This window comes from Motacilla alba, chromosome 17 (genome assembly GCF_015832195.1).
Source record: "Motacilla alba alba isolate MOTALB_02 chromosome 17, Motacilla_alba_V1.0_pri, whole genome shotgun sequence".
In the NCBI taxonomy this organism is placed as follows: Eukaryota; Metazoa; Chordata; class Aves; order Passeriformes; family Motacillidae; genus Motacilla; species Motacilla alba.
The window spans coordinates 446536-1265493 of NC_052032.1; the positions used below are offsets into that span (position 1 = coordinate 446536).

General features: G+C 51.5%; 17 protein-coding genes, 1 long non-coding RNA gene and 1 other non-coding gene across 62 annotated transcripts; 9 read left to right on the plus strand and 10 right to left on the minus strand.

Moving 5' to 3' along the window:
* Positions 1-211: 211 nt before the first annotated feature.
* On the minus strand, positions 212-53173 carry RABL6 (RAB, member RAS oncogene family like 6). Of its 2 annotated transcripts, XM_038156215.1 has the most exons (16): positions 52695-53173; positions 46084-46218; positions 41192-41239; positions 39264-39293; positions 35298-35350; positions 34132-34223; positions 33147-33287; positions 32001-32106; positions 27516-27619; positions 17697-18043; positions 15312-15477; positions 7993-8211; positions 7068-7416; positions 4816-4987; positions 3063-3112; positions 212-2413 (listed from the first exon to the last, which is right to left on the minus strand). In XM_038156215.1, exons 1-16 carry the CDS (start codon positions 52822-52824, stop codon positions 2210-2212), a joined length of 2346 nt encoding a protein of 781 aa, XP_038012143.1. In that variant the 5' UTR covers positions 52825-53173; the 3' UTR covers positions 212-2209. The 2 variants fall into 2 exon arrangements, with proteins under 2 accessions (XP_038012143.1, XP_038012144.1); XM_038156216.1 differs by lacking the exon at positions 39264-39293 and having other exon boundaries at positions 52695-53172.
* An 878-nt stretch (positions 53174-54051) lies between these two features.
* On the minus strand, positions 54052-59922 carry LOC119709221 (alpha-1-microglobulin/bikunin precursor). Its single transcript, XM_038156687.1, has 10 exons — positions 59735-59922; positions 58990-59132; positions 58619-58695; positions 58048-58161; positions 57330-57431; positions 56620-56657; positions 55724-55802; positions 55469-55636; positions 55138-55314; positions 54052-54199 (listed from the first exon to the last, which is right to left on the minus strand). Exons 1-10 carry the CDS (start codon positions 59843-59845, stop codon positions 54168-54170), a joined length of 1041 nt encoding a protein of 346 aa, XP_038012615.1. The 5' UTR covers positions 59846-59922; the 3' UTR covers positions 54052-54167.
* Positions 59923-70699: 10777 nt separating this feature from the next.
* Positions 70700-74063, minus strand: LOC119709197 (NOTCH regulated ankyrin repeat protein). The gene has a single exon (XM_038156631.1). It carries the CDS (start codon positions 73933-73935, stop codon positions 73582-73584), a length of 354 nt encoding a protein of 117 aa, XP_038012559.1. The 5' UTR covers positions 73936-74063; the 3' UTR covers positions 70700-73581.
* An 8136-nt stretch (positions 74064-82199) lies between these two features.
* On the minus strand, positions 82200-336309 carry EXD3 (exonuclease 3'-5' domain containing 3). Of its 10 annotated transcripts, XR_005259297.1 has the most exons (24): positions 336195-336309; positions 330389-330454; positions 279676-279788; positions 259447-259511; positions 254882-255049; positions 253501-253668; positions 244123-244200; positions 243013-243066; positions 242447-242586; positions 241522-241622; positions 235411-235484; positions 234177-234215; positions 216482-216648; positions 214844-214982; positions 214291-214504; positions 213215-213324; positions 211903-212098; positions 210623-210789; positions 208195-208365; positions 200620-200673; positions 198446-198577; positions 108285-108608; positions 91579-91672; positions 82720-82764 (listed from the first exon to the last, which is right to left on the minus strand). XR_005259297.1 is itself a non-coding variant. In XM_038156649.1 (23 exons), exons 3-23 carry the CDS (start codon positions 279710-279712, stop codon positions 82448-82450), a joined length of 2628 nt encoding a protein of 875 aa, XP_038012577.1. In that variant the 5' UTR covers positions 279713-279788; positions 330389-330454; positions 336195-336309; the 3' UTR covers positions 82200-82447. The 10 variants fall into 10 exon arrangements, 9 of the variants coding, with proteins under 9 accessions (XP_038012577.1, XP_038012574.1, XP_038012578.1 ...); XM_038156649.1 differs by lacking the exon at positions 108285-108608 and having other exon boundaries at positions 82200-82764; positions 208195-208308; XM_038156646.1 differs by lacking the exon at positions 108285-108608 and having other exon boundaries at positions 82200-82764.
* Positions 336310-337025: 716 nt separating this feature from the next.
* NOXA1 (NADPH oxidase activator 1) lies at positions 337026-353222 on the plus strand. Of its 4 annotated transcripts, none has more exons than XM_038156592.1 (15): positions 337026-337201; positions 338898-338980; positions 340298-340406; positions 343004-343138; positions 344211-344318; positions 345015-345074; positions 345644-345681; positions 346380-346521; positions 348289-348342; positions 349048-349120; positions 349252-349310; positions 350447-350616; positions 351627-351732; positions 351819-351942; positions 352160-353222. In XM_038156592.1, exons 1-15 carry the CDS (start codon positions 337028-337030, stop codon positions 352255-352257), a joined length of 1533 nt encoding a protein of 510 aa, XP_038012520.1. In that variant the 5' UTR covers positions 337026-337027; the 3' UTR covers positions 352258-353222. The 4 variants fall into 4 exon arrangements, with proteins under 4 accessions (XP_038012520.1, XP_038012522.1, XP_038012524.1 ...); XM_038156594.1 differs by having other exon boundaries at positions 349051-349120; XM_038156596.1 differs by lacking the exon at positions 351627-351732.
* A 279-nt stretch (positions 353223-353501) lies between these two features.
* ENTPD8 (ectonucleoside triphosphate diphosphohydrolase 8) lies at positions 353502-362421 on the minus strand. Of its 2 annotated transcripts, none has more exons than XM_038156558.1 (10): positions 362277-362421; positions 359493-359624; positions 358961-359078; positions 357816-357966; positions 357171-357330; positions 356421-356651; positions 355834-355923; positions 355145-355255; positions 354856-354990; positions 353502-353966 (listed from the first exon to the last, which is right to left on the minus strand). In XM_038156558.1, exons 2-10 carry the CDS (start codon positions 359610-359612, stop codon positions 353775-353777), a joined length of 1308 nt encoding a protein of 435 aa, XP_038012486.1. In that variant the 5' UTR covers positions 359613-359624; positions 362277-362421; the 3' UTR covers positions 353502-353774. The 2 variants fall into 2 exon arrangements, with proteins under 2 accessions (XP_038012486.1, XP_038012485.1); XM_038156557.1 differs by having other exon boundaries at positions 355663-355923; positions 362277-362411.
* A 494-nt stretch (positions 362422-362915) lies between these two features.
* On the plus strand, positions 362916-369365 carry LOC119709152 (ectonucleoside triphosphate diphosphohydrolase 8-like). Its single transcript, XM_038156556.1, has 10 exons — positions 362916-363419; positions 363941-364085; positions 364733-364850; positions 365480-365630; positions 366116-366275; positions 366795-367025; positions 367523-367783; positions 368136-368246; positions 368503-368640; positions 368975-369365. Exons 1-10 carry the CDS (start codon positions 362944-362946, stop codon positions 369182-369184), a joined length of 2001 nt encoding a protein of 666 aa, XP_038012484.1. The 5' UTR covers positions 362916-362943; the 3' UTR covers positions 369185-369365.
* Positions 369366-370843: 1478 nt separating this feature from the next.
* On the minus strand, positions 370844-379810 carry LOC119709154 (ectonucleoside triphosphate diphosphohydrolase 8-like). 2 transcript variants are annotated; one of them, XM_038156560.1, is made up of 10 exons: positions 379201-379810; positions 378577-378713; positions 377628-377745; positions 377028-377178; positions 375906-376065; positions 374929-375162; positions 373482-373754; positions 372769-372879; positions 371795-371932; positions 370844-371304 (listed from the first exon to the last, which is right to left on the minus strand). In XM_038156560.1, the coding sequence occupies exons 2-10, from the start codon at positions 378697-378699 to the stop codon at positions 371122-371124; spliced, it is 1491 nt and encodes a 496-aa protein (XP_038012488.1). In that variant the 5' UTR covers positions 378700-378713; positions 379201-379810; the 3' UTR covers positions 370844-371121. The 2 variants fall into 2 exon arrangements, with proteins under 2 accessions (XP_038012488.1, XP_038012489.1); XM_038156561.1 differs by having other exon boundaries at positions 379243-379256.
* A 5000-nt stretch (positions 379811-384810) lies between these two features.
* Positions 384811-385494, minus strand: TMEM203 (transmembrane protein 203). Its single transcript, XM_038156349.1, has one exon. It carries the CDS (start codon positions 385454-385456, stop codon positions 385046-385048), a length of 411 nt encoding a protein of 136 aa, XP_038012277.1. The 5' UTR covers positions 385457-385494; the 3' UTR covers positions 384811-385045.
* Positions 385495-385769: 275 nt separating this feature from the next.
* NDOR1 (NADPH dependent diflavin oxidoreductase 1) lies at positions 385770-399828 on the plus strand. Its single transcript, XM_038156580.1, has 15 exons — positions 385770-385906; positions 386891-387025; positions 387600-387677; positions 387944-388041; positions 388736-388834; positions 389417-389518; positions 390016-390222; positions 390505-390626; positions 391551-391771; positions 392134-392241; positions 392916-393030; positions 393881-394027; positions 394542-394660; positions 396907-397001; positions 399629-399828. Exons 1-15 carry the CDS (start codon positions 385787-385789, stop codon positions 399771-399773), a joined length of 1911 nt encoding a protein of 636 aa, XP_038012508.1. The 5' UTR covers positions 385770-385786; the 3' UTR covers positions 399774-399828.
* Positions 399829-407755: 7927 nt separating this feature from the next.
* Positions 407756-412901, minus strand: RNF208 (ring finger protein 208). 2 transcript variants are annotated; one of them, XM_038156610.1, is made up of 2 exons: positions 412228-412901; positions 407756-410786 (listed from the first exon to the last, which is right to left on the minus strand). In XM_038156610.1, the coding sequence occupies exon 2, from the start codon at positions 410087-410089 to the stop codon at positions 409292-409294; it is 798 nt and encodes a 265-aa protein (XP_038012538.1). In that variant the 5' UTR covers positions 410090-410786; positions 412228-412901; the 3' UTR covers positions 407756-409291. The 2 variants fall into 2 exon arrangements, with proteins under 2 accessions (XP_038012538.1, XP_038012539.1); XM_038156611.1 differs by lacking the exon at positions 412228-412901 and adding an exon at positions 411791-411929.
* Positions 412902-427230: 14329 nt separating this feature from the next.
* Positions 427231-429668, plus strand: LOC119709052 (cysteine-rich tail protein 1-like). The gene is made up of 2 exons (XM_038156335.1): positions 427231-427434; positions 427983-429668. Exon 2 carries the CDS (start codon positions 428030-428032, stop codon positions 428411-428413), a length of 384 nt encoding a protein of 127 aa, XP_038012263.1. The 5' UTR covers positions 427231-427434; positions 427983-428029; the 3' UTR covers positions 428414-429668.
* Positions 429669-434155: 4487 nt separating this feature from the next.
* Positions 434156-434662, plus strand: LOC119709241 (RING finger protein 224-like). Its single transcript, XM_038156718.1, has one exon. It carries the CDS (start codon positions 434156-434158, stop codon positions 434660-434662), a length of 507 nt encoding a protein of 168 aa, XP_038012646.1.
* A 3668-nt stretch (positions 434663-438330) lies between these two features.
* LRRC26 (leucine rich repeat containing 26) lies at positions 438331-441714 on the plus strand. Its single transcript, XM_038156400.1, has 2 exons — positions 438331-439084; positions 439937-441714. Exons 1-2 carry the CDS (start codon positions 438382-438384, stop codon positions 440194-440196), a joined length of 963 nt encoding a protein of 320 aa, XP_038012328.1. The 5' UTR covers positions 438331-438381; the 3' UTR covers positions 440197-441714.
* Positions 441715-442640: 926 nt separating this feature from the next.
* Positions 442641-481046, minus strand: GRIN1 (glutamate ionotropic receptor NMDA type subunit 1). 18 transcript variants are annotated; one of them, XM_038156383.1, is made up of 22 exons: positions 480780-481037; positions 477123-477257; positions 469751-469927; positions 465424-465486; positions 464526-464626; positions 463908-464029; positions 463328-463502; positions 461818-461962; positions 461640-461723; positions 460329-460464; positions 459365-459492; positions 459021-459185; positions 458654-458772; positions 457853-457965; positions 457216-457364; positions 456341-456498; positions 455805-455966; positions 454066-454175; positions 452915-453060; positions 451052-451303; positions 450204-450314; positions 442641-444269 (listed from the first exon to the last, which is right to left on the minus strand). In XM_038156383.1, the coding sequence occupies exons 1-22, from the start codon at positions 481035-481037 to the stop codon at positions 444204-444206; spliced, it is 3075 nt and encodes a 1024-aa protein (XP_038012311.1). In that variant the 3' UTR covers positions 442641-444203. The 18 variants fall into 18 exon arrangements, with proteins under 18 accessions (XP_038012311.1, XP_038012310.1, XP_038012319.1 ...); XM_038156382.1 differs by having other exon boundaries at positions 442641-444272; XM_038156380.1 differs by lacking the exon at positions 442641-444269 and adding an exon at positions 446210-447406.
* An 18443-nt stretch (positions 481047-499489) lies between these two features.
* ZNF618 (zinc finger protein 618) lies at positions 499490-646711 on the minus strand. 11 transcript variants are annotated; one of them, XM_038156721.1, is made up of 18 exons: positions 646226-646711; positions 583765-583808; positions 569230-569486; positions 564928-565023; positions 561828-561905; positions 554438-554476; positions 543988-544071; positions 538786-538875; positions 537399-537434; positions 536572-536646; positions 535493-535582; positions 529648-529806; positions 526867-526950; positions 525731-525787; positions 519329-519373; positions 514418-514495; positions 509069-509173; positions 499490-508303 (listed from the first exon to the last, which is right to left on the minus strand). In XM_038156721.1, the coding sequence occupies exons 1-18, from the start codon at positions 646265-646267 to the stop codon at positions 506790-506792; spliced, it is 2973 nt and encodes a 990-aa protein (XP_038012649.1). In that variant the 5' UTR covers positions 646268-646711; the 3' UTR covers positions 499490-506789. The 11 variants fall into 11 exon arrangements, with proteins under 11 accessions (XP_038012649.1, XP_038012647.1, XP_038012648.1 ...); XM_038156719.1 differs by having other exon boundaries at positions 529648-529836; positions 646226-646710; XM_038156720.1 differs by having other exon boundaries at positions 526867-526947; positions 529648-529836; positions 646226-646709.
* LOC119709234 (proline-rich protein HaeIII subfamily 1-like) lies at positions 646266-646916 on the plus strand. The gene has a single exon (XM_038156711.1). The coding sequence runs from the start codon at positions 646266-646268 to the stop codon at positions 646914-646916; it is 651 nt and encodes a 216-aa protein (XP_038012639.1).
* A 100432-nt stretch (positions 646917-747348) lies between these two features.
* TRNAT-AGU lies at positions 747349-747421 on the plus strand. The gene has a single exon. It is a non-coding gene; the product is annotated as a tRNA-Thr (tRNA).
* A 23709-nt stretch (positions 747422-771130) lies between these two features.
* Positions 771131-776200, plus strand: LOC119709135. Its single transcript, XR_005259283.1, has 3 exons — positions 771131-771250; positions 774019-774136; positions 775587-776200. It is a non-coding gene; the product is annotated as an uncharacterized LOC119709135 (long non-coding RNA).
* The last annotated feature ends 42758 nt before the right edge of the window (positions 776201-818958 follow it).

Below are 818958 nucleotides of genomic sequence, written 5' to 3' on the forward strand. Positions count from 1 at the left end.
TTGTGCTGACAAGCTACAGGGAATGTGGAGGCTCCTATGGCAGCAAACCTGGCACAGGAGCCAGACACCGAGGCCAGCACCTGTGTCAGCAGGGACCGGCCACCAGTACAGCCCCTATACCCACAGCTGAGCAGAACCCCCGCCCCCTCCACGCTGTGGGAAGCAACAGCTCCCTCAGGGCAGAAGTCAGTTCTGGAGAAAGAACTCATGGTTTTTATGTTCAGCTCCTTTTTTTTTGAATGGATTTTAATTCAGCACCTCATCCTGTGAGGTGTGGGAGCACAGCAGCACAAGGAGGGACACACAGCTCCCCAGCCCAGGCACAGGAGCTCTGGGGTAGAAGAAGATGTGCAGAGACAAGTGTACAACAGAGCTTTATAGTCAGAATGGACTGTACCAGGGTTTTTCAACACAAAAATGGAACATGACCCAAAATCCTGATGGAACAGAAGCACTTTCAGGACTGTGGCAGATGAGGCTTGAGCTTCCATGTGCCTTTGCACAGAAGGGCCGCAAACGGGTCCTGTCTCAATCTTTGTTTTCAGTTTGAACTGTCCCATGCAATTTCCCTACAGTGCCACGGGGAATGCTCAGAGGCAAATGCTAATGGCAGACAGACCTGAACAGCACACTGCTCATGCAGCAAGAAACCAGTTTGTTTTATAGGGAAATGATTACAAGTGCATTTTGGGTGCAAGAAAAAGAAAAATGGAGCAGGAAATGCCTGCTGGTCAAGACAGCTCTGGAGTGGTTAATGGATCACAAGAACATTGCTTTATAGAGATGCAGAAGGAAACTCCAGTTTGGATTTCATGGCTGACGTTTTACAACAGAAAGGGGTGAGGGAGAACAAAACCAAACCTCAAATCAACTTACAAGGAAGAGGGGAATGTAATGCACAGAACCTGGAGGAAGCTTCACCATCTGAGCTGAGCAAGGGACCCCAGACCCAAACCAGGGGGGGTACAGAGAACTGACCAGCTCCATCAAACACAGGGACTGCTGACTGAGACACAGGCGAGTGCCAAGGGGTGGCCGTAGTGCCCATCCAACGGCTGCTGAGCAGGTACTAATCCATAAGTTTACGTTCAAAGCAAAAACTAAAAGACTTCCCAAACTCATGGGACACAGGAGGCTCTCTGCTTGGGGCAGGAAAGGCAGCACACTGGCTGGCTGCAGGATGGACAGAGGCTGGAGCAGGATGGACGCTGCTGAGCTGCAGTGCTGCTCCCTCTCAGCACAGAGCAGCAGCCAGGGTTTACAGCCTGACTGCAAGTGCCTGAGAAGCAAGTGCCTTGCCATGCCAACACTGCCCTGTAGCCAATTCTGAAGCTCTGAATATCTTCATTTCCACATGGAGTCATGTCCCTGAGAGGTCGCAGCAGCAGGGGATTCTGGAATATGCAAATTCAAGGGTGGGAAATGCAGAAAAGCACTGATGTTTCTCTCTCTTTCAGGTTAGCTTAGCACTTTTCATTGTTTTCCCAAACTGCATAGCAGCTTACATGTAGTGTCTGAGACACTGGGGCCACGGAAATCAATGGGCTTCATGAATTCCAACAGCAGCACCAGTGAGGGCTAATTAAGCTGCTGTGCAGAAAGGTCCTGTTCAAAGGACTTCAACAATCACACTCTCTCTCATACTGTCCCTGCGCCTGCTGCTTTAGAGAGCTGTACCATAGCATGATCTGCTTGACTTAAAGCTCATCAACTGCTGGGTGAAGCAATGGCCAATATAATCTCTCTCCTTAAAAAAACAGGAAGGATAAGAAGTTAAAGACTTGAGACAGTCAAGCATGATGTGTTCATGCAGCATGTTTTGTTGCACTCCTCTTAACAAGACAGGAATTTCAGGTGTGCAGGAGTGGAATGCAGCAGGGACGGAGCAGGAGGCAGGTCCCTTTGCCCCACAGCCTGCCAGTGACCTGATGGGGCATCTCTGCAAGGAGAAAAACTGACATCCTGGCAGCAGGCCTGGGTGCCACGCCCTGAACCTTCCCCTGGCTCACGTACATCTCAGCTTGGTTTTCTTTGTGTAACGATGCACCAGAGCAGCACACACAGATGTAAAGCTTTTGTCTTGCTCATTCTGGTTTGAGAGACCGACCATACAGTGAAGGGCCAAAGCTTTACACATCTGTGCCTGTCCTGGGGTGACCCATCAGAGAAGATGGAGACAGCCATGGTGCAGAGTCCACTTGAAGCCAAACTACAGCTCCTCGTAGTCCCCCCCGCCCTGTGGTTTGCTCATGCCAGCTCCTCCTCCGCCAAGAAAAGCCTCAAGTTCATCTATCTCGCTGCTTTTCTCCTTGCTCTTCTTTTTCTTTTTCTTTTTCTCTTTTTCCTCTTTGCTCTCCTCCTTCTCTTTGCTCTTCTTGTGTTTGCTCTTCTTTTTCACTGACTTGTCCTCTTCCTGCAAAATGAGAACATTTTTATTAGCAAATGCTCTGACAGTGCCAGTGACCCAGGATGTACTGCCCTGACACCTGACTCTGAAGAATGGTTTGGGCTGGAAAGCACCTAGTCCAACCCCTGTGCCATGGGCAGGGATGTCTTCAACTGAATTAGGATTCTTACTCAGGTTGAAGCACCAAAGACCCTTCTGTAAGTTTGGACAGAAAAGCAGACAGACCATTTGGGTTATACAGGGCACTGGTCTTTCCGACAGTTTGTGCCCAGCAATACCACAGTACTGGACAGGCTTAAATGGCACAGACAAAGCCTCCTGCAGGCTTCCCTCACTATCCACGAGATGTATGTTGTGGGCACCCCTCTGCCTGAAAATCATGGTGCTATGAACTCACAGTCCAGCAGAGAGGCACTGCTCCTCCTCACCCTGTATTTTACAAACTCACACATTCCCTTTCCAAAATTCAACTGCTCTACAAGCTTGTTTTGAAGTTCACTGGTCTGCAAAGCCTAGGAGGCACAGATCAGAGGTGCAGGATGTGAGCATAAAAGGGAGTTCACCAAGTCCCTTTCCCAAGGAGGAAACCATGGAAGGTCATGTCTGTTCTTGGCAGGTAGGTAACATGGCAGATCTGTTTAATTAACAGAAGTACCTCTTTGCTTTTCTTTTTCTTCTTTTTTTTCTCCTTAGATGCTTGTTTATCTGTTAAAACAAACAAACGAACAACAACAAAAAACAACAAAACCCAGAAACATTGTATTTAATTTAAACGGTAAGAGCTGTAATTCTGCCCTGGCCCCATTTCTGAGAACAAAATGCTCCATCCTGGGCATCCATGGGCAAAGGCAAGGCCAGCATTCCAGGCCAAACTGTGCCCCTTTGGGAACCAACAGAGGCCCCAGCACTCAAACCCTGACTCAACCATATCTGTCTCGTTTAATTATGAGCATTCGATGATCTGTGTGATCAACAATGACCTAGCATTTACTGTGTCACAGCTACTAAGAAACACCTCTAGAGACTAGCTCTACAAACTGGTCCAAAGGCCAAATTTGGGACTGGATTGTTGTTTCCAGAAATGACAAAGAGCTCTTGGGAACAGTTCCACTCTGATGGAAATCCTCCCAGGAATCTTCTCTGAGGATGACTGAGGACATGGTATCAGCAGATGGGACACCCTGGCAGGCCAACACTCACTGCTGCTCACACCGTGTATGGAAATTACATTTCCAAAGCATCCCTGCTGCAGCCCTGCTCTACAGGGGTGAATACTTTCACACGACCAAACGAGTCTCAGAGTCCATCCCTGTCACATGTCTCAGATATGACTATGGCTGATGACTTGGTTGCTGAGTGTCCACTGCCTTTGCACAAAACCTCATTGAACAGGGGAGTACCTGCTTAGCTGCTTCACAAGAGGCTTCACAACAGCACCACTTTTCACATGTGCTGTTTGACTGTCACTCTTACCTACACATGCCTTTTTCCTCAGCTGACGTGTAAATGCAGCCATGGAGAAGCCTAATTGCCAGTCAAGCTGCAATCACTGATGACTGAGAGATGGTTTTATATTTATCACCAAAAGAGGAGACAGGAGGAACCCACATTTAATTATTTAAGAATCTAAATTGAAGTTAATTTATTGACCTGGGCCTCTGCAGATGCACTTACAGCTATTTCAAGCTCTGCTGTTCAGCAGCTCAGAGTGACAAGCTGATGGAACCATGGAAGCCTGTGACACCTTCCTCACACTTTTGGAACAGCTGTTCAAGGAGTGCTCTCTGGTGCTGCTCACAGCTTTTTTCCTTCCTTAAATCTTTAACTTCCCATCTTTCATGCTGACATCGGGGCAAGTCTACAGGAAGTCACTTTGCAGTAATGCCTAGACAGCACAAATTATTTACATGAATAGGATTTGTTCCCTCAGGGAATGGGGGGGTGGCAAAAAATAAAGCCTGAGGAATGCTTAGGTTGTGATTAGGATCCCACCCCATCTTTCTCAGAAACAGAAGAGGAAATTGGCAGGGTATGTCAGAGCATTTTGTTCAAGTTGATCCAAATTCTGGAGGGGTGATCACTGCAATGCAATGCTGAACACCACTTCCCAAGTACATAGGGCTAAGCAGGAAGGCTTACACAGCAGCAGCCTGTGAAAGATGTGCTTCTGCTTGCAGCTGGGACAAAAATAACCCATGGCTGGTGCCAGGGACAAGCCAAGTTCTCATCCTCATGGGGAAAAACTTAAAAGCTATTTATGCTGTGTTAAACCAGATTACAGACTCACACAGGGCATGAAGTTAGAGGGTATGTTATTTAGTGCAAATTGGTTTGCTGGAAAGACTTTGGAAAAACCAGATGACTGACAAAAAAAAGCAGCAAGAGTGGAAATAAGGTGTGAGCTTTACCTTCCTCGCTGCTCTCCTTGGGACCAGCTTCTTCCAAACCCAAGCCAAAGAGATCTGAGTCATTTTTCAGTTTAAAGGAAGGGACTGTTGATTTCACAGGTTGGGGTAGCTTTGCCAGTGAGGTATCATCATCAGATATTTCAGAGAGATCTTCCCGCACTGGGAATTCATTCTAGAGAGAAGCAAAGGCAGACAACACTGACAAACGCTTCAACCAAAATCTCTAACCATTTTGCATACAGAAATGTCAGATGTCAGCAGGTGGGGCGGAGGGAAGGAAATGCCAGCTGAACTGAGCTGTTATTGCCTGGAAATCAATGTCCTGGATCTCATGAGCTCTAATTTTTGCCTTGGTAGCATGTCTCAGTTGCACTGGTACTGACAAGGGTGTTCTGAGAACTTTGCACTGGGGCTGCTGAAATCAAATTCCCAATATAAAGGGATTAAATGAGACCTTCAACTCTGATAGCTCACCAGCATCAGCTTCCTCCTGCCCTGGGGAGGCACCTCTGTTCTGGGAAAATCCAATCAAATAGACTGAAAACTCCCCTCCTGCCCTGACCAACAAATGCTTTCTGCTGTGCAGCTCTTTGGGTCTCAGGTACCAGAGGCAGCAGTGCTGAGGAAGCAGAGTGTGTCTGCAGAATAATTCCCTTCATCAAGCCAAAAGGGAATGTGCTCCCAGGGCAAATCTGCCCCTTCAGCATGAGCTAAAACCCAGGATGCTGCAGAGCCTGGAAATTACCCCAAAATCCTTCATCTCTGCATGATGGGAATGGAAAATCAGTTTAATGATCTTCTGATACCTGCCAACTCATCCTCTTCAGAATCTGTGATCCAACCTTTCCTTGTATCTTTGTACACGGATGGAAAACGGCCCTGCTGTGCTGCTGGTCAGGCAGTGCCTCCACCCTGTTAGTGGTGATGGCTGTACTGGTTTGCCTGACCAGTACGCCCTGCAGTGGGAGAGCATTCACATGCTATGGAGCATTCCCTGGGTCAGGCATTCGTGACACTGCTGCTTTCTCATCAATCCCTTCTCACTGGAGCATGCAAGAGATAGAAACTTGCTCCAAATACTTTTGGTTTCATATTAAATTGTCAAGAAAAGCAGGAAGTTAAGATGCAAAATGAATAGAAAATTACTTAATAAACAGCATGACACATGAGTAAGATCAAAGAAACTGGGACAACAGCCCTTTCAACAGGACCCCAGAATGATGCCAACAGAGGGAAACCCCCTGAACACCAGCAAACCCAGACATCAGGACATCCCTGAACAGCCACTGCCCATCCCAAATCACTGCTAGCTGTTTCCAAAGATTGCTCTGCAGGTTGTGAGAAGTGAAGAAGGTCAACAAACTCAGGGATATCTCAAGCCATGCAGCAACTTCTGACAGTTCAGAGAAGAGGTGCAGAACAAGTGTCTTCTCCACCTGTAATACAGGGTAGGTGTGAGGGGACCCCTGGCATATTTGTTTTAGCAGACACCTGCTGGCACGTGCTGAATGTCACAGACCTTACAGCTACCTCTGCTGTCCTGGAAAGTCCTTCCCAAGCAGACCTTCCTTCTTCCCTTTAAGCTTTGCCAAGCAAATTTTGTGATGGCCTTTTTATTGCTGGATTGACTGCAAGGAGCTCACTCTTTCTGGCAGAGACAGACACCCTTCTGCATGTTAAAGTTCACGTGAAAAGGCAGTAGCTTTGCATTTCATACCTCCCACACTGCTGGACTGGCTAAAAGTAAACAGCACAGTAAACACCCAAGCACAAATCTTGTTTGCGTTTGTAAACACAAACTTCATGTCAGGGAAGCTCTAGGCTGCATATTAGGAAAAGGTTCTTCCCCCAGAGGGTGCTGGCACTGCCCAGGCTCCCCAGGGAATGGGCACGGCCCCGAGGCTGCCAGAGCTCCAGGAGCCTTTGGTCAGCGCTGCCAGGGATGCCCAGGGTGGGGTTGCTGGGGGGTCTGGGCAGGGACAGGAGCTGTTCTCAATGATTCTTCTGGGTCCCTTTCAACTCAGGGTATTCTGTGGATCTGTGAATCTATGGGGTTCTTGCTGCCAGGTGGCTTTCATTCTCAGAGCATTACTGGGTTTGTGCTCACATCAAACTCTGCAGGTTGATTAGTACCGCCTTGCTGCAACTGCTGCTGAGGGAGGGGAGATCAGATGAAGGCTCTGCTCAGGGCAATGCCTCAACCCTTCCAGCTCAGCTTGGCACAGCTCACAGCAACATGGGCTGTTATTTACCATCTTTTTCTTCTGGCTGTCAGAATCTTCACTTTCAAAGTCTGGGTCATCCATAACGAATGAGAGCATCTGAGTAGCTATTGGTCCCTCTTGATCACTGTCAGACTCCTCAGGCTTCTCCTCTTTGACCACTTTCTGCTTGGAAGCAAGTCCTTTGCTTTGGGCAGTGGCCTTTGAGGCCTGGGCTGCTGCTGTGGGGGCAGCAGCAGGAGCTGCCAGGCTTGTGTTGCCCTTGCTGCTGTTGTTTCGTTCAGACCCAGAACGGGGAGGTAAACTGCCAGGAGGCGTCGGGTCAGTTGCTTTGGTCAAAATTGCTTCACTCTGGGATTTCAGAGAATTTCTGGAAGAACTGAGAAGAAACAAGTTGTCAGAGCCTGTCCACCCTATTCTGTGGAGCAAGGCACAGTTATAACAGCTGAGCCTGCCTGAAGGCTGCACCATGCATCCCACTGGTAAAGGCAGTGCATCCTATAGCAGTGTGGGGTCAAATGTACCACTCAGGCTGAGGATAACTCTCGTGTTCCTAATCCTAACCCTCACTCCACAGGATGTGGTATGTGAAGAACATCATCATTCCCCAGCACAGGGTGTGGTGAGTGACTCCACTCCCTTCATCCAAGACTTGACTCCTCTCTCCTCCCCACACCACCACAAACAGCCACTCTGGTGCTCAGTTCCAGGCTCTTGTTCAAATTTTAGGACAAGCATGCAGAACCACCCCACTGGCACAGGAGCGCAGTGCTCCAAGGCACGGGGTAGGACACACCACACACAGCAGTTACACCTACAGTAACTACAGGCCCAGCTCACAGCTGAAGAACAGGCAGACAGAGACACCAAGGCTTCCCAGAGGCCACACACAGTCAGTGGCAAGATGGAGGAGAGATCCAGGTTTGCCAGCACAACCCCACACTGTGCTCTGTACCTTTTTATTTCCTGTTCTGTGTTTTTGTCTCCATCAGATATGAGGATGACCTTAGAGTCCTTCACCTCTTCCTCTTCCTCCTCCTCACTGGAGAGGGTGATGTTTTTACTCGGCACCCGTTCTGCTGCTAGCATTGGTCTGCTGGGGATTTTGTCATCCAGATCCAGGTCATCTTGGAAACCTGCCACCATGGGGTTCCCTCCAGGCGCCTCTCCATCACTGCAACACAGAGAGCGATCAGACACAGCACCCCAGGAGGTGCTGGACAGACCTGCCTCCCCCTGCATGAAGACTGAGACCGGCCTGGCTTGTACAGCCAGCTTCCGGGGACACGTCCCCAGCCTGGGGCAGCTGATGATTAAAGGGCTGGAGCACCTCTGCTTTGGGGACAGGCTGAAAACGGGGATAGTCAGGCCTGGAGAAGAGAAGGCTCCAGGGAGGTGTGAGAGCCCGTTCCAGTGCCTAAAGGGGCTCCCATAGAGCTGGAAAGGGACTGACAAGGGTCAGGAGGGACAGGATGAGGAGAACGGCTTTAAGCTGAAGGAGGGCAGGGTTAGACAGGATATTGGGAAGGAATTATTCCCTGTGAAGGTTGGGAGGCCCTGGCACAGGGTGCCCAGAGAAGCTGTGGTTGCCCCTGGATCCCTGGTAGTGTCCAAGCCCAGGCAGGACAGAGCTTGGAGTAACCTGGGATAGTGGGAGGTGTCCCTGCCCATGGCAGGGGCTGGAATGGGATAGGCTTTAAGGTCCCTTCCAACACAAACCAGCTGGTGATTTTGTGATTCTGTGTGCTGCCAGCCTTCCCTTGCCACTGCCCAGCTCAGGCTGGACCTGCTCCCTGCAGGCTGCAGCAGTAGCATGAGCCCCGCACCAAAAGGGCCACAGCAGGATGTCATAGAGCAGCTGCTGCCCCTCAAGCTGGAAATGAGTGGCTGGAGAAGATGAGCCTCAGAGGTACACAGAAGCCTGTTGCCACAGCTTCATCAGAACATGGAGCTCCATCCACCATGCAAGGATCAGTCAGTCAAACCATGGGAGCTGACTGTCTTCATCCCCATATCCTGTAATTAAACCTGATCATAACACTGTCACTGCTATGGGAGTTCACTGCAGCTATTAGCTTCCTGGAACCATTTCTATTTCTGCAGTGCTCCCTGAAGCAGGCAGATACACAGACACCAGAGCCAAGCTTTAACATTGCCCAAATTAAATTAACCTAAGGACACACTGCCAGAACAGGGAGTCTGTCAGCCTCCCTGGATGTAGCACAGTTCTGTGTTCAAAGGCAGCTTGAGAGAGCTTTGCAGCTGAAATTGAGGATTCTTGCCTGAATGTCCCTAGGACTCAATTTTAACACTTTCTGAAAAATGTGCTCATGTCAGGAATATAGATATTTTCCCCAGGCTCAGCTGATGAGCCTCTGCCATCACCTTTCCTTGTTCTATTTGTTTCATCCACAAGAGATAACCAGCTCCTTCCTGATAACCCCAGACGCAAGTCTCTGCCCTTTTAATGATCCCACCTGGATGGTATAAGCACAACCTTCTTTTCATACAGAGACAAAAAGCATATTATAACTTGGAACAGATTGTACAGACATAAACAAAACCCTAAAATCCTTTAAGTGGAAGTAAGTGGTGTTCCCAGCACAGGACAAGGACTGGAAGACAGTGGAGTATGGTGTGCTGGTGAGATGAGAAATACCCTAAACACAGTTGGGATGATGGCAACTGCTCACTCTGGCTCCTCTACATGGCTGGGTACTGCTTGACAAGATAGTTTTAAAGAGTTAATACATCTGCCAACAGACAATGGAGTTGTTTGTAACAATGGGATGCCAGTGATCACAACCAGTGCTTGTCTGGGCTGGAGTGCTAAGACCAGGACCAGGCCCTCCCTCTGCTCTTGGCATGGATCCTTCTGCTCTCAGGACCTGCTCTCAGTGCCCTGCTGAGCAGGGGCAGGCTGCTGAAGAGCCCTTTCATCACTAACACTGCTGCTTTCACACCATGCCAGGTTGGAGGCACACAGCCCAGCCACACAAAGGAGAGGAAAACTGGTGCCCAAGCAGCCCCCAAAACTGGAGGAATGACAAGTGAGTGATTCCTGAGTTTTTCAAAGCACTGGCAGGGTTTTCTCTTGAAATGCACTGAAAAGAAAATGGAGTTGCATCCTAAAAATGGCAGGATATTATTCTGAACGAGACACACTGTCTTTCCTCAATACATCACTGTTCTATTAGGCACAGGGGCTCTTAAAAGATTCCTGCCACTGTCCTTCCACACTCCACACAGACCTGCAGCATTTCCAGCTTTCCCAGTCTGAATGGGTGCATACCCCCATGTGTACATCCCCTCACCAAAGTGGGTCACGTCCTTCCTCAGTGAGAACCCTGCCTCCATCTCCAGCCAACACAGATCACTGAGTGACAGTGTAAGAGCAGAGCAGTGGAGTGAATATACATCAGGAAAATCACTGCTTTGGTATAAACAGGCTCCGACAAGGCAAAACTAAGATCAGCTTGTGGTCCTGAGCTTCCAGCTGGAAGGAAGGCAAAGCATGCAAACCCAAGCACATTGCACTGCTCCCTGCAGCCCTTGAAGCACTGCCAGCTGGCATGAGCACTGAGCTAGCGTGTCTGCAGGTGCAGGTACCCCCCAAAAATGATGCTGCACACTGATGTGTGCTCTGAGCTAGTGACCACAGAGCCTGCTGGGGTGTCCTCTGTGAGTCTCCAGTGTGTTACAAATTGGCTGCTGGGAAGGAAACAAACCCTGATGTAACCTGAGCTCACAGCCTCAAACCTGGCTGGGCCGTGTTCCCACAGCCCCAGGAGCTCAAGGGCTCTTCTCACATGGGGGGCTAATGAAAGAGAAAAAACCCAAGCTCTAATAAAGCGGGTAAACTGAGGGAATCCCAGGCTGCAGGATGAGCCTGCATGGCTGTTCTAGGAGATGCTGGTAGTCTACTGTGAACCTTCCCTTCCTTGGGCTAGCACAGCTGGGCATCATGGAATCCATAACAGATCCATAAAAGCAAAGAACGACTTCAAAGCCCTTCAGATGTAAAGACACAGATGTCTAATCCATGTTTAAGATAAATGTCTAAGGATGCAGAAAAGAAAGATCAGGAACACTGTCAGGTAAAGCATAAACTGGCTTTCAGACACCTTCAGCCCCCCCAGGGACCCAGGCTGCCTGACCTAGCAGGAGCCAAGGGCAAGATGCTTTGGAACCAGATTAGGTCCTCTGGTGCACTCATATCCATGCTGGCTCAGGGCATCAGGTTAAAGAGCAGCAAATTAATTTCTGAAACAGCAGATTGGGAGATTGAAATACCTTCCTAATTAACTGGTAAAGAAACTGATTCTGGGAGTTCTCTACTGCAAGTCAGAGAACCACAACATGCCATTGAACAAAACCCAGGATGTCACTGCAGGCCTGGGGCATGCCAAGCTGAACAAGGTGCCCCTGCTGCCAAGAAGGCCAATGGTGTCCAGGTCTTCATGAGGCAAAGCACTGCCAACAGGTCAGGGAGGTGATGCTGCCCCTCTGCTCTGCAGTGGTGAGGTTACAGCTGGAGTCCAGTGCACAGCAAAGAGAGAGTGAATCCAGTGAAGGGCCATGAGGATGATTAACTGACTGGAGCATTGCTCACATGAGGAAGGGCTCTCCTACGTGAAAGCCATGACTGCTTAGGCTGGAAAAGGCTTGAGGAGACCTTATGAAGGTATTTAAACAGCTGAAGGAGGTACAAAGAAGATAGAAACAGGCTCTTTTCAGTGCTGCCCAGTGCCAGGACAAAAGGCAAGGGACACAAACTGTAACTCAGGAGGTTCCCCATGAACATAAGCAAACACTTTTTCCAATGAGAGCATGCCTGAGCACTGGCATGGGTTGCCAGAGAGGTTATGGATTCTCTGGAGATATTAAAAACCCATCTGGAAATGGTTCTGGGAAACCAGTTCTGAGTGGCCCAGGAGGAGGGGGAGGTTGAACTGGATGGCCCCCAAGCTGCCTTCCAACCCTGTGAATGTATCCCCAGTACACTGAGGAGTTCTCAGAGCTCCCTGCAGGACTCCTGCTCACAGTCACCAAGGCAATTCCCCTTGGGTAGGGGAAGTAATTTCACAAATTCTCAAATATGGCCCATTGTTCTGCCACATCTTCAAAGACACTTCAGTCCTGGAGCTTACCCTTGGCTACAGCACACCCAGGCATGCTAGTGAGCTGTGTAAACTCAACTCAGGTATCTGCTTCAAAATGAGCATGAGACCTGAATGCATCTTACTGGGACATCTCAGGCCTTGTTCCTCACTCAGATACAGGGGAAAAGCAGCTTTCAGGATTCCATTTTTTAAAACCAATAAAATCTCCTCAAGGTTTGAGTGATTCCACAGATCTGCTGTGTTCTTTAGGTCAGGGAAAAATTTCTGCAGTGGATTTTATGGGAATTACAACCACCTCCTCACTGCAGCAGAAGCTGATTATCAAGGAGATTGCTTACAGAACTGGAATGTTGTTCCTAGCTACTGTGGGGCTGTAACTGACATCCTGACAGAAATCAGTTATTGCAGGTGATGGTCAGGACCACATCTGCATCTCTGAATTTCTGCACATCTGGCTTATTCTAGTAGGCCATTTTTGGCAAGAAACAGAATGGAAAATTGCCAGACCACTGAGAAAACTGCGTGATATATAGAAGAAACCAGAGCAAGCCATGGATACCAGGTTGCAGAGGAGTAATAAGTGTGTGAATTTGCAGGGACGTGCTGCAATGTCTTTACCCAGGGAGACAGAGCTGTTGTGACTGCACTGGGTATCACTGTGAGCAAAAGATGAACTCTAAACAAAGGAGCAGGGCTCTAGCACCCCTGTCTGACACGTTTGACTTTTTATACAGTTTAACACTTATTTGCTTCCACTGACTGACACTGTGGAGCAGAGGAGCCTTTGTGAAGGATCAGCCTCCCACCCACAGAAGAACTGCAGCTCCAGAGCTCTGAGGGCACCTCAGGACCCAGTCCCTCAGAAGGTCAGGCTTGGCTCTTCTGATAATTCCTTGTTAAACCCAGTAAAATATCTCAGCTCTGCCACAGCCATGAGCAAGACACTTTGTAGGCCAGCATGCTGCCAGTAACCACCACTTTTTTCTTGCCTTTTTTCTTTAAGTTTTAATAAAACATCCACGTGTTCTGCCATCACAAGGGATGATGATTCAGGCTGACCCGCATTACACAGGCATCGAGCCTCACAAACAGCACTGATTTAAGGTTGCTGTGGTTGAAGTAGAGAACACTGGGTCTTGACAAGGATGTCAAAAGAGGCAGAATTCACAGATGAGCAGTGTCCATGCTTAATTAGTCTCCTGGTTAATCCAGCATTGATGACAAGAGGCAGCAGGCAAGGAATATTCTGAGCAAAGGGATACAGAGCCTGAGAGTATGCTTAGGTCACCTCTTAAGAGACAGTCTGCTTTCAGACAGCTCGCTGCACATCCTCTTGTCTAAGCAGCTCAGTATACACAATCCCCTTTTTTTTTTTTTTTTTTTTTTTATTTTGGTTAAAAAACATCAAAGCCAGGAAAAGAAACAAAGGGGAAAAAAAGAGAAAATACAGCTTATGGCATAAGCACAGCTCTGCCATTTTGAGGAGATAATTATAGAGTCACAGACTGGTTTGCTTTGGAAGGGGCCTTAAAGCTCAGCTTGTTCCAACCCCCTGCATTGAGCAGGGACATTTTCAACTGGATCAGCTGCTCAGAGCCCCATCCAGCCAGACTGGGAAAGTTTCCAGGGATGAGGCATCCACCATTTCCCTGGGCAACCTGTGCCAGGGCCTCACCACTCTTGTTGTAAAATCCTTCTTCCTTATACCTAGTCTAAATCTCCCCTCTTTTAGCTTAAAACCACCATTTCTTGTCCTACTGCAACAGGCCCTGCTAAAAACTCTGTCCTCATCCTCCCTTAAATATTGAAAGGCAGCAATAACATCTCCCCAGAGCCTTGTCTTCTCCAGGTGAACACCCCCAGCTCCCCCAGCATGGCTCCAGAGCAGAGGGGTTCCAGACCTTGGAGCATCTCCATGGCCTCCTCTGGACTCTCTACAGCAGCTCTACATCCTCCTGATGTAGCCCCCTCAGGGCTAGAGGCAGCTCTGCAGGAGGGGTCTCACCTGAGCAGGGCAGAACTCCCTCTTCCCTGCTGTCCATGCTGGGGATCAGCCCAGGGCATGCGGGGTTTCAGGGCTGGGGCAGGTCCGGCTCTCACCCACCAGCATCCCTAAGTCCTTCTCCCCAGGGCTGCACTCAATCCCTTCACCCTCCAGCCTGGATTGATCCCAGAGTTTGCCCCAACCCAGGTACAGCAACTTGAGCTTGGCCTTGGCGAACCTCATGAGGTTCCCATGAGCCACTTCTCATGTTTTCCAGGTTCTGGATGACATCCCGTTATTCAGGAGTGTCACCCACACTACTCAGCTTGGTGTTATTGATAAACCTGATGCAGGTGTCCTCAATTCCCCTGTTTCATGGATGAAGTCCATGTCTCAGTACAGATCCTGAGGGACACCACCCATCTTCAACTGGACATTGAGCCATAGATCACTACTCTCTGGATGTGAATATGCAACCCGTTCCCTATCATCCATCAAATCTGTGGCTCTCCAATTTAGTGAAAAATTCTGGGAAGAAACACTAGACACAGAGAAAAAGAAAGGCACTCCCTAAGAGTTTTTTTGATTCTGCAGGCAACCATGCAGTGACACTCCCAAAGGAGCATGATTTTCTCCATCCTTCCTTCCAGAATCCCACAGAGCTATAGAGTGCTCCCAAGTGTCCTCCACCAAGCCCCAAACCTCTTTATAGTGCCTTAGGAATAAGATTACCAAGTCGCAGAGGAGTTTGGCCACACTTTGTGCCTCTGCAGAAGTAAAATATTCATTAAGCAAAACATAGTATCCCTGCAAAGTGCACTATGTTCCAGAAGGAAAATATCTCAAATGATTTGGTGTGTTCGTCCAGAAGGAAAATTCCTTCCTGACCCAAAGGGCCCAGTGGTTTAACTTGAGCACAAAGCAAGACAGCAGCACCAGGAAGGTGATAATCGGCTTTTTGTGATGTTCCTCCTTCCTGGGGAGCAGTGTGTGTCACTAAATGGGAAACAGTGAATGCTACGACTGACCATAGCACAGCCAGAAAGCCTCTGGGGCAGCTAACTGCCCTGGAATCACGGAACGGTTGCACCACGTTAGCCAGGCTGCACATCCAGGAGTGTCCCTGCTGGGGACCTGCCCTCCCTGCTGCCACTCTCCTTTCCTTACCTTTCACTATCCACACGGTGTTTGGCCTGTGGTTTCCCTTTGTCCTTCTGTGGCACTGGGTCTTCCAGAAAGCTGTGGTCCAGGCTGTCCTCGGGAACAAAGTCCTCCACGCTCTGTACCTTGGCAGGGGCTGCAGGGTTGGGGGGAGGAGTGGCAGCAGCAGGATCTGCATTAGTGACAGGAGTTGTAAAACACTGGTGTCACTACAAGCAAGACAGAAATTGGCTTTTTCCAGATCTGTGCTGCCCTGGGTGGCAGCAGCCATGAGGCAGGACCCTGGCTCCACAGCGAGGGAAGAGGAAGGTTATGAACAGGATATAAAACAGCCCAGAGTCTGACATGAAGGCATTCACAGATCATGGCTGCTGTGGTTTAGAATGCACCAGGCTCATCCAGGCTTTTAGATGGACTGAAAATCTCCCTGGCAAGGGCTGGCTCTGCTCTCCAGGGAAAGCTATGTATGACTGACTGTACCATAAGTTTTATTACACCTGTGCTATGTGCACTGCTCCTGGGGGATGTCCCTTCACTATTCTCTTACCTTTTCCAGACTGTTCAGTTCACCCTCTCCTACCCTCTTGCTTTTTTCAGCTGTAACTGTCCAAGGCAGAACTGTTTACATTGTGCTTTTAGATGTTTTGTGTAAACAAAAGCTCAAGAGCTACTTCAAATAGAGAGTGACTTTAACACAGTTCATTTGTAGAAACACCTTTACCCATCTTCAAGGTATCAGGATGAAAGCTCATTAAATTAGCGTGACTAAGAAGCCTGAAGTGATTAACCTTTCCAGAATTTGCAATACTCAATGTTTTTCCTCTGCTCATGCTGCACTTCACATCTAGACTTTTCTTTTGGGTAAAACAAGACTTGTACCTTTTTTTCCCTAGATTTCACTCTCCTTAGCACAACTTTCAGATCACTCCTGCACACCAACAGTACCACTAATGCCACAGAGTAGCACTGGTGCAAGCTAAACCACAGCCAAAAGAATTACTACTTAAAGACTTCAAGAGAAATCTTAAATAGTAGCTCCCAGAAAAACCAAGTATTACTTGGTAACAATGATTTTTTAGCTGCCTTCCAGTGAATTTGTGCCTGGGTACATTCCAGTGGAGGTGCAGGTCCTTGGCACACCACTGAAACCTTGCAACACTGACACATCAGCTCTTCCTGGCTGCCTTTTGCAACTTGCCCCTAAGCATTCCGAGATATCAGGGCTGAAAGTCCAAAGCCCAAAACAGCTGTCAAGCTAAGAAGGAGTTAAAAAAAGAGAAGAAAAAGAAAAACCCCAAACCCAATCACTGTAACACCAGTAGTAGACCACTTGTCTTTTTTTTCTACAGATCAAAATGATAAAGGGTTTTTTTATCGACAAGGAATTTCTAACATCTCCTCCCCTCTTTGGTTTTTGTTTTGTTTTCTCTGGGAAGGAAGAGTCATAAACAAACCAAAATGGGTGCATTGTGTCATATCTGGGAAGAGGCACAGGATGCAGAACATTGTGTGCAGATCTAAAACCAGACCATTTCAACATCTGAAATTGCAACCCATGTCCCCAGCACCTCCTCCTTTCTCTCTGTGGGTGTCTCAGGAGCACTGTGAGCCAGTGTGAGAAGGAAGGTATTTCCAAAGGGTGAATCAAACCATGTCATGATTTTTAGGCAGTGCCAGCTCTGCAGCTCCAGTTAGCTCTGCAAACAAAGTGAATGTGACAGGCAAATTATGGTCCAGATCAGTAAAATTACATGCAACAAACCCTTGATGCCTCTGCCTGGCACTCTGTCCGGCAGGCTCTGGACTGAGGGCTGAGCTGCTCCAGCGGGTACCAGTGCTGAGGCAGCAGCTGAGGGCTCCCTCCTCCCAGACCTGCTCTGAAGGAGCAGATTTCCCCAGAGGGGGATCTGCTGTGGAGCCTGGACCTACGTGACCATTTCTGGCTGAATAACCTTTAAACCCAGTGCTCCGCTTCTCTCTGTTATGCACAGGAACCCCTCCAGACTCCCACACGTGTGCAAGGATGGCACTTCAAATAGCTTCTCTAGTCATTTTTTTGCTATTCAAGAGGTATTTTTGCTCCTGGTAAGAACCTGACGTTTTACTTATTTTATTAGTGTCTCCTGTGTGTTCAGGATCTTCCTCTCAAGCATGCTACAGCCACCACCCAGATAGCTGGGCACAGTCCCTATCCAGAACAGAGACAAACCAAAATGCTGATCAGGACAAAATAGAGAATGACAGCCCAAGTCTCCCTGGACACCCGCTGCACAAGCATGGCGCCTGTGGCCTTTGCACACCTGTCCGCTCAGCCTCTCGCAGGTAAAAAATTAAATGAAAACCGGAAGGCCTATGGGTCACATCCTGCCAGGACAGGGCACCAGCACCTACCTGGCTGGGGAGGGGTGGGATCGGCCGCAGGGGATGTCCCAAAGAGCCGCGCGATGATGCCACGCTTGGGCGGGGGGGCTGGAGGGGCCACGGGAGCTGCAGAAGGCATGGGGGGCTGTGGGGCCTCAGGGGCAGGCGCTGGTGAGAAGGATGAGGCGGGGTCAGGAGAGATGGCGGCGCTTGTGGCAAGTGGCAGCGGCGGCTGGGGGGTGCTGGGGCTGGAGCTGCCTGTTGATGCGGAGCTTGGAGGTACGATGGGTGACTGGGAGCCTGAGGAGGGGCTCTGCCCGTTTGTTGCTAGTGGTGATGTGTGTCCTTGGCTTCGGGCTTCCATCATTTCCAGGAACCTGTGGGGAAGATAAATTACAAATATAAGAAATGGTGAATCTCAGAATCCCGGATTGGTTTGGGTTGGGAGGGACCTTAAACCTCATCTCATTCCAACCCCTGCCATGGGCAGGGACACCTTCCACTAGGCCAGGCTTCTCCAAGTCCAACCTGGCCTTGGACATTTCCAGGAATCCAGGGACAGCCACAGCTGCTCTGGGCACCCTATGCCAGGACCTCCCCATCCCCACAGGGAAGAATTTCTTCCCATCCAACCCTGCCCTCTGCCAGTTTAAAACCATTGCCCCTTGTCCTGTAACTACCTGCCCATATAAAAAGTCATTCTCCTTCCTTTATATAAGCCCTTTTCATCTGGCTGTGTGCTGAGCTGGGAGAGTATGGGTCTGCTTCCAGCTGGGCGTGGGAGGGTATGGATCTGCTTCACAGTGACACTGTGACTCCATGGGTCACAATAAATCTGGTTTACCCACATGAACGGAACTCACTCCATCTAGATTGATGTGTGGAGAACCCCAACCTGCTCTGCACTACAGGATGAAACTTATATTTGCAACAGTACTGGAAACTCCCTGAATAGACAGACTATGACAACATGCCAGGGCTTGAAATGCAACCTGAAGTCAGTTGCTGGACGTGCCTCTAAAGGAGTTAAGTGCTGCAGGAATGGCATGTTTTTACATTCTGCAGAACAAATCACAGTACTTAAGAAAACTGCTGTAATAACCTCTTTATCCACCAAGAATGGATTTGAGAGGAGAATCCTTGAATATCCAAAGAGCAGAGCTGTCCTGAGGGCTCAGAAAAGACTGACTGCCATTACCCTTCTCACAGGGTGCAGATCCACATGCAGGCTCTCCCCTGCACACAATCCCCCTCTGTGTGAGAGGCCCTGGAGCCAAGCAGCAGGAGCACTGGAGCAGGTTGTGGTCCTGGCTGGGTTCCCGACTGGAAGAACATTAAAGCCTGTACCACTGTGGAGAGTGAAAAGCTCTTTCCTTTTCCAAAAGAAACCTAAGCCTAACCCAAGCCTCCCTCTGCAGCTTGCAGGGTCAGCAGCCTGGTTCACACACTGTGTGCAGAGAAATGTGGACAGAGACAAGTTTTTGCCATTAAATGGTCTGAAAAACAGATCTGCCACATGCTGCACAGCTGAGAGAGGACACCCAAAGTGAAGCATCCTGTGTAATATCCAGCACATCCCAGTCTCGCCTCTCATTTCATTAAGCTTAATGAATTTGTGCATAGAGGCTCTGGATTCAGCTGGTTCTGCAAGACAGACTTTGGTTGTGCTCCAGGCAATGAGAGCGTAAAGGGAGAGCCTCCTCTTGCACACAGACCATGACCTTGTCCTTCAGGGACCTGAGCCAGCCAGAACCTTCCCTGGACTGACTGCTGAGCAGAACACAAACAGCGGGGGCTAAGAGACTCTAAGCCTTGAGATATGATTTCTTATTTTAAGGCAGTAACCTGATATACTTTTAAGGAACAAAATAATATACTTTGTGACCAGCAGTGTCTGGAGCCCTAGGGAACAATAGCCTCAGGAAGCTGTTACTTGAATTGGAAAACCAGCAGTCCTTCCTAACTAAGTAACTGGGTAAAGTGGAGATCAAGGGCAGCACTAAAAAGCAGAATTAGTGAGGCAACATAAACAGACAGGGACAAGATACAGATAGAACTGGATGATCCCAAGTAACAGAAGTAGGAAGAAATTCAACAGTACAAACAAAATTGTCATCTACTCAAGGGTGAGGAGAAGTGTTCTTGCTGCCAGTGAGGAAAAGTGTTCTTGCTGCCAGTTCTCCACATGAGAATGGATGGGAAAGACTTGCCTCACTCATTCCAGAAGTCTGGACTAAGGACTGTAATCCCAGCCATGCCAGAGCCTGGGTGCCACATGCTGTCCATTGATATCCAACCCATACCTGCCCTGATGAAAGCTCCAGCCATCCCCTGGGTCCTGTCCCTGATCACAGAGAGCAGAGATTGGTGCTGCACCTCCACTGTCCCTTATGAGGAAGCTGCAGACTGTCAAGGCACCTACATCAGTGCCATGCTGTGGTGTTCTCACTGATGCTTCCACCAGGATCCAGGCCAAGACTACGAGCCTATTCCACCTGAACACTGGCTACACCAACATAAACTCCCGGCAGAGCTGAGCTCAGAGTATGTGATGCAGCATCCAGTCCCCATCCTCCCTCTCCTGGGGCGAGCTGCACAACAACATGTTCCACTGAAAATGATGCATGGATTTGTCATGCACCAGAGAAAAAAACATAAAGGAGTTTAACTCCTGCACTGAGCTCTGTGGAGACTGCATCAGGTTGGTTTGGAAGGTGCACAGTACATCACACATGCTGCAAGAATATGATAGTGTGTGCCCAATACCTCTCCATCACTGTGCTCCCTTCCTGAGGAGGGGGGCTATGGCTCCGCATCCTCCAAGCAGGGTATGCACGGCATCTGTGGGGTGGGAAAGACAAACCCCGAGGCCCTGCAATTCAGCCCCGCTCCAACAAAGCTAAGGCTCTTCATCCCCAAACCATGTGAATTGCCATGGCCCGCAAAGCTGCTTGTGAGCTTTGCCTGCATACAATGTGCAACTCCTTGGCTCCACATCACATGTGCTGAGTGCTGAATTCTGCCATTCCTCCTCTCTCAGCTTTGATCTAGGCGTTCTGGTGAGCCAAAGACAGGAGAGCTGAACAGCTCTGCTTTGTGGTACTCCTCCTCCTCCCAAGACCCACTCAGCATTAAAAGAGTCCTGCCTCCCAGCTGTGAGGACAGATTAATCCCAGATGATTTACACACACCCCTGTTCCTGTTTATAGCAACAGCAATCCTGGATGGAAGCCTGCAAGCCTGGGCACTGCTGCAGCCAGCAGCCAAGGTACTGCTGCCAGCAGTGTTCGCTCTCCTGACTGTCTGTGGGAACACCTAAATCACCAACACGGATTGAAACCAGAATGAACAACCTCTGAGCTTCAAGTTGCTGAGTCCCACCATCGAGGCAACTGGCTGAGTCAGGCAGGATAAGATGATTGTACACTGAAGATTTGGACACAAGGAGACACAAAGAATGTATAGAGTCACATCAGTATACAGAATATGAAGCTCAAAGAATAGTTAAAGCTGGACTCAACAAAGCACAGGAAACTCTTAACAATACCTGAGTATTTCAAGATTTACTGTACGTGGCTCTGCCAAAGCTGCTCATTTTGGAAACAACCTGCTTTGTTCTGGGAAAGTAGCCAGCTCCAGAGGGAGGGAAGGCTGCGACTACCACCTGTTTTTCCTCCAGAAACACATGAAATTTAAGAGCTAGTTGGAGGAAAAAAACCCTGCTACATAACTGAAGTACAAAGAGTGTCATCCTTCCCTCCAGCACAACCAAACTGGGGCATTGTCTGCAGGCTTTGTCTGCACCTGTGCTCCTGTACCTTTGTCACCTGTGGTGTGTGAAGGGCATAAAAACAGGAGACAGCAAGTTCTTTAGTACGAAGATACAAATGGTTATTTGGGGACAGCACAACACAGACTTTTGCCCCAGCACAGCACTGAGGACTGCTGTGACACGTGTGCTTCATGTCACCTTGACCAGCTCCAACTAGACACGTGGGCCAAGCCTTGTGCTGTGACTCTGGGGAAATCAGGGTGGTCTGACACTGGTTCTATCTACACAGGCTGCATAAACCAGCACTGCTGAGTTCTTGTAGACAGATCTTCTGTGAGGGAGGTGGGTGGAAAACCAGCACACATTAAATGCTGCCAGCAAGCTTGCAGTAATTTCCAGGATGGAGGTGTCTAAGCATCCTCCACACTTTGAAAATACTACATAATGCATGAATGCTTTCTCTGGCTTTACACACACTCCTCAGAGGCACAAGTGTGGCTGTTTTGGGAACACACCAGGCCAAACCTGCCATGTGTCTGTTTTTTCTCAGATTCTACACAATCTGTCCATTCCTTGTTCTATCCATCAGTCCTTTGGAAAAGGACTCACTCAAAACCTTACTGTGGAATAAGCAGCTTTGTGCCCACTCTGGAGGTAGAAGACCAGGTCCTACTGAAGCACAAGATGAACTCACACCCGAGCACCTTTTTTCTGTTGGGATACAGAGACTGCAAATACACCGTGCATGTCCAGGTGGGTCATCTGTCCTCACTCACAGGGGCTCCTTATTTGCCTTTCAATCCTTACATTACAGACCAAGTAACAAGTCCAAAACACCCTCAAACTCCTGAATAATTCACTGGTGGTTGGACCTGCTCGCAAGAGGAGACTTTTATGCAATTTTAAAGATGAGCACGCTCTGTGGGAACAAAAATTCATCAGGGCCTGAGGTTACCGCTGCTCTGCCCCCAGGGCAAACACAAGAAACACAAAAGGACTTGTTAGCCTCACAATTCCTAAAATTGTTAGTGCTTGTGTTCTTTTAATACTGAAGGTGAGAGCAGCCTAAAGCTTTTTGGCTCCTGGTTCTAACATGCTGTGATAAATTGTTCATGTGGTAAGAAAGGCTTTGGGTTATTTTATTAATTGTGAAAATCAGGATTAATTGGCTGGATGACATAACTTTAACTCGGGTTAGCAAGGGTTAGGTTTTCACATATTTGTTTTGGGCCCAGGTCCCTGAATGTAGAATCAACGGCCAAGCAGGTTTAATTCCTGCTGTCATCTTGTTTTCCACCCGACAAAATGGATGCAGCAGGATTAACTCCCTGCTCCACAAAATACAGGACCTGCTCCATGTCCGCACTTCTCAAGCAAGATTGACTGATGACAGGCTTAGATGCACTTAATTCTTAATGCAGCATCCCCAAAAAATATGACCTAGATAAAGTCTCATTCCAGTTCAAGCTGGCTCCTGACCTGTCTGATGACCACAAGGATTCACAGCAAGTGGAGAAGATAAAAGTGGGGCAAGGGGAAGAGAAAGCAGGAGTGGGTTTACTTTCCCATCTGGTAATTCAGCCTGTGGCTGGTGTCACTCCGGACCTGTATTTACATACAGTGGAGGATGCCAGAGAACAGCTCCAACAGCAGCTCCTCCTGCCACTGTGTGTGTGTTACTCAGCGCCACAGTCTTCCTGAAATTATGAGCTATGCTCAATGTGGAAAAAAAGCAAATAAAACCCCAACCCCCCAGCCAATGATTCTGCATTGACTACAGCTGTCTCTTTGGGGAATGTGTCTCCCCAAAGCAGAGTCCTTAGCAAGAGAGCCCAAATGCCTGTCTGCAGTCACTGGTCTGGCACCCACATGGTGAGAGGAGACAGCCTCAAGCTGTGCCAGGGGAAGTTTAGGTTGAGTATCGGGGAAAATTTCTTCACTAAAAGGGCTGTCCAGCCCTGTCACCCTTCTGTGGGAGAATGGGCACATTGAACATTTACAAGTTTTCCTTGAAAACAGAATATAAGCTGGGTACAATTAAAAATGGAGAAATTGAGCAAATTAGGTACAAATTCAGAACATCATAAAAGTCATTACTGTTAGCTTAATAAGAATTCAAGAATTCAAAAAGGGCTGAAATGTTCTTTTAGCAGCATTGAAAATGTAAATTCTGAAAGCACAGGGACAGTACCAGAGCCAGAGGTGTGTCAGGCAGTGAGGAGCCTAAATACACGGGAAGAACTGGAAGCAGACTGTGTCTCCCACAGGCACATCCAGGCAGTGGCTGCCCAGGCTGGCTTACGTAAGGTAGAAGAGGCAGTGTCGTGTGCCACCTCGTGTTGTCTCTGGGATCCACATTTTGGATCAGTTTTGTCCTCAGGCTCCCCCCTCACTGCAGCAGGAGGAAGAATTCTTGTTCTCTTTCAGTTCTCACTGAGCCAAATTTAGCACTGGTCACTGTAATAGAGTAGCTACCAGACGGACATAGGGGCAAATAACCGAGATGTCCTAGTGCTGTCACCTTGCTGTGCTCTGTGCCCTGATTTTATAGCAGGAGAGCAGGAATGGCCTCTGAGGAAGTGCTGCAGGCACACCACGGCCTGTGGCCTCAAATACCTGCAGTCATCTCCCCTTACTGTGCAGTTTGGGTGACCCATAGCAGAACTCCCAGTGCTGTCTGAACTGAAGCAACTGACATAAAGGCTTCGTGACAGGAGGTATATGACAGGTGGGGTCTTGTGACAGGAGGTGTGACAGGTGAGGGTCAGGCTCCTCTACCAAGCAATAAAAAGGAAAAAGCAAACGAGGCCTCAAGTTGCACCAGAGGAGGTTCAGGCTGGATACCAGGGAAACTTTCTTCACAAAAAGGGCAGCCAGACTTTGGAACAGACTGCCCCGATAGTGGTGGAGCTATCATCCCTGGAGTGTTTGAAAAACGTGGATGTGGCCCTTGGGGACATGGTTGGGTGGTGGCTTTGGCAGTGCTTGGCTGACAACTGGACTTGATAATCTTAGAGGGTTTTTCCAATCCTAAGGATTCCACAATTCTGTAATCTGTCAAGGGTCACCAACTCACACTGCACCAACACACATACTGTACACAACAGGGCGAATGGCAGCAGACAATGTACCAGGTGCTCACTTGGACATTCACTGATGCAGCATATTAAACCTGGTGTCTTAAGTTGGAAAATGCAAGATCTGGCTGGGGCTGTGTATTCTTTTGCCGTCTGTTAGGCGTGGGGAAGTTATCTTCTGTTAATTTGGCCACCTGTTAGAACCAGGTGGAACAGTTTTCTTTATCTCTTCCACAACCAATCCTCCCTATAGAAAATATCTTCTGTTCATGGCCAGTGAGTGTCCCTGCATGGCTGATAAAATTCCATCATCCCATGGAGAGATGCTGAGGCCAGGGGAGGAGCCAAGCATTCCTACCTGGATACAATCTGAGCCTGGAACAGCACAGCAGCCTCTGCCCCCTGCATTCCCAGAGGAGCAGCTTTCTTCTCCCTGCATTCCCAGAGCAAGAGCAGGCCCACTTACACCAGCACTGGACCTTCAGAGGAAAACTCCAGCCTTGCCCAGGATCCCTGCTCCAGCAGAACCACAGCTGGCACTGCAGGAGGGCTGCAGCCACCATGGAATGGCACTGCTGCCACCACCCTGACCCACAGGGGGTCAGGTTGGATCCTGACGCTGTCAGTGTTGTTTTGCATTACTGCATTTTAATTTTTATTTTAATTTTTTTCCTAATAAAGAACTGTTACTCCTACTCCCATATCTTTGCCTGAGAGCCCCTTAATTCAAAATTATAACAATTCAGAGGGAGGGCATTTGCATTTTCCATTTCAAGGGAGGCTCCTGCCTTCTTTAGCAGACACCTGTCTTTTCAAACCAAGACACCTGGTAATCCCAACATGACAGGCATCTGACAAGCATGGATGCAAGGACCTTCCCAAACTCTAATAATGAGCACTGCAGACCTGCCTCACCGCTGCAAGCTCTGATTGCCATCACACACTGTTGTGTCCACATGTACTCTGTTTCCCAGCCCAAACTGTTTACTAAGGTTGAGACTTTACCCAAACCTGGGTTCTCTGACATATGAATGTATTTCTTTAAATTAGGTCTTTGGCTATAAAGCAGGAGCTTTATAGCCAAAGACCACCTGCAGGGATAAGAATGTAAGAGTGTAAGAAGTGCATATCTTTCAACTCCGGGGCTGAAATAACACCTTTGCAGCTCATCTGTCCATCAGAGGTGCCATTTAAACAAACAGACTCTCTGTTTCTACCTGGGGTACAGAGAAATACCTTAAAAACCCTAAAATAGCTCTCTTTAGTCAGTGTAATCAAAGTACTGACACATGACACTCCCTAAAGCTTTTCTTTTGGGATCTGTGTCTCTAGCCAGGAAGCATCCAGGGGCATTTTAAAGCCCTTTCTCTAAAGAAGCGTTATTTTCTGAGAGTGAAGAACTTTGGCTTCAGTACAGATATGAACATGCAGGAGCTAGCCAACTGCATAATGATGTCACTTTATTTGCTAAACCAGAATCCTAGAGAAAAGTCTTGCTTTTAAATATTTCATCAACTTCTCCTTTGTCAGGCTCTGATATTTCTGAGGCCATGTTAAGCTAATCTGCAATCTGACAGTGCCAACAGCCTCCCAGCAGGGCAGTGTGGTCACACTGGGTGGGATTATCCAGTCTAATACCTGTTGCTGGAAGTAGGAGGTCTGGCCACGCCTCCACCACTACCACACTGCTGCTGCTGCCTTTAAGATCTAAGATCTCTTCTCAGAGCCAGCCCAACACAGACTAACCCTGAGGTAGATATAGCAAAGATAGATTTTACAGTCACAGAGTCTCAGACTAGTTTGGGTTGGATGGGACCTTAAAGCTCATCTCATTCCATGCCCTTGCCCCAGGCAGGGACAGCTTTCACTGGACCAGGCTGCTCCAAGCCCCATCCAACCTGCTTTTCTGCTGGATTTGTGAGCTGAAGTGACACCTATGGAGACCCACCACACGCTTCAGCTGCTGGAAGGGCAAGAGGTGACAAAACAGCAAGATCTTGTGCTGTGAGTTTGAAACAGCTCTGCCAACTCCTGATTCTATTAAGTATCCTCCCATTACTGAAGCAGTACAAACAAAAGCATGGAAAACCATCTGACAAGCACAGCCCACGCAGCCCAGTCCTTTGAGTAGGGACATCAAGAGAAGTGCTGAAGGCATGAGGTGACTAACTAGTCCTTCAGGAGTAGAATGAGGTGAATGCTCTGAAAACAGCATTGCTTTATGTGAATTGGGGTGTTTCAATGCCCTCCAAGGAAAACATGCTGAACAAGGTCATAGAACTTGAAACTTGGTCTGGAAAATGCTTGTCCAAAAGCCTGTGCATGAATATTTCATAATCATTGATTCCAATTTCCAAACAAAAGCTGCCTGTAAATAATATTTTTTTGATACATTCTGAGGCTGACATTTCTGGCTTGCACACCACTGCAATAAAGGCCTTGTCATGGGAACTCACAGAACATGGATTCTTGTTCACTGTGCTACAGGTGTATTGGCTTTATGGGGCTAAAGCAGGTAAACACCATTACAAGCAGCCAGGGTGCAGAACAGACACAGAAATACACCAAAGAGTTCAGAAGTGCTCAAAGAGAACAAAAGATAGCAGTGTTGTTGCTATTACTTTCTGCTGTCATAAGACACAAAATACACAGGAGTGCAACAGCCAGGAGAGGAACCAACTTGTGCGCTGAGTAGCCGAGAGATGGAAAATATCCCCTTCCAGCACTTTATCTACTTCAGCATGTGCTGGCTCCAGGTGTGCTGCTCAGCCCCACCTGCCTGCCCTCCCCAGTCACATGCCTGTAGGAACCAGACAGTTTCACAGGCATCCCCAGGTGCATGCTTTTCTTCAGGTGATGCCATTCAAAAGCAACGTTTCATCCAAAGGATCCCTAAATGTTACTCGCTAGATCCTTCAACCTGGCCACATGCCACAGCTGGGGCTGCCCAACATTCATGTGACACCCAAAGCAGTTAGAAAAGACAGCTTAGTGACATACAGTTCGTAGTTTTGGTCTTCAGTCTCTTGCTGCACTGACAGCTCCTCCAGAGTTGCATCAATATCCAGCTGATTTGTCTCCAGCTGCCGTAGCAACGTCTCTCTCTGAGGAAAGGAAAACAAGCTGGGTCTGAGCAGAAGGGTCACTGTAACAGATCTCTGTGCACTGAGATCCTGTGTCACCACTTTACCACAGCATCGTGTGCAACAGGAGCCCTGGCCCTGATCATGGTGTCCATTTAAATACAGAGCACAAAGGGAAGGTGAAAAAAAAGTAGATAATCCATAAAGTCTGTGTGTAAGAAGCACCTTGTTCTATGAGCTATTCTCAGCCATAAATCAATAATGTGTTATTTCAGACACCACAGCATCAGTCACATTTGGAGAAAGGATTCAGACCCTGCAGAGATCAGTTGTGCAACTCATTCACTCAGGCTTTTTGATTTTCCCTGTGCTAGATCAGCCCCTCTGGGAGCAGGACCCAGCTGAATGCAAAGCCTCCCAATAATTTTTTTTTGCTGTTGAGGTAGATGAGGGAGCACAACCTATCAACTCAGTGACATTTCAGAAGCCCTTGCCCCTCTGTCCCCAGCTGCTGTTCCATAGATAGGGGACAGACACTCTAGCCCACTTTCAAAGGGCAATAAAGTGAGTTGACTGCACTAATGTAATCCAGGACTGCCCCACTCAGTCCTTCCGTTCCCACATTTCCCACAGAACTCAAACAAAAACCTCAGCTGAGGGGAAAGGCTCCCTCTTCCCAACGTCCAGATGATAGGAAGGAGAGATCAATATCCACAGGCACAGCCAGCTCTCTCAAGGGCTGCAGCCCTCCCGGGCTGACATAGCATCCACTCCTGCAGAAAGATCATTCCAGATCCCCTGGACTAGAGCTTGTCAGTGGTGCAAATCCTGCCCCACAGCCCCATCCCCTCTGCTCAGGCACAGCTGGCTGGCACACAGCTGGGCACTGGCCCTGCCCATCAGCTCACCTCCCAAATTTTGGAGTCAAAAGCCACATGTTTGTGCCTGAGGGCATCAATCCTCCCTCTCCCACTGCCTATGTACTGGGTGGCACAGGAGCAGGGCCAGCTTGTGCTGAGTTGGGCTGGTGACTCCCAGCCCTGCTCAGTTCCCGTTACAGCAGGGCTGTGGTGCCACAGGCTGCATCCCTGCCTGGGCAGGAGGACATACAAGAGAAACCCCAGGCTTCCTCCAAACTGCCAAGATTTTTGCTTTGATAACTGCCTTATCCTCCAAGTACATTTCAGCTTTGCTCTGACAAATATTTTTGAAGGCTAGCATCAACAACCATGGTGAATTCTTAATTCCCTGACAACACTTAAATTCACTGCAGAAAGATCCTATCAGATTAGAAGCCCAAAAGGAAATCTATTACATAATTCCCATAATAATATCCATCTGAGAAGACAAACATTTGCATGAAGTGATGGTGTTCAGTCTCTACATGCACATGCTGCTGGCGTTATGGTTTCACAGATGTGATAACTTTGAAGCTATCAAGCCACTGCACAGGTTTGAAGAGTAATTAACTCATCTGGCTCACACAAACCACACCAAGTGCTGTTCTCTGGAGAATGATCACAGCACAGCCTGAGCCCTCCATGGAGCAACTGATTTATGTCAAATTCTACTATGACTGAAATCAGCAAAAAAGTTTAAGTCACTTTTATTTTGTACTGTTAGACCAGGTGACTCATCACAGCTGATAACCCTAATTTATTGGAAGACATAGCCCTTCTTGAAATGTAAGGGTTTCTGTGATCATTTAAGCTAATTTACAGCTTCCAAGGCATATAGAGTCTTCATGTTTATCTTTGCCATTGTGTTAAGAGCTTGGAGCAATCCCTCTTTTCTTTGCTGAGTAATTTTTATTCATCATATTCAAGTGCTCTCTGTAGATGGAAACTTGACTTTAAATAACATGCTTGCATGGAATTACGAAGTCATTACTTAATGCCAATTCCTTTATTGTCATTTACAGACAAGAAAGATTCAGCAAAATATGCTATTCATATTTAAAGTTGCTACCCTGATCAGAAGTACTAATGAGGACTTTAGAATTAAAATTCTAAATTTCAGAATTCAAGAAAATCAAGATCTCAGAAGCAGTAGATATCATCATTTCATATTATTCATGAAGTATAAGCAAAAAATGAGACAAAAAAGGGCAAGTCTGCAGCTTCTTTGTCCCCAGTTTCCTAAGACAGGTGAAATACATGCTGAGCAAATTAGCTGAACAGAGACAGAAGGGCTACTGCTCTCCAGTGCTTATCTTAGACTCTTTGATAATGACTTTAATTAAACTTGTTTATTAAACAAGTGGTGTGCCTTGCCTTACACTTTGGCACTGAGACATACACCAGTTTTATTTATTTCAATTTTCACAAATCACAATAAATCAAGAATACATAAATAAAGACAGACTTGCAATCAATTTTGTACACATTCATCACTAACAAACTTCCAAATACTTCAAAAATATATTCTATTTTACCAAGTTGGTTATTAAAATATTAAAGAAACAGCTTATTTTTTGCAGTGACCCAAAATAAAGGAATAAATCATGTGCTAGAGACCAGTGCTTCAGGTGAAAGGCACTTGCAAGAGCTTCCTGGGAAAAGGCAATCTCAGCTGTCTGCAGAATCCTGTCTCCTTCCAGCACAGCATCTGGAGGCCTGGGCAACCTGATCCCATTTGTGGGTTTCCAGATATACCTACAGCTAAACTGCATCCTCGGATTTGCCAATCCTGCCCCTGGAAAGGAAGTTATAAATAATTGAAGAGCTCAGGCTGACAGAGACAATGAGCTCTGTACTGGGGGGTATGGATTTCAGCCCTTGCTTTCGCCATGGAAGATGCGTGACTATAAAATGAGCACAGGAATGTGCCACTGAAAACCACACGCTGACCCCAACCCTGCTGAGAGACAGCCTGGGACCTCAGACACAGCTGGACCACTCTGCCCTGGAAAGCTGTGGAGGGCAGGCTGAGAGGCACAGAAACATCTGAGGCTGACTAAATCCTATGTGCATTTCATACCAGGCAGCATCCCTCTCCTTTAATCCTGCTCTGCTCCAAGGAGAAAAACTTCCTTCTGGAGCCTGGTACCGGCAAGGATCTCTGAAGATACAAGAAGAACCTTCAGGAATTAAGTGACTTTGTGATTATGTGATTTTCCTACAGATTGCAGCTCATGCTGCACTGGATGTTGAACAGGGCCAGCCCTGGTCCCTGTGCACTCCAACACAAGGTTCCCAGTGAGTGTCTGGGAGCAGTGAAGTCCCCAAGGCAGCTACTGTGGAGCAGCATGAGGCACTGCCTATAAACCTGTGGCACAAGTGGCACTGGAGAAACCAATGCAGCCCATTTTAGGTGAAGTCTGACCATCAAGTAAAGCCCCAGAAACTGGGTGGAGGCAACCAAAAACCTCCAAATGTGCAGTGTCATAAACTCAAACATTTCACCAGCAACATGCTGGCAGATTTCAGTCTTCTCCACTGAGCAGCAGGCTGGATTTACAGCTCATATTTCTACAACCTCCCCCTCAAGAAATTGTTTGACTTGTTTCACTGAGCTTTCATACATTCAATTCTCTTATCCTAGTTCTTTCTGCTCTGCAGCCTGAGGACTTGGTAACATCCACTAATATATCTCAGCTCCTTCTGAACTAGCATTTCACTGGGGATTATTTATATAAAAATACACACATACACTTCAATTACTAGTGAAAGATAACAAAGATCAACTGCCTGGGTTTTCCCCATCAAATAGAAAACAGTGACACATCATATGTGCCCTCAAAAAGCATAAGCTACTTATCCCAAAGGACCCCTGTAGGATCACCCAAAAAGCTGATCTTCTAAAGGCCCACAGATGAGAATCCCACTCTTTGCAGCCTTTGCCCTTCCCTCAGCCCTCCCAAGAATCCTCAGATATGAAGGAAACATGAGACTGGATCCATGTGAACAGGATGCAAGCACATGGATCTCATTTCTAATGGTGTTTACCATTAAGGCTAAGATTTTCAGCAAACAGAGGTTCCTGAACCACTCAGATAATGGCCACCTCTCTTCTCATCTGAGTTTTAACTGAACAGAATTGAAATCCAAAGTCTAACAGATGTGTTATACATTTTTGTATACACATACAAAAATACATTTTTGACCTGGTAACTGCATCACTGGATGCCATTTTCATGTCAGTGAAAATGGAGCCTTTCTCCAGAAGTCAGCATTGGGAACTCAGCACAGCTGGCCTCTTGCAACCAGAGACATGTTTAAATCAGTCACAGGCACTAATGTTCTGACATAATTTTGTTATATCAACTCTAATGAAAAGTAGAATCTACTCAGGATCCTTTAACAGCAAATGAAACCCCAAATACCAAATTCCTGCCTTAGAAAGGAAGCAAATCCAATCTGTCCCACATACCCAGCACATCAGGATAACATCCCTGCCTTACCTGCAGCTGCAAGAAGGGGATGTTGAAGAACTTGTGCAAGTACTTGAGGCCAAAGCTGTTCTTCATAGAAGACTCAGCATAGCGGAAATAGGAGGAGCCGGGAGGCCTGTGCCAAGCAGAGAGGAGAACACTGTATCCAGCACAACTCGCAGACCCTGCACAGGACTGAGTTACACACCATGAGCCACCCCACAAGCCCAGCCCCCACCCTCAAATGTAGCCCAGGGCATCATTCTGCTTGGATTCATTATTTTGTGTACAGCCAAAACTCACACTGAAGGGTGGCAGAAGGTGGCTGTTGGTGTGTGACAGTGTCATGTGCCTGCCAGGCTGAGAAATACTCTGTCAGGACGCTGGGATGTTGGTTTCCTAAACGGGGGATTCACAGCTTTACAAGTTGTTCATTTCACAGTAAAGGTTTTTGTTTTAAAAACCACAATCGGACTGACAAAAATAATATACAGAAATTATTTTGTAAAGAAATTATTTCATAATGGATTAAGTCTTAAAACTGACACCATTTCTTTGTGCCTGACACAGGCATAAACAAATAAGAAATGAGGAAAATTTAAAAATACCTTAAAAACATAAAACTACATAAAAAGGTACATCTACTGAATCTTGACCAAAAAATACTATTTTGTACCATGTAACAGAGCACCTCAGATCTCTGCTTAAGGGAAATGCTTGTCTGGCTGATGAGGGACATCTGACTTGACCGGGGCCTGCAAGTGCTGTGTGGGGGATGCTCAGAGGCAGAGCAAGGACACAGCTGCACTGGCTGGCTCTCGTGTAGCTCAATCACTTGGGAGCAAAGAACAGCTGTGCTTTGGGGCGAGGACTCTCTCACAGGAGAAGGACTATCCAGAAAGAAGACAACTTGCTGGGAACAGCACTTCTGAAAGGCACATGCTGCCGGGCACGTGCTGTCTCATGCTGTTTCCAGGAGCATGGCAAACAAACTGCTCCAGATCCAAGGGCCCATGGCGTCAGCACATGCTGCTTGTGAGACACAGGGAGCTCTGGGAGCCCAAGGCAGGCACGCAGGACAGAGGGCACATGTGACATGGATGTGAAACACGACTGACGTGGTCACTGAGGGGTGATGGCAGGGAACAGCTGAGGCCTGCTGCCCCACCCGCTCACCTGTTCAGGTTGTCAATGAGGTCCCGCACGTCGCCGGGCAGGATGACCCGGTGCTCCCCCATGTCCCGGTAATTCCCAAGCACACACACTGGAACGTGGGTCGGCACTTTAGGAAGCTCTCTCAGAATATAGTTAAATGTCCTTCATCAGAGGGGGGAGAGAGAGAGCAGATGAGTGGAAACATCCTTCTATTAGCAGTTTCATGCACAAATCACAAAGAAAAAAAACAACAGGAATTGTTTTTCCAAAATCCTTCCAAGTCTGTGACTTCTTTACCCCATCACAGAAACACATTAGCCCTCAATATGTTTGCATGATTCTTTATTCAAAACCAACTTCAAAAGCTCAATAATCCACTTTCATCAGAACCTTCACACCTCCTACAGCAATCTCAGTTCTGCAAAACTGTGGGGTCAGCAGAAGGAAAGGATTCCCTCCCTTCAGCTGTCCACAGGCTCACTGACCCACACCAAACCTGAACAACACCAGCCTAAATATAAAACAGGAGTTCTAACCCTCTCCTCTTTCTACTCTGGATTCCTTATCTCTCTCACTCTCCTCAGATGTGCAAAACCAATAGTTCATTACTTCTGCAGATTAATGCAGCCTGGGGCCTCTAAACAATCCTTAGTAATACCAGTTTCTTGGGAATTTCTCACTAGCATCCTCCTTTCCCTTGTGTTATGGGGAGCAGGGGTTTGCAACATGCACTTTACACATGTGATAGCACTAATTATCAAGCCTCAGTCAGGAGCATATCAGCAATTGCAGCACACAACCCACAGGGACAATGCTTGTTTGGAACAAGTCCAGGAGAGGAGTGTATTAAAAGCCATGTCACAAGATAAAGTTTTTATTTTAAAGGATACAAGCTTGGTCCAACTCATTAGACAGGTTATCAGCTTACTGGGAATCTGGAAATCTGGAAGTCATTTGTTTTGCCTGAACAAGGGAGAATCACATGGTGCCAGTAAAGGTCTCTTACCACTGCTTGGTGATGTCAAACATCATCACTACACCATTGCAGTTCTTATAGACATCCAGGAACTCTGCATCCAGAGCCATTTCCGATTCTGCCTGAGGAAATAAAGGCAAATAAGCAGTAAATAACTGGATTCAACTTCAGGCTGATACAGAACACAATAGATATAGTACTGACAGAGCAAACTTTCTAAAGTGACAACCACTCTAAGGAGTACCTGTGGATTTCACACCACTATCACTGAAATAAGATTGGTGGTTCCCAGCTTCCACTTCCCATAGGAACAGGATGTATAGCACCTGACGGTCTCTGACAGCACATGCTAAAACCCACCCCTGTCTTTTCCCCTGTGCTCCCAAATCCTGTGTTGGCAAGAGAACTCCTTACAAACATCAGAGTGGAGGACAGAGGACACAGCTCCCATTCCATCTTCTTCCTGACTCAGATATTGGCTCTACTCTTAATGCTGCAGGTGTCCAAAAGCAGGAAGCAGTTTCTCCCATGGACAGCTGACAGGATTAGTACCCAACTGGCTTCTCACCATTTGGATTCTGCATGCTGCTAAGTCCACACAGTACGGGTCCCAGCTTGGTCTCCATAGTCCTCGCTCAGTCTCTATGGCTCCTACTGGAATTTGGTGCCCCTGGAATAATTCTCACTCCTTTCCCAGCAGTGAAAAATGCACCCAAATTTGCAAATGAAGAGGCAGCTGTGGTAACTGTTCTCATAAAGGCTTTTCCCATGGGAGAATATTTTGAGGAAAATTATCTTCATCTGAGATGAAGATAATCAGCCTGAGCAGATGGGCACCAGTGAGAGTCTAACAGCCCAGCTCCGAGGAGCGGCCAGAGCAGGGCATCAAGTAATTTCTTCAGGCCCCACAAGAAGGTCCTGACAAATGGAATTTCTGCCTCTGCCCACAGGAAGACAAGTACAAAGCTGCTGAGCAAACATCCGGGGCACAGTCATTCCCAGTGACAGAATGGAAACCAGCAGGGAAGTTGCAGTGAGGGCAGGAGCAGGGCTGAAATGCACAGAGCAAGGAATGAAGAGCATTGGCATCACCCACCTGACAGGAAGGCCTTAGGGCAGGAACAAATATAAAACTTGCTCCCCATGGACCAAAAGTGGACAAGAGGCCTCAGACCTCTGAATTCTAGGTAACTCACCTCCTGAGGGTCATTTTCCAGTTTCAAACCATCTCCTCGTTTTTTGCATTTTCCTTGAAAAGAATGGTAAAAAACATAAAAAGCATTACATTGAGCAAAGAACGGGAAGATGAGTCTGGACAGGTGCACAGCAGTTAGAACACAGCCTTAAAGCAAATCCTACTTCTACTGTAAGCCTAGGGGATGAGGAGGGGTGGGATACCCATGCCTTGCTGAAGAATCCCAGCTAGTCTATTCAAAAATGAACAGTAAAGCAATCCAAAGACAGGACTTATCCAAGAAGAAATCCAAGAGAAATCAAATAAACTGTGGGAAGGGGGTTGTGAAGATGGAGAGACAGCCTATATGTGCTCCAAAGGTCACAGCCAGAGGGTCAGGTCTGGCCATCACCAGTGAAGGCGCAGAAAAGAAATCCTCCAGAAGCACCACCCAAAGCACACAAAAATAAGCCAGGTAGCAGATCAGACTCCCAGAAAAGTGCAAGAAGCAATGTGCCTAACGTTTGTAGAAGACACTAGAAAACCACTCTAGAGACTTGCCCTGCAGTCCCACAGCCATGGTCCCACCTGCAAGAATCTAGTGGTTTCTCTCTAACTCATCTGCTTCCTCTAAGGCAGTTAAAGGGGCAGTTAAAGCCCCTGAAGCTTCTCTCTTTCCTTACACCTTACAGAAGCATTTTCTTCTGAATTTTAATGTACCACTAGCATTTAACTCAGCGCCCCAGAAACAGTGTTTTTAAAACTTCAGCCTCCCTGGAAAATTTGTGTCAAGTCAATTACACACTAACTGTGTTTCCAAATCTTATGGCCTGGAGTCTCAGCAGAGAGGTGTATCTGTACCTATGATTATCAGAGTGGCCATCAGCTGATTTTCTGGTGTAGACACTTTGCTCTAAGGATTGCCAGGAATCTCAACATCTTCTGTCACCTACTGCCAAAAAGGTTTAGTGTGGACACACCATGAAAAAAATTGACCTCTTGTTTAAAGTGAATGTTCTGAGTTTCCATAATTTTATCAATGATAAGCACTGCACAAAGAATAACCCTACAAGATCAGGAGTTTTGTTTGACAGATACCAAGTACCTCCCAGATGTTACTGACAGCATTAAAGAACTGTACTTCTGAAATAACTTTGTTGTGTATTTTCCTAGTCTAAATAGCGATGAGTTAGCTAAATTATACTTGGCACAGTCTTGGAATTGCTTCTTATAACTTCTAGAAATTTCCTGTGTCGCTGATAACAGAAGGTGTTGGCAGCTCAGATGCACCTGAAAAAACCCTCCCATTGACTCTGTAAAAGACTCTCTAACACTGAGGACCAAAATAGCTTCCACTAGCTCTTAACTTAGCCGAATCACATGTGGAATTCAGGGTTCTGCTAGATGCTGCATGTGAAACAGGGTTTGTTTTTCCTGCACACAGCTCAAGGATAAATAGTAAGAAAATACAGTTATTCAGAAAAGCTTTAATGCTGCATGTTACAACAGGTGATTCTGGGGGTGCTTCTGTGCATCACCGCAAAATGTTTGCTCCACTCATGTCAGCTTACTGCTGACATCTGAAAGTAGCAGAAATATTAATCCTGATCCCTCCTCATTTGGGCAATGTGTTTCCCTGAGGGATCCAAGTATGGGCTCTGATTCTTCCGAGCCAAAGGTGTGGGATGTCTAGGCCATGCATGTCTTTTCCCACTTCAATTAATTTCAAGTGAGTGACGTTTGTGTGGCTTCTCTGAATATCCAAACATCGCTATTTCTGCAGTCACTGCTGAATTATGCTTGGCATGACCTAAATTTCTAGGTATTAAAAAGAGAAGCCCAAGCAACCACAAATACTCTCCATCATTCCTCCCATCCTGAGAAATCAAGGTGTCCGTCTAACCTGGCCACATTTACAGTCAATGCTTTGAGACAGAATATGCAACCCGCACACCTCTCCATGGTTTTCTGTGTGCATCCAGAGGAATGAGTAATATTCTCGCACACTGCTCATCAGTGCTGCAAAGGAGGTCACCTCAAAGGAGTCACGGAGCTGAAAAGCGCATGTGTGTACAGACTCACGCACAGGCTCTATTTTTGGAACCCAAACTGCAGGATGAACTAGACAAAGATAAGATCTGTGCAGTGACAAGATGCAATTCAGCCTATAAAGCAAGGGCACGGTGACAATTGTGTCACTGTATGCATGAGGTCCAGATTTTGAGGTTGTACTGATGTGTAATGGAGGAGCTTCAATTAGAAAACATGGGTGTGCATGCTGCTATAGCTCAGGTCCCCTGCCTAGAACAATGGCTGCTCCTCATTTACAGGCATAAGAGCAACTCTGGCACTAAATACACTTGGCAGCTATGTCCTGGAGTCTACAGAACAGCTCCTACTGGACAGTAGGGCTGTGATCATCACTTGAGTCTCTGCAGCAGTATGTACCATCAGTTTTGCTGCAGGATAGAAGGATTCAGTGCAACTTGCCAACAATTGCTGTCCATCATGCAAGGGGCTGCTCCTCTTCACCAGTCTAAAATACACATCTGGAATATGTGCATCCCTTGTGTTATCTAACTTGGAACATCTGAAAATAATAGAAATATGAATTCTGATCTTTCGTTCTTCTTGTAGGACATATCTGGGAGGCAGAGGGGTGAAGGTGCAGCAAAGAGGAAAGGAATCTTCAATTCAAGGGAAAGCGTCTACCTTGTGGGCAACAGAAAAAAAAAAATGATTTGATGCCCTCAGTCACGTAGCAGAAAATATGTGGGAACCAAAGTGGCAGAAGTTATAAGACAGGAATTTACAACTGTTCCTGAATCTCCTGCATTCAAGCAGCTTCTCTGAATTCAGGATCTGTTATAGCTTTATGATCCGCAGCAGTTACACAACTTGCTGCAAAGCCAGAAAGATGAGTCAGGATTGTGACTTCTGCTAAGAGAGATCTTTCCTGTGCTCTGTCTGTTCCAAGAGCAGTAAAGGAGATATTTACTACACACGCCACACAAAATCCAATACAATCCATGGCTGGAGGCAAGCTCATCTTGGGAAAATTTTAACAAATGGCAACTTTCCAGACATGATCCCAGCTCCCTGAGCAGGCCCAAGGAGAATGCAGCAGGCAGCAAGGAAGTCTGGACTCCAGGGAGTCTGCACATTTAAAAAAAGAATCCCAAATGGTCAAGAACAAGCCAAGAGAAGCAGCACAGTCTGACAGCTGCCATTCCCTGCTGCCTCACCACAGTAACCAACCTCACAGCTTTTAAGCTTTCACAACAAACCTCCCCACATTTCCAAATTATCATCTGGAAGCTAAATAACCAATACCAAGCTAAGCCACCATCCAGGCAGGGCCAGTAGAGCTGCCCTCTGCATACCAGTGGATTCTGGAGGGAAAACCCACATTGCTGAACCAGCAAGGACAGGAAGCACACTTCTAGGGAGCACCAGGAGAAACATCACTCAGGAAAATCACCATTAACTTCAGCCCAGAAATGCACATCAAGTTTTCAGGGTGCAACTCCTGTAATTACCCCACCCCCCTGTGACTGCAGAACAGCAGCACCGCTCAGCAGGCAAGAGCCCAAAGCTGCTTTACACAACTGAAGCTGAAAACTGCAGTTCATGGATGCTCCTGTTAGTTAGTTAAGCTATAACCCACATCAGGGCTTTCAATAAGGTTTCCCCCTTCATTTAAACAGAGGTCTCCTAATTTCCTCTGAAAATGAAACAGGGAAATGCTGGCTAAAGAATGTCAGCCTGGAAAACTTCATGTTGAAATGGGTGTTCAGATCATGCATTTTTTGACTGTTTCAAATCCAGCCTGATAAATGCAGTGTTCTGCCCAACTCGAAATATGCACATGAGCCAGGATCTGGTAGGCAAGGGAAAAAAAAAAGAAGGATCAAGCCTTGTCAGCACTATGCTACAGCAGCACTGGATACTTTACTACTGCAAGTCTACAGTCCAGTGTGGCTCTCACCCAAAGCATCACGCAGGAGGATTTTTTGTCCTAAGCATACCGAAGGAAAACAAAAATGTCATAACATTAGGATGAAAGTTAGATATGAGCAACCTCTTAATGCTTAACATGAACAATTTCCTAAAGTTATGCTTATCAGGATTCCACAATGCTATCGCAATAGGAAAAGATTTTATTTCATTAACATCATCATGATTTGATTTCTCCATTGCACTGATTGAGCACAACTGATTGCAAAAAAACCCCCATATCTGTGGTCCATAAGTATGGATCTTAACAGAGTGAGTTTTATTTCAAAAGAATATGAAGTGAAGGAAAGAGATTCCTTTAAGATTTTCAACATAGGCTCTGCTGTCAGAAATCAAAGCAGGACCAGAAGAGCCGTTATCAACATCTGTGCATAGCACATCCCGCCCCCTTCGCCAAAAAAACAAGTCTCTAGTTGAGAAGATGACTCTGCTCAGAGAAGCTATTCACAGAAGTAAGTGCTGGAACCACATGATTCCCAAATTAAATGTCTCTCTATTCATGCCAAAGCTGCAAGGCAGCGAGAACACAGATGTTCTGCTCAGATTCCAGCCCTCCACTTGTTATCGCACAATGTGAAAGCCGAACTAATCAGACTGACTTCAGCAGTAACACTGGCCTAAGCAAGGTTTTGTCTACCCTGTGAAAACTGGGCCTTAAAACACTAAAATGATAAAGTGCACAGGATTTTCATTTAAAGTTCCTGACTCAAGTTTATCCTGAAGGCTCCATTAGGTATCTGAACTGGAGGTGCTACTGCTAACTGTCCTTGTTTTTTCCCTATTTCGAATACAGTTCAGCTGACATGAAAAATGACATTTCTCCTTTTCCCACTCCCTACTGTAGTGTTAGTTTTTGGTGTAACACAAGTGTAAGTTGCATTGGTGGTGCCTCTGAGATGCCACTCTGCTGAGGAACACCTGAGAGCACGGATTCCAGCCAAGGCTGCAGGAAAGGCAGCACCAGACAAACCATCAAATCTTGAGTTTCGATGACTGTGGCCAAGAAATTTGACAGACACCAAACAAGAAGCATCACTCACAGAGCAAGAGCTGCTCACTGTGCAGCTGCTTTCCTGACCATACTCACACACTAAACCAGGAGCCTGGCTGGTACTAAATGCCTCTTAGAAGCCAAACAACATCTGCATTCGGGGCTACAGAATGGGTTGTGGAGATTTAAATTTCAACCCCAACCCCTTCCAGGAACAGATCCCGCTGCATCCCATTTGCACTGCATCCAGACTGTGTCTTCACAGATGTTTTGGGGTTTGGTTTTTGTCTTTATAAAACAAAAGTTTATACTCTGACAAAAATTGAAAACCAATGAAAAATGTATTTATATATCATAAAATTTTCCTTGGCTAAGCATTTAGAAAAGGTTTTGGAATGCACATATTGCATTTTCTGTCCTAGTGAATTTAAGTACTTGGCTTCTCTTTCATCCTTCCCCCCTGCATATATTACCCACTGCAGCTAAGGTTTTACCAATTTAACAACAGAATACCGTCACAAAAACGGCTCAACAAGAACTTTTATAACCAGAACAAAGAACTCAAAACCTGTCTAAACATTAAAGGAAACTATAAAGGGGAGAAGGTGAAGTCTATTTTAAAGCTCAGAGAATTGGAATACACAGAGCAGCAGGCACTTCATCTGTCGTAAGCACGTGGAACAACTGCTTCTGAACACTGGGTTTGACCTGAAGTTCAGATTCCAGATAATGGGTTCTGGCATAGAAGACTCATCTCTCCTTTCCTTATTCTTTCAGGAAGCGGTGTAATAAATACAGACTTTTTTAAAAGCAGAAGTAAGCAGGTATTTCTAAATTCTATGTAAGTTTTTAATTAAAACTAAGAAAGAACGACGGATCTCCACTAGAAAGAAAGTTACAAATCTTACCTTTGTCCACTACATCCCAGACTTCAACTTTCACAATATCATCAGTGGCTAGAAGCACAACAGAACAAAAGGGTTAGAAGGTTTCAGTAAAACATCCATCACTCAGAGAGCCTAACCCAAAGCCAACATGGAGGAATGTCAAAGCACAGGAATGTCAAAAGAAAAGCACATTATATGCAAGAAAAAAACTCAACCACAAGAAGGCAGTGAGCTGTTGAAGGTGCAAGCTGTTCACCAAAACCATGCTGTCTAAAGAACTTCATAAACACTCTTAGTCACATAAGTGATGGCTGGATTTCCTAGCTGGTTCATGTCAGGTTTGAAGCCTGTTGCAAGTACTTTGTGTAGACTCTTTTCATAACATGCAGAGGTTTACAAAGCCTTTCAAAAAATATAAAAATCTAATTTTGAGGATAAAGTCTGATTTATAAACAAGGCATACAACTGGCAAAAGGAATATACACATTTAAGAAAGATCAATCATGGCATTTCCATGTAAACATGACAGCCAGCGCAGACAGTCCTGCAGCTACAGAAACCCATTCTCTCTGCACATTTCCAGGTATATTTTGTGGAAAATAAGGTCTCACTAGCAATTCTGCTTCCTAGAGCTGCAGCATAAATAAATTATAACCAGCAACATCTATTTGATTTGCTAAAATCTGAAGCAAGACATGCAGAATTCTAACTCCAGTGATCGCTGGTACCCACAGGCAGCCAATTCACATTCAGGAGGCCTGAAGGCTGAGTAGCTCTGGATCAATGTTTCCATGGAATCCAAATAAGCAGTCTGATTTTCAGGAATATGACCCAAGAAATGGCTGCTTTTTGGAAATGTTACAACAAAATGTTTTGCTTTGAAGCAAAAGCTTGTACTTGGAGCAGCTCTGAACATAAAGCTAGAATAGGAGGACAATGCCTCAGAGCATAAAATAACATCATAGGATGGCATGAGAGTTTATCTAAGTGTCATTATCAAACCAGGAAGCATTTTCTATACAGAACTCACTCTTGGCTTAATGAAATGTTTCCAAATATTGTACAGACAGATTACGAATAAAGGAAAACTTTGATCCTTTGCTTCTGGAGAAAGACCCTTTTTACATTTATGCATGAAGCAAAATCAGCTTCTCTATTCTTCACAGTAATTCCTGCTTAACTTCCTATGTGCCAGCTGGGCAGGAGGCATTGGATGAACAGGAGACTCCCCTGGGTCAGCCCAGGCAGTGCCTCACAGGACTGAAAGCACACAGCGGTACACAGCACAAAAACTTCTGCTCAAACCACTACACCCCACCAATTAACTCAGTCCTTGAATATTTCTACAGATAATCAAACCAGGTAGGCTTAAGTCCAACCTGTGAATCACTCACCTGGCACCTAGGCAAGCCAGCTCCTCCCCCCAGGCACTGGCACTGCAGGAGCTCTCCCTGAGCCCCTGCAGGTGCTGGGACACAGATCAGCTACTGGAGGAGGTCTGCCCCTGATTCCTGCCCTGCAGTTGGCAAGGCAATCGCAGTGCCTTTCCACAATCAAGGCTTACTGCAAAAGGGTAAGAGATATTTGCCTTCCCCAAGTTTTGCATGGGCTCAGGAGGAACCCAGGAGGCTGCTTGTTCTTTGCAGAAGTGCCATGTGAAGTAGTACATCAGGACTAACAGTTCAGAGAAGGGAGCCCCTGGGGTGACCCGGGGCCTAGCACTGGCACTTTGCTCCTGAGCTCTCCACCTCCTTCCCAGGAGCCACACATGCCCTCAGTTAGGATGTGCTAGCCTGCTGAGTGATTCCCACAGAACTGACACCCTGCTGAGCAGCAGCAGTCCTGGCATCTGGGGAGCTGAACCCCTTGACCCCACAGAACTGCTTTAAACCCTTCTGGCTGAGGGCAAGGGTAGAATTTCTCAAAGAAAACGACTGCATGAGACACGTATTTCCATATATTTCCAGGAAACACATATTTCCACATTTTTTCTGCTAGCTCACAACCAGGAAGTTCTTCCCTTTCATTACTAGTGTCATTCCTCATTATCCCGATCATGCAAGAGGATAATTGCTATAGTGCTGTTTCGTTGGCTTTGGTGTGTGACTCATACCCAGCAGCATCTCCAGCATCTCACCCGAAGGAGCTCTGTGGCAGTAAAAAGAATGCCAATTTATCCTTTCAAGTCCCTAACTTGGATTACCACAAACCACGGAACAAAGCACTCCAAAGATCTGTCCTGACCTGCTATTTGACCAGATATTCCATGGCCAGTGGCACACTGAGCACTGCTTTCTGACAAAATGATGGAGAGGCATGAAAAGGCTTCAATTGCAAGAAAGCTCATTTAAAACTAAAAATTATCACATTGCAGGTGGGTTCATCACCAGGAACTCACAGGCCCTCAGACATTTTTTACCCTCATTCAACGACAGGATTCACCTCCTATGCTCTGGATCACAGATCCTACACTGCAAAGCAATTCTGCCAGCCCCCATTCCTATCTCTCAGGCCTTGTAAGGATCTGAGCACAACTGTTTGTCAATTTTTATTTCAGACTCCCTTTCTCAGGTTGCCATACAGAGAAAAACTTGGTGACCAGTATAATTCAAAAAAATGTTCCTTAGGGTCAGGAATGGTAATTCCTTACCTGGACACAAAAATTACAAATACCCATTACAATTGGCACAGAAAAGCAACTTTGTTAATTCTGTATAAGAAGTAACTCAGATTCTGCTACCTTTATAAATTTCTACAGTATAAAATTTCAGAAGGTCCTACATTTTGCATCTAAAATGGAATTCTTCTAAGACCAGGCAATGTAAGAATCCTTCAATATTGGGCAACGATTTAATTAACATCTGTAAATATTGGCCATCAATTACCTCATAATGTTTATTCAAGGTAGCCTGAGAGCATGAACGTAGGAAAAACAAACTTTATTTTTCCTCTACAGATTAACATGGCCAACAGGGCAGGATTTAGACCTGAACCAAGTACTCTGAGGGCCCACATCACCAGTCTTGGATGGAAACTTCTCACAGCAGGAAACAGACTTCACAATGTCCTTTAACTGGGGGTTACTTTTTGAAATGTATCTTAAGAAAGTCAATGGAAAATGTCCTAAGTTAGTGGAAATTATTACTAAGACAATAGTAGATGTTTTACAATGTAAAAGAAACACAAATGAAAGGCACAGTTTCAGGTACAGCTTTGTAAGTAGTTTTACAAGGTCAGCAACACTTAACCTTGGGAAAAGTCCATCAGCATCTGTACACACTGCTGACAGCTCTGGCTGGGGAGCTCTACAGAAATGCAGCACACCAAGGTTAGAAGTGGGCCCTAGAAATACCCTGTACACCAGTGGGTCTCAGCACACAGCAAAGCCAGCCTCAGGTGCAGGTGTTTTCTACCCCAGGATTGCATCAGTGTTGAAAAAGCAATGTCTGAGCCTTGGCTCAGGGAAAGAAATGCAGACACAGGTGAGATGACTGGATCTTTGTACTTGTTCATGGATACAGTTAGATATGAATAAGCCTCCTAAAATAAATGCCAGACTCCCAGGCTGTATCCAACACAAGTGTTGTGTTACCTGCACCTATCAGAGAAGAAACCCAACTCTGAGGCTTTAATGCATGATACTGCAGAAAGCCACAATTAACACTCAGTGCATTCTTTACACTTGGGTATCTGGGAAAGAGGAATTTTATTTCTTACTCTGTTCTAAGTCTGTTTAGGCTGAAGCATTCAAATTTGATTTTGGAGATAGTTTCCACCATCCAACTTGTAAGCTCTGTGTTCATTCCTCAGTAACTGATGTACTGACATCCTGAGAGGAAGGCAGAGGAGTGAGGGGAAGCATGCCACAGCACACATACACCATACAAGAGGTTTGGCTGCAGACGGGAAACACCTCTGTGTGACCATAGCAGATCAGCTGGTGAACACATCCTGTGGCTTTGTGAGCATTATCACGAGACTTGGGCACCTGGCAATTCAAATTTGGTGGTGAATTAGACACAGCACTCAATTTGGTGCTCACCCGACTGCACAAGGTGTTCTCCCAGCTGGGAGGAGCTGGGCAGTACCTAATTCAACAGAAGATCAGAGTGAGGCAGATGGACAATGTCTGATAATGATGATAATGACAAACAACTGCTGACCCTTTTTGTACAGCATACTCAATCTTACAGAGCACTTTCATACTGAATCAGGAATTCATCCCACAAGGCTGTGGCATTCTTGACCAGCAACCTGAAAGCTGGACATAATGCACCACTGAATCACAACCTTACGCAACTTCAGTGCCTGCAGTGCCTTCAGTGCCTGTCTTTTCCAGGTGGGATGTAGGGCTTTCACAGCCGCTTGCAACCAGTAAAATAAAAATTAAAACCACACTGCAGCAAGAACTTAAAAAAGGCACTGGAACTTCTGTGCTTCAGTAAGCCAGCCTAGAGCTAGCAGTACTACAATAATTTTTGAAATCCTCCCCAGTCACCAGAATCTCTTTATATTTTCATCAGTGAAATCCAGTTTGCACCATGTATCCACTTCTAAGCAACACAGTAACACCCAAAGCACAGTGGGCCCCAGCGACACATTTATACAACAACCCCTCCACATTAACATGTCAAGCATATTACAAATTTCTCAAATACTTCAGACCACCTATTAAACACTTCCCTTGGATTGTGGCTTCCACAGACATATTCTTTAGAACTTATAACATAGAGCATCTGACAAAATTAAAAAAATGACTGAGAAACTATGAATAATAAATTAAAAAGCATGAAGAGAGACCATTTTGTTTCCCAAGCAGACAGAGAAGAAAAAGCAAATGAGGCTGCAGTGGAATTTCCTCCCCCAAGGCATCGTCCCATGACTGTCACTCCCTCCACCCTCTACCATCTTACTTTTGTAATTCCAGTGGATGCTGGTGACTTGGATCTCCTGAGTTGGAATATATTCCTCAATAAATTTCTTTCCCTGCAGTCGGTGCCAGAGTGTGGTTTTTCCAGTGTTCCTGTCCCCTCGGATGACAATTTTCACTGGAGAAAAGAGCAAGCAGACAAATAAAGTGATTAAGCACAACTTGAGGAATGCTGTGAAAAGCATGCTAACTTTTTGCAGGCATTATTCAGATGTAATTAGTCCTCCCATACCACACAGGCACGATGGGGTTCATTAGGAAAGATGAGCCTCAGTCATTTAAATCATTGTTTATTCAGTAACTCACACTAGCTCAGCAGAACGAACCAACAGCAAGCTTGAATCCTCAGAATCTGCACATCTCCAGCCAGATGAGCCTCTGCTCTTTGATGGATATACTTGACCCCTTAAACAAACCAGCATCAGTTTGGTTCAGGCTTTAAAGAAAGCAAAGGACTGAGCCATGGCTGGACCAAGGAAAGGCGGAGAGGAGCAGTGACACACCCAGCATTGGGGCACATGAGCTTGGAACACCACACCAACCATGGATTAACACAAGAATACCAGGTGGCTTTTCCAAAACTTGTTTATCAAGCAACAAAGAAAGATGCGGGTATTAGGAGTCTCCTGCACACCCTTCCCATTGAATGCAATCAGACTATGAGCCTCCACGTTATCCCATCAATATGACAGATGGGATGAGCCTTCCCTGAGCTCCCTGTGCCCGGTGGTGCAGCTGCATGGTGGGGACCTCCCCTGAAGCTGGGATACCTCTTAAGCTTCTCCTTGAGGCAGAGACCTTTCAGCCCTGACAGATCAGGAGTCTAATCCGAGCTCTTTCTGAACTGTGGCTGGGCAGTCTGCCTATGAGTCTCCCCTTCAACTGGAACACCTCTCTAGGTCTGAGGTCCCTTACCCGGGAATAAGAGATTCCTCCTTGCCCAACAGATCCTCAGTAAGGAACTGCTGGCATGTGACATTAATACTAATGAAACTGATACTCAGTATTAATTATTATAAACTCTGTATAGGTAAGTCCATTAGACATAAACTGTCAAAGGCCAAGTCTGAGACCAAGATTGGACCCAGAAGCACCTAAGCTCCATCAGGAGTTTAGAAAGGGGGTCCCCTCTGAGCCTCATAACTCAACAGGAGGATCTCTGTGTAACTCATTCCACCTCAATTCTAAGTCGATTCTCCTCAGGGTGTTTCATGCATGTGGTCAGTAACAGAGTGAACATTGCCACTGACCTTTGTCAAGTCGCACTGGAACAATATCATATCTAGACCACTTTTGCTTGTACTGCTGCTGCTCATTCTTTAAGTGATCTAAATCACTCATTTGCAACAATCTCCCACCCTCCTGCCTTCTCTACCTCTCCCTGGCCCTTGCTCCTACTTTGTCATACCCTATTCCGTTGCTGGCCTTTTATGACAGGCTCTTCCTTCCATTACCTCCTGTATCATTTCCCTTTCTCCTTAAACACTTCTCATGCCTTGAGAGAACAGAATCACAGAATGATTTAGGTTTAGAAGGATTTGGAAAGGACCTTTAAGATCAACTATTCCAACATTCCCTCAGCACTACCAAGGCCACCAGTAAACCATGTCCCCAGGTGCCACATTCCCATGGTTTTTAAATCCCTCCAGGGACTGGGACTCCACCACTGCCCTGAGCAGCCTGTGCCAGGGCTGGACAGCCCTTTCTGCAAACAAATTTTCCCTAATAGCCAATCTAAATGACCCTATGTGCAACTTTAGGTTGTTTCCCCTTCTGTTACTTGTTACTTGGTAGAGGAGGCTGATGCTCACTTGGCTACAACCTCCTGTCACCAGGCCCTTGTGATGGTTGCTTCAGTTTAGACAGAAACTCTTTCAAACTCTTCCAAGGAAAGCAAGCGTTCAAAATATCAAAAATTGTAGCAATTAATATAATGAACTTTCCAGAGTCAATTCAAATGTTATCTTGCTCTTTCTGAAACCACTACCCTGTATTTTCTAAATTTTCTGTTACATTGTGGAATTTTTTTTTCCTCAATACCATCTTTGTTTTTACTGGCAACCACATGGCTACTGGAAAACATAAGCTGAATTTTTATTCAGCTGAATAAAACTGAATTTTTATTCTTGTGTTTTGACTTGGAGCTATGATCCCCTGGAAAATGGGACACCTCAGAGACATCTTCTAATGGCAGTCAGGTGATTAGCATTAGGTTGATAATCATCATTTGGGCAAGGAGATCTGAGACTGAAGGCTGCCTTCTGCTGCAGTTCAGGAGCTGCTGCAGTCATTTCAGAGAAGAGCTGAAGAGGTCAACTTGAAGATAAAGCACACAAAGTCTGTGGAAGAATTCTGCCTACTGCTACAGTTCCACTGTGCTTTTTTTGTAGTACACAGAGGTTTATTCTTTTTCAGAGCTGTTTATTCTTTTTCAAAATTACTTACCACACCAGGAGAATAAAGGCAAAAATGAACACAGTATTAATAGGCTGACTTCACTTAAAGTGCTCAGTGACAGGCACCTGCAAGGCAGGAAGGCCTGAGTGAGCTTCCAAGCACAGTCAGGCTGGCGCATCTTAGGACTGGGCTGTGGCTGAATGTGGAAAGAGCAACAATAACTACAGGAAAGGTTAATTCTATCAAGTAAAACTGTTGCCTTATTTTGATCTGAAGTTAAATCAGTACTTACTGCAAACAGCCAGAGGTTTGCAGCAAAGACAGAAGAATTATCTGTGGGGAAAAGGGCAGGGATGGGGAAAAGATCAAGAGGCAAGGAAAAAGTTAAACAAATCACTTTATTCATATTGTCATTGCATCAGGAAAACCAGAGGGATTTCCATTCTCCAGATGGGGAGATGGAAGCAGAGCAGTGACAATACAGGCCCAGAGAACAGGTCTGAGACCAACTCAGAACTAGAAATCAGGAATTTCCAGCTTTGCCCACATTCCTTCAGGACTCTGCAGCAAAGATCCCGAAACTAATAACCCCACGGAGAGGGTCATATAACCTTATCCTCATTAAGGTCCTTGGGATTTCAACTGAGATGCTTGGGCTTGTTCTGCTGCCAAAAGCAACACCACCTGTGCTGCAGAACTCCCCCAAGCACACTTCCCATAGGCACAGGCCAGCAGCAGACAAAGCAGGGCTGGCACGTGCTGCACAAACACCTGTGTCAGCCACAGGAGAAAACAAGGGAAGGTAGGAAGTGGCAGCAAGAGGAGAAGCCCTCCTTTTGGGAGTCATGCTGAATGAAAATACTTCACAATGAGTCTGTGAACTACAACTTTCAAGTACCACAAAAGAAGTAAGGACTATAATGCTTACTAAAAAGGTACATGGTATTAATTAAGCTTTGTCTTTTAAGGAATATGTTAGGCAGAAAAAATTAATAAGGAGAGGGAGTGGGGGGAATTCTTGGAGCTACTGCCTTTGGTATCCCAGCATTGGTAACAGCCTGTGCTCCAAGCACACACAGCAGTGGGGTTTGTCAAGTGACACACTGGATGCAGTGTGTAAAGCCCAGAGCAAAGGTTCCATGTCTGGGGAATAGAACGGATTAACATTTGGCACCTTCACGTCTTTTGTTCCTGTCCCTGATCAGCAAATCCCAGGATCATTGTTTGCCCATCACTGCCTTACGTAAATGGTTACGTTTGAGCACCCTGGTGCTCAAAATTAGGTTCTGCAATTACTCTTGTAATTTGTTGAAACAAGCAGAGCTGCCAAAGGCACAAGAACCACTTCCTCTTACTTGCTCTTGCCACGCTCCCTAACAGGGCCAGTACAGCCCTTGGAAGAGCCATGCAGCCCACCTGATCCAGGGTATCCCAAGCAAGAAAACAAGAGGAAGTTTTCACAAAGAGTGGTTCCCCAGCCCAGGAATCGTGATCCCCTACAAAGATTCCAGCCGTGACATATGTGGCAGAGACCCACGTCATTTTCAGCTCTGTGATTTCTGAGTGCTCAGGGAACTCTGGTGTTAACTGGATGCAAACCACAGCAGCTCCATGCAGATGGTACAGTGTGTGTGTGTGCTGGAATGCAGTATGGAAATGCTTTTGTTTTACAATAGGATGTCCCAAGCAAAGGACTTGATTGCTGCCAAAGGCTGGTACTGGTCTCTGCTCTCATAATTTCATTAAAAATCTAAATCTTCCCACCCTGCAATGCTCCTCCTTTAGAAAAGTTGACTGTGTAGGAGAGGGACCATCAAAGCAAATCATTCAGGTTCAACTTAGTGCTCTATTCTACCTAGGGTCTGTAACTATCAGCGCCATTAAAACACCTCACAGCCTTCAGCATCACCTCAAACATGGGGTTATCTGTTACAAAATGTACCTGAGAGCTGCAGGGCTGGCACAGCAGGGGCTGCTCTGAGCCCAGGGAGGCACCCAGAGCCAGACACAAGGCCTGTGTCCCAGCCTGCTTTATCAGTGAACAACCCAATGTATTCTCAGCATACTAAGTATATTTCTGGGAAGGAAACAGGCTTCATTCAGGATCTGTAGTGGTCAAATGCAGCAAAGAAACATTTCTGTAAAACAAATCACAGCGCCCCTTGGTTTAGGTTCAGGCAGTTTCAGGGAAACAGAGGAGTTGTAACGCTAACGGTGGCTCCAAACCACATCCTCCACTCCTCTGCTGAATGTCAGGAATTTGCCAAGAAAGGAGAATTGGCAATGTACAGGATTTGCAGTTCTGCCCTTCATGAGCAATGGCCCTTGTACTGACATTACTTCACAGCCCACCTTCAACTGAGACCACGTCACCAGGCTGGAATGCTCCCCATCTCCCCAGTGCTATGGCTGTGGGGGGTACCCTGAAGCCCTTTCAGAAGGCAGCCTGTATCTCCTATAAATATTATATAACAGTGATGCTGGGAAGAGTTACTATGGAGATTGGAAAGCCTGTCTTAAGGCAGTGACAGAAAGCTGCAGTTTTCAGCTATAAAGCAGTAACTAGAACACAAATCTTGGTAAGACAAAGCACAAACCAAAAATCTTTCCTGAAGCTTTCACTAATGAGACAAAAAGTAGTGAAGCTAAAGTTACCATTTTTGGCCTTGCACAAATGGCAGGCAGGTGCCCATCCACAGGTCTGGCATGACCAGTCATGCCAGTCACCATGGAGCAGAGCTGGTCCCGTCCTGTGCCAGCAGGATGCAGCTGATCTCTTCCATCCACAGCACAAACCTCCCCTGTCTGAGAAGCCAGCTCCTGGCTCTTACATAATTCACAAGCTGGTATTAGCTACCTGATCTCTGGCACTCAGCCGCCCGTGCAGCATGCAGGTCTTCTGGGCTGTGGTCACATGAAGCCTCTGCACAAACCAACAGTCTGAGACCAGCAGATCTCCAGTAGGTGTTTAAGGATGTAGTGCTGTGTTCCAAGGCAGCACCTTCACCTTCATCCTCATTCCCATCTTTCACTGGAAACCCAGTCTCAACAATCACACTTCTACTTTTCACACTCAGAATTGCCTGCTAAGACACTAATTTTATAAATTAAACAGCACTGGCATATCTGCAGATGTGCTAGGGATAAAGTCGCCAAATGCTCTCTCTAGTAAAGCAGAGCACTTCGAAATCTCAGTCCCAAAACACAGCCAACAGCCATAATATTAAACAAAGGAAAAAAACACCACAAAACCCAAAGTGTAACTTCTCCATCACATTCTGTTTCAGACTGAGATCAAACAGCAGCTCTACTCCTCCAACACGTGTGCCTTCACAGAAATTATCCAGTGCCACATTCACAAATCAGTCTTTTTCCCACCTGCCAATCTCTCAGCCTTCTGCAATCTGCCTCCCCTGCCTGCCTGGATCCACATAGATGAGCTGGTACTCGCAGCGCTCTCTGGAACCAGTTCTATTTTCAGCAGGAATGACATAACTGCTGCCCCTATCTCACAATTGTCACTTTGGGAAGTATTTCACATACTTGCAGTGCCCTCCTGAAACACTGTATTAAAAATCACCTTTACTCCAAGGGAAAAATGCAGCCCTAAGCCTCAACACTGAAAGAAAAATAATTCTGTAAGTGTTCCTCGATAAAAGAGCAAATATATCAGTTGCAGAAAAGACAGTCATGATGAAATGATGTACCAAAGGCACACAGAGGTATTCACGGTCCACCTTTTATTAAAGCCTGGCAGGGCTGAGCTTTTTAATAGACTCCTATCATACAACCACTACAGCTTGATTACAAGCACCATTATCCTGCGCTGCAGGGAAGATCACCCACGCACTCCGGGGAGTTACCCTCTTGATGCTCGAACTGACTCAAACTGATGTAGCAGGCACTCTCTCTTGTGCCACAGCCGGCAGGCAGCGCTCAGGGACGCTGCTGCACCGCGAGTCCCGAGTCCTCCATCGAAAGACAAAAGTTTTCCATCCCTCACTCCTCCAGTGACCTCCAGCATTTAATTCCAAACTTGGCTTTGAGCGAATACGGATAAAAGCACCAACCTGCACAAAGAAAGCACACGCATTCCCAGCCCCTCTGCGGTCCTCGGGCACCCCACGGGGCACCAGACAGGGCCGCCCGCCTCCCCCCGGGCTGGCCCAGCCGCCCCGGTCCAGGGCTCCGACTCACTGTTATACTGGACTCCCTTGGCGAACCTCCTCTGCAGCGCCTGGTTCATGGACTGCAGCCCCGCAGGGATGTTTTTGTCGCGGACCGCAGCCTGGTCCGAGCCCACCAGCTTCTTCAGGGCCGAGAACATCTTCGTGGTCCCACACTTGCACCCCGGGGAAAGGGCCGAGCGCGGGCTCAGGGGCCGGGCGGCCGCGGCGGAGGCACGGGATGGCTCAGGGCTGCGGCGAGGCCGGCCTGGCCATGCGGAGCGGAGGTGTGCGGGTCCGGCCGGGCAGGAGAAAACTGCGCCGGGGGAAGGGAGGCACTATCGGGGCATGTCCCGGCACGGGGCGGTGGAACCGGTGCCGGGGTCCGGCACGGGGCGGTGGGGCCGGGCCGCTCAGCCCAACCGGGGGCCGGGGCCAGGGTCCGGGCGTGGCAAGCGGAGGCGGCGCGGGGCTCTCGCCGCCGCCATCTTGGCTCTTCCGCCTCACCACGGCAGGCCGGAGCACGCGCGGCGCGGGTACGGCGGCCGGCGTAGGACAGAAGGGCGCGGAGCGCGGTCGCCGCCGCGACCCCGGGAACCTCCCCCCGTGACCCCTTCGAAGGCCGAGTGCAGCCCAACATGCCCGAGACCCCCGCAGTGTGACCCACATAACCCTGCTGTGCCCTCCTGGGACCCCCCACAGCCCCCTAAGACTCTAGCAATCCCCTCTTGGCAGCTTCACCACCCCCCCCCCCCCCATGAACCCCATAACCCCTCATGAGGCCGCCGCAGCATCCCTGGGACTACCCCCAAAGCACCTCTAATCGCTTCCTGGGACCCCTATGCCCCCTGGCACTGTCATAACCCCTGTCGTCCGCTCCTATGCCAGCCCCATGTTCCCGTGACCCTCGTAACCCCGTAACTCTCCTGTGACCCTCAGGGTCCTCTCTGACACGCCGTAATCCCATGCTGCAAACCCCATATAACCCCCTTGTGGTTGCCCCATCCCCCGTGTCCCCCATCTCCGCCGCACACGGGTCTCCACGGTCCCACCGTGACACCGAGCCAGCTGCAATCATTCACCTTTAGGGAGGAGCAGACACTTGTACCCTCCCTAGCTATGCCCTTCCCGGCAGCCCAACCCCATCTCCTGGCAAATGGGGGCTGGACCCCATCCAGCGGGACCCCTGAGCCTCTCGGTGTCCCCCCGGCCCTGTGTGGGCAGAGGGCAGTGGCCTGAGGCAGGGTCAGAGACTCAGTGGGGAGAACCCCATAACCCCACAGAGGTGGGGACACCCACCAGGGAGGCCAGAGAGGACCCCACAGCATCCCCTGCCCCTCCTGCGCCCCCCACCCTGCTCCCCACCAGCCTGAGGACTGACACTGGGCTCTTTGGTCACATGAGAGACATTTACTGCTGGAGGTATGTCCTGGGCAGCCACAGCTGTCAGCACTGTCCTGCAGGACCCTGGTGCTGCATGCCAACCCCTCATCTTCTGCCTGCATCAGTTTGAGAGCTGCAGGAACTCCTCGTCCTCTGCAAGTGGAGAGACGCAGCAGGTCATGGGCTGTCCCACACTTTGTGTTCCACCATGCACCATGGTGGCATTAATGTACTTTATATTGCTGGCAGGGATTATAAAAGATGGGTTCTGCCCTAAGACAGGCTCCACCTCCCATCCGTGGAGTCAGGCAAAGTCCCCAGCTCCTGCCCTCCTGGGAGCAGGCATGCCCAGAGCTGGACAAGGTGGAAGACACCTCAATCATCCCTTTCTGCAGGATGATTTTCTCTGCCAGACTCCTGACAAACTGGTCATCATTTCCCCTGAGGGATAAGTGGTGCCTGTTGGGTCTCCCAAGGAGGTTCAGTACGGAAACCCCTGCACTGGCTGGAGCTGAGGGGCCTGGCAGGTATCATACCCCTGACAGGGACCCTGGCTTGGTCCTTAGCTGGTGTCAGGATTCCTGCACCACCAAATCTTTCAGCCTGGGGCTGTCACCTCCACTGCTCCCCATTGCACCCCAACCTGCCTGGGGACACTCCCCCTCCCATCAAGACCACACTGAAGTTCAGTCATGGCCTCAGCATGTCTGCAGCTTGCCCAGCCCCGCTCTGCCATACTGTCTGTGGGCTAATGGCCATATTCCCTATCCAGGACAGATCCCTCCTAAGCACAGCACAAAACCATCCCACACCCACCACGGACCCATCACAGCCCAAGGACACACCCATCCTGGTCCATCCTGACCCAGAATGACCCATCCCAGGCAGAGCACAAAACCAACCCAGACCCATTCCAGAGCCAAACTAATCCTTAACCCATGGCAGTCCCACAATGGGCCCATCCTGGACCCATCCAGAGTCAGGATAGACCCATCCAGAGCCAGGACAGCCATGTCCCCCCCCAGGCAGACCCAGTGCAGGACAGGACATGTTGCAGGCTGCTGCCCTGGGGTGGGGGCCAAGGGGAGTACCTGCCAGCTGAGGAGCCCCGCAGTACTCCTTGCACTCCTTCTCTGAGTAGAACTGGTTCCCGTTGCCCTTGCAGCCCCCATAGCTGAAGGTGATGCACTTGCCCTGGGCTGCATCGAAGGCCCAGCGCGTCATCTGTGCCTGGCAGGGACCCGGGACAATGGGCAGCCTGCAGGCAGCTGCAGGGACAGGAGCTGCGTGAGGCAAGGCATCTAGGGACCCCCACACCTCCCACATGGATGCCAGACACGTGGCATTTGAGGCAATGCTCAGATCCTTTGTGATGCCTCAGCAAAGGCACCGCCAGTGCCCCAGCCCAGCCAGGATTCTCACCCTCGGTCCGGCATGCCTGCAGGCACTCCTTTTCTGAGTAGAAGTTGTTGCCGTTGCCCAGACAGCCTCCGTAGTGGAAAGTTTCACAGGCCATGGAGGAGGAGTTGTAGAAGAAGCGGGAGAGCATCCCGCTGCAGGGCCCGGGGTCCCGGCTCAGCTGGCATGAGTCTGTGGACCAGCACACCATGGGTCACAGGAAAATGGGAGTGCAGGCCAGGGGGGGGTCCCGATGCAGCTCCCTGCCCTGGGACCTACCTTCCTTATTGCCAATATAAGTGGGCAGGGGTCCTGCAGCTGAGCCCTCCTCCAGGGGTAGGACTGCTCTCCGTGCCCTCTGCACCAGTAAGGAAGCACAGAGCTGCCGTCAGTCCCTGCCTGTGGGACCTGCTGCCCACCCCATTGCCCCCAGGGTGGGCTGTATCAGGGGCACCTCAGCACCTCAGGCTCCAACCCTCCTCTGTGCTCCCAGCACCTCTCCAGTAACTGATCTTGGGTCTGCAGGCTGTGATCCCTACACACCTCATGATCTTCCCAGCCCCGTCCTCTTCCAGGGTGAGGTGTCCACAATCCCAGGCTGTGGATTAAGACACCCAAAGTGCCCAAGTGGTGCCTCATGCTGGGGATGTGCCTCAACAATATGTTACCGGCTCTTAAGTCAACTGGGTTGTTTCTCCTATGAAAGTCCCATTCCCCCTGGAAAATCAACACTCAACCCTGAGAGACTGGGAGGTGCTGAGTGATGGAAGTTGAAGGACCAGTGGGTGCTAAGCTTCCCCATCCCTGGAGAAGGGACCTACAGCCTGGCTGGGACACACACAGACAGGCAAGGAGCAAGGAAACACCATCAACCTTCAACACTGTGAAAAAAAATCAGAGTAGGAAAAGTCTTCCACTTGGAAATAAGCTCTTGTGCCCACCTAGCCACCAGGACTCTCCGTCTGCAGCCCACACCTGCCCTGCCCCCATCCTTGCAGGCAAAGCCCATCAGCAGAGGTGGAAGTGCAACTCCCAGGATGGTCAGTGGAGTCACTGCCCAAACATGTTCTGCCCATGGAGCCTTCTCCCTGGACACCCGATCTCCAGTGAGTTTGGCTTGGAAGGGACGTCTCTGGCCTTGATCCACTTCAGAAGGTCCTAGCTGGCCCACTCACCTGGGGAGCATTTTCAGTCTCTTGAGGAACACATTCACCTGGCCCAGGAGCAGGAGAGAAGATGAGCAGTGTGAGAGGAGAGGTGTCCTGACAAATTCAGTGAGTCCAGCACTGTGCACATGCAGGACTCTGGGTAAGGGGACACCCTCCCAGTTCCAGCCAACGTTATTCCCCTCTTTCTGCTTTCCACCTCCCACTCACAGAGGCACTATCCTAAAATGCCCATCTCCCTGAAATCCCCACACCCCCTGGGTCCCCCCGAAATCCTACACACATACACACGCACCCACACCCACCCACACACACACACCCCTACACACACACATCCACACACATCCACACATATGCACATCCACACCCACACCTACACACACACCCCCTCCATCATGCTAGCCCCAGACTGAGCAAGGAGCCTCCCAGGTGCTGGCAGTACCCAGCCTGGGGACCAGACACAAGAGTCCCCATGCCCTCATCGTAGTGGTGTGGTTGCATTGACCTGACAGCCCAGCACGGACCCCTCTGGAAGCTGATTTCTCTGGTGGAATCCTGACTGATACGTGGCCTTATTTCCTTTTCATTCCATGCTACCAAAGCATTTGTCTCTCCTTCCTCCCTCCTGAACATCCCCCGTCTCCCCAGCTTGGCAGACCCAGAAGGAGTGGCTGGAGTGCTCTGGCAGCATGAGAGGCACATGTCCCATGGGAGGTTACCTCTGTTGGCCAGGATGAAGATGGAGTCTTCGGGGATGCCCATCTCCAGAGCCAGCTGATGGAAAGACTCAATGAGGTCCTCCCGTAGTTCTGGACTCCTCCCTGGGAAAGAGAATGGGCTGTAGCAGAGTTGGTGTGGAAGCGCAGTCCCCAAACACCCACCGAGCTCCGGTGGCTGCAGGCAGGTGCGACACCAGACTCCTGGTCTTTCCCAACATAGAATCAGGGAGGCAGAGATTGAGCCCAATCATTGACCCAGCACTGCTATGTCCACCCTAAAACATGTCCCTGATCTTCACATCTACATGTTTTTTGAACCCTTCCAGGCACAGTGATGTCACTGCTTCCCTGGGCAGCCTGCTGTTCTTGACCAGCCTTGACCAAAGGCTTGGACAATGTGGGTTTAATGTTTCTTAATCATGGAAGACAGCATCTCCTGCCACATCAGGGCTGGGTCTCCTCGAAGCAGATATCACCACCTTCATCCCAAAGATCATGTTGGTTTGGATGTTCACATCAATGCTTGGTGTGGCTCTCATGGAGCCATGAGACTCCACCTCTGCCATGCCGAAGACGAGCTGGTCTAAGCCACCATTTCCAAAGCCCATGATCAGGTCCCTTAAGGCCAAGGGAACTGAGAGACCCTTAGATGATATTTCTGAGCTGTGCTGGTCAACCCTAGAGCCTGCTTGCCCTCAAATGCCGTGGCTAGACATACCATACAGCTTCAGGGTGGTGCTTGGACCAAAACTGCTTTTCTTCTTCATCAGAATGACAGCATATTCGTCATAGTTGGTACGGAGCACATAGGACTGGATAGACACATCCCATCCTGGGTGAGACAGAGATACAGGGATCTCATTCCTGCCCCTCACAGTGAGATGGAGCTGTGTAGGACAGCCCCAAAGCTGGGGGCTGAAATCAGGCATCTAATTTAAAAAAACGTGATTTTTGGGAAGCAGACTCAGATACAACCATGAGTCCCTTTAGGCTCACCAGTCTCTAAGCTGAGGGGATTGGAAACCAAGAGCTGCGAACAACTGAAATACCACTAATGCTCCTGAAGTGTGGCTGGTCCCTGCCCCAGCCTGGGACTCCTGTGGACAGGACTGACCTGCTGCCAACATCTCATCATCCTGTGGCTATGCAGGGACAGTGCTCAAACAGCCCTTTCCCTGCAGCTTTACTCTATACTTTGGCTACAACCTGCTCTTCTGAACCCCTTCCACCTCTGCCAGCTGTCCCCAGAGCTGGTCCCCATCTCCCAGCCATGCCTCACCCCAACTCACTGGGGTTGTAGTAGGTGTATTTTCCAGGAGTGCTGGTTTTCTGGTACTCCCCTGAGACTAGTGTGCAGTCACCTTGCCTGGAGAGAGGAAGAAAACAATCAGCTACTTGGAGGGATTATTTTCCCCAGTTATGGGACAAAAATAATGTCTGAGGTACCAAGGGCATGGTGCAGGTGCATTCCCCTGAAATCATGCTGCCCAAAGTATCGGGTATTTGAACCCAATCCACTCCCTCCTCAGGGCTTGGATGCTAGGCACAGCAAGTAACCCCTGTGTCTGTCCCAGGCTCTGGGAGAGGGAGCACCCCTGGGTGGGATGGCTTTGGAGGAGGCTCAAGCACCTCCAGCAGTGCTCCCAGCAGTGCCCCATACCTCAGCCTGGTGCTGGTAGTGCTGATCTGGTTGGCACTGGGGCCAGGGCCCAGCACCAGCGTGCCCATGCTGAACTTCTCCTTGTAGTTCTTCATCCATCTGCAGGTTGTGCCGATGGCAATGTCAAACCACTTCCCGTACATCTGCAGGGAGATGAGAGACACGTCTGCACCGTGAGCCCCCCTCACCAAGGTGGGACATGATCTGGTTTTGTGCAGAGTCAAAATATTCCTGATGCAGGTAGAAACTGGGAGGTGATGATGCAGGGTGCAGAGGCCAGAGCTGCTGCAGGATTTGGGAAGTGTATCAGCACTGAGCAGAATTTTCCTTGGTTCCCTGACTATGAGGCTGAAGGCATCAGGCTGTCATCCACCCGTGTATACCAGCGAGGCCCAGATCTGGGCATACATGCAGGGCTGTATGAAGCCTGGCAGGGGACAGGGGCCATTCTGGGGGATCTCTCAGGCAGCCTGCATCCTTGGATCCTGAACCACAGACTTTCCACAGGACTCATCTGCCCTGGTGCTCGGACTGCAGCCACCCTGCCCGGGGTTTGCCAGGATGAGGCCACCCCAGAACCTGGCACGTCCTGAGCGGCACCCAGGGAGTGCCACACTGCCAATGCCTGTCCCGCACAGCCTGGCATGGGCATAGGCATTATTGCCCTTCTTTCTGGAGGAAAATGAAAGAAAGCTTACCCCACCCCTTTTGCCCCCAGAATAAAGGGACCACAAGCTGCCATTACCCGCTCAGCCTCAAAATTCTCCTGCACTTGGATATCTTCATCCTGGTCTCCGATGGGGGTTCCACGAGCCACAATGAAGAGGAGGAGGGAAAGGAGACCCCAAATAGTCATGGCTGGTGGCTTCGGAGTGCTGCCGAGCCTCAGCACTTCAGTGGGATCCCGGACTCTGCACTGCCCCCACCGTGCAGCACTGTGACCTTCAGACTAGGGCCAGCGGGGCCAGCCACCTTGCGGGGGGGCTGCCGGGGGAGGTCGGTGTACAGCCGGGGAGCACCACTGCCCTTGGCAGCGGTGGGGATTTGCAGGGAGCTGTGTGGGGTGCAGGAGTGGAGCACCTTACCAGCCACACCAGGCTGAGCTCCTCACCCTCACCTGTTCCTGCACCATGGGGCCAGGAGCTGTCTTTCTCCTCTATTCTGTGTTGGGATTCATATTCCTGCTCTGTCATCCTGCAAAGAGCCCCCAGCCCTGATGGACCAGTTTGACCCTGTGGTGAGGAGAGCACTGAGGGACGCCCAGCACTTAGCCCAAGCTATCTAATCAGTCTCCATAGGGAACAGAGCCTGAGTTTCCTGCTCCCCTTTTGGACCCCTTCCAGGCAGTTCCAAGCTGATGGCCAACATCCAAGATCCGGCTGGGTGTGACCCATCCCACAGTCGAGGGTCTCTGGGCCGGGAGGAGCGGGAAATGCTGGGCCATCCTTAATCCTTCTCAGCCGTGTTTGCCTTCGTTGGATGATTAACAGAAACCAAACAGCCCGAGGGAAACTGCAAACAGAGCAAAGGGCAGGAGCCCCTCTCCAGGTGGCCACGGCCCAATATTTGTGGAGAAGGGGCAGAGCTGGCGGCACACTGGCAGAAGTCAGCTGGACTTTCACCCTCCACTCCTCCGCAGTCACTGATGGACTCTTGGATAAAGCCCAGCAGGTGCTGCTGCCCGGGCACGGGCCTGCTCTGTCCCGGCGGAGATAGCCTGGATATCTCCACAAACAGATCTTCTTGCCACATCCCGGCGTGTCTGGAGCGCGGTGCAGACGCGGACCTGCGGCACAGATGCCTTCGGTAGCCCCCTCCTCCTCGCCCCGCCTAATCTCTCTTGAGGAGCATCCCCGGCGCAGCAAAACCCTGGGCTCCAGCCCCCAAGCCGGGGGTCCCTCCCCAGAGTCCCCACGCGGGGTCCCCGCCGCCCCGGTCCCTCCATCACTAGGTGGCAGCCGGCGGTAAGGAATGACAGCCCCGCTCTGGCCCTGCCGCAGTCGCGGGCGGGTGGAGGGTTCCCCTGAGCCCCCTTCCTGCCGTCCGGGCAGCGATGGGCATCGGGGAAGGCTGTACTTGGAGGAGGCTTGTAAAAGACAGAGAGAATGACTTTTTACACGGGGAGATAGTGACAGGACAAGGGGCAGCTATTTTAAGCTAAAAGAGGAGAGATTTATATTAGATATTAGGAAGAAATTGTTCCCTGTGAGGGAGGTGAGGCCCTGGCACAGGGTGCCCAGAGGGGCTGTGACTGCCCTATGCCTGCCAGTGTCCAAGGGCAGGTTGGAAAGGGTTTGGAGCACCCTGGGATAATGGAAGCTGTCCCTGCCCATGGCAGGGGGTGGCACTGGATGAGCTTTAAAGTCCCTTCCAACTCAAACCAGTCTGGAATTCTATGACTTGCAAGAGGACATGGTTATCAGGGAAACCTCAGAAGACACTGCCTTGTGTCCCATGGGTCATGGAGTGCTTGGGAGCACATCTCCGATGCTCCTCACACAGGAAAGTTAAATGTTCAGCAAAGGGCAGAACAAAGGGAGACAAGGCTGGACTGAGGAGGGAAGTGCAACCCAAATCTGAAGGCTGCAATAGACCCAAATCACCCCCAGCTCACAGGAGGCCTGTGGGAGGGTGCACAGAGTTGTCCCTGATGGAGGCAGGATGGGACTGGCTCCATCTTTGGCCCAGGGACTTATGTTCTCTCCCAGTGTGTCCCTTGGCACCCACCACCCATCAGAGCTAGAGGGCAGCTGCCAAGCTGCTGGTGTGGCACTGCTGGGCTGCTGATGGGTGGCAACAGCCTGTGATGGCCTGTGTGTCGAGACTGGTGCTCAGCCACATCTGGGCACATGGGACAGCAAGAGGGATGGATGGTAGAGTGAGAGGGCAACTGGGGTCGCTGGTTCCCCAGAGCTGTTCTCTGGGACATCCCCTGGGTATGGCCGTGCAGGTGCACCCCTTCACCTGACTGGGGCGGCACTTGGAGCAGCATGTCAGAGCGGAGATGGCACAGCCCTATGTCCATCTGGGAGCTGTGTCAGCGCCCTCGGGTTGGATGTTGGTGTGCCGCTGGGTGTCCCACGTGTGCTCTGATCTGCCTGGTCCCCGTGTATCCAGCCAGAAGCATCAGCCAGGCTTCTCCGTGCCCGGAGATGTGGGGACACATCTACCCACACGTGTCTGTCTGCACAGCTCTTCTCTGCCTGGCCCCTCCACCCCAAAACTCCGGGAAACCTTCCCATGCATGCCCGGGGGACGAACCGCCCTGTCCCCGTCCTGGCGCTCTCCCCGTGCCCGCGCCGTCGCTCGGCTGCCCGGCCGTACAGATGCTCCTCCGCCGCGCCGGGTCGCAGCCTCCACCCTCACGTGCGTCTGCTTTTTGTGTCCTTCTCGCTGCGGGTCGGGCTCTACCCCGTCCCTCCCGCCCCTCTGCCGCCCGCGGCCTCCGGCGCAGCCCCCACCGGAGCCAGCCACACACACAAGTGAACTTTTCTGCGTTTTCCAGCAATTAAAAAGAATAAAGCAACAGTTGTCTCCAGGCAGGGCATGGATCCTGGTGACCCTGATTTTCTGAGTGGCTGGGCAGGGTGAATGGGGCTATTGAGACCCCGATGACTGGCATCTCCACTCCAGGATTGTCTCCCCTTCCAAGTCCCCCTCCCCGCGTTCTCCTCCTCCCTACCCTCCTCCTCGCTTTTAATTTCCTTCCTGCAGAGAGCTGCTCATCCCCTTCCCATTGGCCAAAGGCCTGAAAGGGAATGGAGGAGACAAGGGAAGGATTAAAGACGCTCTGCTTAGGAGCAGGCAGCCTGAATACAAGATGCACCGGCTGGGAAAGAATGGAGTCTTAGTGGGGCACCAGATCAGACCCGCCTCCGCCGCATTCAACCCGGCCTGCATTCCTGCATTGCTAAGCAGGGACCTTTCTCCCCGGCCAACCTCTCGAAGGGACGCCCCGACCCCTGTCCCACCTGCTGCCGCAGGTAGACCTGCCCAGGATGGTCCCACCACACCCCTCGAGGTGTAAGCCACGATGGAAGACCTCAGTATTTGCAGTTCTTCTGTGTCAGCCTGTTTAGCTCAGGACACAATGTCCCCAGCCAGTCCCACAAGGATGAGAAGGCATCTGGGGCAGCTCTTGGAGCAGTCTGGGAGCAATGTGGGGCAATTCATGGCTCTGGGATGTTCCCAGCCCTCGCCGCAGCAGAGCTGGAGAAGGGCTGGGACAGCTCCAGCCACAGCCTTGGCAGCAGAGATGGTAGTGCCCCAGTGCTTGTAAACTGTGTTATTTCTTAGAAGATTCCCTAAAACCCCACAGTGTTCCCTGCCCTTCTCAGTGCCTCCCAGCGCTATGCAGGTTGGGGTGCAAATGGGGCTGCTCTGAGGGCAAGTCTCAGGCGGGTAGGTCCTCAGGAAGGGCTGGAGCAGAGTGAGATGATGGGTGGGCTCAGGGTCACACTGGGAATGAGGGGTGCCTGAGGGCAATGCTGGACCATAGCAACCTGTTACTGACCCATGGAGAGACATATGGAGAGTCAACCAGGAGCAGGACTGTGGTGTTGGCAGCATCTGAAGCTTTCCATGTCTCTCCATGCTGGGGCAACACTTCATGCCCTGCCTCAGGTGAGGCACAGGTTGAAGTGAATCCCCTGGTCAAAGCAGTGTGGGACGGGCGCCCACTGTCTCTGCCCAAGGACACTCCATGGAGGCTGGAGCAGCACAGCCCCTACCTGTTTCTAATGAGCTGGGTCAATCTGTAGTTTGCATGCAAGTTCCCCATGGGAACTTCTCCATGAACAGGGAATTTGAGGCTGACTCCTGTCTGGACTGGTTTCCTTCATGGGATAGGGGGAAGTTGCTCTCAGAAACCTCTCGGGGTCCCTGCTGACATTCACTTCAGAGAGCTGATTTCTGAGAGAACACATCCCTTGTGGAGCCCAGAAAGGTGCCAGAGTGAACAAGATTCTCCCTGGCCTGAGGAGTGGGGTGGTCTGCAGTGGGAAGCAGGGATGGGGTGCGTCAGCCAAGTCCTACAGCCCTGAAATCTCACCTGTGAAGGCACCTCAGGGACCCTACACAGAGGAGCAACTTGGAGAGCCAGGGACCCCATGCATGGACACACTCTGGGCACTGCTCACACAGCTTTGGGGTCCTGCACTGCAGGGACAGGGGTGTGAGCTCCTGTGGGCCATGTCCCATGTAGTGGTTAACCTAATCTTCAGTTTCCTGAGGGTTGTCCCACCTCTCCCCATTTTCTGATCTAGATCTCTTGCTGGTTTGGTCCCTCATGCACCCCGAATCTGTGCAGCACCTGCAGTGGTCAGCACGGAGCCCTGGTGACCAGGTAAACATGAATGTAGAAGCCCAGCGTGGGATATGGCTGAGGAGGCCATGGAGGTGGCCTGTTGGGGCAGCCTTGATCACCTTCCAGACTCTGCATTGTACTGGTGCAGAGCAGGATTCAGGCACCAAAAGACAGCACTGTGTGCCAGCTGAGATGCTTCAGGGTGCCCAGGAGATGGCTCTAGAACCTGGTGCAGAGGCCAGGAAGGATATGCCAGGACATCACGAGCAGTAAAATGAGCTTAGGGAAGCTCTTTGTGCTTCCATCCTTCCCTTTCTTCCACAGTGGAACCCAGATGCCACCTCAGATGGACCCCCATGGTCAGAGCTGAATCTCACCCCACTGATGAAGCTGTGCAGGAGGGTCCCAGGTATTGCTGCCTCCTAAGCACTGCAGGTGACCATCATGGTCTCCATGGTCCAGCTGACATAATTTGTTCCTAACATGTTAAACCCATGAATTCAAAAGATTTTTCAGTATCTGGTACTAAAAGCCTCATCTCCTGAAGTTCTGTGTTTCCAGCAGAAACTTAGTCCCTGAGAAGACCATGAAATCCCTCCTGGAGGTGAGTGTCCATTTCCATCCCAGAAGACAAAAGAAGAAAATGCCCACCTATTTTTTCCCCAGAGAAAAATCCCATCCTTTCAGGCATCCCACCATCGACCTCAGCAGTCGATAGGGAGCCCACTGCATATCCACCTCTATCCCTGCTTCCTCCTGCTCAGGGAATAAGATCTCTGCTCTTTGCACCAGCAAGCTGCTCTGACTTTAGGGCAAAATAGCTGCCCTTGCCTGGGGGAGATCTTTGCCACCCTCAAATCTGGGTGTCCCCATTGCCCTGTCATTGCTGTATGACTCTCCAGCACTGTCAGCGGGCAGGAGATGTGGGGGCCCCCATCCTCCTGCACCCCCAGGCTCCAGTACAGCCTGTAGGAACCAGGGGCTCCATCCCACTGGAGAAGCCCAAGACTCCCATGTGGGGAAGAACCCTGGATCTCAGGGGAAAGACAACTGGTCTCCCTGTGCGGTGCCAGAGGCTTTTGTCCTCCCTCCATCGAGCCCAGGGGCTGGAGCTGGGTGATTCCCAGCCCAGAGGGGATGGAGAGCCCTTCCCTCTGCCCGGCACCGGTGGAGAGGGACCATTCTCTTTAATGCAATGCTATGAATACTCGGGGTCTTTCTGCTCGCTGTTTAATGGATTTGAATGTGAAAAGGTGGTGGAATTGGGAAGAAGGGAAGAGAGGGGGGAGGCCAGGCCTCTTTGTTCAGGGATGCTGCTCCAGCCTTGGATTTATTTAGCATTTGGAGGGCTCTGGGGTCTTTCTCTCCTCCCCTGCCCTGCAAAGGCTCGCTCCCTTTTCTGCCTCATGCTTATTAGCATAGCAGCTGCTCAGGAGAGGGGCTAGGCAGGAGAAAAGGATTGAGGCGTCCAGGAAATGAATAGGAGGGAAAAAAATAGCTTAAAAGGACAGAGGCTTTGAATGAGGTGGAGCAGTGAGTGGAAAATGGGACAGGGGCGGCTCAGAGTTGTCACCGTAGCTGTGAATGTGAGCAAGGAGAAATATGGGGACCCAATGTGGGGCTAGGCTCCCTGTCTGGGCACTGTGCTGGGTGTCGAGGCCTGATCCTGGCACTGTGGCATGAGGCCAGGACTGCCCTGTGCGCCCCAGCTCCTGGGCACAGGCGGGCAGTGGGTGCTGAGCCAGCACCTTCCTGTACCTCCAGCCCAGCTCCCTAGGGCCACCAGGTGCCCCAAGCCCCTGATGCTGGATTGGGGTCCCCCATTTGTGACCTCCAAACCGAAGCCTCCAGTGACAGGCCCAGTAAGTGTCACAGCACCTGCCAGCTCCCCAAGGGTGGCAGGCTTCTGGAAATCCAGCAATCATCTCCAAGGGGCAAGCTGGGCATGGGATGGGGCACTCAGTGAAACCTTTACAGCACACTCCAACCGGTGCCTCCAGCTCCTCCACCCACTCCAGGGAAAGCCCTCCAGCCACTGTGTGATTGAGTGGTTTAGGCATAATTAAAGGAAATCAGGAGTCCAGGGAGCTGCCAGCCAGCTCCTCCCCCAGCTGGAGGGGTGACCACACTGAGACATCAGAGTCTAGTCCAGGGCAGGAAACCCTGAGGGTTGCACACATCCAGAGCCTCTTTGTGCAACTGCATTCATGAGTGAGAGCATTCCTGGGGACTGCACATGGTTGAGAAGGGATTTTTCACCTGCAGAAAACAAGAACAGAGATGGCAGTCTTGGGCTGAGAGGAGGTTGCACAATCACTGCTTCCAAGCAGAGGCTCTCATTGGTTGCAGGATTCATTTGAAGCCAGGATCTGTTCATTCTGCTGTCACATTTCAGAGCACAAACCATCAGTCCCAGGGCGCTGCTCAGGCTCCCTGTGAAGGCTCAGCCTCAGCTGCCCCCTAATGTATCACAGCAGAGTCACCAAGTGCTGGTCAGTCAATATCCCCTCTGTTCATGTCCCCTCCAGCCACTGCTGTGCAGGGCTCTGCTTACTGGGCCCACTCTGCCACTGCTTCATGCTTGTGTCCACATCCTCCATGCCTCACTGAGGAGGGGTCAGCAGAGCCATAGCCATCCTACTGGGGTAAACATGCAGCTGGTTGGGCAATTTTTCCCTTCTGGGGAGCCTCTTCATAAAAAGAGCCAGGAGAACACCACCAGCACAGCTGGGTTGAGATCTGCCATCATCTGATCGTGCTGCTGGAGATGCTGCTCTCCTTGGCTTGCTCTCAGGGTCTGCTCCCAGCCACAGGGCACTCTTGGAGTCAGGCTCAATGAGGAGTTCCCAGTTAAAATGGTTGTCCCAACCATGCCCAATCCCATCATTGCTCCAGCTGTCCAGCTTTACCTCTCTCCATTCTTCTACCTGTCCCTTACCCATCCATCCCACCAGGCCTCCATTGCCCGTCCCTTCCAGCCAGCTCCTCTCCCTGCATTCTTCCACCCGTCCATGTCCCCAGTGATGCCCCCAGGCCCTCTGCCATCCCTCAATCCCTCCAGCCAAGCACCTTCCACCCTTCCAGATCCTAACCCCATCCACTGTTTTCCCCAAAAACGGACAAACCACGATGTTGTCCTGCTTGACCATTTCTCCCCATGAAAAGAAGCCTGTAAAAAGTCAAAAATTCCACTGAACCTACATGTCTGTGTCCCATCCAGGGTGAGACCCAGAGGTCACCTCTCCCTGGGCACCCTAAGATGGATGCTCATGGTGGCAGAGGAACTCCGCAGCTGCAGAAGTTTTGGGAGGAGGTTTCTCCTTTCTGCACAATGAAGCAGCATCATTCCTGGGGGCATGATGTGTGCCCTGGGGGGCACTTGCTGCACCAAGGAGAAATTGGAGCTGCCTACACCATGCTGAGAACATCCTGGGGAGGACACAGTCCTCCAAGCATGGGGGTCTGTAGAGTGACAGTGATTTCAGGGCATGGGGGATGGCACCGAAAATCCCATGCTTACCTCATGGCAGTGCGTGAAGCTCATATACACCCCAAGAACAGCAAAAAATTACTCCATGCTGCAGGAACAGGGTGACCTGGGATGGATATGGGGGATAGGACCTCTGCACCCAGTCCCAGCACCAAATACTGTGGCAGCTTTGGGTCAGCAGCGAAAACAGGCTGAAACCCTCAGCTGTCCTGTCCTGCACGATGCACTGAGGAGGCTGATGCTGCTGACCATTCATCCATCCATCCATCCATCCATCCATCCATCCATCCATCCGTAGGGATGGAGCCCAGAATGCCTTGATAAGGGGCAAAAAATTCTGAAGTTTGGAAATGAGGCCAGCCTGGCTAGGCAGCCTGAGCCACCGGCTCCTTGCTGACACCGAACAGAAGTTGATTATGATTCTTTTTTGTTAAAAAAGGTAACTCCTCTTCGGACCATCGGGCTGCGGCATTATCATAGTCATACAAACGCCAAACAAAGCATCTATTTAAAATGTCCTGAATTTTGATTACAGCCTGTCCCCCCTTGCTTGCCCGCTCGCTGTCTTTCTTTCTCATTCATTACTTACTCCCTGTGTTAAGCTCCCTGAAATTCAAATAAAATCCCACCTCCTCCCCCACATCCATATGTGACGGCCGATTCAGTGCCGATGGCCGGGCTTGACGGATGAAGGGCAATAGAAGAGAAGACAAAGCTGTCAAACCTCGCTGAGCTGTGTTGACTTCCCATCGCCCCCCAGCCGGAGGGGAGCCCGATCCATCTGGTTTGGAGTCAGCAGCACAAACAAAAGCAAAAGACAATGGCAGGAAGCACTTGAAAGTTCAAATTCTTGCTTTGGTTTCTCTTGGAACAACAGCACCTACGTAATGTGGCCAATGGACAATGACAGGCAGCCGGGGACAGGCAAAAATGCCAGAAGAATGTGCTTACACCACCAAACCACCCAATATTTTTGTGTTATTTGAACAAAAATAGAAAAGGGAAAGAACAAGAGGGTAAAAAAAATCAAGTCTTTGATGTTTCTAGATTTCTTGGACAGGGTTTCTGTAGAGGAAAGATGCAAAGTGAGGTAGCCATGGGCCTTGGGAGGAGCCCGGCACCAGGGCATCTGCTGCCCAGGGTGCTTGGCCCTGGGGGTGGGGTTCAGCTGAGTCCTTAGCACATTCCCACTGCTGGGGCCATCACAGGTGGGCAACACAGAGGGGCTTTGCTGGGCTTGACTCCAGGGAGGTGCCCAAATAAGGGACTGCTGGAGACCCCAGCCCACCCCATCCACAGTGGGGAGAGGAAGCCACGCACAGGAATGCTGTGTTTCCCCAGAAAAACTGGTCCTTGAGGTGGTGGCTGGCCCAGCCTAGCTCTCTGGGGCCCTCGGACAAGGTGAAGGATGAGAAGCTGCAGGGCTGAGCTGAGCCAGGTGAGCCCAGCTCTGTGAAATCCCAACGCAGGCGCCAGAACGAGGTTTTGCAGCATTCCAAGTGCAAAGGGATGAGGCTGGGATTATTTCCACCCACAGGTGTAACCCCGTGTGCCCTCGGGAGCACAGCCACTGTGAGGTTTGGTGGCAGAGGCTGGTGGTCAATGTCACAGAGTGCCACAACTGGAGAGGGCAGTGGTGCTCGCCCCACACCTCCAACAGATTTGGAGTCAGCAGCTGCCACAGCACCCTGGGTGAAGGAACTCCAGGACCACCAGTGGTTGTGACTAATGGTTTTGGCATCATCTTTTTTCTCCTGCTCAAATGCATCTGGGACATTTGGTGCCAGTATTATCCACACTGGGCTGCTGCCCGGGAGGTTGCATGTCCCCAGGGCACCTGGGGACACCAGCCGTGTCTGTGCCAGGCACTGGCCCATGCTGGCAGCAGACGGCACAGCACTTGGCACATTGGAGTGGAGTTTGGCCAGCCTGGAAAGGCCACACTGAGCCTTTTCTCCAGGTTCCCCCCCCGCCCCCACCCTGTGCTTGTAGGACGCCACTCCTTGCATCCCTGGGAACCCACACCCAGAGCCAAACAGCACAGCACAAATGTCCCTGGGATTTAGGCATTTGCAGAGCTGGCAGAATTATTGATAGAGAAAGAGCCTCATCCGACCCCCAGTAGTGCCAGTGAGGGAGGCTTGCCTGCATCGTGCCTTCAAAAGGCCCGGCCTCGGGCAGAGCCCAGCAGGGCAGGCACGGGGCTGCCTCTGCTCTCCCCCTTCCTGGAGCAGCCGGGTCCTGCGGGAGAGCCTCCAGAGGCACAGCCCTGCTGGGCCCTGCTCCGCTCTGAGCCGTGCCAGAGGATACAGATGCTTTTGGTGATGGAGAGGCCACACTGACCCTCACCCTCTGCCCCTTCCTTGGGGCACTGAAGACTGCACTGATCCCATCCCCACAGCCTGAGGGGCCTCAAACTGTTGCTGGGGCCCAGGCTGGAATCAAAAAGCTGGGAATGTTCACAGGGAGCTATAGGGCGCTCAGCCAGACAGGCTGGAGCTGCAAAATGCAGCCCCAAAAATGCACCCCAAATCCCCCATCCCAGGACAGGCTGCGAGCCCTCCCCTCACTCCCTGGGGACAGGTGGCTTCTTTAGCAATATCTCAAACAGCACATGTCCATCCAGCACCAGGGCTTGTTTGGTCTGAGTCGTCACCCCTCTAGCAGTCTCTGAATGCTGGGATGGGGCAAGCCAGGACACCCCTGAGCCCAGGGGACTTCCTCCAACCTGTGGGAAGGAGCCACACTTCCCCCCAAATCCAGCCCAGCCATCCCCCTCCAGGGGTGCATCCAAACCCAGAACAGCTGCAGGTTTGACACCACAAGAGACACCTGGGGTCCCAGCCAGCCACCCCCACTACAGCAAACACCCAGCAATGCCAATAACCACGTGGAAAAGAACAAACCAAACAACCTTTTTTTTTTTATAAAAAGATCAATGAAAAATTTATTTATAAATTTCGCACTCTGGGGCTACACGTCTATATCATACACTCAGGAATATGCTGTACTGTACAGACTTTATCCAGTTAGAAATGATCATATAGTGACCCACATACAGCTTCAATATAAGCCTAAAAATTCTTAACATTAATTAACATAATTAAAAAAGGTATTTGCATCTAAAGAAAAATCTACAGAAAAACTCCTTTCTGGAGCAATCTGTGCATCAGCTTCAATGTCTGCTTATTTCACTGACATTATCAATATATTCTTCTTACAAAAATAACAATAATAATTAAAAAGATGACTGCTGGAAGGCAACCAGTCATGCACAAAACAGCCTCCCCCACCTGCCTCTTTTTATTAACTTGTACTCCCCGTTTTGGCGTGAAGGGTCAGCAGCACGATGAGCCAACAAGGGGGGTGGGGGGGACCCTCATTTCAATTTGAATCAATCTGCATCCCTTTTACTTCTCAGGATCAAGAGAGATGGGGGTGTGGGGGTTGCATAGAAAATTGAAACTCTAGGGACTAGGAAGGGCAGCAGCTTTTCAGTAAAATACAAAGGGATGTAAAAATACATCAACTCACAATTTCAGAGCAAACCCCCTTCCCCAACGTACAGTTTCCCAAAAAACTCAGCGTGTCTAAAGCTCCAGGAGGCTGAAAAGGAACAATACTTTTCTTACACAACTCACCCAGCAATTCACACAGGAGATTCACAGTCTTAATAGGTATTTTATAAAAATATAAATATGGGTTACATCATGTTGTCTTTACAACACTGGACAGAGCTCCCTTTAGACTGGGTTTATAACCAAGATTTCTTTTTAAAAATCCATCTAGAACTTGGCTTTACAATACATTTTTTTAATATCATGTCATAAATGTTATGACATTTTATTGTGGCAAATCCATTTACGTAAAAAAAAAAATGTGCAACCATCTGGTAACAACGATAAAACCTCACTAGGAAAGGTCCTGTTCCCACCCCGTAACTACCGCGCAGAAGCACCAGTGGAAGTGCTGGACACCCCCTTCCATGCTCACAGAAAGACTTCGGCCAAGAAGTTCCTTGCAAATTACAGCAATAACAGTAGACACTTTTGACAGGGCTTTTTTCCTTCTTTAAATCTGGAGCTTTTAGAATCATCTCAAATTGTTGAAGTGGAGAAAGAACAAAAACAAATGAAAAACCCAACAAAACGCAAACAACTGCGGGTGAAATTATCAGAGGCAAAGCAGAATATTCAGTGCAATGGGAAATAATCAGGGCAGACTCTAGGGTTTTGTTTTTAGTTTTAAGACTAGGAAAAGAAAAAATGAACAAAAAAAGAGCATATATCCCAAACCACATTTTTGAAACACTCACCATCAGCTTCAAACAAAACCAGGCTCACAATCTTCACCCACAAATATATACAGACATGATAAATAGGTAAGACACAACCCCAATAAACCAGCAGGTAACTATTTTCTTTTCTCTTTTTTTAATCAGAATGGTTTGGATGCAGGGAGCAAGAGAGGAAAAAGCAGGGAGATGGCAGTGATACGGATGGCTTTAGTGCAGACGAGGAGAGGGCTGAAAGACCAGCAGGAGAAAGGAGACTTCTGAACTTTTCCGCATTTTCCAAATGGATGTTTTTGTGCCATAGCAATAAAAAAAGCAGCATTTGCGATTATACGTGCAGTCACTTCAAAATGCACCTTCAGGTGGCTCGCTCTGCTTCCTCCCTTTCCTTTATAAAGATATATACGGCGGGATATATATCTCCTATAAAAGGCGGGTGAGTACGTATGTCAAGTGAATCGTTCTGCATTGAGAAGTGTTATCCAAGTTTCACCAAAAGAAAAAATAAAAGTTCCCAAACTCTTTTCAGTAGTTTTCCAGCATCTCTGTAGGCAGCAGAGAGCGCTCGCGCCCCTTTTTCTGTGCAAAAGCAAATCCTCTGCCTCTAGAGTTTATTTCACTTTTTTTTTTTTTTTTTAAAGAAAAAAAAACAGTCCAGGATTTGCTAATCCCCCTTTACACACAAAACCACAAGGACTCAATGTCTTTTCCTGGGATCTCACGTGTGCTAAACAGATTTGTGGAGCGGGTGAGGATGCAGACTTTCTTCGGACACCCAAGGAAGAACCAAAGCAGAAAACCCAACGCAAAAATCAACCAAACCCAGGAGCAATCGGGGTGAGAAAACCACGTCTGTCATATTCCAACGGAGTCGCCTCGACAAAAAAACCCAAAAAGTCAGCGGTGGGAAAACACTGGGAAAACCTTGGAGAGCAAGAAGACTTTCCTGCTCCTCCTCGCCAGGAAGGCCGCGGCAGGGCATCGCACCCAGGCCCGGGCCCGGCACCGGAGAGGGAACCCCATCAGCAGTGGGGGTCTGCGGGGTGGCTTTTGGGGGGCGTTGAAATGAATTCGTTTCTGAGCCAGAACACTTTAAATGGGAGGGTCGGGAGAGATGGGGGAGCGGGGAGGGGGATTAAATATTAGCGGAGAGGGAAGGGGGCGGGGGGTGTTAAAGCATCTGCCCAGATGTCAAACCGTGAATACTGTGAGTGCAGCCGAGGTAGATGGAGGAAAAAAACCACGTTACAGTAGGAAACAACCCTTGGAAGATTTTAAAAAAACAGCAAACAACCAAAAAACTTAAAAATGTGGCGTGTTCTGCGTGGGGCCCCAAATCTTCGCCAAACCCGCCCCGGGCGGGGGCGGGAGCAGCTCTGGCGGCCGGGGGAGCGGGAAGGGTCCCCGGCATGGCCGGGGGAGCGCGGGGTGGGGGAGACCCGGCACCACCGGGGGAGCGGCCCCGGCATCACCGGGCGAGCGCAGCGGGGGGCAGCCCCGGCATCACCGTGCGCCGGCGGAGTATTTGGCCTTGGTGATCAGGTAGAGGACGATGTCCTGATGGCCCCCGAAGGCAGCGATGTGCAAGGCGCTCCAGCCGTCGCGGTTGGCCAGGCGGATGTCGGCGCCGAACTTGACCAGGAGCTTGACGAGCTCGAGGTTACCGTCGATGACGGACTGGTGCAGCGCCGTCTGCCCTTCGGGCCCGAAGGAGTTGACGTTGAACTCGCAGTTCGTCATGTTCTGTAGCAGCGACTGCAGCTCCTTGGTGTTGCCGCGCCGCACCGCCTCCTGAAACACCCGCTGGCTGGGGGGCGGCGGCGGCGCCGCGCACGGCGACACCTCGCTCTGGCTCATGCCGCCGCCTCGGCCCCGCCGCCCCGCATGGACGGCGACGGCGGCGCCCGCCCGGGCATGCGGCGGCGGGCGGGCGGTGCTGCGGCCGCTGCCGGGGCTGGGCTGGGCTGTGGTGCCGCCGCTGCCGCCGCGCCCCGGCCCCGCCGCTCTGCGCTCGCTGCTGCCCGGCCCGCGCCCCGCAGCTCTGCGGCGCCCCGGCCCGCGCGCGCCTTTTACCCGCCCTTTTATTTGCATAACAATGGCACGGCCGTGACGCGCCGCGGGGGCGGGGCCGCGCGCCGCGCGCCTACTGGCCCGAGCGGGCGCGGGAGGCGTGACAGAACGGGGAGGACACGCCCCCTCCGCGGGGTCAGCGGGACGGGCGCGGGCGCCGCGCGCGCTGCGCGGGAGGGAGGGGGCGATGGGGGGCGCTCCCGCCTCGGCTTTGCTCGGCCCCGCTCGGCTCGGCTCGGCTCGGCTCGGCTCCGCTCGGCCCCGCTCGGCCCCGCTCGGCTCCGCTCGGCCCCGCTCGGCCCCGCTCGGCTCGGGCTCCCCAGCCGGGACCCGCAAGAATGACGGTCACCAAGGGGCTGCGGCTACCCCCGACTTTGTGTCCCCGTGAGCCAACAGGGACAGGTCACGGAGCAGAACAGTGCGTTGAGCTCGCGGGGTCCAGCGCCTCTGCAGGCTCCTGGGGGGGCTGCACCGAGTTTCAGGGACCCACGGGTGAGATTGATTTAAGGGGGAAAAAAATGCAGCCCCCACCATGTACTGCCAGCCCTGGAGTGGCTCAATTCGCCTGCCCGGGGCTTTATCCAGGGTCGGACCCGCTGCCCAGCCGATGACCATGTTCCTGGTGCGGGAGTGCTGGGAGCTGTGGACCCAAAAACGATGCTGAGAGGACCCTCCGGGGGGGGCCCTCTTGCCCACAACCGTCCTCAACCCTCCTCCTGTTCCCGTTTGGTCCCCGGGAGCAAACGGCGAGTCCAGGTGGGAAGCGGCGCTCCCGGACCAGCTCCCATCGCCTCCCGGGCATTTGGTCAGCAGGAGAGGGCGGGAGGTGCGGGGAGAGAGGAAGGAGTGTGTCATAAACAGAGGTGACAGCAGCCACTCCAGGGCAGCTGGGTGGCAAGCTGCTGTCACCTGGCACTGCTGTTGTGTCCTTTTGGGAAGGGAAAGGGAGAAATTGGCGTACTGCTAAATTCAGCCCTAGCCGATGAAATGTGCCATCACGGAGTGTCTGTCACACAGCTGGAGGATAGTGGCCTTGAGCTCCGAGTGTGACTTGCCCCACCGCCTGTTCCCGTGGCTTTTCCCAGCAGCTGGAGTAGTCTGGGAACACTCCTGTCCCATCTGGGTCCTCCTCATCCCACCTGGATTTAGGCTGTAAGGAGTTGTTGAAGCAGCTCCTCATTCTCCCATAAGGGGTCTGCTCTCCTAAGTCAATTTCTGAAGCTAGTTCTTCTCATCCCTATTCCCATTCCCATCTTCACATCCATCCCCATCTCCATTCCCATCTCCCCATCTCCATCCTGTCCTTGTCTCCACCCTCATCCTATGCCCATGCATACCCCCATCTCCATCCCCATCCCCATCCAATCCCCATCCACCCCATCCCCATCTCAATCCACATCCCTGTCTCCTCACCCGTGCCCATCTCATCCCAATCTCTATCCCAATTCCATCTGTCTGGTCTCTGTCTGACTGTTTGGCTTCCTCCAGCCAGAGCTGTCCCGGTCACACCTCTCTAATGTGAGTGTGTTGCAGTCTATCGTTCTCACGGAATAGGAGGGATTGGAATGTTACTGCTGCTGGGAGCTGCAGACCCTCCCTGTGCTCTCCTGTGCCTGTGCAGCTTCTCCCAGGATGTCCCTGGGCCGCTGGGGCCTCGGCAGCGCTGGCACAGGGCACTGAGATGGGCTCAGGGCTTGAAGCTCTGAGGGTCCATGCAGGAACCAGGTCTGCCCGAGGACAGTGAAGAGGCGCCACCCCTGCCTCTGTCCCGTCCCCCTGAGGGCGCCGTGCCGGGCAGCAGGCGATGGCTCTGTCCCGATCACGCCAGCCATGGTGTCAGCGGGAATCACCAGCGGCAATCCCTGTCCTGTCTCCTGTGTCGGCTCGCCGCGGCGAGCGGCGGGACGTGCCGTGACTCACGGTGACTCACGGGACCTCCGGTGGCGCCCGGGGTCCGGCACAGCCCGGCAGCGCAAACAGCGTGCGGGGAGCGCCGGAGCCGCCGCAGGCCGTGACCGTACCTTGGCACCAATCCCAGCAAACCCATCACGACAAAGCTGGAAAAGGGAAGGCAGTGGGGTCGTGGGCAGCTTTGCCGGACGTAGGTGCGATGGCCTGGGTGTCGGGGCTCTGCTCTTCCTGGCTCGCCCTCTCCTATTTACTCCTAAGTATCCTGGGACAGCTGATTTTATGTCTTTACTGGCCGTATTCTGCGAGGTGTAGAGCCCTGTGAGCGAGCCGTGGGAGAGTGGGAATTGCTCACACCTCCCCGGTCTGGGGCTTGGCCAGAGTTACATCCTTGCAAGCAAATCTGCATTTGCCAGTGACACTGGTGAGAAAAAGAGCGCGGGCAGGGACCCAGCCATGCAAATGTTCGGGACTGGCAGGTGGGGACAGGACTCGGTCTGGGAACGGGGCCAGAGAGGGATGGGAAGGAGCCAAAAAGCAGGGGGGAAAAAAAAAACCGGGAAATAAAAAGTTTTGAAAAGCTGCATTTCAGCTCCAGTTTGTACCCAGCTCTGTAACCGGAGAGGAGCCGGGAGCGGTGTGACGGCCGGGCCAGGCTCCCTGCACGGCTCCGCTGCCCGCCGGCTGCGAAGGGGCTGTCAGGGGCCGCGGCCGGCGCTGGGAGGCCCCTGCCCTCGCTCTATGGGGCCCTGCAAAACCAGTAGTCCCACCCAGTGATTTACCCGCTCCCTTCTGAGGCGAGGGGAAGACGTGGCGGGAGGCGGGGAAGGGCCCCGGAGCTGCGATGCCTTAAGCGAACGGTCACGCCGAGAGGCGCGGAACAAATTTCCCCTTCTCAGGGGACGTGACGGCCAAATTTCCCCGTACCCGTGAGAGCCTGCGGGAGGGAGAAGGGCCGGCTGCCACCGGCATCGCTGGCGGGGCTCAGAGCCGCCTCGGGGCTGGGCGCGCTGAGCTGGGCACGCCGCAGCCCTCTTCCAAAAAAACCCAGCGGGTCATGCCCGTCCTCCCGGCCAGGCGGACACGACGGCAGCGAGAGTCCAGCCACCCCCTGAGGCCTCCTTTCAGGGAGCCGGAGAGCCGGGGGGACGGATCCGGGGCAGGCGGCGAGGGGGCGTGCCCCCACTTAATTCATTAAAATGTGTCGGAGAGCGTGGGAAAGACGGGAGCTTTTCTTCCCAGCGCAGAGCCGCAGCGAAAGGCGGGCGAGGGAGAGCGCCCTGGCCGCTCGGCTCCCCGGAGCCGGAGGAAGCGCGGAGGTTTCCTCCGCCGCTGGCCACGCCGCCGCTTTGCCTCCCGGCCGTTTGGCAAAGCGGCTGCCAGAGCCCCGATGGGGAAACGCGGGGCTCGGCCAATGCCGCCCGCCCCACCGCGGAGATGTGGGGTGTGGGGATGCAGGGAGCCCACTCGGGGCTGTGGCTGCTGCGTGGGAACAGTCTCCCTTGTGCGGACTCACCTCTGGGGACAAGAAAGGGGATCCCTGTGGGGATGAGGTGGGGAAGAGATCGAGGGGGGGTCTCAGGGGACACCCGTCCTCCGTGTGGTCTGAGAGCTGCAGAAGCAGGGGCGTGGCTGTGGGATTGGCCTCATGCTCTCCTCACGGACACATCACCCACCAGGAGCCTTCGGTGGCACCCAGACTGTGCCTGGGTGGGCTGGGACCCTCCCAGCCCTGCAGGCAGAGCTCCTGAGGCCAGAGCTGGGGGTTTGCTAGGGAAACCTAATGCTCTTGCAGTGAAGATGTGTGGGTGCCCTGTGTCCTCTGCAGGGAGCACAGCACCACAAGAAAAACTCTCATGAGTGGTTTGGAAAGTTCTGTGGACAAGGGCATCCTCCTGGGACTCCCACACCAGAAGGGCCACTGCAGGAACATGGTCTGGGGTCTGCCACTTCCCACGGATGTCACCGTAGATGCTGCTCTGCATGGTCCCTCCCAGCCTGTGACAAACAGGGTTTAAAACCTGAGTGAGATTCAAGCAGGGTCATAACACTACACATAGTCATTGTCCTCTGGGACACCCCACAGGCAAGGGTGTCCCTGGGCTGGAGGATGTGGTGCTGTGCTGTACAGTTTGGGTTATCTTACTGCAGCTTGGCCTTTAACCACTCTAGTGCCCCATCTTGTCAGTCCTTATCCTGCTGTAAATGCTGCAGCTCTTCTGAGGTAGCCTATGGTCTTGGTGTCTGACAGCACAAAAGTGCTACTGGAGCAAAAGGCCACCAGCTGGGACACAGCTGGAGCTGGAGAATTCCTGCCTGGTGCCACAGGCAGGGATCTCTGGCTGCACCAGTGTCTCAATGCTGCCAGGCCATGCCGAGGCAACCCCTTGACTGATGTCCCTGTGGCCATTGAGCACACATTCTCCAAACTACCATGGCTCCAACCTGTGTTCTGCTCAACTGACACCATCACATTTCCCTGACCTGGTGTGCTGGCAGCTGCTTGTGGGGCTTCTGGTCCTGGAAAACTGGCACGTGGAGGGACCAGATCTTCACTTTGCAGGTGCTGATAGGTTTGGATGGAGATACAGACCTTGGTTTTATGTGCCTGGGCCAGCCTCCCTGCATTTGGGCCAGAATTATTTTGTCCTGGATCATCTGAATGAGCTCCAGAATTGAATCCAGTGTCAGTGCAGGGTTTTGGTGCCAGGAAATTGCCATCTCCTGAGACACATGGTTCTTGGGGCCACTTACCACAGAATCACAGACTGGTTTGGGTCAGAAGTGAGCTTTAAAACTCATCTTGTCACACCCCCTGCCATGGGCAGGGAGACCTTCCACTATCCCAGGGTGCTCCAAGCCCTGTCCAACCTGGCTTTAGATACTTCCAGTGATCCAGGGGCAGCCACAGCTTCTCTGGGCAATCTGTTTGGTTGCACTGCATGGCCACTCCTTGGTGGTGACTGTGGGATGGGGATATGTCATCCTGCTGCTCCCACTGCACAGTTCCCCCAGAAAGACTCATTACAGCCCACCAGGAGTGGCCTCTGTACCTGCTGACCACTCTGTGGGCACAACCCTGGGATCTAAGCAGGCTTGGGAGTGGCACGGCCATAGCTCCCATGGGACACATGCCTGGTGAGTGATAGAAGCTCATTTGTCTAAGGGTTCATGCCCACATATTGGCAGGTTGATGGGAAAGGTCTGGTCCCAGGCTATTCCCCAGGGAGCAAACGTCCCCTGATTGAGGCAAATGTCCCACCTCAACAGACACCCCTCTCCTCTCCCCTCAATGTGAGCAGTGACCCTGCCCTGTGGGAGCAGCATTCCCATGGTGTGGGGCAGCACAAGGGCTGGAGCTCACAGCCAGCTCGGGCTGGATCCGTGTCCAAAACCACACTGGTTTGTTTGAAAACGGCAGCCAAGTAACTCGGAGCTCAACTGGAGCATCCGGCTGGAAGAGCGGCTCCAGGATGAGAATGGGCAGTGATACAGCCCCTGTCCTCCTCCTCCTTCTCCCGTGCCTTGCTGGCTGCCTTAGGGACCATCCAGCCCTAGTTCAAGGCACAAAGTCATGTCAGGGAACACTGAGCTGATTTCTCTGAGCCGGTCAAATATGTGGCGAGGTTTCCGCTCCAGATTACAGGAGGAAGGAAGCTTGCCCGGAAGGGGATGGGGATAAGGTGGGGGAGAAGGGAGGGAAGTGCATTCCTGCCTGATGAGGAACAATGTTGATATATTCATTTGTAAACTAAAGCTGGCCTGAGCGTCAAACACCTTGTCCCCGTCAAACTCTGAAGGATGTGCGGGAGTACACAAGGAGAGGAGAGGAACTGTCTGACATCCGATGCAGCGTGTGGTTTCCCAGGGCTGAGGGATAGATGTGGCTCAGCCCGATCTCATTCATGATAAAGAGCAATAAAACCCTTCCTCAGTGCGGTTTTATCCCAGGGTTCCCTCATGATCGCCTCCTGTCACGCAGAGGCAGGAGCTGAGCACAGGTGAAGCAACTGGGAGATCCATGGGCTCTGGAGTGGGCAGCCCACCCAGAGCGTTCGTCCCTGCCACAACACTGCTGGAGCTGCCCTTCCCACACAGGATCAAACGGCTCCATAAAACCAAGGAAGGCTCATTACTGCCCTAATAAATGTTAAACATTAGTATGACACAGACAATGGGGTTTTGTAATTATTTTTTTTAAGCAGCCAGATAAGGAAACAATATTGTAGGCTGATTAGAAAGCTGCTTTAATTCCCTTTGATATGTATCCACCATTCAAAACTGGACAATTTATTACCTCCTGGATGCTCCTCAAGGCTAATCTGATGTGGAATTTGCTGTTGACCGTGTCTATGACTGGAGGTGACCTTGCTGCACACTTCCCACCATGGCACCACCTCCTGTGGGCAGCAAGAAGGAAGAGGTGCTGTGCTGGGTCCCAGCCACTGCCCCTGTCCCCAGGAGCTGGACGGAATCCTCTAGGAGCTGTTTTGTGCCATGTCCACAGGTACACACCACTTGCTGGATTCTGCTCTGGGTTGGTGTCCTAGAAAAAGTCCCAACCATAGGACCCTGATCTAGCACAGCCCTGACTGTAAGCACAAGAACTCACCCCTAAACTGGGAGAGCTCTAACGCAGATAAAATCCTGGAGTTGACCAGGAGGTGACCCTACTGTCCCCAGGGATCAGAGGGAAAGGCACCTTCTAGGCAACTGTCCCCAGGTAAGGGACAGGGCCGTGTGTCCCCATCTCGTGTGAGCTCCCCTCCACAGCAGAAACAGTGCCAGACGAATGTGAAACCACAGTTCTGGAAAACCCAGCAAGCAAAGGTCAGAAGTGCCCATGAGTGGTCAGATGTGCATGTGGCTCAGCAGCTTCCCTTAAACAGGAACCTGAAAAGGTTAATCCCATTTTGGAGAGTTTTATTTCATGGCATGACGAAGCAGTGCACACTGTGGGGGCCAGCAGTTGGAGCTTCTGCATCATTCCTGCTTTGACTCATCCCCAGTTTCTGCCCTCCCAGAACAAATCCTGAAGAAGCAGGATGCTGACACAAAGATGAGTCTATGTGGAGCCTGGGGTGCTTGGGCTGCTCAGTGCCCGGTACTGGCAGTGTGGGGATGGCTGCCTTTTAGGGTCACTTGTACCAATTAATGCTCAGGCATTAATGTTACGGATCTTATAGAAAAGAAGAATATTTAAAGTGGAAAAATGGTGTGTTTCTTTTATTAAAGCATTGAGCCAGAGGGTGAGATGTCCCTGGGAGGAAGGAGCCCCTGGCACCGCGTGGCCAGGACCTTTGAAAGAGGGAAAATGAGTCTTGCACTGCAGCATGAGCTGCCTGGGCCGGTGCTTCACTAGCTCATAAATGTCACATCTCAGCCAAGAGCTCCTCAGGCCCTCTCAACAATAACAGCAGGGCCTGGCAGTTAAAACAGATTAGAGGAGGAATTTTGCAGACACTCCTCTGTTCAGGATGGAATGGTGTGAGCCTGGCCATGGATCGGGAGTCATTGGACAGCAGCCCCCTGGAGCTGCAGGACCTGGCTGGGATCTCCATGGTGAGATGCAGCCTCCTCTGGCCAGTCCCACCATTGATGCCAGTTCCTGGTATTAGTGGGCCCACACACCTTATTGCCTTTCCTGTGTACCCTGCACAGACCCTGGGCACGGGGCTATGCTGAGGTGTCTCCCCAGGGGAGGAAGATGCTGGCAGCTTTGGGAGACCCCCAGGACCAGCCTAGCCCTGCTGGGGCATCCCAGGCTGCAGCACAGGGGTGCAGGTGCACCCAGAAATTTCCCTGAGCCCAGCAATGCTCAGCCTCCCCAGACCTCCACACCTGCACCCACCAGCTGCCTCCAAGGAGTGCTGGGAGCGCAGGGTCAGGGTGAGCAGGATGCTGCAGATGGGTCGAGGCTTGGCATGTGTCCCACAAGCTGGGAGTGCTCAGGGTGCTCTCTGCCCTGTGCTGCTGTTGGGGATCCACCTCCTGTTCCTCCTGTTCCCCATGAGTGAGTGGGCAGAGAGGCACTGGGGTGTGTGGGGTCAGCACTGCTGGGGTGGTGGTTTTGTTCAGCAGAGGCCTCCCCCCATCTTGCCAGGTGTAGTTTGGAGAGGGGCAGAATTAAAGCAAAGGGTCCATTCTTCAGCCACCTCTCCTTTAATGATCTCATGGAGGCCATGTATTTTTGGTCTGTTGCAAACCACTGGTGTCCCTGTGACAGTGCTCTCCATGATGCATCCCAAAATGAGAGCTCCTGCCTCCCCACTTCCAGCCTCTCTCTGGAAACCCACAGTCCAAAATCTGCTGAGGTTCCCCAGGCAGTCCCAGTTCCCCTGTGGAGCCCCCGTGCTTCTCCTCAGTTCAGCTCAGCTCAGCTCAGCTCAGCTCAGCTCAGCTCATAGATGCTCTGTGTGTCCCCAGAGGCCACAAGAACATCCTGAAACTGGGACACGATGCGTCCAAAATGGGACCCTTCCCAAAACACTTTCCCACAGCAGGTGCAGCAGTAGAAGTCGGTGAGCTCTGCTCTGTCCAGCACGCCGGGGGGGATGGCAGTGACCTGCAGGACCATGTTCTCTGCCAGCACCGTGGTTGCCCTGCACTGTTCCATCCCCTCCGCCTGCTCGCTCTGTGGGGCGCAGCCAGGCTGGGCTGTGTCACAGACTGGCACGGTGACACTGCAGCTCCGGCTCCCCTGGCAGCCTGTGGAGAGAGGAGACAGCAGACAAACCACCAGTCACTGGTGTGATGAGTGGAATCTGTGCTTAACCACGTGAGCAACCTTGGGAAGGGCCTGTTGTCCCTGCAGGGGTCCAGGCTCTGTCCTGCATCTAAGGGAGCATCCCCTGAATTCGGGAGAAGGTAGTTGGTCACCCACATCCAGCAGCTGCCTGCCCTAAGCTGGTACCCGTGCAGCCACTTGCTTCCCTGCAGCTGCCTGGCACCTCCTGCAGTTCCTTTGCCACAACTTGGAGTCTGTTCCAGTTTGGGTAATGGCTCCAGGGCGGCTGCTGTTCTGGGTGCGGTGGCTTTGCCTCCCGGTCACAGGTCAGGCCAGGCTGCTCTCGGAGCGGGGCTGTGCCCTCACTCCCGGCCGCGTTACGGGGCAGACAAACCGCAGGGAAACGCCTACTGCTGCTTTAATTAAACCGCCACCGTGATCAGCTGCTAATGGCACCCACGACCCTCCCGACCTGCCCGCGGACACGGGGCTTTTGGCCCCATCCCCAGTGTGTGACTCCCTCCCCTCCTCTGGGCAAGGGGCACAGTGACGCGGGGCCGCGTCCCCTGCGCTGTCCCCGCACGCCCCCAGCCCCGTCTCCCGGGACGGGGGATCGCTGCCATCGCGAGTGCCCCGAGCCGGCAGTTTCGGCACCCGCTGAGGCTCTCCCGCCCGCAGCGGAGCCACGGCAGGTCTCCAGATCCGGGCAGCGGAAGCCGAGGGCTGAGCTGCCTCCCATCCATCAGGGAGCCTGGCAGCTGGGAACAGGCTGCAGTTGTTGCTGCGGGATATCCCCGTTTTGGCAGGGGGATCCGTCCTGCTCAGGCACCAATGGAGACAACAAAAGGCAACCTGCATCGCTCTAGCGGCACTTCTGGGGTGTTCACCCCACCCTTTTCAGGATCACAGGGACCCTGTCAGGAGCCAGCTGGGACCCAGAGGGACACCAGCATTCCCAGCTGGCCCCTCCCTGCATTCCAGAGCCATCAGGAGCTGGGACATGCTGGGGATTACCGCGGGGGAACACGGCTGGGAACGGCCCTGAAATGGCCATCCCATCCCAGCAGAGCTGTCCTGTCCTGGCACAGTCACCCCCCAGCTGTGCAGCGTGGTCTGGGCCTGCCCATTGCATGAGCAGAAAGCCACAGCCCGGGGGAGGTGTGGAAGGCTCAGCTCACACCAGCCCCTGGTTTAGGGGGGTTCCCCAGACCCCTCCGCCCAAGACCTTCCACACCTCCCCAGGGCAGATTACCAGCCTGAGCTGGTGGGGCACGGTCACCCCCAGTTCTCAGCACACCAACAGCCATGCTCAGGGTCAATGGGGATGTTTCCACAGGGAATTTGCAGGCTAGCCCTTCACCACCACATTGCCCAGCACTAGTTTGGGTTTGCTGCCACAGCACAAGGGGAAGCAGCCCCAAGCCCCATCTGAGACACTGGCCAAGAGCTGAGTTCACCAGCTGGCCAGTGGCTGAGTTCACAGCTGAGCTGTGCCCTGAACCAGTGCCCAATGGCCTCACTCATGGATGGGCCTTTCCTTCACCCCCCGCATCTGCTTTGGACACTGACATCTATCCTTAAAGGGAAAACAATGACCTCAATTTCCCATTTTCTCCAATTTCTGGCAAGTGGTGAAATACGCAGGCTGCTCTCGGGAGATTCTTGAGCCACCAGAGCAGGGATGTGGAGGAGGAGTCCATTTCCCAGGGGTTTCTCCAGGATAAAGCCTGCCAGCGGGTGGCAGATCCCCAAGGCAAGAACAGCGGCTCTGTCCTCACACTGTTCCCACCCCCCTCTGCCCTCTGCCACTCCTGTGCTTGATGGCATAGGAAGGCCTCAGCCTGGGCACCCGTTTTTCTCCTATCCTCTCTGCTCTCGAGCACCACTCCCTGAAGGGAGGGTCATCGACCTTGGGTGGGACTTTTAGATCCAATGCAATGGAAATGACACTGACAGCACGCAGCACCCATGGCCAACAGCTTTGCCCATCACTGACCCTAAAATTTCCCTGGCCAGAACATGGCACCAGCACACTGACAGGACAGGGACATGCTGTGTGCCTGCAGGGATACAGAGTCATTTGCTCTCTCTTCCAAAACGCTCCCTCCGCTGTCCTGCTGCTGGTGGGCAAAGCCAATGGCAAACCCCTCCTTCCCTGCACAGGGGGATGGGAAGCCTCCAGCTACCCCAAACACCCCAATCCCACCCCTTGGGCTCGTGGGAAAAGGCAGGCAGGGAGGGAAAGTTCATCCCTTAAAAGCCTGAGGAGAGAAAGGACGTGATGGTCACCCCGTAGTTTTGCCTTTGCTTGCACCAGCCCCCTCCTAATTGTGGCTCTTCAAAGGGTTGAAAATGCTACATCACTTCAAAGTGACCATTTCTGAATGGGAGCTTGTAAAATCCCTTCTCCCCCTCCCACCAAATTCTTCCCAGGGCTTTTGAAGATGCCTGTGCTCCCCTCACCGACAGGGTGAAAGGGCCACCAGGCGCCAGGCACAGGATGCCAGCCGGGCACGCGGGAAAACGGAGCTGGAAAAGGCAGGGTCCCCAAGAAAAACAGGGGTTTTCAGGGGAAAGGGTGGGGGGCGGGGCTTGAGGGAGGGGTTTTTTCTTCCCTTTCAGACAGGCAGAGGCCTCCCCAGTGGCACCACAGCTCCCTTGGGACTGCTTGTCTGGATGCTTCACACCCCGGAGGTACATCAGAGATGGAGCAAAAGGCATGTGTAGGGTGCATGGGGCCGCGGGGAGCCCAGCGTATCCTTCCAGTGTGCTGGGAGCTTGTCAGATCTGTGGCTTCCAGAGCTCTGTGAGGTTCACACCGAGGGCTGGATTCCCACCGCATCCCCATGGAGGAGAAAGGAAAGCGATTCCTTACCAAATCAATTTGAAACACTTCTTGGGAACTAATAATCCCATTATAAAACATCTTGAAAATAAAAACCCCTTTGCCTCTCATTCACCTCTCCTCCTCTTGGCTGGGTCACCCTGGGGATGACAGACCCTGGGTGAGGGGCTGAGCCCTGCAGCCCCCAGCCCCCCAAAGCTGAGCACCCCCACGTGAGTGCTGCAGAGCTCCATGGGCAACAACAGTCGTCCCCCAGCACTGTCCCCAGCTGGGCAGTGCTCAGCACAAGAGGCATCTCCTCCTGACCCTGCATGTGCTTCCCACTCACAGCTCCTGCCCACCCCTGCTCACCTGTGGGAGTTAATCCCACAGGAACAGCAAAAACTGCTGCTTCTCTCACCGCCAGCAAATGCTGCCATGTCCAGGGGAGAGGGGATGCTGCAGCACCCCCATTCTGTTTATTTCTGCTTCAGGTTCTTTCCTGAGCTAAGCAGGGCCACTCTCAGTGGTAGGATCCCACCTCTGCACACACTTGTCACCTCTGCAGCAGCCCTGCTTTGTGTTCAAGCCCCTACTGTATGCCCCGGGGTGGGGTGGCCCCATGCTCCATGAGGTGGGTGCAGCAGGAGCTCCCCAGCCTGGATTTGATCTCCTTCTTTCAGCCCCCAATCACCAGCACCAAGAGTGGGGCAGACCCACACCAGAGGCCAATCCCACACCCTGGGCACTGAACAGGCTCTGGGCAGTCCAAGGGACCAACAGTCCCTTCACCTGGGGGGACATGGCAGCATCTGGGACCCACAGCCACCAGGATCACTCTGGTAGTCCCACAAAAACCCTGAACTATTGCCACAGGGAGGCTGTGGGGGCAAAGTGACTTGTCCCGAGATAGGGATGAGACAGGAGCTGCAGCTTCGCGTGCCTCACTGCAAGGTCCTGCTCATGGACGTGGGCTGAGCCCAGTGGGATGGACATGGGACAGGACAGGGGCTGCCCACTGTGGGCAAGGGGATGCACATTCCCCCACACAGAGGGGCTCTTAGTGGCGGTCACACTAAAAGGCCACTGTGATGGTGACACTGGTGGCCTGTAGTCCCTCCAGCCTATTGTGTCAGCTGCAATGCTGGAATGCTGGGTCAGCACTACTGTGACAGCACTGGGACTTCCACAGCAGAACAGGGGGACACAGCAAGGCTTGGAAAGATGGGACAGAGCAGGATCTGGGCAATCCTCTTTTGAACCTGGGCCCATTCCCCTTTCCCAGCCCACCCAGCCCTGATTTGGCTGGGGACAAGCTGTCCCCACTGTGTGAGCCCTGGGCACCCCCAGGGTTTCAGTGTCAGGATGGTAGCCAACAACTTCCCAGGGAGCCAGGTACTTCTGCCCAAAATCCTGCCCCATGGGCCCTGTTTCTAGTCCAGGTCCCTCTGTGTCACCCCTGCCCGAACCAAGGCCTTGGGGCGAGGAGCTGGGTGCCTGTCCCAGCTGGCTCAGGCAAGCACCTGGCAGCTCCTGCCACCTCTGGAGAGGCCTCAGGTCCGGCAGCCCTGTGCCAGCCCCGAGCCCCGTGCCAGCTGCGAGCCCTGCGCACGCCACAGCCAGAGCCATCCCCATGGTGTGCAGGGCACACCACAGCCAGAGCCATCCCCATGGTGTGCGGGGCACACCACAGCCAGAGCCATCCCCATGGTGTGCGGGGCTCAGCCACAGCCAGAGCCATCCCCATGGTGTGCGGGGCACGCCACAGCCAGAGCCATCCCCATGGTGTGCGGGGCACGCCACAGCCAGAGCCATCCCCATGGTGTGCGGGGCTCAGCCTCAGCCAGAGCCATCCCCATGGTGTGCGGGGCTCAGCCAGCCAGGGCTGGGGGGCTGGGGAGAAAGCTCGCAGCTTTGTCGAGGCTTTGCACACGGCTGAACACAGACCTGGGAGCATTCTTGGAGTACAAAGGTGCATGGGAAACTTCGGCCTCGGTGAGAGATCAGCCTGATAAGAGGAGTTACGAGCCTGAGAACTATGCTGATTGCAGGGCACTGAAGATGCCTGGTTATCTTTTCCTCCTCGACAAGGCAGATAAGCAAAGGACAAAGGACCCGGGATTGTGCAACCTGGGCTGCAGCAGCCTGGCCGTGATCTCAAGATGTTCCCAGGGTGGAGGAGGGAGGATGAGCTCAAGCAAGAGGCAGCTCCAACTGCTCTCATCTCCCCCTGCCGCTGTGAAGAGAACCCTGCCAGCCCCTGTACCCAGCGCTGGGCAGCAGCACACAGTGGCCCCTGGCTCTGAATGGCCCCAGCTCCTTCCTGGGGCACGCTGGGCACAGCACCCCTGTCAGCAGGCACAGCAGAGCTCTGCAAACCAGCACACACAACAATGTCACCGGGTCCCAGCCCTGGCCTGCTTTTCCAAACGAGCAAGTGAATTCCACTGAAGAAGGAAAACTGGCAGAGCACAACCCAGCTGAGCCTGGGGAGTGTTTCTGGCTGGTCTCACCACTGGAGCCCTCGGTCCCATCCCTGACCTGCTTAGGCACGTGAAGATACTGCTGTTATTCTGTTGCACCCTGGAGAAGAGAGAGCCTAAATGCATTGGGTGGCTGAAGGGGGCAGGGAATCCCCTGGATTCAGGGGTGCAACACCTCAGGAACTCATCCCCTTCCATGCAGAAGTATTCAGAGCAGCCCAAGACAATGGGGGGTGCCTTGGCCCCACAAATGAAGTTTGGTACATACAAAGCAGGGAGGATCCATGGGTGCAAGAACACTCCCAGGACAGCACAAGGATCTATCTCACACCTTTCCCACATGGCAAAAAGACAAGTGTGATGCTCACAGCAAAGCCAAATACTGTAGATCAGGGAAGCCTTCAGCTGTAGGGCTTTGGGCATGCAGGGGGCTCTTCCTGCCATCCATCAGAGCTCCTGGCTCAGGGGAGTGGGTCCCACCAGCCCATGCCCTCAGCTGCCCCTGTGCTGGCTGTAGAGGAGGGACAAACCTGCCGCCACCCCAGCCTTCCCCACACTGTGGCCTGCAGCTCTTCCTCCCACTTGCCTTGAGCCGTCTCTGCTGGCTTTTCCCCAGGCTCAGGGTGGAGCTGAGAGCTGAGAAGGGAAAGAAACCCCAAGTCACTGCTCAGGCTGGCAGGGGCAAGGTGGCTGCCCCAGCTCCCCGATGCCATCCTGCCACTCAGTGCAGGGACACTCCAGCTGCTCCTCCAGCCACCACTGGGGCCATCGGGGACTTATCCTGCACCTGTGTCCAGAGCCCCAGTGCTGGCAGCTGGTCAGGGAGGGTGCCCACCCAGCATGGGAGTGGAGGCTACACCCTGCCTGGTCAGCACCACAGACTCAAGGGCAGCAGGATCCATCGTTTTCATCTTTTGCAGCACATTTTAGATGGTGAGGGGAGATTCTGCAATTAAATTTGCCTCCTCTGTTTGGCAGCTCCCAACCCGATGGAATGCGCTACATCCTCGCCTTTCCCAGAGACCAGATTTCATCTGGCAGAGCACCCACCGAGCTCTGGGGCCCTGAGCCAGCTGGTTTTACTGCACTGACTAAGCAAGAGTTCCCCATACCAGACGAGAGCCTGTGACACAGCCCATTCCCCTGGGTCATTGGGAGCCACAATCTGTCACTGCCTCCAGCGAGGACTTGCCTGTGCCCTGTGGTGACCCACAGCCCTGCTTCCCTCTCTGCCCCGGTCTGCTCCAGGCACCTGAGATGCTCAGAGCATCCCACTGGGAAATCACAGGACAAAGATGTCAGGGCTTGAAAGTATTTGCAGCACTTCTGTCAAAACCCTCATGCAGGGAAAAATGTGGCTATGTCAAGGATTATGTTCCCTAAAACCTGTGAAAGTCCTAGGTCCAAGTAAGAGTGAGCAATTACAGGATGAATAATTGTCCTTTCATCTCTTCAAAGCCCTGCTATAAAAATCCAGGAACCAAATGAAGCGGCACTGGCTGCAGCTGGACCCCAGGACTTGGGAGCACTTGGGCCAGTTGCAGACTTGTGTTGAGAAATGGTTCTGAAGGATCTGTCCCCATCACCCATCTGCCCCAGCACCCACCAGCTCCTCCCTGGAGAGGTGAGGCCCCCGTGGGAGGAGGTTCCCTCCTTGCCTGGAAGCAGGAGCAGGGAAAAGGCATTTTCTTGCCAAGCAGCAGCACCTGGCCATTGTCTGGGCCATGCACAGGGGTATGACAGGGACAACATGGCCTGGGCTGGAGTCATGGGACAGGGAACAGTCCTGGTGTGAGGCTGTGGGTGCTGAACACCCCCATGCCATGTGTTGGGCCATGACAAGGGCAGAGCAGGTCCTGCCACCAACTCCTTCAGCAGGAAAATGTAAAGGAAATCAGGGAACAGGTGAGATTTTTTTTTTTGACCCACTTCTGTGGCTGCCCAGCCTGTTCCAATGCCACCACTGTCCCCACCAAGCGTTGACAGAACACTGTCAGTATATCCTTCCTATTTGTCTTCCTGAATATCTGACCCGAGGTGGGACATTTTGGGGCAACCTAGTCAAGCTCACACTTGCAATCCCTGCTTGCAATCCCTGAAGCTCCTGGCAAAATCCAAACAGAAATGGAACCCCCAGGATGGGGCCAGATGTGTTTCCCCCTGGGTCACAGGGGATTCTTCTGGCAAGTCTCCAGCCCTGCTATGCCCACCTGTCTGGGAATCACAGCTTCTGTCTCATGTCTCCACCAGCCCTCTGGGGATGCTGTGGCACCTTTGGTCCCTGCCCCTGCCTGCTCCAGGGCAGAGGATGTTCCCCACTGGAGGATGCTCCCTGACAAGGTCACGAGTGACATGGCCAGCGCACGGGTCCCACCTGCTACTTCCCCATGAACTCTCCCAGGTACATGGGGGACCCAGCAGGAGACTGCACGGCCCGATGGGGACATGGGATGTTGCAGATGGAGCGTAAAGAGTAGAGCAAGGTGGTCCCTCAAAGAGTCTGTGTGGAGGAGCCACGGTGCTGTGTGAGACCCTTCCAGTTCCATCAACCTCATCCCAAAGGGGGAAGGGAAAACGGCTCACTCTGAACACAAACCACAGCATTTCTATTTCCCATACTCTGAAACTGGCTGAACTGGCCCGTCTGGTCGCTGGGTACACGCGCAGAGAGTGCCCTCACCAGAGAAACCGCTGGGGAGGATGTCCCGGCCTCTGGGGAAGCACAGCACTCCCAGGCTGCCTGCACCATGGGAAAAGCCGCCCCACCACGTTCCTCATCCCCAGAGCCACACGTGCAGCTCCCAGCAAAGCCACAGCCTGCCAGGAGCGCCCAGCAGCCGCCACTTCCCTCTTCCCTCTGCTCCCTGCTGTCGGCAGACGGGAAGTGCTGCACCAAAGGGCTGGGGCAGAGCCCGGGCTGGGTTGGAGCAGCAACAGGGGCACACTCCCATCCCGGTGTGCCTGCTATGGGTGTCATTTGCCACCAAAATGTGTCTCCCTGTGGGAAGGAGTGTGTGTGGGTCAATGCAGCTTGGGGTATGGAGGAGCCTTCTCTCCCTTGAGCCCGCTGGAGCCTGGCTGGGCAGGTGGCACTGACTCACCTCCCTGCAGCCTGACCTAATTCAAGAGGCACTGGGCAGGTGAGGAAGGCACTGTGAGCAGCCCCAGCCAGGAGGCATTTCACCACCCAAGCTGAGTTTTTCATGTTCAGGTGATGAAGGCCTCAGGCTGTCACTTGAGCTACTGTTGGCATGTCACCAACTCCCTGGGCTGGGCAATCCCATGCACGACCCTGTGCCTTGCAGGGCAGGACAGGGCAGCCAGGGCAGAGACATAAACTGGATCTGAAAGAGCTCTGTGTCTGGTTGATGGCAGGGCACTCTCATCCCCCTCTGAGAAACCCCCAGGCCCAGGGGGATGGTCCTGCTCTGTCCAGAGCCATGAGTCCCAGGGAAGGGCACAGGAGGGGGGTACACCCACCCACTCACCTGCACTGTGCTCCCCTGACACTTGTCTGCTGCTCTCCACCAGCTGCTTCATCCTCTCCCGTGAGACCTTCAGGTACTTGTTGCAATTGCAAACCTGAGAGAAGAGAGGGGGAGATCAGTGAGATGGTCATTGTGCTCCCCAGGCACCTCCTGCCTGCCCAGGGCACAAACCCATGCTGGGCACCCCTGGTACAGGTTGGGCAGCCCCCATCACATGCACCACAGCAGGGAAGCCAGGGTAAGGCCCGTCCCACTGAGCAGGGACAGGCACAGGCACAGGCACCAGCCACAAGCCCAAGAACCCCTTCCAGAGGTGCTCCCTCTGTGTGTGCTCAGCCACGCCTCCAGACAGGCTGCCAGCACTGCTGCCCGCCCTGGCTCCCCGGCCAGAAAACACCAGCAATGAGGCTGCCTTAAAGCATCAAGCAGACACCCAAAGTCTCAGCTGTGGCTTGTCTGACAAAGGCTGGGGATGAAGGCTGGGGACCCCAAAACACTCTGGGCTCTCATTTGGCTCTGCCGCAGCGCTGTAGACACTGACTCACGCTTTCTACCCCACCTTTTGTTTGCCAAAATGTACCCAGACAGGTCTCTGAGTGCCCACATGTGCCAGGTGCTGGACCCCAAAGAGCTCCCTAAATCCCACTGCTGAGGAGCACCCAGGGATGGTGCCTGGGGCTAAGCACAGAGTGCAGCTGGCAGCCAAACACACTTGCCCAGAGTGAGCAGCACTAAAGCTCCCCAGGAGCATCACAGCCAGCTCCCTGACACCTTCCCTCTCCTCTCCCCTCCCTTCTGGGCTGGGAGCTGGTTGTTGGGATGTGCCACAACACCTTTTGTCAGCTGTTAGTTTTCAGGGGCTGTTTTCTGCACACTGCACCCCAGGCAAGGAGGGAGAGAGGTGAGCAACTTCACTAACCAGAACAAGTTAGTTCCCTGCCAGGGGCTTTGCTCCAGAGCCTGTTGAAACCAGAAAGGTTTTCTCAGCTCCCAGGTAGGCCCTGGTGCAGGCTGGCAGCCACTCTGCTGGTTTGGGGCTGGAGCAGTGCTGGGTTCGTGGCACGGGGCAGCGATGGCCCTGCTCCCACACAGCTGTTCCACCCTGCAGGAGGAACGGGGCAGGGTGATTTGTTTGGAAACGAGCTCGCCACCAGGTCCTGGCCCTGCCTTGCAGCACAAGGTGATTCCCACTGGCAGTCTCCACAAAACCAGCACACACCATTTATCCCCATCCCAGCACACATCCCTAACCTTTTGGCCAGAAAAGACCCCTGGACTTAGTTCCCCGAGGCCCCACTGCTCCAGCCCTGGAGCAGCAGCATGGACAGACAGACAGAGATGGACAACAGGTGATCTGGGAAGCACCCAAATGACATGGAAAACACTGCATCACTTTTAAAAGGGGATTTTGTGGCGATCCTCTGACTTGCACAGCAGCATCAGGGAACAACCCCTTGAGCAACTGGGGACAGAGCCCTGAGCTGCTCCTTGCTCATGCTGGGGACAAGATGAGAGCACTGATATCACAGGGGGCTGAGCATTTCCCCCTCCCCTGAGCAGGGCAAAGCCCTCCTCGGTCTCACCCTCAAATGCAGGGACCCGGGAAATGCATCTGGGTGAAAGCCCAGGAAAGCAGAATGATGCTGTGATTTGTGGGAACCCGAATTTCTGCAGAGCCTGACCAGACATTGGATGGTCCCTTAGAGGCCTGAGGACATCCCAACTCACACAGGCTGGACCTAGAGCCGAGATGCCACTCCCTGACAGGCACCCACACTCACACAGGGATCTGTGGGATGGCAGCAGGCAGGCAGAAGGGACAGGCAGTTGCTGGGAACAAGTGCTGGTCCCACTCCCCACAACGGTGACAATGGGCTGCATGCTGGAGAGGGACATGGAGCCTGGAGGGGTGGGGGATGGTACCTCTTGGGTATAGTGGCAGCACTGCAGAGTCAGAGGTTTCCAGAAAGCTCCCAGAGCAGTTGTCCATTGAACTGCCAACCAGGAAGGTACAGCAGGGCCCAAGGACACCCTCCTCCCCTGCCCTCCCAGCTGGCATGGACATGCAGGGGCTCTACTGCCCTCTGTCACACATCAAATCCCCAAGAATGCCCAACCCTGGTAGCTTGGAGCCTATCAGGTTCTTGAGCAGCAGTGTGAGCACACTGGGCACAGGCTTCTTGTTCTGCTTGGGTGCACAGAGTGACCTTGCACAAATTTCTCTGCTTCTCTAAAGTTCATGACTGTTGTGCATAGGGGCAGTTCACTCCCTGCGCCAGGAACGCCCAGCAGCACAGGGGTATCCTGGCATTCCCCACTTTCTGAGGCTGCCGGGCACTGCCAAGAGGCTCTTTGCCCCATGCCACCCCATAGCCTCTGGGTCTTCACCACCCTCAGCTTCCCAAAAACAGAGTACGAGCTCAGGAGCCAGATAAGCCACTTAAGCAGCAGCACCAATTAGCTGTAATAAAAAATTGCAATTAATTTTTTTTAATGCCTTGCCAAAATGAGCCAAAAGAGATGAAGTGAGTGGGGAAGGCTGCCACTTTCACAGGCTGGGCTGCATGGCTGCTTTGCAGGGACCAGTGGTGGCCTCAGGTTTGATACTTGGCTCCTGGGGATACGGAACAGTTTTTTGCGTGGATCTTTTGTATATAGGGTAGGGAAGTGGGGAGCCTCTCTGCTGGAGAAAGGATGGTTATTTCTACTCAGAAAAGTTTGGTTTCTACAGATCGATCATAACAGGATTAGCTGTGGCCCCAAAAATCTTCATGAAGTGATTTAGCAGGAGATGGTGGCACCTTAGAACACTGTCTGAGGGGCAACTGCTGTGAGCAGCGGCCCTGACCTGACAGAGAAGGGTTTGGCATCTCTGTAACATCTCGGGGTCCTCCCAGCCCCTGTGCCAGGCTCAGGGTGGGGGTGGCAGCTTCTGCCCATGCCCCAGTCCTGACTGGGGGCTGATGTGCTGAGTGGGCTGAATGCAGGGGCTCTGCTCATGCCATCCTGCCTGGCCTCACAGATGAGGAAAGGGCAGAGTCCAGCTTGGGAGGAGGGGACTGGGGGGTTGCAGCCCCCACAGGTTTCTGAGTGCCACCCAGTCTGCTGACACGGGTGTCCCTGTGGCACAGCAGGGCGCCCGATGCCCCAGGGCAGTGGGGTGCAGGGCAGCAGCGGGCGCACCTCGGAGGAGGAGCAGCCCTGCCTTTCTCACGCTGGGGCAGCCCGTGCCAGCACATGCTTAGTCACTGGTAAATCCCAGCCGAGATCTGCTCTGCCCTCTGTGAAATGGATCTTGGCTGCACCCCCGCTGAAGCAATCCCGGCGCTCGGGAGCCATGGCGGGCGCGCTTTCCCACGGCAGCCCGGCCCCCGGCTCCCCGTGTGAATCAGCCCGGCCCGGTGCCCCTGCTCAGCGCACGGGAGCGCAGCAGACCGGCGTGTCCCTGCTCCGATGCCTTCGGCAGCAGGGGCGATGGAGCTGCTGCGGAATTCAGGTTCCCTGCCTGGGCTGGGGGACACGACTACGACACCTCCCCTGCGTGCCCCGGCTCTGCTGCCACATCCGTGGCAAGGATGAGGAGCAGGTGCAGCTCCTCTCAGAGGAAGCCGCGGTCCCCGCTGCATTCCCTCACTGTTGTCCCCTCTCCCTGTGCCTGTCTGTGCATCCTGGCCAAGGTGCTGCAGCTCGTGTGGAGCACCGTCACCCCCACACCCGTGTGCTCCTCCGCAGGACCTCAGGCCAGCATCCAGAGGGGCACTGCAGCCCAGCCAGCTCTGTGCTGTCACCACCAAGGGCGTGACCTGGGGATTAGACGGAGCGATGTCATTGGACTGAGACTGTGGTGTTATCACTGGTGTGGATCTGTGCTCCCTGAGCCTGGCGAGGTGCTTGTCCCCGGTCCCAGGAGCTGGAGCCCACCCCGCACCGAGGCTCTCCCTGCCTGCGCCACCAAGAAGGACGAAGCAGGTGAAACGTCCTTTTGCAATGCTGGCAGCCCAGCTGGCGCCCTGTTTTTGTTTAGGATGATCCCTGCCTCTCCCAGCCCTCCTGGCTGGGGATTTCAGCAGCAGTGACGCATGAACCTCCCAGGACTCAAGCGACTGGATACTTAAGCCTGGAGCTCCAGGGCCATCTCAGCATCCCATCCTCTTTCTGCACCTCCACCCATGGAGCTGAGAAGCTGAAAGAAAACTCAAGTTCAGCAGATAACAGGAGCCAAACCTTCGACAACTCCAAAAGGGCTGCAGAAGTCAGTGTGAGCTTGGCTAAGGCTGGCAGCATAAGCTCAGGTGGATGTAGGCTGGTACCCAAAACACCTGGAAGATGAGCTGTTCAGACAGCACTAGAGTCAGTTTTGCTCATTCCTTTGATATCTCTAAAAGCTGCATTTTCAAAGTGCTTTGAGTCACCTTGGTGATGCTGACCTCTGCCCAGAGGAGCCACCCTGGAACAGCCTCTGGGCCTTAGGGCTCCTTCCACCTGCTCTGCTGACAACTGTCACAGGCCAACGTCACTGAGGGATCTCCTTGGCAAGGGTTTTGCCAGTGAGACACAGCTCTCTGCCTGGAGAGCTCCTGGCTTGGGAAATCCTCAGTGTAAAGGATCCAACCTGCTGTAAAGGAAAATAGTGCCCGGTGTGAACTCTTTGGGGCAATTCAGGGCAGCTCATGTCAGGACAATTCCTTGGGTGTCTTCTGCTCGCTGTATCACAGGACTACTCAACAGCCAACTGCAGTGATCTCTTTTCCTACTCACCACCTACCCTCTCCTCTTTCTCCCTCTCTCCAAGATGGATATCACCTGGTGAAAGGGCCACTCCTCCAGATGGAGGTTGCAACTCTCCCCTGGGTTGTGATAGCACAGCCCTTGAGTATCCAGGAGTTTCTTTCAGGGACTTATCGAGAGTTAAAACCTTCTCAGATTGCAGGATGCCAAGGCTCAGCACAGGCTGCCCTTTATTACCTCCAAGGCCAGGAATTATGGATCTGCCTCTGCACACCTCATGCCTACAACCCAAATCAGAGTGCCCAGGCAGGTGGGAGATGGTGGGAAGGGCAGTGAAAGAAAACCAGGTAACAACCAGCAGATGTGAAGCAGAGGTCAGGAGCTGACCATGCTCATTTGCCCACGTGTCTATTTTCTCACATTTTTCCCAAGTGACTTCAGCTGCCCTTGCTGCACCCAGAGTTTGACCTTCAGACACTCTCCTCTTCTTCCAGCAATGCTCTGCCCTGTAGCAGCTTCGAGGTCCTTGCACAAAAAGCAGAAACTCAGCAATTCAGCCCACTGGAGATCTCCACACCCTGTGGATGCAAAGGCCACCTCTGGGTGCAGTGCTGGGGACAGTCATCTCTCCAAGGGGATTTTCAGAGAGCAGCTGGCTGGGCCATGTCCCCCTCTTTATGCCAAGAGCTTTCCTCACTGATCTTCTGATCACCAGTTCCTGGGAATCATAAAGATGCACATTGCTGCTCCTGCTCTGTTGCAATGGTCCAGTGCCTGTCCTTGGGTACCAGCAAACCCCCCAGCAGCAGAGGAGATGCTGAGTGTGTCAGCCTGGTGCTTCCAGAAGGCAGAGGCTCTCCGTGCACACAACAGCCCTTAGTGCCCACAGCACCAGGGCAGCCCTTCCTGCCAGGGCTGGGAGTTGGGCTGTGATGCTCCCACATGGAAATGCAGCCTGGGCATCCTCTGCCAAACCTGCCTGCACATCCAGCAGCAGGGATTTCATGGCCATCTGGGCTCAGTAACCTGCTGCCAGTGGAAACACAGGGCTGCCAGTGGGATCCTGGCACCAGGGGCCGTTTGGTTCACAAAGAGGGAAGGGCTCTGTTTATTGAATCATTAACATCACTTCCCTCACTGCCAGCCAGGTACTCCGAGAGATCTCTTAGGCAAGTGCTGACCTAGCCCAACCCTGCTAAGCTGGTAAGATGACATGGATCCCATGCCAGCCTGGTACTGCGTTCCCACTGCTTTCTCTGCTCCCTCTTTGCCATTAGTCATCCATTTCTGGAAGGTTTCTCATGCATAATAAAGTGTTTCAACACTTGCATAAGCCAATTCTTCTCATCAAGAGTGACCTGCTGCATTTCCCAACACTTTCCCTAGGCAGTTCTTCCAACTGAAATATGGAGTTAAAACATGAAGTTTTCTATCCCCCTTGAGGCAAAAGGTGTGGGAAATGAAACAGATAAGAATGTCTTTAATTAGTATCATTTGCATAAGCTCTGGGAAAGGCTCACCTGACAGCTCCAAGGGCCTTGCTTGTCTGGGAGCATCAGCTATGGCTGAAACGAGCAGATTAGCAGAGTTCCTCTGACTGAGGAGATAGTGAGAGTCAGGGTGATAGAGCCCTGGAGGCTCCATGGGTACCCCAGCTCCTGCTGGCTCCTCCTTGGGGCACCCCAGCTCCCACTACCTCCTTGTCTGTGCAGTCCAGATGCTGCTGGCTCCCTTTCAGATCCCCCCCAGCTCCCACTGGCTTCTTGTCAGGGCACCCTCTTCTCCATTTCCACCTCCCAGTTTGCAGCTGCTCTGAGCAAAGAGGTGACTCGTGGGCTGGGGTGAAGGTCAGGGATGGGAAGAGAGGAGAGGAAGCACAGGCACATCCCTGGATAAGGCGTGGAGGCTGTTGAGTGGGGATGGCAGGGATGGGAGCAGGCCGGGTGGCCTCTGCTCTCCTCTCCCCTGCTGCACTCATGCTCCCTCGAGCGCAGACGCTGCCAGTCCCCGGCCACAAACCCCATGCCCTGCCATCACTGCCGGGGGTGACAACCAAAGCCCTTTTCAGTACCTCAAGGCCTTTGCAGTGATGAAAATCTCACCCCACACTACACCTAAACCCATATGCAAAGCTAAATTTCCCAGAGGAAAAAAATTATGCTCAACCCACCTCCCACTGCACACAACTCCCCTCGGATCCCTCCAGTTGCCTCTCAGCTACCTCAAGTCTCACTTGCTCCTCTTCTCCTCAGCTGGGCCAGGTGCCCCAGAAAGCTGAAGCTGCCACAGCATCCTTGACCCCACCTTCACTGTAGCCGTGAGCCCTGTTTATACAGCACCCAGCACATGGGTGCTGCTCCGGGTCGAGCTCACGGCAAATTTAATAACAAAGCAAACCAGTAATAACTGCCTCTTAACAAGGTTATGCAGCATCCCTGAAGACTTGGCTTTGGGGTGAGCTCTGTGCCAGGAGCTGCTGGGGCCTGGGTGTGAGCTGTCCCTTCCCACCCTCCTGACTGCAGTGCCTCTGCTCCTCCAGCCCTACACCAGCACCTTGCTGCCCTGTAAATGTGCTTTATATCCAACCCTGGGGTGAAGGTTGGCCCCTCCTGTGTTATGCAGCTCCAGGACACCCACCTCCCGCTCCAATCTGCTCCAGAGCCAGTGCCACAGCAGGAGAAGGTTAATTTACCCAGCTCCCTGCGATGCAGCACATTGTTGCTCCTCTTAATCAAGCTACTGAGTTTTATCCAGCTGGAGGTGAGAGCTCTGCTCTTGGTCAGAAGATTCCAGAGGCTGATGAACCCCATGGCTGGGAAAAAACCCAAATCAAGCTCTGGAATTGCCTGACACTGGAAACAGAGCGAGAGTCCACATCCTGCCAGCTCATATTCCAAAACTAAAATGCAGGTGGAAATCTGGCTACCAAGCAACCCGACCTTGGAGCAACGTGTTTTGGCACCAGAAATGGAACAGGTAATTCAGATACATTTTCTGCCCTTGAGAGTCAGACCCTTGGAAACTGCAAAGGGACGAAGCTTTTCTCTGTCTAGAGGATCCCCATGCTCAAGTCATTTACAGTCAGGAACTAGGACTGCTCGTCCTCCCCCATGGGCTCGCTGGCTGTGCTGTGAGCTGGCTTCCTGCCTGAGCTGGGCCCCAGGAGCCCCCAGGGCAGTCCATGAAGCCTCTTTCCTGCTGCACCTTGCCCTGGACACGCAGCCAAGTTGGGGGCTGTGTCCTCTGCTCCTGGGGCTGGACAAGCTTTAGGAAATTATCTTTACTGTGTATTAAGCAACAGCCACCCATATTCCAGCTCCTTCTGGCTTCCACAGGCAGCTGGCCTCCCTCTGACTGAGGTCCTAGGACCACCTGTGTAATGTACATGAGGGGCTTGTTCCCCTGCCCGGTGCTGAGCCCTCAGAGCTGTGCCTGGCTGGAAGCTGTATCCTCAGCTCTCTGCTTTTCCCCTGAGCAGTTTTCAGCCCTGTGCAAATGGCCAAGGCCACCCTGGGCCAGGTGGCTGGCCAGCTCTGCTCCTCCATGGCCATCTGGTCCCCAAGCATACTGCCTTCTCTCTCCTCTGCCTTCCCTGGGGAGGTGTGGGGCTGCCCTGGGCTGGCCACTGCAGCTGAGTCGGGTGAGGATGTGCAGGCAGAGGCAGAACCAGGGAAGCTGGGCTCATGTTTCAGCATCTATTTTTATCTGGGAACCCAAGTCTGCTATGCAGAGGCCCCCGGGGGACACACTGCCTTCCCCAGCTGGAACCAGATACCATCAGAGCACTATCTGCCCTTCCCTATCACCTGCCAGACCTCAGGGTAGAGGACAGCATCACCTGAGGCACTGGGACATCCTCCTGGCTCCCGGTGTGCTGCGGCAGGAGGGAAGGACCTGGGGAGCAGCTCTGCAGGCCAGGTCCCCATGCCTCCAGCTGCTCTGATGTCGGGAACGTTTCATCACAGGTGGAGCTGCAGAACAGCCCTGACACACTCTCACCAGGCCACCACCCAGGTCAGCAGCCAAGTGTTGGTGTCCCTTCTCAAGCTGGACTTCATTTCTGTGCCAGGGGAGCGGGATGCTCAGGGCCTGGGGCCACACCTGCAGCTCCCAACCCACCAGGTGCTCTGTGGGAGCCCTTGCTGATGCTGTGGGGCTGCACCAGCCCCATCCCTTTCCATTTGTTAAAGCAAATAAACCTGATTTAGTGGCCAGAGCTGCAGGAAAATGGGAACTTGAGCCACTCCAGCCTGAGCAGATTGTGTGTAGCTGCAGGTTGGCCAGGGCAGAGGCTGCACTCACTGATGGAGAGCTGGCTCCTGGCGTGGGAAAGCGGTGTGGGAGCCCCTGGTCCTGGGCAATACCAGTGAGCAAGGGGGCACAGCTGGGAGGAGGTGAGCCCCCGTCCTGATGGGCAGCGCCTGCTACTTTAACTGGAGGGGAGAATAGGAGCAGCTGCAGAAAACAGGAATAGGAAAAAAAAAAAAAACAAAACCAAACCAAACCAAAACAAAAAACCTCAAAAAACAAAAAACCAAACCAAAACAAAAAACAAACAAACAAAAAAACAAACCAAAAAAACAAAAACAAACAAACAAAAAAAAAAAAACCAAGGGAAAAAAACCAAACCAAAAAAAAAAAAAAACAAACCAAAAAAAAAAAACAAACCGTGAGAAAGGAAATCTGAGCGAGGCCTGAAGCAATCTACCCAATCCAGCGGAAACAATGGCCCAGGAAGAAAAACCCGTTTCTACACATAAGGTAGAATAGGCTGGGAACGCTGGAGGAGGGGCGGGAGGCTCCCAGCTCAAACAAGCCGGGCATTATGCGGCTGCGCTACGCGGGGCACGGTGCCCCTTCCCGGCGTGGGGGACCCCTAATTCTGGTGTGCTGAGCTGGGCTGGCACCCACCCCCGGGATGGACAGCCAGGAACAGCAGCTTGGGCTGGCGGGGCTCACCACACAGGCTGGGCTGGGCTGCATTTAGCGTCCAAACTGGGCTCAGCTCCCCGGTTTAACTCAGCTGGGCTCAGCATCCAGGCTGGGATCAGCCACTGGTCTGAGATTAGACCTGCAAATGGGATCAGAAACGTTTTGCCCGGCATTAACCCACATTTTGAGATTAGCCCCAGGCTGGACTCACTTCCAGGCAGGGTTTACTCCAGGATGGGCTTATCTCCAAACTAAGCTCACCCCCGGGATGGGCTGATCCTCAAACTGAGCTCAGCCTCAGGATGGGATGATCCCCACAGTGAGCTCATCCCCAACAGGGCTCAGGCCCCAGGCTGAGCTCAGCCCAAAGGGCTGCAGAACACACGGAGCTGCTGGCGGGGTTCCCTCAGGCTGCTGGGACGTGGGTCCTGGACACTTTGGGGAAGTGGCACTGCTGCCAGCTTGGCCACCTCCTCACCTCCCCATATCCCACTGTGGGAGGCTCATTATCCCTCTGGTCAGCACAACCCAGCAGGCAGACCCTAGGCTGTGCGATGGGGAAAGCCCAGGTGGACAAATCAGCTCCAGCACAGTCCAGAGGCTGCTCCCTGCCCTGGCCATGGGCACTGATCCATACCCTTGACTGTGTGGCAACAGCTGGGATGTGCCAGGGGGTTGTGCTCCACACAGCTGGGAGAGCTGCATAGTTTCATTCTGAAGCAGAATCTTAACCTCCTAAAATCAAAACCACCATCACGATCCTCACCAAGAGCAGTCTGGCTGTGCCACTGGCACTGGAGGAGGCGTTTGTCCCCCCCAGGCCAACCTTCACTGCTGAGGCTGAGGACAGATACGTGTCCCCAGAACATGGGCCACTGATTTATCCTGGCCTGGCACCAATTCTCACTTTGGGAATGGTCCCAGTGAGTGTGGGCCTACTCCAAAAACTGTCACCACCTGGGCACAAAGAGTATAGGGAGGGAGCCAGAGAGAAAAGGCAGACCCCACCCTGACAGGGTCCAAAAGGGCTGCAGTACCCTATGCTTGGCCAAGGAGCACTGGGAACAAGATGGGGCTCAGGAGGTGTCATGGAGTGTGCCACACTGATGGGGACATCCCTGAGCTGAGGGCTCCTGGGGCCCTGGGGTCCTGGGCAGTGGGCAGGGGGTTGCTCCCAAGCAGCCCATGGGCAGGTGAGGAGAAGGAGGAGTAGGAGGAGCCCTGTGCTGTGCTGGGTTTCTTTGCCCAGTGTCTCACTGCAGGTGTGCCAGCATCCTTCTCCCCTTATGGGGTGGGATTTATGCTGGTCACCTCTGGGATTTCACACCTCTGGGTGTGGCTGTAGGACATGCCATGAGGGAAGGTCCATGGGCTGCCCAACATTTACTGAGAAACCTTTGATAGGGCAAGGGTCGACAAGGGGTGGATTTGGGTGAGTACCAGGCTGCTGCCAAGCACTTTTGGAAGGCTGTCCCTGTCTGAGGCAAGGGTTTAATGTACCCTGAGGGTGCAGCTCTTCCCACAGTGAGCAGAGCATGACACTGCACAGCTGGGTTCAGGCAGCATACCCAGCACAGAGGGGCTCACAGGACCACCACCCTCTTTGAGATCAACCATCTGCATCTCATCCTGAGGAAAAACACCAGCTCTTCACACACAGCTTTTCCAAAAGGCTCCCCGAAGCAGTGTCAGAGAGAAGCCACATTGGCTGTTAGCTGGGAACAGCAAGAGGAAAACCCTGGGTGCAGGGGAAGACCTGCTGCTGCCAGAATAAGAACAAACCCCAGGAAACCTTGGGCACTTATTCCCCATGTTCCCAGCCTGACACCTCTCAGATGTGTTAACATGACCCCAGTGTGTTGGTGGCATGTGGGGTCACCATGGTGTGATGGGGGGCCCAACCCATCCACAGCTCCTCACCACAGCAGCAGGGGGTGCAGGGAGTGATCTACAGCATCACAGGCTTGCGTCACACGCACAAAAAGGTAAAAAGGGGCAATAATGTACAAATGTGGCATTTTTTTTTGCTCTTGCTGGACCCAAGTGAGTTGCTGTCTATTGTTTCAGTGGAAGAGGCAGAGCTGGGGCAGATGACAGGAGTGATCTGACCCTGCCATACCTGGGTTTGCCCTTTCCCTGACAGACGGGACGTGGGCAGGTGAGTGGTGGCAGAGCTGTAATTTCACCCCGCAGAAAAAAGTACCTTCGAGTGAAAAATGCTGATGGGTAATTTGTGGGGGTGTAGTTGGAGCAGAAATGTGTATGATCATTCCCCACATTCCTCTCCAGCTTCCTTGGGATAGTGCCTGTGCTCCCCAGGGCCCTCCCAGTGCCCACGGGGTGATGGAGAAGGCTGAGGATCCTGTCCTGCCACCTTGCTGCCTCCACCAGCTGGGCAAGGCTGAGCATCTTCCCCTCCTTTCCCACTGTGCAGGAGGAGGAATAGGACTGAGGTCTGAGTCCTGCTGGGGTCCGTGAAATGAAATCTGTGATCAGTGTGGGCTGCACCTTCAGAAACACCTGGGTGAGGGACCCCACGGCAGCACCGTGTCCCCAGATCCCATCCTGCCAAATCCCGGCATCCTGCCGCATGCACGGCCAGCACACTGCCTGCCCGAGGCCACACCTCGGGCATCTCGGGCTCATCCCAACGTCCGAGCACAGAGGGATGTCCTCTCCTGCAGACACCTCCCCGTGTCCTCTCTCCTGCAGCGCCACCCCGAAGCACCGAGGAAGGAGCCGCGCTCCATCCCCGGCTCCCTCCCGGGCACTGTGAGGGCACCGCGCCAGCAGCTGATGGGAAAGTTCAGGGTCGGGGCGAGAGCGGGGAGAGGCTCATAAAGGGCTCTTTGTGCCGCTGGACTGCCCCGGCTCTGCGTACGGAGCCCGCGGCCCCACAGCAAAATGCAGCCCAGAAATATGACAAGACATCTTTTTCCCAGGGAGCTGTTAAACTCTAACTAAACATTTCAGCACACTCGAGCAAGGGAATGTGTGCTTCTCAGGCCCGGGCCATCCCAGCTGGAAATCATCCCCTCCAATGTGAGCAGGCTGGTGCAGGCTGACCCAGAAAGATGCTGCTTGGGCGTAAGGATGATGTGAGCCCACACACCAGAGGGGACAACCTGCTCCTCTCCAACCCCTCCATGCCAGCATGGGTCCACTGCTGCCTCCCGCTCTGGAGGAGGCATCCAGGCTGGAGCAGCTGGAGAAGGGGACATGCAGACAGGTCCATTGTGGCAGTGCCACCCCTGGCACTTGTGCACTCCCCACCGTGGGAGCTGGGGTCCCTGTACTTGCTGGGGCAGCAGCCCAGGGTGCACAGCCTGCAGGGGCAGGAGGCAGCAGCTCCTTCAAGAGATGCTGTCAGAAAATCTAGTGAGGCTAGAATTGTCATCCTGCTATTTTAAAGAATGAAAGAAAAAGAAAAAAAACCACAAAACAGCTGAGCAGTGAAGCCAGGCGGTTCCAGGAGTGAGGAGCCCTGTAAGGAAACAGTCTGGGGCACAGCAGCTTGGAGACTCCCCTAAAATCACCTGGATGTCCAGGAGGGGTCTCATGACAGTGAGCTGGCACAGCTCTCCACATTATTAACGCTGACTTTGGCCATTAATTGCAGCAATTCCTCACCACCTTGTTTCTAGCAGGCACAGACCAGATGCAAAAATATCCCACCCCTGATGCTCTGGTGTCTGACCCAGCCTCATGGAGGGGACACGGTGGCACTGAACTACTGCTCTGCAGCATCCCTTGTTCCACCTGAGCAGAGCCCAGTGGGAGCAGCACACCAAGGACAGGCAGTGCTGGGGGCTAGGGAGCTGCTGGTTTCCCATGGGCAACCTCAGCATCAGAACCAGGTCACAAAGGATTAATTCAAAAATGTGCCATTTCTGAGAACAGTAAGTGCTGGGAAGGTGTCTGCCCTGAGACTTGGAGCAGTGTGACAGACCAAGCAATGACACTTGTAATTTGGCATCCCATGGGGTGGAATTTGGCAGAACTGGTCTCTCCTGCTCTGAGGACATTCCAGCTCCTGCATGGGCAGTCTGAACTGAACTCCCTCAATACATACAGCAACCATGGGTTTAATCCAGCTCTGCCCCCTCAGTTGGACAAGCAGCAGCAGCTCCTGGGGGTGCTTCATCCTGGCCCATTGAGGTCCCAGGGCTGAGGTTCCTGTCACTGTGCTGGCAATCACCCCTGGGAACCCTCCCTCTGGTGTTGTGCCTACCCTCACTGGATGCTCCCCCCTAAGAAAATGGCAACACCAACATCTGGTCCCTCCAACAGCCTGTGACTGTGGATGGCTGATAGCCCTGGAGGGGGTCACAGCCACACATTCATGGGGTTTGTCCTTCTCCTTTCACTGCAGCAGGATGGGGAGGGAGGCTGGATTTAGGAAATCTTGACTTTTCTAGGAAAAGCAAGGCAGGCAGCAGGGTCTTTACTTTGTCCCTGTGCAGCACCTCGGCTGCGCAGCACTGTCCAGGCTTTGCGGGATGTATCTGTCCCTGAATCCTGAAGGTGCCCCAGGTGGCACCGTGAGCCCCAGTCCTAGCGCAGACACGGCTGCCAGGCAGCAAGGGAGATGACAGCCGTGGGGACACCGACTGAGGGCCCCAACCCCCGTGCAGGGGGGCGCACACCAAGGGGGCTCATCCCTATGGCCCCCAGGGACCCCATTCCTCACTGGGAGCCACAACCCACACCCTCCCTGTGTGCCTTCAGCTGGGGAGACTGTGACACCACGAGCCGGTGACAGAGAGCCAGATCCTGAACTCTTGTCCGACTGTTTCCCAGGCTCTTCTATCGGCTGTGAGGGTGCGAGTGCCAGTGGAGTGGGATCGGGGTGCGAGGGAAGCGGAGACAAAGGCGTTGCACCGCCCTCCTCCTCCGCCCTCCTCCTCCTCCTCCTCCTCCTCCCTGCGCTTGGCGAGGCGGGGGGGACTCTGAGAAGGGAAAAGGTTCCCAAGGCAAAGGTGTTAAATACCCTTCTCCCGTGCTGCTGTCACCTCGCGGCCCCGGGGGTGTGAGAATCAGACTCTATTATCCCCTCCCTAGGAACTAACATACTGTACTAACCTTTTCACATGAAAGCTTCTCTCTGTTTGCCAACAAAAGCCGACGCTTGGTTCCCAGGAGTGGGGAAAATCCAACCCTAGGGCACTTAGGGGGGCCTCCGGGGCCAGCCCGGCCCGCTGCCCCAGAGCTGCCGGCCCGGCGGGTGCGAGGGGTGGCAGGGGCTCTGCAGGTGGGGGTCAGCCGAGTGCAGCCGCTGGGCTGGAGCAGGAGGACCCTCCCCAGGGTGAGGGATCCTTCTTCCCCATCCCGGGGAGCCTGGCTTGTCCCCCCCATAGAGGGGTGGATGGGGCTGAAGGTGGGGGGCAAGGGGGACGTGTCCTGGGTTTTGTGCTGCAGGAAGCCTTTCTCTGGGCACACTGCCCCAGCTGTCTCCTGTCCCCAGGCTGGCAGACCCTCATCAGCTCCCCCCAGGCTCCCCCTGAGCAGTTTGCAGGGCTCAAGACCACCACTGGTCAAAGCAGGTCAGGCTCTGCAGGGTCTGAAACTTCCACTCGCTTTCAGGCTACCCTGAAAGGTGGGAAGCAAGGCTGGGAAAGCATCACTGGGCCATGGAAAAACCCATCTGCACAACAGCTGAGCCCCAGCTCAGCATTCAATGTGGCCAGATGAGCACTGCGCACAGCAGCTCTGGCCTCCCTGGGAACATGGCAGCAGCAGGGATGGGACAGGCATCACCTGGAACTGGGACTCCCTGCCCTAGATGTTGGCAGACATCTGAGAAGATGAACAGTTGGGGTAGCAGCCTCCTCACTCAAGTTTTTAATTAAGTGAGACCTGTCTAGGGCATCGCAGCTGCTCAGGGGTGAGATAAAGAAAGGGCCAGAGGAGAGGTCTTGAAGTGAAAAGGATTTTTCTGTTTGGGTTTTTTTTTTTTTCAAATTAACAATACCTGCTCTGCCTCATTTATGGCTGGATACGCTTGGCAACTTGGGGCAGTGGGCTTGAGAGGTGCCCAAGGCCACAGCAGATGCTGAGTTCTTGAGGAGCCCCACACCTGGGGACACATCCCTGCAAATCCCAGATTCTCATGTTGCCTTGGAACCTCAACTAGGGCCATGCTTCTTATGAGGGAAGCAGGAGGAAGGAGGGATGAGTCCTCTTCCTTATTCTCTATTGTTTCCTTCCATGCCTACCTCCACCTCCAGTCAGCTCTGGAGGCAGGTTCCTCCCTGACCCCACAAACTTCCAGTCCCAAAGGGCTGGAAGGCTTTTCCAGGTCCCTCAATGAGCTGCTGGCCCACTCCAGCAATGGGGTGACCCTCTGCTGCCCCAGCTCCATCGGCAGGTCCTGCTGCACACAGGCAGGTTGGTTCTGCATGGCTCACACATTTACTGGCCCCAGCCCACTGAGCTGTTTCACATGGGCTGTCAGTGACAGCTCCCAGAGCCTGTGGAGCTGTCCTGCTGCTGTGCATCCTGCGGGGGTGCCTTGACCTCACGCTGCTTTGCAAAGTAATTGAATTAAGGCCGGTGAATCACTTTGGTGCTGCCTGGCTGATCTCTGTGCATGGGTGCAGCGGCCCGGGGTGGCCCGGAGCACACGCAGGGGCTCTTTGGGCTGCTCTTTTTGGAGGGTCATTTCTCCTCTCAATTGCTGCAGTCAGATTTGGGTCATCAGGTTTGATCTAAATATGTCAGAGGACTGGAATTCACGGGGAAGCAAAGGCACAATAATGCAGGCTCTGTCCCATTGTGATTCTGGGCTGGTTTCAAAAGCTCTTGGTTCACTCTTAGTGTCCTGGGAAACCTGGGGCAGGTTTAGTTCCTCACCTGATACAGGTGCCTCGGTGCTTGAGAGGTGAGGGCAAAGCCTGCCCTACCCTGATATGTGTCCCTGACATGTGATGGAGACAAACGTGGCTGAGCTGTTGCTGCCTGTCCCCATTTCAGAAGCACCTTTGAGCCAGGAACTGAGCCAGGGCCAGGGCTGTGAGGCTTAGGGCAAGTTGAGAAGAGATTCTTACCCAGCGTCCGGGGTGGACGAGGCAAGAGGAGGGAGAGTTGGTGCAGAGAGGAGGCACACAGTGGAGCTGTCCCTCAGGCCACTGTCCCCAGGCTTCCCAGTGCCAACTGAATCCTGTGGGTCCTGAAAGGGTTGGTGTTTTCCAGGGAGGAGCAGGCAGAGCAGTGTCAGACTTGATGCAGCTGTGAGAGAGGAGCTGGGAGGGTTTGTCCAGTGTCTTCATTCCAGCCCAGCTGCCCAGACCTGCTCCCCAGCTCCAGGCAACCAGTGGGTCCAGCGTGGGCCATGCACAGAGTGGTCCTCAGGGCAGATGACAGCCCTGGACCTGCCAGGGAGAGCAGCGATAAACAAGAAAGGAGACACAAACAGAGGGCTGGTTTAGAGGGCAGCTCTGGATTTTCTGCTTCTCCACCTGAGGTCTGCCTGAACACAATCAAGGAAGTCCAGGACCAACCAAACAACCCTGAGGCAATGAAATTGCAAACACAACAGTTTAAGCTGCAACAAGAGACTCCCTCAATTTTTCAAGCCCGTCCATGAAGGGATGAGCACATTGCAGTCTGGGTCATGCAGAAGCCAAGCTGGAGACCTGTCTGGCTCCATCAGCATCTTCACCCAACTCTCTGTGGGTCCCTGCAGCCTGGTCCCTTCCTGCTGTGCCAGGGATCAGTGCCCTGTTCCTCACTGCCTTTGCTTGTGGCCATAAGCAGTCAGGGCCCCTGGTCACTGCAAATCCTGCAGCCTGGCAGAACTCTGGGACACACAGGGCCAGGGCTGGAGGATAAACCCCTCTGAACTCTGTCTGAGCTTCTGGAGTGACCAGACTTGGGGTTTGCCCCGAAGGTAGCAGCGGGGTGGGAACTGCTCCTACTCAGCCCCATTTCATGGGTACCTGCATGGTTGAAGCACCTCAAAGCAAGAGCCCAGACCCTTGTACAAGCTCTTGCATCCAAAAGTGATACAAAGAAATGAAAAACAGGCCTTCACCAGGTCCCTGGGGAGAATATTTTGGGAACAGTAGCTTGCCGTTTGGTCTTGGAGACTCAGCTTCAAAGCCCAAGGCACATCAAAGTCCAAACCTCCAGGTCCGAGGCTTCCCGGGGAAGGCGAGGGTGCCTGTCTGTCAGTGCCAGCCTCTGCTCGCTCTGCCCTGCAGGAGCCTCTGGGGCCACACAGCTCCAGTGCAGGAGGCTAAAGGGGCCTCTGGAGCAGAGCATCCTCAGCAGCCCAGGGGACACCTGCTTGGCTCACGGTGACTCTGGCTGTCCCTAGGATTACCACCGCCTCTGTCTCAGGCAAAGAAGATAGTATTTATCCCCCCATGACAAAAAATATGAAAGGAGAGATTAATATACCCCCTGCAGCCTTTCTCCTTCAGCAGACAGCCCAGAGCCTCCCCTCCTCCATGCCGTACCCCGATGGATGCTCAGCCCGGAGCCGGGAGGGGACCCTGGGAACGCCTGGCGCTGGTTGTCGCTGTCCTGCTGCGCGGCAGAGATGAGAGGAAAAACAACTCGCGGGGCTTCCCCTCCCCTCCGCGCTCGCCCGCCGCGATCCCGCCGGCTCTTTCATCTCTCGGCCCCGGCTCTTTCATCTCCGGCCGAGGTGCGATCGGGCCCCTCCGGCCGCCCCCGCCCCGGCACCGCCCTGGGCCCGGCGCTGCCGCGGCCAAATGGCTCCGCCGGCCTGCCCGGGAGGGGGGATGCCGGGCACCGCTGCAGTCACTGCCTGAGAGCTCAGCACCCCCAAAATCTGGCTGCTCAGGTGCCTGGAGAGAATCAGGTGCCTGGAGAGAAACTGAAGAACCAGATTTCTGCTGATTCGCTTCCAAAGCAGATGATGCCAGGCTCGTGCCGGCTCAAGCTCAGCTCATCTCTGTGAATTCGTGCCCACACAGACCGAGCCCGCCGGGCCAGGGTCATGGGGGGATTTGTATGGGCAGGTGTGCCTGCGTCCCGGTGCTCCTGACTGCGGGTGGCACAGTGGTTCCCGAAGGAACCATCCCAACTCCCAGCCCCACAGGGAGGGAAGCTCATCATCATCCTGGCAAACAACCTGCAACCCGCGGGCCAGCCACGATTTTCCCCTGGATTCTGGTATAGGGGTGGCAAGGCTGCACTGTCACCACACATCTCTGGGTGTCAGGACACAGGGGCACATCTGCCAAAGGGCAGTGAATCCTTACAAGCAGCATGAAACAAGGTGCCTGCTTAGTGGGAATGAACTGCAAAGGGAGCACAGCTTGGTAATGGGAATAGCTGGGAGAGAAGGAGAACAAGAAGGAGAAGGGCCATGGGCTGGGCTGGGCTCCTGACAGGCAGTGTGACTACATGTCCGAGCTCTGGGGTAACAGTGATGGGGCTGTCAGTGAGTGCAGCCCTGGGACAGGGACATGTGGCATGAGGACATGTCACCACCACTGCAGCACAGAACTGCACCCAAACAGCCAGGAATTGACACCACATTTCACACCAGCAAACAGCTCTTCTGCAGAGAGCCAAAGGGATGAGACATGGGAATGGAGCCACTCACAGACCAGGAGGGGCTCAGGACTGAGTGAAGGCTGAGGGCAGAGTTACCACAGCTCCTGACACATGGGGCTGCCACCAGTGAGTGTCACCAGCTCAAAACCCACGGTGGGGTTGGGATGCTGGGGCAAGGGGAGCCCTAGCAGGACTGTCCTCATGGGCTGATCCAGCCCTTCAGGAGGGAGGTGTCCATACCTGAGCAGGCCCCACCTGTGCTGCCTGTCTTGGCTGATGTGTTCCATACATGGATGGTTGAAAGTGCTAGGAGTTTGCCCCATGCACCTCCACAAGTCCCAGTGAGGCATCCCAGAGAGCCCCTGAGCTCCAATCTGCTTTCAAATCATAGAACCACAGAATCTCAGACTGGTTTGAGTCAGAAGGGATGTTAAAGCCCATTGACTGCCACCCCCTGCCATGGGCAGGGACAGCTTCCACTACACCAGGCTGCTCCAAGCCCTGTCCGGCCTTGGACACTGGCAGGCATGGGGCAGCCACAGCTGCTCTGGGCACCTTCTGCCAGGGCCTCACCACTCTCATTGTAAAAAACTTCCTTATATCTAATCTAAATCTCTCCTCTGTCAGTTGAAAACTATCACCTTTTGTCCTGTTGCAACAGGCCCTGCCAAAAAGACTCATCCTTGTCCCCATTCCCATTCCAATTCACATCCTCACCCTCATCCCCATCCTCATTTCTGTCCTCATCCTCATCCTTGTCCCCATCTGTGCACTCTCCCAGGATCCCCAGGGACACCCTGGCTTGCCACGTGCTGGCTCAGCTGTGGGTCAGGATCTCAGCAGCATGGTGAGTCCCTGCACTCAGACATGCGGGGCCAGGGAGCCAATTCAGGCAAGGACCCAAAAATGCAGGTGGTGACTTTCTTCTTCGACCCACCAGGAAGGACCCAGACCAGTTGAAAATCCAGCTTCTTGGAAGCCATTCCCACTTTTTTCAGAGGTCTTTCAGAAAAACCCTGGCTGCCCAGCCCTAGCAGAGCCATGCTGCCCTGGCAGCTCCTAGGCTCCCAAGTGACCTCCATGAGTATTTCCACAGCTGCCCAACAAGATTCCTCAGGAAGGGCAGTGTGCATTCTGAGCAGTGAAGCAGCCCTGAACCCACTGTGCCCAGAGCTGCCCCATTTCTCTGGGGTAATCACAGCTCATAGGGGAGCCTTCTGTTTTCCCTCCTGATGTGGTGGAATGCTGACACAGGACCTGCCAGCAGCAAATATTTGTCACTTTCCCCCTTTACCTCCCTGCTGGACATAAAGCCTGTTGGTCCACATCCATATACACGTGGATATGGCTGTATAGACCATTTGGTTCAGCTCCTTTGAGCTTTTTTGACCCTATGAGGCTCCCAGAGCCATGATGGAGCCTTTGACAGCAAAACTGGGCTTCAGAGGAGGAGCGAGGGCTGGAAGCGAGTCCCAGCCTTGGTGCTCAGCTCCTTTTTTGAGCCTGGGCTGGTGGATGAACCACGCAGAGCTCAGCCAGGACCAGTTGCAGGGTTCAAGGTAACCTTCAGCTCCTCACTGTCAGGTCACAGGGGGAAAAGGAGGGATTTTCCCAGCAGGCTCCCTCCCTGGCATGCTGCCTGTCCCCAGATGCTCCGTGTTGCTGCTCCAGCCTCAGGACCAGATGCAAAGCAGCTGATCTTCATTTGGCTGCTCCAGGCAGCTTCACTGCACCAGCCCACAGTGCTCATGGGGAAATTCCCTGCCTAGCCTCTTCCTGAAAAGAGGCCAGAGCAGGAGCTGGACCAAGGGTCAGACCAATCCCAGGCCTTCTCCCATCTGTCTTAGGGTCTCCAGGTAGAGATTAAAAGCATCAGAATGAGGGATGCTCAACCTCCAGCAGGTGTGAGGTGGGGTGGAAGCAGACACCACAGACACCCCTGGGACTCACAGGACTGGGTGGTCACGATCTCAGTCCAGCAGACATTTCCCAGAAGAAAGTTTTGGCAAAATCATCCCTTTTCTCTGGGAAATTTCTCTCATAAAAAAAAAAAAAGCTGAGATAGAAAAAAGCACCCTCCACATTCCCACCCAGCTGTCTGCAGGAGGATCCATCCCACCTGGGCAGGATGGTTTGCACAGGGAGAGCAGAGCTCAGCTCTCAGGGACCCCCTGAACATCCCTCCTCGCCTCGGCAGACACAGGACAGGGCTGGGACCACTCGGGGCTGGCTGCTCGAGTTCCCACGTCCCTTCTTGACGTCACCCCGAGAGCACTGAGTGAAAGGGGGGCCCTCGGGTGCTGGACAATAGCGCTTTCCTTCCCATCAATAGCAGTGAGAGCCACGCTGGGCTGACACGGAACTGTGCACAACAAAAGCCAGTGTCCGAACAAATCTTCTCAGGAGCTGGGTTCCCCCGGGTGACCCGGGGTTAGCCCGGACTTTTGCTCCCGCCCGGCCCTCCGGAGCAGGAATGTCCCTCCGTGCTGCGCCATGGCTGGTTCCCACGCTTCCAACCTGCTTTCCTATTTATCAGCAACCAGCCCCTAATCCCTTTTGTGAAGGCCCGATTCAAGCTCAGCACAATGTGGCAAAAAGGGAGGGGGTGGGCGGGAGAAGAGAGAGGGGAAAACGGTCCCAGAGAATGAAAATCAAACCCTTTTCCTTTTTCCCCCCAACTCTGATGATGAGTCCCTGGGGGACTCTTCAGGCTGTCACCTCCCTGGGCAGTGCCAGGCTATGGTGGGGCGTGGACTCAGCCTGATGGAAGGAGTTCCTGGTGAGATGTGCTGATGGTTATGGAAGAAGCAAACGCACGCATTGAAAGATCCACTTGTGTACCCTCACAGGTTACTTCGGCTTTGCTGCCCACTGCTCTCGCGTGATTAGATATTAGGAATTTTTCTTTAACAGAAAAGGTTGTAAAGGCCTGAAACAGGCTGCGCAGAGCAGTGGTGGAGTCAGCACCCCTGGCATTTGAGGACATAGTGTAGTGGGGAACATGGTGGTGATCACGGTCGGGCTTGATGATCTTAAAGGTCTTTTCCAACCTTAAGAGTTCCAAGATTCTGTGATTCTATGACTCCGTGATCCTCTCCTTCTGTGGCTTCCTTCATCAGGGATGTGCCTGCACTCCCCATGTGTTCCCAATAGGATGGAGGTGTGTGCTGGAACATCACTGGAGGGTGTCTGGGGGCACAGGGAATGTTCTGATCCACTCCTGTTCAGCCACCTCACTGCAGCCTCTCCCTGCTACTGCATCCCCTCTGGTCACAAACTTCCTTGGGAGGAATAACCCATTGGAATTTCCCCAGCTCTGGGTGTGGTGCTCCATGCTGGACTCCATCCTCCCTGGGGCTGATCTCCTTGGCCAGCTCCTCTTTGCTTTAGGAGAGGATTCACAAGCCCTTCCCCAGATAACTTTGGAACAAAACAGTTTCCAAAGGCTGTGCTACTTACAAATGAGGGGTTTTGAGCTTTTGTCCCAAATCCAATGCTGTTTTCTTTGCAAACGGCGGGGGAAAAACGTAAAAGCAGAAGAGCTGACCTCAAATGCTAATCTTGTTAGGTTAAACTGTTCGCTAAACAGATGGAGTGCAAGGCAATGGGATTTTTGTCTTTCCAAGGAAGGGGTTAGGCTTGGAGGGCACAGAGGTCATTCCAGGCAAACTGGCAGCTTTGCTCTTTGTGTCACAAGAGCAGGGGGAAAATGAAGGGGCACAAATGCTCCCAGCTGAGCTGGTCTGGTGGTCTCATAGGATGAAGCCTCCAAGCCTCGCTCTCAGTTATTCAGAGCCAGCACAAGGCCAAAGCACCCCAAAAGGGACACACTACCAAAGACTCCACTGCTCCTCAGGGCCACAGCATCTCAGCATTCCCCATAGAAGATCCTCCCAAGAGCCACCCTATGGCTACTCCAGTACTTGGCCCTTTTGGAGCACTGGGGGGATGGGATCTCCACAGAGCCAAGCCTCACTTTTCCCTGAGATTTTTGTGGGAAGGAGAGGAAAGCCAAGGTTCCTGTGGGCAGGGAGGCTGCTGGTATCTATTGGAGGCTCTGGTAGAAATGGAAGGTGGTGCATCCCCATCCTGCTGTCCCTGTGCTCTTCACCAGACAGAGCTAGCAGGGAATGTGGGCCTGTCTCTGCCAGCCCAGGGCCAAAGGCTCTGCTCTGGGCACCATGCTGTGCTCCAGGTCAATGATTGCTCCCAATTCCCGGCCCTTCTTGCCCGTCCTGCCCTTCTTGCATGTGCAAGCACATCCCCAGCCTGCCTTTACCCTGGTGAATCCCTGCTGCTCTGAAGGGCACGTGAGATGAAGCAACAGCAGAAACAAAACTGAGAAGTATGAAGAATTGCTCAAAAACCCCAAATAACACCATCTGAATCTGACAAACTGACAGCCAGACAGAAGGAACCACCCTTGGGGGTCCACCACAAATAGGATCTGCTCCCAGTAGCAGCAGGGGATGTGGGAAGGAAAGGGAGGAGGTCCTCCAAGTGGTCAAGGAGAGGCTAGCTGTGAGAGGTGGGACCACTGTGATGCTGAAGCCAGTAGGATGTGAGATTCCCTCCTGCAACACACCGAGCCCAGGTTTAGGGAACTTGGAGGCAGAGAACAAAGCCAGACAACCACTCAAAGTATTCAAAAAGGCTCCATATTTTAGGCCTGAACCCCAGAGGACTCTCTGCACTGCTGACAAGACATAGGATGACCACATGCTGGACCTGCTTAGGTGGGCATGAAAGTCCTTGTTTTAAAATAAATGCTAAGGAGAGGGTGCTGGTGGGGTATCCTTTGGGTCCTAGAGCACTATCAGCCTGTCTGAGCATCACCCAGAACTGGAGCCTAACAAATCCTGTGGGAAGTTAGTCGGGACAGACAAATTCCTGCCCAAGTGGCTGCTTCCAGCCAGCACCCACAGCAGCATAGCCAGCACTGCCCACAGCTGCCCCTGCAGGACTTCTGCTCTGCCCAGTCCAGCCCAAAGCCACCCTGTGAGCTGAGCTTTGTTGGGGACAAAGGTCCCCTTGACTGCTCAGCCTGGACCCCCATCTGGCTGGGTCTGCTGGCACTGAATGGTGGGGACGGGGCACTCCCGGTGCCACTGGGAGGAAACTCCCAACAGAATCATGCCAAGATCAGGACAGATCCCACGGTCCTGGCTGGGATCAGCTCTGCTGACCGCTCCCGCCAGGCCGGCCCACGTGGGGCTCCATGTCCTCCCAGGAGCTGCAGCCACAGTGACCACCGAGCAGAGTGACCACCTGAGCAGAGTGACCACCGAGCAGAGTGACCACTGAGCAGAGTGACCACCGAGCAGTGTGACCACCGAGTGACCACCGAGCAGTGTGACCACCGAGTAGAGTGACCACCGAGCAGAGTGACCACTGAGCAGAGTGACCACCGAGCAGAGTGACCACTGAGCAGAGTGACCACTGAGCAGAGTGACCACCAAGCAGTGTGACCACTGAGTGACCACCGAGCAGTGTGACCACCGAGCAGTGTGACCACCGAGCAGAGTGACCACTGAGCAGTGTGACCACTGAGCAGAGTGACCACTGAGCAGTGTGACCACCGAGCAGAGTGACCACTGAGCAGTGTGACCACCAAGCAGTGTGACCACCGAGCAGAGTGACCACTGAGCAGTGTGACCACTGAGCAGAGTGACCACTGAGCAGTGTGACCACTGAGCAGAGTGACCACTGAGCAGAGTGACCACCGAGCAGTGTGACCACCGAGTAGAGTGACCACTGAGCAGAGTGACCACTGAGCAGTGTGACCACCGAGTGACCACCGAGCAGTGTGACCACCGAGTAGAGTGACCACTGAGCAGTGTGACCACCGAGCAGTGTGACCACTGAGCAGAGTGACCACTGAGCAGAGTGACCACCGAGCAGAGTGACCACTGAGCAGTGTGACCACCGAGCAGTGTGACCACCGAGTAGAGTGACCACCGAGCAGTGTGACCACTGAGCAGTGTGACCACCGAGCAGTGTGACCACTGAGCAGTGTGACCACTGAGCAGAGTGACCACTGAGCAGTGTGACCACTGAGCAGAGTGACCACTGAGCAGAGTGACCACCGAGCAGTGTGACCACCGAGTAGAGTGACCACCGAGCAGAGTGACCACTGAGCAGTGTGACCACCGAGTGACCACCGAGCAGTGTGACCACCGAGTAGTGTGACCACTGAGCAGTGTGACCACCGAGCAGTGTGACCACTGAGCAGAGTGACCACTGAGAGCAGAGTGACCACCGAGTGTGACCACCGAGTAGAGTGACCACTGAGCAGTGTGACCACCGAGCAGTGTGACCACCGAGCAGTGTGACCACTGAGCAGAGTGACCACTGAGCAGTGTGACCACTGAGCAGTGTGACCACCGAGCAGTGTGACCACTGAGCAGTGTGACCACTGAGCAGAGTGACCACTGAGCAGAGTGACCATGCTCCTAGCAGGCATCTTCACACCCCGGCCCCGCCTCACCCGGTGTGGTCCAGGCTGAGAATTCACCATGGTGTGTCCGTCTCCCCCAGCATTCAAAACAAACAGGAGATGTGAAAACTCAGCATCCAGAAAAATGTGAGAAGATGAAAAACAAAAAGACGAAGCTGCTGCAGAGCTCAGAGGCTCAACCAAGGCCCAATGAGGCTGTGACAGTAAATAAATAACAGTCCTGGTGTGCAGGGATTTATCACTTTGCTGTGTCCCACTGCCCAGGCACTGTGAGAGACACAGCAGCCACAGGATCACAGCAGAACCAGCAAAGGGATAGAAGGAAAGAGGAGCAGCAAGCCTGCTGCATGGCAGGAACTCAGACTCCCAAATGGGGGTTGGCTCCTTCGGACCAGGTGTCCCTACCATGCCAGGCCCCACACCGAGGGTGGGCACCAGCACCAGCACTGGAGAGAGCCACAGAGCTGCCTGTCCTGGTGGGGATGAGGCCATGGGGACATGTGTGAATTCCCACTATGGCTGTGACACTGAAACCCTGCCACGAGCAAAAGCCAAAGGTACAGGGTGGCCCTAGCTCTGCAGGGAGGTTTGCTGGAGGCATGGGAGGAATAGGGGCCAGGGCCCCAGTGGTGCTCTGTTGCTCCTCCAGTGAGCGGGCTGGTGAGGGGCTGCCTTTATGCTGTCAGAAATAACCAACTTGCCCCTTCTTTGCCTGTACTAGACTCACAGGAGCAGCCTGGCGGTGTGAGGGGAGCGGGGACTACATTCAGACACACCAGCTCGGCTCTCTGCTCCATTTCCCTGACTTCTCAGCTGCACCACGCACAGCACAGATGCCAGGCACAGCACTCAGAACTGCCTGAGTTTGGTGTTCAGCTGCATCCTGTGCTCAGGACTCTCCTTCCTTGTCTGTGGGAAAGACACCAGCTGAGGACAGTGATTCCCATCAGCAGTTTGGGACATCAGGGATCAGACAAATTCCTCTCCAAGCTACTGCTGTGCGTGAATAGCGCAGATTGAAGCACCAGACGCTTCCAAGTGTCCAGGAAGGTGAGGGAACCCTCACGAACTATGGATCTGTCAGTGGCTGGTTCCTGGGAGCAGGGTCTGTGGTGGGAACTTGGTGCCATGCAGCGCTGACACAGTTTTGGCATCTGCCAGCCACTACTGCAGGTCCCTCCAGGGTACAGGGGCTGCTCTGGAGTGCCCGAGCCCCAACACACAAGCCCAGCATGTGCATTTCCTACTCTCCAGTGTCTTCAGCCCCTCTATTCAAACCAAAATAATTTCAGCCATGTTTTTCCAGCCATAAGCCCTCTGCAACCAGGCTGGAGCTAGGATGCTTGATCAGACAGGGAAGGGGATGTTTAGGCTCCAGGAGAGGCAGGGACAGCCCAGAGCTCCCTCCTGCCCAAAGAAAATGGCCCAGGACGTGTCCACCACAGCATGAGAGCCAAACCAGCAGTCAGGGGCACAACAGGCTCAGGAGTTGTGCTGAGCCCATTTCTTGGCCTTATTTCCAGAGTATCTCTCACTCCATGCAAGTTGTTGGAGAACTTGGAGATGAAGGACTTGGGACCACACCAGACATGGTTTCTTCCACACAGTGAATGTCTATTCCCCCACTATCTTTAACAAACAGAGAAACAACTTCTCAAAACTAGAAAAAACTACTACCGTGTCCTTTAAAATTTATTCTTTTTTGTTCTCTGAACATTTTCCCAGAGGAGAAATGAGAAATGAGAAACCTCTTATGTCAGACAGCACCATAAATGTCTCCTGCTACTCTGCAAAGTCTGAAAGGAAAATGCCATCACTTGAGCCCCTGGAGACATCACGTGCACCCCAGTACAAAAAACCAGGCCCCAGGCCAAACCTGCTGTCCTGGGAAGCTGTGACACCCAGCTCTGAAAGCCAGGCCTGGGGTCTCCTGAGGACATGAGTCATGGAAAGCTGTTGGATGAGAATCCTGTGGCTTGGTGGGCTTAAATGTAATTCCTACCTGAGCATCTATGTGCTGTGCAAGCATTACCCACAGCCTGCACTTCCCCTGCCCTGGAGCCACCTCACAGGGCTGGGCTGGGGTTGGATGCCCCCAAAGCCTTTCCTTTCCCAGAAAAATGTAGATGTGAGATGTCAAAAGATTGAATGTAACATCAAGGCTGGAAGAGGCTTTTCATTGAACAAAGATAGGGTCACCATCCCATTACAAACAGACAAACAGACAGACAAACAGACAAACAGACAAACAAACAGAAGAGAGGGACACCAGCCAAGTCTGAACCAGAGGAGGCTGTTTGCAAAACAAGGTAAGAAATTCTCGCTTGCTGTGAAAGATGAGGAACCATCCTCATCTCTCACATAAGGGGAAACTTATTGGATGGCAATAACATTTGTCAGTAAGGGAGAGAAAAAAACTGGAAAGAACCTCCTGAAATTAGAAATCACATTGATGACAATCATATGCATTCCAGTAGGGTCAACAAACAAAACACCCAAGCTGGTGGCTCATTCTGCACAACCCAAACTCCAAACTGCAAAATCTTCCTGAGCAGGAAGAAAACCTCTATTGCTGTGTTCTCCACAGTCCCATTATTGGTCTTGTCAATGGAAAGCTAATGAAGATGAAAGGTCCTGGATGACCCAGCACAGTCCAGGGCACCTTCTGTCCAAATGAATCAACCTGAGCAGCTACTGCTATTGCCAAAGAAAGGGTTTTGCTCCACACTTTGTAACTTGCAGCAGCCCACAACCTCCTGGATAATGTTTCTTTCAGCTCATAATTTCCTCATTGACTTTTTTTACCTTGTCTCTGTGGGAACATCACACAGAACTCTGTGTGCACCAGTGGTTGTGTGTGATGGTTTCAATGCTGGAAGTGTGAGAGAGCCTCCAGTGCCCAGATAAGGCTGTCCTGTTCCCATACAGGGCCAGATCTTCCTTGCAGCAGCAGAAATTTTGGTAAACAGAGACATCTCCCCCAGCTCACCCATGAGAAGTGTTTCCCCAGGGTAGAGAACCCAACCCTTCCCACAAAGTTCACTGCAATTGGAGACCCTTGGATGGACATTTTAAACAGTCATTCTTAATGGATTCCCTGCTCTGCCTCCCTGTGAAGATAATTTTAATCAGGCAAAGCTCTGCAAAGGGGCTGCAGGGGTGAGAGCTGACAGGTGCAATGCAGAAGTGGCTGAGACAGTGACCTGCCTGGGAGTCACTTGCTCTGATTTCACCCAGCATACAAAAAACTCCCATCTCCTTCATGACAGACATAACTTCTTATTTTTAATTGTGGAAAAGGCCATTTAAGGGACTTTCTGGCAGTGGCTGAGGAGTGACAAACAGGGGGTTTCACTGCCCTGCATCCTCCCTGGGTTATGTGAACTGGGTCGCTCTGCTAGGTACTCAATCCCATGGTCCTGCTGCATTCTTGCACCTCTTAAAGGGATGGGAGGTGCCCCCTCCTGGGGACAGCTGTGGGCACTGGTGGTGTGAGGGGTTTCAGCAGCACTCCTGGATGTCCCAATTCCACACTCAGGGTGATGCTGAGGACTTCGCTAGATCCCTCCTCACCACAGCAGTTACATGAGATAGACACAGCACAACCTGCATATGCTCTTAAGTGCCAGCAAAACCTGCTCCATAAACATGATTGTCAGAGGCAGAAGAGTCCCCTTGAGCCTCCTTTTCTCCAGGCTGAGACCCCCCAGCTCTCTCAGCCACTCCTGGTGCTCCAGCCCCTCAAAGTCCTTCTGTCATGAGAATCCCAAAACTGAACCCAGGACCTGAGGTGTGGCCTGACTAGTGCCCAGTACAGGGACACATTGTCCTCCTCTGTCCCTGCAGAGAGGGACATTGCCAAACCCTTCCACCTGTTTGGGGCTCCTGAAGAGCCTGATTAGGGAGAGCTGGCAGGGGCAGATGGGCGAAGGGCACCAGGGACATCTGTGGGGAAGGGCTCTGACTGCCTACTGTGGGCACACGTGTTGTCACAGGCACTGTGGGAAATGTGAATTTCCTTCTTTAAAGCAATTCTTCTCCCTGTAGGCATTGGGGGCATTTTTCTTCTGGTTTGGAAGATTTTCACTTTGCTTTAGAGCTGGTTGAAAATCAAGGCAGGTTTTCCAGGAGTTTGTGAGTAAAAACCATCATTCTTAGCACCAATATCTGACTGAAGGAATAAGAATTGAAATGCCTATTTGTGGATTCCCCAGGAAAACCAAGCAAAATCTATCCTGCAGAGGGGGTTGGGACTGTCTGTGGAGGGGCTGGGGACTCCCAGCTCCCCAGGAGCTCTTGCTCCCACCTCAGCTCACTTCCTAAGCCCCTAAGGAAGTCCACTAAGTCCCCTCCTTCTGCTCACCCTGCTTAGTACTTACCGCGACATTTGCTGTCCCATTCCCTGGCGCCTGCAGCCACAGGCAGCCACAGCCCTTTGTTATGGCCCTACAATCCCATCGGGTCCCCAAAATCTGGTGGAGGCAAGGGCTGGGGGACATCTCCCTGGGACCCGGCTGCCCTGTCCCTGCGGGGGGGGTGGCAGCCTCCATCACCCAGCAGAGAGCAGGAGCCCAGCCGGGCAGCAGCGCACCAAGATCTCCCCGAGCGGGGAGCGAGGGGCAGCGCCGGGCGCGGCGGGGGCCCCGCACTGCCCTGCGCGCCCCCGGCAGGCAGGGTCCCTCCCGCGAGAAGGGCAGAAAACAGCTGAAAACAAACAAACAGTCGGAGTTAATGGGGCGGCAGTTATTTTTGGCCTAGAGGGAGTTGACACACTGTGTGTTGTTTTAGCAAATAGCTGTGAATGGAGCTGGCGGCGCGGCGAGCGGGCCGGCTCCGGGCGCGGGGAGAGCCGGGCTCGGTGCGCCGCTGCCAACAGGAAACCGAGCGCCTCGGCGCCCTTCGCACCTCGCCGCCATCGCGCTTCTATTGTCACCACATCCTTCGGAGGCCACATCAGAGGGGAGCCGAGGGGGCGGCGCAGCGCCCGTGGGAAGGCGGGAGGGGACAGCCCGTGCGGCCCGGCACGGCGGGGACAGGCTGCGCTGGGCTGGGGACAACGCGCAAGATGTGCTGCCATCGCTGCTGGCACCCCAGGGCCGGGCGAGGCAGGACGGGCTCTGGACCCAGCCAGCACCGCCCCAGTGCCGACCAAGGCCGCTGCTCTCCTGTCCCCCCCACCGTCACCCCGGCCAGTCCCGGCTGGTCCCGGCGAGCCCACGACAGTGTCGGCGTCGCCCTGGGCCAACACGCCCCAGAGAAAGGCACTTGCCTATGGACATGCATCCTGCAGGAGAGCCAGCTTTGTCTAATGCCCTGGCTGGGACACTGGGGCCTTTGCACGTGCTGAGATGCAAAATTAAACATTTTCTTCACAGCTGAGGGTTTTTTTTAGGAGTGATTACACTCCCGGGTGTCTGGGATAGGAGGCCAGGTGGCTGAAGAGGGTGTGAGTGGCATTGGCTAAACTGGCCTGAGTCCATAAACCAGAAAGGCTTTGCACAGGCAGAAAGCACGAGCCATCAGAAAAAACCCATAAAATCAAGCCACACATCATCTCAGTAACAGAAGGATAGTTAGAAACACCTCCCCTTGCACAGCCTGTGATCTCAGAGCAATAAAACTTGAAAAAAAAAAGCCAGATAGCAGTTGCTGCTGGAGCAGGGGATGGGGACACAGGGGCTGAGTGGTGGCATCAGGCTCGTGGCACAATTTCTGCACCGATGTCAGTTTAAATCTGCTGGTGACATTTCCTCGGGGACCCGTTCAGGGTGTGGGAAACCTGGGAAGCACAGCTCCAGTGAGGGAAGGGTGGAGAAGGGGCTGGAGCCCCAGGAATGGCTGAGGGAGCTGGGAAAGGGGAGCAAAGGAGGCTCAGGGGGGACCTTCTGGCTCTGCACAGCTCCCTGACAGGAGGGGACAGCCGGGGGGGGGGGGGGGGCAGGTCAGGCTCAGCAGATGAAGCCGAATGCTGGAAATCCAGGTGCTGTCTGGAAAATGGGCTGTGAACTCAGCCCTGCAGGCAAAGCTGGAGTTGCAGAGAGGGGCAGGGTGCAGCCAAGGAATGCTGCTTCCAGCATCCCCCTGCCAGCTCTTGCTCCCCAGAATGGAAGCAAGCAGTGCCAGAGCTGAGGAGGGCTGAAAGTGGTTGCAGGAAGGTGAGAAGGACGCTGAGATGCTGAAGGCAGAAGGCAGCACCCAATACCATGGTAGGGAGCAACATCAGTGCTGAAATATCTCTTGCATAATTTCAGAGTTTTAGTGGGGGTTTGCCTGTGGGGAAATGAGTAGTTGGGAGGTGATTTTCCTCTAAGTTTTTAATTTGTATGTACAGAACTGAAGGTCTTTGTGGAACAGCCCTTCCATATGGGCACCATCCAGTCCCCCAGTGTGGCCAAGGCAAGCCCTATTCCCAGTCCTTTGTGTGCATATCACAACATCACAGAAGCAGAGACTGGTTTGGGCTGGAAGAGACCTTAAAGCTCATCTTGTTCCACCCCATTGTGGGCAGGGACACTTTCCACCAGACCAGGTTGCTCCAAGCCCCATCCAGTCTGTCATGCACCCAGTGCAGGAGAACAGACAACTGCAAATGGGCTCATCTTGTGCTCAAATGCTTTCAGTGCCAGGAAAAGGCATTTGTAGCAGCTGTGGCCATGGCTCAGAATCCACGCAGTCCCCCAGAAAGCCTGACAGTGGCTCCTGGAGTCATGGGGCAGGAGTTGCCAGTCCTGCCAGTCCTAGGGCTTCATCCTCCTCCCTTGGGGGAACCTGCTGCTTCCTGCTGCCATGAGGAACTGGGATCACTTAGGTTGGACGATCTCATCCAGCTTTGGTTATATCTGCAATACAGATCCTAAACCCACACTGTTTGTAGGCCCATAAAAGGCTTCCCTGTGGGGAGATAAGAATTGAAGACAACTGTCCTTAATGGTGTTGGAGAGATTTATGGGATGACTGTAGAAGAATTTATTGGAGGGCTTTTTAAATGAGCAAATAATTAGTAGATTTATCTGCTTTTAGCTGCCTTGCTGTTTTATGGCCTTAGTGAAATTGCTTTCTAGGGTTTTTAATAAATCCTGATTCTGCCCTGGTTCCCAGGGCCTGTCCTGGAGTTCTCTGCCCTGGGCATTGCGAGTGGAAGGCAGAACTGCTAGGGTCACCCTCGTTTTGTAGGGAAAAATCATTCAGAAAAGGAGCAGAAAAGGAGGAACAAGCCTGGAGAAAGGCAGGGCTCTGAGAAATTAATGTACAGCCCCAGCAAAGCCCAAAGTCCAGGAGGGATCACAGAGCAGCAACTCCCTGAGTCAGAGCCCTTTTCCAGGGAAAGCAGCTCATCTGGTTCCACAGGGAGAACATCCCTGCCAGATGCTTTTTCCAAGAGGTCTCCTTCCCCAGGCAGCTTCCAGCACTTCCCCACTTCCAGGACAACCCCTGAATCCCCTCCCAGGCCATGGCTCCCAGGGGCCCCTCTGGCTTCTCTGGCAGCGGGGACTTCAGCACAGCCACAGCACCTGGGTGGCCACCAAGGGACTGACCCCTGACCCCCACAACCCCCTGCACTCCCCAGGCCCTGCCCATGGCCAGGCTGTGCTGACCCAGGGGCTCAGCTCCTGGAGAGCCCCAGCACAGCCACATCACTGAGCTCAGACAGGAGCGGTGCAGGGCCCAGCCTGGCACCCCATTCCAAGGAAGGGGGGCTCCACACAAGGGAAAGGGGTGGGGAATTGGCAGGGCCTGAGGCTGTTACATGGCAATGGAGGAGAAGGAGCAGGAATTGCCACAGATTCAGCTGAGCAAAGGCTGTGCTGGAGCTGCACATGGGAACACATTTGTCCCTCATGTGGGAAGTGCCAACTGGGAACATCCCTGGGAAAGCTGGGGAGAGGGACATGCTCTGCCCAGAAGCAGCCCCAGGAAGAAGCAGTGGCACAAATCTATCAGCAGGGTCATTAATCACCCAGAAAGGGGCTATGTGGGATGCAAGTGCTTGTGGGAAAAGCAAAATCCCAAGCGGTTGTGTCAGAAGCTGGCTCCAGCCAGGTCACACTGTGGCCCAGCCCCTGGCCCCGAGCGGGATGTTCGCTCATGGAGGCATCAGCCCAACCCTGAACAGAGCCATGGTGACACTCCAGGGAGAATTCTGGTATTTTCCTAAGGTCTGGGGCTCCCAGTGAGTCAGCAATGGTGCTGGAGCCCATTGCCAGTGAGAGGTGAGCAGCCAGGCATGTGCTGCTCCAGGGGCTGGGGGCAATACAGCCAGGATCCCATAAAACCAGCCCCTTACTCCTCATCTCCCCAGCTGCTCAGAGAAGCAAAACCTCATTTCCATGGCCAGGGTATCCTTTGGTTTGTTTTACTTAAGCATGAACACTACCAAAGTCTGAAGTAAAATTCCACAGTCTCAGCACAATACAGTGGGATATATATATATATATATATATATATATATATATATATATATATATATATATATATAAAATGAGCTAATATCTATATCTATTAACATTTTAATACACTTTCATGCAATAGAGACAGTGCTTTAACAGTGCTTTAATGTGGGAAGGGGATTTTTAGAGCAAGCCCCCTGGCACTCAGAAATCACCACTTTTCCCTCCAAATGGTTTAGGCTCCAGCAGAGCTGATTTCTCCTGGGACAGACTATCCAGTGTGTGGATTTTGCTGGCAAAGGGTGGCTGAAAAGAAAACAGCCCCAGAGTTCACAAGGTCTGTGGGAAGAGTTGGAGGCCGGAGTTGCACATGCTGAGTTGTTAGTGGCTTTTGCTGCTAATTGGGTGCGGGTTGCCAAGCTGGACTTATTCCAGTGGAAAAAGGAATCTCTTCCCTGCTTTTTCCCAGGACAAGTCAAAGGTCAGACACCTTAAAAGCCTGTACAACTACTTAAAGCTTTCAATGTTGGACTTAAAATCTTTGCTGTGGAGCCCCCATCCCACCACTTTGCTTCCCCCCACTGTGAAATTCCCTCTGGCTTAAAAATTCCCAGAGTTTGTCCCCATCCTGCTCCTTGCCTGCTACCAGATCCAGCCCATGCCAAACCTCTGTTGAGATGCTCTTTTCTTCTTGATGGCGCATTGGGCAACGTTGAATTTTTTATATATGTCCCTGACTCCTCCTGGAAAGCAGGAGATGTGGCTTCACCAGCCAGCTGTCCTGCTTGATAAAATTAATGCAGACCAGCAACACCTACATTTCCCCATGATTTCCCTCGAGAGAGGGTAGGATCATAAATCATATATGCCTCTAGAAATAGGTAATGCAAACAGGGTAACATGGAGGACAAGCACGCATTGTTTTAGAAAAGCTGATACAGAAATACTCCATGGCAGGGGGTAGAACAAGATAAGCTTTAAAGATCCCTTCCAGCCCAAATCAGTTAGTAATTCTATAAAATAAGTTGCCCCATTTTAATGCAGGTGAAAAATTATAGATCCCACATTTCAAAACCTCACTGAACCCCATACATTGATGAGCAGGTACTGCGAACTTCCAACATTTGCTCTGGAAAGCTGCAAGCGTTGTTTGTCTGGAAGTGGGGCTCCTGTGTGCCAAGGCTGGCAGAGGTGGGGTGGGGGTCCTGCCAGGCTGGTTCAGTGCATGGCTCCCACCCCAGCACATGGCACAGCTGCATTTCCCTCCCTGCTGGTGGCCAAGAAGCTTTTGTGGACCAGAGTGGTGGGATCTGCAACATCCCTGTCCCTGCAGAGCCTGGGGACTGTGAGGACCAACAGGAGCCATCCTGTGGGACACGGAGGGGACACACAGAGCCCTGCCAGCCACGTGGGGAGAGCAGACCTCCACCAAGCTGACCTCTGCCGGGGAAGCCCATCATGGGGCCCAGGCATCCTCCTACAGAGACGGGAGCCACTGGGAAAACAATGCTGATGAGTCCTCACTACATTGTGGGAATCAGCTTTGCTGGCTCCCTCATTTTTATTTGCAGTACTGAAGATAAGAAACACAGGGTGTTGTGGGAAACAGGAAGACCTTATCTCCCATCCCAGGCTGCTTCTCCTGCCACAGCCTCGCGGGTTTTTTTTTTGTTTTGTTTGGGTTTTTTTGGGTTTGGTTTTTTTTTGTTTTTTTTTCCACTCATCCCTGATACCACATGATTCAGATCAGCAGAGAGGGCTATGCACTGCTGCTCTGTGAGCACCTGGATGGCATCAGGAGGGTTGGTTTATTACCAGGATCATAGAATCATCACTCACTTTGGGTTGGAAGGGACCTTTAAAGCTCATCTAGTCCAAATCTCCTGCAGTGACCAGGGACATCGTCCACTAGATCAGGTTTCTCAGAGGCACATCCAGTCTGACTTTGAATGTTTCCTGGAACAGGGCAGCCATCACCTCTCTGGACAACCTGTGCCAGTGTTTCACCACTCTCATTGTAGAAAAATACACGGAGAAATCACAGGTGCATCCTCAAGGGGCCTCCAGAAGCACAGTGGATGCCAGAGTCACTGGCAGAGGTGTCTGCTCAGGTCAGTCCCCAGCCTTGCAGGTGCCAGAGAAAAGCGCTGAAACAGGGAGTTTTGGAGCAGCCAACTCCTCAGTAGGTAAGGACCATGTGACACAGTGTTGGGACTAGAAATACTGAAATTCCAGATGAAAGGGACTCGCAGCTTGTGAGCTGCAGCTGCACTTCCAAAAAACAGCTAGAAAAAGGGACAGCTCTGCCATTTGCAGGATTCACCCACACTGCAGCCCTTACTCCCACTCAAGCCAGGAAATGAGGATGCTACTGTTGAATTTCCAATAAAAACACAACTGTTGACTCCTTTGATTTGGTGACAGTTGAGCACTTCACCTCATCGCTGCAATGTGGGCTGGAACCAACTGCCTCAGACATTTTAATAGAGAACACCCTGGTGCTTCAGTGTTAGAGCAAAGTCTCTCACAAATCAGGACTAAACTCAGACCCTGAATCTCTGTTCAGACTCTGAGCAAAGCCCCTGGTGATGCTGTGCTACGCCTGACAGTAGTGTGAAGGGCAGGTGCCCAGCTCCCGCTCCCAGTGCCAAGGTTCTTCATGGCAGGGCATGGCAGGGAGCACACTGCCTGGGCAGGGTTGAGGCCACTGCTGGGTCCCCCGCCCCAGGAGCAAACCCAGGGGTGAAATATTGCCGTGGGACCCATGGGGACACAGGATTTCAGCCCTACAGCTCCTTCATCCTGGCAAAGAAGCCCGGGTGAGAGGTCCCAGTTGGGAATTCACTGGGAGGCAGAACCCAGCCTTGTCTTGGTCCACCTTTGAGTGACTTCTCTTACACCTCATGTTTAATCAGGCAAGGGCAGAGCGTGATGTCACTGGCAGCATCTCCACCTTCCTGCAGCCCTGGCTTGGACCCTGCCCACCAGCGAGATGCAGCGTGTGGGTGACAGGGACATCTCATCTGGATCAGGATTTATCAATAGCGACTGAGATGGAACCACCGGGCAAGGAGGGAGATGACAAGAAAGCACCCTTACCCGGGTGACAAGAGGAGAAGGGGATTAAAGGGAGAAAACTGCAGGGAGAAAACTGCAGGTCATCCTCAGTGAGAACGAAATGAGGCAGCACCAGCAGAGGCAGCTCTTCCTGGCTGCCCTGGCTGCCCCCAGCCCGGCTCCCAGTGGCGGCACCTCCTTTTGTCTGCCGTGACCCGGGGATTATGAGTGTGGGAACGGGGCTGCCGGTACCCTGTGCTCACAAAGGCCAGGGCAGAGCTGGGAGAAGGAGAAACAGGGAGAAAGGAATGGCTCCTGCTGTGGGTCTGGCTGGGAGGCTGCTGGGTGCAGGGCTGGGGTGGAAGATGTCTCTCCTGCTCACTGTGTGCTTGGCTCTCTGTTGGAAGCACCTCAGAGCTTCTGGGGCCAAAGCAGAGCCAGCACACAAGACTGTCCCCTAACAAGCCTCAATCATCTCCCACCATAGTGTAGGAAATCAGAAAACCTGGTAAGTCAGAGCTCTCTAGGCACAGCCCCAAAGGGAACTTGGGCAGGAACCAGACCGGTGCATCCAGTGGGATGCCTGGGGATGGTCCTCACTGTGAGGGGAATGCTCAGCCTGGACATATCCTGATGTGGGCATTTCATCGTCACCCCCCAGGCTCTTGAGATCTCAAAAACTCAAAACACTCTCCCAAGCCTTCCCTCTCCTTTTCTCCCCACTCTCCAGTCAGGAGCCAATCATGACTCCCTTTGTGCATATGGAGCATCCTAGAGTCCCTCCTGGGACATGGCTGAGCCATGGGGACCCCAGCTGAGGGAGCAGAAAAGGTCTGGCAGGAGCATCAGTTCCCAGAACGTGTCAGAAAGTCCAGCCCGTGATTAACGGCTAATTAGGAAATGTCTGTCATGATTATTATCCTAATGATCCTGGTAAGAAAGGCTCCTTACCTTAGGGAAAAAAAATGGATGTTGGCTCCAACAGTCCCCAAACATAACAGCCCACTGTGGGAAACTCCAGACTTTAGTAAAAACAAATAGTCTTGAGTTTGTGCAGGAGATTTTATTTTTAAATAAACCAAAGCCAAATGAGCAATTTTTCAGGGAGTTCTGGAGCCTGTGGGCCGGTTAGGCCAAGGGGGAGGCAAGAGGGGGTGCTCTGCTGGGGGTGGTCGCTGTCTCCATCTGGGAACTCAGACCCCTGTCCTGGCCCGGCTGAATTTCCCCATCACTCAGTCCCATTATGGGACAGCAACGGCCAAATCCCATCACAAATCTTCTATTAAAACCATGAAGTGAAGCATAAAGCCGTGGAAAGGGACCAGTGCCATCGCATCAGGTGATCCCATTCATGGTGCCTGGACTTGATACCAACCCACAGCAAAACTGAAGACAATGGGCTGCGTGTCTCGGTCAGTGTCCTGGCTGCATACTCAGGTATGTAACTGAGTTTTGCAATTCAACGGAATCACTGTTAATCAGTTGCTTAAGTATATTGGAAACAGAGAGGTTAATATGAAGTAAATTTCTGAATATATAAAAATCTGGAGAAGACATTCCCAAGTGATACAATGCTGCTCTCTAAGGAACAGGAATTATTCCAGTCTGGCTTCAAAGCCATTCGCCTACATGCTACTCCTCAGTCTTTCCAGTAACTCCCATTAGCTTCAGGAGCTCAGCCCAAAGGATTAGGAAATAGATTAGCTAAAACCTGCAAAATGAAAAGTGCGCCGTAATTGAGCCGTGCTGTGACAGGGATCACCACAGGGATCCTCCTCTGTGGATCAAGGAAAAGGAGGCTTCTCCAGTTGGACTGATGAGTATTTTCCAGCTACGACACCAAAAACCACTCCATTTTTATCAAGGAATCACTGAACACACCGTAGCCACAGAACTGGAATGTCAAGAAATCAGTATTGCCCTGAGCTAAATACTCTGAGAAAACAAATAATGAGGGTTTAAGGAGTGTTTGGAGATGCTCTCAGAGATGCCCAGGGTGGGATTGTTGGAGTGTCTGTGTAGGGCCAGGAGCTGAACTTGATGATCCCTGTGGGTCCCTTTCAGCTCAGAATATTTTAGGATTTGAACCTGAAAGAAAATGTACCATTCAATTGGAAGTTCAGAGCACACAGAGCAAGGGGGGCTCTGGGACTCCTCCATGTCACCCACAGGAGTGATGTCCCTTTTGCGCTGTGGCACTGGAGAGCAGGAGAACTCATGATTTTGGAACCCCATGCTCAGGCAAGATCTGGTGCTCAGACACTTGAGCTCTGACACTTGAGCTCAGACACTGAGCACTGAGGCCAGTGCTCAGCTTTCACTCCTCCACACCTGACCTCAGCAGGGATTTCAAGCCTGTACCTGTGTCAGGCTCTCAGCAAGGGCTTCTTCAGCTCATTAAGTGAACAATTAGAAGTAATGAGAATTAAAATTTTGAGCAGTGGGAACCGAGCACCAGCCTGCTCTCTTCTTTCTAAAAATCCCTGGAACTGCTTGAAGCAACCTGGTCTAGTGGAAGGTGTCCCTGCCCGTGCCAGTGGGGTGGGATGAGATGAGCTTTAAGGTCAACCCAAGCCAGCCCATGATTCTTTTATGCCAGTGATTTCATGGGAATCACCTTCCCCAAAGAGAGACATGAAAGTGTGTCCAACTCTGGCACTTTGAGCTCTTGCAGTAGAGCCAGGGCACCACCACATCTTGGCCCATCCCAAATACTCCAACCAGACACAGAGTCCTGGTGCCAGCAGGTCACATATGGCTGGTGGCAGATCCCTGGGCATGGGCACACCACAGCTCTGGTGTCCCCTAGGAGAGGTCAGATGATGCTCACTGCAAACCAAAACCATGCACTTAATCTCATGGATGGTGACTAATTCCATCATTCAAAGAGCTGACGATGATGAAAACAAGTGGAGCAATCAGGAAGGAAATTAAAAATAGCCCTGATGTGGCACTGTGTCAAGCGCTCATGTTTAGATTTTAATTTTGTTTTTTTTATTCCAAGTTTCTTTGATAAAATATTTTCCCATGGTGACTGCCCTTGGAACGTCCCCTCCATCGTGGCATTCCTGACAGATGAGCCAGGCTGTTGCAGATCCTATGCCAGGGCTGTATTGCCTCTGTTTCATGATTCTCACTCCCACATCCACACCTTTGGGACCTGGAAGTCATTCATTGTTCCATACCAGTGAGGAATGCACCTCTGAGGGCAGAAGCATCATACTGGGCACAGAAGGGGAAGGAAATCATAGAATCAGGGACTTGGTGGGGTTGGAAAATACCTCTAAGATCATCAAACCAAATCATCAACCCAGCACCACCACCGTGTTCACCACCAAACTGTGTCCTCAACTGCCACATCCACACAGTTTCTGAACACTTCCAGGGATGGTGACTCTGCCACTGCCCTGGGCAGGCTGTTCCAATGCTTTAGAACCTTTTCCATGAAGAAAATTTGTCTAATATCCAATCTAAATCTCTTCTGGCACAACTTGAGCTCATTTCCTCTCATCCCTTGTCCCCTGGGAGCAGAGCCCGACCCCCCCTGGCTGTCCCCTCCTGTCAGGAGCTGTGCAGAGCCAGAAGGTCCCTCCTGAGCCTCCTTTTCTCCAGGCTGAGCCCCTTTCCCAGCTCCCTCAGCCTCTCCTGATGCTCCAGCCCCTTCCCCAACTCTGTTCCCTTCCCTGGACATGCTCCAGCCCCTCAATGTCCTTCTGGCAGTGAGAGGCCCACAATGGAGCCTCTGACATCCAGCACCAGCCCGGCTCTGCTTGGCTCCTGGAGCTGCAGGTAAGATTCTCAGCAGGGAGGTTTTCTGGATGTGAGACTCAATTATCTTGGTAGAAAGTAGCTGTTTCTGTCCCACTCTTTCCAAGTTCTGTATTCATTGGAAACATCTGAAGGAAAATAATAATCTGATTTGATCTTTGACCAAAAATGTTTTTTCTTGTTTTAAAATTGCAAATCTAAATTACACTTTTTAATTGCCTTTCTCACCATGAGCAATTATTCACCTTTGGGATTTCCTTCAGTTTTTTTTCTTTCTCCCCTTTCAGACTTTTCCCTTACTGCAGGCACAGGTTCCAGGCAGAAGCTGCCAAGGTCTCACCATGCAAAATTACTGAGTTCAAAAATAGGAAACACACCTCTGTCCCCAGGCTCCTACCACCCACTTACCACCTATGCAGGAAACACAGGCACTCACAGCCTCTGGACTGAGAGGCAGGCATTAAAATCCTTTTTGTTAAAATTGTTAAATCCAAGGATGGAGGGACTCCTGAAAGCAGCATTTACAAGGAAAAAATATATGTCAGGCTGCTTTGGGTACTTCTGTGGAGGTGCAGAGGTATGACTGGTGTCAGTGATGCACTGAATGAGTGTGATGCCAGCCTCTGCCACGACTCTGCGGGAAGAAGACGCTCAGCTTCAAGCAGGGCTGAGGATGAAGCAGCCACATGCACCAAAAGTACTTACATTTCCTCTGACATGGTAGTCAGGGAAGTGGTGACCACCCAGAGCGGAAAAAAGGTTTTATGATGCAGTTACTGGATGAGTATACATCTGCCTTCACAAAGGAGCAGGGAAAGCCCATGGAATGGGAAAACTCATCTTCAGAAGCTTCCTGCAGAAGGTACAGCCCCGCTGCCATGGAGGACAGCCTGAGGTGCTCATTCAGAGGCCAAGATCAGCCACCTCCAAACACACATTTATACCTGGGCCACCTGCCCAGATGTTCCTGCTGATGGTTTGAAGTGGTATTTTCCTGCCTGTGAGCCCATCACATCTTGCTCTGAGTGGGGGAGGAAGGGTAACTCCTCACTCATCATTCCTACAGGCAGTGGAGAGAAATGTTTTGAGCTCCTGCTCTGTCTTGATTTAGAGGCCCAGGAGGGACCTTGTCTCCCTGTGGGTGGCAGAGGGGCCTGAACAATTCACTCTCATAGAAGATCATCAAACTGTTTGGATTGGAAGGGGCCTTAAGGCCCATCTTGTTCCACCCCTGCCATAGGCAAGGCCACCTTCCACTAGACCAGGTTGCTCCAAGCCCCATCCAGCCTGGCCTTGGACACTTCCAGACAGGGAAGAGCTGTCTCCCAATATCTGAGATAAATCTCTCCTCTTTTAGCTTAAAACTATTCCCCCTTCTTCTATCACTGTCTCCCTTTGCAAAAAGTCACTCTCCATCTTTTCCAGCTTGGAGACATCTCCAGTGGGGATGGCTGAAGCTCAGCCACAGAACTCCAGCCTGCTTCTCTTGGCCACATTGCTGGTCCTCACTCCTATTTCCACCCACCAACGTTGTGTCCTGTGTCTGGCTTTCACCTAAGGCAAAGAGGGTCCAGCTTGACCACCTGAAAGGTGCCTGGGGAGAGGTACCCCTGGGCCCCTGCAGAAAGACTCTCCCTTTAAGGAGAAAGGCAATACCCTCTGTGCAGGGATCTGTGCTTGTTTTGTCATGGGACACATTACCCTGAACCCAAAAGAGGAAGGAAAAAGGGGGGTGGGGGGAGCTTTTGCCTTTCTGGTGGGAACAGTGTTTGAACTAACTTTGTTTCCCTTGGGGAAAGGCACCAAAATAACAGAGGAAGGGGGGTGTAGTGGGGGGATGGAGCTAAAAAGGCTCTGTAATCTGCCTGGGAAAAAACATGCTCCCAACAGTGCTTTTGAGCCCGGCAGCGGCAGCGTGGCTGCCCGGGCCTGAGTGGACACAGCTCCAGGGGACACGATTGACTCCTGGGGACACAGCTCCTGGGGACACACATGGCTCCAGAGGACACGATTGGGAATCAATGGCTCCTGGGGACACAGCTCCTGGGGGACACACATGGCTCCCAGGGACACGATTCCTGGGGACATGGCTCCTGCAGGATTGTTCTATTCCCTTCTGCATTTTATTACCCTCAGAGCTGTGTTGGACAGGAGAGAAGCTGTTACAGGCACTCCAACTGCCTATGTGCTGGATGAAATCCATTTCCCTTTTCAACTTTGATACCTACAGCAAATCAGTTAATGAAATATCTTCCCAAGTCCTTGGTGCAATGACTAACAATGACAGCAATGCAAACAAGTCCAAGCCCATGTCGGTTCACGACATGATGCTCTCTCTGGTCTGGGGAGTCCTTCTTCATGAATTTAGGCTGGAAGATACTCACAAACCTACCAGCTCATATCTGGCGTCTGTCCTCTTCTGAGCTGAAATAAGGTAATAAGATTTTAAAAATGGTCCTAGCTAAGGAGCCCTCTTTTTTTTTTTTTCTTTTTTTTTTTCTTTTTTTTTTTTTTTCTGAGAGAAATCAGAGCTGGAAGGGTTTTAGTAACTATGGATGTTTCCCCAGCAGCTTCTCTTCCACAAGTGAAAGTGAATTATTTGCATCTTTAATGAGTGGAGAACATAGGGCACATGTCACCACATCTGCTGAGATGTATGTGTAACTTCCATCCCATATCCAACAAGTCCCATTGTTACACAGGACAACGGCCACAAGACTGGACTGTGGGGCTCATTCCAGTGCCTGGTTTGTCTCCCAGCATTATCTTCTGGGGTCTTACAAATTGACTTATAATGAACCAAATCAGGTTTTTTTCTGGGGATTAATTTAGGATTCAATATTCTGCCACAAGGCTTTGGACAAATGGCCTATTAGATTTTTGCTTTCTGCCTTTGATGAAGTCTTTAAGTGGCTGTTTCCAGTTTGTTTCCTTAAAAAGCACATAAAATCTCTGCCCTGTTGCTTTATTTCACAAATGTTTTCACCAGCTCTTGGCTGGTGCTCTCCTTCCCTCCCAGCCACAGCTTTGGCTCCCCACTGGTGTAGGTGTTGCTGTTCTGAGCAGTAAACAAAGCTGTGTTTCAGCACCCAAAGGGGGAAACCTCTTCTGCTTTTAGGAGGTGCTGGGGGGCAGGAGAGACAGAGGCCTTGGAGACGGGAAGGATCCAGGAATCCCTTGGAGTGATTTGGCCCTGGGCTCTCACAGCCTGTGGCAGGAGGCTCCCCCTGCTCCCAGGGGGCCTCTCTCCCCATGCTGTGGGAACTTGCCCACCTCCCTGGTTCTCTTCTTTCCAGGAGCTTTCCCACACCCTGGCATTTCATTCTCTTGTGAAGCCTTGTCCCTCAGGTGGGGAGATGACAGTGCTGGCAGTGACAAGTGACACGGGAGAAGGCAAGGCCAGTGTCTGGACACTGCCATGTCACATTTGTGGTGTTCTCCGCCCTGCTGGATTCCACCCTCCTGCTGCACCCCTGTCCTGCTGTCCTGGCTGTCTGTGCACTCTGCCCTGGGGCAGGAGGACCCCCAGGCAGCAGCTTTTGTCCCTGAGCATGGACACTTCCCTCTCACATACAAAGCAGAGAGACTGGTGTTAGATGGGGAACAGATAAGGAATGGCTGGGGTACATCCCTGTGTGTTCCATGCTGTGCCAGCCCAGCTCCACACTCCCAGCTAAGGTGCTCTTTTAAAAATTCAGGGTGATTTAGGTGCAGACAGGGGCCTGGGGACCACATCTGCACCCCAGGCTGTCCTTGTGTTGCCCTGCGGAGCTGGAGAGAGCTGGAGTTGTGCACCATTTCTTTCCTGGGGACATGGATCTGGCCAGGTCACTGAGATAGATTCCCCATCAGTGGAGGAAGAGGGAAGGGACAGGGAATCTCCCTCCTGTGTTGTGCTTGGGAAGCAGCAGGGGCTGCTTGGCCATGGTGCCTAGTCACAGCTGTGCTGGCACATCCCTGGCTCTGGCATGTCCCCACTGATGGTGTGTTTCTGCCTCTGGCTGTCACCACTGCCCTGAGGTCCCCCCAGCACACAGTGCTGTGCTCTGATAAAGAGTTAAGGCGCTCTTGGAGGCGGTTCTGTGAGAACATTTCTCAGAGGGCAGTGCACTTTTATTCAAAATAATTTTCCATTCCATTTATATCTATATCATAGGAGGTGGCTGCGGGGTCTGAATTTTCCATCACCCCAGACCTCATTTTCCTGCCTGGGCCTGACCCCTGCTCAGCTTCCCCAAGAATAACAGGGAAAAGTTCAATGGGAGCAAAAGGGCTGCGGGGCTGAGCTCCTAGTGCTGCGGGCACCCAATTAGTCTCCCTTTGTTAATAGAAGACGTTATATATACAGAACATATACATTTATATGCATATTTTATACACGTATTATCTAGGACAGAATATACATGTTTATATGTATATTTGAAAGCCCTGGGAAGAAATATACCTGGAAAGGGATTTCCAAGCAAATAGGGCAGGATTGGAGTGCCGAGCATGTGCATCTGGTCTGGGTTCTATCATCACCTGTTTTCATACCTTTATACTTTAATTTCAATAGCAAGGTGACAAAGACAAAAACCAAAATTATCAAGGCCAAAAGAGGGAAAAACTCCAAGTAGCAGATATGGACAGAGAACCTCATCGCAGGTATTGATCAGACATTTTTTGTGCTTCTGAGTGACATTGCTTGATAATGGAGATATTAGTGTTTGCTACTTGGCAGTGGTGATATTCTTTCTGCTAAAAATGTTTTGATTTTAAAATATAATTCTTATTCAAATATTTTTATTATGCTCAGAGACCTGTCCAGCCTGTCCCAGAGCACTTCCAGGGATGGGACTTCTGGACACCAGAGTGTGGTATCCTCCTCTTAATCCAGCTGCTGCTTTCCCCAGACAGGGCACACCTAACCCAAATAAATACACTGAGGTTCTTCACCTGATAGACCAGGGACACAGTGGTTCCCCACAGAGGACCCCAGGGATGTGCTCCTGTTGCCAGGGGTTTGTGGGTTTTCCCCCAAGGACTGCACTGTCCAGCAGCACCAACTCCCTTATCACAGGCGGAGGGAGAAAATGTGTGTCACTAAAACAAGTCTATAAAATGCCAGCTTAATCAGATGAGCTTCCATATAGCTCATGGGGAAGGGCAGCATCTCATGGAAACCCTGGGTGGTTTTGCTGCCTCATCACTCTCAGCTGATGGAGTTTTTATCATGAATGGCTGTGTTCAGTGTGCACCTTTGAAAGCACTGGAGATGATTTCCAGTTCCCTGCAGGCCTGCAATGTTAGGAAGTCTCAGTTACCTGTTTCTCCCATTTCCCTCCCACACAGCTTCCTCCTGCCTCCTCCCAAAGAGCTCCAGGCACTGGAAGTAGTCAAGCCCATGTGAACAGCACCAGGTCTCAGGGACCAGCATGAGACAGAAAGGTCCTTCCCTCAACATCTATTCAGTCAGGCACGTATCACCCATGGGATATTTTACAACTCCACTTTCCCAGCAGGACTTACAGAGTTCACATCACTGAACTTGGACCCATCACATTCAGCTTTTTGGTTGCACACCCTGTGAACAACCATGTCCCACCTCCCCGGCTCTGTCAGGATCCTCCTCCCTTTGCTTCCAGGAAGGAATTGCTTCAGCACTGGCTCTGCATGAAACAGCGATTTCTTCTTTAATCAGTGAATGATTTGGCTTAATTTTTAGCTTCTGCATCTGCCTAGCTCTCTCTTCAGCACACATGTTCTGCAGTGTCAGGGCTATGGATCCTCTCAGGTACCAAAGCTGCCAGTCAGATACAGAAACCCCCACACAGATGGTGCCCAAGGCTGCTTCGGAGGTGCTGAAAGGAAGACTGAGAAAAAAAGAAATCAAAAGGAATGAGTATGGAAAACTAATGGGCAAAAGCAGGGGGGAAGATAAAAAGCCAACAAATGCCTGGATGTGATGCTCTACACCCCGCTGTGACAGGAGCTCTCCTCTCCATGGGAACACTCCTCTCCATGGGCCCAGCAGCTCCTGACAGCTCAGTATGTGTCATTCCTCTGCTTAAATCAGAGATAAAATACTGAGAAACACATCTGCCATCCCCACAATTCCACCACGAAAACACCTGCTGGACTGTGGCTGAAAGGGACAAACCTGACAGAGAATGAATGTGTCTGTCCTGTGGTCAGCAGTGTGACCATGGGAAGGGACACTGCCTGAGCTGACACCTGGTGAGCTACAAACTCCTGAATTTTGAGTGGAGCCTGCTGCCAGGATCCCAGCATCCTCACAGCCCTGCACGTCTCCACATCCCCACAAACCTCGGAGAGCTGGGCAGGTTTTCTATGGAAAGAGGAACTGACCAGCTGGGATGGCTGGATCCAAACCAGGGACCCAGTGACTCCCAGATGAGCTTTCTGAGGAGCTGGGCGAGTGATAATGAGTGCTGACAACATTTCAGTGTCATCTCACATCCAGATTCTCACTTACAGCTTCAAAGGACCCCCAATGCAGAATTTAGGCTGAACCAGAAATTGCCAAACTTGTAAATTCCTCTGCACGCTGCTAAAGACATTTAAACTGATACTTGCAGAGCTGTCTCTGTCTTCTCTCACTCAATAACAAGCTTTTTCCATGACAGAGGCTCTCTGAGCATGCCGGTCACTGCCAACAGACACAGCCCCACAACTCAGATCATCACAGACTGATTTGGGTTGGGAGGGACCTAAGAGATCCTCTCATTCCACTGCGTGCCATGGGCAGGGACACCTCACACCAGATAGGCGCAACTTATATCACTCCACTGCATCACAGGTGCCATCTCAAATCATCCTGTACTTCCTGAACAAGACTTTGGGGATGGCTGTGGGTGCATCCTTGCAGCTGACTGCTTCTTGAGCTCCCTGATTCTGAGAGTTCTGACCTGGCTGCAGCGGCTTGTAGACTGCACCTCACAGGTGCTGAAGTGATGGGAAGTTAGAGGCAATGTTGCCATTCTTGGCAAAGTTCTATATTTAGGAATTTTCAGTAACTCCACGAGATTCATGAAGTAGAAACAAAAACCAAGTGTGTTGCTGAGTGGAGAGGGATTGAGGGACACCAGGACTCACAGCTTGTAAAGCTGACGGTGCCTGTAACCATGAATAACCTCAGCTCTGTTTTGGGTTTGAATCCATCCCCAGAGGACATGGTTTTCCCACTGTCAGGTGCCTGACTGGATGTTAGCCTAGGTGTGTGTGAAGGTGTTCTCTGAGCCACACTTGTTCCCCGTGGCAAGATCCCCACATCTGCAGCTCCAGGTGCAGCTCAGCACAGGAGCCAAACAAATCACAGGTAGTGTTGTCACCCCAAATTGCAATAGCAGAAGGAAGGGGGGAGCACCCCCATCCCACACCAGCTGCAGTGTTTTGCTTTCCTAACTCAAACCAGCTCAAACTGTCAGCACTGGGGCAGGGAAGGGAGTCCTGGACATCTCCTTCCTTCTTCATACGGGGGTTGTCAAGTTGGCAGAGAAACACTAAACACTTCTCTAAACTTCCTAAATGTCAAGAAAATATTTACAGGGCTCACTTGTGCTGAGCTGAGCCACCAGCCCCAAGGACAGACCCACATCCTCACCCAGTGCTGCCTGGCACGCTCAGGGCAATCCGTTTTATTAAACATTTGTGGTTTTCCTGATGAAAACTCCAGTGCAAGATTAATGCCAAAAAAGTGACTCCTCTGGGGCTGAAACTGTCAGGGAGCCAGGGCACAGGGAAGGATGGAGTCTGCCTGTCTATTCCTTCCCTAGTATTTTACAGCCAGAGAGATCAGCCCAAGCCTGGGCTGCAGCAGGCTTAGGGGGGATCTGGGCTAATGCTGGCCATGTTCTAGGGACACAAGAAAACTTCAGGCTCTCACTTGTGAACATTTCACCAGCAAATAAATTAATATAAAACCTTTTCCCATGTATATTGGTTCTTTTGGGTTTTTTTTTTTTTTTCTGCTTTAAAATAGGATCACCATGGTGTCCAAATTTCTTCAGGCTGCAGTCACAGCTTTGCAATGCCTGCAGCTGCTGAAATCCTGTGCTAGGCATGGAAATGGGCTGGGCGCAGAGCTCAGCTGCTGGGGGCTCCCAGCAGGGCTGGAGGCACGCTGTGGTGCAGGCAGGGCGGGCAGGCTGGCAGCAGCAGCGGTGCCACTCCTGGCTGGACGCTGCCCTGGCCTGGCCTGCGCGGGGGCAGCAGCGCCTCGCCGCAGCACCAGCCCGCAGGTATTTCCAGCTTCAGCTATTACACGTTAATGAAGATTTTCTAATGAGCTGTTTAAACAGTAATTAGAGGCTGGCACTGAAGAGGGAGATAAGTCTTGTGGGTATCTTGCCTGGCAAGAAAGGACTTGATAAGAAAGAAGTGAATGATTTTCTTCTCGGATCAATTCCAATGAGCAATTATCCCCTTGATACCACGCTGTTTAATCAGGAGCAGACTGAAAAAACACTTGACCGTGGCAGGCAATGAATGGGCCACTTTCCCAGCATTTTCCAAGGGAAGGATGGAGGCTTTATGCCAGTACCTGAGATAGGAGATGATCCAGATAATGCTGAAAGCTCATTTGATTTACATAAAATAATCATCAGTATTTCTTTTTTAAAAGCTTCACATAGACGGAAGAATCATCAGCTTTGTTTCCTGATGGGTTCCCATCACAGCTGCTCGAGGGGTCTTGGTGTTATTTAATTTCAGGTGCTGGGCTCCAGTGACTGAAACTCTGACCAGGAGCTCAATGTGTCTTGGCTGTGTTGGGCAGGATGATGGGGTTTGGCTTGAGTGGTTCTCCCTCAGCAATTACAGCAAACAGATGAGGTGAGCAGTGACAATGGTGCAGGTCAAGATGACTCACAGTCTTGGCTGAAAACTGCCTGGTTATCCTCTGATGTTGTTGGAGAGTTAAGTAAGCTTGAGCATTTTAATAGGCTTATTTTCTCATCATTCTGCTCCCTCAGGTGATCCTTTGTGTTGCAACACAAAATACAGTATCATGGGATTATTAAATAAAAAGAAAGGGCCATGATGAAACCATCATTTTCTTCTGTCACCCTCTGCCGGTGCCAGTATCTGGTAGGGGTGCTGGCACAGGGTGCACACAGCAAATGATGCAAACGGGTTTGGCAAAGAGCAGAACTAACAGCCAGCAGGGATCCTTTTAAGGCTGGAGCATTACTCACTCCCTGTAGCCAGGAGAGATAACTTTGCAGCAGGGCACAGGGGCTGAGCCTGGACCCACATGGGTGTGGGGAGCACGGCCAGGACACCTCAAGGATGCAGCCCAGGCAGTAGGAGCACGTTGCCCTTCAATAACTGGCAAAGGCAACAGAAACCCTGCAAACCTGTGCTCTGCCTAGGCACACCCTGGGGATAGATCCCACTTCTGAGAAGCCCTAAGCATGGGATGGAAGGGACTGTGTTACCCAGGCTGGGCTTTGCTCCCACACTGCCTTGTCCCCAAGTCCTGACAGGAACTGAGGTGGAATTTTTTTTCCACTAGGACAAGGTGTGGAAAACTGTTTTCTGGGGGATTTAGACCCTTCTAATTTGCAGACTGGCTTTCCCTCGTGGCACTTTGCACCTTCACTCCTAATGTTCTTGGCTCAGCTCCAGTCTCTCCTCCCCTATCAGGGAAGAGCAGGAATAGCCCCTAGCAGCCAGCCCCTCTCCACAGAACCCCACTCCAAGTTTTCTTCCTGTATGACAGTGTCTTTATTTTCCTAATCTGCCTGCACATTTCCCTGCAGCTCCCATCTGTCTGTTTGGGACTAGAACTGGTCTCTCTAATCACACAGGGATAAATCAGAGCAAAGAGCCTTCCAGCCCAGGGAAGGGCTGGGAAGGACACTCACTGAACACTGATGCTCAGGGTACAGCTTCATCGTACAGCAGAGCCAGCCTCAAAGCTCCCTGCTGCCAAGGAGGGACATTTCAGGAGCTCCATCTTCCCTGAACTCTGCCCTAGTGCTTGCTTACATCCTTGGACTGATCCTGGCACAACCTCCAATCCCGCAGGAGCCATTCCCCTTGCAAACATGGAAACATTCCCCCTTTTTCTGGTGTTGCAGAGCACTGAAGCAGCTCCCTGGCTGGTCAAATGAGCCTCCAGAGAGCACACCTGGGAGATCTGAGGTGGAGCAGCAGCAATGAGTTAAAGTGAGTCAGGTAATCCCATGAGATTACATCCTGCGAGATGGAAAGGATAGCAGGGCACAGGAGAATGAATCCTCCCCAGCCTTCAAGCACAAACACGCTCAGCACATCGGGGGACACAGAGGCCACGTCACAGCATCCCACAGCAAAAACAGGGCCTCTGCCTCACGTTTGGTTTCTGCACCATCATCCCACAACAGGCTGCGGATTCAGCCACGCATCACCCAGGAACAGCAGCAGTGCTTCCCCTCATCTGAGGCCTGACTCGTGCTCCAGAGCCTTTCACGTTTCTGAATTTGTTGGACTCTGTGTGACTGTTATCTCCAGACTGTCACATCCATCACAGACTATTATCTCCACATCAGAGCAGAAATCCAGCTGCACATCCCACTCTGCATCACTCCTTGACTCCTTCATTTCATTACATTCCTTGTTTCCCTTTTCTGAAGGGGCCTCCTGTTCTTTGTGTGCAATTTCCCCCAACTCCTTTGTTTTGATGATTTCCAATTACAGGTAATCACCAAATTTCATTAGCAATTTGTATGTTTTGTGCCACCATTAAAAATGTCGAACAACAAGGCAAATTTTTGAGAAGCCCATCTAACACAGTCCTCACAGCCCAGCATTTTCATCTCCCAGTGTATTAAATATTCTGCTTTACTGCAGACCAGACAACTTAGATGTATCCTGTCTGCTTTGTTGAGAAGTTCAGGTTTTTTATCTGCTCTGGCATCATTTACTTTCAGAAAATCTGTATCTCATCCATTTTCCATGTTATTAATTATTCTCTATTTTAATCTTTATTCTGAAACTTTGCATACTCACAGATTCAGAGTAACAGACACCTAGATTCCAAGAACACCTTCTCCCTCCCAAATCCACAAGCCTTTTTGCTGTTCTCCAGCAAAACGACCCAACCTCTGAGCTTTGACAGGTTTATTACAAACTCTTCTTCCATGACTTCAGCTTTGTGCGAGCCCTTTCTCATTCCTGGAGGAGAAGCTAGCTGTTCCTACCTGTTTCCATGCTCAAAGCTCCTTGCCTGCTGAATCCTTTAGGTTGTGGCACTTCCCATTCCCTGGCACTTGCCACCCTCCTCTCTCCCCTTGGCCAGTGTTCCCAGTGCCACCAAAACTATGGGGAAAGTTTTCATGTTGGTTTTTTTGAAACTATACATAGATTATCCTATGTCTCTGTCCCATCCTCAGCACGTACCAGCCCCACTTCCCCTTTTATTTATACATCTGGACAGTTTCCAAGAGTGCACCCCATCCTTTGCTATTTCCTTCAATAACCTTGTCCAGGTTGGATTTTGCCATACTTTCAGACTTGCCTGCTTCACAAAAATTGCAAGAATTCCTTTTTAGTACTTTCTCTGTTGCCTGTGGACTCCCAGACCTCCTTCAGCAGCACCTTCTCTTCCCAGTCACTGTCCCCAGAGCCCATTCCTTGTCCCTGCAGACCCCCTCTGGCCCAGCCTCACCAGCAGGGGAATCAGGCAGGGCTTGCTGTCAGCAGGAGGGAGCTGCTGGTGACTCACAGCCTTCCTGGCTGCAAGGCCATGGCCATCCTGTTTGTGTGGAGCCAGGGGAGCAGGAGCCTTTGCAGGAGAGGTTTAATCTCACCTTGGATCTGGCAGATGGGCAGAGCTGTCCTGCTAGGGGGAACAGTGAGCCACAAAACCTGCTCCAAGTGCCCCATTCTACACCTGGCTATCAGAGGAACTACTGGGTGGGTGCTTGTGTCCACCCAGGACAGCTCTGTCCACCCCTGTGCAGCTCCAGGAGCCAGGGCAGATTCCTGCAATCTCATAGAACTTGATAATCATCACTATTATTTTTAGTTATTTCTTTTCAGCCTCTCTCCAAAGCAGGCTGAGGCTGTGCGAGCTGTGCAGCATGGAGTGCCTGCAGTGCAAACCCACAAATATCCACAAAATTGGAGGAAAGAGGTAGGCGGGAGGAGGGAAACCCTAGGAACTTGCCCTGGGAAACAGCTCTGTGCCAGATTTCCTCACTGCAGGAAGAGTGCTCCGGTCACTACCAAAGGCTTTCCAAGCCTGCCAGAGGGTCCTGCTTGTGGACCCTGGCTTGTGGATGCCCCGGGTCTCCCCAGGCAGGGGGTAAATCCCTTGGAAGCAGAACTCCAAACCTACACTCCTCTGGAGTACCTTTCCTGAACAGCTCTCCCTTCCAGCGGGACGAGACACAGGAGCCTCAGTTTGTTGCATGCTCCAGCCACAGGCTCCTGGTGCACCAGGCATGGGGTTTTGCTACCTGAGGAAGCTTTTACCAGAGAGGAGCAAATGAAAGGGCTTCAAAAGAGGACTAGAAACATTGCAGCTCTTGGAACAGCTCCAGCCTTGGCTGGGAAGTTAAGACATGCCTCGGAGGGGATGAGAGTCCCCTTGGAAGATAATCAGAGATTTCGAGTCTCTCCTACTTCCTCCTGTTTACAAAGTCAGGGAAACCAGAAAGTTGGATCTCCACCCCCACCCCGCACAACAGCCTCTGCTCATGGCAGGACCGAGGAACACCTTGATGAGAGTCTCCAGATGGCCCTCAGAAATGACTGTGGGGGGAAGGATGGTTGGGCTGCAGGGGAGTTTCCAAAGCCCTACTGTGGCCAAGAGCAGGACAGTGAGGTACAGTGCTGGAGAGATTTCCCTTCGTAAGGGCTTGTCCCCCCCACAGGGCACACATCCCATGGGCATACAGGATACTGGGGCAATGGAGCCCTTGAAGCATGAGGAAAGACCACTCTGACACCTGCTCAGACAGAGCTGTCCATGGTGTGCTCAAAGATGGCCCGTGGGTGGGCAACTGCCTGGTGCACTCCCCCCTCAGCCTCACAGTGACCTGCCCATGTCTGCCACCTCTCCAAGCCCCTGCAGTGCTCTAAGGCACAGCCACACTGGCTGGAAGGGTCCATCCCAAGCAACAAGTCCCATACCCATGAACCACTGTATGTTCTGCATGTCTGCACTACAGTTCAAAGAATCAGAGGATATCCTCCTGAGCTGGAGGGACCCACCAGGATCATCCAGTGCAGCCCCTGTCCCTGCCCAGACCCCCCAGCAACCCCACCCTGGGCATCCCTGGCAGCGCTGGCCAAAGGCTCCTGGAGCTCTGGCAGCCTCGGGGCCGTGCCCATTCCCTGGGGAGCCTGGGCAGTGCCAGCACCCTCTGGGGGAAGAACCTTGCCCTGAGCTCCAGCCTAATGCCCCCCTGACACAGTCCCAGCTGTTCCCCCAGGTCTGAAGCTGTCCAGATCCCCTCCCAGAATCCCCCTCTCCTCTCTGAACAAGCCAAGTGATCCCAGCTGCTTCTCGTATGGCTTTCCCTGTGATTCTGCAACAGGCAAACTGCGCTGGAGAGATATTCCTGAGGGAGAGAATTTAACAGCCAGAGTTAATAGCTCCCTGCATGCCTGGGGGACATTCCTCCCTCTCCATGCTACCCTTCACTTTCCCTTCACTACCTTTACTGAATAAGAAACCCCAAACAGGTCTCACAATCTCAGGCTCCTGGCAAATGGAGTAAATCTAATGTAGAACTTCCACACCCAGCAGCAGAGGAATTAAACACCAGAGGGATGCAGGTGGCTGTGCCTGCTCCATGCTTCATGACCAGAGCAACACCCTTCTCTGCAAAATGATGGGGGATCCCAGTAAGAGCTCCTGGGTGGAGAAATCCAAGCAAAACGCCCAAAGCAGCTTAGGGACCTGGGATGCTTGCACAGTGGCTCCTCCCTAGTGACATTTCCTCCTGGTTTGAACCTCACACTGCATTTTGTAGGCAACAAAATCCCTCCATTCACAAAGTCCTAGGGCCTTTGGGCTATGTCCATGTTGAGAGAAAAACAATCAGATTCCTCAGGAGAAGTCAGACACAAGCTCAGGGAATAACTGGAGCCTGATGATATATTATAGTCACGGTGATGTTTACATAAAGCAGTAAAGGTCACACACTGACTAAATAACTTGGTCTGAGGGCAGCCAAGAGACACACATAGCCTCCCTGGCACCTTACAGGGCCCAGAGACATCGCTTTAACTTCACGGGTTTCAGTTTCCCTGTTTCTACTGGCAGCTATAGGAACCTGGTTATCTTCCAGAGGCATAGAGAGACATCATTACCAGTGGCAATAAAGTGGCTTGAGAGCCTCCAAGGGCTTGAGCAGCACCAGAGGTTACTGCATGCAGCCTGAGCTATACTAGCCAGCCAAGCACTCAGCCAAGAGGGAAAGTTCAGTCTCTGCTGCCAGCACTTGGCAGAATGAGAGAGCATTGGCTGAGGCTGTTCAGCCCAGCTGTGCTGCCTTGGACCTCCCCCAGCTCCCACAAACACAACTGTGAAAGGAGGGAGAGAGGCTTCAAGTGCAGCAGATTCCCCTGGCACTGCTGTGGGAAGCTTCCAGCTCTCTCCATTGCTCCTATCAAGAACTCTTTTTCAGCCAGAAGGCTCTTCTAGCACCAGTGCACAGAGACAGAGATCCATGGCAAGGCAGGAACATGAGAGCACAGGCGGGGAAAGGCTCGGAAACTCATTTTCCCATCAAAGGAAGCACAATATCCTCCCTTTACCCAGAGATGCAGATACACAGACAGGTTGCTCCCCTGAATCCCAGCCCTGTGCCTGTCCCGTTCCCAGGCGGTGCTGTGCTCTCCGAGGGGTGAGTAAGGATGCAGACATGCAAATCCATAGGCAGGCATGTGCATGTTGCAACGCGGAGGAGGCTGCTCAGCCCAGGGACTTGGCTCCTCCTGTGAACAGCGTCAGGGAACAGGCTCATGAAAAACCTAAGTCTCCAAATATTTTATTTTGATCCACGAGCCTGGCAAGATCTTCTGTAAACATCCACTTGGTTGGGACTACATGGGCCTCGGAGGAAGAAGGGGGAGTGGTAGAAAGTCAGAGACAGACTTGAGCTTGGGCTTGGGTTTGGGAGGACTTTCTAAATAAACTCAGAAGCTTTTCTACTTGTGGTTCTTGGTTTGTGTGTTTGAGCAAAAGTTTCTTGGACATCTGCCAGCCTGACTGAAGAACTGGGGATCAGTAACAAGGTGAATGCATCCCACTCGGCACAGATCAGAGCAGGGCAAGAGGCACCAGATGGTAAGATGGGATGGAGCAAGACACATCCAATTTTGGCTACAAAACCTCAGAGAACAATAAAATGCCCCATCCCTGGCATTGTTCAAGGCCAGGTTGGATGGGGCTTGGAGGAACCTGGGATAGTGGAAGGTGTCCCTGCCCATGGCAGAGGGTGGAATGAGACGAGCTTTAAAGTCTCTTCCAAAGCAAACAAGTCTGTAATTCTGTGATTCTTTGAGTGATAACTGGAGAGACATTGCTCAGCTCAGCACCCAGAACATCACTTGTGTAGGACATGGGTTCCAGACAGGCTTGTTTGCTCAAGTGCCAGTCTGTGCATGACACTGGTGGCTGGTGTTGGTAACTATTGGGACAGCCCCTGGTACCTGCAGTGCCCTGCAGTAACTGCTGAGCAGAGCACCTTTGGATCCAGGCTGTCAGCACAGGCACACAAAAATGGGAACTGGCTGTTCATATATCCAGGGGTTGGGTGAACCAGAAATGAGTTGTAAGAAAAGGGAAAAATTCTTTAAAAAAAAATCTTTCCAGGGGAAAAAATCTTTCCAGGGAAAATCCAGGAAAGTCCATGGATGTAAAGAGCTGAGAAGAGCTGAGACAGGGGGAACGTGAAATCTGCTGACTGTCCTTCTGCCCTGAGCTATGAAATCCAAAGGAGGTCCCGGTGGGAATGAGAGGCAAGCTCATGCCAGGGTAACAATGACTGCTGCCTGTCCATGTGGCTGCAGTGGCCACATTGCAAACCAGTGAAGTCACAGCTCCAGAGAGATACAGAACGAGCCTGTGACATGGAAAATGCTGCCACTGGGATCCCAGTACACTCCAGTTGGGTGCATTTTGTGATTATTGACCTCACAGAAGCCCAGGCAGCCCAGGCTGAGGAAATAAGCTCGTTTATTCCATGTCTCCATAAGAAATGCTGGTTACTTCTGCTAAATTAGGGTGCTTTCCTTCTGGCCCAGAGTAGAGTGAAGCCCAGAGACATATCCAGAGTCCAAGCCTCAGCAGTGGCTCCATGGAATGGATTATTTCTTTCTGTAGCTGAACACTAGATACATCAGTCATACAGAGACAATTGGATGAGCCTCAAACCCTTTCTCTTTATTCTTCTTTCCTCACTTTTTTTTAGGTGTACAGGACAGCAGCAATTGGTGAGTGACTTTGTTATTTGGGAAACCCTCTTGGCAGACACACTCAGCGGGGTGGACTCAAGTGACCTCTCATTCCTTGCTCTATGTTGGACATTTCTGTAGATGTCACATATATGGAAGAAAAATCTTTGTTTCCTGTCAGCCTTGGAGTTTGTACATTTGCATCCTCCCAAATCCAAGAAGAAGCGAGGAAAAGCTTGAAGAGGTAAGGGGATGGACAGTGATTCCACAGTAGCATGACCACACCATCATCTCTCCAGCTAAACCTGCCATCTCCACCCAGGCTGCTTCAGCTGCTCCTGCTTACAAGAACCTCTGGGGACAAGGTCTTGTTTTCCCTGCCTGATCACCTGCTGGACAGCCACATCCTGTCTAATGACTCAGCTCTGAGTAGCTCAAAATGATGCTTCCCTATCTGACCCCACCAAGGTTTCATAGAAGCACAGTCTGGTTTATGTTACAAGGGACCGTAAACTCATCCCATTCCATGCCCTGCGGTGGGCAGGGACACCTTTTACTATCCCAGGTTCCTCCAAACCCTGTCCAGCCTGGCCTTGGACACTTCCGGGGATGGGGCAGCCAGAGGATGGATTTCTTCCTAATGTTCTTTTCAGTCATTCCAGGAAGCCCCAGGCCATGCTCAAACCAGACTCTGGTTCAAAGGAGAAAGGTGAAAGGACAGACATTAGAACTTCAGCTATCAATATCTCCAGCCATGCTGGGATGTGATGGCAGTGTCCATCACAGCAGCTCTCCCTGTCCCTGCTTCTGTCCCCATTCCAGTGGATACGGCTGTTGCTGCTTTAGTGGGGATCATGACTTTCATTTAATACGGTTGGGATTTTGTACAGTTCGGCACTCAAACCTCACAAAGCTCCAAAGCACTTCAAGTCCCCGATCCAGGTAAGTTGCTGGAAATGCCCATGGGAGGCAGCTGCGCTGTGCTGGGAGGAGGGGCCGGGCGGTGCTGCCGCAGGCCTGGCAGTGAGCGCTGTCCCTGGCAGGAAGCCGTTTGTCTGCAGGCAAGGAAACGAGGAGGTTTTGGAGACGGCAATCCCATGCAGCTTCTCACTGCTTTTCCCAGCTACTGATCCAAGAGCGGCTGTGTTTACTTCCAGCCTTCCTCTCTGCTCCGCTGCCAAGCAGCCTCGCTGACCGGACACAAAGTGCTCCACCAGGAAACGTGCTGGGCTGGATCAGATAAAAAGGCCATTGCACAGAGACACTCTGGTGGCATTAACCCTGCTCCACCTGGTCCCAGGACTGTGGCAGCACAGCCAGCCCTGGTCTCTGCTCCCACAATAAAGTTTGTTGTCCCTGGGGCTGATTCCAGCTGCACACTCCTCAGTGTGACAGCAGCTGGAATCCTGCCCGTGTGGCACTGAGATGCTTGCAGGGAGGGAGCGTGGGCCTGCCACGTGTGCTGTGGCTCTGGGTTCAGATCCGTGTGCCAGCTGCAGTGCCTCTGTCACAGCAGGGTGACAAGGGGGCATGAGAGATAGTGCTGTGCCCATGGGAACTGCAGTGCATCCAGACTGACTTCACCAGGGTCTTTGGTCACTGATCTGAGAATGCTTTCAAGGAGCAAATGAGGTGGGACTGCCCCACGGGTCATGGTGGCTCACAAGAAACAGGTCATGGATTGATGGGCTCTGGCTCAGCAGCTCATCTGCCAAAAGCAGGGGCAATGCTGCCTCCTTAGTCTGTCTGGGCACGGTGGCACACTGGGCATGGCTGCAGGGACCCACTTCGAAGACCTTCCCCCAAAAGCATCACCCTCAGGGGCACCAGGAGAGGAAGCAGGCTCGGAATACCAGGACTGCCTCTGGCACAGCTTCTCCTCTCAACCTGGCTGTTTCTTGTCCCCATTTCCTGACTCCAAAGCCATCACTCCCCCAGGCCCATGTGCTCTCTGCAGCTCACTGTCCATGAGGGCACCACCACCTGTGGGATCTTGGACTCCACTTGGCTGGAGAGAGGAGGCAGGGAAGCAAATAGCAATTTAAGAAAAAATGCATGTAACTGTCAGAAAATGTTTCTTCTGCAATTCTCTGCAGCAGATCATAGGAGCATGTGATCATTAAAGTTGGAAAAGCCCCCAGAGATCATGAGTCCAACCACTAACCCAGCACTGCCAAGGCCCATGCGCCCTCGTTCCACATCCGCATATTTTTTAAACACTTCCAGGCATGTTGGATTCGCCCCTGCCCTGGGCAGCCTGTTCCAATGCCTGACCATTCCTTCTGTGAAGAAACTTTTCCTAATATCTGATCTAAACCTCCCCTGGTTCAACTTGAGGTGTTCCCTCTTGTCCCATTGCTTGCTACTTGGGAGAAGACACCGACTCCATTTGGCCACAACCAGGGAGTTGTAGACACGCAGGTGACAAATAACCCCGTAAGGTTACACCGAAGTGACAGTTTAATAGAGCTTGGAAAGAAATCTCTGAGTAATCCCTTCTCCCCACCTAATTCACCATCTTTATTTAGTTATTTCAAATATTCCAGTATAATATATATGATATGTATGTGTGTGTGTATATATGTATGTATACTTCCTTGACCCACAATTATCATGTCTCCTTTTCCCTGCTGAGGCCTTCTTCTCCCTGGTCCCAGCATGGTGGTGGTGGTGATCAGAAGGCAAATGGAGGGGAGAGAACCTGTGCTTTTCCTCAGCTCCATTCCCAAACCAAACTCCATCTGCAGTGAGAAACTCCAATGTTTCTATTATGCAAGAAAGCAAACCTGAATTCCCAGTGAAGAATTTGGTGGAGTCACAGCTGGCTGAGAAGGTAGTGACAAGCAGCCACCAATAACTCATTCTGGCCATGTCTGTCCACGTTCAGATGCGCTTTGCCTTCCCTGTGTTTCAAGCAGGAGGAAGGGTATTTTCCAGTGCTCTCCCATCACGCAGGGCCCTATTGCTGTACTGACTGGCTGGGGCAGCAGTTCACCTCAGCCTGCTCTTAACTGTTACAAGGAGCAACCATTGCATTAAACCAATGCATTCAAAACACAACTACTGCCCGGGCTTGAGGACTGGAGCAGGAGAAGGGCCATCGCCAGCATTTGGTTGCCAAAATCAAGGGCTGAGCTGCAGCCCCAGTCATCCCTCCTGTCTGCTTGGTTTAAAGCAAGCTGTACCCAGGCTCTGAAGATTCACCCCATCCCAGCGAGCAGCAGAATTACTGATGTGGCAGAACTTCTGCACACCAACACTTGTCTGAGCAGAGAAGGCTCTCTTTTCTTGAAGAATACTTGGAAAAAAATCTATTTATCAGCTTTGCCATACTTTAATCTGACTGCTAGTCCTGCTCTGCTGATCCCTCACAGTGCTCCTGCACGCCAGCCTGGGTCTGCAGGGAAGGGATCCTGTGTTTGACATCCGTGTTATTGTGTCTTGCTTGCTCTCACTGGCTTGGGGCCAGCAGCAGAAGGACGTAACCTTGAGCTGGGGTGGACCCTGCCGTTCCCAGCCACTGAAGTGGGAGAGGGGCTGGAGCAGGAAAAGCGAGGAGGCAGCTTTTCCCTTTCTTTGGGTGGCAATCCCCTGGCAGCACACACATTCCTGACTCGGTGCCAGGGTGGGCAGTGGGCAGCCCCAGGGGAGCCAATGGCGGGTCCCGAAGGCTCCACTGTGGCCGGGAGGAAACTGCAGCTGCCTGCGAAGGGTGATACGAGGCTCTGACTCAGCCGGCCAGCACAGCACACACGGACCCAGCCACGGGCACGGCCTCACAGAACCAGCCCTGGAGTCCATAAGGACCTGCATCAGCAACAGCCAGCACCACGTCTGCTCTGGGGTTGCAGCTTTGCATTTCCCCAGTCCCCAACCTGCTCTGAGGCTGAGGCTGCAGCTCCAGCTGCAGAGACCAAAGCATCCAGCCCACACCTCACGGATATGCATTTCCTCTCCAAGCTCCCTCCAAGCCCTCCTGCTTGCTGCCCCATCATGCCCCTCCCCATCACCCTCACAGCTGGGGGATGGTGAGAAGTTATGGGGACACAGAATCATGGAATCATCATGGAAGAAACATCATCAAGTCCAACTGTTCCCCCAGCACAGCCAAGCCCACTAACTGAAACTGCCACATCCACCCTGGACAGTGACTCCACCAGTAACTCTGAGCAGCCTGTTCCAGGGCTTGTCAGCTCGTTCCATGAAGAATTTTTTTCCTAAATACTGGTCAGGGGATGCTCTGGGAACAAACGTCTGGCCTCAAATGGGGCAGGAGTTCTTTGAGAATCAAAAAAAGCAATGCCAAGGCCATACATGAGTTACAAAAACCATTGCTACAGGTCTCATAGGGTTTAAGGTCTGTAACTGCTGATGGCTCTGCTGCAGCAAGACCATCTTTGGCCATATTGACCATCTTCTTGACCATATTCTCTGTAATTCATGGGCAATGGTTTTAAACTGAAGGAGGCTTGATTTAGATTACTTGTAAAGAAGAAGTTTTCACAGTGAGGTTGGTGAGACCCTGGCACAGGCTGGACAAAGAAGCTGTGGCTGCTCCATCCCTGGAATTGTTCAAGACCAGGTTGGACGGGGCTTGGAGAAATGTGGTCTAGTGCCTGTAGTAGGAGGGTTGGAACAAGATGACTTTAAACCTTCCAACACAAACCAGACTGGGATTTGATGATTCTCAAGACAGGAGGTACAACCTGCTCCTGAGCAGGCACAGCATCCACGTGCCGTGCTCCAGAGACAGATCTGCAAGAAACTGCACAATATGTCACCCATTTTTTACAGGATTGGCTTCACAGAGATGGTCCTGACTGGCTTCAGGTCAGGCGTGCTCGGCTCTCCTGGCTGAGGTTGGGGAAGCAGCAAACATCATCCATTTCTCACTTGGTACCATGGCACGAAGGAGGGAGCCTAGGCAGGACAAAGACCATGGGCAGGACCAGGACCCTGAGCAGGGCAGGAACCCAGGGCAGGACAAGGACCCAGGGCAGAACAGGGACCCTGAGCAGGGCAGGGATCCAGGGCAAGCTTTGTCTCCTGGCTCAGGGCTGCCCCTGGAAAATTTGCCCACTTCACTTGGCTCAGCTTGGCTCCACTTACTCGTGGGCACAGAAGGGCTTGGGAATTGCAGGGTCCCAGCAGCAGCAATCAGGGAAGGAAGCACCAGGCCTGGGACACTTGCGGATGAGACGGGAAGGGATTACACATATCCCACTGCTCCAAACATGTGTCCCACTTGAACAAAGCCGTTCCTGCCTCTGTGTGCAGCCGAGGCTGGGAATGGGCTTCCAGCTGCCCTGGGAACACTGTGGATCACTTTCCCACTGTCAGCACCTGCTTAGAGGTTAGTTCCTATGACCTTCAGGGTAACGCCTTATCACGGTTTTACTGCCCTGAGAAGGAGATGGGGATGATAAACCCGGGCGAAGCCGAGGAGCCTCGTCCCTCCTCCCGATCCTCCAGCCCCAGCAGACGCGCGGCCCCTCCGGGCGCCCGGGCCTGCCCTGCGAGCCGAGTCCCCTGAGGGTGGCCTGCGTGCACTCTCTCCCACCAAACTGCAGACCAGGCAGGAATAATGTGGACACATATTTTTAGCAGCAGCAAATTATTTCTTACAGAAGGAATATTTCCATGCTGGGCTTTTTCGCTTCCCTTATCACAGATTGTATATTTAGAGCGTGAGAACTCTACCTCGCACAAACAGCCATTGCCAAGCCCTGTGCTCAGGCTGGGAGCCACTGCTGGCCTCTCCGACCTGCCCCTTTCTGGGACCAAACCCCCCCATCTTCTCTTGACAAGTGGGACCTGCCAAAGGGAGAGCTGAGTTTGGGATATTGTGTGAAAAGAAAGGGAAAAGGCACTCCAGAGAATTATCAATCAGCATGTTTGTGAAGTCATGGCTGCAGAGCTGTAGGAAACACGGGGCAGACCGTGAGCCCTGACATAGCCACCAGCAGCAGCTCAGGCTTCACCACTTCCCCTCTGGCTGCAGGTGCACAAGGGATCCTGAGGGAAAGCTGGAACAGTTGGGGACATCCCCAGGGCCGTCTGGCTGCTAAAACACACTGCACTTGCCAGCGGAGTGTCTCACACAAAGAGTGGCTTTACAGCCTGCCCCGCACAGAGCCTGTGAATGGAAGGCCGTGGGTGCTCAAAGCCCCTTCCTACCATGGATGCATGTGCCAGGTTAAATGGAGTGGGATGACAAACCACAACACCTCTCTTTTCCCATCCCTCTGTCATGCTGGAGGCTGGGTAGCTCTGCCCTCCAGCCTGCCTCCCTACCTGCTTCCCTGCCCACTTCCCTGCCTGCCTGGCCCTGCTGGGAGGTGCTCTCTGGCAAGGAAGGCACAGCCAGCTGGCAGCCCTGGACTGTAGCTATGGAGGTTTCTCATTCCTAGAGAGGAGGCTGATTTCACAGCCCGACCGTGGCAAACATCTCTGCGATTTTTGGAGTTTGTCATGGATGAGCTGTTAGGCGCTGCTGGATCCACATGCCCTGCTCTGAGAGGTACTGAGACAGAATATCTCCTCATGGTTGATGGACCCAAGCTCTCCCCGTGGCCCCTCTAAGGCAGATTTAACGCATTTCAAACAAAAATGCATCAAATGCTGTATTTCCATACGTAACATGGGGATTTCACAGTCTGGGTGACTTTCATGATATCAAAATTGATACGGACGCTTAATCATAGGTAACAGTTGCTGGGTGCAGCCCCAGGATGAGGACTGGACATCTTGGACGCCTGCCTGGATTTGCGCCTCTCAGCCTGACCCTGTTTATTTTCTTCACATCTCTGCTTGGACATCACTTTCCCAATGAGAACAACATGTCGAGTCATCAGGCTTCTTGCAAATCGTGGCCCTATGCCTTCTCAACTGCCCAGCATAATCCAACAGCAGCATGGGAATGGAAACAGATACATCTGCTCCAGCACTCATCCCTCATGGGCAGGGGCTGTGGTGTGGGGGCAAACCCTGCATCGAGCAGCACATGCAGTGACCCAGGCAAGTTTCAGTCATTTCAGACAAGGAGTGACACCCACCCAGTAAAGACATCGCCTGCCATCAAGACACCCAGGGTCTTGTACCAGCCTGGGCATCTGCAGTGCAACACAGGATCTTAGAATCACAGCATCCTTATGGTTGAGAGAGCCAAACACACACAAAACACTTCTCAATGGCTCTTCCCAAAGGAGAGGCTCTCAGGAGAGCCCAGGAAATGAGGGATGGACAGAGATGGAGACTATTGGATTCTGAAAGCCTGAGGTTAAGGGACAAGTAGGAGACTGGAAAGCATTTACACATTTCTCATGACCTGAATTTCCAAGAAAAGTGGCTTGGCAAGGACCAACAGGCTGAAACTCAAGCCCTGAGTTCATCCTGGAATCTAGGGATCTGAATGGTTTAGGCTCTCCCAAAGCAGCAAGTGGCCAGGCTGAGGCAGTGGGCAGGGCTGTGGATGAGGGAGTCGTGGCTGACAGAGCAGCCCAGGGCCAGGCAGGCATTTCAGGAGCCACAGAACCCCAGCAACTCCTGCCTGAACACTTCCATCTAGAAAAATGCTTCACATGGGGGTAGGGGAGGGAGAAGCAAGAAGTGATAACCAAAAAAACAGAAGGAAAAGCAGATGCATGTTTGTGACAGGGTTTGAATTGAAAACACAGACAGTGAGAGTGTTAAAATGAGATTTCCAGTCAGATGCCTTCTCTCCTGTGTGACCAGGAACAAAACATCCCATACTGGGAAACGCACGTCCACACACATCTCTCTTCGGATATTTCCAAACCTGCTTACTGCCCAGTCCCTGTGTGGAGGGAGGGTCCATTCCACTGGCACTGCTCTTCCCTTGTCATCTTCTTATTGTGGTGTTATCACCCCAAGGACATTTTAGGTGCTTGGGAAGATCGTCCCTGGGCGTGTGCTCCGAGAGCCAGGAGGAGCAGCAAGTTTTTCCACAGGGGCCATGCCCTGTGATGCTGTGGCCACTGAGAGGCATGAACTCAGGAGCTCTGAAACATCCAGAATTAAGCCTGGATGTTTCAGGTTAAGCCTGAAGGCTGGATGAAATAAAAGGAATGTTTTCGCTGTTGAACTCGCCTGTGCAGGCAGAGCTGGTGTGAAAATTGCTGGTGTGAGGGTGAAGAGCCCAACCCATCCTGCTCCCCCTGGCAGTGACCTGTCTCCTGTAGGGCGGTGGCACTGAGAAGTGGTAGGGGGAGGCTGGGGGATGTGCTGAGGGAGCAGGATGAGGGCAGAGCTCCTGGAGGCTCAGTGCTGCAGCTGCAGCTGACAGCTGCAACAGGAACCAGATGGGCTGGACAGCAGGAGCAGAGCAGGAAGGATTTCCAGGATGAGAGGCCGAGGGAAGCAGGGTCTCTCATGAGATGAAAGAGCTGGGGAAGAGTCCGGGGAAGGTCTTCCCATGATAACCATCACTGTAGGGCTGGCGTTACTCTGTGGCAGAGGACAGGGAGGTAGAAGGAGGGGTCAAGTTCTCTGTGAAGAGTGTTCAGAAAGGATCAAGAAAGTGAATCAAGGTGTTAAGACACAGTCTCTGTACAAACAGTCCCTGGCACTTTGGGGGTGAGTACCTTCTGCACTCCAGCCTGCAGGAGCCTCCAGGCAGCACAGAGGGGAGAGAAAAGCTTAATTCAACCAAAACCAGACAGGTGCGATCAGCAGCATCTTGCACTATGCCTGGCTCTGGTGTTCATTTATGCTCCACTTAGTTGCTCTGCAGACAATGACCTTTCCTTGCTCAGGATCTGTTGTTTCACTTGCCCTGCAATGGCAGCAGTTGGATTGATGAATGTAAGGGTCATATCCAGCAGTTCACTCTGGATTTTCCCTGCTGCACCACAAGATCCTTGCTGACATGGAAGTTAGGAAAATCCCATGCAGTCTCCAGCACATGAGACCCCACAGGGCAGGCACCAAGGGACTGTTCTCTTTCTGGAAGGATGAGAAACTCATTACCCCTGCAGATGGCCTGGCTCTTCCAGGCCTCTTGCCTTGAATGCCAGCCCAGCAAAGGCCATGGGCTCTCTGAGATTACAGCTCCTCGGAGTTTATTAGGTTACATAAAACATTTACGGTAGGTGCATTAATAACACAGTGGCTTGTATTTATGGCTGGTGCATGCCCACTGCAGAGCAGGGGTGACCCCCAGGCTTAGCTGGAGCCCATGTGCTGGTTTTTGGATGGCTTCCATCAGCATCAACAGCTGGGCTCTGCAGAGTGGCCAAGGGCAACTCAGATGTTGTGACTGTGCTCCAGAATCCACTCCCTCCAGCACTGGGAGAATGAAGGGCTGCTCCCACCAGGATGGGGCTGCCATCGCTGTAGGAGACAAGACCTCCAAGCCAGCATGGCTGTGGTTTCTCAGCTCTCTCCTCCTACCTGCTGCACCCCCGTCACCATCTGGCCTCCAGCACTTTGCATCACAAAGGATCCCCTTTATGAGAGTAAATGAAAGGTGTGATTGGCAAGGAGAGACATTTCTGAAGGCAAGGAGCAGCCTGCCTGTCTGGGAGCAGGGAGGGGGTGGCAGCAGGATTCCCTGAGCACGAGGCAGGGTGTCCACACAGCCCACTCCCCTCAGGAAGGAGGAACAACAACAGGAAGAGAGAACTCGGCTCAGACAAAAGATGAACAGACCAGCGAGATAGTGAAGGCAGAAGTTGCCAATTAACTTCAAATTGCTTCGGAAAGGACTCCAAGTGGAGCACTCCCTCTGCAAGGAGAGTAGGCAGGGTTGTCCCAGCACATCTGCTGCCACAGCTCCACTCTGCTGCTGCACTGCAGCTCCTGGGGCTGTTTTCCTCTCAGGAAACCTTAGCTGTCCTGGACGTGAAAGCAGGAGTCAGCAATCTGAGAAGGAGCAGCACTTGCTCTTTCCTCAGACCATACCTTGTTTGGGTTCAACAAGGACAGGCTGGAGCCTTTGGTGCCCCCCCACCAGAGACCCTCTCCTTGTGCTCCCACTGGCACCATGCGGAGCATTGGCAGGAGCTGTGTCCAGCTGAGCTCCCTCAGAGCAGCAGCGTGCACCCTCCTGTGCTGCAGCACTGCTAAACCCAGCACAGCCCCATGCAGAATTCAGCCCTCGCCCCTGCGGATCGGAGATTTACTGAAGGGGATGAAGCCCAGTTCCCTCAGGCCAAGGAAATAAATGAAGGAGAAGAATTAAAGTGATTGCTCAAACCCAAGGGCCAGTCAGGAACAATCTGGGCTCCTTGGAGCACGAAATGGAACTCACTGAGCATCTGGGTGCATGTCAGGAAGGATTAGGAGCCTGTCAGGAGTTAGACATCAGCTTTACAGGATGATTATATGTGACAGGGCTGCCGTGGGCTCTGGACACCAGAAGCCCCATTGCAGGCACTGCTGCCCCAGAGCAGCTGCCATGCTCGTGCAATACACTCTTCCTTCTCTCTCCACCGAAGGTCCTCAAAAACCAGCACCAACTGAGATGTCAGATTTGGCTGCAAACCAGGGCAGGTTTTAAAGTGCAGCATCCAGTGAAGCTCAGGGGTGTGATCTCCCTACTTGGCCTATGAGGTGCCAGGTTGCCTCTGCCCCAGCCAAATCCAGCTGTGTCTGAGGGTTATGGGGTAATTGCCATCCTGCAATATTCAAGGACAGGTTTTGGCATCAGCTCTAATGTCTTTAACACTTTCTGGGTTTGTTGGTCTAGACACACAAACACCCTTAGTTTTGGTGCTGTCCCAATATTTTTGGAGGAAGAGGGTTTACAAATAAACCCTTCACCTGAGCCCTCACCTTTCATCATGTGAGATACAGGGCTGTAGGAAGGTAATGCTGAGGCACCCAACTGCACTGGGACCCCAACACAACAAGGACCCGGAGCTGCTGGAGAGAGTCCAGAGGCCGTCGTGGAGATGCTCCAAGGGCTGGAGTGCCTCTGCACTGGAGCCAGGCTGGGAGAGCTGAGGGTGTTCACCAGGAGAGGAAGGCTCCAGGGAGAGCTCAGAGCCCCTGCCAGGGCCTAAAGGGGCTCCAGGAGAGCTGGAGAGGGACTGGGGACAAGACATGGAGGGACAGGACACAGGGAATGGCTTCCCAGAGCCAGAGGGCAGGGCTGGATGGGATACTGGGAATTAGGAATTGTTCCCTGGCAGGGTGGGCAGGCCCTGGCACAGGGTGCCCAGAGCAGCTGGGGCTGCCCCTGGATCCCTGGCAGTGCCCAAGGCCAGGCTGGACAGGGCTTGGAGCAGCCTGGGACAGTGGAAGGTGTCCCTGCCCATGGCAGGGGGTGGCACTGGATGAGCTTTAAGATCCCTTCCAATTCAAAGTAGTCTGAGATTCTATGATTACTTTTACCATTCTTTACTGGATTTTCTTTTCAACATCATAGCATTTGGGATGGGGGCTGGATAGTGCCTGCAGAAGGGGTACAGTTTCTCACCCCTGATTTTCTTTGCAGTAGAAAGGAGTCTCAGAAAGTTCAACACAGCTGATCTCCACTGCTTGCTGTGTCACAGATACTGCCCTTCCATTTTGTTTGTGGATTCCCTGGAAACTCCCAAATTCTTGTCTATAAACACATTTTGAGAGCAAGTAAGTCCACACTGTGGTAACAGCCTAATGCTTTCAACTTCTGGTCTTCAATCCTGCTGGCTGAGGTCGTTGCTCACACTTGAGCAGTGCAGCACAAGCCTAACAGCAGGAAAACCTTCCCAGTGAGATGACACCGAGCCTCAACAAATCCTGAAGAGTTGTGGTGGACTCAAAAGTGTTTTGTCACAGTCTAAAATCTCTCTAAACAATACTTTTCCTGTATACTTTGTATATGTAAGAACATATAGACTGATTTCAGTGCAGAATCAGACACTTGGACCTCCTCACCGAGGTAAAGCACCCTCCTTTCTACCTCTTACCCAAATATCTCAAAGTACTGAGTGGGTCACAGAAGCTCTCCCAAAACCTGGTGGAGAGAGACAGGGACCTATAGCAGGTCACTCACATCCCCCTGTGCCTCAGAGCTCATGGAAGTTGTCCAGTTGTGAGGAGTCCAAACCTTGGGGACATAAATGTCACCACAAGGATCCTCAATGGCAAAGGCAGCCTCTGCACTTACTTCAAAAGGATCCCAGTTGAACTCCAAGAAACATTTCTTGTAAGCACTCACAGCCCTTTTCCTATTCAGATCAAACTCATATCAATCCTATGTCAGTGGCAGGGATGTCCTGAGGTCCTTTCTCACCTCTACCATTAAAGGATTCTAACTTTTAGTTGTTCAAGCCTTTTGAGGAAAAATACAGCGAGGTCACCAGCAAAACAGGCAAATGTTTTGCACCTTTATGTGGGCTGAACTATGTTGCTGAGATGGGATACCCTCCTGGGATGACTGCAGCCTGGAGGAGCTGTGCTTGGCTGGTGGCAGCAGTGCGAGGAGTCTGCCATGGGCAATAAGAGCCCTTTGTCTCATCTGCCAGCTCACAGTGCTGAGGTACCTGGTGTGACACAACCAGAGTAACCCAAAGGGACAGTTTAGAGAAGGACAGTAAAGTGATAGATAATGGAAAAAATACCCAACTCTGGAGAAGTAACAAACGGGGAACTGGCTGTCCCACCTGGCAAAAAAAGCTTGGACGCTTACAGGAACTCTGGATCTGCTCATAAACTGGCCATGATTGAACACCCTGAATGTTCTGATTTATACAAACAGAGAAGCTATCAAAAGCTCATCAAATCTTAAATGCTCCAAAGGTATTTTAAAGCTTTCTGTAATAGTTTAAACTCTCCCCAGGGAACACCCACTGTCTGAGCCAACCTGCTCTCTCCTGTCCCACTCTGAGACCAGAGTGTCCCATTTGCCTCTCCCGCTGAGGAGATCCCACTCACAAACCCACTCTTAGCAATGCAGGGGCCAGCACATGAATTTAAGGATGTACTGAGGCCTCCCTGTCCTAGGGAGGCCATCTCCTGGGGTACAACACAACTCTGCTGAAACATTATCCAACACTAGATCATCTTCCAGTTTAAGAAAAAGCACTAAGAAAATAAGGAAGCATCCCACTATCTGTCATGAAACAATAATTGATTGTGCAATCGAAGGATGAAGCTCGGGTAAACGACTTGGGTATGTGACAACTATGGAAGAGAAAAGTTTGGATGTGAACAGTCCCACTGGCTGAGAACATTCTCACGCCTGAGCAGGGATGGGAATGAGGCTCAGCACAGCACACAACTGCCATCACTGCTTTGCTTCCTAAACTTCACTTTCTTTTATTTGGAAAAACAACCATGAAATTAAAGCAAGCAAATAAAACAAACAAACCATCCTTATCTTAAGAAAATCCCAACGCCACGCTGAAGGGAGATAAGAAATGGTGGAGCAGTTGTTGTCCTGCTGCCGATGGGAGCCGTAAGTGTTACACTGCAAGAAAACAAACACTCCCTGTCGGATGGGAGAAAATGTTTCTTCTCAGTTGGAGAAAGAAAAACACAAAGTGGTTCAACTGCATCCCCAAAATTGTGCAATTTACTTTGCATATTTGGCAGCAAAAGTAGAAGAAGCAGTTTATAATCCAGGGTTTTCATGCAAATGACAGGTTCTTGGTTCTTGAAGAAGCCACTTCATTTTGGCATGCTTTTTTAATTAACATGCTCACAGTACATTAGAATTAAAGGAACACCACCAGCAGAAAACTCACTGAGTGAGCATTTTCAGGGCCTGATGCCCCAGCAATCCCTGGACTGGCTGTAATTGAGGCACATCAGGGAATCAGCAACTCTCTGGATGATTTGGGGTTTATATGGATAACTGCAGCATTTTCTGTTCAGCAAATTTCCCCATGTGCCTTGGCCAGGTAGTTCTCCCCTTCCCAGACAGGAAGGAGGAGCAGGAGGCAAGGACCAGGCAGAAATCCATGATCCATCTGAAGGCTGTTGATGTGCAATACCTGGGGTTTGCATTTCTTTAGCATTTCACTAGAAAGATGTGAATGACTGTATGTTTAATTTTTTAAAACGTTCATCCAAACTGCAATAAGGTGGAAATTATGTATAAGTCAACCTGAAAAGTTCCTTTTTCTGCTGCAAGAGTTAGTTCTGTACTTCAAGATATGCAACAGCTGGTATGAAACACACATACAGAGACTGAAAAGCGCACTGCCTGCGTGCAAAAACAGTTCAGAATTGGTGAGAGCATCCCAAAGAAGGTAATTTTTCAGGAAGGAGCCATATGAGGCGACTCCCCAGGCAGCAAAGGGAACCAACTGGCTCCAGAAAGGAAAGTAAAAAAAAAAAAAAAAAAAAAAAACACACCAAAACGAGGGAAGTGAAACTGCGACAATTTTTAAGTCCTGAGGACAGAGTCCTATGACTGGGCACAGTCCTGTGTCACATGAAAGGTGTGGGAAAGTGCTGAAGCGTTGGTTACACTCACATTTCTGGCTTCAAAAATAGCCTGAGAACCAAACCATGACTTCAGAGCCGGGGCAGCTCCCAGGGGAACGCTGGCAGGAGGGGCCAAGCCCCCGGACACCCACACCTGGCCTGGGCACTGAGACCCTCCCTCCCTCTCTGCCATGCCATGAGGCAGCCTCGAGTGCCCCGGGACTCCAGCCCTGGCCCGAGTGCCTGGCTGCAGTCAAACGAGAATTTAGGCTCAGAGGTAGAGGCTGGAGCAGTCCCGGTGAGTGGGGCATTTTCCAATTACCTCATCCAGCCTATCCAACCCTGCGCCGCTTTGTAAACTCAATGAAACCGCACACAAATTACACTGACACTAAGAACAACATTGCACAGGCTGCCCTTTGCTGTGCTCTCCAGGTTTGTTCTGTTTACAACTCTGTTTACTGCCCTCATCTCCCCACATTACTCAGGCTCCAACACGAGATGTAAACAGGCAAAATTTTGTCTGTTAGTTCTGAGGGCATGATTTTATTTATGAGTTCTGATGGGGATAATGAGAACAAACTAGATTTTTTTTTTTTTTTTGCAGAATTGCCTGGGCTGCTGGAGCAGTGTGTGCCTTGTCAGAGAACAGCTCAAGTGCCTTGGAGAGTGCTGTGTGTCCCTCTGTCCTGGTGCTGAGCTCACAGCTCTCTGCTGTGGGATGACACACACTTCTAATCCACAGTACTGTTCTTCCTGCATGGCTGGAGCTCACTGATGTCCCACCTGGACGGAGCCCAGCAGAACATCATGCACAACTGTGGAGAAGCAGGACCGTGCCAGGCACAGCCCTTGATCCTGGCAGCACCAGCTCCGTGTCCTCTCTGCGAGGAGCCGGCAGCTCAGCCACCAGCATGGAAGGCAGCTTGTGCCAAACCAGAGCCACACCTGTGTACAGGCTGCAACTAACAGCAGTCATTGCCAAGGGAAAGATGGAAAATCTCCAAAAAACAACCATCACAAATACCTGCACAAACTAGCTGGGCTGCTCAGCCCCTGCGCTCACTGCCAGAATTATAGAATTACAGAATGGTTAGAGGGACCTTAAAGATCATCTTGTTTGCCCCCCGGCTGTGGGCAGGGACACCTTCCACTGTCCCAGGCTGCTCCAAGCCCCCTCCAGTGTGGCCTTGGACACTGCCAGGGGTCCAGGGGCAGCCCCAGCTGCTCTGGGCACCCTGTGCCAGGGCCTGCCCACCCTGCCAGAGAACAATTCCTAATTCCCAATATCCCATCCATCCCTGCCCTCTGGCAGTGGGAAGCCATCCCCTGTATCATGTCCCTCCAGGACATTCCCTGGTCCTCCAAAGTCCTTCTCCAGATCCCCTGTGGGCACCACAGAGGCACAGGAAACCTTGAGAAGCATCAGTTTGGTGCTGTGGGGAGTGGAAGGGACAAGTCCCCAAAACACTATGCATGTGGGTCTGCCACTATGTCCTGCAAGCCACGGGAGCAGGAGGTGCTCCACACACACAGTGAGTGTGACTCTGCAAACTGGGTGTCCCTGCACATCCCTTCCACAGACACCTGCACTCAGAGTGCACTGCAAGTGGAGGGGCACTTAAAAGACAGCAAAGACATCCATCAATGTATGCAAGAAATAAGAAGGAGATTGCAAACCAGATGCATGCATCAGCTTCAGATACTGCCACACAGTTCAGCTCCCCCGTGTAACAGCCAGATCATAATCCATGTCCCCAGGCTGCTTCTACATGGGCAAAGTGACAATTACTTTTCAGAAAAGAGAATACTGAAGCAACTGTTGGTTTCCTGCAGGTGCAGTGATTCTCTGAAGGGGCTTTGCTGTCTGAAGGCCCGGTCCCTGTCAGTCCTTGTCCCCTTTTGTGCCAGCTCAGGGTGTTCTTCCCCCCAGCCCAGCACGCCCAGCTCCCATGTTCCTGCTGACACAGCAGTTTGTTGGCTGCTGTGGTAAAGCATTCCAGTGAATTGTTTGTGTTGTGTGCAGTGCTGCAAAATGAAAAATTATTTGTCCTTTTATTTTTAAAAGCTTTTCTTTGCATGCCTAAAGTAGCTAAATGCAGTTTGCCTTTTTCTCATTGCTTCGGCAGTGAGTGGGCACCTGCTCAGCACACAATACCTTCTAAGATATGTTTCTAGAAGTGGTTTTGAAAAGCAAGACTCTTTCAAAGCTCCAAAAAAAAGCAACAGCATTTCCTCTTCAGAAAAGCATAGTATTAACTGAAAAGGTGACTCCTCCTAGAGAAGAGGAGCACAGACAGCACTGATGCTAGATGCAACTACCTGGGGACTGGAATAACAGTGGCATGAGAAAGGCCTGGCTCTCCATGGCCTTGGACCATCTGTCCTTGTGACTTCGGGGGCCACTGGGACTTCATAGATATTTTAAGCTGGAACTGAAAGCCGTAAGTGCTGGTATGCCCTGTGACACGAGTTTCAAGCCAGAAAGCTCAAGGCTGGCTATGAGCATGGGCTCAGGTTCTGAAGGCCCACAGAGGTCAACAGCCTTTGGTTTCTCTCTTCCCGTCTAAAAGGGAAGAGTATGAGGAAAGATGCATGTTCCGGTATGATCTGAAACACTGTGGGTCAGAGCCCTGGCTGATGAGGTGAGCAAAAACACTGTCAGACAGCTCTCACATAGCTTTCAGCAGTTCATCCTTTTGGGCTGTACCCTGTTGCTGCTGGTCACAGGCTGGGTGACACAAACAGGAACAAGTGTCCTTTCCAAACTTACACTCCATCCCTTTGGGCTGGAGGCTCCTGGAGCTCAGGGAGCTGGATGCTGTATTTTTCCTGGCATGTAAGAGATGGCTCCAGAGGTTGTGAGTTCCCTTATTCTGTCCCCTCCATTGCTGGCTCTTGCTTTCCCTGGATGTCCAAGCTTGGAACCAAGCACTGCCTGACATGTGACAGACTGCACTCAGAATGAGGAAGGGGAATGAAGAGTCGGTCACTCTTTTTCCAGTGACCTCATCACTATGGTTAAAAAGGGGGAACTCAGAGAAGCTTTGTGGTCTGATACATAGAAATACCTATAGTCCTTAGAAACAGTTTCGAAATGCGTGTGCAATGGCACACATCATTTACATGGACAGATGCCATGACTTGTTGCTCAAATCAGGTCTCTGCATTCAGAAATTCTTTGCTAATCGGGTGTCTGTTCATGCGTGGATTCACATTCCCAGTGCATGTTTGCACTTGCATGGTAACTCCCTGAAGGAATCAGGCACACCTTGTTTGTACACCCTTACCCAGACAGTTGCATATTTGGCACAACTGTGTAGTCCAGAGAGCATTTATGAATGAATTAAACCACTTAACAGAATCAAATGCTTGGGGGAAAGACAGGCAAGAAACAGCTGTGCTTTGTATCGCTCAGCATTAAAAATACAGAGGATTGGTGTCTTCCAGCCTCTCCTCAAGCATGCTCTGTTCAGCATTTTCCCCTCTGGATGCTAAATGGAAGAGCAGTCAGAACACAGTACCTGCAGCATGGGAGTTAAACAGGAAACTCTCTGCACACACTGACCTAAACTGACCTAACTAATTCTAGTATCACAATTCTTAAAGCTACTATTGCTAGCATTTCTTCCATGTATTCACCTCATTCCAGCAAACTGTTCTGCCTTCTCAGCCAGCAATCCTGCACAGAGCCATTCACTGAAATTACAGATTGTTTAATTTCAAAACCAATTAAATGTAATTAGAGGAATTTCTACAACCACTTCCTTTATGGGGTGCGCAGGAATGATCTGTAAATCATCATCACTGGTGGTACCCCTGAAAAGGATGTGAAAGACTTCCTAAGAGGGAAAAAAATTCCATCAAGACAAATTTACTTCCTTTTTTACCTTCCTTTATCTAGGGAAAGCACCTAACACAAGCACTGGGTCTTCAGGTGAGTACAGGGGAATTCAGAGTGCATTTCCAGCTCTCTGTCAGACAAAGGCCTGAGGACCTTTTGGCCACTGCCAGTGAAACTCGGTGGTGATACAGCAAAGGCAGCTGGAGAGCTGTCAGCGACACCGGATGAGCCCAGTTTGTGTCCCAGCTGGCTCGGTGGAAAGCAGCAGGTCTGGCCCTTGCCTGGCTGTGGCCAGCAGTGAGCCTGACATGATCACAGGCACTGGGCAGGATTTTTCACAAAATACCTCTGTCTTAAGAACTCCATGTGTCTCACCTTCGCAAGCACCACAGCTCACACTGAGCTCATCTGCATCCCCCAAACCTCAGTACCCATGGGCTGCCCCCACAGCCCTCCTCCAGAGCCCTACTGGAATTCAAACTCAATGAATTCAGCACAAATACTTTGAATTTTCAAAAGCAACCAGAAAAGCTTTGATTTCCAGTGAGAGCTGACTTACACCCACTGTCTTAAGGCAGGCTGCCTTGCCTAATCTCACCCTTATTTCAGAGGAAGGTGGCCCCTTCCCAAAGAGAGGCTGGAGCTGAGCCAGTGCCAAGGATGGAGATCAGATGTTGTTGTGATGGTGGCTCCCAGCTCCTTGCCTGCAGAAAGGCATTTCAAGGGGACAGAGAAAATCACTGGCCAAGAGAGGGCAGGGCCTCCTGTGGTGGGTTTGGGGCAGCTCTTCCTGCTGCAGCATCAGCATTCCCACCTGCAAGCCTCTGGCCTATACCGGTGCAGCAGCACTCTGAGCTTCCCTGTGTGGGAAGGCACTGGTATTACTTGGGGACAAATGTCTGTGGATTGTTTAACTCAAATGATTCACAATTCACACAGTATTTTCCGTCATTCCCCACATGAATCCCCTTGCTCTACCATTTAGCAATTACTGGCAGACAATTTCTGGGAGACAGATATTAAACTTTGGGGCTAAACTACATAAGCCCTGAAATCCGATTTTCCTGTCCACAAGGCCAGATTCTTTTTCACACTGGTTTTACACAAGCACAGCAGTGACCCATGCTATGGACCTGGCTGTTCCTTCAGCGAGAAGAGCTTAAAATCAGTATTTGTATACACAGGCAATTTGGGGTTTCTGTGTAACACAGAGTACTACTGCCACATGCCTGCACGTTCATGCAGATTTTTCCTGAATGTTTTGCAGTTCTCTTTCCTATTTTGATAAAAGAAAGTTACTTTCAGAAGTAAAGGCTTGTAATTTCTGGTGATCTAAACAGATGTGACTTGACAAAGAGGTCCATTGTAGAGCCATGTTAGTGCTTTATTTTTTAATGATGAAGGCTTTGGTTGTTTGTTATGGTGAGAAGTAGTTTCCCCTCCAAATAGCCCCTTGAGAAATTCATGACAGAAAATCAAGACTGTGAAAAGTATGGCTTGAGAGGAATTTGAAACAACATGACAGAGGAAGCAAATCATTGTGAAAATCCTACTAAAGAAAGCCTGGGCTCATGCCCACTTCCAGCCCCTACTCCAGGTGAGCTGTCTGGCTGTGTCTGTGCCACAACTGTCCCCAGCAATCAGAACCATCAGTCAAGCAAAGCTGTCTGTCTTTCTGGAGACCCACAGGACAAGGCTGAACTTGCCCAGAGGAGGCTGGTCTGACAAAACAAGGCATGAAAGAGTGAAACCACGGGTCAAGGTAAGGAGGGAAGAACTGGCAGCAAAACTCGCTGCCATTGCACAACTCTGGCTAATCAGACACAGATACAGATGCAAACCACCCGTGAAGGCTTCGGAGAAGTTTACATTTCAGCTGGGTTTCACAGCTGGACAGGGATGGTTTCACATGCAAAGCTGATTTGCCCAGGGTGCAGCTCTGGAGAGGGATAACCCCTGTAGTGTCTCTGAAAAGCTCCAGTTTCTGACCTGCGCTCGGTCTTGTTCCCCTTCCTTGAAGGCTTCTTTCCATGCCCATGCTGAAGTGCTCTGCTCTACTGCAATTCAAATCCACTCAAATAAATTTCAGTTCTCATTTAAGACTTCATTTTTGAAGATAGCAGAATAGTTTGGGTTCATGTCAGAACAGTTTTAAGGCCTCCAGCATCAAAAATAATGTCGTCAATCTAAAAATGCCAGCTTTTCAGAGAAGAGATGTGAGGTGCCAAGACATTTCACACACAGAGACAATTGTGAGATTGGGCTTCAAGGTCCATTTGCATTTTTTTCCATGGTTACCTAACGCTGGACCCAGTAATTTGAACCAAACCACCTCGAGGGGTTTTATCTAATGGTCCCCCCCAAGCAGGGCTTACAGCCCTCGGCAGAACCCATGATTCCCTGCCTGCTGCAGAGGTGATTCTTATGGCAGGATGTCTACCCAGAACACCACACTCCAAACTTTTGCATGGTGCCTTTCTGGAGCTGAGCCACAGCCATGGCTGGATCTGTCCCCACACGCCACTGGGAGAGATGACCTCGGCACATGGGGAGGAAGGTAAGCATGAGTACAATGAATCCACAAAACTGCCAGACTGCAGGAAATTGGCCAATTATCCAGCCCTGAGTTTTAGCAGAGACCATACAAAAGGATTTTTATGGATGAGAAGATCACAGAAAAGGACGGAGAGGCGACTATCAGGGAAAACAAAAGTGTGGTGAACTATGACTGAGTATTTATGACCATCCTCTGAAAGGTTGTTCCTGCCCAGCTTATAACTAGTGACTAAGTGTCAGGATTATTTAGGAGAACTTGTTAAAATAATAATAAAAAAAAAAAATTAGTAGGTAAAACTGACAATGCTTCCACATCAGAGCATCTTTGTGTGGTGTAAGGACTGGTGACCTGGCACGCCATGGGGCCACAGGAGGGACAGGGGCAGGAGTGGTGGGCTCATCTTTGGGCATCAGCTGACCTCCCTCACTGATATTCCTGTAGCACCACTGGCCATGGCATTCAGTGTTCATCAAAGCTCAACACGTAGATTTAGACTGGAGTGGGATGTTTCAAAATCGGTCAAAAGGGATGGAGAGGAGGAGGTGAAGCCCAGCACTCAGCAGAGGTACAGTGGGTCTGTGCAGACAGGCCCTCACTTACACTTCTGCTGGGCTGAAAAAATCATCAGAAAATACCCATTGAAAAATTCCTTTTCCTGTCTGATTTTGTAAACACAAGTTCAGCACAGGAGACTCCATGGGATAAGATGGTTTTGATGACTTCCAGCTGCACATACACTCTGCAGGCTCACTTCCCAAACAGCCCATTATCACTGTGCAGGCAGTTCATTTATCTGCTGAGAATTCTCATTTAAAAAAACCAATCAGGCAGGATTTATATCCCTCTGATAAGGCACAGGAGGGCACAGTGAAGGGTCTGGCTCCTGCTGGTTGTCAGGCTCCTCGTCTGGAGGATAATGTCAAGCTGACACCAGAGCAGGGCTCTGACGTGTCCCTCAGCCCGCGTGTCCTGGGGGTCTGCCTCTGGAAGCTGGGTCTCTGCCACCAATGTTTTCACAGTATGTGAGAAGGATCAGCTCACTGCCTTGGTTTCTCCAATAGTAAAAGTGAGATATTCCAGCCAAGCAGTCAAAAGGAGGCAAAGATGGGAGTCCACCAGTGTCAGGAATTGTGTGAGGCCTTAACCGAGCACAGCATCACATGTGCACCTCCCAGAGCACCTGGAGCTGCCACAGGAGGATTCTGGGACAGCAGATTAGGGCTTGTACGGACAACCTGAAGCCATTCTCCCTGCACTGGCCCAATGACATGGTCCTGGGGAAGCAATACCAGGACCTGCTGCAGGGCTCAGCCCACTCTTGCTTGGGAGGAAGCAGTGAGCGGGGCAGAGCTCCCTGACTCAGGGCCCCGATCCATGGAGAGCCGAGATCATCATTGGCAGATGTATCTTCCCCAGGGCTCCAAAATCTCTGTCAGTAAACAGAAAGCAACTGGAAAGAAAAGAAAAATACTAAAAGAAAGCTTGTATTTAAAATATGCTTTGTTTTCTTTTAAAAAGTCCAGGATCCCATCCAGCTTGAAAGAGGAGGGGAGCACTGAAACAAGCTCTTTGTTTCTTGCACTAGTTCAAGAAGAAAATACTTTAAAAAATATAGTCCTCTGAGGTTCTGATACTGCCTCTACTCCCCCCTTTTGGCAGGCTGGGAGCAAGTCACAGGTAGTGTTCTCATCCCTGACCCAAAGCCCCTCTCCCTAATCCTTTCCATCCTGCATGGGGATCATCCCCCCCATACCCCCTCCCGCAGCATCCTCCATACAGCATTTCAGTCCTTTTACAGTGGCCCCCACACTTTCTCCTGGGGGTCACCTCCCTCTGCCTCAGGAGTTTGAGCACTGTGTCCCCCCAGTCTCTGAAAACACAGAAATATCCGTCTTTCAGGGAGCTTGGGGTGAACCAGGGGCTTTGTGGGGTAATGACACCCCCTGACCAGCAGCAAGGACATGAGAATGGAGTCCTTGTGGACACCTTGTGGAAGGTGTCCCTGCCCATGGCTGGGGGTGGAACCAGACAATCTTTAAGGTCCCTTCCAAACCAAACCAGTCTTGAGATTCTATGAAAAAGCAGCCAAGAACTTTTCTCAGTCCTGGCAGAGTCTGAAGACTCTCAAATGAAGTGCTGCTCTTTACCAGCCTCCAATGCTCCCCAAAAATGCCTGAGAGGTTAATTCCCATCGGGGCCGGTGCTCTCCGCCCACAGCACAGAGGAGCTGGTTTGTAATGGTCTCTCACTGAAGCTGCCATCCTGCAGTCAGGGCTGTGCCTGGCACCAGCCAAGGGGTCTCTGCTGCAGCTCCTGAAGACACAAACTTTTCCCCCCATTTTCTCTTGGCTGCACTGGCTGTGCAGGTTGAAGCGTGAAAGGCTGACTGCCAAGTGTTATGGTGTGAAGCCGTTTTCCATTTAAAGCTCTTGTTTTTCATGGCTTGTAAGTTCCCATTCCCCGCCTCCATGCCTTTGGGTTGGGATTTGTCATGCTTGTTCTTAACCCAGGGGAGAATTTCTTTAGGAAAGTTTGATGGTATAAGTAGCAGCAATCCCTCATCTGGCTTTCGTCATGGAAGATAACAGACAGTCACAGAAAGTCACTGCCTCTGCGAGGGAGGCAGCAGCAAGGAGAACTTCTGCCCCCAGCCCGGCACAAGCCCAATCCCACATGTCCCAGGGTTTTCCAGGAGTGTATCCAGCAGCAATCCCCAAACTTGGACATGGACAAACAACCACCCAATCATGAGCATTAACTGCAGCCCACAGGGCTGGTTTGCAGATGGCTGAGCATGAGGATGTGAGCAGCAGCAGCTCACTAAGACATTTTCCGTGTGCAGGTGGAAATTGCAAACCTGCGAGGCACCAATTCCTGCACAGGTCCAGGGAAATGGCTGGGGGGTGGAGGGTGGTGTGGATAAAAAGCTCCACATTCCTCAGCCATACACACATAGGGACCCAGAAACCCCCTGCCCTGGGCTGATCCCAGAAGGGGAGGGAGATTCTGCCCCTCTGCCCTGCTCAGGTGAGACCCTATCTGCAGTGCTGCCCCAGCCCTGGGGCCCAGCACTGGAAAGATGTGGAACTGTTGGAGAGAGTCCAGAGGAGGCCACAGGGATGCTCCAAGGGCTGGAGCCCCTCTGCTCTACAGCCAGGTTGGGAGAGCTGAGGGTGCTCACCTGGAGAGGAGGAGGCTCCAAGGAGAGATCAGAGCCCCTGCCAGGGCCTAAAGGGGCTCCAGGAGAGCTGGAGAGGGACTGGGGACAAGGGATGGAGGGACAGGACACAGGGAATGGCTTCCACTGCCTAAGGGCCTAAGGGCAGGGCTGGATGGGATGTTGGGAATTAGGAATTGTTCCCTGGCAGGGTGGGCAGGCCCTGGCACAGGGTGCCCTGAGCAGCTGGGGCTGCCCCTGGATCCCTGGCAGTGCCCAAGGCCAGGCTGGATGGGGCTTGGAGCAGCCTGGGAGAGTGGAAGGTGTCCCTGCCATGGCAGGGGTGGCACTGGATGGGCTTTAAGGCCTCTGCTGACCCAAGCCAGCCTGGGAGTCTAAAATTCATACCAAAGCCAGCTCTGTTGGCCATGCTGACAAAAACTCCCTATGCACTCCAACCCTGCTCTGTGCCAGCTTCCATGCAACAGAAGACATAAAGTAACTTTGCTTTTTGATTAAAAAACAAAACAAAACAAAACAAAAACCAAAAAAACCCACAAGGAATGCAGCTGCAAACAACTAATGTGTTATGATTGAAATTTTAAATGAACAAATGTCAAATGTGCAAAATGAATCCCACTCTGTGCCACCTACATCCCATGGCTCAGACTTCCCTGTGGGCTTCCCAGGCTGCCATGAAACAAGCCAGAAAGGGGTTTCATCAGCATCCATGGAAAATACAGTTTTGAATATCCCAATTTTGTTTGGTTTAAATCTTAACCATAATATTTATATTAATGATATTTATTCTAATTTATTTTCATTTAAACATATGCACAAGAGTAAAATCACATCAAGTCATGTTAGGCTATTTTAAAAACAAAAACCACAGAGCAGATAAGGAAGATAGATGACATCTTTCCTGTGGAGAGATGGCTGGGGGTCACCAGGCACTGACACAAGAAACAGAAATTTGTTTCTACACCAAGGAACAATAAAAAGGCCTTTAAACATTTTGACAAGGAGTTGTGAAGGCAGAGTGGGGGGTGAACTCCATGGGAAGGAATGATTCCTCACTCTTCCACCTAAGCACAAAAAAAAGCACACAAAAGAAACATAAAAACCCACAACCCTTTCTCGGTTCTGTAGGAAGAAGTCTTTTTTCGTGATTTGAAACAGGATGTTGCTTTTTCAGATCCTTTAATTTATTTACCAAACACAGCATCTCCCTACAGATTTTAAGGTTAATCACGTCAGTCCTCGTTCTGCTGTCACATCCCAAAGTGCCATTAAATCCCCAGTGGTGGGAGGATGCACCATGCTGGTACCTGGGCTGTCCCAACGATTAATCACAGGATTTCTCAGTGTGCCATTCCCCAGGAACAGCCAACCCCAAACTCTTCCCTTCTGGAGCTGAAAGGGCTGATTTCAGATGAAGCAGACAAAAAGAAATGTCAAAGGCTGCTAACAGCAATAACTTAAACCTTTCCGGGGACTCCTGCGACTCCAAGGGGAAACATAACCCAGCTGCCCCATGCCACTGTCAGGCCAGGTAGAGCAGGGAATGAATGAGAAAAACAGGCCAAGCCGGCGCAGCTTCACTTCTGGTCTGTCATATCGTGACATTCCACAGCCTCTTACTGTCAGGGAAGCACTTTTGTCTTCTCATATTCTCAGGAAGGTCAGGACTCTGCAGCTTGCTGGCTAGACCTGTCTCTTTACACTCTCCCTTCTGACTTCATCCTTGTGCTTACAATTCCACAGGGAATTTATCTGCCTTTTTGCCCTGTGCTTGTGCTTCACTCTCCATATTGTTATTACCCTGCTACCAGCAGCGTTCCCCAGGAATGCAGGACTGACTCCATCAGCCCCTGCAGGCTGGGGTAGGCCCCCTCCTTTGCTGGGTGTTCACTGGTTTCCTAGGGATAATGTGGACAGGAAGCAAAAGTAACTCAAGGATACACCCAACTGGCATCATACAGGCAGACCCAGCACAGGCTGGAGCCTCATGCTGAAGAAAAATCAGCCGGTGATGGCCACATTGCTGAGCCAAATCTTCCATATTTAAACCAGTTCCAGTTACAAGTCACAGACAAGAAATCTAGTCCCAGTGTTGCTGGGGGCAGACTGCTCCCACAGCCTGATGCTGCTGTTCACTGAAGAACTGTGACCTCCTGGCTCCAGCTCCTCCCATGGAAAGGCAAGGTGAGAAGGAGAGAAGAGCAGGAATAGCTCAGCAGATTCGGCTGCTCCCTGTCTTTGGAGCTCCGCTTCCAGTTTCAGCTCCTGGACTACTGGGACTCAGGGAAAATCGGAGCTTTCATGGGAAAAGAAAATAGTTCTGTCTTTTCCTGGTTATCCACAAATGAAGGATTGTTTAGTACTAAAAGTAAAAGACAAAGTTGCTTTGCCTGAACTCGGTATTAGATTTTAAATTCCCATCAGTTTTTATTTTACCTCACCATTTTTAACTGTTCGGTGTTAACCACACGAAACCTTTTAGCCTTGGCTCTCATGACCAGAGCGGAGTTTGTATTTGAGGAAACAAAAGGCCCAGTTAAAGATTTGTAGCCACTCCAGATAAAAGAAGAGGGATTTTTAATTAGAGTGGCCCTTCTCCAGATCATCTCCAAACCACATCAAATACATACAAATACTGACTGCAGGAAATTAAAATTGGAGACTTAAAACCATGAATAAATCAAGGAATTCTCACGCTTAACTTTGTCCCCTGACCCTTGAGGGTCTTCTTTCCTGATCCACTTTCCTAAGAGAAACAGAAAGTGAGTTGATCTGCCAAATCAGGCCCTGTGCTCACCTCTGTATGCCCACACAGCCCAGCAGCAACGGGCTCCCTCTCCTCATCACTGCCCCTCTGGATGTGCAGTACCACAGGACTTCTCCAGGCACGAGCGGTTGAATTAGTGCTACCCAAAAAGTCTTGGCTCACAAGTCAGCTCCCCTCCCCTTGCTGGGAATTTGGGTGAATAATGCCTCTCCCACCCTTGCAGGACATCCCAGGCTGGTCACAGCTCTCTGGGGAGCTGCTCTGCTAAGCCACGCTGAATGAGAACATTGATTCCTCTCGGGAGATCTGTGCAGGGAAGTGGTGGGATCACTGTCACTACCAGCGCTCAGAAAATGTGTAGATGTGGCACTTGGGGACATGGTTTAGTGCTGGGCTTGGCAGTGCTGGGGGAACAGTTGGACTCGACGATCTCAGAGCTCTTTTCCTACACTAATGATTCTATGAAAATATTCAGAGATAAAAATCAGTGCAGAATTAGGAGACTGCAGTAAACAAGAACAAACCAAATAATTCTGGATTGTCAATTGTTCACCTAATGCCAGTCACATCAGAAAAGTCACAGTCCAGTTGTAATGAGACAATGTCAGAGGGAGGGACATGGCATTTCCACCCTGGAGAGCCAAAGGGTGAAGGTGAGGAGGATGCTGAGTGAAAGGATACCAGAATCAAGCAGCTTGGGGCAATAATTTCATGTTTCATATCAATACCCACCCTGCTTGTCTTTTCTGAGCACAAACCAGAGGTGCTGGCCTGGCTGATGAGCCTCGACTGGCTCCAACACAATAGAGCAGGCACTGCTGCTCTTCCAAGAGGAGATAAACTGTCAAGTGAATTGGAGATTAACTATCCAGATGTAAATGAATTCATTGCTATGCAACTGATAGGGCTCAGGCCTGGTTTAGTGCAGGATGGAGTCAGGTTTGGAGAACTCTCTGAATGGCCAAAGAATTTATAACCTGTATTCATGGCCCTCTGTAAAGGGCCGCCTGACAATGCCAGCACTGGCAGCATTGTTCCTTTTGAAGGGCTTCACCACTCCACCCCCACTCCTCTGCCCCCAATTCACTCCCTTCCTCCCTGGATCCCCCACAACCACTCCACACCCTTCCCTCCTCCCGATCACACAGGAAGAAAGCTGGGGGGAGGTGACCTCTGCAGCAGAATTTGCTATTCATGTTCCATTCCCCTTCACAAATCCTTAACTTCTTGTCTCTTTTTAATCTTTTTTCTCTTGAGAAAGAAAAGATCAAAGGGCTTGGGGGCTGATGCTTTCTGAACTAGGCACTTCTTGCCATGGGAAAACAGCGATGGGGAAGGGCTACACAAAGATGCTTGGGACAGTGGCTGGGGGAGAGCCCAGGAGATGGGACTTTCCTCCATGGACGTGCTTTCTGGAAGCCTTCACCATGCAGCCCTGGAAGGAGCATGCAGCTCTCCAGCATCAGTCCCAGACTGTGTGGCTGCCAACAAGAGCATGTTTTATTTCAGGTCACACATGAATTGCCTTAATGTCTTCCAGGAGTGAGGAGGGAGATCGGGAGTGTGTCCTGGGCTGGATGGCACCACCAGCATGTGCCTTCAGCAGTCACTAGGGCACAGGACCTGTGTGGAACTTGTCTGAAGGCCATTCGTTTCTCCTGTGGCTCCTCAAGAATGTATTAAGAGAAGGAGAAATAGATACACTGATATGACTGCTCCAAGCACAGGGGAAAAAACTACTGACCTGAGTGGCTCCCTGCTCCCAAAAAGACAAATGATTCTGCTCTGTATTTCCATGTGATCCATCAGGGTAAGGAGGAGAGTTTCCACGCTCACAGAGGAGTGATGCAAAATAATCCCATTTCCCCACCTGATGATGAGCATTTATCTCAAGGCAGGACTTTGAGGTCCTCAAGTATCTTACCAGGGAATATGGATTTTTCCCTCATTCAGTAATCCAATTTGACACTGGCTGGCTGTCTCCTGCCAAGAAAGATGAGTCACAAAGCAGAAACCCACACACAAATAAGAGACTTGTACCAAAGCACTGATATCAAATATTTTAGGGAAAAAATGCCCTTGGCCCAAAGGTTTGTGTGAGTTTCCAGCTGGAGATAGAACTTCAAAGCAGAGGCTTGAATCCCTCAGGAGGGAACCAGGTTCCCGAGAAACCTTTAACACACAAACAATCTCCTGTTTGGAGGTCTCCTTCTTCTGGGAAGTAGCTGGTCGACACTCTTATGATTTGGAAAAAAAATGTTACCTAGGCTTGAAGGGCTGATCTGAATGACATTTTTTACTCTAATCCTGAATGCAAGGCTTGGTGGCACATAAGTGGGAATATGCAAAGTCTATTCACCCCCATAGGTTCAGCCCACCATCTCCTTTCCCGACAGCTTTTTTTTTTTTTTCCCCCACTCATCCACACTGTGACCCCTCCTGGACCTTTCAGAGGGAGGCTGGGTCACCAGGGTCTGGTTTTCCTCTGACACTTCTGCTCCAGTTCCTGTATTGCATTTGGCTTCTGCAAGAGCTGTCATGGGCTTTAGGGTCTCCTCATGGGCCACTGTTCTCTTCCAGCAGGTCCTGGCACCTTGTATTCCACAACAATAAATCATCCTTATCCAAAGCTTATTCCCTCTTTAATTTTCAAACTTCTGTTATCACCAGGAAATACTTCTCCAGAGCCTTCAAACTCACCACAGAATCACAGAATCTCCTGAGCTGGAAGGGACCCACCAGGATCACCCAGCCCAGCCCCTGGCCCTGCCCAGACCCCCCAGCAACCCCACCCTGGGCATCCCTGGCAGCGCTGGCCAAAGGCTCCTGGAGCTCTGGCAGCCTCGGGGCCGTGCCCATTCCCTGGGGAGCCTGGGCAGTGCCAGCACCCTCTGGGGGAAGAGCCTTTCCCTGAGCTCCACCCTACACCACTTCTGACACCAGCAGCAAGCTGCTCAGGCACAATTGTGTCACTGTCCCTCCAGTTCTGGAGGGAACAGGACAGGGCAAGATCAGAGGTTTGCTCCATGCGCTTAATATTAAATTATTTTAGGAACAGCCTTACTTGTATCACACTGCTCCCAGCTCATTTCTTGGCCAGTTTACCCTCAAACCCACAGGCCTGAGCCCATGTCAGGAGTGTGTCTCTGGGCCCTAATGACCACATGGCCACTCTCCCTTTTCATTCCACAACTTCTGACTCAGCTCTCTAATGTGAGATTAAAATCTGTTCCATGTGTTGCACTGTAGGTCCCGTGAGGGTTTCACAGACACACACCACGAACGCCCTGCAGCACCCCCAGTGCTGTGACAAGTGACAGGTCTTACAGCAACCCTGACAATTCACATGGCTTCTCTGCTTTCCAAGCTGGGTTCCTGACACAGACTTTAAGAATGTGTTTCCTCTGTAGGCTCAGCAAATGCCTGAAAGCTGCTGGCAAGCCAAAGGGAACAGCTGCCTCCCTTCAGAGCTGAAATTCTTTCACCACCACCCCCAAAACCAAGCACAGGAGCGTTCTCATTACTAGAGAGGATAAGTGTTTGTGCTGAAAGAAAAATGTAAATTGCTTTAAAAATGCCAAATTAGCACAAGTGACCCACAACCAGAAAGGCAAAAATTCTCCAGTGGAGATTTAAAGGCAGTTGAATGTCTCAGCAAATTAGCTCTGAGGCTGTCCTGATGACAAAGCTCTTCTTGCACTTGGGCTATGATCCCTATAAACCAGTTGTTGTTTCAAAGCGTTTCTGATTAATTTTGCTCTGCTGCTGAGGGAAAAAATGCAAAATGTCACCATCATAAAACTGCCACATGTGTCTGTTTGCTCCAGTCACACAGAGCTTTCAGGGGACAAATGTCTCCCTCATGCTCCCAGCTTTGGCCATGTACTGCAAATCAGTCCTTGGCATTTCCGTTGAGCCCTGGGTGGCTGTTCAGCCACAGTCACAATCCTGCTGCACTCAGAGGAGGTTCTGTGACACAGCCCCAGAGAGGTAAGTGAGACAGGCAGAGGTGGTGTGACAGTACAGCAAACCCAGCAGCAAAGCTTCTGCTCCAGCACCACAGGCAGGGCAGGGAGGTGACACGAAGCCTCACCCAGCAAAGCCCAGGGAGTCGGGACACATGTCTACAAAAAAATTAAACATTTCAAACTGCCTCATCCTGCCTGGCTTTGGGCTGGATGGGTGGTGCCTGCCAGTGCTTCAGACACATCAGTCACATGCTGTCCCTTTCCAGCTGGCACTGGGATAAGTGACCCTGACTATGACACCACTGGACAGCACATATTGCACCCCCAGCCCGACCACAGTGCCAAGGGTCACTCGTCTCCAGCTGTCACCCCAGGCAACCTGCACCCAGGCCTCCGAGGGGGGAAAATTCCTTTCTACACGTCTGTGAGCCATCATAAGCACCTGTGTAGGTGCCAAGTCCTACTTGATTTTCCTTGCTCTAGTCAGTAAGGACTCTGTTTTTTCCCATGTGCACTCAGATAGAAACCCAACAGCTCAGAAGTGCATGGAATATTACAGACCTAAAGTATACAAAGTGTGGGCAGCAGGTTAGGGGAGGTGGTTCTGCCCCACTGCTCAGGTGAGACCCCACCTGCAGAATTGCCTCCAGCCCCGGGTCCCAGCACAGGAAGGACCTGGAGCTACTGGAGAGAGTCCAGAGGAGGCCACAGAGCTGTTCCAAGGGCTGGAGCCCCTCTGCTCTACAGCCAGGCTGGGAGAGCTGGGGGTGCTCACCGGGAGAGGAGAAGGCTCCGGGGAGAGCTCAGAGCCCCTGCCTGAAGGGGGAGGCCTGAAGGGGCTCCAGGAGAGCTGGAGAGGAACTGGGGACAAGGGATGGAGGGACAGGACACAGGGAATGGCTTCCCAGAGCCAGAAGGCAGGGCTGGATGGGATATCGGGAATTAGGAATTGTTCCCTGGCAGGGTGGGCAGGCCCTGGCACAGGGTGCCCAGAGCAGCTGGGGCTGCCCCTGGATCCCTGGCAGTGCCCAAGGCCAGGCTGGACAGGGCTTGGAGCAGCCTGGGAGAGTGGGAGGCGTCCCTGCCCATGGCAGGGGGTAGGACTGGATGGGCTTTAAGGTCCCTTTTAACCCAAACCAATCTGAGATTCGGTGATTATCAATCTGTCATGAGATCAGTACTAAAAGCACCCTGTGCACACACAGGAAACACCACATCCACAGGACACAGTTACAGGCCCAAAGTAGAAACATGGCATGCACAGACAGAGACAGAACCTTGGTAGGTAGCACTGACTGCAGTAGAGGCTCTTTGGGAACAGCACTCCATGTCTCCAAAAGCTGAAAAATTATAGTTGTTCCCTTTATTAAAATACTCCCTATAAGGAGAAAAGCAGGACCAAGGCTCCAAAGAGAAGCATGGAGCCTTGTTCCTTTCTAAAAATGAATCCTGATGAATACATGACCTTCTGATGACTCCTTTCTTCCTAACAAACTGGCTTCACAGAAAGAATGTGAATATACATTTGAAGCATGTACTAGCAGAAACAGCATTGGGAAGATGTAAACCTTAGAACCTCCACCAGAAACCTGCATTTACCAGTTATTTTCATCCAGGCAGGAGACAGCAATAAATTGATTGATAAATTCGAGCACAAGAAAGATGTGGACCTGCTGGAAGCAGTCCAGAGGACCCTTTGGAGATGTTCTGAGGGCTGGAGACTCTCTGTTATGGAGACAGGCTGGGAGAGATGGGGGTGTTCAGCCTGGAAAAGAGTAGGCTCTGAGGAGACCTTATTGAGGCATTTCAGTGTCTAAAGGGGGCTTGTACAGAAGAGAGTTTTCACACTGGCAGACAGCAACAGAACAGGGGGGGACAGTGTTAAACTGAAAGAGGAGAGATTTATGTTTGATATTTGAAAGAAATTCTTCTCTCTGAGCATGGTGAGGCCCTGGCACAGGGTGCCCAGAGCAGCTGGGGCTGCCCCTGGATCCCTGGCAGTGCCCAAGGCCAGGCTGGACAGGGCTTGGAGCAGCCTGGGAGAGTGGAAGGTGTCCCTGCCATGGTAGGGGTGGCACTGGATGAGCTTTAAGGTCAGTTCCAACCCAAGCCAGCCTTGGATTCTACGAATTCAACTTTTCAAACTCTGAAAATCTCCAGTGAGCAACCTGATGAACTTTAATGAAAATGCAAATAAAAGTTTGACTGAGGCTGAATTATTCTCAGTTGCCCAGAGGAGAGGGATACATGAATCTCACTGAACTTAGTGGGAGCTGGGCTCCTCATGTCCAAGACACCACCAAAATATCCACATAAAGTAAAATTCCTATTGGTAAGAGGTTTGTACATTCTTCACTCTCAGAGGAAAGCACTAAAGGACATTTAGCAGGTCCCCGCAATGCCTGGGTGACCCTGCTTGCTGAGGCACAGCTCCAGGGCCCAGCCCAGAGATGGCACTGCCAATTTGCCACCCGGAATGCACTTCTAGAACTGCCCAGCTGTGCTCCACCTGCATCCCCAGTGTAGGCAGAAATCCCCACACTGTCCCCATCCAGGGGAGCAGAGAGCAGGAGACAAGGATGTGGAGGTGTGAGCTGCTCTCAACACATCAGCCAGAGCTCACAATGGAGTGGGCACCTCACAAGTTCAGGCCTGCTCAGTGTCACTGGTGCCCTGAGCATGCTCTGAAGGTAGAGAACACCTTCCCCTCTGGCTTGTTCTCCTAATTCCTGTTTCATCTTCCTCACTACCCATTAGGTGATGTGTTTACAGCAGCATCCATCACCACGGCATCCAAGGAAGACAGAAAGCTTCCAAAGGCCAAATTTCCTTCCCAACCCTGTAATTTTGCTTTAGCATTTCAATTATTTTCCTGACAACAGGCTGGGGAGGCTGAAGCTAGCTGTAGCAGGCAGTGAGCGAAGAGCAGAGCTGCTGTTACTGCACACATCTTCTGTTCCCCAGTGGCAGCTTGGAAAGGTACAGGCTCACAGCTCTTGTCCCAGTGTGCTCTCAGTCTGCCTTAGCCATGGGGAAAGTTTCCCATAAAAGCCCAGGGGTCTGTGGAAGATTCTGACAGAATCTTATTCCCTCTTTAACTTTCAAACCCCATCAACTTCTCCCTCTTATAACTGCCCTAGCTGGGAAGGACTTAGGAACTAAACTCTTGAGCAGAGGAGCAGGTGCTGGGGCAGCCCTGGGCAGTGTCCCCATGCCCTGCCAGCTCTGCAGTGTGGGCCCTGCCTTGGTGGCTCCTCGGGTGAGCCCGCGGGCAGGTGAGCCCAGCCGGAGAGCAGTGGCTTTCTGCAGCCACAGGGAATTTCCTGGAAGAGCAGCACAGCGAGCCCAGTCCTGGATGGCGCCTCACTGCAGGACTCCCTCTCCTTGGCTGGAACTCCTCCATCCCAACAGCAAGTTCAGAAAATAACGTAATGAAAACAGGCTTCTTTTTTGCATTTTTTTCTTCTTTTTTTTTTTTTTCCATTGCTCATTTTACTTTTCTGAGCTACTGCATACGGAACCGAGTCTTTATTTTGGCTGCTGTCCTTCTGCAATATTGTTACTCGCGCGCAGAGGAAAAGCCCTCTGGAGATTTCCAATCCGAGCAGGCCCTTGTTTTATCTATAACTATTTGAGTACATGACCTCAGATAACCCCATGGCCAACTGTGTGCCAAATTCAAACTGCAGCCATGGGAACTTTAAATACAGAGAAGATTTTCCAGCTTCCCTCTGAAGGGAAGGTGCTGAGTGTCTTGCTCTGCTCGGGCTGATGGGGCCGGGGAGCCCGGCTGTGCCCGTGGGGGCCCGGCCACGGTGGCACCGCCGTGCCACAGATTCACTCCTGCCCGGGAAGCTGCACACACGAGTGATCCCTGCTACACACACAGTCACTGTCCCCTCCTCTTCTCAGGGCCTCTGCAATGGCTTCGGATTACTGGAAAGACAAACAGCTGCACTTGGGCCAGCAGCCTCATCTGTAAGGCTGTGTTTGGATTCCTCTGGACAGGGGAGTTTTTCATCTTCATTAGCTGCTGTTCACAGTCACATCCACCATTATTCACTGGGTCAGAGCCTCCTGCTCTCTACTGCTGCTTATGAATCAAAATAAATCAATTAATCTGGTACTTCGAATGAAATTCAGAAGAATTCTGCAGTCAGTATTTCACAGACAAAAAGTGCATGTGTGTGCCTCACTCTGCAAGTCCTTGGAAACAGGAGCTCAGAGAATTTAAGCACCAAATTCAGGGTTGAGAATTTTTCACAGCAGTGCCTAATTTGCTTTTTCTCCCCAGATCAATACTTCCTCATGTATGCATTAATATGAAGGAGGAGAATCACAGGATCCCAGACTGGTTTGGGTGGGAAAGGACTTTAAAGCTCATCTAGTCCCACCCCTTGCCATGAGCAGAGACACCTTCCACTCTCCCAGGCTGCTCCAAGCCCCATCCAACCTGGCCTGGGGATCCAGGGGCAGCCACAGCTTCTCTGGGCCAGGGCCTCCCCACCCTCACAGAGAGGAATTTCATCCTCATATCCCACCTAACTCTGCCCTCCTTCAGCTTAAGGCCATTTCCCATTGTTCTAACACTACATGCACTTGTGAAAAGTCTCCATCCAGGGAATGAATCCTAGAGCTGAATGCAAGCACAGAGGAAACTAATCTGAGCTCTAGGAACAGCACAGGAATTTGGTCTTGACAATGTCCAGATCAGTTTCTGACACTGTCACACTGAACACATGCCCATGTTATTTCCCATCAGGAACCAACCCCGCGAGCAGGGCACAGCCTTGCAATCCCCAGGGGTGGCTCTGCTTCTCCTTACTGGGGTTCTTGTGTCTGTGGGATGGGGCACTGACCCCACAGACCGGGCTGAGGACAACAGCTCACTTCACAAGTGGCTACCCCAGCCACCACCACTCACTTCCCAGGGCCTGCCAGGCTTCCCAGGACCAGTCAGGCTTCCAGGCACCCAGGCTTCCCAGGACACCCAGGCTTCCCGGGGCCCAGCACAGAAACACAGAGCTTTAAATAAACATTTTTGCAGAGGCAGTGTCCCACGGGGTGGAAGGGACGATGAAACCCCAGGAATCACTTTGGCCCCCAGAGCAGCCCCGATGCTCTGGAGCAAGCCTGGGTCTGGGATCTGGGTCTGGTAGCCTGCTGCCAGGGAGGCTGATCACACCCACCTGGGGCAGTTTTTGGCTGTATGCAACTATACATTCATGTGCATTATCCAGAGAGCTTTGCATTTCAAGGCTATTGCTATTTTGATCTTTACAACCTCTGGAAAAAATGAGTTCAATTAAGTCTCATCATTAGGAATTTGCATAAGGTCACTTTAAGGCTTTGTGTATTTCCTCTGGTTCAGATCTCAGTGCTCTTGGTGTTTCCCCTCCTCACTTATAACCCTGTTGCTGTAGGGCATTCCAAGTAAATCATCCACCACCAGTTTCCTCTCCTCAGCAACATGCATCGGGTTTTTCATTCAGGCTAAATGAAGCTTCAACTGCTTCATACAGCAGCAGCCCAGTTAAAGGTACAGCATCACCTGCAGAGAGGGCAGCTTTCCCCTCAATTAAAAAAAATAAGAAAACATATTAATTTGGATTCCATCAGTGGGAGGAAAGATTTAGTTGCATTTGGCAGCACAGGTGCAAGCAATGAACCAATTCTCACATATTCTGTGGCAAATTCATTTGTGAAGCACGAAGAGCCCTTTTCACTTGGAATAATGGAGAAACACCCTTGGAAGCTGTGAGCTGTGCTCAGTCACGGCAGAGCTGCGGCAAGGGGCACAAGCTCCGCGCTGCTCCACATGCTGGACTGTCTGGACACAGGGATAAGCACCCACCCAACTTTGAGCTGCAGCTCAAATTTCAGCTAATCAGATTTTGAACTGCCAGGAGGGTCCAAAATGAATGGGTATCACCAGGGTAGGGCTAATCCCTCAGCCCCAAGGCTGGGGCTTCATGCCCTGAGCCAGGAGCGGGCAGTGCTGGAGCGGGGTGGGGGCTGGGCTCCCGGAGAGCCCTGAAGGCAGGCACCGGCCACGCTGTCCCTGTTCGGCTGGGGCTGGGCACCAGAGGCTGGGGACATGCTTGGCCGGAGTGCCCTGGGCTCTGGGCTCGCAGGGCCCCGGCCAGCACAGGCCTGTACTGACCCAGCGCAGACAGAGCCCTCCTGCCCCGTCCCCTCCCTGCACATCTGGGCAGCTGCAGAGCGAGCCAGACTGGGGAGCTGAGCTGGGATAAAATTAACCATCTGGTTTTGACAGACCCGTTTCAACTGGGATCAGTTCCCTCATTCTGCGGCCCTGCAGTTAAACGAGCACTTGTGCTGGGACGAGGGGGGTGAGAGAGGGGCAGGGGCAGGAAGCAGAGGCCCGACTCCATCCAGCTGCACTGGCTGCCTGCACCGACTTAAAACTGTCATGAAATCCTGGCAGAAACATACCAGTCCCGTTTCCAACAGACCCTGAGGGACCATCCAGTGTTCTTCTGGCTCTCCTTTGCAAATGGCTTGTAGGAGCTGGGCCCACCGAGCCATTCACACTCCTAATTGCACCCATAAACATCACTGCAGCATCACTGCACCCTGGGGACGGGTGAATCTCCTCCTGTCTCTGACACAGACCCTGGCTTAAGTTTTCAAAGCCTTTCATATTTTTCCAAAAGGGTGTTTTCAACGTGAAAACACAATAATGCCTCAAACTAGTGGGGATCTTTCCACCTAACCTTTTCCCTCTATTTATTCCATGTCCTCTACTGACACAGCTATCTCTCTCCTGCTAAGCAACCGCCTCTGTACGCATGGATGACTCTTTGCAACTGAAAAAATAACTTGACTGATGTGGCTTAGGTAGGAGAATCTGAGTGTGTGCATTCCTTCTGCGGCTGGCCCCAGGAAAAGGACATCCTGCCACTTCCAAACCTGGGAGGTCTTTGAGAGCTTGGCAGCAGTCCCCTGGGAGGCCCGTCATTAGCCATTTCAAACTGGCTGTAGCGCAGCGCTGAATGGGAGCCCCGGACAAAGCCCCGCGGAGCTATCCGTCAGGAACGGCTCCCGGGCCTGGCAGGGGCTGTTAACAGTAACAATGATGACAATATAGCTGGGATTTTCAGGGGTGGGGACTTCAAAGAAGCCCTAAAGAGGTATTTTTCATTAAGGAGTAAGAAAGCAGCTGAGTATTGCCTTTGGCACTAAAGCTGAATATGAATGTTACTGCGGTAAGTCACAGATCAGCGACAGCATAAATTGGCACTAATTTAAATATGCATGAGGTGCCTTTCTGCGTTTCTCCCATTCCATCGGGGCTGCAGAACCTGGGCAAACCAGCAGCCCTTGGACCTTCCCTCACAGACCCTGGGATGCTCCAGTGCTTATGAACACCAAGGAGCAGGCAGCAAGCCCCTGAGTAGTGACTGTGAGGTGCCACTGCCTGACCACACATCAATAGCACACTGGGGTGTCAGCTCAGGGCCCCAGCCTGAGCCCTGGCCACCCACAGCCTCCTCCCAGCTCAAACTGGGAGTGAGCCTGGGTCTCTCTGGGCAGGAATCACAGAGACACCGTGGCTGCAGGCAGGAGAGCAGGAGGGGCTGTTGGTCCACAGAGGCTTTTCTGTATTTAAACTCCAAATCTGTGATTCCTTGGGGGTGAAAAAGAAGATGATCGTAAGGAAAAGTAACAGAGGAATATAATGAAAGACTTCTGTGATAGCAAGTCCTTCTCCTAACGGTGAAGATTTACTGATTACTGTGCAGATTCTGCATGGACCATGATGATGGCCTGGCAACAGGAGTGCACTGATAACAGCCTCGAGTTGTGCCAGGGAGTTTCAGATTAGATATCAGACAGAATGGTCAGGTACTGCAACAGGCTGCCCAGCCTAGAGGGATTTAAGAGCTACATCAATGTGGCACTTGGGGACATGGTTGGATTTGATCTTGGAGGACTTTTCCAACTCTAATTATTCTGTGCTTCCATGATAAAACCATTACAAGCCTATACTGTCAGCAGCCATGGTCCGTCCTTGCCAGCCTGGCGAGGTGACCGAAGGGCTCTCCAGAGCCAGACCTCACACCCTCCTCTCAGGTGACCCATTGGCTTCGCCATGCCGGGTTTAGGAGCCCTGTGCAGCTCAGGAGCCCCATCCCACTGTAATCACCTGTGGTTTGTGTCCCTTTTAGCCAAGCCCAGGGCCAGCTTTTCCCCCTAAGAGCCCAAGCCCAGAGCTATCATATCCAGCCAGCAGGGAGAAAGCGCCCACAGGGTTTGTGGCACAGATTGACTTTCACACCTCGCTGGCCACACAGAAGAAACCCAATCTAAACAGCGTAACTTTGCATAACCGATTATTTTCACTGGGGTAATCTGAGCCCGCCAGTAAATGCCAGTAAATGCGGCTGATCCAGGGAAGGCCCCGCCTGGGGGAGGAACGGCCCCACAACCCCGGGCAGCTGGAGCTGGCCAGGCCGAGGGAGGCTGCTTCTGGCTGTGGGTGGGTTTGGTCCTGAGAGCTGAGGCTCAACCCTTCACCACACGGCACTGTCTGCACGGAGGGAAGCACAAACTTCTGAGTGCCCAACTCCTTCGCACAGTCAGTGACTGGAGTGTGCAAAGCCATGTTGAGGGAAGCAAGACAGCAAGGCAGGCCAGGGGGCAAGAGTTTTCTAGCTTTACTTGATGTCTTCTTAACTTTCTTTTCCACAATGTTCCAGATATTTTGAGAGGCTTCAGCCTTCAGGCTGACTCCGCAGTGACCTATTTTTCCTTGCACATTGATCACTCCATGCTGTCACCATTCACATGACCTTGTTTGTAGGGAACCATACTCCTCCTCTGACTCCTCTGTCACCAACTTCCTTCTCTCTAACCACCAGCTCATTTCTTCCTGCCAGGACCAAACTCAGTGATCTTCCCTTCTTCAAAATCTGTGAAGTTAGACCGTCAAAACCCCAACAGCTACAGAGGTTACTGGTCCACTCACACCTCCACAGGGCACCCAGCCAGGATCGGGCTGCTGGAGGTGGACAGGCCACACAATCAGTGCACCTGAGATGTATATTGTTCCTGAGATCCCTGGTGGCTACAAGGCACTGATCCAGCTGTGGATGGGAACTCCCAATTCAGCCAGATCAGTCTCAACATCTGGCTGCCCATGTGCCCCCTCCCCAGGCATGAGCTGCAAACGTGAGGGATGGACAAGTAGGCAGGGAACAAGGGCTGTGGGACCACCCTCCTGGCTGCAGGACACCTGTAACCACAGCTTTTTAATGTGCAGTAACAAAAATAAATCTGGATATGTTCATCTCAGACATCAGCCTCTCCCACTTCACTAAAATGCCACAGCAGGGGCAGCTCTCCCAGAAATCATAATGAGAAAAGCTGAGCTGGGAATGGGAATAGAGAACCTTTTGGGCATGAGACAAAACCAGGCTTTCACCTGCATCCTGTCCCAGCACTTCCATGAATAAAAGGGTGCTCGACTCAGACTGTGGGTCTTATTAAATTACGACAAGTAAATCATCCAAATCCCCTTATCCAGAGAAAAGATAATGACTCACAAGGATCATGCCCTGAATGTTACATTTTCCATCTTTGCTAAAAACTCCTACATTGCCATTTCTCCCTCTAAGCTTGCTCAGCTGCAAAATATCCTCTTCATCAAGACTGGCACAATGATGAATTGAGAAACTCATTTTAAGGCTTTCTGTCTCTGTTTTGACCAGGATACTGCTGTGGCTCTCCCGGTTCTGTGTCCCTGTTTCTGTGTAGTCCTTGGATGAGAGGGTTTGCACAAACAGAAGATGGTCTCTTCTATCCAGCCACTCATTGAGACCAGATGCACCTTGTGGGGACAAGGCCTTCCTTCCTGGAAAGACCAGAGAACCCTACAGATGCTGCTGACCATCATCACCAGCTGGAAATGCCTTTGCAGCAGTAGGTGCTGAAGACAGTCCTGCACCACATCTCACCAGAACCCATGGACACACAGTTTTGGCACAGCGAGTCACCTCGTCCAATTAATACCATGAATAACAGATACAGGCTGGTTTATGCCATAGGAAGTGACACAGTGTAATGACTAAGGGTCTTCAGATAAATGCTGATGAGCAATTACAGATTTGGCAAACTCTACATGGAAACCAAGTATGTGCAGCTCAGCCTATGGTGCTTCCAAGGAAGGCTCCAAACATGCCTGGAGATCCCACATTCCTCCTCTGAAGGAACAAAGGTCTGCTGCTGGCACTGCTGTGGATCAGGGATGGCTGAAGAGCTGTGCAGTCCCCATGAAGCACATTGCAGGAGTTAGTGGCATTTGCAACCACAGTACAATGGTTTTTGTGCAGGATTCTCAACAGGACTTGGGAAAACATTGGCCTGATACTGAGTTATCACAGTGCTGGAGTCCCTCTGCTCTGGAGCCAGGCTGGGAAAGCTGAGCATGTTCAGCCTGGAGAAGGCTCCACGGGGACCTCAGAGCCCCTGCCAGGCCCTAAAGGGGCTCCAGGAGAGCTGGAGAGGGACTGGGGACAAGGGATGGAGGGACAGGACACAGGGAATGGCTCCCACTGACAGAGGGCAGGGCTGGATGGGATACTGGGAATTAGGAATTGTTCCCTGGCAGGGTGGGCAGGCCCTGGCACAGGGTGCCCAGAGCAGCTGGGGCTGCCCCTGGATCCCCAAGGTCAGGTTGGACGGGGCTTGGAGCAGCCTGGGAGAGTGGGAGGCGTCCCTGTCCATGGCAGGGGGTAGGACTGGATGGGCTTTAAGGTCCTTGCACCCAAAGCATTCCATGATCTTTGTGGTGCTCTGGGGAGTCCCCACTCCCATTCAAACACCGAGAGCTGTGAGCCACCCTCACCATGACATACAAACAAAGAATATTATAAGGACACCAATGTTGAAAAGGAGGAGAAACTACACAGTGCATAAAACATAGGAATTTTGGCTTCTTGACACAGTCAATACACTGAACTATGACCTCAGGAGGCGCAGGGGACTGGAAACCATCAGAACTTAAACTGGCTAAAAATCTCTTGTTTTCTCATGACATTTGTGAGAAACCATGGGGACAGTTTCCTCAGGACACATGGGAGTTAGAGCTGTGTCACTGCCTTCTCCAGAGAGTTCCTCATTTTCCTTACAGTCACTCCATCACTGTCACCCGCGGACCCTTCATTACTTTCTCCCAGTGCACCAGCTTCTCTGCTGACCAACACACTTCATAGTCTGTCCAAACCCATGAGAGGAAGAAAAAGCCTTGTACAGGCTGTATAAAAGGACATTTACTCTGTACTACATTGTGTCTTCTTTCCTATGGTAGTCTAAATACAAGTGCTGTTTTCACTGCCAATCGTTGTTTGCTTCTGCTGTTTCCACTGGCTAAAACCAGCATTTTTCCAGCTAGTGTTGCCCTCCAGGAAAAACCACACATTCATACCTTTCTTGCATTTAGCACGGGACAACAAAACTGGTTCCCAGGAATAAGGATGGCTTCCTCAAAAGAAAACATTTGCTGTCAGCTGAGGTTTGACCTCTAATGGCCAATTTGGCATCATCATTTTGAGCACTGGAATACATAACACTGTGAAAAATTAACAGCTTCCCCCCCTCCTTGCTGAAGTTTAATTTCCGCCTGCAGCTTTGCAAGTGAAAATAAAAGAACCAAAATAAATACCCAAACCGAAACCTTGGGTACAGTCTCTCACATACATCCACAAAGAGAGCTTCAAGACAAAGATTTGTAAGGGAAATTTCACTGGAAACCGAGCTTTTGCAGACACTGAGAAAGAAAGTCTGCAACGTGAGACTGTCTTCCTTGAAGAAACACAGCTGATCCCTGCTCCGACTGCCACTGGGCTGTGTAAAACATAAACTTCACGCTAACCCTATGAAAACAGTCAACATGAGAGAGAGACAACAGTCTGCTCCGAGCTGCTGAAAGGGGAAAAAAACCTCTCAGGCTGTCATTCTCCCCTTGCTGTGACCTTCATGCTCCACTGAATTTCTGAAGATACTGAAATCTTGGCAGGGAAGTGTACAGCCTGTGGGAACTAGGCAGCGACGGCTGGGCTTGCTGCTGAGAATTAGGCCCAGTTGAGCCCTTTTTTGGGGGACTCTGAGTTTTATGTGGCCAACAGCACAGGGCTAAGCCAAATCCAGGCTGGGAATTTTACAGAATTGGTGCTGTGTGCGCTCACGTATCATGCTGCAAAGCCATCACGGACAGAATGCTGCCCTCCTGCCTGGCAACCACAAGCTGGGGCTTGCTCAGTGTCTACTGGAATCTCCAGTACCTAAAGGGGTTCCAGAAGAGCTGGAGAGGGACCTGGGACAAGGACCTGGAGTAACAGGACACAGGGAATGGCTTCCCACTGCCAGAGGGCAGGGAGAGATGAGATATTGGGAAAAAATTCTTCCTTGTGTGTGTGGGAAGGCCCTGGCACAGGTTGCTCTGGCACAGAATGGGCTGCCCCTGGATCCCTGGAAGTGTCCAAGGCCAGGTTGGACGAGGCTTGGAGCACTCTGAGTGAGTGGAAGGTGTCCCTGCCCATGGCAGGGGATTGGAACTGAATGAGCTTTGAGGTCCCTTCTGACCCAAAGCATTCCCTGATCTTTGTGGTGCTTTGGGGTGTCCCCACCCCCTGCGAATAACAGTGACCACTCACTATGAGCTCTCACTATCATTTATAAACCATTAGAGGTTAGCAAATAAAAATCTCAACCAGAGACTGAAAAGAAGCAGAATTTGCCATGACAAATTATCCCAGAGTGTGATGGTATTTAATGACTGCCACTGCCTTGTAGAGCCACTCCACACAAAGAGCTGGTTCCTCTCAGTGAGGCGCAGTGCCAGGGCAAGGAGCACTCGCCACTCAGCCAGCCCCGGACAAGTACCTCTGGAGGGCAATTGGCTCCCTCAACAGTGTCTCTCGAGGCAGAATAATACCAGCTGTGCTTCCTGGCTGGAGCCTCTGCAGCACAGGCTGCAGATTACATCAGAATTGCCAAGCCCAGGATAAACAAAAAGATTAAGAGAGCCTCACCCTTTGTGTTGAACAATCACACTCTGAAGCAAGAAATCACAGCCCACGTCCTGGGCAGGCACCAGGCTGAGCCTAGGTTTGGGTGACTGGGGAGGAGTAAGCAGCTCCCTCACACATCTGGGGAAACCACAGATGCTCTTAATCACAGGTTTTCCTGACCTGTAGGCGCTGACAAATTGCATCCTATGGATGAACCTTTTATTAAACCACAGAGGGTTTCCAAACAATATTCTCTTTCTCAGCATTCCCAAGTCATTGAAATCCAGCACACGTGACCCTTCTGAATTCTTCATTTAGAGGATGACACAGCACTTTCCAAAGAGATTTCAGGGCTGAAAGGAAGTAAATGGAGACATGATGTTGCATCGGTGGAAGGCAGCTCAAAAGCAGAACCAGGGGCTATGAGAACTGACATTTTTGAATTCTTTGATGATGTCTCAGCCCCACTGGAGCTGAAGATGCTTTTTGTCCTGAGAGACTCCAAAGGCCAACCCCTTGCTGTCTGCTGGGGCAGAAGCATCTCATGAAATACATAGCCTTTAAATCTTACTGGTTTTTCTCTGCACATGGGGAAGGACGGCTGGTATTTTAAAATGAATGAAATGACTGTTGCTCAGGCCAGGAAAGGTGACCACAAAGCAAAATTGCCCTGGTTCCACTTCCATGCCACGCTGGAGCAGGAGATGGCTGCGCAGCTCACAACTGAGTGAGAAAGAAGATGCCTGGCAGTTCTCATCATCATCTGGACCGACAGAGCAACCCACATAAAAGGAAGAAAAAAGCCTGATCAGATTGGTGTGACAGAGACTCATGAGAGACATGCACATTTTCAATCTAAATGACAGTTTGAGGGATCTATATTACTAATTATCAACTAATATTGCCAGAGTTCCCAGGCTGGCTTCAAAGGCTCTCGCAAAGTGCCCCAAGTACGGGGTTTCCGTCTCATCATAAGGCTTTTTATTTTGTCCCTGCTAAATGGATTGCTCCATCCTGGGCTCCCTCTGCTTAAGTCAGCTTGCACATGATGAGCTTTGCAGCAATGAAATTCGTTACCTTAACCACAAAACACCAGAAACATTTGCTACAACTGTTAGAATGCTTTTGCACCTAATTTAAAAAAAAAAAAGGTGGTTTCCTCTCTTCCTCCCCGCTCCTCCCCGCCTACTCCTAATCCCATGCTAACACCTTTGTAAAAGCTGGGGGGAGTAGTTTGGAAACTGAAAGGGGGGGAGTGGGGGCAAAAAAATACAAAAATATATCAGATCTCCAGACAATGAAATTCAGCAGCTATCTCTCATATCCTGCAGTGCTCAGGCTGAGGTCATAAGTTAAACAGGACATCAGAATGGCTGATGTAATTTGCTTATTTAGGATCAGAGCATTCAGTGACATGCAAGAGACAACCTATTTGAATGTGCAGATAATCCCCTTGTCAATGTGGGGCTGTTCAGATGCACAAACTGCAGCTGGAGCCTGGGATTTTTTTTTTCCCCCGAACATTTATTTTTGCAGGGGATCTAATTGCAATCATTTTTCCTTGCAGGAAGGCCTTGAAACCTCACCTGGGATCAGCCTCCTGTTGCATAAGGTATCGTTCAAGCGGGGTCCCTGCCCCAGTGAGCTTAAAGGCCAAAGAGTCAAGTCAAACAGAGGGTGGGAAAGGAAGGAGAGGCCCGGGGGAGGTGGCACAGAGGCTCCATGGGACCCAGGTCCCCCAGCCTGCTCCCCCCCCACCCCGTACCCGAGTGAAGCCTCAGACCCCGAACTGAGCTGAACAGCAGCTACACTTTTCAGTAAAGCCCAGCACAGCTTTTCTGCAGATGGACAGGTCCTCCTGGCTCCAAACCCAGCTGCAGAGCCTCACACCAGTGAGGGTTTTACAGTAGTTAGAAACCTTTAACCACAAGGTTCTTCCAGATTCCAGGAGGAATTTCTTAGTGAGCCCAAACAGCACTGAACACAGTTGTCCCTTCAAGCTATAGCGACAAACCCTTGTGATATAAATATGTAAAGCTAACAACTTGCAGTGTTTATCTCCTCAGTTTATCACCATCCAAGCTGGGATTCCTCCCTGTCAGCAGCACTGCTCACCCCAAGCCTGCCAGCCGTGCCTCCACTGATCTGCTTCCACATGAGTGTTCTTTCACTGACACAAGTTGGTTGGGCCAGACACCTCAGCCATGGGAAGTGAAACATCCTGACTCTTGGGCTCACCAAGCAGTCAGTGACAAGGCCCTGGCACCGTGGCAAGTTCAGAGGCGTGGCCCACACCTGCTTTGGGTGGACTTTCAATCACATGGCATGGAAAAGCAAGATGGCAAAAGTCACAACAGTCATCCAGGTAATGGATCCTGCCAAAACATGGCTGTTCTCAAGAGACAATTCATTCTCCTTTAAGAGGCTGGAATGACATGGAGACATGGAGCTCATGTTCTCCTGCTATCCCACCAGGCCATACCCAAGTGTCACAGCAGGATGTCTCAAACAGGGACACCACCAGGAAGGGTGGGAGACAACCACTGCTGGACCTGGGAGAGGAGCTGAATTTCAGCCCACTATGAAATGACCCTGCTGTCAGCTGTCTGTGCCCTTGGACTGGAGCCCATGCCTTCTTCAGCAGGTTTGAGTGTTTTTTCCTTCTTGAACTGCTAGTTCTGTTAGAATCTCCTCCAAGATGTGGAGAGCAGAGCATCACTGATCTCCTGGATGAGTCAGGCTGTGAGCTGACACTTAAGGCTGCCCACAACAGCCTCCAACAACTCCACAGAGATCTTCCTGATTACTGTAAGGGTTCAGCATGTTGAATTGATCATGTCTGAACACCCCAAACATTATTTCACACTGTCCCTTCCTGAAGGAAGTATTTCAGCTGTCTGAAAAGAAGAAAAATACAAGATACTCAAATGTGTGCAGAGGTGACAGGCACATGACATTTGCATTTCAAATACAAGGAATGGGTTTGTAACATTTTAAGGCTATGAAATGTAGAACTTCTATAGGGGTTTTTTGCATGTCACCAAAAGATAGAATTAATCTTATTTTCACTCAGCCCCACTAAAATGTTCCTCACCAAAGGCACCACCAGGCCCAGCCACAGCTACTCTGCAGGGGTGGCTTCATCAGGATCATCACCAAGTCCTTACAATGCAGCACTTGAGGAACACATGGAAGGAAAAGGTCATTCCTGCACCACCACTGACACCTTTGGCAGCAGTCCCCACTCCTGAAGCCTTTAACTGGAGCAACCAAGCTGGAGCCCAGCACAAGTGGGAGCAGAAATGCTGAGCAGCCCCTGGATGACACTCCCTGTGCACTTGCTGTTCTAGGTCAGACAGAGGTAGCCAGTATTGGCCATTGTTTTAACAGAAGATGTATTTTGGCAGGGTTACAAAGCAAGCCCATTCTTTACATCTGCAAAAGAGAGCCCGTCCATCCCTGCTGAGGGAGCTGACAGAGAAAACGTATTTTCCAGCAGTCTTGGGCACAACATTGAATTGGGACCTATTTTTACCATGTGCTCTGCACTACACACATTAATTGTTATGACAACCTTTGCTGCCATATTCACTCCAGTCATGTACAGAACAGAACCCAGGAGACAAAACAAGCCCCTGCTCCATGAGACAGAGGGAGCAGGCAGGATGCCACATTGCTTCCTGTGACACGCAGCCAGGGCTGATGACACAGATAACCCATCCCATGCTGGTAGGCCAGGCCCAGCTCCGTGCAGGAGAGGGAGGAGAGGAGCCCAGCTCATGGGTCAGTACTGCCCATCCTCCTCCTCTTGCCTAGCACAGACACAGCAGCACTCGGCTCTTTCTGGAGCCCTGCTTGTGTGCCCACCATGCTCCCCCCACTGTAGGGACAGCCAAAACTCTCTGTCACCACTCTGTCACCCCTCACCAAAGCGCTCTGCAAGGAGGAGCAGAGCTCAGAGCAGTCTGGGAGCCACAAGGTCTGTGACCCAGCTCCCGAGCAGCACAGACATGCTGGAGAGCACAGCCCAGCAGTTTCAGGATCCGACCTCCATCCTAATTAAGCCCAATTAGGTTTACAAAGAATGAGGATGTTTTAGGAAGGACGTATAAAAGAACTGCTGAGGTCCCTGTAGGCCATGTAGGCCCAGAGCACCCTCCTGAAGGCAGAAATTGCCTCTGTTGATGTGGGCTGTCAGTTTTCCGGAGTGCTGGAGGATGATCCTGTGCAGCCCACAGCTCCCCTTGCACACAACCCCGGGAAGTGCAGCTGGGAGAGCTGGGATTCTCCTCCAGAGGATCAGCAGCACATGAGCCAAACCTGTGCTGTCTGTAGAGACAGCTGAGCTCCAAAAAGCCAAGGCCTTAAGTGAAGGTAAATATGATTTAGAACAGGGAGAGGTTGGACAAATCAGTATCTTCCCATGCTGAGGGGTATAAAACAAGCAGCTGTTCCACCACCACAATTTACAGGGAAGGCATTTCTCCTGGAAGTAAGAGAACACTTAGTATATATTCCTAGCCAGATTGATTACCCCTATTTATATTGTAAACTAAGACAGCATGTACTAAACCCATAGAGTTAACCAGTTCCAGACCCCAGATCCTGGGTGAGGGGTCAGTTTTCCATTGTCTGCTGCACAGTCTTGTACATTTATTAGAGAGCACAGAGTTTCCTCCAGCATGGTTTTGTGTGTGTGTGTGCTTATTTTTGTGGTATTTCAACAACCATCAGGAGGAACACTGCTATTTTATGGGATGTCAGAGAACTGGAGAATCCATGAGGTTTTTTAAAGGTTTGTTTAAAACAGCCAAGAAGCCAGCGTGCCACTATAAATATATGTATGTATAACAACTGCAGTCTGTTCTGGGACAATAAAACCACAGGACTGGCAGTATCCTATAGCTGAATATATCCATTTATCCTGCAGTAAGATGAACCCCTGTTCTGTGGATCTGACCTGCAGGGAGTTTCATCAGTCTCCTCTCACAGCCAACCTGCTCAGCTGGACAACTCTCATTTGCTTTCTAAGTTACAGATCCAGTTTCAATATCTGACAGCAGATCTAAACAGAGGTTCAGGACATACTCTCTGGTGTGTCTGCTCCTACACTACTTGTGCAATTCCACTGGGCCAGGAGACCCCAGATCTCCACCATGAGGCACCGAGCCAGACTCATTGGTTTGTTTATCCCTAAGAAAAAGCTAATTTTCTAACCAAATTGCTTCTTTTTCTCTCTTTAAACAAGGTGAGAGATGTTGAAGTTACCTGTTGGTTTATAATGCAGTTTGGGAAGGGATAGGTTTCGGCGTGTTGCTGTAACAAATACAATAGTGAAATTGGAAGAGATGGTGATTTGAGCTAACACAATTAAAATTTATTCTTAACAGCAATCCACAGATATCCTGTGCCAAACACAATCTAGAGCCATCAACTAGCATGGACATGAATTAACCTAATAACTTCTGAAAAAAAAGAAATCTTATGAAAAAATCTTCCTATTAAAGTAATTAAGTGTTAACAGAATCACAGAGCCATAATTAAACATGGTTTATAATTAAAACAGCATGTGTCCTAGACAGAGAACACAGCAACAAAGAGAGTCCAACCATGGCAGTTGATGCCAAAACACAGACCAAGCACCAAAAATCAGAAAAACAGGCGAGTTTCTAGCAAAGCTGTAGATGCAGAGCCTCTGATCCTCTGACTGAGCCCTCAGCACTGTGACGAATGTGACTGCACTCAGAACTCCTCACGGCTTTGCCAGGTGCTGCCAAAGTTCAAGCAGAACTCTTGGGAACCAAGAAGACACCGAGTGCAAGGCCCAGGACACCGAGGCAGCGCAAGGAGTGGTGAGCGAGTGGGAGCCGGGGCTGGAGCCAGCCTCGTCCTACCTGGCAGCGGCTGAAGATGTCACCCAGGGACACCTGCACATTGAAGTGTTTCAGCACCTGCAGCGCCTGTTCCTTCGCCTTCTCGGAGCAGTTCACAGAGAAACATCTTCCTTCTCCCACCTGGGAGCGCAGCTGCAAACCAGAGACACCAGTGAGACCCAGCATCAGGGCATGTGGGGCTGTTTTGATACTCTTGGCTTGGTTTGAATTCTGAATAATGCTTGGAGTTAGTGTGTGGTTACAGTCTGAATTCTGGTTTGAGCACCACAATTGGCAACCTAACAGCCACTGCTGCAAGAACTCTGACTCCTGAAGGACTGCGTGATTTTATGTGTATGAAACATGATTTAGGCTGGAGAAAGGGAGGCTCAGGGGGGACCTTCCCACTCTCTACAACTCCCTGACAGGAGGGTGCAGCTGGGGGATTAGCCTCTTCTCCCAGCTAACAAGTGACAGAACAAGAGGAAATGGCCTCAAGATGCTCCAAGGGCAGTTTAGATTAGATTTCAGGGAACATTTCTTCACAGAAAGGTGGTCAGGCATTGGAATGAGTTGTCTGGGGACGTGTTGGAGTCATCTTTGGAAGTGTTCAAGAGTCATCTGGATGTGGCACTTGGAGACATGGTTTAGTGGGGACCATGGTGGTGATGCTGGGTTAACAGCTGGACTTGATCATCCTAAAGGTTTTTTCCAACCTTAACAATTCCATTATTCTATTCTATAAAATATACCCAAGTCCCGTCAACTCACAATTTGGTGAGGTGGTGCTGACAGGAGCAGTAAAAGGGAACTGACTTTTATCCCAGCTTTCTGATGAAACTTGGCCAGATTCCACAGAGTGTGCCAAAGTACAATGATGGAAACAATGTCCAGTCACCACTTCAACTCCTCTGACTCACACAAACATTTCACCTGGAGTTCCCTGGTGGCCCAGAAATTTGAAGGGGTTGATGTGGGCAGTCTCTCAATGTTTGTTCCACATTCTGCAGAGAAATGCATCTGGGAATGAGCACTGGGAAGTCCCAGACATATCTTCGTGACCATGCTAAGGACTCACAGGAGTGTAATCAGCTACACACCAGTAAAGGAGCCTGGCAGAGCCATCCCATCCTTGTGGAGGGCATCCAAAGGCAAGGGAACCAAGGGAACCAGATATTTCCCAGCAGTATTGTACCCTGGAAGCAGTTATTTTCCTTTTGCAATTCCTACACAGTACTTTGAAATTAGAGCTCTGCCAAACAAGAGGATGCTGGATGCTGAATTCCCTATTCCACCAACTGTAGGCTCAAGGAACCTGCAGGGTGGCTGCACCTGCCTCACAGTGTCTCATTATGGGAGGAGTTTTATTCCACACTCTGATTTTCCATAGGAAATCAGAAACCCCTATTCTGCAGATATTCTGACTGGCTGCCTAAGTAGCTGGGAGATTTTATACTGACAGTTTGTGGCAAGGAAGTCCTGCACCCTGGCTCATGTGAACAGAACTCTGGCTCATCCAGAACAGTTTCACTCTTCCAAATGGATTTTTAGGCAGCAAAAAATTGCAAAGGACCTGCAACAGGACATCACAGCGCTGCAAGCACTGACTTGGCAGGTTCAGCACTGCATTTTGAAGTGTGTCTGTGAACAGCTCTGAACAGCTGGTGCTGAGGGCAAGGTTGGCCTTTGCTTTGGCTTTTCTGTTTATCTATAGCAACACAAAACCTCTCCAGCTTCCACTAGACCTATGCTTGGGGCCTTCCAATCTCACCCTTCCAAGCCTGAAGAAATGTGCCTGAGAGCTGAAACTCTCTCAGTGTGGAGCCAGCCAGCAAGCAAGAATCTCTGGGATAAAAAGCACAGAAATTGAGTTGCCTTTCACCTGCCAGTGAGGCCAGACAGAAACACACTGTTCTTGATTGCTTGGCTTGACTTCCACCCCCACCCCCAATGGAGAGCAATCACTCTCCCCACCGATACAGGACTGAATATAAGTACAAAAAACCATTTCACCCCGAGCCTTGGTGGTTGAGGACAGCAAACCTCTGAAGACCCTAAATGTAGCTTTTAGTGGAGAAAACATGAAAAATCCAAGCCAGTTGTTGCATTCACATCTGACTTTTTCTCTTGTCTCCCCTGCACACCCCAGACCAGGCAATGATCAGTGCCAGAAACACGCAGCTTGGAACACTCACAGTCTGATATGGGAGTCCAGAGGTCAAAATTACTCTTCCTTCCTGTCGGGCAATCTGGAAAAAGCAGTAAAAATCCAAATGAACAGGGGCTGAAGTTACACTGAGTTCAGGCTTTACTTGCAGTCACAGAACAGAGGAGATGAACTGGAGATATTGAGTGTTTCTCTCAGTGTCAGTCCACACCTGGCCAAGAGTTCCTGACAGCAACAGCAACTCAAGGTATGGTTCACCCCTTGTCCCCTCCCTGCCAATCCCTGCCTCATCTCCCATGTGCTGGAACAAGCTGCTGGTGCATCTGTACCACAGATGGCCCAGGGAACCATTCTACCTTGAAACACTCCTATACAAAAACAATCTTTTAATTTTTTCCCTTAACCCAGACTATTTCTATTTCCCCAGTCTGGGTTACAAAGAAGGAAATAGTTCTACTGCACAGGGGAAAAAGGAAAAAAAACTAACCAGGTAATTCTAGAAAAAAAATGTACCATGAAATGTGTCTGCAAACTTCATACTTTTAACAAAACTGCTCCTTAGAGAAGGAGGGTGTTATTGTCCTGGCAACCCAACACACAGGAATTCTGCACCTTTCCAGGCTGCAGGGAACATCTCCCGAAGAGATTATCACCTCCCAACTTGGAATCCTGAGCTTTTGTCAGAGGTCTGGTCCTTCAAGTGGAAGGTCTGTGCTGAGTTACCAGGGAGCTCATCACTGCCCTACTGACCTTCCCACGGGCTCGGGGACACTGCAGAGGGGTCGCTGCCAAAGGGAGGCACTAACCCTGGAGCTGCAAGGGTGGAAGTGTGACTGACCTTCCTTCACATGATTGAATGACGCCCCTTCCTCCCACCCCTCACCCTCCTGGAGGAGGGACACAGAGCCTCATGGCTGTAGCAATAGGAGGGTTCACAAGGATTCCCATGTGAACCAGGACTCAGCTCTGATCCTGCTGACAAGACATCAGTGCTTTGAAGTAGGCACAAGGTTATTTCTCTCCTCTGGCTTGGATTCTGTTAGCAGCCCTCATGTTTTTCACTGACTCCACATGTGTGTCATGGAGGTCTCTCATCTGGTTCAGAGTGCAGCAGCTCTGTCTGGATCCCTCTCTACCCGTGGCAGGAAGACACATTTGGGATCAGAGTCCTGCTGCACTTCCCAGAGAGACACCAGTGAGCACAGCCAGGGAACACCACAAAAAGCAACCACAACTTTTAAGCTCTCTCTTGGGTAGTCATTCTCTTAAGACTCACTGGACCTATGGCAACAGGAAACAATGGGGAGAAGGCTCTGAAGGCCCCGTGCAGGCAGTTAAACAACCTGTTTTTGCCCTTTTTTCCTTTTCCTGAGCTTTCAGGTATCTGCTTCCCTCCTTTAGTTGTAAAGTCACTCTTTGGCTGAAAGTTCTGCACTGAGAAAGTGATTGGCAACAACTCCTAAAACATCTTTCTACAGACAAAATTACTGGATTTCTTTCAAAATCAACTCTCTCTCTCTCAATAAAGGGAAAAACCTCTAAGAACAGGAGTCTTGAAGGGGCAGCGCAGACACCCCATGCAGTCCTGCTGCTGAGCAGCCACCACAGCACCCTTGTGGCATGGTAGTGAGGGAGGTCTGGTAAGGCAACAGCAAAAGGTCACCACAGGGATTTGCCAACAAGGGAAAAGGGATGTGAAATTCCTCCAGACCCATGTTTGCTTCAGGATTTCACAGCTGGAACACTCCATTCTGACTTTCTGCATCCAGGGTTAATTAGTTCAAGCTTGATAAATCCCCTTATCTAAATGGCTCTGCAGAGACAGGCAAAGAACATCAAATAAAAAGGAGAAAGGCAATAACTCTTCCAACATGTTATTTTGCCTCTGGAACAATGACTGGGAGAAGCACGCAGAGCCAGAAAAGCCATGTGATAGCACACATCTGACTGAGACCACAGAGGGTATGTGCTGGAGAAAAGGACACAATTCCTTCTTTTTCTCCAAAAGCAACAAGGGAAGGCAGCACTGGGACCATGGGGGGATGTGTGGTCAGGAGTGCAAATGAGAGGAAAAGAACACCCAGGGCAGCATTTTGGCATGGGTGTCAGGGACCTGTGCTCTAGCCCAAGTGCTGCAGAGAGGGCATTGGCCTCAGTTTCACAATCTATTACAAAGATAATATCAACTTCCTCTGGAAAAGGTTCAGACCTTCTGGATAGAAAGCACTCCCTAATCTGTTGGTATTACTGATAATCCCTTAACGTGTCTGTCTGTTCAGCCAACTTCCATCCTGCAGAAATGAATGAACCCACAGGAATTATTGTCAGAGAGACCTGGAAGGGCAGCGACTGAGGAGAGAGGGCAGAGAGAGCCCCTTTGTTTCCAAGCCAGCACCAGCAGCAGGATGATTCGAGACAATCTAAAGTGTCCTGAACCAAGGCCAAAGGAGGTTCCAAAAAACAGCAGCACAAGGCTGTGGATTTGTAACTTAAACTTTGCCAAGTCTGTGCAAGACACATGTTGGGCAATGCCACATGTCCTTGGACAGCCAAACTGCAGTACAGGAAAAGCTGTGTTCCCCTTGCAGTGATCCTGAGCCTGGGCCAGCAAGGCCCCGCTTCAGACCAAAAGGGAGTGGACAGAAAGTGTCTGCCCCAGGATATGTGCTGGGAAAGCACCCAGACAAGGATCTGCTGGAGAAGGGGATCACAAAACCCAGTCCAAACCCAGAGGCCCTCCCTGTAATCCCAGGCACTTTTAAAAGAGACAGTAAACCAAGAGCTTAATAGCTCTGAGCACACTCAGTCCAGCTCTCCCAGTATTGCAACCCTGATCTTTTCTTCAGCATTCCTGAAAAGTATAAATTGCACAGAGTTATCACACAGTTTTGTAACGTGGCCTTAAATGTCACACCAAAACCATCCACCCAGTTTTGTTTCTCTGTGCAGATCCATTTGTATCAAGGTCTCCAATGAAAGACCTTCTCCTCCTGCTGACCAAACATCAAAAGCCAAGTCTTGATCTTAAAAGCAATACAACTCTTCATCTGCCCTCTCTGAATTTAGCTTCCCACCAGACTAAAAAGACCAGCAAACCTGGAGAATGTCATCTACATCAAAAATATGGAAAAAGCCAGTCAAAGCTGAGATAAGATCCAAGATTAGATTCCCCCATTAGGTGAAGATCTGCTCACTGCAGGATTAAAATCCCTTTTGTGTCACCTGGCTCCAAATTAGTCTAGGGCAATTTAGATCTGGGTGCACAATGCTCTGTCTGGCTCCTGAGATCCATCTAGCCTGGCCCTTCTCTGCAACTTGTTGGTTCACCTGGAGCTTTGGAGGGTAGGTGTAACCTTGCAAGGGAATCTTCCACAGCATGGGAGCCTCAGGAAGCCAGTTTTTCCTGCCTTCTGGTTATTAGCATACTTCAAAAGATACCAGGTTTGCCTTAGCATCAGATTATCCGCAGAGATGAGGATGATTTTGAAGACCAAGAGCAAAGTCCATTCAAAAAATAAAGTAAACCAACCCAGAACACAACTGAAGCAGCTTTGAGATTCCACTGAGTCTCTTATTAGAAACCTAAGAGACTATGAACATTTTCTTAAACCTTTTGCTCTGCCCCTGAGGTTAAACATTTCAGGAGCTACTGTAGTCACTCAGGGTGCTGGGTGATCTGTAAGGTTGGTGTGAGAAGGATCCCACTGCTTTGCCTGATTTTCCAAAATTGCAGAGAAAATAGGAGCATCTACTTTTCCATCTCCTTCCATCTATCTGGAAAACACAAAAGATAGTTTTAAGATTCTCTGCAAAGAGAAGTTTGCAGAAGACAAGATGGAATCATAGAATAGTTTGGTTTAGAAGGGATCTTTAAAAGGTCATCTTGTCCCAACTCCCCTGCAATGAGCAGGGACATCTTCAACTAGGTCAGGCTGCACAGAGCCTCCATCCAACCTGACCAGGAATTTTCCAGGGATGGGGCATGAAAGACCTGAGTAGGAACAGAACAGGCACAAAGCACAATTTTAAGTAAATAAACTTGTATTATTTGCAAATAACATGTTGCTTTTAGGAGTAAGTGCAAAGGCAGAGGGATCACCCAAAACTGGCACCTGCACACTCAGAACCTGCTGCATCCCAGAGATGGAATCTCCACATTCTTTACCCCATGTATTGCCGGGAGCTGGAGTCAGAGTCCCTGGGGAGGAATGGTTGGATGCACACAGCCCTTTTTCAGAGAGGCGACACAGCAGAGAGCCAGGCTTGGGCCAGTCTGGGCCACTGCCTGAAGCCCTGCAAAGGCCCTGCCCAAGGTGCAGTGAGCAGTGCTGCCAGGCAATGACTGTTGGGGACAGCACATGGTGGGTCCCATCAGCTCTCAGTGCACAGGCTGCAAAAATTCTCAGATAAAGGAGCTTGTCCAGCACATCTGGAGCTAATTCCAGCCCCAGCCGCAGACCTGATGTGCCTCACGTTGTGTGCAGGTGCTACAGCAGGTAGGACAGCAAAGTAATATGGGAAAAACAGCACGGCCACCCCACCGAATGAGAGGGCTTAGTAAAACCACCCCCACTGCCCTTCAGAGAGGCTGCTGCTCATGGACAGGAGCCAAAATGCTTCTGTAAGGACAGCTTGTGAGTTCTTTGCCTTTCACATGAGGACAGATTAAGCCAGAGACATTTTCAGTATGAATTTCTACTATTTTTCCATTTTTAAAGATTTTCTGTATCTGCACTTATGACAGGCAACTTTAATCAGTCACTTCTCCAGTCAAGTCCTAACTAAATGGCATCATTAAATCAGAGACTGCAAGCTGGTAGCATCTCACAGTGGATAAACAGAACCAGAGAATCACAGAACCATTAAGGCTGGGAAAGACCTCCCAGGTCATCAAGTCCAACCACAAACCCAGCACTGCCAACTCCGCCACTAAATCTGGTCAGTCAGAGGTCATCCAGTGGATCGTGGTGCCAGAGGCCCTGCTCTCACACCTCTGCAGATCTGGCATGACAAACTCACCATGACAAGTCCAAGATAAAATATTTAGTCAACAACAGCAACACAACACGAAGCATAACACAGGACAAGGGTTTCACATCCATGGGAATGGGGGTTGCCAAACCAATTCCTGCCACATCTACCAGCCTAAACAAAAAAAAAAAAATAAAAAATCCATAACTGCCCAAGCACAGCCAAGGAAGTTCTCAGGCTTTTAAGCTTGATCCCAAAAAATAGAGGGTGAAGGACCAGACCCATCTGCCCACCAATACTTGAAGCCACTCTAACAAAGAAAAGGAATGAGAACAATAAGAAGCAAATGCCAGGTGTTGCAGGAGTTCTTGGCACAAGGAGAAGTGTAGTATGACTGATAAATCATTTGAGTGAAAAGACTTTAATAAAGAGCAAACACTAATGCTGTAGACTCTTAGGTGTTCCTAGTGACACCAGTTTGAGACTGCTGGGACAACACCCAAACCATCTATCTTGTACTCAGTGACCAGGATCCAAACCCTCTGCTGGCCTTCGCAAAAACATTCCCAAGTTTTTGGACGTAGGGTGGTCAACATTCAACTTTGATTCAATCAGGACCAGCCAGATATCAAACAGGGTAGGAGGAGTCTATTTTTATCTTTGATTATCCAAGCCCAGATCAAAGGCTCTGCAATACAGTAACACTCCAAGGGCTTTTGATAGTGAAAGGATGTTTGTCCGGTCACCATAGAGAAAGCAATGTCAAACATCCTGTCCGTGGCACGATAAGGGATAGGGATGAGAAGTGGAGACGGAGCTCTGGGGGGAGGCACTGAGAACCAGTTTGTTTAAATAACTTGTGCAAGTTTGGCAGGGAGGAGATATTAATTATTTCTGCAGAAGTTAGAGCCTGCCCCGGATTCAGGCCAAGCAGACATCTGAAGAGGAAATATTCTGCACACCAGGCTGGGTGATCCATGCACATTTGATAGCACACTCTGTGTGGCCTGGATATCTCTGTTGACTCCCTCAAAGGCAGGGAGACCCTCTGGGAGACCTGGACAATTCAGAAAGCTGGGCAATCACTGACCAGATGAAGTTCAGCAAGGCAAAGTGACAGATTCTGCACTTGGGATGGAGCAGCTCTGGATATACAAACGGACTGGGGAATGAGATGCTGGAGAGCTGCGTCACAGGAGGGGACCTGGGGGTCCTGGTTGACAGAAAGTTGAATGTGAGTCAGCAATGCCCTAGAGGCAGGACATTTGTGTCCTGGGGGCATCAGGCCCAGCATCACGGAGATTGCCCCACTCTGCTCTGGGCTGGGGTGGCCTCACCTCAAGCCCTGATGGCAGTTTTGGGTACCACAAAATAAGAAAGACATTAGGCCATTAGAGAGTGTCCAAAGGAGGGCAACAAAGATGGTGAAGGGCCTTGAGGGGAAGCTGTATGAGAAGTGGCTGAGACTTGGTCTGTTCAGCCTGGAGGAGACTGAGAGGAGACCTCATTGCAGCTACAACTTCCTGGTGAGGGGAAAAGGAGAGGCAGACACTGATTTCTGCTCACTGCAACCAGGGACAGGACCTGAGAGAATGGCATTAAGTTGTGTCAGGGCAGGCTCAAGCTGGAGCTCAGGGCAAGGTTCTTCCCCCAGAGGGTGCTGGGCACTGCCCAGGCTCCCCAGGGAATGGGCACAGCCCCGAGGCTGCCAGAGCTCCAGGAGCCTTTGGAAAGCACTGCCGGGGATGCCCAGGGTGGGGTTGTTGGGCAGCCTGTGCAGGCCCAGGAGCTGTTCTCAATGATCCTGGTGGGTCCTTTCCAGCTCAGGGGATTCTGTGATTCTGTGATCTGTACTCCTGGGATAGGAGAAATGTGTCTGAAATGAAGCAGCATTTGTCTCTCATCCAGTAGGCAGAGGGGAAGAGTAATTATGGGAGCCCAGAGCAATACTCATGGTCCCCTCTTCCTTTCCCAAATATCACTGCAAGTTGTGGCTGATCACCTTTGAGTCACCTCACAGGGCCAGCCAGGATGTTACACGGCCATTGATTAAGAACATTCTCCCTTCTGTATTGAACAGCCATCTTTGGATTATGGTTCTGCCCAACCGACATGGACACAAGGCAGACAAACACCCTCCTTGTAAGCCCAAAGTGGAGTGCATTAGAAATCTAAGTGAATGCTGGCTCCTTTCACTGACTTTTGTCTTTTTGCAAGCACACAGCCTCCCCAAAGACACTTGGTCACGTCTTTGGGGATTGGAGATGATTGTTAAGGCCCCTTCCAAGCCAAAGGAAACCATTCTGTGATTCTATGATCTTTACCCTCCACTTGTGTTCTTCTCATGACTTGAGCTGCCACAGCTGCCAATGACACAAACAGACACATGTAAGAGTGAGATCATAGCAGTCTCTGCTCCCCTCCTCTCTCCTGTAGGTGGAGAACCAAGGCTGCACACCACTGCAGGGACCAGTTGATTCCAGCTGCCAGAGCTCGGGGTGACCCAAAGAGCTGGGAATCAGCACAGGGATGGAAGGAGGGACCCATGGGGCAGCTCCTGCAGCCTGAGCACCAGTGCAGCTTTCCAGTGAGCCCCATTGCATCCCCATGGACATGGGAGCTGTGAACTCACCTCAGCAGCTTTCCTGTGGTCATCCTCATTGTCCAGCAGCCGGACATCCACGCCCAGGCAGCGCAGGTAGCGCCCCAGGCCCTGCAGCATGTTGTCACAGACCACACTGAACTCCTGGGGGGAGATAGGGGCAGGGGGACATGAGGGCTCCATTCTGAGTCCTTGGAATTCCTAGAGAAAGGCAGGAGATCCATAAGGAGCAGAAATCTGATTCCCAGTACATTTGTGTTTTTATTCCCTGTGTTAGTTCACCCACCACGGCACATCCAACTGCCTCCTTCCACCTGTGTGTCACCACCTCCCCACGCTCTGCAGCACCTCTAGATCCTCCTTCCCATCCTTTCCACACTGCCATCACCACCTGGGCAGGGGGCAGAACATGATAGGGCTAATTCTGAATTCGCCATTCTCTCACTGACCAGTTGGCCACCTGATCCAGGGACCTGCAGCCTTTCCCTGGAGAAGTGCCAACCTGGCCTCCAGTGCTCTGCACAGACATTCATCTTCAAGAAGCCACACAAACATAGCCAAGGCTGTTCCCCTAAATTAGTCTGCAATTAATAAACACACGTCAAAGATATGATTTGGGACAGACAGAGGGAGAAACAGGTAAACAAAGCAACCACGTCAACTCTGTTATCTTTGGAAGGTTAAAAATAGGCAGTGCCTGAATTCTGTTTGTTTTATTTCAAATGTCTGCTGCTGGGGGAGTTCCTGCACTTGGAGGACTTTGGCTTTGGGAGGCTCCCAGAAGTACAATAGCTAAATTCATGGAGAAGGGAAGTTATTAAGGAACTTCCAATGTCCAGCTTTTGACTCCAGGAACTTGGATTGGCTGGGATGCCTGAAGGACACTGCCAGCAGCTATGCAGGGAGCCAGCATTGCAGATCAGCTCTGCAGGAGCTGGGCCCAAGCTGGGAATGCTGTAGTACACCAGGCAGCTCCACCTGGGCTCTCCATGGGAACCAGCTCAGGTCCAGGAGCAACCCTGGTATGATGCTGCAGTTCCCAGCAGCTGGTCCTGCACCCAGAGCTCTGCAGCACCGGGCAGACTGGGCTGTCACCAGTTCCTGCAGGACCCTGGTCGATGCAGCTGTGACACCAGAGCATGGTGACAAGGGATGGAGCTGCCCCTGAAGCTGAGGCAGCTGAAGACACTACCCCTGGCTGCTGCTGCTGTTGAAACAGATGCACAGGAGCTGCAGCTGGCTCTCAGCCAGCATTTATCCAGTGGCCAGCACTGTCATATGGAGCTTTCTTCTCAAATTTCATGCCAGCAGAGAGCAAAAAGCTTATAAAGGAGAATAGAGTCATTAGCCCCACTTCAGACAAGGAAACACTGGGAAAGAGAGCTTGGAGTTCTGCAGGATGCAGTCAGGACAAGTCTGCTTTTTTTGGTGTCCCAGTCCAGGTTTTACCAACTGCCTCTTGGCTGATGAATCTGACTGTACTGAACACAAAGATGACCCATGGGTTTCCAAGGTGACTGAAGCCTGAAGTGCTCACTTTTCCCACTTCTGCAGCAACCACCCAGCTCTGCTGTAACACACAACATTCCCATAAACTCAATGCTCCGGGAGCAACTCGTGTTCTCCTGCCTGCTGAAGGCCAAGGGATGCTGCACATTTACACACAGGTGGACACAGTCAGCAGCATCTCAGCCCAGCCATGGAAAGGGGCACTGACTTCAGGAGCTCCACACACACATGGGGCTCCTCAGGATACACAGATACACACGATGGATCTTCTCAGGCAATAACAAAATGGGATTTGTACCAAGATTTCCAAAGGTGCACAAACCACTGAATGGTTCCATTTTAAATGTAAAACGTTATTCCTGAGAGGCACCAGTCACATTTCAAGATACTTAAGCAGAGTTGCACAGCTCTGGTGGAGTTTTAAGGCTCTGCCACAAGACAAACTTCTGGGAGAGGCCTCTCATGGAATGTGGTGGTGGGCAGGGAGGCAGAGACAAGCCTTCAGCAGAAAGGCATTTTTGATGGATCATTTGCTTTTAACTTTGTAGACTTCTACTCCAGACACAATAAAGGAGATATTCCCAGTGTGAAAGCAAGGTGTGGAAGCTCAGTAAAAAAGAAAAGCAAGGAAGTAAGAGTTTTGAAACCCTGGACACAGAATCCAAACCCAAAATGTGGAAGGAGCATTTCCACGAGCAAGACTCACTGGGCTTAGGACACAGATCTGCACCCACACTGTGCAAAGAAAGTGAACGTCAAAGAGCAGGGAAAGCTGGACCCAGGCAGGCCAAGGAGAGAGCAGAGTGTCCTGGGAGGGAGGGGTGAGGAGGATGTTTGCTGCAAGAGTCCTGAGAACAGCCATGCCCAGTGAATGGTGTGACTGAGAGCAGCAGCGTGTGACTTGCAGGGGTCTTGAGCAACAAGCAGCTCTTTGAAGATGTTTACAAACCTGTCCAGAAGGTGATGGTACTTCTTGTTTATTCAGCTGCTTCTTTGCCCTGGGTTTTTTGCTCTGTTTTCCCACCAGACTCTCCGTCAAGTCTGAACCCAGACCGAAGCTCTCAGGGTCCTTGCAGAGCCTCTCATAGATCTCCAGCAAGCAGTAAGCATCTGAGGCTGCAGGGAAAAGAATGTGAGCCTCAGCTCATATGAGGCTCATTCAAAAGTAAACCATAGGCTTTCCTAAGGCAAGGAAGAGCCTCCACCTTTGCAAAAGCCACTGTGAACAACTGTGAAGCTGCAACTCCCTCAGGTCATACCCTCAAGCTCCAGGACTGACTCACTGAGCATCACAGATGAACCCACAGTCACAGGGAGTCAAGGCAACAGCTCCTAAAGACAGGCTCTGCCATCTAACCCACTCTAACCTTATATAAACTGCAATGTGGCTCTTCCAACCACCACCAGGTAGCTCCAGCTACCCCCCCCCCCCCCACCCCCGATCCTCACCATTGTCCCTGAGGCTGCCCACAGCTCCTTATCACTCCTCTTGACAGGAAGGGAACTTCCCCAAGAGATGCAATATCTGAGCAGGGTACTGCCCGAGCTGTTTGCTATCACTTGCCCACACTCACTGCCATGTGCTGCTGCTCCCTGCAACAGCAACCGGAGAACTCTCCCAGCCAGTCTGACAAGTCCCAGTGATTAACTTTTGTGAGAACTGTGTCAGCTTCAAGGATAGTTGAATTTAACAAAAGGCTGGTTTGCATCAGCAGACTGTCCTTTGATGCACCAGGAAAAGATTTAGACCCAGACTTCTGACTCTGGGGTAATCAGCAATAAACTCTATGGGTCCCTCCACAGCCCTGAGTCTGTGCTGCAGTTTCTGACACATCTGCCCATTTCAAACCCGGCTCTAACAAGCACCTCACTGTGACAAATGAACACAGCATTTGTTTCCCAGGAAGGTTGTGAAATGAGGCAGAAGGAAGTGGACTTTCCTCCTTACAGTTACTGAGAGGAGTTTCCACTGAGGTGATGTTTCATCAGACAAAATCTGCAAAGCACAGGAATTCCTTCCTAAGGGAAATAATGAATCACTGGACAGTTTAAACTTCAACCATTAAAGTCATGTCCTCAAAAGGACAAACAAAACATGTACTGACTCCTTTGAACAGGAACTAATCTGCAAAGCCATTTTCTTCCTCTGCTACTTAATGACTTTCCTGGGGACAGAGCAGCCAAACACAGCCTGGCCTGGGCAACTGCAGCACCCAGCCAGGGCCAGACCTGCATAGAGGATCTGCTCCTCCCGGAGTGGCCGCTTCTCCCAGTTTGACAGCTGCTCTGTTTTATCCAGAGGCTTCCCCAACACATGCTGCACCAGGAGGCTGAGGCCCTTCTCCGGCTGCCTGAGCCCTCTCTCCTCGTGACTGTGCTGCGGGGACAGTCCATCGACCTTCCGGCTGTCCTTCCCCCACTGCAGCTGATGGAAACAAAAAGATAGAAACCACCTGGTTATGAAACAGCTCCCAAACCACCCCCTGTTCCAGCTGGTGGGGCCAGGCACAGCCCCATCACATCCATCTCGTGCCTGGCATATTGAACCCCAGCCCTCAGACAAGGGCTGGGATGGCACGAGACAAACACAGCGTTTGGTAATTTCTTTAACAAACACACTTGCTGGAGAGAAATCTCTTCCACAGCCAAGGAAGGGAAAAAAGGGCATTCTTGTACAGCCCTGCACCAGAGCAGCAGGGCTGGGATGAGGCTCCTTAGTGATCTGCAGGGTGCTCAACATGCTGAGGGCTGCTGGGCATCCACACAATAAAGGACCAGCAGTGGCAGTTCAACACCTTTCTCCTCCTACTCCCAGTGGGAAAAGGCATTCCTGTGACATCCTGGGCAGCAGCCCTCTCTGCAGCTGCCATTTCTCAGCTTAAACTGAGGCAATGGCTGTTTGCAGCTATGTCAGCCCCTGCAGCACTTCCCAGGATAATCTATCAATCCCAAAGTTCTGCTTCACCTCAACCCACAGCCTCAAAAACACTCTGTACATTTTACCCATTAAAATGGTTGTGCGGAACATTTTTGCAGACTGCTGAAAGCTCCTGTGTGCAAATTCAGCGACAGCTGTGCTTCAGCTGACCAGAAATTCCTGTGTTGAACCCACCAGCAGCCCTCCTAGGAACATCAGAGTTCTGTACAAATCATTAACTCCACCATATCTGCTTCAATAATGCATGGCCTTGGAGTAGCAGAATTTCTACAAGAACTTCCTTATTATAACTTCTGCTGAGAAACCTTGTCCTGGCTGAATGGAGCTCGGTCTCCAAGAGCTTTTCACAGCTTCCATAAAGGCTATGAAAAAGCTGTCAGTAACATAAGCTTTCACATTTTAGTTGATGAAAACAAAATACTTCTGTCTTCCTTTACAGAATCCAAACACCTCAGACCATCTGGAGGAAATTGTCTCTTTACTCATGCAGCCATCTCCCTGCCAATCCAGGATGCAAAGAGACAGTGCTGTGGATTCAGGAAAGTTATCGACCAGCACATGCACGAGACACCCTTTCCCACATCTCTATGGGTTTATCCTTACTTGTTTGTCCACTGCAAGAAGATCCACCACACCTTGCATTTGCTTCTCTGTGTCTTTCAAAGCAGAGCATGTGGCTGCAAGGCTGCTGAGGTCTCCAGACATCCCATAACCTGGAGACAAAAAAAGCCCAAATCATACAGGTAGGAAACTCAAACCACGCTTAATGCACTGCAGCTTCTTCTAGTTCAGAGTCAAAATGCTGACAAAATATTTATAAGCATTGGTAGGAAGACTGTTCAAACAGGGAACAAGAGTGGGTTCTGTCTCTTCTGTTCCCAAGAGACACTCCTGCAGACCAAGGGAAAAGAGAGTTGCATGAAAAATGCTGAGTTTAAGATCAACTTACTGAAAATCTGGGAAAGGTATTTATGAATTTGCCTTTTTCAACCCAGGTTTAGCAGCTGCTGATAAAAACTTCCAAAAAACATGTATGGTAGTTCAGAGATCTTTGGTGTCCAGCATAGCAGCTCTGGGACAGCACACCCAGACAGCTCTGCCCACCAGAATTACCTGAACCACTGAAGGCTGGGTGTCAGCTGGGGATTAGTACAGAGCCAGGACAATCCCAAGTCTGAGAGTGCAAATTATATCAGGGATCCTGGATCTGACCTGAAATGGGAAGATATAATGGCATGGACCTGTGTCAGGGCAGCTCAGGCTGGAGCTCAGGGCAAGGTTCTTCCCCCAGAGGGTGCTGGCACTGCCCAGGCTCCCCAGGGAATGGGCACGGCCCCGAGGCTGCCAGAGCTCCAGGAGCCTTTGGCCAGCGCTGCCAGGGATGCCCAGGGTGGGGTTGCTGGGGGGTCTGGGCAGGGCCAGGGGCTGGGCTGGGTGATCCTGGTGGGTCTCTTCCAGCTCAGGATTTTCTGTGGTTCTCCGATCCTGTATTTTTATCACTCCCAGTTACACTAGTCACTGTCTCCTTGCCTGGCAGTGCCTGAACACTCAGGGCTACAAAAGCTGGTTCCATGGCAAGTAGATTTAGGGAATGACAACACCAAGAGGATCTAGGAATGACAAAGATGACAAAACAGGTGGTGTGAAGTCCCCAGGTGGGGAAGAGAGAGGGGTGTTACCTAGTTTAGTGATGGCTGCATCTGAATAGAGCATCTGGATGAAATGGGGAAGCTTCTCCTTTTCCCCCTCAGCCTCAGCTTGCTCGAAGAGCCGTGGCAGGTCCAACAGGAACACCTCATCCTTCAGTGCAAGTTGCAGGAGGGCGACACGGGGCTTCCCCACCATGCCAAAGGAAGGCTTCCACTCCATGTCCACACCAACGACCTGCCCAGGCTGCAACACAGACACTTTCTGCACCCAGAGCCTGCCTGTGCTTGAGAGGAGCCTGAAGAATATGTCCAAGACACGAGCATTTCCTCCCCAGCACCTGCAGCTCTTTGTGCAAACTGCCACTGACACAGGGAACTCTCATAGCACCTGTGTCACCCACGGGAACCTTCCCTGGCACAATTCCTAACACCTTCCCCAAACCAGACCAGCCTAAAGGAGCAGCTGCTCTTGGCTTGGGGAGGTAGGAAGTGGATGGCAGTGGCCACATCCAGCTCTGTGTCTCAGTCTGACATGGAGTTCCAGCTCCGTGACCCTGCCAGGCCAATCCCAGGTAACACTCACCTGCAGCACCTTCTCCCAGCACTGCAGCATCTCCTCCCATGTCTGCAGAAAGTGAATATTTTCCCGTGGAATAGGAAGACGGTAATAGTCCTTCTTCTTACTGGCCTCATAATTGTCTACTTTTGTGACCTCTTCTACCCTACACAGAATCAGATACAACAGTTTGAAGCCATGGAAAGCCAGGAGGAAATCCTGGATTGGAGGAAGAGGGTTAAGTTTTACTCCTCTTATTTCACCCTGACCCTCTCTTTCCCCATGACACTCAGCTCTTTCTCAGAGAAAAGAAACTAATCAAAAAGATTCAGCTCCCTTGGACAGATCACACATTTCCGGGTAGTCTCTTTCCCATAGAGACTTGAAATGGTTCATTATTTGGGAAACTATTAGTAACCTTATGTTTGGGAGGCTGTGTGCCCAATTTTGCAGCAGAGCAGCTCTCCCTGCACAAACACTCTTTCCTGTGGGTTTGTGTGCATGGGGAAGTCAATATTTGTGTAAAATATTTAATGAAGGTGTGCAGCCTCAGGTCTCCAGAAATATTCTCACCTGCAAAGCTCAGGAGCCCTGTGTGGTATGACCAGAGACAGATGATGTAATTTATATGCTGGTGCCACCTTGTTGTGTGCAGTGTGAACTCCCTCTGGGAACCTGTGGCTGTGTTACTCAATAGACAGGGCAGCCAGACTGTTTTATGGGGTTTCATGGCTCTGCTGACTTTATAGTAGCTACCACAGGAGGTATCATGACTGGATGAGTAAACTGCAGTACAAAGGGGTTTATTATTCCATCCCAGCTCCTCACACAGGGCAAAGCACACCCTCACCTGTCTTCCCTCCACAGCACAGGACTCCCACAGCACAGAGATGTAGTAATGAGTTTTATCTCTGGATGCACAGTCTGTGGCTCAGCCACACACCTGCAATCACCCCTTTGTGTTTTGAGAGCTTATCCCTCATGGAAGAACCTCCTGGCTCCCAGCTGGCAGCTGCTGTGGTTCCAGGAGGGAGGAGGAGGAGGGCAGCTCTGGCAGTGCTTTGGAGTGAGGCAGGAGCATGTCCAAGACAGACAAGAGTTTCCTGTGCTCCATAAAAGCCGTGGACCCTCTGGAGAAGTGTTTTGAGGGTGATTACATCTGTGTTGTATTTCCTGAGGTGACACAGCACTTGAACAAGTGCAGATCTGCATGAGGAGAAAGAGTAGATCCACAAAACCAGGATGCCTGAACATGAACTGTTCAAGGCCATCTGTGAGACCTTCCCAAAATCATCAGCATTAAAAAAATTATAACTAGTAAAACTTTGACAGATCTGCAATCACCTCAGTAAAATAGATGAATATTTGCACTGTTGATCTGGTGGAGTAAGTGTAAGAACCCTCAGCAGCATGAAGCAATCTCACAGAGCTTCTGTGAACTCAGGATGAGTTTAAAATGCCCCTTTCACTGACATTTCAGACATTTCCAGGCTTATGACAAACAAATGCAGTGTGTGCAGGGCCACAATGGGATCCAAGTATATGGAGGAAGTCTTTGCAAACTTCTGTCCCCATGGATGCATCACAGCAGACAATTTTAAGCAAATATACAGTGTTTGTATGACAAGCAATCTGCATGGAAAAGGCACCAAACAGAGGATTTACCTGTCCTGGATGTGCAGCTTCTGAAGCTCCTCAGCCACAGCCTGAGGCAGCATCTCAGGGGGCACCCGGCAGTGCTGCGCCCAGCGTGCTGCCCCGCGCGCATCGCAGTGACGAAGCAGCGACTGCACCAGGTGTCCTTGGAGCCACTGGTTCTCCCCGACTGTGCTCTGCAAGGGCAGGAGGGGAGGGCAGACTGTCAGTGCAACTTCCATCATGGAGGTTCCCCCCTGCCCCAGGAGGCACCCTCGTTGTAAAAACCTTATTCCTTATATCTAGTCTGAATCTCCCCTATTTCAGTTCAAAACTGTCAGCTCAAGTTCTGTTGCAATAGGTCCTGCTAAAAACTCTGTCCCCATATTTTTCATTGGCCCCCTTTAAGTACTGAAAGGTCTCCTTGAAGCCTTCTCCAGGTGAGCACCCCCAGCTCTCCCAGCCTGTCTCCAGAGCAGAGGGACTCCAGACCCTGGAGCATCTTCTTGGGATGGCTTTCTTAGGATAGACATTTCCTGACTCTCCAGGGCAGATGGTGGTGTGGAGTCTCCTCCATCCTTGGAAGTATTTGCACGGATCGTTGCGATTGCCAGTCATCCATAGGTGTCTATAGATGGGATTGCCAGTCATCTATAGGGCAGGGAAGGCACATCAGCAAAGCTTTCTTGAGTGGTGTTCAGAGCCAGGAAAAGGCTGACATCACCCTCCCGCCTCTTACCCCCAGTACTGTGAGATGGGGCCTCCGAGACCCCCAGCACAAGGCACAGCCACAGGTGGAGTCCAGGCTGGCAGTGGTGCCACCCTGCACTGGAATTCAGCTGGATGGAACGTGCTGTGCGAGTCCCACATCCAGGTGGGGTGAACAATGATTGCATAAAGGAATTCTTCCTTCTGTGTCTGTTCAAGGCCCCTGTGAAGGTGAGAACTGGATCATTGCTTTGGGACAAACGCACTCTCAGGTGTCACTGTGTCACTCCCTGTGTTCACACCTGCAAACAGGGAGGGCACTTTAGGACATTCCCTGCTTCCAGCTGTTCCCTAAAGGAATGGAAGTGCCTTAGCCCACTGCAGAGCCTGGGGACACCACCACAAACTCGACCTACTTGTGGTTCAAACCCAAACCCCAGCTCTGGATGGAGCGTGGCAGAGTGCCCACCCTGGCAGGGGTCAGCAGCCACTTGCAAGGGGCAGCGACAGCTGATGACAGCTGGATGCACCAGAGCTCTTCTGCCTTGTCCACCTCTGAGAGGTGCAGGTGTAAGAGGAAATACAAACACAGTAACACTGAGGGTCACACCAGCTCCATGGGGTGGGAGCTTCCTCCCCTCCTCCCCAGCCAGCCCACATGTGATGCAAACACCCCGGAGCCCCCACAGCCATGTAGCAACTTCTCTTCTCTGACCTAGTCATGGATCTGCCCTTGAAGTTAATATTGTCAAGAAAACTGATAAAACAAGCTGAAACCCTATATGGTGGCCCAGGATATGCAGCTCTAGGACTGGCACTACAAATGAGAATTTCAGAGGAGTAAAATGCTCAGATCTGCACTGGAAGTCCATCCCCACCCTACCCACGCCGCTGCCACCTACCCTGCGCTGCCCACCCGCACTGCTCAAGGGCCCCAGCCTGTTCCCAGGGAGGGCAGCACCTTGCTCCCTCTGCCCGGCATGTAGGAACAGCTCCCAGCTGGGTGGGAGGCTTTGGCCTGGGGCCTCATTCCTCACATTCTTTCAGTAACTGAAAGGTGAGAATTTGTCTTCAAAGCAGACACAGAGATCAGGAAACAAATCTGTTGATGGCCCCAAGGTAAAAAGGAAGGGAAACAGAAAGCCAAGGAGAAAAAAAGAATGACCCCCACCCAGAGGTGCAGAAGGGGGCAGAGGCTCAGAACAGCTCAGAGGGATCTGGCACCTCAGGTAGCAGCAGCCTGCTCACAAAAACTGCTGCCTCAGCACTCTGCCTGCACCCTGGAGACTCTGCCAAATGCCAAACCCCAGCTCTTCACCTTCACATATCTTCATGGATATGTGGAGGTACAGTTTTACTGCTGTTCACAAGGAGCTGGGGGCACAGCAGGAGCCAGGGAGAACAGGACAGGGGTCCAGCAGCTCCCCAGGGGCTCAGGTACAGGAGGGATGGGACAGGGCAGGAAAGGAGAGGACACATTCTCCTGCTCATGCTTCTTGCCCTCATTTCCCCTGGCCATGCCAGTCCTAACCTTTGTGCCTTCTCCCCTCTTTGCTTTCTGTGACTGAGCTCCGCCAAGCACTGAACATGTGAAGAGGGGCTGAGTTAAACCCTCCTGCACATCTGCCAAGCCACTTCTCAGAGTCCTTCCCCAAAAGAACACATTTTCTTACTAATATTGCAGAGCAATTCCCTCTTCTTGCTCCCCCTGTGTCCATCCTATTGTCTTCCTGTCTTTTTTCTAAAACACAAACTCTTTGGTGTTGGAGCTCTCTTCAGTTCACCCCAAGTCAATTCTTAATAAATCTCATTGTGGCAGCTTTATTTCTGGAAAAAATGAGGTGCAGATTTTTTTAATATTATTTTAATGATAACAGATTTCTTCTTTCAACCACAAAAAACAACTCTGTAAAGAAGGTTAATCTCTCCAGAGATATCCCATCTTGCATTCTGAAACAGAAAATAGCTTTGTTTGTCTTTTTACTGAAAAAAAAAAAGAAAAAAGCCAACATTGCTCTAAAGGGGAAAGGCTTCCACCGCAACAGCTCTGCAAGAGGCAAGAATGTGGAAACTTTGGCCCCACAGATGTGGGCACAGATGCAGAGAGCAATGTTTCACCAGGGATGACATTTCATGTGCTTTGCTGTCAGTAAATGAACACTTCTCAAGAGGAAACTGGCATGAGTGTTCTGATCAACATCAGCAACACCTCCGAGCAGAAAAAGATTCTACAGAGTATGAGGCTTGTTTACATCCCTCTTGGAATTCTAGACATATCATACATTCTTTAATCCATAGGAACACACAGAAACCCCTGACACCGACAATAACCCACGATTAAAGCTTTCCACAGTGATAGTTGCAGATTTCCTGCCCATAAATCCTGTTCTCACCACCAAGGCTTCACAAAGCTCACACCAACCATGCAGGGCAAGCTCAGCAATGTCTTGACCTTAACCCATCAACCATTTCTCCACTGGTATACCAATAATTTTGAAACCAAATATCCAATATCTCCCTTAGAAATCAACCTATCCAACCCTAGATCAGTTTTATCTGTATGTGTTATGCTGCATTTCAGTCCCAGCCAGTTCTGCCCTTTGCCTCAACATCTTTTCCCAAAGAGGGACATTATTCACACCACTGACATTGGCTATTTGCAGAGTCAGATTTTAATTTAACTTTTGAATGTCTTGGCCAATTTCCCCTGTTTTCAAGTGCTTCCAGAACCAACAAAACCCCCTCCTGCTAGTGTAGAGAAAATGTCAAGGAGAATATTTTAGAGTCAGCAATTTTAAAAGGGGAAAAAGAAAGCCAGACTTGAAAAGGACAAACCCCTGTCAGCAGTGGAGGGCAATGAGAGTACTGCTGAGTTCCCTGTGGTGTGGCAGGTACAGACACCTGTGCTTAAACACTCGCTGAACATGCCACTATGGTACTGTCACTGCAACTTTATTGTATTTGTGCTCGAGGTTTCTTTTTCAAAGTTTCCATCATTTGTGCTGCATGGGGAGATGCTGCAGTATCACCATCAGATGTCACTGAAGGGAACTCCTTGAAGCATAAGGGTGGAGCTGGAAACCTCAGAGCCAGCTCAGACCAGGGCCACAGCCTGTTCCCTAAGGGGAGGGGGATCTTGTCTTCTGGAGAGCCTACAGAGATCCTGGAATCCCAGAATGGTTTGGGTTGGAAGTGATCTTAAAGCCCATCCAGTTCCAACCCCCCTGCCACGGGAAGGAACACCTCCCACTATCCCAGGCTGCTCCAAGGCTCATCCAGCCTAGCCTTGGACACTTCCAGGGATCCAGGGGCAGCCACAGCTGCTCTGGGCACCCTGTGCCAGGGCCTGCCCACCCTCACAGGGAAGAATTTCTCCCTAATGTCTAATATAATCCTGCCCTCCTTCAACTTAAAGCCATTTCCCCTTGTCTTTTCACTGTCTGCCCATGTAAAGTCTCTCTCCCATAAACCCCCTTCAAGTCTCAACAGACCACAATAAAGTTTCCCTGGAGCTCCTCTTCCTTGGGCTGGACACCCCCAGCTCCACCAGCCTGGCTTCAGAGCACAGGGGCTCCCGACCATAACAGTGGCCTCCTCTGGACTCTCCAACACGTCAATGCCCTTGTGGTGCTGAAGACCCCAGAGCTGGACACCGTGCTCCACGCGGGGTCTCAGAAGGGCGGGGTGGAGGGGGGAAATCCTCTCCCTTGGGTAAAAGAGGCCAGCTTTCCCTCCAGGCCCTCCTGAGCAAGGTTTCCTGTGAAAGCAGCAGTCAGTCGGCCACGGCCACCACCCACAGACATCACCTACAGCCAGAGCCTGAGAGCACCCTGAGAACACGCTGCTTTCTCATCACTTGAGCTGCTCTCTTGCTCACAGGCACTGGGCACTAATTTATGAACTGGAAAAGAGCAAAATAGGCTCCACTGAGAGCCCCGCAGGCCGGCTTTCAGATAGCGATCGGTGCGTCACTGCCGGAGCCACGCTCCCGAGCTCGGCAGCCATTACCACATCAATGCCGGGGAAGGGGCCGATCCTCCTGCACAAAGCTTCGATCCTCCTGCACAAAGCCTCGGCACTGCGGCTCCCTGGGGCACGCTCGGCTCCCTGGGGCATGTTCACACCACCTCGCTCCTGCTCTGGGAATCTGGACGCTCGGCTTCCGGGCTCGCCGGTGCTTCTTCCAAAGGCAATTCAGAGGAGTCTAACTTAGGATATCACTGCCAGGGATCAAGGCAAAGGTAACTCTTAAAGTCAACTCGCCTCTTTACTGGGGCTCCTCACAGGGAGCTGATTGTTCTGGGCAACGTGGAGGAAGCTGCTGGCTTGTGGTGAGCAGCTGAATAATGCTGTGTGACAGGATGCATCTGCTCCATGTTCCTGTGTGCCTCACACAACCACGGCCAAGTGGCAGCCCAAAGAGTCACACTGCACAGTTTCTCTGGTAAAGCTCACCCCCAGAGGGGCTTTAAAGGTCCCTTCCAACCCAAACCATGCTGGGATTCCATGAGATGGTCACTGGTTGAAGCACGTGGGGAGGCTGAGGGAGCAGGGCTTGTTCAGTATAGGGAGGTCGTGGCTGGATGTAGGGGAATATAATCCGTTCTTCAGTTTTATCAGGAGCGACCACAGACAAGATGGAGCCAGATCCTCACAGAAATTCCAGCCAGGCCAAAAAGTAAAAAAATGGGACAGTGAGAGTGGCTAAGCCCTGCAACAGGCCAGCAGGGGAGTGGAAGCAGGCAGGGCACGGCAACACCTTGTCCCACAAAGCTGGCCCTGATCTGAGCAGGAGGACAGAGATGAGGTCTCAGAGAAGAGCTAATTTCAAACTGAAATGAGGCTCTGATAGTGTGCTTAGCAGTGCCCTGCATTCCCCAGGCTCCTCTCCACACAGACTGGCAGCTTCTTGCAGCAACTGCTGCTTTCAAGTCCCAAGCACCTCCCGGGTGAAGAACACCCAAGATCTCATTTACTCAGAATACAGGATGGTCCTGATCATACTCAACAATACTACACAGAGATCCAAATACATTTCCTGCACTGGGATGCCTTCCAAATTTTTGTCAGGCAGCCCCTGAGGGAAGTAATTCATTTTCAACAGATGAAGTCATTGTGTCTCCAAAATCTCCTCTGGCTGCCACAGATGTGAGCAGGTACAGAGCAGAAGGAAAGAAGCAATGCAGCTTTCAGAGGCAGATAGGAGAGAGGGTATTTTCAAAAAAACATGAGCAAGAGGTTGAGACCATTTCCTTCAGCACATTGTTGGACATCCTCCATGGGCCTTCACACAGCTCACAGAGCCACGGAACAGATGAACCTGCTGTTGGCAGCAGCTCCACGGCACAGGGCATGGACTCTTCCCTCCACAGAGATGAAAGGCACCAAACAGGATGTTTCACTGAAGTGAATCTGGCATGATCATTCCCAGATTTCACCTCAGTAGCTTCAGTAGTGGATAGTAATGTTTCTTGGCTGGACAAAGCACAAACCCAAACAGAAATGGAGGACCGTGGAATGTCCTGAGCTGGGGGGGGACCCACAAGAACCAGAGAGTCCAACTCCTGGCCCTGCCCAGACCCCCCACCAACCCCACCCTGGGCATCCCTGGCAGCGCTGGCCAAAGGCTCCTGGAGCTCTGGCAGCCTCGGGGCCGTGCCCATTCCCTGGGGAGCCTGGGCAGTGCCCAGCACCTTCGGGGGGAAGAGCCTTTCCTGATATCCAACCAAAAACTCCCCAATAGATATTTAACAGGTTTAAGAAGGAAGGTGCAATACTGTACAGGGACATTGCTCCCGTGTGCCCAAGGAACCATCTGGCACAGAATCCCCCAGACACTTCAGAACAGGCTTCTGGATAAAGAGGACACCATGGTACATCTGTGAGATAGCAAAGCTCATCCTGATTCTGGATCCCACTCCCTGTTGACTAAAAATGCTGTCCTAGAAAATCAGCTCTTACTGCCCATTTGGCCACTGCTGCTGCACAGAAGGTTTCAGGGAAGGGATCTTGTCCCATTGCTCCTGTCACTACAGACTTCAGGCAGATCCCCAGAGGAAGGCAGCCTGAGGCTGTGCTGGTACCGGTCAGCAGCGCCACTTGTCTTTGGGGCCACTGATCAATTCCTGGTCTTGTTCAGCAGTGTCAGCATAGCCTGACACTGTGGGGACTTTCCCAGATCATAACCTCTTATTGTAGCCCACAATTAACTCATTTTCCTCAATTACATCCCACAACTCCAGGTATGCTGATACACAAAATCACAACTCACTTGCAATACTTGTTATCCCCTCCGCATAGCTGGTCAGGGAATGGCATAGGTGTAGCTCTGCAATGAGCTGTAGTGTCCAACTAACTCCATTAAAATAACCTTTGTTTGAAGAGAAAAGTAACTGTATGACATCCATAAACCCTCCAAAATACAATTGCATAGCAAATAGACTAAGGTAACTTTACCCTACTTGCTTTTTCAGATATAATTTCTTTTCCCTTCTCTTCTGTGTGAACTCTATCCTGAAGGTCTGTGCTTCCTCCTGAAATCTCTCTCACAACCACTGCAGAGGTACATTCTGAATTCCAACCTAATTCTGGCCCCAGAACTGTTGAATATTATTCATCCTAGGGATCAGCAAAGGACCAAGGACTTGGTCTGAATACAGAAGCCACAGATTTTTTATATGCTTCCAGATTTCTCACACCTCGGTCCCACGATGGCAGGCTGGAGATACTGGGAGCACTCCAGCACTTGGCAAGACTGAAGATGAATGAGGATGGGGAAATTGGCCAAACTCTTTCAGAGCAGAGCACTGTGTTACTTATCACTGTAGATGCTTTGTCTAAACCCAATGACACAGTGCATTGAAGAGAAATTGGCAACCTTTACCTTCCCAGTGCATTTTGAAGTAGCATTTATCTCCCTGTCTTTTGTCATCGTGTCTCACACACACACACACACACACTTGAATGAAGTGTCATGGGACGAATGGCAAATCCTGCTCTCCAGTTTAAGGAAGTGGAGGCTCCCATTGTGTACTGGGTGACCTGCACTGCTGCTGAGCACCACTGAGCCTGAGCCTACTGTCACCAAACATCGTTTCTCTGGGCTTTCCAGCCTCAGAAGGTTTTTACAATCTAGGCACTTCCATAAATGTTCTACAGAAGTCACCATGCCAAACTCTCCTCTGGTTTGTATCCTGGAGTACAGAAGCTTGCACAAGGAAAATACAGCTCTCTGCTAGGCTCTGGGGCTGCCTGAAAGATGCATATCCAATCTGAGCATTCTAAATTCCAGCTTAGCAGCAGCGTGTGACATCAACTTGTGCTACAGAATCTGTCTGCAGAAATTCCACAGAGTGAGGAATTCCATGTGCTGCCAGAGCCAGGCCTACTGTGGGGACAGGAACAGGGCCCTGCAGCTCCACGTCACCACAGGGCTGCCGGAGCTGCAGGTGTGTGAAGGAGTGAAGCCACTGCCTCTGTGCTTCTGCTGAGACCTGAACTCACAGGGTGAGTATTTTCAAAAAACACAGAGTTCACTCATCTGCTTGTTGGGATGTGTGTGTGCCAAGGTCACTCCAACACTTCTCGGTTGGTTTGGAGCCCTGGCATTTTAACCCTAATGAGCTAAACCAGTGTGCATTTAACCCACCAATAACTCCAGTAAGTGTTCCCATACCCAGTCACATACATCATGAGACTCCATAGACTCCATTTAGGAAAAAAGTCTCCTCTTTTCTATTTAGGAAAGCCTTCAAAGTAAATAAGCAAAAATCCTGACAATGGAAATACTTGCTCAGGAGCACAAACTCTTCCCATCATTAGTGTATGGAAAAGAGATGCCCATGGGACAAACATAGGTTACCACTGATTTCTGTTTTGCCATGCCCAAACCTCCCTGGCTCAAAGCCAAAGCAATAACCAGTATCTGTGCAAGATCTTTCCCAAAAGCAAAGCTTGGCAGTTGATTTTTCTCTACGTTAATCTCTTTTGCTACACTTTAGCTCCTGGTGGTTTTTGTTCTGAAGGAGAAATGCTTGAGAGGGTTGACTGAATGAACTCTGAAATTCACACCCTGGCAAATTGGACTGATTTCCTAAATCCATAATTACAACATTCCTCAGAGATATGCATTCTTTCAGAGTGAACAAGGGAAGATTAGTTTCCTGTTTCTTCCCATTTACATGACTTCTCCGTCAAGAGGAACTTTTTTGTTTCTAAACAATCCTCTGTTTATGCGGTTCTCTTCTTGGCAGGGAACTGGGGAACTAATCTTGCCTAAAAGTAGAATACAGCCAAACTATCAATTGCCAGCAGCCTGATTATCTGTGTGCAAGGCAGATGATTTGCTTAGGCTTTAGAAGCCAATATCTATCAGAGAGCAGCCAGATAGGGACCGATCAATTACAGAGGGTTTAAATAATCTGGGATGATTATTGAATGGCTGTATCGTTTTACTGCTGGCTGAGTAAGAAGGGCAGAGAGGGTCTGTGTGTGAAGGCTGAAAACTTAGTGACACTGGGCAAACAGAGCCCCCACACCTGCACAGCCCCAGCTCACAGCAGCTCCCGTGGGGCGAGGGCATTGCAGGGCTCCTGCCATGGAGCGGCTGGTAAGAACTGGCTCCCACCTGCAAACAGAGTACATGCAGAGCCCTTGTCTGTTTTGGTTTTTATCAGTGAATCCATCCTCTCCTTCTGTGCTACCCTGGGAAGTAGGCAAGCTCCATGTCCCATCTTCCTCCCTGCCTTTCCCTATTTGGCTGTACAGGCCAGTGTCAGGGCTCTTGACAGAGCTCCCTTGGTCCTGGAGCAAAAGGAACAAGAGGATTTGCCTGTTTGAAGTAAGCCTGTCCTAATTTTTACTCTGTGGAATAAAAACAGGAGCTGGGGTTGTTCAGCTGGGACAAGGCTCTGGGGAGACCTTGTTAAGGCCCTTTGGTACCTGAAGGGAGCTTATAGAAAAGACAGAGTGGCTTTATACAGAGGCAATGAGATGATGAGGGAGAACAGTTTTAAATTGACAGAAGGAATATTTTTATTAGATATTAGGAAGAAATTCTTCCCTGTGCTTCCCCTGGATCCCTGGAAGTGTCCAAGGCCAGGTTGGACGGGGCTTGGAGCACCCTGGGATAGTGGAAGATGTCCCTGCCATGGCAAGGAGGTTTGAACAAGATAATTTTTCAAGTCCCTTCCGACTCAAACCAGTCTGGGATTCTGTGATTTCTACCCTGTATTTGCTGCAGTTTGCAGTCCCTAACAGGTATCCTGGACACCACTCCTGATGATGATTTTAAGGACCTGGTATGTTCCACACGTTCCTATAAGGTTTTACATTATCATCATTCCTGTATAGTTTTGTACTCCTAGGATGCTTTTCCCACTTGGCAGAACTAAACCTGCCCCAGCACACCCCAGTGGAGTTGAACAACTCATTGATGCTCTTAACTCCCTAATCTAACCCTGACCTCTCAACCTACAGCCATAAGCCAATTAGTTCTTTTTTATACCATACCAAATCTCCTTCTGATGAAGCTGTGCTGCCGAGTGAAGGCCTGCTAGTGACAGAAATGTAATTACAGTGCTTAGCAGCATGCTGGCCCTGGCTGGTGGCAGGGGACTAAGGTCAGAATGTATCTCTAACACACCAAAACAATTTAAAGGAGATTTTTTCTCCCCAGTGTGTTCTCTTCAGTTTCTTCTCTTCACTCTCCAGTACTTAATTAGTTTGCACATTAAGGCTATTTGGCCACCAACTTTAAGACTGAAGTCTTGAGCTTTCCAAGGATCCCTTGCCAATCTCTCCCTGAAGCAGAATCGACACCCAGCTCTGTCAATCCCCTGTTTGGCCCTGTAGGTCCATACTTCAGTAAATGGGGGCTGATTTTCTAAAGTTATTGAACAAACACATCTTACATCATTCCAGAGAAATTTTAGCTGACTTTTAGAATTATTTGACATTTTTGACAATTTGGTAGATTGGACAGCAAATTATGGCTGTTTTTCTTGGCTTCTTTGTACCTACTGTAATATTATACCAGAATTCATCAGCATCTTTGTGCTTAACCACAATTTATTTATATAGCAATGGCTGGATTTGTTATAAATAAAACTACTACAATTACAGTAGACACACCAGCCCTCCGGGTCTTACAGAGAATTAACACAGCCTAAGCCATGCAGGAAATAGTTGGAAATGCTTACATTTAACTGTACACGTCATCCTTTGACAGACTCTTCCTTAGCTGGGGAGGCACAGAACACGCTGCATGTTTGGCTTTTCCTGTGTGCTTCTCCCACAGCAGCTGGGGGTTTGTTCAATGCAAAGTTTCCATTTCTTTTAGCCCAGCAGTGCAAACCTCTTTAGTACAGGTGCTCATTTGCCTGCCCTCTCCCAAGAGCAGAACACAGCTGCAGAACTGAATCACAGTCATGGAATCAGAATATCCTAAGCTGGAACAGAACCACAAGGATCATTGAATCCAGCTCCTGAAATTATGGGATGCTGTTCCTGAGATGGTCACAGACGTGCCTGTCCTCTGCACCAGCCCCATCAGTCATCCTTTTGCTTTCCAGTAACTGGTGTTATTTCAGCTTCCAATCAATATATGACCCCATGACAAACTGACCTGAAAAACAGAAGGAGATTGATATTTTGCCTCACACTTTTCCTCCTACTACAAACTCCAGTTTGTCCATGGTTTAATATTTCCTTTAAACCATGTTGTGGCTGTGTGCTTTCCCAGAGACCTCCAACAAGAATAGTGAATCCAAAGAAAATGGCACAGGGAAAAATAGAGTGAGTGTCAAAGCACTGTCACCCCCACTGAGCTCCTGGCAGTTCCTGAACAGGGGACAAAATGCAGGAAGAGGAATAGAAGGAGAAATGGGAGCTATAAGTGGACACTGGGGGAAGAAAGGCTGCCAGTTCTGACCCAAAAAAACCCAACTGCCCCAGTCCTGACTTCCTGAGAGAGACAGCAGACCTGAAACCTCTCACTAGTCCAGGTATAAACACCAGCTGTTCTGCAAAGGGGAAAAGGGAAAGAAAAATCAAACCTTCTCTTTTCTGCAATGGCAGCTGCAAGGGAGCTGCTTAAAGCTGTGGAAAGATAAATGCAATTCTTTTGCAGATAGTTGAACTGGCAGATTGCAGTCAAAACCAGACCAGGAGCAGCTCCTGCATATTCAACCACGCCCCCATACTGGGAGCTGCTGGGCTCCAGTGGCTCAGCACCTCGGCACAAGCACCACGTGCAGCACCACGGGTGGGACCATGAACATTTATTTCAGCCGATGATTCCTCCCTGAGACTTCTAAGGCCAGAAGGAACAAAACAATCATCCACTGGTTTGATTTCCTGCTAAAGAAGTCCATAAGTACTAACAGGGGACTCCACACGTTGGCTGGTTAAACTCGTTTGGGTTTCCACCCTCCAGGAAAAGAGCCAGTCTGGGCTTGATGTTGGAGTGATGAAAGCCATCCCATCCCTGAATAAACACTTCACTCCAACCAGAGGGAAAGAGGATTTTGTATGCAGCCTTATACTGAGAGACATGTCACTTATTAATCACCTCCAGAGCATCGTTCCCATCTGCACAGCACACACTGCTGATATTCAGTTCCTCACACTGCAGAGATGTTGCTGTACTCAAACCAATTGAAAAGTTTCCCTCAACTCAGGAGTTCCAGGGAAGAACGGTGGATGTAGGTATTTGCAAAGTGGTCTTTTTGACTCCTTGTCCTTATTCAAGACTCCCCAGAGCAGGAGTCCTGGCCAGGTGTTGTGGCCACAAAAAAACCTTTGAAAAAATAAATGGCATTCTACCCTTTAAAATCCCTTTAAAACCCCCTCCTTGAGTGTAACAGCTTCTACATTTTATTCCAGAGGTAGCTGTGTTTTAATTGAAGTCAAAATGGTTCTGTACAGAAAGAATCTTGGCATTAGCCACTGCCATTTAGAAATTAATGTGTCAAATAAATAAGATGACATCAACTCCTTGCTGCAGTGTAAGATAATTTACACCTTTTAAGTACCAGGAATTGTCAATGTTTTCCAATGCATTACACAGAAAGAAGGGTAGATTTCTGAATATTGTCTGTAAGCAGCATATCAACCCTTGAACTGTAGCGGAACTGGAGTTCTGCATTTCCTAGGAATTTCCAGCATCTGACCCCTACTCACCCAGAAAAGGAGCTGGCACAGTGCTTGGTTTTCATGGTCAGAAATTTTAAAATAAATAAGTTATCTCACTGTCCCAGCTGGAGGAGGACAGAGATCAGCTGCAGGCTCTCCCTGTGCAGAGCACGGGAAACAGCTGCCCCCAGAGCCCATCTCTGCATCCTCACAAGCCCAGAAGAGACTAAGGAGCTGCAGGACAGGGGCCTGAGGAAAATGAAGGCACTTTTCTGGGACATACATCCCTGCACCCTCCTCTCAAACCACACACCAAGGTCAGAGTGGTCCCAGTCAGTGCAGAATCAGAGAATTGTGGAATGATTAAGGTAGGAAAAGCCCTCTCACATCATCAAGTCCAACCATCAACCCAGTACCAACCACATTCACCACCAAGCCATGTCCCCAAGTGCCACATCCGCACATTTTTTGAACACTTCCAGGGATGGTGACCCCATCGTTGCCCTGGGCAGCCCATTTCAGTGCTTTACAGCCCTTACCATGCATTTTTTTTTCTAATATCTAATCTGAACATTCTCTGGTGCATTTTGAGGCTGTTTCCTCTCATCCTGAACAAGAGGCCCCCTGGAGCGCTCACAAAACAAGTGACATCTTTCCAAACAGCAGTGCTTTTTTGAGCACTAGATTTGGAAGAGTTTCAGATGTTTAATTTTGAGAAGTTAAGGGATAGTTTCCCTGTGCAAACACTAGCACAGAACAGTTTGGGATGTAGCAGTAAAAAGCCCTTTGGCTTAAGGTCAATAAAAGTGAAAATCCCACTTCTACCCACTCCCTCTCCCGGTCACCTCACAGTGGTTATAACACTGACAAACACAATGGGTTTGAACCCTGCCCAGTGCTGCTTCCAGTCACTGTCCCCAGCAAGAGCTGCAGTGCTGGGCAGTGTCACCCAGTTCTGCTCCACAGGAGAAGGAGTTTCATCACAGGAAAGGCCAAACAAACACACGGAGATTTCTTGGTATAACTTCTTGGTATGTTTAAGATAACATTTTAAACTGATCTGGCACTGACCAGCCCAGCTGAGCCTAGAAGGGCCTAAGTACAAGACCCCCAAAACTCTGGTGAGAAAACAGCACTGAGAGCAGGGCAGCAGAACCATCCTACACCCAAGTTCTCTGTCAAACTGGGACATTTCAGGCCACCAAAATGCACGTGTCTGGTGCTATTTGAGATGTCCTGGTGCTCCAACTGCCCTCTGAGACAGAAGTGTCCCCCTCAGCAGAGCCCCTGTAATGCTGCCAGCCTCCTGCAAGTGTCTCAGACACAGTCTGACACCTAAACCCTGCCAGAGGTGACACCTGGCACCAGAGTCACTCCCCTACTGTGCTTCTCATTGATACCACAGTTCCGTGTGTGTTTGCTTTTTGAAAGTCTGCCATGGAAAAACTCATTCCATGGAGAAGCTCCTTCCATGGAGAAACTCCTTCCATGTTTTTAGTGATTTTGTCCTACAGAATGTCCCGGGGAACATCTGCCCTCCACAACCCCTTTTGCTGCTGGCCTGCAGTCCCTGGCAGGACCACCCTGAACACATCTGAACAGAGCCACAGACCAGCTGTGCTGGGCTTGCTCTGCCCAACTCAACTTTCTTTGTGCAGCTGCTGAGGCCAGGACAAACACAAAGCATGCCAAAATGACACCACGAGGGCACACAGAAAGCAGACTGGAGCCTCATGCCCTCATGCCTCATGCCTCTTTTTCCCTACCTGTCTACCAATATCCTCCCCATGTTCCCCTTCTTGTGAGGACAGGCACTCCCTATGTTCCAGCAGCCCAGGATCCCTAAGAAAGGAATGAAGAGCCAGCAGCTGGCACTGGGCACAGAGAGTCTCTTCCCCACCCTAACTCTGCCTTCCAGGCATCTCCTCTTGGAGAAGGTGCTGCAAGGGGCAGCTCTCTGGGCTGACCAGGCCGGCAGCAGCCAGTGGGGATGAGGGCAGCCTTCTTCGGGTATGAAGAGGTTTGGATCCTTCTCGTTCCCCTCCTGCCTCCTCTGCCATCCCTATCTGGACACTGGCTCAGCCACTGAGTGCTGGCAGGCAGACGGGGGCAAAACCAGTTTGCCACAGGGCTGGAAATGGGTTTTATTTGCCCCACAATTAACTCCTGAGTTTCTGCTGTTTATAGGAGCCGTCAGGATCACACCTGGCATTCATTCCACAGAGCAGGAACAGGAAAAATCTGTACTTGTACTGCCCGGGGTGAACAAAAGAAAATCCCAGTCCCAAAATGTCACTGGCCTGCAATGGCAAGCTCCAAGCAAGGACACACCCACCTTCACCAGAGTTCCTGGTTTCTATATAAATCCTGATAACTTTAGCTATATAATCACTAGAGCTAGTCATATCAATATAATTTATGTCTTTTTTTTATGGCTGCAGCAAAGAATTTGAAAAAAACTGAAATTGAAAAAAAATCCTATGAAGACTTCCAACCTCTTTGAACTTCTAATTGAGAAAAGCATCCAAAGATGATCCAATAATTCTGACTGAGAGTCTGTCATTGTGGAGTCTTTTGGGAGTTTTTTCTATTCCTCCAGGTGATCAGAGGTCACATTGTGTGCCTCCAGTCCTTAATAGTGCCTGACCAGGCAAAGCTTGGGAGATCAAGACTTTATGTGAGCCTCGGGTGAACACAGGGATGGGACACATAACACAAATGCGAGGGCTCCTCAGCTCCACAAGGAGCCTAAGGAATTTTTTTGGTGAAACATGTGAGGTCACAGGTGAAGCTCTAACCTTTTGTGAAGCTGTTGCCCAGAGCAGCTGTGGCTGCCCCTGGATCCCTGGCAGTGCCCAAGGCCAGGCTGGAGGGGGCTTGGAGCAGCCTGGGACAGTGGGAGGTGTCCCTGCCCATGGCACAGGGTGGCACTGGATGGACTTTTAGGTCCCTCCCAACCCAAACCAGTCTGAGATCCTGTGATTCTATGAAGCTCTGAGTGAACTTTGAGCCATTCCCTCCTGTAAAGCCCAACCTTTCAAAACAAATCCAACCTTTCAAAACTAACACTGTCCTGGACAGTGTTAGTTTTTGCACTGAAAACCAAAACTTGCTCAAAGATCATTCCTTTATTCCCTCATTTTCCTGCCAGCAGCAGCCACCAGCCTGCACAGTTGTTATTTCAGCTTCCTGCAGATGCACAGGTACAGATTCCCATCACTTTCAACTGATGCCAGAGACAGGGATCTCTGATAGCACCGAGTCAGGCTGATAACAGGCAAGTTTCAGCACCACTCGGCTGATAATTACACAGTTGTGAAAAATACACCAGTTGGCAACAAGCAGGAAATACAGAGTTTGCAATCCTTTGGAAAGCAAGACAGTCCTCTGCTGCAGTGCAGCTCTCAGGGCTTACCAGGCACTACACGTGCACTTCCCAGAGATATCCTGAGCCTCCTGTCTCCAGAGTGGGAGACTTGGGAGCTTTATCCTACACCACCATACACAGAGACCCCTTCCCCACACACACCAAAGCACATCCTCATGAGAGAATCGTGGAATCTCCTGAATGGAAGAGACCCACAAGGATCAGAGTGTCCAAGCCCTGGAGCTGCATGGAAGAGCCCAACAGTCCTCTTCCTCTGCTGGTGTGTCCAGACAGTGCCTGAACCCTCAGATCATCAGCCTGGCCTGTTACCACACAGATCCCATGCTGACCCTTCAAATGGATTTTCAGAAATCCCTAACGGCTGCAGAATTCAACCTGAGAGGAGTCACAGATCAGGAGCAAACACTCACCATGGGGTTGCAATTCCATAGGGAAATCATAGACACATAAATAACCACTCCTGGTTTATCATCATGGAATTTCATGCTGCTGCATTGTCACATTTGTATTTATTGTGGGATCAGGGCAGTGAATTTGAAATTAATGTCTCATATAGATAGAAATACTAGGAACAAAAAATGATGAAAATCTGATTTCACCAGGACTAGTGAGCTTTATGCTTACTCTTAAAACACAAAACTAAGTCTATTATGAGATAACTATTTCATTAGATTGTTAATACTGAAGATGCATGTGAGTGTGTGTGTACAAGTTTTTCACATAAGTATAAGCTCCTTCTTGCATGATATGAGAATAGCTAGTATAGAAGGCCCAGAAAAAGCAACAATTTTAATACATATATAAGAAATTTCTATTAAAAACAAAACAAAACAAATCATACCACGATTGCCTGAACTCTCTGGTTTATATACCAAGAAAAAAACACCCTGCTCCCTTCTCCTTGTGCTGTTAAAATTACTTGTGTCCTGTAGCACAAGACAGAGAGGTCACAACATCAGTCACCTGTTGAAAGTGGTCAGAGCATGCACAGGGAATCTAACATTAATCCCATTTTCCTCACACACCTTGCTAGCTGCTGAGGTACAGCCTCCTTTCCCCCTTCCTTGTCATTAATCAGTGTAAATACCTGTAGTGTTCACTTACAAGTACGTACAGGAAAGTAAAAGAATGTATTTGATAATCTTATCTAAATCACAGAATCACAGAGCCATGGGATATCCTGAGCTGGAAGGGACCCACAAGGATCATCAAGTGCAACTCCTGGCCCTGCACAGACACCCCAACAATCCCACCCATTTGTGAGAGCTTTGTCCAAACATTCTAGTTTGGCTCCAGCCAGAAGAAAGCATTTTCAAAGATGTAAAAGGAGTTAAAATACAAATGTTCTCCCTTGCCCTTCCCTGCATTTACAATTTGCTTTCAAAGTGTCGAGAAACTGCAGAACTGTGATAGCAGGACTACAACATCCAGAGCTGGATATGCTAAAACATCTTCAAATAACCTCCAAGCAAACAACCCTGTGAAATCCACACTCACCTGAATGTGGTCTGCCCAATTCTCCTCAGTCATTGTTTTCTGAAAAGACAAAATCACTGCTGAGCCATCTGAAGAAAGGGAGGATGTTCCATACAGCAAACTAGAAATGAACATCTCATTGTCCCCACTAGCATCACCTGTGACCAAGGACTGCAACCTGGACACATAGGACACCTCAGCTCCTCAGTGTCTCCAGCTGAGGCATGGCAGAACACAGCTTGGATGAGGGAACTCTTACACCACAGCACATGAAGCATAAAAATTCCTATGCAGTTTGTGCCCAGACTCATCTCTCCAGCCAGTCATGGGGAGCCATCCCAAAGGCTCCAGTCAAGGGAGGGATCTCAGGAGTCATCTGCAAGGCTGAGCCTTCAGAATATAAAAATACAATTTTTCTCTACAGTCACATAATGAAAAATCCTCTGGAATCATGAGGTCTGGGAAAGGAAACGGATAAGTTAATATTCCCATTCTAATGCAGTTCAGAGCCAAACTTGCGGAGAAACTCGGGAAGGGACCTGCTCTCCACTCTGCCAAGAACTGCATGAAACCCACCATGAGTCTCACCACAGAGCTGCCAGAGGAGTGTCAGTGTCACTTTTATGGAAAGATACAAGAGCAAACAGAGAGCAAGAGCCTCAAATAAAACAGCTTTGAGATATCCAAGCATGTAATTTAAATATTAGTGAGATAAAGGAGACATTTAACCAGAGCTCAGACACAGCTGAGAACGGTAAACAGAGAGCATCAAAGAGCTCTCAGAAGAAGGGACTGTATCCAGAAACAGCTGCCAAATGTACCTTAATGGAAATAACTGGCCTGCTTGGATACTTTAAAGCAAGCGAATTCTCCAAAACAAAGGAAGTGGAAGGCCAGAGAGAGCAGAACACCAGATCACAAATCCATTCCCTCTGCTAAACAAATACACCTGGAGAAATGCTCTCTGCTCCCTCTGTGCATGACCAAGCTCCCTACAGTGACATCATCCAACACTAAAGCTCTGAGATGCAGGAGGCTGAAGTGCTCTATCCTCCCCAGCTCCTCTGGCAGTGGGTTTGGCAGGCAGCAAAGACAAATCAGAGGCTTCCCTGATGGACTGGGAGGGCTTGGGAGCAGAACTTGTAAAAAAAAACTTGATCATAAACTATTAATAAATTTTGATTATCTCAATTAAGTTATTAAAAATGTAAATGTAACCAAAATCCTCATTCCCCACACACAACACAGCACATACCTCAACAAATCTCTTGTAAAAGAGGTAATTCAGGGTTCTCAAGTGCCGCTGATTAATGACATTAGGGCAGAGAGCTGAAAGAAGGAAAAGGACATTTAAGTACACAGCATTTCCTGGAAGTTTTACTGTCTAGACATTACACTTTTCCTTCCCCAGTGTCAGACTGGGTTTGTGGAAGGCAGGATGCCCTGACACTTGGAACAATGAGGGACAGACTCACACACTGTCAGCTTATCTCAACTATAAACTGTTATTTACACTTTCATCCGTGATTAGCAATGCTAATTCTTGGGTCTGATATCTCTGCCTCCACCACCCCTGAGCGATAAGATCCACTCTCTAGTTCAATATGCTCCACAGTCAGTGACTTCACACCTTTAATTAGGCAGCATCCTCACATGGGCACCGCCTCAGTCTCTAGAGGCTGCATTCTTTCGGGTTTAATTGGACCTGTGTTGTTAATTCATTCAAGCAGTTGTGAACAACTCACTCAGGATGTAAACTTGTGGCTGAAGTTTAGATAAAACACAGATCCATGAAAGAGGCTCCACATCCACACAAAGAGGGTGGGGAATACTGCTTTGCTGAGCTAGCAAGCCACAGTTGTTGTTATTATTTTTATTGCTGTCACCTTCATTAGATATGGCTCATTATAACTGCAAAACCCAAGATGTTCACATAGCACCTTTTTTTTTTTTTTTTTTTTTTTAAATCCAGTGCAAGGAGAGATAAAGGCTGGAGATAAAAGACAAAGTGGCATTAGCATAGGTATCTGTCAGTTCCTGCTGGATGCTGGGCTGCCTATAAGGGGAAAGGCTTCACCAAAGCCTTCCTTGGGCTTTCAGATGCGGCCAAAACCATCTCACTGGAAGCAGGGCCAGCAGTCAGAAACAGTCACAGAGAACAGGAACGTGAAATTCTCTGCAGCTTCCCTTGAATCAGCACCCACAGGGAGAAACTGATTCCTCATCCCTTTGTGTGCCCCACACAGGGGATGCCCGCGGACTAAACCCCAGGAGAACAAAGAGTGATCTCTAGATACCAGAGCTTGGGACCAGAGGGGTGTGGATTGATGTCCCACTGGTTACAGCAGCTCCTCAGAGTGCCCTGAAACATCACCTCAGAATGTGAATGTTTCCATCTCAAACAAAAATGCTTAAAGCTGTTATTTGTAAGTTAATCTTCCACAGTGTGGCAACAAATCCTTCCCTTCAAAGAATCCGAGGAAATCACTGCAATTATCACGCAGGATATTGCACCAGTAAATATGGTGATCTTTCCTCTGGATATTGTCCCAATATTTGGAGGAAAATTCATCAGCTCATGGAAAGAAACACTCTCTAAAGAATGTAAGATCAAAGTAAAACTTAGTAACACCACCACCTAACTTAGTGTTTTCAAAGCTCTTCAGAAAGAACCTTGACATGACCCTTCCAGGCTACCCAAAAGATCCACTGAACAGCTTTTTCTTTGAGCTTCTAAAGGAAATATCCAAAGCACAGGCCCTGGCAGAATGGAGGAGTTGAATGTTTGTGGAAAAGACAGAGGAACGTGGATGGACTGGAAACATGTTTAAAGGCACTGGTGATATATTTTATTCTGATGCAGCAAAGGAACTGATTTTGAATCTGGGTTTCTATATTTTATTACAAAAGACCAGAGAAGGATGAACCAAAAACACACAGAGGTTAGACAGAGAACAGACCAAGCAGCCCTGGGAGAAGGACTTGGGAGTGCTGTGGTTCAGAGCTGGACCTGCCCCAGCCCTGAACCCCGTGCCCTGGGCTGATCCCCAGCATGGGCAGCAGGGGAGGGGGAATTCTGCCCCGGTGCTCTGGGGAGACCCCCCCTTGCAGAGCTGCCCCAGCCCTGGGTCTCAGCTCCTGTTGGAATGGGTCCAGAGGAGGCCATGGAGATGCTCTGAGGGCTGAAGTTCCTCTGCTCTGGAGCCAGGCTGGGAGAGCTGGGGGTGCTCACCTGGAGAGGAGAAGGCTCCAGGGAGAGCTCAGAGCCCCTGCCAGGGCCTGAAGGGGCTGCAGGAGAGATGGAGAGGGACTGGGGACAAGGGATGGAGGGACAGGACACAGGGAATGGCTTCCCACTGACAGAGGGCAGGGCTGGATGGGATATTGGGAATTAGGAATTGTTCCCTGGCAGGGTGGGCAGGCCCTGGCACAGGGTGCCCAGAGCAGCTGTGGCTGCCCCTGGATCCCTGGGCCAGGCTGGATGGGGCTTGGAACAGCCTGGGAGAGTGGAAGGTGTCCCTGCCCATGGCAGGGGGTGGCACTGGATGGGCTTTAATGTCCCTTTTAACCAAAGCAGTTGGTGATTCTATGAAAAACAGGAGGGTGAAGACTTGTTAAGAGAGAGAACAGAATGGAGAGCTGTGCTGGTATTTAACACCTGAGTTAAAACACTCTGGAGGAAAATCACCATGGAAATCAGGAGCAAAAAAAGGGACTAACCTCCTGCTCTCTCTCCAAAGGCATTCCTGTCAAGTTGTACAAGTCATTCCCTCGTTTCTAGCAGAGCATCTTCTGCCTGATGAGGGCTCCCAGGCCTCAGCTGGGGCTCTCACTGGTGACTGCCTGGACAGGGGCTGACAGCTCTTCGAGCCCTGAGGATCTGTGGCTCACCTGTGCAGATGTGTGGCCAGCTGTGGCTCACCTGTGCAGATGTGGCCGTGCACAGCCAGCTGTGGCTCACCTGTGCAGATGTGTGGCCAGCTGTGGCTCACCTGTGCAGATGTGGCCGTGCACAGCCAGCTGTGGCTCACCTGTGCAGATGTGTGGCCAGCTGTGGCTCACCTGTGCAGATGTGGCCGTGCAGAGCCAGCTGTGGCTCACCTGTGCAGATGTGTGGCCAGCTGTGGCTCACCTGTGCAGATGTGGCCGTGCAGAGCCAGCTGTGGCTCACCTGTGCAGATGTGGCCGTGCACAGCCAGCTGTGGCTCACCTGTGCAGATGTGTGGCCAGCTGTGGCTCACCTGTGCAGATGTGGCCGTGCACAGCCAGCTGTGGCTCACCTGTGCAGATGTGGCCGTGCACAGCCCTCTCCTGCCCTCTGCTGCCCCGCAGCGCGGCGTTCCCGGCAGCACGGGGCCGGGCGGGGGCGGTCACACGGACGGAAATCCCACGTTTAACCAAACGGACAACTGGGTGCTCAAGCGACGGAAACATTCCTCCGGGTTCATGCTAGAAAAGTTCTAAAAGCCCGCGGGCAAACACTCGCTCACACCGCTCAGAACTGGCGGTGCTTGTCTGTCACTGTCCCAGCACAGCCCCCCCGCCCGGTACCGGGGCTCTCCCGCACCCCTCTTTCCCCTCTGTCCCTCCACTTGGATGTCCCTCATTGGCACGGAGGCACTAAACCCAACAGATGAGGCTGTTACACTTCTTCGAGCAGGATCCTTTCTACCTCAGACTTGGGAATTGTCAACGAAAAACATCACTGAGCTCTCTCTGTGTCCTGGCTGTGCCAAGCCACAGCAGAGAACAGATCAACCATACCAGCCCTGGGACAGGGGCTGTTCCCTCACCTCTGAGATCTGTTTTGACTGAAACTTGCGTTTGTGAAGTCGATCTCACAGGGTTTCCAAAGACTATAAAGTAATTAGCTTGGAAAAGCTACAGGCTCGTTAAGCTGGAGCACACTGACCCAGGTGAGAGGAAAGACTCTATAAACCTCAGTTTCCTCAATCACACACTACTTCTGCCCAGCTTCTTCCTCCCCCAATAAGGGTAATTAAATGAAATCCATGCAGTTTATTGGGACACCTTTGGGACTCGGCAGAAAATATCCCACTTCCCATGCCCTGTTTGGGAGTTCACAGGAATACTGAAATAGAGCTCTGAAAAAGAACAGGAAGACTAATCTAAGAGGAGAGGATAGCTTTTTTTTTTTTTTTCCCCCCCAAGGTGTGAGATCTTTTTTTAATTGGGCCACCTCCTATCTGGCTCTGAAATTTAGGGCTGGCAGTTCTCAGGAGTGTTCTCAGTTGTTGATGGACACCCGTGTTTGACAGTCAGTGCAATTTACTGTGGGCACGAGTGAGCTCAAGCAGTGAAATCTCCAAGTCGATCTGGAACTGCAAGAACTGAGTCACACACAAGTTTGCCTTCTCATACCCAGAAACCCCATCCTCCTCCAGCCCTTCTCATCAAAGCTACTTCCCTCCCTGCTGCTGCTCTCAGGCTCTCACAGTGAGTGGGAGTCACAAGGAGGAGGAGACCAAAAGCAGCCACAGCATCAGATGAGCCCAGGTGAGGTGACAAGTGAGCTCTGCCTCACCACCAGCGTCTGGGGGAACAGCTCAGAACAAGAGAAATGAGGGTTTCTTTTATCTGTACACTTTGCCCACTCTGCTTACTTTTTGTGTAATTTTCCCTCCCAGCCAGACTTGCTTTTACTAAAGAATGGAGAAAGAACACCCAGAAATTCAGCAAAAGGGAGGGGAGAGATGGGAAGACAAAGAAAGCCACATTATTCCAGCTGCTAGCATTTGCCAATTCAGTTTCAGCATGCCAAGCACTAAGGCAGCAATTTCTCTGCAGGTATTCATCCCCTTCCAAAGCACTTCAAAGGAGGCTGACAGCCACGGTTTAGCAATGTGTGAATTCCTGTTCATGGTATGATGTAAAAAATAAACACCTGCTGTCCTGTATGGTCCTGTGGGAGTCACCCAGCACTGGCTGTAGCTGAAGTCCAAACCAGGTGCCCACATCCCCTCTCACACTAGCAGAGGTGGGCAGCCCTCTTGAGCAAGGACTTGCCCTGCACTGCACACAATGCAGTTTGCATGAGAGAAAGGGCTGGAAGGACATTGGTGTGGAAGGAACGGGATCTGTATTTACCCCAAGGAATCTTCTCACCAGTGAATGGCCGTGGAGGACCAGAAAGATCTGGCCATTATCAGCAGCTACAACATCTGGAAAGCATCACCAGGTCAAAGCACACTGCATCCCATGGAGTGCACCTGAGCCCAACACATGCTCCTCTTCTAGATTTTTCTTTTCTTTAATTATTATTTATCAGGATTTTGCATATGAACAGTTATATCATTACACCTCTACCATTATATCATGCCCTTGGTGGAGCTTTCATAAGGAAAGAGGAAGAACTCTTTTCTCTTTACAGATCATCGAAGACAACACAGCCAACTGAATGCCCAACACTGTCAAGGAGGGAAAACTACTGAAAACTACTGAACTCCTGGGAAGCTTTTAATTTCTAAATAAATAATTCCCATATATCTCAGCTTTCACATGAACGTGCTGGGTTTAAATATAAATATGTCCACTTCTCTTCCAGTGAGGGTTTGAAAGGTTTATCTTGTTAACTTTTGAACACCAGTCTGAAGATGGGAAGATTAATATGCAATAATGTTGCTGACAGATGTAACAAGCCCACAATTTGTGGTTAGAAAACCCTTTTCAGTCCAAGAAAAGAGAATTGCATACTTTGGGTTGATGATGGGAACCTTTGCAGGGTAAAAGCTAATGGTGCACCTAAAAGGGTCTGGTGCAAGGCCCCAAAGAAAAGGAAAAATCAACAGTCCCCACTAAGAACCAAAGCAAAAAAGATTTTGTTAGAGACCTGCTGGTGAAGCTGCTGGTGAAGTGATGGAAAATGTGCCACTTCTCTTGCAAGGTTGCAAGAGCCTTAAAATTCCCCCCACCAACCGTAGTTTATGCAAAGAATACAAAGGACTGTGAGGCTCCTGCTTCCCAAGATTTATCTCCTCCCAGCTGATGCACCCACAACTCAAGAAAACAGATCTCCAGTGAATAATGACTTGCCTGTTATGTGAGAGGAATGGAGTCATAAGTCAGAGCTGACCATGGTGTGTTTATGCAGAGCCATGCTGCGGTCAGGATTTATTTCAGATCATGGCAGAAGCAGTCCATTAGTCACCATCACTTCATTCTTTGACAGCACAAAGTGATAATTCCCATAACTTGCCAGCTTTGTTTTTTCAATGTTATTAATTAAACCCTGAAATTCCCCAGGATAAATGACAGCAAAGATTCACTTGATGAACATGGAAGAAGACAAATTGACTTTGTTCTTTATTACTGAGATAACTCCGCAAGATGTTGTAATATCCCGTACCTGAGTCAACGTTAAATCTCTCCAGGAGCCTGAAGACCAGCTTACTGAGCACTCTGTGGTTAAATTTTTCGGGTTTGTACTTGGACAGGCCTCGATATGGTCTGTAACAACACCAGAGAGACGCATCTGTGGCATCATCTGAAGGATGTTTCCCAAATAGCAGACATTTAACAGCAGAGAGATTGGGGGTTGTGGGATGTTGAGAAGGACAGGCCCCTGCCTTTCCCAAGATATAGTGAAAAGCCAACAGCACAACCACACAAATTTCAATCAACCTCTTGAAGCAAGTCCAGAGGCTCATTTTAAAGAAAGAGAAAGTGAGCAACTCCTTTTCATCTGTTTTTCAGAGCTGACAGCAACTATTGCAGCTTCATTGTGAGTCTGACTGTGCTGCTGGCTCTGAGTGACAGGAGTTATTCGAGTGAGAGGCAATTCAGAAGTGAAAACACACACCATGAGTTGATGAGCACAGGAAGGTTAACCACTTACATCTCTTGTTTTTCTGCCACTTCATCACAGAGTTATCTTCCTGCCAAACCTGTACAACCGATACTGAAAGTCACCCTTGTCTGCAGCAAAGCAAAAGAGGCTGATTGCTCCAACCTCCTTGGGAAGCTTTGATACTGCTCTGCTGCTAGAGTGTCCTGCACAGGTTTCATCTTGGCAGGAATGGAGCATCTGTCAATAGCAAGGATTGCTCTGCTCTACAGCCTGGGCCATTGGGGAAGGCTCTGACACAGCCACTAGAATTTTCCCTTTTTCAGCCATAAAGTCAATATATTGCACTCCCTTATGCTGGGACAAGATCATAGACAGACAGCCAGGGGACAGACACACTGCTCTGACCATAGATAGCCAGGAGACAGACACACAGTGCTCTGGCAGCACTTGGGCTCCAGCTGTTCAGAAAGACAAGTGTTTCTACCTTAGGATGTCTCTGATATTGAAGCTGGGCTCACACCATGTGTCCAGGGTCTGCAAGAGCTTCCTCTGGAGCTCAGGATATTCTGCCACGTATTCTTCCACCAAGTTAGTTTTATCCTGGAGCAGTAGTGGGGTACACATCTAGGAGAAGGAATTATGTTAAAGCACTGTGCCCTGCCTTTGATTCCCATGGAGCATGACAGCAAGTCCCAACCCTGCCCAAGCTACCAGTGCTGCCTACAGGAGTGCTGTGACATTTGTAACACAAGTATGAGCAAAGCTTCAGTGCAGCAGAGTACTGATCTCTGCCTCAGTGATGAACACAGCCAGGATTTGTTACAGCAGTGGTTGCAGCCAGAAAAACCAGGAAAGAAGTGTAATGGGGGCTAATAAAATACTCTGTGCCTAACCTTGATGTAAAGGTACATCAACAACACAACAGGGACTTCTTGAGAATGGAGTAAAGCCTCAGGTGAAAGGCAGCAGGACTTGGGAGGGCCCTGATGGATCTCCTGCTAACAAAAGGTGGATCTGATGACAGAGGAGCCTGCAGAGGAAATGACTCACCTTCTCTACATCTTGATCTGGCTGTAATTTCAGCTTAATACTCAGTATGGCTGCCTAGAAAACATGAAAAAAAGTTGTGTATTTAGAAGAACCCTACAGTGGATAAATGGGCATTATTCCAAAGTGAGATAAAATTCCTGTTATGCACATTTTTAATGTATTTATTATTTCTGTAATGTTGTCAAGCACAAATCCTGCAAACATTTGGCCACATTCATTCCACAAAAGTACAAGAACACTCCTGGCAGAGCTGCATATCCTGAGTAGCAACAGCCCCTGGAGCAAAAATTAAAGATCAAGTTGTTGGGCAGAAGGCAAGTGAAGCACTTGGACAAAATCAGCTGGGATGGATATTTCCTATCAATGTCATGGTAAAAACATCTGACCCACCATACCTTTCTGAGCAACCCTTATTGCATTTTATGAAAGCAACTCAAGATTTTAAACACGCTGAAATCAAAAGGTTCCAGTTTCTCTAATTCCTGAGTCACTCCACAGTCCTGAAAGCACCAGGGTCACCACAGGCAGCAAGGTGGGAAGAATTGTATTTTTCCCTTTCATGGGATCTCCAAATCTTTGATAAGCCAAGACCTGCCACATTTACAAACTGCCTCCAAATCAGGATCTTCTAGAACCTGCTGGGATGAACTGCAGGAAGTCAAGCTCAGAAGAGCTGGTTCAGCCACTGCCTGTCCCATCCCAGCTGGGGACCACAGGAATGGATGAAGCTCTAACTGTGCACTGCTTGGGAGGCACAGGCACTGATTAGGATTTACAGGAGGTGAGAGTGTCTCATATCTGTGGTGTGTGAAAACACTTGGATCCCAAATACAGAATAAGCACTTAATGGGTGGCTTTAATATAGTGCCTTGTGCCAGTCACTGGGGCAGTCAGGGCAAGGAGCCTTGGAGCACCTCTGTGTGTTAGTGCTGAAGAGGGAACCAGGAATGAGGAGGTTGGACACGGAGTGTCCTTCCAACACTTCTGCCAAGTCAGGCTGCATTTTCCCAAAGGGCTGTGAGCAGTGCTAAAAAGACATCTGTGATCCTGGCAGAGCACGTGTGCAGAACTGACCAGTGATGGGATGGAATCCACTGAACTCATAAATACCTGTTTATTCAGATCAGGATAAAACCAGTGTGGTAGGGCTTGGAGGAAAAGCTCTTCTCTTCCATAGGTTTCCTTGCTCTTGGTGATTGATTTTGATTTGAGAGAAAGACCAGGAAAAGGACACATTTGTCAAAATGGATACATGTTAGAACTGTGCTACTTGTTGGAATATAGAACAGTAAATTGGTTGGGGTTGGAAGGGACCTTTAACAGGCAACCAGTTGTAATCCCTCTGCAGTGAGCAGGGACATCTTCAGCTGGATCAGGTTGCTCAGAGCTGCTGTCCAGCCTGACTTGAAATGTTTCCAGGGATGGGGCAGCCACAGCTTCTCTAGGCAACCTGTGCCAGGGCCTCACCACCCTCACTGTAAAAAAAATCTCTTATATCTAATCTAAATCTCCTCTCTATTAGTTTAAAACCATCACCTTTTTTCCTACCACTCCAGACGCTGCTAAAATGTTTGTCCCCATTTTCCTTATAAACCCAGTAACACATAAACAAAATGCAGTACCAAGTGTGCATTTCCCCAGGGAAAGAGAATCCCACCATGACATGTCACCTGCATGAAACTTTTCTGGAAAAAAGCCAGAATAACGGAAGTGGGGGCAGGCACATGCCTTGAAATCAATTTCCTGTGATCACTCAAGTGCCACCTGAACTCACCTCCTCACTGGCAGCACATGTCCTGCAGGGCCACACAAGCACCAGACACCTCACAGCTCATCCCTGCTCAAAGCAGTAGCAGTGGATTATGTTTCTTTCTGAGGAATTTGTGCCTGTATTTCACCCACTGCATCACAGACTAAGTGTGCAAAAGCAGAGAACCAACACATGCCATGGAAATTCAGCTGCTGTATCCTACTGCCCCACTTAGAAGTGGGAAAACAGTTTTTTCTGTTTGTTTTGTTTTAGGTTTGGTTTTGGGAAGTTTGGGTGGTTTGTTTTTTTTAACACTGCTTCATTGGAAGTCCAGGCTTCATCTTCAAAAGAGAAATCAAGAGAAGAACTTTAAGTGACAAAAAGAGGAATCACCATTAACACAGACACTGAACAGAAGTACACAGGAGCGTTGCTTAGCCCAGCTAAACCTCAACCAAACCTCTCCAACTCCAGACTTCATAACTATTTCACAAGTCACAGGCAAAGAGCTGCTTCTTTCCTCTCACATTATCAGTTTAACAACACAATGTTCAAGCTGAGTGATTATTTTCAGGTTGAAGGTTGCTATTTCTGGTGTGGATGTGAAAAAGGGGTTTGGGTACCCAAAGCTTTTGCAGCTGGTTTTGCTTTCCTCCCAGCTCCTCAAGTTTGCTGAATCAACAGAAATCATAAAAAAAAAAAAGCCCCAACAAAAAACCCCAAAAAACAAACAAACAAAAAAACCCCCCAAACCAACAAACAAACAAAAAACCAAACCAGAAGAAAATATTTGCAACTCTCCAGGCCTTGTTTCATCATTTGATCTCATGAGTACCCCCTATTGTAGCCTTAGTTTTAACTGTAACATCCAACAGCTCCCTAATGGCTTTTTAATGTTCAGATTAACTTAACTGCAGCACTGTTATCTACATGGCAGAGGTTTATCTCCAGCTCTACTAACTGTACAGGTGACTTAATCAGATGAACATGTGTGGTGTCAGGTTGGGTTTTTCTCTTTCCCTAGTTGGATATTCCACCCTGTCCCCAAGGGTGCAGAACAACAGATGTTCATTTGTCCAGAGTGTGGGGAGAGCCCTCCCTTCCCTGCCCAGGGCTGGCAGACGCAGCTCCCCCACAGCAGGCCTGGAGGACAGAGGAGCTCCAATCCCACAGAGATTCATGGAGTCTGCACAGTTGGAGAAGACCTCTAAGATCATCAAACCCAACCATCAACCCAGCACCACCACAGCGTTCACTGCCAAACCATATCCCTAGGTGCCACATCCACACGTGTTTTTGAACATCTCCAGGGATGATGACTCCATTGCTCTGGGCAGCCTGGCCCATAAGCTGGTTATCAACAGCAGTTTAACATCCTCCAGCTGCAGCAGGAAATGGAGCAGGCAGAGCGATGGTGCTGCTGGCAGAACCTCTCTGCAGCAGGGAACACTCGGGGAGCAGGGCAGCTGCCTGGTCCATGCCTGAAGCTACACATGGAAGGAGAAGCATGAGCTGGGCCCTAGAAACAGGCACAAGGCTGGATCAGGGTGCAGCTCCAGGGGCTGGGCTGAGGGGAGGCCAGCAGAGATAACATCAGCCTATTTACAATGGGAATAGTAAGAGAAGAGATATGAGTAACTGTAATAAAGATGAAAGTGCTTGGCAGCTGTGTCTGTGGTCTCAACTCCGAGCTATTTAAAGATTTTGTTTTGTTATTATCGTGTTTTGAATTGTTTCACTCCACAAACAAGTTTTGTGTAAAAGGACCCTATTTTTAACAGTCTGTTTACAGCCGATAAGATCTCCAGCAAAGCAACACCTCATTCGCAGGCTCATTTGACTCGGAAAACAAACACTCTAATGAGGCCGAGCAGGCTGTAACTGAACGGGTGAGAAACCCCCTCCCCACCCAGAGCTAGCCAGGGAAGCTGGAATCTGGCAATCCCGGTCATCCAGCTGCAGATCCTCGGGCTGGATCAGCAGGGCTGCCCAGATCCTGAACAGCAGGTACCCCCCGGCTTCACCAGCTGGTCAGTAAGAGCCAAAATCCGAGGCAGGATTCAGGAACATGGGCAAGCTCTGAGGAATGCTGAGATATTGACACCTACCAGGGTCTACGAACTCCCTCAAACCCCAAAGAGAGTATTATTGTCATGGCTGGTGGTACAAGGAGCCTTTGCACAAAGATATGTTTCATCCACAGAGAGTTTCTAGCATAATCTAATAACAGCAATAGTTATCATTACTGCAGCACATAACAATGTTCAATCTGTACTAAACTCCCACAGATGACAACAAACCTGGGGGAGGCTGGTCCCCCTCTTGCCTTGAACCCCCCAGTGTGCCCAAGAGTGGGATGTGATGAATGCACTGCATGCACTGCTTAGTGCAGGAGAAAGGCTGATGGCCATTGCCTGATCCAACTCCCGTCCAAGCTCCTGAGTCTCCTCATCCTTGGGGAGCTTTGGGCCATTGTTTGACTTAATAATGGTGAATGCAAAAATCCCATCTGGACATTTTCTAATAGTTTTGTATCCCAAGGATAAATCCCTAAAATACAGCAGAAGGCTGGTTGAGTGTGGGGCAGAATTGAAAGCTGGGCAACACTACACTGAACCCCACCTAACCCAGGTGTAGGTGCACTAACCAAAGGATGGGGGAAGTTTCCTAAACCTGACATGTTCAGGCCCAGCCACGAGCACCAGAACGCTCCTGCAGTCACGCAAATGCAACCTACGAGTATGGGAAAGTGGGGAGTGCTCTGGAGCACAGACACCCTGCACCAATACCTGCTCCCCTCGGCTTGTTTTGAATGCAGTTGGCTCTGTCTCATCGAAAAATGACTATTCTTTCCACATACAGTACGAGGTGCAGGAAGCCACACAAGATCTTATCTGCAAGGGCATGTGCACTTGGGTGGTGTCTGCACTGACAATTTCTGCAGTTTTCCCACGGTGGGGTTCGCAGCAGAGGAATTGCCTCGCACAGGAGAACTGCTTGGAGTGCTGAGGCAGGACAGACACCAGTGGTTGCTGATGACTCCTGCTCTTGGCTCTGCTGCAAGCGAGCTGGGACAGCACAAACACCTGCCTGACTGAGTGCACTATTTCTGAGCACACGGTGAGGGAATTTCTGAAAACCCAAAGAATAAACAAAACAACAGAAGGAGACTTTGCAGAGGAGGAACCAAAGTCAACTCCAAGAAAATCACAGTGATCAAAGCCTGGAAAATGGCAGAAATAATTGAGTAAAAGGCACACCAGGTATTAATCATTGGGCACATCTGTTTTGTGTTTTGGAATCACTCATTTCAAACTTGAGGCTAATCAGCTTTGCTGAGCTCTCAGAGTGCATCACTGCAAGTGGATGACATCGGGTTCGATGGTTGATTGCTTCCTGCTCAAAGGGCACTTCATACACAGCTGGCTGTGGGAAGGTCTGCAGAAACCAGGGAAACACGACATTCCTGAGGTCCACACTCAGGAAAGAGTGAGACCATCAACATGGAGAGTGTGACAGGTTATTCCCAGCCAAAGAATTTGAGGTAGAGGGAGAGAAGTACAAGTCCATGTTGGAATATGCATGAGTGAGGGGAAGAGGGAACTGAAGCCCAGCCTTTCTGATTTGTGTCCCTCAGGTCACTCAGCAGTTTTAGGTGGGGTTTAACTGCTCGGCTCATTCTCTGAGCATTGCCCACCTCACCAGACCCAGACTCTGCACAGCTGGATCTGCCGCACATCCCCAGGGCTGTCTCAGAGTCCAGAAATTCTGGCAGTAGGAGAGCAGAAATCTGCCATCTCATTTATGGCTCCCAGCAATGCTGAAGCTCCTTCCCCAGCATTCCCAAGGCACAGCCCAGGGTAGAGATGGCTCTGGAAGCTGGGAAGGGCAGCAGTGGTGGCCCATGGCCCGTGGGCTGGCCCCCTCTGCTCCAGAGGGGCATCACCAGGCAGGCAATGTGCCACTACAGCAGCAGGGTATGTTCAGAGGAAAAAGGGGTGGACACTGAAACATCATCTTCATGGGTGAAATAACTGCTGTAACATTTTCTTTGGGCTTCTGAGCCAATATGATTCTTAATTTAAAAGAAAAAAGGAAATACAAATGAACACACTTTAAAATATAGTACATGCCTTTGTATAATTAAGGTGGTGAATGGAGATAAGAAGCAATATCAGAGACATTTTCCCTGGCCTGAGAACAGCTCAGAAAGAGCCAGAGTAAGGAAATAAAAAATCTGATTATCCGTTAATGTGCTCAATCAGTGCTAAACTGATCTCTACTGACAGATCTGCAGAGATACACTGCGTGTAGTCCAGCACCATGGATGAAGTAGGGCTACAAACACCAACATCCCTGACTGTTCACAAAATCCCTGCGCTGAAACTGAAGGTCATGATGGGCATTTTACACTTCTGAGTATTTGTGCTCCTTAAAGTTTAACTCTGGTCAATCACCCTTTCTATTATGTCTGTAGCCGTATTGCTGACCAAAACCTGCAATTCTCTGTCTACAAAACTTTTTCTCTGGGTATTCCAAAATATTTTATGTCAAATTTTAACTGAATTCTACCAGATAACCCACATTATCTCAATTGAAAGAGCAAACATGAACCACAACAAACAAGCCTTCATTATTTCTAGAAATTGATGGATAAATCATTAGATTAAAAAATATACTCTGCTTTTGAAAACAGAGAAATCTGAACAGACAGCAACTGAAAATCCTGTTAAAAATAAAATACTACTGGCTTCATCCAATATTCTTTTTTAAGAACCAAAATGATGAAGGGGAGAGAAACTCTGCGAATCACTGACAGGGAGGCTGGAGTGGGAGGTCTCTCAGGCCCAGGAATATTTCTGCTTGTCAGGGGCTAAAAAGATTATTTATTGTTTCCTTCCTAAACCCAGCTCCACTGCCACCTGTTCAGAATTTACTATAAAGCTGTTAAACAAGACAAGAACTTTGATGCTGACTGTGAAAACAAGTTTCACTGTATCTGACCCGAGCAGCACTCACTACTGATCCAGAAGCAAAGGAATTTGATTTTTTTCTTTAAGCACAGCTATCTTTTTACCTTTATAAGCTGTTTAAAAAATGTAAATAAAATAACTCAGTGGACAATAGAGGGCATTCATCCCCCAGAAAGACAGCCGCCACCCTTAGACATGAAATATCGCAGCACATTAAGTCATGAGACCCCGCTAATCAAAGCTGACAGGGCCCTGAATGTGATTTCTGCTGAGACTTAGCGATATCATGGGGCACTGAAGCATGCACAGCCTGCCAGACTGCCCCTGTTCATGTGACAATGGCTTTTATTCCCCAAAGAGGCCTGCGAGTGACAAGAGCCCCCTTTGTCTCCGGGCTCCCGCATTCGCAGTGCAAGAGAGGTTCATTCAAGCAGCCCCAGACACTCTTTGAAAGGCTGAAGTGTAACATAAGATGACCATGAAACACTAGCTTGCCTTCTGCCTACCCCTCATTCTTCTCCAGCACAGCCTGGCCTATTCAGGGCCTCTCGCAGCCCCGCTTGCGCTGCATTACCCCCGGTCTGCTGAATCCCAGCATTGTCCCGTGGCACCCAGTGCCCTTCCACACCACAACGGGGTGTCCTTCCACAAACCCAGTGTACTTCCCCAAACCCAGCGTCCTTCCCACACCACACCCAGTGTCCTTCCACACCAGAACACCCAATGTCCTTCCACACCAGAATGGGATGTCCTTCCCCAAACCCACTGTCCTTCCCACACCAAACCCAGTGCCCTTCCACACCAAACCCAGCACACTTCCCACACCAGAACACAGTGTCCTTCCCACACCAAATCCATCCAAAGTCCTTCTTGCACCACTTCCACTGACACTCAAGTGCCCTTCCCACACCAGAAACACCCAGCACCCTCCCCTCACCAAATACCCCCAGTGCCCTTCTCACACCAAATCCACTGCCACCCACTGCCCTTCCCACACAGCACTCATCCAGGGCATCCCATAGCACATCCTCCCACAGCCAGCACCCTTCCCACACGGTGTTCCCCTGTTCCCCAGCCCCCTTCCCCACACTGTGACCCCTGGCTCCCATCGCCCTTCCCACGCCACACCCGCCCGGCAGCGCGGCAGAGCTCTGGCACCTCTGGCACAGCCCAGGTGGAGGGTGGCATGGAGCCATGGCTGGCCTTGGAGGGGATCTGGGAAGGGAACAAGGCTGCTGTGCTTCACTGGAACTTCCTGAGCGGGAGTGCTGAATCCTCCCATCTCCCCGTGCCATGGGGGCCACAACGAGCAGAGCTGGGAGCCCCTCACCCTCACTGCTCTCACTGCACTCTCAGAGCTCTCACTGCTGCTCCAGCAGCTGCACACTCCTGTCACAAATGAAAAAAAACGCCAGAGAGCCCGGACACCTCAAAACCCAGTTCCACATCCCTGCTTTTCCCCAGCTCCCAGTGTCTGCCTGTTTCCTGCATCCCGAGAGCACAGTGCCATCCACTGGCGCTGCTCCCCGGCAGGTGCCTCCTCAGCACAGCCCGTGCTGCTAAACCAGAACCAGAACCTGTTCTTAGTCCCCTTTCCCGTGCCCCGTGCCAGCACTGCCCCAAGCCCCGGGCTCAGCCTCTGACCAGCTCCCCCAAATCCAGGAGAAAGGAAGGGCCAGAGGTGCTCCAGCAATAAGCAACTGCCACAGCCATCCCCAGGGAGCTCTGGGATCTCATTTCCCAAAGGTAACGTTCTCCATAACCTCCATGAGGGAAAGGAGCCTTAACTCTCAGGGCAGAGGACATTCATGGTTTGCACACCACAGACAAAGGGAATAACCTGCTCTGGAATAAATCACAGAATCCCAGACTGGTTTGGGTTGGAAGGGTCCTGAAAGCCTGAGCAGTTCCATCCCCTGCCATCAGCACAGACACCTCCCACTATCCCAAGGTGCTCCAAGCCCCGGTCCAGCCTGGCCTTGGACATTTCAGGGATCCAGGGGCAGCCCCAGCTGCTCTGGGCACCCTGTGCCAGGGCCTGCCCACCCTCACAGGGAGGAATTTCTTCCCGATATCCCATCTAAATTTCTCCTCTCTTAGCTTAAAATAGTTGCCCTTGTCCTATCACTATCTGCCCATGAAAAATGTAATCTCCCTCTTTTTTATAAGCCCTTTTAAGTACTGAAACTGTAAAATACCTGGTGTTTTACTGCAAATACAGCAAGAAAATAAATGATGGTCAGGATTTGTATGGATTTCTGTCCTTTAGGTGAGAGACTGAAGAGCCAACAATCCTACATGTGAGTCTGCTTCACTGCCCCAGCTGAGAGATGGGGAAGAGAAGGACAGATGGACACCCAGAGCCACTGCAAGGCTCAGAGCCCCAGCTCCAGGTTGTTTGGGGCTAGCTTGACTTAGGTATGTTCAGTCCCCAAGGGCAGTAAAAGACTTCCTGTTATTTTTGTTATCCTATGCATCCTTCTGGTAACAAAAGAAAGCTAGAAGAAAGCTATGGTTGAGAGTGAGAAGCTGTTGAGGTTTCCTATTCTTCACACTGGGAATGAGCAGTAAATGATCTCTGCTGTGGAAGAAAAAACAGAACAACAATCCCACCAAAAAAATCTAGAGCTTTCCAAAGCTGGATCTAGAAAGAACTGTATTTCTAATGAAAACAACAAATATTTTTGTAGCCATGAACCTAAAAATCCCACTTGAATATAATCAAATAAGACATTTCTTCATGTTGTAATTGTCAAATATTCACATTCAAAAACTTTTTGAGCACAAGACTAAGTCTCAAGAAGCTACCAGGGAACTTCAAACCAAATACAAAATATCTTTGTTTCAGTATTGAAAGAAATCAAAAAGAATGGGATTCCAGGATGCCAGCTGGGAATTCAGCTGTACTGAAGAACAGGATTTTAAGAATGCTATTTGAGTTTTACTTTTGCTTAAAAACGTCAAGTTGTTATATACCATCCAAATGAACCATGCTTCTGGGAGAAAAACAAACCCTTTTGCCTTTAAAAAAGAAAGATCATAGAATAATTGGGAGGGACATTCAAGACCATTCAGTTCCACCCCCCGCCATGGGCCGGGACACCTTCCTCTACCCCAGGTTGCTCCAAGGCCTGTCCAAACTGGCCTGGAACAATTCCAGGGATGGGGCAACCCTGCTGGAGATGCTGCAGTGCTGTAACAGGGTAAAGCACACCAGATCCTGGGTCTGGTGAACTCCTGCCTGAGTCAACCACCCAGAAACAGACACAGGAGTTGTTACACATTTGGATATGAGCCTCAGTGGTAAAGAGGCTTCAAAACTCCTCCAACTGAGACCTAAGGTTGGGGTGATCACATGGGACCAATGAGGTTTTCCAAGCCCTCTGGCTGCAGGTGGACTGGAGATAGCACAGCAGGTCTATGACCAAGGACTAAAATCCCTTCTTTTCTTGCTAAGGACAAAAAAAACAAAAACGAATACAACCATCCCCTTAAATTCTCCAAATTAACACCTATTAACCCATTACTTTCAAAGGTCAGCAAAGGAGTGGAGGGAGGATTCCCTGGCATTCTGTCTTCAGTCAGCAGAAAAGCCAAGGCTGAGCCCAGGCTGCTCCTGTACATGGGAAGAGCACGCTAAGCTGCAGCATTCACAGCGTGCAGCTGCTGGGATGAAATGGAATTCACATTGAAATGCATCCAAAAAAGGACACAGACATTCACAGAGAGCTGGCAAGGTAAATTTATTTGAAAGACATGACCCACCTCTTTGTAATTGCCCTGGAGATAAAGATGACTGACATGTTCAAGCAAATAGTTCCGGTCTGCTGTGTGGAGCTGGTAAATGCTAATCAGGGGGTCAAGCAGATTAGCTGGGCACTGGGAGAGCATTCTGAGCACACGGGCCTGCAGCTTCTTCAGCTTGGTGCCAGACTTCAAAAAACAACCAAAAAACAATCAAACACAGGTTTGGTAAAGATGGCTGCGATTCAACGGTGGTTGAAAGCAGAGCTTGTTTAAACAGAGTAAGCAAATTCCTCTGGAAGGGATTCTCCGATTTCCCCTGGAGTCTGCAGGCAGAAATCACAACAATATGATACACATTTTTTCCACAGCACCCACTTTAAGAACATGAAATGTTTGTGGGGTAATTCTGGAGAAGGGATAGGGCCTTGTGCAAAAGTAAAATCTGAAACTGGAAAAATGCCCTTTGTGCTAACAGAGCTCTTCAGAAATTCTCCCCTCTAGTTCCCAGAAGAAAATATTTGAATCCAGCGACTCCCCTCCAGGGACATCTCACCTATCAGACATAAGAATTCCATTTTCATTCCCAGGCTTGCTGCTGGGTGTATGAAGGGTAGGGAAAGCAAAAGCACCATCAAAAGATGCACCGGCACAGGTATTTAAATCCTTGTGCTCCCAGGTGATCATTCACTCATGACACAGGAATTTCAGTGCCAGTAGTACCGATCCTGTAATGGCAGAGCTCAACATCTAACCAGAGCCATTTGGAAAAATGGGAAAGGAAGCAACACAAATGTAAAAGTATCCTGCAGTTCAGAGCCAAAAGCTCACAGAAAATAAGAAAATCTCAGTAGGTCAGAATATCTGAAGGCAGAAGGAATGGTAAACATTAGGACATATAATCTGATGACCCAACTTTACAGAACTAATCATTCAGCTGCTGAAAAGGCAGGCTATTCCCATTTTCTGCATTCTCACCATATGGCAGGAATTAAGCAATCCTACAGTAACTGGCTTCTATTTGCAGAGCTGGAAGAACACACAGAGCAGATTTTTGCAACTGGGTTTCTCCTGACAGCAGGGATGTGGGTTCCAGTGGGAGAGCCTCCAGCCTGGAAAGCTGCAAGAGCAACGCTCCATCAGAGTCATTTGATCTGGAGAGATGAAATCCCAGCTTTGGAGGGGAAACAGTTCTGGCAGCACAGCTCCCAGTATGACTTCATTTTCAGGCCAGCATGCCACAGATAACATCTCCCTGTGTTTTACACCTTATCACACTCTGTATAAGGCTACAGAGAAGATAGTGGACTTTGGAATAAAGGGAAACTAGAGATACTTGAGGAACATTGCAATCAATTGCTCTCTCCTCTCTCCCACCTCTCTTGCTTTCTCTTTTTCTAACCTGTGGGACAGCAGGATGTGCTTTTATCCAAAGCTGCATCTCCGTGGTGATGCAATACTCCAAGGAATGTCCTTTCCTCTTCCAATCACTGCTGCTCTCCAGCATGGCGAGGAGTCCTGCCAAAGGGTCCTCCAGTCTGGCAAAGCCCCGCCTGATTTCTTCCTTGAGCTGCCGAGATAAAAAACCACATTGTCGTGTACAAAAAGATTAGTGAATCCTCCCTTCCCCCAGCTGAACACAAAGCTTTATTTTTTTTAATTTAATCTATTCAGAGAGGTAACTGTTGCTATTCAGCCACCATCCGCGCCTCCAGTGACTTTTCATGTCATTACAGATTCCTTCATGGCTCACTGCACCTCAAACCCAATGGGGAAAGCAGCAATTGTCCACACTAATTATCCCATAAAGACAGAGAAGTTGTTCTGTGGGGCAGACAAAGGGGCTTGGGATTTGGGGGAGGGGAAGAAGTGAGCTGGAGAGAGGGGTGTTATTGGGAAAATGGCAATATTGAAGGTAGAGAAGTGGGCTCAAAAACCTCCTGATCTTCTAAGATACCTGCAAGGTGTAGTACAAGAACCCCTCCTCATGGCTGTACCACAAACCTGCACACTTGACCTTATGGCTACTTCAGCCACAATAGTGCCCATAATCGGAATATTTGAGAGTCTCAAATTAGTTTGGATTTTACACTCAGATCAAAGTGAATGAAATATCTGAGTTCAAATTCTGTCAGATTGTCATCCTCCAGACCTGTGATCCTTCCCCCAAAACCTCCCTGAGCACCTCCTGCTCCTGCACACTTCCATGAGCCTTAAGGCCCCACAAAGAGGCTCAGAACATGGGAAAACTCCGCGCCATAAATCTTAGGAGTCCCAGGGTGATGTGTTTAGAAATGTGAAGGAATTGGACCCTCACTTTGTGAATGTTAATAGGCTACTTACTCCCCATCTGGTAGAAGTGATAAATTAGCAGTACTGAGCAGTATCTCTATAATGTTTACATTAGAAGTAGTTTCCAGGGAGCTGGGAGGGTTGGCAGGGTGAGGAGGTGGCATCCTCAGTACCCACACAGGACCTCTCACTGCATGGTACATCACCAGCGTGGAGCAGGGCGAGAGCAGAGACAGAAAACAAGAAATCACTGAGAGCAGCTGCTCTCTTTCTTTTGTGGCTAAAAAGCCAAATCCAAAAGATGCTCATTCCTGCTGCAGCCAGCACTTGTAATTTACTGGATTCATGGCCCCATTCGGAGCTTCCAGTGGAAACAATATGAAGTTTGAAGAGCAACATGGAAAACAAAATAAAATCTACAGAAAATTTGCCAATGAATTTTTTCTTTTTTTATTCATCAACAATTTTTACTGGAAGACAGTTGTTTTCCAGAGTGTCTTTCATGTCTGGAAAACCCACAGAACCTATGGTTTATGACAGAAACTGTTTCTTTCTCAGTAGGCTATAAAGGCAGTATGAAAAAGCTGATGACTAACGGAGATGGGACTTCAGATAAGAGATTTCTCCCTCTAAGTCATTTTCCCTGTGGCAAGAGTTTGCAATGTTAAACACAGGGCTCCATCTTTGCTGGGAGATGCAGCAGAAGGCAAAGATGAGCTCTGATCCAACCACAAACATTCAATACAACAGCCAAAGGAAAACAAAGCAACTCGCCAACTCCACTGCACTGTTTGGAAATGGCTTTTTTCCCCCCAAAAGTCCCACTTCAGCACATTTGGAGCTTCCACCACCCCGCTCAGCTCCTCCTTGGGCTGTAATCTGAGCCTGGGCTCTGGCAGGATGGGCTCCAGCAGACACCAGGTCCTGCTGGCACAGGCAGAGCAGCTCCCAGCATCGACACCATGGCCAGCAGCACGAACTGTGCTCGTCTGCTCTGAGTCTGGCCTTCGTACCAGTGAGACTGTGATGAGCTGGGAAAAAGCTGCCTTCCAAACCTCCCAGCAAGCCTTCAGCTAGGGCATCTATAGTCTGAAGGGGAAAGGCAGAGAACAAAAAGGGCACAAGACACCTAAATCAGAGAGGAAAGAGTAGTGTGCTGCCTGGCTCGTCCCTCTGCCAGAGAGGGATTCCTCTCAAACTTTTTTTGTATTTGCCATTTCCATTTCAATTGATTCCCATGGCAGGGAATGCTCCTTGGGGGGGATTTCTACAGCCTGACAGATCATGGGAATAGGAAAATGTTGCTGATGCTCAACTGATACCCTCTTTCTAGTCCCAGAGCTCCGGGCAGTCTGCTGATGCTTCCTGGTTATTCCCAAACTGTCATTCCTATGTAGGAAATGACCATTTCTTGTACCCATGTTCCAGAACTGGGGTCATGCCCTGGCAGACACATTCCTGCCCATGGTCACTGATTTGAGACCAAGGGGTTGCAAGGGGTTGATTTACCCCAGCTATGGACAATACTGACCTACAAGCACACACAGCGAGAGGCAGAGAAGCTCCTGACACTTACCTGGCATTGGAGCAGGCTGAGTTGGACTTAAGTCAACTTACCTCAGTTATTGGGGCTTGGCATTTGGGGGGCAGCAGCAGCACAACCCACCTGAGCTGCACACAGAGGGCAGAGCAGCCCAGCCCCTCAAAACAGAGGCTGCACTTTCTGTGGGTGCACAGCCCTGGGCACAAGTCAGCCCGTCCCGGTGACAGTGTGACAAGCAAAAGTCAGAACTCACTGGGACATTCCTGCTGTGGCCCCCCACAGCAGCTGGGCTCACCACAGCCCTCCCCATTTCCTTGGCACCCTTTGAAAGGTTTTCCTTGGGCACCCTCCAAGCTGAGAAACACTTTCCTGCTCAGCCTGGAGGGGGAACACACCTGCAAACCCCACTGGGGACCTGCAAAGCCCAGGTGACACTGGGGTTGCCAACAGAGGAAAGACATGGAGCTGTAGGAATGATTCTAAAGGAGGCCACTAAGTTGGTCTGAGGGCTGGAGCCCCTCTGCTCTGGAGTCAGGCTGGGAAAGCTGGGGGTGCTCACCTGGAGAAGAGAAGGCTCCATGGGGACCTCAGAATCCCTGCCAGGGCCTAAAGGGGCTCCAGGAGAGCTGGAGAGGGACTGGGGACAAGGGATGGAGGGACAGGACACAGGGAATGGCTTCCCACTGCCAGAGGGCAGGGCTGGATGGCATATTGGGAATTAGGAATTGTTCCCTGGCAGGGTGGGCAGGCCCTGGCACAGGGTGCCCAGAGCAGCTGTGGCTGCCCCTGGATCCCTGGCAGTGCCCAAGGCCAGGCTGGATGGGGCTGGGAGCAGCCTGGGACAGTGGAAGGTGTCCCTGCCCATGGCACAGGGTGGAACTGGATGAGCTTTAAATTCCTTCCCAACCTAAACCAGTCTGTGATTCCTTAGCTCCTGGGGATCCTCTCGTTTTTCCACCCCCAGGAGAATCAATGCAGTGCTCTCTGCCAAGGGACACGTCCATGGTAGAAGTCCATGGGAGGCTTTTTCTTTTCCAGAGTATTTTTCTTCCCAATCCACATACACATCCCAGGGTACCCAGTGCAGAGATTTTGATGATTTCTCTTTCCTGCTGTTGTTTTGTGGGATTAACTGCCCTCCAGACCTAAAGGACAATATTTTTTTTCCTCCAACTCTAACAAAACTCTATGGAAAGCTCAAGGTTTCAGAGTTGCTGAGCTCAAGTCTCCGCCAGTGAGTGACCATTTGGAAAGGCACTTCTCACATTGGGTTTCCAGTTGTTTATTCCAGCTGGCAACCACAGACTAACAGTAATGGAAAGTCTAACAGCAGCAGCTCAGGACAGTGAGTAACCACTGCAGACACCCAGCATGGAGCACATCCACCAGGTCCTCAGCCACGCTGGCCACTCCACACAGGAGACGCTCCACGTGGTTATGTGAGAGCTGCAGGGCTCTGGGCCTTCTACAAAAGGAACCATTTCACTTCTGAACCTGCCTGAGCAGCACAGAGTTAAACATGGAAAACTCAACCCTGCAACTGCTGGTTTTGTTAGTTTTCAACCTTCCAAACTTAGATGAAATATATTTTACTGCCTATGAAAAATCTCAGTGTAGAGCCCATAGGTTGTGCTGTATAAAAATAACAGCATTGATTTCAGACAGCAGTGTAAATTGCATTCACCACTCTAAAAGGCAAAACCAAACCAAATCAGAAAAAAAAAAGAATACTTCAAATATGAAAGCTTTGATATACTCAACTGGCAAAAAAACACTTCCCTACCAAATTCAACTCTCATTTTTTTCAGCTACTAGCAATATTCTTCCCTCTGCCCCCAAGATCCTCCATTTAATGGACAAAAAAAGTGTTTAAAACAAAACAAAAGCAACTTTGATTTTCTTTCCTTCTGTAACTCAGCCCTGGAAACTCCAGCTCTTTTCTAGGAGCCCCTGAGCTGCTCCCCATCACACAAAGCTACCTTTTCTTTTCACTTGTAGCTGCAAATGCACAGGCTCTTCCCCTGAGTGCTGGAATGAAAGCAGCCGTGAGGGCTGGTGGGTCTGACCCCAGCGTCCTGTGCCTGGACATGCTCTGCATCCAGAGAGCTGCTGTGTGCAGGGCTCAGCCTTACCTTCCCCAGCTCCTGCTTTGTCCAGATAAGCTGAAGGGTTTTCAGCAGTACGAGTGGGTCCTGGCCTGGAGGAGGGGGAAGAGAGAAAAGGAGAGAGAAAAACAAAACAAAACAGATTTATTGGCTCTGTAGAGGCAGCTCAGACACACTGGGGCATTGTTTCACCCCAGAGAAATCTGCTACTCCATGCTGGAAACCACCAAGCTCCAACTGCCAGTCAGGATTAGTTTGTAAAAAACCCTGCACTCTGAAATCCTAACAAAATCCCAGCCGGCAGCCAGGCAGGCTTTAACTCAGCACCCCCTGGCTCCTGCACTCCAAAGCTGTGCTGGGCAGCTCCAGCCCTGCCCATCCCCACCCTCCCCAGGGCAAGCCACAGGGTCCTGGAAGAGCCAGCCCAGGTCGGGAGGGATGAGCAGCACAGAAGATTTTAATGCATGGCTCTGCAGTGGAAGCTCCTGGCCAGCTGGGATGGAGGAGGGTGACTTTGGGCCAGAACAGGGCCCTGGGTGTGCTCAGGGGTGCTGCCCTGCTAGGCTGGACAGCAATGGGGCTGCAGGGGGATTCAGGCAAGAGGGTGCCTGAGGAAGAGGGACGATGAAAGGCTGCTGTGATAAGTGGCAAGGCTAAACAAAGAGGGATCAAGTATTTTAAAAAAAAAAAGGTTATTTGGAATTTTCCTCTTATTTTTCACCTAGTTATTGCAGAACTTGCATTCAGTTGTTCTTTTGTGAGTTACCATTCCTCATGCAGTCATCATACCATTATTCATCATAGCAATATTCATCACACCAGTACTTCTAAAGCAATTGTTAAGATTTCATTTTAAACGCAGTAACATGTTTGATATCTGATTCTACTTAATTCACAATCATTTACTTATGAAACCATGACACAAAATATTCTGAATGAAAATCATCTGCAGCATCAACAGTTAAAATGTGAAGAATGAATTTAAAAATCTGAATGAACTCTCCAAACCAATCCTCCTAACGCACCTCCTCTTATGTTTTCATGCAGCCAAAAGTAAAATGTTAAACTGAAAAGGAAACTTCCTTTTAATCACCTTCTGTGTTTTACAATTCCTAAAGAGCTCATTTCCAAATGCTAGATTTCATGCTTAGTATCTCATCGCACTTCATATTTCAGGTCACAAAAAACTCCTTCAGCTGTGAAAGGCTCTACCTCATCCAGCTGAACTCTGAGGCACTGCATTTATAAACTACTTGAAGTAGCAAGCTGATTACTGGTTGAGCCAAGAGCATGATAATATTCCCATTATCCACTAACTTCTGGGAAACACCAGCCAAATTAAAAATGCCACATTTACAATTCACAAGATAATATTTTCTCTCATCTCTGGTTGTTCTGAAATGTTGAACTCTCCAAACACTGGCTGTTCTCAGCTACTGCTGCTCCTTTGGAAAAATAAAAGGGTCTTTTTACACCAAAACAGAAGAAAAGCCAGATCTCTTCTCCCCAGTAAATTAGCAAATTACAGTCAAATTCAGTCCATGTGTGTGTGCATATCTGCACACTCTCCTCTTGGCCTGACTCCCAAAGAAATTTATAAAACAGAGGAAAAAAAATGAGAATGCAACGCAGTGTGTAACCAAATACACTGTAAATCTGAGCTGTAAATAATGCAGGGAACAGGCTGGAATGATACAGGAAATGAGAGCAGTTAGGAGAGCAGTGTTTCACTTCACATACAACCAATAATTCAACTTGTTAAAAGCTTTCTAAACCTCAGACAACAAACCCAGCCCTTTTCTTACTGACTGTTTCCTACCTTACTTCCCTGCCGCTGAAACCAGAGCTGAAACGGCAAGAAAAAAGCATGTCAGTTCCAGCAGCCAGGTCAGTAGTGCCAGCATGACACCGAGCAGTCACAGGTACACAGGGACACCTTCCCTGCCCCAGAGCCGGGCTCTGGACACACCCAGAGCTGGGTTATTTCCACAGAGCACCCCTGGAGCATGGCATCCACTCCTCAGCACAGCAGGGATACGGACCTGGTGGAGACACTCCAGAGGAGAAGGCTCCAGGGAGACCTCAGAGCCCCTTCCAGTGTCCAAAGGGACTCCAGGAGAGCTGGAGAGGGACACAGGACAAGGGCCTGGAGGGACAGGACAAGGAGGAATAGCTTCACACTGACAGAGGGCAGGGATTGAACAAGGAGAGAAACTGAGAAATCTGCCGGCGTCTGCACAGACCTGTTCCCTTCCTCACCTGGTGAGGCTCCTGGGAATCTAAGGATGAGGCACAGTCAGGGGCTGAACATAACAAAATAAGCCACAACAGTTGCTCCCAGAGCCAGACATAAACAGGAGAGCAAAGCCAACTTGTGCCCTTGTCTCATCCCACCAGAGGGAGGACACTGCAGCTCCTGCTGGACCTGGAGCTATTGCATCCAGTTACTCTCCAGATGAGACAGAAGATGGAAATGTGAAGGTTTCCTGAAAGAAATGAACAATTCATCTGCTCTGTCTCCTGCAGGACCTCTTTGGAGGACTGTCCTCCTCACAGTTCTCCTGGCACCCCTAGAGAGTGGAAAATGATAATGAATCAGTAACTACTGCTATACTCTGGCTGGATACAGAAAAACCTGGAGATCTTGTTGCTGCTCCACACAGCAGGGAGTGAGAGAGAACTACAAGGGAAGGAGGGATAAAGTGAAGTGACTGAAAACCAGATGGTCAGAACTGAACCACAGGGACATCTGGGCTCAGGACAACAACAAGGCAAATATGGGGCATGGTGGCCAGAAAAACCCCATCATTCCCACCAAGGACCTCCAGAAGCTCCATGGCTAAAAAGAACTTCAGTCTTGCAGAGTCCCCTACATCCAGCTATTAGCAAGGGGCATTCTATGAGTAAAATAAAAACAAGAAAAAACAGCAAAAACAACAACAAAAAAAAAACCACCCCAGTGTGGAAAGTCAGAGAAACCAGGTCTCCCTGCTCCAGCTGTGAGCAGCTGAGGAGGGAGGAGATGTGTCCCAGGCAGCTGAGCCCTTCCCGTTCCTAGACTGAGCTCAAGAGAAAGTGCTCAGTCTGACACTGACCCTTCACAGCTCCCAAAAAACAGGGTTGCAGACCTTAAAACTGCTGGAAAAGCCTCACCAAATCAAGGTTAGAGCACTTTGGTGAAGACCTCAAAAAGACACATCTTCACCAACTCCAGCAAGACACAAAAGACCTCAAGTTTTGGCACTGACAGTTTCTCCCAATAGCATGTTCCTGTTTTAAATATTTTACATGAATACATTTCCTTTGAATGTTTTTCATTCTGAAAATTAATGAGTTCTGCCCTGAACCTGGTACCAAAATTGCAGGAGATGGTAAATCAAATGTCTTCCAGTTCTCAAGATCTGTGGTTATATTTCAAAACCATATAAACCACAAGGCTTATATTTTTGGGTTAGAAAAGTGCCTTTGAGGAAAACCATAAACTACTTTCTGTTCATCCTCTCCATTTCCTTTGTGCATCCATCACTCAAACCCTGCTGTGATCACAACAAAAGCAGTGCCCGGGGGCTGCTGAGGTAAGCACTGGATTTGCTGGTGAGGTTTGCAGTGGCGTCCTTGCAAAATTCTGCTGCATTATTCACCAATGCAGCTGAAACGCCCTGGCAAGAGAACTCCCCATTCTGACTGAGCCTCCCCTCACCTGAGGACAGGGTGACATCCAACCCAGAGGAGGAAATTTCCCAAGGAAAAAAACTCCTGACACTTTCTCTTTGTGCCCAAAGCCATTAAATGCCTTGTGGCCCCAAACCTAGAAGAATTACAGTCAGCAGAAGAAAAGATACTGAATGAAAAAAAAAAAAAAAAAGCAACCCCAAAGAAGGTGGAAAAAGTGATTGAAATGCAGGGTCATAGCCCCCAAACTGTCACAGCTGAAAGCCATGGGCAGGAAAAGCCAAGAACAAAATGTTAATTATGAATTACAAATTTATGGAATCACAGAATGTCCTGAGCTGGAAGGGACCCACCAGGATCACCCAGCCCAGCCCCTGGCCCTGCCCAGACCCCCCAGCAACCCCACCCTGGGCATCCCTGGCAGCGCTGGCCAAAGGCTCCTGGAGCTCTGGCAGCCTCGGGGCCGTGCCCATTCCCTGGGGAGCCTGGGCAGTGCCAGCACCCTCTGGGGGAAGAACCTTGCCCTGAGCTCAGCCTGAGCTGCCCTGGCCCAGCCCCAGCCGTTCCCTGGCTCCTGTCCCTGTCACAGCCAGCAAAAATTGGTGCTGTCCCTCTGCTGCCCTACAATTGTTATGTTGTCTTTAGGCAGCCAGCTTGTCCCCCTGTCCTGCAAGTTAACCACATTTTAATAAATGTTTAATGGAATATCCAACCCACCCAGTAGACAACCAGTGAATTTTTACTATTACTTATTGTTTTGTATGCCTTGTGCTCCAATAAATCCCTGGAATCTGTTCTCAGTGAAAACTCCTGCTTATCTCCACATGTCTTTGAGATGTAGTTCTGAAAGGAAAACTAAAATTCAGGGTATTTCCACGACCCCCTTCAGGCAGGTGGCCCGTCTGGACTTTAAAACACCAATGCCTCAATGAAGACTGTGCACAAGCTGGGGGTTTAGGTGAGCAGAGCCATTCACCCTCTCCTGTCTCAGCAGCATGAGGGGCACATCCACTTTGGGTCATTTAAAATGCAGCTGAGGACAAACAAATTGTGTGCTAATTGAATTAATCAAACTCTCTTATCCAAACTTAGTTTGTCTCAATTTTGTTCAGAAGTGGCTGCAGCTCACAGCAAGTGTGTGCTGGTTTTGCAGAAGAACAGACACAGAAATAACATCACTTACATGGAGCAAAAATGAATGGATACATTTTCTAGTGCCTAAATTTGAAGCGCTGAGGATAAACTGATCTAATTAAAAAGGTACAAAATTCCTCTGTAGAAACCCACAGATTGTGACACCTTCCAGTTGTCCATGCTGTGCCCCCTTTAATGAGCACATGTAACATAAATAAACCTTTCAGTTTATTATTATGAGTCAGCACTTGGTGATTGATCCTAATCCCCACTGACTGCAGTGATGAGTCCCCACTAAAGACTGAAAGCAGCCAGAGGTGCTCCCTGCACTGCTGAGGTAGCAGTGCCTGCAGGGACAGGGAATGCTGCCAGGACAGGCTGCTCCATTTCCACCACTGAATACAACAGAGCCAAATTTACAAGAGGATCAGATGTCACAAAATTATTTCATTTCAGAAACAATACATTGCTCTGCTTTAGCACCATTTCCAGAGCTCCAAGACTCTCTCCCCATCCCAGCAACCCATTCCTTCACTGTGCCTCCCACAAAAGGCAGATATGCTTGAGAATGGCTAACATTTAGCTGAACTCTCGCAGCAAGAAATGAAGCAAGAAGATGGAGAGAGTCCTTCGTTATTTGGCTTGTCTGTCTCACTCCAGCCTTGGCTCAGTGTCCAGTTTGAGCTGCTGTTTTCTGATCCACAGAGCTTTGAACTCAGCTGCACCAAGCCCTTCCCATCTCAGGAGGGAAGGAACCACACCAGCAACCACAGTCCTGAGTTCCTCACACCACACACCTCCCTTGCAATTTTAACATTAAAGACAGAGCCTTTGGGCAGGTCTGGGAGTCCAGGTTCACCAAGGGAAAGAAAGGCTTTTCTTACTTGTTCCTCCAGCTCTTCATCCACACATTTGGATTCCCCTGCACTAATGCAATCAGTGGGAGGATCTACATTAAACAGGAGGGGAAAATTTCCCAAAATGCTTTGAGTTCCTCAATTGCAATCACCTGACTTTGAACATCAGCTCATTCTCCAGCATGAACATCAGCTCAGTCACCAGAAATCTCGGATAAGATGAATGGTTCCACATTTCTTCATTCATCAGCCACCTGTGAGTGCTCTGTTTCTCCAGCCCTGTGACGACAGCCACCTCCTGTTCGCCTGCCCCTGCGGCCTCTCCCAGCAGATGAAGATTCCCACAGCTGGGATTGGTTCTGGAATAAAGGGGTCACATCACCTAACACACTGCCACAAGCTGGCCCAGGCATCCCTGGGAACTGCAGAACCAGTTTATGTTTTGTTCATAGGCCAGATGGAAAAGTCAGCTCGGAGTGATTACCCCAGTTTTCTGCCTGTATAGAGAGCAGGGGCAAAGCTTCATTCCAATCCAACTGAGATGGCTGTTTCACTTAGCAGGAAATATTTTGCTTCACTTTAGGGAGGAGGTCAGTATCTAGAGGCTTATCTTTTTGTGGCTCTTTATCATCTTCCAGACAGACTTGGTTTAACAGAAACTTCAAACTCAGTGATGCACCTTGCAAGGTACAGGCCACCAATTCCTCCACGAGACTCTGGTTTGGAACTACTCTGTTAATGTGCCAACATGTAGTCATGTGCCACAGAATTAGTCTTACTGAATGTGTGTTCTCTAATACCCTTGCATAAGCTTGCACCAAGCACACAACTGCAGAATGGCTGGGGCGGCGTCTGGCTATGCAGGCAATACTCACATCATGTTCCTCACTTGGTGCTTCTAGACAAATGCCAGAATTCCTCAGGTGCCATTAACTGAGCCCACACTTTCCTGGGATCACTCAGTGAAGCCATACCTTGTCTGTGCTGGTGACTACATCATTATTGAAAAGGCAGAATTAGGAGCTCAAACAGAAATATGGGGGAGAATGAGGTCCACAGGCAGAACATGGAGAAACTGCCTGCTGGAGAGGGAAAAGGGAAATGAACAGTGTATTGAGAGCAAGAGAAGTTTTTCTAGAAAAGAAGTCAGCCTTTCTCAATGGCAACGAAAATCATTCTCTAACTACGGGCAAGTGAGATCCTTTCCATTCTGAGAAATTTGAGTTATGAAAACATAATAGGAACCCTCAGCATTTGGCTGATACATGCTCGATTTCTGAGTCAGAAGTTCACATTCTTCTACTGCAGCCTCCCAACTGAAAACAATCCCCACACTTCAAGCACAAGAATAATAAAGAGCACATATGCTTCTTATAAAACAATCCTTACAAATAACCATGCCTTTTGTTTTCCTAATGGCTAAAATTCATCATTTCCCCCCCAAAAAGCTCAGATCAAACAAAATGCACTCTCATTAAAAGAGAAGGCTTGCTTGGCTGAGCACAACGGGCAGTGACATTGCCCTCTAATTTTCTTAGTGCTTTTTGTCAATGGAGAGCCTGGAGAGCTGCTCCCCCGGCTCTGTGGGCAGGACAGGCTCAGCACAGCCCCACCCCTGTGCTCCAAACAGGGGCTTTCCTCCCCCTCTCCCCACATCAGCCCTGAGAACATCCACAATGCTCTCCCTCCCAGAGTGTGAGCAACAAGAACAACAGCAACAACAAGAACAACAACAGCACAGAGTCCCAGACAGCTCTGGGCTGGAAGGGACCTTAAAGCCCATCCCACTCCACCCCTGCCATGGGCAGGGACACCTTCCACTGTCCCAGGCTGCTCCAAGCTCTGTCCAGCCTGGCCTGGGACACTGCCAGGGATCCAGGGGCAGCCCCAGCTGCTCTGGGCACCCTGTGCCAGGGCCTGCCCACCCTGCCAGGGAACAATTCCTAATTCCCAACATCCCATCCATCCCTATCCTCTGGCTCTGGGAAGCCATTCCCTGTGTCCTGTCCCTCCATCCCTTGTCCCCAGTTCCTCTCCAGCTCTCCTGGAGCCCCTTTAGGCCCTGGCAGGGGCTCTGAGCTCTCCCTGGAGCCTTCCACTCTCCAGGTGAGCACCCTCAGCTCTCCCAGCCTGGCTGTAGAGCAGAGGGACTCCAGCCCTGGAGCAGCTCAGGTGTCTCCTCTGGATCTCCCCAGCACCTTCACATCCTCCCTGGGCTGGGCCCAGGGCTGGGGCAGCTCTTCAGGTGGGGTCTCACCTGAGCAGGGCAGAGGGGCAGAATTCCCTCCCTTAGAACACCTGGGTACCACACCCAGCACAGGAGCAGAGGGCGCCCTTCAGAGCTAGTGCCAACTCAACAAATAAAAATGAAACCTCACCAAGAAGTCACCCAGCTCTGGGACATCCTTGCAGTGCCTGAGATGACCCAGCCTGCGCAGCAGAAACTTCCCTTGCCCAGGAGTGAAGGAGCCTGTCCCACACTGTCACCCTGAACAAGGTGTGACATCACCCCAGACAAACAGAGGTCATTTGGGGGTGCTTTCAGTGCACCCTGGGTGGACAAGAAGTGCAGCAATCTGTACAGAAATAGCAATTCTAAAAATAACACCAAGAGGTTGCTTTGTAGGCAGTTAATTAAATCCAACATCATAAAAGCCTAAAAATGTAACAATCATAAACCTTATGCAGGTAGTTACCAATACTCTCACATGGCTTCCTCTTCTGTCAGAGGAGCTCTAACCTCAGTGTCAAGGGCTCTGCAGCAACAGGATGACAATCTCTGGCGCAGGACAGTGGGGACACACATGGCAGGGGAGCACAGCATTGTAGTCCCTCGTTCCCTTCCCATTTTACACCTCTCCCTCCACCCTCACGGCCAGGCACAGCCAGAGGGGTGGCTCAAGGGCTTGAGCTGGGTGGATCCCCATCCTGACCAAACCAGGGTTTGCACTCCTGTGTTCAAAACTGTTTAAACAAAATCCACGGTTTCATCTTACAGTTTTTCTTTTCCTTCAAAAAGCCAGGCTACCCTTACTTCCTTTAGGCACCAGCTCCTTGCATTTTTCCAGTGAGGAAGAGAATTAGGTCTTGTTCCCATAAACCAACTCGCTGTTGAGGGAAGGGTGAGAAGCGAGTCACCATGTTCCCAGAAGGAGGACAACAATCAGTGTGTGGAATGAGCCCCTCCTCACATCCCACTGTCCTGCCAACCTCCTCAGGCCAGGAACAGGAGGACCTGTCACAGCCAGGGTGCCAGTTAATGCCCTTGCGCCGAGTTAATGCCGCTTTCATAGAAATGGAAATTCACTTTAAAAACACCTAAAACAGCACTCCAGAAAACTAACCATTTCTTCTTTCAAAATCATCTCCCCTGCGAAGGGGAAGAAAACTGATATTGTCCAGGATAATAGGGGAAACTTCTTAATTATGTAAGAGACTGAGACTGCCAGGAACAGCAGCAGCCCCAGAGGACTCAAGCACAGGATGGGAAAGAATTATCAGATCCAGAGTACTATTATAGAGCTAAAATTATAGCTATTTTTTTGCCTCCAGACATCTCTGGAAATCCCCAAGTTCTAAACCTAACAACCTTTAACTGTGCATCCTAAGTAGTTTTATTTGAAAAAACCCACCTGGTAATTCTAAAAAGCTGTTGCACATACTTTGAAGCCATACAACTTTTTTTTCGAGAACAGTAACAATAGTTTGATTCTTGTATAAAAGACATTCCCAGCTTTTCTTCTGCCAGTTCCTCCCCTGAGCACATTTCAGCAGCAGCACATTGCTGAATGGGGCAGGGCCTCTCCCTTTCCCAGCTCAGTGGGTACAAGAGCCAGGCCCTGGGCAGAGCCAGGAGTGCTGGGCAGTGGAGGAGTCACCAGCCTTGCATGTGTTCAAAAAAGGTGGAGATGTGGCACCTGGGGACATGGTGCCATGTTTACTTGGGTAAACAAAGTGGAGGAGACCCATCTGTCCAGGCTGAACCAAGCCCTCCAGAGGCAGAGGGAAACTGCTGCTTTGCTTATGTTGAATAAAACAATGGTTAAACCCCTAAGTTAAAAGAATTTCTCCTTCTTCCTCTGGCTAATTACATCTCAGAATGGTAGATTAATACTCCATCTCTGGTAGAATCCCAGACTAGTTTGTTGGAAGGGTCCTTAAAGATCATCTCATTCCAGCTCCCCTGCCATGGGAAGGGACACCTGCCACTAGACCAGCACAGACACTCAGCATTATCAGAATCTTCAAACAATGCATTCTTCATCCATATGTCTGCTGCAGCTTTTGAAAATCCCACCCTGAGGTTCTAGAAACAATTCCAATCACTCCCAAATCCCAAATCTGCTCTCTCCACACACAAAGCTCTCCAGGTCACCCTGAAGTGATTGCAGAACAGCTTTTCCCAAGGCTGGCTGGCTCAAGCCACTTCTCCAGGACAGGCTGCAGACGTTGTACAAGGCTCAGGCAGAACCTTCCCAGTCCCTCACACCACACTCCCCCTGACTGCAGAGCTGCCTCCGAGCCCTTCCAATGCTCCTAGCACCAAATCCATGGCCAAATAAAAGATCTCACTGCTACTTAAAACAAAAGTAGTGATGACTATTCCATTCCAAAATTTATAGCTGCATCTCCTAGATAAAATTAAAAGAAACCCTGTTTTTGAGAGGTCCTGCACGTTAAAATCATTGCTCTGGGAGGCTAAGTGGAAAAACCAGGATACCTGTCAGCTCAGCACCAATGTGTTTGAAAGGATTTGGTGGTTTCCATGGTGATGGGGAGGGTAAGGGGCTGCCTGGTTCCAGCTCTGACTGACGCACATCTCAAACAATCGCTCTCTTCCTGTTCGTATGGCACAAGAAAAACAGGATGCTGAGAGGTGTTTATCTGAGAGAGCGAGATAAGCAAGCGCACTGAGAGTTCTCAAAGTATAGGAGTTCACCAATGAGATGTTATAGACTTTCTGTGGAAAAAAAAATCCCACTGCTGCCGTGCTGAACGTGATTAAATTATGCATGGAAAAGTCCTTTCCCTTGGAAGCCGCAGGAAACCGTGCAGAGCTGGTATATGAGCCCTGAATACCAATGGAAAGTCTCTTTAGTGTGAGGTACCGAGTTACAGTGCTGAATGAAAGCAGAGAGCCAGCTCAGTGTGTGATATCTGCCACCCCAAGCCCTGCCTGGGGCCCACTGGGGGGTGGGTACAGAGGGTGGGGGGCTGCCACAGCCCTGGGGCTGCACAGAATCTCAGGCTGCTCTGAAGGGCTCTGTGCCCATGAGCACCAGTTCACAGGCACTTCTCAGGCCTCCCACCCAACCTGAGACACTCTGCAGCATTTTAAATGTCCCTCAGTGCCTGAGAGGGAATCTGCCCACTTCTTATCCCAGCTTATCAGTGACAGAACCTACAAACCACACAGTCAATAATTACCTGCTCTCTAATCACCACGAGCTGGTACAGCCCAGCAGCACTCTGGGGTTTAGAGCTGAAAATCTCACGTCCAAAAAGCACAGCAGTATTGTCCAGGGGTGGTTCTGGAGCAGGGAAAGGCACCTTCACACTCCTGTCACACGTGGGACAGGCAATACCCCTGTCCAGAGGCTGGGCAAAGCCATGGCATGAAACCAGGGCCTGGCTGGACATACCGGAACTGACTTGGGGTCACAGTGGCTTTAATGCATCTCTCCTGTTGATTTACAGAATCACAGAACCTCCTGAGCTGGAAGTGACTCACAAGGACCATGCAGTCCAACACCGGAATTCCAGCCGTACCCATCCCATCAATGTGGCTACCAAAACTATCCCATCATAGCCAGGAGTTGTTACAGCTTTATTCTATAAGAACAGGTCTGGTTCCCAAAACCCTGTAAGACACAACAGCTGAGCTTTGCCACCTGTGCCATCCACACTGGAGGACACAGGGTAGGAGAGATCTGCATGAGAAAGTGGATTTCTGCTTTATGCAAATTTTGTTTTCCCAGTCATTGCACATATTTAAGACACTATCAAAGGAACAAAATGGGAACCCAATCATTGTCTCTGGCTTGGCTGGCTTACAGATCAACTCCCAGCCTTTAATTCTAGGAAGTGAGTGACCACAGAGCCTCCTGACAATCAAGGGCCCCCCTTTTTCCATCGGACTTGCTGTTTGTCTTGGAAGTAGCCAGGTTAAGGCTGTCCCATTCAGCCTGCAGCGGAATGTGAGGCAGATGGAAAGAGGAAAAGACAGAGAGACACTGCAAAGGCTGAGACAAAGCCTGGTGGTGGGATGAAAGAGCGTGGAACGAAGGCAGGGCGCAGCCAAGCCAAACAAAGTTTTCCTTGAGTGATTACATCTGCCAGAGAGTCCCCAGCTTGCACTCTCCTTGCTGAGAAATTCTTTTAATTGTGTCTAGGACATTTTAAAAATCCCAAGAAAAGCTCCTCTGTAATTGTTGGAGCTATGAACTGTGTGAACTTTTGTCGAGCTGAATCACTGCAAACCTCTGCCACCGAAGCAGGGCTTTGCTGAGGGAGAGCCCTGGGGAGAGAAAACTGGTAATAAATCTCCATTTCTTTTTTCCCAAGTAAAAACAAACAATTTAGACAAATTCTTCTCCCTCCCAATGTCTGTATAGCTCAGTGCAAAGTGCATCCAGCAGAAAATGAAAAGAGATCCATTCTCAGATTAGCCAAAATTAAGTAAGGTTAAATGAGCGATGTGTCGAGCCAAAGCCTTACAGCTCTGTGAAATAGGCACCTCCCAGGGGGGCAGCAGGGATGGTGGATCTTCCACAGCCACCAGAGCCACTCAGTACTGAGGGACGAGGGGAGCGGTGAGGCAGGAGTGCATGGCCAGCACCTGCACCACACACCACCACAGGGTACCATGGGCAAGTCCTTGCAGATATGAAAATCAACACTTGTGAGCCAGAAAGACAGAGAAATATTAAATAATCTTCAGGGGTTGTGATCTTGTCTTGACCAGACACACTTCAGGTGTTACCTGAACGCCACTGCCCTAGCCTTCACGTCACGGGTCCAAATCCCTTGTCTGTGGCAAACCTCCGCCATCTTCAGGCTTGTTTTCACAGCATTAATTTCTCTCCACCCCTCACTGTGATAACCAGAAATGCCAGAATGTTGATAGACTCCAAGCACCCAATTTCTCTCCTTCAGAAGCCACATGTCTGCCTGCACTCTCAGGTAACTGGGTATTTGTGTTTGCCACATGTGAGAGACAGTCACTGGAGGCCACTGCAAAGGCAAGGCTCAGTGTCAAAGACCAAATCAAAAATAACAGCGTGCGTGAGCTGCCTCCTCTGGCCACAGTCTCACAGCTCATCGTGCCACATGATGGGGTACCCCGGTAAGGAGGGAACACCAACATGCCTGTGCCCCTAAAACAGCCACCCAAAGGTGGACTTGGTGTCTGCATGTTTCCTCAAGCACTCTAAATAAATACCTGGCTGTATCACACCACCCGGCTGGTGCCAAGATACTCTACTTAGGATATGAGCTGTCCAAAAGCAAAGTGACTCATTCTCATTAGAATCACAGAATGTCCTCAGCTGGAAGGGACCCACCAGGATCACCCAGCCCAGCCCCTGCCCTGCCCAGACCCCCCAGCAACCCCACCCTGGGCATCCCTGGCAGCGCTGGCCAAAGGCTCCTGGAGCTCTGGCAGCCTCGGGGCCGTGCCCATTCCCTGGGGAGCCTGGGCAGTGCCAGCACCCTCTGGGGGAAGAACCTTGCCCTGAGCTCAGCCTGAGCTGCCCTGGCCCAGCCCCAGCCGTGCTCTGGCTCCTGTCCCTGTCCCAGAGCAGAGATGGGAGCTGCCCCTCTGCTTCACCTCCACAGAAAATGAACTTGGCCAAAACACAGATCTGCTCCTGCTGGGCCAGGGAATTGACCCAACTCAGTAAAGGCTCCAAGGTACCAGCACAGGAGCAAAGAGGGGACCTGTGCAAGGACTGGGTGCAAGGACATGAGAGAAGAGCAGGACCAAGACCTTTCTCTTGCAGCTGTGATTCAGCTGTTTGATCAGTCAGCACTTCCACTTGCGCCATTCTGCCAGAACACACACCTTTCCTTGTCACACAGAACTCACAGTACTGACTGCACATCAGGTAGTTACACCTGTCCTTCAGTGACCTGAAGATTTTATGTGCTCTGCCATGCAGAAGACAAGACTCCAGCTGAAGGCAAACTCACACATCAGCCCCAGGACAGGATTTCTCAGCTGCTCATGGGGGAGCCGCAAGCTGATCAGCACCCTGAGCCCCTGGAGCAGAGTCACCAGCACTGCCAAAGGATGTCAGTGCACAGGTGCATGTCAGCATCATCCAGATTTGGTTTTTAAACAGTATGCCTGATAGAAACGTTAAATAAGCATCTGTAATTTTGACACAGAATTTATCCTTATGATAGGCAGCCTTTCCAGGCAGAACCACCTCCTCTGCTCCCAGACCCTGCATTTCAGAAAGCACAGCTCAGCCAGCATCATGCCATTTGGAAACAGCTCAGTGTCTGTTGAACAACACCTCAACAAGGCTGAAGGAAGCCTCAATGGAGAGAAACACGTGATGTGGCTGAGGAAGGGTGGACAGTCAGATCAGGTGGCAGCTCAAAGACACAGAGCCTGATCAGGACCCATGAGCAAAGGGACCCGTGTCTCTCTAGGTCCCAGGTACAGGGAACAGTTTGAGGGCCAAGAAGCACCATTTGAGAACATCTGCTGCAATAATGCCATCCTCAAAACTATGGAGGGATCCCTGAAAACCTGTAGTTTGCTGGGGAGGAGGTTGGGATTTTGTTTTATGCTTATTTGCCTCTTGTTTTTGTCCTGGTAGATGATGTTCATTTCCAGTAACAGTTGACCAAAGTGGAAAAGGAGGATTTAACAATAAAGTGCAAGAGTCCATCACAAGTTATGGCAACCCATGTGTTCTTATGAAACAATAACACACCAACATAAAATAAATCACCGCCTTTTAATTTAACAATGTAAATTACCCTCCCACCTGCTGTGACTCTCCATAAGGAGAAAAAGCTGGCAGTGTATTTACTAAGCTGTCTATCCCAGTCCCATTCTGCACTGGCCTCCTGCCCTGGGGTTAGACTGTAGGACTCTGTCATCTCTTGCACTCGTATGACCTAAGAAAGGGAATGTGGCCTTTTTCCCACAAGCCCAGAGTGAGAACATCATAAAAGCTGAACTTTAGCCCCCTTTTTGGGCAGGCAGCACAATAGCAAGGAGGATGCTGTTACTCCCCAGAGGCTCTGCTGCTGAAAAACATCACCAAGCTCAAGTAAAAGGTCAGTAGTTAGGATTGCATCTCTTGTTTTCTTCAGTTTTCCTCCTCCGTCAAAGGCAGTTCAACATTCTTTGCACACCCCCCTCCCTCCTTCTGAGAAATGCAGGAAGGAAGTGCTTGCAAAATAGTTTAATTTAAAAGAAGGCACAATCACACACAGCAAACCCTGCTGCAACCTCTGAGCAGGACGTGTCCACTGCTCCCTGTTCCTGCTACAGCACAAACGAGTCCCTCCCTGCCCACACACCCGGGCAGGGCTGTGCTCCAACACCTGGGCTGGAGAGCTGTGGTTACGTGGTGCAGGCAGCCCCTGCTCCCCCAGAGCACACAGCACACCTGCCCAGGAGCCAGGGCTGCGCAGCAGGATGAGAAGGATGCAGGGAGCCCTGCAGCCTCCCAGGGCACAGCATGGTACCAGGCACCGAGTGGCAGTACCGTGGTCCTGGGCTGTAGGACAGTGTCACCTCCTGTCTCTCTCATAACTAGTGCTTGTTTGATTTCACAGGATGTTCTTCCACCCAAGGCTTGTTACCTGAACCTTGCTAGGGTTTGGGAAGGTATTTGGGACAGTTGGATTTAACTTGTCCCTTTTCTTTACTAGATTTATGTGAAAGAACCAGAGTGGGTGGAAGCAGCTGTTGTACCCCATGCCTTTTTGCAAAGAGGAATGTAGAGACCAGCAGGCAATTCCTGGAAAACTCCTTTATTATCCATCAGTTTCTGCTGTATGACCACATATCCAATCTAAACATCATTCTTCCCAGGCGCATGGTGTTTTTGGATCCCTGGGCAAACAGCACTTACTATCACAAGCCTATTTCTTTGTCTTTCCCAAGACTCTGGCAGACCCAAGACTTCCCTTGAGCCACGAACCACAACAGCCACATGTCAGGACAGGCTCGCAGTCCCTGCCTGCTCTCCCTTCTTTGAGAATTCCCAGTCCTTCCAGGCCAGTGTCCTGACACAACCCCCTCAGTGCCTGTTCCAGGGTGCAACATTCCCCTCATTGCTCTCCCCTGGCATTCTTGGACTTCATGGGACACTGCCAAGAAACCGCAGTCCTGTCTCTGCTTTAACCCGTTGCTGTCACAGGGCATCATTAGGTTAATGAAATAACAATGAGATCAATGCATGATGGAGAATCATGAGCAGAATCACACCCATGACCACTTGAGTGGTGCCTCCTTCCAAACAGGATGGCCAGGACAAGCAAACACACAATCAGTTGTTTTCTAGAAGGACATTTAAAAATGCTGCATGCTGTTAACGTGAGCACTTTGCCGTGTACAGTCACACAGCTTCACAAGGGGAAGATTAATGCTGTCCCAAACAGGGAAATGAGAGTACCAAATGCCACCAGCAGCCTGGGGACGGGAGGGCTGCAGCAGGACCTGAAACCAGGTTGTTGAGTTTGGCTTTTTTTATTTTAAAGCTTCAACTTCCAGCATCTACACCCAGCAATGAGCATGGGGAAACCTGCTGTTCTCTAGCTCTAGGCCAGATGGGTAAATTTTTTGGGTTAATGTTTTCATAACCATGCAGCCAGGGCTGCTGTTTATTATCAATCCCATTCCCAGGAACTTCTTACCTTCTTTTCTTTTTCACTTGCTGTTGCTTATGTGCATTTCTGATAGATTTAAAAATAAGTGTTAGCACTGCAGAAATACCTTCAGCTTTAAAATAAGGGTTCCATAATCCTGCATTCTTTATAGACCTTAAATAAAAAAATTATTTCTGTCCTACAGAGTATTGTAAAGGCATTTAAGGAGATTACTGCCCACCCCATGGGCAGTAATCTGCTGCAAGCCCAGACAAAGGACAATAAAAATGTGAAACAGAGGAGAAGGAATGAAAGAACCCCAGAAAGGCATATTTGGCTGGGAAGAGGAGGTGCTCCTGCAGGTAGTCAGCACAGAGCCTGACCACTCCTTCAGTAAAAAAATTTTTCTAATGTCTAATCTGAAAGTCCCCTGCTGCAACTAAGGTAGTTTCCTTTTGGCCTGTCCCCTGGTACAGGGCAAAAGAGACCAAACCACCACCTCACTACAAACTCCCTTCAGGTACTCATAGGGAGAAATTTCCAGCTCAAGGTTTGAGAGGATTATGAAGCCATACTGAAAAATATAAACCCAAATAGTTGGTTTAAGGAATGATTAAAAACAGGTTACAGATCAGATAGATCTGAAAATATTACCCAAATATTACAAAGCAGCATTTAAACAAAAGCAGTGATACAGTGAAAAAGATCCCAGTTCAGTTCTGAGCCTCTTCTTGGAGAGAATCCTATTCAGCAAAGGTGATCCAGTCAAAAGTGAGGCCCCCAGCTGACTTGGTTCCTCCTTCCTTAAGGCATCACAGATGGCTTTGCCTCAGCACTGCCCCGAAGAGCTGACAGAAAGCTCTGCCTCGTCCCAGCAGCTGCAGTGACCCACATATCACCCGGGTGCTCTGCACCCCAGAGCATCCCCAGCACCTCCTTGGCCCCAGGCCCCACCACCTGCCAGCACAGCAGCTCCTCAGCAAACATCAGCCCTTTGCCAACCTTCCTCCCTTTCTCATTTGTTGAGATGCTTCTTTGAAGGGCAACTTTGATAATTAAGAAACTTAATGATAAAGGGAAGGGCAGCCAATGTTCAGTGCCTGCTGCCAGACCCAGCCCCAGAGAAGCTGGCTGGTGCTGGGCTGCAGGGCTTTGCTCCCAGGCTGTGTCCCCAGGTTGTGTCCCCAGGCTCTGCTCTCCCCAGGCTCTGTCCCCAGGCTCTGTCCCCAGGCTCTGCTCCCAGGCTCTGCCCCCAGGCTCTGTCCCCAGGCTCTGTCCCCAGGCTCTGCCCCCAGGCTGTGTCCCCAGGCTCTGTCCCCAGGCTGTGCCCCCAGGCTGTGTCCCCAGGCTGTGCCCCCAGGCTGTGTCCCCAGGCTCTGTCCCCAGGCTGTGTCCCCAGGCTGTGTCCCCAGGCTGTGCCCCCAGGCTCTGTCCCCAGGCTGTGTCCCCAGGCTGTGTCCCCAGGCTGTGTCCCCAGGCTGTGTCCCCAGGCTCTGTCCCCAGGCTGTGCCCCCAGGCTCTGCTCTCAGGCTCTGCCCCCAGGCTGTGTCCCCAGGCTCTGTCCCCAGGCTGTGTCCCCAGGCTGTGCCCCCAGGCTGTGCCCCCAGGCTGTGTCCCCAGGCTGTGTCCCCAGGCTCTGTCCCCAGGCTGTGCCCCCAGGCTGTGCCCCCAGGCTGTGTCCCCAGGCTCTGTCCCCAGGCTGTGCCCCCAGGCTGTGCCCCCAGGCTGTGTCCCCAGGCTGTGTCCCCAGCCTCTGTCCCCAGGCTGTGCCCCCAGGCTGTGCCCCCAGGCTGTGTCCCCAGGCTGTGTCCCCAGGCTGTGCCCCCAGGCTCTGTCCCCAGGCTCTGCTCTCAGGCTCTGTCCCCAGGCTGTGTCCCCAGGCTGTGCCCTCAGGCTGTCTCCCCAGGCTGTGTCCCCAGCCTCTGTCCCCAAGCTGTGCTCCCGGTGTTTATCCCGGCCGGGTGTTTTCCCCTCGTGCTTGCGATTGTTTGGCCGGGCTGCTGATGGATGGTGGAGAGGGCTGTGTCTGGAAACGCACTCCCGAGTCCTCAGGAAGCTCAGGGGGCCTTTGCCAGTACTTCCTTCCTGCATATAAGGGGAGGACAGAATGGGAAAAACCTTGGCTGTCTCTCACCCTGAGAAAAGGTCTCCCCTTCCAGCTGGATTACAGTAACGGTATTTTAATCTTTCACAAGATTATAATATCCTTCCTCTCTAAGTATAGCTCCAGTGGCAGCTCAGAGAATGAAATGAACCAACAATGTAAAACTCAATAGGTGGTGGCTGGAAGCTGAACAAATGGAGGTCCAGATTGGAAGATCCCTATCGTCAGTCAGGATGTAAATCACACCTGTCTAACCCAGGACTTGACTCCAAGAACAACCAGGACTAAGCACTTCAACAGGAGGTGTAAAATGTACATAAAAGATACATTGAAAATTGGTCCCTCCAGACAGATTAATTCCTGTGCCTGTTTTAGAGAGTGGATCTAAACTCAAACCACAACATTTATTACACCTACAAAAAAGAAGGCTGCAATGAGCAATCTATGAATATTCTGACCAGACATTTCTCATGAGCACCCAGGATGTGTTATAGAGACTTGAATGTCTTTTTCCCCAAACCCAGCCTCCAGGTCCTTCTGTGGATGATTAATGAAACTCCATGACATCCTGATGTGTCATCATCACCTGTTCACAGTAATAAAAATATGTGCTGAGTATTAGAGAATAGATATTTCATGCTACCACAGGAATTTTTCTAAATTTTCAATTTTTGAGCCCCAGATTCAAACCCATGGACAATGGTGAGGGCTTTAGTGTAGGCAGATGTTCAGAACCCCAAATTGCTCTGCCCCAGCCACGTGGCCTGGGACAGCCAGAGCAGGGCACATGGGTGGTGGCACTGAGGACCCCTCTCCCTGCAGGCCCAGCAAGGGGAGATCCCAGCAATCCCCTCATTTGTCTGGGCAAGTTTGCCCAAGCAAGTCTGTAAAAGCAAGGAAGAAATTCTCAGGACTCAACAACAAAAGAAAACTCCCCCAACCTGTGAGCAGACAGCTCTGCTAACAGCCTCTATTTCTGACAAAGGCCTCAGACAAAAAGACTTCACCCATGAACAAAGAGTGGGGAACAATGGGAACTGTCAAAAAATAGCCCTCACGTCAGAGCTAAGAATGCTCCTTGACACTTCCAAAAAAGCTCAGGCTGAGCAGAGCCTGGGCCGCCTCTCCCAGCACAAACTGCCAGCAGCACTCGCTGAGGCTGAGCTCCCACAGCCAAGATGGGGATGGAAGAAGAGAGCAATTTTATGGCAGGTCTGAGCCAGAAGTAACAAATTTCTGTCTATCCAATCTCTCCAGCAGGGACCCTGACCCTTGGACTTGATGGGACGTACCTGACAATGGTGTGTGCACATCTTCCCTTACTGCAAAGGGTAACCAATTACCAATGCAATTAATGAGAAAACTAAGTTATGGCAAATAGCAGAATGAGTTGTCTAACACAGTAATAAAACCCCTGTGTTCTTCTGAACTGGTGAGAACTTCCAGAAGAAAATTGCTAGAAAAAATTTCAACCTGGACTAGAATTCTAAGAATGCTGATATCCAGATGTGGACAGGAAACCTCAAAGTTCCAATTAATCTTTATGGCATGCAATTTGATATTGATTCACGTTTTGCTTTATTTGTGACTCAGCATTCTTCTCCAACAGCAGTAAGAAAATAAATGGAAAGCAAATCATGCTGAATGAAAACTCACCCGTGGGCTGATCACTTGAGTAACTGTCCTGATTCATCCTCCCAAAGGCGGCACCAGATCAGGATGCTGAGGTTGGAGGTCTAAACTCAGAGATGCAGCTCAAGCTCTTGTTTCTGGAAAGAAAATGTAGAGTTACTGTCAAAATGTAGGAACTTCACCCTGTGTGAGAAAGATAGTATCTTGTGTGTGGTCTGTTGTCCTTGAATTTAGCAGGAGAGTGGAGAACCTACATGCATGTGCAACGTGGTGTAGGAGCCTTACGACACGTTCCAGAAGATCAGAGAATGCAATGGGAAACTGAATCTAGTCCACCAAGCCCTGGAAAGTGGCATCTGAGAGCCCATGGAAGGTAAAACAACATGGAGTTAAAAACACAGCTGGGTTCCTGGAATAAGCCGAGTTCCAGATTTGAACTGCACAAACAGGAGTCCCTAATGCTCTTCACTTGAGTAGCCAAACAAGACTCCTGCACAGGGTGAAGAGTTGGACTTAATGATCCTGAGGTCCTTTCCAACTCAGCAGATTCTATGACTCTGTGCAAGCCCCAGATCTACCTAACCCCAATCTGGACTAACAGGCCATGTGAAAGTGTGTTTTTGCCACAGCTACACAGCTCCTCCTCTTTGTTTGCTTGCCCTTCCTCTCATCATCACATCTTGACTGTGGTAGAGTTGGGAACAGAACCCCTGTCTCCCAAATCCCAGTCCAGTGCCTTAACCACCACATCCTTCCTGCTGAATCACACTGCAGGATTGTTTACCAGGAAGGAAATTCCCCCTCGAGAGCACTCACTCTGAGTGTGCTGGTGGAACACAAATGCTTAGAAAAACACAAACAGAGAGGCAATAACAACAAGTGATTGAAGTCCCTGTGCTGGCTGGAGGCACAGCAGCACCTTGGGCTTGTTGTGGAGCAGTGGAAGCGAGGCCCCAGGGAGTGGGACACAACACAGAACAAGCAGTGCATCCAGATGGCCTCCCAGCAACAGCCTCCTGCTCTCCACAGATCATCTGTGACTCTGGAAGTCTCTTCCCCACATTTAACGTGAGGTGTATGTCGCTCAGGGCTGTTCAAGAGGTTTGGATTCTTAGCAGGCAGTGGGAGGGTCACCTTTGGGAGCAAACCTCCCAAGTACAAGCAGCTGTGGATATGATCCAGAGGGTCAGAATTAACCTCAACATGTTGTGCAAGCAAAGGGCCCCCACTTTCTTTAAGGTCTTTAACTCAAAAAAGAAAAAAACAAAAAAACAACAGGGTGTGTATGAGGGGAAGATACCAAAAATGGAACAAATATGTTTTAGCCTAAGCACACTTTACCCCATTCGTCTTCTAGAAAACAAAAAGGGCTGTAATTCATCCATGACTTGTCAAAAAACACAAACCCACTGAAATGGCAGATTCATGGTCCAGGACTCTGAAGAATTTGGCTCTGCTCAGCAGCTGGGCAAAGAGGAAGAATTTCCCTATTCACAAGCAGTGGCTTTCCAGGTTGTGTCTCACGGGACCTCACCACAGTAACCAACAAACACAGGCTTGGGCAGATGGCAGAGCTTGGACTGGATCTCAGGACACCCCCTTCAAATATCACTGTATGGGAATCCCATCAGGACTCCTGGGGGACAGGGAACCAAAGCCTCCCTCTCAGCAGCATCCTGGGGTCACACTCAGATCTAGAGCAGCTCCAAAAAACTCCAAGATGGGACTTCTACTACAGTAGGAAGTTTCTCACCAGAACACACTTTGAGGCACTTCAATTCCTTTGAACAGTAAAAAAAGTCACAATTTCTCCTCAGGGCTTCTTTTGACCTTGACATGATCTGAAATCCCTCAAGCCTCGCTTTTTGACATCATATGAGAGTAATTCGAGAATTAACATGAAATGTAATTTCATTGCTCTCCATTCAAATGGCTATTTTCTCACTCCTTGCCTGCTATTTTTGCGTTCAGGATCCAGTTTGTAGCTTTTTCCATCAGGTCTAAAAGAAGTGTGTCCAGAGGGAGAAGATAACTGCACATGCTCAGTCCTGCAGGATGAGGCAGTGATTAGTGTGCGGGGCGGGTATGGCCCACAAGAAGGCAATTGCTGACATGAGTGTCTCCTGATTGGTTCAAACAATGCCCTGGATAGAAACCCAGGATGGAGCAGCCAAAGGAAAAGGCTTCTGCAAAGAGCTGCCAAACTGCTGCTCCAAGGACTGCTAGCTTTTCTCCAGAGCAGGTGTGGTCACTGTCGAGCTCTTGATTGTGATGTTGAGCACATGGCTGGTGCCATGCAGGACTGTTTTGGTTTGTATTGCAGCCAGAAGAGCTAAGGGAGCACACAGTCAGCCTGACTAACACCATGATGAGGCAGGAGGGTGGATGGATGATGGAGGATGGATGGATGGATGGATGGATGGATGGATGGATGGATGGATGGATGGATGATGGATGGATGGATGGATGACGGATGGATGATGGATGGATGAAGGATGGATGGATGGATGGATGATGGATGGCTGGATGGATGGATGGGTGGATGGATGGGTGGATGGATGGATGATGGATGCATGATGGATGGATGATGCATGGATGATGGATGGATGGATGAGTGAATGATGGATGGATGGATGATGGATGATGGATGGATGGATGGATGGATGGATGGATGGATGGATGGAGGATGGATGGATGGATGGATGGATGGATGATGGATGGGTGGATGGATGGATGGATGGGTGGATGGATGGATGGATGGATGGATGGATGGATGGAGGATGGATGGATGGATGGATGGATGGATGGAGGATGGATGGATGGATGGATGGATGGATGATGGATGGATGGATGGATGGATGGATGGATGGATGGATGATGGATGGATGGATGATGGATAGATGGATGGATGGATGATGGATGATGGATGGATGGATGGATGATGGATGGATGGATGGATGGATGGATGATGGATGGATGATGGATGGATGGATGGATGGATGGATGGATGGATGGATGGATGGATGGAGGATGGATGGATGGATGGATGGATGGATGGATGGATGGGTGGATGGATGGATGGATGGATGGATGGATGGGTGGATGGATGGATGGGTGGACGGATGATGGATGCATGATGCATGGATGAAGGATGGATGATGGATGGATGGATGGGTGAATGGTGGATGATGGATGATGGATGGATGGATGGATGGATGGATGGATGGATGGATGGATGATGGATGGATGATGGATGGATGGATGGATGATGGATGGATGATGGATGGATGGATGAGTGAATGGTGGATGGATGGATGATGGATGGATGGATGATGGATAGATGGATGGATGGATGGATGGATGGATGGATGGATGGATGGATGATGGATGGATAGATGGATGGATGGATGGATGGATGGATGGATGGATGATGGATGGATGATGGATGGAGGGATGGATGATGGATGGATGGATGGATGGATGATGGATGGATGGATGGATGGATGGATGGATGAGTGAATGGTGGATGGATGGATGATGGATGGATGGATGATGGATAGATGGATGGATGGATGGATGGATGGATGGATGGATGGATGATGGATGGATAGATGGATGGATGGATGGATGGATGGATGGATGGATGATGGATGGATAGATGGATGGATGGATGGATGGATGGATGGATGGATGATGGATGGATGATGGATGGATGGATGGATGATGGATGGATAGATGGATGGATGGATGGATGGATGGATGGATGGATGGATGGATGGATGGATGGATGATGGATGGATGATGGATGGATGGATGGATCATGGATGGATAGATGGATGGATGGATGGATGGATGGATGGATGGATGGATGGATGGATGATGGATGGATGATGGATGGATGGATGGATGGATGATGGATGGATAGATGGATGGATGGATGGATGGATGGATGATGGATGGATGATGGATGGATAGATGGATGGATGGATGGATGGATGGATGGATGGATGGATGGATGGATGATGGATGGATGATGGATGGATGGATGATGGATGGATAGATGGATGGATGGATGGATGATGGATGATGGATGGATGGATGATGGATGATGGATGGATGGATGGATGGATGGATGGATGGATGGATGGATGGATGGATGGATGGATGGATGGATGGATGGATGGATGATGGATGGATGATGGATGGATAGATGGATGGATGGAGGGATGGATGGATGGGTGGATGGACAGTGTCTGACACCTGCCCTGCCTGCAGCTGCCCCAGGGGCAAAGCAACCCCCAGGTGGATGGAGACGTTGTGAACAGAGCTCCCAGTCTGCTTTCTCAGTAACAGCTGATGCCACAGCCACTGCCAGACAGGGAACTGGGGGCCACTCGTTTCTTTCTGAGTGATTTCAGTTCAAGCAGGGCCATTGCTGGGCTGGAGTGAACAAGGTGCTCCTGACCCATGCTGGGAAAAGCAGGAAGAGAAAAGCAGGAACTCTCCCTACCGACATCTGTTAACTTTCATGGGATCAGCTCTGGGTTGGTATCTCAAGCTCTGCCTGAGATGGTGCTTCCCTTAATGCTCAGAAATGTGGTGAAGTGACCATAAAAAAAATCTTGTCCCTTCTCAGAAAATGTCCCCAAAACAAAAAAAGGAGGTCTCTATTTTGCCTGGGTATAGCAAATATTTGAAAATGTGAAGTGAGAGTAATTTAAATCTTTAGAAACAAGAAAACAAACACTGCAAACAGTACTTATTTGTAGGTGTCTTCATATGGGGATTTTGAAGTCTATTTCACATTTTTACAACCTTCCTTTTATTGTCTTGGTGTTACAGAACATACAGGCACACACAGCTAAAAAAGATAACACAGAATCACAGAATCCCTGAGCTGGAAGGGACCCACCAGGATCACCCAGCCCAGCCCCTGCCCTGCCCAGACCCCCCAGCAACCCCACCCTGGGCATCCCTGGCAGCGCTGGCCAAAGGCTCCTGGAGCTCTGGCAGCCTCAGGGCCGTGCCCATTCCCTGGGGAGCCTGGGCAGTGCCAGCACCCTCTGGGGGAAGAACCTTGCCCTGAGCTCCAGCCTGAGCTGCCCTGGCCCAGCCCCAGCCGTGCCCAGGCTCCTGTCCCTGTCACAGGGAGCAGGGATCAGAGCTGGTCCTTGGAAGGAAGCTGCACATTGCTCTGAAGTTTCCAGTGTCATGGACCCCTCACCAGAAAAAAAATATGAGTTAGGAGATCGGTGAAGGAGCTGTAGTCCTGGAGTGCCTGCAAATCATCCTCTGAAGATCATGGGTGCCTTTTCATTGGCTTTTACAGACTTTGGATTCTGTACTCAAACCCAGTTTAGCTTCAATTTAGCTCCCATCAGTTACAAACCCAGCATTCATTCTTCACAAACTTCATACAAGCTTCATTCTTCACAATGTCCCAGCTAAGCTCCACCATTCAAAATCTCTGGTTAAATTCTGGCGTCTCATGCTGCAGTGTGTCACAAATGACTTGCCTCCCAAGCTCTTTCACAAGCTGTGCCTGTAGCTGTGTATGTTCTTTCAGAGTGGACAGAGTGGGCAGAAGTGATGAAGAGGCTGCAGCCTCTCTGCACCTCAGGCTGAAATGCAAATCGCAGTTCCACCTAATTTTACAGACTTCCCATTATCACATAAATCTTTAACTACTCAGAAATACAAACTTCACTTTGCTGTGATAAGGATATAGAAAAAAAACACTGACACAAGCAAAAAATAAAAAAGAAAATTCACACCAGGCAGCGTTCAGCCGGTGCCTGCCATGACTCTGGGCCTGTATGAAGAACCCCAGGCTACGTTCTCTCCTCTCCAGGGCCCTGAAACCAGCAGGGGTCCATGAGCTCCCATCTGGACATGGCTGCTCAGGACCACCAGGACCACCAGCACTGCAAAAGCAAAGGGGCCAGGACACAACTCTGCCTCTTGTATAAATTCAATTGATTGGAGCTTATTCTAAGGAGATCACTTCACTTGAATGGAATTTGTATTAAATGATTATTGAGTTTTGATAATTTATGGGAGGAATTTAATAATTGCCCACTATTTGTGCCATAATAAGATGCATTGGAAGCACTGAAGTTTCAAATCAGAACACTCATGGCAGAAGCCAGCGGAGCCACACTGCTCCAGAGAACACCCTCTGCCTCATTAGCTTGGACATTAAAACGGGAAAGCAGCTGACAAAACATCAACAGATATCTGTCAAAGTCTGTTGGATTTTCAAGGCTGTCCCCTCAGCATGGTGAAGCCCGCCAGCTTGACAGGAATGTATTTTTTATGGAATTCCTGTCCAAGTTCCTAACATCAATAAGCAAATTATTGTGACCCCAGGGCATAAGTACAACCTGAACCCCTGGAGGAAGCCCTGGATACTAAAGAATGTGTCTCCCTGCATGCCTGCAGAGTTCCACGATCCAGCTCTCCCTGCTCATTTCACTCTTCTTACCCATCAATCACCTCCAGCCACTTGGAAAGCGAACCCTGGACACAACCAGCACACCCGGAGTGGCTCCGGGCATCGCTGACAGGTGGCTCTGGCCGTGCCGCAGCCCAGGAGGCTGGGCCAGCTCAGGCTCAGGGGCGCTCCCCGGTTCACTCCCCGTGCGCTTCCCGGTTCACCCCCCGGTTCACTCCCCGTGCTCTCCCCGCTGCGCTCCCCGTGCTCTCCCCAGTGCATTCCCCGCTGCATTCCCTGCTGCGCTCCCCAGTGCATTCCCCAGTGCATTCCCCGGTGCATTCCCCAGTGCATTCCCCAGTGCATTCCCCGGTGCATTCCCCGCTGCGCTCCCCAGTGCATTCCCCGGTGCATTCCCCGCTGCGCTCCCCAGTGCATTCCCCAGTGCATTCCCCGCTGCGCTCCCCAGTGCATTCCCCGGTGCATTCCCCAGTGCATTCCCCAGTGCATTCCCCGCTGCGCTCCCCAGTGCATTCCCCAGTGCATTCCCCGCTGCGCTCCCCAGTGCATTCCCCGGTGCATTCCCCGGTGCATTCCCCACTGTGCTCCCCAGTGCATTCCCCGGTGCATTCCCCGGTGCATTCCCCGGTGCATTCCCCGGTGCATTCCCCACTGCGCTCCCCAGTGCATTCCCCGGTGCATTCCCCGGTGCATTCCCCGGTGCATTCCCCGGTGCATTCCCCACTGCGCTCCCCAGTGCATTCCTCGGTGCATTCCCCGGTGCATTCCCCAGTGCATTCCCCGGTGCATTCCCCACTGCGCTCCCCAGTGCATTCCCCGGTGCATTCCCCGGTGCATTCCCCAGTGCATTCCCCGGTGCATTCCCCGCTGCGCTCCCCAGTGCATTCCCCAGTGCATTCCCCAGTGCATTCCCCGGTGCATTCCCCAGTGCATTCCCCGGTGCATTCCCCGCTGCGCTCCCCAGTGCATTCCCCGGTGCATTCCCCGGTGCATTCCCCGCTGCGCTCCCCAGTGCATTCCCCGGTGCATTCCCCGCTGCGCTCCCCAGTGCATTCCCCGGTGCATTCCCCAGTGCATTCCCCGGTGCATTCCCCGCTGCGCTCCCCAGTGCATTCCCCAGTGCATTCCCCGGTGCATTCCCCAGTGCATTCCCCGGTGCATTCCCTGCTGCACTCCCCAGTGCATTCCCCGGTGCATTCCCCGCTGCGCTCCCCAGTGCATTCCCCGCTGCATTCCCCGGTGCGCGGAGCAGCCGCGGGGCTCTGGCACCCTCTGCTGACAAACCCGCGCGGGCCCGGGCTCCCTTTGCGGCATTAATAGCACGGAGCTTAACACGTTTTATCTGTCTGCTCAGACATTTCTGTAAAATTACACTGATCACAGCAGGCCCTTCTGCCCTGGGTTTGCTCTGGGAGCCGCGCACAGCCCGCACAGGGACGTGCCCTACTCTCCTGTCTCCAGGCACACCTAAACCCCTGCGTTGCCTAAAACCCCTGGAATTTATCATCCTTTCCATCTCCCAGCACCACCCAGTTCCCTGCAGGCAGCATCGATCCTCTCCCTTATTTCTGAAAGGCTTGTACCTGGGAGGGGACCCCCTCATCCACCTGAGGGAATCATCCCTGGAAGGGAACACACCTTCCAGTTCCTCCTGATGTAAGATTCCCTCAGCAATCTGCACGCCACCTGTGTCACACAGCAGCTGTGACCCCTCCCTGATCCCAAGCACGGCACAGGAGCTGTGCCTGACAGGGGGGCTCTGTGCCACCCCCTCCACCAGGGCAACCTGGCACCGAGGAAGGACAGGGAGGTGACCACACACACCTTGGTCACATGCCTGATGTGTCCAACCCCCAACGTGTCACACAGAGACACCCCAAGGCGCTGGCTGTGACCAGTGACACCCACCCTGCTGAACCAAGGCACAGCATCCTGACCCTGCTGTGCTGCACAAGAAGGTTCCCAGGGAATAACGAACAACAAGAACAGAAAATTCTGTGAACAGGCAACAGCGAAACAGAAACCTGATAGTTTGGGATGTGTTAACTTCAGAGATTGATTTTCAGTCTTGTTATTGTCTGCATTTTTCTAATTCTTGCTTCTTCTGTAGGGAAGGCTGTGAGGAGGTGACAGCACACCCTGGGTAAGGCACAGAGGGCTCAGGTGCTGAACAGACTGGCACTTTCTAGAGCTATTTCAAACCCATGCAGGCTGTACTTAGCCTGTCAAAGGGTCTGCACTGCAGGAAAAAGAATCGCAAAGGATCATTTCACCTTCAAACCAGGACCTTAAACAAAAAATGAAAAAAAAAACCCAAGGAACAACTTTGGAAATAGGCAATTCAGATTTCTGCCAGAATCAAAGTGTAAACAAAAATCCTCAGCAAATAGAAAAATAGCTCAGTTGAAGACACTTCACAAATTTCATTCCAATTTTTGGCTACTACTGAAAACCACTATAATATAGAAAAATTTGGAAAATTTTAAAATGTCAAGGGATTAAATAATCAGGGTGATTGTAATAGTAACATGTAAATCCTTCTTATGGGGAGATCCAACAGAGTTACTTTAAATGCTGACAACTCAGTCCCTCTTGAGCTCTCTCTCACATTAGGAGAGCTTACTTGGCTTGCTTTTTTCCCATCCTAGAACAGCTTTGTTAACACTGTGAGCACAACTCCTCTGAGGACTCAATGTAGGACTTCAGCACTTCCCAAACAGAGCCTGGGTTGCGTCAGTGTGAGTTCTTCAGACACTGACTGCTCCCAGGACTTGGAATTTCAAGTTCAGGCAGCAGTGTTAAGCCAGTATTACCAACATCTGTCCAGAGCTCTCTCATGGAGTGTTTGAACGTTCCCTCCTGGATCACTGAGGAAGCTTTATTATCCCTCATAAGCATATTCACTTTTTATTTTTTTAAGCATCAAGCATCCTCCGGAGTCTGACACTTCTAAAAGGTTTGGCTGGATAGGCTCTGGCAGCGGTGGCCGTGGCAGCTGCAGCCCTCATGTCACCAGATGTTTGTGCCACCTTGCCCTGCCAGGACAGCACAGCTGGCTGGGGCCTTCCCGCCCAAGGGCTCAGCTCGCAGTTCTGGCACATTACTGAGAACAGTGGCTGAAAGGATTTGTACAAAACCACAGGGCTCTGGGCTGACACACAGCAAGGTACGAATGTCCGAGTGCAGCTGCTGGGCAGGGTCAGAGCAGTGACACAGGGACACGGGCTGAGCTCACCTCTGGATGAATCCCGCACTTTGAGGGGTGTCCCCAGGGATCAGACACTCTGCAGTCACATGCCCACTGCACAGGTTTGGTAAATTGAAGTAAATGCAATCACCTCCTGACTAACACATGCTCCAGCAAATTCCCAGGTGAAACAGTGAGAATTTCATGAATCATGGCATTTACAGAAGAAGGGAGGGAGGAAGGTTTGTGTTTGATAAAAATACCTTTTTTCCGCCTTCTTCTTTTTATTTATTTTTATTAGTGCTGAAGCTTTCCTTCTCCCCAGGGTTTTGCTTGAATACCTCCAGATGTAGATGTAACACTAAACAAAAAGCTTTTACAGGATGGATGAGTAATTTTAGAAATCTGCTAGTTTTTCTCCATCCTGATCTGTTTCTCTCCCTATCTGCCTTTCGATTCACTCACAGAAGCTGAAGCTCCACAGCGTGTATTTCTCCTTGATCACTTTCACTCCAGACCATGTCTAACCATGAATCAAAGCACAATAATCCAAGGATTTCCTCTCAAATCACAATTTCCTCTGTTTTCCCTGTAACTAGCAAATCCCTCAGATCCCAACTGTCTGCAGCTCCTCATCTTCCGCCCTGGCCGGGAGCTCCTCAGCAGCCGGAGCAGAGCCAGTGGCCCTGCAGCCTGCACAGCTCCCAGGCCACCCTCAAGGGCATGGGCAGCTCCTTTGCTTCTCCCAGACACTGCTACACTGCCTTGGAAACCGAGCCAGAATTCAGATGTTCCACAAGCTATTAGCGTTTTCATTTCCAGGTTCTTGTCATGTTTAACTCAGATCTCCTTTGGAGTTTTTTCTCCCTGGGATCTGATATACAGGGTCAACAACGAGCAGCTACTTGTTTTATTAACAAGTTTTTTTATTTCTGTTTGCCTTTTGCCCACATCATTGCCCATGAGTCCTCCCCTGTCCTGCAGGGAGTACCCTCATTGTTGATGGCAGCAAGGAGAGGAATGCCAGGGGACAGGGAGGGTGGAGAGGCAGGAGCTGCAGCACTGATCAGCTGCAACATCTGGTGATGGCTGAACAGCTGCAGGAGACAGTGGCTTTGTTGGTGGCTGAAGATCCTGACTGCTACTTGGAATATAAATTAAGGGATGACTGATTGCTGGTCTGAGACCTTGACCAGTAGCTCTTGTTACAAGATCATGCCTTACAATGCACTGGTGGCTTTGTTTCTCCACCCTCTGGAAAGATCTCTGTCCTGGGCAATCCCACACGCTGGCACCTGAGGAACTGACACCCATGCAATGTCCCTTTCCCTCCTGTTCTTCCTGAAAAGTTTCATTTCACTGTCATCACCAGATGACGTCATGGTCAATTAAGGCTGCTATCAAATTCAATTAAGTCTTTGTCAAGCACGAAGCCAGTACCTGCATCACACTCTCCTTGTACACTTCCTCACACTCACACCCGCAGCAGAGAAACAACATTCTGCTGGAGAGCAGGAATAGCGTCCAATCCCACAAGGTCAGGACAAAGCCAAGTCACATTATTCACCACACATTGTGCACTGACTTCTTATCTCTTCCCAAGCCATGTCAGTATTCTCTCCACCATGCCTGATAAGAAATTGCTTTTCCAACTCCTTCATGGGTAGTTCCTCATGCTTTACGTCCTGAACAAGCTTAGGGACCTCCTAAGCTCAGATGTAGAGATCTTCTCTAAGCTTATTCAGGAGGTAAAGGGCTAGGGAAGCAGGTTCTGAATGCAGTGATTGACAAGGCCACCAGTGGGATTAATAAGACCACCTTTGGTGGCATAAATGGCTTTTACAAAGGATGTTTGTTTGTAATCAAGTTTGTAGAAGATGATACTAAAGGAGGAAATAAGGAGAATCTTGAAGTTGCAGTTTTGTTCTCCTGGCAGCACTCCTGGAAGGCCAGCACAGAGAAACCACTCCTGAAGCTCCTGGGTAGGGAGCCAGGTTTTTTCACGTGTCTGGAAGGTGGGTCTACAGCAGCCTCCTCCTTGACTTTTGGTTCTCCTTACAATGCACAAGCAAAGACCTTTACCCTGCAGCCTCCTCCTGCCTCACCCCCAACACTTCAGTCAGACTGGGGAACAGAGTCTCCAGTTCAAAGGCTCAGGTTAATTTTCACAAGTGTTTTGAGCAACGACATGCACAGCCACTGTGAAACATCTGCTCAGATCAGGAGACCTCAGTAGCTACAGACGTCTCCACCACTGTCTTCAGAAGTTGAGAAAAATGCGGCCTTGCCCAGCTTTAGGACTGTTCCACATACACAAACATTATTTACCTGAAAGGCATGTGTTTTCTCAGTATAATTTCTTATTAGCTGTAGTTAGAGCTGCAACAATCATGCTATAATTTTTCAGAAAGTACTAGTTTATGCATAGTTTTAACCACCTTTTGAAAAACCTTTAAGTAGTGATGAATCAACCTATAAAATAATACAAATGTCAGAAACAAAATATTATTCTCCTTTAGGCATGGACAGGGATATCTGATTTTTGGCTGCCAAATGATTTGGCATCTGAACAACTGGCAACAAATTCAAAGTGAAACAGCAAAACTGTGGGCAACTGCTGGCAAGATTGGGATTCCTCCCCTTTGAATTTGGACATGAAATGCTATGTCTGTTCTCGGATGCTCTAATCTAATTCACTTGCTCCCAGCACAGCAAGTCAGCTCCACCAAGATAGTTTGTGTCTGCACTGCTCTGCCACAAAGCCAAGAGCACCTCTGCTGTAAAGCATGACGAATACACAAGTCCTCACTTGATCAAAGGAACCACTGGAGAGAGATCTCACCCTGTGGTTCTCTCCTGCTTCACTCCCCACTGGAGTCTGCAGATGCCTACCAGAAACTGCAGGGGCTGAAAAGCAAACCAAAGGGAGCCCTGGTGTCTCCTCTGGTATCACCAGCCCAGCCAGCCCCACTGCTGGGGTGATGCTGGGTGACACCTGCTTGTGGTGGGCTCTGAAGGACCAGGATTGCATGTGATGTTATCAGCACATCTCAGCTGTATGAGAGATCAGCTCCTTGGATTCCTCCCTAAGCCCCTGGCAGGCTGCATGGTGCACAGGGCCACCAAAGGATGGGATGGCAGCAGTGCTGGGTGCTCTGGATGCAGCCACAACACAGGGGTGTCCTGCTGCATCTCCTTGGCTCCCCACTACTCACACTGCATCTCTTTCATGGCCACACGCTGGCATGGAAGCCTTGACACCTGTAGGAAGGTGAGTAGCACAGCAATGTCTCTCCTGTCTGTATTCCATGCCAGAGATGCAGCACAGAGCAGAGTAGGAAGCCCCAGAACAGCTCTCCCTGCATGATGAAGAGAGATCCCAGAAAAAGGGCTAGAAACAGGAAGGGCACAAGCTGAAAAGATCCAGTACTGCTGCTTGTTGCTGTCCTATGTGTTTCCTCATCTTGTTCGAGGTCACTTTGGATTCAGTGATGAGCTGACTGCACCTCTGCAGGGCATCCTTTCTCCAAGCTCTGTACAACCCCGGGCTGCTGCCATCCCTCTTCAGGGACTTCTCTCAGGCTAACAATGGAAATAAAGTGCAGGAAAATTGTTATTTAAACTCAGTTTCGGAGAGGAAATTTCTCACAGCTGGATGGCAATTAAGGAAAACATTATTTGGTGGCTGAGGAAGCCACTGACATGGTTCTCACATGGGGCTGTATTAGGAAGAACTGCAACATCCTCCACTCAGTGAAGGTGATCCTGGTTGCACAAGCACATTCCTTACTGTGCCCCTCAGCTTCTCCAAAGCCTCTGGGACACAAAGAGGAAATCAGACACGCTGAAAATGGAAAATTGCAACCTTCTAAAAATTATTAATCACTTGAAATGGCAAAACAATACCCTTTGTCAAAGTGTGGGTGGTGGAGTTGGCACAGCTCCTACCAAAGAGGAACTTGATCTTTTTGGTACAACAGCATGAAGCAGCATCCTGTGCTGATGAGACACTCGACCTGAATTTCTTTCAAGGTCCTTTTGCCACCTCTTTTAGCTGAAGTCTGTGGAAAACAGGAAGAGAGAAGCAGCCTGTGGCAGCAGTCACCTGAACCAGAGACACCACAGGGGTGCAGCAAGAGGAAAGCTGCTCATGGACAGAAATTGAAGGCTGTTGATATTTAGTGGGAGAATGCTGTACATCACTCTTGGAAGCTGTAATAGGAATTTAGAACCATGGAATGGCTTTGGTTGGAAGAGACCCTAAAGCTCATCCTCCTCCACCCCTGCCATGGGCAGGGACGCCTTTCACTATCCCAGGTTGCTCCAAGCCCTATCCAGCCTGGCTTGGAACACCTCCAGAGATGGGGAGCCCACAACCTCTCTGGGCAACAAGCGAGACACCAACCTAGGACTCCAGAAACTTCCATGAGATCTGTAAGCAGCAGGGGTCAGCTGTAAAGTCCCTGCTCAGCTCCCCTGGGGCACTCTAAGCCCCACACTGAGGGGTAAAGAACGAGCAGAAAGGGGCCCAAAGAGCAGTGTCTGTGCCCTGATAACATCTTCACAGTTCCAGGCTGCAGCTATGTTTGTACATTTTCATTAACCTGCAGAAAGGCTTATTTTATACAGATTATTTTATTGAGAGTTGAGACACAGTTGCAGCCCTCTAGGACTAAGAACACTAAGAGAACAAATCCTGGTGTCTGAGAGGGAGGAATTCAGCCCTCCGCTTCCCTCAGCTCCATCACTGGCATTGCTGTCCCTGCCTGGAGCAGGCAGGAGCTGACACAGGGCACATCTCCCCACTCTGCCCCACTCTGCACATACAGAAGGAGCTGGCGACAGCCAGGGCTGTAACTGGAAGCCACAATGACAGTCTGTCCCCAATGCTGGACAGTTCATCTTGATGCACTACGGCCCTGTGAATTTAAAACGCTTCCTCCAGCCCCTCTCTGGCTGTGGTCAAACAGCTGGTGACACACACTCTGATAGAGCAGCAGAGTTTCTGCTGGGGCCACAGAACACTACGAAGTGTGAAAAATCTCCAAGGGAAAAAAAAAAACAAGAGGAGGCTTAAACCTTAAAAAATAATACAGATATTAAGTGGCTTCTAATGCTGGCTTAAAAGTAAGAGACAGCAACAATACATTTTTTAGATTGTAGATTTCATGTAAAGAATTGCATTTCTACATTATTTCTTATTACCCAGAATGTGTTGTGTTTAATTATTTGTGAGTATTAGGGTACAAAGGCAGATGCCAATTTAAACCCAAGCAAACCATTGCAAGTTCAGCAGGATGTTAAACATAAATATGTAATGGCTGACCTGGAATATTTTCTGAAATACTGAATATTGATTTCAATTCTGTATACTCCTTGCTTTTGAGGAGTTACACAGATGAGAATCAATGCTAACACCAACATTACAATGTACTAGTTAAATCTACTCTCTACTCATTACTTCTGTATTTCAAATTGGATTTTATGGTCAAATTCAGAAGCAAGGTGAAGCCAGTGTAGCACTGCACCCACAGCCACTGCACACACTTGGAATTCCACTGCTTCACACTCACTTGCCTATGCTTAATTCATTACCTCTTTACGCAGATTCTCATTCTGGTTCAGGTCAGAGTCTATGGAATTTAACTAGCAACACCTGTTGCAGATTAAAAATTAGGAAGAAAGGAGCAAGGGAAAAGCTGTAACAGATAAGAGGACTAGTAATACTAGAATACAGACATGAAGAAAGACATGCTCACAAGTATAACTCATATTGCCTCCCTATTTCTGAATGCTCAGAACTAGCTCACAGGCAACTAAATGATAATTCTGCTTCTCAGATAACAGAAACTCAATTTAATATGCTCAAAGTAAGCAGCTCTGAGACTTGGAACAGAGCTCTGGAGACCTCCGGTGCTCCTCAGGAGAAAGGAAAAGCCCAGGGCTGGCAGGGAGGACGTGCCTGCTGTACTAAAAGGCAGATGCCTTCAGAGCACTGTATGTTCAGTCATCTCTTTATCAAACCCTTAACTAATTAAACAATCCTCTTGTCAAACAGGACAGTCATTGTTTGTGTGACCGATGCCCCGTAAACATAATGGGATAATCTGCCTTTCTCCTTTTTCTCTCCCTCAATTCTTCCAAACAGCTGGGGGATGCGCTGCCCGCTCGCCGGGAAGCCTCGGCTCATCTGTCGTTGCCCCGCTCGCGGCCGCACGCAGCATCAGAAGCCAAGCTCAGGACAATGAGGCCTCAGGGCCTCAGACACTGCAACAATCCATCTGATCCTGTGCCATCAGAGAGTCCCCGGCCGCGGCAGGGCTGGGCAAACAATGGTGGGGGGGGGAAGGGGTTCCTGGATAGAACTGACAGTTCAAACTGTATTGATCTACAACGGCAAACGATGCTCCAGCAAAAGCATTTCCAGCACTCTCCTTTGACTTGGTCCTGGGGAAGAAACAATCTGCAAACACCAAAGCTTTGGTCAGATGGCATCAGGCTTGCTGTCACATCTGCACAATACTGCAGCAAAAGCTGTTCTTCAGCTGCTGGAAGCTCAGCAAGTCCCACGTTCGGAGCCAGCTCCAGCCCCGGGTACCCGAGGGAACAGCTCAGCTCACAGTAACTCCGTCTGTGGATGGGTCATGACCAACAGCAGTTACAGAGGGCAGCTATTTTCTCATGTGAAACGAGGACAGTGTTTCAGTAGGTTGCAAAATCCAAAAGTTTGCCCCTCTCAGCATTCCTGATGTGGGGGATGTCTTCCCCACAGCGCACTTCGCTCATCCCTGTCAGCAGAGCTGCACAGGTCCGTCACCCGAGGGATAACCAGGACAAAAACCATTAGCTGTCCGAGTCCTCCTTCATCAAAGTGTCTGTTTTCTTACTTATACCACAGCAGCAGTCTCTACTGATTTTCTGTAAGGAATTCAAACTACCCAGTACTTGAATTTTTCAATTAAAATGCAGTAGCTGAAACCTAAATTAATCACTATTGCAAGGTGCAGATTTCATAGGACTGTCATTCCCAGGAGTGAAGCAGAAAGCAGGTAGGTAGACAGCCCTTCCCTCCCAGGTGAGGCTCCCCAGGCCCTGAGGACACATGCTGGGACAGTCTGTCACTCCCCTCCAGTGTGCTCTGGAGGGAAAGGCCACACAGGACTCCACTGATCTGAACTGGTGACCACGGTGTCATTGACCTCAGGCCATTCCCTCCTATGTGCTGATTTGACTAAGGAGGGAATGTCGTATTTCTGTGAGGGGTGGGGAGGAGGAGGAAGGGGCAGTGGGAAGGGAAGGCTGAATAATACCCAAATGTGAAAAACCCTTCAGTGCCCATCAAACGTGTGAAGTGGCCCCGAGGCTGCCAGAGCTCCAGGAGCCTCTGGACAGTGCTCTGAGATGCACAGGGTGGGATTGTTGGGGTGTCTGTGCAGGGACAGCAGCTGGACTTGATGATCCCAGTGGGTCCCTTCCAGCTCAGGGTTTTTGGTGATTCTAACAGAAAGCTTGCGGTCCTCCACGGTCAAATCCATCCTTGACTGTATTGTCCAAATTTCTGAATTCCCCAAAACTCCACTGACTCCCCAGGAAGTGCCTGACAGCGCCATTTCAACAGAAAATGGAGAGGACAAAGGGCTTAGCACAAGGACAACTCTGATCTTCTCCTGAGCAACATCCCCCCTCACAGCCCAGCTCTGCCGAGAATCCCCTCCCCTGCTTCTCCACAGGACACTTCAGACAGGGTTCAATGGCGACCTAGAGCCCCACTTGCAGCTAAAGGCAGAGTGAAACACTCTCCACCCCATCACAGATCCACAGGGACAGAACAGAGTGACAAACTTCATCCATGTGCACACCCTTCTGAGGAACTCATAGACGTGTCCAGGTGTCCCATCTTCCCTCAGCCCCACCTTGGGGGCTACCACTTGGCTTAAAGCTCCTCCAGAAGAGACACAACAGTGCTGTGCCCTGTGCTCAGGAGAGAATGAAACCCAGGAGACAGCACGTACAATGCAAAGTTTTTCTTTTTGCACCTCATCTAGGCCACAGCAGGGGGAAAAAAATGCAAAACTGCTCCATTTTTAACCTACCACCAAGAGAGACTTCGCAGAGCTATGTTCAAATCTGAACAAGTTCCTCATCTCAATCCAAGTTAAACTCAGCAAGTGTAAAGCAAAGATCCCAAATGGAATATATCAAAGACAAAATGATGTTATCCTAGCAAAATTGCAACATTTTCCATATCTATAACCAGAAAAAGAGTAATATCAGCCTTAAGGCTCTTTTTCTTGCTCTCTCCCTTGTTTGTTTTCTCTCTCCCCACCTCATCACTGCAGCCAAGTTTTAAACAATATCCATGAAAATAGCAGCTTTCAATCTGTTCCTGGAGCAGCCAAGTTAATGAGGCCACGCGGCATCCCAGGGCACTCCGGAGGGAAGGGCTCAAACTGCTTGTTACTGCAGCCTTTGCTGCTCTCAAAAATGTAAAACATTTCAAACTGGCAAGCGCTTCCCTCTCCTTCTCCCCTAGTCTCCAAGTAAGAGAGGGTTCAGTCTTCAAAACACATATTGTGGAAAGAATGAAGACATTCTGGAAAAAAATGAAAGACCAGTCTGCCTTTCTAAATGTAAAGATTTATAAATCAAAGCAAATCTTTTTCAAAAAAGAAAAAAAAAAGCCAGCAGAACACTGCCGCGAGTTCTAGCACAGCCATCAGAGAGTTGAAGAAACAAGTACCTGTTTTTCCTGACCTACATTTGCAGGCTGGCAGAAAATCAATGTTCGTGTCAAATTACAGCAGATTTTGAACAGACTTGCATGTGCCCTCCAATCTCAGCTATTAAATCTGTTTGGGCCCAAGGAGTGAATGTTTGGTATGAAAGGTGCCACTTTCTACAGTGACACACGCTGGGTATTATGTGAATGCAGGCAGATTGTTTTTTGGTAGTAACACTAAAAATGGGAATGGATTTTCCACAGGAGCTGGTTCAACTAGAGACATTTTCCTTTCCTTGACCTGCTCTACACATTCTCTCCTATATTTACCATAACAGCCATGTGGTTAAGCAGACACGACCACAGAAAGCCAACGTGGAGCTTTGTCCTGAAGGCCTGGCTATGGAACAGCTCCACAGGTGAGAGCTGCCTGCGTGGGCTGGGGCTGGGTAACAACAGCACTCAGCAAACAGCACAGGGGGCTGAGGAGAGATAGGACCCACAGCCAGGACAGACAGGCAAGGGACAGAGCAGCCCAAGGCTCCCACCTGCACCACCCGTCACCCCAGGACAGGCAGTAGTCCCTCAGACTGTTGTTCTCTGAGGGGGGTTGTGCTTTACCTGCCTCAGAGGGCAGCCTGTTCCTGCATCTGTAATTTCAGAAGGGGTCTGGCCCATGCCAGGCAGTGGAGAAGGCCGCAGAAGGGGGAAGGTAACACAACACCACACTCAGCCTTAGAAATAAACCCAATCTTTCTCTTACAGCATGAGAATTTTTTCCCACTCTAGACCACTGAAGCTACTGCAGGGAGCTGGGAAATGAGGCTGCTACTGATCTACTTTGTCTTTGGTATAATTGCCAGGCCCTTATTCCCACAGATGTACCTTTGCCACAATAACCCAGTGACTCATGATCTGTTCTAGAAATCAGGGTCTGCAGTGAAGATGGTGAATTCTTCCTGCTTCCAACTGGCTTAAAAAACACAGCAGGAAAAGAAGGCCTAGTAATCCAGATTTTCCAAATATCCAGGGAAGACCAAACCCCATGTAATGGAAAGGAATGGTCATCTCAGGCAGTAACATGAACTCCCAAGCTCGGCATCTCCGATGATCTGGTTTAACATAAGCTTGCAAAAACTGTGTGATGGAAACACATTGAAAGTTTCCTTTATTTTCATGCCCATTTTCAGATCTCTGTCATTTCACAATGTCCATATTTCACTAAAATTAAAATCACTGTGTTGCAAAACACATTCAAGACAAAAGTTTCAATTAAGCCTTTTAAAAGATGTTTCTCACAGTCATAGCAGAAATTCTTTAAAACTGCATCTTCCCCAGGCAAGTCAAACGTGCCCAAAGAGGCTGCAGATGCAAACCCCCAGGAATGCACTGACAGCAGAATTCCCACCTCTTCACAGTTGTGTGAGTAGGAATTACCGATCCTAACCAGCCTGCCCTAAAAACCCCACGGTAACCTGGTGAACTCCAGTCACAGGCTGACATAAAGTAAAGGAGCCAGACATCCATTAGCAGCAATCTGAACAGCCCTGTGTTTTGGGGACTGCTGGTTTCACTTAGGTTTTTTGATTTATACCTCATAACTGCAAAACTAATGAGATTCTAATGAAAAGTGGGACATTATTCATTTGGGTTCCCCCCTGGAGGTTCAGTTTGTTTCCAACAAGCATGCTGTTCATTAAAACAGGAGGTGATGGTTTTAAGAAGCTGAAACATGAACCTGTTCCCAAATGTGCATGGTCTGAAATGACACAGTAGTTTCTTCTGCAGCTGACAGTTTTACTGCCTTTATCTACATTATTTTCATCAGATAGATTTTTTTTAACCGGTTACTTCTAAATAAATAAGAAACATCTAAGCTGTATATCAAGTAATGTAATTATTTTTAATAATTATTTTTTAAAAAGTCAACCCTCTGCATATTTGCTTCTTCCCTGCCCTAAACAAATCAAATGTAAATAATGGCTAAAATATAAAACTGTTTGCAATTGTTTTTTAAATATTGAATTGTACTTAATATTGAGAAACTAAGTAGGTCCACAGATCATTAAAAATATGTATCTGTATAGTTCTCCTTTCTGAAAAAGCTAGACACACAACCTCAGCTATCAGACACTTCCAAAGTGTACCCACAAAATACCAGCATCAGGTAAAGCGACCCCTTAGAAAATCCTTTCCTTAGTGACACACAGGTTTGTAGCACAGAAGTGAAGCTGCTCACCTCTCTGGAATAATTGTTCCTCAGCCATACACCTCCCATCTCTGATCTCCAGATAGGCCCCATGGAACCAAGAGTGCTTTGCATCGCTGCCTTGCACGGCTGCTGCAGCTCGGACAGGGCAGTGCTCCTGTCCCTCTGGCACCAGGGCCATGAGAAATGAAATACTGAACCAGAGCTTCTACAAAAGTATTTAAATTAGGAAATTAGGTTTGGAACATGGAGCATTTGAACTGCCCGTTCATCATGGCCGAGGCACTGGGCCCACCAGTTACTGGAGGCAGGGACTCCAAATTGGCAGTGTTAGCATTCCGGCATCCCACCAACCCCTGACTCCTCCAGACACAAACCAGAAATGCATCGACAACAAATTAGGGAGGGACAATTTTAATGATTCATTCATGAAAGGACATTCAGTTCCTGCCTCATGGCTGTATTGCACAACCCAGTGTAAAAGATTTTGATTCCAGAGGGAAGATTTTTTGGAGTTTAGGCTTATCCAAGTCCCTCTCCTCCAGTTTCTTCTGGTGTCTCCTAAAGAGCCAGGCTGCAAGAAGAGAAGGCTCCATGGAGCCTTCTTCCAGGGCCTGAAGGGGCTCCAGAAGAGCTGGAGAGGGACTGGGGACAAGGGATGGAGTGACACGACACAGGGAATGGCTCCCACTGCCAGAGGGCAGGGCTGGATGGGATATTGGGAATTAGGAATTGTTCCCTGGGAGGATGGGCAGGCCCTGGCACAGGGTGCCAGAGCAGCTGTGGCTGCCCCTGGATCCCTGGCAGTGCCCAAGGCCAGGCTGGATGGTGCTAGGAGCCTGGGACAGTGGAAGGTGTCCCTGCCCATGGCAGAGGGCTGCCACTGGATGAGCTTTAAGGTCCCTTCCAACCCAAACCATTCCATGGTTCTATGATTCCTTCTCTTCCTAAATGCTTCCAGTTGCGTACTAAAGCATCTGTGTTCTTCAAGCACTCCACCCCTGTCAACAGCATCACCTAGGGGCTTTAGGGGAGGAGCCAGTTCAATCTGCTAAATTTTAAATACCATTTTCTTTCTGGAGACGATAAACAGTTCAGTAAGTGACCCTGCAGCATTCACTGAAGATGAATGTCCCACAAAGCAAGCATAAGAAAGATAAGTGGTTCCACCCATCTGAACAAACATTTCCTCCCAGTCACACCCTCTGCACATAAAAGCAGAAATCTTTCTAAACTCACACTGAACAATTCTAGTGGAAGGTCACAAACAATAACAATGGGTAATTACAACAATAATCAGGCTTAGTAAGAGAAAAAATTAAAAGTAAATTGCTCATCTTTTTTTTTTTTTTCAAACTGCCCAAGCCTCAGCAAGAACATGTTTTGGACAGAAGAGGATTTGAACTTAAAAGATTACAACAAGCTGCTGTTCATCACCAAAAGAAAAGCCTCCCCACTTTTGGTCCTGTGAGATTCTCTGTGGAGCAAAGGGACTGTGTGGGACAAAGGAGGACAGACTATAAGGGCCTTGCTGAAGATGAAATGTGCTAAAGTATTACACACAAGAAGGAATCTCCAGGCTGAACACATCCCAGCCAGAGCTGGCCCTGACTCATCCCACCAGCAGTGCCCCCTGTACTGCCCTGCTCGGCTCTTAGTGCTCCTACCGGGAGGAATGGCAGGGGTGGGAATGCCACGGGAAGGGAAGGGAAGGGAAGGGAAGGGAAGGGAAGGGAAGGTTCCGGGAAGGGAAGGGAAGGGAAGGGAAGGGAAGGGAAGGGAAGGGAAGGGAAGGGAAGGGAAGGGAAGGGAAGGGAAGGGAAGGGAAGGGAAGGGAAGGGAAGGGAAGGGAAGGGAAGGGAAGGGAAGGGAAGGGAAGGGAAGGGAAGGGAAGGGAAGGGAAGGGAAGGGAAGGGAAGGGAAGGGGACTTTTTCTTGAAAACAGAACCAGTATGTTCATTTGGAGTTTTCTGTGAGGAATGAAATCAGATGAAGAACAACTACAATCCTCTAGAATTACACCTGTTTTTTTTAAATTGAAGCCTTCTTCACAAGTGCTGCCACCTTCAAAACAGAGGGAGATGCACCAAAACACAGCAGACTGAGACTGGAATCCTTGGGCTGGGAGTGTACCCAGGCAGTGCTAGCTCCGGTTTTACATGGCAAACTGAAACACTGAGGGAGACAAGGCATTTCCACTGCCACGAGGGACAAGCACACCTTCAGCTCTCGGGATCAGGGAGTTATTTCCTATTTTTTAAAGCATTCAGCTTAATATATACCCAAGGAATACTGGTACAGCTGTGTTGCTCCATGTTTGTCATTGACTAGCTCTCACTAAATTACCCCAACCAGGTTGGTGGGAAAAATTATGAAAGATTTTAGGCAGAGCAGCACATTTTAGGCAGTGGAGCTGAAGGGGAGATTTTGTTTCATTTAAACCTCCCCTACTATTCACTGAGATTGCTCTACAGGTTACAAACTACTTATCTATCTCTTTCCTCCCTAAAGAGAATCCCCTCATCACAGCTGCCCTTCACCAATTCTTCTCCCTGACACTACCCTTACTTCTCTCTATTCTACAAATCCCATTGCTTTTTCTTTTCAGGGACAATTTAATTGAAACTCTGAGCATTGCTCTGGGTGTGCTCAGCTCCCAGACAGCTGCCTCTGTCTGAGACTTCTATGCAGGAATTCAGAATAGAAGTCAGGTTTTTGTGGAACACAGAATTCCCTTTTATCCTGGAATACACTGCTCCATGCCCTCTGCATCCCCTGACTGCAGTGACAAGTGAGGCACAGCTGTGACAGACTTTCAGCTTTCTTAACTCTCCACTCCAGAGCACATCCATCTTCAACACTGAAAAGAGCAACAGTTCTTGGGGGAAAAAGGTTGATATGTGGTCATGTAATTCAAGCCTGCCATAACTCACACCCACATCGTCGTAGGTTAGTGGTATGCAGGCATCCTTAGTTCTGGCATTTCCTCAGTTTAGGCTCCTTGCATTAGAAATCTAAATACTGCTTTTCTCGTACCACACCATAAATTATCGTGCAGAAAAAGTAACATCCCTAAAGAACAATTCTTCAGCATGAAAGCCCAGCTCGATGCCTTGCTAGAATGAAGCACACAATCCCTGGCTCCTCAATCACAGCCCAGCCCTAGGACAGCAGCACATCTTTGAACAAGCCCAAGCACATGAGCACTCCAACTGTGCCTGAAATGCAGCACATGAGGGAGCAGCACAGCTTGCACAAACCACAGCTCCGGAGAGAACCACGGGCTGAGATCACAGAGAGAAACTGGAAAGCAACTGGATTCCTAAAGGACTCAGGCTGATAAGGCCGGCATTCGCAGAAGTACAGATCCCCACAGCCTTTCCGTATTCTTAAAGCAGACACATGAAGAATAATATTAACGCCATCGGCGGTGAGGGGGAGATAATGGCATTGCTCCCTGGGGATGCCGTGTGCTGGCCGTGGGGGGAGGATGGGGCAGCAGCCACGGGGCCAGAGCAGAAGTGGTTATTAAGGGAACAAGCAGGAAAGGTGAAACAATGGCAGAGATAAGAAGCATCTCAACAAAACCGGCCCAGACTTTGGGTTTACTCTGCGAGGGTTGGGAGCTCAGCCCCCGCCCCGTGAGGCGTCACTGCCCGGCCGGGCCGGCGGCAGCGAAGGGAGCGGGGCCCGGCCTGAGGAGGGGCCCGGCCTGAGGACGGCCGGAGCCCCTGAGCCGGGCTCTGTGAGCCGGGCTCTGCTGTCTCCCAAACCAGAGAGAAAAGGAACAGGGAAATCACCGAGTCCCACACTGCTTTGGGTAGAAAGGCGCCTTAAAGCGCATCCAGTGCCACCCCTGCCATGGGCAGGGAGACCTCCCACTGTCCCAGGCTGCTCCAAGCCCCAATGTCCACCTGGCCTTGGGCACTGCCAGGGATCCAGGGGCAGCCACAGCTGCTCTGGGCACCCTGTGCCAGGGCCTGCCCACCCTGCCAGGGAACAATCCCATCCCAGTATCCCATCCATCCCTGCCCTCTGTCAGTGGAAGCCATTCCCTGTGTCCTGTCCCTCCATCCCTTGTCCCCAGTCCCTCTCCAGCTCTTCTGGAGCCCCTTCAGGCCCTGGAAGGGGCTCTGAGGTCTCCATGGAGCCTTCGGTTCTCCAGATCTAATCCCAGTTCTCTCAGCCTGTCCTCCTAGGACAGGTGCTCCGGCCTGCTCTCTATCAAACTCTTCCTAAGAGCACTATGTACAGACCTTTCCCAGCCTTTGCTCTGTGGGCGTTGTTGCAATCAGCTTCATTAAAGGTAAAACTTTAAGATCTCTTACAAAGAAAGATTTCTTGGAAACAGCCAACTCCACTGTCACAAGATCCTGTCCAGCGACCTTCACCCAAAATCTTCTTTCTAGGAATTAATGACAAATGCTCTGCCTGCCCTTGCTCTCACAGATTTGCGCACAGGGCACACTTGGCAGTGGATCATCTATCTGCTCCTGCAAGTCATGAGCTACAGATTGCAGAAACACACCAGGATCGAAAATCAGTTTCTGAGAACAAAAGCAGCTGGTATAGAAACAAAAGCCAAATATTCTTCTGGCTGCTGGCTGCATTTAAAAAAAAATAGCTTAAAACAAAATTTTAAAAATCTGCTTGGAACCCAAACAGTCTCTGGCTGAAAATGTGGTGTCTAGCCTGAAAAACAGAGGCTTGTGGACACCATGCCAACAGCACAGGATTCCCATGGACCTGGTGTTTCTCAAACCCTTAATGTGGTTCAGCTTAGGCAAGTAGTTTCAGGATTCCCAGTTTAAAATCTACAACACACATCTGCAATTCATTCTAGTTTTTCATTTTATTTCTTACTTCTCCAACCAACTCCAAATAGTTTTATGAGTTCTCGCAATCCGGTACTAATCAGTTACTCATGGTGAGGAGTCCCCGCTTCCTCCGAAGGGCTCCCTTTGCATGGGGAGCCAAGCTGTGCATTTCATCAGCTGCATTTAGCCAGAAACAACAGCAACTACTTGATAAAACAAGACTGTTTGGAGTGTTGTATGCCTGATTACAGGACACAGAAAACTTCTAACACAGCACTGGGCATTTTCTACCCCTCTCCCATCAGCTCACCACATTAAATTGAAGTGACTCCTCTACTAACAAGACTAATTTCCCACTTTGGAGAAGGGGACTTCAAGTGGCTTCAGGGAAAACTTGTGAGAAATTTTCACCCAGCTGTATGAAAAGAATTCCCATTCAAGAAACACCACTGCCTTAAAACTTTTAATGGATGTGTCCAAAAAATCAGACAGTCAGTAGTTGCCTGCCACACATCAGCTGCGTGAGATGAAATGCTGCAGACATGGCAGGTGAAGGCAGTTACTCTCAGAAGTGATTCTGAAATACAAATACAATTATCTCTGCTTCCCTGCTCTTCTTGTTTCAAACACAACACACACACTGCACTCCTGAGCTGCGGGTGCATCCCTTATCACCACGGCACAGGAACCCCCAGACCTCAGGCACAGCAACTAGAACATTCTTCTTGTTGAATGATGATTTTTTTTTTTTTTTTTTTTTTGTAAAACAGCTGAAGACTAGCAATTCTGTTTCTGCCCTTATGAGTTTCTATTCAATTCTATCCAAGCTATTATAATTAAGAGAGTTTCACTTAAAAAAAATCTTTCAGAAGCTCCTGTTTCTCTGCATAGCACATGTGACAGGCACACCTTCATCATTTAGGCATCGATTATTGCTGTCCAGCTCATGACACATCTGGCTCTGATCAGCACAAATGGTGGATAAAGATTTCCCTTTCTTGGGGCTTAAGGACTGGTTGCTTTTTCAGGCTTCACCAGACCAAACCAGTGATTCGGATGTGGTCCTATGGGAGCAGACAGGAGAGTGAGTTTGTGGTTCTGCCAGACTGTCCCAGGAATGACAATGTTATCAGCCCAGCCTAACAAATAGCTGATAATGGAAGGATAGACACTGGAGAAAGTCCCTCCAGTTTCCTGTTTGAGTAACGAAACCCTCCCTGCCTGATCTCACACTCACAGCATCACACTGTGCCCAGGCCAGCTTTAGGGCTTCTTTCATGCTTTACTGTTTACATCCTGCCTTCACCCTCCACATGTTTTCTATCCCCAGCTCCTGAAGGTAAATCATGAGCTTTGGCTATTGCACAACACAGCCTCTCCAGGGACCTTTGATATTCTTCTCCAATGGCTGGGTGGACAATAACCTTCCTTCCACATCCTTTACACTCTCGGATTCTGATTGACCAATTTGACCAAATGGAAAATGAAATACAGATATAGTTCCTTGATCTTCTTTATTTCTATTTTCATCCTGGAAAAGGTTGAAAAATTCTTGGGAACAAGCTTGTATTAAGTATACAGCATGTCACTGAATTTGCTTGGCAGCCCTGCTATGGTGGCACGTTCTCAGGCAGTTGCACTTGTGATGTCAATAATGAGCGGCAGGAAAACATTAGAGAATCAGAGAAAAGCAGAGCTGGAAGGGCTCTTACAAGCTCACCTAATGTTCTTCTATTGCCTCAAGGCAGAATTAACTCCATTTTCAACAGAGACTTACCTAAATCAAATCTCTAAACCTTTACACTGATTTTTGACAGCTCAAGAGAGAAAGTCTTTCATTGGTAAAATTAACGAAAACAAAAAATGAAAAAAAGAAAACCAGAACCTGCAAGCCAGCAGCAAACATGCTTCCAAGAGATCATCCTAAGTAATGAATCCTGTTTTATTAGTTAATAGAATCATGTACATGTCACAGAGTACTCTGATCTGGGAGGGACACACATGGAAGGGAGGAAGAACAACTCCAAGGGAGCAGAATGCTGTCAGGAACAGCTACTCTTGTGCCACACATGGCAACAGGCAGGAGCTTGTCCCCCGCCTTCTGCCATCACCGCTGCCTGATTATCACTAGGGCTGCCTGTGCCAGTGCCCATCCTCAATAACCCACATCCAGGGAAATAGCAGGAGTTCCCTTTCCTCCAAAGGAAAGGAGGCTGCAAAAACAAAGGTGTTCAGCTGGTCTGGAGGTCCTGTGGAGTTTTTATGCTGTGTACACTGGCTGGAACTGCAAGACTGTACAAATACTGATGTAAAAAAGTTTAGACCATAGCTTTAATTAAAAAAAAACCGACCAAAACCCAGCAACAGCCTCCCCATCACATCTATTTGCAGCTGCACAGCATGCTCTGAGCTCTGTGGTGCTGAGGAGCAGCTGTGCTTTCAGTGCCCTTCTTCTAAAGAGAACATCATGTTCCCTTCTGCAGGAGCTCCGAGGAGCCAGGATTTTTGCTTCTGTGAAAATGACATGCATGTAGCCCCCTTCCAGGCTACAACTTTTATGTATCCTGAAATGACTTCCCAGAGTGTTCTTTGAAAACCCTTCCGTTAACATGAATGTCTCAGCCAAGAATGGACTTTTCTGGATCTTGCTCACAGACTGTTACTAAAAATTGCAGCAACACATTTTTCCAGCCTCTAGAAATACTGCATGTGACCGCCTTTTATTTCGGAAAGGACTCTGCCCCAGGATAATTCTTAAAAACTGCTTCCAGACCTTGGAAGCGTCTCACAAGCAATGTCTTTCCAAAATCCCAATATTAGATTATCACTGCACACAGTGAGTAAAAACTGAGACCTCTAGAAAAATGCTTACAAACCTATGCTTAGGAGGATTACAGAAACTGTAATGCGATCAAAATCTGATCAACACAATTTCACCAAAAGTTGACTCTAAATCATACCTACTGGAAACTGTCCCTGCCTATGGCAGGGGGTGGGAACAAGGTGATCATTAAGGTCCTTCCAACCCAAACCAGTCTGTAGTTCTGTGATACCATTTATTCTCACCAACTCTCACAATTTTCATGTGACTCTTGGAACAGGTGCCCAAGCTCCAGCTCAGAATGATACTGCTGTACATGTCTCACTTCCACTTGTTGGACAGAACAAATAAGTAACAAATTAAATATATCCTCCATGGATAGGACTGTTCCTCCATGATCCTGGATGGGCAATAATTAGCATTACCTTGCAATGAAGTAAGGGGTTTTAAAAATGGGTCGATGGTCTTTAGCAACTTTCAACACAACTTCTTCCAGTAGGGATTAACAGTACCTGGTATGAGTATTTTAAGAAAGAAAGAGTACATGAGAGGCAAAAACCCCTTTCATTTTGCACATCAGCTGCAGTGGTGGTGACACAGCAGCTCTTGGAGCCAAAGGGCAGCCAGAAAAGAACACTCATTTCCGGGAGCATCCTCACTGCAGAGCTTCTATCCTGTGCAGTTCCTCCCTGCACTTACAGCCAAGCAGAACAAAGTCAGGAACCCTTCTGACTGGCCCTTTACAACATAATTCCTACTGTGTGTGGACTAGTGGAGTCTCATGAGGCCTTGAGTGACAGGAAGGCTCCCTCTTCCTGAGGCCTGCCATCAGTACTGGAGATCCCATGGACAACACTTAATTGCAAGCACAGGACAGGCAGTGTCCTTCACAGCTCCAGCTCTTGCAAATGAGGGATCACTGAAGAAAAGCAGGAGCTTAGTTTACCGAAAACTGCTGCATTTACAGCCTGAGCAACACTCGGGGCCAGTGGCACAAGTGAAGCAGTGCAGTTGGTCTGACTGTCCTCAGAATCCCAGCCATCACTGAACTGAGGTAATGTTTTACTGATTGTATCATTGAAAGCTGGAATTATTTCTGCACCACGCTCAGTTCAGTAACTTGGACAAAGATCCTCAGGTGCCATTTCCCATCTGCAGAATGGGAAGGGCGTTTTCCCCCTGCCTCCATGTGGCACATTGAGGGGGCAGGGTAGAGAGAGCAACTCTGCCAGAGAAGGTCTCCCATAGCCCTCAGTGCCAGCAGCTCCCCTTGGGAACAATGGCACTGCCTGACTGCTAGGACCTTTCCGAACGCTGGCAAAGACATGTTAAGGATTGTTGCATCACTCTTTTCAAAATGGGGCACTTCAGAATCTCATGGCACAGGCTTTGTATTCCTTTCCAAGAAACATGCATTTCAATGAGCACACACACCAGCTCTTACCTGAGCACAGCCTAGGAAGGCCTAGCCAGAGAAACTTTTCCTCTGTACCAGCCTGGGCAAGAGGACTCCCAGGAGAGAGAAGGGCTTAACCTCACCCATCCCCACCACATGTACCTGTGCCTTTCCTCCCTTGCAGAGGGCACCTGCTGAACAGGAGTTCTCAGTGAGAAGCATCCCCTATCACACACTTTTCCAGTGAACACATGGACTGAAATATTTTACTTCATTCTGGTTCTTTCAACACTTTTTACAGGAGCGAAATTTTAGTTGCATAGAGAGGGAGCAACAAATTTAATTTCAGTTCCCACCTACCACAGCTTATGCTGATAACCTCAGCCAAACATTATCACTTTTGAAGAAATATTATCATATAAGGCAGAGATAAAACAGGCCAGTAAAAATAAACTGAAGGGGGAAAATGATTCCGCTATTTAACCTTGTCAGCAAAGGGGAAGAAATATTCTGGAGGCAGGTCAATGCTCAGACACTACCAGAGCTCTTGCTGAAAGCCAAATTATTTTAACATACATGCTAAAAACAAAGATGGGATGTGTTGTCCTAGCAAGCATTTGCTGGCTGCTTCTGTCCAGACCTGTGGGCACAAACACTCTGATGGAGACATAAAAAAGAATGAGTTACAAATGAACTCCTCCATCTCTCCCAGTACTCTGCTTTTAGATGTCAGTGCAACACAGGGGTCACTGTCAAAGCTGGTTTTTTAATACTGAGACACTTTTCATACTGCGTTTGTGACATGACACCTGCTTGCACATTTTTCTTTTGGTATCAACAAGAGATTTACATTACAAATTGAATGCTGATGAAAACAGTATCAACAACTTAATTCTTTATGGTTGTGATTCTTTTCAATAAATTTAGGGTTTTTTTAAAGCAATCAGTGAACCACAGACAGGTTTTTAAAAATAAACCTTACCCAGACTAACTCAAAGAATGCATTTTGGTTTTTTTTAAAAAACCTCCAAAATTCAGGTAAAACATCATTATACAAAATCTTGTAATTAATATTTATTGAAAATCCTTTTGAAAGATGCTGCTGCTGCTGGCTCCATCTTTCTTAGACAACTCTAAAGAACCAAAAAATACATTAAAAAATTCAGCAGGTGATACTTATTCAAATAATTTGGCAGACAGACACAGAAACAAAGTAACCCTGTGTAACTTCAAGCTTACCAATGAAAAATAAAGGAAGTCTGAGAAAAAAAGTAAACTAAACAGTGCAGAGAAATATTCTTAACTAAATGGATAACCAAGACCACGTCATCATGTGGTGGCTCCGGGGGTTTCACAGGCTCTGTGAAAATCTGTGCTCCAGGCTGCACACGTACCAGTGCTCCAGAAGCAGATCCCAGCTGTGGAGTCCTACATGCGTCTCCTGAACCCTTGGCGTCTCACCACAAAAACACTGCTGCAGAGCCAACACCATCACAGAATCTCCTGAGCTGGAAGGGACCCACCAGGATTGAGTCCAGCCCCTGCCCTGCCCAGACCCCCCAGCAACCCCACCCTGGGCATCCCTGGCAGCGCTGGCCAAAGGCTCCTGGAGCTCTGGCAGCCTCGGGGCCGTGCCCATTCCCTGGGGAGCCTGGGCAGTGCCAGCACCCTCTGGGGGAAGAACCTTGCCCTGAGCTCCAGCCTGAGCTGCCCTGGCCCAGCCCCAGCCCCAGCCGTTCCCAGGCTCCTGTCCCTGTCACAGCCAGCAGAGATCGGAGCTGCCCCCCAGGATGAAGCTCAGACTGTTCCAGGACCAGCAGACAGGTGGAGGCAGAACCTGAGCACAGTGGGAGACACAACCTGAAGGGTGCAAGCCTGGACTTCACAGACAATACCAAAGACCACACCAGCAGACGGGCATGGCAGCAAGGAGTTAACTAAGAGCTAAAGGTAGGCTGAGTATCTGGGACAAAAATTCTGAAAGAGTGAGAATCAATATAAGGAATTAGTCCTCAGGGAAACAGTGGAAGAGCTTTTGCGTGGGTATTTTATGAGAAACTGGGCACAACACCAACAAATGTACTGCAGGAAAGAATCAGACAATGGCAAGGAAATGGATTAAACGTGTTAGCAAGACAATTTCCAGATCCGAATCTGTGAAGAGAGGACCATGACCTCACCACTGGATTTGTGGTGTTACCATTAAGTACTGCCCCATACGAGCCCCAAGTCCCTCACTAGCATGAGTATGGACTTAAGACAGACCACACCAAAGAATGAAAGGGATCTGGGAGTGTCTCTTCATTGTTATTTTATTTTCATATTAATGATGGGTCAATTTATGTCCGCAGATTTTGTAAGGCAGAATTTACCAGGGATACTGAGGAGGGCAAAACTGAGACATAGACTAAAGCTTTTGGGGAAAACAAGAGGGCTGAAGTTGATTAAAAGAAAAAAAAAAAAAAACAAAAACAAAAACAAACAAACAAACAAACAAAAAAACAACCCAGAGGAACATAATATTTAAAGACACATATGTGAGAAAAGCGACTATTTTCCAAGGACATGGCAGCAATGGAAACACGGAAAATGGCTGGCTGGCCAAACTGCTTTTCTGTATTTGTCTCATCCTTTCCAGTTCACTCCAGTTCACTGGAGCACAGTAGAAGTGCCAGCAGCTTTTCCTTGTGTAGGGTTCCCACCACTGTCACAAGCACAGAATCCATTTCGGCACCGACCAGGATCCAATCAGGCCTCTGTGAAGCACCATCTGACATCCAAATCAGAGCAGCCACTGCAAATGCAGCTGTGGGAGACACCAAAGGTCAGAGCTTCCCCTCCAGTTGTTGACTAATGGGCGTTGGCCACAACACCCAAATAAACAGGCACTTACCAATGGGATAAAGTGTTAAATCCAGGGATGATCCCTCTGTAAATACACAATGGCCCATTAAAAACCCTTCCCCTCCTGCAGGAAGGAACTGTTCCCTCATGGTGAATTTACTGGCACGTCAGTGCAGCACCCAGAAAATGATGGAGCTGATGAAGCTGGACATCAGGGCAGAGGACTGGAGCAGAGCTGTCATGTTAAACCAGTGTAAAACAGACAAACCTCATCTCAATTTGCTGAGTTTCTGTCAGCTTTACACTTGCAGCTGTGCAGAATGAGGCACCCTCCTTCAGACCAAGGGTTCACATAAACCCACAACAGTATCTTGATGTTTAACACTTTGGGTAGGAGGCCCATCTTCTTGCCTAGAGATAATGATTAGGACTCTGTTTGATCTGTATTTCATAATGTCTTTATTTTTTTGTAATTTTTTTTTCTTCGTTTGTGTTCCCCAAAGGTACCAGTCCTTTCTGTTAGCTCCTGTAGAGAAGACCATGAAGATCTTCATGGGATAGCAGAGCATTTCCTGCCTTCCCATGGCCCTTCCAGATTGAAGAATCATTGAGCCATGTCCTCTCCTCAAAGTTTTCCAAAGTTTGGCAATAGCAGATGCCAAGGGAATAGCAGTAAAACAGAGCATATGTGAACAGATACTTCCCTGACACTCTCCCAGCCTCTAGAAATCTGCTAGACAGAGATGGAGATTGTTTGTAAAAGTCTTTGGTGGTTTTTTTTCCATCACTTTGTTCAGTTGTTTCTTGAATTCACACAAGTTTTAGCATTTGCACCACTGCACCACCCCACACCACAGCTTTCCATAACTCATCCATGGTGCATGTAGAAGTGTCTCCTTAGGATGGATCTAGAGAGATCTAAACCTTTCCACTGTTATTTTGAAGCTCTACAACTCTGGTATTAGAAGAGATTGGTCACAATCCCTCCCATCTCCTGTTCCTTATTTCTCTAATAACCAACTGTATACAGCAGATGGGAGCTGCAACATCAAACCCAGCCCCATCCCGCTGAAATGTCAGAAGAGCTGAAAAGCAGCTGAGAACAAAGAAACAACATACATAATTGAATGTTGAGAATGGACAGGCCTTCTAAATTTGAGCCATTTTTCAGAGGAACAAAGTTTTGATCAGCAGATATTTAAGGAACAGTGAAAGATCAGCTTTCATGAATATAAGGCTCTGGGGAAGTTTCCTTTATTTTCTTTTGGCTGTTACATCAGATGAAAAACTCCAGCAATTCCTTTTGTTCTAATGTTTCCAGAAAAAGAACAGACACAAGTACACCAGATTAATCCATTTCTGTGATTAAGCAGAATCTGAACATGGATGGTTCTGGAAAGCTTTGGGAAGTGCATGGATTTCCAGTATCCCAGGCACATGTTACCACATTTATTGGTACCTCTGAAGGATTTGGAGAGATGAATGCTGAGTTCTGGTGGAGGCTGTAAGAGAGTTCAGATCTTGCTTTCCATGAATTTCAGCAGTAGTTGCTGATACAATGGCATAAATCCTGGTATCTTTAAGATAGTAGAATCATCAGGCATTCATCTACCAATAAACTTCTCTAGGTCATCTGCCCCAAGGCAGAAAAGAGTAAGGCTTCAGTTAAATGAATCTGCTGAAGCCCTCCATGCCTTTTTAATTATTTTAATCTGTAGCTCAAAATGATGAAAAAGAAGTCCTCAGCCTTGGAGAAATGGAATGTGTACCTTCCTCTACACTTAATGCTGCTGCTTCTTGAGGAGTTAATAAATATCAAATGAATAGAAGAGCTTTGAGTCTGCCACCAGCACGGATTGCCATTTAAATGCTTTCCAATTATAAGAACAATGAGAACATGTGCCTGGAAAGGACTTCAGGGAGCCATATCCTTTTAACCTCCCGCAGCTCTTTGGTCAAGGGCTCTCCAGGGAATTTGGCAGGTTGGCTGCGCCAGGAACATCCACGTCCTGCACCCGGCACAGCGAGCAGTGGGGCAGGAACACTGCCAGAAATTACAGACTAATTCCAAGAGAGGGCTTAATCTTCAGCACAATGAGTTAAATAAGAAAAGATCCTGCTCTCCATTTTACCTGGACTGTATTAACAGAACTGACTGTGCAACTGTCATGGAGCAAAGAAGGAAAGTCAAACAAACCTTTATAGCATTTCCATGTCCCACTGATTCCAATATGCTCCTTGAGGCCCCAGCAAAGCACCTCACATCAATCTGCAAAATTTACTTTTAAATCTCGAAGTTAATAAATACTTGAAAGAAACACAGGTTTGGGGGCACTATCAAACCTACCTGATATCCTGCATTAACTGTGTTTTCCATTCCTCTTACTCTGTTCAATATAAGTGGATATTTGAAAAATGCACTTTATTTCTATCATGCATTTACTCCATATCTCAATCATTAAATTAAGTAATGGAGTGATTTAGCAGCTTTGGTGTTGCTGCATTGTTATAGCTCCAGAAGGCAGGATGGATGCACTGGGGAGCATTCAGGAAGACAACAACACTTCTGCCAGTCACAGATCAATGAAAGAGGACCTCTATAGTACTCTCATTTTTTTGTTCTTCATAACCCTTTGTATTTTTTTAATGTTCATGAATGCTTCATAATCCAAGGCTGCAGTTTTTTAATGCTTATAAATCACACAAATATTTCCTAGTAATGTGAAGAATCTGGTTGAGCTAACAGGAAATAGAAGATATTCATCTTCCAGAGAATGAAATGGAATTTCCATCTACAGATGCTTCACTTGCACTTAGGTACCTGACAGCTCCTTTTTGGCAATTAGAGGAACAGTAAGAATAAATGAAGCTTTAGGAGCACCAGTGTACATCTGCTTATTCCATTACTTTGGCAAGAATGGGTCAAAAACTCCCAAGAAACTTCCTTTCAGATCTCAGCTCACTAACACAGAGCACTTCAGCCATCATTTCCAGAACACAGGCATATCCAGTTCTTGAAAGTCACACTGACACATGCATTGGTGACCAGGGAAGGGTATTCCCTCCACCTCAAAACCCATCCTGGGCTCACTGAAACAGATCCGGTACATGCATCTACTGAACCACTTCAGCAAAATGTTGCCTAAGAGATACTGCACGATTTATCAGCTGGGACAGACTGGAACCACCTCAGTACTGCCTCCTGTTGTATTCTACAGTCTCCTACCCCAGCTCCAGGGCAGCAGAGTCACCAGGATCCTGCCTGTGTCCTGCTGGGCAGGGCTGTCTAACCACATCCCCATGGGGTTTTGTGCAAGCATGGATGGGAGGTGGAAGGAAAAATGAAGCACATTTGCTCTGCACCCCCCTCTGCCTCGGGGGTTCTGGCAAATCTTCTTGCACATATGGCAGAGTTTGGTTTGTCCATGGTTAAACCTCAGCAGCTCCTTGACAAGTGCTGCAACAACAATACAGGGAATGGAAACCAGTGCCAGAAGAGACAGGAAATGGGGAAAGCGCTCTCAAGGACTTCACTCTGAAAGCAATTTCCCATTGTTTACTAAATAGAAACATTTGAATTCATTGATTTGGTTTTAGCCAGGTCCTTTTTTGGCAGGGTGTTTTCTCCTCTACTTTGTTTAAGACATCTTCTACAGTTAGTCCTGTTGTCAAAGGACACATACTTCTAGGAGACCCTTCATTTTTGGATACAACTTTTAGACTCGTGCCCTAGACAGTTCTCCCTGCTGGCTGCACAGATCCTGGGCTGACCAGCCCTTTGGAGCACAGAGCTGCAGGAGATTCAACCTCACTCCCTCCCAGGGACTTCTCACTCCCTTAATCAAAAATACAGTGTCTGGTCTCACTCCAGGCAATGGGAGGAGATGCAGGACTCAGGGCATCACTCACAGACCCATAAGCACTGCAGTTCTCCTGGACTGGAGCACCAAGGGGAGGGGTGGCATCTAAAACAGGACCCAAAAGAGACTAAAAAATCCAACAAAACACCACACCACACACACAGCACAGCAGCAAAAGGCAAATACTGAAACATGTGAACACAGCGAGTTGATTCCAAGCTATTTTCCATTCTAAAAAAGGCATAAATCATTATAAACCAGGCTTACAGAACCCCAACAGCAGGACTGTAATGACCTTGTAATCTGAAATTGTTCCTAATTTCACAGAACTTTATCTCAGTGGATATTTCCTTGATGGAAATTGCAGACTGAATTACTTGATAACTTCCTCCATTTCTGAAGCACCTATGTTTTCCATACCCAGATATGGCTTTGCCATTCTCATTAAAATCTCTGAAAATCAGGTCAAGTTGAGAGCCTCAGAAAAACCTTAATTTGCAATTGCTCAGTGAAGAACAGCTAGAAGGTCAAACCTAAATTTCTTTGGGGGCCCTAAATTTCTCTTGCAGCCACAGCTATTGCTGTCACAGGGTGCTGCTGAACAGATTTCTTTCATCCCACTTGTGCCCTGCATGCCAAAATGCAGGACTAGATACTGACCACAGGATGACATCTGAAGGTCATTCCTGTCCCCAGCAGCTACCACAGAACATTGCTGCACTCTTATCATCATCACCATCAAACTTGAACACACATCAGGGCAGGGAATCTAAATCCTTGTTCCTTCTGCCACCCTGGTCTGATTTTATTGACCAACAGGTTCTCACTTTCCAGATGAAGGCTGACCTCAGCCTAGGGCTGGCAGATCACAGGTTACCCAAGTTCTCCCTCTTGTCACAAAAAGCAGCACCTGCACCAGCACATCTTCTGCAGCCCCTGGCACACCAACATGGCCAGGGTTCTGACCCCATCACTAACAAACTGTGGTTTCGGTAATATTTCCTTTGAGGAGACTCCTCCAAGTCACCCAGATTCCCTCACTCCTGAGCATCTCTCTTTCTATTGGGGACTCTGGGCAGCTTCTCTCAAAGGAAGTGCTAAAAATATTAATCTGCAAAATTACTTGAATTCTCATACAAGTTTTTTTCTTATTTTGATGACCATCTATTGGTTTAACCTCTGAGTTGAACCTAAACGAGGTCCCACATGCTCCTGACACACTGTCCCAGGGTGATCATGCACCAGCAAACTCCATGAGATCCTTCTGGAGCATCCCAACATCTCAATGTTACACACCATGGAATCAGTGAGGTGGGAAAAGACATGGTCCAATGCTTCACAAGCCTTTCCATGAAAAACATTTTCCTAATATCCAATCTAAATCTCCCCTGGCACAACTTGAGGCTGTTTCCTCTTGTGCTGTCACTTGTCACCTGGGAGAAGAGACCAACCCACAAGCTCCTGTCAGGGAGTTGTAGAGAGCAACAGAGGAAAAGCAAAGGCTTCTCTCCACCCTACTTTTGGTACTTAACACAGACACACCAAGGAGATGTTGGCTAACTTCAGCCAGGAACGATCAACTGGCGCCTGGAGCATCTCAAAGTTCTTCCCATACTCTGCAGGATTCTAGGACTGATTTCTTGTTGTACATAAAGGCCACAGACTTTGCTTCAGTACTGGGCTCTTCTAACTTCACCCCACTGTTCCTATTTCATTAACTTCTACCAGTGATGGAAAAGCTGGGAACTAGAAAGGAGAAAAAAATGAGACCTAGCACAATTTGCATTCCCAAATAAGCATCTTTTCACACAGCAGACAGGGAGCAAACATCCTCCATGTCAGGACACCCAGTGACTTCTTCCTGCAGTGATAAAACAGTTCAATTCCCCAGACAGAATCAAAAGATGAGGCAGAGTTTTACCTGCTCCATGGGAAAAGGTGGGGGGACATGGGCTGAGTCAGGAGACAGAGATGACTTCTCCTTCCTGCCACCTACCCCTTCACCAACATTTTTATCTATGTCGAGTTTACAAGTACCTTTAATGCACTTACAGCACATCTCTTCAAACCTGGCTTTCTCAGCTTCAAGTGTGAAATTAAAACCATCCTCGAGGAGGCCATCTGTGCAAGGCAGCCTATAGGAAATGGAGCTTGCACAGATGGGACTTATCACACACTCCCTCGTGTCATATCAAGTACCAGCTTTGTAAATCTGCCCTAAATAAACCAGAATTGACAACACATTCTGTCTGAGGCCAGCAGGGCTGTGTAAGCCTAGCATGTACTTGGCAGGGCTGGATTGTTCTCTCCACTTTCAACAAACAACTCTCTCATAAATGGAAAACTTGTGAACGTTCAAGTCTTGTGCTGTATTCCAATGTCTGGAGGATTATGTTCAGCAAAGTCTCCTGGAGGGATCAACTAACTGGCCTTCAAATTCCTAGACATGAAGCTGTAGGTTGCTTAAAAACTAGCAGGACATGACATGGCCTCCTCACAATCCACAGTGGGGACAGACACTGGTCTGGAACGTTTTCTAATTCCATTAACTCTTCACCAACACATAAAAATAATGCTTTAAAGATGTTTATTTTTACAAGTTACATTAGGTGAAGAATATAGCTGAGCAATGTGGCTGAACACATATGGAAATGCTTAAGCAGCAGCTCTATTTTCTGTCCAAGCAGTCTGTAGACAAACACAATAAACTGAAGTGACACACATGAAAACTCAATGTACTATATGAAAAAAAAAAAGGTGTGTTTTCATAAAAAACAAACTTGTTGGGTTGTTTGTTTGTTGGTTTTGTAAAAGGAGCATCTGAGAGAGGAGGGCATAACTTGAAACAGGCAAGCACAGAAATAATAAAATGCAGTTCAGAAGAATAAGGCACTGAAGAGGAGCCTTCCCAGGTCAGATCACACCTTCATCTGGCCAGTGCCATGTCTCAGACAGTGGCCTAAGGGAGAGAACTGGGAGCTGTGTTCCCAGCTCATCCCCTCACTCTACAGCAGCCTGCAGTTTAAGATTTCCACATGCCAGGTCTTTAGTACTGGTACAACACAGGCTTTATTGACCCTTTCTTCCAAGAACGGATCCAAGCATCCCTGCACACCCCCAGCACCAGAGTCATGTTGCACCAGGTGCCACATTGTACTCAGCAGGCAAAGCAGTGTTTCTTTCTCTCTTTCCTGACCTTCCACTTGATGTCCATAATTTTGGTTAGGGAATTAAGGAGAAATGGGGAACAACTGCTTATCTTTTATCCCACTCCTTTGTTCAGGCCCAGATGTTCTGCATTTGCAAACTGTCCCAGGATGTGTTCCTGGGGGAGGCAGTACCTCTTCTAGCCATAGCTTTCTCACATGTTTCTCCACATTTATTGACCCAAAGTTTAACCTGCTGGTTTGTTTTCCAATCCCACAGGACCAGAGGGTAGGTACTTCTGCAGCTTTAGATCTGCCTATGCCAAAACTTTGAATTCCCTCAGACTTTGTTATTTCTCCATTCATTGCCTCCCTCAGGTCCGTAAGACTCCCCTGTCATTCTCATGGTAACTGCTCTCAGCTGTAACAACCACCACTACACTTTTTCTCACCTTTTAAGCAGTCACTGGTTTGCTAAAGAACATTCTCTGATCCCCAGGAAAGCAGCTGCTCTGAGGGGCTGTGACAAAGGACCATGTCAGGAGCTGTTAGAATATCTGAGGACACTACAAACACCAAAAACCAGATGTTTGTCCTTGAAGATTCCTCAAGTGCAACTTCCTTTTACAAAAGACATGCTGACTCCCCCACATCCATATAAAATTAAGTGCCAGCTCATTCTGATCTGTATTATTCGTTTGACAACACTGCACAATACAAAGCCAGATTTCTGTCTGCTGCTCCCCAAGCTCCCTAAAACTCTCTTGAAAGTTGGCATCATATCAGCCCTGTCTGTTTTCTAACAGGAGTGAGGAGATTTTAACTTAAAGGTTGCATACAAGTGTTAATTATTCAACAGTTCCTCTCTTGATTCCTTCCAAGGCTCTGACACCCTGGTCCCTGAAGGCAGTTATTCCTCACTGTGTTCTTAAATTCTTAATTTAGTAGTTGGGTTTGAGATGGGTTCTGTTAAGGAAACCAAGCACAATGTAGATGCCTCAGAAACTCAATGTTTTTTTTCTTCTCCACCTCCTGATTTTTCACACCCTGGTCTCCATGGGTTTTTTCAAACTTTTGGACAAGCTTCTTATTCCCAACATATTTGGGAAAGTACTGTTACTTTTTATACTTTCTGAAAGCCTTTGAAAGTGTTTATTCTTTGCTATCTTCCTCACTTAGTCATGACTTCAGCTTTTGGAAGGATGCCCCTGCCTCTCCAGCCTTCCTCCCCTGCTGCTTCTCATCAGAGATTCTCTCTCACAGCAATTGATAGAGTTGAGGCATTTCCTCTGCAGCACAGAGCCTGGAAATCAGCTTCAGCTCCCTACAAAGGTTTCACCCTTGTCACTGCCCCTTTCAGTTTCTTTTTAACCTGCTGCCTCATTCTGATATATTTTCCCTTTGCAAATCAAGGAATTTCACTTCTCTGAAGTTTTTGGCTTGGGTTACTTCTGCAGGATCTGGGAGTGCACTTGTGTTCACTGGCAGTACAATTCTGTACCAAGTTCTGCACAATTCCCAGAAGAAAGTCAAAATTATCTTCCCCTCTCTAGATTCCTTCACCAGATGTTTCCCAAGGATGTCATTCTTGGACTGGGGTGCCAGTTTTCTCCCATTGTTTTCCTGTTTTAAAGCTCCATACTCCTTATTATTCTATACTTTTCCTATCTCAAAAAGCAGGTATTTCAGGTTATTGCTTGGTTTATCATGCTGCATTTTCTTTGTTTGTTCTACAGAAATTGTGAAAACTAATTGTGCTTCAAGAAAGGTAATTATCATTTAGCTATTATTCATCATGTAAGTGCAGAATAATTGTTTGCATTGCTTCTGTTTTGTTATCCTTAATAAATACATAAACATCCAGAAAGATGAATCCACAGAACAGATCCAGTTCTGCTCATACCAAGGAATTAAAAATAATTACTCTCTTTGGAATTTCAGAATGAACTATATCACTGAATGAAACATTCTCTTTAAAACCTCATAGAGAAGCAAGAAATGACAGGACCTTGCAAGAAGTTTATTTTCATTGCTCACTGAATAATAGCTGTGACAATTATTTAACACTCACTCAACTCTTGCTGTTGATGCTGATCATGTTTGACACCTCAAACCAGCATGTCAGTCAGAAAATAAACTATAACTGAAAACTTCTCATTAAGTAAGATTTTGGTTTTTAAACACCTGTTATGGGAATAGCATAGCCTTGAACTGCAGTGAAAAATGAGCAAGGTAAAGAAATTGCTAAAAACCTGAATGCTGGACAGAATGGTACAGATGGCACTTATAGGTCAAAGGCTAAATCCTCACAGAACAGAAGACAAAGTTACTGCAGAGAGAACAAAAAGCATCAACCCTAATATTGCACACACTCATTAAATGTGTCAGCTGGCTGTACAGAGAGGTATGAAATGGGATTTAGGTACCAGTCAGTATTCAGTGCCACTGTTCCTTCAGCTGAGCCCATTTCCCTGTCTCTGTTCCTGAAGCTGCTGAAGTTATGGGGACAATGATTCCCTTATCCTACTTGTTCTTCTGTGACAGAATCCCCTGAGCTGGAAGGGACCCACCAGGATCACCCAGCCCAGCCCCTGCCCTGCCCAGACCCCCCAGCAACCCCACCCTGGGCATCCCTGGCAGCGCTGGCCAAAGGCTCCTGGAGCTCTGGCAGCCTCGGGGCCGTGCCCATTCCCTGGGGAGCCTGGGCAGTGCCAGCACCCTCTGGGGGAAGAACCTTGCCCTGAGCCCCAGCCTGAGCTGCCCTGGCCCAGCCCCAGCCGTTCCCTGGCTCCTGTCCCTGTCACAGAGCAGAGACTGGAGCTGCCCCTCTGCTTCACCTCGCCACAAAGTTGTAACTGTGAGGAGTCTCCCTTCAGCCTCCTCTTCTCCAGGTTGAACAGACCAAGTGACTTGAGTAAGAACTACTGCCTGCTCCTCTAAATCACACCAGAGAAGCCACAGAACCTACCAGGCCATTCTCCAGCACTTGAGCTGCAGTTACACATTTTCCAGGGTTTGAATGTACAATATCCAGTCATGAAAACAAAGAAAGGCAAGATCCCAGCAAGCCAGACGTCAGCACTTGCTACGGCCTCTGTTACCCAAAGGACTTACAGGAATCCCAGGAGAGGCTTTCCATCACAGCTCTGAGCAGGCTGCAGGAACAGTGCCTGACCCACTCCACACTCACACAGTGCTCTCCTGTTCAGGATTCCAGCTGCACGTTTGAGCTCACACCCTCATTTTCCATGAATCATCATGTTATCCTGTAGGATAACACATACCAAAGGTGGCAAATTAACACCAAAATAAAGCAACATACAAGACACCCTGGGAACAGGTTTGAGGAAGAGGGGAAATGTTTTACATCATCTCCCAGAGTAAGCTGATGGAATTCCCAAATCTCAGGACAAGGGAATTGGTAATGAGAGAGAAATAAATTCCTTCACCTCTGGGTTGAAATCCAAGTCAGGCTGGTAGTAGCCAAGACCCATTAGCTCAACATCTGCTAGTTGCTTGGCAGTCCATGTGAAGTGAGTTATATTCCTCAGTGTCCGCATCCCAGTCCCACTAATTGGCACCACATTGGCAATCTAAACACAGAGGTTAAGGTCTGAGCACACAGAGCAGGCAGCAACTCTGAGATCAGGCAGTTCCAGTTTGGAGGACATATGTGATAAATTATACCTCTGGTATCTGGAACTCCATTTAATTGCCCCGCCACCCTGCCCCCAGAATAAAACTGTAAATGCAGGCGAGCCAGCAACTGTCAGAAATCTCTGCCCAGCTCACAGCTCCTGTAGCAGTAACACACATTACCAGCTCCATTACCAGTCAAAGCAACTCAAACAACTGCGGAAATTTTAAACAAAATGCTGTACAGCATGAAGTTAAGTATGAGCTAAAGTGTTTGGATAATAGTTACCAATATCCATAAAAACAATACCTTTCCCTAAACTCCAGTTTTTAATGCAAAAATGCAACACTCACTAAAAAGGCAGTAACGATATCATCTTACAGATCCTAAATAAGAAGGCTATTTTATTTTTATCTTTCCTTCTTCTGCAGCTTTCCAACAAAGAGTGCACAGGACCAAAGCTGATTGAAAACACAACCCATTAACTTTTAGAGAATTATTCTTTTTATTGCCCCGTGGTAAAACACTTCTCTCTGAGGACAAAAAACAAAAAAAAAACAAACAAACACAAAAACCCAAAACCAACCAACCAAACAAACAAAAACAAAAAAACCCGAAAAAAACCAAAAACCAACCAAACAAAAAAAAACCCCCCAAAAAATTGTTAGCTCTTAATACATAGTAATAAAAGAAAATTGATTTTTCATATAATCTGAATATGGCAGCATAAAATAAGTCTAAACTATGAGGGAAGGAAACTCATGTTACAGTTTAGAAACAGTTCCTGATGTTTACACATCACTTCAGTTTAAAGAACTGCTTATGATGGGAACATGATGAAAGCTGTTGAGCATGAAGGAAGGGAGATGGAAATGAAGCCAAAAGAAACATTTTTTGCCAGAACACTACAAGAAAAGAGAATCAGAGTCAGTTAGTTTGGGAGGGACCTCTGGAGTTTTCCAGTCCAATCAGCTGCTCAAAGGATGGCCAACTTCAAAGTGGGGTGAGGTTGCCCACAGATATTATAGATGAAAGCACAACATAGTACAGTGCCCTGCAAAATCCACCTATAAAGACATTTTTCTTGCAAGCCAAATGTCCTCTTCATTTACCACTGCTCTGGAAATTATTCCACCCTAACCTTTTTGAGAAGCAATAGTGCCAGCAGCCATCAGGAGGAACAGGGGTACACTGCAAAGGAAACAAACCTAATCTGAGCTCCCAGTAGGACCAAGAGAGAGATTGGTAACTTCAGATGCTAGAAAGCAGACTTGAGGACAGAAGGCTCTGAGAGAGCTTGGAAAGCCCAGTCCTCCCAAGATCTGTGTTTTACTTTATCTTACTTTGGAGAGGTATGCTCAGCCTGTGAGAAAAAGGCAGCAGTGACATAAGGCCAGTGTGCACAAAAACAAACCCAACCCCCAGTCTGCATTCCACAGCCATGCTCAAAGGAGGTGTTTTCCTTCTTGTGCAAGGAACACTCCAGCAGTTCACAGCCAGGGGGGTGATTGTCTCTCCGCTGCCTCACACAGGAACAGCCTGCTGCTTTGGTACAGCTCTGCCTGCTCTGGCTCTGCCTGCTCTGCCTGCCTGGCCACCGACAAAGCCAGGCCAGTCTGACTCCCACCAAAAGGTGCTGCCAGTCCTGAGGGTCTGCACAAACTCTTGAGGATTCTGTCTTCTTTTCTCCCCCTCTGCTCTGCCCTCATGAGACCCCACCTGCAGTGCTGTGCCCAGCTTTGGAGGCCTCAGCACTGAAAAGACCTGGAGCTGCTGGATGAGTCCAGAGGAGGCCATGGAGCTGCTCCAAGGGCTGCAGCTCCTCTGCTTTGGAGCCAGGCTGGGAGAGCTGGGGGTGCTCACCTGGAGAGGAGAAGGCTCCTTGGACACCTTAGAGCCCCTTGCAGGGCCTAAAGAGGGCTTGTAAAAAGGAGGGAGACAGATTTTTTTACACAGGCAGGTAGTGACAGGACAGGGGGAATGGCTTCACACTGCCAGAGGGTGGGATTAAATTGGAGATTAGGAAGAAATTATTCCCTGGCAGGGTGGGCAGGCCCTGGCACAGGGTGCCCAGAGCAGCTGGGGCTGCCCCTGGATCCCTGGCAGTGCCCAAGGCCAGGCTGGACAGGGCTTGGAGCAGCCTGGGACAGTGGAAGGTGTCCCTGCCCACGGAAGGGGTGGCACTGGATGAGCTTTAAGGTCCCTTCCAACCTAAACCAGTCTGAAATTCTGTGATTCAAGATGGACCAAGGGATTCGTCTGATAGAGCAGAACCTCTCCTTCCCCAGAGCTACAACATCCCTGCCAGGCTATCCCTGCATCTGCTTCTGGCAGCAAGGACACAATCTTCTTTTCCCCTTCACTATTTAAGGCTTAAGAGTGGATGGTTTTTTACTCTCTTCTATACTTCTGAGGAGTAGAATAGGCTTATACCACATTTTTTAAATGCCAGACCAATTCCTTCTGTTTTAAGACAAGTTATTAGCAGCTTCTTGTAAAATCACACCAACTGCAAATGATTCTTTTGACACTTGAGGCAGGAGCTGCTGTGCTGACATCTGCAAGAGAATTAAAAGGGACTGTGATGACTGCCAGGAGTCCAGCACTAGCTGGAAGAAACCAGACTGGCAACAGAAACATCAATACCAGAACTGCTCTGCCTTTGGCCACATTCAGGTGCCAAGCTGCCAGTTCAGGAGGTGCTGAGGTACTTCAGCACTAATTCCTGATGCTGCAGGACCGTGGGGGTGACAGGGCCAAGCAAAGGTTATCATCAGGTGATGTAGTGCACTGCTTCACTGAGCAGCTCTCATGTGCACTTCTGAACCCTCATGCAAGTATTGAGCAATCATTTGTAATTAAAATAAATGTTTTCTCACAAAATCAAGTATAGGAATAATACCAAATTCATGAGTTTCCTGAGAGTAATTCCTCTCCATTTAGAAAACAGGAGGGGTCCAAGAAAGAACTTCTTTACAGGGGAAGAAGACAGGAAGGAAGGAAATGTGAATTACATACACTTCTAGATAAGTTCCCCTTTAAAAAAAAGGAAGGAAATTAGAGTTAACTAAAAAGAGCATGTTTAGCTTCACTGCACAAGCTGGGGAAAAAAACCTCGGAAATCCTGGCCAAAGATGATGCTGCCTCCTCCTGTCCCTGCCAGGCTTGCCCCAGGCAGAGGGGAAAGGGCCATTTTTCACCCTTTTACCACTCTGAAGTTACAAATCATGGTCACCATTTGATGATCACCTCTCCCTATGTCATCCTAGGTTTCTTTGTAATAAGGCTGTTAAAAAACATGTGCTTTCACTTTTTTATTATTACAAAAGGATAACTCCTAACTGAGCAAATGCTCTGTTGATCGAACAACATGTGGACTAAATCTGAAAGGAGAAGAAAGTTGTTCTAATAAACTGACAATCCGGCTCAGAGGCCTTATATCCAGATTAGTGTAATAAATCATGAGGAAAGATTTCTCTTTGGCTGAAACAACCATTTAATTAGGCATGGAACAAGAGTATTTTAAAATTGCTCTGGACATTGTACTCAAAAGACTTTCTCCATTTTTGTCCTTTTTGTTTGTCATTTTCTGTTGAGTTTTAAGCATATACACAAAGTTTTGCATTTGCTTTACTTAAAATTTGTTACTTTTTGGTGCTTAAACCTCTGACAAGTCAGCCAGACAGCACCATTGGGCTCCTACAGAAACAAGAGAAGAAAAAAAGAAAGGAAAAAGTGGTTCTTGCTCCATTACATTAGGCAGAAAATTGCCCAAAATTTAAGCTTTCCCTATTATGCTTCTCTCGTGTGCTTTTACAGTTGTATTTGTTCCCTTAACCTCTATCAGCAGGGGCTGTTTCACTCTTTTTTAAGCAGGAGACACTCTGCACTATTGCTGCCTTCCCTTATCACACACAAATTGTCCCACAGTGGCTTCTGAGCCCAGCACAAGAACCTGCCCAGAACCTGTCAGAGCATCACTCTGGGGCAGGTGAACAGCCGGGAGGGGCTCAGAAACCCCAGCCACACCACCAGCCCCAAAGTACTGCCCAGAATCAGTGAGTACAGAACTGAACTCTTCTGAACTGAACTGTTTGGCAGAACGTGAGTACAACACTGAGCTGTAACTATAGATGGGTCTAAGTACTGCATAATAAAAATCCAATTTGTACCTGGAGCTGATTTCCAAGCTAAAGCATCTAACAATTCCCCTTAACACATTGTGCTGTGGGGATGGCGTTGGCCAACTCAGGCAACCATGTCACCACAGAACACAGCTGTCCTCAAACAGTGACAAAAACCAAAACACCATCACCATAAAACAAAACTTTCAGTTCCACAGAAATGTTCTGTGAGGAGATATTACTCAAAACTGGCAGAAAGTGTTTCCTACAAGCAAGGTAGAGCTCCTCTTCAGACATGTTCTAAAATGTCCCTGGCTCCTGGATTACCATGAGTTCTTAGAATATCCAAACTGTGGTAAAACACAAGACGGATCTGGATATGGGACGGAGGATAATACTGAAGGAGTAAAGATTTTGGCTGAAGCCTCTGCCATTCAGTCCTGAAGTCCTGAACTTAGAGAAATCACAAGAGTACAAGAAACACTCTTCAAACCCATTAAAAACCACAATCCCCAGTCTCACAGATGAGATGCTTTAAGCTCAGCAACTGTTTTTATCTCTGCCAGAGGAGTCCCTGCGTATTCCATTCCACCTTAAAATCCATCTGCCAGCCAGACAAATAAAAGGTTCCTCAGGAATTCCAGCTGATGCAGTCACTGGGAGGCCATCCCAGCCTGCCTGCCTGTCTGCTGCTGTTTTCCTAACTCCCTGAAAGGATCCAGGGGGCACATATCAGTCTGGATCAGCTCTGGGCTGCTCTGTCCTGTGCCCACTCCCTTTGCCCAGAGCAGCTGTGCCACCCTCCAGGAGAGCAGTGGGAGCTGGCAAGTGCAGAGTGCCTGCCTTTGTCCCAAGGCTGCTCTGCAGGCTGCCCAGCTCAGCCCAGCCCTGCCTGCAGGGGCTGTCACCCTGTGCCATCAGCTGCCTCACGGGCTGCAGGATCTCCCCAGGTGCTGCTTCCCACACACCTGCAGCCACCCACGGGGCTCAGGCAGCTCCTGCTGCCTCCTCCTGTGCTCTCCCATAGACGAATGCTGGAGAACCCCTGAGCAGGCAACCCCCCTTTGCCAAAAAGCTTCCAAGGGGATGGGAAGTTCTGGGGGGACAGAAGGGGAAAGTGCAAGAGGAGATAAAAAACTAAGAGAGGAAAAAGTAGGCCTGACCAGGACTTTTTCTTATTACTCTGCTTTGATTGTGGAGAATGAAGTCTCATGGCCAACAGAGTTCATGGAAGCCTGGCACAGTGATCCAGGACTCCAAAGCAAGTGCTGTCTCCTGGCTGAGCACAGAACCTGCTTTGCTAAACACTCCTGTGGTCAGTGTTTACTGTCCTTGCCCTGTGAACAGTAAAGCTGCCCCTTGGAGTAAGCTGCCTGGCAGGGCACACACGGCACTCTGGAAGGAGCTGGAAGGAGCCAGCTCAGTCAGCTGGCTCAGTGCACAGCTGTCCCTGCCCTGTCACCTGTCACACCACCCCATTCTCCTCTCCCATCCTGGAGAGGACAGGAGCACCCTGGAGCGGTGACAGAACCCAGCCCCCACCTGCAGGCTCCCACAGCGAGGGGAACCCAGAGGGTGAGTGGAGCCATAGCTCAGAGCTGAGCTCTGTGCCCCGCAGGGACGGCTCCAGCCCAGGAAACGCGCCTGGCTCCTGCCAAGCTGCCCCAGCCTGGGGATGAGTCAGTGATAATTGCTCAGAATTAGCAATTCTGGGTCCCACCGGTTTGGTTTGGTTTTGTAAAAGCAAAACAAGGTATGATTGGACAAAGGTGAGATTATGTTTGTGTTTACAGACAATCTGACTCCTGCATATGAATATGCTGTTCCGTGGACAAAAAACTAAAAACATCAGGAAATCAAAAGTAATGCAAATGATCTGGCCCTATAATCTTGCCAGAACAGAAGCGCCACAAAAGCAGTTGAGTAATAACCATGGTCTTAAATCTGACTTCTCTGACTCCTGTTTTGTTCAATATTTTAATTATATTTTCAAAAAAATCTAAACCACTTCAGATTTCAAAGCACATTTATATATATATATATTGATTAATTCACCCGAGGTAAAAATCATTATCCTCTTTTTGACGCAAAGAAGGTGAAAGGAGACACAACAAACTGTTTGTCAAAGACACAGATAGAACTGGTGGAAGGGCTGGTACTAAAACCCAAGAGGTTCTGAAGCATTTTTATCAAGGATTTCGTTTTTTAAAGACAATAGCAATCAAAAAACAATATCCAAAATTGTTATAGATTTAGGATCAGGGCAGTTTATGGGGTAAAGGCCACAAGAAAAGCAAGTTCATTAATTCACATTTGGAAAACTGCAGTGAATTCTCTAATAAATTGTTGCTATATTCCATATAGAGCACAAGCATGAAATGAGCCCACAGCACGGGCAGTCTTGCCTTGGACCATCGGTACCCAGGGTAATCCAGCTCCAGATTCCCACTTTCTGCTCTGGGGGTCAGGGACGTTTGCAGCAGGATTTCTCTGGAGAGCTGCAGGGGAATGTGGCTGCTCGGCTCCCTGGGTGATTCTAGAGTGCCCTCTAACGAGGCTGCAGCTGCATTTCACACACACAGGGACACCAGGAAAACCCCAAATGAGCCCCGTCTCCACTTGAAAACAGGAGAGCAGATAACAGACACTAACTGGTGACTGACTGCTCCTGCACAGATATTTTATACTGCCCGAAACTGTGCAAGCCCTCGTTGGTAAATACCTCAGCAGGCAGCAGGACTATAGAGAAAGATGGGAAAATTCACAGTTCTCCCATTCCAAGAGAAGAAAGGATACTGAGAAAGATGAAAGTTAATCCAGTACAACTGTATAAGATAAACTGAGTTTTACACAATCTGTAAGGAATTGCTGGGTAACTTTTCAACATATGATGTAGTTAAATAAAACCTTACAAAAATAAGTGAATATAATCAATGAAGTTCACAAATCAAAATGGAATCTCCTTGAATATATTCCTTAATACACTGGTGTACCATAAAATACTGACTATTTGGTCTGCACCCAGGAGTGGTCACACAGGCTGCAGTGGTGGAACAGGACTGGCTACAAGTTCACACAGCAGACACACGGTTTATTGCCCAGTTCCCTTTCACCCACCTACATAAACTAATAAAGTTGAGACACAAATCCCACACTGATCCTCAGAACAGAAATTCACTTTAATAATCTCAGCATCACGTTGTCAGAACGGGGCCGTTCCTTGCCCTTGAAGCTATGCCAGAAGAGCACAGCTGCTCAGTGTGGGCTCAGAAGAGTCACAGCAGGTCCCGTGCAGCTCCTGTCCCCTCCCTCCCCCATCCTGCACCAAGGCATCCCACTCAGGTGGGATCCCACTCAACACCCCAGCTGGGAGCAGAAGGTGCAAATGATCCTTTTCCAAGCTCCTACAAGACAGAATGGAAAGGGGCAGAAGTTCCTGAAGCTGCACTGCCCCCATCCTGCCAGATGCGTGTCAGAAGCCTCTGAATAGACCTGGCAAACTCAGCCCAAGTGGTAAACTCACCCTGAGGGAGGACAGTGGAGGTGTCACTGCTGGGCGATGTCTGGGGAACCCTGCTGCCATCAGGAGCTGTGAGGAAGCAAACAGGCCTGTGAGCACTTGGACACCTGGCAACTCAACACCTCAGCCCCACAGCCCCAGCAGGCACCTGGCTAATGCAGGCTGGGAGACAGACCTGGTAGGCAGCACATTCTTCCTTGAACCCCTCTCACATACTTGCCAAATTCTTTACTTCTTGCTAAACATTTTTACTGTGATGTTAAGATTGTGAGGTGCAATGAGGGGAGACCTCAGAGAAATCTGCAGTCCTCCCAGGGGGAAGTGGAGGGGCAGCTCCAGTCTCTGCTGGCTGTGACAGGGACAGGAGCCTGGGAACGGCTGGGGCTGGGCCAGGGCAGCTCAGGCTGAGCTCAGGGCAAGGTTCTTCCCCCAGAGGGTGCTGGCACTGCCCAGGCTCCCCAGGGAATGGGCACGGCCCCGAGGCTGCCAGAGCTCCAGGAGCCTTTGGCCAGCGCTGCCAGGGATGCCCAGGGTGGGGTTGCTGGGGGGTCTGGGCAGGGCAGGGGCTGGGCTGGGTGACCCTGGTGGGTCCCTTCTGGCTCAGGGCATTCTGTGATTCCATTTGGGTCACCAAAGACTAAGAACACCTTACCTATGTGATGAACCATGCAGGGAACCAGCACCCTAACCCACACAGGTTATCCACTTCAACAAGCACAGCACCTCCAGGAAAGCTCCACTCCATGCCTGCAATGGCCCAGTGGCCACCACTGCTCACAAACAGCCCTAGAGGGCACCCTCAGCTGCACAGGTAACAAAAACCTGCCCTGCTCCAGCTGAAACTGTAGCTTGAGCCTGTACAGCCCAACTGCACTGCCCTCCTCAATCAGTCAAACTCATTTCCTTTCAGTTTCTAACACTGGGAGATTCAAGTCCCCGAGGAATATTTTCCAAAACTGTACAGGCAATTGTACAACCCAAGGAACCCACATGGAGCAGTTTGATAGAGCCAACGCTTCCCAAGCAGTGCTGAGTCCCTCCTGTGTTCAAACACTCCTCACAGCACTGCTACATTCCAGCCAACTCTCTTCCTGACAAAACAGCTTATTCCTTGAGGAGATTCAGGCAGAGTTTGACATTACAAAGATCAGCAGTGGGCAGAGTGTGTCTTGGCTGCTTTGAAAAAGACACTTTTTTTCATGAACATGTAACCCAAACAAGGCTCAGTGAATTGGTGTAAAATCAAAAATTATTAGACAGTCTCTTTTGAACCACACCTGCATCCTATTCAGCAGAGAATAAAAAGTGTAAAAAAATGCAAGAGCAAATTAATCGCTGAAATGAGTAAGTGAACCACAGCTGTGTGCAGAGCTGTAAGGGTAACTCCTTGTTAGGTACTCTGCTTTTGAAGGCAAGATGAGCAACAGCCAAGAATAAATCACATTGTGCGGGTATCACAAACTGTGGAATAAGCAAAAAAAAAGTGTTACGTAAATCAAAAGAGTCTAAAATGACAGCAGCCACACATTTAGACTTAACATGAAATGTGACCATACCCTTGGCAGAGCTGGAGTTGTAATAAAGAGGAAATTATTTAAAGGCATTAAATCCATGTAGAGCTGGAGTGTCTCCTGCCCTGGCTCAGTAGCGTGGGACCAGGATCACAGCAATGCCCAGCCCAGAGACTGCACAGGAGCCAGAGCTCACCTGTGCAGACACACCTGCAGCTTTGCTCTCCCTAACAGACTCAGAGACCAACTGGAGCACTGGGCAGAGAATTTGGCTGCTATATTATGACAGGAAAAAGAGTCTTCGATGCATTTTTTATGTCAGTTGCTACCACGACAAGCAGGGGCAGGTATGGCCTGCAGGAACAGCAGCCCCAGAGCAGGACACCAACAGGAACCACTCCTGATATGTCAGTTTCAAATTGGTTTTTGGGCTGTTACTGTTCAAATGTTTACTCACAGAAATGCGACTTTTTCTTCCTTTGCTTAATTCTTCCATTCTTCTTATTTATATCTCCTTTTTCTTCCTTAGCAAATTCCTTCTTCATGTTCACAGTGTGGCAAGTAGAAGGAATACACAACCTTGTCCGTGGGACAAGAGAAGGCACAGAACTCTCATGTGTTACAGGTAATCAGACAGAGGTTGAAGAGTTTTTAACTGCTCCTGGTCTGATCAGATTCCAAAACACTTCATCTTTCTTTAGCTGCATTTCCACCTATTCCTTGCAGAAGAAACTGCAAGGAGGATTATTCTGTAAGAATTAGCAACACATGAATTTTTTTTCCTTCTGTAGAAATGTCTTTGACAGAAGCAATTGCCTCGACCCTCAAACAGGTCTGTTCAGAGCGAGCACGAGGGGCTGTGCCCAGAGCAACAGCCCAGTCAGCGGCAAAGCTGAGACTGAATAAGCTGGTAATGACACAAGCAGGGCTTATCGCCAGGTCCTCACCTGCAGCCCACAAAGCAGCATTTAGCCCAGGTCTCCCAGCAGGGACTTCAGTCAGCAGAGGTGGGAAAAGGACACGCTGCTCCTGGCCTCAAACACCTGGACAAGGCTCTTACCTGCCAGGCCCAAGTTAATGCCACTTGGTCACATTGCAACACCAAGCCTCCACATGTATTCCAAAAGAGACGAAGATTTCTATCCTCTGGGAAAACAGCTTTCCAGACTTCCAATATCCCATGTATACACACCCCCTTCCTTTTTCTGTAAGATTTTTTCAGATGTTTATCACTGACATCTGCCATATTTTCCTCCAACACTGTATCAATTTATTACACATTCATTCAGATGAGAGATGAACATGTGAATGTGCATGATGTTCAGCACTTGCACATGTCCTGTTTCTATTCCTCAGCTCCTGTGTGACCAGCCCTCCCTCCAGTGCCCCTGGTTACCAAGGGAGCTGCTTGAGGAGGCTGCCAGAGCACCAAGAATCCTCAGAGAGCTACAAAAATATATTTTTATTTAAAGACATATTACACAGACTCAGTAATTAGCTTTTGAATTAAATTACTAAAACTTGGTTCAGAAGAACACTCTTAAGTCCAATAAAATGTCTTTGTCATTAGCCCAGAGGTGCCCTATGTCATTCCTTCTCCTCCCAGGTTACATTGCTGCACACATCAGCAAATTATTTAATGCACACTTGGGTAAATTGTTTATTCACAGGAGCAGCTGCTTTGGTTGTCTGAGTTTAACTGAGCCTCTGCAAACTGGCATCCACCTCTGTGTGAGGATCACTCTGCACCACCTCAGAGCTGGGAACTCCCAGCACAGGGAGCTCTCCCTGCTGCCTCTGGAGAATCCCACAAGTTGCACTTGTTCCAGCTGTGCCAGTTGCTGTTTACAGTGGAAAAGAGCAATTTCAAGTGTTCAGTTTAGTCCTTCTGTGTCTGCACGGGCTCTGTGCACCCCACCCTGACCTGAGGGGCTCTGTGTGAGCAGCATCGCCTCTGTCCCAACAGAGAGGAGTGTTATCACTGAACTGCAGCCAGCAGCACAGTTCTGTGCAGGTGAGTGCCAGCATTCCTACAGGCAGCACTGCTGCCTTAGGAACTCCAGACAGAGCTTTTCTGATGGAGCATTTACATTCCAGAAGATGCATTTTGCTGTTTTTGCTCCAGATGTTACAATTTGATTGTTTCTGCCCTACTGCTTGCCCAAACTGGCCTGGCCCCCAAGACTGCCCAGGAGTCTGTTCCGAGCACACCTTCAGCCTTGAGACCCTTCAGCTGAGGAGCTCCCAACACTGCCAGGCCTTCCTCTCTGCCCAAACTCCTCCTGTAAGTACCCTCCACCACTGCCAGGAAACCGGGTCACATTTAACAGAATTTGTGTCGCTGTGCCTCAGTTACCAGATCCCCTGTGTGCTTTGGGAAGGCTGACAGGATCCAGCTGTGGGAAAACTTTCCACAGGCATGGATTTCCAGAGTGCCCGAGTTACTCCTCAGCTCTCTTCTCTTGAATGTGCCTGAATAAGCTGAGCTTATTCAGGGCTTGTTTTCCAGAACCAGAGCATTTCTGTGGCCTACCCTGAACTCCCCAGGATTTTTCTATCCCACTGGAGAGCTCCTGGAACCACAGATGCCCTGGCAGCCCGTTCTAACCACAAGCACACACATGGTCACTGCAGCTTGATTTTCTTTAGAAAAACTGCAAACCACACAAGCAATCAACTCCTCCCCCAGCAGTGCAGTTCAGATGGTGCCACTGATGCACCTGTGTCCTGCCAGTCCCCCTCCACCCCCGCCAATGGCTGTAGTGGGAAGCTGTCGTGGTATCAAGATCCTCCTGCCACATGGAACCACCCAGGCAGGCAGGCCAGCAGCACCTTGTCCCTGCCATGTCCCCTCTGTGTCAGCAGTGACCCTGACCAGGAGAGGTGGCACAGCTGCTTTGGGCTCGGCCAGGGACTGAACCAAGGTGTGGGAAGCAGCTGGTTCCCACCCATCCACGGCTTCCATTTAACAGCTCAGGCAGTTTGTCCTAAGGCCATTCTTACATTTTGTAAGGCAGCACCACCTGCTGAATTAACTTGTCAAGCTGCACTAGAGTTCAATGCCTCGGAAAATCCAAGTACGTGGTTCTAAGCATTCATCAGTTGACTCAGATGCTGAAATCCCTTCCCAAGAAGGAACACCAGTGGGGTCCTTTCCAACTACACGTGGCTTAGCCTTTGATCTTTACATTCATTGCATCTGCAGCATCTAATTAGACACAAAATTTTGGCCGCTCATTTTATTCCACTCCTGCTGCTGACGTCATGTTAACAAACTGTCTTTCTTTTCCTAAACCACATTTTATATTTCCGTGTCTGGACAATACTCGCAGTACTTCCAGTTCCACCGACTCTTCTTTCCCATTCTCTGCAACATTTCAGATCAGGGGCAGGGAGCCCAACCAGTTTATTTCAGACCGAAACCCCTGCTCAGGAGCAGCTCCGCAGGGCTGCCGCGGATGGCTCTGGTTTGTTAACGTGCCCTTAACTCGCTCCAGCCGCCGTGACCGCTGTGACCCCGTCCCGCCGTCCCGCGGAGCTGCAGGTGCAATCCCCGCTGGTTCTGACCGTGCTCTCCGCCCCGCTCCCCGCAGGCACCGGCTCCTCCACCCAGCCCTCGGCCCGGCGCAACCACTCAGCCTGGCCCGGCCCGGCCCGGCCCGGCCCGCTCCGCCGCACCGGCACGGCTCGGCCAGCCCTGGAGCCGCTTCGTGGCGCGATGCGGGCACCGGGAGCGGCCCCGCCGCGCCGCCCGGTCGCCGCTCCGCTGCGGGTGCCCGGGCCGGGCCGGCCCCGCTCGCAGCCCGAGCCGCACGGGCCGGGCCGGGCCGGGCCCGCTCCGCTCGCAGCCCGAGCCGCACGGGCCGGGCCGGGCCGGGCCCGCTCCGCTCGCAGCCCGAGCCGCACGGGCCGGGCCGGGCCGGCCCCGCTCCGCTCGCAGCCCGAGCCGCACGGGCCGGGCCGGGCCGGGCCGGCCCCGCTCCGCTCGCAGCCCGAGCCGCACAGGGCCGGGCCGGGCCGGGCCCGCTCCGCTCGCAGCCCGAGCCGCACGGGCCGGGCCGGGCCGGGCCGGGCCGGGCCCGCTCCGCTCGCAGCCCGAGCCGCACGGGCCGGGCCGGGCCGGGCCGGGCCCGCTCCGCTCGCAGCCCGAGCCGCACGGGCCGGGCCGGGCCGGCCCCGCTCCGCTCGCAGCCCGAGCCGCACGGGCCGGGCCGGGCCGGGCCCGCTCCGCTCGCAGCCCGAGCCGCACGGGCCGGGCCGGCCCCGCTCCGCTCGCTCCGGGCCCGCCCGGGACTCACCTGGCACCGGCGGTCCGCCGCCTAAAACCTTCCCCGCCGCTCTGCGCCGCAAACGCCAGCGGCCCCGGAACGTCTCGCGCACGGCGCCGCGCCCTCATCGGTCTCCTGTTCCGGGGCACCGACGCGGGGCGCCGCCAGGGGGCGATGTCGCCCGCGGCAGCGCCCGGGCCCGGGCCGAGGGGGGGGGGGGCGGCGGGGGGGGGGGGGGGGGGGCGGGCGCTACCGTATTTACCGGAGCACGGCGCCGCCTGTGCCTGTCGTAGTTACTGTAGTTAACTCGCACTCACGAAGCCGTGAGAACATCTACTGTATTAAAGTTCCGCTAAGCAGTTTCTTCAAAGAAGCTCCCAAAGCGGTGTTTTGGCCGCGGCAGCGCTGGCCGCGGGCTCGCTTCTAGCGGCTGGTCAGGTGCCCGCCGGTGCCCTCAGCCAGCAGCTGCGCCCCAATGCCCGCTCAGCTGTGGCCGCCGCCCTCACCGCTCTGCCCCGCGGGCCCGGCCGCTGCCGCGGTCCGTGTCCCGTTCCGGGCTCCGTCTCTCCTCCCGGGCTCCGTGTGCCCCCTTCCCGCGGTCCGTGTCTCTCCCGGGGTCCGTGTCCCCCTCCCCGCCCCTCCCAGGTCTGTGTCCCATTCCGGTCTCCGTGTCCTCCATGTCCGTGTCCCGTTCCGGGCTCAGTGTCTCCTCCCGCCGCCCGGGGAGGAGCAGAGCGGGCAGAGGGGGCCGCGCTCTCCCGCCCCGCCCCGGCAGGTGCGGCGCAGGTGAGGCGCGGGCGGTCGGCAGCTGCGGCCCCGCTCGGCTCCGTTCCCGTTCCCGTGCCCGTTCCCGCAGCCCGGCCATGGCGTACCGGGAGCTGGTGCGGCGCTGGCACGAGGCCGTGCGGGCGGCGGACCGCGGGCACTGGGACGCTGCCCTGGACGCCTTCGGCGGCATCGCGGAGCCTCCGGCCAGGATCTGCTTCAACGTGGGCTGCGTGCAGCTGCTGGCCGGGCGGCCCGAGGCGGCCCTGCGGGTGAGCCGGCCGGGAGCGGGGGGATCCCGGGCACGGGCGGCTCGGCTCCCCCGGGTCCGCCTCGGAGGGAATGATGCTGAAACTAGATCTGGAATCCAGCGTTTCGTGTCCAGCGGGAATGCGAGCGGGGATGTTGAAGGGTGAATGGTTGGAGGAAGAGGTTTAGCACAGTGAATCACAGAAAAGTTAAAAAGGTGGACGTTAAAAAGGTAGATGTGGCCGTCGAGGACAGGGTTCAGCGGTGAACTCAGTGCTGCCCGGTTCATAGTTGGACTTGATCTTTGAGGCCTTTTCCAACCATGATTCCATGGTTCTCTAAATACTATGAAAATCCAGATCAGTGGGCAGAATCATTTTGAAACAAGATAATAGAGAGTACTTAAATTAGATATTAGAAACTGCATCCGGCAATGTACCTTAAGTTTGGTTAAAGCCAAATCAGTTAAAATCCTGTCCTTTAGGTAAACTTAGCTCATTATCGTGTGAAAACCACACCTCTAAAGCTCAGCCTGCTTGATTCCAAGAGAAGATCTCAACCCACTGGACATGCACAATAAATTTAAAATGTATTGTAGCTTTAAATCAAAGCAGGAAGAAGATTGTCCAATAGCTGTTATGTAGGCATGGGTTTAGACATGAGATGGGTGTACTTTGAAAGTACAAATATGTTGCTTGGCAGTGGAGACTGCCAGAACAAAGCTGCTGTGCCGGAAAACCACTGCCCTTGGGAAGGGAGAGGAGGTGCCCTGAGGAAAAGCCTTTTTGTGACAGCACCTGCTGTGTCTTCACATCCATCCATTCATCTGTCTCCAGTGAGGAGATGCAGATAAACCTTTCCTCAAAGAGCGTAAGGAGGAGCCGAGGCTGTGCTGAGGGGCTGGGGCAGCGCAATGGAGCCCTGGGCAGGCAGTGGCTGTTTGGGACACAGTGGTGCCATGGAGATGAGGGAGAGAGCTCAGGAGAGACTTCTGAGCCCCAGTCAAGGGGCAGTGACTGGGAAGAAGCTCAGCTCTACTTCCGTGTGGATCAAGGGTTGGTTGTTGTTATATCAGGTATGGCCCAGGCAGGCAGACGTTCCAGCACGGTGTGTGGGTCACAGGGACTCACCTTCCCCTGCAGTGCTGTCGCTGTGCAGGGAGGGCTGGGCTTTCAGCACTTGTTATCCCCATGAGGTGTCTACACTGGGAAGGGAAGGAGCACACTCCTGATGCTGCCCCAGGAGGACTCCTGGCTCTCCCAGCACACTGAACCACGAGCTGCTACCACAAGCACTGCCTGTTTTTAGCTGGGGCACTGAAGCAGAAGTACTGACTTAGAGGCCATTGTGAGAAGCCCTGCAGCTTCCTCCCTCTCACCCTTTCATCACCTCAGCCTTCCCCATAGCCTGGCCATCCCTCTGCTCCTACTGGCCAACTCTGCTTCAGGCTACAGTTTTCCAATTTTAAGAAGCCAGATGGCCAATGCAGCTCATTTATGTCCAGTCCATTGTATTAAGGAGGGGTAAAAGCCTGAAGCTCAGCTCACACAGAGCCAAGACCTGAAGGATGGCTGGGAGCTGTGTCCAGCCCTCAGAGCTGGGCAGGACCCCAGGGGTTGCCTCTGTGAGGGCAGCTGGGATGTGGCTGGCTGGGTGTGTGGGGCCTAGGCCCTGACAGGACACATCCCAGCTGGGCCCTGCCTGTGTTTCTCTCCTCAGGCATTTAATAAAACCATTGAGAAGGACAATTCCCTGGCTGTGGGCTACTTCCAGAGAGGGTTTGTCCACCTGCAGCTGGAAATGTGAGTGAGGTGCACAGCCAGTGCAGTCTTTGGTTCTTTCCTTTCAGTCCTGCTTTATTCCTAAACCTAAATGATTCCAAAACTCACTTCTTCCAGCAACCTTACAGGGTTCACAGGGTATGCTTTAGCCTTGGAAACCCTGTCACAGGTCAGCAAGTCTTATCTCTGATAAGAGCTGCACAACTCTGGGGTGGCTGACATATAGCATTGCTGTCCCCTACACACAGAGACTCCTGGATGCAAGGCTGCCACAATATTATTTTGCCATTCAGATTTTCTCTGGAAATTTAAAAAAATGTAATTGTGCTGCTTGGTGTGTCTTCACATGACACAAAGGAGTCTGGCCTTCCTAAAAATGCAGCCTGCACACTCTCCTGGCAGCAGACTTCGGGGGCCTGATCTCAGTCTCACTGATAAAATATTGAGGTTGCTCCAGAAGTGTCATGGGATTGATTACTCATTGTTTCCACAATTAAATCACAGTGACATCCTCCTCAGGGAGCTGGGTGAAGTATTTTACAGATCTTGTCTTACTTGTGAGCTCAGTTATTGTCTTTCCCCTTGTCTTCCCCGTGTTTCCCAGACCTTAATCTCCACAAAATGCCTGTCTTTATTTCTGGAAAGGAGTTAAAGTGAGCAGTTCTGGCTTCTCCAGGAGAGGGGCTGTGCCTGGGGCTGGTGGAGCCCCAGGCAGGGCTCTCTGGAGCTGTTCCACCAGCAGCAGAAGCAAATGTGCCCCAAGCACAGCCACTGCAGGAGCAGCACAGCTGGCAGCTGCTTCCTGCCCAAAGTGCTGATGGCCTTCAGCCCCCAGGGCTCCTTCCTTCACCAGAAGCTGCTCCCACCCACCAACACCCACCCGGGCACCTTCTCTTGGCTGGGTGCCCACTGCACAGCCCTTCCTGGGTCCTTCTTTTCACCACCTGCAGCCTCAGTGGACAGTGCTTGGATTTCAGTTGCATAGCTGGTGTAAATTCAGACTAATACCCTCCTTATCCACAGAGGTTCTCTAAATTTCTAAATGTTGAGGTTCTAAATTTCGAGTTTCTCAATTTCGATGCTCTGGCTATGTGTGTGCCCTCCCTGGTCCCCATCAGTCAGGTTCCCAGCCCTCAGTCCTCCTGGGACACATGCTGGGACTGGCAGGAAGCTCCCAGCAGTGGGTAACTTTGGCTCTTTGTAACATGTCTCTGGTGCAGCTCTCCTTGCACAGGCTGCAGAGCAGAACATATGTTATTTGCTAGTGTGATTTTTAAGCTTTTAAAACAGTCTCCAGCTGTTTTAGGCTCAGTTTCTTGTGTCACCTCTGCATTGCAGGTATGAAGAAGCTCTCTCTGACTATCACATGGCCTTCAGTCACCTAAGAGAAAATCCCTTCATTGATTACAAGCAGCTGGGGCTGAGGCACATCCTCTATGCCTGGGAGGTAAGAGTGAGCCTGGCTCAGCAATCCTTCCCCACTGTTGGGGGTGTCAGTAGCAGGCATTAGTGACCCAAGACTTTTTCAAGAAAGTACATTAGAACTGTAAAAATATTCTGCTTGCGCTTTTTTAAAAGTAACTTAATCATAGAAGTTGTAAACCAACATCATCTCTGGAAAGTTTAGCAAATGATGCAGTTTGAAAAGTAAAATTGTTCAGAGCAGGTGCACAGGAATTTCTATATTGAGGGGTTTTTATTTTCTCTGTGTCTGACAAAGTGGTGGCTGCCCCATCCCTGGAAGTGTCCAAGGCCAGGTTGGATGAGGCTTGGAGCGACCTGGTCTGTAGAAGGTGTCCCTGCCATGGCAGGCGTGGAACTGGGAGTTTTAAGGTCCTTCCCAATCCAAACCAGTCTGGGATTCTGTGTAATATTTACACTTGGGTGTAAACACACACGTAAGTTTAGTGAACTCCTCAGCTCTCAGGGCTGAAAGAGGTTGAAACATTGACAGATGAGAACAGCGCTGATGCATAATGTAGGCTGTAGGAAAGTCAGGTGCATGAAAGCCTCTTTCAACTGCAGCAACGGATCTTAATATTCCCTCTGTGCCTGAACTTACACCCTTTGCTCAGGATGTGTTTGTAATGCTTTACCCTGCACCTCTTACTGTCACACAGGGCCAATCTGTCACATCCTGTTCAAGGAAGCTCAAAGGCTGAACTGATTGTAAATTTTTTTAATATTTGGACGTATGTAAAGGATTCCTAGAAACCGTCCTTTACTGGAAGGGTTAATTTTGTTTTCTCTGAGTCGACATGCACAGATTGAAAAGCAGATACAGGAAAGAGAATTTAACTCCTTACTTCCGTGAGAGAGAGGAGTCATTGTGTAACTCCAGCCAAGCATCTCAGCAATTTTCATGCACCTTATACCTGGCAGGAGGAAGCTATCCTTGGCATCTGTGGTATTACCCAAACCTCCCTGGCTTTAACAGCTTCAGTGCCATGGCCCTGCCTTCTCTTGGAAATGAGCAGTTCCCTGGGAAAGGGGCAGGGCTCAGGAGTGTCCCGAGGAGGCTGGGGCCCTTTCTGGTGTGGACACACGACCCCTTACTCGAGGCATCACCAGGACATGTGCTGGCCCTCCAGACTTGGGATCAGCATGCTGATTCAGCTGTATCTCGTTCTTACCTGAGCTCATTTTTAAAAATACACACACATCATCCTCCAGTGTAGGAATGTGCCCCCCATTGACGGAGTGAACAAATTATTCTCTGTCTCCTTCAAAAGGAAAAAAGCCCAGAAGTTTCTCTCCTCAAACGGGTAAAAAGACACCTCATAGGACCTTAGGGACTTCACCTCAAACTTAGGGATAGCCAACTGGACAGAAGCCAAAACGTCCCGCCTAAGCAATTCACTAGAATAAGAAGAGAACAAAGGAACTAATCGCTTTTGTGGAACGTTTTACCAGGAGCAGGAGCCTCTTGCCCCTGGCTTGGATTTTCTCTGTAAAGAGCTTTGTTATTTTGCCTTTTATTAAAACTTTCCTGTTTTCAACACTACCACAGAAGCCATCCTGCTGATTTTGTGCCATCTGAGGTGGCTGAGCTATCTTGGGTGTAATATAGGTCTCCAAAAGCTGGCTCAAGGAGACCCCTATATCACTCCAGCAGAATTGTGCCATCAGCTTTCCCCATGCATGGCCTCTCACGTGCTGCAGGTGATCTCCTCATGGGAGATACATGCATGCTTTGAAAACCCAGAAATACTTGCCTCTTGCAAGGCTGTGACACTTCTGACTGAGTGAGAACTGCTGCCTTGCCTCCCAAGAGGGCCTGTCCCTGCAGTTCTGTACATGCTCAGGGTTGCCATTCCCCACTCTCCCAAACAGAGTCTTCTACTGCAATGGTTAAGGAATAAAGGAAGAGCATCTTATGAGCTCCAGCCTTGTCCTGAACAGGGCATGCAGCCAGGTACACACCTCCGTTCCCAGCTGATAACCCTATCACAGGAGATAAGGAGCTGACAGTGCTCTGGCTGTGGCCCAGCTGGCCAGTGACAGGGAGAGATCTCCCACTCTTAGTATGGACCACAGCTCCCCAACACCCCATCTGCAACACTCCCACAGCCTGCTCTTCCCCAGGAACAGACTGACATGCTGCTGAAGGGTGACAAGCTACAGCTGACAGTTTGTACATTCACAGCCCACTACAGCATGAAATAGTTTTAGTTAAGTTAATTTTGCAGTGACAGGGAGTCAGGATTACAAAAATCATTACCTAGTTTCATGCAGAAAAACACCCAAGGAAAGCTTCCTGGCCTTTTGGATGCAGGAAGGATCAGAATTAAACAGTGTGGTACCAGAGTCTTCACCTGCTGTCCTCATGTCTCTCATCACCCTGACCAGCAGCTCCAGCACACCCAAGCTTTTATTTTTCCTTTCCAATGGTGAAATGTTCCCAGCTATGCTGCTCAGAGAGCCTCTCCTGTTGCTGAACTCTCGGTGCTTTAGTGCCTGTCCGTTTCTTGGCCAAGCTCAGGAGGATGCGTTGGGTGTCCCTTGGTCCTGGCCCTCTGAGACCCTTCCCTGTGCCTACTCCAGGTGCTGTACAGCACTGCAGCAGTGCAGTGCCACCTGCAGCAGTGGCAGGAGGCCAGAGTCACCCTGGAGAAGGCTGTTGTGTGGAGACCTGAAAGAAGAACAGCAATCCTGGAGCTGGCCCTTGAGCGGGTGCAGGTAAGGCCACCTCTGTGAGCTCCTGGGCGTGTGCATTGGGCTTCAGCTCAGGATGCGTGCTGAACGTTGTCATTTTGAGTGTTCCTGATGGCATGTGCCTGCCATCCACCCACCTGCTTGGCCACTTGCTAGCACAGTCTAAGCCATTTGTACATGATGCTCTGCCAAACCAGGGCTTCAGGTGATCAAGAAACTCCATCACCCCCAGGTGCTTCACTGCCCAGAAACACCATAGTGAAGAATCTCGGGATGACCTCTGAGGCTGGGGACATAGCTTCCTGGTCCCTCATGTTCAGGAGCTCAGTTCCATTTGTACTTGTCCTGCAAAACCAGTTTCCCTGCGCTGTGTCTCAAGTGCAGAACCCCTACAAGCCCAGGCCTGGAGATTCTCCCTTTTTGTGGCACTGGCTGGCTTCTTTTAAGTTCCTTTGGCCTCAGGAACAATTGGTGGCAACTCAGATATTAATGTCAAGCACTTTTAGAGCTTAAGTTGTGTGTGAAAGTGTTTCTAGGGCTGCTTCTAAGTAAAAGTTTCCTGTCAGACTCCTTTATGATCTGAAAACATTTGCAGATCTCTGATTTACTCTTCTTGAAGGATTCTTTTGTTTGCTACCTTCATACTTTTTAAGAGATTCATACTTTGTTTTTAATCTGATCATCTCTTCTGGTATCACATTAGTGCTTTTCCAGTGTATTACTTATATTTGCTATTAGCACGCTACTCAGTGGCTGAACAGAAAACATCTGAAGTCAAACAGAAAACATCTGAAGTCAAATAGAAAAGCTGTTTAGATTTGTTTGATGAACCTTCCTGCACTGCCCCCTTCCCACCCACCCCATGCCAGCAGTGTCAGTCCTTGCCTCCACACTGGGGAGGGTCTGCTGAGCTCTCACTTTGCTCGTGCTTTTGTGGAGCCTGAGTGGCCTTTGTTGAGTTCACACCTGAAACTTTTGCCCCAATATCTTCCTGGAGCTGCTGTTGCACACCTAAGCTGTATTTGCTTTTCAGGGCTCTGATGTTTCATTCAATGCAAATTGATGGCTTTTCCTTCACCTGCTCTCCCCACCCCAGGACCACCTGTTTTTAGAGCCCATGCTAGTTCCTCTTGGGGAACTTTTCAGACCACGAAAGAAGGAAGTTGAGCAGCTGGATTCAAAAGACTTCCTGGGTAAACCCAAGGTAACAGGCACGCAATTGTCACGATTAATAGCAGCAGAAAAAAATCTTGCCTCTGCCATCTCCAGAGAGCAGTGCTGTGTGCTTACCCAGAGCAGGATGGGCCGAGCTTGCAGCCAGTCTAGGCAGTCAGGACACAGAAGCCAAAATTTGTTAGAATTGCTACCCCTTCTACCAAAAAATGCACTTTGGCACTAAAATACCTTCCCAGTCTTGGTCACTTTAAAGTCTAAAAGGGCTGAGCAGGTACTCTGGGAATCCGTGGTTGCCCTTTTGCTGACAATAACGTTTTTAAGAGGTGCATGGTCCCAGCATGCTGCTGCTCAGTCCTGCATTCCCAGGGGGACAGGTTGGCACTCAGGGGACAAATGCTTTGTCACATCCCTTAATACAAGGCAGCAGAGAATTTCTATGACCTTTTATGTGACCAGTGCAATCAGAACAGAGAGCTCCAAAACAAAGGGAAAGTAATACATTCACATACTTTTAAAGAAACCTTGGAAAGACTAAAAAGCTGGGACACAAATGGTTAAGGTTGTCTTGGGAATCCAGCTCTGCCTCTCCCACTGCATGTACAGCTCCACACTTTGTCTGACCTTGGGATGCCAGAAGGAAATGGGTCTGAGCAGATAATCTTGGATGAAGTTTGGGGGTCTCTTCGTCCAGCCTAGATTCACTCATTGCTTTGTTTTCCAACAGGTCATCTCATCCATCATTCCCAACGATGAGTACATTGGCTTTGAGCCTCTCAGGCCTCAGGTGAGCAGGACAGGGCTGTGAAAGGAGGAATGGAGCTGTCATGGAGCTCCAGAAAGGGGCTCAGATCCAAACCATCAGGGGAAGGAAGAGTGGACTCTTGGTAAAACCAGTGTAATACCAGCCTGGATCCATGGGGATGTTCAGAGCCAGGCTCAGCACTGGCTGTAAGAGACTCAGCAATGGGAATCTCCAGACCTTTAAAGATGCATTTTTGGCTCTTCACCATGTCAAAACAGCAGTGCTTTGCTGTGCTCAGCCTGTCTCTGCTTATCACTTCAGTAAATGTGTCAAGTGTGCAAGTGTGAGCTTGCCTCCACTGTGCTGGGAGTTCCTTGGAACCAGGGGAGGGGGATGAGATTGTCTTACTTCCTGATGAGATAAAGAGGGAGGGGAAGGAAGAGAAGGCACATCCTGGTAAGGTGTGGAGCAGCAGACTTTTCCTGGGTGGTGTGGAATGACAAATGACAAATGGGGTCAAGAGTAAAGACAAAATAGCACAGTCAGAAGGTAAGGTGGCACTGCTGTGTAGGAGGCACTGTTACAAACAGATCCTGTTGTTTCTCCCACAGAAACAGGGCTTTTATGAACCCAGTGCCAATGCTCTGCGGTGAGTGTTCAGTCCCACCTTGGTCTTACCCTTTTCTCACTGTTCAGAAAGTCTTTTATTCTCTGGCTTCTTTGTGTGAAGACTCTGAGGGATCCACACCCACTCTGATCAAGGGTGGAGTGAATAACAAACACACAAAGGCTTCTGTGGCTGCAAAGGATGCTGCAGGTCCCTGGCATCTCTGCAAGAGCCTCTGGGCAGTTTGCAGGATTTGATTCAATGGTCTTGGGAGACCAGCATGGATCGTGGCATGCCTGGGGAATGGAAGCAGACAGAGGTTGTGGGACCTGCCCAGGTCTGTGGCAGAGGATGCTCAGCTTTCTCATCTTAATTCCCAGGAAAATTCCAAATACTCACTACCAATGAGTGGCCCTGGTGTCCTGAGCCAAAATCATGTTCAAACCCCAAGAAAATAATTTGTTTCCGTGATATTGCACCAGCAGTGCTTCAGGGCTGCGTCAATCAATGTTTTGATCTTGACATTGTTTATCAGTACAATGAAAATGCAGCTGCATTCGGCAAATCAGTGTTTCCCAAGCCCCTTTTGTTCCCGGTTGGACCGAAGAGCAGCAATGAAAATCCCGATTTCCCAAGACCCTCACCTTACAGCCCGTGCCAGCTGGGGCCGGTGCAGTGTGGTGGCTCGGAGCCATCAGCAGCGCGCCCCAGGCCGGTGCAGCGCTCTCCTCTCCCCGCAGGGACGCCGAGTCCGGCTACCACCGAGTGCTGTCCCCGTACCGCCCCGGGGAGCCGCCGGGGCCCGAGGTGGCGGCCGGAAGCCTGGTGTTCGTGCTGGGCAGAGCGGCAGACGGCTGGGCCACGGCCATCCACGACGGGCAGGTGAGGGACACGGTCCCGAGGGTGCTGAGGGACACGGCCCCGAGAGCAGGGCAGGGACACGGTCCCGAGGGTGCTGAGGGACACGGCCCCGAGAGCAGGGCAGGGACACGGCCCCGAGAGCAGGGCAGGGACACGGTCCCGAGGGTGCTGAGGGACACAGCCCCGAGAGCAGGGCAGGGACACGGCCCCGGGGGCAGTGCTGAGGGAGGGACACGGCCCCGAGAGCAGGGCAGGGACACGGTCCCGAGGGTGCTGAGGGACACGGCCCCGAGAGCAGGGCAGGGACACGGCCCCGAGGGTGCTGAGGGACACGGCCCCGAGAGCAGGGCAGGGACACGGCCCCGAGAGCAGGGCAGGGACACGGTCCCGAGGGTGCTGAGGGACACGGCCCCGAGAGCAGGGCAGGGACACGGCCCCGAGAGCAGGGCAGGGACACGGTCCCGAGGGTGCTGAGGGAGGGACACGGCCCCGGGGGCAGTGCTGAGGGAGGGACACGGCCCCGGGGGCAGGGCTTGGCCCCAGTCCCCCTGAGCACAGTCCTCATGAGCTCCTTTCCACGCCCCCCAGATTTCCTGACGCGGGGCTCTCACCGGCCTCTGCTATTCGCCTCTGTAGATCCACAAAGATGGCTTCTGGGCTCTCCACCGTAGGGGATCCTATTGTGGAGTTGTAGGATAGCAGACCTCACCAAGGACCACCATTTAGAGCAGGATTTATCCCCTGAGAGCTCTGATGGAGCTGAGGAGGTGGGCTGGTCCTTATCTGGTCTGTAGTGCCTCTGTTCAATGAACTTTGAGAAGATTTGGGGACGTTTTCCTCTGTACAGGCAGGATTTATGAACGGCTCTAGGGAAGTCCTAAGGACTTGGAGCCCAACAAATCTGACATCTTCCTGCAGGCCAGGGAGCTGTAGTGTAATCAGACTGAATAGAAACAGATAAACACAACATGGAAAATCTTTTGTTGGCAGAAGCCCTTTCTCACCTGTCTAGTTCACTTTTTGAAAGACCTGTTGTATACCAGGATTAGGTTCAGTGAATGCATTACCTGCCTGTCTTTCAAAAAAGTCACGAGATTCTTCATAAGACCACTATAAACCAGTGAGGTGTTTGAGCAATTGAGGCAATGCTCTGAGGACTGGTAAAAATACAGAATTAAAAGCTGGGTATAAAGTAACAGGTTTTTCTTCCTTTCATTTTTAAAAAGAAATTATGTTCCCACAGCAAATCCTCTGTGACATAAGCATTTCGCATATTCCTAAGTGATATAGGAATAGGGGGAGAGCCTGAAGCATCTGGAGCTAACAGGAACAGTTACACAAGTATTTGAATGTGCTGGTTGACTACTCAGTGAAGTACCAGGTGAAATTCAATGTAGAAAAAATAAAAATAGACTCACAAAAAATCATTATAAGCAAAAGATTACAGTGCTCAGTTGAAATGAGCAGCAGTGATTGTCAGAAGACACAGAAATGCTGTTGGACTGGTATCCCTGGGCATCCTTGCTGCTCTCTGCCTGAGCTCTGTCTTGGGAGCAGGGGGTTTGGTGGGTGCTTGGTCTGTTCCCCTGCAGCCACTCCAGCAGCAGCTCTGCTCCCAGCAGGAAAAGCTGCAGAAGGATCATTGGATTTTGTCCAGCAGTTTGTGAGCACTGAGCACTTGGGCCCTTCAGGCACATTTGTGTGGCCATAGGGTGACAGGCAGTGCTGGGGCTGGGCTGGGCCACTGGGTTCCTCTTTCACCCTGCTCTGCTCCGTGTCCCTCTGCAGAAGCTGCACATCCCGAGCTCTCTCCTGGAGCCTGCCTCAAGGATGGATAAATGGGTGAGCTGGCAACCTTTAAAACAGGGGGAGGGAGGGACCAAGACATACATTTGGGACATTTATCTGTAAGATTATCACAGGAGAGGACAACTCTGTAAGAGAAACTTGGAGTATGAAACACTGAGAACACTGAAGACCAAGTGCTCTTGAATGGGAACAACAGAAGAGTTAGGAGTAGGAAAAATCCCTTTGACTTGGGAGAACTTCATCTCTCATCTCCACCACAGGCGTAGCCACACATTATCCCAATCATTTGTCATCTGAAGCCAGTGTGGAAGGGTGCAGCTCAGCCCTATTTCCTGTGAGGGAGTTTTCAAGCATATGCTTGTTCTGATGTTACTATGATTTTTTAGTTGTCATTTTTCCCCCTCCAAATGAATCCCTGGTACACTCTTGGGCATTTGCTCCATGGATGTGTCACTGTCAACCAGCCCAAGTGGGGAGAGCCCTCAGCACAGTGTGAGCAGCCTCCTCCTGTTCCAGCACCAACCCAGCAGGGAGCAGGGTGTCAGGGAAGTGTCCCCAAACCTCTGCCCTCAAAAGCCTGATTGCTCCACCTCACCCAACCATTCAATGAGCAGCTCTCCCTGGGGCTCTCTCTGGGGTTACACCCACAAGTCTGTAGCTGGCTGCAGGCTGTCACATACCAGCCTTGTCCAGGCTCCCATTTTCTGCCCTCTCCTTTCTAATGCTGTTCTGTTGCAGAAGATCAGCACTGGGATTCCCCTTCCTCCTGCCCAGGTGCCTCCCAGCCGCCTCCCCATGAAGCAGAAGCCAGGTAATCCCTGGGCCCTCGGTGGGTGAAGCTGTGCCCAAACCCTGCTCTTTAGGGGGTGTGAGGAGGTGGTGGCCCCACTGCAGCCTCTGCTGACTGCAGGGCTGGTCCCCTGCCTTTGTGCTGTTCTGCAGATCCTCCTGGGGAAGAAAATGCCTCTGTCAATGATGCCAGTGCCCACATGGACTCCAAGGTGAGGTGTTCTACAGGCTGAAGCTGGCACAGCCTTAGGAGACCAGGGCTGGAAAGAGTGCAAGATTTTTGCCCAGAATTCCTGAGCTGCTCCCAAATCACTGGGAAAAAACCTCCTTCCTCTGACCACTTTTCCATTCTAAAGAGAGGCTCCCATGTGGTCTTTCCTCCCAGTTTGTGACCATCCCACTTTGTGAGACAGCCCAAAGTTGACCTGTTGCCACCCTCCGAGGCACCAGGAGCACTAAACACATCAGAATTCTTGTGCACATGCTTTACAGCCCACTTTGCAAGAGGCAGTTGTCTTTGAACACCCTGCTGTCCTTTTCCCCCCTCTTCCTGTATCCCAATTTCTTTCCCTATCAGTCTGGATAGCACAGTTCATTCAAATTTGTCCTGTTGGGTAATGTCCTCTGAGGTACTTCCATGCCATTGCCAGCCCCTGCATGTGATGGTCCTGGAATGACTCCTGTGGCCCTCTGGGGACACCACCTCTGTCCCTCAGCTGCAGGTCAGCTCTGCCACACCTGGTTTTAGGGCTTTTTCCATAATCTTTTCAGGTGTAGTTCAGCCAGAAGGTAACATAACAGAGGAATGTGGCTGCTCCTCTCCAGCTGGCTGGAGGAATTGGGGCCCTGCTCATATAATTTTTGGTTTAGGAGGTACCTATAAAATCAGAACCAAAAACAGAATTCCTGAGTCACAGGAGGAACATTTGATCCCACACTTGGAGTCCAGAGTTCCCCCTTTGAAATTCAGGTCTGCATTTTGATGATGTTCTACTGCGACATGGCAGCACAGAGATGAGGGATTGTGCCTGTGTCACCTCTCTTGGTATGAGAGCAGATATTGTCAGTTGGGTTTGTTGTCATGGTTCTTCTTAGTCTATGAACTTCATAGTCAGTCTGGATTCTTCCCCCAGAGGGTGCTGGCACTGCCCAGGCTCCCCAGGGAATGGGCACGGCCCCGAGGCTGCCAGAGCTCCAGGAGCCTTTGGCCAGCGCTGCCAGGGATGCCCAGGGTGGGGTTGCTGGGGTGTCTGGGCGGGGCCAGGGGCTGGGCTGGATCATCCTGGTGGGTTCCTTCCAGCTGAGGATACTTTGATTCTCCACTCTGACCGAGCCCGTCCCCTCACAGGTCCCCCCGAGGTGCGGGGAGGCCCCTGCGGGCGCAGACAGGCCAGCGGTGCTGCGGCTGCGCTGCGAGTGCTCGCTGGTGCTGCAGGCGGGCGAGGCCCCGGCCCTGCCGGCCCTGCGGGCCCTGCTGCGGGACAGGCTGGCTCAGCAGGCACAGCAGGGCACACTCAGGTACGGGGCTGTGGGGTGGGATGGGCCAGTAGCCATTCCCCTCAGGATACGGGCATCCAGCTGCCTCTGGGCTCCTGGGAACGTTTTTCTGGGGCCAAAACCAGCAAAGATGTAAGCACACAGTCTGCCTAGAGGGCAGACCTCACCGTGGGTTTTGGGTGGGACAAAAGCATGATCCCCGTGGGGAAGCACATGCTATTCTTCTTGTAATCCCCTCCTAGTACATCACGGGCTCAGAGAGGGCTGCAGAGGGACTTATGGCAAAGGCATTGAGTGACAGGACAAGGGGGAGTGGCTTCAAACTGACAGTGGGCAGGGTTGGACGGGATATTAGGAAGAAATTCTTTAATATAAGAGTGGTGAGGCCCTGGCACAATTTGCCCACAGAAATTGGGGATTCCTCATCCCTGGAACTGTTCAAGGCCAGATTAGATGGAGCTTGGAGCAACCTGGTGTAGTGAAAGATTCTCTGCCCATGGCAGGGGATCGAAACTAAATTATCTTTAAGGCACTTCTGAGCAAAACCGTTCTATGACTGTGTGATTCTATGGGCCTTGGAAGCCTAAAGGATCTTTCCTAGGAAACTGTACCATGGTCAAGAAAAAGGGAGAAGAGAAGGAAAAACTGTGTAGATGCAGATGCCGCAGGTTGGATTTTGTCCCACTCTGCTCAGCCTTTGCAGTAACAAGGATCAATGCAGAGCAAGCTGGCACTCAGGCAGAAGATCCTGCCGTGAGGTCTTCCTGATTGTGGCACCCCTTGGGACACACAGTGGCATCAGGAGAGTTTAGAATCTTTCTCTCAAGTTTGTGTGGGAGGAGGTGACAGTGTCACTCCCCACAGTGCCATTTCTGCCTGCTGAGCATGTGGGGTGGCCCCATGTCACTGTGCAAGGGGACAAGCTCAGAACTGGCCTGCAAAGTGAAGACTGAGGATGGCAGAGGGCTGGGCTGGCCTCCAAGTTTGGCTTTAAATGAAATTATTTGCTCGGCATTAATGAACCCTTGCAGCTACAGGCTCCTGGATGGCACAGAGCTGGGGACAGTGTTGGGACAGGAGGACCTGGGGAAGGTGTGGCAGCAACTGATAGAGGGCAGACTGACACTCTGTTGCCAGGTACATGGGCTGGGACAAGGTCTCTGCTGAGCTGGGCTTCAGTCTCTGCTTTGCTTTGCAACCTCCATGCTGGCTTTTTCCTGCAGGACTCGGACTCCCACTCGGGCAGACCTGTTCTCTACCAGATGCTGGCTCAGCACTCTTACCTGCCACAGGGACCGGGGGACCTGGAGTTCAGCAAGGGAGATGTGCTGGATATCCTCTCTGAAGGTAGCTCTCCAGTCCTGCTCCTGGGCCAGGCTTTTTGAGTCTGCTGTGGGGAGGCAGTGGGGAAAATGTGGCCTCTTAAGTGCTGTCTCAGGTTCATAGTCTCAGGAGTTACAGGCTTGCACCGGGTTTTTCCCAGAGTTAAATTCCAGTCATGAAAACTCTCACTAACCCCACTCATATGGGCCAGGGCTCATTTCTGCTCCTTTATGTTTTCCAGTGAATGAGGACTGGCTGGAAGGACGATGCAATGGCAAGACTGGCATCTTCCCCAAATGCTTTGCCACCCAGCCCAGCTGTGATGCTGCCTTCCTATAGCAAACAGGAGCCTTTTCCTACCTTTTCCTGCAGCCCCAAGGGTGGGAGACACTCGTCCCAGCTCATTTGGGCCCCAGCCAGCACAGCCAGGAGCTCTACTGTACCTGGACAGGGTATATCTCCCACTCAGATCCATAGGATCAGTTCCAGCAGTGATGGCATTTCCCACAGCCTGACATCACAGGCATTTCCCTGACCTGGCATTTTTTACCTCGTGCTTACACTGCCAAAGAGGTATCTGTGAAGAGCAGAGAGCAGGCAGAGGCTCTGGGGTTTGGCTGTGGGAATTGTCCATGTGGGAGCTCAGGCTGCTGGGTAGGAGGAGATTCCCCTGGGTGGGAAGAGGTTCCCCTGGGTGGAAGTCTTCATCCCCTCTCCCTGTTGCTCATGTTGAGGCTGGGAATGCTGAGCCCCACTCCCGAAGCCAAGGGTGGCTGGCTGGGAGCAGGGGACAGAGCCCTGTTCCCCAGGCTCTTGGGTTACACAACCTTACCTCCACCAGCCAGAGATGCTGCTCTTTCAAAAGGCTTTTGGAACCAGTTTGCAGTGGGATTAATGAGATAACACCATGAGTTAGGACCACTATCTTCCATAGCACATAGCTATGGACTTCACCATTCCTTCGCCAGGTGCCTTGGGCACTTTTCTTAAGCCCTAAGGCCAAGGTGGGATCTTGGAGCACAGAGAAAATAGGCACTTGTGGAAATCCCCACTGCTCAGAGCAGCTCTGGGTTGTGGGAGAGCCCTGGAGAAAGGGCTGGCTGGGAAGTGCAGTACTGGGCTGGTGCTGCAAAGGCTGAAAGCCCTGTCCAGTTCCTGCAACTGGGCTGGCTGGGCTGATGTAAATAAAACACTCAAGTGCCTGGAGCTGGAACCTGTTCTGGATTTGGTGTTTTGACAAAACTTGGCTATGTAACTTGAATATAAAATAAACCCTGAGCCAGAGTTGGCACCTCTTAAATCAACTTCCACTTGTGTTTTTCTGCTGAGATATGCCAGTAAGTATTTTTAACAACAGCTGACAGTGTCTTCGGGAAGAGATTCTGTCACATACTACAAAAATATTGCACATCTTGCACAGGGCAAGGATACAGATGATGTCATCCCTCTGCTCAGAGTTAGGTGCCCACCACTACTCTCCATTGCCAGTTGCCTCCCAGGACTGTTGGAAGAGTAGCCCAGCAGGACTGGGAATGCCAAGGAAACTGTGCTAGGCTGAGCAGTGACATTCATATTTGAAAAAACAAAACTGATTTTATTTCCAGTTTGAATTTTTTTGGCTTCATCCAGCCAGTAAGTCTCAATCAGCTTTTGGCAGTCAGATTAAAGGAGTCTTCCTCTTGGAGAGAGATCAAGTCATCTTCCACATTCACAGAGACGACCCAGTCAGATCTCCTGAGCACTGGAGATGGCTCTAATGCCTTCATTCTTCTCCACTTTCCACCTCTTCTGCACCACTTCTCTGCCTGGTTTAGTATGCAGGATGCCTAGGATGCCTCTAGTCAGGAGGCTGGGAGCTACTTTGTTTTCCAGAAACAGTGTAGGAAAACAGCCACCAGGCCTGCCACCACGGCCAGCACGAGGAAGGAGACGGCCCCTGCCCACAGGCCGGGCTGGTGGCCCTTGACGTGCTGCAGAGCCTCAGCAGGGATCATGTTGGTCAAGTTCAGCATGAAGCCCAGTGTCCACCCGATGTCTGTGTTTGCTGCCTGGGGGAGAAGCACAGGGCATCATCCAAAAGCACCTCTCCCAGGCACCAGCAGCTTGGTGTGAGGGTCTGAGGGTCACCTGGCCCGTGAGCTGTTCCAGCTGCCATTTCACATGGGGACCAGGCTGTGGTGAACCTGATCTTGCCAGCAGCAGTTGCACAAAGAGCTTTCCTGTCCCACCTCCCCCAGGGCTAAGGGACAGCTGAACATGGATGACTGCTCTGATCCAGGTGTGCCTCTGTGACCTGCATGTGATTTTAGATCTGGGGCTTCCTCGATTGCCGTAATCCTTCTAATTTGGCTGCAGAGTCAGTAAGGTCAGAAAAGACCTTCCAGATCCTGGAGTCCAGCCATCAGCCCAGCACCACCACCATGTTCATCACTACCCTGTGTCCTCGAGTGCCACATCCACATGTTGTTTGAATGCTTCCTGGGATGGTGACTCCACCAGTGCCCTGGGCAGCCTGTTCCAAAGCCTGACCCTTTCTATTTTCATTTCCATGAAAAAAAACATTCCTAGTACCTAACTAAGCTTCCCCTGGCACAACCTGAGGCTGTCTCCTCTCATCCTGGAAATATTTTGGTCAGGCCATACTCTGGTTCAAAGTGGTCATGGGGCCACCATCACCTTTCTGATAACAACATCAGAGACCAAAGTGGCCAAATCCTGCTCTGCTTTTCCCTGACCCCCCTAAAATCAGTTACATTCACAGCAGGGAAAGTGAGACATGAGCTGGGTCAGAGGTTTGGGGGTGGCTAAGAGAGAGCAAAGCTCTCTTGGGATCCCTGAGGAGCAGCCATGAAACAGGGACACATCTCTGGCACAGAGGACTCCAGAGATGCTGCTCCTGAATATGTCCATCCTCTCCTGCTGCCCACAGGTGTTTACCTGCCTGCTGAAGTGGATGTTGCTCCAGGTGTGCTCATTGAACTTGTAGCCATCAAGCAGCAGCGTCAGGATGTAAAAGGCCACGGAGCAGTAGGTATGCAGGTAATTCAAATTCTTTGGGAAGCTCTGCACCAGCTGTGAGGCCATCAGGGACAGAGTACAACAGGAAATGAAAGAGAGTCTCAGAAACCCTCCCTAGCCCAGGGAACAGCAGGCCTTGTGCTCCAAGGACAGAGATTTGAGACAGGATAAGCACAACGCTCCTGGCTGCCCTTCACAGGACTCTCACCTCTGTCCAGTTCCTCCTGCAGAAGGACAGGACTGTGGTGTTGACTTCACTCAGAGACTGCTGGTGGGTCAGGTTCAGGAAGTTGAAGGTATAGTAGAACCCAGCAAAGGCCTGGGGGGCAAGGGAACATGGTGAAAAACAATTCCTTCCTCACCTGAGAAAAGACCAGGGGCCCCCTCTTGCCTGGGGAGAGAGTCCCAAGTAATTCCCAGGGTTCTGCATCTGGCACCCCCTTGATGGTCTACCAGAAAGTCTCAGAGCTGGCTCACAACCCTGGGGCTTTTCTTGCACTCTGAGCTAGCTCAGACAGGCTCCCTCAGACAAGGTCTTCCTGTTTCCCTCAGGGAACACTGGGACATGGCAGGAGGCAGAAGCCACCTTGGAGCATAGAAGAGGTTTGCAGATAGAACCAGCTCCAAGGATCTCTCTCTCCCCACCCCGTTCCACAATCAGTGGCATAGGAGACTACCAGTCTCTGCCTTCACGCTCCCCCAGGCGCGGGGACAGAGGCTGCTTACGAAGAACTGTCCCCGCACGGGGGGCTGATAGACCCCATTGAACCCGCACGGCCCCTGCGCCCTGCAGCTGAAGTTGAAGAGTCTCCGGACGGCCGTGCCACACGCAGCTGGGTCCCCTGTCCCCGTCACCGTGAGGACAAGGCCAGGGCTGGCTGAGCTTGGTGCATGCACACAGGGGCTGTCATAGAGCTCTGCCACGGTGATGTTCTCCTGGTACCCCTGGGGGTAGCAGGGGTGGATGATCTGGGCACTCGAGCTGGCCTGGAGAGAGACGGAGCCATTCATGGGGCTGCAATGCCACTGAGACCCTTCCCACAGCCCATCCCAAAAAGCAGGACTACACCCAGGAGGACTGGATGCACCCCACCTGTGAGCTCCCTGAGCAGCCCTGGCTCCCACAGCACTGGGCTCTGCCTCTGTCCCTGGGCAGTTGTGCGGGGACTGTGCTGGGAAACCTCTCTCTGGGCAGAAATGGAGCAAGGCCAAGAGAATGGTGATAGCAGAAAAGCTACACATGCAGCTGGGCTTGGGAAATTACAAAAAATGCCACTGCATGTCAAGATGTGGGGAGAAGGCAGCCCTGACTGGCAATCACTACCACCTTCCACCCAAAAGGAGGCAACTTTTTGCTTCCCTAGATAAAACCCAAGCCTCTGCCAATTCCCAACTCTTTCCCCACAGGCACGCCCAACACTGCAGGGGGAGAGATGTGCCACGGCACTGGGAGATGGCTGAGCAGCCCCCGTGCCCCGTGGCACCTGGTGCAGAGCTGCCAGCAGCATCTTCAGGGCCTGGCTCTGCCCATAGCACAGGTAGCTGTGGCTGTACAGGGAGTAGTTGGTGCCGTAGAGCCGGAAGAACACAGACGTGTTCCTGTCCTCCACGGGGACCCCGGGCTGGAAGGTGATCTGCGTCGAGGCACCGCCAAGGTCCAGAGCTCCCAGAACCTCGGCGTCCTGGGGATGTTCCCATTTCTCTGCAAACGAGAACTGGCCCAAGACACAGCAAGGGTTAGGCTGAACTGCAGGCACTCACACTCACACTCCCTTCCCGCAAGGACTTTTGGGCTCCAGGGGCACCTTCCACGTGCTCCTGGCTCCCTGTTTTACCCCTGCCTGCCCACATCCTCCTCAACCCAGACACTTCCACAGAGCACTCAGGTGCGGCCTCTTGGCTGCTGCACATCGGCTGGGATCCAGACACTTGGAGCAGGGAAAAAGGAACCCTGTCTCCCAGAGGCTGATCCCGCTGCCATATCCCTGGGACCCCAAAATCAACCCATGTGTCAGCACACGAGAGCAAAGGGCCAGGCTGAGCTGGACACAAAGATCCCGTTAATCACATTAATGAGGTGAACTCTGCAGCCCACGACCACGGGACACCTTTGGCTGGGTGACCAGTGCCCCAAAGCTCCATTCCTCCCTTCTCTGCAAATAAGGAAAGCTGGCTGTAGCTCAGACAGGGATGTTCTCCCCACTGCCCCTCCCCTGCCCTCTCCCCAGCTGCACCTTGACCAGTGTCTCCAGCAGGTAGTTGACAGTGATCCAGCCAAAGGAACCCTCCTCGCTCCCCAGCAGGATCCGAGCTCCACGGAAATCCACAGGGTACTCCCCAATGGCCTTGGACACCTCGGCCAAGACCTGCTCGGCCTTGGTGCTGTTCTCCTCCCTGCCAGCAAAGGCACAAACACCTCAGGTGCTGCAGGCCCTGGCTGGCAGCTCTGGCAGCCGGGCTGGCACTGAGAGGCTGCCATGCCCTGCCTAGGAGCTGCTCCGAGACACCTCTCCGGCACTTCCCTGCCTGCAGGTGCCTCCTGCAAACCCCAAATCACGGGGCCTTGGGACTCTTCCTGAAAACGCTGCCTGCACACTCTGCTGGAGCCTTGGGAAAGTTCATGCCACTCTGGCAAAGGGGGCTCATCCCCTCTGGGGCTGCTGCCAGGCTGGCGCTGCAGAGGGCTGGGCGCGTCCCCCGGCCACGGCCAGCGGCTCTCCCGGACACCCCGCGGCACCGCGGGCAGGGCCGCTCCGCCCATCCCCACGGCCTGGCCGGGCAGCACCCCTCTGGCCCGGCCTGTGCGCCCCACGGCCAGCCCCGGCTCCGGCACGGAGCGCCGGGAAGGGCGGGAGGTGCTGGCCTGGCCGTGCCGGTACCTCAGCAGCCGCATGCCGGCCGTGGCCCCCAGGTACGTGGGGGTCTCCCGCTGCTGCTCGGCCGGGACGATCTTCATGGCCCTGTCCAGGCAAGGCTTCAGGCTGGCGCCAGCCCCCGCGGGGTCGTCTGCGTAGCTGGAGATGCCGGGTCCTGCCACAGGGAACCGGTGATGGAGAGAGCCCAGCGCCACCCCGGAGGGACAGCACAGCAGCCGACATGTCCACCCAGGAATCCCACAGGGCTTTTCTGTTGCTTGCCCCAGGTAGTCCCGACCCCTGCTCGGAGCTGTCCCGCCAGGAGGCAGCAGCTTGTGGCACGGCCACACGGTCCGAGAGCCGCAGGATCTCCTGCTCCGGGTAGAGTGGGAGTGCTGCGGGCATGCCTGGGGATGCTGAGCACTCCCCTGATCCCGGGGAGGCCGAAGTGCTTGGCACGGCCAGTTAGTCCTGTGCCCTGCAGGAGCTGGGGAAAAACGCAGCTGTTCCCCATTTCCTGAGGAAGGGTTAGGGTGTCCTGCACCCTACTGCAAGAACACGTGGAGCTGATAGGCACACAGAGGTGCCCTTGCACAGCCATGTTTTCAGAGGCTGGCACTGGATCTGAGAACCCGGCATGGTCCTGCAGTCGGTAGGGACAGGCTCTGGGGTGGAAATCTCACGCTTATCTTCCCGGGAGCTTTGACTCAATGACTGCCATTAGCCCAAGCAGCCCTTGCGTTACACTTTGCCCTCGGCCAGACCTTTGCAGTTAACCAGTAACTGCCATGCCGCTGCTGCCGAGAGGGACATGAGGGCAGGGTGAGCTCTGAGCCCTCTTCCCCTTGCCCAGGCACCTCTGCCCTGGCCTGGTGGCCTTTGCTAGCCCCAGCCCGGCTCCATGTACCATTTATCTGCTCCTAGATCTGCTCTCTAGAGTGGGCATTTCCTCCAGAGAGACTTGTCCTTGTGCCAAAGCCTGACAGCACTTTTGCAAAAGGAATACACACCCCTGTGGGTATTTAGAAATGCCCAATAAATAAATTAGCATTTATCACACCTGGCAGGAATCAGCTGTGGTGCATGGAACAGCCACGCAGGGCAGCACCAAGGCTGGCCAGCCGCGGGTGAGCTGGGCATGGAGAGGGAGGGCAGATCCCAGCACTCACCAGACACAGAGCAGGCCTCCACCTGGGACACAATGCCAGTGTCATTCTCCTTGTCCGCACGCCACCGGTAGATGTAGAGGGAGGTGTGTGTGGAGCCAGCGTCAAACACCAGGCCGTACTGGGGAGGAGAGGGGACACGGGGTGTCAGGGGAGCAGACAGGTGTCACCTGCTGCAGAGTGAGTGAGAGAAGCTCCAGAAGAGCCATCGGAGCTCCTGGTGGGCAGGGGAGCCTGGAATGGCCAAACAAGATTGGTGGTCACCCGGACAGAAAAAGTCTGGTGGCATTGCAATTACCAGTTGTGTTGGGGACAAGGATCCATCCCAAGCCCCTGGAGCTGGCAGTGCTTTGGGATGAAGGTGCTGTGGGGCCAGGCACAGTGACTAAATTCAGCCAGACCCGCTCCAGTCTGTGCAGGGAGTTGTCCCCATGTTGGTGACAAACAGCACAGCCTGCCTGAAACCCAGGCAAAACCCAACACCCAACATTAGCCAGCAGCCAAGTAAGAGCTGTGCTCCTCCTGAGGATCCTACCTTGGTGCTGGGGGGCAGAAACACATCCTTCACATTCACAACGCTCAGAATGAGGGCAATGATGCTGCAGACACAGGTGGCTGCCAGGAGACCAGCAATGGCCTTGGCTTTGGAGCCCATTCCTCCTCCAACCTGCAAGGACAGCCCCAGCCCCCAGCTCACATCTCATGGATGGGTATGGGACTTTGCCCTTCCCAACAATGAAGCCATTCTCTGGTGCATGGCTGCTCTTAGCATGGAAGAGGGCTCCTCTGGACCCATCCCAGTAGGGCTGTTGGCAGCTTCAGAGCTGGGACACTCTGCTATTTTGAGCACTCCCTCCTTGGAGGATTTTCAGTATAGCTTTTTCAGCCCTGCCTTCTCACCTCAGGTCCCGCTGTGCCTGGACCCCAGCCCTGCTCAAGCTCTTGCCTGGCTGGCTTCCTTCACAGCAGCATCACTGGGGGAAGGCCAGCCCTGGCTAGCTGGAGTTCCAAGCTGGGAGTAGGATTGTGGCCTGGCAGGATACCAGTCTGACCATCCCCTCTGGGGTGCAGAGCCACATGCCTCCAGCACCCACATGCCACCACCTCAAAACCCATCCCACAACACTTGGGACCGGGTCACATCTGTTGCCCAGCAGGCTCAGATTGTCCCTGAGAGGGTCCTCTCTGCTTCAGACAGGGAAACAGCATCTCCAGCTTTGTGTCTCCTGCCTGGCCCAGCTCTTGCTAATGCCACAGCATGTAAGAGATGCACAGGGACAGTGTCCATGCCTGTTGCTGCCCCACACCTCTCCTGCAGCCCCAAGGGCAGGCAGAAGGGCAGAGACAGGAAGCTCCTGCTGATCTGGGCACACAGCCAGGCTGGAATGCCCACAGTAGTTGCCCTTGGGGACTGGAGCACTTCCCACTTGTCCATCCAGAGCTCAGCTCCCAGCAGAAACAGCCCGCAGACACACGTAAGAAATTGTAGCAAAGCAAAGAGTCTGTATCTCTGTGACAGCCTCTGCACAGGGCAGTTGAGATATCCATGTGCTCAGCACCTCACAGCTGGTCCAGATGTGCTTTTTGAAATGCACAGCTCTCCCTCCTCCTCCTGCACTACCCTGCCTGGTGCCTTGAGCCACACAGGCAGGATGCTGTGTGCTGACCTCGCTTCACACTCCAGCTAAAAACTGCAGATGGCCTGAGAGCCCTGGGCATCAGAAGCATGGTTTAGCCCCCCCGGTGCTTTGGGTGGAACCTGGAGCTGTCACTTGGCTACACAATTCTCCTGTGAGTGCATAAAATCCCTGAGAAATTCCCCTGCCCTTTTCCCAGGTCAGTGGAGAGAAAAGACCTTTGGCAAGTCAAAGGATATGCTGATTCCTGTTTTAGAGTCAGCATCTCTGGCAATGACCAAGGATAACCAATCTTCTGCATGGCATGAGATGCACAACAATGAACAGCAGCTGTTCTTTGGACCCATGTCATGGGACATGGGGCCACCAAAATCCCTTATCAGACCTTGTCCTATAGCCAGGAGCCTTCCCTCTACAATGGCTATGAAGAGTTTGTATGGAATCGGCTGATAAATCCCTGTCATTGAAACAGGGAATCATTAGGATCTCTTTGAGATATTAAAGTGGTTATCGATTCAAAGTGATCTCAGACTCAAATCCTTAACCCAGCACCACCAAGATAACCACTTAATTATGTCCCCAGTTGTCCTATCTGCAGTCCTACCAGCCCTGCTGGGGTTTGCCCAGTTATAACTGTGCGTTGGGATGTGATTCATCTGCTCCAGGTAACAAACAAAGCAATGGGAAAAGTCTGCAGCCCAGCCTACATCCTGGAAAATTCTGTCCCAGGCACTGTGAAATGGAAGGACGTGAATTGGTGACAAATTGCACTGTGCTGCATGCAGGAGAGGGTGGGAAATGAGCTCCTCCTGCCCTGCTAGGGTCTAATTCTAATTTTGACTGGACAGGGGGCAACACCCAAAGGCAGCACAGAGCCAGCTCTCCCAAGTAGGAGAACAGGGCACAGAAAGGGAGCCCAGTGGATGGGAAAAAATGTGAGAAGCTGATCGATCTGCCCAGGCTTTCTGTGGCATCCCGAGGCTGGCCAGCTCCAGCACCTGCTACCATCCGTGCAGGATCAGGAGCAGCAGGACAAGAGAGTGGTGCTGATGTCTCCAGAGCTGCAGAGGAGGCACAACGCTGCACAGTGCCTGCCCATTTCCAGGTGTGGAAAGTTTCCAGCAGTGCTGAGCAGCTGGAGCAGGGCTGCACTTCTTTGTGTAGGGCTGGCCATGACAAAGGGCTTCACAAACACCTGTGGGACATCCCTCACTTGCAGCATCCCTTGTGCACAGAGAGCAGGGCCTCGAAAATTGTAGCAAAAGGCTCAGAGCCACTGCTGGATCTAAACTGCCTGTTGCTCAGCACAATGGGGGGGCTGACTTCCCACTGGGCACATTTGGGATTTGAATGCCAAAAGGGCTCTGAAGGTTCTAAGAGGGTGACTGTGGATCCTTGCCAGGGTGACAGGAGCATCCTTGCCAGGCAGAGCAGTTCCCTGCATCCCACCTCCCACCAGCGCTGGGGCTTGGCAGCGCCCTCCATGCCTGGTCCCTGTGCCCTGCGTGCCCCTCTGCCCCCTGCACCTGGGAACCTCGTGCGGCGAGTGGCCGCCCCGGCCCTCTCGTCCTCCCCCACCGGCCCACGGAGCGTGTTTCCCCCCAGCACCGCCCCCGCTGCTGCCCAGGGCCCGCTCCCAGCCCAGCTCCATCGAGGGGCAGCAGCCCCCGGGCCCGGCTCACCCCGTTGGCTCCGGTCGCCGCTCCGGCACCGCCGCGCTCGCCCCGGACTCAGCGCGTACCTGGAGCCGGGAGCCCGCTCCTGGGACAAAGGCTGCCTCGGCGGCGTGGCCCTCCCCTTGGCCCCGGACCAGCAACCTGCCCAGGAGAGCGCTTGTCCGGGAGGCAGCGGGGTTGGGGCTGGAGAGCCGGGGTGGAAAGAGCATCCGGGATTAACCACTTCGCTGCTGGAGGAGCGGCACAGCCTGGCGCGCTCAGCCCGGCAGCGGGGGGGCTGCGCTGCCCGCGGAGATCAGCGAGGGGACAGAGAGATCCCAGGCAGCCCCTGTCCCCGGAGCCTGCGAGCGCCTGGCGCCGGAGGCAGCAGCTGAGCTCCGGGAGCCTCAGAAACCGCTGCCAGACCTGCGGCACAAACGCCGTGAGGGGCCGAGCCTGCCCTGTCACCCTGCTGTCACCCGACTCTGCGGGACCCCCGCTGTCCTGCTACAGGCCGAGCCAGGCTGGCAGCGGGTCTCGGGACAGAAACAGGAAGGACCTGGCAGGTGAAGAGCAGTCCCCACAGCCATCCACGTGGGATCCATCCCCACAGGCAGGCACCGAACTGTCCCCACGGTTAGGGAGCCACCCTCATTGTCAGGGTCCGGTCTGTCCCCATGGCCAGCACCTGTCCATGGCCAGAGTCCCGTGGCTTTGGGACAGTGCGGGCAGGGAGCGGGCAGGGAGCGGGCAGGGATGCAAGCAGACGTACCGGCAGATAGGGCAGAGGTGCGGGCAGGGAGAAGGCAGAGTGCGGGAGCGTGGTGCAGGCAGAGGGGAGGGAGGGGGACAGGGAGGGAGCAGGGAGGGAGCAGGCAGGAGGACAGGGAGGGAGCAGGCAGGGAGCAGGCAGGGAGCGGGCAGGGAGCGGGCAGGCCGGGGCCGGGTGTCCGGTGCGGGCAGCGGCAGCCCCGAGCTCCCCGCTCTTTCCGCCCGCGGCTGTGCCCAGAGCCCGCCCCGGCCGGGGCCGGACCCGGACGTCCGAGAGCGACTCAGCTTCGCTTTCGCTTCACTCTGCTCCGCCGAGGCGGCGTGGGCCCGGAGCCGGCGGGGAACGGGCTGTGCCCCGATCGCCGCTCCACGGAGGGACGGAGAGGGCTCCGGGCACAGGTACGGGACGGCCGGACCGCGGCAGGCGGGAACTTCGCCCCTGCCCTTTCCCTGCGTCTCGGGGCCAGACAAGTTCATTGTGTCCCCACTCGCCCAGCTCGTGTCCCAGGGGGTAACTTAGGGAGTGCGGGGGACCACGTGCTACAGGGAGAAGGGGACCCCCGGAGGGGTTGGAGGCTCGGGGCAGAGGCAGGAGGCGTGGGGCTCCTCTGGGCAAGTCCCTTCCTCCTCGCAGACCTTCCCAAAGGTCCCCCGTCCCGTAGATCCTCCCAAAGACTATCCCTCACGCACATCCTCCTCCCAAAGACCATCCCGCTCCACAGCCCCGCCTCCCAAAGACCATCCCTCCCCCCAAACCTTCCTCCTAAAGACCCTCCCTCCCCACACATCCTCCGCCCAAAAGCCGCCCCTGCCCACAGTCCCTCACTGCCGACCCTCCTCCTAGAGACCACGCCTTCCCGCAAACCTCCCAAAGACCATCCCTCCCCAGTGACCCCTCCCCAATCCAACCCTTCCTACAGACCTCCCCAGAGCCCATCGATGTCGCCGCGCCTACTCAGGGCGGTGGGCTGGGGCTCGGCGGCCGTGCTGGGACTGCTGACGGTGGTCGTCTTCGTCCTGGTCCTGATCCCGGCAAAGGATGCTGTCCTTCCTACCAGAATCAAAGTAGGTGTCCAGTGAGACCTGGGGGAGCCTGGGAATCCCACCAACCCCCTTCTATCTCAAATTCTTCCATCAGTCCTGCCTTCCTCTCAGCTTGCAAGTTTCCCCATAACCAGCCCAGCTTTTCAGGACTTAACCTCATCAAGGTGGCACTGGGCAGATTAGCCTCCCCCAAACCACAGTGCTGGCTGCTTGGTAAGGATGGGAGAGAGAAGTGCAGCCTTTTCTCCACAGCTGCTCCATCTGCCACCACAGTCACTCTCTTCCCTGTTTTCAGACATCCAGGTCACCTGTTGGGTTCACACCTCTCTTCCCTACTGCTTTCTGCAGCTGGTCTGCTAAAAAACGTCAGGTTTTGTGAGATTTGCTAAAGGCCTGGGAGCAGCCTGAGCCCTTCGGGCCATGCCCGGATGCCTCCCTGCTCTGCGACTCACCCCGCTGACCTGCGCGTCCTTCCTGAGCTGTGACTCGCTGGAGTGGCGAACCCGGGGCTGTTAGAGGTGGAGCAGGGCTGCTGAAGGGAGGGTGATGTGCAGACCTCTGCTGCTCACGGTCATACAGGGGAGCAGGAGCAGAAGCTCTCAGAACCCCCTGTGGCACTTGGTGCAGCCCCGAGCCAGCTGTGAGCTCGTGTCCCCTCTCCTCCCCAGTACGGCCTGGTGTTTGACGCTGGCTCCACACACACCTCCCTCTACATCTACCGGTGGCGTGCGGACAAGGAGAATGGCACTGGCATTGTGTCCCAGGTGGAGGCCTGCTCTGTGTCTGGTGAGTGCTGGGATCTGCCCTCCCTCTCCCAGCCTCCTGTATCGCTGTCCCAAACTCTCACAGCACTGTCACTGATCCCTTTCAGCCTGCTCTGGGCTGAAGGGAGATTGCCTTGTGAGGAATCACAGAAAAGGGTCAGGATCGTCTGCACCTGAGGGAGCCCTACAGTCACTGGGAGGTGCAGAGGTGGGGAAGGAATTGGGCCCCAATTAGCTCAGATCCTGCAGCCAGTTCTGTCCAGATGTGTGTCACCTCACAGCTTGGGATGGTGGATGTGCCCTTTGCTCCTTCTCCCCTGCCTCAGCTTCCTTGGCTCTTCTTACCACATCTGTACACACCTTCTTTCATTATCCAGCTTCCTGTGCCCACAGGGACTCCCCAAAGCTCTGCACGAGTCCCTGAGTAATCCTTTGTCTTCACTCAGGTGGGGCCTGACAGCTCCTGGGGCAGCAGTTTGCATTTCGGTATCTGCAGCTCCAAACCGAGCAGGGCTGGGGCTATGGCTGGGACATCTGGGTGTGTCTGAGCAGGCCGGTAGAGCTCTCGGGGGAATGGGTGGACATGTCGGCTGCTGTGCTGTCCCTCCGGGGTGGCGCTGGGCTCTCTCCATCACCGGTTCCCTGTGGCAGGACCCGGCATCTCCAGCTACGCAGACGACCCCGCGGGGGCTGGCGCCAGCCTGAAGCCTTGCCTAGACAGGGCCATGAAGATCGTCCCGGCCGAGCAGCAGCGGGAGACCCCCACGTACCTGGGGGCCACGGCCGGCATGCGGCTGCTGAGGTACCGGCACGGCCAGGCCAGCACCTCCCGCCCTTCCCGGCGCTCCGTGCCGGAGCCGGGGCTGGCCGTGGGGCGCACAGGCCGGGCCAGAGGGGTGCTGCCCGGCCAGGCCGTGGGGATGGGCGGAGCGGCCCTGCCCGCGGTGCCGCGGGGTGTCCGGGAGAGCCGCTGGCCGTGGCCGGGGGACGCGCCCAGCCCTCTGCAGCGCCAGCCTGGCAGCAGCCCCAGAGGGGATGAGCCCCCTTTGCCAGAGTGGCATGAACTTTCCCAAGGCTCCAGCAGAGTGTGCAGGCAGCGTTTTCAGGAAGAGTCCCAAGGCCCCGTGATTTGGGGTTTGCAGGAGGCACCTGCAGGCAGGGAAGTGCCGGAGAGGTGTCTCGGAGCAGCTCCTAGGCAGGGCATGGCAGCCTCTCAGTGCCAGCCCGGCTGCCAGAGCTGCCAGCCAGGGCCTGCAGCACCTGAGGTGTTTGTGCCTTTGCTGGCAGGGAGGAGAACAGCACCAAGGCCGAGCAGGTCTTGGCCGAGGTGTCCAAGGCCATTGGGGAGTACCCTGTGGATTTCCGTGGAGCTCGGATCCTGCTGGGGAGCGAGGAGGGTTCCTTTGGCTGGATCACTGTCAACTACCTGCTGGAGACACTGGTCAAGGTGCAGCTGGGGAGAGGGCAGGGGAGGGGCAGTGGGGAGAACATCCCTGTCTGAGCTACAGCCAGCTTTCCTTATTTGCAGAGAAGGGAGGAATGGAGCTTTGGGGCACTGGTCACCCAGCCAAAGGTGTCCCGTGGTCGTGGGCTGCAGAGTTCACCTCATTAATGTGATTAACGGGATCTTTGTGTCCAGCTCAGCCTGGCCCTTTGCTCTCGTGTGCTGACACATGGGTTGATTTTGGGGTCCCGGGGATATGGCAGCGGGATCAGCCTCTGGGAGACAGGGTTCCTTTTTCCCTGCTCCAAGTGTCTGGATCCCAGCCAATGTGCAGCAGCCAAGAGGCCGCACCTGAGTGCTCTGTGGAAGTGTCTGGGTTGAGGAGGATGTGGGCAGGCAGGGGTAAAACAGGGAGCCAGGAGCACGTGGAAGGTGCCCCTGGAGCCCAAAAGTCCTTGCGGGAAGGGAGTGTGAGTGTGAGTGCCTGCAGTTCAGCCTAACCCTTGCTGTGTCTTGGGCCAGTTCTCGTTTGCAGAGAAATGGGAACATCCCCAGGACGCTGAGGTTCTGGGAGCTCTGGACCTTGGCGGTGCCTCGACGCAGATCACCTTCCAGCCCGGGGTCCCCGTGGAGGACAGGAACACGTCTGTGTTCTTCCGGCTCTACGGCACCAACTACTCCCTGTACAGCCACAGCTACCTGTGCTATGGGCAGAGCCAGGCCCTGAAGATGCTGCTGGCAGCTCTGCACCAGGTGCCACGGGGCACGGGGGCTGCTCAGCCATCTCCCAGTGCCGTGGCACATCTCTCCCCCTGCAGTGTTGGGCGTGCCTGTGGGGAAAGAGTTGGGAATTGGCAGAGGCTTGGGTTTTATCTAGGGAAGCAAAAAGTTGCCTCCTTTTGGGTGGAAGGTGGTAGTGATTGCCAGTCAGGGCTGCCTTCTCCCCACATCTTGACATGCAGTGGCATTTTTTGTAATTTCCCAAGCCCAGCTGCATGTGTAGCTTTTCTGCTATCACCATTCTCTTGGCCTTGCTCCATTTCTGCCCAGAGAGAGGTTTCCCAGCACAGTCCCCGCACAACTGCCCAGGGACAGAGGCAGAGCCCAGTGCTGTGGGAGCCAGGGCTGCTCAGGGAGCTCACAGGTGGGGTGCATCCAGTCCTCCTGGGTGTAGTCCTGCTTTTTGGGATGGGCTGTGGGAAGGGTCTCAGTGGCATTGCAGCCCCATGAATGGCTCCGTCTCTCTCCAGGCCAGCTCGAGTGCCCAGATCATCCACCCCTGCTACCCCCAGGGGTACCAGGAGAACATCACCGTGGCAGAGCTCTATGACAGCCCCTGTGTGCGTGCACCAAGCTCAGCCAGCCCTGGCCTTGTCCTCACGGTGACGGGGACAGGGGACCCAGCTGCGTGTGGCACGGCCGTCCGGAGACTCTTCAACTTCAGCTGCAGGGCGCAGGGGCCGTGCGGGTTCAATGGGGTCTATCAGCCCCCCGTGCGGGGACAGTTCTTCGTAAGCAGCCTCTGTCCCTGTGCCTGGGAGGGACTATGGGAGTTGGGGGCAGAACCCCTGGATAACTGCTCTAGGGTTGTGTCTGAGTAGTGCCAGCCCTGGGAGCTGGGTTGTGCCTGACACAGGGAGACACAGGGGCTGCTGGCCTGTGTGCCAGGCAGCCCCAGACCTCTGTCCTCCCAGTGCCATTCCCTGTCAGTGTGGGCAGCATTCCCAAGCTCCCTCCCCCAGGGTCACTGCCAGCACCTTTCAGTGATGAGCAGGGCCTTACCAGGCCCCCTGCATAGGGGTGGGTGGCATCAGTGGCCTGAGTGCTCCAATAACCTGTCACCTTTGGTCTTGACACCCACAGGCCTTCTCAGGGTTTTATCACAGCCTTCACTTCCTGAACCTGACAGGAGGGCAGTCCTTGAGCTTGGTCAATGCCACCATCAGGCAGATATGCAACAGCAGCTGGAAACAGGTGAGATTCTGCCCAGGAGTGCGTTTCACCTGGGCACTGGGCAGCCTGAAGGCTCATCCCCAGCCCATCCTCTTCTGTGGTCAGCTGTAGAGAGCCAGGAGGAGCACAAAGGTCTCTGCACCTGGAGAGAGATGGGAGAGCAGCCTGCAGCTCCCCAGGGTCTCTGCTCCCAGCTGCACTGAGGGGCTGTTCCCAAGTGTGGGCACATCCAGCACTGCTCTGTGTCCAGCCTCCTCCTGTTCTCCCACCTCTGCAGGTGCAGGAGTTGTTCCCCACGGCAAACAGGACCCAGCTCCGTGACACCTGCACAGCCAGCTCCTACATACTCACCCTCCTCCTGCAAGGCTACAAATTCAACATCACAACATGGCCTAGCATCCACTTCATCCGGCAGGTAGGAGAGTGTCCAGCAGCCCCCAGCTTCCACACTTTGTGCCATGAAGTGCCATGTGCCCACCCTGCTGCTGCTGGGCATGGGGGATACCAGGGCAGCACAGCCCTACTGCCCATACCCAGGGCAGCTCTTGAGCTATGCTCACACAGCTGCTGGAACATCTGGCCCAGCCCTTTGTGCTCGCCCCCAGTTTATGTCACTGCTGGGGCCTCTGCAGCCCAAGGTGGGCACAGAAATGGTGGTAGTGGAGCAGGACCTGGGGGTGCAGGCTCTTCTCTAGTTTGCCCGGTACTTTGCAGCCTTTCCCATCCCTCTTCCCTGTCTGTCTGCACAGGTTGCTAACATAGATGTGGGCTGGACTCTGGGCTACATGCTCAATCTCACCAACATGATCCCCTCGGAGCCTCGCACAGCAGTCACAGAGCTCCCGACAAGCATCTGGATAGCAGCCACAGTTCTGCTGGCCATCATGCTCATCCTCATCTTCTGCCTGCTCACAGCCATGTGCTGCCATAGAAACTCCTCGGGCTATGAGCAGCTGTAGCAGCGCTGCCTCCAGAGGCTGCCGAGGCCAAGTCCTGCTGCCACACCTCTGCAAGGAGCTGCTTCCCGAGAATCACCCCTGCGTGCCCAGGGGCCACGGACTTGTCCTGGGGGGCCCTGAGTCCTGGCCTGGTGAGCTGGAACTGGCACAGCTGTAAAACACCCTCCTCATAGCTGTGTGCTCTCTGGCTCTCCTTTCCCCGCGCTGCTGGTTGGAGATGCTCCAGGAGGGAGGGCTTGGCCATGTGGGGCAGGGGCTCCGCGCTGGGGCCTGGGGACCACCGTGCTGTGGGGTGGCTGGAGATGGGGACTGGGGGGACCTGGCAGCAGTGTCACAGGGCTGGTTACAGCCCACAGCAGAAACCCTGGGTGGGACACACACGTCCTGCCCCATCCCGGGGCCAGGGTCTGCATCTCCCACGGCCAGCGCTGGCCCCGGGGGCCGTGGCTTTGGGGATGTTCCGGACGCTGGCCTGGTAGACAGGGCTCTGCCTAGGACTGGGAAGCCCGGTGAGGGGGGAAATGGCACCGCTCCCTCCTCTCCTGCATGAGGTTCCTCTCCAGTCCAGCTGCATCCCATGCCCCATGCATGGCAGACAGCTCATCCTCCCTTTCCAATGCAGGGTGACTTGGGAACACTGCTGGGACATAGCAGAGGCAGCTTCCAGGGCCCCCCATACATTTTTGGGCAGTCTTACTGGCAGCCAAGCGATACGTGAGTTGAGAGACCTCCTCAGAGAAGGAAAAAGGCCTGTCCTTGTGCCCTTGTTGGCCCCACTCCAAGGTCCAGCAGACACCTCAGTGTTTGCAGGAACACCTCCCATAGATTCGTTGCCTCACCCCTGAGTCTCCATCATCACCAGCTCTTACTTGGGAGACAGAAGTAATTAAATTACAACGATTTGGGAGCAGAGTAGCAGGCATTTCCCCATGTGATGCCTTTTACAATGTTTATTTGGGTGATGAGAGCTGTGAGGTGCCCAGCATTCCACAGGAACACCAAAGGTCTGCTCCTTGCTGTGGGAATGCAAACAACAGCATGAATCATCCACAGAGCAGCTAAAAATGAGCAGAACCAAAGGCAAAGGCCATGGGCAGGACCCAGCTCAGCCATGTGCAGGGCAGGACTCACAGCCTGCTGGAGCCTCATCCTGACACCCATGGGGTCCAGGCCTTCTGCTGGTGGGACAGTGCTGTCTCCAGGAAGGCACTGAGGAACATCAATCCCTTTATTCCAGGTGAAAAGGAAGAGGATGAGATGGGTGGTGAGATGTGATGATGAGATGACGTGACATGCCATAACACAATGATGAGATGATGAGATGGACTCTCTGGAGGTGCATGGACCACACTTCTGACTGTGGGTGCTCAGTTTTCTTTCTCCAAGACCATCTCCACAAAAGCCCCAGCCACAGACCCTCCACAGGGCCAGCTGGGGTCCCACAGAGCATCCTTCAGGCTGGCAGACCTGGCAGGGACTCGCCAGCTCTTGGTGGCCATGCTCAGAGCTGGCATTCCATGGAGCAACCTGTCCCCAGGTGCCTGCACCGTGCCCCCCCAGGCTGGCACTGGGGCACTGTCCTACGGCCAGGCTGGCCCTCCAAGGCCCCAGGGCCAGATGCTGGGTGGAGCCATGTCTGTAACAGGCAGAGCACTGGCAGGAGGCACACAGGCTTGGCTGAGGCTTCTGCAGGTTGATCCCATTGTGTCTCCATGGGAGTGGAGCTCCTCTGGAAACCTCAGAGGGTGCCTGTCTGCATGTTGGGGGCCAGGCCCATGAAAAAGCAGACCCAAGTTCTCTGGAGCTGTGGAGGTGACTATGCTCAGCAGCACAGACCCAGTCCTGGGCTCCAGTTATGCAGGCAGGAACATGGGGACTCCAGCACAGCCCTGCAGCCCCAGTCTGTCCCTGCTGGGCTCCCAAACACAGCCAGGATCCTACACCCACAGCTGCAGGAGTAGGGCAGCGAGCCCCAAGACGAGGGTGAGGATGATGAAGGTGATGGCTGCAGCCCACAGGGAAGACCTGTGGCCCTTCAGCCTGGCTGGAGCCTCGGCCGGGACCATGTTGGTGAGGTTCAGCATGTACCCCAGCGTCCAGCCCACGTCGGCACCTCCTGCCTGCCCCGGAGAGAGGGGACTGGGTTAGCCCTGCAGGGGAGCCGCTGCTGGCATAGGGGGCAGGCAGGGCTCTCTGCACCACTGCTCCCCAGCACCCCAGCATGGGGCTGGTTCTCCCCAGCACCCCAAAACGGGGGCTGGCTCCCTCCCAGGACCCCAGCACAGGGGCTGGCTCCCCCTCAGCAGCCCAATGTGGGAGCTAGCTCTCCCCAGTGCCCCAACATGGAGCTAGTTCTCCCCCAGGACCCCAAATGGGTCTGGCTCTCCCCAGCACCCCAACATGGAGCTAGTTCTCCCCCAGGACCCCAATATGGGTCTGGCTCTCCCCAGTGCCCCAACATGGAGCTGGTTCTCCCCCAGGACCCCAATATGGGTCTGGCTCTCCCCAGCACCCCAACATGGGCTGGTTCTCCTCCAGCACCCCAATATGGGTCTGGCTCTCCCCCAGGACCACCTCTGCTCCCCCTCATTGGCTGGGAGCACTGCCCACCTTCATCTGGAAGAAGATATTGTTCCAACTGGTCTCGTTGAACTTGTAGGCGTCAAGGAGGAGTGCGAGGATGTAGTTGGCGATGGCACAGTATTTCGGCAGTCGCTCGGGATTCTCTTTGGGGTAGCTGGAATACAGCTGGGGTGGGGAATGTTTGGGGATGAAGGGGAGTTATTGACAAGCAATTGCTGTGCAGAGACAAAGCCCTGAAATGTGCATGAGCAGCAGTGGCTCCACAGTCACTAGCATCCAGGAAGAGACTCCTAGGCCAGGCAGTGATTTTGGACCTCTCCATGCAGGGCAACTCCTTTGGGGAGGATTTACACTCCACACGGAAACAGAGGCACATATTGTAGCTTATTGTAGCTCCTCCTGCCCCAAATTCTTCATCTCAGCCTCTTCATGCAAGGGGCTCCTGCTCTCTGCCCTGTGGTGGTGCTGGCACATTTCTGGGCTTATCCACCCCCACATATTGCCCAGAGGAGCTGTAGCTGCTCCATCCCTGGAAATGCTCAAGGCCAAATTAGATAGGTTTAGAGCAACCTGGTCTAGTGGAAGGTGTCCCTGCCCGTGTCAGGGATGTGGAACAAGATGAGCCTTCCCAACCAAACCAGTCCGGAATTCTATGATTCTAAGATTTGACTTGTCTCCAGCATGGTACCAGCAGCTGGCTCTGCTCTCACCATCCTCCCTGGCATCCTCATCCCCATCTCCATCCCCATCCCCACCTTCAACCCCAGCTGCTTGCTGCCCTTGCCTGCCCTAGCTGCCCTTTTCCCAAGGGTGAATGAGCAAGAGGTGGATGCAGGACAGACCCAGCTCCACACAAAGCTCAGGGGTGGCTCTGCTGTGTAGGACACAGCTCAGAACCAGAGAGCCTTGCCCTGGAGGGGGCTCCACTCCCTCCCCTCACCTCACCCCAGGACCCCTTTGCTTCTGAATGTTCCACTCTGCCTCCACCCTGAGGAACATACATCCTCCCAGCTCCTTGCGCAGAGGCCCTCGATGGCCTCTCTGACAGTGGCCAGCGGCTGCCCCTCCGTCAGGTTCAGGAACTTGAGGTTATAGTAGAATGCAGAGAAGGCCTGCAAGGTGAGAGGCAGAAACAGAGACAGAAACCCCAGTGAGCTGCAGTGGGGCACCCCTGGCAGCTGCCCGAAGCAGGAGGTGGGGTTTTCCTTCACGGGGTTTGTCCCACCCCAGGATGTCCCAGGGCATTGCTGTCCCTGTCCCAGCAGGTGATGGGCTGGGGTTGGTGCCTGCTGGTGAGAGTAGCACAGCCAGCACAGCCAGAGCCTTGCTGAAGCTGCTGTCTCAACTCCTATTGACAAGCCCTGTTTTATAAACAAATCCATGGGAGTGTCCAAGGCCAGGTTGGACAGGGCTTGGAGCACCCTGGGATAGTGGGAGCTGTCCCTGTCCATGGCAGGGGGTGGCTCAAGACGAGCTCTAAGATCCCTTCCAACCCAAACCAGTCCGGGATTCGATGATTCTCAGCGTGGCCCCGTTTGGAGGTTTGGCTGGAAAACCATCCAGCAGCAATCCCCAGTGTGCCCTCAGGCAGTGGTGCTTGGGGAGCCTCTTGCCCCTGTTCCCTGCAGGGAGGTGACAGTGCCATGGGAGAGTGGGGACAGCCCAGCACCAGGGGACGCCTTTCCGAGGAGGTGGGAAGACGGGTTTGCCTTACAATGAACTGCCCACGGAGCGGGGGCTGGTAGATGCCATCAAAGGCACAGTCCTGGCTCTGGCCACACGCCGAGAAGTTGAAGAGCCTCCTGAGGGCTGCCAAGCAGCTGCTGGCGTTGCCCCTGCCCTCCAGGGTGACGGTGCTGTCGCCCAGGGGCAGGCGCAGGTCGCGGCCGTCCGTGCAGGGGCTGGTGCGGAAGGAAGACAGCAACATGGTCTCCTTGTAGCCCTTTGGGTAGCAGGGGTGGTAGACTCGTGTGCTGGGGGACGACTCCTGAGGACAGCAAAATGCAGCTGCAGCTCCTCTGGAGCCTCCTGGCTGCATGTGGACACATCCAGCATCTCCCCAAAGCCCAGGCACCGGCACTCCCAATTCCTCTGCAGGGAAAGACCCTCCTGTCCTTCAGTCCTGGTCTTGCTGGCTGTCCCAGCATGAGCCAAGCACTGCTTCTCACTCTGCTTTATCTCATTCCCTCTCCCACAGCAGCAGACCAGTTTCAAGGACCCAACATGTCTCTGCCCTGGCCAGAAGGATCATTTTTGGGGACATGTAAAGCCCTCTCTAGGTTTAGAGAGGCTAAAACTAAAAACAGCTAAAACCTCTAAAGCCAGCTCTAGCTCTGGTTCTACCTCCAACTCTATCCAGGGTCACCACATGGGATCCTGGCCAAACAGCAAGGGCAAACTCTTCTGGCTCACCAAGGCTGCTCTGCTGGTGAGGTACAGCTCCATAAAGATACTCTTCACCTCTGACTTTCCAAAAAATGGCCTGAGAAAGATCTTCAGCTCACATTTCTCAGGTTGTGAAGCCACAGAGTAGCTGAGGTTCAGGGGAGCTGTAGGTTCCCTGTGATCACCCTCTTGTTAAGGCATGACCAACTAGAGCAGGCTGCTCAGAGCCTTGACCCATCAAGTTCTGAGGATCTCCAGAGACAATGACTCTACAGCATTTTTGGGTCTTATTCCAATATCTGATCATTCATATTGGGGAAAACTTTTCCCCTTTGTCTGGCTGGAAACTCAGATGTTCCAGCTTGTGACCCTTGCGTCTTGCCCTGGCACTTTGCACCTCTGACAAGAGCCGGGTCCTGCACTTCTGCACACCCCATGTGAAGCCAGAAGATCCCAAACTACCCCTTGTGACACTTTCCCCATCCCTGTTAGTGTCCAAGGCCAGGTTGGATGGGACTTGGAGCAGCCTGGGATAGTGGAAGGTGTCCCTGCCCATGGCAGGGGGCAGAACAAGATGATCCTTCCAACCCAAACCAGTCTGGGAATCCATTATACCTGTGCTCCTCTCCACATTTGCCCTGCCATGCTCTAAGGAGTCTGTCCTTGCTCTAAGTCCTTGCTGATGCCTCTCCAGAAGAGCCCTGCCTGTCCTTACTTTATGCATTAGCAGGTGTGTGGTTGGCATCATGACACTACAGGCCTCGGCAGCCTCTCACCACAATTAATTCCTTCGCCAGCCGCTTCAGCATCTCGTCCTGCCCGTAGCAGAGGTAGCTGTGGGCGTAGATGTTGTAGCTGTACCCGTACAGGGTGAACTCAGAGCCTTCATTCTGGCTCAGTACTGGACCTTCGGGCATAAAGGCGATTTGAGTGGATGCTCCTCCAAGATCCAGTGCCCCAAAAATGTTGGCTGCCTCCGGACGAAGCCACGTGTGTGCTTTGGGAGAGTACTGCCAACGAGAGCCAGGGGAGGAAGAGAAGTAGCACAGAATGCCCTGAGCAGAATTCTCATCCCATTGAAGACAACAGGATTTTGTTATTAAATTCAATGGGCCTCTGCATGTGAGCCCTCCCTCCCTCCCTGCCCAGGCAGCTGGGATATTGATCAGAGCATGGCACAGACGGAACTCTCAGGTGGTCAGTGGGTGCTGACACTCTCAGGTGGTCGGTAGCTGCTGACCTCACCTGTGGGCTCACCAGGCTCTGAGTCACCACCCCCAGGCCAGAGTGCTGGTGGCAACTGGCTCGGGGACTTGCCCTTGCCAGGGAGGCTGCAGGAGGAAGGATTTCTCTCCAAGAATCCTCCAACAGCCCCCACAGGAGCCCAACACTGAGCTGTGGCAAGGCTGGGACAGAGCTCCGGTCTGAGGCGCCTTCAGCTGGAGTCTCCCAGCACTGCAGGGAGATGGAGCTTCCCAGGCAGGGACACAGAGCCCAGCTGTGCTGCACCGACCTCCCAGTCCCTGAGACACCCTCTGTCCACTTGGTGTGGAGATTGCCCTCAGCTCTCAGCAGACATCCTCATTCCTGAGTCCTCCCTCCTCACTCCTGTGGGCAAAACCAGAGGATGTGTCTCCTTCCCTTGGATCACTTGCAGAAGCTGCTAACCCTGACCTCTCCTGCACTGAGAAAGCTTGAGGAAAATAAGAAAAGCTGTATTAGCAAAGGAGTGGGTGTTCCACCCTTCTCCCACCTTGGTGAAGGAGTCCAGCAGGTAGTTGATGGTGATCCAGCCATAGGCCCCCTCTTCCTCTCCTGTAAGGATCCGAGCCCCTTTGAAAGCCACAGGGTACTCCTGCATGGTTTTAGCAACCTCAGCCAGGACTTGCTCTGTTGCTGAGCTGTTCTGTTCCCTAGGAAGGATGCAAAGGACAGGACACATACCCAACTACAACAGAGGAAACACAAAGAAAGTCTGGTTCTCTCTCAGTTCCACATACTCCCAGTTTTTGCAACAAGCAGTCTGTCTGAAAGGGTTTCCTGCCACATGGCTTGTCTGAGCTGCTCATCCGAGGTGAATCCCCGCTGCCTCGGCTTGGATTGCCAATCTAGGAGCAACAGCAACCCCTCCCCTGCAGGGCAGCTTGATACCAGTCACCTAGAACCTTCCCAGGCCACCCTTCCCTGCCTGAGTGCTGGAGGCTGGAGGGGGTTGTGCTGCAAGACCCAGGTTTGAACATCACCCCCTGGCTGTGCCCAAGACAGGTCTGGTTGCTGATCTCTGGGGTTTTTCAGGAAGGTTTCAGACTGGGTTCAGCCCTCTCAGGGGGGAAGATGTCTCAGGGCTGTTCTTGCTCTCTCAAGTGAGCAACCTTCAGGCTATGACCCAGCTCCTTCCCAGGTCTGATTGCCAGGGCACAGAAATAATCTGCAGCTATAAAACCAAGAGCCATGAAATGAAGGATGCCATTTGAAGAAAGCTGATATAGGCTGGTGAAAGGTGAGGACAGGACCTGCAGCACTTTGTTGCCTCCTACCTCTGCCCCACCAGCACTCATCCACCTGGGCAGGTGGCACATCTGCTGGCATCCCAACCCCCTTGTTATTAAGGAATAATGAAAAGCAAACAAAGCTGTGAAAAACACCTCTCGCTTAGAACTGGGACATTCTGGGATGTCCCAACAGACATTACTCAGGACAGTCCAGCCCTCCCTGTGTCCCCAGCAAGCTGCCTTTTCCCCCTTTCCCCCCTCTCCTCCCTGCCCATTCGCTCATGGCAGTGTGGGAGCTGGGGTCCTGGCCCTGTGCAGGAACTGTCCTGGCAGTGGCTGTTTGCAGCTCTGTCACTGCTGCCACCCCCTGCCCCCATCAGTACCTCAGTAGCCTCATGCCAGCTGTTGCTCCAAGATAAGCTGGGACATCCCTCTGCTTCTCAGCAGGAATAACCTGCAGGGCTTTATCCAAGCACTCCCTTAGGGAATTGCCAGCTTCAGGAGGATTGTTGGCATAGCTTGATATGCCTTGCCCTGAAAAAGAATCAGGATGGGACAGGCTGATGGGAATGGCTTGGGTCAGAGTTGTGGGAACAAGAGGGCACAAGGCAATGAGGGCTGTCGCCTGTTAGCAATAAAGGTACTTTTCCAGGGTCCCCTGTTCCCCTGAGACCTTACGGACTCAAACGTCCATTCCTCTCCCGTGTCTCCCTTGCTTTCAGCAGTGTCACTCTAGGTGACACCTTCTCCAGCCAGGACAGCAGCTGGGAGCACCCCAAGGTGGAGGAACAAAAACTGATTCACCATCGACACGTTCCAGTCCCCCCAGTGCATGGGCACCACATGGTGCTGAGGACCCCCGGCCACAGCCACAGCTCTCCTGTGCCCGCAGTGCCAGCCCGAGAGACAGGGCTGTCCGGCCAGGTCACCCCAGCCACCACTGGAACAGGGCAGGACAGAGCCCATGGCAGGGGAATACTGACCCTGGACATCACAGGACAAGGTCTGGCTGACCACTCCAGTGTCGTTCTCCTTGTTGGAATCCCACTCGTACACAAACAGAGAGGTGTGGGATGAGCCTGCATCAAACACCATCCCATACTGCAAGGGAAATCAACACGGAATCAAGGTGGACGAGCAGCCGCCTGGCCCCGGCCCCATTGTGGCCCTGCCAGGGCAGTGGGGCCAGAAGATTCCCCCAAACCTATGTCTGAGGCACAAAACCCATCAGCTGTGCCATGGCAGAGCAGAGCCATGGCCTCAGCCCCCCCATGGTGACTAAGGGACTGTCATCCCTCTCCTGAGGTCGGTGCTGCAATGCCAACTCACACAAACATTTCCTGTTGTTTCCTCATGCTGTTTTATTTTCTTTCATGGTCACATACCTTTTGTGTCTACACTGGCCCCACCTTGGGGCCAGCAACTCTCCCATCTCTCGTGCTCCCGGCTACCCCATGGCAGCACCCAGCCTGGGCAGGGTTGGCAGGGCCTCTCCAGGAGCACTCAGCCACCTGCCTCTGCCCCATAAAGCCTTCCCCCTCAGCCAAAGCCCTGCCAGCCCTCCCCAGCAGGGTGGGATGTCATGCCCAGGGCACAACAGGGCGAGGCAGGATGTTTGTGCCATGGGGTGAGGGTAGGGATGGACTGGGGGGAGCTGGCAGGAACAAAGGGCACGCCGAGTGCTCTGAGCATCTGCCCCAAGGTAATCTCCAAACCTGGCACAGTACAGTGGGGATGAGTTCCAGAGGAGCCTCCCCCCTGACTTTCTTCTGCCTGCACCTCAAAGTGGGGACAAAACACCTACCCTACTACTGCTAGGCAGGCCCTGATCCCGCTGCTCCTCCCAGCCCCATGGACCAGCTGCTGGCTCGGAGCACCTGCCCAAGGGGACTGGGCTCACCACAGGTGCTCAGGGACCTTCTCTGGGCTCACCTTGACCGTGGGCGGCAGCATCACATCTTCAACCCTCACCAGGCTGAGAAGCAGGGCGATGATGGAGAGTGCCACCAGTGCCCCGATGATGGCACCGGTGAAGGACTTCTTCCTGGCAAGCATTGGGGGGAAGGCTCCTGAAAACCCAAACACAGGAAAAGTGTGGCTGGACACCTGGGAACGACGGTGTCAGCGAGAGCTGCAAGGAGACCCGCTCTGAAAGCTGACCCTGTCTCAAGCCGTGCCACTCAGAAACCCTGGTGAATAATCAGATCTTTTCCTGGGAAAAGCACTATTAGGATAAAATACAGGGAGCTGGAGGAAAGAGGGGGTGGTTGCCCTGCAGCCTGGCAGAGATGGGATCACAACAATCTCCCAGCTCCCACACCTGGGCCTGGGAGGGGTGAGAGGAACCCTGCACGGAACAGAAGAGAGCTTGGGGAGCTGCAGAGCCCTCACTGAGGCACTGCAGCAGGGCAAGGAGGGTGTGTTTCACGGGCTGGGAAGGGCAGCTCACCTGCCCACCCTCCCGGAGCCCTGCCCCAGCTCACCAGGCTGTGCCCCAGGGGGTCCCTTGGGGTCCCTCTGTGCTCCTCCAGTGCAGCAAACCCAGCTTGGACTTACCTCTTATGTCCTCTGCAAGTGGATACTTCTGGAAAATCTTACCCCCATTATTTTCTCTGAGGGCTCATCAGCCATAGGTGAAACTCTTGGGTATCTGTTCTCCTGTTTGTCTTGCAGGTATATATATTCACGGCCCAGTTTGGCATTGCCCTCATCTTCAGCCAGTTAGTTCCTCCTCCTCCTCATTTGAATAGAGGACAAATCACTCTATTTAACCCTTGTCCCTCTGCTACTCTGGGCTGTCACACCCCTGTTTCTGTTTTCTCTTTGCTCTCCCCAGCCTTAACATTCCCATTACAAGCTCTCTACAAGGTCTGTAAGAGGTGAGAGTGATAATTGCAGTATCCACTGCCCTGCAAGCTAACAGAGTGGCAGGTTACTGGTAGGTTTTACCACAGTGAGGTGGAAGCTCACATCAGAGGGGAGGATTGCCCTGCCAGGGGTCTCAGCAGCGCTGGCTGGGCTTTGCCTTGGGAGAGGCCAAGGCACCCTCATGGCCCACCTAGGACTGTCACTGGTCACCCCTTCCCTGGGTTTGACCCAGCCTTGTGCTGCTCCTGGGGTCCCTGCAGACCCCGAGGAGAGGTGAGGGACTTGAGAGGACTCAGGACTTCCCTGGGAGCGGAAGGGCTGGGGAACTGGGATCTGCTCTCCCTGGGCCTACGGCCGAGCTGCTTCCTGCTGCTGCAGCTCCCTGATAAGAGCCGGCTGGGCTATCGCAGGATCTGCACGGCCAGAGCCAGCTCCAGCTGCCTCAGCTGAGCCCAGGCAGGCAATGCCGGCAGGGAAATGCTGTGCTGGGGAGCTCTCCTTGCCCTGGCCCTGCCCAGCAGCTTGGCCGGGTTGCAGAGGTGCTGCTGTGTGCCCTGGCAGTGTCACCATGCCCTGACAGCAGGGGCTCCTCACACCTCCGGGCTGCTCCCTCTTCCTGCTGTCCCTAATCTGGGATCTTCCACCTGTGGGCAAGAAGCAGATTCACGCTCTGAGTCGAGATTTTATTTCACATCTATGCAGAGATGGGTGCTGGGTGGTGAATCGAAGCTGACACACCCTCAGCATGCCAAGTGCCCATTTTTACAAATTCGAAGCAACAGAAATGAGCATTTCCCTACAGCTAACTGTAGGAATATAAAAAGGTAAAAGACTTTAGAAAGTGCAAAAAGGCCTCAGAAAATAGACACAAAGCTTGCCTCTTGCTTTTTGCTTGTATGATATGGACAGATAATAAATCCTAAGTCTGCAACCAGTCAGAGTCCCATCATGTTTGTGAGACGCGGACCGATCCAGCAGACTAACCACAACTAGTGCAGCCATTGGTTTTGCAGTCTCTGCCTCGTTTAAAGAGCCCCTGCACACTTCTTTTACTGCTCATACTCTGTGGGGAAGGGGCTTATGTGAGTAAGGGGAGATCACAGCCTGTGGGCAGGGATTTCACTATGCTATGGGCACTGGAACCACACTAAGTTGTTCCTTGGCTTTGTAATTTGATTTATAATGTCCTCCTGCTCTTCACTTGTCGGGTCATGGCTCTCACGTACTGCAGGATTGGTTATTCTCAAGTCTTTCATAAGTTCTTTTGTTTGTCCTGTACTGCAGTGAATTTTTAACCTTCTCATGGTACTTCATTTCAACAAATCCCCTCTGACATTTAGGGAAATGTCCATAGTGCATTTCCTGTAAGTCTCACCCTATTTTTGGAAAAACATAGTTGACTCTTACCTGAAAGAACAAAATAAACACAAACTCTTTCATTTTGTGATATGATGGCCTGACAGTACAGTGTCTGTGGGCTCGTGGCACTTCAACATTCCCATGGCAGTGTCCTTTGGGGTAGCTCCTAAAGTCCAGAGGGTGCCACCACTCCTTCATTCCCACCTCCACACAACACACAACCTTTGGATTCACCTGAATTAAGTGGGAGGGGTGGATGAGTGTCCATGCTCTGGAAATCCCCTGCTGACTGCACAGGGCTGTTCTGAGCACAGGGGTCTCATCCCTGCTTGGGATAGAGAGGCACCAACCAGCCCTGGTCCCTTAGGGACATGTGGCACTGCCAGTGGCTGTGTGCACCCAGAGCTGACCAAAACCTCCAGCTCCAAACCCAAACACAGGATAAGCAACTTTTCACTTCACTTTTTCTGTCCCGTTTTGTACTTAAAAAACAGTCCCAGAGGTTTTGTTGAGGGGCTGTTCCCCCTTGCCCATGCTGGCCCCATGTGCAGCTCTGCAGCTCTGCGAGGTGATGCTGCCCTGGCTGGGCTCTGGCTGTGAACCACAGGATCACTGGGATCTGTGTGGAAGGACACAGTTCCAGCTGCCTTATCTCAGCTGAGGCAAACGGGGCAATGCTGGGAAGGAAATGCTGTGCAGAGGAGCCCTCATTGCTCCTGACTCTCTCCAGCAAGGCCTCAGCAACACCTGGCTCTGTGCTACACCCAGCCCTCAATTTTCTTCAGACAGTCCCACTCAAAGGGGTGTCTCTGCTAAATTCAGGGTCTCGGGGGTCTATGGTGTCCGAGCATCCCAGGACTTGGAAGGGCCATGGGGTGCCTGGCCCCCAGGAGCAGCTGCTCTCACGTGGCTCCCCTCAGGTCCTTGGGCACATCAGCCCCAGCCCTGTTTGGCTTCAGGGCTGTGCTCTGCTGAGAGTGAAATGTGCTATTTGCTCCTGGTTGAGAAAGGGACAGAGTGTCTCCTTCTGACTTCTGATAGACAAATCTGCTGTGGGGAAGCATGACTAGAGTACACACACACCCCTATTTGATCTGCTTTTGACATGTATTTATTTGCCTGTGGCCCTTGCAATGGCTCTGGCACCCAGCAGGGAGTTGCCAGGCTGGTGTGGGGACTCGGTGGGGCTCTAGCCCAGTCACCACTGCCAGGCTGACGAGTGTTTGTGAAATGACATCACCTCCTCTGCCAACACCTTCCTGGTGCCTTCTGAAAGGAAAGCACCCTGAGTCAGGGTTAAAAAGGGGAGTCTCATTTCCCAGAACTCAGTTTCTGCTCCAGGAGGTCACCCCCGTGCTGGGATGGGAGGTGCAGGCAGTGGCTCTCAGCATGTCCCATGTCCCCAGAGGAGCTGCTCCACTTGCTCTTGCTCCATGCTCCTCTGCCAGGCCGTCCCTGGGTCTTGCTGTGACTTGTCCCAGCAGAGACCAGCTCCAGCCCTCCCTTCCACTGATTCCAGCAGGACTGGAGGAGTTTGGGCCATTTGAAGCTTCCCTGCCCTCAGGTGCTGCCCATGGCAAGCTGCAAGGAGGGGTGGAGGTCCCTTGACCCACCCATTCCCAGATGTCTTTTGGGAGCTCTCTTGTCCCTCTGGAGGCCCTGGCCATGCTGGAGCCCGGTCCTCCTGGTGCATGGAGCCCATCTGGGCTGTGCCAGGCAGTGCTCTGTGCATGGACACGGCGGCGCTGGCTGCTGTCCTGCAGTGTACCTCCCCAGTTTCAGCCGGCTCTCCGGGGCTGCTCCCATCCCTGCAGGAGCACACGCACACACGGAGAAAGGTGGCAACTGGGGCTGGTACTGCCCCCGTGCCAAAGGAATGCTGCTTTGGCACCTGGGCTGGGCGGGGCAGAGGCTCCTTCCCCACCAGCCCAGGGTACAGAGGGGCTCAGGGCTGGGATCTGCAGCAGCAGCCCTGGGAAGCTGCACCTCTCTCCCAGGGCATCCACACAGCCAGACCAGCAGGGCGCTCCCCTGCTGCTGGGTTTGGGAAAGGACCCACCAGCCACAGCAACAAAAAATGAACCCAGAGGCAACATTTTCATCTTTGCCAGGGTGTACTGCAGCATGGGGAAGAGCTCTGGCTGGGACTTGAGGAGGCCCAGGCCAGACACCTCGATGCTCGCACTGGGCAGGGAATGGGTGTCAGGGTCCCCTCAAGCTGTGTCAGAGCGGGGAGGCTCCAGCAGGATTTCTCCATGGGGGGTGCTCCCAGAAAGAATTCGGTGTGGCCACAGGCTGGTGTGCCAGCACTGCACACTGCTGAGTGCCAGGGCAAATGCCACAACAATCTTTGTTCCAGGACTTGGTGGCCCTGGGCACAGCAGGTGACTCCTCTGCACCCAGCACGAGTCCTGGGAAGGGACACGGGGTGGTCCTGGCTGCCAGACCACTCCCCCACCCCAGCACCCCCACCAGGGCAGCACAGCCAGCACCACTGTTCAATGTTGTGTCACCCTTGTGTCCCCACACACCCCGGGGAAGCTGCCTTACCTTGGAGGAGCAGAGCTGGGACACGCTGACCACTGGCTTGTCCCCAAGGCAGCAGCAAAACACTGGCAAAGCCACTTGCAGGTGAGGCGGGTGGCACACGGGGATGTGGCCCACGGGGAGATGTCCCCCTGTCTCGGACGGCACCCCAGTGACAGGGCTGGTGCTGCTTTGGGACTCAGGGTGCAGGCAGCCCCAGCAGGGCTGGGCAGCAGCAAGGGGCTCCGTGCTGTGCAGCGAGGCTGAGGGATGTGATCATCTGTTTGATCTTCCTTGGGGCTTATGAGCCCCTTCCTGAGTTTATTAATTAGTGGGTGGTTGACAGCTGTGGGAGTGTCCAAAGGCACCATCGGTCCCCGGGGCCACTCTGTGAGTGTCTCCACCTGACTCAGAGGCTTTGCTGCCTGTCCTGCTCCTCTCCTGTCCCTCACCTGCTGCGGCTCCAGTTCCCCAGCGCTGCAGCAGCCACTGACCCCACACAGCTCCCACCCCACAGCCCCCTCCCAGCCCCACACCAGTGACCCTGTGGCTGCTTCTGACACCCCTCCTGGGACAGCAGGTGACAGAACACCCCTGGCCTGTGCACTCGGGTGACTGGGGCGTGTGGCACAACCACAGCAAGAGGGGGATGAGCTCACACTGCTGTGAGCCAAGGGTGACGAGCAGCAGGCGGCTGCCACCTCCCAGGTGACGTGTGTCCTGGGCTCAGGAGAGCCAGAGAGAGGCTCCAAGGGGAATAACCTGAGCACCTGGGGCAGGTGACAGCAAGCCCTGGGAGACAGGAGCTGAAGAGCACCTGTGAGGCAGGTCCAGTGCCACCTCAGGGTGTGCAAGAATCACAGAGCCTCCTGAGCTGGAGGGACCCACAGGGATCATCCAGGGCAGCTCCTGGCTCTGCACAGACACCCCAACAATGCCACCTTGGGCATCCCCGTGACACTGGCACTCCACACACTGGTCTGCACTGCCACAGGGAATACTGAATTCCTCCTGTTCTCTGGGGGTCTGGAGGCAGTGCTGCAGCCTAAGCCTGGGGCTCAGTGCGACCTCCCCCTGCAGAACCAGCACCAGCCGTGCACGCTCCTGCCTCCCCACACCCTCCTTTCCATGTTTAGGAAATGGAGTGAAACACAAAGAAAAATCATATTCCTGTTCAAAAATACACACACCAGTGATCTCAACATGATCTCACAAAAGCCTGTCAGAGCACTGAAGGTATGAAGTGCTCAGGGAAGTGAGGGGACAGATGGAAATCCATGAGCCAGCTGCTGGGCAGGGCAAGGCAGGAGTCTGAGGTGAGTACCAGGAGATCTAAAGCAACCAGCCACCCTCCAGGCAGCAGTTTGAGGCACAACAGCTTTCTAGGCAAAAAGAATTTATAAATAAAACCAATCCTTCAACGCATTTTTATTCTAAAATAAAATAACTGTCACGCCCAGCCGTGCTCGCAGGACAGGACAAGGCAGGAGCTGAGGGGGTACAAACAGGGATGTGCAGCTTTTGGAGAAACGTGATGCTCTGCAACACAGCTGCGAGCAGGGCACTGCCCTGTCCCGGCCTGTCACCTGCCCCTCCGCACAGGGACAGCGACGGGAGCGGCCCCGGGCACGTCCCCCCGGCCCGGGACTCAGTTCACGCGGCAGGCCCGGATCATGAGCAGCTGCAGCAGGATGAAGACGGGCGACATGATGAGCCCGTACCAGAGCTCCCGCGTGTGCTCCACCAGCTTCTGGCACAGCAGCATCTCGAACACGAACTTGAGGCTGAGGATGGTGAGGATCCAGAAGAGCCGCAGCACCGCCAGGCGCTTCTCGCCGTCCTGGAACAGCCGCACGGACACTATGGTGGTGAAGTAGGTGCTGAGCCCGTCGGCGGCGAAGAAGGGCACGAACACGATCCACCAGGAGAGCGTGGCGGCCGCGCCGTCCACCTTGAGCACGAGCAGCACGGAGAAGGCGAGCAGGGCCAGCCCGTGCAGGAAGATCTCGAAGGTGGCGAAGCCGAGCCACTGCACGAGCTCGCGCAGGGAGAACAGCATCGTCCGGCGCTACGGTTACCGCACCGCCACCGGCCAACCGGCACCGGCACCGGCTCCGGCCCTTGACCCGGCAACGGCACCGGCACCGGCACCGGCCCTTGACCCGGCAACGACACCGGCACAGGCCCTTGACCCGGCGCCGGCCCGGCAGCGGCACCAGGCACCAGGCCCGGCCCTGACACCAGCCCCAGCCCCTGAACCGGCACCAGGCACCAGGCCCGGCCCGGCCCGGCCCTGACACCAGCCCCAGCCCCTGAACCGGCACCAGACCCGGCCCGGCCCGGCCCGGCGGCGCGGGGCGATGGCGTCACGGTGAAAGGCGACAGGCGGATGACGTCATCAGGCGGGGAGACGGTGAGCGGGGAGTCCCGGCGGCTCAGCCTCGATGATGATGTCAGCGTGAGCGGTCGCGCAGTGGTGACGTCAGAGGCGGGATGGGGCCCGTCCATGGTGAGTCCCGCAGAGCGGCCGGGCCGGGCCCGGGGCTGGGGCTGCTCACCTGCAGAGGAGACGCCCCGGGAGCCCCTGCCAGGGCCTAAAGGGGCTCCAGGAGAGCTGGAGGGAGACTGGGGACAAGGCATGGAGGGACAGGACACAGGGAATGGCTTCCCAGGGCTGGATGGGATGTTGGGAATTAGGAATTGTTCCCTGGCAGGGTGGGCAGGCCCTGGCACAGGGTGCCCAGAGCAGCTGGGGCTGCCCCTGGATCCCTGGCAGTGCCCAAGGCCAGGCTGGACAGGCAGCTTGGGAGAGTGGAAGGTGTCCCTGCTCATGGCAGGGGTGGCACTGGATGGGCTTTAATGTCCCTTTTAACCCAAACCAGCCTGGCATTCTGCGATTTTATTTTTTTTATTATGATTTAATTTATTATTATTCTGTGGGCACATGGTGATGGCAGCTGTTTGCAGCACAGACAGGTGCCAGGGCTGGATTCCCTCCAGGCTGGGCCCTTGCTCTGTCAGAGTCTGGCTGAGAGCTCCGTGTGGTCTCACCTTTGTCTGTCGCTGAGCCTCCAGGCTCTGCCCCAGCCCCCTCAGGTGAGGGAGGATTCCCAGGGCGCACAGGAAGATTACACCAGGACTGGGGAACAGCCGATCCCAGGGCTGTGCTCAGCCTGTGCTGGTGAGGGCAGTTCAGCAGGGCAGGATGTGGATTTTAGTTCCTCCCCTGGCCTGGCAGTGGAGATAAGGAGCACAGTAGTGTCCCTGCTTATTCTATGGGCTGGGACATGGGATCCCTCCCTCAGTGCTGCACAGGGCTGGGAAGAGAGCCTTGACTCCCACTGCTGCGTGCCTGCTGTTCACCATCCCTGTGCTGGCTGGGTGCTGTGTCAGCCCCTGGGGGGGCCAGTGCTGCTCAGCCCAGGGCAGCCCCAGCCCTGCCTCCCCTCCTGTCCCTTCCCTCCAGTTACTTGCCTGCTGTTGTCTCCTGCAGATGGCAGAACGGGGACTCCTGGTGCTCTTTGGCAGCCAGACTGGCACAGCTCAGGACACGGCAGAGAGGGTTGGGAGAGAGGCCCAGCGGCGGCACCTGCGGTGCCGGGTGGAGGCCCTGGACAGCTGTGACCTGGTGAGTGAGTGGGACAGGGGCTGCTCAGGGCACTGCTGCTCTGAGCCAGCCTCACGGGCACGGACACCTCCCTCAGCACCACGGAATCCTGGAGCAAGCTGAGTTGGAAACAACCCATCAGAATCATCGAGTCAGCTCCTGGCCCTGCCCAGGACACCCCAACAATTCCACTCTGTTCATGAGCCAAACACTGTTGAACTCAGACAGGCTTGGTGCTGGTTGCTCCAAGCCCTGTCCAGCCTGGCCTTGGACACTTCCAGGGATCCAGGGCACCCACAATTTCTCTGATCAACTGTGCCAGAATCTCATCACCCTCACAGGGAAGAATTTCTTCCTAATATCTGGTCTAAACCTGCCCTTCTTCAGCTTATGGACATTCCCTCTTGTCCTGTCCCTCCGTGCCTCATCTTCAGTCCCTCTCCAGCTCTTCTGGAGCCCCTTTAAGCACTGGCAGGGGCTCTGAGGTCTCCCTGGAGCCTTCTCTTCCCCAGGTTGAACACCCTGAGCTGTCCCAGCCTGGTTCCAGAGCAGTTTGGAGGCTGCTGACCTGACTGGGCCGTGTTTGTACCCGCAGGCCAACCTCATCCGCGAGCCCTTGGTGGTGTTTGTGTGTGCAACCACCGGCCAGGGAGACCCACCTGACAACATGAAGGTAGGACATGCTCCTGTCCTGTTGCTTTAATGTTCCTGCTGCAGAGCTCTCTCTCCTGAAGCAGCTCCAGCAGGGGTTGTTCTTGCTGGGGGAGCTTTGCAGCAGCACCAGTCACATCCCAGGGAACAGGAGCAGGGGCACTTCTGCAGAAAGCCATGCTCCCCGCTCTGCTGGGATGCAGGAGGCCCCAGTGGGTGAGTGAGCAGGGACAGGCAGGCAGGAGAGTGCCTGGCAGCAGCAGGACTGGCTGGATGTGTCTGTTCTAGATGTTCTGGCGGTTCCTGTTCCGGAAGAGCCTCCCTGCCAGCTCCCTGTGCCAGCTGGACTATGCTGTGCTGGGCCTCGGGGACTCCTCCTACCCCAAGTAAGCAGCCCCTGGGCAGCTGTCCCTCACAGCTCTGACTGCAGTAGAGAGCAGAGTGGCTGGAGAGCCAAGGGGGTAAGGAGAGACAGAGTCTGATTCTGGAGCAGCAGCTCAAGCAAAATGTAACTCCCACCAACCTTAAAAAACCTTGCCCTACTGTGTCCCTCATCACTCCCAGGAATTAGCCTTCTGCCCTTTTCTTTCCTCCCAGGCTCACCAAGGATGCTTTGGTGGGTCAGACATCATGTGTCAGTCTTTTATCAAAGCTATGGGCCAAGGCAACAGGAGACATCAAACAGAGGTGGCAGCCAGCCATGTTGGTCCCAAGTCTCTCCAAGAAGATTGTTCCTGTGTGCCTCAAAGAGCTCTAGTGGGAGGGATAGGTGTGCCTGAGCTCTGTGGGGCAGTGACGGGCTGGAGGGAAGGAAATGTTCTATGGCCCAGGGCACAAGCTGCCCTGAAGGGAACCTGGGCCTCCCCTTGTCCCTTCTCAGGGCTGGGCACAGACTGTGAGGGCCAGCAAGTGGCACCTAGCTGGTTCTGTGAACTGGCACAGGCTGGGCAGGACGTGGGCTAGGTCACAGTGCTGGCTCTGCCTGTGTGCTGCTCTGGTGGCCCTGCAGTGTGTGCTGGTGCTGTGGCAGTGCCTGCTGTGCTGCTGCAGCGGCCCTGCCCTGTGTTATTCTCTGCTCAGGTTTAATTTCATTGCAAAGAAGCTGCACAAACGGCTGCTCCAGCTCGGGGGCAACCCTCTGCTGCCAGTGGCCTTGGGAGATGACCAGCATGAACTGGGGTAAGAGCCCAGAGGAGGGGTGGGGGGGGGGACCCGGGGTGCCCTGCAGCTCTGTCCCAGGGCTGATGGCAGGGCTGTGTGTTGCTCCCACCATGGGGCTGCTCCTGCAGCTCTCTGGGAATGTGCTGATCTCTGCTCATAACCCTCCTGTGCTAGGACTTGGGCCACCTGCTTCTCCAGGGTGTCCCATGACTCCCAGAACACGGCCATGACCCCTGGCTCAGCCCCAGCCCTGTTCAGAGCAGCGCATGGCTGCGCCACGCAGCCCTGTACCTGCAGACATTGCAGCAGCCTCAGGTGTGCTCACCTGGCACGGGGCAAGGGCTGTGGATGGCTCAGGGACACAGTGACCCCAGTGACTCAGTGCTGCTCAGGGGCTGGAGATCCTGTTCACGTGTCAGTGGTTGGGCCCTGGAGAGCGATTGAGTGCATGGAGTGGCTGAGATATGTTTCTTCCCAGACCTGAAGTTGGAAGGGAATGGCCTGGGGTGACTGTGGGAATGGTTGTTGGGCATGTGCAGGGGTAGCAGGGCTTGACCCTGAAGGGATTATGTTGCTGCAGCCTCAATTTCCCATTTGCAGGCCAGATGCAGTGGTTGATCCCTGGCTTGTGGCCTTGTGGGACAAGATCCTTGCCTTGTATCCTCTCCCTCCTGGCCTTGAGATCATCAGTCCTGACGTGCGGTAAGTGCAGAGGGTGAGCAGGGACTGTTGGGGCTGGCTGGGGTGAAAGGCTCTGCTTCCTTGGCTGTTCTCCAGAGTGGAGATGTGCTCTGCTTGGAGCAGGAACACCTCCCACACAGCTTCTGGTGCCCCCAGTGTCCCTTGTGCTTTGGCTACAGGTGGCCCATCTCTCTCTGGATGGGTGTCCCCTTTTCCCCTGGGAGGGTGTGACAGCTGCCCCAGCTGGGTTTTGTCCATCTTTCTGTCCTGATGTGCCTCTGGCCCTGGCAGAGAGTGTGTGCCCAGCCAGCCTTCCCCTGCCTGCTCTAGAGCCTTGGGGTCTCCTCCTGGCGATCTCCATTGCATTCCCTTACACAGGCCAGCTCCAGGGGATGGGGATAATGGCTGGTGGATACAGTGGGACGCTCCAGGCCTCTCCCTGCCTCTCATCTTGCAGCAGCAGAGGAGCTGTGGCGTGGAGGTGACCCTGCTGCATTGCATTGCTCTCGTTCCCACAGCCTGCCCCCCAAATATACCCTGCACTACCTGCCTGAGGACTCCCCACACCCCGAGAGTGACCTGCTGCAGCCAGCAGCCCCCCGGGCTGCTCCCTGCGAGCTGCACCCCTTCGCTGCCCGCGTGGTGTCCAACCAGAGGGTCACGGCACAGTCCCACTTCCAGGATGTCCGGCTCATCGAGTTTGACATTGCGGGCTCAGGGATCACGTGAGCATTTTCCTGACTCCCCCAAGCTCTGTTGTGTGGGACCTGGTGTCTTGGAGCCTGCCCTCCTCTTCTGCTGCCTTTCCTCGCTGATATCTGAGGCTGCAGTCTTGTGGTCATGGTCCCGTCCATGGAGTGGGGGTCCTGCCAGCTCCCTTTGCCAGTCGGAGCAGTTGGTGGCACTGGGAATTTGCCTCCCCTGGTGTGGGTGCTGGTCGGGGTGGCCGTGCCGTGCCTGTGGCTCTGCCCCGTGGCTGTGCTTGGCAGCTCCCCCTGCATCCCCAGGTTCAGTGCGGGGGACGTGGTGATGATCCAGCCCCAGAACTGCCCTGAAGATGTGCAGCAGTTCTGCCAGCTGTTGCGCCTGGAGCCACACAGACGCTTTGTGCTGGAGCCCACGGAACCTGGTAGGTCCTGCCTGCTGCTCCTTCCCCTTCCTGCTGAGACGGGAGAAGGCTGGGCCTTCCCTGAGCTCTGGCCCAGCCTGGAGCTCTGCTCTTCCTTTGCTGTAGACCTGGTTAGGAGTGCTGGATGGATACAGGACACCTGCCTGTCCTTCCTTACAGTGCTGTGTGTGTGCATCCTGTGTAGAGCCAGTGTGACTGGAGGAATCCAGGCGGTGCCAGGCTCTACCTGAGCCTTGTGCCTTGGCAGCCCCAGCACAGAGTGGGGAGGATCCTGCAGCCTTCTCAGCCCCAGGCCCACACTGGGAATCTTGTGCTTCCTTGCGTGGGGTGTGCAGGTCTCCCCACCCTGCCTGTGCCCCAGGGACCTCCTGAGGGCTCCTGCAGCCATAAACCAGCACAGGCAACCAGAGGAACCCCTTGGAGGCCCCCCAGAGCTCTTGGTGCCTGCGTGGAACAGGGAGCGTTTTTCTCCTGGCTCCTGAGCGCCCATTCCACCTCCAGCTTCTCTGTATCTGTCCATGCTGGAATTTCTGCCTGGCGGACAAACCCAAGAGAAATTCAGGCTGTTCCTCACACCCTTGGGAGAGATGTGGGAGACATGGACAGGCCTGACACATGACACTGCTAGTTATTTCCTCTGCATTGTGTGCAGGCAGGGTGGGAGTCATGTGGATAAGACATTATCCCAAAGCACCTGCCAAAAGTGAGGGACGGTTGAGCACCTCAGACTTCCTCTGTTGCAAACTTGTGGGCTTGAAAAGCAAACTGGGGAGAGCAGGAACTGGAGGCCCACGGTGGGAGCAGCGACAGGTGGAGTTGGCTCCAGTAGCATGTGGGTGCTGCAGGCAGCAGGGCTGCCCTGCTCTGGGGACAGCAGGCAGGCAGGTGCTGGCCCTGAGCTGTCCCCGCTGCCTTGCCTTGCAGGCACATCCCTCCCTCCCCTCCTGCCACAGCCCTGCACCATCCAGTACCTGGTGACACACTACCTGGACATCTCCTGTGTGCCACGGCGCTCCTTCTTCGAGCTCCTGGCCTCCTTCTCCACAAATGAGCTGGAGCGGGAGAAGCTGCAGGAGTTCAGCTCGGCACAAGGCCAGGAGGAGCTGTACGGCTACTGCAACCGGCCCCGCAGGACCACGCTGGAGGTGGGGCTGGAGCAGGGCAGGGCTGCCCCCGAGGGCTGTGCTGGGGCTGAAGGCACCAGGGCACAATCAGCCATGATTTCTTGGCTGAGGAGTTTATTCTACTTCACCCACTTTCAGAAGTCTCCATGGATTTCCACCGGTGGTTAAGACCAGCTCTAGATCCTTATGGGCTCTCGGGTGGGCTCTCTGCTGCTCTGGGGGGCACAGGGCAGTGGGACAGGGTGGCTGGTGCTCAGAGGTGCCCCGTGTGGTGCCTTTGGCCAAGGGCATCGTGGCACAGCTGTGTGGGAAAGCCTCTGGCACCCTGAGGGCAGGCAGGCTGCCTTCTGGGGTCAGCAGGCCTCACCCTCTTGGCTTTGCAGGCCTTGTGGGATTTCCCTCACAGCACATGTGCCATCCCAGCTGATTACCTGCTCGACCTCATCCCTCGCATCAGACCCCGTGCCTTCTCCATCGCTTCCTCCCTGCTGGTAAGAGCTCAGCCCTTCTGGCCTCATTTCAGAGTCTGAACAGAGGGTCTGGCAGGGCCTGCAGTGACTGTTGGTGCAGATGTCCCCTGGAGCCTCCACAGGCTGCCCAAATCCCTGCTCTGCACTGAGCCTGCAGCAGCCTGATGTGCTGGATGCAAACTTGAGAGCTAGGCCAGCCTTCAGATTAGGAGATTTGCTGTCCTGCAGCCCTGCAAGTGCCAGGACTGTCCCAGCACACCTCAAAGGTCTGGTGTCACTGTCCCTGGGAGCAGTGGGATGTGGTGCCACCGGAGTGTCCCGGGAGCTGGGCAGGGGGGAGTGCTGCTCCCTGCTCCTGCCAGGAGGTGGCAGTGGGACCGGCCCGGCTGCCTGCGGACTCAGCCCGTGCACGGCTGGATTTGTGCTCCACGGGAGCCTCTTGGGGTGGACAGTCACCATCACTGTTGCCAGCTGTGCAGAGCATTCCTGTAGCAGTGGTTCCCCAGGAAAACCCCCTTCCCCGCTGGAAAGGTTTTGAGCAAGGGTGTGCTCCATTGTAAGTGGCTGTGCCAGACTAGGACGGGTGTTCAGGCAGCCTGGTGGGAGCTGGGCACACGCTCTGTCCCTGGAGGAGGGGAGGTGTCCTCTCCCTGAGGGGTGTGCAGGGTGTGTGCTCATGGCTCTGTGTGACACAGGCCCATCCCGAGCGGATGCAGATCCTCGTGGCCGTGGTGCGGTACAAGACACGGCTCAGCAAACCCCGCCGTGGGCTCTGCTCCACCTGGCTGGCTTCCCTCAACCCAGAGCAGGGTAAGTGCTTGGACTCTGTGAGAATCCTGAGTGCTTCCCACAGCACCCAGTGCTCATCCCTTGGGCCTGTGGTGGAGCTGTGTGGGTGCTGACCATGTGCAAGAGCTGCCTGGCTGGAGCACCAGCTCCATGGGGAACACACTGCCTTGACAGGATGGTCCTGCTGTCCTTCCTCACTGCCCCATCCTCAACAGAGCACACTGAGAGGTGTGCCTCTCCAGCTTACCCTGACCTCCCAGGTTTCTCCCAGCTGCTCGACCATGCTGTCCCACTGTGGGCTGCTCCTGGTGTCCTGGAGCTGGTAGCACTCTGACTGCTGGGCACCTCCAGTCCCATAGCCACAGCTATGGGAAGGCTGGTCCCTTCTTCCACAGAATCACAGAGAAAGCTGAATTGGAAGGGACCCATAAAGGTCATCAAGTCCCACCCCTGGCCCTGAACAGACACCCCAACAATCCCACCATGTGCATCCCTGAGAGCCTTGTCCAAATGCTCCTGGAGCTCTGGCAGCCTTGGGGCCTCCCTTACCTGTCCAGCCAGGTTGGGATCTCTGTTTGCCTTCACTGCTGTGTTCCTGGGCACAGGCTGTGTGAGGAGAGGGCTGTCCTGCAGCCCGTGTGCTGGGGGACTCTTGCCTTGCTCTGGGCTTCACTCAGCTTCTTGCAGAGGCAGTGCTGAGACAGCTGAAGGGTTTTCACACACACAGTGTGCCCTCAGTGCCAGGGGGTGATGGGCGAGGTCTGCCTGTGTCTTTGGAGGACCCTGGAAGAGCTGGGTGCCCACTCACCTCTGCAGGCAGGCACAGGGCACTGGTGGTAAAGTGATGCTTGTCCCTCTCTCTGTTTCGCAGGTGATGTCCGGGTGCCTCTTTGGGTGAAGAAAGGAGGAATGAAGTTCCCAGCTGACCCTGCAACCCCTGTGATCATGATTGGCCCTGGCACAGGGGTGGCACCCTTCCGAGCAGCGATACAGGAGCGGGTGGCACTGGGACTTAGAGGTGAGGAATGGTCCTGGGAGGCACTCGGGATGCCCCTTGCACAGACATTTCTGTGTCAGCAGATGGAAGGATGGACTGGGGGCTCGTGAGGGTTCCGCTGGGTCAGGCTTTGCTGTATTGAGTAGAAGCAGTCTGAGCTCTGGGGCAGGTGAAGCCCTGTGTGCAGCCTGGGTGGTTATTCACAGGCTGTGCTGCAGGGCAGCTCCTTGGGTTGCATCAGGCTCTGCAGAGGCTCTTTCTTGGCTCTCTGAGGGTGAACACAGGTTACTGAGCTCAGCTGCTGCTGCAGTTTGTCCCATCCTCATTCCCTTGGCTCTGGGAACAGGCAGCCCTGGAGGACGTTTTCTGCCCTCCTTCTTTTTCAGCAGACAGGGGCCTCTGATTGCCACAGGTCACTTGACTTCCTGCTCACTATATGCTCGTGGCTCTGCAGGCCGGGGCTGTCAGGCAGGTGGCACCAGCAGTGCCCAGCACTGGGTGGTCCCAGCACAGCCCTGATGCTCTGCTCCTGCAGGGAACTGCCTCTTCTTCGGCTGCCGACACCAATCCAAGGACTTCTACTGCCAGACAGAGTGGGAAGAGCTGGTGACAAAGGGCTTCCTGACACTCTTCACAGCCTTCTCCAGGGACCAGGTTAGTGTCCAGAAGAGGAGGGTGGGTACAAGAGCATCTCAGCCAGCGCTGATGGGACTCTGCCAGGATGTCCCCTGTACCTGTTGGCACGATCTGTGAGGGATCTGGTGAGGTGGCACAGTGTGCACCTCCTTCCCCCACACACCTCAGTGCTGGCTGAGATCCCCTCCTGGCCTGCAGAGACGTGTCTGGCTAAGTTGGGCTGGAAAGGTTGCTGGGACAAGGCTGGAGAACAGCAGAGCAGATAAGGCATTAACCAGCTTTGTTTGGCTGGACCACGTGAGTGATAAAAGGCTCCCAAGCCTCTTGGAGGGTCACCAGGCAATAACTTCTTGGTTAAGTACCCCTCCTCATGGTGTCCCTCTGAGCCCTGGCTGAAGCTGAGGAGCCTGGCCTCTGTGCCAGCTCTCTCTGAGTCCTAGATAAACGGAGAAAAGCTCCCCGTGGGTATGAGCACACCCACAACTCAGCCCCTCACTTTGCTTCCTGCTTTCCCAGGCAGTGTGTCTGGTGAGCAACCCTCATCCCCCCTTGGGGCTGTAGTGCTGCCAGAGAGGCCTCCTGAGCTGGGGATCTGTTTCACTGCCTTCCTCTGTCCCTTGATGGCACCGAAAGCTCAGCCTGGCTTTGGAACAGAGATGTGATAAAAAGGGAATGGCAATCTCTCAGTAGCTCAGCTGCACCAGCCCAAGCCCTTTCTCCTGGCTGTGTGCTTGTTTTGACATTAATTCATTGTCTTTTATTCACTCACTTGTAAGGCAGGAGCTGGGTGGTTCTGTGAAGGCTTTCCAAGTCTGTGATGAACAGGAGCAGCACTGCACAGGGTGTTGAATGACCAGTGAAGGGGCACCTGCTGCTCTCTGAATCTGGAGAGCAGCCAGAGCCACCTTCTGCTCTTGCTGACTGTGGAGGGACAGGGCTTCCACTGGAGTGTCCCCTGTCTCCTGCTCCACCAGCTAAAGCAGTTTGTCACCAGAGTCCTCTGCCCCCAAGGCAGAGTGGGAGCACAGCCAGGTGGGATGAGCCACACTGGGCTCATTGTGCCTTTGGCTTCAGTAGATACCACAGCCTTTAACTCATCAAAAAGTTTGTTGTCAAAGACCCAGGTGAGGACTGGGATGCTCCATAGCTGAGCAAAGTTTTGCTCTTCTCTGGAAGTCCCTTTGCAGGTGCCCCCTGTCCCAGCACATCCATCCACAGTGCAGACTGGTCCCAGCCGAACCTGGATGCCCTGAGACATTGTGACCCCAGTTTGTCACTGGGGGTCTCTGGTTTTGAGGTCCTTAGATGATGCCCTCGAAGCCCAGGCCGAGCTGGCACTCCAGGGCCATCAGCCAGTGGACCTGTGGGACCCACAGTGACCAGCTCCTGTGACAGCCTGGGCTCTAGCTGCTCACGGCTGTTCCCACACACATCTCCAGCCTGCAGGACCTGAGCCACAGCGAGAGCTGTCGTGCCTTTGCAGAGGGGGGTGTGGGGAGGAGGCCGTGCCCCATGGCCCAGCTCACCACTGTGCAGAATTGGGCGTGGGGGGATGCCCAGCACAGGGCCTGGCCTTCATCACAGTGTCACCTTTGTCACAGGAGCCCTCTGGGCCAGCAGTGAGTTCAGACACATTGGCAATGGTGTTCTCTTGGGCAGGAGCCAGGGCTGCAGGCAGTTGCTTGGATTCTTGAAGTCTTGTGGATTAACCCTTTGGGAACTCTCCTTGACTGGGCTGTACTGTGCTCAGAGCCAGTCCCCATCCAGTCCCTAAGCACAGTGGAGGGGCAGGGACTGGGACTGAGGCTGTCCCTCCGAGCTTTCTGCCCTTCCAAGCTGTTTCAGGTCTCCAGCAGTCAGGGGTGCAGGGTAGGGTCTCTGTCCTGTAGCAGACTTGGCACAGAAGGGCCATAGAGCCTCCTCTGCCCGTGCTGGGAGAAGAGAGAAGAGGGCAGGAGGGAAGCTCTCACAGGGCCTCCCCAGGTCATGGCCCCGACCAGTGGACAGCCACAGAATTTGGGGGGCTGCTTGGGGCCTGTTCCCCACTGAAGCTCCTGCTGCTGCCCCCATCTCCCACCAGCCCATTCCAGTGCAGACATCGGGTGTGGGTTTCCTCTTCCCCACACTGGTTGTTGATCCAACTGCTTCTCCTAGTGCCTCCTGTGCTGCCCTGAGCTCCTGGAAACAGCCCCTGAGAACTGTCCTGAGAGCAGGAGCTGGGGCTGCTCCAGAGCTGGCGGGCTCAGTGCCTTGTTTCCCTGCAGGAGGAGAAGGTTTATGTCCAGCACCGCATCCGGGAAAATGGGAAGCTGGTGTGGGAGCTGCTGAACAGTGAGAATGCTCATATCTACCTGGCTGGGTGAGTGAGAGCTCTCTGTGCAGGGCTTGGGGGAGCAGGGCTGCAGATTTCTGCTTCTTCACCCACCTGGAGGCATTTCCTCGGCTCCACCTCGTGTTGCAGAGGAGAGCAGCTCATTCCTCCTCTCTGTGTCCTGCTCCAGGAGCCCCGGGCTGAGAGGGACGTTTGTCACCTACCCCATGCTCCCCTTAGGAGGGGCACAGCTGGAACTGGTAAAGCTTCTCCAGCCAGTGCCACCTGCCCAGCCTCTGAGCCAGCAGTGCTTGATGAAACTGGAGAAAAGGCTTGTGTGGTGCCTGTGGCCACTTGTGTGGGCAGGATCCCCAGCGGTGCTGGGGCTCAGGAGCGGCTTTGGGAGCCTTGGCACATTCTCTGGCTCTGGCGGGGCAGGGACCACAGCCAGTCTCCTTGCACAGCGCAGTCCCTCTCCAGGCACTTGTCTGGGGCTGGTTGCACATCTGGAGCTGCTGGCCAGAAGGTGGGTCTGGCCGTTGGGGTCAGAGTGTTGGCAGCTGTGCTCTGAGCTCTGTGCCCGTGTCCTGGGCAGAGCCCTTGACCTGCCTGCACTGCAGGGAGAGGCTGCTCCCCGTGCCCAGGGCGAGGCTTGGGAAATGCTCTGGGCTGCTGGAGCTGGGCAGAGCCCGCCCATGGCGTTTGTCGTGCCCCCTGTGACCTGGGGAGTGCAGGCCTGGGCCCAGCTGTCAGCACGAGCAGCGATTGCCGGAGGTTCTTTCCTGCAGGAGAGCAGGAACTGCTCTGGCGCCTCGCAGGGCAGGACTGGCCTTGCTGCATTCCTGGGAGAAGGAGATTGGTGTTTACTTCCCAGGAAGTGGAGGCCAGGCCACCCCACTCCGTCCTTCACTGCTGCAGCACGGGGCTGCCTGGAACCTCACCCCAAACAGGGCATTCCTGCCCTTGGGTCTGGGGTTTGGAGCACTTGGGACTTGGGGTTGTGCCTCTATCTACAGCCCAAATGCTGAGACTATTGAGCTGCTGGGTCATGGCTTTATTCTCTCCTTTCATTCTCTTTCCTGCTTTTTGGTGCTGATGGAGATCCCCAAAGAGGGTCAGTTTCTTGGAAAGAGCAGGGCCTGCACAGCTGTCCCCATGGCAGATTTTGTGTGGCCATGAGGATGGTATTTTGGACATTAGGGTTGCTCTGAGACTCCTCTTGTTGGGAGCTTTGTCCCTGGTGTGGGGTATCCCTGAGCCCCCATCAGGCAGGTGGGATCCCGGAGCCTTGGGATCCCTGTACAAGTGACGTTGTGCTGATTTTGCAGAGGACACTGTTCCTCCTTTCCTGAACAGCCCAAACCCTGTAGAAAGACTTCCAGGATCACCATGCCCCCCGAGCTCACAGACTGAACTGTTAGTGAGGTGCCAGGCAGGAAAGTGCAGGTGGGTGATCCTGTTTTCCCCCCAAATTCACAGTCTCAGCCAGACTGGGAGAAAGCTGGGGGAAGTGACTCCTGAGCTGTGTGACCCTGAGCAGCAGCCCTGGGCCATGGGATACTCATGTCTGCTTTCCCTTCCCGGGCCAGGCGGGCTCTGGGGAGCCAGGGCTGCATCTGCTCTATGATTGTTCTTCGCTTGTCTCACTCATGGGCAAAAAGGTTGAAAATGTCTCTTTTTAAAAAAAAAATAGCTATTTGACATGTTTTCCATCACAAAGCCCAGCTCCATTATCTTGTACTTGCATATCAGTGCCTGACTCAGAAACAATGCGACTCTTCCAAAAAAAGAAGACCTCCTTTCTGGGTATTTTGGGATGTTAATCAGCTTCAAACACAAGTCAGAATTCTGCCTTGTTCTTGGGAAACAGCAAGGACATTGCCAGATGCTCGTGCCAATTGGAGCAGGCTGGGAAATTTTTTATTAGATTTTTTTTTTTTTTTTTTTTTTTTTTTTTTTGCTGCACAGGCAGTTCATCAAATGAAATTCTCTCCAGGAAAAAAAAAAGTCAGAATTTCTGATTTCCCATAAGAAATAATTGTGCTTGAAAGTGCTGAGTTCTGTTTGGGTATTTCCTACACAGGGGCTCGATGTTTTCTCCAGCATTTCTCTGATTTTGAGGTTTGAACTGGCTTTGGTTCCAAATGTCACTATCAAACCAATCATTCTGGATTTCTTGAGAGCAGGCAGCAGCAGGATGGGAGCAGCTGGTCCCGCCCAGCTGAGGATCAGACATGTTTGACATTGAGTTATTCCAGAGATGAAAGGACAGGTTCCTGCCCTCCTGCCGATTAATTCCAACCCGTGCATGTTGTCTGTGTCTCTCTAATGAGGATGCTGGCAAATGCAGCTGTGTGGGGCTGGCATTTGTGTTCCTGACCTGTGATGCTCCTTCCATGAGCTCTGGGGCCCATGGCCGTGTTTTTGCCTGCACATGCCTGTGCTGAGGAGCCCTGTGGATAACGGCCCTGGTCTCAAGGGAGTGGTAGGAGCTGCCTCTCAGGCCTGTCATTTCCCCTGTGCCAGGCAGCTTGTGACAGCATGGGGCAGGTTCCCACTGCCCTGTGGTGCGCTTGGCCACAAGGACTGCTGCTTCCTGATCCTGGAGCACTGGGGCTGCTGCTCTGCCCTCTGTGTTCCTGCTCGCCCTCCATTGTGTCCTGCTCTCTCCCCAGGAATGCCAAGGAGATGCCAGCAGCAGTGGTCGAGGCCCTGCAGTCAGTGTTGCAGCTGGAGGGTGGCCTGTCCCCCTTGGAAGCAGAGGAGCATTTAACAGCCCTGGAACGGTCCCGGCGCTTCCAGTCTGAAACCTGGTCATGAGCCTGGCTCCCTGCCTCCCCTCCCCACTGCCTGAATAAAGGAGCCAGCGAAGGGATCTGCCTCTGGCATCTTTTTTGGGCTGGGATTACCCCAGCTGGGATAGGGCTGGATTTACCCAACCAGCCCCTCCCTGACAGCAGCAGGGCCATGGCAGTGGGGGCACCCCAGCTCCTGGGGGCTTTGGCTCCCTGTGCCCACACCCCACCAGAGCAGGGGCCAGAGGTCTCTTGGGGGTTCTGCTGGTTTGCTTCAGTAAGGGACTGATCTGCCCCACCTGCCCCAGCACCACGGGTCCCTGTGTGGGGTGGGTGGCACCTAAGGGTGTTGCTGGAGCTGTGGAAGTGGCAGTGGCCACTGTTTGTGGCAGGGCCAGAGGAAGTGAAGTATTGCATGGCAGTCTCTCCACCCTGGCATTACTCAGCAGCACTTGCTGCAGGAGGAGGCTGCCTGGACAGACCTGTTCCCCCTGGTTCCAGTGGCCAAGGCCAGCAGGCACAGGCACAGGAGGAAGCCTTGATGCCTCTGTCTCTGCTGCCAGTTCATCATCCTGAGCCTGCTGAGGTCTGAGCTCCAAGTTCCTGCTGAGTTACATCCTTCCCTGAGTGCCTGCTCAGCTGCATCTCTCCTCCACCCCATCCTGAGAGCTGCTTCCAGTCCTTTCCCTGCAGCCTCGAGGCTGTGCACCCTCCAAGCCCTGCCCATGCCCCAGTGGGACCAGTGCCACCACCTTCCTCCCCCAGTTCAGGGAACTGGGTGCCACTGCGTAAATAGCAATTAAGACCAGGGCATGAATCAGCAGGGACATTCCCTGGGAGCAGGCTAGGACAGGAAGGGACAGCCATGCCACACCATGCCTGTGACCCAGCCACCCTCCCATGGTCGAGTCATGGGGTCCTGCAGGGGCGAGCAGTGCCTGGGGCATTGCTCGAGCTGTGGTACTGCAGTGAGGGCGAGCAGGGTGATTTGGGGACTCCCCACCCCACTCCTTTACACTGAGCAGCTCTTGCACTTTCAGACCCTGGCTGGGCTGTGTTCCCATGTGCCAGGGACAGTGGGGCCACTGCAAAGCTGCTGCATGGCAGTCATCACCCTGGTGCCACCATCCCCTCATCTGGAGCACTGTCCCAGTGGGAAACCTGGAAGGAAACTTCCAGGCCCTGCAAGCTGCTTGTGGGACATAACAAGGAGAGATGGCCCTGCACAGGGACCAGCATGGGGGACAGGGTGTTGGACTGGGGCAGCACAGGGCCTGTTCTGGGAACTGTCCTGGGGCTGTCCCGGGGTCTGAGCTGGGGGACTGCACTGAAGGAGCACAGGGCCATTTTGGGAGGCTGTACTAGTGGAGCACGGGGCCATGCTGCCGTGCCCCAAGGACAGTGGTGTGAGCAGCACTGGCCACAGAGGTGACTCCACTTGTGCTGGGCAAGGAGAAGAGGCGGCCGTGGGCCCAGCTCCTCCCCAGCTCCGGCGGGAGCTGATTGGCGCAGGCATGGCTGCCTGCCCCGGGCTCCCTGCATTTGAGCCGCTTCCAGAAGCTGACAAACCAGACTGGTTGCAGCCAGGCTCGGCCCCAGCCCTGCCTGGCCCACGTCAGGAGGCAGCTGCCTGCGCGGGTGCCCATCACGCCTGCACCCTTCTGGCACAGCGGGCAGCGCCCGACAGCGCCCAGCTCGGTGCCCTCTCCTCTGGACCGTGGCGGGTCAGTACTGTGTTGGTGCTGGGGAGGAGGAAGAGGAGGAGGAGGAGGAGGAAAAAAAGGCTGTTGGATGCTCACAGTGCTGCTTCTCTTGGGGTGGCCTCAGTGAGGGTGATGGGGCTGCACCCGGCGCTAGAGGCTCCTCACCCACCGGTCTGGGAGGGCGCCCCAAAGCGCACCAGAGGGATGTTGGGACTCTGTGCTGCCTTCAAACCCTTCGGGCAGCCCTGCTGAAGGAGTCTCCTGCCCTGGAGCAGCACCCACGTCCCGCACCAAGCCCCGAGGGGACCCGGTGGGTGGGGCGCGAGCAGGGTGGCTGCTCTGGCCACCCTGATGGAGCCGGCGGCGGGCGAGGGGGCAGAACCTGGGCTGCCGCCGGTGCAGGCAGCCGGTGGGGAAGGCTGTGCCAGGCAGCGGGACGAGAGCGAGCCTGTGGAGTTGGGGGACCCCGGGGAGCCGCCCCAACACTGTGGAGAGGAGTGTGCTGCTGCCTGGAGATGCTGGGAGCTGCCACCGACGGAGGATGCCAGGGAGCCGCTCCTGCCCGGGCATGAGCAGCCGCCTGCCCACGGCGCCTCCCTGCCTGCGGGGCAGGACCCTCTCGCTGCCGACACCGGCCCCGTCCTGCCCCGCGGGGAGAGCCCGTGGCCCAGCTCCGAAAGTGTCTCCGGCTCCATCCTGAGCCTCTTCGGCGAGGCAGAGAAGGCATCGAGCGATGGCGCGGCCGTGGCAGCGGAGCCGTGCCCTGTGCTGGCGGGCAGCGAGGACGAGTGCCCCATCTGCACGGAGCCCTACGACGAGCAGCGGCACAAGGCGGCCGTGCTGAACTGCAGCCACGGGCTGTGCCGCGCCTGCCTGCGGGCCATCATGGACACGGCCACCGGCGCCGAGCTCGGCCGCGTGCGCTGCCCCATCTGCCGCCAGAAGACGCCCATGCTGGAGTGGGAGATCTGCAAGCTGCAAGAGGAGCTGCTCCTGCTGCACGCCCAGCCCGGCTCCCCCGGAGCCCTGGCCACCTCCCGGCCCCCTGCCCTGCCGCCCCGGCGCCCGGGCCTGGCCGGCGCCCTCGAACATCGCTTCCAGGTGCGCTTCCACACCAGCCGCATGTTCGGGTGCCTGCCCTGCGTGCGGTACCCACCCTGCCTGATCCGCGCCCTGGCCCGGCTGGAGCGCCGCTGCCGCTGCTGCTACCTCCTGCTGCTGGCGCTGCTGCTGGCGGCAGAGATGCTCAGCCTGCTCCTCATCTTCCTTCCCATCGTCCTCATGGTGATGCTCTTCCTCATCCTCGACAAATAGCGCTGGCTTTGTGCCCTCAGGCTGAGCGTGCGTGGGGAGAGGAGCCCAGCTCCGTCTCTGCCCACGGCCGTGGAGCAGGCCTGTGACTCTGGTGCCTGGGACACCTGTCACTGCCCGTGAGCCCGGAGCGGGTGAGGCAGCGGAGGAGCAGCAGCAGGCAGCAGAGAGAGGCGACCCTGGAGCTGGGCATTACGTGCACCGCAGCACCAGGTGACACATCACTGCCGCAGCCAGGGGGCGGATGGAGTGGGAGCCCTTCATGCGCTGGGGCGCATCCCTGGCTGGGGGCTGGGGACCAGAGAGGCTCTGCGGGCAGAGCAGGGCTGTGCCTTGGGCTATGCCACGGGCTGTGCCACCTGTACCCAGGACAAACGGGCTGGGATCCCCCAGCATGGACTGAAAATACAACCTGTGTTTGTACCACAGCCGTGTCCAGCTGGGTTCAGTGCTCCGTCTCAGCATATCCCCTCTGGGCCCAGCAGTGCCACAAGGAGGGAATGGGCACGGCCAGTGCACCCACTTACAAGGGGTGCATGCTCTACCATGGCACCTCCCAGCCCCTGCCGAGCTGTGCCAGCCTGTGCTCAGACTGTGCCCTTTGGGGAGATAAGTGAGCAAACACAGCTCAGTGCCATACACGGGTGGAGGAGCCTGTGGTGAGTGGCACTGGGGCTGTGCCCTCAAGGGACCTGCCATGCAGCAGGAGTGTCCCAAGGCTGAGCAGGATTTGGGCTCTGCCTTTGACTGCCAGCCTCACGTGGGGGCCACACGCCAGCCAGGTGATGTCTGGGTCACAGTGTGGCTGCTCTGCACCCTTGTTCCTCCCCAAGGGAACAGGGATGGGGATCTTCCCAGGCTTTCAGCCACCTTTGGGCTGGTGGTGGGTGGAAGGGAGCTGTCAGACCCTCGAGGTCCTCCCAGGATTCCATTTCAGGGATGCTGACACCCACCTCCACAGGCTGGAATGTGCAGCAGTCTGTTTGTCACTGCTGGCCTCCTCTGGGTGTCCTGCCAAGGCTCTGTGCTGACCCTCTGCCAATTCCCCCCTGCCTGTGCTGTCCCCCCTCTCTGTCCCCCTCAGCCTAGCCCTGCTGGGGGGCTGGTGACACTGCTGTGCCCTGTCCTCCTGCCTGGCTGTGCTGGACTTGTGCAACCATCCCCATGTCCTGGCTTTGCCCTTCTCCCCCGGAAACACCCTGTGGGCACCTCCCCAGGGCTGTGGCTGTGGGAGACAGGGTGCCAACCCCCCTTCCCCTTCCTCCTGCCCAGAAGCTGGGGGATTGAGTGGCCAGCGAGCACTGCTGTGCCCACACAGCCCCACAGAGAACCCCTATCCTTGTGCCCAGGAGGGCAGAGATGGGGGCTATAGGCTTTGCCAGGACACTGGTGCACTCAGCATCAGCGCTGCCATGGGCTGCTCTGGCAAAGTGCTGAAACAGGTCAGGTCAGCAGGCAGAAGCAGGTGGGTCCCCCCAGCCTTGGTGGCACCAAGGAATATTTATTTATACCAAGTGGAACAGGTCCATCAGGAGAAGTGCCAGTTCAGCCCTGGCTGGGGCGTTCTTGGCTCCATGGAGCCTGTGGGGAGGGGGAGCTCAGACACCGGGGGGGCCCTGTCACCATGTGGGGGCCTCGTGCCCCTGCCCTACATTGTGTGAGGGTGTTGGGGTGAAGCACGCCAGAGCTGCCCCCACAGGACACCCCCAGCACTCCTGTGCTCCCTGAGCCAGCTGTTGGCACCTCTGGGTGCTGAAAGACGAAGGGCACCTCCATCCCCCCGAGAAGGGGGGCCCTGGGGGCTGTGGTGTGGATGGACCCTGTGGGCCATGTGGAGCCTCCCAGAGCTGGGTTATATTTAGCAACCTGAGATGATGAGCAGGGCTGGGGGCTGACAGGGCTGACCCAGGGCTGGTGCAGGACTCCTGCCACGGGCACAGCTTCCAGGGCAGCCCCCCACACCCACCCAACCTTCCCACTTGCAGCCCTGTCCCCTCTCCCAAGCCCCTGACACCCCATTGTACCACCTCAATTGCTTCACCGCATCCCCCAGCTGGCACCTGCTGGCACCAGGTGATGTGGTGTCCCCAGACCAGTGACTTGGCTGTCCCCATCCCTGCAGGGTACCTGCCCATTCTCTCCTGGCTTCTCCCACTGCAGCCCGGTGTGTCCCACCTGGGTCCTGCTCTGGCCAGAGGCATCCCCATCCCGATTGCACCACCACCAGCAGCACCTTCCCTTCTCCACTCAGCCCCCCTCTCTGGGGACATGTCCCCACCCCACGTCCCTTGGGAGTGTGACCAGAGGGCCAGCAGCCACGGGGCCAGCACGGGGAGGGGACACGGAGCTGGGCAGTGAGCAGGAGCCGGTGCCTGCGGCCAGCCCTCTCTTGGATTGACCCCAAGGAAGCTCCCGAGCTCAGCAGTCCCTCCCCAGCCGCGGGGCCAGCCCTGCCCTGGGGACCTGTCACAGCCGCCACCCGTCATCCTGTCAGCCGCGGGATGCGCTGTTGCGAAAGCGGGCGCTGGCCCCTGGCAAGGAGCTTCCTCTCCGCTGAAAGGGCCGTTTGGGGCTGGGACCGCCCCGGGCGAGGTTCGAGGCTGCGTGTCCCCAAGGAGGGCACAGCCCTGGTGCTCAGCCGCTCCCTGCAGGTGGGAGGTGAGCTCCCCGTGGCCCAGCACAGCCTCGCCGCGGCCGGATCCTCCCGCTGTTTGCGCCCGGGGGAACTGCTCCTGCTGTGCCACCTCTGGGGCAGGATGGGGGTGGTGGGGCCACCACGTGGGGACGGGCCGGGCACTGTCCGGCCATGCCACCGTCCCTGCAGGAGCCGAGCAGCCCCAGCCCGGAGCCCCAGGCACCCAGCAGCCGGACTGCAGGAGCTGCTTTTCACAGAATCACAAAATGCTCTGGGGTAGAAAGAACCCATCGGGATCATCTTTTGTCCAACTCCTGGCCATGCACAGACACCCCAACAATCCCACCCTGTGCCTGAGAGCATTGTCCAAATGCTTCTTAACTCTGGGGAGAATGGCTGGCAAACACCATGCCCCAAACCCATGCCAAAGGCCGAGCCCAAACCAGGCCGATCCTGGCGCTTCCCACCTAAAATGAGGACATGTGGGAAAAGGATCACCCCCAGGAGCAATTTAACTCCCCACGTCCCCTCTCCTCCACAAGCCAAACTGGACACTGGGAGAGCCCAGAGCTTCATCCCAGCCTGGGACAGATGTTACAACAATGAGGAGATTTTAGAACCAGCTCACCTGGGAACATCTGGGAACATCTCTGTGCTCATGTGTCCAAAGCCTCTCCTGCAGCAATGTCCTGGCCATGCTTAAGCAGGTTGTAGGACTTACAGATCTTTAAAAACTTAGCATGGAGGCACAAAGCTCAGAATGGCCGTGGGAGCATTTTAGGGGATGTGAAAGACTTTTAATTCACCTGCATCTGTGACACAAGGGCTGGCACCACCCCATGTCCCTGTCCTCAGCAGCAAACCTGGCCCCTGTTCCAGCAAGTGCTTATTTGAGGTTAATAGGGCAAGAGAAATGGGTTCTCACCCAGTACTTGCTCCTGAAAGGCCCTATTTCTTCCTTAATTGCAACTCAAAATCAAATTAGCAGTTTTAAATTTACTCTGTGCCTAAGAGGGGCCACAAGGGTAGGGGAGAACACATTGTACCCTTTGTCCTTATGTAATAAAAAGAGTAAATTCCTACTGAGGGCAAAATTGCTGTCACCTCTGCTCTGGCTGGCCTGCAGCTTTGGTGTCTTTGGGGACAGAGATGCTCAACCTAGATTTAATATGAGCTTTTGGGGTGTCAGAGTTCTTTATCCTGGATTTGACATGAGCCTTTGGGCTGATGGAGATGCGCATCCTGGATGTGGGGCTGCCCCAACTCCCCCAAGCAGCCGCATGATTTGGCTCAGTGTGGGGCTGCTGTGACCACCAGGAGACACGCACATTGTGCCAAGGCTGCATGAAGGATGGAGGAATGTGGGTGCAGGGTGGGGATGTTGGTAAGGATAGGGAGACTGCAGCATCCTTGGGGATGCAGGTGGCACTGGCTGCATTATTGGTGCTGTAATTCAGCAGCCATGGACTGGGAGGTGCTTCTGTTCTCCAGACATAGAAACCCCCATGGGATGGGAACCAGCACACCAGGAAAAAGGGTCTGCAGCCACCCTTGCACCCTCCTGGATGTGCTACTGCTTTGGAGCAGATGCTCCACCTTGGCCCAGAGCTGGGGGCAGAACAGTTACTGCTCCTGGAGAAGGGAAATTTGGGGGCTGGCACTGGTTGTGGGCACACAGTGCCTGTGGGCCCACACCAGCCTGTGCCCACAGCAGCCAGTGTGTACAGCTTGCCCTGGGGAGCGGCTTTGTCCTCAGATCATCATTCCAGCTGCTTCTGCTGCAGATTCCTGGCTCTCTCAGCTGTGGAGCTGCCATCCCAGTGACCCCGGGGTCCATCGGGGCACGCAGTGAGTGCTATGTGCTGGTGCTGCCAAGTGCATGCCAGCCCCAGGGCAGCTCCTGCCTGCTGTGGGAATGGTGCAGAGAGGAGTCCATGAGTGCAGCTGCATCACCAGAGCAGGGCAAGGGGAGCCCAGCACTGCCCGTGTCCCTCCCCAGCTCCCTTCAACAGCAGGTGCCACCAAATGGCACATCCTCCCCCCAGTATCCCACATCACCTGGAGAGAAAGGGGACAACCAGCAGGTGTTTGAGGGCTCTTGCTGTGGCTGGGGACTCCTTGCCACGGTGGACAGGGTCCCCCAAGGTGCCCAGCCACGTGCAGGGGCTGGGCAGGGAGGGGACACAACTCCATCAGAACTGAAAGCCAGGTTGGAGGAGGAAGTGCCAGACCAGAGGAAAGCTGTAACCCGGGTACGGCCCCCCAGCCAGCCCCACAGGTGGAGCAGGGCCAGGGCACATCCTGGTGTGTCACCCCACTCCTGCCCGCAGTGACGCACCCCCGGACTCCAGCTCAGTCTTCGTTCCAATATAATCTTTATTGGGGAGACTGATGGTCAGAACAAGGCCGGGTATAAAACATGATCATGGTCACAACCAGCAGCGGGAGGCATTGGCAGAGCAACACAGACACGGTACCGGCGCCGTTCTGCACCGCAGCGAGAACGGTCCTGGCGCTGCGCCAGCAGCATTCCCGCTCCCTCGGGACAGGACAGGGCATGGACCGGCCCCTTTCCCTGGATGGATGCTGGGCTTTGGCCAGTGCCAGGGGCTGCTGTTTCCTCCAGGATGTAGGTTCTGGGACCCCTCAGGCTCACCCAGCCCCAGTGCCCTGGGACTGGGCAGCATGTGCCCCTGGTGCTGTGGCCATGTTGGGTTGTTGTGCTCAGCCCCATGGGAGCACCCAAAACTATGGCTTTTTCTTCATTTTGTGTTGGTTTTTTGTTTGTTTGTTTTTTTCCTTTTTCTTTTTTTTTTTTTCTTTTTTTTTTCTTTTTTTTTTCTTTTTTTTTTTTGGCAGCAAACTTACCCCTCCAGGGGCTCTGGAGAAAGCAAGACTGTGCACAGGGGGTTGTTGCCCTGCCAGCCCCTTCGCACAGGGGTCAGAGCAGAGGTGCTGCTCTGGGAAAGGGACTGTGGACAGGAGCCAGACCTCGGTCCCCCTACCCAGTCAAATCCTCTTGGTGGAGTCAGCAATTTGGGGTACTGGACCCTGTGCCACCCTCCTGAGCCATCCCATGGGGTGTTGGTGTGGGTCCCGGGTGGAGGGGCAGAGAATGGGCACAGCTCAATGCCTTGTGAACATGTAGTGGCCTGGGATGGGGTGGCTGGGGATGGATGGGGAAAAACAAGAATCCTCCAAAATGAGGACAAATTGGAGCTTTCCTCAAGGGCCTGCGGAGGACATGGGCCACATGTCTGCTGGCATCCGAGGGGCCGGTGTTGCAGCTTGGTGTGGCTACTGAGACTCGGGCGCATGGCGGCGTGGCCACTGAGATGAAAGCTTTGGCAAATAACTTACAGAGAGGGGGTGGAGGGGGCAGCTGGGGACCCGTCCTCACTTCCTGTGCTGGAAGGGTGGCCCAGTGTGGCACCATGCATCTCCAGGGCTCCTTGTGCTGCTGCTGCCGGCTGTGGGGCGATGGGGAGGGTGTCACTCCAGCCAGAGCCCAGCGTCCGCTCTTGGGAAAGCCGGAGAGAGAGGAGGGAGAGGTGCCCAGGGAAGGAGCACGGTGAGATGCTCGATGCACCACAGGAGCGCCTGCCGCAGGGCCAGGGGAGCCGCAGACCCTGGATGCGCTGGTAGATGTGGTCCCCGTGCCAGCGTCCCTCTCCCCGGGCACCACTGGTGAGTAGGGGGCTGCTGCAGGTCCCAGCACCCCCACTGCCCCCCGCGAGTGCCGGCAAGGACACCGGTCCCACATCCTTGGCCGTGGTGAGTATTAGAGCATTGCCTGGTGGTGCCACTGGCAGAGAGGGGACAGGGCACTGGCCGTGGCGCTGGCCGCGCTGTCCCGCCGTGCCCCCGCTGCGGAGGGGCGGGCGGGCGCGGGGCTCACATGATGGTGCAGGAGGACAGCGGGTTCCGGATGTGGCAGGTGCAGGCGGCCCCGCAGTACTGGCGGAAGGTCTGGTAGCAGCTGCGGTCGGTGTCGCTGCTCCACTGGACAGGGTTGGCAGCCAGGGCCTCGGCCGGCAGTCTGTTCAGGATACTGGTGTTGACGGCCAGCGCCGCCAGCCCGTAGTCGGTGAAGAGGACGGTCTCCCGCTTGCAGGTGGGGCAGGAGATGAACTTGTACTTGGGGCAGGACTCGTAGAGGATCTGCAGGCACTCCTCGCACACCGAGTGCAGGCAGGAGAGGATGCGGGGCCGCTTGTTGGTGAAGTTGTACATGTGGCCGCAGGTGGGGCACTCCAGGGGCTCGCAGGGCGTCGAGGGGTGCAGCACGTACTGGTTGACGATCACCTCGTCCGACGGCGGCTGCCGGTGGTAGCAGACCTCAGAGCTGCCCTTGCGCTGGCCCTGGTAGCCGCGCTCGCGCCGCGGCAGGGGGGGAGTCCGGGGCAGCGGCAGGGGCCCAGGGGTGGCATCCAAGGCGGGGATGTCCCCGCACGCCTGGTTGACGATGATCTCGGACTCGGAGGGCCACGCGCGCTTGGCCACGAGGGGCGGCTCGCGGCGCGGGGCGGGCGCGTAGCGCGGCTGCGACGCCTGCAGCTCCGAGAACTTCTCCGGGTGGATGATTTTCATCGCCTCCATTTTAATGATGACCTGTTGCCCTTTCAGACACGACATGAGTATCGTTTTCACATTACTGTCCACTGCTCTGGGGTCTCCGAGGGATGCCTGCATGAGGCTAAAACATGCTGGCAGCCTGCTGAGCTTTCAATCTCGCTCTGGCCGCAGAGCAGGAGCACAGGGAGCAGCAGCTGGTGCGGGAGAGCATCCTGGGGAGATGGGCCAGCGCCAGCGGACCCCGCGCCCCTCTTTTGCAGCCAGCCCTGAGGGTGCCAGGCAGGAGGCTGGGGCAGGCAGGAGAAGGCAGGGCTCACAGTGGCATCCTGCGTGCCTCGAGATGCTCTTGGGCGGGTGATCAAAGCGCCGGCTCCCTGCAGCCTCGCTGGGATGTTAACGTGACATTGGCAGTCACTCAGCAGCCCTGCTCTTCGCCTTCGCTGCCACTTCCCACAGCAGATCAGCTGCAGAGTCGGGAACAGTAATTTGGAGATGGTGGCACTGGGCACTGCCCAGGGCAGGTGAGTCCAGGGAGGATCTTGCAGAACTGGAGGCAGCTCTCACTTCGCCCCAGGCCGGCCTCTGTTCCTGTTTACATGCAGTGGGATCCTCGTGGCGCTGAAGAATGTGTTTGCAAATTCCTTTGCTCTGACTTCCCGGCTCTCCCACTTGCAGTCACCGGCAGCTCCCACAGGGCAGGGGCTCAGGGCACATCCCGTGCCAGAGGGCAGCTCACCTTGGCTGAGGCCAGGACACCACACACCTTGTCCCCTTGGTCCCTGGTACCTCTGTCCCCAGCTCAGCTTCGTGCTTGCTGGAAATGAAAAGTGAGAGGGGGTTGGATCCAAGGCTCTTCATGGATCTACCGGCTGCCAGCGCTCCCTCGGGATGCGGGATGCGTGCCCGCCTGCATCCCGGCAATTTGGCAATTGTGCCCTACGGGTCCTGTCCATCCACCCGCGTGCTTGGGCTGCGGAAGTGGGAGCAGGCAGGTATTTCCCCCAAGGAATCCCCTCGGCGGCCCCGAGCGCAGGGTGCCGGGACCCCCCCTCTGCCCTGAGGGTGGGAGGGCAGGTCCCCCAGAGCCCCCCTGGGCTGCAGGGCCCCTCCCAAAGGGGTTCCTCCACCGACCTGCCTCTGCTTAGGGTTTTCTCTCACGTTTAGCCCCTCCTCTGCTCAGTGGATCTATTTTTACCTCCATCGCTTGCTCCTGATCTGTCCCTGCTATTATCCCTCCCTCCAGCTTCCTCTCCCCCCCTTCCCAGCTCCCTGCCCTTGTCCCGGGGCTGATGGAGAGGACAGGCCACGTTTGCGGGCAGGAGATGGGGGGCAGGCAGCCAGCCTGAGGCCATTTTCTCCCTCAGCAGCCCCTGCGCCAGCCCGGCTCTCCTCCGAGAAGGGCGAAGGCGCTCTCCTCCATCACGCTGCAAATCCTGTTAGAGGGATGCCTGCTCCCGCCGAGCGCTGCCGTGCCTGGCGGAGGGGGCCCGAGGGGGCCATCTGGTTGCAGCGGCAGCAGCCTTTGGGGATGAAGCGAGGCCGCGGGGTTCAGCCCCGGGTGCCTGAGGGCTGGGAGGGTGGGCTGGATCCCTACCAAGCCCCAGCAGGGATGTCCCGGGGGCCATGCCCTGGCAGCACTGGAGTCCCCCAAGCATCCTGCCCTGCAGAGGGAGGCCTCGCTTCTTTCATTCCCCCTCAGGGGCCCACATCCTGCACCCCACATCCTGCACCCCCCGTCCCACGAGCAGCATATATTTCCCCCCCGCACACAGCAGCAGCCCCGGGGGCTCTGCCTGCAGTTCTCACACAGACACTCACCCGCAGCGCCCACGAGCTCAGCAATACGGGTGGTCAGCAGTGCCACGCACTGTCACCGCGATCCCACGCTCGTTCTGTCACACCCCTTCACGCACAGCCCTGGCGCAGCGCCTCGCACCCCCACCGCCCCTGGGGCGACACAGCCCCCCGCCGTCCCCGTCACTTCGGGGGTGACACAGCCCCCGCCGTACCCCACACCAAATCGCTTCGGGGGTGACACAGCCCCCGCCGTACCCCACACCAAATCGCTTCGGGGGTGAGACAACCCTCCCCAGCACCCTCCCCTCCCCAACCTCCCACCGCAATCCCTCCCGTCCCTGCCCCACGCTCGCAGCCCCGCGGAGCACACGCCTGTGCGCACACCAGTGCTCCCGCACACACACACGTGCACTCCCGCACGCCCGCAGGGTGACTCCCCCGCCCCTGCCCGCCGCTACCTGCGCTGGCCCCGGCCAGGGGTCCCGGTTCAGCCCCCGCTCCGTGTCCGGTGCGGCTCCGCAGGCCCGAGCGGCGGAGGTTATCTGAAAGGCAGAGGGATGCGGCGCTGCCCCGGCCAGGCGCGGCTTTCCGGGGATGCTGGCGGCTCCGAGGCGCGGCTCCACGGGGATGGTCCTGGCCGGCCGCCCCCGGCCCCGCCGCCTGCTCCGGCCGCGGCCGCGCGGGGAGGGCACCGGGCGCACGGGCCGGGGCTGGCGGCGCCGGGTTGCTCCGGATGCTCGGAGGGGATCGGCGGCCGGGGGAGCCGGCAGGTACGGCCGCTGCCGCTCCGGGGGCCTCCTTCGTGCCCTCCCCCGGCTCCCCCCGCCGCCCCTGGCCGCGGACCCCGGCTGGGCTCGGGGCTGATGCAACACCCCCGGCCGGCAGCGCAGGCTGCGGGGGGCTGATGCCAGGCCTCCCTGTGCCCCTCGGCAGGTGCAGGCGGTGGCGGGCAGCAGCGGGCAGGCAGCGGCGGCTCCGTGCCCGCCGTTCCCGGGGCCCGGCGGCGCGGGCGCTGCTGCGCGCTCCCGCCGCCGCCCGCAGTGCCGCCGCAGTGGTGCAGCCGCCTCACATTTCTCTCGCTCAGCAGCGCCGGGGCCCGCCGGCCGCAGCGCCTGACGCCCAGCACACCCCCTCCCCGCCCCGCACCCCCCTCACCGCACGCCCCCTCCCCTCCCCGCACCCCTTCATCCGCCCCGCACGGCCCCCTCCCCGCACATTCCTCCTTGCCCCGACCCACTCCCCCGGTCCCACACATCTCTCTTCCCCACCCCACAGCCCATCTTGCCCCGCACCCTCTCTCCCGGTAGCCGCTCCCGAGCCCTCCCTGCGGCCCCGCTCCTTCTCCCGCCGCTGGCCGGGCCCTCGCGGGTCGTTCCGAGGGGCCCGCGGTGACTCAGCATCCAGCGCCGCTGGGAGCGGCTCCGCGGCGGCAGTGTCGCTCCGGGGCCGCGGTTGTGGGGCAGCATCGGGGAGGGGGGCCCTGTCAGCAGCCTCTGCAGCCCCCGGGGCTGGGAAGAGGTCAAACAGCCAGGAATTCCCCCACCGCTGCTTTTTGCCGCTGCCGAATCAGCCGTGCACCCCACACTGTCCCCTGGCATCCATGGCCCCTGGCTGTCAGGGAGCAGAGGGGGTTCCCTGACAGCTCCCCGATCCCTGCTGAGCTCCAGGGCTCCTGGGCACGGGGGCTCATTGGTCCCTGGGGACAAGGTGGGCTCAGTGTGGTGGGTGGGGGGGTTCCAGCAATGCTGACAGGTCCCTGCACAGTGCTGAGGAGCATTGCTCATGGTCATGGGCTTGCTGGTGTGACCCCTATAGTGGCACAGGCAGACGGGACCCTACAGGCTGGGGACAACCCACAAGGTGCCCTGAGCCTGATGACTCCTGGTCTGTGCTTCCTGGCTCCTGCAGATGTGAGAGGCATGGACGTCCCTGGCAGACGTTCAAGGCCAGGCTGCCTTCTCCCCCTGCTGTGGGTGCCTCCAGAAGGGGAACCCACAGGCAAATGGCCAAAATGAGCAGGCAACCCCACACAGAGCCCTCCAGCTCCTATGCCCCGACCCCAGGAGCAGTGACCCAGGCATGTGCACACTCCAACCCAAACCCACTTCACCACTCCATCTAGCCCTGGCTGGAGCAGGATGCTGGTGGGGGCTCACCAGGCTCCTTTGGGTGCTGCTGGGGTTCCCCTGCTTGTGTCGCCCATTGCTATTTTTTAGTTTTTTATATTCCTTCAGGATTGTGCCTGAGCTTTTATGCCCTCCCTGAAGATACCCTGCCCAGCCCTGCTTGCTGCCCCCCAGCCTTGCTGCAGCAAAGATCCAGCCCCTGTAACAAGGGGTCTGCGTGGTCCCGCAGCTGTTGTGTCCCCACAGCCACACTGTCCTCACACCCTGGCTGTCCTCTGCCCTGCCATCTGTGGGATGGATGCAGGAGCAGGAGGTTACATATTTCACAGCTCTGCCAGGCCTCGTGCAGCCCACAGAGGATCTTCTCACTCACACTTCACGCAATGATGCTAAAAATCCCACCCAGGTGCCTCTCTTCCTGACCAACACCACCCAGGCAGAGGATTCCCCAAGGGTAGCCCAAGGGCTCAGTTGTGCTCTATTCCCAGGCCAGATTGACCCTAGAGTCAGGTTCTCCCTGGGGACCCTGCAGCATCACCTCCACCTGGAAATCCATGCTCCCTTCTTGACAATGGCTGAGTTCTTAATCTTGGAGTTTCTCTCACCAGGTAAGGGATTTTTGAATGCCTCTAGCACCTCTAAGTGCCGTTCTTTGATTTGCTCACCTGCCGAAATCAGCGTGAGGCTGCTGCTGCCTGGCACACGCCAAACAGGGATTCCCTCAATTTTCCCCATCCTTCCTTTGTCAGGTGCTCCTGCCTTCCCTGCTAACGTGCCTGGGTGCAGATAGCAAGAGCCGAGATCCTATGCGTAAGCTCACTGAGCAGAGGAAATTGCAGGAAGTGAGCGAGCATGAGCTATTTTCTGTTATTAATTCATATGGCATCCCTGTGCTGACCCAGCTACACCGTGTGCTACTATGCTGCTATTCCATGAGTTAAGCAACAGCTCTATTTAAGAATAATCATAAATTACATTGGGCATCTTTTCTGCTGAATATGAGTGTGTTTGTGCCAAGGTGCTGGGATCTTCCTGTTGCCCCAATGGCTCTGCCTCTGCTTCGCATGCTCAATGCAGAGCTTTCCCTATCCTCTGCTGAGTTGGTCCACCAAGATCTCTGCTTTCTATCCAAACTGAAAAAATCTCATCCTTCAAAACCCAAACCTTCCATCTCTGTCTGGGCCTGTGGGGCTCAGACATGAGTGATGACCCTACCAAACCTCAGCCCCGTGGCAGCCTCTGCCTTTGGATCTTGTCTCTTACTCCTGGTTTAACACCTAACTTTGGCATTTAAACATACGTGTTGCGTTACCTTTTATAAAAATCTCTTGCATTGAGTGTAATCATAAATGTACATATTTTTGGCTGCATGTGGATATCCTCAGAATGTCTTCTGACCTCTGCTGATGTGATATGGGTGCTGTCCTGGATTTTACAAGTAGCACTGATACATTTTACCATTTCCAGAGACCTTGTCAGCAGGCCAAGCACACCTCTGGGTTCAGAGGTTGCTCCTCAGCTCAGTTGTACCTGCTGTTCTGGGGTCCAGCTCTTCTTAGAGAGACATGCAGGAGCAGCTTTGCCAGTGGATTCCCTTCATTTGTGCCAGATGAACAAGGTTTTGCTGTTTGTAATCAGGAGGTTATTGTTCTAATTCATCTGGTGTTGGCCTTGTGTGAAAGCACAGCTTCCTTCTGCAAAACTCATTCCTGTCCAGCATCTTGACTGGATCAGTTCAAAACCTTTACTCTGTAGATGTGCTGGGAGCTGTAACACTGCTGGCCAGGCTTTGCTGAGATGAATGGTGAAGCCAGAAGATAATTTGGCCCTAAATTTCTTCCTCACCATCAGCCATTACCTGCTCAGCCATCTAGCTGTTTGCTCAGGATTTTATTGCCCTTGTGGGTTTCCAGCACCTGTGGGAAGGACCAGTTCTGGGAGGATGGCCCCACTCTTGCTTTGCACTGTGATGGCACCTGAGGCTTTTCTTTCCACCCCACCTGGGTGAGCTGACAGCTCCCTGTATGCCAGACCTTCCTGTCCCACACCCAGGCCCCCATCCATGCTGTCCATGCTCCTGGTGGCAGCCTCTCAGGCCACCTTTCTTTGCTCCCTGCTGCTATTGTCACCAGGTTTGCTTGTCTGGGTCCTGCACACATCCACAGCTCTTCACAAAATCCTGTCTGTTTCTCACACCGATCTTGTTTTGCCCTGGTGAATCACTCATCACACAGATAATTCACCCACAAACCCATGAGCTCATCCCCAGCTTTGCAGAGAGCAGCTTTCTCTGCAGGTCTGTGCGGGACGGCAGCGGCTCCAGGGCCTGCCTGGCTGCTCGGGGCTGGCCCAGCCTGGCCCACCTGGGAGGGAGGGCGGGATGTGGTACCCACAGCTGTGTTTTCATCCTCTGGGCACCATCCCCTCGGGACTGCCTCTCCTTCCCGGGGTAGAGCACCAGGAGAAGGGACCCCCAGTCAGCACCATCTCAGGCTGAGACCCTCCAGGCTTGTCTGAGGTGGCCACAACAGCCCAGCACAGACCCCCACAGAAGAGGAAAGCAGAGCACAGTGCTCCACCAAAACCACCAGAGGAGCTGTCTGTGCAGCTTGCCGGCAGAGCAAACACCATTTTGAAGGAGGGATGCTACTGACATATCTGCCAAGAAAGCAGCAGTCTCTTGTTGCCAGCTGGTAGCTGAAGGATGCCCCAGCTGCTGCAGAGCTGCTCCGTGGCTGCTGTTTAAAGCAGTGTGTGGGTTGGTTGCTGATGGTCAGGACCTGACTACTGATGCTCTTGCATCAATCCTAATGCCACGGTGGGAGCTTCCATGGGCTGGTTTCTAGGCTTGCAGCTGTCTACAGAGAACCCACCACGAAAGAAGTGATGCTTAGAAGATCTCCGAAGTGTCTGAAGCCACACACAATCCACAATCCAGGAGATGCACACCTGGTACTCAGAGCAGTCTGAAGGTTATGGATGTTTGTAAAGCCCCAACAGATTCCAAGAGGTTTAATCATTGTTTTTACTATTGGTGATTAATACGTTGGCCACTTCTATGAACCCCGGGTGTGAAGAGGGGGCCCACCTTGCTGGTGCTGCACTGAGCAGGAGGAAGGAATAGGAGGAGGGGGGATGCACATGGGCTGGGAGGAGGTCAAGGGGCCAGGGCCAGAGGGACCACATCCTCTCTGCTTGGATGTAGTGACCTTCATCCCCCTCCCCACCAACTCCTTGCCTGAAGACCTGGGGCTGCTCAGCTGCCAGAAAAGAACGCTCACGGAAAATGTACTGCTCTCTACAGTTATCTCCTGAGAGGAGGGAGAGAGGATGGGGCTCTGTAGCCACAAGCGAGGACATGGGAAATTCCAGATCTATTTCCCGATCACTACACAAGGAAAATCTTTTTGCCTTTGAGGGTCAAACAATAGACCAGGGCACAGGGAGGTGGTGGGATGTCCTTCAAAGCTGCCCTGCACAAGGTCTAGAGTGACAAACTGGCCACACTCTGAGCCACGGGCCCTGTGGGCAAGTGGGGCCCCTGCTCCCATCAGAGCCCCCTTTTTCATCTGAGGCTGCATCTTCCCCAGCCCCAGGTAGGCACAGTCTCATGGACTTCCCGGAGAAGTTCATGTCTGGTTGGTGACCCCACAGCAGCACAGCTGTGCCAGAAAGTCCTTCCCAGTCCTGCAGTGCTACTGGTGAAGGAAGGGGGGGGTGGTCTGCAGCTCCCCAGGGAGCTGTGGTCGTCCCTGCTGGCCCAGGCAGGGATGACCACAAAGACCTAGAGCTGCATTTCAGGGGTGAAAGGGTGCAAGGAAGACCCACTTCCTTTAGAAAACACCTTGTATCCAAGGAAAACAGGACAGGACTGGCCCAGAAATAGAAATGGCAGCTCTGCAGAAGCCTTCCCCTAGCCCGAGCAGCCCAGCTGATGCCGGGCTTAATAGAGCCCAAGGCATTCGGGGCTCAGAAGAAACGAGAGCAGGTGCCAGAGCTGGGACCCAGCCTCTGCCCCAGCCCTCCTTCACGGGCCAGGCGGGTGCAGGGCTGGTGGGGCAGCTCCGGTGCCGATGCTGGGGCTGCTGTAATTGTGGTGACATTTAGCGTTTGCTGTGCTGGCTCCCCGGGGGAGCCCGGCGCTCGTAACCTGCCAGCGCTGCTTGCCTGGATGCGGCCAGGCACAAACTGGGTCAGGGAGGAGGAGCAGCGGCGGCCGCCTGTGCCCTCGGGGTGTCCGGTGGGACACGGTGGTCCTGGCACGGGTGCCGCGGTGCCCGAGGTCCTGCTCCTCCTTCCTGGGTGCTGCCTCAGCTGGGACACAGCTCCGAACAGCAGCCCAGACCGAGGCAGTGGTTTGTTTTGGCAGTACAGTTTCAGCTTTTGCAGGAAAACTGAAGGCAGTGGATGGGACCCACCGAGCCCTGCCTGGCTCCAGGCTGCTGCTCCCCTTTCTCTGGACACAGCCCCACGCCCGAGGCTGTGGCTGTGCTCACAGGTGGTGCGATCCTGCTGTCCCAGCATGACTGTCCTGGGGCTCCCAACAGGACCTGAGGGCACAGTGCACTCCCCCATCCCCGCTCTCAGCAGCTGGCAGCACCCCTGGCTCTCCTGCTGGCCCTTCTGCTCAGCTTGGGCAGCCCGTGCTCTTGTGTGGAGCACCACGGCTGCATTTCTGGGTCAGCTGGGTGAATCTGAGCACAGAGCTGAGGGTTTTGTTTTCCCTGCATGTCTGTAAGCCTCTCGGGGGGTTGTGTGGGTGCACAGCTTGGAGCTGGCCCTGGGCACGGCTCCTGCTCCGGCAGAGGCTGTGGGGCCCTGGGGGCTGCCTGAGCAGGAGCTGTTGCTGCTCTCAGAGCCCGGCAAGCTGAGCCAAGGCTTGGTCTGTGTGTGTGGTGGAGCTGCAGCGGGGGAAGAGGGGGGGCTCGCGGACCTGGGGGTGGGAGGTTGGAATGGGGAGTGGGTCACCATCCTGCTCAAGCTGGTGAGCTCCCCAGCACTGCCGTGGGTGGGAGCTGGGAGCGTGGGACATGTGGCAAAGGTTTCCTGGAAGGGGCTGCATCCCACGGGGCAGGCATGGGGTCCTGCACCAGCTCTTGGGGCAGTTCCCTGGGGCTGACAGCATCATCTGGCCTTGGGGTTTCACCGCCCTGATTTCTCCAGTCTTCCAAGAGCCAGGACCAATGTGTCTGGTGCCAGGATGCTGGGATGCTGCTGAGGACCTCGAGGCCTGTCTTTCCTCTCTGTTCCCTCCAGAGAGGACTCCTTGCCCAGTGCCTTGGCTGCAGGGAGACCTTTAGGCACAAGGGAGTTGCAGCAGCCTGGTGCTCCTGGGCAGGCCGTGGGGAGGCAAGTGGAGCACTGTAGCCAGGGTGACATGTGGAGGTGAGGCCATTCCATGTAACAGAAACCAGGGCTCCACCTGGGGAGGAGGACCAAACATGTCCAGACTGCTGCAGGAGCTGTCGGGTGCCAATGGGACTCTGCCGTGTCCCCAGAATAGGACACAGGAAACCAGAGAGATCTGCACCACCAGGAGCCATGCCCCCGTCTGCTGGGGGCACTTGTGTGTTTGGGGGAGAACGGGAAGCTCTGCAGGGCACTGAGCACACAGCTCAGTGTGCTCAGCTCAGAGCGCCAGTGCCCTCCAGGTGCTCTGGAGCCGTAGTGGTCCCATGGATGGGGAAGAAGGGGCAGTTTTGGCTGCAGGTTCAAGAGTTCTGCTTTGAAGGTGCAGGCTCAAGGCTGAGGGCTGTCCCCCAGCAAGGCACATGGGGTCCCCGGGAGCCCCCCACCTGCCCAGGCTCACCCAGCCCTGGCTTCTGCAGGACCCTGATCTGCACACGGGGTTTGGGGCTGGCAGGGCTGCGGAGGAGGCTCTGCAGCAGCGCAGGGGCTGCCTGCCCGGCGGCTGCCTGCGTGCCAGCACGGAGCTGCCAGCCTGCGCCAGCCCGGCGCTCGCATCCCTCCCTCGGCAGACGCAAATGGGAGCAGACAGGCCGGCTCGAGCGGTAAAGATCAAACCCCGGGAGCCCGGGGCTGCTGTCAGAGCGGGCAGGGCGCTCGGAGCCACGCCGGGAGCGGCAGCCCCGGTGCTGGCCCTGCCTGGTGCCGTGTCCCCGCACGGCTGCAGCGCGGGGGCTCTGGCAGGGGGCTGCCCACGCTGCTGCAACCATTGCAGGGGCTGGTGTGGCCACGGGCAGAGGATCTGGGGCTTTCCCTGCCCTGGGTTTCCAGTCTGGGAGATGCACGAGGCACTGTCAACACGCAGGAATAACTGGTCCTGCTCCTCTCGCAGGGCTCTGCCGACAGGGATGCTCTTGTGGCCAGCATCTCCCCAGGGATTGCACTCCAGCTTCTCCTTGGGCTCAGGGGCAGAGGAGAAGGTGGCCCTGGAGCACGGCACTGCCGGAAACTGCTGCGGAAAGGCCCCTCCGCTGCCCCAGCCTTGTCAGCGGGTGGAAACCTCAACCTTCGCCTGCTGCCGCCGGCTCCGGCTGAGCTGGGGGCTGTAGGAGCAAGAGGATGGTGCCGCCGCGGTGGCACGAGGGCCGTGGCTTGCAAGAAACAGTCTGGCTGCACCCCGCGCCCAGGGCAGGCAGCCGGTGTGTCTGGGGCAGGACGGGCGGCACCCACCCGGGCGATGCGAAGAACCAGAGCACATACCAGCGGCACGCCGGAGCTGCAGGTTCGGCACAGCTTCCTCACCCTCCTCAAGTGCCAAAGAGGATTGAAGAGAGCCCTGGGATTCCTCATGGATTTTGCACAGCCTGCCTGTTTCCCACCTAGGAAGGTGGCAGTCATCGCCCCGGTGCCCACACCCCTGGCCCGGGGCTGGCCCCTTCCGGACAGCAGCGCTGCTGCCACCGCTGTGGAGCAGGAGGGATGAGGGTCCGAGGTGCAGCTGGGGAGCAAGGAGAGGGCACAGCTAATTGGGATAATTGCTAAAACAGGCGAGGAGCGAGCGGGGAGGGAGGCGGTGAACAAGGAGCCGTTGTGCACAGGCGGCCCAGGCACGCGGCCCCGGCTCCAGCCGGCAGCGAGAGGCAAACAAACGGGGACTGTTTGGAGCAAGGGAGGACAAGCAGACGGCAGGACAGAAACCAGACCTCCACTGGGAGAGAGCCGGAGCCAAGGGCTTAGCTGGGAGCTGGGTGCTGCGCAGGGTCTGCCGGCTCCCCGTGTGGAGAGCAGCCCAGATCCACGGCCAAGCCTTCACCGGGGCAGGACGGTGCCATCCCTAATCCATCCCCGGGGCAGGGGCCGAAGGAGAGGATGGCAAAGTGCTGGGAATGCTCCAGGCCAGGAGATGAGTGACAGCCGTTCTGCCACAGTCATCCCCAGGACTGGAAACTTTAAATCACGGAAATATAGCAGGAAACCAGCCCTTGTCCTAAAAAAACCATCGGCAGGTGCAGTCACCGCACAAGGTCGTGGCACAGCGGAAGCTGCGGCATCGCCCACGTGGCTGCTCAGAGTGGGAGCAGCAGCTGCCCCTGCCTCGGCTGCTCCCTCCGCAGGAAGGAGAAGTGACATTTGAGCAGGAAGAAACGTGGCTGTGCACGTGAGCTGCCCAACCCCATGTCCCAGCAGGGCTCTTACAACCCCTTTTCCAGTAGTCTGTGTGAAGTGTAGCCTCAGAAGACATGCCGGGCTGTTTTCTGCTGCCTGGTTCTGCACAGGGAGCTGCAGGATCTGCCCATGGACACAGATCCCCACAGCATCCACCTGTCATGGGGCTGGGCTGAATTATCTTTCCTAAAGTCCCTGTGGGAAGGCACAAGGCCACCCAGCTGCCACTGTCCCCGTAGCACATCATTGTGGGGGAGAATGCACGAGCACCATGGGGAACACCTCTGTGCTGGCCAAAGGCGCTGCCTGAGCAGGGACTTTGTTTATGGGAAGGATGGAGCAGAGGGGGAGATTTTGGCACTGCCAACAGAAGTGCCCAGATCCGTGCTGCCTTCTGCTTCCTTGCGCATTCAGCAGCAGTTCTGTGCAGGGGCAGCCCCTGGCTCCTGGTCCGAAGCCTGTTGGGAACAGCCCACCCTCAGCCCCAAGGCTCTCGGCAGCAGGGAGGAGACGGGAAGGACTTGCTCCAGGCCAGGAAATCCTTGCTTTCTCCTCCAGCCGGGCCGCAGTGGGCAGCCACAATGCTCGCTTCCCCCGCGCTGCTGCCAAACCCCGGCGTGACCCGGGGGCGGCCGGGCCGGGAGCCGCAGGGGAGAGGGACGGAGGGGGGCTGCGGCAGGGCGATAAGGAAACCGGCTCCCCTCTGGTTCCTGCAGCCCGGGGAGAGGCCGGCAGCGCGCCAGGCGCCGGCCCACTCCTGCGATGTCGGTGCGGCCGTGCCAGCCTGGACACCGGGTTACGTATCCAACTGGCCATCCCTGAGGAACGCGGCACCCCCCTGCCAAGGGGAGAGCCTGGCACTAAGCCGGAGAGGCTTTGGACTCTGCAGCATCCCCGCGCAGGTGTCTGACGGCAGCGAGGGCTCCGAGCAGCCCCGGCTCACCGGGCACCGCGGACGTGCCTCTGCAGCGTCCCTGTCCCCACGGGCGCCGGCAGGGCCGCGCGGCACGAGCACGTGTGGCCCGATTGTGCATCCCTGTCGCCAGCCGTGAGCCCGCAGGGTGGCTGGGATGTCACATCGGGAGAGCGCCGCGCGAGCAGGGTGGCGCTGGCAGGAGACGCCGAGGCCCCGCTCGGGCCGCGCTGTGCTGCAGGGGAGCAGCAGCAGCCTCGGGAGAGCCTCCTCCTCCAGAGCAGCCTGAGCTGCCCTCCACACGGAGCAGGGCCCGGGGCTGGCGCGGGCAGCAGGGCCCGGCCTGCTGGAGCGGGTTGCCGGGACCAGGACAGCCCGGTGTGTGCACCCAGCTGCTGAGCCGAGGCACGGGGCACATTCTGGCCCCACAGGAAATCCCTCCCACCGAGCAGCTTTGGCAGGTAGCTTCCAGGCTCCATTTGGGCTTTAGAAGCTGCTGCCGTCTTTTGGGACACGGGCTTCCCCCGAGAGGGAACCAGGAGCTGTGGGAGCTCCTTGCATGCACCGGGCAGACGCGGAGACGAGCAGGCGGGGTCTTTGCACGTGGCATGCTGAGCACAGGCCTGGGGACACAGGCTGGATTTTGTGCTGGAGTTTCCCACACCGGGGTGTTAGTGAGGGGCTGTGCTGCTCAAGGGCACAGAGCACCAAGTCCTGATGGTGGGAAAGTCCTGGGCTTGGGGGCTTCCATGAGCCCCCAAGCCCCCTGTCTCTGGCAGCTTTACCCCTGGGTCCTCCTCTGTGCTCCCTATAGTGCCCCTCAGACCTGCACCAGTGGGATCCCCTCCATGGCACCCTCATACCCACAGCCCCCCCTCACTGGGTGACAGCTGAGCCCCGGTGTTGGTGACACTGATCCGTGGGGTTCCCCTTTGGGATGCTCACCCCACGGGTGCCTCCCACTTCCTGTGATCTCTCCTTCCATACCCCCGGGCCTCACTCTGATTGTAATGAGGAGGCAGCTGAGAACTACGGTCAAAGCCTGGAAGAAGACCTCGCACGGCTGCCTTCCATGGTGCGATGTCCCGGGGGCAATCATCCCCCATGTGTTTCCCACAGCCTGAATTTGGGGGTTGCCCTCCCATCTCTGCACTGGCCCAACCCCTCCCCGTGTCCCTTTTTCACACCGGCCTCCCACGGGCTCTCCTGAGCTTCAGCGAAGCCTTCAACTCCCCCAAGGTTTGGTGAGCGGCCACCATCTGCTCTAGGGGCTCACCGAGCTATCCCCTCTGCGGGTGGCAAAACCTTTCGCTCTAGTCGCCCTTCATCATCCTCCGGCCCTGACGGGCTGCGCAGAGCATCACCACCCTCCTGTGCCTGCGCCAGGCACTGCACCGCCCGGGAGCCCCAGGGAACTGCTCACAAACGGGGCTGGTTTGGGAGTTCTTTATTCTGGTGCCTGGGAGAGCCCCGGCAGGAGCTGGAGCTGGGAAAGCTCCAGTGCTAGGATGCCACACAAATACCTGTTCCCAGCAAAAAGAGGCCCGGGAACAGGATGTGCCTGTGGCTTTCTGGTTGGTTTGTTTGTTTGGATGATTTTTTACAAAATAATTGTGCCTTTTGCTGTGTGTGAAGCACCAGCGAGCTAAGGCACCCCAATTAGGGGAGGATTTGAAGGATTCCAGTAACTAAGGGATCCCTGCAGTTACTGGAGTCCTGCAAAAACTCCCAACAGCTTGTGTTGGGTCTGACAGGTCAGGGGCTGTGGGTTCCCTGCCGTGGCTCGCCATGGAACCCATGCAGTGGGATTGAGGAATTCCTGAGCCAGCACTTTCCTCCTGGCTCATGTCCCACGGCTGGAGATGCTCCTGCCCCTGCAGCACTTGCAGCCCCTGCTGGGAACCCAACCCCCTGCACAGGGCTGCCCCCTCGTTTTCAGGCTCCCAGCAAGTTCACAAGCCAGTGCCATGGTTGGTTTTTCTCCCTCTCTCTCCTGGTTTTCCCAGGCTCCTCCTCAAACCACCATTCCTCTGGAAGCAGTGTGGCGTCTCTGACAGCCTCCCTCTCCATCACCCCCAGCACAGGACATCACCAGGGTGGGCACTGAGCTGTTGGTTGGTTGTTTTCTGTTTATTTCTTTTCCCCCTGCAAACAATTGCAGGAAATTAGGCTGGTTTTAAGCCGCAGAGAGCCTCAGCTTAGCTCAGCTCTTCCATTTACTCAAGGAGGGCACAGCTCTGCAGCACCTGCCAGCTCCCCGCTTGGGGAACCCCACATGGGACAACTCCAAACCAGCAGCTTGAGCTTTGGTGCAGCAGCTTTTCCACCTGAGGATCCTCCATCATCTATAAATCCTCCAAGGATCAACACATGATTTCTGGATGTGGCCCTTGGAGCTCGATATGGAGAATTTCTTGGCAAAAAATGAAATGTTTGACCCCTAGGCTCCAGATTAGGGGTTACTGCTCCTGGCTGGTGAAACCTCTCCTCATCTGGGGCTTCCACAGATCTGCCATGTGGGGAATGAGGGAATCCAGGAGGTGCCTGCGAGATCGGAGCCGCCACAGCTGGGTGCTGAGAGAGCCGAGAGACACTCCCGGCACGGAGGCACCTCAGATCCCGGCTGACACTCTGCTCCGAGCGGGTGGGGTCTGCAGCCCCGGGCAGCAGCGTGTGTGATGTCCCCACCTGAGGTTCTATGAGGTGACCCTCATCTGGCAGCCCTTGGGAGAGGGAAGGCGTTCCGGACACGGGGCTGCAGGCTCACAGCTCCCTGCAAGCAGACCTGTTCAGGAACGGGGCTGGGCATGGAAATCTGGGGCTAAAAGACAAACCCAGCCAGTTCTGAGGCTCTGCGAGGAAGGGGAAAGGGCTGCTAGAGAGAGCCACAGCGACATCCCCTGTGCAGGCAGCGGCACGCCAGCCGCGGGCAGGCGGGGCTGGGTGGCCGCAGGACGCCTCAGTGGAGGATGCCTTTTTCTATTCCTGCTTAGTCAGATGAGTTTCTCTGTGGGGAAACAGCTCAAGATGGGAAAACTGGGAAGCAGCGAGGCCCAGTGAAGGGACAGGGGCTGCTGGTGGCTCTCCTCCAGGTGACCCTACGGTGGCAGAAAAGCCCTGAGGGGGAGAACAGAACTCTGTGCAGGAGTTCTGCAGCTTTCAAACCCGAGAGCTGAGTGCTGTGGTGCTGATTTGTCACAACACAGAGAGTGCTCTGCTGCACCCTCCCTTGTCAGTCCTTGGAGGGGAAACTGAGGCCCTCCTCTGGATGCTAGAACTGCACAGAGGAGGGTCAGCTTCTCCCCCCAAAAAATCCCAGGCCTCCATCTTCGTTTCCCTCTACCACCTTGCAGGGAAACCCCATTCTGGGAGCTGCCAGCCCAGTGGGCTCGGGGACAGAGGGATGAGCCCCAGAGGGAAGGCAGGGAGCTGGGGTTGCGGCAGGTGCTGGCAGTTCATCCCGGGGGCAGTGCTGCCAGGGCAGGCAGGCTCCCATCTCCCTCTGGAGCTCCCCTGCTTGTTCCATGGGTGCCAAAGGGCTGGCCTGGGCAGCCCCGGCTCCTCAGCACAGGGGAGAAATATTTTCTGTTGTCAGAGGGATGGCCAGAAGGAAGTGGCTTTCCCCTTTGCAAAGTGTGTGGGGAATGTAATTCACTCCCAGTAGGGTTCAGCTGCAATTTGAGGTGTTTGTCCCCAGCCTGTCCAGGAGGACGCTATGCCACCATTCCTGAGGCTCAGGGGAGGGGCAGGTTCTGCAGAGAACTGCTTGAGGGAAGGTGTTGAGGCTCTGCACAAGGCACTCTGGGGGCCTTGGGCATGGGAAAAGTGACAGTGGCTGAGCATATCACAGCAGGGTCACACTGCAGGGACATGGATGGGGCAGGGTGGAGGTTGCTAAATGTTTGCATCTTTTCTACTGCAGCTCTTCTGGTGCCAGGGACTGGCATGGGTGCCAGCAACACTCTCCTTGCCCTGGCACAGACACGTCTTCACTCCATCCAGCCTCGTGGTGTCACCATCCAGCGATGCCCTGGAAACCCCCAAACCCACCCTGGAAAAGGTCCTGTTGGGGAGCACGAGGCCACACCACAGCCAAGCTGTGCTGCAGGGATGAGGACCCCAGCAGAGCCCTGGCACTGGGGTCTCAGGTCTGGACAGGGCAGACAGAGCCCAGCAAGGACTGTGGGACCCTGGGCTGCAGGGCCCTGGGTGCCCATGGGGGCAGGCAGAGCCTGGCAGGGGGGCCTGGGAGCTGCCAGAGGGTGCAGAGCTGGTGTCCCTTGCCTGGTGCTCAGGACATGTGCATGGTGCCCTCTGCCCAGTGCCTGGTGCTCAGGGTTTGCTGGTGCCCACAGACCTGTGGAGTGCAGTGTCCCCCTCCCAGTGTCCCTCCCCCTGCTGCCCAGAACCAGAGCGGTGCCAGTGCTGGTGCCAGTGTCCGGAGCTCAGTGCCCGGTGCATGGCACACAGTGCTGTGCTGGTGCCTGTGGGTGGCACTGGTGGCTGTAGTGGTGTCAGTGCCCGGTCCTGGTGGTGATGACACTGCCTGCTGTGTGGTGCTCTCTGTGCACTGTGTGGTGCTGGTGCCAGTGCCCATGCTGGTGCTGGTACCCACTGCTGGTGCCCAGTTCCTGGTACCAGTGGGTGGTGCTGGTTTGGTGCCTCGGTACTGGTGGCTTTGCCCGGTGCCCAATGCCCCTGTCCAGTGCCAAGTGTCCCTGTCCAGTTCTGGTCCCAGTACCTCCTGACCAGTGTCCATGTCCACTGCCAAGCGCCCAGGGCCAAGTGCCCATTGTCCAGTGCCCGGTTCCCTGTGCCCCTGCCTTGTGCCGGTGTCCAGTGGGCTGGGCTGGTGGTTGGTGTTGAGGCTGGGCGGCGGGAGGGTGCTGGCTGTGGGGTGTTCCTGCCCCGCTCTCTCGGGGCCGGTCTGTCTGTCTGTGGGGCCGGTCCGTCTGTCTGTCGGTCGCTCGGGGCGGCGCCGCTCGGGGCGGTCCGTGCAGGAGGAAGCGCAGCCGGGGCAGAGCGGCCCCGCAGCGGCCGGAGCCGCGCGCTCGGTGAGTACCGGGGGATCGCTGCCCCACCGTGCCCGTGTCCTGCCTGCTCCCTGCCTGCTCTCCCCTGCGCCCCTTCCTCTGCCTGCCCTCCTTCTTCCTCTGCGCCGCCCGCCCCGATTCCTTATGTCCCACCGCCTGCCCCGTCCCCAACCCCTATCACAACTGTCCTTGTCCTGTCCAATCTTCCTCTGCCTTTCCACTCCCCTGCACCCCCTTTCCTCCCGCTCCTCTCCCCACTTCTTTTCGTCCTGCTCTATGTTCCCCTAGAGATTCCTACCCCACCCCACTGCCCTACCTGTACCGTTTGCCCCACTCAGCATCCCCTCCTGCCCCCCCAGTGCCCTGCTCACCCCCTGCAGCCCCGCTCCTGCCTCCCCTCCTGGCTCTGGGGAGTCCACGTGCTCCTTGTGGGGGTCCCTTGGGGCTGGCAGGGAGTGGGGAGCACAGCTCTGCACCCTGCACCCAAACCAGTGAGGTCTGCCGAGGGTCCCTCCCCTGCTGTGAGAGCACCCCCCCACACCCGGGGTGACAGGGGCTCTGTCCCGCAGGGGTGGACAGTGCCAGACAGGCCACGTGTCTGACAAGGGGCAGGGAGATGGATCGGGGAGTCACCGTGGAGAATCCCTACGCCAGCGTCAACATCCCACGGGAGCAGTTCCAGCAAAGCTTCATCACTCGCTACCTGAGAGACGAGCCCACCATCATTGCCAACCCCGTGGCCGTGCCCTCCTACGGCACCGAGGGGCACACAGAGCTTGCCAATGGCTGCGACAGCCCCACCATCTCCACAGACAAATCCTGGTCCCGTCCCTACAACCCCTATGCCAGCCTGAGGATGCCCAATGGGGACTCATCTGCCTCCTTCTACACTGTGACCCTGGACAAGCCACCCACGGGCCAGGAGCAGGGGGCTGGCAGGCGATGTGGCTGCTGCGGGTGGTGCTCCTGCTGCCCAAAGTGCTGCTGTGTCATCTCCTAAGGACCCTCCCTGCACACATGGGATGTGTGACCATGGGATGGGGCCCGGTGACCCCAAAGGGACATGGCTGCTGGCCTGGGCACCCCTGGCAGAGCTGTCACTGGCTGGACTGACGTTGCTTTTTACTTGTGAACTCTGCAGCCGGATGTGCTGGTGATGGGCACCTGCCAGCTGGGCCAGGGGGCCCAGGAGCCCTGAGGACGATGTGTGCCAAGACAGGTGTCACCAGGAATGACTACACTGGAGACGGGGCAGCACTGAGCCTGTGATGCCGCACCGAGCCCCTGCCAGTGTCCCTGTGCTGGAAACTCCACCCTGGGAAGGGACAGGCAGTGCCCACCTGCTCGTGGCTGGGTTTGGATGCTGGCAGCCCTGTGTGCGTGGCAGAGGAGGACATCATCGTCACTGTCTTGGAGAGGTGGAGAGGAGCCAGGGACCAGCCTCCAGCTGGCACAGGAACCCACCTGCCCAGAAGTGAGTGTCCCCTCTTCCACAGCATCACAGGGGTGCTGCTGGCCCCCTGCACCAAACTCCATTTGGATCCTGCTCCTCCTCACCACACTGCCCATGGGGCAGAGCGATGGAAACAGGAAAGACAGACAGCCAAAGCATGGCAGAGTGCTGGGCCATGCTCCAGGGCAGCACCTGATGGCACAGCATGGATGTGGGCATTAACATCCCGGTGCCAGGAAACCCCCAGCCCCACTCTGTTCCTCCTGCCAGGCTTGTGGGGTGCTGGGCACAACCTCTTGTCCCATCTGCATCCCAGAGACGGGTCCAGTGCAGAGGGCTGGCCCAGCTTCAGCAGTGGGGCAGCATTTGGGCACCATGCTGGGGATGCAGAGGCCCAGCATTGGCCTTTTGCAGCTCCCAGGGCTTGGAGGAAGGTGGGAGGAGCTGGCTGGCTCTTCCCCGTCTGCTGGAGCTCCTCCAGGCTGGGCTTTCGGCTGGGGCTGCTGCCATCGACCTGGAACAAGCCCGCTGTTGTGCTGATGTCCTGCCATGGTGCTGACGTCCCTCCCTGGTGCTGGCAGCCCTCCCTGGTGCTGGTGTCCCAGGACAGCTGCTCTGCTCCCTGGCCGCTGCACGACTGCCTGCTCTGCGGGGCTCGGGAGGAGTGCCTGTGTTTGCAGATGACTTCAGGGTGCTGCAAATAAAATTACAGCCCTCTCCTGCCCTGACAAGGTGTGCCTCTTCCCTCCGCCCAGGCTTTTCTGGGATTTCCGTGTCACTTCTTGCTTTCCCTGGTGGGTGTGTAAGGGCAGCTCTAAAGCCTCCAAATCAGGCTTAACTGTTGCCCTGCTGACTCATGGCAGCAGCAGCTCACACTGAGCTCTTTGGCTGTTGTCTGGTGCCCCACTGCCAGCCCGGGTCCAGTGGTGCCAGCTTGCATTCAGCAGTGCCAGCCGGGTCCAGCAGTGCCAGCCGGGTCCAGCAGTGCCCAGGTGTTCCCAGTACAGGCTGCTCCAGCCTGTCTGGGACACTGGCTGGTGCTCAGCCCAGCCCTGCCAAGCTGGATGACTGTCCTGTCTGGAAAAACTTTGTGAGCCTTTGGGAGAGGCTGAGGAAGGGCCTGGCAAAGGGAAGTTCCTGGCCAGGCAGCTGGGTGGACGCCAGGACACTGCCTGGGCTGGCTGCGACCCCCTGGGAGTCCCTCAGCAGTGGGAGCCCACCATGGCTTGGAATCACCCACTGCTTGGAGCCCAGCTGCACTGAGGCCCGAGGAGCACCGGGTGCCAGCAATGCTTGGGTGCCAGCACACAGATCCCACGGGAAGCCCACAGTGCCTGGGACCCCACCCCAGGAGCCTGTCACGGCCTGGGAGCCCATCACCCTTGCAATCTCACCCCCATTCCGGGATATTCTGGGCTGGGGTGGGCAGAGCTGTTCCGCCCCGCGCCTCCCCCGCTGCGTGGCGCGGGTGCCAGGGCGGTGGGACCGGGGGCGTGCTGCCAGGGACGCAGCCGCTCGGTGCCTGCCCTGCACAAGGAGCTCCCTTGTTCTCCCTGCCCAGAGCGCAGTGGGGACGGGCAGATCCACCCCTTGTTTGCGTTCGTGTCGCCAGCCCTGCCCGGTGTGTGCGGCGGGCAGGGGACACGTCACGGCCGGAGCCGCGGGCGGGGCTGCCCGGGCTCTGCGGGACACGCACGGCCCGGCGACGGAAAAGTGTCCCCAAGGTGTGCGCTGCCTCGGCACAGCCCAGGGCCGCAGCGGCCGGTACGAGCGGGCCGGGGGCTCGGCGGGGCAGGGCAGGGCAGGTGCCACATCTGCCGTGTGTCACCGCTGCCCTTCGCTCTGCCCAGCCCCGGGGCGATGGCAGACGCGGCGGGAGCGGCCGGCCCTGCCTGCCAGACAGGCGGGCAATGGTTCAGCTGGAGCAGCAGGAGCGGGGGCGAGCAGGGGAGGGTGCAGGCTGCGGCCCCGGAGCTGGCAGGGCTCTGATGAGCCGGGCAGCTGCTGGCAGAGTCCCATGGGAGCTCCCCGGCTGTGTCCACCTTCCCAAGGTGGAGCCGGGGGTGCCCAGGGTTGTGCTGGGTGAGTGCCACCTCCTGCCTCTGGAGCGTGGGTGGCAGTGCAGGGCTCTGGCTCATCCCCATCAGACCTTTGCTCTCCCTGAGGGTGCCGCTCCCTATCGCGGTGCCGAAGGTCCCTGCAAGCCCGCGGATGATCCTGGGAACAGGGAAACACGTTTCCCATCCATGTGTGTCGCTGCCGATTGCAGATCTGCCTTCCCTGAAGGGAGACCTTTTTGCTCCACACAGCTCCCTGGAAGGAGCTGTCGTGAGGTGAAGGTTGGTCTCTTTTCCCGAGTAACAAGTGACAGGACAAGAGGAAACGGCCTCAGGTTGTGCCAGGGGATACCGTGGATATTCAGAAAAAAGGTTTCACTGAAAGGGCTGTAAAGCCCTGGCACAGGCTGCCCAAGGCCATGGTGGAGTCACCATCCCTGGAAGTGTTCAAAAAATGTGTGGATGTGGCACTTGAGGACATAGGTTAGTGGCAAACGTGGTGCTGCTGGTTTGATATTTGACTCGATGATTTAAAATATATTTTCCAACCTTAAAGGTTCTGTGATTCCCTGTTCCTGGATCCAGGTGGCTTTTGGCAGGGCTGGTTGTGCCCTTGGTGTCAGCATGGCCGATGCATAGCCCCTGTCACCAAGGGCTCCTCTGCCCCAAACCCTGCCTGTGCTGAGCTGGGGTGCCCAGCAAGGGGCAGAAGTGGCCAAAGGTCAGCTGGGCACAGCCCCTCAATGGGACAGAGCTCTGCTGGCATCAGGGCTGATGGGCAGGGGCTGGGAGGGCAGAAGGGCAGGGAGGATGCGTGGGGGGGGGGGTGGGTGGGTGGGTGTGGGGTGTGTGTGGAGCAGGAGAGGCAGCCCGAGGGGTCACTGCCTCTGAGCAGTGCCCAGGGCACCCCCGGCTGTGCACAGAGCCAAGCCCACCCCTCAACCATAGAAGTTTTTTGGCAGAGCTCCCTATGGGACTGCAACATTCCTGTCCCTGTGGCAGGGAAGCCAGGCCAGCACTGTGTGTTGGGTGGAAGAAGGACAGCTTGGGACAGCCCCAGCCCTGGCATGGCCCTGGAGGGAGCACGCTGAGCCCACCAGGAGCCAGCTCTGCCCTGGCTGCCAGCACCCGGGGGCTGCACCCCAGCACAGGCAGGCATGGTGGTACCCTGGCATGCCAGGGTACAGCTGGAATCCCACACAGCTGGATCCTGATCTGTACATGACCCTTTTTCCACCTGGGCCAATGGGTTTGACCAAAACCAATTTCCCTGGCACAGCCCTGTCCCAAACTGGCCCCACCGTCTGTGTTTGCCACTAGCCTGGCAATGGGAAGGCAAAACCCTGCCATAGGGTGCCACCTCCTGCCTGGGCACCCGTGGCACACACAGCTCACATGCACTGCCTGGGGAAGCCTGTGGCAGGGCTGGGTCAGGGTCCTTGGTCGGGATATGTGCCCCAGAGGAGATGTGCTGCTGGAGCTGCTTCCTTGCTCGCAGGCACCAGTGTCAGGAGCTGAGCCCTTCTGCAGAGCCCAGTGACCCCGTGGGGATCATCATTTCCAAAATGCCCAGTTCTTTCTCTGAGGAGTGCTGGGAACACGACCCCAGGGCTGCTGGTGAGGCGGCAGCACGGCAGCGCTGCCTTGTCTCCGTGTCCGCTCCTGCCGGCAGTGGGAGCTGCTGCCCGCGGGAACGCCGCGGCTGTCCTGGCCCTCCTGCCCTGCCTCCAGATGGGCTTTCGTCCTCCAGCATCCTGGGCTCAGGACCTGTGCCCCTACCAGGCTCCCCTCTTCAATCTGCAGCCCCCTCCATGCTGGACCCCGGGCAGCTGTGGGGACCCCTGGCATTGTCACCTCCCCTGGGTCATGCACCTTGCAGGTGTCCCTGTGGGGTGCTGGGGTGTCCCCAGCCTGACGCTGAGCATTGGTAACTCAGTCCCCAGAGCCTGCAGCCCCACAGGGAAGGGCAGGGCAGGTCATAGGCACCCCCAGGGTCCAGGTGGGAGCACACCCCATGCATGGGCACTGCCAGCCCAGACGGGGCCTGAGCCCTGGTGTCCCTGCAGCAGTGCCAGCCCTGCCACCCCACCGTGCCCCCCACTCCTGTGACAGCTGTCCCCACAGCCCGGACCACCTGGGGATGCTGCAGTGCCAGAGGGTCTCTGCTGGCCGACGTCTGCTCGGATGTTCTTGGCTCTGAAGGGTGGCCCAGGATGTGGAAGACTGTTGCTGCTGCCCAGGTCCAGACAACATCCAAGTTCTCTGCCCAGGGTGGAGCCCAGAGCTCCTCGGCCTCCCAGGGACGGTTCCTTCTGTCAGTGAAGCACAGGCTGATGGTTAATGACCATTCCTGGGCTTAGATTTCAGAGGTCTTTGTTACCCAGGTGCTTGTAACCCAATCTCCCGGGCTTGGCTTCCCTGCAGCAGATCCAATAGCACCTGTCCCTGAAAGGTGAGCCCCTGCCCACTACCACAGCCACTGGCAGCCACAGGGACCTGACTCGCAGCTCAGGCCCCCGATGCTCCCTACAGGACTGCCACAGCCCCCAGGACGGCATAGCCCTTCTGCCACCAACCCCGAGGCCCTGGGGGACATCTCAGGACAGGTAGGGATGGGGGATTGGGAAGAGGGGAGAGAGGGGTGCCCGTGTGCACCAAAACACTTGAGGTCATCTGAGGAGAAGGAACAGAGTCTTGGTGGCCTTCAGGAGAAGTTTGCAAATATACTGGTGTACACCAGACCCCACCTGAGATGAGGCTGGATGCTCTCAGACCCCTCCTCCCCACGAGCCTTTGTGCCACCCCCTGTGCCGGCACAGCCCGGGGCTGGGGAGGGTGGGGCTGTGCCACTGCCTGGTCTCCAAGTGCTGCTCCCCAGCCCACCCAGCCCCCTCACTCCTGTTCACCCCCTGCTCCCCCAGTCCCAGGCTGCACCCTGAGCAGGCTGCTGAGATCCGGCCGACCCGTGTTCCCTGCAGAGCTCCGGGTGTGGCACTGGGACAAACACATCCCCCATGGACGTAGCGGCAGTGCCACTGCAGTGGCAGCACCCTGCTCTTCCAGGCAGGGCTGGCAGGCAGCGGGCAGGGGTGTTGGGCGGGGATCCTGCTGCTCCCAGCACACGGACCCCTGCCCATCTGCCCCACGTGTCGGGGGCACTCGGAGGTGACATCCTACCGCTGTGCCCCCTCCCCAGCCATGCCCTGACAGCTCCTCTCACCCCCTCCCCAGCATGTCGCAGGCCGGCGGCAGCCCCCGGGCAGAGGATTTGGGGCCGTGTGTCGGGGCGCACTCGCGCACCCCGAGCCGGGGCAGCCAGCGCGTCGAGTGCATCATCTGCTACTCCTCCTACGACCAGGGCGTGCGGCTGCCGAGGCGCCTCTACTGCGGCCACACCTTCTGCCAGGCGTGCCTGAAGCGCCTGGACGCGGTCAGCAACGAGCAGCGCTGGATCCCGTGCCCGCAGTGCCGCCAGAACACGCCCACGCCGCGCGGCGGGGTCACCATGCTCGACCTCGACCTGGCCACCTTCCTGGCCGTCAAGGCTGACAAGGAGCAGCCGCGGGTGGCCGGCAGGGGCCCGGCCGCGCCGCCCGCCAAGGGCCCGTGCAAGGAGCCGGCGGTGACCCAGCAGCCGGCGGGGCTGTGCCAAGAGCCGGGGCCCCCGGCGCTGTTCCCCCGGCGCGGCTGCTGCCGCCTGTGCCTGTGCTGCGGCGTGAGCGCGGCCTTCGAGAGCTGAGCTCCCGGGGCCGGCCTGGGACTGCTTCTGGGACCTTTGCCGTGCCTCAGACCCACTGTGGACTGCGGTGGTGGGGCTGTGCTGGCAGCCTAGGAAGGGCTTCAGCCCAGGCAAGGCTTTCCTGTCCATCCTGTCTGGATGTGGGGTGCAGCAGCGGGGAATCGGGATGCTACCACCCCCTCATCCTGCCCGTCTGCCCTGCTGTCGACTCAGAAACCTGGTCTAGCCATCACAGACGTTCCCTGGCCCCTGAGCACAGCCTGGCTCATGCTCCGTTCCCTCAGAGAGCATGTGCCTCTGCAGCAAGGACAGTGGCACCGAGCACCGCCTGGCAGGCGACAGGGGCCTGGCACAGTGATGCCATGGGGTGTGTCCAGCACCCTGAGAGCTCCAGGCCTATTCAAGACACTTTGGTCCTGCCGGGTTGCACATCCTGGTCATGTTTGCTGGCAATCCTGGCCCAGGGCAAGCCCTGCCTGGGGCGAGGGGGGGAGAAGTGACCTGCCCTGCTGGGTTGCTGTGCTGGGAGTGTTTGCTCTGCTGGCCATCTGCATGAAAAATTTTGGCATAGGGGTAGTAGGACGGTTGAAATTGAGGTTGACAGAGTTAGGAAACCTCAGATGTTGCTCCTCTATGGGAGGAGAGTTGAGCTCAAGAAGCTCCTGCTTGGCCTCGTGCTCTGTGGCTCATGCCAGGTTTGGCTTTTCCTGCCTGCCCCTTTCCTCACACACCCACACAAACCCTGTTGCTGTTTCTCCAGTTGTGCCCTGTTGCCTGCATGGCTTTCCCTGCTTTCCCTGCCTGACTCCACACCAGGGTGCAAGGACAAGAGCCCAGGCAGCTGGTCTGAGTTAACAGGGGCCAAACTGGAAGCACTGGGCTGCACAGGGTCATACTGAAACAGCTCTTGGCCAGGGCTTGGTGTTGCCTGGGCAGCTCTCACAGTTCTTCCTCAGGGCTCATTTTCTGCATCTGTTTTCCATGAGGTTTATGTACTCTTGCAAAACCCCAACACCAGGAACCCCCTCAGGGCTCAGTAGGGGACCCCAGCCTGTGGCTCCCTGGGGCTGGCAAGGACCTTGTGTCTCCTGGGCAGTCCTGGTGCTTGGATATTCCCCGTGCTGGGGCCAGGGCTGCAGCCAGAGCATTCCATCAGCCATGGACAGCACCCACCCCTGCACAGAGCTCATGCACAATTCTGCCACTTGGTGTCATCTGCCATAAAACAGTCCCAGCTGAGATGTTCCCAGAAGAACAAACCTGGGGTGCCCCAGGGCACATGGAAGTATGGCATGGTTCAGAAATTCCATGTGAGTCCTGCCTTGGACCTTTAATTACGGAATGTGTGAGAAATTAAAGCCTTCAAGGAATGGATAAGAGCTATCACTGAGTGCTAATGCACCTCCCCCTCTATCTCCATTTCTCCCCAAAGACTCAACAGTGGGTACTGGGAAGAGTGTAGGGAGGGCCCATCGCTCCCCATCCCTTCCTGCAGAGGTGCCAGCAGCTCTGTGCTCAGCCCAGCACCTTTGGGTCCTGCAGTGCTGGGTGACCAAACCCATGGCTCTCTGTCCCACACCCCATGTCCCCTGCTTCCTTGCCTCTGCCCAGCACCAGAGCCACTTTGGGGGGCTTGGCCCTTGCTTTGTTCCTCCGTGTATGTCCCCCTGCTCCCAGCCAGTCCCTGAAGGAGGGGATCATCCCTTCCATCACTCTGGGAACGCTTTTGGCTCTCTGGCTGCACGCCCTGATTTGGCACCTGGGGCAGAGCAGGGCCAGTGCCGAGCGCTGTGCCCTGGGGGCTCCTCCCCTGGCACAGGCACCCGAGCTGTCCTGGCAGAGCAGCTGCTCGGAGCAGCCTGTCCTGCCACATTCCATGTGGAGCCCAGAACTGCAGGAAGAGGCATCCTGGAGGGGGAGCAGGGCACTGGTGGGCGCTGCTCTGGCTGGGGGCAGGGGCCTGGGCTCCTCCCGCGTGGGTTCTGGGTCCCCATGCTCCAGGGAAGGGGCAGTACCAGGGACCCCAGCACTGGCAGCAGGTGGAAAAGGGCAGTGGTGGCACTGCTGGGGTTTAGGACCCCACGTGTCCCCATCCAGCCAGTGGATGGAGAACAAGAGTGGTGCCAGGCACGAGCATGGGATGATGTCTGGCCGTGTCCCTGGCAGGGACAGCTCTCCTGCCACATGCCATCAGGGTGACAGCAAGGAGCTTCCAGAGGAGCTGAGTTTTCAGGCTTTTCAGCCTCCTGGGCTCTTTGTACACAAGAGCTGGAAATGACCTTGCTTTTAATAGCAGTTTGAGTTATTTTTGGCATGAATGTTGCACTTCTCACCTGGTTCCAGATGGATGCAGGCAGTGGGCAATGAAGGTCCTGGGGAGGAAGAGCATTTTGGGACAGGACTCCCTCAAAATCCAGCTCTCCATATAGCCTGTGGCTGCAGATGGGATGAGCTGGGGCTGCAGCTTCACATGGCAGTGGGTTTGTGCCCTTGCCCTGGGGCTGGGCTGGGCTGGAGGATTCCTCTGAATTATTTCCAGATGGGGATTAATGCAGCAAAGCGAGTTTGCTGCAGGATAGATAAACAAACCAAAGCTCCTCGGGATGCTATTAATAAACCCTCTGCCTGCTGCTTCTGTCCCAGATTTGGGAACATCCTGGCCTTGGCCTGGGGTGCAACTGTGCTCTGCCTTGCTGCCCAACCAACCCCTTGGCCATGGGCAGAGGGACGGGGACTGCTCTGGGACCATGGCCACTGGGGTTCTGATAGGTGTGAGTGGGGACAGTGTCCCTGCTCTGGGCCCCTCCCCTGCCTGTAAGTGGGATGGGGTGCTGCCAGCCATGTCCCTTGGTGGCCCACTCCCCAGTGAGCTGTGCCAGGGGCAGTGGCACTGGGAGGTGACACCAGCCCAGCCTTCAGCAGCCAGGCTTTGGGTGGCTTTGGAGCAGAGTGGGTGTAAACAGGGTGGAGGCAGACTTTGAGCCCGATGGAACTGGCACTGCCGTGCTGGGGGGAGGGCAAACCAGTTTTGAGTGGCTGCAGCCCAGCAAGGTCACCTTTGCCATGCTTCTCATCGGGGGCTCCTGCGTCACCCTCCATGTGCACACAGACATGTCCCCCTTCTGGGAAGGAGGAAGGTGGCCCATGGGATGTAATCCCAGCCCTCCTCATGCTGGCATGGCTGGTGGTCTCCTGCAGGGCAGACAGGGCTTGGGCAAGGGCTGGGCTCAGCAGGGTGGGCCATGGTTCCCAGCAAAGCTCCCCACTGAGGGCCCCTGGGCATGGTGGGACAGCACATAAGATGGGCTAAGACCTGCAAATGATATGATTTTGTCCCAGTTATGTTTTTTCCTGGTACCTCAGTCATTTATAGGGTCCTGGGCCCACACACCCCTCTGTACCTGGCTGTTGAGGCAGCATGCCCGTGGGGGATGCCCCTGCAGAGGATGGAGGCTTAGAGATGAATCTGGATTTGCTGATTTCCAGCTCTCCAGCCAGCAGCACACACAAGCAGTTAATCCCAGGCCACGCAGAGCTGGCTGCTTACCTGGCTGGAGCGGTGCCTGGTAGAGGGAGGGACGTGGGCACAGTTCCACACCTTGCAGGGCAAGCATCATTGCAAAAATATTTGCTGAAAAAAGTGCGGCTCCACCCCGAGGAAAACCGGGTCCGGGAGCAGAGCCCCATCCAGGTTTGCAGCCGGGTGAGCAGGGGAATGAATGCAAGCGGCTGCAGGGAGACGAGCACTGCCTGGCACCTCCAGCCAGCACCGGGGGGCTCAGCCGAGGGCACCGGGCAGGGCCAGGGGGCTGGGCAAGGCGTGGGGCTCTAGGGAACCTGTCCGTGGGGGCAGGGAGCCCTCTGTGCCTCGGGGGGCAGCCATGGGCTGCTGGAGGGTCCCCGGCCCCGTGCTGGCCCTGCTGCTGCTGCTGTGCCCGCCGCCCTCGCCAGCCTGCCCGCCCTGCCGCTGCTCCCCGGGAGAGGTGGACTGCAGCGAGCGGGCTCTCCGCGAGGTGCCCTGGAGTCTCTCGACCAACACCAGCACCCTGTGGCTCGGTTACAACTTCATCACCGTGCTGGGACCTCGCTCCTTCCCTCCGCTGCCAGGGCTGCGGCTGCTCAGCCTGGTCCACAACCGCCTGGAGCTGATCCACAGCCAGGCGCTGCTGGGGCTCGGGGCGCTGCAGGAGCTGGACCTCAGCCACAACCACCTCAGCGTGCTCACCCCCGAGACCTTCCTGCCCCTCACCAGCCTGGCCACGCTCAACCTGAGCAGCAACAGGCTGGGGGATCTGGCGCCCGGGGTGCCGGCCGCCTTGCCCCAGCTCCAGGCACTTCTCCTGCAGGACAACCCCTGGGTGTGCAGCTGCAGCATCTTGCCCCTCTGGCGCTGGCTCAGCCACAACAGGGAGAAAGTGCGAGGTGAGTGCCCAGAGCGCTGTGTCCCCAAGCCCCCCATGCTGGCTGTCACCCTGCCAGGGCTGAGGCAGACCCAGCACCCTGGCTGCCAGTTGGCTGGAGGCTTGGGTGGTCAGCACCCTTGGGGTCGGGTTCCCCAGAAGCTGTCCTTCGGTCATGCCAGCTCCTGTGTCTGCTTAGGTGGATACACCACCGGGTCTCGGTGCCCACATTTTGGTTCTGGTCACCAGCAGGGATTGCCTGGAAAGGAGGGCTGTGCAATGTCCCAGGGACGGGCAGCCAGTGCTGGCCCCAGCAGTGGCACCAGTCCTGCCACATGGCACCTGGGGGAGCAAGTTGAGCCTGTGTGTCAGGGTGCACATCCCTGCTGGTCCATCCAGGATGCAGTGCTTTCAGCCCCTTCCCCAAAGCCATCATGAACCTGCTTCTGATCCTGCATTTCTTCCCCCATGAGCCCCAGTGAAAGACAGCTCTGCCAGCAAAGTCTCTCCCACCACTGCTGCCTCCTCCTGCTTGCTTCCAGCTCGGATGTGTGACTGCACTTGTTCTGGCTGGGACCTTCTGTGGCATCTCCAGGCTGGCTGCTCACTGCTCCCCACATCTGTCTTCTGGGAGCCAGTCCCTCTCCTTTGCCTGCCCCACCTGCCCTCCAACCCTAACCCTAACCCTAACCCTAACCCCTAACCTTAACCCTGACCCTTCTTTGTACCCTGACAAGGGTGATGTTGGTGATGCTGGCCCTTGTCCTCCTGCCCCGGTGCCATCTGTCCCATGCAGACCTGCCACCCTCCTGTCCTTGGCCCCTGCCTTTCCCAGCTGCCCAGTGTGCCCTCCAGCACTGCTTCTCTCTTCCAGAGAAGAGTTTGCTCCTCTGCAGAGTTCCAGAGCAGCTGAACAAGTATCCAATCATGGCCTTTGGGGACGAGTCCTTCAGGCAGTGCCAGGACACCTCACTGTCCCCCCAGCACTACATCGCCTTCTTCAGCATCGGGCCCTTCTCCTTCATGGCCAGCATCTTCTTCTGCACCTTCCTGGGCTCCCTGGTCGTGTTCTACCACAGCCTGCGCCGGGAGTCCCACTGCTGGAGGAGACCCCGCGTCTGCAGGGTGCACTGAGGGGCCCAGCCAGCCCCTGCCCTGGCCAGGCTGGGCTCCATCCATGCCCCTCTCCTGCTGCCTGCACCCACCTGTTGCAAACTCATCCCTGTGGAGCAGCTAGAGGAAGTTCTGTTCCTGGAATCGCTCTGGGTTCTCTCAGAGTCGCCCAAAATGGTGCCAAGCTGCCTCTGCCAGGGGGCAGCAGCCTCCAGCTCAGCTCCCTGCAGGGCACGGGCTGACCAAAAATGCTCTCAGTGTTTTGGGAGGCTGCCCAAGGCCAGCCTCAGATCTGCACATCCCCTTCCTGGGGGCATCCAGGTGATCCTTCTCCCCTTGTTCTGTCCCCTGTGCTGCCCAGTCCCTCACTGTGCATTTAGGATGCCTCATGTGCCTCACTGTGCCTTTAGGTGCAGCCTGGGAGTCCCTGTGTGCACCCAGGACACACCACATTCCTCTTGGTGCCTTTCAGGCCACCCCAGGACTCACCATTTGCCTTTTGGGGCAGCCCAGGAGCCTCTGTGTGCCTTTCAGTTTGCTCCTTGGGCCTTTTGGTGCCCCCTGCACCCTCTGACTGCCTTCAGTGACCCCAGCAGCCTCAGTGCTTTTTTTCTGTGCCCTCAGAACTCCTTGAGTTGGCTTTTCCTGCACCTAAATGCCATGTTTGTCTTCTGTGTCCTGGCAGGCATTGTTTTCCTTTTAGGGTACCCCAGAGCTGTCTGCGTGTCTACCTGACGATCTCTGGGTGGTTTGGAGCATTCCAAAGCCTCCATGGGGCTGTCAGACCATGCCAGGCCTGTCAGTATGCTGCCCAAGGACAGGGCTGGTTGCAAAAACTCCTTTTGATTTTTTTTTTCCATTGAGTCAGGAATGCTGGTGCTGAGATGGCTCAGCCAACAACCAAAGTCTAGGGTGAGGCTGAAGTTTAGGGGGAGGGCCAGGAAGAGCTGCCACTGATGTGGTTTGGCAGAGCAGCTGCCAAAGGATGGGGGAGGCTACAGTGGCTTCTCCCTCAATAGCATTTCCCCAGGCTACAGCTCATCCCCAGCCAAGGTTTGGGGTTAGCTCAGTGTTGGGAGTGGGGACAAACAAGCCCTTTACAGGGGCCCTTTAGAGCAGCCCTGGCTGCTGCCTCACCCCCCCCCATCACCCACAAATCGGGGCTGGGGCTGCCCCTGCACCTCCCTGCCCTGCTCCCTCCTCTTTCCTGTGGAAATGCTGCTGGAAATGCTTAGTGAGCATGCTGGGAGATGGCCTGGAAGGATCTGGAGCTGAGCTCCAGGAGAAAGCCACAAGCTGGGGCAACAAAAACACCTTTCAAGGAGAAACAAGAGCCCTTTTAGGCCTGACCTCTTACCCACTGCAAGATGATCAGAGCCACAATGAGATGCTGTGACCACCAGCCTTGTCCACTCCACCTCCTGCCCATGCAAGATCTGGGACCCTGCCAGGGCTGTGGCAGGAGTCAGTGCATCCTTCAGCAGGCTCTTGGCAAGGGTTCAGTGAATCAGTGACATAAATAAACCAGGTGTCACCTCAGTGGTGGCTTGCTCCTGTTTTTATTTTTAAGAGAGAAGCCAGCCCCATGTGCTGCCACATGGCCAGATCCCCACTTCCTCCCCTGGTGTGGGGCAGGGAGCTGCTGGAGGCAGCTGCAGCTGCTGCTGCTGCTAGCCCTGCGCCTTTGAGGGCTGCAGGACCTCTGCCACGATTGTCATCTTGCCTGTCCCAGGAGCAATCCCAGCTCTCCCAGACCCTCTCTAGAGAGGGTTCAGTTATTCCCAGGAAGGCCTGGGCTTCCCATTTGGAGGTAGGACCTTGTTTGTCATCCTGCACAGCCACCTGAACCCTGCTCCTTCCCTCAGACCATCCTGAGGCTCAGCCCCCATGGAGGCTGGGCTGGAGGTCACAGCACAAGGGGAAGATGCTGTGGGTGGGTGATGTTCCTTCAGTTCAGCCTTGGGGGACCTTCCTATTTTGGAAATCACTCGATGGACCTCCCTATGGATGGGCTGATGTGTGGGGACTTCCCAAATGCCCTTATCCCTGCAGTCCCTTCCCTGTTCCCAAAGGCTGGCTCCACTGGCCAGGCCCCACACTGGCTCCCAGGAGATGGAGCCCTCAGTAGCAGGGGACAGTTTTCCCCAGGATGGAGGTGGGACAGGGCCAGCTGCCATGGTGCTGGTGTTTGGACAGCTCCATGCTGTCCCCATCCCCTCGCTGCAGGGCCTGTGCAGCACCCTGGCCATGCAGGCTCTCTGTCACCTGAGTATCCCGGGATGGGGATGCTCTTTCTCTGTCAGTCTCCTCTATAGCCCCTGGCCTTTCTCCCTCCTGGTTTCTCCATCCCTTCCTGTCCCTCCACTGTTTGCAGACCCTGCCACAGGGTTGGGTAAGGCTCTGATTCACCACAGGGCTCCCCGCCAGCTTTGCCAGAAGTCAGAGACAGAAGGAGGCATACAGCTCTGGAATAAACCATTTCATGATCCAGTCTAGACTTTACTGAGCTCTTGCAAAAACTTGGTATTAATGTAACACTGACGTACAAAGTAGAATGGGTCTGACTTCTCTGCTGGAGCTAGATGAACTTGATGGAGCCACAGCAGTCGGTGGGACGATGCTCACAGACCTCAGCTGCCATGTGAAATCCTGCCCGCGGGGCAGCCTGGGGCCGGGGGAAGGCAGTCCGTGCCGCCGGGGCTGGGTACCACGCTGCAGGTGGGTGTTCCGTGTTCGCAGGAGACGCTGCCCGTGCGCTGCGGGAGCTGCTCGGAGCTGCTCACGCCGCTGCCGCTGCCTCCGCCCCGCTGCCCACGGGGAGGCTGCTCGGGGGAGCCGTGGGGGCCCGAGGGGAGGACGGTGCGGGGAGGGACGGCGCCAGCCCGGCCAGTTCGTATCCTTCTCCCGAACTGGGATCTGCTTTCCACGTCTCCGGGTTCAGGCGGATGGAGCGCCGCGAGCTGGGGCTTCAGGGCTGCCGTGGGAGCTGCTGGCAAGCTTGAACTGCAGGTGAGGGTGGCAGGGGAGCCGCCAGGGCTGGCCGTGGTGCCCCGACAGCGCAGACAGGCTGGGCGGCCGCTGCAGCAGCGCAGCGAGCCGTGACCGGCCAGCAGCTTCTCTCCTTGCATTGCTGGTGCTGAGGCAGTGTGGAGCTGGGGTAGAGGTCAGTGCAACCATCCAGAGCCATTTCCCGTGGAGAATTCCTGGCCAGGAGAGCTGCTGTGTGAGTGCTACATGCTGGCCGTGGCCAGGTCCTGGGGATGTTTTCTGTGCAGGAGAGGTGGGAGCCAGGGTCTCGGCTGGCGGCACTCCACGGGCTCCGGAGGACCGTGATTAGCTCAGGGGCGAGGGCTGCGGGGCGGGAGCTCTCCTGCTGCTGCCAGACCACGGACGGGAACCGAGTCACAGCCACGGGTCGATGGGGGGGAAGGGAAGATGGCCCATCCCCTGCAAGGAGCAGAGCACACACATCTTCCAGCCCCTGTGCCAGACATGAGGGTCACTCGGCACAGCGGGAACATGTGCCCATGCTGCCACACCAGGAGCTGGCTGCTCCAGCTGCTCAGGACCGTTGAGCCCTCCAGGTGGTGAGAGACTCGGAGCACACATCTGAGGGGCTGTGTGTGCTCAGAAGGCTGCAGCCTGTGAGGTTAAGCACGTGTCTGTGGTCTGGCACCAGCTCTTCTCTGCTACTGTGGGAGAGCAGGCACCGCGTGCCTTCTGCAGTCCTTTCACTCCTTGCACGGAGCCAGTCAGTGGCAATTCTGATTATTGTGGCACTGTTTGGAAGCAATTATCTCTGTACAGTGGAGTCCAAACCTTGTCCTGGTTCTGCCGTGCTTCCTGGGGCACGAGCATGGCAGCAGGCCTAGGAAGGGAGGGAGATATACAATGGAGTCACTGTGTATGGATGAAGGATGCTTTCCTCCCATCTCACCCGGAAGAACCCATCAGTGTCCCTTGAAAGGCAGTCCTGGCTGTGCCTTCCTACTGTGCTGGGCAAGGACTGATGGCCCTCGGGGAGAAGGTCACACCACAGTGCTGACTGAGGGGTCGGAGAGGTTGAGCTGGCCGGTGATGTCGGTGGGGTGATACTGCTGCAACACACAAATAGACAGACAAAGAGAAAGGAGTATTAGGCAGTTCTGGCACTTGTCCCCACTGCCACTTCTATCCCTTGTGTCCCTACAGGATATCTCTTGGGGGTGAAGCAACGCCCTGAAAGCTGCTGCTGGCTGAGGTCCCCTTCCCAGTGCCATCCACACTTGTGCCGAGGTCGTTGCAGACGCTCTCCAAGCACCCTGGAGCTGGGCAGAGGGGACACCCAGGAGCGTAGTGCAGCTTCTGCAGAGCGTGGCTGCCACGTCACCCGCTGAGCCAGGCCCTCTCTGCTCTGGGAGGGCTACAAAACAAAGCCTGTGACTCATCAGCCCAGCCCACGCCTGAACCTGTGTTTGGAGGGTCTGGCTGGGTTTTGGCACCTCTCTGGTGCCAGATCAAGCTGTGCTTTGAGGCCAGGGCGTTTCACCTCCTTGCTTGAATGACCCTGCCATGACTATCCTTTCATGCAGGTGAGATGTGTGGTGTGGTTGATTTGTGATAAAGTGTCGCGTTGATTGCTAATGTGAAAATACGGCCTGTGTTGGGGATGTGGTCTGGATTTGGGGTTCTGAGCTCCTTGCAGATGGGGGGGCTTGGCATGGGAGAGGCCATGGGAGAGCCCTCCCCTGCTGCAGTCCCATCAGCAAGTAGGGGGCAGAGTAGAAATGGGCAAGAAAAAACGTCCTTCCTCCCCAGGCAGGAATTTACAGCAGTTATTTCCTCCCTTCCTTCTTCCAAACTCCCTTCCTCTCCCAGCTCCACTCTCCAAACTCCAAACCCTGACCTGGAAGCTTTGTCCAGCCCTGCTGTGGGCTGGAGCATCCTGCGCTGCTCTCTGGGGTCCTAATCCGGTGCCAGGGCAGGAAAGGGTCTCTGTGGGTCTCACGTACTGCAGCACAGATCCTTGCCAGTGACATTTTTTCCAGCCCTTGCACCACCCTGCCCAGGAGGGCTGATGTTTTGAGGGCTCCAGGGGGGCTCCTCAGTGACGGATTTCACCTGCCCTGCTTTGGTCGATGGTGGCCGTGGCCTTCGCGGCGCTGCCGGCAGCTCTGGCACTGTGGCTACCCTGTGTGCTGCACACCCTGCCTCCTGCCACCCCGCCGAGCCTTGCATGGGGTCCTCGGGGCTGCCCTGCCCACCCCAGATTTGTGCTTCCCGGGAGCCCTCGGTGGGAGCAGCTGCGGCAGGGCCGGGAGCCAGCGCGCTCCCGTCTCTCCGGTGCCAAGGTGGGATGCGCTGACACCCCGGGAGCCTCTCAGGGGATCACCCTGCCACCTCTCAGGGGATCACCCTGCCACTTGGGGCAGTGACTAAGATTCCAGTGGAGCCTCGGGGAATTCCTGGCCATGGCCTTGCCTTGCTAAGGCACAACAGCCTGGCCATCGCCTGTTGGCACAGAGAGTGGCCGGGGCCATCCTGATGTTACTCTGCTGCCCTGAGGGGAGCTTTTTGTGGCTATTCAGCAGCCCACCAAAAAACACCCCTCTCTCCCAAAATCGGGTGCAGTGACCCCCTCCTCATGAAAAATTTGGATTCCTGCTAAATGCAGTGTTTCCATGGCAGAGCTGCCGGGAGGTGTGTGCTCATGGGATGGGGCTTGACTCTGGCAGGGAGGAGAGGTGACTGGGAAAGGGGAGAGGCTGTGACTCACTGGTGGAGGAGAAGGAGGAACTGGAGATACAAAAATGAATGGGTAGAAGAAAGGTCCTTTGTTAAACATCCTGCCTGATGTGAGGGCGGTGGAAGAAGCGGAGTGTACCTGTGTAAGTGTGTGTGCCTCGGTGCACGTGTGCGTGTGGCTGCTGCAGTGGTGTAGCAGGGCAGGCTGGGGCCTTCTGGCCTCTCTGCACAGCTCTGGGGCTGGGAAACGCTAACACAACCAAGCGAAATGGGCAATCTGGCCAGAAAAATTAAAATACAAGAGCATGGCTTTTGATTTGAAAGCATATCTCCTCCAATCACAGAGTTATCACAGGGTAACATTCTCATTTACTTTTTTTTTTGTGTGTGTAAAGTTCATGCATGCAATTTTTAATAATAAAAATTAAAATTAAAATAAAAAAGAAAAACAAAAAAAAAAGCAAGAAAACGGTCATATCAAAACTATGTTAAAGTAGGACTAATGCTAGAAGCACATATCAGTAATTTAAGGTAAATCATGTTACAGGGATGGTGCAATAATCCCCAAACCAAACATTATAAAGCCAAGAAATTAATCAATATTAACCGTAGAAGAGACTCAAACATGTTAAGATATGGAAGTGAAGTGAAGGCACCAAAAACTTTAAATGACAACCAGGAAGAAAATATAGACAAGAACTTAATGTCTTTAAAAATGACTTCAACCTAACTGGGCTCATATGGTAGTCCCTGGCTGGTGGAAGATTTTCTGGAAGAATTTTAGTTTGTTGTTGTGGTTTTTTTTCCATTAAAAATTAAAATTCCAGCTAAATGCGATCTTGCTGTAGAAAATATCAACTTCCCTTTAGGGAAAAAAAAAAAAAAAAAAGTTGTCTTTGACCTACTTTTGGTTCTTTTGGGCCAAAAACTAGGCTCTTTCTCAGCCAAGAAGTGTTTTGCTTTGGGACAGCTGATCCTTCACTGAAAAGGTGACAATTTCCAGGAAGCCCCTCTATTGTTGCCCAGCTCTGGCACCATCCCCACGGCCGTGAGGCTGAGCGTGGCCAGCGCCGGCAGCGGCGGGGCGGTGCCGTGGGCCGTGTGTCACTGGGGCTGGGGCTGGCAGGGTGGCTCTGCGGGGGCTGGCGATGCAGGGGGCTAAGGGACCTGTGCACCTCGATCGTGTCTGTACGCAATGTGCCGGCTCGGAGGTGTCTGTGTGGTTTATGCGTCTCACATGGCGTCTGTGGGGTTGCAGTATCGTGGGTGGCTGCGATGGATGGACACGTCAGCTCTGCCAGTGCTACTCGAGTTGCAGGAGCTGCCTATGGGGAACACATGCATCTCCTCCTGGGGCGGTGGGGATGATGTGCCGCGGAGAGGCTGTGCAGCTCGGGTGATGGTGGGCGCTAGGACGTTCAGAGTGGGGTGGAAGCTTCCCAGGGCTGTCTTGGCTCCATGGTGCCAGCCTGTCTCTCTGGCACTCCTGAGGGACCATTCTGCAGGGCTGCAGAGCAGAATCCATTTTTAAAACTCTCGACAACGGAAAGGAAAGAAGCAAGGCCGCCAGGTCTGCGTCTTTCACTCGCCAGCCAGGAGAGCCCGTGGGGCTGGGGTCAGCCTGGCCTTCCAGCCCCAAGGGCTCTCCAGCCTTGCCCATCTAAGACCTGGTGCGGGCCCACAGCTCTGCTGAGCATCATGAAAGAGAGCACCTCGCTGCTTTCTCGTCTTTACAAGGACCCCAGGCAACGTGCCCCAGCATGCTACAGACTCATGGGGCCTTCCAGCAGGAGGGCGTTGGGGTCTCTGAGCCAGGGCTGCCGCATGGAAGTGGAGGTCACCAAGCACAGGCTGTGACATGAGCTGGTGGCAGCACCCCGCTCCCCCTGGCTGCTCACCCTGCAGAGCAACCAGCAGGTCTGCCCAACATCACCACAAAGCTCGCTCCACCACGGACTTCCTGCCATAGCTGCTAGCCTCCAAGTTGGCCATATTGGCTTGGATGTTCACCCCATTGGCCTGTTCTTGACCCAGCTAGCCTAGTTCCCTGGGGAACGTGTCCTGGGACCCTGGCCATGGCACCCCACGGCAGGCGGAGCATTGTGACAGGCTTCAGAGCAGTGGGGAATAATTGACTGTGCAGCTGCCCCCAAAGCGGGGGACCATCTTCTGGGATGGGTGGGGTCATCTCCCTCCACAATTTGCTCATGATCAATGTACCAAGAAGAACATGACTGAGACCCAAACATGGGGAGCCCTGTGTTTTGCTGGACCCCAAGGAAGGGGAGAGAATGGCTCCATTGCCCATCCATGGGACCTGTGGTGCAGGTGGGTACTGGGCCTGGTCAGCTCAGGGCACTGGGGGCAGAGAGGGCTCTGGGCTGGTTGGTGTAGGATGGATGCCACACCATGCAGCAGGATTAGGACCAGGATGATTCCCTGAAGAAGGAGCAATGTGGGGGTTACCAGGGGTGCCACACACCAGCTGCCCCATTTTTCCTGGGTTCTCCCCCTCTCCTCAGCTCACCGGTGGCACTGGTCCCCCCAGGTGCCCAGGGCACCCTCATGTTGCTGCTCTTCCAGGGCAGGACTCCTTGTTTTCCTAATTGTGGAGTAGTTCAAACACAACAGAACATGGGGGTCTACTCAACACATGCAGATCTTTCTGCCAATTTTTCTGCCCTCTATTTTCTCTGCATTCTGCTTGTCCCTCCTCCTCCTCCTCCTCCTCCTTACTCTTGCACCACCCCCTGCACCACCCACCCCATCTCTGTCTCCTCTGCGCTGGTCATGGCTCAGGCCACAAAGACACAACCTGTGACCTCCCTGCAGAGCTGCTCAGGGGGTGCAGCAGTGGGGAGAGGGGACCCCAGACATGGGGGCATCACTGGGACAAGGTGCCACCCAGGGAGAACAGAAGCAGCACAGGAGATGACCGGGATGCCCATCTTCCCTGGGGGTACAGATGATGAGTGGGAAGAGTGTGGGTGTTCTCCCCATGACTTCCAGGCTTCGAGGTGACAGTGAGAGGAGCACTTTGTGTGAGATGGTGGCAGTCGAGCCCAGCTGAGGGCTCAGCTGTCCCCAGGGCCGCATTCCAGGGGTGCTCCAGGAGCTTCTTGGTATGGAGCCTGCGCTGGTGTCAAGGGCAGCCTCCTCCATTTCTCATACACAGCCGTGGCCCCCGAGACCCCCTGCAATACCACATGCTGTCCCCGAGGCGCCCAAGCCTGCAGCTGGGGATGGGCCACTCCGCCACGGGGGCCACATCTCCCGGCGCTGCCACCGTCCCCCCGTCCCCGCTGCGCCTCGGGCAGCCTGGCGGGGACCTGCTCTGAGCAACCCCGGGCACAAACCCGCCGGTCGCCCCGGGGAGGGGATCTTGGCAAGCCCGTCGCGCCAGGAGGTCGGGCAGCAAAACGCAGCGGGCGCTGCCACACGAGACAACAGAGTAGCCACAGTGCAGAGTGTCATACAACAGACGGCGACATGCAGAGGGACACGGCTCAGTCCGACAGACCAACAGCCCAACCTGACGCTGAAGTGTCTGAAGCTCCAGCACGAGCAGACACATTTGCACATTTGGAAACAGCTGGCTTTAGAGGCAGCAATTTGGAAATTTTCTCTGGTTATGTGAGAGCAGCGGAAAACACAAGTTTGAACCAAGGCTGGGTCTTTAACAACCTCCTCTTTGGAGCCTTTTCATCTCTTTTCTAGAGCTGCATTACTGCTGATGATAACCAGAGACAGCTGTCACTCCTGTGTGAGGACTATTCCGAATGCTAATTGTCACAAACAAAAATCACATGTAGAGAGTGTGACACGCATGGCTCTTGGTGAGGTGACACGGTGCCCAAATTAAATCAGGGTGATTCTTTTTAGGCATACAATGACAAACAGGTACAGGAACACTTAGGAACAGAAAAATAAAAAAAAAAAAAAAAAAAAAAAGAAAAAAATGTCATCAGTTTCAAGAGGTCAGCACCGGAAAGGTGAGCGAAGCACAGAGAGGAACATCAGAAATCATCCAGGCAAAAAGAAAACAAAAAAACAAAACAAAAACTCGGTTGCATCTCCCAACTCATCACAGGACTCCAAGCCACCTCCTGCCTGCCCTCCAGGATCCCAGCATCCTTTCAGGTACACGGGATGACTGACTCACTGACTGACTGACTGACTGGTGACGAACATGAGCTATGCATGTACACTGGCAGCTTCGGGATGGGTGTGTGGCAGTCGATGGGATGGCAGAAGAGAGAAAGAGAGAGAAAGAGAGAGGGCAGAATTGTTCTTCTTCCTCTTACCGTATCCTTGGAGGACCTACGTCTCTTGAAGCTGGAGGCCAGGGTGGAGGTGATGGACCTAAAAGTGGCTTTCTTTTTAGGGTCAGGTTCTGCTCTACCACTTTTTCTATCCTAAAATGAATATGTATAAGTAATTAGATCTCTAGTGTGTTGTTGGAAACTCTACATCTATTTGAATACTGTCCCGTGTCATGGCCTTCATTTAGGTGAGAAAGCTACTGGAGGTGTTCTGCCACTCCCAGTCCTCCAAGGGCCTCCGTGACCCAGGGCTACGGCACAGCCACCACACTGCTACAGCTACAGGGGGCCGGCCTCGCATCTGGAGCGCTGGGAACCCCTCTGGGAGGTAGCCCTGCTCTCCTGGTGTCTGCAGTCAGGCCGGCACAGCTGACCTCGCTTCCTGGGGATGCTCTGCCTGGCACCCTGCCCCTCACTTCCACTGCTAGCCTGGCTGGACCGAGACGTGAGATGCTGCACCTACCACTAAAAAAAAAAATGTGCTCAGGGCCTTTTCTGAGGCTGAATCCTAGTGCCACAAGAGAGAGAGAGGACTGCATTGAAAGAGAAGTCATTGTATGAATATTCTGTAAAAAAATGTGTTCAAAAATTCAAATGATGCAGTTGAGCAAAGCCGAACGTGGTTGTTGGTGGTGGTTTGGTTTGTTTTCCAAAGTAAAACAGGCTAAAAAACAAAAAGGAAACTGGAAGAAAAAGAAAAGTAAAAGAAAAAATACAAAGGAAAAGAAAGGGAGGAAGCAAAGCGTTAGTGCCATGATGTCGTCGGGTCGGGATGAACTCAAAGAGAAACAGAACTGAAAAATGTAGGCGTTGGAGTTAGCGAGTCGGACCTGGTTGGCGCAGGCTGGGAGCACCAGCCGCCATGGTGCGGGGGCCGCGGGCCGGGGGGCCCGGCCGCGCTCGGCGCCGGGCGCTGGCAACGAGTCCTCCCCAATTGCTTTGGTGCCAATGAGTGTGACCTTTCCGACGGGGGACGGAGTGACCAGGTCTGGCTCTGCTACCGCACGGGGGTAACCAAAATGTATCCCGCTGGTGCGTAGAGCATGCTCGGGGATACATTTGCTCCTCCTTCTCAGTTCTCTCTTTTGCGGACATGCACAAACGGAAAGGAAAGCAAGATGAATGGAATGAAATGTCTTTTTCTTCCATGGCATCTCAGGAAATAGCCATGGCAAAACTGTGATCCCAAAAACCATTATTTTTGTTTGTTTGTTTTAACAAATAAATCTTTCCACTTGCCTACCTTCTAGCAATGTACCAGATACTAGTGCTCTGACGTTTCCTCCTGTGGAAAAGTCTTACAATGTCAAACGGCTCTTTACCATGAGGCTGTTTACCCCCACAGGGCAGCATGCTTTGCTCACAGTCCCACAGACTCTGCCCAAGGACCCAGTGCAGTATTTTCTAGAAGGTTGGCAAGTGAAAAATGGCAGTGCGACTAGTGTGCTCTGTCCCAGCAGCCTTAACCCCCTTGGTGCTGCTGCTTTTTGGAAGCAAAGGAAAAAAAAGGAAAAAAAGGAGAAAAAAAATTTGAGAAATGGCTTTTCCGAGACTCTTTCCGGTGAACTGAACCCAGCGAGCTCTCAGGATGCAGCAGCCCGGCCTCGTGCTCCCCTCGCTGCTCTCAGGCAGCCCCCCCGCAGCCCCAGCCAGCGCTGCTCCCCAGGGCCCCGCCGGGCTCCTCGCGGGGTCCCCGATCCTCCTTCTCTCTCTTTGCCTTGCTGGCTCTGCTCCGAGCGGCAGTGTCCTTTAGCCACCTAAAGGAGCTCTCACTCTTTGAACGTCGCTGTGCTTCCCCAAGGGAAAAACCAGCCTGGGCAACTCAGACAGAGCCTCCAGCTGCCCTACACTGGGGTCAGGGGCACTGTGGGGCTCAGCCCCAAAAGCAGCAGGGGAAGGGAATTGTGAGGCTGGTGGCCCACAGATGTGCCCACGGCTCAGTGTACCTGCCAGGCACCTCTGAACCTCCTGGGCTTCCCTGCCTGAGCGGCACAGAGATGTTCCAGGAGCAGGAGAAGCCTGGGAGAGCAACAGCCCCATAAAAGGAGACCAAGGGAGGCTTGGCACTGACAGGGACCAGCACTGCTGGCTCCTGTGTGGGGAGATGTCCTTGTCTCCAAAGGACAAGAGCACGCACCACCTCTTTTTGGAATTGGTCCTGGGTATGGCAAGGGCTACCACGCTGCTGCAGAGCGGCAGGGAAGGGGAGGGGAGGTGACAGAAACAATCCCTGGAGCATTCCTCCACCTGAGCACCGGGCAGGGATGGTCAGTGGCAGCAGGCTGACCTTCCCATCTGCTGGTGAGCACAGCTGGAGCCGGGCTGCAGGGCAGAACCTGCAAGGAACCATGCTGGCACTGCCTGCTCAGCCAGGGCAAGGTGTGGCTCTGCCACGTGGTCCCCAGCAGAGCAAAGTCCCCACCCCGAGCTCCACTGGGGGTGTTTGAGCCAGGCCTCTGCCCTGTTGGAGCTTTGCTGAGAGAGACAGCATCACGCAGGGGCAGCTCCCGGGGAAAGGATAGGGACACTACCCTACAGCTTAACAGGCACCCAGTTAACCCAGCTGGAGCTACGAGGGGTGGGGTGGGGGACAGAGGGGCCCCATGCTAATCCACAGCTCTGCATTCACTGATTTGGTGAAGGAATGGAAAACGCACCTGGTGGAGATTTGCTCTAAAAACGGTTTGTCCTACCTGCAGGTTTTTCCTCCACACATTAACGGCCGCAAACGCCAGCTGCATCTGCTTCCTCCGCGCGTCCTTATGCCTTTTGTAAGCTATCTCTATGAATATTAAAAATATCCCGGCAACAATACCTCCAGCCACCAGCATAAACACACCTGAAATAAGCAGGAAAGTTACAGGAGGCAGTGGAATTGCAACACGCCCCCTCATTTCTTCTGCATCATGCTCAGCGATGGGAGTATCTGCCAACCCGGGGTCCCCCTGCCATCTCCCCACAGTCCTGGAGGGCCGGGAGGGGAACGTAGCCCGGGCACCTGAGGGGTGTCAGTGCCATCTCTGGGGGTGCACAGGGCACTGAGCTGCAGCACTGCTGGGCCCAGGCACGGCAAGCCCCAGGGCAGACCCCATCCCCAGGACCTTGGGGCCATTTGCACCAGAGCCCAGCCCTGGTGCTCATCAGGAAGCACAGCCATGCGCAGAGCTCTGTGCTGTCCTTGGATGCCTGCAACCCTTGGGGCTGACATTTCTGGAGTGGTGTCTGAGGAGATGGAGAAAAGTACCCCTTTTCTCCATTGCCTGTAACTGGCCAGCAGTGCTGGTGCAGATGGGGTCCCATCCCACAGCCCTCATCCCTCATCACTGCATTGTCTGGCTTTAGGACCAGCAGCACCACCTGCAAAGGGAGAGCCTGTCTCAGGGTTCTCACAGTCTTTGCAAGATGAAACCCCTCTATATCAATTATCCTTGTTCTGGCCCTGCCCAGGGCTCCTCAGGACTGGGGGGCTGCCCCTGGCCTTCAGCCCCCTCCTGCAGCAGGGTTCTCACTCGCTTCCCCCGAGGTGCTGTTCTCCTCTCTGCATTGGTGCCAGCTCTGATGGCACTGTGACAGCCACAGTTTGGCCAGGGCAGAGGGAAGGGAGCCATGCTCACACCACAGCAGCCCCACTGGCAAGACGGGCACCCAGAGAAGTTGGAGGAAGCTTTGTGGAACTGTTCTGAGCAGGGTGGGAATGCAGCCCACCTCAGCAGCCTCCCAGCACTAGGAAAGAACAAACCCAGAAGGACAAGAGATTTGGCCTGAGAGGAGAGCCCTGGGAAGGGTGTCTTGAGCAAAAGCAGGCTACCCAGCGAAGGGGGAGAAAGAGGTTTGCAGAACAAACCTGCCATATTTTCAAAGGTGAGTGTTGCTGGGGCATTGCTACGGGAATCACACTCTTGATACCTCACCCAAGTCTTGTCCAAATCCTCCATGAAGCCGTTCTCGTGAGACCTGCAAGGACATGGAGACAGGACAGGGTAGTCACTGGGGACCAGCCACAGGCAGCTGGGGCACGCACTCTTTGTGCCTTTGTGCCCTCCGTCCTAGGGCTCTGTGCTTGCCTGCAGCCTCCTAGCACAGGAACCAGGGATGTGCTGGCTGTGTGTGTGCACTTTGCACAGAGTGTGTGTGGGCTGTCTGCAGGGGCTGCCAGCACTGCGTGGGCACACACGGCACAGTGCAGTGCTGGGAGCAGGCAGCCACAGCTCCCCACTGCCACTGCCCCTGCAGCAGCTCTGGGGCAGTGCCTGCTGCCAAAAGAGCCACGTGTAAGCTGTGGGGAAGGTGTGCTCCCAAGGAAGGATGGAGCTGTCAGTGCTCCAAGAGCTCTTGGAGAAGGCTGCAGGGAGTGGACATGAACCACATTTAGCAGTTTCCTCCTGCACAGTTTCTCTTCCTGCCAGGGCCACTTGGAGCCCCGGCAATGATGGACCCGAGTCCTTTCTGGTGACCCCCAGCAGCCTCTAGGTCAGGACACTGCTGTCTGGCAGCTCCCTGCAGTGCACAGTGGGGGCTGGGACACCCCAGCAGCTCGGTGTCACAGCTCAGAGTCACAGCTTGGTGTCACAGCCTGGGAGGACATAAGCCATGTCCTCACAGTACCTGCCCGAACAGTCTGTGGGGATGGAGTGGGCACAGAGCACACATCCCACCACAGGCTCCCTGCACTTTCCTCCCTCTTGTTCCTGGTACACTCCCCCCACCTTCCTGGGCCATCTGTAGCCCTGGGCTTCCCCACCCTCTCCCAGGAGGATACTGAGGACTCCTGTGGCCTCTTCAGGCTTCTCACATGGTAGTCCCAAGTCCCATCTGTCCTGCTGCCACCCATCACCATGTTTAGATCATCCCCCAGACAGGGTCCATGGCTCCCTGTGTCTTGCCCATCTTCCACATCCTGACATCAGGCCTTTCACCTCTGCATCTTGGGCAGGACCCTGGTGGCTCCTGACCCTGTCTCTCCTAAAATGAATCTCCCAGGACTCCCTCCCTTCTCTTGCTCCTTCCCTGCTGCCTGTTTCTCCACTGTGACGTTTCTCTGCAACAAGTGTGACATTGCCAAAGTAATACAAGGAAATCCCTTTTCACCCATAATATCAGGCTGTGACACTCGACACTGCAGGTTAGTGCTGGTGTAAAAGCCTTGGACTCAGACATATCCCTGTCTAACAGGAGTAGCCAGAGTTGAAAGAAAAAAGCCCTGCATGACCCAGCCAGGGCAGTGCAATGCAGTCGGGCAGGCTGAGCCCTGAAGGAGGAGTGGGGCGATGGCAGCACCCACACCCTGCTCACACAGACCTGTGCTGGATGGCCCTGCTGCTCTCTGCCCGCTTTGCCTACACCCCTGGCTGGCCATGACTCTGCTCCCTGCCCTGCTCTGCCCTTCCTCCAGTTCCCGGCTGCTTCCCCAGCCCCGCGAGCCGGAGCCGAGGCTGTGGGTGCCCACCCCGGTCACTCAATGTCCCTTTGTCAGGATGGAAGGGCAGCCCCCTGTGCCCCTATCCCTGCAGAGGTCTGGAGGGAGGCTGGCAGTGCAGCCAGCAGCATTTGAGGCAAGCCCCACGCCAAGAGCCGTGTACAGACTTGAGGATGGCCAGGGAGACGTTCTGCTTCCAGGGGCTGTCCTTGCGCATCCCGATCCCGAAGCCGGAGCGGAAGAAGAGCTCCCCCGTGGTCACCAGGTCACACTTCTGGGAGGCCTCGAACTCCAGCACCGCCGAGTCCCAGATGAAGGCGTGGAGCTTGCTGGACACACAGGAGGAAGGACGGGTCAGGCTGGGCAGCCCAGCTCGTCTGCAGCCTCCGTGGGAGCAGCAAGGGTGCTCCCAGCCCTGACTTGAACACTGAAGCCACCCAGCCTTGCACTGAAAGAAGAAAACAGGCCAGAAAGGGAGGCCATGGCCAGGGCTCTCACTGCGCCACCCCCACGCAGACCTTGTGCTCCCCACCGAGACCTGGGACGCACCAGGACTGGGCAGATCCCACCCAGCCCCAGCTGGAAGGTCCCATCAAGCCATGCTTTGGCCACAGCTCCCTCCAGCTTTGCCCTGCGTGTTCCACCCAGCTGCAGCTCCCTGAGGCCCCTCCAGAGTGGCCAGACAAGGTCCCGCCCTACTCACTTGTCCCTCACTGCCTGGATGGCTTCGGCAGCGCTCTCGTAGTTGTGCTTCTCCATGTGCCTGTACATGGTGCTCAGCTCCACCTGCCGTCGGAAGTAGATGTCCACAGAGCTCTGCTTCACCGTGGCGTAGATGAACTTATCCGAGGGGTTGCGCAGCTGAAAGGCAAGGGCGGGGCTCCAATGTTTTCTGTCCTCCACCAGCAAAACTTTCTCACCCCAAAGCTGTTTCCTAATCTCCCATTTCCTTCAGGGACCTGTTCCCTAGAGAAGACCTTGATCTCCTCAGAGGATGCCACGGGGCAGTGAATACTCTGGGACCATGGTGCTGGGGCAGGGGATGCTATGGGATGGCGACCCGATGGCACTGAGGGTGCAGGAGGCCTGTGGATGCCGTGGGTCTGGCGGTGCCGTGGGCAGGGCACACAGCAGGGTGGGGGATGCTGTGGGTCCATGCTGCTGCAGGGCACATTCCTGCGTGCCTGGGCTGATGAGCTGTTGTCTGTGTCTTTGCCAGAAGGAAATGGAATTCAGGCATGTGGAGAGTATTGACTGCACCGCAGGGACGATTTCATTAGTTATAACTCATCCATAATGAATCGTTTCCTCATTGGTCAGAGGAGGCTCTCCAGGAACTGGCAGGCAGTTTGACTGCAGACAGGCTGTTTCTGGACAGGTTGTTTTCCTGCTGATCCCTGCCCACGTCTGTCCATTCCCACCCAGAGCAAGGGTTCAGACTCATCAGCACCAGCCCAGGCTGAGCTCCCTGGGTCTGGCCCCCCAGCACACATCACAGCCATGGTGAATCAGGGCTCTGGGAACAACAAGCTATGTTATATGCCCCAGGGAAGGGGAAAGCAAGCGAGGGGTCATTACCCGGGGGTCGTTAATGCCTGTGATCCGCTCCTCAGGTCGGTCTAACACCAGGAAGGCTGCCAGGTTGGCAGTGTATGAAGCCACAATGATCATAGCAAAGCCAGCCCACACCATGCCAAGGATACGGGCAGAGAAACTCCGGGGAGCACCTGCAGGGAGAGAGGAGAGATTAGAGCGGCACCACGAGGGCTTGGCTTGATTGCCAAAGCTGTGTCAATCCACATGAGCCCAATGGCAGCTGCAGATGTGCACCATCTATCTGCTCTGCCAGCAGCTGTGCAAGGAGCCTCTGCATTGCCCAAACCAAAAAAAGCCTCCAGCTCCTTCCAGGGTGTGCTGTGTGCCACCCTGAGACCCTGGGTGGCCCTGGGCAGGGAATCCAGCCCAAATTTCCCTGCCCTGTTTCCCATCCAGTGCTGGGGCTGGCAGGAAGCCCTGACAACTGCCACAAATGTGCACCACTCATCATCACTGAATCTCCTACCAGCCTGCTCCAGGGAGGTCTCAGGCAATGAGGTCACACAGGGACCATGTGAGAGGGAGAGGCTGTGGAAGAGGGCAGGGGCTTCCCCCCAGCCTGCCCAGCTCAGAGCCTGGGCTGCAGGGCAGAGCAGTCCTGCTGTGAGCTGTGACTCACCTTCTCCAATGCCAGAGTTCAGCAGGACTCCCCAGGAGAACCACATGGCTGAGGAGAGAGTCAGGGCATCTTCCTCCTCCTCCTCGCTGTTTACTTTGAACCGACCAAATGGGCTGGAAAATGAGACGAAGAACCCTTGTCATTCGCCTCACCCTGATTCCCAGGGCTCCCCCCACTGTGCCCTACATGTCCTGGTGCAGCCCTGTGTCACTCATTCCTACAGACTGTGCCTGGTCCCAGGCAGCTCTTCCCTGTTCTGTCCCACTGCCTGGCACATCCCCCGTGCTGATCCGCAGCCCTGTCTGGCTCACACTGGTACTGGTCCCATCACACTCTCTCCAGACCAGAAAGATCATCTGACCCTGGCCTGCTCAAGCCTCTCCTACTGCAGCACAGAGGGCTCCCTGCAGATTAGCGATCAAAGCCTCCGGGCACAGGGCTGAGGCAGGGACAGGTGCCCTCAGAGGAGCTGCCACTGGGCCAAGGAAGGCCAAGAGGAAATTCTCTCAGAGCCCAGAAACTGACAGTCCCCTTGGTCAGGTATCTCTACAGCACCTGATCTGACAGGTGTGTTCCCACATCCCCATGTGCTGGGTACTCCAATGTCCACATCCCTTAGCTTAGGCAGCCAGAGGGGCCAGGAGCCTCAGCCCAAGGCTGGTGGGGCAGAGCAGGTGGGTTAAGTCCCTGTGAGAGCTCCCAAAGGGCTGCAAAACATGCCCAAGCAAGGGACCCAGGGGACAGTTCCCAGGAGCACTTTACTGTCCCCTCCAGATCCTGAGTGGCCCAAAGTGCACTCACCTGAATCGGTCTAAGAGGTACAACATCACTGCCACCACGTGCACAGACAGCCCCACCAGCAGCCAGAGCGTGCTCTGGAAGGGCTGCATGAATGAGTCCAGGGTGCTGCGGGGGATTTCCTGCACACAGGAGAGAGGGGAACAGTGCTGGCACCCCCCCAGCTGCACCCTGCCTGCCTGGAGGGACCTCCAGGGGCCCTGCCCTGCCCCAAGCTCCTGCTGCTCAGGAAGGGTCAGGTGGGTGCAGACAAGAGCCTGCATTAAAACCAGCAGCCTGGAGCCTGGAATTTGCAGGGGCTGCTCTGGGCACTGCAGTCTGGGGAACGGGCACCTCCCGTGTTCTACAAAACCTCCCACCCAGACCATACCTTCTTCACGAGGATGGTGAGGCCCTGGTACTTGAAAGGCTTGGAGAACTCAATGTACTGAGCCCGCTCGTTGTTGATGGTGAGGGGAGCCACAATCATGTCAGCCTGGCCGCTCAGCAGCTCCCCCATCATCCCATTCCACTCCTTCTTGTTGCTGTTGTTCACCTGCCAGGAAGCCAAGGCTGGGTCAGACGCCTGCCCTGACACACATCCCCCACCAGCCAGGACCCTGCACTTTTTAGGAATCCTGCATTGCCCTTCCACCCCACCCTGCTCAGGAGAAGGGCATGGGGGTGTTTCAACACGATACAGGCAAAGAAGCATCACAGGCTGCCCAAACTCACCCGCTCTTGGGTACCAAATTTACCATCAGCCACCAGGTGAACCTCGTAGGTGAAGTTCATCACGCCTGCCAGGCGGATGAGCAGGTCGATGCAGAAGCCGTAGCAGCACAGTGCCACGGTGGGACGGCCTGGGGGAGGGACAGAACGGCCATGGGTGGGGACAGCCCAGCCAGGGACCCCACACAGCATCCCCCGGTGCCCAGTGAGAGCAGCCACCCCACAGCTCTGGCTCCATGTGGGATGGAACCATGTTATCCTTCAGGGCCATCTACCTGCCTCCAGCACTGTGGGTGTGGGCAGGCTGGGGACAAAGGGTCCCGTTCCTTTGCCATGTCCCAGTGAGGTGGGCTGAGAGGGGATGCTGCCCACCCACAGCAGGGCAAGGAGAGGGCTCAGTGCACGTGCTGGAAGAGTCCTGACATGAGCTCAGCAGGCTGAACACAGCCCAGGACACAACTCTGGGGGGGTGTTGTGCACAGGAAGGTGTGATGAGCCAAGGGGATGCCCTTCAGGTAGATTTTGGCAAGCCTGGCATTGCTGAGCAGCTCCCACCCCACACCAGGTGCTCACTCCTGATCCTGACTCAGTGTCTGTGACAGTTTGAAACTGGTGCTGTGTCAGTGTAGCACATGCTAACGTGCCTTGGAGTCCTTGCTGCTGCTGGAGATCAAGGCAGAGAGAATTGGAACATGTCAGGAGACAGAAATTCGGGAAGCAATCCCTCAAACCTGCTCCAGAGCCCATCCAGAAGAGAGACAGTGGGCAGGAGTCTGTTGGGCTCAAACCCCTGGATCCCAGGGCCCAACTCCTGCACAGCGCTGCTGTGAGGCTGAGCTGATGGGTGAGGGGTAGGGGCCAGCTGTGCTGTCACTTCTCTGTGTCTCATCCTCTAGGACTCTTGTGTGACTGAGCACCCTCCCCGAGACCCCTTCTTGGAATGGCAGTCCCCACCAGACTGAGTTACCTGGGATGGTCTCATTGGGTCCAGTGCAGAAGACCTTTTTGACAGGATCTCCATTGATGGTGAATTCCTCCCTGCACGTCCCATCTGCCTGAGTGGGCTTCACATACACAAAGGGCTCTTGGTGGATGGTCACAATCTGTGAGGTGAAGCACAGACACCCTCTGGTGTGTGTTTCCCTCCGGAGCTACATTCCCATGGTGGGAGCTGGGCTGCCCTCCCCACACGAGCCGTGGTGCCCTCCCCAGCTGCCATCTCAGCCCAGCACCAGGACCTGGCTTTGGCATGTGGAATCAGAGAATCCTCTAGGCTAGCAAAGACCTTTAAGATCACAAAATCCAACTGTTAACACAGCATTGCCAAGAAGAACACCAAGAATTTACTTTCCCTGCATCCAAGGTGAGGAGTGAACTCCTTCATGTGGCCCTTTCAGCTGAGCCTCAAAATCTCTTTCCCTAACAGGAGACTGATGGGAGACACAGCCAGGACTAGTGCCTGGAAAGGGGCTCCAGACACTGCCCCAAGTTAATGCAGGTGTTTCAGTCCTGCCTTGGACCTTTCAGAAAAGCAGCAATCACAAGGTACCCGTAGCACCTCTGCGGGGACAATGCTGCCAGTGGGAATGGGATTTCCCTTGCTGGACAAATGAACAGTACAACAAATGAATGGTCAAACTGGTAAGATCAGCCTGGCCAGGGTCCAGTCACTAAAGTGGGATCCAGTCACTAAAGGGGCTGCTGAGTGACACTTAGAGGAAGAGCGTGAGAAGCAAAGCAAGACTGGTGGGACCTTCTGCCTGTGTTACCTCCAGCTTCTGGCCATCAGCTCCTCAGGGATTTCCAGAGTTTAGCCTTGCAGCCACCAATCTGCTTACCCTTCATAGGAGGGTTTAATTTCCTTTTGGATCTGTTTCCACCTGGTCTCTGCATTGTCTAACAGAGCTGAACCATGCCTTGGCAAAAGGACCCCATCCCTGTATTTCTCACAAATCTGTGGCAGGTGTCCTCTGGCTCCCATGAGAAATGGTGAGCACCTTGTTCCTCCACCTTTCCGTGCTGTTTTCTCTCATATCCACTTCCCACCTGTCTCTTTCCAAATCCAAGGATGCCTGCTGCCCTGTCTAGGTTGACTCCAGCTGAAAGTTGTGCTCTGAACATGCTCCAGTACCTTCTCTATTTCTCTCTCATATCCTCTCCTGGCCTTGCAAATGCTGCTGCCAACTGCAGAGCAGCCATGGAAGTGGGAGGCAGATGAAGTCACTGCCCAGCACGCAGAGAGCAGAGAAGCTCTGCCCCTAATGCCATTTGCTCTTACCTTCAACTTGGTTGACATCTGATAGCCCTGAGGTTTCTCGGTTTCCCCGCCTGGCCAGATGATCTTCCTGTCGTTGGTCAGGACCTGAGATGGATCCCGGAGGAAGCAGATGGACATGAGGCCAAGGTGGACACCCCAGTGCCCAACCCCTCCCCGCCCAGGCCAGGCCTGCACGTACATTGCTGCCGTTGTAAATCCCAACCTGGACCAGTTTCCGGTTCTGCAGGTTCATGATGCTGTAGTTGGCAAACTTCCTGTCCCCGTCCTCGTTGAACTCCACCCGGCCGGTGACACCCTCTGAATACTTGGAGGACATCAACACCCTATGGAGAGAAACACAGCTGGGACAACCTAGAACACCTGCTATGCTACTGAGATGCTTCACAAGGCATCAGAAAGGCAAATGCTCCCTCTCAGTTACCTGCCATAAGCTCACTACCCTGTACAAGTCCAGCCAAGGCTACCTATGGTCTGTTCATAGACCCGTGGTCATCCCCTCCTGGTGGGTGGAATCAGTTTCCCAAATGTTCTCTGCCATATCTGCTGTCATTACCCCTTGTTCTCCACCAGATCAGTCCCACTTCTCTTTGGAATGATCCATCCCACAGCACCCAAGGACACTTTCCTTTGGGGTTCCTTGGGAGCTGTGGCCATCGCTACAGCTTAGGTGCTGTGCCTGGCATCTGCCCATCCCAGCCTGGCCAGTGGCCCAGGCACACACAAACACCACCAAGGAGAGAAACAGCCCCCAAACCCTGGAAAGGTGATAGTAGAGACACACAAGGATTGCCTGAGCCACTTGTGAAGAACACCTTTGACTCGCTCTTGCCAGAGACTTCACTGCAGGGGATGCCAGAAATGCCTCTAAAACCATCTCCAGGCTTTGCAGGTCTCATGCTCAATAGAACCCAGGTCTGCAGGGAGTGGCTGCTGCACCAAGGCCCAGCCCCTGTGGCCCCAGCAGCTGCAGTGATGCAGGAATTGGGGTCTGGAAGTGCCTGCAGGACCTGCTGATCCCCCTGCTCTGGCAGCAGCACCCCACAGGCACATGCTCCCATCTGTGACACTCCAGCCTCCACATCCACAGCACCAGGGTTTGCTACAGCCAAGGCAACCTGTCCCATGCATGGACAGCTCCTGCCACCAAGCCCTGCGTGCAGCACTGGAGCATGCCACAGCCCTTGGAATGCTCAGCAGGAAATGTGTCAGCAGCACTGAGATAAAATGGGACAGAAATATCCCCCTGCCTTGACTGGGCAGAACCCCCCTCTCTCCCACTTCCACCCATGGAATTAAGCTCCAGACTGGAGGAGGCCCATGGTCCCCAATCTTCTCCTCCTAGAGTCATTCCCTGCCCACACATCTCAGCTGTGTAGGCATTGCTCAGGGTAGCATGGGTTGGCATGCACTGAATTGGTGCCAGGCACCAAGATGATGCCTAAACAGCCTGGAAAAATTGGGTGCCATTGCCTGAGCTTGTGCCTGGGAGAGTTTCCTAGGAGAGATGTAGCCCTCACATCCAAATCATGCAGGACAGTCCAGGCAGCCCTGTGCCACATGCTCCAAAGCTTTAGTGGCCCTGAACAAAGCCACCATGTCCTCCTGCACCTTTTCCACATGCTCCCACCTTTTCCAGCTCTCCCCCACCAGGTCCTCTGCTGCCTCCAGCAGGACCCTTTCCCCAATACCTCTTAAAAAGGGGTCCTGTCTTCCAGATGTTGGTGTTGCCCACGCAGCCCCGCGGTGGGTCTGTGATATTCTCCTTCTCGAACAAGTCGTGCACGGCCTGGGCCACCACGGCGACAGCGTCACTGATGTGCGCTGACTCGTTCTTGCCGTTGATGAGCTGCAAACCGATCACTCCTGCCGCGGCAGAGGGGGAGGCGGCTCAGCATTCCTGGGATCACTGGCCGCTCCAGCGCCACTCCCGCTCCCAGCTCTTGGAACAGCGAGCACACGGCTACGGGCTGACACCCTGGCACCCCCAGCTCCATCCCCAGGGCCCCGCCCAAGCCTTCCCGGGTGACAGGCAGCTTGCAAAGGCGCCGTGACACGGATCTGGGGAGCGGCAGCCCCAAGGTGGGCAAGGCCGGGTCCCCACGCAGGCGGAGGGAGCGGAGCGCGGAGTGCGGGACCCTCCGTTCGGGAGCAGCGCGGCACCGCGTTCCCGCAGCCCGAGGGGTGCCGGCGAGGGCAGGGCCGCTCATCCCCGCCCTCTCGGGCTCCTCCGAGCCCGGCGGAGCGGCACGGGGCCCGGGAGGTGCCTACCGTCCGGGGCGTAGCGCAGGGCATTGCCCGAGATCTCCCGCTCCCCCACCAGCCACACGTAGCCCGAGCCCGTCATGTTGAGCATGGCTGCTGATCTGTACACCGTGGCCGCGTCATCCTCGCTGCAACGACAGGAAGGGAACGGCCGTGGGGCTCCGGCTGCCGGGCAGCCCCGCTGTCAGAGCCGAGGCTGCGGCAGTGCCACCCCGGGTGACTCTGACTACTGGGCAACGGCTCAGTCCTCGATGCAACGGGACCCTTGTCTCAGCTTCGCCTGATCCCACAGCTCCCGGCGCTGCTGAGCACCTGCGCATCTGCTCGTCGTGCCTCAGGCTCGGGGCCATCAGGCTGCCCTCCTTCCCAGCTGGACCAGGACACACCATCAGTGACCAGGGCTGCTCCTGCAGCACAGCCAGGCACGGCAGCCGCGCTGGGGATGTCACTGCCCAGCCAGCAGCACCCTCGGCACCCTCAGCTGCCTGGGACAGGGGCTGTCTGTGGGGGTTCTCTCAGGCTCCTTGGAAGGCTGTCAAACCCCAAACCCACTGACTCCAGCGCTGGGCAGCGTTGGGAGAGAGGAAATCAGAGCGGGGAGGGGAAGGGGCAGCATGGCCTCACCTGGCAGAGAGGATGATGACCCTGGCCTCCAGCTCCTTCGCCTCCAGCAGCAGCGCTGTCACATTTTTGGTCCCAGGGTCAAACTGAAGCACTTTCTCAGCCTGTGATGAGTGTGAGCAAAGTTGGTTAGTGAGTGAGCCCCAGGACTGGTGGTGAGAGCCATGCTATCTAGAAAAGGGTCAAGAGAATTCATTAAACTGCACAAAAGTCCAATAAATAAGACTGGTTATAGTTATTTTTTTTCTTTTTCTTTCCTTTCTTTCTTTTCTTTCTTTCCTTCCTTCCTTCCTTTCTCTTTTAAGGTTTTGGCTTTTTGGTAGTTTTTGGTTGGTTTTTTTTTGGTTTTTTTTTTTTTTTTTGCACTGTGCATGCAAACTGAAGTCAATCAAGACCCAAAAAGAGGCGTGCATTGTACAGGAAAGAGAAAAAGGCTTTGAAATGCAATTGAAAACTCAAACGAGTGTTGTTTTTCAAAAACATGGGAAATGGAAAAAACATATTGCACAGGGTTAACCTTTGGGAATCAAAGTGAGCAACTTACACCAAGGAACTGTTTCCTTTGGGGAGGAAAGGGGGTTGGTTCAACTTTTCAAAAAAAAAAAAAAAAAGAACTTGCAAGTTAATTACTGGTTCACATGCATGTTTCAAAAAGAAATCCTTCCAGGGTCAGCTGGCTAAGTTTCCATTCTCAAGTCCAAACCAAACTATCTCAACATAAAAACGTGCTACCAAGAAACATAGTCATGGATTTTTTTTTTCTTTATTTTCTTTTATTTTTTTCTCTTTCTCTTTTTTTTTCTTTCTTATTTTTTTTATTTTTTTATTTTTCTGTTGGCTGTGGCTATTTTTCATTTGCTAGTTAGGTTGGTGGGCGGCGTGCATTTCCATGCATATATACCTTGGGTCCTCGCTTGTTGTCATAGGAAAGTTGGTCGAGGTTTTCATAGTTCCTTTTTTTACTCTGATGAATAATGTGCACAGAGAAAATATGTAGACACAGAAGAATATTATAAACAGTTGAAAATGACGTGTAGTAAAGCAATCCAACATCCACCTCCTCCTCCACTGTTTGCTAAAGGGTCTCTATAACGCTGGAGCTCGCAAAAACCACTATCAGGAGAGATTGTGCCTCAGCTCTCACGGGAGCATCACGGAGCAATCTGAGAGCAAAGCCTGAGTGGCACAGCTGGTGCGATGCAGTTGCATTTTCCCTTGGGGGACTAGGGGGTTCTTCAGCAAGGAATTTTTATCTTAAGCTCAGAAAGAATCTAAGGGCCTAAGTGGTGGGGGTTCCATGGAATTACTGTGGAAGTAAAGGACAAAATGTTGTGTACGGAAAGTGCTGGATAAAGGCAAACTGTTACAGTTAAGAGTATTAGCATTACTAGCATCACTATCAGCATTACAGTCCTGTCCACCCTCAGAGAGTCCACACAAAGTGAGGTGTCTCAGCTGAACCTCTCACCTCCTGAGAGGAGGGAGCAGCTTCCTGAGCTCTGTTGACATCCAAAAGAGAAAGATACAGTTCTCTAAGTCCCGTGTTGGCTCAAAGCGTGGCAATATGAAGCAATGGTGAACATGGGATGGCATTGCAGCTTTTACCTGGTCCCTGGGGAGGGGCCAGGGCACCTCATGGCTCTGCAGCACACGGGTGGCCCTGGGAGGTGCAGCTACCTGAGACCAGGGCTCCCGTAAGCTGGCCCTAAGCATGGCTAGTGGGGCTCACTGCTTGGTGGTCTCCATGCTACTGACTGGAGCATGCCAGCGGGGCTCAGGGCCTGCACTGACCCCGGAGAGATCGGGCTGGAGCACAGATCCTGCTCCTCCCCTGCTCTGCTGCCCCAGCTGCTGGTGCTGCCTGGCCCCAGAGGAACCCAGGGCAGGGCAGCCACTGCTGGAGGTTTTCTCTCGGGCAGGCAGCGTGCTGAGGGCCTGCAGCCTCTGCTCAGAGGCCTGACCCTGCAGCAGCCTGCACAGAGCCCCAGCACCTCCTGGGAGCAGCCCCTGTGGCCAGGCCAGTCACAGCAACCTGATGGTGCCTTCAGGAGAGGGCTTGGCAGGTTTTGGTGGGACATAGTGTGACATCTTCTCCTTGACCCTGCCCCAGCTGAGCGTCCCTGATCTGTGAACATGGGGTGTGGGACACAGCTCTACTCTCATCTCCATTTCTCCAGAGCCTGATGGCAATGGATCCCTGCCAGGAGCCCGACCCTTTGCACCCCCAGCACACAGGGGTCCATGCTCCCAGGCTGCTCCTCAGACAGACAGATTGCTCTTCATCTTGCTTTCCAAACTAATTAGCTTGCCTTTCCATGAGCATTCAGGCCAGTCTTTGGCAAGACATCTTGCCAGGTCTCCTTTCCATGCAGCTGTGTGACCTTTCCTTTCTTCCCCTTGGACAAAGCCTGACAGGTTTTTCATTGCTTAAAGAAATTGGGTCCTGGCAAGGAAAAGTATGGGAAGAGGCAAAATCTGCTTGGAGCCCAGGTCTGCCTTCATTTCTGATGACTCCCACAGCGAGGATTTCTGCAGTGGCTTCCTAGTGGCTTCTGCTGGGCCTGCAGTGAGCCCTGGAGTAATGACTGCTACAAGGAGGCCAGAGATGCAGCAGGACAGCAGAAATATTCTCCAGTCAGGCAATGCTGGTCACTTCTCCCCAGGCGCAGTTAAGGTAGCCAAAAACTTGGTCATCCATGCTGCAGCCACCAAACAGAAATTCCTGGGATGTGCTGGCTGGCACCTTGGCCCAGGCTGGTCAGCAGAGTCTTCAGTACAAGAAGGCTGGCCCCGGGACCTCTCCCTGTCACGAGCCCTGTTTCCAGAACTACACTAGTAATCCTCTTTTTCCCATTTTTCCATGTGGTCCTGCAGCCCTTCTCTGATCTTCATATTTCACACAGGAACCGACAAATCAGAAGTTCCCTTTCTACCACGTGCTCCTGCAATCACTCAAAAATTTGCCATTTTCATGAAGACTGCTTTCCCAGAGAAAGGAAAGCAGCACAGCAGGGACCTGCTGCCTCTGACCCCAAGCTCTGGTCTCAGTGTCCAGCACTCCCTTCCGAGCCCCAGCAGCCCCATGAACGAGCAGAGCTGTGCTGGGTGGAGCAGCTCCAGGTGGAGGGCTGCTGCAGACAGCCCCGGGACAAGGCCAGCACAGCCTGGGTGCTGGGCTCAGGGAGCTGCTGGAGGTGCAGACCCACACAGTGGTGCCTGGATGGCATACGGGGCTGGCACAGACCCTGGGGGCAAAGCCACGCCCCAAACCAAGAGCCTAGATGGGCAGGTGAGTCTCTGACCCTGAGCAGGTCCTCCATGTCCTCAGGGGCTGTGATCTAAGCCTTGAAGAGGTCGAGATCAGGTCTCCTGCCTGCTTCCTCCCCAGGGCCCGGGCTGCCCGTGGAGAGGCTGGGGAGGGGCCCATGGTACAACTTCATGGCATGGAAAGAGCCAGCACATCAGTGATCAGAGGAGAGATTGGAGAGAAGAGGTGGGGGAAGGCAGGAAAGCCCCAACGAGGTATCTGCCACCTGCAAGACGAGTCAGACCAGTCTGCCTGAACTTTTGTCAAAGGGAAAAGAAGCAAGATGCAGTGGCACACACCAAAGAGAAGACAAGGTGACCTACTGGAACAGAGCAAGTGTCCCAGGCTGGAGAGTGGCTCCAGCATCTGCAGCAGCCCAGGCGCTGCCAGAGGACACCAAGACATGTGTAGCTGCAGTGCAAAATGGGGAAGGTCTGAGGACAACCCCTCCCTCCTCATCTTTCAAGCTCTCAAAGGCTTTCCTGCAAGGTGGACAGGCTGAAGAAGAAATGCATCCCGTGCCTGGGAGCACCACATGGGGCAAATGGGAGTGGAGGCATGAGAGGGAACAGCAAAATGGGATGCATGGGAACTACAGGAAAACAGAAAGTAGAATTCAAAAGATGCAAGAGGAGGGAGAGAGACCGACAATGGCTCTCCCCGTATGAAGGACATTGTGTTGGGAAGAGGCTTTGGAGAAAAATACTGTCCTGCTCTCACCCAGTGGGAAGCTGCCCTTGGAGGCAGGAGGATCCCTCTGTGGCTGGTGGAACATCAGTGCCTTGAGACAGCCTGGGATGCAGCAAGGATGAAACTTCTTGAAAATCACTGCCATAATCAGGAGTCTGTTGGTCAGTGTGGCTTGTGCCAGCCTGCGCCCCTGCAGCAGTTGTTCCTCCAGGGAGGTGATGAAGAGCAGTCACAGGGTCCCATCTCTCAGCTCAGCCACCAACTCCAACCACAAGAAGTGTCCATGGCCACATCTCAACAGCTGAGAGACTGCCAAAGGTCTAGCAGCTGCAGGTGGGGCTGCAAAGAGCAGACTGGGATCCTTGCCTGGGAGGGAACATCCCCAAATGGGTGCCTGCCCTGATGCTGCTGGAGACTTGGATGAACTCAGGCTATGCCCATCCGAAGGGGACCTCACCCTACCCTAGGAGAGAGGACATGCTGGGACTCCACCCCGTAGGACAGGAGGTGTTTCCTTGCCTTCCAGATTGCAGCCACACAGCTTCCTGTGCTCTCCTTCTCTGCTGGCCTTGAACACTCGTTCAGTCCTTTCCCTCCAGACTGCAGGTCTGTGATTTGTCCCCCTGCCCTGCCTCCCTCCCTGCTCCCGCTGGCCCTGAGAGCAGGAGCGAGGTCCCACAGCCGGCCCTGCCATGCATGGGGTGTCAGGAAAGCAGCGTTTGGCATGTGCTTCGATGGAGATGGGAACGGGCCGACAGCGCTACCGAGAGGATCAGCAGAGCCCCGTGCCCTGCCCCTGAGGCGCTGAGCTGAGCCCCCGATGGCCAATTCAGAAGCTGCTTTGCGGGGTGGGTTTGGCACTGCTGGGTCTGCCTGGCCCCGGGGTGGCTGCAGTGGGGCAGGTGCTGCCCTAAACTGAGCGACTGGTCCTCTCCTTGGGTGGGAAACTCGGGCAAGGCATTTGCAGAGCTCCAGGTTATCCTTCCCTTCATTTTGTAGTCGATTTACATGTAGGAGATTTTGACCATGGCAAAGCAAGTGAAATGAATAAAGTACAAAGTTCTGTCAGGTACTAGTCAGACACTGTTGATGCTTTAAGCATGTTAGCCATGTTACAATGGAAAGAAAAGGTGTTTTACATACAGAAATCTACATACATACAACAGCCCAAGACTTCTAGTTTCGTTGTTGTTGCTTAAACAAAGCTACAAGACAATGTTCAGGAACTGACCTTGGACTCTTTCTCCTCCAGGAGGGTCTCCAGCTTCTTCTGTGCAGCACGACCCTCGTGGTCATCGCTGACTATCAGAATGACATGGTTCCAGTTGAAGACTCTCATCATCTCAAACCAGACGTTGGCCTGGTGAGAGTAAGGTGGGACCGTGCGCAAAAAGGACAGGTGGATGCTCTGCAAGGGAGAACAAGAGCTCAACACAGACTGTGGGGGTGTCAGCCACGTTTGCAGGGACAGAGACAGGGACAGGGATCCATTCTGGGATGCACACCTTGAGCTAACTTCTGGGACCTGAATCCTTCCTTCTGGCTGGGAAGCAAACCCTGGATATGACTTTCTACCTCTCTGTGGTTAAACTGGAGCATGGCAAAGAGGGGTTTCTGCTTTGTGGTCCATAAATGCACAGAGAAGAAAAGCCTATCGAGCCATGAATGACCAGTAGCGTTCAGTGCAAATATAGCCTTGCCTCTTGACCTTTTAAATAATTACTAGGCAATGGACATCAAAAAGCAGAAGAATTCCCTTCAGAAGGCAAGAGGCAGGTACAGGCAGCTGTGTGTTTGTCATGTGCCATGGCAGAAGTTCAAAAAGGCAGTTTTAAAACACGGTCCCTGGCTGTTTCTAGGTCAGCCTGTTCTGCAGCAGCAGGCAGAGGAGGCAGCTCTGGACCCGTGCCCCAGCAAACCTCTCTGGTTGGGTTAGAGAAATCATTATGGTTGGGTGATTGTGCAATAGCAATTCCAGCCTAATTAAGTACAGTGCTCTTAGGGGAGCAATCAGACCAAAAGCTGGAGCTGACAGAGAGCTTTCAAACAAATGCAGCTTGCCCAAAAAGCCCTAGAGTCAAATATTAGGAAGTGCTCATGCTCAGCATGGACCCTGCTTGACAGCCCAGCTATGTGCTGGAGGGAGTGAGGAGCCAGAAGTGGAGAGGACAAAAATAAAGCACCCTGATATTTCTTTCTCTAAGGCTGAGATGGTTGTCTGAACCAAACAGGGCTTGTCCAGACCTGCTCATCCAGAGACCAGACCCAGAATGGGTCAGAAATGTCCTGAATGAGCCAAAGTAATAACACTGGGAAGGAAAAAGTACCATGTCCCCCATGGACACACATGGGAGGAACAGACACACCAGATAAATCCTCTTCCTCACACTCCACACAGTGATAATGTCAGACCAGACCATGAAATGTGTAGAAAAGGATGCAACCTCCCTGCTGTGCTCAGGGCTCTCTGCACAGGGTCACCAGGTCCCTGCTCCTGCCCCAGCCCAACACACAGGAATGGGGGAGCAGCAGAGCCACCGCAGCACTGGGAACATTTCCTGAATGTGAGACACTGAGGAGAAGGGTGGATGTTTAACTAGAGGAGGAAACAAACCAGGAGAGCCCCAACAAAACTCTCAGAGTATGACTGATACAAACATTAGACTTACAGGAAGAGCAGCTCACCCCACAAACCCATGGGATTGGGAAAAAGCCCCATAGGGACAAACAGTGGAAAGACAACCATGGTGTTCACACTAACACAGCGTCAGCAGAGATGCCCAGAAATTTCCAGGTCCAGCTGCACAGCCTGGGCCAGAGGCACACCATCTGGGTCTAAGCATTTTTAATTTTCAACCCCTGAGCATTTTTTATTGCTTTAAGGAAATCCAGGGAAAGTGAAACTGGAAATGGGAAAAAAATCAGAAGAGAGAAAAGAGCTGAAAAAATAACATAAAACCCAATATTAAAAAAAAAGAAATCAGAGAAACATAGGTTAAAACATCTACAAAAGTTATTTCAATCCCTTTTTCAAATGAAAAAATCTTTGGAATTTCCGTATATTGCATCAAATTACTTTCTAGCTTCCCAACAAGCCTGCAAAAATGGCGTTTAACCAATCATGGTTTTCTTAAATATTGTAAATACATCTCACTGGATTCAGAGGAAAAAAAAATACTGCAAGGTTGTTGGGGGGAAACTTGGTTTAACAGTCCAGAAAAATTTGCTTTCTGAGGTGGTGTCAAAAGGGTCATGGACAGACTCTGGTGGTATCTCAGTTCCTGGATCCCTAAACTGTGGTTTTCAAGTAGGATAATGAAGAAAAATTCATGTCAAGTGCTGAGCTGAGATCTCAGGATGATCATTCACAGTCTGGCACAGCTTTTGAAGCACCCGGGACTCCTGAGCATCTTTGCAAGGGCCAAAGATTGGCAGAAAAATGATCAGAGTCCCCCAGAGGTTCACATGGGCAGCTTGTGCTGTGCAGAGGCAGGTGAGGATGTGATTTGATACCCCATCCCAGCACACACAGTGACATCCCCCAGGTTCCTGTCCCACCCCTCTGAAACTCAGCACAGAGCTCTGCTGGGCATGGGCACATGGGCTGCACTGCAGAGGATGGGGCAGTGATTTATGCACCCTAATTAGCCCATTTTTTGGCAAATAACTGTTAAAAAAGACCTGTGGATTTTAGCAGAGCCCCTGTGAGACAGCCAGCACAGCTTGTGGGCTCGCTCTGCTGCACCAGCTGTGCCCCTGGTGTGCTGCTCCAGCACTTGAACTCGGGGCTGTCATCGCTCCCTCCCCTCGGATCAGATACACAGCAAAAACTGCTCCTCACTACAAATCCACACTGGCCTTGTGGGGTGGTTTGTAGGATCCTCGCCCCTTGCTCTGCTCTGAGTGTGCCTGGTGCCAGCCAGGGCTGGACTGGGACCTTGGCAATGGCTCACAGCTACCCCAAACCTCCCTGCAGCCCACCCGCACCTCAGAGCTCAGCCCTGTGCTCCCCCACTTCATTCTAGTTCTGCAAAAGGGCAGCAAATACAGGCTGGGGGAACATCCAGGTGACCAAGCTCAGCAGGAACCCAGGGGCTGGAGCCAAAAAGCACCAAAGTGAGCAGGGTTGGGAGGTTGGGGATATTTCCTGTGAGGTGGGGAGGCCCTGGCACAGGGTGCCCAGAGCAGCTGTGGCTGCCCCTGGATCCCTGGCAGTGTCCAAGGCCAGGCTGGATGGGGCTTGGAGCAGCCTGGGGCAGTGGGAGATGTCCCTGCCATGGCAGGGGTGGCACTGGATGGGCTTTAAGGTCCTTCCCAGCCCAAATCAGTCTGGGATTCTGTGATGACCCTATGTGGGGTCAGGACTTGAGAACTGCAAATATCTGATGCAAGCCCATACAAAGAGGAGCTGTTTGAGCAGATGATTTTGTGTGTGTGTGTGTGTGTGTGTGTGTGTGTGAAAGCACAGACTGTGCATGCACAGCTGTGACCCTGCACCTACAGGTAGCACAGGAGTGCACCCCCCCTGCAGGGAATGTGCCTGGGTGCTGCAATCCTGTGCACAGCCTGCAGCAGGCTGTGAGCTGGGGGAGAGTGCTGGGGATACCTCGGCATGGGGATTTTACCCACAGGGGAAAGGGCATGGCTGGGGCCCAGCAGGCAGTGCCTGTGTGTCCCATCAGGGCCTTGCACAGCTCCATGAGTGAAGGGTTTGTGACCTTCTGCACTCCTGTCAGCTCAGGGGCTCACCCAGCCAGAGCCCAGGGCTGGGGAGGGATTTTTCCTGCAGGCTGAAGGGAGCAATGTGCCTTTGCTTCATTACCTGTGGCAGCGGGTCAGGCCCCCCCTTCTAGCAATGCACTCTCCAGCTGAGCTGCTGGGGAATTTCAAAGAGATCCCAATCTGTAGAGCTCCTGAAAATTTGGTAAAATTCACCAGCTGGGCATGAGAAAGAAGTGGTGGCCAGTGTTTCCATGGAGAGAGCTTGCCCACTGCCCCGCATGAGAGCTGTGGAGGTGGGAGGGAGCTGAGATAACGCTGAGATAGCTCAGATGAGTGCAGGGAGGGATTTTGGGGCAGAGCTCAGACTAAAGTGCACTCTCTGCCTTTCCCTGCACGGAGGAAGGGATGTGGCAGGGCCACAGTGGGGCGGTGGGGCTGCTCTGTCCTGCTCCCAGCTGGAAGCTGAGAGCCTGTGGGATCTGCTGCCATGTGGGGGCTCTCAGGCCATCCCTCCACTACCCTGGCCTGCTCTTGCATGTTCCAGGCTGCCCTGCTGAGGGTTCTCCTGCCCTGCTGAGGGTTTCCTGCCCTCCTAAGGGGTTTCCTGCCCTGTGCTCCCCACTCCCAGGACAAACATCTCTGTACTGCACCAAGCAGCCTCTCACTGGCAGCTGTGGGTGCCAGTGAAGGAGTGCCGACCCTGACCATGGTCAACAAGAGCCACTTTTGTCCCCACCTGCACCTTCCCAGCCCTAACAGGGCTCCTGCTGAGCATGGACTGCCAGTGAGACATTAATAAAGCAGAAAACCCTTTCAGTGAACAAGCCCTGTGAGGGCCTGGAATGGTTCCACTGAGAGCAGGAACCAGAGGGAAATCCATCCCCTGACTGGAGAGAGAGACCAACCTCACTTTACTACCAGGGCAAGGTGCTGGAACTGAAGAAGCTCTCCAATTGCAGCATGTCTAAACTCCATTTTCTAACTCCTCCAGCAGCAGAGCAGGTCTCATAATTTATTAATGTACCAATGTATCAATGTATCAATGTATTAATATCAATGTATTAATGTATTAATGTATTAATGTATTAATGTATTAGTGTATTAATGTATTAGTGTATTAATGTATTAATTTATTAATTTGCCTCCCTGTCCCTCTGCTGCAATTATCTACTGGGGTGGTGAGGGGCTCAGCAGCCAGGGTGTCCCTCCAGCCCCACAGGTAGCAGAGGTCCCACGTGGTGGTGTTGAAGAGCACAGACCTTCCTGAGCTGTGCATGCCTGGGCTCTGCTCTCACACTCGGTGTCAGCTCACATTTTTCATGGTGCCAGGATGTCAGTGTCATCTCGTTTGTTTCAGCTGAGATGCAGAGCAGATAGAAACAGCCCCGGTGGCCTGGGGGGGACAGGAGCACTGAGGGAAAGTCAGAGGGGGATTTTTTGCAATACTCAGTCCATGAGATCTCCCTGGAGGGCTCTCCATAGCCATGGATACACAGTGATGAGAACCGCTCTGCTGCCTTTACCTTGAGAGCCCCTCTCCCCCCCAGACCCCTGCTGACCTCAGTCAGAGGTGATCTATCCCAGAGACCCCTCCCCAGCAGGCAGGACTGTGCTGGGGGTGAGAGGGCCTCAGTGGAGGAACAGCTCATGATTTCATAAGATGTACAAGGAGGCCAAGCCAGAGTGCTGTGGCTGATAACTGCAATATTATTTCTAGGAGAAATGGTTGGATACTGGAACAGTAAAACTCACTTCCCTCGGGTATCTTTGCTGACAGATTGGTACAGCTCATGGACCATTGTGCTTGACTGGAGATGCTCTGAGAGCATCAAAAGGTTCTGGGCAAACCTGTTCATGCTGAGGCCCACACCTTTCCTCCCCTGGTAGCCTTGAGAGGACCAAAATTAACCCAACTGTAGCCCCCTGTGAAATTCAGCTAAAATTGTCTGATGCCTCCAAAACCAATTAGGGGCGTGCATAAAAAGTGATTCTACACGCTTGTTTCCATAGAAACTAAGCTGAAAGATATAATTTCCTGAATTAAAACAAAAAAAAAAAGAAAGAAAGCTGATCACTGGAAACTAAAAAGGGAACAGCTGAATATCCCTGTGTCATGAGCCAGCCTGTCCTGCATGGGGTGTGCGGAACCTTCCACTGTCCTGTCCCACAGCTCCACACCCCTCTGTCCCCCACTCCACTCCCACCTTTGCTGTCTCCTCCACTGTCCAAACATCCTTTGTTCCTCTACCCAGTCCCTGCCGGCAGCTCCATCCCCTGCCTGCAGCTCCCTGCTCTTCAGAGAGCTCCAAGCCTTGCTGGGCAGCAGGCTGAGCACGGTGCCAGCCAGGCAGGAGCGCTCTGAGGAGTGTTGGGGTGGGCAGCCCGGCCTCTGCCACGCAGTGTACCCCTGAACCTGTTCAACACCCCAAATATTCCATGGAGAGCATCTCCCTGCCAGAACACAGGGTCACCCCTGTGGGTCTCTCCCCCAGCCCTGAAGTGAGCCAGGTGGGGGTTATGAGGCTGCTCTGCAGAAAACGTGTTTTAAAAAGGACAAGACTGGCAGGAGAGGACAGGGTCAGCCCCTGGGGGTGAGCACTCCAGGCCAGCCCAGGTGGGCAGGGCTGCTTTACTGGGCACGGCACAGCCCTGCAGAGGACAGCAGAGAGGAGGTGCAGGGTCCCCTCTTGCTGCCATCGTGGGCTCTGTGACGAGGACCCTCTCAGCGACACTCCTGCCAGATCTATGTCCTCCCCGGAGCAGCAAGAAGCAAATCCCCTCTGAACACTTCCTGCCTGCTCTGCCAGCTCTGCTGCCACCCCTTTCCATCTAACCATACCCTGGCAGGGTGTGCAGGTCCCCAGCCCTGCCAGCCACCATCACCATCACTGCCGTGGTCCTGGCTTGCTGACCACCCTGCCACGGCTTCCCTGCTGGGAGATGCCAAAATCTGCTGCTGCTCCAGCCAAGCAGTGCTGCTGGTGCCTTTCTGGGAGCTTCTGCTCCTCCTCCTGAAATTTGACTTTATTTACCATGTAGGTGGAGTGACTATTTTTGCACTGAACATTTACATTTGTGAATATTCACATTTTCCAAGCAAAGGCTGATTCGTGCTTTGAAGCAGGCTCAATCTCACCCACTGAGCTCGTGTGCCTGGATGAAATCCTGCAATGGCATTTGGAAGGCCTGGCTCTGCTCAGCTCCTCCTTTTGCCTTTCCTAAAGCTTTAGGTGTTTGCCAAACGGGCTGTGAGCTGAGGGCCAGGGCAGCACCTCATTTCCCAGGACCTCATCGAGCCTCGAAGTCTCTGTGTTCCCACGGGGACAGCTGAGACACTGGAATTTGAGCCTCTGTCTTGAGTGCTGACCAGACTGAATGCGATGTGAAGCCTCAAGATATTCTGTTATCTCCCCTACCAATATCCCACAAACCCAGAGAAGTGAATGCAACCAAACAGTCTCCCAGCCCCAGAGAGATCCTGCCCAATGTGCAGGCTCTAACAGGATCCTCTGCCCCTCCCAGGCCCCCTGAGCCCCCAGGACCCCCTGGCTGGCAGCAGTGAGCAGGGCAGGAGCCAGCTCGTGCCTTTGCTGTGGCTGGAGAGCAGCGAGCCCGGCAGCCTGGCAGAGCAGCACTGCAGAAATCATCCGGTGCTATGTAGGTCAGCACTGGCAGCTGCAAAAAAATTATGTACCCTGGAATGCAGGGGAGAGAGAGAGAGAGAGAGAGAGGGAGAGAGAGAGAGAGAGAGAGCTGCAGGCTGGGCTGGAGAGGGTGGATGGACAGACACAGAGAGTGCAGACATCATGAACCCTCCTGCTGGGCACTCCTGATTTACAGCATATGTATGAGGTACCAGAGCAGAAGCATGCATCAGTTACCTTATCAGAATATATAGACATGCGTGTTGTCAGACCAATGACAGGGATCCTGTAGAAGCCAGCTGTGTATGACACAGGTGTTGGTGTTAGGTGATCGTTGGGAGCAGGAGGGTGACTAACTAATATTGCATAGACCTGTAGGACAGGATACACGACACAAACATTATTTCACGGGAGTGCAACGGCCATCGAGAGTGATTTTTTCCCCCCCTTTCTTTTCTGCAATGCTAAACAGCCCCATGTTAACATGATCATGGCACTGCAATGGCTCGGAATGGGGAAGCAAGGGCTGTGCCGGGAGCCAGGGTGCTGTGCCTCGGCTGGAGGGGATGGCTCTGCTCAGGGTTACGTCCTAATGGAATGCCGTGCCCAGCCGCTCCGCTCGCTAAACTAATAACTTCCATGGATTACAGATTAAAGGGAAGCATCTCCCTTCCAGTCACACTGTGTAATGCGATTTCTTTAACCACACATTTAATACTCGATTGTAATTCCCCTCTGAGGACTATTAGAACAAAGTGGTCAGCTGGGACCGTGGCGGGAGCGGGAGCGCGGAGCCAGGGAGCGAATCAGCCATCTGGCCCTGGGCACACGGGAATGGCAGAGCCCGGAGCGCGGGGGCTGGAGCCGGGATCTGCCCTCGGCCGAGGATCTGGGCTATACCAAAATGGGAGAGGAGGATCTCGGCAAAATTCTGCTGTTACAGCAGAGCTGGGATTTTGGTCTCCAGCAGGATCCTACTTTGTGTGAAAGGGAGAGGAAGGATCTGGGTACTCCCCGGGGATCCTTTATTACACCAATGTCCTTTCACAGCACAAGGAATGTTCCCAGCTGGTGACAGGTCTCCAGCTAGGCCGAATCAGTGCAAGGACTTTGATGTCTGGAGGAAATAACTCTTCCTTCTCCAAGCATCTGCCCAAGCCCCGGGACGTGCCCAGCGCCCGGGCTGGAGGGACAGATTGCCAGGGCAGGAGAGGAGGATGGAGTCTGCCTGGGGAAGGGCCCCTGGCGTCTGGGGAAAGAGGGAGGATCCTGCTTGGCATTGAGGGGGAGTAAATTGAGGGTGCAGAGGGAGCTGGGCCAGGGGCTGGAGACCCTACGTGGGAGTAGGGAGAAATTGCTAGAGGAAAGGTTGGGAAGGTCCAGGGGATGCAGGAGGAGGGGATGCCCTGGGGAGAGGTGCCCGGTGTGACCCAGGGGGTGAGGACCCGCACCCAGCAGGGCGGGGCAGGGCGGGGCAAGGCGCTGGGGCAGGAGCAGGCTCGGGGGCAGCGGCGGGGCCGTGCGGGGCTCGGTTTGTGCCGTGGCTCACGGCAGCCGCCGGCAGGAGCCATTTTGCGTGCGCGGGCTGCCAGCCCCTCTTGTGCCTCGCAGCCCCCGCTCGGGCACGGCGAGAGGGGACCGAGCGGGGCACAGCCCCCGGCGTGTCGGACAGAGCGGGCACCCCGAGCCCAGCGCCCCCAGCAGCCGCGGTCCCTGCGCCCCGGCCCGGCTCCCGCACGGCTGTGCCCGCAGCGGGCCGGCGCTGCGCGGGGACAAGGCGGGGAGGTGGCGCGGCCACGGGCATCCATCGGCCGGCAGCGCTGAACGGAGCCTCGGCTCAGTGCGGACCCGCTGAGCCTCTCCTGCTGCCCGGGGACACGAGGGTCGGCGAGAGCCCGGGCTGCCCGGCCTGGCCACCGCCCCAGGGCTGTCCCCAGCTACCCTCCACCTCCACAGCGGGAAGCTGAGCTGCAAAGGCGTCAGCTCTGCCCCGCGCGGCCCCTCCAGCCCCCTGCCCTGCTGGCTGTGTGTGCCCGGCTGCGCACACGCATTTCTCTGCGCCTTGGGGCGGGGGAGGCTCCGTGCCGGGGCGCTCATGCAGTTCGGGGGCGCGTTCGGAGCTGCGCACGGGCCCACGCGGACCTTCCGCGGGTGCCGGGCGTGCTGGAGGGCGGTGGGCTGCACCTGCCCGCCCGTCCCCCGATGGCCCCGACTGACGGCCTGGGGGTGGTTAGCCGGGCTCTGCACCCAGGGCACACGCAGGGGAGGTGGAGAGGCCAGGCCACGCGCTGCCCGGGGCACCCCAGGCTGCTCCCACCAGCACTGAGGGTTCGGGCTGCACCCTCAGGTGCGCTGAGAGTGACCCGTGAGCACAGGAGGGAGGATCATTCTGTGCTCGTGTGCACAGTCATACACAGCGCACACCGAGTCTGTGTGTGTGTGCACCCTGGGTCTGTGTGTCTGTGTGTCTGTGTGTCCGTGTGTCTGTGCAGATGTGCACCCTGAGTCTGTGTGTCCGTGTGTCTGTGTGTTCCATGCCTGCATGTCTGCACCCCCAGCTGTGTGTGCCCATGTCCCCGGTGTGCATGTGGCAGTGGGTGTGCCAGGTCCCTCACACAGATGTGTGTGTCCATGTGTCCCAGCAGCTGTGCATGCTGGCACAAGTGCAGACGTGTTGTGTGTGAGCCCATGTTTGCACAGCAGTGCACGTGTGCACATGGCGTGTGTGTGTGTGGAGTGTGTGTGTGTGTGTTTGTGCATGGAGTGTGTGTGTGTGCACATGGACTGAGTGCACATGGGGTGTGTGTATGGAATGTGTGCACATGAGGTGTGTGTGTGCATGGAATGTGTGCACATGGAGTGCAGCCAGTGGGCATTCCCACATGTGTGTGAGGGCACAGTCTGTGTGCACGCACGGTGTTCCCCATGCCCACATGTCCCCCAGTTTGGGGATGCCCAAGTGTGTGTGCCCATTGTGTCTGCGTGTGGTATAGGTGTACGTGCACATTACTGTGCGCATGCACAGTGTTGGGTGGGCATGTATGTGCACAACTCAGGGCATGGGGGCTGCGTGTGCCCAGCGTGTGTGTGTGAGCCTGTGTGTGCCCTGGTATGTGTGAATCTGTGCATGCCTGAGCTTTGTGTGTGAGCCTGTGTGTGCCCAGGGTGTGTGTGTGTTAGTCTGTGTGTGCCTGAGCTTCATGTGTGAGTCTGTGTGTGCTTGGGTTTCGTGTGTGAGCCCATGTGTACCCTGCGTGTGTGTGGGTGCTTGTGCGCCCCCAGGGTGCGTGTGTAATCCCTGTGTGCCCTGAGGGGTGGGTGTGGGTGCCTGCGTGTGCCCCAGGGCTGTGGGGGTGCCCCTGTGTGCCCCGGAGTGCTGTTTTGAGCCCGTGTGTGCCCAGGGGCGTGTGATACCCATGTGCACCCTGGGGTGAGTGTGTGTGAGCTTGTGTGTGCTCTGAGGCGTGTGTGTGAGCCCACGTGTGACCCGAGTGGGCATTGCAGGTGGCCCTGCGTGCCCCGGGCAGTGTGTGCGAGCCCGTATGTACCTGGGTGCTGTGCGGGTGCCCGGCTGTGCCCCAGGGTGTCTGCGGGTGCCCGGCTGTGCCCCAGAGTGTATGTGGGTGCCCGGCTGTGCCCCAGAGTGTATGTGGGTGCCCGCGGTGTCCGGGCTGTGTGCGGGCGCCCGGGTGTGCCCGGGGGTGCGCGGAGCGCGCAGCCGGCCGCACTTACATAAAGGCTGCAATGCGGGCAGCGCGCCCCGGGCCCGGGCAGGACCCCGCTCGCCGCGGCTCGGCCGGGGGGCACCGCGGGGCCGGGGCGGGGTGGCCGCGGGGGCGGCGGCTCGGGTCCCGCCGGGGACGGGGCGGGCAGGGGGTCGCCGTCCCGGGGTACCTGGCTGGAGATGAGGTCCTCGCAGACGGACAGGGCCATCTGGATGGCGTTGGGCTTGTGGGTGACGGAGGTGGCGTTGAGCTGAAGCTTCCAGGTGCCGTGCCGCTTGTTGGCCTGGTTCACCGCCTCGCGGAAGATCTGCTCGTGCTTCTTGGTGCTCAGCACCGCGCCGATATTGACGATCTTAGGGTCGCAGCCGGCGCGGGCGAAGGACGAGGAGAAAAGGAGGGCGAGCAGCAGCAGCCGCATGGTGCTCATCCACGGGCGGCCCGGAGCCCGCCGGGCCCCCCGCGCCCCCCGCCCGCCCGCCCCGCGGGCCGCCCGCCCGGCTCAGCGTGGCCCCATCGGGCTCGGCCCCCGGGCCGTGCCCGGCGCTCGGCGCGGGCGCTGCGGGCGCTGCGGGCGCTGCCGGGCGCTCTCCCCGGTGCTGAAGCGCCCGCGCCGCCGCCGCCGCTCCGCCCCGCCCCGCCCGCCCCGCGCTGCCGCAGCGCCCGCCCCGCGCCCGCCCCCGGGACCCCCGCCCGCCCCGGGCGCTGCGGCAGAGCCCCCGCCCGCGGGGCGCTGCGGGGTCGCTGCGGGGTCGGTGGCTCCTCTGGCAGGGCGCGGGTCCCGCTGTCCCCGTGCGGGTGCGGGGTGCGGGTGCGTCCCGTACCTCCTGCGAGAGTCGCTCGTGCGGGAGGTGCGGGGCTGAGCTCTGGGGTCTCGCTCCGCCCTTTTCACCTGCAGTGCCCTTTCGGGATCGGGGCATTCCCGGTGCCTCGGAAGGCACGGACACACCTGCCATTCAGCAAACCAGGGACTGGGGGGTAAAACAGGGTCCGTGGGTTTGTTCTCTGCAACAACATTCCCAGTTATGCAGCGCCTCTGAATAGCACACTTCCGCAGCTCTGCCTGGGGACCGCTGTGTGTGACATGGACTCTGTCATGGTCTGTGCGCTCTCCAGTGCTGGGGAACCCTCCCTTGACCAGGAGAGATCCTGGGCAGAGATGTTCAGCTGACGCTCAGCCTGGTTCCTTGGCTTCACTCTGTCCCTTCAGACAGAGCCACCACTCTTCCAGACATTAGCTCACAGGGCAACCAGCCATTTCCCTCCATTAAATTCACCAAATTACTCTGGGATATGACCTTAAAATTTCTCTGCTGAGGAGATTTCCTGGGGTTCTTATCACCTACCTTTTGTTGGGCTACCATTAGCCTCCCTTAAGGAAATGGAGGCACAGCAGCCAGTGGCCAACATCTGGAGGGCAGTCCAGCTCCATGGCAGAAAGAGACTGAGTTTCACTCCTGGACTGTGTCTGTCCCGTTCCAGGGCCAGAGGGGTGAGGTGGCCAGAACAGCACATTGCTCCCCAGACCTTCCACTTTGGCCTTTTTGGAGAAAAACAATGGGTTTCAGGTATTGAGAGGGTGTTGCTTTGTCACTGCATGGGACAAATGGCACAGCCAGCCTGGGCAAGGAATAGACTGAGGGCTGCACAACCAAAACCACCAGGGATATTTTTACACTGCCATTTCTGGGGTGCTGCTGCAGCCCACCTCTGTCCTTCCTTTGCAACGTGAGTCAAAGCAGAATATTTTCCCCCAACGCAAATTTTCTCACTGGCATCTCTGAAGTGCGAGTTGCCATGGAAACCATTTTGCCTGTGTCCCACATTGCCCACATGCACTGGGAAGGAGCTGCAGGAGCAAAATGGCCGTTGTGTAACGCTGCAGGGCTCAGCATGCCCGGGCTCGGGGGGCTCTGCAGCCTTTTCCAGCTGTGAGACCCTCTCAGGAAGCTGCAGACCACGGCTTGGGGAAGCAATGAGACACATGGAGGTTGTGATGCGCTCCATGAGAGAAGGAAAATGGCCCCACCTCGCCTTAACTCTTGCAGTGCTTGGCATGGAGCTCCACACCAACCCTGCTGTGCTCTTGGAACAGACTTCCAAAAAAGCTTAACCCTTTTCAGTGCCACCATGTCATTCCCACTTCTCCACGCATGGAGCTGAGGGCCTGGCTGGATTCATACGGTGTGGGTTTGTCTTGTAGGGACAGAGGGTGAAAGTCAAAGAGAGTTACATCCCCAGCCTCAGTCTGCACAGAGACTTCATTCCTTCCTCTGCCTACCAGGTGCACCTGCAGTAGGTTGTGTGGGAAGAAACTGTTCAGGAGTGGGCTGTACAGACCTGGATCCTGGTGGGTGTGATGGCAGTAGAATAACAAAGTCAAGACCTGGCCGCAGCAGGTGGCTTGGCAGAGAAGACAAAAGAAAAAGGCAGGCTTTGAAACGTTATTTGGAGTGCAAGAGCTCTTTCCTTCTCATTACCTGGAGCTCCCTGTAGGGAAAAGGGCTGCAGCTATTGAGTCCCTCCTGTGTTGCCCAGGAGTGTGGGATGGCCATGCTTAGGATGGAGCCTACCATGCTGGCAGGCTCTTCCCTCTGTGCCTCCATTCATTTTTTGTCTCCAGAGACTCTTGTTTCTGGCACAGTTGTGGAGATCTGAGAAATGCCTGCTTCCCTCTCAGGTCATGCCCCCCATGGGTGTGCTGGCAGCAGGGGCAGCCCGGATGACAATGCCCCGCAGCCAGGCGCAGCCAGCACAGATGTTGTCACCACACGACTCTCCCTCTCGCTGTGTCCTCAGGCTCTTTGATGCTCTGAAGGCAGAGTGTGCAGGGCTTTCCCAGGTAGGAGCTGGATGTGGAGCACAGTCACATCCACAGCTGCTCCTGGCAGCCAGGGGTGCTCTCTGCTTTCCCTGTCGCTGCCTCTGGCACATCGTGGCCGCCTCCTTGGCCATGGCTGAGGGCAAGAACTGACATGGGTTGCCTGTTAGCGATTCGTGCAGTGTGATCCTGCTCTTCATGTGGCACCTCCTGGATGCAGGGGTTGGGCACGAGCATGGGAGGGGTGTGGGTGAGGTGTCCCCTCTCCAGTGAGTGCTGTAATTCCTCCCATGGCCAGAGTAAACCAATGTAAAACCTTGAGACCTCAGAGGAGCAGCACTGAACCCAGATGGAAACTTCACCTGCCTCGGGGTAAGACATCAGTCCCAGTGGTAGAAAAGGTAATAGGGAATTTCATAGAAGACAAAATAAAGTATTAGGAATATGCAATTTGTGCCACTCCTTGTGGAGCTACCAAACAATTCTTCTTTTGAGAAAGTTGAAATGGATTTGAGAGCAGTGGCTGCCACGCAGGCTGTGGAAGTGCTTCCTGTGTGCAACTACAAGGTTAATCTGAGGTGTAAAAAGGACCAAGGCACACGAAGAATGCCCATGGCAAGGCTCCAAGGCCTGGTACTGAAGAGCTGCCGTGGGATGTGGATGTTCCTACAGGGATGAAAGGGTTTGCAATGCAGTTGCCACTTGAGTATTCCTGCCTTTGCTCTGGAAGCAATCACTGGTGATAAAATCTGTGAGACAGCAAATAATGATGCCAAATCACTTGGGTTCTTTGATAAGCACAGAACTGGAATGTATTTTAGGACAGTCAGTGCAGAGCCATGAAAGCAGAAGCAAGTATTGTTGGTCCTGCTCTTCGGACAGGACTGCAGATCCAGTGGAGACGTGGACTGTAAATGTGGTCTTTAATACTGATCTGGGGGTCAGAGATCATGAATTTCCAAACAAAAAGGTGGCATTGTTATCCTTGGATTCACCCAGAGGAGTCAGAGCAGCAGCTGGCAATGACTTGAGCCTCTGCAGGAAGCACTGGGGAACCCTGCACAGGAAGGCTGCCTGTAGATCTGGGGAGTCACATTCTTTACAAAGAGGCTGAAAAAATGGAGAAACCATCCTTCAGAATATTTGGAGGAAAAACTCCTCGTGAGCTGGTCCAGCAGAGGGGAGACTGGATGCAGTTGGAGCGTGCTGCCTTCCAGGACAGGGAGAGAGAACAGCACCAAACCCCAGCCTGAGGTTTAGGCAGGGACAGGGGACAAGGGAGGGGGTGCAGGGCCCCAGCAGCTCCTCACAACCCTCCTGGAGGCTGGCACAGTGTGTCCTCACTGCCAGTGCTCTGGGGACTGTGGTTTGTGTGAGCAGCTGGGACACAGCAGGATGTCCCTGTCACAGGATCAGCCACCCAGACAGACAGGCAGTGATTGGAGTCTGCAGGGGAAGGTGCCCGAGGGCTCTGTTCCTGTGGGGGGGAGCTGCAGGGAGCAATGGGGTGGAAACCAAGGTGGGAGTGTCTGAGCAGCCCCTTGGTTGCTTTTGCGTGTTCAAGCCCTGTCTCCAGTTCTTTTCCAGGCAACATCCAGGATGGGTTGCAGTCCCTCACTCCCTGTGCTCTTCCTGAATGCTTTCCCAGCTGAGAGGGACTGAGCCAGCCTAGTCTGCAGTTCAGAAGTGGCTGCTGGAGTCCCCAGGCAGCGCAGCTCCCTGCTCTAGGTGTCCATGGGCATCCATGTTGCCGTTGCCCAGCTGTCCCCACAGGAAGGAGCTCCAGGCCCCCAAGGCCTTTGCCACCCTCCTGAGCAGAGTGTTCAGCACATCTGGAGCTCCTGCTGTCACAGACAGGAGCTGCAGCATCACCTTCCAGCAGGTGATGGGAATGGAGGTGTCTCCCCCTGTGTCACCCTGTGCAGAGACATTCCCAGCACCCAGCAGAGCTCTGCCTTCACCCAGGAGCTGGGCACACGCAGGGATGGGGGAGATAAATGAGGGGCAAGCAGTCAGTCTGGAACACTGAGGTGTTCCTGGGCAGGCAGGGGGATCTCAGGGCAGAGGTATGAGGATGGGACGTGGAACATCCATGGTGGAGACAGAGATGGTGAGAAACCCCAAAGCAGCTCCTGTGCAACCAGAGGGAACCGAAGGTGCAGAAACAGTCAGATGTGCAGTAGGAGGGGTGGGAAGTTCAACTGCGAACACTTTCCGAGGCAAAACCAGGATCTGCATGTTTGAAATGCACATTAGGGAAAATTTAATTTTGATAACATTCCAAATTCCTGCTGGAAAACCAGCCAGAAGCTGGGCTTCAGCTTCCTGCACATCATGTCCCAGGAGATTGGACAGTTTGTCCTCAGGGACTTCCAGTCCCCTGGAACTGCCACACAGCAGGGGCTGGAAAGCACCTCAGAGAGCCTGGTCACTGCTTGGGGATCTCCTGCCCTTCTTCACCTCAGAGGAGGCTGGAGCCTGGGCCAGGTGATGGGATGATGGAGGTGGAGCACGTGGGGAACATCAGCCCCCTGCAGCCCTTGGTGCCTCCACCACACTCAGGGTGTCCCTGGGAAAGCTCCCCAGTGGGATGGGGCTGCCTGCCCTCCCACACCAGGGCTGACACCAGCAATGTCACCCTCCCTCTCCAGGGACTCTCAGGGGACCCTGGGGCACAGCAGCAATCTCCATCCTGTCCTCTGCAAGGAGTGGTAGTTGGTGCCTGTGCAGCACCTGCTTAAGCAGAAACCATTCCACTGTTTGGAGGGGCTGGAGGGGCCAAACTCCCTGGGAAAGGGGCCACAGGAGTTTCTCCAGGTGTCTGTCTGTCCCCAGCAGAGCCCAGGTGGTGACAGGCACCACTGTTGGGCAGAGGTGCCATGGCTGTGCCCTGTCAAGGGGAGAGGGAGATCTCTGGGCATTCCCAACCTCTTGGAGCTGCAGTGAGGCTGAAATGGGGGAAGGAAAAAGGGGTCAATGACAAATGAGGGGCTCTGGAACTTGCAACCCTTCCAGAGACAAAACCAGGGCATTGTTTTCACAGTGATGGGTGCAGAAACACTCAGGAGTCTCATCTCGGAGACCCACCCTCGGGGGGAGGCAGCAGACATCTCCTCTGGCTGCGTGCCCCAGGCTCCTGTGCCCTCACAGGAGCCACCACGGTGCCCAGAGCATCCCTGGTGTCCCAGAGCATCTCTGGCCCAGACTGACGTGGCTCTGTCCCCTTGCATCTCAGTGCTCAGCCCCTCATCCTGCTGCTGGGAGATGTTCCTGTCTTTGCAAAGCTTCAGGAGCTCCAGGGGCTCTCCAGTCTGTGCAGCCCCCCCGTGAATCCTCCTGACCTTAGGAGGACAGGAAACTGAGAGTGGCTTTCCAGTCTGCCAGATGTGGCTTTCAAAGACACCAAATGTGATCAGTGAGATGTGCACGGCCTTGGAAGGAGCTGAGTAAGGGAGTCCAAGCCCAGGCTGGCCCAGTGGTGACAATGTGGCATTTAGGGGCAGGAGCAGCAGACTCGCTGCTGCACTGGATGCCCTCACCCCAGGAGGGGGGAGCCTGGCTGGGCTCCAGCACCACCCAAACAGATCAGTGATGGGTGACGGCTCAAAACCACCCAAAACACGGGAAAATGATGACAAACCTGCCCCTAGAGAGCTGTGCCCTCCTGTCCTGTGTGACTGATGCTTGATAGGAGATCAGAATCTCATTGCTGAGGACAGAAAGAAAGATTGATTACACAAGTTCTATTATGAAACCAGCCTAAAAAAAACCCAAGTAAAAACACGATGAGGCAGCACCAGTTTTGGAGAAAACACTGCTTTAATCTCATCTCCTTCCCTGAAGGTTCCTGCAATGTGCTTACAAGTCAGAACTTGTGGAAAGCACAGTCTCACAGGGGGCTTCCTAGAGAGGCAAACACACAGGTGGGGCTGCCTGGTGCAAAGTGCCATGGGATCAGGGAATCACAGAATCCTCTAAGCTGGAAGGGACCCACAAAGACCAGAGAGTCCAGTCCTGTCCCTGCCCAGACCCCCCACCAACCCCACCCTGGGCATCCCTGGCAGCGCTGGCCAAAGGCTCCTGGAGCTCTGGCAGCCTCGGGGCCGTGCCCATTCCCTGGGGAGCCTGGGCAGTGCCAGCACCCTCTGGGGGAAGAACCTTGCCCTGAGCTCCAGCCTGAGCTGCCCTGGCCCAGCCCCAGCCGTTCCCTGGCTCCTGTTCCTGTCACAGGGAGCAGAGACTGGAGCTGCCCCTGCCCTGCCTCTTGTGAGGATGATGAAGATCCCAGTGAGGTCTGATTTCATTCTCGCCTTCTCCTTGGCTGAACAAACCGAGTGACCTCAGCCACTCCTCCCTCACCAGGCTTCTCTTCCTGCCCCTTCCCCACCCTCAAGGCCCTCCTTTGGATGCTCTCTCTAGCGTAATGTCTTTTCCATATTGTGATCTTTGTGTCTAACAACCCGGTCCTTCAAGGCTTCATCCTCCTTGTGCCGTCCTGGGAATTGCTCTTCACTTCCCAGTTCAGTCCCCAGGTCAAGTCCCAGCCCCAATCTAATGCAGAGATGTGCTGGAAAATCCCAGATATTTGAAGGATTTATAATATCAGTGAAACACATTTCTCCTACACTTGTTTTTCTAGAGATTCAAAATGTTTCCAACATTTTGAAATGAAGGTGAATCCTCTCTCACGACCACTGCTCCTGTGTATGTCAGACCTGGAGGGGGGAGCATTCCAGCCTCAGGGGCTCAGTTCTGCTAACTCAGAAGCGTTCTGCAGCTGGGGGTTTGTACCTGCTGCAAGGTGATGGCCATGTGTCACCAAAGGCACCGTTCCCAACTCCAGACAGATGCTTTTGTGCTGCTGAGGTTGCCGTGTGCTGCTCTAAAGACTCTCAGTTTCTCTCAAAAATAGAGACAGAGAGAAGCTGCAGGAGCCACAGTTACTTCACCAACACCTCGTTGTGCTCAGTTCACAGAATTTACAGAAACATTTATGTCCCAGTCTCCTCCTTTCCTGTGTCCCAGCTGCCTTGGGACAGTCCCCTGCAGGTCATTGCCCAGCGCTCCTGGGAAGTTTGGAATGAGAAGGAAATCTCTGCATTGCACCTGATTTTCTCCACTTGCCTGGGATGAGCTTCATCCCAACATTCCCCATCCTGGTGCCACCCCAGAGAGCAGGGACACACAGGGCAGAGCCACATCCCTGCGTGTCTGGGGAGGTCCTGCCTTATTCAGCAAGGTCCTGGTGCTCCTGTCACCCTCGGGTACCCTCAGCCCCCTGTCCTGGCCTGTTACACCCACCTGTGTCTGCCTCTGTCTCAGCCCCCAGGGCTGCTGGGCAGCCTTCACACAGCCAGGGCTCTCTGAGTCCTGTTCCCTGCCCCAGCCCAGCCCTGGGGAGGCAGAGGTGTCCACAGACCCCACATGTCATGCCCTGAACAACCTTTGATGCTTCCCTGGTGCCGGGGCGTGCTTCACCAGGGGAGTCCCACTAGGGAGGCTGAGGGTGCCCTGGCCCTCCTGCTTGCCCCTGTAAATGTACAAGAGCTGTGCAAGACAATTTGAACATCCTAGGACAAAGGTGTTGAAGATATCTCAGGGAAAAGGGCAGAACAAAAAAGGGTGAGTGCCCATAAAGAGTCTGGCAACCAATTCTTGGACTCCATGCCATGGAAGCTGCTGCTGCTGCTGGATTTATGCAGCAGCATAAACCTCAGGGCTCCCCTTGTCTCCCATTAGTCCTTGTGTCTTCCCTCCTGCCTGACTGAGCTCTGCCCACTCATAAATTCCATCAAACTTGGAAAAGGGGTCAGATATGAACTTAAAAGGAAAGTGTTAGACTGAGACACAGCCTGGCCAGGTAGTGGTTTAGGGACCAGCAATGGATGGGTAAAGTCACCTCCTGGATGTCAGCACTTCAGGTCTGCTCTGCTTGTGCCACTCCTGGATTCTGCCCTTTGTGTCCCCTCTCTGCTCCCTGCAGGGTGAGGGGGTCACCATCAGCCCCACCTTGCAGGGACCAGCTGTGCAGGTCAGATGGGACGTGGCTCTGAGCAACCTGGTTCAGCTGAAGATACTCCTGCTTCTGGCAGGAGGGTTGGACTAGATGGGCTTTAAAACTCCTTCCCAACCCAAACTATTTCAGGATTCTGTGTTTTTCTGCTGTTCCCAATCACATTCCTAATTATTCTTGAAGGAGGGCTATTATACTGAAAGCTCATCCACTTTTCCCCAGCTGTATCAGCTCATCTAATAGAAATTATTATTATTGCCTTGCTTTTTTATCCCCTTAGATCTTGCCTACAAAACGATCTAACATAAATGCTAATTATTCCTAACTTGCATTTGTCTGGTGGAACAGTGAGCAGATGCAGCCACAGAACAAGTGGAGGAAGGCTCAGATCTCTTTCCAAGCACCAGTTAACAGCCAGGGCTCTCCTGTGGGCCTGGGCTATGTGCAGCCCCTGCTGTGGGCCTGACAGGCACTCAGAGCTTTGCAGGGCTCCTTCTGCAGGGGTTCATAGACTCTGTGCTCCCACAAGTGCCCAGAACTGCTGGTGACCCTGGGGCTCTTTAGGTCCCCTGTTCTTTACTCACTACCATTGCCACTTTTTTTTTTTTTTTACATAAAGGAAATAAACTAATTAAATTATATGAGAAAATTATAAATAAAAATTAAAATGAAAAAGATATGTGGCTGTTAGTGCTCTGATATTCATCTACGACATTTCTCAGTATTTCCTAGGGCAGAATACTGTCCTCCCAAGTGGAGAGGCATCAGATATGGTGCACAACCAGAGCAAAGACCAGCCTCTGACTCTGGTGGCTCCAGGGTGCAAAGGCTGGAGGCAAAAGAAGCACTCAGGAGTCCTGGATGAGTTTTTTGGGCAGCCCAGCAAGGGTTTGGCCACAGGCACATCTTCCAGTCTTCAAGGCAGAAGAGCTCCAGGCTCATTTATGAAGAGAAACTCTGGAGGTGGGACCTTCTTGGAGTAAAAGCACCTTAAACTGGCAGGGCTGCTCCTGGGACACATGGCTGGGACCCCCCCAGGCTCCCAGGGCTGCTCCCCTGTGTTCCCACTGCTCCTGCTGAGCCCAGCATCTCCCACACACAGAAACACTTTCCCTGCCTTCCCCCTTTTGTCCTGAAACTCAGCTCAGGTGCAGGCGTGGGTCAGAGACACGAGAAAATGCTGATGCTTCAGAGTGAGCCCCTGTCCCCTGGGCAGGGGAGGGTGATCCCTGGTGCCCCCACTGCTTCCTGCAGATGTGGGAGAGCCTTCCAGAAAGGCTGAGGGACACCAGTGCTAGAGCTCTGGAGGGATCTCCAGGCACTGGGGTAGAACAGCTCATTTCTGAAATAATCCTTCCTAGGCTTGAAGACTGGGAAGGTTTCCAGGGGTTCCTTTTCTTGGCTGAGACCACTCCAATCAAGGGAAGTGGTTTTGGGAGGGAGAGCTCACATGGTGCCACTTGTCACCGGGGTGGCTGCCTGGAAATGTGTGCTGAGCTCAGCTCCCAGTTTGGTGTCTCCCATTTCTCACTGCCTGAGCTGCAAGTGACAGCAGCCACTGCAATAATCACAGCTCACAAGGAATGAGCTCAGAACGCCAATGTGCATCACCTGAGGCGTGGGAGGGATGACCTGGCCTTTGCCTCAGTGGCCACAGCTGTGAGCAGCCCCCAGGAGCTCCTGTGCACCTGGCACAGTGCAGCCCCTCAGGAGGAGCACTGGTTGAGGGAAGGTTGTGGCAGCCATCCAGATGTGGCAGGAGCACAGCTGGCGGCAGCAGAGCTGTGCAACCCCATGGCTGTGGCCCAGGTGCTGCCTGTCCCTGTTTGATGAGGTCAGTTCTCAGCCAAGGTGGAGCTGCCCTGGGGCGGAACAGCAGGATCCCAGAACCAAGCAGGGACATCCCAGTGGGGCAAACCTCACATTCCTCCAGGGAGCACCAGGAATCAGGCCCAGCAATGGGGAAAAGCACTCCAGTCTGGAGCTGGGGGCTTCCCTTCACCTCCCCAGAAAACTGCATTTTGCCCAGGAGTGTCGCTGCTCTGGCTCCCTGCCCGAGGCGGGGATTAGCTGCTGAGTTACAGCCTAAACGGCTCTTGGGGCTCAAGAGCAAAGGGATAAAGGGCTCCTCCTTCTGGCTCCCCTTCCCAGAGATTCCCGGGCCGCCGTAGCCCATGGCTCTCCTCTGCCCCTCCGGGCTTGGGGAAGGAATGGAGGTTTCTCTAAATGCTCTTCTGTATAAGAGAGACTTAGGGATTCTCTCTCCCTAAGCAGGGGAAGCATCCTGAACCTTTCAACATTTTTGTGAAGGTGCCTTCTATCCTGCTGCCAAAACATGATCCAGGAGGTCAAAACCCGGGGCTGAAAACCACAATGGCTTGGAGATGACGGTGAGAAATGATTCCCCCCCTGCCTGCACCGCGGTGATGCCTCTCGTCTCGGATGGTTCTGTGCTCCAGCAGCCTCTGTGGGACACTTCCGAGCGCCCCGGGAATGGTGACACACGGGTTGTGACGGGCCGGGTCTGCTCCGGGATGGCTTCTAAAGCTGATCCGGTGGCCAGCACAGCCCAGGCATCTTCAGCAGTGCCGGCCCAGATGTGTGCGGTTCTTCCTGCAGTCCCTGAACGCCCGGCTGTCCCCGCCGGCTCTGGCAGCTGCCTGGTGCCATCTCGTGGTGAAATCCCTCCTCCGGAGCATCCCTGCTCCAGCCTCGCCTCCTGTCCCCCCGAGAGGGAGGAACCGCTCCGGACCCACTTCCAGAGGATTTCCCCGGTCCTTCCCAGGCAGTGGCGGGGCAAGCTCGGTGCTGCCCGTGCGGAAGAGCCGAGCACTGAGCGCCCTTCCCGGCCCTCCTGCCCCGGGCTGCTGCTTTCACAGCCGCACCGCCTCCCGTTCCCGCGGGACAGCGCCTCCCGTTCCCGCGGGAGAACGCCTCCCGTTCCCGCGGGACAGCGCCTCCCGTTCCCGCGGGACAGCGCCTCCCGTTCCCGCGGGAGAACGCCTCCCGTTCCCGCGGGAGAACGCCTCCCGTTCCCGCGGGAGAACATCTCGCTGCGCTTCGCTCCCAGCTGGACCCTCCTGCCCTCACCCGGGCCAGCTCTGCCTTCCAGGGCAGCTTCGAGGAGGGGATGGAAAATGCAGCAGCGTTTCATGTACTGGGAAAGGTGAACATCCCCCAGATCCACGGAGGGCATCCAGAGAAAGGGGAGGGCCCTGTGTGTCCCCATTAAAAATGACTTCATTAAGGGAAAGTTGTCCTATAATAATTTCCCTCCACCCCCTCCCTTGTTTCACACAGAACTTGGATTTTCATCCTGGGCTTCCAGGTCCCAGTGTTCTACAGGAGCTGGAACCCAGGGTGCCAGTGTGCTTTTCTGTGTCAGATGCTGACTAGGACTGCAGTTATCTACATAGTGGGTGTATGTGAGGAGCTTTCTTGAATCCCAACCAAAAGTTCCCTTCAAGCCTTAAAAGAAGAAATCATTCCCAGTGAGCCCCCGTTCCGTTGTGTTAAAACCCCCTCTCATTTCTGGCAGTCCCACACCCCCTGCACTCTGCAGGCAGGGTCCCAAAAGCAGATTTTTCACTCTGAGCCATCCCCTGCACCCCTCGGGGTGGATCCCGAGGAGCTCCAGAACTGATTCTGTGCTCTGCAGAGACAGCTGACAGCACATCAGGGCTGAAATGTGTCTCATGAACAGAGCAGCTTCTCAGTGGGAATTCCACTGTCCTTTTAAGGTTGGAATGCAGGAAAGCTCCTCACACCTCCCCGCTGTTTAGAGAGGGTTTGCATTGACTGTGTAGGAGAGCGCCCCAAGTTCACATGGAGCAATTAATTACTTGATCTGATTAATTACTTGATCTGATTTAAGTTCTAATGAAATTAAATCACCAGCCATTTACCTGGAGTTTTGCTTTGGCTTGTGTTTCTTACTTATTGTCCTGGGAAGTTTAACTCCAGTGGATTTGGATCACTGGGGCAGCAATGAAACATTCATTGATTGGCAGCACAGGTCAGTCTTTGTACTGAGCAATCTGTTTCTCCCGAAGTGAAAGAAACAGCCCATCTTTATGGGTAAGAAAAACAATTTATAGCTCTCACCAAACTGCAATTTCTTTTTCTCTCTCTATGTTATTTTCAGAAGAAATGTTATTACTGTATTTTTTTCCCATAGTCAGGAGCTGCATTCAAATGAAAACTTGGTTCAAGTACAGAACAATGATGTCTTTCACCAGAAAATGAGAGAGAATATTCTGGACATATGCAAGCACTTGCCAAGGTTTGGGATTTCATCTGAAATGGCTGAATCTGGAGTCCTCGCTACCCAGAGGTATTAAAAGAACAAAACTGCAGCCCCCCGCCCTAGCCCCACCCACCCAAAGGGGTCAGGGTGATTTAAAAGCCCTCTGTGCTCTTTGTTGGACAGGGATCTGTGGGCAGCTGGGATGAGCAGCACCTCCAGCATGGGCTTTGCAGAGACCCAGAGCCCAGAGTGGGGCTGCAGGGAACTGGGGAGGGGCTGGAGCCCCAGGAGGGGCTGAGGGAGCTGGGAAGGGGCTCAGCCTGGAGCAGAGGAGGCTCAGGGGGGACCTTGTGGCTCTGCACAGCTCCTGACAGGAGGGGACAGCCGGGGGATCAGGCTCTGCTCCAGGGAACAGGGACAGGAGGAGAGGGAACGGCCTCAGGGTGGGCTGGGGAGGCTCAGGGTGAACATTGAGGAAAATTTCTTTGCTGGGAGGGTGACAATGGCCTGGCACAGCTGCCCAGGGCAGGAGGGGTCCCTATCCCTGCAGGAATTTAAAAGCCAGGTGGATGAGGCACCTGGGGACAGGGGGCAGTGGTGCCCTGGCAGTGCTGGTTGGACTCGATGGCTTTAAAGGTCTGCTCCTACTTGAGGGACTCTGACATTCCCTGTCTGTGTGGGGGCACAGGGAGCCCTCTTGGAGATTCAGTGAGATTCACCCCACCCGAAGGCCCAGGCTCTGTCACTCAGGAATGGGGGGCTCCTCCTGCCCCCTCGGATGTTCACTGACTGAAGGAGAAACTTCACTTCTCCCATCTCCCACCTCCCACGCAGCAGCGTGAGGCTGGGCAGGAACGAATTGCTCTCCTTGGTGTTTGCACATTAGGAAAGAAAAAGTGACGAAGGCAACAGCCTTCCAATCCTGTAAGAGCTGCATTTTCTGACGCTGGGTAAATATAAATGCCAAAATTAATTTCTCTGGAAAGAATGAGCAGCACAGGATCCTACAATAGTACAACAGAAAATGACTTGAACTTGAGAGACAGTGATGGATCTTGCTCTCCCATCTAGAACTAAAAGCAGCTCCTTTTAGCTCATTGAACATGGAGGAGGATCCATTGATGCAGCAGCATTCAGCTGTTTGAAGGTTAAAGAGGCAGCAGGGCAATCAAGCCACACAAAACTCATGCAAAATACCTGATTGAAATAAATCTGATTGGAACAAACTCTCTGCTGTGCCCTTTGTAGCTGCTGTCCTTCAGCACTCTGAAAGCTGGAAAAGTGCCACCATGCGTTTGTGCCATAGGAATCTCTCCCACAAGGACGGTTCAGGATGGGGTGACCCTTGAAGACAAGGTGACCCTTGGTGCCAGTGTCACCCTTGGAGATGCCTCTTTTAATGGGTTCCCACCTGCCCTTGGCCATCTGGGGGTGAATAGGCTGCTCTGCTCTGGTGCCACTGCATGGGGGGGGTCCCTCCCGGGGTCCCTCCCCACTGTTGGGCAGTGCCCAACAGTGCCAGACCACCAGGAGTGGGTGTCCCGTAGGCAAACAGAGCTCTCAGTGGGCAAACCCAGACCTGGGTGCTCTCCTGCAGCCCAGCTCAGGGACATTTCCCCCCAGTTAACTCCTTCAGAGCCATTTCCCCCAGTTAACTAATTCAGAGCCATTTCCCCCCAGTTAACTCATTCAGGGCAATTTCCTCTCAGTTAACTCATTCAGGGCCGTTCCCCCGGTTAACCCAGTCCCAGCAGTGTCCCCAGTGCTGATGGCACAGCTCTGACCCAGGAGCACCCCTATGCCTCACACCGAGCAAACAGCACTTGTTCCCCCAACACAGATCATCTCTCCTCGGGAACAGAGGTTCTGGGTGCTGTAAAAGAATCTGTTAATTTGCTGTGACTTACAACCGGTGCAATTCCAAACCAGCTTCCCCGGGAGCTGCAGCACTCAGCGTCAGGAGCTCTCAGCTCATCGATCACCCGAGGGGAAATGTGCAGTTCTTCTGCTGTTCATCTTTATATCCACATCACAGGCTGACAAATGTGCCACGGAGAGTGAACAACTGCTGCCTCCGTCACCTCTCTGGAAATGAATCTGGGACCTGTTTTGTGGCACCAGACAGGAGGGAGCTTGGCCGCGGCCCTGGGGGAGCAGGGCAGCCACGGGCAGGGGCTCCTCCGAGAGAGATGGGAGGCACCAGCAGGTTTGTGTTATGAATGGATGTCAAAATTCATATTTATTAGAATAGAAAAATAGATTCAAGATAGTATAAAATAGTAAGGTAGATAGATATTAAATAAGTGGGTGACACAGGGGTTACGTCTGGACATGTTCTCAAGGAAAAAGCCAGGAAAGCAGTCAGCAGCAGTGAGAAACCAACACACATACCACACCAATAGACCACATTTACATGTGAAACACAGCGGGAACTCTTGGTTTCGAGGTTTCAGCTACACAGGGAATTACGCCATCGGCAGCACATCTGGATACTCGCGGGGCGGGGCGAAGAACACGCACTATTCAGAATTTTAAACTGCTTCTGGGAAATCTCTTGGTTTGTAAAAGAGATTTCCAGTAAGAGCTGAGTATCGGGTATTCAGGGTGATAACAAGGATATCTCTCTCGGGACGGGACTGTGTATTGTTAAGCTTAGTCCTGTCTAGCACAAGACCAGAAGCCGATGAATTATTCCCGAAGACATCGAGGACCGGACCACCTTCCATCAGATACCATTCTACTAGACCGGAGAAACCTTTGGAACTTGTTTGGTTATGAAAAGGACAATGGACTTCCTAGCCTGCGGCAAGAAAAACAGGATAAAAACCTGCGTGGATGGAGACCCAGCTGTGCCGCCGCACTCCGAAGCTGCCAGTGCTTGGGGTTGCTCAGCATGTCACCCAGAGTCTATTCCCGGGCTAGACTCTGTCTGATCCGTGGCTTACCGAAATTCTGTCAATTTGCACGAAATAAATTTTGTACTTTGTTTTTATATCATAATTTGGCTCTTGCAAATTATTGATAAAATTAGATTGGCAATTTCATTCATAACATTTGGAAGTGGGTGATGTGATCCTGGAGATCATTGGGAGATTCATCTGTGCTTGGTGTTGAGAAGGCACTTCTGGCTGCAAAATTCCTGGACAAAAAAGACCCTTAATCCAAATCCAAAGGCACCACCTGCCTGACTGCATCCCAATGGGGGAGAGGGAGGAATAGAATTATTAGAAGACACAAAAGCACAGGAGATGCGGCTCTGGGAGCGTGCAGAGGAGCTGTGAGAATCTGGGGGATTGATGGTTTAGTAATTTTTATTTCGTGTCTGTTTTCCAGTGCAAACCACTGCACACTGGTCTGTTCTGTCAATATTTCACTATTAAATGTCTTTTAAAACTAATCTTGTTCCCTGGTTTTTCTTCTTCACTGTTTTGTGGGTTGTTCTTGCCGGGAGAAGGGATCCTGGTCTGTGCTCTCCTTCCTCAGGAGCCACGGGGAACTTCCAGAGAGGAACTTGACAGGGGAGCAGGAGCTTGCAGCAGGAGCATTGCCCAGCTCAACAGCTGAGCCTCTCAGGGACCCAGAGCTCTGTCGGGTGCTGACGGCCCTGACCAGCCTCACTCGGAGCACTTCCCCGCTCGCTCGTGCAGTCCTGTTTCAGCTCTGGCCCTCAGCCCCTGTCCTGAGTGATGCTGTTCCCCTGGCTGCCCTGGGCTCTGCCTGCCTGCCCAGCTGGAGCTCCCCTGCCCCATCCCCACAGCAGCTGCTGGGCTGCGTCCGGCCCTGGATCCCCTCTCCAAATCTGGGCTCTGAGCTGCAGATTGATTCCCTCAGGACCTCAGCCCTGCCCCATTTCCATGAGCTTGCCCAGGGATCTGACTTCCTGGCCGTGGCCCCTGCCCAGCCCCCTCAGCCCCCTGCACATTCCTTGGCAGAGATGGGGGATGGAGAAACAGCAAGAGGCAGCTCCAGGGCAGAGCTGTTCGCTGGTGTGGGTGGGTCACAGGGCACTGCTCACCCAAATTCAAGGGGCACAGGGCCACCCCAAGCCCAGAGCAACAAACACACGCAGGGCCCTGCCACACACCCGGGCTGCTCCCTGCTCCCCGCTCTGGTCCCACACAGGACCTCGGGAGGAACAAACATCTGTCCCTCTGAGAGGAGAGAAAACTCTGGGTACCTCGAGCAGAGCCTGAATTCAGAGCTACCAGTTCCTTTATTGCTAAAGCTAAAGGAGTTTTGTCCTGTTAGGGCAGAAATCAGGGAATCAGGAAACACAACAGGATTAGCTTAAGCCTCTTCCACTCCCATTAGCAATCTTATTTATCCTTTTAAATGGCTCCAGCAAAAGGGACAGATGAGTGCTGGGAGCTTCTGGCATGCCAGGGATCCCATCTTCTGGGTCTGTTGGCTTTAAATTATCCACTTTACACATTTAGATCTTCGAACAAATCCTAAGTCTTATCTAGTAGCACCTGAGGGCATCTGATCTGCTCACTGAAACCTCTCCTACAGCAAATCCTGAGCAGAGTCTCAGCCATTCTCACCACCAGATACTGATAGCTGTGTTTCTTATTTTGGTTTATCTTCACACTTTACCACTGGCCAAGAGTTCATCCAATGGCCAGTTCCACGTCTTCGGCTTTTGCTTTTCCCCAAAGCACAAATTCACTACAAATTCGTTAATTCTCCAGCAAAGCTTTTTCGGCTTAATTTTTTTTGGTGTGTGAGGGGTGGGTGCAAGGTTAGAAAACCCCAAAGGATATCAAAGCAGGTCAAAGAAAAGGACACATGGAGGGTGATGGACAATGGGATTTTCCACTGTGAGACCTGGCCAAATCCTTAGCACCCAGTCTCTGTACTTGTTTCCCTTGGGACAATGCCTGGTGGTCTCTGGTTGGTTTGCAGGTGGGTCCTGGAGCTCCAGAGAGCGTCAGCAAGTCCCAGTCCCAGCTGTCAGTGCCCCCTCCCCAGCACATCCCTGTGACCACAGTCCCTGGTGCAGTAAGGCCCCTGAGCCCAGCTCCTGGTGCCCCTTTGGGCTCTCACCACGGGCAGCTGCCAAGGGCTTGTCCTGGGAGGAGTCCAGTGCCCACCCAGCCCCCAGAGACCCTGTTCCCCTGGGAGAAACCAATCCCAGCTGGATCTGCTGGCACAGGTGGAATTCCTGAGCAGAACCTGGCGCTGGCATTGAGGCTGCTGGCACAAACACCCTGAGCTGGGCTGAACCTCCTGGTGGGGGGAACCCCAAGCCCAAGGGACAGCCCCACACTGAGGGGCTCGGGGCCTTTGTGCAGCACAAAAACGTCTCTCCAGAGAGACAGGAGAAGTTCATACCCCTGGCAACTGAGTGTGGGACACAGGATGCTCTGGGAAATGCTCTGGGAGGTTCTGAGTGCTCCGGGGATGTGGGATGTGGAGCTGTCCTGCTGCCGAGTTCATATGGCTGTGAGCTGCCAGAGGGCAGGGCTGCATGGGACATTGGGAAGGAATTGTTCCCTGGGAGGGTGGGCAGGCCCTGGCACAGGGTGCCCAGAGCAGCTGTGGCTGCCCCTGGATCCCTGGCAGTGCCCAAGGCCAGGCTGGATGGCGCTAGGAGCCTGGGACAGTGGAAGGTGTCCCTGCCCATGACAGGGGTGGCACTGGATGTCCCTTCCAACCCAAACCATTCCATGATTCTCTGGGATCCGTCAGACACCACTGCTGGGATCCAGGTCACTTCCACTTCTCACAACAGCACTGGGGATGTCCCAGTCACAAGCTTGAAATACAGAAAATATAGAAAACCCCAGACACTTTTTTTTTCCCTAAAGGTTGTTTTATTGTAAAACCATAAATACAACACTGACATGAAAATCCTCAAGCAACGGATGCTTTCTTACAGTTACAGTTTGTCTTCTGCCTTGGCATCAATTCTGAAAAGAATGTTGCAGAAACATGTCTCTAAGGTATTTCCAAATAACCGAGCTCTGGCCAGGAGCGCTCGGCCCCTTTGGAAGCTAAGTGGAACTATTCCTCCTCTCTTGTGGAATATTTCCATTCAGACAGCAACAGACTTGTAAAAACAGCAACATTTAAACACCTTGATATTTTTTTTCTTTAATAATCCTTTTCATTTGACGTCAGTCTAAGTTTCAAACAGCACTGAATTTATTTAGCTGGAAAAAAAAACCCAAAACAAAACAAAAACAAAACAAAATCCTAAAAAGAAAAAAAAAACCTCAGAACTTGAGTTGGCCTCAAGCGTTCGCATATCACAATGAAAATCAGCAACTCAACCCCGTGCAATATTGCTCTCTAGTGAGTCATTTGATCCACACCAACAATACATGAGACTTCAAACAGGTTTTGTTTTGTTTATTAACACAGCAAGTGTGACATTAGATAACCTTTTAAATACAGTACATGGTACAGCGCGGGGCCAGCTGCCCGCGCGTTTCCCGTTATGAAGACAAAGCCAGCGGTGGCGGTTTATAAAAATATTGTGTTGCTACAAAAGTATAAATTAATGCTACCGGTATTAAGAAATATTAAACACATAAAACTTATAAGGATTAAGAAAAATATTCATTAATACCTGTAGAAAACTCTGGCCTAAAAAAGATATTTTTTGTATATTTTTTGTATATTTTTTTGTATTTTTTAAGATGACATGGTCGCACTCGCAGCGCGGGTGCTCTGTGGTATTGCCTAGAACATCTGCATCTACAGAAAGGAAGGAACACGAGTTACTGAGGGCAGGGAGGGCCAGGAGGGGCAGGAGAACATTAAATCCTTTGCTTGATGAAACAAGAGTTCAGCTCCCAGGAGGAGGTCTGGGAAATGGAACTTATGAGTGAGGAACAGCTTCTCTTTTCAGACTGGCTGCAAACAAGGATCTCCTGATGTTAGGTTGTCACCATGACACTGTCTGGCTACGGCGTGGGCCACAATCCTCACGGCCTGGGCAGAGTGTTCCCCCCACTGACAGCCTGGGCTGCCACCTGCCACCACTGTGCAGGTCACCCACTACCAGCTTTCCTTCAAACAATTCAAAAAAAGGACTATTAAAGTACCAGTAAGCTTCAAGGGACCATGGAAAACAGCTCCTAAAATTGCTGCTCCTTCCAGAACACATGTCCTTCCTTGAAGGGGAAGGTCCTTCTACACAGCAAGGGAAAAAGTTATCCCTTCTCCCACACCCCCAGCCCACTCGAAAAAACAATCTCAGCCTATCCACAGACACTGCAGAGACTGCCACGAGAACCTCCGGGAGGTGAGAACAAGGATTCGAGGCCAGTGAGGCTGGAAGTGCCTTTTTTAGGAGCTTTGGTTGTAAAAAGTAAGGGTTGGATGTGTCCGTGCTCATCAACAATATTCCTACAATATTCCCATCATTAAGCCTGAGCTGCTCATCTAGGTCCCACTGTCAGGGATGCTGCAGAAAATCCTGCCAGTCATCATTCCTTGTTTCAAGAGCCAAAAATTCCAACTCAGCTGCCTATGGATAAGGAACCCCTCAGGGTCTATGGGTATGTGAGCAAAACTCTCCTGTCAAGTTACAAAGGACTCGTAACAGGAAAAAAACCTCAACTAAGCAGCCAAACTAAACCTGAAATTAAACAGAAATCCCACAAACATTCAATAGGTAAAATTAAGTTTCAGGGCAACCCACTCTCATTGGTTCACCATTTCTGGCCTAGCGTAAGCAGACTGTCCCAGGCCTGTCCCACAGAGCTCAGCTGGGCCTCAGTGTTTGCTCAGGGACACTTCCAGAAGCCCCAGGAGGTGACAGAGTTGTGAGGGGACAGGTCCCACACACAGGGAGTTCTTATTGCTACAGAGGACAGCGTCAGGTCTGACACGGGGCACGGGGCTCAGCCGGTGGTTCTGGGCATTCCCAGGGAATCCCATGGACCCGAGATCATGGAGCAGCACAGAAAAGCCCAGCAGAGGCAGGCAGACATTGAACACCCTCCCCCACGCTGATCTGACAAGACATTTGCTCCTCCACTGGCGCTTCCCCTCCGCCGCCTCCCTCCCTGATGGAACCCGGCTGATGGATGCACTGAGAGCTGGCAAGGGCTTCGTGCTGGTGATGGGTGAGGGGATGGGGAGGAAAAGGTTCTGTGAACCCTCCTGGAGGGGTCTGGGCAGGAACCTGGCACTTCCCACCCCTACACCCAGTTCCTTTTCTCTTGGCAAGGTCCAGCCATGTTTCATGGAGCGAGCTCCGCTCTGCAGCCTTGTCTTCAACGACTCAAAGGGCTTCAAGGGCTCAAAATACCTTCCCCTCACAGACTCCTCCCAGAGGAACAGAGTTCTCCTCCCTGAAGAGATTTCCCAGAATCTGCCTTTAGTTTCTATTTTATTTTTCTCCCATTACTCCTAATTACTGCCTAGGGAACAGCTTGTCCCTTCCTGTGTGAATGCTCTCAGGAGCTCCCGCCTCTCCCTCAGCCAAGAGGTGCAATCAGAGATCCAAGCCTCTCCTCAGCACAGAACAGCACTCCCAGCCTTGGAGCACCTTCCTGGCTGCACTTTTAATGTCTTTTGATTCATCAGTAACACGGTGCTGCCTAGAAATGCCCAGGGCACTGTGAGAGCAGCAGGAGGTTCCAGTCCCCTGTCCTGTGCTCACCACGGCCAGAGTGGAACTTGTCCCTCTGAGCAGACTCAGCCACCAACACAAATATTTTTGGTAATTCTTTCCCATGCTAAACCTTCTGGGTTATTGCAGACAGTTGGAGAAAAAACACCCAACCCACTTCAGCCATCTCACTGGACACTCCAATGCCACCATTCAGAGCTCAAGTCATTTCCAGAAGTGTCTCCCCTCTATTTTCAGTCATTCTCAAGTTCTGAGAGCATCTGCTGCAAATTCATTTGCAAAATTCACATAAGGGTCATGACTCCCTGAGCTGCTGCTGAACATCATCTCTACCCAGCAAGCACAGATAAACCAGTGCAGGTGGTTTGTGTGGACGCTTAAACCAGTTCAGCTCAAAGTTAAACTGGCTTAACCAGCAATGAAGGAATAACTGAGTTAGACAAAACCTGAGCCCACAGTCAGCTTTCACAGAAAGTTTTGCAGATTGCACCAGTTCAAACCCACCCACAGCAGTTTCCTCAGCACAGACAGAGAGCTTGGACAGAAAGGGAAGTTCATTTCCATCTCAGTTCGACTCAGATGCAAGACACCAAGTCCATCCTGCAAGCCAAACACAACCACTGCCTACTGAGAGACAGGAGACAGCTTCTTCCTGACCGCCTGGCTGCTGCATCCACACAGAAACAACCTCCTCAAGAGCTCTGCCACTATCCCAACCCTCTTCAGTAACAAAGTGTTCAGACAGACCCTTTCCCTCTTGGAGTTCACCTGGTGGTGCTTGTTCCCCACCTGAAGGTCAGAATGCTCTCAGAGCAAACTGTGAAGCCAGGAAGAGAAGTCTGCAAGGTCAGGCACAGTCAGCAGCAGGAACAGGTGGATGCCTGGAGGCCACACACCATTCCTGCACCCTGACACATTTCACAAGGGAGATTAAAGAAAACCAACAAGCAGAAGGTAAATTCCTAACATGACCCACCAGAGGATAATCCCAGTTCTGAGGACTTCTCCCAACTCAAAGGGAGCAGAACCTCACAACCGCCCTGGCCAAATTCAGAGCCTCTCCTGAGCAGTCTGCCAGCCCAGGACCAGCAGTGCTCCCTACAACACCCTGCTGCCCTGCACCTCTGGGGCACCACAGAGCACGAACTGAGCAGCTCGGCTTGGAGCAACCTGACAAATAAGAGCTTCCAAATTTCAGACCTTGGTAAAGTACTTCTGCTCCCTGGAATGTGAATTCAAGCTGGGAAGAAGGAAGAAGGAAGAAGGAAGAGGAGCAAAGGCTTGGCATTTAAGGTAATTGCATGTGCTCCAGATGTGCTTCACTGCTTTTACTGAGGCCTTAGTGACCCAGAGAGAGCCTGGAGCAGGCCCAGCACAAACAGCTCCTCTGAGCGGGGCACCCTGCAGCCATATGCAAGAGTCAGGAAAAGCTGCACCTTCCTCCACTGAGTCTCTGGAGAAGGGGCTGCCCAAGCAGCCCCTCTCCTCACCACCTCTGAGAATGCTCCATTTTAGGCCTTTAGGTTTTCTCTTGCCTTTCCAGCTGCTGAGTTTTTAAGTCTTTGGGAGAATCTCATCTGCCCGACATCACTGCTTAACACGCATCATTAGTGCAACTACAACTGAAGTTGCCTCAGAGAGGCAGTTTTTGGGATGGGGGAGAGGGCCAGTCCATCCCTCTCTTTGGTCAGCACCAGCAGAAAACCCCAGCTCTGGTGCCAAACCCACAGTGTGAGAAGGGAAAGGGGAGGTGGGATGGGAGGTAGGGGTGGCTGTGGCCTTCCTGCATGCATGCCCTCAGTCTGCACCACTGCTGGGCACAAATCCCAGCATTTTGCCCAATTTTCAGTTCCAGGGATTTACAGCTGTGCTAACTCTGCTCACTTCCCATCCTCGGTGCCTCGCACAGACAACACGAGCCCAAGTTCACAAATTCCACAGAAATCATCTACATGTCCCTTAGCAAAGGAGGGCTGGAGACTGGAGCTGTCTTTCCAAAGGAATCCAAGGGCTTTGCATGTTTCCCCGAGCACCAAAGAGCTCTCAGGGTCTCAGGTGAGCCACACAAAAAGGTGTAATGTGCCATGAGGAGAAGGAGCTGCCAATCCATCAGCTGAGCTGTGTGGCATCTGTGCCCACAGCTAATCCTGTCTGGGGACATGCACCAGCCAAGTTTTCCTGCTGTCAGGTACCAGTGGGCCTGGCACACATCTCACTAAGGGTCCATTTTCGTCTGCCACGTGTTTCTCCTGCCCTGCAAACTGCTGTGCTACCACTGGTGGCTGGGCATGCAGGATTTGTACAGGAGAAAACAAAACCAGCAAGAAGGAAAGCTGGCCCTACAAGCAACCCCTCCATTAGCCACTGACAGGGAAATCAGGAGTCCAAGAGCCTCTGCCTTAGCAGCTCCTGTTCATGTGGCAGGCTGTGTGTTTTAGGCAAAAACTTAAAATTTTAGGAGACAATGGTTTTGGTCTGATGGCAGTTAACAGTGCTGAGAGGTCAACCCAAACACCAGCCTCAAGGCAATGGAAGGCTGAAAGGGCTGGAAAGGGCAAGACACTGGTGCCAAGGTCTGTCCTCGTGAGCCTGGCGTGGGGAAGGGTCCAGCGTGCAAACTGTGCCCCTGAGTCCTGTGGCAGTGCAGTGTCAGGGAGTGCCTGTGAGGTTCAAGGCATCTGCACACAAAGCCTGAGAGATTGGGTTTGCTATTTCTCATGTCTTGCAACTTGCAACTTCTCTTACAGCCAGAGCTGGGCAGGTGGGATCCTGGTTTAACATCTGCTCAACAGCAGCACTGCAGAGAGGGTCTCCAGTTTCCCCCTGCATTGCCAGCCAGCAGCAAAGTCCCCGCGCTGCTGAAGGGCTCCAGCCTGCTCTCAGCAGGGCCAGTCCCTCCTCCCAACCCTCCCACACCGCTGGGACCACAGCTCCAGAGCTCCTGGAAGCACGAGAGACTGCTGACAAAAGAAGAATTTACTTCAGTTTTCCTCCAGGAGACAAGTCCCAGCAGTGAAAAATACACAGTTTGGCACCAGAGGTTGGGAATTGTCCAAGAGGCACCAAACCTGACAGAGCCTGTCCAGCAGCCCAGGAGCTGTACCTGCAGGAGCTCTGGCCTTGGGGACAGCAGAGTGACCGAGATGCTTTGGGGTTATGGGGATCTCTAATTGCATTTGGGGTGAGAGAGTTACGCGTGAATGTTTCGGGGCCCGTGGCCTTCCTGGCCAGAACAGGTCAGCAACAGAACAAGTAGTGTAATGCACTGTAGGTATCAAAAAGACATTCGTGCCACTAGAGGAAACCATTCCAAACAAAAAGGGGAAGATATTCTTTGCACTCAATCAGGAGCACTTACATTCAGAAGGATCTTTGAGCCCATGCACTTCTCTAAGCTTCCTTCAAACCCCAGTTTGACAAAACTGGTGAGCTTTGTTCCCCTGAAAAATCATACACCTTGGTTTGTCCTTGGCCTTGGGAAGGGTGGTTTGTGTGTCACTGAGACACTTTTTAACAAAAATCTTTAGGTACAAGGGTTCTCTGGCAGACCTGGCAAGCTCACTGGTGGCCCACAGCCATTGTGCTGTCACCATTTGCTTTTCCTGGTTTCTAGGCTTTGCCACAAAAACGAATGCTGCGGTTCCCATAAGAACATTATTTAATTGCAAGTGGGCTACTCTAGAACAAGTCTGAGAACACCTGATGTACAAAATTCACAGAAAAGATAATTAACACCGGGAGTTCAGAAAATAAGTTCTGCTGTAAAAAAATATAAAGCCAAGAAACGTAGCAACTACTGACAGTTTCTGCCATGAACCATTTATCTTAGTTTGAAATCAAACTTAGTCACTTGCTGCCATGTGTAACTCAAAACTGGGAGTAGAGACAGAGGAGTAACTTTTTGTTTTTTTGGGAAAAAAAAGGATATGGAAAGGTTAAAAAAAATTAAGAATCAAAAACCTTAAAGCCTCCCTTCCTGATTTCTAAAGATACCGGTGTTGATGGAACACAGCTGCCCTGATTCACGCACCATGCCAAGAAGGCTGCAGCCAAGTGCCCTCAAGGTGTACAGTTATTCAAAGGAGCAAAGTCCAGTGCAGAACTGGTCTGGTCAATGGAGTCTGATTATCCATGGCAAGATGGCCCAGGGGACAAGAGGAAAGGTGGGGTGGAGGAGAAACAAAAGAAACTTCAAGTCACTTTAGAACTCAGCTGCCTGAAGACTTTAGAACATCAGCCTCCCATTCGTCTGCCCACTTGAAAACATTAAAAAGTCTGTCAAGTCCACACACTATCTATGGAAAGGAGCACATTCCTGGCAGAGGGCTGTCTCTCTCCTGTGCTCAGCTTTCCTTTCAAACTTAATTTTATATATATTTATATTTTTATATATATATAAAAAAGCACTTGGTTTCCAGGGGCATTCATAATGAGGTCCACAGTGTTTAGAACTTAAATTTCTTTTTCTTTGTTTGGAACAGTGTTTTAAAGTTTTGTTTTAATTAAAACAAAGTCTTAAAGCATGTTGGACTTCAAAAACATGAGTTTGTTCATGTCTTCTGGACTGAGTAGCCGCCTCCTTTTGATCAAGAGCGCCTGCTCACACATATTTACACATTCGCTCCTGGCACCCACAGCAGGCACTGCTAAGAGCCAAAAGGCCAGCTTGGCTAGTTTCATATGCTTTTGGGTAACACACGACCAGTACTGAAACAGGTCAGGGGTGGCCTGGAAGAGAGGTTCTTGCAAATAATCATAGACTTCACTTTTCCCAAACCAATCTTCTTCCTGAGCTGCTGTGGCCTCCCCTGCTGCACGAGGCTTCTTGGTTGAAGGTTCAAATTCTGCTTCTTCTGCCCAGGACTCTTTCACCTCATTGATCAGCTCACAGACCTTGCCAATGATCTCTTCATGCTGGTAGGGTGGGACAGGCCGCAGCTTCTGCTGAGGGTCCAAGATCATGGCGACCTTGTGTGCCGAGTGAACTTTGAAGTTCTCCTTCAGCGCCTCCAAGAAGAGGTGACAGAGTTTGCTGACCACGCCAGCATCATTGGCTTTGGAAGTGAACAGTTTCTCCAGTTTGACGTAGGTGGGCAGCACCAGCTGCAGCGTGGGCCGGCTCTCGTTGCTCAGCTCGATCACGGCCTGTTTCACCGGCGCCAGGATGGCTGCCAGGTTGCTGAGCAGGTGTTTGTTCAGGTTTTGGATGAGGTTCATCTTCTTGGCCCTGCTGTAGAACTCGCAGATCTGCTCGTAGCGCTCGTGGACAAGCAGCAGGGAGTCGGTGACCGAGTTCCAGCAGGGCGGCGGGGAGGTCTCTTCCAGGGAGCCAAAGGTCTCCTTTGAGAGGCCTGTGGACCCCGCCAGGTCTTCACAGACATTCAGGAGCTCGATCACCTCGTGCATGTTGCGAGCCTGTAGTGTTCTCTTGTTGAGCACGCTCTGCACCACCGAGTTCAAGGCACAGGCCGAGCAGCGCAGGCACATGCCCGCCTTGGAGAACGCCGAGGAGTTGACCTTGCAGTCTGTCACGTACACCGTCCTGATCTCCGACATCACAAACTCTGACAGCACGTTCTGCACCCAGTGGTGGATAAAATCACCATTGTCTCGAAGGTCTACGCCCTTAATCCCCAGGACGTAGCTCTTGATGTGGTTGCCTTCCACCTGGTAGGCGGTGAGGATGTAGCAGGAGTCGGGGCCGACGCTCTGCGAGTGGCAGGTGACTCCGATGCCGAGGCAGGCGTTGCTGCCCAGGGCGCAGGTGACTTTCACCTTCACTTGGTTGTACATCCGAGGCAGGTGCTTCAGAGCCAGGGTGTTGAAGTTGCCCAGGATCTCGGTGACAGAGAAGGCACCGTAGCGAGCCCCGCTGTCCACCAGCGTCTGCGCCAGCTTGATGAACTCCTTGCCGCTGAGCACGCTGAGCGCGCCCAGGTCGGTGCACATGACCCGCAGCAGCCTCTCGGCGATGTTCTGCCGCTCCTTCTCCGGGATCGCGCTGTTCCCCACCGAGCCGCTGGCCGGCGCTGCAGGGAAACACGAGCGGGCACAGAAAGGGCCAGGTCAGCACCACCGCAGCAGGAGAGAGCACGAGGCACAAAACAATTCTCAGAGACCCCCAGAGAGGTGGAACATGCCCAGATGATGGAAGAGACAACTCCAACCTTGGATTTGTTCCCCCAAGGTTTCTGGACTGAGGAACCTCCAGAGACAGGCCCTGCTCTTGTCAGAGCAGCAGGGAGCAGATCTGCATCCTCTCCCTGGTGTGGGGATAGTCACAACTCAGCCCAGATGGAAAGATGGACATCAAATCTCAGATTCCCAGACTGGTTTGGGTTGGAAGGGACATTAAAACCCATCCAGTCCCACCCCTGCCATGGGCAGGGACACCTTCCACTGTCCCAGGCTGCTCCAAGCCCTGTCCAACCTGGCCTTGGACACTTCCAGGGATGCAGGGGCAGTCACGGTTGCTCTGGGCACCTGTGCCTCTGTCACACCATAATGACTGGATTCGTTTTTTAACTCCAGGCCAGAAAGTCTGACCTTGGATCAGAAGTTACCTTCTTCCAGGAGCTACCAAATGCATTTTCCTCACAAACTTTTCCAACCACCCCAGGGTTCTTTGTTGCACTCCTGCAGTGGGAAGGGGTGCTCTGCTCTGCCAAGTAGGACATGATTTAAGGTGAAATCAAATACAGTTTGGTGAGGACAAGGGCCTTGTGCAGTGTCCATCACTGCTGCACCCCTGAGGCACTTGTTGGACAGGGACAAAGTGAGAAGCTGCTACGTACTGTTGTTGGTGTTATTTCTTTGGAGCTGCGGCTTCCACTTTTCTTCAACCACGGGGAGAGGTGACCTGGGCTGCTGGCTGGAGGCAATGTTGTTCTCATTGTCAGCTGCGAGGCAAGAGACAGGGAGGGGTTAAAAGCACAAAATAATGCTTAAAGCACAAAGAAGCAGAAACTACTCAACTACTCAGCATTTACGTAAGGCTCCTTTAACTAAGGGGACAACAACCCACCACGCTCTCTGTGCTTCTAGGCAGCTTTCAGTGAGCTCGCACAGCCCCCTCAGGGACCTTGAAACTGTCTTTGGACTCACAACCTATCTATTCCCAAAACGTGGCTGAAATGTGCCACATATCCTCCTGTGCACCAGGGATGTTGATGCCATCAGCCCACCCTGAGGAATGTTTCCTCAGGAGCTGAAGCTGCACACCAGGAGGAATGGAAGCTCAGCCTGACTTGGGCCATTCATTTGCTTCCAAAATGAGGTGGAACAGACACTGATCCTTCTGTCCCCTCCCTGCCTCTTCCTGCACTGCAGGTGGCTGCCCTGTTCTCTCTGGAAAGCACTTTGGTTTTCAAGCTGTGCTCAGTCTCACTGCAACCTTCAGGTCTGTTTTTTTCCCCGTGAAGAGCAAGGGCCCATCTCCTCTGGGGCTCTCTCTGCTGCCTCAGGCTGCAAACACAAAGCCAAAGTCTCTGGACTGTGGACCAAAGATCATCTCACCCTGAGGCTGCAGACGTCAAGTGCCCCAAAAGTCTTTGTGTTTGTTCTCCCATTTCTGTGTATGTAACTGGGCTAAACATTTTGGCTGCCAGTCTGATGGGATCTTACAGGAAAATGCAAACAAGATCAGTAAATCAGTAAAGCCTGTATTATATCCATGTTTTCCTCTCCTGTGCCCCAAGAATTTCTCCCCACCCTCCAGAGGAAATTATCTACTTCTTAGTGTGCTTCAGTATGAAAGGGTGCTGTGAAACAGGCTGTGAAGGAACAGTGCACAGTGAAATGGTCTGGAAGAGGAAGCAGAAAGATGGAGAGACTGATGACCAGGCTGAGCAGAAGGATGGAAATAAAACCAAGGAAAACAGAACAGGCCATTTGCTCATCACAGCTGGACTCATCATGCCTAATTCTGGACACCTGTCAGACAACACTTCTTTGAGGTGGCCCATTAGGGCTCCTTTTACACTCAGGGGTGCCACTCATTCACCCAGGCAGAACTGGATCCTCTCCTAGAGTGAGAACCACCATGGTGAGAACCACCTGAACTCAGCTGGAGTCACTGATTCTCCAGTGATTTTACAGGGAGTGTAGACTGCCCAGCTCAGGTGGCAGCCCCGGCAGCCTGGGGACACCAACAGAGTGCAGTGACCCTGCCCTGTGCCCTGGGCGGAGAAACATGACTTGGAGCAGTGTCTTGAGGCACCCACAGCTCTGCCAGGCTGCTCTGGGGGGCAGCAGGACACACAGGACAGGGCAGAGCTGCTCTTGCTCTCCTCCATGTGTGCCAGCAACCTGGGAAAGCAGGGAGACCAGCAGGGCTGTGATGGAGCTCCAGTGCTGTCCTCCTTACAAGTCCTCCCCAGTGTGAGCAGCTCTGCCCTTCACTGCCAGGCACTCCAGACCTGCCCATCAGCAGGCACAGGCTGCTCAGTGGGCACTGTGGGCACTGCACTGGCACAGGCTGGGGCAATCCCTCAGAGCAATCCAGGACATGACAGGACATGACCCAGTACAGCCTCTGGCACTGCGTGGGGCCTGTGTGTGCCTGGGGAGATCCCTGGCCATGCTGGGTACCCAGAGAGTGCTGCTATGCTCAGCTGCAGCCACAGGCTGGCCTTTGCAGCTGTGCAGAGATGTGAAGAGCATGAGGTGCTTCAGAGTGCACGAGTGACCACATGGGACACTTCGCCTTTCCCCCAGCATCTGCCAGACTAATTGCTCTTGAGTCAATGTCACCAGTGTCCTCAACTCCAAATATCTGTGGGTGGGCAAAGGAAAATGCTGCATGTTGCTTACTAACTTTGCTTATGGTTCAGGTCCTCCTTGTCTTGGTGAGGGATGGCTAGGGGGAGAAGCCCTCTGTATTTCCTCACTGTAACTATTTTATTTATTTCCTAATAACAGGGGATTTATTATATACAAATATCTCCTGGCATTCAGAGTGGCATTAATGAGATTTGTACATTTCAGCCTCATCTTCCTTATCAGGCAGTCTGTGAACTACAGAGATCATCGTTCTTAATTTTTCTTCATGCCTCCAATCCTTTAATCCAGGTTCAGCCTAGTCCTCCTTTTGTTTGTTCAGGCCTAGATTGTAGGAAGGGCATTATATGGCAGCACTCAACCTGAACAAAGTACTCTAAAGGGAGTCAAAGCTGTATATTGTTCAGTGTAATTACAGAACAAATTCCTCTGCCTGGTGTTCTGCTGTTCTATTTCTGCCTTTCAGCACCCAATTTACATTCTAATTGCTTCTCCTCACTGTGTAGCTGCTTTATGAAGCTATAATCTCTCCTTATTACCTTCCAGCCTCCGGGCTCAGCCCTCTGGATGACTCAAGAGCCAGTATGTCCCTGATTTTGCTTCTGGAGGCCAGCAGCACATTCCCTGGCTTCTGTCCCTCGTGAGAAGGGTTCAGGGGAGGCAGCACAGCCACTGGAAGAGATCAGCCCTTTACATTAGACAGAACAAACCAAACTGGGCTGTGGAACACATGAACTGAGGGAGCATTTGACCCATACTGGCTTCTTGGCTCTCTGCATCCCTGAAATGAAACATTCCCTGACCAGGGACAAACCACTGCCATGCCTGAGTCCCCAGACCCTGCATCCTGTGCCACCAGTTCTGCTGACCACTGCAAGGTCCCTGCACTCCCAGACTTCAGAAATGTTGGGGCAATGCTGCTTCTTAGATATGGAAATCCCAGAATCCCAGACTTGTTTAGGCTGGAAAAGACCTCTAAGATCATCTAATTCAACCATCAGCCCAGCCCAGCACCACATTCACCACTAAGCCATGTCCCCAAATGCCACATCCACGTGTTCTCTGAGCACTCCCAGGGATGGTGACTCTACCCCTGCCCTGGGCTCAGGATGCTTAAGAACCCTTCTAATCTAAACCTCCCCTGGAACAACTTGAGGCCGTTTCCTCTTGCCCTTGTCAGTTGTTCCCTGGGAAAAGAGACCGACCCTCACCTCGCTACAACATCCTGTCAGCCTGAAGGCAACAAAGTGCCTTGCTGCCACGGTAACTGCACCTTCAGTGCCGTCTACTGACACAGCACACCCAGAGCTGGGCACCCACCAACACTGGCCACAGTGTTCCTGCCTCGGTTTTGGCTTTGCCCTCATCCCACAGCTGCACATGGGGAGGGAGGGGAGAGGCGTGAGCACAGGGCTGCCAGGCACCACACCCCGAGAGGCCACAGGAGGAGACAGTGCCCTACATGGGGCACAGCCTTGGTGGCACTGCAGAAAGCAGCTGAAGAAGACACGGACACCTCACTGTCACTGCACCAGTGAGACTTCAGCAGGAGGCAGCCAGGCAGTGGATGGGACTTGTAAACAGAGCAGAGAGCAGTGAGAAAACAGAGTTTACCAAGAGAATCCTGAGCTGGGAAGAGGGGATTTACCCATTCAGAGCTCTGATGTGACAGGAGCCAAATCACAGATACTGCTCCCTCCACCCTGTTCTGTGGCCAAAGTAAGCCCAGGGAACAAGCACAGGACCACAGACTAGGTTGGGTGGGAAGAGACCTTAAAGCCCATCCAGTCCCACCCCTGCCATGGCAGGAACACCTCCCCCTGTCCCAGGCTGCTCCAAGCCCTGTCCAGCCTGGCCTGGAACACTGCCAGGGATCCAGGGGCAGCCTACGGCCGCTCTGGGCACCCTGTGCCAGGGCCTGCCCACCCTCACAGGGAGCCCTCAGCACCACTCCCACGGGTCATTTGTAAAGAAGAAACAAGGAGGAAGCCGAAGGTAGGACTAGCTTAAAACTTGCACAGTTCAACCCTGCCAGTGAGCTGCCCTTGTCCCCTCAGCTCCTGTGCTCGGTGTCACCAGAGCTGTAACTCAAAATGCTGCATTTCAGTCCCAGAGCCCAGAGGAAGAACAGGATGGTCATGCCACAGTGTGGGGGCAGCAGAACTGCCATGGACAACCAGCAAGGACAGACCCAAGGCCAGGGAGTGAGGGCAGCCCTGCCCTGAGCAGAGTCCACTGCTCCTCGGGGTAACACAGAGTCCCATTACTGCACAGAACCCCAGTGCTCTACTAGAAACACAAACTCACACCTTCTGATAACAAAGAGCTCTCACAGTCTCTAACATCACACAGATGTTAAATAAAGTAGCTGCTGAACAACACAAAGCCTGCACTAAGGTTTGCCAGCAGGAACTGAAATGGAATAGAGGAACCTCATGGATGAAGAACTCAAGTGACACTATTAAAATTAGGACTAAAACTAAAATAAAGAGCAAGATAAGAACTTTGATTAACATTATTACTGAAAGGAAAACATGCTTTTCCTCAAGCCTCTTGTCCTCCAATGCCACTTTCTTCAGGGCCTGCATCTGCATCTCAACAGAGCAGCTGTCTGCTGGAGAACACAGGTCTGTCAAAGGGGATTTAACTGTTCTTAAAACTGTGTTAGTTCACTTGAATTCAAGAGGGGAAAAAAAAAAGAAAAAAAATCTGCCAATATAAAATAAATTCTGTTTCTACATTTTTGAATATGCTGAGTGCTGTCTTTGAAACAGGTTTGGCTTCGAAATTTTAAAATCATCTCTTATGTAGCAAGACAGGAAATAAAAACAGTGACTTAGAAATAAAGCACTGGAATGACTCCTACGAATTCTAATTTGGAGGTAGCTGAGACGGAACTGAACACAGGTGCTGAAATGGCAAATTCCTCTTCTGAGAACACATTTCAGTCCTTTGCAGAACTCCAGGAGACACAGGCACAGGACAGGACTTGTGTGGGCAAAGGCTCTGCTGCCCTGCTCCATGAGAGCCACCCCTTTGGCACGAGGGGGGATTTAACCTGCTGGAAGAGCTTATGCAATGAGGATTCTCTGGCTAGCTCTGGATAAAGGCAATGAGCAGTGTGATGGACTCCGAGCTAGCACGGCACATTCCCTCTCTCCCTATGGAAAGGAGCAATATGTACAATATACCCTGAGCCTCTGTGCTCCAGCCTTTGAGGGATGACTGTGTTTGTTGCAGTGAAATGACTGGGGCTGTGGGAACGGGGAGCACTGAGAACCCCACAGACACACATTGGGGTCAGCACCAGGCAGCAGCACAGAATTTAATTCTCTGCTTGCAGCGAGTCAAAGTGCCCAGCTTACCTGCGTGGGACTGCATGTGCTCCAGGAGATTGTTATAAAACTGGAACTGGATTCCACAAGCTCCACAGGTGTAAGGCTCTGTTTGGGAGAAATCAGTTCAGAAGAATTACACAGAGTCTGCAGGGAAGCAGCACAGGTGCATACCTCAGTGTGTAAGCTGTGGGCACAGCGAGCGGGGCAGGGCCCGGGCATGGCTCTGCCTCCTGGGCTGGGCTGGGCTGGGCTGGGCACCTCCTCCTGCTGCCCTTCACTGCCAGGGGACAGGCAGAGCACTACGGGAAGCCCCTGCTGCCGTGGGTGGGCATCTCAGCGACCTGCACAAGGGTTTCTCCTGGAGGCTGCCCACTGGCCAGGGTCTGCTGGCCCAAGCTGCTGCAGCCTGCCTCAAGCATGTCCTTGCTGGTTTTGTGCCTGTGAGTAAAGCCTGGTGGACTCATCTTCCATCCAATTCTGTCCAATTCCAGTGTCTGCTGCCTTTCCTGAGTGAGACAAGGAGCACTGGGTTGTGACAAATGCTGTAGTCAGAGGCTGGGGGTGGAGCAGTGCCATGGGGGAACTCAGCTGGGGCTTTGTGGCTGTCACCAAATGCAGCGAGTCCAGGGACTGGTGGGTCTCACGGGGCTGGGTGGCAGCAGGATGCCAGGGAAGCAGAGGTGGAGGGCAGGAAGCACAGGAACCAGGCCTGTGCCTGAAGGCTGAGAGCAGAGCAGGAGAGCCATGTGCCAGAGCAATATGGATGAGTTGGAGTGAGGAAAGAGCTGGGTGCAGAGCTCCCTGGTGAGCTGAAAGATACATTTAGCCCTGTTCTATGTTGAAAGTGCATTTCTTCCACTGAATTAACCTAAAAGCAAATGTTTGCAGTTGCCTGTCTAAACAGTATCGGTAGAGTGCATTGGTTGACAGATGTGATCTCGAACTACAGTGCAGCACTGGCACCTCTCACTGGGGCATTTTGTTCTGGAGCAGCAGAATGGACAAATGTGGCATATGAACAACTGTGGATACAAATGTCTGGCATTCACACGGAGCAGGGTCTATTGCTACAATATTTCAGAAGTCTAGATCTGAGTTCAAAGGGAAAAACATATTCTGTGTCAATGAATAAGCAGAAGCACCAGTGCCCAGGACAGAAGAACCAAAACCCAGGGGAGCACAAGGCTGCCTATACCTTGTGAGAAGTCTGTCTCAGGGAGCAAACCCCAGAATCCACCTCAAGGCTACAGGAATCCATGAGGAAAAACATAAAAGAGAACATGAGCAAGTCTGTATAAGCTGTACTTTTATGCTGTGAGGTCAAACCTTTCCCACAGAACCTAGAGCCTCTGGAATGATGCAGCCAGCTCTGCCTGGAGTTGTGCTCAATGCTTTAACTCACTGTGTCTGCTTGTGATGCTGCTCCTGGGCTTGCTGCAGTATGGAAGTTTGGAAATTTGGTACTTAAGTAACTATGTTTGTGGAAAAAAGAGAAGACTTGGACAGCTGAGTGGCACATGGGGATTTTGGTCCTTGGGAATTAGCAGTGACTGGCTGTGTCTGCCGGAATCATCAGTAGTGAGGTAGTTGTGGTACAGTGCCACAAGAGGTACAATGCAATCTAATTGTTTAGACTTTTTTTTAATTGTCAGAGAGGAGAAGGCTCCCAGTGGGTGGTAACCATCCCTCTTGGGCTTGTATTTCAATGCCAAAGACCCGTGTTACAGACACACCTGTGCCTCTGCTGCTCATGGAGCCCAGACTGCTCAGATGGAAACGCCTCAAACTGAGGGGGCCTGACTGCCCCTTCAAGGGTCAAAATTAATGTGTGAATATTCTAATGAAAGCAGCCACACTTCTGAGAGCCTGCTGACTGCTGCTGACAAGCAGCTCAGAAGAGCTGTGTGACCCTCTCTTTCTGCCCCTCTGCTCTGCTGGAGCCCCTGCCCCTCCAGCAGAGGGGGGAACAGACCCTGCTGTACCTTCCAGTGCTGCAGCAAGGCTGCCAGCTGCAGGTGTCACTCCACAGTCCCCTGGACACTGGCAGCTCTCGTGTGCCATTCACACCTCAGCAGACACCTGCACTCCCTTCTGGCACCCCTGCCTGCAGTGCAGAGGAGGAAGCAGTGGGGGAAGCCCTACTCACCACTGCAGTGCCAGGGCCCTTCTCTGCCCCCGCAGGAGCCCCCAGCTGCCCTGGCAGCAGGATTCCAGCACAGCACAGCTCTTCCCCAGCTCAGTTACAGCCTCAACAGCAGGCAAACCCCCCACATCAGCCAGCACTCTCCAAGCTGCACATTTCCCACACTCATTTTGCTCTCCTGTTTCACTCACATTTCTTTCTCAGCTCTCTTTGTCTCCCTGAGCTTCTTCACCTCCCTCCTGCTGTATTCTCAGCTATTTTATCAGCACAAACCTGGGCTATTTTTCTAGCTATCTCCTTGCCTGCCTTCCTCTCACCCCTGCCCAGTCTCTTTTGGGTTCTCCCACCTGCATCCAGCAGGCTGTGACCACCAAGGTCTCCATAGCTCTTCATCTCAAGCTCCTCCCTTTGGCACCATAAATCGTGGATGCTCAGTGCACTCAGTGAATTGGTAAAATCTTTCATTTGTGATTATTCTCAGAAAAATTGTGTTGATTTTCATCTCAATTCCAAAAGATACCCGTTCTGTTCTACTCCAGAAATGTCCAAACTTAGAAACAAAATCACCCCCTATTTCAAAAGCTAATTTCATGTTCTGAAAATTCTGAAGTATTTTCTAAATAATTCTGATACAAAGACATACAGAAGTCTAAGTTTACCACAAAGAAAACCTAGCCACATTAAAAATAAACATAAAATTCAAATTCACCCAACAGTTCCAAAGTATTTTCTGGGACCAGGGGAAGGGATGCTTGGGAGGATGTGCAGAATCCCCACGGGAATGAATGAACTCACTTCACTTCCCAGAGCTCTCTCAACCCTCATCCTTCTGAGCTTTCAGCTCCTGAGCCCCTCATGCTCCAGAGTGCAGAGCTGGGACCAGTCAGGCTGGCTGGAGGGAGGGTGGGATGTGCCAGGGCTAGAAGAGGAAGAGGGATCTGGAAGGTGGAGAGAAGAAAGAGGCAATCTGTATCCCAAACTAGGGAAAAGTCTGTTCACCTGGGCTGATAATCCAGTAAATGCTCCTGCCTTTGACATCTCTTGACCATGAACTGGAAAAGTTGTCAAAACTGCTCTGCACACCCATCTGAGCCACACCTGTGCCCCATTCTCCTTCTCTCCCACCACTGCTGGACCTCTGCTTGTCCTTCTCCCTGGGAATTTCAGCTCTTCCTTACTCAGCCTTAGGGATCTGTTCTCCTTCAGGTGGGCTGAGCTCAGCAAAGGGCTCCCACGTCTCCCCTTTTGCTCTCTGTCCTTCTGCTCCCAGCTGCTGGTGGTACAAGGGAAGCTTGTGCTGCCCCTATGAGCACCTGCTGTACTTGCAGAGGTGTTTTCTGAGAGCAGGTTTCAACCAGCAACTGTTGAAATCTCTTCACTGTCCTGAGCCACACAGAACTAACACTCACATTTGGTTGCACAATTTAAAACATCTTTCCCCAAGGCTATAATTAGACCCTTTTAGTAGTGCTTTACCCAGTGAGCAAGGCCCCAGAGCAAGGCAGCAGCTGTGTGAGGCAAGCAGAGGAAAACCAGTGCCTGTGCTTGGGTTAAATAAATCACTCTAATTCCCATGTTAACTCTCATAGCCACATCTAAGCCAGGGAAAATAGCAGAGATTGGTCTGAAGCCAGGAGTGAACAGGAGTTGAGAGCTTTAACAGAAAGTTTCAGCAAGTGCCCTGAGGTGCTTGTGCAGTGACAAGACACCCAGCAGGGTGTCACCATGGCTCAGCAGGGACAGTCCCCCAGGCTGCCTTTTCCTCAGCAGAAAAAAACGCACATCTCAACACTTCTGTCCACATCTTGGTGAAAAACAAATGCAGAAGAACTGTGAGGAAAGCGTCTCAGCTTTTCCACCCAATGTTTCCATTTGCTTTAGCTTTACTAACAGTGTAATTGCACCTTCCTTTTGAAACCCATGAGACAAGGCAGGAGAACCAGCAGCAGGCTCCTACAAAAGCACCAGCACACCCCCAAATCAGTGGAAGTTTCTTGAAAACAGACCTTCTGTCATTTCCAGCCAGCTCAAACAGTAAGAGGTAACAAGGTGCTCTGGAGTATGTTTGGAAAAGGGGAGTCCCAAATTCACCACCCTTGTCAAACATCTTGGCATTAACTGGATTTCTCCTCCTGCATGAACTCATGTTCTGAATAAAGCCCTTGCTTCTCTCTCAGGTTTGTAAGAGAAGGAAGAACAGCTGTTCTCCTCCCTGCCACAGCCCCGATCAGGGTGTGGCACTCAGGGCTGGCTCACACCACCAGGCTGGCACAAATCACCCCAAAGCCCAGTGCCAGGAACCAAACACACTGCAAGGCAAAGCAAGAAGCTCCACCTGCTGAAACATCAAGGCCACAAGGCAGAATCTGCAGCAGAGACCCCCTGTCCACCCATCCCAGCCCTGCTCACTCCCAGTTTCCAATCCCAGGCCACAGGAACTGGCTCTGTGCAAGTGTTTACTGAGCTGAGCCCTGATCACAAGTTTTTCTGTGTGTAAATGTAACTTAAATATGGGGTCATTTTCAAATCTTGGTCTCAAAACATGCTCACAAAAAACTCCCTGAAGACTGAATATGAAGTGATTTGGCAGCCCCAGACTGCATGGAAACACCCTGGAGGATTTCTGTTGCATTTAAATCTGACACCAGAGCCACAGAAGTGAGGCATTTTACGTTTCGACACCTGGACTCATAATAAAAAAGCATTTATTGATGAAAATTGCTCAGAGGGCAGGGCAGCAGGGCTGCAGGAGGGCAGTCCCTGCCTTTTGCACCACAGACATCCATCACACTTACTTTGTAAAAGCGGGAAAGGATTTGAAATCAGGGGACTTGCGGTTTCTGCAAAAAAGAAAGAGATTTAAATATTGAGACTGGCAGAGACCTTGCTGCATTCTACACAGCTTGGCCTATCTTCTCCCTGCTCCTTATCCCTACTCCACACTTCCAGAGTTATCCAGGGCAGGGCAGGATGGGAGCTCCATTTAACACAAAATCCAGCATGTCCAACATGTCAATTTTCTCTCCCTTGCCCTATTTCTCATGGCCAGGGTTCTGCATCTTTCCTGTCCAATTTAAAATGTCCAGAGATTTTAACACACATCCAATACTACAGCAATGGAAACAAGGAGGGAGGCCAGCAAAAAAAGGCCATGGGGCAAGAAACCCTTTACAAAGGCTTTCTTTGGTGCTCTAGATGCAAATTCCCAGTTTCACCATGCAGCTTCTTTAAACTAAAGCTGGGAGGGAAAACCAGGGTGTTTCGCTCTCCCTGGATACCAAAGGAGAGAGTTCCTAAGCAGTGCAGTTACTTCAGGCTAAGAATGCACATTTTCTATGCAGCACAGCTTGCAGGTTGCCTTTCTGTAAAGTGTGACTGAAAACTGGGTGCTGGCTGCCCCTTGGGCAACCAGGATTTGTCTGCATCCAGCCCCAGTGCCCTGGAGCAGAAGCAGTGATCCCAGCACCTCAGAACATGTATGGTTTCCTACAGTCCCCAGGTGAGGTCCTTTAGGGTCAGACCCCTTCAGAGGGACAGAAATCATTAATTATTAATGTTAAATATTCAGTCAGGGACTCAGAGAATTTCCAGAAGGGTCCCAGTCCAAGGCTGTGAGCTGGCACATCCCTGACTGAGGCTCTCAGGACAGACTTGGCCTGGCTTCCTAGGAAGGAAAACCACCCTAAGGAACTGCATGGGTCAAGCACAGTGAGCCTTCCTGCTAAACATCCCCGTGCTGAATACCTGAGCTGCTGGAAAGGGCTGCAGATGGCAAGGCCAGCCTGTAAGGAATGGAGACGGAGGCATGGATGATGCTGGGCAAAGACATGACTGGACAGTGCTGTGGAAAGGGGATGCATGGGAGACACCAGCTCATAGGGAATGCTGCTGATCACTTCACATACTGTGATCAGCCAGCAGTGCTGTAGCTGCTCCTGCAGCTGCTGAGATCTGTACCTGAGGCAAGATCTTCACTGAAACAGGTCCCTAAAATGGCCCTGCTGAGCAGCTGAGCAGGGCAGGCTCCTCCAGGCACCCTCCTCTCTGTGTGTTGGGTCCTTGCTCTGGGAAGTGCCCTGCTCCCTCAGGGAACACACGTGTGCCCATGGCACCGCCCGGGGCTCCAAGCATAGCAGGGCTCCTGCAGCAGCCCAGCTGCACCTCAGCTTTTGAGGGACAAACCCCAATTTACTGTCTCCCCAGAAGAGGATCTGACCTGGAGCAGGCAGAGAGCCCAGCAGTAGCGCAGAGCACTTAAAGCAGCCCAAGGAATTCTCAGCACCACCTCTGGCTGCTCTCCAGACAGAAGTGCTGACACAGTGTCCTCGTTCTGCTTGGCTCCTACTCACATGGAAAGCACTGTCACTATGAAACAGCACTTCAGGTACTCCATACAACACTGGTTTATGTGAAGGAAGACTCTTAGGATTTTTCTGGTCTTCGCATTTATAATTGGATTTTTTTTTTTTATCCATGCATTGCTAAGTCCCTGTTACAGCACAGGCACTTCCTCTAAAGCTACCTATCCAGGTAACAGTCATAGAAATGCCAGAGTTTGACTGATTAATGATAAATTACCTTGCACTGGGGCTTTGTAATCTTTCCCTCCACCAGGCAAACGGATTCTCCAGGCAAAATGAGAGTTCAGGTTTTTCTGCCCACTTTGCTCTCTCAGGGCCTGCCCTGGCCATGCCCTGCCCAGCCCCAGCCCAGTATCTGTGCTTGCAGACTGCAACCCTCAGCCCTATCCCTGGTTGTGTGTCCCAGTTCTGCTGAGTGCTCCTTGCCACAATGCTTTCACATGGATCATCTCAGTTCTTCTCTGTTGTCCCAAGGCTCCGGAGCAATTGGCAGGATATCACCCACAGAGACTGGCTGCTGAGTGGTTATTTTAACCCAGATATATTTCTTCCTGTCTGCAAGTTGCCTGTTGAACAGGAGAAGTCTGGAACAGCTTAAATGAATGTGGCACCAGAAATAAACAGATCATTCCTAGAAACCTCAATTCCACACAAATGCCCAGTGGACCCAGTGACTTATTTATGCAATCAAGCAAAGTGACACTTTCTCAACTGAACTCTCCCTCTGTGACTCTCATTCTCTTAGTGGGATGGGAACTGCACTCAGCTGCTGACCCTCCTTCTGGGCACAGCACTTCAGGCTGCTTTGAAAATGCAGCTCTGTCTATTTGTGCAATTGTGTTGCCCCATCACCAGCACTCCCTGTGCTATGCACAGAGTGGGAGCTCAAAGAACAACTCCACCTTCCCCCTTTCCTCACTCCTCAAATTTGGCCATTGGCTCTCCCAGCTCCATGGAGACGTTGCAGTCACAAACCAACCACAGATGAGAAAGAGAATTACCAGATGAATGTTAATGGAAGTTGTATTTGTGCTGACAGAGCCTGAGAGGCAGCTGGGTGCACCTCAGGAGGCAGAGGCACGGGGACTGGCTGTGCTAATGTCACACTGCAATCAGTAATCAAGAATTATTATGCCCCAAACACTAAAGCTGCACTCACCCACCAAAAATGCTATCCTAAAAGTGCTGTCTTTCCAGCAGAACCACCCCCACAGATGGGCTGTGCAATGGCTGGACTACAGGGGGTCAGCAGAAAGCGATGTATGGCCACACCAGGGAAGAAAGCTTGTGATTTCTGAAAATCCATGTTTAAAATCGAGTCCTGTGTCCTTTAAATCTTGACAACAGGAGATTATCAGGCTTTTCCAAGAATTTTTACTCTATATCAAATGTAGGAAAATAATTTTTTTTGGTCTCAATCTCATCTCAGCTTGGCATGAACTGATTCGAATAAAGAAGACAGTTCCATTGACCCTCTGCCCAGTCTGGAATAAACAGTACTGGAAAGCAAAGCTTCCCGGTGTAAATACGAATGCAAAGGGTTGACATTTTAAAAACTCTTAAATGCTAAAATTTGTTGCACTGGAAGTTCTTACAGTAGTAGTTCCCTAAAGCAGCAGATGAAATTGAGACATATTTATACAGCTTAAATCAACCTTGAAAGTTCAAAATATTTCCCAATTCCCTACATAATTTTAACTGTTCTCTTTCACACCCGCAACATTGAATAAATTCAGACTTCAACAAACACTGACAATTTCAATTAGATTTCCCCTTTGATAGCTGTATTTGAAGGTGTTGAAACTAAAGAGCTTTTTTTGTCCTTTTTTGCTTTTCTTCTTGGATTTTCACAATTCCCTTAATCCCTCTCGGCTTTCATTTCACAAAGGAGTAATCGACAGTGCCAAAACAAGGGCTCAAGTTGCATTAGGCTGTAAACACTTGAGTTAGAGATGGTTCTTGTCCCTGAGGAAGGTCACTGTCCCTGTCTGGAGTCAGAGGAAGGGAGACCCCAGGGGAGACCCCAAAGTCTGGGAGCCCAGTGGTGACAGAGGGCACCAGAGCAGGGCCCAGCCCCCGCCAAAGGCTCCTCTCCAACCACACGTGGATGAAAAGGAAGGCAATGACCTTCTCTATGGCACACAACACTCAGCTCAGCTCCTTTCTGGGGATTTCCTTACCCATGCCCAGGCTGATCATCACTGCCTTTTACGTTGCACAAGCTGGCCTTGAAATATTGTTTGGCCTCTTGAGAATTTAAAACCCCAGCATGTGTCAAGAGTTGGCAGAATGGCCCCCACCAGGGAGGGTTCCCTTGACAGCAGCTTTATGGCACCCTGAGGAATAACAGCTTCTGCTGTTCATCCCAGTGAGCCAATTCCATGCTTCAGGATCAGGTCATGGCACTGCTTTCTGGACCTCCCTTAGCTCAGCAGTGGATGAACAGAAGCTCTGTGTGACTTGAGACCTCTGCTGCCTGTGTTCCTGAGGCAGCAGAAGGGAGCAATTGGAACATTTTACCAGGATGCTATTCTTAAAGCACTGTGGAACTTCCAGGTTTCAGCAAAAAGCACATGCAAATGGCTGTGGACGCCCTTTTCCATGGGTACAAAGAGCACTCTCCAATCATAATGTGGATGACAGCTCGAGACCTTCACCCACTCCATGTCTCCAGCCCACCCTGCTGGGAGACAAAGCTGGGACTCACATCAGGCCCAAAGCACTGTTTGCCATGCAGCACAGAGCTCTGTTTTATGGGCAGCCAGATGCCAGCTCACACAGATAAGGAGGCCAGGTACCTACACTCACTGTGACAAGGACTGGGGTGGCGTGCATAGGGAAGAGACATCCGAAATCTAACATTTTCCATTCTAGTTCCATTACTGTTCCCACTCAGGACTCCCTACAGCATTGCAAGCCTGTGTATTGTAGGTGATTTTAGTTACTGACCTCCCTGTTCTGCTTGTCCTGCCCCACACTCCAGACACCAAGGGATCTGTGCCACTGCAGTCAGGATGGTGACACAGGGAAAAAGCAGAATGTCCCCAGCTGGGTGGCCTAAAAATCTCCTGCTGCTCTCGGGAATCTCTGTATCCAAGTCTGTGACACAAAGCTCACACCCACAGAGAGCAAGAGCCATCAGGCATTTAACAAGGCCAAGCCACACAGCTCTCGGCTGCTCAGCTGGGACCTACATTTACCTCCCAAAACCTGGTGACTGTTCCTTACAGCAGCAGTTTGGTGACAAGCAAACAGCAGATGGGAGTGGGAGGACAGAAGTGTCCATCCTTTTGTCATTGCTCACCACATTACCACCACCTGCTTCCCTGCCTGGGAGAAATTTGCTGGCTGGAGCACAAGAGAGGACAAGCCAATGGTGCTAGAATCACCCCAGAGTTCCCATCCCACATGTGACACTGAGCCACATGAGGTTTGTCACACCCGCTGAGACACGGCCATAGAAAGAAGGAAAAGGAGGAGGCAAGGACATGTCAGCTCTTCCGAAAGGCAGCTGCAGAGAGCTCTGCCTGGACAGCTGAGCACACAGAGCTCTCCCGGCCTCTCTGACCACCAGTGACAAGCACGGTGACTGGTGATGCTCACCCAAGGCTGCTGCCAATGAGACCACTGGGACTCCTGAGAACTGGAAGGAATAAGAGGAGAAATGGCTTGGTGCAAGGGCTGGAAAAGAGCACTGAATGGGACATGTGGGAAGCAGCACAGAAATGGAGCCAAAGGGAAAAAACAGGGCTGGGGAAGAAAAGAGGATGCAGGATAGATAAAGGAAGGAAAAAGGAAAGAAGTTTACACATCCCCATGCACCAGCCTGGCTTTCAGGAGCATGTCATCTGCTTAATGCAGAAAGCAACTACTTCCACCAGAGCCCAACTGCCCTCAGACCAGACCTGGGCAGCTCACTAGAGTTCTGCAGGTTTCCTGCTCAGTCAAAGGTCTAAGTGAGCACCTTGCAGCTCCTCTGCAGCCTGCCAGGACCTCGACTGAGCCACTAAAATAAACTGACACTACATGTGGTGCAGACAGAAACACTCCTTACAGGGAAACAAGATGAGCAAATCACATGAAACTTGCTACTCAGCTTGTAAGAATTTCTGGTTTTGTTTTGGTTTTTGCTGTGAACTTTCACTCATATGCTTTAAATGTTGCAGTCCAGAAAGAAACAGATTGAGGAGGATGAGTGTGGTGTGAGCTGGTACAAGGAGATGGCAGGGAGCGTTTGGGAGATGTGACAGAGCAACAGTGGGTCAGTATTTAATAGTTCAGAAAGAACTGAAGGCTTGGACTGTTCAGTACAGCCACTGTTTGTGTTTCTTGTCAGTGCTTCCTGGACAGGTTCATGCTACAGGTTCGTCTTCCCTCCTGCAAAACTTGACAAGAGCAGCCAGCAGGTTTCTAATGCAGCTTTCATGACTTAAGGAATGAGCTGTCTGACAGGAAGGAAGATATTTCTGCCCTTCCTCTGTTGTACAAGGTTTGACAGGAATAAAATAGGTACAATCTCAGGCTGCTACTTTCCAGTGGCTCCAGAGGAGTCAGGGCCCCAGGTGGTGTATTGGCATTTACAGATGTGCACTTAAAGGCTTTGAAACCCTTCACAACACTGACAGTACCCCCAGAAGACAAGACATGAGCTGCTGAGAGGCAGGGCCACGTCCAGAGCTGCAGCCAGGCTGGCAACTCTGGTACTCAGTGACTACACTGCCTTAAGCCAGGTCTGACAGCCAGGCTGGGCTTACTGACCAGGGCCTGGGCAGCCCCAAGGACTCCTGAGTGTCCAGCAGGAACAGGACTAAGGGCCTGAAACAGAGACAAGCTCACCTGATGGGTTCTGCTTACACCTCTTTTCTTTAGGTTTTTCTGTCCCCGAATGACCAGCTGCAATTGTGGTGAATGATGGATTAGTACAGGATTTTTCCCCAAAACACAACACACAGTATTTTAGCAACAAACAACTTTTTCCCCATTTCCCGTCACCCACTCTGCTACCACATCCCTGCTTTTCAACATGGTTCCAGAAAGCCCCTTACTTGCTTCTGAGGCAGGTCTAACCCCCAACAGACACTGTGTAACCTGCTCCAGAGAGATATTCCACCCCTTACCTGACCATTCCAGCCAGAGGCATTGCCAACACCACATATTCTGCTTCTTTTGGATGGGGAATGGAGGGAGGCCAGGCTTTTCTGCTGGCATGTTATTTATCTCTGCAGCAAGATGCCAAATTGACATTTCATCTGGTCTGTCACTTTTGCTCCAATTAGGGAGCATGAAGAATGGTAGTGGCCCACTGGAAGGCCAGGCAATACACAAGCAGGATAAAAACGTTGCACAGAAAACTCTGGTGGATCTGAACAAAATTGTCTAGGCCACTGGTTATGTTCAGTTACTACCACATGGACTTAACACTGCAAGAAAACTGCACAAATGGAGGGGATTTTCATTCCTTCTAGCACAAGTATTTTGGTCTCACATACACACATCTGATTCACTGTGACCTCCATGCAGTGACTGCACAAACAGCTGGACATTGGTTACAGTGACATTTAAATAAACTGCCATGCTCAGCATCACTGTAACCTGCAAACTGCTCTTCTACCCACAGCCCTCAAACTTCTGCTACTTGCAAATGTCTTTGCTCCACCAGGACTGCACTGATACACAGACACAGCACAAGTACTGCTTGATCTCCATCTATCCTTTCTCCACATCTTGGCTCCCCTCTGAAAAATCTATGTTCAAGTACCTGGTCCTTGGCAGCAGGAATCCCACATGGCCTGTTTGACAGGGCTGGGGTGCCTGGAGCCTGGGGAGGAGGGAGAATAAGGCACTACCCCAGGAGGGCTGGCTGCCTGTGAGCTTGAACAAGGTACCCCATAATACATCAACATTCACTGAGCACAGCTAGATCCTGCTTGGAGAGGAACATGGAAGCAGCAGGAAAGGGTGACCACACTTACCACTGGAGTTCTGGGAATTGCTGTTTGTTTCTTCAAAGTTGTTTTGCACTTTGCCTTCCACTCTTCTGCTGAAAGCACTTTCTGCTGGGTGGAGAACAAAGCAGGAATGGTGACTGGTCAACACTGATGCAGAACCAGGCAGACAGGAGGCAAGACATGCTCCTGTGCCACATAATCACAGACCCTGAATACAGCAGAAAGGTCAAATACCTCGTTTTGGAGGCAAATGGGCCAGATTCAGTGAAGGGGTAACAGGTGGGTATTTTTCTTGAATGCCTTCTGGCTGAGGTGGCCTGGATTGGCTCTTAGGGAGCCCATGAACACCAGTCCTGACTGAACCAGAAAGGTCATGTCTTCCTCCCCTGCAAAAAAACCCAACCCTTATCTTACTCCTCCTTAAGGCAACAAGCAGCCCGTAACTCCTGTGAGCACAGGTGACCAGTCTGAGACTGAGTTCGGGGCCTCAGCACCACACCAAAGTGTCACCTACAGAAGCACTGTGCCAGCTTTCCTTGCGCTTCCCAGTCACCTGCACTCCCTTCCTAAACACCTTCCTGGAAATGTTGAAGCAGAGGCCTGAGGGGTTGTCTCAGGGCCTGCCCACCATGTCTGGAAAAGCTGTGTAAGATCCTCTGGCTCTGTGCTTCCCAAGAGTGCTCTTGTTCCCTGAGCCCCCTAGGCCCTGCTCCTGTCAGGGCCCTGCCCTCCCACTCCAGCCACGGCACCGGGCAGTTCCCAGGGACTGCACTGGGAGGCTCCTCCAGGGCACCCAGCTGCTTCCTGCCCCTGGCAGTGGCCACAGAGCCCTGAAGCATCCCTGAAGCATCCCTGCACAGCACAGCTCGGGGCCTCCCACCCTGCTCAAGCTGGTGTCACTCAGCACCAGCTCAACAGTGCAAGGAGGTCCTGTCTCACTTCACTGGGTCTGCAACATCCAGGCAAGTGGATTTACTGTGGTGGCTCAAAGGATAAACTAGAGATTAAAAAAAAAATGAACTGGCCAAAGCAATGTGTGTGGCCTGTGCTGGACAGGCCCCTGCCCTGCACTCTCATTCTGGAGCCCACTGGCACCTGAGGGCTTCACGTGGACACGGCCTGGCCTGGCTCTGCTGGGCCCAGCCTGCAGACTGGGCAGGGCTGGGGACACTAGTCTTTCATTCAGGAGTGATGGAAAAAAATCATTCACATTCCTGAAAAGTGGTGCCAGACCATGATTTTATTCCTGCAGACCACTGGAGTGGTCAGAACTGCTGTCAGGACTTGGCAGAGGCCCTGGGTCCCTGCAGGCTCCCAGGGCTGCAGCGTGGCTCACACACGTGGGCTTTGGGGCTACCAGAGACCTGAACTGAAGAAAGAGCACAGCCTGTGGATTTTGGCCCAGCCAGTCCTCAGTGGACCCTTCCAAGTCCTGAACAGGCTTCTCAAACTCTCAATCAACTACACTCCTGACTCCTAAAATTCAGGAGAACAAGCAAACTTGGTAACCAAATCAACTGAAACAGAAACATATCAAACAGGGCTGAAAAGGAACTGGAAACATTATCTACCTAAGCCAGTTGACAGATTAATAATAGAAACAAGAAGCCTTAAATAACAGGAAAATCAGACAGTGACAAAATGGTTTGGGGTCAACCCACCCCTCCCAAGAGACCTAGGTTCAAGTCCTGGCTTATGTCACAAGTGGAAGTGAGATGGAGGTCTCCAAAGACCTTTGTAAAGAATTTGCATGGTGGTTTTGCCTTCATCCTTTAGCTTCCCCCCCAAAACCTCCCCAAGTCTGGCAGTAAGAAAAATCTGTTTTAATGCACCTGCTTGGTCTTACTGTGTCTTTCCCACACTGAGAGGGCAGCTCGCTCTGTTCTTTTTCCTTGTATTGGAACATTTGAATGTAAAGTAAAATTCTCTGTATGGACCAAGTCCTTGGCAGCTGTGGGTATGTGTTATCCAACAAAACCCATCCTTGTTCAGCATCCATGGCGTCTCCCACCACAGCCACCTCTCATACTCAGCATCTGTTCATGCCAGACATTCTAGGGGTGTTTAAACACCAACTGATTGACCAGCCCTTCTTCTGCACCCAGATGGAATCTCTATCCATCAATCCCACAGACTTAAGAGGGTGCTTCCCAGTGGACTGCACATGGCACACTATGTTTCACATCCTATTTATTAACTGTTATTTACTGTTATTTTTCAGTAGTCTTCACATTCTTTCTTCTAATTTTTTTTTTTTTTAGGCTTGATCTTGTTTGGAAGGAGGAAACCGAGACAATGGGAGGATCAATCCTAACTTGCATTTTCTAACTCCTCAGTAATGGTTCTGTAATACTGAATTTTCTGTTTATCTCTTGGAGGTTCCAGTGGGGAATGGAGCACTGTGAAAACACCTGTACTCCATTTCACTTCCAAAGGCACAGGTCTAGCCCCGAGAATATCATCTTGATGGGAAACAAACACTAAATGCTAAACAAATGCTGAAAACCAACCAAAAATCCCCATTCCTGACAAGCCATTACACCAATCTTTGTCAGGAAGCTCTTCTCAGTTTGTGACACCAGGATTTGATACGGGATCTTTTGCACCTTGTGGTTACCACAATGTTTAACAATAATAACTTGTCACTGGGAAGGGATTATAAAGGATCAAATCCCCTCAACTGCTTCTGGGAGCAGCTTCTCTGGGACAGTCATGGATGGAGCAGACTGAGGCAGGAAGGGTAAAAGCCTGTCCAGGGCAGCACTGGAAACTGAGCAGCTCGGCAAGCTGAAAGGCAGTTGGTACCTGTGATGGCCTTGCTTCCTGGGGATCCGGAATTGGGAGCGCGGAACATCTGGGACTGGGAGGCGGGCGGGACGCCGGAGGGCGCGCGGTGCAGGAGGCTGGAGCAGCGGTTTATGGACGCCGGGGACTTTTTGCTGGACTGGCTCGCCTGTGTCTTCACTGCCACGAAGAGTGGAGATCGAGAGAACTCTGGATATGAACACTCAGAACTAGTGCCTGCACAGCCAGGGAGCTCCCAGAGCGGGGCCTGCTGGAGCTGCTGATCCACCGAGCCCCTGGGAGAGAGCTGGGCTCCCCCCTCGCCCAAGGGGACACTGGTGAAGCTCCTTAGTTCCCTTCTACACTTCTAACTGCCACATGACCAACCCATTCCTGCTCCTGCAGGAATCACCCCATCCATCCAGGAGCACTGTGTGATTGCCATGGCCTGGCTGGGGGCACCTGCAGCTCTGGTCTCCATTTCTATGGACTGAATTTTGGGAACAGGTTTCTAAACTACTCAGATCTCCGAGTACGGACAAGCTTACATCTTGGTTTCTTGAGCCTTGAATAAATCCTAGTGATCTCCAGCTATATTCCTTGTCTCTTTGACCAAATACAAAGAAAAGGGCATTGTTGAGAATGGAATGGAATGGAATTAGGAGGCAGAGTGAGTAAAAGCTTTTGGTCCCATCTCCAGACTGATGACATGTGGAAAAATTCTGAATATTACTGGGATATGCTCTTTGAAAGCATCTATATTTTGGTCTTTGCAGCACACAGTGAGGATCACCAGGAATTGCCAATGCCAAAAGTCACCTGAAATACCTTCAGGAGGACAGCCCTTCGTCTGGGCCACATGGATTAAATAAACCATTACAAAAGTGGAGAAACTGTCTAAGAACCCCCTTCACTCGTAAAGGGCCTCTTCTATGGAAATTTGGATACAGGCCCCAAAGCCCCAGTCTGACTTCAACCACCTGTCATGAAAAATCACTAACAAAGAAGGTTCAACTTACCCACAGCCCCAGCTCCCTACCAGTGATTTCTACAGTGATACTGTGGGATGCCTAAAGGTGGAGGGACAACAGCAGCACCTGAGTGAGTGAGAAATACTCATCCACACTGAGCAGCTCTCAGGGGAATGCCATGGCAGCACCACAGCCTAACTCTGAAACAGGGGAGAAGTCCCCCAGGCTGGGACAGGATGCTCATTTCCAAAATCCCAGGAGACTTTACAGACCTTGGCTGCGACTGGCTCTCACCTTCAGCAGCAGCACTGGGGACTGGGAGTGTGTATATTCACAGGGTGTTGCAATTCCAGGGGTTTTGATTCACTTGCTCTGACACATAGCCCCAAGCTGACATTTCCTCACATGTCAGTGTGGTTCTGCAGGAAATTATGCACTGGTTTTCTTAGTTTAGTCAGGATACTTCTCTGCTTGGTCTCCAGCCAGATAAAAAGGCAGAAGGCTTGTTTTGCTCTCTGTGCTTCCTTTCAATCTCCATGGATAATCCTCCTCCAGCTGCTGCCAAACTGCCAGCAAAAATGTAGCCAGATATGAAAATTTCCAGCTTGTGGATCATCTGCTTTCCATGAGGATCATTCCTACCAATGTCTGCTTTATTTCCCATCAATGTCATGAGGAACAGCCATCAGCAACTCTTCAGTGCCAGACACAGAGAGCATCACTGCACATCCTCTGCAGCCCAGATACTGCTCTGGGATGTGACAACAGAAGTCTCAATGCTATGATGACCTCCAAAATTTCTTCTTCTTCCTCCCAAATGAAACAAATAGTACATCTTCAAACTGAGACCCCACAGAGAAGGCTGCTCCAGCTGACACTAGGCAGAGAGAGTTTTGAGCAGCAATGCAAGACAGACAAAGGAACACCAATTCTATCAGTCTGGAGGAAGCTAACAGTTCATTGGGAAAAAAATGTTTGGTCTGTAGTTCATCAGATGCCAAATTCCTTCTGAAGGCTAGGCAACACAGGTAGAGAGCATCACATGGCTCCTCTGCTCTGCTCTGGAAAAGTCATCTTCACTGTGGAACTCATGGCCTCAGGCTGATGAAAAGGCCAAGATGTTTCTAAAAATGAAAATCCTGAGTTGCTGAATGGCCACAAAAACCTCCTGTCTGAAAATCTGCAGCAAGACTGGAGACAGCACCAGGGCAGCTGACCTCGTAACTGCTGCTGTGGAGCTTTTCAAACCCTCTCAGAAGGCAGTGGAGACCCATCCCAGTGGAGGCTGCAGTGATGTGGAGGGTGATTCTAACTGCAGGGCCTGCAGTCAGTCAGCTCAGGGCTTTGTGCTGCAGCCCTGCAACATGGCCCAGGGTGTGCTGAAGGACATACTTGATGCAGGAGATGCTGAGAACAGTGGGGGCTCCAGCCTGGCAGCAGGAAAAGCTTGGTCACTGCTGTGCTTGGCTGCAGAGGAGCTCCCAGGGGGACTCTGTGGCTGAAGAGGCTGAGGTGCTCCTCGGGGAGCAATCAGGAATTTCCAAGGGGATCAGGAAGGCAGTGCCAGCTCTCAGATCCTTCCTGACCCAGTGCTGGTGCCTGCCCTGCCCAAGGGTGGAGGACAGACTGGAGAACACTCAGAGGAGGAGACAAGAAGATGACCAAGGGCCAAGAACAGCAGAGCTTACAATGAAACACAAATCACTCCTAGAGAGCAGGCTAGGCCAGGTCTAGGAAGGACAGAAACTCAGTAACGTAGTCCTCCTTCACTGAGCACACAAGGTTATAAATAGGACCTAGTGCTCAAAGCTACAGCTGGCTAATTTTAGCCTTAATTTAGTGGAGGCAATAATTCATCAAAATAATTACCTTATGTGATTGCTGCATTTTCTGTCACTCAAAAGCAAGATTAGATGTCTCTCTAAAGCCTATCTGTGTGCAATTCAACCATGGCAATCCTACAGAATGTGTTTCTCCAGGCAGTCCAAAGATCACAGTGGTCCCTCCTGGCTTTCCTGGTTTTAGGAAGACCTTTAAGTACTGTGATTGACAAGCTGTGACAAGCCACATCCAGCCTGGCCTTGGGCACTGCTGGGGATCCAGGGGCAGCCACAGCTTCTCTGGGCACCCTGTGCCAGGGCCTCACCACCCAATTCCTAATTGGATACTTAGAACTTCTTCCCGAAATCCCATCTAACCTCATCCACTAATAGTGTGAAGCCATTCCCCTTGTTCTGTCACTTCATGCCCTGAACAGTCTCTCTCCATCCTTCTAAACAATCCCAACAGCCTAGCCCCAGCAAACGTGGTTCAATCAGCTCCATCTAACACAGCAGCCAGAGCCTGAAGGAGGACAGGAACATCTCTCAACCCTCCCCCATGAATCTCCATTCAGAAATGTTTCTAAAACTGGGACAATGAATGTGCCTATAATCCACTTTTACTTTTTGGAAACCGCCTCTGACAGCCTTCTTGGAAAGAGTGAATATGTTGACAGAAACAGCATAAGAATATTATTTTTAAAGAGTCATAGCCCAGTTCTAATCTTATGAAAAAGCCCCTACTCCTCACTCAGAAGAAGGAACTTTGGAAGGAGACATTTGGCATTAACAATTCCAGGGAAGCCCACAGCAAAGCTCTCTTTTTCAGACAGCAGCTATCCAGCAGCTCTGACCAGAAATTATCCTGCAAGATGCTACTGAAGCTGCAAGATATAATCCCTTGTTTTACCCATTTTCAATGACCTTTCATTCATTATGACAGAAAATCAGAAACACAGGCTCTGGAAGAGAAGCTTGCACTCCAGCAGAGACCCAGACAGCTGAACTGGTGATGATGAAGGGCTTTCCTCACCCATTTCCACTATGGCTGAATTTTCAGCATTTGCCTTATAACCAGAAGAATGAGACCACAATAAAGACACAGTCTCAGCTTTACTTATTCTGACTGCAAGGACTCAAGAAAAGCCAGCTGTGCTTTTCAAAATCAGGTGTTAACAGCTGCCTCACAGGACCTTGGATTTTGGGAGGAACGGAGTCTGAGCAGCAGAAAAGTGTGAGGATGTACTGGCCAGCCTGCCTCAGGAGCTCACCATGCCCTCTCCCATATCCTCATCAGGATTAGTGGCTCGTCATTGTAAATCATAAATCTTACTGGTCATGGGAACTAGGAGAGGAAAAAAGAGGTTAAAAAAAAAAGGAAAAAGAGAAGTTTATGGGGAGGGCATTAAACCTTATGAAAATACTATCTTGACCTGATCTTGAGTGTCCTCACAGTTAAAGATACTTGAAAGGACTGGAAACCCATCTGCACAGCTCAGGGCCTGCTGATCTAGCCTGCAGCAGGGGCAGCTTCTTTTCTTTTGTTGCAGAAATGATGGTGCAAGAATGGCCTCAAGCCCAGCACTCAGAACATGCTTCCTCCTCCAGAACTGGGGCAGGGCCTGGGGGGGCCACTGGAATTGTAGGGCCCACTGCAGGCACACTCCTCCCAGAGAAACACAGCTGGGGATTCTTTTCTGCTGGAGAGCCTGGACTGGAACCAGCAGGTCAGGTATTACTACAGCTGGTGAGGAAGGTGGAAGACACCAGTGGTAATAAATCACCTTGAAATTGGAAGCACTGGAAAGGTAAGAATTAGCTAGAGCTGAGCAAAGCCCAGTGCTCACTGCACACTGCTCCTGAGCTCTCTGCAGGGGCAGCAGAGACCCCAGAGCCCTGCTGTCCAAGGGCCCCTCTGTGGCAGGAGATGGACCCACTGCTGGTCACCAATGTTTTCAGCCTGAAGGCTGAAAACATCTCAGTGAAGGGGTGGAGCTTCCATGGGCAGGCAACCACAGGACTAACTGCAGTGTGTGCAATCGTCAGCACTGGGGCAGCTCCTTCAGCAGATGGCAGATAACAAGATCAGCTTTGTGATGCTGATGTTGGACACGTATTTTATGTCCTGAACCTTCTACCATGGTCCATATCTAAGCTTCAGAGAGCCTGCATGGCACCTGTCAAGGGCCACCAAACCTTAAAAGTGACAGTCTGGTGGACCATGTTCCCATAAACCAAAGGGTGCCTCACTATAATCCCTTAAAAACCCAATTCCCGGGGATTTTGGGGTGGACGCGCCCTCTGCCGGCTGCAGCAGCAGGCTGATGAGCTCATCCCATCCCTCATCCTCCTCTCCATCATCCCAAACGCTGGAGCAGCACACCCCAGGCACCCAGTAAAGCTCAGGGCAGCGCTGGGAAGGGAGCAGGAAGTTCAGCTGTAAAGGACTTCTCTGCAGACTATGAAAGTATTCAAATCCAGCAGGTAGCAAAAATTTCTCTCAACATGTTTAGTCAAATTTTGCACTGAATTACACTGAACTGCTCATTAAAGCCTTCCCTCTGTGCGGGGAGTGCAGACCACACTGCTGTGCAGTTTGTTGACAGTTGCCTTGTCCTGAGCTCCCTGAAATAAATAATTTATTGAGTGTGATTCAGTGGCAAGCTGCTGAGGTCATTTAAGTGATTTTGAAACTAGTTTTAACTCACTGCTTGAAATAATTCCCCAGAAGCTCATAGAAAGATGCTTCTTCTCTCACATGTATGTTTACTTATTATTTAGGGGAGTATAAAAATGTTGTGCATCTCTGCAGTTAACAAGAGCCTAAACCATAAACCCCACAAGGAACATGTGTAGAATTCCATGGGCTGGGGTAGGAGCCCAGAGACATTCCAGACCTAACAGTGTCCCTGTGAGAGGGGATCCCAGCTCAGCTTTACAGTGCTCAGCACATGATCTGTGTCCTGCCCACTGCAATTCCACAGCTATAGGGGAAGGATCCCCAAAGTGAAGTCTGTCCTGACAGCCTGGTGCTTCCCAGAGCCCTGGAGGTGTCAGCCCTGCAGCAATACTCACTGATGGGAGCGTGCAGAGCCACGTGCTCTTGGTAGGGAGTGTAGTACTTGTACTGCTTGCCACAAAACTCACAGGTGTAATTGCCAGTTTCTGTGAAATGAACAAGGACAAAGGTCAGGAAAGAGGCCAACCCTCTTACACAACTCCCAGGTTGTTTTTACAGAGAAACTGGTCAGATCACACAAACATTCCTCATGCATGTGGAACTTGCCTGCCCTGTAATCCACACATCCTTTTCCCAAGAAAGGAAACAGTTCAAAACAGAGTGATGGACCATGCAAAAGTCCAATAGAACTGAACAATATTCAGAAGATTACCCCAAAATTACAACAAGTAAGTGTGCAAAACAAGGGAGAGAATCCAATTCTGAAGTCTGTATTACAGTTGACACAGTTCTGTCCTCTGGTTACAGAAGGTCTGGGATGTGTGGACAACAGGAACAGGCAAACCAGGAAACAAACAGTCAGGTTCAAGTATTAGAGAACTTTCATTTGGGGTTGCGGAGTTCTCTTGCAGCAGAAGGGGCTTTTCTGGAGTAACTGTGATCATTCCTGCTTTAGGGACACTGGAAATAATGGAGTGTAACCACACACTTACACCTCCTCCTCTTGCCAGTGCTGGGAGTACAGAACTGGCAGCAAGCTGCAAGATGAAGGAAAATCTATGGATAATCAAATGTTTCCAAAATGGAAAGTTCAGGGAAATGCTTTGGCAAAACCTGTTGCTCTCTCTGTTTCCCTCTGCTCTGTTTGAGGATCCACCACAAAGGCAGTGTGAATGAATCACCTGCCAGCTCCCAGTGCACCTTCAAGCCCTCTCTCATCCCTGCCAGATTGCTTTTCCCTGAACTTCCCTCCCCGTCTCTTTGCAGAGCTCTTGAGCAGAACACATCACAAAGCTGCAGTTCTTAGGCCAGGGCTGTTGGTGTTTGATGCTCCTTAGAGCCTGAACATACCTGTGAGCACCCAAATCCCAACCCCGCTGTGTAACAGTGCTTCCTGCTTTGTCTAGAGGTACTGCAGCCAAAGGCAGTGAAGCCCTAAGCTTTACTTTTTATTTGAAACAATAGTAACTCTTACTTGGCCCAATCTTCTGGAAGGGTTCGGGCTCCTCCTCCTTCACCTCGTCGGCGATGACGGCCTGGTCGTAGGGGTCTGCAAGAGAACAGAACCAGAGGACAGCTGACAACACCTCAGCTCTGCCTTCTACAGCTGCATGGGCACTGAATGCTCCTGCCCCTGTAATCACATTTCCATCTGTAACAGGATTGGAAAACAGGAAAGATAAACCAGTGACCCCTCTGTCTGACTTGTCCATCCTCCTCTTCCTCAGGAGCCCCAGGACTACCCCTGTTCCCAGCCCACTAACAGGCCTTGTAGGAATTAATGTTTAAAAAATGCAGAGAAAAACTGAATGAATACATTGCAAAGTCTGATCCATTTTTCCTGATCTTCTTGCAGGGAATCTCCCCTCTAATGCTGCTGAACTGGCTGACAGCAGGCATGGCAATGCAGTCTGCAGGCATATCACCTATCAAATACCAACCTGGAACTTCTACCAGCTAACAGCACAGCTAGCAACAAATCACAACCCAACCTACTTTAGAGAAGAATTTGGTGTATGCCTTGAACAATTTACAAGATCACCACCAACATGAAACACCTGCTTCTTTGATTGTCTGAAGCCTGACCAAATGTGTGTGCAACAAAAGCCTGGTATCTGCTAGGGCTGGGCATCAACCTACTGGCTGTAGACACTGGGGAGGGAGAGAGGATGCTCCCTGTCCCACTGCAATCCCTGACAAAACTCCTTTGACTCCTACCAGTTCAGAATCGACCTGCTGTGTCTGAACTACTGAATGTTGAAAAGGTTTGTGAAATAAAGCACACGAAGGAGCTTGGCTTACCTGCCCGGTTTTCTGGGGCCCCTTCCACACTAAAAACTAACACAGAATAGAAGAAGGAGGGGAAGAAACAAAACAGAAATTAAATCCTCTTAAATGGTCTTGTTTTCCTCCTGCATTTCACATACTGCTGCAGCACATTTCAGCCCCACTGAACAAACCAGGCTTTGTGCCCCAGTCCCTCCTCTTCCCAGCAGCATCCTCACAGGACCTGGTTGAGCATGCCCAGCCCTAATACACACAGATGCTCAAGGCCTTTGTTCTGACCCTGACACAGCCCCAGGTGGAGTTCAGGTGCACAGCTGCCTCACCCCTGCATGTGCTGGAACACAGCAGCCCCAGGGAGGAGCTGGGACAGTCCTTGCACACACAGGGAGCTCTTTCCAAACCCTCTCGTGGACCTTGGCAGAGCTTCCTGAGACATTTCTGACTGAGGTAGCCATATTCCCCTCACACTGACTGTCAGTGCCACTAATTTTCTTCTGGGTTGCCACAGGAGGAAGAGAGCTGGCAGTGGTGCCCTGCAGGAGAACAATGGCTGTCCTTAGAGCATGTTCAGATGTCCACATTTCCCAGGTAAACACAACCATTTTTTTTTGGACAACCATGTATTGTGAAAAAACACTTGCTTTTCTGAGACAGCCCAGCCGTTCAAAACCTGCTGCTCTCCAAGCAGCCTCTTTCTAGAACTCACCTTGGCCAAGTGAGGAGCAGTACTGCCAGGCTTGCAGCACACACAGGGAAGGTCTGGAATATCTGTGGGCTCCCAGGTGAGGAGCTTTAAATATTCAGTAAGCAGGGGGAAAGCCAGCATGTTGATACTTCATTTTCCCCAATGCAGAATAAAGAAATACTGCTTGTGGCAGTGAGTGTCTGCTTCTGTCCAGGTGTCACCAGCCTAGGCCACATCTACAGTCACCCTTTAAGGGCCACTGACAACTTCATCAGTTCACTACCACAGTCATTAATAAAAATCAAAGTTCCCAACTCTGAAATCTGAAATACTTCACAGAGAAGTACGTTGGGAACAAACTTGTAAATTCAGAAACCAAAAAGCAACCAACTTCTTCCCAGCAAATAATCAGGCTGACCATTTACCTCAAGGTACTCAGTCCCAGGATCTCCATCCTAACCATGAACCTCACTGCAGACACACTGCAAGGTCCCTTGGTCCCAGCACAGGTGTTGTTTTTATGCATACAAAGAGAATCAGGCACAGCAAACTCCTTCCTGCAGTGCCTGTAGACTGTGCCTCCATGGCAAAGACAGGTGACCCACGCAGTGCCATGTCCTGCACAGCACAGGCCACACGCTCCTGCAGAGCCGCATTTTGCTTTCCCAAAGACTTCTCAGCCTAGTTCAGGTGTCTGAGTGTCAAAACATTACTCACCATCCACGGCATGTAGGTCTCTGTGCTCTTGGAAGCAGCTATAGTATTTATATTTTTTCCCACAAATGTCACACGTGTACCTAAAATTGTCTGTAGGAAGAAGAAAACAGACCAGTTTAGAAACTCTGAGGTGAAAGGCAAGCACTGCAACCACACTGGTCAATCAGACACCCCCATGCACTGACACATCCCACGTGCTCTGTCAGGTCTCTAAGGCACACAGACAACCGCTGCCTCACACTGTTCCCCCTGGCCCACACTATATGGTTTGGGGCATATTCTGATTTATTTCCTCTTCAGACAGCTCTTCTCTCCAGGGCAGACCCCACAGACTGCACAGCAATGAGGATGCAGGGCAGCAGGCCCTGCTGGCATCTCCTTTGGAAGTTCAGGGCTCAGCAAGTTCAGGGACAAGCACCTGTTGGTCAGGATGGGAACAAAGGGGCAGAACTAAGCACAGAACCAATGTATGAGCACACACCTGCTTCTTACTGCTGCTGTTTACTAATTCCCAACTGCACCCAGGATCTGTCAGAACCAACAAACCCAGGACATCCAACAACCCAAGGCACACAGGACAGTAAGATGCTCAGTGAAGGCAGGGCTGATGAAGCTTGGTTTCATATCTATTTGGTCCCTACACCCCATCACTTCATCCTAGCATCAACCAACCCTTCACCTCAGCTGTGTGGGACAAACAGATGTAAAACAGCTCCAAGTGTTTATGGATCTGGTTTGTTCAGAATGGGGATCAGTGTCTTTAGCTCAGCTATCACATCAAGAGGAGGATGTGATAGAGGAGGATTTCCTGATCAGCTTGGTGGGGTGTTTCCCCCTCTGCTGCCTGACACACCCTGGGGTGCCTTTCCTGAGCAGTCACCCCACCTGTCAGACAACCCCAGGCCAATGGCTTGGTGCTATGAGCCCACAGCAAAGTGGCAAACATAATGAAGTCCACGGCAAACACAGTGAAACACATTGGTTTGTACAGCCACAAAGGATCCTGAAACCAGTGTGTTTCCTTCCCAGCAGGAGCAAGGAGTGCAGGCAGCAGCTCCCAGGGCTCCACAGAGGACCTGCCATTCAGGGAGCTCCCCTGCAGCAATGCAGTTGTATCCATGTATTCCTACTGTCAGCAAAGTTAAAGCCTTGTTTTTACCTCTTCCACGCTGTGTTCAAACACACCAGACTGTGCACATTAAGTAAGCTCTCATTTTATTTCTCTATCATTTTACTTCTAAAATCACTCCCTATTTTAAGCTTTGATATATTGGTACAGTGCAATCACTCACTTGGGTTCACTGCTCAGTCCAGCAGCACTGGGGGTTCAGCACTAAATAAAGGATCACTGTCACCCTTTATTCAGAGTGACTGTAGAAGCCATGATGATCTAGCAGAGAAAAATGCCAAATCTAAATGGTGTTAAACATCTGGGCACTGGAACTTTACCTCTGTGACTAAAAAATATTTGTATCTTAATCAGAGCACAGCAGGGCTAAACTAGAGTTAAGGGCTTTTTAGAAGTCTAGGCTGGACAAGGGAGGAGACAGAGACTCTCTGCACAGACAATGCATGGCTCCAGGGATAGGAGGAGGAGCAGCAGAACACACCTGTAAGAACATTCCAGTGGCAAATGCTCTGGCAAGGCACGTTTAACTGTGTTTGCTCCATTATGTGATCTTGTGAGGCTCCTTGTGTGGTCACAAAACGGTGCTGAGGGCCTCCCTCTACCCCGGGCCCTCTCCCACAATGAAGAGGATCAATGATAGCTGCTGAGTATCTGTGTAGCTGTTGCAAAACCCCCCAGACAATTAGCACAGTCAATTAGCAAGTCAAGTAGCAGAAAAACCCTAACTTGGCATCAGTCCCATCTCAATGGGTGTCCTCAAACCAAGGAACCAACCTCCTTTTTGAAGTGCAATGAGCTCTACAGGACCAACTGAAGAATAACTCTTTCAAAGCAGTCCCAAAGACCAGGCACCTTCACATTCAGAGAACAAAAACTATTATGGCCTTAGTTTGGAAGAAAAGAGCTCAGTAAATAATAAGACTTGTTAGAACAGAAGAAAACTAACTAACACACCATTCCACAGGGCCAGGCATGGCTACCTGTGGTCCCTGTCACACAGGGGGATCTTACTGTCCCTAGCAGAGCCCATGCTGGGAGTGGGCACTTCTTCCCTTGGCAGTGCAGGGAGCATGAAACATGTAATAAGTGCAACAGCACAGCCCCGGGGAAGAGGGGTTTGCTGCTGTTGTTAGGGGACTGTCCCCACAGGCAGAAGGATCTCCAGGGATTACAAAGAAGTAAGATTTTGTTCCAGCTGGTCCAGCTTGGCAGTGATCTCCTGGGCTCTGTAGGAGAGAACACCCAGCAAACAGTGCCCAACCTCAGAGACAGGAGTTTACAGAGAATTCACAAAGAGCTGCCCATGTGCAGCCAAGCTTTACCTCTCTGAACAGCAGTCCCTGCTGAGGCTGCTCCCAAGAGCCAGGCCCCCTCCTCCTCACCCAGTACAGCCATCTCTGCTGACAGCCTTCCAACACGCCCAGCACTGACCCCAGCAGACACTGCTTTCTTAGCAAGAACCTCCCTGGGCAGAACTAGCCCTGCAGTACCACTTAGAATCACAGAATCTCCTGGGCTGGAAGGGACCCACAAGGATCAGACACCCCAAGGATCAGACACCCCAACAACCTCAGAGCATTGTCCAAACACTTCTTGAACTCTGCCAGGCTGTGCCCACAGGGAAGCTGTTCCAGGGCAGTTTTCCTGCTGTGGGTTATAACTCCTACTCCAAGGTATCCAGCTGGGGCACAATATCCAGTACCTGTAACACAGCTTGCCATGGGAAGAGCTGCAAGGGACTCCAGGTGCTCAGGTGTGGCTGCAAACCCACACTGAAACCCATCCCTAAACCTCTGCAGGGGTGGATCCACACAGAGCCAAACTAACGCTACCTAGGCAAGTTTGCTCAGATTCAAAGTCTCTGCTGTCATCAGGGGCTGCACCTTAAGGCTCCACCCAAAGCACAACCACACCAGCAGGCACTATTAGGGCAGGGAAGGACACTGCTCAGCCCCCCAGCACATGGCGTCAGTGCTGGCCCTTACTGGTATTCAAATCCTTGCTGCCAGCTGAGCAACGACCCTGCTGCAAACATAGCCCTTCAAAATGCTCCGAAGACATCTGCTCAAACCCCAGACTCCTCTTTCTTCTTCATGCTCAGGAGCCTTTCCAACAGGAGCAAGGATTTCAGAAAGAGGTCTAGTGATTATGAGCTGTACTTATTAAGTCAGCTCACAATTCATCTTTAATACACAGGCACCTTAATAAACTTTAATAGAGCACCTTATCTTGCTAGTGGTAGAAAAGGCAAGGCACAGCCTCGTTACAAGGCAGCTCCTCAGCTATGAAGGACTGGCACACTCAGATGGCAAATGAGCAGGTTTTTCAAGTACCCCAAGAAATAACTCCACGGGGGCTGAAAGAAGTTTTGACCACTCTGCTTGCAAGTAGACCCCAATAAAAGAGAGAATGAGCTGTCCTTCTCTCCCATCTCCAGGAGCTGCTGCCAGCTGGCTCCAGTGGTGTGTCCAGCACTGGCTGAACTCCCTGCCCCAGGGCTGAGCTCAGCTCTCTTCCCAGATCCTGCATTCAGGATTTGGAGATTTTTTGTTGGTTTGATTCACATATTCCCCAGAGAAGGAAGCACATATTTCATTCTGGCAGGAAAAAGAAGGCAGAGAACACATGCCCAGCAGTGGCAGCCAAAACAAGACGCTTACTTCCTTAGGACACTTGGCCTCAGTGGATTTTGCTTTAGAAACCCAGGAAGGGAATAAGAGTAATCAGAAATGTGTTGAAAGGTCAGGAGCTCTGTATCACTAAAAATATAGCAAGAAATACAGATCACCTAACCCACCCTCCTAAGTGCAGGAATACCACAAAAGCTGGGTACAAACTGAGCCCACTGGGCTCCAAGAGCTCTGCACAGCATCCCAGAAACCCAGACTGGAAACAGTCCCATCCAGCTGACATCCCTGCAGTGCTGCCAGCACAGCCCATAAAGGGTCCCAAATGATGGGCTCTCCCCACAGTAGCTGCAGAAGCTCCTCAAGGACCTGTCCAAGGTGAAGAACAATTTTCACCTGGCCCAGAATTCACACTGAGCTTTCAAATGGCAGAAGCCACAAAAGGTACTTGATAGAGGAGCTCTCAGCAAATGGCACCCTGCAGACACCCTGGAATCCTATTGCACCTACTCTGGCAGAGCACTGCAGGAACAGCGTCTAGCAGGGACAGTCTCCACATGTGGAAGGGCAAAACTGCGGAATGTAAACAGACCACAACTTCCTGCTGAATTCTTCCTAACATCCAGAAGTGCTGCAGGTCCCAGTCAGGATAAAAGCAGAAAGACTAGAAGAGGGCAGTCTGGACAGCACTGCTTGTCCTGCTCCATGATCAGGGTGGCTCCTTTGCATCAGCAGGTTTGGAAATGGCAAAGGAAGCACCCAACATAAGGGATTCTATTCTAAATCCTACATTCTGTGACAATTCCACATAATTCATTCACCTTGGCAAACGAGGTTTCCCAAACATAAAGTCCAGGAGCAGCTCTTAAAGGGGAGGGACTGGATTTCTTACAGCTGCAATACATTTTATGTCACCTCTCTGTTTGAGGCTGTGATGTTTCTGGCCCCAAAAAGGCTTTCTGAGTGGGGTTTAAGTGACCACAAAGGATCAGCATCATCCCTCCAGTTCTGGCCAGTGGATCACAGGACAGCTGATGACTTGCTCTGATCCTTGGTTTCACATTCCTTGTTTCCTGAAAATCTGCTGGCAGACGCTCAAGTCCTGCTGGTGACAAACCCAGAGGGCTGGAGCTGGGGAATAGCTCTGTGGCAGTACCTGGAAAAAGCATCACCTTTCTTGGGATATCTGCCTCACTGGAAGGAACCATGAGCAACACCAGCACTCTTCAGGATGAGCCAGTCCCCATGACTAATCCACCTGATGCAAAGAAACAGGAAAGGATGGCATTTTCTGAGGACCATGCTGCATGCTTCCCACTGGGAAATACCTCTCCAAGCTGTGTCCAGGGCACACTCTACCTGAGCAGCTTCTCTGGAAGACCCAGAGTGCAGCTAATGCTTCCTTACAACACATCAGGGAGAAAACAAAACATCTGGGACCCTCACTTGTTTCTGTGGATTCCACCCAGGGCAGCACAAAGACAGCTCTGGAGAGAGGCTTCTTCTCCCTTTCCGCAGCCAGAGGGGCACCTAGATGGAAAGGAACACATTTATGGCTTCCTAAGCTGGCAGAACATTCCCCGCGCAGGCTCACAGACAATTCCTTTGACTTGAGCCTTTGGCATCTTTTGAGGATTCCTTCCAGACTGGCAGTGAGGAGAGGCAGAGTCAGGGCTGCAGACAGGAGCACAGACCCCCCTCTCCTCCCCACTGGAACTGTGTCTTGCACACAGGTTACAGCTTTACAGAGGCATTTTACAGCCAGGGACAGAGCTGCCAGTAAAATCAGCTTCAATTTACATCAGAACTCTACTTAAAGGCGTCTAATGGCAAAATTCCTTGAAAAGGGAGCAGGACTGAGCCCAAAGTCAGCAGCAAACCCTTAAGAGGATTAAAGTACCCAGAGTTACATTAGTAAGGATTAAATAATAATAAAATCCACAATTCTGGAAAGGACAGAAACCCTCTCACACAAAGGCACAAGCCAGATCCTAAATAGGGGTGAGGGAAAAAAAAATTCCCTGCGGGAAAACTATTCCAAGATCACTCAGTTCACAATAATTTACTTCCTTCTCATAAACATTTGGCCTCTGTCAGGAACACAGGAGACATCCAGGAACACACTGGATTAACACTGTGCTTCCCATACTTCACATAAGGTCATCCTTGGGATGCAAACTGCCAAGCCAGGAATATTCCCAAACCCTCACAGGGAGGGGCAAATCCCCTGAAATGACCCAAAAATTGGTGCAAGGTGCTGGCTCACCTTCCAGCTGGCAAGGGGCCAAATGACAGTTGAGAGGGCATGGAGCCACAGGCTCCTGCTTGCCTTCTCCATGAAGGATTCCGGGGCCATTCCAGCTCCTGAGAAAAGCTGCTACAGGTGCAGTCAGGAGCTACAGAGCTGAATCACCTCACAGCAATTTTTAAGCTTTCAAGTCGGCGGCCGGAGGAATCTATAAATTCTGTGATACTTTATTGAAACCATGTGTCAGCTGAATGTATCACAACGGAGATTTCAATGCACGCCATCCAGGCCTGGATGTAATCCTACCAGGTTTGGAAAGTTGATGCCAGACTACCAGGAATTTCCCTGCAGAGGGGAATATCCTGGTTTAATTTCTGAGAGAATGAACCCTTGCTCAGAATAGCCTGATGGCCACAAACTCTATATAATAATAAATATATATATATATATTATTTTTTTAAAAAATGTTTTGAGGAAAAGGTGTTTTGGACACTACTTACTGGATGCTGAGACACTCTCAGGATGTTACACATCAAAGAATTTCTGTCTCCTTCAGTTAAAAGTATGCTCAGGTTGAATCCAAACAAACAGCAAATATAAGCCATTTAAAGAAAAAATATTAATATTTTACAATTATCCCCCAAATCAGCATCATGGAGCACGATACTGAGGCTCCATGGTAGAATTCAGACACACGAGGTAACGTAACAACATGAGCAGATCCTGTCTCATCCTGCCTCATTCTGGTGTCACTTCAGGGCAGGGCAGGGTTCTTTTTTTGGTAAATTCACAGTGTAAATAAGGGTAAGATAAAGAATGGTCTAATCAGTGTCTTAAGGGTGTTACTCCCAGCAATCTGACAATGAACTACCTCCATTTGCACAATTAAAAAAATAGGTATACTTGAACCTGCATAACCTGTAAATGAGGAAAGATTTATCTTTCTATCAATAAGGATCTGAAGTTCCAACTCAAGTGAAAAAGTCCATTCAGCCCACACTGTGGAGTTCTGCATAACACACAATAAATACAATTTTATTTTAAAGTCCCTTCTGGAGTAAAATGGCTTGGCTGGGAACACACCATTCATCTGTCTCACAACTGCTTGGATTAAATGATGTAGCACTGAGAGTTTCATAAAAGAAAAGCAAACCTCTCCTGACTTTTTCCTATTCATTTGTCCAGGACTAGAAATTCTGTTCTTACTGTGATTTCCAGATGGGAATTCACAAGGATTATCACTGCCTGGTTTCCAAAGTGGAAAGAAGAAGTGCTAGTTAAATGACTGAGCAGCATTGAAGAAGAGATCCTGGCTCCATAAAATGTCTTAAGGAACAAAATGAAATTAAATTAAGCCAGGGGATGCAGGACCCTCCTCCCCACAGTCACCCGAGACAATCAAGAACACCAACCCTGCTTAGGCTGAAAGAAAAAGGTGTCAGGAAGGTGATCCCTGTATTCCTCTGCCTTTCTGGTTAGGAAGATCCTTAGGAGGGAAGCTACTGAGAATTAGAATAATTAAAATACTGACGGTGTATGGGTTTGTTTGCTATTCAGGTTCAACACTGCTGAGATGCCAACAAGCAGCTGAACAGAAAAAGGTCAGGCTGAAAGAAGAATTTGGAATAATCCCTGGTATGGCTGTTGTACACCTCTACTATTGCTAAATTCCAAACCATATTGGAAGATGGAAAGTGCATCCCTCACTGGATATACCAGGGATGTATTTCTGCCTTCACTAAAACTCTCCTGGCATCTTGAGGACAAACTGAGGGATGACCAGCACAGTCTGGGATTACTAAAATTCTTATCCTCTTTTTATTGAAATAAATGTACATTTCCCTATAATTTTCCTGCCTAGGAACTCCAAGAGATTTGTTTCCAAATATTAACATCCAGATTTCTGTAAACACCATCTATTTGGGCAGCATCTGAGAAAGAACTGCATATTAGCAATTTTCTACATAAGATCATCTGAAGATCACAGAATTTTAGACAACCTGAAAGCCTCCTCTTCTAAAAACTCTGATTAAAAGTACCCAGAGAGGCACTGCTCCTCTCCAGAGCTATGGAACTGCAGGACTTGCAGCACATCAAACCCTGCAGTGAGTACATCTTTAGGACCTGGATGGAAACACACTGGATATCCAGGAACTGTTCCAAATTTCACCCACCTCAGACAGAGGACAGGTCACAGAATTACAAAATATTCTGGCTTACAAGGGACCCACAGGGATCATGAGTCCAACCCCCGTCCCTGCCCAGACCCCCCAGCAACCCCACCCTGGGCATCCCTGGCAGCGCTGGCCAAAGGCTCCTGGAGCTCTGGCAGCCTCGGGGCCGTGCCCATTCCCTGGGGAGCCTGGGCAGTGCCAGCACCCTCTGGGGGAAGAACCTTGCCCTGAGCTCCAGCCTGACCATCCCCATATCTTGGGATAAGTAAATCCAATACCTTGGGTTTTAAACTCAAAATTTCTTCACACTGCAAATCCCTGAACTAAGTTTCTTATTATTTTCTTAATTCTTCCTGCACTGAAATTTATCATACTTGGTCTCAGCCCATTGGTTACTTACAGATGTTGTGCAGATCTTGTTTGGCAAATGGGAATCTAAAGAGACTTTGCCTACTTAAAATGCAACACATTAGGAAAATAAAATCCATTTTTACAGTTCTCCCTGAGGAGCAGAACAATTATTAAATAAGAGCACTGGGAAAATGAATCAGGCAGTTGTAAATGATTCACGGGTCACCATGGTGGCTGCACGTGGGTGTGCACACATACAGCACTCACTGTATCACACTTTTCACTGGGGAAGTGTCAGTGAGCACAACAAAGCAACTTCCTGGGCTTTGCTCTGCTACCCCCCAGAAAAGTAGAAGAAATCAAAAGTTACATTTACTTTAAGGAAACATTTATGATGCAAATTAATCAAGAAGCAGAGATGCTAAAGGTTCTTCCTCAACCATAAATTAACACCAGCAAACCACCTCTGCATCTTCCCATCCCTGTCAGAACTTTACAAACACCACATCCTGTATGAGTAAGGTGCGGGCAAGAAAACCTTAATTTTGACTACATTAATTTCATGGTTTAAATTCACAACCCTCCAAATGTTTTTGCACATGCAAGGCGTTAACACTGTGCCTCCACAGTTAACATTTGCAAGGCATATTCCAGCCCACATCCCTGCTTCTAACCTTTCACTGCTTTTCCAAATAAATTCCTTCTCAGGCTGAACTTTCTCCCACTTAGTCAGAGCCCAAAGGAAAAAAATGTTTTTAAAAGATCAGATCAATCTTTTTTATTTATGGGGTTCTGAAATATTTACTGTATATTCCATCTTGGAAAAAAAAAATAATGCCACTTCCTCTTTTTCCTCAGTTAACTGCAGTGGAGACACACATGGATGTACACCTGTGCCCAGGTGGTGAGTTTGAGGGCATCTGGCTGAGAAACTGGAAAGGAAAACGTTCTGTTTGATGCCTACAACATCCTTAGACCCAGCGAATGTTAGTGATTCCCTCCCACCAACTGTCCTGTCTTAGCCCAGCACCCGGGTACGCACAACGGAAGAAGAAAGTAAATTCAGGATGTATTTATATGAAATATATATATATATATATAAAATCAATTTTTCAAAAGTACTTCTTCTGAAGATCCTTTTGGCACCTCTTGCCACCCTATTTATCCTTAAAAGCAGTTCTTTTTAACCCCGTGACACTGCAGCAGGTGCTGTGCATCACTGCCTTCCTTGGGATTTGCTCCTGAGCTGCTCATCAGGCTGTGTGGTGGCATTGTGTGACAAATTCCAACGATCATATTTTGCCTTTCCTGCAGCCTGAGGGTGGTCTGAAACACCCAGATATATCCTCACCTGTGAGATGGTATTTGTGATTTTCAAAAATTACTTCCAAGCAAGGAAAAGGGGCTCAACACAACAGAAAAGCCAAGAGACCCACAGAAAAATCAGGTTGTGTTATTTGGGATCAGTTGGGATTTTGTGGGATGTGGCCCAGGAGTTTCCAGTCTGTGGGGCTGGTCACAGCGAGCATTAATGTTCTCTGACAGCTGCTCCTGTTTATGCCAGGATTTCAGGCACGAGAGAAGGAGGCTGTCAGGGATGCTCTGGGCTTACAGACAGGATCTGTATGCTGGGCTCTGAAGCATCTCCCAAAATGGGGAGGTCACTGGAGAGCTGCGCAGGATTAACCCGCTGGCAGGCTCAGCACTGGGATCTGCTTTTGAGGAACAGCACAAAATCCAGCTGTGCCTCTTGGACAGAACTGCAGACTCACAGGAGCACGAAACGGAGACAAGAAGGCCGGGATCTATGAGCAAACAACCATGAGCGGTCTTTCAGCTTCCAGCAAATTCCCTGAATTGCCATAGGAACAACTGCAACAGCCCAGGCATGGAAGCAAGCAGAGCAGTAGAACTGGCTAGTAGTGGAGCTCTTTTTCCACGTTGTTTTCATGCCCATCTCCCAGATGTTGTCACAGTACAGCCTGGGAGCACAGCCTGCTTTAAACTGCAGCTTGCTTGTGACGGTCCTCAAAAAAGGTGGCACCAGGGAAAAATTACACTCAACCTCCACTGTCAGCAAGCTGTCCTGATTCAGCCAGCCTGACTGACACGCTGGAGATCAAGGCTCCCAAAAGCACCACATCCCAATTCTTCTCACTTCTAACTGTGCTTTATTTAAAGAACCCAGAAATAGCAGGAGTCTTCCCTAGAATATCAATCAGCACTGCTCCCTCAGACTCCAGAATTCTCCCCTGGAAGAACACTCATGAAGTAGCAGACCACTAACCAGACATACCTGAAGTTAATGCATCAGCTGTACTTTGAGATACCTTCAGCAATCCTTCCCTGCCCACTTCCCTGTGCATTTTCTGGTTTCTTTCCCAGGGCACAGAACCGCAATCCAATCCAAGAGCCCAGCACTAAGTGGGCTGCAAGCCCAGGGACCTGCACTTTATTCCACTGGCACTCACACATGTGTTGCCTCTGGCAAGTCACTTTCTGTCCTGCTGCTTCCTGCCTGCCTACAGAATTCCAAACTCCTCTGGGAAGTGATCCCAGGCTCAGCCAGGCAAAGAGCTTAGAACTACTTTGGACTGGGAGCACTACCTGCTTTATCTGTTAACATTTGGTATTTTGGTATTGAAAGGCCATTTCTGAGGTGAAATGAGGCAAGTGTCATATTAACATTTGCCAGAGCAACCTGAGTTCTGCCCTGGGCTGGTCTGAAGAAGCAGAGCACTGTAAGAAAGAGCAGCAGTGAGCAGGCAGAGCAAAGCTCCAATGCCTACACACTCTCAGGTGAACTTCATGGGCAACCCTAAAACTCAGTTCCCCCCAAGCTGTGCAAGCCAGTTATGGTTACTCTGAAGATGCTCCTGTACGTAAGGTCCTCTTTCCTACACAGGAAAGGATGGTACAACACTCCAACAGGCTGAATGTTCCAGCCACAGAGTCAGAATCCCAGACAGGTTAGGGTTGGAAGGGACCTTCAAAGATCACCTTGTTTCACCCCTTGCCATTATCCCAGGCTGCTCCAAGCCCTAATGTCCAGCCTGGCCTTGGACACTGCCAGGGATCCAGGGGCAGCCACAGCTGCTCTGGGCACCCTGTGCCAGGGCCTGCCCACCCTCCCATGAAACAATTCCTTCCCAATATCCCGTCCAACCCTGCCCTCTGTGATTCTGTAGCTGTGTCCGCAGTCCGGGACATGTGCACTGAACACAACCCACTGGACACCACCCACTGAACACACCCCACCCCACAGCCTGGCACCGTGCAAACACCTGATGAGGTGAGAGGAACTGCTGCCTTAGCCGTGTCCCTGCCCCCACAGGGCCCTGGCCCCCCTCTTGCCCCTGGGTTTATTCAGCGACCTGTCCTGGTGCCAAGAATGTCCTATGGAATGTGAGCAGCAGGAGGGAGACTGTTTGTTCCAGTTTGTAACTGCCCTAAACATGACTGCAATTCCCACGGAGAATGAGAGCACAGACCCAGCCCAAACACCTTCCCTGAGGACTTCCCAGAGTCTGGAGCAAACCACACAGGCATATGAGCATCTCAGAAAAGACCTCCAGACTCTTCTATGGGAACAGTTAGTGATCAGGTGGCAAATTAGCCACACCTCTCTAGGAAAAGATATTAGACAGTTTTTTCAAAATCACCCTCTTCTCTTCCTCGTCCCTGCCAGTTAAAGTTGGTAGTAGTCAGACAAGTCTCTTTAACACATTAGCACTGTGGGTTGCATTGTTTTCTTCTCTCTCATGTGGGAATTGTGGTCTTGGACCGTGAGCCAAGGCTCAAAAAGGAGCTCCCAAAGCCATGCAGCCATGTCCCTGTGAGTACATCCCCTCCTCACCACCACAAAGCTGTGGCTCTCCAAGAATGCGTCCAAAAAAATAAAGGGAGTCCCAGAGACACCATCTATTGACAATAAACCCCAAAGCCTGAAAATAACCAACTGAATGCAACAGTTTTTCCTCAAGTGAGTCTTCAAAGTGCTTTCCCAGCTGGAAAGTCTAAACACCACTGTCTCCTTTTTACACAGGCAGCAAACAACAGTTCTCAGCTGAGTCCCAGCTGGCCCCACAGCTCCCTTTCTCCCAGGAATCAAAAAGGCCAGGATGGGCGTTCCCCAACAGCCCCTCTGATCACAGCCCCTCAGAGCTGAAGGCAAGGGCACATTCCAGCACAGCCTCACCCCCAGTCAGTCCCTCGTCCTCCCTCAGCTCAGGCTCGTGCTCGCACACCCAGACTTTGCTTCCCACCACAGAGCTGGCTGCTCCAGGGCAGCCCAGGGAGCACAGCACAGGAACTGAACCACAGCCCAGGTGCTCTGCACAGACAGCAGCTGAGATGTCACCTGGCACACAAGGTTGCCTTCACCAACACTTCTTGGGTGACCACTGGTGGCTGTGAATAACAGCGAGTGACCATGGAGAAAATCTGATCAGCTTTTCCAACCCTGCAGTTTGTGATGTAAACACACATCACAAATGTGTGTAATGTGTTGTAATGTTGTATAATGTGATGTGTTTTATAATGTGATGTGTTGTATAATGTGTTGTATAGTGATTATGTGAACTAATCCAGGGCCCCACTGCTGGTCAAAGGACTCCTCACTCACAGGTTCAGGATGGATGTAATCCATGCCCCACAGAGAAGCACAGGAGAGAAAATAACACCTTCCTGTATCCCTTAAATACTGAGACATTTTGGGAGAGGGCAGCAAACCATGCCTGCAGAGACCATGAACGCAGGGGCTCCCAACAAGATAGAAATAGCAGAGGAAGATTGGTACAATGCAGGCATCTGTAAGAGAGAGGGTGCAAACAGCCAGATTGGGTTACAGAGAAACAGCAGTGCAGCAGCGGGCAAAGCAAAAACAGCAGGAAAGGAAAGATAAATAAAAAATTCCTAAAATATAATGAGGACAAACATACCGACAAGGAAACAAGATAGCCATTGAGTGGAAAAATGAAAAGAGACATGGAGAGGCAATGAGGGTAGGCCAGGGATTTAATCCAGCCTCAGAGGGGAAGGCACAGGGAGGAAAGAAGAGAGCTGAGTTGTTTCACTGCAGCACAAGGATGGAAGAGGAAGATGGCTCTCTCAGGAAATTACAACCATGTGCACTTAGGCACAGCAGCATTGGCCCAGCAGTCTCACATCCACTCTGCAGGACAGGTGACATGTCCAGGCTGTCCTTCCAGCAGGGCATGGCCATGGTGGATCCTTCTTCCCCTTTCCCTACCCCACCATTCACCATCTCCCAGTTCTGCTGGCTTGGTTTTGCCTCCATCTCTTTCAGCTAGATGAGACTATTTGGGTGAATGTGGCAGGTAAAAAGTAATTCCTGCACAGGAGATGGGCTGGACCCTGCACAAAGATGGAAGCATTTCCTGCCCCTCCTACTGCTCCATCTCCAGTGCCACCACAATAACTCCTCAGAAGCCAGGTGGAGGAAACAGCTGCTTCTCACTGTTCTCTCCCAGACTTCTGCCCATGATGCTCCCTTCTCTCCCTCTCTCCAGGACCCAGACACCACAGAAGAGGCATTTACATCCACAGAAATCCTTCTATAGCTCCAACAACATCGAATCTGCCCACACTGCAAAGGTGTGAGCCCTCATGTCTTTTTCTTTCTTCACACCTCACTCTGCTCTATCTTCTCCAGCCAAAAAAGTTCCCACAAGAAGTGGGGAGAGGCTGACTTAGGGAAAAAAACCAAATCTCTGTTGGCACAAAGTGGTTCCTAAGCTCTGGCAAAAGTACCCAATACTCAAACAGCAAGCCCAGGATGCACACAGCCTAGCCCAGAACACAGCAGTGCCTGCCAGCAAAATTCAGAACAAGAGAGCCAGGAGATGAGCCTGGAAAGCCTCTAAGTAAAACACCAACAGGCAGCTGAGCAATGACTGAAAGAGAGACACCAAAGGAGGTGACAGAAGCCTGGGAAGGAGTTTCCATGCCCTGCACAGAGCTGGACTCTGTCAAGGGAAAGGCTCAGGTGCAGAGCCCAGCCTCCCCTGTGAGCAGCAGACTGTGTGTGCACACTGATGTGGGATGGCTGCTTGCTACCGAGGTATTTCAGCTTAGAGCTGAGGATCTCCATTCCCCACCTGCAGTGAAGTCAGTCCTGCTTCCTTTTGCAGACAGAAAGCCAAGACCCCCCTATGCTAATGCCAATTGTTCACCTATCACAGAACACAGTGAAGAAAGAGTTCAGAAAAGGTAGTCTGGCTGTACTTTTTATTTTTTCTTTATTACTTATCTAGCATTTCTATACCCACGCAGGATAAGTTTGGTGCTTCCAAGCTGCTGTCTACAACCAATGTTTGTAACTTACCTTTCCAGTGGGAATCATGGCTCTCACCTAACACACAGCAAAACCCAGGTGGGCAGAGGCCTCGGGAGATCTCTGGTCTGAACTCCTGCTCAAAGCTGAGTCCTCTCCAAGCTCAGTCCTGGTTACTTGGGACTTTACCCAGGCTGGTCTCCTAAAGAGCCTCAACCTCTCTTCTCTCCACTTCATGCCCATTATTTCTCAGTTGTCCTGTCACCGGGAACTGTCCGGCTCCACCTCCCCACCCATCCCTCACAGCAGCCGTGAGTGTGTCCCTAGCTCCCTCTGGTGCCACCTCTGCCCCGGCCCTCTCTCAGCCCTGGGCCGGCTCTGGCTCTCCCTCCCCGGGGCTGGGGCACACAAACCCAAACTGCAGGTTTAGGGTTTAAAAATCCTACAGGGCTGGACGCCGCTAGAGGCTGGCAGTGCCCTGCCGCTCCCCGGCAAAGGAGGCAGGGGGAGCTCCGCTCATGGTCCCCTCACAGCGCTCCCGGGGCACCGCGCCCGTCTCGCGGGAGGGGACAGTGACACCCGTCTGAGCGGCTGGGCCGTGAGGGGCGCGCCCCGTGCCCCGAGAAATCCCCAGGCCGTGAGGAGCGGCCCCGCCGCGCCGCCCGCTCGGCCCCGCCGCCTCCCGCCATCTCCGCGGCGGCGCCGCCCCCTGCCGGCCGCCTGCGGTACGGCCCCGCCGCAGCCCCGGCCCCGCGGGGCCCTCGGGGAGCGGGACCCCCGCCCGGCTCGGCCCGGCACAGCCGGCCCCTCGCGCCCCGCTGTACTTACTGCCTTGTGAGGCTCCTTCCCCTGAGGCAGCTTCGGTGTCTGCAAAGAGAAAGAACAGCGCTTAGATCCGCCGGCCGCGCTGCCCGGCCCCCACCGCCGCCCCGCTCGCTCCCTCGCTCTCCTCTCCGCCGCTCTGCCCGGCCCGCCCGGCCCGCCACGGGACTGCGAGGGCAGACATGGCCAACAAGGGCTCGTGCTTAAAGCTCAACTGCCCCCGGTCATATAATAATCTGGGCTGGAAGGGACATTGAAGGTCATCCAGTGCCACCCCTGCCATGGCAGGGACACCTTCCACTGTCCCAGGCTGCTGCCAGCCCCAGTGTCCAACCTGGCCTTGGGCACTGCCAGGGATCCAGGGGCAGCCACAGCTGCTCCGGGCACCCTGTGCCAGGGCCTGCCCACCCTCCCATGAAACAATTCCTGATTCCCAATATCCCATCCAACCCTGGGAAGCCATTCCCTGTGTCCTGTCCCTCCATGTCTTGTCCCCAGTCCCTCTCCAGCTCTCCTGGAGCCCCTTCAGGCCCTGGCAGGGGCTCTGAGCTCTCCCTGGAGCTTTTCCTCTCCAGGGGAACACACCCAGCTCTCTCAGCCTGGCTCCAGAGCAGAGGGCTCCAGCCCTCAGAGTAGCTCCATGGCCTCCTCTGGACACAGTTTTTTAACAGGCAAGCGCTGTCAACCCAGGAGAGCAAGCCGTGAACAGCGCACCCAGCTCAGCTCCCGTGGGATTTGGCACAGCTGGCTCCACCACCGTGCCTGCCTTCCACAGGCAGTGATGGCAAAGCCTCCACGAGAGATGGGCCACAAGAATTCCCCCCGGGTGATTCTATCCTGGTCTTACTGAAGGCAGATGGGAAAAGAAGGGAGAAAAAGCTCCCTCCACTGTGGTGTGTGGGACTGCAAGAAACACAGCAGAGATAATGTTCAAGCCCTAAATGAATGCAACAGGCAAAGCTGCAAGCTGGAAAACAAACCCCAAAGTTACAAGTCAAGTATCAGAAATGATTAGGATTTCCAAGCCAGTCTGAAGTGTTTCATATTCATCCTAAGTTACATATACTATATGTCACATTATCTAATAACATAACTGTGTTGCAAAATGTTCCATATGTCTGTTGGAATGATGCTTGCACTGCACTGGAAACTACAGCTGCAGAATGGCACAGCGTTTTTGAATTTAAAATTGTCAGCCTTAAGTAATGAGCACTGTTTGCATTTAATTTCCTTATTTCTTAAAAATAATAAAAACAAATGATTGTGGGTTTGTGAATTTGTACATTTCTACTTGATTAACTTGCCTGATTAGATCATTCTTCTAGGCAACTGTATTAATTTGGCACAACTTCATAAACTCAGGGGCCAGATCAGAAACCCTCAGTGATACTGCAGAACCTTGACAGCAAAGCCCAGGATTTTTCCACAGCTGCTACTTGTTTGAATTCCCACCCATCATTCAAGGAAAAGAAGCTATGGCACAATAGATTTATGCAAAATTCTGTCCTGGTGTTCACAAACAACAGCATGAACAAATCATACAAGATATGCACTATTTAAATAGCTTTAGAAAGTACTTTAGTCAAATTTAACAAGAATCAGACAACACACAAAATTTGAGGAATAGCCATTTCTGAACTGCGTCAAGAAATGTTGTTACTCTTAGTCATAGATAATGTATTCATGAATTTAAAAATTACCAACTAAAAATCCCCTTACAGCCCACTCTATATCACCTTTGAGGTCAGACCAAGTAATTCCAGTTGTGAAACAAAAGACAAATTTCTGAGAAAGTTGCAAAAGTCAGTAAGAATAGGGAGGTGGGCAGGGAAGCTGGAAAATGGGCCAGTTAATCCTCTGTCCCAAGAAGCTTTCTGCATCTCATACAAGTATCTGCTGCAGACTGGGAAATGTGCACGGGAAAAATGGATCTTGGGATGCAGGGCAGAGGGCAAAGGACCTCCCCAAAATCATCTGGAATTTTCAGTACCAAATTAACAAATGAACCCCGACTTTCTACGGCTCAGGAACACCATCTCTCCTCAGGGATGGTTATTCCTCTACTAGTTTTCTACTCCTCACCTCAGAATCCTTTCAGTGTCAAAACCACTTTAACTCAGACTCCAAAAAATGTGCACTTTGGAAAAAAGCATTTTTCCATATTCACCATTTGAATGAGTCATCTTCCTTTTCATATTTTTTGAATTGAGTAGAACCCATTCTTGGAAAACATTAATCTGAAACTTGAAAAGCTTTGAGAAATTTTTTAACAACTGGTGAAACTCAAAACTTGGCCTGAAGAATCCAGCCCTACTCAGAGCATCCAGGATCTGTTCTAGTGAGGGCAGCTCAGCCCTTGGCTGGCACAGCCCTGTGGGAAGGACATGGAGAGCTGAGGGGCTTGGAGGGAGGCAGTGCAACAACTTATAAAGTAAATAAATAATAATGAAAAACAACTTGAGCAAAATCATCGGTCAGCCCAGAAAAGCTTATCTGGAAACAGAGAACTTCCACCAATTCTTGGGCTAGAGACGATATATCCTGCGAGGGTTAAACTCGAGCCTTGCTATTTTCTTTCTTAGCTTTTGGAAGAATTCTCCTTTGGGTACAAATCTCCCTTGCTTGGACTCAGCCCAGAGTTTTATAAATTTGCTGTCTGAAAGTCTAATAAAGCAATTTCAGCTTTTTTTTTTTTTTGAGTTATCTAAAAGTGAAATAATTTTCCTGACTCAAAACATGCAGATGCTTTGCTGCTCATGTTGCTTAAACATGACCCAACTGTACAAAGCAGAACTTTCTAGCTGACTAACTCCTGAAGGCAATCCAAACCTTTTAATGACCTGAAAAACCCCACACAGCTAAAATAAAAGCACCGTAAGCAAAACATTTTTAAGCCCTGGGTTGCGTGTAGGCGAAGCAGTAACATTTGGGACAGAGCCTTCCATCGGCACCGGGAACGCGCAGCCCCTCCGCTCCAGCTGAACTCCAGCAGGAGGAAGGAGCCAGGATCCTGCAGGGCTGCAGAGCAGCTCACAAAGGAGCCTTTCAGCTCCACAACATAACTTTTTTGCTGAGTTTCTTCTTTATTTTATTTGTGAGTTTTGGGGAGTCGAAGGGGAAGGAACACAACCTTTTCCTTTCTTCCTCGATGAAACATAGCGGGGAAATTTCTTACCTACCTTTCTGGTTCTTTGCAGAACCCTTACACGGGGATTTCCGTGCCTGGATCTCGGCTTTCGAAAGAAAGCAGAATGGGAACTTGTCCCTGCGAGGCAGCACATCCTGAAGCAGAGCTGCCTCAACCCTTCTGCAAACTGCCAGAGCAGTCACTGCCTGAAATACTCCAGCCAATGCTCAGCACCACAGGGAAGGCTCAATAAACAAAGAAAATGCCCTGTTTTATAATATAAACTCCCCTACTCCTGAAGGCAGACAAGAAAAGAAATCAGCCTCAAGAACACAGGTCACCTCCAACGCAGCTTGTCTGGAACGGAGAGCTGGAGTGGAGGCAGGTGCAGCTATAAAAAATCCAGAAAATTTCTCAAAAAAATGCTCATTGCAAAGAAAAATGGGATGTTGCCAGGGTAAAACTCTTCATGTGGAATTGAACAGCTCAAAGGATGAGCGGACAGGAAGTTCTGCACAGGGCAAAACAAGCAGTGGATAAGGATGGATTGACTGCACGAGCAGAGAGGGTGACAGACCTTTCCCCAGGTGGGCCCTGGACACAAAAACCAGCTCAGAAATTACCCAAAGGTCAAAGCAAGGACAACTAGAGGGCCCCAAACCTTGCATTTTGTGTCACTGAGTGGTGACAGATGGGCCGATGACACAAATACTTTGTTCTGCCACAAAGGTCCAAAGCAGATCAACACCAGTTTTTCTACTCTCTCCTGGCCTGAGCCTTTTCTGTCTCCTGCTCTGTCACCTGCAGCACCATCCCAAGGCCCATTAGTGACACAGGAACCACACAGACAAGCAGAGAGCAGAGGTCTGGGATGGGGTGTATCCTTCAGCAAATCACAAACAGCAGCTATTGCTGCTGGAGTGACCAAAAAACCTAAAGAAAGGGGCCTCAGTTTGTTCTAGCTCCTCTGATGCTGAGCTGGTGAGTCTCCCAGGATCAGTCCCACTTTGGGAAAGGCAGATGTTACGTGACTGATGGGTGGCCAGACCTTGGGAAAACCATGGCTACCACCATCCTGCCAAGAGGGAATCTAGGTTCTGCCATTGCAGTCCAGCTCCTCCCTTGCCCAGCCAGAAAGAAACAACTGAAAGATTCAGGACTGGAGTTTCTGGCAGCTGAGAACTGCATGGACTGGGCCAAGGGAGCTCACATTGCAGTGCTTCGAGGAAAGAAGCCCTGGGAGAGCTGGCTGCCAGCGCCCTGGCACTGGATCTGAGACACGGACTGAAGATCACAGGGAGAACAGGAACGTGCAGGGTTACACCCTCAGTGACGTGACCCCACCACATTATCCCATGTTTGTCCCCTGGGGCAGCACCAGCCCATTCTCCTCTGTGAAGCCTTAGGCAATAAAAGCATCTTTCACAAAAATCCCCTTCCCTCCTGCAGTCTTCTGCTATCCCAGCACCATTCCTGGTCCAGTCCATGCACAGCTCACACTGGATAATATCACACAGGGCTTTCCTCCAAAAAATCCTTCCTTCTTTTTTCCTACCCATCCTTAACTTTTCACTGCAGGTTATTCCTCTGCAGCCAGGCACACTCTGCCCAGTGCCTCAGCTCCCTGGGAGAATCTCACTGACAGAGCTGCATCATGTTTGCAGTTTCATTTCTTGCTGAAGAGTGTGGATGAATAAATAACTCATTTGTATTTTTATTGTCTTAAAGCAATTCAAGTGCACTTTAAATGTAAGTACTACATGAATCCACTTACAGTAACATAAACCAACACTTTCTAAATATCACAGATATAAATTCTGCTTCTCCATCACTGATGTGAGAGTTAGAGTTAGTGATAGATTTCCACATTCAGAATTTTTGAAAATTTTCGTCTTCTGCAACAGCACATGACAAAGACCTTGGAAGCAAAAAGTAAAGTCATGTCTCCACTGAGTTCATGTCAAAACTATGGATATCAAATGTACAGGTCTATGCTGATGCACCCATAAAATTTAATATATTGCTTAATTTTATTATCAAAATATAAATGAATACAAATTAATTAGATCACACACTAGGAAGTGACATCATAGTAACAGATCTCCTAAAATTCCAGCTGAATTAAAGATCCCATGGTGCTTGGGGAAGAGAAGTAAAATAAAAGCAATCCTTGTCCCACATTTAAATACTGCAATTATTATTGCAAAATTGTTGCAATGCTGTGATGTAATGGTGAAGCATATCCCTGTTATTTTAGGATTTTTTCCTTAAGCCACACAGTAAAGCTACTTGAAGCTACATTTAAAGGACTTTAAGGAAATTTGTTGGTATTTAGAAAAGAAATACCAGCATGGAAAAACAATTCTGTGTAGAAGTACAGAAGCAGCTCTGTGATATTAAACAGCACACAAGGAATATGCAACCATGCAATTAAGGATGTGTTATGAGACTGTGACAAACTCTGAGCAGTTAAGGATGAACACTTCTCAGCTGTGCATGTGCTGACTTTTGAGAGTGAGCATTTAAAACTTAATATTAGCCTTCATTATTCCCCAATTTTCAAGCACTGGTTACACCTGAGGAGCTAAAGCAGATGTTCCTGCCAGCCTGGCACAGTTGATTTATTAAAATATGGATATTGATCTAGTACCGATATCCAACTGTGACGGACAAAAACTCTCTAACAATTTAAAGTCAGAAAGCCAGGCAGGCAGGGTGCAGGATAGCTCCCAAATACACACCGCCATTTACAGGTGATTACAGAGCTCTTTTATCTATGCAAGTATTGAATACCCAAAATACAAATACATATTCATGATTTTGGTACATCCCATTCCCCGCTTCACATGGTAATTAGTTCAAAAGCTATTAAGCATGCGCAGTGTGTTCCTTGAAATGAGTCAGTGGTCCCTTACATAGGGAGGGGTCCCAAAATGAAGAAGTAAATGTAGTCTTCCTCGTTCTGACCTTTCTACCTTTTCAATGCAAATATGACAAATGAACCCTTGGAAGAACTCCCATTCCTTGTCTTCAGTTGGTTTCAGAGCAGAGGAGGCCCACAACTGTCCTATGTTCCTCAAAGCTATTTGTCAGTTTCTATATTCTTCATTATAAACCCAGCTAACCAAACATTATGTTGACAAGCAATCAATTATTAGTTAACTACTAACTCTTAACTTCATCAAGACCTACCTATTTGTTTTAATTAGCTTCAACAAAGCTTATCTCTAACTAAAATCTTAGCTTCTGTAAAATCTCTAAATTTTTAATGTTTATGTTTCACAGTGACTCCAGTGCTCACCTCAGGGACAGGAGACAAACCCAGAGAAACACTCAGGAGGAGCTGGTTTGCAGTCCCTGCTGTTCTGGTATTTCAGAGTTCCAAATCTTGCAAACTACACTTTGATTGAATAAACCACCTCAAACTTTCACATTTCTGCAATTAAGCAACATTGGATTGCTCAGTCTTACAGAAAACCCAGATCAAGCCACTCCTGACCAAGCATGAGACCTTTCACACACACAGTGCATTTGGGAAGTGACCTCAGCTGACAGCAGGGGCACAGGGGCAGCTCAAGGAGCATTTTGATTTGAACATAAAAATACAGCAGTCACAATGCCCATATCTGATTTCTCTCCTCCCAGGCTGACTTCTCAGGGGTGGATGGAACTCCCAGCTGGGCAGGAGCACAGAGCACCTCAGGAAGATGCCACCACACTGCTGGCACTGGGACCTACCAAGCAAAACTCTGTGATCTGAGCTCCCCCTGCACACAGGGATGCCCTCGACAGCCCTGGGCAGTAAATACTGCCCTGAACACAGGAGCTGCTCCTGACCTGGGGAGAAATATTGCTGGAGTTAAGAGCCACAAAGCTAAGACAGCCCCAAAGTTTGTCTCTGGGCCCCTCTCAGTGGGACAGCCCAGAGAAGAATTACTGGTGACCAGGAAAGCAGCAGAGCAACCTTCAAGACCTTCCTGAAAACAGACCTAAAATCACAGAATATCCTGGAAGAGACCCTCCAGGATCATCCAGGTGTCCAGCTCCTGGCCCTGCCCAGACCCCCCAGCAACCCCACCCTGGGCACCCCTGGCAGCGCTGGCCAAAGGCTCCTGGAGCTCTGGCAGCCTCGGGGCCGTGCCCATTCCCTGGGGAGCCTGGGCAGTGCCAGCACCCTCTGGGGGAAGAACCTTGCCCTGAGCTCCAGCCTGAGCTGCCCTGAATCTGCATTATCCCAGGATTCCCAAGATTGCAGCAGGACTGAGATACCTCTGTGTGCTCGCACATGGGTCTGGAAACAGTTGTAATACTTGTATTTCTTCCCACATATTCCGCACTCATAAGACCCTGAAAAACAAGAGAGAGAAGCACACATCACATGAGAGATCAGGAAAACAGCCTCCCTGCACACTGGTCCATAAACTGCGAGCAAAAGGGTGCACTTGACAGCAAAGTAATTTTTGGAAGGTTCATGGAGATAAATGCAGGAAATCACTATCCCAGACACTATTCCGTCTGTCAGCCTTATTTAGGATTCCTTGGCATATTACCCTGAACTTACATTTTCAGTGTATCTTTTTAACTTTGCTAACGTGAAAGGGCCACTCTCAAAATAGCCTGACTTATAATTTTATAATAATGACTAATGTTTCCTATGGACAGAAATAACCTTGAATTACTTTTCAGTAAGTTCCTAGTAGCTGGGAAAAAATCCTTTTCAACTGAAAAAAGAAGGCAATATGTTATCTTGAGGCCTGGAGTTTTCAAAATTTCTCAAGAAATGCACAATGTACAAATTTCCCAAGAAACCCACAGAGATTTGGTAAATATCCACCCAGAGGAAACCAAATAGATACAAATAGAACTTTTGCCCTTTTTAAGGAAAAGCACATGACCACAGTAGTCCCTCTTCTCAATTTGTGTCTCTAATTCCAGAAAACACACATCTGTCTGCAAACAGTCATTTGAAATGAAACCAGAGGAAAAGAGCTGGGAGAACCATTTGTAATGATGAAGTTATGCCATGAATTTAGACTCTTCTGTTATTGAACAGGCAGACAGAAATTTCCTTAGATTTGTTACTTGAGTTGATTCAATCTCTTTTTTTCCTACTTGACTTTGTTGCACAGGCTATAAATTCACTTTCCAGGCTCTTATTTGCTCAGAATGCACTGCATTTCTTAACTGTCCACCAGAGCGGTGGAACTGGGATCCCCTTGGTGCTCTTTGAAGAGGGTGAGAGCATCACTTGACTGAAGAGTAGGTGGGAGACAAAAGGGCTGAATTAATTTGGTATGAATGCAGAATTTCATTTCCATGCACCTTTCCTCACACAACCTTGAAACAATCTTTTCCTGACCATGCCAAACAGCAAAACTGAGGGATGAGCCACAAACAAGAACAAAACCATTGCCACACATCCAGATAAACATTCCCAAACAGCATTTCACAGCAATACTCACCTGGAGCTACTGAAAGTGAGCTCTAGCCAGGAACAAACCCACAGTGCTGTCTGAACACACTAGGCCCATGGTCCTTTTTCCCCTTCCCATGTCCCATTCTTACAGTTTGGGAAGAAATCACCCCCCTTCAGAGTTTCAGAGCCCTGAACTCCCTGCCCATCATGATAGCACCACCTGGGGCTGTGTCCTGAGCTGGGGAAGCTCCTTTGTCACTGAAGCTGAAAGAGGCCATTCGCCACAGTCCGATACACCAGAGTAGCCAGCTGAAAAAATACTCCCATATTCTGATAGCACAGGCTCCTGGCTGTATCTGATCTGCTCCAGAGCATTTTTATTATCATAGCTCACTGTATTTTATATAGATACTCATCTGTGGGACAGTCACCAACTGTGGTCACTCCATACAGGCTGCCTGAGTGAAACCCAGGCTATCAGCAGGTCAGCAGTGTTTGCCAGCCCTCATTCCCATGCTCAAGGACTGATTATTTTCACCACCAACCTCCATAATGCTTTTCTAAAACTCTTGGAACTGGAGCCCCAAAGCAGCAGATGACAGCTCACCATGCCCTGGGCCCTGCAAACAGGAGCCCTGAGCACAGCTGAGATTCAGCTGAACGAACAGCAGGATGTGACTGATGCCCACCCACATCCCAACAGTGCTGGCTGCACATGGAGCACTGGGAAGAGTTGGAATAGCTCCAGAGGAGGCCACTGAGTTAATCACAGGGCTGGAGCCCTCAGAGCCCCTGCCAGTGCCTAAAGGGGCTCCAGGGGAGCTGGAGGGGGACTGGGGACAAGGGATGGAGGGACAGGACACAGGGAATGGCTTCCCACTGCCAGAGGGCTGAGATAGATGAAATACTGGAAAGGAATTGTTCCCTGGCAGGGTGGGCAGGCCCTGGCACAGGGTGCCCAGAGCAGCTGTGGCTGCTCCTGGATCCCTGGCAGTGCCCAAGGCCAGGCTGGACAGAGCTTGGAGCAGCCTGGGACAGCGGAAGGTGTCCCTGCCCATGGCAGGTCGCTTCCAGCCCAAAGCATTCTGTGATTCTGTGAGTTGGTGCAAACAGGTCAAACACAGTGAAGGGATCTAGGCTAATTTTTTCCCCCCATTTTTTATTGTATTTCCTACTTCCTCTGGAGACAGTCTATAGCACATAAATGCACTGGCTATGCAGAAGTTCTCCAAGAAGGTCAGCTGTGCAGGTAACTGTGCAGTGCCTTCCTTTGCACTGTGAACCTGAGCAAGGGCTGCAGCCCTCATGCAGGGGCTGTGCTGGACACCAGGGGCAGGAGCTGAGGCAGGAGCTGAGGGACCGTGTGTCCCAGGCCAGGACTTTTGTGCAGGTGTCCTGGAGCTCCCAGATCTCAAGTGGAACCCAGGGAAGGTTGGAGTCAACTTCGAGGGGGACACCTGCACTCAGCCTCTGCCCACAGGTGGTAGAGCAGTGGCCAGGAGCACAGGGAGCTGGGGAGGGTGTGAGGGAATGTGTTACAGACCTGAGGCAGAGACACAGCTCAGCAGCCTCAGCTGTGTGCTCAGCTCACCACAGGCCCTCACATTAGAGAAAGGAGGGGGTGACTAGCCACAAAAATGTGCTGTTAGAGGGGAGGAAAGGTGAAGAAGAGGAAGAAGGACATCACTGTGTGTTAAGGCCTAGCAGAGAACATGCCCATATGGCCTTGGACACCAGCAGCGAGGTCCCTGTCCACTCAGGGTGTGTCATGCAGGTCACAGCTGGTGGTAGCAGGAGGGGAGGTGGGGAAGGTTTGGGGTTAGTTGGTGCACTCAGTTGGGCCGGGCTTTTCCTGAGCCTTGCAGCTGGAATCTGGGCAATGCACCCATTGCTTCCAGAGCTTCCTTTGCTCCCTGAGCCCTGGTTAGACTTTCACACCCTTCCATCACATACCGGACGTGTATCTCAATGCATGGTCAAAAATCCAGGTCCCTGAATATCGATTTCGTGTATATCCAACGGAAGAGTCACGTTCCACTGCTTTTCCATCTAAATTGTGCAAAAAGAAATCAGAAAAAAGCCCTTAAAGTGGATGCATTTCCAAGGAATAATGATGGCTGAAGCCTATTAAAAATTTCCAAGACCCATCTGTCCCTGTGGCTTCCTGACAAGATGTCAGAGGTCTCACAGAATTTCTTAAGGCTTCTGCAGTACTATTTTACCTCACCAGGGAGAATCCAAAGTGCTCTTGAATTTCATATGCTGAGCAGCTCAGAAACTGAAATATCAGCGCCATGGCATGAACCCAGTGTGTGAATGGGAGGTGGACAGAGGGGCTCAGAGCAGGATTGTCTCTTCACTCTGTCTCAGAAATATTTCTGATTTAATGCATTACTGGAAAAGTCCTCTCCAAAATGTTTCTTCTAAAGCACCAGATTGGGAGAGCAGATTGAGAGCTTAAGGAGTCTTGTATCAAACTTCTCCTGATCAGCTTGCAGATAACTCAGTCTTCCAGGACACAAATACTGATCTGATGCTATTCCCAACAGGAGGAAATGATCCATGACTGATAAACAGTCTCCCTCTCTTTCTCTCCAATTACAACACAAGTGTTCTTTGCTTTTCCTCTCCTCTCCTCTCCTCTCCTCTCCTCTCCTCTCCTCTCCTCTCCTCTCCTCTCCTCTCCTCTCCTCTCCTCTCCTCTCCTCTCCTCTCCTCTCCTCTCCTCTCCTCTCCTCTCCTCTCCTCTCCTCTCCTCTCCTCTCCTCTCCTCTCCTCGACAGCTCCATGGGACTTCTGTGCCTGTCTGCCCTGACTTCCCTGCCCTGAGAAGTATCCATGTGCTGTGGCTCTTCAAATGCCCCTGGCCTGAGGTCAGCACATAAATCTTGCCAGAAGAAAGAACAGGAAATGTGGCACCTCTGAGCTGTGCAGGGCAGGAACCCCCACGCAAGGGCTGGGACGCCCGGGGTACCATGGAGGTCCAGGGGGGTGCAGGGGATCCACAGCAGCTGTAGCTGACAGGAGCCAGCTGAGAGCCAACCTCTCCACTGGCTTCCTCTGCTTGGGATGCCAGAGAGGGATCCCAGAGGACTGAAAGACTTCTGTGGAAAAGCAGCTGAAAGGAAAATGGTCCAAACCCACAAACAGCTCTTTGACTGGGGACTGTGGCCACTGTCCCCAACCATCCCACCCAGTACAACCCCTCCAGCCCCCACGGGGTTTGTGATGCTCCCCACGGATGGAGGCAGAGTCTGGAGTGCCAGGAGAGACAGGAGCTGGTGCAAACAGGAGGCAAAAAACACAAGGCGTGGTTTGATGTAAACACTGCAAGGGAATAGCAGCAACTGAGCTGGGAATCTCTTTTATAAATTGCTCCAAGTAACAACTAAAATATAAATAGAGCAGATGTGTGACTCAGAAAAGAGACGTAAATCTTATAATGTGCATTTCAGCCACGTCCCAAGGCTGAGCCCTGCAGGAAAACTGTCACTTGGAGCCACGTGTGCCCTTCAGCACCCTGGTCCCAGCTCAGATACATCATCCCCCGTTTAACCAGCTGTCCCCAGCACCCCCTGAAGGGAGACAGGCTGAGGGGGTGCTGGGGTTCCCACACAGGAGAGGGGTTCATTCACTCCTGAGTCACCGCTTCATCAGGATTTGCTATTAAATTAACCATTTCCAACACCTCCAGTCTCAGCTGCCCTGATGAAGGTGAATAAAATCCTACAAAGCCTCACTTGTCTGCATGGAGGAGGGGATTCAGATACAGGGCTCCCAGATGCTAGGGCAAGGAAAGCTCCTGGAAGTGCTGGGGAGCAGCAGCAGAGTCACAAAGCCTTTGCTCAAGAGGCAGGAGGCACCAGCAGCATCAGCATGTCACACTTCTGGGCTGCTCCAGTGCAGAGCTGGAATGGCCAGTGGAGCGGCTGGAATGGCCAGTGGAGTGGCTGGAATGGCCAGTGGAGCAGTGGCACATGGGGCACATTCCTGGTGTGAGGTACCCTGGTGTGTGCAGAGATGGGCACAGTGCCTGTGTGTGATTTCCATGGGGGGACAGAGGGGACCAGGTGACAAAGCTCAGCAAACACAAGGAGCTGGGCACCACTGGCTGTGCACACAGAGCACAGGACCTGATGGCCAAACAGGAGTTATTCAGAGCCACCTCCCAAAAAACAAGGGTCATGTGAATGGCAGACAGGGGCACTTCCAGGGCCCTGTTCACAAAGGAATTGGCACCAACCCCATCACCTCCAGACCAAACTGCCTTTAAAGAAGCCCAGGCTTTACAATGTGTGTTCCACTAGAAAGTGCCCTTCCAGACAGAAGCTCTCCAGTGTATATGGCTTTCAACCACCATTTGTGACTGGTCAGTGAATCTGTCCCTCTCCCCACAGTGTCCATACATTGTGAGTGTCCCCCTCACAACAGTCTGTCCCCAACACTCTCCACAGGGACAACACAGAATCACAGAACCACGGAACAGCCCAAACTGAAGGGACCCACAGGGATTATCCAACTCCTGTCCCTGCCCAGACCCCCCAGCAACCCCACCCTGGGCATCCCTGGCAGCGCTGGCCAAAGGCTCCTGGAGCTCTGGCAGCCTCGGGGCCGTGCCCATTCCCTGGGGAGCCTGGGCAGTGCCAGCACCCTCTGGGCACTTCTAGGGGAAGAACCTTTCCCTGAGCTGTCCTGCCCTAGCCCCAGCCATTCCCTGGCTCCTGTCCCTGTCCCAGGGCAGAGATCAGACCTGTCCCTTGCACAGAGCTGCAATCCCTGGTGAGGTCTCCCCTCAGTCTGCTCTGCTGCAGCTGAACAATCCAAGTGCCCTCAGCAGCTCCTCACTGGCTTTGTCTCCAGTCCACCCCAGTCAGCCAAGAGCAAAAGCCCCCTCCCCACTGCACAGCAACGCAGCCAAGCTCAACTGGAAACCAGCATTGCCAGGGGACACCGACTGCAGAGCAGCTGCTGCTGCCCAGCCAGGAGCTGTGGGGAAAAGAGGGTCCTGTGGGACAAACACCCAAGCTGCAGATGCTTTCACCAAGGGCTGGTGGTCATGGCTGGAGGAGAAGCTCCCATTGCTGCCCATCCGTCATAGCTCCACCTCTGCCTCCCAGGGCAGCAGAGATGCTTTTCAGCTTTGCCCATGTAAGGATCAAGAGCTGCAGAGGCACAAAAACTCTGAAAATACACAGAGTATTTCTTCCAAATTGTAAAATCTTTATGTCAGAAATAGTTTTGGACTTCTTAGGCTTTCCCTACTCCTGCACAGACAGCACTAACCTCCTGCCCTGCTGTTCTTAGTCGCTGTCCTGTGGTGGAAAGGAGAACAGGAAGAACAACGATGCTTCTGAGACAATCACCAGCTAAGGACATCTCCTGGGTTTCTTTCCAGCAGTATGGATAATGATCAGTAAAACCCAGGAGAAAATCCAACATCAATTCCTCTTTTCTCTCCCCCTGGAGGACAAACCAACTCCAAGTGCAATGCTGGGCAGCTCAAATCAGCCTTCTCCTGAGTCCCTTAAAGGAAACCTGGTCCAACTGCTCTTCCTTCTTTTTATTAGCAAGTGCCTTTGGATCTCAGAGACACTGCAGGGACCTGCTCCAGTCTCTCTCCAACAGAGACAGTGCAAGAGCGGTGCCTTTCCAGGTTCCCACAGGAAGCCCCTTCCCTGGAGCAGGAGGAGAGGACAGTTTGATGTTCACAGAAAATAGAAAAAGCTTCTTCTCATCACAGCAGGAGGTGGGGTGGGGACAGGAAGCACTGTTTTGAACAGGGCACACCACAGACAGGCCACAGTCAGAAGTATTCCCACAACTGAGGAGTGATCAGGAAAACAAACAGCAACCTGTAAAACCTGCTCCTGAGCTCAGACTCATTTATAGAAAGCATCCACATTCCTCAGAGCAACTTTCCTCAACTGCTGTTTCTCAGGCTTTCCTTTCCGAGCTCCTCATCTGCGTCAAACACACCCCCAGCCCTGGGCTCACCAGGTACTGCAGGTGACTGATGGGCAAGTCCCTGAACATGCCGAAAGAAGATAAGGAGCCTTTTCTTTCAGATCTTGGCTGGGCCTTTAGGGGCAACCAGATGCAAACAGACACAGAAGGCCAATAATCCTGAGCCAGGACCCCAAGATTGATGTTCACCCAGGATCTGGGCCCTCCAGCAGAGCTGAGTGTCCAGGCACAGCTCTCCAGAGCCTCACCCTGTCCCCACACCGTCTGAGGGAACGGTGGCCCGTGCCTCACCGAGCGTCTGCTGGTTGCGCACGCCGCCGATGACCACGCAGATCTCCGCAGGCACATCCCCCGGCCCATCCTTGATGTTCTTCTTGGAATCTTTGGTGTCGTCCTGCCAGATCACCTCCTCGATGTAGTCATCTGGTACCTCTGTCTTCACTTTCACCTCAGTCATCATTCCAGCCTCTTCACTGGGGGAGGACTGAGATGTCACCGAGTCGGAGCCCTCGGCTTTCGGGCTCTGTGGGCTCCTCTTCAAACAATCCCTGAAGGGGGAAAGAGAGGAGAGAATGTGAATCCTTAATGCCAAGTGCTCTTTTTGTCATCACCAGGACCTAATTCAAGGTACTCTGGTTTATGCAGGTTATTTAAAAGAAGTATATTAATGAATGTCTGCCATACATGGTAAGTAATTACAATTTAACTGGACAAAAACAATAAAATGATTTGCTAGTAATTAAAATAACCTTTATAATCACAAACAACAGTAGTGCTCATAAACACACTGGACCCCTAAAGAAGAGCACAGAATTTGCCCTGGTTGCCAGCAGGCCACAGGCACAGCTCCAGCAGTTCTGCCTGCAGGTATTTTGCCAACACTAGTCCATACACACAAAGCCATAATCTCCCGTGGCACTTGGGGACATGGGTCACTGGTGGACCTGGCACTGCTGAATTCAGTTTGACTTGATGATCTTCAAGATCTTCTCCAACCTAAACGATTCTATGATTCCCTGACATTTTTAATTTGGAGCTATCTCCACCCTCCATCGCATCCTCTCTTTTATCTCTTCAAGCAACCTGACATCCCCTGGTATTCAGAGGCTTTACTGAACATACACAGTGCTGATCAAAGGGGACCATCTGGAGGATGAGGATGTTTAGGGAGACTACCATGTTATGGACAGATACAACTGTTGGGGATGACAGGGAAAGCCTAATAGAGGGGGAAAGGCAGAGGGGCTCCACTGTGCTCAGAAACAGGTTAGGAAAGAGCATGTGTTTTCATCTGGGAAAAGAAAAGCTGGGAATTTGTGGGAGAAAGCAATCTTAAACAAATATTCAAAACCCTTTAGAAAATGAAACTGGACACCTCAAAGCTGTAAAACAACATCAACAGGTGGTGTGGTGGTAAAAGGCAAAGGGGGTGTGAGCCTACCAGACAAGGATGTGGGAATAAGCCAGTGGAGCTCCTTTAGCAGCACTTATTATGGACCCCCAATTTTTTATACTGGTTATTAATACACTCCACCATGCAATACAAAGATAAAATAATTGCTGGTTCAGTTTGTGCAGAAATCCGAACTAAATATATAATGGCTCAAGACTACCCAGAAACAGAAACCACTGCGACATATTTAGAGTCATGTAAACACTGGGAACAGCCAAAGGTATTTGAAAACGTTTTAAGCAGAAGTAACAAAATAGAATTAAAAATAGGCTGAACTTATGGATGATCATTAGATTGTGCAACACCGGCAAAGAAAAAAGTCCCATTGCTTGGAACATCATAAAGTTTGTCAGGACAAAGTATGAATTACAGTGTTAGAGAACCAACTCCTGCAGTGGGTTCTGACACAGGTTATGGAGCTCGCAGAGGAACCAGGATGGTGCAACTGGAGGAGAAAGTGTGGAGCTCCTGGGAGGACAGGGATGAGGGGAGCAGAGGAACAGAGAGAACGATCCTCCAGTAATTACTGCCCAACCTCCCACATGGACATGGAGTCACTATTTCAAACTGGGTCAGGTACATCCTATTGGCAGAGATTTTATTATTCATCCCTTCATTCTCATTATGGAATGAAATGTACAATTAATAGCCCCAAACAGAGAGAATTAACTTTGACCAGCCTTCCCACTCATTTCCTGCCTTCTCACACATACTCCCCCCTGCTGTGCTCCCAAAATCATACAGGGCTCTTACAAGTGAGAAAGATGGATTGAGACAGAGAAGATGTGGTTGAGAACCAGACAGTCTTTATGGTAATATTACTGGGTGTGCCAAAGGCCCATCCATCTCAGCCACCATGGCGTGGCTCAGCACCCTTCCAAGGGAAGGCAGTGAGTACAGAATACTCAGGGATCAGAAAAGAGTGGGATTGATTGCAGATCAATCAAACCCACAGGGTGTGAAATGCAAAACACTGATAAAGACAACAGAAGGTTAGATAGGAAAATCTTTCCTTCCTCAGCGAGGGCTGTGGAGAAAGATCAAAGCCAGCCAGGGCAGTTCCCATGGGAGGCTGGAGGTGGGAGAGGCAGTGAGAGCTCGGTTATCCATGGCACAGCCATGGACCTGCCAGTCCTGGGCAAAGCAACAGGAAATTCCAGGCATGAGCCAAGCGATCTGGGATTAGAAGCTGATACCAGTGGCAGTGAGACTGAGGCTAGAACCTTCTGAGGAGATTATAAAAGGGGCAAGAATACGATGACTTTCTGATGATGGCAGCTTTGCATCGGTCACGTTCAAACAAACCAAATCAGCAACGGGCCCCGTGCTGCGAGGCAAAGCTGTTCTCCATGGGCATTGCTCCTGAATAGAGAGGCATTTCCACAGGATTCCTGGAATGGTTGATGTGGGACAGATTTATTCATGCTCTGGAATTAAATTAAACACCACTGTTGCTAAAAATTATGGGTGGAGCCATGGAGGGGGGGAGAGCAAAGGCTGTGAACGGGACACTCCACCAGTGGATCCCTCTCTCCATAGCTGGCTCTGCCCAAGACCAGTGGCTTCAGCACAGTCAGACAAGTTCAGGACCGTGGATGCACCCACATGGTACTGCAACCACAGAGAGCCATGCTCTGAGCTGAAGGACTGACCAAATTTTCGGTTCAGGTGCCCGAGATGGAAGGAGGAGATCATTTTCTCCCTGTCTGAAGCTGTGGTGAAGCCACTCCCCATGTGCTGCAGACACAGCGAGCAGCTTCAGGTTTCAGATGTGATCAGAAAAGCTGAAGACGGTTCCAAAACGCAGCACAGAAATGATTCAAGACTGGGAAAAGACAATTTATGACTCTATGAGACCAAACTGCTCCAGTCTGTTTCTCATGCCAAAAAGAAGACTAGGAGATTATTTGATTGCAGCGTATCATCATCTTCATGGGGAGAAAATACTGTCTTGCCTTAACTTGGCAGGGAAGAGTCGAGTGCAAGCTCATTGCTGGAAGCTGGAACCAGCTGAAATGAGGCACAAAACATTAGCACAGATGGTGGTCCACTGGAACAGCCGTTTCCAAAGGATGTGCTCAGGGAGAACAGATCCCTTTGAGTTTTCAAACCCAGAGCTGTGTGTCTGGCTGGCCCCAGGTCACTGGGCTCAGTACAGACATGCACTGGCCACACTTGGTGGCCTGGAGCTGAGGAATATAAAAATTATTAGACCAGACCAATGGACCCTCAGAACCTTTTCCCCTCATGCACGCTGACTTTGTGGATCCAGCTCTGCCAAGAAAGGAACTTCCCAGCTGGAATGTCAGCTACTGGATGGGACCTAACCCTAAAAATATTAACTGACAGCAATTCATTGCCCCTTATGTTCTAACCCTGAGCAAGTACCTGATGTGCAGAAGGACATAGCCCCAAATACTTCAGCAACTTTCTTCTACGTGATTCCATGGTTCACAAGCAATGAAAGGAGCCTGCTGTTCCCCTCAAACACAAGCAAAACCATAAAAACAGCAGCACTGACACTCCTGGGAGCAGGGCTGAGCTCTCCAAAAGCCATTTGGTGCCTTAGCTGGGGCTGCACAGCTTTGCAGAGGAGGAGGAGGAGGAGGCAGCAGTAGTGGAATCCAGCTCTCCCAGCAGGAGCGAACATCACTTTCTTGTGGTCCCCTGTGAAATCCAGGTCATGCTTCTGTGGCTAGAGCAGAACCAGGACCAGTCAGCTAAGCTGCTGAATGGGATATAAATGTTCCCAAAGGTCCAAGGGAGAGCTGGGCTCAGGCACAGCAGGTCAAGTTTGAAGCCTCCTGCTTAGGCTGGGGAAAGAGTACCAGCATCCCAGAGCAAAGCAGGAAGGAAAAGGAAGCTACTGACACTGGAAAGCTTCAGGCAGGATAGAAAGGGGACATGCACAGCCCCAGCAGAACTGGTTTTCCTTGGAAGACAGGAGTCATCACAGCCTCCACCATGCACAGCATCAACCCACACATGCACTGAGCCAGGGGAGGTGACCCAGGGAAGCTTCATTTCATTCCCACTCCTTTGGTCCTTGAATCAGCCCGTGCAAGCCCATGATGCTGCACTTGCTCAGTGTTGTGCTGAATTTTACCTCCCCTGCTACTGAGCAGCACAAAAAACCTCCATTTGGAGATGAGGATAAAGCAGCAGGAGATCTGGAACATTCTTGTTCTCCAGAAGTTCCCCGAGAGACACAGGGAGGGACAGGGAACATTCTGCCTGGGAGACATCAGGCCTCAGCACCACCGTGGCCAGGCCTGGTTCTGCCATTCCTGTCCCATGGCAGCTCTTCTGCAGCTGAGGCACAACTGCTGGAAAGGCTCAGAAAGAGGATGAGCAGCAACAGGAGTGAATTTTCAGTTCTGCAGCTCCCAAGGCTCCAAGCAGGTCTCACAGGTTTCGGTGAGCACACAGAGAGAAAAGGACTCAAAGCTTTCGGAGTGACAGTTAAGTTCTGTTTCAGTCCTGGGGGCTGGGGGCAGAAGGACTCCCCAGTGTGACCCAGGCAGTGCCCATGTCGCCCATGCCCACAGAGACCTGTCCCAGCTGCCAGATCCTTGCAGGGGCAGTGCTGGGGCCACACTGGGACCAGTGATGGCCAGAGCCTCCACTTGGTGGAGACAGCAGCGCACAGGAGCCAAGGGAGAACCTGCCAGAGTCACCTCCCACCGCTGGGTCCCCAGGCCACCCTCTCCTGGTGGCTCTGAGTTTGGTTCCCAGCCTCATGCCACCACCCTTCTGCACAAAACAATGCAGGTTCAGTGTTCAGTTTGGCCTTCCAGGGGTCAGCTGCACCACCCTCTGCAGGTCCAACCTGCATTCAATCCATGGGCTGATGTTCCCTGGGAAGAAGATATTCCTGTTCTCCAAACCCAGCACTGCTTGCACACGACAAAAACTGCTCAGAGCCATCAGGCCACAGAGGAGCAGAGTGCCCAGGCACAGCTGGCTTAAACCCTACCTCCTTCCACAGGGGGGATCTAACTTCTTCTCCATGGCTTTGCCCCTTCCTGGGAAATACCAGCCTCCTTCACTGTTCCATGCCCTGGTTTTACTGATCTGTGGCTGGCAGTCCAAGACGCTCTTCCATGCTGAGGGAGAGGAGGCAGAAGCCTTGGGATCCCACAGTGCTCACTCCGTGCCTGGTTGCTCCTACAGGTGAGGTCCTGTTCCACTTCCCAGAACAGACTCTGTGATTTCCAACATGAAAGAGGCAAACAGACATTGCACTTGCATGTATCACTGCTCTCACTAAGTAGGCCACACAGCCAATTACTGTAATACCAGCTCTGCCATCTCACAATACTCATTTCAACATTGCTGCCTGCTTTGATCATCAGACTTTCATCTTCCGATGACGTTACGGCCACTTTCATGTCAGACACAAGTGTGTGAAGGCAGAAGAGATTTCAGAAGGCCTTAATGAAGCCTCAGCATGAGGAACTGGAAAGGCAGGGGTAAAAGTGGGTTCCCGGACCCATTTGCGTGCAGCTTCCTTGGCCCTACACCTGTGGCAACTCATGAAGGCCTCAGGCTTTGGCGGGGCTCGATGATGCAGCACGACACTATGGACCAGAACAGTTCTGGGTGTGAAGCCTCACCAGCATCAATGCAGGGAGGAAACGAGGGCGATGCCAGGAGCTCTTCCTGAGGGAAGGACGGAAAGGAAAGGCTGACACCAACCAGAAAGGTGCTGACACCAGTCCCCTCTGCACAGTGACACCACCCACAGATCCAGTAGCCCCTTCCAGCTGATCTCCTGTGGCAGGAGCTGGGAGAAGGGGGTGAAGGCTGAGCATGGAGCTATTCTGGTCCCTGCAGGGTCTCCCTGGCTGTGATGAGCAGAACAGCAATGAGTGAAAGCAAATGGGGCCCGTCAGCTGCTGCAGCCACAAGAAACTCGCGCTTGCAGTTTGCTTTCTGATCTGGAGTAGCATCCTCATAAATAATGAAAGTGACTAAAAGCTACTTAAAAAACACACACTCCTCCCTTCTGAAAGAATGAGAAAAAAAAAAACCAATTATAAAAGGACATTTCTTCCAGCTAGGAATAATTTGTCATGTAATTCTCTGAAGACAGCAACAGAAACATGCGTGCTCTGTGCTCCCTTTGAGTCATCTGTGATTGCATATGTACTCAGATGGCTTCTAATGAGGCTATTTTTACAGCACACATCCTGCTGAGTTTTTGGGGAGGGGCAGAGTGAGATCAGTGAAGTATCAGTCTTCAACATCAGCTCCTCAAAAGGACAGGAAAAGGAAACACGTGGAGGAGGATGTACCACTCTGAACCAACACCTACAAACAGCTCTCCTGCCCCAGCAGAGAATGTGGAGCATCTTTTAGTTTTTTCTAAAAACACTCAAGCTGGAAAACCCAGAGATCTTTAGTGCCTTGATATCAATGATGGCCAAGCTGCACAGGGCTCTGCACACGTTGCTGTGGTGGAAGCTGTCCCTCATGGCAGGGGGTGGAACAGGATGGGTCTGCAAGGTCCCCCCAGCCCAACCCATTCTGTAATTCCATGGTGACACCCCTTGGCAGAGGACAGGGTGTGCCCAGTTAGAGTAAAACTAAAACACAGTTTGGGCACTCCTTGGAAGGCTCTTCTGGTCTGCAGCACCAAAGAGGTTCAGTAAGGACCCAAAACCACTCACAAGGACTAAGCAATGGACACCTCTGCAGAGGCTACCAGGACACCAGCACCAGTGGGATGTCCCAACTTGTCTTCTGGAAACCAACATGCAGTTGGCTCATCCAAGGCTAAATCAAAAGGCCTCAGCTGTCAGAAAGCAAAGGAAGCAAAAAAATGGGAGAAGCCGAAACTGGGCTCAATTTACAGATATCTGCCATGGTTTTACAAGAACCAGAAGGTTCCTGTCATGACTGGAGCTATGGGAAGTGGAATAGACAGAACAGATGTAAATGAACTCTCATTTTACATGGAGATGATGAAAGCAGAGACAAGAAAAAGAAGGATGTAAGTTGAAAATCTGCTTGTCTGATAAATTAACTGTGGTGGCCTTCCCACCCCTCTCCATGGCTCTCATCTGCTTCCTGGGGCAGCCCAGGGGCTGGGCTCTGTGCCTTACATCAGGAGGAGGTGGAGAAGATCACGAAGCAGAGGAACTGCATGGTGTCCTTCACTGGGGACATCTTCTGCAGACATCACCAGACAAAAAGATTTTCAAGTGCAGGGTTAAAGGAGAGAAAAGCAGGGGCTGTTTTCCCCAGTGTGACCCAGTGAGAGCTCCTGGCTCCAGGCTCCAGCCCCAGCTTCAGATGTTCCCTCACACCCTGAAAGCCAAAGATGCCACCCCAAACTTCTTGTGTCACAGTGTCCAGAACTGCTCCTCTCCAAAGGACTCAACCCCCACTCCCTGCCACAGCTCCCAGAGCCTCTGCCAAAGCCCCTCTGCAGCCTGAGCCCGCATCCTTCAGAGAGGATGTCCTGGTGCTATGTGTGAAGTGCTGGAACAACCACCCCATCCTGGATTCCTCCTCTGAGGAACAGGCACGACACTTCCAGTGTGGATTGCTGCCTCTGGTCATTGAGCATTTGCTGGAAAGGAGATTCTCTTTCTGTGAATCTCCCCTCCACAGGAGAAAACCTCCTCTGCTGTCTCTTGAATGAAGCAAAGCAAATACTTCCTTAATGTACATTGTGTGCGCACTAAAATATCCCTTCTGATCCTTGACTCTTTCCATTTGGGAGCCTGTCCACATTCCAGAGCATGGATACCCAAGCAGGACACCCAAGGCTGCCACCAGCACTCTGGGTGACACACACAGCTGGTTCATATTCCTGAAACCCAAATTTTCACTTGGTCACAGAGGGGTTCATCCTGTCCTGATGTTATTTTAGGGGATGGCAAGTCTCTCCCCCATCAGCAGTACAGGAGAGAAGACTTGCTGAAGAACAGAAAAAAAGCAAAAGCTGGTCAGAGCTTCTGGGCATTTCCCTCATGCAACCTGCTCTTGTGAACCTCAGCATTCACAGACTTTAAGGTCCCTGCGAGGTCACATGTGCTTCTGTGGTCTCTGTGCTGGTTCTGTCCATGGCCCCGGAGCTGCATCCTTGTCCTTGGCTGGGTTTCTTCACGAGGCTGCTGGGTCCCCTCTTGCCATCCACGACCCTGAACATGCTGCTCCTTCCTACTCTGACCAAGGATGAAGCTGCAGCTCCTGGAGGGTCTGAGGTTCTCGCTCCAAGTCAGTTGGACCTGGGGACATCAAATTAACTGGGCACACAAAGAAAATCCCTGAGGCAGGAGAAGCAGCCCAAACCCTGCCCCTATCTGGGACATATTTACATCCTCTGCTTTCTCCCTCCAAAATAAACTGAACACGAGGCCACATCCTTCTGCAGGCAGAAGTGTGACAGTAGCTGCCATTCAGGCTTTCCTGGGAGAAATTTGCCCAATAAATACCAATATTATTAAGGAATTCATAAATTTAAAGGACATGAAGGTTTTGTAGAAGAGAGGTGCCTCAGCGAAGTTCACCCTCTGCCTCTGAGGGCAGCCAGCTCTTGGAAACAGAGGTAACAGCTTTCGAAAACCCTGAAATACATAATACAGCACTCGGTGGTGTGTGTGGTGTCAGTGCTAAAATCTAGGGAAAGCAAACAAACAAAGCAGAATACTTAATTTTTCCAGCTATCTGGGTCTAGTAAAACACACAGCCTTTCCTGACAGCAAACTCTGCTTCAGGAAGTCCAAGAGGAATTTAATCATGCGTTCATTCCTCAAGGGACGTTCGGCAGCTCTGAATCCTTCAGAGAAGGTAAACTCCAGGACCAATCAGCCTGCCTCTCCTCTGGAAATTAAACATTAAAATACAAACCAGAACAATAGTCAAGAGCCACAAAGAATTCCTAAGGTATTAGCAAAACAAATTCCCTTCAGTCCTTATTAGGAATATCTTGAGGATGGTTTGAAGAGGAAAGACTAACCAAATATAAAAAAAATTTTGGCTTATCCAACAAAAAACAACCGCGTGCTCTTTGCCAAAAGCAAAAGAATTCAGTCAGATAAAAAATGCAACACACAAATGATGCAGGTTAAAAACTGAATTTAAGATGATAATGGAATAGCTGCCAGCGTCTTTAAATTTTCAAGCGTGGAAATGTCAACAGAGACAAAGAAATTCAGGGAAAAACAAAGAGAATAGATTAAGGATTTATTTATATCAGTGAAAGAGCTCTGTGTTCCTTGACTAAGAAATGACTGAGGGGGTAAGAACTGAAATGGCCACAGGTCTCCAACATGCCATGAGGAGTGAGGGGGTGACCCAAGGAGTCCTGATGGCTCAGCTTTCCTGAAGACTGTAGAACTGCCATCTCCTGGTACTTTATGGCTCCAGAAAGGGACATTTCTCCACCTCACACCATCCAAAGCTCTCCAGGATTTTGGCACTGGGCAAACTGGTGTGGTTTATACAGAAAATACTCCTGTCCCTTGGAGCTGGGATGTGTCTGAGAGCTGTCATCTCCTCGTACGTGGACATTTGACCTTCTTTTGGGTTTCAGGAAACCTCTTCAGGTTCCCCACAGCTTCTGTCCTGGTTGTCATATAGAACTGAACTATCCATGGCTCTAAAACTGGCCAGAGGGCACTTTTGAGGGGTTTTGTGCTGGTTGGTTGGTTTGTTTCTTTTTGAAGATGGCTGGTGAGAGCCCTTTGGTGGGCGCCAAGGCTTATTAAATTCCTTGTCTAATTAGTAAGAGTTTTCTCCTTTTTGGATGCAGGATGAGTTGGAAACTTCTTGGTGCTCTGGAACTGAAAATCCCATAGGTTGCCTCTTAAAGAAAGGGGAGACAATTGAAATAATCTTCTTTGGAAAAAATTCCTGGAAATATCCAGCCCCAGGCCTGTCCCCTCCATGGGCTGTAGAGCCCTCTCCTGAGCTTCAGAGGACCGCAACCTCAGAAATTCTCCTTCCCCAGTGCTGGGGACCTGGTGAGCTGGAAGAGGAGCCCCAAGAAGAGTTGGTGCATTCCCTGGGCACTCCCTTGGGGGACAGGAGCTGCTGGGGAGGATGTGTTCACAAAGGACAGAGCAAGGGATGTGGGGAAGAGAGGGGAAGTGCCACCAGGGAGGCTGGAGAAAGGTGAACTGAGAAGGAGCAAAGTGGGCGCAGCCCTTTCTCAACAGCTTTTCCTCCCAGGGCTCCCCAGGGAATGGTCCCAGCCCCAAGAGCTCCAGAAGCATTTGGACATTGCTCCCAGGAATGCCCAGGGTGGGATGTTGGGGTGTCTGTGCAGAGACAGGAGCTGGGCTCAGTGATCCTGGTGGATCCTTCCAGCTCAGGGATTGTGTGAGTCCATGGAAATCACATCTTCTATGGCACAGACTGAAGCACTCAGACCCCTGACGCACCACAGCTTGGTCTGGAGTACTGGGAAAACTGCACCACACCAGAGCTGGGAAACCCCCAAGCCCTGCCCAAAGTCCCCCTGGAATTCCTGCTCTGCTCCCAGTCGGGCCAGCACTCAGAGTCCTTCTCTGGACCTGCACCTCCCTGAGCCCTTTCTGGGAGCTGCAGCCCAGCGCTGTTACCACAGCACTAAAGGAGAGCAGCCGTGCCCTGGCCAGCAGCTCCAGCCCTGGAGGCCTGGATTCCCCGGGCTCCAGGAGCAGAGCTCCTCCACAGCTACATCTGTGCTGCGGGCGGGCTCCCGGCTGGTGAGAGCCCCGCTGCCGACGGGCTGAGCTTCCAGCTGGCTCCGTTCCCTCCGCAAACAGATGCAGCTCCTATAGCAGGGGCTGATTTATTCAGCAGGAGTCTCGCACATTAAGTGTAGTTAAGTCTGAAAACAAATCTAATGACTTTAAAATAAATAGCCAACAGAGGACTCCAAACTGAAATTCCTCCTTCCTCTGACACCCGCCATATAAACAATAATAATTATATAAAACCGTGTCTAACACATGACTACACAAGGCTCTGGTGACCAAGAAAAGCACACGCTGCTTGTCAGACATAATTGCACATTTGGTTTTTCAATTATTTCTTGTCAGAATCCAGAGCCCACCATCTGAACGCTGACATTAATTATTGGGAAGTTGTTAGTGCTCCAATAGTCTTCTGGAGACTCCCAGTGCTCACCCTGAGGCCCACAGCTCCCAGTGCTGCTCCCACACTGCCCTCCTCTCCCACCAAACCCTGGGACTGTCACACCACCCAGGACACCCAGCCTGGGCCACCATGGGCAGAAGGGGCTTCAGAAGAAGCTTAAACAAGTCTCCAGTGGACATCAGCAAGGAACTGATCCCCTGCCATGTGCTCACCCACAGGATGAGACCAGACCGTGTCCAGCACTGGGGCCTCCAACACAAGACCTGGAGCTGCTGGAGCAAGTCCAGAGGAGGCCACAGAGCTGCTCCAGGACTGGAGCCCCTCTGCTCTGAAGCCAGGCTGGGAGAGCTAGGGGTGCTCACCTGGAGAGGAGAAGGCTCCAGGGAGAGCTCAGAGCCCCTGCCAGGGCCTAAAGGGGCTCCAGGAGAGCTGGAGAGGGACTGGGGACAAGGCATGGAGGGACAGGACCCAGGGAATGGCTCCCACTGCCAGAGGGCAGGGCTGGATGGGATATTGGGAATTAGGAATTGTTCCCTGGCAGGGTGGGCAGGCCCTGGCACAGGGTGCCCAGAGCAGCTGGGGCTGCCCCTGGATCCCTGGCAGTGCCCAAGGCCAGGCTGGACAGGGCTTGGAGCAGCCAGGGACAGTGGAAGGTGTCCCTGCCATGGCAGGGGTGGCACTGGATGATCCCTAAGGTCCCTCCCAACCCAAGGCAGTGCGGATTCTGTGAATCCAGCCCATGCCACTCCTGTCACCACGTTCCTGCTGAGTCCCCTCCCAGCCCCTCTGAGCAGCTCCTGGCATCTCACTCCCATCACATCGCTGCCCATCATGCAGGAAAACATCCTGCCTTTTACTGGCTTTTAATTTGCTGCTTTTTAATTTTGTTGACTGTCTCTTTTTTCCTTGCAAAAGAAAGAAAGAAGCCTCTGATCTACCTTTTCTGGAGTGTTCAAAAACACGCACAGCTTTGTCAGGTTGTCTCTTAGTTGTCATCTTCCCCAAAGCAAGCAGCCATCTCTCTTCTGGCTGCCTTCAAGGAAGAGGGCTTTTTGTGCTCCTAAGAATTCTCTTCAACTTTCAAAATCTCCCGTTGCTGAGCACTCATGGAGGTGCAGCAACCACACAGGAGTCAGTGGGGGAGGAGAACGGCAAGTGCTCTCTGCCACCAGGAGCTGCCAGCTGCACACCCTGACCCCTGTTCTTCCAAAGGCAGCAACAGGCCTGGAGCTGGGGGTGGTGGGAGCACAAACCCCTGGGCCTTTAGAACTTTTAGTGTTTGCTTGAAACAGAATAAAATCAATTCACTGTAGTAAAAAAAGAAAAATAGGATTGACCCAATACCACAGTCATCACCTTAGATCAGCCTGCTACTGTGAAAAAAAATATTGCAGGAAGATAAAATCCAGACAACTTATATTATATTATATTAATTATATTATACTATATTATACTATATTTTATTATACAATATTATTTTTACTTATATTTTTACTGATAAAAATTAATTGTTAAAAGTTTCCTTGACAGTTTGCAATTAGAGAGGGTTTCAAGCAGCTATGACTTTGAGAAACATCCATCTTGTGTCTCCATCCACTGATGACCTCACAGATTCAGTCAGAGCCACATTTCCATCCTTTATCACTGACAGAGCTTTCTTGAAATAATTACATTTTGATTCTGTTTTATTATTTTTAAATGGGCTTGGTCATTCTCCTTTCCTTGACCACGTTTTGTTCAGTCAGGTAGATGATTAGGTAGGTTTTGTTTCCCCTTTTCTACAACAAAAAAAGCAATGACCAGCCTCACACTCCTCTGGACAGACAAAGGAACAGGGAGGGGGGGTCTCCCACCTCGCCTGGAGCTCCATCCCTGCCCTGGAAAGGGCCATTGCTCACTCCTGGGAGGCTGTTCAGCCCCAAGGGCAGCTCAGGCAGGTGAGATGGACACCCCAAAGGTGACATGGAGACTCCAAAGGTGAGATGGACACTCCAAAGGTGACATGGACACTCCAAAGGTGAGATAGACACTCCAAAGGTGAGATGGACACCCCAAAGGTGACATGGAGACTCCAAAGGTGAGATGGACACCCCAAAGGTGACATGGAGACTCCAAAGGTGAGATGGACACCCCAAAGGTGACATGGACACTCCAAAGGTGAGATAGACACTCCAAAGGCCACCTCCCACACGGAAGATGCACTTGCCCACCTGCTATGGGAAACCCTCCAGTGAGAGCTGCAAAATTGAATTAAAGGTTGGAATAATGAATCCAGGGAAAGGGTGTGATGCCTGGCTCCTCTCCCCTTGCTCCTCAGCTTGTGCTTTCTTTCCAAGACTTCCTTCAGGCTGATTCCCAGTGAGGCAGCACTGCTGGGCCAGGGGTGAGCCACGCTCAACGTGAGACAGAGAAGTCTTCCTCGGTGACAGACACCCAATGTTCCCCTCTGCCCAGCTCAGGGGCACCCCAGACATGTTCAATGCCAACCAGTGCCAATTGGACAAAAAAGCTGCCAGGAATGAGGGAATTTTTGTCCTGAAATGCCATTGGCAGAGCTGGGGCACTGGGCAGGGACCAGCCAGCCCGGTGGGAGCATCAAACCCGGCGGAGGCTGCACGGTCAGCAGTGGGAGGCAGGGAGGGCACCAGCACCACAGCGGTTCCCAGATCTCACTGCATGTGCTTTTATACAGCAGGATGAATTTTATGTAAGGAATAAAATTTCACAGTGCTTTCAAGGCCCCGGAGGGGACAGGAGGAGTCACCATCCCTGGATGGGTTTAAAACAAGCCTGGATGTGGCACTGGGTGCCATGGTTTAGTTGAGGTGTCAGGGAACGGGTTGGACTCGATGGTCTTGAAGGTCTCTTCCAACCTTGTGATCCTGTGAGGCCCAGGGCAGACCCACCGCAGCATGTCCCTCTCCAGAGTGGGAGCAGCAGAGACACCTCTCAGTGGGATCACAGGGGAATGGGGTAGTGGGACACCTCTGTCCTCTCCTTCTGAAGCACAGAAGGGTCTGCACAGCCCAAGGTCTCCATCCAAGAGGCTCACCCTGGGGCACTCAGCCGGAACTTCCCACACCACACACAAACCACCTCTGCTTTCAGTCCTCAATGCCAGGATGAGGCCAGCTTCCCACATCCATCTTTCCAGCCATATCCAAAGAGGGCTGCGTGGACACTCAGCTCCGACACCCATCCCACCTTTGGCCACCCCGTCTCCAGGAAAGAGAGCGCAACTGAGCAGAGCTGACCCACCCAGCACATCCCAGCCCTACCTGCTGGAAGAGCTCCTCCGCCCGCTGCTGTTGCTCTCCTCAGCCTAGATCAAAACAGAAAAGCTGGTTAGGTTCAGAAGGACGAGGCTGCTCTCCAACCCGAACTTGGGGTTCCCCAGAGCTGCACACAGCCCCGTGCTCCGCTCTGAGCCTCCCCAGCCCATCCCCGCCCGAGTCTCAAGCAGCGATCCCTGGCACGCAGAGCCACGCCACCGCCAGGTGGGAAATCAGGAATGGCCAAATTCCTACATCAGGAGAGTCAGGGGGCCATTCCTACGTCCAAATGTCCACATAGGAATGGCCCCCTCCAGGCCCAACACCTCCCCTCGTTAGCCCCGTGCCCTAATTAGCCCCTGCAGGCCCTGGCAGGGCTAAGCAGGGAGGGCCCAGGGTCTCCTCTCGCTCCTTCCCTGGCTCACTGATGAGAGCCTTCCTTGGAAAGACAATATTATTCCAATCCCAGAAATTTTATTTCTGAATTTGTGCAAATACAAGTTAAAAGATATTAGCTGCATTTCACATTTTGTGCAAATGGCAGAAACAGGCAATTCATGTGCAGCAGGATGGGGGCCAGCCAACGATTTCGATAAAATAAACCCTTTTTTAATTTAAATGCTAATGCACTGAATTAAAATTTAATAACTGAGGAAATTGAAAAGCCGAGCAGGAATATTGGAAATAAATCCAAGCAGAAACAGCTGAAATTAAAAATTCTAGAGAGTGGGAGGATAGCAGCTAAGCTGTCTTATATGATTACATTTTTTTTTTTTTTTTTTTTTTCAGAACGAAGGGGGGAAGGAAAAAATCCTATCTTTGGCTGGCTGTAGGGCAGTAAATCGAGAGTGCTGTGATTTATTGCTCAATTTTCCTGAGGGAAAAAGGCTTTCTTTCATGCTGAAATATTTCATAAATTTCAAGCCAGCATAAATTCTTAATTTAAAAGTTACGGAGGTCACATTTAGTGCACTGGTACAATTCTGAAATCTTAAAGGAATAGCAACCCAAAAAAATTGCAATTTGATTTTATTTTTTTTTTTTAATTCTTCATGTAAAATTTTCTTCAAAAGGAATTGTCCAAGTTACACAAAGCAGAAACACAACCTGGCTTCTGAAGGGATATGAAATCCACTGGAAATGAAGAGATAAAAATCTAATTCAATTACAAAAAGGTATTTTGTTATGATGATTATGATGCTGATTATTATTATTATTATTGTTATTATTATTGTTATTATTATTATTATTGTTACTGTGAGCCACTTGAGGAATTTGTGTTAAAAAATTTCTTCTCCCCATTGCCTGGGAAAAGCCAGAAGGGAGGAGCTGACAATGTAATTGCTTCTGTTAGATCTCCAATCTTTTGTGAGCACTGATATGTTCATTTGTTATACAGCTGTTCAGCTACAGAAAGGATGTCAGAGCACCCATAATTCAAAGCAATCAATCAAAAATTAATGATTTGTCATGCTTACACAATGGGAAAAAAAGGAAAAAAAAAAAGCTTTATGGGTTCCTGCAACTGGTAGATTGCTCAAACCTTTGGGGCATTTTCTAGAAGATTAGATCTGTGTACAAAGAAAGGGGGGAAAGGGGAAAAAGGAGATTTAATATAGAGCCAGGGCAGAAATCTTGTTGGGGTGCTGGGGATCCCAGAGATGGGAAACTCACAATTCCTGCCTGTACAAAGGATTTTGTGCACAACCCAAGCTCACACAACCCAAGAGCCACATCTTGGATCACAGGGACCTTGTGAGGCTCCTGCCACGGGAGAATTCCACGGGAAAAGCACCTGCTGAATCATGGAACCATGGAATATCCGGAGCTGGAAGGATATTCTGACCCATGAGGATGATGGAACCCAGCCCTGGCCCTGCACAGACACCCCAACAATACCCAGTGCTGGAGAGTTTCCTTATTTTGAAAGAAAAAAATGAGGAAAAAAGGGAACCACAACAGTAAGAGCTCTCATCTCGATGGTTTCACCCAGCCAGGGTGCTGCTGGAGATGATCCATTAGACAAAATCACCAAGCTAAGCCTGAATGAGAGCAGATCAAGCTGCCTTAAATGTTTCTGGATGCTGAAATAAACAAATCCACAGAATCCCAGACTGGTTTGGGGTGGGAGGGACCTTAAAGCCCATCCAGTGCCACCCCTGCCATGGACAGGGACACCTTCCACTGTCCCAGGCTACTCCCAGCCCCAATGTCCAGCCTGGCCTTGGGCACTGCCAGGGATCCAGGGGCAGCCACAGCTGCTCTGGGCACCCTGTGCCAGGGCCTGCCCACCCTGCCAGGGAACAATTCCTAATTCCCAGTATCCCATCCATCCCTGCCCTCTGGCTCTGGGAAGCCATTCCCTGTGTCCTGTCCCTCCATGCCTTGTCCCCAGTCCCTCTCCAGCTCTCCTGGAGCCCCTTCAGGCCCTGGCAGGGGCTCTGAGCTCTCCCTGGAGCCTCTCCTCTCCAGGTGAGTCCCCCCAGCTCTCTCAGGCTGTTCCTTCAAAAATAAAATCCATTTAAACTAAAACATTCCATCTAAATTCTAAAAAGTGGCATTTGAGGACTAAAAGACCATGAAGAAGTGGAAGGGTGAAAGGCTGGAAATCACTGTTTAACAAGAATGTGCCAAAATGGGTCAGAGCAGCCCCCAACAAAGTAACACCCTTGTGGAGGGGAAGAGAAATTTCCTGTGCTCATTTGGAATCTCCTGCACTCCCATTTACCCAAATAATTGATTTTGGTGATTTCCTAATTTCTAATTGAAAAAGGAGAGGAGCAGAATTTGCATCTGCTGATGAGCAGGGAGGCCGGATGTGGGGTGCTGGAACAAGCTGGAGAATGTCACACAATCTGCCCCATAAAATCATTTACAATTCAAAATGTTACTCCCTGAAGTTGCTTTTCTACATATTGGGTGCATTTAGGGGAGTTTTGTTTAACTAATGCTAATAAATATCCTTTAAATGAAAATGCACACAAGCAGAATGTGGTTTCAGGCCATATGCTCCTCAGCTCGAGTTGTAAGCAAAAAGTAAATCATGTGATAATTAAGAAATGTATCAGTCAACATCTCCTAACAGGATAATGTGTCAAAAAATAGGAGTCCAAGCAGATGTAAAACTGACCCGAGAAATCCATGTTTATCGAGAGGGCTACACTATATTGGGAAAAAAACCCAACATTTTAACAGTTACAGCAAAACTAAATAATAACTTGAAGTGATAAAAATGTGAAATGAGATTTCAGTTGATTTAAGCACAGGCCTTCTGCCTGATCACTTAAATTATGATTAGAAACAATTATTCAAATCACTTGGATTTGCATCCATGCTCAGATCAGCTCCCATGGATGGGATGGGGGCACTGGGACGCCCCTAAAGCACTGCCACAGCCCTTCCCAGGGGGAAAAGGGGTTCAATCCATGTATTTATTTATTTATTCAGACACAGCCACCCGCTATGATTTCCCTCTGAATTCCATCCCAAAGGGAGAGGTCCCTAATTCTGCCTGGGGGTTGCAGGAGAAGCAAATCCCACTCGCCCCTCTCTTACAACACCTTCCCTCTGCAGAGGGAAAAGGGCATAGTTGTTTGTTTACCTGAGGGAAAAAAAAGGGAAAAAACCCAAAACCCCCACCCTGCTTCCCCCAAATGCCTTCCCAGAGACAGCTGAGTAATTTTTGTCCAAACACAATCCACACATTCAATTTAAGAATGAGCCAGCAGCACCCAGCATGGAAAATTTCACCCCAAATAATTACAATTTGGCAAAGGGAGAAGCAACTGAAAACATGTCTGACACAGGAATGTGCCATAAAAATAACTGCAGGCCTGCTACCTGTGCTGTCTGGGGTTATTAACTTCAGAGCCACAGAAAATGCAGGAAGTGGGTTTTTTCCCCCCCTTTTTTCTCTTCTTTAAACAAAGGGCAAGACACCGGCAGTTTCCTATTTAATTTTTATTAAATAGGAGGGGGGAAAAGAGCAGAGCAGCTCCACATCACACCAAAACATCTGCAGAGCACAAGGACCCATAAATGTGCCCATGCCCCTTTTTAATCTGGATTTCTGCTTCCTCCTGCCAGCACAGCAGAGGCTGAGGAACCCCAAGCCCCGGATTTCCAAAGAAGGAAACAAGGCTGAGCCCACGGCTGATCCAAGCAGAGCTGTGCTCCACAGAACCATGGAATCCTTGAGGTTGGAAAAGCCCTCTGAGATCAGAGTCCAGCTATTCCCCAGCACTGCCAAGGCCAGCACTAATCCCTATCCCCACGTGCCACATCCACACTGGAACATTTCCAGGGATGGTGACTCCACTACTGCCCCAGGCAGCTGTTCCCACGCCTGACCACCTTTCCACAAGGAAATTCTTCCTAATATCAAACCTACACCTTCCCTAGTGCAATTTAAGGCGGTTTCTTCTGGTTCCCAGAGCCAGGGCATCCCCTGCATGAAGGACAAAGATCTCCACTGCCTTAGGCTGCTGTGGCTCATCCCCTCCTCATCCTTTGCCTTTGCCAATCCATCAGAGCAGCCTCCAAAAGGGATGAATTTTCCACTCGGGAACAAGACAGCTCCTGGGGCTGGAGGAATGTGCTGCCTATTTCCTCAGCTGCAGCTTCTCCCGCAAGAAACAACCAAAATAATAATAAAAATTTAAAAAAAATATCTGCAAGGAGGAAATGGGAGCTCTCCCTGAGGCATCTGCCCGGTCCCACAGCTGAGCGAAGCTCCGGCGTGAGGGCCCCCCAACCCCCAAAATCCACTGTGGGGTCTGCAAACCCCCTCCATGCTGGCCATGGGGCAACATCTGGGGTGGGGATGCTGGTGGCAGCTTCAGTGTCAGAATTCCTTGGGAGCAGCCAGGGGAATCTCACCCTTGGACTCGGCTGCAGCCTTGTCCTGCAGAAAGCCAGTACTTGTTCCCTGTTCCAACAGGGAGAGCCCAGCAGTAAACAGCAATATCTGAGAGTTTTGACCTTGCTGAGATGAGCCCATGGAGGGTTTGCTGCTTGAGGGCAGCAGAACGCAAAGGCAGAGACTCCCATGGTGGGCACAGAGGATCTGCTGCCAGAGCCACGGGACATCTGGGACAGGATGGTCCCAAACACCCAGGGACCATCCCTGTGTGACTGGTGCCCACACCTGGGCTCCAGCACAGCTCCAGGAGGGTCTCCATTGCCAGAGGAAGGTGCTCATTACTCCTGGCCATACCCATCACTTAGGGCAAGCTTCAGGAAGAGGTGCTTTAATGTTGAGACTTGCAGGCAAGTCCATCCATGGGAAGGCACCAAGGTGACTGTGACCTACAGGGAAACAATCTGCCCCCACCACCCCAGTGGTGACACACAGAGCATCCCAGTGCTGGATGCCTGGGGACACAGGGAGCCCAGCACTCCTCACGTGCTGCCTCAGACAGTTCATGTCCAGGGAGTGTCTGAGCAGACCAAAATCCAGGTTTGGATTGAGGTTACCCAGCATCCACCTCACCCCTACGAGCACCTCCACCACATGCAAATGAAAAGCTGCTGGAGATGGTGGCTGAGCCTAAAACAAATCAGAGCAGTTTCTGGATGGGACCACAGCATCAGCCCAGCTTGGCCAGGGCCCTGGCCACATCCTCTTCTTGCAGGTGGCCACCACCCCAAGGAGGACACGTGCCCAAGGGGACCCAAAGCCAAGGAACACCACAGAGCTCTGGCACTGCCGGATCAGCACTCGGGCAGGGCCACCCAGCACCCTTCCCTGGAGCCCTGGGCTCCAGCCCCTGGCCAGCCACCCCAGGTGAAGGCAGGGCTGGCCCCAGTCCCACCTAGGGTGTGGAATGCCCCTGCTGCAGTGCCATCCCTGTGTCAATTATCCCTGGGGATCATTAACAGCTGCCAACATTCTTGAAGCCACAAGGTGCCCCCAATTACTAATTAATAATAAACACTAATGACAAATCCAGTGAGGGGGTGGGTCAGCCCAACACAAAGGTCAGCTGTGAGCACCAGGTCCCACTGGGGAAGCCAAGATGGGAATGATCCCCTCTGCTCTGGCTGTGACACTTCAGACTCAGCCTGGGGGCCCTCGCTCTACTGATTTCAATTCTCTTTGTATTGGCAGAATAATTATTTTTCTTTTAAATGTTTCTTTTTGCTTTGGTTTGGTTTTCTGGTTTGGTTTTGGTTGTTTTGGTTTTTTTTTGTTTGGTTTGTAAACTGGGTTCCCTCAGGCTTCTCCCCACATTCTGGTCTGGGACAGAACAAGTTGCACCGAGGAGGTTAAAACTATAGGTAGGCAAACAATACTAATAAAAAATCACAAAGTCTAGCAATTCTTCTCATTCAGCTTCACTGGATTTACTTATTGTCTACTGTTTATTATCTCCCCATTTTATAACCTTCATTTCCTACCCTAGGTGTGCTGCCTGCATCCATCTCATTTCTGAGCTGCCTCTGTCAACCAGAATTAAAAGTTCTTCTGGAGAGTTTTAAACAGAAAAGGTTGAATTTCTGCTGGAAAAGGCACACATGGGGCTGAAACTTAGGGGGAAACATCAAAATCAGCAGGGCAGGGAAGAATCCCACCATGATGGCCCGGCCTGGGCGGGTGCTGAGCCCCAGGAAATGGCACAATCCTGCCCCAAAGGACCCAGGTGTCCCTATCACACACTCCCACACTCCAGTTAGCCCCAGAAAGGTTTTAAGGGCTGTGAGCAGTCACCTCTGAGTCATGGGAATATTCATATGAGTAATTTTATGAACTTGTTGAAAGTACTGGCAGAATTTGTGCTTTGAATTTCACTTTTTCTCCCCTGGCAGCCCAGGGAGATTCAAGCAGCACATGCCAGCAGAAGTAACCAAAGAAAGGGAACATTAAATAAATTTTAACCTAAAACTACAAATGTTTAAACCAGCATTAAAAAGCTTCAACCTTGTGTACTTTTGTTTTTCCCTGAAACAGTCATGAAATTAAAATTATGAATAAATCAATGCAGCAAATTGGTCTGGATTTAAAGAGTTACTCCTTGATTATAAGCAACTGAAAAGTAATCAAAATATTTTTTCCATCTCCTGTTGCTCAGTGCTCTCCTTACTCTGTTCTTTATGAGAAAAATAATCAAATTGAGGGTGAAGAGGAGAAAAGGCATTACTGATTACTCTGAATTCTCATATTATAAAAGCTGGAAAATAAGAGTGACCGGGCAAAACAACAGAATTATGTGCATTGAGAAGTTGTTTACAGATGGTATGAGTTTCCCAGCAAAAGAAACAGCTGGAAATATTTTTAAAGAATAAATGTATATGGAATGAAACCTTGGGGGGGAGGAAGGTATTGTTGTTTTTTACTTGGGGGGAGAAAAAAGGGGCAAAGGAGCCATGAGATACCATTTCAGAAATCCACCCGTTTTTCCAGGCTTCCAATTTCACAGGAAACTCTCAGGAAATCAATTTTTTAAAAAATCCCGGGCACTTTTCCAAGTTGATAAAACAAACATATCTAGCAAGTTATGAATGCACATGAGCAAAAAAAAATTAAAATAGGACTTATTTATCCAGGGAATCCCAGTCTTGTTCAACACATTTTGTTTGGGAGTTCTATACCTCCAGCCTCTGCCGTGGAACATCTGAGGGGCTGTGAGGGCTCCACTGCACCCAGGGACTGCCGGGAACCTTCCCCTGGCAGCTCCAGCCTTTCCCAGCCCCAGGCTGAAGGGATGGATGGGAAAGAGCTGGAAGTTGGGTTCTGGGGGAGCCACATCCCAAGCAGAGCGGGCTGGGAGCACAGGCACAGGCTCTGCTGACCTGGGCTCATCCCAGCAATGTGGCCAAGGCTTTCCTCCCACCCTCCTGAGACCCCACCTGGAGCACTGTGCCCACCTCTGGGGTCCCTGACACAGGGAAGTCCTGAATCCAGTCCAGAGGAGGCCATGGAGCTGCTCCAGGGCTGCAGCCCCTCTGCTCTGGAGCCAGGCTGGGAGAGCTGGGGGTGCTCACCTGGAGAGGAGAAGGCTCCAGGGAGAGCTCAGAGCCCCTGCCAGGGCCTGAAGGGGCTCCAGGAGAGCTGGAGAGGGACTGGGGACAAGGCATGGAGGGACAGGACAGAGGGAATGGCTTTCCAGAGCCAAAGGGCAGGGATGGATGGGATTTGGGAAGGAATTGTTCTCTGGGAGGGTGGGCAGGCCCTGGCACAGGGTGCCCAGAGCAGCTGTGGCTGGATAGTGGAAAGTGTCCCTACAGGAGGTTGGAAGGAGATGATCACTAAGGTCCCTCCCAATTCCAAAGCACTGTGGGATTTAATTATTCCCTCAGCACAGCTCAGCTGAGGGGAGGCAGGCCAAGGAACCCTCTTCTCTTGTATGAACAGTTCCATCCACCCAGAGTGAGTCTGTGCAGCCCCACACGGGCAGGGCTAGGGATGGGCAGAGCCCCCAGGCAGGGCTGGTGGGGAGGTGCAGCCCTGGAGCTCAGGGGCTTTGCCTGAGGTGCAGCCCAGCCAGAAGATCCTGGAGCTCTCACAGAAGGGTGGCCAAACCCCAGCACACAGGCAAGGAGGACACAACCCAGAGCAGTCACGCCCTCAGCAGCTGACACACCTGGCAGCAGGACAAGTTCTGACAGCAGCATGGCCCAGCAGGACCCTGAGCTCCTGCAGAGGTTCCAATCCCTCTCCCTGAGCCTTACAAAGGATCCTGAGAAAAAGCCAGCCAAGCCTGTGTGTAGAGGAAAGCGCAGAGGAACCTCCCCTCTGCCCAGGGAAGCTCAGAGTGCTGTTGGTGCTCCCAGCAGCACAGACACACGGATGGATCTCTGGAAACAACACACAGGAAAACTGAAACCCAGCCCCAGCTGATGCCAAACGCATGCTCAGAGGGCAGGCACTGGTGGGACGTGCCCATGGTGGATCTCAGAGCCACAAGGGGCTGCTGGGGAAGCACTTCTTGGAAGAAGCTTTGATAAGGCTGAGACTCTGCCCTTCAAACCTGCAGAGGCTGTGGAGTGTCCCCCAGGGGGCTGCTCCAGCTCCCAGCTCAGCCATTTGGGTGTCAGTGGGAGCCATGGGACCCCTGGGCAGAATTGTACCTTTTGAGGTTGGTTTTATCTCTTTTTTTGGTCAATTGTGAAGAATGCTTTAGGTCCCTCTGTAGCAAACAGCACTGCAGAGACGCAATATGCTGCAAACGTTCAGCTTCAATCTGAGATAAGCAATGAAAATTTAAACACTTGAAAATTACAATTCAAGGCAGAAAATTTGACCTAGAATAGCAAAATTAATGCTTAATTTGATAAATATTGCAGTGAGAAGGTGTCAGGAACAGCACCATGAGGAGGTCCAGCCTCGGCCAAGGATCCCCTCCAGGGCTAGCACACAAGACCTCCTTCCAATGTTTGTGGGAAAGGCTTGGCATTTGCAAAACATAAATTTTATCCTTGTAAAATATAAATTTTATCAAAATTAAAAAAAAAAAATCCCATGTAGCATTTATAGACAGGCTGTGAGGTTGAAACTAAAACACTCTTCATTGGATGGGTAACTGTGAGACTTCACCTTCTCGCCCAGTTTTGTATGGCTGGTTTGTTTAAATAGTATGAAATGGTGGTAATTTTACTTTGGAAAGGGAAAAAAAAGTCAAACCGCATCGGTCTAAAAGTAAGAAAGGGGGAAGGCACACAAAGCTGGTTCATTTCTTCAAACTTAAAAAAGAGTAGTAATTACAGGGGGGAATTCAGAAAGAGTTTAGTCTGCCTGGCTCCCTCAAAAACCAAAAAAAGAAGAAAAAGCCAAGGAAAAATAGTAAAAAGAGAAAAAAGAGAAGGAAGGGGAGGAAATAAAGTAGGAGAAAAAGCAGGCTGAAAGTAGAATTCTTAGAAATTCTGCTTGCAAAATAACTCCCATCAGCCAACCACAAATCCTATAAATATCACCAAATCGACTTCCCGAGCAGATCTAAATCAACAAATAAACAAACAAACCTCCAAGATTTAAAAAAAGTTTTGGAAAAAAAAAAGAAATCTAAATAAAAACTACCAAAAACCCCAGTAAGACCAAGCTGGTGTCCCCAAGGGAGGGTGGCTGTGCTGGCTTCCCAAGAACGACGGTGGTTTGGAAAGTAAAGAGGGAAAACAACATTTCCTGGTCCATTTGAGCTGTGAAAGCTGCAGCATCATCTTCTCTTGCCCAGACACCCCAAACACTGCCCCAGGACAGAGGGAGAGATGGGACCCTCAGCCCTCCCCCAGAATCCTCCACCCAGGCATGGCACTGGGAAGAGCAGGAGGTCACCAGGGACCATCAACCTGCACTTTCTCACTCCCAAATCTCCACCTTTGAGCAATTGTTTGGGCTAAGGAAAGGGTTTTTCAAGCAGTTTGTGGGGGACAAACATCAATGGGACCAACTAGGTGACCTTCCGCTCTCCATCGTTCCTGGAGCTGAAACAAATGAGGGCACAGAGCTGCTGGGAAACCATTTCCAGCCCAAAGTGGAGCTGCAGTGAGATCATGGCATGGGCTGGTATCATTTCTGCTGCACCATTCACACAGCAGAGTAAGACACTCATTTTAAAAAACTGGAAGTGACACAGTCCCTGACATTTAAAATTTTCTGATTCATACAGGCAAAATACATCCTATATGTATTTTTAAAGCAAGAACTGTAAGATGTGTTCAAAATCTAAATGAAGCACATACAAGCCCCAGATTCTGTTTGACTGAAGCCTATGAAACCCAAATAGATATTCCTTATTTCCTGGGCAATAAAAAAAAAAAAAAAATTCAAATAAATCTATTTTTCTTCCAGCTCAGTCTGAAAAAGAATTTTTCAATTTTTCAGAGCTTCAGGAAAACCAAGAATATCAATTATTTGCACAGCCCTGCAGAGTGGACAGATTTGTCTTGGAAAACCTCCAATGAGATGCAAAAAAAAGGTACAAATGTTCCTACAGGATCTCTTTTGGGGTTGAATTTTGCAGGCAGCGCCATGAGCCCTCTGCCCATCTGTGGGCCAGCAGCTGCTGCAAACTCTGAGGAAAAAAAGCCAGAAAGTGAAACTGGCTCCCCAGAATTCTGGTGCAGCCCAAGGTCGGGTCAAAGGATGAGAGAGAAATCCCCAAGCCCACCATTAATGCCCAATTCTTAAATGGAATCTGGGGTTAGGCAGTACAGGCTGGTGCTGCCAGAGCTGGACAGGGCAGGTTGGGTTTCTGAGCTGAGAAAGGAGCAATGAACTCATGGATCTGTGACCCTTTGGATGAACAAATATCAGGCCAAGGGCTGTTTCCTCCTCCAGATGCCCCCAGAGAGCCTCTGGCACCAGCCTGCTCCAGTGCCCTGGGAGCACCAACTGCAGCAGATGCTGGGCTGGCAAAAGACAAATGTGTGCCACATTCCACAGGCTCTTCTCAGAAAAGAAAAACTTATGTTCACCTACACTTCATTACAGATTGGGTGCTTTATCTGCCACGCAGCTCATGGATAACCCCAGCAGCCATGGATATTTTCTAGATGCATGTTTGTACCCAAGGACCATGGTGTGTCACTGATTTTGGGACTGGCTGAGAGCATCTCCACTGAATTACTCAAACATCTGAGAAATTCACCTAAGAATTGTTTTCTGCACATAACACTCCAAGTGTGGATTCAATGTATGGGAAGCTGTGACAGTTTAAAGCATCTGTATAAAATAGGGAAATACCGGGGACTGTTCTCTAATCCCCAAATTCCATCCTGGGTAAGGGACCTCTGCTTTGATGCACTTTGCCTCCACATGGTCCCAAACACAAAGGAGGGCACAGGATGTTCTTGAGTTTAGGGGAAAGCCTCTGGAGGGAGCCTGGAGCAAAGCCCCAGGCCCGGGGAGGATGGGGAGCCTGGGAGAGCTGCACCATTGCAAACCCTCCAAGCATCTGCTTTTGTTGAAATGAAAACTGAATTGGGGCATCTCCAGTTCCTCACAAATGTCATACATCACCTCACCCACTGTGCCACATCTCTGTGGGGTGAGCTGGAGCCAGGCTGGAGCCAGGACAGCGTTTAGCGCTGCTCTGAGATCCTGGCAAAGCAACACAGTATGGGGCTTTGGTGCAGAGGGAAGAAGCAGGAAACCCATAACCAGGCTCAGAGGGTTGCACAGGTCAGATTGCTCCAGCCTGTTTGGGCACAGGCTCAAGAGCCCAGCAGTGTCCCATGAAGAAGCTTTACCCTGCCAGGGCACACTGAACACCTGCCAGGACCGTGACTAGAGCTGGGACTGGGGATAACTCAGGGTGTGACACTGGAAACAGTCCCTGCTCTCCCATTGTGGGGCAGCATTGGCTGGGCAGTGCTGGCTCCATAGTTGGACTTGAAGATCTTAGGGGGCTTTTCCAACCAAAATGATTCCACAATTCTGTGGTGATTAGCAGACATGCAATAGATGCTGCTCAAACAAGAGCAACCTCCATCCATCCATCCATCCATCCATCCATCCATCCATCCATCCATCCATCCATCCATCCATCATCCATGCATCCATCCATCCATCCATCCATCCATCCATCCATCCATCCATCCATCCATCCATCATCCATCCATCCATCCATCCATCCATCCATCCATCATCCATGCATCCATCCATCCATCCAATTCCTTCGTTTCCTTATCTAACAGTTATTCTACAGATAAAAGGCCAGTAGCCAATGAATCACACAGGATTCTCCTGCCAACTGCAACCCTCAAAGCCCATTCTTGGGAGGGACTATAATCAAGCTGGTGCTCCTCACCAGAGCCAGATGAGCTCTGTCACAGGAGACAGGAATCCCCAGTTGTGAGCCCCCTGTCCCAGGAGCCCCAAACACAGGCCAGGCTGCTTGGAGGCTCCTGCACTGCGAGGGAACAAAGGACAGGGAAGGTGAACACACAGCCCAGAAGCCAAACACATCCCGGACTGATTCCCCGGCACTGTGGGCAGCAGGGGAGGGGGAATTCTTCCCCTGTGCCCTGTGCTCAGGTGAGACCCCTCCTGCAGAGCTGCCCCAGCCCTGGGCCCAGCACAGGAAGGAGCTGGAGCTGCTGGAGAGATCCAGAGGAGCTGCTCCAAGAGCTGGAGCCCCTCTGCTCTGAAGCCATGCTGGGGGAGCTGGGGGATGCTCACCTGGAGAAGAGGAGGCTCTGAGGAGATCTTATGGGTGACTTTTCAGTACTTAATGGGGGTTTATAAGGAAAAATGGGGACAGAGTTTTTAGCAGCGCAGTAGTGATAGGACAAGAGGAGATGGTTTTAAACTAAAAACGTGGAGATTTAGATTAGATATAAGGGAGATGTTTTTTACAATGTGGGTGGTAAAACACTGGCAGAGGCTGCCCAGAGAAGCTGTGGCTGACCCTGGATCCTTGGAAATGTCCAAGGCCAGGTTGGACAGGGCTTGAAGCACCTGGGGATAGTGGAAGCTGTCCCTGCTCACTGCAGGGGTGTTGGAATGAGATGGGCTTTACAGGCCCCTTCCCAAACTATTCTATTCTATTCTATTCTATTCTATTCTATTCTATTCTATTCTATTCTATTCTATTCTATTCTATTCTATTCTACAAAGGCCAGTGGAGTCCACAGCTCTTTGGGCCCGTGCTGCACCCTCAGCCTTTCAACAGCTCATCTCAGAATGTCAGCCTCCAGCCAAGCACTTGGCTGCCCCAGCAAGATGCCAAAGCAGCTCCTTGGCTCCAAGCTCCAAGGGGCTTCACAAAACTTTGTGCCTTACAGACAGATTTTTGTGGATTTTGTGTGCTCTGCACAAAACCACAGCAGTTATCCAGCCTCAGCACAGCACAGTTACCCAGTCTCACAGCAGTTTTCCAGCTCCACAGCAGTTTTCCTGCTCTACAGCAGTTCTCCTGCTCGCTGCCACGAGGGCATAGCCACCCTTGGGCTCCTGGAGGAGCCTGCCAGCCTTGGCACAGCCCCACGGCAGTAATTCCAGCAGAGCCCCTTCCCAGCGCTTGCTCTCCTGCTCGTGCACGCGGTGAGCGGCAGCGTGCAGCCTCACGGTCGGCCTCTGGTGAGTAATTGCAGAGGTAATAAAAAAGAGAAAACCCTATCAGGCCACAGCTACGCAGACAAATATGAAGTGGATACATTCTGGAGTCTTCTGGGATGCCCCAAAAGTTGTAGGGTTCAGAAAAAGGACATTCAGAAGGTAAAACTCCACAGTGCCCGTGAGGCTCTTAAATGTGACCTCCAGGCTTCCCCACAGCCTCTAATGGGCCAACTCTGCACTCTGCACAAATTATCGTGAGTATCAAAAATATCTTTACAACAGAGCTTTTATTTCCCTATATTTGAAGCTGCTTTCCTCTTTTGTTTCTTCTCTAAACCAGTTAAAATGAGCATTAAGGGATATAATTATGTTGTTAGCTTAATTGCCTACTTAAAGCAGAATCTACAGGGGTTTAATGCAAGATTTGAAAAGGAGGGAAAAAAGGAAATTGGGATATTAATGGATACAATTTTTAAAAGGAACCTCTTCTGGGGAAAAGTGAGTTTGGGGCATGGGACAGAGCGTGAGAAGGGAGGAGGTGGAATCAGGCCCCATCAGTTTCCGCCATAAGGTTTTGTCAAAATGCAAATTGCTGGTCTGCTCCTTCTCTAGCAGTCTAATTTTGGAGAATTTGACCTAATTAATCATTAACCACCACACACAAAAAAAGTATCCCTCCTTCAGTTTGCAACCTTAATGCTATTCTTGGAGTGACACACTTAAAGCCAGGAGAGGGGCTGGCATCTGGAACTGAAGGACCAGTCCAGCGGGAGAACCCTTGCTCCCAAATCACCCAGCAGGAAAACAACCACTTCCACAGGCAGAGGAGCACAGGATGGGAAAACCATTAATGCCCAAGCCTTATTGAGGTAACTGCTGTCTGGAAAAGCCATGGGTGTCCGTAGGGATGCTCATCATCCCTATGAGCCAACCCCATGCCACGGCTCCTGCACAGCCCTCCTTTTGGATCTGTGCAGAAATCACGGCTTTTATGCTAAAAACAAGCACAAGGCAAAGCCTGCACATCAGAGCAGGGCAGAGCAGGGCACTCTCAGAGGCTGGAGCACCAGCCCCATGTTGTCAGTGGTGTCACCACTTCCTTGCTGTTCCCAATGGCACTGCATGGCTCTGGATGTGGAGAGACTGAAGGCATCAGCCAAAGTCTGTCTGGTGCCCTAAATGCCTCCAATTTCCACAGCTTCTTCTGTATTCCCACAGAGTAACCGTGGCTGGTGCTGTCTCTGATGTCCCAGCAACAGAGATGCTGCTCCTTGAGCACCTTTGGTCTCCTCTAACTAAACCCTAGAGATTTAACCTCAGCAGCAACAGGGCTTGTCAGACCCGGAACTAACTCGGTGCCACCTTCCTGTCCCTGGTTCTGCTGCTCTGAATCGTGTACAGATCCAACCAGAGCTACATCCCGCACCTGGAACCTTCAGTTTGACTCACAAACTTGCTTTCTGCAGGTTTTTTATGACCTTCCCCCTGTCCAGTGTTCATCACAGAGCTGGGGTGTACAGAAGACACAAAACTTGGGGGAAACCCACTATCACCCCTTTCCAAGGTTTCACTGCCTGTATGACCCAGCAAAGGAAAACAGTCAAGAAAATCCAATAAATACAGGTGGGAAACACTGTTCTGCTCCTGCAGAGATGGAGCAAAGCTTCATCCACAGCATTTGCTCCAATATAGTCATGCAGCAAAACCCAACACCACCAAGGTCTTGTTTCTCCAGGAGGAGAAACAAAATGCTGATCACAAAAGAGATGCTTCCCGCCCAAAACAAGAGCCCTCCCAGGCTCCTCTCCCTTACCTGCCTCCTAAAACATGATTTAAATAAAATCTTAAATCTCTAAGAATTTTTTTTCTGTATTTATTATATTATTAAATATTAAATATCCAGTGTGCTATTTCAACTATATTATATGTTGTATTATATAATATATAACACATATAATAAAACCATTTCTATTAAATATATGTATTTGAAATCTTTAAGAGAACTAGTTCCTGTGATAAGCAGCTGTTTGCCTCCAGCCCTTTTGCCAGCCCTGCACAAAGACCAGTGCTGGGATTTCGGAGGCTGCTGGTGTTTGATGTGTCCACACAAGGGAACATCTCACAATCCCAGATAAATTATTGGTGTACTTGAAAAAAATCAGAGAATTAATGTATTTCAGGGTCTCCTTGGAAACCTAGAGGAAACGTGCATTGTTACAAAGTTGGATGTTATTAGCAGGAATATGTATAGCACAAATTAAGGACTTCAGAGGAGAAGCCACCTTGGATCATTTGATTAATACAGTAAGTACTTCCTATACCAACACAAGTGGATTTCAAACAACTTGAACTCAACATAATTAGATAGATTAATAAATCACCAGAATTAAGGCATTAGGTTGAAAGAAAAAACGTGAAAGAATCTGGAAATTAGCAGATAAAGTGAGAGAAAGTAAACAAGGGAAGGCATCAACCCACAGCTTGTAAATCCCAGGGAGTCTAATGGACCATGGTCAGCACCATCAGGTAATTTCAGGATTAAAAGCCCATCCTGAAAACAGAACCTTATGCAGGATTTACATTAAAACCAACACTGAAAAAAAAACCACTATTGCAAAATCAGAAAAGTCAGAAACTGCCAAAAAATTTGGGTGGAATGTACCCTGCGTGACATGCCACCAGCCCTGAGGTGCCACCAGCCTGCCCCGTGCTCTGACCCTGAAGTGCTGAAGTGGTGAACACACATCACTCCTTCCATGGAACCCTCAATGTGTCAAGCATTCCATCTGATTTAGATAAAAATTAAAATAAGAGGGGAAAAAATTAAAATTTCTAGCAACCAGACTGACTTGGCTGGGCTCTGTCAGGCCCCCATTTTTTCTTTTTTTTTACTTAGAGTTAGAATTTTTAGACTATTTTCTATAAATTATTATTATTTTCTCTTTTTTTTCTGATTGGGTTTTTTTCCCCCTCCCATATTTGTACTTTCCTTGCTCCCTGGGTTTGGGTAGGGATGCTCTGCTCAACACCTCAGCCAACGCCTCCTGAGGCTCAGCTGAGCATTCACACCTCAGGTTACTTCCCCAGGTGAATAACTCAGCTGGATCAGGGTGTTTTTCCTCAGTGACACATCCCTGAAATATAAAAAGTTCTCCCAGTTTCCCACTTGACACCGACCATGGTTTTCCTCCTTCCCTAAAGCAAAGAGCTTGGTGACGGTGCCAGCCCCAAACCCTTGGGACATTTAACCGCATTTAGGAGGGAAGGACTCAAACCCACAACAATTCCTAAAGATCAGGAATATGTAGGAAATCCCCTAAGGGCTCAGAAAAGCTGGATTCCTCCCTATCCCCATCAATTTTTGGGCTCACTGTGGGCAAACCCTCCTTCCTCTGAGCCCATTCAGCAGCCAGGCCAATGAGAGTTTTTGCTGCGGCTTCTCCAAACAATTTTCTTTCTTAGGCAGACACCTGGCTTGGAAAATTTCAGTCCAAACACTTAAAAAAGTTTTGGCAGAGTTAGAAAGAGTCAGAGGCAGGGGCTGTTTGGAGCTTGGCAATCCTCACCAGTGGTGCTGCTGCCAGCACCACCCCACTGAGGCACAGGCCAAAATGAAAATAAATTTTAAAAACAGTAAAAAAATAGGAAAAAACCCCATCTGAATGAGTCACTGTTCGTCAGAGGAGAGGAGGAATTGGGAATTTTTGTGTTTGTTTGGGAGGGGGTGGTGCAATGGAGATACTGAAGGAAGAAAGGTTGTTTTGTTTTGCTTTGTTTTACAGCAATATCGCAGGAAAAGTCCTGTTGGGAGATTAAGTTGTGCTATTAATGACAAGCAAAATGGCTGTCAGCTCCTGCTTGGGGTGGGAACACACCAGTAGCTTTATTATCTACAAAAATAGAGCAGGGCCTCCCACCACAGCCAGCCCAGGGCTCTCTGCAGCCTTACTGAGCAGGACCCCAGGGCTGGAGAGGGCACCCAGGGCTGGAACAGGAACCCAGGGCTGGAACAGGAACCCAGAGCTGGAGAGGGCACCCAGGGCTGGAACAGGAACCAAGAGCTGGAACAGGAACCCAGAGCTGGAGAGGGCACCCAGGGCTGGAACAGGAACCCAGGGCTGGGGAGGGAACCCAGGGCTGGAACAGGAACCCAGGGCTGGAACAGGAACCCAGAGCTGGAGAGGGAACCCAGAGCTGGAACAGGAACCCAGAGCTGGAACAGGAACCCAGAGCTGGCACATCCCTGAGCCCTGGAGCAGGAACCCAGCGCAGAGGGGGCACCCAGCAGTGCAGCAGCACCCAGCACTGTGCCAGACCCCTGCCCCCATCTCCTGCCCCCTGCCAAAGCCAGCCCTGGGCTGCACAGGTGAGAAGTTAATCCCAGCTGAGGTGCTGAGGATGGCACAGCCAGTGCTGCTGGCACAGATGGCACAAACCAACTCCAAATGGGCCTTTATCCTGCTGTTCATAGAAAGTTTCATCCTTTTTTGATGAAATGAAAAAGAAATAACATCAATGAATCCTGGCCATATCATGTGCCTGGTGGCCTTGGGGCATCAGAGCAACTCCCACTCATTTCTTTCCAAACAGAACTAGGAAATAAATATAAAGCAGCACTAAGCCATGTCCTCCTCAACACTGCTGTCAGCAGGACAGAAAGCAAAGGCTTTGGGACAATGAGGAAGCTGGGAAAAAATTTAACAACCAGCCCAAGTCAAACCCATGTCCCAGCAAGCTCCACTCCCAGGCAGCCACCACGCAGCTGCTGCCCAAATCCCATCCCAAGGCCAGCACATCTGAATTTTGGGAAAGCCTTTAATACCTCATGCTCATAAAGACTTGCACTAAAAAAAGTTAAAGAAAACACTTAAGAGCCCTTTTAGGGCTTTTTTTAGGTAGCTCCTATTAATGTTTTAGCAAATACACTAAAATAAGTGACCGGGAGCTTCAGCTCTGTGGAATATCCATGTATGGATCCAGCCACACGTGGATTGCCTGACTGACACCTGAGGCAGAAGTGCAGGGCTGCCTGAGAGACAACTCCTGCTCTGCCTGATGGGAGGGAAGAGGATCCTGTCCCTGCCCAGGGCCCTGCCTTGTCCCCATCCAGGTCCAGGCCAGCTTTGGGGACCCCTGAGCACGGCAAGAGTGGATCATTTTCCAGCAGCTCTTGCCAGTACCACAGGAATGCTGGTGTCATGAATCGTGTCCTTCCTTATAATGAAAGAATTAAACATAAAATTTTAACAGTGAATTTCTTGACCTACACAAGGAGAACTCCCCATGGCAGACAATGCTGTAAAAAAGGCTGTGGAGCCAGCACCACTCATCATTATTTTAAATTTCCTCTTGCACTGCCACCAATAACCTGAATATTAAGGTGACCTTCCAGCAGTTTTTAAATCAAAATGGCACCAAAATGGCATCAAAATTGTTTTCCTTTTTTTTTTTTCCCCAAAATATTTTTGTGGTGCATCATAGGCTTGATTTTGTTTTGTTTTTTTTTGTTTTCAAGAGGAACTAATCCATGGAGCTCCCTCTCAAGGCAGCAATAGTTAAGCCCATGCTAATAGAAGTGCAAATCAAGACTGGGCCAAGCGACATAATTACTTTCCAGACGGGTGAACTGCCACCGATGGAGCAGCCCATCTGCTGAGAAAACGAGTGCAACAACTGCTCCAATTTTTTTTTTTTTCCAAGCAAAGGTGCAGCAACAAACCCACAAAATAGGTTTTGCTTCCAGCAGCCAGCACCTCCAAGCCATTTTTATAATCCTTGTTTTTCTTAGATTATTCCAGTGTGGTTTTTCCCCATTTCCTTGTTGAGCACTGTTTAACCAGCACTAAAGTCTGCAATCATGAAACCCCGCGACACGGAGCCAGCTGGGCAGCAGGAACGGCCAGGAGCAGCAGCCAGGCATTGCTGGAATAACTGCCTTGTTGGCAAATCGATAAAAATAAAAGGGCCTTTGGGGGTGTCAGCTGAAGGCACTGCTGGGTGGGTGCCCCAGGGGTGGGGTCCTGCATGGGAAGGTGGCTGAGCTGCCCTGGGTCCCCACCTTAGGTTCCTGCACCTTCCAAGAGCATCAAGAGGACGTAGAAATTTAAGAAATAAATAATTATAAGCATCTTTTAGCAATGACCAATTTATTTAATAAATAAAAGACATCTGCTTGGAGGCCTGGGCCTCTGAGCTGGTGTTTCTCTCCCTTGTGAAAAGCAGATGTGCAAGGAGCAAAGCCTGGCTTTGAATGAAATCCTGCAAGTGAAGGCATCCAGGCCTTGTCCTCTATCCACCTGCTGCTGTGCCACCCCCAGGTGCCACCACCTGGGCTCAGCTCCCCAGTTCCTCCAATTCCTGTCCCATTCAGACTCTGTGAATCTGCACAGAGGACCAGGGCCCACCCTGCTGGTTTTGGGAGCAAGGTTGGTCAGCCCCAAGACCTGGTGCGGCCCCAGCGCTGCTCCCTGTGCTGGGATGTGGCATGAGCTCCAGCACAGGGTCCCTTGCCCAGGTTCAGCTCTGTGCTCACTCAGGCATTCACTGAGCCCAGTCAAGAGCAGTTCCAGGCAATCATTAACCAGCACCCACCTCGCCAAAATCAGGTGAAAGAACACCCTTGAGGAACCTGCACCACTCACCAGCCCAGAAAGGCTCTCATTTACTGATAAAGGTTTTTCCCATGGAAAAACCCAAGCACAAACATTGCCTGCTCCTGAATTTAAAAGATGTGCAGGAGGAAAGAGGTGAGAGCTGCCACAGCTGGGACTGCTGCCCTGGTGACTGTCCCTGTGCCACCCTGCCCTGATGAGTGTCCCTGTGCCACCCTGCCCTGGTGACTGTCCCTGTGCCACCCCTGCCCTGGTGACTGTCCCTGTGCCGTGGCTCACCCACAGGGAGCAGAGTATTCCCCAGCCATGGGTTCTTGGGCACCTCGCCTTTCATCAACCTTTCATCAGCTGCATCTCCCCTTTCATCAAACCATCCTTCCTCTGCACTGGTATTTGCACCCCACAGCTCCAGAGTCCTCCAAGACTGGAAGGTCAGAAGCCCCTTGGCTTTTACTAAAGAACAGGGAATCACACGCAGCTTTGGTTTGGAAGGGGCGTTAAACATCATCCAGTGCCACCCCTGCCATGGGCAGGGACACCTTCCACTGTCCCAGGCTGCTCCAAGCCCTGTCCAGCCTGGCCTTGGGCACTGCCAGGGATCCAGGGGCAGCCACAGCTGCTCTGGGCACCCTGTGCCAGGGCCTGCCCACCCTGCCAGGGAACAATTCCTAATTCCCAACATCCCATCCATCCCTATCCTCTGGCTCTGGGAAGCCATTCCCTGTGTCCTGTCCCTCCATGCCTTGTCCCCAGTCCCTCTCCAGCTCTCCTGGAGCCCCTTTAAGCCCTGGCAGGGGCTCTGAGCTCTCCCTGGAGCCTCCTCTTCTCCAGGTGAGCACCCCCAGCTCTCCCAGCCTGGCTCCAGCCCTGCACTCAGGTATCTCATTTTTAGAACTTTTCATCATCTCACTGCATGCCTGCACAGAAACAAGTTTCGAAATGCAGTGCAAAATACAACTACCATGAAATCACCAATTTTGTTGTCTTGCTTTCAGTGGAACAAAGCCCAAAATGGAGGCTTTGCAATTTCTCAAATACAGAATTTCAGTTCCCAAGAGATTATTAATTTTTGTTATTAAAAATAAAAATGTATCAGAGTTATTTTGTAATGAAAATATTGAACATCCAAACTAAGTCAAAAGTTAAACACGCCACTGCCAAACTTCTGCAAGGCTCAAGTGCTATTTAAAGAAAAGAGTTCATAAAGCAAACAAAACTCCAAACAACCTACAGGCCATGATAACCAACATCCAACAGCAAGATTTCTTTTGCTATGTGTAAATTTCTAATTATAACCACACACAAAAAAATTCCTTCCAAATCAAGTCAGAATCTTTCCCACCTTGTCCCTAGAGACCAGATTTACCCAATCCAGTTTTTAAGAATTGTTTCCATATGTTAATTATTTCCTGTAAAAGATTAACTCCTTTCTCTTTTGTGTTAAATCCTTATGAAGGCCTCAAGTTCAGCCTCAACTGAGTACCAAATTATGGGACTTTTCCATGTTTCAGGCCCAAAATACATGCTCAAAAAGCAAAATATAGACTTGAGCAAACTCCTACCCAGCCAGGGCTGTCCCCATCAGCCATTGCATGATGGAGCCAAAGTCTACTTAAATGTTCAGCTGGGACAAGGAGGAATATTCAAGTGTTTATTGATGCTCACAAAGAGGAGGATGTGAGAACCTTACTACAAAAAGCAAATAGTCTCTTTAATTTAGTTCCAATTGCAGGCCCAGACCATTCAGGCACTTTCTGGAGGATTCATCTCATTCCCCACCTCTCATGCCTTGTCCTTCACTCCATGGAAGCTGCTCTCCAAACCCAAGCACTCCGTCCAAGCTAGTGCTGCTCCTGAAATGGGTCCTTCAGCACCCTGACCAAACCAGGTGGGTTTTCCTCACCCACCCAACTGGGTATTCATGTCTTTCTTTCATTTCCTTTTTTTGGTGGTCTTTTATCTCCATCTCGAAGAGCAAAAGTGACCCCAAGTCCTCCTGCCTACTGAGAGATGGGGACTGGAGAGGGGCATGGCTGGATTCTGCTCCCAGCAGTGGGGAAGGGCTCAGCTGCCCCCATAAACTCAAAGCAATCCATAAGAGTGTTTGCTTTGTCAGTATGAAAGTGCAGCATAAAGCCTTGAGGCACCAGTTAAATCTCGACATCGCTGTATTTATAGTTATGAATAATAAGAGCTTTTCCCCAGCACTACAGCAGCAAGGCATAATTCAACAGAAATTCAATTTTTAAAGGATGATGAATTGTGATACACTGAGATTTTTATGCTCCTATGACTATTAAGAAGTCCATGATATTCATTTTAGTAAAGTAAAAATTGAATAGGGCAAAGTATTGTTCACGACTCAGGTAAGACCACCAGTCCCAGCATCTGTGCTGATCTCCATCAGCACTGCACAGGATGGGCCAGCTCAGATCCCTCCTGGGCTCCTCCGTCGTTGGTGTTGAGCTTGTTCCAGAGTTTGGGAATCCCAGAGCACCAGCACCTTCCTGAGCAGCTCCCACGAGAGGCCCCCGCCGCTCTCCTGCGTCACACCACACCACACTGATGTCGCAACTCTCCTTTTCCTGAATTCTTCTGCATTTCTCTCTCTGATTCATCCAAAAAACACTCAAAGCCTGGTTTTAAAGCCTTCTCCAAGCTCCTCATCACCTATCCCATCTTCCTGGCAATGTCCCAAGGAGCCTGACAGTAACTTCCACACAGACTGTGCTGCTAGACACACATCTGAGTTCTGACCTGCTGCTTCTGGAGAGCCACACCCAAGTTCTGCCCAGTGAGGATTTTGTGTTTGCTCCCTCTGGGTGCCTGAAGTGCCTCTTCTCAAACCAAGCACTGCTGCTCCTGTGCAGCCCCAAACGCCCCCTTTTGGTTCTGTCTCTCCAGCCCACGAGCCAACGATCTTCCCCTCTAAAGCATCACCAGAATCCAGCATCACTCATGACACTTTGTCCCCTGAGCACAGAGGGACAATGGGGACACCTGGCAGCAGCAGAAATGATGCCCTGACTGTGGCAGTGCTGTCCTCAGCTGAAAGGCAGAGAGAGGCAGAGAAATTCTGAAGTGAGCAATTACAGCCCATCCCGTGCGTGAGGATGCTTCTGCTTAATTTCATCAGCTGGGGCCTGGCTTTTCCCCTAAACTACAGGGGTTTCTCTCTAATAAAAACCTTCTACCCGAGCTCTATTAACCACGGAGGCTTTCAGCATCCAAATAAAGATGTTTTAAATTTCTGATGCTCTTACCATCACTGATCTCTAGCAGCAGGCTCCAGATCTACAGCACTGTATGTGATTTTAAAGGGGCTGATTCACCAAGTTTCATCTTAGTCCATGATATTCATCTTACCCATGAAGGCAACAAAAGATTTCAGTCCAATGCATGGAAAACAAACGCTCATTCACAGACCTTCACACACAGTGGCTTGTACTTCAGCCTGGCTCCCACTGCCAAGCTCTTTGGGGCCTTAGGGTCTGACTTAAATCTAGAATCAGGCCCTGGACTAACTCCTGGCAGATTTACAGCCTGGCTTAGGGGCAGCTGCTCACTATGGACCTACAAGGACGCACACACTCCCCTGCAGGACCTGGACTCCAGCACAGGAACTGTCACACCTCACTCTGCAGCACCCAGCAGACCCAGCCCTCCAGCCCTGCCACAGCTCAGTATTTGCCACGGGCAGCAAACACAGACAGGGCATGCCCAAAATACCCTCAGGGCAACACCAAACAGGCTAAACGAGAGGCCTGATGAGATATGGCCCCTCCACTCTCCAGCTTCTCATCTTCCTCCCAACCACAACCATGGGATCTCCCCTGCCCACCCTCTCCTCCTCCTGCCCCAGAGCTCAGGGCGCACACAGGTGTCTCTACCTCCAGCACTCCCTGACCCCCAAACGCATTCAGAAATACCCGGAGTCTCCTATTCCCCTCTAAATCTCATCTTGAGGCTTTTCAGCTTATCAAGTTTTCCATTTGACTTCAGTGGTCTTTGGAATAGGCTCCTGAGCCCCTTAAGGATGCTCCAAGGCAGAGGCAGCTCTGGGCTAACTCAACTTTTTGTAGCATCTGCTGGTGCAACCACAGGATGCCCCGGGACCAGCGACACCCAGGGGATATGGGACTGTCCCTGTTCGGGTCAGATATCACACAGCAGCTCTGACACATCCTTCTCCCCAGGAAAACACTGCAAGGGCTGCCAAGAGAGGCAACTGACTCCTGAATGCCAGAGCTAGAGGGGGAAATCCATCGTGGAGGGATGACCCACGACTGTCAAGCATCCCACAGATGGGTGCTGCCAGCATGGCTGGAGGTGGTGCCTCATTCCTGGGCAACCAAACCCCCAAACCCCCTCCTGAGACACCACAATGACACTACGGTGACATCACAGTGACACCACAGTGACATCGTAGTGACACCACAGTGACACTACAGTGACACCACAGTGACACCACGGTGACGCTGCAGTGACACCGCAGTGACACCACAGTGGCACCGCGGTGACATCACAGTGACACCACAGTGACACCACAGTGACAGTACAGTGACACCATGGTGGCACCGCGGTGACATCACAGTGACACCACGGTGACACCACAGTGACAGTACAGTGACACCACGGTGACAACGTGGTGACATCGCAGTGACACCATGGTGGCACCACGGTGACATCACAGTGACACCACGGTGACACCACAGTGACAGTACAGTGACACCACGGTGACAACGTGGTGACATCGCAGTGACACCATGGTGGCACCACGGTGACAACGTGGTGACATCGCAGTGACACCATGGTGGCACCACGGTGACATCACAGTGACACCACAGTGACACCACAGTGACAGTCCAGTGACACCACGGCGACAACGTGGTGACATCACAGTGACACCACGGTGACACCGCAGTGACAGTACAGTGACACCACGGTGACGCTGCAGTGACACCACTGTGACACCATCACGCGAGCATTCCATGGGCACGGAGCAGCAGGGCTGATCCATCTGTGGAACAGCCACAGCGCTGAGCAGCTGGGGCACCCATCCCTCCACTGCCCCTGAACTATTCCCAGGTCCAGGTCCCTCTCCCCAGGTCCCTGTGAGACTCCCAAACAAGGACTGGGCTTTGGATAAACTGCCCTGCTGTGTCCTGCCCCACCAGGTGTCAGCAGATCAGGTCACAAGGGAACAGGAGGATGGATTTTTAACAGAGCTTCCCAACACCTGCCAGCTCAGCCTCTCTCTGCCAGCACCACGTGACATTGTCCTCCCTAACAAAAAATACAACTATGAAGAAATGGCACTGATTGTGTGACACTGCCAGACAAAAGAGAGAAACTCCCATGCTCATGGCAGATAAACCACCTACCTCACACAGAGAAACACGGGGAAAGGTTACAAATTATTTTTTCTGCAGGTGTGAACACCTATGCAAACCTGGATGAAAATGGTGCGACAAGAAATTCAGCCTGGATGTCTTTATATGGGAAAGAAGAAAGAAAACCAGCCTTGTCAAATAGACTTTGAGTTACTTCCTGATAAGATTTATGGGTTTGGTTGAGAAAGAAAACTGCTTTAGCTTAAGAGACTTAGATATTTGCACAGCTTACTATTGCACAAGATGTTGAGTCAAAAAAATAAATTTAAAAAAAAACAGCTCTAAAACAGAAATCAATGTAAACACATACTAAGTGGATTAAAAAACAGCTATCTGATAAATTTTGAAAACCAACTGTAATGAGAGAATCCTCATTTCTTCCAAGAAAAAGCAGACCCTGAAAGGATTCAATATCTATCACTGATTTACAAGCATCTAGAAAATCATTTGCAGTCATGTTTGTAGAGAATATAAAATTAAAAATTAGTTGCACATAATTAAAGAGGACAGGTCACTAATACAATGCCATCTGGATCGATGGGTGTGCTGCATTCATTTAAACAAGATGCATTTTTAAGCAGCCAAACTGTGCAAGTAGGAAATAACCAAACCCCAAACTAATGAGCAGCAGAAGGACATTATCCTGGAAAAAGGGCTGGAAGGCACTTATGACACTTAGGAGGGGCACTCCTGCTGCCCCTGAGAGGCCACAGAGGAGGCCAGGGGGGTTCCTTGAGGATGAGGAGGCTGTTCAGTGTGCTGACACCACCAGTAACATCTTTATTTTGTGCTGTTTCCATTTTATGTGCAACAAATTCACCCAGGATGCCAAAGGAAGAGGCTCCTCACATCCTACAGCAGGAATGTGAGATGTGCCCATCCCTCCTCGCAGGCTGCGACAGGCCTGGATGATGAGGAGCCCTTCCAGGCTGGGCAGGTGGACAGAGCATTGCCAGGACTCCGTGGTGCTGCTCAGGCTCTGAAGTCAGCCCTGATTTCCTCCAGCCTGCCTGGCCTGGGTGACTGCACCAAGAGCCTCTGTTTATTTTTGCTGAATTAGCCAGATGGGTTCCTGTCAAAAACAAAGCTCACTCTCCAGCAAATCTGATCACATCTAACAAAAGTCTGCATAGCTCGGACCCAGAGATCCTGACTTACAGCTGCAAAACCCAAAGAAAGAAACAAGGAATGAGGCAGCAATTATTTTCTTCCCACTTTACATCTTATAAACCCCTTTTCCTCCTTGGCTGCCCAATTTATTTTTGATGACTGCCCTCGATGGCAGCTCCAGAAATCAAACACTTAACCTCTGCAAGTTGCTTCCCTTAATGAATACACAGCAGTTTGCTATTCATTACAGCCAGAAGGAAAAGCCAAATCTGTTTGTGCTGCATTAGCCAGCAGGGCTGTTAAACCCAGCATGGACAGTAGCCATGGCGACCCCCTCGGCAAGGAATACTGGACTTTTCCAAAGGCTATTGTCAGTGCTCAAAAGATAAAATAGAAGCAACTTTTTATTATTACTGTTAGTATTATTTATGGCTAGTTTGGAAGAGAATTCACCATCCGTGAAAGATGGCAGCCTGGCAGCACTACAGGAGTTCACCCACAGACTGAGGATACAATACTCAAGGTGTTGAGAGTTTATTGCAGGGTACCTGAGCTCTGACCTGGAAACAGCCACCTTTATAATGACACAGCAATTGATCTTGGGGCACACCAAAACCCCTGACACTCTGCTAAGGGCACTGCCTGATGCTCCACTGCTTATCTCCAGCATAAAACCCCACTCAGGTCTACCAGGACAAAGCCACCCTGAAGCTGACATGGTGATGATTTTCTGTCTCCGAAGAGGAGAAGAACACGTCAAAGGATGAGAGCTTCTATGGCCAGATGGCTCCAGAGGCTCAAGTAAACCTCCCTCAGTCACTGTAAGCACCCAAAGCTATGAGAAACACCAACCAAAATGTCTAAAACATCATGCTGCCTCCCAAACACCAGTTAGTATTGACAATTTTCATGTGAGCTGATAAGTAATTTCTCTTCATTTCTTGAGCTGGAAAATTTAAGACAGATCATATAACCTGCCCAAAGGCACAGAAAAGGATTTTGTGACAACCAGACACTTATGTCTTGAATTTCAGTAATGCTTTTTATTCACAAAATCATTCCTTTGTTTTGGAGAGGATATCTAAGTGCCAAGGGTCATCCCCAGACTCTTCTGGATAGTCAAAACATCAAAAAGCAGATAGAGACAACCTGGCCAGTGAAAGGAACAATGTTAAGAGCTCTCCAAACCACTTACTGCCAGTGCACTTATGATTAAAGGAAAACAGGGCCATTTCATTGCTTTTCAAAGCTAAGAAGGTTATTCCAGGATGGAGGGATCCAGGCAGTGAGCTCCCACTATCCAGGGAGTGTTTATACAGATTGACACACGTGTGACTGCAACAAATAACCAGGGACCGCTCTCTGGGGTCTGCTGAGTGTTGCCCCAGAAAACACTGCAGTTCCCATGGGCAGGGGACACGCTGGGACACAGATCTGCTGTGAGCAGAAACACAAATTCAAAAACAAACCCTCCATCAGCAAGCTGCCACAGATGCCTGCTCCTGCCAAAGGGGATTAGGTGAAAATACACCAACACCCGAGACCCAGCAGCCTCTTGTGGCCTCTCTCTGCCAATGATGCAGAGCTCAGACCTGACGCCGTCCCCCAGCCCACCCCCTGTGCTCCCCACCGAATTGTGGTCTGCAAACAGCCCCAGAACTGGCTCCATGTCACTGCCACCCCTGGCACAGCAGCCTCTGGGGACAGCAGTGACACTTCCCACCCCACTCCAGCAATCACTCAGGTGGGTTTGCTGTGCAGGCACCTGAAGGATTCCCCAGCTCCAGCCCAGCCACTCAAAGCAGCTCCGAGCCCTTGTGGCCAGCAGCACCAGCAGGCAGTGGCACTTGCAGAGGTGGCAGAGGCACCAGTGCTGGCCACCACACACAGTCTGGCCTCTGAACTGCCAGATCTTCTGCTCTGGAGGCTCTAATCTCTGTCCTCGCAAAGCCAGTGCAACTACTGCCCTCCTCCAGCAGTGTGGGGGAAACTATAAAACCTGGGCTCAGCTGAAGTCTCAACCCCCCTGTGCTGGGTGGATACAAGATTTACTTTTCTCCAACCATCTTCCACAGCTTTGAGCTAAATGGGCACCGCTAAAGACTCTAACAGTTCCCATTCTCTACACCTAAATACAATTTTGAGGGGCTACAACTCTGGGAGTCACTTGTTAAGGTCAGTCTGAATGAGCATTAACTTGGTTTTTAATGAAGTGTAAAACACACCAAATAGAATAAACTGATTTGAAGGGCAACTAAAAATGTCCCAAGACCTTCACTCTTCAACATCTCACCCAGAAACTGATTTTCAGAGTCAAGCACTTACTCCATGCTGCATTTTTATGTATTTAAATTAGAATATAGAACACAATCAGTAAGGTTGGACCTGTAAGATCACCTGGGATAATGAAAAGTGTCCCTGCCCATGGCAGAGGAATGGAATGAGGTGAGATTTAAGGTCTCTTCCAACCCAAACCCATCTAGGATTCTATGACTGAATCCATAACCAACCTTTCTCTCCTGACTGAGGTGACTGGAGACATCCTGTGTAGAATGGAAGCTGCTGGGTCCAGCTGTGGACACAACATCAGCCCCTGTTACTCCTCCTGGACACAGAGGGAGGCTTGGGCTCTTCACCTGACCCCAGCAATGCTCTCCAGGGGCTATGAGCAGAGCAAGGGAAGGCATGAGGAGCTGCACAGCCCGGCACAGTAGAATGGAAAACACCTCTCTGGCTGTTCCAGCAGATCTTGGAAGAAAAGAGCTCTTCTCAGAACAGGGAGCACCATCACTGTTCCATGGCAGAGGTAGAAGCCTGGTTCAGGCTGTCTGGCAGCAGTCCTGTCCTGGCTCCAGACCCACCAGTCCTCACCGAGTGTGAAATGCTCTGGCTCCTGCATCCTGTGTTGATCACTCAGCTTCATGCAGCATCAAGCCCTTGCAAAAATGGAAAGCAGCTGGTCCACTCCTGTCTGAGTGCCTACATGAGGAAAGCCGAGCAGGTTCAGACCACGGGTCCATAGAAGGGTTAGAAAAGTGTATAAAACCAGGAAAAGCCTAAGTGCAACATCATCATCCTAAGCGCAACACCTCCAGAATCATCTCCCATCAACTGAGCCATTGAGGGGCTTCACAGGAGAGAGGGGTTGTCTTTGTGCTTGGTTGCTGTTGGCAGAAATTTATCCAGTTGCTGCTTTTTTACTATTCTATAAACATAAAAGATAAGACCAGGCTCTCACACCAGCCAGGATGGAAGACACTCCAAGCATTCCTACCAGACCCATGCCAAATGCTGAAGTATCTCACATCACACACAAAAACAAACAGAGCAGCTACTGGAAGGCAACTTGGAAATAGCACAGAACCAGATTCATGAAGTCACAGAATCATTAAGGTTGGGAAAGACCTCCAAGATCATCAAGTCCAGCCTTCAACCAAACACCATGTCTCAGGTTGCAAGGTGTAGCTGGGTGTGTACTCTATCACCATCTGTCAGAGCTGGGGCAGCTCTCTGCTGTCCATGGGGCAGGTTTCTTTACCTCTCCCACAGCCAATCCTCCCTCCAGGAGATCTCTGCTGTCCATGGCCACTGAGTGTCCCTGCATGGCTGATCAAATTCCATCATCCCATGGGGAGATGCTGTGCCCAGGGCAGGAGCCAAGCATTCCTACCTGGATACAATCTGAGCCTGGAACAGCACAGCAGCCTCTGCCCCCTGCATTCCCAGAGGAGCAGCTTTCTTCTCCCTGCATTCCCAGAGGGAGAGCAGGCCCATCTGCAGCAGCCCTGGAGCTGCAGAGGAAAACTCCAGCCTTGTCCAGGATCCCTGCTCCAGCAGAACCACAGCTGGCACTGCAGGAGGGCTGCAGCCACCATGGAATGGCACTGCTGCCACCACCCTGACCCACAGGGGGTCAGGGCATGTTCTGACTCTTGAAGTATTTGTTTTGGTTTCTTTTTTAGTTTGCCTAGTAAAGAACTGTTATTCCTGTTCCCATATCTTTGCCTGAGAGCCCCTTATTTTCAAAATTATAACAATTCAGAAGGAGGGGGTTTACATTTTCCTTTTCAAGGGAGGCTCCTGCCTTCCTTAGCAGACACCTGTATTTTCAAACCAAGACACACTACCATTCCCACTAAACCCTACCACAAAGTGGATCTCGGAGCAGAGCCAGCACAACACATTTCTGAGCATACAAATGATAAATCCTGCCACACCCAACCCCCAGGCCCATGGCTGGGGGCATCGTCAGGAGCATGAACTGATTCTCCAGCAGCAGCACAATGAGGAGGCCCCTTGAGTGGCTTTGGGTGAGCAGCCCTGCCGGGCAGTGCTGCTGCAGGGATGATGTGCAGCCCCTCCCTGCCTGCTAAACTCATCCTCAGCCCAGAACCAGGCTGAAGGCGCATCTTCCCCCTGCCTTCTGCACTGCTCCCAAGCCACACATGTGGCTCTGCCACCTCCCTGCACAGCTCGGGGATTCCTCAGCGTGCCCTGTGAGAGGGGCGCAGATTTTGAAAAACAAAGCCAAAACTTTGTGGTGCCCTCGGCTATTCCCAAATCCTGGGGACGTGTGGGAAGTGTGCTGAGCAATGTTTCTGAACTAAAGGTTCAGCTTCCAGAGACCCTTCCCGGCTGGACAGGAGCTACTAGCATAAGCCAAGGCGTGGAGCAGCTTCAGCCCTGGAGTGTGCTGTTAAGTACCACAACTTACAGAAGGCTCCAAAAGCCAACAATTAGGAATTTTAATTGGTTTTGAGTTTTAAATTAACAATACAAACTTAATGACATGAAACTTTCTGCCTTTTATTTATTTATTTACTATTTTTTTTAAGGCCCAGTGTGATAGCACTGCACCGAGCAAAACATTTGCTGAACATCTCATGGCCTGATTGTCTGAGAGAAGAGCTGAACAGACCAACAGGAGAGCAGGGTTTAATCCACTATCCAGCATTTGGGCACTTCAGAAACAGTGCCAAAGAATTTAACATGGGATATTTATTATTTTAAAGTAGCTGGCAGTGCAATTTGCAAAATCTATTTCAAAATCTACTTCTCCTAGAAATATTTTCATGATTTAATAAAATTAAAAGGAAAACTGGGTATAAGTTTAAGTAGTGCTTTCACATTGCAGCCTCCAAAAGTTTACTGTGCTGTGGTGTGGAGGAGAACCAGACAATGAAAAGGAGAAGTGATCTCAGCCTGGTTTCATTTGTGAAAGAGCCACAAGTGAGATGTTTATAGGATGGATGTGTTGTATCATTTGGTTTTAGGAACCTCTGTCTCTGCCAGCAAGGTAAGGAAGGAGCCCAGAGCACTTGAGAGTTGGCTTTTCCCCAAATGAATCTGCATCTTGAAAAGGGCCCGCAATGGCCAACCACGACTGTCCCTGCCCCACATTGCAGCTGCTCCCCAGAGCCTGGAGGGCTCAGGGTGCCTGGGAAGGGCCCAAGGCCCAGTGGCCCAGGGCCCCCAGCGCTGCTCGGCCCGGCCCTGTGGGGTTTGGTGGCCACTGGTGCTGAAATGCAGGGGCCCAGGGCCAGCAGGGCTGGGACTTTCACAATACCAGGGACTTTGATGAAACTTCTCTCCAGAATTTGTCCACTCATTATCTATTACAAAATATGTTCCTGTATCTAAAGGGAAGCCCCTTTAGGGGCACAGACAAAGGAACACACTGTGGAGGCCAAGCACGTGTGATTCCTTGTCTGCTCACCATGGAACCCCAGGCTGGACTGGGCTGGGAGGGACCTCAAAGCCCATCCAGTGCCACCTTCTGCCATGGGCAGGGACACCTCCCACTGTCCCAGGCTGCTCCCAGCCCTGTCCAGCCTGGCCTTGGGCACTGCCAGGGATCCAGGGGCAGCCCCAGCTGCTCTGGGCACCCTGTGCCAGGGGCTGCCCACCCTCCCAGGGAACAACTCCTGATTCCCAATATCCCATCCATCCCTGCCCTCTGGCAGTTTAAAAATATTCCCCCGTGTTCTGTCACTGTCTGCCCATATGAAAAGTCCCTCTCCCTCCTTTTTACAACCCCCCTTGAGGCTCTGGCAGGGGCTCTGAGCTCTCCATGGAGTCTTCTCCAGGTGAGCACCCCCAGCTCTCCCAGCCTGGCTCCAGAGCAGAGGGCTCCAGCCCCTGGAGCAGCTCCCTGGCCTCCTCTGGACTCACTCCAAAAGCAACAGATGTTGTGCTGAGGACCCCAGAGCTGGAGGCAGAATCATTCTATGATTTTATTAAAAAAATCCCATAAAAAGAAGCATTTAAACCCTCATGTGCTGGCCCTGTGCTAATCCACATCAGATAAACACCTTTTCCAATCCCAGACCTCTGTCCAGCAGCTCCTGAGCAAAATCAGATCCACAGTCATTGGCAGTATCTTGTGGGGAACACAGATTTGTTGCTCATTGTACACCTCCAAGTCCTGTGGACCTTCCTGCATATCCCAACATCACCAAAACTACAGCAGGGCCTCAGAGCAGCCAAGGAAATGCAGGGAATGATAAATAATCAATTCCTCCTGGAGCAGGAGGGGAATCATTTATTTCACAGCTGCTTCGTACCTGTAGAGAAGTCTTGGCACAGCATCTTAACTACACCTTGAATGCTCCTACGAGGCACTGAAGGTGCTCTGGGGGATCATGCAGTGTTAATATAAATATATTAAGAAAATAAATGAGGAGCTGCTCCTGTGAGCTGCAGCAACATCTCATGCAGTCCATTACAGACTGCTAAATTCAGGAAAAATCTTGAATTTTCATCAGAGACAACCAAAAGGTCAGTCTTTCTTATGGGATTTCAGCCATTTGAGTGCCCTTTTGAGCTACAATCTTGAAATTAGGAATAATTCATTCATTACAGACTGCTGATTACAGGAGGGGGGGAAGGAAACAGAAATTTGACATTTCTTTCCAGTTCACCAAAAGGTCAGTCTACTGATTTACAAAATTAATATTAATTTTAACTCTGAGTCTGTCACACTGGGCACGAAGCATCCAATTTGGGGAAATTAGGGTCATTTAAGGTCTCCGGTTGCATTTATCATTTAGAATGCAAAAAAATTATCAAAGGCAAAGCTGAGGGAGACAATGCCAAAGTCACCCAAATTTGGAACAGCTGCCAATTTCAAAACACTAAAATGCATTTCAAAGAAGAATTAAAAAGAACCCAGATTTTAAGTCTCTTCTTGCCACATACTGCCAGACACCAACTGCCATTGCTTCACAAGACAGAAAGAAGCAAAAATTAGGGGTGGATCCATCTCTCATGGCAAATCCATCTGTCCCCAAGCCACACTGAACTCATCTGGGCTCACACCATCACCAGGCACTAAGGCCAGCAGGATCCCTTGCCACCAGCAGCCTGCTCACATCCTGGAAATCCTCCTCTCAGAGCTTGAAAACACTGAGCGATGAGGAGGAAGAGGAGGAGGAGGAGGAGGAGGAGGAGGCAGCAGCACAGAAGTCATCTCCTGGAGCACTGGAGCAGAGGAAGGAATGCTTCACAACTGACTCAAAGGTCATGGGGAGGAAGGTGGGAGGTGTCTCCCACCAATTTGGAAAATATTGCCAAGCTGCAGAGAAGGACCCAGCCCAGGAAGGCCCCACTGGGGCTCCTCAGCCCTTGGTACAGCCCCTGCACAAAGCTCTGCCACGGCAGAACCAGAGAAAAGCCACAGTCAAGAGACCCCTGCCCAAAATCCCAAACGCTGTGAGCCCCTTGCTGAGCTTCAGGAGTGCTGTTATTTGGAAATAAGTCACTGGGGAGATCCCCAGCACTGCAGAGCCCACCCTGTGCAATGGCAGGGCTCAAGCTCCTTCCCTGCCTCCCAGGGAAGTTCTGCTCAGCAGCTCTGCATCCCAAGGCATGGAAAAGCATTCCAAGGTTTGTGAGGAGCAGCAAGGAGACAGAGCAATCCCAACATCTGCTTTCCTGCCCTGACTACCAGCCCAGCCAGGGAATGGCTCCCAAGGCAAGGATGAACCCTCAGCTGCTCTAAACCAGCCCCATTCCCACCAGCCAGCACTGCTGCCCTCCGTTCTTTTTTTTATGGAAATTTCACTCTTTTTAACAATGTTTTTATAAAGACACACTGATAAAAAATTGCAAGGAGGTCTGTTCAGGCAGGAGGATGCTCCTGCTGTCACAAACAGGACCTGTGTGCACTCAGGCTCTGCCACTTCACACTGACTGCTTATGCAGCAGCCTGACAGGATCTTCTTCTTCAGACACAAAAAATTAAGGAAACCATCTTGACATTGTGGTAATTTTGTGCTCCAGCTGTAACCTCTGCCCATCAAGCCTTTGTTCATGCTACCTGTGTTTATGGTGTAAGGAGATTTACATTTTCGAGCTTCTTAAACACAGAGTTGGATTTGACCGCTTTCCCTTTGGAAAAAAAAAACCCAAACAGTTCCATGCTTGGTTCTGTTTTAAAAATTGGCCTTGGTACAAGATTTTAAAATAAATCGCTACTTTCTAAACTATTTGCAAACACTAGTTCCTCTTTGTATTTCATTTCTTCAGGGAAAAAAAAATCTAAATCCAATCCACAATCAGACATGTTCCTTTTTTTCCTCCTTTTTAATTTAGTAACTTGTGAATTCATGCATTGACCCAGCTGAACAAAGGGCAAAGACTGTTAAATTCCAGAGCCCAGGAGATATTGGGTTACTCATTCAAGGCCTTCTACAGAGTTTAAAAATAAATAAAAATGAGCCTTAGCAAGGAGGAGTGGCATATTTGGAAATGACACTTTTAAATTAACAACTGAAAAGGGGAGAAAGGTAAACTGGGAAGAGATTAGCTGCTCGCTGTGCTGTGAGGGAAAGATGGAGAGTGGGTTGGAACTCATTAGCCCAATTACATAATAGATTGTTTTGGCCAAATTCAAAGGCAATAAAAGCAGAGAGAAATGAACATTAGGTACCAGCAAAGATGGAGGAGGTGGGGGAAAGAACAAGAAAAGGCTTTTTATGATTTTATTTGTGAAGCTTCTTTCAAAGGTTCCATTTCAGCAGGGAAGCACCAAGCAGAGGCAGGAATTTGGTAAATAACCAAAATAAGGCTGGGGGTGCCCAACACCAACGCTACAGTGGTGGGGAGGGAGTGCTGGAACACCAACCAAGGGAGAAAACAGAACTTGAAATTTCCCCGCCTTCCCTTCCTCCTGGCCCTGAAAAATCACATTTCATTGAATTCAAAAGCATTCTGAAATTTTACTAGTTTAGGAAAGATTGAATAAGCATGTAATTAAATTAATTACAGAATCACTGCTCTGCATCCTACTGCAGGAATAGCAGTGAATCAACTAAATGGATTCAAAATCACTTCCTAAACGCTTTCCAGTCGAATAAAACTTCAAGTGCAGCTTCAAACCACTCACGGCACAGTCCACAAAAGCCCAACCTCTCCATCAGTTTCCTCCAGCCATACAGAACACGCTCCTAAAGAGCACGACCCAAGCTGGAGGATTTCCTTTCCCAAATAAACAGCAGCTGCTCTGAGCTGGATGCCTCCTGTCCTGCCTGCATTCCCTGCCTGCATTGCATCCCCTGCCTACGTTATATCCCCTGCCTGCATCCCCTGCCTGCATCACATCCCCTCCCTACATCATATCCCCTGCCTGCATCCCTGCCTGCATCCCCTGCCTGCATCCCCTGCCCCACTGGGCACTGTTCAGCTGCTGTCCAGGCCAGTTCTCATGGACAGCCACCACACCCTGCACCTGCACCCTGTGCAGGATCACAGAATCGTTTAGGTTGCAAAAGATCTCCAAGATCCAGTCCAACCTTTGATTGATGCCCACCTCAACAACCAAACCAACTTCTTTTTCCAGCTTCTTATCAGCCCTGAGCACAAGGAGATGGGAAAAATCCCTCTGCATGTTCATGGCTAAAGGATGCACACAAAGTGCATGCACTAATTGAGGATGAGAGCCTGGGTGCCACCAGGAAAGTGCCATCACCGTCCCCACAGCCACTGCAGGCCCAGAGCTGAGACTCCAGGATCTCAAATTAGGGTTCTGTATGGCTCACACAGCTGTGCTCCTGGATGGAGTAAGACATCCAGTGCTGGCCTACAGGAGAGCATCATTCCCTTTGATGGGGCTGTCTGAGATCAGAAGAGCCCCTTTCTTCCCTGTGGGAGAGCAGAAGAGCACCAACAGAGGCGGACTAGCTACAAAAGGCATGAGCTGCACCCCAGCTCTGGCAAACAGGAGCCCACGAGCACAGCAGCGCAGGAGCAGGCACAGGCTCCTCCAGGAACACGGAAACAGCGTCCCTCACCCATCACCCTCGCAGCTGGGGGCAAGGCTGTTAATGCTTAATGGGCAGGCAGGGTCACAGGCAGCCCTGGCCCGGCAGGGCTGGAGGCTGCCAGCAGCCCTGGCTGCAGTGGGTCCGTCCTGGTGCACCACAGGGATGCACTGGGGCTGCCTTGCTGCCTCCCCCCAGCAGGGAGGAGGACCACGGGTTTGTGGGGGAAGCAGTTTGATGGCCTGGGGGGAGCTCTCTCTCTGGACACTCCCTCCCCTTTCACACAGGAGAATCCAGCAGCTCCTGCTCCCGCTGCACCAACACCAACCCTGCCAGCTCAGCCCTACATGACACACACAGTGTTCCCCTCCAGGAGGGCCTTCCAAAGGTCCCCAAGGCACACAGCACAGGGGGGACTGTCACACTGCCCTGAGCACAGCCAGAGCAGCACACAGCTCTGCTCCAGGGAAACTACGTGCAACTGCTGACAGAGCAATCAAATACCATCACTGACCTGGGGGACCTGGAACAAATGAAACCAAGGAAGTTCCTCCACCAGCGGTGCTGCTTCCAAAGACATGTCCATCCACACTCTCCATGGCTCCAGCAGCAAAGGCAGCAGCCAATGGCAGCCTCCATTCCCCACCCTCTGGGAGACACAGCCCCAAAATCCCTCAAGTGGTGCCAAAGATGGAAACAGCCAAGCAGGGAACCCATGGAACAGGTGCTCAGGCAGCAGGACACCAACACCACCTCCTGCTTGCCCAGAGAGAAACACTTATTAAAAAAATCCAAATAAGAACTCCAGGCCCCACACTGTGTTCAACAAGTTGATGATCCTTTTGTCCAGAGAAAATCTCACCAGGTCCCCCCAGGCCTGATGTGATCATACAGGATCCTCATCTTAAAGCAGAGTGGCCAGCTGTGAAAGGCTGCTTGAGCTTGCTGTGTATGCAGGCTTGAGCAGGAGCAAATACAGGCAGGGGGTTTCTCAGACTCTTGTCACTGCAGGAGGACCTGTGATGTCCCCCGAAAAACACTTTAGCTGCTGAAGTACCTGCCAGCATGTGCAGCCACACATGCTGCCTGACCTGGTCATGGCCAGCCCAGCACCACCAAGAGCTCAGTGATGGGACAGGCTCCAACTCCTCAGCTGACCTTCCCTGAGCCCACACACGGCTGCAGGGGCAGCAGGACCTCCAGCACCACCTGGACATGCACAGAGTTGGTGCTCTCCCAGCTGGCAGTGATGTGGGGCACCCAGGGGGTACCGAGCTGCTCCGTGACCTGACACTGTGCATGGACACTTCAGCCCCCCAAAGGCATTTTAATTACTGCATTAAAAGGTGTGAAACACTTCCCACACACACTTGGCCATCCTCAGGGGCTGGGAGCCAAACCTCTCCTTGGCAGAACTAAGGCTCCAAACCTCCCTGGGAAGTGATGGTCTGGGGCTCTATGGGGCTCATGCTCCCCGGGCTCATCCCTCCTCTGCCTCCTCACACCCACACATACCAACCATGAAAACATCATCACAGATCTTTGCTACACAGCCGAGTTTCAGAGTGACTTGGATAAACTGAGCAGTAAAAAACTGCCAAGAGCAGCTGGGACTGAACAAAACCTCCCAGAGAAAGCAAAGCTGAAATGGATGAGGATCCCCTGTGCTGACCACGCTCTGAGGAGGGGCTGGGGGGTGCAACCCCTCCTAAGGAGCTTCCCACAGCTCTGCAGGGGGAGATGTGCAGCACCGAGGGGGAGAATGGGCAGAAACCACTAAAATCAAGCAAACCACTCAAATCAGAATAGAATTATAAAAAAGATCCAGTAGATCCATGCTCTGTGTTAGGAAGGGGTCGAACCTGATCTCAGCTGCCCTTTACATGCAGGGAAAACATCAGCACAGTGCAAGTTAGCAGGAGGAGAAGAAAGGAAAGGAATTGTTTAAAAAGGCAAAATAAACAGAAACCACAATTGTGCCATGAACCCATCCTTACCACAGCCTTCAGGCTTGGCCATCCTGTCCCAAAACTACTCTGAGAGTAGTGAGGAAGGAATGGAAATCCGCCAAGTTTCATTTCACTACTCCTTCATTCCAGCACCACCAGACATGGTGCCAAGATTTGTGCCAGGACTGGGGCAGAGGCAGGGAAGCACATGGCAGTGGCATTTCAGGCAGAAGCTTTAAGTAACTGCTACTTGGGAAATGGGGTACAGAGGTACCAAATGCGTTTTCCTCAATATTCATATTGTTTATTTTTTATTATTTAACTTTCAAAAAGGCAATTTTTTACATAGTAGCACTTTAAGCCACTTATATCAACTTATTTTTCAGTTGAGCTCCAAAGAATCCCAGTAACAGGGTAAACTCCTCATGTAAATTTAAATGGCCCAAATTGTCTTGATAAACCATCAGACACAATAGCAATGGAGGAGCCACATGTAGCTCTGGGCACCAATATTTTATGGGAAAAAAAACCCGCTAAGATATCAAAATCGAGTGTGCTTTATTTCAAAATTCAAGGAGGCAAAAGGTCCTTTACCTCCACATCCAGTGCTCAGGGCCAGCAGTCCCTGTCCCATGGAACAGGGAGAAGGAAAGGCAGACCTGACTCTGCCAGGCTAAGAACACATTGTCATAAATTCTCCTTGTAACAGAAAACCCAGCTGGTCCATTCACAGCCATCCCCACAGTACCATGGCAAACAGAGCAGTTTGCTCAGAAATGACTGTGGTCCCTGGTGAAATTAGGTGCTGCCTTCCATTGTCATTCTGCTGATCAAGAAGTTTGACCTAAAGAACAACAGCATCACAGGGAAGCTGCACATTTGCCTAATTCTGGGATTTTACCCTTTTTCCTGAGGCAGTGTGCTGACCAAAGGCACGTTCCAGCACAGCTGCCCCCTGCCCCACTGGGAACAGAGAGCTGCTTTTAACCCCATTTCCTGTCACCAACCCTTTGTACCCCCTGGTGAGCTGCACCTTGGGAAACCTCTGTGAATTTTAGAAAAATGGAGCATAAGAGAGGGAGCTGCCCAGTGCATCCCTTGTTCCAGCCCCTTGGGACAGGACAGGTCAGACCACAGGACATCAGTGCCCCCTCATGCCATAGGCTCTGGATCACTGCAGGCACTCCAGGACAGAGGTGCTGGGATCCTGCCTGTGGGGTCAGCCTGCCCAACACGAGCCCCTGCTGGACCCCACAGGTCTGTGTGAGCCAGACTGGCTGGGCACTGAGGGAACTGCTTAAGAACCACACCTGTGAGCAAACAATCCCTCAAAGCCAACATCCAAAGGGTGCAGCAGGGCTGCAAGGCTCCTGGAGAGGGCAGAAGGCTGGAAAGGGCTAAGGGAGGGAGCCTGAGGGCTTCCATGTGTCAGGAGCCTTCTTGGACTGCCCTGGAGCTCAGACCTGGCACAAGAGCCCTGCACACACTTCAGGGGGAAGCAGTAAGATGCTATTTTTATATAGCACGTTCTAAAACAGAATTCTCCATTCGGCTTCATCCTAAGAGGAAGGTCCACCTGCTTCCTGGAAAGCAAGGGCTCCAATGGCACTGCATGGCTCTAGCTGCAAGGCAGAAGTTCCCCAAGTCTTCAGGCATTAAATCCTATTATTAAGATAAAAATTCAGGGGAGGCCTGGAAGCAGCTGGAAGGATGAGAGCACTGCTCAGGGGTGTTTTTGTTCCAGGGCTCAGAGCCACGATGGAAGCTGGTGTGGGGTCTGGTCCCAGCCCAGTGGAGGTAGGGCACAGCAGGGGGGACGTGGCTCTGCTCCAGGGCTCAAAAACCAGCTCCTGCTCCTGTCCGTGGCTTTGGCAACCCTGGAAATGGTTTATTCTTAAACTACTTGTAACCAGGCTGGCCACTGTGACTCACAGTGCCCAGCTCCACCAGACCCAACCTCAGCCAGCATTGCTGAAGAACTGATGCTACGAAAGCCAAAGAGCCACTGCTATCAAGTTGTGTGAGAAAGCCTGGTCAGACCCCAGTGTGAGCACAGAGGGACGACAGCTCCAGATTTGGTGCTGAGCTTGAATCAAGCCATGCCTTAAAGCATGAGGGGAACAAAGCTGAGCCCTGCATGGAGCTGATGCTGCAGCAACATCCCCACCCAGGTCACAGGAACCCCACGAGCTGCCCTACTGCAGTTCACATCCCCGTGAGCTGCTGACCACACTGCAGGGAGAGCTGCTGAAGGAAACATCTCCCTTCACATCCACACCATTGGTGAACTTCAGTGTTCTGGTTTTAATGCCACAGTCCCCATCCCCTTACAGCACAAGAGAGGTGAGTCCCTGAGTGGCTGCAGCGGTCTGATGGTACCGTGTGCTGCCTTCTTCCTCATACCCATCCTCTTTCTGTTTCCTGCTCCCCACTCACTGCTCCCCTTCACAAGCCAAGTTACTCACCAACCTGGCACAAAGTCCTGTCTTTTTTTTTTTTTTTTTAATGTGCTTTTCCAAGGTTAGGGACATAAATCAACCCTCAGAAGGCTCCAGCAAACACGAGCCCGTGAGATCGGCAGCAGATGACCACAGACAGAAGGCAGAGGACCGGCACTTTGGTCTTTTGGCAACAGCGTGTTCTTGGCCAGGCTCCCTTTCCCATCTTTCAGGCTCTGCTTGCCACCCACTCCTCCCTTCCCCAGGATGACTCGCAGTGTCGTTAACATCCAAAAACGAGGGCTGAGGGAGTTCACACCTCCAGTTATTCAGTAACGCTGCCGGCAAACCCGAGACTGTAACGTGCTGCTCTGCCTCCAGACTGCACTTGGAAAATCCTCCTCATAAAAAGCACAGAGCTATTTTTAAAGGAAATCCTGGATGCCTCTGAACGTGCAGGCAGCAGGCAGCAACAAAGGTACGCCAAGCCAAGGAGTCTCTGGGCTGGATCTGGTAGTCTGACACCACATCTGCAGTGCTCTGGCGGCCACGGCCAAGCGGGGAACGAGGCTGCAGCGCCGGCCAAAGCCACGGTGCTGCCGGTGGGTGCCAAGAGACACAAGAGCGTGGCCAGGAGCATGGCAGGAGGATCTCAGGGGATGCAGCAGCTGCTGGTGGCGGTCAGCGCTCCCTGCCAGGCACAGCAGGGCGCTGGCAGCAGTTACACCCGCGCACACCATGTCCAGCAGTGCACCTGAGTGCACGTGCGGCTCTTGCGCTTGCTTTCGTCAGAGTTGATGCAACCACGTCAACCAGTGAAGGCTCAGAGGAGTGAGAACTTTACTGAAAACTGCATTACTCAGCCTTTAAAGGCTCCAAATGATCATTTCAAGGAAGTGAAGAAAAAAGTGAAGAAAAAGGATTAATTTCTCAAAGTTCAAAGGACAGAATTTATTTTTGGAAATAACATTTCACTACAAATCCTGCAATAGAGACAAATCAAAACCAGCAACACCACAAACTAAATCTGAAGGACAGGACTGTTGGAAAATCTCTCTCCAGCAAAACAGAGGAGTGACAGAACAATTCATGGAGGGCACCTTAGGGAACATCTTGGTCTCATCCCCCACTACTTCTACAGGCAGCAGGTCTACACAACTACCTCTCTGCCAGGACCTGAGCTCCAGGGACCCATCGTCCCAGAGCAAGGACTCCTGAGTGCAATGGGTCCCAACAGTGTCTTACATCCCATTCCCACCTGCCATGGTCCCAAAGACTCATTAAGAGACACCATTCAGCCACCCCTTTCTTTCCCCCTTCACTGACATTTGAGCTGACACCACCCAGCCACAGTGTGTGGGGACAGAGAAGCTGGGATTTGAGAGCAGTCCAGCACCAGCACAGCTCAGTGCAGTAACATCTCACTAGCAAACCTTCCCCTCCACCAGGACTTCCTGCTTTTATCTCCTCTTTCTCTGGGCTGGTGGCTCCAGGACTCCACAGACCTCTTTTTCTTTTTCAGTACAAGACAAAACTTCTTTTGTTGCCAATTAAATCTGCTGATGGACAAAAGCTTCTCCTCAAGATCTACACAACTTCTGCACAAGTATCTCCCACACACTGGTTTTGGACTTTAATTTAACTTTTCTCCCCTTGAATCAAATTACCATTTTCCTCTGATCATATTTTGGTTGCATGAGATATAAAGTAGGAGGATATCAGATTTGAGGAAAGAGGAAAACAGAGCACAACAACAGACAGGGTGTGCTCGTCTTGCTTTATTTATTTCCCATTCAGCCCCACAGACACCCTGCTCTCATTAGCACTTAATGCAGGTGAAAATAAAGAGCTTTAATATTAAAACAGCATGAACACATGGAAAACATCCACCTGGACCTGTTGGAACTTGCCCAATATCACTCCCAAGTTCTTTCTCTACACAAGGAGCTTTTTTTCACTCCTAAGACTGTAACTCCTTATCTGGGCTAATAACATTCAGTATGAAACCTCTCAAATCCCATTTGAAAACTTAAGTATTCAATAATTAAGACATTTCTCCATTCCATCTGAAACGTAACAGCTTAAAGACCATCCTGCTGCCATCACAGAACCAGGCTAACCAGGTCTGCTGGTTCCACCTGAGCCCCAAGGTGTGAATCCAGGGGCTGCTGCTCTCCCACCCTACGATCTCGTTTATGCCAAGGAAGGGTCTCGCTACCTCACTGCCTTCAAAGAAAGGGCTGTGCAAGAACAACCAGGAGGCCCTCTCTGAGATAAGGACATGGACTGTGGGGCTGTGCAGAGAGCAGTACCAACACTGGGCACAGCTGGACACCTCATTCAAGCTGATGGAGTTGGCAGTCTCCAGCTGAACACACAGGCAGGGCTGTGGGTCTGAAATGCTCTGTGCAACTGGTGTGATGCTTCAAGGGACAAGTCCTAATCTAGGAACAATGGGTCTGGTCGCATTCCCGACCAGGCGAATTCCAGCCTCCAGCGAGGATGTGACACCAGGCACGCGGCGCTCGCTGACACGGAACCCGGCCCGTTGGCGAGGCACTGCCCGTGCAACCACAGCTCCCCGGGAGCAGCCCTGCACAGCCACACGCTGCAGCCGCTAGAGTCACTGCTCATTTCCTCCCAAACTTGTTGAAATCCACACTGTGGTGGCGGCTGGGTGAAGAGTAGTGGGGGGATTCAAGCTCCAGAAATGTCTGTGAGCAGAGAGCGACGAGGGACATTGGTGGAACCAAGAGCAAGTGTCCACTGCTGGGAAAACCTCCCTGCTCCAGGCTGTGACAACTGACCTAGCGTGGGAACACACAGAATCCAACCTTACAAACACAAAAACCAGAACCAAACAAGATCTCCTGGCATTGCTGATCCTCCTCTCCAAACCAGGGTAAGCAGGCAGAAAGGAGCCCATCTGCCCCTGCATCAGCCACCAGAAGAAGCCCCAGTTTTCCCAGCCTGTTAAAGTCAACCCGTTTTCCTAAAGGAAATGTTAACCACAGTGGGATATCAAGATACAAGACTGCTTTTAATTACATATACAAAGGAGTCCCTAACACTCCAGATCTCCGCAAGGGCAGCTTGCTGAGAAAAGCAACTGTGATCAAAGCAGGAAAATCTAAATCGGGTGAGCTTAGCAAGAAACTGCATAAATTTTCCCCAGGTTTTTATGCACAAGACTCATGAACTTCCAGCCAGAATGCATTTCAGTTGTGGCGTTATCTTTCCTTCTGATTTAGCACCTGCTGAACACAGAGAGGGATTTGTCACTCTGTGTTCTGCACTCGTGAGGCCACAGCACGAGTCCTGTGTCCAGTTCTGTGTTGCTCACATCAAGAAGGACATGGAGGGGCTGGAGCATGTCCAGGGAAGGGAATGGAGCTGGGGAAGGGACTGGAGCCCCAGGAGAGGCTGAGGGAGCTGAAAAAGGAGCTCAGCCTGGAGAAAAGGCAGCTATGGGGAGACCTTCTGGTTCTGCACAACTCCTGACAGGAGGGGACAGCCTGGGAAGTCAGGCTCTACTCCCAGGGAACAGGGACAGGAGGAGAGAGAATGGCTCAGGCTGGGCCAGGGGAGGCTCAGGATGGACATCAGTATGAATATCCTCGTGGAAAGAGTGGTCAAGCATAGGAACGGGCAGCCCAGGCAAGTGGTAAGTCCCCATCCCTGGAGGTGTTCAAGAAATGACTGGACACGGCACTCAACGCTCTGCTCTGATTGAAAAAGTGGTGACTGCTCAAAGATCTTCTTCTGGAAAAGGTATCTTCATCTGAGAGGTCTTCTCCAACCTGACAGTCATGAAGGTTGAAGGCTGAAGTCAAGAAAAATCTTCAGGCCTGGCTGTGGCACAGGGTCACCCCCATATTCACAGGTGAGTGCAGCAGCAAGGCTTTTCTGCCATGCAGCTGAAGACTTCAAGGCTCCCGGCGAGCTGCAAAACCTTAGCTTTGTTTAAAAACAGCATCCCTTCAACTTGAAGGTGCCCAAGGATTCTGCAGCTCCCTTTGCTCATCAGAGCTCCCAGCACAGGACACAAGCTGGGTGCTGGACACGGGTGTGCCAAGCACCCACTGGGGGCACAGCCCCAGCCAGAGGCACCCAATAGCTCATTCACAAACATGCTCTTCCCAGATCTCCTGCTCCAATCCCTGGCATTTCTTCAGTGGACAAGTTTCCTCTGCTAGCTTCTCTCTGCTCTGAATATATCTAAAGAACTCTTTGAAGTCAAAATATTCTTAGCAATTAGATCTTCTCTACTTCTTTTTGCCTTCCTAATTATCCTTTTAACTGCCTTCTGCTTATTTTAATAGATCTTCCTATCCTCCTCCTTACCAGACTGTTTATACTTTTTAAAAGCCTACTGCTTACTGCTCCTAATACTGTTTACATCTTCACTCAGCCACCTCAGCTCAGTTGCTGCTTTTTTTGCCTGATTTCAGAGTCAACCAGGGGAAATTTCCTCTCTGATCTCTGCAGCAGTTTGTAAATATCTCCCATTTTGTCTACAAGAGGTTTTCTACAATAGGTTCCCTTTTCAACAACAGGTTTCCTCTTGGGAGCGGGAATGGAGTCTCCTTTAGACCACAAGTGCCTCCATAAAAATCCATATTCTTCTCTATTGCTCTAAGCACTCTTCTCTCTACTGCTCAGGCCATTGCTTTTGCATTAGGAATATAAAGCAGATTGTTTAATGACTGAGCCCCATGTGTTCCCTAACTACCTTATTCATTATCATTTCCTGCCTCAAAAAGTAAACAAATATCCTTTTGTGCTCAATGTTACAGGAGATTACATATGAATTTCTTCAGTTTTATTTCTTCTAGGGGGGGAAAAGCCACCTGGAAATACTTTGACTTCATGCAAGGGCTTGCACCAGGGTGTGGGTAATGGTCTGGAGGGTTTGTAGCATCCTGTAGGGTTTGGAAGTGAGAATAATTTGGGGACCATTAGTGGAACCTAGAGAGTAAATTAAAGGGAAGCTGACTCAATATTTCCTCTGTTCCTTACAATCCTCCCCCAACCATCTGCTTTCAGACACTGGGAAACAGGACACCAAAACAGAGGCAGAAAGTGGGATCTTTTGTGAAGCCACAGAATGGCCATTCTTTACACCATAGCACAGCTCTGCCCTGGCTCACTGCTCTGAACCCTGAAACACTTATTCCACAGACAGAGAACAAGCACCAGCACCCAGCATGCTGCACCCACAGCTCCCCTTGGCAGTTTGTTCTAACAGCCAATCTGCCCTGCTGCTCAAAATTTCCACCTCCTACTTTTAGAAATGTTTTTTGTGTCTTCATTTTGTCATCTCAGTGTTTGGATTCTGCTTCCAGGTATTGTTTCTTGCTATGCACTTTACTAAAACCAAGGGCTCTGCTACCTGCTTTTTTAATTTTCTGCTTCTTAAACCCATGGAGAACTGGCTCCATGAAGATAAAAATCAACAAGCGAGTTTTTTTTTTGGCAGAGAGTTTCCCAAAATACAGTGCACGTCCCCAAATGTTTAACAACAAACACTAATGAGTATTTTCTTTGACTCCTCAAACTGCTTCACTCCACTCACACGTTCTGTGTCTTCTCCAACTTTTCAACATCTGTGAAGGAAATGAGGGAACTGAAAATGGTGATGATGTATTAAAGCACAGGCAAGAGAAGAGCTGTTCACACACGGCTCCCTCACTCTGCACAATCATGGTTGGCATCCCCCCACTCCCAGACTCAGTGCCACTGCTCACCCTGCAGTAATTGTCCCTTTCCCACCCCAAAGCCTGGTTTGGCACTTCTACTCCTCTCTGGTCTCCCCACACCAAAAACAGATGCAGCCCCATCCCTCCAGGTGCCCAATCCCAAGATCCAAATCAAAATTCACCCAATGAGGACGACTCCATGACCCAAATCCCTGTGGGCAGTTGCAGTCTCTCCTTCCTCACCACCACCATTGTCAATGCCTGTGGTCATGACAGATCCTGTTTGCAGCCTGCTTCACACCAGCTTTTTGGGGAATGACACAAAATCAGGCACTCGGCCAGCTCAGGACACACTCCCTCCATCCCTTCTGCTGGAGAACAAACCCAGCCTGACATTCCCACTGACTCCTCCCCTGTGCTCCCGTCCCCGCCCCGGCCAGGCCAAGGCAGCACAACAGCAGCACCACCAAATCCTCTGCAAAATTCTCACAGTATCCAAATCCTCCAGGAGCCCAAGGGGCAGACCCAGCAGGAGTGCCCAGGGAACATCATCCCAAGGAGCAGCTGGAACCCGTGCCCTGCTCAGCCCCTGTGCACATGGGCTGAGAGTGGATCATTCCTCCTCCTTACAAATAGGGAACAGCAATATTTATTAAACATGTCTAGTTTTTCTGCTTTATTATGCATTTTACCTTTCCTCAGCCGTGATAAGTCTACACAAACCATTATTAGAATTTCTTTTGTTCCTAATACAAATACTTTCTTACTGTTCCTTGCACTGACAGTCACAGATTTTTTTTCCCCTTGTGTTTTTAACTTCCTTTATCCATTTTTTGCACTTGATAACTTCTAACTCAAGGATAACTGTCATCTCTTCCTCTTCGTATTCCTTTTTTTCCCTTTTATTCTGTTTTAATTCTCACCAGCACGGTGCTGCCCTGCTCACAGGAGCTCAGGCTGCAAAGGAGGGAGGGGACGCAGGAGAGGGGGGCTCAGGGTCCTGTCTTACACCAGCTTCACCCTACAAGGAGACCAATTTTAAGCCCAGACTATGGCTCTCGCTTCATGGCAGGGACTATACTTGGCTAAAAAAAGCCTGCAAATGGCACAGAGGACAGCAGAGCCTCAAAAAGTGAAACTCAGGACCTTTCTGTGAAATCTCACCATGCCCCACCTGCAACCAGGCTGCAGGGTGGGAGCTGAGGAGGGCCTGAGCCAAAGGGAGCCCCTCTGAGTAAGCCAGACACCGTCAAAACCAAAGTGAAAACAGATGCCAGCATATAAAACCTATTTAAACTAAAGCCTGAGAAAATCAAAGTAACAGGAACATCCAGTGTAAGTGAAGCATTTTCTATTGATGAGGTCATAAATGTACTGTATCCCTGAAGAGCTTCATAAAATTTTAGGTAGGAGACAAAAGATTCAAGGCATTGCAATCCATATCCAAATTACATGGGAATGATGGAGCTGTGTTGACAGAGAAGCAAAGTGCAGCCCAATAAATGAAACAAGATTATTATGACAGAAGGTAGCAGAGAACCCTGATGGACTGGGAGCCCATCCCAGAAAAGCAGAGCACAGAGGGATGCTCAAAATGCCAAGGAACAGCAGAGAGGCTGCAGGTCTCTGCCATGGCAGGAAACACAATTTCAGTCAGAGGAGAATTCAGACAATCCCATAGAGATTTGCAAATGTGAAAGGCAGTTGGATGCAGAAATGGTGCTCAAGGTCCCACACACAGTACTTCTGTCCCCATTCTGTGTCCCAGACATGGCACATCAGGGAATCCCAGAGTGGACTATGTTGGAAGTGATATTAAAGCCCATTCAGTGCCACCCCTGTCATGAGCAGGGACACCTTCCACTGTCCCAGGCTGCTCCAAGCCCTGTCCAGCCTGGCCTGGGACACTGCCAGGGATCCAGGGCAGCCCCAGCTGCTCTGGGCACCCTGTGCCAGGGCCTGCCCACCCTGCCAGGGAACAATTCCTAATTCCCAATATCCCATCCAGCCCTGCCCTCTGGCTCTGGGAAGCCATTCCCTGTGTCCTGTCCCTCCATCCCTTGTAAAGAATCTCTCTCCATGTTTCTTGCAGGCTCCCTGGAAAGCCACAGTGAGGTCACCCCAAAGCCTTCTCTTTTCCAGGCTGAACAATCCCAATTCTCTCAGCTTTTCCTCACAGGATTCTATAAACAGGAAAATTTGTTAAGTGTTAATGGAGCACCTAAAGGGCCTTGCAGGTGAGGTGGAAAACTTGGGAGATGATTATCACCTACCAAAGGGGGTTTGTTAAACAAAAATCATAGTTTAACAGCAGAGTGGAAAAGGCCATTAGAAATAAAGAGATGCCATCAGAAAGAAATCCAAATTAGGAGAACATAAACTCAAGGAAGCTACACTTTAGGCCATAAAAAAGTCAGTCCAAAAAAAGATTTTGAGAAACAGGTCACTGAAGGGAAAAAAAATAATAATCAAATACACAAGCAACAAAATCTGACAGATTCTGGTATAAATCAAGTACTGAAGAAAGATAAAACCATAGGATAAAAATTCAACTTCTTTGCACCAGTGCTCCTTTGTGACAGGGCTCAGCACTTCCCTTCCTGGACTCTTCCTTCATGAGGAATGAGGGGAGCATCTGCCTCAGACTGTGGGGTCTCTAAGACAAGCTGCAGACTTGCTTAGCAAAATTAACAGCAAAAAACTAAAAATCCCCAGGGCCCAACAGCATCCAGCCAAAAGTCTGAATGGCATTAAGCTATTAAAATCACCCAGCACCCCCAAAATCACTGCTATCCACCTATGAACCAGACAGCACTGAATGTGACCCCACTGTTTCAAAAGGATTCAAGGAACTGCAGAACTTCAATTTTGTGGCAGAAAAATTACTATAAACAGTAATTTAAAAAAAAAAAAAAACAAAAAACACCAAAATCCAGGACAATTAAAAGTCAGTGTTCCCATGGATTAGAAAGGAACACTGGTTCCTGGACTGGAGTCACTTTGGTTCCTGCAGCCATAAGTCAGTGGGTTCTGAGCCCTGCTGGAAGAGGCAGTTGCAGGTAGGACAGGGCGTGGTGCACCCAGACTTCCAAAGGCTTCCAAAAGAGTTTGCTCTGCGAGGGCTCTTGCGGCAAGTGCGCTCACAACACTTTGACATGCACAGGATGAAGTAAGAAGTCACCTCATTGATTAACCACTGATTAAAAGAGGGAAAATAAAGGGCAGGAATAGTTCATTATCACAGTGGGGTCCCGCAGCCATCTGCTCCGAGCGCCGGGCGGGGTTTGGGAGGGAACAGCGCAGGGGAAGCAGCCCCTGCACCACACCGAGGTGGCCAAATGAGCCATCAGCACTCACCAAGGCAAGGCAGGAGGCACGGGGGCACCACTGCAGCAGCTGAGGGCCTCTGACGGCACCAGCGACTCATTATGGGCGCGGACAGAAATGTGCCCGTGCATAAAGCTTCACCCACAGCCCCTGGTGACCCACCTGCAGAGAGACTGCAAAACAAAACCACCGAGCAGACAAGGGCAAGAAGGGTGATGCAGCCAGGCAAACTCCACTGGACAGGGTGGCCAGAACAGCCCCAAAGAGCACCTCAGGGAAAAGGGACACCAGGACGGCTCAGCTTTGCTTCCCAAAGCACAAAGCTAAACCCTAAAAATAAATCCCGCAAGCAAGTGAAAGCAAATATTTTTCAGTCCCCTATTTGCCTAAATAAATTGCAGATGCTGCAATTATCCAAATGATTGCCTTGGTGGTGGGTAATGCCAGGCTATGGAAAATCCACATCCCGAGGGGCTGCAGCACATCCTGGGACAAAATCCGAGGAGCCTCCAAAGTGGGCAAAGCACTGAGGTGAGCAAGAAACACCTGAAGCAGTGGAAAATACAGCTCTGACGGTAAATCATGTGTCCCATAGCTGGAGCTACAAAGGACCTGAGTATGGGACAGCTGGCAAGGCTGCAGGCTCACAAGGAAACCCCAAAACCAGCCTACGACAGCATTTTCTTCTTCTAATTGATGGAGTTGGTCACCCCACAACACCTGGTGATGAAGAACTGGAAATCAGAGCTGCTGATGGCCTTCGAAAAGGCATCCCTGTAATGGAGAGGGCACAGAAACACCCAGGGAGGGCAGGAGACACCAAGGAGCTCAACCTGGGAGAGCAGAGAGCTTCTGCAAAGGGACAAAGCTAAGAGCAGAATTCCCTCTGCCTTGAAACAGAGAGATGGGAAACACAGCAGTGCAGCAAAGTCAAAGGAAAATACAGGAGGAGGGACTTGTAGAGGTGTCTAAGGGGGGAAAATGGTTCCGATCCAACATCTCACCTTGCCCATGCAGAATTATCAACAGATCTTGCACAGAAATTAGGAATGAAGGCAGCGTGTTTGCCGAGCCCTCAGCTCTTCCATCCAGCACTGGGCCACCTCTGACACCCCTAAATAATCTCCAGAAAGAAAAAGCAGTTCCAAATTCTTTGAGTTTACAGCCTGAAGCTTGGAAAAATGTAACAAAAATAATTGGAAAGTTGAAAACTTATGATGTCCCAAAAAGAAAAAAAGAAAAAGTTTCTGCAGTTTGCTTCTGAAAAATTTCCTACTGCTTTTTTGGGTTTGTGGGATCATTAAAATAGCTGAGCTGGGAACGTCATGACTTGGTTGGTTTGGCTAATAAAGAGTACCTTCTGGGCTGGAACAGTGGGGATGTTTATGGGGAAAAAAAGGCTTTTTGTGAAGAAAATGGAGTCAACTATTGATATGCAAAATAGACCAAATTATTATTTATATAGAAAACTATTCTAACGTGATCAAACTTTAAATATTAAAAAAAAAAAACACCCAACACTTTGGCAGAAAAGGAACTAAAAGTAGTATTCCTGGTGCCAGAATATTGCTTAATGAGAGGTTGTAATAATGGATTTGTACTTCTTGTGTGAGGGCCCTCCTGCCATAGAGACAGCTCAGGTAGAGGGATGGGGTGTTTTGGAAACAACATTGGCCAAACACTTGAAAATTCCATAAATCAAGCGGAGACAGATAATTTTTGTTTTGCTATTTTTGGGTGGGAGGAAGGAAGAGCCTTGAAAAATGTAAATATTCAAATGCAATTTTTTTCCTCCAGAATGCTATTTTGCTCATGATATTCTCCTAACAAAACAAACTCCTCCTGTCCTGCAGAGGCAAAGGGACAGGCTGGAGCCCAGGAATTAGGGAATGTTTCACTGACTTCAGTCAAAGGTGCTTGTAGGGAAATTTAACCACAAGCCTAAATCCCCACAGGACTCGTCCCTAAGTGAATTCCAAAGCAGAACAAAAATTAGAGATTAAAGATTAAAAATAAAAATAAAAAAATTAAAAAAACCCAAACCACATCTCCTATGGGGAAAAGTCAAGACAGAAATGGAAAATTCCTTGCTGGCAAGGATGCTAATTGCATACCTTGTGCTAGGAGCCGAATATCATAAATTTCTACATATATATTTAATTAGGTTAATTTGCAAACCGTAGACATATGTCTGCTTAAAGCAGACAGGAACATTTCATTTTATACATTTTAAATCTCACATAATGAACTCCAATCACAAGCAGTGTTTATGCTGCAGGAGGACGGCCAGGAGTTCCCTGTCAAAGGAGGGAAGCACAAACATTTCCCACTCACACAAACAAACAGCCACAACGTGGGACTTAGCTCCTCCACCTTATCAGGAACCAAAAGCAAACGCAGCACTCTCAGCAAATCTACTTTCTGGCAACTAAACCAAATCAGATTACATAGGGAAAAAAAACAAAGGAAAAAAAACCCCAACAACAAAACAAGCAAACAAACAAACAAAGACCCAAAAAAACCCTACCAAAAATTTAGATACATGCAAGATTTCAGGAAAAGGGACCTTGATTTTGAGGTTTTTTTCTCATTTACAAAGGGCACTGCTATTCCCTCCATTTGGATCACAGACAATATCCAGAGATGGAAGAAATCCACCAGGATCACCCAGCCCAGCCCCTGCCCTGCCCAGACCCCCCAGCAACCCCACCCTGGGCATCCCTGGCAGCGCTGGCCAAAGGCTCCTGGAGCTCTGGCAGCCTCGGGGCCGTGCCCATTCCCTGGGGAGCCTGGGCAGTGCCAGCACCCTCTGGGGTGCTGTTCTCCAATAAATGTTCCAGGGGACTCTCCCACATCCCCTGGCATCTGCCAGCAGTCCCAGGGGCAGCACAGCAGCAGGGCCCCAGACCCCTCAGGATGCAGTGTGGCTCTCTGGCTACATTTACATTTTTTATTTCTCACCCAGCACCCTCCCCAGCTCCAGGCACAGCGGGTCCCCTGCCAGGCTGTGTCTCTGGCACATCCTAACAAACCCCACGGAGCAGAAATGTCTGCTGTTATCACCAACCAGCCAAATTTAATGGCCTCTAAAATAAAGGCACGTAAGAAAGTAAAAGTATGCCTCCCTTGGAGTTAATATGCTGTGACCCCAGTAGTACTAACCATAAACAGAGAGATGCCCTGAAGCCAAGTCAAAACGCACCCCAGGGCAACCTTCCTGGTGGTCATTCATTAATTGCTTCCCTGGTGAAGTCCAACTCCAGTCCTGCCAGTCCCACCAGCAACCCCACAGCCACCAAAGGCCAGGTCTCAGCCTGTCCCCTGGTGTCACTGCCACTGCCATTGCCCCTCAGCATCTTCAACAGCACCCTCTGACTGCAAAGAGAAATCGCAGTGATTCCCAAAGGGATTTTCAGATCCCCCTGCCACCAGCCTGATCCAAATCCAGCCATCCTTCCCTACAGAGGTTTCCAAAATGCATGCACAAATTCAAAAAGGTGTTTTATTCCCAGCCAATAATTATCCTGCCTTCTTACAACTCTCTTCCCACCCTCAAAATCACAAATACCTCACAAATGCCAGTGAAAGCTCAGGATTTGCAGCCCACAGAGTAAGGCACATCAGACCTCAAGTGACAGATTTACACCCAGAAAAGCAGGAGCTATTCTTGGGTTTCGAGCCAGAGCCCTACTGGGGCTGCCTGCACGCTGTTCTCTGGATGCTCCCAGCTACATCCACCAGCCTGCAGACTTAACTCAAGAAACTGTACAAATCTGCTGGAAACGGGTTTCATTCATTCATTCTCTCCTCATGAAACCAAGTAAACAGAATAGTAGTAAAATAAAAAATCTCACCAAAATACAGACAACTCGATTTCAAGTGTGCATCCCAAAGGCTCTGCAGAACCCCATGACCTGGCCCTGCTCCCAGTGGGGCCAGCCCACGTCGCTCCAGGTTTTTCTCCAGGTTCCCCTCCTGGCTCTCCCACACCAGCAGAGCTGCTGGCTTTGGTTGCAGTTCTGAAAACTGAGGTTTAATATTTCTAAAAATAGGTCTAAAGCAATTAAATACTTGCACTAAAATTGTTCTCAACATACTGGAAGCAGTAAATGACGGCCCTTCAACGCAAGCACACTGAACTTCTGAAAACTGACTTCTGCTGCTATTTTCAGGCAGGAAAGGATACCTACACCCACGCAGAGCAAAAAACTAACTTCCATAAGATTACTGCTGCCTGTGTGTATCTAGTAAAATGACATCACAACAAATACTAAACCTTGAAGTGCCTGGAGACACAGTGGTGCCATGGGGACACCAGCACTGGCATGTGAGCACATTTGGCCCATCCAGCCTGGCTCAGCTCAGTGCCAGTGGGAAAGTCTGACGTACCTGACTGTTCTCACTTCTGTCAGTTGCTGAGATATCAAACCTTGTGTGGTAACATCCCTGATTTCTAAACCAGGGCAGAAAACACCACAGAGCTCCTGTGTTCCTGGCCCAGGCACAGTATGGACCCAATATCCCTCATAGCATCCCAGACCCACCCGAGAACCTCACTCCATCCAGGAGTGTCCCAGGCACATCCACATGCACAAACACAGTACAGGTATTGATCCCTCAAATACCTATGGCAGCTCCTCCAGGCTCCAGCAGCTCCTCTCTGCTCCACACTCTGACATTCATGTTTCTCTTCGTCAGCCCCTTATCAGTGCAGGCAAATTCTCCAGTCTTTACTTCTCCACTTACAGTCTTATTTTCCACATTACAACAGCCAAATATAGACATGAAACAAGCAGGAGTGTTGGGAATCACAAGCAAGGAAAGCCTTGCCTACATAATTAAATCTTTGCAGGTACAGTACAGCAGAGAAACCTTTCTAAGCACACACTGGAGTGCCTTGGAAATACAGGTGAGAGAAATAAAGGGAAGGACTCCCAAGGAAAGCTGCTCTAGCAGAGGAACTGGTGTGGTGACACTGCTGCCACCACCAAAAAGCACAAGGCTTGGCCACCCTTGGCCCTTCCCATGGGGACAGCCCATGCCAGGCTGACGCAGGGCTCTGCAGTTTCACCCCAGAAGAGACACATGGCCTCCACCTTCTCCAGAGGCAGCACAGCTCCATCAACCATAAGTCAGTCCCACCACCTGGCAGGGTGGGACTCTGCCGTGGCCTTGGCCAAGGGTCACACGGGCACAGCCACACCCAGGGAGGCACAGGCAGCGGGTCCAGCTGGTCTGACCCCATCAAGGGCAGGCAGAACATGCCCTGTGCCCCAAACCTGCCTCTGCTCCCCAGGCTGCCCCAGGCAGCATCCCAGCTGGAGCAAGAGCTCCCAGCGTGCTAGCACAAGCTCTCGCAGCCTGGTCAGTGAACCAGAGCTAACTGCCACTCAACTGCCAAAAATCTGGAAAGCACACAGCACAAGAACTCTTCTCCATGAGTACAGAGGAGGTTTAATTAAAGGGATGGATTCTAATCTACCTGTGCCACTGCCACGCTGCTCGTGCCCTCCATGCTGCCTCCTTGCCCAAATGCACCACTCAGAATACAAAGCTTCTCAGCACTTTCAATGAGCACAGGGGAGAATTTTCTTGATTTAATCTCTTTTTTCTGCCACTGCTCGCTTTAGGAGAATCCAACAAGTGAAACCCAAGTAACTCAGCCACCATGCAGATTGCCCAGCACCTCCCTGTGCATTTACACTCTCAGTAGTGCTGGAGTACAAACCCCACATTTCAGGAGATGACCTGTGTCCATCATTTGGGCTCTGACACACATGTTCCAGCACGAGCAAAGCAATTTCAGTGTGGAAAGGATGACCGACACTGACACCGAGCATTCTGCCCCACCAGCAGCAGCGAGAGCCCTTAGCAGGAGACAGCAGAAAAGGTCCAGGGATGAGTGGATCCAATGGACTCAAGGTCTGAACATCAAAGCTCAACCAAGGGACCACTGTGACTGTACTTTGAAACACCAAGGAACAAGTGCAAGGCAGCTTTGATGTCTTCAGCACATCTTGGGAAGAGACCTTCTCTGCAGAGAGAGCATCTGCTCAGCCTTTCCCCTCTTCCAGAGGAGACACAAGTGTGCAGCGATGCCTCCCACATCCCAGGGTCACCTGAACAGCCAGAGTCACATCCCAGCTTCCCCACGGCCAGGCAGGGACAGCAGGCACCAAACCCTGCTCCATCCAGAGCCCCGCACACAGCTGCAGTCATGGGTTTTGGGGAGAAACAGCTGTTGCTGAAGCCAGCACCAACTCAACCTTCTGCTTATTATTTTTGATTATTAAATTCTGCATCCTCTTGGTTATGTTCCCATGCTAAAAGCTCTATACATGTGGTGTATATTATATGTTACATATTGTGTATTACATAGACTCATGTTTTTCCACTCCCTCTCTGTTACAATTTTACTCCACTCCCACTGTCACCAGAGCTAACCAAAGTCACCAGGAGCTGCTCCTACACAGGGCACCTTCCCCACACAGCAGGAGCCCCTGCCTTCCCCAGTCCCTTTTCCTGGTGCCATGGTTTCAAAATTCAGCTCTCACGTGACGAGGCAGAGCCACTGTGACAAGCTGCACCAGAGCCCTGTGCCCCTGATGAAAGGCACATTGCAAATGGTTATTTTTCATATACTATCCACGGTAAACAGCAGCATTCATTTCTATTCCCTTGCTCCAGACAAATCAATGATTGTTAATGCAAAGTCAACACGTCCAGATGTAGTTTGCATACTAGTTAACCACTAAATTGGCATCACATAGTACAAAATAATCAAGAGACATTCAAGGAACCAAACAAAAGCAAAAAGGAGGCAGATGACTAGCAATTAATCCATAAAAGACCTTTAAAAATTAGAAACTTCTTCCCCAGAAAACATGGTATGGCCAATTGGAATCCGTAAATGTGAAATTCCAAATATGCACAATGCTGGATGCACAGAAATGTGGAAATTGCAAGAAATAAATATCCCCAGGGGCCATTCCCCACTTCCCTTACCAAGAACATGCACAGCCTCCAGCAGCACTGGCAGCCCCTGCCCAGGCACCTCTTCCCCTCATCCCACTTGGTATATGATGTACAAACAGTGCCTGAACTGGCAAACCTCTGACAAAACTCACATTTTGGGGTGGCTCCCCACACCTGCAGGACCACCCTTGTTTGTTTTACAGCTCCCAGCACATAAATAACCACCTGCAGGGATCCAAGCATGGACTGGAGCAAGCACAGAGCCCAGGGTAGCACCCACAGAGAACGGGGGAAAACCCTTGGGATGTGCCACACTTCTGCACACCCTTATCCCACAGCACCCTGGGCTGGCTGGCACACCCCCCTGTGCCACCCCCAAAATCTGAGCTATGCTCAAGCTGAGGATGCTCAAGCAGAGGCCACCAGGGGCTCCATGGGCAGTGCCAGGGAACCGACACTGCCACGCACCCAGAGCCAGCGTGGCCCCGCAGGACCTGTCCATGGCTGTGCCAGGGGGGCTGTGCCAGGGGGGGCTGTGCCAGGGGAGGCTGTGCCAGGGGGACCACATCCAGGAGCAGCATCAGGGACCTTGTATCGAGTCCTGCCATGCCATGGTGGGAAGGTCGAAATCCTTGAACAGGCACAGCATCCAAAGAATTATTGATCCACAGAATATCCTGAGCTGGAAGGGACCCACCAGGATCACCCAGCCCAGCCCCTGCCCTGCCCAGACCCCCCAGCAACCCCACCCTGGGCATCCCTGGCAGCGCTGGCCAAAGGCTCCTGGAGCTCTGGCAGCCTCGGGGCCGTGCCCATTCCCTGGGGAGCCTGGGCAGTGCCAGCACCCTCTGGGGGAAGAACCTTGCCCTGAGCTCCAGCCTGACCTGCCCTGGCACAGTAGGCACAAATCCTGACTCTGTATCAGCATGACTCGTAGAGCAGGTTTCAACCCTCTCCCCTGCAAAATAAAATTAAAATTAAATTAATCCAATTTTTAGAACACTAATTCCACTCTAATTTCACTCCTGCACTTGCATAATTGCAAACCTGACTGTGCATCACCGGGGCCATGTGACTGCACCCATGAACTGAACTATTCCCAGCGTTGCATTATGGCAGTGATATATATTTAAATTATCCTGGAGCCAGGCAATAACCTCCCAAGGTTTTATATGGCATTTGTATAAATATTATCTACTACTTTAATAATATTATGTCTGTTTTCATTCTGGGATGAAAATATGTCACTGAAAATGAGGTCCTGGAAATTTTTCTTTTTTAAAAAATACATTTCAGTTATGTCACAAGAAATCTGTTGGTATCACTCAGCTGAGCTCCCTCCCTCCCCTTCCCCTTCCAGGCTGCCAACAGCAATTTTGAAAAGGATAAAATATTGATCAACTTTCCAAAAGAAAAAAAAAAAAAAAGGAAAAAAAATCCCCCTGAAGGCAGACTGCAATGAAAAATGATGAAATCTTTTCCAGGCAGGAGCAGGTTTGTGCTGGAAGGACAGGCAGAAAGGTGAGATTCAGACCTATTACAACGCCAGCAGCAGGAGCTGGTGCTGGAAAGCTGCAGCTCCCCAGGGAGTTAAAGATGGGAAAGGTTGCAGTTCCCACAGCATCCCCGTGCAGGAGGACACGGCCTCGCCCCCAGCGCTGCAGAGAACACACAGCACCCCCAGCATCCCAGCACAGCTGAGAACACCTCCAGCCCAGGCCTCCCCAGCTTCAACCCCTCTGCTTCAGGAGAAACTCAAAAGCATCATTGCCACAGTTGGTACTATGACCCCAGAACTGAGGCTTGGTCATTAATTCTAATTAAAATGCAGCACCCATCAGTGCGTCCCTCCCCCAAATCCCAAATCCCCGGGGATGCTCCACACATCTCTGGGAGTGCGGCAGGGCAAAGGAAAAGCAGCATCAAAAGGTCTAATTCACACGAGAAAAAAATGTACAAAACCTTAAAAAAAAAAAAAATACAGCTAAACAGTTTCTTGGGGTACAATGATATTGTAATAAAAGTTCTGGGGTGCAGCTCAAGGAAGGGAATTCTTGGAGGGTAAGAATATGGAAAAGCCACCAGGCTACAGCTTCCTGGATGAACCCGTGAATAAAATATTCTCCAGGATTGTTTAATCCAATTTGGAGCATTGTGTGTAATTTTTACCCAGATGTGCCACCCAGCCCTAACTGCACCACTGCCGGGCTGGCACTGGCCTCCCGCTCCATTATTTGCTAAAAAAGAGATTCAGGAAGAGGGTGGGTCCCCTTCGGGGGGGCAGGGGGCAAATAAATGCAAAAATAAAAATATGGAGTTGACAATTCGGAGTATTTCTTCCTCCACGCAAGAGTTATCCTGCTTTGGAAATTTTTTCCATTTCCCCCCCCACTTTGAAAAACTCAAAACATGAAACAAATAAAGGGGAGAAAAGTGAAAACAGCCCCCGAACCCTGAAATCACCAGCCACTCCTTTCTGATTTCCATCAAATATCAAATTACAGGGAACAGAAAATCAAAACAAAAAAATTAAAAAAAAAAAAAAAAAACCAAAACCAAAAAACCAAACTTTTCAGGGGTTTGAGATTCAAAATTAAAAATTCATTCTGGTTTGAAATTTAATTTTATTTTGTGCAGCACCCAGATTTCAGCCTTTGCTGGTGGGTGCCCAGCAGCTCCAGAAACTCACTTTGGAGTTTAAAATTTAAAAATGCTTTTTTTCGAAAAAGAAAAAAAAATCCAAAGTGCTGCAGCTGTGGAGCCAGCCATCTTGCTATTTTGTCCCCATTTTAGAGAGGATACTGTGTCAAGGTTGGTAAAACTCAATGTTGACCTAATCTTTCCCTTCCTCTCCCTCCCCCACTTTTGGGTGGAAAGGCCATGTAGCTCTCCTAGATTGCTTTTTTTCTTGAAACAATGCATGTTTCAGTGCTCTTTTGTTATTTATTTTTAAAAAGATCAATACCAAGACCCCAGTATTCAAGGGCAACCCTACAATAATAAACCAGTGTGTGCACAGTCCAGAACTCACAGGCACTCTGCAACAGCAAAATAATAGGGATAGGACAGCATTTAAAACAAACAAACAAACAAAACAATTAAGAAAAACACCACCAAAAATAATAATGAAAAAAAAAATTTTCAATTCAAACTCCAGCAAGGCTTTAACAGTCAAGGAGAAAAAGGATTTTGAAATTGTGAAAAATATCATGGCTAATCCCTTTAAAGGCACTTCAGTTTGAAAAAAAAGGAAAATCACAAAATCTGCAATTATTTTTTCACAATATTGTTAATTATGCATATTCATAATATCATGGCGGACCTTATAATAAACCTGTGTAAATATTAGATTTATGTGAGCCATAGGACATAGAGTTATTACAGTGTGTTTAAAAAAGAAGGGAAAAAAACCCCTAAAAACCATAGTATGGAAATTTTCTTCTCTACAAAAGAAGTAGGAAATTAAATGCTGGAAACTCTTTTAATTGTGCCAGGAGAAACCATCCAAAAAGCCAAGAAATTCTAAACTAAAACTGACATTCGACTCTTAATTTTGCTTGTCCTCGTGCTTTCTTGGACTGCGTTTAGAACCTCATTGTTTAACAGCAGTTTTGCATGAAATCCAAAATCACAAAAAAAAAAAAAAAAAAAAAAAAAAAAAAAAAAAAAAATTGGGTGTGTCCACAGCAAATTTTCTGGGTTCTTCATTTTCCTGCAAAACTCCTCATTTCAAACAAAATAACTTTAAGCACTGCAGCAAAAAGGAAGAAAAAAAAAATGAACCCTGAGCTTTGGCAGAGCTTGCTGTACAAGTTCAAAATTACAATGAAGCCCAATTCCTAATTGCTCCGGAACAGCAATTCTCCCACTTTCCCAAACTAATCCCTCCCTGCAGCTCACCCGGGGGGGCCCACCAAAAACTTGACTCACTTTCCTTTCCCAGCACTCTGCTGCTCCCAGGCTCCGTTTTTCTCCAGAAAATGGGGGTGGAGGGGAGAAAAACCTGAATTCATTCAAATTCCTGTTTAATTTTCATTTCCATGAGCTGGGCTTTGGCTCCAAAGGGACACACGCGAAATTTGCGGGGCGCTGCAGATGCTGCCGGAGGAATCCCAACATGGGGGATCCGGCCCCAACTTTATGGGAAAAATATTAGAAATAGCAGAATATTTCCTTTTTTTTTTTTCCAATTTTAATTTTTTTTTTTATTTACGAAATAGTCTCCTCTAGGTGGCGTCGTTTTAATGGAAAAAAATGGGGGGGAAAAAACCAAAACGTTCCGGAGGAAAAATTAAGAGAAGGAGGAAAAAAAAATTAAAAAAAAAAAAGAATGAAAAAAAAAAAAAAAAAGAAAGAAGGAAAAGAAAAAGAGAAAGGGCCGGGAAGGGGCGCGGGGCGCGGAGCGCGGCGGGGCCGGGCCGGGCCGGGCCGGGGTGCGGGGCCGGGCCGGGCCGAGGGGCGGCTCGTCCCCGACATGGCTGCTGAGCTCCGCTTTGTTTACCGCCCGGTCCGAGCGGCCGCGGGCTCCGGCACCGCGGGCTCCGAGGAGCCCCTGCCGGCGCTGCCCCCGCGCACTGCGCCAAAGCGCCGCCGGGGCTCCGCGACGGGGCGGCTGCGGCTGCCGCCCTCCCTCCTTCCCTTCCCTTCCGTTCCCTTCCTCCCCGCTCCCTCCGCCTCCCCCCGGGGACACGCCGCCCGGCCGCCGCGTACCTGCGCTGCCGCCGCCGGAGCGGAGCCGTCCGGCTGGTTCATGGGGCTGGGGCGGGAGCAGGCGAGCCCCGCGCCGCCGCGGCCTGCGATCCGCCCGCCGCGCACAAAGCCGCCGCTACCGCCGCCGCTGCCTCCTTTCCGCCCTCCCAGGAGCGGCGAGTGGGGGCGATGCCCCCGCTGCGCGGGTGGGCGGCTCGCCGGGCTGCTGCAGCCCCCCTTCCCCCCGGGGCATGGGCCGGGGCGGCCGCCGCGGGCACGGGCGCTGCCGCTAGCGGCGCGGCGCGCAGGGCTGGGCGGGCGCCTCCCGCTGCCGAGCCCGCGCCGCCGCCATCACGAGCCGCTCTGGGGGCAGCTCCAGCCGCAGCGCGCTCGCAGCCGGCGGCGCCGGGAGAAAGGGGCTGAGTCTGGCCCGGCGCGGGAGCCCCGCCGCCCGGCCGGCCCCGCGCTGCCCTCCGCCCCCGCGCCGGGCACCGCGCAGCCCGACCCGGCCCGGCCCGGCCCGGCGCGCGCGGGGCCGCTCGGCGCCGTGGGGCCGCTCCGCGCCGCGGCGCCCCCCAGGAGGTGTCCCGCGGTGGGGCTGTGCGTGTGTGGGGCGGGGTGCGGGCTCCGGACCCCGGCCCAGCGCGGGGAGAAGCCCCCGGGCGGCGCGGTGGCCTCCGGCTCAGGCAAGGGGCGAGAGCCCGGCGGGTGAGAGCGGCGGGGAGAGCCCGGGTCCCGCACGGCTTCCCCCGGCCTCGTAGCCCTCATACACCTCAATGAGCACGTGGGGAAGGGTCTAGGGACGAAGCGGCATCCGAGGGAATGCGGGGTGAGAGGGGACAGATGGCCCGCCAGAAGAGACACGAGGAAACCGCTGGAGCTGTGTCAGGGAGGGTCAGGCTGGAGCTCAGGGCAAGGTTCTTCCCCCAGAGGGTGCTGGCACTGCCCAGGCTCCCCAGGGAATGGGCACGGCCCCGAGGCTGCCAGAGCTCCAGGAGCCTTTGGCCAGCGCTGCCAGGGATGCCCAGGGTGGGGTTGCTGGGGGGTCTGGGCAGGGCCAGGAGCTGGACTCGATGATCCTTGTTGATTTCTTCCATCTGAGGAAGGTCTGTGATTTCATGATTGTCCGAATGGCTTGGGCAGCATCACCCCTGCCTCCTCTCCCCCAACTTTCTTCCCCCCACAGCATACCCCGGGCTGAAATCACCCCGTCCTTCTAGCCATGAAGCTCCCAGCTCTTGGTCCCCCCATGTTTGAGAGTTGTTTTGCCACAACACAAAACAGGGGAACGCCTTTCTCTACCCTCACACAAAACTCACCCCGACACCCTGTCCCTCCACAAAGAGCTGTTCCTCACACATGCTCACAACGCTCATTGCTGTCCAGCAAACTTGGTTAATTTCATCAGCAAAGTTCGTTAATTTCCTCCAAAAAAAGGGGGGGAAAAAAATCAGTGCTTTTCTTCTCCAGGAAAGAACACAGCATTATCTGTAAACATAATTACACCTCATACATACCTGGTATTTTCTTCCTTGTGAAGCAGTGCCAAAAATAGTTATTAATAGTATTAATAAAATAATCTGAACTTGTGAATTTTCCTGCCCCAGCCCATGAAACCATCTTTCCCAAGAGCTCCACAAAAACAAGGATTTGTAGAAAGCCAAATGCTGATTTTGCTCCTGTTGCCCAGCCTAAAGATAACTTCAAAGATATTGCAAAACACAGATTTATTTTTCTTAATATCTTTTATGCAGATTTCATTCCAAATCACTGTACAGTCAGATAATGTAATTACAGAGCTAAAAAAAACCCAAAGGGGCAGGGGAATTGGTGGAGACGTTGGGCAAGGGGAGATATTTTCCAAATGAGCTTAGAAGGGATGTGGGAAATCAAGAAGCAGAAACCACTCCCGAGGTTTCAGGCCCAGCGCTGGCATGAAGCGCAGCCAGAAGGAATCCCCTGTGGAGCAGACTATAGCAAAATTTGGTGTTTAACAAATGTTTGAGGAGGGTTTGGGGGAAAATGCCGTTTTGACACAGAGTTTGCAGGATGAGGAGAAGCTTGGAGATACCCTCAACATCCCTTTGTCTTTGGAAACCCTCTCACTGACCTCCAAAAAAGCCAAAGCCTGGAGATAAAAGATGCCTGCCCCCTTGTGTCCCTGGTGGCTGAGGGTGCATTTCAAGCCATCCCTGGGTGCTTTGAAGCATCTTCAGCACTGAAGAACCCATCACAGCTCATGGTGACTTGGCCAACCATTCGTCACCTCGCTTTGAGCCTGACCCTGTTTTGCTTCCATTTGATCCATTTGTAACATGGAGAAGCCTCCTGCTTCCTGTGTCCACAAACCATGTGGATAAATCATACTTTCCTCTTCTTTTGGGGACCCTCTTCCCTCTGGAAGGACAATGTTTGAGCTGTCCAAGCTTCCTCAGCCCAAACCTCCCATTTCTTCTGGTGATGGAGACAGAATAGATGCAGAAAAGGAGTGCCAACGGTGAAACTCACAGAGACCCCAACCAGATCTATGTTATGCGTGTTTTTGCAATGGCTTTGCAGTCTGCTTTGACTACTCAGCAAACACAGATGTCCCTCTGGGTGGAGGGGTTGGGGGTCCACAGGGGAGAGTTCCCAGTTCTGGGTCTGATCTCAGAGTTCAAAACCTCCCTCCTGAAGGATTTGGCTGCTGGTTGGTCCTGGCTTTGTGCAACCAGCCCTTAGAATCCACCTGTGTTCCTGCTGCTGATTTCATGCTGTTTAGACACAACAAACACCATCACTGGTGACCCCTTCTGCCTGAGGGACAGCCTCTTCTCCTCCAATGGGGTGAGGTCCAATGCAGAAATTCTGCAAGTCAAGAAATCCTTGATTAGGAAATTTCTATGGATTAGGTCTCAGAAATTCCAAGCATGTTTTATTCCTGGCAGGGTGAGATACCCATCAGGTCACTGAGGCTGAAGTCCGTTCTGATGAGGTGATCTATTTGGGACAGATGTTTTAGTCTTGCCGCTCCGATAGCATCCACTGGGCTCTTCTGTCCTGACTGGTACCAAATTTTGGCTTTGTCTCTCAAAACTTCCTCATGATCAGTGACCAAAGCCTGAAAACCCACATCCTTATTTTGAAGTGCCCTCAGACCTTTCCTGGGTAACAGCAACTGAAAGGCCCATTGCAGCCAGGAGCTCTCCAGACCACATTTCAGACCACGCTTTCCAAGAAAGGTCAATCACTTTTCTTTCTCCAGTTTCTGGTGTCTGCAGGCAGAGAGGACAGTGGTGCTCACACCTCTGTGGGATTCCCAGCCTGAAAAGGTTGAATTCCTCCTGGGACATCAGCATCTGCATGGCACTGGGCTTGCCAGAGATAAGTCAGTGCCTTCTCCCTCCTTTCCTACCCTTGAGATGAAGCAGCAGCAATGCTTTCACCTTCCCAGGGAAGCTCTGTACCCATCTCAGACTCGGAATGCCATCCTTGTAGGACACCCACCTGCCGTGAGTTGGTAAGGGTGTCCTGGCTGCAGTAATCCTAAGTGATAATATGATTAAAGATCGTGACAATGCACGTACATGCAAGGGCTGGTTCTGCAGGCTTGAGAATCTTTTACTGTGCTGTATTCTCCTGTATTTCCCATAGGTTGTTTGTAAGGCAGGCAGCACTAACAGTTGCTGCTCTGTGTGAGTGTCAAAGGCTGCACAGCATCCAGCCCAAGGTGATGGAGTGTCCTGGAGTTTGCTTGCTGTAGCCTGGACTTCTGCTCAAGCTGTGGGATCAGGGATGGTGGTAGCAGGGACAGGCTTTTGGGCAAATGAGTCAGGAGGAGATGTCACTTAGCCCCTGGAAGGGCATTACAGTCCACAGCTAACTCCATTTTGGAAAAGTGGGGAGATTTAGGTTGGATATTAGGAAAAGGTTCTTCCCCCAGAGGGTGCTGGCACTGCCCAGGCTCCCCAGGGAATGGGCACGGCCCCGAGGCTGCCAGAGCTCCAGGAGCCTTTGGCCAGCGCTGCCAGGGATGCCCAGGGTGGGGTTGCTGGGGGGTCTGGGCAGGGACAGGGGTTGGATTGATGATCCTTGGTCCCTTCCAGCTCAGGAGATTTTATGATTCTATGAAAGCTTACCTGAGGACAAAGATAAAAAGGAGGAGACAAAGCCCAGTGAGGTGATGAGGATTCTGCATAAGGCACTTGTGTTGATTCCAGTGAGGAGCCTCTCTATGGGATTTGTGCTCAATAGTCTGGAGAAGGAAATTATTGGTAGCAGTCTTCCTAAGTAAATCTAGGGCTCACAATCCCCTTCATCCATCCCAGCATTCAGTCATCTGGGCCAAGGTTATCTCTGAGGGATGTGGGGTTCCCTCTGATCCAGTGCTCATTCTGAAGTTTGGAATCTGTGCCCGAAATGCTGAAGTTGAACCCCGTGCTGGGGCAAAACGCTGAACACTTCTCATCACTGCTATAAATAAGGAAGAGTCAGCAAACCACGGTCAGGAAATGGCCAAAGGACTATTTATAATCACTTCTATCTGCAAAGATATTTGTGAGACCAGCAGAAAAAAATAAATCCCCACTTCACTCTTCCTGACCCCGTCACCGTCTGTTTGCTTCGCTCTGAGGCATTAAAGCTCATCAGAAGTGTTTGCCAATGGTTATACAGAAAGGAAGTGCTGGATTGTATTTGTTCTTGTCAGCACTGAGCTGCTCCTTCCTTTTCCAGCTGTTGTCACTTTCGTCCCCTCCTTTGCTGGGACCGTGGGCACCCTGAGCTCTCGAAAGAATCTGCACCAGTGTGAGCTGCAGCACAGACTGGGGATCTCTGCAATGGACTGAATGCACTGAAAACCAACTGTGGACCACAGGAGCTCCAAAAACATTCAGATTCAGGTACAAAGCTTTTCCCTGCACAATGATTAATGAGTCCTTAAATTGCATCAAAGCCTTGTCAGAAATCTCAGTGGCTGAGTCGTTGGGATGGGCTCTGTTTGGGTGATGCCAATAAAGCCATGTCCTGGGGAAATTCCAGGAAGAGCTCGTGCCTCTGACTGTGAAGTAATGGTGTGAGTTGGGATGCAGGTGGGGCTTTGCTCCTTCTGCTCTGGGTGCTTGGTGAAGAGGCTGGAGCTGTGCAGGGCTCAGGATGCAGCTGAATTTCAGGAGCAAATGCCAGGGTGTGGGAGCATTTACAAGCATGTGAGTGTGTATTTTACCTATATAAAACAAGAAACCTTTGGTTTTAAAGCATTAGGATTGTATAAACATGACACTCTCCAGAGCAAACTACAAAGCAATAAAAACCCAAACCATGGGACACCTGTTCCCCACTCTTTAATGACCACACAACACATTTCTGCTGACAGGGAGAGGTTTATTGCTACAACAAAGAGCTTCCTTCTACCTCCAACAAATAATGAAATGGCCACCTCCCAGTGTTAGAATCTACCCTGCCTTTACTCTAGAGCATCTTCCAATGCCTGAAGGGGCTCCAGGAGAGTTGGAGGGGGACTGGGGACAAGGGATGGAGGGACAGGCCACAGGGAATGGCTTCCCAGAGCCAGAGGGCAGGGATGGATGGGATATTGGGAATTAGGAATTGTTCCCTGGCAGGGTGGGCAGGCCCTGGCACAGGGTGCCCAGAGCAGCTGTGGCTGCCCCTGGATCTCTGGCAGTGCCCAAGGCCAGGCTGGACGGGGCTTGGAGCAGCCTGGGACAGTGGAAGGTGTCTCTGCCATGGCAGGGGTGGCACTGGATGGGCTTTCAGGTCCTTTCCAGGCCAAACCATTCTAGGATTCTACCTGGAGGTGCAAGGCAGCAGATCCCCACTTGTGGGTTCACTGGGGGGGTTGCAGCTGCAATTGTTTGGCCACCTGCCTTTATGGCAGGAGGATGCTTGGAGCTCCCCTGCCCTCCCCGGGGCCACACTGGAGGCGATATTGGGATGCTGGAGCTGTTAGCAGAGCTTGTGCAGCTCTGCTTTCTTGTATCAGAGGAATACACGCTGGACTGAGGGAGAACATCGGGAGGAAGAAGCCCCTGAGTGCTGTCCCAGCCTGTCTGAGAAGCCTCGGGGACGTTCCGGGCTGGCAAGTGAGGCAGGGCTGTGTGCTTGGGTACAGCTCAGGCTGTGCATCATGCCCACAGTTGTGTTTGCCAGGAAAAAGGTGTCCAAGAAAATTCCGACACGGAAGCAAAGAACCTTAATAAATGGAATTTAAATAATAGATTTAGTTGAAAATCCCCAGACGGATTTTTTATCCACATATCAGGTGCTGTAAGCTTAGAAAAAGATAACAAAGCATTCCTTAGACAGAAAAGGTTGAGTTTCTGCTTTAATTGAAAAAATCATATGTGGTTTTGATACTCCTAGAGAGATGTTATGTTAAGAAGTAGTTTATACTGAGAGATGTATCATCACTATTTTGGGGTAAATTAGATTAAAGTGATTTGCAGTTATCCCCATGCTAAGCAGTATAAAGGGAAGAAATGGGAAGTTAAAGTTGTACTTAGGAGAAGTGCAGGCAGTTTGCTGAGGAAATCCTGACTCGGCTCTGCCTTAACAGGCAACTGTCAGCTCAGTATTAGAGAAGAATTGTAGCTTTCTGGACCCATAATCAGATTCATCTGTCTCTTCTTTACGGTGGCATGGCAGAGCAGAATTAAGAATATTTGCATGCCTTAAATTGAGTCTTTCTGCTTTAATTGTGTAATTATGGAAATCACTATTTAGGGATCCATAGTGTGGCTCTGCTGAATTCTGCACTTCAGGCAGGCACACAATCCCTTCGTTAAAGAGTACTCCCTGCAAAATCCCAGCATCCAGTGTGGAGTGTGGAATACATGTCCTGGGTATGTATTTGCAAATTCATTAATTAACTTATCAGTTCAAACTAATTAAAAATTGGTTCTTTAACAAATCTAATACATTGTGGCAGACCTGTCTTTTTTTTCCTGAAGATCCTATTAGCAGAGTAATGGAGACCCTGCAACCTTCCTGTGTAATTAATACTCATGGAAATCTTACGTATAAATTTCACTGGCAGTATTTGACAATGGTCTCTTACGAGATTACACTTGCTAACTGGAAGTTTATTAAGCAAGGCTCATTTGCAGGGTTTTCCTTCAGTTTCCCATAAGGATTTGCCTCCCTTCCAGCCCTCATGGTCCCATGTCACTGGGGCTCTCACACTGCTCTGCTGGGGTGAAGCCTCACGGAGCAGGGAGCTTGGGAGGGTTGTAGCTGCTCTGGAGCAACAGGAAGCAGCCACACACATGGGAGAGTTGGTCTACAAGCCATGGGTTGACTAACAAGCATAAACTTGTCTATTAAATTCATTATAACCCCTTTAGTTCATCCCGTGTGGGCCATGGGATGGGAGGATGAAGAAGAGAAAGATTTCCTGGCTGTTTGTCAGCATCACAAACAGAATATACTAAATAATTCATGACTGAGTGGTGTGATTAATTTTATTTGCACTCCCAAACCATGCACTCCCAGCTTCCCTGCGTGTGAGTAATGTGTCCCTGCCAGACACTCGCCAGGAGAGCCCTTTGAGCCGCCCCACCGCAGACAGCATCACCCCAAAACCACCCCACAAACTTCCCTGGGCTCGGGCAAGACAAAGAGCCTGACCAAAATGCAACACGCTGTCATTTGTAATCCCGCCACAGCTGCTGACCCACCTCGGGTAAGTCTGAGCTGTGCCCAATCCAGTTGTGCAACTGGCAGGAAACCCTGGATCCTCACAGAAGGGCGCTCAGTAAAACTAGGGATTTCTCTGGCAGTGGTAATTACAAACAGTGGCTAACACAGCTCTCACTCAACATCAGCAGAGCACAGCTCTCACTGAGCTTTGCACCCCCTCAGAGATGAACTGAGAATTAAAATAAGGTAACATTGAGTACGCAGGAAAGGGCACATTTAAAAATGCATTTTAAAACGGAGGTGGCAGCGTGTAGCTGTGCTGAGCTCCGGTAAAGAATGTCCCATTCCCTCCCCACGGAGCAGATCTGGTGGCCCCAGGACAAAGCAGCCCCTTGGCCACCCGGGAGCCCCTCGCTGCCAGCCCCTCTCGCAGCCCCCGGCGCTCTCCTCCCGCTGCGCCGCTGAGCCTCCGCTCATAAATTAACAAATTGCAAATACAACATTAAATAATAGCAAATGCATCCTTACAAACAAACAAATAAATATTTCCAGTGCTTTATTAATAGAATTTTGACAGCTTCATTAGGTTGGTGAAATTTCAAGATACTTAATGAAATAATGCTTCATCCCTTGGCTTGTGATATAAATTCTAATGAAATGCGCAATTCCAATTCATCCCCAACAAACTGTGATGCTCTGCTCACAAGGCACTATCATACTGCCAAGGTTTTTATTTCCCTGACATTATGATCTTAACAATTTTATTTTAACAGTTGGAATGGTAGTGCCTAATAAGTTAAACAGCAGAATAAAAGATCCCTCTAGAAGGGAAAAAAAAAAAAGTATATGTTTAGGTGGAAGAGACTTCAGAACAGATTATGGGGTTGTTTTATATTCTAAATATGACACATTAATATCTACTCATTTAATACTGTAATTTTTAAGTTCTTTTTACTGAAAGATGATCTTTATTTCTCTGAAAATTGCCTGGTGGAATCCCCACTTGTGCAAATGATAAGTGACTGCTGCACACCACGAGCTAAATGCTCCAGAGCTCAGTGGAGCTGCCCTTAAATGAACAAAGTAAATGGAAAAAAATTAAGTAGAATTAATATTATTAAAGATAATAATATAAATTATTAGTAGTATTCTATTAAGGTCAGATTAATCCCACTACAATTCAATTGGAATAATACGTGCAATTTATGCAATCACAAATGTTTTAACATTTAAATTACCTTTCTGGCATTCTGGAAAGCTGTATTTTGCATTCCAGAGCGAGGCAAGCCCTCCCCGAAGCGGAGCGCGGAGCCCCGGCCCCGCGCCCCCCGAGCGCCGGGCGGCTCCGGCCCCCTCCAGGGGCTGCGGCACGAACCGAGGGCTGCGCTCGGTCCCGCCGCTCGCCCGCCCGGGCCGCTCCCCGGGGACAGCTCAGAGCCCCTGCCAGGGCCCGGAGGGGCTCCAGGAGAGCTGGACAGGGACTGGGGACAAGGCATGGAGGGACAGGACACAGGGAATGGCTTCCCACTGCCAGAGGGCAGGGATGGATGGGATATTGGGAATTAGGAATTGTTCCCTGGCAGGGTGGGCAGGCCCTGGCACAGGGCACAGCTGTGGCTGCCCCTGGATCCCTGGCAGTGCCCAAGACCGGGTTGGACAGGGCTTGGAGCAGCCTGGGACAGTGGAAGGTGTCCCTGCCCATGACAGGAGGGTAGAACAAGATGTCTTTCTGGTCCCTTGTCACCCAAACCATTCCATGATTCTGTCGTTCAGTCACTCTCTGGATGCTGAGTTTGGCGCCGGGCCCAGGGCACCTGAGGGATGGGGCCTTTCCCACCCCTGCAGCACTGGGAGGGATTGGGACAGGCTGGATGGATGGGATGAGACCAACTGTAGGAGGTTCAACAAGGCAAAGTGCCAGGTTCTGCGCTTGGATCACAACAACCCTAGTGCAAGGCTCCAGGCTGGGGCAGAGGGGCCTTTCCTCTTTTTCCACTTGCTGCAGACACTGGAAGCTCTTTCAGACCCGGAGCATCTAATTTGTGCCAAGGTCCCCAAGGGGACCTCCTGATACTGTGGAAATGCAAATGAATAAGTAAGACAAGTCAAAACTTCACTTGTTTTACAAAGGGGATTTTGTGGCTGGCTGTGGGTGCAGGATCCACCTTCACCCATTTTGCAGCACCATGGTGGGACAGTGACACAGTTGTGGGCTTTCAATACAATTCCAAGCCTTTGCAAGCTCTGCGGGCTGTTGTGCCAGGTCTGTGTAGGAACAGCATTCTATCACCTGGAGAGGCTCTGAGCCCTGTCACTGTCCCACCTGGGTGCTGACCTGTCCTCTCCTGGGGCTTGGAGCTCAGGGACGAGGCCGCTGCCCATGGCTGCAGCATCCTGGAGGTGAGCATAGGGTGGAAAACCTCCTCCCAAGCTCAGGTGACACTTGGACACGGCCACAAAGGTGCTGGTGACACAGCTGTGGCATCACTGGGCACAGGACCATCCTATTTGGAGACAAACCCTGCATTCCACCCACGTGGGGTGATCCTGTTCTGTCCTTCATCGCTGCCTGCAAGAATGAATGTGTCAGAGGCTGCCAGGGGTCCAGCTCTTCTCATAATGGTGGTTATACACATAATCTCAGGTTTCAATTAAAAATAATCATGGTTTTGATGGCTTTCCCCCAGTGTTCTGCAGCAGCAGGCCATGAGCCAGCAGCTGTCCCCAGATAAGATCTACAGAGTAAGGGAGGGCAATGGCCATCATTTTTAAAGACATTATTTTTAAACACTGCGAGTGCAGTGACAGAGGAGAGGCTCAGAACAAGGGCAGTCTGTGGCCTGGGTCAGCCCCGTGCCCGAAGGGGGGAAATGCTGGACTTCAGCAAGCCCTTGCAGTATGCAATGGACCATTTGCTGCAGTGCCCGGAAGCTCTCAGAGGAAAAACTCTCTTGTAGATTCTCTAAATTTAAGCTTCCTCCAATGCCCCGAGGAGTTTATGAGCTGCTTGACCAAGATAATGACACTCTGACATTTTTGGATCCTCTCGGTGACACTGTTATTAATTTTACCATCTAATTTTATCATTTTTATCATCTTTTTCATGTAGAAGCCGGGACCACAATTAGGGTTCTTTTTCTTGTTGATAATAACAGCTCTTAGTACCTATAACTCATCAGCCATATTTTTCTTTAATGCATTTGGCTTCCCTTATCAATTTCCCACCACTCAGAAATGTTAAATTATCCTGATTACTAGTTTTTCTCTTCCCCCCCCACCTATTCTTTATGCACTGCTTCTTTTTCTAATTGCTGCTTTCATTTTCACCCAGAGAGATCTCAAAATCAAACACCATTCTTCCAAAATTATAGCACAAATAGAACTTTTTAGCCAGGGTGGGAACTCTTAGTGGGAACTTTTTATTTTTCACTCATTTACGTATATGTTTATTTTTCTTCCCAGCGAGTTTCCCTCACCTCTTTATTCAGCCTCAGAGATCCAGGGAGAAGCACCAGGTATATGTTACTGGTTAGGACTGTCTTTTATTATCCCATAATTAATGCAATCAGGTCATGATCACCGGTCTCCAAGCAACCACCGATTTCTAGTTCAGTGATCAATTCATCTTTATCCATCATAATAAGATCTAAAATAGAATTACCTCACATTAGGTGCCATCTCTTTTGTGTTAGAAAATTATCATAGATAATTTTTGGAGATGCCACTGATGTTTTATTACTGCCTGCAGGAGGTCTCCAGCATTCACCTCCCACAGCAATGTCCTGCAGAAAAGGAGTTTCTTTGGGCACCCAAAGGCAGAGCCTCCAGCTCGGGGTGTGGTGGCACAAATGCAGGAAATAGAGAGAATTGCCACTTCTTCTCTGTTCATGGGGTGAAAGGGACCTGAAAGCTCCCTTCCCTTCCCTTCCCTTCCCTTCCCTTCCCTTCCCTTCCCTTCCCTTCCCTTCCCTTCCCTTCCCTTCCCTTCCCTTCCCTTCCCTTCCCTTCCCTTCCCTTCCCTTCCCTTCCCTTCCCTTCCCTTCCCTTCCCTTCCCTTCCCTTCCCTTCCCTTCCCTTCCCTTCCCTTCCCGGAACCTGCCCAGAACCTTCCCACTCACGCTATAGGCAGGGACACCTCCCACTGTCCCAGGCTGCTCCAAGCCCTGTCCAGCCTGGCCTGGGACACTTCCAGAGATCCAGGGGCAGCCACAGCTGCTCTGGGCACCCTGTGCCAGGGCCCGCCCACCCTCCCAGGGACAAGTTTTCTCCTAACATCTAAGTATCTCCTCTTTTAGTTTAGAACTGCCACACCTTTCCCTATGTGCTCATGTAAAAAGTCCCTCTCCTTTTCACAAACCCCCTTCAGGCCCTGGAGGGGGCTCTCAGCTCTCTTTGGAGCCTTCTTCTCTCCGGTTGAACCCCCCCAGCTCTCCCAAGCTGGCTCCAGAGCAGAGGGCCTCCAGCCCCTGGAGCATCTCTGGTGCCTCCTCTGGATCTCTCCAGCAGCTCCAGGTTCTTCCTGCACTGGGACCCAGCTCTGCAGGTGGGATCTCACCTGAGCACAGGAGCACAGGGGCAGAATCTGGGGGATCAGCCCAGCAGGTTTGGCCTTCTGGGTGCCAGCACACACGGGCAGGGGAGGTCCAGCTTTCCCCCACAGGAATCCCCAGGTCCTTCTCCCAGAGCTGCTTCCAGGGAGTTCCAGCTGTGCTCATGTCTGGGGTTGCCCTGACCCAGGTGCAGCACCTGCCCTTGGTCTTGTCAGACCTCATGACACTCCCATGGGAAACCTCTTGAGCTTGTCCAGGTCCCTCTGTGTGATGTCCCATCCTCCAGAAGTGTCACTGCACCCTCAGCTTGGTGTCACCTGCCAGCCTGCTCAGGCTGCCCTCCATTTCAGTGTCTGTCCTGTCCTTTATGGCCAGATGAGATATCCCAGCTATTCCTTCTCTTTATGTCCCCCCCATCTTGCTTCACATACTCATGAACTCCTGAATTTATTTTTACAAAGAAGATCCTCCAGCTCCTTCTAAGGCTGTCCAGCTTATCTATCCCCCTGCCTGTGCAATTCCAGAGGAGCAGATACTGCATCCCCACTGGAATTATGTAGGGAATCCCATCCAGCCCATATGCAATTGTTTTAGGTTATGAAGATATTTGAAATATTTTTGATCAATTAGAGTAATTCAGAATTTTGAGGAGTGTAATGAAAACCAGTGATTTAAAAAGTCAAGTTTATTGAATTCGACTGACTCTGAAATCAACATTGTCATTATATTTCTGTCCTATTTTGTTTCCTCTTCGATGGTTTTAGGCTGAAAATAGACTGAATTCAGTCTTTTCTGATGGCATCTTCTCTCTGTGCAGATTCTGGGAAAGAACTCCTGGTTCTGTTTGGCACATTTAAATGGCATTGCAAGGGAAATGGTGAATAAATGTGTAACACTCAGTTCCACAGGGAGCCCTTCAATGTCAGCAGCAGGGCTGGAGCAGAGCTGGTGCCTCCTGCAGTCCTGAAGGCTGGGATTCATCCAGAGCCTTCTGTGCCAATGTGGACAAGAACACAGGAACCCTGAGGAGCAGCTGAGCTCTTTTGGGCTCTCCAGATTCCAGAAGGTTCCTCCCAAGACTGGTGGAGACCAACCTGCAGAGCTGCCATGAACTGTCACCCCTGGCATTGCTGACAATCTGCAGAGTGCCTTGGCAGCCCTGAACTCAGCAGATGCCTCCATCGTGGAGGGTCTCATGTTCCTCCCAGGGGCAGAGCACGAGGCAGGGTCTCCTCCATCCTTGTGCTGCCTCAGTTCCCCATCTTCCAATGGAAACACTAAAAATCAGCCTCTTGTGTGGGACTCTGCAAGGAAATGTTTTCAGACTGCCTGAGGAGAGGAAGAGAAATCTAGCTGGATGGCAAATAATTAGAATAATTATTTGAAAATCAATAGCTGTCTGAAACAGCAATCAATTAACCTGGAGACGTTTCAAAATGAGATCTATACTGACTGGGCAACTGAAGCCAGAATAATGACTCGGAATTTGCTCTGGATAACCTTAAATTATCTTTTGCCTTAGGTCCACTGCAGTCAGCATCCACCCCTGAATCACCCACAGCCCTGATCCCTGAGGTGGCCAGCTCTAGGATGGAGGGACCTTCCTCTTCCTCAGGGCCCTACCAGGTCTGTCACTGCACACAAGGCATTAGAGACACCCCTGCATGGAGAGAAGTACTTAGTGCAGGGTAAGGATTTGCCTCCTTGTTCAACAGAAAAAGCCCTGGGAAGAGATTTTAGGCCATCTGTCTTTGGAGCCCCAAAACAGGGGCAGGCTGGATCATGTTTACTGCAAAACAGAGTTGTTTGGGGAGCTCCTGGAGGCAGATCACTTCCCACAGAGCCCTGGAGAGTCATCTGATTTATTTTTGAACTGTAGCAGCTTTCTAGGAAGGGATGACTATCACTGGGGGCTGTTTTCTCAGATTAAAAAAAAAAAAATAAAGATTTCACAAGTGTGACTGCCTGCATGAAAAAACTGCAACCCCAGCCTTTAAAATGCCCAGCAAAGCCCTTTCCAGAGCTCTCCCCTGGATCTGACTGGCCACCAAAGGCAGTGAAAAGGCAGAAGCAGCCCAGCAACCTTGGGCAGGGGCAGTTTTGGGCTGTCCCTTGTGCTGCTGAAACTCCTTTTCCCCTTTGCTCAGTCCCTTGGGTGTTCCTGCCTGTGGGAGGGAGAGGCTGTGCTCAGGCACAGCAGCAGACAAAGCTCCCCACAGTTCCATAGGACAGCTCCAGGTGCCACCTCATGTGACACCCTGCAGAGAAAGGGATTCCTGCTTTGTGCTGAGTTCCTGGATGCTTTAGGATCAGGTGTGGGGTATGTAAAGCAGGGAAGGGGGAGGAGGAGCAGGTTGGTGCCAACTGCTCTGCCTGCAGCTGGTGGCCCCAGTGCAAGGAGCCCCCACGCTCCTCACCCTTTCACATCCAGCTGGGCCTTTTCTTTTTCATTTGACTCCAGCAAAGAAAATATGGGGATGGACCAAAAGGAATGCTGCAGAGAGGATAATGTCCCTCTAATCCAGCAAGCTGAATCAAATGAAGAGTTTTAACCCATATTTTTGTGTAGATAGTCACTGGTTAGTCCCTTAGCGTGTCCTCAGGCGTGAATTATGGCGCAATAATTCACACTGAACTGCATGGACAGCCCTCAGCTCCCAGCCTTGTGCCTGACACTGCTCCAGGCATGAATTATTGTCCTATAATTCACACCTTGTCATATCTTATTGCCGGAACATCCCCGAAATGACAAAGCTGGAGTCATTAAGGAGAAATTCAGTCAAAACTTGGCGAAGGCAGTTGATGGCAGAAAGGACCATGTACTTAAGACTGATGAGGAACAGCTGAGGGAGGTGGGGGGCTCAGCCTGGAAAAAAGGGGAACTTTCTCACTCCCCAGAACTCTCTGACAGGAGGGGGCCGCCAGGGGAATCAGGCTCTTCTCACAAGTAACCAGTGACAGGACAGGGGGAAACGGCCTCAGGTTGCACCAGGGCAGGCTTAGGTTGGAAATCAGGGAAAATTTCTTCACTAATGGGTGCTCAGATATTGGCAGAGGCTGCTCAGAGCAGCGCTGGAGTCATCATCCCTGGATGTGTTCAGAAAATGTGTGGATGTGACACCTGGGGACATGGGTTAGGGGTGACTGTGGCAGTGCTGGGTTGACAGTTGGATTTGATGACCTTAAAGCTCCCTTCCAACCTAAATGATTCTGTGATTTACCTGTCTCATTCAGGCTAGACAAGAAGAACCCCAAAGAATAAACACAGGGAAAGAGCTGTGTGCATTCAGTGCTACGTGTGTGTGACCATCTTGGGTGGAATTTCTCCAAGCAGAGAGATGACTTTTCCAAATTGGATGCCTGTGGTCCAGAGGTAGTGACCAGGAGGTTTCCTGGCTTTCCAGCTGTCTCGGTTCCCATACAGACAAATAGTTTGCTTCAAGGGGATATTTGCAGGTAGAAGGTGCTCCCCAGGTGAGCAGGAGTCAGTAAAGCCCTTCACAGACCCAGCACACATGTGTTCCTGGGTACTGTGTTCTGTGTATCATCCTCCTCCTCCTCCTTTACCTGCCCTAGGTTCCCAGAGGAGCCTTGATGTGTCCCAGGGCTCAGTCCCTGGCCAGCAGCACAGGTGCCATGTGAGGGGAGAGGTGCAGCTTTGCCATCACTGTGTGCTGAGCACCCTTCCCTCCCTCCCTGCAGCCCAGCTCCATCTCAGCTGGATGGGGACAGGTGTCTGGTGCCACATCCTGGCACGACACATGGACAGCTCCTGCCTTCCTGGGGGGCCTTGGGAAGGCACAAACCAGCCTAACCTCGGAGCAGATTGGTTTTGTGCAACCCGAGCTTGTTGGAAGACATCTCTTGAGATAAAAATCAGATCTGGGGGGAAATGGCTGGGTTTGACAAGCAGTGGTGGGCAGGTGGAGCACCAGCAGGACCTGGGGACAGCCTGAGGAGGGGACTCTCAGCCCATGGCAGACACTGTGCCTGTGTCCCTGCACGGACTGTGCCAAATGCAGCCACTCACACACTCACAGGAGCCTTGCTGCTGTTGGGGTACTGGGGAGGAACCCCTGCCAAACATCCAGGTGCTCAAAACAGCACCAGGCATCTGCTGCAAGTCAGATAATCCACACCCTTCGTGCCCACTGGAGCTTAAATCATTTCAGGGGAAATATTGCACTCTGCTGAGCTGAGTGCAGGCAGCAGCCTGTGCTCAGCGGGTTTGTGGGGCCCCCTCCCGCTGCTCCTGCAGCTCTCCCCTCCTCCTGGCACAGTGGGAGCCCACTTTCAAATGGTCAAAGAAGCAAAAATTGTGGCCACTTCCCCAGCTATTTGTTCCTGCTTATCAGCCAGCCCTGCTGGATGCAGGGACTCCAGGATCACTCCCAAATGCACTGCAGGGAGAGCCAGCTAACACATTTCCCTCTGTGCCACAGTGGAAGGGACAAACAGGGCTGGAGGTGGCAGGGCCTTCTCTCAGAGTCACTGTAGAAACAGGGCATGCACTGCTCAAGAGCTCTCATGACTACAACCAGTGCTTGAAATGTAGCACCTGGATTTCAGAGTGGATTTTGGGGTGCTGTGGTGGATGCCCACCCTGCAGAGCTCTGGGGCTGTGCCCGGCAGGAGCACCTGACTGAGCCCTGGGTTGCCACTTCCAACGGGGCTCTCAAAGAGCAGTACATTCCTTGGACTTCAGTGCCTTCCTTGGGAGTGCAGAGGGACATTCGGTGGGACAGGCTCCAGACTGTGCTGCTGCCTCAATGATTTCATCTTAAACCCAGAGGAGCAGTGCCGGTGCCAACCTGCTGGCACTGAGCTTGAGAGGTAGAACACTGCACACAGCACAGGTCCAAATGCACCAGCCTGCCCAGGTTCTCATTTCTCAGGACACTGATGCTGCCCTGAGTTGAGACAGCAGCTGGAGAAGGTCAGGATAGCCTGTCCAGGCTGGCATCCAGGCACAGGGCAGGAGCAGGGAGGTGTTTGAACAAGTCTATCACAAATTATATGGCAGAAGCAGCAGCCAGTTGGCTGAATCCCCCAGGGAGGCCTTTTTGGACTTGCTCACTGAAGATATCAGCAAAATGCTCGGGCAGTGGGGATGGCTCATGTCAGGATGCCCCAGGGGATGACACCCTGGACCACAGTGACCCTCTGAGCCATCTCTTTGCCAGCTGCTCTTGCTAAAGGCAGCAAACTCAGTCAGAGACACATCCCAGAGAAGGTGGCAGCCCCACCAGCTGGCACCGTGCTGCATCCAGCTGGTTCCCAGGCTGCATCCAGCTGGCAGAGGCAAGAGCACAGAGCCCTGGAAAGGTGATGTCAGCCAGGGAAACCCAGACCCCCTGTCACCCTGGCAGCTCTGGCAGTGTTTGTGCTGGCACATGGATTCAGCTCGGTGCTTCCCAGGTGGATGCAGCACGTCCGAGGCTTCAGTGCCCAAGTGCAGGCAGTGTTTGCTGACAGCTGGGAACAAACATGCATTACCATTAGTTATCCACTAATTAGTGGACTAATAACCAGCTAAACAAGCTTGTTCTTTAGAAGGTGATTCTTTCCTGTCCTTCTGGATTATTGTAATAATCACTGTCACTCTGTGTGTTCCTGCAGAGTCACTCACCCAGAAGGGACCTTAGGACAGCCTGTACCTGTCCAGCTGCTTCTGTCACTCTCTGCCAAAGCTGGAGGTTAAATACCATAAACTGCCACGAAACTGAGTGTTGGGGGGGGTGCATGTGTGTGTGAAGTCCAGAAATCTTCCAGGACAGTTCTCTGTCCCAGCCTTGGGTCAGATCTGCACACCTGCCTCAGGCGTGAGATGTGGCAGAGACAGGAGCAAAGAGCTTGCAGCAGATGAATGTGGCCCAGCCCAACAACCCCAAGTGCAGCACACAGCCAGCTGAGCTTTCTGACCATAAGGAGCACTTTAGCTTGTTCAAATCCCCTTTGGGATGTTCTCTGGGCTTGTCACTGCAAGAAAACAGCCTCTTTCCTCCCAGATCATTGACGTAGCTTATTACTGAATACTCATCTGTTTGCAGATGTTCTATATTTTCCTGACATGAAGTTTCTTAACATCCCTTTTAAATTGTCTTTATGCTCACAATGTTGATGCATAATCTCTTTTTTCCTTGAGAAGTTCCTGTAAGTGCCTCGTGCAGTGATGAGATGAAAGCTTTCTTTGTGTTCCTGCCAATCCAGTTTGTATGCCTCTGTTTGTCACCTGCAGATAAAAGCTCAGGGATGTTGTTTGGAGCCAGGCTGTGAAGCAGAGACTCAACTGGAGGCAAGGACAGGAGGAAAATATTAGCAAAGCAACCACCTAATTCTTGACAATGCCAGCACCAGCCATTGTGAACCTTTGCCCAAATAGGAATCCCTTCCTAAAGCCTTCTTAGGGTGCTTACATGAGTACATTTGACTTCAAAGAGGGTGTACACAAGACCAGCTCAGCTGACGAGAGGGAACTCATTAAGCTGCAGTAATTTGGCAGGTCTATGTTTACTTCTGCTGGAGCATCACATTTTGTGAACCATTTTTTTCCAACGCAGAAGGTTTTGAACTGTGTTGAGCTGATGAAATCCAGTCACGTAAACCATTGCGTGGCTCAAAAACCCTGTGAGTGATGAAAGCCTCTGAACAGATCCTTTCATTAAACAGGGGACCAAGTTTCCTTTGGTTTTAGCCAACTAGAAATGGTTTTAGCTGAGGCAAAGTTTTACTTTGTTGTGACAGACTCAGAGATGAGCTCTGCTGTGTGGGTACACCAGTGACAGTTTATATCCCAAGTCACCCATGAGGGGGGACAGCTGGAGCTTTGCTCCCTTGGGAGTTCCTCTGAATCACTCTCCACCTCCACACACCACAGCCCATCACTGGAAGCTGCTCTGAATCCCTCCCTGCTTCTCCCCTCTGACCTTTGGGGTTGTTATGTTTGTATCTGGTTTGCTGGGAGAATGCTTAGTGTGCATCCAGGCACAACCTCCAATCCTTTAAACCCTCTGGACAATTCCAGGATCAGTAGGTGAGTTCACTGATGGCACAGCTGTGGGAATATGCAACTGGAAGGAACCTGCTCCACCTGGGCCTGTGAAGGTTTGTTTGTCTGCTCAACAGTTTATTTTCTTCTCATGATGGATCAGCTTGATGGCCATCAAACACTGTCACAAGGCTCAGCCCATGTCTGCTCTGCCTCCTCTCCATCCCTGCCCCTTTGCTGCTCCTCTGCAGTGGGTTGGGTGGGATGCAGAGTGTCAGAATTGAGGAGCTCCTTGCATTGGGTGAAGAGTCACAGAACCAGCGGCACTGAGGTTGGAAAGGATCTCTAATGTAGGGTTTTGGGGGCTTTTCCAAGGTAGAAAAATAGTATGATTTTCCTCTTCTCTCCTAATGCAAATGTGGCCAGATTGATTTGCCTCCAACTTTCCATAGAGCAGATTCATTCCAAGAGGAGAATTTCGGGAAAAGGTACAAGTTTGTGAAGACAGAGTGTTCTCGTGGAGGCTGAAACAGTCACTTCAGCTGTAACATTTGTGTCACGTGGGTTTAAACCACAAAGGGTTTAAAACTGGGGTAGGGAATATCTCTGGATGGAATCCCAGAGGAAGGAGCGTGGCAGTTGAGGCAGGGATTCACGGGCAGATCAGCCCTGGATGAAGCAGCCCAGGGTGGAGCTGTCACCGCACGGTGACACACAGAACGATGAGTATGGGCTGAAGGGGAAGAGCCAGGGTCCCAGCAGGGTTCCACGTTGGCTGCTTGTCCTGGGTTTGTGTCCACTGCAAGCCCAAGAGGTGCAGTCTGGACTCCAGTGTTGGAGTGGTGCTGTCCCCACACCCCCAGTAATGAACACAGGAGAAGTGACAATCTTGGGTAGATGCAGACCCAGCTTTGCTCCAGGTGCTGGGGTGGATTATGCTCACGGTTGGCTGATGTTGTTCCAGATCTTCTAATGAGGGTCTGACATTTTTATTTGCTTTAAGCTTTCTGCAGCAAGGTCAATGAAGAACCATTGCAAATCAATTTAAACAATGGTGCAGGAGCAGGTAACTCTGAATCCCAAATATTTAAAATAGCTGCCACATCCGTAGTGAAGAGCAGACTGAATTACTCAGCTCATCTCTGTCAGCTGATGAAACTGCCCCCATATGGAAATGTGCTCTTCACGTTTGTTTTTGCTGAGAACTCATTGAGATTAATATAGGCCAGCTCTGTCTTGTTTCAGTTTTCTTTTGAATTACCCTGAAGATCTGTTTATTTACAGCTGTCTGAGTATTTGAATGCAGTCCCTTGGTGTCTCTGCAAACACCACAGGTTGGACACTGCATTGACAGACCAAAAACTGAGAGCTGGAAAACTGAGAGGGGACTGTAGTAATGTGCCCCCTGTTGATGGAGTGACTAAATTATTCTTTGCCTAAAAAGGCAAAAAGTCCAGAAGTTTCTCTCCTAATTTGGAACAAGGACACCTCATAGGACCTTTTGGACTTCACCTCAGACCTGGGGCTGTCCGACTGGACAGAGCCAAGAGGTCCTGCCTAGGTAATTCACTAGAAAAGCAAGAGAACAAAGGCAATAATTGCTTTTGTGGAGTGTTTTAGTAGGAGCAAGGAACCTCTTGCCCCTGGCTCAGGTTTTTCTCTGTAAGAGCTTTGTTATTTTTATTTAACCTTATTCTGTTTCCAACACTGCCTCAGAAGCCATCCTGCTAATTTTATGCCATTTGGGGTATCTCAAGTGTGATAAGTTCTCTGAGAGCTCATAAGACCTGGCTTGAGCAGAAACCAATCAGGGGACCACAGGCATGGGATGCCCAAGCTGTGAGGAAGCCCTGGCTGGGAACACAGGAGATCTCACAGTTTCCAAAGTTCTGCCTAAGGGCAGCAGAGTGTCAGGAAGGTGATGATTGCTGCTTGTTTAGCCCCAAAGTTTGTGTGGCAGGCTGGAAGAGACCTTACAGGGAAGAGACCTTACAGGGACCTTCAATCTCATCCAGCTCCACCCCCTGCCATGGGCAGGGACACCTTCCACTATCCCAGGGTGCTCGGAGCCCAATCCAGCCTGGCCTTGGGCACTTCCAGGGATCCAGGGGCAGTCACAGCTGCTCTGGGCAGCCTGTGGAGCCAAACACCACATCCCATCTCCTTCCTGCTGGGAGCAGACACAGGGCTGGCCATTACTTCAGCCATGTCACCAAGGGCACTCAGCAGCTCAGGATGCTGCTGGAGGTCCCCCTCTTGTGTGCCCCTGGCTGTGTGTGGGCAGGAGCTGAGGGCAGAGGGAGCACAGCAGGCTCTCCACAGTGCCGTTGCAGGGGCAGATCCATCAGGTTTGCTGCAGGTAACCTGGTTTATGGGACTTCCCAATGCGTGCTGGGGTTTTCCAGCAGGGTGGGGTTCACTTTTGCTGCTAAATTGTTCCCCCAAGGCAGAGGCTGCATGTGAAACCCTGGAGTTTTCAGGCTGTCAGATGCTCAAGTTCTCCCATGGAGGGTTGATGTGCTCAGCCCAAGTTGACCCAAATCTTGGGCTCTACCTGTGCACTGAGGGGTCTGCCTGGGCTATCTGCTATAAATCCTCCATGCCTTCAATATGGACAAGTTGAGGCTGTTCTCAGGCTGGTTTTGGGAGCTCTCCTTGAGGCTGAGCTCCAGTTCCCTGTGCTGAAGCACATGTGGATCATGGCCATGGGTAAGGAGCCTAATAGAGGGTCATTGTCCTCACTTTCAAAGTCAGCTGGGACCAGAGCACAGGACATCATTTGGCTGACATGGGGTTCAGCCCTGCCCCTGGGCTGTGCAGTCAGGCAGACATGGGCTGAGTTTGGCTTCTCTTCCAGGAGAGCCTCAGGAGCTGTTAAAACTGCAGCCCATGAGTCTGGTCCTTCCTCAGGACTCCATCCCTGGCACTGGGCTGGGAGGTGCAAACCCTCCTGCCACACAAAAAGTCTTGTTCAGCCTTGCTGGAGGTGGGGCTGTGTCCTGTGGGTGGCTCAGCTATTTCTGGGATGCATTTTGACCTAATGCATTGAAATCTGGGCTGGAACACTGGCCCAGGGCTGGGGTGAAGTGGCACCAGCAGCCCTGTGTCTGCCTCAGCCCCTGGGCCAGCGGGGGGGTGTCACATCCATCCTCAAGCTGTTTAAAACCTCAAGGTGTCCCACACCAGGGGATGGACCAGGTCTGATGGAGAGTTCAGACTTCAGTGTGCTAGTGCTACATCAATACCAGTCAGAGAACCTGGCCCACAGGAGCTGATACTGTGGTGTTAAACCCTCTCAAAGGGACCCTGCTGAGGCAGAGTGGGGACACTGTGGTTCAGCCCTGCAGCTGCTCAGGGCATGTGGGACTGGAAACCCAGCATGGACCCCCATGGAGTAGAATCCAGCCCAGCCACCCCTGGACAGCAGAGCCACAGACACTGCGGAGGAGCCAGGGCTCCTCCACTGGGACAGCCAGTGCAAACACCCAGGGCTGGGCAAACAGCCACATTCCCACCACACACTCCCATGGCTGTGCAGTCACTGCAGACACATCTGTGTGAGTCAGGACTTTGTGCCTGGCTTTGTGTGACAGATGTCACAACACCAAGCAAAAGCTGTGAAATGCAGCGTGGTGCAGGTACTGGGATCTGGTCAGCTGGCATCCTTCACAGGCTCCTGGTGCCCTGATCCCCATTGGCTTAGTGAGCATGGGGGTGTTTGCTCCGACTTAATGATCTGGGAGGTCTTTTACAACCGTAATGACACTATGATTCTGTGGTTCTATGATTCTATGTCTCTATGAGTATATGTTCTATGACTCTGTGATTCTATAATTCTGTGATTCTATAATTCCATTATTCTGTGATTCTGTGATTCCATGACTCTGTGATTCCATGATTCCATGATTCTGATTCTGTGATTCCATGACACTGTGTCTATGATTATAGGGTTCTATGACTCTGTGATTCTATAATTCCATGACTGTGATTCTGTAATTCCACGACTCTGTGATTCCATGATTCCATGATTCTGATTCTGTAATTCTACGCCCTTGCCCATCTGTGACCTGCAGCTGCAGCAGGCTGAGCCATTTCTCCAACCTCTCCTGCCCAGCCTGTCTCACCAATGCTGGGTGTTTCACTGAGCTCTCTGAGATGTGCCCTGTCCCCTTCCTCTCCCTGCCATGTCCCCATCCTCTCCTTGCCCCATAACCATAACCTGCTGAGTGCAGCACACGATGGGGAAGAAGGAGTCCTTTACCAGGCAAGAAGAGTTCCCCTCACTACAAAGAGTTCCCCTGAGAGTTCCCCTCACTACAAAGACTGTGGGGTGGGAGGAGGGAGTGCTGAGCTCTGTTTCATGGCATGGTACCAAGATTGGCCTCACTGAGCTGCTGGAGGGACCCACTGGAGCACAGGAACTGCCTTTTTGGCTTGGTGGGGACAACCCCAGGTTTCCCTGCACACCTCGAGGGTATACCCCTGGTCCCAGAAGCACCAGGTCTGACCTCCCACACCATAAGCCTGCTCTGACAGGATGAACTCACAATTTTCTGGGTGTTTTACTGAGCTGGATGGTTCCCACCCTGCAAGAAGGGGCACAGGCCACAGCACTTTCTGTGCTGTGAGCCAGGAAATACAGACAGAAACACGAAATGTGAAAAACTTGGATTGGCAATTTCTGCCAGTCTGAATAAAACTGCTTTTCAGGTTTCATGCTTTATCATCTGGATTTGCATCTGGCAATTTCAGGAGGCACTGCCAAGCAGCTAGAGCTCTGCAGATCCACCCAGGTGGGCCTGCTCCTTCTCCTGCTCGAGTTTCACCAGGCAGGCCCTTTGCACTGTATACCTGCTCTGCCCATCAGATAAGAGCATGAAGTACTCAGCTAATGCAAATGTACAGTAAATCAATAACACGCCACTGCTAATACACTTTAATTAAAGCACAACAGGCTGCAGCTCCTCTGCAATCACAGGGAAGGAGAATTGGCTGATGTGGCATCAGGAAAAGGCGGCTCAGACGTTTGGGGGATCAAAGAAAACCTGTCCTAGGAGTGGACTGGGGAGTGGGAGGGATCTGAGTGAGGAGTGGTGGATTCCAAGGGAAGGGAAGGGGCTGGAGAACAGAGCTGAGCTACTGCTGCACGTGTAGAGAACAGAAACATCCCTTGGGATGATGGGGTGGGAGAACATTGGGGAAAGTGGTGCCTTTGGAAGGGAGGTAAAATGGGTGGTGACTCACAGCTGCTGCAGCTGAGACCTGGAAGGACTTAACAAAGCTCCTTTCACAAGGTTTTGGTAAAACAAATACAAATGGTGAATGAGACACTCACAATCCAACAGCAAAGGGAAGTCAGGAGCTGAAGGGATGGACTGGAATGTGTGACCCATGGCTCTGCATCCCCCAGGGCTGGGGCAGGGCAGGGCTGTGATGCAGCTGTGCCCTGTGGGCAGCATCACCCAACTGCTGGCTCAGGACTCCTGCAAGCCAGGGGTCCCTGCTGGGATGGGGACTCCTTCCTGTTCCCACAGCCCTGCCTTCAAGCCATACACAGACCCAGCCACCACCAGAACAGCCCCATTTTTGGGGGTTTGCATGTGGCCTCACAGTCCCAAAGTGAAGGACCTTGGGGTCAGCTGAACATCTCTGTGCTTTAACCCAGCCCTTCTGGTGATGCCATAGCAGAGAACACTTTGCTCAGATCTGGTAATTGAAATTTAATTGAAACTGGTTGACTGGGAGTTCTCTGAGGGCTTAAGGACTGGAGGAATGACAGTCCACCGAGGAGAGCCCTGCACTGCAAGGCAGCAATCCAGGCTCACCAGGGCCTGGGCTCAGGCTTAAAATAGTTACCAGTTCTCTGAAAGCAGGCATGACAAGGGTGTTTGTGGATTGTGCTTCTTTTAGACAAGCACAAACAATGGGCAGCAATGGGATTTTGGCACAATAATGAGCAATGCAGGGACCCCAGGCAGTGCAAAGGAGAGTTCTTCATTGCCAAAAACCCGGCCTTTTTCAGCAGTTAGCTGGTTATCTGTTCACATGGCTCCAAGGCACGACAAGCCCAAGTACCATACACCACGATGTGCACATGCAGCAGTCACAGCACGTGGCTCACGTGGCTCACATCTCCCATGTCTGTGTACCCCTGTTCCAGCTGAGTCACTCTCCCACAGTTCCCTTCTCCTTAGCCTAAGTAACAGGCTGGAGCCATGTTACAAGGCCTTCCCTTATAAGTAAGCCTTACCTATCAGTAACAGGATTTGAAGAGAAGGAGAGAGAGAGGAGTTGGCTGGATTTCTCCTCTTTGGAGGGAACGATGGGAGAGCAAAGTTCTGCCTGGGTGAGAAACCAGGAGTCAGAGCTGTGGAATGGTCTGAAAGCAGGGAGAGAGGCAGTGGGAAGGTAGAGATGGGTTTGCACGGTGACATGGTTGCAGGAAAGGAGGAAAAATTTGGGCTTGCATTTCAAAGAGGCACAAGACCACAGTGACAATCCATTAAGGGACTCAGTTCCACTAGAAATATCCCATTGTTTCGGAGTTTTACTGGCAGAATTGGAACCATCAGACCTGAGGCTGATGAGTGTTCTGTGGTTTTCTGTGGCTGTTGATTCGGCCTTGGAGGTGAAGTCTCACCATTCAGCCCTGGCTCCCTCCCCATCAGCATCTCCCCTTCCCCTGTGTGGGACTCCCTTCCCAGCACCCCTCCAGCTCAGGGATTCCCTGGCAGATTACAGCTGGCTCAGTGCACCGGGGAGGTTACCTGTAACTGATACCCCACCCCTGACACGTCTGAGGGACGGAAGTCCCCTTGTCCCTGGCTGCTGGCTGAAATGCTACTGCCTGTTCCACCCACTGCATGAAACCCCAAGTAAATAACTCAAGCAGTTACAGGGTAGGATTACCTTGAAATTTGTTTCCCTACTATCACTGTGATTTGGTTGTGTATGGGCATTAACTCCACATTGTAATAAGCAAAGCCTCTGAAATACCTTCGTGAGAATTAGGGTTCTATAAATTAACTGATTACTGATAAAGCCTAATTATAAATTAGGTCTTTTTATCAGAAGCTTGTGAGCAACTCTGAATGAATTAAAGCTGTAGGAGCAGGAATATTTTAGTTAACTCTGTGAACTCTGATAAAGGTCTGAAGAGGGGCTGTGCTCTGCTCTGCTCTGCTCCTCGGGAGCTTCTACAAAAGGACAGCCTGAGACAGCCCCTGCCCCCTGAAGTCAGTTCTCTGTTCCTTTCCCATTTGCCCAAGGAGTGAGGAGATCTCTTTTCCAGGGAGGGGATCACTTCTCACCTGGTTCAATAACACCTGAGGTCCCACTGCTACAAGCAGACATGCTCAGGGGATGAAGCCTGGGAGGCACTCGGTTGAAGGGCTCAGAAATATCTTTGCTGTGACTTTCCATGGAAAAAATCCTAATTCTCACCAGCCACTCTCTAACCCTCATCCTACAAATCCTCACTGTGACCTCAGTGCACTCTGCACACAAACACCTGCCCAAGACTCACCTGCCATTCCAGTTCCCCTGCCCATGGAAGAACTTGAAATCTATGAGTTACATCTTTTGGACTGATAAAAAAGGCTGAGTGCCTGGTTTGGATTTTAATGCTGTTTCCCAGCCTTTGAATGATTCTTTTTCTTTCCCACCTGTCCAACATGCTAGCAAATTTTTGCTAGAAGAATAGGAAATGTTCCCAATAGGAAATGATTTCCAGTTGTCAGGTCACCAGTTGCAGGCAGGTTGCAAGATCCATAGCTCTGGAAACAATCCACTTTTCCCACTCCAGAGTAGTGGTTCCCTAAAGGAAAAGGAATTCTGGCTGTGAGTCAAGGTAGAATCACACATCTGAGAGAAACTCAAGTTCAGCTCAACTGCCCTCATTTACTCTGCAGCCGAGCACCTGAGCAATGATCCCAGTGGGAATCCTACAAAACGTGATGGTCTCCTTCTAGGAAAAAGGCAAAAGCCAGACTCTTCTCAGTGCAGTGTGTGGTCTCCTGGGCAGTTTTGTTGCCTGGGGAAGGGTCATGGATTTGGTGGCTCATGTCCTTCAGCTGTGGGAAGCAGAAGATTTTGTGTGTTCTGCTGTCCCTGTGGAGAGCAGGGCATTGCTTTGTCCCCATGGCCACCACTGTCCACACCCACACCTCCCACAGCTCTGCTGGAACTCCAGGGTGGCAGATCCCACTCCTGACACCGTCACAGAACTGTCGCCAGAGAGCTGCTGCCACAAACTCAATCCAGCAGTACAGGAAAATGTGCAATTTCCTTGGGAAGGGCCCATTCCCAAGCAGGTGATCCATGGATACCAGATAGAGAGCAGGATCCAATGCCTGTGAGAAAGAACATGGAGAAAATAACACCCATCTGCTTTTCCAGCATGGAAAAATTGGCTTTTTAAGGACAAGTTCCATGTAAAGCTATTTTGATTCCTCCACAGCACAGCACACAGATGGAATGGAATTGTTTTCATGATGGCAAGGATTTTCTTCTTCTATTTGCCAGTGCAACCAAACATTTAATTATAAAAGTTCCTGAAATTAAGTAGATGCAAAAATTAAGATGAATATGCTCATTTTTGCCAATCCTGTGGAATGCTTTTCCTCTGAAAGACTCATTCCATTACAACACAATGTAGCAGAAAGTTAACACTCACATAATGACCTTAAAACCTGCTTCAAATGCAGAAACAGGTCGTTGCTGCTCACTGTCGTAAGAAAAATTATAAACCCCTAAAAATTGAGTCTGCAATGGAAACACTGTAATTATAGAGCACACCATGTGACACCAGCATTCTGCGGCTCAGGGTAAAGTGTCTTCGATTGCAGAGCACTTACAGGATTCTCAGCTGCCTCAAGGTCACTGAGGGTGTGCCCTTCCTTATTTCCCTCTGCTCCGGAACACTGGGCATCCCTGGGAGTGTCCAAGGCCAGGCTGGACAGGGCTTGGAGCAACCTGGGACAGTGGGAGGTGTCCCTGCCCATGGCAGGGAGTGGGATGGGATGGGCTTTAAAGTCCCTTCCAACACAAACCAGTCTGGGATTTTGGGATTTGTAGGAATAGAAATTCCCACTTAGGAGGATTCAGGTGGGTGCCACCATGGGGAGCTGAACTGGTGCAGTTGAATCAATTGGGCCATGGCAAACACATTTTTAGTCTGATCACAGTCACTTGTTTCAAATGGGCTCTACCTTCTTCCTGCTGAAGCCCGGGTCTGTGGTGGGAGGAGAAGCATTCCACAGATTTCAGTGTTCTGTCTCCCCAAATTCCACAGGGGACTCAGGGGTGAGGGCCTGACCTCGGGTAGCTGTTCTCCCCCAACCACCCCCACAATGGCACAACACTTGGACATTGTGTGGGTCTAGTGACACCCAGACAGAGTGCAGGGCCAAGGAGAGCTGCCTGGAACAGCTCAGCTCCAACAGCCTCCTCTCTTTAGGAGAATGACAAGGAAACCTGGTGGGCAGCATTGAACAGCTGGCCTTGGGATCCAGATGTTCAATGGAGACAAGGCCTCCTCAGCCCCTCAGAAGTGTGGTGCTGTGGCTGGCCAGGGAGAAAGGAGAGGGGGGTGTTGGCCCCAGATGTTGTGTGCCCTTGAAAAGATGTGGGAGTCATGGAACATGGGGGTCAGCAAGCTTGGAAAACCTGCAGGGACATCACCAGGCTGTGGGTCAGGGGGTCCCAGGGGAGCTTGGCCACCTTTGGAGCTCCCACAGGATGTGCCGGTGTCACTTGTGTGACCACAGACAGGTCAAACAAGTCAGTGGGGGCCCCTGAAACAATCCATCACCAAGGGGAGACACTGGGGGACCTGGGATACCCCTCAGATGTGACAAAGTGCCCACCACTAGCAATGGAACTTGTGTGGGTGGTGTCACATCCCCTCCTCCTGCCCTGGTACCTGGAGCAGGGTCAAGCCTCTTTAGACCCCTCAGAAGATACATTTGAGCCTTCTGTTCTTGATGTTTGTCTTTAACATATTCAGAGGCCACCAAGCTCTAGCTGAGAGCTCCAAGGAGCTGCTGGTCTGTGCCAGCATGAGGATGGGTGTCTGCCAGGCTGCCTTGGGCACCTCCATTCCTTCAGTCCTCCCTGGATCTGGGAACCCAGAGCAAGTTGTGGCAGTTCAGGCAGCCCACCCCAGCAGCGCTGCCTGGTGTTCTTCCCTTTCCAGCTCTTCTCAGGAGCTGCAGGAGGAAAATGTCACCAGGTGGTTGGAAAACCCTCCAGAGGCCATGGCACAGAGAACCCTGGCCCTTTCTTTGAAACTCCCTTGTTAAATAATGAATTTCCTGGCAGCAGTGTCTCAGAAAAGCTTAGCATGAGGGTGCCAAAGAAGTGACCTTGTGTGACAAAGCAGCTGGAAAATGCCACAAGAATTAGATCAATCAGTCTCCTTAATTTGCTACTGAAAATACAACCTTTCCAGCAGGATGGAGAGGGTGCCAGGCCGCCTCTTTTCACCTGGATCTTCAATCAGCACCTTCCTGCACTCAAGGAGGGAAAACTCAAGTGTAGCAGGAATGCAGAGGAGCTCAGGGTGCCCTTGCAGGTGAGGTGCTGGGAGATGGCCCTGGCTCAGAGGGCATGAGAGGGCAGAACCACCTCATATCAAAGAGCCAAATAATTGGCAAACGTCCTGTGCTCCCTTCCTTTGCCACAGCCAATGGCCCAGGGAGTTGTCAGGGAGATGGAGGGAAGGGAAATGTGCAGAGGAAAGGCCCAGTGGAGAGTTTTCTTAGAGACACCAGAGACTGAGTACAAAGCAGACCAGAGCAGGTGCTTTCTTCACTTTTCTCTGGTTTTTTTTTTTTTTAGACACATTGTGGCTGTTTATCACCCTAAGTCGGCAAAATATTGATATTGGAGTCCATAAAGAACAGGAAAAGTAGGACCACCCTTGAGTGCAATCAGGCTCCCACTCCCTGACCTTTCCAACACCTGTTTCCAAGCCTTGTACCTGCACATAGCTGAAAGTCTTTAGGACTGATCTTTTTCCTGGGCTCTGTCTCTGCCTCAAGGTGGGTTTCCACAGAGAGTATCATTAAAACAGGGCAGGTGGCATCAGGTGTCAGGAGAAAATAGTGACTCCCTGCCCATCACACAGCTGGGAGTGGAGAAATGGGCTGAAAGTGGCAAAAAGTTGAATGCTGGGCTGAAGGTCTGTAAGTTGTGGGAAATTTGTGTCAGATCCAGCTGAAGTCCCAGTAAGTCTCTCCAATCTGTTGTAAAACACATGGCTGATGTTTCTCAGTTATTGCAAAGTGGGTGGATGGGGTAGAGCAGCCACAGCCTGGATGGGAGTGGGTGTGAGGAGCTCCCTCAGGACTGTCAGGATTTTACCTTGTTGCTAAAAGAAGCAAAGGAAGTCTCAGGAAATGCGAGCAAGGTTCTCTTGCTGGCTGTTCTCATGGGGTTTCTGCTTCCTGAGCTGCTCCAGGGGGAAGTTTGCCCAGCCTGGGACTGGGACAAGCTGGAGCTGCTGATTCACCCCAGCTCTGTCCAGCAGCTCCTGTTTGCTGGGGGCCACTCTCCCACTTGGGGTAACATTTGAATTTTCTACTTCAGACCATAACTGTCAGTCCCAAGGGTGCCTGGTGCACATGGAAAGAGGAATCCCAGCACTGACTGCTGGATAAATCCCTGGGCACAGCAGGTCACCAGGAAAGGTTGAGTTACTGCAGCTTACACAGAGTTCCTTAGAGCCTCTGCTCCTTTCCCAGAGACTGTGTCAGGAGAGCAGGAGTGAGGCAGAGGGTGCTGTCACTATCCTGTGGAGATCCCACTCTGTTAAAGAGCTTTCCAGCACTGGGATGGGAGCTCAGCATCCCTTGGCTGCCATGGAAGATCCCTGAGGAACCTTTCAAAGTCCAGCTCAGAGAAGTGTCCAGGTGACCAGTGGGCTCCTCTCCATGGTCTGACTGATGACCCAACACAGCACTGTGGGAGGACAAAGCAGGAGAAGAAGTGAAAGGAAGGCAGAGTAAAAGGAAAAGGCAATTGGGGTGTCTCTACACCCTCCTGACTCAAGGGGAGTGCAGAGCTGCTGGGATTGCTTGGCACCTGAGGCTGAGATTTTGTCAGTCTGGGTCTATTCTCCTCCTCCAATCCAATTGTCCTCCTGACAATACTTCTCTTCTTCTTCAGCTACTTCCATGAGTGTTTCATGTCAGTGTTGCTGCATAACTCACACTTATTTTGTGATCATGGTCAATACACCCCTCACTCTGCTGTGTTATTCTGCAGTGATTTGGATCTGTTCTATGTGGAATCACCATTTCCTCCCACAGCCCAACTCCTGGCATGAGGAGGAAGGACTGTGTTGTGCTCCAATCCACCAGTGTACATTTACATGCCATAAATCTGTTACATTCCCCCCATATTTGTAGTAAAATACTGCTGGATCTTGGCACCTGGGCCACCAGGTATCAGAGCTCCTTAGTGCTGTCACTGTAGGCAAACACAACCCCAACCATGCACCATTAGCACTACAAAGTGACACAGCTGTAGCTGTAGCTGTGCTAATGCTCTGCACTCTATGATAATTACAAATGCTTTTCATACAGACACTTCTTTTTTTGAGAGAGAGAGAGAGAGAATCCTGAACAGACTCTGAGCTGACAGTAGTGCATGAAAACCTTCTGTTCCAGGGCCTGAGAATCAGGAATCCCAGACTGGTTTGGGTGGGAAGGGACCTTAAAGTCCATCCTGTCCCACCCCTGCCATGGGCAGGGACACTCTTCCACTGTCCCAGGCTGCTTCAAGCTCCATCCATCTGGTCTATTTGTTATAATATTAATAAAACCAGCAAAACATTTCATAGTTTCAGACCTACCACCTGCCCGTATGACCCTTATTCTGTCACACACTCAGCTGTGTCAGCCATGGTTTATAAATAAGGAATTAATAAAATACACACAGAAGGTCTCCAGTTGGCTGCTCTCCTTTGCAGACACCCAAACCAAATGTGCATTTGAATGGCAAAATGGCACTTGGAGAGCATGAGAGGGCACTGAGCCCCTCAGTGCCAATGCTTGTCAAGGCAAGCAGATATATTTTTTTCCTGTCCTTTGTTATGGCAGGATAATATTAAGCAACATCTACGAGAGCCAAACATTTTAACATTGTCTTTCAGCCTCCTAAAACAAGGCTAAGGAGATTTCTTATACTCTGATGTGAACTTTTAATCCTTGTTGATGTTCAGGCCAGGGTACTGGGCTAACATCAGTTATTTCTGACTGAGCCTGGTGTAGTCCTGTGCAAAGTAATGGTTCCACCACAGACTGAACGCCTAGAAAATCAGCAAATGTTGGTCCATGTGGTTTCATAGCAATATTAGATGCTGTCCAACAATTCTGATTTCCCTTTGTGCTGGAGCTGGCAGTGGCTTTGGGAAGCAGCAGATGCTTGCAATGCCCCTGGCCAGGCAGCAAATTGAGTGCCTGGGATCACAGGTATGGATGTGAAGCCAAGTGAAGCCTATCCATCCAAAAGCAAAAAGGACCTCCTGGAAAACAATGGGGATAAAATGGATTAAAGCCTCCTGTGGGCAAGTGAACAAATGTGAGCTGCCAGTGCACCAAGAGTTAATACTCTGTTAACACAGGGACAGGCAGGGGAAGATTTCTTCCCTCCACATGGAAATGCTCACATCAAGCCTGGATTAGGAGATGCCAGCCTGATGTTTGTGCTTGTAAAAGGGAACAGGAGAAGGTTCAGAAAAAAGCCAAAAAATAATTTGAGGTCAGGAGAAATTGCCCTAAAGTGAATGATTTTGAAAAGCACAATCTGTTTAGATTGTGGAAAGGAAGAGTGAGAGGTGGCTTGAGTAGGCTGTAAGTACCTGCACAGGGAGAAGAAAATACCAGGTACTAAATGGCTCTTTGATGTAATGGAGAAAGACATAATAAGAACTAATGGCTGGGAGCTGAAGCTGGAGAAATTCAGACTAAATGACCCCCAAGATTTTAACAATGGAGGTGATGATACCCTGGCACCAGGTCCTGAGGGAATTGAGTGTCCTCTGTCACCTGAGAGCTTCTGTTCAGGCCAGGCTTCTCTTTTGGAGGATACCAAGCATCCAGTATTTGCCTTTTTGCAGGGGTAAAGCCCTTTCTTAGAGTGAGGAACAGGTCTCAACAAGCTGATGGCTCCTCCTGGATGAAAACTGCCCTGGAGAATTGGCTTGGTCAAGGGATCTCTTCCAATGAAATATATTTTATTACCACATTTGGACTTCTGGAGAGGCTGAGGAGCTGCCAGCCCAGGACCTCAGTTGGAGTGATGGAGTTCACCCTCACTGAGCACAGAGATTCTCCCATGCCCTTGGTACCTCATTTTCCATCCTTTCTCCAGCTCAGACCTTCCCCCTGCACTGGCAGATGTTGCTGTCAGGGCTCACAGGGAGGTTCCTGCTCTCCCCCACAGCACTGTTTGGTGATCCTCTCACCTGGAATCTCTCCCTGAGCTCCACAAGATGAACAAATGCATCCCCTCCCACAGCTTCTCTGGCGAGCCTGTGTCAGGGCCTCTCCACCCTCTCACAGGGAAGAATTTCTCCCCAATATCCCATCTAACCCTGCCCTTTGGAAGTTTAAAACCATTTTTGTTGTATATATCTTCACTGGTAAAGATATTCCATTTACATCTTTGTCTTGGTTTGGAAAGACAGGTGCCTGCTAAGGAAGGCAGGAGCCTCCCTGAAATGGAAAATGTAAACCCCCTCCCTCCAAATTGCTATAAATTTTAAATTAAGAGGCACTCAGGCAAAGATATGGGAGCAGGAATAATAGCTCTGTATTAGGGAGAAAATAAAAATATAAACAATGCAGTAAACCAAAACAACATTGAGAGTCAGAACACAACCTGACACCCTGTGGGTCAGGGTGTTGGTAGCAGTCCAATTGGAATTGTGGCTGCAGTCTTCCTGCAGTGACAGGTGTGGTTCTGTGGTTGGAGCAGGGATGCTGTAGAAAAGGTGTAGTCTTCCTCTGAAGATCCAGTGGAAGAGGCAGGTGCACCTCTGGGAATCCAGTGGAGAAGCCGTGCTGGTGTTCCAGAAACTCAAGTTTATATCCAGGTAGGAATGCTTGGCTCCTCCCTTGGGGTGGAGCATCTCCCAATGGGATGCTGTAGTTCTTATCAGCCATGCAGTGACACTCAATAGCCTGTTATCAGCAGATGTCTCCCCTGAGAGAGGATTGGTTGTGGAAGAGATAAGGAAAACTGCCCACTTAACAGAAGACAACTGCCATACAGATGGCAAATAGAATACATCTTGTCTTGCAATCTGGGAAAATATTATTGCTTTATCACTTCAAGGGAATTATTTCCACTTCCCTGGGAATACTGTTCCTCCATCCTCTCCACTGCATCTGATTCTCCTGTGGTTCCAGCATCAGGAGTAGATCACCTGTGAACAGACTCATGTCTGGTACTTGGTCTCCAGGGTTAATCCCTTCTACTCCTCAGGAATTTGATACAGGTAAGCCAAAATTTCATTTCCTATAAAAATATATAAGTAGAGGTGCTAGCATAGTGTTCTCCCTGGTGAAGCTGGTTAGGGTTCTGATCCTCACAAAACTGTTAGAAATAGTTCACTGCAGAATTTTTTATAGTGGTTTGGCTCAATTTTAAATATTTATTTTGCTGGAAAAAAATATTGGCAAGCCACCCAAATTCTCAAGTAATCTTTTGAGAAAGCTGCACCACTTACTTGGGAGGATTATTTCTGATTCGTCACATTCTTTCCTAAGAATTTTTAACAAATGCAACCCAAGCAGAAAAAAATTTTGTTTTCCAGTAAGATTTGGATTTCTGCTTTATTCTCACACTCAGAAGGGGGCTCCTGATGCTGAGTGAAGTCAGTGGGGATGGTCTGAGTGAGCACCAAGGGCCCAAAGAGGACCAAGAGAGAAGTTTTACACACAGCTTAATTTGCTAGTGAGTATGGGATGTAGTGAGATCTCAACAGTTCAACTTCCAAAGTGATGCAGGTGAAGTAAAAGTCTCCAGGCACTTAGAAAACTGTGTGTGGTTCAGGATCTGGACCTGAATGGAGTAAATGTTTGGAATTGGTGGAACATGCCCATGAGAGGTTCCCACAGGGCCAAAACCAACCTTTGGTGTTTAAGAATATCCTAAAAAACCCCAAATAGCTGAACCAACACCAAATACTTCATGTAGCTGTTGGAAATTATAATTTTTAAAATTAAGACACTTGAACTGTAGACTCGACTCTAACAAAAAGTATTGACTGAACAGGTCTTGTTGGTACCTGGCAGAGAGACAGGAATCAGTGGGACATGCAGAGAGAATCAGAGTCACAGTCACAGAATCATGGAATCACAGTCACAGAGTCACAGACTTGCAGAGCTGCAAAATCAGTCACAGAATCAGTCATAGAATCACAGTCATAGAAGCAGAGAATTGCAGAGTCAGTCATGGAATCACAGACACAGAATCACAGAGTTGCAGAGTCACAGAATCACAGTCATAGAATGAGAAAATCACAGTCACAGAGTTACAGAGTTGCAAAATCAGTCAAAGAATCACAGAATTTGTCACAGAATCAAAGAATAAGTCACAGAATCACAGAATTTGTCACAGAATCTCTTCACAGAATCACAGAGCCACAGGAAGGTTTGTGTTGGAAGGGCCCACAGTGGGTCACTGGTGTCACCTCCCTGCTCCAGCAGGGCCATTCCAGAGCTCAGGCCCAGGATTGTGTGCTCACAGCTCTGTAATGTCCCCAGGGAAGAGACCCCACAGCCTCCCTGGACTCTGCTCCCGGGCTCAGGCCCTGCCCGTGGCTCTGGGGCCATCGCTGGGCCTGGAGCAGAGCCTGGGCCTGCTCTGACCGCCCTGCACACAGGGACACACAGGGACACACACACAGGGACAGACTGGGACAGACACACAGGGACACAGAGGGACAGACTGCTAGGGACAGCCAGGGACACTCAGGGACCGACAAGGACACCCAGGGACAGACAGGGACACCCAGTGACAGACAGGGACACCCACAGACACCCAGGGACACCCACAGACACCCAGCGACAGACAGGGACACCCACAGACACCTAGGGACAGACAGGGACAGACAGGGACACCCACAGACACCCAGGGACACCCACAGACACCCAGCGACAGACAGGGACACCCAGCGACAGACAGGGACACCCACAGACACCCAGGGACAGACAGGGACACCCAGCGACAGACAGGGACACCCACAGACACCCAGGGACAGACAGGGACACCCAGTGACAGACAGGGACACCCACAGACACCCAGGGACAGACAGGGACACCCAGGGACAGACAGGGACAGACAGGGACACCCAGCGACAGACAGGGACACCCACAGACACCCAGGGACAGACAGGGACACAGAGGGCTGAGGGCTCCTCTCAGCTGGGGCTGCTCTCCAGGCTCCCTCACCTACACCGGGGTGGAATTCCAGTAGCAACAGCAGAGTAGCTGCCAGCAGCTGAGATGAGACACTCAGGAGATCCTAAATGTCAGCAAGGTGAAGAAGTTCACTGTGCCAGTGAGCATCAGTTCCTGTGGATGGAAATCTCATGGATGTGTGGGAAAAAAAGGCCTGGTGGCTGTGTCATGGCCCATGGTAGGGACAACCCCATGATGGTGACAGAGGCAGCAAAGACTCATCATTGTTGGTTGGTCCCTGGACTGAAAACACAAAAATAAAAGTAGACTCTGATTCCCCCCATGGTGACTGGGGACTGCTACAGAGGGCTGAGGGGCTGAGACTCCATTTTCAGATAGCAAAAGTTCTGCTGCTTCCAGTGCAGGGAGGAGGAGAAGCCACTTTTGATTTAGTGTGGAGCAGTCCAGGAATCCTCATTCAAGGGGAACCATCAAAACCCATCCCCACAGTAAAGTGACCATAATAGACTGAAGTTCAATACTTGACAGGAGAGGGGGGGAGAAAGCAGAAACCACTCAGATAAAGTTTAAAGAGGGAAAAAAAAAAAGAGAGACTTTTTTCCCCAAGTTAAAAGGGAATTGAAAGGGAATGGCTAGAAGGGTAAAATGATTGAAAGTGGTTGGGATACTTTTGAAATAAACTGTATTAGAAGCTCTGGAACCTTATTAGAAAACTTTAAATGGGCAAAAGTCATTCTGGCCATGGCTATAAAGCAGCATAAAAGAAGCAACTCAAACTCAAAGGATAACTCTAGCAAGTTAATGTAACCCTGTATTAACAAGGGCCAAATTTGTGCTTGAGAAAGAACTTGCTAAAGACATTAAAAGTAATGATAACCTTTTTTTTTTTCAAGCACTAGAAGGTAACTCTGTGCCATGGTACTGCTCATGGAATACCAGGATTCAGTGGAGAAGTGTGAAAGGGCACAGCAGGAAATTTAAATAAACACAGGAATTTAGTCTTGTTCCCACATGGGGAATTTTCATTACCAGGGATAAGTATGAGGAACTGTTTTATATTTTAGGCTTGAAATTAAAAATTGAATAATAAAAATTCATCAAGACCAGATGGTATTTTCCAAAGAGCAGCAAAGGAATGAAAAAATGAAATTCCAGTCTATTAACTGTACTGGGAAATCTGTCACTTCACCTATGCATGAAAAATTAGAAGGTTGAGAATTTCTTGCCAATTTATTAAAAGGACTTGAAAGAGAAATACAGAAGGCTGTGAAATGGGAACCCTGGGTTTTTAGAAGGAAAACTGGGAGACACCATGATAAAGAACAAAATCATCAGGGCTAAGGCAGAACAAGGTGTTATCAAAAATTGACCAACAGAGCAATTCTGCATCCTGGAGGAAACAACAGATGTAGCCTTGAGTATTTAGATTTCAAAAAAAGCTGTCAAAGAAAGTTTTCCCAGTCATGAGATAACAAGAAAGGCCCTTGTATGGTGTAATGGCCACTTCCATGGCACGGGCATTTCCAGGAGTAAAACCTCCATGTTTCAAGAGAATAAAGCTGGAGCCAGGGACGTTCCAACAGTGCCAGGAAACCTCTCTGGATGCTGGAATTCAGGAATTCACTCATTCCAACATTATCCTGGCTTGCTCTTTTCCTGGTTTGGCTTTTCCCAGCCTGGTCCCACCACAGTAATGGACTCCCCAGCACCCAGGGCAGCCCTGGGAGATTCCTGCTGGTCACTGTGGGTGTGTCCAGCCTTTTCTAGAGGATTGAGAAGAGTCCACATGATACATGGAATTGTGCCCTGCCATGCCAAGTATGATCTCAAGATGCACAAAGCAATAAAATGGAGATGTAGAAAGATTTCCTCATTCTGGAGAGTTCTTGGGAACATCAGTGCAACTCCTGGAAGTGCTAGGGAAGGGTCAGAAATAAAGGAACCAACAGGAGCAAACAGGAAACAACTTTCTGCATCTATAACTCTACGGAATGGCCATATTTTGCGTGTTACGCACATTCTTGACATATATTCCTATTGAAACTGCCACCAAAAAAAATCTGCAAACTAGAAGAGCTTTAGAGATGGGCAGGAAGGGTAACCAAAGATTTAGAACAACTGTGGGGTTTCACCCCCGGATTGGGGTGACCCCGAAAGATGGAAAAGTCCCTCCTCCAACCCGTGCCTTCAAAGAAAGACTCAGTAGTCTTCTGTTGTCTGTTTCAAGGTTGTTTATTATTGGTTATCTACAAGATTCTTCTCCTGAACTGCTGTGGCCCGTTCAGCAGCTCAGACAAAGGCACTCTGCCCTCTCAGGGGCTGGTGCCATATTTTATATCATATATTACGTACTACATGTTTATACCTTTTCCCTAATACCTACTATCTATATTGAATGGTGACTTTCTACTCTAGACCAATCTGTGAGTGCCAACATCACCAAAGACATGGAGGCTAGGAAGGAGAAAGAAGGAGCACAGGGCACACCCAAATCCCTCCATCTTAGAACCCCTGACCCCCATGTACAAAACTTGGACCCCTGCGTACAAGGCTTAAAACCCCCCCTGTACAGCACTCAGAAATCCTACCCTTTACTTCGTGACTACTTCTACTACAATATCTAAACTTTTGTGACTTCTTGTTCTTCCTGCAAAGTTGGTAAACTGTTCCATGGGTCAGATTCAAAGCCACAGGGGTCTCTGGCTGCATGCCAGGGTCTCAGATGCTTTTGACCTGGGTCTGGAACGTCCGAGAATGTCTGTGAGACATTCTGAGTTCCGACAAACAACTTTGGAATAACTTTCACACCTCAGCTTGGATGGTTGCATAGGGAACAGAAAGATTGTGGTGGACAAAAAGCTACTGAATCATGAGTGACAGAGGAGGAGTGAGTAGAGAGCAGTTATTCCATGTTTTCCCAAACACAAACCACTGCAATGAACATATCAAATCAAAAGCCAAGAATTTTAAAGCCAGCAAAGGAAAGATCCCTGAGAATGCACAATTACCCTTCATAACACAGGGGCTGAGCAGGTCATGGAGCCCAAAGGGACAAACAGGTTCCAAAAGCAGGGAAACCAGTTTATGAAAGAGAATGATTTTGAAACACAGTGATGAAGAGGAGTGTTCAGCAAAAAATCCTGGAGCCAGACTCTGTTGGAAGCTGGGAGACTCCTCAGGGAAAAGTCACTCCAGGATCATCCTGTTTCTTCTGGGCATCCCACGGTGACATTGGCAGGAACAGGGGATGAGGGGGATGGATCTGACTCAGGAGGTCCCTTCTTCCATTCTTATCACATCCTGAGGAGAGTTTGGTGACTGCTCCAGTGCAGGGATTCTCAGCTGCACATTCTCAGGGGTGTTTCACAGAAGCACCAATTGCAGTAGTGGACGCTGGTGGATTAGGAGTTCTGACAGCAAAGGGAAAAGCTCATCTTTATTCTGTTCGAAGAACTAAAAATATGATCAGCCTTTTAAAAAAACTGGGACATGTATTTGTCAACAGTTTTTAGCATTTAAAAAATGCACTTTTTAAAATGCATGCTGGTGCCACCTCTGATTCAGCAGTGACATGAATATATTCCATGGAGTGGAGGGGGTTTTTCCCAGTAACACCATGTTCTGATGAGCTGATCAGGAGTCACTGATCAAGCATCACTGCCACATGCTCAGAGGACAGGAGCAGTCCCCTGACAGTCCTGCAGTCCCTTGGCTTTGCTCCTCATTCCTCCCTCTTTTGTTGCATCAGAAGTTCCTCGTACCAGGCTGTTTGACCCTAGAGCAGTCAGGACTGCTGTTCTGTCCTAACACATCGCATTTTTTTTCAATTATTTGTCACAAAGTCTTAAAATTAAAGCTTATGCAAGACAAAGCCCATTGTAGCTTTAATTTTAAGACATTGTGACAAATAATTGAAAAAAAATGTGCTGTGTTAGGACACAGAACCCACCAAACCCAAACCCACTTGAAATAATAAAGGGTCATAGTCTTGCATGGCAATTTAGTGATCTGTGGCTCTTGGAGGCAACTAAACCTGTCCCAGAGAACTGTCTGTGAGGTTCTCAGCTGCCTGTTGGCCTTGGCTGGGTGATGCTCTTCAGCTGTAGGGGTGACCCAGTGGCACATGAGCAGAGCTGTGCCCTGGCTCTGCCCTGGCTCTGCCTGGACCTTCTCACAATCCCCTGCCCCCACTGAATGTCCCACCTGGGCCTTCCTAGCTGCAAAACCCATCATGATTTTTATGCTTGGAGGTGAGAACTGAGCTCTGTGGAAATTTGAGCTGATCAGAACCTGGGCCAGAGGCAAGACTGACTGCTGAGAAGGGAGAAGGAAGAGCTGGAAACACATAAGCAGGAAGATGCTGCTGCATGCAAGGATTTGATGCTCAAAGTCCAGGCTGGACAGCCTTAGGAAGTTGGCTTTGTCAGGGCCAGGCTGGATGGGCTTGGAGCAACCTGGGATAGTGGAAGGTGTCCCTGCCCATGGCAGGGGGTGGGATAAGATGAGCTTTAATATCCCTTCCCACCCAAACCCTTCTGTGAGTCTGTGATTCAACATGCCTATGGGGCTGATGTGAATTTTTCACCACTCTCTTTACCTCTGGGCCACAAAGAGAAATTTTCTTTGCCTCGAAACAGGGAAATATCAGTGGCCAATCTCTGAAAGACAAGAGGCCCAGGAGCAATGTGAAACCTGCCCGGCTGAGAGCTCTCAGCAGCTTGCAGGGAAACCCTTCTGCAGGTTCCTCAGGGAACAGGGGTCTTGAGCTCTGGCAGAAAATGGGGGGAAAAGACTGGGACTGCCTGGGTGGGGTTGTCGGTGTTCCTTCATCCTCCTCTCTCCCTCTGCCCGAGCTGGGTCAGCTGCCCCAGGAAGGGGAAAATCCCCCGTCCCTGAGCCAGGGATCTGCGCCCGTGCCCGGCCCCACCCGGCCCTGCTCGGCTGCTCCAGTGCTAAATTAAACCGGATTGTGCTTTTCCCACTTTAGTCATTTAGATAAAAGTAACATTTTGTTTGAGAGCAGCAGCAATTATACCCTGGGGTTTGGGATTAACATAATTAATACCTTCTCCATCTCCAAACGGCCCCCCCGCCCTCGCTCCTGCTGCAATCAGAGCCTCGGCTTTCGGTGACGCTGCAGCTGAGAGTGCGCCCCAAAAAGGTACACAAGTCCTTCTGAGGGAGCCTGGAGTGTGCTTGGGAAGGAGCATCTCGGAATAAAAAGGAAAAGAGAGCCGTATCACCCTGCATTAGTGTCTGCAGCACATGAAAAGCCTGTCACTCCACCACCCAGGGAACTAATGAAGATCCCAATTATGCAGCAATAAAATATACATACGCACTACACAGGGCCTTATACATTTTTAATTTTTTTTTCCAGAGCCAAATTCAGAGAGAAAAATCTAATTAATGGTTTTATCATTTTTAAATAAAAAGGTACGTGGCTGCAGGAAACACAGGAAACACTGGCAGAGCATCCCCAGCAGAGCCATGCAGGCACAGTCTGGGTGTCCAGCCACCATTCCAGCAATGTCCTCATCCCTGCCCTGCCAGCAGCTCCCTGATTCCCTGAGATCCTGGCAGGAGGAAATCACCTTCTAGCAGTGATCCCACTGACACCCTCTCTTGAGCCTCCTCACTCTGAGGGAGCCCTTTGCTGCTTCCATCCCCTTGGCATTGCATGGGAACATTTTCCTTTTGAGCCCAGGGGTCTGGGGGGATCCAGCCCATCTGGGAAGGTGACAGCAGGACAACAATGGGTGACAGCCACCAGCTGCACCCTCCAGCTTGGGTTTGCTTCTCCTTCTTCATTCCCAAAGCTGGAGGAAGAGCAGTGGATGGCTCAGCCCAACTCCAACCTCATCAGCACCTCATCAGGTGCTGCCTGATGAGAGCTGGAAAAGAATAGGATGGAGCTTCAGCAGCAGAACCAGCAGCTTCCAGCAGAAATCATGGAATCATGGGAGAGTTTGGCTTGGAAAGGATCTTTAAAGGGCATCAGGTCCTACGCCCCTGCAGTGAGTAGGGACACCTTCAGCCTCTATTTTCTGCCTGGATCAGAGCCCTGCTGATACTAGGGACTGGAGAATGGTGTCCCTGTTCCAACATCCTTAGGAAAGTGTGTTTGGAAGCAGCACAAGTGGAAACTTCTGGCTTTCCTGCCCTGGGTGTGCCAGGAACATCGAGCCTGCATGGCAGAGCCACACACTGATCCTTCCTGAAAAATCCCAGCCCAGCTGTGTCCCTGCTGCTCTGGTCCTGCTGGTTCCACCCTCTGATGGGCTGTGGGGAAATGATGCCCATCCTCAGCCCCACATCATTCCCTGCCCTTGGGGACAGGGACAAGACCCCACCCCAGCCCTGTGACAGCACCTGCAGCACAGCCGGGCTTTCAAACAGTTCAGCTGCTTGTTCATGAACTTCCAAAATAAATCAGAATTGGTCTTTCCTGTGGTCCTTAGGACATTAAAACCTGGCTGTTGTCCACAGCAACAATATCCCACACACACTGCCAGCCCTCCCAACCTTCCAGTGCTGCTCCCAGCTGGAAAGGGATCAGAGCTCCTCAAAAAAAAACAACTTTAAGAGCTTTTCAACATTAGCGTAGCAATATATCTCCCTTAACTGCATCCAAAGGAATGATAGGCCTATTTGAGAGTCAGTTTCCCAAAAAGTGGATATAAAAGCATCCATCTGAAGCAGCAACTCAACTCAGAAAGTTTCTGACAAAATGCTCAAGGCTTGGCAAGGTTTTAAGTGATTCAGAGCAATGTTTTAAAACGGAGCTGTCAAGAACCTGAAGCGTAAAGCAGTTCTGTCAACTCCTCCTGTAATAAAAATAAATGACCATTTGTTGCTTTCTGAACTCTAATATGCAGATGAGTGAATATATTATGCAATGTCCAATGTCCTAAACTCCATCTTCATTTAATTTTTAAAGTCACTGTAATATGGTGCATAAATAAAAGGATAAAAAAATAACTCCTGATGGTAGTGTGATGCTGAAAAGTTCCCAAGCATGCAAAAAACCCAGAAATTGTTATTTTGACATTAATCAGTGAGGAGGCTCTGAGCACAGCAGAGCTGTGACAGACACAGGATCATTATCACCAGACACGGTTGGAGCTCTCACCTACTGTGGAACTGTCAGTGGGCAGGGAGGGAAGACGGGAGAGGGATCCTTCATTTTTACAGCTACAGATCAAGGTCAAGGTGTAAAAGAGAAGTTTTCTGGGTCAAATTCACCCTTGTGCAGCTGAGATGAGGGGGAGCCTCAGTCGTGGCCAGGTGGGTGCAGAGGGTGCAGGTGATGCACAAATCTCCTGGGGATTCCCTCAGCTGGATTGAGGAACACACCTGGAACCTGGAGATTGTCCAGCTGAGTTTCCTGCTCTGCTGAGTCCCTGCAGGCAGCAGATGTGGGCCTCTCTCTATTCTTCTCCTGCAGTGACTCAGGTACTTTAAAGCTGTTTGAGCCCTGAAGAGAATGGAATGGCTCAGATAAAGCAGCCCAGGGTCTCTGGTTTAATGTTTTCCCTCTCCAAGTCACCAAGTTCATTTGGAAATCCCAGTGTACACCTGGCTGCCTTCCTAATTACTGTTATCTTAACTGCTAGGCCAGTTTTAAATTGCAAGCTGGACTGGAATAAAAAGCAAGGAAAGTTTAATTAATTGGTTAATTAATTATTTTTCCTTCTTTTAATAAGGAGATAATATTCACAGAGACAAACAGGGGCACAGATAGATCCTGTGGCTGGTTCACTGCAATGCTGCTCCTCATTGCCAGGAGCTGCCCTGAGCTCCTGAGCCCTTGGAATCTGAGGCTTATCTCCAGGTTCCTTCTCCTTTATCTTCCTGCTGCCTGAAGGAACTGCTTCTGAGCTAAGAGTGCTCCTGAATTGAGTAAGGGATGTCAGAGGGCCAGCACTGACAGAAAGCTTGGGAGTAAACAATCCCAGGGTAAAAAAAATAACATTTTGGAGGGGTTTTTTTGAGACTGTTTTTCAAAATCTTGTGAGCACTCAGGGCTCCTGGTGAAAATGTTGAAGTATTGGGCAGCAGGTTGTCTAGGGGTTCTATTAGCTCAACTCTTTGCAGAAATTAATGGCCCAGAGCAGCATTTTGGGTGAGGTGCTCCCCAGGAATTCCACCAGAAGAACCTCAGGGCCATGGCACCAAGTGATGATCAGTGAACCCTTGGGAGATTCTGCCCAGCTTGAAACCCCCAAAACCCCAGATTTTATCAAGGGACGAGGTTGTGGAGCTGCTCTGCAGCCAGCCCAGATATCCAAAGAGATATTTAGAAATCAAAATATTTGCAACACTGATACCCAGAGGCTGAACCTGACAGATTTGGAAGTAGAATTTTTGGGGGTTCTATTTTCTATCCCAGGTGACTCCTCAGCTCCAACTTCTGCAGCAGTGGGATTTTTCACATGGAGATGGTACAATAAATAATTTGATCAACTTTTCCTGGTGACAGTGTCTCTAAATTCTGAGATGATTAGGGGCAAGAGTTCCTGACTTGTGTTTTTTGGGAGGATGACCTGGGATGGGATGGACACTAGGGGAGTATTTCAGTAGTGCAAACAGAGCAGAAAAGTTCCTCTGCTTCTCAACTTGCTTAAAAATCTCTGCAAAATGCCTCAGTCAAACCCCACCTGGCAGAGCTGGTTTTTCCTTTGTGTCCTCCCAGCTGGAACCCATTGGTGCCACCTCATTGCTTGTCCTAGAGCCAGCTTGAACCCTCTCAACTGTTGCCTCTCAGCTCCTTACACCTGCAGCTGAGGAGCACAGAGCATCATTAGCTTTTATCTGGAAACCCACCTGTCTCAGGAATTTACCTGTGCTTTTTCCTCTGTTTCTCCATTGAGAAATTAATGTGTCTGTCAACAAGTGTTCTTCCATTAAACCTGCACTTGTTTATTTTAAAATAAAAGTAAGCTGCCGCACCGAGCATAAAAACATGCAACATTTTATGTGGGAATCTGAAAGAATATTATATTAACATGCACATTTCTTTGCTTCTTTTCTGAATCCCAGGAGACTCTCTTCCGGGGAATTTCAGCTGGCAACTGCTTTCTTCTGCATTAATGTGAATCAAACCTTTTCAACTATAAAAGTTTCTTCTGGTAATACACAACCCTTGAGTGAAGTTGGCCTTAAAATAAACAGTAAAGCAGTTCTTTGGGCCACCTCACCCACAGCCTGCAACTGCACACCCAGGCAGGGCCAGGGAAATGTGCCTGAGCACAGCTTCCTGAGCTGATGGAGATCCCCAGTCCCAGGGGAAGGAGGGCACAGGGGGGGATCCCATCCACCCCAGCACTTCTTTGCATCCCACCCTAGGCTGAGCTGGCTGTGGGACAAGTCTCAGGCTCCCAGCACAATCCACCTGTCTGTGGTGCTGCTATGGAATTGGACAGGGATCATCCATCCCTGTCGGGCCTCGCTTGGCAGCCCCACACAGGGGGCTCCAGACTCTGCTTTCAGACTCTGCTTTCAGGACTGGCTGGGGACATCCCACCCTGGGGTGCAAATCCTGCCCATGAAATGCCCCTCTGATGGTCCTGCTGGGGTCTGCAGGACAAATCCCAGCAGCTCCTCCAGCGCTCTGGCACACAGGATGGCTGGAAAGGCCACCCAGGCCCTGCTTTCAGCATTTTCATTTTATCTTTTTCTTTACAGAGTAAAATATCAGCTTTATACTGATCCTTTGCCCTGTCCCCTATCCAGGCCACAGCCCCCAAAGGCTCCTCCAGAGGCTCCTCCTGTGCAAATCCAGTGGAAGCAGAGGCTGACAGGGCCTGGATGGGTCTCCTTGGAGCAGCAAACAGTGCCTTGTCAGGGATAAGCTGTGCTGGGGCTCAGCCCACGAGGCTGCTGCAATTAAAACTCCTCAGTGGGATTGTGGCTGACCCTCCCTTTTATCCCCACTGGGATGTCAAATGTCAAGCTGTCTCCCCAGCTCGGGCAGAGCAGGCCTGACGAGGCGGCGGCAGCGGGAGCCGCGCTCTGTGGGGACAGCTGGCATTCAGCATAATTGTTTATGAGACACAACTTGCCAGCAGCAGCAGCAGCAGCAGGCCAAATTGGAGAGAACTAATGGCTAAATATTGGGGAATTATCTGGCTGGAGCAGCACGGCCCAGCCTGGTTAATTAGGAGCTTGCAATGAATATAGAATTGCTGTTAATTTTAACCCACCGTGCCTTTCCCGAGGCGAAATAGGGGAGTATCAGTATTATGTGATTTGGTAAAGGGTGGAAGGGAATGTTTAATAATGGTGGATTTGTTTCTTTATCTTAAGTGCTTCCCCTTTCACGTAGCAGACACACCCCCACTGCAGCGAGGCAGCCGGGCTGAGGGCAGCACACACCCCCAGGATTTGCCCTTGGTGCCTTTCCAGGGCAGAATTCCTCCCATGGAGGGCATTCCAGAGCCTGCCCATTGCAGATGGAGCATCACTGCCCCCAGCCCCACCCCGGTGTCCCCAATCCCTGCAGTGCAGCCCGGTTCTCTCCAGACAGCAGGGGCCAGAGCTGGGATGGGATGGGATGAGGATGATCCAGGTCCCAGGGTCTGCTGCCGGTGGTCTGGGTGGGCAGGACCGGCAGGGGACATCTCCTGGGGCCTGGTACAAGGGGCTGCACTGGAGATGGGGGGCAGGGGACTCCAGGAGCACTGAGGGGGCTGGGATCCATCAGAGCAAGTGTTTTGGGGCAAGACAGGGATGTGGTGAAGGGGGATAAGCCAGGGTGGAGGATGGGGTTTCACTGGGGACACTCCCTGCCCCTGGACAATCCAGTTCAGGGTCTGGCACACGGGCACTGGGGGCTGTCACCACCTTGCACAGGGGAGTGGCACTTTTGTGTGGTGTCGCAGGTGAGCAGAGCTGGTTCCTTGGTGCCCAGGGGTTCACATCCCTGATGCTCCTCTGCTCACAGAGCTGGGTGCCATGTGCAGGGAGGCCTCATGCTGGCCGCTCCTCCACAGGATGCTCCCCCCTCAGCACTGAAACACCTTCGGATTTTGCCTTCCTCAGTTTAGACCTCAATGAAACATCTGGGGAAGCTGAGTTGGCTCCTGAAGAAGTCTGCTTTATCCCAGACCCATATTTTCCTTCAAACACGAGTGCTGCAATGTAGAGGAACTCAAGGGATGTGATGAAAAATACACCAAAACCCTCCTGTTTGTGTCAGGGAGGAGAAGCTGTGACACTGCAGGTGCTCTTGGGTCACTCCAGCAGTCACACAAACACTGGCTAAAGGATGATGAGGAGCCTACCAAGCCTCAGCAACTCCTTCTGTGGCCTCTTGGACTTCTGCGTGACCTGTTCAGCCTCACCATCAGTTTGTGTGACATCTTGGGGTAATTTGTGTCAGGTTGCTTTGAGTGAGATGGCTCAGCTGGTTCAAGGTGAGGACAATTCCACCCCTGGATGTTGTGTTCTGCACTAAGCCACAAATGGACCCAGTTTCCCAGGAGCAGGTGACTGCAGTGAGAGTAAAACCATCTCCAGATATTCTAAATAAGAATCCGCCACCACTTGCAAGTCCTTTCCCTCAACAGGCCAGATGAAATCAGGCTGGATTTTGGACCTCCATTCAAGCTTTCAGCAAGGTCTGGGGCACATTTCGGTGAGACAAGCCTGCACTTTGCATTGTCTCTCTATCAGCACTGATTTGGGCAATCAGGTTCATACCTTGGCCACTGCTCCCATTCCAGGGTGTGATATTTTGAATTTCCATGTTCCTAAATGCACCCAGTGTTCCTGACCTGCAGCTTTGATGTCTCTGAACCTGCCTGGGGGGCAGTGACTGATGTCTCTGAACCTGCCTGGGGGGACAGTGACTCCAATATCAGAGAGGGCTGTGCACCAGGACAGTGCCACTGAGGGTAGCACTGGCTGCTTGCTCTGTTAACTCAGCCATGGGACTTCCAAATACTCAGGAAAATTCTCCAAGTCACTCAGCAAATCCATCCTTCATTGAACCACCCTTTAGAGAAGTTGGCCTTAAAATAAACACCAAAGCACACTTCACTATTTTGAGCACTGTCTTTCCATAATCCACGGGAGCTGACCTGAAATTTTGTGGAAGGAGGGCTTTTTCTGCAACAGTAACCTTTCTTACTTCATTTAAACATAAATTTATTCCATATTTCTAAATCTGAATGCTCCCGCCTGTAGAACATTTATACAGACAACAGGAAATTGAGTGTTGCAATGAACTGCACTTTCCTTATTATTTGTGGCAAAATATTTTTAGTGTGTTTACTGGAAATTTCAAAATATGTCTGGTAGGACATCACTTGGCTCCTGGATCTGCCCAAGTGAAATAAAGTACTATGGGTTTATTAATAGCTGTGAAAATTCTTACCAGGTGTTAATAAGTAGGAGAAAAATCTTTTCTCTCTCTCTCCCCCCCCTCCCCCCCCCAGGAAATAAATTACTATTTATTTGAATGTGGAGGAATTTATGAACTAAAAATGCAGAAAGGTCTGGGTGGGGTTTATGAAAACACCTGAGTGTGAAATAAACCTTTGCTCCCCCTTGAAGAGCTGGTGCAGTGGTACAGCTGCATTTTATACAATTTGTAGAATGTTATCTTTCTTCTCAAATATTTAAAATCCCGTGACTCTGTTTGGAAGGCTCACTCAGGGATGTGTCATTTTAGCTTTTCATCAAGCTGCCATGCATGGATATGTTAGTACACATTTTAAACCAGGCAAGCATTCAGTGTTCACCTGGCATCACTTAGAGAGAGAGAATTCTTTCCTCTCCCTCAGAGCAGCCTCAGAGGCACCACAGCTCAGGACCCATCCTCGCCGGCTGTTCCATGGAGCAGGAATACTGACATTGGTAAATCACCAGCAACCACCAGCTGAGAGAAGAAAATGGTGCAGGAAATGGGGTGAGACCTGCAGGACGCAGCTCAGAGCAGCTGAGGAAGCTGCTGCTGCCAGGAGGTGCCCAGACCCCTCGAGCTGTTTGTTCAGTGACAGAAAGGGAGGATCTGGCTCAGAAAAGGGAGGGAGGGTCTGGATGCCCCTGGTGAGAACAGGTTAAGATGACAGATCGCCTGGATGATGGAAGCCCCCCCAAAGAGAAATCAATGCAGAACATGCACAGAGAGTGGGAAGATGCCATAAAATGAAATTAGGAGGTGTTGGGGTAATGGAGGATATTAGCAAGCCCATGGTGTTCAGAGAATCCCAGACTGGTTTGGGTTGGAAGGGACATTAGAGCTCATCCAGTGCCACCCCTGCCATGGCAGGGACACCTCCCACTGTCCCAGACTGCTCCAAGCCCTGTCCAGCCTGGCCTTGGGCACTGCCAGGGATCCAGGGGCAGCCACAGCTGCTCTGGGCACCCTGTGCCAGGGCCTGCCCACCCTGCCAGGGAACAATTCCTAATTCCCAACATCCCATCCATCCCTGCCCTCTGGCTCTGGGAAGTCATTCCCTGTGTCCTGTCCCTCCATGCCTTGTCCCCAGTCCCTCTCCAGCTCTCCTGGAGCCCCTTTAGGCCCTGGCAGGGTCTCTGAGCTCTCCCTGGAGCCTCCTCCTCTCCAGGTGAGCACCCCCAGCTCTCTCAGTCCGGCTCCAGAGCAGAGGGGCTCCAGCCCTTGGAGCATCCCAGTGGCCTCCTCTGGACTGGCTCCAGATGTGTCTTTGAATTCATTATGTCAGCTTAGGTATTTGTGACCTTAAAGGTGTGTCCAGGTTCAGTTGGGCTGACAGGATCCCTGGCTGTGAATCCCACAGCAGGTTTTGAAAAAATGCATCCCAAGAGCCCTCTCAGACCCTCCTCAGCCCAGCTGAACATCCTTCCTCCAAAACTCGGTACCTTTCCCAACACCCCCAACCCTAAACCCCTCACTACAGAGCAGAATGAGCCTTGCTGGAGCAGTTTGGAAATGCTCAGGGGGTCATGCTTCATATCTGTCTGGGTTTGAAAATACAGGTGTCTGCTAAGGAAGGCAGGAGCTTCCCCTGAAAAGGAAAATGTAAACCCCCTCCCTCTGAATTATTATAATTTTGAAATTAAGGGGCTCTCAGGCAAAGATATGGGAGCAGGAATAACAGTTCTTCAGTAAGAAAATTTAAATCAAAATGCAGTAATACAAACAAAACAAACCACAAAAAGAGTCAGAACATGCCCTGACCCCATGTGTGTCAGGGTGGTGGCAGCAGTGCCATTCCATGGTGGCTCAGCCCTCCTGCAGTGCCAGCTGTGCTTCTGCTGGAGCAGGGATCCTGGACAAGGCTGGAGTTTTCCTCTGCAGCTCCAGGGCTGCTGGAGATGGGCCTGCTCTCCCTCTGGGAATGCAGGGAGAAGAAAGCTGCTCCTCTGGGAATGCAGGGAGAAGAAAGCTGCTCCTCTGGGAATGCAGGGGGCAGAGGCTGCTGTGCTGTTCCAGGCTCAGATTGTATCCAGGTAGGAATGCTTGGCTCCTGCCCTGGGCGCAGCATCTCCCCATGGGATGATGGAATTTGATCAGCCATGCAGGGACACTCAGTGGCCATGGACAGCAGAGATCTCCTGGAGGGAGGATTGGCTGTGGGAGAGATAAAGAAACCTGCCCCATGGACAGCAGAGAACTGCCCCAGCTCTGACACATGGCAATGGAATACACAGCCCAATTTCCAATCTAAGACAGTGTCCAAGGCCAGGGAACAGCACAGGTGAAGCAGAGGGACCATTCAGAAAGTTTTTAATGCCCCTCAGCTCCATGGGGATGAGCTGCAGGTCACATTCCCTGTCGGGTCCCTGCCTCAGTTGTGCCAGCAGGGTCTGGGGTGTGATTCCCCCTCATTCCCCACAGCTCTGTCCTGGCTCACACAACTGTGATTACAGCCTCACACTTCCAGGGGTGCAGTTAACAGCCTGATTAGCAAGATACCATTCCATTTTATAATTAGATTAATGAGAGCATTCATTCAGAAGTTGTTATCTCACTTAATAATGACCTCACTGATTATTTTATCTCCTTTAACTCAGTGAGTGATTTTGATTAAAATAAATATAGCTCACAGCACCTGGAAATTCATTCTTCTTTTTAGATGGAATCTGATGGAAAGAGATTCCCTTTTAAGAATTTCTTGAGAGTGATTAAATATTTTGGTCCTCCTGAGGCTGAATTTTCATGTTTTTAAAGATGACATTTTTGAAATATTTGATGATAAAATATTTATTAAGCCCTGTATTTATATTTTCAATACATCTGTTTCTGCTTTGACTGTTTGAACATCCTTTCAGCAGAAATATATATTTGCATGCTGAGCTGATTTAAAAAAAACACCCACAAGTGCTTATACACACACACACATTTGCACACACACAGGCCTCACACACTGAGCTGCACTCTTCCTTTCATCCTGTCCCTCTCAGAATGATTTCTGATGTAGGGAAAACACTGCCAGCAGTCATTGAGCCAATTGAGTTTATCAGATCCCTGCTGCTCATGATGCTATTTTGTGTATTAATCTATTTTCTAAGAGTGGTAAGAATTAGCACAGCTGGTGAGGACTCAAATGGGAAAGAGGCAAACGGGAGGGCAAAGAGTATTTGGGGTTTGCAGGACAGGCCAGCCACGGCTGATTCCTGTGGGGCAACAATTAATCACAAAATCTGGGTGCTTTGGGCATCTTCAGCCATGCCAGCAGCAGAGGGAAGGTGGCCATGGGGTCATAGCCCCTGGTTTGGAGGTTCACAGAATTCCAGACTGGTTTGGGTGGGAGGGACCTTCAGTGTCATCTCACCCCTCAGAACCCGCTCTTCTCCTGCCCCATGGCATCCTTAGAGCTCTTCTCACACCCAGCTGATCCTGATACAGCAAGATCAGCTCTAAATAATGCTGTGCTGTTCCTCAGTGAGCACCCCAGGAGCCCCACGTGGCCCCAGCTCTTGGAGAAACTCAGGGCACACCAAAGCTCTGGAGGGGCCAAATGCAGAACGGGCAGAAGAGCAGCTCTGTTTGCTCCTGCACAGCTGGGAGTGTCTGCACAGCTCAGGGCCAGCAGAGGCTGATGGTTTGAATTGTCCAAGGTGGTTCATGGTGAGGGATGAATGGAGGGACCCAGCCCAGCTGGGGACATCGTTGTGCTGTGGTTAGTGTGACCATCCCAGTGCTGACAGCAAATTATCATCATCAACCTCCCAATTTCCTGCAGCGAAAGCTCAAGAGGCAGGGATGAATTACACCTCTGCTTCCAGGAGGCTGGAATGGTTCCAGTGGGGCAGGACTTGGTCTCTTAGATGTCGGCTGGAGTAGGCAGATAGAAGGGAATGCTGAGATTTCCACTGGTTTAGCTCATGCTTCTTATTTTACAGGTTTTAATGTGTTCATTCTAATTTCTTGCCCTGCTGAAGCCTGTAAAGGTTGCACGTCAGAAATGAGTGCAGGAGAATGTCAGTCTCGCCCAGATTCTGGAGATGGAGATGGTGTTTGCTGACCTGTCTGTGAGCAAAAGACAGGGACAAGTCTCATCCTGCATCTGCAGGTATGGAAGAAAAAGCCTTTTACCTTTAGAACAAGTCTGAGCTGCAGCCTGAATTCTGGGGAAAAAAAATGACTGAAGGGGACCTGGCAACCTTTGGTATTTTAGTTCTCATTTTACAGTATCCATAGGCAATTAACATCCTGCAACCTTCTTTAGAAGCTCTTTAGAAATATTCGTGTTCCTTTTGGGAAGCTGACAGGCTCTGCCTCACTTCAATTCAAAATGTTCAGAATTGCTGTTATCCAGCCAGGAGAAAATATTAAAAAAGAAAAACAACCTGTTTCTGAGGCATGATCTAGCTCCAGGGGTATTCCTGTGGTTGTATTCCTGAAAACCCCAATAGAAAATAGGGATTTATCCTGTAGGGTGGCATTCACACAACAACTTCTTGGCCATTCAAAGGTGCAAAGGGAAATTAATCTCCTGAAATAGATTTGTCATATTTTTTGGTGGTGCTTCGGTTTTGCTTCTTCTGCTGCCTCTATTTCAATTTTACATTAAAAAGTCAAGTCCTGTGTAACCACAAATGTCCTCGGGGGCATTTGGAAGCAGCTCAATAGGTGACACAGCCAGGGAATGGGAGTGCTCACAAAGAGAGAGCAATGCTGAAAATGTTGTTCTGCGTGTACAAATAAACCCAGCTAGGCACTAAACCTTCAGATGGAACAAGAGGAAACATTATTTTTGTAAAAAGGGATAAAACCAGCTTTTCTTTCCCCCCAACCTGTCTCTCTGTCACTAAATATTTCTTTTTATGTGGGTCAAAGTGGCCAATGCTATTTCTTTTAGGCTTTGAAAATTTCACAACTCTGAGAATTTATGGACAATATTCTGCAAAGCCCTTGTAAAAGGGTGTAGGGAAAAGCCCTGTGAATCCCAGAGTTGGTAAGCGAAGGAGAAAAGCCCTATAAGAAAATAAAAACTGGAAGTGAGCATTAAACACTTCACATTGGTTTGCTTGTAAATTAAAATCATGTGGAGACGCTGCAGAAAATTCTCTGTGGATAATTTATTGTCTTTTTTTTTCTCAATCTAGATAGCTCATCTAGATTAAAAGGTGGAGAAACATTCATGCATTCGTGGCAAAGGAAGACAGTTTGTGTTGGGAGCACAGGGGTCTGGCTCTGCGCAGGTGCGAGGGCACAGATGGCCAGGTGGCTCCTCTGTGTGCTCCCTTAATTCCAAATTGCAGGATCAAGGACCCAGAACCTCCCTGATAACAGAAACCACTCCCTTTAGAAGAGACCGAAGTCTCCAGAAGCAAAGTTCAGGATGAGACACAGCCACTACTGTCACTTCTTCGTTTTAATTCTCCCACTAAACCCACAGACCTGAGCCTCTGTGACCCCTGGGGGAAGGACCTGAGGGCCCTGTTTCAAATCAAAGTCCAACCCTAATGAAGCTCCTTCACTCAAAACCATTGCAGGCTGTCCTGTGAAATGATAAAGGAAAAAATATCTCTAATGAATTCTCCTGAAGAAATACACCAAAAATAAAGTAGAAAATAGAAGACGGACTTCATATACTGAAATCCCTTCAAATAATAAACAAATCATTGCACTCTGCTCCTTCTCAGTTATAGAATCCCAGAATGGCTTGGACTGGAGGGGCATTAAGGCCCATCTCATTCCATCCCCTGCCATGGGACACCTCCCACTGTCCCAGGCTGCTCCAAGCCCCATCCAGCCTGGCCTTGGGCACTGCCAGAGATCCAGGGACAGCCCCAGCTGCTCTGGGCACCCTGTGCCAGGGCCTGCCCACCCTCCCAGGGAACAATTCCTAATTCCCAACATCCCATCCATCCCTGCCCTCTGGCTCTGGGAAGCCATTCCCTGTGTCCTGTCCCTCCATGCCTTGTCCCCAGTCCTTCTCCAGCTCTCCTGGAGCCCCTTTAGGCTTTGGAAAATGAAAGGTATGAGAATAGGTGGGACAATGTCCCTGAGCTGTGTGAGAGCTGCAGTGGAGCCACCTTCACCTCTGGATCCGCACCATATGAACCTGGACTGGGCCTCTCTGGGCCTGGGGGCTGGGACCTCTTTTGGTGAAGTCCAACAATCTCCTGCTCTCCACAGGTCAGAGATCCCCACTCCCTGAGAAGGAGCAGATGTGGAATCCAAGCATGAAGTGCTTGCACAGAAACAACATGATGCCTTACACAGAAACAACAAATCTGGGAAAGCTCCACAGCCCTGGGCCAGGTTTGGTGAAGTGGTTGTGGCTCCAGCTTTAGGATATCTTGCTTGTGTTTGCCTCACACCAGGAGAGAAGTCCTCTCCAACATCCCCTGCTCTGCAGTTTCTCAGAATTTCTGGTTATGGGTGATCACAAATTCCTTTGTTTCTGGAGTGCCATCTTTTCTTCCAGCTCTGCCTTCCTGCCCAATTCACTCAGAGCTACTGGAACCTGACATCCAGCAGAAAATTCCTGTCCACCCTGATTTCCTGTGGCAGCTTTCACTTAATTAGGTCCTCATTACAGTGTCTCTGTCTAGAGAGCCCTCAGTGCCAGGCCCATCTCCCGAGCCACAGTAAATGGATTTTTAACCTTTGGATAAACATTTCTATATATAAGGGAAAACGCTGGGGAGGGAAATGACTTTTGAAGCTGAATTGAAGGGCACTGAGTGGGCCAAGGAGGGAGTTCAGGAGCTTTCAACAGCAGCCTCTCCAGAAAGCGAAACTTTTCTCTGAGACCATCACCTGCAGCCAGACTGAAATGTCCCAGGGAGCCCAGGAAGGTAGACACTGAGAGGGAGAAGCTTTCATGTGGCAAATGGAAAGGCCTCGAAGGAAATCCAGACCCTGCTGATACTGACACTCACCTTGAAGTTTCTGCCTCACTCCTCTCCTCATTGGCACAAGTATTTCTGATAAAATCAGATCAAAGGCTTTGTCTTCAGTGGCTGCTCTGCTCCTGTTTTATTCTGACTTGCTGGAACTGGCAAGAAAGTGGCCCCAAAATCCAATGTCCTTCTTTTCCCTCTGCCTTTGAGCTACAAAAGGGCATTTTGGCAGCCCAGGGCAAACAGTGCAAGTAGGATTCAAGGATTCAGAGACACAGATGGATGGGATGGGTTGGAAGTATTTAAAAGTGAATTAGAACCAGCATTACTTCCAGTGTGTTTTGTATGGGTATCAGAGCTACAAAGGGAAATTCATGCAAGGAGAAGCCAGGAATGTCAGGAATGTGCGATGTCAGGCACGATGGCATTTCACACTCGAGACATTTGATGATGCAGTTTAAGGAGAGAGGATGGGGCTGGCTCTGGAGAGAGGGAGTGAGGCAGGGGCAGAGGAAGGGGCCTCTCAGAGCTGTTTCCAACCTGCTCTGCACAGATGGGGACACAGGGGCAGCAGCAGCTGAAACGCCCTGTGATAGAAGGTGACCCCTCCCAGCAGGGCAGCACCAGCTCGGTTTTTGGGTCATCCAGTGCTGAGATGGATCATTCCAGCAGTTCCTCAGAGCACTGGTGATACAAAGATAAGCCTGGTTCAGATGTCAAGTGAGATAAAGACAAGGCTCATGCACCAGTTCATCAGTGATGGAGCTGTTTGCCTCTGCAGCCCCCGAACAGAACCAGAATGAGGGCTCTGCATTTGTCTCGCTGTATTTCAGAGTTCCCTTTAGGAGGAGAGACAGAGGTCAGCTCAATGTAAAGAGCAGATTAAAAACTTCCAGCTCAGCATCAGCATCTGTCTTTAAGAATAAGGAGAAACCGTCAGGTTTCTGAAGCAGTAAGACCTAAATAATGAATGTGAGTAAAGAATGGGTCATCAAAAATGCTTCAGATTCTGCATCTGAAATACTCCCGTGTCCTTGTGCTGTGAAGGATGTTCTGCTTGGCCTGTCTGTGCTGTGCAAAAGATGCAACTTTCTCTGGAAATGTGTAGAATTCTACAATAATCTCTGTGTTTTTGCCAAGCTGTGGCTCAGTGTCTCCTGGAGTCACTCAGATGCATTTTCACTATGGGCCAACACAGCTCTGCCCTTGCTCCTTGCACTATTCCTGCCCTTCTTCACAGTCCCTGCTTTGAAAGTGCTGCCAATTTTCTGGGCTTTCATTTCATTTTCTGATGCTGGACAGAGCTCTGAGCTATCTCCCACTTTTCTGCTGGTGGAGACCACAGAGAGCTGACCTTTAGCCACACAGGATCATTAAGGTTGGAAAAGGCTTTCAGGATGATGGAGTACATGTGCAACCATCAGCACCACCAAGTTCACCACTAACCACGTCCCCAAGTGCCACATCCCCACGTTCTTTGACCACTTGACTCCTCCACTGCCCTGGCAGCCTGTGCCAACTCTTTCCATGAAGAAATTTTTCCTAAAATCCAATCTAAACCTCCTCTGGCATGACTTGAGGCCATTTAGTCTCCTCATGTCAAGACATGAAAATGTGTCAATGATTCTGCACAGAGAGAAAACACAGAATTCCTGTCAAAGTGCTGTGGCAAACAACCAAGAGCTTCTTAGTTCCAGCCAGAAGGTCACTGGTGTCCTCCCAGACCCACCTCATCCATCTCTCTCCTCTGGCCAGGTCTGTGTGAAACTCAGATTTTTTTCATTTCTGTAAGACAAAGGTGCTGATCAGCCTCCCACAGCTGGTGTGCTTGGTGATCCTTAGGGAGGCTTTCCCAGCACCCAACCCAAACATCCCTGAGGCAAACCCAGCCCCATTTCTCACCCTGCCTGCCCCAGAGGCTGCACAAGACCTCTCTGAAGATGCTCTCAGCACCAACTTCTCTACTGTATCTTAAACAACCCACAGCTCTCTTGGCTTGCACTCACCTCCAGCACTCACTGCCAACTGTCCCATGCTTTTCCTGAAGTGCAGAGCCCAAGCCGGGATGGATCCAGCTCTAGCTGCTGGATGTGGTTTTGGTCCACATCCAGCAGCTATTCTATTCTATTCTATTCTATTCTATTCTATTCTATTCTATTCTATTCTATTCTATTCTATTCTATTCTATTCTATTCTATTCTATTCTATTCTATTCTATCCTATTCTATTCCGTTCCGTTCCGTTCCATTCCATGGCAGGAGCTCAGGTGCAGAGCTGGGATCCCCTTTCTGGTAAGGCCAACCCAACACCTCAGCAGTTACCCAGACTCAGGGCCATGGCAAGGCCAGAATTCCTCATCCATTTAAAATGACACATCTCCTTTAGGATTTCTGTGCAGCTGCTTTAATTGGCTAAAACTCCTGCCTCAAAAATTCAGGAAGTTTTGTCTCAGGCCCCACTTTTCGTGTTTGATCAGTGCAGTGTAACCTGTAGCCTTGTCCGTGAGGATAAGCAAGAAGGAAAGAGCAGGGAAGGCAGCTCAGTAATCACAGAATCATAGAATTGTGGAATCATTCAGGCTGGAAAAGGCCTCAAAGGTCCAACCATTCCTCCAACAGTGCCAAGGCCACCACATGTCCCCAAGTGCCATATCCACCTCTTTTTAATCCCTCCAGGGATGGTGACTCCACCCTTCCCTGGGCAGCCTGACCATCCTTTCCATGAAAAAATATTTCCTGATGTCCCACATAAACCTCTCCCGGCCTCAACAGGACTGTGAGGGATGCCACAGCCCTGGGGAAGGATGCAGCCAGCAGCTGTGCACCAGATTCAGATCCCAAACTCCTCCCTTTCCCTACAAATTCCTGCTGCTCCCAGATCTGAGTGTGGGAGTAAGGACGGGTCCCTGAGTGCAGGGTGATGGAGCTGTGGGGACTCAGGATGTCCCCGGCACTGCCCTTGCACTGCTTCTCCTCCTGACACTTTTCTGGCCCCAAATGCTGGTAAGAGAATGGAAATCAGGTCCCTTGCAGGAGCAGGGCCGGTCCTTTAATGCAGAACCCACTAAATACAGGGAGGGTTTAGAGCAAATCACTTCCACTCAAATCAGCCACAAACACTTGAGAGGTTTGAGGAGGAGTCTCACCCCCTGAGGGCAGCATCAGCCAGCACAGTCGTGAGCAGAGGACCTGACATCCCTTCCCTTTCTGCTGCTGAGCAATCAAGGAGCAGAATCTTTGCTGCATTTCCATGGGACTCACCCAGCAAATGGCAAATGTGCCACAGCCACAAAATCCCACTGCTGGCAGGGGCACTGCTGCTCCCCGGCGTCTGGGGGGCCACATCCTGCCGTTTGTACCCAGTTTGCTGGGACAAAATTTGCCTGGATGAAATGAGGGGCTGCAAGTCTGCCTATCACAGTGGGGCACCTCATTAGGCACAACTCAGCCCACAGGAAAAAGCCTTTTTTTCCCCTTTGCATGAGTGCTTGTGCCCAGGCTGCTGTTTAATTCAATCACTGGGTACACTGTCCAAATTAACTTCCAGGATCAAACTGCAAATATTGAAAATAACCATCGTTCTGCTTCCCAGAGCAGCCCATGGCTAACAAAGGACCCAACCTTCAGCTGGATGAGGGGATCTCATCTGAAGTCAGTTGAGATGTGCTGATTTATACCAAGGGACTTCAGCAGCTCATTAATTTTGCAAATCAAGCATTTGGACATTGGGAAATGCCTTTAGGAAATGTAACCAGGTTTCTGGTGCACCTTAATTGCCTATGTTCATTATGTTGATTGGCGAACAGAGATGCCACTGGAGTAAAGGCTGAGGCTTACATAGTTAAACAAATGAGTTCTTCTGAAGTCTCTTTTATATGGAAAATTGATCAGGATAATTACACCACTGGTATAATTTTACCAGTACAGCTCCCACTCACATCCCTGCCTACAGAAGCTTTTTAGTGTCCCTGCTTTTCCAGAAATGCAACAGGAGATAAAACAGAAACTGTGCTGCAAACAAGTGCTCGTGTGAGGAGTGGAGCCTGTGGGAGGATAATTGCCCTGCTAGAATTAAGATGCCGATTTCCTTCTGCAAGCAGGCCAAAGCCATGTGCCTACATCCACATGTGTCCCTGAATTCCTGGGAATTTGCAGCAGCAGAGCTGAGGTTCCTTCTGACTGAGAGCACCCTCGGAGGGAGAAGCAGCTCTCAGCCACTGCTGGTGTTACGGGGGGGCCAGCCCAGCTCCAACTCCAGGGACCAGTTTGTGCTTTTCTAATGGACATCACTGCTTGGGAAGTGTCTCAGCTGCACCACCAAGTCAGAAGGAACATCAGCACTGCTGCAAATTCCCAGGAATTCAGGAATGCACGTGGATGTAGGCACATGGCTTTAGCCTGCTTGCAGGGGGAAATCAGCATCTTAATTCTAGCAGGGCAATTTGTCCTTTCTAATGGACAGCATTGCTTGGGAAGTGTCTCAGCTGCCTTTGGAGGTCCGGAGCCTTCAGAAAAAGATTGAACATGTTTGAGAAAAGTGGGATGTGCACTGAAACTTCAGCTGAGGATACACACCAGGTAACGGTGATCTCCGTGGAGCAGCAGGGCTGGAGCTTTTCTGCCGCTGAGAGAACTGGCAGGCAGCTCAACAGGGTTCTAAAGGGTCACATCCTGCCACAAACAATGCCCAAATATTGGCCAAACCGAGGGAAATAAAAGTGTTCTCTATTAGTCCCATACAGCCCTGCACTGTGGGACTATGTGAAAAGGAGAAACTGAAAATCCCAGCAAGGGCAGCCAGGGGGTTAAGTCTTTCTGAGCATCACAGAGTTCTGCTCTAAGGACTCACCCAAAATCAAATCTGGCTCGTATTAGCCCAGAATCCTATCATCTAACACCAGCATGCACTTTTCATTGCAAGTCAGGTTTTGAGGATTCATCAAGTCTGTGTGAAATCTCATCCTTCACTCCTGAGGGGGGGGCAGAGAACAAGGGGTCTCCAGAGAAGAAGAGTATGAGAGAATTGTGATGTGCCTCAGTCCCTGAGGCTGAAAGCAGCTCTGCAGATCACCCGGCCCTGCTAGAGCAGGAAGGGAGCCTCTCCCCCCTGCCTGGGCTGTCCCTGATTCCTGGCAGGGGCCAAAGCTGTGGAGCTGGTGCAAAAGCATCTCAGGCTCTTTTCGTGCTGCCCAGTGAGTGTGAGTGTCTTGTGCAGTCCACATTGGCCTGTCCTCACCAGGGCACCTTCCAGGCACAGAAAATTCTGTTTCTCTCTCCTCTTGGGTCCAGGGTCTCCTGGTCATCTCTTGACAGAGTTGGGAAAGGTCTGAGCCTCTGGATCAGACCCAGAGAGTTGAATTCAAGTTTAGGGCAGAAGCAGATCCCCGTCAGGGCTGGGAGCAGAGAGAGGAAGAGCCCTGTAAGGCCAGGACTTGGGAAGGGTCAGCCCATAAAGCACAGAAGGTCCAGGTCCCTCCAAGAGAAGATGACTCTAAATGGAGCATTAAGAAATGTCAGGGGGACCTGTGGGTTTGATTTAAACAACTCAAGAGATATTTACGCACCAAAATCCATTTGTGGATGCAGCTGAAGCAGCCATAAGAAACCTGAAACAGGAGATTGCCCCCACTGCTGAGCTTTTGCACAAACAGCAATAAATATTGCAAATGAGGCTGTCATGGGAGAGGCACATTTGTACAGATCTTCTGTCTCCCAGGCTAAAATGGAAAATCTGGTGTTGTGTGGCATTTGTGAAGTCTCCACTCACGGCAGTGACACCACAGCAGGGCTCTGCCTGGCTGGGGTTCTCCAGGCAAGCACCAAAGAGCAGGGCAACCTCCCTGCTGCCACTTCCACATCCTCTGGTGCTTCCCTTCAGAGCCTCACTTCCCTTTTAACATAGTATTTGGATGAATTTCCTGATTTTTAAAGCATTGTGGAGAAAAAGGATGTGGAGTCATTCTTGTCTAATAAATTCCCAAAGACTTTACCCCCAGCACTGATCCACAGCAGCAATATTTCAAACGCAGTCTGGAGCAGACCTTGGCTGGGAGAGCTGCAGCCCAAGTGAATTAAAGTAGCAAAGTTATCAAAAAGTGAGAACTGAGTCTCATAATGAGAACTGTCAGCACATTTAGGCATGGCTGCCTGCAGTTATTGTTGCTTTCTACCTCCAGCCTGCTCACCTGGATTACATTTATTGCTGGCCCACTCGCCTGGCTTTGTTTAGTGAATTTTCTTGAGCTGCCTGCCACTTATCAGCACTATAGGATTTTTTTCTTCAATGCAATCTATTTCTCAAACATTCTGCTGCATCTTGCTGCCTGATACACCGAGCATTTAAAGAGCAGATTGAATTATTTTTAAGGCAACTTCCTTATTGCACAGAATCCCGTTTCCTACCACACCTTTAATATTTCTTTCTCTGTGGTTTGTTCTAAAGCCTGACCCTTTCTGAGCAGGACTCAAGCTCCAGCTGCTCCACTGTTTGCCCCCTTCTTGAGGGTGAATTTGATGTTCATGTGCACTAAAATTCCTCAGGGGTCCTTTGATTCCATACATCAGCTCTTCTGGAGTTGTGGTCACTCCCAGGTCTCTGGAATACCCATTCCAAGGCCATCAAGCTGATCTCAGTTCCTCAAACCTTCTTTTGGAAGGTGTCCTGGATGAATTTGAAGGACCTGGATGATCTTTAAGGTCTCTCCCAATTCAAGGCATGAATCTTTCTGGGATTCTGAGAGGTATTTCAGTAGGACTGTACAAATCTGGAGCATGAGAAGATTTCAGCCCTGGTTTTTCACACTGCGGGTGGCTCTCGGGGCACCTCGAGCTGTGGATTCAGCCCCTCCCAGCCTGAGAGAGGGACTGACCCTCCAGGCTGGCAAACACCACTTCTCTGGGACATCACCCCAGCCCTGGATCTTACACACATCCACCAACCCCCTCCTTTGGCTCAGGGGCACACCATCCGTGCATCCTGCAGGGAAAATGGGATGGAATTGGCTCAGCCAAGCACTTGCTCCTTTTGCTTTGAGCACCTGGAGTTCTGCACATCTTTCACTGTACAGGTGTACCTGGGGTAACTGCTGGGGGCTCCTTGTGCAGCCTGGAAGGGTGACAAGAAACTGCACAGGAACAGAAACTGTACCACAGCTCCCAGTGAGGAAAAGTCTGATTTTCCTGGTCGAGTGATCACAAAGTGGAAAAAAGCTCTGCCATCATCTCATAGAAGAAATCTGATCAAGCAATATCCTGAACTACCCACAGATGTTGCAAGAGAGGAAAAAAAGAAAAAAAAATTATGGGATAAATCATTTGCCTAGTTCTGCTGGCAGTGTGACACCAGATCACTTGGAAGTCCTGGGAAGTTTCCAGGCAGGAAAAACAAGTTTGTTTTATTTGAGATTCCAGCCTGGATTTGAACTGACAGCACTTCACAGGAGAAGCACAGCACTCAGCCACCCTTGCAGCCACCACTGCTCTGCCTGGCTCTGCAGTTTGCAGTTTATTCTCCACTCTTCAGCTCTTTGGGTTGGGAACAAATTTGGCTGTGTGCTAGAAGGGCACTGTGGGGTGTGCAGGAAGCAGGGCAGGGTCTGCTTACACAGGATCAGTGATAAGAGGGGGTTTGTGATGCTGATAAGGATGAGCCACAGTGCCCATGAAGTGATCAAACCTTTCCCTGACCCTGGCTCAGGACCAGGGCCCAGGGTGAGGGAGGGCTGAAGGTAATGGGGTGCAGCTGCAGGATATTTATGGCTTATTCTTTGTTATTGCCATGAGGGTGAATGAAATATTTGGGGTTTCCCCCTAATGTTGCCAATTCAGTAAAGAAGAGCTTTGCTCTCAGTGAGTTTCAGGGTGAGCAGCATTCCCTGGGCTGTGTGGGCAGTGCCACCTGGGCAGTGCTAGCTCGGGGCTGGCATCAGGCCTGAGCTCTGCCCACATTCCTGCTGGATTATCCAGACCCTGTGACAGGGATCCTGCTGGGGCACAGCTCCCAGCAAGGCTGGGAGAAATCTGAGCCATCCCTGAGTCCTGTGCCACCCTGGTGCTCTGCAGGGGCTGCTGCTGAACATTTTGGTGGAAGGGCAGAGGATTTACCATCTCCAGATGGTCCAACTCCTCCTAAAGGAGGCTCAGCCAGGGCAGAGTCCTGAACTCTGCTGGGCTCAAACACTGGTATTGTTCAGATGGGCTGGAGATGTTCCAAAAGGCCCTTCTGGTGCCTCTGCTCCACCTGAAGGCCACTGTGACCTTGCTTTCCACAGCTCATGCAGGTCAGAGGCACCAGAGGTGCTTCCAATTCCATTTCATTTTGTTTGGCATTAGGCCCTGCTACAATTATGATGAAGGTGATCATCTCTAAAAGGGAATTTTTAGATAGAAAGAGCAAAATATGTGCTGATTATTCTTCATCTTCAGCCCTGAGAAGAATCTTATGGACTGAGGGCCCATCACAGGCAGAAAAATGGGATGGCAGCAGGGAAAAGGCAAGGATGGATAATTTCCAACAGGAATGGATTAAACCAAGGTCCATCCAAAATACCCACCTGAAGTGCACAGCTCAGCAGGTGCTAGGCACAGATGCAGTTCTTTAAGCAATTGACACCAATCCATGGTACAAACACTGCATTGGAGCAAGTTCCTAATCATTAACCACTGCACATTTTCCATGGATCTTAAAGGAACACCAGGAGCTCCCAGGAGCAGTAAATTCCATACTGCTCCTTCCCATTGCTCTGGATCGGTGGGCAATCAGGAAAGGGAAGGTTGGATTCAGCTCTTTGGATTGGTTAAGTTTGGAAGTAACAGTTCCAGGCTCTCCCCACAGCAGGACAGGGACCGAAGGACAAAACTGCCTTGAATTAAAAGGTGACAGGCGGGGCTGGTCATGGGGCAGGGCAGGAATTTCCCTTTCTGACCTGCTCAGCCTTTCAGCAAGACATCGGCACCACAGCTGGGATATTTGATGGCAGGTGTCCTCTCCAGCATCAGGGGACACCCTCAGCGTCCCCAAAAGATGAATTGCTCTCAGTCTTTTCCTTGGCACCACCTCTGTGCTTCTGCTCTCAGGATGAACAGGACCCTCAGGAGCTCCCCCTCCCAGCTGGCCAGAATCCCACCTGGCTTGAGGTTGGATGTTCATGCTCTGAACTGGAACTATTCCAGATTACTCAGGTTTCTCCTGTGAAGTGGCAATGTCAGGTATTTTGTGTTTAGAACAGGAGCAGGATGGCTCTGAGACAGAGCCAGGCAGGGTTTGCCCTCTGTCCCAGCAGGAGGCTGCAGCAGAGCCCCCCTGGTGGTGTTCCAGGTGAATGAAGCTCCCATCTCCGAGGGAAAGCACCTTGTCTGTGACCCAGCACAGGTTAAGCCCTGCTCTCAGTGGGCTTTGTTGCGTCCTGACTTGACCCTGCCTCAAAAGGCATCGTTTTTATGGTTTTAGTTAAGTGATGGAATTTGTGCAAACTCTCAAATGAGCTTCAGCCTCCCTCAACAATAATCTGAACATCCGTTACTCATGCCAAAGGGACAGAGCAAAGTGAAACTGAGGATGATGTCCACACGAAAGTGCAAACCTTTCAAGTTTCACCTGCTGGAGCCTCTGACTACAGAAATTATCTCGGACCAAACCCTGGGAGATACCTCCATAACTCCAGAGGGTTCCTGTGTGTCCTGAGCTGCTGCTGCCTGGAGGAGGACAACTTAAATCCCTTTTTAGACAGGAACAGACTCAATTCAATAGAGCAGGGCTGGAAAATCTGCAGGCTGGTTGAAAGTCTGGTTGACTGAAAGTGGTTTGTCTTCAGTCAGCACAGTCCAACACAGTTCTTGAATGCAGTTTTGCAAAACCACCAGCAGCAGTAGGTGTGACAGTGGATGCGACCTGCAAGGGGCAGGAAGGAGTCAGAAATTAAACATTTCAAGCATCTCCTGCCTGCTATGTCTGGTATTTCTTGTGAATCTTGCACCCTATAAACCCTGACTGTCTTTGCCAGCTGGGATGTCCCCATTGGTGACAGTGGTGATGTTACCAGTGCCACATCCAGGTCCAGGTCTGCTGCCAAAGCCTGAGATCACAACAGATCATTTAAACAATATTTTAGGAGAGCAGTTCTCACTCCCATTCTCTCCTGTCTGTGGGAGGCTGATGATGCAGAGCTGCAAAACTCTGATTGTGCAACTGATTTCACTGATCGTGCTTGGAGTCACATTTGAGGGCAGAATCTGCTCTGTGGAACTGCTGCATTCATTAAAGTGTTCCACTGCAACTAGTGCTTTCACTCCTCCTGCAGGAGCAAATCCCTCCGAAGCTGGGGTTTGTTGCTCTTCCTCAGTTTAACAGGTTATTCCACAACAGAGAAACCTTATCTTGAACATTTTGTGTTCGGGCCTTCACTATAAAATAATTGGAAAATATTCATTTTCCCAGCAAAAAGCCACGGAACTGAAATAATTCAGCCACACAGCAAAATTATACCCATCAAGTTAGATTGGCACGATTTGTGTTTTAACAGCCCTGCTGTTCCTTCCTGATGGATGTTGGGTGTTGCATTCTGGTCTCTTCTCAGCAAGTTTTGCTAAGGGTGCCCTGCTGTGCCCTGAGAATTGCTGTGCACTGCTCCTCCATGCCCTGATATTTCAGTAAAAGAGTTTTTACAACTCCTCCATAGGATCCAGGCCCAAGCCCAAACCATCCTAATGTCCTAAAGACAGTGCAGTGTTTTTTGCTAAAAATCATTCCAAAGCAGCCATGAGAAACAGTTGATTTTCTACTTTTTTAGACTACAGCAGCCCCATTCCCTTAACATCTCTTCAGATGTCATGATTTCCAACTTCTCATCACTTTTGCTGTTCTTTCTTGGGTTCTCCCAGATGCTGCCACTCCTCCTCTGACACCTCAGGATAGGTGACTCACCAAGTGCTCACGACTCTGCACAGAGGGGATGTCACAAGAACACCCCAGTGCCACCCCGTGAATTCTTAGAGAAATGGTGCTGAGGGTCAAACCTGGCTCTTCTCCTGGGAAATCTTCTGCCAATGCCATTCCTGTGAGAGGAAGCCCAGCCTGGAGGAAGCTCTTCCCTGCCAGAAGTGCACTCAGAGCTTTTGATGAGAGGTTTTTATCTGGTTGAAGGAGAAGAGTAACTTCCACAGGCATAAAGATTAAAGGACATTGCAAGGAGAAAATGAGGATCTGTCCAGGGCAGCCTGGCTGCCTTTAAGGCTTGAGTTTAACTCTCCCTGTCAGGACAATCAGGGGATTTTGGAGTGGGATCCTCCAGGAGCTTCCTGGTGCATTTTGTGCACCGTGGGGAGGGAAGAGACCATGGCTGTTCCCTCATCCCCAAGGCTTCCCAGTGCTCAAGGTTTGCATTTCCAGGAATCCCCTCTGGCTCTGAGTGTCCTGGAGTGATGGTGCTGGACAAAACCCACCCTCCCTGCTCCTACTGAAGCTGCTGAGCCCCCACAGCCTGAATTAGCCACACTCTTATTATTTTTATTATTATTGTAATTATTCCTTGCTGAGCATCCCTGCTGGAGACAGCACCTCTGAAGACTTTGCTCTCCAAATGGATGTGCAGGCTCTAGAAAGCAGCTCCTGGACAGGGGGGGAGCAGAGATGGTCACACGCAGCCCCCATCACCCAGGACATCAGGACCTGTGGGGTGGAACCTGCTCTGCACCTCCAGGCTATTAAAAAATATCCCTGCTTGTTATGCCTCAGATTTTATGGCCATCAAGAAACTCTTGAGTGAGTTTGGAGGCATTTTTGTCAGGTTGGATGAAAGCAATACTCCTGAAAGGGTTAAACCAAACCTTTATCAATAGATAGCTAATTAAATTCAATCTTAAGGAACTCGGGTCCTCAGTGGGTCTGGTGCTCTGAATTCCTTCCTGCTCCAGACTGGCAAATCAGAACAATTCAGCTCCTTGAATACATGGGAATGTGCCAGCAAATGGCATAAGAATATCAGAGTGCATTAAAATCAAAATAAGTAAACATCAGAATGAGTTAAAATCCAAGTGAGTTATTGCTAATGGCTTTCAACCTTCAGTTTAGTTTTTCTTTAGAAATAACTATAAATGCAGAAGCTTTACAGGAAACTAAGTGAATATGAAACTAATCCCCTGAGATTGGCTTCAAATTTCAACTCAATCAATCTCTTTTCTCTTTTTCATATGAAATAAAGGAAAAGGAGTACAAAACAATGGATACACTATGTGTGATTTTTTTTCCCCTCATTAACACAAAAATACTCTGAGTAGATTCCAAAGCATCCAGTAAATAAAAATTTCAAACTTTGGGTGTTTTCAATTTTTTTGCTTCATTTTTGCAGTAAAATACTTGGAGTTTTAACACCATTTTTTCCTTTGAATGACTCAGGACTTGTGATTTATGGCCTCATCCTCCTTTCTTAAAACTGTGGGAAACCAGTTCTGTTTAACATAGCTGAGGGGAATGTGGACAACAGAAGAGCAGGGACAGGGCTCTGGATGGATTTCCAGAGAAGCAGCTGCTGCCGAGAGGTTTTGACCCCAAGCACTCCCCAAAATAACTGGTAACAGGAATTTTTCCCAGATTAAAATATTGATGATTTTGTGATTTGGATGGACCTCTTGGTCAGAAAGAGATTTATTCTCTTAGACAGGAGCTTTTAGCAGGGATTTCTGAGTACATATCCGCAACCTCAATACACAAACATCTTTCAAATGCAGGTGCAAAGTAGTTTATAAGTGTGGGCATTTGGGAACTGTTCTGCCTGATACCTACAAGATATGGAATTATTTGAAGCCATAGGATTCTACCACATTTTGTAACCATTTAGCCCAGATATTCACATTTTGGGAATGACTCTGCTCAGCACACACAGCTCTGACCCTGAAATTCATCCAGTGATCACCCTTAAAATAATGGGGATGTAGGAAAACAACACTAGGGAAAAGAGTAATGGGTTCAAACTGAAAGAGGAGAAATTTAGGGTAAATAGATGGAAAAAAACCTTCCCTGTGAGGTGAGCAGGCCCTGGCACAGGGTGCCCAGAGCAGCTGTGGCTGCCCCTGGATCCCTGGTAGTGCCCAAGGCCAGGCTGGACACTGGGGCTGGAGCAGCCAGGGACAGTGGAAGGTGTCCCTGCTCATGGCAGGGCTGACACTGGATGAGTTTTCAGGTCACTTCCAACCCAAACCATTCCAGGATTCTAAAAAAAATTATGCCAGACCTTGTGAAGGAATGATGACTTTGCAAATACCTGAGTTTTAATTTCAGCTCCAAGTTGAAGGATTTGATATTTTCATTGCACTCCCTTGAAAGCTGACTCTGCCTAAAATGCATTTTCTGTGTCCTAATACAAGGAAGTTCTCCAAATGCAAAACTACCAAAATGTTCTTCCCAAAATGAGCTGGTTTGGTTTGATTTGTGAGATCTTTTTCCCTTTACTAAAAACTTCCATGCAAGTAATTTTGTCACTGAACCACATGACAATGAAAAATCAGAAATGCTCTGATCTTTCCATCTCTTTTCACCCATTCTTATTTTGACAGAATTTACTCTGGAGCACTCTGAAACCAGATATTTGGATTAATTATTGGTTGATTATTAATCCAGATAATGTCTGGCTAAATTTCAGGGGGGAGTTATAGATCCTGCTTTTCTTGTTTTTTCACAACCCACTTCATGCCAGGAATTGCTGTTTTTGTAGAAACAGTAGCTGAAGTTTATTTTAAAAGCAATTATAGGACCCATATCCTCCAAACTGTCTAGAAAAATATTCCTGCTCACAGCCAGGCCAATTTCTCCAAGGGTTTTAGACTTCAGAATAAATCTACGAATCCCCATCAAAAGCAGCTCAGATATTTTTAAGATCTTAGCTTATCAAAACTGCACTTTTCTTTGAATTCTCCAGCTCTAGGTTTCTATTTGGCTTGTCACGTTGGGGAACATCAGTGGCAGGAGTTTATTATTGAATGTAACACAATTTGACTGATGCAATATGATGTGATAGGTCACAGTCTGATGTTTCATCTCAGTTATTAAAAATGCTTTGTGGGGCTGCAGCAGAGGAAAGCCCGGCCTGAAAACAAGGACTGATGGCTGGAATTAGCCTGCTCTGGTTTTATTTTTAAAAACCACAGCAGAAATACAGATTCCAGCCAGCTTTTGCCTCCCTGCAAGCCCAACAGAAGGATGTGACACGTTCCAACCCATGCAGGGCTGGACACTGGGGTGATAACCCCCCCAAAATCCCGAATGTGCCCAGCTCCTCTCTGGAATGGTTGCTGAGTTCATTTTTGGGGTGCCAATACCCACAAGTAACCTTCCCATCCTGATCCCTTCCCCGGGGCTGTGGTGGCCCTGTGGGACACACTGAAGGTGCTCAAGTCCCTCTCCTCCTCTCCTGGGCAGGGGCTGAGCCTCAGCCCTGCCAGGCAGGGAAAGGGGATGGATTTTTGTCCCCTGAAGCCTTCTCAGCCCCCAGCTCATCTCAGGAGCTCACAACTCCTGGCCTTGCTTCAGACAGATTTTGTTGCTCGCCAGCAAAGCAAAAACCACAGGAAAAAATATGCTAAATGAGGGGTTTATTCCAGAGATTTCCCTCTATTCCCCTGCACCTCCTCAATGTCTCTGCACCTCCTCACCTTTCTTGTTTGTTTTTTTGTTTGGTTTTTTTTTTTCCCATGCTACAATTTTCAACTTTAAGCCTGTGAAAACAGGGATTTGCCAAAGCTTTTGGAAGGTTGTACCTTTTGTTTAGGTTTCCTAGGACCAAGCCACAAGGGAAGAAGGATTCCTCCAATTCCTGCATAATTAAGAGGAGTGCTGCTTTCCTGCTCAGATAAAGGAACTCCGGGTTTCCTTTCTCATGCAGGTGATGTTCCCTCCTCAATCCTGCCCCTCTGGCTTTCTCAGGATATTTTCTTACTGCAGCACTGTAAATCTTTTGTTTTTTGCTCTCTTTCTGGCTGTGTTGGTTTAATTGGTGTTTGTTTACCATTGACTGGAACATCCAGGATTTTCCTTGAGCTTGGAAATAAATTAAAAATATATATATTTTATACTCAGCCAAATTTAGTTCTTGCTGGAGTTGTACAACCACTGATGGTGAGAAAGCCCAAGTCTTAAAAACAAGTTCAACATCTCCTTCTCAGATACATTAATATCAAATCAGATGAGTGGAATGGTCTAAACAGGAAAGGGGAAATTGGAGAGACGGAAAATATTCAGGAATGGGAGATTCCAGAGGGAAAAACGAGCCCATGGGTTGCCAAAGGCCCTGAGCACCACGGCTCACAAGAGCTCACAAGCTCTCAATTGCTCAACAGCAAATGCTGCCTTTGCCTGGTGAGAAAAATCTCTCATCTTGCAATTTCTCGGGTTTCGGACAACTTTTCTGCTTTTTAAGGGAGGGAATATTTAAAAGAATTTTTCACACACAGCTGTTGGAGGGAAATTACAGATTCACTTTGAGAGCGTGTCCGAATGGACTCGACGATTTTCTCTAAATGCTTTTTGACTGATATTTTTTTGGAAAAAGTGAGGGGGAAAAAAAATAAATCCAAAGGACATCCTAAAACCATTGCCCAGATTGTCTGCGTGACATCCCCACGGCTGCATTCAGCTCTGGGCTTTCAAATGCACCTAATGGAGCAGTACAAGCCCCGGCTTTTCAAAAGCATTTAGAAAGCTCATTCGCCTCAATTTCGGTGGAATTTAGATGTTTAAACCTCTTTGAGGATCAGCCTTAGGCACCTCTGAATAGCAGAACTCCCTCTGAAAACAGGTATTATAGAGAGAGAAGGGGCTCTTGTGAAGGGACTTCAAAGATGGGGGTATTAAGTTTTGAAGGAGAGCAACAGAAGTGGGACCAGGGAAGGAAATGGGAAATAATGAATGGTCTGGAGGAAAGAAATAATTTTCTAATTCATTATTTTCATATTCGGAACAGCAAAAGAATATTCTCTGAAGTTGAATGACATGAAATTTAAAACTCCCGAAAGAAAATGCAGTAAATGATCACTCAGAGAGACTCAGCGTCACAATTTAGCCTCGGGGCCAGGATTTTCACAGGCTGCAGAGCAAGATGCAGAAAACGCTTTTATTTTGGGTTTTTTTCCTTTTTGTCTTTTTCTCCAAGGAAGAAGCAAAGTCCCAAGAAATTATTTGAAATAGGAAGTGAAGAGAAATTCTTCATTTAACGTGAAAAATAGCTAAAATTTTCTTTTGAAGAGAGGAGAAGTTCACGTTGTCAGCACAGAAAGAGCGATGGAAGATCCACTTTGCTACTGAAAAATGAGACTTGGAGGCAGGAGGAGACCCTCCCCCCTCATCCTTGCACGCCCCAGAGAGCCTCAGGGAAATCCCCCTGATGCCCTGGGAGTCACCTGACCCTCCCATAGGCATTTTCAGGAGTTCTGTGAATATTCTGCACCCAAAAGTGCCCCTGTTCTTGCCAGAGTATTCCATGTATGCACCAGAGTTTACAGACCTGGAAGCAAATGTAGCCAGGGAGCAAGAGGGAATTCTCCATCAGGATATTCCCAACATTGGGTTGGCATCTGTTGTATTTTAAAGTAATAAAGGGACCAAAAATTTCTCTTTCCTGAGAAAAACATTTTTTTCTTGAGAAAAAAAATTCCCTTTTCCTCTGTGAGCATGGAGAAGCCGTTTACCCTCCAAGGCAGGGATGCAGGAAGATGACCCAGCATTTGGAAAAAAGCAGGAGCAAATAGCCACACTCCCAAAAGGGTTCCTTTATCCTTTATCCTTTATCCTGAACCCTGCCCAGATGCTGTTTCAGATACACCCTCTCTGGGCTCCCAGCTCATCCCACTGCAAGAAGGCCTGGAATTCTGTGTGACCTTGGGGACAAGCCTCTGTCCCCATCTGCTCTGCAGAAGTTCAGGGAGCAGCACCTCTTCCAAGAGCTCTTCCCACCCTCTGCTGAGCCCCACATTAAAGGAAGAACCAGGAATTCTCCAGCCAGAGCCTCTGCAGTGGGTGGGCATGCAGGAATTACTGCTGGACACTGCTCAGTGGGACTGGAGCCCTGCCTGCACCAAGGGGAGGTGGGAACACCCTGCTGGTGCTGCTGGAGTGTCCATCTCCCTCTCAATAACATGGAAAATGTCCATGTCCAGCTCAAGTCCAGAGACCGAAAACCTGCCTGGAGCAGCTTCTTCCCCATCTCCAGAGCAGCTGTGTTCCCCTTTGAGGGGGTCTGTCCCTGTCCTGGGGGCGTCAGGCCCAGCACCAGCAGCCAGGCCAGGGAGGGATTGTCCAGCTCTGCTCTGGGCTGGGGCAGCTGCACCTCCACTGCTGGGGCAGTTTTGGCACCACAATATAAGACAGATATTAAGGCATGAGAGAGTGTCCAAAGGAGGGACACAGGGATGGAGAAGGGTCTGGAGGGGCCTGTGAGGAGCAGCTGAGGGCTCTGGGATTGTCCAGCTGGAGCAGAGTGAGGGCAGAGCTCCCCGGGGCTGCAGCTCCTCCCGAGGGGCAGCTCCCATCTCTGCTCTGGGACAGGGACAGGAGCCAGGGAACGGCTGGGGCTGGGCCAGGGCAGCTCAGGCTGGAGCTCAGGGCAAGGTTCTTCCCCCAGAGGGTGCTGGCACTGCCCAGGCTCCCCAGGGAATGGGCACGGCCCCGAGGCTGCCAGAGCTCCAGGAGCCTTTGGCCAGCGCTGCCAGGGATGCCCAGGGTGGGGTTGCTGGGGGGTCTGGGCAGGGCAGGGGCTGGGCTGGGTGACCCTGGTGGGTCCTTTCCAAGGACATCCCTTCAGGATATTCTCTGACCCTGTGGAGTCTCTCTGCTGACTCCAGAGGCACCCAGAGCTCCCCTGCAGCACCAGAAGGTGTCTCCAGGACACTGTCCCTGTCCTTCCAGGAGTCCCTGAGCCCTGTGTGCTTTCTATGGCCAAACACATTCTGCAAACACCAGCAAAAAACCCAATCCTGTGGCCCAGGTGAGACCCAAACCTCACTGAGCTCCAGGAAGGTGCCCCCAGCTCCCCTGAGATTGCAAATTGACCCAGAGATTCTCAGAGGCATTTCCATGAGAGCAGAGTGGGGTTTCACAGGGCTGGCCTCTGGAAATCACTGCCTTTCACACTGCAATGAGGAAATCGTGTCATTTATACCCTGAACTCGTGTAAGAGAAATGCCAGTGTCCCAAATTCAGCTGCTACAGAATGTTGGTACGTTTGCTACACACATTTTTCACAAGTAATAATGAGTGACAAAAATAACTGACCTACTTCTAACTCCACAAATACCTGTACCTCACATTTGGAGGCAGAGAAATCAGCATGGAGACATTTAGAACAAGTCTATTCTTGAATGCCCTTTTTTAACTCTCTTTAAATTATTCCAATTTGGACAGTTTCTAATGTAATTTTTTTGTACACCTTGCAACTCCCTGGAGCTGTTTCTGTAGTTCCAGGCACGTCTGCACCAAGCACAAAACCCTGGTGATCATTAGTATGAAAAGATTTGGCTCCCCCAGTAGAGGAGAATCCATTTTTGCCATCACACCTTCTTTGATGGTGCCTGAGGATCTGGGCCATGCCTCAGACCAAGCCAAGCCTCTGTTAACAGCTGATTTTTTCCCCTTCAGGCTTCTCCCAAGAGTGGCAAAATGGCCTTTGAATGGCTCCAGCGCTGAGCTGCTGCTCCATTTTGAGGACTTTTAGGGCCAGAGTCATCAAGTGCCTCCTCCATCCCATTGGATTTTGCCCTGCAGGTGATGGAGGTTAGGTGAATTAGGGGCAGGAGCTCCAGTGTGAAACTAAGGTCAGGTCCTGTGTAAAACAAGACAGGAACCATCTCCGATTTGGTCAAGCAGAGCAAAGCCCAAACCTGTGGAATCACAGAGCTGTAAAACATCCAGAAAAATCCTGGTTGCTCCACCCCAGAATCCTTTTAAACCTTCCCTCACTTTTTGGTCTCATTACAATTTTCCATCAGAAAAGCAAAAGTTTTTTTTCATTTTTATTGGGGGTTTTGTGTTTTGTTCAAGACAGCTTTTCCTTGTCCTTGGTTCTCATGTGGATGCAACCACACTGAGCATCTCCTGCTCAAGATTTTTAGGCCTTTTAACAGAATTATCCCAAGGCTACAGATTGCTCCAGACAGAGCCCAAATGCTTTAACTTTGTTATTGTTTTCTCTCACAGACAAGTCCCAGCACCCACATTAATTATCATTGCCAAATCCTTCCAGTCTCCATCCTGCCTAAAATTCTTCCCCAGCTGCAAAGTCACGGGAATAAAATGCAGATATAAAACTGATATCCTTCAAAAAAACCTGATTTTGCTGCTGCCAGACTTGCCTGGTGGCACCAGCTGCCCACTGCAGTCTGGCCTCCACAGGTCTGAACCTCTGTGGAATGGCAAAAATAATCCCAGTCTGGGAATTGAGATTATTATCCCAGTCTCAAAATAATTGAGTCTGGAATTGAGATTATTATCCCAGTCAAATCCCCTGGGGTGGGATTTGATCCACTGGGACATAATTATTCCTTCAGGACAGAGCTGACCAGAGCAATGCCCCAGGGAGTTTCTCTAAGAGTGGGTGGGATCTGACTTGTGGCATTCAGCTCTTCCGGGAGGAGGTTTTGGGGACATGAAAACAGAATCCCCCAGCCCTGAACACATTGACCAAAATCTCAGTAAGAATGGGCAAACCCCCTCCTATGAGGTGATAATAGCATGGAAATCATAAATAGGAATATCAGCACCTCCAACGCTGCTCAGGGATGGCTGAAAGAGCAAAGAGCACACTGAGAGCGTTGTTGAAGGAAAATAATTGGTGAGGGTGTACTTTCTTCTGTTTTGGGCAAACTAGCAAAGGTGGTTTACAGCATTTTGGTGTGGTTTTTCTGAAAAATCTAAGAAATTTTTCAGCTCTGAGTTCCAGGGTCTCATTCTTCTGGCAAACGCAAGAATTACCCCTGAACACATTCCTGCCTCAAAAATCTTCAGACAAACCTTCTGTTCTCTGGCAGCCTGTTTGAAAAAACAGGATGTTGATGCTTGAGCCATAATCAGATTTTATTGAATATTGAGTGTGTCTAACACTGAAGGCAGACCCTTCAAATCTCATGTCATGTGCTTCAAAAATTTAAAAGCAGGATTTTTTTTAATGCAATTGTGGCCAGCTCTGCTCTCCAGTCCCTGCTTTCACCAGGGCTCAGCAGCTCCAGGTGAAATAAATGTCAGGTCTTGTGTTCAAGTGACGTCATCGATGTGTGAACTGAATTTCAAACCCTTCTTTAAATGCTGAAAGGAAAATGTCTTCACAGATGTTGCATTTTTAAATCACTGCCTGGCAGATTCCAAATAAAAGTTATATTGGAGTCTCTGCCATTAATATTCCTTCTGATATCAGCTTCACTTTGTCTGGAAATGGAGTCTGGTCAATCTTCTCTGGGAAAGAAATCCCAGCATCTCAAGGCTTGTTCTGGGTGCTGATGGAAGTGTCTGTTCACATGGAGCTTTTGGGAAATAATTCTTTAAAAAAGAATTTCTCCATTTTTGTTAGAAGTCCTACAAAAATAGATTTTTTTTTTTAAATGCAGAAGTGAGAAGCAAATTGAATTAAGAAATCAAATCAAAGCCACAAGATAGAGGGTGGGATTGTTGGGGTGTCCTGAGCAGCGCCAGGAGTTGGACTCTGTGACCTTAGTGAGTTCCTTCCAATTCAAGATATTCCATGATTCTCTGACACAGAGCTCAGATTTTTGTATTTTGGCTGAACAAACTTTGGGAATTTTGCATTACAAGGGGCCTTTTAGGACAGATAACTGCAGAAAGTAAAAAAAAATTCCATTATCTAGAAACATTTAAGTCTCACCCTTCCTCAGCATCTCTGAGAAAGAGCTGGGCTGGACAGGAGCAGGATGGGAGCAGGGGATGGATCCAGGGGTGTTTTAGGTTGGAAATGGAGCTGTACATTCTATCACCATCTGTCAGAGCTGGGGCAGTTCTCTGCTGTCCGTGGGGCAGGTTTCTTTATCTCTGCCACAGCCAATCCTCCCTCCAGGAGATCTCTGCTGTCCATGGCCACTGAGTGTCCCTGCATGGCTGATCAAATTCCACCATCCCATGGGGAGATGCTGCGCCCAGGGCAGGAGCCAAGCATTCCTACCTGGATCCAATCTGAGCCTGGAACAGCACAGCAGCCTCTGCCCCCTGCATTCCCAGAGGAGCAGCTTTCTTCTCCCTGCATTCCCAGAGGGAGAGCAGGCCCATCTCCAGCAGCCCTGGAGCTGCAGAGGAAAACTCCAGCCTTGTGCAGGATCCCTGCTCCAGCAGAAGCACAGCTGGCACTGCAGGAGGGCTGAGCCACCATGGAATGGCACTGCTGCCACCACCCTGACCCACAGGGGGTCAGGGCATGTTCTGACTCTTAAAGTATTTGTTTTGCTTTCTTTTTTCATTTTCCTAGTAAAGAACTGTTATTCCTGTTCCTATATCTTTGCCTGAGAGCCCCTTAATTTCAAAATCATACCAATTCAGAGGGAGGGGGTTTGCATTTTCCTTTTCAAGGGAGGCTCCTGCCTTCCTTAGCAGACACCTGTATTTTCAAACCCAGACAGACAAGGGGCAGGGATGCACTTTGGATCCCAGATCCCACCCCTCTCCTCCTGCCTCATCAATTCCCCTTCCCACAAAACAACTTCTTTTAAAACACAAAGGAACCCAGATGTCACCACCATCAAGCATTTCAAGCCCAGTGCTCTCTTCACAGCTCAAAGCAGGGAGACTTGCAAACATCGACTACAAGTAGGAAAAATGAATAATATATGAAAGAAAAAGCAAGAACCAGGAAACAGTCACAAGAGTGAGGCGTTAATTGCTGTACATCCCCCACAACACAGCGACAGGCAGGGAAGGGCTAGATGGATGTGGCAGGGAACACCTGACAGCAGCTCCGTGCTCCCTCCCTGCTCCCTGCACGTGGGAATGGTGACAGTGACACTGTTCCATGCCACAGAGGGCAAAGCACATCAACAGGTGGATTCAGTTTCATAAGACTGGGGACAAGGTGACACAACAGGAAATTTCATTCAGTTCTGGAATTTGGGACACAGGCAGGTCCTCCCTGACCTTCACTCCATCCCTGTTTCCTCTCCCTGCTCTTTCCCAGGCTCACCTGCTGCTGAGCGGTTCCTCCTCTGTCCCAAAGGAGAACAACCCAGGTCTGGGCCACCACAGACAGAATCTCAGAGTGGCTCAGGCTGGAGGGGACCTCTGGAGCTCACCTAGGGTCCCCTACGGCACACTCAGGATTGTGTCCAGATGGTTTGGAGTATACCCAGGAGGAGACTCCAGCCCCTCCCTGGGCTCTGTTCAGGGCTGGGCACTGTCCAGGGCAGAAGTTCTGCCTCCTGTGCAGGAGGAATTGCTGGGATTTGCCAGGGAATGCCCATTCCTGTGGTGCCACTGCCGGCTTCTGGAGCAGAGCCTGGTCTCTGCCTGACCCCTTCCTGCACACAGGGACGGCCAGTGATAAGAGCAAAGGATAGTGATAAGATCCCCGTGGGTGCCCGTTGGTCCTACAGGCAGACAGAGCCCCATGACCACCTTGCAGCTCCCCTTGTCCCCACCCTGAAGCCCTGGGGACAGCTTAGCTGAGCTGGCCTAGGGGATGCTGGTAGGGAAAAGCCTGACTTTGGGAAACTCGTGATGCTTGGGACAAGACACTTGACAGAGGGTGGAATTTTCAGGGCATTTCAGGGAATTTTCAGGGCATTTTCAGGGAAATTCTGGGGATTTGGCACCTTTTCTGCTTCAATTCCACCTCCCTTCTGTGCCACATCACCCCCAGCTCCTTCCTCAGCATCACACAGAGTCTTCCCCTCCATGTCACTCCTTCCCCAGCTCCCCATATACCCTCAGCAGCAGTACATTTGTTAGTTGACAGTTTTTATTTTATATTTCATTTGCCATTTGTCAGCCGGGGAACACGGCTTCAAGTCCCCGTTTGATGTTTCCATGTTATCTACAAACGCTTTAAAGTGGCAGCGCTGGGCTCCGCAGCTCACAGCAGCACAGGCACCCCCCTCTAGTGGTCCAAAGGCAAGCGGAGCTCTGCAGAAATCTGAGATTTCTCAGGGCATGAGAGTCCACCTGAGTCCCACAGACAGAGATGATGGGAGGGAGATGAAACTCCATCCTTCAGCACTGCTGAGACCTCTGTGGGGACACTGCCACACCTTGTCTGCCTCATATATCACTTGGGGAATATGGAAGTTGGCAGGAGATGTCCCATGTTGAAGCCAAATTGTGTCCCTTTTGCAGTTCTGAGAGCATAAGGCTCAGTACACATTCTGCTTTGCACTCTGGTTGTAGAAATCACTTGACTGGGAAGTTAAAGAGTGATTTAAATACTGCTAAGCAGGGAAAATTGAAGTTAAGAGTCTGTTAAAATGACACAGCCATGATCTCTGTATCTGGACTTTATCTTCCTCTGGTATTGCTGCTAATAAATGTCATATTTAGGAACAAGAAGTGCAAAAACCAGTGGCTGATTCCTGCCCTGCCTCTGCCAACGTGCTCTGCCTGCTCCTGGAGGGTGCGTCCAGCACAGGACATGGTGGGTGAGGGAGTGAAACACAGGAATGGTTGGTTTCAATTCTGTATTGGAAAACCACTGCTCACTCAGGTCTGATAGGTTTGTCAAAGATATCCCTGTGTGAGTTTTGTTCACAGATAATCTCATCTGCAACCACCCATCCCATGGCAAAGCTGCATTAGGGAGATTTGGGGAATTTGGACAGGCTTTTGGTACTTTTTTAATATGAAACCTTCCAGGGCCTAAAGAGGGATTAGAATAAGGCTGGAGAGGGACTGGGGACAAAGGATGGAGGGACTGGGGACACAGGGAATGGCTTCTCAGAGCCAGAGGGCAGGGCTGGATGGGATACTGGGAATTAGGAATTGTTCCCTGGGAGGGTGGGCAGGCCCTGGCACAGGGTGCCCAGAGCAGCTGTGGCTGCCCCTGGATCCCTGGCAGTGCCCAAGGCCAGGCTGGACAGGGCTTGGAGCAGCCTGGGACAGTGGAAGGTGTCCTTGGAATGGCAGAGATGGGATGGGATGGGATGGGATGGGATGGGATGGGATGGGATGGGATGGGATGGGATGGGATGGGATGGGATGGGATGGGATGGGATGGGATGGGATTTACTGTTCCTCCCAACCCAAACCCATCTTTGACTCCCTGAGCATTGAATTGTAGATCTCCTTGTAGCTCTCCCTAAATCTGTGTGCCAGCAGTCAGAGTCAGCACAAAATCCATTCAGGACTCTCTGTAAAGACAATTCCAGAGCTCAGCCTGGAAGCTCTAGTGACCAGAACATGGCAGAGAAGCATCATCCTACAGGGTAGAGACTGGCGAGCAATGATCCTATTAATAGAGGGAGCCAGGTAATTCTGGGTGGAGATGACCACTTTCTGCATCAATTAGTCATGGAAGCAGTCAAAGGTGGATGCTATTTTAACCATGGTTTTGGCAAGGGGTGAAGAGTCCATGAAGGAGGTGGTTATAGAAAATAACCTTGGATTGTGTGACCAGGGGTTGATTTGGTTTGAATTAAAGGGAAGGGAAAAAAAAATCCCAACCAACTAAGCCTGTAAGTGGGGGGTTGATTTCATAAAGGGCAAGTAAGGAGAAATTGAATAAAATTATTTAGTGAAGTCAGCTGGCCACAAAAGCCCAGGGAGCTGAATGTGGAGGTGTGGGATTTTTTTAAGCCATAGGGGCAAAACCAAGGTATTTGCAACTCAGTGCAAGGTGAAGGGAAGAGTAGGTGGGGAAAATTCCCAGGTGGCTCCACAAATAACAAGCTCAGGAAGGATCAGAGCAGTGATGGCAAGGTCTGAGGGTGGGAGCAAAGGGTTCAGCTACAAAGGTGGCTCTGTGGGACAGGTGAGGAGAGCAGAGCAGGATCCTGTCGTGCTGTGGGATCCTACAGGAAAAGGTGGAGTTGGGTTTATGAATAAGAGGGATGAGGATGGATGTGGGGCTACCAGAGAGTCATCTGGGATAAAGGCTTAAAATTATGAGGTGTAGCAGCAGATCCACAACCACGGAGCAACTTTAGAAAAGGCTGATGGAGGAGGGTTTGGCACTGGACAGTCCCATGCTCGAGGCAAAAGCCTGAGTCAGTGCATTTAATACAGTGAAATTCTGTGTGATCTGTAAAAGGTGGTGTGCAGACAGCAGGAACAGAGCTTGAACCTGTGGGAGTTAAAAATTTCCAGAGAAAGATGAGAGAAGTGAAGGTAGAGAGTAAGAGGGAACGGGACAGGTATTTATCCTGGGAAGATCAAGACAGGCTCACCCAGTCCCCTCCTTCAATTAAATACCAGATCCTGCAGGCAAAGGCAATGCAGATCCCTCTTCATGGACTTCAGCAGAGGATCTGATACAGTTCCTCCTGGGAAATTATTATTTAAGCTGGAAAAGATGAGGATTAGTGCAGGAAATGCAAGGAGCTAAAGACTAAGCCAGGAAAAACAGGCACACCCTGTGCTGAGAGGGGTCTGTGGGGCTTGGGGACAGCACAGGGGAGTTCAGGACTCAACCTTGGAGCAGATCACACTGATCATCTTCTACTCAGTGACCTTGGAATGAGCTCATGGAATTACTGCTGCCACAGAACTGGCAGGTGAGTGTGGTTCAGTGGAGAATCTGAAAATTCTGGGGACTTTGAGGACTGGAGCAAGAGAAATGTGAAGAAAGTCCCAAGTAAGGCTTTGGGTCCTGAATTTAAGGGCCAGGATTTTGCTTCCAGCAGGAAGGAAGGGAGGTGGAGAAATCCTGAAATGCAGCCATCATGTTGCCACCTTTGTGATGAAACTGAGAACTGTGAAATGTTTGAGGCAATAACTGATCAAGTGTTTCCACAGAGGTTTCACATGTTCACACAAACTGCTGCTCAAACCTCAAGTGAAACAGCTGTGGTTTGAAAAGGGGAACAGAAACTGCAGGGAGGGCAGTGAAGGTGCACAGACAGTCTGTGCTGCAGCAGGGAATAGAAAACCTGGGCTGTGGAGCCAGCCTGGGAGAGGAGAGGCTGATCTTTTTAAATTAAACAGCAGGGCAAACTTTAGGGGAGGAAGGTGTCCCAAGAGCTCAGACTCAGAGCTCCACAGACAATTTTGGGGGGTGTCCTGAGTTGTAAGATATGTGTGTATTCTAGTGCCATCTGTCAGAGCTGGGGCAGCTCTCTGCTGTCCATGGGTCAGGTTTCTTTATCTCTCCCACAGCCAATCCTCCCTCCAGGAGATCTCTGCTGTCCATGGCCACTGAGTGTCCCTGCATGGCTGATCCAATTCCATCATCCCATGGGGAGATGCTGCGCCCAGGGCAGGAGCCAAGCATTCCTACCTGGATACAATCTGAGCCTGGAACAGCACAGCAGCCTCTGCCCCCTGCATTCCCAGAGGAGCAGCTTTCTTCTCCCTGCATTCCCAGAGGGAGAGCAGGCCCATCTCCAGCAGCCCTGGAGCTCCAGAGGAAAACTCCAGCCTTGTCCAGAATCCCTGCTCCAGCAGAACCACAGCTGGCACTGCAGGAGGGCTGAGCCACCATGGAATGGCACTGCTGCCACCACCCTGACCCACAGGGGGTCAGCTCCTGTTCTGACTCTGGCAGTGGATTTTTTTTTTGTTGCTTTGTATTACTGCATTTTGATTTAAATTTTCTTACTGAAGAACTGTTATTCCTGTTCCTATATCTTTGCCTGAGAGCCCCTTAATTTCAAAATTATAACAATTCAGAGGGAGGGGGTTTACATTTTCCATTTCAAGGGAGGCTCCTGCCTTCCTTAGCAGACACCTGGCTTGTCAAACCAAGATGGGAGGGCTTGTGACAGGGTCCTGAACAGCAGGAGGGAAACACCCAAATCTGTCAGAGGAGCTGTGGGGATAGGATGGATTTCACACACCTTGAAACACTTGATTCCCTGTTAGAGGGGCGGTTGGAGACAGGAGAGGTGGGACAAAGTGAGCTGCACCTTCTTTTAAAACACACCGTGGGAAGTATAGGCAAAGAAGAAAATCAAAGTTACTTTGCAACTCAAATATCTGACTCAATACCCAGTTTTAGATGGATGTTTCCTGAGGAATATCAAGAAATTTTTTTGTCTCCTTAAGGATACCACAATCAAAGGGTCTCATTGGGGCCACACCAGCCCTCTTTGCTTGTCCCATATCCCATACCCACCTGGAGACACCACTGTACCCAAAATGACACTTTGGGAAGGGTTTGCCCTTCCTCTGTTGTTGAGTCTGAAACCAAACCTGGTGCTCGTGTTTGTTTTGCCCTCTCCCACCCCTCACAGCCCAGGGCCAGCCCCAAACCAAGGTGACCACGCAGAAATCTGGGTGCTTCTTTAAAGGATGGTGTTCATGAGAAGGGAGGTTCCTCCATCCCCCTCAGGGAGTGCCAGACCTGCAGGTCACTTCCTGTCCCCAAAACCTCCTCCTCCAGGTCACCTCCTTTCTCCCTTCATTTCTCCAAATTCCCTGGGACTGGTGTTGGCACTGCCAATGAAGATATTCCCTGTCCATGAACCTGATCAGCCACTTCTCCTTTCCCAATAAAATCAGCTGCCCTTTGTGCAAGGAATTGCTATTTCTGTACCCAGACCTGAGCCCCTCTGGAGATCAGCCATTATCTGCTATCACATATCCTGCAAATGCTCCTTGCTCTAATTAAGCAATAATTAATGGCTCCAAAGTACGAGGTGGATTCCCAAGTTCTCTGCACTGCTCAGTAACTAGCGGGGCTGTTTTCTGCTTTTCAATTTCAATTAAAAAAGCTCATGTTCCCTTTTAGTGTCCTTGTGTCTGCAGTCAGTGCTCAGCAGACACCACTATTCCAGCCATACCTCATTTGTTCCTCACATTAAATTATACTAACAAAATAAATTAATATCTCCTTCTTTTTTTTTTTTTTTGGCTTTTTTCTCTGTTTTGAGCTCCATACCTAAACCTGAGGAAGAAAACTATTTTTAGATATTTTAAGACAGACTTTTTAGACAGTTGCAGGTGACATTCCCACCCAAAGCCCTCTGCAAACCCCTTGCTCCCAGTGCCCAGCTCAGACCCTGCAGCCAGGGCAGGATTCAGGTGGTTTCTGTGTTGCATGGAAAATATAATTTTTAATCTACACATTGTGTTTTCTTCACAGTTCCTAAAAACAGGGGGCTTCCTACTGAGGGAATTTAGCTCCAGATCTCTGCTGCCTGTAGCATATGGGCTAAATTTGGTTGCAATCCTCACACTTTGTTTTTGGCAGGGAGAACGTGTGAAGCCTTTAAATGAACATTCTCTCCTTGGCTGATTTTTTGCATCTGTTTAGACAAGGCAGGGGAACAGGAAGCCGAAGCACCTGACAACACCTTTAATGCTGCCCTGCAGCTCTGGCAAACCCAAGTGCGGTCCCTTGGGGGTGTGAAACTCCTCCCCTTGGTCCTCCTGCCCCTCTCCTTCCCCAGTCCAGGATCTGCAGTGCTGGGGCAGCGCTGGCTGCTGGCAGCAGGGAACATTCTGCCCTCCTTGAGCACTTTCTGTATGAGCTTCTCTGCCCTGCAGAGCTCAGGTCTGCTGAGAGAAGCCCCCATGGAGACCAAGCCAGAGGCAGCAGCCATAGCTCAGACACCCTGGGCAGAAAGCAGAGCTGCCTGGAGGGACACAGGACTGGCTCAGTCCCCTCCAAAAGGCCAGCCCCCTTTTGGGGACAAGGACAAGGTGGCTGTGTCTCAGTGAAGCCTCCAGGTGACATCGCCCTCCCTGCAGAGCAGGGTCTGCAGCCTCCTCTCTCCTAGCAGAGAGGTTTGAGCTGGGGACTCAGCCCTTGTGCTGCCAGAGCACTGGGGGCTCACTGCAGCCCCAAGTATTTTTGTGTCTCGAGTGCCTCTACCTCAAGAAGACTCAAAGCAGGTGTGTTTCTGTAGATTTTTTTTCCAAGTGAATCAGAAAATCTCCATGTGGGTTGCTGGGAACACTGCAATGGCTGATACAGTCCTTATGTTCCTGCTGATCTGGTGGCACCAAGATGTTATTTCAGAAAACAGCAGCTATTAACTTTAACCACAGAAAACTTATGTTTGGGGGACTCTATTTTTACCACTCTTATCACTGTTCCTACCGCTGATTTATTGACATGGGTCGGGAAAATGTTCCCTGAATTGGAGCTGTTGTGATGCCAACACTGAGTTCATGTTGGCTACAACTCTAAATATGGAGTTGCTGTGTCCCATTTTAGCTGGATTTCAGCAATAAAACAGCACAGGCAGCTGAGGTGAGGGAACAGGGAAGGTGACTGGCTGGCCAATGGCTTTCAGTGAAAATAAAAGGGCTCAGTTTGCCTGAATTTTCTTTTGGGAAACTGTGAGAGTTCCCCATATTTGCTAAAAACATCTCAGCAATGCCTGTGGCTTTCATGGAAAGGGCAATGAATTCCTGAAGTTCCCCAAAATTTTGGCTTGAGAGTTAATTCTGACTTAAAAGTTCCTTCTTTACTATTTCCTACATTTCATTCACTCATGTCAGGGAGAGCCTGAGTGCTGCCAGTCTCCCACGCTCCTCAGCTCAGCCCTTGCTTCCCAGAGTGGAAGGTCTCCCAGCAAATACCAGATGTGCCAGGTGCCAGGAAAAATGAGGGGTTTTTGGAAAACGCACAGCAGAAAACTGGAAAGAAACCCTAGCTGAAGCTAAAACTTCACCCGCTTTTTAGCAAAGGAGTTGTTGGTATTATTCATGATGGAGCAGGGGATTGATCAGCTCAGTTCTGCCTTGCTGGTGTGGCCTCCTGTCACCTGCACGGGCTCCTTGTGTAGGAAAAGCAGCTGAGGGCTGTGAGTCTATCCTGACCAGAGGCACAGAATTACAGAGTATCCTGATTGGAAGGGATCTGCCAGTGTCATTCAGTCCAAGCCCTGGCCCTGGACAGACACCCCAAAAATCCCACCTTGTGCCTGGGAGTGTTGTCCAAGCCAAAGAGGCTGAATGTCCAACACAAGGAGCTGCCCTCTCCTGGCTCAAGGTGTCCCTGGGCAGTCCCAGGCTGTCAGGAGCTGCATCCAGAGGGTTTTAATCCTGCTCTTACCATCAGCACTTCCCAGTGCTGGGACCTCCTCTTCCCCAGGAAAGGGCTGGGGTGGGATGTGGACACAGCCTGTGGTCATACTGCAGGAGGTGAGAGGTAACCCAGCACACCCTGAGCTGCTCCCCCACATTCCATCACCTTCTGAGCCTGTGCCCTCTCAGGGCAGCTCAGGCTGGAGCTCAGGGCAAGGTTCTTCCCCCAGAGGGTGCTGGCACTGCCCAGGCTCCCCAGGGAATGGGCACGGCCCCGAGGCTGCCAGAGCTCCAGGAGCCTTTGGCCAGCGCTGCCAGGGATGCCCAGGGTGGGGTTGCTGGGGGGTCTGGGCAGGGCAGGGGCTGGGCTGGGTGATCCTGGTGGGTCCCTCCAGCTCAGGAGTTTCTGTGATGATCTCCTGTTCCATAGGACAGCCCAAGCTGCAGATTCCAGCAGGAACAGGTGGGGCTGGCCAGGCTGGGCACAGCAAGTCCAACATGCTGCAAGGGGAAACTCCAGCACATCCCAAAGGCACCGTGTGAGCTCAGTGACAGGAGAGGGGTTGGACCCCACGTGGGCTGGGACTGCTGTCTACGTGGGTAATGTGTCCCAGGCAGCCTGGCAAGGCCAGTGCCTCCTCCTCCTGGGGTCTGCAGTGAAGCCCAGCACAGACTGACTCAGTGTGGGACTGCAGCTCCTTCTGTCCCATTCTGATGTCCCCCCAAGGGGCTGAGAGCTCTTTGCTGGGAAAAGGGAGTTGGGCACATGGACACTTCCCTACTCACCGTTCCCAAGGCTCTGCACTCCCTTCCCAAGTGGCACTGCTCACTCAGAGTGGGAGCTGCTGCTGGCTCCCGTGCCAGGTACTGCCTGCTCCCTCCTGCCTTCCCATCCCACTTGGAGCACTGAGAGCCCCAGTGAGGAACAACACCATCATTGTGCTGAGCACAGCTCTGTGCTGGGCCTTTTGTCTCAGGGTTGATCTTCTGGAGAGCATTAGATCAAATTCTCATGGACAATTAGAACTGGGAGAATATTAACAAAGGAGAAAATTATGCACTGAACATTTTGCTTGCAAAATTCACTGAATAAATTATTCAGATTTAATGTGGAAGAATAATGGAGGAAATAATTGAATAATGAAATATCATAAAATTAATGGACTATTCTATTAATAATTTTACATCTCAGTCTAATACAATAGAGTGGGGAACAAGAAGAAGAGAAAGAAAGAAATTTGGCATGTTTGGATGAAAAGAGAGGAATGGCTCTGTTTGTGACATCGCACACAGCATTGCCAGAGCTCATGAATTTATCATTACTCCTGTGCTGCAAAGGGTCTGTGCTGAGCATTCCAAGGCCACGGGCAAATCTCCAACTTCCACCTCTGTGATGATACCAAAAAAATCCAGTCACCTGAATTTGGCCCAAACACCACCTCACAGCACCCAGGGGTTTATAGGTCAGTCTCAGGACCTTTCCAAGCCCACTTGCCATGAGATTTGGGATCCCACTGGCAAACCCTGGGGAAGGTGAGCAGCTGCCAGAGCACCTGCTGCCCTTGGGAAATGGAAAATGTCCTCAGGTTTGCTAGCATTGGATTGGGCAGGTTGGGTTATCTCCAGAGATCTGAATGTGGGGAGATGAATCCCACCTTGGAAGACTCAACATCTCACCAAGACCCTTCAGAGCAGCCACAGCAAACCAGGGGTGGGATCTGACCCCCAGGGGTGGGATCTGACCCCCAGGGGTGGGATCTGACCACCAACCTCTCCTCCCTTCCACGGCTCCTAGGCATCCCCACCCTTGGATTTTGCCCCCTGAGGGGGTTGTGGGTGCTGAGTTTTCCATCATTTTCCCCGGAGCTCCCAGGGAGGGGGCTCTGTCTGGTCCTGCAGGCCCCCAGGCTGGCGAGTGCTCCCCTCATTACCTCCCAGATCTGATGAACCCATGGAGGGTCAGAGTGTTCTTTAGCAATTATCTGAGCTCCAGAGACTGTAATTTGTCTTGTTCATGTTACAGCACCAAATGAATTTCCCTGTGTTTAATAATCATTCTAAAAGCAGATCACAGAGCCGGGAGGGAGGGCGAGATTGTATCAATCATTTGTTTTCCAACTCTTTCAAGGAATTTCCTACTGTGTTTAATTTCTTGCTGCTAAGTCCTACATGAGCCTCGGGAAGGCAGGCACTGCTGTTATTATTCATTTTCAATCATCAGAGGAAACTATTTAGCTGCTCTAGAAAATTAAGATGCTTCCAAATTCAGGAGGAGCCAACAACTGGGAAAATGCAATTTTCATGGCCACTGTCATATTAGTCTAAGTGGTATAATTTAGGACAGCTTCATTTAGGAATTTTTGAAGGGAATTTAGCTAAAGCCCTTGGATTCGTGCTGCAGAGAATCACTTTTGGGCCATTTTGGGACTGGGCCATTCTCCCACTTTGTAAATGAGGCAGAGAGAATTTGGCTCACCCAGGGATGGAGCAGCATCCCTCATCCCAGGCTGGGACCAGGGCAGCATCTGCCAGGTACAGGCACAACCTCTGCTGCTACAGGGCCAAACTTCTGCTCTGTCTCAGCTGGATAAGGACAGGAATTAAAAATACCCACAGAGAAACAGCTCAGAAAACAGAAAGCAGAATAGGATTTGCCCTGATTTGAGGGGGTGAAGGGAAAAAAACCCCAAGAAATAAAATTAGCATTTGCCCTGAAAACCAACCGAGCTTGAAGGGATTGTCAAAAATCAGTGTAGACAAATCATCCATGTTCTGTGGGGAAAGGCTGCTCTTGCCTCCTTCTGCCTGAACTCCTGCACTGGCACAGCTCTGAGGTCGGGCTCTGGGGCACACAGGAAAACAGCTCCACCCTCCCTGCAGCCACGCCAGGGCTGCACAGCTATCCATTCCCTTCCAGGGAGCTTTCCCACGTGAGCTGGGCTCTTCCCAGTGGAAATTTCTCCTTTAGGAGATGATCTGGGTGTCTGCTGTGACATCCTGGGTATGTGATATGTTTGTGCCCTTTGTGACTTTTCAGTGATACTGGATGGGAGACATTTCCCACCTTGTTTTCCTGCCAGACACCAAGTGTGCAAAATCTGAAACACTCAAAGGAAGGAATTCTCCAAAGCAATGCTGAAATCTCACACCTATTGGAAAACTATTAAAATAATATGATTTTTTTCAAAGCAAAGGAACAACTTTTAAAACAACATCTCCCTGTCCCTCTTTAGTCTTGCTGTCCCCAAAGGCATCCCCAGCTCAGTCAGTGCAGATGGTCCATGGGGAGGGCATTTTGTCCGGGGTCTGGGGGTCGGGTTTGGGGTCCCTTTTGCAGAGGCCGGGGTGAGGGAGAGCCCTGGGTTCGCACTAGAGGGCACTCCTGCCATGCAGAACCTGCTCTCCACAAGGCTGCAGGATCCTTCCAAGGCTGCAGGGCACACTGCAGAGATCTGTTCCCTGCTGAAGGGAGAAACCCCCCAGCACCCTCCGCTGCCTCCCAAAATCTCCTTCTGGGGTCTGCAGGGGGGTTATGGAATGCAGGGGCGACCGTCCTTGAGGGGTTTGTCCATGAAAGGCCAGTCCTGGCTTCAGGTGGGGCTTCAAACAGGGGTAGGGACTTGAGATTTCTTGGGCTGACCGAACTCCCAGGTCTGGCAGGGACTGTGGAGTGACCAAGCAGGAGGGGTCAAAGCACTGCTCATGTGGAGGGGAGTGGGCACCTCGTGAGCTCAGGCCTCACACCACTAAATGTAGATTCCTGAACTTCTTTTTTGCTTCTGTTAAGGTTGGGACTGAAGCACTCAAGATGGTATTTTGTATTCAGACTCAGATGTTTATTACTTCATATCTATATTACAGCTTTATAAGTTGTGAGTTTTACAGCATTTTGCTAATAAGCTACAAAATGGCTGTTTTTCTCTATAAGGTCTTTTAAGGCTAAACTATCCAATTAAGAAATGACACCCAAATTGTTTTCACTTTAAACTCAATAACTAATCTTTTGTGTGTTGCAATGTGGACTTTTCTGTTTCATTACAAAACACTACTTGAACTTATGAAGAAGAAGGTGAAGAAGAAGGACTAGTTACCATCCTAAAACGTCTTAGTTTTATAGATACTACTACACTCTAAAACTCTAAACTGTAAGTTTTCTACTATGTGATATTACACACTTCCATTTAAACTATACACCCATAATCATAGTTATATTATTCAATTTTGCAAGCCTTCTTTATGGCTTCAGGTCAAATGCAGTGTTCTCTTGAGGGTCTGTGCCTTTCAGCACAGAAAGTTCAAAATTCTCAGTATCCAGAGTTCTAACAGGCACCAGGTGACATGAGCTGCTCCAGGAGAGCCTGTGTGACTGCCCCAAGTGACAGTGGTTCCTCCCTAGCCCTCTGGAGACCTTGGAAAAAGCCAACAGGCACCACATGGATGGAGGGCGAGCCAGCTGATAAAGCCTACTTGGATTTCTAAAGGCCTTTCACAGAATCTTGATCAAAAGTTTTAAGGAAATTAAGAAAACAGAGAACCTTTGTTCTGGCATGGGCTGGTGGTTGAGAAGAGGTGGAGGTCAGTGGTCAGCTCTGATGGGGGGAGATCTCCAGCAGCCCCCATGGGCTCTGTGCTGGGGCCTGGGCAGCTCCTCACCCTCATGGACTGAGAGCAGCCCTGGGCAGCACACCCAGCATTCTCTGGTGATGAAGTTACTCAAAGGAGAAGGAAAAGAGCAAACTGTGCCTGGCTGCAGGGAGATGTCACCAATCTGTGTGAACAGGCTATGAAATGGGAGAGCAAATCTGGTGTTGATAAGTTTACAGTGGGACAGCTGCTGACAAACTGGGGGGCCCAGGCTCACCAGCACCCTTGGGAATGAGGCAATTCCATAAAAATATGTGAGTGCTTCTGCCACTGGAGCAGAAGTTCCCACGCTGTCTCCAGCAGGGGCTGACACCACATCAGCCTGTGGAGCAGGAACCCCCACAGCAGCAGCTCTTGCCACACACACGGGGCTTGAGCTCACATTTGCTGCCAAAATCCCGCGGGGATCGGCTTCCTCGGCATTATTTTGATTTTGCTCTCGGGCTTGAGCTCAGATGATGTGAAATATGTGTGGCAAATCCACTCCCCACATCACATCTCCTGTGTGGAGCTGCTGGGCCTCAGACAACAATTCCCTGTCTGCAGCCGGTTTATTTATGGAGGCGGCCGATCCGGCTGGGATCTGCTGCTGCTGCTGCTGCCTGAAAACACAGCTCTAACCACCCCTGCCCTGCCCCTTCTTTAGGGATACAATAATAAACCCTTGTGCTGCCTTAATAAAGAAGGAAAGAGGATCACATTTTACCTCACTGCAGGGAATTTTAGGGCTATGCTTGATCCGTTGCTCCCCTGACTCTCTAAGCCCGAGTCTGACGGAGTTCAGGCATCACTCATCTCTGGTGGGGCTGCAAACCTGATTTCAGGGCTTTTGCAAAAGTTCCTTTCAATAATCCCACCTCCAGACCTCACTTCCCATGGCTGATTTCTGCCCTTGGATATTTGGAAGCTCTTGTCTCCTGAGCAGCTCAGCCCGCTCAGGTTGTGCAGACACAGATTTGCTGTGCTGGCAAAACCGACTGATAAGGAATTTAATATGAAAGACTGTTCAGAGAGGAGAGGAGTGAGATTGTGTCAGTTGATATTCCCAAGAGCTGGAGCCCGGGGCTGTGCACAGGCACTGCTTCTGTCTGATGTGACAGTTCTGCCCTTCTGATCAGGATTTCTCCAGTTCTGCCCTTCCAGTCAGGATTTTCCCTCGCTGAAAGCTCAGTTAGGAGAGGTCAGGTTCTTCTGCCCCAGCCGCCATGTCCTGTTACCTTCTTCCCAGTAGCTGCTTCCCCAAACCAGTGATTTCTGGGCTTTCTCATCCTTTCAGGCCTCTGGAAAAGAGCTCCAAGGACCTCCCCCCCCCGCCAGGGAGTTGCTGGTTCTGGTCTCTATAATGGGATGCCTGATTCTACACCTGGGATGGGGCAGCCCTGGATGTACAGACTGGGAAAGGGTCCTGGTGGTTTTGGTTGATGGCTAGTTGGACATGAGCCAGTCATGCCCTGGAGCCAGGAAGGACATCCCTGTCCTGGGGGCATCAGGCCCAGCATTGCTAGTCAGGCCAGGGAGGGATTGTCCAGCTCTGCTCTGGGCTGGGGCAGCTGCACCTCCACTGCTGGGGCAGTTTTGGGCACCACAAGATGATCTAAGGATGACCCCAAGGATCTAAAGCTGTTAGACAGTGTCCAAGGAGGGACATGAAGATGGTGAAGGATTTAGAGGGGAAGCTGTGTGAGGAGTGGCTGAGGACATTTCGTTTGTCTCCTCTCTCTGCTGGAGGAGACTGAGGGGAGGCCCTTTGGGATCTGCAGCTCCTCCCGAAGGGCAGCTCCCATCTCTTCTCCCTGGGACACAGACAGGAGCCTGGGAACAGCTGGGGCTGGGCCAGGGCAGCTCAGGCTGGAGCTCAGGGCAAGGTTCTTCCCCCAGAGGGTGCTGGCACTGCCCAGGCTCCCCAGGGAATGGGCACGGCCCCGAGGCTGCCAGAGCTCCAGGAGCCTTTGGCCAGCGCTGCCAGGGATGCCCAGGGTGGGGTTGCTGGGGGGTCTGGGCAGGGACAGGGGCTGGGTGATCCTGGTGGGTCCCTTCCAGCTGAGGATTTTCTGTGACTCCCCATTGACCCTGAGCTGCTCCATGCCCAGAGGCCAGCTGAGCAGTGACAGTGAAATCCCTGCAGTCCCATCACTCCACCCTTACCCTGCTGGGCAAACACCTCCGGGCACGCTGTCATTGATTCCAGCACCATCTGTTCCTTTGCTCATGTGAAGAGCCATCGATTTCAGGGCAGAGCCAGGAGTGTTTATTTTGAAGATGGTTTGTGAGCTCAGTCATTCACTCTAAAGCTGAGAGCTGCACCCACAGAGAGCCCAGAATCCCAGCTTTAGAGAAAAACCCTGTCTTAGCCCACAGTGGATAATCCAATTCCCACCAGAAGTACTGCAGGGCAATGTCTTCTCTTTTCCTTCTCACATGGAAATTGCACTGGTTTTTCCCCATAATTTAAGCCTCCTGATGATGAGCAAGGCCCATTTAATTTGCTGTCCTTGTTTGCTCATTAATTCCACTGAATTACTTTATTTACTAACATGCTTCTTCTAAATTACTTGATTACTTAACTAAATTTATTTATTTACAGTGGATAGCAGAAGTGAAAAACAGCTGCAGTGGATCCCTGCTGACAGTCCCCCAAACCACAGCCTGAGAGTGGCAGCGAAATCCCTGGATTTTGGGTGCTGCCAGCACGTTGCATAAGCTCTGGGCAAAGCAGCAGATGTGTCCCTCAGAGAGAGATTTCCTCAAATTTGGGGGCAGATTTTTGTGTTATTTTATTGTGCCCGAATGTTGCTTGTCCAAATGCCCCTTCAGCACAGACTGAGTGGTGTGAACAGCACAGAGCGAGCCATGGAAACTCTGGGGGGATTCTAGCAGTGTGAGATCTCCTAAATTATGGGACTAACAATGGATTCAGTTGGAAACCACAGAGCTCTGAGCAACCAACTGAACAAACAGAGATAAACCAAACCTCCCTTTGGTTTCTTCATTCCTACCAAGTGTGCTGAAGTTTCTTGTGTAGGTTTTTATTTAATAGAATGCTGGAATCATGGAATCTCCTGAGCTGGAAGGGACCCACCAGGATCACCCAGCCCAGCCCCTGCCCTGCCCAGACCCCCCAGCAACCCCACCCTGGGCATCCCTGGCAGCGCTGGCCAAAGGCTCCTGGAGCTCTGGCAGCCTCGGGGCCGTGCCCATTCCCTGGGGAGCCTGGGCAGTGCCAGCACCCTCTGGGGGAAGAGTATTTCAGACAGCCAGGAAGAGGAGCAAAATCCTGCAGTTCTCTGCAGTGCCCTGAAAGAAAATGAACAACAGCTTTTCCAGAAGACCCTGAGGGAATCCTGCTCGTTCTAAGAGCCTGAATGAGGCTGTGTGATATTAGAGGGTGTGATGGGAAACAGATTTCAGGGAGAGCTTCCTGAGGGCACCCAGAAGAGAGTCCTCCTCCCAACCCTGGGCATTTTGGCTGAAAAACAGCTTGTTTACTCCTACAGAAATCCCTGCTGCTGGCCTGAGAGGAGTTGGGAAAGATGGTATCTCCAGCAGCTGCTGTAATTCGGACTGGAAATATTTGTTCAGGAATCCATGGTTCTGTGTCTGCTTGATACTAATATGTACCGAGGGGTTGGTAATGGGGCCCAGTGAATTATCCCTTCAGTCACAGCACAGGATTGTGGACCCTCTCTTTATTATTCAGCTCTGGCAGACCCAAAATTAAGTCAAGCTCAACCTGCTCAGCTCCTTTAACTTTCCTGCTGCAGGTAAGGTGTTATCTCCTACCCTTCTGATCAGCTTTGGCACTGCAACATGCAGCACTGAATGCATCTTCCCCAGGGCACAGCAGAAAATGCTGCTTGGTCTGGTGGTCTCATGATGCAGTTTGGGTCAAAGAACCTCCTGTTGTCACATTCCATCTATTCTGTCCCTGAATTTGTGCTCCTGCTGCCCACCATGAGCTTGATCTGAGCACTCAAGATTATAATATTGACATTCCAATGAGATTTTTGCAGCAGACAAGTTTAAATCTCCTCTTGGAGTTGCATTAATTTTGCAAACTGATTGTGTGTGGTGCTGTTGCAGCTACAGCAGGGACAGTCTGGAGTTAACTCTTGGAAGTTAAATGGTAGCAGAGATCCTCATCTGCAGCAGCCGGACACGTTCAGCATCACTCCTGACAAACCCACTGCAAACCCCACAGCTGATTACAATCCACAGCTCTGTGTTGGACCATCTGTGCTGTTTCCCCCTTGGGAATTCTGGAGCAGCAACATGAAGGTCACCAGTGCAAGTGGGAGATTTTGTCACTGCCTTCAGCTTCACCTCTGTGGATTTTACAGATTTCCAGCCCCAGGGCCAAGAATTTTCTGCAGTACCCAAGGATTGCTGTGCTCTTCATCCCCCTCTGGCTCTCATTTCTTGCTGGTTTGGATGTGCAGGAAAGCAGGCACATTGCCAGGTGCCAGAGGACAAAGTCTAGCCTTCCTGCATTACTTAGTTGCATTTGTTGCATTCCTAGTATTTATGTCTTTTTTTCCTACAGGGCTGTGAGGAGTATTTGAGCTGTCAGTGGTGCTGTGCATTCCCAGACCTTCCATCCGAGCCCTACAAGCTGATTTTTTGGAGAATTTAACAGAGGAGAGGCAGTGGTACTGCCAGGGACCAGCATGGGAGTTTCACCAGGCTCTGCTTTGGGTGATTCCCACTGTTGGGCCTGATTTGTGATCCAGCAATATTTGTTCTTTGCTCCCTGAAATCCTGTGTTTTACAGGGCTGAAGTGGCACAGCTGAGAGGCTGCTGCTGGAGCAGTCACACCAGAACAGGGGTGTAAATCCCTATTTTTATGCACTTCCAGTAGTAACCTCTGATATACTGCACCCCTTATCCTGAGGATGGGGAAGGACCTTTATTGCCCTCCCTCATGATCACCCGTTATATCAGGACTGAGACTTAATTAAATGATTTTTCTCCTGCAGCCCACAGGGTCTGGCCTGGCTCACAAATGGTTAAGCTGCTGCAGCTCAGCATGTCCTCTGTAATTAAGGGCATCTGTCAATAAAACATCCTCCTCTCTCAGGGCTGACAGGTGCTAAGGGCTGCCTTGAGCTGGGGTTTATTCCCAAAGAACTCCCAGGGCTCTGCCAATCCCTCCTGGACACCAGGGGACCTCAGAGCCTCCCCAGGGTGGTGGCCCGGGGCTGGTGGCCTGGGCTGGTGGCAGGGCTGTGGTGCCCATGGCAGGGCAGGCTGGGGGCCTGTGCCATGCAGGTTTCCAGCTGGGCACAATCCCTCTGCTTCTGGGCACTGTGATACTCAGAAATTCCAATTTCTTCATGTTTCACAAGTGTTCCTGAAAATTCCTGGAAAGGCAGCTCGAGCTGTGCCCGCAGATCTCCTCAGGCCTGCACAGCACCAGCAGCTCCACGTGCTTTGCAGAACAAGCTGGATTTTGGTCTTTGCTAATCTGAAACGGGTCAAGGGTAATTTAGACCAATTTTGTATCTGAGGAGGGCTCCAGGGAGAAGTTACAGCAGCTTAAAGAGAGGCAGCTGCATTCCAGAAATAACTCCTGTTCCCTCAGCACAGGGAACAAACCGGGCACCCTCAGAGCAGCGTGTTTGTTCCAAACAGCACAACAGTTTTAGGGTTTTTCCCAGGACTTGAGGAAACTCCTCCTGGCTTCCAAGAAAAATTTACAAGGGTACTTTAAAGGAAGGCAGGGACTTTAAGGCAGTGGTGGCTCCTGGGCTGTCACAAACACCAGCAGGCCAAGAGAGCCTGGGGCAGCCCGTCCAAACTTCCAGGTTCATTTTAAGGCCAGAAGGAAACCTCTGCCTTGTAATATTGTATTAATTACGTCAATTTTCTCTTCTAATTTCATCTTTTCACTTCTAGAAGGATATAAAATAGTATCAAGTATGGCTACAAGAGTAAAATGAGTTTTTTCTTCTCCATGCCTCATATCAAAAATGCTGCTGAGATTTTGTGGCTTTCTTATAATTAAGAGGATGCAGCTTGTGAGCTCTTGGTAGAATCATTACCAGGGTTTATTCATGCAGAGTTTTACAGAGTTCATCACATTGTCCAGCCTTTATGTGTGAGCTGAGGTGGCCCCTCATCCCCAGTTCAGATCCGAGCTGGTCTCCAGGGTCTCTGGGCTTGTCAGAAATCCAACATGATGTAACAATTTCATTTGCTGGAGATAAATACCCAGTAAATAATGCCGGCAAAGCTCGCTGTTCCTTCAGGAGGGATGTTTCCATCCATGGAAAACAAACATCTGGGCTTTGGTTTGTTGCTTTATTGCTGCCTATTGCTTCCTTTTGCCTTTACAGAGCAGTGGGAGGTCACTGTCCAGGGACTCCCTTTATAGGACTTTTGTTCAGAAAATATTCTTGAGGATTGCAAGGATTATCCATGAATCATGCCCATAATGCCTAATTTGCTGTACACAAACATTTCCACTTTGAAGCAATTTCCCTCATCTCTGGATGAAAGCAAAGAACACAGTGGAAACTCTTATTTTCCATGAAAACCAGAGGCATTGGAACTGTTGAGTTCTGCTTTTCTGACTCCTCACATCACAGTGTTTTCAAGGAGTCTGGATCCAAAAGCAACGCATAGGAGATAAAATCTAAAAGAGTGATTGGCCTCTGCAATGATAGTTGTTGCCTAAGTGGGCAGATGATATTTAATTTTTTTGCAGCTAAACAGGTAAATTTTAACTAAATAGGTGAATTTACTATTGGCAACTAAAGTTTACCAGTATGGTAAGTGAAAAATATTGTGTTCTACAAGCAGAGAGCATCCAGGATATGGGTTTGACCAGGGAAAAAGTCAGTGGTGGAAATTGGATATCCAACTGTAGTGGATAAATATCTCTGTAAGATGGGGCTTGCTGGGATAAAGACAGCAAGAATTGCACATTTTATCTCCAAATTGTGCAATCTCATGAACTTTGAATTCTTCAGCCCTCACTGTCATCACTGTCTCTCACCAGAGTATCATTATCCCAGTTTAGTCACTAAACCTGCACACGGTGGGCTCTGTGTCAGGGCCCAAGCAGCCAAATTCACCAGGATTGCTCCTGAACCCTGACAGCAACAGGACTCCTACTCCTCCCCATGGGAGGAAGATGAGAGATCTGTTCTAGAAGAAAAGCAGAATTGTGTCAGCAGCCCAGGGAAGCTTTTTGCTGGCAGACAATGTATTGGTTTTTGAACTCAAGAAGTACCTCATGTAGAAATTCTGGGGCAGAGCTTTCCACCTTCCTGATAATCAAGTGGTTCTCAGAGTAGAAGCCAAATCATAGTACCTCGCTATAAACACAGATCCAAACATGAAAAATAAATCAAAATCTGATTTCTCATTAGCCCAGCTCCGACTGAGCTCCCAGCTCCTTCATTAGCAGTCATTTCATAATGACCCTGGACAAACTTTGCATCAGGACTTGGCCAAGGCACTCTATGGAAAGGCAAAATGTTCCAGTTCCTTCAGACTCCACCAGGAGAAAGTTCCTTTATTGTCCAGCCCATCGGTAGCTGAGGCTGTCCTGCCAGGACCTAGCAAAGAGATGACCATTCCCATCTCATCTAGCAATTATTATTCCTTCCAGTTTTCCTCATTTTTCATGGTAGCTTTCCCACCAGAGGTGCTCAGAAGAGCCCCCAGCAGTGCAGGAGACAGCTGTGCTTGGGTTCAGGGTCTGTGTGGGGACACAGGGGTTTGGGGAGGCTTCACTGCCCATCCTGCTTGGCCACAGAGCAGCTGGCAGAGTCCCAGCTGCAGCTAGCAGAGGATCAGCACAGAAATGCTGGGATGGACTCACAGCCCTTGTCCAGCCAGGCCAGATCTCACTGCAAATGTGCAGGAGAAAGATTTCCTTCTTGGAAGTGGGAAGAAAGTCATTGCAGGAGTTTGAGGAGTAAAAATAGAACAAGGGTCAGCCTTGCAGGCACCAGACCCTTCATCTGAGGTTGCAGGTGCAGTCCTGCCTGGGAGACAGGGCACAGGGCAAGATGCCTGGGTCACACCTCAGCAGTCACCATGAGAAGGGAGAGAAAACCAGGAGAGATTCCTGGCATGGGCAGGGATGGGGCAGAGATCAAACAGAAACTGAAATCCCACTCAGCCTGGGACATGCCCAGGCAGTGGGGGCAGTACCATGAGGGCACAGGGCTGCCAGGGCTCAGCACAAGCTCTCCTGGTCTCACTCCTGCCAGAGGCCTCTGCAGCAGTTCCAGCTCCACTCCAGGCCAGCTCTCAGCGCTGCAAGGTTCTGCACTGAGGTTGAAACATCCAAGTATTCCAGAACACACAGACATTGGGAAACATGGCAGAGTTTCAGTCAGGAAAGCAAGGACACAACCTTTCCAGCACCAGGCAGCCTTTCACATTCACCACTCCATCACTTCTCATTTCCAGGAGCATTTATTTCTCACCAAAGTGCTCCCCGCACCAGCACACATTTAAACCATATTATTTTTCAAGTCCAGGTCTGAACACAGCCAGTATCAAACTGCTCCATTACTGCCTTCTGCCAGGCAGTCTCTCATGGCTCAGCCATGTGTTCCCAGGCTCCAAGCCCAGCTGCTCTTGGAAACCATGCTCCAAGCACATGTTCCTGCATGGGATGTTCATTATTATTTTCAGCTTTATTTTATTGGTGCACGTCCTCCCTGTGTGCCCCCAAAGGGCTGCTTTCAGCAGGGTTTGTACAAAGTTGTTTGATTGGCTTCAGGCTTCTTTGTGAGTTTATCCAATGCCAAGCTCAGGCGCTGAACCCATGCCAGGTAATTCATCATTTCTCCTTAAATGCTATAGACAGAATCCTGCTCTTAGCTTGTCAGATAAAGGCCTGAGAATTGCCTTTCAGCCCACCTAATGAGGGTTTGTGTTTTTCTACGCTTGGGAGGATGGATGGTCTTAATTTCTGGTTTCTTTCAAAGAGAGCAATTTTCTTCCACAAAAAAGACCAGGAATAATAGACACAATGTGGCTTATTCTGAGTCACCCTTTAACCATTTGTACTTATATTTTCTCTTTGTGCATCTACCCTGAAACTCAGAGTCCTCTTCAGCTGCTGCTGTACATTTTCCCCTGCCATGAGACATTTCTGTGCCTGAGGGTTTAATGCACAGCCAGCATCCTCTCCTGGCCTTGCTGACAGTCTCCACAAATACTTCCCCCAAATTTGAGGTGCTCCAGACAGGGATTCTCCAGTTCTGCAAGAGTTGCCTGTTGGATGTGAGGAAGCTGAGGCTTGGTGCACAAGGGACTGGGCAGGGCCAGAGCTCCTCCTTCTGTACAGAAATCCCCCAAGGGCCAGCCCAGGGCACCACGGGGGGATCTACAGGAGGAGTCTCCCAGTCACTCTGGCACTGCCCATACTGAACAATTCTACACCAATATTCCTGGGCACCACAGGGGTTCTCATTGGCCAAATGCTAAATCCAAAGCTCTGTTCTCTGTGATTCTTGCTTTCTCCACATTCACCCCACTTCTGTGACACTTTCAGCCCCAGCTGGAAGCTCAGCCTGGGAGTGCTCAGCCCCAGTCTATCAGACTCAGCCTGGAGGTGGCATCCAAAGGGCTCTCAAAGGGTGGATGAAGCAGCAGGGAGGAACTAAACATGGACTCTTAAGGAGGGAGTGACAAATGTGAAGAGTTGAGAGGGAGAAATAAATACATGCTGATTTCCAGTGGGAGCAGTGGGGTATAAGAGAATCCCAGACTGGTTTGGGGTGGAATGGACACTAGTGGACATCTCATTCCACCCCCTGCCATGGGGACACCTTCCACTCTCCCAGGCTGCTCCAAGCCTTGTCCAACCTGGCCTTGGACACTTCCAGGGATCCAGGGACAGCCCCAGCTGCTCTGGGCACCCTGTGCCAGGGCCTGCCCACCCTGCCAGGGAACAATTCCTAATTCCCAATATCCCATCCATCCCTGCCCTCTGGCAGTGGAAGCCATTCCCTGTGTCCTGTCCCTCCATGTCCTTATGAAAAGTCCCTCTGCAGTTCTCTTGGAGGTCCTTCAGGTACTGAAAGGCTACAATAAAGTCACCTTGGAGCCTTCTCTTCTCTTCTCTTCTCTTCTCTTCTCTTCTCTTCTCTTCTCTTCTCTTCTCTTCTCTTCTCTTCTCTTCTCTTCTCTTCTCTTCTCTGAATAATCCCAATTCTCTCAGCATTTCCTCATGAGAGGGGCTCCAAGTGCAATAACTATGAGGAGCCCCAGTATCATCATTTCTTTGTAAACTTCTCAAGCTGCTGGGCTGGGGAAAAAGGAATCATCCATCTTGATGTCCTGATAGGGATGAGCTGAAGGAGAGTAAATTCCAGCTTTGGGTTCACCTTGTGGTGGTGGTTTTGTGTCTCTGATGGGTTTTGGTGCAGTTTGGAAAGAGAATTGAAAATCTTTGGAGCATATTCCAGCAGTGCCAGGGCCATTTCCCACCAGAATTATGAGAAAATTATGATATGAAATGTTTGCAGAGGCAAAAGCTCCCAAATTTCAGAGGCTCCATAGCTCAGGGGTTAGAGCACTGGTCTAGTAAACCAGGGGTCGTGAGTTCAAATCTCACTGGAGCCTGGGGAGTGTCTGTACCTCCTGCAAAGACCTCACTGCTTTAACATCCTGTTTATTCCCGAGGTGTTCCTGATGTTGTTTTTTGGATCATCCACCCCAGCCTAAGTGACATAGAAACATCCCCCAACACCTGCACCAAACTACAGACAATGAGAAGCACAGAAACCAGCAGTGGTGAGAGCTGTACCCATGAAATATTTTTGATGTACAGCAATCAGAGAAGGGGAACACCCAGTAATGGGACTTGGAGCCTTCTGGACCCTGCAGACTTTGTGGGGGTCATTGATGGACAAAGCTGGAATGGCTGCCAGGTATTTACAGTCAGAGCTGGTTCATCTCTTCAGACAGCAGGAGGATCAAATTATGGCTCCAGAGCTCAGTAATTGCAGAGTTGGCTGAAAACATTATAAATATGGTTTGTGGAGAATCAGTAACATCAGTCATCTACAGAACCCTGCTGAGGGTACAGGAAAGGGATAATTTCTAAGAATAGAGTAATAGGTAAGAATTAACCTATTTTGCATCTTGAATTCCATTAATTGCTGTCCAGATTTATGAGATTTCCTCCTTGCCTTTGCACACCTCTTCTCCCTATTCATTTTCAAGGAGACTCCCTATATCAAGTCCAAATGAGCCAAACCAGTAATGGAAAAGGTAATTTCTGAATTTCAAAAGGGCCTTTTCTATCTGAGGGAAGGAAGGCTCAAAAGCCTGAAATATTTTTTTCTTGTGGAGGGGGACACAGGGTGGCATGAGGGACATGGGGCTTTGTTTGCCTCTCCCCAGACTAGTTCCTTCCATCTCTGTTGTCCCAAAAAAAGTGAGCTTTGGAGGGTTGATGTGTTTCCTCCCCAAGGGACCTGCAGGAATTTCCCTGCTTTCCTCTGCATATATCCCAGTAAGGACAAAGAAATAGAAGCCACCAGGGTTCCCATTAATCTGCAATTAATAAATGAGCACAAGTTACTGTTATTGTAACCCCAGGTCCTGGAAAATGGACAGATGGGTTTTACTAAAAGGGAATTTATCTCCAGGCTGTTGTGGCTCTACCTGGATTCCCCCTGTCCCTCATTGCAGCTTTATCTCTTTATTTGGCTCTCAGAGGAGACCACAGAACAAGACCCAAAAATATCTTTGTGGTTCAAGTTCACTTTTGCAATCAGGCTTGCGGGTTCAGCTTAGCTGAGCCTGGTGGGGATGGAAATGATCCTCTGAAAAATTAATGTCTTTCCTTCCTGTGCAAAGAGGACAAATGTTCAGGATGTGTTTTGCTGAATTCTTAATCTCTGCAGTAGCTGATAATAATGCCAGAGCTCCTCTCCCAGTGACCCTGCTGCAATGCAGAGCCCAAACTCTCTGATGCTGCTTGTTGAGCATCGGCCTGGGGCAAAGATGATTTTACCAGGGGACCTGGAATCCCTTTGTATCCATCACCCATCATCTCCTTCTCTTTCAAAGACAGAGCTTGACTCGAGAGAGAAAGAGGGTGAAGTGGTTTATATCCAAATCCTGATGCCCAGGTAAATGTGGGAGGCAGGGAGGGCACCTCTTCCCTGCCCCCAGGGAATGGGCACGGCCCCGAGGCTGCCAGAGCTCCAGGAGCCTTTGGCCAGCACTGCCAGGGATGCTCAGGGTGGGGCTGTTGGTGGTCTGTGCAGGTCCAGGGATTGAACTGGATGATCCTTGTGGGTCCATCCCAGCTCAGGAGATTGCAGGATTGTGTGACTCTTTGGTCTTTGTTACCTGTGGGATGGAAATGCTACAGAGACATTCAGAGGTGTGGGAAGGTTGTGCAGCTCTGCCCCAGGGACGGGGCCAGGCTGGTCCCCTGTGTGTTTGTTCAGGGCCAAGGTTGTGACCTGCCCAATCCACACCCAGACAGACTTTTATTGCTTTCTTTAGGGAGATTTAAAGGTGTCTTCCTGTCTATCCATGAAAACTTGGTTTTGATATTCTCCTCACAACTTCAGAATATAATTTCTGTTCTTAAAGCCATCCTGGACTCTGTGCATTTCTCTGGAATACTTTTCATTCTTGGGTCTCCTCCCAAGGGTTCCATCAAGCTGGACAGGGAAATCATTTCTTTCTTTATAAACAACAGTGAATTTTGTGGCCCAGTAGCCTTGCAGCGTCGAGGTGCCCCAACCCAAAGGCTGTGTTACAGAGCTGCATTTCTGCCTCTACGTCAGTCCTAGGAAAGGCCACAAATGCCTCAACTAATCCATTTCTTAAGACATGTGGGAAACAATAAATAGTTTAATCCAGGGAGGGAAGCCTTGAGCCAGAGCCAGTGAAAATGTTCCCATGTTTAAAGAGGTTTTGGACTTAGAAATGCAATTGACACTAATATTAAAATCTAACATACACAGGGATCAAAGGGCAGCTTTGCAGCCTCAGCCACAGGAAAAAAAAAATTAATAAAGTTGGTAGGACTGCAGAATTCAGAGTGGGGAAAAAAATCACCCAAATTTATCCATTTTCTAGTTCTCCCATAATGAATAGCTCAATCTATTATTCCAAACAGGATATTGTAGGTGTAACAACAATGTTAAAAAAAAACAAACAAAAAAAAAAAAACAAACGGGAAATGTTTCTGAAATAATATGAAAAAATATGAAATATCAGCTCCATGCTCCAGTGTGCCAGGAATGGGGAGGAGCACAGCAGCCACAGGGACATCTGTGCCCATCTCCACTCACATCCAAGAGGATTTCTCCAAAGACTTCATGCAAAGTTTTGCCCAGGGACATTATTATCTCCCTGCCTTTTAAGCATTGGAACAGCTTCTCCAGGGAAGTACTGGAGTCACCATCCCTGGAAGTCTTCAAAAAATGAGGAGATGTGGCACTTTGAGATCTGATACTTTGAGATATGGTTTAGTGGGCACAGGGGTGTTTGGCCAAAGGTTGGACTTGATCCTGGAGGTCTTTTCCAGCCTCAATTTTCCAGTCTCTGGGATCTCCTGTGAAATCACCACCTGCTCCTCCTGAGTCCCAAGGCCTGAAAGGAGCATCAAATACAGCACTAAGAGCTCCAGGAGAGCTGCTGGCTGCCCCAAAGGCTGGATGCAGACACTAAAACCTAACGTGAACATGGTCCTGCTGTTCCCCAAGACTTCCATGGCACCTTCCCAGAAGCACTGAAAATCCTGGTGGCCCATTTGGCTGCCCATTCCTTTGGAATGTGGGAACCTCTTGCGAGCACAGCAGCCCTGGCAGCCAGCAAAGCTCAGCTCTGTGCTGGACACAGCAGCTCAGAATGGCATTATCAATCAGCACATCCCAAACACTGCTGCATGAGTGCTTGGAAAGTTTGCCCTGTTCAAGGAGAAAACCCCAAACCAGCAGTTCCTGTGGGGATAGGAGATCCCATGGACAGGTAACACTGCTGGCAAAAATGTCTCAGAGCCATTGGGGCAGCTTTTCAAGACTCTTCCTTTGCACAACTCCCTGTTCTGGAAATCCTGCAGCTCCCAGTCTCTCCCTGACTGTGCTGCTCAGCCTTAAAATTTCCATATCCTGGAAAATTTCCATATCTTGTCTTTTCCACAGCAGGGCCCTGAGGGCTTAATGCTGGTATTCTGATTCTCCTGGACTCAGCCAGAGAGATCCCACTGACCTGCTCAGGACAGTTGGAAAATAAGTAAACATCCTCATTCCTGCAGGCCACAACTCCATGAAAAACCTGGGAAAGAACAGGGGATTGTTGTAGTTACTGCAAATTTAACCAAACTATGAAAAGCAATTAGTGCCAATGGAACCCAGCTTTAGAAAGCCAGCCATGTCCAGTTTCACCTGGGCACCCTGCCATGCAAATGGCACTGAAGGGCAGATCCAGGAATCTGCCACGAGGAATGGCACAGGAATGGCAGTCTGCCTCAGTGGGGGGATGGAAGGAGTTTATTATGTTTAGTCTGCCCACAGGAAGGCTAAAAGTAGGCATGAGTAACTCATAGAAATACCACAGGAGTAAACAGCCAGAAGGGGGAAAAACTATTTTAATGAGCAGGAATGAATATGTTAGGCTGGAATTAAAAAAAAAATAAAAAAATTCAGAGGAGTCATTTTTTCAAGCAGTCATGGAGGAGGAAACCCCCTGAGAGGTGAGAAAGGGAACCAAGAGGTCATGGAGGAGCTGGATAGCACAGCCAGACTCGGTGAGCACAGAGCTCCTGTCCTGTGCCCTGTTCAGCAGTGACACCATGGAATCACACAATCCTGGGATGGTTTGGGTTGGGAGGGACCTTAAATTTTATCTCATTCCACCCCTGTCATGGGCAGGGACACCTTCTACTATCCCAGGTAGCTCCAAGCCCATCCAGCCTGGCCTTGGACATCTCCAGGGTGTGACCTTGACTAAGGTCAGCCCCATCCTGTGGTGGGTGAGTACCTGTGTGTATTTTATGTATTTTTAACAACCTTTTAAGTAACTTGTGTCTCCAAATGCTTATCCCCGTTTCAGAAGCAGGAAGCAAGGACTTTAATTCTGCTTTCTGCTGCACCCTGGAGAGCCTGTGACGTACCTGCTGATTGCCTCAGCTCCCCCCTGGCTGGGAGGGAAGCAGTTCATTCCCTGTGCAGAGAGCCCAGTTAGAGAGCTCCTTGTTCTAATAATGGTCATCTATTTATAGCCTTTCATAATTTGTTTCATGACAAAGAGATTCTGCAAGATGGTCCTTGATTCTTGCAAGTTTGTAATGATTTTTCCCTTCCTGTGTTATTGAAAGTAGCTTTTGTGCTCAGCAAAACGCCTGTAATAAAGGCTAGTCCTTGTGTTCCGAGCAAATGACAGGGACTTTAATAGATTTCTGAAGAAAGCTTAGAATTTCTCTTTGTTTCCCTTCAATTCTTTTCAATCTCCTGTGTCAGATGGGCCTGGCTTAGCCCAAGCCTTGCCGGAGCAGAGGAGGCCCAGAGCACAATGCCCTCAGTGCTGCTGCCCACTGCCAGCACAGCAGCTCAGCCCAGAGCCCCTGGGGGTGACACTTTGCAAAAAACAGAAGGGTAAAAGTTTGGAGATCACCCTGGCTGTGATTAATTTGCTCGTTCCACAACTGCCTCGCACCAGAAATGACTATTATTTCTGGGGCCAGCTGTTAGATATTTTGGCATTGGTACAACTGCCCTGATGAAATATCTCTGCACCATCCCAGCCACAACCACACTTCTGTCACCAGCCCTGCAGTGCACAACAGCATCATGTGCACTCACAGGACCATCTCCACAGGACTACTTCCTACAGCATTTTTAACCCAGAGAAGAGTTTTTTGTCCCCATGCATCTCCAGGTGACAGTGCTGGTGGCTTGTCCTACCTGCGCTGCTGCTGGGGGATGGCAAAGCAGAGGGACACATCCTTGTCTTGACTGTCTCTGTGTCAAGGCTCACAGTTATCAGTCCCTCCACAGCTTTCTGGGGGAAACAGGATGGGGAGAGCACAGCCCCATCCCTACACTCTACCAGACCCAGCAGGGCCTCACCAAGTCCTGGGCTGGGGTTTTCATTATCCAGGTGTCAGGTTCTCACTGGTTTGGTTCTTCCCTTCTCACCTGGTCCCAGCTGTGTCTGGAGTCTTTTCAGAGTTGAAGCCTTCAACAATTCTCCAATGGGCTCCAGTTTTGTTAACCAAGAGAATCACAGAATCTCCTGAGCTGGAGAGACCCACCAGGATCACCCAGCCCAGCCCCTGCCCTGCCCAGACCCCCCAGCAACCCCACCCTGGGCATCCCTGGCAGCGCTGGCCAAAGGCTCCTGGAGCTCTGGCAGCCTCGGGGCCGTGCCCATTCCCTGGGGAGCCTGGGCAGTGCCAGCACCCTCTGGGGGAAGAACCTTGCCCTGAGCTCCAGCCTGAGCTGCCCTGGCCCAGCCCCAGCCGTTCCCTGGCTCCTGTCCCTGTCCCAGAGCAGAGATCAGAGCTGCAGCCCTCGGAGAGCTCTGCCCTCAGCCGCCTGCTCCAGCTGGAGAAGCCCAGTGCTCTCAGCAGCTCCTCACTGGCTTCCACTCTAAATCCTTCCCCATCCCGTGTCCCTGCTCTGAACACTTTCTAACAGCTTTAGTTCTTACACTGTGGTGCCCAGAGCTACTCCACCATGCCTGTTGTTCCTGTCCGGGCACTCCATAGCCCTGAACCACCTCTGCCTTTCCCCTTCCCCCTTTCCCCACTTCCCAGCCTTTGCTTCCTGCCCCTTTGCTTGGACTCTCCTTTCTGAGCATTCCCAGCTGGTGACCCGTGCATCTCCCAGATTCCCATTGGGATTTCCCCAGGCATCCCAGCACCAGGAGCCCTTGCTGCCTGTGGCAGGTGCACGGACCATCCCCACACTGCCGTGGGGTTGCCTGGGACCACCAGGAGGCATCAGTCCCCTGTTAGTCCTACATCACTCGGCTGTCAGTCCTCTAACAGTTCCCCTCCTAGATCAGGCAGGTGCAGGGAAAGCCTCTCCCCGCTGCCCAGCTCCAGGAGTCTTGTCCCCTCTGGACAACGCCTTCCAGGCTATCCACAGTCCCAGAGACCCAGAGCATCAGCCCCAGCATCAAAGCTGCTTGTGGGAAGGCTGCAGCGTGCTGTCCTGCGCTGCATCAGCCCGGGGGCCGGGAGAGGGCAGCACCTGGATCCGCTGGAAGAGCGGAGCTCCGGCAAAGCTGCCTCGGACTCCCTGGAAAACATTCAACAAACCCACAGAGAATCTTTTTTGCTTCCAGTCCAAGAGTCAGGCTGATGACGGGTCCAAACTAAACCTTCCCACAGCTTTCCTTCCCAGCCGGGCTGTTTGCTTCTTTTAGACCCGGTTTCACAAAAGGAACTCCCAGTGCCAGGGAATTCTGCTGCTTCCGCTCAGGATGGAGGTGAAGTGAGTTTTGTTTTGTTTTGTTTTCTCAGCTGCTGTAACCAAAGCGTTTCAAGAGTTTGTGGGGACTGGAGGGGAGTTGAGTCCCAGTCCCCAGTTGGGTTTCCAGCACACCCACAGCTGTAATTCCCCAGCTCATCACCAGTATCACACCTGAACAATGAACCCAGAGGATGATTATGGAGCCTGAAATTGGCTTCCTCTCTCAACGAGCCTTGCGTTTCCTCTCTCAGGAAGGCAGAGCTGCTTAAGGTGCATGTTGGCTTTTATTTTCCCTTGTTTCTCTCCTTCCCCCTCCCCAGCAGTGAGAGCAGCAGGAGCAGAAGTGCAGGGACACAGCCCAGCCCAGCCCAGCTGTAGTGCAGGGAAGGCTTCCCCAGCCCTGAGCACACACAAGCTGCTCTCTGTGCTTGGGGGACACCCACAGGACACCCACACATCACAGGGGTGTCCATCCCAGTGCTCCCAGTGCTGCCAGGAGAAGAAAAGCACGTTCTAGAAGTGAGTCTGGTTGTGTTTGCACGGGGAATTTTCCTGGGAACCATTCAGGAACTTCCTGATTCAGACACAATTGGCTGTGAGTGTGCAGCTGCTGGGGAAAAGCAGTGGAATTATTTTGTTATTAACACTCATGTGGCCACATCAGCTCAGGATCCATCCCATGTCCTTCCCAAGGCTGAGACCTCCTGTGAATGTGGAGCACTGAGAAGTTAAAGGATCAGTTTCAAGGAGTTCCTTTTCTGCCATGAAATTCATAGACTGAGCATAAACAAAAGAGAGTGAATATCCCCAAAGAGAACAGAATGAACCTTTTCAGCTGGTTCCATTGGCAATGCCCTTTTTTTCCCCCAGTAACTGGTTGTCTCCGTTGATTTTGGAATGGGCAGTCAGAACTGCTGAAACAAAGCTGTTGGGCTTTTCGGAGTGGGAGCTGAAATGTTAGATTCTCTGCTGACTTGTGCTGGCCCCGCAGTCAAATGTGATATTCCCCCTGGCTTTTCCAAGTGTTAATGAGGTCCAGAGACGACCTCAACTCTTGTTTTATATTTCATGGAACATTAATGGCAAATTCAGCCCCTGGCCCCAGGAGCAGATGCCAAAATGCAGCCTTGGCTCCACTTCACCCTTTTGCAGCCCTGGGGCTGGGGCTCAGCTGGCACCCACCAGCACAGCCTGCGAGGCTGCAGCTCTTTCCCTGGGCCTGGGCTTGCTCTGCTGAGTGCACACATTGTGCACCCTGAGCCTGTGCCCCAAGGTGAATTTTATCCTCAGTATAGCCCTGAGTCCAGCCCTGAACCTCATCCAGCCCCTGGATGTTGTCCAGAATCTCTTCTGCACGGGAGCCTGCTCCTGATTCCTGAATCCTGTTCCTGATTCCAGGAACACTTTTCCCTGCTGGGCTCTGCCATGGTCCATTGGCCCAGCTGTGCCATGCACTGTTGAATTTGATGTTGTTTGGCCTCTGAACTTGTGGGAAGATATTCCCATGGAAGTGTTGCTGGGGGGTTCAGGCACAATTCCTCTTGTGCTTCTGGACACTCTCTTTTGCCTTTTGACTTTGGGACAAGGCATATCCTTCCTGCAAGGTGAGAGAGCATTGATATATTCTGATAACAAATCTCTGATTTTTAGTCCTTTCCCTCTGATCCCACTAATTTAAGCTCTGTTCTGCAGCTTCTATTTTCTCCTGTACCGCAGCTCTCCTCTGGGGCTTCAAACAATCAGTGTCATCAGAGCTTCAGAAATAGAAAATTAATCAAACACCGAGGTAGTCACTCATACTAGCAAGTGCTGCTTTTACACATTCCCCACCTGGAGTACAAACAGGATCTCCTTGAGATTTCACAGGGGAAGGTGTCGGTGTTGAATGCAAAGATCAGGAGCATTTACTACATTAAACTTCAGCAGAAATACTCATCCAAGTGTCTGGAAATCAAAGGCAAGGACCAGATTTGGGTGCACAAGGGGATGGAGGGGCAAATGGCACTCAGCTGGCACCCACTGCTGCTCCATGGGCTGGAGATTTAGGGCAGGAGAACACCAGGAATTTCTCACCTGGACAGACCCAGATGGGCGGCTTGGCAGTAAAGACCCTGAGTTCAGGGAAGGTGAGGCAGGGAGTGATCCAGGGAGGAACAGGGAAGGAAAGGCAGGGAATGGTCCAAGTGAGGAGCAAGGACAGACCTCAGCAGCTGTGACAGAGCACTGCCAGCCAGGAGCACCATGGCCACATTTCTGACCCCCTGAGAGCTGTGCTTTGAGGGGTAGAGGCAACACTGAGATTTGAGTTCCCAGAAGCATTTAGAATTGAGGCTCTGATTCAGAAGCTTGTAAAATGCCTGAGGCTGTAAAATCCTGCAGGGGTCACTGGGTCATGCCCAAGACCCCCCACAGCACATGTGGGGAAATGAATCTGCACCAAGGAGCAAGTGCAGCTTTGGGGCTGACTCAGCTTGAGCATCAGCTGGAGAAGGGAAAAGACTTATGAGCACTACATAAGAAAAGAGCTGCCACAGAGTCCTGCAGCCCCTGTGGGGTTTTTCCTCTTCATTTTCTTGGTCTGTGATTCCTGAGCAGTGTTGCCACAAAACCAGTTCAGCTAGAAAGGTCTCACCTTTCTCTGCAGACCACAGGGAGTTAAGGGATTTGGGATTTCATTCCCTCCCCTGCAATTCACCTCTTGCCCCACAATCCTGAATCACTGCTAAGGCTGAGCTAAAAACATCCAAGGTTTCCAGGCTGGAATGAGTGGACTGTGCACCTGCACTTCCCCACAACTCCCTGGGCAGTGTTGGGATGCTGGGGGCGAGGAGCATCACAGGGAAAACAAACACAGCAGGAGCTGGGGTTTCACAACACAGGATGGGCCATAACTCAGCAACGTGGAGCAAGAAAACCAAAAGCAAAAGTGTTTCACTGAACTAACCCAAAGCTTTCCCAGTGGTGAGCACCTGTGTGTGGCAGGAGGATTGTGGGAACTGCAGCAGGTACCTGAGGCAGACACAAAACACAGAATGTGCAGCACAAGTGACCACACTGAAGTCAAGACTCACTGATTAATTCAGCCTTTCAGAAATCCCTAATTCCTGCCATGACAACAGTGGGATGCTCCAAGAAGCTCAGTTGTCTTCAGAGAAAGATCCACCTGATCTGTAGGTGGCTGTGAGAGGCATCCAAGTGAGGATCCTGCCTGAGGCTGTGCAGGGTGCAGTGGGAGGAGGGAAAAGCAGCCCCATAACTTTTCCAAAATCCCCATATCTTTTCAATTATATTATCCCTATTATTATTTCAAATATTCTCCATATCTTTTATTCATGGGCATTGTTGACCCCTTCCCCTGAGCATGGAGGAATGAAGCAATGAGAACTCCTGGAAGTTTGTGGCCACACAGAGCAGCTCACAGGAACCTCATTAGGGAAGGGAGAGCTGAGTGAGAAGGGGCTGCAGGGAGCCAGGAGAGGGATGCAGGAGCCTGGGACAGTGAGGGAGCTGGCTTTGGGTGATCTGAGTGTTGGGAGGCAGGAGCCAGGTGCCTGGCAGCCCCGTTTCCTGGCATTACATCCTGGAAAGCCCTGTGGGAGTTTCCTGTTGCTCAGCCCTTCAGCTGAAGCAGCACCTGCCTCCCTTCCCCACATTGTGCTGGCAGCAGGGGGAGGATGTCACTGGCCAAGAATTCCCTAGCAAGAAAATGCCATGAGGCCTCCAGCCCTTTTCCAGGCTGCTGGGCAGTGGCAAAGGCAAAATAATGTGTGGGAAAGGATTTGCCAGGTGTATCCTGCAGGCCAAGGAAGTGCCAGAGCCAGGAACGGGTGGTCAGACTAAATCACCTTACAGACCACCCACACGTCCCATTTCATTTACTCTTTCATTTCAGAACCAGGTCACTTCCACGTCCATCCTCCTCTGAACTCCAAAGCTCCCACTCTTGGGATCCCACAGCATCTTCAGCAGCTCCTGCTCTGGGGGTTTGGCTGAACCCACTCCTGTCCCCTTCATCTCTATTTTTTTTTGGTCATTTTTCTTCCCCTCTCCCTCCCTGCAGCTGAGGGAGCAGCTGCTGTGGAAGCTGCAGAAGGCAGCAGCTTTCCATCAGCTCTGACAGGAGCAGCAGGGCCCTGTTCCAGTTCCACCAGCAGATCCTTCCCCATGTCCACGGCTGGAGGGATCCCCATCCAGACAGCAGGGAATGCACCCAGCAGCTGCAGACAGGTCACTGGGAGGACACCTCAGAGCTCTGGGAGAGCCCAGCACACGGTCAGTGACAGGCAGGATTAGTGTCAGGTGACATTTCAGCTGCTGCTTTTGGGCACCCACAAAAACAGCTTTGTTCCCTGCACTGGGGGCCAGCCCTGGCCCTCCCTGCAGCACTGGGCTCCCTGTCCCATCAGTCCCAGCACAGGGAGCAGCCTCTGTCCAGGCAGGAGATGAACAACCCAGGCAGGAGGGGAGGTGGATCAGTGTGTCCATCCCCCTAGAGCTCAGCCTCCCTTGTGGGGCCATGTGTCCTGGCCATGCCTGGGCACACCTGGCCACTCTGGGATAGTGCTTCCATCTCTCTGGAAAGCCTTGGGGCAGCTGGGATCCCTCTGGATGTCATTGGGAGGGAATTTCTCCTGTGATTCATTGCACTTGGCTTTGCAGGAGAGCATCACCATCCTGCATGGCTGAGACAGGGCATGGAGGGTGGGAAGGGTTCCTGAGGGATGCTGAGGAGGGAGACAGGAGAAATGCAGAATACATCCATGGGAATCATGGCACTGAATATCCCTTTTCCCCCTTTCAGCTGGAAGTTCATGGCAGTGGGGGATGTGACCGTGATGGCCACACTGTGATGGCCCCTGGCTGGCACTGGGGTGGTCACAAGGCATGGAAAGAAGGTTCCCAGGGAGCCCAGCACAAGAAGGAGCCCAGATCCCAGTGTGTCCCCACCTAGAGAATCACCTGGAGAGTCACTACTGGCAGTGCTCTGTCTAACACAGCACAAGGTGCCACTGATCTTCTTGGGGCAGTGACACAGTGCCAGCTTCTGCTCAGGTTTGTGTCCACCAGGACCTCCAGGTCCTGTTCTGCAAATCCTACTCAGCTGGGAAAGAGGAATAACAGAGAGAGAGAGATTGGCCAAGTGCACAGATCCTTCTCTGAGAATAAATGGGATTTTGGTGTCTCTTCAGAGAGTGCTGTCAGGGAAGAACTGTGTAGGTTTGTCCAGTACTGCTGCAAGGGCAGCTTTGGAATCATGGGATCAGAGACTGGGTTGGGTTGGAAGGGACCTTAAATCTCATCCAGTGCCACCCCTACCATGGCAGGGACATCTCCCACTGTCCCAGGCTGCTCCAAGCCCCAGTGTCCAGCCTGGCCTTGGGCACTGCCAGGGATCCAGGGGCAGCCACAGCTGCTCTGGGCACCCTGTGCCAGGGCCTGCCCACCCTGTCAGGGAACAATTTCCCCCCAATATCCCATCCATCCCTGCCCCCTTATGCTGTCATTCCATGCTCTTGTCCTCAGTCCTTCTCCAGCTCTCCTGGAGCTCCTTCAAGTCTCAGAAGGGACTTTAGGCTTTTCCCAAGCCCTCTCTTCTCCAGGCTGAACAATCCCAACTCCCTCAGTCTTTCTTCCTGGAAGAGGTCCTCCTTCCCTCTGATCATCTCCATGATCTCCTCTGGATTTGTTCCAACAGCTCCATGTCCTTCCTGTGCTGGGGACCCCAGAGCTGGACACAGCACCGCAGGAACTGTGAGGGACAGGAAGAGCTTTGAGCAATTCCACAGGAGGGACAGAAGCACAAAAAGAGCAAATGGACTTGGAGCAGCTTTTCCTATTTAGACTCATTTGTTACAGAAGTATCCGAAATGCTGGAAGCTGGAAAGCTTCAACAAGCAAAAGGTGCTGCCAAGGCTTATGTTTTCCTGCAATGTTTGACCTCTAGCTCCAGAAGTCACAGAATTACATAAGATCCCTCATTTTTGCTAAATAAAAATATTGTCATAATGGAGAAAGAGCCTTTCACAGAAAAATGAAACATAAGCTAGGTCCTGAAAACACGGAAATGGGAAAGGAAATCCAGGGTCTGTTCCCTGAAGAGACAACCCTGTTAAAGCCAAATTTGTGATCCGGGTGAATGTGTCATGGGTTTCAATCACGTCATGGTTGGCACAGTGCATACCAGCAGCCCCGGGAGCTCCACATTTTAATCTGGAAGTTCAGACTGTGAAACTAACAAATTTTTGCTCAATTTCTTCTCTTTTTTTAATCTTCAAAAGTGTCCATGGCCAGGGCCCAGAGCAGCCTGGTCTAGGGGAAGGTGTCCCTGCCCATGGCACTGGATGAGCTTTAAGGTCCCTTCCAACCCAAACCAGTCTGTAATTCTATGATTTTATAATCACTGGATTAAATAAAACCTCAGAATGCCTGGGGGGGGAATATTCTATATCCTCCCTTCTTTATGAGAAATGAGAGTGAGCCAAATAAATTATACCTGCAGCTAAAAAAATGATTTCAACTAATTGCAGAATGACATCTTTTTTCTTCCCCTCTCAAAAAAAATCAGGTCACCAGCAAATGACAGCTCCAATTTTTCTCTTTGTAGTCACATCCCCAGCAGCTCTGGGGGGGATGAAGAGCAGCAGGACCCACCTAACCCAGCCCAGCTCCTGGGGCTTCCCTGCCACCATCCACGTGCCCAGGCTGCTGGGGAGGCAGGAGAGAGGGAAAAGGGAGTTTTATGGAGTTTTATCATTCATGCACAGGAAAGGCCCCAGGTATGACCCCAATGAGGTGCTGAGGGTGATGATCCCAACATTTGGATCTTGTGGGTTGTAGTTCAGGAAAGTGAGAGCTAGTTAGGAATTTACCTCCTTCAAAACTGACAGAAAATCAGCACCCAAAATGCAATTTCACTGCTTTCCAGTTGTTAAAAATACATATTATAATACTGGCTTTTTGCAAATATTAAAATAGATGTTATATGTATAATGTTATATGTATAACTATCTTTATAGTAACTTTACTATAAAGATATAGGATTTTTAAATTTTATTTCTGTTGTTAACTAAACTTACAGACAGTAGTGAAATAGCTGATATAGGTATGCTTGCGTTAGAATGCCTGCTTAGTTAGAATAACATTCAATGAACATGTGTTGAAGACCCCTGTTACTGATATACCAACTATCAACACTCACCATCAGTAGGAAGTATGGACCAAAGCCCAAAACTAGAGGTAATAATAAGAATGGTCTAAAACCACAGCCAAGAAATGCACATGCTCTAAGAAAGCAGACTGAGGAAAAGCCATACTGAACAGTTCTTAGAACATACAAACTAGTTTGGGGAAAAGTTTAAATATACATAATTGTTTGTGACTATGCCACAGACTAATACAATAGAAATAGTAAATAAAGAGCGTTTCCAAAACAGCAGGTGTGCTCTTAGCAGAATGCCAAGCCCCCAGCTGTAAAATCTTTGCTTTATTGTCTTTGTCTCCCATTGCCCTTTATTAAACTTTTACATTTTCACAAGAGAGGGACGCTGGTTTTCCACACAGCGCTCCTGCGGGGCTGTGCACTCCCTGCTGGCCTGGGCTCTTCTCCCCCTGGGACCCCGGGCCACGGGCAGGGCTCTGCTGCTGGCTCTGCCCCGAGCAGACCTGGCCAGTGAGCCATCGTGGGGGCTGGCCAGCCCTCCCCCAGCCACAGCTGCAGGAGCTATAAAAAGCTCCCAAAGCAGATCCATTTTGCCAACTCAAGATATTTCTGCAGCTCTAGCACTGGCCTGGGTCCCCCAGCCTGTGGGGAGCCCCCTCCAGCTCCCCTCCCTGGCACGAGGGGGGCACCAGCATTTCGAGCCCCAAAGCCAACATAAAGCTCTCCACATCTTTCCCTTGTCTGTGTGCAACATCCAGCTGGAAAAAAAAAAAAAAAAGAAAAAGGATTTCTCCTTTGCTATTTTCTTTTATTTAGAGAATTGCAGATCAGGATGGGGGATTACAGTTGGAGTTAATCTTGGTTAGGATAACGATGAGTTTAGGACTGAGCTTTAATTAGATGGGTTACTTTGGAGGTTAAAATATACAATTAGGTTTTTCTTTGTGTCTGTAGGTTTAGATAAGTTTTAGGGTTATATCTATGGGGATGATTAAACTCAAGGACTTAGATTTTAAATTTCAAGACATAATTGCCTTTGGGCTGGAATTAAATTTGAAATAATTTGAAGGATTAGGCTGGTATTAAGGTTAGATATGATTAACCATTGCATTATAGTAGATTACTGTTAAATAGAATCTCAGGCTGATTTAGGAGTTTCAGTTTGAAACTAATTATAATTAGGGCTATTATTTGGCAGAGACACTGCCATTCCTGATCAGGGGAGAGATGAGAATTTGCATCAGGGGCTCTCTGCAGCTGCATTTCCACTTGATGCACCTGATTTGGTACTCCCCATGAAGGCAGAAAGCAGAAATCTCTGTGACCCAGGAAACCCCAAATCCCTGATGCCACCAAGAGCAGCTTGGAGCAGTGTTGGCTGTAAGATTGCTTTGTTTGCAATCCCTATTTCTGTTTTATGAGCACAGGAAGGACAAACAGAGCATGGTTTTGTTCATAGCACGCTGACACTTTCCCAGGTTTCCAGCCATTCAAAGCAAGGCAGGGGAAAGATCTGATCATTTAAATCTATTTTCCATTCTCTGCCTAAGCCTTTATGAATAAAACCAAAGGTTGTTTTTAGAAATAACTCTCTTCCATATATAAATCCAACTTTTCTGTGTAAAAAAAAAAAAAAACCAACAAAAAAACCTCTTGATGTTTAGTCAGTGCTGTTTTATTCAGTTGCAGTAAAAGCAGGGGAGAGAAGCCTCAGTCGGCTGTTTATTACCAGGGATGTTATTTTTTGTACTTTACAGGATGCATTTTCTGTCAGAATTTGTAAAATATTAATCAAACAAACAGAAAACAGTAAAGAAACTACAACTTGAAATGAAGGTGATTTCACAGCAACACTAAATCTATAATGGCACATTCCCCATCTTTTTTCTGTCAGCTATGCCACCTAAATGCTTCATTTACAGGAGGTTTGCTTTTGTTTTGGTATTTCTTGACATTTTATTGTCTCGGTTTCATTGAAATGAGAACAAAGCAGAGAAACTCTCTGTGAATAACAATGTTAAGAAGCAATTAGCCAGTAGAAATCAAAATACACGATGCTGCCATTAGAGTGACAAGGCATGTGCACGGAGGGAAGAGCTGCACTGAGTGGGGAATGTTCAAACCCTGCCTTCCCTGGCCTGCCTGGCAGCTTTATCCCACACACTGGCACTCCTGGAGCACAAGGGAAGGGGGAATTTTGGTTCCCATCTCCTCCCAGACTGCTCATCCCAGGACACGGCCCAGGGAAAGATGCCCATGGTATGGATAACAATGAGTTTGGGATGAGCTTTAATTATAAATGGGCTACTTTGGAGGTTAAAATATACAATGGTGTGGTTTACACCAGGGGCCAGAGACAGGGCTCCCACAGCTATCTGGTCACTCGCCTGTGACCCCAGGGCACACTGTCTGGGTTTGAAAAGACAGGTGTCAGCTAAGGAAGGCAGGAACCTCTCCTGAAATGGAAAATGCAAACCCCCTCCCTCTGAATTGTTATAATTTTGAAATTAAGGGGCTCTCAGGCAAAGATATGGGAGCAGGAATAACAGTTGTCCACTAGAGAAAAAATTTTAAAAATAAAATAAACAATGCAGTAATATAAAACAAACTGCCAGAGTCAGAACATGCCCTGACCCCCTGTGGGTCAGGGTGGTGGCAGCAGTGCCATTCCATGGTGGCTCAGCCCTCCTGCAGTGCCAGCTGTGCTTCTGCTGGAGCAGGGATCCTGGACAAGGCTGGAGTTTTCCTCTGCAGCTCCAGGGCTGCTGCAGATGGGCCTGCTCTCCCTCTGGGAATGCAGGGAGAAGAAAGCTGCTCCTCTGGGAATGCAGGGAGAAGAAAGCTGCTCCTCTGGGAATGCAGGGGGCAGAGGCTGCTGTGCTGTTCCAGGCTCAGATTGTATCCAGGTAGGAATGCTTGGCTCCTGCCCTGGGCGCAGCATCTCCCCATGGGATGATGGAATTTGATCAGCCATGCAGGGACACTCAGTGGCCATGGACAGCAGAGATCTCCTGGAGGGAGGATTGGCTGTGGGAGAGATAAAGAAACCTGCCCCATGGACAGCAGAGAACTGCCCCAGCTCTGACAGATGGTGACAGAACACACACTTACCTTGCAATCCAGGACAGCACACCTGGGCAGTGGGGCTGAGGGACACGGCCCCATGGGGACTCCAGTTGGGAAGGCTGGATCCTCCTCAGGCAAGCTGGATCCTTCTCTCTTGTTCTGGACACATCAGGAATGATGTGGACCCCAGTGAGCCCAGGATGAGCCTTGGGAGCTGCAATCTCATGACAGAAGAGTTTTGCAACCCTTGTTCCCATGACCAAGATTCCAGTGTTTTCCACTCAGCTGTTTTTGCCATTAAATGTTTTATACATTTTGATTTTTTTCCCTAGGAATGTGAGGTTGTCATAGCAAATCCCATCCAACATTCTGATTTTGGGGAGGATTTCAAAACCTTTGCCAAGTGCTGAAGGCACCTCTGCATTATATTGAATTTTGGGAATATTAGTTATGTTTCTGCTTCTGCAGGGGTTTCCTGTCTTTAGCATGTAAAGGAACACGTCTTCATTATGGTTTTCAAGACCTCCATGAATTCTCCCTCTGATATTTGCTAAAAGAGCCTCAACAACTGCTCCATTTTACATTTTTCAGAAAGAAATAGATTGGGATTGACGTCATAGACCATATTTGGGTGCATTAAAAGCTGGAGCTTGTCTGACAGATGCTTTTTATAGATTAAAAATATTTGTGGTCTAAGGATGTATTTACATGGTCTTCAGGAAATTCTGGCAGATCGTTGTACCAAAACAATGGGTGCATTTTTTCTTTCTAATTCAGTCCAATTTTACTCAGCTGGAGCTGTTGCCTCTTCATTTGTGGGTTTTGATCTTGCACAGAATAGCTGCACTTCATCAGATACTCCACTCTGTATGTCAGGATCAACTCTTTAGTCCAAAAGCATCCAACTTTCCCTTGCTTTAGGTACTCAAGTGTAGAATTTAGGTCCTCCTCCTTGTATTTGGATTTTCAGCATCTCCAGTCTGAAAAATCCATGAGGAACCCAATTTCTTCGTGGTCCTTGCCCTGATTTCTGCTTTGGCATCTCCTGATGGTTCACAGGAGTGGGATGGAGGAGGCAGGAGGGTGGGGAGGTGCTTGGAAATCACCCCCAGGGTTTTTTCTTTTTCTTTACTCTAGATCTCCAGTGAATCGTATCAAGGCCATTTTGACATTAGATAATGTCCAATATAAGTAAAATTCACAAATAGCTGCACTTTTCTTTATCACCTTTGACCAGTGGTGCTGAGGATTTACTCCAAAAAACTGCTGGGGTGACCAAAAACACCAATGTGGTGTTCCTCCACAGTCCCCCAGGAAACTGCCACTGGCACCATGGCTGTGCTGGTGTTTGATTCCTTCTCAGCTCCTGGTTTTACACATTCTGAACTGTAAATACATACATAGATTTGTTTGTTTGTGCACCTGTGTTTACTTTTATATATTTATATATTTGTATATATTTTATGTATTATATATTATAGATATTATTCTATATTACTACATATTACACATATTATATATTGTGTGTATTTATATATTATACATTATATATAAATATATAAATATATAAAATTATAGATATATACACATATATTTATATATGTATAAAAGAAGGTAAGGCAGCAGCTGAGCAGTGACATGGATGCCCAGGAAGGGATGGGATGGAATGGGATGGGATGGGATGGGATGGGATGGGATGGGATGGGATGGGATGGGATGGGCCAGAAACTTCTGGTAAGGAATGGATTAAAAGCAGAAAAATCCGAGAAATAGTGGAAAAGGCAGAAAATGGATTGGGTAGAACTGAGCCAAGTAGAAAACAAAGGTGGGCAGAGCTGAGCCTGCCCTACCCCTTCAGGAGGAGCTTCACTCTGGCCTGAATGATCTAAAGGGTCTTTTCCAGCTGAGCCTTTGAGACTCCACAAAATCACTGGTTCACTTGATATAATCGGTTGGAACAAGAGACATTCCAGAAATAGTTTTCCAAAAGAAAAATACTGAGTTAATGCAACCTTTTCTTAACTCAGTGATGCAGCCGGGGGGGAATTTTCAGAGCAGCCCCAGGGGGAGCATCATTAGCATCAGGCTGGTTTCTTGCCACACAGTTTTTCCTGGTTCTATTTCTGTTCTTTACTCCAAATGCAATCCATTCCTGAGGTGGGGGAAAGGCAAGATTGTGTTTATCTTATGCAAAAAAGCAATCTTTTTTTACTTTACAAAAACAGCTCACTGGAACAGGATGGGGTCATTTCTGACATTTTTTCTTGGTACTGTTTAACATTTGATCCAGTGCATTCACGGGGCAGAGATGTGCAGGACTGAGGGACAGGGACACTGAGGTGGGTTCTTCCCTGTGGCCTGATCCTGGTGTCAGTTCCTGCCAGAGCTCAGATCCAGAGTGAAAAGCCATCATCTTTCAGGGATGAGCCACCTCCCCAGGAGCACAAGGGAATCTCCAGCCCCGTTTCCTTTCTCCAAGCCCCTCTGCTTTTTGAGAACTCACACATCACTACCCAGCAGCTCTTTGGGGAGGAAACCTGCTTTTTATCCAGTCAGCTGAATATTTTTACACAAATTTGAGGGCTTCTCTGCTCTTCTGCTGCAACAAGGGCTTACGCGGAGTTTAGTGCAGGTGAAAATAACCTGGAGGTGGGGAATGGGCTCTTTGGCTTTGTTTCAAGCAGCCAGGACTTCTCATCCCAACAGAGCTGTTCCCAAACTCTGTCCTCTCGTCTCTCCCCATCTCCTCTAACATATTTTCTTCTCACCAGTCTCAGAGGGCTCCTGGAAATTTTTAGAGGACACTCTTCCCCAGGCTTCTCCACAGGGGAAGCAGGCCACTCCTGAAATAGAGGTGACCTGCGTGGGAAATGAGTGTGGAGCTGCTGGTGTTCCCAGAGTAGGAGACAAGGGCTGGCATCTGTCCAGCACTGATCCCAGGGAGCTCTGCCAGGATCAGAAATGCACTGGCCACTTGTGAGGACTCCTGGAGAAAAATGCCAAGAGCAGGAAAGTCCAGAGTGACCTTTTACTGCAGTAACCTCACAGTGCCCTTGTAGACCTGCCACAGGTCTTGCTGCTCGTTCCTCATGGGGGCACCTGGCCCAGAGAGGCAAGAGAAAGCAGAAAACCCAAGGGTGTCATCTCCTTAGGACAGAGAATCCCAGAGTCCAATAATCCCAGACTGGGTTGGGTTGGAAGAAACCTCAAAGCCCATCCAGTGCCACCCCTGCCACGGCAGGGACACCTCCCACTGCCCCAGGCTGCTCCCAGCCCCAAGGTCCAGCCTGGCCTTGGACACTGCCAGGGATCCAGGGGCAGCCACAGCTGCTCTGGGCACCCTGTGCCAGGGCCTGCCCACCTGCCAGGGAGCAATTCCTAATTCCCAATATCCCATCTAAACCTACGTTCTGCACCTGTCAGGTGCAGCCCTGTCCTGAAATCCTGAGCAGCATGGAGATCACTCCCATCACTTCTGGAGGACCAAGAGCAGCATGGATGCTCGCAGGAATTCTGCCAGGGTGGGAGTAGGGAAGTGGGAGGGAGGAAGGAAGGGGTAACAGTGTGAGGCCTCCAGGATCAGGACAAGCTGAAGAAAGTGAGTATTTTTTTATTTCCACTTCCAAGTCAGGATGTGTCTGATTTACTTTGGCCAGAAACAGGCTGAACCAAAAAAAGATTTACTCTGACCTTGATTTTTTTTCTTTTTCTTGTTTCCTAAGCCTTTCCTAAGGTCATTGGCCATTCTAGGCAGAGACGGTTCTGGAAAAGGAACTGTCTGGTTTTGCTTTGACTCAAGTCTGTTGGGGGATTTTCCATCACACAGTGAAAGGCTCAGCCCTGCTTTGGGAGAAGGAACAGGGAAGGAGCATTGAAAAGCACCTCAGTACCCACAGGTGGAAACTCCCTGCACGAGTTACAAAGCCCCAGACCTGAATACAGCAGCTGAGGCTGGCCTGGCCCCCAGCAAGCCCCAGGGAGCTCCTCAGTGCCAGGTCTGCTGTCACAGAGCTCCTCCTCAGCTGCTCAGAAAAGCCTCAGCCTGGGCCCTTTGGGCCTTGGTGGCCCAGATCCCCTGCACTGAAAGGGTCCAGGTGCCCCCTGCCAGCAGCACAGGGGTCCCTGGTGGCCTCAGCCCTGCACAGGGCGAGGCTCCTGCTCCTGAGCCAACCCTGGGAAACCTCTCCCACCATTAAGCACCAGCAGCTGCTGACAGCTTGTCTTGGATTGAAAGGCAGGTGTCAGCTAAGGAAGGCAGGAGCCTCTCCTGAAATGGAAAATGCAAACCCCCTCCCTCTGAATTGTTATAATTTTGAAATTAAGGGGCTCTCAGGCAAAGATATGGGAGCAGGAATAACAGTTCTTCATTAGGGAAATTACAAATGCAATAGTACAAACAACAAACCACTGCCAGAGTCAGAACATGCCCTGACCCCCTGTGGGTCAGGGTGGTGGCAGCAGTGCCATTCCATGGTGGCTCAGCCCTCCTGCAGTGCCAGCTGTGGTTCTGCTGGAGCAGGGATCCTGGACAAGGCTGGAGTTTTCCTCTGGAGCTCCAGGGCTGCTGGAGATGGGCCTGCTCTCCCTCTGGGAATGCAGGGAGAAGAAAGCTGCTCCTCTGGGAATGCAGGGGGCAGAGGCTGCTGTGCTGTTCCAGGCTCAGATTGTATCCAGGTAGGAATGCTGGGCTCCTGCCCTGGGTGCAGCATCTCCCCATGGGATGATGGAATTTGATCAGCCATGCAGGGACACTCAGTGGCCATGGACAGCAGAGATCTCCTGGAGGGAGGATTGGCTGTGGCAGAGATAAAGAAACCTGCCCCATGGACAGCAGAGAACTGCCCCAGCTCTGACACATGGCAATAGAATACCCAGCCCCAGCTAAATCTTTCAACCTAAGACACAGCTCAGCTGGGAGAAGTCACTTTTACACTCTGCTACTGGAAGAGCCCCACAGCCCAGAGCTGAGGTCACTTCCCAGGCTGGGAGCAGCTCTTGTAGCTCCCTCTGGGTGTCCCGTGTTCCTGATGTTCTCCAAAGGGGAGCAGGAACCAGGCAAGAACACCCTGAGCCCCCAAAGGGCTTTGTGCCATCTACCCAAAGTCACTGAACTTTGCTTTCTGGCAAAAAAATTGGCCAAGGAGAAAGATAAAACATGGATTAAAATTGTTCTGTTACCCAACCTTCCAGCACCTCTGAGAGAAGTGTCCAAGGCCAGGTTGGACAGGACTTGGAGCAGCCTGGGACAGAGGAAGGTGTCCCTGCCCATGGCACTGGATGGGCTTTGAGGTCCCTTCCATCCCAAGCAGGGCTGGAGCCTGGCTCCGATCCTAAAGACGGGTGTAAGGTCCTGGTTACTCCAGGAGAGCTGCATCTGGAGCTCCAAGTATTTTCTTACTCCCTGCTCTAGAAATTGTAGTTTAGTTAAATTGTAATCACCCACTAGAAAAGTGGGTAATTAAACTACCAAGGGCAAATTTTCTCCCCCAGAGCAGTATTCTTACCCCAAAACATTTTGCTGATAGTTTGCTAATTTCATACTCCCCAAAAACTGAATGGGGGCCCTAAACATGAGTGTTTGTCCTCATAATAAATCCTGAACTCAGCAGTGAACAGGCTGCCTTGCCTTGCCTTCAAAACATTTATTCCTCTGCAGGCTTGGTTACATTTCATGCCTGGCTGCAGTAGTGATAATGTGGCTCTGTTTGTGCCCATCAGCACAGCTGGACTCCCACTCCTTTGGGCTGTAAATATCTGTTAGAAAGAACATCTGCCACATGGAAATCCAAACATGGTAAGCAGCAGCAGGAGGGGAAGCTTGGGAGACTGGTGAGATTGTGAGGAAAACATTGGGAGCCAAAGGAATTTAATGGAAAGGTGAAGGATCAAGATGGGTTAAGGCTGGGCACTTTCAAAGGGTGGAGATTACACCTCCAGAGGGTCAGGTAGAATTAGAGCAGATAAAATATTTTAATTGGAGTTGGAAGGAAGCTGTGAGCCCGTTGTCATTCCTGACACTTGCTGGGACAATTCCTGGGGCTGGGGTGAGGCCATCAATGGAAATATTTAAGGCCAGGGTGGATGGAGGCTCTGAGCAACCTGATCCAGTTAAAGATGTCCCTGCTCACTGCAGGAGGGTTGGACTTGATGGCCTTTAAATTCCAACCCAAATCTTTCTGTGATTCACTGAGATTTCAACATTTCCTTTCCAATCATGCAGGGGAATAAATTTCTATTTGTTCTCCCTCATAAGTTTATTTGCCAAGAAATTATCTCATGTATTGATTGAATTCCTGGCTCTGACACTGGAGATTACCAAATCCTCAGGTTTCTGCACCTGTAATTCCCTCTAGGAAGAAATCTGTTTAATGGATGGGTTGGCCCCTTGCTCAAGGCCTGAGTCACAGACAGCACCTTCTTTGGAAATGTCTGGGAATCAGAGAACAAACAGTTTGGAGAATCCCTGGGCTGGATGGGGCCAGGCAGTGTCACAAATGGGAATTTGTGGGTCAGCACTTCGAATTTCACTTTCTGTAGACAAATGGATTTAGGGAAACTCAGAGTAAATATTGGCTTTAACTTTCCACTGGTCAATATTTACTTATTCTATCAATAAAGCCTGATGTTCATCGGAGCAGAAGCTTGCACTTGTGGGAACAACAGAGATTCTCCTCCCAAACAGATGTCCACAGGAGCAGGAGGCAGAACCGCCAAGCAACAACATCTGGGCTGGCAAAGCAGAGGAGACACTCCAAAAACAACACAGGGCTTCAAACACAGGTGAGCGAAACTCCAGCACCTTTGTCAGTGCTGGAGGACAAGTTGTGAAATGGGGAATGTTCCTCTGGACCTTCCCAGCCTTTGCCAGGCAGCAGCTGACAAAGGTAAAAGTGTCCTTTGTCCCCCTTGTGAGGGCATCACCCTCCCCAGGACCACACTCTGGCTCAGGGCATGGTGTCTCCTGTGCCTTGTGCTGCCTGTGGTGTGATCTGATGGTTTCATCTCCCTTTTTCATCTCTCTTTGACATCCAGGAGCTGCCCCAGAAGTGCTGTCCTGGAAGAGCTCCTGGGTGTTCCCAGCCCCACCTCCTGCTCGGGGCTCCAGGAGAGGTCAGCCCCGCCCTGAGGAGCTGATCCAGCCGTGCATTGTCCCTTCCCTTGTGCCATGGGAGTGTCACTGGCTGCTACATCCACCCAAGGAGCCAATCCCACCCAGGAGCTGTTCCCACTCCTCCATTCCTGACCACTTCAGCCAGGGCCAGATAGTTTTGGGAGAGGCAACGCAGCCCCTGTGCAGACCAGTTTACACTTCTGCCATGGTGTATCCTTAATTTTGGGTTCTATCAACAGCTTCCAGACATGAGGTGCCTAAAAAGACAACATCAAGGGGATGGCTCCAAAATGCTGCATCAATATCCAGATTTGTGGCAACACCTTCAGAGGAATTGGCCCAAATCCCGGGGGCAACCCAGAGCTGCTCCTGAAGTGGTGAATGTTTAATCCCTGTTCCCAGCAGGTGCAGCAGCCCTGGGCCCCAGTGGGGCTGAGGCACTGTGCAGTGCGAGCACAGGTGTCCCAGAGCAGACACAAGCACCCTCTGAGAGTTGCCTCACCCCAGCACTGCTTCCCTGATACGCTGCTGCAAAACCCCAAAATTCAGCATCAGCTCGGTCTCCAGGACACCTCCACAGGCCAGAGGATTCCTTACATAAACAAAGGGCAGCTGGTTTTTCCAATAGATTGTTCAGGAGCCAGGAGGAATTCGATTCCAAACCTCATTTATAAACTATATGCTGAAGCCTTGTAAACCAAACCAGCCCCTGGCTGCATCAAATAATTATTTTAAGGAAGTTTGTTAGAGGCTTGAGCAGAAGCTGCAGCCTTCAACTGCATTATTGGGATATTTAATCCATTCTTGTGAGGAGCAGAGCACAGAAAGCAGCACACAGAGACAGGAGCTGGACTGGTGCCAGTACCTGAGGACTGGAGAGCTTCACTAATGACTTTATTTGCTCCCCTGGGAGCAGGGATGGCTCTCGGGAAGGCATCCAGGGCTGTTCAGCTCACAAGGATAGGAGTTCTGTGCACTCTTGAGTAGCAACAAGTAGCAACAAGCAAACCGGGGTGCAGTCAGATTTGGGGAATTACAGCTTCAACTGCACCAAAAAAACCATGGAATATCCTGCTGCGCATGGATTCTCCTTCAGGGGAGGGACAAAGACAGAGGGATGAATTCTTCCCTCTCAGTGTGAAGCTGGAGCTGTTTCCTGTCCAAGCCTCTGGTTTTTGGCTGGACCTTTCTCAGGCTCTGCACTTTACTCTGAACCCACTACACCACACCTGCTCCCAGTTTTTTTCCTTTTTTATTATTATTTTCTCTCTTCCTCTCCCCTCCCCTGTGCTTTCAAACACTTATTTCAAAATGGCATTTGGGCCAGACCTTCAGTCCCCCCCTCCAGAGGACCCTGGGGGTGGGGGGGTTGCTGCCCTCCTGCTCTTTGGAGTCTACAGCTTGGCTGCAGCCAGGGCAGGAAAAACCAGGAGAAATCCCCATCAGGACATTTCAGCTCTGCCCTGCTTCTGTCCTGTGGAGGTGCTGATGGATGGACGTGTGGGATCCCTCTCCTGCAGCCACACAAGAGCCATGGAGGAGTCAGAAAGGGTTTCCAGTGTTCCCCAGGTGTTATTCCCAGCCCCAGTTCTCCACAGGCTGGAGCAAGGATGGGCACAAACATCCCCATTGTGCTCCCAGTTCAGAACTTGGCTCTGGGCTCCTGCTCCAAGCCCTGATGAGCACAGGGGCACTGGGACCATCCTGGGCTCCATGGGCAGTGCTGCACACGAGGATTTTGGGTGTCCAGTGACTGAAACTTTACAAAATCCACAGGGAGCAGAGCCCTGGCTCTGGCTGGCAGGGCAGGTTTGCTCTGACACTCCAGGACCACTGCCAGGACTTGTTGCTGGTTCCTGCAGCATCCAGCCATCCCCAGGAGCTGCTTCCCTGCCACCAGCACCACAGCACGTCCCAGACCCCCTTGGAGCCAAGAGCCAGGCCTGTGCTGTTTGAAAACAAAGGACAAAATCAGTGCCATGAAAGATAAATGCAGCTGGGAGCGAGAAAAATCCTCACACAGTGAGACAGGGGGAAAGTGAGAGGGGAAAAGTCACAAAGATTCCCAGCTGGAGAACACATGGAGAACATGGGTAGCTGGGGGAGCTGAGGCACACAGAGATCAAAGCAAAGCCCTGGGAGTGCTGCTGGTGCTGGAGGTGGCAGAAATCAGGTGCTGAAAATCAGGGAGCCATGTCCCAGCCCAGTCAGCGGGGTGGCTGCAGGGAGGGGAGCTCTGCCTGCCTCCAGAGGTGCCCCTGCAGTTACTAAGCTGCCCAGAACTGTGGCATTCACATTCTCTGGAAAAATCCCTTCACCCAGGATTTTTCTCCTAGGAAGCTGAGCAGCCTCAAAGAAAAGGAAAACAATTCTTATCTCATTTGCTTCTCCTGTGTTGTGCTCATGTGGAATGTGTTTGGGGATTGTTTACCCACAGGTGATTGTTCCATTGGATTCTGCTGTGAATTGTTTTGATGCACTGGCCAATTGGTGCCAAGCCGTGTCGAGACTCTGGAGAGAGTCATGAGTTTTCATTATTAGCTTCTTAGCATGCAGTAAGTATCCTTTCTGTATTCTTTAGTATAGTATAGTATTCTTTAATATAATATAGTATCAATATAGTATCATAAAATAATCAATTAGCCTTCTGAGGACATGAAGTCAGATTCATCATTCCTCCCTGCCACGGGGGTCCCTGCAAATACAGTACAGAACTGCAGAGCTGCTGTCTCTCATTGGCTCGGCACCCGAGTTAGGTTGGATGCTTGTGTGCAGGAGGTAGTGGCTTCACTGCTGGGGGGACACCCAGGTACCACAGCAGAAGCTGGGCTCTGGAACCTGAAGTTGCATCCATTGGGAATTGAAATTCCAGCTCGGGCAACATCAGTGAAAATCTTTCTTCTGTTCTGAAGCATGTGGGCAGCAAGAGTTGGAGAGGGAGGGACAGTAACCTTAATGGGGTTTTTTATTTATTTTGGAAGCAAATTCCTTTGATGTCCAGCTGAGCATGCCAAACTCATGACTCAGGGTAACCCCCTGGAACCAGCAGCAGAGCACGAGTGTTCGTTCCGCTGTGTTCCCGTTGTGTTTAGCACTCAGCAGGCCGGACAGGAGCCGAGCAGACCCCGTGTCCCGGCCCTGGCAGCTCCCCGTTCCCGATCTCCCTGCCCCGAGGGAACATGCTGATTCCGAGATCCGCTGCTCTGTTTCCAGCGCTGCTCTATGCAGCGAACACAATAAGAAAGCCGACAGCAGATGTGGCCGATGAAAAAGCCCCATCAGCTGCCAGGGACGGCCGGAAAGCCCCAGAACACTGTCCCGTGCTGAGGCTGGTCACAGCGCCGGCACCTCCATCCTCCGTCCTCCATCCTCCAGCGCATCCCCCCGGGATCCGAGCCCGGTGGGCACAGCCCGCGGCACGGAGGGAGCAGGGAGCGGGCAGTGCAGGGAAGGGTGTGCAGGGCATGCTCGGCTGTCTGCCGGCAGAGCACGGAGCAGATCCTCGCTGGAACGAGCGGGTTTAATGAGCGCTGGCGTTAATTGTGCTGCCCGCTCGCAGCCCTGCCCCACTGTCCCCTGCACAGCCCCGTGTCCCCTGTCCCCACGGGCCGCACCAGTGGGAGGTGTCTGGGCACGCTCCCAAGGGCTGAGCCGCTAATTGCTCCTGGGTGCTAATTGCTCCTGGGTTTTACAGAGCTCGGGGCTTTTCCTGCGATTCTGGACATCTGTCTGGCTGTGATGGCTCCGAGAACGCTTCCCACTGCAGGCACAGCTTTGAAGCTGTGGGATCGCAGGAAGCTTCGGGAAGCAGATGGATTGAACTGACAAATTGAAGCTCACTGAGTTTTCATTTAATTAACTTTTAATTGGCGAATTTGGGGCTCACGCATTTTTAGTATAATTAGCTGCTTAAATTAGCTGTTAACAGAGGTTTAAATTTAGAAGCAGGCTTTTTATATCCCGTGTCTGGGTTTTTACTGTATCCATGCTGTGATTCCTTTTCAGCCAAATGCTTTAACTCCAGCATACCAAAGGATGAGGAGGTTTGGAAGCTGCTAGAGGAACTCAAAGCAGGAAAAACGAGATGCACAATTCCACAAGGATTATCCCTAGTGTTCCTTTCTGCGTGGGGTTTTTTGTCACTCTGCACCATCAGATGTGGAGGATCAAAGGAGGATCAGAAAATGAGAGGAGAGGAGAGGAGAGGAGAGGAGAGGAGAGGAGAGGAATCAGTCCTACAAACCCCATTGTCTCCCTCAGACCTAAGAAGCTCCATGAAGTCCTTGAAGTGGGTCCCTCACGCCCTGTTTGGTGGCTGGAAGGAGAGGGACATGGAGAGAACTTTAGGCCACCTGGAAATGTTGACCTTGGATATGTTCTTCAAGGCTTCTGAGTTCCTTAGAAAAAACATCTCCATAAATTGGGATGGATTGGGTCAAAGGATGAGCTGCACTGAAGGAAGATTTCTCAGCAGTGGGGTGGATAAAAGGATTTAAACAAGTCCCAAAAGAAACCCCAACTTTTTATTTGTTCCTTTTTACAAGGCTGCATCTGTTTACTATTTTAGGAATAAATTCACGAGCAGGGTGGGCAGATCTATATTGTTCCTAATCCCCCAGATTAAGGGCAGCAGAGAGGGCAGAGCAGCCCAGCCAGCAACAAGGGCTAAAAGCTGCTCAAGCCAGGGCTGGAAAATGCAAATCTGCTCCTTCCCCAGCAGAAATAAACTCCACATTTTTCTCCTCTTTGCTAAGTTCTGTATAAGCGGAACAAAAATATGTTGTGGACAAATGACCTTTCCCCAAAGCGAACAAGAAAGACATGGTGAGGTCTCTGCTCTTTCCTGGTAAAAAAGGTCAAAAAATATTTTAAGAACTGCAGAAAGAATGGAAATGTGGCTAAGTGGAAATTCAAGTGGAGTAGGAAACAATAGCATGGATTAGGTCATTCCCTGCAAGAACAGGGAGAAAATGTCAGGGATTTGGGTGCTCTGGCCCTTGGTTTCCTCTCCTGTTGTGAGCAAATGAGGAACAAGCTCTCAGGAAATGAACTGGGGGAAAATGAGAGCCCCCCAACACCATCCCTGGGGTCACAGAGGAGCTTTGGGGCTGGATGGTTCCTCCAGGAAGAGACACATCCATGGGAAGGGGCACAAGCCAGCCCTGATGTCTGGGAGGTGCAGCTCTGTCTATTCCTGCTGGGAGGGAACTTTTGGGGGCCCATGGGAGCCTTCATCCCTTCGTTAATGATCCCACATTTAATTACTGCACATTAAATGACGGGACACTTTCAGTAGCCTCTGGTTGTCATCTGCCCCCAGCACTCCCTCCAGGATTTAGGTTCTTGGGCTGACAGACAGACACCAACTGTTCAGAAGCCTCCCACACGAAGCCTTTGCCAAGGATTTCCACAAAATTTTAAAAACCCAGTTCCAGGAAGAGCTCTGATTTCTGCAGAAATGTTGAAAAATTGGGAGGGGAAGTTATTTTTCTACTGAGCAAAGGGAAAAAAATGTAGGTATTTCCACTATAATTTCCTTTAGAAATTTCTACAGCTATTGCTGGAATTATTCAAAAGACATTTTCTGGGCCCTGTGGGTTATGAGGTCACAGTTTCTCCAGCTCCAGTGGCCTTGAAGAGCAAAAAATTGGCTGTGGCACAGGGTGCCCAGAGCAGCTGTGGCTGCCCCTGGATCCCTGGCAGTGCCCAAGGCCAGGTTGGACAGGGCTGGGAGCAGCCTGGGACAGTGGAAGGTGTCCCTGCCGTGGCAGGGGTGGGTGAACCTTCATTCAGAGCCTTTCCAACCCAAACCAGGCAGAGAGAGGAGTTTCATCCCCATCAAGACAGGAGATCCCTGTATGCCAGACCTCCTTTCCCCAGGCATTGGCATTGTTCCCTCACTGGCTCGTTCCCTCACAGATTTTGGCCTAAACTGAAGAGCCCAAAGTGCCTCCACTGTGCTCCAGTGCAGCCCAAGCTCTCCTGCTCTTGTTTCACCCTCATTTCCTTGCTGGGAGTTTTGCTGTCTCTTTCTGTCAGCTGCCTGCTTATTCCCAGCCCAATATTTCCAGTTCAGCTGTCTTTTCAAGCTGCAGGAAGGAGAATTTAGGGCTCGGCAAGCCAGAGAACAGATGGGCAGATTGGCGCATGAATGGAAAGCTTTGCCATTGAGGAGCTGAAATCCCAGCCCAGAGCCCTGCAGGGCACTGAATCGCCCGGCAGCAGGGGCTGGAGCAAGGCTGGCATATGGGAAAGATCCTCCTTGTCAGGGGGCACGAGCAGAGCTCCAGCTGTTTGCAGGGAGCCTCTGCACCTGGCCAGCCCAATAAATCTGTCACAGGCTCAGCAGGCACCGGCTGCCAGCGCAGCAGGGTGGCTCCTCCCGGGCTGTTTGCACATCCTGCCCACAGGAAATGTGCCCAGAAAGGATTAAAGCAAGGCCACGCTTCACAAATTGATCCCATCCTGAGCCTTTCAGCCCCGCAGTGAGTCAGCATCCAATCCCCAAAGGCAGATTTCCTGGGAAGTCTGAAAGGGAATGAAGTGCCAGGTTAAAATGCCGTGTTTATCACACTGAGCGAGAGACTCCCCTGCTTCCGACGTGATTTCAAATAAATTAGAAGCCCATCTGCTGTGCTTGCTTCCAAGAAATTAATTACTTCCAAGGGTGACGAGTTTTTACAACAAAGTAATTACCAAGCTAATAATAAAGGCAGAGGTTGGGCCTTCAACAACAGCAAATTGCTGCCGCTCCGTGCCTGCAGCTGGGGGCTCCTGTGAATCCCTCGGGACTCCAGGGAGCTCCAGGAGAGGGATGCAGACTGAGAAATAACTGTGCCCTGACACTGGGCCGGGTTCTGGGCTCCCAGGGATGGGCTCTCAGACTGAGCTGGGATCCAGACCCCCCCTGCCCTGGGCTGAGCCCCAGCCCCATGCTTCTTGCTATGGGATTTTTTCATAGAATCACAGAATGTCTCTGCCTCCAGCTCTGGGGTCCTAAGCACAAGACCTGGAGCTGCTGGATGAGTCCAGAGGAGGCCATGGAGCTGCTCCAGGGCTGCAGCCCCTCTGCTCTGGAGCCAGGCTGGGAGAGCTGGGGGTGCTCACCTGGAGAGGAGAAGGCTCCAGGGAGAGCTCAGAATCCCTGCCAGGGCCTGAAGGGGCTCCAGGAGAGCTGGAGAGGGGCTGGGGACAAGGCATGGAGGGACAGGACACAGGGAATGGCTTCCCAGGGTTGGATGGGATATTGGGAATCAGGAATTGTTCCCTGGCAGGGTGGGCAGGCCCTGGCACAGGGTGCCCAGAGCAGCTGGGGCTGCCCCTGGATCCCTGGCAGTGCCCAAGGCCAGGCTGGACAGGGCTTGGAGCAGCCTGGGACAGTGGGAGATGTCCCTGTCCATGGCAGGGGGTGGAATAAATTGGTCCTTAAGTTCCTTTCCAACCCAATCCAGTCTCTGATTCCATGATTCTCTGTAAAATTGCTGTTCTATATCCAATAAGGATTAGGCTGATTTAATGATAAAACAAAAGGAAACCAAACTGACTTCAAGGAAGGAAAGGAGAGGCTGAAACTCTCCTGAAGCACCAATCATCACAAATATAGGGACTGCAGGGACAGGGGAAAGGACTTTCCATGCTGCTTTCTAGGAAAGCATACTGGAAAGTCTGATTTTCCTTATTGGGAACCGGCTCTATTCGGAAGCTTCCTGGCTGTTATGCAAACAACATAACATCACAAAACTTTCCTTTTCTGACTGAGGTGTCCATGAGGCTTCTCCAAGTGCTGCTGCAGCTGCAGCAGGCAGGGCAAGCACCAGGAGAGGTTTCTGAAGTGTCCAGCTAATATTCCTGCCACTTCTAAAACTTGCCAGTGCTGTGGAGCCAGCTCCAGGCTCGCCCAGGCGAGTGTTCCTCTGCTGGCTGGAGCCTTTCTCCTCAGCTGCATCATTTCTAATGACACAGGGCTGCTCATGTGCAGGCCAAGCGCTTTTTTCCCATGTAGCTCATGGCCAAAAATTTTATGAATCAGGGTTTGGGGTGATTTATCTCTATTTCAGTCTCTCCTAACTGTATTTGCTATTTCTAGCACCCACTGTGATTCAGGAAAATCTTGTAGGTGTCCAAAGACACCATGACTCACACTCTGGCTCTCCCAGCTCTCATGAGCAGTTTTCACTCTGATTTTGGGATCCTGGCTTGCAGCAAGTGGCTCTTTAGGACCAGGCCCATGACTGGGGAGAAGGAAAATGCTCAGTTTCCTATGAGTCAGCCCAAGCACTGTGGTTTGTGTTGTCATCATTAACACGTCTCTGCAGCTGGAGTTAGTTTAATAAACTTGGTTATGATAATGCTTTTAATAATGGTCTTAGGTGTTAATTCCCATCCTCCAGGGAGTCTCTTCCTTTGATTTGTCAAGGTTGAGTGAAACCTAGACCCTTGGAAGCCAATGATCTCCTTTGAGGACCACCCAGTATTCCACCTCACACTTGTTCTTCCCCTTCCCCTTCCCCTTCCCCTTCCCCTTCCCCTTCCCCTTCCCCGTCCCCTTCCTCCTCCTCCTCCTCCTGCTGGAGCTGTGCTAAGCTCTCAGTTTGCTGCCCTGCAGAGGTCTGACAACACATCTGGTTATCATCCAGCAGGGACAGGGAGATGAGGATTGGGAGTGCAGGCACAGCCACCCCAGCCTGCAGCACCTGGAAATGAAACAGGGATCTGGACCCCAAAAACAGCTCCAAGGCTGCAAGTAGCCTTCAGTGCCAGCTCCTTGTGTTTTCCTTCACTGGAGATGCAGCCAGAGGTGTCATCCTGCGTGTGGATGGTCACCCCAGAGGGGTGACCTTGGGAATGCAAGCTCCACTCTCCCAAGGGCTTTCCCCACTTGGAGGCTCAGGTAGATGGAATTGCTCAGCAGGATCCAACAACACCTGCACAGCACAGCAGAACTCAGGGCAAGGCTGTTCAGCCAGAGAGGGGAATTTTATTTGAGATCCAGTGGATCTCACTTATTCTCAAACACCCCAAAGTCAGCAGCAGCAGGACACCGGCTCTGCCCGGGGTCACTCAGAGTGACACGGAGGACAAGGGACACCAGCAAGGCCTTAGCACATCTCCTCTGGCAGCCACATGCTGATTTTGGGTGGCCATCACAGGATCCCCTGCTCACAGCACAATGACCATTGGGTCACCAGGTGGGAGGGGTGGAAAAGGTCCCCAGAGGAATGGGGACACATTGCTGGGTACCCATGGTGCTGCTGAGGAGGGAGGGCTGGAGAAGGATGTTAAGGGGGGAATGTTCTGGTTGAAGGACTTGTAAGAAAGTAGGACACCTTAATAGCCTTCTCAAGGAGTTTTGGGGAGGATTTGACTTTGAACTTCCTTTTTAAAAATAAGAAGTGGCCTACATAGGACTGAGTTTAAAATTATGCAAGTATCCCCCGGTAATGTATAGAGCAGCAGGAAACCCCAGAATAGCATCAGAGAGGGATTTGTGCCCTCAGCAGAGACCATCTGCAGAGGAGAAACTGAGCTCCTTTGGAAAATCCATGCTGGATCACTGGGAAAGGAGAGATTTTGCTGTCCTGTCAAGGACTCTGGGCTGACTGTACTGAGAAAGTCATGGGTGTGCTCGAGTTGAATCTCCTGCAGGGTGGGTCCTTGGTCACCCTGAGGCACATCTGAGGTCCAGAAGAAGAGCCGAGGAATTGGCCACAGCAAGAGTGGAGAGAGCCCACACAGAGCTTCTGAAGGCACAGGGCCAGGAGCTGCCCCCGGGCAAAGCACAGGAGCATCCCTGCCCTGGGGGAGCATCCCTGCCCTGGGGAAGCATCCTTGTCCTGGAGGATCATCTCTGCCCTGGAAGAACATCCCTGCCCTGTCTGAGCTCCATCCCCAAGCCACGAGTGTGTTCCATGCCTGGCATCGAGACAGTGGGGCAGAAATGGCTGTGGGCTGGGTTCTCTGGCCTCCTGTCCCTATTTCCTGCCCTGGGAGGGGACAGTCCCACCCCTGGCCAGCCCAGGCGCTGCCTGCAAGCTTCTCTCTGCCCTGTGAGCACCTGGCCTGGGCAGGAGCTGCTCCTGGGTGCTGTTCCCACATGTCCCAGAGCTGTGTGGGAGACACTAAAGCACACAGGTGACACAGAGGCTGTGAGATAAAGGACATCCCTCATTTGGGAGGTTTAGGAAGGAAACAAAGCACTCTCAGGGCCACTTGCTCTACCTCAGAACAAATCTGGATTCATTTACCTCGTGGCACTTGGAGACAGAGCTTGGCTCTCCTTGGGCTGGTGCCTTTCAGGAAGGTAAATCTTGCAGAGCCCACCCAGAGCTGTGGTTGCTGAACATTCACCAGGACTTTGGGGCTGTCCAAGCCAGTGGGCAACCAAAGGATGCTGAAAAAATTCCAGTGCCCAGTGCTTCACCAAAAGTCAAAATGTTCTCCCCACTGTGTTTGTTATTCCCATTATTTTTGTCACTGTATATAAAAAGTGGTTATGTTTGTCTGGTAGGAATTATCAGTGCTGGATTTGTCTCAAGGACTCCTCCTCCCCCTCTTGTTTAAAATCATGAACCCCAGCACAGTGCCCTGGTTTGGGTGAGGTCCTGGAGCCTGGTGACAAGGACAGGACTGGGCACCATCCTTGTGGATCCGTGGATTTTGGCAATTTTCTATTCAGGCTAGCACAACTCCACCTTGGTCAGCACCTCTGCTTGTCCCCCAAGTGTGGCCAAGAGCTGGACAGGCCCCAGGTCCCTTCCAGGGGGCTGAACATGAGGCTGAATGAAGACAAACAGGCTTGAAAAGTGGAAGGAGAATTTTTCACTCCTTGATTCTTCCAAGAGGAGGGAAGGGAGGGAAAGGATGAAGGGAAAGCCAAAGGAGGAGCATGAGCATCTCCACAGAAAAACCCATGGAATTTCAGCCTCCGCTTTGGACTCAGTCTGGCCTAAGCCCAAATCTGGGTGATGCTGGTGGGGTACAGGGCAGAGCTGGGGGTCTGTGCTGGGCACTGGGCAACATCCCCAGGGTGGGGGCAAAGCTTTGCCCAGTGACACCCAGGAAGGGACAGCTGCCCACACAAGCCTGGTTTAGTGTTTGGGGTATCCTAAAGGAGATCCTGGGGGTCTGTGCTGGATCCTACAGCCCTGCAGAGGCTGCAGGTCTGCAGGTTCCCTGGAGCACCATCACCTGCAGCTGAGTGCCTCAGTTCAGTGCCCTCTACCACCAGTTCAGAACCAGCAGTCACCAGCGGGGCTCTGCAGAGAGACCCTTGGCTGGCTGCTGCCAGATCCTGCTCAGGCCACCCCTCAGGGAGAGGCTGAAATCCTGAAACCCTGAACTCCTGGCTCCACTGAAAGCCACAGCAACATTCCGTTCCTTTTTCATGGGACACCCCCAGCTCATGAGTGCTGCTCCCAGTGCTTGGCTCCAGCTTCCTACAGGCTCTGAACTGCCCCAGAAGCTTCCCCAGGGCAGCTCTGTTCCCTGCACGGGCTCCAGGGCCCCTTTCCCAGCCAGGAGACCTAGTGAATGTCCAAAGGTGTTGCAGTCCTGACTGTTCCACATCCACCTGTCAGATCCCTGAGAGCCAGCAGAGACCAACCCCAAAACCTCCCGCAGCTCTCAGACCTTCCCTCCCTCCCTCCCACTGCCAGGGAACAAACCAGAGGTGCATTTTTCACCTGGCTGCTGCATTTGTGCTGCTCTCAGGTTGGAGAGGATCCCCCTCAGGGATGGGCCAAAGCTGACTTGGTTGCATAAAATCCTTTCCTGCCTTGTGCCTCTTACAAAATCCACCTGGAAAAATAATCCTGGAGGCTGTGCTGACAAATGAGGAACTCTGCTCCTTCCCTTTCTAGGGGAGTGCTTTGGAAACCAAACACAGAGAGAGCCCCTCGGGGTGGCCAAAGCAAACAGCTCCACTCAGAATACAGAAATAAATATATAAACCAGGCTATGGACAAATCAGCAAGGAACATTTCTAAACACAAACCCTGCCGCAGGGCCAGACCTTTCCAGTGTGCAGAGCCAATGAGGGGCTCTTTTGGTGCTGTCAGATTTTTGTTGCAGCTGCTGTTGTTGCAGGCTGATTTACAGCAGCTCTTTGTGCAGTGTGGCCCCTGCTCAGGGCTTGTGTGGGGTTGAATCCAGTGGGAAGCAAGGCATGGTCAGGATCCTTCTTTCACTAGATGCAAACCCAGCAGAGGAAATCACATCCCTCCTCTTAGGGGAAAAAATAATAATTCTCATACAAGAAACCTTTAAATCAGCCCAGCAGAGGAAATCTCAACACTCCTCCCATGGAAAAGAAAAAAAAATTAATTATCCTATAAGAAATGTGTACCTGGTACCATTTCTTTGATTTTAACAGCTGCTCATGGAGACTTTTTGAGGCCATGGGGAGGAGCAGCCACTGCCTGCAAAACAGATCAGGAGCAAGGCTACCTTCTGTCTCTCTGATTTGGAATGGGGGATATTTTGGGAACACTCAGCCAGGAAAGGCAGGAAGGGAGGAGCCAGGATGGAAACACTGGGCTGACACGGTGGAGCAGAGCCCCTGTGCCCCAAATCCCTCAGCAGGAGCCACCCCAGGGAGCCCAGCTGTGGCCAGGGCCAGGGCCCATGGGGAGGTGTGGGTCAGGATGGGCCATGGGATGGACACTGAGCCCCGGGCCCTGGAAACAGCATGGGGTGACCTTCCTGAGGAGAACAGGGGGATTTATAAAGCAAACAGGCCTGGAACCCCCAGAGCAGCTTCTCCACATTTCTGGGAGCACCTCCCAGGTTGCTCCAAGCCCTGTTGCATCCTGGCCTTGGACACTTCCAGGGATCCAGGGGCAGCCACAGCTGCTCTGGGCACCCTGTGCCAGGGCCTGCCCACCCTCCCAGGGAAGATTTTCTTCCTAACAGCCAATCCAAGCCTGCTCTTTGTCGGTGTGAAGCCATTCCCTTGTTCTCTCATTCCAGGTCCTTATCAATTGTTTCTCTCCATCTTTGTTCAAGGTTCCCTTCAGGTACTGGAAGGCAGCAATGAGGTCACCCCACAGCTTCTCTTCTCCAGGCTGAAAAAACCAAATTCTCTCAGCCTTTCCTCCCAGCAGAGCTGCTCCATCCCTCTGCTCATCTTGGTGCCTCCTCTGATCTTGCTCCAACAGCTCCACGTCCTTGCTGTGCTGGGCCCCCAGGGCTGGAGGCAGCTCTGCAGGTGGGGTCTCACCTGAGTCTCACCAACTGCCCCTGAGTAACAAAAACCACTCAGTACATGACAGAGGTTGTTCTCAGCCAGCCAGGAGGAGCTCAGCTGCCATGGTTTCACTGAAAGTTACATCTCAGAAGAGCTGCTTTTTTCACACCTGCTCAAAACAACAGGCACGTGCTGAGACGGTCCCTGGAGACAGGGGCCAGAGAAACTCTCAGAACTGCTTTTTTACACAGAAAAAATTTTCTTTTCCATTCTGTTGTTACCTTGAAAAGGGCCTGTTTTAAAAATCAACCATCCCCAAACTGAAAATATTTTGATTTGAAAAGACAATCATGTCAAGAGCAAAGCCCATGAGAGCTCAGGGAGGAGATGGATGGTCCCCCTCATCTCACTGTCCTCACCAGGCTCTGAGCCAGGGGACAGCCCAAGGATAGCAAATCAAAATTCAATTTCTGAATCAAAATTTAGGGAGTTTGGCACAGAAAAAAAAAAAATCTAAATGTTTCTTACATGGAGTCAAACCTCAGGGAAGTGAAAACACCCAGCAGATGCACTCGGGCTACTCAGGGCCCCAAAAGAGATTAATGAATCACAGAACTATAGAAAGGTTTGGTTCGAAGGGACATTAATTATCCAGTGCCACCCTCTGTGATAGACAGGGACACCTTCCACTCTCCCAGGCTGCTCCAAGCCCCAGGGTCCAGCCTGGCCTTGGGCACTGCCAGGGATGCAGGGGCAGCCCCAGCTGCTCTGGGCACCCTGTGCCAGGGCCTGCCCACCCTGCCAGGGAACAATTCCTAATTCCCAATATCCCATCCATCCCTGCCCTCTGGCAATGGGAAGCCATTCCCTGTGTCCTGTCCCTCCATGCCTTGTCCCCAGTTCCTCTCCAGCTCTCCTGGAGCCCCTTCAGGCCCTGGCAGGGATTCTGAGCTCTCCCTGGAGCCTTCTCCTCTCCAGGTGAGCACCCCCAGCTCTCCCAGCCTGGCTCCAGAGCAGAGGAATTTCTCTGGGCTCCAGGACAGCCCAAATCTGAGCAGAAGAGCAGAACCTGAAGCTGTGGCAGTCCTGAACCAGACCCTGCTCCAGCAGAGGAGGGAGTGAGCAGCCCCTGGGGCAGGCAGAACCAAAGCTGCACTGAGCACTCCCCATGGCCAATGAGGATCTCGTATTTATGTCATCATTTGGCCTGTGACTGGCTCCAGGAGCAATTTTCACTTCACAAATGAGGGCGTTGGAAGTGCTGCTGCCTTTTCCATGGCTGTGGATACAGGACTGAGCACAGACAGTGGTAATACTCCAAAGGCTGAGCAGGATGAGCAAAGGAAATGCCTCAAATGCTCATGGTGCACTGTCAAGTGTAAATGTGGAATACAAAGACACTTCTAGTGCAATTTTTAGGGGGGGGAAATGCTGTTCAGACTTCGTTTTGTTGCTAAGAAATAGCAAAACATGAGAATAAGCAAAGGAGCACTGCAGAAGGCACAGATGTGCAGCACAGTTCGTCATCCATGGACACATTCCTGACAGCCAGCTAAATACAGTTGTTTTCCATGTCTAAAATCTTTTTGTGGGACAAAAGCTCCATGTATCACCAATAATGTATTAACTACTCTTTGAAGAGAATAATGGAAGATTTGGCTAAAATATTCATACTTATATTTGTGGTTTCTCAAGTCTGAAACCATGAGGATTTCAAAGCATTTCACGTGGCTCATTACAGCTTAGTGAAGAGGGTAATAATCTATTGTCAAGTTATTTTCAAGGAAGAAGCAGCAGTGAGAAGAGTTGAAAATGTGAGAAGTGCTTCCACCATATGGTTTGAATTCTGATGATGATGATGATGCCACTAAAATTTTAATTTTCAAAGTCAGAATTTAAAGGGGGGGAAAGGCTGAATATTTTCTCCCAAGTTCTCAACCCACATCTGTTAAACAGCAAAGTATGGTGTAAATGCATTGTGTTGAGAACAGTTTATGAATTCCTTCCCCTAGCAAAGGGCTGAAGAATTGGAGAGGATTTGGGATCTTTTTCCTATTAAACACAAAGAAATGTTGAGGCAGCCCATCATAAAATGGCCCTCTGTTCCTGAGAGTTATCCCAGGGAATTCAGCAGGAATAGCCCAGCTGAAGTTTTTATATTCTTTAATACAAAACAGATGGCAAAAGAGATGGAAAGTGCTTGGTATGCAAGTGCTGAAGGCCTCCAGTGTTCATTTTAAAACACATAAGAATACTTTAAAAATGAGCCTGCATTAATCTTTGCACGCCAAAATGTATAACATGCATACACTGAAGAGTAAATTACAGCCAAGGACTGACAACAAATTCTTTGGCCACAAACACCAAAATTCTCTGAAAGAAAAACCACAAAGGTGCAGAGCAGAATCAGCAGGAACGGGTTTTGTTTGCCTGTGTTGTCTTGCAGACACATGACTTCACAGGGATCTCAGCATGTGACACTCACTTAACCTGAATCAATCATTTTCTCTGAAATCCATGCTGACGTCTCATCACAAACATCAGAGAAGTGGTGAATTTCTAGAGCAGGCTTGTTGTGTATCAGACTGAGCATGCACACGTTTTAGGAGGGGTGAGTTGTGGAAGGCTTTGATTCTGAAGCAGGGAATCCCAGGATCCTCCTGGATCTCCTGCAGCTGTCAGGGATGTGTCCATGTGTGCCAGGTGGAAGGAGATCTGGACAGACTACAACTTCCTGATAAATCCTGATTCTGCCAAAGTCTCAAATTGACACCATTTATCCACAGAGAGTGTTTTATGGGTTGATAAAAATAGAAAAAATACCGGAGGAATGGAAGCCTCATTGTCATCCTGCCATGAACTTTTAAAATGAGGCATCAGAGATTCTTCCCCCAGAGGGTGCTGGCACTGCCCAGGCTCCACAGGGAATGGGCACGGCCCCAAGGCTGCCGGAGATCCAGGAGCAGCCAGGGATGCCCAGGGTGGGATTGTTTTGGGGTGTTTGGGCAGGGACAGGGGCTGCACTGGGTGATCCTGGTGCTCCCTTCAAGCTGAGGATATCCATGATTCCATAATGGGATGAGGGCTCTTAAGATGCCCAGAGAACCCTGGATGATTGTGGCAGTGGCCATAATGCCAAAGATAACACAAACTCTCCATGCTGGTCCTGCATGTAGAACACACACTTTGACTTTATGACAACTTGGAATGATGTCATGTCCCAAATGGAAACTGGTTCCACTGAAGGAGTTTGGCTGTTCCCCAGATTCTGGAGCAAGAGAGTCCAGCAGCAAGCCCAGTGGGGTGAGGGGGACCTCAGAGCCCTGTCCTTGGCTGGAGCAGCTGCCACCAGCACAGACAGCCAGGGGGACATTGGCTGCCCTGCAGAAAATTAATCTGGATTTGAGAAACTGCTGCACCCCACTCCCACTGGCACCAAATCATCCCCTTTGTGCTCCTGGGGTCGCAGCTCTGGCAGTACCTGTGGCACCTGGGACACAGGGCCAGGTCTCAGCTGCCACCTGGGCTGTGTGGTGCCCATGAGATCCCCACATGGGACATCACAGGGGTGTCCCCATTGCCTGGCTCTGGTGTCCCCATTGTCTGGCTCTGGTGTCCCCCATTTCCTGGCCCCGGTGTCCCCATTTCCTGGCCCCAGTGTCCCCATTTCCTGTCCCTGGTGTCCCCATTTCCTGGCCCTGGTGTCCTCCATTTCTTGGCCCTGGTGTCCCCATTTCCTGGCCCCAGTGTCCCCAATTGCCTGGCTCAGGTGTTCCCCCCTGCTTGGCTCTGGTGTCCCCCATTTCCTGGCCCCAGTGTCCCCATTGCCTGGCTCGGGTGTTCCCCCCTGCTTGGCTCTGGTGTCCCCCATTTCCTGGCCCCAGTGTCCCCATTTCCTGGCTCTGGTGACCCCAGTTCCTGGCTCTGGTGTCCCCCATTGCTTGGCTCTTGCTGCAGGGCTGACTGGCACCGACCAGCCCCAAACCCCGCTGGAGAGCAGCATGAGGAGCTCTCTCCTCCTCTTCCCTTCTCTTTCCTCCTCTCTCCTCAGTAATTCAATCCCAGCCCGGGCTGGCAGCCAGGTGGCTCCAGGAGCGAGACAGGCTCCACTGGGTTATTAACGAGTTTCTTGATCCCAAAGAGCCCTTCCCAAGGATAAACACTTCCCTCCATGGGCCAGTGTGGGGCAAACAGATTGTGGCTGCATTTCTCTTTTGGCTTTGGTACCTGGGCCCCTTGGCCTTGTGCCAGTGGGCAGCAGCTGGCCCCAAGCTCACCCTCAGAAAGGGCAGCTCTGGCCCCTCTCCTGCTTGCCTTTGGGGAGGGGGGATCAAGGGCCACCTAAATAAAGAAAATGTTAATGGGTAAAAAGGGCTTAAATGGGTTATTTTTTGTTATTTTGCTCTGCTTTCTATTGTGGTGGCATTTTGTGGATTTTCTTTCAGTGGACAAAGCAAGGCTGCAGCAGATGCTGTGTGCTCAGACCTCACCTTGACAGAGCTGGGGAACAGAAATAACTTCAGTGATTTAGAGGGAGGGTGTGTGGAATCAGTAAAAACCACAGGGAAATAAGCTTTGTTTTAATCATTTGCCCAAATTCCTGTAAGTTAAGGAGATCCCAGGTACCCTGTACTCAGAGAAATGTTCCTGCTGCTGTCCATGACATCAGTCCCTGGGCTTTGGCTGCCAGGGATCTGTGCTGTGCCTCCAGCAGATGTAACCTTTGTACAAGGGTGATGTTTGGTGGTTGTATTCTCCAGCTATTTCTGGAAGTGAATGCAATAATCTTCCACTCGGATATGACTGTCTCCAGCATAAACAAATCCAGGCCAGCTTTGCACCATAGTTCTACTGTCTGGAAATATCATCATGGAGGATGTTTACTTGACTCTTTCCAATTTGGTTTTTTTTCATTCTTTGCTTTGTTTGCAGTCAAACTCAATTTTTAGATATATGCACTTTTCCCAACCCAAATAATTTCCCCCTTTCATTTCAACAGCTCTTGCTCCAGAATTTGGGGAACAGCCAAACTCCTTCAGTGGAACCAGTTTCCATTTGGGACATGACATCATTTCAAGCTGTCATAAAGTCAAAGTGTGTGTTCCATACACAGGACCAGCATGGAGAGTTTGTGTTATCTTTGGCATTACGGCCACTGCCACAATCATCCATGTCCATCCTCTCCTGGAAACACAGGACATCAGACTCGGGAGTCTGGGTCACCTCTCACCGCTTAGGTGACATTTCTCCTCCACATGGGACAGTTGGACTCAGCGGGCTGAATTTCATTGTCCTGACAGCCTCCCAGTGCTGACATGGGAGTGACACGGAACTGTCTTTGATGCCCTTGAGGATGTGGGACAGACCCAGGGGGACATCCCCATCTGACCATCAGCCTCCTCGGAAAGCAGTGGACAGCAAACCAGCACTGTGCCGTGAACTCAAGGTCTGAGATGAACTAGAAGTGATTGCAGGAGAAATCTGCCCTCAGCCAGAGGCACTGAGTGGGATAATCCCCTCTGTGATGAGTGTGATGCTCCTAAAACCCCCAAGTGCTCACAGCTCCAAGGAGCTCCTGCTCCAGGACTGGATGGTGCTGGATCTGCAGGAGTCCAGGCTGGGGAAGAGCATTTTTTATCACAGGAAAAGAAAAGTGTATTTTGGGATGGACTGATTTATTCCTGCCTGGATGGGACCTGTGGGGGTGTGTGAGACATTGAACTCCCTTCCTGGCCACACTGCCTGAGGCAGCCTGGGGAACCAGCACAGCTGCTGCTCTGTGCTGTACCATCTCAGGGAGCAGCTCCTTGCAGAGCCCATGGGCAGCTGGGCACCACATCCAGGCTGTGCACCACCCGTCTGTCCCTCTGCCACCTGTAGCTTCCCACTGAGAAGTTGTTGGGATGAAATCTTCCCGGCAAGATGGGTTCAGATAAACACGGACACGGCTGGAAGCAGCTCCAAGGGAGGTGAATCACACCCAGCCCTGGACTCCATCAAGACAAGATGAAACAGCCTCAAGTTGCTCCAGGGTAGGTTTAGCTTGGATATTAGGGAAAAATTCCCAATGGAAAGGGTGGTAGGGAATTGGAACTGCTCAGGGCAGAAATGGGGCCACCGTCTTGGAGGGATTTACAAGATGTGTAAATGTGGCACCTGGAGACATGGTTAATGGTGGCTTTGGCAGTGCACTCCAGGGGGATGGTTGGACTCATGATCTTAGAGGCCTTTTTCAAGCTTAATTCCATAATTCTAAGAGTACCATCAGCCCCCTTGCTTAGCACTCCTGGCTCTGGAACAACCCCCTGGACTTCAGAAACCCCTGGAAATCAGAGCTGAGGGCCACCTTTAAGCCACACAAATGTTTTTTCCACCCCCCCTCTCCCCATAAAGAGCAACCAAGTGTCCTACAAACCTCTGTATTTGCATGGATCTGCTCTCACTAAGGACTAACCCTGCAGGGAATGAGGACCAGAAACGGGACCAGGTTAATTTGGAGTGTGCCCTCCCAGCCCAGCGTCAGCGGATATGGGTATTTTTGTGCTGCTTCCTCAGAGATATTTTTAGCTACTCAAGTGACTTGTGGCAATTCCCCGAGGCCAGAGTGATTCATAGGGTTTGGAGACAGCGCTGGATTGCTCCTTGAGAAGGGAGCGTCATCCCACTGAAATCAGAAGCTTCAAAGGCACAGGGACTTTGAAAAATGGAGTAGGATCTCCAGAATGAGGTTTTTGGCTCTGGCTAAACTGGAACTGTGGAATTTTCAGATTATTATATCATTGGAGGGAGGGATCTTTTTGTTCTGATGCTGGTGAAAGGCAGTGATTAATCTCACAGGCTGGGGGCAGGCAACGTGCAGAGCAAGACTGAGCCATGGAAATTCCCTCTTCCCTCAGTCCTCAGCTTTTAACCCTGCCCTGGGCACCATCTCACATTTTTATCCTGCCTTCCTTCCCTGCAGCCTCTTCTCCATCAGTGCACATCAGTCCTCCTCCTCCAGACCCCAGCTCACTATCTCTGATGTGTTGGCTTTCCAGAGACTTTTTAAAGTTCTTCTTGTAGTCAAGTGGACTTTGGTGGGATTTGTGAAGTTCAGCAGCCCAAGGGCAGAGGAGAACAGGACGTTTTTCTTAATCCTCCTCATCTGGCTGCCCCTTCCCACAAGCACTCCTTAGATCATGTCTAAGAACTGCTTCTCTCTCTAGACTGACAAAAGCAGATGAAGGAACCTCCCATCAATCCATGAAGAGATGAGATTGACATGAGATGAGATGAGATGAGATGAGATGAGATGAGATGAGATGAGGTTAATTCAGGAGAAAGGTTCTTTCTCTACACTTTGTCTCCCCTTTACTTAGGAAAAGGGGCACACCTTTCACCTTCCTAAAGTGAGTTGAATGTGGGCTCAGAAGAATGTTTTGATGTATTTCTGCTACATGGAAGAAAGTAGAGAAGGTTTCCTGCCCAGCTTGGTGGGTTGGCAGTAGCTGTCCAGCCTGTCCAGCAGCTCCTTTCCAGAGAGCATCCTCTGGAAAGCAGAGAATGGGAGTGATCAGGGAGGGCAAGAGCAGCAGAAGCAGTGACCAGAGAACCTCCCTCCATCCCCAATCCCACAGAGCAGAGCCAGGAGTGCTGCTGCCAACAGGTGTGAGAGCCCCATGGGGAGAGGCAGGAATCAGGGTCCTCTTGGCAGGAAGAACCGAAAATTATGGAAAAGATCTGGAGGCAGAGAGGGCAGGAGAAGGCAAGTCTTGGTCAGAGCTGTCTGGAAGGCATGAGGCTCTGAAAGCCGTGTCTTTGGGCTGCTCCTCAGGGCTGAGGCAGCAGCCAGACTTCCAGGCTCAGTCCTCAATTTCCCCGGTCATGTGGGATCTGCTGGGCTCCAGACATCCCTCAGCAGCAGTGTTTTGTGGGCAGATAATGCCTGGCTGCTCTTGTAAGAGATGGTAGCTGTCCTGACTACAGGGCAGTTCTTGATCCTTCCTGAGGTATTTTTGCCATGGACAGGAGCCAGTGGGATCATGTGCTAGGGATTCAGTCCCAGCTCCTGCCGTCACAGGCCTGGGCACAGCACAGAAGTTATTTACAGCAAGCCAGCCAAGCCCTCTGGCCCAGCAGCTGCTGGGTGCCAATGTCAAAGGCCAGTGTTGAGGCCAGGATCTTCCTCCCCGTGACCGGCGCTGCTACAAAAGCTGCTGCTTCAAGCCCCGTCTTGCCTGTGACTCAGCCTTCACCCACCCTTGCAAAGCAGGAAAGAGGCAGTGACCACACTTGCTTGGTCTGCTCCGTGGTGAACTCAGAATCACAGAATGTCCTGAGCTGGAAGAGACCCACCAGGATCACCCAGCCCAGCCCCTGCCCTGCCCAGACCCCCCAGCAACCCCACCCTGGGCATCCCTGGCAGCGCTGGCCAAAGGCTCCTGGAGCTCTGGCAGCCTCGGGGCCGTGCCCATTCCCTGGGGAGCCTGGGCAGTGCCAGCACCCTCTGGGGGAAGAACCTTGCCCTGAGCTCCAGCCTGAGCTGCCCTGGCCCAGCCCCAGCCGTTCCCTGGCTCCTGTCCCTGTCCCAGAGCAGAGATCGGAGCTGCCCCTCGGGAGGAGCTGCAGCCCCGGGGAGCTCTGCCCTCACTCTGCTCCAGCTGGACAATCCCAGAGCCCTCAGCTGCTCCTCACAGGCCCCTCCAGACCCTTCTCCATCCCTGTGTCCCTCCTTTGGACACTCTCTCATGCCTTAATATCTTTCTTTTATCATGGTGCCCAAAACTGCCCCAGCAGTGGAGGTGCAGCTGCCCCAGCCCAGAGCAGAGCTGGACAATCCCTCCCTGGCCTGACCACCAATACTGGGCCTGATACCCCCAGGACAGGGATGCCCTTCCTGGGTCCAGGGCACTGCTGGCTTATGTCCAACTGCCCATCAACCAAAAGTACCAGGTCCCTTCCCACAGCTCTGCTCCCCAGCCTCTCATTCCCCACGTGCCCACCCCATGTCCCTGGAAGCAGCAATGCTCCTTCTCCAGGCCACACTGCTCAGCTGCCACATCCTGGCCCCAAAGTGGTGGGATGGTGGTGAAAGCATGGGGAGGTGGTCCTGGGCTGCCAGAAGAAAAAGCTGCTTCCTACATGGGAATAAAAATAAACCCCTCCTGAAATCATGGTACCTGACAGGCCTGGCAACTGATTTACAGCTTCACTGCAAAGGTTGTTCCTCTACAGGCCACAGCCTCACAGAAAAGCTTCATTTTTCAGTTGTACCCTGGGAAAGCAAGGGCAGTGACAGGTGACACAGCCTTGGTGACACTGTGGGGCCATCTCAGCCCTGCAGAGGGGGTTTGTGGTGTGCAGCCAAGTGTTGGAGATGCACGAAGTGCTTCAAGGGCAGCGAAACCAGCCCTGGCCTGCCTGCCTGCTCTAAGGACCAAAGAAGAAACAACCCCTCCTGAGACTCTCCCAAGACTCAGGTGGAGCCACAATGTGAGAGAGGGAGCGCGTGGGAAAGTGGATTTCAGAACAAAACCTCACCACGGAGCAGCCAAGTTGTTCTGGGAGAAAGTTTCCTGTCAGAGAGTGTGGTCACACTGGAACCAAAACTCTTCATAAGAGCAGGCCAAAACTGAATGACTGATTGCTAATTTCTCCTTTGTGGCAGAGCAGCTTCATTTTGAGCTTATGGGCTGTGCGTTTCAGTGCTTTAAATGAATGGTTTGATAATAATAGTAATGTCCTAACTCCACAGCAGTACAGCAAATTAAATGTGATGCTCTGGGTGGAGGTTAAATAGACTTAGGATTGCATTAATGTTTATGTTTGGATGTTAACAGAACGAAATAACCCGTGTTACTGAGTGCAAATCTGTTATCATCTGTCCTGGGGTAAATACCAACATTTGGGGTTTTCCTTCAGATTTAGAATTTCAGTCAGTGAAAGGAATAGAATAGAATAGAATAGAATAGAATAGAATAGAATAGAATAGAATAGAATAGAATAGAATAGAATAGTCCAGTAAGGGACCTACAGGGATCATCTGCCTGAGCAGGACTGACCCAGATTTAAAGCCTGTCGTTAAGAGCATTGTCCAGTTGTTTCTTGAGCACTGTCAGACTTGAGGCATCAAGCACCTCTCTGAGGACCCTGTTCCAGTGTTTGATCACCTTCTCACCAAAGAAATGTTCCCTCATATCAAGTCTGAAGCTCCTTGGTGCTTCTCTTCACTCTAGACAAAACCAGTTCTGGGCCAGTCAGCAGGGAAGGAATCAGCCAAAAGTGCCCGTGTCTGTGTAAAATTGCCTTGTGTGTGAAGCAAAACTTAGAATCATGGAATACTGGAATGGTTTGGGCTGGAAGGGACCTTAAAGCCCATCCAGTTCTACCCCTGCCATGGGCAGGGACACCTCCCACTGGCCCAGGCTGCTCCAAGCCCTGGCCTTGTTCATATTGGCAATGATGTAAAGTTGAAGAAACACAAAGTACTGTTGCTGAAATACAGAAACATTTAGAATCTGTGCATCAACCCAACCATGGAATTACATTTACTCATTTTCAAAAGAGAGAGAGAAGATTCCCACTTCAAAAGCAGCAACAAGTCAGAGCCCTGGTAGGATATTGACTGTGGATCACTTATTAGCACCATAAAAAGCTGTGTAATTAGACAAAAATGACAAGTAGTTTCACTGAGAGGGATGGAATACTTCAAGAGGAAATTATTTCATGATTCCTCTTCTAGATGTTTCCCATATTTTATGGCATTATGGCTTTCATGTTGGTTTAACTGGTGGAGCAGCAGGAAATAAAAGGAGATGTACAAAACGTGGTTTTGCCATGTATTAAAAGTTGTGTTCCTGGAAAGTCAGCTCAGAATATTGTCCAGAAACATTTGGGACTGAGAAAACCTGGATCCAAAGTACCCTGGCAGGGAAGGAGGGTTTCTGTCCTGTGGAGCCAGGCTGGAACAGCTGGGCGTGCTCACCTGGAGAGGAGGAGGCTCCAGGGAGAGCTCAGAATCCCTGCCAGGGCCTAAAGGGGCTCCAGAAGAGCTGGAGAGGGACTGGGGACAAGGCATGGAGGGACAGGATCCAGGGAATGGCTTCCCAGAGCCAGAGGGCAGGGCTGGATGGAATATTGGGAATTAGGAATTGTTCCCTGGCAGGGTGGGCAGGCCCTGGCACAGGGTGCCCAGAGCAGCTGGGGCTGCCCCTGGATCCCTGGCAGTGCCCAAGGCCAGGCTGGACAGGGCTTGGAGCAGCCTGGGACAGTGGAAGGTGTCCCTGCCCATGGCAGGGGTGGGATGGGATGAGCTTTAGGGTCCCTTCCAACACAAGTCTGGGATTCAGTTCTGTGATTCCATTCTATGGCAGCCCAAACTCCTGGGGCTGCAGCACAAGCTGACAAAGTAGCTGACAAAAGGAAGGAACATCCCTGAGCTCTGCCAGGTTCTCTGTGGGAAGAGGCACATGGGTTTCATCTTCAGAACCCTTCCCTAAGCTCTGGCCCAGCACAGGAACCCAGTGAAACCCCTTCATCTGAGCTCAGCCCTGGCTCTGCTCCTCTGCTGCAGCATGGCCGGGGTGCTTTTATCTTTATGCTTTTCTAATTGTGGTTCATTGCCACCAGAAACCCCAGGAAAAAGGGGCTGTTTGTCATTACAACATTCACAATTGTTGCCTTATGATACCAAACATTCACACCCTTTCCTGGGGATTACACTGCTGATGTTTTATGGATATTAAAGGAGCTGGGGGAATCCTTGGCATTCATGGATTTACTGCACCAGAGTGAGGACAGGCCAGTGCATGGCACTCACAGCTGGATCTCTCAGCACAGGGGGGTTATTTGGATTGTGATAGCAGAGAAAAACCTGTCCTCATACCTCTAGATCCATAAAGAAAACATCAGGGGACATCAGAAGCATCAGAAGTGTATCACTGCTGGAATTGTCTCCTTGCTCTCAAAACAGAGGTGAAAAATCCCAAAAGCATTAGAAAGTTTGCATTTTCTCTTTCCCTATGTGTTGGATTCTATCTCTCTAAAATATCTAATCTTTTTTACAAAACCCTCCTTTAAAACTTATTTCTAGTTCAATTTCTCTCACAACAATATTCTATAACATATCTAAGTCCTATTCTATAATATTTCTAAGACAAGACTTCTTATCTTAAAGTTTATATACAAATGCACACTATATAAACCTTTGATCAAGTTTAAAAAAAATTCTACAAATTCATTTCCCACACCTGCACTCATGCTGGAGTGGCACCAAATGTTTATAGCCAGGATCCCACCCAGGCCCTGGTGCCCTTGCATGGCTCTGTCCCATGCTGGGAATCAGGGCTGTGGGGACCTGCCTGGGGGTTTGTCACATTCCCCTGGCTGCTGCTGTTCCCACCCAGCATGGTGGCCACGGTGCCAGGACATCCCCAGGCTCCCAGGGCTGAGAAGGTCCCTGGTCATCTCCAGTCCCTGCATTGCCTCAGCTGGAAGTGGTGACAGGGGTGACACGCGCGGGGTGTGACATACAGGAGGCACTGCCCCTCTCCACCCACCCCTCCTGTGCCCCCAGCCCCAGAGTCACCCCTGCCTCAGCTCTGCCTCAGTTTCCCTACAGCTGCCAGACCTCCAGCTCCTCTAGAGAGTTCTGGGCTTTGTTCCTGCTCATTCCTGCACCCCTGGGCAGCCCCTGGAGCTGCTTCTGGTGCCAGGCAGGGTCAGCAAAGGAACACATTCTGTGTCCTACAGGGATGCACCCACAGGCTCACACCTGAGCTAAAATTCTTCCAGAAAGCTTCCATACAGGGAATCCAAGCTCGTGAGAGGGACCAGAGCTCCCTGGGCCTGGCTGCAGCTCAGCTGCTCCTCCAGGTGCTCTCCCAGCCCAGCTCTGCCCTTGGGTTCCCAGCTGGGCACAGCTCTGCCTCCCTCTCCACAACAGGCAGCCAGGGCCTGCCAGGGCTGCAGGAGAGGCCCAGTCCCTGATTTTGGGGATTGCTGTGCCCAGAGGGATGGAGTGACTCACAGTCTGGCAGCCAGCTGGGAAGTTCCCATGAACATAAGCCAGGCTGATGGTGCAAGCAAATATCTATTCCCAAGAGTCAAACAGGAGCAACACATTCACAAGTGCTAGAAAGAGACAGAGAAACAAAAGCAAACCAGACCTGGGTCTGCCAAGATGAGCCAAAAGCTTCTCTCATTCTCCTCTATCCCCTGGCCAAGTGTCCTCTGCAGGCTCCCTACTCTCAAGCTCACAGCCACAGGGTAGGACCTGGGGCTGAGATCACCTTGGATAACTTCCCTTCTTGGAGATGGGTCTGAAGGAAGACCCAGGAACATTTTCCCACTTCTCCAGGGGGTACCACATTTCCTGGATTAATTAGAAGATGTTCCTAGCACTGTTCCCTATCCCCACACATGTGGCTGTGGACTCCATCACTGGACAGACACACTGGAAATGTCCCTCTCCTCCTGAGCCACCACATTCCTGCTGCTCCACCACAGACACTTCCCCACCTTCTGTAAAACCCACTTAGCTCGGCAGCCACACTCAGTGAGTGTGGCATTCACATTCTCTGGAAAAATCCCTTCGCCCAGGATTTTTCTCCTAGGAAGCTGAGACACCTCAGAGAAAAGGAAAACAATTCTTATCTCATTTGCTTCTCCTGTGCTGTGCTCGTGTGGAATGTGTTTGGGGATTGTTTACCCACAGGTGATTGTTCCATTGCATTCTGCTGGGAGTTGTTTTCACTCTTGGGCCAATCAGGGCCAAGCTGTGTCGGGGCTCTGGAGAGAGTCACGAGTTTCCATTATTAGCTTTTAGCATTCTGTAAGTATCTTTTCTGTATTCTTTAGTATAGTATAGCATTCCATAATACAATATAGTAGAGTAAAGTAATAAATTAGCCTTCTGAGAACATGGAGTCAGATGCATCATTCCTGCCTTCATCAGGGCTTCCCTGCAAAAACAGTAAGTGAGCTCTGCAAGACTGACCCAGCTGGCTCCTAGAATGCTGTGACAGCCATCACCCTCCCTGGGGACACTGGGCAGAGCCTCTGGCCAGGCAGCCCTGGGAGAGCTGCAGTGGCACAGCTGATGTGCCCCATCACTTCCCACCCCATCACTGAGGGCTGTGGAGCTGCCAGGGACAGCCTCATCCCCAGTCATGGCCAGGGGACACTTTACCCCTCTGGCAGTCTGTGGGGCCAGAAGTGCAGTGTGAAAGGCTCCAAGCTCCTTCCCAGTCCAGATGAGCACCCAAGACCATCCCGCTCTGTGTGAACTCCTCAGGCTGTGCCTGTGCTGAGTGAAAAATTTCCCCTCCCTTGTTATAAGTTTTCTTCCCAATTATTTCCTTCATTTCCTGTCTGAACCAGAGGGACCAGGCAATGTTGCTGGTACTGACCCACCTGGATTACAACTTCTCCAGCTTTCCCTGTGTCAAATCACAGCCTCTTTACCTGGAGAACACCTGGAGCAGCAGCCTGAGGTGGGAGCCAGGTGTTTGGCCATGGCCCCATTGCTGTTGCAGACACATCAGGGCAGCTGAAGCACCCAGGACCCATCTCAGAGCTTCTGCAGACCTGGCCAGAAGAAGGAAGTTGGGTAGGACCACACAGTGGGCCAATGTTTCTGTGCCTGAGCTCTGTGCTAAGGCCCAGCACTGGGGCCACTAGCCTGGGCCACTGGAAATGCTCAAGCCTGGAAGCTGCAGGAGGGGCAGCTGGTGGGTTCTTTGGATCTCAGGCAAGATCCTGTCTGGTCTGGGTGTTCCCTGACACATGAGCAGCGATGCCCAAGCTCTCAGCCCTCCCTGCAGGATGTCTGGTGTCCATGATCCCCCTAGCCCTCTCCCTGGACATGGGAGTGCAGAACATCTTCCTGTCTGTAGAGGTGGCCTTGTGCCAGGCTCTCCGTGGAAGGATTTGTTACTCTGCTCCCCCAAGGACTCAGCAGTGATAATTTTCCTATCCTGCTCCTATTTCCCACCTGGTATTTGGCATTTCTCCGCACAGCTTCCTCCTCAGCTGGGGATGAAGGTCAGCCAAGACAGCAGGAGCTGAGAGAGACGGAACAGAAACATCTCAGGTTGAGACAGTCTGGCACAAGGGCACGTCCAGCACCCAGAACCCGGCTGAAGGCAGCACAGGAAATGCACATTGTCCTTGTCCTCAGGGCTGTGGGTCACCCTGGCAGCAGCCAGGAGGGGGCTCTGGGCAGAATGACACCAGGACTGACACGGGAACCTCCAGGCAAGGGCTCAGAGAGCCAAAATCCGAGCTCCAGAGAGATGGACAGATCAGGCTCTCCCCACTTCCACACAGCCCCCTGAGATGCTCTGGACAGGTGACCCTGGAGCCAGGACTGGGGGAATAGCACTGGAGCACCTGAGTCCCCATCCCAGCTCTCTGATGGGAAACAGCTCCTCTTCCAGGGCTGAGTGGCCACAGGACTTGTGCCAGGGGCTGAGGTCTCATCCCTTGGGCTCAACCCTCTCACTCCTCCAGCCACTTTTCTGAAAGTCATTGTCCCTTTGGGAGGAAAACAAGAACTTCACCTCCCTCTGGAGCCATCCTGGCAGCTCTGGTCCAGAAGAGTCATTCCTGTGGTTGCACTGGAGGCTGGGTTTGGGTTGGGCTGGAGGTGGAGCAGCAGCATGGTGGTGCTGAGACCTGCAGATTCAGCGCAGCCCAGGGACAGCAGCTCTTTGTCTGCCCCATCAAAAGGATGATCCCCATCTGAGGATGCTTGAGGGGCATCACTTGATTGGAAATCACATCCCCAAAGCCCCAGCCATGCTTGTCTGCCTGCCAGCCCTCCCCACCTCCTCAGAGCCCTGACCACATCTGAGGCTCCCAGAAGAGCACAGCACTGAGCAGATGCCAGCAGATAACAAGTCAGGCCCTGCTTGAATCCTTAGTACTCTGTCCTGTTCCTCCAGCCATGGAGCCAGCCCAGCTTTCCCTGGAGTTTTCACACAGACATTGTGTACAAGAATTGTCACAGATCCAAACAGCTCCTGACGGGAGCAGCTCTACAGCACATAGAAAAAGCCTGGAGAAGTTGGATGACACCAATGGGGACTGCCCTGAGAGCTGGTCTTGAGTCTCACCAGTGAGTCTGGGGTCTGCCTGTTCCTCCAGGTTGATGCCAAGCCCATGTCAAATCAGACAACTTGACCATGATCATCTGCAGCCCAAAAACCCACATTTTTTGGCATGTAAATAAATGAAAAACCTGATTTTATCATCCTGTCTGGCTGCCTTGCTTGTTCCAAGGTACACTCTTTCCCAGGAAACACCCAGCAAGGCAGCTCTGGACACCAGCACAGAGCTGAGGAGGAGGCCGGGTGCTGCAGAAAGTTGTCAGTGCTGCAGACATTTGAGCATCCCTCCAACTGCAGCAATCAGCTGTCAGAGCAATCAAAAGGAGCTGGAAAGCTGCTGTAGCAGGGTAAATTGAGCTGTTGTCACACAGTTAAGGATTGATGAGAAGACTTTGGTTTGCATTTTAACAGCCCCTTTCACCTGCCCAGCTCAGAACACTTGAAAATGTTTATAAATAAGCCCCATGTCTCTCCCTGACTTTATTCCCCTTTTAACGTTGGCCAAGTGCACGGGGAAGAGCTGAGCAACTCAGCAGAAATCTGAGTTTGATGCTGGGAGCAGAGACCCCTCTCCTACGGCAAAGAGCCAAATCCTCACAACATCTTGATGCCAGACCCAGGCCTGACAAAAAGGACATCTCCAGAGGACTTTAACAAGGCCCCAGAACTGGTGCTCCTCACCACTAAACCCTTTTATCAGATGTCTTCATCTTGTGTTACTGCCTGAGCCATGCCTAGTGAGCAAACCTCCCTTGTGAGGCCCAGGGAAGGAACCCACAGCTATCCTAAAATCTCCAGATAACCCAGGCAAGCCAGCACAGACACTGAGATTTTACCTGCCCTGAACTCAGCTGCTCTCTCATTTGCCAAAACCCAGTCTGCTTCAACAGAAGTGTCCCAAAATCCTCTTCAGCTGTCCCAGTGCTTAGGACATTGCTGATGGCACTAAGCTGGGGCTTTGATCCCTACAGGGGCCATTTGCTCAAGAGTTGGACCTGATGATCCTTTGGGGTCCCTCCCAACTCAGGGTAATGAGGTGTGGGAGCAGAGCAGCCACAGTGGGAGCAGAGGGGCACGAGGGACAGCAGGGGTGTAGGGGCAGTGGGACAGGAGGGACAGTGGGGCCGTAGGGGCACTGGGACACAAGGGACAGTGGGGCAGGAGGGGCAGTAGAGCTGGAAGGACAGTGGGGCAGGAGGGACAGTGGAGCAGGAGGTCTTGGCCTCCATCAGCCCACCACTGTCCCTGAGCCACCCACAGCAGCCACCCAGCCTCCTCTGGCTCCTCTTCCTGCAGAGCCCAAACCTCCCCAGATCCATCAGGGCCCAAACCTCCCCAGATCCCATCAGGGCTCAAACCTCCCGAGATCCCATCAGGGCTCAAACCTCCCCAGATCCCATCAGGGCTCAAACCTCCCGAGATCCCATCAGGGCTCAAACCTCCCCAGATCCCATCTGGGCCCCAACCTCCCCAGATCCCATCTGGGCCCAAACCTCCCCAGATCCATCTGGGCCCAAACCTCCCCAGATCCATCTGGGCCCAAACCTCCCCAGATCCATCTGGGCCCAAACCTCCCCAGATCCCATCTGGGCCCAAACCTCCCCAGATTCATCTGGGCACATTCCCCAAACCTCAGAGACAAATCCCTTGGGCTGGGTGGGCTCCCACCCCCAGGCTCTGTCCTCTCCCAGCTGCCAGGGAGGCTGCAGTGGTGGTAGGAACAGACCTCGGGACACAGAGGAAGCTCAGGCTCCTGGCCCGGGAGCCTTTCCAGCCTTTCCTGCCCTTCCCAGAACAGCCCCGTTGTTCTGCAGCCCCTTGTCGGCCCCGCCAGCCCGGCCCTCATTGACTCCTTTGCTGCAGTCAGTGCGGGGGATCAATGGGGCCATTGTTCCCCGCGCCCTCCATGAAGGGGATTTTGTTTATTAAAAAGTCATGCTGCTGGTGACGAGCTCCTCAGAGCCAAAAATAACTGAGGCCGCGATTGTTTGCTCGCTGCTCCCTTATCGGCTCCGGAGGAGTGGCGGGCACAGCCGCAGCCCGAGCAGATGCAGCTCCTGCTAAAAATACCCCGGAGCGAGGAGCAGGAGACTCCAGCCGGGCTGCCAGGGACTGGAGCAGAGCTCTCAGACACCCAGGGCCACCAGAGAGGGTTCCAGATGTTTGCTGAGGGTGCCAGGATGGGCTAGGATGCTGTTACAGATACATAATTAGGCTTTTGGCAAATATTTAAATAGATTTTATATGTGTGATGTTAAAGTAACTTTGTTATAAAGATACAGTTTTTGTTTCTGTTGTTAATTAAGCTTAGGCATAGTAGTGAAATAGCAATGCTTGTGTTAAAATGCCTGCTTGGATGGGATCCAATGAACATAAGATGATGATACCTCACATCCAATGAACATAAGATGAAGACACCTACTAAAGATATGCCAACCATCAGCACTCACTGTCTGAAGAAATATAAACCAAAGCCCAAAATAAGAAGTAATAATAAAATAAAAAAAGAACCAAAACCATAGCCAGGAAACACATATCCTCTAGAAAAGCAGAGCTGAAGAAGAACCATGTAAAATAGTTCCTAGAATATCTAAACTAGTTAATAGATATACATAAAAGTCTATGAGTATGCAAAGAGCTGATGTAATAAAAAAATATTTAAAGAGAATCCCCAAAAATAACAGTGCCAGTCATTGCCGAGTGACAAGATGCACCCAGCCATAATAACCTCTGCTCTATGGTCCTTGTCTCCTATTGTCCTTTATTAAACTTTTTAAATTTTCACAAGTGAACGTGTTTTTCACAATGGGCTGGCCATCCCTTGGCTCTGGGGGATGCACAGCACAGCTCAGCCCCCCTGGGGTGCTCTCTGGAGATTTCCTTTGGGAGAACTGCTGAGGGAAGGGAGCAGAGGGCAGAAATCCACCGGCAGGGAGCCTCCAAAGGGGCTGGGATCAGCACAGGGTGTCCCCAGAGCCCAGCATTTCCTGCTCTCTGCTCTCTGGGGCTGCTCAGGGCTCCCTGCAGATGGGCAGCACAGCCCAAGGGGTCTGAGCCCCACGGCTGGGACACCCGCCACTCAGGCTGCATCCACCACAGGTCTGGTTCACTCTTCCAGAGCCCTCAGCAGAAATGTTTGTGTCTCCAAAAAGCCCAGAGGCTCTTCCTGCTGCTGGGATGGAGGGTGGGCATTGGAGGACACACACACACAGAGCCTTCCTTGTGCCACCTCTTCCATCCACCCAGCCCAGGGAATCTTTTTGCTTCCCAGAGAGTCTCTTGGCGTGAAGTCCAGCATTTCCTGACCACCAGCCCAACCCCACCCCCAGCCCTCAGCCCTCCTGGCACCAGTGGTGGAGAGGAGCTGTGTGCCAGCCCTGCTCCACAGCCATGCTCCATCCTGGCAGCAGGGACAACAAGGAGCCAGGTGAGCAGCAGATCCAAGCAGGTCCCAGAGGTGCCCTCCCCCCCCATCCAAGCCCAGGGAGCATCCTACAAACACTGCACACAGCAGTGGCCACCCATCAACTCCCTGTGAACCACCTTCCCCATTTTCCCAGCTGTTCCCTGACATTATTTAACTGATTTAATTTAAGGCCAAAAGCCTCAGGGCTGCTCTGAGCCCTGGAGGGCAGAGCTTGCCCAGGACATGGTGCTGGTGATGCTGAGAGTGCCCAGGTGCACTCCCCAGAAGTGCAAGACATGAAATCTTCAGAGCAATCTGGGCCAAAAAGAGTGATCCCCCCACCTTCCCGGCCTTCTGTGGGCTATTCTAGCAGGGAAAGTTTCCCTTCCCCATGGCAGCCCTCATGGGAGCAGCACCTCAGAGCCAGCCTGGCCCCTGTGGCCATCCCTGACTCCAGACACAGCTCCATGCTCCTGCTCCCTCCCCAGCTGGGGTTTTACTGCAGGAGCATTTTGAGGCTCGGGGTGGGGGAACCTTCACTGAAACACCCGTCAGCTTTGGAAACTCTCCCTGCTGCTTTTCCAAGAGTCTGATTTTGCCTTTCTGGCTCAAACACACCACTCATTTTTCTGCAGCAATGAAGATAAACGTCAATAAATCTTCCGCACTCGTTCTACGAGGCCAAGAGTGATCTCAGCCCTGAAGCATTTCAGTGTCTTGCAGTTCCACCGAGCCCCATCCAGCAAACTCACCCTGCTCCAGAGCCTCTAACACACAAGTACCTCCTTCAAGGAGGTGCCCAGTCCCTCTGAAGTCAATGACACCTCTGTGCTCCAGGGTTTGCCTGGACCAGCTCCCACACAAGCAGCCTGTGTGCAGCAGAGAGCCTTGGCAGTGCCAAAGCCCCCTTGCTGTGCTGCTCCTGGGCTCCCAGGTGTCCTGCTGCCTCTTCTCCTCGCAGCTCCCCCCAGCCAGCCCCAGCAGGGTGACCCCAGGCTTGGCAGCCTCTGGGGGCTGTTTGTTCACAGGCCAAGGCACATCTTTTCTCCCTTCTGCCCCTTGAACAAGGCCTTGGGAAGTGGGGTGACCCCCCATCCTCATCTGCATGAATTCCCAGCAAAGGGCCACTCCTCTGGAAATGCAAAGTCCTTGTCCAGCTGGATGGACAGGTGGGACTGGGGGCATCCTGCGCTGGGCAGGGTGCAGCAGGCCCAGATGGTGGACACTTCTCAGCCAGTGGTGTTTTTCCAGAAACTTTCAGTGGTACCACTGCCCCGTGGGCGATGCCAGGCCCTGGTGCATCCTGCTGGCTTCTGGCTTCTCCCTTTTGCTCCTCACGGACACCCAGCAGGCAGGGCTGAGGCTCTGCCCTCAGCCCACGAGTGCCCAGCCACAGGGTCACTGCTCTGCCCAGCACCAGCCGTCTGCTCCATGGCATCAGCTGGAGAGGGCAGCGAGGGGGCAGCTCAGCTCCAGAGCTCAGCTGGGGGCAGGCAGGGCACCCCAAGGGTGCTGCTGTGGGGGACAAGGAATTGAGTCCTGGACTGAGCCAGCACCTGTGGGGCTGGAGCTGGAAATGGAGTTATGGACCTGCTGCATGTGGTGGGGAACCAGGAGCTCCCCGTTCCTCCCCTGCTCAGGGGAGCGGGATTGTTCCCCTCCTGGACATGCAAAGATTGGATTTGGCCACAAAATGCAGTGGGGAGAAGGTGTTGCCGTGCAGTTCCCAGGCTCTCATCCAGCCCAAAGGCAGCAAATGTTGCTCTACTTCAGACACACCCGGGCAATCTTTGCTGGCCAGGGTGGGTGACCCCAACCCCTGGAGCAGAAACCCCTTCCCCTTGCAGAAGGACAGCGTGAATGTTTCATTCAGCAGTTTTACAGTTTGAATTCCCTTCCTTGCCTCTGCTTTTCCTGGACCTGCCTCTTGCCTGAACTGCCATGAGCTGCAGGGTCTGCAGTGCCACAGCCTTGTTTCTCTAATTTCCCACCCTAATTTCAGTCTGCTCAGCATTATTGGGGGTGGCCCTGGCTGAACAACTTGACCTTGCAGAGTACCCATGAAAACAAACTGTTTCAAATCACCCTGGGAAGGCTCTTATCAGAAAATGAGTTTAGAAATTCCTCAGCACCCAGAGTTGGTGCCAGGTCATGGCTCTTATCTTCTGCAGTTGCTGCAGTAAAGGGAACATCCAGTGTGTTCAAGGGACACACAGAATTAATTGTCCTGGAGCTGGGATGGAGCCCAAAGAAACTGAGGGTAATTTTTTTTCCATCCTCTGAGTTTCTGATGTTCCAAATGTCTCATTGTTTCTTTTGCAGTTGTTCTGCTCCAGTTCAAATGCAGGTTCACAACAAACACAAGCAGCTCTTTGAAATATAACTATAAAAAATTGCACCTTGGGAAGGAAGGTAAAGGAAATCTGAGGGATCCTCCTCTGAAGGTGACTGTGAACAACATGTCTGAATGTGTCCATTCCTCCCCAGGACCCCCAGAAAATCTATTTGATAGAATCCCAGATCCCAGACTGGTTTGGATTGGAAGGGATCTTAAAGCTCATCCCATTCCACCCTGGGACACCTTCCACTGTCCCAGGCTGCTCCAAGCCCCAGGGTCCAGCCTGGCCTTGGGCACTGCCAGGGATCCAGGGACAGCCCCAGCTGCTCTGGGCACCCTGTGCCAGGGCCTGCCCACCCTGCCAGGGAACAATTCCTAATTCCCAACATCCCATCCATCCCTGCCCTCTGGCTCTGGGAAGCCATTCCCTGTGTCCTGTCCCTCTATCCCTTGTCCCCAGTCCCTCTCCAGCTCTCCTGGAGCCCCTTCAGGCCCTGGCAGGGGCTCTCAGCTCTCCCTGGAGCCTTCTCCTCTCCAGGTGAGCACCCCCAGCTCTCCCAGCCTGGCTCCAGAGCAGAGGGGCTGCAGCCCTGGAGCAGCTCAGGTGTCTCCTCTGGACTGGTTCCAGCAGCTCCAGGTCTTTCTGCTGTTTGGGTCCCCAGAACTGGAGGCAGCTCTGCCGGTGGGGTCTCACCTGAGGGGAGCAAGGGACACCCTCTCCTGCCTCACAGCAATCCCATTTCCAGTCCAGGGCACACTGACGTGGCCAAAGACCAATTTGCCACCAAAATGTTGCATTTTCACTTGGTCACCTTATCCCAGGGAACCAAGCTGGCCAAGCTGCACATTGCCCTGGAGCAATCCCAGCAAGGTGGGACAGGGCAGGCAGGATGGATCCCTCCCGCTCCTGCCCACGAGGAGAGCCAGCCCAGGGCAATGCCATGGGGCACAGGGGTCCCTGTCACTCCCAGGGGCACCATGGGGGCTCAGCCAGCCTTGTCTGGTGCAGGAGCAGGGCCAGCCCCGTCCCACAGCCCCAGCAGCTGGGGACATGTGCTCTCCATCACTCCTGTGCCGCTGGGGGGCTGTTCCTCCCCTGCAGACACAGGCCAGCCTTAATTTGCTCCCTGCATTTCACAAAGGCTGCTTGCAAATGTCCTTGGAAAACTGCTGGCAGTCAAGCAACCACAGGGAATTTTCCCACAAGGTCCCAGCCACAGACACCCAAACTCCAGGGCTATTTCCAGCCCTCTCTCCTGCATGAGCTGGGTGAGCATCAGAGGATGCTGGGGAGCTTTGTCCTGGCCGCTTGCCTGAGCCTGGCTGATTCCAGGCCCAGCTGAGCCTGGGTGCAGAGCTGGAGGTTTTTCCTTTTGGAAAGTGCTGCAGAGGGAGCTTCAAGACCCCAAAAGATTGCAAAGGAAACCCAAGAGCCTGGTGAGGGTCACAGAGCGGATAGCAGGTCCTTTATGTTCTGGCACGGGCAGTGTCTGAACTGGGCCACACAGAATTCCAGAATTATTTGGGGTTAGAAAATCCCTCTCAGCCATGGAGTCCCAGCTGTGCCCAGCCCAGGGCACTCAGTGCCACATCCAGGCCTTCCTTGGACACCTCCAGGGATGGGCACTCCAAACCCCCCTGGGCAACCCCTGCCAAGGCCTGAGGACCCTTTCCATGGGGAAATTCCTCCTGGTGTCCACCCTGAGCCTGCCCTGGCCCAGCCTGAGGCCGTTCCCTCTCCTCCTGTTCCTGTTCCCTGGGAGCAGAGCCCGACCCCCCCGCTGTGCCCTCCTGTCAGGGAGTCGTGCAGAGCCAGAAGGGCTCCCCTGAGCCTCCTTTTCTCCAGGCTGAGCCCCTTTCCCATGGGATTTACCCCCTACACCCTTGAGACCATGTGGCCAACCCTGTCCCACACCCCCACCTGTACCTGGGGTGGTTACACTGAGTTCAGCCTTTTACTGTAAATTCACTTTCCAGAGCCTGGTCCAATTCTTGGGGCAGACAGGGAATCACATCCAAGGGCCAGTTGTTGGCTTCCCGCCAGGTCCCACCCCCCTGAAGGGTCCCAGCAGAGCAGAGCCCCCCCAGCAGGCCCCGAGCCCACAGGTACAGACTGGAAACAGCTGTTGGACAGATGTGCTGCAGACAGGCAAAGGCTCTCAGCCTGCCCCGGTTGCTCTGGTAACACCCAAACACAAACCTCACCTCCAAAGGCTTCCAGCCTTGCCAGCAGCACAATGGGAGACAGCAAAGTGATGAAATCTCCACCCTGTAGAAACCCCCTGGAAGCGCCAGCCTGGCTCGGATTTGCAGGGGGAAAAAATGCCAAGAAACTGAGCAGGAAACAGGCAGTGGGAACAGCCCTGGGACAAATCCATGGAGTGCAGCAGAGACAGGAGAGAGGACAGAGGCAGCGGCATCCCAGCAGCAAGTGGAAGGTGGAGGAGAGAGCAGAGGGGTGGTGGAAGGAGCAGATGGTGACCAGAGATGGGCTCTGCTCCCACTGGGGGCACAGGGTCCAAGTGGGAATTGCTCTGGAGCTGCAGAGCCTCTAGCACTGCCATGTCCTGCTGCAATTCCAGGGAATGCTGTCTGGAGGGACCTCTGGGATCACCCCCAGAGCAGCTGCATTTCCAGACCCATCAGATCAGTGGAGTCCAACCTGAGGGGTCTCCTGCAGCCCCAGCGCTCCTCCTGCCCCACCAGGGGTCCGAGGGCTCAGTCACCCCTGTTTGGAGTGGCCCCTTCCAGCAGCTCCTCCCAGAGCACGGGGCCATGGAGGGGACACAGGGGACATCCCCTGGCATGAGCTGGGCCAGCACACTGCACAACCCTTCTCATGGAGCTGCCCACGAGGGGCTGGAAGTCCTTGGAGCAGGGACCAGAATTCTCCCACCCCTGCTCCAACCACAGGGCTGCCTCGGTGGTTTCAGCTGACAAAGCCCTAACCCCTTTTCTCCCACCTCCTCCATCAGTCCAGGTCCTGCTCTACCAAATCCCACCACGTGCCCTGGCAGCAGAAACCCTTCAGGTTCAGGATGGGCCCACCAGGACACTCTGTTCTATGTCCTTACCTGCAGGTCCCAGAGCTGAAATCACACACGAGCACTGGCCTTGGCCCCAGCCCCTGCACTCCCTCACTGCCAGGCACCCCCCCAGTTTATAGCCCATTGTTTTAAGGAGAACCAACCCCCAATCCATGCTTTCCATTCAAGAATGGCCAGGAGTTGGCCTTGGGCTCACTTGGAGCTGCCAGTGCTCCCCTGCTGCCCCACTGTGCTGCTCTGGCCATGGTTTGCTGAGGACCTGCAGGACAAGGGACACTTGTGTGTCCTGTGCCAGCCCTGCCCACATGGCACAGGCAGGGCACTGGTGACTCCTGGAGCTGAATCACGCTGTGACCCTTGTGTGAGAAACAACTGCTCACTTTTAAAATCTCAAAGGTTTATTAAACCTTAACCAAAAAATACAACAAAAGGACTGAATAAGGAAAAATGGCAGCAGTGGGAGCCCCTGTGATGACCAGCCAAGTGCTCCTCTACAAGATGGATGCTCTGCCTTTTATACCCTTAGCCCCTCCCAAAGTTTTGTCAGTCAACTCTGTTGGATTAAGCCCTTTTCTGACCCAAAGATGGGGTAACTGAGAGGGCTTTTAAAAACTTTTATTCCATTTCAGTCTCATGTGCAGGGTGAGACTATACACATGTTATAATTCACATCATCACAATCAGAAGCCAACTATTTCCTAATTAAAATACATTATAAGTGTTTCTTTGCCTATCAGCTTTTTGCCACACTATGCTGTAAATGCCTTAAAGCCAAACATCTAAAATTACCCCTCGTGGGTCCTACTACAATGCATCTTTCATAGTTCTATTTCTCCAAAGTATCCAGTCTTTTTTTCAAGGCCATCATTTGAAACTTGTTTCTAGTTCCATTTTTCTCTCAACAATGTCTGTCCTATTCCATGGCATTTTCTACAAATCCATTTCCCACAAGCTCCTTCTCTGCCATCCCTTGGTGGAGATTACCTTCTCACATCTTGGTTGGAGGTCAGGTGTTGTTATGCCACCCCTCCTGGTAACAATCCAGCCCTCCCCAAATGCCCTGACTACTGAGGCTCTTACACGGGGAGGGAAAGAAGACTGTGGGGGCCATATCACAATAACATCGCTGTACTTCCACATGATATCTATCTCTTCATTGTGAGAGCCAGCTATTTTATTACTCACCTGTAACCCTCGTGACTCATCCCACAGTGCCACAGGCAGGGCCCGGCCAGGCTGGCGCTCCCTTCCCCTCCCAGCCCTGGCTGATAACAGCTCCAGCTCAGCCCCTTCTGACCCGGCCTTTTCCATCTTTGGAGGAGTCCTCTGCAGGGCTGACTATCAGCCACGCCAAGGCCAGGGGACAGGAAGGGTTGTGACAAGGTCAGGAGACAGGAGGGGTTGTGACAAGGTCAGGAGACAGGAGGGGTTGTGATGTTCAGAATGGCTTCACCTCCATGGTGTCCAGGAGGAGCCTCATCACCTGGGGTCAGAGTGGGAGGCACCCACCAGGCCCAGTCCTTTACCCTCCACGTTCCCACCTGCTGCCCCATCCCTGCTCTTTCCACACCCAGGCTCCAGCCCGTGGCGCAGCCCCGTGGAGCAGAAAAGATCCTGGGCTGCAGAAATGGAGTGTGCACAACAGAGGCAGGGGAAAAGCAGGGAAGGAGGATGAAGGGCAGGAGGGAAGAACGGGGTGAAACCGCGGCACCATCACCCTGTGGATGATGTCAGCCTGGACAGCCCCAGCTCCAGCTCCCAGCCCTGCTCACAGAGGCCAGCTCTGGTTCCAAAAACCCCAGCAGAGCTCAGTCCTTCCACAGGAAACCAGAGCACTGGAGCCCTGAGGCTCCAGTCCAGGGCATCCTCGCCTGGGAGCTGGGCAGAGGTTGGACTTGACCCTGCTTTTCCAGGGCATTTCTGTAGTTTATGGGAAAAGGAGCCTTAGTGGGCCCTGTAAACACACCTGTGCCTGTGGAAGAGCAGCCACCTCCGAGGAGAGCCCCCCAGGCTTCCAGGCCCCTCTTAGGGGAGGCAGCAGGAGGCCAGGAAAACATTTGTGTACAGGAATTAAAAAAAAAAAAACAAACTATTTGAGGGATTTCATCCAGAGGAACAAGTGCTGTGACTGTTCCTTTTCCTGACCTGGAACATGCAGATCTTCAGCACTCCCAAGTCCAAAACAAATCTGGGAATCGCTGGCTGGACCAAGGATGGACGTGCTGGGATGGAGTGGAGCCCAGGAATACCCCAAAGCCCTGCTCTGACCACGAGTGGGGCACTGCCACCCCACAGCCAAAGGGTTACACCCTGCAGGGATCCACCAACAAACCAGAGCTGCCAACCTCGTGCTGCCCTTGATTTGTGCCAGCCTTGGAAGAACCATCTCTGGGGGCTGCTCCTCACAGCACTGGGCTTGGAACACCCAGGAGCTGCCACAGCAAAGGTTTGTCACCAACAGAGAGCACGGGGCATGCCAGGAGGGTGAGACAGCCACGGGAGATTCTCCCAGGGCTTTATTTCCATTGACAGCTGCAGTTATTTTGGGAGTTTGGCACAATGGAGAGTGCAGGGGCCAGTTGGATCCAGGAAAAAAGGAGATGTGTTTTTCCTTAAGAAAAATACAACAACATTATAGCTTAATTGGAAAAAGACCAGGTTTTGTTTTTCTGGCTGTTATTTTTTTCCTTAGTTGGCATTCCTCTGACTCTCTGCAGCATTTTAAGGTTTTTCCAGAAAATGAGGAGCAGCCCCAGCCCTGCCAGGAGCAGTTACTGAGCCACCAGGGCTAAAAGTGGCAAAAGCACTGAAGGTTTCCAGAAGCCACAGCTGGAAATAACCGAGCACAGCGCCACAGGAGAGCACAGGGCAGCCAGTGGGGCTCCACACAACCCCTGCTCCGGGGCTTTCCATCTCTGTCTCCTCATCTTGGAGGAGTTTGGCATTTCCTGGTGACTCTGTGCAGCCATGGACAAGTGGGGAACAGGAGCAGGATGGGCTCAGAGCAGAATAAACAGGGTGCTCAGTAGCAGAGGGCTTTGAATTTGTGGTGCCTGGGGGAAGTACTGGGGGTGGAATCATGGAATCACAGAGTGGTTTGGGTTGAAAGGGTCCTTTCCTTGGGCAGGGACACCTCCCACTGTCCCAGTCTGCTCCCAGCCCCATCCAGCCTGGCCTTGGACACTGCCAGGGATCCAGGGGCAGCCCCAGCTGCTCTGGGCACCCTGTGCCAGGGCCTGCTCACCCTCCCAGGGAACAATTCCTTCCAATATCCCAAACCTGCTCTTTCAGTTTGGAGCCATTCCCCTTGTCTTGTCACTCCACAGGGAGCAGGACCCAGGTGTTTGTTGTTTCTCCTGAGTCCCACCTGAACCTGGCCATGATGCTCTGAGGGCAGAGCCTGTGGCAGTGGCCCAGCAGTGTCCCCAGCCAGCCCAGCTGTGTCCCCCAGATGCAAAGCCCCGCTGGGAGGGCTCTGCAGCACTGCCAGGGTGCGAATTCCCCCATCTCTCACAGGAAGACCTGGATTCACCAGCTCTTAACTTCTATCCCAGGTGTCAGGAGCAGAGCTGCAGGAGGGGTGGGCACGGCCAGCGGGGTGTGCTGGGCAGAGTGGGGAGGACCAGGGAAAGGAAGAGGAGCAGAAAAGCCATGGGGACCCCCCTGCTGGGTCCCACTGCTCCTGCAGCATCACTGCCAGTGGGACACTACAGTGAGGTTTGGATGGTGCCTCTCCCCACTGCCCAGGCTGAGCCCAGTTCCAGCTAAGCCCATCTTCAGCTGAGCCCCATTTAAGCTGTGCCCAGCTTCAGCTGAGCCCAATTTCAGCTGAGCGCAACTTCAGCTGAGCCTACATGTGAGGATGCTCATCCAAACCCCCTCAGCCAGAGAAACACAGCAGAGAACAGAGAGGTTAGAAGGCCAAGAAGTAGGACCTACATTTGATGGATTTCAAAATCCCACCCAAGAAATGGAGCATTTGGAGAGATAGGGCCCTTAGGGTTAAAAAAGCAGCTGAATTCCCCAAGCCTGTCTTTATCCAGCAAGAAGGAACTTCAGCCATTCCCAGAAACAGGGGAGATCAGCAGAACAAGAGGGTGGAAGCAGAAGGCCCAAGCCCGAGTGGTCTTTAACACCAGAGCCTGGAAAACACCTCTAGTGTCTGACCTCCACCACAGGGCTCAGGCTGGCTGGTGGTGCCACACCTGACCCCACAAACCTGTGCAGCCACAAACCTAAGCAGGAAATCTTCTTCCCACCTTCCTCAGGAGGCTTTACCTCTCCACGTCCAGGAGAAATCAAGTTTTGTCCTGGTTTGTGGGGACAAAGTGGCACATCAGGAGTCTCCTCTTCCTACACAGGTGCAAGTCAATAACGCCCTGGTGGGGTCTGTGTCTCTGCAGGTCACAGGAGGCTCTGGATGACAGCTCAGATGGAACCCAGCATGCTCTGGATGATGGAATGTGCCTGGATGAGGAGCCAGCGAGGGCTGACAGATTTCCCAGCAAACTTCCATCCCTCAAAACATCCCTGTGCAGAGGGGGCAGTGCCCCTGCAGCCTTTTCAGACACAAGGATGGACCAGGAGGTCCAAGCTGAGACCAGCCCTCAAGCTGAGACCCCTCTGGATCTTCAGTGGTGGCCCTGAAGCTGCTCCTGAGGCTCCTCTCTGTGCAGGACAGCAGAGACAGGGGAGGGATTGTCTCTTTGGAGGTCACTCGGCCACCAGGCTCGGAGTCCTGTGCTGGGGACTCCAGCAAAATCCCCACAGGGGCTGGGGATTCCAAAGTCCCCAGGTTTCCAAAGCTGAGCCTCAGCTGTGGGAAGAGCAGGCGGAGCAGTGGAAGCTCTCCTGGGAATCACTTCCCTGGCACATGGGCACAGCAGAGGAGACAGGCAGAGCCCACTCTGCTCCCTGCCACAGTCAGTTCCTGGGCTGTGATGGAGCTGCAGTAACGAGTGTGTCCATAATTATCATCTCATTAATGCCGTGCCAGTGCTTCAGGAACTACGGTTTTATGGCTCGGCCATAAAAGCTGACACTATTTAAAATGTGATTTTCAGGGGCTCCCATCCTATTTCCTTCCTCATTGTTTATTTTAGGAAGGGAAAGATTGGCTGGATCAACTTATCAGACTTCCTACCTCTGGCAACACTTGTGCTCCCTGAAAGATCATCTAGTTAATTAACTGGATTGTTTGCATACAAATGACAAATTAAATAAAATACATGGGGCAATAGCTGCAGGAGCCAGCCGGGATCCCCATCCACACACCAGCCTGCCCAGCTCTCACTGCTGCTCAGGCCTGGGGTGGTCAAAAGAAAGAGATTAGGGAAATGATCTCTAGAAAACACAGCAAAGTGGAGATCAGAATTACCAGTCAGGGAGATGAGCTTTTGTGAGAGGGGACAGGGCAGCTGGGCACAGCAGAGATGTCACCACGGGGCCATCCTACAGCCCAACCCAGGCCAAAATCTGTCTCTCAGCTCCCATCTTTTACCTACAACCAAACAGATTGTGAGTGGTCAGAGGGCAAAGGGAAGGACTCTTCCCTCAACTCCACCATTAACTCAGTGGACCCATCCTCAAGCTATGGAATTAAATTTTTCCCTTGTAGAAAAACACAGGATTCATCTTCACATGAGCCCTTTGGCCTCTTGCAGCTCTGTCCTGCATCTCTTGTGTGCTTGGGGACATTGTCCATGTCCATGCAAAGCTCCTCAGAGTGCCAGGGTGCATTCCTGGGGTCTCTGTCCCCACCCTGCCACAGGCCAGGAATGTCCCCAGCACCTGGGGGTCAGCTAGGACTGGGGTCCCCAGCACCTGGGGGTCAGCTAGGAGTGGACCCCTTCCAGCAATGACACCCCTCCTTCTCTGGGGGCTGTTTCCTGCTGTGCCAGCTTTGCCATGAGAGCACCTGTCCTGTTGTCCCTGCTGAAGCTCTGTGAGCTGTCACACCCTGTGGCTGCTGGCCCTTATTGTGTCACCTGGTGCTACCCAGAGAACTTTGGCTCCATCGCCTTTCCTGCCGTCCTTCCCAAAGCTGTGGATGCTGCTACATCCCTCCCCTCTCACCCCTCCAGCTCAGCAGCCTCTGCAGGATGCCCTCTGGTTTCTCCACACCCCTCCTGAGCTGGCTGGAGAGCACAGGGCACACAATCAGAAGGACACATCCAAAAGCCCCATGCCAAGCCCAGGAGCTCCATCCCAGAGCAGAGCAGAACTCGTTTGGCTCTGGGGATCAGCTTTCAGCACGTGAGCCCCTTCTGCCCTGGGAGCTTTGTTTGGTGCTCTGTGACCCATCACAGCTGTCCCCAGGCCCAGGAGCAAGAGTTTCACCTGCTTGTCTTTGTCTGCAAAATCACGTCAGGGACAGCAGGGCTGCTCCCCTGAGGAGATGACGCATGGCCTGTGTGGAACTTTCCATGAGGAACACGTGTGGCCTGAAATAATTGTCCCATTAGTTCAGGAAAGGACAAGAAATTACTTGCAAATGGCTCCTGTGCAAACACTCCATCCACAGCCCCCACCTGCTCCTGCCTGGCTCTTCTTCCTCTCCCCCACCTCCCTCCAGCTCTCCCTCTGCCAAGGGAGGGAGGCAGGGAAATGGGGAATCCCAAAGTCAGCTCCGTCCCTGCCTATGCACGAAGGGGATGGGGTCACTCTGAGGAGCAGGTGCCCCTCATCCCCTCTGTGTGTCCCAGCCCTGCTCAGCCACAAAAAAAAAAAAGCATTTTTAACCATCCTTTGCTCCATCCTCCCCAGGCCTCAGGGCTGGCTGCACTCATCTGCTTTCCTCCCCAGCTCCAGGGAATGTGTGAGCTGGATGGGCTGAGTAAAAATGACCTCATGCAGGGAAGAATCAGAAAATGAGCAATGAGAGGGACACAACAATGCTTCCCCACTGAGCTGGAGGCACCCAGGGGACTCCACCACTGCTGCATTTCCTGCCCTGGCACTGGCCCAGCTGAGCTGGGTTTGTATCCTTGACAGAAACCTCTGAGTCTGGTTTTATTTTTACCTCAGAAGCCTTTTTACTTTCCCTGTGGTTGCTCCCTTGGATTGTTTGGGGGGTGACATCATTAATGCCCCCTGCAGATGTTGGTGGCACTGGTCCTGCCAGCCCCAATCCAGGGATGCTTTGGAAGGGCATCTGTGGCACCCTGGGCAGGACAATGAGCTGAGCACCTCCTCACCAGCCCAGCCCAGCCCCGGGGTCACCACCAGCAAGGACAAACACACTCTGCACCCTTATCACCCCCAGAGGATGCCAAAGGCCCCAGACAAACCCAGACCAAGGCTGACCTCCATCCCCGCCCTGCAGACAGCAGGGTGCTCCTGTGCTGGGGCTCCAGACAGCTCCTGGGCACCTCAGCACCCAAATTAGAGCTCAGGGTACTCCTGATAAGCCTCAATAGCCCTGAGCAGGGTGAAGGGACTGTCACAGCACCTCAGCTGTTTACTCCAGGCAGGGAATTCTTGTGTCAGTGGTTTCAGTATCAAACTGCTGAGCTGTGTTTAGTCTGTGGCTGGAAAGCAGCCTTGCTTCTATTCTGAGAACTTTTGTCTAATCAGGGGTCCAAGGAATGATTTTGCTCAGTAGAAAGTTCTGTTTATTTGGGTAAGTTTGTCCTCCAGGATGGGTGCCCTGGAAAAGCCCAGTAAAGGCTGAACAGTGCTGGAGTGTCTTGGGGCACAGGACACGCCTGCAAAAAAAGGCAAAGTTCTGTTTCTGTAGAAATGAGAAAAGCTTTATGCTCCTGGCTTGCAGCCAGGTGGTGAGGAAGCTCTGGAATGAGGCTCCTTGCAGCCCAAGTGCTGCAGATGCTCACCTGGGATGACCACATTCCCTTCTCCCAGTAAATCTTCATGTCAGAGGTGCTCAGCAGCTTGAGCTGCATTTTGCAGCTGCCACATTCAGAGCTTCCTTAGCTTTTGTGAGTCACAGGTGAGCGCAGCACCCATCCCTGGCTGTGTGCCACGTCAGACAGCTGACGCAGTACTGACCTGAGGGACACCTGAAGGGTCAAGGCCATCACCTGGGACAGGTGACACATTTTCCCACATCTCCAAGTGCTTTTTGTTCATCCCAGCCTCCTCGTCCTTGAGGGTGTGAGGGAGCCATCACGTTAAACCCAGGACCTGACGACATCTTACCTTTCTCAAAAACATCCGGTTTTGAAGCTTTCAGCTCTTTCTGGTGATAAATCCCATATTCCCAAATAAATCCCTCCCCTTGGGAGCTTTGTGCCATGGATGAACAAGGAGCACCTGAGTGGACTTTGCCCTGTTTGCACACAACAAACACGGCTAAGCTGCGACTATTTGCAACTCAGCAACCACTAATTTTTAGCCCAGAGATAAATCCTCGTTATCTGCTAAGATAAGGAGCTCCCTGTTTTGGAAGGCACTAGTTTCCACACTGGGAAATTCCCTTTGGCTGCAGCACCAGTGATGTCCACAGGCAGCTCTTCCCCACATCCCTGATCCTCGGGATGAGCCCAGGACAGGCAGCAGCACCTGCTGTCACCCTTCTTTGGTGGCTTCAGTGCAGGTAATGTCCCCTCTCCTCCTCCAGGGCCATCACCAGCCAGGTGACCTCCCTGATCCCAGCATTGCTGCCGTGGGAATGTCCCTCAAGCAGTGCCAGTTGGGCTGTGCCTCAAATTAGGAATTAGGAATATACCTAATTCCCATTCCCTTCATGCAGGCTTGTGGCATTGGCATCTATGAGTCAGGAATTTCTTCTCTTGGCATGACTGGATTTTGTCCTGGATATCTGATTTTTTTGCTACAGAAGGACATTTCTCTTCCCCTTCTGTGCTGTAAGCTCAGTGTCCCTGTAAGAGCTCCCTGTGTCCCTTCAGGGCAGTGGGGCTGGATCTCCATCCCAACCAATGTCCCCAGAACAAACCCCTTCCACAGGCTCACTTCCCTCAGCAGTTCCCGTGCAGATGCTCCAGCCTCCTCACACCGTCTGCTCTGCAGCACAAAGTCTTGGGGAAGCTGTCACAGCCCCTCTCCCACAGCACAGAGAGGACAAAGCTGTGGCTTCAGTGTCACCACAGAGTCCACCAGGAGACCTGAGTTCATTTTGAGACCTGTCCTGTGCAGGGGGCACTGGCCATCCCAGGAAAACAAGGAAAACACACGTGGCCTTTCCAGCTTTCCCCCAGCCTGTCCCTCCAGGGAATCGAGTGTCCCCAGGCACGTGGGGATGGCGTTTGCCAAGTGACTCAGGCCAGCCTGGAACCCAGCAATAAATTCTCTTACAGCAATAACCCAGCTCCTGTCACTCACCCAGGGCTATTTCAT

What these genes read in the sequence shown, in the direction of transcription:
- TMEM203 (XM_038156349.1), bottom strand. Translation starts at nt 385,456, where the DNA reads ATGCTGTTCTCCCTGCGCGAGCTCGTGCAGTGGCTCGGCTTCGCCACC.
- GRIN1 (XM_038156380.1), bottom strand. Translation starts at nt 481,037, where the DNA reads ATGAGCACCATGCGGCTGCTGCTGCTCGCCCTCCTTTTCTCCTCGTCC. An exon ending in AGGACCTCATCTCCAGCCAG is followed by an intron (nt 477,258 to 480,779) that starts GTACCCCGGGAC and finishes CCTGTCCTACAG; the next exon opens with GTCTATGCAATATTAGTTAG. An exon ending in ACAGGACCCCTTTTTAAGAG is followed by an intron (nt 461,963 to 463,327) that starts GTATTGGGGAAA and finishes TTCTCTCCATAG; the next exon opens with GGTGTTGATGTCCTCCAAGT.
- RNF208 (XM_038156610.1), bottom strand. Translation starts at nt 410,089, where the DNA reads ATGCAGGCATCCCTCGGAGACCCCAGAGCAGTGGACAGTAATGTGAAA.
- LOC119709154 (XM_038156560.1), bottom strand. Translation starts at nt 378,699, where the DNA reads ATGCTTGCCAGGAAGAAGTCCTTCACCGGTGCCATCATCGGGGCACTG. An exon ending in GCTGGCATGAGGCTACTGAG is followed by an intron (nt 376,066 to 377,027) that starts GTACTGATGGGG and finishes CATCCTTCCTAG; the next exon opens with GGAACAGAACAGCTCAGCAA. An exon ending in GCGCAAGGAGCTGGGAGGAT is followed by an intron (nt 371,933 to 372,768) that starts GTATGTTCCTCA and finishes TCCCCACCCCAG; the next exon opens with CTGTATTCCAGCTACCCCAA.
- NDOR1 (XM_038156580.1), top strand. Translation starts at nt 385,787, where the DNA reads ATGACGTCATCAGGCGGGGAGACGGTGAGCGGGGAGTCCCGGCGGCTC. An exon ending in GGGGACTCCTCCTACCCCAA is followed by an intron (nt 388,042 to 388,735) that starts GTAAGCAGCCCC and finishes TTCTCTGCTCAG; the next exon opens with GTTTAATTTCATTGCAAAGA. An exon ending in TTCCCTCAACCCAGAGCAGG is followed by an intron (nt 393,031 to 393,880) that starts GTAAGTGCTTGG and finishes TCTGTTTCGCAG; the next exon opens with GTGATGTCCGGGTGCCTCTT.
- ZNF618 (XM_038156719.1), bottom strand. Translation starts at nt 646,267, where the DNA reads ATGAACCAGCCGGACGGCTCCGCTCCGGCGGCGGCAGCGCAG. An exon ending in GGCCCCAGAAAACCGGGCAG is followed by an intron (nt 536,647 to 537,398) that starts GTAAGCCAAGCT and finishes GTTCTCTTGCAG; the next exon opens with ACCCCTACGACCAGGCCGTC. An exon ending in AAGAAATAACACCAACAACA is followed by an intron (nt 508,304 to 509,068) that starts GTACGTAGCAGC and finishes GTTTCCCTGCAG; the next exon opens with CGCCGGCCAGCGGCTCGGTG.
- LOC119709234 (XM_038156711.1), top strand. Translation starts at nt 646,266, where the DNA reads ATGGGGCTGGGGCGGGAGCAGGCGAGCCCCGCGCCGCCGCGGCCTGCG.
- EXD3 (XM_038156646.1), bottom strand. Translation starts at nt 279,712, where the DNA reads ATGAATCAGGACAGTTACTCAAGTGATCAGCCCACGG. An exon ending in CACATCCTGCTGTCCCACAG is followed by an intron (nt 253,669 to 254,881) that starts GTTAGAAAAAGA and finishes TGTTTTTTGAAG; the next exon opens with TCTGGCACCAAGCTGAAGAA. An exon ending in ATTGGGCAGACCACATTCAG is followed by an intron (nt 216,649 to 234,176) that starts GTGAGTGTGGAT and finishes CTGCCCTTGCAG; the next exon opens with AGCACAGTCGGGGAGAACCA.
- LRRC26 (XM_038156400.1), top strand. Translation starts at nt 438,382, where the DNA reads ATGCAAGCGGCTGCAGGGAGACGAGCACTGCCTGGCACCTCCAGCCAG. An exon ending in CAACAGGGAGAAAGTGCGAG is followed by an intron (nt 439,085 to 439,936) that starts GTGAGTGCCCAG and finishes TCTCTCTTCCAG; the next exon opens with AGAAGAGTTTGCTCCTCTGC.
- LOC119709052 (XM_038156335.1), top strand. Translation starts at nt 428,030, where the DNA reads ATGGATCGGGGAGTCACCGTGGAGAATCCCTACGCCAGCGTCAACATC.
- ENTPD8 (XM_038156557.1), bottom strand. Translation starts at nt 359,612, where the DNA reads ATGGGCTCCAAAGCCAAGGCCATTGCTGGTCTCCTGGCAGCCACCTGT. An exon ending in GCCGGCATGCGGCTGCTGAG is followed by an intron (nt 357,331 to 357,815) that starts GTACCGGCACGG and finishes CTTTGCTGGCAG; the next exon opens with GGAGGAGAACAGCACCAAGG. An exon ending in CCGTGCGGGGACAGTTCTTC is followed by an intron (nt 355,256 to 355,662) that starts GTAAGCAGCCTC and finishes CTTGCCCCCCAG; the next exon opens with GCCTTTGCTGGGTTCTACTA.
- LOC119709152 (XM_038156556.1), top strand. Translation starts at nt 362,944, where the DNA reads ATGGCCAGAGTCCCGTGGCTTTGGGACAGTGCGGGCAGGGAGCGGGCA. An exon ending in TGCTGGCAGCTCTGCACCAG is followed by an intron (nt 367,026 to 367,522) that starts GTGCCACGGGGC and finishes GTCTCTCTCCAG; the next exon opens with GCCAGCTCGAGTGCCCAGAT. An exon ending in GCATCCACTTCATCCGGCAG is followed by an intron (nt 368,641 to 368,974) that starts GTAGGAGAGTGT and finishes CTGTCTGCACAG; the next exon opens with GTTGCTAACATAGATGTGGG.
- NOXA1 (XM_038156592.1), top strand. Translation starts at nt 337,028, where the DNA reads ATGGCGTACCGGGAGCTGGTGCGGCGCTGGCACGAGGCCGTGCGGGCG. An exon ending in GGCCCGAGGCGGCCCTGCGG is followed by an intron (nt 337,202 to 338,897) that starts GTGAGCCGGCCG and finishes TTCTCTCCTCAG; the next exon opens with GCATTTAATAAAACCATTGA. An exon ending in CCCCATGAAGCAGAAGCCAG is followed by an intron (nt 349,121 to 349,251) that starts GTAATCCCTGGG and finishes GCTGTTCTGCAG; the next exon opens with ATCCTCCTGGGGAAGAAAAT.
- LOC119709221 (XM_038156687.1), bottom strand. Translation starts at nt 59,845, where the DNA reads ATGACTATTTGGGGTCTCCTTTCCCTCCTCCTCTTCATTGTGGCTCGT. An exon ending in AGAATTTTGAGGCTGAGCGG is followed by an intron (nt 59,133 to 59,734) that starts GTAATGGCAGCT and finishes ATCTCCCTGCAG; the next exon opens with ATGTACGGGAAGTGGTTTGA. An exon ending in AGACTGAAAATGCTCCCCAG is followed by an intron (nt 55,803 to 56,619) that starts GTGAGTGGGCCA and finishes TTACTGGTGCAG; the next exon opens with AGGGCACGGAGAGCAGTCCT.
- LOC119709241 (XM_038156718.1), top strand. Translation starts at nt 434,156, where the DNA reads ATGTCGCAGGCCGGCGGCAGCCCCCGGGCAGAGGATTTGGGGCCGTGT.
- RABL6 (XM_038156215.1), bottom strand. Translation starts at nt 52,824, where the DNA reads ATGTTCTCGGCCCTGAAGAAGCTGGTGGGCTCGGACCAGGCTGCGGTC. An exon ending in CAAGGGAGTCCAGTATAACA is followed by an intron (nt 46,219 to 52,694) that starts GTGAGTCGGAGC and finishes TCTTTTCTCCAG; the next exon opens with TGAAAATTGTCATCCGAGGG. An exon ending in CACCGTGTGGATAGTGAAAG is followed by an intron (nt 8,212 to 15,311) that starts GTAAGGAAAGGA and finishes TCTGTGTTGCAG; the next exon opens with TGATGGAGAGGCGCCTGGAG.
- LOC119709197 (XM_038156631.1), bottom strand. Translation starts at nt 73,935, where the DNA reads ATGAGCCAGAGCGAGGTGTCGCCGTGCGCGGCGCCGCCGCCGCCCCCC.